This window comes from Lissotriton helveticus, chromosome 4_1, assembly GCF_964261635.1.
Source record: "Lissotriton helveticus chromosome 4_1, aLisHel1.1, whole genome shotgun sequence".
Classification (NCBI taxonomy): domain Eukaryota; kingdom Metazoa; phylum Chordata; class Amphibia; order Caudata; family Salamandridae; genus Lissotriton; species Lissotriton helveticus.
In genome coordinates this window covers 598,176,987-599,330,419 of record NC_136063.1, presented here as the reverse complement: position 1 = coordinate 599,330,419, position 1,153,433 = coordinate 598,176,987, and the positions used below count along the sequence as shown (strand labels likewise).

The window sequence follows — 1,153,433 nt, the reverse complement described above, 5'->3', positions numbered from 1 at the left end:
AAATTTCATAGTTCTGGCAGACTCTGGCTCACCTTTCACTCTAATTGGCAATGAAAACTGGAACAAAACCTTTCCCAAAGTTGACTTATTTAAACCTGATATTAATGCTGTTAGTTACAATGGTTCCCGTATAGAAGTGTCAGGTTATACTGTTATGAGAATCCATTTCAAAGGTCGTGAAACTGTTGGTAAGATCTATGTTGCTTACAGAGGTGACAATCTTTTAGGTTGGAGACATCAGAGGGACTTAGGCATTATCCTCAATCCTAATGCCCTTAAACCCTCTGATCAAGTAATGCTTATTGATCAGATCTTTTCTTCCAACATGTTTTTTGATGAATTCCCCCACGTTTTCTCGGACAAGTTAGGTTTACTGAAAGGTTTTGAACATCGCATTATTTAAAAACAAAATGCAATTCCATGTGTGTATAAAGTTAGGAAAGTTCCCAATATGATGCTTGCGCCACTTAAGCAGGAACTTTCTAGACTTATGGAGTAAAATGTTATTGAAGAGATTGAGTCATCAGAATGGTTGGCTCCAGTGGTTTTGGCCCCCAAGGATGGTGGAAAGAGCATTCGCATGTGTGTGGACCTCAGAGGGTTAAACAAATGCATATGGGTGGATAGACAACCCCTACCCAACATTCCTGAATCTATCACTATGCTGTCTGGGGCTAAAATATTTTCTGTATTGGATTTGTCCACAGCTTACCACCAGGTTCCGCTTCATCATGATTCTAGACACCTCACCTCCTTTGTTACACCTCTTGGAGCGTTTCGTTTTGTCAGGATGCCTTTTGGTTTAGCATCTGCAGCGGCTTGTTTTCAAAGAATTATGAAAATGGTGGTGGGCGATGTTTCTAATGTCATTTTTTTCCAAGATGACATTTTAATTTTTGGCAGGGACAATATTGAACATGATAGTGTGTTGAGGACGGTTTTATCAAGATTAGCTGACAAAGGTTTAACTGTTAACAAAGCTAAATGTAAGATTGGTGTAACTTCAGTGACCTACCTTGGCCATGTAATTTCTGGGGAAGGTATACAGCCTAAGTTGGAATTAGCTAAGAGTATTGCAGAAGCTGCCACTCCTTGTGATAAAGATCAGGTCAGGTCTTTTCTTGGTCTAGCCGAATAGTATGCAAAGTTTATAAAAAAAATTGCTTCTGTTGTTGAGCCTATTAGAAATCTTCTTAAGAAAGGTGTTCATTTTGAGTGGAATGCTGGTTGCATTGAAGCGGTTCAGATTGTAAAAAAATCTATCAGTCAATTGCCTAGTTTGGGTCATTTTGATGCTAAAAAAAAACATTCCTCACCACTGATGCTAGTCTGTCTGGTTTGGGTGCGGTTCTTTCTCAGTTGGTGAGGAAAGAGTTGTGGCATTTGCTTCCAGGGCCTTGAAGAAAGCTGAAGGACAGTACTCTTGCATTGAAAGGGAAGCTCTTGCTATTGTCTGGGCTATCAAACACTTCAAGTTTTATTTGTGGGGTATTCCTTTTGTTGTTAAATCTGATCATAAACCTTTGATTCAAGTGTTTTCATGCATGGAAAGTGAGAGACTAACTCCCAGACTTAAACGATGGAGTGAGGGATTAGAAGAATTTAATTTAATTGTGCAGTATTTTCCTGGTTCTTTGAATAAGGCTGCGGATTGTCTCTCACGTTTACCCTTACAAGAGGAGACAGAACTTCTTGATTTAGGCAGTGTTAAGGTATCCTAGGTGAGTGAAAGTGCCATATCCTTAGAAGATTGGGTTGGTGCTCAGTCTAATGATCAAGTTTTTCCTTTGGTAAAAGATTTAGTGATTAAGGGTTGGCCTATTAACAGCAGAGATATTTGCAAGGAACTTTTGCCTTTTTGGTCAGTCCGTAATGAACTTACTATTGTTGATGATGTTGTGATGAGAGGTGAAAGGTTAATCCCTCCCTCTTCAGTGAGATCGAAGTTAATCAATCTTGCCCATGATGGACACATGGGTAGGAGTCTTACCAAGGCACGTTTGAGAGAAAGATATTGGTGGCCCAATATGGATAGCGAGGTTGAACTTGTGGTTAAAGATTGTCATCAATGTGCCATTAATGACAAATCTAAAGTAAGGCTCCATTGTCACCTGTAACCATTCCTGACCAACCTTGGTCTAAACTGGGTTTGGATATCATGGGTCCTTTTGATTTGTTGTTGCCATCTGAAAAATGTGTGATTCTTCTTGTCGATTATACATCCAAGTGGGTGTCTACTAAGTGTGTAGCCTCAGTCACCTCCAAAGTAGTCATTGATTTTTTACGAGATGAATTTGTGTCTGAAGGGATTCCCAAATGCATCATTACTGATAATGGTGTGCAGTTTATTTCAACAGATATGGAAACCTTTTTGAAAGATCATGGCATAACTCATCTCAAAACTGCGCTTTATGCACCTCAGGCCAATGGTCTTGAGGAGCGCATGAATCGTGTTGTCAAGGGATGCGTACAGAGAACTATTGACATGAAAAGTTCTCTTAAAGATGAGTTGTGTGACACCTGGTGGGCCCATCGCACCACTATCAATTACATTTCGAAATCCTCTCCGTTTTTTTTGCTACGTGGCAGGGAAGCTTGTTCTAAGTTAAATCCTTCTTGGCTTCCTGCTCAGTCTCTTCTCCCTTTGGATAGGGGAAATGTAGAGGATTGAGTTCTCTGTTATCAACAAAAATACAAAGAACGTTATGATGTCAAAAACTCAACCAAACCTGTGTTGTGGAGTGTGGGTGAATGGGTTTTGGTTAAAAAACCAAGGTTTTCAAAGAAAGGTGTTTCTGAATTCATGGGTCCTTTAATGATTACTAATATTTTCAAGAATGTTGTTACTATGCAAAATGGTTGTAAATGGAGTATGTCCAGGCTTGTAAAGTTTTCTCATGTGGTTCCTCCAGCTTCTTCCAGCTTGGACCGTTCTACCTCTACTCCTCCTTCTTCTACTGGTCAAAGTGCAGTGTCTTCTAGGAGGTTTCCACAGAGAACCCATCAAGCTCCTGTACGTTACAGAGACTACGTTTAAGTTTATTCTCATTATCTTGTTTTACTGTTACTGTTCCATCGCTTGCACGTGCTCTGTTATTGTGCTCATGTTTTTATTTCCTTTCTGTTTATTTTCTCTTTTCTTTAGTATAGGGGATGTGTTGTAATGTACTTTGCTTATCTCTTTTGGTTTGTGCTGTGACATACTGTAATTCTATTCTACTTGTACATTCCTTCTGCTCCTCATGATTCCATACCTCAGAGGAGTCTTGGAGCCTGTTGGAGTTGGCAGAGTGTGGAAACAGCTGTTGGTGATGTATTGGTTTAAAGCCTTTTAATAGACTATACTGTGTGACAGTACCTTTTTAACATAGGCCTTCTTAATAATCTCAAAAGCCACCACGACAATCTAAAAATAAATACAAGGTGTCGATAGTCAGTCGTGCTTGATGCATATAGCATGGTATTTGGCAAATATCACAAAACATGAGTAAAGATATATATTCACAGATCCGCCCTATGGCCGTAAGAAGACGTACACTCACTTATAATATGGAAAATCCTGAGTCCCTAAAGGGTTCGAGAAATCATGAGTAACCCGGTATCCATAAATGCCAAAATCGGCCATAACTTGAGTATATATCCAAAAACGGAGCTTAGCGTAGCCAGCGTCCTGGAAAAGCAAGACGATATAAGCGGTTGTAAATATTTTATACATAATATATACATGTGTCCATAATTGCGCATGTATACAACATAAAAGCTCCCTCTAAAAACGGTCCCCCAAGTCAGAGAGCACTAAAAAGCGGAAAAACGGAGGGGCTCACCTTCGAGTGCCAAAGTCAGGCCGTTCATGTAAGAGCAAAATTCGGCGTTCTGCGCCTACGCCATCTTGGATATAGCCTTATGTTAGGTTGCTATGGCAGTCAGCATAGAGAAAGGACTATCTACGTTGGTGCGTTACAGTCATACAAGGAGTGGGTGAAAATGGGCGCCATATTAAAATATCCATGAATTAGCGCATTCCATGCTGCTAATGTCAAAGCACGGAGCATAAATCAGAAATTATTCATATTAACCATTAGTTTGGTAAAGTGTCGAATGCAATAAGTTGTGTAATTAATAACAACGAGTAATATATATGAGTTATTCCAAATTATTTGTTGCGACAGAACGGCCGTATGGTCACTAAATAACACGAGTGAGATATAATTAGTCTTCATTGGTTAAAAGAAAAGGAGAAAGGAAAGGGAAAACATTAAGATTAGTACTATATGATTATAGGAAAACCATAGGGTGAGGCAAGTAATATTCATACAGCCTATGGATGAGAGGCTCAAAGAGTAATCAATCAGACATAATTAGTAAATACACACATCAAAAAATGGGTTGAGTAACATTGTAAATAACAGCAGCATGACAAAGCCAACGCACATTGGTATTCTTTCAAAACGATTTCTATACATCTTCATTACTAGTTCCATCAGCCCAAAGGTTGTAATATGGATCATAGTATCTGAGCCCTTGTTAACACTATTGTCACAGAAGTAAAGACATTAAAAGACCCTATTGTATATACAAACGGTGTCCTTTTATATTTGGGTTACATGCTAGCCTATACATCTTATTAGGTTTACATCCTAAGTAAGTTTACCAAAAAGTTGTACAAATGTTAAATACCTCACACATGGCCACAGTGATCATTTACTGAGTTTTAAAGGGTTCAATGTGGTTAGAAACGAGGGACAGTCAATCACAGAATATACATTCATCTTAGTAAATGGTCAAACTAAGAAATATTGCATCTCATCATCAAAATTCAAACCTCTTTCTACTGCATGAACCCTCATGATCCAGCGTACCTCCTGTTGCCTGAGTTTCAATTCACGATTTCCACCCCTCTCGTCCATGGGTACCATCTCTATGCCATGGAATGTCATTGATAGGTGGTCAGTCTGAGATGCACATTATTATTATTTTTTTTTTTTAAAGACCTTTATTGTACATTTCCAGTATAACACAGCGTAAGGCCTACAATCCCTCGGGCCGGCTGCAACAGCAATAGCGTTCAGGCATCGTCAACAGTATAACACAGCCGCGTGGCCGACAACCCGGGGGTCCGGCGGCGAATGGAAACCAAGCGTACTATAATTCAAACATTTTCAGGTATACGATATGGCTTAGGTCCGAGATTTTCACTTTAACCAAGTAACAAAACTTTCCATGTAAATTAAAAGCACGAGGAGTACCAACATCTCTTCGAAGGTGACAAAATAAGCATTCACATTAGCAGTATACTGTATATTTGGCAGTGCGGCCAACAACCCGACCCCCACATCACAATGCCCGTCCAGCCGTGGGGCGGAGATCAGCACGTCAGGAGACACAACCACCGACACATAAGGTCCAGGTCCGACCCTCAATCTGATAGGCACTCGTCTGGGTCAACTCACGGTGGTTCACATATATTACCCCTGAATTTTTTCCATGCCCCCCAGATTAGCCCCCATTTAGCAGGGCATCCTCTATGGATAAATACCGCCTTCTCGGCCACCATGGCGTCATCCATGTCCCTGCACCAGTCTCTCAGCGTGGGCAGCACGTTAGAGCCCACAGTTTGGCGATATTGCGTTTTGCAACCATCATTCCCAGCACAACCCAGTCTTGCTGACGATGGGTGAGGTCCTCCGCCTCCCATATGTTTAATAGACAGCGACGCGGGTTCGGTATCAGGGAAACAGTCGTGGTTTGGGAAATGGTTCGCATCACTGCTGCCCAGTACGTGGCTACACGTCTACAGTCCCAAATGGTGTGGTAAAATGTCCCCTTCTCTCCGCAACCACGGAGGCAGTATTCGTGAGAGGTTCTCCCTATATTGTGAAGGACCGTTCTGGTGTAGTATGTGCGGTGAAGGACTTTCAACTGAACAAGTTTAAGTCTGGTCGGAATCGCCGATTCCTTGGGCGAGGAGAGAGCCTCCTGCCATTCTGAGTCATCAAAGTCACCAATATCGCCCACCCAACAGAGGCGCAATTTGGCCAGCATGTCAGGGAGGTTGTTGACCAGCTTCCGATACGTGAAGGATGTCGCTTTGTGGGGCATATGCTCTGTTAGTAGCCTATCCTCTAGAGGGGTAGAGTCCTGTAACTTCGTCCCTGCCGGGATGGCCGAGAGAAGCGCGTGTCGTATTTGCATATATCTGAAATACTCTGATTGGGCCATGTCATGTTTGAGTTGTAGAAAGGTGAATTCTACTATGTTGTGCTTTCTCCAGAGATCACCCACCACTGAAATACCTATGTCGTCCCAAGCCTGGAACAGGGGTGTCATTAGCGTAATGACGTTCGCGAACTGAAGGTGTCTATGCGCCCTGTACCAGAGTTGAATTGTGTGACGGGTTGGGCCAATGAGATCAGATGGGACGCTACGACTATACAGGTTTCTCAACAGTCCCCTGAGTGGAATCCCCTGCCTATCCGCCAAAAAGGCGGGGTCCGTCTGTGGGGCATGTATCCAGTAATTGATTTGCTTAAGGTGGGCTGCCCAGTAATACAGTTCAATATTGGGGAGCGCTATACCCCCATCATACCAGTCTTTTACCAGTTTGCACTGCGCAATCCGTGCTGGTTTCCCGTCCCATAACAAAGTAGACACTGCTGCCGAGATAGCCTTAAAGTATGAGGGGGGGACTGGGAACGGCGTGTTCTCAAGGAGATACAGGAAACGGGGCAACGCCATCATTTTGAACAAGGCGGCTTTGCCCAGGAAAGTGAGAGGGAGGGAACGCCACACCTTCACATCCCGATTGAAGCGCTCCAGTGGGGGTTTCAGGTTGAGGGCATGAAATTTGTCCGGGTCGGGAGAAACCCGGATCCCCAGATACTTAAAGGGCCCATCAGTGTAACGTAGCGGACAGTCCGCTGGAAGTGAGGGCGGATCACCAGCAAGAACATACAAGACTGATTTAGTCCAATTAATTCTATATCCCGAGACCCTCCCGAATTTCTCGCAGACGTTCAGTAGTTCCAGGATAGATTTTTTGGGGGAGGTGAGATACAGAAGGATGTCATCCGCGTAGAGAGATATCCTGTCCTCCCATGACGGTGACCATCTGATGCCTTTGATGGATGGTTCCCACCGGATCCAAATCGCCAATGGCTCAAGGACTAGCGTGAACAGTAAGGGGGATAACGGGCAGCCCTGCCTTGTACCACGACCAAGCGGGAAATCTCTGGAGATATGGCCATTCGCCCCTATCTGGGCTAGTGGTCTGGTGTAAAGCAGGCGGACCCACGCGCAGAACTTGGGGCCGGAACCCATGTGACGAAGCACCGCAAACAGGAAGGCCACTCCACGGTATCAAACGCCATAGTGGCGTCAAGCGAAAGAAGCACCGCTGGTTCCTGTATGCACTCCCGGCGAGCCAACACCGCCTGCAGACGGCGCAGGTTATGCGAGGTATTATGACTTGGCATAAATCCAGACTGATCCGGGTGTACCAGAGTGGTCAAGTGGCCAAGTGGGGAGCCAAACGCTGTGCCAACAATTCGGCAAGGATCTTTGGTTCAGTGTTCAGTAAGGAGATGGGGCGGTAGGAAGTGCATGCCTCCGGCGCCTTATCATGTTTATGTATCGGGATTATTGTGGCAAGGTGTTGATCCCTAGGGAGCTCCCCTACCTCCAGACTGTCTACAAACATTCGGAGTAAATGGGGGGCTGTTATCTGAGCAGAGTGCTTATACAGTTCTATCGGAAGTCCATTGGGACCCAGGGCCTTACCAGACGCTAGTGCGTCGGTTGCTTCCCGTATCTCCTCCACCGTGACGTCCGCCTCAAGCACAAGTGCTGCCTCAGGTGAGAGGCAGGGGATCGTCAGATCTTTAATATATTCATAAGCTTCTTCTGTCGAGTACGTCGCCTGGGGTGCATATATTGTCTCGAAGTGATCAGCCAGTAGTTCGACTATGGTTCCGGGGTCCGAGACCAAACAACCCTCAGGTAGTTTCAGCTGAGCAACCACCCTGCCTGCTTTTTCTTTTTTGTCGAGCCAGGCCAGCATCTTACCAGCTTTATCGCCCAGCTCGTAGACCTTATGACGGGAGGCCTGAATTGTGGTCTGTACCATTTCCCTTTGGTACGACAGCCACTCAACGTTCCGCAGTCGGACTGCCCGAGCAGCTGCCGGGGAAGGGTGAGTCTCTTGGTCAGAGATTGCACCTTGAAGCGCGTCCTCAAGGGCGCCAAGCTTATGACGCTGGGTGCGTTTATGGGCGGCAATGGATGCAATTGCTTGCCCACGTATGACCGTTTTATACGCTTCCCATAGGGTACACTGGGAGCCCACGGAGCCTGTATTCTCCTGAAAGTAGTGGTCAGCAGTGTCGGAAAGGGTTTTCCTCAAAGGGGCGCTCATCAGATAGCCCGCATGAACGGGAAAGACGCAGTTTCTATGGGAACGGCTATTTGTGAATGTGAGTCGTAATGGCGAGTGATCTGATATCCCTCTCGGACGGATGTCCGCCTCCACAATGCCGTGCAGCCCATCACCGGACATTAGAATGCAATATATTCGCGAGAGGGAGTGATGTGTTGCTGAATAGTAAGTGTATTGCTTCTCGTAGGGATGTTTATATCGCCAGCAGTCTGTTAGGCCAAGGGCATCCAGTAGTCCAGCGAGTCGCCCGCCTCCCCGCATTGTTGCTGTATGTGGGTGTCTGTCCATCGCATGATCTAGAACGTCATTAAAGTCGCCCCCTATTACCAGCGCCGCCGTTGGCAATGACAGTAGGAAGGTCGCAAGGGCCGTGGGTGCCGTGGCATGAAGGCCCGGTGGAACATACACGGACACAAAGTTGAAAAGTTGGCCCTCCCACTGTATCGTCGCAGCTGCAAAGCAGCCCTGGGAGTCAATTTTGGTCTGCTGACACACCATCGGAAAGTTCTTCCGAATAAGTATTCCCGTCCCTCTCGAGCCAGAGGAGAAATCCGCATGTGCAATGAATCCATACTCCCATCTATCCATCGCCCTTGTAGCAGAGCCTACCAGGTGAGTTTCCTGCAGGAGGCCAACCGCTGGGTTGCAACGTTTCAGGCATTGTAGTACTAGGCCCCGCTTCACCCTATCGCCCAATCCCCTGACATTCCATGTTAGGACTGACAGAGTCGATGCGTGAGTGGGATGTGGTGCGTGGTTCTCAGGTGTAGCCGTCACATTTACTGTCTTGTAGGTGTGTGTGTGATGTCGTACAGGGCAATAGGGGACGAGTCCCGCATCTCACCTCTACAAGGAAAGTGTCCCCTTCCAGTCGTGTAGCACGTGCCGTGTATCGTCGCATATTACAGGAATTAAAATAATCAAACATTCCCCTTCCCCCCCCTCCCTGCCTCCCTGCTGCACGGGCCTGAAACCGCCCGCCTCCCCAACTTAGCAGAGCGCTTAGTCCCATCCCAACCCATTGTACTTGCTTGCAAGGGGAAAGTAGCTCTGAGACCTCACGAGCAGCTCCACGTGGCCTCATCTGCCCAACATGGAGGGAATCACAAGAGGTACATTGTCCGCTATCCTAAGAGGTTTCGGTCAACGATCGTGCTTGCAGGTGACTACTCTTCCAGGTGTTCTCCGCCCTCCAGACCTGATTCTGCAAATAGGTCCTGACTATGACCTTGTGTTGTCTGGTGATCCGTTTGGGGAACTGTCTGTTGGCTGCGGGGACCCCTGTTGTGGCGCTGCGGAGCCTCCACTCGCCTCCAACCATCCAGCCAGTCTCTCGCCGCCTCCGGGGTGTCAAAGAACCACGCCTTATGATTATCCACGATTCTCAATCTTGCCGGGAAAAGCATGGAATAGGGTATCTCTTTGGCCCGCAAAGCTTTTTTTACATCTGTGAAAGTCTTCCTTCGCCGGGCCACCTCAGCCGTATAATCCGGGAAGAAGGCAATAGTGGAGTTCAGTATTTTGACAGGTGCAGAGACCCTGTCTGTTTGAAGTATGGCATCCCTATCACGGAAGTTAAAGAGTCTAGCCAGCACTGGTCGCGGTTGTGCCCCCGTCTTAGGCTTCCCACCGGGGACTCTGTGCGCTCTTTCGACAAAGAAGAAATGGGAGAGGCCCTTTGGTTGCAGCTTCGTCCTGATTAAGTCCTTCACATATAGATCCATCGACTGCTTGCCCTCCGACTCCGGAATGCCTAAAATCCGGACGTTGTTCCTCCTCGAGCGCCCTTCCTGATCGTCCAGACGTTCCTGTAGTTTTCTGGTGACCGCTTCCATGCGTTCTGCAGCGAGCTATAGTTCCGAAGTGTCCTCCACTAATGATTTGGTGACTACCTCCACCTGCGCCACACGCTCCGTCATCTTGTGGAGATCCGCCCTCAGTAGGCCAACGTCTGTTGAGATAGACCCCACCGTCGTCTGGACGCTGGAGAGCATCTTCATCAGATCCTCTAGTGTCACTCTTTTGGAGCTATCACCCTCTGGGCTTTTGTCCGTGGACGTGCGACCTTCCGGGTGTTTCACGGCGTTCTTTTCAAAGGCGTACTTCTCCAGCTTCGTCTGCGCCGCAGTCTGCCTGGGACCCCTCCCCGCCATAATGATTGTGTGTTGTCTCGGCGTTGGCCCGCGTTATGATTGTAGAGTATGGCTATGTGTCCTCCGTGCCAGGCTGTGGGGAGGTGGCAGTAAAGAGGGCGGCAGTAAAAATGGCGGCAGGAAGATGGCGTCGCCGCCCAGGGTCCTTATTCTGCCGCAAGGAAACCGTTGTAGGGGCGTATGCGAGGAGCCCACTGTCCACACACTGCTAACTGCCTGCCAGCACTCACCGTCCATTTTCCAGGCGGTATAATCACTTTGTCGCACTGCCCACTCTAAGCCCTGCCATACACAGTTCCGGGCTTCGCGACAAATGCGGGGCTTCTACAGCGCTTGCAGCACCCCACCAGGCACAGTAATGTCGGTCCCAGGGGACGTCGCGCTGGTCCCTCCTCGCATCAGCGCCCGAGTCCTCACACCAGGCAGACTGCAGTATTTAATCCCGGGGAGAGGCGGGGGCAGGCGCCGCCGTCGCGCACCGCCCACACAGTAGCCTGTCAGACCTTCCGGTCCCGGGGTTCTCTATCGCTGGGGCTGCAGATCCTCCACATTCACCGGTGGCAGCGTTGTCAGGCGGAGGGTGTCCCCGGGCAGGCCCTCCTCCTGTCACACGCAGGTCGGCCGACAGTACCGACCGCAACCGGTCAGCAGTATCTTCCGGCCGGGCTCCCCGACCACAGGGCACTTCCGGTCGGCTCGGAGATCAGCGGCAGGACGGTGCTCGGCGGACGCCACAGGGCCTTTCCCGTCTCCTCGATGTATCTTCAGCTGGCGTCTTTCGATTTCACCCAGGATAAGACTGGACTGCACCTCTCAGTTTCGGCACTCCAGTCCGGTTTCAGATGGCACCATGGGATGGCTGGGCAGACGGATTAATGCAAAAGGGAGCCGCTTCGATCTCAGAGCTCCTGAACTACGCCGCCATCTCGGTCGGCTCGTAGCCACGCCCCCCTGAGATGCACATTTTAAGGCATGTGCTGCTATTGGAACTCTATCATCTCTACTTTTTTAGGGCCCTAAAGTGTTCGGCAACCTGATCCTTTAATTTCGTAATGGTACTTCCAATATATACCATCTTGCATTTGCATAAGATGGCATATATAACATAGGTGGTATTACAGTCTATGTGTGTTTTAATGTGAAAAGTTCCAGAGTCATTGTATTCAAAAGATCGTGTGCCATGGAGAGACAGTCTACACATACTACAATTCCCACACCGAAATGAACCCTTAGTCAGGTAGTGTAGGCAAGATGGTTTGCGATTAATTTTGGGGTAACTTGGACTAATCATATTTCTAATAGTCACGCCCCTACGATAGGTGATTGATGGGTGGGATTGAATATGTTCTTTCAAAGATGGGTCGGAGGTAAGCATAAACCAGTATTTATTTAAAATTTTATAAATCTGTGTTGACCACTTTCAATTGGTTTATGGTCACTTCTTTTAAATCACGATGTTCTTACCATTTTTGAATATTAGGCTGCATATTGCCCTGTTCACTCGACACACACACATTTGGTGCTTCTTCTATTTTGTCACCTGGTGGTTTTTCTAGAAGTAATATTTTTTCTTCTCAGATTAGAAATTCTCATTTATATGAATAGGGGGAATGATGAATAATCATCGAAGTGAAGGATCACTTCTATGATTACTTTTGCTTCTTGGCCATCTCATGCGAATTAGTGGGTGAGATCTTAATATGGACTTCTAATAACTGACCTCACCACAGGCCACTTTGTGCCTTTTGCGCTTGACCTCTGGACTTAAAGTTCTCTAACATGTCTTTAATTAACTTTTAAAGTATACTTTAGATGTATTTTATTTGTGATTATATTCATTGTAATATTTCTAGCCCTGAAGAAGTCATTTGGTTACCTGACCAAGGCGAAACACGTGTTGGCAGTGAGTGTGTTTTCTCTTGACGAAGATTGGAAAATAAATCAAGATGTTATGAAGACTAATCAGCATATGGAATTTATTTGATGGACTCGAACATTTGCTCCTAGCTCAGGATATAACCCCCTTTCTGCTTTGGTGAGTCGATCAGTAGCCCATGGGGCCAGAGAGCCATACTGGGAAGAGACAGGATCTGCTACATAGGAATGCTATGGCAAGGGGAGGGGTCATAAAACATACTCTTCAAAGGGAGGATTGGACAGATAGTGTAAGTCAGGTCCAGTTTCAGCCCTACCCTTTGAACCGAGCCAGATGGCAGGCTTAAAAAGGAATTTGCAGATGCCCTGGGGAGGGAGACTAGGGAAATGAGCTGGTTTAGTTAACTACTCTCTCTGCTGTAAAAATCATTATATTGAATTTTAGAGAAATGTGCTCTCTGGGGACTATAGTGGCACACTTTGGAGGATGTGGTCATACCCTGAGGTGTTGCCCTGCACCTCATTGGACAGGAGTGCTCTCCTGCTTGACCCCAGAGAACTTGGGAAATGTATCTGAGAAGGGGAGAGCCTCTCAGCTCTGCTGCTTGAAACTGAGAGAATTAGAAGGATTGCCAAGCTGGAAACATGATTTGCACCACCAGCCCTGCACTCTGAAAAGACTGTGCCTGCTGCATTATCTGGAACTACAGTACTTTAGATGTACCTTGCTTCAAGAGGAATAAAGAATGGATGTCAAGTTGGAAACTTGATTTGCACCATAAGGCCCTGCATTGTGACTGACTGTACCTGCTGCTTTAACTGGAACTACAGTCCTTTGGATGTACCTTGTTTCAAGAGGAATAAAGAGTGGGCTCCCTGCAAGCTACAGGTTAACAGAGCTCACCTACATCAACTTCACCAAGAGTCCCCTGCCTAGAGTGTATCCAGTGGGCTTTTAAGGGTGTAGTCCAGATGCATTGTGGGAATTGTAGTTCCAACCGTTCAAGGATCATCTTGGAGATTCTAGACCCTTGGATTGTGTTTTAGACACTTTGCACCCTGACTGAATCTGGCCTACTGGAGGAGGCTGCACAATGTCTAGTGCAAAATCGTCCAGTAAAGTTTGTAAGCGTTAAGGTGAAATCATCACCTACCCCTCGCTGCCTGGGTCCACCAAGACCCACTAATATCAGGCATACAAGGGAGGGGAGGTTGGGAAGAACGCATATCCCTATATGCATATGATATAGTACTATACGCCACTAATTCCTACTAGTCAGTGCACACAGTGCGTCACGTATTCCAACTGTTCAACCGCTACTCTGGATATAAGATGAACTGGAATAAGTCCCTCCTCTTCTCCCTGGTGGGAGAGGTCCCCGCTCACCTGGCAGGGAGAACACCACTAATAGTTAGGGACAGGTTTACATATTTAGGCATCCAGATATCCAAGAAGAGTGAGGACTTGTTGGTTAACAACCTACTCCCGCAACTCAAATGTCTCAAAAGCGATGTGACGCACTGGGGGGAGCTACCAGTGTCTCTGATGAGCAGGGCAGTTCTATTCAAAATGATGGCCCTGGTGCGCCTACTGCAGGTATTGTAAAATACCACATATGAAATACTGGTGGAAATTTTTCAAAGTATCGACAGCAAGTTGCATAAACTCTTATGGGATGGGGGTAGCTCTTCAATAGCGCTGTGTAATCTCCAGAGGGGGATCTTCGAGGGAGGAGCGCCAGTCCCGGACATCAGGAAGAATTACTGGCCCTTCCAGCTGATTACAGTAAATGATTGGGTGTTTGTGGATAGTCACAGTCGGGCCATTCGGGTGCATCAGTTTGCGATTGGCTACAGTGGTTACCCTGCGGTACTCTACCACAGGAACCAAGAGCTGTAGCTTCCATTTCATGCTCATACAGTGGTCCGTACATGGTGAGAGGTGACCAAATTCCTGGGCTGGGAGGCCTAGTTTACTGAGAGAACCCCACTATGGGACAGCGACTTGTTGAGGGAGGTGGGGAACCTAAAGGGATTGAAATAGTGGGGATTTCTAGGCATTGACTTCCTGAGTAACATCTGGAGGGACTGGGTAATGATATCCTTTGACGAGATGAATGTGGAGTACACGATGTTAGATATCGAATGGTTAAGATACTTACAAGTGGGGCACGCTCTGCGCAGGCATCTTCTTGAAGGGGAACCACTGACTAAGTATTCATTCCTTAAGGATTGGCTATTGATGGACCTTATGGCATCTAAAGCCACCTCCCTCACATACAAGAAGCTCATGAACAACTCACCGGACCCCCTGGGGCCACTGAGAGAGGTGTGGGAGACTGATCTGGGGCTACTAGAGGAAGATGATTGGGCCAAGGTGCTTCAGGATCCCTGGGAGGTGGCTATTCAGGCCAGTTTTCACCTCATCTAGTTGCAGATCTTTCACAGGTCCTACTCCTCAAGAACACTCATGCACAGACTCTTCTGTAATTTTGGGCAATTTGCCGGGGGCTGTGGAGAGGTGGGCTCCTTCTTTTGACATTCTTTGGGCCTGCCCCTGCATCTAACAATATTGGAAGGAGGCCACATGAGTTATGGCTGAGGTCACAGGGCTGGAAGTCCCGGTAGAGCCACCGTGTCTTATCCTCTGATTAACGGAGAAGGCGCAATGGCCTAAATACCATGCAATATGCTTTAAGGTAGCAGCAAGTGCAGCAAAATGGAACATTGCTGAGGCCTGGGGGCAAGCCACCCACCGGGACTGTTGGACTGGGGAAATGACTTGGATTTGTGCTGTAGGGCCGAAAAAATGGTTACAAGGGTAGAGGCTGTCCACCTAAGTGGGAAAAGGTACTGGGGTATGTGGATGTTGTATAGGCGCTACTGAATGCACACCCTGGGATGGCTCAGAAAGCTTGAAGACTGTCAATGGTTAGCCATTGATAAGACCAAGGGGCAGGCACCCAAACTGTACCCAACTTTGTGCCCGAAATTGTTGGCCGATATATAGAAGGCCAAGTGCAATGTCACGGGACCCTAGTCAATGGGAGCAAATGTATGTGACTACCACTCTACTATATGGAAGGGGGGATTGACTAGCAAAAAAGTTACTGAAGAGGTCGTAGATGGGAGGGACAGGGTGGGGACCCTGCACCCACATAGGGAAGGGTCTGATATCACCGATGAAAACACAGATCCATTTCCAGGAGGTGTCGAAGGGAGGGGGACTACGGTGTGATTTCCTGTGACGGAAGTGTTTACTATGTAATTGCCATGCTTACTATATTGGCTGTACGTTGATCAAACTTTAATAAAAAGATGTTTAAAAATTAAATCTTGACCGGGGGCTCACGCTTAGTGTATCCGACCAGGACTCCATCGCAGTCAGCCTGAAACGTTGACTTTGTCCTGGTCAGAGGTCGCCAAATGTCCAGAAGTGGCACTATTGGTTTCTAAGCACTAGAAAGTGTTTAATCTTTAAAAATTCAAATCTCTGCTTTCCTACATTGGATTTGTTTTGGTGTCATTTTATAGATAAAAATATGTATATTTGTATAAATTGGTATTGTATTTTAATTGTGTATTGGGTACTGAATTGGTGTTTTTAAATGCTTTGCATACCTGTCTTTGAAGTTAAGCCTGTCTGCTCGCAGCCAAGCTACCAAGGGTTGAGCAAGGGAATCATTTTCTAAGACCTATTCTGAGCTCTATATTTTGTTAGTGGCCTTATTGTCAGTGGTAGGTAAATATTTACCACTACTAATAATCCACTTTCCAACATATGACATTACTGGGCACATGGTATAGGTAGCCGAGGAAAACTATCATTGATAAATCTCAATATTTTGGGGCTTTGAAATGTTAGTTTTTATATTATTACAACACATATAGCTATAATGTCACACACACACACATATATATATATGTCCAAGCTACCAAGTACCCATACGTACAAGGAGCACCCGGACCTCAGCTGCACACAAGGAGCCTCAGTAGGTAAGCACGCCTCAGACACAACAATTCCTTTCACTGTTCAAAAGGCTTCGGCAGTTTTGAAAGAGCACTTGGGGCACCACCCCCTTAATTGCATAGATGCACACCCTGGATGGGATTTATGGGACTTGTAGTGCCTCACGTCACGCAAATGTTCAGCTGGTAACCTTTCAAGCCCACAGATGGGCCTCGCTGTGTGTGATTCGTGCAAGATCCATACGCTGCTGTCCCACGTTATCTGCCCATTATTCAACAGACCACATGGCCCCTGGTTCTTTCAGGGTGGTGCTCCTTACGCGGCAAGGTGACCGCGGTAATATCCAAGCTACCAAGTACCCATACGTACAAGGAGCATCCAGACCTCAGCTGCACACAAGGAGCCTTAGTAGGTAAGCACGCCTCCAACACAATGATTCCTTTCACTGTTCAAAATGCCCTGGATGCCTGATGCATTTCGAAGTGTCCCCACTTCTCTTGAGAGGCTTCGGCAGTTTTTAAAGAGTGCTTGAGGCACCAACCCCTTAATTGCATAGATGCACACCTTGGATGGAACTTATGGGACTTGTAGTGCCTCACGTAGCGCAAATGTTCAGCTGGTAAACTTTCAAGCACACAGATGGGCCTCGCTGTGCGTGATTTGTGCAAGATCCATACATTGCTGTCCCACGTTATCTGCCCATTATTCAACAGACCACATGGCCCCTGGTTCTTTCTGGGTGGTGCTCCTTACACGGCAGGGTGACCGCGTTCATATCCAAGCTACCAAGTACCCATACGTACAAGGAGCACCCGGACCTCAGCTGCACACAAGGAGCCTTAGTAGGTAATCACGCCTCCAACACAACGATTCCTTTCACTGTTCAAAATGCCCTGGATGCCTGACGCATTTCGAAGTGTCCCCATTTCTCTTCAGAGGCTTCGGCAGTTTTTAAAGAGCGCTTGAGGCACCACCCCCTTATTTGCATAGATGCACGCCCTGAAAGGGACTTATGGAACTTGTAGTGCCTCACGTCGCGCAAATGTTCAGCTGGTAAACTTTCAAGCCCACAGATGAGCCTTGCTCTGCATGATTCGTGCAAGATCCATACGCTGCTGTCCCACGTTATCGGCCCATTATTCAATAGATCGCATGGCCCCTGTTTCTTTCAGGGTGGTGCTCCTTACGCGGCAGGGTGACCGCGTTAATATCCAAGCTACCAAGTACCCATACGTACAAGGAGCACCCGGACCTCAGCGGCACACAAGGAGCCTTAGTAGGTAAGCAAGCCTCCAACACAACGATTCCTTTCACTGTTCAAAATGCCCTGGATGCCTGACGCGTTTTGAAGTGTCCCCACTTCTCTTCAGAGGCTTCGGCAGTTTTTAAAGAGCGCTTGAGGCACTACCCACTTAATTGCATAGATGCATGCCCTGGATGAGACTTATGGGACTTGTAGTGCCTCACGTCGCACAAATGTTCAGCTGGTAACCTTTCAAGCCCACAGATGGGCCTCGCTGTGCGTGATTCATGCAAGATCCATACGCTGCTGTCCCACGTTATCGGCCTATTATTCAACAGACCGCATGGCCCCTGGTTCTTTCAGGGTGGTGCTCCTTATGCGGCAGGGTGAAAGTGTTAATATTCAAAGTACCAAATACCTATACGTACAAGGAGCACCCGGACCTCAGCTGCAAACAAGGAGCTTTAGTAGGTAAGCACACCTCCAACACAATGATTCCTTTCACTGTTCAAAATGCCCTGGATGCCTGATGCATTTGAAAGTGTCCCCACTTCTCTTCAGAGGCTTCAGCAGTTTTGAAAGAGTGCTTGAGGCACCACCCCCTTAATTGCATAGATGCACGCCCTGGATGGGACTTATGGGACTTGTAGTGCCTCACGTCGCGCAAATGTTCAGCTGGTAACCTTTCAAGCCTACGTGAGGCACTACAAAAAGGCGCAAAACGCGAAAAAGGGTAGAAACACCCTGACTCCCTAGACCTGCACAGGGGGTCCCACAAGGACCCCAAGCCCCCCCCCATTTTTTTTTTTTAAAACATCAGCAAAATCCGCGCTGGGTCCCCGGGATCCTGCAGATCCCCCAGAAAAAACGAAGCACTGGCTCCCGCGCTTCAATGCTAATTAGCCCCCGGGGAGACCAAATGCCGGAGGCATTATCAAAAAAAAGTGTGGGGGGGCGTGTTTGTAGACATGTCGCCTCAGGCCCCGCCCCCTTCCTTCACCATTGTGCAAATGCGCCCTGTGGTGCGTTTTAAGTTGAGGAATTAATTCCTCTTCAATCTTGAGGGTCCCTGGCGGCCAACTAGCCCACCAGGTACCTCCAGGATGCGCCAGGGAGCTGCGTTGCAGAGAGGTGTTCAGAGGCCACGCCCCTTTTTACACCTCTCTGCAATGCAGCTCTGTTGCGCTTACTGGAGGTACCTAGTGGGCTGGTTGGACCCTGGGGACCCTCAGGATTCAAGGGGACTTAGTGTCCCAACTTAAAACGGACATAGGGCACATTTACACAGGGGCGAAGGGAGGGGACGGGGCATGAGGTGACGTGTGCAAACACACCCTGTAGCATGTTTTAAGTTGGGTAAATAATTCCCCTTCAATCCTGAGGGCCCTTGGAGGCTAACTAGGCCCCCAGGTACCTCCAGGATGCGCCAGGGAGCTGCGTTGCAGAGAGGTGTTCAGAGGCCACGCCCCTTTTTACACCTCTCAGCAACGCAGCTCTGTGGCGCTTACTGGAGGTACCTAGTGGGCTGCTTGGACCCCAGGGACCCTCAGGATTCAAGGGGACTTAATGTCCCAAATTAAAACGGACACAGGGCGCATTTACACAGTGGTGAAGGGAGGGGATGGTGTAGGAAAGTGGCACTATATATAGTGGAGCAAAGTAATATCAGCCGAACTACGAATTCCGATTTACTCACCTGTTATCAGGAGAGACATCAGTGCTTCATCTTTGAGCCCAGTACTGATCCTGAAAAGTAATTCTAACCGTATTTACCAGTAACTTGAATTTAATTTCATAGGCTAACATTGACTGATTTCACTTGGAAATTCATCTAAGTGTGGAGTTTTGAAACTTTAAAATATTTACCTAAAATCATACGAACAACAAATTCCAATGTACTCACCTGTTATCAGGATAGAACCCAGTGCTGCATCTTTTAACCCAGAACTGACCCTGAAAAGTCATTCTAACCGTACTTACCAGTAACTTGTATTTCCTTCCATAGGAATCCATTGTCTGGTTTTCACCAGAAAAGTTTCTAAGTGTCGATTTTCACAAACTACAAATATTCCTTAAAAATAGCCTGTATGACTTAAATGCATTCTTTCAACTGTTTACAGGAGATGCACCAGTGCTGGATCCAGGAGCCACCACTGAGTAAGAAGAAGTAATGATAACACTACTTACCTGCTAAGTGAATTTCCTCCCATAGGATAACATTGGTGATTCTATGTGAAAAAGTTTCTGTCAACTTTTAAAATACAATAATATTCCTTAAAAATCACTGCTGTAACCAAAACGCTATTACTCAACTGTTTACAGGAGATGTCCCAGGACTGAATCTAGGATTCAGTGCTGTGGTTAGAAAAGTAAGTTTCAAATGACTTCCCTTTGGAATCAATCAGAATGGATTATACACTGTCAACACTTATAACACAACTATCACATCAAAACAAAAGAATTTTTCATTTAATTCAACGAACATGTAGGTTAATAAATATCTAACACTTCTGTTAGAGCAGTACAAAAATGTTTCTTTAATTAAAATCACATAAAAATCACTAAATCAATCTAAAGAATACATTAATACATTCCATTAAAAACATTTCAACATATATTTCACCATTTCATCAACATAAAAATACAAACACATTAACAAGAGAAGACACGATTTTAGACTCATAAATTAGTAATTGGCGAGGACATATCATCTAAATCAATGTAAACATAGTCTGGTCAAACTTCCATTTGTCTGATACCAAAACAATAAACCCTTAGCGATTATGTCATTTACAAAGCATTGACGCGTTTTGATGGTTTCTTCACAATCCTCCCATATTTATCAAGACAAATAGATTCCTATCTCTTGGTATTTCATTGTTAATAGTCTGTCTACAGAAGTTCTGTTGGATCTACATTCGATTTAGAGAGTCGTATGGAGTTCCTGCGCTAGAGTACGGAGTACATAATCTTTTGCCATAAATGTTTTTCAAGACTGCCACCTTTTTTGCCTATATAGTTCGTTTATAGCCTCTGGTCTCGAGTGCTATCCTTTTTATTGAGCTCCACTTAATTGTATTCTGCTTGTCCCCTCTTTTCACAGTGAGGTTCAGTATATTGTGGATAATCTGGTCATTACACTCCCCCCAGGATGTGGACGTATTATTCTTGAATGCAAACTAATTTATTCTTCCACGACAAGCTTCTCTATTGCCGCCTTCGTTCTGCTACGTGTCTCCTGTCGTGCGACTTCTTCCGACCAAAAAAGTAATCCATAAAGTAACTAATTGTATTTAACTAGAAACCCCATTGAGCTCAATGTTGCATTGTGTTTGAAATTGTGTTGCTCATTGCAACAACTGTAACTACTGTACTTAAAAGTCTATTGCCTATTTGCAAAGTATTTAAACTAAAGTAATTCATTCGGAGAAAGTATATTTTGTAATGTAATGTATAATGTAATTATAATGTAATTAAAAAAATATCGAAAAATAAACAGTTTAAACAAAATGTAGTAAATCAGTATCATAAAAATAAATATAAAAATTAATACATTTAAAAATTGTCATTTACAAAACCTTTGAAATTCACTGAAAAAACCATAGGTTTCAGACATGTTATAGTTAGGAATTAACATTTAAAAAACCTTTGAAATTCACTGCAAAAACCATAGGTTTCAGACATGTTATAGTTAGGAACTAGCATTTAAAAAACCTTAGATTTTACTGAAAAAACCATAGGTTTTCGGGGTGTTATAGATAGCTGGACATTTCACTCGTACAAAACCATTGAAATTCCTCCGTTTTAGTTAGTTCTGCTAACAATAAATCGCGCACCAGCAATCCACTGCTGATGATTTCACATATTACATCATTCATGAAATGGTCAGTGACATCACTGATTACATCACTGATGACATTGCAAATGACATCAGTGATGATATCATCCACGTGACAATCAGATACACCTCATTATACACTAGTATAACCTTTCATCACTCACTGTAAAATACAGAATACCATATTTGAATCCATTGACACACCAATACAAGTTTCTAAAAACCCACTGTGATTCCTACATCTACACACACATCTAATCACTTACCTATCGATTCACTCATACATGCTGTCAATGATCAATAGAACACTATCAAATATACTTATACACCTATATCGAATTTACACTCCAGCACACATCCTATTCACTTATGCAGTCATCCTGCTCACTTATGCAAACAATGGATCATACTAACATTTAGTTAGCTACACACTAATACAAACACCACTTCATTTATTTATATAGATAGTAACTCATACTTAGTATGCTATAATATCACTATTACAAGTATACAGTTATCCTTACAGTCACTCATACAATCACTGAGTCTTATGTATACTTATTTATATACAACTGTCACATACACTGCCTTTTATTTTTCTAGTTTGTTGGACATGTACCATTGAGAGATATATTTGCTCATCATCACACCCATAAAGATATTCACTCACCCAAACAACTGTTATAACATGCAGTCTTAACCTCAGATACCTACTGAATCAACCATTCACACATCTTTGGGCAGTCACACAGCCCCCACCAAACCACACACACATTCACTCTCCCATACAAATACTCAGTTAACTAATCAATAACTAATATAGACTTTCACATAGCTAGTAACCAACTGGTGCAGCAGTTTACACAACAACTGACAAAGTGATACAGATATTCAGACAGTTTAGTCACTATGCAATATATTTAGTGAGACACTATAAATTAGTCAAGTAAACAGTCAATCACACTGCTACTAAATCCTCCATCCAGATATGTATATATCGACTCATTCTTCAAAGCAGATTGCTATATATATATATATATATATATATATATAATACATATTTAAATAAAGAACCTAACCACATTCACTGGATGATGTCATTTGAGATGTCATCAGTGATGTCATCAGTAATGTCACTGACCATGTCCTGAATGATGTAATATGTGACATCATCAGCAGTGGATTGCGGGCGCGCGAGTTATAGTCAGCAGAACTAACTATAACGGAGGAATTTCAATGGTTTTGTACGAGTGAAATGTCCAGCTAACTATAACACCCCTAAAACCTACGGTTTTTTCAGTAAATTTCTAAGGTTTTTTAAATGCTGATTCCTAACTACACATGTCTGTAACCTATGTTTTTTTCAGTGAATATTTATATATACATATACACATGTATCTATATAAATATATATTGTTTACAGCACTTCGAATCCACAGCAACATGGGTATAAAGCAGAGCATCATACAAGAATCAAGTAATCCTTTATAAACAGCCTTTGCTTGAAACTCTTCGTAGCAGACAACACCCACCTCTCCCAGAAAGAGTAGGTATCTTGAGACAACACTAAAATGCGAATATCCTGCCATCATCTGCTCCTGAATTTCCTGAAGTCTGTCTCCCATACATTCACACTTGCCTTTCTCTGCTTCTGGCAGCTCTAAAATAGCAGCTGTTCCATGTCAGGGCATCTTGCCCAAAAGCTGAGCACACATGCTCTCCATATTCACAGAACAGAATTTGCAGACCAATTCAAACTGGCACGTCAATTCAAAAGATAAATTGTAATCAATAAAGCTTCTAGTACACCATGAGGTCCCTAAGAATGTTGGGAGTGAGATTTGACTGCTATTTACCAAGTAGCTGCTGCTTTGTGGATTGCAGCTCAATACGCCCTGACATTCTTTTGCTTTGCTATCTCTGTACACTCAGTTGTTCATAGTCCAACTCTCCCTGCTTCATTTAATCAAACTCCACGTGCTCTTTGTGATTAGCAGCGGGGCATCTCTAGGTTTCAGGTCATGGAGTGCATCAGCCATTGAGGCGGGGGCATGAGACTGTGGATATAGACGGCACTAGGGATGCCCTGGGGTGGACCTATGTTCACATGAATGAGGGGTGCAGAGAGTATCATGAAGTTGTCGGAATCCTCCTAATCAGAGTCCCTCCCGGATCATTCTTTGGGGCGACCACTCCACGCTTCATCGAAAGATCCCTTATATCGTGTAGTTTTGTGTTTGAAATATTTTGCTGCATTTGGGCAGTCCTATCTTAGCACTGGGTTTTGGTGAACCCACAATTAAGCTCGACAGGATATCTTCATATCCACATGCAGTGTGACTGACTGACAATACTTGACTTTGTAGGCAATGAATTCTGACCTTGGACTGACCTGTCCACAGCCACCGGATGTAAAGTGGGAAGAATTGTATATAACCCCCAGGAAGCTTCTGATGCCCCCACATACACAGACCTTACACTAAGGTCAAAACACCACAATTTGAGAAGACTTCGCTCAGCTTCTGGTGCAGAGGCCGAACTCCCAGGTTTGGCCCTTCAGAAGGCTGGCTTAAAATGTCTTTCTAAAATAGAACTCTTCATTCAGAGAAAAACAATCAGTCAGTTCTCTTTTGACAAAATTATGGGCCATAAACAAAGTTGCAATTGAATAGCTCTTAGAATAATGTCGACAAAGGATCTCTCTCCTTCATCCAGCTTGGGGAGTGCATCCAATGGGTCTCTCTAGGGGCAGTGGTACCTATTAATATAGTATAGTCAGTCAACCCAGAGACTGAGTTCAGGTACTGTGGTGTACGCACCACCTTGGTAATGTGGCCAAGTGGCATGAGCTTTCCATTGCACCAAGACTGGGCGAGTGATAGAGGGAGGCGTAAAAATGAAATTAATGTTAAATTCGTCTGTGTTTAATCTGTGCAAATGGAACGGATTCATTAAGATTTCACTAATCTATTGTGCTGTGCGGAATTCCATGCATTTGCAGATATCCAGAGATGTCCATCAAAATACATGAAACGCTTTGTATCTAGTTCTTCAACCTTGTGCAAAAAATCTAAATGATACCAAAATTGTACTGATGTGGAAATAACAAAATGCCACAAATCGTCGGGCTGCTCTATGCCCACTTTCAATAAAAAAAATTAAATTAGGGCGTCTGATGGCTCTAGGATGACACTGTGTGCCATGTAGCACATCACCCAGATGTGAAGGTGTTATTTAACACAAGCATATGGTGCTAGTGGTTGGGTTTCCTAAATCAGTGTAGGCAGCAACATCCAGGACTTGAGAAGTTATCTTTCAGTGTGATAATAAGATACACTCAGCCTCAATCAGGATGTCAGAACCTGGAAAAGAGTGGGATATCACAACTCAAAGGTCTTGAAGGGGTTCCGACAATGCTTTATTTTTTCTCTGCTGCAAATAAACTTACATCTCAGCATAGGAGGGATCTCATAGACAAGAGAGGTATCTTTGGATAGAAAGGATGGACTTGACACCACACCTTAATTAGTCAGCCAGGTGTCTTCAATGTTAGGCTGGCCCTGACCTTTGGTCGTGGTAGACAATCAGTGGACAAAGATGGCCTCAACCCCAATGGAAGCAAGCTGTAGTGCCCACTACTTCAGGATCGGGTTTACAGTGTCCAGATAAGACTCAATCCCAGATAGAAGGCTAAGTGCTTCCTGCACAGAACAGACAGTCATTCACCTCACAGTGCATCATATTTAAAACTCGTGGACTCCCGTTTCTGTGGGAGAGATTCCCAATCATACAAGGAATTTTACAAAGGGAAACACCAGCATGTGTATCTCTAGTGAACTTGTCAATTGTGTTCATTGAAGCAGCCGGAGATGAGGACAAAGGGAGGTGTCTTTCGGATAAACAGAAGTTGGATGGCACCCTTGGGCAAACAACACACACTGTCTCTTATCTGGTATATTTCATGGAACTCTCGTCCCATTGAGCTTTGTTCGTTCATTCCACAATTGACATTGTCTCGTAGCCCAGTGCATTGTTAAATAGGGGTTCTGAACCAGCATTTCTTTAAAAAGGTGTCTCCACCCAAGGTAGTCAAAGGGAGGGAAAATCACATCCACCTATTCTTCTAGTGGTGCTTTTTACCTGGGACTATTGCAGTCACAAACTGTAACCTTCCTTTTTAACAACCTACTTCAAATTGATTCCACCAGGTAATGGTGAAAGAGTTGGCCTGAGAGTGATTACACTGTAAGGGCAAGAGATATTTGTACATCTAGGAATTCAAATGATGTAGGTGGGTAAGGGAGTTCTAAAATGCATGCAGCTGGTTAGAATGGGAGCCAAATACCCTGTGCCATGCTTGCTGGGCAAGGCTGTCGATGTGAACTTAGATAACAATACGAGAGAGAGAGAGATGGAGACCCCAATACCCATGTTGCTCCTCTTCATGTGCTGCTTTCCCCAACCCCACCCACTGCCTATGGCTACCTCTCTTCCATGCCTCTGCTGCTCCCGACTCCCACTTTATGGTGGATTTTTTTTCAGTATTTTATGTTATTATTATTTTTAGGAGGACCAGGCAGAATACACGTGCCTGCCCCTCAGCATTTTCTTTTAATTTCAATTCATGGAGAGTCCGCAACTGTCATTTGCTACCATCCATCTGAAAAGCACTTTTATTTAAAACAAATTACATTTTTTAAATGTAATCTAAGTGAGTTCCACCAATTTAGGTCAGTATATTAAATAAAAGGAAATGGCTAAACTGCATTGCGTAGGCATATTCATAAGCCATCACGCATGTACGCACCTAAAGAATGGCGATGTTGCTCAAAAGCCAAAATGTGAACAAGGCGTCTGTCGGAGATTAGGCAGGTAGATGGCATGTGCTGGAATTTCTTTGTGAATCTGTGAAAAGAAGCAAACGTACTTTATTATTCTGCTCTGATTGGACCGGCAAGCAGCACGTACATCCTGCCTGATCAACATCTTCATCGTCACTTCTTTATGAAATGGATACAAAAACAAAATCTAGGTTCCTCTTCTTCAAATTTTCCAGCAGAAGCTGCAGGCTCACCCTCTTCAAATATCTCTCAACCGCGCTGTCTCTTCTCTCTCTCCCCTCGTCCTCCTCTTTCTCACCTTGTGACTACCCAAAAACAACTCTATCTTGCATTGCCTGCTTTTCATTTCCCATAAAATTGATAAAAAAAATGAATGCTTTGATTTGGGGGATAACGCCGGCCGGGCTCTGCTCCACTGAGGCGTTAGAGAACTATCCTGCTGTCCCGTGCGGCGGACGGGGCTCTGTACTGCTAAAACTACTATTCCCAGCAGCCACAACCAGGAAGACGCCGCCACCGTCGTCAGCCGGCTCCAGGAGGCGCTTAAAGGTCAGCGAGCTGCCGAGGACCTTGTGCTTTGATTTGGGGGATAACGCCGGCCGGGCTCTGCTCCGCTGAGGCGTTAGAGAACTATCTTGCTGTCCCGTGCGGCGGACGGGGCTCTGTACTGCTAAAACTACTATTCCCAGCAGCCACAACCAGGAAGACGCAGCCACCATCGTCAGCCGGCGCCAGGAGGCGCTTAAAGGTCAGCGAGCTGCCGAGGACCTTGTGCTTTGATTTGGGGGATAACACCGGCCGGGCTCTGCTCCGCTGAGGCGTTAGAGAACTATCTTGCTGTCCCGTGCGGCGGACGGGGCTCTGTACCTCTAAAACTACTATTCCCAGCAGCCACAAGCAGGAAGGCACCGCCACCGTCGTCAGCCGGCGCCAGGAGGCGCTTAAAGGTCAGCGAGCTGCCGAGGAGCTTGTGCTTTGATTTGGGGGATAACGCCGGCCGGCTCTGCTCCGCTGAGGCGTTAGAGAACTATCTTGCTGTCCCGTGCGGCGGACGGGGCTCTGTACTGCTAAAACTACTATTCCCAGCAGCCACAACCAGGAAGACGCCGCCACCGTCGTCAGCCGGCGCCAAGAGGCGCCTAAAGGTCAGCGAGCAGCCGAGGACCTTGTGCTTTGATTTGGGGGATAACGCCGGCCGGGCTCTGCTCCGCTGAGGCGTTAGAGAACTATCTTGCTGTCCCGTGCAGCGGACGGGGCTCTGTACTGCTAAAACTACTATTCCCAGCAGCCACAACCAGGAAGGCGCCGCCACCGTCATCAGCCGGCGCCAGGAGGCGCTTAAAGGTCAGCGAGTTACCTCGTCCCGCGAGGACGCGCGCGGGACGCGCCGGACGAAGCCCGGACTAAGGGCGGACAGTCTGTGACAGTCCGTGGCAGATCGTGTCAGGGCTGGGCCACGGGATTTGGACTTGAATTTTCAGTATGCTTGTACCCATTGTGGGGTATTAATTTATTGTTCATTAGTTTAGCTTTATTTGTGGATACCTAATTTTACTTGTCTGGTGATCCTTACCTGGTCGTAGCAAGGCGTGCACTGGGAGAGAGTTTCCTTGTTACCCAGATAGTTACGCTAAAGTTTAGTCAGGTATTGGGCATTAACTGTTATATCAGTTTTGGAAGGGGGTAGACGCTGAATAGTACCTACCATGTCGTTACCCAAATCAGTTAAGAATGTGCCAGTTTTAGCCACCCTGGATAACTATCTTTTAAAAAAAGTCGACCAAATTAACAAAGAGCGATGCCTGTCCATAGGCAAGGGAAATTCTACTACTACAACATCTACTACTGCATCACCTACCTTGCCTAGTTCACCAATTTCACTGTCTACCCTCCCACTGAATTACTGGCCACACTCGTGGTCAATAACTCCTCAGTGCTCCTTCTTGGAGATTTTAATTACTGGCCAGGCAATCCTAGAGAGGACCTGTCCTCCAAAGATTTCTCAGCTACTCTTCAGTGTCTCAACTTTCTTTTTCACCTCCACTCCCCTACCCATATTCACGGCCATACCTTAGATCAGTTATGGTCAGCCAGCTGTACTATTCTTTCCCCTACAGTCATCCCCTGCACCTGGTCTGATCACTTTTTGATTTAATTTCTCATTGAGCTTGGAGCCCAAAAACCCCCCCCTTTGTATAAAAATGTAACAGCTCGCAACTGGAATCGGGTTGATCTCAACCTTCTTTGTTCCTCTCTAATTGCTTCTCCCCCTGATCTAGGGACTCTCTCCCTTGATCTTCAAGCAGACGCTTTGAATCAGTGGTTGTCCTCCACCTGCGATCGCGTTGCCCCCCTTAGAAAAGTCAAGATCTGCCGCCCCCATGACGCCCAAAAATGGTTCACAGATGATTTGAAAACACTTAAACTGGACCTTAGACGGTCCGAACGCAATTGGAGACGCAATTACTGTCCTTCTTTGCGAGCCAAATATAAGCTCCTTTTGATTAATTACAAGAAGGCTATTCTCTCAGCCAAAACTATATATTTTTCTGAGAGAATATCTCTATCAGCTAATAAACCTAAGGACATTTTTTCCATAGTCCGCAACTTAGTTGCTTCGGACAGAGCGAACTCCAATCCCGTCCCCTCTCAAGCTCTTTGTCTGTCTCTTAACGACTTCTTTCCAGAGAAGATCGCGAAGATCAAATCTAATATTCCTCCAACTATTTCACCCCTTCTCTCCCCTCCCCTTCCCTCACCGCCTTTCCCCTCTTTGTTCCTTGAGCAGTTTCCACCCATCTCCCTAAACACCTTTCTGGCTCTACTCCGGAAAGTAAAGTCAGGCTCTCCGGCTGACTGTGCTCCAGCCCATATTCTAAGAGAGCTTCTCACTCATTGTCCTGATCCTTTTCTTTCCCTCCTTAACTCCTCCATTTCCTCTGGCCTAGTTCCGCAATCTTTCAAATCCGCAATAGTTCGCCCCATCCTAAAAATGCCTGGTGCAGACCCCTCCCTCCCTTCCAATTTCAGACCCATTTCCCTTCTCCCTTATCTTGGAAAGATATTGGAGAGCTACACTACCTCATGTCTCTCCTCCTTCATTGAGGATAACCATCTCTTGGCCTCCCACCAAGCGGGTTTCCGCCCAGCCCACTCTACCGAGTCAGTGGTCCTGTCCGTCCTAGACGAGCTCAAGAGTAAGGCGGATTCCAACTTGCCTCAAGCTCTGGTGCTCCTTGATCTGTCCGCTGCGTTTGACACGGTCGACCATTCCATCCTTCTCGACCGTGTTGGCGCGGCGGGCGTTCGGGGCACCACTCTCTCTTGGCTCGCCTCCTTTCTTAACGGGCGGCACAGGCTGTCCACCTGTCCGGCCATATTGCACCAACCCGCCTGGTTCCCTGCGGGGTCCCCCAAGGTTCCTCCCTGTCCCCTCTTCTTTTTAATCTTTATATTCGTCCCCTTATTCTTTCTCTCCTTGACATGGGGGTCTCCGTATATAATTATGCGGATGACCTCCAGCTTGTCTTTGACCTCTCCTCCCCTCCGGCACTCCCTACCTAAATTTCACTCCACTCTTGTTTTCATCTTGGAGTGGATGAACTGCAACCAACTTAAGTTAATCTGGACAAGACGGAGTTGGTCCTGACTGGCCATTCCATCTCCCCTTGGTCGTCTGCCTTCTGGCCCCCCACCTTTGGCCCTTCGCCCATTCCAGCGGCCTCTGCAAAGACCTTGGGCATTAAAGTTAGTGGGGACCTCTCCATGCATGCCCAGATTGGCTCCGTTGTCTCCTCATGTTTCCTTTCCCTCCGTATTATTCGGAAAGTGTCCCGTTTCTTTTCCACTGATGGCCTCAAACTTATCATGCTAGCAATGATTCTCTCCCGTCTTGATTACGGGAATAGTCTCTACGCGGGCATCCCGGCTGACGAACTGCGCCGATTGCAAGCCATCCAGAACCAGGCTGCTCGAATTATTCACCACCTGCCCAAATCTTCGCACATCACGCCTGTCTTGAAATCTCTTCATTGGCTTCCCATCTGCCAGAGATCTCTCTTTAAAATGGGATGCTTGGCCTTCATGGCCCGCATTCGTATTGCCCCAGCCTTCATCAATTCACTCATCACCCCCTATATTCCCATCCGTGCCCTCCGTTCTTCCAACCAATTCCTCCTCAATGTCCCGCGGTTTCGTAAATCCAAAACCGGAGGCACCAGATTTTCGGTATTAGCCCCCCGCTTCTGGAACAGCCTCCCCCTGTCTATCAGGTCTATCCCAACCCTTCTCCAATTTCGTAAAGCCCTCAAGACACATCTATTCTCTATAGCGTACTGCGGCTGATCCCCTCCTGGCATCTTCCACCCTCTTTTTCAGCTTCTACTTCCAGCGCCAGGAAGCCGCTTGGTCGCAGTACGCTTTATCAAGAACTTTCTTCATTTCATTTCATTTCACTGAATGATAGTTGTATCCCCGTAGAACTGGACCTCGAAAATATAGAAAATTGCACTGAGGATCCTCCGGATCCAGTTATTGATATAACTGCCCCGGATCTGACCAATGACTCCACCGTCCAAGAACCTCCGGTATTACCTACCCAGAGAGTATTAAGATCATCCAGGAATTCTAGCAGGTTGCTACAAGTTAAGAGGGGGGGTAATAGAAATAAAAAACGAGTAGATCTGACCCCTAAAAAATTGGATGGTGATCGGACAGTGATTGCCGATAATACCATGGTCAAGCTTGATCCGGAGCAGCTAGATCAACTAATCAGTATCATTGATACTAAGATTGAGATGATAGTTAAACCTTTTCTGGATAAGCTGGACTCAATGACTGCAGAAGTGGCAAAACTAGGGGGTGTCCTGGATACATTTATTGACCAAAGGGCTGTACCCAAGTAATTGATAGGGAGTTGGGATCCACCACTGATACCTCAAAGGCATCTAGCGCTGAATCTGGCCCAGAAGTCGTACCCTTAACTGTATCTATCCAGCCAAAGAACAGTAAACTAGCTACTGACCCAACAACTGTTCAAATGAAGGGGGTATTGCCCGGGCTAAAAAAAGGCCCGGTTAATTCCCAACCCGATCTACCCCCCGACTGTGCGCCGTATGTGGCGGTCCTAACTACTGTTCCCCCAATTGGTACAACTGAGCACCCAAATAATTTCGAGTCTCATGCCTCCCTAAAAAATAAAACTGTTTCTTGGCTTAGTCAGGAGTGTGGATTCCCAGTAGAACTATCAGGGCAGATTATTACTACTAGAAGAATGAAATGGATAGGCAGTACCCCGAAAAACATCAGTAGTGATTGTATTATAGTGAATTTCCGCCATCCCCACCTTGCAACCACCACCCTACTTAGAGCTTCTTCTCTCCCCTACCATAATCAGGGAATCACACTCAGACCTCTTGGATATTTTTATAAGCATCCCAAGAATGAGCATGCTTATGCACACCATAGGAATAGAGGTAGGGGTTGTAGCACTACTTTTAACCGCTTCCAACCATTGAGTGGTCTTGAATCCAATGACTGACTGACACCTAGTTTAACTAATTCCTCTCTTGAGGTGCCAGTTTCCCCCAAGCATGATAAAGGGATTAAAGAATGTGTGGAGGAGAAGTGTATACAAGTTAAAGATAGGGACATCCCTGTTCTCGGGGTTTTAATTGGAGAGAACAGTTTTGGTCCAGTAATTGTGGAAGGGCCGAAGGTATCTCCAAACATCTCTGATGAAATGTCCAGTAATATTAGTGTCAGGCCATTAACTATTCTGGATGATGGTTCCAGGCAACGGGCCTGTCTAATTGGCAGTTGGAATATAGCGGGTATTGCGTCCAAAGTTGAGTGTCAAAGTTGGCTAGAGTTTGTAAATAGTTTTGATATTTTATGTTTCCAGGAAACATGGTCCAAAGAATACATCAACCTTAATGGATATGTTTCTTACTCTCTACCCGCTTTGGCCTCTCTGTCAGGAAGAGCGAAGGGAGGGCTTTTGGTCTTGATATCTGTTCAACTCCCTATTACGGTGAAAAAACGTGTGCTGGTAGGTGCCCATTCACAGATTCTATGGCTGAAACAGGGTAATGGCAGAAATGTTATCTTAATTAATTTTTATAATAACGTCTTTGACAGTTCACGGCATCTGGTGGTAGCTACCTTAGAGAGTGCCCTGGAAGTCATTACTATGGGTTCTAATGGTGTTTTTGAATTGATATGGGTAGGCGACTATAATCTGGTGGTCTGCCCCCTTTCCGACCGAAGGGTATGTGGGATTGTCGACCAGAAGGGGAATGCTGATATTCATTTTCCACATAGTCAATATGGGGATTCACTGAACAACCTGTTAGCCTTCCATGATATGGAAATTTTGCCTTTTGCTAAAGATAATTCTGGCGCCAGTATTCCTACCTTTACAGGACGGAACTCGAGCTCCATAATTGATTATATCTGTATGTCCTCTAACCTCATCTCCTGGTGTAGGGCTCCTAGGGTCGTGGATTCTTCCTTATATAGTGATCATAATTGTGTTGCTATAGAGGTGACCTTTTGGAAGGTAAACTCAGCCCTTAATAATGGTGTTATTGTTAATATTGAACCTCATAGAACAAATGGATTTAGAATTAGATGGAAGGGGGACAAAGCAGAGACGATGTCTACTGCCATCGTCAGGAACTGTCTTTTGGACATCACTGCCATCTTGGATAGCAATGTGGTTAATAGAGAGACTGTAGTTAATTTTACTAAAATTAATGCTCTTACCGAGAGATTGATGACCAAAACTGGCAAGGGGAAACCTGACCGGCAAAGGGGGTGGTTTGACCATGCCTGTACCCTCGCACTTAAAAAGTTGAAGGAGGCATTGACTGCAAAACCGAGAGTAACGAGTGTGGTAACACAGCTTAGATATACCTACCAGGATGAAGTTAAGCGCAGAAAGAAGGAATTGCAGCTGGAAGCCTGGGATAACTTGGCTCTGGCAGCGGAAACTTCCAATAATACGCTATTCTGGGCCACAGTGAATGGTTCATTCTTAAAGGACGACAAAGTCCCCGAATTGACCTCTAATGTTGATTCTGATTCCTGGGTCACTCACTTCTCTGGTATTTTCGACTCGGAGGGTTGGGCTAGGGACCGTGATGGCTCTTGGCCTGTTGTTCCACTGAACATTACTCTAACGGAAGTTGAGGTTAGCATTAGTTCCAGTAAAGGGGGCAAAGCCCAGGGCCCTGACGGGGTACCTATTGATGTATATAAATGTATCCCTGAGCTCTGGGGTCCGCTGTTAACCAAAGTTTTTAATGCAGCAGTCTGCTATGGGGTTCCTCCTTCGTGGGAGGAATCCATCATTGTCCCAATCTACAAGAAAGGTGACAGGGGAGAGGTGAAGAATTACCGCCCCATTTTGTTACTAGACTCCTCTGTAAAAATAATGAGTAGGGTGTTACTTACCAGATTGGAAGAGTGGGCCTCCTCTAATAGTATCCTTGCAGACTGTCAATATGGATTCAGGAAGGGGAGGGGAACCACTGAACAATGCCTCAACCTTGAACTTTTGATAGGGAAGTACACTCAGGCAAAGTCAGGCTCTCTCTACCTCTGCTTCGCAGATTTGAGTAGCGCCTTCGACTTGGTGGACCATGGTATTCTCTGGGCCAAACTGTTAGAACTGGGAGCGCCTGAGGGCATTGTTTATTTTCTTGCCCGTATCTATGCCAACCTACGTACGAGCGTCCGCTATGGCCCAAGTGGGGAATGTACACCTAAGTTCAGGATAGGGCGGGGTATTAGGCAGGGGTGTGTTCTTGCCCCCTTGCTTTTTACTCTTTTTATCAATGAAGTTGATATGGTTCTTAAAACTATTGTGGCAGACGCCCCTAAAGATAACAATCTTGACGTCCCGGTATTATTATACGCAGATGACGCGGTGCTGCTATCAAGGACACCCTTGGGTCTGCAACGTCTTATGGACAGGTTTTCCATTTTTATTGGTGAACGAAAATTGGTCATTAACAAATCCAAAACTTATGTTATGGAATGTGGAAAAGGTAGGGGGAAACATCACCCATGTTTTATTGATGGCCAGAAGGTCCAAATAGTGGACAATTTTTGCTACCTGGGCATAACGTTTTCTAAAAATAGGGGCTGGGGTTGTGAGCTCAATAATGTTCGGGCCAAAATGGCAAAAGCGGACATGGGGTGTGCAAATTTGCCACCAAATTGGGTGATAGGCGGATCGAAGACATGCTTAAGATCTATGAGGTGAGATCCCTATCGATTGCCATTTATGGAGCAGGGATATGGGGATTTGTATCTGTAGGTGGTCTCCAGGTGGAGGAAAACTGTTTCCTTAAAAGACTTTTGTGCTTGCCAAAATCATCTTCTAATGACTTAGTCCACAAGGAATTAGGAATCCCCTACCTGTCTGATTTAATTGCTCTAAGACCACTAATGTTATGGCGTGCTGTGTGGGCGAAGGAAGAAACGTCCTTAAATAGAGCTCTTATAGGGGACTGTCTCTCCCTTGATAATTATCTAAAGATCCCCTGGATTAAATACGTAATTAACACATATAAGGAGATCCCTGGAGTTGACGTCAAGGGGGACAGCCTAGCAGCCTCTGACTTGTCTAAAGCTGAATTGAAGAATGTCTTTTTAATGTATAAGTCTGAGCAGCGGCAATGTAACAGAGTTAATTTATCCAGTAGTTCATTCTATGTCAAATATAATGAAAGTGTGGGTTTTCAACCTTATTTAAGGCACGTAAACAGAGCGTCCCACCGATTTGTTTTGACTAGGTTGAGGTTGGGGATCGCGCACCATTTGGTGGCTTTTCCTTCCCACAACAAGCATCCAGAGGGCGCGTGTCCATGTGATAATAGCTCCGTACAAAGCACTTTGCACTTTGTAATGATATGTAAGCTATATGATAATTTTCGCATTGTGTTTTTAAAACCTGTTTTTGTTAAATTTGGTGTTAGGACAGTTCATGACGCCTTGATGCTGCTTTTTAACCTAAATCATGCTGATATCTGCTTTTTTACAGCTACTTTTCTTCTGAAAGCGATTAGGGCCAGGAAAAGTATGATCTTGTAACTGTTTATTGTGATGGATCGTTTTTATATTATGTTCTTTTACCGGTGAATGTACCCTGCCTGTATTTGTTGTGCTTTTATGGACATTGTTTTTATGTTCTGAAATAAAGCCTTATGAACTGAACTGAACTGAATGGCTCCTTTCTCTTTTGTTTATCTGTTCTTCTGAACATGCGGGTGAAAAAAGAATGTGTTCAAATTGTGAGGGCTGCTAAGCTGGCGTACATCTCTCATTCTTTTCAGCACACCTGCATTTGGTGGTTGACACTGGCTTTTTACTTCTAATTATAAGCCTGATAAACAAAAGGCCTCCATACACTGTAACTGGAATCCCCTGCTTTTCAAACTGACATCACCCTCCAAAAAAGTGTTCATACCCCTATTGACCTTAATGGGATCACTCTCTCAAAAGACTGACTTCACCCCATGTTTTGAGGCTAGTTGTTGAAAGGCATGTTTGCTCCAAGAGAATGGTTCAGTGAACTGACTGTGAGTACATGGACATCAGTGGCGGTGTGGGTGCGGTGGCTCGGCCCTCAGCAATGTGGTGTTGGCAGGGTCTTGAGTAAATGGACAGAATCCTGCCCTACCCAGGCCACAATTGATGTACAAGAGGTCCACTCAGATATGTTATGCCAGTATCCTCCTAGGGCCTAGCTTCTAGCTCTAGTAGGGGCGAAGGTGACGGGGCTGTTTAAGAACATTTTGGAACTCAACAAAAAGGGCCAAGTGAGGCACTGAAGAGGAGATGCAATTTTATTTCAGGTTTATTTTAAGCACAGTTTTTCAGTGACTGGAAGAGCTGCTGATTTTTTTTTTGTTGAGTTGCTTTGTTATTGGGTGACTGCTTTGTCAGTCATCTAATTAAAGCAACTCGCTCAGTCAAGACACACGTGCAGAGATGTTGAAAGGACACGGTGGCAAGCTTTTGGCATGTGTGATGTTGCTAGCGTGGAACAAAATTTATTTTGAACATACTACCCATGAGACTACAGAACTTTTCAGTTTTAGTTGGGCTAACGGCATTTCTTTGCCGATCATCACAATGTTATTTTTCATTATTTTCTACTCAATTTTAGTCATCTATAATTGTTGACTTCACCCAGTGTGCTCACAGTTAACTAAACAGGTGTGTCAGTGTGTAGTATTGAATAGGCGTTCTTACGAAAGCCTAAAAATAATATAGTTAAAATATGTGTAATATTAACGTGCAGACTTAAATGAACAACATTAATTCAATAATGTGCAAAATGTAGTAACTAACTACACTTACACGTACTGAGCCTCAATACATTTAAGGCCGCATTGCTTAGAAAGTAGTTTGACAAAAATCTGCTGATGCACGCCTTAAATGTTTAAGTCTGAATAAATGTTTCACGTTGCTCTGCAAAATGTTTTTTCTTATACAAACAAGAGTTGAAAATGATTGCTAGAATTGATTAATTAGTAGAATTATGAAGAATAATCACATAGAATAAAGCAGCTTAGAGATGTAGTTCCATTTGTGGGAAAGTAGGTTTAGAATGAACAAGCCTCATGTGTTGCTTAGACTAAAACAACAAAGTTGCATACTTGGAGATTACTGAAAGGAGTAAACCTGATCCTAGGAAGAACCCTGAAAAATGTTTGAATGAGATGAGGAGAAGATTCAACATTAATTGTTGCCTGTTTATAAGGGTACATGTTCCTAGAGTAGGTAAATTCTCCCGCTATTGATTCTCATGCCATTTTACCCATGCTAGTGATTACAGGTGCTACTGCTACTGCACATTTCCCCAACCTTGTTCCTTTTTGCTTATGAGACTCTACTGAATTTCATGAACATCTCTTTACGGGAAGTTCTGCTGTGATCGATTATTGACTGTTGGATTTTTGAGCTTTATGCTTGATGTCACTCTGTTTCGAATTTGAACTCTTTATGTGTTCCTTTTGACACCTTTTGCCCCATTCTCAGAATAGAGTTCTGTAAAGGGATCCAATATTTGAATTTTTTTTTAATAAAACCTATGATTCTGAAAAAAGACAATTTATATCAAACTTGAAATAATGAAACCCTAAAAACTTTAAAAATTCTCATTATTCACTGAACTTAGATAGAAATTGTTATTACTATTTATGTGATGATATGCTCATGATCTTCTCAACCACAATGGCCAAAGTCCGTGATCAGCCCTGTGTGTGTGATGGTAAACTGAGTTTTAATTAAACTGATTCTTACTCCAGCAGTATGTAGGTTACTGGTTATAATCCTGACACAGCCAACACATTCTTTTACATGGATGTGAATTAGAGGACACCAAGGGTGAACCCTGAGAATCTTGGCTTGTTCTCGGTGATCCCTCGCAGTGCTCCTCTGACCCCTGACTCAGATGAGTTGCACCAGGATCAGAAGGGGATGGCTGAAGAATGCTAGATTTCTGAAAAGAAAACATGCAGCAGTTTGCCTTTTTATCTGTATTTTAGAAGTAGCCAGCATAGCAATAAAAAACTAAAAGGAAAAGAAAAAAAGCACATGCCAATCAGAAGTTTATATATGTTCTTTTTGTCTTTAAATAACAATAGTGATATAATTACTGTAAAGTGCTCCTCCAGTAAGTTCAAAAGCCAGGAAGAATAAAAAATGTATGCCCAGTTTAAATCAGGAAATGTGCAACATCAGAAACCCATTACATTGAGTCAGTGTATTTTCAGCTTGCCGCTCTAGTACAAACCTAAATCTAGACAATACCTTGATCCCCTTCTAACCTCTTCTCTTCTACATCTTAGCCAAGAACACTTTCCGAGGACCCCAGATACCTCTGGGGCAAAATATGCTTGGTTAGAGCACAGCGTAGGCCTCCGCACCTTTATGCACACCACAACCATGTGATGCAGTCCGCGTCATTAGGAGTTGGACTGTGCGCCCAAACTATAGTTACTTTTCATTTAGTTGGGGTAATAAAATGCCAGCAATTCTTCAGACTGTATTTGGGATTTCTTTAACACAGCCCAGTATGGCCATTGCAGCATCTATAGGATACCTGTATCTAACATCCTTGTCAATTTTGAGAAAATGCTACTGCAAAACAGCTGTACCTCTGGGCATCTCCAGGCTAGTGAAAATCCATCACTGGGTGTTGGACACCTATGCCAGAATGTACTTTGATTTTGTTCCGTGTAAAATGAAATTTCCCTTGGACTTAGTGTCACTAATAGTCACTCATACTCATACAATACGTCATCCACACTGGTGCCAACATGAGGGATCTCCCCAGTTATAAGTACAAAGACATTGCAAATGCAACTCCTAAGTTGTCAAAAAAAAATCAAATTTATTACGTAATCAGTAAAAACTATTAAAAACACAATAATGAAAAATTAATTTCACATTCATGATAGTCCCCGAACAAAACAATCATAATGAGTTACAATACATTGCAAAAAAGAGACATAATAAAGAGATTTACTTCGAAAACATCTTAGATCATTAATCCTTTGGAATATTGAAACAACTTCAGGGTAGTATTAGCGAATGACAGCACATTAGTTCCTCGGATTTAATAAAAGCAATAGCGTTGACGCGTTTCGGTGTGCTGCCTGATATGCACCACCTTTTTCAAGACAAAGTACTTGGTTGTCTCTCTTTTTTCGTTCTCAGTATTAAAAATCAATTATATCTGATCATAATCATGCACTCGACTTGTAGAAATACTTCCTCAGTCGTATAATGTGGACGTTATATCTTCCAACTGTGAACTCCTATTCACCACATGGGGGCCCTAGTTTTCAGTGAGTTGTGGTATTTATTGGCTCATCTGAATCGAAATAAATCCGGCACTGTAGGCAGGCTAATAAAATGCTGTGCCGTCGAGTTCTGCGGAATTGCGCTTTCAAGTGCCCTACGAGTTAAAAGTTTCCAGCTACGATAAACCTCTTTTCCGGGCGGCAGTTAAAATATCGTCTTGTCCCCAGTGGCAGCCAAAATACTTTGATTTTGTTCCAGCATGTGAAAAAACAGTGGCCTATATTAATGTCATTGTAAACATTTGAAATGTAAAAGATTGTGTCTACTACCAATGGATCGGTCAGTTGTATCTCCATTCACACTTTCTAGGGGGTTTTCTGGTAAATGTCGAGACCTTTGTAGATGACACAATAACTCAACAATCTGAATGCTGACTACAAAAAAACAATGTAAAGGTTATGCAGTAGAAAGTCTGTTCAGTATCTCTCGCTCATCACTGTAATAAATATATCAAATGAGGCAATTTGGCCTGTGCAGTGTGATTTATATATGTCAAACATATGTAGTGTATGTAAAACCAAACTAAGATAATTATCAGAATATTTTGTTTGCATGTTAATGCTTCACAAATCAATGATAAAACGAATCATGATGTCACTAGAAGAGACACGTCAGTTTCCTGAGCACAGACTCAGTTGTTAGTGGAAGACCCACAGGGCTTTACAAGCTGTGTGCCCTGAGTGTGCATATAACCTTTTTACAGACTAGTGTTGAGAGGAAGGAGAGCATGTTCACATGCTCTCATGATACTCTAACTGGGACTTTGAGGCTATGATCATTGTAGCTAAGCAAATGGTGGTAGTTGTATGGCATTTGGGGACTTACTTGAGTATGTGATGGCTGTATGATTGCCTTGCACTTGGTCTGTCATGTTCGCACCTCTGTTCTGTCATGGCAGTACCCTAGTTAATATATGGGTACTAACTTAAATAGAGGTATATTTGTTTCATTCTATTTTCTAAATTATTTTTATTGTCTGTGGGTTTTTGAAGTTCATTTTTGTCCATTTCTGAAATATCAACAGTCAAAGGTTATGTGAATTCACTTGCTGTGACATCATCAGGGTAAAAGGTCACCTTCTGTGAAGTCATATGGGAAGTGTCAATTAGAGTGATGTCACGCCCTCTACCTCTGCCATTTTGTTGAATCTATATCCATGGCCTTTTATCCTCTCAAAGGTAATTAAGATAGCACTGTCATATTGTTAACTTGATTGGTAATTTACAGAGTATTGCATCCAAAATCTAATTTAAAATGATCCTATAGATCAAAAATAAGGTCTGTGCCATACACGTGATGGGGTTACTATATTCTGTTGTACGCTAAAATGACAATGGTTTTCTGCAGTGTACACATCCATAGTCATGTTTACAAAGACTATCTCTCTTTTTTAGGTACATCTGTTCATGTTTAGTTTTATTTTTACTCCTATTACTTAGCAATGTATTATTGTTTGGACTTTGTGGTCCTTTTCTGTCACTTTCTCTATGTCACTTCCTGTGATGTCCTTAATGAAAAAGGTCACTTGACATCACTTGCTGATGTGACACCACTTCATCCGATGATTGTTGTCGGCTGGGTAGCTGACCCCAAAAAATTGTAACCTGGCACCCTCACTGAAAAAGGTTATACACTCTTCTAATGTCATCGTGTTTCATGGTGTTAATGCCCACAACCGCTAGCATTTTTTGGTGAATAAAGCCTATTGCAGCAATGTGAGCAATTTCGTTATAAACTATAGTTAAAAGATTATAAGAAATCTAGGGAAACACGGCTGAATGTTAATCTTACCTCACAAGTGGGACTGGGCACGGTGACAGTGCGCAGATACATAGGTTAGATTCGTAATCTTCATTTGCAAAATCAGCTGTGTCAAATGTGCCGCTTTCCAGCGCTGCGCATGGCCTCCCTTCCCTCTGTGCACTGAAAGATCATTAAGCCAACCCTCCCCTGGGAGAGCTGCTGCCATAACCTCTTACAGTTTTACAGGCTCCCCGAGCAAAGCAAATCAACCTCATTATACATTCACTTGCCCAAGTGGAACATTGTAATATCTTACCCAAAAGAGACGTTTTGTCACACCAGCTTTTCCACTCCAAGCAGACAGAGGGTCTAAACAATAGCATTTCCGCGATTTTCAGCAGGCGGTTGGATTAAATGGCTATTATGGCTGAGAAGGAGCAACATTTATCTAACAGCTTTTTTTACTTTGTTTCTGCAGATTGGAGAAACTTTAGGCAGCATCACCTGCATCTCACAAATTTAGGGGCATATTTATGAGCCCCTTGCGCCGCCGGCAGCACAAACCATGAAACCATATCCATGACGCCACGGAAAGCTACTTTGCGTGGCCTCATAGATATGGAGTAAGGCAAGGTAGCACACATCTCAGCATTGTCTTACTCTGCATTTAATTTCATGGGTGTTGCATTGGGTGTTCCCATGAAACACACATGGATATTGATGCTTCCCCAGATTTACAAAACCATGTAAAACTAGAGATGCGCCAAAACCTTATGCCTCCCCAGGTGAGGAGAAACAACTTTATTTCTCATCGTTGATTCCTCTTTCCATTTCGCAGCACACATAGAAAGAGGAAAAATCCTCCATGGATTGTTTTTGTGAAGGAAGGTGTCCCTTCCTTCACAAAAACATTCCTGTCAACAGCACAGGCACCCTTGCAGTGTGGTGTAAGGGTGACTGTGTTGGCGCTAGGCTGCCGAAATGGCACCAGTACAGGGGGAAAGGAAGAAAATCACATTATTGGATAAATAAAGGGTATTCCTGCACTTTCACTTTGAGGTAGGGTAGCATTGCATAGTGACTTTCTGATCTGGCCTGTGCCAAACCCCAATAATAATGTCCTTAGTATGTTCCTTCCCAAATTGATTATTTTGGGCATTATCTAGCATTCAGCTTACAGTGTGTATTTGAGAGGAATACTTTAAAGCATGCTTAGGTGAAAAATCTAGATATTTAAAAGCTTTAAAAAAGTAGCTAAGAATGCCGGGGCCCAGCTTTTAACCAGAAACAAAAGAACTACAGCTGTATTGCTTCACTGAGGGACTACATTTTGAAAAGTGTTAGCCAAGTGGCCACCACATCCCGACACTATCTCTTTCAAAAGGTAACCCTGCCTAGGCTCTTTTGGAATATTGGGATCCTGGTGGGTCCAAGGGCAACCAAGAAATATCAAAGAGGAGACTTCTTACACCATGCAACCGAAAGAGACACACAGTTGAGATCTATTTAGGCTGAATATTAAAACTTAGGAGTGTGTGAAATTCACATAATTTGCACTTGCGTAATTATGTGAAATTTCACCAAAATTATGTGAAATTACAACCAATTACATGAACTGCAAGTTTATCAGTTTGTGCTATATTTTAGCATGTGATGCACAAAGGTGTCAATCTGTGATGGAAATACGCACTTAAAGCTAGAACATATTTAAAAAAATAAAAGCACTGCAAATAACAGCCACTCCTGTTTTGTTGTTCCTGTGCATTGGCGGTAAGTTTTCACTGTGAATGGCCTGTTAATATGGCAAGTGGCATAAAGGCATAATTTTGGGGATTTGTCTTGACAAGCGTAACTTTAAATTCCCATAATTATGTGAATTACACCTGCATAATTAAAATTTCATCCAGGCCTTCAAAAACGTGCTCCCTTCAGCACAGGTACAAACTCTTAGAGAATATCATTGTGCTGGAGAGAGTGCAGCAGTGAAAGGAAGATGGCTTCAGTGTGAAGTCAAGTCTTTCACTATTAGCGGACAGGCCTGCACTAGGAAGGAGCAGGGCACTTTAAGGAGGTTGGTACAGTGTATGACTGCACCCCACTGTTAGGGTGTAAATGAAGTGTCCTTGGAAACTTCTGTGTCAGTTTCCAGTAGGCATCCCAATAAGGGGCATACAAATTGCAAACACCTCAGATGTTACAAAGTTAGCCTGCCTCTCAAGGGAGTATCTTATTGGCATAAAAAAGGGGTTAGAAAAACCAGCCATACCCTGGGTACACTGTGCCTTTGGTCTACCATGGAAAGTTGGCTTCCTTGACTCTCCGCATATCTGTGGATGAGCAGCCAATGCTTAGTTCAAAGAGATGGGGCGGGATCGTGTTGGGGTACACTATCAAGATAGTTATCACCGATGCACTGAAGATGTCCAGTCACAGTTCTGACTTTGTTAGCATACAGCACTTTCTCAGTATTTTAAACTATATAAATATATGTACAGTAAAAACAAAGGTCTAACAGTAAATAAAAAAACAACACCAAAACTACACAATGAACCAGTAATGCATTGAAAAAACGTTCTGATCATGGTCATTATAAGATTGTACCAAAGCTTTCCTCAAAAAACAAACACACAACAAAACAATGCCGTTATTATAAAACATTTTGGTGATTCATAACATGTTCACAAGCATGCTATGTTCATGAGCACTACCTGTTTGAAATAGCCATAATGGGTGATAGAGGTATTTGTATTTCCTCATTTTGCTAATTAAACAAGTTTAATATAAAAGTGCACAATTGTATGCTAAATATCACACATATAATAAAGGCAATGTTGTAGTATGTAATCATACTTAGGCATTGCAAGCACAAATGAAGTAACCTAATGTACTGACTTAAGTTAGCTATTCTATCATTAAGAAGGATAGACTCGATCAAATAGGAGGAGGCTTGCCCTAATCTTTAAAGATGATCTTGAAATCTCACTTTTCCACCTCCAAGACCCTTCATCCTTTGAATACCTTTGCACCAATCTCACTATTCCTGGCTCTCTCACCATTCGGCTGCACACTATTTACCACCCCCCTGGAAATTGTCTCTCCTTTACTGAAGAGATGTCTGACCTTATTATTCAAGCATCGTTCCCCCATTCCAAGAATCTCTTCCTTGGTGATTACAACATCCACTGGAACAAAAATGATGACCCTGCTGTCATCCTACTTAAAGACGCCTTGGACATCACTGACCTGACCCAACTCTGCCATTCCCCTACTCACACCAAAGGTGCCACACTCGATGCTATTGTGACGAGCAAGGATCTGGCCTCTCTCTCTAATATCCTTCCTGTAGACTGGTCTGATCACCACCTTATCCTCTTCACCTTGAATAGCTCCATCACTCGTCCCGCCCCTACCAACGCTTTACCTATGAAACATACCCGCAACCTTCACCTCATTCCACCTGGCGAATTGGAATCCACAATTCAAACTCGCTTACTTCTCCCCCCTCCCTCTAACTGCACCAACGACCTAACTGACCATTACAATAATTCTATTCTTGAAGCCCTCTACCTAATTGCCCCAATCAAACTCAAAAAACAAAAAAACATCCCGCCCAGGTCCTGGTTCAATTCCGATTTCAATAATGAAAGACGGGCCCTCAGGCAATCAGAACGTGCTTGGAGGAGTCATCCCACCTATGATCATCTGGCTCTCCTTAAAAATGTCAGAGCCCAATACAAAAAACATATCTTTAACGAAAAGGCCTCCTTTCTCCGGTCACAACTTGACCAGGCAAAAAAACGCCACAGAGAACTCTTTAACATCGTTAAAAACCAAACTTCTTCTGGCCCTCCTAAATTAGTAGCCTCTGTAGAAAGATGAGTAGAAATTGCCAGCTTCCTTACGAATAAAGTCAACAAGATCGAAGTATCCTTCTCTTCCCCCCTCTCTCTCCCCAACCTCTCCTCAATCAACACACCCTCCCTAACATTCCTAACCCACTTTTGTGCTCTGTTCTCCCACATCGCGATCCCTCTCAACCCCTCCCCGCTCTCCCCCATCTCGACTCCTCCCCTACGGGTCACCTTGCTAAAAACAATGCCTCATGGAGTGAATTTAGTCCAGTATTAGAAACCACTATCATCAACATCATTTCTAAACTCAAACCATCCTCACACTCCAAAGATCCTCTTCCCGCCCATTTGGTTCAAGAACTCAAATACATCATTGCTCCAATATGAACCGATATCATCAACTCCTCTTTTTCCACTGGCTGTGTTCCTGCCTCCCTTCAGCTAGGTCAAATCTTCCCCATTCTTAAAAACACTTCTGCTGACCCTAGTGACCTTAACAATCTTCGCCCTATCTCTAACCTTCCTTTCCTCTCTAAAGCCCTTAAAAAATGTGCCCTGTCTCAATTAGATAACCATATCGTTATCTTGAATCTTCTTGACGTTTTCCAATCCTGTTTTAAAAAGGGATGCAGTACCGAAACTGCTATGGTCAATTTTACTGATGACATTTATGGCTCTTTAGACAAAGGTGAATCCTCACTACTTATCCTCCTTGACCTCTCCGCTGTATTTGATGCTGTCCACCATCCCACCCTTCTAAACACTCTCAAAGATCGCTTTGGTTTTGAAGGCACTGTACTCAAATGGTGTACCTCGTTCCTGCAAAATAGATCACAACAAATTAAGCTCAGCCAATGCCTCTCTAAACCTCAGCCTGTCTCACTCGGTCTCCCTCAAGGATCTATTCTCTCCCCAACCCTATTCAATCTTTTCCTGGAACCACTCACCCTCATTCTCAAACAAGCTAAAATCTGTTACCACCTCTATGCCGACGATACTCAATTATACTACAAGATCAAATCACACAATGACATCCTTCATCTCAATGATACCCTGATTAAAGTTCAAGCCTGGTTCCATCTTAATCATCTCAAACTGAATCCTAAAAAAACTGAAATTATCCTTTTCACTCCCAAAAACAATTCCCTTCCCATTCAACTCTGGATTAATGATATCAAAGCACTTAATTGCTCCCTCTTCACCTCTAATTCTGTCAAATCCCTAGGCATCAGCATCGATCAGAATCTAAATCTCATCCCCCACATTAAAAATAAAGCCAAAAGTGCTCTTTTCACTCTTCACCAGCTCAAAAATATTAAACCTTTTATTCCAGCTGATGATTTCAAAATCGTTGTCCAATCTCTTGTCCTTTCCAGGATTGACTATGGTAACGCCACACTTACTGGCACCCCTAAAATCCATCTCGCGCCGATTAAATCTATTCTCAACCTAGCTGCCAGACTAATTTCTGACTGTAAAAGATTTGACCACATCTCTCCCGTCCTCAAAAATCTCAATTGGCTCCCAATGGAAGGACGAACCACCTACAAGATTGCTTGTATCATGGATAAAGCTCTTCACCAAAACACCCCCTCTTACCTTTCCAACAAACTATATAAAGCAGGGTGCTCAAGGTCCCTGAGGAGCACTAACTCCCTTGTCCTGATCCCTCCTAGACTAAAATGCAAAAAGACCCAATCCTGTGCATTCTCTGATAATGCTCCTACGATTTGGAACTCTCTCCCCAAAAATCTTCGCTGCAACCCCTCTTACCTTCTCTTCAAAAAAAGACTCAAAGTACTTCTCCTCAACAAATATTGGGGTACCTAATGTTTCTGATTCCGACCCTGCTCACTCTTTCTCTTCTCTTGCTCACTCACCTACCCACCCCTCTCCCTCTTTTTATATACTCACTCCCCTTCCCTACACCCCCTTCTCTCTCTTTAATTTCAACACTCATCATTTTCTCTCTGTTTCTTTGCCCCCTTCACTCATTTAATGCAATGTTTTACCTCTTGTGAATTTTCTGCACATTGTTAATTGTATCTTAATATGTTTACCTACCTTGTAAAGCGCTCTGATACTCTTGGGTCCAGCAGCGCTAAATAAAACCTTTTAAATAAATAAATAAATACTGATGCCATATTAAGATTGATTTTACGCATTACGTTTCAAAGGCATGTTTTTGCAATAAATTGTTGTCTTGTACAAGATGTTTTTCTCTTCCACTGCAGATGCTGTACATTTTCCAGAACCCTTCTATTAGGTACTAAAAAGCATTTGATATGTATTAGACAACTGATAGTGAGGTTCTCAACGGGACGAGAGGAGATGATAGGAAAATCGACTCCTTGCGCAAGCTGTCTGAACTACAAAATGCGAACGAAACTTTCAAGGATGTAATTCTATAGTCTTTTGAGAAAACGTGGGAAACTCTTGAAAATTGATTTGACGATGGTTACGGGTAATGTTTCAATTGCTTCAGTTATGTTTTAGAAGATTTATATTAGTGTATGTTCTTAGATCAGAGTAGGTACTATGATCCATATGAGTATTTCCCGATTTAGTGGCGGTAAAGCCTGCCATTCACAAAATTTAAATTGTGGGACCACAAAGTTCAAAACCACAATGCATCAAACATGTTTTCAAATCAGAATTTGCACTTTGTGACTCATTATGAAGCGGTAGGAAAATGGGGCATGAAATTTCGAACTGCTAACAATTGTGGGAAGCCATTGATTGACTACCAACACTTAAATATGGGTTGTATCAATTCACAAAGTGGAAGCTCTCCATTGTTAGATGCCAGATTGGTTACTTCCTTTGGGGTTTGCATTTCTATTATTAGGAGTTTCATTACTAATGTATGTTTGAGTTGTGGAGCGACAGTCACTTTGGAAAGCTAGGCTCCATCTCGTGATGGTGAAGCCAGTGGAGTAAAGACAATATTTGACAGAATTTCAGTAGTGCCGGTTGCATTGGAATGTGTTGAGGCAGCATTGCTTGTTTCTTTGGCTTCTCATCCTGGTGGTGAGCATGTGGTGTATCTGCAGGTGAAATGTTCGGCCTTCATTAATCAGATTTAAAAAAACAAAATGGCATGAAGTCATTGCAGAGTTTAGTAAAGTAAACAGGAGTGTGTCACTTGGAATGAAGCCACTAAGTCCTTGTAGATATGAAACCGTTGTACGGCCTTTGCACTGAAAAGGAAATGACCTTTTATTTCAAAGTGTGTAAAATGATGTTTTTTTTGTAGATTTTTATATAGTTCAAACTAGACCCGTGACATCGGGTATCAGAGAGCTTTACATGAGCACCAGTTTCGTTACATGAGGACACATTCATTTTTGTTAGGCATGGGGAGATTAAGTGGTTTGCCGAGAATCACAGGATGTTGAGCTTTGTTGCCGAGACTCGAACCCGATTCCCCAGCTTTGAGGTCAACTGCTCTAGAGTAAGGCTACATCCTCTCCCTCTCTTGTGATGTAGCCTCAAGAGTGATGCTGGCATGCAGTGTGTTTGGCTGTTGATCAGAATTTAGGTCAGTATGTTACCAGGTCGACAGTGAATTAGACATTGTTGTTGATGATGAGATACTCTGTCTCTAGTAGTTGGTAGGTGGCAGCGGGTTAAGGACTGTTGTGACCTTGGAGACTCTCTGATTCAGCTAGAGTTTCTAAATACAAATACATCAACAATAGACGTTTGCATTTCAAGTGAAGGAAGCCTGGAGGCTATGCTGTGGCAAAAAATATCAACCAGCCAAGTGGGTCGTAAACATCGCTGCCATCTAGAACACTCATTGCAAATGCTGGATGCGACTGCAATCTGGGGAATTAACCCATCCCAGCAGGCCTTCATATGGTACCTTCAAAAAAGAGTCTAATACTGGTCTTTTCACTCTGATAGGGCAAAACGCAAACTCGCCTGGACGGTTTTATCAGGGTTTAAGCCAGAGAACGCAGCACCATATCTATCATGCACCTATGCAGTTGCATTGAAAAAAAAGATTTTTGGCCCTCAGGATGGGTGAATGGCCTTTCTTTCACCATCTACCAGATTGGCGCCGCTCAAATGACCATGCAATGTGCAGGGGGTAAGGGTGTGCTTCGGAGTCGATCTAGCACGTGGCTTGTGTTTGCCATACCTTACTCAACGATCGAAGGATGCTGCTACGGGGCGAATGGATGAACTTGGTGTTCGCTCCTGCTGCCAAGCCATCTTAGCAGCCATGAACCCAGAGAACCCAACGATCAATATCCGATTCACCCAGTTCATCACAAGAGCGGCAAAATGGATAATGCAGTCTGCGTGCCAGTAATCAAATCTCCATCTTATTGCATTGGGTCACTTCCCACTCGTAAATGTAGTCAGTCGTCACCTTTTCTCTGGACCAACCTGTTAGCGGCCCTATGTGGTTTACTGGCTGCTCACGTCACGGCCCGAGTTCCACGGAGACACCAGAGTCCCTTTCCCTCTCCATGTAGGATCCATTCTCTTTTGAGTTAGAGCCTTAAAGTGAGCGGATCGGACAGTTGGCCTTTTCTGGACTTGTGCCTTGTCCATTTCTTTTACTACCTTTTAACGGTATGGCTCCTTTTTAGCAACAAAGTTATTCTGCCCCTCATGACACATATTTTTTACAGAAAACACATGCAGTCAGGAAAATTATGAAAAATTAAATCCGGTACCCTCTTGGCTTTATGTAATTATGCACCATCAAACATTTTAACTTTTGTATTACTGAATCTCTTATTATAACATTTAATTATCAGAGTGTTTTTCTATTGGAAATATTTTAATTAACTGAACAGTAAAGTTTTTTTCTTCTTTAAAAAATATTTATATGTATATATATATATATATATATATATATATATATATATATATATATATATATATATATATATATATATATATATATATATATATATATATATATATATATATATATTACCTACTGGCGGTCGCCAGTAGGTAGTTATAGTTAGGATTGATTTCCATAGGGAAATCGTAACATTCTATTTGGAATGGTGGAGGAATCTGCCCGATATTTTCAGCAACTTTGCTTCGCGGCGCTCCGGTCCTTCCCTGAAAGTTTGGGGGGGATTCGTCAAGCGGGGGCCGAGATAAAAGGGGGGTCCCAAAACGTGTTTTCCCCATGTTAATTTCCATAGGGCGGTCGGTCGCACTTTTAGCTCGAACGGCTGAATGGATTTTCACCAAACTTGGCAAAATTATAGGGACTGGTAGCCCGATGTGCCTTTGCTATGTCTCAAGATATGTGCTCCAGAGGATTTTGAGTAATTTAGGTTCAAATTTTTTTTTATATCTATAGCCGCGCCCCGGTACGCGCATCAGGGAGCGCTCCGGGCGCGCCACGCGCCACGCGACTTGCGCACTGAAAGCTGATTGGCTCTCGGGTGTCTGTACACATTCGAAACAGTCCGGAGCGGCCGCCATCTTGTGTCTCGGTAGGATCGAGACACAAGAGGTGGTAAAAACAAAGGGGGAAATAACCAAAAGGGGGCAGGGTAGACCCTCCCTGACCCCCTAGGTTTGATGTGGGGGCCATAAAAGGGTCCCTCGGGTAAAAAAAAATAAAAAGAAAATCGGTTTTCACGGGGGGAGCACCCGGTACGCGCCCCGGGGAGCATACCGGGAAGCGTAGCATGGGGAAAACCCCGTTCATTCACTGCGTCACCTCTACGACCCTTTCTTGCGTCAATATACCCATTTTGCATACATTACACCTGACGTAGGTATAATGTGGCGCAGGGGTTTACAAAGTGACGCATCTACCTAGATGCGTCACTTTGTAAATATGACTCAATAAGGTGCATTTTTAACAGCACTGGTGCGTCACAAAAAGTGATGCACCGGTGGCGTAAAAGTGACACATGGCCTCATAAATGAGGCCTTCAGTCTTCTACTCATGCGTCATATTAAATATATGACGTATTATGTCGCAAGTACTTTTAGATACGTCAATATTTCAGACGTATCTGTAAGTGCAAAAGTGATGCATTGCTAGAGTCTGTCACAAAAATGATGCAACTGCAGGAATGCATCCTTTCACATGGGGCCAGGCCCCATGTGAAAGGGCCTGCATCAGTCTTACGCCTGCTGTGAAACAGGCGCAAGATTTGGACGCAACAGCGTCATCAAAGTGACGTGGTGATATCTCATAGATTTTACTGCGTCACCTCTACGACCCTTTCTTGTGTCAATACGTCCCTTTTGCATACATTACACCTGACGTAGGTATAATGTGGTGCAGGGGTTTACAAAGTGATGCATCTACCTAGATGTGTCACTTTGTAAATATGACTGAATAAGGTGCATTTTTAACAGCACTGGTGCGTCACAAAAAGTGACGCACCGGTGGCGTAAAAGTGATGCATGGCCTCATAAATGAGGCCTTCAGTTTTCTACTCATGCGTCATATTAAATATATGACGTATTATGTCGCAAGTACTTTTAGATATGTCAGTATTTCAGACGTATCTGTAAGCGCAAAAGTGATGCATTGCTGGAGTGTGTCACAAAAATGATGAAACTCCAGCAATGCATCCTTTCACATGGGGCCAGGCCCCATGTGAAAGGGCCTGCACCAGTCTTACGCCTGCTGTGAAACAGGCGCAAGATTTGGATGCAACAGCGTCATAAAAGTGACGTAGTGATATCTCATAGATTTTACTGCGTCACCTCTACGACCCTTTCTTGCGTCCTACGTCCCTTTTGCATACATTACACCTGACGTAGGTATAATGTGGCGCAGGGGTTTACAAAGTGATGCATCTACCTAGATGCGTCACTTTGTAAATATGACTGAATAAGGTGCATTTTTAACAGCACTGGTGCGTCACAAAAAGTGACGCACTGGTGGCGTAAAAGTGACGCATGGCCTCATAAATGAGGCCTTCAGTCTTCTACTCATGCGTCATATTAAATATATGACGTATTATGTCGCAAGTACTTTTAGATACGTCAGTATTTCAGACGTATCTGTAAGCGCAAAAGTGATGCATTGCTGGAGAGTGTCACGAAAATGATGCAACTCCAGCAATGCATCTTTTCTTACCCTTCCACACCCCTGTTCCTTTTCTACATTTTGTTTGAATAACCACATTCCCCATGTTAACTCTCCTTCTCCTTACTTTCGTTCCCAACACTCACCTTCTTTCAGTCCCCCTACTTCACTTCCTTTCTCCTCTCATACTTTTCTGTTCTTTCTTACTCATTTTCCTTTCATTTATCAATGCACTCCACTTCACTTACTCTTTTTCATTTTTTTAAGAATATAGCTCTTTGATGAGAATTGGATGTAGTTCTGAAAATAACTTTTTTCTTTTTTTAGAACTACAACAAAAACAGGGAATGGAAACTGCTCAACAGGAGCAAAAATAAAATAAAAAATTAGGGCTGGTAACAGCAGAATGTTCGGAACCTGCTCTTGTGATCTCCCCCTCACCGATGGTGTTCGTCCTCCGGTTGATATAGAGGCCCCATCACTGGGAACCTTTTGTGCCAGAGCCCTGACACTTTCCCGGGCAAAATTCTGGGGGTGCCTTCTCTCCACATGGCAAATCATTGTGGAGTTCCCAAAAGAATATTTTTTATTGGGGTTACCCCGTGACAGGACTGTGTGACAGATCCTGTACTCCACTTTTGGAGCATTTACCTTCTTCTGGTGAGCAGGTATGGAAAAAAAATTCCAGATGAAATGTTCTTTGTATTTTGGCTGAGGAGGCTCTTCATCGATGAATTCATTGGAGTCATCTTCACTGCTGGATGGTCTGGCAGCCATGATAATCCAAGATATCCAACAAAGAACCGACAGCAAAACAGGCAGGTCTTTCAGTCACAAAAGTGAAAGAAGAAGTGAAGGAAATGGGTGGGGATTTCATTCTTTATAAAAAAAATGTTAGCAACCAATGAAAAGTGTTATTTTCAGGTCACATGACCCGACGCGCTTATCCTACGCGCCCCGGGATGTTGCGCGATCGTATGCGCTCGTGTGCTTCCGGGTGCGCTTACGCAGTGCGTCATATGACGCATTACGCGGTTACGCGAAACGTCACGATGTTGTTTTCGTTCGCGATAATAGCGCTAACGGGACGCTCCCCGGTACGCGCCCCGGGGTGCGCCGTAACATTGCGCTTACCCGTGCGTTCACCGGTACGCGCCCCGGGAGCGTTCCGGGCAAAAAATATTAAAAAAAATTTAAATTTGACATAATTCTACAATATAAAATTCGGTTTAAAATTTATTATTTTTTATACCTATAAAGATTTGCTATTAAAAAAACATTGAAATTCACTGAAAAAAACATAGGTTTCACACCAGTTATAGTTAGGAATTAGCATTAAAAAAACCTATTAAATTCACTGAAAAAACCATAGGTTTTACACCAGTTATAGTTAGCTGCATGTTTTACTCGCATAAAACCATTGAAATTCCCACGTTATAGTTAGTTGGACTCACTATAACTTGCGCGTGCAATGCACTGCTGATGACATCACATATTACATCACTCATGACATGGTCAGTGACATCACTCATGACATCACTGATGACACCATCCTTGTGACAGAGTGACAGACCTCCTTTCACTGTAATGTAACCCTTGAAACACATATTCAAAAATATAAACTAAAATCTTCAAAAAAATGGAGATACCCATACCACTTACAACAACCAATTCAATAATTCCACCATCTATATACACATCCACTCATTCACCAACAGTTCTATATAGTCACTCATACATATACTCACTCATCATATGTAGTGATACACCTATACATCCTGTTACAAAACGACAGGCATCCAAAAGTTACTCACACACATACTCACACATGCAAATAAACTATTGAACATCCATTTATTTGCATATACAGCTATACACACACTACCACTTTACTTCTAAGGAAACTTACACATACTTACTCTCTTAAACAACCACTTATAGAAACACATGCTAATTTAAACAGGAACTCTTACAATCCCTCACTCTCACATATACTCACTTATATACATCAATATTCACATAAACTAGATTAAAACATATGTAGTTACTGATAAAGACACTAGTGAGACAGTCATTCACTCACTAACACACACATATACACACTCATCCACCCATACAGTCCTGCACATATGCTGTCTTCAAAACACATACAACGAGGGAGTCAGTCATTCATGCATCTATGTGCTAAGTAATACCCCCACCAAACCATACAAACACTCATACTAATACTAACAAAAACATCTAATAACCCATATACATACACATATAGCTACTCAGCAACCCATGCAGCCACTTATACACAAAGTGAAACACTAATACATATATTTAAATATTTAAACATTACTCTCTAATATATGTATTTTAAAAAAACATCCATGTAAACACTTTTTTAAACATTTATTCTTCCATCAACTTTTACATATACATATATAATACATATTTATTTCTCGGAAAGACACACATTCACTGGATGGTGTCATCAGTGATGTCATGAGTGATGTCACTGACCATGTCATGAGTGATGTATTATGTGACGTCATCAGCAGTGCATTGCACACGCAAGTTATAGTGAGTCCAACTAACTATACCGTGGGAATTTCAATGGTTTTATGTGAGTAAAACTTGCAGCTAACTATAACTGGTGTAAAACCTATGGTTTTTTCAGTGAATATATATATATATATATATATATCTATATATATATATATATATATATATATATATATATATATATATATATATATATATATATATATATATATATATATATATATATATATATATATATATATATAGCTGTGTCCCTCAGCTGGAGAGTAAATCTGTACTTCTGAATTTGAGGGTTCCATGGCATCTTGCTTTTATGCACTATACAGTAACAATCAAACTTAAAGCCACTTTCCAGTCTGTTGTGACCTAAACATATGTCCCCTTTAAAATATTTGAAGGGTGGAACTCTAATTATACAGGTCTTAATCTGGAAAATGAGCTACATTACTCTCTATAAATTGATTGAGAATGAAGGTGTGACCATGTCTGGTCTCAGTCAGGGAAATGAGCCACAATACCTTTTTTATAATTGGAGTAGTCTTGGAAATAGACTAAGGGGAATATGGGTAACCTGTGATCTTGTACATAGGAGAGTAATTCATTGAGAAAGAAGATGTGACTATGGTTGTTGGTGTAGTAACAACAGATGCAATCTTTAAAATATACTTGGTAGGACCCATTAGAGTGTTTCAATTTGTTGAGGGCTAAGTGAATGGCAGGCCGTTAAATATGTGTGGTCAACCCTTAATTTTGTTGCATCATATATTTGTTTCAGGATTGAGTATGGTGTTGTGATTGGTGGAGTGCCAGGTGTACATAGCCGTGATAAATAAATCGATGATCCTTAGTTCTTTGAGGATGGCAATTGTTCGATGTTTATTGGGGACTCATGTCGCCAGGTATATCACCACACATAACCCATTGAGACCTTATAAAGTAGGCTTTCAAATTATATTTTGACATGCCATTAACCTTGATGGCAGAGTTGTGATTGGCTAGGACGCCGTCCATACAGGTGTCTATGGGGAGGCCGTTTTCTCCATGCATGCTGCTTGAAGCCTACAAGGAGAAAACAGAAGAGTGCTTATGAGTGGTTTGGGTGACCCTGGGACCAACCACACAGTCAACGCCCATAAATTGGGCTAGCCACTCCTCCCCAAACTGCCTGCCCCCAACCAAACCCTTCTTCTGCTTTCTCGCAGTGCGAGAAGCAGAAACATAACATTGTATTTATACTCAGAAGAAGGATAGCTATGCTGCTCTGCTGCAAGAGGACTGCTACTCTGCTGCCCTGGTGACCTTCCTGAATGAGAAGGACTGAGTCTGCATTTTGAAATCAGGACCACCAGAGTGACTCCAAGCGTTAGTTGACTGGCCTCTTGATCAGAGTATCAGGGGAAAAAAGCCATCATATATGTTTCTGCTTCTAGCACCGCAAGAAAGTAATGGGGCGATGCTCCTCCGCACATGTGAAGGAGCCGCGCCTGCATTTTATGACTGCTAACCAGTGCTAAAATGTTCCAGCACTTTGGTGGCACTATAAGGGTGAGCAGGGATCACAGTAGACAGAGTCAAGGTGCATGGTGTAAGGTGGTTGGAGCCTTTTTTGTCCCTGATACTCTGATCAAGAGGACAGCCAACTAACGCTTGAAGTCACTCTGGTGGTCCCGATTTCAAAATGCAGAATCAGTCCTTCTCATTCAGGCAGCAGGGCACCAGGGTAGAAGAGTAGCAGAGTAGCAGTCCTTCTTGCAACAGAGCAGCATAGCTGTCCTTCTTCTGAGTCTTCCACAGGGCCAGAGGTATGCTAAAGGTTGGGTCTGAGGCTCCACTATTTTTTCCTGGTGCCCACTTTGAAGTGAGAGAAGCTTGTAGAGCCTCTCCCTACAGATCTGTCTGGAACTTTAATGCCTCACTTCCATGGCCCCAGCTTGTTTGTGGGTACAAAAGACTAGTGTGAAAGCCTTTGTGATGACTGAGGGAGAGTCTTTGTGATGTGTAAGTGTGGTAGGTAACAGCACTACCCCCCATCAAGTCAGAGACGGGGTAATTCTGACAACACCTATTCCTCCTTTATCCAACTTTCTTAGAGCAATACACAAAGACCAACTGCCAGCTATTCCTAATCATGTGACCCAGGACATCGGCTGCAAGCACCAAATGGTTGGGACTAGAAAAATGCCAACTTTCTATAAGTGTAATTTTCAGAATTGTAACTTTAAATCCAACTTTACCATTAAAGAGTATTTTAAATTAATATTCTTTAGAGGCCAAACTCGACATTCCTACCTGCTCCCAATTATAAGTTATCACCTATTCAATGTAATTAGGTAACAAAATGTTATCCTATAGGAGAGGCAGGCTTTGTAGTAGTAAAAAGTAAATGTAAGTTTTTTTTACTACAAGCACATATAAAAGTTCAAAGCACATGTCCAACTTTTTAAATACTCTGCACCCTGCCCAATGGGCTGTTTCGGTCTGTCATAGTGAAAGAAGCAGTGGACCAGCTAGTGGACTTTTAAGGGTTTGATTTATTGTGTTACAGTTAACCAACAGTGCTTAGCTGCTGGGGAACACCAATATTGCCAAGAGCCGTAGAATCAAACATAGGCCTTCAGGTCAGTCTATGTGGCCTAGTTTTCCTGGTTTAGTCCTCCCCACTCTCCTCTGGCCGTCTGGTGACAGGATACCCTCAAACAAAAACCCCATCAAAGTACCTGCTTACTAGACCTGACATACTGTAATTACAGGTGCCACCACCACCACCAAAAAGGTGTACTTCTCCCCTGATGTCTGCTCTATCTGGTTATGTTATGTTATGTTATGTTATGTTATGTTATGTTATGTTATGTTATGTTATTTGCGATTTATATAGCGCCAAATCACTGACTGGTCTCTTAGCGCGTGGAACCAGGGGAGAAGAACAGCTGACTGCAAGGATGGTGAAGGGCACAGAACATCAAGGAGCTAGCCTGTGTTTAATGCTTCTTTAAACAGGAGAGTTTTGAGTGATTTCCGAAAGTGGAGCAAGTTGGATTCTTTACGGAGATGCTCAGGTAGCTTGTTCCAAAGCTGCGGAACCAGCACTGAAAAAGATCTCCCACCTTTTGACGAGAGTTTGTACCGAGGGCATGACAGCAGTTGTGCCTCGGAAGAGCGTAATGAGCGTCCAGGGGTATAAACATCAAGGCGTTCTTTTATGTAGACCGGTGCTAGGCCGTATATAGCTTTATGGACTATGCAGTGGCTCTTAAATTTCACTCTCTGTTTTATAGGGAGCCAATGCAGTTTATCCAGCAACGGCGTGGCATGGGCCCGTCTAGGTAGTCTGAAGATCAACCTGGCTGCATCGTTTAGGACTACTTGTAGTCTACTTACCAATGTCTGGGAAAGACCCAGGTAAAGGGCATTCCCGTAATCCAGCCTTGAGATTATGATGGCTGAAACATTCGTACGGTGTGTGGAAGTAGAAAGAATGGGGACCAGTTATAGTGCTCCTGCTCCCAATTGTGCTTGTAAAATCACCTTGTGCCCTTGCATCAATTACAGCGTAGCCCCACTATCCCTACCAAAACGAATGTGCTGCCGCTGGCACATGCCTTTGCCACAACCCATCTCCTGGGCTGTGCTTTTGGGACCCGTGGAGTACTTGGGTACCCTCCTGGCTGCTGGGCGTGATAGCACTGTATCGAGCCTCCTGACCTCCACTTACTGCCACTGCCAGCCCATATGCAAATTTGAGTAGCTAGGGGCAAAGTATGTACCCATTACTGTTCCTCTCTTCTCCACGCAGATCTTGTTATTGTTGTGAGGCAAAATGTAATCATATGTATAAACACCTGACTTTGCTCATAGAATTTAATAGGCCTCCCTCTTTTAAAAATGTTTTATCACTCTTAGCCCATCACAGTGTCTAATGCTACTATACTGGGACGTGATGTCTACTGTTATGAGTAGCATGTCACTCTGCCAGTTCATGTAAAAAATCCTGTAAAGGAAATCAGAAGTATCTTTTATGTGTGATGGCAAATTTGTCACTATAGGGTTGAGGAAGGAGTCTATATATCTTGACACATTCCCAAATACGCTGCCTTGTGCAGCAATTATTGGTGGCCTGGGGGTTAGTGGTATTCTTGTGAATTTTAGGGATGAGCTAAAATATCAGAAGTTTGGGGTAGTCTTGTTTCAAAAACCTATACTCATTCTCATTTATAAAGCATTCAGCAGCCCACTGTCTCAGATAATGATAAAACTCTTCTTTGGGTTTCAGAAAAACTCTTCTTTGGGTTTCAGATGATCATCAATCTTAATCTTAACAAAGCAGGATTCATAAGTCAGATGTTTGTAAGCTTCTGAGAAGTATAATTCCTTCGGCCAAGGCACCACATTTCCCCTTTGTCAGAGGATCTCATGACTACCATACCCTTCTTCTGGAACTTGTCAATCACTTCCCTGTATTTAATATGTCTTTAATTTCTGCCTGTTTTACCTCTTTTAACCTTTTTCCATATAATTTTCAATTCCTTGATCAAAGTTTCACTTACTGTATCTATATTTTCGTGAGGCACCGTGGGACAAATTTTGATTTCATTTTGAAGGTGGTACCTCCTTCTACATGTACATCTACACAGGACAATTTCATTGCAAGAGCGGAATCCACATTATCAATTTCACTCTCACCCTCCTGTTCTAGTTGGATAAGATCCCTCATAAATTCAACATCCTAAACCAGCATGTTACTTCCACTGACCCCCTACACTGTTTCCCACATTCTCATTCTGTGAGTCTTCCTGTCTTTGTTTGTTTCAAACATTTTCATTAGTTTTATTTTCCCGATGTATCTATACAATCCACCCTACACTGTACATAGTTAAAACATGATTCTAGGCAAAACGATATGACTAAGGATAAGATTTGTCTCCCAGCCTTAGATAAAACTTCATTGGTAAGGTTTGCAAGCTATGTACAAGTGATAATGAGATCCTAAATATGAAATACCGGTAAGTCATTTTCTATTTTGCAAATTGCAAAATGCGATTTTCTACTAGTTATAAATTACATTTAGCGATGCCACATAGAACTTTCATACATTACAAAAGGCAGTTTGCACTTCATAATGGCCCAAAATCGCGATTCAGACCATTAAGAAATGCAAAATCTTTTTGTACATATTCTGATCCCAATGCAAGCACCTGTATGCACATAGATCAGGATTAAGCATTGTGTGAAAATTATCCCACCTTAGCAGCTTTCCACTGATAAATTCTAGCAACTCAAATTAGCCAAAATGTATTGGATGAACAGAACAAGAAAAAAAAGCAAAAAACATACAGAATCATATTTAAAAAGTTTGCTCATGCTATTCCCTATTTTTCTGTTGAAAACACGGAATACAAGGCATTTATCATACATGCTAAGGATAAGTTCATGGCTAAACAGTCTCTGGCAATGTTCCAATTTAAAGAAAGCTCTACTGTGTCCAGATCCTATGCCACAAAATCAGAGGATGGAGTAATATCTGATGTTCCAAAATCCGTGTGGTAGACGTAGGTGGAGCATCAAGGGGAACTGACAACAATCATCTAATCCATACATTTTCAGAAACCTTTAGGTTGGTTAAATTAGACTGTTCGTAGACTCCCACCCCACAAATTTGAAACGAAACACATTTAGCCTTGTATATTTGGATCATTACTCTTAGAGGCTTCATTCCTAACATTGATGAACAACTAAACAGTGTTGTAATGGCTTTCTCAAACTGTTGTTTCCTTGCAGTTATTAACAATTTCCTCATACAAAAAAATAAGGAAAATATCCTACTTGACTTAGTTGAACATCATTAAGATTAATAAGGAAGTGTTTGCTCTGGTAATGCTTACGGTTTATAATACAGTCTTGCTGGAATTGAGGTCTAAATACACTATGAAACAAATGAGCATATTTAGCAATGACTGTAAGCATTTGATGTATTAGCCATTTAAACCACGTCATCTGTGTATTAAGAAGGGGGTACCAGAGGATAACATATCTGTGGCATTGCCTTACCCTTGTCAAACACCCACTGTATTTAGGTAATACACAAAGAGAAGAGGGAAAAAAGTGGCAAGGACACATCCCTGTCTAGCCCCTTACCTACACTGAAAGTCTCTGAGCATTTCCCATTGATTAGATATGTGACCTTCACTGAGGTACCTGTGTAGATTTGCCTGATCAACACCCAGCTCCTCCATCAAGCTCCAGAGTTTGTAATTATTGATCAATACAGGTTAGACCTGACTGCCTCAGATGTGTGAGGAAAGGCAGTATAAGGATACTCTGAGTGAAAATCTTCACCACTTAAGGAAGAAAGCCCCCACTCAATGAGTGGGTAGCATGCTTCATCATCACGCCCTTCCTGGCACCTTTCATATTGGAGTAAGGTACAACCTACTACCCATCAATGTTTTGCGTTGCTTGGGGTGAATCAGTGATCTGTGCCCTTCTATGCCACACCTCTGGTCTAGCTAGGCGTGAGGATGATGTGCAGAGGAGAAATAATGTAAATTAAAACTCTCTCCTGGGAGGAATGTTCAAATTTTAGTATGCCTACCCCAGTGGTAGAATAAAACAATGGGAGTAATAAATCTACCTACTAACGGGCGTCAACTTTTAATCTGCCTATTCCACCCTCTAAGGAGGTGTCAGTGGCATTCATCAGCACTTAAGTCGCTCTATGTGCTTGAAAAGTCATTTTGCATTAAATGTATAAGGAGTGGTCGTTACTCTCATAATTCAGTGTAACATAATCATTGGGGTGGCCAAAATATCCACTCTGCTGGCAGAGTTTGTGGAGCTTTGCCCACTCCGCATGCGAAGCTCCAGCAAAACTCTACATGGCTTTCCCACCTTAGGTTGATGAGTGTGAGCAAGAATTTGCACCCCAGTGCGATTTTTGAGGACTAGAACACATCCCTGCGAGGTTTCTCAATTGGGGGATCACAACAGGTCACTACCATTCACATTGAGAAAACTGCCACCGGGTAGAAAATCTATGTGAGTGGCAAAAAGAAGCAGCGCCCCTTGATGCACCGCGTGGTGCAGTTTGCGCTGATTTCACAGCACGGAACAAGCTCCTGGCACTTAAAATCAGTGCGAGCAGCGCAATATGCCACGGAATCTGGTGGAGTTTTTAGGTAACTCTGTGGAATGCGCAGAGTGAAACTCTACGAGTTCAGCCCACCCCTATTAATGATGCAAAATTACAAAAGAATTCCACAAGATTATGCTTAATTACGCAAGAAGAGCAATTTTGCATTTTGCACTAATTCTTAGTGCAAAAATGCCCCCTTTGCATTTTGCACTGAGAATTTGAGCTAAATGCGACAGAACATAAATAGCGGGTGCGAGAAGCCGCTTGTGCTCACTAAAGGCCCGATTCACAAAGGTAAAGTTAGAATTTTGGTCTAAGTTTAGCCCAAATGTCTGGCTTTTCTACATTTTGGTATTCAAAAAGGTAAGTTACGAGTAGTATAAATTCGGGGCAGAATCTCCACACTTGGGTCAGAATCTCCCCACTTGAGTGAGGTGATTCAGCCCGAGTATGAAAATCCCACCCATGTGTGGTCATAAAGATACTACTCATAAATTACCTTTGTGATTACTAACAGTCGTAAACTTGGACTTTTGGTTTAAGCCTACCTTTGTGAATTGGGCCCGAAATGTGCTCTAGGGGTAGGATCTTTCCCCGAATTGCTACCTGAATTTAACGCTACTTGTTTAGCACGTTTTGAATGTGAGGGGGCATCCAAAATGGTCTTGAGGAGCCATTTTGTGGTACGAATTAGAGCTAAATGCAGCACGGCAGGAATAGAGATCAAAAGCTACATGTGCTCTCGTTGTAGGAATTCCCCCCCCAAAAAAATTCTCCTAATTACACAAGCAGGATTAAATGTGTAATTATTGGTAGCTCCATGTCAAGGAGTAACCCGGAATTACCAAAGTTACTCTGATTAGGAATCATGCTTGGAGCTATCTTTTACCAAAGTGAACCATTTAGGTACATGTTGAGTGCTACATTCATTTTTCTGTAATTTTGTTTTCTTTTGAGTTACACAGAGGAAATGCAATACAGAGTGAGGCCCTGTACAGACATTATCAACTTCTTCCTATCCTGAAGACTTCTCCCTGTGCTTTTTCCAGCCCTAGGTCATTTTGGATTTGGTTTATGGAGGGATAGCATACATTTGGAATACTCAGGCAAATTGAGTGTAGCTCTTTGCAGAAAACTTTTCTTGTAGACACAACTACCTTGGCTCATTTTTTCCGTTTTGTTTTTGGTTACTGGTGACCTGGAGTTTAAGTTAGACAGGGTGCAGGCAGGCCTATTTGGATTAAGGGATAATGGAAATGTTTGGATGGTGGTTGCCTGCGGTTAATAAAATGTCCTCAATGTGCTTGTGCTTTTGTGAACTTTGCCCAGATTTGTCTTCATACTGTGGTGCATTTTGCTGTCGGCTTTGTATCTAATTGTTTTAATGTATTTTTCACATTCTTACTGTTTGTGTGTTAGAGATATTTTAATTGTTCTAGGGGTTATGGATGGCTTTGAATTTGTGCCAAATTTAGGGGTCCTTTTTTGTCTGCATGTGTCTGCTGGTGGCCAGGGTTGGGGAGGCAGCAGGAGTCTAGGACCATGTATAGACATTCTCCTTTGTTCTTCTCCATGTACTTACCTACAATGTTTTGTGTGTTTGTGTGAGAAGGTTGATTGTTTTTCTTTAACTTTAAAAGTATTTTGCAAGAGTACCTGTTGCCTTGTGCTGTTTGAGGGATTTTTACAGTTAATTTTAAACTTCTATATTTATTGAATTTATTGTTGCTGCTTTACTGGTGGCATACTAGTTCACAAGAAAAAGCCCAGTCATAATGTGGGTGTATATTGATGCAACGATTTCCCTGCAATCCATTAGGTTTGTGTTGATTGAGGGAGGATGAGGCTTCAGCCAGGGTAGGGCATAAATGTTTTCTCTGGTTTTCACGCCAAAGTGTGGTCGCAGCCACTTCATAACACCCAGGTGTGTGTGTGTGTGTGTCTGTGTGACTTTGTTTTCCATGCCTCCTTATTGCTGGCCTTGTGACAATAGCCATTTTTTGCATGTAACAAGCTGCCATTTTGTCTTTGTTCGCCATGCCCCCTTCCTTGCTGGCCATTTGCTAATGGCCATTTTGTGCAGCCAGAGTGTGTCGGTGTGTCATAGGCAACCATTTTGTATTTTTCTACATTCATCTTTCCTTGCTGATCGATGCCTTGAGGAGTGCAACCAGTATTTTGTTGAGTCAGTGGCATTTCTTATTAGTCATCATTTTATTACATTTTCTCGGTACTTTAATATTAGATGAAACTTGTGTAATTTTTTTGCCTTTTTTGTTTTTGCCCAATATATGTTCACTAATATATGTATTTGTGCTTTTGGCTTATTGTAGTAGTCTGTGGTTCACAGTTGTTGTTTTTGTTAACTTATTTGTTTTCTCCTATCTCCCATATGCCCTGATGGGAAACAAGGTAATAATTCATATTAGTTTGTTTGACCTTTGTCTGCCTGCCACAAGGGCCCCATGAACCCTGGATGAACACCATGTATTTGTGCATTTTTCTTTTGCATGCCTCTTTTAGGGGCCTCAATGGTCCTGAAGGGAATCTAGGTATTTTAATATTATTGTAATTGATTGTTTTAAATATAATGATGATGATAGTTATTATGACATATTGCATTCACATTGAATACTCTGACTCTTTCCCTTCTTGTATTGCCTACATGTGCACAAGAGGATAGTTACTGACTGAGATGGAGGGAAATCTGTGACTTGGCTGATACTGGAGTATCACCAGACCTCTCTGCTGAGTGCATCTGCTCGTGCGTCTGACCCATACAACAAGTACAGAAGACAGCCCCAAAAAAAGGAGGTTTTGACCAAGAAAGTGGCCAGTGAGGAGAAGTTAGTTGGCAGTGCCACTACTGGCATCAAGCCTTTATTCTTTTTTCTGCAATGTGTCACAGCTGCCGCACCCTCCACTGAACAGGAAGAAGTTGGGAGTAAGTTTCCAACCGCACCACCACCACTAAACCAAAACAGATGACTCTTAGTGCTGCACTGACTATAGTCATGACTGAGAGCAATGCATCAGAAACTGAATTTTCCAAGCAGCAATTAAAACCTTCACAGGAAATTCAGCAGCAGTGAGTGTGCGGCATCTTGTCTTCTGGGGGTAGGAGCAGAGCAGGAAGCTAAGCTTGATCTAGGCAAGAGACTGTGGCAACTGCTCTTCAATAAGACACATCAGCTTCACAATCTCCTACAAAGGAAAAAAAGAGCACTCGCCTATTTTCTGCAAGGTTCCCTTCTAATGATCTTGCATGGATCGGACCCCGACTGAGAGTGACTTTGAGAGACAATGGATAAGGAAGGTCTTGAAAGCATTGGAAGTAAGGAAGATTATGAACCAGTGAATGTTCGCAGGTTGAGTATCACAGAGGAAGTGCTCTGAATGATGTAGTACCACCCCCACCTGCTTCCATCTTTTCAAGGAGTCAAAAACCTGCAGCAACCACTAACACTACTACTGCAGTCCAACCCTCCCTTAGGTAAAGGCAAACACAGCCACCTAGCTCTACCGCAACAAGTACATGAAGCGTTGCCTTGATAGGAAAGCTCTCTTACCCAGTTCGGGACGACTTTACAATTAGAATACATGAAAAAGCACATTTTGGAATACTCACTTTGCTGCAAACCTCTTTATCACTGTAAGCCAAGTGAACATTACAATATGGGGGGGTGGGGTAAATGCCTCATGTGAAAATTCAACATGTAATTGTGTGGGAACATCATTTCAAACAAAAGCTGCCGATGGAAGACGAGAAGAAGCTAAAATGATAGACGGTGATGGTAAAGAAAAAGAAGATATTGTCAAGTGAAGCAGCCCTGTGACTTTCACAAATTGTGTGCAGTCATCACTTGCTGCAACCTCAGCATGGCATAAAGAAAAGAGGGCTAGTGATACCTTAAAGCATCCAAGCAGCTTACCTGCGAAACGTGAGTCACATGTGGAGGTATCCTCAAAATGAAAACCATCTCAACAACCCACTAGCAAATCTATGTTCAGCAAGGCGTTGCTGTACCACCAAACACATGACCTAGTCTGATTATACAAAGGGAGGAAGGCCAAGATGTTAGTGATTGACCTCCTGACTATTTTTTCAGTAGAAAGAGGTGGATTTCTATAATTTTTGAAGACCTTCTGAACAAATTAAAGGATCCAAGCTGCTGGCCATTGTTGCTATGATTAGGTAATATTGGGGTAGCCCTGCGTCCCTCAGAACCTTGGTAAGTTTCAATTAAATGAAAAATGGTTCTGTCGGGTAGAAAGTACGTTAGTTAAAGTTGCTCATAGTGCATTTGTAATACTTGCAGCAACCTCGAGAACACGCCTGTGGGATAAAGCACTTATCACTTATTGAATACGGACAGAGATAAAGAGCTTGGTACTGTTACTTTTATCAGAATTGATTCATTGGTGGATAATCACAGTAGACAACTGTCAACACAATATATTTACATGGATGCAGGGTGATCTGAGTGACAATAGTACTCAGTGCTCAAAAGATGTACAATATATACAGTGTGGACATAGTTGTCTATGTACAAGTGTTTGGTAGACCAGATAATGCTTTTGCTCCAGAGACTCTTATCTTTCGTTGTGTGGAATCCTGGTAGATCTGGACCGGAAATATCCGTTGACGTTTCAACCCTAGTAGTGCCCCGGTTGGTGGTCACGGTAATAGGGTTGGCTCTTTCTTAGGGGATTCTTGGTTTTACACCCATATACATTCTAGATACACTTAGGTTCACCTAGATAGGGTTTACATCGCAGGAGTACACTTGATTCCTGCCATGTATTGATATGCCTGCATATATATACTGTTTTAGCACCTTCGTAGAATTCTACCTTTTATTTACTCTGTTGGCTCTTGTAATGCTATATATTTGTTTCTGTCTAATGGTTGTCACAGCAAACATGCACAGATCTTATGTATTATTAGGAACTACATGACAGCGCTCATTCAACAATGTGCCTTTAAGCATAGAGGAAGTCATATAAAAAAGGTGTATCTATTGTTAAAATAGGCCAATCCAAATTGTTAAATAATTACAACAGCTATTTCTCTAAGATTATCCTAATTGTCAAATAATTACTACCGCTATTAAACTGAGTGTGACCAAATATTAGTTATTGACAAGAACCTGACCATGTTCAAAATAATCTTCAGTAAATCAGTTTTAAGTTACTGTATGTTGTCAACAAGGGGTTGGAGTCACTCATGAGAATAGACTCCTTATAGTCAGGTATGTAAAGATAAGAAGGATATGAAACAATGATGTGCCCATCATGGTTCCTTTGTGCTGGAGAAAGCAATTATTCATAAGTAGGAGAACATTTTTTGAGAGCCCTAAATTGACACATTCTGTTATGGATTTGGTTAAGGCACTAAATGGGTGTTGTTAGAAATGGGGTTTCTGGTTGTCTAGGGGTATGCACTTAAGCCAGGCAGAATCCACCACTCTAGTCAGGGCAAGTCAGGTACACAGGGCAAGTCAGGTACCTCGTTTGCTCCCCTCACCCTGCCTGGGTATTCAGACTGCCCTCGGCCGAGTATTGACGCCGATGGCTGGGATCTGATTTTGGCCGCCATCTTGGGGGTAGGACTCGCCGCCCTCGCGCTCTAGTAGCGCTATAAAATGCTCACCTCTTCCTCCGCGTATGCGGACGCGTACTGCGGATGCGCCTGACCTGCGCCTGAGTCGCGCCAGAGTCTGCCCGTCTGCGCCCGTCAGCGTCCCGGAGGCGCCCGGCGCGGCAGGCCCTCTAGGCCCTACTCTCCCCCTACACATATCATCATGTTATCATACACATCCCAAGAGCTCCACTCTATCAACAAAGCGGCGGAGTCCTGTCACTCAGTTTTTCCCGGACGTTATAGGGGTAAGCATAAATGTCCAGGGTGCAACTGGCAGCTTACTAGTGCACGTCCGCCTATTTCTCATATGAAGGAGTGTAATACTAAACACCGCTGCCTACTCCTCAACACTAGGTCTATGCACAGACACGCTCAGGAGATCTTTGATCTCCTGACTATTGACAAACCTGCCTGTCTGATGCTTACTGAGACATGGCTCAATGAGTCCTCTCATCCTGACATTGCTGCAGCTATCCCCCCTGAGTACAACATTCTTAGACAAGACAGAGATAAGGGTAGAGGGGGAGGAGTGGCCCTCGCTGTGAAAAAAACTATCGCGTGTTCAGCCATTCACACAGAATCTATCACGGGCACCGAATCCCTTGCCTTCTCCTTATCCCTGTCTCCTCAACAATCTGTCAAGGGGCTCCTGGTATATAGACCTCCGGGGCCTGTGGTTTTTTTTTTTGAAGAACTTCAACAAGTCATGTCTATTTTAGTGCTGAGAACGGAGAGGTGCGTGCTTGCCGGGGACTTTAACTTCCATATGGAAGATAGCCACGATCCGGATACTATTAGGATGCTAGATATTACATCCTCTTTGGGCCTGTTCCCATATCTTTCCGGCCCGACCCACGACAAGGGCCATACCTTAGACCAGATCTTTTCTACCTTTCCGGTTGAGGTGACTGCAATGATGCCGGTTCTATGGTCCGACCATCGACTAGCCCATTTCCAAATACTTGGCACTGAGAAATCAGCAGTCACCGCTCTGAGACAACAGGGCTCTGCCTTTAGAGCATACCATTGGGTGACTCCTGACCTGCTTGCCCAGGCCCTCGTGAACCATCCCGTGTCCTATACTGGTGATCTGGATAAGGATCTTGAAACCCTGCAGACCTGGCTCTTAGCCAGATTGAATGAGCTTGCTCCTGCACAGCCCCCACGGACCGCCATCAAACGGGTCTCGGCACCATGGTTTACTGTGGAACTAGCTCATTCCCGTAGGCTATGTAAAGCTGCCGAACGGACATGGAGAGCTCAGTACGAGACCGAGGCAAAACTGACCTATAGATCCATGATTAAAACCTACCATAGATTAGTCCTCCAGGAAAAGAAAGGCTACTTCGCTAAAAGAATCGAGGAAGCAGCCAATTCCTGTAAGGAGATTTTCGCGGTTGTTAGAGAATTCACTACTCGGCGATCTAACTTAGCACAGGAAGCCCCTGCTGACACCTGGGCTGACACCATAGCCAATTTCTTCACCACCAAAATCAGGCAGATACAGGACTCTTTTCCCCCGAGGCCAACAACTGTCATCCCGCTCTCACTGGAAGAGTCAGCTTATTTGCCTACTCCCGGCCCTGTGCTAGCGGCCTTCCCACCTCTTACGGAATCTTCTTCATTAGCACTTATGATGAGTTTGAAATCTGGATCACCACGTGACCCTTGCACTGCCAAATTTCTAGCCAGAATGGCAGAAGTTGTTAACCCTCTGGCTAACCCCATTTTAAACCTTTCTTTAAGTCAGGGGGCCCTTCCACACCTCTGGAAACAGGCTATGGTCATCCCTCTTCTTAAAAAGCCCAGCCTTGCCCCAGACATCCCCGCCAATTATAGGCCTATCTCGCTCCTCCCGGCTCTCACGAAAATCTTGGAGACCCATGTTCATGTCGTACTCTCCAATTTTTTGGAATCCAGCATGCTTCTGCACGCGTCTCAATCAGGTTTTCGACCTAACCTAAGTACAGAAACCGCACTCCTTGAGGTTTCAGAGATTGTTAAGGAGGCGTTGGATGTCGGAGGCAGGGTGATGTTGGTGATGTTAGATCTGTCGGCGGCTTTCGACACCGTCCCCCATGAGGATCTCCTCATAAGACTACATGCCATCGGTCTGAGGGGGTCGGTGCTCAGTTGGTTTTGTTCCTTTCTGACCAACCGCCGACAAACGGTCTGGGCCTTCCCTGGATCTGCCGAAATGTCGCCTTTGGGAGTCGGAGTTCCTCAGGGCTCAGTATTGAGCCCAACTCTTTTTAACATCTTTATGACCCCTTTGGCGGCTTTGGTGGAATCCTTTGGGGCCCAGATCGTTTCCTATGCTGACGACACCCAGCTTCTCTTCACCTGCCGGAAGGGCGAAGATTTCGAGGGCGATAGTATCCGTGAGTGCCTTGGGGCTGTTTTTAACTGGTTCCAACTGAACAGCCTCAAGTGCAACTCGGATAAATCCGAGATACTTTTCTTCGGATGCCCCTCGGAACCGGACTGGCAGGGATGGTGGCCGGCTGACATGTTCCCTCCAGTTAACTCCTCCGAGTCAGCCAAGAACTTGGGAAATAAAATAGACAATGGGCTTACTCTCAAATCCCAGGTGCTGACCCTTACTGGAACATGTTTCGGTATCCTCAGGACGTTGCGGAAGTTTTTTCCGCTGCTCTCGGAGGACCATAGGAGAATAATTGTTCAGGCCCTCATCGGGTCCAGACTAGACTACGCCAATATTTTGTATCTGGGCCTGCCGGAATACCTCTTACAGCGCATGCAGGTGGCCCAGAATGCTGCCGCACGTGCCATCTTCGGCTTGCATCGGCGAGTGAGGGCGTCAAACCTACTGCGAACTTTACATTGGCTCCCCATCCGGAAGCGGCTAATGTTCAAGGCTATGACATTGGCTCATAAAGCCTTGCATGGCGCGGGGGCCCAATACTTACAAAAGAGGATGGCTTTCTACTTGCCGGCACGATCTTTAAGATCAGAGTCATTGGCATTAGCAGTAGTCCCCCGCATCAAGAAAGCCCGTATCGGAGGGCGATCCTTTAGGCTGTTGGCCCCTCAGCTCTGGAACTCCCTACCTCTGTCCTTGCGTTCCATGTCCAACCTATCTGCTTTTAGGAAGAGCTTAAAGACCTTGCTCTTTACTGGCTAGAGTCTCTCATTCTCCTGTTCTGACCCTGTTGTTCTGTTCTTTATTGTTATGTGGTGTATGTTTCTTTTCTCTTTCTTGGTCTGGAGCATAAAGCGCCGGGACACTCCTTTGGAGTAGCCGTACGCTATAGAAGACCTATAATAACATAACATAACATAACATAACAACCAAGATTACCTGTGCTCACCCTCTGGTAGCTCGGCTCGGAGCAGACAAGCATATCATCAGAGGCGAAGTGTAAAGCGCTTGAGCAACACACTCTCCCAGTAACACAATGAATACACCACATAAAGAGACTTCACACAGGATTATAAAAATAATTCTTCATATTATGAACCACAAACAACCAAAATGACATGTATCCAAAGCAAATAATGCACACTTTTCAATAAGATCAGTGCTTAATTTTTAAAAGAACGAGTGCCTGGGCCCAAAGTTGTTCTCAGAAGCTCATTGTAGGTGCTATCCAATATCAGTATACAGAATACCAATAAAATATACTCTTGATTCCACCACATGCCGATTCAACCCACCACCAGACACTCCACTCTTACAGGTTCAATTTCATCCCTGCGTTCTACCTTTGTCACTGTTTTCCCTTCTTTCTCGTACTCTTTCTTTCCCCTTTTTTGCATCTCTCACTCTAACTTTTGTATGAAAGTCTGTTGCCCCCACCAGTAAACACCAGAACAAATTAGGCACTGAGTAACAGTCTTCAGGGATTCAAGCTGAACTTCGTTGCCAATTCCATTTTGTGTTTTCAGCACACCCAGCTCTCCATAGTTTAGAAAAACATTGTCCCCAAAGATCCTTTAGAGACTAACAGGCACATGCATCAATGTGAATTTTTGCGATTCCTTTTCTGCCAATAAGGAATTGTAAAAATCGATGCATCAAAAATATTGCGAATTATTAGCGAATCGCAGTAAATCACTATCGCAAATAGCGAGATCTCAATTTACGATCTCGCTATTAGCGTTTTCGCAAATTGCGAAATTGCTAAAAGAAGAGTTGCACAATTGATGCATCTTGATGACATCACTACCAGGAAGTCAGCAGACCAAGCCCCATTCAGTGCACAGTCACAGTGAGAGGAGGGAGCTGACTGCAGGAGCTGAACATGAGTGAAAGTAACTTTGGGAACAACACCTGCCATTTCACAAAATGGATACAGCAGCAGGAGACAACAGCCAAAGTGCCAGGAAGAGGAAAAATACGTTTTCTGACAAGGAAATAGACACATTAATCGAGTGTGTGGTAAACAGCCATGACAAGATGTTGGAAAATTGTCATTGAAAGTTGCAGAGCAGGAGAAACGCAAAATATAGATCCGGATCCAAACTAAAGTAAACGCTGTTAGGGTCATACACCGTACCTTCGAAGACCTAAAAAAAAGGTGGTATGAATTGCTCAGTCGTGCAAAGGAATGCATTGCCGACCGGCTTAAGGAAGCCAGGAAGACAGGAGGGGGAACCCCGACACAGACTGCCAACACACCCATGGAGAACATGGTGGAGTCGACACTCCAGCCTGAAGCTGTTGTTGGGGTGACGCAGCTACACACCTCTGGAGTGGCAAACGCATCAGAAGGTAAGATGCATGCATGTGGTCAAATGTCATTAAATTGAAAGGTATTACTTCAGCTCAGTACAGCACACGTGTCCATAATGAAAATCCAGTACACATTTTGCTTAAAAATCAAAGGGCATTATGGGAGATGCAGGCAGGCCAGGCAGGAACCATGGCAAAAGCACAAATAGGAATAAATCAACACAAAATTAGTGTAATAGCAAAACATTTATTCATAATGAAAACATGAGTTCTGTGACATGACATTACAAACAGAAATTAATGCTGTTTTGCACTGTTTAACTCAGATGCAGAATGTGAAGATGTAGAGGACAGTGACTTCATTGACACACCAGAAACTAGTGCAGTAGAAGCGACGGACACACCTGTGGTGCCACAAAATCAGTCATGTGCCCCTACCACACGCAGGGCAACTGTCCCACCACTGGTAACAATGGAATCTGAGGACGAGGCACATGTAACACCAGTGCCCAGCCAGCCGTGAGAGATACACACGCCATCTCCTCAAACACTCCGCACCAGAACTCCCCGGCAGTGTAGAGCAAGGTCACTAATCACACAGCTGGAGGGACAACCAAATGATGCCTGGGGTGGTCTTGAGGGACAGATGCTCTGGGTGCACCACCTCTTGGCGAAAAACACACGTTTAGTGCAGGCACAAATATGAAAGATGGCAGCCAATATAGCAGTACTGACAGGTTGCGTGAAAGAACTGACCAGGGTGATGCAGGAGGGAAATGTGTCACAGACAAGACACCATCGCCAACTGATGCAGCGCATGAATGTGTATGCAAAATCCAATAATAGGGTGGCCACAGCCACTACACTACTGGCATGTAGGTCTGTGACCATGCAAACTGAAATGTTCCATTGCTGTGGGGATGTGGCACAATGGAGTAAAAAGCAGTCATGCTGGAAGAGAGTAGTGAGGAGGCCTCAAGCATGAGCAGTTTGTCTATGCCTGTTACCACTGCAGTACCCTCTCTGCTGCCAACATGGGGGATGAAGATGCAACATCTGAAAGGCGTCTGGGTGTGCATGGGAGGAAGCAATAGACTGCCATGTACTCTGACATCCAGATATGGTGAGGTAACCATTGACGGACACAACACTTTTGACTGACTTTCAAGTCATGATCTGATTTAAAAACATTTATGTTTATAACTGCTAATCCTGTGCGACTGGGCACATTAGCTGTATGCTTCAACACTCAAGTCATCATTTTTTTAGATAAACATACTTTGACAGCAATATCCGTGATTTGTCTCATAATTACTCACCTTAGAAATAATTCTGGGTTATTTCCATGCATCTCCTGCAGCCTTCTGCTGCCAATGCCCCATGTGCTGCATGGTGGTGTGGTCCTTGCTGGTTGTCATCCTCCGAGTCGCTTTCAGACACCTCAATTGCTATGCCTCTATTTGTGGCAATATTGTGCAGCATGGCACATGCTGCTACTATTTTGCAGCATTGTTTAGGGTTGTATTGTAAGTCACCACCGGTTTTATGGAGGCATCTGAATGGGCTCTTCAACAGCCCAAACGTGTGCCCTGTGATGTTCCTGGTTGATATATGGGCAGCATTATACCTCTGTTCATTGGCAGTTGTAGGATTGAGGTACGGCATCATTATGTAATTACGCAAGGCGTATGCGCTGTCACCTACATGGAAGTAAGCAAAGGGTCAGTGGCAGTAGTACATTGGCATACGTACAATGTCTGTGAGCATTAATAACACATGTTTACCTAGCAGATGTCCCTCTCTTAATTCACCCCTGACAAGAAGAGTGTGTATGCCACTCTGGTGAAATATATAGGAATCATGTGCACTCCCTGGGTATTGTGCCACAATGTCAGTTAATATGTATTTGGCATTGCATACTACCTGTATGTTAAGGTAATGATAACATTTTCTATTCCTATATATGTGTTAATTTCCTGCAGGGGGACATATTGCCACATGGGTGCAATCAATGCAACCTAAGACTTGTGGGAAGCGGGCTATCTGGTAAAATTCCTGTTTAGTCTTGGTGAGGTCATGTGCGGTTGTGGGGAAGCCAAAGTGTGAGTTGATCTGGGACATCATGGCATCAAGGAATGCTTTGAAGACTCTTGAAAGTGCGCTTTGAGACACACCTCCAGCTACTGCTATGACCCCGTGGAAACTGCCTTACGCCATTAGGTGCAGGCAGCATAGGACCTGCGCATGTGTGGGTATGGCATTGGTCCTACATGTCTGTCGCTGCAGAATGGGATCCAATTCATTGATTAAATCATGAATCATTGCGGCATTGAGTCTATACTTGTCGTATATCTTATCTTCTGTCTTTCCTAGCAAAGTAATTCAGACTCTGAAGATGCGCTCCTGTATTCTCCTCCTTCTGTGTGATGCTGCCTGGAGCCTCATCCTCCTCGCTATCAGGTAAAGCCCTGCCATTGTGAAATGTTCAGGCTCAATCTGTGTGTGTTTAAGTAAGTTTCTGTTGACTTTCAGCTGTATCTGATTTGCACTGATTATTACCACCTGGTTGTGATCCTTCATGCATTGATTTGCGATTTTAGTTGCGATTCGCTATTTGGTAGCCACAGTAAAGAATCGCAAATATATTCTCAGATTACTTTGCTATTTTTTAATTTTGTGAAAACTTTGGTTTTTGCTATATTTGCGTTCATGCATTGCTGCAGGGTACTTTGCGTTTGCAAATGGGGTATTTTTGCGATTCGCAATTTTTGCTAATTTTTAAAGGTGGATGCATGTGCCTGATAGTGTTCAAAATGTTTCTATTCAACTCCGTATTCGAGCTAGAAAGAAAAGTAAGTCATGTCAGAACAACACAATGGACAGTTTTAGGCACTTTGAAAATTGTAGTTTAAAACGTTTTTTGACTCTAGATACTTCTACATGGAATTTTGAACTTGGACAAAAACAATTAGAAAGCAAGACAGTTTACATGACCACAAGTTTACTTCCTCACAATCACCAACCTTTTATTTTTACATACATTTGATGTGGATAGAAGAGTGCTATTACATTTCAGAAAAGAGGTTACAGACCCTTTCAGCCAGAAGAGAGTTGGGTAGATCTCCAGTAAGACCTCCATATTCATTGAAAGATGGGTGCCTGGATTCTACTAACAGAGAGTTTCCTAACTTAAACTAAAACAGAAGAACAGGTTAAGTTTCCTCTGCTAAGTCTAGTGTGTTTCAGTAACCATTTGCTAGAGTTCAGAATTCATAAAAATGAATCCTTCTCTTCTCTCCCAAGAGACACCACTTTAACAAACCATGTTGCCAACTGTTGTGTCCCTGAAGAGTTGTGTAAGATCCAAGATGGTGTATAGAGAACTAAAATAAAACGTAGACTACAAACATGCTATTCACTGTAATGTCTTAAAAGTACCACGAGGAAAATGTCTAGTTTCCTGGTCAGATTACACAATGTTCATCTAGTATTTCAGAAGGAACCACTTAGGATCAGAGTTGTATCTAGAAGATTGGAAAGAGATGTGTCATCTGGTAAATTTCACCAAACAGTATAGGGTCCAGAACTGCCAAATTCTTTTTATTAATAGTTGTATTTTCCTCCAGACATGTGTGCTGTACTCCTGTGTTTCTAGGAGCAAAATACTTTAGTAACAGAAAAAGACCTTATGAATCAAGCCGTGATGATTTCCATTTGCCTGTTGTCCAATTGGTTAACCCGTGTTTACCATTCAGTGTTCATTGCTTCATTATGCACCTCACCACAGAATACAATGGCTTCTAACCTTAAGCACCAGCAAGTACATGCTCATAACCAAATTAATTTCTAACGGTATTTTAAAATATATATGTGCTTCCATATGGTATCATGCAAAAAATGATAAGCAAAGATTTGTTAAACAAATGATGTCACACTTCATGCATTGCGTACTAAAATACACAGTGAAAAATGGCTTTGCTTCTAGTAGACAATGGAATGTCCAGCTTATATGCTTGTTCACAAAGCAACTCAGGGCACAGCCATCATGGAGAGGCACTAATTTTAAAACTCTGAAAATGAGCATATAATACTTATGGAATATTTAGTTGTAAATAATATTCTAAGAACTTTTTGTTTGGGATAAAAAGGCATGTCAGGTCGTGCATGGATCACCTGTAATAGATTCACTGTAGATTTAAGTTATTTTCACTTCGTATTGGAGATTTTCCTTTGATAAGAGTCCTCAAGTAAGGTGAGCATCAACTATGGCTAATGCTACTATTGGTTCCGCTATATCGGTATACTCTGCTGCAGTGTTCAGTATTGACTTTTCTTGTAATGGGATTCCTTAGTCTAACATGGTCAGACAGCCAAAGACCAGACCAAATGTTTGCTTTAGTCAAACCATCAGGCTCTACCCTTAACTCTCCTACATATATATTTTAGGATCAAAAATATGGTAGCTCCACATTCTCATTTTAAATCAGCTAATCAATGTAATTCATACAAACGTTTTGTCTTGGGATATTTTGGAATTTAGTATAGCCAATCTCGTATTGTCCTTAAATGTATGGGATTGTAATTAGTATTACAAAACCCATATCCAGCTGAGCAATATTTTTTATATATGATATTTAAGACACAATAGTTCAGTTAGATGGTATTTTTGCTAACAATATTTTGTTATAAACTGTTCTTAGTTATTCCTTCCACCTCAATGTGACTGAACAATTTGTGGAGCCCAAGTATTGTTTGAATTAAATACATTTTGAAAGTTTACTATAAATACAGTTAAAATGAAAGAATTCAGAAATTTTAGATGCTTTTTCAGTGACTGTATTACACAATTCTAAACATTTATCTTTAGTGTACTGGCAACACATGCAGCTACCATATTTAAAAGTCAATTTTCAATAGGCCTAATAAACCATGATTGCTCATCAGTTTAGATGTAATGGTTTCACATATATGGAAGTGTCTGTAGGGTCTATGCAATTTCACACATAATACTTCCTTTTTGTTAACAGATTTGATTAAATCTGGGTCTCATTCTAAAAGATTCCACTGTCTATTTAAGGAAGAGATATCTCTTTTATGATCCTTGCTATATTTAGAATTTCACAATGGCCGAGAGAGTGATTTACTCTCTCTTCCAGACATCTCCTTTAATACTTAGGTTGAGTTTACTTTCTCAATATTCTTGAACTTTCTTGACAAATTAGCATAACAACCTCTATACCTGCCCATGCTACAATATTTTTTGCTAGTATCATCAATTCACTTTATTCGGTTTTTGTATGAAACCATAAAAGGCAGATGAAACAGAATATACTAAACAGTCTATCCAAAAACGAGTCTGCCAGATCACATAAAATGCTGTACATAAAAATAAGATATAGATAAGATAAATATATAATTTATGTTTAAAAAAAGCCAATTTAAAGACTAAGTACAGGGTAACGATACATCCAGGGACACAGCTCATCCATTCATTGTATACCTCAGACATTTAATCACAACTGGCTCGTAGCCTAACTGCAGATTAAAAAAAATTGAGGGCATAAAAAACAGTATTTAAAATGTATGCTAGTAGTTTAAGTTATCCCTTCAGGACCAATGGCTTTCGTATGACAACATATCATGTATGACAGGAAAACCTGAATGCCATTGAAGTTACCATCTCTACAATACAGGAATAAGCCAGTTTAGGAAGATTAATTTTTTCACAGAGGATGATCTAATCAGAAAGAGGCCATATATTTGAAACAAGTTAACAATAGATCCAAGACAGAATACTAGTTGATAGAGGCTACATCATTCACAACACATTCAGCAGGATGCAGACAATGTGCCAACCAGTCACAACAATATACTAAATAAGAGCACCCAAACATTTTTATAGCGGGTTTACTGGTTAATTTTCCAAATGACTCACTTTCCTTAGTCATTGCAATGTGCAATATTGTATGTTCGCTTGTACACTTTAAATAATTATCTTTCCAGTTAGAATGGCTCTCTGCATTGTCAAAGAGATATTTTTGTCAAGTCAATGAGATGAGACTTTAAAGGTCGACCTTATTCTCAAACACAAATCAAATCCTATAAATAATAGAGTCCTTTGTTCCACAAGTGCCTTTTCTGAACACATTTTACTAATATTGTGCTCCCCAAAAAAATGTTTATGACAAATCCAAACCACGGTGCATTTCGAATTAGATAACTTAATTTCTATTTTTATTATGTTTCAATTTGCATTGTGGAGCCCTGTACAATCTCCAGTTTCATGATTGTATATTTTGCGGGGTATCGGAGCATCCTTTGGTCATTAGAGATTGGAAAGAGAAACATTTTGCGGAGGAAATGTGCTTATAAATACCCTCTGGTGCAATCTATAATGTCTTTAAATTTGCCTGTTGAAGTAGAGGCGAAAGCTTTGTAGATTGTTTGCATATTTGTTCTAGATTCAGGAAGCGAAATCTGATTATCTAAGTAACTTTATTATCAATTCCCAAAATATAATCGGAAAACTTTACTATGATAAAATATTTAGTTCAACCTGACTGTACATCTGGTACAATGAATGCTGCTCAAGAATTCTGAAATGGGCTGATGACATGCTTTTCGGCAAAAATATAGACGATCCATGGAAAAATCAAAGCCGACCGGGAGATTCCCTTTAATACTGACTACCCAGGTATGAGGGAGAATTTGCTGCTAAATCGGCCAAAGAGCTGGAGGAAGAAGAACTTAACACTATAATGCTGAAAATTCGGTTAGGGTCTGCAGATGACTTAATTACCATTTTGTTTCTGTACAAATGTGCACCGATTCTTACTCCAATTGTGACAAGATGTCCCTAACTACAGGCAACCCACCAGCTGACAGGAAGAAAGGGGTGATCAGGCCACTACTAAAAAGACAACAATTTTTGATGGTTTAAACAAAGGAAATTATAGACCCATAACCTTACCACCGGCAATAAGTAAAATCTGAGAAAAAAATGGAGAAAACTACCAATGAAGAAGCTAGAGGAGGAGTGTCTTATGCTTGGTAACTTTGCTTTAGGTCTGGAAAGGACACCAACCTGGCGCTGGTATTGCATGAGTTGCACCTAATCTTGGGCAAAGACAATTCAGTGGTATTGATTCTATTAGCAACTCTCAGCATGATTACTTTGAAAAATTGATTATTGAAATTTAGTGTATATAAATGTACCAAAAATATCTCATAACGAATTGCAGAGAGTACAATACGTGGCTGTACGAGTTGTTTGTGATTTGAGGAAATTTGATCCTGTAACCGAGGAGAGAATAGACCGGCACTGACTCTCATTCAGACACAGGATTGTTTTTAAAACCTTATCTGTGAAATTCAGAAGATCCGAGGAACTGAAAATTCTCCATTGGCTAATAGATTCCAACGCTATATGTGTAGTAGAGACTTGAATTCTATTACACCTTATTTGTTTGTCGTTCCTCCAGTTAAGAAAGTGAATGTGGGACCTAGATCTCCATACTAGCTATGTCCCGGCTTCTGGAATGACTTCCCTTTGCGAATCAAAGACATAGATTTGTGTATGTGTTTTCATAGAGCTTTGAAGACCTATCTTTTTCACTCATCTGAGATGCTCTGATATGTTTGCTTCTAATTAAGCACTTAATTGATTTAACATTGTGATATAGCTTCTTCCTTTCAAAATCTGAGCAGGTTACCTAACACAACGCCAATATGTTTTTGGGTGAAAGTCACTCCTTACTAATATTCTTTGCTCTTTCTTCTTCATACTCAACTAAACTAAAACTTCAGCAAAGTGTCAATATAAACCCGTTCAGAGATCCTGATGGTAATTGACATAAAAAAAGGTTTGGTTTTAATAACACAGACAATAAGCTTGTGTTTTAACTGCCTCACTGGTAAACATTTAAAATTCAAGTTCCATTCTCCCGCTGAAGCCCTTTTATTATATAAGATTTCTAGATAAAAGTTTGTTACTTTCTATGAAAGGAGGATTCATCAAGTTAGAGGCCCAATTATGAAAAGCGATTTTCAGATATTTCTCTTTTCCAGCAAAAGGAAGTGGCCTTATTGCTGATTGTATTTTTTCCAGCGAGGAAGACACTGTGTTGCTATATTTGGGAACGAAGTTGCTAGAGCTTTTTTGATCTGTTTTTATTCAGGACAGTTATTTTTCCTCTAAAGGATGGCGCTAGCTACTGACTTGGTTTAAAACCTGAGCTACATAGTACTCTTTAATCCTTGGGAAGCCAAAGCGGCTTATCTCAACTTTTAGCTACGATTTACATGGCAAAATTGCAATGGCCTGTCAAGAAGCTTTTCCTGAACTTTTTCAGTTTTGATATACTCCTGTATACTCTTTTATAATCCCAAAATCCGGATTTTGCTAAATATCTATAGAATATGTCAAACAATCTTTATTATTATAATTAGTGTAGCTCACTGATGACGGTTGAGCAAGGCCCATTTTCCTATGTTCAGTAGCATTGACTTACGGGTCGGGTCAGATTAAAAAAATTCTGAATGGTGTAGACCCTTCAAACTGATTCATATTCTTGTGAATTACACACCTCAAGAACTTTCTTCTGCTCTACCTTTCTCTAGAAATGTCTTTGTAGATTTTGGTTTCTGGTACTCATACATTTTCCACTTACTGATACCCTGTTGCCACATAGGCTTTCTGTTTGAAATGGGGTCTCTATTTGGCAGAGGTATGCACCTTTGTCCAAGGATGGACACTTCCTTCTAGTGAGGGCAAGTTGATTACACACTTTAGATAACCTCTGCTTACCCCCTTCGTGGCTTGGCACGAGCAGACAGGCTTATCCCAAAGGTAATGTGTATTTTATTCGAACCCAGACACACAGTAACATAGTGAAAACACCACAAATGGACACCACACCAGTTTGGAAAATTAAAATACCTTTATCTAAACCAGACAACACCAAAATGACAAAAGTCCAACATACACAATTCAAAATACGACTTTAAAAGGTTTCAAGCAACTTGGCCCATAGAAAACTATGGATGCATGATTGTACACCAAAGTACATGTAGATGCATCAAATTACGATTTTTAGAACCGTTATTGCGTTGGAGATGGTTTTCTATGTTTTGCAATACCAACCAGTCAATTCTCAGGGCCAGGAATTGTAATTGGCACCTTTTTGAATCCAGGAATTCACACAGTAGTCCAGATGCTGGTCAGTGGGTTGCAGGTGAAGTATTTGTGTCCCTGAGACTTCAGACCAGGATTTCAACACACACAGGCCCTTTGAGATACTTTTTCAAGCAGTTTCCCAGCAAATGTCCAGTCTTTTCCTCTCCTTGGCAGAAGCAGCAACTGCAGGCCAACCCCACACAGCAAATGGTGCAGTACTCCTCCTCACAGCTCTCCAGCTCTTCTCCTTGTTAAAAGTTCATCTTGAGTCCAAATGTGATCTAAAAGGTCTGGGGTTTAAGGTCCACTACTTATACCCCATTTTATCTTTGTTCTCTTGTGACCAGAGTCTCTGAGCCCACTCCAAACCAGTTCTGCCCTCTCTGGTGCAGCAACACTACAGGAGGTGGGGACAGTATTGTGCAAGGGAGACAGACCTTTTTTGGGTATAAGGAAAAGTTTTCTCACTACTCACAATGTAGCCAAGGCATTCACAGCCCAACTCTGAGTCACCCAGGAAAGGCAGGACAACCTCAACACCCCAGTGCCTGTCTACACTGAAAGCACATCCCTAGCCCCTGTCACTCCAAAACTAAGTATGGGCGAATTTTGCGAATCAGTGGTCTGCGAATTCACGCGAAATCGCAAAACAATTCGCGAATTCGTAGATTTTTTTGCGATTTGCACCATACTTAACTGGAGTACTTTCTACTGGCTGATCAGCAAGTGCTACCTCGTTGGGTAAATGTATCATGCTTTTCCTACACTACAGCTGCGTAAAGGCCCAGAAGAGTTGTCTCCAGTGACCCCGTGTGTCTGTAACTTTGCCACCGCGCCCATAGGCGCCGAGGTCCCTCAAGTGAGCTGTCCATCACAGTGGGGGAAAGGGCGGGAAGAGGATGCATAGCCTAGTGTGTGTGGGCTGGGGCCGGGCTTCTGTGCGAATTCACATGCCTGTCATTTATAAAGGGTCAGAGACCGATCAGAGCAGCACATGAGGAGAAAGCAGTAAGTGCTACCTCGTTGGGTAAATGTATTGTGCTTTTCCTGCACTACAGCTGTGTAAAGGCCCAGAAGAGTTGTCTCCAGTGACCCCGTGTGTCTGTAACTTTGCCACCGTGCCCATAGGTGCCGAGGTCCCTCGAGTGAGCTGTCCATCACAGTGGGGGAAAGTGCGGGAAGAGGATGCATAGCCTAGTGTGTGTGGGCTGGGGCCGGGCTTCTGTGCGAATTCACATGCCTCTCGTTTATAAAGGGTCAGAGACCGATCAGAGCAGCACATGAGGAGAAAGCAGTAAGTGCTACCTCGTTGGGTAAATGTATTGTGCTTTTCCTGCACTACAGCTGTGTAAAGGCCCAGAAGAGTTGTCTCCAGTGACCCCGTGTGTCTGTAACTTTGCCACCGTGCCCATAGGCGCCGAGGTCCCTCGAGTGAGCTGTCCATCACAGTGGGGGAAAGGGCGGGAAGAGGTTGCATAGCCTATTGTGTGTGGGGCCGGACTTTTGTGCGAGTTCACATGCCTCTTGTTTATAAAGATCAGAGGCCGATCAGCGCAGCAGATGAGGAGAAAGCAGACTCCTGGTCACTGGAAGTACAGGGCGATTGCGTTCGAGAAACTCATGGATGCCTAGACCCCCATCACGGATTAAAGCTAATTGTAGATGGTAGATCTGGGGAGAAAGCACACCTGCCCAGCATTGACCGTGCTCACTAGATTCTTGGGCTGATTATAATGCGTTACTGAATTTGAGCTTCAACTCGGGCACCTGTTATCTGTAAGTGCTTCCTGCTGAGGTTTAATTTTAATGACAGGAGCCTCATTGCCTAATTGTAACTATTCCCTGACCCTGCTTCGAGGGTCAGAGCAGGGTCAGAGAATAGTTGCAAGTAGGCAACGAGGCGCCGCTCAGGAAGCACTTACAGGGTTACAGCAGGTGCCCAAGTTGAAGTTAATTTCTTTGTAACCATTTTGTAAATGGTTACAAAGAAATTAGCTTCAACTTGGGCACCTGCTTTAACCCTGTAAGTGCTTCCTGAGCAAAATTCGTCCCACTCGCGGATTTGCGGATTGTGCCGCGATTTCGCACGATTTGCAGAACGCGAAATTGCGGAAAATCCGCAAAATCCGCGGGCGGTACGAATTTTACACCCATGCTTATCCAAAACCAGACAGTCAATACACAAACCAGCAGAGAAACACATATGAGTTACATAAGAAAATGCCTACTTTAACTAACTTTTCTAAAAGTGCGATTTTCAGAAACACAATTTTCACTTAAAGATGTGTTGTTAAATTCTGATTTCAGAGTGCCTAAACTCCATTTCTCTATCTTGTCCCAATGGGAAGTTATATTTGTAAGATGTTACAAAGGGTCTTCCATGTCATCTTATGGGACAGATAGTCTTTGAATAGTGAAAAACGAAATTGGCAGTATTTTACTATCAGGACATGTCACAAACACCAGCACATGTCCTATCTTTCACATACACTACACCCTGCCCATGGGGGTACCTTGGGACTACCTGAGGGGTGTCTCATATGTAAGAAAAGGGAAGGTTAGGGCCTGGCAAGTGGGTGCACTTGCCAGGTCGACATGGCAGTTGAAACGTGTGTGCAGACACTGCAGTGGCAGGTCTGAGTTACATTTGCAGGGCTATTTATGTGGTGGCACAATCAGTCCTGCAGGCCCACTAATAGCATTTGATTTACAGGCTCTGGGCACATTCAGTACACTTTACTAGGGACTTACCAGTAAATCAAATATACCAATCGTGGATAACCAATTGTAATAACAATTTGTACAGGGAGCACTTACACTTTGACACTGACTAGCAGTGGCAAAGACCTTAAAACATCTAAACCAGCAAAAACAAAATCCATCACAGCATCACAAATACAGGAGGTAGAGGCAGAAATGTCAGGGGAAACCATGCCAAGGATGCCAAGCCTAACACTTCCAAGTAAAGAGTGATAGGTCTTTACCAGCACACCACAACATCCTGTTACATCTGGCTTTTCCGCTGTTTTGTTCTCTGTTCCACAATCCTAAGCACCCTGGCTGCAAACTTAAACCTTAACACGTCTACTTTAGTTGCCCATTCATTTTTTTTTATTTCTGCTGTTCTAACTATACCTTATGGAACTCAAGTAGCCTCTTTCACTATTTCTGGCTGTCTTGCTGTGTATTTCTTTATGATCCCCCAGAAACATAATGTTGTAGTAGCCGTTTTAGATCCAATTATTGGTAATATTAGAATTGCAATTTAATTTTGTTCCCAAATATACAGGCTAGTAGTCGAAGACAGAAAGTTTCCTTGGTCAAGTTCACAGGCATGCTGCTGGGACAAAATAGACCCTAACTCCACTAGCTGCATGGTGAGCCACCTGCCATATTTAACCTTTCATTCCTGCACACTGAGAAAGTAGTTTCTGGTGCTGAAAATAAAGTGCTGAATGATGGCTGGGTACTATATCATGGCAGTGTAACAGTTTCAGCTGCACTTTTTTTTAGATTCCTCGAAGACCAAATCCCAAATTAAGAATTATTTTTAGTAAAATATAAAAAATAAACGTCCCCAGTGAGATGTACGTTTTCTCCATGTGCATGGTGGTCCCTGATAGAATAATAACAGTGTGAGAAGCCTCATCCAAAATTGAATGGGCCTTTAATGACATGAAGCAGGCAAGTTTGCAACGGCTGCCCCATTGCAAAGGAGTCATATCGATTCACCACCTCCCAATGATGAGGGATCGGAATCCGTGGGTTTCCAGATAGACAGCTGCCATTGCTGGCAGTGTTTTTTACCATCCATCTCTAACTTAAGCATGTGTTTTTTGTAATATACAATGCTCATTCTATTCAATGACATCCCCTAAAGTCATAAATGTCCTGGCTAGGTTATTAAAGGTATTAGCAATGATTAAATTGTATGTTAACCTGAGTTTTAAGGAGCAAATAAAAATGTGGCTACTAAAGTTGCTATTGGGGGATAAGCTCCATGTAGTTGGGGGACCCAACGCCTTCAGACCCTTACGGGTGAGTAGCCGTGCTAAACAAACCTCTGATTGATTTTGTTTGAATATTAACCTACAGCTCAATACATTTGGAAAAGCAATGGTGGACCATCAGTGTGACGATGAACTCCCACATCACAATCCAATGATATGAAACATCCGAGAATAAGCTATTAAGCCAAAAGGAATCTTGAACATTTTATGATGACTTCCCTCCTGTCATGTAACTCCAAAACCGACTTGGCAACCTGAAAATACTCTAGCTGCCTTTGTAGGACACTGCAATATAATCTTGTGGTCCACCAAAAAGAAGACAGCGCACAGACCATGCTACCATAAATGATGCTTAATGCCTGATTGTTACACTTAGCAGCAGTAACATAATGTTAATTAGATGGTGCTACCCGTGTTTTAAGTCAAACTAGAAATCATCTAGGAGGTCAGCTGCCTGCAAGGGGTTTCCTTCCTGATGGCTTTCAATTATTTCCAGACCTTCTACCATGGGATCTTCACTATCTGAGCTCAGTATGTTGGACTCGAGGGTTTAAATCTTGGTGATGGCCGCCTCTTAACGTGATTTGGTGTTCATCCTTGTTCAAATAAGTACTTCTGTATAGCAGTTGTCACAGACACTTTAACACATTAGAATTTCTTTCCAAAAGATCCTCTCATTGAAAAACTTAGTGTGCTAATTTTATACGTATGCATTTGTGCCGGGCCACCCGCATATATTGCATGACACTGTTTACTTTAAGCATTAGTCTCCTTCTTGCCCTTTGATTTAATTTACTAATCCCAGCAACATTTCACTTCTGGCTGGCAGTAGCCTCCTGGTATGTGGACTCTTACAGGCTTCACACGCTTTTGATATATACTATAGACGTAGAATGGTTTCTCCCCGAGTACACGTCTCTGAGCAGGCGCCACCACAATTCAGATGGGTTAAAAATATGACCCCTAAAAATATATGCTCCAGCCAATTATCTCAGCTGGCACATTGTATCTGTGTGAATCTGATGCACTTCCCATCTATGGGCGTGTTACTCTGCTTTCCTAATTTGACAGAGGAAAAAAATCTAAAGCACTGTCCCGCTGACCTACAGAAGTGTGACTGAGAAAGTAGGTAAGAAGAGGGCTGTCAGGTAAAAGAACATATAAAAGTATCAATATTAAGAAGGCAAACAGATCCTTCAAGCGGATGTATGTCCATTTACATAAACAAGCACAACATTTCAAGTATTAGATTTCTATTAAATGTAAATACTACACAGGTGAAAAAAAAATATATATATAAATATATATATATATATATATATATATATATATATATATATATATATATATATATATATATATATATATATATATATATATATATATGTACAAGGAAAACTCCACACCACCTCCAGCAAGCCTCAAAGCAGCGCCTGCGAAGAAGGAGACTGACCACCAGGCTCAGGTGCGATGTCTTTTATTTCACGCAACAGAAAGCAGCTATGCGTTTCAGGCTTAGAAGCCCTTGTTCACACTGCGAGTGTCAATACATTTTGTTGCTTTATAATATATTTTACTGGTGCACACCCATAGTAGATGACATAATTAATCACATGATGATAAAAAGTGACAACATACTATCTATCATTTTCATTTTTCTGTTTGCATATTGTGGTGTGTCAAATTCTATTTTATACTTTCTCTATTTTAGAAAGGATTGTTCTTTTGTATAATTCTATCTGTATAAATACATACCATATGGCTACACACTTATATAGATCTTTTCCATTCTGGAACTGTTGTTCACAGGTTAAAAGATGGTTTATCAAAATATATCTAGTTTTTCATAATGAGTATAGTGCAAAATCCCAAAGCAGCAACTAGTTCTAAAGTGCAGGAAACTGTGCAGATTATGTGAAAAAAAGAAGCATTTATAAAGTGCAAACTGCCTGATTCAAGAAGCGTATCAATATTTATAACAATACAATATCCCAGATCCCTGAGACAAAATTGTTAAAATCATATAAATAACCTTCTAAAATTTATCAAAACAGTATAAATAGTGCTAAAAATAGAAAAGAGATGAAAAGATAAATACAATAAATATGTACAAAAACATACACAATTAATATAGTTATAATATCAGAAATATGGGCAGGGGATTCAATATTTCACAGCCAGTTGATAATTTTGGGGAAATATATATATATCTTTTTTACTCAATATCAGGGAACCTACATGTTGAGCAAATATTTCCAGACTATTTTAATACTTTAATATCACAGGCAATACAGTTAGGCATTGATGGAAACCAGTGTTTACACTATATCTAATACAGATTTGAGGAAATCATTTTTTACAGAAAGTTATGCATTTCTTCCGTATTATTCAATCCATTCGGCCATTGGCTATCGAATTCTAAGATCATTTTGGTTTCTAATTGTCTTAATAAGCGCTCATGATTACCTCCTCTTCTCAGTTTGGGGACAGCTCCTACTACATACTATATATTACCTACTGGCGGTCGCCAGTAGGTATATATAGTTAGGATTTTTTCTCTATGGGATTTTTGAAAATTCTATGTCTAATAACTTTGGCGTTTGTGGACGGAATTGGCTGACATTTTCAGGAAAATGGCACATTTTGTTTCTGAGCAGTTTGGGGGGGGTTCGTCAAGGGGGGGCCGAGAAAAAAGGGGGGTCCCAAAACGTGTTTTTAACATTGAGTTTTCCATAGGGCGGTTGGCCTCACTTTTAGCCCGAACGGCTGAATGGATTTGCACGAAACTTGGCAAAATTGTAGGGACTGGTAGCCCGATGTGCCTTTTGCTAGGTCTCAATATATGTGCTCCAGTGGATTTTGAGAAATTAACGTTCAAAAAAAGATATATATCTGTAACAGCGGACCGGGCAGCGCTCCGGTTCGCGGACTTTTCGCGGTACGGAGCTTTGTGAAGCGAAGCTGATTGGTTCTCCGGCGTCTGTGAACATTCCAAACAGTCCGTAGCGGCCGTCATCTTGTCTCTCAGTAGGATCGAGAGACAAGAGGAGGCCAAAGCGAAGGGGCAAATGACCATAAGGGGGCATAGTAGATCCTCGCTGACCCCCTAGGTTTGATGTGGAGGTTTTAAAAGGGTCCCGCGGGGCAAAAAAAAATAATAATAATAATAATCGAACGGCTGAATGGATTTGCACGAAACTTGGTAAAATATTAGGGACTGGTAGCCCGATGTGCCTTTGCTAGGTCTCAATATATGTGCTCCAGTGGATTTTGAGAAATTAACGTTCAAAAAAAGATATATATCTGTAACAGCGCTCCGCTTCGCGTAACGGAGGTTTGCGAAGCTGATTGGTTCTCCGGCGTCTGTAAACATTGCAAACAGTCCGTAGCGGCCGCCATCTTGTCTCTCGGTAGGATCGAGAGACAAGAGGAGGCCAAAGCGAAGGGGCAAATGACCATAAGGGGGCATAGTAGATCCTCCTTGACCTCTTAGGTTTGATGTGGAGGTTTTAAAAGGGCCCCGCGGGGCAAAAAAAATAATAATAATAATAATCGAACGGCTGAATGGATTTGCACGAAACTTGGCAAAATTGTAGGGACTGGTAGCTCGATGTGCCTTTGCTAGGTCTCAATATATGTGCTTCAGTGGATTTTGAGAAATTAACGTTCAAAAACAAGATATATATCTGTAACAGCGCTCCGCTTCGCGGAGATAAAATTATATCTGTATTACCTAGCTGTTGCTAACACCAGTTAGTGACGGCTAGTAGGAGATAGCGACCATCTTGGGCCCCACTTTGCATGTGAGTGATATTTATCACTAATGACATGCAAAGTGGGCATGCCAAGATGTTAGATCGCTATCTCCTATTATCAACTTTCGGAAATATTCGCGATAAGCGCGAATATCTCCAAAAGCTAGCACCTGCCCTGAGAAGTTCTTAGCCATGTTATCCAATGGGAGGTGGATAACATGGCTAAGATGAATATCGCTGAGTTTTCAGCAATATTAATGCATTGCGGTCGTTTTTTATCGTATTTGCGATAAACCTTGATAATAGCAAGGTTTATCTGCGATAATTTCTGACGATGCTTAGCGTCTGTTAACGTTCGATTCGAAGGAAATCAGGAAGTGTTGAAAAACATTGTCTGCGCCATCTTGTCTTTTTTCAAATGCCACACTTTTGTCGTGCACGGCAGTCATTTTAGATGCCTTGACCAGACCCACTCTGTGCACGCTGTCGATCCTTAGCATGGCTCCCCACCCTCGCAAGCATCTCCCCTAGGCAGTGGTCACCCCCGCTCTCTGTCTTATGCATGGATAATAAACCTCCCCCCATCTGCGCTGCTCTTCCCTGAGAATCACACCCTGTGCCCGCCCGACACCTCCCTTTCGCCCTATTCACTACCGCACCCTCTGACACTCCTTTTCCTCTGTGTCCGATTGTCCAGGCCGGTCCTAGGGTATCAGCTAGCCCTGCAGATGTAGTTTATGGCCCCAGCTGTAAAGAATCACCCCTCTTCAAAGGAGTTATAGTAGATCAAGGCCCACACTCGATGAGATCCGTCACAGCAGACGCGTTCCTATTATCTGAAAACCATCCTGTATTGTGATTGGGGAGGGGACCGAGCCTGAAGCGGAAGATTCCAGGGATGACTCTTTGTACATCAAAGTTTTTACAATTATGTGTCACATTAAAAATATATAGCACTCCGACAAAGTAGTAAGATTATAAAACTTTAATAACTTATAAATATATACAAGAAAACAAAAACAGTAATAACATATAAACATTTTTAGGGAAAAACAACGAAGTAGCGGTCGGCTGTGAGAATAGTCCCAACGCAGCACAACGTCCAGATTTCTGGCGTGGGGCGTCGCGGGGGGTGGGTCATCAGTAGCAAACTGTTGTGCGAATAGTTCCAAGGCAGCAGAACGATGGCACCAAGGTGATGTCCAGTAAGTTGCCGCACTGGTTTTAGTATCCTACAATGCTGCTCCGAATAACGGCGTGGGGCGCCCCGGGGGAGGCGGCGTGAACGGGCCTCTCCAGGTGGAGTCTCATCTGTTGTAGTGGGGCGCCCCTTTACCGTTTCAGTTGCCATTCCGTCCGTTTTTGGTCCACTGTGTCAAAAGCCGCAATTCAGCTGAGTTGCGCCCACTCTTGCGGTGCAGCGATAGGCGGCTGTCACAGGACTCTCAAAATGGCGGCAGGCTGTTTCCTTTTTGGGCCTGGTCCACTGAAATGGCCCTGGGACACCTTGGAAATCGGACGCTTGTCTGCTAGGTCTTGGACCCCATTCTCGAAAGCGTCCCCTCTGCCTTGAGGATTCATCAAAAGTTTTGGGGGCCCCCGACTCCTGTAGGCTTCTGGTGGGGAGCGGCTGCCAGGATTGCTCGCGGAATGACCACGACGGAGCTACGAGATGGTGGTGCTCTCATGCTGACGCCAGCTTCAGTCTGAAACATCCAGAAACAAGGTGGGGCTTTCATCGTTTGGGAAAAAAAAAAGTTTTCATCCAATGAAAAGTGTTGTTTTTAGGTCATATGATCAAGCCTTCCATCATTAGGAAACCAAAAGTAAAATGAACCAATGAAAAGTTTTATAAACAAGTCACATGACCTGTTATGCGGCATAGGGTATAAAATGCGGAGAAAATACGTTGGCACGTGAGGCGGCGTCAGTAGCGGACCGGTGTGCGAATAGGCCGAAGGCAACACAACGCGCCAAGATCCGGATGGCACCGAGGTGGTGTACAGCAAGTTGCAGCACTGGTGTGGCCATCCTACAATGCTGAAAGTCGGCGTGGGGCGCCCCGTTGGCCTGTGAGTTTGCGTCAGTAGCGGACCGATGTGCGAATAGGCCGAAGGCAGCACAACGAGCCAAGATCCGGATGGCACCGAGGTGGTGTCTAGTAAGTTGCCGCACTGGTGTGGCCATCCTACAATGTTGAAAGTCGGCGTGGGGCGCCCCGTTGGCCTGTGAGATGGCGGCAGTAGCGGACCGATGTGCGAATGGGGCCAAAGGCAGCGCAACAATATTTTCGGAATAGAAGACACCACAAGGCGCTGAGATGCCAAGATCCGGATGGCACCGAGGTGGTGTCTAGCAAGTTGTGGCACTGGTGTGGCCATCCTACAATGGTAAAAGTCGGCGTGGGGCGCCCTGTTGGCCTGTGAGATGGTGTCAGTAGCGGACTGATGTGCGAATGGGGCCAAAGGCAGCGCAACAATATTTTCTGACTGACACCACAAGGCGCTGAGATGCCAAGATCCGGATGGCACCGAGGTGATGTCTAGCAAGTTGCTGTACTGGTGTGGCCATCCTACAATGGTAAAAGTCGGCGTGGGGCGCCCTGTTGGCCTGTGAGATGGTGTCAGTTGCGGACCGATGTGCGAATGGGGCCAAAGGCAGCGCAACAATATTTTCTGTATGGAAGATACCACTAGGCGTTGAGATGCCAAGATCCGGATGGCACCGAGGTGATGTCTAGCAAGTTGCTGTACTGGTGTGGTCATCCTACAATGCTGAAACTCGGCGTGGGGCGCCCCATTAGCCTGTGAGATGGCGTCAGTAGCGGACCGATGTGTGAATAGGCCGGAACCAGCACAAGGCGCCAAGATCCGGATGTCACCGTGGTGGTTTCATAGTTGAGAGGCACTTCATCTGCAGTGGGGCGCCGAGATCCGGATGGCACCGAGGTGATGTCTAGCAAGTTGCTGTACTGGTGTGGTCATCCTACAATGCTGAAACTCGGCGTGGGGCGCCCCATTAGCCTGTGAGATGGCGTCAGTAGCAGACCGATGTGTGAATGGGGCAAAGGTAGCGCAAGAATATTTTCTGAATAGAAGACACCACAAGGCGCTGAGATGCCAAGATCCGGATGGCACCGAGGTGGTGTCTAGTAAGGTGCACTGGTGTGGTCATCCTACAATGCTGAAAGTCGGCGTGGGGCGCCCCGTTGGCCTGTGAGATGGCGGCAGTAGCGGACCGATGTGCGAATGGGGCCAAAGGCAGCGCAACAATATTTTTGGAATAGAAGAGACCACAAGGCGCTGAGATTCGGTTAGCACCGAGGTGGTGTCTAGCAAGCTATGCAGCTGAGTTGCGTGCGCACTTGCGGCGAATAGGTCGAAGGCAGCATAACAATGTTTTCTGAATAGAAGACACCACAAGGCACTGAGATTCGGTTACCACCGAGGTGATGTCTAGCAAGTTGCCGCACTGGTGTGGCCATCCTACAATACTGCTCCGAATAACGGCGTGGGGTGCCCGAAGGGGGGGGGGAGGCGGCGTGAACGGGCCTTCCTAGGTGGAGGCTCGTCTGCTGTAGTGGGGCGCCCCTTTACCGTTTCAGTTGCCATTCAGCTGAGTTTCGGCTGCTCTTGATGCTACAGCGACAGGCGGCTGCAACAGGACTCTCAAAATGGCGGCCTGTTCTTTGGATTTGGGCCTGGTCCACTAAAATGGCCCTGGGACACCTTAGAACTCGGACGCTCGTTTTTTTTTTTCCTTTCCTGTACATGCAAAAAAAGGTAAATGCCCGGTACGTTACACGCTTCATCTGCCACGATGAACTCTCCAGAGGAACCGAAAAAAAATATAGTTATGGTAACTATACCATGCATCGTCATATGGAGAGGTGGCACCAATTAATTATAGTGCTGCATAAAAGAGAGATTTGGAGGAGAACCCCTGACCTGCTAGTACATTCATCAAAGAAGTGGCACTGACAGCATCAGAGGCAAGGGAAACGGTCCCAAATATTTAGAAGAACTTTGGAAAGATTAAAATGACATGTTTAGATTGTGGCAAATTAATTTCATGTGGACAGATGAGTGTTACTCTAATAAATACAGCATATGAACATCATCATAGTCGATGGTTGGTAGAGACATTTTGACTATATCCTGGACCTGCCCGTCCTCGCCCAAAATGGCGCCGGAATAAATGGGACTCGTAACTCCTTGTTGTGTACTGGTTGCAGAACCTTGAAATCACGAGATACGTATGCAGTTTTGAAGCACATGGCGGGCGGGGCCGAGAATTGATTGAATATTTCAACATCCCTATTGATATTAAGTTCTGATGTGTTATTGATTACTGTACTATTGAAAGTTCAAATTAACGTCACCCATGGTACTTGCCCGCAAATGTATATCTAGATAATTTTATTGTAACTGGCCCTGTCGTATTTTAATTATAAAATGTACGTCCACCGATTCCGTAACTGTTAGACACCTTAGTTCTTGCAACCTAATGGCCCGCCCGTTACGTTCCTCTACAGTGTAAATGTCTACTCATCATATACGATTACAGTTTGCTCCGTGGCCGGCCCACGTGGTTATAGGCTCGTATTTGTATAATGACATTTTCACAATAAAGGTTTTTAAAAGAAAACATGGTAGTAGTATATACATTGGTAAAGTTTTTAATAATAGTCACTGTTTTAGAATCATTAAAAGGCAAGTGAAATAAAGCAGACCAATTACATGAAGGGTAAAAGGTATAATACGAAGGAACGCAGTAAAGATAAATGGTCAAGGGTTGTTGTGTTTTCTATTCCTGCAACATAAAGTGATCGATAAGAATCTCATATTCAGGCGTATCGGCGACTAAGACAGCAGGTCGACCCTCTTTTGCTCAACGGCTCCGTCATGGGACGAAGAAACGCTCTTTTTCTCGAAAAAAGAATATATTTTACTTGCAGGACAGTTGTAAATTTTCCGGGAAAGTACATTAGCCTGGAACATTATAACATATATTTAAGAAAAAATAATGTTCGGAAGTAATAAAAAGCGTAATTTTTAGGTCATATGACCAAGCCTTTCATCATTAGAATAAGAAAAGTAAAATGAACCAATGAAAAGTTTTATTAACAAGTCACATGACTTGTTATGCTTACGTTACGCGCTGCGCGCCCCGGATGACTTCCGGATGCGCTAACGCGGCGCGTCATATGACGCATTACGCGACAACGCAGGTCCAGAATATAGTCAAAATGTCTCCACCAACCAGCGGTCGGAACACAACCCCTTTCAGCAGGCTAAATAGTTCTGTTAAATGACAACAGAAGGGACAGGCAACAAGAACCATTAGTCAAAGAGGGGAGGGCTAGTTCTTCTCTACCGGGTTACATTGGGGCGCTGCCGGAACTGATCGAATTGGTAGTCTACAGTGTTTCTGGATGTTTCAGACTGAAGCTGGGGTTAGCATGAGAGCAGCACCATTTCGTAGCTCCGTCGTGGCCATTCCGCAACCAATCATGGCAGCCGCTCTTTATCGTTATTTTGGGCGGGGTGGGTGGCGGAGCCGAGCTGTTTTGCAGCCATCATTGTGTGGAGTTCAGTTCATTTCACTAGTTTTGTATTTGTCATGAGGGGTTGTTCCTAATGTTTCTATTTTAGCGAGGTCAAAAAGAGATCCCATTAGTGGCCTACTGATTTTGCTCGATTCCTTTTCTTTTTTTTTTACACGATTTTTCGTTATCTGCAAAGACTAAACAGAGTATTGCGACTCTGTGTTTGTTTGTAAATAGAGAATGAACCAAAGAGAACCAATTCTAAAACAGTAAATACTTGGATAACAATCAATCAAATGGAGAGAGAAGCAGGCACGACGTATTACAACGGGGGCAAAGGCCTGCGTTAACTACCCTTCACTATGTGCAAAGAGAGAGTACTCCTAATAGAAATGGGGGGGGGGCACCATTTAAAGCAGATCAGTGTGCATAAACACGAAAATGTTTTCACTTACCACGTACTTGACATTCGACAGCTTATGATATTTGCTATTAAAAAAACATTGAAATTCACTGAAAAAACCATAGGTTATAGACCATATATAGTTAGGAATTAGCATTTACAAAACCTTGAAAATTCACTGAAAAAACCATAGGTTATAGACCATATATAGTTAGGAATTAGCATTTAAAAAACCTTATTTTACTCACACAAAACCATTGAAATTCCATATATAGTTAGTTGCACTAACTATATATCGCGCACCCGCAATCCACTGCTGATGATGTCACATATTACATCATTCATGACATGGTCAGTGACATCACTGATGACATCACTGATGACATCTCAAATGATATCACTGATGACATCACTGATGACATCTCATTTGACATCAATGACCACATCACTGATGATATCATTCATGTGACAATACAATGCATCTCCTCACATTTTAATATAACCTCTGTTTCACCCAGTGTTAAATACAGAGTATAATTTTTGAAACCATTGACACACCAATACTAGTTACTACATATGTACTCACTGATTCCTACGTCTACACACACATTCACTCATTCACCCATACAATCATTCATACATACAATCACTCATCTTTACAACACTATCATATGCACTCATACACCTATACAGACACTCACACTCTGCCACTCATCCATGGAGTTACTCACACACCTAGTCAGTCCTGTAAAGAATCAATCACACTTCCATTTTCTTGTCTATACAGTTAAACATAGAGCACCTTACATTTTCAAACATATACTAACACATACTTACCTTGTTATACAATCATTGATATAAGTACACATTGATCTGCACAGAGTCACACACCTCCCAGCCAGCCACACACACACTCAGTCTCCCATACAAATACTTGGACAATCAATCAGTAACCCATATAGTTAATCATATAGCTACTGATCAACACATGCAGCAGTTTACAGAACAACAGACATAATGATGCACAAATTAAGACACTTTAGTCACTAACCCATGCACTCAGTGAGACACATTTAATCACTCACTCATACATTCAGTCATGCACCTACTAAATCCTTTGTCCAGACACTTATACTTCCACTCATTCTTCAATATGTAAGACACATTTTAACTTTACAGAAACATACAGTCACTGGATGTTGTCATCAGTGATGTCATCAGTGATGTCATTTGAGATGTCATCAGTGATGTCCTCAGTGATGTCACTGACCATGTCATGAATGATGTAATATGTGACATCATCAGCAGTGGATTGCGGGTGCGCGATATATAGTTAGTGCAACTAACTATATATGGAATTTCAATGGTTTTGTGTGAGTAAAATAAGGTTTTTTAAATGCTAATTCCTAACTATATATGGTCTATAACCTATGGTTTTTTTCAGTGAATTTTCAAGGTTTTGTAAATGCTAATTCCTAACTATATATGGTCTATAACCTATGGTTTTTTCAGTGAATATATATATATAGATATATATATTACCTACTGGCGGTCGCCAGTAGGTATATATAGTTAGGATTTTTTCCCTATGGGATTTTTGAAAATTCTATGTCTAATAACTTTGGCGTTTGTGGACGGAATTGGCTGAAATTTTCAGGAAAATGCCACATTTTGTTTCTGAGCAGCCCTTGAAAATTTGGGGGGGGTTCGTCAAGGGGGGGCCGAGAAAAAAGGGGGGTCCCAAAACGTGTTTTTAACATTGAGTTTTCCATAGGGCGGTTGGCCTCACTTTTAGCCCGAACGGCTGAATGGATTTGCACGAAACTTGGCAAAATTGTAGGGACTGGTAGCCCGATGTGCCTTTTGTAGGTCTCAATATATGTGCTTCAGTGGACTTTGAGAAATTAACGTTCAAAAAAAGATATATATCTGTAACAGCGGACCGGGCAGCGCTCCAGTTCGCGTACTTTTCGCGCAACGGAGCTTTGTGAAGCGAAGCTGATTGGTTCTCCGGCGTCTGTAAACATTCCAAACAGTCCGTAGCGGCCGCCATCTTGTCTCTCGGTAGGATTGAGAGACAAGAGGAGGCCAAAGCGAAGGGGCAAATGACCATAAGGGGGCATAGTAGATCCTCGCTGACCCCCTAGGTTTGATGTGGAGGTTTTAAAAGAGCCCCGCGGGGCAAAAAAAAAAAATTATAATAATAATCGAACGGCTGAATGGATTTGCACGAAACTTGGTAAAATATTAGGGACTGGTAGCCCGATGTGCCTTTGCTAGGTCTCAATATATGTGCTCCAGTGGATTTTAAGAAATTAACGTTCAAAAAAAGATATATATCTGTAACAGCGCTCCGTTTCGCGTAACGGAGGTTTGCGAAGCTGATTGGTTCTCCGGCGTCTGTAAACATTGCAAACAGTCCGTAGCGGCCGCCATCTTGTCTCTCGGTAGGATCGAGAGACAAGAGGAGGCCAAAGTGAAGGGGCAAATGACCATAAGGGGGCATAGTAGATCGTCCTTGACCTCTTAGGTTTGATGTGGAGGTTTTAAAGGGCCCCGCGAGGCAAAAAAAAAAAAATAATAATAATCAAAAAGGTATATATAGTTAGGATTTTTTCCCTATGGGATTTTTGAAAATTCTATGTCTAATAACTTTGGCGTTTGTGGACGGAATTGGCTGAAATTTTCAGGAAAATGGCACATTTTGTTTCTGAGCAGCCCTTGAAAATTTGGGGGGGGTTCGTCAAGGGGGGGCCGAGAAAAAAGGGGGGTCCCAAAACGTGTTTTTAACATTGAGTTTTCCATAGGGCGGTTGGCCTCACTTTTAGCCCGAACGGCTGAATTGTAGGGACTGGTAGCCCGATGTGCCTTTTGTAGGTCTCAATATATGTGCTTCAGTGGATTTTGAGAAATTAACGTTCAAAAAAAGATATATATCTGTAACAGCGGACCGGGCAGCGCTCCAGTTCGCGTACTTTTCGCGCAACGGAGCTTTGTGAAGCGAAGCTGATTGGTTCTCCGGCGTCTGTAAACATTCCAAACAGTCCGTAGCGGCCGCCATCTTGTCTCTCGGTAGGATCGAGAGACAAGAGGAGGCCAAAGCGAAGGGGCAATTGACCATAAGGGGGCATAGTAGATCCTCGCTGACCCCCTAGGTTTGATGTGGAGGTTTTAAAAGGGCCCCGCGGGGCAAAAAAAATTTTTTATAATAATAATCGAACGGCTGAATGGATTTGCACGAAACTTGGTAAAATATTAGGGACTGGTAGCCCGATGTGCCTTTGCTAGGTCTCAATATATGTGCTCCAGTGGATTTTGAGAAATTAACGTTCAAAAAAAGATATATATCTGTAACAGCGCTCCGCTTCGCGTAACGGAGGTTTGCGAAGCTGATTGGTTCTCCGGCGTCTGTAAACATTGCAAACAGTCCGTAGCGGCCGCCATCTTGTCTCTCGGTAGGATCGAGAGACAAGAGGAGGCCAAAGCGAAGGGGCAAATGACCATAAGGGGGCATAGTAGATCCTCCTTGACCTCTTAGGTTTGATGTGGAGGTTTTAAAAGGGCCCCGCGAGGCAAAAAAAAAAATAATAATAATAATCGAACGGCTGAATGGATTTGCACGAAACTTGGCAAAATTGTAGGGACTGGTAGTCCGATGTGCCTTTGCTAGGTCTCAATATATGTGCTCCAGTGGATTTTGAGAAATTAACGTTCAAAAAAAGATATATATCTGTAACAGCGCTCCGCTTCGCGGAGATAAAATTATATCTGTATTACCTAGCTGTTGCTAACACCAGTTAGCGACGGCTAGTAGGAGATAGCGACCATCTTGGGCCCCACTTTGCATGTGAGTGATATTTATCACTAATGACATGCAAAGTGGGCATGCCAAGATGTTAGCGACTGGAAACAGTCACTAACATCGCTATCTCCTATTATCAACTTTTGGAAATATTCGCGATAAGCGCGAATATCTCCAAAAGCTAGCACCTGCCCTGAGCAGTTCTAAGGCATGTTATCCAATGGGAGGTGGATAACATGGCTAAGAGCATTAGCTCGGTAATGCATGAATATCGCTGAGTTTTCAGCGATATTAATGCATTGCGGTCGTTTTTTATCGTATTTGCGATAAACCTTGATAATAGCAAGGTTTATCTGCGATAATTTCTGATGATGCTTAGCGGTAAAAAAATCGTTGCTAAGCATCTTTAGGGATAAATATCGCCATTTTAGATGCCTTGACCAGACCCACTCTGTGCACGCTGTCGATCCTTAGCATGGCTCCCCACCCTCGCAAGCATCTCACCCAGGCAGTGGTCACCCCCGCTCTCTGTCTTATGCATGGGTAATAAACCACCCCCCATCTGCGCTGCTCTTCCCTGAGAATCACACCCTGTGCCCGCCCGACACCTCCCTTTCGCCCTATTCACTACCGCACCCTCTGACACTCCTTTTCCTCTGTGTCCGATTGTCCAGGCCGGTCCTAGGGTATCAGCTAGCCCTGCAGATGTAGTTTATGGCCCCAGCTGTAAAGAATCACCCCTCTTCAAAGGAGTTATAGTAGATCAAGGCCCACTGAGATCCGTCACAGCAGACGCGTTCCTTTTATCTGAAAACCATCCTGTATTGTGATTGGGGAGGGGACCGAGCCTGAAGCGGAAGATTCCAGGGATGACTCTTTGTACATCAAAGTTTTTACAATTATGTGTCACATTAAAAATATATAGCACTCCAACAAAGTAGTAAGATTATAAAACTTTAATAACTTATAAATATATACAAGAAAACAAAAACAGTAATAACATATAAACATTTTTAGGGAAAAACAACGAAGTAGCGGTCGGCTGTGCGAATAGTCCCAACGCAGCACAACGTCCAGATTTCTGGCGTGGGGCGTCGCGGGGGGTGGGTCATCAGTAGCAAACTGTTGTGCGAATAGTTCCAAGGCAGCAGAACGATGGCACCAAGGTGATGTCCAGTAAGTTGCCGCACTGGTTTTGGTATCCTACAATGCTGCTCCGAATAACGGCGTGGGGCGCCCCGGGGGAGGCGGCGTGAACGGGCCTCTCCAGGTGGAGTGTCATCTGTTGTAGTGGGGCGCCCCTTTACCGTTTCAGTTGCCATTCCGTCCGTTTTTGGTCCACTGTGTCAAAAGCCGCAATTCAGCTGAGTTGCGCCCACTCTTGCGGTGCAGCGATAGGCGGCTGTCACAGGACTCTCAAAATGGCGGCAGGCTCTTTCCTTTTTGGGCCTGGTCCACTGAAATGGCCCTGGGACACCTTGGAAATCGGACGCTTGTCTGCTAGGTCTTGGACCCCATTCTCGAAAGCGTCCCCTCCGCCTTGAGGATTTATCAAAAGTTTGGGGGCCCCCGACTCCTGTAGGCTTCTGGTGGGGAGCGGTTGCCATGATTGCTCGCGGAATGACCACGACGGAGCTACGAGATGGTGGTGCTCTCATGCTGAAGCCAGCTTCAGTCTGAAACATCCAGAAACAAGGTGGGGCTTTCATCGTTTGGGAAAAAAAAAAAGTTTTCATCCAATGAAAAGTGTTGTTTTTAGGTCATATGATCAAGCCTTCCATCATTAGGAAACCAAAAGTAAAATGAACCAATGAAAAGTTTTATAAACAAGTCACATGACCTGTTATGCGGCATAGGGTATAAAATGCGGAGAAAATACGTTGGCACGTGAGGCGGCGTCAGTAGCGGACCGATGTGCGAATAGGCCGAAGGCAATACAACGCGCCAAGATCCGGATGGCACCGAGGTGGTGTCCAGCAAGTTGCAGCACTGGTGTGGCCATCCTACAATGCTGAAAGTCGGCGTGGGGCGCCCCGTTGGCCTGTGAGTTTGCGTCAGTAGCGGACCAATGTGCGAATAGGCCGAAGGCAGCACAACGCGCCAAGATCCGGATGGCACCGAGGTGGTGTCTAGTAAGTTGCCGCACTGGTGTGGCCATCCTACAATGTTGAAAGTCGGCGTGGGGCGCCCCGTTGGCCTGTGAGATGGCGGCAGTAGCGGACCGATGTGCGAATGGGGCCAAAGGCAGCGCAACAATATTTTCGGAATAGAAGACACCACAAGGCGCTGAGATGCCAAGATCCGGATGGCACCGAGGTGGTGTCTAGCAAGTTGTGGCACTGGTGTGGCCAACCTACAATGGTAAAAGTCGGCGTGGGGCGCCCTGTTGGCCTGTGAGATGGTGTCAGTAGCGGACTGATGTGCGAATGGGGCCAAAGGCAGCGCAACAATATTTTCTGACTGACACCACAAGGCGCTGAGATGCCAAGATCCGGATGGCACCGAGGTGATGTCTAAGTTGCGGACCGATGTGTGAATGGGGTCAAAGGCAGCGCAACAATATTTTCTGTATGGAAGATACCACTAGGCTTTGAGATGCCAAGATCCGGATGGCACCGAGGTGATGTCTAGCAAGTTGCTGTACTGGTGTGGTCATCCTACAATGCTGAAAGTCGGCGTGGGGCGCCCCATTAGCCTGTGAGATGGCGTCAGTAGCGGACCGATGTGCGAATAGGCCGAAGGCAGCACAACGCGCCAAGATCCGGATGTCACCGTGGTGGTTTCATAGTTGAGAGGCACTTCATCTGCAGTGGGGCGCCGAGATCCGGATGGCACCGAGGTGATGTCTAGCAAGTTGCTGTACTGGTGTGGTCATCCTACAATGCTGAAAGTCGGCGTGGGGCGCCCCATTAGCCTGTGAGATGGCGTCAGTAGCGGACCGATGTGCGAATGGGGCCAAAGGCAGCGCAACAATATTTTCTGAAGAGAAGACACCAAAAGGCGCTGAGATTCCAAGATCCGGATGGCACCGAGGTGGTGTCTAGCAAGCTATGCAGTTGAGTTGTGTGCGCACTTGCGGCGAATAGGTCGAAGGCAGCATAACAATGTTTTCTGAATAGAAGACACCACAAGGCGTTGAGATTGGGTTACCACCAAGGTGATGTCTAGCAAGTTGCCGCACTGGTGTGGCCATCCTACAATACTGCTCCGAATAACGGCGTGGGGTGCCCGAAGGGGGGGGGGGGAGGCGGCGTGAACGGGCCTTCCTAGGTGGAGGCTCGTCTGCTGTAGTGGGGCGCCCCTTTACCGTTTCAGTTGCCATTCAGCTGAGTTTCGGCTGCTCTTGATGCTACAGCGACAGGCGGCTGCAACAGGACTCTCAAAATGGCGGTCTGTTCTTTGGATTTGGGCCTGGTCCACTAAAATGGCCCTGGGACACCTTAGAACTCGGACGCTCGATTGCTTTTTCCTTTCCTGTACATGCAAAAAAAGGTAAATGCCCGGTACGTTACACGCTTCATCTGCCACGATGAACTCTCCAGAGGAACCGAAAAAAAATATAGTTATGGTAACTATACCATGCATCGTCATATGGAGAGGTGGCACCAATTAATTATAGTGCTGCATAAAAGAGAGATTTGGAGGAGAACCCCTGACCTGCTAGTACATTCATCAAAGAAGTGGCACTGACAGCATCAGAGGCAAGGGAAACGGTCCCAAATATTTAGAAGAACTTTGGAAAGATTAAAATGACATGTTTAGATTGTGGCAAATTAATTTCATGTGGACAGATGAGTGTTACTCTAATAAATACAGCATATGAACATCATCATAGTCGATGGTTGGTAGAGACATTTTGACTATATCCTGGACCTGCCCGTCCTCGCCCAAAATGGCGCCGGAATAAATGGGACTCGTAACTCCTTGTTGTGTACTGGTTGCAGAACCTTGAAATCACGAGATACGTATGCAGTTTTGAAGCACATGGCGGGCGGGGACGAGAATTGATTGAATATTTCGACATCCCTATTGATATTAAGTTCTGATGTGTTATTGATTACTGTACTATTGAAAGTTCGAATTAACGTCACCCATGGTACTTGCCCGCAAATGTATATCTAGATAATTTTATTGTAACTGGCCCTGTTGTATTTTAAATATAAAATGTACGTCCACCGATTCCGTAACTGTTAGACACCTTAGTTCTTGCAACCTAATGGCCCGCCCGTTACGTTCCTCTACAGTGTAAATGTCTACTCATCATATACGATTACAGTTTGCTCCGTGGCCGGCCCACGTGGTTATAGGCTCGTATTTGTATAATGAAATTTTCACAATAAAGGTTTTTAAAAGAAAACATGGTAGTAGTATATACATTGGTAAAGTTTTTAATAATAGTCAATGTTTTAGAATCAGTAAAAGGCAAGTGAAATAAAGCAGACCAATTACATGAAGGGTAAAAGGTATAATTCGAAGGAACGCAGTAAAGATAAATGGTCAAGGGCTGTTGTGTTTTCTACTCCTGCAACATAAAGTGATCGATAAGAATCTCATATTCAGGCGTATCGGCGACTAAGACAGCAGGTCGACCCTCTTTTGCTCAACGGCTCCGTCATGGGACGAAGAAACGCTCTTTTTCTCGAAAAAAGAATATATTTTACTTGCAGGACAGTTGTAAATTTTCCGGGAAAGTACATTAGCCTGGAACATTATAACATATATTTAAGAAAAAATAATGTTCGGAAGTAATAAAAAGCGTAATTTTTAGGTCATATGACCAAGCCTTTCATCATTAGAATAAGAAAAGTAAAATGAACCAATGAAAAGTTTTATTAACAAGTCACATGACTTGTTATGCTTACGTTACGCGCTGCGCGCCCCGGATGACTTCCGGATGCGCTAACGCGGCGCGTCATATGACGCATTACGCGACAACGCAGGTCCAGAATATAGTCAAAATGTCTCCACCAACCAGCGGTTGGAACACAACCCCTTTCAGCAGGCTAAATAGTTCTGTTAAATGACAACAGAAGGGACAGGCAACAAGAACCATCAGTCAAAGAGGGGAGGGCTAGTTCTTCTCTACCGGGTTACATTGGGGCGCTACCGGAACTGATCGAATTGGTAGTCTACAGTGTTTCTGGATATTCAGACTGAAGCTGGGGTTAGCATGAGAGCAGCACCATTTCGTAGCTCCGTCGTGGCCATTCCGCAACCAATCATGGCAGCCGCTCTTTATCGTTATTTTGGGCGGGGTGGGTGGCGGAGCCAAGCTGTTTTGCAGCCATCATTGTGTGGAGTTCAGTTCATCTCACTAGTTTTGTATTTGTCATGAGGGGTTGTTCCTAATGTTTCTATTTTAGCGAGGTCAAAAAGAGATCCCATTAGTGGCCTACTGATTTTGCTCGATTCCTTTTCTTTTTTTTTTACACGATTTTTCGTTATCTGCGAAGACTAAACAGAGTATTGCGACTCTGTGTTTGTTTGTAAATAGAGAATGAACCAAAGAGAACCAATTCTAAAACAGTAAATACTGGGATAACAATTAATCAAATGGAGAGAGAAGCAGGCACGACGTATTACAACGGGGGCAAAGGCCTGCGTTAACTACCCTTCACTATGTGCAAAGAGAGAGTACTCCTAATAGAAATGAGGGGGGGGGGCACCATTCAAAGCAGATCAGTGTGCATAAACACGAAAATGTTTTCACTTACCACGTACTTGACATTCGACAGCTTATGATATTTGCTATTAAAAAACCATTGAAATTCACTGAAAAAACCATAGGTTATAGACCATATATAGTTAGGAATTAGCATTTACAAAACCTTGAAAATTCACTGAAAAAACCATAGGTTATAGACCATATATAGTTAGGAATTAGCATTTAAAAAACCTTATTTTACTCACACAAAACCATTGAAATTCCATATATAGTTAGTTGCACTAACTATATATCGCGCACCCGCAATCCACTGCTGATCATGTCACATATTACATCATTCATGACATGGTCAGTGACATCACTGATGACATCACTGATGACATCTCAAATGACATCACTGATGAGATCACTGATGACATCATCCAGTGACTGTGTGTTTCTGTAAAGTTTAAATATGTTTTACATATTGAAGAATGAGTAGATGTATAAGTGTCTGGACGAAGGATTTAGTAGGTGCATGACTGAATGTATGAGTGAGTGATTAAATGTGTCTCACTGAGTGCATGGGTTAGTGACTAAACTGTCTTAATTTGTGCATCATTATGTCTGTTGTTCTGTAAACTGCTGCATGTGTTGATCAGTAGCTATATGATTAACTATATGGGTTATTGATTGATTGTCCAAGTATTTGTATGGGAGACTGAGTGTGTGTGTGGCTGGCTGGGAGGTGTGTGACTCTGTGCAGATCAATGTGTACTTGTATCAATGATTGTATAAGAAAGTAAGTATGTGTTAGTATATGTTTGAAAATGTAAGGTGCTCTATGTTTAACTGTATAGACAAGAAAATGGAAGTGTGATTGATTCTTTACAGGACTGACTAGGTGTGTGAGTAACTCCATGGATGAGTGGCAGAGTGTGAGTGTCTGTATAGGTGTATGAGTGCATATGATAGTGTTGTAAAGATGAGTGATTTTATGTATGAATGATTGTATGGGTGAATGAGTGAATGTGTGTGTAGACGTAGGAATCAGTGAGTACGTATGTAGTAACTAGTATTGGTGTGTAAATGGTTTCAAAAATTATACTCTGTATTTAACACTGGGTGAAACAGAGGTTATATTAAAATGTGAGGAGATGCATTGTATTGTCACATGAATGATATCATCAGTGATGTGGTCATTGATGTCAAATGAGATGTCATCAGTGATCTCATCAGTGATGTCATTTGAGATGTCATCAGTGATGTCATCAGTGATGTCACTGACCATGTCATGAATGATGTAATATGTGACATGATCAGCAGTGGATTGCGGGTGCGCGATATATAGTTAGTGCAACTAACTATATATGGAATTTCAATGGTTTTGTGTGAGTAAAATAAGGTTTTTTAAATGCTAATTCCTAACTATATATGGTCTATAACCTATGGTTTTTTCAGTGAATATATATATATATATATATATATGTATATATATATATATATATATATATATATATCTATATCTACATATATATATATATTTGATTCACAAGTTCCGGTTGTAGAAACCCCGAGCGCTGTCACTGGCGGTCCGAGTTAGCATACCGGATCTCCTCCATAATAGTGCCACAAATCTCCTCAGATACACAGGAAAGCACTCGGACACCCAGGTTACTTACAGTGAAAATGTATTCGCCAAGTGAAGAAAAACGACGCGTTTCACCTTTACGGCTTGCTCACGCTCGTAGCCATCATTCACTCCACCATTTTTAAAAGCATGTCAATTACATTGTGAGGACATTACCCCGTGAAAAACATAAACACCATTGGCGGCCATTTTGTAGTGTCCGTCTTTCCATTGGTTGTAATGGAGCAAAAAAGCATAAACCAATATATTATGCACTCATTAACACATTTCAATTGAAGGATTATGTTGCATTATAAAAATAAATTTAATACATTCCTCATCCTTCAATATGCGCCTTTGATCACTATTCAACATTATTTAACGTAAATATCGTTCTGTGATTGGTAAAGAAATAGGTGCAAAAATTCATCATCGGACCACCGGAAGGCCTTGGCTCAACAATTGATGGGGCCTGCGAAACACTTGACCTTCGTATCCTGGCTGCCCTGGATGAAACGGCCCCTTGGTCTAATAGGGGACCCACGCGGCGAACTAAATCCTCAGCGTGGTTTAACGATGACTTAAAAAGGGCTAAGGCAGCCTGCAAGCGTTATGAAAGAACTTGGAGACAGGGGTACCTGCCAGACCATGAGAGGGCATATAAATTGAATCTTAGAGGGTATCATGCCTTGATAAGGAAAACTCGTGCAGTTTACTACACTGAGCGGATTGTCAAGGCTGATTGCTCTGCTAAAGAACTTTTTGTAGTATATAAGGAGCTATCCTCATTGGCCTCTCTGGAAGAACGAGTGGTGACTTCTGTGCAATCTTGCAATCAGATAGCCGACTTTTTCCACAATAAGGTGCAGGATATTTACTCTACCTTTCGGCCAGAGCTCGTTCCGGTGGCAAAATACCGCTGGAGGAGAGACTTTTGGTCACAGACAATCTATGTGCTTTTACGGCCCCGGACATAGACCAACTAATCAAGGTGGCCGGAAGCGTAAAATCTGGTTCTTCTAGAGATCCGGCCCCAGGCAAAATTTTAATAGGCAACATGGAGACGTTAGCACCGTATGTCAGGCATCTTCTGACACTGTCATTTGACTCTGCCAGGGTACCGACGGTTTGGAAACAGGCGGTGGTACTCCCACTTAAAAAGAAACCACAGATTAGTATAACTCAAATAAGTAACCTACGGCCTATCTTACTCCTTCCCTATATTTCTAAAATAGCGGAAAAATTGGTTAACCAACGACTTTCGGCTCATATCGAAACCCAACAACTTTTACATCCCACTCAGGCAGGCTTCCGCGCTCTCCATTCTACGGAGTCAGCGCTACTCTACTCCACGGAGATGCTGCGGAAACATGTGGATCAAGGTCAAACTGCGGCACTGATTCTTCTTGATCTCAGTGCCGCGTTTGACACGGTGGCACATCACACTCTGCTTCAGCGCCTGAGGGAGGGTGGAGTTGTTGGTAAAGCATGCCAATGGCTGGAATCCTTCCTCCATGGACGCAGTTTTTGCGTGGAGCAGGGGCCCCACAGGCCTAGGGCTATTGCCCTGACCCAGGGAGTCCCACAAGACTCCAGTCTGAGCCCCACCTTATTCAACCTTTATGTTGCTCCGGTGGCATTAATCACGGAGAAACATGGGGTTGATGTGGTGACCTATGCTGACGACACTCAGCTGGTTGTGGCTCTTTCACAGCCAGCTGAGCAGGCAGCCAGTCGATTTGCATCTTGCCTCCAGGGCCTGGCCAATTGGATGTCGAATAACTGTCTCAGGTTAAATGGGGACAAGACGGAGGTGCTTATTGTAGGCAAGTCTCCGTCTGTTTGGACATCCGCATGGTGGCCCCAGACCCTGGGTCCTTTACCCCAACCTAAAGATCAGGTCAGGAACCTAGGTATCTGGATGGACTCGAAATTATCTTTCGAGTATCATACTAGACGTGTAGCTGGAACATGTTTTGGCATCCTCCGCTGTCTGAGGAAGACGCTTGACTTGCTCCCGGTGTCAGCTAGGAGGGCCCTGGTCCATACCCTGGTTACTTCTAGGCTGGACTACGGGAATGCCTTATATTTGGGAGCCAATGCGAGGTGTCTCCAGCGACTGCAGCATATTCAAAATGCTGCTGCACGCCTAGTATTAACGCTGCCTAAAAGATCTCCCTCCAAAAAGGCCTCGGAGATGCTACACTGGCTGCCGATCAAGCAGCGTGTCCAGTTCAAAATCCTTTGTGTAGGCCATCGGATCGCTCACGGGAAGGGCCCCAGTTTCCTGCGAAACCTGCTCACACTGTATAAACCCACACCGCTTCTGCGGTCTGAGGGTACTGGGTTAATGTGTATCCCGAACACCAGTAGGGCCAGGATGGGCGGCAGATCCTTCCGCCCTTTGGCGGACTGGAGTTGGAACGCTCTCCCTCTTAGACTTCGGACGGAGCCTTCGGAAAAAGTCTTCCGCAAGGAACTTAAAACATACTTGTTCCCAAAATGCTAACTGCATTAGCTGCGTGAGCTGTACTGGGGGGTTGCCTAGGCAACTGAATAGCGCGGGGACACACTGGCTAGTGTAACCAGGCGCTCTATAAACTCAGAATAAATAAATAAATTACCCCTGCTGAATTGTTGGTACAATGCTATTAAATACATGCAATATCTACGTTCAAGCTTAAATAGCTTTATCAAAGCAGACACAACCAGCAATGGCACCTCATTGGCTCCTAGGAGCCGAGCCGTTCTGTGTCACAAACATAAAAACCAATCACAAATTTGTTTAGCCCAAGTGGGCAGTGTCTAGTCATTATATAATCAGTTCTGCCCCAGTGGGCATATTCGTTACGAATTGTTCAATGTCCATAATGAATAGATTGAGTAATCAAAGCTCCAGATAAAGAATTGTCACTGGATCCAATGGTAATCAAAAGAAAAGTGCACCAATCTGTAAAAACAAAATTTAAAATGTATAAAAACCAGACTGCTGAACCATGTCAATATCTCATTTCATCATTCATAGAAATGAATTGCCAATTCCTCACTCATATTTAACCCGTTAGGGGCTAAAGTGTGCAAATGAATATTATATCGGGATCCCAATTTCCTCAAGGATAATTCCCAATTGCCTCCTCTCACCCCCAGGGATACAGAATCAATGACCACCATACGTACAAGCTTTTCATTTTGCATGTGTTTTTCATAGAAATACTGGGCTATCGGATACTGTTTGTTGTTATTACGAATTGCTTGTAGATGTTCCAAAACCCGTTTTTTAGCCTCATGCTTAGTGCTGCCAATGTACCATTTATTACATGGACAAATTATGACATAAATGCTGAAAGGTGTATTGCAGGTAAGTTTTTTCCGGATAACAAATTCTCTTTTAGTGTTGGGTATTGACAGTGTAGTATAGTCAATGCTGTACCTGCATGCTTTGCAATTTTTACAACACTGAAAGCCTGTTCGTCCCCTGATCTCATTCTCTTTTTCAGTTACATGATTATGACTAAACTCGTCCCTTAACGACCTCCCCTTCTTAAACGTAATTTGTGGGTTGTCACTTAGAGTTTGTTTCAGATGGTCATCGGTAATCAATACATGCCAATTTTTTTTCATTATTTTTCTGACCCCACTTGCTTGCCCTGAGAAAGTAGTGATAAATCTAATCACTTCTGCGCCATCTGGCTTCTTTCTGGGGTTCAACAACTCATTGCGTGTTTTTAATTTTACTCTGGAGACTGCCTCAGCTATAGTTTTTTTGCTGTATCCTCTCTCCAAAAATCTCTGACACGTAGTGGTTTCCTCATTCATGTAAGAGGCTGCAGTACTGCAATTACGTTTCGCACGAAGCCGTTCCCCATAAGGAATACTATAAATCAAATTCCGGGGGTGACTGCTATTTGCGCTCAAGATACTATTGCCTGCTGTGCTTTTACGAAACAACTTCGTATTGAGTTGTTTATTCTCCACCTCTAACAGCACGTCCAGAAATTCCATTTTATCTCTACTGATATGTACAGTGAATTTTAAGTTGAAAGAATTAATATTCAACTTGTCAATAAAGGTTTTCACAGATGTCTCATCTCCACACCATATGAAGAAGATATTGTCTTTATATCGTAGCCACAGGGCCACGTTATCAAATTCTGCCATCTCCATGGAAACCTGCTCCTCCCACCAGCCCATGAATAAATTCGCGTAACTGGGGACAAAGCAGGTTCCCATGGCTGTGCCCTGTGACTGCCGATATAGTGTATTGTCAAAGAGGAAAAAATTGTTTTTGAGACATATCTCTATCATCGATACGATCATTTGTGAGTGATGCAAATAAGAAATAGATCTGGACTTCAAAAAATGTTTAATGGCAGACAGTCCCTGATCATATTGTATACTTGTATATAGACTACTGACATCCAGAGACACTAAGGTGTATTCCTCCTCCCAGTGTATCCTATCAACTATTGTCAGAAAGTGGGTAGTATCTTGTAAATAAGATGGTAAAGCTATTACATAGGGTCTGAGGTAGTAGTCAATAAATTTGGAGGTGTTTTCCAATAATGATCCGATAGAGGATACAATTGGACGTCCCGGAGGATTGTCCCTGTCCTTATGTAGCTTAGGCAAGAGATAAAGGACTGGAATTCTGGGATGGCCACAGTAAAGGTAGTTGTATTCTTCCCATTCCATCAGACCTTTCTCTCTCCATTCAACAAGTATTTCTCTGTACATAGTTTTGGCCTTCAGTACTTCCCCCATATCTGTTTTGCAATAACAAGTATGATCACTAAGCTGTTTAAGGCCTTCATCAAGGTATTTCCTTTTGTCTAAAACCACCACATTTCCCCCTTTATCAGATTGTCTTATGACAATGGTGGAATCAGCTTTCAATTTGTCAATACAAACAATCTGATCAGAGGTGAAATTCTTGCGATTACAGGGTATTTTATTGTATCTGATCTTTCGGAGATCCTGCAAAACTCCTTTTTCGAAAACCTCAATGGCCTCACACTGCACATTAGGTAAAGAAACCGATTTGGGTTTAAACTTGCTACCTGGATTACCTCCAAGATCCTCTCCCCAGGCTCCCCAATCTGGCGTAGACATCACATCCTCATTATCTGCATCAAAAGCATGCAACATTTCAATATCAGTTCGAGCCAAAACACTGGGTTTCTCTCTGTTACTTCCAATTCCTGATCCATGCGGTTTAGTACAAAACCACTTTTTCAATTTTAGTTTCCTCGAAAACAGGAACAAATCAATTCTGGTCTGTGCAAAATTGAAATTAAGTGTAGGGCAAAATGTAAGGCCTAGAGAAAGTGTCTTAATTTCTTCCTGTGACAAAAATCGTTTTGATAAATTGATAACAGTCATACTAGTTGTTTCTTGGCCCTTGTTGCCATTCCCACTGGGGCTTTGTCTCCGTTTGCTCCTCTTCTTTTTTGCTTGTTGGTTGCGCCTATTCCTCCTCTCCTTCCTCTACCTCGACCTCTCGGGGTTCCCCCCTCCCGGTGCGACTCTGTCCTGTTTTGACTGATCATCTGGAATTGTAATAAAAAATGTGTTGCTCTCTTTTGTTGGTCACTCATGATTTCTTGATTGATTCCAGATGTTGATGCATCCGATAAGTTACCATCGGAGACGTCACTCTCACTGACTTCTCCTATCATTTGACGTTTATTTGCTGTCAAATTCGCTGATCCCGCTTTCTTTTCAAACATGTGATCGTACTTTTTTTGAAAAGTTAAGGTCCGTCCAGACTGATAATCTTTATAATCTCTTAAGAATTTCCTTTGTTTTTTTGCCGTGATTTCTTCCTCCAGTTTTTCCATTTTTATTATTAAATTCTTTAAATAATCATCCAATGCGTCCTTGGTCATTAGGGCACTTACTTCTGTTGTTATTCTCTCAATTTCTTGAAGTAGTTTTGCCCGGTCTTTTATTGCATATTTCACAAGTATTCGCATCATGATTATAGAGCAAGATGAGGAATTGTTCGACCATTCCTCTAACATGTCAGCATCCGGGTCCTCATAGGGATGGTGTAAATGCGGAGACCTCTAGGTACACGTTTCACATCTATGTACCATTGTAGAGACTCTGCCTCCCACCACTTCGATAGTTCCTTACGGTACAATTTCTCCAGAGTATTAAGTAAGGTCTGCACGTTGATTTCTACATTGATGTTTGATATGGTCTCAGATTCATTCCCACTGGACCCAGGTTGAGTGAAGAACAGCTTATCAGCAGTCTGCTTTCTACAAGCTTCTAATCCACTTGCCATATTTCTGCGATTTCTGTAGTATACCTGTGCGTGTATGCAGATCTTAATACTCTGGAGAAATTGTACCGTAAGGAACTATCGAAGTGGTGGGAGGCAGAGTCTCTACAACGGTACATAGATGTGAAACGTGTACCTAGAGGTCTCCGCATTTACACCATCCCGACCTATGAGGACCCGGATGCTGACATGCTAGAGGAATGTTCGAACAATTCCTCGTCTTGCTCTATAATCATGATGCGAATACTTGTGAAATATGCAATAAAAGACTGGGCAAAACTACTTCAAGAAATTGAGAGAATAACAACGGAAGTAAGTGCCCTAATGACCAAGGACGCATTGGATGATTATTTAAAGAATTTAATAATAAAAATGGAAAAACTGGAGGAAGAAATCACGGCAAAAAAACAAAGGAAATTCTTAAGAGATTATAAAGATTATCAGTCTGGACGGACCTTAACTTTTCAAAAAAAAGTACGATCACATGTTTGAAAAGAAAGCGGGATCAGCGAATTTGACAGCAAATAAACGTCAAATGATAGGAGAAGTCAGTGAGAGTGAAGTCTCCGATGGTAACTTATCGGATGCATCAACATCTGGAATAAATCAAGAAACCATGAGTGACCAACAAAAGAGAGCAACCAATTTTTTATTACAATTCCAGATGATCAGTCAAAACAGGACAGAGTCGCTCCAGGAGCAGGGAACCCCGAGAGGTCAAGGTCGAGGAAGGAGAGGAGGAGTAGGCGCAACCAACAAGCAAAAAAGAGGAGGAGCAATCAAGACAAAGCCCCAGTGGGAATGGCAACAAGGGCCAAGAAACAACTAGTATGACTGTTATCAATTTATCACAACGATTTTTGTCACAGGAAGAAATTAAGACACTTTCTCTAGGCCTTACATTTTGCCCTTCACTTAATTTGAATTTTGCACAGACCAGAATTGATTTGTTCCTGTTTTCGAGGAAACTAAAATTGAAAAAGTGGTTTTGTACTAAACCGCATGGATCAGGAATCGTAAGTAACAGAGAGAAACCCATTGTTTTCGTTCCAACTGATATTGAAATGTTGCATGCTTTTGATGCAGATAATGGGGATGTGATGTCTACGCCAGATTGGGGAGCCTGGGGAGAGGATCTTGGAGGTAATCCAGGTAGCAAGTTTAAACCCAAATCGTTTTTTTACATAATGTGCAGTGTGAGGCCATTGAGGTTTTCGAAAAAGGAGTTTTGCAGGATCTCCGTAAGATCAGATACAATAAAATACCCTGTAATCGTAAGAATCTCACCTCTGATCAGATTGTTTGTATTGACAAATTGAAAGCTGATTCCACCATTGTCATAATGTAGTGTAGTTCCTATCATCCCAATAGGCTCTGCGCATTGGAATAATACCTACAATAGTAAAGGCCTAGACCAGACGTTAACTAGGTCTACTACTGTCGATACTAGACTTAAAGTTTTGGGTTTGCCAGCTTAGCTCAGAGTTCACTAGAAACTTTCTCGAATGTTCAGGAAAGAATTAACTCCCCTGATTAGACAAGAAGGGATTTAGTTTCTGACAACCATAGAACATGACAACTTTGCTCTCCCCTAATCAAGAGTATATCTCGAGAGTCGTGTGAACAAAAGGCAATTTATTTTACTCAGTTAGTACGTGCATTCTTAGTCTCATCAGAATGTAGAGAAAAGGAAGAGACGGGCGTGTTCAATAAAAAGGTGTTATTTATTGATCAGTCTCTTTTCTCATACAAGAGAAATGGATCGATATTATTGCAATACTTATAGTTAAGTAAAGTGCATACATTAAAAGCAATAGTATAAAATAATACTGTAAAAACATTGATATGGTTTCTAAGCCATATGATGTTTTAAAATGAATAAAATATATTACATACACATATACATTTGACTAAACGTACTCAACTGGTGTTTCTAAATACGCCTACCCCGTGTACCTGACCTAAGCCTAATACGTGGGCGGGAATAGAAAGTTACAGTTTAAGTTAAGTTTGTTTTTGCCAAGTGAATAACTAAAGAATTCTCTGTGAGGGGTTATTCAGTTCTGTACCTGGAAGTTAGGATGAATGAGGGATGGTATCTCTCTCTCTGGTCTCGATATTCCAGGCTGCCTGCGAGGGCTGCCCAGAAACGCCGGGGCTGGAATTCTCTGCAGGAGAAAGCAGCTTCTCTCAGCGCGTCAGGAAGGCGGGGCTGCGCCAGCGGGGTCTGCTCTGCTCTTCGCTTCGGCAAGTATGGCTGCTCCGTCTCGTCACCACGCGTGTGTTTGCATAGGGCAATATCGGTAATATTTATACCTTTAAGGTGCCGAGATTGACGTAAGGATGGACATAGATACGTCAATAAGGATGTCATACGACTTGCTCGTTAGCACATTTTTTTACTGAAGTTCTCGGTGAAATCAAAACAATGGCCGCAGGGTTTTGCCCAGGTTGTCATAGGTTTGATTTGTTATGAGAACTCCGTATGCCTTATCAGGGGCTGGAGGAATATCGCTTGTCTAATTAGATCCCAAGCGTTATGACCTAATCAGATAACACGTTCCTGTGCCGTAGTGTGACTGCGTCAGATAACGGTATCTGCATCATGGGGATTTTCTGCCTCATGGGCTGATTACTAGTTAACTTGTTAGTTTACTAACCAGAATAGGGTCAGGAGTAGGGGGATCGATTCAGGACCTATAGGAATACATCACACCCACTCCACGCTAACTATGGTCATATTTACTAATCTAGGCATAGTATAACATAGTACAACATACTACAGAGTATAGTGTATACCTTACCACCCCAAAATACATAAATGCATTTTGAAATTTTTCAAATATACGGAAAAAATTGCAGTCATATGTATTGTATGCACTCAAGCTGTATAATTATGCCAAAGTAATCGCATTCGTATACATTGTTGCTATTTGGTATATGAGAATTACACATGAAATGGCTCTTAATACAGAAAAAAAGTTCGAGACCATTCCATCACATAATAAAGTATTTGTGAACATACCTGCGGGCAGCTAATGTCTATAAGCTATGTCTATAAGCTATCTAAAATTTAGAAACCTTAGTTCTTTAAGAATAGTTCTTACTTTAAGCAGAAGATAGTGTCCCGAAAAATATGAAAAAATATTTTGGGGCTGCTGAAAAATTGCTGTCCGTGAACTGGAGGAAAGATTGTTCATGTGACTTTATTTTTAAAGTTGAAGGCCGAATTCAGGGAACGCCGTGTGCGAGCTTGTTCAAAAGTCTCTATTTCTGCTCTGGTGAGAACATCATATCATTTAGGCTTTCGAAAAAACTGTCAACAGCTTCCTGGGAAAGTTCCACTAACTCGGAAATAGGTGTAATCATGCATTCGTGCGCATGATTGTCTGCAATGACATTCTGATTTGCATTGCTGACAGAAGGTCGTACCTGTTCGATGCTGCTTTCATCTTGAACTTCACTACCCATCAATCGTAGTGGTGAAGCTTCCACGAATGCCGTCATCAGGATTGGTAGCCTTTGAGGGCAGCACAAAGCATGAACCTTGATCGGGCTCAACAATGTTTCTGCATCCATCGGCGCATCCGATTGTAGCGTCAGACAGGTGTCTAACACGCATTCTTCTCCGCATAGCAGACACCTTAATACAGGTAAAACACATCTTTGCCACATTGGTCGAAATGATAGAAACCAAGTCATATTTAGGTCTCTAAGCCGGGAGAGTCCCAGGATTTTTGATATCTGGTCCCGGTATCCAATGGCTAGGATTGTTTCTTCCCTTGTCGCAAGAGTTTTGTCTGTGACATGGGTTGCCATAACGAAAAATAAGGACTAAGAATAGGATTCCTGCAATTAGTCCCAGGATCAGGGGAAGTCCGCCAAAAATCGAATGGACGAAATCTGGAAAAATACCCAGTATGGCTTTGAATGGTGTTAATGCCATCGAAAATACTGTCTTAAATACCTTTGAGATCCCATTGGTATCAGAAATATTTAAGATTTCATTTAGAATTTCAGCGAAATGTATGGGGGAATTAGTTGATAACAATGAATGTATCTCTGCAGTCGTCCTTGCGACTTGTAGATCATATGTTTCTTTTGATGACGAGAGCCTGGTAGGCGTCTGAAGAAGCACTGTTTTCATTCTGCTTAAAGTATCTATTCGAATAGAAGTAATTTTCAAATTGGGCCATGCCCTTGCCTCCCTGTCTGGAAAGGAGCTGGGGAACAACGAGCGTCCACAGCACTTGACCTTCACAGTCGTAGTTACTAGATAAGGAGTCCCGGGCATAAGACTACAACATCTGCGGTCTACAAGTAGAATGTAACTCCCATTATAGAGTCTTTGAAAGAATGGTTCTATTTCTGTTGCAGGTGCGCCTTGCTGGTGACATGAAAGGTTGTATGAATTCCCTTCACAGGCTCCATGCAAACTAATTCCGTTACACAGAAGTGTGCCGCTTAGTGACATCGCACAATTATTGCCACTAAGAAACACTTTCTGTCCTTTATTACTGACACATGCATGTGAATAGGGCAGGTTCCATATTGTTTTAAGGTACCCCTTTCCCAATTTCTCGTACATGCCAGCCTGTATATATTTTTGGCAGTATTGAAACCTGAAGGTTGAAATTGGAATATTAATTATCCCATGTATTATCCATTCACTGACAGGTCGTTCTGACATTGTCATTGGTAATCTCTCAAGTTTCTCAATGCTCAGGATTGTATAATCAGCACCCCTTTGCGCCATACTGATTTGTCTATCAGTAAGGTTAAAGATTTGGAATAGTGACGTTGTGTTGATTAAACGCCAAGGCACATAGCCTGAACGCAGATTTTGTAACGTCCAGCCAAGCTGTACAATAGAACGCAATTGTGACTGACCGTGTTGTAATAACAGTAAGTCCTGCGATAATATGTCGATTGCTGAAGCCACAATGCTGTCCAAAGAAAAAATTCTGGAGGACAGAGTCATTAACCCATTGTCCACTACAGAAAGTGATTTTTCCAAATTAATACGGTCAATTTCCCGTATTCTCTCTGCTGTTTCAATTTGAGTAACCTTCCAGGCCTCATTGTATGCTGCATATACAGAGGCTGCTATGAAACGTAAGTCAGCACCATCAGTAAGTAAAGTTAGGTGTTGCTTAATTTCTGCCAGTGTGGAAGTTTGCAGCCATTGAAGGCATAATTTGCCCACACTGTAGGTGGTTATTATCCCTGGGTGATGTCTTTGGGGATATCTAGGGTCTGGCCTGGCCATTTTGAACCCCTGTGTTTTATTCAGGAATCTGTCTTGACAGTTATTAGTATCTGTGGGCCAGATCAACCACTGTTTCCAATCAGGATGTGTTCTGTTTTGGTTTAATATATGGTTTACGTCTATCTCTTCATCTGTAGAAGTGTTGCTAAACATTGTTAGTTTTGATTTTGGCTAGGCCAAGACAGGTGGTTTGTTGAACAGTGTCATTTAAAAATATCATTTGTTCTGGGATCATGCAGGCTCTAAACAAAGCTTCTATACCCTGTACTTGCCAATCTTTTGTACCCCAAACACTTTTCAATTCAACATTTTTGTCCCAATAATCAAAACCAAAGGTATTCAATTTTTCAAAAAATGAGTCTGAATAAATCAATATTGTGTTGGTTATCATGGTCTTGGTTCCTGTCTTGTTAGACAATTTAAAATAGAATGCTTCAGCATTACTTGTGTTAAAACCTGAAAAGTATGAATATTTGTCATAGAAGGTTCTTGAGCTTCCTTTTGGAGGGGTTGCACAATGTTCCCATTGATTATAATTTAAAACATTTCTAGGCTGTGCAGATTTATGTAGAAAATGGTTACCATAATGGTTATAACAGTACATACTATCATAATTTGTAGAACCCTGCAAATAATCATGTTTGGTAAATTTAGCAGACATTACTAAGTCAGACATCATATTATTAATGCTTTCGAAGTCCCAATCATCAGCAAATGAGCTTGGTTTTGCAAAGTCACTCAATGAGATCTTAATTTGGTGTGGATATTTCAGGATTTCGACCGGACCATAAATTTCATAGTCAGTGTTGTCCCAGGCTACCCCACCAGGTATCGGATTGGCTGTGAAGTTGGCTGAAGAAAGTTCTCTTTTCTCGACGTGTGAAGATGTGTGTGGTTTGAGGATCAAGTTGATTTTCTGACTTGCTGTGTCCATTTTAGCATATTTTCCCTCAATGAAGCGTCCCAAAGTTAGTACCATGATGAGCCAAAGTATGAGGATAAATGCACCAAAACCCACCCAAAATTCAATCCATGGAGAAATCAGATATGTTTCTTTCAGTTGTTTCAAAAGTTCTTTAGCTTTATCTTTAAAGGTTTTTGATGATGGCTGTGTTTTTGATTCACTGAAGCCTTCAGAGGAATCATCGAAGTTTATGAAGTAGCCGGATGCAGTTCTGTCAATTGTTCCAATTGGTTCAGGATTTCTTTTTCTTGCATTTTCACTTGGTACTTCATTATAGATTGGTGTGTCCCTGCTAAATGTTTTTATTTGGGTTTTCAGAGGTCTGAGTTCTATTGCATTGTTGCATAGTCCTTGTTGTTCTTCTGTAGGCGTTTCGAATGTGATGAGCCTCTTCGTTAGGACCTCTGTACTGGTAGCAAACCTAGGTCTTCTGCTACTTATTGGGAGTCCACTTGGCCTACTGTTTGTTATCGGCCACATGTTGTGGTTTTACCAGGTCGATTGATACAACTCGGTTCTCCTTTTTTCCAGCAAGTGGCGGTAGTACAACTGATCTTGTCCCGTTGACAGACAAGACAGGAACTGCTTTTCTGTAAGAAGGCCCAAATTCCTTCTTTACCGCGATCTTCTCCCTGACTAGATCCCCGACTTTTGGAATCCAGACAGGTCTTGCTGGGACAGGTGGTGGTTCTTCAGTGGTTGTTGGCTGTTGTTTCAACTTTATGTTGCTCAGGTCTTTTCTTGTTTTGTTTAAGTCCTGCAAAATAGCCAAACGGTCTTTGATATCAAAGCTTTTTTCTTTCACCACTGAAGTCTGACTATCAATGTCAGAGATCATCATCCTAGTTCCAAATAATAATTCGTACGCACTGAATCCCTTCAGAGAATTTCTTGGCAAGTTATTTAGACTACGTTGGACACTTATTAGATGTTTGACCCACCCAGCTCCCGAACCTAATACCCTTTCCGCTATAGATTGCTTTATGCCTTGGTTTTTTCTTTACACCATCCCGTACCCTCAGGAAGGAAGTGAGAAGATTCCTGCTGGACTATGCTCATTTGGTCATGTTTCCCCTCAGGCTGGAGTGCTAGAGTGAAGACAATGGTCAAACGTAGCATGCTCTTAGCGTATATGCCATTTAGACTCGCAAATCTTTGTATAACAGTCCGGACGTCAGCCGAGTGCTGGTGATCTACATTATAAGTGGAAACTAGCCTGTATATGTTAATCGCAACCCTTCCTTTTTACTCTTGATTTTTTTCCGGAGTAAAACGATGAGGTATTAAACTGTTTCTCTCCCCACTGCGATCTCTGTTGCAGTTTGGGCAGTTTTTTACAAACATGGTGTGACGCAGACTCATGCCTGGCCACCAGTACCGTGATTGTAATTCTTTCAGAGAATCTTTTAGTTCGAGGTGTCTGAGACCCTCGCCCATATGTGCGTCTGCGATTAACAAGTTTCTCCTGTCCATGTTTGGAATCACCCTATCCCCCACTCCAGGGATTCGAGCAAAAGGGACGGAGTTTGCATCGATTAAGTATGTATAATTGAGTGGATAATTGATCGGTAACGCTGAGCAGTCGCCTTTAGATGACGTTTTCACTGCCAGCACTGTTTCACCGTCAATGTATTTTAATGTACGCTTTTTTCGAACTACGGGAGCCGATTTAGTTGCTGCCGCTGTGGCTGTTTCAGCCAATGAATTCCCTGCAACGTGAACGCCATCACGCTGATGACTCAGTGAGTGTGTCACGTGAGTCTTTGGTAGTTCTTTTTTCAAAAGAGCTATTTGTTCCCAGAGCAGTTTCTGCTTTATTGTTGCATCTGTGTCATCTTTGTAACCGTTTTGAATCCATGTCTGCAAATCCTTGTTATATGATTTGACGCAGTAATATGAATCTGACACTATAAGTGTCGGGAATTCGCGATCCGCATTATCTAGCGCCATTTTCAAAGCTACTATCTCAGTTTGTTGTTCTGAATTAGGTTCTACTGAGTGTGATTTTGTTAATAGAGATTTTAGTTTACCTCCGCGCCACACTTCTTTTGTAATCCCACATGTGGGGTTGTATGCTTGTTCTCCCCAAACGGGAGGTTGAGCATGTCCGTCTGTATAAATTACACAGGCGTAATGTCGTAAAGGCAGAATATCGATTGGCAGAGGGAATATTCTTTCATATTCTAGATTTTTCAACTCTTCTAGTTCTGGATCAAGGTAATAGTATACTTTGTCCGTTGTGATTGAATTCACCCATTGTATCCACTTTGGATTCAATGTTGTTCTTGGTAAATTACACGGTGTTGTTAGTGCCTCAAAGGCTGATTCTGCTGTTCTGACTGTGATATGTCTACCGTCAGCTTGATCTTTTCCTCTAGCTATTGCGGTTTGAACTGCATGAACAATTCTTTCTGTACTGCTGAACTTCTTTTCAGCTTCTGTGTACAAGTGTGATTTGAATGCAATTGGTACCTTTTCTCCCTCATTAGAGGTCAGGTATGTGAATCCGCATCTCCCTGGGATGACTCGAATCACAAGATTGCGTGTGTTATCACGTGTTTCTAATTTTGTTTTAATTAGCATGTCTGTTTGTAGAGATCTCAAAATTTCTGTGTGTATTTGAGTCCAATTGGATCTTTTAAAATCTGGTTTTATCAGATCATAAAGGGGCTTGACCCTTTCTGCGTAATTTGCAATGTATGTTCTTCCGAAATTTAGGAAGCCTAGAATCGACTCTAGGTTTTTTAGTGTTCTAGGTGCTTGGATTACGGCACATTTCTCTAGGAAATTGTCAGCCAGGCTTTTGCCTTCACTTGATAACTCATATCCTAAGAACAGGACTGTCAGATGGGCAATTCTGGATTTTTTAAAGTTGAATTTGTAACCCTCTGCAGCGAACCCAAGTATTATGGTGTTCACTCTTTTCAAGTGAGTCTCCAAGTCATCATCTGTTAAGTAAATGTCATCGACATAAGATAATGTTTCATCGTCATATAGTTGTAGTAATTCTGTTACTCTCGCTGAGAATACCCCCGGGCTGTTCTTGTACCCCTGGGCTAACCGACAGAATTGTTTTTGAGTGCCATTTATTGAGAATGCAGTTAAATATCTGCTCTCTGGTGCTATGTTTTGACAAAAGAATCCATTAGAGATGTCCAAGGTTGTTTTGTATTTTTTGCGCACTATGTTATTCATTAGTGCAGCACTATGTGAGTTTTGCACTGCAAAAGTTTTGCAACATGTGTTAAGGTGTCGGTAATCCAAAACTAGACGGTATGAATTGTCTGGTTTGGAGACCGGAAACAAAGGGTTGTTCATTTGTGAGGTGCAAGTTTCAATCACCCCCTGGTATTCTAGCTGATCTAGTATTTCATTTACCTGTTTTTTAGCTTCTTGCTTAATTGGGTACTGTCTTTGTGCAGTAGGTTGTGATTTTAACTGGATTTTGTGAGGAGGAGAGTCCTCATCCCATCCCACGTGATTTTTATATAAAGCAGGAGCTAGAGCTACTGCCCACTTTCTAGCAAGTGTGTACTTTTTATGAATAGGAATTTGATTTGAGAAGGCAGGCATAATTACTTCTTCGCCATGAGGGCACTCCCTGACAAACTCTGGTGGCCAGTCTTTTTCAGCTAGAAGGATATCATAGCCCTTGGAGAGATTATCCCAAAATAGTCCCCTTATTTTCCTAGTCTTATCTCCCTCTATATGCAATGTTATTTCGTATATTTTGTGAGGTTTGCTAACTCTGGTGTCCGCAGTTTCCACTTGAAGATATTCATTCGTGTCCACTGTCTCCAGATGATTCATAAGGACTTTGCGAGCTATGCTCACTTCTGCTGCGCTGTCTAGCATTGTCTGAGCCCATTCCCCGTTTTTCAGTTGTGTCCTCAGTATTCTCGGCATTGTTAACTACCTTGATACTGGCTACCTTCTTTTTTGGAAATTGTAATTTCTTTTTTAGCTGAGCAGGTTCCTTGTCTTTGGACTTGGCGTGCTCTTCTCTTTGTTCTGATCGTCCTCTTCTTTCCGATTTCTGCGAGGAAGTCTGAAAAGATTGAGAGGGACGTGTATCAATGTCTTGATATCTATCAGGCTTTTTTATATTATCCCTATTTCTAAGGTTATATCTATTCCCAGAGGGGTCACTTTGTGGTGACCTGTGTCTCTGGTTCGGAGATTTTTCTCTTCGCCTAGGAGACCTTCCTCTGGACTGGAATTTCTTTTCTTTAGGATTGGATTGTTTCTTTCCATCCCAGTTCTTTTTTGGTGATGTAGATTTATTGTTATAAAATATGTTTTCAGGACTTTCAATCAGTTGTGGTTTTACTGGTATCCCACCTAAACTATCTCTGCCTAGTTCCTCATAGGATTTTTCTATGATTCTGGCTATTTCAGCTGGTTGGTCTGCTATATCTGTCTCTTTTAACCTCTGGCGGATCGCCACGTTTGCTGCTTCTCCTTTTATGTTGGCTAATAGTATAGCCGAGACCTGCTTGAAGTCTTTCAGTAATTTCATACCAAGAGTTAAAGCGGGTTCTGGACCATATTCATCTTGAATTTGTTTTAGCACATCTGGTATTACCGAAATGGATGGAACACCGTGCGTTTTTGTGTAGATGGAAGCAAAGACTGTACCCCAAGTGTCACAGTCCTCTGTGTGTGGTGCGATTCCCATTGGGAGACAGATAGTCAGAATCCTGTGTTTTTCTAATGGGGTGGTGTCAGGAAACACCGCCTCTATTTGGGTGATTTTCTGTGCCAACCAGAATGGTATTTGTTCCCCTTTAGCCGGTACCTTCCCTAGACAGGACTGGATGTTCTGTGGTGTAATTTTATTTGTGTTCCCCTGGTGAGGGGTCAGCTGTGGAAGTTTAATCGCTGGCTGAATTGTTGAAGTCTGCATCACATATTGGACTAATTGTCTATGTATTTTTATTAATTGTTTTAGCTGTGTTAACAGCTCTGCTGCAGACATCCCTTCGATGTCTGGATGTGGTGTGTATCCGGCTAGGACCGGCCACGTTGCTCCTGGTCTACCTAAAGGACCGAGCCTGGTGATGTGATTGTTATGTTTTAGGGCGCCATCAAATAAGAGCAGGTGCTCTTGAAATTTGAGTGGTACTTCCACCTCCTCGAAAGGAGTGTACGTTTCAGGAGGTTCCTCTATTTTGTAATAGTGGAAGTACTTTGTTACAGCATTTGCTGCTGGAAAATGTATCCATGAATAGTATACCTCTGTCTGCCGATATTCGTGTGCCTCAATTACGAATATGACTGTGCCACCTCTAGGTGTCAGTCCATTTTCTATAAGTTTTAAAGTTATAGATCTCCTTTTGATGACCGGGATGAGTATTATATCCCCGTCTGCTGCCTGCATGGTAGCATCAGCTGCTGCGAGTTCAGTTGCTAATCTAACTGCCTCTCTTTCATCCTCATTGTCTGACATTTTACTGTCCAAAAGGTTATTTTGTTTGTTTGCAGATCAGGTTTCTTGTGGAAACAAAGATTAGATGCACAATATTTTGGAACTGTGTATCCTTCAACGTTGACTATACCAAGAACCATACATAGGAGTTCCCTCCTGCGAGGTCTGGCGGATATTACCTTTCACCCACTCCAGACGTCTTTGGAGTATTATGGGAAAAGGGGTCTGAGTGAGAAAGCACGACTGAGTTACTCTAAATGTCTTACGTTAGTTTTATCGCCCTTTCCAAACGCGTTGGGCGCCATGTAGTGTAGTTCCTATCATCCCAATAGGCTCTGCGCATTGGAATAATACCTACAATAGTAAAGGCCTAGACCAGACGTTAACTAGGTCTACTACTGTCGATACTAGACTTAAAGTTTTGGGTTTGCCAGCTTAGCTCAGAGTTCACTAGAAACTTTCTCGAATGTTCAGGAAAGAATTAACTCCCCTGATTAGACAAGAAGGGATTTAGTTTCTGACAACCATAGAACATGACAACTTTGCTCTCCCCTAATCAAGAGTATATCTCGAGAGTCGTGTGAACAAAAGGCAATTTATTTTACTCAGTCAGTACGTGCATTCTTAGTCTCATCAGAATGTAGAGAAAAGGAAGAGACGGGCGTGTTCAATAAAAAGGTGTTATTTATTGATCAGTCTCTTTTCTCATACAAGAGAAATGGATCGATATTATTGCAATACTTATAGTTAAGTAAAGTGCATACATTAAAAGCAATAGTATAAAATAATACTGTAAAAACATTGATATGGTTTCTAAGCCATATGATGTTTTAAAATGAATAAAATATATTACATACACATATACATTTGACTAAACGTACTCAACTGGTGTTTCTAAATACGCCTACCCCGTGTACCTGACCTAAGCCTAATACGTGGGCGGGAATAGAAAGTTACAGTTTAAGTTAAGTTTGTTTTTGCCAAGTGAATAACTAAAGAATTCTCTGTGAGGGGTTATTCAGTTCTGTACCTGGAAGTTAGGATGAATGAGGGATGGTATCTCTCTCTCTGGTCTCGATATTCCAGGCTGCCTGCGAGGGCTGCCCAGAAACGCCGGGGCTGGAATTCTCGGCAGGAGAAAGCAGCTTCTCTCAGCGCGTCAGGAAGGCGGGGCTGCGCCAGCGGGGTCTGCTCTGCTCTTCGCTTCGGCAAGTATGGCTGCTCCGTCTCGTCACCACGCGTGTGTTTGCATAGGGCAATATCGGTAATATTTATACCTTTAAGGTGCCGAGATTGACGTAAGGATGGACATAGATACGTCAATAAGGATGTCATACGACTTGCTCGTTAGCACATTCTTTTACTGAAGTTCTCGGTGAAATCAAAACAATGGCCGCAGGGTTTTGCCCAGGTTGTCATAGGTTTGATTTGTTATGAGAACTCCGTATGCCTTATCAGGGGCTGGAGGAATATCGCTTGTCTAATTAGATCGCAAGCGTTATGACCTAATCAGATAACACGTTCCTGTGCCGTAGTGTGACTGCGTCAGATAACGGTATCTGCATCATGGGGATTTTCTGCCTCATGGGCTGATTACTAGTTAACTTGTTAGTTTACTAACCAGAATAGGGTCAGGAGTAGGGGGATCGATTCAGGACCTATAGGAATACATCACAATAAGACAATCTGATAAAGGGGGAAATGTGGTGGTTTTAGACAAAAGGAAGTACCTTGATGAAGGCCTTAAACAGCTTAGTGATCATACTTGTTATTGCAAAACAGATATGGGGGAAGTACTGAAGGCCAACACTATGTACAGAGAAACACTTGTTGAATGGAGAGAGAAAGGCCTGATGGAATGGGAAGAATACAACTACCTTTATTGTGCCCATCCCAGAATTCCAGTCCTTTATCTTTTGCCTAAGCTACATAAGGACAGGGACAATCCTCCGGGACATCCAATTGTATCCTCAATCGGATCATTATTGGAAAACACCTCCAAATTTATTGAGTACTACCTCAGACCCTATGTAATAGAATTACAATCTTATTTACGAGATACTACCCACTTTCTGACAATAGTTGATGGGATACACTGGGAGGAGGAATACACCTTAGTGTCTCTGGATGTCAGTAGTCTATATACAAGTATACAACATGATCAGGGACTGTCTGCAATCAAACATTGTTTGAAGTCCAGATCGTTTTCCTATTTGCATCACTCAAAAATGATTGTAGCGATGATAGAGATATGTCTCAAAAACAGTTTTTTTATCTTTGACGATACACTATATCGGCAGTCACGGGGCACAGCCATGGCAACCTGCTTTGCCCCCAGTTACGCGAATTTATTCATGGGCTGGTGGGAGGAGCAGGTTTCCATGGAGGTGGCAGAATTTGATAACGTGGCCCTGTGGCTACGATATATAGACGATATCTTCTTCATATGGTGTAGAGATGAGAGATCTGTGAAAACCTTTATTGACAAGTTGAATATTAATTCTTTCAACTTAAAATTCACTGAACGTATCAGTAGAGATAAAATGTAATTCCTGGACGTGCTGTTAGAGGTGGCGAATAAATAACTCAATACGAAGTTGTTTCGTAAAAGCACAGCAGGCAATAGTATCTTGAGTGCAAATAGCAGTCACTCCCGGAATTTGATTTATCGTATTCCTTATGGGGAACTGCTTTGTGTGAAACGTAATTGCAGTACTGCAGCCTCTTACATGAATGAGGGAACCACTATGTGTCAGAGATTTTTGGAGAGAGGATAAAGCAAAAAAAACTATAGCTGAGAGAGTCTCCAGAGTAAAATTAAAAACACGCAATGAGTTGTTGAACACCAGAAAGAAGCCAGATGGCTCAGAAGTGATTAGATTTATCATTACTTTCTCAGGGCAAGCAAGTGAGGTCAGAAAAATAATGAAAAGACATTGGCATGTATTGATGACCGATGACCATCTGAAACAAACTCTAAGTGACAACCCACAAATTACGTTTAAGAAGGGGAGGTAGTTAAGGGACGAGTTAAGTCATAATCATGTAACTGAAAAAGAGAATGAGATCAGGGGACGAACAGGCTTTCAGTGTTGTAAAAATTGCAAAGCATGCAGGTACAGCATTGACTCTACTACACTGCCAATACCCAACACTTAAAGAGAATTTGTTATCCGGAAAAAACTTACCTGCAATACACCTTTTCAGTATTTATGTCTTAATTTGTCCATGTAATAAATGGTACATTGGCAGCACTAAGCATGGGGCTAAAAAACGGGTGTTGGAACATCTACGAGCAATTCGTAATAACAACAAACAGTATCCTATAGCCTGGCATTTCTATGAAAAACACATGCAAAATGAAATGCTTGTACATATGATGGTCATTGATTCTGTATCCCTGGGGGTGAGAGGAGGCAATCGGGAATTATCCTTGAGGAAATTGGAATCCCGATATATTATTGATTTGGACACTTTAGCCCCTAAGAGGTTAAATATGAGTGAGGAATTGGCAATTCATTTATATGAATAATGAAATGAGATATTGACATGGTTCAGCAGTCTGGTTTTTATACATTTTAAATTTTGTTTTTACAGATTGGTGCACTTTTCTTTTGATTACCATTGGATCCAGTGACAAGTCTTTATGTGGAGCTTTGATTACTCAATCTATTCATTATGGACATTGAACAATTCGTAACGAATATGCCCACTGGGGCAGAATTGATTATATAATGACTAGACACTGCCCATTTGGGCTAAACAAATTTGTGATTGGTTTTTATATTTGTGACACAGAACAGCTCAGCTCCTAGGAGCCAATGAGGTGCCATTGCTGGTTGTGTCTGCATTGATAAAGCTATTTAAGCTTGAACATAGATATTGCATGTATTTAATAGCATTGTGCCAACAATTCAGCAGGGGTAATGATGATTTTTTTGCACCTATTTCTTTACCAATCACAGAACGATATTTACATTAAATAATGTTGATGAGTGATTAAAGGCGCATATTGAAGGATGAGGAATGTATTACATTTATTTTTATAATGCAACATAATCCTTCAATTGAAATGTGTTAATGAGTGCATAATATATTGGTTTATGCTCTTTTGCTCCATTACAACCAATGGAAAGACGGACACTACAAAATGGCCGCCAATGGTGTTTATGTTTTTCACGGGGTAATGTCCTCACAATGTAATTGACATGCGTTTAAAAATGGTGGAGTGCATGATGGCTACGAGCATGAGCAAGCCGTAAAGGTGAAACACGTCGTTTTTCTTCACTTGCCGAATAAATTTTCACTGCAAGTAACCTGGGTGTCCAAGTGCTTTCCTGTGTATCTGAGGAGATTTGTGGCACTAATATATATATATATATATTATATATATATATATATATATATATATATATATCCAACACACAGGAAGCACAAAAGCGAGAGAAGCCTCCGGAAGATTTCAGTAACATTTATTATCGACCACTTGCAAGCTGGCAGCCTCACAAGTAACAGGCATCAGTAAATCAGAGCGCCAAACGCGTTTCAGGATTCCACATCCCTTCGTCAGTGGCAAAACAGGGCAAACAAAGTCACATTATTGGTGCACGTTTTTAAGTTCCAACTACCTGCCTAAGTGGGCGTGGCTCTCATCACAGCCTCATGGTAGTTGTAGTCCACCACGGTATTTCCAAGTGGATGCACTTTGATGTCCCGAAATATTAAACACAATAAAACCCCAGTGGGTTGGTGCGCTGCTCAGGTGCGGTGCCAGCCCCGCTTTCCAGAGGTCGACTGTGCTGTAGGAGCCAATCCTGTATGGCGCCAAACAGTCTCTTCCTCCCGTACACTTTCCAGCTCCAAATGATGGCCAGAACGGGCCGCCACCCAGCGATGGACTTCTCTCCTCGGCCGTGCAAGCCGAGATAAATCCAACACACAGGAAGCACAAAAGCGAGAGAAGCCTCCGGAAGATTTCAGTAACATTTATTATCGACCACTTGCAAGCTGGCAGCCTCACAAGTAACAGGCATCAGTAAATCAGAGCGCCAAACGCGTTTCAGGATTCCACATCCCTTCGTCAGTGGCAAAACAGGGCAAACAAAGTCACATTATTGGTGCACGTTTTTAAGTTCCAACTACCTGCCTAAGTGGGCGTGGCTCTCATCACAGCCTCATGGTAGTTGTAGTCCACCACGGTATTTCCAAGTGGATGCACTTTGATGTCCCGAAATATTAAACACAATAAAACCCCAGTGGGTTGGTGCGCTGCTCAGGTGCGGTGCCAGCCCCGCTTTCCAGAGGTCGACTGTGCTGTAGGAGCCAATCCTGTATGGCGCCAAACAGTCTCTTCCTCCCGTACACTTTCCAGCTCCAAATGATGGCCAGAACGGGCCCGCCACCCAGCGATGGACTTCTCTCCTCGGCCGTGCAAGCCGAGATAAATCCAACACACAGGAAGCACAAAAGCGAGAGAAGCCTCCGGAAGATTTCAGTAACATTTATTATCGACCACTTGCAAGCTGGCAGCCTCACAAGTAACAGGCATCAGTAAATCAGAGCGCCAAACGCGTTTCAGGATTCCACATCCCTTCGTCAGTGGCAAAACAGGGCAAACAAAGTCACATTATTGGTGCACGTTTTTAAGTTCCAACTACCTGCCTAAGTGGGCGTGGCTCTCATCACAGCCTCATGGTAGTTGTAGTCCACCACGGTATTTCCAAGTGGATGCACTTTGATGTCCCGAAATATTAAACACAATAAAACCCCAGTGGGTTGGTGCGCTGCTCAGGTGCGGTGCCAGCCCCGCTTTCCAGAGGTCGACTGTGCTGTAGGAGCCAATCCTGTATGGCGCCAAACAGTCTCTTCCTCCCGTACACTTTCCAGCTCCAAATGATGGCCAGAACGGGCCCGCCACCCAGCGATGGACTTCTCTCCTCGGCCGTGCAAGCCGAGATAAATCCAACACACAGGAAGCACAAAAGCGAGAGAAGCCTCCGGAAGATTTCAGTAACATTTATTATCGACCACTTGCAAGCTGGCAGCCTCACAAGTAACAGGCATCAGTAAATCAGAGCACCAAACGCGTTTCAGGATTCCACATCCCTTCATCAGTGGCAAAACAGGGCAAACAAAGTCACATTATTGGTGCACGTTTTTAAGTTCCAACTACCTGCCTAAGTGGGCGTGGCTCTCATCACAGCCTCATGGTAGTTGCACGGCCGAGGAGAGAAGTCCATCGCTGGGTGGCGGGCCCGTTCTGGCCATCATTTGGAGCTGGAAAGTGTACGGGAGGAAGAGACTGTTTGGCGCCATACAGGATTGGCTCCTACATCACAGTCGACCTCTGGAAAGCGGGGCTGGCACCGCACCTGAGCAGCGCACCAACCCACTGGGGTTTTATTGTGTTTAATATTTCGGGACATCAAAGTGCATCCACTTGGAAATACCGTGGTGGACTACAACTACCATGAGGCTGTGATGAGAGCCACGCCCACTTAGGCAGGTAGTTGGAACTTAAAAACGTGCACCAATAATGTGACTTTGTTTGCCCTGTTTTGCCACTGACGAAGGGATGTGGAATCCTGAAACGCGTTTGGCGCTCTGATTTACTGATGCCTGTAACTTGTGAGGCTGCCAGCTTGCAAGTGGTCGATAATAAATGTTACTGAAATCTTCCGGAGGCTTCTCTCGCTTTTGTGCTTCCTGTGTGTTGGATTTATCTCGGCTTGCACGGCCGAGGAGAGAAGTCCATCGCTGGGTGGCGGGCCCGTTCTGGCCATCATTTGGAGCTGGAAAGTGTACGGGAGGAAGAGACTGTTTGGCGCCATACAGGATTGGCTCCTACAGCACAGTCGACCTCTGGAAAGCGGGGCTGGCACCGCACCTGAGCAGCGCACCAACCCACTGGGGTTTTATTGTGTTTAATATTTCGGGACATCAAAGTGCATCCACTTGGAAATACCGTGGTGGACTACAACTACCATGAGGCTGTGATGAGAGCCACGCCCACTTAGGCAGGTAGTTGGAACTTAAAAACGTGCACCAATAATGTGACTTTGTTTGCCCTGTTTTGCCACTGACGAAGGGATGTGGAATCCTGAAACGCGTTTGGCGCTCTGATTTACTGATGCCTGTAACTTGTGAGGCTTCCAGCTTGCAAGTGGTCGATAATAAATGTTACTGAAATCTTCCGGAGGCTTCTCTCGCTTTTGTGCTTCCTGTGTGTTGGATATATATATATATATGCATATATATATATATATATATATATATATATATATAATATATATATATATATCAAACAATATTCCTGTTCGTCAATGCACGACGAAAAGAGATCAGGTGCAGACCTCACATTCACCGTCCACGCTTGCAGCAATCAGAGTACAAAAACGTAAATCCTCAGATAGGTAGCAGAGTGATGAATTTATTTACAAACGAGTAAAAGGACTAATGTCCATCCAAGACGCGTTTCGCTCCACAAGGGAGCTTGGTCACATGATGCGCGCCGGAAAACATTGCCAATATATAGTGAACATAAAGGTAGGAGAAAAGTATTGTACACACCCATAACGTGAGTAAAATGAAAATAAAGGACGGACTTTACAAGGACATCTGTTTGTAACGCAAACAGCATAGTGCTGGTTAAAGATAGAAAACATCCTTGATTTAAGACTGGTCAATTGCAATAAATGAAACCTCAAAATATATATATATATACATATAGGCCAAAAATGTGAGAAATAGCCCTTTGTCCTTCCTCAGTGAGACCATAGAGAGAAGTTAAACGCACCTCAGCAATTAAGACTTATGCTTTCTATGCCATCAGCAGTAGCTAGGACAAGCGGAGGGCATCCTTAGGCTCCTAAATTTGTAAACAGAATCTATTTCACTCTTGAATATTATCTTGAACGGCAGATGCTTTCACCAAACTATGAAATGCAGCTTGTTTAAGAGCCCCATCTAATTTCAAATAATCATGGTAAGGAGTCGTAGATCCAAAAAACCCAAGATGTTGTGTTTTGTTTTCAAAAAGGAATTACCAGCTCTGGTTGTTAATCTAAAGTACTGACTGGATCTGCCTTGAGCATTGCCTCTTCAGAGTAGTGTCAATACAGAACTTTCTAGGGGTCAAGGCAAATTAATCTCCTCAGATTGCATCGATCACAGCCTTCAGCCACACACCAGCATCATAGAGTTATAACGTCTCTACGTGAACTCATTGACACGGACCACGTTGTGCCTCTTTTGGTCCTCTTTCTGGACATTGATCCTGCATACAAGAAATCAGAGGCCTCTAGACTGTTCACTCCTAGTGCACTTGTTCAAACAAATCCCTAGATAGTTAAAATGCACTATGGAAAGAGTAACTTTACAAGTTATTCGTTTATGCTTTTGCATCTTATAAATATACTGTTGTCCCTGGGTTTCAGAAATATTCCATAAATACACATTTACAGAAATCATAGGTTTCCATTTGCACTAACTTCAAAGGGGAAATACAAGTAAGCTTTTTTTCTATATTTCCAATTATAAAATATGCTTCCATGTGATGTGATTCTTCACTCTGCACACAGAAAAAATTGAGATACCTAAGCGTTTTACATGGCCAATTTGCACACTTACCCCTACACTTTAAGTCAAGGCTGCAGAAATTGGTATAAACAATCTTTGGGTGTTCACTACTTTCCAAAAGGCCTCTACTTGCCTCTCCCTGGGAACAACAATGTTTCCACCTATATGGGCTTATAATTAAGTAAAGCTATACCAATTGGCTGTAGGCCAATCAGTCATATACTTTGTAGGGTCTAAATACTGACACTGAGTAGTTGATTGATTCGATAAAGTCCATGCCACGTTTTCGCCAAGGGGATTTCAGGACTTCTTATGAAAACCTAGGGAAGGGGTCCAGAGTGGATCCCTACTATCGGGAGAGACTTTGTTGTGAGGCAAAGGCCCAAGGGGTACACTCTGCCTAAGTAATGAGACACACAAACGATATCCCTTGTTCTACATGAGAAAGTAAAGAATCCTATCCCACAAAGGGGCCAAGTCAATGCTTAATGAAGCAGGAGGAAATTAATTATTCTTTTATTATGACCCTCACACACTCTAATAGAGTCACGCTTCATCATCGGGTCCACCCTGGCCTCTACAAGCCAGGATGAGCTCAACAGTATTCCATGGAGCTCTTTGAATATTAATTCTATTGGGGAAATAAGTAAAAGTCCCTCACCCAAACAATGGAATCCCTTTATTCACGGTATGAGAGGGTACGGGTCCTATGACCCTAAAATACTTGCCTACATGTTTCAGCCCCTATATTAAGGCCTATCTGGTCCAGGGATTTCTTCAGGATGTAAATATAAATAAATGACCCAGTGTCGTGGAACCGGGCTAAATTTGGGGACGCCAAACCCCACCACTCACGGCGCCAGGAGGCTCCGACAGGCTCTCGCCCACCTCACCACCACGCTCATTAGTGGACCTTCATACCCACTGGGCAGAACCTATGCTGAAGTGAAGCCAGGCTGAATTGAGGGACTCCAGCCCTTTCCACTCACTGAGTCAGGAGGCCAACGTGCTCTCTCCTGCCTTGCCTGCTCGCTCATTAGCACACCGTAATCCCTGCTCCACAGGATGTGCATGTGCTGCACCCATGCTATATCCAAGTCAAGAGCGGGCCAGTCCTGCACTGATTGGCACCAGGTGAAGGCAGAACTGGGCCCTTGGCTCTACATCCCCGTCTTGCAGCCCCAATTCCTGTTTCATGGAAAGGACATCATTTTCATGTATATCTCTGATAGCTGGAAGCGTGCTCATAAAATGGCCCTAAAATGTGTGTCAGCCTGGTAGACTAGGCTTGTTGTGTTGTCGGGCCAGAACCACTCCTTTCTCCTTACCACTCCTACACCCCATAATCCCACAGTTGGTTACCATTATTAAGTCCAAAGTAAGTAGGATTTTAAACTGCACCCAGCTGTCTTTCCTCATAGGGTATCTCTGGGAGCCCACAATTAACCTCCCTTTCCTTGAGCTTGTATCTCCCATTACTCATAAGTGCTGCTGATGGGGAAATGCAAGACTGGTGGGGACCTTGCCCCACCTAAGGAGTCAGACCATCCTACGATCCAACATGTTAAAGCCAGCATTTTATCTTTTTTATCTTCTGCTGTCCTTATGGGTCCTAAACGACAAATTATTAACATGTCGGAAGAACTGGCTCAACAGGTGATGGTTGATGAAGCATCCCCTCTCATAGCTGGTGCATCGATGGATATTGTATGCTTACCAATTCTGGATCCTAAGCTCTCTAACGAGAAGTGTCTCTCGCAATATTATGCATGCTCAGTTGACAGGTCATCAGAGGGAATAGGCGAATTTTAGGGGAACCCCTCCCCAAATGATAGTGGGCAAAAACAAATATCTGATCTCGTCCACGAGAAAATTGGGACTGGAAGCCTTTAAAAGGGACTCACAGTTTAGCGGCCCAAATGATGGAAGTCACTCCCACCAAACCTTTTTTCATGGTGGTTGGTCCTCATTCGACATGATCCAAATAATTCAGCATGAGTAATCATGCTTTGGCAAAGGTTAAGGTTTTCCCTTATCTGGGTGTGCTACATGATGCTGACAAAAGTTGAGTTGGAAACCCCTAGTTACAGTAAAGAAAGGAATTCATGAGGATCAATAGAGCCATATTTAGCTCTACCAAAAAGGCTGGGGAGCAGACCTCTCAAGGCACAAGTTAAGATATATTAGGCCAAGTGCATCTCGAAGGTATCCTATGGGCGTGATATCTGGGGTTATGTGGCCATAAATGATCTCCAGATTGCAGAAAACAAATTCCTTAGACACCTATTGTGTGTCCCCATGAGCACATCTACTTATTCTGTGAACGTAGAGCTGGGAGTCGAGTACCTTAGTGAACTGAAAGCCCTCTGTCCCCGGTTGAGTTGGATCAGGTTATGGACCAACGAGGAACTTAGTCTGAACCGCTTAATACTTAGGGACTGTTACTTGACCATGCTTTAAAAATTCACTGGATCAAGTATAGGAACTTATTTTACAGGAAGGGAATGAGTGGAGTTATACTCTAATCCTGAGGGTATACATAAAGCAGACTACAGATGGGTGTAGAAGCACTTCCACATGCGGACCATATTATTGAGAGGAGGCTGAAGTAACGAAACCTTCAGCTTGACAGCATGTGATGCTAACTACCACCCAGGATATGAGGCCTTATTTAGCACTGGTAAAAAACAAGAGAGAAAAGATTTTGCTTTTAAGATTTTGATTTAATTTACTGCATCTATCTCTAGCTCACCCGGGAGAATACTTTGAATTTAAATCCCTGGGCACCTGGGACTGCAACAATAGGTCTTCGCAGAATACGATGCATTTTATCATGTTTTCTAAATTTTATACTGTGCCCAGGGGAATTTTCATTGTTCTACTACTAAAAGATAAAGGTTTTTTACACTTTCATCCAGCCCTTCTGGCGGTACAGATGTTACCTGATGTGGTCACAGTTTCAAATATTGTAGGCTTTTTAAGAGCTATAACCATCCTAAGGAATACACAGGGAGATTAATTATGCTGCTAGATTGCTATGTATTTCTTGATGGATGCACTGCTTCTATGCACTGTTTTTATGTTTCAGATGAAGGCTTCTATGGTTTTAAATGCGACCGAATAAAGATATAATTGATTGATCCGGTGGAGTGTTCTATCTCTATTTAGTGATCTGTACGTGAAACATGCTATCTAAAATAACATGCACTGCGAGTTTGAATCCCTTGCCATAATATAGCATCACTGTTCCTCAGTTGCGTCACTAGGTGGGTGCGGGGGGTGCGGACCGCACCGGGTGTCACCCCATCTGGGGTGACACCAATCTGATTAGTTACGCTGGCTGGTTCGCTCTGCACTGCACAGTGGAGTGCAGCCTGAGCCTTGCCCTCACCTCTGCTCTGCTTTTTTTATTTATAGTGCGTGCAAGCCGCAAGCGCACGCCACCACGGTGCGCAGTTGCGCACCTGCTTACAAATTAAAATACTGCTACTGAGGTCAGTGCAGTGAGTGCGCAATGCAGATGCCCAGCGTTACCATACCCAGCCAGTTTGTGGGTCCCAGGGCCGTCAATCTTTAGAGCTTCCAATGACGGCCCTGGGACAGCCCCCGCGAGCTGTGCTCCTCTCCTCTGACGCGTCGCGGCGGCCGGCGGTCATGCGCCAGGGAGGAGACGAGACGGCAGGGCAGGGGAGTGCATGCTAGAATAAAAGAATTACGACACCACCATCTTCTTTGATATCGTGAGCGCCGTCGTCTCCCCGACCCCTTCAAATTTGGGACTGACTTCTTGGGTCCGGACTCCATCCGGAGGCAGTCAGTGAGAGAAAAATACCATTTAATTATAAATTAAATATCATAAATATGAATGAACAGTATGAACTAAGTTAGAAATGTGCATAGCTGCCAAGGTTTCAGATTGCTGTGTGACATTTTCATAATTTCATTCAGTGTAATTGTGAGTGACATTTAAACAACTAAGAGTGACACTTTCTCACAAGCAAGCAATGAAGACGAGGGAATCATACAACTATCAGAAATTACACCCATTTGAGCAATGACAAATTCCTAAAACCTTCTTAAAATATATCTGCAAAGCACCAGAAATTGAAGGACACAACCTAGTGCCCTTGTAACCTGTTCGGTCAGCGGTCAAAGACTCTCCGCATCAGGCAAGCCTCAGGAGAGTGAGACTGAGGCACACATAAGTTACAGTCAGCCAGGCTCACTGCTGCTCTCAAGCCTGTTAATCCTGGACAAACACTCAATCAACAGTGGAGTCACTAAGACAGGTGATAATTCAACTCAGTTGTATGGCTTTGGCCATTGCAGAAGAACACTCACCTTGTTAGCTGTACATATATTATTATATCCAGGGCCGGATTGTTTGTTTGCTGGACCCCCAATGACCACCTTCGCTGTGGATTCCCTTACTACCACTCCTTTAACAGCCCCCTCAATTCTCCATAACCACATTAGCTTGGATGCATTTAACTAGGTTTATAGCGCCACTCATACCAGTGTAGAGTGTTAGAGCACTTTACATCACACACATACACTCATTCAAAATGTGTAATTCAGTGTATAGGAATGTTACTTAAGACAGAGAACTACAAGGTGTAGTGAGTAACAGGTCATCCATACTGATATACAGTATAGTTTAGGAGTACTTGGTCTGGAGAAGCAACAAACTCAGAATTCAATATCTTATTCCGTGGTTGGGGGTTGTCTTTAATAATAACTGTTTATTTATTTATCAAAATGACCCATTTTTGCAACATTATAATAATGAAAGACTGGTGGGGGAGAGGGGGGGAATATAGCGCCCTAATCTGTACCTTCCAGTTTGCTTCCAGCTTTTTTATGACAGTTATTACAGCGGAGGAGGTCCATGCGGTAAGTCGTGAGGGGGTGACACCATGAGTTACCCGCACCGGGTGACACCAACCCTAGTGACGCCACTGCTGTTCCTGTAATAGGAAAGAACATAAGATAAAAGACTTTAAAATCCAACATCCACTTTGTGTGGGTCTTGTCCTCTGGGGAAAGTAAAAACAAAGTAGATAAAGTCTACTACATGGCACACTTTCATATGATATGGTCACCAGGTTAAACATGCCACAGCATGCATGCTTTGCAAAGGTGCGTTGTGTTCTACTGAGCTAGCCCATACTTTGGTCAACGCACGCTGTAACTCTCACTGTTGCCTGTATTTAATAAATCACGCACGTAGAAAGTAGTTGATTGTAATCATGACTAGAGCAGCAGTGCATGCTTAGTGAATGTAGTGACATGCGGAATACAAAACACATAAGACAGCATCAATATTCACACTAGCACTTACCCAAATTGGGTTAATAGTCCTGCTACTGGGGGTGTGGGAGCATGCCTCTGCAGTCACACACTCTTAAAAGGTTACGAAAAAGCACCGCCATAACACTAAAATAGAATGGGAAGTTTATCACATTGTGAGTGGAACAGAAGGAGAAACCAGTCAACACAAACACCAGCAGAGTTTTGCCAAAATCATGGGGAATACTTCCCCTACCCACATCCTCAAGGGTTGGATGTCTCCTCTCACACCTACTTGCATGCACTGCAGGATGCAGCGGGGGTGCCGGCATTTCAATGGGTGCCATGGTCTACTGAAAGGTATTGTCATGGCAAGCATGATTGTTTACACCTTTGTCATGGTGTGACACAGAACTCTGCATCATTACCTGAGTATAGGGAAAATGGGAAATGCAGTAATATACACACTGGGAGGGTCATGAGGTTACTGAAATTTAGTTTATTATGAGCTCTGTTTCTAGTAAGTTACTATCCTAAGTGTTTGAAGGCTGCTCATGAAAAATTATAAAAAAACTAAGAAGGGATTTAGAACAGATGAGGACTTTTTAATAATGTGAAGACTTTTATATACAAAATTAGGACTTGTTTAAACACAACACTCCAAGTGGTCCTGAGCAATATTGAACCCGTCTTTCTAACATGAGTCAATAAAGTTAGAAGGATGCCCCTGTTTTGTTAATGGTGAAAAGGATATTGGGTGTGAACACAGGCGAGAAAGTGTGAGGCGCAGGCATGTATAGAGTCATGTGGGTCTTGGAGTTTCGATATATCTATATGTATTGTGACATATTTCTTGTCCTCAGCTTGGAACTCTAGAGGGGATCCCTAATGTTGATGTCTTACCGGGCGAGCGCCCATATTGGTATGTTTTTTTTGTTTGTTAAGTTCTACATAAAGAGGGGAGGATACAATCAGAGGGTTTTTAAGTGCAGGAAATTGAGATGGTTCCATTGAATCTCTTTGTTGAGTCTGACCTTCTGCGTTCTCAGTCTGTAAACCCACCGTTGTTCCTTTTCCAGGGGAGATTTTATGATTGCTGACACGTATGAGATTTTTTTAATGACTGTCCAGGTCATATCATTTTCAGTGGGATGCCTTTCCAGAAAGTGTGCTATCAGCCGCGTTGATGCCTTATGGCAGCAGATAGTACTCCTATGTTCACTTATCCTAATCTTAACTTTCCTCGTCGTCATGCCAACATACCGTAGGTTGCAGGGACATTCAATTAAGTAGACCACATTTTAGGAGTTATGGTGTGTGTGTGTGCGCTGTTCCCACGGGGTTGGAAAGCCCAAGTCTAGGGTTTTGGAGTGTTTGGTCAGTGGGAATACTGTGCATTGGCCACAAGGAAAGTGACCCATCACTGGTGGGAGGTTACAAAAGGTAGTAGGCCTCTTGTATGGTCTAGTATGGACCAAGATATTCCTAATGCTAATGTTCTTTTTATATGAGAACATTGTTTTTTCAAAAGTTAGTTGGTTAGCGCTTAGAATCCACAAGTATTTGTTGACAATTTTCTTCATGGTGTTTGTTGGAGGAGTTGGTATAGGTGCGTATGCAGATGATAGACTCTGCATCCTTCTTTACACTTGGTTTGACGCCGATCGCAATGGAGCATGGATCAAATACAGCAACTAGGTTCAATTCAATCAAATATCTTACCTGCTGATTTAGTCTTGGAAGTCAAATCCACCACAGCAATAAACTTCTAAAGTCCCTCAGTAACTCAGCTGAGACATTTAGAGAGTCAATAGGTGTCAGGCAGAGGCCAACAGTACGACTCAATCCAGGGCTGTTGTCTCTGGTCAGCTGGGTACCCAGGAAAATGGCCTTTGGAGCTTGTTGTATCCCTGTAGCTTATGACCCTTGGAGTCCACTTCTTTGTCCTGCGTACAAGAGGGATTTGGTTCAGTCCTTCAGAGCTCCCTCGGGTCACAGACAGCAGTTCCAGTTGTTTTCTGTTCTTGTGAAGGTCAAGAGAGTGTTCTAAAGTGGTACCCTGGTGATGCCTCATTTATGTTAGGTACTAGTTAAGACTGTTCCATTGCGATCAGCGTCAAACCGTCAAACCAAGTGTAAAGAAGGATGTAAAGTCTATCATCTGCATACGAATGCCATGAAGAAAATTGCCAACGGCCCCCAGCGCCAGGATGCCTCCGGGTAGCTGTGCGCTTTACAAATACTGTATTTACTAGCTAATGTGTGAGAATAACTCCTAGGCATGTCCTAACCAATGTGGTAAATGTTTCCGGAGTCAATCCTACACACTTTGGGCAGATTGAAGATGCTACATTTCTTCAGCCACACTAAACTTGAGCTCTGTGGGCCGGGAGTGTGTGGAGAATGTACTATGGTAAATCTAGTGTCCTGTCACATCTAACAATAAAATCCAGTTTGAGCCAGCCACTATCCCCAGCATAAACCCAGATGCAGAATTCGGGTAGGACAAAAGCAGAGTCCTTCATGAATCAGACAGGGGATCCACAAGAATTGTGTTGGCATCCTATCCTTTCCCCTTTCAAGTGTACCCCTAGATATTGCAAACCTGTCAAGTAGGATTTGATACTCAAACAGGATGCGACCCTTACGTGTCAAACAGGATGAGCACAGACCCCACCCTGTTTATTCAGAAGAATTCTCTCTCTGTCCATTCTGGTAAGCCTATCATTTCTTCCTGTGAGGCATTTCACACCTATTCTCACTAATTCAAGGATAATGACTGGCTGTAGGAAGCTAGAGAGATTATGCAAATTAGCCTCTAAGAACTTCAGATAGAGAAAAGGTAACTGTCTAAAACGTACTTCCCCTTAAGTTTTATTTAAAAATATATGACTTCACCATTAAATTGGATCTTACTAACAATTCAAAATATGTTTAGGGATTTTTTTTAGCTGGTGCCATTTTTGATATACAGTATTAGGATTTTATTCTGTACTCTGGTTTTTCACATAGGGCAGCTAGACCCGCCACAGTAAAATTTGTTTTGGGTGCTAGTCACAGTAAGGACATGTTAATATTACATTTTAGATGTCCTACTTTTAAACACCCTACCTCATATACAAGGCCATCAAAGGGGTGACATTAATATTAAAAAGAGAAGTTTTGACATTTCCAACGGTTTATTTTGACAAGTTGAATGTAAGTGTTTACACTGCTGCAGACCTGAAACCATGTGTGCACTGCCACTGTAGTGAATGACACAATACGCACTGCAGTTCATTATCAGCATTCAACTTCCAGACCCCGGGTACACTTTGTAGCATATACTAGGGACTTATAGCAAGTTAAATATGTTAAATAGGAGAATACCAATTTGTAAATGGTCAGCACAGAAACTTTACTACTGGTTAGTATGGTTATAGTGCACAGAGTTTTGAAGCCAGTAAAAATATAGTGTTCATTAAAAGGCAAAAATCCAGGATGACCATGCAGAAAAGGCAGATTTCCTACCCACTTTAACTAAGCTCCCATGACTGTTGTAAAATAGCATCTTCAGTAACCAACCACTCCAATCACTTACTGCAGCTTTTCAGCAGAGGGGTCCTCTTGTTATGTATAAATCTAGGACCCTAGTGTAATTTTCCTGATTCATAGGTATAATTCACCCAATCCTTATATAGGCATAGGAATCATTACCTTATTTCGTCTTAGCCTATGCAGCCCAAATACGGCATGGCTACTTCCACTAAACTCTGAGAATCCACACGATTTCCTGGAAAAACCAGCCTTAAGCAGTCAGGGACTTCCCCCTGCTTGAATATTAATTTATCCAAGAACTCCTGGAGTTTTCAAGGAACTGAGGCACTAGTGACGATATTATGTCCAATCTTACGTCAAACTCGGCACCTTCAAAGTATAAATATGTCTACATTTGCCCAGTCAAACACACAGTGGTTTACGAGCAGATCGACTAACTACTTGCCCGACGCCCTGCTGCTGCAAGTGCCGAAGGAAGCTGACCCTCCAACTGACGCACTGAGAAAACGCTGTCTTTTCTCTTGCCGAGAAATCCAGCTCCGGTGTTTCCAGGCTGCCCTTGCGGGTTGCTGGGAGATCAAGTCCTGAGAGAGAGATACAAGACCTATATCATTCGAAAACCAAGGTACGGAGCTGATTAGACCCTTAGAGAATTCTTGGAACAGATTCTTGGCAGAAAATTACTAGACTTAAGCTCCACCACACTTACTCCTCCCTCGTACTAGACTTAGGTTAGGTACACCAGGGTAGGCGTATTTTAGAAGCACCAGTTGAGTACTTTTAGCCATTATTTTATCACTGTATGTATTTTATGCATTTTATGTATTCTATGTTTATGGCTTAGAAACCACATCATGCTTTTACAGTACTATTTTATAATACTATTCGTATTATATGCATTGTACTTCTTAACTAGCATTTCAATTGTAGCAGTGCATTTCTTATGCTTAAGAAATAAGACTGTTCAATAAATACTTTTATTGAAAATGCCTGTCTCTCTATTTCTGAACAACTCTGGTGAAACGAAGCATGCACCTCTGACTGAGTGAAATAGCCGTCTATTGTTTCCGCGACTCTAGAGATACGTTTCATTCTAGGGAAACAAAGTTGTCAAGTTATATGGTTGTCAGAGACTACTCCCTTCTTGTACTTTCGAGAAAGTTTCTAGTGACCTCTGAGCTAGCTGGCACTCACAATTAAGTCTAATATATTCGGTAGAGACCTAGTCGACTTAAGTCCTACGTCTAAGCTGCAGGATATATTATTCCAATGCGCAGAGCCTATTGGGAATATAGGAACTACACTACATGGTGCCCAACATTTGGTAAGGTGATAATTTAACGCTAGATACCAGAGTAACTCAGTCGTGCTTTTCACACAGACCCCTTTTCTCCCGTAAAATCTCCAAAAGACGTCTGGAGTGGGTGAAAGGATAATATCGGCCAAAACGGAGTAGGACGAAAAATCCTATGTATTAGTTTTTGGTTTGTACAATGTTGAAGGATACAGTGTTCCAAAAAATTGTGCACCTAATCTTTGTTTCCTTGAAACTTGTTCTGCAAACTCTTCAATCAGTAAAAATAATGGTTACTGACGAAGAATTTGCTGCAGCAGCAGCTCAAGCGGTTTTAGATGACGCTGCTATCCTAGAAAAAGACACGGATGCTATACTGCTCCTGGTAAATGTAAGGAAAAGTATAACTTACAGACTCATAAATAATGGAGTATCATCAAAAGGTGGCAGGGTAATCTTTGTCATAGAGGCACATGAGTATCGGCAGACAGAGGTATGTATTCAGTTTCCAGCAGCTAATGCGGGAACACGTGAGTTCCACTACTACAAAGCAGAGGAACCTCCAGCGGAATATGTTCCTTTTGAGGACATTGAAATTCCATTAACTTAGCAAGAGCACCAGCTCTGGTTTAAAGGCGCCCTCCAACACCAAAATCACATTACCAGGCTCAGTCCACTAGGTAGACCAGAAGCAACATGGCCGGTACTAGCCAGCTATACACCACATCGAGACATTGAAAGGATGTCAGATGCAGAATTGTTAGCTCAGCTAAAACAGTTAATTAAAATACATAGACAATTGGTTCAATATGTCATGCGGACATTAAGAGTCCAACCAGCAATAAGAATTCCACAGCACACCCCTCACCAGGGGAACACAAACAAAATCACACCACAGACTATACAGTCAGTCATTGGTAAACTACCAGCAAAACGAGAACAAATTCAGTTCTGGTTAGCGCCAAAAGTTACTCAAATAGAGGCAGTATTTCCTGATAGTACGCCTCATGAGAAACACAGGATTCTGACAATCTGTTTACCTATGGGGATTGCACAACACGTAGAGGATTGTGACACTTGGGGCACTGTCTTTGCTTCAATCTACAATAAAACACATGGTGTTCCGTCCATGGCAGTAATACCAGACATTCTAAGACAGATTCAAAATGAATACGGTCCAGAACCAGCTTTAAATCTAGGTATGAAATTACTGAAAGATTTCAAACAGGTCTCGGCTATACTATTAGCCAACATTAAAGGTGAAGCAGCATCAGTGGAATCCGCCAGAAACTAAAAGAAACATATATTACTGAGCAACCATATGAGCTTGCCAGAATTATTGAAAAATCCTATGAAGAACTAGGTAGAGATAGTTTGGGTGGGAAACCACTAAAACCACAACTAACAGATAATCCTGAAAAAACTTTTATTAAAAATAATCTCACTACTCCTAAAAAGAAGTGGGAGAACACTAAACAAACGCTTCCTACAGAGAAACATTCCCAGTCCAGAGGAAGATCTCCCCAACAAAGAGGTAGATCTCCCCAACAGGAGCCCTCTGAAAAGAGGTACAACCTCAGAAATAGGGATGCTTTAAGAAAACCTGATAGATATCAAGATATTGATACACGTTCCTCTTGTAGCTTTCAGACTTCACCGCAGAAATCAGACAGAAGAGGACGGTCAGAACAGAAAGAAGAACGCGTGAAGTCCAAAGATGAACAGCACATTCCAAAAAATAAGAAAACTCAATTCACCAAGCAGAAGTTAGCAAATGTAAAGATCAAACATGCCGAGGATTCTTAGGACACAACTGAAGAACGGGGAATGGGCTCAGACAATGCTAGACAGCGCAGCAGAAGTAACCATAGTTCGCAAGATCCTGAAGGATCATCTGGAGACAGTGGACTTGAATGGATGCATTCAAGTTGAAACTGCCGACACCAGGGTTAGTGTACCCCATAAGTTATATGTAGTAAGACTCCGGATGGAGGGGGACATAACTAGAAAAATAAAAGCTCTCTTTTGGGACAAGCTTTCCAAGGGTTATGACATACTTCTAGCTGAAAGAGACTGGCCACCTGCAGTTGTTAGGGAGTGCCCACACTGCGAAGAGATAATTATGCCAGCCTTCTCAAATCACATTCCAATTCATAAAAAATATGCATATGCCAGGAAATGGGCAGTAGCTCAGGCTCCAGCATTATATAAAGATCATGTAGGATGGGATGAGGATTCTCCTCACCACAAAATCCAGTTAAAAAATCAACCTACTGCTCAGAGGCAGTATCCAGTCAAGCAAGAAGCTAAAAACAAGTCAGGGAGATATTAGATCAACTTGAATATCAAGGGGTGATTGAAACATTGAACAATCCTATGTTTCCTGTCTCCAAGCCAGACAATTCATATTGTCTAGTTTTGGATTACAGACACCTAAACTCTTGTTGCAAAGCTTTTGAAGTACAACATTCACACAGTGCAGTTCTGATGAATAACCAGACTTCCGAGGATAGAGCTGCATGATTTAGCAAATTTAGCGGCACAAATATGGAAATTTAGCGGCATTTTTGCGGCACTTTATTTTACTCATAATCATACATTTTCAGCTTTAAAACAATAAAAATTGTTTTAGCAGATATTCCACTTTGAAATAGGCCCCGACGTGATGTTATTTCCTGTGATGTCACTTCCACTACCCCTAGCATTTTAGTGAATTGGCGCCCATGCTCTAGTTGGCCATGTTACCCCCTCACCTCCATGTCCAATGTGCCTGTATTTCCGTGCAATGAAAATCATACCGAGCTGCTAACATTATTAGTGTTTTTTATACTGACTACATCAGACAAGATTATTTTAGCGGCCACCCCATTCATGATTACCAGCAGTTAGTTGTCAGCCTCAGTTCTTCAGGAGTCAAACACTGGGTGAGGTGCCTGAGTGAGTGAGGTGCACCAGGGGACACTGGGTGATGTGCATCAGGAGGGCGCATAGTGACATGCTACAGCAAAGTACAGGATAATGTACACCTGGGGACACAAGTGATCCACCTCTGCTGCCTGCTTGATGATGTGCATGAAAGGTGCGCTCAGTGATATCCTGTAGTCAAACACTGGGTGAGGTGCCTGAGTGAGTGCGGTGCACCAGGGAACACTGGGTGATGTGCATCAGGAGGGCGCATGGTGACATGCTACAGCAAAGTACAGGATAATGTACACCTGGGGACACAAGTGATCCACCTCTGCTGCCTGCTTGATGATTTGCATGAAAGGTGCGCTCAGTGATATCACGTAGTCAAACACTGGGTGAGGTGCCCTGATCGAGTGCGGTGCACCAGGGGACACTGGGTGATGTGCATCAGGAGGGCGCATGGTGACATGCTGCAGCAAAGTACAGGATAATGTACACCGGGGGACACAAGTGATCCACGTCTGCTGCCTGCTTGATGATGTGCATGAAAGATGCGCTCAGTGATATCCCGTAGTGGAACACTGGGTGAGGTTCCTGAGTGAGTGAGGTGCACCAGGGGACACTGGGTTCTGTTTACATTTATACATCCTGTACTTCCAAAATGTAAATGGCATCATGGAAGTCCACCAGTACACTTGGTGCCCTCATATATAAATATTTCAAATCATAATTTTATGTAAACCCTGATTTCCTGCATTTCCAGAAAAGTGAAGAATTATCCTTCATTTTCGTGGACACTTATGTCAAATTTGCGGCATTTTTACAGAAGTGCCGATTTTGCGGGCACTTTTGTAAAAATCGCGGCATTTTGACAAAAGTGCCGATTTCGCGGCGAACCGCGAATTCGCGAAATCCTGGAGGGTCTGAATAACATTGTGCGCAAAAAATATAAAACCACATTAGACATTTCAAATGGGTTTTTCTGTCAAAACATTGCACCGGAAAGTAGGCACTTGACCGCTTTCTCAATCTTGGGGACACATCGACAATTTTGCCGTCTCCCCCAGGGATTCAAGAATAGTCCAGGGTTATTTTCAGCCAGAGTAACAGAAATACTACAAATGTACGATGCTGAGGCATTATCTTATGTCGATGACATATATCTTACAGACAATGATTTGGACGTGCACTTGAAAAGAGTGAACACCATAATACTTGGGTTCGCTTCTGAAGGGTACGAATTCAATTTTAAGAAATCACAAATTGCCCACCTCAACGTCCTATTCTTAGGATACGAGTTGTCAAGTGGAGGCAAAAGCCTGGCAGCAAACTTTCTTTTGAAATGTGCGCTGCTCCAACCTCCAAAAACACTGAAAAACTTACAGTCAATTCTAGGTTTCCTAAATTTTGGAAGAACTTATGTTCTAAATTATGCAGACAGGGTTAAACCTCTCTACGAACTAATCAAACCTGATTTCAAACCAACAAATTGGACTCAGAAACATACAGAAATTTTGCGTTCAGTACAAACATACATGTTAGCAAAAACACAATTAGATACATGCGACAATGCGTGCAATCTCGTGATCCGTGTCATCCCAGGTAAATGCGGATTCACATACCTGACCTTTAATGAAGGTGAAAAGGTACCAATTGCATACAAATCACACTTGTACACACAAGCTGAAATTAAATTCACTTCAACAGAAAAAATTCTGACATCGGTTCAAACTGCAGTAGCAAAAGAGAGAGCTCTCCCGCTGGGTAAATGCATAATGATCGTTCACCTGTACCTGCCTTAGAGGCAGTGATAAAAGCGAGCATTCCAAATGCTAAAGCTTTACATCCAAGATGGATACAATGGGTTAATTCTCTTGCTGCAACAGACGTTGAATGCGTTTTTGACCCCTACTTGAAGACACAAGAATTCCTACAATACGAATACGAATGTCCTCTGCCGACCAAAATTATACCTCTAGAACATTACGACTGTATAATCTATACAGACGGATCAGCACAACCCGCAATGGGGGTAAACAAGCCTATAGTGCTGCCTGCGCGATCATTAAAGGTCGTTGGCGCGAAGGTAAATTCAGACCTATGGTCACTAAAACTCAACCACTCGGAGACTGTACAGCTCAGCGAGCTGAACTACAGGCTTTCAAGATGGCGCGTGAAAATACCGATCGCGAATTGCCCCCACTCATAATGTGCGATTCATATTACTGCATCCAGTCTTACAATGAATATCTGCAGAACTGGGTTCAAAAAGGTTTCAAAGATGCAAAAGGTGGCACAATAAAGCATAAAATGCTTTGGGAAGAAATAGTTCTATTACAGAAAGAACTACAAAAAACTCACGTGATACATACGCTGAGTCACCAACGTGATGGCGTTCACGTTACAGGAAATTCATTGGCTGATGAAGCCGCGAAGGCAGCTGTACAAACGGTTTCCATAGCTACGATTACTCGGTCAAAAACAAAAATAGACAGCGACATAATGCAAGCTGTCACTGCTTCAGTTAAAGACATTGGTAAGACACTCCCGAAAGGCTTTCCAATAAAGTACTCATATATAACTGATGCGAATAATGTTCCTTTTGCTCGAATCCCTGGAGTGGGGGATAGGGCAATTCCAAACATGGAACATAGGTTAGGACTGATCTTAGCAGCACATGAAGGACTAGCATCTGCACACGCAGGCTTTTCTGCCACAGTATCATTATTAAAACGGAGATATTGGTGGCCGCGCATGGGGAAACATGTTCTAGAATGTGAAATCTGCCAGAAAATAAAAGTGTCAACAGTGAAACGTCCTGCACAGATGCCCCTCCTGATTTCAGATAAACCGCTAGCGTTTGTTTATCTGGACCACTGTGGTCCCTTACAAAGGGATGGTAACTATAAATATATCATGGTCGCAGTGGATTCCTGCACAAGATTTATTTGGATGTGGCCCCAGCGCTCTGCTGATGCCAGAACTGTTATAAAGGATTTGCGAGTCTTTATCGGCACATAAACAATTGGCACGCTACATTCTGACCAGGGTCCTGCGTTTAGCTCTCGAGCTTACAAGGAGGCCATGGCTAGCTTGCGGTATTCTAGTCCCTTCCATCCTGAGGGTAATGCGGTAGTGGAAAGAAAAAAACATGACATAAAGCAATCCATAACAGCTACGGTATTAGGTTCGGGTGATGGGTGGGTCAAACATCTAATAAGTGTCCAACGTAGTCTTAACAATCTGCCAAGAAATTCTCTGGGTGGAGTCACTCCGTATGAACTAATGTTTGGTACTAGAATGATAATCGAAGATCTCGATTGTCAGACTTCAGTGGTGGAACAAAAACCCTTTGATGTCAAAGATCGTTTGACTGTTTTACAGGACTTAAATGAAACAAGAAGAAGTCTAAGTAATACAATACAAAAGCGAACGTCCACTGAAGAAAAACCACCTGTCCCAGCAGGGCCTGTCTGGATTCCAAAGATTGGGGATCTGGTCAGGGAGAAAATCGCGGTAAAGAATGAATTTGGGCCTTCTTACAGAAAAGCAGTACCTCTCTTGGCCATCCACGGAACAAGATCAGTTTTACTACCGCCCCTTGCTGGTAAAAGTGAGTTGTATCCATCGACCTAGTCAAACCACAACATGTGGCCGATAATAAGTAATAGGCCCAGTGGACTCCCGAGAAGTAGCAGACGACCAAATCTTGCTGCAATCCAAGAGGTCAAACTGAAAGACTTATCACTTTTGATAAACCTGCAGTAAGAAAAGAAGGACTATGCAACAAAGCCATGGAACCTGTACCTCTGGAAATCCAAATAACAGTTTGTCAAGACACGCCTGTCTACAATGATTGGACATCTGACTATACAAACATGGTAAAACAAGAAACAGTTCCAGTGATTTCAAGTAATCTTGATGCAATCCCAACAATTGACAGAACTGCTTCTGGCTACTTTATCAATTTCGATAACTTTTCTGAGGATCCCAGTGAACCTGAGGATAAGCCAGCAAAGACAAACTTCAAGGAAAAAGTAACAGAACTCCTTCATCTACTGAAAAAAACATATCTGGTTTCACCATGGGTTGAATTTTGGATTGGATTAGGTATATTTTTCCTCCTGCTCTGGCTCGTACTAGTGTTAAGCTTGGGAAGGATGATTGATAGAAAATATAGTACTATGGACACTGCAAGTAAGAAAATCAACTTGGTCCTGAAACCTTACAAATCATCTCATCGTGAAAGAAGAGGCCTGTCAGCAGTGAGCATCACAGCCGTTCCTATACCTGGGGGTATAGCAATGGACAGAAGTGATTATGACATCTATGGTCCGGTGGAATTATTGAAGATTTCACATCAGTTTAAGGTTTCTTTGAGTGACTTTGTTGCACCCAGTAAATTTTCTGATGATTGGGACTTTGAGACTGTTAACAACATGATGAAAGATTAAGAAATGTCAGCTAATTTTACAGACCATGACTACTTAGAAGGGTCATCAGATTATGAACAAATGTATTGTTTTAATCATTATGGTCACCATTATTTGCATAAATCTGCCAGCCATAGAAATGTGTTTCATTACAATCTATGGGAAAATTGTCTTACTCCGCCGAAAGGCAGCTATAAAACATTTCAAGAAAAGTTTTTGTACTTCTCAGGGTTTAATGTTACCAAGCCAGAAACATTTTATTTTAAGAATCTAAATAAGATAGGAATGATAACAATGTTGACCAATACTAAACAAATTTAATCTGCAAACTTTTATGCTCAATTGTCTGCATTAGGTTTTAACTTTTGGAAAGACACCATTGAGACGAAAACTGTCTGGGGCACTAAAGATTGGCAGGTACAAGGTATAGAAGCCTTATTTAGAGCCTGCATCATCCCAGACCAAATTATGTTTTAAATGACACTGTTCAACAGATGTCTTGTCTTGGCCTGGCTAAGATTAAAGATTTAAACAAACTGTCTATACCTAAACCCACAAGTGACATTAATAGCACTCAGATGAGGAGGTAGACGTACCCTATATCATTAAACAGAACAGAAGTAATCCTGATTGGAAAAAAATGGTTAATCTGGCAAACAGACACTGATAACTGCCAAGATAGATTCCTGAACAAGACACAAGGGTTCACGGTGAATAGGCCAGATCCAAGATATTCCCAAAGACAACATCCAGGGATAGTAACCACTTACAGTGTAGGGAAGCTGTGCCTTGAATGGCTTCAGAAATCTACACTTCCAGAAATTAAACAACACTTATCTTTACTTAAAGAAAGCAATGATTTGCGAGATTTCTTAGTGGGGCCTCGCAAACCCCGGCAAAAACGTTTCATATACGCGGCATACAACGAAATATGGAAAGGGCCGCAAATGGAAACTGCAGAAAGAATACGAGAAATTGATCGTATTAATTTAGAAAAAAGCCTCTCTCTAGTGGACAATAGGTTAACAACTCTGTTCTCCAGAATTTATTCTTTGGAAAGGATCGTGTCATATGCCATTGACATCATAGAACAAGACTTGTTAATGTTACAATATGGCCAGTTTCAATTATGTTCTATCACGCTGCTAGGCTGGACGTTGCAAAATCTGCGTTCAGGCTATGTGCCATGGCATCTAATCAATACCACGTCATTGTTTGCTGCATTTAACCTTACAGATAAACAAATCTCTTTGGCACAAAGAGGAGCAGACTATACGGTGCTGACCATTGAAACGCTCAAAAGATTACAATTAACAGTTTCTGGGAAACCCGTAATTGAATGGACATTTCATGGCACCATTACGATACCAGTGACGTCTTTCCTGTTTCAGTATTGTCTGGAGCATATACCAGTGGGCCTGTATGAAAGGTTGGGTAAAGAATACATTAAGTCGACCTGGGTTTTACCATACACACACAAATGTTGGAATGGGGGACATGAAGTATTCCTTAGTGGTAAGAATTTTAAAAACTCACTGAGTGGTACACTTTTGTGCCAGGGTATTAATTTGCATGGAGCCTGCGACGGTTCTGCAAATAACCTCTCTTGCCACCTGCACGGTTCACCCTCCACAGCAATAGTACCGATTTTCAGGCAGCTATCCAATGGCAGCTAAGTTATGCTCAATGATCAAAGCTGTTGTGGCATGTTGCCAGGAAAAAGTTATCTCGTAACTGTGTCATCCACGGTCACTTGTATGCAAGTATTGTATCCAAAAAGTGAGACAGGAAGGGAGACGGCTTTATGGCCTTCACTGAATATCTCTTCTAATAGGAATTGATACTTTAAGCAGAATGAAAGCCATTCTTTTACAAAAAAATGTGCCACTGACCTCGTCTAGAGAAACATATGATCTGCAAGTAGCAAGTAGCAAGGTCTTCTGCAGAGATACATGCATTATTATCAACAAACTGCTCGCAGAAATGTTAAGTCAAATCTTAAACATGTCTGATACCAGCGGCATCGCACATGTATTTAAGACGATTTTTTCGAGACTGTTAACACCATTTGAAGCAGTGTTCTGCATTTTTCAAAATTTCATGCACTCTGTGTTCGGTGGCCTGCCTCTCATCTTGGGACCAGTAGCAGGAATTCTATTTTTATTCCTTCTGCTCCGATATGGCAAGTCCGGCCACCAGCAACACCCAGACTACCATGAAACAATGCCTCCTTGCCATGAGGTATCGTGAGAGAATTTCGCAGATGCTTGGCTCGTTTAAGGGATCTGAACACAACCTGGTTTCTATCATTCAGACCAATCTGGCAAGATTGCATCTTACCTGTTCTTCAATGCCTGCTTTGCGGACAGGAATGCGTGTTGGACATTTGTCTTACACTTCCATCAGTACTGCCATCGGATGTTGACGCTTTGCTAGGTCCAGTAACGGCTCATGCATCGTGTTGCTCCCAACGGCTGCCTATTCTGATGACGGCATTTATTGAGGTCTCACCGGCAAGTCTAACTGAGGGTGAGATACGAGAAACTACAGGCATAGAGGTACCATCTACTACGGACATTGCTAATGCATCAAAAGCTGACGGCGATGATCCGCACTTTTGATCTACTAACTGAAGTGGTTCAACTTTCACCTACAATGGTCAATAGTTTCTTTGCCAGCCTAGACAATGTGATGTTTTCTCCTTACTCTGAGTATAACTCTTGATAAATTCACACCGCGTTCCCTGAACTCTGCAATTTGGCCTTCACTTTGCAAAACATACCCTTCTACCAATTGAACTTTTTTCCTAAAATAGAACTTTTGGCACAGCATTATCTGCTTAAAGTAGAACTATTCTTAGAGAGCAAGATTTCGTGTTTGAGCTTCCTAAAATGACAATATTTGGCTTCAACCTCGAAAACAAACACAGTTAAAAACTTATGCTAAGGGACAGATTTCAGGTATCAATTGATGAATGTATTTTCGTTTTATGTAATGAGAGAATATATGCTCATGATTTATGTTTGATTTCAGATGACGCCTATAACTTTTGCATACAGTATATACTCATTTCATGTGAACAAGCCTATTCAAATGCATTCTTGTATTTTGGGGTGGGATTGTGAACACTTTGCTTTAGATATGTTCAGTGCTTAGATATTATTGATCTAGGAGCCTAGTGTAATTTTCCCGATTCATGCCCATATATAGGTATAATTCACCCAATCCTTATATAGGCATAGGAATCATTACCTTATTTAGTCTTAGCCTATGCAGCCCAAATACGGCATGCCTACTTCCACTAAACTCCGAGAATCCACAACCATTTCTTGGAAAAACCAGCCTTCAGCAGTCAGGAACTTCCCCCTGCTTGAATATTAATTTATCCAAGAACTCCTGGAGTTTTCAAGGAACTGAGGCGCCAGTGACGATATTATGTCCAATCTTACGTCAAACTCTGCACCTTCAAAGTATAAATATGCCTACATTTGCCCAGTCAAACACACGGTGGTTTAGGAGCAGATCGACTAACTACTTGCCCGACGCCCTGCTGCTGCAAGTGCCAAAGGAAGCCGACCCTCCAACTGACGCACTGAGAACACGCTGTCTTTTCTCTTGCTGAGAAATCCAGCTCCGGTGTTTCCAGCCTGCCCTTGCGGGTTGCTGGGAGATCGAGTCCTGAGAGAGAGATACAAGACCTCTATCATTCTAAAACCAAGGTACGGAGCTGATTAGACCCTTAGAGAATTCTTGGAACAGATTCTTGGAAGGAAATGTCTAAACTTCAGCTCCACCACACTTATTCCTCCCTCATACTAGACTTAGGTTAGGTAGGTGTATTTTAGAAGCACCAGTTGAGTACTTTTAGCCACTATTTTATCACTGTATGTATTTTATGCATTTTTTGTGCTCTATGTTTATGGCTTAGAAACCATATCATGCTTTTACAGTACTATTATATAATACTATTTGTATTATATGCATTGTACTTCTTCAATTCAATTCAAAATGCTTTATTCGAGTATTACTCATAAAAGCAGACATACAAACACATAATAAAATGCTATTAAATTACAAAGATCGAATATGACATAAGCACATTGAACATAAAAGAAAAATACAATTACATTTCAGCATACTTAGTACAATCACAGGTGCAAAGTTCATTTGATAAAAATCAGGTTAAAATACAATCCAATATCACTGTTAAAAGTCAGTAAAATTTTAAAATTATTAATCCGAAAAGACACCTCACGTGGGACGGAACAGAGCATAGATAATCTAGCAGTCTCTGTTCAACTAAGCAGAGAGTAGTTACCCTACTAGCAATCTCTGCCTAATTACCCACGCCCACCCCAAATACTTTGCAGTCGCTATTATAATCCAGGTTAGGGAGGTAGATTTTACAATACGCAAGGCTACCATACTACTTTTAGTACCCAGATTTCTACACATAGGTGCCAACCAAACACGTCTAGGAGCGGAATATACATGACAGGAGAACAAAAAATGACCTAGCGTTTCCTTTCCTTCCCCACATACTGGGCAAGTAGCTGGACCTCCATCTCTCCACTTTGATGTTAAGTTGCGTAGAGGTAGAGAACCAGCCCTCATTTGGAAAAACAGTTTCCTATCCATGGGTTTCGATATATAATCCCAGTACATTTCATACGTAGGAAACAGCTTAACCTCAAGGAAAGCAGTAGTCATAGACCCGTTGTTAGTACTAAGCAAACTACTGTTTTCAACCCGTTCCCAGAAAAGATTTTTTATAAATAACTTAGATGGGAAGGATGACCCGGCTGGATCGGACCACAGTTCATTTAGTCCTAGTTCACATAATGCAAATTTTAGTGATTTAAACCATCTAATTTTGTTAAATCGGTCCGCTTTGATAACATCCGCAAACCCTTCTGCATAATGTGACAATTCAGGGGTGGTCCAGATTCTACGCCAATATAATATTGGACGAAGTTTACACATTGCCGAGATTTCTTTCCTGCCAAGGTCATATCTAAGAGGCAAAAGGGGACTGCTCTGTGGGGTGCCTGTAAGTTTCCGTAAGAAGTTATTCTCCGATGTCTGTAACTCCTGGAGGTTTTCTTGTCCCCACAACTCAGCCCCATACAATGCTGACCCTATTGCCTTAGCCTCGTATATGATCAAGGGAGGTTTGATCGGTTTGGTCAATGATTTACTGTGCTCCTTAACGATGGTACCAGCCAATTGCTTATGTCTTAATACTGCAATGTTTAAATGTTGGTTCCATCTATTGTCATTAGAAATGTGAATCCCCAGGTAAGTAAAAGAATTTACTACTTCAAGGTAACGCCCACTCATGGATATCTTGGATTTAAAATTTCTATAAGGATTAAAAACCATGAGTTTTGTTTTAGCAGCGTTTACCTCCAAGCCGTGGTCACTACAAAACTTGTCAAAAATTACCAGTGCCTTTTGCAGACCGCTAGGGGATTTTGATAAAATTAAGGTGTCGTCGGCGAACATTAAAATAGGAACTTTTACACCTGCGAGAGAGGGAGCATCCACAGCCTGAGATTGCATGCGGGAAACAATGCCGTTAATAAAAAGGGTAAACAATGTTGGTGCCATTGAACAACCCTGTCGAACCCCACGCTCAACAGGAAAGTCGACAGTGTCATTTCCATAGCCACCCCATTGGATTTTAGCGTGAGTACCCTCATGGAGTCTCATGATCAAGGTCAACAGGGTCATTGGGACCCCCAGAGCTGCCAGCACCTCCCACAATTTTGCCCTAGGCACCAGGTCGAATGCAGCCCGTAGGTCAACGAATGCTGCGTAAAGACTACCTCCACCCAGTACCACAGTCCTCCACTGGATCAATTGAAAACGGAAGACCTGGTCCACAGTGCTGGTTGCTCTGCAAAACCCAGCCTGAAAAGGAGATAGAACATTCTGGTCCTCTGCCCAATCAAGCAAATTGTTAATAATTACACGCCCCACAACCTTTTGAACAGTGTCAATTAAGCTGATAGGGCGGTAATTACAAGGTTCGGCACGATCTCCCTTTTTATATACCGGAATAATGACAGCACCCCGCCAGGATACCGGGATTTCAGCACCCCTGGCAATGTGATTTAGTAATAAGCAGATGTATTTGCTCCACCTATCGGTGTCATTTAAGAAAACATCCGCAGGGACTCCGTCAATGCCCGGTGCTCGGCCACTGTGAACGGATTTCAGGGCAAACAGTACTTCACTCTGAGCAAAGATGTCGTCATCTGCGAACAGATAAGTAGGGCAGGAACTATTACCGATTTGGTCCCTGGAAGAGTACTGTTCACTAAAAAATTTGACCCATGCATCATGAGAAACATTGTTATTGGAAGCTTCTGGAGACCTTTCGTAACCCCATTTGACAATATGCCAAAATAGTCTTGAGTTTTTGCGATCACTTGCACATTTCAGCTTCTGCCAGTGGGCTTCATCCCATTCTCTTTTTGCCCTAGCAATACAATTTTTATAATGCTTCCTAGCAGATCGAATCTCACCCAGGTTGTTGCTCTTGATGGCAACTCCTAGGTTGGATCTTGCCGCCCTACAGTCATGATTATACCACTTTGCAGCTCTATATGGACAGACCCTCTTGTTATGTACAGGTTTTAAGAAATAACTTTTAACTTCATTAAAGAGAGTCGTGTGTGCTTTAGTTATGTCTTCATATCCCTGTGAGGTCCCAGCTACGCTCTCCAGGGCCGCAATGGCCCTGTCTGTCGCTGCTCCTATTTTTTCGAGGACCTGCTGGTCTGTCCTGACACCTGACCACCTTAACCTGCGCATATCATTAGTTGGAACGATCGTCGGGAGCAAAAGTTGGTCACAAGGGGTCGGTGCTATTACTTTAAACAACCACCAATTGTGAGAGACACATAAAGGGTCATGGTCGCTTTCTGGCCTTGCTGTTACCACCATGTCACTAACAGATGACCATATAGATATGCTACAGATGACATAATCAATGCGACTTTTGTTTCGCCCGTTGTTAAAAGTCATGGCAGGGACTCGATCTGACTTGGTTCGACCATTCAAGGCTCGTAGCCCATACTCCAGGCACATTGCATTTAAGCCTAGTATGTCAGCCGTCCAGCGAGTTATCGGGGGAGTGTCTAATGTGGGCATATCCCATAGCTTATCTTCCTCTACCCCGAGAGGGGAGTCACCAGTGATGAGAGGTTCAAAAGTGCGATTTAAATCGCCTGCAATTAGTATGTTTTTCCCTGCAGAATGTATCTCAAGGAGATTAAAGAGGCTCAAGAGAACCTCAGATTTACCTTTGTTTCCACCTCTAGCATAGATATTATAAATATCTATGGAGATGGGTAAATCACTAGTGAGTCTGATGAGCTGGATATCTTTTTGGTCAAGCTCCACACATTTTACAACAGTTTTTAAAGACTGCCTGATCCATATGGTAAGACCCCCCATCGGACGCCCTTTAGGGCCCTTAGAAGCAGGAACATAAAAATGTATGTACCCCAAGGCAAAAACAGGGTCACACGCCCAAGTCTCTTGGAAGATGCAAAGATCGTACTTGTTAATAAATCCAAACCAGTCAGCACAATCCAACTTGGAACATAGACCAGCCACATTCCAAGACAAAAGATTCCCCGTGTTAGTTATCATGACAGAACTAGGGCTTGTAATAATCTCATGCGTCATCTTTCCACCAGTATCATTACAATTAATATTTTCATTGGATAGGCCTGCTGGATCCACAAAGGGGGACCCCTTAGTTCGATCTTTAGTTAGGTAGCTGGCCTCACCAATGATGCTTTCATCACAGACAATTAGTGGCATAGAGTTACAAATAGGTGGTAGTCAGTCACAAGCATTCAAGTTTGATAATGCAGAGAAACGATTTTCCAACCCCAAGCCCCAGTCCACCGAGGCAACATCCTTCCTCCCCCTCTTAGTCACAATGTTCCATTTGGTTCTCAAAATACTTGAATTCGGACCACTTCCCTTCCTTGGGTAGAAGAAGTCCAAAGTCAGTGGAACAATTGATGTTGATCTCCGCTGTGGTGGTAAAATGTTGAGCAAGATATTAGGCAAAACCCCAGGGTCAGAAAAGTGAAGGACAACACACTCCCCCTTAAACTTTTTGACCCTGTCCCCAATCCACTGAACCCTTCTCGCATTTACGAGCTCTTCCGAGAGTTGCTGCTTTCCCCATGGAGAAATTACCATGTTGTTGGTCAACCATGATAGAGATTTATTTATTAAGGAAGATATTGTTTCGTGTTCTCCTTGGGCCAGGGGAGGGACGTTAGCAAGGACAAGAACCAATGGGGAAGCTTCAACTACAAGCTCAAAAGTCCCTTTCTCAGTGATTGGGTCAGCAACAACGGGAACTGGAATCGAAACATTAGGAGCATCACCGGGGAAGTTAATCTTGGGTGCCATTGGAGGATTTAATGCAGGGGTAGGGATAAATCCACTATTAACTACAGCGGCTGGTTTGCTCAGAGTAGACTCGATCCTAGAAAAAACAATTTCCGGGAGTTTACCTACTTCGCCCAGGGTTTTTTCTAATAAACCTTCTAATCGGTTGACCTCGGAGGTTAACTTATCTATTTTGCTGACCAGAGGTTTAACGACACCTTTGATTTTTGTTTCCATCAATGACAGTAGTTTATTGAATTGGGCATTTGAAAGTGTAACATAAGCCTCATTAGTCAGATCAGCCTCCTCTTCCTCTGAAAATTTCCTCGGGAGGTTTGCTACTTTATTCTTGGCTGACCTTAAACCCTCCCGTTTTGTCGTAACCTTTTGGTTTTCCCCATTAATCCTCGGGACTAAAATGGGTGCTGCAGGGGAGATTGGGGACTCATTACTGGTGGATATCTCTATCAAAGCTTCATTAACACTAATGTCTTCAATACCAGCGACAATACCACTAGGCTGGATGATGATAGTATCAGGAAGAGAATCAGGTATTTCACCATTTGAACTACTATTTATCTGAAGTGCAAAAGGATCATCTGGCTCGATATCAATGAGGGGAGATTGGGTAGGTGAATCTATTCCCAAGGAAGATCTCCTGTCACTATTGATTCTTTCTACAACATGTACAAGATAGTTGTCAATAGTGTTATTAGGAGTAGCTTGCTTTTTCGGAGGCATATTTCTCTAAGCACAACAGATACAATTGGATGCACAAATTAATGATATCCGAAATGTACTAAAAACTGCAACAAAGTATATATCACATCAAACAAGAAACCGGGCCCAACCCAACCTTGGCCAACCTCGGACGGCCTCAGACGGCCCGCCCTTTGTCCGGGCTTCGTCCGGGCGTCCCGTTCGCGTTCCGCGTTGCGGGCGGTCCCGAGCTTTCTAGCGCCTCCAGGCGCAAGGTGGTGATGCGCTCACTGAGCGCCGAAGCAGTGCCCCCTGGGAAACCGAGTTTCTCCACACAGCGGCCGCAGGTGTAGATGATGCGGCGGCGGGAGAACTCGGCGCGGGGAACCAGCACCCGTCAAGAAGCAGTGGGGAGTCACGAAGATTGCTCCGAGGTCCAGCGTGAGGTAAGTTTCCCCAGCAGGGATTCAGCGAAATGCCCAGTTGGTCGGACGGTCCTTCTTCATTGTACTTCTTAACTAGCATTTCAATTGTAGCCGTGCATTTCTTATGCTTAAGAAATAAGACTGTTCAATAAATACTTTTATTGAAAACTCCCGTCTCTCTATTTCTGAGCAACTCTGGTGAAACGAAGCATGCACCTCTGACTGAGTGAAATAGCCGTCTATTGTTTCCGCGACTCTAGAGATACGTTTCATTCTAGGGAAACAAAGTTGTCATGTTATATGGTTGTCAGAGACTAATCCCTTCTTGTACATTCAAGAAAGTTTCTAATGGGGGAACATCCTTTACAACACAGATTTTACTCCGCAATGCTTTCACAACGCGTCCGTTTCAACGCAAGTCGTAACCACGACTTGCGCTGGAGGGAGCTAGAGGATTAAGAATAGTATATTTACTATTCCAACACCTTCCCTAGTGTCCACGGGGACTGGTGTTAGAATAGTAAATTATACTATTCTAAATCCGCGCCCCCAACGCAAGTCGTGGTAATGACTTGCGTTGTAAGGGACGCGTTGTGAAAGCACGCGTTGTAATGGAATGCTTCGTAATGTCGTACCTCCTTTATAGTGACCTCTGAGCTAACTGGCACTCACAATTAAGTTTAATATATTCGGTAGAGACCTAGTCGACTTAAGTCCTACGTCTAAGCTACAGGATATATTATTCCAATGCGCAGAGCCTATTGGGAATATAGGAACTACACTACAATCTGACATTGAATCTAACAGACATCTTTATAGGAAATCTGCCCTACAGGTGTTTCCTTCCACTATTTGCTTTTCTCTAAAATTGAATATGTACATTTTAGATAACAGTCTAACCAATCTGTGACTGACATTGCTCAGGCTTCTCTGGCTCAACAATATCACTAACGGCTTGTGGTCTATGGCAAAGGAAATTTCTCTCCCTTAAAGATTTGTTGCACAATGATTCACTGCACAGACGCAGGCCAACGTTTTCCCCTCAATTATGCTATAATTCCGTTCTGCACTAGATAACCATCAGGAAGCGAACAGTATAGTGTTTTCTCCCTATCAGTAACATGGCTCAAAACTTCTCCCAGCCTCTTTGCACTTGCATCCACCGTCACCTCAGAAATCATGTTAACACTCTAGGTATTGAGAGAAGGCACATTTATTATCAAGGATTAACATTTTCAAAAGAACGTTTTCCTCCTCCCCCTGATTATTTAGCACTACTTCTCAGTGGTTCTGTCTGCAGAGTAGTAATCGCACAAGCCTGAGAGCAGTCTTAACTGGTACTTGTATTTTGGCCCTTTTCAATAACCTTTACTAAGTCCTTAGGTTTCATGCTCTGTGATAAAAAAAATAAGCCCTAAATATTATACTTCACTCACTAAAAACTGACATTTCTCTCTCTTAACAGCTATGTTCTGACCTACTAAGATCACAAATGCTTTGTCTAAAGTCTGCATATGAGTTTGCAAAGATTCTGTGAACATTAATATATTATTATACAGAAGTTGAAACATCACCTTTTGGAAGACCAGACTTAGCTGAGACTATGCGAAGCAGCATGCTCAAAACCTGTATGCCTCAATAGGGGGGCTAAATCTTGTTAAAGATCGTGACTTCTCACTAAGCTCCACTTGTTGATATGCAGCTCTTAGTGTTACGAATTAGTGTCGCCCCTGATTGAAGTACAAAGATACTACATGTAGCAGAATGCATCATTTAGGAATATGGTTGTGTACTCTCCTAGACCCCATCACATGACCTGCCACATGACTTGTCACATGACCTAACATTTAAAAGAAGCCTGCTCCCCAGTACAGGTGCTTGGCAACTGGCTTCCTGTTGGACCACGCCTTTCTAACTTGCTTTGGGGTCTGTTTGGATCCTTGTTCCCATTTGGATCTCCTTCTTAACATTTTTGGATTCCTGGATTGGACTACACACTTTCTGGGTGATAAGTTTATTGTACTTCTGTTTGTCTTTCTGTTTTTTTGTTGCTGAGTTTTGGGAACCTTCTTATTGTTCCATCTCGTATTTTGTTTATAGTGCTACGCGCGCACTACTGATTTTGCTTATGGCTGATTTGGCATTGTTTTTCTTAGCGACATTTATTTTTGAAAGCTTTCATCTTGCTGCCTTTTTCTACAGCAGCAGTTACCTCATTTGATTCGGGCCGCTTTCCTCACTGCAGCATTACTGCTTCCCTTGCGGCCGCCTTGTTATTTGTTCTGGACAATTACGAACCTGGCCACTTCCTTCTGTGGTGGCAGGAACTTTTTGAGAGTGTTGCCTTCCTTCACAGTGGCGTTACCGGTTTTCTTATGCCAGCAAAGTACTTTTTATTGAAGTTCTGAAACATACAAGGTTACACTTTCAATATTAGAGCAGCTCTTCTCTTCAATATCCTGGGACTTAAGTGCAAGGATCATTTTCCCTCATGAGTGTTTTCTGACTTCAACTGGATTCTACGCAGAACATTTATGCATATTCTAGAGCGGATTTTTGCCCTCATTTCTGCTCATCCTCGTTACTGAAGATGGTGAGTCTAGTGGGGTACACTGAGATGGGATATAGCGTATGGGGGATATATATATTATAATTAATAATTGCTGTCAGAGTTCATTTGTTATTATTTTTGTTGGCCTGTAGATAGGACTTCAGCGCTGACTCCATAAGTCTGCAGAACCTGATTATATTGTGTTGTCCTTCACCCTGGTGGTCCGGAGCTGTCTCTTCTCTCCCTTAAGGGTAGTTACTAGTATCCCGGTACTAAAACGAATCTGGTGGTGCCCTGAGGGAGAGTCGAGTTCCTTCTTCGCTCCCTAGGATTGGGTCTGGAACCTTGACACTTAGGTCCAACGCTGAAAACATCTTAGCGCCATCTAACTGCACGAGTATTTCCTGAATTTTAGGGAGTGGTATGAAATCCACTAATAAGTGTTTTTTTGCGGACCTAAGGTCTACACACAACCTTAGGTGCTTTATTGTCTTACTACAACAATAGGCGGAATGGGACAAATCAATTAGCTCAATTACCCTTTCCTTGCAAACATTCTCCAAATGTTCCTTTAACTGATTTTTAATACTTAGCGGCACACTCCGCACCTTGGGAACCATTGGAACTGCATCAGGTTTTAATATCATGTTATGTTCAAACCCTTAATTGCACCCAATTTTTTCTCAAATATGATTTTGTGCTTATCTAATAGTTCTTCCAGTGCCCCTATTTTTAAGCTGTAAATGACAATCTCAACATCTTCTAATGTACATATGGCCTCTGGTATGGGGGTGAATGTTTGAGTTGCTCTGCATTCCACCCATCATCTGTGTGTCTTTTGCTTTCTCACCATAAGTGCACTGGGTATGCCCAGACTTGGGTCCTGGGCTCACTGTGCCACTGATTTCAAGCAAGCCTGGCTGATGAGGGGTGATGCCCTGAAGCCGGTCCCAGGATTATTGTTTCTGGTCCAGGGAGGACTTGGCTTGGCAGTTCGGGCTGGACTGCTCCCATGAGGAACAGGGTCAAGACTAATTAGCATAAGGCTGGGTCTAAACTGAGATGGCATGGTGAGCAACAGAACAATGGATTTAACACAGATCTCTTGACTGAGGGTGAATGTTTAATTTGCTCTGCATTCTCTCCAACATGTGTGTCTTTTGCTTTCTTGCCCTAAGTATGCTGGGTATGCCCAGACGTGGGTCCCGGGCTAACTGTGTCACTGGATTCAAGCTAGCCTGGCTGATGAGGGATGATGCCCTGAAACTGGTCCCAGGATGCTTGTTTCCATTCCAGGGAGGACCTGGCTGGCAGTTTAGGCTGAACTGTTCCCATGAGGAACAGGGTCAAGACTGATTTGCATAGTCTAAGCTGGGGGAGCACAGTGAGCAAAATAACAATGGATTTAACACAGATCTCTTGACTGGGGTGAATGTTTGATTTGCTCTGTATTCCCTCCATTATAAGTATGTCTTTTGCTTTCTCGCCATAGGTGTGCCTAGTATGCCCAGACATGGGTCCAGGGCTCACTGTGTCACTGGATTCAAGCTAGCCTGGCGGATATGGGGTGATGCCCCAAAACCCAGTCCCAGGATGCTTGTTTCTGGTCCAGGGAGGACTTGGCTTGGCAGTTCAGGCTAGACTGTTCCCATGAGGAACAGGGTCAAGACTCATTTGCGTATGGCTGGGTCCAAACTGGGGTGGCATGGCGAGCAAAAGAACAATGGATGTACCCCAGATCTCTTGACTGGGGGTGTTGGACTTGGCCCTTTTTGCAGGGTCATCCCAGAACTTTTGGCCTTCCTTCTGTATTTTTTCTGACCTGTCGCTGGTGATTTTATGACTCTGGGCACTTTATCACTGCTGATCATTGCTTAAGTGCATGTGCTCTCTCTTGTAAACTTGGTAAGATTGGTCTACATCTGTTTGGCATATTTAATTTACCTGTGAGTCCCTTGTACAGTGGTATCCCATAAACCCAGGGCCAGTCAATTAAATGCTACTGGTGGGCTTGCAGTGCTGCTTGCGCCACACACCAAAGTAGCCTTTCAAACTAGCCTCAGGCCTCTGCTACTGCAGGGCCTGTGTAAGCAGTTTACTGCTGCTGTGACGTGACATATAAAATGGTTGCCACATCTGCAACTCTTCTTTTACTACATATCAGTCACCCCTAAGGTAGGCCCTAGCTAGCCCCATTGAGCAGGGAGCGGTGTATGTAAAAGGTAGGACATGTCAGGTCGGTGCCTGTACTGCTCAGTCACTGGTTCTCTTTCTCAGCGCCACGACACTCAATAGAGTAGCCGTGCGCTTTACAAGTGCACAGTAACATTGACATGTGCCTTAAATGTGTGGAATGTTCTGGTAGTGACAAACAGCCTATTTGGTTTCTCTCTGCTGTGAGGCTGCCCTCTCATAGGGATGCATTAGGGATTCACTGATATGTGCTTGAGTGGTAATTCCTGACATGAGAGGGGTAGCGTGACCATGAGTGGTATGTTTGGAATAGTAGTGATAAATCCTGCTTATTGGTGAAAGCAGATTTATTATTACTATTTTAGAAATGCCACTTTTAGAAGTTGGCATTTCTGTGTGCTTTGTGTCTTTGTGCTTGCCTAGATGTGTATTGACCATCTGTTTCTGACTGACAGGGGAGAGGGGATGTACATTCACGCTAGCCAGTCCCTGGGGGGTTGAGGTGTGTCCTGCCCTGCCTGGGTGACTCAGCGCTAGTCTGATTAGGCCTGGTCTGCCATTGGAGTGATTGGAGGAGGAGCACCTGCACCTGAATAGGACTGTGTCTGCCTTCCACAATCCTGGCTCCACTCCCCATAGTGTGTCTGGGGCCAAGGCTTACTCTGAGAATGAAGGGTGTTGTGCACAGATAAATGTATTTTTAAGTATTCCTAGAACAGGTTTGGACTGGAATCAGAACCCTGTGGCAGGGGAGAACAAAGAAATTTTTACTATAAGTACTGGGGCTGCGACCCCATGTTTGTTGAACGGAAGAACAGAAGAAGATGACTGCTGTGCACCAGGAAGAACTGCCATCTGGGACTCCCTACTTGCAGGAGTGAACCTGCTGTCTGTTGGGCAGCTGAAGGGACTGCTGCTCTGTTAAAGAGACCCAGTGTGCTGGCCTGCCTGGGCTCTGTTTTCTGGGATTTACCAGGGCTGTGCATCTGGCCTTGGATAAATTGAAGCATTGCTGGGTGAGCGATGTGCTTTTCCACCCTGTGAGTGGTGTTCATCAGCAGCGCAAGTGAAGCACTGGAGGGTGCTTCCCTCATCACGTTCAACACCTAGATGAGAAGCACTGCAACCTTTGTTTTTCCCTTGTGGGCGGGGAAAACACCAAAGTGCCTCTAAAACAGAAAGGGGCTGGGCCCCCACCGATGGCACCAGCTCCGCAACGAAGCAACCGGAAGCCAGGCTGAGGCTGAGCCTGGTTGTGGGCTGGGCTCCCCCCGAGGGAGAGAGAAGCAACCAGAAGCCAGGCGTGGCTGAGCCTGGTTTTGACAGAGGCCCACTGCCATGAAAGGTCAAGCGGGAAAGAGCAAAGCCGGTGGGGAAAGGCCTTCTCACCTTCCCAGCAAGGGAGGCCCTGCAGCGCAGAAAGAGCTAACAGAGGCCCCACCCTATGGTCTTTCGGTCACCTTCCTCCACAACGCGTGGCGGCTGCACCATGTGGTTGCGGGCAGCGGAGACCAGAGAGTCAGAGCGGGAGGCCCGGCCCCACTGAGGCCATAAGACACCAGTCAAGCTGCCAGGTCAGTGGAGGCTTGGGGAACGGGGAAGGTATCCTGAAAGAGGATTGCCCAGATAGTGGGCCTATTTGGCCTAGAACCAGTTTGCCCTCGCCGTGGGCACACAAGACCAGTGCCAGCAGCTGCGCCACAGGATCGCGGGCAGCTGCCAGAGGGGCACATACCCTAAGAGCCCTCACTTTTGGAAGGGGCATTACGGGGTGAGCCCAGGACGGGGCACCAAGTACATTACCGCATTCTCTATGGTAGGTGGGCAGGTAGCTCAGAAGCCTACGAAGGGGGAAACAGTGGCGGCCTTCTGTGCATACTACTGATTATACACTGATGTGGATATCTGTGGCGATAGGCCTACTGTTGGCATGAGATTTCTGATATGTGCACTGTACAAGTGGCTGCTATAGTGCATTGCTGATGATGTTTATACCTAATGCTTTTTATAATATGTCCACGCTACAGGTGGTTAATATGGTTCACTGTGGATGATGTGTTTTGCATAGTGTTTTATGCTCAATAAAATCCTGCTAATAATTACTGGTCAACCTAACTCTGATGTTTATGACAGTGGCCCGATTGGCCTAGTGATTTATGTAATCCATGTGAAGTTGTGACAAATGCCTAGTGGCAATAAGAGAAAAGTTCCCTCCTAGGCCACAGTTATTCCAAATCCGTGTATATCATATTCTTCATATACAAGAGACAAATATGCACCAACCACAATATTTCATCTTTTTCAAAAAATATATATAATTTATTTTTTTATTTTATTAGATTATTCTTTTGAGTATTAGCATTGCTCTCAGAAATACAATACATGATTCATTATTAAATAACACAAAAAGAAACTAAATCACAAAATCCATATAACACAAGGACATTTTTGACACAATACATACTACAAGAGAAAAGAACCACTATTTACAATGACATTACACAAAAAAAATTTTTTTAAATCTAAGACAAGAAGTTATTTATATACAAAAAAGAAACAATTCATATGTCCCTAAAGGTTCTCACATACCCAAGCAACAACCACACTCATGCATACACATTCACATATACTACAAATGTAAAAAAGGAAACTGGGTACTAATGAACAGGGAGCCCCCTGTCACTAGAACGGTCTCAAAAAGATTGTGAGACCCGCACTCTGGTAGTCGACGCGCGTTTCGGCGGCTCTAGGCCACCTTCCTCAGGACCCTTTTTCCCAGATGAACAGCAACCCAGTGAGACCCAAGGGGACCTAAAAAATATAATAACAGTGGTTGTAGGCGTTGCCACCAAGCATAATTGCAAGAACCCACGCACTATTAATTAGATAAAAAATGATTGTTGACACCAAACCCAACCACGTGACGCACCATTGTCAAAATCCACACCAGATTACAATTAATGTCAGTCTAAATCCTACATAGGCCACAAGACTCCAAAGATGTAATACCACAGGATGTGTCGGTCTTGTAATATATCAATCCCTCATGCACAAGTATCAAGGCATGCTCAGAAGATAACAGAAAGAGGGTGGAAGAAACTCACACTGTACAATCTTGATATATATTCTAGTCACTGGCTGTACCACAGGTGGAAAGACTCTTATTCTATTCATTCCCTATGACAAGGAGAGAATCAGGGACGTCTATTAAATTTCACAGTAAAATGGTCACTATGGGTGTGACTCCTGTGTGACCCGAACAAGGGCCATACCTTACCTCGTTATCCAAACATGGGTGTCTCCCCCAAAAAATACCAAATTTATGAAAACGTGATGTTGCACATATATGAGGCTTGGTCCGTGGATTACCTTAGATGAACTATATGCAAATGAAAGAGAAAATAGATAGAGATGGACCGTTAACGGTCTCTATGTACAATCAAACCACAAGGGGGCCATAAATTACATATGTCCAAAAGCAAATGGTACCCACCTTAAGTTCGTAAGTAGGGTTGCTTATATGTTGCGGAAGGAGATTTTTTGATTTGTTAGACAACGACGTGTCTATTCGTTTCCACCCTGCACACCCACCATGGAGGATTCTATAAACAGGAAATAAGATGGAGACCTTTTTTAAGGGCGCAATCTCTATCTAAACCCGTATGTCGACCATGTTGTTATCAATGCGAAAAATAACCCCTAGATCGAGTCATCAAGTTTATACAACAACACTATAACATGACGGTTAGACCACTGTCCACGGCATGTAATAAATAGCCTATGGACACTACCCAAAAATTATGTTCAGCATTGTCATGAGGCCAACATACTGTTTCTTAAAAAAGAAAGAAAGCCTCCGACATATTTTAAACACGCGAAAATTATAATATCCGCCGAGGCCAGTTTTGCACAAAATATTGAGATGGTCCTAACGTTGGTTTTAAAATACCCCTTCACGTGTTATATTGCACATAATCTAAGGGACCCTTGTCGAATGTGTGCAAAACGTGCATGATCAAACATTAGACTCCATGACCTCAGACGTTACCCCGATACAACCCATGAATATATGGGGGGGGGGAAGGGGAGGTTATATTATCTAAATGTGTAGTAAAAGTACTACGGGCCAGGACTCACTTTACATCAAAAAAGCGTGGGTCGAAAAGACGTAGGTTCTAAAATTACTCCTGCTCATTTCTATACTACACGTAACCTAAAGACACCCTTACCTCAAATGTGCACAGCGTGCACGGTCAAAACGGAACACCACGGCCACCGGCGACCTCAAACATTGTCCCGATGAGACCCGGAAGTATTTGTAGAGGGAGGTTGAATTATCGCGGTATCTCATGAAGTGGGCAAATCGTGAAAACAGAGGCTGGACTAAACCTTACTCCTCGTCATTGCGCGAACGCCTGATGTAAACACAGCGCAATAATGAACAGAAAGGGCGGACTCTCCCATATAGTATAACTCGGCGTCCACAACAGCAAAAAACCCCTGCACCATTTTGGAAAGGTGTGATACTGGTCCGGAGATGACCTAAAGTCACAGGGATCGATCACGTTGTGATCACCTTCGCCCGATGTTATAATTCACTGGGATAATACTTGGTCATCCTAAAGGTGAAAAAAAGAAGGGGGGGGAATTATAATGTGAAATATGTTGATTAGAAATCAATAACGTGTTGAGGTTGTTTATGCTGTCCTCCTTGCTGCATGAAAAAATAAAAAAGGTTCGGAAGGAACAATGTCGCTGGTTATCAGCGTATATGGAGCAACTAGGGACTACAATAACAGTAGAAAGAAGACGGACTCTCCCACATGAAAAAACTCAGCGTCCACAATAGCAAAGAGACCCTGCACCATTTAGGAGAGATGTAAAACTACTCCGGAGGTGACCTAAAGTCACAGAGATCGATCAAATTGTGATCACCTTCGCCAGATGTTATAATTCACTGGAATAATGCTTGTTAATCCTGAAGATGAAAAAATGGGGGGAATTATAATGTAAAAAGTGTTAATTAAAAATTAATAACGTGATAAGGCTGTTTATGCTGTCCTCCTTGCCATATGATACAGGAAAACAAGGGTCCGGAAGGGACAATGCCACTAGTTATCAGTGTATATAAAACAACTAGGGACTGCAATAATATTGGAGAGTACCCAGGACCACACAGGACTCTAGATGAATTCGCTACAACCTGAGCTATATGTGTGGGCAGAGATACATTACCGGGTGATATACCACGAAATTTCCTCGTTGAGGCCGTGTCTCACACAGTCCAACTGGTATATCCAGAAAGTTTCTCGTTTCTTACGTGTGGTTTCTGTCACATGACCTAATTTGGGTTGCACTTTTTCCAAGATGCACCATTTGATATCTTGTTCATCATGGTTCATTTCAAGAAAATGGTCCACATTTTCAACGAGTTGGCGCCCTTCTTCGAAAATGTTTCCGGATGGAAACGTTTTATAGATGATATTTTTTTTATTTGGAGAGGGTCTGTTGAAATGTTAGAATCTTTTGTCCTTTGGTTAAATGCTAGTGATGCCAATTTGAAATTTACTGTGAATTACAACAATCGCAGGGTAGACTTCTTAGACATTAGCATCGAAGGGACAACTGGTGAACTGAAGGTTTGCCTGTTCAGGAAACCAACCGCAAAGAACACCATTCTTAAATTTGACAGTTTCCATCCAAACTGTCAAAGAGAGTCTATCCCATTTGGCGAATTTTTGCGGATTCGACGCAACTGTACGGATATGGAAACATACCATAAGTATGGAGACGAATTGAAGGACAGATTGCTGAAACGGGGCTACCCACATCGTCTAGTACGACATGCTTTTAAAAGGGCGAAATACTATGATAGGATGGCCCTATTACAGGGATCGAAACGACCGGAACATAATCGCATTACCTGTGTGGTAAATCAATCCACCTTAAATTTCATGATTAGGAACATCATACATAAAAACTGGAAAATCTTGAATGTGGATGATCAAGTTCCAGCTTTGCCACTGCCCTTATTGGCATACAGGAGAAATCAAAATTTGCGGGACATGTTGGTGCATACCCGACAAATTAAAAGATCTCCAACAGAAGGGCTACGGCCCATTTCGGGGCTCCCCATCATCTTGGGCAATCACAAGTGTGGCTCCTGTCACGCTTGTGAGTCTGCTATTGTTTCAGAAACTGTGGAATATAATAACAAGAGTATCAGACTGCGTCATTTGACCAACTGTCGCAGTAAAAATATCGTATATATTTTATTCTGCAGTTGTGGACTTGCCTATGTAGGTGAGACCGGCCGAGAATTCCGGACACGTTTCAGTGAGCACAAATCTGCGATTAGAACAAAGAGATCGTCAGCACCCCTGGTGGACCATTTTCTTGAAATGAACCATGATGAACAAGATATCAAATGGTGCATCTTGGAAAAAGTGCAACCCAAATTAGGTCATGTGACAGAAACCACACGTAAGAAACGAGAAACTTTCTGGATATACCAGTTGGACTGTGTGAGACACGGCCTCAACGAGGAAATTTCGTGGTATATCACCCGGTAATGTATCTCTGCCCACACATATAGCTCAGGTTGTAGCGAATTCATCTAGAGTCCTGTGTGGTCCTGGGTACTCTCCAATATTATTGCAGTCCCTAGTTGTTTTATATACACTGATAACTAGTGGCATTGTCCCTTCCGGACCCTTGTTTTCCTGTATCATATGGCAAGGAGGACAGCATAAACAGCCTTATCACGTTATTAATTTTTAATTAACACTTTTTACATTATAATTCCCCCCATTTTTTCATCTTCAGGATTAACAAGCATTATTCCAGTGAATTATAACATCTGGCGAAGGTGATCACAATTTGATCGATCTCTGTGACTTTAGGTCACCTCCGGAGTAGTTTTACATCTCTCCTAAATGGTGCAGGGTCTCTTTGCTATTGTGGACGCTGAGTTTTTTCATGTGGGAGAGTCCGTCTTCTTTCTACTGTTATTGTAGTCCCTAGTTGCTCCATATACGCTGATAACCAGCGACATTGTTCCTTCCGAACCTTTTTTATTTTTTCATGCAGCAAGGAGGACAGCATAAACAACCTCAACACGTTATTGATTTCTAATCAACATATTTCACATTATAATTCCCCCCCCTTCTTTTTTTCGCCTTTAGGATGACCAAGTATTATCCCAGTGAATTATAACATTGGGCGAAGGTGATCACAACGTGATCGATCCCTGTGACTTTAGGTCATCTCCGGACCAGTATCACACCTTTCCAAAATGGTGCAGGGGTTTTTTGCTGTTGTGGACGCCGAGTTATACTATATGGGAGAGTCCGCCCTTTCTGTTCATTATTGCGCTGTGTTTACATCAGGCGTTCGCGCAATGACGAGGAGTAAGGTTTAGTCAAGCCTCTGTTTTCACGATTTGCCCACTTCATGAGATACCGCGATAATTCAACCTCCCTCTACAAATACTTCCGGGTCTCATCGGGACAATGTTTGAGGTCGCCGGTGGCCGTGGTGTTCCGTTTTGACCGTGCACGCTGTGCACATTTGAGGTAAGGGTGTCTTTAGGTTACGTGTAGTATAGAAATGAGCAGGAGTAATTTTAGAACCTACGTCTTTTCGACCCACGCTTTTTTGATGTAAAGTGAGTCCTGGCCCGTAGTACTTTTACTACACATTTAGATAATATAACCTCCCCTTTCCCCCCCCCCCATATATTCATGGGTTGTATCGGGGTAACGTCTGAGGTCATGGAGTCTAATGTTTGATCATGCACGTTTTGCACACATTCGACAAGGGTCCCTTAGATTATGTGCAATATAACACGTGAAGGGGTATTTTAAAACCAACGTTAGGACCATCTCAATATTTTGTGCAAAACTGGCCTCGGCGGATATTATAATTTTCGCGTGTTTAAAATATGTCGGAGGCTTTCTTTCTTTTTTAAGAAACAGTATGTTGGCCTCATGACAATGCTGAACATAATTTTTGGGTAGTGTCCATAGGCTATTTATTACATGCCGTGGACAGTGGTCTAACCGTCATGTTATAGTGTTGTTGTATAAACTTGATGACTCGGTCTAGGGGTTATTTTTCGCATTGATAACAACATGGTCGACATACGGGTTTAGATAGAGATTGCGCCCTTAAAAAAGGTCTCCAGCTTATTTCCTGTTTATAGAATCCTCCATGGTGGGTGTGCAGGGTGGAAACGAATAGACACGTCGTTGTCTAACAAATCAAGGAATCTCCTTCCGCAACATATAAGCAACCCTACTTACGAACTTAAGGTGGGTACCATTTGCTTTTGGACATATGTAATTTATGGCCCCCTTGTGGTTTGATTGTACATAGAGACCGTTAACGGTCCATTTCTATCTATTTTCTCTTTCATTTGCATATAGTTCATCTAAGGTAATCCACGGACCAAGCCTCATATATGTGCAACATCACGTTTTCATAAATTTGGTATTTTTTGGGGGAGACACCCATGTTTGGATAACGAGGTAAGGTATGGCCCTTGTTCGGGTCACACAGGAGTCACACCCATAGTGACCATTTTACTGTGAAATTTAATAGACGTCCCTGATTCTCTCCTTGTCATAGGGAATGAATAGAATAGGAGTCTTTCCACCTGTGGTACAGCCAGTGACTAGAATATATATCAAGATTGTACAGTGTGAGTTTCTTCCACCCTCTTTCTGTTATCTTCTGAGCATGCCTTGATACTTGTGCATGAGGGGTTGATATATTACAAGACCGACACATCCTGTGGTATTACATCTTTGGAGTCTTGTGGCCTATGTAGGATTTAGACTGACATTAATTGTAATCTGGTGTGGATTTTGACAATGGTGCGTCACGTGGTTGGGTTTGGTGTCAACAATCAGTTTTTTATCTAATTAATAGTGCGTGGGTTCTTGCAATTATGCTTGGTGGCAACGCCTACAACCACTGTTATTATATTTTTTAGGTCCCCTTGGGTCTCACTGGGTTGCTGTTCATCTGGGAAAAAGGGTCCTGAGGAAGGTGGCCTAGAGCCGCCGAAACGCGCGTCGACTACCAGAGTGCGGGTCTCACAATCTTTTTGAGACCGTTCTAGTGACAGGGGGCTCCCTGTTCATTAGTACCCAGTTTCCTTTTTTACATTTGTAGTATATGTGAATGTGTATGCATGAGTGTGGTTGTTGCTTGGGTATGTGAGAACCTTTAGGGACATATGAATTGTTTCTTTTTTGTATATAAATAACTTCTTGTCTTAGATTTAAAAAAATTTTTTTTGTGTAATGTCATTGTAAATAGTGGTTCTTTTCTCTTGTAGTATGTATTGTGTCAAAAATGTCCTTGTGTTATATGGATTTTGTGATTTAGTTTCTTTTTGTGTTATTTAATAATGAATCATGTATTGTATTTCTGAGAGCAATGCTAATACTCAAAAGAATAATCTAATAAAATAAAAAAATAAATTATATATATTTTTTGAAAAAGATGAAATATTGTGGTTGGTGCATATTTGTCTCTTGTATATGAAGAATATGATATACACGGATTTGGAATAACTGTGGCCTAGGAGGGAACTTTTCTCTTATTGCTTATTTCTCTCCCCTCTGTTCCCTGGCCTATAATTACCTTTTTGAGGGGGTCCCATCACTTTCGCTTTCTGACAAATGCCTAGTGGCACAGTATTATATGTGACTGTGATCTCATGTGTTTTATGGATAATACAAAGGATATTTTTATATAACCTTGTGTAGAGTCTCTTTTGTGGTGTGCCAAGTGTGTCGCTGCTGGGTGAGTATGTTGCACAAACACTTTACACATTGACTCTGGGATATGCCTGACTGCTCTGCCAAGCTACCAAGGGGGCGAGCAGGGGTTATCTTCAGCTTGTAACTCCCTTAACCTGACTAGGAGAGGTGGGTTTTGCCTGGCTTTGGTGCATACCCTAGCCAACCAGAAACCCCATTTTTAACAGGGTGAATGTTTAATTTGCTCCGCATTTCATCCATCATCTGCGTGTCTTTTGCTTTTTCACCCTTAGTGCACCGGGTTTGCCCAGACGTGGGTTCCCTCCTCACTGTGTCGCTGGATTCAAGCTAGCATGGCTGCTGAGGGGTGATGGCCTGAAACTGGTCCCAGGATGCTTGTTTCTGGTCCAGGGAGGACCTGGCTTGGAAGTTCGGGCTGGACTGTTCCCATGAGGAACAGGGTCAAGACTGATTTGCATAGGGCCCGGTCTAAGCTGGGGTTACATGGTGAGCAAAAGAACGATGGATTTAACCCAGATCTCTTGAGTGGGGGTGAATGTTTGATTTGCTCTGCATTCCATGTATCATCTATCATCTGTGTCTCTCTAAATTATGTTGAACATGCCGTGGAGAACAAGGAACGACCACAATTAACCACTTCTGGCTGCAGAACTGTTGGTAAACAAGTCTTCCAAAAATATGCATACCACTTGTATTCAGGTATATGGGTTTCTGGAAGGACTGAAGGGGCCTTGTCACTATTTTGCAATTAGAGACCAGAATAACATACATTATTAACATCTGCCACTTCTGCAAGAACCGACCATACCCTGTGTTCCCAGGACAGGTTATTTGTATTTAACATGGTTTCATAAAGCTTCATTTGTCACCTTACGTCTTCCATGGATTTGTCTTTTACTGTTAACAGATTCAGCCTAGTTTGCCAGAATAGATTACTGTATAACTGCAGCAAATTTACCCTTCCCTTGGTCTTTTTTTGAGCAAGGTGTAAAAGAAAACGCAGAATTCTCCTCATAGGCCCAGAATTACTATGGTTTGAATCTCTTTTGTGGTGCAGCACTGACGCAAAATCTATTTTGGCATTTAATAAATCTCACAAAATCAATTTGCTTGGCTTTGAATGGTTGAGTAAATACAATATGATGCAATGCAGTGCATTGCACTGCCTTATGTGACTTTTCATCAGGTAAACATTTCATGGGTGGAGTATGGGTGCTTGCATTCATCCACCCATGTATTTTGGTGCAAACCCAAATTTACCAAGACTTCTAAACCTGGGTTGGCGCCAAAGTGTGTGCTTACCTGATGAAGGAGTAACAAAGAGAAATATCTTAATTTCACCTCGTTACATCCTATTTCTTTGTGTGCTGCACTCTGCTCTGAAGACGGCTGTAATGCCAGAAACCGGTCCCCGGAAGCTTGTTTCCTTTCCAGTAAAGAATTGGCTTGGTAGTTTGGTCTGCCCTGTTCCCATGATGCACTGGGCCAGGGTCACACTAATTTGCATGTAGCCAGGTTCTGAGCTGGGATGGTGCAGTGAGCTAAAAAACGGTGATGGATCAAGCCCTGATCTTTTGACTGGGTAGGAGTGTCCTGCTTAATTCAGATACTCTGTCCATCACCACCCCCTTTATGAATCGTTTTGGCCACCACAAGTGTGGAAGGGTATGCTCAGATGTGAGTCCCTTGCTCACTGCACCATCAGGATTCAAGCAAGCCGGGCCGAAGACGGCTGTAATGCCAGAAACCGGTCCCCGGAAGCTTGTTTCCTTTCCAGTAAAGAATTGGCTTGGTAGTTTGGTCTGCCCTGTTCCCATGATGCACTGGGCCAGGGTCACACTAATTTGCATGTAGCCAGGTTCTGAGCTGGGATGGTGCAGTGAGCTAAAAAACGGTGATGGATCAAGCCCTGATCTTTTGACTGGGTAGGAGTGTCCTGCTTAATTCAGATACTCTGTCCATCACCACCCCCTTTATGAATCGTTTTGGCCACCACAAGTGTGGAAGGGTATGCTCAGATGTGAGTCCCTTGCTCACTGCACCATCAGGATTCAAGCAAGCCGGGCCGAAGACGGCTGTAATGCCAGAAACCGGTCCCCGGAAGCTTGTTTCCTTTCCAGTAAAGAATTGGCTTGGTAGTTTGGTCTGCCCTGTTCCCATGATGCACTGGGCCAGGGTCACACTAATTTGCATGTAGCCAGGTTCTGAGCTGGGATGGTGCAGTGAGCTAAAAAACGGTGATGGATCAAGCCCTGATCTTTTGACTGGGTAGGAGTGTCCTGCTTAATTCAGATACTCTGTCCATCACCACCCCCTTTATGAATCGTTTTGGCCACCACAAGTGTGGAAGGGTATGCTCAGATGTGAGTCCCTTGCTCACTGCACCATCAGGATTCAAGCAAGCTGGGCCGAAGACGGCTGTAATGCCAGAAACCGGTCCCCGGAAGCTTGTTTCCTTTCCAGTAAAGAATTGGCTTGGTAGTTTGGTCTGCCCTGTTCCCATGATGCACTGGGCCAGGGTCACACTAATTTGCATGTAGCCAGGTTCTGAGCTGGGATGGTGCAGTGAGCTAAAAAACGGTGAGGGATCAAGCCCTGATCTTTTGACTGGGTAGGCGTGTCCTGCTTAATTCAGATACTCTGTCCATCACCACCCCCTTTATGAATCGTTTTGGCCACCACAAGTGTGGAAGGGTATGCTCAGATGTGAGTCCCTTGCTCACTGCACCATCAGGATTCAAGCAAGCCGGGCCGAAGACGGCTGTAATGCCAGAAACCGGTCCCCGGAAGCTTGTTTCCTTTCCAGTAAAGAATTGGCTTGGTAGTTTGGTCTGCCCTGTTCCCATGATGCACTGGGCCAGGGTCACACTAATTTGCATGTAGCCAGGTTCTGAGCTGGGATGGTGCAGTGAGCTAAAAAACGGTGATGGATCAAGCCCTGATCTTTTGACTGGGTAGGAGTGTCCTGCTTAATTCAGATACTCTGTCCATCACCACCCCCTTTATGAATCGTTTTGGCCACCACAAGTGTGGAAGGGTATGCTCAGATGTGAGTCCCTTGCTCACTGCACCATCAGGATTCAAGCAAGCCGGGCCGAAGACGGCTGTAATGCCAGAAACCGGTCCCCGGAAGCTTGTTTCCTTTCCAGTAAAGAATTGGCTTGGTAGTTTGGTCTGCCCTGTTCCCATGATGCACTGGGCCAGGGTCACACTAATTTGCATGTAGCCAGGTTCTGAGCTGGGATGGTGCAGTGAGCTAAAAAACGGTGATGGATCAAGCCCTGATCTTTTGACTGGGTAGGAGTGTCCTGCTTAATTCAGATACTCTGTCCATCACCACCCCCTTTATGAATCATTTTGGCCACCACAAGTGTGGAAGGGTATGCTCAGATGTGAGTCCCTTGCTCACTGCACCATCAGGATTCAAGCAAGCTGGGCCGAAGACGGCTGTAATGCCAGAAACCGGTCCCCGGAAGCTTGTTTCCTTTCCAGTAAAGAATTGGCTTGGTAGTTTGGTCTGCCCTGTTCCCATGATGCACTGGGCCAGGGTCACACTAATTTGCATGTAGCCAGGTTCTGAGCTGGGATGGTGCAGTGAGCTAAAAAACGGTGAGGGATCAAGCCCTGATCTTTTGACTGGGTAGGCGTGTCCTGCTTAATTCAGATACTCTGTCCATCACCACCCCCTTTATGAATCGTTTTGGCCACCACAAGTGTGGAAGGGTATGCTCAGATGTGAGTCCCTTGCTCACTGCACCATCAGGATTCAAGCAAGCCGGGCCGAAGACGGCTGTAATGCCAGAAACCGGTCCCCGGAAGCTTGTTTCCTTTCCAGTAAAGAATTGGCTTGGTAGTTTGGTCTGCCCTGTTCCCATGATGCACTGGGCCAGGGTCACACTAATTTGCATGTAGCCAGGTTCTGAGCTGGGATGGTGCAGTGAGCTAAAAAACGGTGATGGATCAAGCCCTGATCTTTTGACTGGGTAGGAGTGTCCTGCTTAATTCAGATACTCTGTCCATCACCACCCCCTTTATGAATCGTTTTGGCCACCACAAGTGTGGAAGGGTATGCTCAGATGTGAGTCCCTTGCTCACTGCACCATCAGGATTCAAGCAAGCCGGGCCGAAGACGGCTGTAATGCCAGAAACCGGTCCCTGGAAGCTTGTTTCCTTTCCAGTAAAGAATTGGCTTGGTAGTTTGGTCTGCCCTGTTCCCATGATGCACTGGGCCAGGGTCACACTAATTTGCATGTAGCCAGGTTCTGAGCTGGGATGGTGCAGTGAGCTAAAAAACGGTGATGGATCAAGCCCTGATCTTTTGACTGGGTAGGAGTGTCCTGCTTAATTCAGATACTCTGTCCATCACCACCCCCTTTATGAATCGTTTTGGCCACCACAAGTGTGGAAGGGTATGCTCAGATGTGAGTCCCTTGCTCACTGCACCATCAGGATTCAAGCAAGCCGGGCCGAAGACGGCTGTAATGCCAGAAACCGGTCCCCGGAAGCTTGTTTCCTTTCCAGTAAAGAATTGGCTTGGTAGTTTGGTCTGCCCTGTTCCCATGATGCACTGGGCCAGGGTCACACTAATTTGCATGTAGCCAGGTTCTGAGCTGGGATGGTGCAGTGAGCTAAAAAACGGTGATGGATCAAGCCCTGATCTTTTGACTGGGTAGGAGTGTCCTGCTTAATTCAGATACTCTGTCCATCACCACCCCCTTTATGAATCGTTTTGGCCACCACAAGTGTGGAAGGGTATGCTCAGATGTGAGTCCCTTGCTCACTGCACCATCAGGATTCAAGCAAGCTGGGCCGAAGACGGCTGTAATGCCAGAAACCGGTCCCCGGAAGCTTGTTTCCTTTCCAGTAAAGAATTGGCTTGGTAGTTTGGTCTGCCCTGTTCCCATGATGCACTGGGCCAGGGTCACACTAATTTGCATGTAGCCAGGTTCTGAGCTGGGATGGTGCAGTGAGCTAAAAAACGGTGATGGATCAAGCCCTGATCTTTTGACTGGGTAGGCGTGTCCTGCTTAATTCAGATACTCTGTCCATCACCACCCCCTTTATGAATCGTTTTCGCCACCACAAGTGTGGAAGGGTATGCTCAGATGTGAGTCCCTTGCTCACTGCACCATCAGTATTCAAGCAAGCCGGGCCGAAGACGGCTGTAATGCCAGAAACCGGTCCCCGGAAGCTTGTTTCCTTTCCAGTAAAGAATTGGCTTGGTAGTTTGGTCTGCCCTGTTCCCATGATGCACTGGGCCAGGGTCACACTAATTTGCATGTAGCCAGGTTCTGAGCTGGGATGGTGCAGTGAGCTAAAAAACGGTGATGGATCAAGCCCTGATCTTTTGACTGGGTAGGAGTGTCCTGCTTAATTCAGATACTCTGTCCATCACCACCCCCTTTATGAATCGTTTTGGCCACCACAAGTGTGGAAGGGTATGCTCAGATGTGAGTCCCTTGCTCACTGCACCATCAGGATTCAAGCAAGCCGGGCCGAAGACGGCTGTAATGCCAGAAACCGGTCCCCGGAAGCTTGTTTCCTTTCCAGTAAAGAATTGGCTTGGTAGTTTGGTCTGCCCTGTTCCCATGATGCACTGGGCCAGGGTCACACTAATTTGCATGTAGCCAGGTTCTGAGCTGGGATGGTGCAGTGAGCTAAAAAACGGTGATGGATCAAGCCCTGATCTTTTGACTGGGTAGGAGTGTCCTGCTTAATTCATATACTCTGTCCATCACCACCCCCTTTATGAATCGTTTTGGCCACCACAAGTGTGGAAGGGTATGCTCAGATGTGAGTCCCTTGCTCACTGCACCATCAGGATTCAAGCAAGCTGGGCCGAAGACGGCTGTAATGCCAGAAACCGGTCCCCGGAAGCTTATTTCCTTTCCAGTAAAGAATTGGCTTGGTAGTTTGGTCTGCCCTGTTCCCATGATGCACTGGGCCAGGGTCACACTAATATGCATGTAGCCAGGTTCTGAGCTGGGATGGTGCAGTGAGCTAAAAAACGGTGAGGGATCAAGCCCTGATCTTTTGACTGGGTAGGCGTGTCCTGCTTAATTCAGATACTCTGTCCATCACCACCCCCTTTATGAATCGTTTTGGCCACCACAAGTGTGGAAGGGTATGCTCAGATGTGAGTCCCTTACTCACTGCACCATCAGGATTCAAGCAAGCCGGGCCGAAGACGGCTGTAATGCCAGAAACCGGTCCCCGGAAGCTTGTTTCCTTTCCAGTAAAGAATTGGCTTGGTAGTTTGGTCTGCCCTGTTCCCATGATGCACTGGGCCAGGGTCACACTAATTTGCATGTAGCCAGGTTCTGAGCTGGGATGGTGCAGTGAGCTAAAAAACGGTGATGGATCAAGCCCTGATCTTTTGACTGGGTAGGAGTGTCCTGCTTAATTCAGATACTCTGTCCATCACCACCCCCTTTATGAATCGTTTTGGCCACCACAAGTGTGGAAGGGTATGCTCAGATGTGAGTCCCTTGCTCACTGCACCATCAGGATTCAAGCAAGCCGGGCCGAAGACGGCTGTAATGCCAGAAACCGGTCCCCGGAAGCTTGTTTCCTTTTCAGTAAAGAATTGGCTTGGTAGTTTGGTCTACCCTGTTCCCATGATGCACTGGGCCAGGGTCACACTAATTTGCATGTAGCCAGGTTCTGAGCTGGGATGGTGCAGTGAGCTAAAAAACGGTGATGGATCAAGCCCTGATCTTTTGACTGGGTAGGAGTGTCCTGCTTAATTCAGATACTCTGTCCATCACCACCCCCTTTATAAATCGTTTTGGCCACCACAAGTGTGGAAGGGTATGCTCAGATGTGAGTCCCTTGCTCACTGCACCATCAGGATTCAAGCAAGCCGGGCCGAAGACGGCTGTAATGCCAGAAACCAGTCCCCGGAAGCTTGTTTCCTTTCCAGTAAAGAATTGGCTTGGTAGTTTGGTCTGCCCTGTTCCCATGATGCACTGGGCCAGGGTCACACTAATTTGCATGTAGCCAGGTTCTGAGCTGGGATGGTGCAGTGAGCTAAAAAACGGTGATGGATCAAGCCCTGATCTTTTGACTGGGTAGGAGTGTCCTGCTTAATTCAGATACTCTGTCCATCACCACCCCCTTTATGAATCGTTTTGGCCACCACAAGTGTGGAAGGGTATGCTCAGATGTGAGTCCCTTGCTCACTGCACCATCAGGATTCAAGCAAGCTGGGCCGAAGACGGCTGTAATGCCAGAAACCGGTCCCCGGAAGCTTGTTTCCTTTCCAGTAAAGAATTGGCTTGGTAGTTTGGTCTGCCCTGTTCCCATGATGCACTGGGCCAGGGTCACACTAATTTGCATGTAGCCAGGTTCTGAGCTGGGATGGTGCAGTGAGCTAAAAAACGGTGAGGGATCAAGCCCTGATCTTTTGACTGGGTAGGCGTGTCCTGCTTAATTCAGATACTCTGTCCATCACCACCCCCTTTATGAATCGTTTTGGCCACCACAAGTGTGGAAGGGTATGCTCAGATGTGAGTCCCTTGCTCACTGCACCATCAGGATTCAAGCAAGCCGGGCCGAAGACGGCTGTAATGCCAGAAACCGGTCCCCGGAAGCTTGTTTCCTTTCCAGTAAAGAATTGGCTTGGTAGTTTGGTCTGCCCTGTTCCCATGATGCACTGGGCCAGGGTCACACTAATTTGCATGTAGCCAGGTTCTGAGCTGGGATGGTGCAGTGAGCTAAAAAACGGTGATGGATCAAGCCCTGATCTTTTGACTGGGTAGGAGTGTCCTGCTTAATTCAGATACTCTGTCCATCACCACCCCCTTTATGAATCGTTTTGGCCACCACAAGTGTGGAAGGGTATGCTCAGATGTGAGTCCCTTGCTCACTGCACCATCAGGATTCAAGCAAGCCGGGCCGAAGACGGCTGTAATGCCAGAAACCGGTCCCCGGAAGCTTGTTTCCTTTTCAGTAAAGAATTGGCTTGGTAGTTTGGTCTACCCTGTTCCCATGATGCACTGGGCCAGGGTCACACTAATTTGCATGTAGCCAGGTTCTGAGCTGGGATGGTGCAGTGAGCTAAAAAAACGGTGATGGATCAAGCCCTGATCTTTTGACTGGGTAGGAGTGTCCTGCTTAATTCAGATACTCTGTCCATCACCACCCCCTTTATGAATCGTTTTGGCCACCACAAGTGTGGAAGGGTATGCTCAGATGTGAGTCCCTTGCTCACTGCACCATCAGGATTCAAGCAAGCCGGGCCGAAGAAGGCTGTAATGCCAGAAACCGGTCCCCGGAAGCTTGTTTCCTTTCCAGTAAAGAATTGGCTTGGTAGTTTGGTCTGCCCTGTTCCCATGATGCACTGGGCCAGGGTCACACTAATTTGCATGTAGCCAGGTTCTGAGCTGGGATGGTGCAGTGAGCTAAAAAACGGTGATGGATCAAGCCCTGATCTTTTGACTGGGTAGGAGTGTCCTGCTTAATTCAGATACTCTGTCCATCACCACCCCCTTTATAAATCGTTTTGGCCACCACAAGTGTGGAAGGGTATGCTCAGATGTGAGTCCCTTGCTCACTGCACCATCAGGATTCAAGCAAGCCGGGCCGAAGACGGCTGTAATGCCAGAAACCAGTCCCCGGAAGCTTGTTTCCTTTCCAGTAAAGAATTGGCTTGGTAGTTTGGTCTGCCCTGTTCCCATGATGCACTGGGCCAGGGTCACACTAATTTGCATGTAGCCAGGTTCTGAGCTGGGATGGTGCAGTGAGCTAAAAAACGGTGATGGATCAAGCCCTGATCTTTTGACTGGGTAGGAGTGTCCTGCTTAATTCAGATACTCTGTCCATCACCACCCCCTTTATGAATCGTTTTGGCCACCACAAGTGTGGAAGGGTATGCTCAGATGTGAGTCCCTTGCTCACTGCACCATCAGGATTCAAGCAAGCCGGGCCGAAGACGGCTGTAATGCCAGAAACCGGTCCCCGGAAGCTTGTTTCCTTTCCAGTAAAGAATTGGCTTGGTAGTTTGGTCTGCCCTGTTCCCATGATGCACTGGGCCAGGGTCACACTAATTTGCATGTAGCCAGGTTCTGAGCTGGGATGGTGCAGTGAGCTAAAAAACGGTGATGGATCAAGCCCTGATCTTTTGACTGGGTAGGAGTGTCCTGCTTAATTCAGATACTCTGTCCATCACCACCCCCTTTATGAAGCACTCTGCTCTGCAGCACACATAGAAAAGAAGAATATGCCTCTAAGGATTGTTTTTCTGTAGGAAGGTATTCCCACCTGCACAAAACAATCCTGCCTATATTGCAGGCACCTTTGTAGCATGGTGTAAAGGGGCCTGCTTTGGTGCTAGGCAGCACCCAAGGCACCAGCTTTAGGAAAGATCAGAAGTGCACCATATCTTAGTAAAGCAATGAATCAAGATGCATTTCTGCATTGCATTGCATGAAATATTATTACATCTGCCCCATAATGCATTATAACCTAGAGCATATTCAGCAGGTTCCAACAGGTTTTGGTGAAAGTGGTCTGACATGGGTTATATACACCATTGGAAGTACTTTGCCCATATTTATGGCGTTCCATTTCAGTATTTGTTCTATTGTTTAGTTACTCTCAAATTACTGCTATTAGGTTTTCTAATGCAGTCAATGTTAGAAACAGGCTGTAGGAAATTGGGTTACGCTACTCAAGCAGCAACCACAATTCCTGTGAGAGGAAACACAAGCAACCCCAAATGAATCTGTTCTTTACTTTCTGGTAACTTAGCATAAAAGCAGCCAAAGTTAATTTACAGGCATTGTGCAACATTTCAAACATGAATAAAGTGGAAACATAACACCAATTTAGAAAAATGTAGTAATGTGTAACAAATTCCTTGAGATTAAAATGACAAAAATCCCATCAATGGATCAGAAGATATGCCATTTTAACATTTTAAGTCAGAATAGTGCCTAGAAGCACTAATAACCAACTATGGTTATATGGTCACGCCAAGCCAGGACAAAGTCACAAGTTCAGGCTGACCTCGATTGAGCATGAGCTGGATACAGGGACCAAATTAGGTCTGTTGAACAAAGGGGCAGATTTACAATACCTGGCGCATCCCTGAATATCAGCAGGGATGCACCAGTTATTTTGCGTCACGGCAGACACCTATTGCGCCACCATGCATGTGCCGCATTTACAATGCGGCACACCATGGCGCAATAATAGACAGATGTGTGACGCATCTGATGCCTTAAAGGTGACGCAGTACTGGAGTTGTGTCGCGAGTGCGCTGCAACTCCAGCACTGCTCGGGGCACCCTATACTAGCTGTGATGCGTCACTCCTTACGCCTGCTTTAAGCAGGCGTAAGGATTTGACGCAGCGGGGTCTGAAAAGTGACTGAGTAAAATCTTGTAGAATTCAATCAGCCACTTTTCTGAGGCATTCATGCGCCGGAACGCCCCCCCGCGCCGGAACGCTCACATTAAACCTGACACAGGATTCATGTGGCGCAGGGCTTTACAACGTGACGCATCTCCCTAGATGCGTCACATTGTAAATACCCCGCAGCATGGCACTAGCTTTGCGCCGCTGCTGCATCACAACCAGCACAACAGCCCTTCTGAGTCTTCCAGAGGTGTACTGAAAAGTTAGGTCTGAGGGCCCAATATGTATACTTTGTGCCAACTTTGATGTAGTTGAATGTTCAGGAGGTTTCCACCCCCAGAGGTGTTTGGAATTCCCTGCCTTTCTGCCCCGGTACCAGCTTGTCGGGGGAGACAAAAGACTAGTGTCAAACCCCTAGTAAATGTGCTCAGGAAGAGTCTCTGTGATGTGCAATTGCGGTGTGTACTCCACCTAACGCCTACAATCAAACAAAGTAAAGATCAATTGGTATGCATAACCAGGCACTCTACTCTAAATAACACCATTAGACACATAGTGATGACGAATTGGCACATCCTAAACAGTAGCGCAGAAAACAACGCAAAATTGCCGAAACCCATGTTTGCCCAGAGAAGAAACAGGAACATCAAAGATTTAGTGACACACTCCAGATTCAAAGAGAGTCAACCATTTATCCAGAGAACCATAGATGGGAGCCCCCCAGTAACAGGCACCTACACATGCAATTCATGTGTAGCGTGCACTTCGGCCATAGTGGGCCCCAGTATTAATTACCAGGGGTTCACTATTAAACCAACAAAAATGTCCAATTGTAAAAGTAAAAACATAATCTATTTATTTTTATGCCGATGTGGGCTAGGATATGTAGGAGAGACATCCAGATCCCTTGCAACAAGACTGACTGAACATCGTTCCGCAATCCGGACATTAAAAATGAACGCACCTCTGGTCAAGCATTATTCAGACTTCCAACACAAACACACGCTGGTACATCATAGAAAATTGTAACCACGTAAACATTGCGAATACAGAGCAATTTCGCAAGAAGCGCGAAGTCTATTGGATTTTTTGTTTGGCATCATACCCCAAAGGTTTGAACAACGAAATACCGTGGGAAAATGCCATCAAATACAATACTTAAATAAGGTCACTAAACTAAATATAATACTTAAGTAATGTCATCTGAATCTCTTACTAAAAACTCCTAAGCCCCTTGACAATAAGATTAGATCCAATAGCCGAGCCGATCGCATACTGAAGTTCCGGACCGCGGACCTCACGAATCATGGATTGATAGAACAGGTTACTGCCGTAAGGATATCATATTATTTTGGTTACCCTCAAGGAATAGGATTTGGGACCATTTCTTTTTGATTACTTGGAGCGAAGCCTTGAAAATTACAAGGATTACCAAAGATAGAAAACTTTGAAATACAAGCAAAATATTGAAAATAAAGGAATCGGTTCGAAGTACCATACGACTGGAGTTAGTGATAGCGCCCTGAAGAAGTTCTGCTTGACAGAACAAAACGCGTTGGCTGGTGTCTTGTCCACAAGTGGATCATTAAAAGAACACTTATTTTTGCATTTTACGACTCAGCGTCTTTATACGAGGACATTCCAGAGATTTGTTCTCCCAAGATTGGTGGAGATTTATTTATGTAGCGGTGCTTTTTCCACTCAGGACAAAAAATAAGATTAGAACTGATTTATAACTAGGCAAATATAATATCCTTTAGCAGCAATTCTGTAGTCAGAATAGGTCTTAAATTAATTGTTAAAAATTTAGGGAGTGAGCAAACATAAACTAAACGCCCTTATTAATGCACAAAAAATAGTACATTTGACTGAATCAGTGCCCAAATTAAAAGTAATTGTGATAATATACACAATATGAATGGTGTGGTAGATCCTATTAAAGTCACCCACATCACTCACAAAAGGCTCGTTTTATATATAGTATTTGTGCGTTCATTGCAAATAAGAGTTATAGAATGTACAGTCTTTCTTCTATATTTATATAAGGGGACCGACATTCCGACTAATATGGCTCTACACGTAGTCCATCGACTATGTTTATAATTTGGGCTTGATCCGTCCCCCTCGGGTGGAGTATCGGCACCTATGAGCCACCGTAATTGAATGACGTAAACATAGAGAGGCGTGGCGGGAAGCTAAACCAAAACTCGCGCCCTTTTCAACCAATATAAAAATACGGGGCACTCAAACAACAGAATACCGCAGCAGACCCCCACCTGAGGCTACGCTTGTTGACATTATCAAGTAAGTGACTCGATCACAAGATTAGGAAGGGAAAAAAATAGGAACCTGCACATATAGCAGCGCTGTAATAAGAAGAGTTCCTTGACTTAATAAACCACTAAGCTAAAGATTTAATGGAACAACCGGGCGGGAATTATTTAAATGAGGCTGTGATTTAACGGGACACTGGGATAGAGGATTCGCAACCCAGCCCGACCTCTCTTAAGCATCGGTTAATATAATGTACGAATTCGGGCAGCAAATAACAACAATATGGTCCGTACCTGTATTAGCGTAACCAGGTGGACCTAGCATGGAAAGCTATATAAAAGAACTGATTAAGTATGACTACGCTTTCATGCTATTGCAAAACACAAAGCAAGGTGAATACAAAAAGCCTGTAACACGTTCTCAATTTCATTAGCCTGTAACATGTTTACAACTCCATAAACGGTTTTTTGGCCTCATTTGTCTCTTTCAGGCATCAAGATAAAGACTAGGAGGCCATCTATGCCCCTAGTAATTCGCATTGGGACTCTAGAACCGCCATATTGCAAGGTATAGCCTGTAACTAGCCATCCTTCGTTTTCTGTATGTGATAAAAGAGTTTTTAGTATAGGCCTTAATTAATACATTTATGACATTAGCCTTATTCCATTTCTACAGGTCCAGTCCAAGGCGACGCTAAGTACAATCTCGTACTTTGCCATTACGGCTTTTAACCGATAGAAAATTATATGTGTTAAAATATTAACCACTGAACGAACAGCGTTAACTAAGGTAATAAAAATCAGACTATCAGCCACAATATAAGATCAAACTACATCAGTCAATTAGTCTAATAACAGTAAATTGTTTTCTGCAGTGTTTGCTTTGTGAAAATAAAAACAAAAGAAGCAACCTGAAATCTTGGCACATCACAGCTTGCGACCCAATACCTAAGGGAACCAAGTGAAAGGACAGGATTGCCAGGCTAAAGGTAATCATAAAAAGCATTCATCTGCTTAGAAATATGCATAATCAATAAATCTTGAGATCTGTATCCACATTCGTCCCCCCTTCTTTGTCCTTTACTACAGGGTACCATATCACTTAAAGCATCCCTATACAGTGGCAGAATTTAGAATCTGAAATAACTACAAACATAACCATTTTAGGTAAGAACATAATAAATATGGGCACAAAAGTTAAGGACTATAGTCATATCACCTACAATGCCCCTTCATCTCCAACTTATATGATTTAGAGACCCATTGCAACTATTTAGTTACATTTCTATAGAGGATATACTCTTTCTTAGGAAATATGTAGTCTATACATTAACTGTATATCCATATTCTGTTTCCAACTAATACGCAGCCAGCTATCTGAAAAATGTAAACTAGAGCCTCTAGCAAATAGTAACAAATGTAGCCTTTAGTTTGTAAATGCAGTGTACGTAAATTGTAATCACATGCACCATGTACAGATGTAAATATATTTTATTTCTTTTTAGAAATACCAAGTGGTTCTCCAGAAGAAGGCGTGTGTACGCCGAAACGCGCGTAGAGACAAAACAAATATTCCACTTGTTTGGTTTTTAATTTGTTTTTCAAATATATATGTATAAATTTAAATTGTCGCCATTTGTAAAACTGTACATTCATGATGTATGAACTGTGTGATTTTTTTAATTATGTCGATGATTTGATTAATAATTTTTGTACTATCAATAAATTGACCATGAATAATAATTTTTCTCATTGTTGATATTACTATGTGCAATGCATTAGTTGATTTCTTCCGTGGCTACAATAATTGATGTTTTAAAGTACCTGCTATTTTCTCAGGACCCAATAGTTGCCTAGGATAAAGTTATTTGTACAATATTTGTGCCCTGACCTAGGAACTAACTAGCAGTATCAGGGGGTCCCTTTGTTATATATTGCAATTGCGGTATGTGACAGCTTCGCCTCCTATCAAGTCAGACATGGCCCACCCTGTCAACACCTAATCCCCCTTTGTCTCAACGTCTGGGAGCAATACACCAAGACCGACTGCCAGCTACAACTAGTCATGTGACACAAGATACAGGCTGCAAGAACAAAGTGGTTAGGACAAGGAAATGTCACATGCCATTTTCAGAATTGTGACTTAAAGTCCGGCTTTACCTTTAAAAGGGCTTTAAATTACAATTCTTTAGACACCACACTGACATTCCTATTTGCTCCCAATTAAACGTTATCCCTTTTTAAAAATGATAAGGTAACCCAATGCTATCCTATGGGAGAGCTATGTCTTGCAGAAGTGAAAAACAAATGTAAGAATTTTTCAATACCAAGACATGTACAAATTAAAAGTACATGTTTCTTTTTTTTAGATACACTGCCCCATGCCCTATCGGCTGTTTAGGGCCCACCATCAGGGTGACTTATATGTATCAAAAAGGAAGCTTTAGGCCTGCCAAAAGGTTTATTTTGCCAGGTCGATGTGGCAGTTCAAAACCTCATATACAGGCTGCAATGGTAGATGTGAGACATGTTCAAAACGGCTACTTAAGCAGGTGGCACAATAAGTGCTGCACACCCACTAATTGCATTTAATCTACAGGCACTGGGTACATGTAGTACTACTTTCCTCAGGACAGACAGGTAAATAAATGTGGATATTGGGTGTAAGCCAATCCTACCATGTTTAAGGCAAGAGCATAAGCACTTTAGCACTGAGTATCAGTGGTATAGTGTGCCGAGTCCTGCCAACAGGCACAGGCTCAGAAAACAGGAGGGTGAAGGTAAAATATTTGGGGATGACCCTGCAGAAAGGAACAAGTCCAACACAGGCTGATTTACAATTCATATCTAAAGGCTTACAGTAAAGTTCAGCATGGTCCTTAATCACCATGTCATGGATGAGTTGCAAACCTGCTATCCTGAGCTTTTAGAACAATCATGTATGTACAAACCAGAGAGAATAGATATTCTCCATGTTGCATCCCGATCATCAACTCATGTGTTAGGTTCACATGTTGTTTCATTGTCCAAGATAGTTAAGGTGGCCAATACCTCATTAGGTCTATTGCCCCAGTTATATGCATTGCATATAAGGAGCTTTTTGGGATAAACAAGAGAAGCTGCTCTTGAAGGTCCAGGCAACTAGATTATAAGTTGCAGGATGCTATAGTTTCAAAAGCCCTGAATATGCACGGGGTCAAGTGCCTAGGTTTCTGGAAATTAGCTGATTCTATGATTTGATGAAAAAATGTGCACCATTCAAAATCAATTATCTTCTGTGGGAGGTCGTCTAAGTTTCAAGACTCATTTATTATTCTTTTTTACTTTTCTTTTTACTTACTTGGGCCTTCATATGCAGAATTTACTTCTTCTTAGACTTGGCCCTTTCTGCAGGATCCTTCCCAGACATTTTCCCTTTCTTCTTCTATTTTGTTGTTGAATTCATTTTTGTTGGCCTTAGGACTCTGTGCACTTTACCACCGTTAACCTAAAATAAAGTGCTTGTGCTCTCTCCTTAAAACATGGTAGAATTGGCTTATACTCAATTGGCATATTTAATTTACTTGGTAATATCGTAGTAAAGTTGTGCTATATAAGCTCACGACCTGTAAATTAAATGTTGGTGGTGGGTCTGCAGCACTGGTTGTGCCACCCACTTGATTAGCACTGTAAACATGTCTCAGGTCTGCAATTGCAAAGTCTGTATGTGTAGTTTTAGACTGCCATTTCTACCTAGAAAAATAAACCTTTTGCCAGCCCCAAACCTTACTTTTAATACATATAAGTCATCTCAACGGCAAGCCCTGGACAGCCCAGGGTGCAATGTATTTAAAATGTAGGACATGTACTTTTAGGTGTTACATGTCTTGGTAGTGAAAAAACTTTTTTTAATTTGTTTTTTTCACTACTGCAAAGCCAATCTCTCCCATAGGATAACATTGGAATTACCTTATTACATTGTATAACTGTAATTTCCAAATGGGAACAGGTAATCCCTTCATGTTTGATGTCTTTGGAATCACAATTTAAAATTCTAACTTATGGTAAAGTAAGATTTTAAATCCAATTCTGAAAATGCCACTTTTCGAAAGCTTCAATTTTCTTGCCTTAGCCCTTTGGTGCCTGCAGCCTCTCTCTGGGTCACATGACTTTGTGTAATTGACAGTTGGGCTTTGACAGCCACACACAATGGGAAGCTTAGGTGTGACTGGATGGGCCATCACTAGCAGGATGGGAGGGAGGAGCTGGGTCCAGCCCCACTTACACTTGAATAGGATGTGTCCTGCCTCCACATAAAGGGCTGCTTACCTCATGTAGTTAGTCTGGAGCCAGGAAGAAAGGGCACCTGTGTACTTCAAAGTCATGCCTCTAGAAGCTACTCCCCACTTCAAAGGCACAACTGTGTATAAATACTGGACCTCAGACACCAGCCCTTCAGTACACTTCTAAGCCTGTGGATACTCTGCTAGGAAGAAGGACTGCTGTGCTGCAGAAAGGTCTGCCACTCTGCTGGACTGCTGCTTTGAAATAACTGTTACTCTGCTGTGCTGATCTGCTGCCTGCTGACCTCTTGCCTGAGGAGGAAGAACTGGACCTGCAACTTCATCTTGGAACCTGGACTCCAGATTCAATCAAAGGGCTTGTTTGCAGGCCTCCTGATCTGACCCTCAGGGAAATAAAAGGCTTCCAAACATCCTGCACAAGCCCCTGGACCCAGCTGCAGCGAGATGCTGAGACCTAAGTGGTGCCTTTCAGGTCCTGAACCCTTGGTGTTGCTCAGTGGTGCTGAAATCAAGTGTTTGGGCTCTTTGCAACTGCAAAGATGCCCGTTCACACCAAAACCTCAAATCAGCGTGAAGCTCCCCAGCCGTTTCTTTACATTGCAGCATCAACCCCTCCTGGGGACCGCCACCGTGAAACCCCCCTAGTGACTCTCTCCCAGCTCCCGGCGATTCTCCTCCATACAAGCAGGACTCCTGACATGAGCTTGAGAAGGTAAAGTTCAGCTGGCCTAACCTGGTGACTGTATCCAACCTGCGTTCCATTGCGCCGGCCTGAAAGTGTGACTTTGACCCGGTTGAGCCTGACCAGATATCTCCGGTTGGCGCTTTATGCTTTTTGGGGCTATTTTACACTTTAATCTGTATAAAATCATAACTCTGGTTCTACTGATTGGATTTTTATCATTTTGGTCTTGTTTTATTTATTACATTTTGCTCTAGTTTGCTAATTTGCTGTGGGGTCTTTTTGTGTGGTGTTTTTACTGCGTCACTGTTTGAAGTGATGCACAAATACTTTACACATTGCCTCTAAGTTAAGCCTGATTGCTCTGTGCCAAGCTACCTGAAGGTTGAGCACAGGTTAATGTGGGGTTTGTTGTACGCTTCCCTGACATGGATTGTGGTTGCTTCTTGACCAGGGCTCCCACCCCAGTCAAACAACAACCCATTTTCTGACACTTATTATTAGGTATGAGAATGAGACCTGTTTGTTAGTGTATGCATTAGCACGCCACCCTCAATCGAGCCTGTAGATGCTAAATTAGTAGCTACCCTGTTTCCAACGCACCTAGAGAGCTTAATCAAAGGATCTCCCTCAGAAGTGCCATTTCTGGGGCTTTGGAATTAATAAGGAATAAACTTAACATATATATGCCAGGATGTTCTTAATACTCCAGAGATTAGTGGTGTAATCTCAGAACATGAGGGCTCTGCCTTTGGGAGTAATTCAGTTGAGGTAATATTGCTTGACTCGATTCCTTTGAAAACATATTGTTTTCCATAGGTTCACAGTGTTGCAACTGCTTAATATGTCATAGGACACCCTCAGGTATGTATGTTGGCAGTAGATCTACTTTTAAGCACTCCGTGGGTCTCTAATGTTCTTTAATGTCATGTCTTCTTTCGATTTTTCTTACCTCCATGGATGCCGGGGAAAACTGGAGTCATTGGCCCAATTTACAAGAATAGGTGTTTTTTTATCACACCTGAGAAATATCGATACCATGGGTTATGTTATTCATCGGGTGCGATAAATAACACCTCTTACGAGTTTGTGGAGAATAACAAGCACATTTTGGTGATTAATGCACCAAAATCCACATGATATTGTAGATAACGTATGCTTTTCGCCTGTTAAATTTCAGCAGGATTGACCTGCCGAAATGTAACAAAGGTTGGGGTGTTTAATGCATCCGATAATTATCAAATCCATTAAATTCAACCAAACCCGTAATTGCGACCTCTTGCAAACAGATGTTCAGGAAGCGGTTAGAAAATAATCACCCCCTCATAATCAGGCCCAATGTAGCTAATTTGAAGACCATAATATCATTTAGCACTGATTAATCATGTCCAATGTGGATCTACGTTGTTTCCTATCAGGAGGGGGGAGAAGGAAAAGTACGAGATCCTTTCAGCTTCCTTAGTTATAATGTACAAAAAATCAATGGGAGAAGGGATCACTTGTCCTGATTAACCAGGGTTTTAGTTCTCTTATTCACGTACCAAGGCTCGATAGGCGGTATATCTTGGTTCTCCACCTTGTTATTTTAGCAACGTGACAGCATTATCATCGGGTTTGATTGTATGCTTCCTCGGATTTGGATGAACTCACTGAGATCAAGAGAGAACAAGTAAGGACAGCCGTCCACGGAATTATCATGACAGAATATCTACGAGTGAACTCAGCACCCAAAGGCCTTTGGGTGAGTAACGCCCCCCGTATTTTCCTTCAAGACATAGTCTTTCGGAAAGATTGGTCTGCCATATCGTGGAAATGCACTAGGCACTACCTAGTTCTCATCACCAAAACAGCAACTCGACTAACTGAGGAACTCACGGTAAAGATCCAATTGAGTGAAACTAAATTGAAGAATATGGTCCATATTACTGTGTACAAAAAGAGACTTGATGAAATTAACCGCGAGATGAGCGAGACCAAAGAATACCTCACACAGAGCAAAATACAGAAACTTGGTAAAGACCTGAAGAAATTCTCAATGGAACGTATGCACCCATACAGTTGGAACGACTACAAAGCACCGGACAACGCATCCGATAACAACTCAAGAGCGGGAACCTCTACGGATGGCTCAGACTGGAGTGGAGAAGACTCCTATACAACTAGAAGGAACAGAGGACAAAATCGCCGCACAAATCGCCGCAGACCGTATATGTGGCACAATGCGTATCATGGAAACCAAACTTTCCAACCATTTAATCCCCACTTCCCGGGCTGGATGAATCCATATTTCCAAGGCCCACCACCAATGGGACCGCCTATGGCACCACAAATAGACTATGCACCTAGGATGACTTTTTTAGGGAGAGGCCAACAAAACCAAAGGACCAGATGAAAAGGAGTGACATGGACAGACCAGGAACGACAGTTCCATACGAGAAGCATGACTGTGAACAAACCCATCACAAGCGCATCAACCTCATCGCCAACCTAACAGACCAGCCACTGACGGAGAACAGACAAGAATCCTAAACAAAGGCCTTGGTTTTGTCCCTACACCACCACTAGACACTTTTAAACTTCAGTGTAAGATGGCTGAATTTTGCCGAAAACTGAAGTTGAAAGCCTTTTTCAGTCACCAGGAAGAATACATCATGGATGGAGACACCAACCTGTGGCGTAAATCCAATTTCTGCCCACTCAACAGTCAGGTTGCAATCGAAATACTGACCTTCGAACAGGCGGTGATGAAGGAAATAGACGATCTAAAGACGCAAACCAGACAACCCTTTCAGAACATCACTAACGAAGAGCGAAAGGCACTAGATGAACTCCGACAGGATGCCAACCTGATCATCAAGCCCGCGGACAAATGGGGAGGGATTGTCCTACTCACAAAAGAAGGCTATGACCTACAGTGTACGGAATTGCTCTCTGACCAGAAATTCTACAAAAGGAAAGTCTACAAAAGGACACATAAAAGGACCATAGACCCCACAGAACGCCTTCAAAGGACCATCTCACTCATGGTGGACGAAGCTGAAACTAACAACTGGATCTCAAAAAATTAGGTGGATTTTCTGCAAACTTCAACACCAAGGACACCATATTTCTATTCCCTTCCAAAAGACTCACAAAACACGACAACCACCCCCTGGGAGACCAAATGTCTCCGGGATAGGGTCGGTCCTAGAACCTTTATCCCAGTTTGCTGATCAATATCTCAAACCACTAGTTCAAACAACACCCACATACCTAAAGGACACCAGGGACCTATTGTACCTCCTACAGACAAAACCTATTCGGAGGACACCATGTTACTAGTCGGATTCGATGTAGAGAGCCTTTACACTAGACTTCCCCAAGAAAAGACCTTAGAAACCCTGGAGAAAGTGCTCTTCAACACACATCACATTATCAAAGATGGCCGACTGGTAGGTGCTCTCTTTAAGAGCTCCTGGCGCTTGAGATCCTCCTTGGCATATCTCTATCAGCGGCGGCCACCAAAACTTACCGGAACTTCACAAATGTAACAGGATTGCACAACGCTACTTTTAACCTATTTTGTATAAGGATCTGACATGTTTTAGCACCGCTTATCTGTTCTCTGAGCTCGGCCTGGAAGAGATCCCCATCTCTGTTGTTGTGTGGTCGCAGTCTCGCTACACTTTTGTCAGACTGCTTCTGCCGGAGCTTGCTGGACTTTCCGTGCTCCAGCCTGTGTAATGCAACGTAGTTCTCTGGCTATGTTTCACTCCTGCCTCTCGCCTCTCTTGACGAGTCCACTGCGGGGCTTCCTGCCTGTTTCTTCCAGTGCCTTTCCCAGTCTCGCTGCTTGGATCGTGGCGGCTGTGTCCTGCGAGGCGTGCGGAGTCTGTGCAAGTGAGACTGCATGAGGACCCTTCTGCCCGAGTTGGTAGGAGGCACCGGAGGTTCCCTGGAGGTGTGCTGTGCTTCCGGACGGCTCACCACTGCCCTTCTCGCTGAGTCTGCTTCTCCTTCGGGGCTTCCTGCCTGCTTCTTCGTCTGCAGAGCTGGTTGCTGACGGGCGTGGAGATCCTCTGGCCCGAGTGGTTTTTGTCTGCCATGGAGTTCGCGGGAAGGCACTTGAGGCTTTTTTGGAGATGTGCTGTGCTGCCAGGCGACGCGCGGTGCCAAAGACCTCGGAGGCTCCTTCATCGCATCGCTGCTTCGCCTTCCATGAGTGAAGTCCCGGGTGAGTTGCGAAGGGAGCTCTTGGGGGCTGAGGGGACTATCTCAGGCGCTGGAGCGCCAGTCCCTGGTTGTGTCTCTCAGATGTCTACTCTCTGAGTCCATGGTGACTTGGGTGTTGGTCGTGACGTCGACTGGCACTATTACATTGCTGGCTCACTTCTTTACTTTTGTTTTTCTTTTTGGTCTCCTCTTTTCTCTACAATGTCCCATTTTACAAAATGGCCGTTTGTTGCTCTTAACAAAACAAAGGAAACCATCCCCAGCAACAGTTCTTCCTTTTCAGGGATAATTAATTTACAACTGAATGAAACACGACCTCAATCCCACAATTCCCTCACTGTTTCATCCCTGCAGAAACAGGACTAATTGGTGTTTCTCATATGTCTTATGACCTATGGTAATAGAAAGAGGACTTCATGATTAACCTTCCTCCCAATGCGGTGCAACTGAAGTAGGACCACAATTCCAAAATCCCTCATTGTTTCATGCTCATAGAAACAGGACTACCCTGGAGTTTTTCATGTTCTATGGACACAGAAAAGGGACTGCACTAACATCTTTCTTGAAACAGGATTATTCTATATCTCATATGTGCTATCGAAATGTAAAAAAAACTGTATATATTATGACCTCATTCCTTCTTCGATCCCTGATCATAGAAATAGGACTACTCTGTGTCCCACTTGTTTAATGGTAATATTATTAAGAAGACTACATATAGACCTTTGTGTTATCTTGACTTATGAATCGTCCACACTTGTCTAGGTACCCCTTCTTCTCTATTTTCTACTTCTCTTACCTTTCTCCCTCATGCTTCAAAATCTGAATTAGGCCTTCTATTCTCCGCCTCCTGTCCTCTGATCTATTCATCCTAATTATTCAGGTCTTTCCCCTCACTGCCAGGATCACTGTTTACAACATGGAACCTACAGGCACTCACACCTACAAAATCATCTACCCCTCCAAACTCACCAAAAGATCAGCCAAACGCTTTAAACACAACTTTCTAAAATCTCACCCAGAAACGCCCATTGCTGACCAATACTTCACACCACATAATGGAATCACGACCACTGATATCATTTTCTTCACTAGACGTAGAGCCCAATGGAGGAAAGCTTGCCTAGCCTTATTCTCGATTTCCTCGACGAGGAAATCCGCACACGGTCTTATGATCTACACTGCTCCATCACAATTCTTCCACGCCACAGCCACAATCACAATCTACACCAACGGAACTATTCTCAATCAATCCACAGACCGCAGTCTAAATCTATTTGATAACATCTTCTCCATTATAAAAGAGCATGTATCTAATCCTCCTACTTCCTCCCAATTGACCCTCACTCCCAGCACTCCGGTCACCACAACTCCCTCCCTCCTTGCCACCCTCCCACCCCCTACCCCCGTGCCATCCAGGAGCTCTGGACCTTACTCCTCCCTCAATCTCTCCTTCCCACCCTCCAACACCCCTCCTATCTCTTCCCCTGACCCTCTCACTCCTCCAACCTGCTCGTCCTTATCTACTAACCCACCTCTTACGCAATCTCTCAGTCTCCCCACAATGCTCACAGCCCCTTACACTTCCTGTCCCTCTTCCTCCACCATCATCCCGCCCCCTACCTCCTCCCTATCCCACAACAACACCTTAGTCCTCCCTCAACTCAGTATTGCATCCCCTCACGCACCCTGCACAGTAGTCGTTCCCCCACTGGCTCCTAGCAGAGACCATTCCCTTCCCAATAACATTCCAACCAACATACCTCTCCTCCCATCATTAGCCATATCCACTTTCCTTACATCTATGCCATCATTGTGCTCTACATTCCATCCCATTGAATCCCCTCACGCACCCTGTACAGTAGTCGTTCCCCCACTGGCTCCAAGCAGAGACCATTCCCCTCCCAATAACATTCCAACCAACATATCTCTCCTCCCATCATTAGCCATTTCCACTACCCTTACATCCATGCCAACATTATACACTACATTCCACGCCTTCCCCCTTTCCCCCCCTTGCCTTCACCTGATTTCACTCCTAACCGAGCCAAACCACCCCAACTCATTTCTCACTCTAACACCAACACCTCTACCGTTCCAATCAACACCTTGGACAAGATTATGACAACTCTTCTTCAAATTAAAGACGATCTCCATTCTCTCTCAAAACAACCCACGCACCCCTTACCCCCTAGAACCTCCTTACCCTACAAGCCCACCACCCACCCCCCACTTCCTTGCAAACAGAATCCTCCTTATTGGACATCCATCCCCTCACGTAATTCTACCACCCGCCCTCTTCGCAGCTTCAACCCACTTTCGGCGTACGACATACGCTCTCTCCTACACTCATATGACCTCGCACTCTTGACCCACACAGCCCCCACATACCTTCCCATCCCTACTATTCCCCTCAATCCCCACAGGTCCTCCAAACAGAACGATAGAGGTATTGTTGCTGATAATCTAAAAACAGTCACACTCACTCCCGACCCCTCTTCCTCCCCATCACTCCTCGGCTTAAATGCTCACTTCTGAACTGTAGATCGGCCCCTAGACTTGCCTCAGACATTGCAGACCTCATTATCGCACATGACCTAGACTTGATCATACTCACGAAACCTGGTTAACAGACTCCTCCTCACCACTCATTGACATTCTAGTTCCCCCTAACTACCACATCATTAGATTAGACAGGGTTGGCAAAACAGGGGGTGGAATTGCATGTATTCACCGGAAGCAATCTCGCAGGAAGTAGAGCCAGTTCCCCTTTATTCTCCTCCTGTGAACACCTTTGTCTCGATATCATCAGCGAAGTTAACCCTGTATGCTCCCTATATATTATCTACCACACTCCAGGAGACAACCTAACCTTTACTGAACACCTCATGGACTTGATCACATCGAACTCTGGACGTCAACATACACAGATTTTCCTTGGGGATTTCAACCTTCATTGGAATGACCACAACGACTCTGTGGTCAATAGTCTCTAAAACTTCCTCATCGTCCTAGACCTCACGCAACTTTGCAACAGCCCCACCCACTATAAAGGCTCTATCTTGGATTTTATCATCTCCAAAGCTGACTCTATCCAACTCGAGTCAATCCAACCCTGTGACTAGTCTGACCACTTCATTATTACATTCTTCATCATCGAAAAAATGAAGCTCATTCCGGTACAATCCACCAGATCTAAGGTCTGGAAGACAGATTTGAAGAAACTCAACCCCAAGTCACTACCATCCCTCAACCACAATCTTCTCCTACCCCCTGTTGGCGTTGTTGATGTACAGGCTCTTACCGACCACTACCTCAATTCGATGACCTCAATCATCAACGCAGCTGCCCCCCTTCAATTAAAGAATGTTTCTTCTAAAATCTCTAAACCACGGTATGACAGGATTCTTAATGATGATAGACGAGCGATGAGACTGGCCGAACGTAACTGGAGATCTGTCCCATCAGCTTTGCACCTCAAAACACTTAAGAAAAAACAAACGCTTACTTCAGAAAAATCAAGCGCTCGAAAACTGCTTTCTTTAGCCTCCAGCTTGATCAAGCAAAAAACCGACCAACAAAACTGTTCAAGTTAATCAAAACTCAATCCAGAGATGTCCCTCAAACACCTCTAATGCACTACCGTCCTGTGAAGAATTCTCTACCTTCTTTAACTTAAAGACAGACAACATAAGGAATGATCTCCTCACTGATCTAAGTCTTTACTCTAACCCTCACAGTAAAGCGCCGATTGAGTTAAAAAGCAATGCTTCGTGGTCATCCTTTGAAATATACTCGGAAGAAAAAATTGCCAAGATTCTTAGCACACTGAAGCCTTCCAATCACCTCACTGACCCTCTACCGGCAAACGCCGTAAAGAAATTTACCCCATTACTTCTCCCCCTATGGACCAAAATCATCAATAGCTCACTTCAACAAGGATGCATCCCGGACTCCCTCAAAGTGGGACAGGTCTCGGCCATATTAAAGAAACCCACAGCGGACCCCTCCGAGCTTAACAACTATCGCCCTATCACCAATATCCCTACCCTGGCCAAACTCCTAGAAAAATGTGTACACCTTCAACTGACTAAACACATCGAGCATTTTCACCTCCTCAACCCACACCAATCAGGTTTCCGAGCAGGCCACAGTACGGAATCTGCCATGACCCACATTATTGATGATGCACTTCAAATTCTTGATCAGAATGGTTCCTGCCTCCTCATACTACTCGATCTCTCTTCAGCCTTTGATACGGTCAAACATGAGAACTTCATTGATCTATTGAATCTCAGAATGGGTATCACAGGGTCTGTTTTCAAGTGGTTCACCTCCTTTCTGCACTACAGGATCCAAAAATTCAAGATCAACAACACTATGTCCATTCCAGTTCCTGTAACACTCGGCGTCCCTCAAGGATCCTCCCTCTCCCCTACTCTGTTTAATCTAGTCATGGAACCACTTACCGCACTACTCCAAGCATCTAATGTTCAATTCCACATGTACGCAGATGACACCCAGCTATACCTCAAAATTCACACCCTCGATGACATCAAAATACTCAATACTACGCTTAGGAACACACAGACCTGGCTAGCAGAGAATCGCCTCAAACTTAATGCGCTAAAAACAGAATTCCTCCTAAAAGCACCTCCCACCAAAGTCCCCATCACTCAGGCCTGGCTTAATCATCTCGATGCTCTCAACGTTCAACCTACTATTGTGGACTCAGCGAAATCTTTAGGCATAACCCTCGACAGCAATCTCAACATGCATCATTGGTATTGGTATTGGTATTGGTATTGGATATTTGTAGAGCGCAACTATCGCTCCGAAAGGAGCATCCTGGCGCTGGCTGGAAAGTGAGAAATCAGATGTAGTTAGTGAGGCGGAATTAGATGGCGGCCATGACATACTCATCTGGGAGGCTGAAAATCCATGTTTTTAGCTGTTTTCTGAACTGAGTTTCTTTAGTTTGTGACCGCAGATGGTGCGGCATGGAATTCCATGCTCTGGAGGATAGATGGGTCAGGGTTTTACCCCCGTTAGTTTTTAGGTTGAATTTGGCAATTTTTAGCAGGTTGTTGTTGGAGGATCTCAGGGTCCTCAGGGGGTTGTAGTGTGGGTAGCGTTTAATTAGGTATTTGGGGCCAGTGCTGTGAAATGCCCTGAAAGCGATGATAAGGATCTTAAAAAAGATCCTTTTGTGCAGAGGCAGCCAGTGGAGGGTTCTCAGAGCGGTAGAAGCCGAAGCCCTCCTGGAGAGTTTAAGCACCAGTCTAGCGGCGGAATGTTGGATGCTCTGGAGTTTTTTAAGTGTGATTTTCTTCACACCTGCTAATAGACCATTGCAGTAGTCAAGACGCGCTAAGATTAGCGCGACCGCTACCGCCTTTCTAGCCTCCGTTGGTAGAAGGTCAAAGAATTTTTTTAGGGATTTAATAATCCCGAAGCAGCTTCCTGCCAGGTGCCTGGCGTGCTGATCGAAGGATAGATCAGTATCAAATAAGACTCCAAGGTTTTTTGCTGTTGTAACTGTCTGGGGGGGAGCGGTGGAATCCTCTGGCCACCAGAGATTAGGACAGAAGTTGACATTTTTCCCCATAGGGAGGATTTCTGTCTTGCTTGTATTGCACTTGAGGTGGTTGGTTTCCATCCACAGAAAGACATCTTTTAAGCAGTTTTTGAGATTTTGTTCGGCATTTGTTGTGTTACCATCTAATGGAACGACGAGTTGGGTGTCGTCGGCATACGATGTAACAGTAATGCCAAATGATTCGATCAGAGAAATGAGGGGGATAAGGTAGACGTTAAAAAGCAGAGGGCTTAAGATGGAGCCCTGTGGGACTCCGGATCGAATCTTTTTCTCTGTGGAGCTGAAGGGAGCTAGTGTGATGGATTGTGATCTTTCAGTTAAGAAGGATGTTATCCAGTCAAGTGCTAGGTCGGAGATGCCAATTGCCTTAAGCCTGTCTAGGAGTATAGCGTGAGAGATGGTATCGAATGCTGCTGTTAAGTCCAGTAAAATCAGCACGGCATTCTTTCTTTGGTCCTGTAGGAGTTTTATGGAGTCAGTTAATTCGATCAAAGCTGTTTCCGTGGAGTGCTGGGGGCGAAAGCCTGATTGTAGGGGGTGGAGGATGTTATTCGTTTCCAGGTAGTTTTTGAGTTCCTTGTGGACTATCTGTTCCGTAATTTTTCCCAGAATTGGGAGAAGTGAAATTGGGCGGAGATTGGTGAGGTCTGAGGGGGATTTGTTAGGTTTTTTCATCAAAGGCTTCACAGTGCCTTGTTTCCATTTTCTCGGGACAGTGCCGGTGGTGAGGGAGGTATTTACTATTTGGTTTATGATGGGATTGATAACTTCGATCAGTTGGTGAAGAATTCTGGGTGGGCAGGAGTCGGAGGGGACCCCTGATTTGCACGCTAGAATTACTTCGCGGGTTTGAGCTAGGCTGACCGGTGAGAATGATTTTAGGTTTCCTGCTGTATTACCTGCTTGTTCCGAGAGGATGGAGGATTGGGGAACTTTATATGGGGGAAAATCTTTGTGAATGAGGTTGATTTTCTCCTCAAAGAAGTCTGCTATTTGATCGCAGAGATCTTGGGAAGGGGGTATTTCAGGCTGTAAAGCTTTGGGATGTGTGAAGGTTTTGACATCATCACATCAGCAATGCAACGAAGGGAGCTAATTTCCATATTAACACATTGTGTAAGTTGAAACCTTTCCTTCCTCCCAAGGACTTCAAAACTGCAGTCCAAGCCTTAGTCATCCCTCAAGTGGAATATGGAAGTATTGCCCTCTGTGGTCTCCCCTTATCGACAATCGCACCATTAAAAGCCTCTATTAATGCTGCAGCCAGACTTATCACAGGCTCGAAAAAACGCTCACACATCACTCCTGATCTAAAAGCTCTGAACTGGCTGCCCTACGAAGCCAGATTACATCTGAAAATCGCCTGTATGACCCACAAGGCTTTACACCACAATTCCCCCAGCTATCTCGCTCAGAAACTGACAATCTCTGGTGGCTCGAGAACCACAAGAAGCACAGACAATCTTCTTTTGAAACCTCTGAGATTTCACAAGAAAAAAACATATAAACGCTCCTTCTCAGGAATGGCGCCCAGGATTTGAAATGCCCTCCCCCCAGAAATCAGACTTATCTCATCCACCGCATCCTTCAAAAAAGAAGTAAAAGCTCTCCTCTTAGCCAAATTTAACTGAACTTTGACTATTGTACTTTCGTAACTCAATACTCCTCCTCCTGAGATTATGTACACTGTATATTGGATGTATATTGACCTCCTGTGCACCGTTGCTACCTTACCTTGTCTTTCTTTTATTTTGTAACCATTTACACTTCTTTTCTCAAATATTTTGTTTAATTATTACTCATTTGCCTTTTTATCCCACTCTGATTGTAAAGCGCTTTGATATCCGTAAGGATCTTGTTCGCGCTCTATAAAACTTTCAAAATAAAATAAATAAATAAACAGTGGACTCATAAGACACCGAGACATTTCATTCTAGGGTGCAGCAGACTAGCACTCACAGAAAATTATTCTGAGTACAACAACACCCTGTACTAACAGTGCCACTGAACTTCAATGGGCAGCACTTTTGCCCCGTGCGTGGCGGGGCTCTACGTGAGTGATTTTAAGAACACTCACATACAGAATTCCAACAACCCCTACCTGCATCAGATCCTTTTTTGGCAACGCTATATAGACGATATCATCGTCATATGGGATGGCAACAAAGAGAGCCTAGCGAAATTCCATACCTGGCTAAATACGAAAGACGAGTGGCTCAAGTTTACCTACACAGCTGATAATAAAAAACTGGATTTCTTGGACCCAACAATATACGCTCACAATGGTACCCTGCAAACAAGGACCTATTTCAAACCGACTGCGAAGAACAGTTTGCTTTCATATAACAGCTTTCAACCCCGCCCCCTGAGGGAGAATCTACCTTATAGCCAATGTTTACGCTTAAGACGCAACTGCAGCAACACAAGAGAGTACAAGACCCAAGCAGAGGACCTCTGCAAAAAACTAAGAGCCAGAGACTACCCAGAGAGTGATCAAAAAGTGCAAAAAACGAGCTATTAACTAACCCAGACAATGCCTCCTTGACACTATCCCTAAAACCACAGAGAGCGATGTGGTAACCTGGGTGACTACTTACAAGGCAGCATCAAACAAAATAATGAAGATTGTCAACAAAAACTGGCGGATCATCACATCAGGGTCAATCAGCTGGCCCAAACCGAGGTTCGCTAACAAAAGAACACGTAACCTCAAAGACATATTGGTCCACACTGGACCAACACCAATCAGGAGGAACGAACCTACCGCCCAGTTATGGAACATCCCACCAGTGATGGGACACTACCCGTGTGACGCATGTTCCGTATGCGACTTATCAACAGCAACCAAACAACTACAACTTCATCCGGATCTCAAATGGACCATTAGGAGTCACACTAACTGTAACACCACACAAGTAATCTACATGATTACCTGTCCCTGCCATTTGCATTACATCGGGATGACCTGTCGCAAGGCGAAACAAAGAATTGTAGAACACAGAAGTAATGTCAAGTGCGAATGCAACACAACCAAAATGTCCAATCATTACATTGAGAAAAACACACAGTTAAAGATCTGAAATGGGTTATCCTAGAAACCCTGCCTACTAAGAACCGCAACACAGAAAAGATCCTCTTTGAAAAGGAACAAAGATGGGTCAACTGTCTAAAAACAAATGTAACTGGATTAAATGACAACATTCCTTGGCTCAGCCTTAGTAACTGAACTGTCTGGATATCCCATATGAAACTATCAGACTAACAGTATCCACTGTAGAATTCTGAATCACTGATAATGTACGAATAAGGACTTTTATCAACCACCATATCTAGAATACTAGACATAGGTACCACTGTGCTCCCCAACAAAACCCATTATGAGTGATTGGCCTGGAGACGGAATGTCCTCAGTTATATCCTTAATTCTGTGAGGTCGGCACAACTGTCAACTAACCACAAACACTGAGTTCAATCGTATCCAGAACATAAAATAGAATTATAAGTACTAAATATTTTTGTTAATTCTGTTTGCCATATCTAATAACTGTTCTTACACCATTCCAATACTTGCCTCGAAGTTCGAGTAATTTCAGGGAAGTAGAGAGTTAGCACTGAGTCTGTCCTCTATGTCTAGTAAGCATCGACCTATGTGGGACAGGAAACCAGGCTGCCTCTGCTTCCGGGGACTGAGAGGCAGAGACAGCACAAGCAACTGCGAAAGAGGTAGCATGAACGCCAAGATGGACATCCTTCATCCACAAAAAACGTAATTTATAGTTGGGGAATTGTGTGTAACAAGGCCTGTATGTATGTCTTCCTCTAACAGCAGGTCCGGCAACTCTCAGCATGCCCGAAGAGGCGATAACTGATCCCTTGAAAGGTACGATAAAACTATTGTGTTTACGAACCAACGGTTTCACTCTCCCACATCCCTTCTAGAAGCGTATGTACTCTTCTATTTATCTTTTCACCGCGCATAAAGTTACCGGCATAACGAACGCCGAGTTTTGCAAACTATCAATGCCGCGTACACGTGGCATGAATAAAGGGGGGCCTTACGGGGTTAAAACAACATTATTTTTCTTTTCACCACGCCAAGATAACCGGCATAACGACCGCCGAGTTTAGCAAACTATCGATGCCGCGTACACGTCATACGGGGTTAAAAAACATATTGTCTACGCCGTACTGATAGCAATTTCTACCATGGGTGATAGTTTGGAACAATTTGGCACACAAGTAACAGGTGACAGTGGCGTCAGATAGAATACTGCATAACACCTCACTGTTACCATTTCAAACGAGCAAAGGATAGAGACTACCGGCATAACATACGCCGTTTTCTCAATACTACATTGCGCAAACATAACATCGCTGTAAGGGCCTTGCTCATGAACAAAGCCTGGGCAAATTATCATTACAAACTCAGGGCCAAACAAGATGTGGCCTCTTATCAATTTCCGTTGATTCAACAGAGTGCCCTCACGCATTAAGGACTAAAAGTGGGACACAGGCCTTTAGCATATCAGCTACAATTACCGACCACAACCCACAATATACCATCTATCCTAATCTTATTAATGAGAGAAAGTTTTGCCTTAATGGGAACAAGAGATGTTTTGCCTTGTAAAAAGACTTGCCATTTTTAAGTTTCTTATTTCGTGCACAATAGCACACCAGCATCTTAGATATTGCGCACTAACGCAATCCATATGTGTTTGTATTGTCTGTCCCCCCCCTTTTTTTTCTCCATTTCCACAGGTACTTTAATGCCTTTTCCCATTTCTAGAAAAATTATTCTATGAACCCGACCTGATACTCAAGGTAATCACACTTTTTCTTTTTCTCTCTATTTTCAATAGAGACATTAGGTCCTGAAGAAAGCCAACTTTACCCGTGTGGGCAACCTGTAGCTGAAACATGTCGACCTTTTCACGGACATAACTCAGTGCGGAAGCCCCATAACCCAGCTTCCTACACATGCCAACTCTTTAAACCAGGCATTCCTTTCCAACACCAATTAAAACTACCAAACTGGTTAAGAAGCCTTTTTAATCACACACCCCTTTTTCATCACTGATTCACTACTGTACTAACCAGTGGTTTACCTCCGGGTGGTGGAAACATACAATCAAACCCGATGATGATGCTGTCACGTTGCTAAAAAAACAAGGCGGAGAACCAAGATAGACCGCCTATCGAACCTTGGTACGTGAATAAGGGTTTTTTAATCGGCACCGAAACCGAGTAAGAGAACTAAAACCCTGATCCTTTCCCCCATTGATTTTTTGTACACTGTGGATCTACTACAGGAGTCAACTTGGAAGCTTTTGCTCTTGTCGTTGATATCATGGATTTGCAATGCTTTTAATGGGTACTGCTGGACTCTCTGATATCTGTGTTATTGCTATAATTCCATCTCTCCCTTGAGTATGCTGACCTGGGACCAGAGCTGCTCCTTGATCATAAATGTCTCCCTACATGTATTCCCCATCTTACAAAGCATAGTTGTCAGGTCCTCCTCACACTGGTCCTTGTCATGGATGTTTCAAACTTTTGTTGTCTTTTGCCTGACATCATGCAATGGATATAGCCTGCCTGCAGTGACTAGGTGGTATTTCACTTGATCTCCTACTTGAGCCAATTCCTTTAGTTTTTTTGTTTCTTTATTCAAAGTTTGCTGTATTGCAGCAGCAGTAGTATGCAGAAGTACAGATTTAAATAGCGCAGATTAATTTATCACCAGTGGGGGTATCCAGGCTCTGTCCATGAGCACGGGGATATGAAGTTATTCGTCCAGAATCACAGGATTTTGAGTTGATGTTGAGACTTGAACCTCGATCCCCATCTCCAGACTCGGAAGCAGTGGCGGCTTCTCCGCTAAGGCAGAGGAACATCGCCCCACTGTCTTCATGCAGCAAAAGAAAGGAAAAAATAAAATGATATTGTAACGTTAATATCATTTTATTGTGTCCTCCTGCTGAGGAAGCTGGTGTGAGAGGGCTGGGCTGAAGAGCAGGGGAGGAGGGTACAACCCTCCTAAGTGCACAATGACTGTTTTGTCGACCCTCTCCAACCGTCCAAACCAGCCATGCACACTTTCCCCCTTATCCATAAAGGATCCATTACAGCCTGTATGGAGAACATGCCCACCCCTACAGCCCCTGGCTGAGCGCCATGTCACGGCGCTGAGACCAATCACAACGCTACATTGCAGCATTGTGATTGGCTGCGGGGAGTATGGGAGCCCTGGCACGTACTGGATCTTGCTTCTCCAACGAAGGAAGAGGAGGCAGGAGAGGTGGCTGGCCAGCAAGCCGGCTGGGAGGTAAGTATTTTTATTTCAAACACAATCACCCCCGGTAGCCCCACGCCCGCCCCTTCCCTCCACCCGCCCCAGTGCTGGTGGAAGTTACAAGCGGCGACTGCTCGGAAGTTGTGACCGCTGCGCCACATCCTCTCAGTCACATGAACCCATCAGGTTTGTTTTCTGCTTTCATTTTGGCGTTGACTGGGACCCTATTTTCTGTGAGCACTGTGTCTCCTTTGCCATCTGTTTTATGATTCCTAGTGAACTTCGGTTGGTTTTTTTATGTTAATAACATTGTTGTCATAATAAATAATTATCATCACCACAAACGTTACTTTATTAATAGCACTGGAAAATTGATAAGAGCAATCAGCAGTGGGATTCAGAAACTCAAGAAGTGGGTGTACACATGTTTGTTTTTAATAGATTCCACATATATCTTTGAATATCAGGATTATTCAGTGAGCTGAATTCCCACAAGGCCATAAATCGGGTAACCATAAAATCTGCTACTCATAGTCCCTAGAAATAGAAGAAGTGCAATATGAAGTGCTATATGAAAGCAAGTACTTGGCATTACTATTATAATAAATAGCCTACATTGCAAAACCTCCCCCTCATTTTAACATTATTTTTAAGATATTTTTAATGCCCTTGCCTGCCACACATAATTTAAATATGTTATTAGGAAAGTGCACATTAGGGTTCGACATTATTCTTCAAAACCAGAGACTAGAGGTGGCAGTGGGCATGGCAATCTCCAACAGATATGGTCAAGCTCGAAAACCAGGAAGAAGTAGAAGTTGGTGCTTCAACAGAAAACGCTCCTGCTACCTCAAAGTGCACCAAGGGGAAAGGACTATTATTCAGTACCCACATTAGAAAAACACACTTTTCTGGAGCACATAAATATCATGTAATCAGAATGTTTAAGTTTGTACATTTATCCAATTTATTCACAATACTCTGTTTTAAAAAGAAAAACATAACCAGCAGACATGCATCAGCACACAGCCAAATATTGTGATGCATTTAGTACAAAACAGAATACAGCAATGGTGCAATGAAGTTCTCCACGAGTTCTCTTGCACTGATGTTTACAGCATGGCATAATGCAACCATATGTGATGCACACAAGGAAAACAGCAACCATGTTTCATCAAAAACAACTTCTTCGGGGTTAATGATAAGATTCATGACGTAAATAGAACAGAGGTACAAATAGTACAAAAATCAAAAATGTCTGTAATAGAAATTAGGCAAAAGCAGCGCTCTTAAAGAATACCCTAAATACGTGGAAAGATAGACCAAGTTTCAAATCAACACTTGAGAAGGAGATGGTACTCCACGGATGGTCCAAATTCAACGTTTGTTTGTATTCTACATGCTCCGAGTATAACTGATGTCACATAGATGACACCGTAGTAAACATTGCTTTCTGATGTTCTGTACTATTTGCATCATATATTAGGTTGTATTCCAGGAGCGGCCCCTCCACAAGAGCGGAGCAGCGTCACCCTGCAAAAAAAATAAAAATGCCCCCGAGTAGAAAAATAAAAAGGTAAAAAGTATATTTATTTATTACCATTTTATTTTTATTTTTCAGCTACCCATCATGAACCGAGTGTCAGGACGGGCCGGGGCAATTGCTGCGGAGTGGCAGCAGGGAGTTGTGCATAAAGTGCACATGTCCCTTTGGCCGGCCATCTTGCGAGGGACATGCATTTAAAAATTCTCTAACATAGCTGTCTTAGACGGCTGTGTTGGTGAAAGCACAGTCCTGTTCCTTCCAATCCTGACGCTTCTCTCATGCTGTGAGAGCAATGGCAGGATTGGGTAGTGAAGTTTCCTAGGTCCTGGAGCTTCCAGGAGAGACGAGGAGGACGACCTGTGGCAAACCAGAAATGTAAGTCTCACCACTCTAAATACTTGCCAGCCGCCACTGCTGTGTTCTGAGGCGTGAGGATTGTTTACATAGCTTTTTGTGTGCTAATTATTTGTCTTTAAAATTGAGTATTGTGAATACATTGGATAAATGAACAAACTTCTTATTACAAAACGTTTGTGTGCGCTAGAAAAGTGGGCTACTTTTCAAAACCACATTTTTCCATGAGAACAACTCTGAACAACTGCTGCACCAAATCTAACACCTCAAACTAGAGATCTGCTTCAAGTGAAACAGTGAGAGACCTGCTTAGCTGAAATGCCTCAGAGTTAAATCCTGTCACTTTCATCCAAGCTCCCTCCTCTTTCTACTACATTCCACCTGCTGCTCACATTTGCTCCGCATAGTCCATAAATATAACTAAGATTCCACTTCTACCTGTGGAGTATGACTTTGTATGCACTATTAGGCAATTCTGCCCATGGGTATTTCTTTTTCTTTCTTAATAAATAGGGTTCCCTGTTTAATAATATTTTTTTACATTTCCACCTATATTTGTCATCATTCATTTCTTCTTATCTTATTAGTATTTAATGATATTTTCCTATGAAATTGCAGCTTCTGTATTTCCGCATTTGTTTAACTGATAAATTTCTATTCACACTTCGCTGTCTAGGATTTTCTGTAATAAGTAGCCTTGTACAATAGAATTAAAGTAACTTGGGGACATCAGCATTGCTGTACCAGCATACCTGCACATCTTCAGCCAGTTAATCTTCATTGTGAAATATCATTTTTTTTTAACTCTGATGTTAGCCTCTACAGCTATTGTCCTCAGAGTCATGACTAATAGCATGAAGAAGCATTGCACTGAAGACCTTTTATATCCATCTTCACAATTTTAGAAACAGAGACAGGAAAAGGGAATGTTTCTGTCAGTATTTGGTATATGAAGTCGGTAAAAAAGTGGAAACATTAGAACCCTTTTTTATAAATAAAATTGCTAGGCCCCTTGTATACCAGAAAAGCTAGCCAAACATTGACAAAACTAATAGGTCTGACACATGAAACGTCCTTTTCCTCTTAAATGGCTGCCACTAAGGCATCCACAGTGGCCTGCTTTGAATCTATTCTCCTATATTTTATAAAGTTCCATTAAAAAATGCACTGCCATGGATGTGTGCTTATGTTTAGTGGCCATCTTTGAATAGAGTTTCATGAAGTATAAGAAAAGTCATTCAAAGCTGACCACCATGGATGTGCATGCATCCGCAGCAGCCAAGTCTGAATGATTTTGCATGTATTCAAGACAGTGCTTAATTTGAGCCAGTGGTTTCAGGTGCTCCGCACCATCACTTTATTGTCAACACCGACACTTGACAGTCTGTCACAAGGTGACATTGTCTGGCTAATTTAATGATGACCACATCAACAGTTAATTAATAATTCAATCTACATTAAAAATGACTATTACATGCTGCCCAAGCCATTCTTATAGCATTGGAGGCCTGAAATAGTCCGAATTGTAAAGCTTGTAGGAGTGAGATGATTAGTGGTTGTGTTGTTATTATCATTGGCAGCGCTGGGAGGGACAATGGGTGGTGCAAGCCGCAGGGGCCTCCTGACGAAAGCCTTGGCTTTTATTTCTTTACAAATTAAGCACTGATTCAAGATGGCCACCTTAGATGCGTGCAAATTCGTGGTGCCCTGCGAGTTTTGCAGTTAGATGTTGCCTAGCTGTGTAGGAAAGACAGACAAAAAGTCACTGCTAAAATGAATGATGCCATAGTGAACCATCATAAAATACCATCTTGATGTTGCTGGTGTAAATGCTCAGCTGTTAGACCTGGCATCATTGGCATGAGTCTCTCCGCCGTTTTTTTTCTGTTTGCCTCCTCTGTTTACGATGTTTTTGCTGGTATATGCTTTGGGCACTGTGCCACTGCTGATCAGTGCCACAGTGCAAGTGCTCCCTATGTGAAATTGCTGTATTGATTGACTTCCATGTTTGGCTTATTTGGTTTACTATCAGTCCCTAGTAGAGTGCACCAGGAGTGCCAGGGCTTGTAAATACAAATGCTGCTAGTGGGCCTGCAGCACATGTTGTGCCACCCACAAGAGCGGCCTAGTAAACGTATGTCTGAAGGTCTGCCATTGCCAGACCACGTGCAGTCTGACTGTCACGAGGACTGCGCAAGTACACCTACTTGCCAGTCCCTAAACCTTCCCTTAACTTCATGTTAGTCACCCCTATGGTAGGCCCACGGGCAGGGTGCATTGTAAGCATAAGGTAGGACAAGCCTGACAAGGTTGGCATGTCCTAATAGTGAATTACAGCCATAGTCGTTTTTCACTATTGTAAGGTAACCTGCTCTCCATCAGTTAGAATGGGCTGCCAGGATTATTAATGCTATAATCCTAGCGGGCTCGGGGAGCATGGTGCAATGTCGAGTTTGGTATCCCTGAACTCAGGGTTTAATAACGCATCCATTTGTGTGGATGGTTTTTGGACTCTGTGTTTGAAAATAGCACTTTTAGAAAGTAGCTATTTTCTTGTCTAACTGTCTACCGGTCTCTGCTGGTTCTGGTGTGCGTGTGACAGGAGCTGGGTGGCTCCAGAGAGTCTGAATGAGTCAGTGTGGGATGAGTGGGGCATTTGCATTGAGAGTAGGGGAGAGTAGCTCTTGATAGCCTGCCCTGCCTGATACAATGTTGGCTCCGCCCCCCTGCCAGGCGACTGATGACTCTGTGCTTGCCTGGGACTTTCCTGGCCCGCCTCCTGCCGGGCAGCTGATGGCCCTGCCCCTGCCAGTGACAATGCTGGCTCCGCTCCTGCTGAGCGGCTGAGGACTCTGCCCTGCCCAGTGAATAGGCCAGGTGCTCTGGCCTGGCAACACCCACAACAAACCCAGGATGGGGGGAAATTCCCCTGCATGGACAAAGGGATCAAAGCCAAAAAGGGGTATAAGAGAAGGACCCCTGAACCAAGAAATCAGATCACTTCTGACAAGGAAACCTGAACCAAGGACAAGAAGCCTGCTGATCTAAGGACTGCCTACCCCTTCTGCCAGAGTGCTGTTTGTTGGGGGAATCCTGCATTGCTTCTTTATTTTTGCCAAGGAACCAGGAGAGAGGAACTTTGTGTGTACTCTCACTCTTTGCTGAGAAAATCTCCAAGGGCTGGAAGAGTGCCAGTCTCCTGTTGAAGTCACAGGGCTAAAGGACTTCATCTGCTTAAAGTGCTATTTGCTGGGATTTGTGAATCCAGCACCTCTGAAAGAATCCAGCAATCTCGACGCCGACGGACGCCGCCGAATCCAGCTCGACATCGTGAGTAACGGCTCCAGTGTCCCGCTTCCTCGACGCCGGCCGCCGGGCCCGATCGACGCCAGCAGCAACGCCAGTGAGTAGTGAGTTCGGCTCCAGCTCCAAGTGACCCCGTGTCTGCACCGCCGCTGATCGCATCGACTTCGAGCCCTCTCGACGCCGTGAGCGCTGCTCACTCTTGCAACATCGACATCGACGACGCCGTATCCTGCTTCATCCCGTGAGCGCTGCTCCCGCCTGACTTCGGTCGACGCCGCTGCAGATCGCCCCGACTCCGAGGCCCGATCGACGCCGAAGACGCGACGCCGGACATCTCGACGCCGCTGATCATCGAGTGCTTCACTTTTCCAAGGTACTGTGTTGTTGGGGTCTGTGCGACTCCGGGCTCGACGTAGCGCTCCTCGCGGTCGACGCCGAACCTTTGGATTAACTTTGCCTCGACGTCGTGTGACTCCCGTGTGGGTTACATTGTTGCCAAGAACTTTGATTTAGAGAAGAAGAGTTGCTTTTGATACTAAAGACTTTTGTGCTAAGAAGAAACCGTGCTTGAACTATTATTTTTCCTTCCAAGAGTATTTATTAAGATTGTGGTATATTTTTGTCGTTATTTGGTCTTGTGCTAAACCTTATATAAAAATACTTATTTTTATAATACTACTGTGTCGTGTCCATTTGTAGTGTATTCACTTTATTACTGTATGTGGTCATAAATGCTTAACGCACTGCCTCTGAGATAAGCCTGTCTGCTTTGCCAAGCTACCAAGGGGGTGAGCAGGGGTTATCTAAGTGTGTGATCTCCTTGCCCTGACTAGAAAAGGTGTGTCCCTATTTGTCAGAAGTGTATACCTCTGCCAACTAGAGACAGCCGCTTCTAACATTGGTGGGTCAGCGGTGGGATTTTGAACTTTGCATTTATGACCCATGTGCAGTGATTAGTGTGCGCTACATAGAGAAAGCAGACCATAGCGCAGCCACAATCTGTTTTTGGTAGGATATTCTATTTTTGTTCTCCAATTTCCTGAAGCTTGATTTTTGAAACTGCCAGTTTTGACCATGAGTGACGCCGGAGTCACTGCCCCTGTTGTTGCTGTTGTGGAGGAATTTGATAGAAGTAAGATAAATGATTATTCCTTAAAGGAGCTGAAACACTTTTGCAAGCAATTGAAAGTCCCTACTCCAGGCCTCTCCAAGAAAGCAGAATATTTCAAAGCATTGGAAGCCTGGTTAGAGGCCAGAGACCCCTCTGCCCCGGTGGTGGTACCGACAGAGGAAGGGGAGGAGGAAGTGCCCGTGACTGGGCCTGTATCCCCTCCTGGCAGCAGTGTTTCCTCCAAAGGTCTTTCCCCTGAAGAAAGAGAAGAAAGGGCGAAGGAGCGAGCCTACAACGTGGAAATGGCAAAACTTAAGATAAATGGGCAGTTGGAGATAGAGAATGCAAGAGGCAGGAGAGAAGCTGATTTGGAGATCAAAAGATTAGAGTTTGAAAGAGAGAAGTTAGCTTTTGAGCGCGAGAAAATGGTGAGGGACATGGAGCTCAAAGCTAAGGAGTTAGAATTGAATCCCTCTGGTGGCAGCGTCCCATCTGTGCCTGCAGAAAGTAGGTTTTATTTTCCCAAAGATGTGATCAAAGATTTTCAGAAGAATGAGGATATTGGTCAGTGGTTTAAAGCATATGAGTTAGCATTGTTGGCCCACCGGGTCCCTGAGAAGGATTGGGGAGCGGGGTTGTGGGGTCGCTTTGTGAATGAGGGAAGAGATACCCTGTTAGACATGCCTGTTGAGAATAGGACGTCTTATGCTCATATGAAAGATGCTTTAATGTTAAGGTATGGCCTCACCCCAGAAAAGTACAGACAGGCCTTTAGAGAATGTAAGAAGTTGCCTGGTACCACGTGGGTGGAGTATGTGTCATATTTTTGCAGAGCCATGGATGGTTGGGTAAAGGGCAGCAAAGTGGAAAGTTATGATGCTCTTTATGATTTGTTTGCTTGGGAGCACTTGTCTAATAACTGTTTTCCAGAGCTGCGCCAGCACCTTATTGATAGCAAGATATCTAATCCTAGAAAACTTGCTGAAGAGGCGGACCGCTGGGTCAGTACCAGGGTCCACAAGGGTCCAGTGGGAGACTCAGCCAAAGGTGGGCAGGGTCCCCAGCAGAAGAGTGGGGGGGACAAGGGTAAACAGAAGGAGTCCCAGAAAGGGCCCCAAAGTAATCCCCAAGGGAACCAAGGGAAAGGTTCCCAGCCTCCCCCTGGGAAGAAATCAGAGGCCCCGCCAGGTAAACCTGGTCATAGGGGCCCACTGACCTGCTTCGTTTGTAAGCAGGTAGGACACCGTTTTTATGACCCTCAGTGTCCCTTGAAGAAGTCTGGTGCACTACCCAGTGCACCACCCCGTCAGTTGGCTAGTGTAGCTCTGGGAGGGGAGGAGATGGTTGCCCATGGTGGGGAGGGTCCCGCAGAGATGTCCCTGGTCTCTCTAGGAGACATGGAATTGGTCCCGCCACCCCCTCTGCCTAGTAACACTAAAAAATATAGGCAGTGGGTGACCATTAATGGCCATAGAGTGGAAGCTCTCAGAGACACCGGAGCGAGTGTGACAGCTGTCAAGTGTCACTTGGTGTCCAGAGAGCAGGTTGTTCCCCACGCATTCTACCCTGTGATAGCTGCTGACAACTCCCAGAAAGAGTGTGAGGTAGCTCAAGTTTCCTTTGAATGGGGGGGAGTTTCGGGTACTCTTCAGGTTGCTGTGAGGCCCGCCATGCCTGTTGATTGTCTCCTGGGCAATGATTTAGAAGACTCCCCTTGGGCTAAGGTGGAGAGGGAGACACATTTGAAAATGTTGGGTGTGCCAGAGTGGGTGTGTGCAACCACTCGATCCATGACAGCAAGTAAGGGTGTTGATGGGGTTCTGGAGCCTGAAAGTATGGCCCAGGACCCAGCTGTGAAGAGAAGAGGCAGGGGGCGCGGGAAACCGTCCCCCGTAGTTCCCGTGGTCCAGGAAGAGGCAGACCTTGAGGGGTATGCCCTGGAACCCACAGGTGAACAAGTTGCCGAACTGGGAGACCTGCCCGAGCTGACCCATTGGCAGCAGGATGGTGGTCCCTCCAGGGAGGAATTCTGTGCAGAACAGAAAGTGTGCCCTTCTCTTGTGGGTATGAGGCAGCAGGCCTCAGCCCAAACCTCAGGTGATCAGTCAGGGTCACATTTTGTGTACTGGGAGAACGACCTCCTGTATAGCGAGCCTAAGGCTGCTGAGCCTGGGTCAGCCCGTGTGCTGGTGGTACCCCAGCGCTTCAGAGCCTTCCTACTGGGTTTGGCTCATGACGTTCCGTTAGCTGGACATCTGGGGCAGGACAAGACCTATGACAGGCTTGTCACCCATTTCTATTGGCCTCAGATGCGAAGGGATGTAGACATCCAGTGCAAGACCTGTCAGACTTGCCAGGCAAGTGGGAAAAGCGGGCGGAAGCAGAAGGCTCCCCTCCAACCTTTTCCCGTGGTCAGTACCCCCTTTGACCGGGTGGGGATTGACATTGTTGGGCCACTGGACCCCAAGACAGCCCTGGGCAACAGGTTCATCCTGGTCTTGGTGGACCATGCCACACGGTACCCGGAAGCCATCCCTCTCAGAACAGTGACTGCCCCCGTGGTGGGACGGGCACTAATGGGTGTTTTCTCCCGAATGGGGTTCCCCAGAGAGGTGGTGTCAGACCGGGGCACCAACTTCATTTCCAACTATATGAAGTCTCTGTGGAAGGAGTGTGGGGTAACTTATAAGTTCACCACTCCTTACCACCCTCAAGGTAATGGGTTGGTTGAAAGATTCAACCGTACCCTTAAAGGCATGATTATGGGTCTTGAAGAACCAATGAGGCGTAAATGGGACGTCCTCTTGCCATGCCTGTTGTTTGCTTACCGTGAGGTGCCACAGAAGTCTCTAGGGTTCAGCCCCTTTGAGCTTTTGTATGGTCACCCGGTAAGAGGACCTTTAAGTCTGGTCAAAGAAGGCTGGGAGCAATCTCCCAGGAAACCTCCCCAGGATGTATACAGTTACATGCTGGCCTTTAGGAACCAGACTAGGCGCTTCAGGGATCTTGCTCAGGCAAATCTGGAGGCCAGCCAGGAGGAGATGAAGCGGTGGTACGACCAGAGGGCCACTCTGGTAGAGCTTCAGCCTGGACAGAAAGTTTGGGTCATGTCCCCTGTGGAACCTTGTGCGCTCAAGGACAGGTGGACTGGACCATTCGAGGTTGTGGAGAAGAAGAGCGATGTCACCTACCTGGTGGATTTAAAGTCTCCCAGGAACCCCTTGCGGGTCCTGCATGTCAACCGTTTGAAGCCCCACTTAGAAAGGTCCGAAGTGGGCATGCTCCTAGCTACAGATGCTGGAATGGAGGAGGAGAGTGAGCCTCTTCCTGACCTCCTGTATGCAAAAGAGCAAGATGGGTCAGTGGATGGTGTTGTCCTCTCTGACACACTGACCCCTGAACAGCAGCAGGATTGTCGCCAATTGTTGGGACAATTCCCTGATCTGTTCTCCTTGATTCCTGGTGTCACTCAGTGGTGTGTCCATGATGTAGACACCGGGGACAGCACTCCTGTCAAGCACAAGGCTTACAGAGTGACTGACAAGGTCAGAGCATACATCAAGGAGGAGGTCTCCAAGATGTTTGCCCTAGGGGTGGTTGAGTCCTCTAGCAGTCCTTGGGCCAGCCCCGTGGTCTTGGTTCCAAAAGCTGCAGCGCCTGGTGCTTCACCGGAACTTCGGTTCTGTGTGGATTACCGAGGACTCAATTCAGTCACCAAGACTGACGCGCACCCCATCCCCAGAGCTGATGAGCTCATCGATCGGTTAGGGGCTGCCCGGTACCTTAGTACGTTTGATTTAACGTCTGGGTACTGGCAGATCGCCTTGACCGATGGGGCAAAAGAGAGGTCAGCATTCTCCACACCAGATGGGCACTACCAGTTCCGGGTTATGCCCTTTGGGATGAAGAATGCCCCTGCCACCTTCCAGAGGTTGGTCAACCAGGTCTTGGCTGGGCTGGAGGATTTCAGTGCTGCCTACCTGGACGACATCGCAGTGTTCAGCGCCAGCTGGGAAGAACACTTGTGCCACCTCCAGGAAGTGTTGTTGGCCCTGCGCAGAGCAGGCCTCACAATCAAGGCCAGTAAGTGCCAGATTGGGCAGGGTTCAGTGGTGTACTTGGGGCACCAAGTAGGGAGCGGAAAGGTGGCCCCCCTGCAACCCAAGATTGATACCATCCTGGCATGGGCACCACCCAAAACCCAGACTCAGGTGAGAGCCTTCCTGGGTCTCACGGGTTACTACAGGAGGTTTGTCAAGGATTATGGTAACATTGTGCACCCCTTGACTTCGCTGACTTCCAGGAAGCAGCCACGACTTGTGAACTGGACTGACGCCTGTCAGACGGCCTTTGACACCCTGAAAACTGCAATGTGCACAGCACCCATACTCCAGGCACCCGACTTTTCGAAAGAATTTGTTGTCCAGACGGACGCTTCAGAGCATGGCGTGGGGGCTGTTCTAGCTCAGATGAATGAAGAGGGCCGAGACTTACCTGTAGCCTTCATCAGCAGGAGGTTACTTCCCAGGGAACAGAGGTGGAGTGCGATAGAAAGAGAAGCATTTGCTGTGGTCTGGGCACTGAAAAAGCTGAGACCCTACCTGTTTGGGACTCACTTCCGGGTGCAGACAGACCACAGGCCCCTCAGATGGTTGATGCAGATGAGGGGTGAGAATCCAAAGCTGTTGAGGTGGTCCATTTCCCTACAGGGGATGGACTTCACGGTGGAACACCGCCCTGGCACAGATCACGCCAATGCTGATGGTCTGTCCAGATTTTTCCGCCTTAGTGATGAGGACTCCCTAGGGTAAGGGTAGTTCTCCCCACATTTCAGCTGGAGGGGACACGTGTTAGACCTGGCATCATTGGCATGAGTCTCTCCGCCGTTTTTTTTCTGTTTGCCTCCTCTGTTTACGATGTTTTTGCTGGTATATGCTTTGGGCACTGTGCCACTGCTGATCAGTGCCACAGTGCAAGTGCTCCCTATGTGAAATTGCTGTATTGATTGACTTCCATGTTTGGCTTATTTGGTTTACTATCAGTCCCTAGTAGAGTGCACCAGGAGTGCCAGGGCTTGTAAATACAAATGCTGCTAGTGGGCCTGCAGCACATGTTGTGCCACCCACAAGAGCGGCCTAGTAAACGTATGTCTGAAGGTCTGCCATTGCCAGACCACGTGCAGTCTGACTGTCACGAGGACTGCGCAAGTACACCTACTTGCCAGTCCCTAAACCTTCCCTTAACTTCATGTTAGTCACCCCTATGGTAGGCCCACGGGCAGGGTGCATTGTAAGCATAAGGTAGGACAAGCCTGACAAGGTTGGCATGTCCTAATAGTGAATTACAGCCATAGTCGTTTTTCACTATTGTAAGGTAACCTGCTCTCCATCAGTTAGAATGGGCTGCCAGGATTATTAATGCTATAATCCTAGCGGGCTCGGGGAGCATGGTGCAATGTCGAGTTTGGTATCCCTGAACTCAGGGTTTAATAACGCATCCATTTGTGTGGATGGTTTTTGGACTCTGTGTTTGAAAATAGCACTTTTAGAAAGTAGCTATTTTCTTGTCTAACTGTCTACCGGTCTCTGCTGGTTCTGGTGTGCGTGTGACAGGAGCTGGGTGGCTCCAGAGAGTCTGAATGAGTCAGTGTGGGATGAGTGGGGCATTTGCATTGAGAGTAGGGGAGAGTAGCTCTTGATAGCCTGCCCTGCCTGATACAATGTTGGCTCCGCCCCCCTGCCAGGCGACTGATGACTCTGTGCTTGCCTGGGACTTTCCTGGCCCGCCTCCTGCCGGGCAGCTGATGGCCCTGCCCCTGCCAGTGACAATGCTGGCTCCGCTCCTGCTGAGCGGCTGAGGACTCTGCCCTGCCCAGTGAATAGGCCAGGTGCTCTGGCCTGGCAACACCCACAACAAACCCAGGATGGGGGGAAATTCCCCTGCATGGACAAAGGGATCAAAGCCAAAAAGGGGTATAAGAGAAGGACCCCTGAACCAAGAAATCAGATCACTTCTGACAAGGAAACCTGAACCAAGGACAAGAAGCCTGCTGATCTAAGGACTGCCTACCCCTTCTGCCAGAGTGCTGTTTGTTGGGGGAATCCTGCATTGCTTCTTTATTTTTGCCAAGGAACCAGGAGAGAGGAACTTTGTGTGTACTCTCACTCTTTGCTGAGAAAATCTCCAAGGGCTGGAAGAGTGCCAGTCTCCTGTTGAAGTCACAGGGCTAAAGGACTTCATCTGCTTAAAGTGCTATTTGCTGGGATTTGTGAATCCAGCACCTCTGAAAGAATCCAGCAATCTCGACGCCGACGGACGCCGCCGAATCCAGCTCGACATCGTGAGTAACGGCTCCAGTGTCCCGCTTCCTCGACGCCGCCCGCCGGGCCCGATCGACGCCAGCAGCAACGCCAGTGAGTAGTGAGTTCGGCTCCAGCTCCAAGTGACCCCGTGTCTGCACCGCCGCTGATCGCATCGACTTCGAGCCCTCTCGACGCCGTGAGCGCTGCTCACTCTTGCAACATCGACATCGACGACGCCGTATCCTGCTTCATCCCGTGAGCGCTGCTCCCGCCTGACTTCGGTCGACGCCGCTGCAGATCGCCCCGACTCCGAGGCCCGATCGACGCCGAAGACGCGACGCCGGACATCTCGACGCCGCTGATCATCGAGTGCTTCACTTTTCCAAGGTACTGTGTTGTTGGGGTCTGTGCGACTCCGGGCTCGACGTAGCGCTCCTCGCGGTCGACGCCGAACCTTTGGATTAACTTTGCCTCGACGTCGTGTGACTCCCGTGTGGGTTACATTGTTGCCAAGAACTTTGATTTAGAGAAGAAGAGTTGCTTTTGATACTAAAGACTTTTGTGCTAAGAAGAAACCGTGCTTGAACTATTATTTTTCCTTCCAAGAGTATTTATTAAGATTGTGGTATATTTTTGTCGTTATTTGGTCTTGTGCTAAACCTTATATAAAAATACTTATTTTTATAATACTACTGTGTCGTGTCCATTTGTAGTGTATTCACTTTATTACTGTATGTGGTCATAAATGCTTAACGCACTGCCTCTGAGATAAGCCTGTCTGCTTTGCCAAGCTACCAAGGGGGTGAGCAGGGGTTATCTAAGTGTGTGATCTCCTTGCCCTGACTAGAAAAGGTGTGTCCCTATTTGTCAGAAGTGTATACCTCTGCCAACTAGAGACAGCCGCTTCTAACATCAGCTAATTATAAATACTAAAGTTAGCAGTTGTTTTTTAATTAGTAATGATGTGGATTGTTCCTCTAGCCAAATGTCTCATTGGTCAAACATATTTTTGGGAAAAAAACAAATATTATTCTTGCAACAATATTAAGAGTATATTTCAGTTTAAATAAGGAGAGAACATTGTGTTATATAACATACTTTTATTTGCAAAATTTGGATCAGAGTATTTTGACACACCTATTAAAGACAGGAATCATGAGAAATTGCGATTTTGTTCTGAGAAAATCAGGCTAAAACACATCTTCAGACTTTGTATGCAAAATAAGAAATTGTAAATCTTTGCCCCTTAGAAAACACCTGAGATCATAATTTCTGCTTTCTCATAACTCTTGAATATACTGTATAATGTGTTTAGTGTTCAATTAAACCCCCATTCTCTGTGCTAAACATGTACATAAAAAAATGCTAGAAGCAGAAGACAGTCTAAAAGAAGAATTTACGACAACATTCATAACTAACAAACACCAAATACTATTCTGACAGTATATTTGACTTTCACATGCTTATAGAATCAATAACCGATGCAGTGCAAATACATACAAGCTGGTGTTTGTTGAAAATAGAGAATTTCAGAGTTAATCAGCCATCCTTAACAGCAGTGTTATTCACATTCACATTCTTTCCAGGGAATTTTCAAAAATGTGTGACAGGAAAGACAATGAAGGTTGTTTATCAACTAATACACATTACATGTAAGTCAGATGGAAGTTAAATATCTGACCTCTTTTGTCTGGCAAAGAATGCTTGGAGATTAATCCGGGAATGCCTACCACACCAGACAAGAGATTCAGTCACAGAGCTGGACGTAAACATTCATGAGTAAAATGGGTGCACATCCTCCATTCTAACCTGCTACCTTTTACCTACAACATTTTCCAATTTAAAAGATCCATTAGACGATTTTACTGTAATAAAAACACCCTACTTTGTTTTTATTGGGAACTAGGAATACTCTCCTGCTAGGCTTTTAATTAACAACATTTTTTGGAAGACAATGTCCTCTACGCAATTGCACCCAGTGTCGTGTCTAACGTCTTGGCTTGCATCGAAACTGAATATCAGAATCTGGTAAAAGAACGCCAAGGCCCGAGCGACTATTGTCAAGTCCCACTTTTTTATTTTCAATGAATTCCATGTCAAAGGAGGCCACCATCAGAGCTAGAAACTGCTTAATCTCATTCACAGCAAAAAATCTGCCTGGACACTTGCTGACTCCTGACCCAAATGGCATCAGGTAATATTTCAACTTCTTTCCTCTCTTGTAAAATGATATTTTCTTTGCCCCGTTTTCTACAAAGCGATCAAACTTGTACACCTGCAAAGAAAAACAAATTGTCAGAACGGCACGTAACCATAGATAAATAATATTATGTTCTTACAATTATAAAAGAGAATACACCATTTTAAAGGACTAAAGATTTCCCTGAAATTACCAAACTGACTTATTTTGGGATAATTACTTTCTTCATGCATCAGATGAGCTGTCATACTCACTCCCTTTTTAAAAATTATGATGTAAATTAAAAACTAAATTCAAAGTGAATATATAAGTGGAGTTTAACTTACTCCACAGCCCAAATTCTTTCAGAGTTAAATATATACAAACACCGAAATAATATAAATGTAACCCAAAAACACTCCAGAATTTGGACTCACTATTTTTCTATCTATATGAAGTACTTTGGAAAATGAGGGAAAAAATGTATCACCACACTGGTAATGTTGAAGAAGTTGATAAATATAACACAAGAAGGAACACCAATAATTCAGTGCTTTGTTTAGGGTGGCAAATAATACATTCGTACAATTTGCTTTTCAAGAATCTGCCAATTATCCTCCATATTTTAAATCCTACAGAATAACAATTCACTCTGAACTCTTGGCTGACATTTCTAAAGTACAGACACATTGTTTCAGTTTTTCAGTTAGCTTTTACCCAAAAGAGCCGACTGACATAAACCTAAATGAAACCTCTGACTGTTATTCTGGACTATGAAGGATTTTAATAAAGATAACATGGGAATTGTTCTTCTGCAACTTGATAACATTTTTCCAATGACAACTCTAGGAAAATCCTCCCAGTTAGGCCCCTACTACAATGCACTTTATATATCTTTATTATCCAGTGGGAAAATCTGCAATTCGTGACTGGTTGATTTTCCTAACATGGTTGTAAGAGCGTAGCTCTTTTTGAGTGACCACCCCAATTTTTGTGGACTTATGTTGCTGTTTTTTGACTGTGCACTGGGCTAAAGCTAACTAGACCCAGTGCATGTGCTTTGACCCTTGAAACATGTTGAAATTTGCTAAAACCTTAATTAGCATATTTGACTTTCCTGTAAGGTCACTGTATATGGTGCCTAAAGTACACTCATAGCTCGAACATTTGAATGTCACCTATGGATTAGAGCACTACTGAGCCATCCACTAGTGTGACTAGTAAAACATGACCCCATGCCTTCCACTATAGCCTGGCTGCTGTAGTTTTAAAACTGTAACCTAACCTGTCATAATATACCCTACTGGCAGGACAAAACCTCCCTTTTAAATATTGTTACGCCAACCCTATACAGGCTTGCCAAAAGGCAAGGTGTCTGGTATAAAAAGTGGAGCATGTAGATTTTTAAAGTTAACATGTCATTAGAGTGACTAGTGCCAAAAAGCTATTTTCACTTTAGGCAGGCTTACTGAACCATAGACAAAGTTTGGGAAGGAATATATTAACTGTGCTATCTATGACTAGAAACCGGATAGAATGATTAAAGGACTGTTTTAGCATTTATTAGAACACTGGAATGTTGGGAGCTCCATTGAAGACAATGGAGTGTTCCATGCTTTTACGGGCCGGTAAAGGCCTGCAAAGGCAACATTTCAATGCTGTTTTCAAAGGCCTCTCGGAGCCTGAGGGAATTTAAACCCCTTGAACTCCGAGAGGCCTTTGTTTTATTTGTTGGAACATTCTGCCCTCTAGTGGCAGAATGTTCTAATAGCCTTATAGCCCTTCGTAGCTGGGCTATACCGGTTGTTAAAGTCCCGCTCCCTTGTTAAAGTCCCTTGTGAGCGGGCCTTTAATAGCCGGTATAGCCTGCTACAGCAGGCTGTAAGGCTATATGAAAATCCCCACACCATGGTGAAGTCAAATATCTAAGAAATATTATGTAAAAGGGACTTTTAGAAAGTTACCTTTTCCCTACCTGAAGCTCCAGGAGGCTATTTGCGTAGCTGTTGTTGAATTTCCCTAATAAGGGGTGAAAACTGCTCCCATAGCAGAAACAATGGCTTGGGTGTGGGGAGGTGTCTTGTTCCTCAAAAAAGCAAGACCAACTGGGCAGTGGCCAGGAAATTAATTTACTTCAAAAGAACCACCCCTGTCAAAAGCAGATGTCAGATCACCCCTGCACAGACCCTCCATTTGTTCTCCCAGTCAGACAGGCAGCAACCCCCATGGGGGTCGGGAGGTGGGGGGGGCTGCCCGCAGAACTGGTTTGGAGACACCAAGTAGGAAGAGAATGCTCATTATCATGGCCACATTCCTGGCCTAACAGACCTGTGAAAAGACCTGAAGGGCTGGTCTTGCTCCCACGTGTACATAGGACAAACAAGTGGACTCAAAGAGTCAGTTAGCTGACCTCCTGTGTAACCTACAGGGCCACAGGTACTGCACTAGTGTAATTAAGAGTAAGTTGGGGGAATATCCTATAGCAAGAGCACAGTTGGCTAGCATGAGTGGCTGCTCCTGCTTGTTAGTTGTATTCCGCAGCATTTAGCGCTGTTTCTTGGTGCAAAATGTATCCTCATGTCCATTTTCAACATGGGGGTGCATTTTGTGCTACAAAAATAGTGTTAAATGGCGGTTGTAAGTTGAAAAAAATCATACTCCCAGAGCACACTTAGAGAGCATAAGTGGCGGCTCGTGCTCGCTATTTGTGTTCTTTCACATTTAGCTCTATTTCTTATCCAAAATTGCATCCTCGCATCCATTTTGGATACAAGGGAACATTTTTGTGCTAAGTGATAGTTCTAAATGCAGAACTACTCTTCTCAAAAAATTCAAGAGTAATCTTGTGGAATTCTTAGGTAATTCTGCATGATTACGCTACACAGATTTACATGCGTTATTTGCATACACAAGAGAAAAATTAAATAGTTAAAGTATTTCCAAAATGATAAGCTCAATTTAAACATTTTATATTTAAATAAACACAGCACCTACAAAGAGAGTTAAAAGGCAAGATGTGCTCCAGTTCATGTCTTGTCCAGTTGAACTACGGGAAGGGAACCAAAGCGAACCCCTGTTGCAGTGCTGGGAATCAGAGCCATGTGAATAAAGGGGAAACAAAAATCCACAGAGAAAAAGCAGGGTAAACCAATATGCTCAAATGTTCTGATTGACAAATTGTTACTGATGAGGTTGTCCTTTCAGAAAGCGGAGGAGTTGACTTTACCGCCTATGTCAGTATTAAGGCAACATTGTGAGGCACACTCTCAGGCCACACACCAATAGGAGCTCGAACAGCACTACCAGCTGCTCTTAAATAAGTTCTCTCGCCTCATTACTGAAAATAAATGTGTTCCCAATACAATGTCTGACATCTAGGTAAATAAAAATCAGGGGTTGTTCTTGAAGGTGGAGAGTTCTTCTTCCATGAGGGAAAATACAATTGCAATTCATCTTTTTATGATTTTTTCAAGGGGTACGTATGTTTTAGTTCACAATACTCAAGATAGACTGTCCCTTCTTTGATACATAATATGGAACTGAAGCGCAATATAGGACTTCTAACAATGCTGTGGCTTTTGTTCTGCCGCAGATGTCAAAAGCAAGCAACCTGAAAGACCTTGTTTTAGATTGTGCCCTTTCAAAATCACAATGTAGGGTCCGCTTGCATGTAAGATGCAGCACATTCATAAATAGTCGTCTTCTTTTTGAAAGTTTTTTTTAAGTCCTCTCCACTACTGCATATGCAACAAGATGCACCTTTTACCATATTCTAGATCTGCAAGCAGATTACTTAAACAGAGACCATGCTGGGGTCATCCCAAGGAAGGCGATATCAGAGACAGCTCTAAAATTATTGGCAATCTATGCTCACACATAATAAAATTCACACAAATTCAGTAACATGAAAGCCTATGAGTCCCAGCACCCACTAGGACAAAGAGGCCTGGCTTGGGGAAAAGGCAGTCAGTGAATACAAAGTCTTAATTTGCTTGCCAGCTTGTATCACAGATGAACAAGTTAAATACCTTTGATAATGCTCTTTCTGGTTGATGCTCTATCTAACCGCAGATTCATCAATATTCTCCAGGTATCAGACTAGATGCATAAACTTCATAGCAGTACTCCTGCACATCGGTTGGTAGCATTGTGTGGCTCTGCACTGACATCGTTCTGCTACAGAAGTGATGAGTGCAGCCGCATGTAAGTGGACGTTCAAGGTGGTAGTGCTTCTTGAACTTAATATTTAGAACAGGGACACTATGTGCCAATGTAGTAGTAGCAGCTTTGGGTCTGGTGAAATGAGCCAATAGGCATTTCGAAGACTGCTTTATGGCCAATGCACAGCACATTTTAATGTACAACACAATTCATCGTGATATGGTCAGCTTCTGCATTGACTTGCCCATCATTGCACCAGCATACCCCACAAAGAGCTAATCGGTCACTCAATGTTCTATGATGCGATCGTTTGAAAACAGGAAATAGTTGTACCTGCTCACTACCAGATTGCGTGACCAGATTACTGACTGGACCATTGGCAACAAGACCAGATAGGGATAAAAACTAGTTATTGGCTGTTGTGCCGTCCTGGTGTTCCACACTTGTATCCCTATGTGTGAGAAGTTCAGTACAGAGAATTCCACCCCACAGTTTGTGACTAGCTTCCCAACTCTACCCTTGGTGACTTACTGGGCTAGTGCCCACCCACCGAAGGTGAAGCAGGAGCCTCAGGATGCTGAAGGGAGCGGAAACAGCAGGGAAACAGCATAGATGCCAGAAGGTGATGTCAATGCCAGGTGGTAGCGGTTGAAATACCGGAGCACTGATAATTTCGACATTGGAATAGAGCTGAGCCTGCCGGTCATTGTTGCTAGACTTGGATTGACTTGCCTTACTCTTCTTGTCCTGATTAGAAAACATGCCGGCAATTTGAGCTTTTTGCTGAGTAGTCCTCTTGTTGCTGCAGTATTGCTGGGAGGTGGGCTATCACAAGGTGGGTGCTGCATCATCACTGTGTTCTTTCCCCTGGGAGACGGGGATAGAAGTGTGCAGCAGAATGACTTAGAGGTCCTCTACCAGCACCTGCCCCAGCGAATATTAGTACCCAATCCCACTTTCACAAAGTTGATATTTGTAGGCTATGGAAGCCTGAGGAAGTTCCAGAAGACCACAAACTTGGATTGTTTCAAAGAGTATGAACTAAGTGGCACATATATATTTTCTTATCTCTCATTTTCATACATAATGAATTGGGGGTAGAGGTGGCCTTGAGAAGGTAGATCCAAGGGGAGATGAGTACTTATTTTAAATATACAATAGCTGTGACTAGTATTTTTGTTTAACACAGACTACATGAATAAAAGAACAATTTTTGTAAAGTACTGAAGGGAAAAGACATATAAGAGAGATACTCCAGGTTGTAGGTCTCCTCTGATAATCATAACAGTGAGAACATTAAGGAATCAAGCCATTCTAATAAAAAGTGAACCATCTGTGAGGAGGGTTAAAGGAGGGAGAAAATCCATGCACATTGGCTTAATAGAAGGTTTGCCTCACATCCCAAATGATTTCTTGACATTAAAAAGTTAAATGACCTCACAAGAAGAGTAACAAACAATTGTTCATGAGAATGTCAGATGAGAAGATCAAGACTGCATGAAGGAGAAGCAGCAGGAAACAATATTTTGGATAAAAAGCAAAAAGAAGTATCACCATTTACAAAAAGTGAGGCTCGACCCCTGTGGGAAAACCACAGGAAGATAAGACCCTGGTCAAGTAAGTTCTTATTATACTTTACTAGATATAAATATAGGCCCCTTACCCCCTGCTTTAAACATCAAAATACAAATGGTGCCAGATCCTTTAAACAGTACACCGAGTGAAGATCTCTTATGTATGGAAATCTTTCAAACTCACCAGATTTGCCCTTAAATGCTTCTGATCACCCTTTGGGCAATTATGCGCAACTTTCAGAAGCCTTGTCAGTCCTACAGCAGATTCTGGAAACAATTGTATTCCTCTTAGAAAAGATAACTTCTCATTCTGATTGGAAACCTGAACACCTATACTAAAATCTTTGACTAATCAATGTCCTGGTTCGACATCTGTAGAAACCCAATGTATGAATAGAAGTGAGAAATTAGCATCCAAACAGGAACAATCCAATAATCCAAAGAAAACTCGTATTCTTAAAATATCCAAGGCAACTCTAACTGGAAATAAAGGTCAAGGGGTAAACGAAAATCAGAAAGCTGCGGCCACAGGAAGTCATTTCACTTCAAAGACTGTTCTCTGAAGAAGGAGCATCCATTAAACCAGTACCCACTTTAGTATCAGATATGTTTGTATCTTTGTTTCCAAAGCCAGCAATTAGCTTCATATGGTTCACAAGAAGAATTGGCAATAGGAATAAAGAAGGTGTGAAAACAAGGTAAAGGGAAAAAGCAGAAAATAGAATTACTAAAAGATGCTCAAACTGTCTAAGATTTAATTCAGAAATAGCAGCCATTGACCCCAATCAAAATAAAAAGAATGAGGACATTGAATCAAGATTAATATTCTTGTTTCATCCCCCTTAGAAACTGGATAGCCAAGCTACAGTTAGTCGAGGAACACCAACCATAGATGCTCCTATAAGAGGATTAAATCCTCTCACGTTGGAATTTGAGGGACAGTACCCTCTCACTGTAGGAAAATCAGCAAGCTCACTAAATACATTTAATATCATAATTCATACCCTGCCTAGTTTTAAATAAACAACTAAAAACAGTAATATGTGTTCACAGATTATTGAAATACTGGATCTGTTTCCAGGTGAGCATAGTCCCTTGAATAGACAAAAGATTAATTAAAACTGCATCCTCAGCTTCAACCCCTGTGATCTGCTGAAATAAAGCTAAACCAAAGGGGATGATGGACAGAGTGTTGAGCATTGCAAGCACTCACCCCCAGTCAACTGATCTGGGTTTAATCCATCATCATTCTTTAGCTCACTCTGCCACCCCAGTTCAGACATGGCCATATGCAAATCAGTCTGACCCTGTGCCTCGTGGGAACAGTCCAGCCCGAACTGCCAAGCCATGTCTTCCCTGGACAGGAAAAAAGCATCCTGGGACCAGTTTCCTGGCTAATCAGCCGTCATCAGCCAGGCTAGCTTGAATCCAGTGGCAAAGTGAGCAAGGGACCCACGTCTGGGCATACCCTGACAACTTAGGGCGAACAAAGCAAAACCAAAGGGGATGATGGACGCAGTGTTGAACATTGCAAGCACTCACCCCCAGTCAACTGATCTGGGTTTAATCCATCATCATTCTTTAGCTCACTCTGCCACCCCAGTTCAGACATGCCATATGCAAATCAGTCTGACCCTGTGCCTCATGGGAACAGTCCAGCCCAAACTGCAAAGCCATGTATTCCCTGGACCGGAAACACGCATCCTGGGACCGGTTTCTGGCTAATCAGACGTCATCAGCCAGGCTACCTTGAATCCATGGGAAATAAAGCTGGCATCTTTCCAAAATAAACACAATTTCTCAATAGTAAATGCCACATTTTAGTCTAAATGTATCCCAACTATAATTCTGCAGGAAAGTGATTTCTCCATAAATGTGCAACAGATCCTTTGTTTATTAAAAATGCATCTGCTGCTTCAAACCCTGTCATCTGCTGTAATAAAGCTTGTATCTTTCCCATATAACCACAATTTAACAACTATAAGAATCACATTTTTGTCTAAATTGATCTCAACTTTCATTCTTCAAGAAATTGTTTTTCCTCATAAATGTGGTTATGATGTCTATTCTGTTCAACTATCTGAGGCTACATTTGTGGATCCAGAATTAGTTTATTCTTTAATAGTAGTAAATAGAAATGTCTCTTTTACCATCTCTGGAGACAGTATAAATATTCCCGGATTTGCAAATTCAATGTAGATATCACTGGATTCCGATGGTCGAAAAATAATTACTGGCAACCACCAGCTGACTAAATTCTTGGAAAATGAAAGATCTTGGTCATGGTTTTGAGGAAAGTTAAATGAGAATTAAATTGATATACCTTGAAGTTACCATTTTAGTAAAAACGTATACCTAATCTCATGGAACCTTGCTTGCTTCAAGAAAGAAGAATCTGAAGCATACAATGTCATATCTAGTTTAGCACAAAGTTCAACTAAAGGTTGGGTAAAAGAGGTCCAGCAACACTGTTATCTGTAGATTGCATTTGGGATTATGAAGTTTTTCCATCAAAAATGTTCAACATAACAAACAAAATATGTTGAGGCACAGACGGCTGAAACAATCTCCTGTTGTTTAACGTTTATATCCCTTTGAGTAAGCAAAGCAAATTTCTTCTCATTGAAATTCTCAATTTTACTACAAGTGCATGTGAAAAGGAAAGAAGTATAGCTACATTAATAGTTGGTGATTTCAATGCAAAGATCTCAAACTCAATTGTAAACTTTAATAGAGATAAATATTTTGCGGAAGCATGGAATATTCTCAAAGCAATCTTTCCATTCAATCTTAAAGCAGATAAATTGGGTAAAATATTAATGAATGTTTAAAAACAATGGAGGAAGTCCAGGTTAATTGTAGAATTAGTAATGTTATACCAAATAAACCTACAAGAACAGGTGTGTTAGAATTGGCCCTCTCTGCAGGGTCATCCCCAAACGTTTTCCCTCCAACCTCCTGTTTTTTGAACCCATTGTTGTTGACTTTTAGAACTCTACACACTTTACCACTGCTACCCAGTGATAAAGTGCTTATGCTTTCTCTTTTAAACATGGTAACATTAGCTTACACACAATTAGCTAATTTAATTTACAAATAAGTACCTAGTAAAGTGATACTACATGTGCTCAAAGCCTGTAAATTAAATGCTACTAGTGGGCCTACACCACTAATTGTGCCGCCCACTGACGTACTCTATTAAACATGTTTCAGGCCTGCACTGCAGCCTGTGTGGGCAGCTTTAAACTGCCATTTCAACACGTCAAAATAAACCTTTTGCAAGGTCTAAACCTTCCTTTGTAATACATGTATGTCACCCCAGGGTCGACCGTACACAGCCCATGGAGCAGGGTGCAGTGTATTTAAAAAAGTGGGACATGTACTTTTAACTTTTGCATATCCTGGCAGTAAAAAATTCTTACATTAATTTTTCACTACTGCAAGTGATACCTCTCTAAGTAACATTATTACATTTGATAAGTTATAACTTTCAATTAGGAGCAGATTGGAATATCGAGTTTGATGTCTAAAGAATTGTAATTTAAAACTCTCTTTAGTGGTTTAATTCAAATTTGAAGTGACAATTCTAAAAATGCTTCTTTTAGAAAGTTTGCATTTTCTTGACCCTGGCAGTTGGTGTCTGCAACCTGTATCACGGGTCACATGACTAGGTGTAGCTGGTAGTTGGTCTTTGTGTATTGCTTCCAGACATAGACACAAAGGGGTAATAGATGGTGGCAGCATGGACTACATCTGACTTGATGAGGAGGAGGAGCTTTCACCTACCACGCTTTCCCAACACACCCACAAAGGATAGACACTAGTCTTTTGCTCCCCCATAAAGGCTGGGGCCTGGGCAGGGAGGCAGGAAATTCCCCAAACCTCTGGAGTTGGAAATCTACAGAACCTTCTCCTACTTCAAACCTTTCACCAAGTATAAATATTGGACTCTCAGACCCAGCTGGTCTTCAGTGCACCACTGCACCTGTGGATGATTCAGAAACACTGCTGTGCCACTCTGCTGGAAATAGAACTGCATCTCTGCTGTACTGCCACTCTGCTACCTCACTGCCTGCTGCCTGAGTGAAAGAAGTGGTTCTGTATCTTGACCCCAGGACCACCAGGGTGACTGCCAGGGTTAGTTGACTGGCCTCCTTAACCAGAGGCTCAGGGAGAGAAAAGGCTCCCACCACCTTAAACCCAGCACCTATACTGTCCGCTGTGAGTCTTGCCCCGATCCCCCCCCCCACTTCCCCAAGTGGGGCCACACTGGTCCTGGACCCTTGGAAGTGGACCTGAAGGTACTCTACCAATCTAAGCAAAACTGAGGCAAAAAGATGCATTGCCTGGCAGCAATGCACAACCAGCGCAGGACCGCACAGCTCTTCAACACCACCACTGTGTGATGCCTCCTCAACACAGAACCTCCTATCGGAACCTGCAGCCCTTTGGAACCACTGCTGCACAACACATTATCCCTTCAGGATATCACAATGCTCTGCAACCCGGACTTAAGGTACTTTGTACAACAGACTGAACTTGATCCCTGTGTCCAGTCCATGCTCCATCGCTGTCAGCCTTAAATTGTCACTTTGCCCTGGTCTGGTGTGACCAGATAACCACAGTTGGTGATTTGTGCTTTTAGGCATTATTTTCACTTAAAGCTTTAAAGTTGCATATCTCCGGTTCTACTGATGGAGGTTTGTTGTTTTGGTCTCAAATAACGTATTAAATGTTACTCTATATTTCTAAATTTGAGTGGGATTTTTCTTGTGTTGTGTTTGCACTTTATTACTGTTTGAAGTGCTGCATATATACTTCACACATTGCCTGTAAGATAAACCCGCTTTTGTGCCAAGCAACCAGAGGGTTACGCACAGCTTAAGTTGGGGTTTGCTTGTGACTTCACCCTCACAGGAATTGTGGTTGCTGCTTGAATAGTGTTAAAGCTTCTGGAACCATTAACCCAATTTCCTACATGGTGTTACAGGTGCATCAATATTAGATCTTATAAATTCGAATTACTGTTTGTTTGCTGTGATCATTGAAGTAAAACCACATTTTCTTGAAGTAAGTGGTCATGCAATTCTCCAAGTAACCATCAACTGCCAGTTCCAACAAATCTACTTAAAGTGGGAAATGGACAAGTAGAAATTGATCCAAAACAGGGTCAGATACATTTTAAAGCTTTTAAAATAAACCTTTTCATTCAAATGTTTGTTCCAAACTTAGACATGTCTCTCCTTCCAGAGGACAAGATAATCCCTGTATTCAAGAACTGGTTTTTAGAGTAAATACAAGTGGCAAAAGGAATGAGGTACTTGACCAAACAAAAGTACAAAACCGTTCAAACTCTCTTTTGACTCTAAATTATCTTCAGAAATAAATCGCTTTACTCTGAAGCAATTTCTGTCGTTCTATGCTATTAGTAAGAAAGAGATACAGGAGTTTAAGAAGAATAGGAAAAACATTGGATAATACAACTATTTTGACTGGGTGGGTAGGCTTAAACCTGGTGGAGTAAACTTATAATATTATGTATTGCTTCAAATCAATAATGAATAATAATTACATTGCATATATCAGCCTGGTCTAGAATAATATTTGGCAGCAGTAAAAGTTTAATGCAAAAAATACAAACAAGAAATGGGCTAGAACAGGGATGCCTCTTGGTGCCTTTACTATTTTCTCTGCTCCTTCACAATCAAATCGGCGACCAAAAGATTTGAATGTAGATTGGAACACCTGCTGGTATGGTCACCTAGGCAAATAAGATTATTTGTCTGCCCAAATTTAAATTAAGTTACGCTTTAGACTGCACCGAAAGAGTAAGCTTTGAACAGCCCCAGCTCTGGAACACGAAGATGCATTTTACAGAGGAGACTCGGTATCCTCCCTTTGAAGGCGTACACTGGTAGATGGGCAGAACAAATGCAGGACTCCCCCTGTGTCCTTTATGTCAGGTGGGAGAGCAAGATTTGTTACATGTAATTTCCATCCTTTCTGCACTGGAAAAGCCAAGCAATATTTTTTTTAAATCCACTATATTTAAAAATATAGCCTAGTTGATACAAATCAATGTATACTTTTTTTAATGTTTCCTCAGCATAAACATGTCTGTTTCAACCTGTACACATTGTTAAAGACTTTTTTTAAAGATGTTTTAAAGACATGTAAATAGTTTTGGAAAGTTAAGAAAGTTGAGAATCAGATGTATGTCATATTAATCGTCAATCTCAGCTTGGGTCACAAACAGTTATATAATAAAATATTGAAATATTGGTGCAATCATCGTAAAAACTGAATGCTCTGTTGGGGTCCAAATAATGGACTCTTGCTTCCTGGTTTAAAGGATGAGGTGGAGCAAAGAGTGCCCCAAGGCTGATAGCCAGTCCAATGTAAAATGGTATTACCACTTTTGGTAGAAAAGAAGCTCGGGTCCTCAGCACCAGCTTATCTAAGAAGAATGTGGTATAGAGTGGCTGGACAGAAAGTGCCTCAAGCTTGATCATATGCCACGCTGATGGTATGGCAGTATGGAAGGCCAATTGGAGGGCCAGGAGACATAATGGACAACTGTGCATTGGTGCAAAGGGATTGCTGATTAAAAAATTAAGATCTACATTTAAATCCCAAAATACATCACAAAGTATTTTGATAGAAATAAATGTTGGAGACCTTTCAAAAATCTCATTGCAATTGGTGATTTAAACAATGAAGGCTGATTTGGCAACAGCAAAATGCAGACAGAGCTGACAAGTAGTCTTTAACAATGCTCAAAGCACCTCTTTGCTGTGCAAGGGAAACAAGAAACAACAAAACTACAAACAACTTGACCTGCAGTGAGTCAATCTGGCGGGTGCTGCACCAAACCACAAATTTGTCCCAACCACTGCTATACACAGATTTTTAAGAAAGAAGATCTTCCTGAAGTTGGAGTTTGATTGGACAACAGATGCTTATTCCCATGTGTTCCCAGTACCACACTCTCCTGGCCCAATCCAGTACCACTAGGATGAGGTGTGTCCGGTAATTTGTTGATCTTCTTATGAACTCGGGCACTGGAGGTAGGCATACAGAAGTCCCAACCTCCACTTTAGGCAAAATGCATCCCCTAGAGAGAAGCTCCTTGAGAAATCCAGGGTATAAAAAGTGTTGATATTATGTGTTCCTCTGTAATGGCAATAGATGCCTCAGGGTTCAACCCATTGAAGGAAGACACCCTGCGCCACCTCCAGGAGTAACTGACATTTGTGGTCCGCTAAGCATCGGTGGCTGAGTTTGTGCGCTCTGGTGTATAGAAATCGCACCAGGTGGTTCAACATCAGAGAAAGGTCATGGCCGTTCAGCCATTTCCAGAGGTATAGAGCTTCCTGGCGCAAGACCCAAGACCCCACTTTGCCCTGCTTGATGCAGTACCACAAGACAGTGGGGTTGTTCGTCTGGTGGTGGGTAGGAAGGCCTTCAAAACCAAGCCACTTTTCCTCAACTAGAACAAATTGATGTGGAGTCCAGCATCATCTGTAGACCAGAAACCTTTGATCTCCACCTCTACCAGATTGTCATGGAAGTGATGCATCCATCACTAGACACATTTGGAGGGGTAAGAAGAGGGGTCTGTCACTGATTTAATCCCAGTTCAGCAGTCACCACTGCAGATTGTTTGCAATAGCCCATAAAATCTAGATGGAAACTGACATATTCCACTGGTGATGGCCAACTTAGACTTCATATCCCACTGCAGAGCCCAGATATGCCATCAGAGATGTTTCAACAGCAGTGTGCAGAAGCCCAGCAATCTGAACAGCCACAGAGTCATCAGCACCAAGATCCAGGACTGAGGCTGAAACATTGGGATCATACCCTGAATGCCCTAACTGTCTGCTCCCAAGCAAAGGCATGAAAGTATACTATATTCACAATAGCTACGATGAATGGGAGCATCAGTGAAGGAGTCAAGTGTGACTTTCACATGCTCATAATGAACCACAATAATGTTATGAGGGTTGCTGCTGTTTGGTGGTGGTTGTAGCCTGCTTTCAATAGCCAGTCGACGAGGTAGGGGAAGAGTGGTATCTCTAACCTCTGCATGTTTAATGCGACCACTGCCATCACTTTCATGAACAAACAAGGAAAAAAGTTCCTGGCCCAAGGTCAACCACAGATAGCACCTGTGGGCGTACAGGATGGAGATATGGAAACAAGCATCCTGTAGGTCCAACACCACAATACAGTTCCTGGGGTCTAGGGCAAGCAGATATTGGACTAGCATGAGCATCTTGCATTTCTCTTTTTACAGGAAGTCTTTGAGAGGGTGAAGATCTAAGCTAGGACAAAGGTCTCCATCCTTCTTCATTACATGGAGATAGCGGTCCTTTTTCTTAGAAGTTCCTACTTGCAAGGCCAGAAACTTTTTGATGGTTCCTTTGGCCGATAGGGCCTGCGCTTCCTACTTTAAGGTGGGCATATGGTCCTCCATCAGTTGTCCCGATGGTGATGGAAGGTGCAGCAGTGTGGGAAGAAATAAGAGGGTGTTTTTCTTTGGGGGGGACCCACTTGTCTGACATGATGAGATGACACCCTTGGATGAAATGCAGAATCCTGCCCCCAAAACTGACGAAGGATACACTGAAGAGGTTTTATGGGTGCAGCAGCTGGAGGGGTGGGTGCTGCACTGCCTGTTGTCCCTGATGATCTTGGCCTTGTATTTGTGTGCCATAGCCATACCCAAGAAAGGGTTGGGTGACCTATTGGGCTGGTTGGGTGGCGGATGTTGACAGTATGGGAAACCCCTTATGTAGCCTCAAAGGGGGCACAATAGTTGATGGAACTGTCTGGATGGGTCAGACAGGCCTGTGAAATATGATGATGCCCTGCTTTTCTTAAAATTTTCAAGGGCCGACTCTACTTTCACACCAAAACGTCAAGAGCCATCAAATGGCATGCCCATTAGGGAAGCCTGGTTATACACAGAGAACCCAGTAGATTTCATCCAAGCACGACAGCAAAGTGCACACTTATGCCTATCGCCCAACCTAAGCAGTCAAATGACTCCAAGCCAGAGGAGATCACAAAATGTGCTGTATCAGAGCCATCTTGGATAGCATGGGTCAGGAATGCCCAGAGGTCATCTAGAACTGCTGGTAAAACTTGGGCCACGAAGTTCCATAAGGCATGAGAGTAGCTGCCTAGAAGGCAGGTAGCATTTACTGATTGCTGAGCAAGTCTCATAGAGAAGAAGATGCACTTGCCAAATGTCTCTCTCCTTCACACTCATGATCAGGTGGGGTGGTGGGAAAAGCATTAGGCTTTACCTTACTGGTGGACACCTGCATCGTCAAGCTCTCTGGCATGAGGTGCTATATAAGACAATTGCTTGGTACTGGTCGATGGCACATTGAGACCTGCCTAGTGACAGGCAGCCCCAAAAATGGGTATTTCCAATTGCCAAAGAGGATTTTATTATATGGTAGAAGAGGTTCTCAAGGTACTTGACCAGGCTAGAGTGCCTCCATAAGCACATTAGTCTCCACCTACATTGTAGGTACTTCTGCTGCCCTCTGCGTAACATTAGAAAAGGAGGGGCTTTCTTTGGTGGCAGGACCGGGAAGAGAAACAAGGCCCTTATCTGGAGAAGTATCCAGAACACTGTAATCTTGTCACTCCCTATACCAATTTTCCTCATCATATTGGGAAGGAAAATCATCCCCTTCATTGAAATTGTCGTAGTTAGAATCAGTGCCAAAAAGGTTGTGTAAATTGAACCCTACCTTGTTGTAAGGGCAAGGTATCAGAATATGAAGGGTTGCTAGCTGGCTGCACTCTGGTAGTATCAGGATGCTGCATTGGTCAAGGCCAGGTTGGCTTCTGCTTGGAGTGGGATAGCACAATGGGTTGCAAATCCCACTGCAGCATCAGCACCAGAGTTACTTTGTCGGGAACCGGCACAGCCAGTGACACCGGAACTAAAGTCGGCATCAGAGCTGGGGTTGAGTCAGAATTGTGTTTGCGGGACAGAGATGGAGCTTGGGTGGATCCAGCAGCAGAAGTCCACCTGGAGGTCCCAGCAGATCCTTGCGACTTGAAGGTGTGCCAGAGGGAACTCTGGTAAAGTGTAAAAAATGTACAGCATGGCTTCACTAAAAGCCTCCCCTTACTGCTTCTTTGTCGAGGGACCCCAACATTTGAGGTGCAGAGGGACTACACTGGAGAATGGCTTGGGATTGGTGATGCCCTTACTCCCTCTCTAGATTTTGAGAGTGGTGGGAAGGGGCCAATTTCTGCTTAGATTTCTTATGCTTCTTCTTCGACTTACCTGAAAGCTTAAATCACAATAAAGGGCTTCCACAGGACCAAATTCCAGTGTGGGAAAGAGACCTTCCTTTCAAATTGACTGGTCACGGTGTGTAGTATCCCAATGTTTGGTGCTATTAAGCATCACATAAAGCATCACCTCATGGTCCCGTATCGCCTTTCGGATTCATCTACGTACAGTTAGCACAGGCCCTGGAATTGTGTTTTAACCCCAGGCACTGTAGGCATACCTTGTGAGGGTTTGCCATATACATCCGTATACGAAAATGTTTGCATGGCTTGAATACTGTTGTCTTAGGGGGTGGCATTTTCCCTTTCCACTCTAGAAATATTTTGTGTGAAAGATTTGTGAAAAAAAGTGAAACACCAAGTAGTAGCTCCTGACCCTTGTCTGAAAGTGCCGAAAAAAAAGGACTGATGTCAGCTATATATGCAGTTCTGTTCATCATTACTGGAGCAGAATGATACGGGTGTGGAGCCACACAATCCCACCTTCCAGCATGCAGGAGTACTGCTTTGAAGTTTCCAGTTTCATGCCTGGGGACTATTCACAAGATGAGGAATCTGTGATCAGAAGTACCCATCAGAAGCAATAGTAATAGATAAAGGACAGTAGCCTGAAGGTATCTGAAAAGCACAAGAGCTGTTTAAAGTATTGGACAATATGTGTGATTAATAATCCTGTATTGCAGTTCGCTTACAGCCCACAAGCTTGGAAGTGCTCATTGTAGTTTAGTGATTCTTGATAAAGTGATCTATGAGGAGATGAATTTTCAATTCTCCTTTAAAATATTGGACAATTGAGGGGGATATCCTGAGCTTCACAAGTTCCTGCTATGAGTAGCATAGCACAGATAGTTGTTTCCTGATATTTCTTTGAATCATACTCTTTGGTTTCCATTTTTGGTGACGTTGTTCTTTGTGAGTTTCACTAATCTATAGAGATGTCGACTTTTTCGGCCTGGAGGGATTAAGTGTTGTATATTACTGTCTTGTAAATTAGTCACATTTCTTTTAGGTCTTCGAGAGCCCAGCAGAAACATTTCAGACATCTGGGATAAACCAGGGTTTGCTGATGGTCCAAATGATTGGTTTGGAGAAGAAAGGTTTCATTTCTACTAGAATGAGTAATTATGGTGGATGATTGTATTATTGTTGGCCGCTGGTTTTGAAAGGGATGTTGCTGTCTAAGAAACCTTATAATTTTGAAGTAGAAAAAAGATAGAGATGTAAACTTTGGATGACATTTTTTCTAATAACCAGGATATTAAGTTGATCGAAACACTAAGGGGCCCATTAGGATGGCGGGTGGACTTTGTCCGCCCACCATCCTATCATGAAATGGGACCACCCGCCATGAGGGCGGTGGTCCAGTGGGGGCCATTAGGATGCACCCGCCACAGTGGTGGGCGCATCCTGCATTCCTGTCATTGTGGCAGGCGGTGCACTCAGCACCGCCCGCCACAATGCCAGGAAGGCATGTAGTGCACTTCCATGCACAACATGTCAGGCACCGCGCGGTGCCTGCCATGTTGTGCATGTACCTCCCATGTGCACCCCCCAGAGTTCCTGGGGGCCCACAACGGGCAGCCCGCAATCAATCCCCGCATGCCTTTCTGTGGCGGCAATGCCGCCACGCAAAGGCATGTATCCGCCCCATCCTAATATGGCTGGCAGTGTCTAACAGGCACCGCCACCATATTAAACTCTTTTCCGCCTGGTCAACTTGTTGACCGGGTGGAAAAGCGGCGGACGGTCTTTCCATCCGCTGCGGTCCCCCCTGCCATAGTAATATGGCGGGGGGAAATGGGTGGCAGGCGGGGAAGGATCTTGGGCGGATCGCCACCGCCATGCGGGCGGTGGCGATCCACACGATATCCTAATGGCCCCTAACTCTCCCATGGACAGACCACAAGGCTATCCATTTTAACTTCAAAATTATGCAGCTTAATCATTGCACTCGAACAAAGTCATCCAAAGTAAAAGTCCTACCTTGGAATAAAGTTCAAGGAAATGACCTAAAGGTGGCATTGGGTCCTTTTCCCACCCATCAGCGTCTGATAATAACGAAGCAGCCTTCCAGTTTAATGAGTGGCTTTTAGCAGTGGCCAACCATGTTGCCCCTGAAAAACTGGTGACAGTAAAAAGATCTAGGCTATCGTCACCCTGGTATAGCCCTGAGCTTAAATGCCTTAAAGTAAGCTGCAGGAGAGCAGAAAGTTCTTGGAGACAAGATAATAGTAATGAGAAGAAAGCAATCTATAATCAAGCACTCCAGCAATATAAAAATGCAATTATTGCGGCTAAAAAGTTATACTTTACAACTAAGATTGAGGAAGCTGGAAATTCCACCAAGGAACTATTCAAATCAATCAAACTGTTGGCGAAACCGCAGCAGAATAATACATTTAAGACAGACCAAGCAATGTGTAATAAAGTGGCTCTCTACTTTCAGAGCACGGTGTAAGGAATCTATAATGATCTCTTGAATATTCGGGGGACTCATGATGAGCAACGGCAATTTCTTGACGATGCTCAATCAACCCACTGCAGATTAACTTGTTTCCAGGAAATCACTAATGATGAGGTGAAAAACTTCTCCTCTCCATAAAATCTAGATCACCTATTGACCCATGTCCCCAGGCCATTATGCATCAGGCCACTAGGAAGATCACTGATAAGCTCACACCTTTTATCAACCAAGTCCTGGAGTCGGGTATCTACCCTACAATCTGGAAAAAAAGTTGCCATTAGGCCACTGCTTAAAAAACCCACCTTGGACCCAAACAAATTGAAAAATTACCGCCCAATTGCAGGCTTCCAATAGTTAAAATTCTGGAGAAATCATTAAACAAGGTGCTGAGCGATTATCTTGACACAAACAACCTGTTCTATTCCACGCAACATGGTTTTCGGTCCTACCATTCCACCGAATCTGCTCTGATCACTGCAACAGAGGAGATATGGAAAATCGTGGATGGGGGAGGCAGGGCGGTTACTCATACTCCTAGACCTATCGGCAGCATTTGACACTGTGAATCACACGGTGTTAGAGCAGCGGCTGAAGGATCTGGCGGGTAAGAACACTGCCCTGGCCCTTCTCTCCTCCTTCTTGGAGGAAAGGGAGCAAAGTCTATTTTGGATTGGCTTGAAATCTGACAGTTTCCATCTTCCATATGGGGTCCCACAGGGATCGGCCTTATCCCCAACAATGTTTAACATCTACATCACTCCGTTGGCTAGACTTATCAGGAAGCATGGTTTCGCACTGATCTCATATGCTGATGACTCACAGCTTTATCTCCATCTGCAAGCAACCTGAAGTCACAGCTGCCAGATTTCATGCATGTCTATCGGATATCATTACCTGGATGAACCATAGCTTCCTGAAAATTAACACCAATAAAATGGAAGTGTTAGAATTTGATCATGGTTGGTCCCTGTGGAATGAATCCTGGTGGCTGATCGAGGCCGGGAACTGTCCTCATCCCGTCCCCAAAGTATGAAATCTCAGGGTCATTTTGATGACCAGTTGAATTTTTCTGTTTCTTTCTATTAAAAACTCTGAGAAAGATCTTTCCGTTTATCTCACAGGAACTACAAAAGACAGTGATGGTGAGTCTCTTTCTGTCTAAACTAGACTACTGCAATGCCCTCTTTTTGGGCATTGACAAGACTCAGATGAGCAAACTCCAATCCTTACAGAATGCGGCTGCAAGACTGCTTTTGTATATTCCCAAAGGACAACCAACTTCAGCAGGTAATAAATCACTGCACTGGCTTCCCATCCAGCAGCAGGTGGAATTTAAGGCTTTATGCCTGGTCCACAAAGCACTTCACGGTGGTGGTGCAGAGGAAATTTCAAGAATGTTCTTACCTTACATTCCTTTCCGTGCCCTTAGATCTGCTAACTTAGGCCTACTTCAGATTGCTAAGATTAGATGGGCAAGATGGGGAGGAATGACATTATCGAACGGCGCAGCAAAACTATGGAACAAATTACAAGATCCGGACAGCAGTGAAATACACTCGTAGGTTCCGGGCGGCGAGTCGTCCTGTATCAAACGAAGCGGGACGTGAAATGATGGCCACACTGTGAGTCCATGAGGCACGCCGATGTTTTGAGCACAGGTGTATCCAGGCGAATAGCAGGAGCACTGTGGCGGGTAAAACCGTGAGTTAATTAAGGAGAGTACTGAATCTAGGTTCTTCCTTATCTGTCCTATCGGTGTGGGCACGCCTTAGCGTGCGTGGACCCCCGTAGGACTGTGTATTTGTATTATAGTTTTGGTCCTGAAGAAAGCTGAGCTAAATAAGCAACAAAACAGCAGAAACATGTTGACCACTCACACCAGGTCACTGGGATTTTAATATAAATCTCCAAGTGACTTCACTGTTTTTAATGTGAACAACTGGCCCTTGAATAAAGTTTGTTGGGGTACAGCTGCGATCTTTTATTACACCACTTAGCTGTCACCAAGCACATACATCACTTTTTTGTAATACCAGCTCCGCTGCACTTGCAGGCATTGAAGCACACAGGGGGGGATAGTCGGCCCTTCCTGTGACGAACCCCATGATGAAGCATGTCACCACTAGGGTGAGTGAGGGTTCTTTTAGAAAATAGTTTTTTCACCTTTTCTGTTCTTTGACCTTACATTATATTTAGTCTAGTCACTGTGTATTTCCTCACTAAGGCAATATGTCGTTTAGAAGTTCACAATATTAGGCGCACTTTTGTTGTTAGTAACAAATTACTAACGGCCATGAGATTCCAAGCAAATCAGAAGTTTTTTAGGAAAGATCTAAAAACATGTCTTTTTTCATCCATCTACTCCTTCTGGTAATATAAGCTTTTCCTCTGACATACACTAGCGCCAAAGACGCCACAGCAATCAAGCGCTTTATAAACATACATCCTATACTATTCTAACTTTCTAACATCATCTCAGAGATAGTCAGCCCTGGATCTGGGATTGTTTGGAGTTGTTAGCAATGAGGATATATTCATTGGTAGAGGACTTAAACATCTGTTCTGGATCTCCTGTACTGGAAGAGGGTAGGAAGGCCTTGAGTTAATCACTGTCTGCACATGATTAAATGAAGTTGTGTATCATTTATGTACTGATGGATCTCAGGTCCGTGGTTTACCTACAGGACCCAGGGAGTCTCCATTTGCAAAATATAGATGACTGGTAGAAGGATGAATCCATGTGGGACGCCAAAGATCATAGGTCACTTTACAAATTTGGAAGGGTCAATCTGTGATGGAAAAAGGTGGGGGTTAAAATTTGCAGCTCTATAACTGGATAAGGAGTGTTTACAAATCCTTCTTGTGATAAATCATTCAGGAGTCATTGGTTAGATTGTCAAAGCTGAGATTAGCAATTTCCTATAACAAGAGACCCTGAATGGCGCTTAGGGAAATGCTTTGCGCAAAGGAATGATAATTATGTTGAGCATATATGTTAGCATTTCTACAGTGAGGTTTTCATATTGGTCGAGGGGAGAATGTCATATTCATATTTGATGAAATTAAGAAAGTTGGACATGTTGGGCAAATTAGAGTGCATGAGCATTTTAAAGCATTTTCCTTAAGCTAGGGCACGCGAAAAAGAGAAATGTCTAATCAATTGTCTACAAACACAACAATGATGGACAGAATGTGGATCAATGTCACACATTCACCCCAGTCCAAAGATCTGGGCCCAAATCCATCGTTTTTCCACTCCACCCCACCCTGGGTTAGACAATGGCGATATGCAAATCAGCGCTGACCCTGTGCCCCATTGGAACAGTCCAGTCCAAACTACAAAAGCCATGTCCTTCCCAGAACGGAAACAAGCATCCGAGGACCGGCCCGGTTTCGAGGTAACACCTCTCATCAGCCCGGCTAGCTTGATTCCAGTGGTGTGGAGTGCCTGGGACTCACGTCTGAGCATCCCCAGTACACTTAGAGCGGTACCTGCAAACACAACAATGATGGACAGAATGTGGATCAATGTCACACATTCACCCCAGTCCAAAGATCTGGGCCCAAATCCATCGTTTTTCCACTCCACACCACCCTGGGTTAGACAATGGCGATATGCAAATCAGCGCTGACCCTGTGCCCCATGGGAACAGTCCAGTCCGAACTACAAAAGCCATGTCCTTCCCAGAACGGAAACAAGCATCCGAGGACCGGCCCGGCTCAGACGTGAGTCCCAGGCACTCCACACCACTGGAATCAAGCTAGCCGGGCTGATGAGAGGTGTTACCTCGAAACCGGGCCGGTCCTCGGATGCTTGTTTCCGTTCTGGGAAGGACATGGCTTTTGTAGTTCGGACTGGACTGTTCCCATGGGGCACAGGGTCAGCGCTGATTTGCATATCGCCATTGTCTAACCCAGGGTGGTGTGGAGTGGAAAAACTATGGATTTGGGCCCAGATCTTTGGACTGGGGTGAATGTGTGACATTGATCCACATTCTGTCCATCACTGTTGTGTTTGCAATTACCGCTCTAAGTGTACTGGGGATGCTCAGACGTGAGTCCCAGGCACTCCACACCACTGGAATCAAGCTAGCCGGGCTGATGAGAGGTGTTACCTCGAAACCGGGCCGGTCCTCGGATGCTTGTTTCCGTTCTGGGAAGGACATGGCTTTTGTAGTTTGGACTGGACTGTTCCCATGGGGCACAGGGTCAGCGCTGATTTGCATATCGCCATTGTCTAACCCAGGGTGGTGTGGAGTGGAAAAACGATGGATTTGGGCCCAGATCTTTGGAGTGGGGTGAATGTGTGACATTGATCCACATTCTGTCCATCACTGTTGTGTTTGCAATTACCGCTCTAAGTGTACTGGGGATGCTCAGACGTGAGTCCCAGGCACTCCACACCACTGGAATCAAGCTAGCCGGGCTGATGAGAGGTGTTACCTCGAAACCGGGCCGGTCCTCGGATGCTTGTTTCCGTTCTGGGAAGGACATGGCTTTTGTAGTTCGGACTGGACTGTTCCCATGGGGCACAGGGTCAGCGCTGATTTGCATATCGCCATTGTCTAACCCAGGGTGGTGTGGAGTGGAAAAACGATGGATTTGGGCCCAGATCTTTGGACTGGGGTGAATGTGTGACATTGATCCACATTCTGTCCATCACTGTTGTGTTTGTAATCAATTGTCTAAGCAGCTAAGTCAACTGAGTATAAGGGAAATTATTTTATTTAATTATATTTACTTTTTATTCAATAACATTACACATTTGTATTTTTGATTTTGATTTTTAATAAATGTAACACCCATTAATGCAAGGTATGTTTTCGCAGCCCAGGAAGATTTCAGTATGTAGGCACAACAGACTGAAATGATTTCTTTCGAGCCTGCAAAAAAGGTGAAGGATGAAATGGTTGAATTAATTTCAGCCATTGGCAGTCGCTTGGGCCACATCCCTATCCCTTGTTCCTCACTCACCATGCCACCTCAGTTTGGACCCAGTTGTATGCAAATCATCCGTGATCCTGCTTCAATCGGAACAGTCCAGCAAGAAACTGCCGGACCAGTTTTACCCTAATTATGGGCTCATCAGCCAGGTATAGCTTGATTTCAGTGGCACAGTGAGCATGGGACCCACATGTGGGCATACCCATAGCAGCTAGGATGGTAAATGCAACAACAACATGGCATGGTGGGTGAAAAACTATGGATTGTGATGCAGCCCAAGCAAATGGCAGTGCATGAGATTATTTCAAGCATTCCATCGATCACCTTATTGTTTTTTTTTTTTTTTGCTTTTGAGCCTGTGCACTGTAGAATAAAGGAGCCATGCTCACATTTTTATTGAAATTGCACTTTTACAGCACATTAACAAACTCGGTAGCTCTACAAGTTCGTGCATGAGCTGCAGAGAGCGCAAGCCTGAAATAAACAATTGCAACTAATTTGATCTGTGCGATCTGCAGCTCATGCACTAAAGGCCTCGCCACGAGTTGCACTAAGCTGAAATCTGATACTGTATGGCCTAGTAATTAAGGGATGCCCCTGAGAAATGAACTGGGCCGGACTGGGAACCAAAACCGGCCCTGGCAAAGTGCTTGGCTGCCCGGTTGGAGGTGCCGCCGAGCTCTTTGTCGGGGCCGGTTTTCGGACGATTTTGTTGCAGGGCCAATTTTGCAGTTATGCTGCAAAAACGGCCCTGTAACAAAATCGGCCCCCATGGACTCAAAACCAGCCCCCACCCTTGCGGCGCACCGGGGGATTGCCCGGTGCCCGCTATGGCTAGTCCGGGCCTGGAAATGGACAATAACCAGGGGATTCTCAGATTCCACTACAATTTGTGTAGATTTTTTCTCATTTAGGTCTTTTTCCAACATACATTTCAAAAGTGCACTGCATAAAATATGTGTTACTGCAGAATTCCAAAGGTACCAGGTTAGTTTGTGTGCTTTGGGTAGCATGGATCCACTGAAAATAGGGGGCAGCCCCTTTCTGAGCCTGTGGAAGGGTTCTGAGACGGATCATGGTAAGGCCTTGGTGAGTTTGTAATTTGTTGTTGTATTTGTTTTATTCTGCATTTTAATTATTTTTAACGGGTACAAATCATTTTTTGTTGTTGCTAATTGATTGACTGAATAGTCACACTTTTAATATATGCCATTTTTTCCACCGTCACAAAATCAGTGAAGCAGAATGAACTTTGTGGTATTATGGCAAAACCAGACATGAAAGCACTTGAGCTCGGTTGCTGGTAGCCATTCTTACAGAGATAATACAAGCCGAATAATAAAATAGCTCTTAGGCAGATGTTTTAAAATGTTCTCATGAGCAAGCCGTCCGATTTGTTTCGAAATTGATATTTCTGTAAATGGACAACCCTGAAATACCTCTCTCTATGGTAAGATAACTGCACGATGTGGCCATGCTCACTTGCACAAAGTACAAATTTGGAAGGCAGAAGCATGAGTGTATATACAAGGGAGGAATTTGGGATGCAACATTCCCCACCCCCCCCCAATAAATGCATTCTTGGCTTGAGAGTTGGGTTTTAGAGGGTCTTCTATGCCTTTGTTGGTTTTCTCTCTTCTTTCTCGTTTGACTAAAAGGTTTTTAACTGGTTATGTTTTTTTAAAGGAACTTAGACATTGGCCGTTCAATGACAAATCTAAAGGTCATATGCATTGTTTGCAGATTTCGCTAAACTAAACCAAATGTCCCATACATAGCAGAAAGCCAGATTTTTAATGCAGACAATATCACTTTCTTAGGGGAAAGAAATCAGCTGAAACAGAGATTCTTTGGCCTTTATTTTGTGTGTTGGTGATGTCATAAACAGGTAATGACAGGTCTGAGTGCGCTAAATTTGTTAGGATTATGTAAGTGGCTCATGTGTGGCCTTTGGTAAGGTAGTGACAAATCTATCTTCTTTCTAATGAACAAGGATGTATCTCCGAAAAGGGTCCAACCCAAGAAAACGAAACAATGGAAAAGGAACTTTAGGAATATTAACTCTATGGGTCTAACGTCCTGCTGTAGAAAGGCCCTGACTCCTCATGTCGGACGTGCATGTCCTCACCGATTTCTATAACACCACCATCGCTGGCATCCTGGACCAAATAGCCCTTCTACAATAAAGTGCCTCAGTCTAAATCTCCAAACCTTGGTTCAACGACAACCTAAACTCTGAACGCCTCAACCTAAGGTCAGCTGAAAGAACCTCGAGATCAGTACCCTCCACTGATCCTCTAATTCACCTTAGATCAGTCAGCAAGACATTTAACAAAAAAATCAGAACTGCAAAAGCTGACTTCTTCCGAACATAACTCAATCAAGCCAAAATCCACCCCAAGAAACTATTTAAAATTGTTAAACTACAATCGAGCAAGACACCCAACAGCTCTGACCTTCACGATGGCCTTCCTTCTTACAACGAATTGGCAATCTTCTTCACTGAGAAAACGAAGAGTATCAGTATCGAGCTGGAAGCAAAGAGGGCTATTCTCCCATTAGCAGGGAGGGATGATCCAACTCACCTTGAGAGAATCAGCCCCTCTAATAGTGGCACTAAGAACGATGCATCTTTATCCTCCTTTACTGCCATCAGAAAAAGAGATATTTACAACGCACTGCGGGTGATCAACCTGTCTAATCACCCGCTACCACCACCCATCTTCACAGACATCAAGGATACCATCCCTTTGGACTCAGATTATCAGTGCCTCGCTTTCACAAGGTACGATCCCTGACTGCTTAAAAGTAGCACAGATTTCTCCCTTCTACACAAACCTAATGCAGACAGATCTGATCTCAACAACATCCGGCCCAACTCCACCATCCCCACATTGGTTAAACTGCTGGAAAATGCATGCAAATGCAACTTTGTGAACACATGGAGTATTTCCAACTTCTGAAACAACAACAATCTGGATTTCAAAGAGGCCACAGCACGGAATCTGCTTTCACTCACATTTTGGATGACATTTTGATAATGCTAGACCACAACGAATCATGCCTCCTGATTCTCCTTGACCTCTCTTCAGCCTTCGACACTGTTAACCTCGACAATCTCTTATCCAGCTTTGAACATAGGATGGGCTTCTCAGGGCTGGTATTGAGATGGTTTACGTCCTTCCTCCATAATAGATCACAAAAAGCCAAGATTAAACAATCCATATCCCAGCCCTCCTCAGTCTCGATAAGGGTTCCACAGGGGTCGGCACTAACGCGGATAATCTTCACTTTATTCCTAGAACCGTTGGCAAATGCTCTGAATTCCGAAAACATCCTCTTCCATATGTATGTGGATGACACTCAACTCTATTTGAAAATCTCTTCCCCTGAAGACTTCGTCTCACTCAACTCAACCCTTTAGGATACTCAAAACTGGCTAACTAGCAACCACCTCATGCTCAACACCTCCAAAACAGAATTCCTTCTCATTGCTCCGCCTAATCACACCTCATTGATCAACGACTGGCTGAAACATCTTACGGCCTTCAACTGCACTCCCCGCATTATCGACTCTGCGGAATACCTTGGAATCACACTGGATAAGCACCTGAGCATGCAGAATCATATTAGCAATGTAAGCAAGGTGGCTAAACACTTGATGAACACCCTAAGGAATCTAAAACCTTTCCTTCCACAAGAGGACTTCAAGATGGTGGTACAAGCTCTGGTGCTGCCTAGGCTAGACTATGGTAGTTTCACGCTCTGTGACTTCCCAAATATAGCTTGGCCCCTCTAAAAGCATCCATTAATACAGCAGCTAGACTGCTCACTCATTCAAAAAGAAACTACCACATCTCCCCGCCCTCAAATCCCTTAACTGACTGCCATACGAGGTCAGAATTGAGCTAAAGATAGCCTGCGTGACACATAAAGCCCTACATCTCAAGACTCCCACGTATCTGGCTCAAAAACTAGAACTGTTTGGAGAAGAAGTGCAAGTTCATGGCTCTTAAAACCACAGATCTTTCACAAAACAAGAACAAGTCACAGAGCCTTCTCAGGTGCTGCCCCAAAGATCTGGAACTCTCTTCCTCCGGATGTCCGACAAATTGTTTCCCCGACTACCTTCAAAAAGGAAGTAAAAGAAGTCGTAATGACTAAGTTCCTGCCTTAATCAGCTCTGGCCCACTGCTCAGTGATTACCACCTGATTTGCAATAAGATTGCTGGACACCTTTGAATCCCAGTACTCACCTGCCATGCTCATTTATGTAACGAAGATTATCAAATGTTCTTCTCCATGGCCTGTATCTCACATACCTTAACTATGTTGCATGACTATTTTGCTTTATTATGTATAGTCTTGTAATTCCCGCCCAAATTGTAAAGCACTCTGATACCGACCTGGGTCAAGTTTGTGCTATATAAAACTTTAAAAATTAAATAAATAAATAAAGAATGGTATTAATCCACCAAATTTGAACTTTTCAGGGAATCACTCAAAGAGTCGACAATGGACACTTCTTTCCAGTCAATGTAAACAAACAACCTTCAAGAGTTTCTCCTGGCTCGTATAGTCTCCTTGACCACACCATAACCCAGTAACGTGAGGTCCCTATTACAAAGGGGCTGACCAAGGGACAAAAGCAGAATGGAGTCACCTATCGAGAAAGAGACAAGGCCAGTTTCCCCTCATGGCACAGGATGCCCCTTATTATGAATTCTGTTCTACATCATTCTTATTTCCTCCAGTGAGACAGTGGTAAATCTTCTATGCAACCTATTTGTTTTTGGCACTGTGGATAGAAATCTGCTGAGGGAACATCCAATTATTCTAGGGTTTGCAAATGAATTGTTTAAGTTACCTTTTGCCCTACACTCTGACATCTAGGTACAAGTAATGTTGGGAAGGAAGGGGATAGGGCAGATAAAATAGCTATTCATAATAGATTGTAACCAGGGTGTCCTTGCCCTCTTCTTGTTTTCATTCTTTTTAGGTGATCGTTCAGCACGTCTCCTTGATCCCAAAGGACATCTATCAAAAATTTGTGAAAAACAAATACACATATTGTAATATGCTGATGATTTGGTGTAACTTGATAGCGCACCAAGTGAACTAAAGAGGCAGATTAAAATGCTATAAGAATATTGTGTTTTACACAGTTTGTTTATTAACATCATGAAAGAAACATGGTTACTAGTTGAAGGAGAGTGAAACCCTACTCTAGCAGCAACAACAATCCTTATTAGGATGAAACACGAGCAAGCGCCAAATTAACTTGAGCTTAACATTCTTGTAGCTTGGCACAAATGTAGTCAGGCATAGCTCAGAGGCAATGTCAATATTATTTATGCAGCATTTGAAACAGAAATAAAGTGAAAACCCAACACACAAATGTCCCATAGCAATTTAGAAAAATAGAGCATAATTTAATAAATTATTTGACACCAAAATGACATGTACAATTTTACATTTCTAGGTAAAAATAGTACTGAAAAGCACAAAGTGCCAACTGTGGTTATCTGGTCGCACTAGACTAGGACTAAGTCACAAGTTCAGATCAACTGTGATGGAGTGCGAGCCGGACACAGGGACCAAGTAATACCTGCTTAACTTCGCACCTTAAATCCTGGTTGCGGAGCACAATGAGATCACATGCTGAGGATTAGTCACTCAGCGGTGGTCTCAATGAGCTGCAAGCTAGGATGTGAGATCCTGCGTCGAGGATGTATTGTCCAGCGGCGATTCCGGTGAGCTGAGAAGCTGCAATGCAATGTCATGCATCACGGATGCCTTACAGAGCGGCGGTTCCGAGGATATGTTTGGTCTTGAATAGGGATGTGTTGCGCTGCAGCTTTTCCAATGCAGAGCTGCGAGAAGATGCATCACACTGCATTGGTTCCACCCAAAAAAACATTTCTGGGCTGGCAGTGCACATTCTGGATCACTTCCAAGGGTCTAGAACTAGGGTGGCACAGCTTGGGGAGACCGGACTCACAGCAAACAGAGTCCAGGTATTGGGTTGGAGCCTTTTCTGCCCGAGGCTCTGATCAGTAGGCCAGACAAACGCTGGTCACTCTGGTGGTCCTGGGTTCAAGGGCAAGGTCCATTCCTTCTTACTCATGCAGCATGGCAGCAGTCCTTTTCGCAACAGAGCAGTACAGCTGTCCTTCTTCTGAGTTTTCCATAGGTCCAAATGTGTACCGGAGAGTTGGATCTGTGGGTCTGATATTCATTCCTGGGGCCAGTTTTGAAGTGGAAGAAGCATCCGGAGTTTCCCCCTACAGAGGTTTCTGGAATTTACTTCCTCCTATCCCTGGCCACAGCTTGTCTAGGGGTACAAAAGACTAATGCGAAACCCTTTGTAAATGTGCTCTGGCAGATTATTTGTGATGTGCAACATGGTAGGTGACAGCTCCTCCCCTTCATCCAGAGATGGCCCATCTTGCCAACATCTATCCCTCCTTTGTCTCGCAGTTTTGGAGCAATATACAAAGACCAACTGCCAGCTACACAAAGTCATGTGATCCAGGATATAGTCTGCAGGCACCAAATAGTTGGGACAAGAAAATATCCACTTTCTAAAAGTGGCATATTCAGAATTGTGACAAAAAATCTGACTTTACCTTTAAAGAGGGTCTTATATTACAATTCTTTAGACACCAAACTCAACATTCCTACTTGCTCCAATTGAAACTTAAAATGTATTTAATCTAATAAGGTAACCAAATCTTATCCGATGGAAGAGGTAGACCTTGTAGTAGTGAGAAATTAATGTAAGGGTTTTTCACTACTAGCATATGTAAACTTGAAAATACATGCCCAACTTTTTAAATACGTTCAAGCAAATGGGTAGTGAGGTTTTTCACTGCGCAATGTCCAACGAGAAAGTAACAAGTAAATATCAAAGGAATTTGCTACAAAGGGGAACCAAAGTAGCCTCTACCCCGTGCTCCTAATTCACAATTGCAAGCAATTGCTAGAAGACAGAATGATTGGTTTCCCTGAGCATTAACAGTACAAAGGTTATCAAATATCAATAAAAAAAATTCAGTCACTCATTCAAAAAGCAATGTCCAATAGAATCCAAATTTCAAACTATAGTATTTATTTTCTTATTCTTCAATTTCGCCACAAAGACTTGTTTTGTAGCACAGGTCCAAATTCAAAGATTACAGCCAATATCACAATCCAGAAACAGCCAACACGCATGTTTCGTCAATGGAGTATCTTTCCAAAAGACTTCATCATGGCTCGCAACAGCTTTAATTGTAATCCTTAATCGTCTCAGTATTTCAAGTCCTGTTATATTCACATCAATAGTTATGACAACGGTACATATTTTCCATTTCTGACATCTATGTAAAAAGACCAATCCAAAATCCAAGAGACCTATAGTCTCTCCTGGCCGCAGTTCCCTGTGCTGCTTAGTATCCAACTCTCCGGCATATATGTCCCGGGCAAAATTATGGTGTGTGCAAGCATTTGTGAATATACACACTAATACAGTGAAAACACTACAGATGGACACCAAACAGGTTTTATAAAAATAAGTATTCTTTATATAGACTTAACACAAGACTACAAATGACAAAAATCCACAATACTGTACTTAAAGTTGACTTAAAGATGGTAAAAGTTGCTTAGTTCAAGTTGGTGATAAATGCGACACAGTTCTCAACGAAGTACCTGGATGCGTCACGCAAAACAAACAAAAGGCTCACAGAGTATGAGATGCGTTGCGCCTCAATGCTTGCGCAGAGTAGGGGATGCGTCTTGATCCTTATCGGTGCAGAGGTGATGCGTAGATTCTTGTCCTGCGGCCTGGTTGGGATGCGCAAGATGGCGCCTTCATGAGATGCGACATTCTGGGTGCGATGCGAGAGAATGGCGCCCTTGATGCGACAACGATGCGTTCACGCCCTGGCAGCCTTGCGACGACTCTCTACTTTGGAGTCGCGACAGGCCCTGCGACATGCTCCTCCGGCGATGCAATGGCGAACCTCTCGATGGCGTCACGCTTCTCAGGTGATGCGACAGCAGACAGCTTTGTCTAAGACACGCTTCCTGGGAGATGCGGCGGCTGCACACTTCTCTAGCAATGAGTCGACTACAGCTTCGGCGGCGTCACGCTTCTTCTCGTTGCGTCACGCTTCAAGCTCCCAGCGACACGCAGGCTTTTGTAGACAGAATTCCCAGCAAGAGAACTCGGAGGGGAGCTGGAGGTGAAGTCTGTTGTCCCTGAGACTTTGAAACTATAAATGAAGATTTGAAGCAAGTGCACAGCCTATTTGTACTTTTTTTCAAAAAATTGGGTTTTGAATTAAAAGTAAACTGGTTAAGCGGGAACATGATAACGCACCCCATCATCACTTAAGTTTACAGCCACCTGTGACACTTCCAATGTAATCTAGTTATTGAAATGCCCGTGAGGGAAAGTGTACGTGGGCAAGATGAAAGGAAAATTAAGATACATATCACGGAGCATAAGTCGAACATTTGCACCCGTGATATGAAATCATCAGTTGCGAATCACTTTGTTGAAGAGCACCATAACATCTCGCAATTAAAGTTCACTGTATTGGAATGCATTGAAAAAAGGGAGGGAAGAGACAATAACAAATACTTGTTACAATGAGAGAATGCTTGGATACAGAGACTGAGTTCTACCAAACCAAATGGTCTCAATGACCGGATAGAATTAGCTTGTTACTTGTAAATACCACTAGATATTATGGCAGTTTGCCTGGATTCTTGGTTCACTTTGGTGCTGACTGTACCACTGATCATTCATGTGTATTTTTGTTACACCACTTTCCATTTCACATTTTTTGTCACATCCATAAACACTAACGTAGACTCTAAGACCTGTTTTTCAATCACCATTTTTATATTTTCAAGTTTCCACTTTTAACTCAATATCCACTTTTAATTCGATATTCACTCACTAAGAAACATATTTTGTATATTTGTTCGCCCTCGAACATTTCTTCGCGTATTACTATATCCGTAGTGTATCAGCATCTAACACCGCATAGTCTGTTTTTCATTTCCCGCCTCTAATATCACTTGACAGAAGAAGCTTCCAATCATTGACAAGTGAACGTTCACAAACAAGGAAACGCGTACAAGCATTCCAGTAAACCCGATTTTGAACGCGTCCGAAATGAACAGGCAACCCAGGTGAGCCACACACTTTTTGGACCTCGTAACATGAGGTCGAATCTACTCGTATTTGGCATTCATCATTTTTCGTCCATATTTTTCCGTTTTTAGAATCGCGATAAATCGAATGAAAAGACATGTAAGTTGGCTTTTTCCTTTCTCACACGGTCGGTACGCCACCGAGCCACGTTTAATGTACACAACTCACACGGGTACACAATGAGCATGATTTTGACACTTGTACACGTGTGTCACACATTTATTACAGTTTTTTGTATTACAGTTTCTTCATATTTTCATTGAAATGTGACAGACTGATGTGGGTATATTATGTTTGAATTAACAGTGATGCTCCCTGAGGGAGGGCTATTCATTGCCCGAAGAGCATAGGAGTCAGTAAAGCAGCGATGTCATAAAGAAATAATGATGTGGAAATTAATGGAATGACTAATAAATATCATTCAAGCAAACTATTTATTAACTAACACATTTGAATAAAAAGAAAGAATCATATGAATTGATCAAACAGCGTGGAGTCCTTAAGAAGGAACCCGAGTTTGTGTGCCTGAAGGGGATGCAACTAATGATTCATTAGGAGCACGTTTTGTCCCTGAGACTTCAGCAGGAGGCAAGCACAAGTTCAAGCCCTTGGAGCAATATTCTGCAAGATGATGAACGTTCTTGTAAAGTTCCTTCTCCTTTCCTTGGCAATGAAGAAACCACTGCAGGCCAACCCAGCAAACAGCACACTAGCAGAGGGGCAGTCCAAAACTCCTGCAGCTTCCTTGGTCATTCTCCTTGGCAAAAGGTTCATCTTGTTCCCAGAAGTGATCCAAAGTTCTTGGGTCTGGGTCCCAATATTTATACCCCAAAATCCTTTGTTCTCTGAAGGCAGAGAGGCCTCTGCCTAGTCCAAACCAGTTCTGGAGCACTCTGTTTACATGACTCCTTCTTTCCTTTCACAGTGCAGGGCAGAAACATCAGACGCCCCACAGGAAGTGGTGCCAGCACTGTGGAGGGAAGGCACAGCCCTGGAGCACTTTGTTGACATGATTCCTTCTCTCCTTTCACAGTGCAGGGCAGAGACATCAGACACACCACAGGAGGTGGAGCCAGCATTGTGGAGCAAAGGCCCAGCCCTATTCAGGTCCCAGGTGCAACTCCTCCCTCCTATCTAGATGCAGATTTCTCTTTTCCCCACTGGGCTGCCTCAGCCTGTCTCCTGGAATCCCCCAGCCCTGTCACTCAAACTCCAGACAAGGGATACCCAACCTAGCAGAGGCAGGTTTGGACAGTTAGACAAAAAAAATACCTACTTTCTAAAAGTGGTATTTTCAAACATAGAATGTTAAAACCAACTTTACTAAAAGATGTATTTTATCATTCTGAGTGCAGGCATATTAAATTCGAATTTCTACCATGTCCCTTAATCAGTTAGGATTATAAGATGTAATAATCTAACTGCCCATTCTGGCCTATGGGGAACAGTAGCCTTGCAATAGTGAACAACGAAAATGGCTGTAATTCACTATTAGGGCATGCTACACACACCAGGGCATGTCCTACCTTATACTTACAATGCACCCTGACCTTGGGCCTACCATAGGGGTGTCTGATATGACGAAAACGGAAGGTTTAGGGACTGGCAAGTGGGTGCACTTGCCAAATCGACATGGCAGTCACAGACTGCACACAGGCCTTGCAATGGCAGGCCTGAGACACACTTTACAAGCTGCTTCTGTGGGTGGCACAACCAGTGCTGCAAGCCCACCAGCAGCATTTGATTTACAAGCCTGGGGCGCACATGGTGCACTGTACTAGGGTCTGACAAGTAATGAATATGCTACTTACCAGTGTGCATCTGTTCTTGGCATGTAGGGCTGCTAACATTCATATCTAGTGCATAGATCGCCGCCTAGTGTTGGGTCCGGATGATTGCACATTGTTGTCCTGGAAGAGTCTTCGAAGTATCACGAGATAGGTGGCTCCTCCCCTGGACTACAGTGCGCATGGGCATCGGCTCCATCCCCAGATTGTTTTTAGCCATTGTGGCAGAGATGGAGTGAAATAGTGTAAAGGATGTCCATGCTAATGATGAATGCAAGAGAGTGTCTGCAGCCGCTACGGGCATCGGGGAGGAGGGCGGGCGATATGAATGTTAGCAGCCCTACATGCCAAGAACAGATGCACACTGGTAAGTAGCATATTCAGTTCGAGGCATGTGGGCTGCTAAATTCATATCTAGTGCATAGAATACACAGCAGTCCCTCCATTAAGGGCGGTTGCCCGTGCCAGCTGCAGAAGCTTGAAAAAGTGTCTTGAGAACAGCCTGTCCCACAGCTGCTTGCTGTTTGGAATGCACATCTACGCAGTAATGCTTGGTAAATGTGTGTGGTGTAGACCATGTGGCTGCTCTACAAATGTCTTCTAACGGAATGTTCCCTAGGAAAGCCATGGAGGCCCCCAATTTGCGTGTGGAGTGCGCTCTTGGGGGTATTGTTAAAGTGCGTTTAGCCTTTTGATAACAGATTTGAATGCATTTAACAATCCATCTGGCTATTCCTGCTTTGGAAATGGGGTTGCCTTTGTGTTGTGCGGAGAAGGCAACAAAAAGTTGTTGAGTCTTCCTAAAGGGTTGTGTTCTGTCAATGTAGTACATTAGCGCCCTCCTAACGTCTAATGTATGCAGCATTCTTTCTGCTACCGTTTGTGGGTTTTGGAAAAATGCAGGCAGGTCAATAGTTTGGTTGATATGAAACTGTGACACCACCTTTGGAAGGAATTTGGGGTTAGTGCGGAGCACTACCCTGTTAGAATGTATTTGGAGGAACGGCTCTTGGATAGGGAGTGCTTGCAGCTCACTAACACGTCTGAGCGACGTGATAGCAACGAGAAAAGCCACTTTCCACGTTAGAAACTGAAGTTCGCATGAGTGCAGTGGCTCGAAAGGTGGGCCCATTAGCCTAGTGAGGACCACATTGAGGTTCCACACAGGAGCTGGTGGAGTTCTAGGAGGAATGACTCGTTTCAGCCCCTCTAGGAAGGCTTTAATGGCAGGCACCCTGAAAACAGAGAGGTGCTGTCTATTCTGGAGATAAGCCGCTATGGCGGATAAATGTATCCGAATGGAAGCGTACGCTAGATTGCATTTGTAAAGATGTAACAAATAGCAGATGATGTTAGGAATGGATGCATCTTGATATTGTTGTCAGTACAGTAAATGGCAAACCGCTTCCACCTTGCTGCATAGCAAGCTCTGGTAGTGGGCTTCCTTGCCTCTCTGATGATGTCCATGCATTCAGGAGGCAGGTTGAGGTAGCCAAACTCTAGGACCTCAGGAGCCAGATCGCCAGATTGAGTTGTTGCGGATCTGGATGCTGAATGTCGCCATGGTTCTGCGTCAAGAGGCTGGGTGTGAGATGCAGCCTTTGATGCGGTACCACGGAAAGTTCTAGAAACGTGGTGTACCATGGTTGGCGTGCCCATGTTGGAGCAACCAGGATGAGAGTCATCGAGTGTTGCTTTAGCTTTCTTGCCACCAGCGGAATGAGAGGCGCTGGGGGAAAAGCGTACGCAAATTTGCCTGACCAGTTCATCCATATCGCATTCCCCTGCGATTCCGGGTGAGGGAACCTGGCGGCAAAGCTTTGGCATTTTGCGTTTTCCCTTGTGGCAAACAGGTCTATCTGTGGATGACCCCACTGCTGGAAGTACGGGTGGAGTACTGATGGATGTATCTCCCACTCGTGCATTTGATGGCTGTACCTGCTGAGCAGATCCGCCATCTGATTGTCCTTGCCCGGGAGGTGTTCTGCCATGAGGAAGATGTTCCTCTGAATGGCCCACTTCCACATGCTCTGAGCCAGATGAGACAGCTGTGGTGAGTGAGTACCTCCCTGCTTCTGGATGTAGTACATGGCTGTCATGTTGTCCGTCCGGATCAACACGACCTTGTTGCACAGATGTACTCTGAAGGACTTGAGTGCCATGAAGATTGCCATCAATTCTAGGTAGTTGATATGCAATCGTTGTTGCTGGGTCGACCACAGTCCCTGCACCGTGTAGTGGAGCACATGCGCTCCCCACCCTTGGAGAGATGCGTCCGTCGTTAGGACAATCTGTGGCACAGGCTCTTGGAACGGTCGTCCCTTGCAAAGGTTGTGTGGATTCCACCAATGCAGAGAGTTGTATGCCCGAACGGTCACCAACACTAGGTCTGTCAGTTGTCCTCGAGCCTGTGTCCATTGATTTGCTAAGCATTCCTGGAGGGGGCGCATGTGCAACCTTGCGTGCGGGACTATGAAGATGCAGGAGGCCATCATGCCTATCAACTGCATGAACACCCTCGCTGGCAGGGAGAGTTGCGGTCTGAATCGTTGGATCAGCGACTGAATGCTGTTGATTCTGACTGTGTTTGGCTGAGCCATAGCTGTCAGGGTGTTTATTGTCGCGCCCAGATACTGCCGTACATGGGCTGGTTGAAGGTGCGACTTTGGGTAGTTTAGCGAGAACCCCAGGCTGTGAAGGAGTTGAATAGTGTGGGACATGTGTGAGGCGCACTGTCTTTCCGACTTTGCTTGAACGAGCCAGTCGTCGAGGTACGGGTAGACATGTATGTTTTGTCTCCTGAGGTGCGCCGCCACTGCCGCCAGACACTTTGTAAACACTCGGGGGGCAGTAGTCACTCCGAAGGGTAGCACTTTGAACTGATAGTGCTTGTTGTGAATGGTGAACCTGAGGTATTTTCTGTGGGACGGGTGGAGTAATGTGGAAGTAAGCATCCTTGAGGTCTAAGGTTGCCAGGAAGTCCCCTTGGTTGAGAAGGGGAAGTATCTGTTGCAGTGTTAGCATGTGGAAATGTTCTGACAGTATATACATGTTGAGAGGGCGGAGATCCAGAATGGGTCTGAGGGATCCGTCCTTTTTTGGGATGAGGAAGTACAGGGAATAGACCCCTGTTCCTTTCTCCTCCACTGGCACGAGTTCGATTGCTCCTTTTTGCAGCATTACTAGCACTTCCTGCTGCAATAAGTGCAAGTGCTCTGCCGACATAGGACGGTGTCTTGGGGGAATGTTTGGAGGAGTGGATGTTAACTCCAAACAATAACCGTACTGGATTAGTTTTCTCACCCACCTGTCCGTGGTGATGGACGACCAGACTGGCAGGAACTGCTGGAGTCTTCCCCCGACAGGTGTTGGATGGTCGGGGGGCAGTGACAGGGAGTCACTGTTTGTTTGCGGCAGAGGAACGGGAGTTGGTGTTCCCTCTGCCTCTGCCTTTGGCACTGTTACCTCGGTAACCCCCTCTACCTTGCTTGGGATACGAGGACTGCGCACCACCTTTTGTGAATTGTGATTGTTGTCCCATGTGTCCTCTGGTAACATTACGCGCTCCTGAGCGACGAAAAGTGTTGCCCCTGAACTGTTGTGATTGAAGTGCCCCCATGGACTTAGCAGTTTCGTTGTCCTTTTTAATTTTTTCAAGTGTGGTGTCTACATCTGGGCCAAACAGTCTGTCAGGATTGACGGGCTGGTTGAGGATTGTAGTTTGGATGTCAGGCTTAAATCCAGATATACGAAGCCAGGCTTGGCGCCTTAGCATGACGCTAGTGTTAATTCCTCTAGCCGCTGTGTCCGCTACATCAAGTGCGCATTTTATTGCAGCGTTTGATATAAGCTTTCCCTCTTGTATGAGCATTTCGCCAGCTTCTTTATACTCATCAGGCAGATGTTGAAGGAGCTGTTCTAGGGTGTCGTAATGCGCCCTATCGTAACGCGCTAACAATGCCTGTGTGTTTGAGATACGCCATACATTAGCAGCCTGCGCAGCGACCCTTTTGCCAGATGCCTCAAGCACTTTCGACTCCTTGTCTGGGGGAGGAGCTTCACCAGTTGTTTGGGAGTTTGCCCTCTTGCGGGCATTCGCGACCACCAACGAATCCAGAGGCAACTGTCCTCGAATTGTAGTTTCTTTAAAGATCTCTGGCGCATGTTTAAGGACACCTTTCAACATAGGAAGTGTTTTGACTGTTCTTTCGGAGACAGAGAAAGTGTCAAACAGGAAATCCTCTTCCACTGGGTCAGCATGCATATCTACATTATGATTTGCAGCTGCCCTCTCAATTAAAGCATTGAAAGCTGCTGAATCCTCAGTTGGTGAAGTACGTGCCCCAAAACCTTGTGGGTCCTGCACCACCTGATGACTTCCCTGGTCCCCAGCGTCGTCATATGAGTCCTGATGCACATCAGGGTTATTGCCAGTAGGGAAGTTGTATTGGTCATCTTGGTCGTCATCCTCACCCCCTGATTGGGTGGGGGAAGGGGTTGGACTCCTCCTTGGGGGAGGTTGCAGAGGTTCAACAAGGGCAGGTATGTCCTGTGTTTCCCTTTTCTTTTTCAGTGAAATTACAAAAGCCTCCAATGGCTGGGAACTGATCTTTCTTTTATAAAGTGTCATCTTCCCTGTGTGGGCATCGATGTAATGCTCACAGTCGTCCTCAGATGCTGTGTGTCGAAGCAAAACAGCACTGGACGTGGAATCCGAAGTCCCCGAGGTCTTCGGCACCGGTTGGGGTGCAAACGCCTTTGGTGGCACCTTAGGTGGTAGTGTGTAGATAAGTTTCGTCGACTTTTTGGCAGGTGGTGCCATCGGTGTCGGATCCGATGGCGCAGACTTTGTCGACGGCAGGGCCTTCTCCCGAATCCTCTTGAGCGACTCGGTGACCTGTTTTGTAAATGAAGCCGAGGGTTTGACGACCGATGCTTCATGTTCGTCCGCTTTGGAGGCTTTCGGTGTGGCAGAAGAAGGCACCGACGAATCCTCGACTCCAACGGTTCGCTGCCCTGCAGCTGTCTTAGACGCCGACGGCGTCACCGCGGATCCGGTGTCTTTGTGCCGAGGAGTAGCGGCTCCGGCTTTTGGATCTGGGCTCTTAGTGGCCTTTGCTTCGACCGTCTTTTTGGAGGTTGATGCCCCAGACGTCGAGACGTGATGGACCACCTTCTTTGTGGACGTGTCCTTGGCCACCGTCTTAGATGTCGTAGAAGCCGTTTGTTTCGGTTTCGTTTTCGACGTGTCTTCGGCCATCTTAGGTGTTGTCGAGGCCGTAGGTTTCGGTTTCGGTTTCGGCGTGACGTCGGCCATCTTAGATGTTGTCGACTGTACTGGTTGCGGTTTCAGTTTCGATACGCGCAACAACGGCTCCTCCGGTGTATCCGTGGCCGGGCCCGAAGGCGGGGCTGGGGATATCGGTGCAGGGTCGTGGGTAAGGCCGAGTGGCGATCCCGTGACCTGAGCCTGAGTCGAGTAACCTTCGGGGCATAGCTTTTCCTCTGAGCTATCTTCCGCGGCCCCATAGACTTCTTCGTCGTCCCCTACCTCATCGACGTATTCAAGGTCTTGGCTCTGTTCTTCGATGTATTCTTCAGGATCGGCCTCGACCTCCGTTGATGGTGGTGAAATCTGAAGATGACGGCTTTGGCCGTGTTCTGCGGGGTCGTCGAATATGTCGTCGGGTGCCGGTGCTGCGTGCAAGGCCTCGAGGCGCGCCGCGCGCCGATGCTTGAGTGTCTTCTTCGACCTGAATTTGGCGCAGGCCATGCAGTTGCCCTCGTCGTGATCCGGCGAGAGACATTTGTTACAAACTGGATGTACGTCGATGTGTGGGTACTTGGACCCACACACGGGGCAGCGCTTGAACGGACTCCGTTCCATGATGATTTCGTCGGTGTCTCGCTGCGAGTACAGGGCCTCGATGTCCGAAGAGTAGCAACTTCCCAGAAGTCCGACACGAAGAGTCGGACGATGCTCGGGACCGTTCGCAACAATACCGACGCGAGTATAGAAGGCCTTTGGGCCTTAAAGAATTAATTTTTTCGATTCCGACAAGGAGGCGTCGAAATCACATCCGAATCCAATGGCGGAAAAAAACAATCTGGGGATGGAGCCGATGCCCATGCGCACTGTAGTCCAGGGGAGGAGCCACCTATCTCGTGATACTTCGAAGACTCTTCCAGGACAACAATGTGCAATCATCCGGACCCAACACTAGGCGGCGATCTATGCACTAGATATGAATTTAGCAGCCCACATGCCTCGAACATAACATAACCCAATCATGGAGTCACTAATCAGTACATTAATTTAACATAGGGAGCACTTGCACTGTGGCACTGAATAGCAGTGGCACCGTGCCTAAAGCATATAACCAGTAAAACATATCAAAAACAGAGGAGGCAATCAGTAAAAAATGGAAGGGAGACTCCCGCCAATGTTGCCAAGTCTAACACGTGTCCCCTCCAGCTGAAATGTGGGGAGATCTACCCTTCCCCTTGGGAGTTCTCTTCACTAAGGCGGAAAAATCTGGACAGACCATCAGCATTGGCGTGTTATGTACCAGGGCAGTGTTCCACCGTAAAGGCCATACCCTGTAGGGAAATGGACCACCTCAACAACTTTGGGTTCTCACCCCTCATCTGCATCAACCGTCTGAGGGGCCTGTGGTCAGTCTGAACCAGGAAGTGAGTCCCAAACAGGTATGGTCTCAACTTCTTCAGTGCCCAGACCACAGCAAATGCCTCACGCTCAATTGCACTCCACTTCTGTTCCCGTGAAAGTAACATCCTACTGATGAAGCCTACTGGTTGGTCTAGGCCCTCTTCATTAATCTGTGAAAGAACAGCCCCCACACCATGCTCTAAAGCGTCCGTTTGAACAATGAATTCCTTTGAGAAGTTGGGTGCCTGGAGCACGGGTGCTGTGCACATGGCAGTTTTCAGGGCATCAAAAGCCTTCTGACAGGTGTCAGTTCAGTTTACTTTCTTGGGCTGCTTCCTGGAAGTCAGCTCAGTCAAGGGTGCAACAATGTTGCCATAACCCTTGACAAATCTCCTGTAGTACCCTGTGAGTCCTAAAAAGGCTCTCACCTGTGTCTGAGTCTTTGGGGGTTCCCATGTCAGGATGGTATCAATCTTGGGTTGTAGGGGCGCCACCTGGCTGCTCCCTACCTGGTGACCCAAGTACACCACGGAACCCTGCCCGCTCTAGCATTTACTCGCCTTGATCGTGAGGACTGCCTTTCGCAGTGCCATTAACACTTCCCAGAGGTGGCGCAGATGTTCTTTCCACCTGGCGCTGAACACTGCAATGTCATCCAGGTAGGCGGCACTGAAATCCTCCAGTCCAGCCAAAACCTGGTGGACCAACCTCTGAAACGTGGCTGGGGCATTCTTCATCCCAAAGGGCATAACCCAGAATTGGTAGTGATCATCTGGTGTGGAGAATGCTAACCTCTCTTTGGCCCCATCAGTCAAGGCGATCTGCCAGTACCCAGACGTCAAATCAAATGTGCAGAGGCACTGTGCAGCCCCTAACCGATCAATGAGCTCATCAGCTCTGGGGATGGGGTGCGCGTCAGTCCTGGTGACTGAATTGAGTCCTCGGTAGTCCACACAGAACCGGAGTTCAGGTGTGGCACCAGGCAAGGCAGCCTTTGGGACCAAAACCACTGGGCTGGCCCAAGAACTGTTAGAGGACTCAATTACCCCAAAGGCAAACATCTTGGAGACTTCCTCCTTAATGTAAGCCCTGACCTTGTCAGTCACCCTGTAAGCCTGGTGCTTCACAGGAGTACTGTCTCCAGTGTCCATACCATGGACGCACCACTCAGTGACACCAGGAATCAAGGAAAACAGATCAGAGAATTGTCCCAACAGTTGGCGACAATCTTGCTGCTGATCAGGGGTCAGTGTGGCAGAGAGACTGACACCATCCACTGATCCACCTTGCTTTGCTGCAGACAGGAGGTCAGGAAGAGGCTCTGTCTCCTCTTCTATTCCAACATCTGTCGCTAGGAGCATGCCCACTTCGGACCTTTTTAAGTGGGGCTTGAGGCAGTTAACATGCAGGATCCTCAAAGGGTTCCTGGTAGTCTGCAAGTTGATCAGATAGGTGACATCACTCTTGTGCTCCATCACCTCAAATGGTCCGGCCCACCTGTCCTAGAGCACACAAGGCTCTACAGGGGCCATGACCCAAACTTTCTGTCCAGGCTGAAGCTCAATCAGAGTGGCATTCTTATTGTACCACCACTTCAAGTCCTCCTGGCTGGCTTCCAGATTCGCCTGAGCGAGTTGTCTGAATCGCCGAGTCTGGTTCCTGAAGGCCAGCATGTAACTGTATACATCCTGGGGAGGTTTCTTGGGAGATTGCTCCCAGCCTTCCTTGACCAGACTCAAAGGACCTCTTACCGGGTGTCCATACAACAGTTCAAAGGGGCTGAACCCTAGGGACTTTTGTGGCACCTCACGGTAAGCAAAAAGAAGGCATGGCAAGAGGACGTCTCACTTACGCCTCAAATGTTCTTCAAGACCCATAATCATGCCCTAAGGGTCCGGTTGAATCTCTCAACCAACCCATTACCTTGTGGGTGGTAAGGAGTGGTGAACTTGAAGGTAACACCACACCTTCCACAGAGAGTTCATATAACTGGAAATGAAGTTTGTACCTCGGTCAGACACCACCTCTCTGGGGAACCCCACACGGGAGAAAATCCCTATCAGTGCACGTCCCACCACGGGGGCCGTCACTGTCCTGAGTGGAATGGCTTCCAGGTACCGGGTAGCATGGTCCACCAAGACCAGGATAAACCTGTTGCCCATGGTGGGCTTGGGGTCCAGTGGCCCCACAATGTCAAAGCCCACCCGTTCAAAGGGGGTCCTGACTACAGGGAAAGGTTGGAGAGGAGCCTTGTGCTTCCTTCCACTTTTCCCACTTGCCTGGCAAGTTTGACAAGTCCTACAATGAGTATCTAAACTCTTCCGCATCTGGGGCCAATAAAAGTGGGTGACAAGCCTTTCAAAGGTCTTAACCTGCCCCAGATGTCCAGCTAAAGGCATATCATGAGCCAAACCCAGTAGGAAGGCTCTGAAGCGCTGGGGTACCACCAGCACATAGCCCGACCCACGCTCAGCAACCTTAGGCTCGCTATACAGGAGGTTGTTCTCCCAGTAGATCCAATGTGATCCAGACTGATCACCTGCTGCCTGGTTTGTGGCCTGTTGCCTCAAACCCACAAGAGAAGGGCACTTTTTCTGTTCCGCACAAAATTCCTCCAAGGAGGGGCCTCCTTCTTGCTGCCAAAGGGTCAGCTCAGGCAGGTTCCCCAGTTCTGCAATTTGCTCCCCTGTAGGTTACAGGGCATCCCCCTCAAGGTCTGCCTCCTCCTGGACCGTGGGAACAATGGGGGCTGGTTTCCCATGCCTCCTACCTCTTCTCTTTAAGGCAGGTTCCTGGGCATACTTTCAGGCTCCAGGATCTCTTGAATACCCTTGGCTGTCATAGACCGAGTGGTCACACATGCCAACTCAGGCAGACCCAGCATCTCTAAATGAGCCTTCTTCTCCACCTTATCCCAAGGGGAGCTTTCCAAATCATTGCCTAACAGACAATCAACAGGCACGGCTGGCCTCACAGCTACTTGAAGAGTACCTGAGACCCCCCCACTCAAAGAGAACCTGAGCCACCTTACAATGGCTTTCTGTATTGTCAGCGGCAATAACTGGAAAGAATGCATTGGGGACCACCTGCTCTTCAGACACCAAGTGACACTTGACAGCTGGCTCCGGTGTCTCTAAGAGCCTCCACTCTATGGCCATTGATGGTCACCCACTGCCTGTATTCTTTAGTGTTATCAGGCAGCTGAGTTTTAGGGACCATCTCAAAGTCTCCTAATGAGACAAGGGATATTTCTGCGGGACCCCACCCACTTTGGTCACACTTCTCCTCCACTCCCAGGGCTACACCGGTCATCTGATGGGGGGTGCACGGGGTGGCACATACTGACACTTTTGGGGACACTGAGGATCATACCAACGGTGTCCCACCTGTTTACACTGAAAGAAGGTAGCTGGTCCCCTATGAACAGGTTTACCTGTCGGGGCTATGACTTCTTCTCAGGGGGAGGTTGGGAACCCTTACCTTGGTTCCCTTGGGAATTACTTTGGGCCCTTTCTGGAACTCCCTCTGTTTGCCCTTGTCCCCCCACTCTTCTAATGGGGACCCTGCCCACCTTTGGCTGAGTCTCCCACATGACCCTTGTGGACCCTGGTACTGACCCAGCGGTCCGCCTCCTCAGCAAAGTTCCTAGGGTTAGTCAACCTGCTATCCATAAGGTACTGGCGTAGCTCTGGAAAACAATTAGCAGCCAAGTGCTCCCTTGCAATCAAATCATAGAGCGCTTCAAAATTACCCCGTTTGCTACCCTTCACCAAACCATTCATAGCTCTGCAAAAGAAAGATACATATTCTACCTAAGTGGTTCCCTCCAGCTTCTTACAATTCCTGAACCTCTGTCTATAGAGTTCTGGAGTCAAACCATATCTTGTCATCAGGGCTTCCTTCATGTGGGCATAAGACATCCTATTCTCACTGGGTTGGTCTAACAAAGTATATCTCCCCTCACTCACAAAGCAGCCCCACAATCCCGCTCCCCAATCCTTCTCAGGGACCCGGTGGGCCAACATTGCTATTTGATAGGCTGCAAACCACTGCCCAACATCTTCATTTTTATGGAAATCTTTTATGACATCCTTGTGAAAATATACCCTGCCTTCGGAAGGCACAGATGGTGTGCTGCCACCAGAAGGATTGATCTCTAAGCACTTTGCCTTGATCTCTAACTCCCTCAACATCCTCTCATGTTCCATTCTCATTCTCTCTCTCTCCAAGGACAATCTGTTATTCTCTGCTTCCCTCTGACCCTCCATTTTAAGCTTAGCCATCTCCAGCTTGTGTGCCCTATTTCTCTCCCTGTCTTCCAATTCTCTGGGGGACAGGTCTTTGGAAGAGATACTACTGCCAGGTGGGATGGCACCCCTCTCCTGGCTGGAAACACTGGCCTATCCAGTTGCCCATCTGTATCCCCAGCTGGCTCCACCACAAGATATGGGGCATTTCGTGCTTCTACCCAGGCCCTCAGCGCCTTTTGGTAGTCATCCTTTTTAGAAATGCCTGGTGTAGCAACTTTCAATTTCTTGCAGAGATGCTTGAGCTGTTTCAATGTGTGGGTTTCCAATCTGTCTTCCTCAAAATCAAGATCCATAGATGCAAGAGATGCTGGTCTACTCATGGTAGTAAGAATTGGGAGTTTTCACGAAAAAAATAACAGTCCAAGGAAAATAATTTTACCAAAAAAGTATGTGGTCTTGTTTGGTCTGCACTCACTAGTAGTGTACACCAATTACTGTATATGAAACACAAATGCAGGTCCAAATCCTCACCGCTGACCACCAATATAAGAACTGGGGGTCTGTAGTTGGCAATGGTGTACACCTTTGACCAAATAGGGACCCTTGCTTCTAGGTCAGGACAAGGGGATTACACTCCTAGATAACCCCTGCACACCGCCTTGGTAGCTTGGCACGAGCAGACAGACTTATCTCAGAGGCAGTGTGTTAAGCATTTGTGAATATACACAGTAATACAGTGACAACACTACAAATGGACACCACACAGGTTTTATAAAAATAAGTATTCTTTATATAGACTTAACAAAAGACCACAAACAACAAAAATCCACAATACTGTACTTAAAGTTGACTTAAAGATGGTAAAAGTTGCTTAGTTCAAGTTTGTGATAAATGCGACACAGTTCTCAACAAAGTACCTGGATGCATCATGCAAAACAAACAAAAGGCTCTCTTGTGGGAGATGCATCAGTTCCGTGATTCGGGGGAGATGATGTGTCGCGCCTCCATTCTTGCGCAGAGTAGGGGATGCGTCTTGATCCTTATCGGTGCGGAGGTGATGCGTAGATTCTCGTCCTGCGGCCTGGTTGCGATGCGCAAGATGGCACCTCGATGCGATGTGACACTCCGGGTGCGATGCGAGAAGATGGCGCCCTTGATGCGACGACGATGCGTTCACACCTTGGCAGCCCTGCGATGACTCTGTACTTTGGAGCCGCGACAGGCCCTGCAACACGCTCCTCCGGCGATGCGATGGTGACCCTCTCGATGGCGTCACGCTTCTCTGGTGATGCCACAGCAGGCAGCTTTGACGAAGACATGCTTCCTGGGAGATGCGGTGGTGGCACACTTCTCCGGTGATGCGACGAATACAGCTGCGGCGGCGTCAAGCTTCTTCTCGTTGCTTCGCGCTTCCAGCTCTCAGCGACACGCAGACTTTTGTAGACAGAATTCCCAGCAAGGAAACTCTGAGGGGAGCTGGAGGTGAAGTCTGTTGTCCCTGAGACTTCAGCAAGAGGCAAGCACAAGTTCTAGCCCTTGGAGCATTATTCTGCAAGATTATGAAAGTTTTTTTAAAGTTCCTTTTCCTTTCCTTGGCAATGAAGAAACCACTGCAGGCCAACCCAGCAAATAGCATACTGGCAGAGGGGCAGTCCAAAACTCCTGCAGCTTCCTTGGTCCTTCTCCTTAGCAAAAGGTTTGTCTTGTTCCCAGAAGTGATCTAAAGTTGTTGGGTCTTGGTCCCAATATTTATACCCCAAAATCCTTTGTTCTCTGAAGCCAGAGAGGCCTCTGCCTAGTCCAAACCAGTTCTAGAGCACTCTGTTTACATGACTCCTTCTTTCCTTTCACAGTGCAGGGCAGAAACATCAGACGCCCCACAGGAGGTAGAGCCAGCACTGTAGAGGGAAGGCACAGTCCTGGAGCACTTTATTGACATGATTCCTTCTCTCCTTTCACAGTGCAGAACAGAGACATCAGACACACCACAGGAGGTGGAGCCAGCATTGTGGAGGAAAGGCCCAGTCCTATTCAGATCCCAGGTGCAACTCCTCCCTCCCATCTTGATGCAGATCTCTCTATTCACCACTGGGCTGAGTCAGCCTGTCTCCTCGAATCCCCCAGCCCTGTCACTCAAACTCCAGACAAGGAATACACAACCTAGTAGAGGCAGGCTTGGCCAGTTAGACAAGAAAATACCTACTTTCTAAAAGTGGTATTTTCAAACACAGAATGTTAAAATCAACTTTACTAAAAGATGTATTTTATCATTCTGAGTTCAGGCATATTAAACTCGAATTTCTACCATGTTCCCTGAGTCAGTTAGGATTATAAAATGTAATAATCTAACTGCCCATTCTTGCCTATGGAGAACAGGTAGCCTTGCCATAGTGAAAAACGAAAATGGCTGTAATTCACTATTAGGACATGCCACACACATCAGGGCTTGTCCTACCTTTTACTTACAATGCACCCTGTCCTTGGGCCTACCATAGGTGTGACTGATATGAAGAAAAGGGAAGGTTTAGGGACAGGGAAGTGGGTGCACTTGCTCAGTCAGCATGACAGTACCAGACTGCAAAAACTATAAGGTGGGGGAGGGCCTAAGGGAGTTTAAAGACCTTGCTGGGACACATTCCCTCAATGACATATAGCAAACAAAAGCGTCACAGGGTCTGGATAAAAGCCTAACTGTGGTACAGCTACCTGAAGATGTGAGTGTTGAACCCTACATGAAAGGAAAAGAGGAAGAGGAGTGTTCTGTGGTTACTCACAAGATACCCATCAGTCACCACTCGGAACCGCCCTTCATCATTTGGGATTCCTGTTAACCATACTTAGGGTGCACCTCTGGTATCAGATGGAAGGTCAGTTGTAATTAATCTTTGTGTACCTAGAGGCGACCTATATGGTTTGGAGTGTCACAGGCCACTCATTGGTTAAAGCAAGGAGCGTGACTGATATGCAGTGCATGTGAAGAGAAAGTGTGCAGTGAATCTAAAATTGGGTGAGAGAGCAGGAAAAATTATTTATTCGGGTTTATGCTCGCTCCTCCAATATTAAAAAGCAGCATTGGTAAATTGAACAAATATTTACCAGAATGTAGAAATGGTCAACATGTTTCAGCAATTTCGTGGACTGACGAGTCCATTGCTTTCATCAGGACCGTTATATAAAATGATGCTACTGCAAAATTATAATGTGAAAAGTGAAAATAAGGTGACTACATATAGAACAATCTGCAGTATTAATAAAGATCACCTGGGTCTCAAGGTGTCGTTTTTCTTTGCAGTTGATGTATGTCACCTTTTGAATGAAGTAGAGGGCTCCACCCCGCCTGGCAACGGCTCAGGTCATGAGGGAAGCACCGCTCTCTCCGTCGGTACTTCGTTGCCTCCTTCTGAGCCGGTTGGGGAGGTCAACCGGCTCAGAATGTTGACCATTTCTACATTCTGGTAAATATTTGTTCAAGTTACCAATGCTGCTTTTTAATATTGGAGGAGCGAGCATAAACCAGAATAAATAATTTTTCCTGCTCTCTCACCCAATTTTAGATTCACTGCACACTTTCTCTTCACATGCACTGCATATCAGTCACGCTCCTTTCTTTAACCAATGAGTGGCCTGTGACACTCCAAACCATATAGGTCGCCTCTAGGTACACAAAGGTTAATTACAACTGACCTTCCATCTGATACCAGAGGTGCACCCTAAGTATGGTTAACAGGAATCCCAAATGATGAAGGGCGGTTCCGAGTGGTGACTGATGGGTATCTTGTGAGTAACCACAGAACACTCCTCTTCCTCTTTTCCTTTCATGTAGGGTTCAACACTCACATCTTCAGGTAGCTGTACCACAGTTAGTACCAGACTGCACGCAGGCTCTGCAATGGTAGACCTTAGACACATTTTACAAGGCTGCTTCTGTGGGTGGCACAACCATTGCTGCAGGCCCACCAGCAGCATTTGGATTTACATGACCTGGGCACACTCAGTGCACTAGACTAGGGTCTGACAGGTAAACCAAATAGCCAAACATGGAACCACTGATTAATACATCAATTTACAATAGGGAGCACTGGCACTGTGGCACTGAATAGCAGTGGCATAGTACCCAAAGCATCGAACACCAGCAAAAATACATGAGGCAACAGTAAAAATGGAAGGGAGACCCACGCCAATGGTGCCAGGTCTAACAACTGTGAAATAATCGCGTGAAGGCAATTGGTTCCTTGTGTCTTTTTTTTTAAGGTTCCGTTTGTCAATTGTTAAAGCTGTTAAAAATGATTGCCCTTTTACTCTTTGTATAAAAGTATACTGATGTACAATATGGATTTAAGTATCAAACATTTGTGCCATAAAACACATAATAGGCTTGGTACGTATAGAGAGGCTTGGATGGTATGTATTGGAAGCAAAGCTCCTCCAAAACTCTTGGATGCAAGGGTTTGAAGTACTATCTATATTTTGCTCCTCAAAGGCGATGGTACCTACTCAAAGGAGCACTTAGTATTGCCTCAAACTATGCTGTTCAGACAATACTCTGTATGATTTCTGAAAGGAAGCCCTATGATTGAGCTGGTACCAGAAAGTAGGGGTTTATGAGACATGGCCTAGGTCTCTCTTTTGGTATGAATGTCAGCACCTGAACTTGGGAAGAATAATCGTTAAGGCTTCATCTCACTTTTACTCATCCGCTCTCTCGTTGAAAATTGACAAAAATGGTCAAAATGAATCACAATACAGTTCCCTGTCAACCCATGACACAAGCACATTGTCCTGTCAACAAGGATGGAACAACAAGCCATTCGTCATTGTGAGAATGTATTGCATTGTGTTGTGATTGCTTTTATGTGATTTTCATACCCTGATCGGGTGCTGAAGCGCATATGCGGATGGGAACTGCGGCACTCCATGGAACTGTTTGGATGGGAGAATGAAGGTTTCTGGCCTAAGGGGCTATTATGATGTCGGGCGGACGCACCATCTGGGAACTTGTAGCGACCGACTTCGGGTCAGTGGTCCCGACCTCCTGATTAGGATGCGACTGAACACGGTTCTGTCGCAATCTGACATTTCCCTATAGAAGCATGTATTATGGCCATAAACCGACTGTAGTACATGCTCCCATAGGGAAATGGGAGGTGGTGTTAATCCCTGCACCCTGTGGCAGGCACCTCAAGGGGTGCAGGGAATAACAGGGGATCACCATGGGTGCCCCCTCGGCCCCCAACCAGAGGCCGCGCACACAAGGGGCCCTGCTAGGTGACACTGATGGGTGGCCAGATTACATTTTGAGTAGCACTAAATTGTTGGATGACGAAAGTAAACAAGTAAATATAAAGTAGATTAAAGCACATAATCAAACAACAAGGGTGAGCTGAAGTAGAACTATAGAGATAATCAAGCAAATAAACAAAAACCAGCACAAGAATCAAGTTCTTATGTTTGGTATTGCTAACTAATTAATCATTAATTAATGGCCGTATGAGGAAACTTCTGTAATTTTGGTCTTCGATAAAGGAGCAATTCCATAAATTACTCTGCCTGCTCCAGCAGCACCCATCTCACAGCAGCAACAAGCCATCCCGCAAGAAATGCTCAGGGAGAGTGCGACAGTATTCAAAGTATTCTATTTGCATGCAGGTGGCGAACTTCACGGGCTGCATTAAGGCTGAGCCAGGGTGGATTAATTTCCAGTCTTTTGATATTCATTAACTCTAGCTTCAGGGGAAAAAACGCGAGGCGATGACACAATTACCCTCAGAGCTTCACTGTGGCGCAACAGCTTTGCAATCTCAGTTCACAACTCTCGACTAATTGATCAAGAAAGGGCGAGCTTCCATGAGGGGAGGTGAAAAAGCATAAGTTTCAAGCATGATACTTACATTACGGGGCTTCGAAGAGTCAGTGATGTTTAGGAGTCGTTTAACTAAGTGACCCAGATTATATGATATTTTAATAACCTTCCATCCTTCTGTTTTTGTATAGTTGTTGAAGGAGCTGTCACTGAACAAAACCACCCATTTAATTACATGTTTACGGTAGTTAATGCTCAATTATCAGTTCCTTTAAAAAAGGACATACATGACATCTCATTACTTTATTCATTTCCACAAGACAGGCATTGTTTGACATTCGGGGCTTTTTCCGAATTAATCAAGATATCGAGGGGTTTGTTCCACAAGAAAGAGTCAATTCAAACCAAATAGAAAATAAATGACAAAACATCCACGTGTACCGTTCTTTGCCTAAAGCACCATGCAAAGCACCAGTTGAATATTTACCTCTGGGTCACTGTAAACCTCCGGGTCAGTGTGCAGCGTCGGGGGGAAGAGAGCTAACATGTCTCCTTTCCTCAGAGACCACCCCTGGTTTCCCTCGAGCTTGAGGAGGAAATCCTGCTGCACGACTCGTATGTTCATGGAAGCCGTGGACATCCGGAAGCCCTCGTGGACCGCACTGTCTGCAGGAGAACAACACAAAACGAGGAGGAGAGGTTATATACGTAATAAGGTAGAGGCTGCGACGGAGATGGATACATAGGAACATGGATGTGTGAGATCATCTCTGAGTGGATAGGGATACGTAAAAGATGCTATTAGTATGTACTAGGAAACACAACTATGGGTCAACCCATCCAATACCACTGTTCTCACTGTTTGTTCCCTGGAATTTCATAGGCCTTAGCAACTTCCAACCAACCTCAGCTTCAAGATGGGTCCTCCAATCAAGGATGCTTGTCACAGTTACATTAGATTTTCATAGTACAATAAAACAACTCTAACCTTGGGTTCTGGAGTGGCGTGCTACTCTCCAAAAAGGGCTTTAACACCTTGGCACGGGTAGTAAGCGCTATATAAATACAATACAACAAGGCAATAGAATAAAATTCAAACTACGAACCAGTCAGTACCTCTGGAACTTGTTTACATACCATAAATTTGCAGAGGGCATGTAAGTGGATGTTCTGAACAGGTTTATTCTTAACCTAGTAACTGTATTGTAAAACTGTCCTCAGAGCACGCTTCTGTGAGATCAGCAGAGTGTACCGCGTGCCTAGACTCTACAAATAATGCCTTGTTCAGGTTTGCATGCTTGTTGAGCACAGATATACCCTTCCCTCTTGGGGCTGCTTTCTGTCTTCAGTTCCTGTGACGGAAGGGTCTAGGAGCTGAATGTCCTTGCTTTCCCAATGGCCTTCACCTTTTGCTCCCACCATGGCAGATTTTATGGATAATTTCCGTTAATTTACCCTGGCAGTTTGAGGAGGAATTCCTCCAGGAATAACATGCATAATTTGCATAAATCATTCTGCTAGCAATGTGCATGAGCGTGTAGCTCCTGTCTATGGCTGCTTCTCTCACTCTGTAATCAAAGCTGACTTTTTCCCGACGATTATGTATGGGTGGTGTAATGTTGTGACTGGCTTCCCTTTCATCACCAGTATAAAAACCACACAAAGAGATGAGGAGAAGAGGTAGCGTTTGCCTCTCCTCTCTCCAGAGCAGCCATGCAGTGAAATAAGCCAAGCAGCACACAAAAGACAAGCCCCTGGTGCAGGGCGCCGGAGCACCCACAACCCTTTCGTTAAAAGGTTAGCAGTCACAGGCAGTCAGGGGGCACGGGAAATGCATGTGCAAAAAACATACAAACAAATGTTCTTTCAGGAAAAATTAAATCTGGCCCACCATGCATAGCAAATAAAGCTGCGGCGGATGCTTTGTCGCAGGAGGTTTTTCCTTAAGCGTGCATTTGTCTAAAGAAATGAGGCTGCGGTCAGCTCAGCGTGGCCAGCGCTGTGATTCAATGTGACGTACTGTGAGTCTGTGCATATTCTTTTGGACTGCCTTCGTTACTATAATCAGGCAGAGTCAAATCGGCTTGTTGGTGACGAAGCCAGAGAAGAACCCTGGTTCCAGAATCTGGCCTCCACTGCGGATAGCCACAAGGCACCTGACACGATAGATTTCAACTGGCAGCGTGTTACAGTTAAAAAAAGAGGGGGAAAAAAAACTTTCCGCGCTACAAAGGAATGGACCAGCCTCGTCTCTTTGGCTGTCGGCAGCCATAGAAATTTGTAGCTGAATCGCGCCTTTCTGGTGTCGGGTCTGGAAATGGTAGCTGACATATGCAGCCATGCCGCTTGCCCAAGATATGAAGCAGGGAGAGGGAAGAAATGCTAAATTATTCCGGGGCAGCTGCTGCGAAATAACAGGTTCGCCTCTACCAGCCCGGGCAACACCATCACATCCTATTGGCTGACAAGCTTCCAGGAAAGCTGGCAGTCCTGGTGCCCAGTGCAGTATCACAGATGACAATTGGGCAAGCATATCTTATGCAGGAGTTAATCACAATAATGGAGCACAAAGCGTGGCTTAGCAGTCAGATCGTAAATGACAAATCTGTTTTACCTTCCAGTACCAGTTATAAGTGGGGGACGCGGTTGGCTCGGGCTCTGGGCGCTCATGCCGATAATTATTAGATGACAAAAGTAATGAGTCACATTATGGTCAACAAAGGGGAATGGGTTTGTGTGGGTCTGCTGGCTAATGCAACGAAACAGAAGAGGACAGCTTACCACAGACCCCGCGCGAGGACAGGCGCTGTGCATTGAGAAAAATGACAGTCGCGCGGCAGCACTGCAGCCTGCGCGTGCACTTGTCATAGTTCAGCAGACACCAGCCAGTGCTACTAACAGACCAGCTGGGTAGCTTGGGAGGCCTCCCAGTCTGCTCCGTGAGGTACGGTAAATTATCCGGCAGGGTAGAGGAACATCTGTTTCCGTGCTGGTGCCGAACAAACAAGGCAATTTGAAGCATACCTAGGGATAAGCCGGCGGCACGTGCACACCACCATCACCCCCACCCCAACCCACGCACAAGATTTTAAAATCCATTTTACAACCTCGACAAAAAAGGAAGATGCCACTTTATTAACAATGGAATCCTGGGAGGGCATTTAATCTTACGCTTGGAATTAAGATAGAGATGAGGGCAGACTTCATACTCTAGTGTTTATTCTTAGATTCCTCCTACCTCTGATCTTGTACCCAAGCAGTGATTTAGTTCTGTTTATTTTTGATTTAAAAGGCTACTGTTTCAATAGACTTATAAATATTCAGTCTTTAAACCTAATTTGCTATACTTAGTTCACATGCCTTGAAGCATTTGTCTTCCAATTTCCACTGAATAAATGCGTACTAATGAGAAATGGAGCAAGCTGCCGAGGCAAGGCTGGGCGACTTGAGTCTGGCCTGCCACCAGCTTGTGATAGGCAGGAAAATTGAGTTAAAATGAAAAGTCTTGTCAGCTGAAGTACAACATGGGAGGCAAACAGCGAGCTGTCAATCAAACAGCCTGGCCAGGGGATGCAGGTAATGGAAGGTCACAGGGAACCATTTGTCCAATTGGATCTCATGGTGGGTAAAGGTAATTTTAATGAAACATGATCTCTGTTTGTAAATGCTCTAGAAAACCTTTTGTGAATAATTAATTAGCTGCTTATTTTAGATCAGTTCGTGACTGACAATAGGCACAATGTATTAATAAAAGTACATTTTGAAGTAAATCTTTCTAATACTGTCCCACGATCTGGCAGAAGACACTCAATAGGAGGATACTGTTTCAGACAGAAGTCCAATCTTGTTCATTACACTGCATGCACAGGTACTGACGTGCAAATCAATTATCTTCAAACTGGCCTTATGCCCCATTAGTTACTCTAGTATCAAGGTAACTTATCTACATATGCAACATTCACACACCGGAATGTTTTCATAGTGAAGAAGGGGCAACAATATTACTGACCAACAGTGACCAAACACATTAGCTTTATGTACTACCCCCACCATCATTGGTAAATCTCTTGAGCAAAGAATCAAAATAAAAGGATGACCTCCTGGCCAGTTTCTAAACCATAATTGTAAAAAGAAACTGTGTTTGATGAGAGCCAGGGTATGTATTTGAGATAGCACAAAATGTCTTTTTTGTCACAGTAGTAATGACTGCGGATACTGGCAGTTAAATATCAGTCCTTTAGTAGATTACCAACAGCTCTCAATGTGGAGCTCCCTTCACCAGTAAGCTGTCAACTGCTGGTGAACGGAATGCCATTGTGTGTCAAAAATACAACAGAATGCAAGAGTGTACTCACATTCTAGCATTGCATAGTACTAAATATAGATCATAACACATCCCCTCTTGTTACACTTTTTAGAAAACCATTAACAAGTTCAAAGAAAACAGCAAAGAGTCTGATTAAAACACATCCCCTTTGGTTGGACACAAGAAAGATAAAACATGAACATATATACACATCCGCAGGTGTGTGGATACAATTACCACCACATTAACTTGCGCATGAGAAAACGGGTACAAAGTTGAAATCAATTTACATAATCTCTCAGATAATCAGGTGGTCTACTGAGCCTGGGTGCTCTTGTCACCAGCCTGCACCTGCCACCATTGGTTCTGCCTTGTATACTATTCCTCTAATTCATTCCGGATTCATGTTTGCACCCCTGCTTTCCATTCACTACTTCTTCACTCTCATAAATATAAAATCACTACAACCTTCATCCCTTTCCCCACCACTTGAACTCTCAATCCCACCATACTTTGCCACCCTTCTCAAATTGTATCTCTCACCATTCTTCAAAACCACATGCCACTTATGTACATCTTTCACTGCCAAAAGTTGCCTAAGTTTACACGTCTAAACTTAGGCAACATACACTTGACACGCCCTGATTTTTTCTTGACTAAGGGCCAGATGTAGGTAAATATCATTTATGGATTCTAAAATACCGAATTTTACTGATTCGGTATTTTAGAATCGGTAAATGATATGTAGATAATGATTCGGTAAATGTTACCGAATCGGTAAAATTCGGTAAATACCGATTCGGTTTTTACCGAATCGGTATTCCCCATTCATTCCTATGGGCCTGGAGGCCCATAGGAATGAATGAGAATTACAGATTCGGTAAACACCGAATCAGTAATAGGGGGTAGATCTACAAGGGTGGCAGGGTGTCACATTGACACCCTGTTGCAAACCTGTATAGTGCATGGGTGTGCTAACGCGGGATTACTGGTTACTAATTATCTTACCAAATCCCATTTCCTGTCGACTGAATCGTTGGTACCTGTCTTGAGTAAAAGGTAATCTCACAATAAACAATCAATTTAAGAACTTACACCACTCTAAATGACCACTGACCAAAATTAAGTTTTAAAGATTTAATATAAAGTCAAAGATAACTGAAGATACAAACTTCTCAAAATGAGATTCAAAAGGTATATCGGTATCACTATGAACATGAACTTCTTGAATAGTCTGAGTCTGAAGAACAAAATAATAAGTACAAGCTCTAATAACATGAGCGTTGCCAAAATGAATACAAGTTGCAACCTCAAAGTCATTACAGAAAAGAAAATTAAGGTTAGTCTGTCCCTACACTACACTAAATGACATCCCTACTTAGCAAGATCTTAACCCTCTAGGTGTCAGCCGTGGTGATTTCCTAAGAAGATCACGCACTTCTCTTTGTCTCTTCTCAGATAATGGGTCTCTCCTGATCAGCCTATCTGCCTACCCATCCGCTTCCTTAGGCTCCCAAAATCATCTGCTCTGCTCTCCTCCCGGGTCACTTTCCCTAATACCAAATCACATTTCCAATAGAAACGCCCCTTGGGACGCCCCTCACGTGGTACATCTTTCCGCGGCAAACTCCATGATGGTACTCTTGAAGACCCTCGTTAAAGTTGACCTTGGTTCCCAGGCTTCTTCTTCCGTGCGCTGATACCCCCTGAAATTCCTGGAAACTCCTACAGGCCTGCGCAAGGCGCCACTGAACAAAGTCCCTTTCATTCGAGCTGATTAGGACCCTCGCACCTGCATACAGCTCGTCCTGCAGTGGGCCTCAAATTCCAGACTTCACCATATCTTAGGCCATAAAACACTCTCAGAGCTCCATACTGGACACCTCACGACCTCTCCTCTAACGAGCACATGACGATTTAAACTACATGACATTATCTGCTCTGGCCTACTTGATTTACATGCAGCAGGTTCCTGCACTCTTAAAACGTTAACTTGATTTAAACAGCAAACATTCTTAACTAGCATACGTTTCTAAAATAACACATCTATAAAGCATATACTTTTAACCCTAAGTTCAATAGTACATTTTGAAAGAACCATGTCAACCTTGTCTCACATTATTTTAGCAGCACGTTTAGATTTGCTTGTGAATTGCCATGAGGCCTACACAAAATACTGGGTTTTAGAGTTACATTCAACTCTTACATTATTCCTTTAACATGAGAACGTGAGGTTTTCATATTCATCCCAAACATTTCTACATTAGTCTCACACAGTTATGATTATTGTTACTCTACTTAAACATTCTATGCATTTCACCTCTGAATATAAGACACTCGGTGTATTTCACTTCTAAATATAAACACTCTGGTGCAAAGTACATGTTAACTAACTACGTGCTTGTAAATATGGCGTACTTATACATTTTTTCAAACTTGTGCTCTCTCAGTCCCCCCTTTGATGACCTTTAGGGGTCATCATTACCATGACACCAAAATGTAGAACCTTTAAAGTGAAGACAGGGCAGTACCACTTCTTTTCATACTCTCTAATGCTTTCAGACTCTTATATTGAGTGTCCTGCATCGCTGTCAACTCTTCTTCCTGTTTCTTCATAGCTCTCTGTAACCTATTTGCTCTATACCATTGATACAAACGCACCAATCCCCACAAAGTGATTACACAAATCACTACTATGATGATGGGTTTCAATATGTACCAAACGATACCCTTTCCTAAGTTGGCAAACCAACTTCCAACTTTACCCATTCCATGGCCTACTTTTTCCCACACATTTACCTTTGCCAGGTCCTCAATTTCGTAGTGTATGGCAGTGATGTTTTGTATATACTTCTCTAGAGGCTTTGAATTGTCTGGAATGTAAGTACAACATTCCTGGACCTTCAAGGCCCTACAGACTCCTCCCTCTTTTGCTAACAGAACATCTAAAGCAAGTCGGTTCTGAAGAACCATTGCCCTAATCGATTGCATCTCCCCTTCTATCAGCATCAAGGATCTTGCAGTACTGGCAGACAGTCTATCTACGACTGTAGCTAACCTCCTGATCTTAATGTCATTCATTATCAATCCTAAGAAAGGGAATGCAGCACCTATTACATCTCCAACTACTTCTGCTGCACCCAGCCCTCGCTTCCATCTAGTTGATATTTCTTTCTTAGGCGTGTCTAAATTCTCAACATGGTATATTTTAGGGAAGACAACAGCCAGATAGCATGATCCGTACCAATTATCTGGTAACTTCACATAGGCATATCTTCCACATACAAAATATACATTTGGTATTGCTTGCATCCCTTTCATGAAGTTCTTAGAGTAGTACTCCAATTGAAAAGCATGTTCGCAATTGACTTGTCCTACATAAACGTTTTCATAGTAGGAGTAACTCCTGTGAATGCACAGTTTCCCCCGTTTCTCCTTATCCAAAGCAATTGGACCAATACTTCCTTTTCGTTGTTGTGCCCTTTCTTCCTTGGTCCAATCTGTTTCTCCTTGTCCTGATGCCTTCAATACCTTCTGCTTCCTGTATCTAGTATCTACCTGTGCTATAAACTTTTTCTCAACTTCTGATATTTGACAAGTCAGATTGTTTATTCGAGCATGTGAAGTATCTAACGTTCTCCATGGAATAAACCATTTGTGTAACCTATCTTCGCTTTTGTAGTAGTCCCATTTGTTCAAATGCTTGAAATTCGGAACCTCTGGCAATGTCGAGTCGAAATTCGAGAAGTAATACTCAAATCCGTCTCGTCCATAAAACATACTTAACAATAAACTGCACGTTATTCCATATGTCAACGGGAGATGATGGTATTTGATACCCTCCTCCACCGAAATTGGTAATTGCATACAGACATAACAGTCCTTTACTTCCATGGCATCAACATATTCATAAAGCAACTTAGCATAAGCATTTGACTTGTAATTCCCCTGTGACTCATCCATGTGTAACCTTTTTACTTCTGCATCTAACAACGCTTTGTCTTTCTCATTGATGTTTCCCTTCTCCTTAATAATGGTAGTTCTCGGTGTTGACACTCCCTTATCCTCCTTAACTGTGGTTCCATCCCCTTCGTGTCCCGCTAGGAATGAAACAGTTACCACTAAAATTATAAGAGAAACCACTACTCCTAAAAATGTAACAGCTATACATTTTGCCCTGCGGTTCGGGTTGCCAGCCTCCATGTTCTCAAACAGTGTAGTTTTCGACTATCTTCCAGCATTCACTTCCTCTTCTTTTCAAACAAAGTCTTTCTCTCTTGCAATGTCTTTCTTGGAACACTTGGAAGCTTGACAATTTGTTTCCGCAAAACAGTTCAAAGTCCAGTAGAAAATAGACAACCCTAGCCCTTCTCCATCCACTAAAATGAAACCCCTATCACTTTTCTTCTTCCACTCGGCGCTAGGTTATCTTGCAACAAGTTTACAATTTCTTTTCAAAAGTCTTATTTTGGTCTGAAGTTATGTATGACTCAAGGAGTGACACTACTTCTTCATAAACGTCCATCCGAAGTATCATTCCCTCAGGTTCTGGACAGTTCGTACCACACCATGGAAAGTCAATCTTTTCTAGGATTATTCTCCTTATTTCGCTCAAGACAAGTGGACGGACGAAATTGAGAGTTAGCGTTTTTTCAATTTCCAATCCTGGTACTATCAGTTCTATATCCACAATTACAAAGGGGTCCGTTCTAATCAAGATCACTTTCTTCACTTTTCCAGATCTGCACCCCTTTGAAGACATTCGTAGTATGGTTTTAATCCACAACAATAAGCGCTCCTAGCATTTCTACTACTCGCTCAAGCATTTCCAAACGAAGAAGAGTTCCCTCCAATATTGGATATCGTGAACAGCAAACTGGAAACTCTACTGTCTCTAAAAGCAATTTTCTTATTCCACTCAGGAGAGCAGGATGAACGATGTTGAGTGTCAGCAACCTTTCGGTCTCCGCTCCTGGCAGTAGAAACTTTATTTGCACTGTGATGATCGGGTCAGTTCTGATCAGTTCCACTTCCCTGATCCTCCCTGTTCTGTGTCTCCCAGACATCTGCAACGAGGTAGGTCCAATCGGGAGTAGAGTATCTTCTGCTAGGCACTCGCACCCTACTTGATCTTCTAAGACCCTCCTCGGCTTGATCCTGGATATCTTCTTCTGGATCTGAGTCTTCGGATATAGGAGTAAGCGTTTCTTCTTGGGCCGACCTCAAACTTAGCCTTCTTCTTCTTGTTGGCCAAGTGGCAGCTCCAAGCCTTATTCTCCTATTCCTTGTCCTCCCACTTGGTTCTTGGTCGCTCCGATACGGATCTGAGTCTGAGTCGTATTCACTTCTGCTCTCTCCTTCAGTTGCGTCTTCTGTCTCACTGCCGTCCTGCCTTCGCTCTTCTTCTGAATCCGATGCGTTCCCAACTTCTTCCGACACCTCCTCAGCTGCCTCAATCCCTTCTTGCGACTCTTCTTCCACTTCCGGGCTTTCGTCTGGGATGGGAGCTGTTCCTTCTAGAGGTGCTGGAACTCTTCTAGTATGGGATGCATGGATCCAATTTGGCAGCCCCCCGCACTTCACCGCGGTGTTCGTGATCAGGATTACCTGAAAGGGCCCACGCCAGCGAACATCTAGGCAGTTCTTCCGGACGTGTTTTTTAACCAGGACCCAGTCCCCTGGGTTCAGGTCATGACACAGGTTCCTCGCTGCTGGAACTTCAGCCGCATGCACCTGAAGGGACACAGAATGGATGGCGTCAGACAGTCCTTTACAATAATCCAAGATCAGATCATCTGTAATATTCAATAGAGCAGTAGTTGGAACTGTAGGAAGTCTCATGGCCCTCCCCATCAGGATCTCGTGGGGAGAGAGACCTGTCCTCCTATCAGGCGTGCTGCGCATGCTCATGAGCACCAATGGAAGAGCATCTGACCAACTCAAAGATGTGGATGCCACTACTTTAGCCAATCTATTCTTCAAAGTGCCATTCACTTGTTCCACAATTCCTGAAGCTTCTGGTCGATAACTACAATGCAGCTTTTGATCGATATTCAGTGTGGAGCACAACATCTTCACTATTTCGCTGTTAAAATGTTTTCCTCTGTCCGATTCCAAAGAGGCAGGCACCCCGAAGCGCGGTATCAACTCCCTGAGCAACAATTTAGCCACTGTGAGTGTATCGCACCTACGTGTAGGGTACGCTTCAACCCATCTGGAAAATACGCATACAATCACCAACACATACCGAAGGCGATTGACTCTTGGCATTTCGATGAAATCTAGTTGCATTCTATTGAAAGGCCCCCCCGACCTCCCAATGTGACTCAGTGTGACTGGTGTTCGTTTGCCTACGTTCAGTTGTTGGCAGGTAACACATCGCTTACATACTGATTCTGCTGCTATTCTGAATTTCGGGCAATACCAAGTCTGCCTAAAAACTCTCATCATAGCATCCCTTCCTAGATGTACTGGACCATGTATTTCTCTCGCCATGGGATTAGCTAATTCTTCAGGTAACACAGCTCTCCCATCTGCTGAAACCCAAAAATCCATTTCACTTCGCACACAGCCTGCTATTTCCCATGCCTTTTTCTCTGTTTCAGGTGCGTTCTCCTGCATTATCCTTAAATCCTCCCAAGTGTCTACAGTTTCTAACATCATACTTAATTCAGTCTTTTCTTCTGCACCTTCTATTTCCACCTTTGAGAAAGAATAACTTTGTTCCGCACAATAGCGTGCGACTTCATCAGCATATCTATTACCTTGTGACACAAAATCTGTATTCTTAGTATGAGCTACACACTTCACCACTGCAATGTCAACAGGACCTTGTAATGCTTCTATCAGCAATCGCACAAATTCTCCATTTCGAATGGGCGAACCAGAGGAGGTCATGTAACCCCTCTGAGACCACAACTGCCCGAAATCATGAACCACACCGAAACCATATTGGCTGTCCGTGTAGATGGTGACTCTCTTTCCATTTCCTGCTATGCAGGCACGAGTTAGGGCAATAATCTCTGCTACCTGTGCGGAATGTACTCCTTCCAGGCAAGCGGCTTCCACAACTCCAGTAATGGTACAAACAGCATAAGCTGCTCTTAACCGACCAGTATCGTCTCTTAAACATGAGCCATCAACAAAGTAAATTTCATCGGGGTCAGACAATGGCTCATCCACTATATCTGGTCTGGGTTTCGTGCATAGTTCAGTCACATCAAGGCAATCGTGGTCTTCACATCCTTCGCCTTCTATTACAGTAGGTAATGGCATCAAAGTAGCAGGATTCAAGACAGAGCATCTCCTGAGAGTCACGTTTTCTGCGGCAAGTATAACTTGCTCATAACGCGTGAGCCTACTATTGGTCAGATGCTGCGTCTTCGTCCTGGTCATTAACAATTCAACTGAATGTGGTACATACACCACTACTGGATGTCCCATCACAATACTCTCGCTCCTTTCAATGCTGACACCCGTTGCAGCAACGGATTTGAGACATCCGGGCAACGCTGCGGCTACTGGATCTAATGTAGCCGAAAAATATGCAACTGGTCTACGGGCATTACCGTGGGTCTGTGCCAAGACTGACAAAGCACATCCCTCTCTCTCACAGCAATAGAGTGAAAACGACTTTTCATAATCTGGCATTCCCAGAGCCGGAGCACGACATAAATCGTCTCTCAGCTGTAAAAACGCCACCAGACATTCTTCATCCCATGGTACCGGATCACTCACCTCCTTGTGCGTCAGTTTCTGTAAGGGCTTTGCTTTCAGTGAAAAGTTAACTATCCACTGTCGGCAATAACCCACCATTCCTAGGAACATTCTAACCTCTCTCTGAGTTGTAGGCGCATTCATTTTCATTATCGCCTCAATCCTCTCTGGGGACACCTTACGTTTCCCTTTTTCTAACCTGTGCCCTAGATACTGTACTTCTGTCAGACAATACTGTAACTTGCTCGGAGATACCTTATGTCCATTTTCAGCTAAATGATTCAGTAAGGCAATTGAATCTACTTTACAAGCTTCCTCTGTTTCTGATGCAACAAGTAGGTCATCTATGTACTGTACCAGAACCGAGTTCTGTGGCAGTACTAGATTCTCAAGATTCTTCTTCAACAACTGATTAAAGATGGATGGACTGTCTGTGAATCCTTGTGGAATTCGACACCATGTTAAAACGCGATCTTCCATTTTAAACGCAAAAAGGTACCTGCTCTCTTCATCCAATGGGATTGAAAAGAAAGCCTGACAAAGATCTATCACTGTGAACCATTCTGCTTGACATGGTATTTGAAACAATATTACTGATGGATTCGGTACCACGGGACAACATGAAACGACTATGTTGTTAATCTTTCGTAAATCCTGAACTATCCTAAACTTCCCACTAGGTTTCTGCAAACCCATAATCGGGGAGTTACAAGGACTGCCCACGATTTCTTTCAGTATTCCCTGCTGTATCATTGACTCGATCACAGGCTTTATTCCTGCAATCGTTTCCTGGGACAATTTGTATTGAGGCGTTCTTGGAAACTCAACATTTGGTTTTACCAGAATTTTTACCGGTTCTACCCCTTTAATCAATCCTATATCTTCTCCTGTGAAATCCCACACCTCTGACGCCACTGCATCTCTTAAGTCTTGTGGAAGATCTTCTACAGTCAGAGTAGGATATAGTTCTACACAGAATTTTGAATTGGCCACCTTAAAGGTAGCATCATCGTCGGTAGTCTGTACCTCCACTCCTTGTGGGGTGCAGTATATGGTGCAATTCAATTTGCATAACAAATCCCTACCTAACAGACATACCGGACTCGAGTCACAAACCACAAACTGATGTTCGTTCATGTGGTTTCCAATTTTCACAGACACTGGTTCTGTCAAGGGACTAGTCATTCTTTTATTTGCGACTCCTACCACTTGAATTGTTTCCCCTGACATTGGCAAGTCTGGAACTACCGCTGATCTCAGAGTCGAACGAGTAGCTCCAGTGTCCACTAAGAACGTAGTGGGACACCCTGCCACTTCTGCCTCAACAAATGGCCCTCTCTGATCCACTTCTAGAACTGCCCCGAGGGTACAGTCTTCTTCACTGCTCACCCGTTGTCCTGTCAATGGATCAATGTAATAACATTTTTCTTCCTCGATAAACAGAGGCATTTGTTTAAAGACCTTTCCTCCAGCTGTTATCTTCGGTGGCTGTGGGAATTGGGCCCGTGGAGCCGAAGTCCCCCCTTTGGCCACCTTACTGCTTGGGACTGTCACTTTTTGCACTGGGTCTTCTTGGACCTGCTCTTCTACTTCTTGCTCTCCGTTTTCAGGGTTAAAGGGACACTCGCGTCGCCAATGCCCCACCTGGTGACACAGATGACACTTTGTCGTTTTCTTTAAAGTGGCAAAGTCTATCCTAGGTCTCTGCCCTTCTTCATTATCTTTGTTCTGACCATTTGGTTTTCGTCCCATCCCCTGCTTCTGCTGGCCACCCTTCCCAGCGGACTGCATTTGCACCACCATCAATTTCTCCTTTAGATTCTTGGCTTTAGAATCTATCTCGTCACTGCAGTACCTCGCATATCGTAAAATCTCATCTAGTGGTTTGTTCTGCCAACAGATTAAATGTTGCTGTATCATCAAACAAATATCAGGCCTCAACCCCAAGACAAACTTTGACACGAACTGCCCTATGTCTTTGGGATCCATTACATCTAGTCCACTGTATTGCTTGAATGTTTTCAACAATCTTTCATAAAACTCGTGAACTGTCTCCTTGGGTTCCTGCCTTGTTCGGTCTATTTTTACCCAATCTATATCCTGTGGTGGTACCTTATCTTTCAGCCATGCTATTACCCTTTCATACTTTCGCATGACAATCTCAGATGGTCCATTTGTTCGAACATCCCTCAATGGTTCAGCATTTGGCCATTCGACACTAGTCTTGCACGGGGTCCACAAATCAGATGGGACCACGATGTCAAACAACGTGTTCAAATCTATCCACAATACTTTCGAGATTTTAACAAACCTCTCTACCTGCTTATACCACTCGACTGGGTTGTCCCGCAACTTCGGAAATGAGTTGGTAAATGCGGCTAAGTCTCCTCTACTCCAGGGCACATGTACATAATTTCCATTTGATATTTCTCGCAAAGGGAATGCCTCCATCTGCATTACCCTTCCCTCAGGGGTCATCACATTTGTACTTCGCCTAACTGTGCCCTTTTTCGACCACCTTTCTTCCCATTTATCCAGTTCTCTCCACACTCTTATCCCTGTTACCAACTCTCTTATGTGTGTTTTTAATCCAGTAGTTCTCTTCTCATCTAGATCTTGGTCTGCGTACTGTAATCTGTGGTTGCTCTGCAATGCCCTTGTCCTAGACAAATCCACGGCATACTTGTCTGCCAAATCAGTCAGTTTTTCATGAAACGCTCTAGCTTTCCTAGTAATATCCTTTGCCATGAACAATAACTCATCCTGTTCATACAATTCTATCCTTTCCAAAGGCAATGTTCCATCTATTATCTCATCAACATCTGATTTTAAACTGGTAACATCAAGCCTTTTTGCCTTTATTTCAGCTTTCAAGACACTCAATTTAGCTCCTCCATCTGCATCTCTCCCATCCCAGCTCCGAGATCTACGTTTAGGTATTGGTGAATTATAGGGAGTCCTCCCCTGTTCCCATCTCTCTAAGTCCCATGCCTTTCCGTCTTCTCGGGGTGGGTGGTGAAACACTCCTTCATGCCTCATAGCCCTTCTCTCCCCTTCCGGGCTAGTTTCACGGGATGCAGGGTAAGGTGTTCCCTTACTCCCTCTTTCTTCCCTACTTCCCTGTGATTCCTGATTATTCGAGGCGTGGCGGGACCTATCGCTGTTCTCCTTTCTCCAATGTTGAACGTCTTCCCCAAGGGTATGATGAAGGCACCTAAACCTATTCTGGAAAGCCCGTACCGCCTCATCTCCTCCGTTCCCCCAGAGACGGGACATTTCCTCACATTCTACAATCCTAGTATTTTGTTCCGGCTGTTCTCTCTGATTTGTAGGACATGCATCCCCTCTATTCTCTTGACTTTGGCCTTCCCGGCTCTGACTACTCTCGCTGGCCCCACAATGAGATACTGTCCCGTTACCCCTGCTTTCCCACTCTGGTTCCGTTCTTGTCCTGTTACTCGGAGATACTATGGACCCGTCCCATTCCCTCAAATCAGCTCTTAACTCTGAAAAAGATCTTGGCCGCGGTCCCCTTAGATCCATTGGTCCTCTCGGACCTCCCTGTTCTGAATTGGGACCGACAGTTGTGTCTAATGGGGTGTTCCACGTTACCGAACCTGGTAATTGTTTCCATGCATTCGTCACATTATTCCTCCTTTCCATCTCAATCCTTTCCCTATCCAATTGCCTTTGTTGTTCCCCTCTATCTCTCTCAGAATTATAGATCGAAACTATGGGTCCTATGGTAACAGGCACTTGAAGAGCGTCTGGCAATCCCACAGACTCAACCCTTTCTGTGGTTGGCGTTTTCTGCACCACAAACCTTCCCACTACACTCTGTACAGTGTTGTTTGGAGGTGTTTCTCCGCCTTTGCTAGGTGTCCATTCCGATATAGGGAGTGGTGTATACCCCTCTATCTCATTCCCATCTTCCCTTGCGAGCCCTCTATCTTCTATCAATCCCACTCTCGGAGGTGGTCTATCCATTAACAATCTGTTTATCAGATTGTCCTCCGACTCGCTTTCCTCGTCTTCTTCCATGAGGTTTCCTCCTCCTGACACCTCCCTCATCGGATACATTTTCTCCACCTCAATAGTCTGTACCCTCCAACGCTTTTCCTCCTCATCCCATTTGGAATCTCGCACTGCCCTTACCGATCGCGTCAGCCTTTGTTGACGCCTGTTCAAATTTCGGTCGTGTGCAGCCTTAATCCATGCATTAAGAGCCTCAAACTGTGTTGGTCTAGGTGAGGGTTTCAATGAGGACATGGTTGCTTTTAGCCGATGTAACACCTCTAACTTAAACGTCCCGTACTTCGGGAACTGCATTTCCTCATTTCCTTCCGTAAGCTTATTCCAAGCCCCGATCCACAATATCGTATGCAGCCCAACATTCGTTGCCATATAATGAGCTGGCGTACCCTCTGGGGGAGCCTCTTCCCCGTAATAATGTTCACTTCGTTTACGTTTAAAAATCCCTTTCAAACACTTAAAACACTTCATAATTTCTCTTTTCTCCGCGTTTGTTTACTTCCTGATGATATTCCACCAATCTCGGCGCCGTTCTCACTAACTGGCCTATCCGTACGCGACTTTCCTCCGACGTCACTCTAGCCGCCCAACCAGAGCGCGGCTCTAGCTAACGTCACACCAACCGCTCAATCACAGCGCGGCTCTAGCCGACGTCACCCGTCCCCCTTCGCAGCAGTTCCCCTCCTTTCTCAGCTCGTCTCCTCGGTCATGCACGCATCCCATTCATACTCTGAAAAATGATTACTTCCGTCCAAGCGATCACCTTTCTTTGACTGTACGCCCACAGTCTTTCTGTAGTTGTCACCCTAACTTGGCGAAATGTCTTTCCGTTTACTTCCATACAATCGCCTTCTCCGATAGGTTACTCACACGCAGTAACTTTCGACCAGCGTCCGTTACTCATACACTCACTCTTACACTCCCCCTATCTTGGATCCACGGCGGTCAATGGTACCTCGTGACCTCCGTACTATGGTCGACAACTACCCTGGATGTTCGATACACCCAAAACCACTTAAGCTCTGGCCTGAACTTAAGATTTCACCAGTTCACCCGTTTACCAGGTTACCAGTTTACCAGGTTGCGCGCGCTCACAACCTTCTCTCTTTCACACTACAGGCATTCAACTCCGCAAGACATTACAATACAAATACCACACAAAACACCGCAATCTGTTCACGCATGACCCTTTTTATACTCACTCTCCGATACTGCTGCTTTTCTCGCACCGTCTGCACCTTTCGGCACACGATTCTTCCGCTGCTCGTCTCTCGACGTCTCGGGCCTTGGGGTAAACTAACCTCTCTAGATTACCTTCCTCAAGAAGATAACCATCCTCACTCTGCTACCAACTGCTAACGCGGGATTACTGGTTACTAATTATCTTACCAAATCCCATTTCCTGTCGACTGAATCGTTGGTACCTGTCTTGAGTAAAAGGTAATCTCACAATAAACAATCAATTTAAGAACTTACACCACTCTAAATGACCACTGACCAAAATTAAGTTTTAAAGATTTAATATAAAGTCAAAGATAACTGAAGATACAAACTTCTCAAAATGAGATTCAAAAGGTATATCGGTATCACTATGAACATGAACTTCTTGAATAGTCTGAGTCTGAAGAACAAAATAATAAGTACAAGCTCTAATAACATGAGCGTTGCCAAAATGAATACAAGTTGCAACCTCAAAGTCATTACAGAAAAGAAAATTAAGGTTAGTCTGTCCCTACACTACACTAAATGACATCCCTACTTAGCAAGATCTTAACCCTCTAGGTGTCAGCCGTGGTGATTTCCTAAGAAGATCACGCACTTCTCTTTGTCTCTTCTCAGATAATGGGTCTCTCCTGATCAGCCTATCTGCCTACCCATCCGCTTCCTTAGGCTCCCAAAATCATCTGCTCTGCTCTCCTCCCGGGTCACTTTCCCTAATACCAAATCACATTTCCAATAGAAACGCCCCTTGGGACGCCCCTCACGTGGTACATCTTTCCGCGGCAAACTCCATGATGGTACTCTTGAAGACCCTCGTTAAAGTTGACCTTGGTTCCCAGGCTTCTTCTTCCGTGCGCTGATACCCCCTGAAATTCCTGGAAACTCCTACAGGCCTGCGCAAGGCGCCACTGAACAAAGTCCCTTTCATTCGAGCTGATTAGGACCCTCGCACCTGCATACAGCTCGTCCTGCAGTGGGCCTCAAATTCCAGACTTCACCATATCTTAGGCCATAAAACACTCTCAGAGCTCCATACTGGACACCTCACGACCTCTCCTCTAACGAGCACATGACGATTTAAACTACATGACATTATCTGCTCTGGCCTACTTGATTTACATGCAGCAGGTTCCTGCACTCTTAAAACGTTAACTTGATTTAAACAGCAAACATTCTTAACTAGCATACGTTTCTAAAATAACACATCTATAAAGCATATACTTTTAACCCTAAGTTCAATAGTACATTTTGAAAGAACCATGTCAACCTTGTCTCACATTATTTTAGCAGCACGTTTAGATTTGCTTGTGAATTGCCATGAGGCCTACACAAAATACTGGGTTTTAGAGTTACATTCAACTCTTACATTATTCCTTTAACATGAGAACGTGAGGTTTTCATATTCATCCCAAACATTTCTACATTAGTCTCACACAGTTATGATTATTGTTACTCTACTTAAACATTCTATGCATTTCACCTCTGAATATAAGACACTCGGTGTATTTCACTTCTAAATATAAACACTCTGGTGCAAAGTACATGTTAACTAACTACGTGCTTGTAAATATGGCGTACTTATACATTTTTTCAAACTTGTGCTCTCTCAGGTGCACATGTGGCACACATAAATGCCCTGTCTGCCACATGGCACTGTTAAAAAAGCACAAACTTGCTTTTTCAACGGTTTTCGTTATTTACCACCAACTTGTATTTGGTGGTAAATAACAAATCCTTACAAGTGAAAAGCACTCACTTGAGTGCTTCCTACATTAAGGATTCGGTCATTTACCGAATCGGTATTTAAGAATTCGGTAATTTACCAATTCCTTAAATTACCGATTCAGTAAATTACGGAATCCTTAATTTAGGCCCCTACATCCCAAAAGCCTAATACCGGTCAGTAACGGGCGAAGTTCGGTAATTTTAGCCGTTACCGACCGGTATTAGGCTTCGTACATCTGGCCCTAAATTCCCAACTTGAATCCTGGAATTCCACGTGTCCGTCATTTCCCCTTTATTGTATTGAACACTCCTCCCAGCCAACAAATTTGGTATACATGATGAATTTAATTTAGAGATGGGTTTCCGACCCTTCATCATTCTGAAGGAACCTCCTCCAACATTGTATTTACTGTGGTATGATAAGCCCAAACCAAATCATAGATCATGCTCTCCACATCCAAATGACTGGCTATTGCCATCTGTAAAGCTCTTTTTATCCTTCGGCTTGCTCTTTCGACCATCCCATTGGCCTGGGGACTGTACAACGTGGTGCATGATTGCTATATACCACATAAGGCCAAAAACCCTTTAATTTCACCTGAAGTGAGATAGGTTCCATTATCAGTGATCAACACTGCCGGGACCCCCTCCGCACCAAATACTTTACGTAAAACATTTATGGTCACTCTCATCAGAATCTCAGTCAAAAACGTGACCACTAACCACCTTGAATATACATAAACCATTACCATGGTAAACCTTTTCCCCCATCAGCAATAGACATCTGACCTATAAAGTTCATACACACAGTTTGACAAGTTTTGCCTGGGTCATGAATACAACCAAGATTAGATTGTGAAACTAACTCCAATCTTTTCTCAATCTCCATGCACTCAGTGCATCTTTCCACCCATTCCACCACATTGCTATTAATGGCAGGCCACCAAAATTCTACTCTGAGCCTTTTCTCTGTGACCGTCTGCCCTAAATGTTCTTTGTGAGCAATATCAATTAACCTTTTACTCTTTTCAATTGAAGGTGCAATTTAGTCAGTTCGCATTACAACCTTGATAAAAACAAAGAGGAGCCCCTTAAAGCCAAAGGAGTAGGGCACTGTACAGTAGGGAAAAGGACAAAATCCTTTAGACTCAATGCAAAAAAGTTCTAGTGTTCAATCAAACGGCACTTTTCATTCCACCTAATACCTATTCACCCATCCATCGTATACACACTAAACAGGATTATACCATGTAATTCCCACAAAGAGTCATAAACCATAGAGGTACCAAAAATATAAATTGATTTATTAAAAAATTTTTTATAAATAAAAGTAATATTTAAAAAGAGGGGGGGTAAGACGAACCCTGTATTTTATAGGCACAATACATAATACATCATATTGTAAAATTAACAATAATCAAAAAGATTCAATAAGCAATCACATACTATAATACTATTCATTAACAAAACATAATAAAACAAGCTAAAAGAGAGTACATAGCACAGACAGACTCAATTTGTCATTAGTTTACTACACATCTGTTTTACACCAGGATTTTAGGCATGGATCCTGGTATCACCTACTCATTGACCACCACCTTTTGCACAGATTGTGTATTGTGATGAGTGCCGACGCATTTCGATGGTGGTATTGTTAGACCATCTTTCTCAAGACCAGACAATGTTTAGAATATGTTTATCCTTTTTGAACAAAATCACTTTTACCACCACCTCCAATGAGAAGTGATAGCCGTCTCAATGGTTCTAAATAGGTATAAAGTCCTATAGTATCTTTCCTATATGTTTATATGTTCGTTGATGTGTTCTTAGATAATAAAAATAGATCTGAATAAAAATAACTATTTTACGACGGACTATATTCGTGCCATGTAGTTTGGTCAAAAAAGGGTTTAAAATCTTCTCATGGAATCTCGGACACTCCTTATGTGTGATCTCCGCCCCGAATACTTTCTTTATATATCTGTTGGGTACAGAGGACTCTTTTCAATGCGAGATAAATTGCTGCTATTGCCGGGCGACTCTTTCCAATTAGGTCGTCCTCAACAAGTCCCTTTTGAGTATTAGGATTTGTAAACAGCGTCCGGCGTCCCGTGCAATCCACGTCCTCGAACAGCTGGTTGGCCATCCAGCTTCTGACAATTCATCCAGGATTTTCGCAAAAGACCTTCATTCCACAGGCAAAGAGCTTTCTCTCCTTCCGCCTAGCTGTATCATCGCTATAAAGCCTTTAAGAACTTCATAATGTCCCATGGCCGTGGACCACTCCACTTTGCTTACAGCTCCCCGAGATCTTCAATAGAACACATCCCCCACACGTCACAAAACCCTCTAGTTCACACTCTTGTACAGCTTCCTCATCTACACATCTCCTTTCCACAGATTGGTGTGACAAGTATTCTGCCTGAACATTTTTCCATCCTGGGAAAAATTCAGTGTTAAAATTATGTTCTTGTACACGAAATGCTAACCTAGCCAGTCTGGCAGAGCCTTTGCCCGCCCCACCGGGTGACAACATTTTCATAAGGGTTTGTGATCTGTTGGTAACACAATGTTGGAACCCCAAATGTATGTTCTGTAGTCCTCCAACCCCCATGCCGCTACTAAAGCCTCCTTCTTAATATCAGCATAATGCTGTTCTGTTGTTGTCAAGGTGCATGAAGCAAAGGCTACAGTTTTCTCTGCAGACCCATGCATTTGTGATAACACTGCCCCTAATCCTGTAGCACTGGCATCAAAACTGATAATGTTTTTTTTTTCTATGTATCAAATGGAACTAAAATTCCTGAATAATACACCAAATCCTTTATGTTTTGGAAACACTCATGTTTTTTTCTCCACAGAAAACGTACATCTCTCTGCATCAAGCACTTAAGGTTCTCAGTTTTACTAGCAAAGTCCTTTACAAAGTTCGCATAGAATTCTACTAATCCCAGGAAGGAGCGAAGCTGCTCTTTATCTTTGGGTACAGGAGCAGATTTCACAGCATGTAATAGCTCTCACTCGGTTTCATACCTACAACTGATAATGTGTGTCTGAGATACTCAATCTCTTCTACAAGAAATTCACACCTTTCCTTGTGTAGCGTTAATCCGGAATCTGATAACTTATCCAAGAGTTACACTGTGACTCTCCACACTGTCTCTAAAGACCAAGATATAATCCTGAAAATAGATGACATTGTCCAAACCCATAACAACTTCATTCATCATCCTCTGAAAGATACTAGCTGCTGATGTTAAACCAAATGGCATCCTAGAGAATTGGTACGTGCCTTCCATGGTGATGAATCCAGTTAAGGGTTTGGACCCATCGTGCAGACGTATTTGGTGGTATGTATGTTTTAGATCCAGCTTTGAGAAGTATCTCCCACCCTTCAACAATAACACCAAGTAATTGATGTTGGGTAAAGGAAAATTGTACTTTACAATACTTTGATTTAAATTCTTCAGGTCCACACAAAACCTCAGTTTAAATTTTTTTTATGATAACCATAGGAGAGATCCATTGAGAGGTTTCTATTGGTTCAATCACGCCACTGTCAAGCATGTCCCTTAAGAGCTCTTTAACCTACTCCCTCACAAGAATAGGGAACTTGATAACCTTGTGCTGTCACGGTACTGCTCCATGTTTCAAATTAATTTTGTGCACATTGTCCTTCAACTTACCCATCTCCTCCCTGAAAACATCATTCGTCCCTGCTAAAATTCCCTCAAGCGGAACATCTTCTACCACCATCACCTGGGTGGGTGCATGAGAATTAATGATAATGTGAAAGTGGTATTGATGGAACCACCACAGAATAGGAGGTCCTGACTTTGCCACATACTCTTTACCCTTGACCTGTCTGCTTTTGAAAGTAATACTCATCATCATATACCCTATGATGTCTATCTGTTCTTCTTGGTACCCACCAGGGTTTATGTCCTTTGGAAACAATATTACATGGGCCGTTCTTTCACAAACATGATCTTTGGAATTATGGTGTATAACAAACCTGAGTTAATCATTAACCCCACCATTCTACCCTTGATGCAAAAGTGTGCCTTTGGTCTATTGAATCTACCTGCTAGCTCCTGTCCATCTTTTACACATAATACCCTTTCTGTCACCATTGAACATACACCTATTGGCGTCTTCCATTTAATGTAGCCACTTTCTTTCTGGCTCTGTCCTTGTTCTTACACATTCTGGCAAACTGCCCTTTTTGCCCACACCTCCTACACTCTTTCCCAATGGCATAACAGTACTTGGCGTCTGATATATGATAGCTACTGCCACATCTACTGCAGCTGTTAAATGTGTTTTTGCCAAAATCACTCGCTCATACACTTTTACTTCCCCCACTTGATGCTGGTGCTGTCAAAGCTACTTCTCCCTCAACAACTGTAACCTCACCTCCTTTATTTTCTTCCTTCCTCTCCATTTGTTGCATGCAATATTCTGATTCCTCAACCATCTCCGCTATTTCTATGGCATCCATTGAAGAAGGATCTACTGCGGCCCACACTCTTTCCTGCATTTTTCTGCTTCTACACTGAACAATAAGTTGACCTCTGATCATCTAGTCTGTTAAAGCACCAAATTTGCACTTGATAGATAACTCACACAGCTGTGTTATAAACTCCTCTACCGATTCCTCAACCCTCTGTGGTAGGTTATAAAATGTGTGTCTTCTCATAACTACATTCATGCTCTTTGCGAATCTTACTTCCAATCTCTTCCGTGCCTCCTCATAAACATCATAAAAAAGGTTGCCCACCATTTTCAAGTGCCACAAGTAAATACTTAAATAAGTGCTGCACTTCTTTGCCAAACAAAATAGCCTTTTTTCAGCTAGAACTAAACACCTGACCATCCAGGGCTTCCAAGGAGTTATCGAAAATGTCACCCACACTCCTCCTACTCAACCATTAGCACTCCTGGTTGTGCTATAAACTATAGAGGTTGTGTAATTGATGATACATCCATTGGGTCTATTTATTCTAATTAAACTATCCTTATCTTTCGCATTGGCCCTGGACCCTGTGGATGATATGAAAGCCTTTACACCAAACTAAGATTCATGCCCTGAACAAAAAAAACAATACTGTCAGTGGTAGCACTAATTTCCCTGTATTGTCCCCCCCGCCCCTTCTCCAGTGCCTTGGTGAATTTCATGAAGAGTGGGTCTTGAAAGTCTTCACTACCAATGCTTTGTTGATCAGTCTTTGGACACACTGCCCCTGGAATGCGTCTTGGGTGTCCCCACTTGCAGTAAGAGCTGAACCTTTTGGAGCTTGTTCCTGCAATTTTATCAATCAATCAATCAAGACACTTATAAAGCGCACTACATACCCATGAGGGTCTCAAGGCACGGGGGTGCTGCTACTGATCGAAGAGCCAGGTTTTGAGGAGTCTTCTGAAGGCCAGTAGGTCTTGGGTCTGCCGTGGGTTGGTGGGGAGGGTGTTCCAGGTCTTGGCCGCAAGGTGGGAGAAGGATCTGCCGCCGGCAGTCGTTCTTCGGATATGGGGGACTGTGGCGAGGGCGAGGCTTGCGGAGCGGAGCTGGTGGGTGGCGGTTTAGAAGGTGAGACCGGTGTTGTGGAGAGCTTTGTGTGCATGGATGAGGAGCTTGAAGGTTATCCTCTTGTTGACGGGGAGCCAGTGCCGGTCTCTCAGGTGGGGTGTGATGTAGCTGCGGCGGGGTATGTCGAGGATCAGACATGCTGAGGCATTCTGGGTGTGTTGGAGTCGTCCCAGGAGCTTGGCCGATGTTCCTGCGTAGAGGGCATTTCGGTACTCCAGCCTGCTGGTGACGAGGGCCTGTGTGACTGTTCTTCTAGTTTCGGTGGGGATCCACTTAAATACCCTGCGGAGCATTCGGATGGTGTTGAAGCAGGATGAGGAGATGGCATTGACCTGTTTAGTCATGGAGAGGGTGGAGTCGAGGATGACCCCTGGGTTGCGTGCGTGGTTGGTGGGTGTCGGGGTTGTTCCTAGTGTTGTCGGCCACCAGGAGTCGTCCCAGGCTGAGGGGGTGGAGCAGAGGATAAGGACCTCCGTCTTGTCCGAGTTCAGCTTCAGTCGGCTGTTCCTCATCCATTCGGCAACGGCCTTCATGCCTTCGTGGAGGTTGGTTTTGGTGGTGTAAGGGTCTTTGGTGAGGATCAGCTGGGTGTCGTCGGTGTAGGAGATGATGTTGAGGTCATGCTGTCGGGCGACGTGGGCGAGGGGTGCCATGTAGATGTTGAACAGTGTCAGGCTGAGGGAAGAGCCCTGGGGTTCGCCGCAGATGATCTCGGTGGCACTGGAGCAGAAGAGAGGGGAGGCGGACGCTCTGAGTTCTGTTGGAGAGGAAATATGTGGTCCAGTCCAGGGCCTTCTCTTGGATTCCGGCGTCATGTAGGCGTGTTCGTAGTGTGCGGTGGCAGACCGTGTCGAATGCGGCTGACAGGTCCAGGAGGATGAGGGCCGCTGTGTCTCCATTGTCAAGCAGGGACCTGATTTCATCAGTGGCAGCAATGAGGGCAGTTTCTGTAATGTGGTTGCTGCGGAACCCGGACTGGGACGGGTCTAGGATGCTGTTCTCCTCGAGGTAGCGGGTCAGTTGTTTGTTGACACTTTTCTTGTTGACCTTCCCCGGGAATGGGAGCAGGGAGCAGGAAAATGGGTCGGAAGTTCTTGAGGGCCTTGGGGTCCGTCTGGGGTTTCTTGAGTAAGGCGTTGATCTCGGCGTGCTTCCAGCTTTCTGGGAAGGTTGCTGTCTCAAAGGAGGTGTTGATTACTTTCCAGAGATGGGGATTACAGTTTCCGTACACAAACTGCCTGTGCAATCCTTGCTCCACCTTCTAAAACACTCTCTCTGTGTGAGCAATGAAACAATCAGCAAAATTCCCTCAACGCGTTGCCATGTGCAACCTGCACTCGCTTGATTAATCTACGATGCGCCTGAGCAGCACTCACCCGCTGCTTTCCCTGACCACGGTTTTGAAGCTTGGGTGTGCCTGGAAACAATCACATACATTTGTTAGACTCTCCCGCTGGGTTACCCCATTGCTATGGTTGCGGTGTGCCTGTCTCTGATGGGTGTCACAGCGGCTGCACATTCACATCACTGCCTGTCACGCTGGCTTCTAAGTAAATAGCTGCTACGTGTGCTAGGCATTAAGAAATTATGCTGTGCCGAATTGCACCGGCTCACACTCAGAGAGTAAACTCATCGTATTGCAACTGCCATTTAATAACTTTTACACGTCAAGCATTCCACATCAAGTAAGTGCCTGCTGGGGTTTTCTGGTTATAACACAATTTGAAAGAAAGAGGTCCAACCCCGAAGGCGAGGAAGGAAAGTGTCACCTGCCAGTGATAAACTCAAAGAGATTATTAACTTCTCAAATGAATAAAGTAGCACTGGGTTCAGGGTAGAACCAAATACATAAGATAAACGAGAAAACAAACAAAATAGCAAGAAACAGTGATATAGATATACAAATGATATAAATAAATGTATTTAGATTCCAAGTAATAGTTTACGGAGCAGACAACATATACAGCAATACATTTATAATATCTCAACTGATAAAGATATCAAAATAGACAAATAAATACTCTCTATCCCCACAAAAGAGCTCTAACCAAAAATAAAGACTAAAAGGACAAGAAACAAAAATATTTATTTCCACCAATCTCACTATTCATACAAGTCACACTCTTACTATACTCACAAAAGTCAGATTATATACAGATAAAATATAAAAAAAAACACAAACCCGCACAATATATAGGGCGCTGGTGCATCTAGTAAGTGCTGTAAGAAGTTGAAGGATCAGGGTTTCTGGCTTGCACGGTGCCGACACGCATTTCGGTGCTGGGCTAGCAGGTAGCCATCACCTTCCTCAGGGCACTGAAGCTAATAAAGATCTGGGAAAGAGCACTGGGGTAGGAGTAATCAGGCAGAGGGAGAGGGGTTTAACACACTCAGCCTGGAAGCCAAGTGTACGATTTTCATAGACAGCAGCTCCATAAAGGCTATAAAGCAAATAGAAAGTAATTAGACATATTCTCACCTGAGCAGCAGATAAAAAAATATATCACACGGTTTCCACATACTTCATCCGGAAAAGAAAGTGCAAATAAAATCGCACTTGTGAATAGATACCAAGGATTTAAAGAAAACACGTCGCCTCTTGTCTCATAGTGGGGCCAGGCTCACTCAAACAGCAAGTCCAAACAGATCAAGAGGTCAAAGGAATAAAGAGAACCGATAATCCTGTGAGGGCTAAAAGCATGAATATATACCGAAAGCTAAGTCGTGAGTGCAGTGCAGAGAACAAAAGAAATGCAGCAGACATGAGATGTGAGATGTGCTACAACAATGAAAAAAGTGTCTGGTGAAAATACCAACTGACTTACTGAAAGGTCCGGTCAATAGTTCGTTCTCTAATATCTTTTATTAGAGAAACCGGTCATCTCATCTCTAAATTTGAAAATATGCCTTTAAACATCAACACGCAAACCTTGGTCACTATGGACATTGAGGCATTATATACGAATGTGCCACAATGACAGGCACTTTTGATAGCCCGCCAGTATTTGGACCATCTTGGACCGGAATCTAACTCCGATTTCCTCATCCACTGCTTGGACATTGTTCTCAGTGAAAAATTCTTCGAATTCGTGGGCCTGGCCCCACTACGAGGCACGAGGCAACATGTTTTCTCTAAATCTTTGGGATCTATTCACGCGTGCGATTTTCTTTGCACTTTCTTTTCCAGGTGAAGTATGTGGAAACCGTGTCATATATTTTTTTATCTGCTGCTCAGGGGAGAATGTGTCTAATTATTTTCAATTTGCTTTATAGCCTTTACGGAGCTGCTGTCTATGAAAAGCGTACACTTGGCTTCCAGGCTGAGTGTGTTAAACCCTTCTCCCTCTGCCTGATTACTCCTACCCCAGTACTCCTTCCCAGATCTTTATTAGCTTCAGTGCCCTGAGGAAGGTGATGGCTACCTGCTAACCCAGCACCAAAATGTGTGTTGGCACAGTGAAAGCCAGAAACCCTTGGGCCTTCAACTTCTTACAGCACTTACTAGATGCACCAGTGCCCTATATACTGTGCGGGTTTCTGTTTTTTGTATATATTATCTGTATATAATCTGACTTTTGTAAGTATAGTAAGAGTGTGACTTGTATGAATGGTGAGATTGGTTGAAATATATGTTTATGTTTCTTGTCCTTTAGATCTTTATTTTTGGTTAGAGCTCTTTCGTGGGGATAGAGAGTATTTATTTGCCTTTTTTTATATCTTTATCAGTTGAGATATTTTTGAATGTGTACTATAAATGTATTGCTGTATATGTTTGCTCCGTAAACTATTACTTGGAATCTAAATAAATGTATTTATATCATTTGTATATCTATATCACTGTTTCTTGCTATTTTGTTTGTTTTCTCATTTATCCTATGTATTTGGTTCTCCCCTGATCCCAGTGAATTGACCTCCTTTATCCATTTGAGACGTTAATACGCTCTTTGAGTTTATCGCTGGCAGGTGACACTTTCCTTCCTCGCCTTCGGGGTTGGGCCTCTTTCTTTTGATTGTTCCCGAGAGTCCCTGCCTACATTTGTTTTCTCGGGTCCCTTATTTCTGGTTGTGTGGTTTATAATACAATTTAAACAGTCCCAGTTCGTACTTGCTGCTGAATCGTACTTGAAATGCCTGTGTCCTCCTTAGATTCAACTGACCTACGTTAAGAGTATATCATCCGATGGCCGCACAGGTAAAAAGCGTTGCCAAAATGGAGAATTGACTTCGGATACTTGTAGCTGAATATCAAGCCTTTATTAGATTCACGTAGTAAGGCGAACAAGGGTACCCCAATATGTGAACCTGGGGTGATAACTGTTTAAAGGGAGAGTGGTTCTAATGTGGCCTAATGGTCCAAGTTTAAAGTAACCCTGTGGAGGGCACTAAAATAGAGGGTAGGAACTTAATTCTAAAAGAGAGCTGTGGGTCATATAAGGAGGGACATGTAGGTCAGTATATCACAAAGGTTTATTCCACAATAATAGTATTCAGGTACTCACACAATTAGTGACAATAGGCATGACATGAGAAGGGAGTGTGAAGTCAAAATAAAGACATCGTATTGACAACAATGATAGAACTCCTTTAGAAGATGTCTTCATTTTAACTTCACCCTCACTTCTCACATCACGCCTATTGTCACTAATTGTGTGCGCACTGTTTTTTCTGTTTTTTGGTGGTGCGCCTTAATTAGGACAGAATGTTAATTACCATTATGCAAATTAAAATAAAGAAGGGAAACTAGATCAGGCATGTTTTCTACTGCAATTACTTGTACATAACCACATTGATTGCATGTGATGATAACACGTTTAAGGAAAATTTAATGGAATTTGTGACAAATGGATTTAAAGTTACATAATAGTAGATGGATACAATGCCACTAGACAGGGCTTTAATCGTGGAAGGTGATTTCAAAAGTCAGTGATTGTCATTGTTTGCAAGCAATGCTTGTTTCTGGATATTGATGCATCCCCATATGGTTAAGTGACAGAATTACACTGGAATGAATAGATGGGAATGGGTATGCAAGAAGGAAGAGGTTTATGGGAAGGAAAACAACGTATCAGCTATCGCCCATAAGTATTATGCCAATTACAGCTATTGTATAGCAGTATTGAATTGTTCATATAGTATATGGTGAGCCTTGTTATAATTCGAGAGTCCCTTCTGCTGAGTATTGAATCATTCCTCACTTTTTCCCATGCATAATAGCTTGTATTTGTAGTAATACTGCCAGTCAGCCTGAGAATGGCGGCTTTTACCAGTAAATGAATCTTCATGTGGGCCTTTAGTCAATGCTGCGGTACACTTTCTCTGTCATTCTGATGGTGGGGTGGTGTGCAACACAACCTCTTAAAGGTGAGGCTGCACAGCTGATGGCTTGCACAGTGACAGAGAAAAACTGCAAGGCCTGCCAGACATGTGCAGTGTGTGCTATTTGGAGAGCTGAAGCTCTTGTCCTCTTCTAGAGAGGCGAGATCTGCATGCCAACTGTGAAACAAGCATCAGCATAATCTTTGTCACTCTTGCAGTGGCTATGTCATTGCTTGGTTAGTAGTAAGATCACTTCAAATATGCTTTATCGATCACTAGTGCACACAGAAGGATACAAAGTTCCCCAGGGGAAGGGGGGTGTGGAGAGGTAAAGGAATTACAGTCAAGGAACTGGGAGGTTCCTCTGTCGGAACTAGAGAGCCTCACACACCCAGAGCGTTAGGTGTGGAACACACCCTGACTGTAGGGTGTCCAGTGTCATCATCGGCTCACTGCTCCTCGTCAAACCGGCGCTGCAATGTCTGACGGGGTGCCGAAAGGCACCCTTTTGACGGAGTTCTTTTGTTCCTTGCCGATGGTGTGTGTGAGTCAATAGGAGGTAGTGTAGTCAGTGCAAAGTGAGTGAATATTAAAAAGGATAAACAGTCCACAAAAGGTTTTATTGGCGTGGCTGCTTCCCTGATTAAAAAGGGGGTGAGAGGGGAGCTGGAGACTGTAGTGAGGTTCAGACTCTAACTCGACCCCCTGGTGAGGTCAACATGTTTCTCGCCATCTGGCGATTCGTCAGGACCAAAACAAAGTACTACACGTGAAAGAGAAGTGATTAAAAAGTTCATACACAGGGTAATAAGGAAATAAGTAAATACAACCTCACTGGGTCTGGTAAAGAGAGGGCCTGGATCCTGCTCTAGTTAAGCGACCCTAAAAGGGAGTAACAAGGCCTCGCAGTATGCTCCCGTGAGGTCAGCGCTGTCTGATGTATATACCTCAGTCCGTGCGCTGGGATGGTGGAAACACCTACCCCTCACGCTCGCGGCACCTGGTCAGATCACTAGTATCATAAAAGCATTGTGCATCAAACATACAAAAGCGTTAAAATTATACAATAATTCACAGTGCTAAGTGAATTTTAAGACTTATAAAAACAAGTATGTATGAAACAATGGAGGGAGAGGCATTCAAACACCACCAAGCAGTATTATGTGGAATATGGGTATATAAGGACTTTACAAAAACACTCACATACAAAGAAAATGTATCTCAAAATAGGACACTCTGCTTTAAAAACATGTGCATTCCTCCCAAAGGTTCCAAACTGGTCAACTCTTCAACATATTACCATAAATGTAAGATAGGGGAGAACTGCCATTATTTCTTGTCACTCGGCATATGAGAGCCCTTCAAAGCTTTGTGTCTGATAATCCAGGCGTGACTCAAAAACTTAGCCACCCCACAAGTGAAAAGCATACTTGAATCAGTTTTAAGAATACACAGGGTGACCCCATGGTTATGTGTGCTCATGGATTTGCAAGTTGGTTTTATCCATTTGGACCTGGCGATAGAATAAGCTGGGCAGTCAAACAAAACATGGGACACGCTCTCCAGCGGAGCTCTGCAACAGGGGCAGCCTTCGTTTTGATGTTTGTGCGGGTGCCATGTGGATATTGTTGCATGAACTGGGAGTATGCCTAACCTGAATTGGGTGTATAGCAGCCTATAGCGTGGACCTGGATAATATCCAGGTAAGGCTCTAAGGCTCTGGACTGCTTGTGACTGAAAAATTCATGTGTCAATCTCCCCAAATGTGGTTTGAACAGCTCATTAGACCCAGTTCCATAAATATACTTGAGCTCTGACTTGTTGGGTGGGACTTGAGTGTCCCATGTTTCCGAAAGACCCAGCTGTGTCAGCGTCTTTTTAACATTAGACATCCACTTGACCCAGTGCCCCACATCAGATTAATCACCTCACTCAGGGCAGCAGCATAATTTACAAGCTCAGGGATGCGCATTAAGCTTGCCCAAAAAAGCAATGGGCGCAACTTATCAATATCCCTGAGCGGCTGTCTAACCATATCAAACATTAAGGGGGTTAGTGGGGTGTTACGAGGGAGCATCACCAGATCCCTCAATAACTTGTCCTCGGATCTGCAGATTACATCAAGTGTCAAAACCCCATAGCTCCGCCCCGTACAGAGCGGAACTAACTGCTTTGGCTTCGTAAATTGCAAGAGCTGGAGCAACCGGCCTGCTGTACGAGGACCGGTATTCTTTACTTAATGCCCCAACTACACACTTGTGGTTCATGAGCATCTTGGCTAAGTGGGGCTTCCAATGCATTTTGTCAGAAAGCCGATGCCCAAATAATCAAACATGCTTACTCTCTCCAAAAAAGTGTCTTTTAAAGTTATATTATTTTAAAAGACTTATGAGGATTAAAAACCATAAGTTTTGTTTTAGTATTTATAACTAATCCCCGGGAGCCACAAAATAGTTGATATCAATTTAGCAGTATTCGCAACCAAGGTGGAGTTTTTTTTACACCAGCAGGGTGTCATCAGCAAACAAGAGGGTTGGGACTTTGCCGCCTGCCAGGATTGGCGCGTCAGCCGAGACTTCCTGAAGAAATCTCACCACCCCATTGACGTATAAGGAAAACAGGATGGGGGCCAAGATGCAGCCCAGGCGGACTCCTCTGCTAACTGGTATCTTCTCCGTAACCTCCTCTTGGGGCCCCCATCTCACTTGGGCATAATTTCCTTTGTGTAAATGAATAAAAAAACTAAAGAACTAGGGGGGAATACCCAGGTCCCTCAACGTCTGCCACAGTCTCATCCTGGGTACGAGATCGAAAGCAGTTTTCAACTCAATGAATGCAAGGTAAAGGCTACCCTTGCCCATAACAATGACCTTCCAATATATAAGTAATAATCTAAAAACGTGGTTGATCGTTCCTTTGCTGGCCCTAAACCCGGCCTGATATTGAGAAAGGACATCCTCCTCTTCAGCCCAGGTCTGTATTCTCTGGAGGAGGACACTGCCCACCAGCTTTTGTATAGCATCAATTAAACTTATTGGCCTATAATTTGATGGGTCTTCCATATCCCCCTTTTTAAATATTGGGAGCACCATCGCACCTTTCCATTAATCTGGAATTGGGCATCCGTTAGCTATGGCGTTGATCAAGAGTTGGATGTAATGCAACCAGTTTTTAGGATCAGCAAGAAAAAGGTCACCAGGAAGACCATCCGGACCGGGAGCTTTTTCCGGGACTATTTTTGTTATTGCCATTTCAATTTCGGCCATAGAAAATGGCTCTCTAGTATTCCCCACCAGAGGGATGACTGTGGAGTCACTTAACTCCTCCAGACATCCGTCAATAGGAGCGGAGTACAGTTTCCTAAAATTGTCATGCCATTCTTGGCTTGTAAAATGGTTAGGAGTGGAGGGATCTCTGCTATTGCCCTTACTTACTAAGGACCAAAACTGGTTCTTACTTTTTTCCAGGCTGGTAGCTTTCAATCTCTGCCAGTGCAATTCGTCCCACTCAATTTTTGCACTCTTTTCTTGCTGTCCTGACCAGCTTGGGATTCTTTGTCCTAATCGCTGAAGCTGGAGCTTGTCTATTTAGAGTGAATTTCTTAGTAAACCACAGATGTTGTCTTTTTTGAAAAACCTTAGATTTATTGTGATTAGGAGTAGCTAAGAAAAAGTACTCAGCTGCTCTATAGTGCGAGAATGGACTAAGGAAGCTCCTGATCAGATTTTAGTGGCCAGCAGGGTTGCCTGAAGCGCTAGTGTGCTAGTAGTAACGACTTCCCTAATGCCAGCTAATTTTATTTCTTGAGAGGAAACCTTATGCTATTTCAGATATCTTTTACAATTCGAAGGAATGATATCTATAATGGAATTTGGAGCCCTAATAATCTGAGAAAGAATTGGTGGACCCCAAGGGGATTTTAATGTCATACAAAGGGGGTTATGATCACTATTGGTTGTGGCACCCACATGCATGTCTTCCATTTTTTCCCATAATTTCACATCTACTAGAATGTATTCCATGCGTGAAGGGCAACCCACCCCATTAAAAGTATTCGCCCCCTGGGTGTCCGAATAGGTTCTACCATTGGCTGCTCTAAGGTCATACTAAAAAAGTAAGTGCCCTAAGCTGGATTGCAAGAGGGGTCCATGTACTAACTGGGGGGATATTTAAAGGGGGAACCGCCCTTTTTGAATCCCCTTCCTCTACCTCCAACATATCCTCTGAACTCAGAGGCTCAAAAGTGCAATTAAAATCTTCTGCAACTATAATTCTGGCACAGGGGGAGCAACTGGATAAAGAATGTTCTAGGATTGTGACAATAGGTGATTGTTGGCCTCCCTTAGTGCCTCTAATATAAACATTAAACAGCTATTATGTTCCCCCTCCCCTAGTTCCTTTGATAGCAAGCCTCAAGATGTCTGGGTTTAGAGTTGGCTGGATGGTGGTTAGGCAGCCAAGGGTGATGCTCACCCATATAATCAGTCCACCTGACGGCCGCCCTGTCCCATTTTGTGGTTGCCAGGATACAGTAGCAAGCGTAGCCAGATTTATAAAGTGGAACCAGGATCCAAGTCTCCTGAAATAGACATATGTCAAAATCCTCTATCAAGTTGTTCCAATGTGGGAGTAGTAATTTATTTGATAACCCTGCCACGATCCACGATAAAACTTTTAACTGCTGTGGGTGTGAAACCAAAGTCAGAATTTAAAGTTGGATTGCAAGATAGATCTAAAGGAATAGGATGTTATTGTTTAGTCAGGGGACGTGCAAGGAACAATCTCATGTGGACCCTGGGGGGTATGCTTCAACGCGTCCCACAATTCAATCAATGAACCTTTATTGATAGAAGAAACAAAAGGTTCATGTGGGCCGCAGTTATAACTTGGAGTCTGTTCTTTATGGTAGTTAGGCTCAAGAAGCAGTCAATCGACTGCTTCGAGTGCTGAACCACCCTCTAGTTGGGTTTGAGACCCAACCTCTAGGGGTGATTGTGTTTGTCTAAACTGTATAGCTGCAGTGACGGGGGAGCAAGTTCGAAATTCTAAAGCTAGAAGGTTCTCTGCCAAATCAACATTGGTAAAAGTGAGTTCAATACAGTCGTAAGGCTGGGCAGGGACTGAGCCTCTACGTGCCCTAGTGATATCTTCACGAATCACTGAGCAACAGCCCCTGGTATGGCGTATCCAATGTATGACTTTGTTGGTCAATGAATCTACACTTTCTATATCGTTATTTGGACCAAGTTTAGGTACATTCACCATATAGATGTAAGGGCCTTGCAGTGGCGGTAGAATATATGCATCTCTCCGTTGCAGAGATTTCAATGGAGCATACATAGGCTGAGCAAGGTCCGTGACTCGACGGAGGCCACCTGACGTGGCATGAACCTTGATTGGAACAGCTACTGGAATATGAGGGTTATTTATTGTCTTGGGCTTGGGGTTACTGGAGTTTCAAATTTAGAACCTTGCGAGATGTGACTAATGGGAAATTTTGAAAGTGAGGGAACATCTTGGCCCAAAAAGGCCCTTTCGGTGCGAGTTGGTCCAGCCAGAGAACAAGTTTGCAGGTCTTGAACACGTATCCGTTTCTCGGGCTGACGTCCAAGCCGAACCGGGGGAAGTAATGATTTGACCAGGAGCATAAGGTCTTCGATCATGCATTTCATAGATATGGGTGGGGTAGGGTAACAAAATCTTCCAAGTCAAGAGGCAGTTAGTCTAAGGTCCGAGTCAACTAACTTAAATATAGAATCCACAGGCGTGACGAAAGATGAGAACAGTACCTTTATCTTGATGCTTAGGAACTGCGGAGTGGAAGAGAGGTGGCCCAGCCCTGCCTCTCCCTGGCAATGATGGGTAAGGATGGGCCCACCATTGGACCGGGCTTTGCCCCGGCACCGCCCACGTGCGTCACGCGCCGCGGTGGGAGAGGCAGCACTATAAGAGCGATGGCCAAACCTCCCCCTCACCGGCGGCACCTGGTGTGAAGGCAAAGGGTGCTAGGACTTGTAGTCCGTTGTGCAGGGATGAAGCGCTATGGATGCCAAGAAGCGCTAGCGGATATAGCCGCTGGGACTTTGGTCCGGCAGGATGTTGACGGTAGCCCCAAGCAACGGGGGCAGGAGCAACAGAACAGCAGCAGTGAGTCCCGTGCTGCAGTGGGAGAGGCAGCACTATAAGCGTGATGGCCACGCCTCCCCCTCACCGGTGGCACCTGGTGTGAAGGCAAAGGGCGCTGGGACTTGTAGTCCGTCTTGCGGGGATGAAGCGCTATGGATGCCAAGAAGCACTAGCGGATATAGCCGCTGAGACTCTGGTCCCCCTTTGGTCCGGCATTATTTTGACAGTAGCCCCAAGCAACGGGGGCAGGAGCAACAGAACAGCAGCGGTGAGATCACTACACAGCTAAATACGCATGATGAATGGCAGTGAATAGGCCTATGCTGTGAGTCTTAAGTGTGTGCACAGGACCTGCCATGTGGGTGGAACTGGGAGCCTGAGGAGCTCAATTCAGGTGAGGGAAAGGAAGTGTGGCCAGAACTAGAAATATACAAGAAGTTTTTTATAGTTGTGTGTGGTTGTGTTTCTGTGAGTATGTGAGTGTGTATACATATGCACCTGAGCATGTTTGTTGGTGAACTGTGATAAGCCTGGTATAGTACTGACATAATGGTGGTAATTCTTGGTATATGGTATCATGCTGAACTTGGCAAAAAGGTAGGAATTCTTAAACTGATGTTGGCATCCATGACACATACACCCTATGTAATGGTTGCCCAAGACTAATTGTGGTCATTCTCGGCATACTGTGAGCATCCATGGTCTGATGCCCACCTCTTACATAATGCCGGCTCTGGCATTATGGTAGTAATCCTTGGCATACTTTGGGCAACTATGAAATGCTGGTGCCCAGCTCCGAGATAGCATTGTGTTGCAGTTGCATTTATATACTGCTGGCGAGACACAAAAGGAAATTAGTGGATTAGAAGCATGTCACACCTTGTAGGAGGTTGGGCATGAAGAGTGTAGGGTGGCATATGCAGGAAGTGTTTTGGTGTTGTGTTTGAGTGGCCAGAGTCATACTCTTACCTTGGTTTATGCCAATGTGCCTAGGTGTGGAATGACAGGAAAAGAATTGAGCTACAAGACATGCAGTTTACCTAAACATATAGCTGTGTTTCCTTCAGCGCTTTCTATAGGATCTACCCAGGAGCTACAGAGAAGAGGCGCAAGCTTTCCCTGGATACAGGCATTCATGGCAGTTCTCTATATAATTTTTCCGGAACAATTGGTGAGACAACCTCAGGCATTCATTGTAGACAGCCAGAGATGGTAGATAACCTGAATTATTAAGTCACTCTAGTACCAATGTGGAGTAACCCACAAGCCTGTGCAGGAGAGACACAGCTTAGTAATTATTCTAGGGCTTCAGGACAGTACAGGCTACATGCAGCCAGTGCAAATGCTCCAGCTTGGAGCAAGAGGAGAGCAATCACTGGACATGCACTGAATGCAGGAATGCCATTTAAGGACTTTTTTAGAGTTATGTAAACTAACCAACAGAGATTAACACGAGAAATGCAGCCTTAGTAAATCTTCAGAAATTACCCAGCTGGGATAGAAGGCCAATCTGCATGTGCACACCAGTAACAGGCAACCAGGTTCCCAAACTCACAATCAGTTGAGCAGGCTAACAAACAAAAAATCAAGTCAAGCATAAACCAATTCTATGGCTTAATGCCAAGCTCGTATTTATTTGGCAGATTTCAGATTTGCGTGCTGGAGTCTGCTTAGGAGCGACCTCAGGAGCATTCCATGACATGCTCTAGTTGCAGGCAGCCAAGATAAATGCTCTTTTGAACTCATCCATGTGTTACAGAGGCGCTGCCTATGGTATGCACAGGTAGGTTACATGCATCCAGGGTAAATGCCCTATGGATTCCCACAGGATTGACTGAGGACCAGTCCACAGCATGCACTGGCTCCAAGGTAGCTTGGATAATTTGCCTTAAGGGTCTTCTCAGGAGTGACAAAAGAGCTTCCTGTGGAGTGCACTTGTTACAAGTTGCCAGGTTAAGTGCTTTCTGAAGTGACCAGGTGGCAACAACACATTGGGTTACCTGGCACTCCGAGAACTATGAGAGTTTGTGATAAGGTGGGGAAGGAAAACAATTAGTGGGTTAGATGAATAGAAGTAGAGAGAAAGATCAAGGAAAAGATTTGAGGTATGAACATGAAGGGTCCAGAAACCAGGATATAGGCGTTAACAGGGCCAAAGCTGCAAGACACTATAAGAAAATGCCCTTAAATGTTCAGACTTATCCAGATACTGAAAGCGGATGCTCTTGAAAGAAAGGTTGAGTAGGGAAATGTCTGTCCAATTCTAGTACAGGTGAGAAAGGTGTGGAGAGAAAAGTCATTTAACATATTTTCTGTTTATATCAACTAAAGGCCATCACTCAGTGTGGGTGGAAAGGGCAAAGTGACGGAAGGCACAAAACACAAAAGGAAAAAGTTAGTAAAACTTAGTAAAATATCTCATGCCTGGTATGTAATGGTGACACGTGGGTATGCAAGGCAGAACCTAGCCATGTGTGGCTGCAGAACATGCTAGTAATGGAAAAGGCAAACTAATCCTTGAGCAACAAACATGTATTTATTAAAAATTAAAATTCAGATATTTTACATAAATTGAGTTTTTCCCATTAAAGTTATAATAAATTGGGTTGGATAATAGTACTTATTCTAACAGAAATGGGAAAAAAAAGATTTTAACTGACAGGACAATATCTGCATGTTCATAAATTGCCATGCTGATGTTTGGGTGCAAAATGCATTTTGAAATATATGTTTGCAGTTGCGATGAGTGATCATTTGGTACTGGTGCAACCTGCGTGAAAGCACTGCTGCATGAAATTGTCATACTTTTTAGATCTGTGCAGTAGTGGCTGCTACCAAACAGGGGTGGGGGTGCATTGAGAGAATAAAAAAAAAACACTTACCTGAATAAGGCCGGCCGGCCTCCGCCTCTCCTCTGTCCTCTTCTGTTCTCCTGGGCAGCAGGAACCAAGAAGCGCACAGCCTTCCAGACTCCCCTGACCAATCACAACACTACCTTACAGCAGCGTTGTGACTGGTCTGAGCAATGCAATTCAGCACTCAAAAAGGGACTGGGAGACTGTGCATGTTCTCGACCCAGGCTATAATGCAGCTGTGTTGGAAAACATGCAAAGTGTGCATGACTGAATGGCTGGCAAAATTCATGCGCACTTAGGAAGTGCTACCACTCCTCCCACAGCTCTAAACAGCCCAGCCCTACCCCCCAACCAACTGAGCCAGAACAGTTAAATAAAAATAATAATAAGGTTGCGTTATTCTCATTTTATTTTTCCGTTTTGAATTGCTCAGTGGGGCGATGCTTCTCCGCGTTAGCGGATGAACCGCTACTGGATCAGTGGTGTGTGGCATAAGATTGTGACATTTGTGCAGACTTTATTTCCATTCTGGTCCTTTTAAGTAAACTCTCTGGCATAAAATAAGACCAAGATTATTGGATGGAGTAGGATAGGAAAATGAGAATAAGTGATATGTACAAATGTGTAAAGAATCTATGGGAAATTACATGCCACATAAACTTGCATTTTATTAATGCGTTTACCAAGTGTATCTTACTAGATATTTCGAACCCAAATGATAGTGTACAATGCATAATTTTGACACATTTTCAAAAGTTGCTTTTGGTGAGTGAATCCGCAACATCTAGGATAGAGTGCTGAATTAGCATACTCCATTACTTCAGACGCTACACACTTGAATAGCATCGGAGAGACAACTTGGGGCAAACAAAACCTACACATTACTCATGCATGCATGACTCCAGTGGTAACCCATTACATTTATTAACTTCCTGTACTAAGTAAGAAATATTGTCTCATTTGGTGGACATCTAGAATTGTGGGTTCTCCATAAGCATAACAGATTGTCACCTCAAAAACAACATTTGAAAATATGACTTGATTGAGAATATCGTATAAATGAGGACCATTAAGAGCTACCATTTTAAAACAAGACTTGCAATTTAAAGTGAACATGGACTCTCATCAGAAGCAATTGCAGAGACTTCTTTACCCTCTGAATGGTAATTACACACAAAACACTGCATTCCGGGTTGTTTTTAAGTTGCTCAAAACACAATACGCATTGCAGTTATGCAGTGACAAGAATTATAGAAAGGATCAGAAGGAATGGTTGATGTTACAAATGTAAAATAAGATATTTTCCTTCAGGGCTCTGGGGCAACATCAGCAGCCCCCAACAGTCGTATTTTTTCAGTCATAGATCTAGAGACCTACATTTGGCCAAAGGTAGAGGAGAGAACTCCCTAAGGGATGAACGTGCTTTAGGTCCATATGTCTTGATCTCTGTCCATGAGGTTTCTAGCTGCGATTAATTGGAATAAAGCCATTTGGTAGAGGCTGTAAAGTGCACATATGATGACAACATTGCATACCATCTGCTGCGTGCCATGAATTGCATGAACAGTGAAAAAAGAGCGAGTATGTAACTATTTAACATTGACAGTAATACAGAAGATGACTGAGGTCACTGAAAGACAGGGACAGCAATCCATATGGCTAAGTCATTATAGCCAAACAACAAAGGAACTGGCCCAATGTAATACTCCACTTTCACCAGGTCAGTAAGGCACAGAGCCAGGCAAAAGCCCCGGCAGCTGCTCTTGCGCTAAGACTAGTCTTACCAGTAGAGCCTGATTTATAATTCATTTATTTCCTTTTTGCAATTGTTGCATGCCTGTGCAGTGCCGCTAGAGTGGGTATGTAGACAGTGGAACAAGTTGGCAGAGAGTATGGAGTGCCAGTGCTTGACTCCATTGACTACGTGAAGTAGTAGTTCGTCCAGCATACCCCTCTGCACAGGTTTACTGTGATTTCCTAGACAGATGCCCAATTATTATCTCTCAAGAATGTGTTTGCAGGTTTATTGCCGTGATTGCTATTTCACTGCAGACAGGTTGAATACATCTGCGATAACTGTGCTTGCTCAGTGTCTTTAAAGCAATAACTTGTTTTAAAGAGAGGAAATCACCAAACCCTTCCAGGAAAGGCTTGCACAACTTCTACAGGAAGCACGTATTCACCTCTTCACAAGTCTATGCTAGAAATAGGTTGGGTGAGCTTGTATTACCAACTCAAGTCTAATATCTGTTGTGGTCTGATAGACTGAATAACAGCCAGCGTATCTTGTGGACAGTCTTTTTCTACGACAAAGCCAGTAAAGGACAGATGTTTATTTGGTGATCAAGAGGCTCAATGTTGCTGTGATTTCTTTAGGGCAGGCTATCACTTGCCTAAGATGGTAATCTATTTTTCAAGAGTTGCTGCTTAACCCCTTTGCTGCCAGTCCTTTTCCTCACCTGTGCTATGCCCTTTTTTGGCTAGTTGGGGGTAATTTACAGTTAAGCCCCTAAAACCTTTTTGTCCACATAAGGTATCCATGCCAAATCTGCAATCTTTTATTCCAACATCCTGAGGATTCTAAAGGTACCCAGAGTTTGTGGGTTCCAAGAAATTTTCAGAAATGCAGCTACATTTTGTTTTTTGTAAAAAACAAAGGTGGGAAAGGTGCTGCAGAAGAAAGCATTCAGCTTTTCCCCTGCAAATGGTATCAATGAAGGGTTTGTGGTGCTAAAATCACCATCTCCCCAGCTTTCAGGAACAGGCAGACTTTTGTCAGGAAACCAAGAGTTTCTAAACAGTCTTGGCATTTTACTGGGACTTAACCTATTTTCCTATTGCTTGTGCTTTAAATTTCCAATTAGTGGTAGGAATGGGTGTGAAAATAATAATGGATCCTGGAAAGCAATACCTTTCTGAAAAGTAGACAAAATTCAGAATTCAGCAAGGGCTCATTTTTGTAGATCCTTTAAGGTTTTCCTATAGAAAGTAACAGTTGAAATCATAAAATATTGAAATTGAGTTGAAGATGACAGCCATGTGTGCCTACATTTTCACCTGTGACTTATTGTAACTATGGCAGATTGTTGAAAGCAATATACTGTTACGTCCGCTGGTCCCTTATGGTTGTAGGGACATATAGGGATTCTAGTTTCACCAAGAACTCGAGGTACCCAGATCCAATAACTGAGAAGCACATTCAAATGTTTTTCATTATGCACCTGGTATACAGCAATACATTTGGTAAAATATAAAGAGTGAAAAAAAGTATCCACGAAACCTATCTATTTCCGAAATGGGAACAAGATGTAGAGCTTTGAAGCAGTGGTTAATTGCACATCTCTAAATTTGTGGGTACCCATACTAGCCTGTGAATTAGAGGGCATTTTTAAAAATTTCTTAGTTTCTACACGCTGTCTTACATTTGGAAGGCAGAAAATGCACAGTCTCCCAATAAAAATGGACCTCACTTGTGTGGGTAGGCCTAGTGTGCCCGGGAGAGGACACGGACCAAAACACAACATGGACACATCACATTTTTCCACAGAAAACTGAACTTTCTTTTTTTGCAATATGCCTATATGTGGATTTTGCAAAAAAAACAAATGATGAACAGAATGCAGAACAACTTCATAGATTCAGCCCAGTACCGAGATCTGGGCCTAAATCCTTTGTTGTTTTTGCTCCCATGCAATTGCAGTTTGAACAAAGCCATATGCATATCAGTCTTGACCCGGCACCCAATGGGAACAGTCCAACCTGAACTGCCCAGGCCAGGTCCTCCCTGGACTGGAAGGAAGCATCCTTGGACTGGTTTCGGGTTTCACCCCTCATCAGCTGGAATAGCTTGACTCTAGTGGCATGGAAAGCACAAGAACCACGTCTGGGCATACCCATCCCACTCGGGGTGACAAATGCAAAAAGAACAATTGATGGACCAAATGCAGAACATTGTCATACATTTCTCCCAGTACAGAGATCTGGGCCCAAATCCATTCTTGGTTTGCTCCTGATGGAGCGAGATAGAAAACAGAAATCTGTTTAAACTCGTGAAGTCACATTTCCATAACATAAATAATAAAATTAATGATTTGTGATGTGTTATGCTAACACAACCTAGATTAAACTTTACACACGGGGACATTAACATGTGTACTCATAAACGTGCATAATTGTTGCATCTTTTGTTCGTGCAAAAATAATAAATTAATTTTGTCGTTTTCGTTTTTGTCATTACTAACTGCAGCAGATTTTAAAGATGCATGTGCTTATTTTTGCCTTCCTTGTCTATGTGATGTCATTTCTACTATTCTAGGTGCATATAAAGTTTTATGGATTCATGAAGACTGGTAGATATAAAATGCTGCTTTATTTGTTTGCTTTGTGCTAGGTAACATTAGACTAATTGGGATGGTTAATCAATTAGTAAACGAAGGGTAGAAACAGAATAAATAATATTTCTTACATTAATACTTTTCTTGTGTTTGTTTTATACTAGAAAAATAAGTTGCCTGCTTTTGGGCCTAGTTTGCTCGAGTTTGCTAAAAGATGAATTTAATTCTGCAAGGAGCACGAAATGTCAATGTTGAAAAAAGTTTCCTTCAAAATCACATTCACTGAACAAAGATGAAGCGTTGTCATTATTCTGTCGGACGTGGCCAAGGTCAGAAACCGGTAGAAAGAACATTTGCTAACTTGGCATCCGCGGAAGTAAAATGGAGTCAGTGAGAACTTTTGCTTAAATTTGTTGCAAATCAAGAAAGCTTTGGAACACGTACAAGAAAGACAATGGTCCCAAAGAATATGACCTAATGGAAGTTTTGAAATGTGGGTGACATGTCACTTGTCACTCTTGGACCAATGAGACATCGACTTTTGCAGAAAATTTTCCTTTACTTAGATTAGCTAGCATAGAAAGGTATAAAAATCCCATGCCCTGGGGATGGGCTGGCTGCTGCTTTCTAACTTTCAGATGAGGGTGTCGTGCTGTTGGACTTTGCGTGGAGCATGTAAGAATCCTCAAATAACTTTACTTTATTTTCATTTATTTAGCTTAGCTAGGGACTTAGGATTTTAGAAATGCTAAACTTATAATTTCTTGCTTAAAACTGTATTTTTCTTATGATACTTTTCAAACATGCTTGCTATAATTCTAATAAAATTGCATTTATAAAACTATATTTTGAATAATCTAAAATTAGTTAATAAAATCTTACTTTTGAAAACAAGCTGGTCTTGGTTATTCAGAAGCGCAGGTTACTATTAGCTAGATGCCATCGCCATGGTGGTCATTTAAATAGTTAGGATTTGTTCAAATGACTTCATCATTTACCGCGGTTGTATATAGTTTGTAAATAAATTGTAAATAAGATGTGTATAAGTTTAATTGATCACCTGATTCAGTAGGTCAAAATATGTCATTCTGGTAGCAGAAATTGATGGTTGCTAAGGGTAACCAAGGTGTTATTGATATGTTATAGTATAGAAATAGGATCGATGTTTAACATATGTTGAGTTCGTTTTTCGTACTATATGTAAGTCGTACCGGTACAGACTGTGTGATGAGAAGGTAGTCACACAGGACATTTGATCTGTTTCAGAGTAGTGATATCGCCGTGTATCACAAGTGATATCGCCGTGTATCACGTGTTGTGGTCGTGCAACACAGTGTTGTGGTCGTGCAACACAGTTTTAGGGCTAGGTGTGAATCTTGTATAGTAAGGATTATCTAAGAAATTTAAGCAGCATGAGAATAGGGACAAAGCGCCTGTTGTAAAACTCACTGTGATAAGAGTATTAGTTATATTCGAGCTTGAGTGAAGGGTAGGGTAACGTCGGTGCATGATTATCTATAAACAGGTGAGAGTCCTGTAGAGGTACATGTTTTATATCTATAAACAGGTGAGAGTCCTGTACGGATAACGTCGTTATTTTGCTAACGGTGCATGAATTCTATAAACAGGTGAGAGTCCTGTACGAATTTCATGTGTGTTTGAATTTAGGGAATTTTCCGTGTGAAAGTGCGAGTTTGTTTTGTAATTTATGTTCGAGTGGAACTTTCGAACAGTCACTTGGTTGTGCGTTCTGAGGGAAATGAGTTCATAATTACTTGTTTGAAGGGCAGAGTAAAAAGATTACTCTACTGGCAAATGAAATTTATTCTATGAGAATAGGGCCGACTATTCCAAGTTGAGAATACTTGAATGTATGTAAACTATCCTATTTAGAGAAACAGACAGATGAGTCTTTATTGTCATTGTTAAAAATTAATTTTCACAAAAAAGCGTTTTCAAAATGGCGCTGTGAAAAGATTTTGTGAAGGAGGGGTAAGCGCTAGGAGTGAGAAGTGAGAAACCGCAGCTGCTGTGTACGTCACAGAGCCGCGCTGGGATTGGGTGACATACGTCACAAGCTGAGTTCTGATTTGTTCTTGAATCTCTGATGAGCTGTAAGCTGATTGGTTCTTCAGAAAATATCCATTTTATTGGTTGAGTAAAAAAGTGACGTAGCTGAACTCTCATTGGCTTGTTGGTGTGTTTCGCGCACGGATTGGTTGCTTTTGCGGAACATCCCGGAAATATTTTACGAACAAATTTGTTAATTGAATTTAACTCTTAAAAATGAGTTATCATTTTAAACACGTTGAGAAAAAGCCAACGTTGTTTCAGAAATGAAAATTTTTTATTTCACCTGACAAGAAAATTGAAACGCGAGGTGGTAAATTACTTCATAAGTACAAAACACCTGCAGCATATATGGAAGGTGAATATGGTTATCATACTGTTTTGTGGTTTGATATTTGGAAACACTACACAAAGGATGATGGTGTTTTGGCCTGGCCTGATGATGGTTCATTTAATGTAAAGGTTTTAAGAAATTTGCGAGAGAAAATGAATACTCTAAATCCAAAGCCGAGACCAACTCAATTTGAAGCTTTAGTTGAATGGGAGGATGAGATGTACCAATTACAAAGTGGAATTAAAAGACCTCCTAAACCGCCAAGTTATAGAAGAGAAACACATGAAGACAGAATGCGAATGTGGAGACAGGGAAGCATGAGTGAGGGACTTTATTTAATTAGGGAGATGGTTTTAGGTTCTCCTGATGGGAAAAGAACTGAAAAGAGAAATAATGCCCCTGTAGAAAGTGAATCTGAAGATGCAGTTTTAGAAGAAATTTATACTTCAGATAAAAGGAATCAGCCTTTGAGACCCCCTAGATCATGGTCTACTCCAATGGTTTCTACAGAAACTACACCGAGTGCACCTCCAATTAATGAAGCTCCAAAATTGTACCCAAATAATTGTGAAATCCTTGAAACTCCAAGAAGACCAGAAACTGAGATAAATGCAAATGTCTGTGAGGAGGGTAGGCATTTTTCATTAATTCCAAAAGCAAGGGAAGCTCCAAAAAATTATGTGAGAGAAGTCAGAAATGTGGAAACTGGAGATTCTTCTGAATATTTACGAACAAAGGAAGAATTAATTCGACAAATAACAAAAAGCATGGAAGCTGTGACAGTTCCAGTAACTATTGGTCCTGTTCAGCCTGTTTTTGAGCAAAGAGAAGTTAATAAGACAGGTTTGACTGTTCCTTTAAATACAGAAATTCAGAAGGTTGCTGAAAAATTTTACTCAGATATATCTGAAATAAACTCTTCAAGATCGAGAATGCCAGATTTAACTTTTAATGAGGATTTATCTCCAAAAACACCGATGGGTGCAGAATCTGATGCTGAGAGTCCTGAAGTCAGAGTGACAAAACCTAAACTTGATGTTGCAAAATTAAAAGCAAATTTGGAGGAATTAATAATTGGTACGATTGGTCCTGACAGTTTAAATTATTATCGAGATGATGAACTACTGTTCATTTGCAAAAGTATTCAGTGGAAAACAAAAAACAAATATGATCAGTTGGATGAACTGGCAGCTGAACTTGAAATTGATTTGAGCAGGCAAAAGAATTTTGCAAAACATTACAGATTAGACTTTTCAGAAAGTGACATTGAGAATTTGAACTCAATGGGAAGAATAATTCACATAAAAGATTTGATTGTTTACATTAAAAAACTAGGAGAGTTGAGCAAGTGGAGAGTGAAATGGACGAAAAAGAAGGAAGATGAGAAATTGGAAAATTTGTCAAAACAATTTCCAATGAGAGAGATTGCAGGTGGAGGATATGTTCATGTCCCATGGTCAAGACAAGACATATTGCTGTTCACAAATGATTTTCCAAGACTGAGGGAAAAACCAGTCGAGTGGTACAGGCAAGTGGACAGGTTCATTAAAGTCTCAAAAGTTCTGTGGATTGATTTAGATGGATTTTTTGACATTGTTGTCCCATCAGATCTTTGGACAGAATGCAAAATAGCCATAAGTTGGCCAAAATTAGAACCTGACCGAATTAAGGAAACAGGTGCTCCAAATCCTCTTGTTATGGATTTTTATGAAAAGGTGATTTACTGGTTGAAAAACAAAATTCCACCAAAAGAGGTTGATTGGGTTAAAATAGAAAGAACAAACCAGGAAACAAAAGAATCTGTTCATTCATTTTATGAAAGGTTACTGTTGATTTTTAAACAATACAGTGGCTATGAAAAGCTAGACGAGAAAGATATGAGTCATTTCGTCTACAGATTTGTTTATGGTCTAAAACCAGAAATTGCAGACATGATCAGAAATAGTATTGTCGGATGGCAAGCACTTTCTGTTGATGACATTTTGAGAAAAGCAAAGTACTGCAGTGATGAGCTAGAGGTGAGACAAAAGAAACTCAAGGAGAAAGCCATGTGGGCTCAGGTAAAAGTGGCTGAGCAACAGATTGCTAGCCTTGGAAATAAAAACACAAACTTTGTTCAAACTACTAATTCAAATCAAGGGCAAGGGAAGTTTAAAAGTAATAATTTTGTGAGAAAAATTAACCCAAGGATTGAGGAGATGAAACAAAAATTACCTTGTTTTAATTGTGGCGAACTTGGACACTGGAAAGACGAATGTAAGAAACCACCTAGAAATTTAAAAAGTCCATTGTTAAATCCACAGATGCAGAATGATGTTGACCTGCAGCAACAGCTACAGATGCAACAGAATTTAAACGAACTAAACCTTCAGCGACAGCTGCAGCAACAGGTGAATAACCGTCAGAATCAATTGCCACAGCCACCGTTTCCAAATTGTGGGGGAACTCAAAAATATAATTCAGGTGTGGGATTCCAAGGAGATGATCAGGTAATAAAACCGCAAAGGCAAAAGGTGCAAAATGCAGCACAACAGTTTCTGTTAACAGAAGGGCAGGAAAGTGATTCTGATGAATATTACTGACAGTGCCCGAGAGAGGAGGAAGAGTGTGTTGTTGGAGCCACTCTTGAGGTTGACCAGTCTGGTCCATTTGTAAATGGGAAAGTTAATGATGTAGACATCACTTTTCTAGTGGACACTGGTGCTACCCGTTCTACTGTTAGATCAGTGGAAATTGAAAACCTACCTCTCTCTGGGGATACTATCCAAGTTGTTGGAGTAAGCAATCAACAAATTAGAACTGATTTGACTGATCCAGTACCAGTTGAAATTGGAAATTTTAAAGACAAACACAGATTTGTGGTTTGTAACAGTAGTCCAGTGAACCTATTGGGCAGAGATATATTGTGTAAGATGAATTGCAGGATATATTGTTCTCCTGAAGGAGTTGAATTACAAACAATGGAGGAAGATGGCTTGTACAGGATGACAAAATTGTTTCCTGCGTTTGAAAAAGAAAATCTAGCAGAAGAGCTCAAAGAAACAGTGAAATCTGAAATTTGGGATTTGACTGGGAATGAGATGGGTCTGATTAAACATGTTGATCCAGTAAAAATTACACTGAAGCAGGGAATAGAATTTCCTAATATTCCTCAGTATAAAATGAAAGCGGAGACAATTGAGGGAGTTATACCAGTGATTGAAAAATTCATTAAACTAGGTGTTTTAAAAGAAATTGAGAGTAGCCCTTGTAATTCACCAATCATGGGAATTAAAAAGTCTAATGGAACGTACAGGATAGTTCAAGATTTGAGAAAGGTTAATCAGATTGTTGTTCCATGTTGCCCTGTGGTTCCAAACCCAGCAGTTATTTTGTATCAGATTCCACATGATGCGGAATGGTACACTGTCATTGATCTTTGCAATGCATTCTTTACTGTTCCTTTACATCCAGAGAGTCAGGAAAATTTCGCTTTCAGATTCCAAAGTAGGACCCTCGCATGGTGTAGAATCCCTCAAGGGTATACAGAGAGTCCTTCAATCTTTAATGAACTGCTAAAGAGATCCTTGGAAAATTTAGATTTACCTGGGAGGTCTACGTTGGTGCAGTATATCGATGATTTGTTGATAGCTGCTAAAACAAGAGAAAATTGTGTGACAGACACAATAATACTTTTAAATCACCTTGCAGATGAGGGACATAAAGTGTCTCCAGCAAAATTACAGTTTTGCAAACAAGAAGTGAAGTATCTTGGTCACAGAATTGCAAAGGGAAAAAGACAGGTGACAGTTGAGAGAATAAAAATGATTCAAGCAATGCAACCACCAAGAACACAGAGACAGGTTAGGATGTTTTTGGGAATGGTTGGCTACTGTCGACAATGGATAAGTGGATTTTCAGTAATTGCGAAACCACTACAGAGACTGACAAAGTCTGATGTGAAAGATCCAATTATTCTCAATGAGGCTGAGATGGAATCTTTTGAAAACCTGAAAAAGAGCTTATGTCAAGCTCCTGCTTTGGGCATGCCGAATTATGAGAAAGATTTTGAACTGTATTGCAGTGAGAGAGAAGGATGTGCATTGTCTGTGTTAATTCAGAGACATGGGAATCTAAAGACACCCATTGCATACTTCTCTGCAGTTCTTGATCCCATTGCAAAAGCATTACCAGGTTGTTTGAAAGCAGCTGCAGCTACAAGTGTCAGTCTTGAGCAGAGTGAAGGAATCATAATGGGATTTCCTGTGAAAGTTTTTGTGCCTCATTCGGTTGAAATATTACTGACAAGAGGTAAAACTCAGCATTTAACAAGCAGCAGATTGACTAAGTATGAGAAAATCATACTAGGAGCAGATAATGTTTCCATTTCAAGATGCTTGAATTTGAATCCTTCTACATTATTGCCTGATTCTGAAATTGTTGATGAAAATGGAATGGAACATGAGTGTTTGGATGTCATGGAATTTTGCACCAAACCAAGGCAGGACATTAAAGATGTACCTTTGCCTGAATCAGATGTTGTCTACTTTGTGGATGGCTCTTGTCTGAGGACAGGGGGAGGTGTTTTGAAAGCATCATACTCAGTTTGTACAGTTGCAGATGTTAAAGAAGCATCATGTCTTGAAGGAATTCGTTCAGCACAAGTGGCTGAATTGATTGCTTTGATTTGTGCTTGTGAAGTATCAAAGGATATAAGAGTAACCATCATTACTGATAGTCAGTATGGGTACGGAGTTGTGCATGATTATGGACAGCTCTGGTCTCAAAGAGGCTATTTAACTTCAGCAGGGTCACCAATTAAAAATGCAATTTTCATCAAAAGATTAATTGAAGCTATACAGTTGCCAAAAGAGATCGCAATTGTAAAATGTGCTGCACATACAAAAGGGGTGGATTATATCTCAAAAGGCAATGCCTATGCTGATGAGATAGCAAAATACTGTGCGAGAAAATGTTGTGCATATAATTGGGAAAAAAGTAAAGAATCTGATTCAAATTCATTAATGCTAACAACAGTTGTAGAGACATGGCAGGAGATTAGAGATTTACAAAATGAAGCAGATGATGAGGAAAAAGATCTATGGTTAAGAGCAGATTGTAGACCACGTGATGAAGATGGAGTGTGGACCTACAAAGATGGCAGAGTAGTCTTACCAAACTGTTTGATTGCTGATATGGCCAGATTGTATCATGGCCCAGCTCACCTTGGAAGAGATTCTATGATCAGACTTTTCCGAGAGACTTGGTTCAATACAAAATTCAGAACGATTGCAGAGTCTTTTTGTCAAAGGTGTTTGTCATGCCAACAAATGAACCCAAACAGAAAATCAGTTGTAGGTACAGGAATAATTGGTCGAGAGGGTGGTCCCTTTACCAGGTTACAGATGGATTTCATTGAAATGCCTTTACATAATTGTTTGAAATATGTTCTTGTGATTGTTTGTTTGTTTTCAAGATGGGTGGAAGCATTTCCTACACGACATTGTGATTCAATTACAGTGGCAAAACTGCTACTCAGAGAAATCATCCCAAGATACGGTTTTCCAGTCACTATTGAGAGTGATGGAGGAAGCCATTTTGATAATAAGTTGATGAAACTGATATGTGAGGCTTTAAGCATTGAGCAGAAAATACACTGTGCATACAGACCAGAGGCATCTGGGGTGGTTGAACAGATTAATGGGACAATTAAAAACAGGATTGGAAAAATGTGTCTTGAAACAGGTGTAAAGTGGACAGATGCTCTTCCACTTATTTTGATGTCATTGAGAAGCACACCTGATAAAAAGACAGGTTTGAGTCCTCATGAAATACTGATGGGGAGAGTCATGAGGCAAGCTTTTGTACCTGTAGGCAAACTGTTGAGCATAAATGACAGTGCTATTTTGGATTACTGTAAAAAGTTATCTGATATAGTGACTTCTGTGTCTAATCAGGTGGGAACTGAAGCACAATCAAATGAAAAAGTTCTGACACATGATTTGAGACCTGGTGATTGGGTCAGAACAAAGGTACATCGAAGAAGAAATTGTTTGGATCCTAGGTGTCAGAAGCCTAGACAAATAATTCTGGTCACTACAAATGCAGTGAAATGCAGAGGATTGAAAAGGTGGATTCATCCTAGTCACACTATTCCAGTGCCTACTCCTGAGAGTTCTGATGTTGAGAGTGATACTACAGAAGATTCTGATTCAGAAGTAGAAGGTGAAACAAATCCAGATTCTGAAGATCGACAAAGAGGTCGACATCTGGAACCTGTGCCTGTGAATGGAGAATTGCCAAGAAAAGACTTGGAGATAATCGAAATAGATTCTGGAGAAGAAGAGAATCTATTAGATGGAAAAACGACTGAAGATTCAGTCAAGAAGATTCATGAAGTAAGTTCGATTGAGGACAGAGAGGCTGAACCAAAAGAAATTTCTGACCAGGAGAGTATCGAAAAGCAGAAATTAAACTCTGAAGTAAGGAACGGAAAACCAGAATCTGGGAAGTTAGAGGTAATTGAAGAGGAGGAGGAAGACGAATTACCGAGTACCAGTGATGGGAGACAAAGCATAGTTCCTGAAGGAGTGAAACTGCCGAATAGAGAAGTTCCTGAGTCAATCATTGAAGTTTCAGACTGTGATACTGAAGAAAGTGACGTGGATGGTGAAGGTAGAAGTCCAAAGAAAAGATCTTGGAAATCAGAGACAAGTACTTCAGAACCAAAGAGAAAATTTGTGAGGAAGACAGATTTTTGGCCTGGTGGAAGATTGAGAGTCAGGTTGATCAAGAAACCGAAGGAACAGGTGGAAGAAATCAGTAGTCAAAAAGGTTGTGAAAAAGAAGTTGGAGTTGGGAGAAGAATCGAAGTAGTGACAAGAAAAGGGAAAAGGATTATAAGGCCAAATCAGAAATATAAATCACCTGAGTGGACTTATCTAGTGATTCCACCTGTCATTGACATTTAAGATAGTAGTCAAGAAGAAGAAGAAATTGAAGAAATTAGTGACAATGATTGAAGTACAGAAATTTTAAATTGGATTTTTGGATTTTTAATTTTTGGCAAAAGGCTGAAGAAATCTTGTTAGGTGACACAAGGTCGAAGAAAAGTTGTTTAGTTGAGGACGACTTAATTGTGACATAAGGTCGAAGAAATACTGTTAGAGTCTTTTGAAAAAAAAAAAATATATATATTTTAAAAGGGGGGTGTAAATAATTAACCATTTCAATTTAAAATAGTTTTTATTTTCTTTTAAGGCAAAAGTAATCAAAGATGCCTTACGTCATGGAACAGAGTACTTCAAGGTGTTCCATTTTTAAGAGATGCTGTAAGATGACTCTGGTGTGTCTGCTCATTTTAATTCTGCTCTGGTTTGTTTTAGCTGTTATTATTCCATTTGAAATTAACAAAGATTCTCACAAAGCCAACATGACAAGCAAAGCTTCGGTTAGTCAAAACAAACATAGTGCAACAGGAAAAGTTATTGATCATCAACCTAACATTCATCAAGATAAATCTATTAGTGATTTTTCAAGCAATACATTTACAAAGCTTTTGAGTGAATATGTCAAGGTAATGGATGCAAAAGATTGCTAGGTGTGTGTTAAATTACCTGCTTCTGTTTCTGAGGGAGTGACATACAATATGCTTCCTCTTACATATGGTGTGACATGCAGTGTGTTAGCTAGCTTGTTCTATCAAACTGGACGTTTAGAATATTATTATTCAAATTTTGACGAGATTTTCGCAAATTTAAAAATTGAGGGTGCTTTGAATAAGCATAAGAAAGCCAAACAGATGAGGGAATTTTTCCTTGTTACTAATGAACTCACCTATGAGTATGCTTACAAGAACAATTTAACCTGCAAACTAAGTGCCGAAGAAAAGAAGTTTTTGAACCTGGTTGAAGAGAGGAGAGCAATTTACAAGAGAAATGAAATAGTCAAGCAGACTAAGTCCAGATTCTGGCAGAAAGAGGATGAGAAGCTAAATGGCAAAATGCTTGATAATGTTGCAATTCATATAGACAAACCAATTAGTGGTAAGCTTTGCATTAGGAGAGACAATACACTTTTTGATAACTACTTTGTGGGTGCAAGTAATTGTGAAGATACATATCAGATCATGGGAGGTTGGGGATTCAAAGGTGGAAAAGATCCAATTTTTCCTGGGATTTATTTTGTTTGTGGTGACAAAGCTTACTATAACCTTCCTGATCATTGGTATGGAACTTGTTATGTTGGGATTGTTTTTCCTAAAATGTTCCATGTTGACAGAGATTCGGAAGGATTGTTCAAAATTCACAATTATGTAAATAGGGTTAAAAGAGAAACTTTCACAGAGGTTTTGGGAGATATTTTTCAAGCAGTGATACCTTTAGTAGGTATAACCCTGAACGCAGGAAGAATCAGAAAATTGTCCACAATTGTTGACAGATTGTCAACAGATACTGCTGATGGTTTCCAATTAGTGAATGTTGAGGTTATTGCAATCAGATCTATGGTGATTCAAGATCGCCTTGCTTTAGACATACTCCTAGCAAAAGAGGGAGGAGTCTGCGGCATTTTGCATGTACAACATTGTTGTACATATATCCCTGACGAAAGTAAGAACATTGAGATGTACATTAAGAATATTACAGAGATGCATTCAGAGATAATTCCATTAGAGGAAGAAGATTTTACAGAAAAACTTTCAAAAAGATTCCAAACAATTAAAAACTGGTTCCATGATATTGGAAGTTCAGTTCTTGGCAAGATTTTGGCACCTTTGATTGTGATATTATTCATTTTCATTTTGACTAAAATTGGTTGTTTGTTGCATAAGAGAAAGAAACAAATGAAGGAAAAGAAAAGAATTTATAAAATCAAAAAGGAAGAACAAAGGGAGATTGAATTACAGGAATTACACCGAGCACGTTATGACAATTGCAAGGATTTTGCAGAAACAAATTTCTAGAAATACTGACACAGATGAATTTGAATCATTTTCCAAAAAGTCAAAATTTCCAAAATTTGGGTGGTGGTGTGGTGATTTGTTAATCACCAGATGAGGGAGTTGATGGAGTGAGATAGAAAACAGAAATCTGTTTAAACTCGTGAAGTCACATTTCCATAACATAAATAATAAAATTAATGATTTGTGATGTGTTATGCTAACACAACCTAGATTAAACTTTACACACGGGGACATTAACATGTGTGCTCATAAACGTGCATAATTGTTGCATCTTTTGTTCGTGCAAAAATAATAAATTAATTTTGTCGTTTTCGTTTTTGTCATTACTAACTGCAGCAGATTTTAAAGATGCATGTGCTTATTTTTGCCTTCCTTGTCTATGTGATGTCATTTCTACTATTCTAGGTGCATATAAAGTTTTATGGATTCATGAAGACTGGTAGATATAAAATGCTGCTTTATTTGTTTGCTTTGTGCTAGGTAACATTAGACTAATTGGGATGGTTAATCAATTAGTAAATGAAGGGTAGAAACAGAATAAATAATATTTCTTACATTAATACTTTTCTTGTGTTTGTTTTATACTAGAAAAATAAGTTGCCTGCTTTTGGGCCTAGTTTGCTCGAGTTTGCTAAAAGATGAATTTAATTCTGCAAGGAGCACGAAATGTCAATGTTGAAAAAAGTTACCGTCAAAATCACATTCACTGAACAAAGATGAAGCGTTGTCATTATTCTGTCGGACGTGGCCAAGGTCAGAAACCGGTAGAAAGAACATTTGCTAACTTGGCATCCGCGGAAGTAAAATGGAGTCAGTGAGAACTTTTGCTTAAATTTGTTGCAAATCAAGAAAGCTTTGGAACACATACAAGAAAGACAATGGTCCCAAAGAATATGACCTAATGGAAGTTTTGAAATGTGGGTGACATGTCACTTGTCACTCTTGGACCAATGAGACATCGACTTTTGCAGAAAATTTTCCTTTACTTAGATTAGCTAGCATAGAAAGGTATAAAAATCCCATGCCCTGGGGATGGGCTGGCTGCTGCTTTCTAACTTTCAGATGAGGGTGTCGTGCTGTTGGACTTTGCGTGGAGCATGTAAGAATCCTCAAAGAACTTTACTTTATTTTCATTTATTTAGCTTAGCTAGGGACTTAGGATTTTAGAAATGCTAAACTTATAATTTCTTGCTTAAACTGTATTTTTCTTATGATACTTTTCAAACATGCTTGCTATAATTCTAATAAAATTGCATTTATAAAACTATATTTTGAATAATCTAAAATTAGTTAATAAAATCTTACTTTTGAAAACAAGCTGGTCTTGGTTATTCAGAAGCGCAGGTTACTATTAGCTAGATGCCATCGCCATGGTGGTCATTTAAATAGTTAGGATTTGTTCAAATGACTTCATCATTTACCGCGGTTGTATATAGTTTGTAAATAAATTGTAAATAAGATGTGTATAAGTTTAATTGATCACCTGATTCAGTAGGTCAAAATATGTCATGCTTGGTTAATGGGTCCATGAGTTAGAGTAGAATTTTATGAGGTAGATTATAGAGTTGGGTAGCATTACTTATGGCATATTTTCTATAGGCCGCTGGATCACTCCCCATGCCATTCCAGTTTGAACCCGGCCATATGTAAATCAGTTTTGACCCTGCGACCAATGGGAACAGTCCAGCCCGAACTGCCAGGCCAGGTCCTCCTTGGGCTGGAAATAAGCATCCTAGGATTGGTTTCAGGGTTTCACCCCTCATCAGGCAGGATAGCTTGACTCCAGGGGCAAGGAGAGCACAGGACCCACGTCTGGGCATACCCATCCCACTCGGGTGACAAATGTTCCAGAGGGCAAAGCTACATGAATGGCAGATGGAGTGATACAAAAATGGCTATAACAGATGTCAAATAATGACCCCCTACTTGTCCACAAACACTTTTCCACATACCAAACTAAGTGCTAGGCCACAAAGCATACAAGCAGGTTCTTTCCCATCGAATGACCCCTGTTTTCAGAACTGAGGCAATAGCGTGAAGAAGACTGCACCACTAGCTAGCAACAAACTAGCCTCTGATCTTCTGAAGAAATGTCTGAAATGTTATATACCTGTATAAAATGCAAGCCATGTGTTCAGTTCTGCTAATCATGTCCTCAATGTAGACCCTGAAAGAGTTATAAACTATTGACTTACGATCAGCGGCCAACATGCGAAAGCTACAGTGCATTCAGAAGTACTAATTTGAAGAGACAAACAGCATTACAAATTACGATGCACACATTACTCACCCTTGTGCGTCACAAAGGAAACGTGGTAACAAGGAACACTCCTCCCACCTTGAGAATTGTGAGGCAATGCCTCAATGCTTTCTGACTTTCTTGTAGTTTCAAGGCCTTTAAGATGTACCGACTGTTGAGGTCAAGAGGCAGCCATTTGCAACATGAAAGCTTTCCCTTGTACATAGCTTCTACAGTGTGAGTGTAAGATGCCAGCATCTTGCGGACCACATAGCAGTCCTATGGATCACTCTCTTCATTTCTCCATGCCCCTTCACAATCTGCCACATTTTGTAGCTGTGCACTGTGAAACTGAGAATGGAAATACCAAGATCGAGGGCTGCTACCCCTTGTTAGTTTCTATCACTGCATTTACTTCTAAGAGCAAGGAGGTCAACAGCTGGCTCCCCCTCTCCCTCAACCGGTTAATATCATTGAAGCTTGTATAGTTAGCTCATGTGAATGTTAGTTGGCACCGCTAACTCACGAATATTTTGTATGCGACCACATTACTTGCTTTGATATTCTTGCTGGTAACTCGTAGGCATTTTGAAAGTAAGTACATGCCTTGCTTAGCTTTCCCTCACGAGTGGCTCATCACAAACCAACTTGTGTAAAGCATGTTTGTAGAAGCCCGGACTTTACACTGAAACACCCATCGAACTAAGAGCTAAGAGTAGTGTCGAAGCGGCCACAGAATGCAGAGACGATAAGTAGGATAAACATATGCCGTTTATTAGGTTCATAAGTGCAGGAAACCTGGAACGACCTCAGCCACAACAACCAACCTCAACGGAGGCAGCTTCACTCACTCCCCCGGCGCTCGCCTTGGAACGCTGGTCGCAGTGACATTCTAAGTGATGTCACCGCGAGCGGCTCTATTACATGCGAGGCGCCGGGGGGCAGAAAGGTGGGAGATACCACACATTCCCCTTCCCTGCGGAATAAAGCATAAGAATGAAACAACAGAACAATAGTATTGCAGAGAATCACATCATCACAAATTGTTCAAAATATCTGGGGGGTCTGGTCACTCTCCGGCTAGACCTTCCACCTGGGTGGGGGACAGGCAACAGCTTCTTGGTGTTTAAACCCTTGCTCGCCGCTGCGTTGCTTTCACCCTCCCCTTCTCTACAGGAATCCTGCCCGAGTGGGTGAAATCTCACTACTCTTCCCAGGTTCCAGATCTTCCCCTCCTGAGTCTTCACAGCATTCCTGAACAATTTAGTGATCTTGGTGGGACTACTGTACCCTGACCAACTTGCTCTTCCAGTAGGGGTCCTGATCTTAATGTCGTCCCCTACTTTAAACCCGGCCTCCCGTGCAGAGTTGAGCCTGTCGTATCTTTCTTTCCTTTCCACCATAGCTCCCTCTTGTTTCACCAAACCTTTCGCTTCCTTGGAGTGATCCGACCATCCCTTGTGCCACCCCATCCACCCTGGGGATAGATTGGTGTTAGGTATCCTTGCTCGGAGCAACTCGAATGGGGTGACTCCCGTCGTTTGGTGCGGGGTGAACCTGTACGCTTCTATCCGCTTCCATACTTTTTCCTTCCAGCTTATGCCACTAGCCTTGGCTAATTGGATACTCTCCTTGAGGGTTTTATTAAAGCGCTCGACCATGCCATTGGTCTCGGGGTGATACAGAGCACAACGTTTGTGTGTGATACCTCTCTATCCAAGGAAGTCTTCCATCTCTTTCGAACACAATTGCACCCCATTGTCCGTGAGTAGGCTGCTGGGTAATCCTTCCCTGACAAACAACTCTTGCAGGAACTCAATAACGACCTTAGTCGTGACTTCACTCACTAATTTTACTTCCGGCCACCTAGAGTACATGTCCATGAGCACCAGAATGTACGGCGTGCGCACTTCTCCCGTCAATAGGCCCACAATGTCCAGCGCCAACTCCTCCCAGGGTCCTGATGGTGGCGGCCTGCACACCATTGGAGGCGTCAATTGCTTCAGGACTTTGTCGCTATTGCTGCATGGGATACAGTCTCTTATTTTCCTCTCAATTGCAAGGTCCATGCTTGGCCACCAATAGTTCTCTCTGAGCCTTTGTTTTGTCTTGGTGATGCCCATGTGTCCTTCGTGAGCCATCTCCACAAGGCTCTCTCTCACAGACAAGGGTGGTATTAGTCTTGTCCCTCTGAACAGGCATTCGTCGACTATGGACAGCTCGTCTTTGACAACCCAGTTTGGCCACAGAGCTTCCTCCCGTTTGTCTTCGTGTTTCCACCTGTCTTTTATTCTTATGCACACCTCCTCCAAGATTTCATCTTCCTTCAGTGCATTCTTCCATGTTTCTTCTCCTAAAGCTCTCTGGATTGCGCAGACATTTTCCATCTGATGCTCATCCACTTCATCTTCCGCCTTGTCATGCGTTTCCCTTGTCTCTTTCTCATTCACGAGTCTTGACAAGCAGTCTGCTGCAAAGTTACGTGTTCCTGGGACGTACTCGACATTGAAGGTGTATTCTTGGAGACCGACCACCCACCGCCTGATCCTGCTGGAGATGGCATCCAGGCCCTTCTTGCTGAAGACTTCTACCAACGGCTTGTGGTCAGTACGAAGAGTGAACTGTGTGCCCCACAGGAAGTCTCTGAATTTCCCCAGTGCCCAGGATGCAGCCAGAGCTTCCTTTTCGATCACCGAGTAGTTGTTTTCGGACTTCTGGAGTGATCTCGAGGCAAAAGCTATTGTTTCTTCTCTGTCTTTGCCTACTTGAGAGAGAACCGCTCCCAGCCCTTTTGCGCTTGCGTCGGTGGTGACTGCTGTCGCACGGTTGGGTATGTAAGACTTTAGGCTGGGGGCTTCTGCAAGTGCCCTCCGTACATCTTCAAACTCTCTCTGACACTCCTGACTCCAGTTGAACTCCGTCTCTTTTTTAATAGCAGCCTAATGGCATACGTCCTTCCAGCAAGGTTCCGTATGAATTTCCCATAGAACTCCAGCATTCCCATGAATGACTTGATTTCGTCCTTGCTTGTGGGGGGTGCCAAGTTTACAATGGTGTTCTGGAGCTCCGTTTTTGGACAGATTCCTTCAGCAGTCACCTTGTGTCCCAAAAAGTCTAGTTCTGCGCAGCCAAAAACACACTTCTCTCTTTTCACCGTTAGTCCTTGCGACCTGAACCTTCCAGCACGCGTCTCAGCCTCTCATCATGCTCTTTATGGTTCGTTGCAAATACCAGCATATCGTCTTGGTAACACATGACGCCAGGGATGTTGTTCAGGATATTTTCCATGAGCCTCTGAAACACGGCAGCTGCCGAGACCAAACCGAAAAGCATCCTTTTGAACTTGTACGCGCCCATGGGTGTCACAAACGCTGTGAGTTCTTGTGACTCTTCGTGTAGTTTGATCTGAAAGTAAGCTGAGGTGAGGTCGAGTGTAGAGAATACCTTTGCTCCCTCTAGCATGCTCATCATCTGGGTGATGTTCGGTAGGGGAAATCGGTCGACCACAACCTCTTTATTCAACGCTCTCAGATCGATGCAGAGCCGAACCGACCCATCTTTTTTCTTTGCGGCCACGATGGGTGCTAACCATTCCGTCGCTTCCACCGGTTCGATGACTCCTGCTTTGCACAGTTTCTCCAGTTCTGACTTCACCTCTGCCTGAATTGCAATGGGGAGTTTTCTGACCTTGGCCACAACTGGCTTTGCCTTCTCCTTCAATTTTATCTTGTGACAGTAGTTCCTCAAACATCCTAGCTCTTCTCTGAATACTTCTTTGAACTCAGTTACTATTTCTTCATTTTGTTCCTGTATCTCCTGTATCAAAATCTGAGGACTACTATTGGGATTGAGATAGACCCCCAACTCCTTCTGTGCCTGCCAACCCAAAATGTTATCCCCGACTGTGGACACATACACCTTGGACACTGTCGTCCTGTTCCTGTATTCAATTTTGGCCCAAAAGTAACCTTTCATTGAGATAGGACGACCCGCATACCCACCAGGCCTCACATCCATTTTCTTCAGGATTATCCTCCCCCTGGACACACGGGAGAATTCCCTTGCACTAATGATGGTTATCCTAAAACAGGAATCAAATAATGCTTCTAACTCAGTACTCCCCACTTTTATGGTGTCTTTGGGGCTGCAGACCGGACCTTCATCAACCTGCACTACAATTTCTTCACACGTGGTGTCATCGAGGCCTCGGACCTGACTCCCGTTCACTGGCACTACAATTTCATCACATACCACGTTCGTCCTGTCTCTACCCTGTCTACCAACCCTTGCCCACTCTTGCAAAACTGCCTGAAATGACCTTTCTTTCCGCACTTGTTGCACGTAAACCTGAGGGCAGGGCACTCTTTGTAATTGGCTAGATGCCCCTGCTTACCACGTCTATAGCAGGTGCCCCTGAATGGTCCTCCCACTTTGCTCTCCTTCTGCTCCCTTCCCACTGCCTTCTGTCCTTTGACCACAGACACGGCCTCACACTCGGACACAACTTCACTCACAATGGGCTTTTCTTCGCTTCTTTTCTCCCCAGTGTCTTGTTTTATTTCTTTGACGCACTGTAACATGTGCTCAACTTGTTTTGCTATAATTAACACTTCCCTCAAGGGTGGGTCATCCTTGAGCCATAACTCCTCACGTACACGCTCCATTCTGCAAGCTAATACAAACTGCTCCCTGATCCTTTCCTCACTTGCACCACCAAACTTGCATGTCGCAGCTAGTTTCCTTAATTCAGAGACAAAATCTTCAATGATTTCCCCCTCCTTCTGTGCCCTTTTCCCAAAATGATACCTCTCCATTATGGTGCTCGTCTTAGGGAGATAGTGTAAATCCAATTTCTTCAGACTTACTTCTAACTCATTAAGACCCCTTGCTTCCTGCGTCCCTAGATCTGGGAGGTGATCTAGAACTTCTTCCCCTTCTGCTCCTAGGTAATACGCTACCTTCCATCCTAGTCCAAGGTTTGGCCCACACACAGTAGCATAATTTAGAAATACTTTCTTCCACTTCTTCCATTGAATAGTAGGATCCCCGGGGTTGGTCAGGAAAAAGGGTGGAGGCGTCACACTCTGCATGGTACCGCGCCACTGGGTGCTGGGGCCACGAAAAAAACAGAAACAAATGGTATAGCTACTCTAAAATGTACAAGGGGGACACAGTGTTATTATCAAACCCCTAGTATAGCACAATGCATAGAATCAATTAACCCTCTAATTCTATATTTGCATTCGGGAGCATTTAATACATTCGTAATCCCAGTGGCACTGTAGCATGCAAGCCAGTTCAAAGAGAGGCGAATTGTACACTATAAGATTTCCTTTTCACTTTGATCGTGCACAGAATGATTCCAAACAGAGGCGGGGGGCCCCCAGACACGATTTGGTCTCACCGTAAATGTCTGACATATCTGACACCCCAGTGGGCAGAATGTCAAAGGCCACGTGAGGGTAACTCAAACAAGTTCCGAAGTTGCACAAGAATTTAAATTCACAAGGCCATTCGTTTTATCTTCTTTTTTTTTTTTATTTGTTCGTGGTGTGGTGAAAGCAAAATCCACTACGAATCTACAACACGCCAGGGAGTAGCGCGCTGCTTACACTGCCAGTGACTTCCATGTGAAGGTCAGAATGGGGTGTTTACACTGCGGAATTCGTCTAGGCGCGCTAACAGCTTCCTGATGAGGGCAACGCCAAGGCTGAAACAGGGGCGAGGCTAGTCAGGCAAACATCACGCTGCTACCGCCTTTCATCACGTAGTGTCCAGCTTTCCGCAGACACTTCAGGCCATCCAGTACCCCTCCTGCTTTCCTACGCTGGCGCTGCACAGCAACGTTGTTCCACCTTCGTTTCTTTTTTCTTCTTTTATTTATTTTTTTATTTTTTAATCTATGCCGCCCGCTTCCGTGACCCCCCTGTCACAAGTTCACCGCGCACCTTCAGACAGCTGACTCTTACATTCCAGGTTAATGACGATTTCAGCTGGCGCTTTAGGGTTTGTCAGGCACTCGCTGTTTCAGCTGCTCAGCACGCTTCCTTGACCCCTGTCACAAGTTCACCCACATTCTGCTCATGTTCCGTGGGTACAAACACAACGCGCCTTAAGCCAGCTGGCACTTCCAGGCGTTACCTTAATTATTAGAGCTCCGAGACAGGTACTTTTCTCCTCTCAAACCCGCAGTCGCTCCTCTTACGATTCTTCCTAGCACTTCAGTCAGACCCTGGAGCGTACTCTTCAATCCTCGAATCCGCTGTCGCTCTTCATTTCAATTCTCCCTCAGCACTACGGTCTGTCACAGGATCGTACGAATACTTTTATTTTCAAGCCGCACCTTCCGTCCTCTTTTGCGTGTTGAGGTCGCAGTTTCCTTAAGACCCTCGTCGCCAGTGTCGAAGCGGCCACAGAATGCAGAGACGATAAGTAGGATAAACATATGCCGTTTATTAGGTTCATAAGTGCAGGAAACCTGGAACGACCTCAGCCACAACAACCGACCTCAACGGAGGCAGCTTCACTCACTCCCCCGGCGCTCGCCTTGGAATGCTGGTCGCGGTGACATTCTAAGTGATGTCACCGCGAGCGGCTCCATTACATGCGAGGCGCCGGGGGGCAGAAAGGTGGGAGATACCACAAGTACTTCACATGGTTTTCATAGCTTGTGTGCGAGTTTGTGGAGGTGGAAATCACACAGCAGAAGACGTCAGGTAAAGCTAGAAAGTACGTTTATTTACTACAGAAACAGGAGCTCACGTCCTACATCCAGGGAAACCAAGCCACGACAGACTTTACTGACGCTTAATACCATGGATAAGCAATGCGGGGCATGTGCCATAGCCAGTGGTCGAAGTGGGCGGGATTGGCAGGGCACGGCGTGCCCCTACTTCTTTAATTTCATAGAGTCCGTTCCCCTACTTTCTTATTTTAAACATGCCTCCCAGATGGCAGAAGTCGCCAAGGCCGATAGTTAAGTCACAGATTTTGGGTACGGGCAGAACGGGCAGAGTAGGGAAAGGCTTTGTCTTTTCCTTCGTGCACAGAGAAGACAAGGACAATGTCCAGTTCTCCTGATGCTGGTAGCGCCCCCCCCCCTTGTTCCCCCTCTTCCCACTCTTTATGTCTCGCTCCTCCTTTAGTGAAAACCGATACTTCAAGAAATGGGTATTACCTTCTCTTCCCTCTCTTTCTGTCTCGCTCCTCCTTTAGTGAAAACCGATACTCCAAGAGATGGGTATTACCTTCTCTTTCCTTCTTTCATTTATTTGCTCCCCTTTGAAATGGATCCAAAAAAGAAAAACACTTTTGGTGGAAACGTCGTCTTTTTCTGACCTTTTTCAATTTCTGAGTGCAGCCTCGGGGTAGAAAGGAATACAACATTAAAAATATGAAAAATAACTAACTAAAGCAAGACAGAGTGGCTGCAAGGTGGCCAGATTGATTTATTCACACCTTAACGCCACTTTACAGTGTTTTCCAGTGTAGCGCTACCTTTGTTTTCTCATCTCTCTTTGAACAACATTGTTTTCCCTGGGTGGGAAAGTGCCCCATTCCTGGAGGGATTGAAATATCTGCTTGATGGGTGAATTGGTAAGCAAAATGTGTACAGCGGCTCTGTGTTCATGAATGTGGTCTTTTTAAACCACATTGCTTAGGTTCTGTAAGGATATAAGCAATGGGCATTGAAACGGGTCCCTTCTGGGCCCAGTAGTCATGCATGGCCTTAACTTTTCAGGCAAAAGCACTCACTACTTTCTGAATAATGAGTGTCAAAAGAATAAGCATTTGGAATGCAATAGGTCTTGCATTTCTGAGAGTTTAAGTTATTAGCATTGTAATTGGCAATGCCTTTTATTTATGTTTTAAAAACCAACACATAAATAAAAGGCATTGTCATTTACAATGCAAATAGCTAAAACTCGGATAAATGTGAGACCTTTTGCATTGCAAATGCTTATTTGTGTGGGTCATAGAAGGGCGTGCCAGCTACTGGAGCAAGTATTGAAAAAGGGAACAGACTACACTAAACCCAAACATTTGCAATGCAATCGGTCTTGCATTTGCGAGAGTTTAAGCCATTGCCATTGTAAATGAAAATGCCTACTATATATCTGTTTTAAAAACCAACAGATAAATAAATGGCATTGTCATTTACAATGCCAATAGCTCAAACACGAGACCTACTGCATTGCAAATGCTTGTTATGTAAGTATTTATCACGGCCCGCCCCAGTCATTTCACACTGGACCCCGTCAGTAGTAATCCAAAGGTATTTGTGAACCAGGCCCCTCAAGTTGTCACATCCGCAAGGACGGCCTGCAAAGTACGAACTACCCTTCCACACCTGGTCCATAGTGCACCGATGGAAAGTCCCTCACAAAGCCCCAAGATATACAAGTAACTGATAGTTGTTGCGCTATGTAAATACCCAGCAATCACAGACACATCTGATTCGAAAGAGGCCAAATTGACGGCGGGATGGCTCTGGATTTCCACGCCTCCGGATAGCCGTCACGACCCTAGGCCCCGCCCACCTCGGCAGCACGGCACGGCAGAGAACCGCAGAAGCCACGGCAATGGCGATAGTGCCGTTTCGGCGTTTTTTGATTTCCGCGAACCGCTAGAGCTTTGGTTCGTTGTTTTCTAGGATCAGAGCTTCCAGTTTTCCAGGCAAATATCACAAAAAAGTATTGGGAGGATTGACGCTCCCCTCGCTTCCCTTGCTGCAACATCGCTTCAACTCCCCCACCCCTCCTCCCGTTGCAACACTGTGGAGTCTTGCTGGGAGACCTTTGCTGAATTTTGTGACTGCAACCACACAACTATACCCCTGCTACATCACTGTGGAGTCTTGCTGTGGGGGCATTGCTGAATTTGGTATTGGGAGAGGTCCATTTCACTTCGGCGCAGTGAGGGGTCCCTTTGAAGGAGGAAGGCATTCTCACATCGGAGGGACAATCAGTGAGGCAACCCCTTTTTCATCTTTGTCTACTGCGACTTCCACCTCGACCCCCACACCTTTTGTGCAGACCCTTCAAGTCAAAGGTGAGATGAGGGGTTTTGTTTAAAAAAATATATATATATATATATAAATATATACAAGGGGGAGAATCTAAGACTGCACATTAAGCTTATACAAAAAGAACTGTTTGCGTGCTGAAATAATCGCTATCCGCAGTATCCACTTCAATTTAAATCTCTTGAGGCAGCATGGGGAGACAATTAAAAGACAATGAAGATAGCGAGGAAGCAAGTAAAAATGCGAAAATGCGCGTCTTAAAAGTAAAACACGTCTAGCCCTTGCTAGAAAAGCAGCACGGCTTGCCGCCAAAGAGAGGGAGAAGGCTAAGAAAGAGGAGGAAAGCTCCACCTCACCCGCGGTGGGGAAGGATTCTGTGGCTGATAGCTCTGAGGACGAACTTCAGATGACTGTAGCCTCCCCCCCCCGATGAAAGGCTAGGGGAATCTGGTGAAACAGGAAGGAAAGATGGAGGAGAAAGTGTCGCGGAGGAAATAATGGAGAACACTCCAGTATCAAATAAAAATGGAGCATCAACAGAAAATGGAACAGGGGCTGAATCTCCCTCTAGTGAGAAATCTATAAACCTAGTGAAGGAGAAGAGAGACTTTCCCTTATTTGAAAAAAGAACTGGTCGTACTCTCCAAACTTCAGTCGTCCAACTTGAGAAAAATCCAGAAACAAGAATTGAAACTCTAGCCTCAACTTCAGCAACAATGGCAGGGGATGTGTCTCCCTCACAACCGCCCGAGATCGTCCCACCAACAATATGTGTAGCTCCCTCCTCTCCAAAGTCAAGCGGCCCAATGATTGCAGAAAAACCTCAAACAAATAGTACGGCAAATGGAACGGAAGAAAGTCCGATTTTGATCAGCGAAGATCCAAATCTAGAAACTCTTTCTGAGCAGAATTCACCATTTGTTATAGCTCCTCAATCTCCCTCTCGCTCTTATGTCGGAGAACATCAAATAGAGAACCCAAAAGGTTTAACTTCAGCAATCTTAACCACGGCACCTCAGCTATTTCAAAAGGGGGAAAACAACAGCCCCGAGAAGGAAGTGAGCTTTCAAATGGATATTCGGGAGATGTTAAACCTGATCCTAGACGAAATACGAGAGATAAAGTCGAATCAGCAAGTGGAGATAGCTGCTTTACATTCCAGATTGGAAAAATTTGAAGAATCAATGCAAGGTCTCCCCACAAGATTAAACGAGGCGGAGGAAAGAATCTCGGCTCTCGAGGACCACATTAATCAGGCAAGAATAGAGGCTGAAAAGACCGCGACTAAGAAGAGCCACATGGAAAGTAAACTTGAGAACAAGCTCGAGGAGCTTGAAAACAACTCCCGAAGATCCAATCTTAGGTTAGTCGGGGTCCCTGAAGGTTTGGAAGGATCAAATATGCTCCAATGGGTCAACTCTTTTATTCATCAAAAGGTATTGCCCGAATTTGAAGGCGATTTGTCCATTATGAGAGCACATCGGGTCCCGGCTCAGAGGTTTACTAATTCAACCTTTCCTAGAACTATTCTTATGAACTTTGCTGATTTTAGGATAAAGGAAGAGATCTTGTCAAAAGCTTTCCAACAAAGACAATTTTCCATTAACGAGACAATTAAATGTAAAAAAAATTCGGACATGACTGCTGCAGCTGCACGCCGTAGGAAAGAATTTGTCAAAATCCTCCACTTGTTTAAAATGCACGGCGCCCAAGCCTCAATCGCTCAGCAGTCAAAATTAAAAGTTCTCGTAAAAGGAAAGTTTTATATGTTTTCCAATCTGGAAGAAGCTCAATCTCTACTAAAAGAGATATCCCCAGAAACAAATGTTTGAGCAATCAAATCAAGTCCACCGAGTTAAAAGGGTAGAGTCTGAAAAAAAATATATTTTCTTTTTTCTTTTCCTGTTCTATTCTCTGCAACAAAATAGAATAGGACAAAAATGTTTTGACTGTCGAGGGGGGACACCGGGCCAAAAAGGGTCACCAAGGGTGTAACAAGAAGACACCCAGCTCATCTGAAGGGAGGGGGAATGCGGTCTGCGTGGGGGGTACGAAAAGGGCCACTTCCCAGGGGAGGGAGGGAGTTCAGGTGGGGAGGGAGAGGGGGGGTAGGGGTGAAAGCAGTAAAAAAGAGAAGAAATTGTATACAGAACGTTTATCAAAATTTGAATGAGGGAATTATTGATGTGAAAATTCCTTTATGGAAATGAACAAATGTAATATCCTATCAGTCAACGCCAATGGTGTTTTAAATAAACAAAAATATGGCGCTCTCATAAAATGGGCAGTCTCCCTGAGTCCCCATGTGATATTTCTTCAGGAAACCCATTTAAAAACCAACACCCCCAGTTTATTTATCCCAAAATATTTTTCCCATGTGTTTTTTGCTTCAGCAGGGGTGGCACAGAGAGGCGTCGCAATTTATTTTTCAAAGAGGTTATCCGGAGAAATTCAAAAAATAAGAAGGGATCCCAAAGGGAGATGGCTATGGGTAGCAATTAAAATCCAAGGGAAAATAATGAACTTTGTAAATTATTATGGGCAAATATTCGATGAGGTGTCTAGTATTTTAGAAATAAACAACCTTCTTAGGGGAGTCCCTGGACAGATCATCATGGGAGGAGACTTCAACTACTTACAAAATTTAAAAAAAGACACCTCTAATAAAAACAAGAAACAACTTAAACCTAACACAAAAAAAGCTGTGGATGCTCTTATAACAGAATACCAGCTTATAGATCCTTGGCGTACATTAAACCCAGAAGGGGCATCTTACACTTGCTTTTCACACCGCTTTCAGATGCCATCAAGAATTGATTTCTTCTTGATATCAAGATCAATTCAGATTTTAACTTCAACCATTGGTGGCAATCCCTTTTCTGACCATGGGAAAATAGAATTGGAAGTCAATTTAGGTGGTGGGGGCAGGGAACAGTCCAGGTGGCAGCTGGACCGCACCCTGCTTCAGAACCCCGACTGGGTGGCCGGTTTTGGAGAATGGATCACAGAATACTTTACTATTAATAATAATTCAGCAGAACCATTTTCAGTCTGGGAGGGATTTAAAGCGGCAGCACGTGGACAGATACTGTCTTTTGCTTCCGCCCAGGCCAGAGGGAGGAGAGAAAAGATAGTGATGCTCCAAAAAGCCGTAGATATAGAATATGCCCTACAGCTTATCCCTTGCCCGAACCACTTGGCGAAAGCAAAAGCAGAATTAAGGGATTTCTTTGTTTTGGAAGAAATTAACAGTTCAAGAACCTTCCAACAAAGAATATACGAGGACAGCCAATTGGCTGGAAAGCTCCTAGCTAATTCTGTAAGGAAAAAACAAGAATCAGCTGCAATAGTTAAAATCAGAAACCCATTAAACAATCAAGACATAACGGACAATAGGTTGATTCAAAGGGCTTTTCTGGAGCACTTCGATCGCATTTATTCCACTGAATATCAAGTAGAGGAGGGTCAGATTCAGGAATATTTTAGGAACTTAGATATCCAAAAGATCACCAACAATCGGGCTTTACAATTAGGGTTAGAAATCAATATAGGAGAAATAGGAGAAGCTATAAAGGCAACACCAGGGGCGAAAGCCTGTGGGCAAGACGGGTTTCCAATTGAATTCTATAAAACCTTCATAAAAGAACTAGTCAATCCTCTCATGAATTTATTTAATTACATCAAGTCAGCAGGAATGGTACCCGCGTCTTTTAAAGCAGCAATAATAATATCTTTTGTAAAAAAAGATAAAAACCCAGAAGATATCAACTCTTATAGACCAATAAGTCTTTTAAATTCTGACTATAAAATCCTTATGAAAATCTGGGCCCAGCGTTTTACGTATGCGGCACAAGAAGTCATACATAGTGACCAGTCAGGATTTATAGCAGGACGTATTATGGCTGCTAACACTGAATTTCTAATACAGGCTTTAGACTATTTTAACGTGAATTCAACCCCCGCCTGCATCCTCACGGTCGACGCTGAAAAAGCGTTCGACCTAGTTAACTGGGCAACCCTGTTTTACTCTCTTAATAAATTTGGGTTCCCCGAACAGGTGATTAAAATGCTTCAGAACATCTATCAAGGTGCTTCTGCACAGATTATAATAAATGCAGAAAAAGCCGGCTCAATCCAAGTTAATCGTGGGACCAGGCAGGGCTGCCCTTTATTCCCCCTCCTTTTTACTTTTTTTTATAGAACCCATGGCTATCAAAATTAGAAACAATCCCGATATCCTCCCCCCCATCACCGGGATGGCGAAGCTTAAATTATTTGCCGACGACATTATCCTCTACGCAAAGCCAAGCAAGGAGAATATTGAAAGCATATTGAAAGAATTCAAAGCATATGAACAAATAGGAGGTTACAAAATCAATACAAAAAAAACAGAGGTTCTCGCCCTAAACACCAGTCTTAGCCTTCTTCCATCTTGTTTGCATGTCCAGGCCACAAGTCGAGACCCTATTAGATACTTAGGCATCTATGTGACCTGTGATTATCACCAGCTCTACCTTCTTAACTATGTGAGAATGAAGAATAAAATAAAGAATCTTCTCTCTCAATGGCTTTCAATTCCTCTATCCTTGATTGGTAGGGTATCTCTGATCAAGATGTCGATTTTACCTTTACTAATATTTTTATTTAGTAATATACCTATTAAGTTGAATTCTACTTTTTTTAAAGACATCGAATCTATGATCAGAGGCTTTGTTTGGGGGGGGCAAAACCCCCAGAGTGAAGCTTTCTGTGATTCAACTTCCAGTTGATCAGGGGGGACTTGCCCTTCCACACATAAAAATATATTATGAGGCAGCCTTTCAGGATTCGGTGGCGGGCCTGATAGGATTAAAAAATAAACAAGATAGCTTCTTCTTAGTAAAAATGCTACAAGAATCTGATTCCCAAACACAGGTATTTTTAAAGACCGCAAAACTTCCCAAAAGGACAAGATATAAGACCATAAAAGAACATTTATCTAGATTACAGTCCTTTTTTAAGAAAAATCAGAGTGCTTCAGCCTCCCAGTTTTTAAGCCTATCTGAATGTTCGTGTTTGGGCCTCCAAATTAGTAGTAGCCGAATTTTAAATTGCGAGAAGCTAGGATTCCGGGAATTAAGACACTTTTTTGTCCAAAACAGATTAATCTTCTGGCAAGAAGTCCAGGCTAGAATAACGACTCCCATGCAACCAACTTTTTTTGAATATCTACAAATTTCCCACTTTTTAAGAAAAACTATTGGTGGACATCTTCCCATAGTGGGTGAGCTGGTTACACTTCTTTACGAAGCCAAAATCATCGGCATAGGAAATTGGTACAAAAGGCTCCATTATGGTGGTCATTTAAATACGATTGATAGCCATTTAGGGAAAATATTTAACCAAACCCAATGCAATATAACACACAAGGATTGGGAAACTATAAGCTTGTTAGGCTATAAATCGTTACGAGCCGCTAACTTTAAAAGGATGGCCTTTTTGTCTTGCTGGTTAGCGTACTGGACTCCGGAAGCACTCGAAAAAAGGTTCCCAGAGGCTGAGAATAAATGTTTTAGATGTCTAGCCGCCGGTCAGGGAGGATGGCTCCAAACTTTTTTCTCTTGTCCTCAATTTAAATCCTTTTGGGAGGCTATATTCATAGATATCAAGGAGGCAATAGGGAAAACACTAACACTTTCAGCTGAACTGGCTCTTTTTGGTATATCCAAAAATAGAGGTTCCCTCAATGAAAATGAAGAAAAAAATTTGTTTATTTCATGTACAGTTGCTCGTTCCCTAATACTCCAAAATTGGAAATCAAAGGAACCCCCATCCCATGTAAAATGGTTTAACAAAATGAGGAGGTCCCGGAATTTTGAAAAAGCCTATGCCTGTAGAGTGGGTGCAATTAGAAGTTTTGAAAGAAAATGGAAATACTTTGAGAACTTGGAGACGATAAAAGGGGGGGCAAATTAAAACCAGATTGAATGCTAAAACTAGTTCAAAACGATTCCAAAAGCAGGCATGAAATGTTGTTAGATCGAATTAAATAAGCAAACCGTTATGTTTAAGCACGTTATTTCAGGTCAGATTGCACCATCTATGCATTTGCACTTTATATTTCAATTTGCGGATTTTGCACATTGTTTCAATTATGCTCGACTGCACTTTATTGCACTTGCACTTTATCAATAAGTTTATGATCGTTGCATACTGACTGTATTTGAAAATTAATCAATATGCTGTAAAATAATGAAATTATGTGTACATTAACGCCTGCTTTGGGGCTCTGTATATTCTAAATTTTTACCCCCTTCTTTAAAAAAACTAGCTCCTTAATCATGTTTCATCCTTATGTATTTCAATTTATAGAAGAAGCATCTTGTTTAAATTTGTTTTTAATTCCATTGCTTAAAATTCCTCATTCATGAATTGTAATTTTTCCCCTTTCTGCTCAATAAAAACTTAATAAAAAAAAAAAAAGTAAATACCCAGCAATGTAGCGTTATAAAACCTTGCTGCTGCCACCAGTGCATTGCACCTCATTGAATGTGCTTACGATATACAGAGTGCAGTTTGGGAATGTGTATGCTTCGCCTGTCAATGGCAAAAGCGAATATACACAGGAGCCTTTCTTCCTAGCTGCACGACGGATGCGGCACAAGATGCCATGTCACGCACACATCGCCGCAGCCTGGGTCAGGAGCTGCAGTGGGTGACACTTGAAATTACTCCACAATCCTAGCTGTGATTTGTGGCCTACAACAATGTCCGACTCACACTGCATCCCTGCAATCCCCACAAAGAGTGCATACAGGTCATGCAACTGATACACACGTCTTGCCTTTTCCTTCCTTAAATTTCCTTAAATGCAGACTGTCGAGGAAAAGTGCAATTATTAAGTAACATTCACCATAGTTAAGTGCCTATTACAGACTTCAAAGCGGCCGTTGTTGGGTTTTGTCAGGGGTAAACATGCCATTTTCAGGACAACAAAGGGGTTTTCACACCTGGTATAAGGGCAGTAAACGGATTCCTATCTTGTAGGCGCCATTTCTCAGAGAATTCTGCGTACACTTTGCATGAAAGATCCTTTGTCTTAAATGCGAATAAAAGAAACGTTGTCTGTGTTTGCACTTTCTGTGAGTTTTAATTGTCCCCGATAGGCACGGTCTGGCTTTCGGGCTTTACAAGTCTGTTTATGTCGCTTTTAAGAAAAAAAACACATGGTTTTGTTTCTATGTGCATTTATCTATTAAAGCGCTTTGCAAAGAACTATGCCTGGCTTGCAGGCGTGCGCTGCCTTTCTAGATGACGACTTTTAATTAAGCACAGCGTCTCTTTGCAAAGTGTTGTGTATTAACTGATGTTGCATGGTAAAAATGAACTCGACTTTTGTGTGTCTGGACCAAAGGGTAACATTGGCCTCACTTTTCACACCTTTCCCACCAATTAGTTTTTAACTTGCTCAGGGGTTTGTGACGCAAATTCACATTCTATGTCTCTTCATTCATTGGCCCTCTGCTGAGATTGCTAAAAGGAATTAGATACTTTAATTTGCCTCTTTTGAGCCTGTGTGTAGGTGTGTTCAACTGCGACGGCTCCAGTACTTGTAGCCGTGGCAAGCCAATTTTTAGGTCATATGTAGCACAGTGGAGGGTATTTGCAGTTTTAAGCGCTGTGCGCCGTCTTCAGACAGGCACAGTGGAACATGCCAAGGTAAAGTATTTGTATTTGTATTTGTATAGCGCTAATCACCAACCGGTCTCTAAGCGCTTTGGAGAGGAGGCTTGAAACAATGAGGGCAGGTCAGGAAAACCGGCAACGCTGGTAGGTTTAACCGATGGTCACTGCTTCCTTGAACAATAGTGTTTTAAGTTATTTCCTGAATTTAAGGAGTGAGGGTTCTTTGCGAAGGTGATCTGGCAGCTGATTCCAGAGCTTAGGGAGTATGACAGAGAAGGTTCTCCCTCCTTTCGAGGCCAGGGTGTATTGGCGAGTCACCAGGGTGCATGCCTCTGTAGAACGTAGTGAGCGCCCTGGTACGTAGATCTTAAGGCGCTCCTTTAAATATGTTTGGGCTTTGCCGTATATTGCTTTATGGGCAATGCAGAGGCCCTTAAACTTCGCTCTTTGCCTGGTGGGGAGCCAGTGAAGTTTGTTAAGCAATGGGGAGGCATGAGATCTTCTAGGTAGCCTAAAGATCAGCCTGGTTGCATCATTTTGCACCACCTGAAGTTTGTTCGTGAGTTTTTGCGAGAGGCCAAGGCCAATGTATAGCGCATTCCCGTAGTCCACCCTGGAAAGGATTGTGGCTTAGATAATCATTTGTAGGGTAGCCGGGGAGAGCAAGGGGGCCAGTTTGAGTAGTTGTCTTAGGAGTCCAATGCAGGTGCCTACTACTGTGGTTATTTGGTTGGTCATGGAGAGCTCTTGGTCCAATTTAATGCCTAGGCTTTTTACGGTGGTGGCGCCTTCCAATACAAAACTGCGGAAGCATAATGTGGACAAGCACCGCCATATAAAAACAGTTTATACATATTAGAAAGATCGGCATGCCTCATGTAAAACACCTCACAAACGGTGCATTTGTACTCACAATGTGTAGTGTGGGTGGCTGGCTATTAGCTCACCTGCGTGCTCGATATAGAGTCACTATTACCGAACTGAGGCACTGCATGCATAGGACATCGATTTTGGACGCTTTACTGCTGCTGAATAGAACTGTCAACAACATATCAACAAGCTGTTTGCACACACTGCCGCCATCGCCGAAGGCGACTGAAAAAACAGTGCTTAGTGACTAATGAAGGAGACCGTGTAACGCCGAAAGTAAAAGATCCGGTCCTGATGGGCAGTCATAAAAGGTAACAGGGTGGTAACAAGGAGGGACTAAGAAGCCTCATTATCAATTGGAAGCCAGCATTTACCAAGGACCATGACGCCAGCCAATGAAAAAATATGGGTGGAGCTTCCAGGGCACTTCCACATCTGTCCCTACTACAATATGCCTCGCGGGAGCAAGCAGCGAATGCGCTGCAATGCGAGGCTTGACCTAAAAAGGTAACCATGTTGTCCCTGCTTACATTTCATATGCTTTACTTAAAAGTAATAAGCTGTGACCGGTTAGTGAAATGGGAAACAAATACAAAAAAATCATATTTTTTCCTCTTTCTGCCACACGTCTGATTCTGCCCACTGACTCAATCCACGTGTTATTCCCACCCTCTGATTCTCCGCCAACAGTTGCCCTACTATTTTTCCCCCACTTCGACCACTGGCCATAGCATAAGTAAACAGAATCAAAAGTAATTAAAGTGTGAGACAGCAGGTATAACAAAACCGCCATGACAACAACACAAACCTAGAAAATTGACAAAGTATATCATTACATCATCTTCCCCTCTACAAATAGATAAAACAAAAAGAGCATCACTGCATATAGAAAAATCTCTGTACCTCACAAGCATGGAAATATTGATAGAATATGTACCTAGTGAGGAAAAACTATACAACCTCACTGAGATGTAGTGCATTGTTTAACAAGTTACCAATGTATTGTATGCACGGGTGGGTACGCAGTGAAGTAGCTAGCCCTTGTGCCTCGGTGGCCGCGCGAAAGAGCAGGGGGGGGGGGTGCTGGCGGATTCTGCGTTGCCGCCCAGGGCGCTCGCATGAAAGAAAGAGCGGGGGTGGATGCCGCCTCCCCCAAAACTCGTGCCAATTGCTACGCCACTGTGGGTACACGTGCATTGTTATTATTTGACCTGGCCTGCGCGATACACGAACGGACTGTGAGGATTGTTGACAGTGGTTAGTATGCTGTTGGGATCTCAGCTAGCCGGTCATAGAGCATCATGGGTGTATGCTTATGGAATAAAAGAATGCTTTCATACATCTTTCCTCCCACTCATCATTACAGTCACACGTCTCTTTGCACAGCAAACAATTGGTGAATTATTGCACAGTGAATGATTAGAATTATTTGCAGCACAAAACGTAAGGTTGCTCAGGCCAATGTGAGCAGCTTTGGCGTGAATCAGACCCTAGTGGCTACCTATGTCTTGAATAACAGAAGATTTTACATTTACCGTCACTAAAGAAGTGACTTCCCTTAGGTACACATAATGCAAAATACTGACGAGGAGGGGGTGAAACACGCACAAGTTAAACTGCCACATGTTGCGACTGTCTGCGAAACAAAGGGGCAGATTTACAAGCCCCTTGTGCGTCTTTTATGCCGCCGTTGCGTCACTTTTGTGACGCAGCGGCAGCGCAAAAGATGCGCATGGTGCGGGGTATTTACAACGTGACGCATCTGGGAGATGCATTACGTTGTAAAGCCCTGCGCCAGAAGGAGGCGTTCCTGCGCAGGGAGGGGCGTTCAGGCACAGGAACGCCTTCTAAAAGTGGCTGAGTGAAATCTACAAGATTTCACTCAGTCACTTTGGGGCCCATGCTGCGTCAAAACCCTGCGCCTGCTTGAAGCAGGCGTAAGGATTGACGCAGCATTAACAAGATAGGGCCCCCCAGAGCATTGCTGGAGCTGCGTCGCGCTTGCGACGAAACTCCAGCAATGCATCACTTTTACGGCACAGATGCGTGACGCATCTGTGCCGTTTTTGGCCCATGGTGCGCCGCATTGTAAATGCGGCGCATCCATGGTGGCGGAGGCATGGCGCACAATAAGTGGCGCATCCCTGCTCATATGCAGGGATGCGCCACTTATTGTAAATATGCCCCCAAGTACGTGGAAAACAAATAAGGCGAATGAAACACTCGATGCTCAATGTTCTGCCTGGATCTGTCCGCAGTATCTATTACGCTTGGTAAATACATTTTAATCTAAGCCTACGTTCAATTCTCTTCTACCAGGAATTGACATCCTGCCATGTTCGCAACCTACCGATGGCACGCCAGGGAATTCCCAAATCTCGGTGCTACGTCGCAGAAAGGCATTACTTTGTCAGGTGTTGCAGGAGCAGATGAAGCGCTCGCCCTGGGACAGAGAGGGCGCTGTCAGGATGTGACATTTTAAAAAGTTCACAAATGCCGTTATGTGCACGATTGTTGTAAAACGTTATCAAACATGGACTTTTACAAAAATGATATTTGTTGGTACGCAATTAGTGCCTGATGCCAGCCCGTCTTCTGTATAACAAAGTGCACTCGAATTCAGGAACAAAAGAAACAGGCACACATTCAACACAATCCAAATAACCCGTAAAACAGCACAATCATCCACCTTGTACTGTGTTACCTAGAACATTAAAATCCTCTTCCCCGCCGTCAGCAGTTGGACAGCACAAGGGAATCTCACTTTCAAAAGCCGCTGCTTAAACGTTTAAAAGAGATTACAGCGCTAAACCCTTCCGTCACTCGCAGATCAGCTTGAATTGTAGTGGGGGTTTCCATACCGCTGCCAGAACAATGTTTCTAATATTTTTTCTTAAAAGCTTAGGAGGAAGAGATAAAGTCAGGACAAAATGATTTTTTAATCCCAGTGCTTCCTGCCAAGTCTAATAACTACAATATGAATTTGTGTCCGCCTCGATAAAGAGACTGTAGTCACGTCATCACGTGTGACTGGAGGTACTGCTCATTAGTACATGCTGCAGGGAGGGACGGAAGCCTTCCTCACAGTGCCCGCGTGCAAAAGTCAAAGGGCATCATTCACGATGCCCTGGTGGGAGGAAGGCACGATACACACATTCTCAGGTTCCTAATGTTGGCAGGTGCAACAAAAGTCACACTTATCAATCAATGAATCAATTGCATTTGATTCAGACCTCTGCTGAGGTCAACAAATACAAAATACATCAGTATAAAACAGTTATAGTTATACACTATAAGACTTTAAAACAACTTTATAAAGTCACAATTAATACGTTGATTGGGTATTTAAAAAGTTTAAAGTGAAAGCTGGATATTGTGAAATAAGTCGACAGTACTTGTGATTCAGCAAACAATTGCTTTTTTAAATCAACAGAGTTTAAAGGAAAATTATATTAGTAATATTGAGAAAAAGAATGGAAGAAAAACGAGGACTCCCTTAACAGCAGTGTCAGTAATACATATGAAAAATATGATAATTAGGGTAGACGATAAGCTAATATATTTGGCTGGTATCATCTGTCAAATGAATTTATCACTAAGATTAGTTCTGGAGATGTCTGAAATGTCACACACTTTCACATATGCCTGCATTGCCATTGAAGACCTTATCCATAGATAGTATATATGCAGGTGGACAGCAGAGTGAAATATGCAATTTATTGTCTATATTGTAAGTGGCAGAGACGATGACTCACAAGAGGTGAAGCCCTGATTGAGCCCTTTATTTTTATTTATTTATTTATGTATTGAGCTTGTAAAGCGCGACAGCTACCCAGAAAGGGTTTCCCGGCGCTAACGGAAACAGGAGCCATATAACACTGGAGACAGAGAGTTACTGATTAAATAGCCAGGTTTTGATGGCTTTACGGAGAAGACGGTAACAGTTTTCAGAACGGATGTCATTAGGAAGGGAGTTCCAGAGTCTGGGACCTAAGAAGGAAAAGGACCTGCCGCCATTCTTGACAATTTGTATTTAGGCACGCAGAAGAGGCCTTGAGAGGATGAGTGAAGTGTGCGTGCGGTAGAATACATATTTACAAGAGTTTGCAGATATCTGGGAGCCTTCCCGGTTTTAATTTTGTGCATGTAGCTCAGGGCTTTGAATTTCACTCGGCTCTCTACTCTGAGCCAGTGAAGGTCCCTGAGGCGCCCTGAGATGCGTTTGTCTATCTTGCAGCCGCAGAATAAATGTGCTGCTGCATTTTGGGCCAGTTGAAGGTGCCTAGTCACTGCCTCGTTAGCCCCCAGGTAGAGTATGTTCCCGTAATCTAACCGGGAGGTCACCAGGGCATTAACTACTGACCTCTGGGTGTCCACGGGCAGCATCCAGAGGATCTTCCTCAGCCAGCGCAGAATAGTGAAACAGATGGCCGCCACTTTATTCACCTGGGCTTGCATTGTCAGCCCATTGTCTATAGTCACTCCCAGGTTGCGCACGTGCTCGGATGGAGATGGGAAGGGTCCCATTTCAGCAAGCCAGTGCTTGGAACTCCAAAGATCTTGTTTTTTCCGAAGGATCAGGACCTCAGTCCTGCCTCCATTCAGTTTGAGTAGGTTATTATTCATCCAGAAGGCTATTTCCCTAAGACCCAACTGAAGGAGGGAGGTGGGGGCCTGATCCGATTGTGACAGGGAGAAAACGATTTTTGAGTCGTCAGCATAGGTAAACAACGTGAGTCCTGCACGATCCGCAATATGAGTGAAGGGAGTGACATAAAGATTGAAAAGAAGAGGGCTGACAATCGAGCCCTGGGGTACCCCATAAGGTGAAGAATATGTTCTGGACGTAGAAGAATGAGAGAAGATTTGAAAGGTCCGATCGGTTAGAAAGGATGGCAACCATTTAGGAGCTTTGCCACCAATGCCCATGGCAGCCAGAGATCTGAGGAGGATATTGTGGGAGATAGTGTCGAAAGCCGCACTGATCCTTCTCGATCTCAGTGCGGCTTTCTCCTCTATCGAGCATAAGGCGAAGGTTCTTGGTGACGCCCAAAAGCGTAGTCTCAGTCGAAAAGCCGGGACGAAACCCAGATTGAGAAGGATGCAGTAGGTTGTTGGTGGCGACGAACTGAGCTAAGTGATGGAAGATATGCCTTTCCATAACCTTAGAGAATGCTGGCAACAATGAAATCGGGCGAAAATTGGAGAGGACTTTAGGATCCGCCGTCGGTTTCTTCAACAAAGGAGTCACCATGGCATGCTTCCAGCACGCTGGGACACAAGCATGTTGCAGAGAAAGATTAAGTGTTGAACAAATCGTGGAAAGCTGTGAAGTATCCAGAAGTCTGAGAATGGAGATGGGGAGAGGATCAGTGGGTGAGCCTGATTTTATTTTAAGCAAAATCTCCAAGAGAACAGTTGGATGTAGATCTGGCCATCCAAGTAGGGGAGCGTGAGTGAAAGCGGGCAGATGGCTGATATAGCTTGTGCTAGTCGCCACCGGAGGAGGAATGCTACCTCCGTTATGATCAGATATATCTCGATACATTTTCTCAATTTTTGTAGTGAAAAACTGTGCAAGTTCGTCACACTGTGTGCTATTGAGAGGTGAAGGTTTGGCCACTGTACCGGATCCGGCAAGATCCTTGATCAAACCGAAAAGCACTTTAGATTTATTTGCTGCGTCATCAATGGTTTTAGCAACGTTGTTAGCCCTGGTCAGGATGCACGCTCTATGATAGAGCTTCAGCTCTTTTTTGTAAGCGAGACCTGCCGCAGGAGAATAATCCTTTCTCCAGGTCCGTTCGAGTTTTTTGCAATAAGACTTATTGGTTTTTAGTAGTTCATTGAACCACGGGGCCGGCGTTTTAGGAGAGGCCAGTTTCTTATGGGACGAAGGAAGGCAGATGTTAATGGCTTCAGAAAGCCATGAGTTGATAATGGAAGCCGCTGCCTCCACATCGTCCAGCTTAGGGAGATCAGTGGGAGGATGTGAATTTAGAAATTTTTTGAAAGAAACAATATCAAGCTTTTTCCAATCCCTTTTGATGATGGTCGAAGGAATTCTAGGTTGGGCCGAGGTGTCTGGAAGGGAGAGAGTGAAACCAACCAACGAGTGGTCGGACCAGTGAATAGGTAATGCTGGGCGGCAATATATGTGAGAAAGATTGGAAAAAATAGGGTCCAACAGGTGACCACCTTTGTGTGTGGGACCACAGTTGTGTAAAATGATATTCATGGCAGCGAGGTCGGCGATTAGATTAGTGCCAGCACTATTATTCGGATCATCCAAATGAATGTTGAGGTCACCTAGTATCAGGAAGTTACTGGAATTTAAACGTTTAGTGGCAACACAGTCAGAAAACTGTGAGGCCCAGGAATTTACGGGGCCTGGAGGGCGGTAAACTAGAAGACCCGTGAGGGTGTGCTTAGGATGAAGAGCACGTTTAAAATGGGCTGCTTCACAAGCAGTTAAGTTAATAGTCTCAAACAGACACTGGACATTGTTCTTAAATATGATTGCGATGCCTCCTCCAGTTCTGTTGAGTCTATCACACCTGAGAATAGCATAGTTATCAGGCAGCGCTTCAGCGATATCTGGCCCTGAGCTATCATGAAGCCATGTTTCGGTAAGAAACAGGGCATCAGGTCGCTCATCCACAAGAAGATCAAAGATCTGCTGCCCCTTTGCTCCCTCAATGACAGTAATGTCCTATTACTTACTGGTAATGTTCATTACTCCTGGTCCTGTTGTTCGTGTCCCATTCATCACAAGTGAGATAACCTATCTCACCACACAGAAAAAAGAACAGCAAAATACTGGTATATACTACCCACCACTGGAAGATACTTTAGCAATACCTACCAAGCATTCCTCCTGAACTACCAATCCCCCACCATATGAAGGCTGGTCATCCGAGAGGGAAGGACATGATGAATGGCAAGAGAACAACAGGACCAGGAGTAATGAAGATTACCAGTAAGTAATAGGATATTGATCCCAGCTCCCCCTTGTCCCCTTCCCCTTATTCACAAGTGAGAATACCCCAGCCTATTAACCCAGCATTCATGCGGAAAGAAAAAAACCACACAAGAATACCAACACAAATTTGCAGAGCCCTATGGAGATTTATTCACATATGTAATTGGGAAATTTATGATATAACAAAATACAAAATGCCCAAACCAAAATCGTTTTCCTCACATAAAACATTCTGCAACCTGTAATGTCTAACAAAGGCATTAGAGGAAGCCCACCTAGCCACCCTACAAATCTCCGAGATGGATACCGCTTTCAGGTAGCAGCACCACCTCATGTTGGCCTCCCCTAAATCCCAGCCGGAGGAGGAGCCCTGATAAAGATTATGCCACAGAAATGAACTGCTTTAACCACACACTGATGGACAAAGATGAAGCCCTATCATCCTGAGAAAATGCACAAAAGAAACAATGAGTCTGTCTTTTTAAAGGGCTTGTCTTTGTCTTATCTAGATAGACCAAAAAAGCTCCCTTCACATCCAAAGAGGACCACTGGTTCTCCAAAGAAGAACCAGGCTCAGCATAAAGAGCTGGAAGAATCACTTCTTAATTAGTATCAAATTGGGATGCCACTTTCGGCACAACAGAAGGATCCAAACGAAGAACCACATCATCATCTGAAAAGGACAGAAAAGGTTCCCTAGCCATCAAAGCCAACAATTCACCAATGCGTTGGGCAGATGTAATGGCCACCAGAAACATGACCTTGAATGCCACAACTATAATATCCCCTTTGGTATTGCTTTGTTCGCCCTAAATTGGCAGGGTATGCCCAGACGTGGGCACCTTGCTCATTTTGCCACTGGATTCAAGCTAGCCTGGCAGATGGTGGCTGACTAGCTGGAAACCGGTCCCAGGATGCTTGTTTCCGGTCCAGGGAAGACATGGCTTGGCAGTTCGGACTGGACTGTTCCCATGAGGCACAGGGTCAGACTGATTTGCATATGGCCATGTCTGAACTGGGGTGGCGTAGTGAGCTAAAGAATGATGATGGATTAAACCCAGATCAGTTTACTGGGGGTGAGTGCTTGTATTGTTCAACACTCCGTCCATCATCCCTCTTGGTATTGCTTTGTTCGCCCTGAGTTGGCCGGGTATGCCCAGACGTAGGTCCCTTGCACACTTTGCCACTGGATTCAAGCTAGCCTGGCTGATGATGGTTGATTAGCCAGACAACGGTCCCAGGATGCTTGTTTCTGGTCCAGGGAATACATGGCTTGGCAGTTCGGGCTGGACTGTTCCCATGAGGCACAGGGTCAGACTGATTTGCATATGGCCATGTCTGAACTGGGGTGACGGAATGAGCTAAAGAATGATGATGGATTAAACCCAGATCAGTTGACTGGGGGTGAGTGAGCTTTGTTCAACACTCAGTCCATCATCCCCATTGGCATTACTATAATATAAGCCACCTCCAAACGTTCAAAGGGAGGAGAAATCCAGGTATTTAACACCAACCGCAAATCCCACAAAGGAAACAATGGTTTCACCAGAGGGTGGAAAAGAGAAAAACTGTGCAACAACCGGACACCAAATCCTCCAAATCAGCTAAATTCTCCCAAGGGGACCTAAAAGCCTTAATAGCTGCCCTCTGGGCTTGTAAAATAGTAACCATCAAGCTTTTATCAAACCCTTCTAATAAAAACAGCAGAACCTCATTCAGATGACAGTCAAGCGGGGGGACAGCTGGAGAAGTTTACACCAATGTTAAAAACTACCTCAATACCGCTCATATGATTTCAAGGTAGATGGTTTGTGGGATTGCTGAATAGCCACAGCAACATGTCATGGCAATCCCTTACTCTGTAACCCCCTCCTCTCAAGTTCCAAACCAAGAGATGCAGCCGCTGCAGGGACAGGAAGGGGGATGGCCTAAGATATGAGGGAGAACAAGGAATCATCCATGGACCCTGAAATACCAGAAATTCGAGACTGGGGAACTTTGAGTGCTTGGACCAAAATGTCACCACCACAGCATTACTGTTGCTTCCCAAAACAAACTTGTCAAAAACATGGGAATGAGTGGACTAGGTGGAAATGCTTAAAATAGCTGGTCCGGCCATGGAAGGGTCATCACCTCCCCACCCCCCAAGCCTCCTCCTGTGGTCTGTGAGAACAGAACCTGGAAACTTGTGTATTGAGCCCAAAAGCACAGAAATGTGGAAAAAGCACACCAAACCTCTCGTACTGCTGAAGAAAGACAGCACAGGTTAGAGACATTTCCTGGGAAGGAGAAAAGAACCTGCTGAGAGAATTGCCACACCATTGTCCACTTCTAAGTTGTTGACTCCCGCCAGAGACTGCACATCAACCCCCCCCCCCCACTGAAAAAGCAGGGTAGCAACAGCATTCAGGAAACTGGACTGGATCAAATTGTTTGGCTAGGTCACCGTAACCTGGTTATCTGATTGTGCCACAAGATTGCAACCCACAAGAATTTGCCAGAACCCCATCACTGCTGTTGTAAACAATCACAAGCTCCTGCCAATTAGCGAAGCACCTTTCCTCCTGCAGGAACCATCTCACCTGCAGTGACCTGTCCCCCAATGTGGCTCCCCAACCAAAGGAGCTGGCATCCGTTGTTAGAACCAATGGAATATCCTGGTGCAATGCAATGCCCTTTAAGAGAGAGTCTGACTAAGTCCACCACCTCAGGATCTCGATGACCCCTGCAGTCATCAGGACCACACAGTCGAAGCTCCCTGACTTTGGATCTCAGAAAGAATGATGATGGAACCACACTGGTCGAAGACAAAACTGAGCTCAGGGAACCATGAAAACAGTTGCTCTCATATGCCCCAGCAGTCTCAACTTTTGCTGAATAGGGAGGAAGCAGCAACCCATCGTTTTTACGGCCAAAGACCTCAAGAGAGCAGTCCTGGGAGCAGGAAGGAAAACCCTGGTCAGATCCGTATGAAACCTGGCCCTTAAAAAAGTCAGATCCCTGGAAGGAAGCAACTGGAACTTCCCATGATTGAGCATAAATCCATGAGCCTGAATCTGCAATCAGACCAAGGCCAGATCGTTAAGGAACTGCGTTCTCGTGGGAGTATGGATAAGCCAATCTCTCAATAGGAATACAGGTGAATTCCCTGCAGATGAATAGATGCCCCCAATGGTGCGACTACCTTTGTGAAAACCCTGGGTGTCAACAGGGGCCGAATGGCAGCACCCTGAACAAATAATGCTTCTCCCAGATGCAAAATCTGAGATACTGCTGGAATTGAGGATGCCTTGGAACATGGTAATATGCAGCCTGGAGATCCGACATGCTCATCAATCAGATGTCCCTTGATCAACAATGGAATAACTCTCTACAGAGTTTCCATTTTGAGGGAGAAGGACTGCACAAATTTGTGGAGAGTTTTCGAGTCCAGTACAATCCTGACACCCCCTGTGGACGTTGCCACAAGAAAGATGATGGAATAAAAGCCTCTGCTCCAGTCCATCTGGGAAACTTCCAGAATTGCCACCTTCTGAAGAAGAGAGTCAATACCCTGAGCCAGAGCCAAACTCCTTTTCTTCTGTGATGGCCAAGTAGTTGGACGGACACCCAATGAATGAGGGAGATACAAAAATTCTATCTGGTATCCTTCTTTGAGAATATCCAGCACCCAAGCGTCTGAAGTAGATGCCTTCCACACCTAGAGAAATTGCTGGATAAGACCTCCTACTGCACACCCCTGGCCATCTACCATATAGTCAGACCCTCCCGGATTTCGCGATTACGTGATTTGACGTGAAATCGTCACTTTTGTAAAAATGCAGCGATTTTTACAAAAGTGCCCGCGAAATTGAAGGAAGGCAGAGACAAACTAAAACGGTACAAGACTAGTGCATTTTAGTTTGTCTCCTCATTCTTTCAATGCTGTGGTACCCTTGCCAATAACTTCCCCCCAAATCCCCTTTGCTAACAAAACACCTATCTGCAAGCTCAGGCGTATGATGAATCGTGCGTGGAAGCGCGCATGGATTCCTGCACGTACCAGCATAGTTGTAGGAAATGACTGGGGCATGTCTGTACCACCGGGGGAGGCTGGGTTACGGTGTCCAGCAATTAGCAATTATATGAAAAGGAGCAGGGTTTATGTCTTTGCTAACAGTGAGAGAGGGAAGGAGGCACGGCCCGTAGTGTGGCGTGTGCAAGAGGTCCTCAGAATGCTTAGATAGGACATGCATGTTCATCACTCCTCCTCTGGAACTTCATCCTGTGCCTTTAATCTTTCTAGAAGGGCAACACTGTACAGACAGGATGCCCTGTGATGAGGACCAGAAGGGATGGGAAGGGTCTAGGAAGTCCTGTGTCTCTGTGTGACATGTAAAGAGTCTTCAAGAAGGTAATGTTTGTTGTATTCAAAGTTCTTTGACCAGCGGGACGTGACAGGTGGCCCCGGATCAATTCAGGATGCTTTCATAGGGTGATGCTGCAATCTGGATGTTTACCTCAAACTTGTACTTAACACAAGGTCTGGATGTCTTCCTACATCCACGAGGTATTTAAAGATGGTCCATCAGTGATGCTAGCGCTCATCCATCCTATGTTGGGCGAGGTGTTGCTAAAGTGCAACACTTCCTTCAGCTAGCCTCATTCCATCTAGCATTGCTCCACCTCATCAAAACCCCATGTTGGAGCCCATGGGATGCAGAATTCTCCCATGCCTCTTTCACCAAAAGTAAAACTTTTTTCTCTAGTATGCTTACACATGGCAGGATCAGTCCCAGACTAGTTTTGGGGACTTAAGAGCCTTTTCCACCTGCCTGTACGCAAGCACTACTCAGTTGAGTTCTTTGACCAGTTGTTTCACTGACCAGACCAGTGTATGGTCCACAGGTCTGGCTTGTACAATGACCTGGTGCACAACAACTCCCCTTGGACTCTTCAGACCAGACGCTGATTTTGGTATTTTTGGGTCTCTTCTGTGCAATGGTGACCTGACGCTTGCCCAGGCTGGGGCGGTCTTTCATGGTGAGGCTAAGCTTTGCAGTTTTGACTGAACTGCACAACGTGAAACCAGAAAACCTGGTATTACTCCTGTGTATCCCTCTTTACCAAATTATGCGATCCTAGGCAATTGTTTTCACTTTTCCTCTTTTTTCTCAATGATCACATACAAGAGGATCTCGAAATATAGTATTTCAGGATATGCGCTTTATAAAACGCTCTCCTGTGTTTAATTTGAAAAATGATAATGTTGTTCATGTATAATATGAACCCAGGCAACCTAGAGGATGCACATAACAACTGACTGAACTATTAGTTCAATATTCACATTGTTGTCAGGGTGGGGGGGGTGAATGAATGTCAACGCACTAATGTAAGCCTGACATACTGACAGTGCACAATTTGAGCCTGTGGTTTTCGGTGCTCGGCACCAACACTTAATTGTAGGCACCGGCGTGTGCGACAGTCTGCCACAAGGTGGTGCTGTCCGGCTAATGTAGAAGTGATCAGAACAACAATTGATTATTAATTCAATGCACATTAAAAATGACTATTACCTGCCGCCCAAGCCTTTCTTAATGCTTTGGGTGCCTGAAATAGTCGGAGTTGCTACACTTGTAGGAGTGTGATGTTAGTAGTTGTATTGGTACTGTCATTGGCAACATGGCAGGGGCAATGTGTGGTGAAAGCTGTAGTTGTCGCCTGATGAATGCCCTGGCACTTATTTTTTTTTTTACAAATGAAACACTGCATTCTAAGGAGATACAAATCAATAAATGTAATGATGGCACACTACTCAAGCTGAAAGTAATGTGAACATAAATAGTGCATGATACACACAGTAGATGAACCTGGCAGCCTAAATACAGTACACAGTGCTTTGGTGTAAACTTTCATGTTGTAAAATACATCCTAAAAATAAGATCTCTGCATTTGGTGTTGAAATAATGGCAAAACAAAGTGCCGCAAAAACGCCGCAAAATTCCCATATTTGTGCCGCTAAATTTACTTATTTGTGCCGCTAAATTTGCTAATCCATGCCGCTATATCCTGGGGGGTCTGATAGTCAGGGGCAAGGTTTTGGGGGGAGACTTGGCCTTCTTGTCTCTACCCCAAAGGGCCTGAAACTGCCCCGTAGAGGGCTGATATTGTCTCAGAGATGGCTGACAAAAAGGAGACTGAGGCTTTGTAGGCTGTTTCTCTGAATAGGGATGCTTCAGGGAGGAGGAATATTTCTTCTCCTTAAACAATTTGTGGAGCTTTTCTTCAAGCTCAGCTCCAAACAACCGGTTACCCTAGAAAGGCAACCTGAAAGCAGATGCCTACTGGGCTAAGTCAGTAGGTCAGTCCGTTAACACCAAGTTACATCAGGCCACCACACAAGCCCCTCCACGCAGAGCTGTGGCCCTCACCACATCAAAGGAGATATCTGACATGTATTCCACCTGACGTTCAATTTGTTCCAACAAACCCGAACAATCAGATGCATCATTCATAGACCTGAATAAAGCCTTAATGTCTGAAATCAAAGACTGGGCCACATGTGGCCCATATATCCCAGCTAGCAGAACCAGATGCAAGCCAGAATACACTTTACGCAAGGCAAAATCAATCTATTTGTCCACTGGGTCCTCAGGCCCGGACTGGCCGTAGCGGGCACCGGGCAATCCCCCGGTGCGCCGCACGGGTGGGAGGCCGGTTTGGGACTCCTGGGGGCCGTTTTTGTTACAGGGCCATTTTTGCAACAAAATCGGATGAAAACCGGCCCTGGCAAAGAGCTCTGCGGCACCCACAACCCCCCGGGGGGAGAGGGGGGCCGGCCGAGCACTTTACCAGGGCCGGTTTTGGTTCCCAGTCCAGCCCTGTGGGTCTTTGATAACTGCATCCTCTGCCAAAGATCTTCTCCCCACCAAACTGGCCACAAAAGAATCAATAGAGATTGCATCCAGTAGATCCTGCTCCATATCTTGCAGCAGATACCATTTCACCATAAATCTGAGAAAAGTTATTATATTTGGGTCCCTTCACTCACTTTTCAGGCCATTATTTATTTAAGGATGTTCAGGAACATCCAGAGAAACTGCACTCTGAAACTGGCATAGAAGAGACCCCGCAAAGGTTTCCAGAAGCCACTCCTCCGGAAACCCCTTGTTAGGCTTAACATTCGTGATCAATTCGGGCAACATCTCTCTGGCAATGTATTTGCCCTTGTTGGACCTGGCCCATTGTGCAGGGTCACCTCCTAACTTTTTGCTTTCTGACCTCCTGTTTTGCTGACTTCATTTTTGCTGGCTTAAGGATTCTGGTTACTTTACCACCGCATATGCTCTGTACTCAAAACATGGTAACATTGGCTTATCCACAATTAACACATTTAATATACTTATCAGTCATTAGTAAGTACACTATATGTGCCCAGGGCCTGTAAATTAAATGCTACTGGGGGGCTTGCAGCACTGATTTTGCCACCCACATAATAAGCACCGTAAACACGATTCAGGCCTGTAATTCGCTACATGAAGGGACTTCCGATCCCACAGCACCCCGAGGCAAGGAGGAGTCCAGCACCAGTGCTGTCACCTGTACCAAGCGCTTTTAAGCGCATTTTCAGTCCTGGGTGTGGGGGGTATGAACTTTGCTCCATAGAGGGATACAGAGCATCCCAGGGCAAGGAGGAGCCCTGCACCATTGCTGTCATCTGCGGCAAGCGCTTCAAAGCTCATTTTCAGTCCCACAGGACACGCGTGAGCCATGGGCGGGCCTGTCCGTGGCTGAACGAGGTCTGGCTGAATGCACACTTGTGGCCTTTCCCTTTCAAAAGTGAAAGATTACACAGACTTTGGATCCTAGCCCCGAGAAGTACCAGGACACTGTGAGATGTGAGACACTAAACTATGGGGAAATGCAAATCTGGTGGGGTTGCTGTGGTGGTACGCTCCTCAATCACCATAGAAAGCAGGCTCGAGAGGGCTATTGGGATCATGGCTGGTGAAACTGACTTAACTGAACACAGACTCTCTATAAATTCTGGGGTGCCTCTTTCTTAATCTCCTGGTGTCACTGGCAGATTAAGCGTGAGCCCTCTGCTTAACGCTGGGGACTGACCAACAGTGAATAAAGAGTCAGTCTTGATATATCCTGAAAATAATGCTGCTGTCGCGGCAGCCATAACTGTGCCTGATTCAGGAGGCTTGAAGACTTGCAAGTGCTCAGCCCATTCAAGTGGCTAACTGGAAAAGACAGCAGGGTAAAATTGTGGTGGCTAAACGGAAGCAGACCCCGGACCCAAAGTATTAATTCTTTCCTGGATTCAGCCTCCAACGACCTCCTCTGTACCTATGTTATCTTCTACCACCCAGACTTGTGATCTCTTGGCACAGTACTCATTCCTACTGTATGCATACTGTACCAAAATCGAGACTATCCATGAAGCTATTCTTAGACACTTGACAGATGGTCTAGACAGACTTGAAGGTTTGTTAGATGGCCTGCTTAAACCAGCGATTTCTGAACTTACAAAGAACAAGGGCGGTGCCCCATTTGCACACAAAAATCCAACTCAACCATAGGGGGGGCACAGTTAATATAAATCAACAGGTGATGAGCAGTAACCCATTGGTGCCCTCAGTGCCCCAGGCAGGCACTTATGGACCCCACTCAAATGATCTGTTTAAAGGACTGTCCAAAACCAATGTCAATTTCTGTTCCCAGACCCAGACTGTTTTATCAAGTCATGCCTGCAGTCAAGTCAAGTAACTCTTCAACCTAGTCTGTTGTTAGCCCCGTTATGGCTCCCTGTAAAGATATACTGAGCCTACGTCTGGCAGCCTGCCCACACAAGCTAATTTTGTCAGGGGTTCCACCCCTAAGAGTGGGCCAACAGGAAACTTGGAATCAACTCCGGAGCAAAGTTAGCCACTGGCTGTTTAAACACAGACATTTTGATGCCTGGCGTTAGAGCCGTGATACTCAAAGTACGGCCTGGGCCGTTGAGACCTTCTTTGGTGGCCCACAAACCTTTTTTATGGCCCGTTTTGTGGACAGGGTCAACACAGCTGCTCCTTAGCGCGCCCCTCAATGGCCGATGCCTTCAGTAAACAACAAAGAGGCCTGCAGGAGCAAGCACGATACCAACGTCACTTGCATATGCTCCCGTGCCCCTCTTGTTTTTACTGAAATCATCGGGCATTGGCGAGCCCAGTATGGGTGACGTCATATGAACGGCAGTGGCAGAAAGCAAAAAGGCCCTTTTAAAGTCAGCTGTACACATTCACAGCTGACTTTTAAGGAGCCTTTTTGCAATCTTCTAGCTACCTCTGTTGAGGTTGTCGTCGCCTGCAGTCTTCTTGGTTGACGGTGCCCACAGCCTGCTTTGTTGACACCACTCACAGCCTACACTCACGAGCACGTCTCTCCTGCCAAGAGGACTGCACATGCAGCAGGGGCCTCCCGCAGATCGGGTCAGCCTGCTTCCCTATTGCCAGCCACCAACAAGCTTGTTTCCTTCCTGCTCGCTGACAGCTAGCCTGCCCTCCTCGCCAGGTGGCCTTCAGGAGAGTGTGCTGACACTTTGTAGGCTGTTTGTGGGCCTGTTTTACGGTCTGCTGGATCAGATATTATTGTTAATTTGCCTGATATCAAAACATACATTGCTTGCAGCAAGCTCAAATCCATGCAGTCTTCTATACCTTGCAGAAACACTTGTACATCATGCCTTTGCAAATTATGCCCGTTTTTATCTGTAAACATGGCCCACTTTTTGTTACGGTCTCCTAGGCCAGTTTTTACTGTTGATTTCCCCGATATCAAAACTAACACTGGCCCTGATTCACAAAGGGCCTCCGTAGTCATGGTGAAGGCCCTGCAGTCGTGGTGGGGGTCCTGCAGTTGTGGTGCAACCTCTGCAATGGGAAACTGCAGGACGGCAGTTCCGCCATGAGTGGGGGACCTCCGCCACTACAGCGAGCCTCCACCGCGACTGTGAATCAGGCCCATTGCCTGCCACAAACTCAGATCCATGCAGGCTTCCATACCTTGCAGCAACCTATACAGTTTGTTGTTGCAAATTACGACTGTTTTTATCTAGTAAACATGGCTCACTTTTTTACAGTCTCCTGGGCCAGTGTTTACTGTTGATTTCCCCTTTTTTTTAACCTGTGTAATTTACAAATAGGGGTCCTTTTATTATGATGCCTCGCCTATTTTCTTTCTCAGTATGCCACTGCTAATAAAAAGGGATTTCTGGTAATAATGAGGGTTTCTTAATTACAGTTGTTGGGCCTCTGCAGAGCCTTAAAACCGGTGGTGTCTCCCTGGGGAGGTGGAAGTCCTTGTGGAGCACTACCAGTAATTTCCTTGACCCATATCCTCGGCCTCCTCACCAGCAGTGAAAATAAAAAAGGTTATTGGCCTCCCAGCCTGGGAACAGCCATAATGTTGTTCATTTTCACATTTTATTTACTCTTGAATTCCCAGTGGTTTATTTTTTTTCTAGGATGTTGTGTTTCTATAGTTATTTCCATGCGATATATTAGTTGTGTGTGCAATACTGTGAAAAGAGCGGACTCCATATCTGTGTGTGTTCAGGTTGTGCACAGGTGTTTATAACAGGGTACAATTGAGAATGTGCAATTTATCGCATTGTTGTTACACCTGCTTTTGAGAAACAGTATTGTCTGGTAATGTTTTGAAAAAGTGGTGTTTTCTTAATACTCTGGTAGCCCCGCCCCACCTGACCCTGCCCTCACCCAAACTGACCGCACCCACACCCACACCCACAGGTCCATCAATGCAGTCCTCGGCCACAAAAATTAGACTCTACTTTTGGCCCGAGGAAAAGTTTGTAAGTACCCATGGCTAGAGTGAGATTTTAATGGTAAGATAGGTCAGTTGGTTAGGGCATTCCCAGAAAAACATCCCGGGTCATTACACTGTTATAAGGTTTAAAAAACTGATGTACAGAAAATACAGTATGAAAAAGAATATAACAGACACACTGAAACTGACATTGTCTCTCTTCCCCTTGGATATTTTTATAGGCCGCATGCTTTCTCTCTACGCCTTTTTCCCCAGATGGCAAGCCCCACCACCGCGATTCCCTGCATGAATGCATTTTCCGTATTTAGTGATTTAGAGAATATTGACTGGATGAAGGAAGGCCATACAATACCCGTGCAGGCACAGAACAAGAATAATGTGGCCTTCTGTAACACGATGGTTACAATAGCTACAACAGTCATTATGATTAATATAACATATGAATGCAGGGGGCAATCATTAGATCACCTAATAACTATTGCAAGCAAGGGTTCACTATCTACTCATGCCTGCGCCAACCTTGGAACCTCTATCAGTAAGTCACTCAATACTGGGGATTGTAGTAATCCACCATAGAAAATTTTAAGTTGGAATGTGGCTGGCCTTAGATCTAAGATCCATGTAAAAGATTGGCAATGTTTCTTAAGGGGTTATGACATAATCCTTTTTGTTATGTTATGTTACACAAATATATAGTGTGCACAGCTACTCATGAGTATTGCGGCGCGGAGCCTGGCGGGGGAGGAGATGGAGTACTAGCAGGAGAATAGATGAGTTTTCAGGTTCCTCCTGACCCAGCAGGGTCCTGGATAGTGCGTAAAGCAAGCAGTGGGGCGTTCCAGGCAGCCGCCGCCTTCACCGTAAAAGAACTGCACCCTATTCTCTGAAGGTTAAAGTGAGGGGTCAGAGCATAGTAAAGGGACGAGAACCGCAAAGGACGTGCAGGAACATAAAAGGAAAAGCGCCTCCATAAATAGAGAGGACCACGATCATGCAGGGCGCGGTGAGCCAAAATCAAGGATTTAAATGTAACTGGCTCCAACATGGGGAGCCAGTGAAGGGAGCGTAGCTGTTGCCGGACACTGTTTCTAGACGGAATGCCCAACAAAAGTCTGGCTGCTGTATTCTGAACCACCTGCAGTTTTTTCAGCAGGTACCCAGGAACACCAGCATAGAGGGCATTCGCATAGTCCAACCTAGACAGGATCAGCGCACAGGCAACAGTTTTCCTCGCTGCTAGAGGGAGGAGGGGGGAAAATCTTCTGAGGGTTTTAAGCAGGCCAAAACAACATCCAGCCAGCTTGTTGATGTGTGTCGAAAAGGAAAGACGTTCTTTAAACCAAGGCCCCAAGTTTTTTGCTGCATTCCCTGATGAGATGGGTGAAGGAAACTCAGGAGGCCAGAGCTACTCTCTAAAATTAAGGGGACATTTGCCAAAGAGCAGACCCTCTGATTTTTCTGCATTACATTTAAGCTGCACCTCAGCCAGCCATTTAAAAATGGAGGACAGGCAGTGTTAAACCAGTAATACCATATCCGCCTCCTTGTCCCAGGTAAAAAGCAGCCGGGTATCATCTGCATATGCCATATGCCATCTCCTTAGCCCCCAACTCCTCCGCCAAATAGACCAGCGGGGTCACATAGATGTTAAAAAGAAGGGGGCTAAGGGAGGAATCCTGTGGAACACTGGTTGTTACCAGTTGAGGGGAGGAGGAGGATGGTGGGATCCAGATCTGCTCGGCATGCCCATCCAGAAATGACCGAAACCAGTCCCACACGACACCTGACAGACCGATCTTAGCCAGACGTGAGAGAAGTAGAACATGTGGGACCGTGTCGAACGCCACAGAGAGGTCAAGCAACGCTGCTCTCCCGCCAGCGTCCAAGCACTCCAGGATGGCTTCAGCCACCTCCACCACTGTGCTGTGGGATGCCCTGAACCCTAATTGAGCAGGGTGCAGAAGCATCTCCCTTTCCACAAAGTCCGCCAACTGCTTATTGACCACCTTCTCACACACCTTCAACACAGCAGGAAGGAGAAAGATAGGTCGGTAATTCCCTGGGCAGAGGGGGTCCAGCGATGCGTTTTTCATAAGAGGAAGGATCTTGGCCTCCTTCCAAGGCCGCGGGACCACCCCTTTCTGAAGAGACAAATTGATAGTGGTGTTAACCTCAGTGTTGATAACCTCTGCAACTGCTGCCAGTGTCCTCGCTGGGCAGGGGTCCGAAGGCGAGCCTGACTTTAGACCCTTCAAAATGTTATGACACTCCAATGGGTCCACTGTACTGAATACGGACCAGGTGGGGACTGGACCAGTAGAGTGACATTCCAAAGGTATCTCCATAGTGCTATTGCAAGGAATAAATGCTGCTTGGATGGCCCGAATCTTTACCCTAAAACAGCAGCAAAATGTGTTGCACCAAGAAGGTGAAGATAGCGACACACTTGCTTGAGCCATCGGGGACGTGAATCTCTGAAAACCAGCAAAAATGTCCTTACGGCTGTTGCTGGCTGATTCAATGTGATTCTATTTTTGGAAACATGGGATATATTGCCAGCATCTCTTGATGGGCATCAATGTTTCAGCATCCCTCCAATACCATCGTGAAGTGGACGTGCATTTGGGGGGGCTGGCTATTTGGTTAAGCACTAACACAGAGGGCAATGCCAAAGTATATGCGATGCATAATAACAGTTTCCAAGTTATAGTCATTAAGACTGCTATCAGCTTGCTTATTGTAAGATTTTATAATAATGACTATATAGTAGTATATAGTAAAATACCTAATTCCAACTTTCTGGCTCTATTCAAATGTATTTCTATATCAATGTATAAATTAGCATCTCTGGGACAACCGTTGTACCTCTTCCTGGCCGGAAATTTTAATGTAAGCATTCCTAACAACTTCGGGGTTCTTTCACCAATACCTTGCCTGGCTGACAACATCTATATTGACCCCGTAGCAGGGAGTTCATCTCATTCCTTCCCCATTAGATTTGGTAAATGCACTGGCTAATGTGGGTCCTAGTTGCTATGAGGTACCCACGTTTAAGGGAAGAGGTAGTTTCTCAATCATTGACCATATTTTTTCATTACTCCTAACTTGGAGGATGTATTTCAGCATGGCATGGCTTTTTCCTCTACCTTTAGTGATCATAACCCTATTGAAATCACCCTCTCACTCCATCACAAGGGGAAATTTAGGAGGGATGTTGGTGCCTGTCTCCACCAACCTGAAACTGATAACCTGAGGTTGGTGTGGAGGATGCAATATTCGTCCCAACTCTTTAACATAGTATTTTTAGGCAAACCAGGAGTGGCGATTACATTGCTATCCGAAGAGGCTCAAGGTTCGGAGGTGGTAGGGGTATTTACAGAACTATGTTCTAGAATTAGAGAGGGTCTATTAAAATCGGCAAAGCCCACATGTGATATCCCAAGGTGGTTCAACTCTGAGTGCTCAGCATCAAACAGGGCCATCCGTACTGCATTAACGTCCGAACCCAGTGACCATGTTCTGGTACTCTGCTTGCATAAACATTATAAACAAATAACTAATAAATGCTGGCAGGAACTTGTTGTATCACACTGAGAAATACTATCACAAGCATCACAGCGGGGTAAGCGCAAGCTATTTTGGTCCACCGAACTCAAATGCAATATTAGGGCACCCAATATTATCTCCTTTCATATTGTTAGCAGCAAGTGGGAGGAGCATTTAGGGGAAATTTATGCAGCACACTCCTCCTCAGACATCTTCCCAATTGACCTATGCCTAGTATTTTTTTTAATTGTTTTTTTATTTATTTATTTATTTATTTATTTATTTATTTATTTATTTATTTATTTATTTATTTATTTATTATTATTTATTTTTTTTACAGAGTTTTATATAGCGCGAACTAGACCCGAACTGAATCGGGTATCAGAGCGCTTTACATAGCACCAGTTACGTTACATGAGGACACGCATACATTTTAGGCACGGGGAGATTAAGTGATTTGCCCAGAATCACAGGAGGTTTTTGGTGTCGTTACCAAGACTCAAACCCAGATCCCCAGGTCCGAGGTCGAGCGCCCTAGCCGTTAGGCCAGCTCCTCTCCCCTAAATATAATGTTATACCTAGTATCATGTTTCCACACGACCTTACTAGAAGTTGAGGATGCCATCACTCAAAGCATTGGTGGTAAGGGACCAGGGACAGACGTAGTCCCCATTGATTTGATAAAATGTAATATTCCCTTCTGGGCTCTTCTTCTTACAAATGTATTCAATAGCCTTGCACATTTGTGTAGTCATAGGCCAATTCCAAGGAAAGGATGCAACACCAACATGGGAGTGAAGGGGTGCGGTGCACCGGAAGTGAATCGGGTAAGTGCAAAACCGGAACGCGAAGCGCAGTCACATGAGGGGGGCCGGACTTTCAACTCTCCCGACCTCTCCCTGTGCATCCATCACCGGCAGCCATCTTGGTAGTTCCTTATACTCTCCGGTGCGGCAATCGTGACAGTACACCCCTCCCACAGCCCCCCCTACTGGCTTGGGTTTCTCAGGATGTCTTCTATGAAAAGTAATCGCAACAAGCGAGGGGCGTGTACCTGGCTACCTGGCTCCCAAGTACGTTCTTCAACACCTTAACCTTTCCTGTGTATAAGGTACTGGAGCCTACCTCTCACTCTACGTGAATCAATGATTGCCTCAACCTCATATTCAGCTTCGTCTTCCATCATTACTGGGTCAGGGGTTTTAGGAAGCCGTGCGCCAGGTATTACAGGTTTTAAAAGAGAAACATGGAACACTGGATGGATTTTTAGGGAGGCAGGCAGGTCCAACTTCATCGCTACAGGATTTACTACCTTACAGATCTCATAAGGGCCTCTGTACTTAGGTTTGAATTGACAAGACCCCTTAAAGGATAAATTCTTGGATGACAACCAAACCTTGTCCCCCTGTTTATGATCAGGTTCTGAGCGTCTGTGAGCATCTGCCCCTTTTTTATTGCTTCTCTTGGCCTCGTCTAAATTCACTATTGTGGTCTTGTGTATCTTTTGTATGTCTTGTACCATGTCTACCACCACTGGAACAGAACAGGAAGAGAATTGTGCGAAAGGCAAGGCCCGAGGGTGATAACCGTAGGCGCAATAGAAAGGTGCATGAGCAGTAGAAAAGTGATGACTATTGTTACAAGATATCTTAGCTATCCAAACTAACTCGTCCCAGTCGGCTAGTGAGTGTAAAACCTGGCATTTGATGTATTGTTTGAAACACTGATTCACCCTCTCTGTCTGCCCATCTATCTGTGGGTGGTGACTGGAAGATAGGCGTACATCTATTTGCAATAAGGCACATAATCCTCTCCAGAATTTGGAAATGAATTGAGCCTCCCTATCGGAAACCAGCACTGATGGAGCTCATGAAAGCATAAAAACTTCACTAGGGGGGGTCAGAGGGAAAATTTAATGACCAAAATGCTACGTCCCTCAAGAGTACTCAACACCAACTAACAAGTAACATTAAGTCAAAAACCTGCTCATGTGTGAGGGTTAAAAGAATGCGTGTGCTGATTGCGAAATCAATAATGGGACACCTTCAAGCTAGTTACAGTGTTCCCATCAGAGTTCCATCCTGTACCGCCCTACATCATTTGGGAAAGCCACCATAAGTACACAGGGAGGAGCCCAATGTACGATTTGGCACAGCGTAAGCCTGGTGGAAATCAGTAACCCAATGAGCTTTGTGACAGGTAGGAGTCAGGATGTAACTAGTAAGCAGTGCTAAATAATGAAAATAAAGAATTTCTCAAAAATGTGGTGATTTAAAAAGGGGTGGAAGAAGGAAAAATAAATTTATTGGCAACCTTCTACTCCCACTATCTAAAAACAGTGCAAAAGGTAGTGTCAGCAAATTACTACCTGGACAGTTTATATAGTCACGGTCGACATGTTTCTGCAGCTTTACCTGTGCCCCGGGGTCACTTACTGCTTCGTCAGGACCTATGCTGCTACTGCTTAATTAGTGCATGATAAACAAGGAAACTTTAAAACAATATAAATGTCACCTTTGATTCTCCTGATGAGAGGACCATTGGATTTCACAAACCAGCACACACATGGAAAGAAAAAGAGAGAACACGCCTATTAGCAAATCTCTCTAGCGAGGCTAGAATTCAGAACACAGTCTCGCTCTCAATGGTTAATAATCCATTCCTTTACACACTTATTTTGAAATACCAAAATATTCACAAAAGAGCCCAATTACCACTCGTGTAAAAAACACTCACCCAATATTATGGAGAATATTGCCCCACCTCACCCGGCACTAGCTCAGGTACTACGGAGCCCCGCTCTGTGTAAGCAACAAACACATAAAAAGAATCAATTAAAGGAAGTACTGTTAGGTCAAGGCAAGCCACTCGATATACCGTGGTTCACAAAGGCGCTTATTTCTGTCTCCTGACTCACCTATCCGTCGGTACTCCAGACGTCCAACTGGGCTGTCTGTGGGAGGTACCGACGGTCTGAGTCAGCTTGCTTTTATCTGCTTTAGTTTACATAAGCATTCATTTACATACCGAGAAAGGGACGCCGCGCTCCTCGCTGCAAGCGTCATCCGTCCACTTCCGGGTATCTAGAGGTGTGTCCCAATTGGCCGGCGCGGCGTGATGACACAGCTGCGTCGCGCCAAGACCTATGGGCAATGTAGTTCTGAAAAATCCAGTGTCTAATCTGGGATATCAGTTCTATTGTGCAGCAGTCTTATATATTTCAAGTATTGTTAGAATGGAAGGCGTCATCCCTCATATTATCATAGCCTCCTCGCAAGAATTGCAAAAAAAATTTTTGCAAAATTTTTTTTAAAAAAATGTTTTGCAAAAAAAATTTTACAATTTTTTTTTTTAAAAAAAATTGCAAACTGCGCAGCCTGTCCGAACACAACTAAATCTCAGACTATTGACATAGGGACTGGGAGACCGTGGGAGCAGCGAAGGTTCACAAATTGTAACAGCTCCAACTTGGTGTACCTAATTAGCTGCCCATGCAATAAGAGATACGTGGGAATGACAACTCGCAAAATAAAGACACGGATTTGTGAACATAAAAGCTCCATTCGGTGCTCAAGACAGTCGACCAGACTGACGAATCACTTTTTAATAACTAAGCATACGTCGTCTGATCTACATTGGACTGTGATAGAGCAACCTCTGATACCAGCCCATATCACGGATATTAAGAGTTTCCTGTTCCGGCGCGAACAGCGATGGGTACACAAATTAGGGACAGACAAGCAAGGATTGAATGAAGATATTCCTTGGATGTCACTCAAAAGCTAGATGCACTTGATAATCAGTGCTGTGACCTGTATGGGTCATATGCCCAAAGTGAGGTATCTCTGGTGGTTCCCATGGTCATGAGTGCTATATGACTTTTTGGTGAGTGGGTTATGAGTATAACGCCCACATGATGATATATTGCCAGAGGGGCGCTATCAATCACTGACAACGTGCATAACCTTTTTTATAACGTTCTCTCCTCAGTAAAGAACAAGATAAAAGAGAATGGAAGAGGTGCCCTTGATAGAGCACCTTTGTCTCGCGGACTAGGGGATGAAGTACTATGTTCGCAGCATCGCCTCGCGTGTGCTAACCAGTTTGTTGCACATCAACCAGATGGTACAGCGTGGGAGTGGCGTGATCATGTATGGACACTCTAGGGAAGACCTCACTGTGCCTTTTCCTGGTTTGTTCAGAGTATTATTATGACATGGATATTCACCGCAGAACGAGATCTTGTGAGTGAGACACATGGGGTCTGATGATAGATGAAGTTGGCGCCCCTATCCAGTTTGATTATAAGACGCCGACAAAGTGTTTAAGACACTTTCAAAAATTTTTTTGCAATTCTTGCGAGGAGGCTATGATAATATGAGGGATGACGCCTTCCATTCTAACAATACTTGAAATATATAAGACTCCTGCACAATAGAACTGATATCCCAGATTAGACACGGGATTTTTCAGAACTACATTGCCCATAGGTCTTGGCGCGACGCAGCTGTGTCATCACGCCGCGCCGGCCAATTGGGACACACCTCTAGATACCCGGAAGTGGACGGATGACGCTTGCAGCGAGGAGCGCGGCGTCCCTTTCTCGGTATGTAAATGAATGCTTATGTAAACTAAAGCAGATAAAAGCAAGCTGACTCAGACCGTCGGTACCTCCCACAGACAGCCCAGTTGGACGTCTGGAGTACCGACGGATAGGTGAGTCAGGAGACAGAAATAAGCGCCTTTGTGAACCACGGTATATCGAGTGGCTTGCCTTGACCTAACAGTACTTCCTTTAATTGATTCTTTTTATGTGTTTGTTGCTTACACAGAGCGGGGCTCCGTAGTACCTGAGCTAGTGCCGGGTGAGGTGGGGCAATATTCTCCATAATATTGGGTGAGTGTTTTTTACACGAGTGGTAATTGGGCTCTTTTGTGAATATTTTGGTATTTCAAAATAAGTGTGTAAAGGAATGGATTATTAACCATTGAGAGCGAGACTGTGTTCTGAATTCTAGCCTCGCTAGAGAGATTTGCTAATAGGCGTGTTCTCTATTTTTCTTTCCATGTGTGTGCTGGTTTGTGAAATCCAATGGTCCTCTCATCAGGAGAATCAAAGGTGACATTTATTTTGTTTTAAAGTTTCCTTGTTTATCATGCACTAATTAAGCAGTAGCAGCATAGGTCCTGACGAAGCAGTAAGTGACCCCGGGGCACAGGTAAAGCTGCAGAAACATGTCGACCGTGACTATATAAACTGTCCAGGTAGTAATTTGCTGACACTACCTTTTGCACTGTTTTTAGATAGTGGGAGTAGAAGGTTGCCAATAAATTTATTTTTCCTTCTTCCACCCCTTTTTAAATCACCACATTTTTGAGAAATTCTTTATTTTCATTATTTAGCACTGCTTACTAGTTACATCCTGACTCCTACCTGTCACAAAGCTCATTGGGTTACTGATTTCCACCAGGCTTACGCTGTGCCAAATCGTACATTGGGCTCCTCCCTGTGTACTTATGGTGGCTTTCCCAAATGATGTAGGGCGGTACAGGATGGAACTCTGATGGGAACACTGTAACTAGCTTGAAGGTGTCCCATTATTGATTTCGCAATCAGCACACACATTCTTTTAACCCTCACACATGAGCAGGTTTTTGACTTAATGTTACTTGTTAGTTGGTGTTGAGTGCTCATGAAAGCATACCATTTGTTGGAGGAATACAAGGCTAATATTCCTGATGTAGGGAGACCGGTCAAGGGAATGAAGTGAGCTAGTTTTGTGAACATATCTACCACCACTAAAAGGGGAGTGTTTCCCTTTGCTGTACAAGGTACTTCCTCTATGAAGTCCAAGGATGCGGTATGCCAGGGACAATGGGCGTAGGAAAAGGCTGTAACAACCCTGCTGGTCTTTGGTGAGAAGCCTCCCCTGGGCACATACATGACAAGTTTGAATGAAGTGTTTGTATCTTTTCCCATAGTGGGCCACCAAAAATATCTCGTAGGGATTCTAGGGTTTTCTTGTATCCTGGATATCCTGCAAGAGGATGGGTATGACACCTTTCCATGGCCTGTAATCTCAACTCTTGAGTGGAGAGTACTAAACCACCCTGTACATACTGTAAGTCATGTTCTATGGTAAATTCTTGGGAATCCACTGTTTCCTCCATAACCGGTGATTCCTGAGCTTCCTTGGTCTGCCTTAAGAAGTCTTCATCAGAACACAAAACTCTGATTATCCTTTCTCTGGCTATGATAGGAGGTGGATTATCTAGAGTTTCCATCGGTTCATAACCAAAACGGGGCAAAGCATACGCTTTCCCGTTCTTTCTCTCTGCCTGGAACTGAATTACAAAGTCATAGTCACTAGAAAACTGAGTCCATCTTAATTGCCGCATGGAAAAAACCCTTGTGGATTTCAGGAATTGGAGATTTTGATGGTCAGTAAGAACTGTTACTGTGTGATTTGCTCCCTATAATTACTGCCTCCACTCCTCATAAACCGTCTTCATTGCTAGTAATTCCCTGTCTCCTATTGCGTAATTCAGCTCGGCTGGTGTCAATTTTCTAGAATAATAAGCCACTGGAGTAGCACTCCTGTGTTGCGATCTGTCTGGGAAAGGACACCCCGACTGCCACTTGGGAAGCATCCACCGCAACCACGTAAGGACAAGAAGGATCAGGATGTCGTATTGGTGCTTGTGTGAAGGCGTTCTTTAGTTTGTTAAAGGCGTCTTCTGCCACAGGAGTCCATACAAATGTCATTCCTTTTCTCAATAGTTTAATGATTGGAGAGGCAAGGTCGGAAAAATTGCAGATAAAGCGCCTATAAAAATTGGCAAAGTCAAGAAAACTCTGTTTCTTTTACAGATCGCGGCGCTTGCCAACGATGGATGGCTTCTACCTTTTGAGGGTCCATGCTGAGTCCCTGTGGGGAAATAATAAATCCTAGGAAACTAACTTGTTGTGCATGAAACTGGCATTTCTCCAATTTACAGTACAAATGGTTATCTTGTAACCTTTCTAGTACTCTGTGTACATGAGTTTCATGTTATTATATGGTCTGGGAGTAAATTAAGAGGTCATCTATATAGGCTATGACATATTTGTCCAGCATATCCTTCAGAACCTCATTAATGAAAAATTGAAAAGCCGAGGGGGCATTACAGAGCCCAAAGGGCATTACTAAATATTCATATAAGGCATATTTAGTGAAAAAAGTCGCCTTCCACTCATCTCCCTCCTTGATACACACAAGATGGTATACTCCTCGTAGATCAAGTTTAGTGAATACTCTTGCATCTTTGATCTGATCAAGAAGGGAGGAAATGAGTGGTAGAGGATACCTGTTCTTAATGGTAATTGTATTCGATGCCATATAATATATGCAGCATCTGAGACCCCCCTCTCTTTTTGGTATAAAGAAGAGAGATGAGGAAGCAGGGGACCTAGACGGACGTATGAACCCTTTTTTTAGCATATCATCCAAATAATCATGCCAATATATATTCTCCTTTTCAGGTAAGGAATATACTCTACTACAGGGTATGCGGGCTCCTGGTTGCAAATCAAACCTGCAGTCATAGACTCTGTGTGGCGGTAGGCTAGTGGCCTTATCTTCATCAAATACAGATGTGTATTTCTGATAAACTGTTGGTAGTGTGCCTACATCAGTATTAGTGACCGACATACTACTCATAAGGTGGTCCGAAGGAGAAAGAATATGGTCTTTACAATTTTCGTGATTGAAATCGATCGTCATTATTTTCCAATTTATAAAGGGACTATGCTGGCATAACCATGGTATCCCTAATATGGCTGGGAATTGAGGAGACTGTATGAGCTCCAAGGCGATATTCTCTTAATGTCTTTGTTCGATTACTAACTTCAGTTCAATAGCAGTATGTCTAATGGAACCAGACTTCAGAGTGCTACCGTCTATGGTTGTGACCTCTTCCCAAACAGCTTTAGACTTCTGTGGAATCTTCCATTTCTGAGCCCACTGTGCATCCAGAAAATTACCCGAGGTTCCAGAATCAATCATTATTTGTACCTCAACTGCCTGGTGTTCACATATTAAGCAAGCGGAAAGAAAGAGGTGCCTTGTCTGACATACCATTACATCCAGGGATGAGACAATCAGTCCTGAATAACCCGAAGCCCCTGTCTCTGAAGACTTTGGGCTCACTAGTTTTCGGAACGCCTCAGTTTTGGTTACATGGGACACTCCCTAAGAAAGTGAACCTGCTTACCACAATACAGGCACAATTTCTTGTCCCTTCTTCTTTGTCTTTCCTCTTCACTGAGGGGCCCTCTTATGCTGCCTATCTGCATAGGCTCAGGTTCTCTATTGTCTTTTCGGGATCAGGTTTCCGATCACGATACGCAACCCATCTGCCTTCTGACCTGCCCCTTTCTCTTTTACGTTCACTAAGTCTGTGATCTAACTTAACCACCAAATCAATAAGGGCTGTGCAAGTGTCGGGAGGGTCAACTACTTGTGCTAGTGCATCCTTAAGATCTTCTCTTAACCCCTTATAAAATAAGGCGCTAAGTTTTTCTTCAGGCCACCCAGATTCAGCTACTAACCTATAAAACGTGGAAATGTAGGTGGTTAAGTCTTTTGTCCCTTGTTTTAAAGTCAAGAGTTCTGTGTCAGCTGAGTGAGTGAATGAGTGTCTATCAAACAATTTTCTGAGTTCTCTTTTGAATGTGTTATAATCCTGTAGCAACAGATTATTTCTCACTATCAGCCATAAAATCCAATTTGCCACAGTCCCCCTTAGATAAGAAATAACAAAAGCTACCTTAGCTTGGTCAGTAGGGAAATAAGATGCCTTGAAAATGAAATGAAGCTCACACTGGCTAATAAAGGCGGCAAATTTAGTAGTGCCCCAAAAAAACATTCAGGAGGTGCCAAAGAAATAGACTGAGGGGCAGTCACTTGTATGACTGGACTAGGGGTGCTAGGACCAGGGGTTCCTATACTGGCATTGGTTCTCCTTTCTCGCTGTAAGTTATCTACTCTAGCGGATAAGGACTGAGTTTCTGCCTGCAAATTCCATAACATGTGGGCTAAATCAGCCAATGTTACTTGGCTGAGCTCCATGACGTTCGGGCAGAAAGAAAATCGATTCATTTTGGGTGTCACGTTCTGTCAGGATCTCACTTGTGTTTCAGCAGGAACGTCATGGAACTGAAGATTGGTCCACAACTTCTCCCTATCTTCTCCCTATCACAACTTCTCCCTATCACCTATTGCACCTGACCCAGTCTAGGCAGCAATGGTAACACGGGGAAGAAGGGAGACAAAACAAGGAAAAAAGGGAAGAAAATCCCTCGTCGTAGATCAGCATCAGCATCAGTGTGATTTGCTCCCTATAATTACTGCCTCCACTCCTCATAAACCCTCTTCATTGCTAGTAATTCCTTGTCTCCTATTGTGTAATTCAGCTCGGCTGGTGTCAATTTTCTAGAATAATAAGCCACTGGACTAGCACTCCTGTGTTGCGATCTGCCTGGGAAAGGACACCCCGACTGCCACTTGGGAAGCATCCAACGCAACCACGTAAGGACAAAAAGGATCAGGATGTCGTATTGGTGCTTGTGTGAAGGCGTTCTTTAGTTTGTTAAAGGCGTCTTCTGCCTCAGGAGTCCATACAAATGTCATTCCTTTTCTCAATAGTTTGATGATTGGAGAGGCAAGGTCGGAAAAATTGCAGATAAAGCGCCTATAAAAATTGGCAAAGTCAAGAAAACTCTGTTTCTTTTACAGATCGCGGCGCTTGCCAACGATGGATGGCTTCTACCTTTTGAGGGTCCATGCTGAGTCCCTGTGGGGAAATAATAAATCCTAGGAAACTAACTTCTTGTGCATGAAACTGGCATTTCTCCAATTTACAGTACAAATGGTTATCTTGTAACCTTTCTAGTACTCTGTGTACATGAGTTTCATGTTATTATATGGTCTGGGAGTAAATTAAGAGGTCATCTATATAGGCTATGACATATTTGTCCAGCATATCCTTCAGAACCTCATTAATGAAAAATTGAAAAGCCGAGGGGGCATTACAGAGCCCAAAGGGCATTACTAAATATTCATATAAGGCATATTTAGTGCAAAAAGCCGCCTTCCACTCATCTCCCTCCTTGATACACACAAGATGGTATGCTCCTCGTAGATCAAGTTTAGTGAATACTCTTGCATCTTTGATCTGATCAAGAAGGGAGGAAATGAGTGGTAGAGGATACCTGTTCTTAATGGTAATTGTATTCGATGCCCTATAATCTATGCAGCATCTGAGACCCCCCTCTCTTTTTGGTATAAAGAAGAGAGATGAGGAAGCAGGGGACCTAGACGGACGTATGAACCCTTTTTTTAGCATATCATCCACATAATCATGCCAATATATATTCTCCTTTTCAGTTAAGGAATATACTCTACTACAGGGTATGCGGGCTCCTGGTTGCAAATCAATCCTGCAGTCATAGACTCTGTGTGGCGGTAGGCTAGTGGCCTTATCTTCATCAAATACAGACGTGTATTTCTGATAAACTGTTGGTAGTGTGCCTACCTCAGTATTAGTAACCAACATACTACTCATAAGGTGGTCCGAAGGAGAAAGAATATGGTGTTTACAATTTTCGTGATTGAAATCGATCGTCATTATTTTCCAATCTATAAAGGGACTATGCTGGCATAACCATGGTATCCCTAATATGGCAGGGAATTGAGGAGACTGTATGAGCTCCAAGGCGATATTCTCTTGATGTCTTTGTTCGATTACTAACTTCAGTTCAATAGCAGTACGTGTAATGGAACCAGACTTCAGAGTGCTACCGTCTATGGTTGTGACCTCTTCCCAAACAGCTTTAGACTTCTGTGGAATCTTCCATTTCTGAACCCACTGTGCATCCAGAAAATTACCCGAGGTTCCAGAATCAATCATTATTTGTACCTCAACTGCCTGGTGTTCACATATTAAGCAAGAGGAAAGAAAGAGGTGCCTTGTCTGACATACCATTACATCCAGGGATGAGACAATCAGTCCTGAAAAACCCGAAACCCCTGTCTCTGAAGACTTTGGGCTCACTAGTTTTCAGAACGCCTCAGTTTTGGTTTCATGGGACACTCCCTAAGAAAGTGAACCTGCTTACCACAATACAGGCACAATTTCTTGCCCCTTCTTCTTTGTCTTTCCTCTTCACTGAGGGGCCCTCTTATGCTGCCTATCTGCATAGGCTCAGGCTCTCTATTGTCTTTTCGGGATCAGGTTTCCGATCACGATACGCAACCCATCTGCCTTCTGACCTGCCCCTTTCTCTTTTACGTTCACTAAGTCTGTGATCTAACTTAACCACTAAATCAATAAGGGCTGTGCAAGTGTCGGGAGGGTCAACTACTTGTGCTAGTGCATCCTTAAGATCTTCTCTTAACCCCTTATAAAATAAGGCGCTAAGTTTTTCTTCAGGCCACCCAGCTTCAGCTACTAACCTATAAAATGTGGAAATGTAGGTGGTTAAGTCTTTTGTCCCTTGTTTTAAAGTCAAGAGTTCTGTGTCAGCTGAGTGAGAGAATGTGTGTCTATCAAACAATTTTCTGAGTTCTCTTTTGAATGTGTTATAATCCTGTAGCAACGGATTATTTCTCACTATCAGCCATATAATCCAATTTGCCACAGTAAAAAATAACAAAAGCTACCTTAGCTTGGTCAGTAGGGAAACAAGATGCCTTGCACATGAAATGAAGCTGACACTGGCTAATAAAGGCGGCAAATTTAATAGTGTACCCAAAAAAACATTCAGGAGGTGCCAAAGAAATAGACTGAGGGACAGTCACTTGTATGACTGGACTAGGGGTGCTAGGACCAGGGGTTCCTATACTGGCATTGGTTCTCCTTTCTCGCTGTAAGTTATCTACTCTAGCGGATAAGGACTGAGTTTCTGCCTGCAAATTCCCTAACATGTGGGCTAAATCAGCCAATGTTACTTGGCTGAGCTCCATGACGTTCGGGCAGAAAGAAAATCTATTCATTTTGGGTGTCACGTTCTGTCAGGATCTCACTTGTGTTTCAGCAGGAACGTCATGGAACTGAAGATTGGTCCACAACTTCTCCCTATCACCTATTGCGCCAGACCCAGTCTAGGCAGCAATGGTAACAAGGGGAAGAAGGGAGACAAAACAAGGAAAAAAGGGAAGAAAATCCCTCGTCGTAGATCAGCAACCATAGGATTTCATCAAGGACAAACTCAAGGCTGTAGAAAAAAGGTAATAGACATTTAGGAGACAAACTAATGCACCTGTTATATAAATGTCTATGTAAAACCTCTTGTACCTAAACGTTCCCTTCTTCTGTTACTGGAAATAAAAGTAGATAAGTGTAATGTGACAGCATATGTTGTACGGCTGAAAGAACAAAGGAATATGTTTTAGAAAATACAGGTTTATTGGGAAACACACTTTTCTACAAAAAGGGTTTACCACTTGCCCACCTACGCAGTTCTTGTAGCATTCAACCCTGGGAGAAGGCGGGGTGGAAGTGCAACTAACTTAACCTTCTTCAATGTCTTTTCTTTCTTTTTCCTTGCAGGTACTCCGTGCAATCCTGAAGAAGAAGATTGTCGCAAGACCATAAGCCCCCTCTCCAAATCAGGTAAGTAAATAATGAATAACAGTCAAACAAAGGGTCAGCGCAAGAGCGCCATCACCGTATCCACGGTTTGCAAGAAACTGTAAATAATATAAAAAGGCAGCGCGAGAGCGCTGTTACCGTATTCACGGTTGTTCAAGTCAGCAAATAAGTCTGTGTTCTTTTTCTTGTCCTTGTTGGTTAAATCCGAAGATGAGCTGCAGCAGAACCCGAGGAACAAACGAACCACCAGGAAAGGATGCAACCCCGACGCAGGAGTGAAGGGGCGCGGTGCACTGGAAGTGAATCGGCAAGTGCAAAACCGGAACGCGAAGTGCAGTCCCACGAGGGGGTCCAGACTTTGAACTCTCCCGACCTCTCCCTGAGCATGCGCATCCATCACCGGCGGCCATATTGGTTGTTCCTTATACTCTCCGGTGCGGCAATCGTTACACAGACATGCTCATTATGAAAGGACAACCTCTACCAACATTACTGTATGCGGATGACGCAGTTCTCATGGCATGCACTCCCTGGGCACTGCGTCAGCTAGTATACACTTTTGTTGACTCTATGGCCTCCTTAGATCTTCAGACTAACTTTACTAAGCCTCATGTTAAATGGTATGGACCTAAGTATAGATCTATGTCATCCATATCCTTACCTGGGAATTTACTTTTCTACTCAAGGGTCGTGATCCCCTAATCTCACACACCGTACCATGAAATTTGCCAGGGCATGCGGGTCTTTATGCAGTATCCATCAATCTTTGAGTGGTGGATCCCTTGTTTCTTTATAACAAATATACAAATCCCAGTGTGTACCAATTGCCATGTATGGTGCAGAGGTGTGGGAACCTCCAACTTCATGGCCATCCAACAGGAAGAACACAGATTTCTAAGGAAGGCTTTTTTTCGTGCCACTGTCTCCTGCACATTTTCTTTGTCATAAGGAACTTGCGCTATTTTACCTTGGGGATCTGATCGGGTGCGGCATGTTTTGTTGTGGCTCTCGATCTGGAAGAACCCAGAGACTGCCCCAACCAGAGAAATAATAATGGATTGCCTTTCCCTATACAGAGGGCTACACATCCCTTGGATTTCTTGCATCAAACCTGAATATTCTAGAACCGGAATGCAATTTTTTTCTCACAGACTCCCTCTCATGTGTTGGCATAAGTAAGAGGATTGTGGCTGACGCATTTTATAACCTCGATGAGAAACAGCGGTTAAAGGATCTGATAGGATCTGATAGGGAAACTCACTATGATTAGATTTCTTGATCTGTGGGATTCAGACTGCACTAACAACTAAATCTGGATTGCTTGCAACCAATGGGAGCGCTCCCTATTATTCTGTTTCAGATCCAATAAGGTCAAATATATTATTTGTTTTCCCTTGGGCTTTACACACAATCTTGAATCTATAATTTGCCATATAAGGATTTATCTGGTCACATGATCCTCCAATTCAAGGTCTTCTGTAAATTTATATGCACGGTATAACCGATTTTGTTACATTCCACTTTTAAGGAAATATTGTTGTAAAATTGGCCAATGTAGACCTGCTTTTTTATTTCTATAACTTTTAAACAATGAAGACGTTTTTTGCACATTGGTTCCTTTTTAAAATCTACTGTATGTGCACGTAGGTCAATGCTCCTCTAAACACATTGCTGTTATTATCTTGGACTGTATTTTTTTAATTTATTTTATGTATGTTTGTACTTAATGCATTTTGAACTGTTTATTGTTTGCTTTGCACCGTGATTCGCTTTTATGGATGCTGAAATGCTTCCGAATAAAGTGTTGGAAAATTGAATTGAAAATAGATTGCACCACCCATTTCAGTAGCCTGGTGTCTCAGGCCTGTCACTGCAGAGCCTATGTGTGCAGTTTAAACTGACATTTAGACCTGGCATGTTACCTATGTCCCAGGCCCAAACCTTTCCTTTTATTACATATAAGTCATCCTTAAGGTCGGCCCTATGCAGCCCTAAGTGCAGGGTGCAATGTACTGAAAAGGTAGGACATGTACTTTTGTAGTTTTACATGTCCTGGTAGTGAAAAACTGTTAAATTCATTTTTCACGACTGTGAGGCTTATATCTCTCATAGGTTAACATTCAGATTGCTTTAAAACATCTTTTAAGTATAATTTCCAATTGGGAAAATATAGAGATTTGGAGTTTGGTGTTTCTGGACTCATAATTTAAAATTACAATTTAGGGTGTAGTTGGATTTTAAATTGTAAGTCTGAAATGCCACTTTTAGAAAGCTGGCATTTTTAACTTTAACTATTCTGTTCCTCTGCCTGTCTCTGAATACACATCTGGCTTTGTGCATTCCCTTTAGACAGTCACACAAAGGGAGCTGGAGTGTGACATTTGCATCCTGATGGCCCATCCAGATGTAGATTGGGAGGGATGAGCTAGCACTTGCACCCGAAAGGGCTGAGCTTGCCCCACACAAAGAGCTGCATACCCCTTGTAGTGAGTTGCGGCCATGGCAGGAAAGGCAGGGACCTTGGTATCTTCAAAGGCCTCTTTGAAGTCTCCCCCACTTCAAAGGCACATTTAAGTATCAGTACTGGACCCCTGATACCACCAAATCAGAACTTTGCTGGTACCAGGAACATTCTGCTATGTTGACCTGCTGCCTACTGTGCTTTGGGAGGGATTGCCACATTGCTACCTGCTCTGCTGTGTTGACCTGATGCTTCTTGACGGGGAGTGAGAAGTACTTGACCTGTTCTCTACATCCTTGAGCCCACATTTCTCCAAGTGCTTGCTGGCTGCCCCCTCTTCCAGAAGTCTCAGGGTCATAAAAGACTTCTTGCAATCATACTGATGCTGCTGGACTCTGCCATCTGTGAGTCCTATCTTTGCCTGATGTGCCCCCTTCCAGTCCTTGGTCTCAGAAGTGGGTTCTGCAGCTGTTTTGCTCTAAAATTGATGCATCGTCACCTTTGTGCCATTGGAACCGATGCAGTGCCCTTCAGCATCAAAACAGAGCTGATCCAACAACATCCCTGGGAGACTTGACAACAACATGGCACCTGACTGTGATGTTCAACAACGACGCAGAACCGTCCTGAAGATAGCGCTGCAATGCTCATCTTCGACACATCGACCAAACTGCATGAATCCGAACCACTGCATCGAGTCTTCGACGCCTACACTTGCTCCATCCAAAGTACTTTTCCAGCGGGCCCTGCATGTGTCCTGTAGCCACCCTGTTCTCCAACGCGGTTGTCAATAACGATCAGCGCGCACGTCGCGCTGACGTTATTTCAGCAAAACTGAAATTAGCCAAGAGGCTCATTTCAGTTTCACTTTCTATGTGCTCACCCCATACCAGAAAAATTACAGTCTTTCTGTCCCCCTGAGGGGCATAAGCCCCAACTCTGCCCCCCCAGGGTACAGAAATCCCACTAGTTACCAGGGATTTTCTTCAAATGCAAATTAGTGGTGGGCGCTGCCCAATATGGGCATACCAATGCTTAGACCTCACCTCAAAAGTACAGTCTTTCTGCCCCCATCGGGGGCAGATGGGGCAGTGGTGCCCAAACTGCCCCCTCCCAGGGGTCAGAAAGCACACTAGACACTAGTTTTTTTTTCCCCGATGAATTTAGGGGTGGGGCATGCCAATGCTCCCACCCCTCACCCCACAAAATACAAGTCTTTTTGCCCCCCCAGTGGCTGAAAGCACCCTAGATGCCAGGATTCTTTTTTTATAGGCCCGGGCGGGGGCTGCTCAGAATGGGCATGCAAATGCCCCCACCCTACTTCCCCATAGAAAACAAAAGACTTTCTGCCTGCCAGGAGGCATATGGGGGCAATAGCCCCTGATCTGCCCGCCGGGGTGAAGGGTGCAGAAAGCCCACTAAGTCCCAGGGATTTTTTGAATATATAGGTAGCGGTGGGGGCTCCCCATAATGGGCTGTCTAGTTTTCAGAAATGTGTGGGTTTGGTAGTTTCCCAAGATGGCTGCCAAGCCCAGGGCCAAAAGCCCAGGTGATCCCTGCTTGCAAAACCAGGTTATTTTGTGTTAGGTCATTTTGATGTCTCCTCAATATGTTTTGGGCCCTTGCCAGTCAGAGATATTTGACCCACCAACGTGAGTGAGGTACCACTTTTATCAGGAGACCTGGGGGAACGCTGGGCGGTAGGAAATTTGTGCACCCATGCAGATTCCAGTACTTTTCCACACAGAAAGCTGAGAAAACGTTTTTTTCACAAGAATTTGAGGTTTGCAAGGGATTTTGGGTAGGGAAATGTTGGGGGATCCACACAGGCCATACCTCCCTGGACTCCCCTGGGCCTCTAGTTTTCAGAACTGTGAGGGTTTGGTAGGTTTCCCTAGATGGCTACCAAGCCCTGGACCAAAACCTCATGTGATCCCCCTTGCAAAAGTAGATCGTTTTGTGATAGGTGATTTTGATGCCTCCAGAATACGTTTTGGGCCCTTGCCTGCCACGAGTTCTTTTCCCACCCACATGAGTGAGGTTCCATTTTTATCGGGAGACCTGGGGAAACACTGGGTGGTAGGAAATTTGTCTCAGCCCGGTGATCCTACAACTTTCCCACATAGAAATTTGAGAAAAATTTGATTTTTCAGCTAAATGTGAGGTTTGCAGGGGATTCTGGGTAGGCAAACGTTGGGGAGCCATGCAACCCATACCTCTCTGGACTCCCATGCGTGTCTAGTTTTCAGAAATATGTGAGTTAGGTAGGTTTCCCAGGATGCCACCGAGCTTGGGGCCAAAAACCCAGGTGACCCCCCTTGCAAAACCAGGTTGTTTTGTGATGGGTAATTTTGATGTCTCCTCAACATGTTTTGGGCCCTTGCCTGTCCAGGGTACTTGACCCACCCACGCGAGTGAGGTACCATTTGTATTGGGAGACCTGGGGGAACGGTGGGTGATAGGAGATTTGGGAATCCACGCAGATTCCAGAACTTTCCATCAGAGAAATGTGAGGAATATGTGTTTTTTTGACAAAGTTTGAGGTTTGCAAGGGATTTTGGGTAACTGAACCTAGTGAGAGCCAGACAAGTCACCCCATCCTGAATTCCCCTGGGTTTGCTGGGTTTCCCTAGGTGCCGGCAGAGCTAGGGTTCAAAATCAACAGTTAGGCAGGGTCCGCTTTCACTGTAAAAATGTGGTGTGTCCAAGTTGTGTTTTAGGCCGCTTCCTGTCGCGGGCCCTAGGCCTACCCACACAAGTGAGGTATCATTTTTCTCAGAAGACTTTGGGGAATGCGGGGTGGGTGGAATTTTGTGGATCCACATAGACTCCAGAACTTTCCACCACAGAAATGTGAGGAAAATGTGTTTTTTCCTTTACAAATTCTGAGGTTTGCAAGGGATTCTGAGTAACAGAACTGGGCGAGAGCCAGACAATTCAGCCCATCCTGGATTCCTCTGGTTGTCTAGATTTAAAAAATGTATAGGTTTGCTAGGTTTTTCTAGATGCCGGCAGAGCCAGCGTTCAAAATCTACAACTAGGCACTTTGCAAAAAAAGGTCAGTTTTCAATGTAAAAATTAAGTGTGTCCACATTGCGTTTTTTAGTTATTTCCTGTCGTGGGCACTAGGCCTACCCACAAAAGTTAAGTACCATTTTTTCGGGAGACTTAGGGTAATACAGAATTGTAGAGCACTGTTATTATCTATTGACTTTTGATGCAATACTGCCTTCCAAATGAAAGACAATTTCTAAAAAAGCAGTCTCTTTGAAAAATGTCCTATAATTCTCAAGCTAGTTTGGGTACTCACAATTTCGGAAATGTGTAAATAGCTACTGTTTCTAAACTCTATATTTTGTTCCAATTTCAGAAATACATAGGTGTCTTTCATCCTGATTGTTCATTGTATATATTTTCCCAAATGAATTGCTATATGCCCGGTACATAATAAAAAAACATCGCAAGACGCTACTCAGTTATTGGCTCCGGGTTCGTCGGGTTCTGGGTAAAGCTACAACTCCTATATATCCCACAACTAGAAAGGTCCACCATATGTAATGGTATATTGCTTTCAAACATCTGTCCTAATTAGCAGAAGTTACAGGTGAAAATGTTGGCACAAATGGCTGTTTTTTCAAACTCATTTCCAATTTTTCCTATTTTCAACTGTTAGTTTCTATAAAGAAACCTTGAAGGATCTACACAAATGACCCCGTGCTGAATTCAGAATGTTGTTTTATTTTCTTAAATGTATAGGTGTTCGGATCCATTATTGCTTTCATAACCATTTCTACCATTAACTGGAAGAAGGTTGATAGCACAAAAAATAGCAAAAATAGGCTATGCCCCAGTAAAATGAAAAAACTGTGTGAAAAATTTTGGTTTTCTGACAAAAGTCTGTCAGTCACTGAAAGCTGGGAAAATTTTGATTTCAGGTCCACAAAGCTTTGTTGATAATGTTTGCAGGGAAAAAAACAGATGCTTTTGTTTGCGGCACTTTTTTCCCATTCCCACCCTCAAAACAATTAGCTGTATTTTGGATAATTTCTGGGTCCCCTCCAGGGGAATCCACAAACCCTGGGTACCTTTAGAATCCCCATGGTGTTGGAAGAAAAGGACGTAAATTCGGCGTGGGTCAAAAAGTTACAGGGGCCTATGCGCAAACTACCCCAAATAGCAAAAAAAAGGCTTAGCATTGGGGGAAAAGGCCTAGCAGTGAAAGGATTAAGGCATGGGCATAGTGGGACCTGGCCCAGGGTACCAGCTTTTCAGGGGTCCCCCAGATACATCCAGCCCAGTTCTGTGGAGAGTCTTGCCCTACTGACCTTCAATAATTCTTAACCATATTGTTCTTAGTGTGGGTTCCTTTCATTTATTTTTAATGTGGAGATGTAGTGGAGTCTATTACAGACATTGTGCACAGAGAAGTGCCTATGTTTTTCAACAGCATGCAAAATCCATTAAAAAACATATTTTAGATCAAAACAGGACTTCACATATGAGAAGTGGGCGGGGTCACGAATATTTGCAGTTAATAGTAGTTAACTTGTGCTGTATTATAATACTGAAAACACATCTCACTACCCCTGAATATTATATGTGATCACATTCAAAATTTGGGATGGGCTTGTGTACGGTCAGTGACCTAGACAAGGTGGGAATGAAAGAGTGGAAATTCGATCATGAATTCAAAGCTGTTCTGAAAAGAGGTCCACAGAATACACTTGGCACAGGACCCCGAAATTCTTAACATACCCCAGTGGGCTTCTTCCAGTAACGGGACAGGTCTTGATCTTCTTTTTGAACATATAGGAGATATTTTATCATTGAAATAGACAACCTCATACCCGCTTTCTTGATGTCTGACCCGATTGTACAATGTATAATCTGCATGTTGCAGGTTGCAGAGCAGCCACAAGAGATGCATTGAGTCACTCCCATACTTGAAGAGCAGGCAGTTCAGAGGCTGGCATTCAGAACAAAGTGCTGCTCTCTTATCTGCTGGTAGGTGATTTAACCTAGCTAGAAACAAATATTTGTTGGTTCAATTATGTGGGGTACATTCTGTAATTTGTCTATCTAGGTCTGACATCCAAACATCCCTTGCAATATCAGTGAATATCTCCGACTCGGCACCTCCTAAGTGATTGACATAGCGGAGCGTGATGTCATTATTTATGTGTAAATGATGTCACAAACTACCCTGCGTACGGTCAGGCTTTTGATAGCATAACAACCAGCAAGATGCTCGCAGGTATTTAAATTCAGGGTTTTTTCTTAAGAGCCTCACTTCCTATCCATGGTTAAGAACACCCAGCCTACCTGCCTGTCATCAGTTTGATAATATTGGTTCAAAATATTACCCTGCTATTGCAGACTTATATGTGGGAAAACCACTAGAGAATCCATTCTTTGGCATTTGGAGTGAGGTATAACTTAAATGTATAAGAAAACACTTCACTTTAAATGGGCAAGATAGCCATATTTGAGGTACTGAAGAGTTTGATGTTGCTAAGAGCCAGGGTAAAAGTCCTTCATTAACAAGAAGAATAGCTCCAAAATATTAGCCAGGTCATTGAGAGAGACTGAGAAGTCTTAGCGGGCTGCTGAGATACCTTATTGTTTTTGGATTTTGGTATGGCAAGACAGACTTAACTGACATTAGGCAGTAATTATTAAAAATTCAGAAACTGTAACTCCTACAAAGAAACGTTGGCTGAATTATTGAAGTTCACCACCAAATCCACAATTGAAGGATGGGTATTGTAAGATTTGTTTGATAGAAAGACTCTTGATGAGACTGAAACATTATAAGAATATCATGGACAGAGATAGCAATACCAATGCATTCTCTATCAAATGTACTGCAGGAGAGGCTGCCAAATGGGAATTGTCAGAGAGGGTCTTAGCCTAGTAAACCAGCCTCCCTCAATTAAGATATCACAGAGGTGGATGCCCTCCATTTTGAAGAGTAAGTAGACTCAATGGATAAGGGCAAAGACACTAATGATAGGCACAATGTGGTATTTTCTATTTTCTTTTTACAAGAAGGACAGTACAGATGGAGCCAAGTGAATGTAAGGGTCCCCCGAATATGGCATCCTTGGAAAGAAAATCTTGAACCACCTCATCTCGCCAAATCACCCCTACAGGAGGGAAAGACATTGGAAAAGGATGAGAGATTTAAAGGTCATTACCTGAAACATCTGTACAGGAATCTCTGACAAATTGGAAAACCCTTGGTTCTGTTAGCTCATCTTGCCACATAAAGAGAGAGTCTACTGCTTTAAGGTCTAAGTTAGAGCCAACCCAAAGAAGCTCTGCCACCAGCAGGTTAAGGATCCAAAGGATCCTCACACACCTTGGGGGCTCTGTGGGAATTCTGACCTAATGAAGCAACCCCCTATTACTCCAGTCCTTAAAATCAATGGTGTGGAACATGTGACATGTTTCAAAAGAACCTTTTGAAGAGGTATTGGATTTAAGCTTTTCTGACACTATTTTCCACATAATGTATAATGATTTTGAAACAATTCTTCTGTTTATGTGGATTCAACAGTAGGAACTAGGATTTCATGGGTGCCCTTTTTTAGGTCGAGCGTTTGAGACCTGTTGTATAAACTTTGTATATACTTCTTTGTGGGCTTACAGCCTGCTTAGTGCTTTTCATTTGTTTATTTCAGTGTCCTTTAAAAATCATTGCTTCCAAATGGTTATTCTTCCCTATTTGTCCCTCAGTTGTTCATTCCCCTAGAGAAGCACCCCAGTACTTGTACCCTTCAACTTGTCCCATTATAGCATCTGTTTAGGGACTACTTTTCCTTTTCCGTAAGAGCATTTGACAGAGTGCTAGATGTTTTCAGTTGCTCTGAGGTGCGTAAACTGGGCTGAAACTCCTTTTCATATCTTGTTACATTGCTGTGCATTCAAAGACAGAGTTCAAATGTTAGAGGCTGTTTTCCGAGGGCAGCTGTGTCCGCACCCTGCTGCCACCACATTGAAGCACCCGAGCTGCCCCTGCCATCCTCTTAAGTGCTGTGCATACTGCCTGATGAGACATGCAGTTTCTCATATGTTTACAACACGCTTCTTTTACTGCACCAGCGCTGTAGGGACTGCATGCTTCATCGTGCCTACCACTGACTCGCTTTCCTGCTGACATCACCGGCTGGCTGCACTAGTGTTTATTGCGGAGAGGTCAATGGTGTTACAGGGGTGATTGCTGTACTGGTCAGTTTCTCATAGCTTGATACCTTGCCCAAGCTCAGTGTTGTTTTTTAAGATTCGCTACAGGTGATTGAACTAGAGATCTGTTTAAAACTAGACTGTGTTACAGAAATTCCAAATCCTACCAGCAAAAATGTTGGTCAAAGGGACCTCAAAAGCATCCTACAGGGTAATTAATTGTGTTACGCCACACTAAGAGGGTGCTTTCCATTCCAACCCACGGTCCTGTTTCACGGATGTGAACAACTGCTTTGGTGAAGTCGAGTCATGGTGCTGAGCCCCCAGTTTGGAGAAGTGAGTGCAGATCCAGCTGATGAGGTGTGTGACTGAGAGTACAGATAAAAGACTTGAATAGTACTTGACTTGGGGCATTTTATGGTTACTAGAGACCTTATTTACAACTCGTGGGCTTTCTGTTTACAAGCTTTGTTATCTGATACAGGTTTTTTTTCAGTTGCTTCAGCTGAAAGATACTACAACTCCCAGACTGCACTCCATTGTTAAGTGGCAGTAACTTGTAATTATGTTAGGTTTTGTATTGCCTTATCAGTGGCCTTTTTCACTATTCAATTAGCTGATATTTTTGAAACCCATTTCAGTCTGATGCTGGGCCAAACAGAGTGCTTAGCTTTCATTTGCAGCAGGATGGAGCTGAAAACATAGCACATATTTGCAGGTTTTTTACAGCGCAGACTTGGTCAGAAAATACTGGAGTGCTTTACATGAGCATCAGTTACATTACACAAGGACACGTCCATTTTGGTTTTAGGCAAGGGGAGATTAAGTGATTTGCCTAGAATCACAGGACGTCGTGCTGATGCCGAAACTTGAACATTGTACCCTAGTTGCAAAGTCAGCAGATCTGTTCGTAAAGCCACATCCTCTCCCCTAAGTGTAACATATAATCAGGTATTCAACTGGATAAAAAAAAACATAAAGATAGCAAATAATGTAAAAGATCTTTGTCGCTATTTGAGAACTCAGAAAATATGTCCTCATTTTAGTCTTTTAGAGCACTAACCATAATTTGTAAGTAATTTGTATCTCATTTTTATCATTTCTAGAAGGAAATGTTTTAGGTATAAGTTTTGATCACATCAAGATGACGTCAGCGTCCCACACTTTTGTAGCATATATTGAATGTTAGCAATCTAGTCATTCATTAGAATACTGCTTTGAAGCAGGGGTCAAAGGCACAGACTTGGATAATTGAAAGCAAGGCGGAGGGTGCTGAGTTAACAAGTTGACCAAGCTGGGCATGCAGGAGGGGCAGTGGAAGCACAACGGACCATGGACGGCAGGGGACAGGGGTGCAGGAGCAATAAATCAACCAGGAAGGCAAGTGAGGCTGCGGCAATATAGAAGACCACTGAGGGCAAAAGTCAGGGCCGGACTGGCTACCGGGCAGTTTGGAATGCTGCCAAGCTGCTCCCTGATTTTACAGCAGTGGGGGCTGATTTCGTCCGTGGAGACCTGCGTGTATTTCGAAATACTGAAAGCAAAACGAATTTCGTTTAGCTCACGCAGGTCCCCATTAACGAAATCAGCCCCCAGCTCAGCAGCATTCCTAACTGCCCGGTAGCCAGTCCGGCCCTGGCAAAAGTAAGAGGCAGTGGCAGTTCAATCCTACATGCCAACAGACCCAATTCAGGCAGGACACTCCTAATGTTTTTAAAGCCAAAGGGGCTTTATTTTATCTGTCTCCTGCCTAAAAATCTACTCTTTTTCAATGCAAGTCAATAGGGAAAATAAATTCTCCAGTTAGTTTTTCAAAATCTCCTTCTATCCAAGTTCCAAACGTTGGCAAGTATGTATGGTACATTGGATCATGGAGGGCAGGAGGAATGGGCTATGGACATGGACCCGATAACTGAGGGCAGGAGGGAGATGGGTAGGGGCACCAAACCAACCTTATGGGGCAGGTATCAGGGATTGCAACAGCACAATACAGCACACAGGGCAAGCAGAATGGTAGTGCAGCACAATGGACCATATAAAGCAATGTGGAGGGGACAGGGTCATGTATATGGACAACAAAAAGCATAGGGGAATGAGGCAAGGGCAGCAAGCTGATCATACCACGCAGACAGGAGGGACAGAGGCAGCATAACAGACTATGAAGGGCAGGAGGGAGGGGGCAGGGGCATGACAATGGACCAGACAGGGCAGGAGGGAGGGGATAGGGGTTTGCACATGGAAAATAGAAGGCAGGGACAAGGGTCAGGGCAGGAGCAGCAAGCTCATCATGGAGGGCAGGCGTGATGGGCAATGGAAGCACAATACACCATGGTGGGTAACAGTGAGACTATAATGACATACACAGAGATAGCAAAGGGAAGGTGGGAGGGGGTCAGGGACAGCTAGCTGACCAGACAGGACAGATGGGAGGGGCTGTGGAAGCACAGAAGACTATGCATGGCAAGAGGGAGTGTTAGTGGCAACACACGGCCATGGTGGGCAAGAAGGAGGGGGCAGGGGCATAGGACAGGTGGGAGACATAGGGGCTGCACACAGACAAGAAAGACCATTGAAAGGGGCTTAATAACAGACAATGCAGGGCAGGCAGGAGGAGCAGTTGCAGCACAACAGAGCATGGAGGGCAGAAGGGAGTACAAAAAATGGACCATAGAGGACAAGAGGGAGGGGATAGGGGCATGGAACTCAGACAGGCAGAATGGAGGTGGCAGGGCAGGTGGCAGCCATCTGACCATGCTAGTCAGAAGGGAGGGGCAGTTGTTGCTCAAAAGAATACTCAAGAGTAGATATGATGGGCAGTGACAGGTCCATGGAATATGGTGGGCACAAAGAAGGGAGCAGGAGTATGCACACAGACATCAGAAGCCAGAGAGAAAGAGAGTAGGGGCAGCAAGCAAGCACAAAGGCTACGCAGGAGGGCAATGGTGGGGCATAGAATTGGGCAACAGAGGGAAGGAGGAGTGGGCAGGGACATCAAGCTAAATGGAGGGAAGTGGCAGCATATCAGACTATGCAGGGTAGGAGGGAGGGGGCTGGTACATGGACTCGGACAACAGAAGGTAGGGAGGAGGCAGATGGGGAAGCAAGCTAACTGTTCTGTGTAGGCAGGAAGGGCAGTGCCAGAAGTACGACCACACAGTGCTGCAATGAGGAATCAGGGGTATGGACTTGGACAATGGATGGCAAGAAGGAGGGGAGCAGGACCAGCAAGCTTGGGTGGGGGCAGCACAATGCCAGGCCCTGCTCCCCTATCATGGATTGCAATGGGCATCTTACTTAACATTAAAAGAAACCTAGAAATTTGTGGAAAAAAGCAAAGGTTACAGGGACGTTATAGTTAGTGTTAGACCTGGCACCATTGGCGTGTGTTTCCCCTGCATTTTTGCCTTTGCCTCCTGTGTTTTTGCTGTGTGTTGGACTTCGTTTTGCTGGTCTAGATGCTTTGGGCACTTCACCCCTGCTGTTCAGTGCCAAAGTGCAAGTGCTCCCTTTGTAAATTAATGTCATGGATTGGTGATTCCATGATTGGCAGATTTGACTTACTAGTCAGTCCCTAGTACAGTTCACTAAGGGTGCCCAGGGCCTGTAAGTCAAATGCTGCTAGTGGGCCTGCAGCACTGATTGTGCCACCCACCTAAGCAGCCTGTAAATGTAGCTCAGGCCTACCATTGCATTGCCTGTGTGCAGTCTAGTACTGCTATGTCGACTTGGCAAGTGCACCCACTTGCCAGGCTCTAACCTTCCCTTTTCTTACATGTTAGTCAACCCTACGGTAGGCTGAAGGTACCCCTGTGATCAGGGTGCAGTGTATGTGAAAGTGAGGACATGCCCTGTGTGTGTGGCATGTCCTGATAGTGAAATACTGCCAATTTCTTTTCTCACTGTTGCAAGGCTATCTGTTCCAATAGAATGCGTATAACATTTTATAAACATAACTACCCCTGGGAACTAGATAGGAAAATAAAGATCTCCAAGGGCTTGAAGAAGAGCTTGCCTCCTGTTCTGAAGTCTCAGGGACACAAAGACTTCACCACCAGCTCCCCTGAACTTCCTTGCTGGGAGTTCTGTCCTGCTAAGAGGTGCCTGCTGTTGTATTGGACGTCTGGAGGCTATTTGCCACTGGGAGCTGGAAAAGTAACACAACTTCGAGAAGCATGACGCATCCACACCTATTTCCGACACATCGCTGAAGAAACCATCACAGCGTCTGTTCGCGGCTCGTGAAATTGCTGCAAGCCACATTGAGTGCACCGTTCTCCGAGGTCACCGCACAGATTCCGAAGCAAGGTCTGATGTGTGGCTGCATGAACCCAGGCATCGTCCCGGATCGTCACTTCGCTGCGAGATGCATCAAGAAACCGACGCATCACCTCCCCATGCAGTAGGAAACTGACGCATCACCTCTTCTCCGTTAAGGAACCGATGCATCTCCTCCCCTGCGCAGCTGTAAGGAACCGACGCATCACCTTCCCTGCGACCCTTTTTGTTTGTGTGCGCGACGCATCCAAGTACTTTGTGTAAAAAGTGTTGCATCTGCAATTTGCTTTGTACTGAACTATTTCTATCATTTGAAAGTCATATTTTTATTACTGTTATTGTGGATTTTTGTCGTTGGGTCTTATTTTGGTTTAGATAAAGATTACTTATTTTTCTTAACTGGTGTGTGTCCATTTTTAGTTTTTTAACTGTATTACTGTATGTGTTTACAAATGATTTACACACTGCCTCTGAGATAAGCCGGTCTGCTCGTGCCAAGCTACAAATGGGGTGAGGAGTTATTTTAGAAGTGTATCCCCCTTACCCTGACTATGAAGAAGTCTCCCTTCTTGGTCGATGGTACCTACCTCTGTCAACTAGAGACCCCCATTTGTAACAGTTAGGAAATAGAATGTTAAAAAAGCCTTAGAAATTCACTGAAAAAAACAAAGTTTACAAGGAGGTTGTAGTTAGGCTCAGATTTCACTGGTACAAAACCAGTGAAATTTAGTAGTTCTAGTTACCTGAGCTAACTATAACTTTAACCCCTAAATGCACTGTTTAAAACCTCACATATTACAACCATCTTGACATGGTCAGTGACAATAATCATGACATCACTGATGATATCTCAAATTACATCACTGATGACATCACAGATGAAATTATCCAGTGAGTGTAAGTGTTTTGTAAAAGTTTATGAATGTTAAACATGTATACTAAGGTACTACAAAAGTTAAATTACTATACTTTGTGTACTACTAATGAGTGATACTATTTCTAACATATCTTATGTAAGTGGTCATGTGACTGTGTGTATCCATGTGTGAGTGGCTGTATAGGTGTATGTGTAGTGAGAAATGAGAAGAAACATGCATTGTCTGGCTACAGATAGCTTTAGCTGACTGCCAGAGGTCATGCCAACACCACACACAATGTTCATTAAATAATTTGCAGAGATTGGATTTGGAATAGCCCCAGCCATTGGCTTGTTTTGGTGGCCCCCCACCTTCAGTCAATGGCTTGCTCATGTGCTGCTACCAGCCCATGTGTTTTTGCAAATGTCTTAGAGTGCCTGTTCGCTGATTGCTGAGATCTGAATGCTTGCCCTCTGCATTACCTCGATGAGAAGCCTAGGACGTTTGAGCCTACCTTGAGAGTCAAGTACCAAAATGGTTGTTCTTGTCCCAGTTTGCAGAGCCATAATAGGATGGAACTTAGGACACCAAAATCAAATGACCCCAAGCACCAGGATTGGGGCCCAGTAGCCCATCTTTGCTCTGCATTCCCCCTAATTGGATGTGATGCCCAAGAACTAGCATTTCTCTTGAGGCTGATGCTGACATGTGTTTATAAACCTGAATGAGTTTGCACTGAGAGAAAACTGCTGTAGTTTGTGGACGAACTGAAGATACTGTACAGTAGGTACACAGAACCTGATGATGGATACAGCCCCATCATTCATTCTGCTAAACAGGACTGGTGCCCTGCTCACATAGGACTTAAGGTATACAATTGAAGGACCTGGCCCTTTTGGCAGGTTCACCCCGAAACGTTTTGCTTTTTCCTAGCCTATTTCTGTAACCTGGTGTTGGTGATTTTAGGCCTCTGCGCACTTTTTCACTGTGGTACAGTGTAAAGTGCGTGAGCTCTCTGTGTGTGTGGTGAGAGTGACCTGCCCTCCCATAGGAATGCATCGGGAATATGTGTGACCATGGTAGTTCCTGATGTGTGGGGAGTGCAGGGTCGAGTTTGGTATGTGCGAACTCGTGAGATTGAAGGCTGCGCAATGATGTATGCGGCATGATTGTGTCTAGTGTGGAAGTGCCACTTCTAGAAGTTGGCATGTTTGTGTAATTTGTGTCTGGCGTGTGATTGGCTGGAGCTGGCTGGTGAGCCTGGCTCCAGTAGTCAGGATGGATCTGCCCCGGTGGTGAATGGGGAGATTAGCATGCTGATGTGAGGGAGGGGTACACCTGGGACCTGAATAGGGCTGGCTATCCCCACACAATGCTGGCTCCACCCCCTGTGGTGCGTCTGATGTCCCTAGCCTGGTCAGTGAAGGGAGTTTCCCATAACCAGTTGTAGCTGGTTCTTACATTGCCTACACCCTGCTAGACAAAGGGATTTTTTTGTATAAAAAGAGCTGTGACCTCTTGTAAAATGCTCTTGTTTGCCAAACTTGAAACTACCAGGGGCGTGCTGCTGCTTGGGCCCAGGGGAAGGCGTCCCTCCCTGGGCCCTGCCCAGCCCCTGGATTCCTGCAGGACTTGCCTTTACTGGGAGCTGCTGTGCTCCCTCTTAATGCTCCAGGACTTCTTTGGACCCTTCTCTTTCTGCAGGGGTCATCTCTGGGGACTTGTGGGGCTGTCAGTGCCCCAGCACGATGTGAGCGCTTTATTTTTAAATGCCCCAGGAGGAATGCGTGGATTGTGGCAGCACGGCGAGGCCTGACTAAGAGAAGGGAATCCCCTGCGAGGGATTCCCCTCTGATGCCGTCATTGCGAGAGCCCACCTCGCTGCTTTATGGCCGGATTCCTGTTTATTTTTATGTTGCGGGTGTCACCCCGTTTATGGTGCCTTTAGCGAGTGCCCCATCGCTTCTACATTTGAATTGCCGAGGAAAGCTACCTCCATCGGCCCGGGTCCCGCCGTCATCAGCAGAGTTGGGCCGCGCTGTGATTGGGCTCTCGAGAGAAGCTTCCCGGAGACGCCGCGCAGTCATTGGTTGGCTGCCGGGGGGCTCGTCATGTGAGCCGCGTGGTGATTGGGCAGCACGAGCAGAGCTGTCACGTCAGAAGGGGGGCCCGGGTGCAGAGAGATTGCCGCCGCGAGGGTGCGGTGCCGAGAAATACCGGAGCCCGCTCGCAGCGGCAGGCGGAGAGGAACAGAGGCCGTGTTTGAAGCAGGGAGCGGAGCTTCCCAGCGTGAGGGAGAGCCCCGCTACCAGCCGCCTGACCAGAGACCGGTGAGTGGGGCCCGGTGTTTGTATTTGTAGAGGGGGGCGTCGGGGCACATTGCCGGTGCCCGCCCCCCCCGGGTGCTCTCCGTGAGAGGGACCGTGTGAAGTAGAGCCGGTCGCAGCCCTTCCGAAGTTGGGGGCAGCATTTATCTTGAGAGGCTCGTGAGGGCCCCATTGTTTCTTCTAGAGCACCTGAGGCTCAAAAAGGGGGCACTTGTTTCTCCAGAGCCTGAGAGCTCCAACGTTTGGGGGCACCTGTGATTGTTTAAGGGGCCAGTGGGCTCCTGGGGTGCCATTCATTTAGAGCCAGATGGCTCCACCGCCCCTAAGTTGTGCCCAGATCTAGGGGGCCAGAGTGTAGAAGAGCCTAGTGGGCTCCAACACGGTGCTAGAGTCTAGAGGGCTTCCCATGTTGGGGGCAGTTTTGCGCCTAAGGGTCAGTGAGGACCCCTGTCGCAGTTTGCTGATTCCCAGCTGCCCAGCAAGTAGTGGGCAGCTGCACCGTTTAGGCCCTGTGATTGTTCCCAGCTGCCCAGCAGTTAGTGGGCAGCTGCAACGTTTAGGTTTGCGCCTGTGGCACACCCCTGACTGGCGCTGCTGGCAGCGCGCCCTGAAATTCTGGACACACGGCATTTTAGCCCTCCTTGAGATGGCCAGTTGGCCAGGGAGTGCTGGTATATGGTTAGGGTGCAAGGCCCTAATGTGATTTTTGCGCAATGTGATTTTACTTACTAGGGTTGTGATGATAATTGCCTAATGTGAGTTATGGATATCTAGAGGGATGTGGTGCTAGGAAATGTAATGCATTTAGTATGTTTTACGCACCCTGTATTGATACCTCTAGAGATGGTTTTACCTGTGGAGGTTTAGGTTAGTGAGATTATGTTTCACTGTATGAGTTACGCCCCTAAATGTGATTTATTCTTAGGAGGCAGAGACTAATGTGTTTAGACTAGTGAGAGATTGCCTACTGTAGTTATACTGTGTAGGCCTAATGTGATTGCTGCGTAATGTGCTTTGCCTTTGTGCTTGTGTTATACTTCTAAATGTGCTCATGCTTAGAAGTTTACTTTGCCTAGTATGTTATACTAGTGAGTTGTTGTCCCTGCGTGATCTAGGCCTATGGTTATTAGTATTGCGTAGTGTGTACCTACTTGTTACCAGTGGTTACTGGTTGTGGTCTATAATTGTTATTTTGTGCTACACTTATTCTATGTTCTAGAAGTACTATTTCTGCTAAGTGTTGATTCTGACAGTGGCCCATGTGGCCCTGTCCTGGTGTAAATAATCGCATGTGAATCGTGCCCGTGCCAGTTGGCACAATATATATTGTGTGATTACTATCTGATGTGTTTTGACAATACAAAAGTTATTTTTATATAACCTTGTGTGGAGTTCCTTTTGTGGTGTGCCTAGGATGTTGTTGCTGTTGTGTGCGTGCGCAAATGCTTTACACATTGCCTCCGGGATCAGCCTGTCTGCTCGTGGCAAGCTACCAAGGGGGTGAGCAGGGGTTATCTTGGCGTGTGACCCCCTTGCCCTGACTACAATGGTGGTTTCTGCCTGGCATTGGCGTAAGCCTTAGCCAACCAGAAAATCCCAGTTCTAACAACAATCATATAGCAAAGTGCTTTTTTGGAAGAAAGAAAAGATGTTGAAGGGGTTTGACATTCAGTTAGAGGATCGACGGAGAAGGGACCTTTTGATGGATGACAGTTTGATATCCTTCCGTAAAATTAATTCTGAATATGGCCTAAAAAAACTCTTATTGGTGGAAATACAAACAATTCAAACACTGTATGAAATAAATATGAGACTGAGCAATATTCTCTTCACAAATCTTCTCCCATTCACACATTTATGAATATGGGACTAACTCAGAAGAAATGTTTCTGGTCTGTATGGCACAACAATTGATTACCTTTTCTGTACAACTACAGCAGCTGTACTCAAATCGTGTTGGCAAGGAAAACTTTCAGTTTAATTGACTAATAAAGATTGTTCTGGCCTTACGACTTTCATAATAAAGGACTCGGGGAGGTGGGATTAAAATACAGCTATTTTATGATGTTACACAAATGGCACTGGACGCTATATAAACTCAAGTCTTCCAATCTTAGCGCCAATTGCTGTTGTTGGAGATGTCACCTGATTGAGTGTAATATAGGAAATGTACTTTGCCACTGGCATACACTAATGTCTTACTGGTCATAGATATGGTCCACAACAAGACAGTCTTGTAGGTTTCATTTCTAGATCAGGGTCTCCTTGATAATTTTGTAGTTTATCCTTAATGCCTGGTGTGAGAACCCATTGGATGAGGTGGTTACTACAGCATTGGGTTTTGCAAAACCTTGCATTTTGAAACTTTAAAAACTCTATTAGTGCCAACATATTCAGACTGGTTTAAAGAAATGCTGGTTACTGCAGAAACTGAACGTTGTACTTAAAAACTAAACTGGATGGACATTCTTTTTTATAGTTTGGAGTCACTTCCTCAAAGATTCACCCCAATAGATCCGATGATTAACACAACTATGCACCCTCCAGCTTGATATATCGATAACTCCTAATAATATTGAATAAATGTATGATTTATTTTTTACAATCCCCGAGCTCGATGGTTCATAGTAGATCAGTAGAGGTCACCGAGTACTGATCAAAACAACTGGTGGCATTTCAGAATCCCCCTAACCCACATTAGGGTTTTTGATAATTAGCAAAATATATTATCCTTCTTGCATTTGATCCGTCTGCCTGCTGTTTGCAACTTAAGTAACTATTCCTTATGGTTTTTGTATCTGATACTAATGGGGAAACTGATATATTATGTTATTATTATGTTTGCAACATGTGTCCCCTTTGGAGGATGGAAGAGCGATGGAGCGGGTACTTGGTTTTTAAGAGCATTGAATGGAAAACATGAAGGGCCACATTTTTCTGATGTTCTGTGAAGAAACCAATGTTGAGTGATGTAGCTACAAGAGACGTCCATTGTTGTCCCTTTCCAAGACCACCACTTTTCTCCTTCTCATCTTTTAAGTCTCACTGCCCGAACCCCAGCTCGTCCTCTAAGGCCTCATTACCTGGAACAGCATTGCAAACCAGATGCCTAGCCTTGATTTTTGTCGGTGTACAACCACAGGAAGGTCACAAGATGTCCTTGTTTCAAAAGAGTTCAGAATATGGAGGACAAATATATCTGCTAATAATGTTTTCTTGATCTTTTGTCAATCTTGTCAACAACAAAAAATATCAGATCGTACATTCTCCACATTTTGTGTGTGGTTTTGTAAAAAGGGCAGCCTTTTTACAAAACTGCAGATTTTGCAATTATTCTGCAAATGGCGAAATTCTGGAGAGTCTGTTTATTTAGATATGACTATTGCTTGGGAAGGTGTGAACTATCATTCAAGGACTAAAAAGGTTGATAAAGACAACAACTTGCAACTGTTGAATTTATCATAACTAGTGGAGAGGAGAAGTTATAGAACTTTCTCTTCTGTAAGCCAAATTCCAGCCTTTCAGTGGTCTCTGCTGATTGGTCAGTCTTAACAGCGTAGCCATGCTTCTTTAATTAGGTGGTAAGTAGCTTGGCTGGAGCACAGATTATCTGATGGAGAGAGCTCTGAAGCTAAGGGGGGTGGGATCTGCAAAAGGAGCTGGGTAAATCAAACTGAGCTCAAAGAGAGAGCAGAACACTGAGGAATGGTAGCGGTACCTACTCCCACATCCTGTGACCCAGCCAGATGACAGGCTTAAAATAGGAATGTGCAGATGTCAGGGAGAGGAGAACTTATGGAAATGAGCCACACTGTGGGTTGGTTTAGCTAGCTCCTACTCTTCTGGAGAGAAATCATCCACATTAGATTTTGGAAGTGTAGTGCTTTGTGGCACGAGAAGATGCCACACTTTGAAGGAAGTGGTCATGCTTTTGGGTGGCACCCATCACCTCATTGGACAGAGGGGCCCCCTGCTTGTTGCTCCAGAGCACAGAATACATATGTGAGAGCTGCATAGTTTCTCAGATCTGCTGTCTGAAACTACAAGGAAAAGAAGGACTGCCCTGTGGAATCTACATTTGCACCCAAATGCCTGCACTCTGAGAGACTGTGCCTACTGCACAATCTGGTACTACAGCCTAGGGGGCTGTGTTTTAAGGAGTGGACTACCTGCAAGCTACAGGTAAACAGAACCCACTTGCATCATCTACACTTATAGTCCCCATTCTGGAGTGCGTCAAGTGGACTTTTAGGGATTTGGCCAGGTGCGTTGTGGGGATTGTAGTCCAGACATCCCAGAGACCATCTAGGAGATTCCAGACCTTTGGATTTGTGATTTGGACACTTTGAACCTTTAAGGAGATCTTCAGGAAGCACCTACTGACGTTTGGGAGAACTTTGGAGAACTTTTGTGAAATAGCTCCATTAGGTGACCGACCCAACGTCGACAGTGAAGCCAACTTCCTTCAACTGCGACCCTGCCCAGGTTTCAGGTTTGTCCCGCTGAAAGCTCCAGACTGCTGGGATTGACCGGGGCCTTGCAGAAAGTCAAGACAGCGAACCCTCTCCAAATCCGGCCTGCTGTGGAAGGTCGATCAACGTCAGTAGAAAGAGCTCCAGAAAAGTTTCTAAGTGTGAATGTAAATGTTTGAATGGGGCCTCCCGCTTAATGTATCTAACCAGGGCTCCATCGCGGTTGGCCTCAAACTTTGAATTTGTCCTGGTCAAGCATGACCAGATGTCCCAGAGTGGTACTATATGTTTTAAGCACCATAAAGCAGTTAATCTTTAAAAAATCATGTCTCTGTTTCCCTACTTTGGATTTTTGTTGTTTTGGTGTATATTTGTTCATTAAAATATTGGTGGTGCAGGATTTTTATTGTGTGTTGCTTATTTGATGTTCTGGTGGTTTTAAATGCTTTTCATTCCTGTCTCATAAGTTAGACCTTGCTGCTTGCTGTCAGCTACCAAGGGTTGATCAAGGGGCTAATTTACTGAGTCCTTCACTGGACTGCACACCCTGTTGGTGGCCTTATTGCTAGTGGTAGGTGCATACTTACCCCTACCAATAAACCCCTTTCAACATGGGGAAAATTTGAAGTGCCGAAATATGTTCACTATTAGGAACATTGTTGCTGAACATTTTCCTGCACTTCAAAATTCTATCATTTAAAAAAATGTGTTGTATGTTTTGTTTGACATTTATCTGGGCCACATTTGGTGAAATGTATGCCTGTGTCACAAGTACATATGACACAGGTTCTCAGTCACCCATACACATATGTCACATTCATACACACACATGTCCATCCATCCCCCAAAGACCAGACTCTCACTGACGCACAAGGTAGCCCTGTCATAGGACCCCTAGTCACAGTATTTTGTTCAAACCATGGTATCTGACTCTATGGACATTTGGATTAATGTCAATAAAGTGTGAGAGTGTCTGGTAATAATGCATGAGTTTCTTAGCCTTCTGTAGCTTACAATGATTTTCACTGATCAGAAGTAACTCTCACTACAGAAGGGATTGGAGACCCCTGGTTTAGATAATTCAAACTAAGTGAGCTACTGATGCAATAGGCCGACTATATTGATTTCTGCCTATACATAAACAGGCAACTGATATCATCTCACCAACATCAGATACATTCTAATATTGTGTGAGCCAAAGTATCAAACATGAATTTGAATTTGAATTTAAAAACATTTGTACAGCGCACTTTTACCCAGCGGTTTCATGGCGCTATTTGTGTTGCAGTGAGCGGCAGCAGTAGGAGGAGGTTTAGACAGAGTAAGCTTGCGTAAAAAGGAAGGTTTTAAGATCCTTCCGGAACTGAGGGTAGGAGGGCGAAGTGCGGAGGGAAACAGGAAGGGAGTTCCAGAATACAGGAGCCTGGACAGCGAACTTCGCTCCACCAGCTCTCTGTTTTTTAAATCGGGGAGTAGCTAGGAGGGCCCTATGAGAAGAGCGTAGCTCTCTGCCTGGAAGATAGGGCGTGACAGCAGAACATATGAATTTAGGGGCAGTGCCTGACCTGGCCTGAAATGTGAGGCAGCCGAGTTTGAAGAGGGCACGCTCTCGCACCGGCAGCCAGTGTAATGCTTTCAGCAGTGGGCTAGCCCGGTGATACTTGGGAAGGCCATGAATCAGGCGAGCAGCCTGATTCTGAACCAGCTGCAAGCGGTGGATTGCGTAGGCGGGGGCCCCATTGTAAATTACGTTACCGTAATCGATGCGGGACAGTACCATGGCCAGCACAATAATTTTTAAAGCAGGGAGGGAAAAAAAACGAGAAACTTTCCTGATTGTTCTTAGGGAGAAGAAACAGGAGGAAACAACTGAAACAATTTGTGCATGGATAGAGAGTTGTGAGTCTAAAAGAATCCCAAGGGTTTTAACTTTAGGCACAGGGGAAGGAGGGGCACCGAGTGAAGGGGGCCAAAAGGAAGGGGACCACGGACTGCAACCACCTCCGGTCAAAACCAGCTCGGTCTTGTCTGGATTGAGTTTGAGGTGGTTGCAGTTCATCCAAACCTGGATAAATGTCATAACTGACTGAACATTCTGGGCAGATGAGGGAGAGTGGGAAAGGTTGAAGATTAGCTGGAGGTCATCGGCGTAATTGAACACCGTGACCTCCAGCTGCTGTAACATAAAAATAAGGGGGTAGATGTATAAATTAAATAAGAGGGGGGAAAGTGACGAGCCTCACTAAGGCCTCACCAAATGGCTGCCTCACTAAGAAAGATGAACAGTGTAACTGATTCTTACAGCCAAAATGTTGCCTACTCCAGAAATATTATCAAGGACTAAAGCCTGGACATGACATATCTTTTACAAAGACATCACCATTGATTGCAGACGTTGTTGTGTACAGTATGTCATAGTACAGTGCGAATATACCATGTCTTCCAGAGTTCTGAGGGGGTTTCTAAAAGTAATTTACAGTATAGCATCATTCATACATTCCCACCATACTAAGTGCATTTACCACTAAGGGACATGTTATACTTGATTTAGGAATCAAACAATGTATTAAGTTGTTTCATTATATGTTAGCCACAAATTACAGTGCAGGTGCAGTCGTTCAGGGTGCAACAAAATTGCAATTATCCTTGCCTGGCATCACTGTTCACTTTCATACTTACAATCATCATTTGAATATTTTTGGAATCAATTTGTTCCAGGGCGTTTAAACCTCCAAACCCGCTTTGTTTTGGTCTTTTTAATTAGAAGATACAAGCTCCTCCCCAACAAGACAGTCAGTGTATAATTATGCATCCAATTATCCAGCCACCATAATGATGTCAAATGCGATGCCTAAATCTGATTGGAAATGAATCACAGCAATTCTGTGTTTCGTTTTCAGAAGAAAACATGTCAAATGTGCATGTTTAGAAGCATTAACTTCTTTGCCCTCAATTTGATGTTAAAACAGATCACCAAACTCCCAGTAAAGCACACTGCTGCTGTTGCTTAAATTGGATTCAAAAATCCCTCTCTAAAAAGAGCGCAAACATCCTGGCGAATGCCTTAAAAGATTGACGCTGTCTTTAGGAAGGTAATTACATTTTAAGCGTAAATTGATTTTCCTAAATACCTTCCGTTTAATCCAGAAAATGAATTACTTGGCAATACAATTGAGAACTATTTGAAATGCATTAACTCTCTAGCAGATGCTTAGAATCAAACAACCTAATAGGCATAAAGTTGTTTTTTTCAAATAATTGCAAAGCTTAGATTTAGGCTTTTGCATCCCGTGCATAGTTAATTACGTAGGCTTTAGTGTTTACATGCAATGAGTGTATCTGCAGCGATAAACTACACAATTTATAATTGATGTAAATGGGTGTTATTATGTCAATTAAGCAGCTGTGTCCTCCCCCTCCTCTGTAAACAGAAGCGAGTGATAAGGCGAGTTTACAGAGATGCACCTTCTTTTCCTTAAAAGAGACACGAAAACAGAAATTACCCAGGTAGACCAGGGCGTCCAACTGGTCTTTGGTAAGGTGGATGTTGTAGTCTGGGCCTCTCGTTTGACCTGTTGACTTCAGCAAATGGTCAATTTCGTCACGCACCACTGCAAGCGCTTCCGGGTGCTGCACCAGATAGTACAGGGCCCAGAAGGTAGCCGGGATCGTGTTTCCCACAGAGGCCCACATGAAGGCGAAATGATGTGCTGGGAGAAAATAAGTGAAAAGGAAGATTAATGGCGTTTATTACACTGATTAGATTTGCAGTGTGCTAATTAAAAGATGTTAGGACACGGACCCAGCCAAGGATCAGTGAATGCTAATGAGGACCAATAGGCTTCTGAAGTCTAATTTTCTGCTTAATGAGAATAGTTTAAAAATGTAATGTCGGAGCTGGGGGGAAGGGGGCGAGGATAGATAATAAGGGGAGTAAATGCAGCTCAGTTATAATCTTTCTCATTATCACCATTAAGGATCTTGTTTTACCACCTCAGCAAAAAAAAAAAAATCAATTATCATAGAGGGTTGTTTGAGAGTAAAACATTTTAGCATTAGTCAATTAGAAAAGGCATAAAATGCTTCAAGGTCGCCATTTTGCGGTTTTATTTCAAAGGACTATAGTAAATTATTATGCTTTCGACAAGTAACTATCCATAAGTTTCTTACCTGCTTTGTCATAGTCTCGGAGTTGTTCGTATTTGTCAAGAACACTGCTTCTGTATTGGACCACTTCAGACACTTTCAACCTCTTGGACATTAGATCAGGAAAGAATATGTGTATAAGGGCCTCTCGAGTCTTTTTCGTAGCTCCAAGCAACGCAATTGGGATGCTTGTGAAAAGATAGGGGAACTTGGCATCAAACTTCGCGAATTTGTCTCTAATTTCACTAATAACTTTGTGGCCATCTGCAGCAGGTTCCTTTCCATACAGTGTCATGAAACTGGCTTCGAACATCACAGAGCAGCAGAACTCGTATAATTTTTCTGTTCGCCAATCTGTTGCCTGTGAGAATTTCCATTTGAACACGTGCTGGAGATTACCCATCATGCTGTCAGTGAGTTCATTCAGTCCTTCACCCTGCAGGATTTTGTAGGCTTTGTGCATGTTATCTTGAAGCTGTGGAAACTTTGCTTCGGATATTTGTGGATAGTCAAAGGTTCGGGAGGCCATTTGACCTGCAAATTCAGTGAAATCGAGCTGCTTGCCGTGCTTGGTCACATACTGGTACTGGTTAGGATCCATTATGAAAGTCATGTATCTGCCTGAAAAACAGACATGAAATAAGGCAGGTGTAAATATGTGAGGGAAATTATGTCATGGAAAGAAAGACAACTTTAGTTCGTGTATGTCTACAAATCGAAAAACCTGCAATTCCGTTTGAAACCTAAACCCCTGCACACAAGTGAAGGCAGACCAAGAAAATGAAGACACCAAGACAACCTGGCCTGCTCTGTGATAGCCAGGGTCGGACGGGCCTATAGGACAACCAAGCAGTGCCTGCGCTGGGCAGGTCTGAAAATTCAATGTGTGGGGTTGTGTTATTTTCTTGTGGGCCAGTTTTTATTACTGTTTATGTACCTGATATAACCACAAATATTTCCTACAGCGAGAATAAATCCATTCGTTTCCACATACCTTACAAAACACCTCAACAGCACGTCTTTATAAATTCAAAACGGGCCCACTGTGCAAATGTGGGCCACTGTTTTAGTTATCTGATTAGCTAATAGGGGTGCGGGGGGGGGGGGGGGGGGCGGAGACACGTAACCCAAAAGATGGGTGAATTTTTGAATGAGTCAAAATGATTTTAGTGCACAGTCAAAATTCATGGCAGAATGGGAGAAGTGCACAATGGAACGTTTGTGCTATGGGATTCAGTGATTTAGATGAAAATATACTGTCGAAATCCTGATTGGGAAAACGTGAAAGACAAAACTGTAGTTCTCAAATGCTCTCTGTGATAAAAAAAATCTAATTTAGTAATGAATTAATGAGGGAGGACTTGAAGAGACGGGTGAGCAAAGCAGAATGTCAATTCTAAGGATTGGGACAAAGCACAGGTAGTCTTCTTTCAGCACCCGCACGTAGAAAAGGAAGCTACAGTGCTCTGTACTGTTCTGTATCGGTGTGCACACATTCACTATAATATGATGAGAGATACTGCACCAAGAGTGGTCGTTCTTCTCAAATACTGCAACAGAAGAGACACTAAGAGACGCTGTCCTGTATGATAGTGGAGGAAGAGTACTCTGGCACCCAACACCCAAAAGAATTGTGCTTTGGTGCCTGGCGCATTCTGACAGGCTGTAACTAAGGAAAGATTCAGAGGCAGGAACAAGGGTAGGACGATAGTTCATCATTACCTCAGACAGATTTGTCAATGATTGTTTAAGTATTTATACCATCGTCAAATTCACAGAGATCCGTGTAGTACATCCAAGAATTAACATACATATTGAGTTGTAGTGAATTACTGAACATTCCATAAATCCTGACAGTGAAGACAATGAAACAAGAAGCATACTTGTACACTTTGCATCCATTTTGTCATTCAACGTTTTCAATAATATTTTTGTTTGTATGGCAAATGATCAGGGTTCTGCTGACTAATAGGTTAAAACTCTGAAACTTTGTGTGAGACTACAATCTATAAAGAAACAGGATATGCACATGCTGGACTTGGCCTTCTCTGCAGGGTCCCCCCATTTCGTTTGCCTGCAATCCTCATTTCTGAACCCCTTTTTGTTGGATTTTAGGACTCTCAGTCCTTTACCACTGCTAACCAGTACTAATGGGCTTGTGCTCTCACCTTTAAACATAGTAAACTTGGCTTACAACCAATTGGCACATTTAATTTACTTATACGTCCCTAGTAAAGTGGTACTACAGATAGCCAGGGCCTGTTAATTAAATGCTACTAGTAGGCCTGCAGCACTTATTGTGCCACCCACTTGAATACTTTGTGATTAGGGGTCTGTTATCTTGCGGACTTCTTAACGTCAGATCCTTGCCCAAGCATGCCGAAGAAATCCAACTGCTGGTGGATACTCATCAGTTAGACGCCTTGTTCCTCACTGAGACTTGGACCCACCTTGACTGCGAAGTCGAATTGGGCTGGGCCTGCCCGCAGGAATACAAAATCCTGCATCTCCCCAGACCAAAAGGACGAGGTGGCGGGTAGGAATTATCTATAGAGCCTTTTGGCATATCAATATTCTAGATATGGACTCGGTTGTTGGGACTGAGTTGCTTGGCCTCTCTATCAACAGCCACACAGGGGCGATCTTTACGGTGATCATCTGTTATAGACCTCCCGGGGCCTTTAGCACCCAGCAGCAACAATCGCTACTTAATACCTTCTCCAACATGGCGACCTCCCACAACAAACTGATTATCTTAGGCGATTTTAACCTTTGGCCGAATGGCACCTTAGATACTGGGTTGCACAATCTTTTGATCTCTTGTGAAAGTGTGGGTCTTCAGCAATTAGGCAGGGAATCCACTCATAGAGCAGGGCATCGGCTTGACCTTATCTTTTCGGTCCCACAGCTAGTACACCTGGATGAAATCTTGCCCATGGGTTGGACTGATCATTCCCTTCTTAAATTTCATATTAATAGTAAGGGGGCTAGATTACAGGCACATGGCACCACCTCTGAATTTATGTACAGAGACTGGAGAGCTCTTGAAAGGCTGAGAACTACTGAGGCTGTGTTTAAAGTGGATGACAGCTTCTCCCCGGACCGTCAAGTCGATGACAATTACAAGGCTTTGTATCTCCGGATAACCACGAGGGTTGACTCTCTTGCTCCATTAAAAAAAGGCAGGCATAAGGGCAGAGTGTCGTCCCCGTGGTTCAATGACTCTCTAAAGGCTCTAAAACTTGCCTGTAAACAGGCGGAAAGGAAATGGAGGCAGGGTTACACCGATGCCAGCAAACTGCTCTGGAAAATTAAACTCTCCGAATATAAAGCCTCGATCCAGAAATCTAAATCTGATTACTTCTGCTCAACAATATGCACAGCCGCAAATAGCTCCAAAAGCATTTTTCAGATTCTGAACAGTCTTACCCACCCTGACTGCTCAAAAAAATCGACCCTTCCCACACTGGCCCTCTGCGATAATCTAGCTCTGTTTTTCAATGAAAAAATAGAAACCATTATTCGCAACCTGAGTACTTCCACTACTCTGGTCTGTCCCCCTTACTCTGGGGATGGTATTACAGACATCGGAGCGGGGCACCCAGGATGGCAGCCTGCGGACTGCCTACTGGAGCTCCCCCCTATTACTGAGGCGGACTTCGACAGACTGGCCCATGGTATATCATCTGGTTCTCCTCTGGACCCTATTCCCCATAAAATCTTAAAGACCTCCGGAGAGGAACTCTTTCCTACTCTCGGCAGGATCTGCAATCAATCTCTGCGCAGTGGCACAGTTCCTGCTTCTTGGAAGCAGGCTCTTGTTTCGCCACTTTAAAAAAAACCCTCCCTAAACCTAGAGTGCCTACAGAATTACAGACCCATCTCCTTGCTACCGTTCCTTGCAAAAATCGCTGAGCGTTGGGTGAGCTCATGTCTCTCCAAACATTTGCAGCAGCATCAATTTCTGGACGAAATACAATTCGGTTTTCGCCCAGCCCACGGCACTGAAACAGCCCTACTCACTGCTATGGAGGACCTTCGACTGCGTGCACACAGGGGTCAGGCAGTAGCTCTGATTCGGCTGGACCTGTCTGCCGCATTCGAAACGGTTAATCATGGGATTCTATTTGAGAGACTGAGAGAAGCCGGGGTGGGTGGTATTGCCTTGCACTGGTTTTGTTCCTTCCTGCGGGATAGGAAGCAGGCTGTATCCCTTCCTCCATTCCAATCGGCCTTCTCCCCGGTATCTCATAGGGTGCCTCAAGGATCGTCCATCAGCCCGATTTTATTTAACGTGTATCTCAAACCACTGATCACGTTGATAAAGTCTTACCGGCTGAAGGCTATCAATTACGCAGACGACACTCAACTCATCCTCTCCTGGGAGGGTGAGGAATCGATTCCTTTGGAATCCTTTCATTACTGTCTGCGAGACACGGCTGGCTGGCTACACAACAACACATTGCAGTTTAATGCCTCCAAAACTGAGGTCTTGTTCTTTGCCGGAAGCCGATCCCTCACCCTTTTCCGATGGATTTTTGGCCCCCAGAATCCTCTGAAAAACCCCAGCCGGTCACTACTGTTCGCAACCTGGCTGTTATGATGAACAACAAACTCAGCATGAACGCCCAGGTTGCGAAAACAGTGTCCACCTGTTCGGCCCTCACTCGCTCCCTTCGTAAGATCCTGCCACTACTTCCCTTACAGGCCCGGGCGTTAATAGTCAGGTGTACTATTTTAAGTCGCCTTGACTACTGTAATGCGCTGGTACTAGAGTCTCCAGCCTTCTTGTTAGACAGACTTCAAAGAGTACAATCTGCCGCTGCTAAACTGGCCCTTGGTTGGCCAAGGAGATCCTCTGCCACAGCAGCGATGGCCGAACTCCACTGGCTCCCGTTGAAACAGCGAGTGGCCTTTAAATCCCTCTGTCTCATTTTCAAGGCCCTGCATGGACTTGGGCCCAGCTCTTTGCAAGCCATGTTTGACTGGTATTCTCCAACCAGAGCACTTCGCTCTACAACGGCATGCCTTGTAAAAGTGCCGAGATTTAAAAAAGTTTGGACAGGAGGCAGATCTTTCAGAGTGGCGGCTGCTAAACTCTGGAACAGTATGCCCCTAGATATCCGTCAAACGAAAGAACTCCTTCCCTTTAGGAAACGTGTAAAAACTTGGCTGTTTCCTAAATGTTAACGTGCTGGCCATTGTATTGCTGTTCCCCCCGTGCTTCCTCCTCCTGGAGATATCTCAGCGCCAGGATGCCTGTAAGGTGACAGCCGCGCTATACAAATGTTTTAAATAAATAAATAAATACTCATTTAAAACATGCTTCAGGCTTGCTAATGTATTCTGGTGCACAGTTTTAAACTTCCATTTTTACCTGTCAAAATAAACATTTTGTCATGCCTAAACCTTCTTTTTTAATACATGTAAGTCACCCCTAGGGTAGACCCTAAACAGCCCATCTGGCAGGGTGCGGTCTAGTTAAAAAGTTGGTAATGTGCTTTTAAGTTTCACAAGTCCTGGTAGCGTAAAATTCCTAAATTCATTTTTCACTACTGTGAGGCCTACCTCGCCCATAGGAGAACATTGCGTTACCTTATTACATTTAATAAGTGAAAACTTTTGGGTGGGAGCTGAAATAAACGTTATTTGGTGTCTGAAGAATTGTAATCTAAAACCCTCTTTAATGGTAATGTCAGATTTTAGGGCACCATTCTGAAAATGCTACTTTTAGAAAGTTGACATATTCTTGCCCTAACCATTTGATGCCTTTAGCCTTTTTCTGGGTTACCTGAAAATTGTGAGTGGAGTTTTGGGCTTTTTAGCGCTATACTTACCTTAAAATATTTGAAACTGCAAATCTCTGGTTCTACTGATTAGATTTTTGTCATTTTCATTTAAAATCATTAATTTCATTTTACTCTATTTGTCTAAACTGGTGTGGGATTTTTCTTGTGTTATGTTTTCACTTTATTGATGTTTAAATACTGCATAAATACTACACACATTGCTGTTAAGTTACGCCTGACTGCTTTTGTGACAAGCTGCCATAGGGTTAAGCACCAGTTATTTTAGTGACTTTTTGTAGTTCACCCTGACAAGGATTGTGGCTGATGCTTGAAAAGTGCTAAGACCTCCATAAACCAAGAACCCAATTTCTCACACCTCAGCTCAATAAGGGTAAATGACTCACCTTTAAATGACTGTGAAACATCACTGCAAATGCAGTGTATTTAATAATTGGAGAGCAGCATTCCTAAAGTGATGACTTTCTGAGCAACACAAGTACATAAAATGAGAGTTCAGGCAAGATGGCACAGCCATTGCAGCGTGAAATGCTGACATCTTTTGAGATCCACCAGTAGATAGTTCAAATTGGAGAAGGTCAACTCTGCCTTTTATCCATCCAAGGTCAATAAAATAAATACTATCGCCTTTGGTAAAAATAACATGTTATTTAAGGCATTTAGAATGATGATGTGTTTGCTTTGGCTTTTACTTTTATCATTATTATCATGAAATATTTCATCTGACTTTTTAAAGGATATATGGAATGAGAAGATATTTATTGCCAGAGCTGAGTTGTGTACGTCCTGATATGGTCTTTGTGATAGGATAAATCCTCTACCATATGTTTGCTGTCATATTTAAATAGAAGGATTATATGAGAAAGGAAAGAAATATAAATTACTCTGGTGCACCTTGTGTAATTTTGGGAATTCCAGGTTATGCTTGTTAAGCAAAATTCCCGAAATTGCACCATTCGGCCAAATTGCGTAATTACACCACCGTTTGCAGAACCCTTAGAGCAGAGGAACATAGGAACAACGTGAACAGTAAGAACGTGGGCAGTTGTTTGCGTCAATTGTGCTTTCCGCACAATTGTCTTTAGCAATTCGTCTTTCATCAGAAATTGAAGTGAGGATGCATTTCACCCTAATACAAACAACTAAAACATCGATTTGCATTTTGTGTAATCACATGTAATTTTCCTGAAATTTCAAATAACTATGTGAAAGCAAATAAGCAAATCTCGCAAACTCCTAGATTATATTATCAAAAAACAGGGTTCATGTTAAAAGTACAGAGACTAAAAGTCAGTGGCAGCTCCTCCGTTAAGGCGGAGGAGCTTCGCCCCACTGTTCTCTACAGTGAAAAAAGGAAAAATAAAATGGTAATAAAACAGGTTATCATTTTATTTTTCCTTGCAATGCTGAGTCAAGTCCAAGTCCAGGGCGGGGTGGGGCCGGGCCATACTCATTGACAGCAGCAGGGACGAGGAGCCGAGGCAACTCTGCAAATACGCATGTCGGTTTAGCCAGCCATCTTAGGACAGCCAAACCATTATGCACATTTAGATCTCTCCACCCAAGCTGTGTTGTACAGCTTGCTGGAGACAGGCACAGGCTCCGAGGCACTTACTGAGCAGCTAATCAGGCCACTCAGACAAATCCTGGTGCTGCTCTCATGCTGGGTATAACCAGAATGAGAGAAGCATCTGGATTGGTGTAGGGAGTCCGGGTTTCCCTAGATGCAAAGGGACCAAAAACATAGGTGCCCACATATCTATCACAAAACAACCAGGTTTTTCAAGGGAACCACCTGCATTTTTGATCACAGGCTCAGCAGCCATCTAGAGAAACCTACCAAAGCAACACATTTCTGAAAACTAGACACACTGGGGAGTCCAGGGAGGTATGAGTTGTGAGGATCCCTCAAGGATTTCCCACCCAGAATCCACTGCAAACCTCAAATTTAGCTGACAAAAATTAATTTCTTCTCAAATTTATGTGTGAGAAAGTTGTGGGATCACTGGCTGATACAAATTTCACACCACCCAGCATTCCCCCAGGTCTCCCGATAAAAATGGAACCTCACTGGTGTGGGTGGGCCAAGTACCAGCAGCAGACAAGGGTCCAAAACGTATTGTGGAGACATCAAAATTACCTATCACAAAATGACCTGATTTTGCAAGGGGGGTCACCTGGGTTTTTGGACCCGGGCTCGGCGGCCATCTAGGGAAACCTACCAAACCCATATATTTCTGTAAACTAGACATCCAGCGGAGTCCAGGGAGTTAAGGCTTGCGTGGATCCACCACGTTTCCTACCCAAAATCTCCTGCAAACCTCAAATTTAGCTGAAAAATCAAATATTTCTCACATTTCTGTGTGGAAAAGTTGTGGGATCATTGAGCAGAAACAAATGTCCTACCACCCAACGTTCCCCCAGGTCTCCCGATAAAAATGGTACCTCACTCACGTGGGTGGGTCAAGTATCCATGAAAGGCAAGGGCCCAAAATGTATTGAGGAGACATCGAAATTATCTATCACAAAACAACCTGGTTTTGCAAGGAGGGCTCACCTGGGTTATTCGCCCGGGCTCGGTGACCATCTAGGGAAACCTACCAAACCCACACATTTCTAAAAACTAGACACCCGGGGAGTCCAGGGAGGTATGGTTTGCGTGGACCCACCAAAGTTTTCCTACCCAGAATCCCCTGCAAACCTCAAATTTAGCTGAAAAAAAATTCTGTGTGGGAAAGTTGTGGGATCACTGGGCTGACACAAATTTCCTACCACTCAGCGTTCCCCCAAGTCTCCCGATAAAAATGGTACTTCACTCATGTGAGTGGCCAAAGTACCCACGACAGGCAAGGGCACTTGGCCTACCCACACGAGTGAGGTACCATTTGTATCGGGAGACTTTGGAGAATGCTGGGTGGGTGGAATTTTGTGGATCCACACAGATTCCAGAACTTTTCATCACAGAAATATTAGGAAAATGTATGTATGTTTTTTTTACTTTACAAAGTTTGAGGTGTGCAAGGGATTCTGGGTAACAGAACCTGGTTAGAGCCACACAAGTCACCGCCCTCCTGGATTTCTCTGGGTGTCTAGTTTTAAAAAATGTATAGATTTTGTAGGTTTCCCTTGGTGCCGGCAGAGCTAATGTTCAAAATCCACAGCTAAGGACTTTGCAAAAAAGGGCCAGTTTACACTGTAAAAACGTGGTGTGTCCACATTGCGTTTTGGGCCATTTCCTGTTGCGGGCACTAGGCTTACCCACAGAAGTGAAGTTTTTATTCAAAGACTTTGGGGAATGCGGGGTGTCTGGAATTTTGTGGATCCATGCATATTCCAGAACTTTGCATCACAGAAATGTGAGGAAATGTGTTTTCTTTTTCAAAGTTTGAGGTTTGCAAGGGATTCTGGGTAACAGAACCTGGTTAGAGTCACACAAGTCACCCCTCCTGGATTTCTCTGGGTGTCTAGCCTTAAAAAATGTATACATTTTGTAGGTTTCCCTTGGTGCCGGCAGAGCTAATGTTCAAAATCCACAGCTAAGGACTTTGCAAAAAAGGGCCAGTTTACACTGTAAAAATGTGGTGTGACCACATTTCGTTTTGAGCCATTTCCTGTTGCGGGCACTAGGCTTACCCACAGAAGTGAAGTTTTTATTCAAAGACTTTGGGGAATGCGGGGTGTCTGGAATTTTGTGGATCCATGCATATTCCAGAACTTTGCATCACAGAAATGTGAGGAAATGTTTTTTTCTTTTTCAAAGTTTGAGGTTTGCAAGGGATTCTGGGTAACAGAACCTGGTTAGAGTCAGATAAGTCATTAATACTCAATTGCCCTGGGTGTCTAGCTTTAAAAACTATATAGGTTTGCTAGGTTTGCCTAGGTGCCGGCAGAGCTAGGGTTCAAAATCTACAGCTAGGCACTTTAAAAGAAAAGGGTCAGTTTTCACTGTAAAAATGTGGTGCGTCCACATTGTATTTTGGGCTGTTTCCTGTTGCGGGCACTAGACCTACCTACACAAGAGAGGTACAATTTTTATCGGAAGACTTTTGGGGATGTGGGGTGGGAGGAAATTTGTGGATCTACACAGATTCCAGAACTTTCCATCACAGAAACTTGAGGAAAATGTGTTTTTTATAGTTTTTTTATACTAAGTTTGAGGTGTAATGTCGTCCGTAAGCGGACGGGCCCACCTCGCAGCCATTGTAAGGGGAGCAGGGGGCAAAAGACCCCGAGAGCGTGAATTCAGTAGGCTGGCCCAGCGTCCGCTCGTCCAGCACGTAAGCGAGAAAATATATAGCTGGACGTGGTTTCTGTAAGGTTCTGGCCACGAACTATACACACGTGTGCAGTGTCTCTTTATTGAGGGCCCTCGGCCTAGGACATTACACTGGCGACGAGGTGGTCTGACCACCCCGCCGACCTCCGCCGCTGCCTCTGTGCCTGCCATCGGCACGTCCTCCCGGGAGCGCTCCAGCCACGTCTCCCCCACGGCCTATCTTGTCTCCGGTGCCCGGCCTCAGCACCTGCAACCCGACTGTGTTCCAGACAGGGGCCCGCTGCCACGTGGGTGCCCCGCCTCACGCCTGTTGCCTGCACGCCTGCCGCTGCGGCCTTCCGAGTCTACCCCTGTGCGGCCCCCAGCCGCGTGTGTCCCGCAGCTGCCTTCGCGCCACGCCGGCCGTGCATGTGCGCGCAGGTCTAAGGCCCCCGGCTGCACCTCGAACCTCCTTGTCTGCCCGAATGAAGCCGATGAGTGTGCTTTCCACGCACACAACACCCATTCCAGCCCGCACACAGCGATCCCGCCTGAGGCGGTCCTGCTAACCGCGCCTCCGGCCGGCTGCGGTCTCGGGCCCTGCTGCTTTTGGGCCTGCTCGGGTGAATCTCGAGTGGCTGAGTTGCCTCCACCGACCTGGTCCCACCTGAGTGCCCACCGCCATGGCTAAGGTGCCCCAGCTGGAGCCCCGCCATCCCAGGGGGCCCACTGGAGAGAGTGGGTAGAGTGCCTGGAGAACTTTTTAGAGGCTGCTGAGATCGCGGCTCTGCGACGGCGGTCCATGCTGCTCCATCTAGGCGGTGCAACATCCACAAGATATCGAAGCGGATCAGGGAAGGTGGCCCGCCCAGAAACTACACCTCGATGCGCGACGCCATCACTGCCTACTTTGAGCCCTTCCCCAGCCCCGACTACGAACGGTTCCTGCTTCGCCAAGCTCGCCAACTCATTTGAGGCCAATCTACAATACGCTTTTAACATCAATTTAAAAACGTCTCCATGAAAACATCCATGTACCATGGTGGACAATTATCACTGGTTGGCGTTCTGATAAATTTATCTAAAAATGAAAACATTCATTCTGCAAAACTTTACCGAAATGATTCTCATCACACATCAATAAGATGCTAAAAGGAATCAATTTGTTTAATGTTTTCTGTGTTTTAATTCCCACTTCTGAGTATGTCAACGTGCTGATGCTTTGACATTAGAAAGAGATGTGCTAAACAATGGATCTGGTTGGATAAAATAAGAGTTTGACAGCACCAAAGACCCGAATGCCATAGTTTGAATTTGCAATAAACTAACACTTTGCTACCTACCTAATTTTCGTTCCGGTGCTTTGAGTACCTCAAAACATCACAACCGCTCCTTGTTAGAATCTCTCTATCAGCTGTAGGGGATCTCTAATTTAGAGTCATAAAAGAGCGGATGCATTCAACAGATGATTAATGCAATGAAACAAGGGCTCCGCCTTAGAAGTTGCGAATAACTTCGACTAATCATTTTTAGGTCTGGGTTGACAGTAAAGCTGTCAAATAGACCTTTTGCTTCCAATATTCTTAGACTGTGAATTTAGGTTTGCACTCTTCAACCATTGTTTTTTTTACAAGCCTATTTGAGTATTAGCTTCAGCCTATGTCAATTACATTTTTCTAGGCTCTAAGGAGTCGTTTTCTCTCATGTGATGCTATTGGCTGTTAGGGTGTATCTTTGCACCACAAACGGAGCGCTTGCATTGAACTGCATGGGCGACTACTTTACTGCAATAAACTACTCTGTCTGCTCAGCTGTCCACATCCTGTTCCCCCCATTCTTTACATTTTTCACTCTTTGTTTAACCTCTGCCACCCGCGCTTGTACCTCCCTTCTGTCCCACCCTCTTTCATAGATTGGTCCTTGTCCCCCCTGCCTGTCACTTCTTTCTTTGCTCCCTGCCATCTTCCCCCTCTTCCCTTGGCCCCCCCTCGCTCCCCTGCCTGTCACCCCTAACGTTGTTCCTTACCACCACACCCATCACTGGGTAACAAGATAGTCTTCATACTGTCCTTCTTTTCTTTTTCGTAGAAAGTAAAGAAGAACTATAAAGTCTCCCTTGCCATCCTACCTTTATTTCATATTGAAACAAAAACAGTACTTCGTCGAAGGCAAATAAGCCTTAAATACAGGCCTCCTTTCATTTAATTGTCTGACTGTAATGTGCTTCTGCTGTATGCTTAAAGCAACAAAGAGATAGAAGAAATACTTGAATTAACCTCAGCCACTAGCAATCACTCGTGGCCACATTCCAAACCATTTGTTTTCACACAATATGCCACTCTGCACAGAGACCAGTCCCATACAGGTTTGTCTTGGTCCTGTTCCAGTCGCAACAGTCTAGCTCCAACTGTTTTGCCAGGTTTCCTCCAAATGAGAGCACAAGCAGCCCAAGGTAAGTTTCAGCTTTTTTAGGCTTCATCAGTGATGTATGTAGAGAGGAATACATACATAATTTTCACAAATAAATGTATACCTCTTGAGAATTCTTATACATATAAGTCGAAATATAAAATTGAAGGGGAAGGATAAAACAAACGTGATACCATTGAGGAGCTGCAGTAAAGAGAAAGGCCATTGTGGCCGTTAAAAGTTCTAGAAGAAAAAAATCCAGGTCGGGTTCAAAATTCTAAGCAAAGGAGGATTTAAAAAACAATATTTTTGCACTTCAGATGCAACTTAGAAGTGCAACAGAAGGGATTTACCGTTCCCAAATTCCACGTATCATGATTAATCACTCAAAATAAGAGGGATTTTATATTCATGTGGCCAGATCAAAAAACATTTCATGCTATGGTTATCAAGGAAGGGGATGCATGGGTAATAGTTCTTGAGTTACACTGAAAAGTACTGATTAGTTGGCTGTATTCATAATTTACTCTATGAGGGCAATACCCCTATGCCCACAACTATGAAATATATTTAAGTAAGGTAGAGTAAGCAATTCTTAATAATAATAATAATACTAATAATAAACATGTGGTTTGATATTCCTTGAGTAAAACAGTGGTCATAGAATTACACACTAATTGTCACGTACGTTTATTTTAATGCAGTTGAAAATAAATGAAAGCCTCTATTTAATTGTGAGGCAGCAGAGAACTTAGACCGTCAACATGTGTTTTGCCACTCAATGGCGTGCAAGCCTGGGTCTTATTCAAGGCAGTTAAAGTATTAAATGTTAAAGACTTACAGGAATTCCATTCCTGTACATATATATGTCACATAAAGAAAAAAATGAAGTAGAAGCAAGTGATAAATGCAAATGAACATTACGTACAAGCAAAAAGGAAAGACAGAAAAAAGTGAAACGAGCATAATTATAAATATGTTTTTTATCTGGGTTCTTATTGATGATAGTCATCTCTACTACAACTATATAAAAAAATCATGGCCACCCGCGATGAATATTCAGGTCATCTAGATCCAGATATACCCTACCTATGAGTGGTTGGGCAGTCAAGATCACGAAATAAGCAATACTGTTGTAGTCTAAAGGCACTGTTCCAGGAAAGCCAAACACAGTAGATTTGAAGGAAGAACGAACTGGGAAATCAAATAACTTGAAATTTAATTAAATACCTTTTTCCAGTAATTATGTTTTCAATGACACCTGTGAAAATAAGCATTTAATCAACTGCCAAATACCCACACCTAAAACAAGCTGAACTTTCACAACAGCACCACTCAAAAAGTCTAGATTTAGGTGTACATTATGGGTCTTGAATTACTTTGTGGTGATGTGTTTGAAATCTTGTAATGTATGAGTATTTATTACTAAGTTTATAAGAATTTCCTTGCCAGATTTGAGAGACTGTCTGGTTGATCTTGCAATGACAACTTATATAAAGCTCCTTTCTTATTAGGGACCCACATTAGTTCAATTATTGGTATATTAGACAGACGTGGGTGGATTCTTGTGCAAAAATTGTTGCATCTGAATATATTTGAATTTGCTCATAGATGGGACAGAATAACTAGGTCATAGTTTTTCAAAGGAGTGCATAGGAGCCCCACATATGACAACCTAAAGACAGGAGCTAGCCCTTGTGCAGTGATAAAATCATTATAAAATGTAAGCAAGTTTGGGTTATTCTAAAGATTTGTATACTGAGATATGCTAGGCATGTTACACTTTTGTGAAATGTTAGTACAAACAGATGTAAAAACCAAGGGCCACATTCAACAAGACATTTAATTGCCATTGCATCACACAGGGTGTTGCAAGTGCAACAACGCAATCCCTAAATCAGATTTACTGAGCAACGCAAGACCATCTTGAATGGCGCTGCATTGCTTGGTAAAATGTAAGTAATGCAAGGCAGCACAAGTTTTTATTTTTGAGTTTTATATAGTGCAAACTAGAGCCGAGACATCAGGTATCAGAGCGTTTTACATGAGCACCAGTTTTGTTACAGAAGAAGACATTCATTTTTGTTAGGCTCCGGGAAAATTCGCAGATTTGCCCGGAATCAAAGGATGTTGAGCGTCGTTGCCGAGATTCAAACTCAGTTCCCAGCTTCGAGATCGACCGCTCTAGCCATAAGGCTACATCCTCTCCCCAAGTGGCTGCTTTGCTTTACTCTCCCCTTCAAAGGCGTTCCATGGGTGGAGCGTGGCTGTTCCCAGCATCCACTTATAGATTCTGGTGATTTCCAAGATTTAGCAACACTAGTAAACCTGGGAATGCAACAAAATGCTATGCCTTCCGAGGGAAGGCGGTACAAGAAGAAATATCTCCTTGTTGTTTCTTCTGCAGCACACTTAGAAAGAGGAAAATGCCTCTGAGGATTGTTTTCGTGCACAAAGGTGCCTTTCCCTGCACAAAAACAATCCTGCCTGCAACGCATGTACCCTTGCTCCATTACCCAATGGTGCCTGTGATGGCACAAGGCAGAAAATTGTGCACCAGCACAAGGAGAGGACAGGAATGCACAATATACTGTTACATATGTCACATTCCTGCCCTTCCATGTACTGAAGCAGGGTGTTTTGGTGTGTTACGTTGCATGAATGTATGATACATCTGGCCCCAAGTGTTTTAAGTATATGCTTGAAGTAGGCAGGATCATAGAAGTCTGGTTGATGAACAAAATCTGTATATACTTAATAGAGATATGATGAACCGCATAAAGAAAGAACTATTGATTGTTGATGAGCAATGGCTTCCCAAAAATAGATCCTAAGAATCAGAATGGCCCATTCATCTTTAGCTAATGAAAGCTGTAGAAATTAAATGGCACCACATGGGTGTTTGTACTGCCAAATAAATGTATTCCATGTACTCTATTTAAAAAACAGGGAAGGTATAAAGGAATGGTTCGAAAGCAGTACAAAAATTTGGGAAGTAGAATCATTTTGATGAGATTATATAATCCTGAAAGACCAAGTTATTAACTTTTTCATATTTCCGATTGGACCTTTGACTTATTTATAAGTATTTCATAATTTAGATCAATTATCAAATCTACACAAGCTGATATTTGAATGTCCTGATACAGTGCTGATTCAACATACCCTTTATCATGAGGTGGTTATGGCCTTAGGAATATATCTCAGTCTTAGTTCAATGTAAATTATGTCCCGAAATAGAAACAAATTGCCATGGCTCATCTTCTATTACCTTGATAGCTTGTGCAGAATTTGGTGAAATAATTGCTGTGTCGACCGCACCGATGACAATACTAATGACAGCTGAGCCTCATACTACCCCATTTCCATAATCGGGAGCAGACTACAAAATAATGGGAAAAATCCTGTCCACCAGATACGCACAAATCCTCCCCGGACGTATACATCCAGATCAAAACGGATTTGTCCCGGGTCATAGTGCAACACACAATCTTCATCGTCTGTTCCAGGTACAGGCCATTACCCACATGCTTCATGCCTGGTCCTGGACCTGCAAAAGATGTTTGACTCACTTGAATGGGACTATTTGTTTTAGGTCCTCGTACCGATGGGCATTGGTAAACGCCTTGCAGCCTACGCATGACTGTTGTATACCAAACCTCTTTCCCGGATCCGGCTGGGAGTGGCACTTGGCAAGGGTGTCCTCTTTCCCCCCTGCTTTTCGCAGTCGCTACGGAATCATTAGCCATCCAACTGCCGAGAGATGAACAAGTTTGGGGCATTCCCCTTGCAGATAGGCTGCACGCAGTGTTGATGTAAGCAGGCAACATTCTGTCGGGCCAGTTGAGTACAAAACATTAAGGAATTTAAATACTGAGTGGACCTGGGTAATTACCCCATAAATGTGACACACACCAGATGCAGATATTTTACAAAAATATTTTTATTTTTCTTCAGCACAATAAATATTTTTGGCTCCTTTTTTTATCATTTTGTTTAAGAAAATCAATATTTATATTTAATTTTTCATAATAACAAATTGAATACAGTGCATCTCATTTCATCGCATTAGTTTTGTTTCATTTGAACCAAATCCTACCCACTCTCTCTTCCACATTCATACAATATTTATTCACCAATATGATTAACGGCAAAAAGGTATTTATCAAATCATTTCATTTCAAATCAATAATGGTTTATGTTACATATGATTCAAATTGTGGTCTTGTGTGAGATATATGACAATTTATTAAGGATAAGGTTCCGCCAATAAGAATGTAGCCTTTGTTTCAATCGAAGAAAGCAAACAATATCATCATGGCTAAAATCGATCACATCCTATTGTGTTTCCAGAAAATATGCAAGGACTTGACCCCCATACAGGGCGCACTCCGCTAATTTGCTAAGTGCACCAGCTTGGCAGTTGATTGTGCCAAATCATCCATTAACCCACTACATCCTGACCTGCCTCCACAGGTGATTTGTAAAAGTGGGGTCCCACTTACCTGGTGAGGATCCGCAATCCAATATCTGGGCATTCACCTATATCACTCTCCACCTGACCTCCTCAATGGTAATCTTAGCCCCATGCTAACACTAGTGAAGTCACTAGTTCAATTTTGGAAAAACTTCCAGTAGCTACTAAAGGGAAAATTGCCTTGTCTAAAATGGTGGTATTACTCCACCTCCTACATTACTTCACCAACTTGCCTGTGATACCGCTTGGCAGTTTCTTCCATGAACTCGATACACTGTTGGTGAAACTCATATGGGGCAGCGGCCACTGCAGGATAGCCCTGAAGAAACTACAACTGCCTGTCGGAGAAGGCGGTCTGGGTGCTTTGTCCTTTCAGTCTTACTTCCTGGCTGCCCAACTGCTGTGGGTGGCCAGGTGGTTAGGGAACCACAACTTGGAGGACACATATCGCAATGTCCATCCCCTCACCACTGTTACCATCTAAGGTTTCCTGCTCCCACGGTTTTTGCTGGACTCCCCAAGCTCCTTATACTAAGTGATAGCCAGTAAATGCATCACTGAGGTGTGATCCCTCATGTAACACATCACACCGTACGCTCCAGGGTTCCCGTTACAGGGTCTCCTTTGATACCCGGAGACATACTCCACATCAGACCTGCGGCACTGGCGCTAATAATCACTGACCACTACTGTCTACCTCTTTTCTGAAGGCCATCTTCTGACATTTGAACAGCTATGGACAGAACACAGCCTTCCACCAGACCGGTTCCTCACATGTCGAAAATTGCACAACATATGCTATACCCTGTGGTCCACACAGGATGAAGACTACCTATCCACATTGTCCTTCAGGTGCTCATTGCCATGGAAAATGGGAGTCATATGATCACATGGCTCTAACGAGCACAACAGACCGACACTGGTTACATTCCCCACTCCCCTGCACGCAAAGGGAGAAGAGGACCTTGGAAAGGACTTACCTGATGTTGAGTGGGACTAGGCTCTGGCCTTTCCATGAAGTGTCTCCAGGAATGCCAGATTCAAAAACATACTGTTTCATGTCTTTCACCAGGCAAATCTAACCCCGCACAGCATTACCACTATTTCTCCATGGCTGACCCCCAATGCTGTGGTACTACCCTGCCCTTGCCACCGACTAAAGGGGTATTCATGTCATAATGCACAAAGTTACTGAACTTACCGACATATACATCTGGGAGGCTTGTGCCTTAGGCATATTTAAGCAAAGGAAGAAACACTCTGTGAGCACCACTTTTGTTGGGCTAGCCCTCCTGCTAGCCAAGAGGGCACTTACACTACTACGGATGGCCAAACACGCATCCAGAATGCACTGTGCAAGTGGCGAACAGCCAAAGGGACAGCCCTCTGGTACGAAGATTTGCAACACTTTTGCAAATTCTCTATATCGCAGGAATGGGAAACACTTCTCAGCCACTACATTCAACATATGTGCCCAAACGACCCTCCTCCCAAGACCTATACCATTATACACTGCACCTAAACCCCCACATGCACACACCCACCCCACAATAGGCGGTTACCTGTACTTGTCTCCAGACCCTCAATCCCTCTCTTCACTCCTGATGGCACACCAGGCCATTCTGACCTGCCATTTCTGTCCTATGAAAACAAACTGCAATTTTATTCCTGCACTGAACCACCACAGTTACTCGCACAACCTATATTTTCCTCCTCCACCTCTATCCCCTACCCTCTCCCAGTTATTGCAGTTATATACTGAGGTTATATGTTTGCGCACCTAGCATCGTGGAACTTGGGAATACAGCACTACTTTACCAGTTAAATATCCTATGCTATTCGTGGTATATTCATGAGTTACCGTTTATTTAACTGTGATATGGAATTTCAGTATTTCCTGTACAGGGATTCTCTTATTGCAACTCAATGTTTTAATGCTGAAAAAAAACTGCATTTACAAGATATTTAAAAACACTAATGACAGTGTACAAGGTCAGTGGTTGAAGTGAAGCTGAAAGCTTGAAACGTCTTAAAAGGGTTCTAAATATAGGCCAAATTGGTGGAGGGAAAGTGGACAGCCCTGAAGAGGTTGTCTGGTAATCAGGACCACCTCTGAGGTTTTCTCTCTTGCAGGCAATCCAGTATAGGATATTTGTATATGGGTGAGAGTGCATCGTCCAATGTCCACACCAGATAGGGTTTCCATCCAAAACTCTTCAGGAGACCCTTTTGAATGCCTTCTCTGGATCCGACTGGATCATCCATGCTGATACATTCAAGACTTGAGCAACATCAAAAATTGAAAACTAGTATTGCGCTCAGGGTCAAAGCCATGCTGCCTCAAATTGATCCAGTATGCAAGCCTTAATGTAAATTGATCAGTCACCAGTTAGGAATAGATTCCTGAGTCACAATTGAGGAATGATGAAGATATAAAAGGCAACCTCTTGAATCCTTACCTTTTTAAGCTATACTGTAATGAATGTTTCATGCCATGTCTGTGGTGCTGGCAAACTGTGTTTAAGGACTGAAATATTGAAAAGAGATGTTGTAAGAGAATCTCAATGACTAATTCATAGAATTCAGCTGGAATAGCATCAGGTCCATTAGCCTTACCAGGTGGACTAGACAAATTTGATTTCTTGACTTCTAGTAAGATAAACAAGGAACCTAGGGCCCGATGTAGGTAATCCTCATTTACCGACTCTAAAATACCAAATTTTACCGATTCGGTATTCTAGATTCAGTAAATGAGATGTAGCTAAAAATTCGGTATTTTTTACCGAATCGGTAGGATTCGGTAATTACCTAATCGGTATTTACCGATTCGGTAAATGCCATTGATTCCTATGGGCCTTGAGGCCCATAGGAATCAATGGCAATTACAGAATCGGTAAATACCGATTCGGTAAAAATACCGAATTGTCAAGGGGAACAGGATGTCACTTTGACACCCTGTTGCACCCCTGATTTTGGCTTGTGTGCCATGTGACACACAAAAATGCCCTTAGGGCATGTATGTGTGCCACATGGCACAGGTGCACATGCACAGATGTGCATGTACACAGAAATTCGTTATTTACCATGCAATAGTATTACATGGTAAATAACAAATTTACTGATTCGGTATTTTACAGAATCGGTAAATATACCAATTCTGTAAATATAAGGCCCCCTACATGTCAAACACCAAATACCGGTCGGTAACGGCCGAAATCAGCCGTTACCGACCTGTATTTGCCGTCCAACCTCTGGCCCCTAGTTTGTTACCTTGAGTGTGGTAAATATATCTATAATTATTGGTTCAAGATGCTGATTAATATCTGTCACCATAGGAGTTATAGCCTCTTTATAAATATCAGTATAATATTTGAAAAAAAGCACTTGATAGGCCAGAAATCATCTGACCCTATGAGTCCAATATTGTTTTTATGTAATTCCTGTTATCCCTTCCCCTAATGTGTAGCAAAAGCATGTGTTCCATTTTCTCGATGTTGTCAAAATTCTTTAAAGAGGTTTCATATGATATTTTGCCCGCCTTGTTCCATATAATTTTATGAAGTTATGCCCCAATGAGGCATAATTTCAGAATGTCTCAATCTCATAGGAGCTGTGACCCATTGTTAATGTAGGAAATCGAGTTACTGGTTGATGGGGTAAAACGCTGCTCAAGCAGCAACCACTTTTTTTTGTGTCAGGGTGAAACACATGCAAACCCCACTTCACTGGGACAAAGTCACAAGTTCAGGCCGGCCTTTATGGAGCATGGTCCAGTTACAGGGGCCAAACTAGACCAGCTGTACACAGTTCCTTAAATCCTTGTTGCCCAGCATTGAGAGAACCCGCTTTGAGGTAGTGTCATGCAGCAGCAGGTCGAATGAGCAGCAGACGACGGTGAGGTCCTGTGTCAAGGATGCATCACGCAGCAGCAGTTGTGATGAAGCCATCAATGAGGCAGCCGACGGAAGCTTGCGATATGAAGTCCTGCATGGGAGATACATTATGCAGTAGTTCGAGAAGCTACAGGTAGCAATGTAATCTCCTGCATCAGGGATGCATCATGTAGCAGTGGTTCTGATGCTGAGCTGCAAGGAGATGCATTACGCTACATCGGTTCTGCCCAAAAAAAACACAGCTGGGCTGGCAGACCACCTTCAGGCCCACTTCCAAGGGTCCAGGAGTGGGGCTGCATTACTTGGGATGGCAAGACTCACAGCAGACAGTCCAGATGCTGTGTTCAAGGTGGTTGGAGCCTTTTCTGACCCTGTGGCTCTGATGGAGATGCCAGCCAACTGGCCCCTGGAACCACTTTGGTGGTCCAGGGTTCAAGATGCAGGTCCAGTCCTTCTCGTTCAGGCAGCAGAATAGCTGGGCAGCAAAGAAACAGTCCTTCTTTGAACAGAGCAACACAGCAGTCATTCGCATGTTCTGGAGGTTTCCACTCCCAGAGGTGTTTTTAATTTTCTGCCTCTCTCTGCCCAAGCACAGCTGCACCTAATCATGTGCCCCAGGATAAAGGCTGAAGGCACTGCATGGTTTGGACACAAAAAGGGCAATTGTCTAAATGTGGCATTTTCATAATTGTGACTTTAAAAAAACGTTACCATTAAAGAGGATTCTAAATTACATTTCTTCAGACACCAAACCCGACAGTCCTACCTGATCCCAATTGAAAGTTATCACTTATTAAATGTAATAATGTACCCCTATGTTATCATATGAGAGAGGTAGGCCTTGCCGCAGTATCACCACCAGGACATGAACATTTAAAAGTACATGTCCACCGTTTTAAATAAACTGCACCCTGCCCAATGGGCTGTTTAGGGCCTACACTAAGGGTAACACATATACATTGAAAAGAAAAGGTTGGGCCTGGCAAAAGGTGTATTTGGCCAGGTTGAAATGGTAGTTTAAAACTGCATACACAAGCTGCAATGCCGGGTCTGAGACATGTTTAAAGGGCTACTTAGGTGGGTGTCACAATAAGTGCTTCAGGCCAACTAGTAGCATTTAACTTGCTGGTCCTGGATACGTGTAGGACCACTTTACTAGGGACTTACAATACATCAAATGTGCCAATTGGGTGTAAAACAATGTTACCATGTTTTAGGGAGTAAGCACACGTACTGGTTAGCAGTGGTAAAGTGCACTGAGTCCTAAGGCCCACAAAAACAAGGTTCAGCAAAAATAGAGGAGTGAGGCAAAATGTTTGGGGGAAGGCACCCTGAGGCTGACAGATCTAATAGTTATCATTTAGGTTAGGTGATGGTTGCCCTGAATGAATGATCAGAGACACAATCAAATTGTGAGCCAAGAGGGCCCTCTCAAGTTGGTGCAATTGGTCTTCATCTTCATTATCAGGAATTATGGATTTTTCCTAATTGCATTCTATTTATCCAGGATACACCCTCAATCAGTATCCACTTCAGGTTCTGTATTATTTCTCAAGTTGAAGTGAGCATCTGAGTAGTCAGATAGCAAAAATAATGTTTCTGGTGATTCCAAACTCCTAATGCCTATGTTGGTAGAACCAGGTGAGCATATGGTGCTTTTCTCCCTCTTCACCCTTCTCGTCTTCTCCACTCATACACTGTCCTTGAGAACTGAAGAGCTTCAGGGCTATGATTGATAACCCAGTATTAAGAGTGGTAGCAGTGATAGTAGACTTGGTGGTAAGGGGAATGTAAACAGTAGTGGTGTCAATGTTAATTTTATCAGCTGATGGATTTATGTCTTTAGAGGGGGGGTGATTAACAGTAATTGTCTTACTCTGTCTCTGTATTTGTTCATTATGTTGCTGCATTGGTTACTTTATTAGTTAAAGAACATTTCACTCACCTCAAATCCGGCTGAGAAGCTGGCTTCTGCACGATTTGTTAGGATTTTCCAGCACAGCGCTCTCTTGTAAAAAGAAACAAATCTTAAAAGGGGCTTGGCTTAGAGGCTGCCCATTACTTACCTTTACTTCCCATTGGTTGGCTCCCATGTCACTCATGTTCTTGCTGAATATTGGTCAGTACCTCCTCCTTGTCTCGGGGTTCCTCCTAACTTTCTGAGGCATTGTCCTGCCGTGGAGCATGGACCAAGTATTGCTTCCGGTGGCCATTATCCTTCCACGGGCCACAGGCTCCTTCAGGTACTTTTTTGTTACCTTTTGGCAAGGACTCTTGTTGAATGCGTGTCTCTGCACTTGCTCTCCTTCATCTCTCCTGCCATTTGCCATTAACCCCCCGTTCATCAATTGTTTTTAAACCCTTTGTATTTATTATCCCTTTTGCTGTTTCCACTCCCAACCCCACCATACTGTTTGAAAGTATGTTGCAAAGCAGTGCAGTCTGCTGTGTAACATGTCTTAAAGTAAATAAAAACAAAGCACTACCCGCGTCGCAGCGCTTTTTCTTTAGTTTTGCATTTTGCAGCGGGCAAGGGTTTGGCTATGTCAACAAACGGGGGGACAGGAATGGCTTGATATAGGTCCAACGTACATTGTCTAAATAAAGCCAAGAGACAGAAAGGTACGGAGTTCCTTTTGGTGGGATATTAGCCACTTTATATATACTCTAGGTAGTGAGGAGGTGGGGAATACCTCCTTTCGAAACTAGGACCCTCACACACCCAGCAAGCTAGGTGTCATGCTTCATCATATTTCGTAGCACGCCCGCATTGCAAAATGCGATGCAGTGCACGCTACGAAATTTGTTTTATTAATTAAATTGTTTACTTACCTCCAATTATCCATATTCTGGTTTTTAGCACCCCCCACCCTGCCCCTCCCCCGTACCGCCTCTCTGCCCCATCGGAACTCCCTCCACGGGCCGTGGCTGTTCATAACCCACTACTTGATAAACACAACTAAAAAAGAACTCATCTAAACAATTCCGTAATGTAAGTTCCCTTGTAAAGACAATCAGCCTGATTCATGTACGGGCCATTTTGCGTGTCCCTAATAGCGAGTAATAGCGACTCGCTATTGAGGAAACGCAAAACGGCATTCATGTACTTTTCGGGGAAAAAATAGCGACTCGCACGCGGGCGCTAAATCCGTTAGCGACCAACTAAAAACGCAGAAAAATCGCTATTCCCGGCTACCTGCGTCGGGATAGCGACTCGCAATCCCGTGCGATCGGGAATGCGACTCGCAATCCCGTGCGATCGGGAATGCGACTCGCATTCTCGCGCGATCGGGAAAACGGGAAGTCGCTTTCCGAGCACAGTGATGACATCACAACCAGGAAGCAGGCAGTTCCCACCCCCAAACACCACAGCGAGGCAAACCTCCGAGGGAGCAAGTCGGAAAGCAGACGCTAAACCAGCGATAGCGACTTCTCTACCGACTGAAATAGCGACATATCTGCTGCCATGTCTGAGGAACCTGTCCCTGGCCCCAGCAACAGCGCAGGACGAAAGCGAAAGCTCAAGTTCTCAGAGCAGGAGCTCGAGAACCTCATTGAAGGGGTGGTGGCCAACCATGACCGGCTCTTCGGGACCAACTCCAGAAAGGTCCCAGAGCAAGACAAGTGGAGGATCTGGCTGGGTATAGCCGCCAGCGTGAACTCGGTGGGTGTGGCCGATAGGTCTTTGGAGGAGCTAAAGAAGTGCTGGTATGACCTCCGAGGTCGTGCCAAGGAGAGGGTGGCGGAGCGCCTTGGAGAGGCATCGGGCACTGGAGGTGGCGGACCGACAGTCCCACCCAACACACCCTTGGAGGACCAGGTCGAGGACACCCTTGAGAGGGAGGCGTGCGTTGGCGTGACCCCTCTGGACTCCTCCCGCCCCACCCAAGACACCCAAGGTAAGTGGCATGCGACTGCGACCCTGTCCCCTATGACCGTCCCTGACCAAATAGGCTCACTTATTGGCCCTTAGTCATGCCTTTGTTGCGCATCAGGGAATGCCCTGAAGCATTGTGGGAGATGTAGTATGTCCACAATGTAGTAGTACCCCAATGCAGCCAGACAGGTCCCAAAGTACGCAAATCCACAGCCATCCAGGGAATGTCACCCAGCATGCATGTAACATCAGCACGTCTGACAGTCACATGCAACTAATGAGTATCCACTTACCCTCACAGGTGGCGCAGACAGCAGTGACAGCGAGAGGCTGCTGATAGATGAGGAGGCCCAGGAGGACGAATCACAACCAGAAACCCAGGCACCAGCCCCTGCCGCTGCAACAACACCAGCAGCCAGGCCCCCCACCGTAGTGGCCCCTGCATCTAGCATCCCACCCGCAGCCAAGGCCAGGCTCCCCACCGTTGCTGCATCGGGATCTGCCGCCCCACCCGCAGCCAAGGCCAGGCCCCCCACCGTTGCTGCATCTGGATCTGCCGCCCCACCCGCAGCCAAGGCCAGGCCCCCCACCGTTGCTGCATCTGGATCTGCCGCCCCACCCGCAGCCAGAACCAGGCACCCCACTAATGTGCCCCCAGTCCCTGCCGCACCAGCAACGCCTGCTGCAACACCACCTGCAGCTGGTGCCAAGAGATCAGGGCCTGCGACAGCGGCAACACAGCGGGCAATCAGCAGGAGGGGCAATGGACATCGCTATGCCTGCATGAGCGTTGAGAGACGCATGCTCCGTATCCACCAGCGCCAGTCACAGCAGCAAGGTGCCATCCAGCTCCAGCTGCACAAAATTGGGCGCAATGTGGCGGGAGTTGGAGACCGCATGGACCGCATGACGGCGGCCATGGGCCGCATGACTGCAGCCATGGAGGAGAACACTGCTGCGCTGCTCAAGCACCGCAGTGTAGCGAGCCGGCGCCACCACCAGCTGATGAGCCGGCTGTCGGCCTATAGCAGGTCGAATTATGTGGCAGCAAATGCCACCACCCAGTTGTCGCGGCGCTCTCTCACCCAGCAGCACCAACTAGTGCAGTGCTGTGAGGACATCACCAGGGTCCTGGAGCACCTAACCACCGCGGTAACGGCACTACACACACCTGCGCTACCGGCCACTGTAGGGGGCGACGATGCCAGTGAGGGTGCCTCCAGCGTGAGCAGCCAATCGGCCACACTGGTCCCGCCACCTAGGCGCAGCACCAGGGCAACGCCTGGTACAGGTGCCCAGGAAGAGGAAGAGCCTCAGAGGCGCTTGGGCATTACGCGCAGGAGGCGCCATTGACACTGTCTGCATAACACTGGCACAGGCTGACGCTAAGCCTGCCAAGTACATGCACACTGCAGTATGAAGCAATACTGGTATTTGTAAATAGTTGGACTGATTACCTTTTTCTTGTGAATGAAACAAATATATTTATTTTGCTGCACACATTAGCCTTGTGTAATCATTACATTTTGCATGCAATTGTGATATGTGGGGTGGGGGAAGAGGGTGGGCTAGAAATTGTTCTGTGTGATGTGGTTGCGACGTCTGTGGCCTTCAGCTGGGTTCTCCCCGCGTGCATGGTGCACATGTGCTGGTGGCCGGTCGTCCCCTTCAGATTCACTGCCTGAGATGTCAACAGGTATCCGGCGCTTGGTTGCAATGTTATGGAGCATTGCACAGACAGCCACAATGCGGCAGCATGCAGCAGGACTGTAATACATGGCCCCACCTGTCTTGTGCAGTATACGGAACCTGCTCTTGAGCAGGCCAAATGTCCTTTCTATACAGTTCCTTGTCCGGATGTGCGCAACATTGTAGCGCCGTTGCTGAGGTGTGGCAGGGTTGAGGTAAGGGGTCAGGAGATATTCCCGTAGGGCGTAGCCACTGTCACCTGAATGAGAGGAGCAGATGTTGATTGCCTGTGCAGCGCAGTGACTTCATTGCAATGTGACATTGTCGACAAAGTGTACTTACCAAGTAGGTGTCCTTCCCCAAACTCTCCTCTGAGCAGTCGTGTGTGGAGTCCACTGTGCCTGAAGATAAAGGAATCATGGGTACTCCCTGGGTACTGTGCGACAATGTCAGTGATGATGGTCTTGGCATTGCAGACCATCTGTATGTTGAGGGAGTGGTAGGACTTCCGGTTGCGGTACATATACTCCGTGGCAGCTGGTGGGCAGATGGCGACGTGGGTACAGTCGATGCAGCCGAGGACATGGGGAAAATGGGCTACATTGTAAAATTGTAGTTTTGTCAGGTCCAATTCCTGTTGGCTCGTGGGAAATGTGATGTGGCGGTGGAGCTGGGTGAGCATGGCGTCAACGAAAGTGTGGAGGCAGCGTGACATGGTGGGCTGGGATATCCCCCCAGCAGCCGCTACTATGCCCTGGAAACTGCCGGAGGCCAGGAGGTGCAGGCTGCACAATACCTGCACATGTGTATGCACAGAATTGTTTCGCCTTGTTGGGGGCTGCATGAGGGGGTCAAGTTCTTGTATCAGCCAGGTGATCATTTCCCCATTCAGCCTGTATTTGGCATAAATCTGTTCTCTGGTTTGGCCCAGCAAGGTGACCCGCTGCCGGTAAATCCTTTCCTGCCTCATGCGTCTCCTCCGTGCTGCTCGCTGTAGCCTTCGCCGCCTCACCACCATGTACATTCCTGGCATTGTGGAACGCCTAATGCTGCTGCTGAATGTCCTTATGTGTGATTGGTCAGGCCTGGACCTGTTGGTGATTGGCTAACTGGTTTTCAAATTTTACTTAATCATGGCTTTTATGGTTACCACCTGCTTTGAGTTGTCCTTAATTTGCGCCGCGCAAAAAAGCGATTTTGGGGTTTTCCGCTATTGTATATTTTTCATGAATGCCGATTGTGAATAAATTGCGTTTCGCTATTCATTTCGCAGATTCCGTGGTTGGTCGCTATTTCCGTATCGCTAATGCGCGACTACCGGGACTCTGCGACTATTATAGCGTAATCGCTATTGTAATCGCTATTCTGTGTTTGCGAAATCGCTATTTTGTACTTGAATGCCGATTCCGTGTTTTGCACCCGCAATTGCATTTTCGCAGCCATTGCGGGCGCAATTTCGCTTCATGAATCAGGCTGAATGTATCTTAAATGCTTTGCTCCCATGTCACTCGTTTCCTTACTTTCTATTCAGAAGCGCCTCCTTCACGCCTCTGGCTTTCTTGAGGACTTTGAGTCTTTATCCTTGCCATGGAGGATGGACCAAGTACAGCTTTTTTTCTGTGGCCAGTATCCTTCCTTTGGCTGCAGACTGTTGCAAGTACTCTTTTCAATGTGTTTTGTGCCATTCTCCCTTGTATTGCTTAACCCCCGTTGCTCAACCTGGGATTTTTTTTTACATGTTACACAGCAACGTGTGATGCTGTACAACATGCCTTAAAGGGAAAAAAGTGCTATGACGCGGTCAATTCTGGGCACGTCATGGTGTTTTTCTTTCTTTAAGACGTGCTGCATAGCAGTTCATACTGAGCAAATGTAAAAAAAAATGACATATCCAATAGATTTCACAATGCTTGTTTTGAAATAGTTTTAGCAGAGAATAAAAGGTTTGTTTCTTAGCTTTCATTTCTGTCTTGATTTTCCCTGCAATTCATATTGGTGACTTGCTGAATAGTAACAAAGAATGAGTGAAGACTTGGGATACTACCGGAAGACTGTCGCTTTATGTTGCTGCATCTCCTGTATAGTATTGTAAGAAGGCCTCATGGTGGCGTTTGTCTCAGAGCTGCTCCAGCCGAATGCGGATGAAGTATTGTGGTAGGTTGTTGAGGGTGGTCCATATCCATCAAGGGAGCCCATAAATTATCCATCATCTTGCCATGAGTTGACTGACTTTCATGACCTGATCTGGTGCTTTTAGATAGTAGCACCATCTTGGCACATCCACAGTCTTAGTGGCCATCTGCAGTGGCAGCCGCAGCAAGCAGCAGCATTTCCGGAATGACTGAGCCCGAGTTTGGGAGACGGTACAGCTCAGCAGACCCACCTAGAAGCTGGATCCACAGCCAGTAAATATTGCCAAAATAGCAATTTGGTCGGTTGAGAGTTATCAAGGGGGCAAAGGGTCCATGTAATAGATATACAGGACGCAGCAGGGGTTACATCCCAGGATTCACGCCAAACCCCTTGCCCCCCTTTGAGCAACAATGTCAGTTGATTCCATTCTTGCTCTGGTTTAGAGTGTCTCCTGTTGAAGTTATATCTAAATTCTGGTGAGCTAACATTACTTATCGGTTATACACTCCAGGGCTCATATACAAGCCCTGTGCCCAGCCAGAACATCCCTTTTTTTTAATGTTCCGGTGGTGCTAAGGGCTTAGCCATATCTACAATGCCAAGTAAAGCCACCCTGCACGGCTTTTCATGGCCTTGTAGATACTGAGTGAGGAAATGTAGCACAAGTCGCACTACAATGGGGAGGCGTTCCATGGGCTTTACAATGCGTGTTCTCGCGTAACACCCATGAAATTTGACACGTTCCCAGATTTACAAGTTGTAAATCTAGGAATGCGTCAAAAGCCTACACCTCCCATGGGGAAATGTACGCGAGGCACAATGAGGAGAAATAACATTATTTCTCCTCGTTATTTCTTCTTTCTATGTGTGTTGCATTTAGCAGCACACATAGAAAGAGGAAATCGCCCCCATTGATTGTTTTTGTGCAGGAAGGTGTTGTTTCCTGCACAAAAACAATCCTCCCTACAATGCAGAAACCCATGCACCATGCTACAAGGGTGCCTGCATTGACGCATGGCAGCCGATTGAGCACCAGCGCAGGGAAAGATTACAGGAATGCGCTGTATCGGACAGAAAACTCCCATTCCTGCCCTTTTCTTTTGCCGTAGGGCAGTGCAGCAAGAATGCGTATGGTCCTACCGTATATATATATATTGAAGAAGAGAGATGAACTTTCGAAACGCGTCGGTGTATTGCAATTTGAATGACTGTTAGAAGGAAGCTATTAACAGGAGCCTGCTTGTACCCTTCAAATAAAGGTTTGCCACCTTCAATATGCGCTTTGGGTGCTGCTCAAGTGTGGGCAAAGTTGGAGCGTGATATAGGATGGCTGCCCGGCCGTCAAGCTTGCACCACCCAGAGTAAAGGAGGGGCCCATGAGGCTTGGTATGTGCCCAGCGGCTTTGGGGAAGCGCATATTCGGGATCTAAAGTGGACACTGTTTGTGGCGGCCCATCTGAGGGCTTGAAAAGGGAACAGAAATGAGTGCACCATTGGAGGATTGTAATATCGGGACTTCCGTAGCCATAATGCATTGCAGGTAATTCAACCGGCCCATCTGAGGGCGTGAAACTGACATTATTGGCGGAGACCGGAGCATGCATTCAATCTTGCAACTGCCTTTGAAGAAGAGAGATGAACTTTCGAAACGCGTCGGCGTATTGCAATTTGAATTACTGTTAGAAGGAAGCTATTAACAGGAGCCTGCTTGTACCCTTCAAATAAAGGTTTGCCACTTTCAATATGCGCTTTGGGTGCTGCTCAAGTGTGGGCAAAGTTGGAGCATGATATAGGACGGCTGCCCGGCCGTCGAGCTTGCACCACCCAGAGTAAAGGAGGAGCCCATGCGGCTTGGTATGTGCCGAGTGGCTTTTGGGAAGCGCATATTCGGGATCTAAAGTGGACACTGTTTGTGGCGGCCCATCTGAGGGCTTGAAAAGGGAACAGAAATTAGGTGCGCAATGGAGCGGAGAGCCACACATTGCGTGACATTTGAAAGGCAACTGTTGTGGGGTTTCTCATCGGCACCAACCCACTTGGGTAGTTATTTGTTTGTATTTACGGACACAGGAGCACCCACTGGGGAGTGATATATGGGGAACTACATGTACCAGGAGGCAATGCGCACACACCCACAAGGGCGGGACTAAAGAGCGTTTATCAAAGGTTCCCCACACCTGCTTCTGTTTATCCGCATGTGCCAGTGAACAAGGAATGAAAATTCTGAAATGCGTTTGGCTGCATGAGGGAGCCATGATTGAATTGTACACTGTTGCAGTCCGCAATTAAAGAGGTGGCTCAACTCTTCGTGTGAGGCTTCCTCATTAGGGGAACCTTTTGTGTGGATTTGTTGAGCAGCTGTTCCTAGCCGCGGGGACGCCCTGCTGCATATCCGGCAGATCTGCATCTCGTAAGCACGAGGTGCGCAATGGAGCGGAGAGCAAAACATTGCGTGACATTTGAAAGGCAACTGTTGTGGGGTTTCTCATCGGCACCTACCCACTTGGGTAGTTATTTGTTTGTATTTACGGACACACCTGCTTCTGTTTATCCAAATGGGCCAGTCAACAAGGAATGAAAATTCTGAACCACGTTTGGCTGCACGAGGGAGCCGTGATGGAATTGTACACTGTTGCAGTCCGCAATTAAAGAGGTGGCTCAACTCTTCGTGTGAGGCTTCCTCATTAGGGGAACCTTTTGTGTGGATTTGTTGAGCAGCTGTTCCTAGCCGCGGGGACGCCCTGCTGCATATCCGGCAGATCTGCATCTCTTAAGCACGAGGTGCGCAATGGAGCGGAGAGCAAAACATTGCGTGACATTTGAAAGGCAACTGTTGTGGGGTTTCTCATCGGCACCAACCCACTTGGGTAGTTATTTGTTTGTATTTACGGACACACCTGCTTCTGTTTATCCAAATGGGCCAGTCAACAAGGAATGAAAATTCTGAACCACGTTTGGCTGCACGAGGGAGCCGTGATGGAATTGTACACTGTTGCAGTCCGCAATTAAAGAGGTGGCTCAACTCTTCGTGTGAGGCTTCCTCATTAGGGGAACCTTTTGTGTGGATTTGTTGAGCAGCTGTTCCTAGCCGCGGGGACGCCCTGCTGCATATCCGGCAGATCTGCATCTCGTAAGCACGAGGTGCGCAATGGAGCGGAGAGCAAAACATTGCGTGACATTTGAAAGGCAACTGTTGTGGGGTTTCTCATCGGCACCAACCCACTTGGGTAGTTATTTGTTTGTATTTACGGACACACCTGCTTCTGTTTATCCAAATGGGCCAGTCAACAAGGAATGAAAATTCCATAGAAATTCCATTTTCATAGAATCCGGATAACCGCTACCAAGGTAGCGGTTATCCGGATTCTATGAAAACGAGATAAGGTAGCGGTTATCCGGATTCTATGAAAACGAGATAAGGAATTGGCACAGATAAAGAACGCACAGAAGAAGATAAGAGTCAAAAGGCATTTCCGATTGAGCAACACTTGACAGTATAGCTGGAGAAGAATAGTGGCAATAACGAAGAACAGAATATTATAAGGCACAAAACAACAACGACCAGAGACTGCCCCTGATGAAGGCACACATGAGTGCCGAAATGCATTGGGCTCATTCGAGAAATGTTGATTTGATATATTGTAATATATGTGCCAAAAAAATGTGTTTCATTATGATGTGAAATTGTGTTGTGAATTTCAGTTTGCAATTAAACAGATATGTGAATGTTGAATAATGAAATGACAATTAATCAGCAAAAAAAGCATACAAAAGAAATAAAAGGAAAATTCAAGCAAACAAAAACAAGTGTGGTTCAAGTCGGATTAAAATAATAAATATAAAAAGCGCTAGGGCGCCAAGTGAACAGTGCGCGATTGGGTGGAAACTCAATTTCACCATAACTTACTAACGTATTTGTATACTGACATTTTTGCAAAAAAAAAGTTTTCGAAGGAAGTATGGAATCAACGTCATAACAATCGTCTAGGTTGGTAGGATTTTAGAATAATGGCTGTTATTCCCAAACAATAGAAGACAGATAATGCAGACCCTTTGCCTGAATTTTGGATTGATTGAAATTTGGATCCGTCACACCTGCCATTTTTCCAGAATTGTTAGAAAATGGTCGACCGTAGCTTAAGGTATCTGCCGAATGTAAGGTGTGGTATTTTGTCCCATAAAATAAGACTAATTGAGAAACAAATACACGAAGAGGGAACTCGAATTTAGAGACAAACAAAATGAAACATTTTTTGGCATCATAAGAAGGGGAGGATATGTTACACAGAAAAATAATCGAAAGGGATAGCCAAGATCTGTTGTATCACACGTTCCTGCAGCTAGTCTGATACATGGTAAGTAGAAGCTTTTTCGTGTTTGCGCGCGCTGACATCCTCTGAATGCTGTATCCCCCCCCTTTCTTTTCTCCTCTGTAGGTTACATCGGAGTTCCGACTGAAGAATGGAGTGGACATGGACCGCACCGTGCTCCATGTAGGGAAAGACATAGACAAGCGCTGTGAGATATTGCATGGAGTGCAGACCATCACTGTGAACGTGAAAAATTGTATGGTGTGACTGTGCGTACATGCCCTGATTGTATGGTATGAATGTGTATGTATTCCATATGCCCGGCCGATAAACGTTCTGTTTGCGCAACTGCCGCGTTAGAAAACAACATCGTGACGCGTCGCGTAACCGCGACATATCGCGTTGTCGCGTAATGCGTCATATGACGAGCCACGTTAGCGCACCCGGAAGTGCTCCGGTGCGCGAGGCGCGAAGCGCAGCTTCCCGGAAGCAATCCGGGGCGCGGCGTGGAGCGCGTAACGTAAGCATAACAGGTCATGTGACTTGTTAATAAAACTTTTCATTGGTTCATTTCACTTTTGGGTTCCTAATGATGTAAGGCTAGGTCATGTGACCTAAAAATAACACTTTTCATTGGTTTAGAACTATTTTTTGTCCCAAAATGATGAAAACCCCTCCTTGTTTCCTCACTCTGACTTTCATCTTTGTGAGAGGAAGACCTTTTTTCATCACTTAGCAATGGCAAGTGTTGTAGCTTCAGCTGGTGCATCCCCACCACCACCACCACCTCCTAGGAAGAGAGTACCACCTCCTCAGGTGGTGGTTGACCAAGAGGTGCCCCCCCTTACCTTCTTGTTGCCTGATTCGGCCAGCTCAATCCATCGAGCATGAGACTCTGTTGTGATCTGAAGAACCGCTGCCTGCGGTGCCTCCCAGAACCGCTTGACGGAGGCCCCCGATGGGCGGTGTGGTGGCGAGGACTGGGAGGGGGCGCTTGGCTCCTGCCCCCTCCCCAAGTCTCGCTCGGCCAGCTGAGTTGCGGCCACTCTTGCAGCCTACGACATGGAGAGGCCGGGGCGTTGACTAGGCGGGGCCTCCGGCCGCAACCACAGCGCCAACGATCGCTGCTGACGGAGGGGAGCCTTGCCGGTGAGAGCCACTGATCTGAAGAACCGCTGCCTGCGGTGCCTCCCTAAACCGCTTGACGGAGGCCCCCGAGGGGCGGTGTGGTGGCGCGGACTGGGAGGGGGCGCTTGGCTCCTGCCCCCTCCCCAAGTCTTGTTGCCCTGGTGTGGCCTGAGATCGCCCCCGACATAGGCGGCCGGCTCCCGGGGTCCAGCGGAACTTTTTGCCTTTTGGTGACTCTTCATTCTGGACCTTGTCCCACAATCCGTTTGACCTGAAGACACGTCCTGCGGTGTCCTCGCAATGCGGCCTGGTCCCTGAATGTGTGCAGGGGGACGGTATTGATTGGATCAAGATGGCGGCTTCACACAAAGCTGACTCAAGTGTTGCTGCTGATGCTATGCAGACAAAAACTGGTTTTCAGTTTGTACATTCTTCAAGATTTTTCCATCCAAGGCTGGTTGAGAGTTTGTAGAACGATGGCTTCAGATTTTCAACATACTACTCTTCAACATTCTTCATAAATGTAACAATGTGAGACTCACTAGGAGAACGGCCGTTTATCTTTCCTTTCAAAATGCTGCCAACAATATTTTCTAAATGGAAGACACCATCTTGTAGCATAAAGGGCTGCGTCAAGGGTGGTATTGCCCAGAATGTCTTGCTTTCTAGTGCTCGTAATGACGAAGCCAGAACTGCCGAAAGGGATTCTGGTCCTGCCGCTACTTATTGGAGACATTGAACTATACTCTGGACCTGCCTGGCCTCGACCAAAATGGCGCCAGTATGGGAGCGACTTGCAACTCCTTATGACGTTCTAGTTACTTAGCCTTGACGTTATGGGGGATGTGTGCGGTCTTTGTGCACATGGCGGGCGGGGAAGGGTACTGACTGGGAATACGGACAACCCTATTGATGTCGATTTTTCATTATTGATGATTGATTATTGTATTAATAAAGCTTCGAAGTAATGTTACCCATGATACTCGCCCATGGTGTGCGTATGGACGATTTTATTGTAACTGATCCTGTTATACTTTCAATTATAAAATCAACCTTCACTGATCCTGCAACCGTTTGTCACGTTTAGTTTTTTCAATTAAATGGCTCGCTTGTTACATACTCCTATACCCCTGGCTATTGAAAGACACCATCTTGTAGAATAAAGGGCTGCGTCAAGGGTGGTATTGCCCAGAATGTCTTGTTTTCTAGTGCTCGTAATGACGAAGCAAGAACTGCCGAAAGGGATTCTGGTCCTGCTGCTACTTATTGGAGACATTGAACTATACTCTGGACCTGCCTGGCCTCGACCAAAATGGCGCCAGTATGGGAGCGAATTGCAACTCCTTATGAAGTTCTAGTTACTTAGCCTTGACGTTATGGGGGATGTATGCGGTCTTTGTGCACATGGCGGGCGGGGAAGGGTACTGACTGGGAATACGGACAACCCTATTGATGTCGATTTTTCATTATTGATTATTGTATTAATAAAGCTTCGAAGTAATGTTACCCATGATACTGGCCCATGGTGTGCGTATGGACGATTTTATTGTAACTGATCCTGTTATACTTTCAATTAAAAAATCAACCTTCACTGATTCTGCAACCGTTTGTCACGTTTAGTTTTTTCAATTAAATGGCTCGCTTGTTACATACTCCTATACCCCTGGCTTTTGAAAGACACCATCTTGTAGAATAAAGGGCTGCGTCAAGGGTGGTATTGCCCAGAATGTCTTATTTTCTAGTGCTCGTAATGATGAAGCCAGAACTGCCGAAAGGGATTCTGGTCCTGCCGGAACTGATGCTGTTGGGGAATTCCCCGCCATCTTTATCTCCCAGCAGCTGGCCCGATTGCCTTGGACCGGTACCTACTCCCAAGCAGGAGATCAAGAGCCTGGGGGTGTGGCTCGAGCAGGACCTTTCTTTTAAAACTCACGCAAAAAAGACAGCAGGCGTGTGTTTTGGCCTGCTCCGATCAGCCCGGAAGATTCTACCTCTCCTCCCAGTGGCTTCTAGAAGGTTACTCGTACAGGGGCTTATCATCTCGCGGTTGGATTTCAGCAACGCGTTGTTTCTAGGCGCCCCAGAATCTACCCTGAATAAATTGCAGCAAGTGCAGAACGCGGCCGCAAGGCTCTTGACGGGTCTCTCCAGGCGTCAGTCTGCTCGCCCTGCGCTCAGGGCGCTGCATTGGCTCCCTGTTAGGGATAGGGTGAAATTTAAGTCGCTTTGTATCGCCCACAAAGTTCTGCAGGGGGTAGGCCCACCCATCCTTGGGGATATGGTTCAGCCTTACAAGGCCTCCCGCTCTCTCGGTTGTGATCATCAACATCTGTTGCAGGTTGAGAGGGTGAGGAAGGCAAGAACCGGTGGCAGAAGGTTCTCCATAAATGTGGCCACCTTGTGGAATTCTCTTCCTCTGCACTTACGCTCGGAAGCGAGCATCCTTCGGTTCCGTAAACTTTTAAAAACTATCCTATTTTCTGTCTAGTTCCTGCACTATGGTGGTAGCGTATCTCTCTGGTTGAGCGCGGGGATGCCCAAGGGTAACCAGGCGCTATATAAAATTCAGTAATAATAATAATAAATACTTATTGGAGACATTGAACTATACTCTGGACCTGCCTGGCCTCGACCAAAATGGCGCCAGTATGGGAGCGACTTGCAACTCCTTATGACGTTCTAGTTACTTAGCCTTGACGTTATGGGGGATGTATGCGGTCTTTGTGCACATGGCGGGCGGGGAAGGGTACTGACTAGGAATACGGACAACCCTATTGATGTCGATTTTTCTTTATTGATTATTGTATTAATAAAGCTTCGAAATAATGTTACCCATGATACTTGCCCATGGTGTGCGTATGGACGATTTTATTGTAACTGATCCTGTTATACTTTCAATTATAAAATCAACCTTCACTGATCCTGCAACGGTTTGTCACATTTAGTTTTTTCAATTAAATGGCTCGCTTGTTACATACTCCTATACCCCTGGCTTTTGACCCTTTCCTACGCGCGGTCTGTACTACCGCCCTCGGGCGATCTAAGTAATGAACAGACTACCATTGCCGAAACACAAGGGAATGCATCTCAGAGAGATAAGTCAAGTACGTGGTAGATAAAAACATTTTCGTGTTTATGCACGCTGATGTGCTTTGAACGCTGCCCCCCCCCCCTCATCATTTAGATTACCACCGCCCATTGCACAAAAGCGTACCGGGCGCTCCCCACGCAAAAAAAACGTTTTTTTTGTGTGTTTTTTTTGCCCCGCGGGGCCCTTTTAAAGCCTCCACATCAAACCTAGGGGGTCAGGGAGGATCTACTATGCCCCCTTATGGTCATTTCCCCCTTTGTTTTGGCCTCCTCTTGTCTCTCCATCCTACCGAGAGACAAGATGGCGGCCACTCCGGACTGTTTAGAATGTTGACAGACACCGGAGAGCCAATCAGCTTCGCTTCGCGAAGTTCCGTTACGCGTCAAGTACGCGAACCGGAGTGCTACCCGGAGCGCTGTTACAGATATATATATTTTTTTGAACGTTAATTTATCAAAATCCACTGGAGCACATATATTGAGACCTAGCAAAGGCACATCGGGCTACCAGTCCCTACAATTTTGCCAAGTTTCGTGCAAATCCATTCAGCCGTTCGAGCTAAAAGTGAGGCCAACCGCCCTATGGAAATTAACATGGGAAAAACGCGTTTTGGGACCCCCCTTTTTTCTCGGCCCCCCCTTGACGAAACCCCCCCAAATTTTCAGGGGCTGCTCAGAAACAAAATGTTCCATTTTCCTGAAAATTTCAGCCAATTCCGTCCACAAACGCCAAAGTTATTAGACATAGAATTTTCAAAAATCCCATAAAGAAAAACTCCTAACTATATATACCTACTGGCGACCGCCAGTAGGTAATATATATATATATATATATATATATATATATATATATATATATATATATATATATATATATACACACAACAAAGGTTACCCTAAAAGAGGAGCCACCACACAGGTAAGTACAGCTTCAGGAATGTTTTAATGTTGGCTGCTTCACAAGCGAAGATGGATGCATCGCTGCACACAATGTTCAAGCCTGACGCGTTTCGTGTTGTTCACACTTCATCAAAGGCTTTGCAAAATGGAGACAGCTGGCAGTAGCGCACCCTTTAAAACAATGAAATCCAGCCCCAGTGGGAGTGGCAGCTCGCGCTGCACTGTGGACTCTGTAGTGTCGCTATCGATAATTTCTCAAGTGAGATGCCAAGAAGTCCATTCATAACGCTCTATCGAACACCCCAGTGGGTCGCTTTGTCATCCTCATACACTTGAAAAGCACCTATATATATACACACACACACACACACAATGCCTGATAATAACTTATCACTACACTTAGTGCACTCCCCAAAAGACTTTTTAATTGGTTTTTCCACCTGTCTTCTCCTCGGACATTGTGAACATTCTCTGGCGAGATTGCTGAAGTGAGTATCCATTCGAATAAGGATGTGCTCTTTTTGCCAGGCAAACACACACACCTTCTGCCCAAATGCCACCGTTGATCAATCAATCAATCAGGAGTTTGTTAAAGCGCGACTACTCACCCGTAAGGGTCTCAAGGCGCTAGGGGTGGGGGTATTGGGGGGGTGCAGGTTCCATTCCATCAAGGAGGGGGTCTGTCGAAGAGCCAGGTTTTGAGGTTTCTTGCGAAGATGGGGAGCGATGTTGTCTGTCTGAGGTGGAGCGGAAGGGCGTTCCATGCTTTGGCCGCGAGGAAGGAGAAGGAGCGGCCTCCCGATCTGGTCTTTCTGGTGCAGGGGACCACAGCGTAGGAAAGCTGGGCTGATCGTAGGGTCCTTTGGGGTGCGTGGAATTTGAGTCGGCTGTTCAGGTATGCTGGTCCGGTGCCGTGGAGGGCCTTGTGTGCGTGGGTGAGCATCTTAAAGGTGATTCTCGCCTCGACGGGGAGCCAGTGGAGTGTGCGCAGGTGCTGGGAGATGTGGCAGTGTTTTGGCAGGTTGAGGACCAGTCTTGCGGCGGCGTTCTGGATGTTCTGTAGCTTGCGGATGAGGTTTTTGTTTATTCCGGCGTAGAGTGCGTTGCCGTAGTCGAGTCTGCTGGTGACCAGGGCGTGAGTGACTGTCTTTCGGTGTTCGAGGGGGATCCATTTGAAGGTCTTACGAAGGAGGCGGAGGGTGTGAACGCAGGAAGATGAGACAGAGTTGATCTGGCGGTCCATTTTGAGCTCGGAGTCCAGGATGATTCCCAGGTTGCGTGCGTGGTCTGTGGGGGTTGGCGGGTTTCCGAGGGCGGTGGGCCACCAGGTGTCACTCCAGGCGTCGGGGTTTGGGCCCATGATGAGTACTTCTGTTTTGTTGTTGTTTAGTTGTAGGCAGCTGTTTTTCATCCATTTGGCGACGGCTTCCATGCCTTCTCGAAAGTTGCGTCTGGCGGTGTTGGGCTCGTTGGATAGGGAGAGGATGAGCTGGGTGTCGTCTGCATATGACACGATGTTGAGTCCGTAGGTTCTGACGATGGGGGCAAGTGGAGCCATGTAGACGTTGAAGAGCGTCGGGCTGAGGGAGGAGCCCTGGTGGACTCCGCAGGTGATAGGTGTGGGGTCCGAGAGGAAAGGGGGGAGTCTGACCCGCTGCGTCCTGCTGGAGAGGAAGGAGCAGATCCAGTCGAGGGCCTTGTCCTGGATTCCTGCACCGTAGAGTCTGCGTATTAGGGTGCGGTGGGAGACTGTGTCGAACGCCGCTGATAGGTCGAGGAGGATGAGGGCTACTGTTTCTCCTTTGTCCAGTAAGGTGCGGATGTCGTCTGTTGCGGCGAGGAGGGCGGTTTCCGTACTGTGGTTTTTTCTGAAGCCGGATTGGGAGGAGTCGAGGATGTTATGTTCTTCAATGAATGTGGCGAGTTGGCTGTTGATGGCTTTCTGGATGACTTTCGCTGGGAACGGGAGCAGGGAGATGGGTCTGTAGTTTTTGAGGTCGGTGGGGTCCGCTGAGGGTTTCTTTAGGAGGGGGTTGACCTCGGCGTGTTTCCAGTCGTCAGGGAATGAGGCGGTCGCCAGGGAGCGGTTGATGGTTTGGCGGAGCATGGGTGCGATGGTGTTGGCGGCTCTGTTGAAGATGTGGTGGGGGCAGGGGTCCGTGGGGGCCCCTGAGTGGATTGACTTCATTGTCTTCAGTGTGTCTTCGGTGGTGAGTGCTGTCCAGTCATCAATCGCTGGTTTCCGGGTGTCGGGGGTGGTTGGTGAGGGTTCAGTGTGTTGGTTGTCTTCGTCGAAGTTGTCGTAGATGCTCTTGATTTTGTGGTGGAAAAAGATGCTGAGTTTGTCGCAGAGGTCTTGTGAGGGAGGGATGTCTGTAGACTCGCTGGTGGGTTGGGCGAACTCCTTGATGATGCTGAAGAGTTCTTTGCTGTTGTGTGCGTGGGTGGAGATTCTGTCTTCAATCGCTTTTTTCCTCGTTTCTCTGATGAGTTGATGGTGGGCGTTGGTGGCGGCTCTGAAGTTGTTGTGGGCTTCTGTGGATTTGGTGTTTCTCCAGGCCTTTTCGAGGCGGCGGAATGTGCGCCTGGACTCTCGAAGTTCGGTGGTAAACCACCTGGCTTTCTTGGCACGGGTATTGTTGTTTTTCTTGAGGGGGGCTATGGTGTTGGTGCTGTCCGAGATCCATCCATGCAGGGTCCGGGCTGCGGTGTTGGGGTCATCGTTTTCTGCGATGGTTGGGGTGGAGTTGTTGAGTGAGGAGGTGAGCTGGTCATCGGTGATTTTGGTCCAGTTTCTTTGTGGAAGCAGGTGCTGGTGTCTGTGGATGGTGGGTGTTCTGAGGGTGAAGTGGACGCAACGATGGTCGGTCCATGGGAGTTCGGTGGTGTGGCTGAAGGTGATGGAGTTTCCTGTAGTGAAGAGGGGGTCGAGGGTGTGTCCTGCTGAGTGCGTGGGCTCGGTCACGATCTGGCGGAGTCCAATGTTGTGGAGGTTGTCCAGGAGGGATGTGGTGTTGGGGTCCAGTTGATTGTCGAGGTGGAAGTTGAGGTCTCCCAGCAGGGTGTAGTTGGTGGATGCGATGGCCTGAAGGGAGATAATGTCCGTAATGGAGTTGGCGAAGGGTCCGCGGGGTCCAGGAGGTCGGTAGATGAGGGTTCCTCGGAGGGCGGCGGTGGGGCTGGCCAGTATCTTGAAGTGAAGGTGTTCCATCAGTTCTGTGGACTCGTCAGAGAGTGTGCTCAGGCGGAGGCTGGATTTGTGGATGATGGCGATTCCTCCTCCTGGGTGGATGGGGCGGTCCTTCCTGGAGATCTTGTATCCTTGGGGGATGGCGATGGCGATGTCCGGTCCCGAGGTGGTGTTGGTCCAGGTTTCGGTGAAGAATGCTACGTCTGGGGTTGTGCTGTCAAGGAGGTCCCAGATTTCTGTGGCGTGTTTGTGGAGGGATCGGACGTTGAGGAGGATGCATTGCAGGGTCTTCGGTTCGGTTGTGTTCTTGTGGGCGGGTTGTGCTGGATCCGTGTTCTTGGCGGTGCTGCAGGTGTGCCGGCAGCGGTGACAGCTGAAGGGTCCATGGGTGTCGGCTGGTGATGCTGACTTGCAGTTGTTGTTGCAGCCTGGGTTGAGTGTGTGGAGTGCTGCTGGGTCGTAGCGTTGGCGGGGCGGAGGTCCAGGGTTCCTGGTGCTGGTCGCGGACGGGTCGCAGACGAGCGCAGACGTGCTTGCCTTTGACGCACCTTCGGTGCACCAGCGGCGTGCCTGCAGTTAAGTAGGGGTCGGGGAGGGCTGGACAGCTGGGAGGCGGGAGCGGGGAGGGGAGCTGGATTGGCCCGGTCGTGCTGGGGGGGGAGGGGCCGCGGGGGCAGCAGCGGCGGGGAAAGGTAAAGGGAGGAAAGAAGGGATAAAGAAAAAAGGGAGAATAAGCAGAAATAAGGCACAAAAGAGCAGAGATGCAGAAAAGAGCAGAAAGGAGAAAGATAGAAAGGGTAAAAAAACGAGTGAAAACGGGTGAAGGAGCAGAGGGAGAGAAAGGGAAAATGGGCAAAAATAAGGCACAAAAGAGCAGAGGTGCAGAAAGGTGAAAGATAGAAAGGGAAAAAAACGAGTGAAGGAGCAGAGGGAGAGAAAGGGAAATGGTCAGAAATAAGGCGCAAAAGAGCAGAGGTGCAGAAAGGTGAAAGATAGAAAGGGGAGAAAAAGGAGTGAAGGAGCAGAAAGAAAGAAAGGAGACAGAGGTCCACTGGACCACCAGGGATGAGGCGCAGGGAAACCTGCGGGTGGAGGAGGGCCTCGATCACCAACACTCAAGAGTGCAGGGGCAGGGGCACCTCACTTAATGGTGGAGCTGCGAGGGTGGGAGAGCAATTTCACTGACAATGAGTCAGTGGTCTTGCTCATCTTGATCATATTCTAAGGTTCACCGGAATAAAAGATGTGTATTCACATGCACATTTAATTTCTGCTCACGAAAGTCATTGAAAAGTATACAGATTTCTAATAATTAGATGCAAATATATGTGTGTGTGTGTGTGTGTGTGTGTGTGTGTGTGTGTAAATCTTTGCAGGTATATCTATATTTATATGTAGATTTATATGGCAGTGCCACATAGAACATATGCATAATGTTGGTGTATATAGGTATACCTTTATATATGTTGTATAATAGTCTAAATATTTCATTATTTAAATTACATTTGGCTTCTACGTGTAGTTTTATTCCCAGAAATGATTTAATAGTCCCAATTTTATTTCTACATCACTCGACTAAAACATTTTAAGGCCTTCCAGTAATTTAAATATTTGGCATGCATGCATGTGGTTAGAATATGAAGAGTATTCTCACCACATGAATGCCATATGCCAGTTAACATTTCCATCATCATGAGCATATTATAACATGCACATCATTTGCATATCTGGGTGAACACTTGAAAATGGCAGCAGATCAGATATAGTGCTACAAGCTTAACAAATAGCATCTGCCAACAGTTAAATTGTTCATTAAAATAAAACATGCAGTCACGTTAAAATTTGACCTTCGAAAATCAAGTTAATAATTTTCTTTTACAAGCATGTTTAATATGTAAGAACATGATCAGCAGTGTTTTTTAGGAAGACAATTTCAATCAGCTAGAACCGTTGCACGTTTTTAGTGTGCCGCATGACGGGCAAGTCAAAAAAGAACTGTAATTCGCCTTTTCCTTTGGTTGCTTTGTTGCTTGTTGGTGCTTTGTTACCGGCGTCTTGATCCTAGTGGGTTTTGATCCAACAATAAAATGTCTGGCCTCAGGATCTACCTGTGGAGCGGCAAGGATTCTTAAACGGATCTTAAAATAAAGATTTCCAATGTGTTGCAGCCGGTGTTCTTAATGTCTTTTATAAATAACAGATGAATGCATACCACATGATATGGAGCACCAACGCCATGGTCATTCAGCCTTAATGCCAGGTCAAATGGCCGTTGGCTGCAAGAGTGGCTTTAGAAGAACCCTTCCCCCCACGCCAGACTGGCTTTAAGCAGCACTTTCAGAGACACACGTCACCACAGCAAAGTCATGTGCATAACAAATGAACTCTGCTTTGATCCCACCTAACACAAATACTGCTCCTTCTACCCACCCTCCCTTACTCAAGGTTGGGACCTCGGTTGCAGTATAATGCAAACAAGCACTGTACCTTCCACTATTAATAGATGCTACCTCCATACATGTGTATGTTCAGTGCTGAGGCTGTATAGTGATATGTTTTAAGAAGCTAAAATACCTATCAAGGTAATCATGCACAACCTCAGTAAATAATGTACCTAAGGTGACTCAGAGCTTTTCAGATCTGTGTGTGAAACCTTACAAATTTAGAAAGACAAATTCTGCCTCAAAAAAGATTTAGAATATTCCGTAGGTCCATACTGCGTATCGTTAATTGTAAAGTGTTCCAGCGTAAACTGAAATTTATCACGTTTTGCTAAGTTTTTTAAAATAAACTCCAAAATATCAGCATTCTAGTTTTTTCCTTATTGTGAACTGACATTGCGATCTGCTTTCTGCGTCTATTTAAATTCACTTAAAATGTTCGATGCCTTAGTGTCCGACTAATGGGCCCAAATTACGCTTGTTCCAATGTCAGGGGAAAAATTAAAAAAGTGTTCTGTCCAGAATCCTTCACAAGAGCAATTCATCAGAAGAAATCTTATATTATAGCGCAGGTCAGTATTTTCAGTATTTCAACACATTAAATTATTTACATTGTGCACTTGGTTTATTTCTATAATATTCACGATTATTAAGTGCAACATTTATGCTTGTGGGGTAGAACATGTGAAGAGTATTTCAGCTGAAATTACATCATATAGCAATATCGATTCTCTCTCTCTCTCTCTCTCTCTCTCTATATATATATATATATATATATATATATATATATATATATATATATATATATATATATATATTACCTACTGGCGGTCGCCAGTAGGTATATATAGTTAGGATTTTTTCTCTATGGGTTTTTTGAAAATTCTATGTCTAATAACTTTGGCGTTTGTGGACGGAATCGGCTGAAATTTTCAGGAAAATGGCACATTTTGTTTCTGAGCAGCCCTTGAAAATTTGGGGGGGGTTCGTCCAGTGGGGGCCGAGAAAAAAGGGGGGTCCCAAAACGTGTTTTTAACATTGAGTTTTCCATAGGGCGGTTGGCCTCACTTTTAGCCCGAACGGCTGAATGGATTTGCACGAAACTTGGCAAAATTGTAGGGACTGGTAGCCTGATGTGCCTTTTGTAGGTCTCAATATATGTGCTCCAGTGGATTTTGAGAAATTAACGTTTAAAAAAAGATATATATCTGTAACAGCGGACCGGTTAGCGCTCTGGTTCGCGGACTTTTCGCGCAACGGAGCTTTGTGAAGCGAAGCTGATTGGTTCTCCGGCGTCTGTCAACATTCCAAACAGTCCGTAGCGGCCGCCATCTTGTCTCTCGGTAGGATCGAGAGACAAGAGGAGGTCAAAACAAAGGGGGAAATAACTATAAGGGGGCATAGTAGATCCTCGCTGACCCCCTAGGTTTGATGTGGAGGTTTTAAAAGGGCCCCGCGGGGCAAAAAATAATAATAATAATAATAATCGAACGGCTGAATGGATTTGCACGAAACTTGGCAAAATTGTAGGGACTGGTAGCCCGATGTGCCTTTGCTAGGTCTCAATATATGTGCTTCAGTGGATTTTGAGAAATTAACGTTCAAAAAAAGATATATATCTGTAACAGCGCACCGCTTCGCGTACTTTTCGCGTTACGGAGCTTTGCGAAGCGAAGCTGATTGGCTCCCGGGTGTCTGTAAACATTCCAAACAGTACGTAGCGGCCGCCATCTTGTCTCTCGGTAGGATCGAGAGACAAGAGGAGGCCAAAGCGAAGGGGCAAATGACCATAAGGGGGCATAGTAGATCCTCGCTGACCCCCTAGGTTTGATGTGGAGGTTTTAAAAGGGCCCCGCGGGGCAAAAAAAATAATAATAATAATAATCGAACGGCTGATGACCATAAGGGGGCATAGTAGATCCTCGCTGACCCCCTAGGTTTGATGTGGAGGTTTTAAAAGGGCCCCGCGGGGCAAAAAAAAATAATAATAATAATAATCGAACGGCTGAATGGATTTGCACGAAACTTGGTAAAATATTAGGGACTGGTAGCCCGATGTGCCTTTGCTATGTCTCAATATATGTGCTTCAGTGCATTTTGAGAAATTAACGTTCAAAAACAAGATATATATCTGTAACAGCGCTCCGCTTCGCGGAGATAAAATTATATGTGTATTACCTAGCTGTTGCTAACACCAGTTAGCGACGGCTAGTAGGAGATAGCGACCATCTTGGGTCCCACTTTGCATGTGAGTGATATTTATCACTAATGACATGCAAAGTGGGCATGCCAAGATGTTAGCGACTGGAAACAGTCGCTAACATCGCTATCTCCTATTATCAACTTTTGGAAATATTCGAGATAAGCGCGAATATCTCCAAAAAGTAACAGCTGCCCTGAGCAGTTCTTAGCCATGTTATCCAATGGGAGGTGGATAACATGGCTAAGAGCATTAGCTCGGTAATGCATGAATATCGCGGAGTTTTCAGCGACATTAATGCATTGCGCTCGTTTTTTATCGTATTTGCGATAAACCTTGATAATAGCAAGGTTTATCTGCGATAATTTCTGACGGTAAAAAAATCGTTGCTAAGCATCGTTAGGGATAAATATCGCTTAACCTTGGTAATATGCCCCAACGTCTGTTAACGTTCGATTCGAAGGAAATCAGGAATTGTTGAAAAACATTGTGTGCGCCATCTTGTCTTTTTTCAAATGCCACACTTTTGTCGTGCACGGCAGCCATTTTAGATGCCTTGACCAGATCCACTCTGTGAACGCTGTCGATCCTTAGCATGGCTCCCCACCCTCGCAAGCATCTCCCCCAGGCAGTGGTCACCCCCGCTCTCTCTTTTATGCATGGGTAATAAACCTCCCCCCATCTGCGCTGTTCTTCCCTGAGAATCACACCCTGTGCCCGCCCGACACCTCCCTTTCGCCCTATTCACTACCGCACCCTCTGACACTCCTTTTCCTCTGTGTCCGATTGTCCAGGCCGGTCCTAGGCTATCAGCTAGCCCTGCAGATGTAGTTTATGGCCACAGCTGTAAAGAATCACCCGTCTTCAAAGGAGTTATAGTAGATCAAGGCCCACACTCGATGAGATCCGTCACAGCAGAAGCGTTGCTATTATCTGAAAACCATTCTGTATTGTGATTGGGGAGGGGACCGAGCGTGAAGCGGAAGATTCCAGGGATGACTCTTTGTACATCAAAGTTTTTACAATTATGTGTCACATTAAAAATATATAGCACTCCGACAAAGTAGTAAGATTATAAAACTTTAATAATTTATAAATATATACAAGAAAACAAAAATAGTAATAACATATAAACATTTTTAGAGAAAAACAACGAAGTAGCGGTCGGCTGTGCGAATAGTCCCAACGCAGCACAACGTCCAGATTTCCGGCGTGGGGCGTCGCGGGGGGTGGGTGATCAGTAGCAAACTGTTGTGCGAATAGTTCCAAGGCAGCAGAACGCGCCGAAATCTAGATGACACAAAAGTGATGTCTAGTAAGTTGCCACCCAGCAAATAACGGCGTGGGGCGTCGCGGGGGGTGGGTCATCAGTAGCAAACTGTTGTGCGAATAGTTCCAAGGCAGCAGAACGATGGCACCAAGGTGATGTCCAGTAAGTTGCCGCACTGGTTTTGGTATCCTACAATGCTGCTCCGAATAACGGCGTGGAGCGCCCCGGGGGAGGCGGCGTGAACGGGCCTCTCCAGGTGGAGTCTCGTCTGTTGTAGTGGGGCGCCCCTTTACCGTTTCAGTTGCCATTCCGTCCGCTTTTGGTCCACTGTGTCAAAATCCGCCATTCAGCTGAGTTGCGCCCACTCTTGCGGTGCAGCGATAGGCGGCTGTCACAGGACTCTCAAAATGGCGGCAGGCTGTTTCCTTTTTGGGCCTGGTCCACTGAAATGGCCCTGGGACACCTTGGAAATCGGACGCTTGTCTGCTAGGTCTTGGACCCCATTCTCGAAAGCGTCCCCTCCGCCTTGAGAATTCATCAAAAGTTTTGGGGGCCCCGACTCCTGCAGGCTTCTTGTGGGGAGCGGCTGCCATGATTGCTCGCGGAATGACCACGACGGAGCTACGAGATGGTGGTGCTCTCATGGTGACGCCAGCTTCAGTCTGAAACATCCAGAAACAAGGTGGGGCTTTCATCGTTTGGGGGAAAAAAAAAGTTTTCATCCAATGAAAAGTGTTGTTTTTAGGTCATATGATCAAGCCTTCCATCATTAGGAAACCAAAAGTAAAATGAACCAATGAAAAGTTTTATAAACAAGTCACATGACCTGTTATGCGGCATAGGGTATAAAATGCGGAGAAAATACGTTGGCACGTGAGGCGGCGTCAGTAGCGGACCGATGTGCGAATAGGCCGAAGGCAATACAACGCGCCAAGATCCGGATGGCATCGAGGTGGTGTCATAGTTGAGAGTTCTGAGCAGCGGTTGTAACACTGTCTGAAGCTTATTTGCAGCTGCTGCAGCTTCACTACGCGCCAAGATCCGGATGGCACCGAGGTGGTGTGTAGGAAGTTGCCGCACTGGTGTGGCCATCCTACAATGCTGAAAGTCGGCGTGGGGCGCCCCGTTGGCCTGTGAGTTTGCGTCAGTAGCGGACCGATGTGCGAATAGGCCGAAGGCAGCACAACGCGCCAAGATCCGGATGGCACCGAGGTGGTGTCTAGTAAGTTGTCGCACTTCTGTGGCCATCCTACAATGTTGAAAGTCGGCGTGGGGCGCCCCGTTGGCCTGTGAGATGGTGTCAGTAGCGGACTGATGTGTGAATGGGGCCAAAGGCAGCGCAACAATATTTTCTACTATATTTCCGGTGTAGAAGAGACCACAAGGCGCTGAGATGCCAAGATCCGGATGGCACCGAGGTGGTGTCTTGCAAGTTGTGGTACTGGTGTGGCCATCCTACAATGCTGAAAGTCGGCGTGGGGCGCCCCGTTGGCCTGTGAGATGGCGTCAGTAGCGGACCGATGTGCGAATAGGCCGAAGGCAGCACAACAATATTTTCTGACTGACACCACAAGGCGCTGAGATGCCAAGATCCGGATGGCACCGAGGTGATGTCTAAGTTGCGGACTGATGTGCGAATGGGGCCAAAGGCAGCGTAACAATATTTTTTGTATGGAAGATACCACTAGGCGTTGAGATGCCAAGATTCGGATGGCACTGAGGTGATGTCTAGCAAGTTGGTGTGGTCATCCTACAATGCTGAAACTCGGCGTGGGTCACCCCATTAGCCTGTGAGATGGCGTCAGTAGCGGACCGATGTGCGAATAGGCCGAAGGCAGCACAACGCGCCAAGATCCGGATGTCACCGTGGTGGTTTCATAGTTGAGAGGCACTTCATCTGCAGTGGGGCGCCGAGATCCGGATGGCACCGAGGTGATGTCTAGCAAGTTGCTGTACTGGTGTGGTCATCCTACAATGCTGAAACTCGGCGTGGGTCGCCCCATTAGCCTGTGAGATGGCGTCAGTAGCGGACCGATGTGCGAATAGGCCGAAGGCAGCACAACGCGCCAAGATCCGGATGTCACCGTGGTGGTTTCATAGTTGAGAGGCACTTCATCTGCAGTGGGGCGCCGAGATCCGGATGGCACCGAGGTGATGTCTAGCAAGTTGCTGTACTGGTGTGGTCATCCTACAATGCTGAAACTCGGCGTGGGTCGCCCCATTAGCCTGTGAGATGGCGTCAGTAGCGGACCGATGTGCGAATAGGCCGAAGGCAGCACAACGCGCCAAGATCCGGATGTCACCGTGGTGGTTTCATAGTTGAGAGGCACTTCATCTGCAGTGGGGCGCCGAGATCCGGATGGCACCGAGGTGATGTCTAGCAAGTTGCTGTACTTGTGTGGTCATCCTACAATGCTGAAACTCGGCGTGGGTCGCCCCATTAGCCTGTGAGATAGCAGTTCTTTGGATTTGGGCCTGGCTCGTCTGCTGTAGTGGGGCGCCCCTTTACCGTTTCAGTTGCCATTCAGCTGAGTTTCGGCTGCTCTTGATGCTACAGCGACAGGCGGCTGCAACAGGACTCTCAAAATGGCGGCCTGTTCTTTGGATTTGGGCCTGGTCCACTAAAATGGCCCTGGGACACCTTAGAACTCGGACGCTCGATTTTTTTTTCCTTTCCTGTACATGCAAAAAAAGGTAAATGCCCGGTACGTTACACGCTTCATCTGCCACGATGAACTCTCTAGAGGAACCGAAAAAAAATATAGTTGTGGTAACTATACCATGCATTGTCATATGGAGAGGTGGCACCAATTAATTATAGTGCTGCATAAAAGAGAGATTTGGAGGAGAACCCCTGACCTGCTAGTACATTCATCAAAGAAGTGGCACTGAGAGCTTCAGAGGCAAGGGAAACGGTCCCAAATATTTAGAAGAACTTTGGAAAGATTAAAATGACATGTTTAGATTGTGGCAAATTTATTTCATGTGGACATCTGAGTGTTACTCTAATAAATACAGCATATGAACATCATCATAGTCGATGGTTGGTAGAGACATTTTGACTATATCCTGGACCTGCCCGTCCTCGCCCAAAATGGCGCCAGAATAAATGGGACTCGTAACTCCTTGTTGTGTACTGGTTGCAGAACCTTGAAATCACGAGATACGTATGCAGTTTTGAAGCACATGGCGGGCGGGGACGAGAATTGATTGAATATTTCGACATCCCTATTGATATTAAGTTCTGATGTGTTATTGATTACTGTACTGTTGAAAGTTCGAATTAACGTCACCCATGGTACTTGCCCGCAAATGTATATCTAGATAATTTTATTGTAACTGGCCCTGTCGTATTTTAATTATAAAATGTACGTCCACCGATTCCGTAACTGTTAGACACCTTAGTTCTTGCAACCTAATGGCCCGCCCGTTACGTTCCTCTACAGTGTAAATGTCTATTCATCATATACGATTACAGTTTGCTCTGTGGCAGGCCCACGTGGTTATAGGCTCATATTTGTATAATGAAATTTTCACAATAAAGGTTTTTAAAAGAAAACATGGTAGTAGTATATACATTGGTAAAGTTTTTAATAATAGTGACTGTTTTAGAATCATTAAAAGGCAAGTGAAATAAAGCAGACCAATTACATGAAGGGTAAAAGGTATAATACGAAGGAACGCAGTAAAGATAAATGGTCAAGGGCTGTTGTGTTTTCTATTCCTGCAACATAAAGTGATCGATAAGAATCTCATATTCAGGCGTATCGGCGACTAAGACAGCAGGTCGACCCTCTTTTGCTCAACGGCTCCGTCATGGGACGAAGAAACGCTCTTTTTCTCGAAAAAAGAATATATTTTACTTGCAGGACAGTTGTAAAATTTCCGGGAAAGTACATTAGCCTGGAACATTATAACATATATTTAAGAAAAAATAATGTTCGGAAGTAATGAAAAGCGTAATTTTTAGGTCATATGACCAAGCCTTTCATCATTACAATAAGAAAAGTAAAATGAACCAATGAAAAGTTTTATTAACAAGTCACATGACTTGTTATGCTTACGTTACGCGCTGCGCGCCCCGGATGACTTCCGGATGCGCTAACGCGGCGCGTCATATGACGCATTACGCGACAACGCAGGTACAGAATATAGTCAAAATGTCTCCACCAACCAGCGGTCGGAACACAACCCCTTTCAGCAGGCTAAATAGTTCTATTAAATGACAACAGAAGGGACAGGCAACAAGAACCATCAGTCAAAGAGGGGAGGGCTAGTTCTTCTCTACCGGGTTACATTGGGGCGCTACCGGAACTGATCGAATTGGTAGTCTACAGTGTTTCTGGATGTTTCAGACTGAAGCTGGGGTTAGCATGAGAGCAGCACCATTTCGTAGCTCCGTCGTGGTCATTCCGCAACCAATCATGGCAGCCGTTCTTTATCGTTATTTTGGGCGGGGTGGGTGGCGGAGCCGAGCTGTTTTGCAGCCATCATTGTGTGGAGTTCAGTTCATCTCACTAGTTTTGTATTTGTCATGAGGGGTTGTTCCTAATGTTTCTATTTTAGCGAGGTCAAAAAGAGATCCCATTAGTGGCCTACTGATTTTGCTCGATTCCTTTTCTTTTTTTTTACACGATTTTTCGTTATCTGCAAAGACTAAACAGAGTATTGCGACTCTGTGTTTGTTTGTAAATAGAGAATGAACCAAAGAGAACTAATTCTAAAACAGTAAATACTTGGATAACAATCAATCAAATGGAGAGAGAAGCAGGCACGACGGATTACAATGGGGGCAAAGGCCTGCGTTAACTACCTTTCACTATCTGCAAAGAGAGAGTACTCCTAATAGAAATGAGGGGGGGGGGCACCATTCAAAGCAGATCAGTGTGCATAAACACGAAAATGTTTTCACTTACCACGTACTTGACATTCGACAGCTTATGATATTTGCTAATAAAAAACCATTGAAATTCACTGAAAAAACCATAGGTTATAGACCATATATAGTTAGGAATTAGCATTTACAAAACCTTGAAAATTCACTGAAAAAACCATAGGTTATAGACCATATATAGTTAGGAATTAGCATTTAAAAAACCTTATTTTACTCACACAAAACCATTGAAATTCCATATATAGTTAGTTGCACTAACTATATATCGCGCACCCGCAATCCACTGCTGATCATGTCACATATTACATCATTCATGACATGGTCAGTGACATCACTGATGACATCACTGATGACATCTCAAATGACATCACTGATGACATCACTGATGACATCTCATTTGACATCATTCTTGTGCTAATACGATAAACCTCTTCAGACTCTAATATAACCTTAGATACACTCAGTGTATACAGACACTCACACACTGCCACTCATCCATGGAGTTACTCACACACCCAGTCAGTCATGCAAAGAAACAATTTCACCTCCATTTCTTCAACTATACAGTTAAACACACCTTACTTATTGAAACATATACTAACACATATTTACTCTCTTATACAATCCCTGATACAAGTTCACAATGATCGATACAACTACTCACTCATTCAGTGGCTCTCATGCACAGTTATTTATATATGCCAACTCTCACATGTACTGTGTTTTACATATGTACTTACTATGACATGTAGCATTGAGATATCCATTCACTCATCAATACACTCATGCACACAGTCAACTGCCCATGTAGCTGTTTCCACATGCACTCTTGAACTCATACACCTAGTGAATAAACTGCTCACACATCTATGCATAGAGTCACACACCTTCCAGCCACCCCTACACAAACTCAATCTCCCATAGAAATACTTGGGCAACCAATTAATAACACATATAGCCTCTCGTATAGCTAATGATCAACACATGCAGCAGTTTACAGAACAACAGACATAATGATGCACAAATTAAGACAGTTTAGTCACTAACCCATGCATTCAGTGAGACACATTTAATCACTCACTCATACAGTCAGTCACGCACCTACTAAATCCTTCATCCAGACACTTATACATCCACTCATTCTTCAATATGTAAAACATATTTAAACTTTACAAAAACACACAGACACTAGATGATGTCATCAGTGATGTCATTTGAGATGTCATCAGTGATGTCATCAGTGATGTCACTGACCATGTCATGAATGATGTAATATGTGACATGATCAGCAGTGGATTGCGGGTGCGCGATATATAGTTAGTGCAACTAACTATATATGGAATTTCAATGGTTTTGTGTGAGTAAAATAAGGTTTTTTAAATGCTAATTCCTAACTATATATGGTCTATAACCTATGGTTTTTTCAGTGAATATATATATATATATATATTACCTACTGGCGGTCGCCAGTAGGTATATATTGTTAGGATTTTTTCGCTATGGGATTTTGTAGACGGAATTGGCTGAAATTTTCAGGAAAATGGAACATTTTGTTTCTGAGCAGCCCCTGAAAATTTGGGGGGGGGTTCGTCAAGGGGGGCCGAGAAAAAAGGGGGTCCCAAAACGTGTTTTTAACATTGAGTTTTCCATAGGGCGGTTGGCCTCACTTTTAGCCCGAACGGCTGAATGGATTTGCACGAAACTTGGCAAAATTGTAGGGACTGGTAGCCCGATGTGCCTTTGCTAGGTCTCAATATATGTGCTCCAGTGGATTTTGAGAAATTAACGTTCAAAAAAAGATATATATCTGTAACAGCGGACCGGGCAGCGCTCCAGTTCGCGTACTTTTCGCGTTACGGAGCTTTGTGAAGCGAAGCTGATTGGTTCTCCGGCGTCTGTAAACATTGCAAACAGTCCGTAGCGGCCGCCATCTTGTCTCTCGGTAGGATCGAGAGACAAGAGGAGGCCAAAGCGAAGGGGCAAATGACCAATAAGGGCCATAGTAGATCCTCCTTGACCTCTTAGGTTTGATGTGGAGGTTTTAAAAGGGCCCCGCGGGGCAAAAAAATAAAAAATAATAATAATCGAACGGCTGAATGGATTTTCACAAAACTTGGCAAAATTGTAGGGACTGGTAGCCCGATGTGCCTTTGCTAGGTCTCAATATATGTGCTTCAGTGGATTTTGAGAAATTAACGTTCAAAAAAAGATATATATCTGTAACAGCGCTCCGCTTCGCGGAGATAAAATTATCTCTGTATTACCTAGCTGTTGCTAACACCAGTTAGCGATCGCTAGTAGGAGATAGCGACCATCTTGGGCTCCACTTTGCATGTCAGTGATATTTATCACTAATGACATGCAAAGTGGGCATGCCAAGATGTTAGCGACTGGAAACAGTCGCTAACATCGCTATCTCCTACTACCAACTTTTGGAGATATTCGCGCTAAGCGCGAATATCTCCAAAAAGTAACACCTGCCCTCAGCAGTTCTTAGCCATGTTATCCAATGGGAGGTGGATAACATGGCTAAGAGCATTAGCTCGGTAATGCATGAATATCGCTGACTTTTCAGCGATATTAATGCATTGCGGTCGTTTTTTATTGCATTTGCGATAAACCTTGATAATAGCAAGGTTTATCTGCGATAATTTCTGACGATGCTTAGCGATAAAAAATTCGTTGCTAAGCATCGTTAGGGATAAATATCGCTTAACTTTGGTAATATGCCCCAACGTCTGTTAACGTTCGATTCGAAGGAAATCAGGAAGTGTTGAAAAACATTGTCTGCGCCATCTTGCCTTTTTTCAAATGCCACACTTTTGTCGTGCACGGCAGTCATTTTAGATGCCTTGACCAGACCCACTCTCTGCACGCTGTCGATCCTTAGCATGGCTCCCCACCCTCGCAAGCATCTCCCCCAGGCACTGGTCACCCCCGCTCTCTGTCTTATGCATGGGTAATAAACCTCCCCCCATCTGCGCTGCTCTTCCCTGAGAATCACACCCTGTGCCCGCCCGACACCTCCCTTTCGCCCTATTCACTACCGCACCCTCTGACACTCCTTTTCCTCTGTGTCCGATTGTCCAGGCCGGTCCTAGGCTATCAGCTAGCCCTGCAGATGTAGTTTATGGCCCCAGCTGTAAAGAATCACCCCTCTTCAAAGGAGTTATAGTAGATCAAGGCCCACACTCGATGAGATCCGTCACAGCACACGCGTTCCTACTATCTGAAAACCATCCTGTATTGTCATTGGGGAGGGGACCGAGCCTGAAGCGGAAGATTCCAGGGATGACTCTTTGTACATCAAAGTTTTTACAATTATGTGTCACATTAAAAATATATAGCACTCCAACAAAGTAGTAGGATTATAAAACTTTAATAACTTATAAATATATACAACAAAACAAAAACAGTAAAAACATTTAAACATTTTTAGGGAAAAAGAAGGAAGTAGCGGTCGCTTGTGCGAATAGTCCCAACGCAGCACAACGTCCAGATTTCTGGACGGCACCCAGGTGATGTTGCCTGGGTGCCGCACTGATTTCGGTATCCGGCGTGGGGCGTCGCGGGGGGTGGGTCATCAGTAGCGGTCTGTTGTGCGAATAGTTCCAAGGCAGCAGAACGATGGCACCAAGGTGATGTCCAGTAAGTTGCCGCCCTCCGAATAACGGCGTGGGGCGCCCCGGGGGGGGGGGGAGGCGGCGTGAACGGGCCTCTCCAGGTGGAGTCTCGTCTGCTGTAGTGGGGCGCCCCTTTACCGTTTCAGTTGCCATTCCGTCCACTTTTGGTCCACTGTGTCAAAAGCCGCAATTCAGCTGAGTTGCGCCCACTCTTGCGGTGCAGCGATAGGCGGCTGTCACAGGACTCTCAAAATGGCGGCAGGCTCTTTCCTTTTTGGGCCTGGTCCACTGAAATGGCCCTGGGACACCTTGGAAATCGGACGCTTGTCTGCTAGGTCTTGGACCCCATTCTCGAAAGCGTCCCCTCCGCCTTGAGGATTCAACAAAAGTTTTGGGGGCCCCCGACTCCTGCAGGCTTCTGGTGGGGAGCGGCTGCCATGATTGCTCGCGGAATGACCACGACGGAGCCACGAGATGGTGGTGCTTTCATGCTGACGCCAGCTTCAGTCTGAAACATCCAGAAACAAGGTGGGGCTTTCATCGTTTGGGAAAAAAAAAAGTTTTCATCCAATGAAAAGTGTTATTTTTAGGTCATATGATCAAGCCTTCCATCATTAGGAAACCAAAAGTAAAATGAACCAATGAAAAGTTTTATAAACAAGTCACATGACCTGTTATGCGGCATAGGGGATAAAATGCGGAGAAAATACGTTGGCACGTGAGGCGGCGTCAGTAGCGGACCGATGTGCGAATAGGCCGAAGGCAACACAACGCGCCAAGATCCGGATGGCACCGAGGTGGTGTCCAGCAAGTTGCAGCACTGGTGTGGCCATCCTACAATGCTGAAAGTCGGCGTGGGGCGCCCCGTTGGCCTGTGAGTTCGCGTCAGTAGCGGACCGATGTGCGAATAGGCCGAAGGCAGCACAACGCGCCAAGATCCGGATGGCACCGAGGTGGTGTCTAGTAAGTTGCCGCACTGGGTCGCCATCCTTCAATGTTGAAAGTCGGCGTGGGGCGCCCCGTTGGCCTGTGAGATGGCGTCAGTAGCGGACCGATGTGCGAATGGGGCCAAAGGCAGCGCAACAATATTTTCTGAATAGAAGACACCACAAGGCGCTGAGATGCCAAGATCCGGATGGCACCGAGGTGGTGTCTAGCAAGTTGCCGCACTGGTGTGGCCATCCTACAATGGTAAAAGTCGGCGTGGGGCGCCCCGTTGGCCTGTGAGATGGTGTCAGTAGCGGACCGATGTGCGAATGGGGCCAAAGGCAGCGCAACAATATTTTCTGAATAGAAGACACCACTAGGCGCTGAGATGCCAAGATCCGGATGGCACCGAGGTGGTGTCTAGCAAGTTGCTGTAGTGTACTGGTGTGGCCATCCTACAATGCTGAAAGTCGGCGTGGGGCGCCCCATTAGCCTGTGAGATGGCGTCAGTAGCGGACCGATGTGCGAATGGGGCCAAAGGCAGCACAACAATATTTTCTGAATAGAAGACACCACAAGGCGCTGAGATGCCAAGATCCGGATGGCACCGAGGTGGTGTCTAGCAAGTTGCTGTACTGGTGTGGCCATCCTACAATGCTGAAAGTAGGCGTGGGGCGCCCCGTTGGCCTGTGAGGTGGCGTCAGTAGCGGACCGATGTGCGAATGGGGCCAAAGGCAGCGCAACAATATTTTCTGAATAGAAGACACCACAAGGCGCTGAGATTCGGTTACGACCGAGGTGATGTCTAGCAAGTTGCCGCACTGGTGTGGCCATCCTACAATACTGCTCCGAATAACGGCGTGGGGTGCCCGAAGGGGGGGGGGGAGGCGGCGTGAACGGGCCTTCCTAGGTGGAGGCTCGTCTGCTGTAGTGGGGCGCCCCTTTACCGTTTCAGTTGCCATTTAGCTGAGTTTCGGCCGCTCTTGATGCTACAGCGACAGGCGGCTGCAACAGGACTCTCAAAATGGCGGCCTGTTCTTTGGATTTGGGCCTGGTCCACTAAAATGGCCCTGGGACACCTTAGAACTCGGACGCTCAAATTTTTTTTCCTTTCCTCTACATGCAAAAAAAGGTAAATGCCCGGTACGTTACACGCTTCATCTGCCACGATGTACTCTCCAGAGGAACCGAAAAAAAATATAGTTATGGTAACTATACCATGCATCGTCATATGGAGAGGTGGCACCAATTAATTATAGTGCTGCATAAAAGAGAGATTTGGAGGAGAACCCCCGACCTGCCAGTACATTCATCAAAGAAGTGGCACTGACAGCATCAGAGGCAAGGGAAATGGTCCCAAATATTTAGAAGAACTTTGGAAAGATTAAAATGACATGTTTAGATTGTGGCAAATTAATTTCATGTGGACAGATGAGTGTTACTCTAATAAATACAGCACGTGAACATCATCATAGTCAATGGTTGGTAGAGACATTTTGACTATATCCTGGACCTGCCCGTCCTCGCCCAAAATGGCGCTGGAATAAATGGGACTCGTAACTCCTTGTTGTGTACTGGTTGCACAACCTTGATATCACGAGATACGTATGCAGTTTTGAAGCACATGGCGGGCGGGGACGAGAATAGATTGAACATTTCGACATCTCTATTGATATTAAGTTCTGATGTGGTATTGATTACTGTACTATTGAAAGTTCGAATTAACGTCACCCATGGTACTTGCCCGCAAATGTATATCTAGATAATTTTATTGTAACTGGCCCTGTCGTATTTTAATTATAAAATGTACGTCCACCGATTCCGCAACTGTTAGACACCTTAGTTCTTGCAACCTAATGGCCCGCCCGTTACGTTCCTCTACAGTGTAAATGTCTACTCATCATATACGATTACAGTTTGCTCCGTGGCCGGCCCACGTGGTTATAGGCTCGTATTTGTATAATGACATTTTCACAATAAAGGTTTTTAAAAGAAAACATGGTAGTAGTATATACATTGGTAAAGTTTTTAATAATAGTCAGTAAAAGGCAGGTGAAATAAAGCAGACCAATTACATGAAGGGTAAAAGGTATAATACGCAGGAACGCAGTAAAGATAAATGGTCAAGGGCTGTTGTGTTTTCTACTCCTGCAACATAAAGTGATCGATAAGAATCTCATATTCAGGCGTATCGGCGACTAAGACAGCAGGTCGACCCTCTTTTGCTCAACGGCTCCGTCATGGGACGAAGAAACGCCCTTTTTCTCGAAAAAAGAATATATTTTACTTGCAGGACAGTTGTAAATTTTCCGGGAAAGTACATTAGCCTGGAACATTATAACATATATTTAAGAAAAAATAATGTTCGGAAGTAATAAAAAGCGTAATTTTTAGGTCATATGACCAAGCCTTTCATCATTAGAATAAGAAAAGTAAAATGAACCAATGAAAAGTTTTATTAACAAGTCACATGACCTGTTATGCTTACGTTACGCGCTGCGCGTCGCGCCCCGGATGACTTCCGGATGCGCTAACGCGGCGCGTCATATGACGCATTACGCGACAACGCAGGTCCAGAATATAGTCAAAATGTCTCCACCAACCAGCGGTCGGAACACAACCCCTTTCAGCAGGCTAAATAGTTCTGTTAAATGACAACAGAAGGGACAGGCAACAAGAACCATCAGTCAAAGAGGGGAGGGCTAGTTCTTCTCTACCGGGTTACGTTGGGGCGCTACCGGAACTGATCGAATTGGTAGTCTACAGTGTTTCTGGATGTTTCAGACTGAAGCTGGGGTTAGCATGAGAGCACCACCATTTCGTAGCTCCGTCGTGGCCATTCCGCGAGCAATCATGGCAGCCGCTCTTTATCGTTATTTTGGGCGGGGTGGGTGGCGGAGCCGAGCTGTATTGCAGCCATCATGGTGTGGAGTTCAGTTCATCTCACTAGTTTCGTATTTGTCATGAGGGGTTGTTCCTAATGTTTCTATTTTAGCGAGGTCAAAAAGAGATCCCATTAGTGGCCTACTGATTTTGCTCGATTCCTTTTGTTTTTTTACACGATTTTTCGTTATCTGCAAAGACTAAACAGAGTATTGCGACTCTGTGTTTGTTTGTAAATAGAGAATGAACCAAAGAGAACCAATTCTAAAACAGTAAATGCTTGGATAACAATCAATCAAATGGAGAGAGAAGCAGGCACGACGTATTACAACGGGGGCAAAGGCCTGCGTTAACTACCTTTCACTATCTGCAAAGAGAGAGTACTCCTAATAGAAATGAGGGGGGGCAGCATTCAAAGCAGATCAGTGTGCATAAACACGAAAATGTTTTTACTTACCACGTACTTGACATTCAACAGCTTATGATATTTGCTATTAAAAAAACATTGAAATTCACTGAAAAAACCATAGGTTATAGACCATATATAGTTAGGAATTAGCATTTACAAAACCTTGAAAATTCACTGAAAAAACCATAGGTTATAGACCATATATAGTTAGGAATTAGCATTTACAAAACCTTGAAAATTCACTGAAAAAACCATAGGTTATAGACCATATATCGTTAGGAATTAGCATTTATAAAACCTTATTTTACTCACACATAACCATTGAAATTCCATATATAGTTAGTTGCACTAACTATATATCGCGCACCCGCAATCCACTGCTGATGATGTCACATATTACATCATTCATGACATGGTCAGTGACATCACTGATGACATCACTGATGACATCTCAAATGACATCACTGATGACATCACTGATGACATCTCATTTGACATCAATGACCACATCACTGATGATATCATTCATGTGACAATACAATGCATCTCCTCACATTTTAATATAACCTCTGTTTCACCCAGTGTTAAATACAGAGTATAATTTTTGAAACCATTGACACACCAATACTAGTTACTACATACGCACTCACTGATTCCTACGTCTACACACACCTTCACTCATTCACCCATACAATCATTCATACATACAATCACTCATCTTTACAACACTATCATATGCTCTCATACACCTATACAGACACTCACAGTCTGCCACTCATCCATGGAGTTACTCACACACCTAGTCAGTCCTGTAAAGAATCAATGACACTTCCATTTTCTTGTCTATACAGTTAAACATAGAGCACCTTACATTTTCAAACATATACTAACACATACTTACCTTCTTATACAATCATTGATACAAGTACACATTGATCTGCACAGAGTCACACACCTCCCAGCCAGCCACACACACACTCAGTCTCCCATACAAATACTTGGACAATCAATCAGTAACCCATATAGTTAATCATATAGCTACTGATCAACACATGCAGCAGTTTACAGAACAACAGACATAATGATGCACAAATTAAGACAGTTTAGTCACTAACCCATGCACTCAGTGAGACACATTTAATCACTCACTCATACATTCAGTCATGCACCTACTAAATCCTTTGTCCAGACACTTATACTTCCACTCATTCTTCAATATGTAAGACACATTTTAACTTTACAGAAACATACAGTCACTGGATGTTGTCATCAGTGATGTCATCAGTGATGTCATTTGAGATGTCATCAGTGATGTCATCAGTGATGTCACTGACCATGTCATGAATGATGTAATATGTGACATCATCAGCAGTGGATTGCGGGTGCGCGATATATAGTTAGTGCAACTAACTATATATGGAATTTCAATGGTTATGTGTGAGTAAAATAAGGTTTTATAAATGCTAATTCCTAACGATATATGGTCTATAACCTATGGTTTTTTCAGTGAATTTTCAAGGTTTTGTAAATGCTAATTCCTAACTATATATGGTCTATAACCTATGGTTTTTTCAGTGAATATATATATATATATATATATATATATATATATATATATATTACCTACTGGCGGTTGCCAGTAGGTATATATAGTTAGGATTTTTTTCCTATGGGATTTTTGAAAATTCTATGTTGAATAACTTTGGCGTTTGAGGACGGAATTGGCTGAAATTTTCTGGAAAATGGAACATTTTGTTTCTGAGCAGCCCTTGAAAATTTGGGGGGGTTTCGTCAAGCGGGGGCCGAGAAAAAAGGGGGGTCCCAAAACGTGTTTTTAACATTGAGTTTTCCATAGGGCGGTTGAACTCACTTTTAGCTTGAACGGCTGAATGGATTTCCACGAAACTTGGCAAAATTGTAGGGACTGGTAGCCCGATGTGCCTTTGCTATGTCTCAAGATATATGCTCCAGTGGTTTTTACGAAAATTAACTTTGAAAAATATATATTGGGCTACATTGGGCTATATATATGTTGGAGCCCAAATGTAGCCCAATGTAGCCCAATGAAGCCCAATGAAGCCCAATGTAGCCCAAAGATGGCCGCCAGAGACAAAAAAAAAACAAATGTAGCCCAAATATCAGCCAGATGTAGCCTAACTATAGCCCAGTGACAGAATGTCCCAGAGTGTTTTAAAGAACAACTAGAACGCTAACAGTCTTACTTATGACAAAAGTATGGCACACCTGAAGTCATCTTGATTGGAATAAAGTGGTAACACTTACTACATTTAATTTGAAAAGGAACAAAATAAGGGGTTTCATTTTGCCATAGAAATGTTATATATATATATATATATATATATATATATATATATATATATATATATATATATATATATATATATATATATAAAACCATAGGTTATAGACCATATATAGTTAGGAATTAGCATTTACAAAACCTTGAAAATTCACTGAAAAAACCATAGGTTATAAACCATATATAGTTAGGAATTAGCATTTAAAAAAACTTACTTTACTCACACAAAACCATTGAAATTCCATATATAGTTAGTTGTACTAACTATATATCGCGCACCCGCAATCCACTGCTGATCATGTCACATATTACATCATTCATGACATGGTCAGTGACATCACTGATGACATCACTGATGACATCTCAAATGACATCACTGATGACATCACTGATGACATCTCAAATGACATCACTGATGACATCACTGATGACAACATCCAGTGACTGTATGTTTCTGTAAAGTTAAAATATGTCTTACATATTGAAGAATGAGTGGATGTAGAAGTGTCTGAACAAATGATTTAGTAGGTGCATGACTGACTGTATGAGTGAGTGATTAAATGTGTCTCACTGAGTGCATGGGTTAGTGACTAAACTGTCTTAATTTGTGCATCATTATGTCTGTTGTTCTGTAAACTGCTGCATGTGTTGATCAGTAGCTATATGATTAACTATATGGGTTATTGATTGGTTGCCCAAGTATTTGTATGGGAGACTGAGAGTGTGTATGGGTGGCTGGGAGGTGTATGACTCTCTGCATAGATGTATGGGTTCAAAAGTGCATGTGGAAACAGCTGTATGGGCGGTTGACTGTGTGCATGACTGTATTGGTGAGTGAATAGATATCTCAGTGCTACATGTCAAAGTAAGTACATATGTAAAATACAGTACATGTGAGAGTTGACATATATAAATAACTGTGCATAAGAGCCAGTGAATGTGTGAGTGGCTGTATGGATCATTGTGAACTTGTATCCAGGATTGTATAAGTGAGTAAATATGTTTTAGTATATGTTTGAATAAGTAAGGTGTGTTTAACTGTATAGTTAAGGAAATGGAGGTGTGATTGATTGTTTGCATGACTGACTAGGTGTGTGTGTAACTTCATGGATGAGTGACAATCTGTGAGTCTGTGTTTACACTGAGTGTATCTAAGGTTATATTAGAGTCTGAAGAGGTTCATCGTATTATCACATGAATGATGTCATCAGTGATGTGATCAGTAATGTCAAATGAGATGTCATCAGTGATGTCATCAGTGATGTCATTTGAGATGTCATCAGTGATGTCATCAGTGATGTCATTTGAGATGTCATCAGTGATGTCATCAGTGATGTCACTGACCATGTCATGAATGATGTAATATGTGACATGGTCAGCAGTGGATTGCGGGTGCGCGATATATAGTTAGTACAACTAAGTATATATGGAATTTCAATGGTTTTGTGTGAGTAAAGTACGTTTTTTTAAATGCTAATTCCTAACTATATATGGTTTATAACCTATGGTTTTTCCAGTGAATATATATATATATATCGCCGAAACTAGTTGGATGTTTGGGAGCAGGTGTGCTGCATTGTCCTGGAATAAAGCGTCTTGTCTCCAGTGATGTGCCCCTGTTTGTTCTCTCATGTGGCATGAAATTACGGGCCTCTCCGTGCCCGCCAGAGGCCGCCCTGAAGGGTTGGAGGTTCCTTCTTCGGAGGTTTTGTTGTGGATATATATATATATAGAGATATATATATGGTTATTATTAGGGCTGGTACCTGCATTCCCATCATGAGTTCGCCCTTTCCTCTGAAGAGAAGGCGGGAGCCTTCGAAACGCGTCAGGAACACCACGGCGAAATGGGATTTGAATCACAATTTCTTGAGCTCTTCAGCTATTCAAGCAAGCTGTGGCAATAAAGGTGAGTTTAAGAATCTCCCCGTGAGTGTGGCTGTGTCTTTACACGCGAGCGTTTATAATTAGGATGGAACCATCACCATTCTGTTACCGCACCCGCCAGAAGAGTGCAGCAGCGCCATGATGGAATCGAGCTAGCAGTGACCCTGCACACACGCTGAGCACCGCCACGCAGCCTCACGGTAGGAGCCGGCCAGGGCAAGCATTCAGCTTGCTAGTTTGACGGGTATCTATCCGTCTCCCACTCCATTACCGTGATGTCGCCTGGTTGGCGAGGGGAGACCACTCGTCCGCTTTGATCCACAGATGGGGCGCCAAGACAATACAGGACTACCAGTCCCATCAGGCGCTGGGACATTTGGACTGCCCATCTAGGGGCGTGCCATGGTTATTATTAGGGCTGGTACCTGCATTCCCATCATGAGTTCGCCCTTTCCTCTGAAGAGAAGGCGGGAGCCTTCGAAACGCGTCAGGAACACCACAGCGAAATGGGATTTGAATCACAATTTCTTGAGCTCTTCAGCTATTCAAGCAAGCTGTGGCAATAAAGGCGAGTTTAAGAATCTCCCCGCGAGTGTGGCTGTGTCTTTACACGCGAGCGTTTATATATATATATATATATATATATATATATATATATATATATATATAAAACCTACTGGCGGTCGCCAGTAGGTAGTTATAGTTAGGATTGTTGTTTTACATAGGAAATCCGCAACATTCTATTGGGAATAACTTTGGCGCCGGTGGACGAATCTTTGCGAATTTCTCAAAGAAGATGGCCGGCTCCGCTCCGCTCCGCTCCGCTCTGCTCCTTCCCTGAAAGTTTGGGGGGGATTCGTCAAGCGGGGGCCGAGATAAAAGGGGGGTCCCAAAATGTGTTTTCCCCATGTTAATTTCCATAGGGCGGTTGGACTCACTTTTAGCCCGAACGGCTGAATGGATTCCCACCAAACTTGGCAAAATTGTAGGGACTGGTAGCCTGATGTGCCTTTGCTATGTCTCAAGATATGTGCTCCAGAGGATTTTGAGTAATTTAGGTTAAAAAAAATATATATATCTATAGGCGCGTCCCGGTACGCGCACCGGGGAGCGCACCCTGCGCGTAACGCGAGTAACGCAAGTTCGCGCGCGGAAAGCTGATTGGCTCTCGGGTGTCTGTAAACATTCCAAACAGTCCGGAGCGGCCGCCATCTTGTGTCTCGGTAGGATCGAGACACAAGAGGTGGCAAAAACAAAGGGGGAAATGACCATAAGGGGGTAGAGTAGACTCCCCCTGACCCCCTAGGTTTGATGTGGGGGCCATAAAAGGGTCCCGCGGGACAAACATTTTTTTTACTTTTTTTTCGATTTTCGCGGGGGGAGCGCCCGGTACGCACACCGGGGAGCGTACCGGGGAGCGTACCATGGGGAAAATTAGTGAAAAAAATAGTGTAAAATAATCATTTTGAGTGATCAGAGGTAGGGTAGCTCTGAAAAGAGCTTTTGGGTTCTGTGGCTGATTTAGGTACCTACAAGTACATCCCACACACATCCACACGCACACACCCCACACACACACCCACACACACCCACACACACACTCCTCACACACACAAACACACATCTCTCACACACACACACACCCCACACACATAACCCCACACCCCCACACCCACACACTCCCCACACACACCTCACACACCCACACCTCCACCCACACCCAAACCCCCCACACACCCACACCGACACCTTACACATCCACACCCACACCCACACACCCCACACCCCCACACTCACACAAACACCTCACCCCCCCACACACACACACCTCACAGACACACCCCACACATCCCACACACACACCTCCTCCCTCCCCCCACACACACACACACACCTCACAGACACAACCACACATCACACACACACACACATCCCACACACATATCCCCCACACCCACACACCCCCCACACACCCCTCACACACCCACACCTCCACCTACACCCAAACACCCCAAACACCCACACCCACAGACACACCTTACACACCCACACCCCCACCTACACCCACTGACTCCCCATAAGTCACCCACAGTGCCTTACTTACCTTTCTTTGCTGTTTCACTCAGACCCTTTCAGGCACTGTTTCCTTTACTCTCTCTGTCCTTTCTCTCTGTCACTCCCCATGTCTTATCCTAATTCAATTTTTTCACCTTCTTTCACCCCTCTTTACTTACACTCACTGCTCTTTTCTCACCCTCCCTCACCGTTGTTCATTTATCCCGGTTCCGTCACTACCCTTCATTCCCCATTTTTTACTGTCCTTTGTTTTTCTTTCAACACCCACTCACATTCTCCCACTACCTCTACTTTAGTCTTCTTCCTCTCTCTTCCCTTCTTTCGCTCCATTATTCATTTTACTTTTCTCACTTTCACCCTATTACACCTTTTCTGTTTTTTACTATGTAATAAACAATCCCTCTGTGTTGCTCCCTCTAGCTCTCTTTCTCTTAACATTACTCTCTCTGTGTTCTTCCCTCATGCTAACTCCTTCATTAATTATTTTTTCTTCTTTTCGGGTGCGCGCCCCGGTGCGCGTACCCTAAGGAAAAAAGATTGACAGAGATTCTTTAAAAATATAGGTCTATTTTTATAAATTAAAGGTAGTTCTAAAAAGATCTGTTTTTTTATTCTTTTTGTTGTTTTATATTTTTTTATTGTTTTTCTGAACATTTTTTACTTTTTTTGGCTTTTCTGAACAGTTTTATATTTTTTTTGTATTTTTTATGGGGAGAAACAAAAAACAGGGAATTGTAAATGGCTCAACTGGAGCAAAAAAAATCAGGAAAAAATTAGGGGTTTTTCAGGCACTTGTGGTTATCATTAGCACAGAGGATAAGTTTTAGACTTTGCTCCCTGTAGCAAAGTGTCTTCCCACAAAATATGCATACGATTTTAAAATTTGCAAACTTGGGTTGAATTACAGACATTGTCTCTCTTGCCTCTGGATCCGATGGAGTGGGTTGCTTTCTTTGGGAGGTGCTTGCTGAAGATCGAGAAGGGTTCCTGGCCATTTCTCGAACCTCTGCCCTAGCATAATTGTTGGGATGCTTCCGCTCCATATGTCGAATCATGGTATAATTACCAAATGAATATTTTCTATTAGGGTTCCCCCTTGAAAGTTCCATGCACAGATTAGGCAAGTCACCTTTGGTGCATTGACTTTCTTTTTGCCCTCTGGAATAGAAAAAAACTCCCATACTATGTGCTCCTTTGGCCTATATGGGGTATTGTCTTCTGGGAGGAATCTCCCTGTCCCCTCCTCATCCTCCTCCTACTCCTCTTTTTCCTGACCACCAATGTAATCTTCTGGTGGTCTTTTTGATGGTGGTGGTGGTGGTGGTGGTGGGGCAGATGCTCCAGCTGCTGCTGCTACTGTAGCCATTTTAAAGTAGAAAATATTAGAGACAGGTCTCCAAACAGGTCTTCCTCAGTCAAAGGACAAAGTCAGAATGAGGAAAAAAGGTGGGGGCTTTCATCATTTGGAAAACAAAACTGTTCTGAACCAATAAAAAGTGTTATTTTCAAGTCACATGATCCGGGCTTTCATCATTTGGAAACCAAAACTGATCTGCACCAATGAAAAGTGTTATTTTCAGATCACATGACCCGACGCGCTTATGCTACGCACCCGTAGTCGCGCCCCGGGGCGCGCCCCGGGGCGCGTAGCGTAAGCGCGTCGGGACGTTGCGCGATCGTATGCGCTTGCGTGCTTCCGGGTGCGCTTACGCAGTGCGTGATATGACGTATCAAGCGGCTACGAGAAACGTCACGATGTTGTTTTCGTTCACGAGAATAGCGCTAACGGGACGCTCACCGGTACGCGCCCCGGGGCGCGCCATAAAATTGCGCTTACCCGTGCGTTCACCGGTACACGCCCCGGGAGCGCTCCGGGCAAAAATTTAAAAAATAAACAAATAAAACTATTACATAATTATACAATATAAAATTCGTTAAAAAAATATTACTTTTCATACCTATAGAGATTTGCTATTAAAAAACCATTGAAATTCACTGAAAAAACCATAGGTTTCACACCAGTTATAGTTAGGAATTAGCATTTTAAAAACCTATTAAATTCACTGAAAAAACCATAGGTTTCACACCAGTTATAGTTAGCTGGAAGTTTTACTCGCATAAAACCATTGAAATTCCCACGTTATAGTTAGTTGGACTCACTATAACTTGCGCGTGCAATGCACTGCTAATGACGTCACATATTACATCACTCATGACATGGTCAGTGACATCACTCATGACATCACTGATGACACCATCCTTGTGACAGAGTGATAGACCTCCTTTCACTGTAATGTAACCCTTGAAACAAATATTCAAAAATAGAAACTAAAATTTTCAAAAAAATTGAGATACCCATACCACTTACAACAACCAATTCAATAATTCCACCATCTATATACACATGCACTAATTCACCAACAGTTCTATATAGTCACTCATATATATACTCACTCATCTGCTGAACGGACGCTTTGCTGGGACTTTGCTGCCTTTCCTACCTCTACTCCTCGCGGTACCCGCTCCGCGGGTCCCGCATTGTGAGGGGTGCCAGATCGTTGCTGGGGGTCACTGCTGAAAGACTTGAGGGAGAAGTCTGTGTGAGGCGGGGCTGCGAGCGAGCGCGGGTGCTGGGACTCTGATTCCCAGGAGCACCCGCCAGCCCGGATAGCGATCACCTGGGCCGCTCTCCCCGACCCCTCCCCCCCCACCCTTGAGCCTTTTAAAACTGGTGTTGCCGGACTGCCCAGCGGGACGCTCTGCTGAACGGACGCTTTGCTGGGACTTTGCTGCCTTTCTTACCTCTACTCCTCGCGGTACCCGCTCCGCGGGTCCCGCATCGTGAGGGGTGCCATATCGTTGCTGGGGGTCACTGCTGAAAGACTTGAGGGAGAAGTCTGTGTGAGGCGGGGCTGCGAGCGAGCGCGGGTGCTGGGACTCTGATTCCCAGGAGCACCCGCCAGCCCGGATAGCGATCACCTGGGCCGCTCTCCCCGACCCCTCCCCCCCACCCTTGAGCCTTTTAAAACTGGTGTTGCCGGACTGCCCAGCGCGACGCTCTGCTGAACGGACGCTTTGCTGGGACTTTGCTGCCTTTCCTACCTCTACTCCTTGCGGTACCCGCTCCGCGGGTCCCGCATCGTGAGGGGTGCCAGATCGTTGCTGGGGGTCACTGCTGAAAGACTTGAGGGAGAAGTCTGTGTGAGGCGGGGCTGTGAGCGAGCGCGGGTGCTGGGACTCTGATTCCCAGGAGCACCCGCCAGCCCGGATAGCGATCACCTGTGCCGCTCTCCCCGACCCCTCCCCCCCCCACCCTTGAGCCTTTTAAAACTGGTGTTGCCGGACTGCCCAGCGGGACGCTCTGCTGAACGGACGCTTTGCTGGGACTTTGCTGCCTTTCCTACCTCTACTCCTCGCGGTACCCGCTCCGCGGGTCCCGCATCGTGAGGGGTGCCAGATCGTTGCTGGGGGTCACTGCTAAAAGACTTGAGGGAGAAGTCTGTGTGAGGCGGGGCTGTGAGCGAGCGCGGGTGCTGGGACTCTGATTCCCAGGAGCACCCGCCAGCCCGGATAGCGATCACCTGGGCCGCTCTCCCCGACCCCTCCCCCCCACCCTTGAGCCTTTTAAAACTGGTGTTGCCGGACTGCCCAGCGGGACGCTCTGCTGAACGGACGCTTTGCTGGGACTTTGCTGCCTTTCCTACCTCTACTCCTCGCGGTACCCGCTCCGCGGGTCCCGCATCGTGAGGGGTGCCAGATCGTTGCTGGGGGTCACTGCTGAAAGACTTGAGGGAGAAGTCTGTGTGAGGCGGGGCTGCGAGCGAGCGCGGGTGCTGGGACTCTGATTCCCAGGAGCACCCGCCAGCCCGGATAGTGATCACCTGGGCCGCTCTCCCCGACCCCTCCCCCCCCCACCCTTGAGCCTTTTAAAACTGGTGTTGCCGGACTGCCCAGCGGGACGCTCTGCTGAACGGACGCTTTGCTGGGACTTTGCTGCCTTTCCTACCTCTACTCCTCGCGGTACCCGCTCCGCGGGTCCCGCATCGTGAGGGGTGCCAGATCGTTGCTGGGGGTCACTGCTGAAAGACTTGAGGGAGAAGTCTGTGTGAGGCGGGGCTGCGAGCGAGCGCGGGTGCTGGGACTCTGATTCCCAGGAGCACCCGCCAGCCCGGATAGCGATCACCTGGGCCGCTCTCCCCGACCCCTCCCCCTCCTAGTCCGTAGTTACTATATTTGGCGGCCAGTTCTCCCGCGGCGCGGGAGCGCGCGGGAGTGCGCCGGGAGAAGCCCGGTCAAGGGCGGGGCCGTCTGCGGCCATCTTAGGCCGGAGTAGGCTGGGCTGGGCCTACTCTCTTGGTTGTGTTATTAAGCATTTGATCCGAGTAAGGGATATAGTGCCCCATATTCTCCACTGAACCCTAGACGCCATGCCATCCCCAAATAGGGATAGCACCCCCATGAAACAGTGTGGTGCTAAAAATAAAACCTTAGAGAATTATTTTCCCCGGGCTGTGGGAGAAGGGGACAAAGAGAGCACCTTAAACCGGCTCAGGGTTGAAGGGAGACGCTCTATAGATAACTTGAAAAATAGACCTCTGGGTGACGATCTTACCACGCCTAATGTAGAATTGACCCCAATAGATGATGTCCCAATCCTGTTGAGAGATGGTACTAAAACTCCCGTAGCCTCCCCCATGAGCTCTACCCCAGTGAGCAGTATAAGCTCAAGCAAGGTGACTATTGACCTAATTTCCCAACCTCCCCCAGCTTTGCAACTTAGGAAAGCCAAATCCAAGCCAGCTGCAGTACATGCAGCCTTTGGGCCCCCGCCAAAACGTAGGAGAAAGGTGAAGGGTGCACAGGGGAAAAACAGACCCAAACCCCTTAATTTTGAGTTTGGGAAGCCATCTAAACCCACCACACCGACTGTGTCAGCAGTGGAGGTGCCACAGTCAAAACCTGCTGCACAGATCGGTTTGGCCCCTGGTTCGTTGGGAAACACAGTAAATAACATTGTCAACGTCCCCCTTTCTGTCGTCCCGTTAGGCAACTTGGAATTTCTCTTGAGGTCCCTATTGCTACCAATTAGTGAAAGCATTAAAAAGGTGGAAATTAGATTAACCATCCTTGAGGCCACACTAAATAGCTTAAAACTCCCAGCCAACTCGCAAGGAAGAGTTCCGGAGCCCATCGCCACCCCAACAGCCCCCCAACAGCCCCCCCCAAACAACCTCCAAAAAATGGAATGAACTTAGCCCCGACACAGGCTGGGACTGTGGCTGCCCCACTACATCCCCAGAGGAACAACCCCGCCCGAATGAAGACATCCAACCCTATTGGGCCTATCCTTTCTGTAAACTCTGTTTCACCATCACAGCCCATAGATAGTGCTGTGCTAACACCACTAATGAAGCTTCCCCCCAGGCCACGTAGACCCAATTTACCACCAGAGGCAAATGACTTCACTGTAGTGATGGCGGGTGTTCCTCCGCTAGAGGCAGGTGAAGCTGAGGACTTTTGTGCCTTAAAAAGCAGGGTAATTAAGTGGCTAAACTTGAACAGACCCTTACCAGTGCACTTAAATAATGAAATCATAATGGTTAGAAGGGTTCCATGGGTGGGGAGAACTCGTAAATCTATAATAGGGGACTGCATATTGGTGAGCTGTAGGGACGTTAGAACTGTCTCTTACATATGTCAGGGAAAGAACAGATCGCAGGAGTCAACCATCCAAACCCTTCATGTGTCTTTCTTTTTCCCCCAGGCCCCTGCCCCTGCCCCTGTATATAAGTCTCGTACCTATGATAACTGGGAAAGGGTCGGTCGGAGAGGCGATCGTCATGAATTCCACCCCAAGCCAGTACTCAGTCGCCCTGAGCCACCCTTTCGCACATTCAACCGGTTTCACTGTTTGGAAGGTCTAGAGGGGGTGGATTGACAAATGGATAAAGGTTTTAGGGGAGGTGGGGGTTTGGAGGTTTTGGAAGAAGAATTGGTGGAGGTGCATAGTGCGGTGGCAAAATATACGCCATCAAGTTGTGGCACGACGCCTGTGCTGGATGAACTCAGGGTTGTGGATATTGGACGTTCAGGAGTGGGATATGGGCCGGACAGGGAAAAGACAGGGTGTGAGTCACTAAGGGGGCGCCAGGGGGGTGTGGAGCAGGGGGGTGAGGCACTGAGAATAATTTCATGGAACATAGCTGGACTGGCAGGAAAATTTGACAACAAAGAGTGGCTCGATCATATTAGGAAATTCCATGTAATTTGTCTGCAGGAGACCTGGGCACTGGAGAATAACCTCCACCTGCAAGGGTACAAGTGTTTTTTTGTACCCGCCCAAAAATCCAGATCTGGGAGAGCCATGGGAGGATTGTCTATTTATATTGACCTGGGCCTTCCGGGCAGTTGTTCTCGCCCGGACTGGAACTCCCACAGGATTCAGGCAGTCAGATTCTCAGGGAAGGGGCTCAGATTCGTAGCTTTTAATATCTACAACAACGAGACAGCGGGAACTCAAACCCCTCTTGCTGTTGAGCTGGATCACCGGTTGGGCCTGGAAATAATGGGCAAAAATAAATGGCAGACACATGCAATGTTGGTTATGGGAGATTTTAACTGCCATTTGTGCCCGGCACTGGTTCAAAACAACTTAGATTGGTCCCAGTGCCCAATGGAAAAGGGTCCGCATTTTTCCCATACGCCGACAGGGTCAGCTTTTAGCACGCTCCAGCTCAAGTATGACTTAGAGCATACCATCAACATGATGGGGACGCAGGAGGACGGCACACTCCCACCTACATTTAAGGGCAGAGGGTGCTCATCCTTTATAGATTACATTCTGGTCTCAAGATCTCTGATAAATAAGATAGCTGGTGCAGGGATCGAATGGAGCGGCTTCAGTGACCATAACCCTCTTGTCCTGGAGCTGTTATATAGGGTGGGTACAAAAAACAGAGCTCAACTCATATCTACAGAGAGGGCAACAGATCAAGGCAGGAGACTAAAGTGGTCCAAAATTGATGGGGACAAGTTTTACAAGGACCTGGTGGTTGCCGGCAACCTGGCCATCAACGACTGTTTAGATTTAGAAGTCCATGGATTGAGGATCCTGGAGGCATTCGGTCAGATCGCCAAGTTGATCGACGGCCTACTAAAGACCCGTGTGCCCTTAAAGAACCACGGGAATCCCCGATGGTTTGATAAAGACTGCTCCAAAGCTTTGAGGGAGCTGAAAAACTGCCTTAAACTTAAACCAAGGGCTCCTTATAAAGTGAAGGATTGCAGAGAAAACTATAAAAAAGTGATTAAGAGGAGGAAACTTGCCTTGCAGGCAGAAGCGTGGGCAGAGTTAAGAGAAGTAGGGGAAAGAAAGGATCTAGCAGGTTTCTGGAGGATTATCAAAAACCCAACCTTCCAGGAAAAAGATACCCCGGAGATAGGGGCCAATATCCTCCCTGAACAGTGGGTTACCCACTATAGGAGTCTGTATAATCAGGACCCAAGTACCACCGTAGAGTTATCGTCTATTTTAACGAAGGCTCCACCGGTTGAATTCACCATTAAGGAGACCACCGCAGGGATTGAGGGCCTGACTAAAAATAAAGCCCCGGGGCCCGACGGGATTCCCCCAGATTTGTTCCTGAGCAATATTGAACTTTGGGCCCCCCTAATGACAAGGGTCATTAATACTGCTATTATCTGCGGCTTGCCCCCGTCCTGGTCTAAAGCGGTTATTGTTCAGATTTTTAAGAAGGGCAACAGGGACGACCCCTAGTGTTATCGCCCGATTTCCCTGATTGATGTGTCAGCAAAACTCCTGGGAAAGGCAATTCTTAACAGACTGTCCGAGTGGACCGAAGAAAATAACATCTTCTCGGACACTCATTACGGATTCAGGACAGGGAGGTCCACTAGTGACCAATGTCTGAACCTGTATATGCTGACTGCCAAATATACCATGGCTAGTGACGAATCGATCTATATGGGCTTCATGGATTTGGCAGCAGCATTTGATCACTTCAACAGGGAGAAATTGTGGGGCATGATGTCTAGTATGGGGATTGAGAGCGGCCTAATTAGCATTTTGAGGGAACTGCATAGTGACACCACGGCTAAGGTCCGTTACAACAGGGAGGGGGGATTGACTAATTCGTTCCCCTGTATGAGTGGAGTCCGGCAAGGGTGCATCCTTGCCCCTTTTTTGTTCTCCCTATATATCAATAATTTGGAACAGTTTTTGTTAGGTTTAAAGGTTGATTGCCCAAGGGTCGGGTCGCGTCATATCCCTGTCCTGCTTTACGCAGATGACGCGGTGCTGATCGCACGCACACCTAGGAGCTTACAAATCTTGATTGATGGATTTGTTAAATTCATGGGCGCCCTAGACCTTTTTGTTAATCTGGGTAAATCCTGTGTGCTTCTGGCGGGGAAAAAGCCTACCTCCAAATTTACTTATACAATAGGGAGCCACATTGTAGAAGAGGTCAAAACGTTCTCCTACTTAGGAGTAACATTTGATGGCGCTTTACAGTTTGATTCCTTGGTGGAGGAGCGTTGTGGTAAAATGATTGCATCTAACGGGGCAACAGCTAGCTATGGCAGGAGGCTAGGAAGATGGTCCGCGGAACAGGTGATGAACCTATATAGCTCCATATCATGCTCCAAAGTTATGTATGGGGCTGAAGTATGGGGCTTCGTTAATACCACAAGAATCCAACGAGAAGAAAATAAATACTTGAAATCAATCTTGAGGGTACCCCAAAGCACCGCTGGATTAATTGCCCACAGGGAGCTAGGGAGGCCATATATAGAAGACCTAATAAAATTGAGGCCCATAGTAGCCTGGTTAAAAATCTGGGTCAACCCTGATGCGTTACTTAGTAAAGAAATTTTATTGGATTGTTTGAAGACGGACAAATGTATGCGTATCCCCTGGCTTCATTATGTGAAGAATACCTTAGAGGAACTAGGTTTTGGGAACCTCTTTACTGACCCTGCAACAATCGTAGCCCAGAATAAGTCGCAAGTAGGGAAAATTTTTCTCGAGCAGAAAAACCTACGCAGAGTTGAGGCGGAAGGGTGTAAAAAGACAGCGAGGGCCCACAATCTAGTGAAGAGTGTGGAGGGTATGGAACCATACTTGTACCTCATGTATAACACACAGGAGAGATTCCTGATGTGCCGTTTCAGGCTGAACCTACTTCCATTTATGTTGGCATCACCAGTAGGATTTGCTACGCCAATTGAACAGAAGGGGCCCTACGGCTGCGACAACAGGTCTCCGCAGGACTCCCTTCACTTTGTTTTACTTTGTCCCTTTTATACAATGCCCAGATGCAGATTCCTTGTAAACCTTCTAAAAACAAACAAATTGGTCCACGCTAGGGAGGCATTAGTATTTCTACAGAAAGCCTCGGACCCCCTAACACTATGTAGTATTATGAATTTTATTAAGGTAGCTGTCCGTTTAAGATGTACTAGGGGAGAAGAATGAAATGTCCCAAATGTTATGTCCTTTTAGCGTTATACACTGTTTTACCATTTGCATTGTCATTATTTTATGCTCTGCTTATATTCTGTCCAAAGGATCATTGAATGTTTAATAACTTTTTATTATGTATATATGTGTGTGCTTTTATGGCGATTTTTAATCACCGAATAAAGATTCTTTGAATTGAATTGAATAGTGATACACCTATACATCCTGTTACACACTGACAGGCATCCAAAAGTTACTCACACACATGCTCACACATGCAAATAAACTATTGAACATCCATTTATTTGCATATACAGCTATACACACACTACCACTTTACTTCTAAGGAAACTTACACATACTTACTCTCTTAAACAATCACTTATAGAAGCACATACTAATTTAAACAGGAACTCTTAAAATCACTCACTCTCACATATACTCACTTATATACATCAATATTCACATATACTAGATTAAAACATATGTAGTTACTGATAAAGACACTAGTGAGATAGTCATCCACTCACTAACACACACATATACACACTCATCCACCCAAACAGTCCTGCACATATGCTGTCTTCAAAACACATACAAAGAGAGAGTCAGTCATTCATGCATCTATGTGCTAAGTAATACCCCCACCAAACCATACAAACACTCATACTGATACTAAGAAAAACATCTAATAACCCATATACATACACATGTACCTACTCGCCAACCCATGCAGCCACTTATACAGAAAGTGAAACAATAATACATATATTTAAATATTTAAACATTACTCACTAATATTTATTTTTCAGAAAGACACACATTCACTGGATGGTGTCATCAGTGATGTCATGAGTGATGTCACTGACCCATGTCATGAGTGATGTAATATGTGATGTCATCAGCAGTGCATTGCACGCGCAAGTTATAGTGAGTCCAACTAACTATAATGTGGGAATTTCTTTTTTTTTTTTTTTTTTAAGTTTTATTGTTTTATTGCAAGGAAATACAGCAAGGCATTATAATAAACAACACACAAAAAACACAAGAAAAAAAAGCAGAATGTCATCAACAAAAAAAAAAGAGAAAAGAAGAGCAAGTTATAAGACAAGATTTTAGCAAAAAACAGATTAGAATAGCAACTATAGAGTACATAAAATTAAATCAAATCCACTCGGCAATTGGTGCCCATATTTTTCCCCCCATGATTCTTTTTTTTCCCCCCTTGAGCTTATAGATAGCAGATTCCATATTAAACATAAAAAGTAATTTTTCCTTCCACATATAGAACGTGGGGGGATCCTGACTAATCCATTCTTTGGTGATACAAGATCTAATTGCGGCCATACATAGAAAAAGAAAATAAGAGATTGGTCTAGGCCGAGTAGTAGTGTGATCTATACCAAGCAATACTAATTCATTAGTTACCTTTATATTACATTTCAAAATAATAGACAAAAAAGTTTCAATTTGTTGAAACAGCGAAGATAATTTAGGACAGAAAAAAAACATATGCAATTCATCAGCTGCATACAATCCACATCGGCTACAATTCGTACCTGCCGACGTACTCCATTTAACTACTTTTTTAGGAGTATAATAAAGGTTGTGAATACACATGAAGTGTTGAGATTTCATCATCCCAGTTATAAGACATTCTGCAGCCATTCTTATTGACAATAAAATATCAACATCTACTATGCCTAGACTGTTCTCCCATTTAGTCTGACATTGACCTAAATCATCACCAAATTCCTGCATTAGGCTTGAATATATAGCACCAATCCGAGGTTTTCTTTGTAAAAGCTCTAATAAAGAATTTTTAATCGGTGGAATAGCTGGATGGCCCTGTAAGAAACTACGAAGTTGTAGGTATTTAAAAAAATCATTTCTTCCCACAGAAAAATTGGTCATTAAATCCTGAAACGAAATCATTTGCCCATTACAAAATAAATCACCCAGGTGCTTTATTCCTTTCTGCTGCCACCTATACATAGTTAGATCATAAAAAACTTCTGGAAATAGCTCCATTGATATAAGAGGAGTGTAGAAATTTAATTTTGCTAATTTAATATGTTTTCGAATTTTCTGCCAGACTCCAAAAGCAGATTTCAAAGTCTTATATTTAGTTTTTTTGTGATAACTGGGTTCTACTATTCTCAAAAAACTACCCTTAACTTTCTCGCCCAAAATCATTTGGTAAATTGATGGGGTCTGGCATTCTGCAACTTCAATTCTTTCACCCAAAATGAGAGGACCAATGTATTGTAGGACAGCAGAAAAATAATAAAAAAGAAAATACGGTACGTTCCAACCGCCACATTCCTTACTAAGAATCATTTTTTTTGCAGCTTTTCTATGGCGTTTATAGCCCCAAAGGAAGCGAAATGTGGTTCTTTCTAAAATTCTGAAGGAATGTAGTTGGAAATCCAGAGGAATTGTGCGAAATAAGTATAAAACCTTCGGTAAAACCAGCATTTTTAAGATGTTGGTTCGGCCAAAGAGGGACAACCGTAGATGATCAAGACGCTGTAATAATGTGGGAATTTCAATGGTTTTATGCGAGTAAAACTTCCAGCTAACTATAACTGGTGTGAAACCTATGGTTTTTTCAGTGAATTTAATAGGTTTTTTAAATGCTAATTCCTAACTATAACTGGTGTGAAACCTATGGTTTTTTCAGTGAATATATATATATATATATATCCAAGACCACTTCTGGTACTCTGAAAACGCTCGACCAGGAAAACGACACCGCAATTCAATGGTGAATTTTCTTTGTCCTTTATTGACTCATTTCAGGCTATGACGCGTTTCGGCATCCCCTGCCTTGATCACACAACGAGCAAAAATGCAACACTTTTTTCCGTCCCAAATGTTACCATCACGTGATAACATGAACATAGACATTATAATAATATCATTACATTTCTATTAACGCATGAACTTTCAGTTACATGACCATTTACTTTTTTTCTTTTTTACTTTTTTCCCATCTTTATATACATTTTACAATGTTCTTACTTGATTTTCCTCTTTTTTTTGCTTATTGTATATGGCTTAATGAAATGTATAGTTGTTTCACAAAACTTTATTGTACCACAGTAATTCACTTTGTTACACGGGATATTTATTTCATTTGGCTTATTGTTTCTTAATGCGAGAACATGACTTTAAAAAGCTAATTTGCTTCATTCCGTACTATCAGCAGTGAGACAGGCTTGAAAGTGTTTAGAAAGTGCAAGTGCTTTCAATCTCAATACTTTCCGTCTGTACGCAGCAGCTAGTAATAATTTCTCAATAAATCATTTGGGCAAAAATTGTGTGCATCGTGCAAGTTTCATTATAATGTGCTAGTGCCTAATTGTTAAGGCCTTGTCACTGCTGTGGTCTTTAGACGGAATGATCCTGCATGGTGATTAGTATACAAGATTATTACGTGAATACTAGACAGTACTCTTCATCATTCTCATCTGAGTTTGATAGTAGTGGGAAAGAAAGGGCTGGTGCCTGGTGCAAATCACTTATGCATGAAGTACTAGTGCAATTGTCGGACAGTATCCTCATTAATAGCAGGATTTCCATTCCCTAAATTATTAATATATAGATAATGGTGCAAATCACGCATTGTGCAAATTATGATATATATATATATATATATATATATATATACACACATACACATATATATATATATATATATTCACTGAAAAAAACATAGGTTTCAGACCTGATATAGTTAGGAATTAGCATTTACAAAACCTTAGAAATTCACTGAAAAAACCATAGGTTTTAGGGGTGTTATAGTTAGCTGGACATTTCACTCGTACAAAACCATTGAAATTCTCCCGATATAGTTAGTTGTGCTCACTATATCTCGCGCGCCCGCAATTCACTGCTGATGATGTCACATATTACATCATTCATGACATGGTCAGTGACATCACTGATGACATCTCAAATGACATCACTGATAACATCATCCAGTGAATGTGGTTTGGTTTGTTATTTAAATATGTATTACATATATAGCAATTTGCATTGAAGAATGAGTGGATATATACATATAAATATCTGGATGGAGGATTTAGTAACAGTGTGATTGACTGTTTACTTAACTAATTTATAGTGTCTCACTAAATATATTGGATAGTGACTAAACTGTGTGAATATCTGTAATACTTTGTCAGTTGTTTTGTAAACTGCTTCTCCAGTTGGTTACTAGCTATGTGAAAGTCTAGGGGCCATATGTAGGTAGCTAAATACCGGTCGGTAACGGCCGAAATTCGGTAAATTGGCCGTTACCGACCGGTATTTAGGCATTTGAGATGTAGGAGGCCAAAAATTAGGAATCGGTAATTATGAATCGTAAATACCGATTCATCATTACCGAATTCTAAATTACCGAATCGGTATTTACCGAATTCTTATTCACCGAATCAGAAAATATGAAACGGTAAAACCTAGAAAAGAGATGTGGGTAAATTCTGTAATACCGAATTTCATGAAATTCGGTATTTAAGGGTCAGTAATTAACACTGACTGGAAGCAGGTGGTAATCAGCCACATTGTATATAAGCAATCCCAAAATGCAACAGTGTGATCACTATGGCGGCTTTTTATGTGATTGCAAGGCGGCTACATCTACAGGCAGCAGGAGTCAGGATCTGGAGATGAGAGGAGCGCTTTTACAGACAGCGCATCACACTCTTCCAACAGACTGAGGCTGAGATCCATGAAAGGTACAGGCTACACCCCCACAACATCCTGGACTTGATTAGGGACCCACTCCGGAGCACCCAATACCAAGGGCGCACGCCATACCACCACATGTGCAAGTGCTCTGTAGCCTACATCTGCTCTCATCTGGCAGTTACTAGGGGGTGATAGCTGCGGTAGACGGGGTGTCTCAGAGTTGCCTGTCCTGTTTCTTCAGAAAGTTCCTGAATGCTAGGATGCAGAGAATGCATCACTACATCAGCTTCCCACACACACATGCGGAACTGCTGAAAACCAAGACAGACTTTTACCAGATGGCACAGTTCCCGCATGTCATCGGCTGTATTGATGGCACACACATTCCAATCTGCCCACCAGCAGCCACTGAGTATATCTACAGGAACAGAAAGTCCACCCACTCCATAAATGTGCAGGTAATCTGCGATGCTGCCAACATAATCACTGTCATCGTGGTCAAATTTCCTGGGAGCACCCACAATTCATGCATCTTCTAGAACAGTGGGATCTACATACACCTGGCTGCTGGAGAATTTGGAGAAGGATACCTGCTAGGTAAATCACTGTGACACTCCTTTACACTTACTGCAGATGAATGTGTATTGGTGTATGTAACTAATGGCACTCTCATTTCCACCTAGGCGACAGTACATATGCTGTGCGGTCATTTATCCTCACTCCCTACCTAAACCCATCAACCCTGAGTGAGAGACGATACAATGTGGCACACAAATCAACATGGAATGTTGTGGAGTGCACGTTTGGACTGTTGAGGTTCCGTTGCCTCCACAAAAGCGGAGGCGCACGTCAGTACACACCCATCACCTGCTGCAAAATCATTGCAACTTGTGCAATGCTGCACAACCTTGCCACAAAGAAAGGTACAGAAGTGGAATTAGCTGATTACGAGGACCATGATCATGAATTTGCGCAGCCAGAGCCCAACGCAGCAGGAGTAGGGAGACACAGCCAGTTGTTGAATGTAATGACGTAGTTTAATTTGTGGGCACTACGCCACAACAAAAAACTCCAATTTGTGACATCCATGGTAGCAAGTAATGGGTTACTTCACCCAATTCTGTCCTGCAAAGTGTGGGCTGCATCAACGTCTGCGGCCACGCACAACAGTGCTGGATGGCATTGACTGACTTTCCTCACTGGCTGTGGAACCTGTGGAAGTCCCATGCCGTCTTATGCTCCTCCGGGTGTCTGTTACAGGGGGGTAATGCTGCTCCGCCTAGTTGTGTCTTCGCTGTCTGTAACCTCCATAGCACCAGTAGTGGCAGAGTGACTCATAAGCAGCATTTCATGAGCAGTGGTCACCTTTACCAGCCCCCTAGACACATCAGTGCTGCAGTGCGCCAGCCACTGCACCACATGGCCACGGAGCGCCTGCATAGTAGAGTAATGGCAGATGCCAGGCGGTTCACTGCCCTCGTATGGTGCCCCATTTTCTGCCTCTCCCTGCGCCTTTGTACTCTGTCCTCATCCATTGTGCTGCACAGCAGCATCACAGACTGGGACATGTCCCGCATGCCCGCAGCCATCTCCTTCATGCCCTCAGCCATTGAGTTAATGCTCTTGTCAATGTTGGTCATGTTGTCATTGAGGAGCCTAATTTGTCTTTGCACTGACTGAATAGCCTTTCCTTGTAGGCGCTGCACCTTTACCATTGTGGCCTCCAGCCCTCTGAAGACACCATTGCTCTCATCCTGTGCTCAAACGAGCCCTGCGTCGGCATCTGACACCTGTGTGTGCTCCCTCAGTCGTGGCCACCAAACCAGCATTGCTGACATCCAGTGGCACAGTAGAAGTCCCTCCCCCCCCCCCCCAACGAGTCTTCAGAGGAGGACTCAGAATCCAGCAGTCTGGTAACAGCACACCTTCTAGGTCTGCAGATGGTGTTGATGTTGTTGAGGCTGGCTGTGGTGGTGAGGCTGGCTATGGTAGTGAGGCTGGCTGTGGTGATGAGGCAGGCTGTGGTGGTGAGGCTGGCTGTGGTGGCGAGGCTGGCTGTGGTGGCGAGGCTGGCTGTGGTGGCGAGGCTGGCTGTGGTAGTGAGGCTGCTTGTGGGGGTGTTGTGTGCCCTGCACTTGTACTGGCCTTCTCTGTTGTTGCTTTCCGGGGTGCCCTCTCTCCCTTGTCCTGCACAGTCCTGCCTGAGGTCTCGCCTGTGGACAGAAATTGTACATTAGCTTAGTGTACCTGCAGCCCTGCATTGCTACAATTAAAATACATTTCTGCCACACTATCTCATTGTCCTCTGCCTGCTTATCGCTGATGTGTATCGCATGCCTTGTTGTTCAGTGCGATTCCTGTCATGATAGGGGTTTCACTGACTACATCTCCCATAATGCATTTGTGGTCTGAACTAAAACCTGTACTGGAGTGGGATTCACATTGCCCAATTGGGGATTTGGGATAGGGGAAGGGGGTGCACAATGCTGTGCATGCTTCTTACCTTGTTTGGAAGCAGCTCTGGCAGACCTGTCTGCATGCCCAATTCCACAGACGCTCTCTGGCACTATCGTGGACTGCACAAGCCTCTCAAGTTCAGTCAGGGCAGGTGCCCTGTTCCTTCCACCTCCTGTCTGGTTGGCTTGTTTTTTGTGGTCTGCCATCTTCCTCTTGGTGATGATCCTGATATCATACCACCACTTCTTCAGAACATCAATGTCCCTGGGTCACTCCAATGGCATTCACCTGGGACTGGATTCCATGACAGATTTTGCATTTTTCAGATTCTGCTACTTGCAGGGACTGCTTTCCAAAAAGCTTTGTGTGCTGCTTCACTACCTCCTCCACAAGGACCTGCAGTTCCTTCTGACTGAATTTGAGTTTCCTCTTCCTTTCCCCTCCTTCTGTGTCCTGGCTGGCCATTATGCCAGATTTTCAGGTTACGTTCAGGCAGTGGCTCTGTTGCTCTCCTCTGCACTCCCAGCCTCTCCAGAAGGTTCTGATTGTGTGCACCTGACTGGGTGTGGCCACTTCCTGGTTGGGAGGGGTTGTGGTTGCACGGGATTGGCTGATTCCTCAATTGCTGTGTATTTGAATTTCCGAATCGGTATGTACCGATTCGGTAATATTTTCCGAATCCGTATTTACCGATTCGGAAAAACCGATCGGTATTGCTTATTCGGTAAATATTTACTGATTTTTACCGATTTGGTAATATTTACCGAATTATTAGGTACATCGGAAATACCGATTCGGTAAAATTTGGTAATTAGGAATCGGTATTTCCAAATTATCTACATATGCACCTAAATTAGGTATTGATTAGTTAACTAGTATTTGTATGGGAGAGTGAATGTGTGTGTGGTTCGGTGGGGGGGTGTATGACTGCCCAAAGATGTGTGAATAGTTGATTCAGTAAGTATATGAAGTTAAAACTACATGTTATAACAGTTGTTTGGGTGATTGAATATCTTTATGGGTGTGGTGATGAGCAAATATATCTCTCAATGGTACATGTCCAACAAACTACAAAAATAAAAGGCAGTGTATGTGTCAGTTGTTGTACGTAAATAAGTATACATAAGACTCAGTGATTGTATAAGTGACTGTATGGATAACTGTATACTTGTAATAGTGATTTTATAACACTACGTATGAGTTACTATCTATATGAATAGATGAAGTGGTGTTTGTATAATGGTGTAGCTAAGTAAATGTAAGTATGATCCATTGTTTGCATAAGTGAGTAGGATGACTTCATAATTGAATAGGATGTGTGCTGGTGTGTAATGTCGATATAAGTGTATAAGTATATTTGATAGTGTTCTATTGATCATTGACAGCATGTATCAGTGAATCTATAGGTAAGTGATTAGATGTGTGTATAGATCTAGGAATCACTGAGTGGGTTTTTACAAACTTGTATTGGTGTGTCATTGGATTCAAATATGGTACTCTGTATGGGAAACAGCCATTACAACGCAACTTTCACAATGCACTACCATTACAACGAAACTTTTACAGCGCAGGATCCATTACAACGCATGCCATTACAACGCATGCCATTACAATGCAGATGCTATTACAACGCATGCCATTACAACGTAAGTATGGGTAAGTATTTAATTTAATTTTAACCCTAACACTATCCAACACTTACCCTACTATTATACCCCCTGGAGTTAGAATAGTAATTTTAACCCCTACACTATCCAATACTTACCCTACTATAACACACCCCTGGAGTTAGAATAGTAATTTTAACCCCTACACTATCCAACATTTACACTACTATTACATTCCCATTAATTAAAATTTTAAAAAAAATACTTACCCATACTTACGATGTAATGGCATGTGTTGTAATAGCATCTGCATTGTAATGGCATGTGTTTTAATGGCATGCATTGTAATGGATCCTGTGTTGTAAAAGTTTCGTTGTAATGGTATGCGTTGTGAATGTATGCGTTGTAACGTCATACATCTACTCTGTATTTTACAGTGAGTGATGAAAGGTTATACTAGTGTATGATGAGGTGTATCTGATTGTCATGTGGATGATGCCATCAGTGATGTCATTTGAGATGTCATCAGTGATGTCACTGACCATGTCATGAATGATGTAAGATGTGACATCATCAGCAGTGGATTGCTAGTGCGCGAGATATAGTGAGTACAACTAATTATATCGGAAGAATTTCAATGGTTTTGTACGAGTGAAATGTCCAGCTAAATCTAACACCCCTAAAACCTATGGTTTTTTCAGTGAATTTCTAAGGTATTTAAATGCTGATTCCTAACTATATCGTGCCTGAAACCTATGTTTTTTCAGTGAATTTCAAAGGCTTTTTTAAAGCTAATTCCTAACTATATCAGGCCTGAAACCTATGGTTTTTTTCAATGAATTTCGAAGGTTTTGTAAATGACAATTTTTAAATGTATTAATTGTTATATTTATTTTTTTGATACTGATTTACTATATTTTTTAAACTATTTATTTTTAGATATTTTATTTTTTAAATTACATTATAATAACATTACAAAATATACTTTCTCAGAATGAATTACTTTAGTTTAAATACTTTGCAAATAGGCAATAGACTTTTAAGTACAGTAGTTACAGTTGTTGCAATGGAAAAACACAATTTCAAACACAATGCAACATTGATCTCAATGTGAATTTCTAGTTTAATGCAATTAGTTACTTTATGGATTACTTTTCTAACCAGAGGACTGGATCCTAGATTCCGTCCTTGGACATCTCTTGTAAACAGTAGAGTAAAAGCGTTTTGGTTACAGTAGTGATTTTTAAGGAGTATTATTGTATTTTAAACGTTGACACCAATGTTAGCCTATGGCAGGAAATTCACTTAGCAGGTAAGTAGTGCTATCGTCACTCTTTCTTACTCAGTGGTGGATCCTGGATACAGCACTGGTGCATCCTGTTAACAGTTGAAAGAATGCATTAAAGTCATACAGGCAATTTTTTAGGAATATTTTTTCGTTTGTGAAAATAGACACTTCTAAACTTTTCTGGTAAAAAACAGGCAATGGATTCCTATGGAAGAGAATACAAGTTACTGGTAAGTATGGGTACAATTATTTTTCAGGGTCAGTGCTGGGCTAAAAGATGCAGCACTGGGTTCTCTCCTGATAACAGGTGAGTAAATCGGAATTCGTTGTTCGGATGATTTTAGGTGAATGTTTTAAAGTTCCAAAACGGTTCACACACCAACAGGCCCCTTGGTGTCATGCTTCATCATCGGGATCTTCGCACCCCTCTACGGGATGCGGCGTGCTAAGACCGACGACTACGTGGGAGCCCTATCTGTGGACCATGTGTGGATGCGTGTGGGGTAATAAATGTGAGTGGTGAAGTGGTGAGAGTTTAAAAATACCTGGCTCGTGGGGTGAAAAATAGACTTTTATTAAGCCCCCGGCTGGTATGATTAAAAGGAGTGCAGTGGGAGGTTGCTAGTGTATAATTATGTACATCAACCTCGTTAGTGCGTCTACATGGACATGTTTCGGAGTCAAAAACTCCTTCTTCAGGACGGGAACTGCACAAAGTTCCACACCTTACTCACATGAATGTAAATGTTAAAGTGTATTCTAAAAAAAGGGGGGGTGAACTATAGGTCTTATGTACCTAATTAGTAGTTCAGTATTGTAGTCTTATTCGCCCATTTGGCATGTATTATAGACCTGGAGGGAGAGAAAAGAATAATAAATATTTTCTCACAAGGTTGTTAAACTATCATAAAGGTAAGAGTGACCTGAAGACAAAACAATTTGTTGGTGAAGGGTTGCCGATTGCCTACAGTGATCGTGCACTCTGTAAATAAAGTGGCAAAAAGTAGGACAGACACACATAACAAACATAACACACATATGGGATAATTGTTGGTTCCTTATGATCCTGTAGTGTGAGGATAAAAACAGCATAGGAATAGTCTTACTTCATGATTTTGATCAAAATGCCTCATGAACCTCATGCGTGTTGTTGTTTTTTTTTTCACTATGTTCAGCGATCTAAAAACATGAGGAAAACTTGTTTAGGTTCATCTACTTACAGAGTTCTCCTGTAGTCCTTCCTCGTCTGAGGATATTAGATAACTCACGATTATTGCAGGATGCGATGTGCCCTCTTCCCCTCAACGCGGCTCCGCTGGTTGTGCCGGTGTGAGGAGCGGGTCGGCCCTTTTATACTCACGTTAGCCCGCTCAATTGTTAATTTAGTGAGTAAATCAAAGACAGATATATGCCCAAACATGGGCTCATCGTCATTTCTTTTGCCGGTAGTGTGCGAGGGATCAGGGTGCTGGTCCTGCGCATGCACGCTTGTTGTGGTTCCGAGAGAGGTGTTACCGCGAATGCGCAGGGATCGGACACTCGTTCTCCAGCATGCGCGATGGAAACTGGGGGGTGGATTAGTTTCCGAATGAGTTTGGGAGACGACGTGTCTCTAACATTATGGGAAGGTGCATTCATCATTATTAGGTGCTCGAAAAAGATGGAAACTATACCAATGAAAATGAGAGTTCAAATATAGTTGCTAAATAATGGTAGGATCGCTGCCAAATGATCGCAAAAATGGCTTATGTACAGGAAGGTACAGTTCAGCTCATTTGACATCAAGATAGGCTATTCATACAGTAATGATAGGATCTTGATTAATTACATCAAAATGAAGCGGGGATTTGGGTACTGATAAGTTGGTTGATGTCCTTGCTTTGGGGAATCATGGGTCTGATGTAGGTTGTGATTTATCGCAGTTGGCCCCATGGTATCGCATCGTTAAGGCCTTCTCTGTTTGTGCCCAAACGGAAGACCCATCTTTGTTCCTTTTCAAAAAGGCCTGCTTCCGAGGGTAACTGTTCGATAATAGTCCAATGCAGGTCATTGACACAGTGTTGTTCCTCCAGATAGTGGGCTGCCATCTTCGTGGTAGACTTCTTACATCTGATATTGCTTTTGTGTTCATTCATCCTTATCTTGACCGCCCTTGTGGTCATGCCCACATATTTTAAATTGCAAGGACAAGTGATCAGGGACACCACGTTCCTACTGTTGCAATTTGTGAATTTGCGTTGTTCCCACTGGCTTCCATTCCTGAAAGTGAGGTTGCGGCTCTTTTTAGTAAGGAGGCAACTGCTGCAGTTGCCACAGGGATGGTGCCCCTGTATCCCCTGTAGTCTGAGCTGTTGATCAGTTACAGTCTGTGGTCTAGTGTGCACTAGAATGTCTTTTAACCCCTTCAGCGCTAATGACAAGGGTAACTCGTCATGGACTTTCCATTGATTTCAATGGAAAGTCAATGGAGCTCATCGAACACCCTTAGCAGCCAAGTGGTTAAATTCTTGCCTCGCCTATGGGCAAAAAGTGTTTTTTCTAGATCGAGAGCTCCGCTGGTGAGTATCCTCCAATGTTTATTAATCATTTTTGATATTTGGTTAGAGTGTGAGCTGTACGTGGTGACACATACTGGTCTTCCTTGAGTATTGTCTCTCGGTGCCCTATCTTCCAGGAGGGCCTCTCGGTTGTTTTTTCGTGCCCTCTTCATTGCTGAGTTTATTACCCTATCCGGGTATTTTCTCTGTCTCAATTTTCCTTTAGGATCCTGGGCTTGTGCTTTGTACTTGTCTATGTCGCTACAATTGCGGCGTAGACGCAAGAACTGTCCGTATGGCAGATTCTCTCTGAGATGGCGGGGGTGGAAACTGTCAAAGCGTAGCAGGCAGTTCCTTGCCGTTGGTTTGAAGTGTGTCTCCGTTTTCAGGAAACCTGAGTCATGGTAGATATTGAGATCTAGAAAAACCATAGACTCATTGGACATGGAATGGGTGAATTTTAGGTAGGCATTTTGATTATTTAGCCACGTAAGAAAATTTGTGATAGACTGGCTGTCCCCCTTCCAGATGACTAAAATGTCATCTATGTACCGTTTCATTACTGTATGAATAGCCTATCTTGATGTCAAATGAGCTGAACTGTACCTTCCTGTACATAAGCCATTTTTGCGATCATTTGGCAGCGATCCTACCATTATTTAGCAACTATATTTGAACTCTCATTGTCATTGGTATAGTTTCCATCTTTTTCGAGCACCTAATAATGATGAATGCACCTTCCCATAATGATAGAGACACGTCGTCTCCCAAACTCATTCGGAAACGAATCCGCCCCCCAGTTTCCATCGCGCATGCGCGAGAACGAGTGTCCGATCCCTGCGCATGCGCGGTAACACCTCTCTCGGAACCACAACAAGCGAGCATGTGCAGGACCAGCACCCTGATCCCTTGCACACTACCAGCAAAAGAAATGACGATGAGCCCATGTTTGGGCATATATCCGTCTTTAATTTACTCACCAAATTAACAATTAAGCGGGCTAACGTGAGTATAAAAGGGCTGACCTGCTCCTCACACCGGCACAACCAGCGGAGCCGCATTGAGGGGAAGAGGGCACATCGCATCCTGCAATAATCGTGAGTTATCTAATATCCTCAGACGAGGAAGGACTACAGGAGAACTCTGTAAGTAGATGAACCTAAAACAAGTTTTCCTCGTGTTTTTAGATCGCTGAACGTAGTGAAAAAAACCCCAACAACACGCATAAGGCTCATGAGAAATTTTGATCAAAATCATAAAGTAAGACTATTTCTATGCTGTTTTTATCTTCACACTACAGGATCATAAGAAACCAACAATTATCCCATATGTGTGTTATGTTTGTTATGTGTGTCTGTCCTACTTTTTGTCACTTTATTTACAGGGTGCACGATCACTGGAGGCAATCGGCAACCCTTCACCAACAAATTGTTTTGTCTTTAGGTCACTCTTACCTTTATGATAGTTTAACAACCTTGTGAGAAAATATTTATTATGCTTTTCTCTCCCTCCAGGTCTATAATACACGCCAAATGGGCGAATAAGACTACAATACTGAACTACCAATTAGGTACATAACACCTATAGTTCACCCCCCTTTTTTTAGAATACACTTTAACATTTACATTCATGTGAGTACGGTGTGGAACTTTGTGCAGTTCCCGTCCTGAAGAAGGAGTTTTTGACTCCGAAACATGTCCATGTAGACGCACTAATGAGGTTGATGTACATAATTGTACACTAGCAACCTCCCACTGCACCCCTTTTAATGATACCAGCCGGGGGCTTAATAAAAGTCTATTTTTCACCCCCCCGAGCCAGGTATTTTTTAACGTATACAACCTTTGCAACGAAACTTTTACAACGACCTACCATTACAACGCAACTTTTAAAACGCAAACTATTACAACGCATTGCTCTGGGGGGCGCTCTAGGATAGGGAATAGGTTAATTTACTATCCAATAACCTTCCCTACTATCCACGGGGACTGGAGTTGGAATAGTAAATTAAACTATTCACTATCCAGCACCCCAAAGCGCTATGCGTTGTAATGGTATGCGTTGTAAAAACCGCGTTGTAAAGGTAGGCGTTGTGAAAGTATGCGTTGTAACGTCATACATTCATTTTTTAACCCCTTCGATGCGGATGACAAAGCCAGCTCGTCATGGGTGTTACCTGCGCTACGCGGATGACGAGCTGGCTTTGTCACAAACCGCGCATTTTTGAAATCCCAGCGCACAGCGGGAAAACGCGGTAGCGCGGTAGCGGTTAACTCTCATCACTTCACCACTCACATTTATTACCCCACACACATCCACACATAGTCCACAGATAGTGCTCCCACGTAGTCGTCGGTCGTAGCACTCCGCATCCCGTAGAGGGATGCGAAGACCCCGATGATGAAGCATGACACCAAGGAGCCTGTTGGTGTGTGAGGGGTATTTAAACAACACTGTGTGCTCCCCACCATAGTAGGGACCACAAACCCTTCTGTCTCAGTGGATTCCATTTTGTTTATAAAATATATCCGGGGAGACTGAATCCACTTTCTCTCTCCCTCCCTCCTTTGTTATTTACAAAGTTCCAAAACTCCACACTTAGAAGAATTTCCAAGTGAAATCAGTTAATGTTACCCTATGGAAGGAAATTCACTTAGCAGGTAAGTAGTGTTATTGTTACCTTTTCTTACTCAGTGGCGGATCCTGGATCCCGCACAGCTGCATTTCCTGTAAACAGTTGAAAGAATGCGTTTAAGTCATACAGGCGATTTTTTTGGAATATTTGTAGTTTGAAACCAGACAATGGATTCCTATGGAAGGAAATACAAGTTACTGGTAAGTACGGTTAGAATTACTTTTCAGGTTCAGCGCTGGGCTAAAAGATGCAGCACTGGGTTCTCTCCTGATAACAGGTGAGTAAATCAGAATTCGTTGTTCGGATGAGTTTAGGTGAATATTTTAAAGTTCCAAAACTCCACACTTAGAAGAATTTCCAAGTGAAACCAGTCATTGTCAGCCTATGGAAACTTTTCTGGTGAAAACCAGACAATGGATTCCTATGGAAGGAAATACAGGTTACTGGTAAGTATGGTTAGAATGACTTTTCAGAATCAGTAATGGGCTCAAAGATGCAGCACTGAGGTCTCTCCTGATAACAGGTGAGTAAATCAGAATTCATAGTACATCCAATAAGTGCCACAGAGCTGCGTAGCAGAGAGATGTAAAAAGGGTCACGGCCTGCACCACCTCTCTGCAACGCAGGGCAGTGGCGGTTCCTGGAAGCACCTGGTGGGCTACTTGGCCCCCATGGTCCCTCGGGTTTGATGTAGACTGTTTCCCCCAACTTAAAACGCACCACAGGGCGTGTTTGCACACAGCACGTCAGGCCCTGTCACCTCCCTTCAGAACTGTGTAAACGAGCCCTGTCACCGTTCTAAGTTGAGAGATTAAGTTCCCTTCAATCCTATGGGTCCTTAGGGTCAAACTAGCCCACTAGGTATCTCCAGTAAGCGCCGCAGGGCTGCGATGCATAGAGGTGTAAAAAGGTGCTTGGCCTCTGAACACCTGTCTGCAATGCAGCTCCCTGGCGCATACTGGAGATACCTGTTGGGCTATTTGACCCTCAGGGACCGTCAGTATTGAAAGTATTGAAAGAGAATTAATTCCACAACTTAAAACTTCCCACGGGACGCGTTTCCACAGTGGTGAAGGAAGGGGGAATGGCCTGAGTTGATATGTCTGCAAACACGCCCTGTGGCACTTTTTAGGTTACAGAATTAATTCATCCTCAATCCTGTGGGTCCCTGGGGGCTACCTAGGACACCAGGTACCTCCAGTATGCGCCAGGCGGCTGCGTTGCAGAGAGGTGTTCAGAGGCCACGCCCCTTTTTACAACACTCTGCAACGCAGATCCGTGGTGCTTACTGGAGGTACCTGGAGGGCTAGTTCGACCCCAGGGACCCTCAGTATTCAAGGGGAGTTAATCCCCCAACTTAAAACGCGCCACAGGGTGTGTTTGCACACATATCACCTCAGGCCCTGCCCCCTACCTTCACCACTGTGCAAACGTGGCATGTTTTAAGTTGGGAGATTAAGTCCCTTTGAATCCTGAGGATCCCTGGGGTCCAACTAGCCCAACAGGTACCTCCAGTAAGTGCCACAAGGCTGCGTTGCAGAGAGGTGTAAAAAGGGGTGTGGCCTGTAGCACCTCTCCGCAACGCAGCCCTGTGGCACTTACTGGAAGTACCTGGTGGGCCAGTTGGCCCTCAGGGACTCCCAGTATTGAAGGGGAATTAATTCCCCAATTTAAAATGCGCCACAGGGCGCGTTTGCAGAGTGTGTTTGTGAGGGGGCGGGCCTAGGGACGATCATGTCTTTTTTTTGTTTTTGAAAGGGGGGCTGAGTGACCCTATTACTTTTACTTTTTTGGCTTTTGCTTTTTTGGGACCCCATCCCCCAGGGCCTCACCCCCAAGTTAAAATTTAAAAAAAAAATTACGGAAAGGGGGCCGCGTGGCCCCCCTCCCATGGCCAACTCCTTGCCCCTTCCTCAGGCCACTTAAGGCCCTGGGTACCTCACCCCCCGGGGCTGGCCATTGATTTATTATTATTATTTTTTTTCTTAATGGGGTAGAGGGGCCGCGTGGCCCCCCTCCCGGGCCACTTATGGGCCCGGGGACCCCATCTCCCAGGGCCCGGCCTCTCGTTGGGGACTGTGGGGGGGTCCCCAAACCCCCCACGGTCCCAGCCGGCTCCCTGCCTCCTGCCAGCTAACATGCTGCTTCCCATTTGGAAAAGCAATCTGCTTTGCTTCATTGAAGCAAAGCAGTTTGTAATGGCAGAGTGGGAGCCGCGAGGCTCCCGCCCAGCCATTGCAAACAGCAGTGTCCAGGGGGTGGGCCCCCCTGACACTGCAGGAGCCGGCCCTAGGGGCTGGCGGTCCCCAGGGCCTGTACAAGGCTCCAAGAGGGGGTCCATGCGGCTCCAGTCCCACATTTGTTAGAAACCCCAGTGGGTGGCGGTCCCCGGGGTTGGGGGGCCTCAGAGCCCCCCACACCCAATTTTTTGGAGCCCCGGGGGTGGCGGTCTCAGGGGCTGGGGGGCCTGAGAGCCTCTCCACCCAATTTTGATTTTGATTACAGGTTACATGTAACCTTTAGCCATGCTTTTAGATTGATTTGTTTAGTTGGATCATCATCCAAAAATTAAATATCTCCACACAATGAATTGTAATGAAATGAACGATTACTGGAAATGAATTAATGTACACCACATTACATATATGTAGATTGTTCATCACATATATATAGGAGATAATCATGACTGCTTTTTAAATGATAATTGAATAACAAAAAATAAAAATATATATTTTTGTACCATGCATCTTGTTTAGATATATTCCTCATTTTTTGATGCCAGTTCGTGTCCACTTATGAATCCTGTTCCTAATTATTTGTCCTTTCAATTGATTTATATATCCCGAATTAGGAACTATAGTCGGGGATACCCCCTCTGTTCTTGCACAAGTTCATACTTTATAAAAATCAAAGAGGGTTTCAGGAGGCACCCAGAAATCCCTCCCCCCAGTGGGTGTTTGCAAAAACAAGGAATTACACCTTCTATTTCAGTCCATAGTTCAAGGGGATTGTGGGTGATGTAGTTTTATTTGTTTTTATCACCCCACAAGATTTTCTTCTTGCCCAAATTTTCCAGTCTTTTGGGTCAGTCTTATTTGTAACTGTATTCCCATTAGCATCAAAGGTACGCCCTCCAGTGGGCTTGTGATTTACCACCATCCATTTCCCTCAATGTTTTCGCTCGAGAAACCACTGATTCAAGTTCCTATTGCTTTCGCTAGTTTGGCAAGAATTATGGGTAATGTAGTCATAATATTGAGCATTTTGACTGATTATTGAGTTCAGCCCTCTAGTGGGCTTTTGGGGGCTGTAAATGAACAGGTTGTTCAGTTAGTAATTCTAGTCTTTGAGTTGTTTTCCATTTGAAAGTATGAAACAAAATTATAAAGTGAGGACATAAAATCATAAGTGCAAAAAGGGGATGTGATGAAAATTGAGTTAAAAATTACGAGTTTGCATTTTAACAGGATGTTTTTTTAGAAAATCCAGAATTCATTCCAAGGTCAATATTCATTAGAGATGTATATACAATTCTTCCGATTGGTTCAAACCGTATGGAGTCATTGTTCTGAAGTTCAGTATGTGTCTCGACTCTTTTTGTCTCAGAAGTTTTTCCTTGTGACCACCCCTGTCCAATGGTGACATGGTTTCCAAACCCCAGAAACGTAATTGCTTCCAGTCTCCATTATGGTGTGTTTCCATATGCTTTGCTACGGCATTACTTCTGTCTCTGTGCACCGTTGCACGAACATGTTCAAGAATGCGTTTTTTTAGCTCGCAGATGGTGCTGCCGATGTAACACAGTTTACAGGGGCATTCGATCATATACACCGTATATTGACTGGTGCACGTGATGCATTCTCTGATTTGCCACATCTTCTTGTTTGGCATGATTAATTCAGTTGTGGGTTTGGCTATTTCGCATACCTTGCAGTTGTAACATTTCACGAAACCTTTAGTTTTTAGCCATGATTGCTTCTTAGTTGTTTGTTTAAAATGACTGTGGACCAGATGATCCTGTAAGTTTTGTGCTCTTCTGTAAGTAATCACAGGATGTTTGCCCATTTTTTGTCCAATAACAGGGTCCATTTGTAAGATGTTCCAATTTTTTCTTAAGATTTGATTTATTTGTTTGGATTCTTGACTATAATTTAAAATTAGTCTGATTGGTTCATCCTCCATTGTTGGTTCTTTTTGTCTTTTTTCCAGAATATCGGATCTTTTTGTTTGGTTTGCTCTTTCCCAGCATTTTTGTACTATTTTTCTGTTGTATTTACGTTTTTGGAAACACTTAATAGTATTCATGCTTTGTTTCTCCCACTCTGTGTCTTCACTGCAGATTCTTCTCAATCGAAGAAATTCACCGTAAGGTATACTTGTTATCAATGATTGTTGGTGGAAGCTGGTAGCTTCCAAGGTCGCATTCGTTGCTGTGCTTTTTCGATGGAGGGTTATTTCAATGCGATTGTCCTGTATGTATACCTCTGTATCCAGGAACACTGCCCTGGTTTCATTTATGGTGTAGGTGAATTTTATGCATGATGTGCTCGAGTTAAGTAGTGTAAAATACTCTATGAACTTCTCTTTGCCTCCATCCCACACAATGAAAAGATCGTCTATGAACCTTTTCCAGGTTATAATGTGCTGGGTGTAGTTCCGATGTCTTTCATTCCATGCGATGGTTTCCTCCCACCATCCCATGGCTATACATGCATAGCTTGGACTAAAGGAGAAGCCCATCGCTGCCCCATTTTTTTGTTGATACAGTGAGTCTCCAAATAGGAATATGTTGTTGATCAAGATATTGTGGATCATTTCCAACAGCATGGTGTTGTGGTCCTTGTAATGGATGTTCCGTTCTTTTAAGAAATGTTCGCAAGCATTGATACCCATCTCATTGTCAATGCTGGTATACAACGCAATCACGTCCATAGTAATCATGAGGTAATTTGTTTGCCATGTCAAATCTTTCAAAGCATAAAGGAAGTCTGTTGTGTCCTTTATATAGGATTTTAGTTGTTTCACTTGGGGATTCAGATAAAAGTCAATGAAGTTGGATAATGGTTCAAATAAAGACCCGTTGGCTGACACGATAGGTCTCCCTGGTGGTTTGGTGGCGTTTTTGTGTATTTTCGGGAGAAAATACAATGTCGCTGTTTTTGGGAAATCAACTGTGAGATATTTCTTTTCTTCGAAATCTAATAGTTCTTTCATTTCCCATTGATGTAATTTTTGATCTAATTCTCTTTTTATTTGGTTCAACGGGTTTCTGTTTAGTTTTTCATAGTGGAGGTGATTATTTAGTTGTTCCATGGCTTCCGCAATGTAGAGATTTCTGTTCCACAGCACTACGTTTCCCCCTTTGTCTGCTGTTTTTATTTTGAAGTTTTGATCTAAAATAAAAATAAAAATAAAAACAGCATATATATATCCAAACTCACAGTTGCCGCAAAGAAGAGGAGCCCACGAGCAAGGTAAGAATTCAGCTTTAATTCTTTGTTGGAAGCAGCAGCGAAATGGATGCAAATACAGCAACAGCATGAAAGTCCAGCCTGACGTGTTTCGGATGTCTACTTCTCGAGAGGCACGGACTTGAACTCAAAGGCAAGCATTTTCTGGCATCTACACCGCAATTAAACCCCCGCCTCAGTGGGTGTGGCCAATCCAGTGGCCTCATGGTATATGTAGTGGCATCTCCTCCTTCAGTGAGTTGCCTGCCTTTGGGAACACTCATCGATGAAAATAAAACCACAGTGGGGTGTGTTGCACCACACCTCAAAGCGTAGCTGTCTATTACCTTCCTACAAAAGCCCCTCGCTCCCAATATCGGTGGCGTTGTAAAGCGTCTCCGTGGGGGGCTGAAACAGCCCCAGGGCTAGCTCCGCTGCTCAGACATGACGCTTCAAATCCAAACTCACAGTTGCCTGCAAAGAAGAGGAGCCCACGAGCAAGGTAAGAATTCAGCTTTAATTCTTTGTTGAAAGCAGCAGTGAAATGGATGCAAATACAGCAACAGCATGAAAGTCCAGCCTGACGCGTTTCGTATGTCTACTTCCTCAGAGGCAAGGACTTGAACTTAAAGGCAAACATTTTCTGGCATCTACACCGCAATTAATCCCCCGTCTCAGTGGGCATGGCCAATCCAGTGGCCCCATGGTATATGTAGTGTCATCTCCTCCTTCAGAGAGTTGCCTGCCTTTGGGAACACTCGTCGATGAAAATAAAACCACAGTGGGGTGTGCTGCCCCACACCTCAAAGCGTAGCTGTCCAGTACCTTCCAACAAAAGCCCTATATATATTACACACACACACATATATATATTTATATATAGATCCACTTGAAAAAACAAAGGTTAAAGAAATATTATAGTTAGGTGAAATGTTCAGTTTTAAACTCTAAAAAACACTGAAATTCACAAGTTATATTTAGAGTTATCCCAAGTAACTATAACTCCTGCCTTAAGGTAGACGTAACTCATGCCCCTGCCATGCACAGTGAAATTATCATGATGTAAAAGAAGATGTCATAAGAGATGTAATATCTAGGGTAATTAGCAGTGTATGTGAGGGTGAGGAAAATCGAATTTTGCCTTGTCATGTGTCCCTACGTGTTCCCCATTATATGTCATATGTGCATGATTAATATGCATATGTTTCCCCTTGCCAGAATAAAGACGCAATTATAGTTGTGTCCAACGTTAGTATGCCAGTTATCCAGTCCTCGTGAAAGCAACGAGTATTAGGCCTATGTTGCCAACGTCTTTCCATTTGTGCACGTTAATTCATCGAGTTGTCCCCGTTTCTAGGCCTCACGGGGCCCGGACACCAGATTCAAGCTCAAGTCTCCTGAAACCACTCCGAGGAGCGATGCAGCCCCTCCCGCATCCCTGACCCTTCACTTACTTCCTTGCCAAGCAGCGCGGTGCCCGGCCTGGCCTGCCTGCCTGTCTGCCAAGAATATGTTATGCTTCCAGTTATCAGTTCAGCTCCCCGGCTTCACATTCCTAAGCTAACGAATCGCATAAACATCTTCAGCTATAGTCTAGTCTTTCTGTCTCCATGCAAGAGAATTACTGAATTAGTATCCATAGAAGATTCATAGCACACGCAATACATGTAGAATATATGCATGCACCAGCCTTAGTGTCAAGTAGCCTTTGCCCTGATGACTTTTAGATACAAGCAACATGTACTCCAAACACAAGATATCAGATATGCTATAGGTACATGTCGTCCTGACATCCCAGACTTTAGTCTCCTCCTCTAGTGCAGAAGTCAGAGCCCCCAGCTCTCCCTAGTTACACGTCATGGCCCGTTTGCGCGCACCAGTAGGTTAAAGGTTCCAGCTGCCCAGGTAGCCCCCTCCATGTATCCACCCATTTATGACACTTCTGTGACGTTTACATCACATGTCTCCGTGCACGCCCTGTGCACGCCTTCTTTTTACGCCCATATGTTCTTATCTTACGTTTGTCACTTGTTACGCCTACTGTATGCAATGCAATTGTACTGTTTTACTATATATACTGTATGATGTTAATATGAGGCTGGCTGTCCCTTTTTGCGCGCGACTGTCATTTCCCATCCTGATCCTTTGCAGGCTCGAGCCATCTGATTAAAGCCCATTCTGACTCAGATATCACGGATCCTGCCTCTTATTTATTGAGCTATCCTTTTCAGTTAATGCATAGAAAAATAGTACCGGTAATTAATTATTTATTTACCACATAATGGCGCCCGAATAGGGACGAGCCCCTTCCCCACGCGCCGGCGATGTAACGCAGGCCCCCTGACCCTTCTACAGCCGTGACGGAACTCTACTGTGCACGTGCAGATATTTCTGCTTCAAGTCTCCCTCAGGCCCACGGAGGAGATGGAGACTGCGGTCCGGCATCCAGACGAGGCGGTGAGGAAGGTGGGTCGTCCCGACCAGAGCCCAAGCCGAGAGAGCAAGGTCCGAGGTATCCGGAGGCCCACCTGTAACCGAAGCCCGAGGCGCATGCGTAGTGTGTAGCAGTAACCAGACGCCGTAGCAGTCCAGTCCGAGGCCTTCAGTTTTGCTTCCCGGTGAGTACCGTTGCTGGGACGTATCTAGACGGGTTAATTAGTTTGTGCCCGGTCCGACGGGTTTGGGTACACAGATCCGGTCCGACGTGTTCACCTAGGTGGATACGGTATGACGTGTCTCTTTAGGAGACCGGTATGTTCTGTACTGTTTTAGCAGTGCATCCAGTAATTCTAGTAAGTCTGTTCTCGAGAAATTCAAGTATTGTGTTTTCAATGTATCAGGTAGTATTCTGTTCGAACTGTTATTAATGTGTTCTTGATGTCGTGGTATGAATGATTGTTTTGCTATTCATTACTGTGTTCATTGTGTATTGTGTTCAAGTTCAAGTACGGTTCAAATATGCCTCTGTTTTCGAAGTTACGTCAGATAAAAACGAGAAAAGGGTTACTCGAAGAATCAGTTCCTGTCCCTCCCAGGGACAGTCCTGGACATTTCATGTATCATAAGCATGGCTTAGATGCCATACTGTATCTAGATTTATGGGTTGACTATACCAAACATCTCGAAGAGAAATATAGATGGCCTGTTTCAGGAACATGGGATGCCGAGTGCATCATGAGAGTAGAAGAAGCATTATGGAAAAAGAAAGCCAGACAGTCCCAGAAAGATGCCATAGAGTTATGGCGTAAAGAATCCCATAAAAGAACCGAGAAAGAATTCAGAAAAGCAGAAATAAGTAGGGAATCCTCAGAAAAAGCCCAAGAAAGGGAATTAATCGAAGAAGGTGAACGAGTTAGAGCAGAACAGTCAGACAGACAGAGAAATGCCCTTATTAAAGGTATGTATCCCCTTCTCGCCGAGGGTTTGCCGAAGGCGACCCCGGAAGCACTCTGTAATTTACCGCCACCATTGGTCCCGACTAAGCTGCGTCATAAACCGACTGCAGCCGAAATTTTTCTTTCTTCCTATTTAGACGACACTGTCCCAGAATATGCTAATACGAATCCTGCACCGGTTCAACTTCCACCTCCTGTTAACGTAATTCCTGTGCCTCCAGTTGTGGGTCCCGGGAATCCTGTTCATTTGCCAGTTCCCCAGGATCAACCCACATTACGTACTCCTACTTTGCCAGTCACGTTACCAGCAGCCGCACATTCAGTATTAGTTGACGATTCCAGTTCAGGAGGAGCAGGGGGAGGTACTCCTATCACCCCGCCTCAAACAAGGCGACGGACGCTGAGAGATGTAGCGTTACAGCGTACGCCAAAACTGACTACGTATGAAGCCCTCAGAAAGTATCTTACTGAGTGTGGACCTGATTGTAGATATGACCCAGTGCCAGGTGAAGATAGTATGTTAATATATTCCATACGTTTACGTCAAGTTGCGAGCTTCTTGGTTACCATATCGAATATGGAACAACATCTAGACAGAATATATCACTTTATCCAAACAGGGGAGAATCCAGAAAGTATTCACGAAGCTATGGCACACAGGAAAGTCGAGATTCAAGGCATGATATTGCAATTTTTTAATAAATTGTTTAATAAGAGAACAGGATTATCCTGACAAAAACAAAGAAGATATGAAAGTCCTGACAAGATGGAGTGACAATATAGCAGAAGGAAAACACAGAACACAAAATTGTATAGAAACCATGTACAAAAAGATTCGAAAAGAAATTATAAGTATGCACCAAAAGGAGGAAGAAAAGAGAGTAGCCGAGAAAGAGAATGACTCTTCAGACGAAGAGGTAGACAACGAGAATCCCACCAGAATAGCGTATGTAGGTAGAACGAGACCTTCTGATAGACACACACGCCTAGATTACAAGAAAGCTTTTCCTCCTCCTGTACCAGAACAGTGTTCTCTTGAACAAGTATTCCAGGCTACCGATAAAATTCTGAAACTACGAATAGGTTACAGTGAGCTTAGTACCATGCATGAACAAGAACTAGCCCGTTCAGCAGTCCGATGGACTAGTGATTCTACCACGTTTTCAGACGAAGTAGTGGCTCAAATGTTTCTGAAACTGCCCCAAGGCGAGCAGCGACTGGTGGGTATGTATATGATCCAGGACCTCATCACACTGTACGAGGATCAACACTCTGATCCAGGTCCGTTATATAATGTACTGAACGAGTTACTCTTAAACAGATGGAAAGGTCTAGGTACCGATCTAATTAGTGTCATTTTAGAACAGCGCCACAAATACAGAACGTTCCTGACTCCGCATTTTGTTCCTGTTTCACCCCCATTCTACATAGACAGACAGAATCCGTTGCGAGAAGTACATCCAGTTAAGGGAGCGGGGGGTAATTTCGAACGAGTATTTGTTTACACCCCTATAACGAAAATAGAACTACTAGAAATGAAAAAGTTAGTGCCCTGTCACGATAAAGATCCAGCAGGGTTCCACCGAGAATTAAAAGACATGCTCCGTATGGGAGAATACACGTATCCTGATATCATCAAAATGTTAAAGGTCCTGTTGCCTGCGGGCATATATGAAAAACTGAAAGAAAAGGAATGGGAGGTGGGAGAGAAAAAGATAAACTGGACCGCGTTAGAGAACGAAGATACTGCACGAGTTCCAGGTACTGGTCTTGGGGATAGAGCCAAAGAATTGCCCGAACTGTTAATACAAGTCTTGCCAAGATTACTAGCCACGAAAAAGGAAGATTGGGATGCCATCTCAGCCTGTAAACAGAAACAAGACGAAGACACTAGTGATTTTTATTCTAGATTTGAGAAATGTTTCATTATTAATAGCGGTCTGAAAACAAGTAGTGAATCGTATCCACATCTTTTTGTTACCAAACTAGTTGAGAATTCTTTACCGCAAGTTAAAAATAGAGTATTGAAAGTCGAGAGTACTTGGCAAGCTAATACCCCGTCTCAAATGCTCCAGATGTTACAGTACCACCAGAACAGAATCAGGGAAGAGCAAGAACACGAAAGGAGATGTATGAAAGACACAAAAATGAAAGTACTAGTTGCACAGTCTGTTCCACAAGACAGTCAGAAGAGGGGTCTGGATCAGACTAGTCATTCTGCAGCTCCTGTTAAAGGGACATGCAATTACTGTAAACAGCCAGGTCATTATATAAACGAATGTGCAGTTCTGAAACACAACATAGCTACAGGTAAGACGAAAGAGAGACCACGTCCTCCTAGACAAGAACATGTTCCGCAGAATTCCCAGCCACCGCAGAACGCACAACAGACAGTTACAGTACCGCAGCCTATAGCTGCCACACAACACGTTACACAACAGATGTACCAGTACGCACAGTCAGAGTATCCAGAATATCAGCAGTATTCATGAAACAGCCTAGAGAGGGAGGTTGGCTTGCCTCTCATGGAGGTTCCTGTAGATCAAGAGGGTCCCTATGTACACAGTCAAGTATTAGGGAAAGACAGAAAGTTTCTGATTGATACAGGGGCAAGTAGGACTACCATTAGTCATGACGAGGTTCCAGGGGCTCCACTCTCAGGCTCAAGAAATGTTTCCCTGGGATTTTCAGGAAAGCCTATTGTTAATGAAATATCGAAACCAGTTTCCCTAGAAGTTGGTCCATTGTCCCGAACTACAGACTTGTTACTCACGAAATCCTGTCCTGAAAATTTACTAGGTATTAAAACATTGAAAGAATTAGGAGCGGTAATATGCTGCTCTCCGGAAGGAGTGAGATTGTTTTTACGTGATTTTAAAGGTCATTATGTGTTACGAGATTTTGATCCAAGATTACTGAATGTACCACAGCATTTATGGGCGCAAGGTCCAACTGATGTAGGTTGTATGCACATTACACCAAATCGTGTCACTCTGAAACAAGGTGTTGTATTACCACGAATCCGACAGTACAAATTGCCACCTGAGGCTGTGGCAGCCTTATCGAAAATTATTGACGAGCTCATTGCTCAAGGAGTGGTTGTAGAAACTGACTCCAATGTATGTAATTCTCCTATCATTCCGGTTCTTAAACGTACTGATCCAAATGCACCTCCAGTATATCGATTAGTGATTGATCTCCGAGAACTTAATAAATGTATCATACCCCAGTACCCTGTGGTTCCAGATATCTCTTCCCTATTGACTGCCATTGATTCTGAAGCTACGTTCTTTACTGTTATTGATCTCAAGAACGCATTCTTTAGTGTCCCCATTCATCCAGACAGCCAGTTTCTTTTCGGATTCTGTTTAAATGGAAGAAGCTATAAATTCACACGTGCTCCTCAAGGTTTCACAGAAAGTCCTAGTATTTACAGTCAAGCACTCAAAAGACAACTAGACAGTATTCACATGCCAACTGACACTGCCCTGCTCCAGTATGTCGATGATCTATTGATCACAGCCCGTACAGAACGTGACTGCGAACGTGCATCACTGACAGTCTTGTATTTTCTGGCCGAGATGGGGCACAAGGTGTCCCCTTCCAAACTACAATTCTGTGTCCAGCAAGTGGTATAGCTTGGACACTTACTGTCCAAGAGGGGTAGACAGTTGACACCTGACCGTATCCAGTTAATAGCACACCTTCCACAGCCCAAAACACAGAAGGAGGTACGAGCTTTTATCGGCCTCACTTCTTACTGCAGACAATGGATTCCTCAGTATGCATATCTAGCCAAACCACTGATACAGTTAACGACACAGGAGGCAGCCACATCGACTGTCCTCCCTTGGACCCAGGAACATACACTTGTTTTCAATGAGTTAAAGAAAGCTTTATGTAATGCACCTGTGTTAGCGACACCAAACTACAGTAAGCCTTTTACACTTTTTGTTACTGAACGCGATGGTACAGCGTTGTCTGTTCTCACACAAGATCAAGCAGGACAACACAAGCCTTGTGCTTATTTTTCTAGCACATTAGATCCAGTAGCCCAGGCTCTGCCTGCGTGCCTTAAGTCAGTTGCAGCCACAGCTCTAGCTATCAGACAAAGTGATTCCATAGTGTTAGGACACTCCCTGACAGTACAAGTTCCACACTCTGTGGAAGTTCTTTTGAACCGAACACAGACTCAGCACTTGACAATTGCACGTTTAACAGGATATGAACTGACACTGTTTCAGCCACACATAGAAATCAGGCGCTGCAACATTTTAAATCCTGCTACACTGTTACCCTCGATTACATCGAATCCTGCCACACATGACTGTGTGGAAGTTATTAACACCATGACAAAGCCAAGACAAGACTTGACAGACATTGCATTATCTGATCCAGACCTGACACTTTATGTGGATGGTTCATGTATGAGAACAAGTTCAGGAGAGTTAGTAGCCGCGTATGCAGTGACTACTGAAACTGAAGTTATAGAAACACATCGTATTGACACCTTGTCTGCTCAAGCAGCAGAGCTCATTGCTCTGACCCAAGCCTGCATACGAGCTAAGAACCTGAAAGTAAACATATATACAGATTCACGTTATGCATTCGGAGTCGTTCACGACTTTGGAGTACTCTGGCCAGAAAGAGGCTTCATGACCTCTCATGGAGCCAAGATTCAGCATGGCCCCCTCATTCAAGCTCTGTTAGAAGCAATTCATTTACCGAAAGCCATTGCCATTATGAAGTGCAAAGCACATACGAAAGCTACTGACACCATTTCCCAAGGTAACGATCTAGCAGATCGAACAGCCAAGCTTACAGCTCAGACTCCAGACATTCCAGTTAACACGACAAAGACAGATGTTCCAGATCAGACTACTTGTATGACAGTTAAAGACCCTACACGAGACGTACTAGACATACAGACACATGCTACTCCCGATGAAATCAAGAAATGGTCTGAACAAGGAGGGGTCCAGACAGATCAGGGATGGTTGACGAAGGGAAAAGCCACATGGTTTCTCCCCGACTCTATGGTTCAAGTCATTATTAACACCACACATAGTCCAGCACATTTAGGAGAGAAAGCCATGTTAGACAGCATCCAGAACCTTTGGTATAACAAGCATTTACGAGCAGCAGCTAAACAGAAAGTACGTACCTGCATGATATGTTGTCAGTTCAATCCAGGTAAAGGTGTCCCGGTGGAACAAGGTGGATTCCATCCTCCTGACCACCCTTTTGAAGTCCTCCAGATGGATTATATTCAGATGGATCGATGTCGAGGTTTCAAGTATGTCCTCGTAGTTGTATGCGCTTTGTCCAGATGGACAGAAGCATATCCAGTTCCAGATTACACTGCCGCGACCACTGCCAGACAGTTGGTTTGTGAGTTTTTCCCCCGCTATGGTTTGCCCAGGGTCGTGTATTCAGACAATGGCCAGCCATTCTCATCCGAACTCATGAAACAAGTATCTCTTCTGTTAGGGTACCAGTGGAAGTTCCATTGCATACGACACCCCGAGGCAGCTGGCCTCGTCGAGAGACACAATCAGACTCTGAAAATCCGTATTGCAAAGGTTTGCGCAGAGAAAGGCGTAGATTGGATGGTAGCCCTGCCAGTCGCCCTTTTTTACATGAGAATGGTCGCTCACTCCCGTTCAGGCCTGTCACCTTTCGAGGTTGTTTTCGGTCGTCCCCCGAACATGTGGGGTACACCGATGCCACGTAAAATTACCGATGTAGACAGTAATATGCTGACAGATTACCTAGCTTCCTTGATGTCTGCACTACTCTCTTGTCGTTCACAGGTTGCGGCTGCCTTTCCAGACAACACCCAAGTGAAACCGCACGAGGTCATTCCTGGCGACCTAGTGCTCGTGAGGAATTTCGATCGTTCAAGTCCGCTGGAGCCCCGCTGGAAAGAGCCGAAGCTTGTTCTGATGACCACAAGGACCGCCGTAAAGCTAGAAGGAAGAAAAGGCTGGCTACACTCCAGCCACATCAAGCGTTTTCATGGACTCCGTCCAAAGACTTTTTTCAAGGACTGCCCAGATACTGACTCTAAACTTCCCCTGTTAGAGAAAACTCCGCAGCAGGACTATAAACTTAAGCTCCGGTCTAGCAAGTCAGACAGTTTAATTGTTTAAGTCCCTCTCGGGTGAAGCGGTTAGACAGCTTCCTGACATGTATGAGATAGACCACCATAGTGAGAGAGTTAGTCGAAACTCCAAGAAAATACGTTACTGTAAAAATGTGCGCAGCAAATGCGTGGTTACGTTATTGTTTATGTTATTTCTGAGTCTTACGGTTACATGCATAAGTTATGTTTTACATGTATTTTTTCCTCCTATTGATTCACATGTACATTTGTCTTCTAATGATACAGTAGAGCACACTTTTAGTGAACTACCCCCTCACGAGTTATCCTATCGACTTGCCATGCGTAACAATACTTTTATCCGAATGTTACACTATTCACACCAGACTAGCAATGCCACAAATTGTTGGGTGTGTGGTCGACTCCCCCCTTTCAAGACACCGAAGGGAGTTCTGCCACTCTTTCCCTATCCGTTTTCACACAATGGCTCGTGTGGAGCATGGTTTACGATAACATCATCCTCAGACGATAAGTCCCTTTTGAATAGAACATGTTTCCCAGACAAGGAAGGTCTTTCCCATAGGACAGGGTTAGATCTAGAAAATGAAGTATATGATCTAGGTAATTTCTCCTCGAATTTCATGGTTTTGAATGTTCAATCCGAGACTACTCCAGACTTGCCTGCTATTACAGTTTTACCAGTGAAAGGCGAATTATGTGTCAGAAAGAATGGTTCAGTACATCTAGGACACAGTGATTGTAATACTGTGGTAGAGTATAGTGACAGTGGGAAGTCTACTTTCAAAGCCTCACGTCATTCGTATTTTGTATGTGGTCAGACCGCATATGTACGTCTGCCCCTAGATTGGGATGGAACATGTTACATTGCCTTCCTACTGCCACCAGTTTTCCTAGCCCCATCCGATTATCACAGAAACACACATCTAGTACACGTCAGACATAGAAGGGAGATCGAGTCCCCAATTGTCGATCAAACTGAAACTGCATTAGAACAGTATACAGACTTCAATAAAGGTTTCTTTTTCTTCATAGGTCCTGTCCAGAATAGTAAGCTGATACGTAGGTTAACCAGAACCCTTGAAGCAGTAGTGAATGAGACTACTTCTGCTCTAGGTAACTTAACAGAAGAACAATCTGCTATGAGATTTGTCGTTCTTCAAAACCGCCTTGTCCTTGACGTCATACTGGCCGATAGGGGCGGAGCTTGTAGAGTCATCGGATCTAGTTGTTGCATTTCCATTCCTAATAACGCACCGTCTGTTTATTCAGCTATAACAAGACTTCATAAGATAGCCCATCAGTTACACCAGAATCCAGGCACCTGGACATGGTCCGGTTGGCTCTGGAGTATAATATCTGCCTGGGGATGGAAAGTATTGTCATTCCTAGGAATAGTAGTAATGATCATATTCAGTTGCTGTCTCTGTTTACAATGTGGCCCTGCGATTTGCGGCTTGTGCGCTACCTCTTGTATTCCAAGTCCAAAGTCCCGTTCCAAGAAGATAAGAGACGAGCAAATGATGCTATATGAACAGATAGATGGTATCATGAATATTGATGTTTCCTGATGGAAACGTAGGGAACAAGGAGGGAATGAGGAAAATCGAATTTTGCCTTGTCATGTGTCCCTACGTGTTCCCCATTATATGTCATATGTGCATGATTAATATGCATATGTTTCCCCTTGCCCGAATAAAGACGCAATTATAGTTGTGTCCAACGTTAGTATGCCAGTTATCCAGTCCTCGTGAAAGCAACGAGTATTAGGCCTATGTTGCCAACGTCTTTCCATTTGTGCACGTTAATTCATCGAGTTGTCCCCGTTTCTAGGCCTCAAGGGGCCCGGACACCAGATTCAAGCTCAAGTCTCCTGAAACCACTCCGAGGAGCGATGCAGCCCCTCCCGCATCCCTGACCCTTCACTTACTTCCTTGCCAAGCAGCGCGGTGCCCGGCCTGGCCTGCCTGCCTGTCTGCCAAGAATATGTTATGCTTCCAGTTATCAGTTCAGCTCCCCGGCTTCACATTCCTAAGCTAACGAATCGCATAAACATCTTCAGCTATAGTCTAGTCTTTCTGTCTCCATGCAAGAGAATTACTGAATTAGTATCCATAGAAGATTCATAGCACACGCAATACATGTAGAATATATGCATGCACCAGCCTTAGTGTCAAGTAGCCTTTGCCCTGATGACTTTTAGATACAAGCAACATGTACTCCAAACACAAGATATCAGATATGCTATAGGTACATGTCGTCCTGACATCCCAGACTTTAGTCTCCTCCTCTAGTGCAGAAGTCAGAGCCCCCAGCTCTCCCTAGTTACACGTCATGGACCGTTTGCGCGCACCAGTAGGTTAAAGGTTCCAGCTGCCCAGGTAGCCCCCTCCATGTATCCACCCATTTATGACACTTCTGTGACGTTTACATCACATGTCTCCGTGCACGCCCTGTGCACGCCTTCTTTTTACGCCCATATGTTCTTATCTTACGTTTGTCACTTGTTACGCCTACTGTATGCAATGCAATTGTACTGTTTTACTATATATACTGTATGATGTTAATATGAGGCTGGCTGTCCCTTTTTGCGCGCGACTGTCATTTCCCATCCTGATCCTTTGCAGGCTCGAGCCATCTGATTAAAGCCCATTCTGACTCAGATATCACGGACCCTGCCTCTTATTTATTGAGCTATCCTTTTCAGTTAATGCATAGAAAAATAGTACCGGTAATTAATTATTTATTTACCACGCGAGTTAAAGTTATCTTAAGGCATGAGTTATATTTACTGGAGATAACTCTAACCATAACCACTGAATTTCAGTGTTTTTAAGTGTTTAAAACTGAACATTTAACCTCACTGTAACATTGCTTTAGCCTTCTTTTTTTTGGTGAATATCTAGGGTTTTATTAATACAAAGTAATATTTAATTATCATACGTTAATCCAACCCCTGCTGTGCACGGCCGGACGTATGCATGGGGGCTTGACAACAGGGCCTACAGCCACCCCTGCATGCAGTCAACTGTATGCTGTCCAGGGTGTTTAGTCATGCATGGAGGGGGGTGTCTACAATCGCCACATGCAGCCAACCCCAGCGCTGGGGGGTTGTCCACAAGACCTGTGGTCAACCTGATGCGTGCAGCCAACCACCACTGCACATAGCCAAAGGCCATGCACAGTGGGGGATTAGCCCCCCTGTGGCCAACCTCTCAAAGGCAGACAATCCCACACCGCACACAGCCTTCAAACGAGTGCAGCAGGAAGTTGGACCCAGGTGGTACTTTTTTTTAAAGTGGAAGGGCCACTAATTAAAAAAGTTTTATTTTTTTGTAGAGTTTTATATAGCGCAAACTAGACCCGAACCGAATCAGGTATCAGAGCGCTTTACATAGCACAAGTTATGTTTTTTTTTTAATTATTATTTTTTACACACACTTTCATTTTTAGGCACGGGGAGATTAAGTGATTTGCCCAGAATCACAGGAGGTTTTGGCATCGTTACCGAGACTCGAACCCAGATCACCAGGTCCGAGGTCGAGCGCCTTAGCCGTTAGGCCAACTCCTCCCCAATTATGCAGAGGAAGACACACAGTCCCCCTCTGCTTGCCAAATTTGGCCTAGAGGACCCGGTCCCCCATGGCCCTGTTCAAAGATGAAAGGGTGAGGGGGCCATGTGGCTCCTTGGCCAGGCTGATTTTGGCCCTAGGAATCCCATCCCCGGGGCCCGGCATCATGGAAAGGTGAGGGGGCACACAGCCTCCCTTCCTGGGCTGATTTTGGCCTCAGGGATCACATCTCCTATGGCCCAGCCAACAAAGAGTGTACTGTCCTGTGGATTTGCTCAGACTCAGATTTCACACACACAAAACCACAGAAATTCAGCAGTTATAGTTACCTGAGCAGACTATAACTTATGCCCCCGCAATGCACTGTCAACATCATCCAACGAGTGTAAGTGCTTTGTAAAAGTCTTTGAGACTTAAAGATATACACTAAGCTACTGCATAAGTTAAATTGCCATTTTTTTGTACTACTGAGTGATACGAGTGTGTAATTGGATGTGTGTGTTTTATGGGTGTGTGACTGGTTGTATGGGTCTGTGAGTAGTTTTGTGTATGAGTGGTTGTGTGGATGTGTGAGTGGTTATATGGGTCTCTAAGTGGGTTTGTGAGTGGTTTTGTATGGGCGTGTGAGTGGGTGTGTGTGGTTGTATGGATCTGTGAATGGGTGTTGGAGTGGTTGTATGAGTGGGTGTTGGAGTGGTTCAATGGATGTGTGAGTGGTTAAGTGGCAGGCGTGAGGGGGTATGCAAGTGGTAATGTGGATGATGTCATCAGTGATGTCACTGACCATGTCATGAGTGATGTAATATGTTAGGTCATAAGCAGTGCAATGCTTGGGCCTAAGTTATTGTTAGCTCAGGTAACTATAACTGATGAATTGATATGGTTTTGTGTGTGTGTGAAATCTGAACCTAACTATAACATCCCTGTAACCTTCCTTGTTCAGTGAATTTGTAAGATTTTTTAATTATATTTCCTAACTTTAATGTCCCTCTAACCTTTGGTTTTTTAAGTGTATTTCTATAGATTTTTAATGTTATTTCCTAACTATAACATCCTTGTAAACTTTTTTTGTGAATTCTAGTTTCCATCTGTAACCTGCAACCTATGAGAAGGGGTGTGTATGTGACTCTATAGGTCGTTGAGTCGGTGTGTGAGTGACTGCATGGGTCTGTGTGTGGGTGTGTGAGTGATTTTGTGGGTATGTTTGTGGCTGTATTGGTATGTGAGTGGCAGTATGTGTCTGTGAGTGTGTGAGTAGATTTATTTAATTTGTAATTTACGCTCCACCTCGGCCAGGTTGGTGATCATTCCGAGGTTCAGGAGATCCAGAGCTGGAGGTAGATCATTCGGCGTGGCCGCGGCAAAACTTTGGAACTCTCTTCCGATTGTGCTCAGGCAGGCCACTGACATCCTTGCATTTAGAAGACACTTGAAGACTTGGCTTTTTCCAAACCCTTAGCCTGCTAGTGGTTTGCCCTCCTCCTTGACTTGAGTCTGCCAGCGCGAGGATGCCTTGTAGGTGACAGTGAGCTTTTAGAAATGAAATAAATAAATAAATGTATGGGTGTGTGAGTAGCTGTATCGGTCAGTGACTGGTTGTGTGAGTGGCTCTATGGGGTCTGAGAGGGGGTATGTGGGTGCCTGTATGGTTTGTGAGTGGGTGTATTAGTGGTTTGACAGTGTGTGAGTGACTGGATTTGTGAGTTTGTGAATGGATGTATGAGTGGCTGTATGGGTATGTGAGTGGGTATATAAGTTGCTGTATGGGTGAGTAAGTGGGTGTGTATGATTGGCTGTATAGGTGTGTGAGTGGGTATGAGAGAAGCTCTGTGGATCTCTAAGAGGGTGTATGGGTGGCTGTATGGGTATGTGAGTAGTTCTGTGGGTGTGTTAGTAACTTTATGGGTACGTGAGTACATTTGTGAATGGCTGTGTGGATCTGTGAATGGATGTGAGTGGAAGAATGCATATAAGAGTTGGTGTCTGAGTGTCTGTGTGGGTGTGTCAGCAGCTACGTGAGTAACTGGGCCAGAACCCTTTTGACGCAATCCAGAGTCACTAAAATGAGTCAGGCCATTCATGGCCTTTTTTAGAACTTGGGGAAGGAGAGCCAGTGGTGAGAAGTGTACAGGAGTCCAGTGTTACATTCCAGCCAGACCGAATCTCCTAGTGACCAATCTTGCAGAACCTCAACCAAGCAAAACCTTTGACCTGGCCTGTTTTCAATAGTGGCAAAAAGATCTAGCAAGAGTTCTCCCCGCTGCTGGAAGATGCCATAATCTAGTTACCTTCTTCTTACCTCATTCAATCTAGCATTTGGTTGATAATCAGAGATAGGATCTGATGCTCCAAACAATTCTAGAGGTGCAAAGCCTTCAAGGCACAGGACCCCACTCTACCCTGCTTGTTTCAGTATGACATGGTAGTAGTGTTGTGCGTGAGAACTGACATCAGCCTTCCCTTGATGGATGGCAGGACAGCTTTCAGGGCCAGGCGAACCACCTACAAATCTAAAACATTGATGTGGAGCAGGATACCATTAGAGGCCCGGGTCCTCTGATCTCCACCTCCCTGAGATGACCACCCCACCTCAGTAATTTTGTTTCCATCACCACCATCAGTTAAGGATGGGAAAGGGAAAGAGGCTCGCCCCTTTACCAATGGCAGGCAAGAAACCACCACAGCAAATAATGAGTCTCCTCTTCCAAAATCAGGTTGGTATCTGATAGATTTTCTGGGAGCTGAGTCCTCTGGAACTTATGATTCGATTGCAGAGCTTGCATGTGCCAGCTGGCATAGTCGATCAAGAAGAGGAAGGAGGCTAAGAAGCTAAGCAACCTCGGAGCTGTTCTCACTGAAATCCAGGACTAAGAATAAACATCAGGATCATAGTCCGAATGTCCTGGATTTGTTGTGGCAGGGGTAAGACCTTCTACTGCACTATATGCAAGATATATCCAACAAATAGCATCCTTTGTGAAGGAGTCAGTTTTGGCTTTGACTCATTGACCATGAATCCAAATGATGTCAAAATATTCAGCATCAATAGAAACTTAAAATGCTCTTGGCCAACCTTGAACCCCAGGGAATGTCTTTGGAACTGCAGGAGACGTGAATTTAATTATTTAAGAAGTTTTACATAGCGCTTGCCCGACCCGAGGGTATCAGAGCTCTTTACAACAGTTACGATGCAGAGAATCACAAAATACAGAATAGTGAAGGTCGATTAGCGGCGAGTTCAGTTATGCGGCTTGTGGACATAGATTTGCAGCTGTGAGAGGTGACTGTTTCCACATTCTGGCTGCTCCTATTGGTTCCCTACTTTGAGCTGACTTTTGAATTTTGGAAAGGAGGAAATAGTTCTGATGTGGGGAGGAATAGAGTTCCAGATTTTGGGTGCGCTCCGGGCAGAGGATTGAGCTGCAGTTTTTTGTTTCTGAGTTTTCAGTGGGATGAATAGAAGAGAGTTGGAGCTTCTGAGGTTCCTGGTCTGGCTTTTTTGAGTTTGGCCGGCATATATTCAGGTTTGCCGTGTGCAATGCTTTGTGTGTGAGGCAGGCTGTTCTGAAGATAGCCCACATTTCCACTGGGAGCCATTTAAGTTCTCTGAATGCTGGAGAAATGTGATCAAATTACTTGATTCCGGTGACCATTCTGGCTGCCGCTTTGAGCATTGTTTGAGGGGGGCAATATGTGAGAGGACTGCATTTCCATAGTCTAGTCTTGACAACACCAGTGCTTGGGTGGCCTATTTGAGATCATTGGACGGGATGAAAGGTTTTATTTTGTTCAGTAGTTTTAGGTTGAGGAAGGCGCTCTCGGCCGAGTGAAATACATCCAAGTATATTGACTTTTATCTTCAGGATTTTGTGACACAATTGCCATCTTTTATAAAAGTTACCACAGATTATTTAATCCAACTGAGTAATAGTGAGTGGTCGGATGAATACCTGTTTCTGACTATGGACATCACTGCCTTATATTATACAAGTATTGCCCATGAAGATGGACTAAGGCAGTGAGTTATTATTTGGGCAAAAGACCAATCCAAATGTATCGCCACAATGAAATACTATTATGTATGACCATAATAGTATGTGTTGTTTGTTGTTTAGTGGTGTTTGTTTAATAACATATTCATGTTCAATAACACTGTATTTCAACAACTGGGGGGTGTGGCCATGGGGGCATGTTTCACCCCAAGCTACGCATGCTTGCATGTGGGCTGGTGGGAGGAGCATGTCCTTATGGTCAGACACACCAACGATTGGTCTGAGCATGTGATGAAATGGTGGAGATATATTGACAATATTTTTGTCATTTGGAGGGGAACCAAAGATCAGGCCCAGAATTTCGTCAATGATATTATTGTAAATGATCTCAATTTACAGTTTACTGCCCAAATTGATAAAAAGACAGTGCTGATTTTTCACTGTCCAAGCCATTCAAGGTAGAATTGAAACTAGCCTCTTCAGAAAGCCAACATCAGGTAATTCGGTACTACATGCCAAAAGTTTCCACCCCCACCATACAATAGCCAGCATTCCGTATGGGGAATTCTTGCGGACTCACAGAGCCTGTAGCACTAGAGAAACCCGCGATTATCATCAGGATTTGGTAAAGAAAAGGTTGGAAGCAAGAGGATATGCTTCTAAGAAGCTAGACATAGCGATGAGGAAAGCCAATATGAGGGACAGGACAGCTTTACTAGATCCTAATAGAGATACCAGCAGTACTACCAATGTGAAAGAAAGGACCAGTGCTGAAGAGAATGAGCTTAGATTAATAACTACATTTAGTAAACAAGCAAAAGCCATCACTGCAATAATCAAAAAAGAATGGCCAATAGTCATGACCGACTTGACCCTTAAAAAGGTGCTCCCTTCTAATCCCACTGTCACGTTTCAAAAAGCGTACTCTATGCGTAACGATCTAGTTAAAAACAGTGCAGAAAATACCAAGTCTACCAATTGGCTCACTCCAGCATGTCAGGTCGCAAGACACTTTGAGGCTGTCCATGAGAAAAATCCAAAGTGTCTGCAGTATTTTGTATTCGATGCAGTACCCCCCAACAAAAAAGAGGTGGGAATTGAGAGAAATTGCTGCGTCAATTAGAATCAAAGTATATTTTAGAGCTTGACACCAAGCTCCCGACTGGATTAAATACAGGGGAAGATCTACACAATTTCCTGTAAAGAGGGGTTGCGACATTTTGTGCAAACTGTATCTTAGTCTCCCCTTTGTGACCAGTGTGACTTTATTCTCTTTGACCTTAGCGCCTTCTTGTAGATGGCAAGTATAGTATTATTTTGTTTTGTTTTGTTTTGTTCGCTAGCCAACTGAGTAATCTTGTGATTTTTTTAGATATTCTTCATCTGATTTATATATAGTATTTTTGGACCATATATGGCAATGAATTTTAGTGGCGCTGCACTATTTTTGAATATCTACATTCAGTATTTGTACGATAATATTCGAGAGGGCATATTTTTTGGCAGACTCCAGTCTATATAGATATCTGCTGCCCAAACCCACCTTTGGGCTTTGTTTTTTTTACTTTTAAGCACTGTTTTGCACAGACATTATTATTCACACCCTTAGCAAGTATAGCACTTTTGTGATAACGTGACGGCAGGATAGCGTAGTTTTCCATGGGCTTATCGATATTGAATTTTGCGTATTTGCACATCAATTACAATCATGACCTGACAAGTTCTATCATCCCTCGGGAATGTTTACTTTAGCGTATTTGCACATTAGTATATCATTGCCACCGTTTCTTCAGGCATATACAACTGTGTTTTTTACCTGGATAATGTTTAATATGATAATTGAACTTTATACAACTATTTTGTAACCTGTAAATTGTTTAAAAGCGTATTTGTACATTTTTTGATTGATGGCATACCACTGAGTATAGAAATGCTTAACTCCAGGTTTCTACAGTCATGCCTATGAGATTCTATCATAAAATCGGCATGATAAGGTTTTTAGATTGTAAATTCTCTATGTGTTGTATTGCAATGTATTTGAACATTTATTGTGCATTCAGCTTTTTACTATTCAATTTTAGTCGAGTAATGTATATACAGAGATCTCCATTGCATGGAGACGTATTATGTGGAATAACTTTTCCATGTCTATCTGTATGCTGATCCCGTGAACCGGAAGTGCTTTGTGGTTTAAATTTCCCGGTTTTGTAATGTGTCTCCAAGTGAACAAGGACACAGTCCGTGTCCGAAACCCATCTGGAGACTGCACCTTCGTTGTTGATTAAATAAATAAAGCACCTATCATTGGCAAAAGCATTATTAGTGTCCGTGGTCCTGTCTGTGCGGCTCGAACGTGGATACCGCTAGCAAATATACTTATATATTTGATATAACACTTACTCCATATGTAAAACCACTTACTTTCCAATCTCTTCCCCATTTCTTTTTTATTTTTTATGGGAGAGGAGGGGCGGGATAATGTTAGCTTCCTTGTGTTTAATAAAATCATGATTCTCTATTCATGGTAATCTGAGAATCGTCATTTCATTTCAAGACCGGAGGCTACTATTATGCATGTTGAAAGCCCTTCAAGATCACTCTCGGCATATGTTCTATCGGCCAAAAGGAATACTGTTCAAACGTGCTTACAATAGACCAATCAGCTGCTTTCATAATACTCTCCAATGTACCACCTGGCCAGCGAGCCTCACTTGCCATGGCTCCTCTCAAAGAATGAGCTTTGAATGTTTCCACATTCACACCAGCGATACCCATGACCGCCTTAATCCACTTTGCAATTGTAGTTGAACTTAGTGCCTTGAATGGTTTCAAATACAATTGAAATTCACCATAATGTCTATTCTCTTGTACTCTGCATTCATATTCATGCAAGCAATCCACTATACACCGTTTTCTGCATTCATCATACATTGGATAAACAACTGAAGAAGACATCGATATTGTTCTTTTCCAAACCTCAAAATGCACCTTGTTAGGACCATACAATCTATTACTTATCTCCAAGTTATTTACTTCTGAAACCCTTCTACAAGAAACTAAACATATTAAGGTTGCCAATTTCTGAGAAAGATTGTCAAGTACTTATTCTTTGGCCAATCTTGAAACAACTTCAAGAATAAATTCACATGCCATGACATAACATACTGAGCTCTAAGAGGTCTCCTAAGTCTCATGCTTTTCATAATTCTATACACCAAAATATTACTTCCTATTGACCTTCCTCCTACATGCACATGACCTGCAGAAACTGCAGATATATCACAATTTAATGTACAATAGCTACGACATTTCTCAAACTGCTCCACTAAGAAATTCACTACTTCCACTACAGGTGCCTCCAAGGGATCCAAACTCCTTTCCATGCACCAACATATCACAATTATCCAGATTCCTTTGGATTTATGCCTATTTTCTGAAGACCATGACACCTCTGGAAGTTCTGTAGCCCCATGCGAAAACCCTTCAAAAGCTCTAGAATTCATGAAACCCTCCAAACAAGAAGGTGCAAGGTCTTGTTCAGAATCAGCAGATGTTCTTCTCCATCTCCATCCCTAAGCAAGCCTTCATCTGCCTGGATTAACATCGGAAACTTGCATGCCAACTCCATGACCTTCAGAAACCATGATAGTGAAACCCAAAACTATTAGACATCTCTCCTTCCTCACCTTCAACAGTACCCTCTGTATCATTACAAATGGTTTAAAAGAGTTACCTCTTGTCAGAGATCAATCCTGTTGAAATGCATCTACTGCCACTGCCCCTGGGTCTGGCATACAACTGAAGTATCTGTCAATCTTTAAAGACAATCTGCTTGCAAACATATCTACTTCCAACGGAACCCAACACCATTTTTTTTCTTGCAAACGGAACTCTACAATTTCCAATCGCTGTAATCTTTCAAGTGTATTGAATTCCAATCCGCAAAAAAATTCATGATCCAACTCTGTCTCATAATCTAAATAAAAATGCCTAATCTTTTTTGCTATGTCCAACAAATTCCGTGATTTGCTCACTCCTAGTTGATTTATCTAAGCTACTGTTGACACTTTGTCCCTTTTCATCAACACCATCTGGCCCTGTAAGGAATCCTTAAAACTCTTCAGCACAAACAAACCTGCTGTCAATTCCAAACAGTTTATGGGCTGTTTCTTCGCCAAGCCTGACCATGTTCCACCTGTCTCCTGTGTGCCCTTCCAAGCTCCCTCGCCAGAGAGACTGGCAACTGTCTCCTGCTCAGAATCTGAACTGCACCAACAAATTTTTCATCCATTCCATGCCTCTAGATTCTGCAGCCACCAGACCATTCCTCTCTTGCCTCTTGATCTAAATCTACCTTGTCTCCATACCATCACCCTATCTTAAAGAGTTTACTTCAACTCTCTGTCATGCACGGTAATGCGATGGGCCTTGCTTGGATTGATGAAGAAAAAAGGCCCACAACTCTCACCAGATCCTTTAATGTTAATCTCTCTTCTTCATCATTTTTATCTTCTTTACTGGTAACAACAACATTACCTTCTCTGTATCCATCTCAAAACCCAAAAAACTCCAACCTCTGAGACGGTATTATGATAGATTTCTCCATGTTTATTAAAAAACCCAATTTTTCCAAGAGATTCCTCATTTCCTTAAACTGCTCTGTCAATTCCTCTACATCCTGAGACATCAGCAGAATGTCACCTAGATAAACAATGAAATGGAATCCTATTTATCTCAAATTAGCTACAACCATCCTCATCATCTTTGTGAAACACCATGGCGCAGATCGTAAACCGTGGGGGAGAAACATTAACTGGTATAACTGGTTTCTCCATCTGAATTATAAGTACTTCTGACTTACCTCCTCCATTGGTATAGTCACTATATTTTGACCAACCAGTCCTTCTCTAAGAGTATGACCCTCAAGAGATGGATAACCATTTTGAAAATCCTGTAGACGAGAAACCCATTTAGGTATCCGAAACCCATTTAGGTATCTCACATTTATCACCGGTCTCCAACCATTGTCCTTTTTCTCTACTAATAAAATTGTGCTTACAAACCCTTTGAACTGATCCTCTACAAGTTTCATTGCTCCCTTCTGAAATATCGCTTTTACCTCTCCATCGATCACCAACGATTGCGCTTGTGTCAAATGCAAACTATTAGTTCTGCTCCTTACATTGGTAGCTCCACAACATCTATCCTGAACCCCTTGACCATTTCTAACACCAAAAGATCCCCTGTTATACTTCTCCACTCTACTACAAACCTTCTTAAACGTCCCCTACTTTTATTTGGGAAGAACCAAAAGAAGTCTCCATACTCACCTCGTATCGTTTTTGAAGACTGCCCACTTTCTCTGAAACTCCTGGTACTTCCTGATCTTCCTCTTTGCGGGAAAAAACCTGTTGCTCCTTGGAATCCTCTTCCCGTACCCCTGTACACAAAATTATATTGGGATCTTTGCAGCCCTCGGCCAGCATAAGGTCCTCATCTGCTGGCTCTACCAAAAACACTCCCAAGCACTTTTCTCATATTAGTCTGTGCTTTATCCAGAGCAGTAAAAGTTGCTACACACTTGCCTAAACTTTTCTATAGGCCTTCTGGAAAAAGTAAACCTTTTGCTACATCACTGACTTCCTTATTTGCCTTTTCCCCTAACTTGGGATTCATCTCCATCAGAATGGTCTTCTTGCATTCAGCTAAATTCCCTGCAGTAGCATTGCCTAAAAAATGTAATAGCTCTCTGCCTCCAATCACTTAATAGATACACATCCACTTGCTTCTCATTTAAATATCCAGGATTTTTGCTAATGGCCCAACAAAATCCAAAAGACTATCTTGACATTGTTTCAACGATCACCCCAAACCTTTACATAGATCTCTCCCATCTTAAATAAAAAAAAATATCATATCAGGATCTAAATTTGGGGTGTTGCACACCTTATTCTCTATCACTTGTCTTGAACATTCCACTCTAAGCACACTTCTCACTTCTTTTTCCAATGGCTTCCCTATTCCTTTATAAATCTTCCAGTAGTTTGAGAAAACAAGGGTACCCCAATAGTTAAACCTGGGGTTAAAGTCGTTTTTGAGGGAGAACAATGGTTTTCGGTGGCCTAAAAAGGTCCTTATATATGTGAGAATTATTTGAATTAATCAAAAGATGGGAGAGGGCGTTCTTTTGTAGGATAGTGTATAAAAAGCAACTTTATTCTATTTATAAACATATATTTTTAAACATATATATTTCAGGTGCTCACATTGGTGACAAGGTGCATAAGGTGACTAAGTGAAAATTTACAAAAACTATATACAAATGTCACACAAACAAGGATATATTCCACATAAATATATACAGTGGGGCAAAGAATTTCCTTGATGGGGTCGACGGCGTTTCGATCTATATCAATTTAGATCATCATCAGGACATGGTGAGCTTTCTTAGGTTGGTGGAAAAATCTTCCATCCAATTTAGGCAAAAGAATAATTAATTTGATTGCCAACTATAAAATTTGGTATCTAGTGTCTTCCAACAGTGGTGTTAGTTAATTTTCATAGGTGTCCATGGCGGCCACAACCCAGATTCAAATGGTTAGATTTCATAGATTAAGCGAGCCAGGTGTTGACGATCTTGTTTCTTTTATTCTGAAACGGTTAATTTGGCCTCGTCCCGGCAGGAGTTAATCACCGCGTACGCGTACGCGGGTACGATCGCTCTGCCTCGCTGATCACAAGCCGCCGGATCAGCGAGGCAGAGCGATCGTACGACAACCTAAGAAAGCTCACCATGGCCCAATATTATAAATTGGAAAAGGTACTTATCTGAACAGGAACATTCGATTGCAGAGTTATTTATGGATTGTTAAATTCCAGTTCTGGATTGTTAGTTTATTATTGTAGGAAGTTTGTTAAAGGTGCTGCAGGATAGCAATTAAAAGGTTTATGCATAATGGCAGTCTCCGGTCTTGTAATGCGAAAAGTCGACCTACTAGGTAGGGAAAACAAACATGGGTGTTTGTCACTACCTGAGCATTAAATGCCCACATGGACCAGCCCTGCCTTTTGCCTACCACCTGCTCCACCCCTCAGCTCTTACACTAGTGGTAGTTGAAGGCCCACTCAGGATTTGATAATTAGTGAGAAATGCCAACCTGAGCACAAGTATAACTGTTCACCCTCGGGCCTGCAATGGCAGGCCTGATACATGTTTAACGGGCTAATCTGGTGGGTGGCACAATCAGTGCTACATCCCACTACTAGCCAGTGCAGTACCTGCCTGTGTTGTGTGGTGTACCTTTTTACAGGGCACTCAAAGGTAAAACACCTTAACCAGTCAAGTAAGCACTACTTCCTAGCATGTTTAGGAAGGGTGGACATGCTTTCACACTGCATTACAGTGGGAGAGAGCCCAGAGCCCTAAGGCCATGAAAAGAGAGGCAGCAAAATCCAGGCGGAAAAATCAAAACATTTTAGGATTATCCACTAAGAAGGGCCATGTCCAACACCATCACACTTCAGAATTGCAAATAATGTGCTTTATTTTTGCTTTGCTTAATACTGATATATTCTGAATTATTTGAGTAGTTCGCATACAAGTATTTATACTTTTTGTGACACATAAAAAGGGCACTGTACAGCCTTTCTTTTCACTTTCCCTGTACCCCGACAAGTTTGTCACATATTTAACTTTAAAACCTCGTCTCACTTTGCAGTCAGAGCAAGAAAAGTCAACACCAACCCCCTATGTAAAAAGAATAAGAAACAATTTGTCATTATACATAGTCTGAAATTTGAATCTGTCTTCGAACACACAGCAAATGTGACATGATAAATACAAAGCGTAAGACATCCTTATTTATTGTTATTTCCAGAACAACCAGAAATCGGCTGGCTATACACAGATGGGAAACACTGTACCAGAAGACGTTTTTTAGCCACTTTTTGACCTCCCAGGATTACCCCTCCAAGTTTATGCAGCGAGAGGACCCACCAACAGAATAAGGTTTTGCTTGCTTTCTCCAAAAGTCTCTTCTGCTCCAGCACTGAGGGCCCTAGGCTTTTCTTGCAGGCTTTAGAATCAAGCTAGCCCTCCGCTATGTTTGTTATGGGGATCTGAATCCAAGTCTTCTCAATTTTTGATAGCCTGATGTACTACCAGTTCTGCTGGTCTGTCATAGATTGCAATGAGCTTGTGACCTACATAGGAATCAAGAAATGATTCGTAGTTGTTATCCTATAATTGGAAAGTGCATTATCTGATACCTATCACTATAATGACTATGAGAGCGGAGTTAAAAAGTACAAAGGTAGAGTCCATCCAACATGGTGAACAATGATAAAACGTGTTCAATTTCTTACAGAATTATGATTATATAGTTGACCCTACGCAGGAATCCCAGCCAAACATCTACGCCGACTACAACGCATCCAAAATGCCTCCGCCCGACTAATCGTCAATGTCTCCCGACGCAACCACATCACCCCCCACCTGAGAAATCTACACTGGCTCCCCGTCGACAAGAGGATCACCTTCAAGCTCTTCACATACGCACACAAAGCACTCCACAACGCCGGACCAGCCTACTTGAACAGCAGACTCAGCTTCCACACCCCCACCTGCCAGCTACGATCCTCCAGCCTCGCCCTCGCTGCTGTCCCCCGCATCCATCGCACTACCTCCGGAGGCCGATCCTTCTCCTACCTCGCCGCAAAGACCTGGAACACCCTCCCAACCCACATACGACAGACCTAAGACCTACTCGCATTCAGAAGACTCCTCAAGACCTGGCTCTTCGAACAGTAGCAGCTCACCCCCCCCCCCCCCCCCACCCCCCCCAGTGCCTTGAGACCCTCACAGGTAAGTAGCACACTCTACAAGTGCTCTGATTGATTGATGATTGTTTGATTGATTGATTGGAAAACAAGAATTTTATCATAAATACCCAAAGACTATAAAAATATACCAAAAGGTACCCCCTTAGACATGGATACTTCTTAGTAAACCAGGAACCACTTTCAGAAGAATGTTCACTTTACACCTCTCAACAGTAAGACCCATATTACACTCAATCATTCTTTGCAGATTTCTTCAACTGATGTTGAAGTACAGTTTCACACATTCAGACATACTACATTGGTCACTTACTATGTGGGTTTCCACATGTGCTTTCAGCTGTAAAGAACCTAGAGAAGCCTGATTCTCAAAGCCGAGTGCGCACCTCAAGCAAATAACAAGATTTGTGGGCTCAGATAATCATTTTCAATTGACAAAGCTTAAATTTGCACTCATAAATCAATTTACTCACATGCGATAAATCTGCCACCACTTGCTAAAAAAGCTACTAGGTGGTGATTGGGTGTTCCGTGCCTACAAATGCGTGGGTGTTTGCAAACTTCTGAGTACATATTTCCATCTTGAGTAGGATTAAAAATGTACTCCTGACAATGGCAAGAGCAAATTCGCATTCAGGGTGAGAAGCAGTTGGGAACACTCTCAAAATCTGTTAGATGTGAGGGAAATCATTTATGTTCTCCACAGGGAAAATATTTAGCAATAGTTAATGTATTAACACACATAAATGTACAACCAACATAGACATTCACCCATGTATAAATGTAAAACTTTCAAGAACTTGCACAAATGTGTACATTTGCTCCAAATGTAGGTGTAAAGTTATGGATGTACATCTACATTTGCTTTTGCAAGTTGAATCACAGGAGTGTTCCCATACAGGACACATGGAGCAGGGCACAACCTACCCATATGTATGCATGCTATTAGTGTTTATGCCTTGAGACGCGTAGCAGTCAAGCTGTGGAAACATTGCAGCTTGGCTGCTACTGACACCTAGCATGAGTCATTGAATGGCACTCTAAATACGTGAGTTTTTTTTCTCCAGATAGTGTCTATAGACGATTGCTGTGCCATTTAATGTGCTTTCATAACACTTACAAATATGTGCGCTTCCTTTGATGCCTCTCTTAGGAGCAAACTCCTTTCAATGATTTCTTTGCAACCGCTGAATATGGGCCGCTATTAACCTTGGAGACATTCACTGGCATCCTAACTTTGAGTTTACAGTGTAAACATTTTAAGTTAAGGTTTTTTCCTCATTATTATTAATTTAAACCATCTGTCCACCATCTGCTGGTTTCAAATGCAAAATATGAGCCTCTTTGTGATCTTTAATCAGATATTTAGCAAAACAGATGCAAATGCATGTACTTTTTCAATCATAAAAACAAGTTCAACAAAATTAAAGCTCCTCCAAATAGAAGCAATTATTTAAAAAGTTATGTTAATGAAGAGAGGAGGCCATAATGCATGCAAGTTATAAAAAACCTCATGAAGAGGATTCACTTTTAATCTTCTCCAGAGAAATAAGGATTCGCTGCGACATGTCTGATTTCTACAGACAGCAGAAGACGGGGGGACACACTTAAGGCATAGCACGGCAAACAGAACCTTTAGAAAACAAGCCTAATTGCTACATAACATGCTTGATCTCCGACTGAGATAAACAGGTGCCTTTTGTAGAACGGTATCTAATTAAAAAGGGAGATAACCGATGTTGCAACACTATTGCCACCAAAGGGAAAACCCTGAAGTCTTGCGTGAAAAAATATTGCTAGTATACTGGCTACAGTTATCCAGTAGTAAGTCGCAAATATTGCTTAATTTTTCCTTTGATTATTTTAGTTGCTTTAAGTGAAATTCCATACCATTTTGATGTTAAAATATCTGAATAATTTGCTGTAACTATCAAACATCAAAAAGTAATCTTTTCAAATTTTAATTTTGGATTCCATGTTTTTTTTCGGTTGTAGCTCTTTTGGGCTCTTCCTCCCTCATGTGGGCCCTACTAGTAGCTTACCTTCCTAAAAAAAGTTGCTTTGAAGCTGGGTTTAAGGACCCCTGTAATAACCAAGAGGTTGGTGTTTTTTTCCTGACATGCAATGCAATTTATGATGTGCAGGGGCATGTCTAGCACAATGGAGCAACACTACAACGGTAGTCTCTGGTGCCTCCTCAGAATAGGCAATTACCCTGCCTCATATATCATCATTTTTCCATCTGCATGGATAGCCGAGCCCTTGAGGGCATTGGGGGACGCACGACTGGGCCTTGCAGGGAGCTGGCCTGGTATCCACTGTCCCCTGGAGCCCTGATTGGCCATTGCCCTCGGCCGTGGGGCGGTATTGGCAATCCAGAGAGGACCCAACAGGCAACTGTTATTGTTTTCTCGGGCCCTAAAGCAAAGACTGCAGTTGGGCCTCGCCCTAGGCTGCTGAGTCCCAATTAAGTGACTTACACAGTGATGTCGTACCCCTGAGTAGAGTGAGTGTGCATCCAGGGGATGAAAGACACGCAGTTTGTCAGGGTACAGGTACATTTAGACAATACTGTATGAGACAAGTTATTCAGTGAGGGGAAAGGAGATCCCATAAATACACACCTCCTTCCTGATTTTTGGCCGCAAATGCACATTACTATTAGAATCATCAAATGTGGGGGCCGATTAGGATGGCGGACGGACCTGCGTCCGACCGCCACCCCAGAGGTGGAGGGACCGTCCGCAGGGGCAGCGGCGGTCCCTCCGTGCAAATTAGGATGTGACACCACCCTGGCGGTCACATCCTGTATGTTTAACATTGCAGCGGGTGCTGCTTGAAGCAGCACCTGCCGCAATGTTAAAACTGCATGTTTAACATTTACATGCACAAAGCGGCAGGCACCGCGCGGTGCCTGCCGCTGTGTGCATGTAAACCCCCCATGTGCACCCCCGACACTCCTGGGGGCCCGCAACGGGCCCCCAAACACCAATGTCCACATGCTTTTGTACGGCGGAAAAGCCGCCTTGGAAAATCATGTCTCCGCCGGCATCCTAATATGGCTGGCGGTGTCTGATAGACACGCCACCATATTAGAGCTTTTCCGCCGCGGTCGGAAGGCGATCGCGGCGGAAAAGCGGTAAATCGGCAGACGGAAACATGACCACCCCAGCCATCCTAATCTGGCGGGGGGTCTTTTCTGTGTCCGCAGCGGTGATTCACCGCGATCCTAATCGGCCCCGTAGTCTGAGGAACTGAACAAGACAGCAGTGACTTTGCTCAACTGTGCCTTTTGATTGCGCAACATTCGGAGAAGATGGTATACCCAGGAAAAAGGCAAAATAGCTGAAATATCAGAGGAAATGCATCAGGAGGGTCGATCAGCCGTTAAGGGTGTGCTGAGGTCTTTGGGATCAACCCTGGATCGACCCTGGAGGGCCACATAAAAAAATGTAAGGACAATGGAGCGGTGCACTCCCAAGACAGTATTGCTTAAATAAGGAGCTTTATCAGTGTCTTCGTTGCATCAATCTTTATTTGCAACAATCCATGCGGTTGGTAAAACACACACCAGCCAACTCGTTTTGTTCAAAGATTGAACTTCATCAAGGCTAAAACCTACGTTCTCTATGCACGAGTCACTTACCTTCCACTATTTAGCCCTGATGAAGTTCAATCTTTGAACGAAACACGTTGGCTCATGTGTGTTTTACCAACCGCATGGATAAAGATTGATGCAACGAAGACACTGATCAAGCTTCCTTATTTAAGCAATACTGTCTTGGGAGTGCACCACTCCATTGTCCTTACAGTTCTGTTTTCCTGCTCGGCAGGTGGCAGCCCACAACGGCGGGTGCAGGGGCTGATTGTGCACACTGATCACCAACCTATACATAAAGCACCAACTGGAAAATATTCAGAGAGGAAAGTGCGGCTATTGGAGTCTGCCATTGGTTCTTTGTTCACATTCACCTAGACAAATATCATGCAATTCTAGAGACGATCTTCAATGCTGGTCCTGGGATGCCCCCCAGAACCAGGAAGGGTATACAAAGATCCGGCCCTAATGGATGCACATAGAGAGGTCAGAAACCAAAGTCTAGCCTTTCAAAAAACACGGATGGATACCTTTCTACACAGCAAGCTGCATAGGAGAGCGCGAAACTATTGGAAGATGTCAAAAAGTACAGAGACCAGCATGACTAGGGCTCAGGAATGGAGAATGGATCACAAAAGGAGGCAGAGAACTTTGGTGACCAATTATGTTACAGGTTTTATAGAGCGCACAGCTGCCCCAGCAAAGGGGCATCCCAGCACTAACTATAGCAGAAGTGGGGGAAATACTGAGAGAAACAGAGCCTATAGTATAGGAAAAAGATTAATTTTAATGGCTTTGTGAAATACCATGTAGTTGGTATTGCTGCGGATGTGCAAGGGAGGAAGTTCTAGAGTTTTGCCACTAGGACACAGAAAGAGTGCTCTCCTGCACTCTCCCTCCTCACCTGAGGGACAACTGCCAGATGCTGGCCCATGAAACGTAGCTGGCAAGTAGGTATGTGGGGTGAGAGCAGGGTCGCCAGGATATCTGGGGAAGAAAGATTCATGATTTTCTGGGCAATGCAGAGGGCCTTGCACTCAATGTGTTTTGCCACTGGCAGCCAATGTAGTTTGCGGATGGCATTGGTCATAAAGCAAGTTCTTGGAGGGCCACGTAGGGTTCTGGCAGCCACATTTTGAGCCCTTTGCAAACGTAGGATTTCAGCCTTATTAGCCTCTGGGTAAAGTGAACAGGCATATTCCAGCCTAGATAAGATGGAGGCCTATATGATTATTTGGTGGACTGCGGGATAAAAAAAAAGACAACAGTGGTTTGAGCCCCCGTAGGAGTACAAAGCATACCCACTACTTTTTTGGTCTGGGCCTGGAAGCTTAGGGCCAAATCGACCCATACACCCAGGTTTTTGACCATCTGGCGAGGGACGGGAGCACAGCCAAAAGTCGGAGGCCACCAGCTCTCACACCACAGCTCAGCGTCTCTCCCTACTAGCAGAATCTCAGTTTTGCTAGCATTTAGCTGGAGGTAGTCGGCCGTCATCCAATCCAATCGCGGTACTGAGATCAAGAAGTATCAGCGCCGATGTACGTCCGGGATGGAGGGCCTCCCTCAGATGTTCTGTTACAGCTAGGGGGCAGTGCCTGTACTGTGGCCTGGGTGGAAACCATTCTGAGAGGAGTCAAGCGTGTTGATATTTTCTAGGAAACCAGTCAGAATGGAATTAATGTGAGCCTCAGTGATCTTAGACACCCACCGCAGAAGTGAAATAGGGCAAAAATCTTCCAGATTAGCAGTGTCCAATGTGGGTTTCTTAAGCAGAGGGACCACCATGGCTCAGTTCCAAGCCCTGGGAACAACCACCAAGGACAGGGACATATTGATCAGCTGACATAGATGGGGAAGAAGCAGAGGCAAAGATTTACAAAATTGCTCAGGCTTAAAAGGATCTGCAGGGGAACCTGATTTAATTTTTCTACATCCAGAGAGATCAGAGGGAGAACAGAGAGTGTGGGGGTGGCGGAGGGCCTGTGAACAGAGCCTGATCTAATCGTAGTGTGGGGAAAGGTCATGTAGATGTTCTCAACCTTCTTAATGAAGAATGCGGCAAGATCCTCGCAATACTGGTCAGACAAAATAAGAGGTGCTTTAGATGACCCTGCAGATTTGAGATCTTTAAGCATTAAGGAAATACTTTTAGCAGGATTGTTACTATTCCTGATTTCGCTGGCAAAGTAAGCCACCCTTTCCATCTGAATGGCCCTGTAGTAAGTCTTAATGGCTGCCTGACAGCGCTCCTTCAAGACATGGTCATAGTCCCGTCCAACCTTTTGCAAGTTTTCCAAATGGTAGCTAGCTTACTGTGGTACCATGGGCTGGATTTGCTATTGCGACTCTGTGACCACTTAACAGGAACGAGAGTGTCAAGAGGCCACTGAATCCATTTGGATAGTCGGCTGCATCTGGGGCATCAGACAAGCTAGGGGTATGCATACAGAGGAGGGCATGAAATTGATTGATATCCAATTTGTGCCAGGGGCGTTTAAGGACTGACGTCCGGACCACCCTCTGAACGGGCTCTACCCCAGAGAGTATCATAGGTAAGATATAGGGGTCGGACCAACTCATCAGGATCGGAAAATCGACTGTAAGAGTAGAAAGATTAGAGAAGACCGGGTCAAACAGGTGGCCAGCAGAATGGGTACAGCCTGGGACAAGTTGTATCAACTGAAGGGCGGCAAGGTCAGCTAGAAAATTACCCATTTCAGAGTCATATTTGTTATCCAGGTGGAGGTTACGGTCACCAATAATGCTAAAGTTGGCAGATCTAATAGCTGAAGCACTTACTGCATCAATCAGTGCAGCCATGAACTCTTTTGAGGGCCGCAGCTGGCGATAGACCAGTAGCCCAGACATTGTATAGGTGGCATTGAAGATGATTCTAAAGCGCGCACACTCACAGCTGATCAATACCTCTTTCGTAAAGGTGCAGGCATAGCTGGATTAAAATATGACTGCAATGCCGCCACCTCTTGTCTCTCTATTGAGAGACACAATACAGAAACAGAGCCAAATAAGGCTCAGCTACCATGTCAGCTTTGAGCCAGGTCTCTGTCAGGTAGAGAATATCAGGAGACTCGTCCTGCAACAGATCATAAACCTCAGCAAAGTGATTTGCTAGGGAGCGGCAGTTTAAGCTGAGGAGTTTGATACCATGTCTGGGTGGGGGAAGAAAGGTTGCAGGGGATGTAGCCACACAGGAATCAAAACCACAGCTTCTGCAACAAACCGGGCCCTCAAGCGAGTTACTCAGAAGATGGTTGCAAGATTTGTCCCTCCTCCTAATGGATAGTAGGTCACAACGGAAATAAGTCTGCTTGTTACCGGGCAAACCGGCAGTATGTCTGGTATCTGGCGTTCTCCAGTGGCATGCGGGCACAGACTGGCTTGCCTTAGGCGCGCCTTCGACGCACCAGAGGCCGCTGGCACATCAGGTTAAATGGAGGAGAGAGCGGCGAGACTAGGCTGCCCCCACCATAGCCCAGAAGTGTGTCACCTGCAAGGGAAGGCAGGGAATATAAAGGAAACGCCCTCCACACAAACGGCACAGAGCCGTGGTGGAACGGGGTGAAATGCACACCACAGGTAGGAAAAGTGCACGTACAAGATGAAAATCGCGTTAGGTAGTCACGGACGCACAGTAAAAACTAGAACAACGTGAAATAAAACCAGCAGCAGCCTCACCAGCAACCGCTGAGATTTTTGGATCCTGTCTGGAAGTCAGACCCATGACTTCCAATATAGTGATCTGAGAAAGAAGACATGGCTCTACAGGTGTAATAAAATGCTGTCCTGAGTTTTCGACAACTGATTTGTAACTCTGTGGATTGATGGGGCCCAGAACCGGTGCACCAGGCCTCATACGTTGGCCAACAGTCAACAGGGATCTTGTTTTATATATATACAAATCTCCCCTTCTCATATAAGTTCCCCAACATGAGGAGCTGTTTATTCTGCAAGTGGTGAATTACCAAAGGTTCACTAGTGAGAGGGAATTTGGGGTTGTATATCAGTTTTATATAAGTTTGGATCAGTTCCCCTGAGTGAGGATTTGGTTTTCTCGTAAGTGGTGAATTACAAAAGGTTCATTAGTGAGAGGTAATTTGGGATTGTGTGTCTGTTTTTATATGGGGAGTACATGCTGAGACCAGGGCTAGACATGCTCATTCCCATATTGTGCAGTCCACTACCTGTATGCCAAATCGGCATTGTGGGAGTCTTCCTGATGACATTAGTTAGCTTATGGGAGACTACCAGTTCAGGTTCTGGTGTGGTATCCGCTGATAGTTATGAAACCAGTGTTTGTCAAATTGTGCTTGTGCAATATAGTAATACAACTCCAAATGTTGTACAGCAAAGTCGCCCTGCTCTTACAGCATCTAGACTGGTCTCCAAGCAATCTGTGGATGCCCGCCCTCCCAAGTAAGTTTGATTAAAGAGGATTGTAGCTGGTTAAAGAATCCATGGGTCAATGGGATTGGAATGTCTTGGATCAGATATAGGAGTTGCTGAAGTATCACCATATTTATGATGGCAACACAGCATTCCATCATTATGGGTGCTTATCAATATTTGCTTCAATTCAAGTTCTCCTGTATTATGACCATTGCTTTCCTGTGGATCCTTAGCAAAGACCACTTGCCACTGCAGAGGATAGAACAGATTGTGGTCATGCTGTCCTTAAGTAGCATTCCAAGAACCTAAAGTTGGTGATCTCGGTCAGGATGGGGTCCAAGTTATTGCTGGGGTCTCTGACAAGAAGTAATATGCCATCAGCATAGAGTGAGACCAGCATTCTGTTTGTCCTGAACAGAGTACCCCTGTGACTGTGCACTCTCGGAGCACACTAATCAAAGGTGCCAGTGCCAGAGCAAAGATTATCGGAGACAGGAGACATACCTACCTTGTCCTGTGTTGTATTGCAATTGTGGCAGAGATGTAGTAATTCACACTGCTTATTGGGGCCTTTGAAAAAAGACTCAACTGAAGATGAGGATGAGCTTTGACATGATTTACAGGTGTAAATGTGACGGTTAAGATATTCTTCAGAGGGGAGATTTGTTTATGGCCCTTATTACTATTCCGCAGTCCAATGGACTGCGGAACCCCTGGTGGTGGTCCACGGACTGCAAAACTGGAGGTTCATCTGCCGCATAAGGACTGTGGCAGTTGGGCCGCAATGGGAATGCTGCTGTCATCAGGGATCCATGATTCCTGGCAGTGGTGCAGCGGTCCAAGGCCATAAATATGCTTTGGGTGCCACTGCAGCATCAGCAAGTATATTATGAGTTTCCTCACTGCCATGGAGGTGCATCCACCATGAAAGGTGTGGCGGTAAGGAAACAAAGGAGGCCCTACTACACCCCTTGTTTCCTCTGTACCACGGGGTGCATGCAGGGGGGCACATGTTGTGCCCCCCGTGTGCATACACTCCCAGTTCCTGCAGGGCATAAACTATACAGTCACCAATACGGTTCCTTTTTTCAAATGCACTGCAGTGGGACTGCCAAAAAATCGCCAGTCAGAGTAAAAATAAGTCGTACTCTGGCGTAGGTCTTTAATGGCTTTGGCAGTCTCAGAGCAGGGTGGAAGCGTGGCAGTCCCGTTCTGAGAACGTCAAAGTCATAATAAGGCCCTTAGTGTTTTTCACAAAATGCAAATGAATATAATAAAAACATATGCGTAGTATTAACGTGCAGATTTGAAATTAACAAAAAGCATATTTTGTTAGTGCAAATGTAGTAATTAGCCATATTTACAAGCCTCAAAGCTGTTAAAAGCAGCAATGATAGAAAAGTGGTTTGACTAAAGTGTGCTGATGCACTCTTTGAAAGTTAAGTTCTTGACCTTTTCATGATCATGATGAACTAAATAAATGTTACACATAACTTTGTAAAATGTGTCTTCTTATACCGAGCAAGATAAAAAAAATGGTTGTTTACAATTTATTATTTAGTATAATATGGCAAATGAATCACATGGAAGTAGCATAATAAATTGAATTTGTTTTCTTTTAACATAATTGGGTTATTTCCTAAAAAAAATGTTCTTTCATTAATAAAGATGTTGCGATTTCTACATAGTGCATTGTTAGCTAACATACAATTTGCTTTATTAGAAGGAGAGAAATGCAGTCCCTTTCATGGAAAAGGATGTTTAAACTAAATCAACTTCATGTGTATTTGTATTCTGAAAAAACAAAGTTGAATAGTGGAAGGTTACCATCTGAATGCTATGGCATATAGTGTGAGAAACCGAGGAGCGAACCTGTGCCCAGGAAGAACCCTGAAAGGTTATTGGGCAAGAGGAGGAGAAGATACAACATTAACTGCAACATTGATTTTGAGTATTTATAATAGTACGCGTTCCTAGGGTAGTTTAACAAATAATCTTGCCAACCCACCTTCTTTTAACGCCATTTACCATTTGCCATTGATTGCGGTTGCTACTGCTACTGCACATTTCCCCTGCCTTATACCTTATTCGCTTAAAGAATCTTCTGATATTCATCAATATCTCTTTATGGGAAGTTCTGCTTTGATTGATTAATGATTTTAGGATATATTTGAGCTTAATGCTTGATCTCATTCTCTTTTGAACTCTTTATGGGTGCTGACTGACACCTTTTCGTCCTATTTTTAGAATAGCGATTTTCTTTCTTTATGGAGCACGCTTAATGCATTGGTTTTGGATTGAATTAACCATTATTCTTTTCCTAGCAATTGTGTAAAGGATTGATTACTTGACACTAATACCCATAACATTTATGATTCCCAATGAAGACAAATTAATCAACTTGGATTTAATAAAACCTTTAAAATCTTAAATAACTCTTATATTGAATAAACTTAAATAAAGACTGTGATTAATACTTATGTGAGGATTTAATCCTGATACTCAGATTTGGCATCCAAGGCCTATTGGATGAAATACAGCGGGGATCAACCCAGTCTGTGAGAGTAAACCGTGATTTATTTAAACTGATTCCGGCTACAGGATGGGGAAACAAAGAAATACCATGAGCCCTTGAACATGACATGGGATTGTCACCAGGAGCTAATACATACATGCACAGTTTGGGAACTGTCACTCTACAGATGCACGTACCGATGAACACTGATAATGAAGAGAAATAGATGTTATAGTGATTTGCATTATGAAAAAAGTTTATTCTAAATGTGCTTTGAATCTTGAGTGATGTGTTAACCTATAACATGATAAAGAACATTGGCAAATAGAATACGAAATGGTGGTGAAGAGTTAAAACATTTTTAAGGGGTACTTTATACTTACATGATATAGATGAGAATCATTAATTTGCCCAACTGGATAACTAATGCATGGTTATCAATAATGTGAAAAAACATATTTTAACATAAATTCATAGTGTACAAGCTGAATTTCATGACGTCCCAAAACTAGCTTTTCTTTCTTAGTATGAATTTATTAACTGAATAGTCTCAAGCCTATGGGAACCTTTCATAAATTTCTACTTGTGCGCTAACACTCAATGATTCCTTTCACGTTTGAGCTCACTCGACTGAATTTGCAACAAAACTGTTACTTCCTAGAGCGCCCACTTGGGAAAGAACTGGCAAAGGATGAGAACATGGACTCGCCTATTTCCTAGATGACACAACCAATCATATGACTACAGTACAGTGGTCTTAAAGAAATGCAAGTAATGGATTACTTAGTTATTCCAGATTTGTATACTTTTACCCACTACATCATCTCATCCTACTGAAACTGACCAATGGGACAGAGTGATCCGACCAAATTTACGATGTAAAGGGATGTAAACCAGAAATCAATGGAGTATAATTACACAAAATGCGGACAGGGGCGGTTCCTATCTTGCCCACCTTCTCAGCCCTCTTTGAGGTACAGAAACTGATAATTTGGACTGCCAGAAACAAATGCAAACTGTGACAGAAATACTGAGTTTGCTTCCAACTGGTATGCTGGCATGGTGGAATATTTCTGGCTGCAAGGTTTCCAACAACAGCTGTGGCATTGACGCTGAAGTGCGGACAGGAAAGAGATATTCTGTCTATGAGCTGGAACTGGTAATTTGGCAATTACTGAACTTTTATCTATCGGGTTTGTATGAGGGATATTTGCTCTAAAGGATTCGTCTGAGAAAGATAAACCCCTTCAAAATTGATTTTAACTGCTTTGTTAATGCTTATTAAATCCTTGGAAGTCGTAACATTAGAACGGTATGCAAAATTTCTTTAAAATTTGATAAAGATACCAACGGAGATAATCTATTCTGCTGATTCTGTTTCATTCATTTTTGTGGCTAATTATTTGTGTACAAGTTTACTGTCCTGAAGATAGATTTAGTCTGAAAAAAATCAATTATAGTAATGAAGGAATGCTAACAAGTATCCTATTCCAGGTCCTCATCTGATAATTTTTCATCCCCAGAATATACTAGTCCCTTTCAAGACAGAACAAGATCCATGGGAGGAGCTAATGAGATCACTGTGGTAGCTGAGGTTATTCTGGGAAAAGCAATCTTGATCTGTTGAAGTAAAAATTCATGAGGCCCAATACCTTTATGCTACAACAGTTGTTTTTCTTTCTCGTTCAGTTTTCGGTCTCGCCTGCGAATGCAGCGCAGCTGCTTCGCTAGCGAGACTCTATTGCTGCCGCTTTCTGTTCTGAAGGAAGACAGGGGGTGGCACGCGTGGACAGGAAATGTGCACAGGCACGCACATCTCCCATCCACGCTCACGGCGTTTGAGCGGAACGCGACAACTTCGACAACTTGTTAAAGAAAGCCCCAGGCGTCAGTGTTTTCGCTTTCATTTCTCTAGCGAGGCATGTAAAGCTCTATTTTTTCAGCATTATATGCTTTTAGTAACCAGCGCTGCACGCCGCCTATGCGCCTAACGCTGGTTACTAAAAGCACATAATATTGAAAAAATAGACCAATAGGTCTTGTTTAATTTTTTCTCCACTGCTCTCTACCCGGGATTGCCACTTCTGAAGCATTTGTTCCTTCCCCCATAAACAAGGCTGTTAATCTTGGTCGGGTGGGAGGAGGGGGTAGACAGCCTTTTGCTTGAAATAAACTGCGGCGGCCCAGTCCCGCCGTAACCCTGCCGCATACAGGCACCAAACCAATCGTAGTTTTTCTTTTCTTCACTAAAATAAAAATAAAAAACAAGTGTCTCATATCGCTGGGTTCAACAATTTCACTTATAATGCATGTCAAGGAGACAATTCACAGTGAATCTGAAAACATTTGACTATTTTTTTATGACAACTAAGTAGAAATATCCCTTTTGTCCGAAAGAGAACGAAAAGTGCCGTGAGGACAGAGATAGTCGGGACATGAACGGAAAGGGAGCAGTGTCTATGACTAGGTGGTGGAATAGAAGATTAGGTTATTCCTGGTCCGCGAACATTCTAGTTAACCAGTTACAAAAGGTTTGTATATACTTTTGCGGACAGGAAAGCGTTAAACACTATTCCTGCAGTTCAAGCAAAAGGGCAGATGGTAGGTACATGCCCCTCTTGCCATTGGTGGGTGCGGGGGCGTCTGTACCCTTCTGCCTTTTCTCCTCCCAGACTTCACATCAGAAGGGACCGGACAGCAGCCTGTCCCCGCCTGCGAGCCGTGGTGTGTAAAAATAACAGGTAGCAGATTAATTATAGCGGCCCCTGGCAGGTCTGTCTGAAATACTCTGGGGAAGGTGTAACTAGGGGTCTTTGAAGGCCTGTGAAAGAGCTGTGTCTGCAGCTGAGGTCTCTAAAGGGCTGGTTGAAGGGTCACAGGGCTTCCAGCTGGACTTAACGCGGGTTTACAGGACAGGTAGGTCTGACTCGACTCTGCTTTAAACTTGGATTTAATTCAACTGGTTTCAAATTAGAATCGCGCAAACCATAAATAATTAAAAAAAACTGTTAGTAGCTGGGAGAAACATACATGTTTATCTTTTCATATCTTAAGATTCTAGTCTCAGGATCCGGTACTTTTTTGTGTAACATTTCCCGCTTTGCGTTGCATAGTGCCATTAATAAAGGGCTTCAGTCCCCTGACGAGGCCGCAAGGTTTTTTTACTTTCTCGCTGTACACACACACGCGCGCGCACACAGTACATCGTGCTCATCGCGCACACAGTGGCAGAATGGTTAATATAATTCCTTTACCTCCCTCCCCCTCATACCCCCCACCGGGGCTGCCAGCTGCGCTTCTGTGTAATGCAGGTCCCACGGGGAGACTCCCGCCCTCGGCTTGGGTTTCAGGGTGGCACTGCGGCAAAAGCGCCTCCTTCGTGAGGAGACGGCACCTTGTGTCCGCTGCTGGAGAGGACTTCACTCATTCGGTCTGTGTAATGAAGACATGCCCAGGATCACAGCGGCATCAGCGGCCCATTCTGACCCTGAGTCCGATACTCTGGTCAGAAACTGGGTCACTTAAAACTCTGACTATTGCAAACTGATTGATTAAAACACCTTGTTCGTTTTAATTTTTTTTGTTTGTTTTCGGAGTTTTATATAGCGCGAACATTACCCTGATATGCGCTTTACATGAGCACCAGCAGCGTTACAGAAGGACACATGCATTTTGGTAATCAGGGGAGATTAAGTGATTTGCCCAGAATCACCCTGCCAGGCTGGGCCGGGGTAAGTCTGCCCACAGGTCACGGTTCTTGTGCCATGGAGAGACTAGTGCTGGGGCTGGGTCGCGGTCACTCTGGCCCAGTAGGGACGTTTCTCTTGCTATGGAGACAATAACGGCCTGGGCTGGGCCTGGGTCAGTCTGCCCACAGGTCACGGTACTCGTACTATGGAGAGAAAAGCACCTGGGCTGGGTCGGGGTCAGCCTGCTCATAGAGGACTGCTTTTGTGTGACCAGACCTCAGGCAGCAAAGAGGGTAGAACGGCATTCGGGTGCTTTTAGAAACTCCCAGTGCCGCCTCCCCGGTGAGCCCCTGTGACTTCCAGGAAAGCAGGCGAGGGTGGGGCGGAGGGCAGTGTTTACCTCCGCTCTGCTAATGGCTGCGCTTTGTAAACATTCCATGCAGACCCTGTCTATGGTTTTATCTGATGGACCCCGCTCTTGGAGACATCTCCGGGGAGAGCTGGGGAGTGAACCAGGGGCAGCTGGTGACATTTTACAGTGGTGAGGCGCAAACTGATTTGCGAGTGCGGGCCCCAGGCCACTCAGGCCGGCGGCGACCCCTCCCTCCCGACCCACATACACAACACTCAAAGAAATGTATTCACACATGCATACACACAAACACATCCATTCACAACACTCTCCACTAAACATTCATGTATACACGCACGCTCGCACCAAACACTTTAAAATAAAAGAAAAACACACACTCTTACCTTGCTGCCGGTCCCGGTCCGCGCCACCTCTGGGCTCTGCTCCCCACACGTCACAGGCTCACAGCGCCCCTGGCCAATCCTGGCGCCAGGGGCACAGGTACCTTCTCGCCCGCAGCACGCCCATTAAGGCTCCTAATGGGCATGCGCAACGCCGCAAAAACACAAGTGCGCATGCGTGGGCACGGGTGAAAATTCACCCTCCGTCCGCACGCATGCGCACTTGTGTTGCCGCCTGTACAATCATGTCAATCAATCAACATGACGCCCACCCGGCGGTCTGACGTCATGTTGATTCATTGAAATGATTGTCACCGTCTTAACTGAAAAACGCCGAGGGAGCTGTGGGCGGCTTCGGGCAGGGGGGGCTACGCCCCCACGCCCCAATGGACGAACCGCGCCTGGAGTGAACTCTGCGCTAGCAAAGAGTGCACCGCCTACAAGCTGCCTGTCTGATGAGCCGTGTGTCTAGGTGTCTGTGCCTGTCTATCTGGCATGCCATCTGCATGTCTATGCACCTCTGTCTTCCGCCTATATACCTGACTATCTATCTACTTATCAGCATCTGCTTGCTGGTCTCTCTATCTACTGTCTATCTTTCTGTCTGTCTTTATCTAACGCTCTATCTGCACCTGTAGCGCATAGAAGGTGTGCGTTTAGGTAATCTTCGTGAAATAATCCAGGAAAGGGGTGGTGCCTGTCATGCCTGCAAACACCAGGAAATGCAGGTGTGAGAAGAGGACAAAGGAATCCAAGAAATCATCTTGTATGAGAATTACATGTGGGACTGGCTTCCAGCAATGTCTGGTGCGTTTTCAGTTAAATTTAGTGTTTTTGTTCACTTTCCTGCTGAAAGTTGGTGAGTTTTTTGTACCATGTTTTTTAATTAGTTTGGGACTATTAAACTGCATCACCAACTTGGAAAATAAATTAGCTCTGCGTGATGACTTGCCTTTTTTGCATTATCTACAATAGGTTGAAAGTTGTACTTTTGTTTACCATGCGCTTTTTTCTTAACTCAAATCGTCCTCTGCAGATTTGTAGTAAATTTTTTACTCTTTTAATAGTAGTTCCATTTTTTTTCTTGTTAGTTAGTAGGCTCGGTTTCTCTAGCACCATGATGCCTATTGGTAGTGAGTGAGCTCTATAAATATTAACTACAGTAATGAGGCGCACCAAGGCATGTGTTAAGATTACTGAGTTAGTTCCTGGGCAGTAATAGGCATTGTTTTTCCAAGATGACTGTAGGTTGTGATCAGTGAAGGGGAGCCCTAATTTCTTGAATTCTTCCTATAGGGTTCATATAAAAAATCATCCTCTGAACTGTTATGTTTCCCAGTGTACCCCAATCTAGACCTAGGTAGCTACACAACCTTTTACCTACATGTGTCCTTCGTGTTCTGCATAATGGTTGTAGCACTGACCTTTTGCCCATTTATGTGCTTAATAAAACAGCCTGGGAATTCTACGGAGCCCACCGTTAATTTGAAGTGGGAGGTTGCCATTTACTATCAGTGTAGTATTGCTACTCTAGCTCCGAAGCATTTGGAGCTCCAGAGTAATTCCCCCAAGGAGATGACACATGTCCCATGAAGAGCGACATAACTGTGTCCTCTCTTGCCCATGTCCCCTTCCTCTAATAGCATAGCAAAACAAGCATTTGCAATGCAATAGGGCTCGCATTTACGCACATTTGAGATATTGGTATTGCAAATGACAATGCCTTTTATTTATGTTTTGGTTTTTAAAACATAAATAAAAGGCGTTGTCATTTACAATGCTAATAGCTTAAACTCACAAATGCGAGACCTATTGCATTGCAAATTATTGTTTCTGTTCTTTTCATTGTTTTGTTGCAAAAGTTCTCATTATAGTTGTGTGATGTATTGATACGCCTCAAAAAATTGTAGCACTGAGGTAAGTAAATTTTCTGAATCCTTTCCCACTGCTCTCTTCCTCAACCACTCTGCATCATGTAAGTTCTCCGATATTCAACATTACACTTTACATCATAAATATTGGAATGTCATTACCACAAGTTGCAATGCTTATTCGTCGCTCAGATTTTGGCCCTGATGTGGCCGATGAAACACATATGTGATGGAACTGCATTATGTGGTATAAGACATTTACATTGCATTGTCTTTTTCCATTTAAGGAAATAATAAAGAACCATTTGGGAAAAATAACAATGTATGATGTGCATTAAGGGTGCTGTCACCTTCGGAAATATGCCATGTAGCACTGTTTTTCCAATTAACAGTATAAAATGTAAGGCCTAATCCTTACACATATCGCTGGAATTGTAAAAGAAGACAACTGAATAAGATATGAACATTTGCACATTGCTGCACAAGTAAATATTAAAATTTAACAGAGACAAACACCATTTAGAAATGTCATAATGCATGTGTAGGAACTCACCAATTGACACAAAAGGGTATAATTCTCCAAGACTGCAAGCATAGAAAGATTATAATGCTTTATATGACGAGTTTATTGTGAAATTATGTCTCTCTAAAACAGATCGGAACCCCACTTAAATATAAGCTGCAAGGAAATGAACCAATGACTTTGCCTTCAGGAGACAATCCAAAGTGAAATGGTTCATTTGTTTGACTTTGGACAGATACATTACTGCATCATGGCTGCAAATCAGAGTATGTGCTAAATTCAGATCCCAGTTTGAATTCCTACTCCTTTGGTCTTTACCCCATAGTTTAAATACCAAAAGACTGATTTAAAGATTGACAGTTGGGTTACTCGGCCACAAACGTGATAGATTTCCCATCTGTCTTATTACAAGTGCAGTATATCCTATAACACGTGTAATAAGGAAGACTCGATATCTGTCATACTTGTGATGAAGTAACCCCAGCATGGTGCAAACAGTGCAGCAGCATATGGCGCTGAGCTGGGGGGTGCTAAGTTTAGATATCATTTTGGGGTTCAAGAGAACCTGATGCAAAGTTCCTTATGTGTCCAGCAGCGTCGAGGCAACAATAAGACTGTCAAGATAACGCTGGTGATTAATGTTCCCGCTCAGAGAAATATCAGAGTTATGCCTAATGGCAGTTTCCGACTCCTCATAAAGTAGCGCAGAGGGTTAATATGCCTGCTGCAAAAAACGTGCACCATGCAGCTCACAGACTTGTATTTTATGTGGCTAGCTCAGTGGATTTCTGCTTTTGCCAAAGAGATCCTTTTGCTGCTTGCAGTTCCTAAGTTACAATCCTAATATAGAACAGTGGCCAATAAACTGTGATCAAAAAGCTGCATGCAAACTGTAGGAAGCTGGTTGTCTGTAAAGTGTACTAAAAAAGTGCAGAAAGTCCAGATAATCTCAAATGGTACACAGAGATAAAAGCAGATAATTCTAATGCTCTTTTTGTGGTAGTGAGGCTGAGCAGTAAGGCTTATCAGAGGGAACTGCTAAGCATTTGTTATACTCACAGAGGCAAAAGCTGGGACACATGCAAGAATACATCCAAGACCAATTTATAAAAGGTAAGTGCTTTCAAAGTTACAATTTTTCAAAGTTCTGAAAATATATTACTTTTGTACCCAATTAAGTACCAGAGGAATGAATGGGGGAAAAAATGGAAAAATGCATATAAAATCAGGTAATGCTTTCAAAAAGTTCACCTTTTCGTTTTAGGTCGATGTTTGTACCAGGTCCATAGTTCTAGCAGGACAAGTTTGTGAGTGTCCCGAATCGGGTGGGAGTGGAGTGCTGAGGATCTTGGAAACTGGTGTGCAAAGTCGAAAGAGGGCACTTGAAAATGCACTGCGCAGGTGGACTTACAGGTAAGTCCGGTGGGTCTCCTTGGAGGGAGGAGGTCACAAGGGCCTTCGGCCCACGGGAGGAGTGCTGGTTGGTTGGTGCTGGGGCCGGTGGGGCTAGGTGCAGAGTGAACAGGTCAGCTAGGCATCATGTGTCTTTAGGTCCTCGTGTTCAGGAGCAGGCAATCTCGAGACAGCTGATACTCCCAGAAAGTGGGTTTGGGGTGTATCAAGGTCCGTCGGGTGCTTGCTTCTGGTGCTTTGGGAGTCCGGAGTGGACTTGTCTTCTTGGCTTTTACGTTGGGGGTTCGGTACCCCAGGTATTGTATGCAGTGGCTCCGGTAGGTCCTGGTGCCTCCAAACTCAGTGGAGAAGCAGATCGGACACTCCAGTGCTGTTGTACCTCTTCTTGCTTGGTGCTGTATCGAGGTAATCAGGGAGCAGCAAGTTGACAAACCAGGCATTAAGGGATCAGTGTCTATGTTGTGCTGGGGAGTGATACCTTCACTCCAAGGGAGATTCTTAGTGGTTTCTGAAATGCTGTATGTGCTCCGGGGTTCTTGGAGTCCTTGCAGGTTCAGGATGACACAGCAGGCAGCAATTGTCTAATCCTTCGAGCCGATGGCAGGGTTTGGCACCTTTTTCTTCTGCATCACGGCTACTATTCTTGGTCAGCAGGTTGTCTCTGTCCTGGTCTTCTTTGCTCTGATGAATTTGAGGTGCAGGTCTCAAGAGCCACCTTAATACTGAATTTAGGGGCCTTGCAAGGGGTGACAGGTAGTAGTCAATGGGCTACTTTAGGGTTTCTACACGCTTTAGTGAACACTTTCTGTGGGAAGGAGAAACCACCCTAGTCCTGATTGGAGGTTTCCTGACCATCTCAAGATGGTGGAATTTCAGGAGAGGGGTTCACCAGGCCTGCCCTCCCTATGGGTGGTGCATGCTATGGAGGAACCCTCTTCCTCATCTATATAATTTCCTCCTGCCAATAGTGATGCAGGATAGGGTGCTTGGCCTCCCCCACTATGTGAGGATTCCTGGGTTGGATTTCAAAGGTGGCATTACATTTGAAGCTTCCCACCCAGAAAGGCCATCCTATCCTAGAGTAGGTGTGAAACAGCCCAACCTGGAGCAAGTATTGTTCCTGTCCTCTGAGAGCACTGGCTCTCACCCCATGGGATCAGAAAGATGTATTGTATTGTCAGGCTGGTGAAAACTGGCTAGAGACTCCACTAAGTCTAAGGGGACCATCTAAAAGGGTCTCCTGTGTGAATGTATAAATAAATGCAGCACTGGTATCAGTGAGGATTTAATAAGACAAGAAGTTTGGTACCAAACATCTTAGACATCACTGAAGCCATCGTGGAGCTAGGAAACTTGTGTTGGCAAGTATCCAGCCCATGTACACTTTATGGCTTCCCTGTTCACTTACAACATCTCAGAATGGACTGGACATTGTAGGGTCATATCTGCTCATGCTGATATGCCCACACATAAGATATAGTGCACCCTGCTTTAGGGCTAAAGGCATGCTATAGGAGTGACTTACCTATATCTTATGCAGTGCATGGAGGCATTGCACACAGGGCTGTGTGCCATGTCAACTCTTTGGATTTTTCTACTGAAAGGCATGCGCCTGCAATGAAAGAGTGCATAGCCTTGGTGAGGGGGGCCTGGGGTGGCATAAACAGTGCTGCAGCCACAGAGCACCCTCTGCAGTACCCATGCCCTAGGTACCAGGGGTACCACTTACTAGGGACGTACTGGGGTAGCTAAAGTTGTGTCAATTGTGGTACAGTGTTTTTGGAAAGGGATCTGGCACTGGGAACCTGGTTAGCAGGGGCGCAGTGCACTTCCCTGTGCACTTACAGTTAGAAATCACATCAGGCAAAAAGTGGAGGCTAGCCATGCAAAAAAAGGGACTTTCTTACAAACTGCATGGTATAGGTTACAATGTTCTGTTTATTTCGTCAGACTTTCATTTTTTCTTGATGTTGCTAAAGAGCGCTCGTTCCGGTAGAAATATGTTCTTTTTAGTAAATACAACCCCAACCACTGTGATACATGTTAAATCCTGGGTGTGTGATTCTCCAGAACATTCTTAAAATATACTCCCTACTAGAATGGATCACATGTGATTCCTACACCTTGTAATTCTCATTTTCTTATAGAACGTTTCCTATAGACTGATTTAAACATTTATAATTCATTGTCTCTCTATAAAGTAGAGCTATAAAGTGCTCTGTCACCCTGCACTGGTATGAGTAGCTCTATAAAACAAATGTAATTCATGCAAGGGAGAGCAATGTGTGAGAAGTTGTCCTGGCATATGCTGTCCACTATTCTAGTGGGCACCTTGCACAAGTCCAAATAACCCTTATTGATGGTAGGTTAAAGACAGCCTTTATAGAAAGCTTTCCTAGTGGTAGAAGTGGAGAGCAGCCTTCAGGCTTAGTCTTGAAGGAATGTAAAGCAGCTTGTTTTGCCAGTCTATAATCTTGTGAATGACCAAATGAAAAGAGAACCACACCAGGCATATGTATAAAATATATGTATTTATTCTACACACATCCCTCTAGTCTCTTTATGAGGCTAGAGGCAAAAGTACATTCAGTAAACTTAATAGCACACAGTAAATCAGCACAATATACATTGTGTCCTAGGGGCGTACCAAACCATATATTAAGAAAGTGGTATAAGAACCACGACTGACATAGAGACCAGGCCTAGAGCCTGTAGAACCCCTGGGGCAACCAAGAGCCACCCAAGGTAGTGCAACAGGGGACCCACGGGGGACGCATGCAGTGTCTAAACACAGCCGCGAATCACTATTGACTTCTATAGGAAAAGTCGCGGTTGGAATTTTAAAGATTAAGGACACTTAGAAGAGGACTTCGAGCAAACCCCTTTAGAACTAGGAGGTTCTAGAGTCAACACCCATGGGAGCACTGGAGAACTCGAGTTACCTCACCCAGGGAAGCCAGGTGCATAGGTGTTTTTTCATGTCAGGTTTCGTTGTCGTTTTCAATGGCGATCTGGTGCAAAGTGCTGCTGGTGTCCAAGTGGAAAGTGTCCGGTGTGATCCAAGCCTGGATTGAAGATGAGAAGAACCTGAAAGCAGAGAGGACAGAGTCTGGGTCATTTGCCAGTGACCAGGAATGCGATGAGCCGATGCCCACCTATGTCGGATGCTTGCAGGTGAAGAAGGTGAAGCTTGACTCTTCAGCCACCAGGACCAGGAGGCGTCAACGATGACCAGGTTCTGGATACGAGCTGTCCCACAAAGGATGTTGAGTGCTGCGGTGTTGGTTTTCGGATTGGACCCAACAACCCTAGGCAACAGTAACCCATGAAGAAAGTAGAAATTGGCTTTGGTGCAGAGCAGCAAGGTCTGTGGACTCACCATGTGGTGGGGAGTCAGGGTACATCTGGAGCAACCTGGGAAGTCCAAGGAAAAGTAGAGTTACCTTCGAGGGGACCCACCAGTCGACACACATGGGGTCGCGAAGGGGCCTCGAGCTGAAATGTAAAAAGCGGGCTCACGGAACACCCGTGGAGTGTACGCCCACAATCTTTGGTGCAAGTGGTGTTCCGGGCTTGGGCTACAAGTTCCCAATGCATAACTTTGAGAAAGCTCGGGAAGTCAATGCACTAGCAAATGTGCACGGTGTCCAGGAGTTTTGGTCCCACGTCACTCTTGAGGGCTGTGGGTCTCAGCTTTGCTGAGATCTCGTGTCGGCCTCTGAGAAGTCTGGAAGTATGTGTCCTGTGTCGCAAATACTTTGGAGTCCGGTGGGAGCTTCGGAAATGCAGACCGGCAAGATGCTTCATTGGTGCCTGCTTGAGCAGGGGAGTCACTCCTTGACCCCAAGGGAGATTCTTCAGTCCTCTAGTCGTTATTAGTGTGTTGAAGTTCCAGGATTCAGCTTCAGTGTTTCGTCCAGGTATAATCTTAAGTCCTGTTGCCAGGGGTCCCTTACTTATACTAAGAAAAGGGGTTGGACATACTCTGGGTACCCACCTATGGCAGGGTCTGGAACAAGGGGTGGTTACACCCATTTCCTTTGTCCAGTTTCGTGCCAGAGCACCGGTTTGAACTGGGCTATGCACAGGGACACCAAATGTGCCCCCAGTGCTGTCTGAAAAGCACTCTCTGAGTGCCCCCACCCAGCCCCAATACACTAAAGCCGGTCTGGCAGGTGGTTACACCTCCCTGTGACAGGAAACCTATTGTCCAGGCCTCCCCTCCGAGAGTTTCGTCCAGCAGCAAGAGGTCAGATCCGTGTCTGTGGCTGCAGCATCCATTTTGTGATGCTAGAGTTCTTTTAAACTATTACCGGTTAGTCCAGTATGTACATGTCACTCCCTCTAGAAGGGTGGAATTCTATCCCTGCCGCCAGGACTGGTGGGGGGAGGATTCCAAAGTGTTTGACAGCAAACACAAAATGTTTCCATGCAGCCATTCAAAAGTTAGCATTTACCGTGAAGTTATAATGCACTTAAGAGTATATGGTCTGGCTGCCTCACAGAAAAGCCTCAGAGAATAGGCTCTGAAAGCTGCAGAGGGGCCCAGCTCATGCATGGGGACCCTCTCACACAAAATCAAGCACTCTGCCTTCAGGATTGATAAGTTAAAAAAAAACTATTGATGGACAGAATGCAGGACAATGTCATACATTCACCCCAGTACAGAGATCTGGGCCTAAATCCATCATTTTTGTGCTCACCATGCCATTCAAGTTTGGACCCAGCCATATGAAAACCAGTCTTGACCCTGCACCCAATGGGAACAGTCCAGGCCAGAACTGCCAGGCCAGGTCCTCCCTGGACTGGAAACAAGCATCCTAGGACCGGTTTCGGGGCTTCACCCCTCTTCAGCCAGGATAACTTGATTCCAGTGGCATGGAGAGCACAGGACTCTGAGCATACCCGTCCCACTCGGGGTGACAAATGCAAACAAAACTATTGATGGACAGAATGCAGATCAATGTCATACATTCACCCCAGGATTGATAAGGCCTGCCATAGGAGTGACTGTTTATATGTGTCAGTGATTAAAGGTAGATATAGGTAGCCTATATCTTAGTAAGGGGTGCATGCACCACCTTACCCAGGCTGCAGTAGCAGTCCTGTGGTGTCATTTTGGAAGGCTTCCCTGGGGTGGCATAATACATGCTGCAACCCCTGGTAGGCCTCTGGGGTACCTATGCCCTTTGAACATAGTGTACCATATACTGGGGACTCACAAGGGTACCCCAGTAACCAAACTGGAGTGTCCCTAATGTACATGCAATCATTTTAGAGAGGAAGCAGATAGACTGGGGTCATGGATAGCAGGGCCCCAGCCAGACTAAAGTAAGAAAACAGTGAAACACCAGCAAAAAGTGGGGGCAACCATAGTAAGTAGATCCCACTCTCCTACACTATGGAGAAAAGAGCCACTATTGGAGGTTAGTTGTGAGGAGATCCATGGTGGAGGTCACAGGAGGGGCAAAAAAAGTTTGTTGAACTGGGCGCCACCAGCGCTGAGGCCAGCCCTGAGTAACCCACCCTCCAAACTGTAAATCAGGCCCTATGTGCAGTAAATTTCTGAACCCCATTGTTTTCCTTAGGTCATTTTTGAAGTATACACCTGCTGAAATTTAGCATGGGAAAAGAAATGGGGTGAAATCCAAGATATGCAAAATGTTATGCATAAAGCATCAATTTGTTTGTCATTGCCTATTTTCAGTGATAAAAAACACAAGTCAGAGGTATTTACCACAAGCAAATAACAAACTCTACAGTGGTAGTAATTACAGGGTAAAGTCAATACCTCACCTCAATTGTGGAAGCACTTTTTGGTTTACCCTAGCACTGGGCCAATACCGTTAACTTTTTATTCAGATTTGATATTTCACCCACAGAGGCATTGGTCCTCAGATGGACCTTTCTTTGTCACGATGAGGGGTGAGGAATCAGGATGTCCCACTGCCGGCCACCCAATGAGGACCAATAATTGGTAGCCAACTAATAAACTGGAGATCAAGTTCAAATATACCATTCTCAGAACCATGTTATAGGTCTAAAGTATTAACATTGGAAGTCCTAACCTTCCAAAGAAGTTTAGTCTGACAAGAAATATGCAAACCAATAGCTCTGCTGTGGCTACACAGAATAAGAGCAAAAGAACCTCATGTTCAGAAAATAGTCCATGACTTTCTCTATCATGCATTTAAAAATCAGATAATTGTACACACATTTTCTCTAGAAAAAACATTAAGACATAAATGAAAGACTCAGACAAATTTAGATAATGTGGTTATTGTATTAAAGATCCTAAATCAATGTATATCATAGAGCAACACATTTAGCCAAAGAAAATCTATTTCTAAATAAAAGCAGTCATAAGAGCATTGTTCAGTATTTGAGATTCCTACCACAAACAAAGGCAGAAGGATGGTTCACAAGATTTCTCCTAGCATGGGCAAAGGGATAAAGTTAAAGTCTACTAAGGAAAAGGTCCATGGGGAGTGGAGCATTAACCAGTAAAGTTCAGGTCTGGGATATACCAGATAACTCCAAATCATCCAACAGACAAGAGCATCTGCAAGGCTGAAAAAAGCAAGGGGCATGTAAAAATAGTCCAACAGGCAATCGACAATAGAAGAGAGTTCAGCTGAGCACGAGATCAAAGAGGACCCCCTCCTGATAGTAAAGTAACTTTTTATACATCCGTTTGTGACACCAGTAGTCACCATAAGATGGTCTGGTTGTCTTGTGATCATTCTTCCATTCACCAGGTACCAATTGATATCTCAACATACTTTCCCATGCTGGTCATGAAAAACAACTATCCATTTTGTCCTCACAGGTTAGTTGACAAAGAGCTTATTTACTTTGCTGCTCTTCACAAATGTAGTCCAATGGTCGTGTTCCCACCAATTCACACACAAACAAATACTGAAAAGTGTCTTATTGCTTAAAGAATGTTGCATAAACAGAATAGAAAAGGCAACATTTGAGGAAACATAACTAAAGTCCATTACTCCATGCTATGATAAAATGCAACTTAAGAGAAAAAGCCAATTCACAGCTTTTTAAAGTAACCATTTCTTTTTTAGTAAAATAAACTCCTAATTAAGTTCAAGCATATCAAAATATATCAAACATATCCTATATGAGCATATTTGTAATGTTGTCAGTGACTATTACACAGAAATGTGCAACTCTAATTATGGCCTACTACCAAATATTTAAAAAAGTAATATAGCATATTTCATGCATGAATTACACCACTTTCTATATTGCTATTGTGCTCCACAATGATGTCAATAGAAATGCTAAGTTTCATAATTAATTTTCATGACGACTTGATTAAAAATAAAATTAAAATGTTAAATGCATTATTTGATTAATATTGATACCTATCCAAAAACACTTTAATGGTGCTGGTACTTCAACTTTTCTCGGTTTCACTGTTGTTTTCTAGACGTGTGCTAAGTGTACATTTTAGGTTTCGTTGTCAAAATCGGTTTATGTGTCAAGTAAAGAATGACCACCTTTTGCGCTTCATCACCTCCGTCCAGGACACCTAAAATCGGGGCCCTAGTTACCATGTTGCAGCCTCCAATCTTCTGTAACAATTCCCTGCATGCACACACCTATGCATTGAAATCCTATTCAGAGTCAGTTTCACAGCAAATTATGTCCGTGCTAGAAATCAAATGGAATTATCAGTCAGATGTACTACGCTTTTTTGTGTTCGCAAATGGGCCTATTCGCAAAAATTGGCTCATTTGCGACCGCAAACAAGCAGTTTGGTATGTATGAAACCCAAACTGTGACTCAGTAACATGTCATTGAATCACAATTTGGGTTTGCAACAAAATACTTATTTAGTATTTAGAAGTAAAGTGTTTAGGGCATTGCTTCCAATAATCGAATAGGAATGGTATGTATTAATGTTTTGCAACGGCCTTCAGGTCAAAAAGCATTAATACTTTACTGACTATAAACATAAAGTGGTAACCCATTCCCAAATGGGAAATGGTCCCCTCTGGATCACTTCCCCTTTGTAAATGTAAAACAAAAGTTTAAGAGGAGGCAGGTGTTCACTCGACCACTGCATCTTATTAAACAATTTTTTCTTTCTAAAGGCAGTTCCCTTTCCTTTAAGGTAATTGGGCTTCATTAAAAAATAGAATATTGCCTTATTAATAAGCAATCCAGGCATGGTGGTCTAATGACACCATCAGACCACTATTGCTATGATGGATTTATAGTGGATTCCAATTTTCAACCTAACTTAATATTCATGAGTCGAAGTGCAGCCCACTACAAAACGGTAATTTGCTAACCACCTTTTAATATAGGTTGGTACACAAATGAGCAAACTGGTCTAAAAAATGATGGTCACAGTATTTTAGGGCCAGTTGTACATGCATCTGGCCCTAAAAATGATTTTGAATGCAACTTATGACCAGTGAATATCTCAGGTTTAACATAATTACAACACTTCTTTGCCATCTACCCTTTTGGCGAGCAGTGCATTACTAAAGTATGCCAATGACTGAGGTTGAGCTAGGACTTGGACAGACTGTGAAGAAACTGAACATATGCAATATCTCATATGGAACCCAATACTTGGGTAAAAGAAAGGCATGCAGTTTTGCTTTGTTCAAGCCAACATATTGACGTAAAGGCAAGTAACTTTATGAATAGTCAACTGTCAAAGGAAGAGAACATACGATGCTTTTTAGCCGTTTTTATAGAGGTGCACTTATAAAATAAAATAATAACGTCAAACAGTGGTCCAGGTCTTGGAGCTTGCAGAAGGTACCATGAGAATATATATAAATTGCGCTTAGCAACCTTGAGAGCACCGTCACACAAAGCAGTTTAGCTAGTATCTCCCTTTTATGGAGACATCAAGACAAAAAGGCTTGGAGAAATGTTGAGAAATGTTGAAAATAGAGGACATTTGGTGAAGCATGTGCCACTTCCGACAGAGGCAAGGGTGAAAGGAATGATTCAATACACCTCAGACAAAGAGCTGTTTTCCTTGGGAACATCTTAATGTTTGAGCTGAGAGGAAATAGGGTGGTTGTTGTGTGCGGCAAGGAAAGAGACGTGGAAATGGATCGTCAGTGAAGAAGGGATTTAAATGAGAGTTAGTGGGTGAATTGCCAATTATCGGCAGATGGTTGGTGCCAGGCAGGGGTTTCTGTCTGCTACAGTTGTTTCTCTTGTGTTTACCCCTTCACTAACAGTTATTTGGTTAAGGAGTTGCTGCAGCTAAGTGGATTGACATTCATTTAAACTTTTAATGGGGCATTAGAGGTGGGTAGTAAGTGCTTAGTAAGAAAAATCTCTTCTTGAAAAAGACAACAGGTCCAGCATTGGCTGCCAGCCTTTTGGCTTTGGTAATTCTTGTTGTATTCGGTCATGGATTTTTCAATACATTATTGTTGGAAAAGCTGCTGTGCCGTTATATTTTCAAAAATGGCTAAAAGCAAAAAAAGTTTTTGGGTCTCAAAAAAGCGCACATTAACATAGTATTCTCTGACACTTAAAAGAACTACTTTGCGAGTGGATGTGGTTCTGGTTGAAAGAGCAGCATATCATAAATCATGGTGCAGTCAGCCACTGACTGAAATTCTCTTACCCATTGCTCTATGATGCATCCTGGACTGGGTGGAAGAAAGTGTGAATAAGGCAACACCAGATTAATGGATAAAATGTCTAAAAACTCTAATGACTCTTTTAAAGATATGTTTTGTGAAATCCAAAGATCTTGGCTGATACCAGGCCTATAAAACATTTGGTCTGGCATTGGCTGTTAGCCTCTTACCTTTGCTAATGATTTTTTGTAGTCTTTTTTTTGCAAAAATTGAAGGTTGAAAAGATAGATACATGTAGAGGATTGCAAAATCGGATAGCCCGGGAGAGTTATATAGATCGATTTTGCATTGCTTCGTTGCATGGGTCGATAGATAGATAGATAGATAGATAGATAGATAGATAGATAGATAGATAGATAGATAGATAGATAGATAGATAGATAGATAGATAGATAGATAGATAGATAGATAGATAGATAGATAGATAGATAGATAGATAGATAGATAGATAGATAGATAGATAGATAGATAGATAGATAGATAGATAGATAGATAGATAGATAGATAGATAGATAGAACCAGAAACTGGAATAAATGGTACAGCTTCAATTAGTAATTTAATAATTAAATGCCTATATAAGCACAACATGTAAAAGCTGTGAAAGCCAACTAGAAAGCCGCAGAAGCAGGACATTCAGACTACATTTCTTTGCAGTATAACTGTCACCCTATTTTAAGCATCACATACAAGACTGCAGTTCAAATGTACTTAATTATGGGAATACTTAGAGAAGATAACTTCTTGGATGCTTTGAAATGCTAGGAGTCAAAGAAACAAAAGTTAGTGAGTGTTTGTATTGTCAAGGCTCCGTCCATCACCACCTTTGGTTTTTCTTTGTTCGCCCTAAGTTGGCAGGGTATGCTCAGACGTGAGTCCCTTGCTCACTTTGCCACTGGAGTCAAGCAAGCACGGCTGAAGACGGCTGTAATGCCAGAAACCGGTCCTGGGAAGCTTGATTCCGGTCCAGGGAAGACATGGCTTGGCAGTTCGGGCTGGACTGTTCCCATGAGGCACAGGGTCAGACTGATTTGCATACGGCCATGTCTGAACTAGGGTGGCGGAGTGAGCTAAACAACGGTGATGGATTAAACCCAGATCAGTTGACTGGGGGGGAGTGTTTGTATTGTCAAGGCTCCGTCCATCACCACCTTTGGTTTTTCTTTGTCAAAGAAACAAAAGCCGCAGCAAAAGGAATTTACAATAAAATATGGAGTTGACCGGAACTGATAATCCTGGAATGTGCCCTACTCTCACTTCAAAAGCAACAAAAGCATTCTGCTATCACGTCAGGCTCTAACCACCACAACAGCACTAAAATAATAATAAAGTACATTTTAAAAACTTTGGCACTGATGGAAACCAACTACTATGTGTGCGGATGGGCTCATTGTGAAAGAGCAAAATGTAGTCATCCAAAGGGAAATAGGCTGAAACACTGCCCCATGCTGTATGCTGTAATGGATGGAATCCAAATGTGACTTACACGACATCAGACCAATTGATGATAAATGCTTACTGAGAGCCCTTTTAAGTAAGCATGTTATACATATAATTCAAAGAAATCAAAAGATTGTGGCTATCGCCAGATCTAAATATATCTACTTTGTTAAATGTTGCTCAAGATTGGTTGGTGTCCTCTTTCTCAATATCAACTTATATTTACATTTATCAGGTTTCACATGTTAGTAAATGTATAAAGTAATATAAACAGAATAATATGTTTTCTACATTTTAATGTTTCCTTTTTGTATTGTTTAGAATCTTCCAAGAGCTAAAAATGCATAAAGCATTCCAGCGCAGTCTAATCTAACAGCCCTAGTCTAATCAACAATACCTACTTCTATATTCATATAACTCCATTTTTAGATTGATCTAATGCACCACTCATAGGGAACTCTCTCTATGCAGGCAAGAGTACATTGCCAAAATATAGCACGTTTGAGAGGTTAGGAAGCTATGAAAAGCCAACGAATCTGTATTTAACTTTAAATCATACTAATTAAACTAGGTCTTTTCCGTTTACTCACAAAGCTAATGCAAGATTCATAAAAAAGTCATAAATCTGCACCCGCAGAAATTTGCGTTGGTATGTGTGCAGCTTTATAACTTTCAACGTTTTGCAACATTTCCAGAAGTACACTAGGAAAGCTGTGCCATTCAGGTCTCCAAGCTCACTTCAGGAAACTATTAACTTTTTTTTTAATAATCAACTTTATTGCATTTGCAATTTCAGCGAGCATCATCCATACATTACAATATTGCAAAAAAGAATAGAGAGGATGTGACTTTTCAGAACCGCAGTTACATGGTAGGAGCCCATGCAGGGGCCAACCCACGTACAAAGATAGACCATGGTAAGCCCACTATTTCCCCCACACTTTATAACACTTTTGAGGACACCTACAAGCCTCATATGTGGGTTTTTCTTTCAGCACACAGCAGTTGAGTCCCGCACGCCGGACTGACAATGAGGGCAGCGAAAACTGCTTTTACAGATGCGCTATTTCTCGCTTGTCACTAGGCAGGCCACGCCTATGAAGAGTCACTCAGTGCGGTGCCACCCCAGCTCCTCCACCTGTCACAGCAATGTTATTTTGGGGGAAGCTTGATTGGGCATCCCAGGACCTCAGCAATCTCCCTCCCCACCTCGGCCCAGAAGGGTCTCACCCTGGAGCAGTCCCCTGCAATGTGTAAGAGGTCGACAGCTGGTCGTTTACAGCTTGCACATAGGGACACTACCAGGGAATAGCTGCTAAATGCATGATGGGGAAAAATAGGTTGTATGGAGGTGATTTACCTGTATCATAGGCAGTCCTTCAGAAATTGCCAGTTCCATAGGGGCCATATACGCTTTCTTCCAGTCATCATCATGAAGGTGTCACACCCATCTACCCACTTTTGACGAAGGGAGTCAAAACTATCTGGAGCATGAATAATCAAAGAGGGATAAACTTGGGTTAACGCTCATTTTCCAAAATGCCCCGTCAGCACCTTTGCTTCATGCTGGCTGTATCCTGGGAATAGGGCTCCAGGGGGATGTGTCACCAGGGCATGCCACATCTGAAGAAAGTGAAAGAATTGCATATTCACCAGAACATTCTGTTCCTTCAATTCCTGAAAGGACATCTGAGCAGTCCCTTTGTAAACATTTCCTAAGTATGTGATACCTATACGGTCCCATTGGTGGAACCCCCTCCAGAGCAGAGAGCTGCACCACAAGAGGCTAAGTTCGATTAACCTGCGTTCCGATTGAATCAGGCGCAATGTCGCTCTCCACCAGTGTATCACTACTCGGGTACATGAGGACATCCCTGAGATATAGGGTTTCCATAGAGATGGTATAGTAGGCCCTCGAATCCCACTGTATAAAGTTACAGGCGATATGCAATGTCTTCCCACCCTCTCGTAAACCATTTCTTAATGGACACCATTTGCACTACCAAATAGTATGCATAGCTATCGGAAACCCCATGTCCCCCATCAAAGGGTGATTTTGTGCCACAGAAAAGGCCACTTTGTGACATCCTCCAGCCCAGATAAAGGTAGTCAGTTTGGAGGTCAGGGATTGCAATCATTGCCTGGGTATGCGGTATGGATAATTCTTTAATATGTATAGGTAACCGGGGAGACACGTCATCTTAAGGAGAGTGTCGTGACCCTTCGGATAGAGTGTCAGCTTCTGCCAGCGGTGTAGATATCGGTCAAGGAAAGTAGCTTGGTCCTGGCATTTAAGTCTGCAGGCCAAGTCTGGAAGTTGGGATATATGAATCCCCAGATATTTAAATGTTTTACATTGCAGAGGAATATTTACACTCAATCAATGGCCTTCCACATCCCCCTCACCTCCACCAGGATGAATTCAGTCAGATTGATATGTAGACCGGAGCCCTCTCTGTAAAGACAGATAATCTCCAGACATCAAGGGTCAGAAGTCAGAGGATCTCCGAGGAACAGCAGAACATCATCTGCATAGAGTGCCACCTGGTCTTAGAAACCCGTCCCCACCTCCATCCACTCACCGTTTTGTCACAACGTATAAGATCCACCAATGGTTCTATAGCCAAAGCTAATAACAGTGGTGAAAGTGAGCACCCCTGACGTGTCCCCTGCCGGATGGGGAAAGGAGCCGATAGTGTGCTGTTCACCCAGACCTGGGGTTGTGATAAAGGAGTTGGACCAATTTTACAAAACATTGGTCCAAGGCCTGCTCATACCAGGACGGCCTTTAGGAATTCCCATGAGATTGTATCAAACCTTTTTCAGAAGTCTACTAGGAGGAGGGCTAGCTTTCCCTCCACCCTCTGTGTTTGGGAGAGTGCCACCAGCATTCTTCGAATGCAATGACATGTACTTCTACCTGGCAGGAACAAACATTGGTCTGGATGAATGAGATGGGTAAGTGTGTACATCAAGCAGGGCGCGGGAATTTTGGCGAAGATCTTAATGTCCACGTTGATGAGAAGTTTACAAAGTTTAAGTTTATTGCACAGTTAATTAAAACCAATGCGATACAATAGCACAATAAGAGAATTTAAAATACAGCATAAAAAAAACATGCGTTTAAGACCAATGCTATACAATGACGAGATAAAAATAAAGATTCAACATAAGAGAGAAGTTTTGTTGCAGGCCGCCTACGTTGGGCCGTACTATACTTCCCATCCTCTTTGTAGGCCTGCTAGTCCATTCATGTTTTGCATATAATTTTATGTCATAAATGATTTCCACAATATAAATTAAAACAGATGACCCAAATTATTGATTTTTCAAGGGTCAATTTTTGGTAGTTTTTTTTCCACGGCTTTTAGAAATTTCACAAAGCTACAGCTCAGCTGAGGGTCCTGTGCTGAGAAGCAGGTTAGCACTGCACTCCTTCGTGTACGTGCCCCGTATAGAATAAAATGGCGTTTCAGCAAGAGCTTCCTTTCTTCTTGCATTTCCTTACACGAGCATAGCAGGTGCAGCATGTCTTCTGCCCCGGTACCGCATAGCCGACATAGTGTTCCTGCTTTCGATCTCAGCCAGTGAGGAAGGTGCTGAATGCATGGTAACAGGCCCAGTCTATATCTTAAGAAGGTCAATTTCTTTTTTTTTTGCGTAACCCTGACCGAAATAAGGCTGAGAGACTTGTGTTGGATATGTATTTAATACCATCCAAGCGTGAGATCTTTTTGATAGGATGGCTTTATCCTGGACCCACGACTGTAGCTTAATTGATTTCTTTACCAGCTTGTTAAATGTTTTATGATCTGCAGCGGACTCCCAGACCTCTGCCAGCCCGGTATTCTCTAAGCATTTTGCCAGGTATTTTGCTGCTAGTGAGTTTTGGGACTGCTCTAGCTCTTTCCATAAGTATTCATTCAGGGTTCCTTCGGTCGTTTTCCTCACTTTATCCCAAGTGCAGATATATGCCCCCTGTCGTGCCAAAAGCTGTAGCCGAATTCCAAATTCCAGTCTGATCTGTGCTGGGGAGGATCGCTTTGGGAGGCTGAAAATAATTATGTATGCCGACACGATTGTGCTGTCAAGTGTTATGGCATTTCTGCCTCGGTGAGCCTCGCTCCCATAAGTTAGAGTTGGTAACAGTTTGGCGCGTATGACATGTAGTAAAGGTGTTAGAGAAGGGCCGGAGAGGTTATTATTTAGTGTTTTTAGAGCGATTGCCAGAGCAAGGCCTTTGCCTCTTATGCTAGCCCTTTGTGCGCTGAATTGGCCACCACTGTCTATCTTCACACCTAGATATTTGTACGACAAGGTGTCTTTGATGCGGGTGTTGTTCCAGAACCACGAGAAAGCTTTCTTTTTCTTACTGATTGTCATTGTTTGCGTTTTCTCGAGGTTCACTGTTGAGTCGTTTGACTCGGAATATCTCTGGGTCGTATTTAAGAGGTTTTGTAGCCCTACTCTTGTATGGCTTATTAGCACCAAATCGTCTGCATATAAGAGGCATGGCAGATTGAGGCCTCCTAATTTTGGCGAGTGTGAATTGCAGTTGTTTAGTAGGTGATGAGAGAAATCGGACGGTAGGAAGGGCACTGGTCTGGAGGTATGTCTTACTTGGGGATGACCACAATAGTGGCACAGTCTAAGTCAGCAGGAAACAAACCCTGTTGCTTCACCTCTGTGTAAAGGTTTAGCAAACGGGGTGTGATAATGGAGCAGAATAGTCTGTGAACTTTTATTGTCATGTCCACTTTCCAATCCCCCCAATGTTTGGAAGCTCCAAGTTCCAAACAGCAATTTTCTTTGTAGACATCAGAAACGTTCAAGGTTGAGCATGCTTTGAAACGTCCACTCTAGCATTTTTATAGCACATTACGCTGTTGTTGGGATAAATGTAGAGCACGCGTAACAGGATTCATGACTGCAAGGTCCTTTCCGCATATTATTTGCTGCTGCAACCACTGCCACTTGCAGATCTAATTTACAAACATAAATTTTCTTTGTGAATCAGGCCCTTAGACTCTTTAAACTCTAGTTGTATATTGAATCATAATACCTAGAGCACTTGCAGACCACCATGTTCAACAATAACTATATCATTCTATAAATGCTATACTTGGTCATTTTATTCAATGGCATAACTGCTATGCATTCTTTTACATTTTTCTTTTGCTTTTTGAGAATATATAAAGTTCATCATATCAGCAGAATCAGCGGACACCACAAGACAAACTCAGAGCACGAAAAAAGATGAATCGCCTTAAACAAATGCTTTTTCAAAGAACCAGAACTTTTAGGCCTGGGTTGACAGCAGAGCTGTCTGCGGACCTTTTCCTTACTATACACATAGGACCATATTTTTGACCCGGTTTACATTGCTCTTGCACCATGGAACGTGGTGCAAGAGCGGCACAAACCTTAAGTGAGATTTTTGAAGCCACACAAGGCCACTTTGCGTGGCTTTGAGTTGTGCCCACAATCTGGAGTAATGCAATACAGTGCAAATCACTGTGGTATGATACTCTGCCCTAAGAAAGCGTTTCTTGGGCATTGTGTGGGGGTTCCCATGAAACTCTCAGGGGTTTCGATGCATTCCTTGATTTACAAGACCTACAAATACCACTAATACCACTACCAGAAACCACAATGACCAGTCCAACCACCACCATCAATAAAGTCAACATTAACACCACCAACAATGCAATCCACCACTGCTAATATCACTAATACAACCATCATGGAACTAATACGACCACCATTAAACTACTACCAATACCATTGCTAATATCACCACCACTCATTCTACCACAAGTACCATTATCACCAGTTGTACCAATACTAGCACCAATAACACCACCACCTCTATCAAGCTCTGGAAAAGTAATTATATCTGGCATTAACGTGCTTTGCATGCAAGCAACACTTTGCATTCATGTGTTTGCATGCATTGTCACATTTAAACCTAGACATAATGAATGCTCAAAATACCTATTAAAGACAGGGAAGAAAGTTCCAAAGGTTTGTGGAACCTTTAAAGGAGGATAGAGTTTGTTAAGCTGAGTAAAGAAGAATCAGCAGTGAAGAATTTTCCAAGCAGGACAAACATTAGCAAGGAGTGACTTTGTAAATGAGTTTGTAAAAAAGGACCAGAAGTTTGAATTATCCACATCCCCTGGACAGGGAGCCATATCAGGAATTTGAGGACTGGCTTAATATGGTCCCTTCAATGGAGCCTCCGGTACCTAAAATGTGTAGCATATGTTTATATCTGCCATTAGTGCACTTGAGTAGAGCACCACAACACTGTAGAATTGATTCATAAAGGTTTGGGCAATGGTTTAGAGGTTTGCTTCAGAAAAGAGGATGTTCATGTTGCTGATACAATTTGTGTGGGGTTGAGGGATTTGTTCATGAGGAGAGAGATAAGTGTCTGGTTGGCAAAAGAATGTGAGAAGAGGGTGGGAGAGAGCAGTTTTGAGGTGGAGAAAGGGATAATAAAAATATGTGGGCCGAGAGACATGCGGAACAGCAAGGGAAGGGGCAGTAGAAACCAGAGAGGAAACTTGAGGAAAGAGAGGAAAAGAAAAAGGGATTACTAAAATCTATTTGCATGATGTACTTCCAAATCATTTTGTTTTGAACTTTTAATTTTCACAATTGATGTGGATTCAGGCCTAATATGAGGTCCCTGAAACACATTCTTAGTTAAACTAATGTGCCTTTCTTCGTCCACCACTGTGAGATTGGCAATGCTGCTTACTAGATGCTCAGCTAGACACTGGAGAATAATAACGTGTCCAAATGCAAGGCTCAACAAAATTGCAGGGTTCCTTGTCTGCTACATCTGGGTCTGTTATGGAATTATAGAGGATGACATGTTTTATCACAATTCAAGGTGATACATACAGCACAAACTTAAGTGACTTCAAACAGCTGTGCCAACACAAGCACTAAATCTTCTAAGTAAACAATTCTGAAAAGATGACATTTGCAATCAGATTTGAGATCCCCATTTATTACTTACGAATTGTTATGTTTTTAAGCCGATTTATCTTAATAAATGAGTTATTCACACTTTTCCATAGAAGATTTCCAATCTATTTACATATCTTAACAACCCCTAGCAAACAGACATACATTATAGTATTACACTGTAGTATAATTGGTAGCGCAGAAGTGTGCAACTTTGATGGGACTGGATTATGATCAACTATAAAACAAAAGATGTTCATTGTGCATACAAAATAAAACTTGTGTTTTGCCCAATGGCATTTCGGAACAAGCCCTAAGAAAAAAGAGATTTTCTTTCCTGCTGTATTAGTAGATCTTCTGCTTACCTGAAAGAAGGATTGTAAAAAGGTGCTTGTGCCACTGTCTGTATCTCTTCTCTCTGGCATCTGATTATAAGACATGTGGAAGCCAGATTCTAGGTCTACTGGGCCACTCCTGCAGAGGGCAGCTTAGTGCATGCTGGGAAACTATCTCTAGGAAGCCTGAAGTTCAGATGGTTGGGGCAGGGCCACACTGGATCCCATTTACCGGAAGTGCTGCTGTGGAGATTGTGGCAGCATTTGTGGGGAGTTTCCACTGCTGAATGCAGCAGGACATGGAGGTTTACGTGCAGCTGAGAAATAAACTGCCACAAAACCAAACAGACTTTGGGAGGCCTTTGTATAGTAATATAACCTTCAACTTCATCTCACTGAAGTACATTTCGTTCATAAAAAGTTATTCGTCTAAATATAGAAATCTTCACTGGGGCAAAACGTTAAATTCAAATAATCTAGGACTGCTTGTGGGATGGGCTTACTTGATCTCCTTATGCCATTCAGAAATGTACTATTCAATAACCAAGATTAACAACTTCACATATCAGCCTGCAAGAAGGTCTGCTTGGATACAACCTAAAAGTTAGCCCTGCTGGATACTAGTTTGCTACATACTTCCAAATAGCAAGGCAAAACGCTTGACTGGGCTCAGCCACCGATTCAATCCAGCAGGATAAACACTGGGTCACTAATTTGCAGTGCAAAAGATCTGATCAGAACTCTGCAGGACAGGAGTTATGCCTTCACCAAATCCTGATTACATACTCATTACAATTGACTCTAACTACCCACTCTTCTGATCCAGTAAGGTTTGTTGGATAAAGGATATGCACTGAAGATCAAAATGGAAAACCAAAAACCAGGAACTAATCCACAAGGGCACAGAGTGATAGAACTAGGCAACTAGAACAGATGAAAGAATCCAATTAAACAGGAGAACTAAAACGTATATTTTAAATAAATGTCGGGGCCTAGGGACATCGACTGGATTGTGCATGAACTGTAGTAATGACCTGCTGCAATAGATGTATATATTTCTGGGGGGATTCGTGCTGTGCTCCTAAGATTACAATGAACCAGGAAATCCGGCTCTTTCAGTAGCTACACTGTTGATTGTTCAACTTTCTCCAACGAAGCATAATGGCCTGACCATCTCCCTACAATTATATTGACATCTGGTAATGGTTCCACTCTTCTGTATAAAAGATTTGTAAATGGAGAAGAAATGAGACACGCTCCGTTTTCGCTAAAATTCAGGATGTTTAACATGTTTAAGACAGCCACACAGATCCCAGGGCCATAACAGAAAGCTAAGAAGTTAACACAGAAGAATGAAAGTGTCCACAATGAGTGAAGCATGAAGCTGTCAGACAAATTATTCGCTATCTGAAGTTAATACATCACACAAGGAATAAAAATGTCATGACCTACAGGGAGTAACTGTTATGCAAATTAAAGCCCCAGCTATTTCAGTTAATTTTACTGTATGCTGTTTAAGCAAAAGGCCGTTTTAACCTTATGGTTATCACTGAAGGTGAAGTCAAGCCATCCTTGGCAATTTTAACTCTATTCTGACCATAAAAAAATTTGCTCCTGACATTTCTGAAGGAGAAGTTCTTGATGCCTTACGGGCAGCATAATGTATTATTCAGAAATAATATATATGAGAATATGTATATATACATTTATTTTCTTCTAAACACATTCAAAACATGTAAGAATAGATTTTAATGACACACTTTTTGCTTGACTAAGTGCAGTCATTTCCAAATATATTATCCATCTAATTTAAGAGCAAGTATATGCTTATCTGCTCAAAGTGCAAAAACATTGTCCTGAATATGTAGTTGCCAATGCAGTTTGGATGGACCTACAAGGACAATAAGGCACAAACAGTAAACAAACAAGAGGTAAATGAAAAATCTTTAAAACAATAACATGCAAAATACATACTTAACACAAAGATGGCACATATTGAAATATGTTCTTAGTTAGAAGTAATTTTTACAATACCTGAATACACAGATGAATATAAAATGGGGTGTGAAATCCATGAAACCCCGTAGCCAAAACCTACCTCAGCAGCTACTTAGACCTAATTATTATAATGTACATTGACATTTGTAAAGCAATTTCCATTTCCAAAACCACCATCCCCCCCAACGCTTCATGTACAAACACCCCATCAGACAACCAACCCAACCAATACATGTAATAGAAAACAAGTGTAAGTACACACCTGTCGCCAGATGGCTCGAAAATACTATGGGGCCGATTAGGATGGCGGTTAATCCGCATCCCCCGGGCCGGCGGAAGCCACCGCCGGCCTGGAGGATGCGGATTAACCGCCGCAGCCATATACAACACCCACCGCCAGATTAGGATGGCGGTGGGATTGCAGTTGGACCAGCGGCGGACAGCAGGCCCGTCCGCCGCTGATCCGCGAGGTGGGGAGAGCTATTTGGTGACGGTGTCTGCAAGACACCATCAGCCAAATTAGGATGTTCACGGAGACATGCTTTTCCGCGGCGGCTTGTCCGCCGTGGAAAAGCATGTGGACTTTGGCTTTTGGGGGCCCGTTGCGGGCCCCCAGGGTGTCAGGGGGTGGGGGGTGCACATGGGGGGTACCTATGGTACCCCCCAACATTTACATGCACAAAGCGGCAGGCACCGCGCGGTGCCTGCCGCTTTGTGCATGTAAATGTAATACATGCATTTTTAACATTGCGGCGGGTGCTGCTTGAAGCAGCACCCGCCGCAATGTTAAAAATACAGGATGTGACCGCCAGGGTGGCGGTCACATCCTAATTTGCACGGAGGGACCGCCGCTGCCTCTGCGGACGGTCCCTCCACCTCTGGGGTGGCGGACGGACCCAGGTCCGTCCGCCATCCTAATCTGCCCCTATGTGTGGGAATTTAATGTTCATAGGTGTGTCCTTTTTCTATTTTGAACATTTGTTTTTGACCTCTTCTGTAAAATGAAATTTGCTGAATATGTGAAAGCCAGATACGCTCTACAAAACGTGTATGTCTGTGACTACTACTAATGGCTGATTTATAGAGCCTGCTGTTTAAAAGTCCGAAACCTGCACTTGTGCATTACATGTTCATATGCAGTAAATTTCTGATTTACCAGAGATTAAGGAAGGCCACCGGAGTACAACATGAAATATACGAACATCATACATTTCCTATAGTCGTGCAATTCATTTATTTTCTCCATGCCTCTTTCTGAGGTGAGAAGTTTTGCATACGTAACAATGACTCCAGTGTGTCTAAATTGAAGAGAACTTTAATGCGGCCAGTTGAAGGGTTGGCAAATGGCGACAAAGGCAGGTACTTGTCTGGCTGGGTTTCAAGAGCAGGATGGTGTGAAATCCAGCAACTCAAAAGAGATGAAAAACTCTTCCTTCTTGGAGAAGAATGTTAAAGAGTGCAAAACACCTCAATTGAGTACATGGCAGACAACTAGAGAAGGGTTTCATTTGGGGTCTCCCATTCGTGTTCATTTTGTTTGGATTAATAAATTCTAACAGATGCTAATGCTTTAAACCCTGAAATATGCCCCAAATGCTCATTATTTTTTGTTCAACCGTTGTGCTATGACACATGAAACGTTTAAGAACATGATGGATGCAAAAAAGAAACACAAGACACGCTTGTACTGTTAATACTAACCCATTTCTTCCATACTCATATAATGTTAAGCTGCAAAAGTCTGTCTGCTCAAGAATCTGAAGTCCTGGTGCGGAGCATCCCTTCTGAGCACGTATCCTCTATAGATGCCCAACTGCAACCCTGCCTCCAGACCTACTCTTTATTCCTAGGGTGAAGACAATTCAAAGAGAGGAGTGTTGGGAGCCAGGTCATAAAGAGTAAGGGGGACAAGAGACTACCATTGCTGGAGCCACTATGGTGAGTGATGTGTAGTCATTGGTACTCCCACTTCTACCCAGATAAAGTGGCTATTGGGTAAGAACTGGCCTAAATGAGTGGGCCAAATTCATCATTTTTTTGAAGTGTGTGGATCATTAAGGCACTGCGTTGGCCTCTGAGTATGTATTTTTAACAATTAAAAGAAAAAGGATTGTCTGGGAAAAATAATATCGGGCAAATTTTGAATCCCAAATTTATCCTAAATTTGCCATAGAAGAACTCAATAGCAGTTGGTTGAAAATAATATTTAAAGTGACTGAGTGAAAAGGGAGAACCATATATTTTGGAATATGGTACCATGCACTGACAATACTATGTAGCCCAAATGACCACATTCGTAAATAATGGAAAATACATACTGAAAGGTCAGACTGCTGTTTACAAAAAGTCTGTTGAAACATCCAGCCTATATATATACATATATATACATATATTTCACCCAAAAATTGTGGCACACAGATAGGGTAATATCATCAAGATATTTATTACTCCATGCTCGGACCGACGCGTTTCAGCCTAGTTCAAAGGCTTTGAACTAGGCTGAAACGCGTCGGTCCGAGCATGGAGTAATAAATATCTTGATGATATTACCCTATCTGTGTGCCGTAATTTTTGGATGAAATTAATTGAATGGGCTAGGATCCGGCCCCTCTGCAGAGCACCCGCAGTTGTGCGCATCGTGGTGAAAGGGTCATTTTGAATGATATATACATATTTTTTTCTTTTCCATCCTGACAGCGTGCACAAAAGAGGCACCGACTGCGTGATACTTGATGACACAGGTAGCTTGTATTCCTTAGTTACCAGTAGGTTTTATATATATATATATATATATATATATATATGTATGTAACAGGAGCCTCTCTGGGAGAAAGGAATTTGAGCCGCACACATCCTGGACAGTTCCAAAAGCATTTATTTAACGTTGCAGCGTAGGCAAGTTCAGTATTGTCCCAATGCATTTCGGTCGTGCTTCGACCTTCGTCAGGGGAGAACGCCTCGGCCTCTCACGGGTGTATGCAGCACACTGATCAGCTGGGCTCTTTTAAGGTATTCGTCATCTAGTGGCCACCACGACGGGCTGACTTATTCTTACGGGCATGCTGGTTCTTGTAGTATGCTGATTACCTTCACGGTGTTTCCCTGCAATAGGTAATGCCGGTTTTTTGATGTGCTGCTTTTTGGAATAGCCAGGATCCACTTGCATTCCACGTTTAGGTTGCTGTGGGCCTAAACCAAAGTCTGGTCCTTGGCGGCAGCCTAATGCCCTGGTAGCTTGCGCAGAGACGAAAGGATGTCCGATGTCGGGCAGTGACAGCGTGCACAAAAGAGGCACCGACTCCGTGATACTTGATGACACAGGTAGATTTTATTCCTTAGTTACCAGTAGGCAACATTGTATTCCCAATAACTTTGGCGCCGATTGCGAATCTTTGCGAAATTCTCAAAACTAATTCTTTGTTGATATCAGCTCCTATGTTGAAAGTTTGGGGGTGATTTGTCAAGGGGGGTGAGAAAAAAGGGGGTCCCAAAACGTATTTTCTCCTTGTTAATTTTCATAGGAAACTTTAGACAAGGCTACAGGTCGAAAAGGTGAACGGAATTACCCCAAATTAGGCAGGAAGAAGGTTCTTGGTCTAGAAAGCACACTTTTGTGTATTTGGTGTAAATCCGTTCAATAGTTTTGGAGAAATATCGAAATTTACAGATATCGATATTTGGGAATTGTGCCATCTGATTGGCTGAGGCGTTGCGAGCACGAGCTTGTTGCTTATTGGCTGCGAGCAGTGCGAGCAGTTGCAACTAGGAAGTGTTGGCTGCCATTTTGTGATTCCGTTAAAGCAAGTAAGGGGACAAAAGGGTGAAAAAAGTGGGAAATAGGAGGGTAGGAGCACTGTAACCTCGGTGGGGTGTTTAGGGGGTGTGAAGCGAAGAATTCACCCCTACCGGTGTGAAAGTGGTGGATTATGTAAATTAAGTGACGTATTGCCTAGAGTCTATTGCTGCTAAGGTGAGCTGGTGCGGGACTCTGGGATTAAAACATGAGCTCAAATTGTGGGTCTTATGCTGTGAAGCCATGTGCCGTGACCGCTGCACTACACCTGTGGAAGTAGGGTCAGCATGTGTTTATACCTACTAGGACGTATTTCTGACCCATTCTGGTCTGAAAGTCCTGGGGTACAGAAAACTTGTGAGGTATTGTCTAGAGTCTCATGGTGCTAAGCTGAGCTGTTGATGGACTCTGGGATGAAAGCGTGATCCCAAACTGTTTGTGCTATGCTGTGAAGTCATGTGCTCTAGGCGCTGTGCCATACCTGTCCAAGTAGTGTGAGCATGTAGTTATAGCTACTTGGATGAATTTTTGTTTCGAACATTGTAGCTTGTGTATGGTGCTTAGGGGATGTTATCGAGAGAGTGTGAAGGTAAATTTGCTTGTATCAAATTAATTTGGTATTTGTGAAGTGCTAACTACTCACTCCTACAGATCTGATGGCACTGGGGGCATAAGCTGAGCTGCTGACGGACTCAGGGTAAAGCCGTTGAACTACTGACCCCTACCGGTCTGAAAGTGCGGGGTACGGAAATTAACTGAGGTATTGCGTATAGTGTCATGCTGTTAAATTGAGCTGCTGCTGGACTCGGGGATGAAACCATGAGCCTAAACTGTGTGTGCTATGCTGTGAAGTCATGTGCTCTGGGCGCTGTGCCACACGTGTTCAACTTGTATATGGTGCTTATGTGGTGTTGTATAGGGAGGGCAAAGGTAAATCAATACGGTATTTGTAAAGTGCAAATTACTCACCCTTATCTGTCAGTAGAGCCGGGGATCAAAGCCAGAGGTCTGTGGTGCAAAGTGAGATGGTCTGGCCGCTGCTCCACAGCTGTGTGGAGAATACATTTTGCCGAGGGTCCGGAAGTTGCCGTTATCTGGCCCTAAAATAGCTGGCCTAAGTTGTAAGTTATAGGGTGGCTCTAAAAAGAGCCCTTGTGTTCATTAGTTTGAGCTACATATAAGTGTGGATGCACAGCTTCAAGATATTCAGGAAAACTCGGTTTCCCTGATCTGTGAAGTGTATTCCATCACTTCTGTATATGTCCGCCATATCAAAACGTATGTTGTTGCTGTAGATGAACCCCATTTTGTGGTCTCTGAGATATGCAGACACAGCTTTGTTGACTTTCTTCCGAGATTTTTCAATCTGAGGATAAAATTGTTTGGACCATTTCCGCTTCTGTCTTTGGCATATATTGGAATATACAAAGACAGTTTGAGGCAAAAGTTACATCAATTGTCCAAATGTGTCCTTCATAAGCATTTCCAAACCTACCCCAGTCAATGTGCCTAGGTCGTTTCCACCACAGTACACAATCATGAGGTCAGGGTGTTGGAGATGCAAACAGGATTTAACCAAAGGCAACAATTGGTGCAACTTCAATCCTCTCTGTCCAAACTATTCAATGTCCACATTTTGTAAACCTAGGTCTAAGTCAATACGTCTCTGTTCTGCATACCTCTTGCACTAGAAAACATAGCTATGTCCTACGATCCACACTAGCATTTTGAAGGTATGGCTGGAAGGTATGGAAAGATGTCTATAGCTCATGCAGTTCCTTCGTAGAATAAGAGATATGTTTAAAGATGGGGAACTAGTTTCTTTTCGCATACAAAACGGAACTTGATTGGGAGAGGAGAAGCATTGTTTTTTAAAAGTAGGGTGCACATTCGTTTTGTGGAAAAGCATCTTTGTGATTGGTTAAGAAAAAGCAGTTTGAACATGGAGTACACTCATGCCTCAGCCCGACCCTGTTCAACGTCTACGTGGCCCCCCTCGCACAAGTGGTCCACTAACACGACCTCAACATCATCTCCAACGCCGACGATACTCAGCTCATCCTCTCCCTCACCAAGGACCTGCACACCGCCAAAACCAACCTCCAAGAAGGAATTAAGGCCGTCGCCGAGTGGATGAGGAGCAGCCGTCTGAAACTGAACTCGGACAAGACAGAGGTCCTCATCCTCGGCCTCACCCCCTCTGCCTGGGATGATTCCTGGTGGCCGACCACACTGGGAACAGCACCGACACCCACGGCCTACGCATGCAACCTAGGATTCATCCTCGACTCCTCCCTCTCCATGTCGAAGCAGGTCAGCGCCATCTCCTCTGCCTGCTAAAACACCCTCCGCAGGATCTACAAATGGATCCCGACTGAAACAAGAAGAACGGTGACCCAAGCCCTCGTCAGCAGCAGACTGGACTACTGCAACACACTCTACACAGGAATTCTTGCTAAACACCTACGATGACTACAATGCATCCAAAACGCCTCCGCCCGACTGATTCTCAACATCCCTTGTCGCAGCCACATCACCCCCCACCTGAGACACCTGCACTGGCTCCCCGTCAACAAGAGGATCACCTTCAAGCTTCTCACCCATGCCCACAAAGCACTCCACAATAGCCTACCTGAACAGCAGATTCGGCTTCTACACCCCAACCCACCAGCTCCGCTCCGCCAGCCTCACCCTCACAACCGTCCCCCGCATCCAACGAACAACCTCCGGTGGCAGATCCTTCTCCTTCCTCGCCGCAAAGATCTGGACACCCTCCCTACCCACCTGCGACAAACCCAAGACCTGCTCACCTTCAGAAGACTCCTCAAGACCTGGGTCCTCGAGCAGTAGCAGCACGCCCCTCCCCTCAGCACCTTGAGCCCCTCACAGTTAAGTAGTGCGCTTTACAAGTGACTGATTGATTGATTGATTGATAGGATAAAATGTGATCAACTCAACCACACCTGCTACTTGCATTTGGAATGCAGTGTTCGAACTTAAAACAATTGTGAACTTTCAACCTGCACGTGCCGTTGAATGTTCAAGAAAATGTTGTTAGGTTTAAAAAAATGGATGAACTTTTAACCTCCATGTGTTGTAGGATGTTTTAGAAAGTGTGTTGAAAGAATACTTTGCATTTCTGACTTCTATGTGTACTTGAATATTAATAAAATTGTTTATATGGAAAATTAGAAAGACAGTAATAGAGAGAAGTTTTGAAAGCTAAAAGAATCAAGGAACTATTCTAATGTGTTCTTTATTACCTACTGGTGGTTGCCAGTAGGTAGTTATAGAGTTAGGACCGAGTTTCCATGGGAAGAGCATTTATTGTTTTGCTTATAACTTTGGCGTCATTTGATGAATCTTCATGAAATTTTGAAAACTAATTCTTTCTTCATATCAGCTCCTATACTGAAAGTTTGTGCTTGATTCGTCAAGGGGGGCCGAGATAAAAGGGGGTCCCAAAACGTGTTTTCTCCATGTTAATCTCCATAGGAAACTTTAGACAAGGCTACAGGTCGAACAGGTGAACAGAATTATCCCAAATTTGGCAGGGAGAAGGGTCTTGGTCTAGAAAGCACGCTTTTGTTTTTTTGGTGTAAATCCGTTCAGCAGTTTTTGGGAAATATCTAAATTTACAGATATAGATATTTGGGAATTCTGCCAACCGATTGGCTTAAGGCGTTACGAGCAGGAGCTTGCTGCTTATTGGCTGTGATGGTGTTGTAACTAGAAAGTGTTGCCGGCCATTTTGTGATTCTGTTGAAGCGATTAAGGGGGAAAAAGGACGAAAAAAGTTAGGAAAGGAGGGTAGGAGCACTGTAAGCTTTGTGGGGGAGTGTGAAGCAAAGTAGTCACTGTTACCGATCTGAAAGTGCGGTGTTGCTCAGAGTGACACGGTGCTGATATGATATGGTGCTACACTCAGGTCATTGCTGTAAAGTGATGTGGTGTTTGTAGCATACGTGTGCAAGTAGTGGTAGTAGACGTTTATACCATACAGGGAGTGGGAAGCAAATTACTGACCGGTACTGTGCGCTTATACTATACCAGAAGTGGGAAGCGAAGTACTCACGCCTACCGGTGTGAAGACTCGGGGATCAAACCGAGATCAAACCGAGCTGATTGCTGTAAAGTGAAGGACGGTGGGCGCTGTAGGATGCTAGCAGCTGTAGTATAAGTGTGTAAATAGTGTTAGTATGCGTTTATAGTATATAGGGAGTGGGAAGCGAACTACTCACTACTACTGGTGTGAAGACTCGGGGATTAAACCGTGAGCCTAAATTGTGAGCTCATTGCTGTAAAGTGATGTGCTCTAGGCACTGTAGCATACCTGTGGAAGTAGTGTTAATTTGCGTTTATACAGTATAGTGAGTGGGAAGCGAAATACTTACTGTCTCAAGACTCGTGGATGAAACCATGACCTCATTGCTGTAACGTCATGTGCCCAGTGTAGTATTCCAATGTAAATCATATTAGAATGTTAGTATGTAATTCTACTAGAATCTAAGTATGTAATGTTAGACTGTAGGGCTGTCATGAGGGGAACCTTGAGGAGTTCGTACACAGTGCTGGAGAAGACAGTTGCCTTGCTGTCTGCTTCTGTTGGTGGCTGTTTCAGGTGTCTTGTTTTTCTGTGATAAATCTACTTATTGTATCCACTGCTGTCTGCCTCTTCACTACATAAATTTGGTGATGAGAGGGAGAAGGTAAAAAGAAAGCAGCACTCACAAATATTTCAAAATTGCTTGCGTTGTGCTGAAGACCCGTTTTCTTCGTGTAGCTGTTTCTACTCATGCAAGGGTCGTCGGCTCATTGAACTATGTCATACAACTTCTGGTAGGATTTATATTTTTAGATTTTGCGCTTCCTCTGCTTCTTCACTACGTTCTGGTTGCTGTACTACACATGTGTAAGTAGTGTTAGTATGCATTTATACTAACAAATGCATCATGGTCCTAGGGAGGGCGACATGTCAGGCGCAGCTCAGACAATGTCCCGGGGTGTGCATTCGCGGGACATTTGTGTTTGCTATTATAGGGCTGGTACATGGCTTCCACCCTGTGATAGCAAATCCTTGTTTGACTACGTGAATTGAGAGGAGGAAAACCTCGTATCGCTTTAATAGAGGGGATGCGGATGGCAAAAATTGAGAGAAAAAAAGAAAAAAAACAAAAAGCGGGGTCTCACCCGTTCTTTTAAATGAGGCCCCTGGTGGGTAATGTTCCGTGGCCAATCCATTTGTTATATTGAGGGGTCTCTGTAGGACTGGGGATCTTAATGTCACATGTAAATTAGGTGCGGAAGGGCACAGAGACGTTTTGCAGCCTAGGGGACCGCAACTTTCCAGGTATTGTTCACTAATTGTTTTGGGAGTTCGAGGTCAACTGAAGTCCGGGGATCGCCACACTCCGGGGTTTTATTTAAATATGCAGGGTAGGTCTCGACAGTCCCTGAAGCCTCAGTGGTCCTAGGCAGTGCCTTATTTGTTCTGTAATCACACGGGCAGAACTTATGGTGTTATAAAGTAATACACTCATTGAACTCTTGCAGTTGTAGAATTACCCAGGCTTCATTTGTCTAATGGTCAGTTAAATTATGTTTGGTAGATGCACTGTAATATTAGAAAAGTTTGCCCTTAAAATCTCCTACAAATAGGTGATTTTCACAATAAATAATAGACAAGTGTTGTCAGAAAAAGAAGACCTATACACTCAGTTATTTATTTAAGAAAAAAAGTAACCTTTATTAAAACACAAATAAATAGAAAAGTAAGTTTAATAAAACAAACAGTATAATATAAAAAATGTGGGTTGGACTCCAGTGGAAGCTGTATAGGAAACATGCAAGACAAAAATGAAACATAAGTATGTGTGCTATGTGGAAGAGGTAAAGAAAGGCAGTCCGAATAAAAGGACGATAGTGAGAATGGAAGGGAGGGGGAGTAGGGAGAAGGGGAGCGGGAGTCAAAAGAATAGAGGGAGGAGCGTCGGCCTACTGCACCCAGCCCTTAGTGTTTACCCTCCCGTTACCCATTTGTCTAGGATGCTGGGGTCCGCGAGAAAGAGTGTGGTTCAGCAAGTCCTTAAAATGAAACACATTAGGCCAGAGATTAGGGGTCATATTATCAAAGAACGGCGAAAACATTATCGCTGTTTTAGTTGCAGGAAACTGCCGCTAAAGGGGCGATAAGGGGTTGATAATATGCCCTTGTGAATTCCCAAAGAAGCCCAGGTTCTGGTGTGAACTTGGGATTCTATGGGAATTCACAAGGGCATATTATCAAGCCCATTATCGCCGCTTTAGCTGCAGTTTCCTGCAGCTAAAGCGGCGATAATGTTATCGCCGTTCTTTGATAATATAGTCCTACAATATTAGCTACGGGAAAATCGCTTACATGCACCTGTGCACCCAGGGTGCTGTACCCCAGCCCCTTCCCCCGCACTGTGCTCAATTGTAGGTCTTGCACAACGAGGCTTCCCTGCTCACCCGCCACCACCGGTGTGTCCCAAGACGTGTTGGTGCACGCTCCGAGTCCGGGGTACGTTTGTACGGTAGGACACCAGGTCTCCGGTCGGGGATGGTGTTTTGATACCACGATGGAAGGTGTCAGAATGCCCAGGGCCTCATTGCGGAGTCAGCTCCCGCTCCGCCCTTCTTGAGCCAATCAATTGAATGTCTGAAAAGGGAGAAAGAATGTAATGGTGGAAACGTCTGGAGGTAAATGAAGGTTTATTTCAAGCTTGATAGAAAACAGGAGTCAAGTGCATCCTTTGTTTTTGAAGTATGATCTACCAACTGTTAGTGTTAATCATGGTTCAAAGAGGAGTTGGAGTGCTCGAGAATTCACAAGGTTAAATAATAATACGTTATACGAAGGATCATATAGAAAGGAACAGAGCGCATGCTAGAAGCATAATGTGCGCGTGTAATGCAGTGGTGGAAGTCTGTGTGCATGTACACTTAGTAACAAGCTCACTATAGTGCCCTAAAAGCCAACGCCATGTGTCTGTATGGCAGCACTGCCCGCTGGCTCAGGCCTACAGTATGGTACAGCAGGTCCTTAAAATGAGACAGATGTGACTGAATGAGGTCAGAGATCACATCTAAGCATGGGCGGATTTTGCGGATCCACGATTCGCGGATTTGCATATTTACGGATCGTGGATCCGCAAAATCGGCGGATTTTGCGGATTTGCGGATCCGCGGATTTGGTGCGGGGCTTCCATGCGAGTGCACATGCCTCTTGTGTGTATAAAAGGTCAGAGACCGTTCAGAGCAGCAGATGAAGATACAGAAGCTCCTGGCCACAGGAACAGCACGAGGATTGCGCTCGTGAAAGTCAAGGATGCAAAGGCCTCTGTCCAGCATCACAGCTGATTTTCGATGGTATATTTGGGAAGAAGGCACATCTGCCCAGCCTTGACAACGCTCACGATTGTTTTTGGGCTGATGAATGAGTCACTGAATTTAAGCTTCAACTAGGGCACATGCTTAGTTGATATCTGTAAGTGCCTCCGGTTGAGGTTTAATTTTTGTGCCAGGACCATCGTGCCAGAATGAACCCTGCCCTTCATATTTATTCAAGAAGACGCCACCGTTTTGTGCCATACCTCTACTCAACTGGAGTACTTTCTACTGGATAATCAGTAAGTGCTACCTCGTTGGGTAGATGTATAGTGCTTTTACTACACTACAGCTGCCTAAAGTGCCAGAGAGTTGTCTACAGCGACCAGATGTGTGTTACTATGCAATCGCGCCGAAGGGCGCAGGGGTCCCTTGAGTGAGCTGTCCATCATAGTGAGTAAATGGCGGGAAGACGGTGCACACCGCGAGTGTGTGGGCGGGGTCAAACGGACGGGGCTTCCATGCGAGTGCACATGCCTCTTGTGTGTATAAAAGGTCAGAGACCGATCAGAGCAGCAGATGAAGATACAGAAGCTCCTGGCCACAGGAACAGCACGAGGATTGCGCTCGTGAAAGTCAAGGATGCAAAAGCCTCTCTATCCAGCATCACAGCTGATTTTCTACGGTAGATTTGGGAAGAAGGCAGTGGCACACCTTCCTGGCCTGTTGTAACTATTTTACGATGGCGCCGGCAAGCTGCCAGCGCCATCCTAAAATAGTTACTAAGTTAGCTTCAACAGGAAGCTCTAATAGATAAAATAAAGCAGGTGCTCGAGCACCTGCTTTATTTTATCTATTAGAGCTTCCTGTTGAAGCTAACTTAGTAACTATTTTAGGATGGCGCTGGCAGCTTGCCGGCGCCATCGTAAAATAGTTACAACAGGCCAGCAAGGCTTGAACTTTTGCCCCCGGAATCCGCCGCTCGCGGATTTGCGAATTCGCGGTAAATTCGCGGGAGTTCGCGGATCGCGAATTTACCGAAAATTCGCAAAATCCGCGAGCGTAACGGATTTTCCGCCCATGCTTAATCACATCATTACGCACAGCAACATCGCTTTTTCGCACGTGCGCACTCAGGGTGATGCACCCCACCCCTCCCGCAGCATCGCCCTCAACAGGTGTCTGTAGGGTAGCGCCGCCCGCTGGTTCAGGCCTACAGTATGGTCCAGCAGGTTCTTAAAATGAGACAGAGATGTGACTGAATGAGGTCAGAGATCATATTATTACACACGGAAACATTGCTTATTCGCATGTGCGCACTCAGGCTGATGCACCCCACCCCTCCCGCAGCACCGCGCTCAAGAGGTGTCTGTAGGGTGGCGCTGCCCCCTGGCTCAGGCCTACAGTACGGTCCAGCAGGTCTTTAAAATGAGACAGAGACGAGACTTAATCAGTTCAGAGATCACATCATTACGCACTGCAACATCGTTTGTTCACACCTGTGCAGCCAGGGTGATGCACCCCCCCGTCCCGCCACACTGAGCTCAATTGGAGGCCCGGTGCACCCAGGCTGCTCTGCTTACCTGCTGTCATTGTTGTGTGAGTAAACACTATGGGCAGCAGTGCTCACAATTCAGGTGCAGTGATGATTGCAGGATGGTGTACACCTCATGGATCCCTTTCGTAGATGACGGGCAGCAGGGCTCACAATTTAGAGCCCGTGTTGATTGCAAGGATGGTGTACACCTCATGGATCCCTTTTTTTTATTGCGCATTGTGATATGCGAGGTGGATGCGGCCATATCACCTGAAGCAGTGTGGAAGAAGGGACATGCACCGTCGTTGTTATCCTATTTATACATACGCAAAGTAGGCTGGGCTTGCGTACACCAGGCCAGCATAGGGGTGCAAATATTTATTCCGGGGACTTGTGCGTTGTTCAGTTCCTGTCTGGCCAGGAAGTGTAGTTATGTGTGTTTCTTTAGTAGTTTTGACCTTTGCAATTTACATGAGTGTAGCATGTGTCGGGAGGGCGAAAACTTCGTCAATGAAATGGTGTTTGAAAATATTGAATAGTGCATATTACATGTCGTTGTCAAGGTTGTGGATATGCGCAGACAATGGTGTGTGGTATTATTGAAAGTGTTGCTATCGCGAAGCGTACACATGTGACTGTGGTCGGATGGAGGGAGGATCAGCAGTGAGGCTATGTCATACACAGTGAAAACACTCATTACAGTCAAGGAATACATGTCAAATGGGAATCTGAAAGTCTCACATATAACACATTAGTATATTGGTAAAGCCTGTCAACAGGACGTACAGCAAAATAAATCTACACATTTCTGTTTACTGTTTGTCACTTGTGATCTAGAATGTGCACTCTGCCCATGGCTCCTGATACTTCTTAGAGCCATGAATACCCAGGCCGAAAGGTAGCACAATAATGTGCACACACACACACACACCAGGGGCATTGTGTAACACATATTTGTTTTTTAATGGAATGTTTGAGATGCATGGCAATCACAAGTGGAAGGCTAATGTACAGACCATGAATACTGATCAAGATGACCGTTGCATGTTGTGTGTAGTGTAAGATATGTGTACAAAGCAATAAAACTTTTCAAAAAAGCTCTCTAAGCAGAAGAGTTGTCTCTCATCAAAAGCTGTAGAGAGAATGAGCAAAATGGGTGGGGTTGTCCAACTGTTACAATGGGAAATGTTTTGAAGCAATTAAATGCTTTATTTTAAGGTCATATGGCAATCCCGCACCGAGCGCGCAAGGGGGCAACACCCAATGCAATTTTGAGAAAATATATTTATCATAATATAAGTTTATTACAGTTAGAAATATATGTGTGTGAAATATTTTAGATTATCGCTTCCTCTCATATACTGTTTAAAGTTATTTAGATATACTTTGGAGACAAAAAAAAGAGCGAATGGCATACCTGGCGCGACACCATACGTCTGTGACGTAACACAGGGCCTGGCAGTGTGTACTTGTCGCATACGCAATGCCCAGCGGGCGGGACCCCATACGTACATGATGTAACACGTGGCTTGGTGCTGTGTACCCGTCGGATACCAAAGTAGCAGCTGGGGTGACTTCATGCGTATATAATGTTACGCGGGATGCGGTGCCACAAGCTCATCATTTACAAGTTTAGCAATATGGCGGATAGGATTTGCGTGGTGATGGAGCTTAGGATGCTACCAATATGGGAGTGCAGTTTTCTCTGAAAAAAAATATATATACATATTTTTGGGGGAAGATATAAAACATTAGATCATTTTTAAACTAAAAAAAAAGTATAATAGAGTTGCAAAATATTAAAAAAATATTTGAAAAAATATAGGTTTTAAAAACATTAAAATATGATATTAACATTTAAAAATCTTATAAATTCACTGAAAAAACCATAGGTTTTAGGCACGTAATAGTTAGGAATTAGCATTTAAAAAACCTTAGAAATTCACTAAAAAAACATAGGTTTCAGCGACGTTATAGTTAGTTGAACTCATAAAACCAGAGAAGTTCGCCTGTTATATTTAGTTGAGCTAACTATAACTTGCGCTCCCGCAATGCACTGCTGATGATGTCACATATTATATCACTCATGACATGGTCAGTGACATCTCTGATGACATCAATGATGACATCTCAAATGACATCACTGATGACATCACTCATGACATCATGCACTTGACAATCTAATGCACATACTGATGCTCTAATGTAAACTTTGATACACCCATTCTAAAATGCTGACTACTATTTTTGAAACCATGCACAGAAGAATGCCATATACTACATAGCAGTCACTATTTCCTAGGTCTACACACACATCCAGTCACTTATACTTGTAGTTACTCATCAATACAGGACTATAATATGCACTCATACATCTATACGTACAGTCACACTCCGCCACTCATCCATAGAATTACTCACACACCTAGTCAGTCATGCAAAGAATCAATCACACACCCATTTAGTCATGTATACAATTATACACACCAACTTCGTTATTTTTAGACATACCACATCACTTATTTATACAGATACTAACACATATTTACTGTCTTATGCAATCACTGATAGAAGCAGACACATTTATACACCCACTCTTAAAATAACTTACTCTCATGTATAGTCATTAATATACTCCAACTTTCACATCTTCTGCCTTAAAACATATTTAGTTACTCACAGATATACCACTGAGACATTTATCAACTCACCAACACACCCATAGACACACTAACTCACCCATACAGCCCTTTGCAGATGCACTTTTTAATCCATACAGCCACTGAATCACCCACTCAGACATCTATGAACAGACTCATACACCCCCCACCCACCTGCCCACACAGACACTCAGGGACCCATAGAGATACTCAGACTACAAACCAATAACCTAGATAGACACTCATGTAGCTACTAAGCAATCCATGCAGTTGCTTACACACCAACGGAGAGACTAATACAGACTTTTACACGGTTTAATCACTAACGCATGCTTTCAGTAAGACACGTTCAATCACTCACTTAAACAGCCAGTCACGCACATAAGAAATAATTCCTTTAGGCACTTGTAAGTGCATTCATTTTTCAATACACCTTGGCATATATATATATAAAACATATTTAACCTTTACAGAAACACACATTCACTAACGATGTCATGAGTGATGTAATATGCGACATCATCAGCAGTGCATTGTGGGCGCGCAAGTTATAGTTAGCTCAACTAACTATAACAGGCGAATTTCTCTGGTTTTATATGAGTCAAATGTTCAACTAACTATAACGTCCCTGAAACCTATTGTTTTTTAGTGAATATATATATATATTCACTGAAAAAACCATAGGCTATAGACCATATATAGTTAGGAATTAGCATTTAAAAAACCTTATTTTACTCACACAAAACCATTGAAATTCCATATATAGTTAGTTGAACTAACTATATATCGTGCACCCGCAATCCACTGCTGATCATGTCACATATTACATCATTCATGACATGGTCAGTGACATCACTGATGACATCACTGATGACATCTCAAATGACATCACTGATGACATCACTGATGACAACATCCAGTGACTGTATGTTTCTGTAAAGTTAAAATATGTCTTACATATTGAAGAATGAGTGGATGTATAAGTGTCTGGATGAAGGATTTAGTAGGTGCGTGACTGACTGTATGAGTGAGTGATTAAATGTGTCTCACTGAATGCATGGGTTAGTGACTAAACTGTCTTAATTTGTGCATCATAATGTCTGTTGTGATGTAAACTGCTGCATGTGTTGATCATTAGCTATACGAGAGGCTATATGTGTTATTGATTGGTTGCCCAAATATTTGTATGGGAGATTGAGTTTGTGTAGCGGTGGCTGGGAGGTGTGTGACTCTGTGCATAGATGTGTGAGCAGTTGATTCACTAGGTGTATGAGTTCAAGAGTGCATGTGGAAACAGCTACATGGGCAGTTGACTGTGTGCATGAGTGTATTGATGAGTGAATGGATATCTCAATGCTACATGTCATAGTAAGTACATATGTAAAACACAGTACATGTGAGAGTTGGCATATATAAATAACTGTGCATGAGAGCCACTGAATGTGTGAGTGGTTGTATGGATCATTGTGAACTTGTATCAGGGATTGTATAAGAGAGTAAATATGTGTTAGTATATGTTTGAATAAGTAAGGTGTGTATAACTGTATAGTTGAAGAAATGGAGGTGAGATTGTTTATTTGCATGACTGACTAGGTGTGTGAGTAACTCCATGGATGAGTGACAGTGTGTGAGTGTCTGTATACACTGAGTGTATCTAAGGTTATATTAGAGTCTGAAGAGGTTTATCGTATTAGCACAAGAATGATGTCAAATGAGATGTCATCATTGATGTCATCAGTGATGTCATTTGAGATGTCATCAGTGATGTCATCAGTGATGTCACTGACCATGTCATGAATGATGTAATATGTGACATGATCAGCAGTGGATTGCGGGTGCGCGATATATAGTTAGTTCAACTAACTAAATATGGAATTTCAATGGTTTTGTGTGAGTAAAATAAGGTTTTTTAAATGCTAATTCCTAACTATATATGGTCCATAACCTATGGTTTTTTCAGTGAATTTTCAATGTTTTGTAAATGCTAATTCCTAACTATATATGGTCTATAACCTATGGTTTTTTCAGTGAATTTCAATGGTTTTTTAATAGCAAATATCATAAGCTGTCGAATGTCAAGTACGTGGTAAGTAAAAACATTTTCGTGTTTATGCACACTGATCTGCTTTGAATGCTGCCCCCCACCCCTCATTTCTATTAGGAGTACTCTCTCTTTGCAGATAGTGAAGGGTAGTTAACGCAGGCCTTTGCCCCCGTTGTAATCCGTCGTGCCTGCTTCTCTCTCCATTTGATTGATTGTTCTCTTTGGTTCATTCTCTATTTACAAACAAGCACAGAGTCGCAATACTCTGTTTAGTCTTTGCAGATAGCGAAAAATCGTGTAAAAAAACAAAAGGAATCAAGCAAAATCAGTAGGCCACTAATGGGATCTCTTTTTGACCTCCCTAAAATAGAAACATTAGGAACAACCTGTTGATAATACCAATGTGTATGTACATAAGCGGCGTTCATTTGTGTTCACAGTACCCCTTGTTGATTGTTTGAATCGACCATTGAATTGTTCGAAGTTGGTTCTCTTAAGAATCTTCTCTGCCTGCAAACGAGGAAGAATAGGAATATTCTCTCTCCCTTTGCAGATAGTGAAGGGTAGGTAACGCAAACCTTTAACACGTCGTGCCTATTTCGTTCCTCATTGATTGATTGTTTCCCCAAACATTGACTGTTTGGGAATTGGTTCTTTTTGGAGGTATTCCCTGTTTGCAAATATACGTAGGAAAATCTTTGCAAATAGTGAAAGGGTACGTAATGCGGACCTTTCTCCCCCGTTGTAATCTGTCATGCCTATCTACTCCCCACTGATTGATGCACCTGTTTCACCCGGACCATTTACTAGAGATACGTCATCTGGCCCGACCAGAGAGCACCCCTAGTGAAAAGGACATATGCAATAATAACGAAGTGATTACTGTATCCTGTTAACAGAAACTTTAGCATGAAACAACCTGGAAAGAAAAGAATTGGAAAACGAAAATCAGTAGGCCACTGATGAACATGAACTTTTATTAAACAACGAACAAAGAAACGATAACATAACGTAATGATAAAACCTATTAATGTCCTAGAAACAAGAAAACGTTAGAAATATGCCAGTGGTGAGAGACCAGAAAAACAGTAAGAGAAACCAAATCACCCCTCGCTGTCCCACCGCCTGCCACGCCAAAAAAATCGATAGACTAGGGAAAATGCAAGTCAGTAGAACATCCGCCCCCACTCTGGAAACTTCCAAGGTGGGGCAGGGTTGCGGCTACGCCCAGCCGGGAGCAGCCCATATAAGGCGGGTCCTGCTGCCACGCCTCGGCCAGGAGATCCTAACGTAGGGTGTAGCCGGAGGAGAGGCCGAGGCCAGCGGGACCCGGCCAGGGGATTGCCTTTACAACGCTGAAGAGTTGCAGGGGGGGGAATGTCTCCTCGACCCTCCCCTCTCTCTCCCAGTCCGGCCGCGGTGGCCCTTGAGAGTTTCAGGTAGTCCCGCCACATGCTCTTCCGGTCCGGCCACCAACGGTCGGGGGGCCGAGGCCGACGGGATCCGGCTGCAGCCGATAAACCAAGGAACCCGTTCATGGGGCCAGAGCCAGGGGCGTCCGGCCGACATCCACCGGAAGCCCGGCCCAAAGACGGACGGGACATTTTTTCTTTTCTCCTTCGTAATAGCAGCGGCAACACGCCAGGCACCACTTCTTTCTTCAAAAATGGCTTTGACAACACTGGGGGGGATGTCTTGCACATGCATCTGACCCCCCCCCGTCCTCATCGCCACCGGCCATAACAAATGTCAAGCGGGGCGCCGTGGGGTGCACTGGGAGGGAGAGACGGTGCGAACAGGCCTCTCCCGCCTCCTCAGGTGAAGGCTTCCCAGCTGCACCCTCAGCGCTCCAGGCGCCCCGAAAAGGGTTCGTCCACTGTGGCGATGCTGCAACGTCTCGCCCGGCAGGGTGGAGCCCGTCCGCTCATGTGACCCCGCGATCGCCGGTAGCTGCCGAACTCTCAAAATGGCGATCGACCTGGCAAGAGCGGGCCCAGCATGAAGAAATGGCCCGGTCACTGGTTGACTCCACCACCGTAGTCCTCCACGACCTTGAAGATTCTACAGGAGCCGCGGGAGTCTCCGACCCCCGATGGGGAATGACTGCCATGATCGCCCGTGGAGTGACGAAACTGTATCCGCGGGACGTCGGCGCTCCCATGCTGGCGCCAGCCTCACTTTGAATTACTAGAATCCTGCAGACCTCAGTTCCGGTGAAAGCATAGTGTGACCCGGTAGGAAAAATTGTTGCACCCCCTCCCCTTTTGAAGTGATAGTTCAAACCACCGATCCTTTCCTTTGCCCTTTTAACGGAACTTTGGACTGCCTCCCCCTCTTTTACATTTTCTAGAGAAAACAAAACATTAACCACTACATTACCATAGCAGTTGACACCAGAACTGTTTTCAAATTGAAAACCAACAACATCTTCAACAGAATCCTTTTTGTTTCTGCTGTGACCCTGCTACAGCACAGGCATTGTCCCCAGCAGTAATTCTGCAATGCCGGTAAGAATAGCTGTGGTGCCTACTGGACTCACTCACCCCCGCGGCGCCCCACGCCGTTATTTGCTGGGCGGCAACTTACTAGACATCACTTTCGTGCCATCTAGATTTCAGCGCGTTCTGCTGCCTTGGAGCTATTCGCACAACAGACTGCTACTGACGACCCACCCCCAGGCAACATCTTCTGAATTTTCATAATTTGAAAGAACTAGTAACATGTCCTCATCAGGAATTCAAAAGAAATTGCCACGGTCTCTTCGTTGTTTAAATGTTTTTACTGTTTTTGTTTTGTTGTATATATTTATATGTTATTAAAGTTTTATATTCCTACTACTTTGTTGGAGTGCTATATATTTTTAATGTGACACATAATTGTAAAAACTTTGATGTACAAAGAGTCATTCCTAGAATCTTCCGCTTCAGGCTCGGTCCCCTCCCCAATCACAATACAGGATGGTTTTCAGATAGTAGGAACACGTGTGGTGTGACGGATCTCATCGGGTGTGGGCCTTGATCTACTATAACTCCTTTGAAGAGGGGTGATTCTTTACAGCTGGAGCCATAAACTACATCTGCAGGGCTAGCTGATAGCCTGGACAATCGGACACAGAGGAAGAGGAGTGTCAGAGGGTGCGGTAGTGAATAGGGCGAAAGGGAGGTGTCGGGCGGGCACAGAGTGTGATTCTCAGGGAAGAGCAGCGCAGATGGGGGGAGGTTTATTGCCCATGCATAAGACAGAGAGTGGGGGTGACCAGTGCCTGGGGAAGATGCTTGCGAGGGTGGGGAGCCATGCTACGAATCGACAGCGTGCAGAGAGTGGGTCTGGTCAAGGCATCTAAAATGGCTGCCGTGCACGACAAAAGTGTGGCATTTCAAAAAAGGCAAGATGGCGCAAACAATGTTTTTCAACACTTCCTCATTTCCTTCGAATCGAACGTTAACAGACGTTGGTGCATATTACCAAAGTTAAGTGATATTTATCGCTAACGATGCTTACCAACGAATTTTTTACCGCTAAGCATCGTCAGAAATTATCGAAGATAAACCTTGCTATTATCAAGGTTTATCGCAAATGCGATAAAAAACGGCCGCAATGCATGAATATCGCTAACAAGTCGGCGATATTCATGCATTACCGAGCTAATGCTCTTAGCCATGTTATCCACCTCCCATTGGATAACATGGCTAAGAACTGCTCAGGGCAGGTGTTACTTTTTGGAGATATTCGCGCTTAGCGCGAATATCTCCAAAAGTTGGTAATAGGAGATATATATCTTGCATGTTGTAATGCAAATTATTGTGGTATATGGAACTCATACCATAATCTCTCAGGAAAGCAGAAACTGATCCTTTTGGGACCGCCTGAGAAGGCCTAGGGGGTGAGGGGTACTCTACTTTGCCCCCTTTTCACGTTCCGAACTATTTTATTTTACTCTCTTCTGTAATTACACAAAATAGCAGCGATAAGATGCATCAGAGACACACAGTGAGAGAAAGGAGGCCGGAGATGAAGAAGAGATGTCAAATACACATTGGAGATAATATAGTGGGAGAAGGGAAGTAAATATGAGTAAACTTACCATGTAACATAAAAATGTTGCACTCTATACTATAAGTCTCATTTTATACTACAATCACTTCGCTACAACCTCATAAATTAAAAATAAAAATGAATAATGTCTCAAACAATTTTTGATTTCTAAATATAAATTTATTCTTCAGAATTTTCTAAATTTGAAAGAACTAGTAACATGTCCTCATCAGCAATTTCCTCTTCAATCATCTCATCTGGAATCTCCTCATTAAAAGTCTGCAATGATGATTCTTGTAACTCTATGGTCTCCAAACATTCGATAAATTCGCCATCAACAGATTGATCAAAAAAATCATTCAAGTCATCTCCTCCTTGTGACAATATTTCATTATTGGTGCTGTCAATTTCAATCAATGTAGTGGAATCATTCAAGTCATCTCCTCCTTGTGACAATATTTCATTATTGGTGCTGTCAATTTCAATCAATGTAGTGGAATCATTCAAGTCATCTCCTCGTGACAATATTTCATTATTGGTGCTCTCAATTTCAATCAATGTAGTGGAATCATTCAAGTCATCTCCTCCTTGTGACAATATTTCATTATTGGTGCTGTCAATTTCAATCAATCTAATGAAATCATACAAGTCATCTCCTCCTTGTGACAATATTTCATTATTGGTGCTCTCAATTTCAATCAATGTAGTGGACAATGCAAAAGAAATTGCCACGGTCTCTTCATTGTGAGCCATTTTATTTTGAAATTGCTTGCTGTAAATTGCAGAAAAAAATAATCACTTTCATTTATCGTTTTTAGTAATACATAATATAAAACTAACTTTATCAAGTATTTAGTATAACAGAAGGACTGCAAATAAATAACAGAAAACATTTTTCAAATTATCTTCAAGTGTACAACATAGTTCCCCTTACAAATTAACAACTCACCTTTTTAAAAGTAGGAGAAGTGTTAGTACTGTGTAAATCAAACACCAGAAATTCACCACCAAAAATTCCTCACAAATGTACCTCAGACAGTAGTATCACAAAATGGCTGTGGTTTCCTCTCATTTGAGATATATACATAACCAATTAACTTTCATCACACACAAATACAAAACCAAAGTAACATTTTAATTGGTTCTAAATTTCAACACTTTCAAATGTGTTTTCCCCATGCAATTTTCCATAGGACATTTACATACGTCTACAGCCTGAATGGCTGAACGGAATTACACCAAACTTGGCAAAATGGTACATCAAACCTAAGAGGTCAGGAAGGATCTACTATGCCCCCTTATGGTCATTTGCCCCTTCGCTTTGGCCTCCTCTTGTCTCTCGATCCTACCGAGAGACAAGATGGTGGCCGCTACGGACTGTTTGTAATGTTGACAGACGCCGGAGAACCAATCAGCTTCGCAAAGCTCCGTAACGCGAAAAGTACGCGAAGCGGAGCGCTGTTACAGATATATATCTTTTTTTGAACGTTAATTTCTCAAAATCCACTAGAGCACATATATTGAGACCTAGCAAAGGCACATCGGGCTACCAGTCCCTAATATTTTGCCAAGTTTCGTGCAAATCCATTCAGCCGTTCGATTATTGACATTTAGATACGTCTACAGCCTGAATGGCTGAACGGAATTACACCAAACTTGGCAAAATGGTACATCAAACCTAGGGGGTCAGCGAGAATCTACTATGCCCCCTTATGGTCATTTGCCCCTTCGCTTTGGCCTCCTCTTGTCTCTCGATCCTACCGAGAGACAAGATGGCGGCCGCTACGGACTGTTTGGAATGTTTACAGATGCCGGAGAACCAATCAGCTTCGCTTCACAAAGCTCCGTTGCGCGAAAAGTACGCGAACTGGAGCGCTGCCCGGTCCACTGTTACAGATATATATCTTTTTTTAAACGTTAATTTCTCAAAATCCACTGGAGCACATATATTGAGACCTACAAAAGGCACATCGGGCTACCAGTCCCTACAATTTTGCCAAGTTTCGTGCAAATCCATTCAGCCGTTCGGGCTAAAAGTGAGGCCAACCGCCCTATGGAAAACTCAATGTTAAAAACACGTTTTGGGACCCCCCTTTTTTCTCGACCCCCCCTGGACGAACCCCCCCCCCAATTTTCAGGGGCTGCTCAGAAACAAAATGTGCCATTTTCCTGAAAATTTCAGCCAATTCCGTCCACAAACGCCAAAGTTATTAGACATAGAATTTTCAAAAATCCCATAGAGAAAAAATCCTAACTATATATACCTACTGGCGACCGCCAGTAGGTAATATATATATATATATATATATATATATATATATATATATATATATATATATATATATATATATATATATATATATATATATATAGTTTTTAAACAGGTCTCACTCCCAGTTTATCTGCTATTACAGCTACTGGTTGGCCCACACTCAGGAACACAGTGGTCTGTTTGACGAATATGTTTGCATTTTTCCCTCCCATTATCCACCACCTACACCATACTATGCCCCGATGTAGCACATTAAAGCAGTATGCTTTGGCTATTTTCATTGTCAGTTTCACTGTACAGCAAGGACTCTGAAAGTCCCTTGTAGCAACAACATGACAGAAACCCCCGAATAAAGTCAAGTAAAGCATTCTTCAGAGGATATACTTTGGCAGATTTGGAGTCAAGTCTGCTAGTTAAAAGGGCTCAAAGTCAAAATATCAAAGTAATTACTAGCGTATGAAAATGTCTTTCAGTCATATAGTATTTATCCTTTTCTAGAGATGGCCACATATTTCTTTTCAAGCCATCATCTCTTATAAGGCATTTTGTTGAGAATGTGCAGGACATCTCAGTTTCTCTAACATATTATATTTCATATGAAATATTGATGCGAAAGATCTGAGAGCAGTCAGCTAAGGGCACGTATTGGTCAACATATCATTAGTTGGATGAATGTTAAGAAATGGCTTCACTCCATCAGATGATAATGATAATTCCTTTGAACAACTGACCTCCGTGCTCAGTGCTTAACTTGCAGTGGCAGATCTAGCCACATCTGATCACACTGCCTATACGCAGTAGCATGTCACGCGGCTTACAGGGAGTCTCATTAGCTGGGCTTGCATGTAGTGCCTTAGTATTGTGGGACTTAGACAATGCGTTTGACATCAGCAGCATCTTAACAAAATATATGGGTGCACGGAAACATAGGGCATTACAGTGAAGTAATTGTGTACGAAAGGGCAATTTTTGACGTATCGCCTCATACCACTTTTCTGTCATTTCTAATCACTGTAAATAATAGACATTACTTTTTTCCAATTTTTATGGTACTCAGTTTTTCTCCCCTGGATGATTGAAAGGTTGATTTGGCATTTCCAGGATGTGAAACTAACAAGATGATCGACGGAATGTTGCACATTGGCCAAACATTCACCCCAGTCACAGATCTGGGTTTATTCCATCGTTATTTTGCTCACCACGCCACCCCAGTACAGAAATGTTCCAGGATGTGAACCTGTTAAATGAAGATTACAGCAGATGTTAACCAGGAGGGTTCATCGCATGGAGTTTTTACTTTTTAGCAATAAGCTCAAACACACCAAGTGATAAGAAAAATGAATCTAGTTTAAACAGCAAGTGGCATGGTCCAAAATGATAAGTGAATACACTGGAGGCCCAATTATGAGTCTGGCAGTCCAAGGACAGCCAGACTCGCGGGGGCACAGCAGTGGCAGTCCAGCCACAGCGGCACCTGCGGTCAGACCGCCCCATTAAAAGTTGGGGGGGTCGGACTACCCTGGGACTACTGCCAGGGAACCGACATTCCCTGGAGGTGGAGTGGCAGTCGGAGGCTGCAATATGCTTGGCACGGTTGCTGCGGTCCTGCCAAGTATATTCGAAGTTTCATCTCCAGTGGCGGTGTCAAGGATGTTCCTCCTCCATGTACACCATGGCAGAGAGGAAACAAAGGAGGTCCTACAGGGCCCACTGTGCCTCCTCCGCATGTGCATTCACATAGGGGGGGGGCATAACATGTACCCCCCTGTGTGCATGCACACCAGTTCCTGCACACCATGAACTTTCAAGTCCATGTTGTGCAGGAACCTTGTGTGGTCCCATTGTGGTAACTTTTTCAAAGGCACCACTGCCTTTAAAAGAGGCACCGCCCAGAACCGCAAAGTTGCACGCCTGTCAAACTACTTTTAAGTCAATATATGCCACGCAGCAGCAAGTCTCAGAGGTGCGGGGTGCAACAGTGGCGTACTGCCTGCTCCTGCACCACCGAAACTCGAAATTGGACCGTGGGTGGGATCTGTCATTAGGGCATGAAGATAGAAAGAGAACTAAGGGCCTGATGTATTTAGAGATCGTAAACCATATGATTCATTTGTAACAGGGTTTGTGAACGCTAAATTACATTTTGGTATTTACTAACCCCATTTTACAATCCAATAAGGGCTTGCCAAATTACAAAATAGGCTTGGATACCGAATACCAAATTGAAAGGGGAGTATTTAGGTCATTGTAGTATCCTGATGTTATGGATTGCCTCTCCAACGTTTCCTCGTCCCTGGCTGCTCAGCCTGTGTGAGTGTTCTGAATGAAATGTTTGATGTGTGGGCTATAAGTGGAATGCTTGGTTGACTGAATGAGAGATGACAGTTAATGGATGAGGCTGAGCAGCTAGCAGACTGCTCCCGGTGTGGTTGTTGTGGCATTATACCTGAATTTGTTCTACCTGTTTACCTGCTTACCTGCTACCTGAATAAACCTACATTGACTCAATATCTCCAGCGTTAGTCCCTGATTACTACACTTTTTTTGGCGACGAGGATGGGATACAAACCCACGTGTGCATGTTACATCATTCTTCTGTTCTTTAGGGAAGAGGATTCTTGTCTATTATTGTTGGTGATGGATTAGACTTCTCGACGTTGGCATTTGTAAACTGCCATTATGCTGCTTTGAAAATGAGGCACGAGAAGCATGGGGCACGCGCAAGCCTATCATCATTTTGCTGACGCGCGATGCCTTTTCTAGATGCATTTGTCATACAGAATCTCAGATAACTGCTGAGGGATGCACTACAGCTTGGGCACGCCGTGAGCCACACAGAGTAAAACAGTGTGCTTCCATCTTAAAATTACTTCCTGCAGCATTCTCGATCCATGGTGTGATTCTTGTGATTCTTGCCAACCATGTCTTTGTCCGGTGTGGTGTTTTAAACAAAGTTAATTGAAGGTTTCATCCTGACAGGACTGCCTTCGTGGGAGCGTTAATTACACGTCTTCTTTGCTTGTTTGCCTGCAGTCTATTTTTCAGATAGCAAGAATCCAAAGGTACTTTTTTCATTCTTTATGTTTTTCTTCATTGAACTCAGAAGAGGCTGTTTACAATCTTGCTACAGAAGGGCGGCAGCTGTTGGACACTGTAGTGTACTTCCAGATAAATGGTGTTGTTAGTTCATGTGAGACATCGCTCACAGGTGTTTCTTGCCCCAGATAAATGACTGTTGCAGATTCATACCACTGTAACATGCTAGGAATGTTGTCACAAGGCTTATATGGGGGTTTACGTAATTGACTTGGTTAAACAAATGTTACATATTATTACAGTATTTTTACAGTTTAATTTTTTACAATTTATAATGGGTTTGCATTGTATTCAGTTTATGATGGAGAAATTACATAGTATGCATTTTTTGTTTTAAATTTCGTTGCAGGGTCTAGGTCCCTGCGTGCGTAAGACGCCTTGTGCTGCACGGGTTTTTGATGCAGGGGTGGTCCCTTTGTGCATAAGATGCCCTGTGCTGCACAAGTTTTTTTTGCAGGGCTGGATCCCTGCCTGCATAAAACGCCTTGTGCTGCACGGGTTTTTGTTGCAGGGGTGGGTCCCTGCGTGAATAAGATGCCTTGCGCTGCACGAGGTTTTGTTGCAGGAGTGGATCCTTGCATGCATAAGACGCCTTGCGCTGCACGGGTTTTGTTGCAGGGGTTGTTCCCTGTGTGCATAAGAGGCCTTGCGCTGTACAAGGTTTTGTTGCAGGGGTGGGTACGTGCATAAGACGCCTTGCGCTGCACAGGGTTTTGAAATTTTTTAAGCGTACAGGTTGTCCATATTGGTCGGCGGGGCAGGACATTGGGTAATAGTCCCTCTAGTCCTCATTCACGTGCAAGTGGTCCCTTGCTTATGGTGGGGGCAGGACGTTGGGTACTAGTCCCTTCTGTCTCCTTACATGGAGATGTTACATTTGTACGTTTTCTCATTTTTTCTTCATAAGAGGAGGGGGATGGGTATTATTGTTTATCTATCTTACTCTATAGTCTTCTGTTCCTTTCCCTCTAGTGATGCGTGTTTCCTGCAATCCCTGGGTCTGGGCTCTGGATTCATCTTTATTAGGTTTTTTTCTCTTGCGATGTTGTTTTCCCTATGTACTGTTGCTGTAATTTTATGTTTATAGTTATATGCTGTTTTTATCTTTTATGCTTTGTTCATGTTACATCATTCTTCTGTTCATTAGGGAAGAAGTATGTAGTATCCTGATGTTATGTAATATATAATTTGCTGTCCCTGGCTGCTCAGCCTGTGTGAGTGTTCTGAATGGAATGTTTGGTGTGTGGGCTATGAGTGGAATACTTGGGTGACTGAAGGAGAGAGGACACATCATCTATTTCCATTTACCAGCTTTCAATGAATACACCAGCAGTGATGGCCCACTGTTTGAGATTGAGTAACTGGAAGTTGCCATTTTTATAACAAAGAATTATAGGACTTGTAGTGCAATGGACGAAATAAGCCACATGAGGGTCTGACTCACCATGCAATTTTCACATAGTTGGGACAACATCCATAGTCACAGTTGTAGTGTATCACAAATATTTATCATTGAGTGACATTGCTATAATCATCACGTTTTATCTGGCACCACATAAGTTGGACTGTCACAGGCAGCCCATGCAGCATCTGGGGGAGGTCATCCCTCTCGAATGGGGTGAGACAAGGTGGGGTACAGTTTGTCCACCGGGGAGAGCTCTGGCCACCTCTATCCTGCTGTACTTCTCCTTCACCTGCCTCCTCTCATCCTGCCACTTCTATTTTGATGTCTGTAACAGTACGGACCGCTTCCTCCGAATAATGTGACTGCAGTAGCCAAATGCTGTCATAGGGCTGTCGTTTGTGTGGCATTGCTGCTGAAGGGGGTAGCCCCAGCAGCCTTTTGTGGTGCTTCACTATGAACTTGATTATCATTGTGTTAACCTCTTTGGTATACTTCTACTTACTCCTCAGAGGTAGCATGGTGGAGGTAAAGTGCAGAGCAGGCAGGCAAAATGTCTGTGGGGCCAAACTAGGGCTTTGATTGTATGCTGCTTTTATGTGGTTTGTAGTGCTGGGATTGCAGGTGGTGTTGATAGTTTTCAGATGTACATAACTACACTTATTCTGGCCTGGTGTGGAATCTCTGACCCGAGTGTAAGGCTGAGAATGTCTGTTGGGCTACGGAGTTTCCCCTGGAGCTATTTGGGGGAATGGTAGGCGCTGACACAGGAGTGTAAAGGTGAAAGAAAACGTCTTCCACCCCGATTGTGGAGATTCCAGACCAAGTTCGGACATAAGGATATTACTCATAAATGCCTTTTGTGAGTACCTAAAGTCGTAAACGTAGACTTTTGGTTTAAGTTTACCTTTGTGAATCAGGCCAATAATGGGCATTAACACATCTAAAAGCACACTATCAACTGTGTAATATCAGAAGTTACACTAGTTCTGTAGCATTTTGATTAAACAGGCTGAACATGCAGGGCCCTGGGCCGTCCTCCAAGCTACCCACCAGCACTTGAAGAGTCTATGTATTTTCATAAGTTGAAAAGAGGCCCCTCTATATACATACTAAAGACTCCGTGCACATCTATGGAATATAAAAGTTGCAATTATTCATCTGTGTATATGGATGAATGAAAAAAAAAGTTGCATGATCCGTGCCCAAAAAGGATGAAGGAGTTGTTAGCTTCATTTCTAATGCTATTAAAAATCGTGCGCTTTATCCTCCATAGACTCTCTAATTATGCAGTTAGTGGCAACTCCTCCCCTTAACCAGAGGAAAATATTCCATCTAAATTGATGTTGGCAAGTATGTTCTTCAAATATCAATTGTTGCCACCCAGAGAAAGACTACATCACCTCAGCCAAACTGCTAACAGGTCCCACTTAGGCCACCACCACTGATCATCCCTTGCAAGCCTTGTATTGTGTTGGTCAAAGCTATCCTTTTTTATTGTCCTCCACCTAAATAAAAGAAAAATACTCATCTGCTACTTTACAGCCAGCTTCCTATTTATAACGTTAGAAAACCTAGTGTCTCCAAAGTTGGTTCAAAATAGCTAGTCAGTTTAAGAGCATATGAGCAAAAACGATTTCCCTGTGCCCTCTTATTAAGAGCAACTCAAGCACACACACTTATTGCTTTTAGAACTAAACGTTTTAAACATCTGGGTGGATGAAAAACAAAACTGCTCAACCACAACGTAAGGACCTATTTATCCTTATACAGACTAACCTTACCTGGGGCACTATTAGCACTGATCCACTAAATTGTCAGGAACAGAAACAACCCTAACATAAAATCCCTTAGGAAAAAGTTAAATGGAAAAATTCCCTCAGTGTAAGCAAACAGCAATCATGACTTCTCAGGCTGCAGGAATGCATCCATTAGCTGTGAATCCTGGAGATAGGTCCCCACCTGCTTTGACAAACAGCAATTACATAGTGAAAAATTGTTCAAATTTCACTTAACCATGTTCAAAAATAATCTTTTGATGTACCATGTTTGACAATGGTATTGGTCAACTGCATACTCATGGGTGCAGCCCATCCATAAGATGGCATTCCAGAAGTGAATTGCCATTGACATTTAGCATGGGTCCATGCTTAGCTTCTCAGAGCTTTATCCATTCTGGAGACATCTTTCACTACTAGGCCATGGAAACTTATTTGTTTCAAATCATCGCAAGAGGATGGTTGGGACATGTTTTGTGCTAAGTTGCATACAGTAAGAATTCTCAGTCCCAAATGCTCAAGGGACAGAAGTGAAGGCCATCTACCATCACCACCTGGATTGTTTCAAATCATATCTATGGATACTGTACTTGATCATTCAGACTCTAGAAAGTCTTTCCAAAGAAGCAATTTGCTTTGACCCATAAGGAAAGCATACTTGACCATGCCCAGCACTTGCATTGACCACCCCAATTCTAGGATTTCTATCTAGATGCCAATATACTTTAGCTCATAAAAAACTGTCCATCATGCCATAATATCGGCTTCAAATATAAGACAACCTTTCTGGTCAATGGTAAACATAAACCAGGCATCAAACACCAAGGCACAGGGTAAAAATCGTGCCAAGCCAGAAACAAGCATCCTAGGACCAGTTTCGGGGTCTCCCCCCTTATCAGCCAATCTAGCTTGAATCCAGTGGCACAGTGAGCCCGGGATCCACGTCTGGGCATATCTGGCGCACTTAGGGTGAGAAAGCAGAAGACACACAATTGTTGGGTGGAATATGGAACAAATCAAAAGATTCACCACCAGTCAAGAGATCTGGGTTAAATCCATTGTTCTTTAGCTCATCATGCAACCCCAGTTTAAAAAACAGACATTCAGCAGGCTTGTGCAAAAACTATGGAACTTGAGATGTCTTCTCACTAATGCTTACATCACCCTCTTGAAGCTAAAACCACAGTTTTTAAGATGCTGCTCGGAGGAGTGACGTTGCCTTATTGCTGCACGATTGACCAGCTCACGTCATTCATCCCGGCTGTTGCAGGTGCCATGGACTGGGAGCTTAAACATTCAAATGAAAGCAATTTGCATGCTAACCCCATATACAGCAATAAGAAATCATGCCCCTTCAATACTGTTTTTACTGGGTGGGGGGGGGGTGGCACCAGCGAAAGTGATTGCCTCGCTGCTTAACTGTTGTACCATATAAATCCTGTTGATCATAAAATAGGAGCTGCACTGTGAAATGAAATCAGGTGAGATAGCTTCAAGTTAACATTTACACAATGTATTTATTGGTACCAAACTACAGACCACCAAAACAGTAACACAGCACTGTTACTCAATAAAACCTTGAAAAAGAACAAGAGTTATCTACCTCTGGTGAAAAACATGTCGTCTGTGGTTTCAAATATGTAAATTCGTCTGTTGTGAAGACTATAATGGAATGAGTATGCTAAAGTCAGTTATTTTTCACACAGACAAATGAAGTCCTATTACACTGAATACGTCAAAGTTGGGCTAATTTCTATTTACGTGTGGCAGCATCTATAAGTCAATAAGCGGAGTCGGCAAACTCATGCGTGGTGTGGTCATTTGTGTAAAGGCTTGTGCATTACGCTAAATGCTCTAGGACTAGTCACAGATATCTTACTCACCAACAATACAACTACCAACAGGTTTATTAGAGTAGCTGTGTTAGACCCTGCTTCTTGGGAACCCGGACACTCAGGGGTTACTGTGCTCCAATCGCATCAGCTGGAGTGTTCCCCATTGGTGTCCTGGGGTTTCAGCACTAGTGGACCCAAAGTTGATAATCAACTACTTGTCTCCAGCTCTTGACTCTCTCAGGGTAGTGAGACAGAGCAGTCCAAGGCTTACTTAAGGAGGTGAGGTGGGGTTAGATATTCAGAATGAAGTGCACACCATACTACCAGTGGATAAAATCAATGTCCAGTCAGTACTTTACTTTTTCTAAAAGGAATGTACTATAATACACACAAGAGAAATATACTACACACAAAACTAGGATAAACTATGAAAACCAGGTGTCTCTACAACCATTTGGGCCAGAGTTCGGACCCCAAAAAGTATTATAGCATCTAGACTCTAAGCACTATAAAAACACAGTTAGCATGTAGACACACAATTAATATTGCATATTACAGACCATGTTGCACAGGGTTGCTCTCATTCGCTAGAGCCATTATACCAATCCTTGTATTGAAATGACGTTGTGTCAGCGTTTGATGTCAAGTCAAATGCTCTTGATCGACCCCATAACCCACCACCCAAAGAAACAGAAGTACCCTCCCGTCCTGAGTGAGGACACCGCCCTAGTTGTGTCAGGTATCTGATCACAGGTGCCTGATGTCTTGGCACTGTTTACTGGAGTCCCACTGGTCCATTCAACACAGGCTAGCTGTAAAAGGATAGTTGCTGGTTAGAGTGCCAGTACACCCGCATACCCCCTGATTTTACAAATAGAATGGTGGGGGGAGGGGCTGTACAACAGGACACTTTTCACCAGCTACCAATTGTAACTGAAAGTATCACACAGGCTCCCACAGTACAGGAGAGGGGTCTGGACAAAGGGATATCACCTTCAAGGACTGGGATCAAGCGTCCTTGTTGCCCTCTGCCTCCATTGTTGTGCTGCAAGCTTTCTCTTCTTAAGCAGCTGTCTGCAATTTCCTTGTTCAAAGCGCCAGCTCTACAATTCATACAGGACCAGCTTGTTCTCTCACCGATGCTGCTGATGCCCTTGTTCCTCATTAATCTGGCACATTCCTTTGCAGCATGATCTATCAGTCATAAAAAAAAGTCTGCAATTTCCAGATGCAGTGAGTAAGCTTCTAATCGTGCCTGCACTCCGCAAGCTTCTTTAGACGGACCTCATATTGGGTCGACGCTTCGGAATCATAGACCAGTTAACAACCACTGACAGTTATGGCAGGTCTTTTATCCCCTCTGATTGACAGGTTGATCAAATCAGAGGGTCTGCTACTTTTGAATCATGTGTGCCCCTCAAATCCTGAGGCATATTTGTGGTATGTTCACTGTGTGTCCAAGGCATGCAAAGGATGACCTACTGTCTTCCCTTATACTAGCTCGGGCTATTACACAGCAAGGAGTTTTAATTAACTCCAGACCAAGGAGGCCTGACCATCACCCAACTAAAAGGGTCCCTCCTAGCAGAGTTAGTGCAGCCAAATACAGATAAGAATGAGTGTCTACTCCCAGCCCACCAGCCTTCTCCAAGGAATAAGGAAGGGAACAGGGTAGCAGGAATGTCCAGCTGAATAGCTCACAATACACACAAATGCTCAATTCGCCATCTTTCCCCAGTACGCCCCCGGGCTCTTAAACACGTCAGGCAAACAAAGGCAAAAGGACCACAAGCTTGGAAGACTGCACAGACTTGATCAGAATGGTGGCTAGTCATCCCCCTTGTTAGAATACAGGGATACAGGTTTCCCTGACTATAGATATGTATTACTGCCACCACTGTCAGTCTATCACTGCCTCTGTAGAGACACTCTCTGTGAAATAGGGCGCATGCCTCCCTTGGACCTCATAGCCAAGTTCTAGGGTCTCAATCCATATAAACAAAAAGACCCTCAGTGGACATGTATGATTGTCATGCTCAGTGAGGTAGGGATCTAAAAATCATACAGTAACTTTTAAGTGCCTTGCCTGGAGGTCAGCATAAGGCAGGGAAAAGCTGTCTCCAGTCTTGCAGACGACTTCTGTCCCAATAAACTGTCTTTGACCTATCCAATGTTCTTTAATCTTAGACTGTGTCATAAGCAACATCCCTAACTTGGGTAGCTTATCGCATGCCTGTGTGTAAGTAACGTGCTAAGAGTGAGGATGTGTTAAGATGCATAGGAGTGCAGTACATCCTGAACAACTGCAGTAGAAGCAACAGGGGATAACATACCCATTGCATTGTAGGAAATATAGAGCATGTTTCTTGGTCGCAAATTGAATGTTCAAAGTAAAAGCTAAAAGAGGCAGGAAAGAGACTCTCTCAGCAGTGAAGGCAGCCAGCAGTGAATTCAAGAATGGTCTAATAATGGGATTTAATATTATATGTAATGCATTGTTGTGTTCATCACTATTTGTACTTGCTTTCTGTGAAACCATTCTGCCATCAATGCCCTAATGTACCAATATGCATAGATTTTCTATTAGAAATGCTTAATTTATATATCTCTATTAAATGAGTGAATCACCTGCCTATAGAGATACCTTTATTTTAATGTTAACTGTGTATGACCCCATTGCTTTATGCTGTTCCTCAGGTTGTTTGATAATATTTTTGTAATACCAATTGTGACCCAAGCTATCAATTACGCCTAGAACTAGTTGACCCTAGACCCTTCTATTTGGGTCCCTGATCAGGTAAAGTACTCTGTATGCATCCATGTATGTGAAAGTTACCTACACACCATTTGCATAAAGATAGTAAGGTGGGAGCAGATCTACAAGTAACATGTGCTGTAAACTGACCTAAATGTATCTAATTGTTGAAAATCATCTGCACAAGAAAAAATATCACAGATGTCAACACATCTTATAGCCCAACAACATACCCCATCTGACCAACTGCACCAGTGTCACACTGTAAGCAGTTGACACATACACAAGGGCCACTTGAAAGGTTTTAGCCTTGCAAGGAGGACTCACAGCTCAGTTTATCATATTCTTAATTACTTTCAGTCCACCATGGTCTTTATTGTGCCCTTCCAATGAAGCTAAATCTATAGTCACCTATAAGAACCAATGTGATTTATATGCTCTTTTGCTTCATTAATGTTTTAGAGATAACAAGTTAATACTATGTATACAATTTCGAGCAATACGTTTTTTATTTATCTGATTTGCATTTTGCTTGCACTGTATTGATTTTTACATCCCACAGCCTCTCTTGCAATGTCAAGATATGTATTTGGTCAAAATATGAAGATGAGAGCCACGTGTACCATAAAAAATGGGATTATGAGGTGGAAGTGGGCAACAAATGTCAGCATTCAGCCAAATTTAATGATGCCTCAAAAGCTTACCAAAGCATAAGTATGAGCTGGGCACAAATAGTGTTCTTCTGTGCCAAATATATTAATGCATATAATCACAGAGGGCTATTTACAAAGGTAAATTTACACATGAGTAAATTTATACATGAGTAAATTTACACATGAGTAAATTTACACATGAGTAAATCTATACCTGTAAATTTACTCTTAAACTTAGTAAGAAATATCCATCTTTGGGTCAATCATAATGTTCTAGTGTAAATTTACTAGAAAGTGTAGACTTACATGTCTCCACCCCTGAAATAGAAGGTTGAGACAAATTTACCAGTGTAAAGCTGAAAATAATGGAGGCACGTACATAGAATAGAACACCATAAGAAATAATTCGAAAATAAGTACATTTCTTTTGACTTTTTCTTTTAAACATAAATGTTATTTAATTTAATGTTCGCAAAATTATGAGTATAGCAATTTTTTCCGATAAAATATTTTAATAGCATTTTTATAAATTAAAAATACCTGAAAATGTTTTTTTTTAAAGAAATCCGTTACTTAAAAAATTATATATATAACATTTTGCAATTTAAAATACATAATAGGGAAATACAAAGATTTCATTTTAGGTGGAATTTTATTAAATAAATATTTAAAAATGAATATGAAGTTGATTAGGAGAGTTGGAGGAGAAGATATACCTGTATAGGTTTGTGAACTAAAGCAGTTCTACTTTATATTCTGAAATATGCAGTTTGTGAATCATGTCCTCATTTGTTATGTGCAAGTTCATATGGCATTGCCTTGTGTGTACCATTTTATATGGTGTTGTTTGTTCAATCAAGCAATCAAAGAGTTCTTTGTTCAATTTTAAAAATAAAATAGTACAAGAATCAATCATAAAACAAGACAGATACCAGGCATCAAGAGAGTAATGTCTATTGAAACTGATAAAAGGCTAATATATCATAGTAATATGGTTGAATCCAGAGGAGCTAGATTTATATAAGGTGCAGCGTGTCAAAGAAGAAGTTACATTTGTACACACTAAAAGCACCCCCGGAAATATACTTCAAGTGTTAATATTATAAAGGGAAGCATAAAAGAGACACTCCTTAGCCTTCCATTGATTTCCTATGTCCAACAGCCAATTTTAAAAAGCAGCATGCATACAGAGAATCCTTTTTCCCCATTTCACCTCACAACCCAAGCACCCCACCTGTGGTGTCTCTCAAGCCCTCTCCCTCAGGCCAACCATCTTCAACATCTACATGACTCCACTTGCAGATGTCATAACCCATGACATCAACATCATCTCCTGTGCCGATGACACCAGACTTGTCCTCTCTATCTCAATGGACCCCACCACAACAAAGACCAATTTCCACAACTTTATGAAGAGCACATCGGCCAGGATGAAAAACAAGTGGCTGAAGCTCAACACGTAAAAAACAGAAGTACTGATCTTTGGCAGACACACCTCCCTCTGGAATGACTCCTGGTGGCCATCGGTACTCAGACCCACCCCCACTCTGAAAGGCCACTTCCACAACCTCAGCATCATCCAGGACAGCGAACACTCCATGCAACATCAGTTCAAGGCTGTGTCGTCAGCCTGCTTCCTCATTCTCCACATGCTCCACAGAATCTTCAAGTGGCTACCCCCCAACACCAGGAGAACAGTGACCCAGGCCCTCATCACCAGCTTGCTAGACTACTTCAACGCACTCTATGCAAGCACCACCACCGAACTCATGATGATCCAGACGATCCAGAACACCACAGCCAGAATATTCTTCAACCTGCACGAGAGAACCCACATCACCCTTCACCTAAAAGACCTCTACTGCCTCCCCATCAGGAAAAGATGCCATTTCAAGCTACTGACCCACACTTGCAAAGCTCTCCATGATCAAGGACCTGCCTATATAAACCACAATCTGAACTTGCACCACCAGCAAGGAACCTCTGCTCCACCCTCCTCGCCTTCACACAAATATCTTGCATTCGCCTCTGCGGCACCGGAGGAGGCTTATTCTCCCACATCTCTGCCACGTCCTGGAACACATTTCCCCTCCACCTCCATATATCACTGTCACTAACAGACTTCAGACCTGGCTCTTCGACTTATACCCGCAGCCCAGCGCCTGAATATCCTATGGGTGATAAGCAGCTCTCTATAAATACCACTTGATTGTTATAACAAAAATTGTGGTTGCCTAACAACTGTAAACACAATAAAGCATCATTACATTTCTAGAATGCCAGTGGTTCCAGGATGTGTTTAAAACTGATTAAAAAAACAGGTTCGTAGAATTTACAAAAGAACATAAAATGTAGTAACGATTGTTCTGTAGCACCATCACAAGGGCAGACTGGTAAATAGTTCCTCCAAAACTTAGAATCATCAAGGAGACACAATAACCACCATAATGTGCTGTAGTATTCGTGTAATAATCCAGGAAAAATTGTTTTATATAAAAATAGTAGTTTAATTGGAAGTCCAGAAAATACAGCTACTCATGTCAGAAACTCCAGTACAACTGAAGCAGAATCAGAATACTCAAACAAAGCTAAACAATCTAAGCTACAGAAAGTTCTGATAGCATTTAAAGACATACACAAAATATGCGTGGAATTTAACATGTGCCTTCCCTGAATCTGAGGAGTATTGACCTTTCCCAGTGTGAGAACTCAAACTGCAGATAAAACACCATCACTCCAAAAGCTAAAAACAAATAAAAAATACCGCTGATGGTGCTTACTGAAAACCCCCTTCAATCTTACTGAATTGCAAAATTCTGTGTATCGAGATTTCACCAGCCCCTTATCAAACTTATTCCTATTGACTGGGGCAGTGAACATTTCTGTGAGGCCAATGTCGTTAAAAGCCTTGTTAATATACCTCAGCCAGGGAATTGACAGACTCTTATCAAAGGTGAGGCAGTCCTAGAAAACTTCCGTTTTAAAACTTAGGCTAACACTGGTCCATATCCTAACCCATAGCAAAAGTAAGGCCAGCTTAATGGAGTCGAAACATATTGTAAATCAATCTCCGAAGCTATAGTCTGTTACAACTAGGCCTGGGCAACATTTAAATACGCCAGCATAATTTGCATAGTTTTGGAAAGTTCGCATTATGCTTGATGCTTGAAATTCCAAAAATTATGCCATTACCCCACTTCACTAAATTACAAATCATTCATGGTAAAAAAACGTTCTGCAAAATGTCACATTCGCATTAACAATTTACAGTGAAAGCACTCCAACAACAGCATGCGAGTGGCTATTGTTCACAGTGCTTTGATTAAATGCATCCTCGCGCCAAATATTGACAAGAACATGTGGTGTACGGTCAAATATACTTAAAAATGAGGGATTTGTAATTTTCCATAATGACACATGATTTTGCTGACATTTTCCTTAGTTAACTGAATGCAAATTACCTGCATTTTGCTCACTTCTAGATACAACATGTTTTGCTTTATAGATTGTTCCTGGTGAGCTCTGTCTTATCCATGCTCTTCTGGCTGGTGTTACTGAGTTACACAACAGCATTATTTCTTACTGGCCTTCTGTGTGTATGTTGTCTTGCTTGTGGTTTGAGATTATGGCTCTGTATCTGTTTCCCTGAAAGTTCAATGTGGCTTTCTCTATCATTGTTTTTAAACTTCGCAATCAAATTGTGTAGGGCGTTTGAGGATGAAATTATAGGCCGAATAGAATTGTATAACCTTGATCCAATTTAAAAGTGGATTTTGGGCCATATCTGTCTTGAACCGCGGGCCGGACCCTATCACAGGTTACCTATGTTGTGTAAAACATCATAAGGCAAAACAGCATACTGGTGCTCAGATATGTCCAAGCAGCGCAGACATTCACCACAAATGCGAAGATAAGAACCATCAACTATCGTTTACTAAATGCAAAGGCCCTGTTGAGCTTGTATATGTTGTGTGTAGCAGAACACGCACAAAATGTGGTATCTAGTGGAATCGCAAAAACACCTTAGGCGGCGGCTCCTGTTTGTTCCCATGAATACAGCCCATTCCTTCTTTATCCTAACAACCAAGGGTATTTTTTTCTAGTTTCACTATCCTGTTTAGGGCTATCACATTTATGTAATCATGCTCTTATTAGGAAGATTTGGTTGAACTGTTGACAATGATGTACAGTGGTGCTTCGCTGGTGTGACGTTTGGAGAAAACGATTCTGCTGCACCACCACACAAAACCAATTAGTGAGCTATTTTCTCCGACAGGTCAGGAATTTACATTGTTTCTCATGGAAAGATGTGCTTTTTAATTTCTTTATTAAGATGACATACATGTCCCTTGCGACTCTTCAAGATGACAATCATTTACTCATCAAATGGGAAAGTACAATCAGCAAAATGGCATCACCCGTACAGGACAGCGAGGGGAAGTCCAAACATCCTTCCACATTTTCCAAACGAGCTGCTCCAGGAACTGATAATTAGGCCAATACATATTGATAGGGCTGTTTGACAGCACCTTCAACCACACACAGTTTAAATATAGTACTCGCGCAGCAGAGGATGTCCGCTGTGATGCACGTATACACCCCACTTCATCAAACCTCTGGGATTTCTTGTCATGCTTTTTGATCGTGGTATTGAAGGCCATGATGATAAGAAATGAAATTCAAAAACGTTTGCCTCATAAGGGATTCTCTTCCCTCAATATTGCAGGAGGATGAGTCTCGATGTTATGGTGAACTACATATTACACTTCAATTTAGCTAAAAACAAATAACAAAACCATAGAAAATGATTTCAAAAAATCACATTTTTAATCATGTTTGAATACTGGAGTAGGACGTGGACTTATACAATCATATTCGGTAGATGTATGCTTTCAAACACTGAAAGACTAATTTAATGTGGATTAGGATTAAATGTAACAAAGTGAGTCGCATTGATTATGGTGTATGTTGTATTCTGACCTATACTCTCCAGTAAGTCTTTCTTTTGATACCGTGCAAATTGTTTGATGCATTGCATTGCATGATTGCTCAAGATTCTCTCCATCACAGAGAGACTTTAAACTTTCAGCATATAGAGGCTGATAAAACCATATTTCTGTGCTCTATAAACGTATTTCCTCACTTATTTAGCACGTATATGAAGAAACATTACGTGCTAAATGAGCTAAAGTACTTGTAACTGAACCAAAGGCCAAAGGAACTTCAGATGCATGACTGTGTTATATATTTAGCTTCCATTTTTAAATGTGTAATGCAATATTATCTGGCCCCATCATCAACTGCTTATGAGAGACACCTACAATGATGATGATAAAAAAGTTACTAACATTTGGCAGTCAAGGTTTTTATCAATTCTTTGCATTTATGGAAACAGGTGGTTGTGAAAAACTAACATCAATTATTAGTAGTTTCCTTGAAGATGGAGACTACTAATAGGTGAAACCGCAAATGTAAGAGTAGTTTTGATAAGATTGGCTTCATTATGGCTTTGCCCACGCAGATTTGTTTATAAAAAAAGAATCTCTTGACTTTGTTGATAAAAAAGGGAACCTTTCAAGAGATAAATGTGAAGTGGTAAGAACAACAGAAGAGCAACTGACTTCACAACACTGAAAATTGCAAATCGTAAACGCCAGAAAGACCCAACTGTACAAATGAGCAGCCACCATCTGCTGACTGGTCAAGTAACATCTGAGAGGGACAGACAGCCTTTCGTGAAAAGCCCACTGGTGGTGGGCAGTGTTTCTCTCCAGCAGGAAAATAAAATTCTGCAACAAGGAACCTCTGTCCATCACCATTGGAGGGCGGACAAGACATCTTTTGTAAGGGTGTGCCTCCATGCCTCGTCACTGCTGGCTTGCAATGCCTAACCTGTCGTATGTGCGAGCAGGATTGGGGCATTAAGTGGTAATCACAGAGCTGAATGATGAAAAGATAAACATAGCACTCCTTTGTGAACTTATTGTTAACCGTTACATTTTAGAAGGAGTGCTGTTTCTTTTGGAACTCCTCAAATTCAATTTTCTAGAAGAACCAAAAAATCTGCATGCAGAGCAGGGGCTTAACCAGGTGCCACACAAGAACAAGCTTGCAGGAGGAAAAGTCCTGATAGGCACAAGGGATCACTGAAAGAATATCGACTACCACAATATCGAGTACCCAAAATATCGAGGTGAAAATATCTACTACAAAAATATCGAGTTTGTATGTACAAACAGGTAAGTACAAAAATATCGACTACAAAATATCGTTTACAAAAATATCGTTGTAAAAAATATCGACTTTACTAAAAACAATGTTTAATTACATTAATATAAAAAATTAATTACTAAAATATAATTAACAATACTTAAAATAACTTTTAATAATTAAATATTTAATGAAAGTAAAAAAAAAATATATTTTTAATCATATTTCTTAAAACATATATATATAGTAACAACATTTAATTAAATAATAGGCAATATTGTATATGTACCCCAAAAACCCAAAACTGACCCTGAACCCTAAAAATACCCCTTTACCCAAAAACTAAAAACTGACCCTGAACCCTAAAAATAACCCTTTACCCAAAAACTGAAAACTGACCCTGAACCCTAAAAATACCCCTTTACCCAAAAACTGAAAACTGACCCTGAACCCTAAAAATACCCCTTGACCCAAAAACTGAAAACTGACCCTGAACCCTAAAAATACCCCTTTACCCAAAAACTGAAAACTGACCCTGAACCCTAAAAATACCCCTTTACCCAAAAACTGAAAACTGACCCTGAAACCTAAAAATACCCCTTTACCCAAAAACTAAAAACTGACCCTGAACCCAAAAAATACCCCTTTACCCAAAAACTGAAAACTGACCCTGAACCCTAAAAATACCCCTTTACCCAAAAACTGAAAACTGACCCTGAACCCTAAAAATACCCCTTTACCCAAAAACTAAAAACTGACCCTGAACCCTAAAAATACCCCTTTACCCAAAAACTGAAAACTGACCCTGAACCCTAAAAATACCCCTTTACCCAAAAACTGAAAACTGACCCTGAACCCTAAAAATACCCCTTTACCCAAAAACTAAAAACTGACCCTGAACCCTAAAAATACCCCTTTCATTTAACATAATTAGCAATTAATCAATTAAATAAAATTAATTACCAATTACATTTTAATTAATTAACAAACATTTTTTAATTAACAATTAATTAAATATTACTACCAATTATTAAATTAACATATTTAATTAATTATAATTAAATTACTTCCCACCCTATTCCCCTATAAACCCACAACCCGCTAGAGAAAATACATTATTTTAATTGACATAATTAGCAATTAATCAATTAAATAAAATTAATTACCAATTAAATTTTAAATAATTAACATATATTATTTAATTACCAATTAATTAATTATTACTACCAATTAATAAATTTACATATTTAATTAATTATAATTAAATTACTTCCCACCCTATTCCCCTATAAACCCACAACCCGCTAGAGAAAATAAATTATTTTAATTGACATAATTAGCAATTAATCAATTAAATAAAATTAATTACCAATTAAATTTTAAATAATTAACATATATTATTTAATTACCAATTAATTAATTATTACTACCAATTAATAAATTTACATATTTAATTAATTATAATTAAATTACTTCCCACCCTATTCCCCTATAAACCCACAACCCGCTACAGAATTAAATTACACAATAATTAAAAAAATAATTAATTAAAAAAAATAATAAAATAAATTGACACTTTTCACACATATTATAACATAAACACACTATAAATAATTAAATATTATTTAAAAAACTATATTTTTTACTATCTAGATTATATACTTGGATATTTTCACTGTCTATATTATTTACAGTCGATATTACTTCACTTACCTTAAAAACGATATTTTGGCTGTCGATATTCTGTCTAGTCGATATTTTCTCCAAACGATATTTAAAACTCGATATTCTGTCCAGACGATATTTTGGAGTCGATATTATGTCTGTGCACCAGGCACAAGCACGAATGTCGGCAGGTAATAAAGAATATCCACTGCAAAAGTATATCTCTGAAACTAAAGATGAATATAAAGCAAAAAGACCAAGAGTCGAGGAGAAACCTGCAATAAATGTAAGTGACATGCTTAAAACTTGTCCTACAGATTTAAATATAACTAGAAAAGTGAAAAAATCAACTTTTACAAATAAGATGAAATGATACCAGCTAACAAACATCAGGGACACTGGGTACACAGTAGCTGCCCAAAATTGAAAAAAGTAAGGAACAGGTGGACGAAGAAAGCAAACAGAAAGGGCATCACCTTTTGAAAGGATTGACACTAAAAGAGAAAAAAAAGGTTGTACCACGGGTTTCTGAACATAAATTAGCTAAGAAAAAAAGCAATATTTTTGGAAATGTCCCTTTTTGCAGGGTTATCCCCAAACGTTCTGCTTCTTCCTCTTATTTTTGTCCTGTTCTGTTTTTGTTGGCTTTACAACTCTGGGCACTTTACCACTTTTATTTAATGCCAAGGTGCATAAGCTCTCTGTGTAAATTGTAATTATTATTGGGTATCCATGATTGGTTATTCTTTTCAGTAATCCCTGACGAAGACCCTTAAGGCTCGAACTGTTATGAAATGAGTCTACTCCGATGAATGATTGACACTCACGTGTCACTGTAAGAAGCCTGGATGGGCGTGCAGGAGACATTTGAAAATGTGCAAATAAAGGATCATGGTGTAATCACGCTGTCTCCCCAGTAATTTAAAACTGCATGGATGAACTACGCAAGAAGCTGGTATATCATTGGTATACTTTGGTCAAAATATTGGATCACGTAGCAAGGATTGGCCTATAGTAAAGAAATATTCCTGCACTCTGCAGTGCGACAGACGGGTGCGTAAGCCATATGCATTTTGAGATACTTTCAAAGAGTGGGCATTTTCTTGCTTTACTACCATTCTGTGTCTCTGACTAGTTCTCTATTCACCATCAGGTTTTGGAGACGCAGGAGCTAGGAATGAGCATCCACTCTAGACAGTTACAAGGGGGGTTGAGGTGTGTCCTGCCTTTTTTGGGTGACTCATAGTTCAGTAGAATAGACCTGGGCAGCATTTAGAGTAGTAGGAGGAGTTTCACTAGCACCTGAATAGGCTGTGTCTCCTGTCCACAATGCTGTATTCACCTCCTGTAGGGATGCTGGGCTAGAGAGGACAGAACTGGTTTGGACTGAGCTCAGAAATCCTTTCCACAAAGAGAACAAAGAGAAATTGGGGTATAAGTAGTGGACCTTAAACCACAGAGAAACAGATCACCTATGGACTCAAGAGGAACCTCTGCCAAGGAGAAGAGCTGTAAGGAGGAGTACTGCCCCTTTGCTGTGTGTGCTTTGCTGGGGTGGCCTGCAGTTTCTGCTTCTGGAAAGGAGAGGACATAGACTGGAACTTTGCTGTGAACCTGCTTGAAGAATAATCTCTAAGGGCTTGTGTGTGCTTGCCTCTTGTTCAGAAGTCTCAGGGCCACAAAGACTTCACCTGCACCCACTGACCAGCACCTGGACTCCGCTGTGGACTCCTGTATTCAAAAGGGCATCAATTCCAGTTCCTGGGCCCTGAGAATTGTGTGGTTGGTATTGCAAAGCAGGAAGAACAACTCTGACGCCATCAGCACTGCCGCCAGTGATGCCGCAAGCTTCACCTGTGCCGGGGGCACCACTCATAAAGTGCATGATGCACCAGCCCACCTGCACCACAGCTCCGATGCCCCTCAACGCTTGCCAACGCCTGCAGTTATCGGCCTTCTCGACGACAGCACCAGCATCATGCTTTTGTGGAGCTGATAACCAATGAGAATGACTTCATAAATTCTTTTACATCACACTGCCTCACCGGAACGACGTTTCATCACCAACGCTGCTGGACTTCCCCTGTCCTGGATTCAATGCCTCGCCTCCTCACGGATTTGACACCACACCTCCCCAGTGGCAGAAAGGAACCAGATTCACCTCAGCACCAACACCTCATCTACACGATGCAATGCATCACCTATTGACTTTGTTTCCAAGTTACTGTTGTTTGGGCAAGGGCGGCTCCTCCACTAGGGCAGAGAAGTGTTGCCCCACTGCTTTCTTGCAGTGCAAGAAGCAGAAACATAAAATGGTAATAACTTTCAGTTTGGTTGCGGGCGGGCAGGTGGGTGGGGCCTCTCTGCGTTCAGGGAAGGAGAGGAGTGGTGTGCCCACTCCTGAGTGCGCAAAGATTGTTTGGTCGGCTCTCTGGGGCCACCCAAACCAGTCATGCGCACTCTGCCTTCTCGATGCAGGATAGCCTCCCCATAAGCCCCTGGCTGGGCGGTGTCCCGACCAATCACAACGCTGCTTCCTGCATTGTGATTGGCTATGGGTAGGGAGTCTGGCTGCCTGCTTCCTGTTCCTGCCGGAGGCAGGAGAGCAGAAGCAGAGAAGACAGGGGACTCAGCCGGCAGAAAGGTAAGTTAATTTTTTTTTCATTATTATTATTATGCAGCATCAAAAGCTTGGAACATTAAAAGTAGCGCCCACATGAGATGATATTAAAGCAACAGGTTGCACAGACACACAGCAACAGATTATGAATGAATGGTGCCTCTGTTTGTATGTGTTACCCTATTAACACCACACACCTACCGGGTTTACCAGAGTTTCTTTTTCTCCAAAGACTTTGTCACTTAACTGCTTTGAAACTATATCGCATCCCGTGCAGTTCAATTTCACCTCCAAATAAACTTAAATTAGATGTATTAAGTGTCTTACCACCACCCTCACAATCTTTTCAACACCACACCTGCCCTCTCCCCATGTTTGTCCACTTAGGCTCCTCTAAGCATCTCACCAGGTAATGGGGCTGCCCAGCAGCGCCCCAGCACCCCAGAGGCTGCCCTGGTGCCGATGCTGAGCAGAGGCCCCTTGGTGTGCTGTGCACTCTCCAGGGCCCTATAGCCCCCAGGCGCATGGCGTTCATGAAGAACTGGTAGAGCAGAGCGGGGGCCAGGCTGCACCACAGTGCCGCAGGGCCCTCTGCATGCGCAATGGCCCCCATCGCCTGGAAGGCACTGCGGTAGTGCCGCTGGTAGGTGCCTGACCGACCCTCCTGAGTGACCCCCCCACCACCTGCGAGCCATGCTAGCCATGACTGTGTTTGGGATGTTCATGTGACTCCGTGCCCAGCCTACACACTTTGTGGTGAGTGCCGTTCTTTGGATTTGTGCCTGTCACGACGCTGTAATAGCCCCAGGTGGAGCTATTTTGTTTCTATAGATCTATGTTTGCAGTAACCATTTTAAAAGGGATATATTGATACATGTAAGTTGTATTTTTGTCATTTTGTTCTTGTTTGATTTAGATAAAGATACTTTATTTTTCCAAACTGGTGTGGTGTCCATTTGTGGTGTTTTGCTGTGTTACTGTGTGTTTGGGGTACAAATACTTTACATATTGCCTTTGGGATAAGCCTGTCTGCTTGTGCCAAGCTACCGAGGGGGGATCAGGGGTTATCTGAAGTGTGTAATCCCCTAACCCTGATTAGGTGCAAGGGTCCCTGCATGGATGAAGGTGCCTACCTCTGCCAACTAGAGACCCCCATTTCTAACACATATCAAGTCTTGTAAAACAACCCAATCACTTAGGTCCTCTTTTAAGATAACAACCGAAAATAACAGCAGGGATTGTGTCCCTGAAAGGGACAAACTTCTGGGGGTAAATATTCAGACTACGTAAAATATAGAGAGCCAGCCTTTAAAACTGATAAATATTGGTGTAGAAGTATCAAATCAAGGCAGAGAAAAACTCCTGCTATCAGCAAAGCTCTAGCCTAAGACTGTAACCCGATGCTAGACTATAAGGAAGGTGCAGGACAAACAACTAACAAGAATAACATTATGAAATGCTCAGACATTGTGCTATGTAATAGTTATGAGATAATGGCGAATGAGGAAACTTAGGCAGGTGGGCAGATAAACCCACCCTTATCTGGTTTATGACAGCATCTAACAAAGGCAAAATGGATTCACAGAGATGGGCAGTCAGCAAACAAAAACTATTGAAGAAGGAAATCTGAAATCCATGCTCAGAGAAAATTCTAGCAAAATAAAAATAGATTTGTGACATCTGAGAACAACCAGAAAGTTATCCAGGAAATTGTCAATCATTAGGTGAAAAACTAGATGATTTAGCTAATAGAGCAAGTAAGCTAGAGAAACACTGTTGGAAGTTTCACAAAATTTAGAGATAAATGCACGAGGTCTTACAGTTAAAAGGCCAAGACATACTCTTCCATGACTCCCTTGAGAGATGGGAAGATCAGGCAAGAGGAATAACATCAAGATACTGAACATACCTGAGGGAGCAGAGTGCAGTGACATTAAAAAGTTAGCAATACATTTTATTAATCACAGGATACTTCAGAGAGTGTGTGAGGTGGTTCTAGAACGGGAGATTCAAAGTTTACATCAAGACCCCTTTAGACTAAACCTGAACCAAATAAAGCAAAGGAAATTTTTATATCAACTTCCAGATATATTTCACAAATTCTCACAACTGGTCTAAAAAGGAAGACAATGTCACACAAGGATATTTCATGTATCATAAGGTCACATGTATGTCATGCAACAAAAGAATTAAGGTGGCCCCTGGGAATCAGAATGATAGAGATACAAACTCTGGGTGCAAAAGTGCAGTTAAATATTTTCGGCGATGTACAGAGCCATGCGCAACAATAAAATGTATAACATAAAAATGAGGAGGAAGTGGAATATTTAATTACAAACATGAAAGAAATTAAACTTAATATTGAAAATAGTGCAAATAGAGGTAAGAAGATGTAGACGGAGACACTTAGATAAAACAGAGGTGAGGTGATTAAGGCGAGTTTAAAGCTTGAAACAGACAGGCTGGTGCTGAAGAATCATGGAGGGATCCCTATGAGAGGATTTCACAGGGTGGGAAGCCTATGGTAAAAAATGTATATAAAAAAACCTTTTTGATCAAATGTTGCAGGTAGGTCATGTAAATTACATCAAAGGAAAATGCACAGTTTTGGTTACCTATATGCTCATGGCTGAGTAATGAGATAGAGGGTATTGTCACCAAGGCCCAATGATTACAGCAAGAACATGTTGGATTAAGTGGGGTTCGATGACCTGACTCCCTATCCACCCCAGAAACATATTTCTGAAAAATTATTTCTTTAAGACATATGTAATTTACTGGGCTGGCATAGAACGACTTAAAAAATGCACTGACAATGCACCCTTCCCTTGGGCCTACCATCGGGTGACTGATATGAAGGAAAGGGAAGGTTTAGGGACTGGCAAGTGGGTGCACTTGCCCAGTCAGCATGACAGTACCTGACTGCATGCAGGCTCTGCAATGGCAGACCTTAGACACATTTTACAAGGCTGCTTCTGTGGGTGGCACAACCAGTGCTGCAGGCCCACTAGCAGCATTTGGATTCACACGCCCTGGGCACACTCAGTGCACTAGACTAGGGTCTGACAGGTAAACGAAATAGCCAAACATGGAACCACTGATTATTACATCAATTTACAATAGGGAGCACTTGCACTGTGGCACTGGATAGCAGTGGCACAGTGCCCAAAGCATCTAACACCAGCAAAAATACATGAGGCAGCAGCAAAAATGGAAGGGAGACCCACGCCAATAGTGCCAGGTCTAACACATATATATATGCATTTGGTAATGTTGTCAATAATTATTACACAGAAATGTTCAACTTCAAGTATGGCCTACTGCCACTGTTACAGAAAGTAGCAATTACATTAATTCTAAAAATCATTAAAATAAAATTGTCCTTGAACACACATGTTCTTTATACTGTTAAGCACTTATACTGAAAATGTCAGGCTTCTAGTACTTTTAGTTTAAGAATTGCCCCAAAGTCAAATATTTTAGGACACTCTGCAATGAAGTCAATAGCAATGCTAAGTTATCATCAAATTTTATGATATCTCTTGTTAATAATATAAGGAAATCTGTTACTTTAACATCTTAAATTCACTTTTTGATTATTTCCACTGTTTCTACCTAGTCAAGCACACTTTTACTGTGCTGGTACATCAATTTTCTCTGTTTCTATGTCGTTTTCTAGACGTGTTCAAAGTGCACATGTACTTTTATTTTTGTGATTCCGTTTTAAGTGTTGTGTAAAGCAAGATCAACTTTTACAGTGCATCACTGGCATTAGGTCCAACTAACTGTACACTTCTATATATGAAGGTATGAGTTTCGATAAGGATACTCAATGTCTAGTCACACTAGACATTGAGGCCTTATATACAAATATCCCCCAGGATGATACCATCAAGGTCATATCCTCTTTTTTGGAGGAAATCAATCTTTCCCATGGGCATAGGGAATTTATATTAGGTTGCATCGAACTAGTTTTGAAAAATAATATCTTCCTCTTTAAAGAGGACCTATATAAACAGGTAAAGGGGACCAGCATGGGGGCCACTTGTGCCCCCAGTCTGGCCTGCCTTTATGTCTCAAATTTTGAGCAAAAACATATCTATAACGAGGCAGCCCCATACTTTGAAAACATCACCCACTGGCACCGTTTCATAGATGATATTATTTTTGTCTGGAGCGGTGCCAGTGAGGAGTTAGTTTCCTTCCTAGAATGGTTAAACTTAGGAGATAAAAATCTGAAATTCACAGCTCACTATAGCAACAGCAATGTAGATTTTTTAGATATCAAATTGAAAGATTCAGGAGGCAAATTAGAGGTAGAGCTCTTTACAAAGCCCACCGACAAAAATAGTCTCCTAAAATACCAAAGCAATCACCCAAAATCCCAGAAGGACAATATTGGTGACTTCTACCATCATGCGGAGATTATGGAGAACAAACTAAGGGAAAGGGGATACCCTAAAAAATTAATGAAACAATCGTTAAAACGTGCCAGATTTTACAACAGAGATGCACTTTTGGATATCAATAAACAAAAAACTAACAAGATTGACAACAGGATAGTGTTTGTGAGCCAGTACTCAGGCTTGAGCAATAAACTAAAGAATATTGTCAACCGCAATTGGAAAATTCTAAATAGCGAGTTGACAGTACCATTGCCCAAACCACTATTCTCCTTTAGGAGAAATAAAACAATTAGAAATTCATTGGTACACACCTACAAGAACCCTAGAAGCAGTTTTCAAACCTCCTTGATTGACAATAGCAAAGCGACAGGAAATTATAAATGTGGATCGTGTTCAATCTGTCCAAATTGTATTGAAAGTAAGACGTTTAATTTCAATGGTAAAACACTGAATCCTAAAAGTCTAAATAATTGTAGGAGCAAGAGTGTGGTATATCTGCTGATATGCCCATGTGGCCTAGGCTATGTGGGCGAGACAGGAAGAGAGCTCCGTGTTAGATTGCTGGAGCACAGATCAGCGATTAAAAAATCTGAAAGAAAATGCCCCATTAACAGACCACTACAAAATCAAGAATCATGGTTGTCATGACTTCATGTGGTTCATTTTAGAAAAAGTGAGCATAAGCAGAAGAGGAGGAAATCTGGAAATAGTACGCAAAACACTAGAACAGTGGTTCATGTTACATCTGAATACGATTGATAAAGGACTAAACTCCAGGGAGGACTGGATAAAAATAGTGGCTAGACAGTGACAACTAGGGTCAACTCACCAGTCCTTATATGCATATCCCTGTAATATGACTACATTTAGAATACCCTGAAACAAATAAACAATATACCGAAAATCAACCAATAAGTGAAGAACTGACAACTGTTAATATGGTTGTATAGATACACAAAGTAACAAATGCGTTTTTTCCGTTGTTCTCCCTTGTAACGAGATGGAACTGGTTAACTGATTACCAATATTTAATAATCTCCAGCCATTATATGGGCAAAAGATTGAGATCAGCAATGAAATCAACAATATGATTTGAAATCATTAAAGCGGTGTCCCTTAACGAGGTTTGGAATACATTTAACACGTGTCATAACGAGGCTTGGAACCCGTAGTTATGTGTAAGTATATTACAACACATGCGCAGGGACCAACATCAAGGCCGGTGATCACGATGGCCACGTTAAAAACAATGCGTGTAATTCGTTCGTCATGTTCCAGAACGAGGCTAGAGACTCGTCGGGCATGAAATGGCATACTCCGGCACATGCGCAGTAGATGCGTATAGCTGCAATAATGACAGAATTAGGTTCACCTGATTGTAAAAAGACAGGAACCAATGATAGATTCTCATGCCCAGTTTAAATAGAATGAAAAAAATGCTAAACGGTCTCTTCGCTTTTTGTACGAGACGACCGACGCGGCAGGAGAAGCTGAGGATTACGTGGGACACGGGAGACCTTTGTCTGCCACTTGAACGGTAAGGACCTTCTCCCGCCGTTGAATAGATCGTATAAGCCTCGAAACAAAAATTAAACCGTTTCTAAACACTGCTTGTTTCATTCGTGATAGGAAAAAGTATAAAGACGAACAAGACCTGTCCCCGTGAATGTATAACCAGCTCACCGATAGTGGTAAGATGCGCACAATACTTATTGCACAGTCAACCTAGTAACAAAGTTTAGGCAATCAATAGGTCGCGTTTCTATTTACAGACTTCCTGCACAAAAGATACCGGCATATACAGAATATTGAAGACGAGTTTCGAGTGAAGATAGAAGTAAAAATAGTGGACCATCTTTTCTAAAAATAAAGGTAAAAGATCAGATAGAGTACCGTGGCCAAATAGATTAAACACAGTGCAGTAAAAAACAACCAGTAGGTAATCCCTCCTTTTCCTTCATTTTTTCCTTTTTTCCTCACCTACAGAGAGAAAGAAAAAATACAAACATAATAAGGCAGCCAAAGGAATAATTTCCTATCATCAACATAAGAGAATTAAAACGAAGATAATACGGTAAAAAAAGCAGCATAGACAAATTACCCATTCCCTGTCCTCTCAACTAGAAGCAGTGATTAAGTGAATATATATATCTATTTTTCAGCACAAACAGTCCTGGATCAAATTGTTATGAAGTACATGAGATTGACTAGGAAAGCGTGCAAAATGTGAACAGGTAATAAAATAACCCTTTATAAGGCTTCCTAGGGAAGAGGGATCTAGACCACTTTGAACACTAGATCAGCCGAGGTAATTAATCAAAACCGATAGGGTTTTGAGGGAGGAAAAATGTGGCCAACACTGGATTAATAGTGGGGTAGAACTGATAATATGCAAATGGGTAAGATATAATGTACCGAGGAATATGATCCTTGGCAACCTATTGTGAAGCACTCATGAATGACTGAGACTACCGTAGGGGAAATATGAACATGAAAATGCTGATGTATTATGACATGATGTATAATTAGGATGATTGTAATAGAATTATCAATTGTAAAAGAGGTTTTGTAGAATGCAATACATACAAGACACTGATGGCAATATGTTTATCCGCAGGAGAATTATACTGACGGCAACCAACCAGTGCCATGTGTAGGAGAGACTCATTAATATAGTCTTGAAAAAGATGGAAATGTATCGGTAGAAACCATCGAAACGCATCGACGCTCCTCTGCACGATCAAGAGATCAAGAGATCAAACAAACCTAGCCTGTAGACATAGAATTATATATGTCTAGGATTGTGTTTATGCCAAAAATCTCAAAAACGTGCAATAGTTATAGACAAGTTTACGTCTTTGTATGTCTCTCCTCCTTTCTTTATATCTTTCAGCTTGATATAATATGTATGAACTGTGGGTCTTTTTAGCAATTTGTTTTTAATGTTTTGGTGTAGGAGTAACATGTAATTCGTGAATGTGTTCATGAAATTTTAACATATGTGTGTAATGATTTGTTTTTAACATTAGATTGTACTTGAATGAATTTTTTTTTTTTAAATAAAACAAATGAACTACATTTTTGTTGCATAAGTGCATGAGATAAGAAGGATCCCCCTGGGGATCGAGTGGGCCTATTTGGTAGTTTGAGACAAATATTTAGGTTTGTCCTATGTTAGAACGGTTTGCCAAGGGAAAAGACTTTCTTCACCACGCCAATAGTGCCAGGTCTAACACATATATATATGCATTTGGTAATGTTGTCAATAATTATTACACAGAAAATTTCAACTTCAAGTATGGCCTACTGCCACTGTTACAGAAAGTAGCAATTACATTAATTCTAAAAATCATTAAAATAAAATTGTCCTTGAACACACATGTTCTTTATACTGTTAAGCACTTATACTGAAAATGTCAGGCTTCTAGTACTTTTAGTTTAAGAATTGCCCCAAAGTCAAATATTTTAGGACACTCTGCAATGAAGTCAATAGCAATGCTAGGTTATCATCAAATGTTATGATATCTCTTGTTAATAATATAAGGAAATCTGTTACTTAAACATCTTAAATTCACTTTTTGATTATTTCCACTGTTTCTACCTACATCAAGCACACTTTTACGGTGCTGGTACATCAATTTTCTCTGTTTCTATGTCGTTTTCTAGACGTGTTCAAAGTGCACATGTACTTTTATTTTATTGATTCCGTTTTAAGTGTTGTGTAAAGCAAGATCAACTTTTACGCTGCATCACTGGCATTAGGTCCAACTAACTGTACACTTGTTAATATGCTCTTTCCAAATAGAACCAGATATTTTAAAGTTTCAACATACTATTACAAACAAATATATTTAATTAAGTCAAAACATTTACTTACTTGTGTGGTGTTGATGGACAACAATTAAGCAGGGTCTCATGTAACCACAAATTCAGACATCAAATGAAATAAAGCTTCAGTTTTGGACCAGTTTGCTAACTGACAGAAATTAGCAGGTAGATCTGGGTTCTAGCCACATCCTTTAAACTGGTATTCTATAATCCAGAGAATGACCCCTAGCAGCTTTAGAAAAATGTTGATCTGCTTGGTGGCAAATGTAAATCCTATTTGAATAGCAATTCCCAAATAGGTTTAAGAGGGAGTTTGGGGTTCAAGTGCCAAACCTGATATCTTAATGTAAGGAATGCCAGGGGAAATCTCCTGACCACATCCTTGTTCTGGAGTCTCTGAATCAAGCTCTAGACCACGCCATAGTTTCCAAAGGCATTGAGAGTGCATGCAGAACGAGAACTGAAGCCTATTCTTTCTAAACCCTGTATGATAGCTCATCTGGAATGCAAAACTATTCCCATCTTGTTTTCTTGCTTGGATTTGAATTCCTAAAGGATGGGGTGCATGAGGGTGTATATTTCAATCACTGGTTATAGTCAATCGAGCACTGGTGGTTGATGATTTCAGAAATAAACAAATTTGACTATATGTTTGACGGGGTCATTAGCATGTGAGCCTTTTTTCCTTAGGAGAAGCTGACAACGATTGTGTTAATGTAGGTATACATGCAAGCCTCTGTGAACACTTCTTAAGGCAGGGATAGGCTAAAAATACACATCAGACAGGCAACAGTCTGTACACAAAGTTTTAGGTTAAGACAAGTATGATTGTTATCAAACCATGAACAGTCAATTGTTAGTTCCTCGAAAACGAGAAAGACCGCCTGTTTGTTTAATATTAGCTGTTAAAAATACATTCTCACAAAATAGATTGGCTTACTGTGTGTAGATATGACCACTGGAATTGTACTTTAATTCTTACTTAAGACAATGATGCAGAGCATGCCTGCACTTTCAGCTTTTTGAGCACATTTATAGTGTAGCAATGTTTAGACTTAAAGATATGCTGCCTTACCAAGGAGCTGTACCGTAAAGATATCGCCATGTTTCTTCTGCAGCGACTTCAGAAAATTTGAAGGATTTTTGCGAAATTGTAACGCGCAGCCAAGGTAAGGAATCCATCCAGTTTCTAATGGCGGCTCCCCAGCTCTCCTCCTAAAGGAACATTTGAAGAGATGGCACATTTGGTATTACATTATATTCACTTTTTACAACGAACGATAAAATGTTGAACCCATATAAATATTGAAATACACACAACCCGCAATAAAAGCCTTATCCATGGTTTTGAAGATTAAATCGTATCCCATCACTGGACTCAAGCCCTGCGGAGTTGTGATTAATAAACAAGATAGACGGCGGGATCTTATTGCCGAATGTGATGTTTTCACATTTTATTGGGGATTATAGACAGAATATAAATGATCAAGAGAAACTTGTATTTTCTTAAAATTCATCAGATATGAGGTCATTAAATGAGCCATAACAATAGCGTGGGCAATTACTCTCTGCTTGTTTGCATGTCTCACTCTCAGTGCCTCTGTTCTTGGCAGCCAGGCAATTTGCATGTCAACTTAAGCTGCAGGTTATGATAGGCAATTACAATAGACTCGGATAATTGGGATGCAGGAAACAAGAGATTGACGCCTTTTATTTATGTTAACCTTAAATATCTGTTTCATGTCATAGCACTTTGCAATACATGATCCAACACGAATATCTGTGTATGCATCAAAACATGTGCACTGTATATAAATATTTATGTTGAACTTGATCACAGGTGATAATATATTTAAGAAAGAACAAAGCATTCTAGGGAAATTCAATATGCATTTTGCCACAAATTGCATTATTTTAAAGACTTGCCCTTGACATACATTTTGACAGAAAAGTTATTTCTTTGAGAATGGCGTTTTTTTACAGAATTGGAGAGGGCTTCAAAGGTTCAGTAGAAGATGTCATTATAGAGATTTTTAAAACACCTCCAGTTCAATGTTACGGCACTTCAGGGACAGTTACAGAATACAGTGTGGATATGTGTTTACTTTGGGCCCAAAACAATTCTTAATATCCTATATTTAAACGGCGTTTGAAGGATTTGGATCAGGCTCCGTGGCTCATAATTGGGGATAGGATAAAGAGTAGTCAAATGTACTGTGTGAGAGTGAAAATTAAATTACACCTCTGAATGCTCAGGAATGCAGCATTACCCCCAGGTCCCTTATGTCCTCGTCCCAATCATTACTATGTGGAGATATCCAACTCCCGACAGAAAAAAAGGATCAGAAGAATGCTGGGACACTAACCCCCCCCCTCCCATCAGGAGTACATAAGGGGTACTTACCCAGCATTCCGCCTGTTCTTTTTTTCTGTCTATCGACAGAATGGTCTTGGATGCTGGTGCTGCTCCTGCTGGGCTGGGGTGGCGTGCGCTTCTTCTCTCCTCCCCCCGCCCGTCTGCCTGGCTTCGCGGGCGGGGTTTTTTGTGTTGGTCTGCCTCCCGGCCTGCCGGGCTTGCTGGTAGGCAGGGCTGTTCCTGGCTGAAAATCCTGGTTACCGGCCCTTTGAGGCTGGTGTGCCGCCTCCCGGTTACGTCCAGGTCACTGAGCTTGTCTTTCTGTGGCCTGGCCGGTTGGAAGACGTGCTGCGCTCGTTGTCCCGTGGATATCCGGAGCCCGATGTTGGAGTGGGGGCCTTGTTCCTGTTGGTGTTCTGGCCCCCGCTCCAGGTAAGTCCTGCATAGCGGTGTTTTGTTCTCTCCCAGACATGTTCCTGGTTGCCTGTCAGAGCTCATCCTTCGTCATGCTGCCTGCCTCACTTTCCTTCCCTTGCAGCTCCGACATGAGTGCCTCTGCCTCCAGCGCTGCCTCTGCCAGGTGTTCGGGCCCCTGTGCATCGCTCCCCTCCTGGCCTTGCCTTTGTAATGCCTCATTACGATCTATGCATGGCAATAGTCTGGGGATGCCGGGGATTGGACCCGGGGCCTCATGCTTGTCTTTCTTGCACTCTGGATGCTTTTGGCTGTTACAGCCATTTTTGATGCTCTCCGGGCATTTTGGCTTGGTCTCCCCATGCCTCGTGATGTGGGGTGTCTCCATCTGTACGCCTTTGAGTCATTGACGGTTTCACTCCTGTTCTCTTTCTGAACTTGGTCTGCTGTCACCCTTTCTGTGGGGGGCTGCGTCACTGGTGCTGCACGATGTTCCTGTTTGGTGTGGGCCTGCACCAAGGCTGTTCTTTTAGCTGCCTCCTGTACAGCTTGACTGACGCTGTGTTTCCAGTGGCACCATTTGGTGTTGTGCTTCGTGATGCTGCCGGATTTTGGGGCCTGGAGTCCCATGTTTGCTATCCCGGTCATTGCTCTTGCATCTGGATTGTGTGGTTCTGGGCTCTTCGCTTGGTCTCTCATGTTTCTACCTTGCGGTGTGGTGTGCTATGTATTTGGGTGTTCCCTGAGTTATGTACATCCTCTTGTGGCATGCAGTGCTGCGGCTTGGTGACCTGCGCTCACGCCTTTGCACCTGGGCACACTTGTGTGCTTGTGTCTGCCATGTGTTCTGGCCTGGTGGGATGCGCTTTCAGCGCTTGCTCCCATGGTTCACCGCTTGGGTTTACAGGTCTAAGCTTGGTCTCCCGGGTGGCGTGCTGCTCTCCGTTTCTTTCTGTGTGGCATGCTTTGCTTCTCCTGCACTTTTGGTGTTGGGGAATCTGTTGATGTTGCCATGGACGGGCGCTGTTTTTGCTTCCTGTTCCTTCGACTGCTGCCTTTTCCTCAAATCCCTTGCTCATTGCACCATCAGGATTCAAGCAAGCCGGGCCGAAGACGGCTGAAATGCCAGAAACCGGTCCCCGGAAGCTTGTTTCCTTCCCAGTGTAAGAATTGGCTTTTGTAGTCTGGTCTGCCCTGTTCCCATGATGCACTGGGCCAGGAACAGACTAATTTGCATACAGCCAGGTTCTGAAACTGGGATGGTGCAATGAGCTAAAAAACAGTGTTGGATCTAGTCCTGATCTCTTGACTGGGTGAGAGTATTCTGCTTAATTCAGAGACTCTGTCCATCACCACCCCTTGTTGCAAATTATTTTGTCCACCCTAAGCATGGAAGGGTATACTCAGATGTGAGTCCCTTGCTCATTGCACCATCAGGATTCAAGCAAGCCGGGCCGAAGACGGCTGAAATGCCAGAAACCGGTCCCCGGAAGCTTGTTTCCTTCCCAGTGTAAGAATTGGCTTTTGTAGTCTGGTCTGCCCTGTTCCCATGATGCACTGGGCCAGGGACAGACTAATTTGCATACAGCCAGGTTCTGAAACTGGGATGGTGCAATGAGCTAAAAAACGGTGTTGGATCTAGCCCTGATCTCTTGACTGGGTGAGAGTATTCTGCTTAATTCAGAGACTCTGTCCATCACCACCCCTTGTTGTAAATTATTTTGTCCACCCTAAGCGTGGAAGGGTATACTCAGATGTGAGTCCCTTGCTCATTGCACCATCAGGATTCAAGCAAGCCGGGCCGAAGACGGCTGAAATGCCAGAAACCGGTCCCCGGAAGCTTGTTTCCTTCCCAGTGTAAGAATTGGCTTTTGTAGTCTGGTCCGCCCTGTTCCCATGATGCACTGGGCCAGGGACAGACTAATTTGCATACAGCCAGGTTCTGAAACTGGGATGGTGCAATGAGCTAAAAAACAGTGTTGGATCTAGCCCTGATCTCTTGACTGGGTGAGAGTATTCTGCTTAATTCAGAGACTCTGTCCATCACCACCCCTTGTTGTAAATTATTTTGTCCACCCTAAGCGTGGAAGGGTATACTCAGATGTGAGTCCCTTGCTCATTGCACCATCAGGATTCAAGTAAGCCGGGCCGAAGACGGCTGAAATGCCAGAAACCGGTCCCCGGAAGCTTGTTTCCTTCCCAGTGTAAGAATTGGCTTTTGTAGTCTAGTCTGCCCTGTTCCCATGATGCACTGGGCCAGGGACAGACTAATTTGCATACAGCCAGGTTCTGAAACTGGGATGGTGCAATGAGCTAAAAAACGGTGTTGGATCTAGCCCTGATCTCTTGACTGGGTGAGAGTATTCTGCTTAATTCAGAGACTCTGTCCATCACCACCCCTTGTTGTAAATTATTTTGTCCACCCTAAGCGTGGAAGGGTATACTCAGATGTGAGTCCCTTGCTCATTGCACCATCAGGATTCAAGCAAGCCGAGCCGAAGACGGCTGAAATGCCAGAAACCGGTCCCCGGAAGCTTGTTTCCTTCCCAGTGTAAGAATTGGCTTTTGTAGTCTGGTCTGCCCTGTTCCCATGATGCACTGGGCCAGGGACAGACTAATTTGCATACAGCCAGGTTCTGAAACTGGGATGGTGCAATGAGCTAAAAAACGGTGTTGGATCTAGCCCTGATCTCTTGACTGGGTGAGAGTATTCTGCTTAATTCAGAGACTCTGTCCATCACCACCCCTTGTTGTAAATTATTTTGTCCACCCTAAGCGTGGAAGGGTATACTCAGATGTGAGTCCCTTGCTCATTGCACCATCAGGATTCAAGCAAGCCGGGTCGAAGACGGCTGAAATGCCAGAAACCGGTCCCCGGAAGCTTGTTTCCTTCCCAGTGTAAGAATTGGCTTTTGTAGTCTGGTCTGCCCTGTTCCCATGATGCACTGGGCCAGGGACAGACTAATTTGCATACAGCCAGGTTCTGAAACTGGGATGGTGCAATGAGCTAAAAAATGGTGTTGGATCTAGCCCTGATCTCTTGACTGGGTGAGAGTATTCTGCTTAATTCAGAGACTCTGTCCATCACCACCCCTTGTTGTAAATTATTTTGTCCACCCTAAGCGTGGAAGGGTATACTCAGATGTGAGTCCCTTGCTCATTGCACCATCAGGATTCAAGCAAGCCGGGCCGAAGACGGCTGAAATGCCAGAAACCGGTCCCCGGAAGCTTGTTTCCTTCCCAGTGTAAGAATTGGCTTTTGTAGTCTGGTCTGCCCTGTTCCCATGATGCACTGGGCCAGGGACAGACTAATTTGCATACAGCCAGGTTCTGAAACTGGGATGGTGCAATGAGCTAAAAAACGGTGTTGGATCTAGCCCTGATCTCTTGACTGGGTGAGAGTATTCTGCTTAATTCAGAGACTCTGTCCATCACCACCCCTTGTTGTAAATTATTTTGTCCACCCTAAGCGTGGAAGGGTATACTCAGATGTGAGTCCCTTGCTCATTGCACCATCAGGATTCAAGCAAGCTGGGCCGAAGACGGCTGAAATGCCAGAAACCGGTCCCCGGAAGCTTGTTTCCTTCCCAGTGTAAGAATTGGCTTTTGTAGTCTGGTCTGCCCTGTTCCCATGATGCACTGGGCCAGGGACAGACTAATTTGCATACAGCCAGGTTCTGAAACTGGGATGGTGCAATGAGCTAAAAAACGGTGTTGGATCTAGCCCTGATCTCTTGACTGGGTGAGAGTATTCTGCTTAATTCAGAGACTCTGTCCATCACCACCCCATGTTGTAAATTATTTTGTCCACCCTAAGCGTGGAAGGGTATACTCAGATGTGAGTCCCTTGCTCATTGCACCATCAGGATTCAAGCAAGCCGGGCCGAAGACGGCTGAAATGCCAGAAACCGGTCCCCGGAAGCTTGTTTCCTTCCCAGTGTAAGAATTGGCTTTTGTAGTCTGGTCTGCCCTGTTCCCATGATGCACTGGGCCAGGGACAGACTAATTTGCATACAGCCAGGTTCTGAAACTGGGATGGTGCAATGAGCTAAATAACGGTGTTGGATCTAGCCCTGATCTCTTGACTGGGTGAGAGTATTCTGCTTAATTCAGAGACTCTGTCCATCACCACCCCTTGTTGTAAATTATTTTGTCCACCCTAAGCGTGGAAGGGTATACTCAGATGTGAGTCCCTTGCTCATTGCACCATCAGGATTCAAGCAAGCCGGGCCGAAGACGGCTGAAATGCCAGAAACCGGTCCCCGGAAGCTTGTTTCCTTCCCAGTGTAAGAATTTGCTTTTGTAGTCTGGTCTGCCCTGTTCCCATGATGCACTGGGCCAGGGACAGACTAATTTGCATACAGCCAGGTTCTGAAACTGGGATGGTGCAATGAGCTAAAAAACGGTGTTGGATCTAGCCCTGATCTCTTGACTGGGTGAGAGTATTCTGCTTAATTCAGAGACTCTGTCCATCACCACCCCTTGTTGTAAATTATTTTTTTCCTCAAGTTTGGCAGGCTCATCCTGGAGGGACTGGGGCCCGTTGTTGGGTTCTACTCGGGGCCTGGGTTCTTCCTCCATTGTGCCACTGGCTCTGGCTCTGTTGCAGTTGTGTTTCTTGTTTTGTGTATTTGCACTGCATTCTTCTCCTTGGACTTGGGGACTGTGCTCTTTTCTTCTCGGCTCTGGCATTTCCTTTGTGGCCGCCATGGGCTGTCTTTCGGTGTTGGGGCCTTGTTCCTGGTGGTGTCCCGGCCTCCCCTCCGGGTTTGTGGGGGCTATAGCCTTCGTATTCCAGTGGGTGCTCTGCTTTTCCCCATTACGGGTTGGGGGGGAGGTGTGTGTTTGTGGCTATCTCTCCTCCTGTATGCTCCGGTCCTTCTCTGATATTTGTTGGGGATCCTTTTCTTTAAGGTTTTCTCAGCCCTGGCCTGGACTTGGCCTTCCCCATGTCTCTGGGGGGTGCTCTGGGCTCCGGTGCCTCTGTGGGTCTCTGCCCGTGGCTTCTTCTGGATGGTGTGGCTGTGGCTGCAGTGCCAGGTTGTTATCTCGGTCATCCTGCTGCTGTCTGCCTCTCTTGGTCCCTTTCCATGTTGCCTTTACCTGCGCTTCTGCGTGGTTCTTCCTGTCACGCTTGTTTGTGCTGCTTTTTACCCTGATTGTCTGCCAGCCCTGATGTTCGGGCTTGGTGCTGGAGCTCCTTGGCTGTGTCCTGGGCCTGGTTGTTGTGGTCCTGGCCTCCAAGGTTTTTGCCTGTGGCCTTTCCTCCCTGGGGATGGCTTCTCTCCTGGGTGGGGTTGCCCGCTTGGGTTTCTGGATGAGGTTGGTTTGCTATTTTTCTGCTTCCCCAGGCTACTGGTTCTTGACGGGCACTGTGGTGCTGGTCTGGCCTACTTTCGGGGTCTGTCTCCTGTGCCGGTGTGCTTGGGTTGCACTGGTCGATTCTCTCTGATCCTCACTGCTGCGTGGTGTTCTGGGCGCCTAGTCTGCTTTGGTGCCTTGGTGGATTTTGGCTTCCCCTGTGTTTGGCCTCTTGGCTGTTGGCTGTGCTTTTTCCATTGGCCTTTCCTTCCTCCTTCTTCTGGCCTCATCTGGTATCAGTGGTGCAGCTGGGTGGACGTTTTTGATGCCTGGGTGGATTCCCAAGGTGATGTTGGCCTCCGCCGGGTCTCTTCTGGCCTGCAGTGTTCTTCTCTGGCTTGGCTTGCTGAGGAGAAGGGGGGGGGTGTTGTCCCTGCCCTTTCTGATGGTTATTTTTGTCGGAGTTGCGCCTCAGCTTTTCCCTGTACTCATGTTGTTCTGAGGGCCGTGTTTCGGTCGCTACTGGTCTGCAGGCTTGCTTCTGCTTGTCCTTCGGCGTTAACTTCTTGTGGTTGTCTGTTTCCTTTGGCCTTCCTCCCTGTTGGCTCCTGTTCTTGGCTGGTCTTTCTGTTTGGCACGACCTGCTCGGGGTTGCCTGGTTACACTCTTTCTGCAGTCCTGGTCTGCCTGATGGGGCTGTGTTGGAGGTTTGTTGGGTGGTCGCTCTGCTGTCGGGTTCCGATCCTTGCGGGTGTGGTGTGTTCCTGTCGTTGTGGCCTCTTGGTTCTGGCTATGCCTGTTTGGGTCTGTCACCCACTCCTATTTTCCCTGCTTGCCTCCTCTTGGGTTCCGTTTGGGCGACGCCGGGGCTGTTTGCTCTCTGGCCTGTGCTCCGCTGGGGCCTTCCCTTCTTTGGCCTTCTCCCGGTTTTGGGTTGTGCCTTCGTGTCCTTCTGTTCATGCGGGTTGCTTGTCTTCGGCTTTGGCTTCCCGGCTGTGTCCTCGGTTGCCGTTTTGTGCCCTGGTGGTTCGTCCCCTGCGCGTGCCCTGCCTTGGGTCGTGCTGGGCTTCGGGGTTTGGTTTGCTTGTGCGTTCCTCCCTGGCTTCTATTTGCTTCTATGATCCCTCTCTCCTGGTGGGTTGGGGTTCCATGCTGTGTTGTTTGGGCTTGCCCGCTCCTTTGGGTCCTCTGGGGGTTGTTGGCCCTCATTCTCGCTGGCTTCTGTGTTTTTGCCCCGGCCTTCTGCTTGGGCTGTTTGGGGTTGTCTCTGGTTGGGCTTGGCTGTGGTTAATGTTGGCTCCCTTTGGGTTCCCTTGCTATGGTCTTGGGTTCTCTGGGTTGTTTGTCCGTCTGGTTCCACTCCTTCTCTGGTGTTCGGGGTGTGCGTTCTTCGGGCTGTTGCTTCCTGCTCCGGTTTGACTGGAGCTGTGTTCTGGGGTTCCTGTGGTTTATCCTGTTCCCTTTTCCTCTTTGTTTTTCCAGGTCTTTTTGTCCTGGTTGGTTGCCCTTGTTGGTTCTTGCTGCTCGGGTTTCCTGGAGGTGCTGGTTCCCTTGGTGCCTTGTTTCCTCGTCTTTTAGGGCCTGGTGGGTTGGCTTCCGGGGCTTGTTCTTCCTTCCCCGGTGTGTTGGTTTTCCCTCTTTCCCTGCCCGTGGGCTCTGTCTCGCCTTCCGGGCTGGGTATCGGTGGACTGTCGGCTGTTGCTGGCCCTTTTCTTTCAGGCCTGCAGCTCTTTTGTGTGGTTCCGGGGGTTTGTCCTCTGGTCTCTCTGGGGTCAGGTCGTTTGCTTCCCTTCTCTTCTGGTTTGGTCCTGCCCTTGGTGGGCTTCTCGGCCCTTTTTTTCCCGGGGACGACTTTGGTTGTTGTTGGTTGGGGCTTTGCGTTCCTCTGGCCCTCTTGTCCACTGGGTGTTTCTTTTCATACCGGGCCTTTCATACCGGGCCTGGGTTTGGCTGGCATAGGTTCTCAGTGCCTGGGTTTGGCTCCTGTTGCCCAGTTCTGACTTGCTGGCCTGGTCGCTCTAGGCATTTTTCTTTGAGTGGCCTCCTCACTGTTGTTTTCTTCTTGCCTCGGTTGGCTTGTGTGTCCATGCTCTCCCCTTCTCTGGTTGGCTGTGGGGAATTCCTGCAGTGGGCTGGTTGACCTCTGTGGTTGTCGGTCTTGTCGTCTGGATGTTCTCCCATTGTTTTGTTGGGTGCGTCCAGGATTGGTGCGGCTCCCTCTTGTTGGGGGCTCTGCCTGGGGTTTCGCCAGTTCTGCCTTTTGCTTCCTGCAGTTGCTGCCTTGGTGTGATTTCCTGGGCTGGCCTTAGTTTTGTTTGGGAAGGCCGGCTTTTCTGCTTTGGTATTCTCCACATAGTAATGAATGGGACGAGGACATAAGGATCCTGGGGGTAATGCTCTGTTACTTACCGGTAATCTTCATTACTCCGGGTGCTGTTGTCCTCATCCCATTCATACACCCCGCACTCCCTCCCGGAAGGCAGGCCTTCCTGTTTTGCGGTACAAAAGGGGGTGGTGATGGACGGAGCATCTGAACCAATCAAACACTCACACCCAGTCAAAAGATCAGGGTTTAATCCATCACCGTTCTTTAGCCCTCTCTGCCACCCCAGTTCAGACATGGCTATATGCAAATCAGTCTGACCCTGTGCCTCATGGGAACAGTCCAGCCCGAACTGCCAAGCCATGCCTTCCCTGGACCGGAAACAAGCTTCCGAGGACCGGTTTTTGGCATTGCAGCCGTCTTCAGCCCGGCTTGCTTGAATCCAGTGGCAAAGTGAGCAAGGGACTCACGTCTGAGCATACCCTGCCACACTTATGGCGGCCAAAAGCGGTACAAAAGGGGGTGGTGATGGACGGAGCATCTGAACCAATCAAACACTCACACCCAGTCAAAAGATCAGGTTTTAATCCATCACCGTTCTTTAGCCCACTCTGCCACCCCAGTTCAGACATGGCTATATGCAAATCAGTCTGACCCTGTGCCTCATGGGAACAGTCCAGCCCGAACTGCCAAGCCATGCCTTCCCTGGACCGGAAACAAGCTTCTGAGGACCGGTTTCTGGCATTGCAGCCATCTTCAGCCCGGCTTGCTTGAATCCAGTGGCAACGTGAGCAAGGGACTCACGTCTGAGCATACCCTGCCACACTTATCGCGGCCAAAAGCGGCTTGGCAGTTCGGGCTGGACTGTTCCCATGAGGCACAGGGTCAGACTGATTTGCATATAGCCATGTCTGAACTGGGGTGGCATAGTGGGCTAAAGAACAGTGATGGATTAAACCCAGATCTTTTGACTGGGTGTGAGTGTTTGATTGGTTCAGATGCTCCGTCCATCACCACCCCCTTTTGTACCGCATTGGCCGCCATTAGTGTGGCAGGGTATGCTCAGACGTGAGTCCCTTGCTCACTTTGCCACTGGATTCAAGCAAGCCGGGCTGAAGACGGCTGTAATGCCAGAAACAGGTCCTCGGAAGCTTGTTTCCCGTCCAGGGAAGGCATGGCTTGGCAGTTCAGGCTGGACTGTTCCCATGAGGCACAGGGTCAGACTGATTTGCATATAGCCATGTCTAACTGGGGTGGCAGAGTGGGCTAAAGAACGGTGATGGATCAAACCCAGATCTTTTGACTGGGTGTGAGTGTTTGATTGGTTCAGATGCTCCGTCCATCACCACCCCCTTTTGTACCGCATTGGCCGCCATAAGTGTGGCAGGGTATGCTCAGACGTGCGTCCCTTGCTCACTTTGCCACTGGATTCAAGCAATCCGGGCTGAAGGCGGCTGTAATGCCAGAAACCGGTCCTCGGAAGCTTGTTTCCGGTCCAGGGAAGGCATGGCTTGGCAGTTCGGGCTGGACTGTTCCCATGAGGCACAGGGTCAGACTGATTTGCATATAGCTATGTCTGAACTGGGGTGGCAGAGTGGGCTAAAGAACAGTGATGGATCAAACCCAGATCTTTTGACTGGGTGTGAGTGTTTGATTGGTTCAGATGCTCCGTCCATCACTACCCCCTTTTGTACCGCATTGGCCGCCATAAGTGTGGCAGGGTATGCTCAGACGTGAGTCCCTTGCTCACTTTGCCACTGGATTCAAGCAAGCCGGGCTGAAGACGGCTGTAATGCCAGAAACCGGTCCTCGGAAGCTTGTTTCCGGTCCAGGGAAGGCATGGCTTGGCAGTTCGGGCTGGACTGTTCCCATGAGGCACAGGGTCAGACTGATTTGCATTTAGCCATGTCTGAACTGGGGTGGCAGAGTGGGCTAAAGAACGGTGATGGATCAAACCCAGATCTTTTGACTGGGTGTGAGTGTTTGATTGGTTCAGATGCTCCGTCCATCACCACCCCCTTTTGTACCGCAATGGCCTTCCTGTTTTGGGCTTGGTTGTTCAGGCGGAATGCTGGGTAAGTACCCCTTATGTACTCCCAATGGGAGGGGCAGGTTAGTGTCCCAGTATTCTTCTGATCCTTTTTTTCTGTCGGGAGATGGATATCTTCACATAGTAATGAATGGGACGAGGACAATGGGACCCGGAGTAATGAAGATTACCGGTAAGTAATAGAGCATCCCCTTGGTCTCCGGGAGCAACACCACAGCATGTTCACAATATCAGACTCACAATTGGATAAAGATAGGTGTCTTCGATCCAATTACATGTATCAGTTTCACACTACTCCTCACCAAGAATGGTATTGTTTCAATGAAACAACTTTGTGTGCTATGTTATGCTAAGCATGCTATGAAATTGGAAACAAGAGTACAGGACAGGCACAAGGGCTGTGTATAGCCTACGTACTTGCTTAGCGTGACCACATAGTGGAACAGCATGATCACTGTATGTGGACAGTGTCCACAGTACAGGCGCGAAGACCCATCTGTGCGCATAGGGGAGTGACACAGGTTGCTACTGCCAGGCTTCAAACAGGAGCGCCCTTCACCACGGGCCCTAGTTAAAGAGTGTCTGGTCAAAAACAGCCCAGTGCAGGACAAAAAGAGTCTCAGACAGGTCAAGGAAGAGATTCAAGAGAAGGTGTGGGAGGGAGGAGGGACCAACAGGGCGAAATAGGATGGAGAATGGGCAGTGGCGTAGCGAGTGTTATGGGTGCGAGTGCAAGGAAGGAAAAGACCCCCTTGGCTGCTGTCTGAACTGTGAAACACAGCAATGAGCAGGGTTCAGTGGACCCTCAGGGCTCTGGGCCCCGGTGCCACTGCACCTGCTGTACCAATGGAAGTTACACCTCTGGAAATGGGAGTCTTCGGTACAAGGTGAGAGCAGGACTGACAACCGTAAACTGAGCTTTATGATGTAAATTGGGAGCCGGAAGGGAGAGAATGTAGACTACAGCAACAAGGGTGATAATAAAGCTTCAGTAAAGACCTGACAAAGGATATTTTAGAAAAGAGGTAAGAAACTAAGGGAAACTTCAGAAGGGGAAGTGGGAGATGAAGAGAGGGCTGCAGGAGTTGAGGAAAGTGGTAAATTAGGTGCAGGCGGAGAGGTGAAGTGGGCAAAGAGCTGCAGGTTGAGAGGTGAGAGTGAGAAGCAAAAAAGAAGAAAAGTTACAGTGGGACAATCGAGACGGTTGAGAATGTGTTCCAGGAAAACAAAGCTGCAAGAGGATACTTTCCAGGGGAAAAAAAATGTAAATGGCTGATATTGTTAGCAGCTTAGGCGTCAGTATAGACGGATCAGTTCACTTAGATTGCAATATAATGAAACAAATATGGGCACTCTCCTGGAAAAATACGCCCTTGAATTTTAATCCATACCGCAATTAATTTTTTTGCATGGTATCTGCTGATTTAATTGTAAGTATATGTGCAACATATTTAGGTGCTATTACTACACAAAAATAGACTGGTAAAATATCCATATTTCAGAGGGATCTGAGAAAATGGAAAATATTTCATGGTTCCCTGCGAAATATAGGTTTCATCACCATAATGACAGCCCCTAAACCATTTTACAAAACTCTACCATTCTTGGAGGTACTACGATTATGCAGCAAAGTTATCGAAATTATGTGATATGGTCATATGAATTATACAGTAAAAAAGTTAAATAATGCAACACATTCAATGGCAGTATTATTTTCAGACATTTGAGCTAGAATTAACATTTTTGGTGATATCTGCAAATTCTGCAATAAAATATGTAGCAAATGCTATACATCTTTAGGTGAGGCTGAAAAGCAATAGGAAATGTGTAAGGAGGTTGGCACACTTTGGAAAAAAACATGTACTCCTGGGAGTATAATAATCTCAGAACGGCCAGGCGACATCTTAAACCTTGGGAACAGGTGATTTCAGGCCAGGCTGTTGCTTTTACCAAAAAGCCTGAGAGAAGAACAGGAGAGGGCCCGAATTCCCAATTCAACACAAGGTACGGTAAGGTATGACATGGTCTCTAGGAACAGGGGCCAGTGTTCAAGAACCATCTGTGGGCAAGGTAGGTCCTCAAGAGAAACAGTTACTTGTCCTGATGAAGGCTTATACAGCTATATTCATCAAGCCGAAAACGGCTCGCAAAGGGCCAGATTCTGAGAATATGGCCCTTTGCGAGTGCAATTTTTGCATTTGGGAGTCATCATCCCAAATGCAAAAATCGCTAATTGCGAAATCGCATATTTGCGAGGCATTGCATTTAAGGAATCTCTATTTGAGATTCCTAAAATGCAATTCATTAACCATTTTCCATTAGCGAATTCGCTATTCCTGGCCGCTATTTACCACGAAGTCAGACTTCGTGGTAAATAGCGAAAACTCAGAAAAATGCACTTTAGTGCATTTTTCTGAGTGGTATGTTACACATACACATGTCCTTTGGACATGTGTGTGCGCAACATCTGGCTACATTTGCTTTTCAGGGGTGCTACAGGGTGTCCTTTGGACACCCCTGGCACCCTTGAAATCGCATCCTTATTTGCGATTAGCAAATTGCTAATCGCAAAGGCCCATAGGAATGAATGGTGAGTTATTCCTTATTTGCGATTAGCAATTTGCTAATCGCAAATAAGGAAGATGTAGGAATCGTAATATTTTTTGCAATTCCTACATGAATCCCGTTTTGCAAGTCCTTAATAGCGATTCCATATGAATCGCTATTCTATTACAGACTCGCAAACTGGACTTTGATGAATCTAGCTGTTAGTATCTATTGGGTCGAAATGCTGTCGACTTCCACTTTTTAAACCAAATTTCAATATGTTCATAGCAGTTTCATGATCTCTAAACATTCAATACGAAACTAGCACATTACTTTTATTTGCACTTTAGGTTTTTTTCTTGTCTCACACACTAATCTTTATATATGTTTAGTGTTTACCTTGTTTTGAGCATGGATACTTTTTGTGCTCATTTACGTGTCCCTGAGCTGCTCATTTTGCATATATAAAATGTATTTATTTAATTTATGCACCTTGCAATGTATATTTATTGTATTAAATGATGGCTCATAACTGCCTATGCAAAGTATGTGATTGCATTAATGACATGGCTTGTCCTTATAAGTAGCAAGGGCCTTATTTATGACGTTTTGTCGTAGGGCAGCGCCACAGGCCTTCCTGCTGCGCTGCTCTACGGAAAAAGAAAAGGGCCTGGAAAGCACCATATCTATCAGATACAGTGCATCCCTGTCTTTTTCCCCTGTGCCGGTGCACAATGGGCTGCGTTGCGCCAACGCAGGCACCTTCACAGCATAGTGCAAGTGTGCCTGCGTTGCGGGGATGATTATTTTTGTGCAGGAACAAAAACCTCCCAGCACAAAACAATCACAAGGGGCTTATCATCTTTCTATAGGTGCTGCATTCTGCAGCACACATAGAAAAAGGAAAAACTAGGAGAAATAAAAATATGTCTCCTCGTTGTGCCTCCCTTACGCCTCCCCTCGGAAGACCCAAGTTTTTGGAGCAGCCTCAGATTTACGATTTCTCGTAAATCTGGGGCTTTGTCAAAAAGCTATGGATGTTGCAGGGAACGCCCCCAGCAACACCCATTGCATGCCCCTTTAGGGCAGAAAACTGTTAAAGGCAAAAATATTTACAAGGCAGCATTAAGCCAAAAAAGTGGCTTAGTGCTGTCTGCTAAATATGGAGTAGGCTCCTTCGCCACCGCAGCGTCACAAAAAGTGACGTTTCAGTGGTGCAAGGAGCCTCGTAATGAGGCCCCAGGTTTTTTGCAGGTTCGGGAACCACTGTTACATCATATTCAGATGACCCCAGGTCCCTGGCTGAACATTTGGATACGCCTTTGTATTTCATTACACAGCAGCACAATCTGCAAGTTGTAGACCATCTCTGGAGGACTTGTGAAAGGCACGTCACACAGTCAGTTTTCGCAACCAAACATCCTCTCAAACCTAAACTAATGCAACAAACCCTAATCTCTGCTCTCCACATGTCCTTTGAACTCTAGTTATTGACGCTCGTCTCGAGTGTGTTCCTCACACTGGTCTTAAATGCGTACTCTGACTGCGGGCTGTGGATGGCGTTCCCCACTCAAATCCTTATGGCACAGACAATAGCTGCAGGGTATATATAGTCTTCATTCACTAAATCTTTTCTGCAAATACAGCTTGTACTGGCAGGCAATTGTCTATGTTTGGGAGGCCCTTGTGAATAACTCAAACTATGACTTTTAACATCTTTACATCTACAGCTGAGGATGGATTATTCAGAATAAAACACAAATAAATGCTTGTGAAGTGTATCACGCTGGACATACAATAGCCTAGGGTGCTGAACATATGTTCATTCAAATGGAAGAGCACAGAAGTTAGTGTGGTCAATGTACTCTGTTAAAATGAGCAGTGAAAAGCATGGTTAACCATGGTCTTCCATAGCTAGCCATTTGTAAACCATAGATAGTATGCTTAGTGCATGAACATAAGCCAGGTTAGGTAACGTTTACAGTAGAAGGCACAAGCATTTCATCCGATGGAAATAAAAGGACTATTAGCTTTTGCATTGAAACTAACTGGGAAGTATGGGCCAGATGTATCAACATTGCATTTTGCGAGTCCATAAAAGCAAATTTTACTGATTCACTATTATGGGCTCGCAAAATGCAATGTATGTAGGTTTTCCAAAATAAATTGCGATTCCTACCCATTCCTTATTTGCGACTTGCAAATTGTGAGTCACAAATAAGGAATGGCTTCCCATTCATTCCTATGGGCCTCCTTCCCATTCATTCCTATGGGCCTAGAGGCCCATTGGAATGAATGGGAATTGCATGGGAATGGGAATTGCATGCGCAATTTGCAAGTACCAAATAAGTATTTGCAAATTGTGCATGCAATTTCAAGGGTGCAAGGGCGCCAAATGGACACCCTGTTGCACCCCTGAAATATGCATGTGTGCACATGTGGCACACATTCATGCCCTAAGGGCATGTATGTACACCACATGGCACCTAGAAAAATGCAAAAAAGTGAATTTTTCTTTGAATTTGCATATTACCACCGACTTGACTTGGTGGTAATTTGCGAATCCTTAAAGCCAGGTCACACATTTTTTTTGCTTTCTGCATTTCATTTAAGGAATCGCAAATTGTAATTCCTTAAATGCATTCGCAAAATAGGGAATCACAATTTTTGCGATTCCCTATTTTGGGAATGTCTTTTGAGATGATACATCCCAAAAGGCTTTTTTCCATTCGCAAACAGGAAAAACTCTTGATACATCTGGCCCTATGTTATTTATTCAGAGTTTCAGTCGATGCAAAGTTCAGTTTTTCTCATGTTTGTAGCAGGGCAGAGCTTCCAGTGGGACCTGGCCAACACTCTTCTAATTTTAATACTTCTGATCTAAATACTCCAGCCATCAGTCACGTCACCATCATTGGGTGGTGGATCCTGTCATCAGTAACGTGAGCACCCATGCATAACACCTTAATGTATTTATGAAGAGCAAACCATACCTTCGAAAGCAACACAATCTACAACTATATACCTTTTCTTAAAATCAGCTATTTGACAATACATGAACTGTTGGTTAGGAGCACTTACAACAACTAAAAAATTCCACGTTTCTAACGTGCGGAGCATTTATACTTGGATCAAAAATGTTGGTAATCTCTCATTAAATGATTCCAACACAGTTTATTTCAAACAGAAAGATCAATTTGTAATTTTTCATTCTGGTTTCCGCCCTACTTTTTTTTCATCTGCAAGACATCATTTCTTCTCTTATGCAGCTGTTTCTTCGGCGGAATCTGATTTAAATCCGGTTACAGAACAAGTCTATTTTAGAAAGGATTAAAATAAATATTCAGAAATAACTCTGATGCTGCATCCCATCTGTGAAGGTGACTTATTCTACATTCAGAACAACTCATTTTGATTAATCACAAGATATTTACAAGCTCATATCTAATCGCTCATCAAGGGAATCGCATGCTTTACTACAACTAAACAAGGCACGGAATTTCAGGCTACGGAATTGTTTTTTCCCCGGTATCTGATGTAAAGCGGACCTAGCTCAAAGGAGCAATAGATGCTTTACAGAATTTATTTTAGTGTTACAGGGCATCTGAAAACATTTTCTTTGAAGCAAAAACGGCGTTAACGCGAGGCTCTGGATATAAGCCGCTATGCTGCATAGGGCTGAGGCCCCAGTTGAGATCAGAGCACAGAAGACAGCGTCCGAAGGAGGCGTTAATTTGTAATTAGGACAGATCTAGACAGCACAATGGGCGGAGTAACAGTTCTTCACGTGTATTTGCTAGGTCCCCAAACTTAAGAAGTTGCATACATTTCGCAAACTCACTTCCAACATGCCTTTTAAAGTTATTTCATAAAGAACCACATACAAATGTGGCATACTATTTTATTAGCATAATGGCTCTATATTTTTTTAAATAAAATCTGAATTAATATGAAAATATCCTAAGAAAGAAATCCCAGAAGTACATATATAGTTTCGTGCTTCAGATGCTCCCCTGGGGAAAACACTTGGGAGTTTGTGCGGCCCGTGACTGTACATTTCTGCATTTCATTAGCTGCATCTAATGATGTATTGAGTATATTTGTCAGTATTGGCTTGTTCTTCCTTAAATAAACCTGGAGATTAGTATGGCAGGTCTTAATACAGGGATGTGAACAGAGTAATGCACTGTGCAGTGAGACCCCAAGAGCTCAGACACAGAGGGGCACAAACAATGGCAATTATAAAGAGAACAATTGTGAAAGTGAAATCTGTGCAAGTGGAAAGTAAGGCAAAGGATCACTAATCGGAGATTACAGTGGAAGAATCTGACCTGGAAGAACAGGAGCCCACACCAGGCCTCCATGTTGTCATCTCAGGCCTCCATAATGAACCTCAACACTTTCACAATAGCTCCCCCCACATCCGCTACCAAGCGGCAACAGAGGATCAGCGGGTAGGCCTACTGCAGTCGATAGGTAACATTGTGACAAACATTTAGATGGGCTTCCTGTCATCCTCTAATTGAACACATCTCATTTCCCTTCCCTCCCCTTCAAGCCTCCCCCCTCCTCTCTGTCATTCGGTCACAAGCTGTAGGCTTCACGGCGTTTCCGCGGGGTAGAGCGGACACAGCTCAGAAATCCAGGGCAAAATTAACTTAATGCTCAGAGTCTCTGGCCTCACATCAGGGAGACATCTTCCTATTACAAGGACCTGCGAGTTGTAGGTTGCATCAGATATGTTTAGCTCAGCGGCACCAAGCGTAACACCCTTAAACTCCATGTCAGGGCTATGCGCGTTTCTGAGCGAAATATAGTGCTTGGTCCACTTAGAGCCCCAGTGGCCTGACAACAGGAATGTGTCTTCATCTCTTTTGAGCTTCTTGCGGGAGATGGAGGTCACCCCAGTGACTTATACCTGGCCGCACCGGCGCAGGGGACATAGTACAATAAATTGCATACCGTACCAAAATAAAATGCTTGGCTGCACAAACTTTGAGGGAGGTAATGCAGGTGAACTGGAATTTCTTGAACTGCTCTGAAATCTTGCATATCTCCGAGGGTCACATCATGCACTTGTTATTAATAGGGGATCATATTTTGCTTTTAGGATTGCCAACATTTGCATACAAAATACATCTTTCCTAATGCATATATTTCTTCTTCATACGGTTGAATGTGTCTCCAATATCAATCGTTAATCCTAAAATCTTCATACCAATTCTTGTTTATATATTCACAAATACATGCAAAAAGCGTTTTTTCCACAATAGGGCAAGAATACAGGTTTTTGAAAATAAAGATTGACAAATAGTACTTTTCTGTCCCATAATTTACAGCTATCTAAAGAAGACATCGAATTTATAGGTTATCATTCGTGGAAATCAAAAAAGAATACTGCTTTAGCACCTAAAATATGAACACTGTAGCTAAATATTAAGTATCATATACGGATATCGTGACAGTTTATGACATAAAAGGTCAATTTAGCTACGCATTATCATTTTCATTATGGAAACTTTCCATGCGTGTGATAAAATGCATTATCTGGCAGTTAAAGTGAGTGAAAGGGGATTACAATAAACAAATCCTCTCTGTCCACATGGGCAGTATAATGTGCCCCTAGGCCTAGGAGGAGTCAGACCATCCTGCAATCAGTGATGCCTGCATCCTCCCTGGGGTCTACAGAGTCCTCCCAGACGTCCCTCTCTTGTGCGTTTTCGGCAGAAACTCGGCTCTACCGCCTGCAAACACCGCTAACATTATCCAGTCCAGAAAATAGCTGGTATCTACTTATGCAGTGTTCCGGTCAGTGGAGTGGCACTGTAATCCAATGCCTCCCTATGCAAATGGGTCCAGGTGGTGGACCACAAAGTCTGTCTACACTGGTCAATATGCTTTGGGAGGCAAAGTTCTACTCAAAACTTAATGAGGGGATGTATTCCCCCCTGCTGTGTGAAACAGTTTTCAGAAAATTAGCAATAAGTCGTTTTATTAACACCCGGTGAAGCATTCCCTTTTGTGCTTTTTTTCTTATCCACTAGACAGGGATACTGGAATTATGTGACATGGGAAGGTCAAATTATGCAGCAGGGTTGTGTTAATTATGTGGCAAGAAAAGGCAAATTATGGGGGCGCTAGATGTCGCACGACCAACATGGCCGCTCACTAGCGAGGCTCTTGTCAGTTCGGGCGGAATTCCAAACATAACCCACATCCTGCAGTACCATAATCGTCTTACAAACACCTAAACGGAGAGCTACAGTGTGTCACTACGGGGAGTGCGGGGGGTGCGGACCGCACCAGGTGTCACCCCATGATGGGGTGACACCAATCTGGTTACGCTGGCTGGCTTGCTCTGCACTGCACAGTGGAGTGCAGCCTGAGCCTCAGCCTCGACCGCACCTCTGCTCTGCTGCCACTGCCAGTGCTGCTTTTTATTTATAGTGCAAGCCGCAAGCGCACGGTGCGCACGCACCTGCTTACAAATTAAAATACTGCAGTCAGTGCAGTGAGTGCAGCTCGTCGCCACGCACGCACCACCTATAGTGGTGATGTGATGTGATGATGGTGCGATGCGGATGCGCGGCGACAGCGTACCCAGTTTGTGGGTCCCAGGGCTGTCAATCTTTAGCGCTACCAATGACGGCCCTGGGACAGCCCCCGCGCGATGTGCTTCTTTGACGCGTCGCGGCGGTCGCTCGCCAGCACCACGTTTGTGGGAGGAGACGAGACAGCAGAGCAGGGGAGTGCGTGCTGCGCTGCTAGAATAAAGAATTAATGTGTCACCTTCTTTGATATCGCGAGCGCCGTCGTCTCCCCTTCAAATTTGGGACTGACTTCTTGGGTCCGGAGGCCGATTTGAGAGAGAAATATGATTTATTATGAATTAAATATGAATGAAGTTAGAAATGTGGCAGTGCCATGGCCATGGTTCGTGTCCTGATGAAAATTTGTCTCGTTGATATATTGCACAGAAACAGCGTTTAATTGCCTGGTCTTTGGCCGCCGACCCTGAAAAAGTCCCTGTGCTATAGAGAAGATAATGGGGGATGTTTCTTTTGTACTTCGCATCAGTAGTTGGTTTCCGTGGAGGTGCTTTGAACCGAAATGCCTCGAGACATATGTCTGGCTGCTTGCTTCCTATGCCCGCTCCTCGGTCAGGACACTGGACCGCATTTAATTCAGATGCTGCCCAAACACATGGGCACAACTTCCTCCTGCAGGAATGCGCCCTGCTTGTATTATTGGCTGCAGGCCATCGATGGTGAAGGAGGTGGACCCTAGTGGGTAGAGCTTGGGGCCTGGGAATGATGCTCACGCTGCCAATGACTACATGTGTGATTCCTGGCAGACCGCGCTATACCTTTCCAGTTTGTAAATCCCTACTTCTATTGATTTAGCTCGTGCATGTCGGTCTGTGGTGCAATCTTGGTTTGGCTACTCCCACTGTGGATTCACTGACTGGATTTGCCAATTTTCAAACTAAAGAGAAAGGTTGGAATGTAGACTGCAGCACATACCAGGCCCTCAGTTTATAGACGTATTTTAGCTACAACTTTTGAAGCCAGGAAGTCCGATGGCTCATAACCCAATTTTTTATAGTCACCAGCTCTCAGTCAGGGGATTCAGAGAGGTAGAAAGATCAACAGGAGTGTGCAAGTAATTGAGTCCCAACTTTCCATAGCATGTTTTTTGAGCCATCACTTTTAGAGGTAAATTCTAAAGGTGCCCTTCCATGGTAGCTCACCAGACGTTTTGTTATAAAGGGTATGAATGCAGTTGTGTCTCTTATCAGAGGACCCAGGAGGCAAATACCAGAACCATGCACATTTTGAGTAGAGTGATAGTGCCTCAGAGGAGTTGGCCGGACACTCTCCCTGACGTCCCTCTTTCTTGTCCCAGTCATTATGTCATGAGCGATCTCCCTCCCAGCCTTAACTTCATACAATCTTTTACCCCTGACCTTGTTGAATTAAAATTTTCTTCTATGGCCTTTGTAAATATTGGAACTAAATTTACAAACGTTACTAAGGACTCTGTATGGTCCCGTTATTTGCCATCTGTGTCCACTGGTGGACTCAGAGCGGAGGAGGTCCATGCGGTAAGTCGTGAGGAGGTGACACCACACCGGGTGACACTAACCCTAGTGACGCCACTGGAGAGCTGTACTAACCCTGCCTGCAAGGAAATAACTCCCGCCTCCCAGGAGTACCTTACGCCAGAGAACAGTGCCGGCGAACATCTGAGCAGGTGACTGGAGCAGAGAGCCGGGGCAGCGCGATGGCTGTGCACCTCAGGCAAGTCTGGGGACGACTGGGCCCAACAGGAGCAGGGGGTCGCTGAGCCCACAAATATCCACCTGCCGTGATTGCAGATTCGGGTGGCAACAGTGAGTTAGACACTGCGAGGGACATACGCTGTTGCTGTGGGGTCCGCACCCGGGACCTCGACTGCCGGAAAGAGGAGGGCCCACGAGGGAAGCACGCAAAGCGCAGAACGGAGCCCCGGCGCTCGGTGAGTGAGCGGCATAATAGGCGCAGCGGGGGGCACAATATCCGTGAAAGTGGACTGCATGAAGCCGCTGCTGCGTAGACGACCAAGCTGCATTTAAGGCGATACTTACCCATAAACGCTGATACCGGCAACGCTGAGGGGAGCAGCGGCAGCCATTTTGAGGTCACGTACACCCGGTGGGAAAACGATCAGTAATTGAACACGAGGGCTGTTCATGAGAGATCCTGACACGGCCAGTCTGCGAAAAGCTGTGAGAGAGTAATGCTAGTACACTGATATGGACGCTATTGCTAGGAGCTAGTGTCTCAGCCACGACGCCGCTATCTTGGGATAGAGCACCTATCCAGCGGGGGCTACTGGGTGCCCAAGGATTGAGACTAGTACGGAGTGAGGGGAGGTGGTGTACAAAGGCCCTCCAACGTTCAGCAGTTTGCCCCTCAGACCTTAATTGCACAACCCGGTTGGTGGGGTAGGCACCGAGCAGGGGTGATTCCAGGCCTGGACAAGCAGTGGACCAGCACAACCCCGGACGGAGCGGGGAGAACACAAAGACGCCATAACCTGCAAAGTGGCCGAAAAAACGGTGACCTGCCCAGTGAGCGAAAACGCCTAAAGCCCACCCCGGAGCATAGGGTGACATAGCATGGTCGGAGAGGGGCGCACAGATGCCAAACAGGCCAAGCTCTCGTTTGACCCCCGGAGAGGGTAGAGATTGAACTCGGTGGAACACAGAGACATGGGCCAAGCAGACCAGCAAGATGACGACTGGAAAGCGATTCTGATGGGTGTGAAGCAAAGCCTCACATCTATTGATGCCAAGATAGATACCATGAACGCTAGAATGGACTCTGTGGTGCACAAACTTGAGCAGCATGACCACAGACTCAAGGAAGCGGAAACCAGACTGTCGGAACTGGAGGACGGCGCAGCGGCGACAAGTGCACATGTGCTTCAAATGGATAAACTGCTGAAAGTGATAGCAGATAAGAATGAAGATTTGGAGGCGCGCTCCCGACGAAATAACGTCCGAGTCCTGGGCCTGGCAGAGTCCACTAACACGGGCAGAATGGAGAACTTCATGGAAACACTGGTCCTCGACCAGTTTGGCAGAGAAGCCTTTTCGGCCCATCTACCGGTGGAAAGGGCACACCGATCATTAGCCGTGCGTCCACCACCGGGAGCAACACCCCAACCAGTAATAGTACGCTTCTTGAACTACCGAGATAGAGACACAGTTCTGAGGCTTGCCCAGGAAATGAAACAGGTGCACTATGAAAATACTACTGTGGCATTTTTCCCGGATTTCACGCAGGCGGTCCAGGAAGCGAGGCGCAAGTATGCAGCAGTAAATAAAAAACTACTGGCACAAGACATTCAGTATGCAATGCTGTACCCAGCGAAACTCAGGATCATGCACTTAGGGAAACAACATTTCTTCACCACCCCCCGACAGGCCGAAGACAACCTCAGGAGGAATAGCAGAGCAGCATCCCAGGAGGCGGGGGAACGCAGATGCTCCAGATCCCTCTCGCTGACGTCGAACCCGGACTGAGAGTTGGGACTTAGACAATGTATTGCAGGCTGACAAGTCAGCTAAGAGTCATGCGAATATCTCCATGTTGGGGATGTATTAACAGTGTTATTATTAACTTGCACGTTCCACCCGGGCACTCACCTCCATCCCACTGCTACAGCCGGCTTTACTAAACAGAGCTGTGGGTCGGTGAAATTAAGGAGGCGAGAGGGCGCATCATGAGCCCCTAGTGTCCCTCATACGAGGGCAAACCCCTGGACTTCCCTCTAGAGAGAGGGAGAACTTATCAGACTACTGAGTTTGTTTTTGGGGGGGGGAGGTGTCACATGCCCGGCGAGTTGGGGTAGCCGGTGTGGGTGGGGATGGAGGGTTGGGGTAGGGGGATGTTCTTAGTTACAGGGATGGACAATGGACAAGACAAGCATATTCAGGATGTGAGCACAAATTGGGATAATGGTTGATGGTGCAACGGCTGTAAAAGGAACTACTGTTATATCGTGGAATGTGCGTGGGCTGAATGACCCTAGGAAGCGGAGGCAAGTGCTGGGGTACAGGGATAGACATCATGTTCAGGTGGCCCTGATACAGGAAACCCACCTTGGCCTCGAGAAGCCAGCCCCAATTTGTGGCCCGTGGGCTTCCCATCGATGTTTCGCATCATACTCGAGCTATTCAAGAGGGGTGGCTGTTTTGATTAAACAAGGGGTACAATTTATACAGGGAGGAACGGAAGTGGATGTGAATGGAAGATACTGTCTGCTCTGGGGGTGGCTGAATTATCATGGTGTGATGTTTGCCAACTACTACGGACCCAACACGGATGACCCACATACCCTACTTGAAGTGTGGGGCAGGATTCAGACGATTGGCACCACTTATATGATCTGGGGGGTGCAGAGACATAATATCGACTCCAAAATATCGTTTGGACAGAATATCGAGTTTGAAATATCGTTTGGACAAAATATCGACAGGACAGAATATAGACAGCCAAAATATCGTTTTTAAGGTAAGTGAAGTAATATCGACTGTAAATAATATAGAAAGTGAAAATATCCAAGTATATAATCTAGATAGTAAAAAATATCGTTTTTTAAATATTATTTAATTATTTATAGTGTTTTTTCATGTTATAATATGTGTGAAAAGTGTCATTTTATGTTATAATTATTTTTAGTTAATGATTTTGTTTAATTATTGTGTAATTTTATTCTGTAGCGGGTTGTGGGTTTATAGGGGAATAGGGTGGGAAGTAATTTAATTATAATTAATTAAATATGTAAATTTATTAATTGGTAGTAATATTTAATTAATTGGTAATTAAATAATATTTGTTAATTATTTAAAATTTAATTGGTAATTAATTTAATTTAATTGATTAATTGCTAATTATGTAAATTTAAATAATTTATTTCCTGTAGCGGGTTGTGGGTTTATAGGGGAATAGGGTGGGAAGTAATTTAATTATAATTAATTAAATATGTAAATTTAATAATTGGTAGTAATATTTAATTAATTATTAATTAAAAAATATTTGTTAATTAATTAAATTTTAATTGGTAATTAATTTATTTTAATTGATTAATTGCTAATTATGTTAAATTAAATTATTTATTTCCTGTAGCGGGTTGTGGGTTTATAGGGGAATAGAGTGGGAAGTAATTTAATAATAATTAATGAAATAATAACATTTATTTAATTGTATTTAATATAACATAATTGTAAATTAATTTTTAATTATCAAATAAATAATTGGTAATTAGTTATAAATTAGTATTAATAGGTAACTAATTGAAATATTTATAGTTAATTAGTAATTTTATTATATTAATTATTATGTTATATTAAATAGTTAATCATTTTTAAATAAATTTATATTGATATTATTTTGTAATTTATTTATTAATATATGAAGTATTTACTTTCTCTAATGTTGCACCCACTGGAGTGGGAATAGTAATTTTAACCCCTACGCTATCCAACGCTTTCCCTACTGTTGCGGGAAACATCCTTTACAACGCAACTTTTACAACGCACTACCATTACAACGAAACTTTTACAACGCAAAAACTATTACAACGCATGTTTTTACAACGCATGTTTTTACAACGCAGATACCTTTACAACGCATACCATTACAACGTAAGTATTGGTAAGTATATAATAATTTTTTTAATGTACATTTTTGTAATTTTTGGGTAAAGGGGTATTTTTAGGGTTCAGGGTCAGTTTTTAGTTTCTGGGTAAAGGGGTATTTTTAGGGTTCAGGGTCAGTTTTTAGTTTTTGGGTAAAGGGGTATTTTTAGGGTTCAGGGTCAGTTTTTGGTTTTTGGGTAAAGGGGTATTTTTAGGGTTCAGGGTCAGTTTTTAGTTTTTGGGTAAAGGGGTATTTTTAGGGTTCAGGATCAGTTTTTAGTTTTTGGGTAAAGGGGTATTTTTAGGGTTAAGGGTCAGTTTTTAGTTTTTGGGTAAAGGGGTATTTTTAGGGTTCAGGGTCAGTTTTTAGTTTTTGGGTAAAGGGGTATTTTTAGGGTTCAGGGTCAGTTTTTGTTTTTTGGGTAAAGGGGTATTTTTAGGGTTCAGGGTCAGTTTTTAGTTTTTGGGTAAAGGGGTATTTTTAGGGTTCAGGGTCAGTTTTGGGTTTTTGGGTAAAGGGTTTTTTTTAGGGTTCAGGGTCAGTTTTGGGTTTTTGGGGTACAGTGTAAAAATAAAGTAAAATTAAATTTACATTAAATTAATTTAATGAAATTAAATTAAATTAAATTATATTAAATTAATTTTAAATAATTTAAATTAAAAAAATTATTATATACTTACCAATACTTACGTTGTAATGGTATGCGTTGTAAAGGTATCTGCGTTGTAAAAACATGCGTTGTAAAAACATGCGTTGTAATAGTTTTTGCGTTGTAAAAATTTCGTTGTAATGGTAGTGCGTTGTAACGTCATATATCCACTGTTGCACTCTTTGGAGTGGGAATAGTAATTTTAACCCCTACGCTATCCAACGCTTTCCCTACTGTTGCACCCACTGGAGTGGTAATAGTAATTTTTACTCTTTTGTATTTGTACGTTAATAATATTGGTTATTATTTAATTAAATTTTGTTACTATATATATATATATGTTTTAAGAAATATGAATAAAAAATATTATTTTTTTACTTTCATTAATTATTTAATTATTTAAAGTTATTTTAAGTATTGTTAAGTATATTTTAGTAATTAATTTTTTATATTAATGTAATTAAACATTGTTTTTATTAAAGTCGATATTTTTTACAACTATATTTTTGTAAACGATATTTAAAACTCGATATTTTTGTACTTACCTGTTTGTACATAGAAAGTCGATATTTTGACAGTCTATATTTTGTCAACGATATTCTTGAAGGTCGATATTTTGTCACTCGATATTCTTTCAGTGATCCGATCTGGGGAGGTGACTTTATTACTGCAATAGACCCAATGACGGACAGATCCCACGTCTGCCCCATACACTACACTTACACGCAGAGGACACTTCAAGATATTATATCTACTAATTATCTGCTAGATACATGGCGGTACAAACACCCCGCACTGAAAGAAGGGACACACTACTCCGCGGTGCACGGGTCCTGGGCTACGCTCGACTACGTGCTAGTGTCAATGGGCATGGCACATTGGGTAGAAAAGTCACCCCATATAGCTCGTACATATTCAGATCACTCGCCAGTCGTGATTGCATTGCAGCCCCCGGTTGACCAATCCCAGTATTACCACTGGCGACTCAATCCCCAACACCTCCAAGACTCAGTGTTTAGGGCTGAAATAGAGCAATGAACACAATGTGAATTCGGTATCCAGCTTGACCACTGTGTGGGAGGGCTTCAAAGTAACTGTACGTGGCTGGTGCATTTCTAAAGGGGGTGGTATCTTGAACGACCTGCGCAGGAGTTTACATACACTGGAAGGGGAACTCAAGGCCCTCGAGAGGGAATTGTCACAGGGGGGAATTGTCACAAGAGTTGTTTCACTGGAATGAACTACAAAGTGTAAAAAATGTGCACATTTTTGCCTCAAATACATATTTTGGCCTCATGTGTGCTGATGTTCCCTCTGCAATGTTTTGGTCTCACCAAGCACCATCAGACAGTACCACTTTCTAATGGTGGCCTTGTGAATGACTAAAAGAAAATTCTGTTTAAATGGGCTTTGCTGAACTTTGCTCTCTGCACAGAACAACCCTTTCTATCAAAGTTTTAAATACAGTCTCCTTGATTTGGTGTTTACTGAAAGGATTATAGAAATATGTTTACAAATGTAATTGCTTCATTGTCATGTAAGGACATTTTAAAGTGTCTCTATGGGGCCTTGCATGTTCAAGTATGTTCCCAAGGTCTGCAATAGAGACTATTTTGACTGGATAATGTTCTTTGCTTACATTTTAAGATATCTTGAAAAAGACACTTTTGTAGAGCATATTTGTAAATGAATTGCAGTAAATTGCATGTTTGTCTTGTGAACGCTGTGGGACAGAAATATCCCCTCCATTGCGTTGGTAAGAAATAAACATCTGTTATTCAGCCCCAAGATACCCTTGGGTGAAAGTGCGCTTCACATACCCACATGTTATTCTATGTTATATGCTATGCTATATGTTAAGTTATTCTATGTTATATTATATGTTGTGTTATTCTATGTTACATTCTATGTTATGTGTTTTGTTAAGTTATATGTTAGGTTATGTTATGTTATATGTTGTGTTATATGTTATGCTACATTCTATGTTATATGTTATGTTATATTATGTGTACTAGCCTGCCTTGTCAAATGTCAAATGTCAAAGGCTTTTGTATAGCGCAACAATTCACCAGAGGAGGTCTCAGGGCGCTTGGCAGAAAGAAGGCATCAACCTTAAAGGGAGCGAGAATGTCTAAGTGGGGAATTAATTAGGGAAGAGCCAGGTTTTCAGACTCCCGCGGAACGCCTGGTGGTTAGAAAGAGACAACAGATGGGAGGGCAGCTTGTTCCATAATTGCGGTGCCAGATAGGAGAAAGCCCTGCATCCATTTCTGGAGGTACGCGCCTTAGGCTGGGAAAGAAGGGACTTTGAGCTAGAACGTAGAGTTCTGGATGGTCTGTACCAGACTAGCTTCTTTGCCAGGTAAGAAGGGCGCCTATACCATAAAGGAGTTTATGGGTAAGACTTTAGATTTTAAATTGACATCTTTGGCGCACAGGGAGCCAGTGCAATTCATTCAGAGTGGGTGCAGAGGCAGACCTCGGCGGTAGTCCCAGTACCAGTCGAGCAGGCGCATTCTGTAGTATTTGAAGTTTAGTAAGCACACCCTCATTGATTGCCACAAACATAGAATTTCCATATTCTAGGCGGCTTATAATAAGCCCCTGAACCAGAGGTTTTCTTGCATCTAAGGGAAGCCATTTAAAAATTTTGCGCAGTTGTTTAAGTATTCCGTAACAAGTACCAGATACTTGATTGACACGTGCTTTCATCGAGAGAGCACTGTCAAGCATAATGCCCAGGTCGCGCACCACTTCTTTAGGCTCCGGGCAGGGTCCAAGTTCGAGAGGCCACCAATCCTGGGACCAGATGATTTTGGCCTTGCCAAATAGCAAGTTCTCAGTTTTGCTATAATTGAGCTGGAGCTTATTATCATTCATCCAGCCGCTAATTTGAACCATGCACTGTTTGAACCTAACACAGGTGTCAAGAAACTGAGAACTGCAGGTGATTAACACCTGCGTATCATCTGCATACGACACTGTGGAGAAGCCATAAGATTTTATAATATTGGCCAGAGGGGTCAAATATAAGTTGAACAACAGGGGACTGAGGATCGACCCCTGTGGAACCCCCACAGTAAGAGGCAAGTTCCTGGATGCAAAGGTGTTCATTTTGAGATAGGTGTAATGGCCGGCGAGATAGTCTTCAAACCAGGCTAAGGCGTTACCCCTGACACCAATCTCCCACAGCCAATGTTTCAAAATGCTGTGGGAAATGGTGTCAAAGGCCGCCGATAGATCCAACAGGACCAAAATGGCTGACTCCCCTCTGTCCAGGGAGAGCCGAATGTTATCTACTATCTCAATCACTGCGGTCTCCGTACCGTGAGCGGCACGAAAACCTGATTGTGAGGGATCAAACAAAGCATGTGTCTCAATGTAGGTGGTAGCTCGTTTATTTACTAGATGTTCTAGTACTTTCCCAAAGAATGGTAAAAGGGATATGGGTCTATAATTAGATAGAACGGAGGGGTCACTGTAGGGCTTTTTGAGAATAGGCTTGACCTGGGCTAGCTTCCAACTGCTGGGAATAGAGGCACTCTCAAAGGAGTGATTAAAAATGTTAGTCAGCGTGTCGGCCAAGAGCGGAAGTATCCCACTGCACCTACGTGGGGATAGTAAATCGGTGGGGGAACACGATTTTATTCTCTTAAGGGCTTCTAACACTTCATCTGAGGTGGTTGGCTCGAATTCGGTAACGGACGGGATGACAGTGGTTTCAGAGGAGACCACGGTCCCTGGAAATGCTGCCTCCAGAATGGGCTCATCCTGATTGGCTGCTAAAAAGGAGGAGTAGATTAACTTAATTTTATCAAAATAGGAAGATAGTGAGTTCACCCACTCTAAGGAGGGAATAAATGTGGAGCGCTCCGCCAGAGGGGAGGTGAACTCCTTCAAAATTTTATGCAGTTCTTTACTCGAATTGGCCGCCTTATTTATTCTCTGCGAAAGATAAGACGTTTTTGCTTTCTTTATGTTTTTTAAATAGTTAGAGTGAATAAGTTTATAACTGTTATGGTTTTCTTGCGTTCTGTTTTTCCGCCAACGCCTTTCAGCTGTTCTGCTGGTCGCTTTCTCACGCTTCAAGTCCTCAGTGAACCAAGGTGAGGCAATACTCCTGACGTTGACTGAGGTTTCCGGGAATATTTCATCAAGAGTATTTTTAATGGATACATCCAGTTGGGTTACCATTAGTTCAATATTCTCATAATTGTTATTGGAGGGTACAAAGTAAGACAGGAACGCCTCGGGAGTTAGTTTATGCCAAGGACGTATGGATACTGATTCTTTCGGATTAGTTACCCTTGACCTCAGTGGTTTAAGAAATTTAAAATTAACTAAAAAGTGATCAGTCCAGATCATAGGCGTGGCTGCCTTCACTTGTGTTCCCTTAAAGCTTTCCTGTTAAATAGAATGACACCAGTTCTGAGGTCACAAAGGGCACTCAAATTGCACCCCTCACAGGGAAGTCACTACTGTTCTCTCACCAGGCTAGAGCCTAGAAGTGGTGGCAGCAATGAATTATAGTGGAAGGGACTGGCCTTATTACATGTCACCTTCAGGGAAAAGATATCAACTGCATCTCCTGGGAAAAGATTCTGCTGGTCTCTTCAACCAGGTCCTTCACTCCAAGCATGTGGGACCTGGATGTGAAGAATGTGAGGAAGGGTGAGTATAGATCATATGTGTGTGTATTTGTGTTTGTGTTTCTGTGTGTGTGTGTGTATTTGTATATGAGGGGACATGTTTAACACACTCTAAAAGGACCGGATCAGTCCTAATAGTGTTAGTAAACTCCAACAGAACCAGACAAACACCATGTTTGTGAGGGCAGGTGATCCATAAGGAACAGTTCCTGTAATGTTTAAGGACCTTTTGAGGGAAAATATCAAGTGTGTGTGTGATTACTGTGTGAGAATGGTAAGCCAAAATGGAGGGTTTTTTAACCCATGAGCAAGACTGAAACATTCCTGAACCTTACCCCAGAGATAGCATAGGTGCTGGACTCCAGTATCTGGTGGGTGGAGTTGGCATACCTTCTCCTTTGTTATTTGGAAGTAGGCCTTGGATCCCTCTTGTGTCATCCTCCCAAAGTGTAGTGTGGTTACAGCCCCTGATGGAGAGGTATGCCAGATCCTTCAAATTTAGCCTCAATTCAGGCGTCATTTCTGCCACATCCTCCTGCCCCAAGCTGCATAACAAAGACTGAGGCAGATCCTTTCTAAATGCGCTCGGTCTCTGTGTTAAAGTCAGACAATAGTGTCTCCCAAGCGGACCTTGACATTACACTGTCCTCTCTACTAGCTTGAAAGTATTCCATGGAGTGGAAGTGAAACTTTTCTGAGTACCGCCCCTGCAAGACCTATGTAAATTCGTGAGCGGTTGCAGAGATATTGGTCTTTGAAGACATCTTTATGTAAGCTCTTTTATTCTCTTGCAATGCCTCCTAAATCTGTGGGTAACCCTGGTGCAGGACACATTTGGCCGCATTTGGCGGTTTTAGAATATTGGTGCTTTGAACTGCGGCAGCTCTTTAACTCCTCAATGGTTTTAAGATGAAACTAGAACTCTTCCACATGTCAACCACCACAGCTCAGGGATTCCAGTCCATGGCCACTGGAAGACAACTCTAGTCCTACATTCAGCAATTTCAAAGTTATACGCCTAACACACTCTTACTGCCATGGCGCGCGATTTGAGTGCACAGGTGCTGAAAGACAACTCTAGTCCCACTTCTGGATTCCAAACCTTTCCTGTTGTGGGGTCGTGGAGACCTCTAATGTCTACTTGGGCAGGGTTTTGAGTTTGGGTCTAAGGAAGAACCTGGAGATCCTGGCAGCATAGCACTGAGATTGCCTCAGACGCGGAAGGCTGTGGATAGCACATGATGCCATATACCGGTGCAGAAAAGTGTTTATAACAGTAATATTGTGAACAGTAACAGTTTTAAATACAGCAGGCGGAAACACTGTGTTATAAAAACTTTCTGACAATTGCAATAGGCAGGGTATGTGTATCATGATTACCCTATTCTACATTGCCAGTTGTTTACAGATTAATATTTGAATTTTTTACGTGTACCATGTGTAGCACGAAGTTGTGTGAATAGATGATTACTGTGACTTTCATTTAAAAAAAATGAAAAGGCACTGACTGGACAACTGATTAAATACTTGTCATTATGCGTGCTACTGAGTTTTAACTCAGTCGACAGACATCACCTCCCTGACTAATTCTTGGACTGCTCTGTGTCACTACCCTGAGTTGCAAATGCTAAAAGTTTTACTTGGTGCCCAGTATTGGGCCCAGTAGGACAGTGGACCCAGGACACCAGAGGTAAAAGAATCAGGGGCAGATTATTCATTCTTTCATGCAGCGCAATGCAGCAAGCCGCTTTACTGTGATGCGTGAAAGGGCAGCAATGCACTACATTTGCCATTATATGTAATGTAATGTAATGTGTATACTTGTAAAGCGCACTGTTGCCAGCCGGCGTCCTGGCGCTGTACACCGCTGGGGAACCCGTCCTGGCTTTCCCTGTGGGATGGTCCCTGCTGGGAATCCCCAAGGTGGAGCCAGGCATCCCCGGCGTTGATGGGGCCGTTGTGGAGATTAGGCAAGCTAATGCCCAGGGTTGCCGAGTGGGACCCCTGGTTAGAGTAGGCACCGAGGCGAGAATTATCGAGTCCGCTGACCCTGGTCCATGACCCTGCCGCGTCGGGAATCGAACCCTGGTCCTGGGCCGACTTCTGCTTCCTGGTCTACCGCCTCTAACCATTGAGCCACACCACATTATATGGCACATTCCTGCCTTTTCCTAGCACTGGCTTACTTTTGGATCCCTAGCACCAACACAGGCACCCTCGCGTCAAGTTGCAAGGGTGCCTGCGTTGCAGGCAAGATTGTTTTTGTGCAGGAAGAGCACCTTCCTGCACAAAAGCAATAATAAGAGCGGATCACTGACAGAATATCGACAGACAAAATTTCGACCTACCAAAATATCGAGTTAAAAATATAGAATGCCAGAATATCGACTGCCTATCTACAAACAGGTAAGTACAAAAATATTGACTCCAAAATATCGATTTAAAAAAATATAGACTGTCAAAATATCGAATGTTTTAAATGTCTTAAAATTTATTTAAAACTAATATAATCATAAATATAATTAATTTAAACATACTTAAAATAATTGAATACATTTTAAATGAATAAATAATTCATGTAACTTTAAAATAAAAAAACACAAAATGTAATATATATATATATATATATATATATACATATTATTAACAAAACATATACAATATTTTTACCGTAGGACAGCAAGAGGGTTACATTTAATACAACCACTCCAGTAAGTGCAACAGTAGGGAAAACATTGGATAGCGTAGAGGTAAAAATTACTATTTCAACTCCAGAGAGCCACAGTAGGGAAAGCGTTGGATAGTGGGAGGGTAAAAATTACTATTCCCACTCCAGAGAGCGCAACAGTAGGAAAAGCGTTGGATAGCGTAGGGGTAAAAATTACTATTCCCACTCCAAGGAGTGCAACAGTAGGGAAAGCGTTAGATAGTGGGAGGGTAAAAATTACTATTCCCACTCCAGAGAGTGCAATAGTAGGGAAAGCGTTGGATAGCGTAGGGTTAAATATTACTGTTCCCACTCCAGAGAGTGCAACAGTAGGGAAAACGTTGGATAGCGTAGAGGTAAAAATTACTATTCCCACTCCAGTGAGTGCAACAGTAGGGAAAGCGTTGGATAGCGTAGGGGTAAAAATTATTATTCCAACTCCAGAGAGTGCAACAGTAGAGAAAGCGTTGGCTAGTGGGAGGGTAAAAATCACTATTCCCACTCCAAAGAGCGCAACAGTAGGGAAATCGTTTGATAGCGTTGGGGTAAAAATTACTATTCCCACTCCAGAGAGCGCAACAGTAGGGAAAGCGTTGAATAGTGTAGGGGTAAAAATTACTATTCCCACTCCAGAGAGTGCAACAGTAGGGAAAGCGTTGGATAGTGGGAGGGTAAAAATTACTATTCCCACTCCAGAGAGTGCAACAGTAGGGAAAGCGTTGGGTAGCGTAGGGGTAAAAATTACTAATCCCACTCCGAGGAGTGCAACAGTAGGAAAAGCGTTGGATAGCGTAGGGGTAAAAATTACTATTCCCACTCCAGTGAGTGCAACAGTAGGGAAAGCGTTGGATAGCATAAGGTTAAAAATTACTATTCACACTCCAGTGAGTGCAACAGTAGGGAAAACGTTGGATAGCGTAGGGGTACAAATTACTATTCCCACTCCAGTGAGTGCAACAGCAGAGAAAGCGTTGGATAGCGTAGGGGTAAAAATTACTATTCCAACTCCAGAGAGAGCCACAGTAGGGAAAGCGTTGGATAGTGGGAGGGTAAAAATTACTATTCCCACTCCAGAGAGCGCAACAGTAGGGAAAGCGTTGGATAGCGTAGGGATAAAAATTACTATTCCCACTCCAAAGAATGCAACAGTAGGGAAAGTGTTGGATAGTGGGAGGGTAAAAATTACTATTCCCACTCCAGAGAGTGCAACAGTAGGGAAAGCGTTGGATAGCGTAGGGGTAAATATTACTGTTCCCACTCCAGAGAGTGCAACAGTAGGGAAAACGTTGGATAGCCTAGAGATAAAAATTACTATTCCCACTCCAGTGAGTGCAACAGTAGGGAAAACGTTGGATAGTGGGAGGGTAAAATTCACTATTCCCACTCCAAAGAGCGCAAAAGTAGGGAAATCGTTTGATAGCGTTGGGGTAAAAATTACTACTCCCACTCCAGAGAGTGCAACAGTACGGAAAGCGTTGGATAGTGTAGGGGTAAAAATTACTATTCCCACTCCAGAGAGTGCAACAGTAGGGAAAGCGTTGGATAGTGGGAGGGTAAAAATTACTAATCCCACTCCAGAGAGTGCAACAGTAGGGAAAGCGTTGGGTAGCGTAGGGGTAAAAATTACTAATCCCACTCCGAGGAGTGCAACAGTAGGGAAAGCGTTGGATAGGTTAGGGGTAAAAATTACTATCCCCACTCCAGTGAGTGCAACAGTAAGGAAAACGTTGGATAGCGTAGGGGTAAAAATTACTATTCCAACTCCAGAGAGTGCAACAGTAGGGAAAGCGTTGGATAGTGGGAGGGTAAAAATGACTATTCCCACTCCTGAGAGTGCAACAGTAGGGAAAGCGTTGGATAGCGTAGGGGTAGAAATTACTATTCCCACTCCAGAGAGTGCAACAGTAGGAAAAGCCTGGATAGCGTAGGGGTAAAAATTACTATTCCCACTCCAGTGAGTGCAATAGTAGGGAAAGTAAATACTTAATATATAAATATAAATAACATAAATATTAATACCAATTACAAATTAATTAAAATATTTTACAATTCTTTAAAATATATTAATTAATCCATAAAATTAAAAATAAAAATTAATTAATAATAAAAATAACCTACTAATACTAATTATTTACCAATTAACCATAAATTAATTTACAATTTAAAAATATTAAAAAATTAGACACAAAATAAAATATTTAAAAAATGTAATTACTTACTATTAAATTACTTTCAAAGTTGTTCCCCTATAAACCCACAACCCACTACAGAAAATAATTTAATAAAAGTAACATAATTATCAATTAATCAATTACAATAAATTACCAATTATATTTTATTTAATTACCAATTAATAATTAATTAACCGTTAATTCTAAATAAATACCAATAAATAAAATAACATATTTAAGTAATTATAATTAAATTACTTCCCACCCTATTCCCCTATAAACCCACAACCCGCTACAGAAACTAATTTACTAAAATTAACATATTTATCAATTAATCAATTAAAATTAACTACCAATTATATTTTAACTAATTACCAATTCATAATTAATTAACAATTAATTCTAAATAAATACCAATACATAAAATAACATATTTAATTAATTATAATTAAATTACTTCCCTCCCCATTCCCCTATAAACCCACAACCATCTACAGAATTATATTACACAAAAATTAAAAATTAATATTAACTTACCTTAATTTTGATATTTTGGTAGCCTATATTCTGTCTGGTGGATATTTTGTCTATTCTATATTTTTAACTCGATATTCTGTCTAGTCAAAATAAAAAACTCGATATTTTGACTCTACACCAATAAGAGCCATTTTCCTGTTTCTATATGTGCTGCAAAACCAGAGGCGGCTCCTCCACTAGGGTGGGGGAGTGTCACCCTAATGCTTTCTCGCAGTGCAAGAAGCAGAAGCATAACATGGTAATAACTACCATTTTATGTTTCTGCTTCTCACCCTGCGAGAAAGCAGAAGGGCTTGGTTGCGGGTGGGCGGGGCTGCTCTGTGAGCAGGGCTGGACAGGGGAGGAGTGATGTGCCCACTCCTGAGTGCGCAATGACTGTTTGGTTGGCCCTCTAGGACCGCCGAAACTAGTCATGCGCACTGAGCCCTTTCTCCATGCAGGCTGCTTTATAGCCTAAATGGAGAAAATAGCCTCCCTGTAAGCCCCTAGCTGGACGACATCCCCACCAATCACAATGCTGCCATTGCAGCACTGTGATTGGCTTAGGGGGGGAGGGAGACTGCCTGCTTCCCTCTTCCTGCCGGAGGCAAGACAGCACGAGCCGAGAAAACACCTGGGACCCACCCAGCAGACAGGTATGTTTTTTTATTATTAAATTTAGCCCCCCCGCATGACCCCCTCCCCCCGCGCGATTAATGCCAGCTGCAAGTGTGCAAAATAGATAGAAGGCAGCACACATAGAAAGATGAAAAGCAAGTAGAAAGAAAGATATTTCTCCCCGTTACGCCTCACCTGGACATGTGTAGCATTGTGACAAATTCCCAGGTCTATCAATAATGGTAAATCTGGGAATGCGCCAACATCCATGGGTGGATGTGTGGGAACACCCACCAATCTCCACCATAGGACACCTCCCTGCCGCAGAGTAATGAAAGGCAGCGATTTTATTCTGCCTTGCATTACTCTAGATTCATAAAGCCATGCAGGGCCAGGCAAGGCAGCCTTGCGTGGCTTGATAAATCTCACTTGAGTTTTGGGCCGCCCTAGCGTGGTGCAAGGCCAACCCAAACCTTGAAAATATGGGCCTGAGTGAGCATGACGTTCTGCTTTTTTTGCATGCAGTGTGACGTATATTGTTTTAGTGTCTAATTCCTCAGATGTATCTTGTCTGGCTCGCTGACTCTTCTTGGAGACATTGCAGAATTACTGTATTAATTATATGCTGAAGGCATTAAAAAAATATTTGGTCATGTACTAGATTCCGTGTTCTTAAATAACAGGTATGGCATTAAAAGTTCGAGTGTGGATGTAGGTTTCCTAACCTTTGACTGTGTCTAGTCTAATGGTACACTTGAACAGTCACTTCTTTGCAACATCAAAAGAATCTTAGATATTGCTAAATAGAAATGCAATGCAGGCACAAGCACGCAGGGAGAGTGTTCACTGTGGCAGACAGTGAGACTCTGAAATAATCTGTAGCTTATGGGGAAAAAAACAGATCTTGCCAAAAAAAACAATTCATGTTCCAAAAAATATGGGAAAATTCCATACAGAAAATGCATATTTATTGCTGCTGTACGCCTTACAGCCCTGAATGAAAAGCAAGAGATATTAACATCGTAACGCAATGACAGACAGATGGGCGAGCAGAGGGACAGGGCAGATGGGAAAAGACAATGAGGTTAAACGGTGTTTGGGACCAATGTGCTACATGCGGCTAAGAGAAAGTAAGCTATAGCTTGCGTTGCCTCTGCTCTGTAAACCCACATTTCCTATCCTAATTATAAGATGCTTTTATTCATAACCATGGTCTGTTGTTAAAAAAAGAGAGATATCTTCTGGTTACTGGTTACACTGAAACGAGTTTTTTCTCCGTGAAGATGATAAATAAATTAATGGATGTGCTATAAAAGAAGTGCATGATCGTTAATGGACAGCTATTTGCACTCGAAACAAAAAGGACAGTCAATGCACAAGGTGGCATGGTTAACTTTAGGGTCTACAGTTATTTATGGTATACACTAATGGCATTTTGTCAAAATCTTTTTTCATTAGAGAGTGTTATGATGAACGTGCAAATAAAGCAAACTAAATAAGTATGAAAAGAGAAATATTTACTGTAAAAAAGATGTATTCATTTAAACAAAATGGAACAATATTAATTGAACAATGGTGCAGTAGGCAAAATGCGGCAAAGACCCTCAGGTTATGCATTTCAGTCATGCTGTGGAAATTACACGAGATTACGAGAAGTTCACTTTGCAGTATTTCATACGAAAATGTAACTTGATTGCATAACACGTTCAAATTTTGAGATAGAGGGGAAAACTGGTTGAAGTAGAAATGTTCTCTAGCAAGACATTTTCTGGTTGAACAAGTGTCGCACAAGATATTTTCTATTCAAACCAGTCCCCCCCAGTAAAATATTCGGTGAACATGTGCATCCTCTAATTTCAAGGAACCACACAAATTTCGAGCCAAGTGAAATTCTCTAATTTGGTGAACTGCACTGGCATAATGAATATTTCGCACTGCCCTTGTAACCTGCAACTATGCGTCTCTGTACATTACAACTATTTCTAGAATTTATCAGGAATTGAGACGGTTAATACTTGCACCTCCCACTTAGTTCCAAAAATGTCTTGGGCAGTCTTTCACTGTTCGAGAAGATTACATTGCACAAAGGGTTCATGAATACAGGATTAAGAAAGCTCTCTGTTAGTGAGTACTAAAGGATTATGTTCCCGCAGGATTGTCCAATTCTATGCTGTAAGGAAAAATATGAATTTACACATCAACTTTAAATTTAAAAAAGCCTATATTGAAACTGCAGTCGAAAGCCTCCTAAGCCATCTTGAGTTGTTTGCTGAGGAATTACAAAAATCCAAAAGAGAAGGTGATGACTTAGATAGAGAAGTGACAAACTCTACAATTTGGACTGAAACCTAGTCCACTGGAACCGGCAACTATGTCTTTCATTACATAATTTTGGGTGCTCCTCAGTTACTCCATCCAGTGTCTCTATAACCTTCTCTCTTTGACCTTTTTGAGCAGTTAGATTCCTAGGGTCCTCTCCAGAATTGCTTTCAAGATGACAAGCAGCTCCTCCCAGGTTTTTGGGTAAATGGGCCTTTCCCTACAACGACCTTCACCACATCCTCTCCCTCCATCAAATTGCTGTCATTGTCAGAGCGCTGAAGAAGCAAAGGGTGGCAGCTGTCCAAATATTGCTGCCTTCCCAAGGTAACGGGGATAGACAGTTTGTTGTGCACACCAGGAACACGTTTTCATTGTATTGTGTGTTGAAGGGGTACATTGAGTTTGATGGATTGTTTGTGTCCCGATCGGAAGATGATGTATTTTAAAAAAGCTTGATGGCAAACTTTGTGATGCACACAGCAATTATCTAAACCTCATCACCAATGTTGAGCGGTGTGGACTCTACCAATGGTGCATTCTGCTCTTCTCACGCTAAGAAGGGTTAGTTTGGGCCCAAAGTTTTGATATAGCTGGCTTGGAGAGTATGGCATATTTGTGTTGGAGAGATAATGTGTGAACTGGACAAGGCATCTTGATTAAGCTAACTCCCCCTGAATTATTTCTCTGTCTCAGGGGCTAGACTATTGGCAAACTGTTATTGTTCCAACACCTGTGCTATTTGACTGTCCTGGAGGACCAGTAACTCTTGTAGCACTTACCACTTGCCATTTCCTCTCTACTACTGCCTAGTGATCACTACTTGTGCGCTGTTGTGTACTAATATGCTGTCCCTTGGCATGTGTGTGCTACTGAGTTCAGCAAGGTGTTCATGCTAGGCCCTAACAGTGCTCCATCTCCATTGGCTACTATCAAAGAAGTGCCCCCCCCCTACAGCTCTTCCTTTTGTAAGCAGGCTGAGTATTGATCTTCCATTAGGTCACTGTCCCTGGCCTTACTTAACCTGTAAACACTCCATCAGATCCAGGGCCAGACTGAGAACAGAAACCGGCCCTGGCAAACTACTAAGCTGCCCCCCCTGGGGTGAGGGGGAGTGCAGCTGAGCAGTTTGCGACGGCCGGTTTCGGCCGATTTTGTTACCGGGGGCTGACATTGCCGACCCCCGGTAATAAAAACGGCCCCCCAGGGGCCCAAAACCGGCCCCCACCCTAGCTGCCTACCGGGGAAACGCCCGGTGCCCTCTATGGCCAGTCCGGCCCTGATCAGATCAGTCAGAGCTCGGGATTCATATCCAGGCTCCCGCGCTTGCGCTTCAAATGAACACTGCTAACAGAGAAGTTTCAAGCACTGTCCAAGGCCTAACCACTGCCTCCTCGTCCACTCTTCTTGCCTCAGGCTGCGCCATCCACTGCCCTCCACTGCCAGTCATCTGAGTCTACCATGCAAGTGTTTCTACTTGTCAGACATGTTGGAAGCTTTTGATGGCCAGGGATACCTTTTTGGCTTCTGATCCTAGGAGCAACTCGCGGATAAGGAAACCTGCGCAGTGGGGAAAGGGAATTCATAGTATTTGATACCGCCTAGTGCCGTTGCTTTGTTAGCTGCATCACAAAGCAGTCAGTCAAGCCTTGTTTTTTATTAGGTAAATATTAGAAGTGATAAGAGTTTGGGACCCCAAAAATCATTGGGCCTGAGATAAAAACCCCATGCTGCCCTCCCCTTCTGATGGCCTTGCCAAATATTTTTTCACTTACACCTAGACTAGGAGTGTCCACCTAAAGCAAAACAGGCTACTCAGAGGGCTAGAAATCACTTTCTCCATTCTCTTTCAGGGGATATTTCGAGAGCACATCATATATAATGGTCCAGTCCTGGAAGGCTTTATTCTGAACAGTCCCACCACATAAACCTGTATTTGTCTTCCATAAGCATTGACCCTTTTTACAAGGCTAATAAGAAACTGATCTCAACTAAAAGATATTGAACTAATTTGTTATCCATGCACTATTGTGGGGTAAACATATGTTGGTAATTGTCTTTTGGAACAAATGCAACCTGAAACAAGACTACACCATGAAGTGCTTGACGGTGAAAAACATGAAGTGCATGTACTCTGTCTAGTATTCCCTTCTTACGCAATTGTTGTTTTTGCATTTGTCACCCCGAGTTAGACGGATATGCCCAGACGTGGGTCCCGTGCTCTCCATGCCACTGGAGTCAAGCTATCGTGGTTGATGAGGGCTGAGGGCCCGAAGCAGGTCTTGGGATGCTTGTTTCCAGTCCAGGGAGGATCTGACCTGGTAGTTCAGGCTGGACTGTTCCTGTTGGGTGCACGGTCGAGACTGATTTGCATATGGCTGGGTCCAGGCTGGAATGGCAAGGTGAGCAAAAAACGAAGGATTTGGGACCAGATCACTGTACTGGGGTGAATGTATGACATTGTTCTTCATTCTGTCCATAAATTGTGCTTTTTGCACAAAACACTGATCCTTTAACCTTACAACAGGCCTGTTGAGAAATTCTCCACCAGCCACTTTAAAACAAGAACTGACAAAGTCTACAGGGCTGGCTTTAATTTCACGTGTATTGGATGACTCGTTGTACTTTTCAGAAATAAATTAAAACACTTTGGCATTACAATTTAAGCAGTACTTGAGAGGCTGACTGATACACCAACAATCAATAAAAAGAGGTAACAGAGGGCTGGTCCTCTGGTCAGAGCCAAAGCCCACTGAATGTGTATTTCAAACTACTACTGAGAATACACAGACAGCTGAGCTGACAAGTCAGATCTAATAGAATGGGGTTGGTGCTTCTACAAGGACGGTTGAAAGTCTCCCATTTCGATGAAGTACTGCATTAATATTTCGCTTGAGAGTAAGAGTACTGACTGTGTATTCATTATTAATTTCCAGAAAAAGTGAGAGAGATCGCCACGTTTCAGAATACTAGTACAAGCGCTTTTGTTTCATTTACAATTCATTTGAAATCTCCTGTATGTATGTATACATGAACATATTTAAGTATGCATGCATATAATTATTTTTGTTGCGAAAACACAGCTGGAGTGCAAAACCCAGCTGTATATATGCGCAAGTTCTATGCATAGAACTCAAGACCTACGTAACTACGTTCCCCTTTCTTTCCTATTTGCTGCAACGTTTGTCCAGTTTCTCTTTGGTATCAGATCAGTGACATGTTTTTGAAACAGACTTTAGATAGTAAAATGGATAAGGACCAAATGGCTGTATATCAGAATTTTGCCACCAAAAATGTCCTAAATAGAGAGTACCAAAATATTGCCAAATGGGAGTTTTTTTTATTATTAAATCCAATCGGGCGATATTTCTGTAAACGATTTTTTTTGACACAATATTTATGTTAGAAAATATTCTGAGTGCTATATTCTAACAATGGGCCAAATTCACAAAAGTATGACATTTATGCAAGTAATTCACGCAACACATGTTCTGCATGTATTCAAAGACAGTTTATCAATTTGATAATGTTCACTGCATTCTTTTACTATCGACGTGTGAATTACAGATGTTCTAAAGTGTGTTCCAAGTTTACATAATGTATGTAAAGTGTAGAATAAGCCAACGTAGAGTTAGTAAATTAGAACATTATAAAGATCGTTTAGTATACATATTTCTTTCAAATAATATGAATATTTCTCACCTGGGATCCTTCCAAAAAAATCCTGTCACTAGAAGAAGGGCTGGTGCACTTAAGTTTATGCACGATTTATGCAAATCAATTTGGGTGTTAAGGTTGGTGTCCGCATAAGTGTGTGAAATGAATTTCTATACCGAAAACATTGATCACTTCTTAGTTTTTGCTTGATGTCTGTTGCCTATCATTCTTACTCAAGGAACAGCCACTTTCCCACATCCCTGTGACAATTATGCATTACACGTGTACAGTATACAGATGTATAAAACACAAAGTTGTTAGCATTTAACGTTTGTTAATTGCAAAATAACAAACATGCATACATTTTGACCATTTCTAGAAATAAATATCTATGATGGGCCATAGCCAGGGCCACTGGAAATGTGCATTTATGTGGCTGTGGTTTTTTCTGCATAATTATGAATTTGCCCTATTTGTCAAATATTCATTCATCTGCTGCATAATCTGCAGACTTTATCAAAATAATAGTTTCGAGCTCAAATGGAACAAAAGTTACTAAACACGCTGTGAGACTTGTGCAGTGGAAAGGCCTTCACAAAGGTTGATTTGTCACCTTTCAATTGCTTATTACTGTACTTGGGTGTTAAACTGGTACTAATAGGGTGACATCTTTGGCCAGAAACCTTTACTATGTATTTAAAAAGATAAAATAATGAGGTAATACTATCAAAATGAGTGCAGCATTGTGCTGCGTAATTTGGTCAACGCTGCTGCCTAATTTGGTCCAATTCTGCTGCACAATTCCAGTGTCTGCCCATAACCTTGTGGTCTGGGCCTTTAACAAATAACACGGCATGTGGAAACTATAACATTCACTTAATTAAAAGAAACGCTGTAGGACAGTAGATCTATTTATAGTCCAGGGCAAACGGCATAATAACTGGAAAGAACAAAGCAAACAGAACTCGAAATGATGCACTGACAATTCGAGTTTAAACGGCAAAATGCTTTCTTGCAAACCATTACTTTATGTCCTCTCCCCCCACCTCCCCCCACCCCCCAATAAAATCCGGGCGTTGACGCGCAAACATCAATCGTAGATTGTAGTTTTTCATTTCAAATTCCAACCAACGTTTATGCATTATCAATTAATGTGATACAATCAAGTTTCCTGTTGACCTTTGGGGTCATTTGGTTATGAGAACTATACACCATTTGGGGGTGTCATCACTGCAAGAAAGAAAGATATCATCGCCCGTACTAATAATGACAGCAGCGAGCTATAATCGTGCTCAAATATATGCAAACCCCGCAGGCTATGTGTATTAGGCAATAGAGCGGTAGGACAGGTTAATTTTTCATTTTTCATCTAATAAATCATAACGCGAGAGCTTTAGCGCCAGCAGTTTCATTTCATGAACATAAACCTTCTGTTTAATAATGTATGTTTACAGCAAGAATCAGACATACAGTAATCTCTTTCCAGGGATAAACATTAATCCAGATCTGTCTAGAAAAATTATACAATTCATTACCATAAGTAATCTCCATTGTGCCCTGTGCTTAACCTTCATCTTTTCCCGTGTTCCATAATCTTGTAAATCCACTGGTGGTGTGTGATTGGCATCTGGTGTTAACACAACCTCCGCCGCGCGAGGACGGCCCCACGTGAAGTGTCACCTGCGGGAGGCCGGGCAGGTGATTCCGCCCAGCGCGCGCCACAACTTTCTCTGGAGAGAGGGGAGAGTGTCCGTCGAGGCCCTCGTAATGGCGGCTGTCACAGGCACGAGCCCTTTTCCCTTGAAAAGGATGGCCCTGACGGTCCGTAAATGGAGTTGATTTAAGGCTCAATTTGATTTCTTCCCGGAGACGCGATCCTCCGCTGGAACGCTTTGGATCAAATCATTACGCGCAGTGACAGCGCAAGAGTACACGGTGCCCCATTTTATAAATGTCAATTTATCGGCACACGTGTAGAAAAAAATCAAAAACAAACTATTATGAGCACGTCAAGGCCGCTCAGGGTGTCCGGCGGACCCGGTGCGCGATGTGACCGTTTGGGACTTAGGCCTCGAGCACGGGCAGGCCCCGGAGCCCTGGGAGCCGGGGGACTTGGGGGGAATCATACCAGCGCGAGCGCGCGTCTCGTGCGCAGGGCTGACGCGCTTTAATGGGATCTCCGCCTGGCCTGCTGATCGCTACCGACTCCTGTGGTACTGACATAAATCGAGCCCCGCGTAAACCGCGTTCTCTTCATAGAATGGGAGATGTCCTGTGTTGTCCCCTTTGACTTGCTGTGGGTCCCTATGTTATAAAAGCGGCGTAACTAATGTCAAAGTCCTACAAAGATCTAGCACGTACGCACGCGCAGTGGGCAACGGTCCCGTATGGGCGTGAGGGGTCGCTGAACCTCATTTACACCCTTTTTTGATCTGAACTGGAGGGAGGTCCGCCTCTGCCTTGCTTGCTTTTGGACCCACAACCTTTGTGACACCACTGAAGTCCTCGGTATTATATTATAGGCTATGTCTAGAGCGTACCTACACATACGTTTCAGGGATGGATAAACAGTCACTAGTACCACTAATAATTGAAAAAGTGGATTTTTTAAAGTTTCCTAAGCAAGTTATAAAAGATTCCCCATGCAAACACAAAGGCAGGGACTTCATGCTCTGGCAGCAGCCACTGAAAACGAAGGATCAAGGAAACTGAGAATTTGCTCCGTGTAAATGCCCTTGACAGAGCAAAGCACCGGAAGACTTGTACCGTCTAAACTTGGATACGATAAAAGCAGGGGATCCTTGGTAGCTGGCTCAATGCACAATTACCATCACCTTGAATACTGCTCTACTTCCAGTGGGCAGCCAGTGCTACTGCTTTACAACGGGCGAGATGTGATGGAGCCTGGGTACTTCACAAGTATGTGGGGACTTAGGTGCTGTTTAGTTAATGATGTAACTTGAAATTTTACTGTTAGGAAGTGTGTACGGTTTGTACAAGTTTAGTAATTATAATTTCTTCTGCTTCGTGAATGCAAGCAGGCATCAGTTTTGCACGCAGAAGAGCATGAGCCCTTCAGACGGAGCTTAACCCTCTCTATGGCAGGCACTGTGTTCTCAGAGTAAGCAGGCAGTAAAAAAATAGCTATATGTCCTCCCATCCGAATTGGGCAGAAAACATCCTTTACAACGCGGTCTTTCCTATGCAATACCTTGATCACACATCCTGTACCATGCAGTGCCTTTGCCACGCATTGCTTTACCACGCAAGTCTTTACCACGCATATGCCTTTAAAATGCATGTCTTTACAATGAAAATCAGAAGCATGAATCAGGTAAGTCTATATATGTAAGATTTACGGCATCAGTTAGTAATAGCTCGGCTGATTTTTGGATGTTCAAATGTATGTAGAAGCTGGTGTCCTACAAACTAGATTACATCGCAAGTCAACTGCGGGCAATTCCATTCTTCATGCCCAAAGTTCTCATCCCAGTCATACTATCAACAGTGTTCCGTACGGTGAATTAATTCGAATCCGTCGGATCTGTAGTAGCGATTCAGTTGCTGATAAATGTCTAGCGGAAGCCTTCGAGAGATTTCTTAAAAGAGGCTATAAGAAAAGGATATTAGAACAAGCCCTGCTCAAGGCCAAAAGTATGTGTTATCAAAAGAGACTAGCTTGAATATGACCAATATTGTTAGGACTCTGATTAGATTTGTCATGGGCACCTCGTTGGTGAGTTCATGAAGCCCTCACCCACCAACCTGGTTGGTGGCATGCTTCATCATCGGGCCCACCCAGTGACACCTAATGTGTCCCGGGTGTGCTGCGACGCCTGATTACAGCGGAGCTGGTATTTTACTGAGAGTGCAGTGTGAGGTGTAAAATGAAGTGTGAGTTAACACCTCACACTGCACTCTCAGGTGTCACTGGGTGGGTCCGATGATGAAGCATGCCACCAACCAGGTTGGTGGGTGAGGGCTTCATGAACTCACCAACGAGGTGCCCATGACAAATCTAATCAGAGTCCTAACAATATTGGTCATATTTAAGCTAGTCTCTTTTGATAACACATATAAACCACGGGGACTCGGACTAGCTTTCTAGTCCTCTCTCTCCCTCTTGATACGCGCAAGGCCAAAAGTAGACATAGGGATGAGCTATTGGAACCTAGTCCTAGGACAGGGACTATCCAGAAACAAGAATGCCCAGTTCGCCTGATTACGACTTTTTGTACCCAAGAAAATTCCATTTGTCGTATAATTTGTTCTGAATGGCCTATTATTATGACCGATAATATTTTGGGTCCCATTATGCCTAGTCAGCCAGCAATCACCTTTAGAAGAGCCCCCTCAATGCGGGATGCCCTGGATAGATCAATGCCAGAGGTATTACCGAAACAATCATGGTTGTCCAAAATGGGTTTCTTTAAATGCACTTCATGCTGTGCTTGCACTTTTGAGAAGAATGGTACCCACTATACTACAGCTTTTAGTGAGGAGAAGATCGCAATACAAGAACATCTGACATGCCCTTCGGAATATGTCAATTATAAACTCAAATGTACGTGCAATCTTGAGTATATAGGCAGCACTAAGCTCCCCGTTTATAAACGCATTTTGCAGCACGTTAGGGCCATTGTGAATTCAGATAATAACTATCCAGTGGCCAGACATTTCAAGTCTATACATGGTAACAAACTCAAGGACTTGGAATACACTGTCTTGGGTTCAGTTCCCAACCCCGGACGGGGTGGGAATTGTGAAAAGTTACTCAGACAGAGGGAAACCCACTTTATTTTAGCGCTTGACACCAAATCTCCCAATGGGCTCAATATTAATGAGGACCTCCACAGTTTTTTATGATCCTGTGTAGTCAGTCCATCTGATTGGTAGTTTCAACATTTAGAAATTTCTATCTGCCCTTTTTTTCTATTAGATGTATTAATACTAGTTCCCATGAAATATAGTTGATTTTCGCTCATACGTTTCAGATGTTTGAATTATGTATTTATGAGGTTTCTCTTACAGGAGCTTGCGCTGTGCTGCAATTCTGTACATTTGCTTTATTTTGCACATTAGTCACTGAATACACAGCACTTCTTTGCACTTTTCAGACTAGTTTGGCTAAGCTTTGCAGTTCATGTTTTAATCTGTTCCTGAAACTGGGACTAAACTTGAATATTTTTATAACCAGATATTTGTATACATATATTTGGGCTGCTTTTTGAAATTTGTCTATTATTAATGCACTTGCACTTTATGAAGACATGTTTTCACAGTGGTTTACAGCATATTTGACTATTCTGATTATTGTATTTTAACCGTTCTCTATTCCAGTTGTAGTGATGGTCTGCCACTTATTCTTGTACATGATGCATAACTTCCAATTTATGGGCTCAATTAAAAACACTTGCCATGATTACATTTTTCCCATATTAGGGGCTGCCTATGTTCTTATATGTGCAACATTATCTAAAAAATCTATTGCAAATTTGCTTTTAAGCTGGATTTATTTGCACATTTATGGGAATCTTTTTGCACTATGTATTGATCCTTGGGCGGACCAGAGACAGAAACATCTTCAAACAAACTTACTGCATATTGTTACGATGTTTGCCTCAGTTTGTTGTTTATGTTCACTATTTGCACATTGCTGTCTGTCAGTTCATTTTTTAGAGCTGGTTGGGCTTTTAAAGCACATGTCTGTTGGGGCGCGTCATGTGATCAAGCTCCTTCGTGGAGTGAAACGTGTCAGGGAAGACACTTGTCTTGCAAATGCCAAATTAAAACTTTGCACTGCTTGTACCTTAAATTCCTGTGTTGGTCCGTGATTTGGAAGGAGTATTCAAGAGGTCTTCACCTGCAAATCGTCCGCCTAGCACCAGGCGGTCAGGAGATTTGATATATATATATATATATATATATATATATATATATATATATATATATATATATATATATATATATATATATAATATATATATATATATATATATATATTCACCCCAAAAAAGTTACAGAGTGCACTCGTACAAAATCAAAGAAAGCATCAATTTTTAATAAAGCGAAATATCACCAGAACGCCTGCCGCCAATGCCAGCAAAACCGGGAATCCACCAAATAGACTTAAAAAAATGGAATGGAAGAAAGCAGGAATGACCCCAAATATTTTCTCAAATGAAGTCACGAGACCGCTGCTAACTATCTTAGAAAAGTGCGCGAGCCCAGTGGTGGAGGACGCGTCAAAGATTGAATGAACCAGTTCGCTGAAATGCAACGGCAAATCAGTATTTAAAAGGGCCTGAACCTCTGTGCGGGTGTTAGCTATGTGAAGCACAAATGTTTCTCGAGCCGAACTCAAGGCCACTTCTTTTTGGGACAAAAGAGCTATTATTCTACTCATGCCATTGAACTCCGCCGTCAAGGTTGGGATGCGCGGCCAGATGGAAACATCCCCTTTCCCATGCGGGGGTGGGTAAAGTACATTTTTGCAGCAAACCACACGTTCAGATACGGTCACCACATAAGCAACACCTTTAATTAACCCACAACAATCTTCATTATTTAAAAGTAAATAACTGCTGTTTGCCAGTAAAGTAAAAGTGGGGATGATTGCGGGAACTGGTGTTCCTTTCAAAACACAGGCTAAATTTGGCCGGTCCTGGTTACAAGAACCGTGCAATTGAATGTGCCTGCACATTAAGGAGTGATCCGGTGTCTCTGTACACTCCTCCCCATTCAGATAAACTTCTTGTCCGTCTTTTAAACATCTATAGGTAAATGGGAGGGACCAGACTTCATGAAGGAATGCATTACCTAATGGTTCCTATCGACCTATAGCAACATATCGCATACAATTTGTAAAATTATATAAAGCAAATGGTAATTTTATCAAACCGTGGATTAGCCACGTTGCAGCAGTGGCCTCTGCCACAGAGAAAGGTAAAAATTCTAACCTCTCAATATGTAACATGGAAAAAGACGCATCACGCATGGAAAGCAAGCGCTGCTTGTCAGTTAAATTAAAAGGGGCAAAGAGGGAGGACACGTTCATGTAGGTCCATGGCACCTTGCCAAACTTCAGCGTCTGCAGGGTCCACGCAAATTGCATAATGGAACGCAACTGATTTTGACCATGGTACAACACAGACACTTCATCCTGCACTATATATACTACAGAGGACACAATGTTATCTAACGTGTAAATGCAGGAAGAAAGCATGTTAATACTATTATCAACAACTGCAAGCACCTTTTCTAGATTAGCTTGATCAATAGCTCTAAGGCGAGTCGCCGCCTCAATCTGAGATGTCTTCCAGATTTCATTGTAAATAGCATATGTCCATCTTTTTGATCTACCACTAGCCGGGCCTTTTATGAAATCAATTAAATCTACATCTTCATTCAGCTTGGATAGATGCAGCTTAACAGCAGCCAAAGTAGAATGTTTCAGCCAATTTTGACATAATTTGCCTACTGAATAAGTTGTGACAGATTGGTCAGAATCAAAACCTGGATCAGGTCTGACCTGTTTAAAGCCATCAGACAAACCCAAAAAAAGATGCTGGCATGAATCAGCACTTCTGTGCCACATCAGCCAACCTTTTGGATCCATACTGGATATGTTAAATGATGAATTTAGCAATAGGGTCTGCAAGTCCCTAATGGAAAACTTAGTAAAATTATTCCAGCCAGAATATTCTTCTAACTCAGGGATGGTAGGAGTATTTAATTTTTTAGAAGTAGCCAATCCAAAGCATCAACATCAAAGAAATTCAGCAGTTATAGTTACCTGAGCTAACTGTAACTGGCGCCCCACTATACACTGCTTATGACCTCACATATTGCATCACTCATGACATGATCAGTGGCATTACTGATGACATCTCAAAATATATTACTGATGAAATCATTCAGTGAACATAACTGTTTTCTAAGGGTTTATAGTGTTAAACATATATATTAACTGACTACAAAAGTTAAATTAGCATACTACGTGCATTACTACTGAGTGATACTACTTCTAACATATATTATGTGAGTGGCTGTATGACTATGTATCCTTGTGTGTATGGGTGTGTGAGTGGCTGTATGGTTGTATAAGTGGTTGTGTGTGTAGCTGTGTGGGTGAGTGAGTTGCTGTGTGAGTGGCTGCATTGACGAGTGAGTGTGTGTGTCATTCAGTGGCTATAGGGGTGAGTGAGTGGTGGTGTGAGTGACTCAATGGGTGGGTAAGTGGGTGTGTAGTGACTCAATGGGTGACTGAATGGATATCTGAATGACTGAGTGAGTGACTGGGTATGTGAGTGGCTGTTTGAGTGGGTGTTTCAGTAAGTGAGTTGGTGTATTGGAAAGTGAGTGTCTGTGTGAATGGCTGTATGGGTGAGCAGAAGTTTGAGGGCTTGTCTGAATGTGTGAATGGATATGTAAGTGGTTGTGTGAGTATGTGAGTGTGTGAGTGCCTGTATTGGTGAGTGGCTGTATGGGTGAGCGAGTACGTGTGTGAGTGACTGTAGGTAAATAACTGGATATGTGAGTCGATGTATGGGTGAGTGTAGCTATGTTACTGTCTGTACGGGTGAGTGACTGGTTGTATGAGTGGCCATATGGGTGAGTGAGTGGGTGTGTGAGTAGCACTTTGGAGGATTGAGTGGGTTTGAGAGGACTGGTATGGGTTTGTAAATGGGTATATGAGTGGTTGTTTGGGTGTGTGAGTGGGTGTACAAGAGGTTGTATTGGGCATGAGTAGGTATGTGAGTGATTCTGTGGAGGATTTCAAAAGTGATGTAATCAGTGATGTAGTTTGAGATGTCATCAGTGATGTCACTGACCATGTCATGAGCAACGTAATATGTGAGGTCATAAGCAGTGCATTGCTGGGTTGTAAGTTATAATTAGCTCAGGTAACTATAACTAATGAATTTCACTGGTTTTATACGAGTGAAATCTGAGCCTAACTATAACATCCCTGTAACCTTTGGTTTTTCAGTAAATATCTAAGGTTTTTTACAATCTATTTCCTAACAATAATGTCCCTGTAACCGTTTGTTTTTTTAGTGAATTTCTAAGATTTTTCAAATAATATTTCCTAACTATAACATCCTTGTAACCTTTTTTTGTTTTAAGTGAATTTCTGTGTTTTTATAACTAGTAGTCACGTTTGCAGTGTGGTGGAGAAAGGGGGCATGGCCTATGAAGACCTCTCAGCAATCCCGCTGTTTCAGACTTACAGGAGGTAACCGGAGGGTTTGTTGGCCCCAAGGGCCCTCAGCAGCCACGGGGACTTCAACCCCCAACCAGTAGTGCATCAGGAGGTGCATTTGTAGAATGGTGGAGAAAGGGGGCTTGCCCTCCGAAGACCTCTCACCAATCCCACTTTGTGGGACTTACTGGAGGTAACAGAAGGGGTTGTTCGCTCCCAAGGACTCTCTGCAGTCAAGGGGAATTCATAACCCAACCAATAGTATATCAAGAGGCCCACTTATAGAGTGGTGGAGAAGGGGGCGTGGCCTCCAAAGACCTCTCAGCAATCCCACAGTGTGGGACTTACTGGAGGTAGCAGAAGAGGTTCCTGGCCCTCAAGGGCCCTCAGCATCCAAGGAGACTTTGTCCCCAACCTGTAGTGTGCTAGGGGGTGAATTTGCAGAGTGGTGGTGAAAGGAGGCGGGCCTCCAGAGACTTTTTGGTGGTCCGGCTTTTTTCTTGTACTTTTTTTGTACTATTAGGGAAGGGGGACCAATTACACCTCCTTCCGTGAGTAGAGTTCGGACCCCGGTACCCCATCCCCTGCGGCCAGGTCTTTTAGGAATGGGGGCCATGTGGCCCCCTTCCTGGCCTGATTTCGGCTCAGGGACCCCATCCCCTGGGCCTGCCCTTTTTTATTTTTTGTTTTTTAACAGTAAGAGGGCGCACAGCCCCCTCCTGCATAATTTTGGCCCTGGGGACCCCATCCCCTGGGGCCCGGCTTAATTCTGGGTGTCCTGGTTCCACCCAGGGCAGCCATTAACTTTAGTTGGGGACCGCGATGCAAGCCTGAAGGCCCCTGCTGTCCCTGCCGGCTCCCTGCCTGCAGCAGAAGATGGCATTGCTTTCACACACAGGGAGCTGCTGGAAATGCAGCTAACTGTGTGTGAAAGCAATTCTGCTCAGTTGTTAGCAAGTGAGAGCATTTTTTATGCTCTCTCTTGCTGGAAGCAGAGCGTTTGCTGTGGCTTGGATTCAGCAGTAAAGCTCCGGCTAAGCCACAGCAAACAGCTATGTCCCAGGGGTGGGCACCCCGGGACATAGCAGGAGCTGGCCCTGGGGGGTGGCAGTCCCCACGGCCATCACCTTTCTTGATGTTGGGCCTGCCCTATTGAGGTGGCAGTCTCCAGGGCCCACAACAGCGCGGGAGTGGGGCTGAGTGGCACACTCCCAATTAATTTTAAAAAGATATGCCCCAGAGAGGTTTTGGGCCCAAGGGTGGTCCCTGAGGCCCCCTAATACAACTTCATTATTTACCCAGGGAGGTGGTGGTCCCCAGGGCCAGTGGGGTCTGAGAGGCCCCCCATCAAAATCCATTAACCCCAGGGAGGTGGTGGTCCCTGGGGTACAGGGGGTCCAAGAGGCCCCCCAGATTTGTGTTTAGCATGTGGCCTTAGGGAGGTGGTGGTCCCCAGGGGTCCAAGAGACCACCCGTTTTAAAATAAATAAGCCCTGGGGAGGTGGTGATCACCGGGGCATTAATAAGCCCCAGGACGAGGGGCCCATGAACCCCCTCCTTTATTATGAAAATGCCCGCGGGAACGGGTCCACCCAGTGCTGATTATTAACGAAGTGAGGAAGCCCACACTTTGTTTTGAAAAAAAGCCCTTCAGTTGGAGCCACAGATCCGGAAAGACTCCCACCGAAAAGGTAAAAAAATGCCTTTTTGGACCTGCGGGGTACTGTAGGACGCCCCAAAAGGACGTTCTACCTTGCAACCTTTTCTTTTTTTGAAATTTCTTTCTGGAACTCATCTCAAGCCGAGTCCCAAGATGGCTGCCAACACTTCATGGATTGAAGTGCTGGCAGCCAATCAGATCCCCGCATTAGATCTGGAGGAGTTGTGGATCCTCCGATTCCCAATATATACAAATTGGGGTTTTCCATAAGATTTCAAAAACTTGTGAACGTATTTTCATCAATTTACAAAAAGGTCGCTTTCTGGACCACCAGCTATCTCTCTGCCAAATTTGGTGTAATTCCGTTCAGCAGTTCAGGCTATAGTCATGTCTAAAATCTAAATAGGAATTAACATGGGGAAAACACATTTTGGGACCTCACCTTTTTCTCAGCCCCTACTTGACGTATCACCACGAAACATTCAAGACAGCTGCTGGAGTGAGCGTCATGCTTGTTTTGAATATTTTGCAAGGATTCGCGAAACAACCTTAACGTTATTGGGAAATGAATATTTTAAAATATATACATGTTTTTAGGGTTTAGGGGTGGATAGGGGAATTGAGTATGGGCATTTTTTATGTTTTTTAGGGTTTTGGGGTACGAAAGGATATTGGGTGTTAAGGGTGTTTTTAGGGTTTAGGGTGTGGGTAGGGGTAGGGGTATTGGGTGGTAAGATTATTTTTGGGTTTTGGGGGGGTTTAGAGGTGGGTAGGGTATTGGGCGGTAAGGGTGTTTTTAGGGTTTAAGGGTGGTAAGGGTGTAGGGTAGTAGGGTATTTTAGGGTTTATTTGTGTGGGTAAGTCTAGGGGATGTTAAGGAATATGTGATCAAGGTCCAGGTCGGACCGAAACGCGTCATGGCGGCATTAGATGCAGGGCAATAACTTTAAATAAAATATAAAGCACATAAGTAATTGGGTCCGCGTGTCTATCCTGATCCGTTGTGGCATTGGATTGTCGGTGGATAGAGTACTGCAGAATATATATATATGTGTGGGTTTCACTTACCTGATATATACTTACCATTTTCATTGTAAAGACATACTTAGTAAAGACATATGCATGGTATAGACTTGCGTGGTAAAGACAATGTGCGGTGAAGGCATTGTGTGGTAAAAGGTAAATGGTAAAGGCATGTGTGGTAATGAATTTCAGTATAATTTCAAGCATCCACTTGGGTAGACGGACATATACTCCATCTGGGCCACCAGAGAGGTCTAACCATGGCAGAGATAGAGTCGTTTTCACCATGGTTACACCAATGGTCCAACCACAAATAAATCGGGAGGGCGTACAATTATGTAGGTGGTACAGATACTATGCCGCTGTTGCGATGGAGTATCATTAACACCAAGATATAAATTTGCCCTATATTCACTTACATGTATGCTCTCCGTCTATTTCGCATAGTCACCATCTCAAATGCAATAAATCTGCTGCTCCTGGAGCAGTTTTGAACTGAAAAGCTCATGCATCTGGTTCTAGATGCCACAATTCACCAACTTTCAAGAATCTCACCTCTAGATGAATGCATGTGGCAATATATATGCAACACAGCATGGTAATAGGCAGTGCCTGTTCCTACTTTCAAGTTATATTTAACTTAGTATCGATTCAGTTGTAGATCTATCTAGAATGTGCTGAGAGTGTCAGACACACACTGTACAATATAAAAAATGGTGCTGAACTAAGGCTCCTTGCACCTTCAAGCATTCAATGCTACTTACAGAAGATTGCTATTTGGCGCACTGCCTTCAAACTAGATGTCAAAATATACGCATCCCTAATGCTCGTTGATGAAAGTTAGTTTGCAGAGATTCTTGGAGGATTCTTCAAAATTCTGTATTGTCATTATTCCTGCTAGTAGACAAATGTATGGTGATGTAATCTTCTCAGTCTAACACAAGGTCACTCTCCATTGAATCTCAACCCTACAATGTCTTCACAGAAACACAAGTGGTAGTGATGATTTCTGGTAATCATTAATATTCTGGATACCCTTTTCTCATATCAGTACTTACTGCTATGATGTGCTCCCCACTCCCCAGACAATATGTGACACAGCATAACTTAAATAATTTAGCTAACATTTTAATCCTTTACCTCCTCTTTCCCGTGCATTGTCCCGCCTATTACCTGTGAGAATATATGCGAGGGAGGCCCAACACACTTCTCGTCATCCCGAAGCTTTCAGGGAGTCATCGTTGTGAGTGGGAAATGAGGGAGGGATGCTGGGACTGGTGTAAGAAAGCAGTATTCAGAGTAGTGAAGATTACCATAAGTAAATGTATCATTACCTCAACAGCTAAATTTCTCATACCATTACTAACTACTAGGAGGATATACTTGAACAGTCGCAACAACCAGATTCCCTCAAAAAAGGCATAACTCCTGAACAATGCAAAAACCATCCACAATTTAAATCAAGAGTGTTAGACCTAGGGGTCACTAGTTGGCTCAGGTAGATACCTTAGGCCAAATAGGGACCCATGCTTCCACATCAGGGGAAGGAAGGACACCTTCTCAGATAGCCTCCATTCACCCGCTTGGTAGCTTGGCACGAGCAGCCAGGCTTATCTTCATGGCAAGTGTGTAAAGTATTTGCAACCACGCTCTCAGTAACCCAATGATGACACCACAAATGGACTCCACACGAGTTTCATAAAAACAAGTATACATTTATATAAAAAGATATACGATGAGACCACACAATATAAATCCAACATATGCATATTTGTAATATTCCTCCTGGCCGGTTATTAGGATTCCAGACCTTGTAAGTTTTGGTGATATTAATGAGCAATTCTAAATGATCCACTGCAGTCCTAATACAATGCTATGCAGTTTGTAATGCAATAATCAGGCCCTTTGCTATGTAAAAATAATGCAGTTTGTTATGCAACATTCAAGCAGTTTGTAATGCCAAAATAGTGCAATGCGTAATGCAACAATCAGGTAGTTTGTTATGCAAACCAACACAATGTGTAATGCAACAATCAGGTAGTTCGTTATGCAAAAATAATGCAATGCGTAATGCAACAATCAGGCAGTTCGTAATGCAGAAATAATGCAATGCGTAATGCAACAATCCGGTAGTTCATATTGCAGAAATATTGCGATGCATAATACACTCCAGCAACAATCATGGTGCCTTAGGCGGTCTTTCCGCCACTCATACTAACTCGCGGTCAGCTTCCGCCAACAGATGCCCCAACATGGGCATGATGTCAACCATAGTACAGCTTTGCACTACAGCCCTGGTACTGCCACTCCATGGCAAGTACGGGCCATGATACGTGCCGAAGCAGAGGCTCGTGCTGCAGGAATGGGAGAGGCAGAGAGCGTCTCTCTCCGAGTCCGCACCATGCCCCAGGCGGTGACACATATTACGGGGGGGGAGGGGGGTGTGCCTCGCTCTCTTCTCCTCTTCCCGCAACTTGGGCCTCCAATGCAACTTTGTGGATTCCGGGAAGTGGGACTCGGGCCCTCCTCCGACAGGTTTGGCTCGAGGTCCGGCTCTGGCAACGGAGGGCTCGGGCAGGCGGCTCAGCTTCTCTGGGGCTGCTGGTCTGAGCCACAGGCAAAACTAAGATCTCAGGCTGCAACAGGGCACACGCGCACAGCGTCGCTGAGATTCACTTGGGTTTTGGGTGTGCACGATCACAGGGCACTCCTCCCGAAGGTCTCAGGCTGCATTAAGCACACGCACATAGGGCAATCCTCATGAAGGCTCTGGCTGCAAGAAGCACATGCACATAGCGTCGCTGAGACTTACTTGGACTCCGGGGGCACGATAACAGGGCAATCCTCAAGAAGGTCTCAGGCTGCAAGAAGCAAATGCACACAACGTCGCTGAGACTCACTTGGACTCCGGGTGCACGACAACAGGGCAATCCTCAAGAAGGTCTCAGCTTGCACAAAGCACACAGCGTCGCTGAAACTCACTTGGACTCCAGGTGCACACGATCACAGGACAATCCTCTCAAAGGGCTCGGGCTGCAAAGAGCACATGCACACAGTGTCGCTGAGATTTGCTTGAACTCCAGGTGCCCACGATAACAGGGCAATTCTTACGAGGGTCTCAGGTTGCAAAAAGCACATGCACACAGCGTCGCTGGAACTCTCCTGGAAACGTTGGTGTACCTGGGTTTCCGCAACAGGGAGCCAGCTCCCCTCAGGCCCTTGGGGATAAGTTACTTCAGGACACAGCACACAGCAAAGTTCTTTCAAGCAGGGGGACACAGCAGAGTCCCTTTAGCCTCTCCTTGGTTAAAGCAGCAAACTGCAGGGCAGCCCCAGGACATACAGCAAGGGTCAGTCCTTTTCGTCAGTCTCTTGAGATCTTTCTTCCTTGGCAGAGGTTCCTCTTGACCATGAAGTAGCTTCAAACCTTTCCAGTCTTGATCAGTTCCATTCCTCCAAAGTTCAGAGGCGTCAGCTCTCATAGTTACACCCCTAAATGTCTTTGAAGTCTTTGTCTTCACGGGGCACTGACCCCTGTTCAAACCAGTACTGGGTGCCTCCCTGCCATTGACACATTCTTGCTTTGATTAGTGAGGTCTGGATTCTCAATCACTCAGCAGGAGATGGGACCATTGTTTTAATGCAGCGACCCAGGCCTTTTCACCTCTAGGGGCTATTCCTCCCCCCTACACTCCAGATGCAGGTCAGCCTGTTGCTGTCTCACCTCCTCCCCTGAGTCAAGACATTCCCTAGATCCTATCACTTTCAAATCCAGACAGTCAATCCACAACCAGGCAGAGACACACAGAAATGTTAGAGCACAAAAACCCGGCAACTTCTAAAAGAGTGGTTTCTAAACACACAATGCAAACACCACCTTCATAAAAAGATGTTTTATTACATTGTGAGTTCAGGCATACTAAACTTTACCTCTCCATCCTAAGTCTTTGGGAAGATAGGCTGGAAAACATATTACACAGCCTCCCCATTCTGTCTTATGGGCAAGATGGCCTTTCAACAGTGAAAAACAAAATGGAGAGTATTTCACTGTCAGGACATGCTATACACCTTAGTACATGTCCTACCTTTCCCATGCACTGAACCCTGCCCAGGGGGTATCTTGGACCTACCATAGGGGTGTCTGATGTGCATAGAAAAGGAAGGGTAAGGCCTGGCAAGTGGGTGCACTTGTCAGGACAACATGGCAGTTTTAACCTCTTGGGTGTCCATGATGAGCTCAGCTCGTCATGCAGCAAGGTGGCGCTGTGCTCATGACGAGCTGAGCTCGTCTTGAACGTTGTGGAATGCCCACGAGGGGATAATTCCCCTGCTGTGCTGAGCGTTCCATTGGAACGGGCGTGGTCAGCACAGCGCCATCATGCTGCATGACGAGCCGAGCTCGTCATGAGCACCGCAACGCTGCGCGTGCCCCCTCTCCCCCCAGCACCGCGGGGGAATTAGCCCCACGTCGAAGGGGTTAACAACCTGCGTCCAGGCACTGCAGTGGCAGGCTTGAGTTCTCTCTTTAAGGCTACTTGTGAGAGTAGCCCAATTAGTGCTGCAGACCCACTAGTAGCATTTGCATTACCAGCCCTGGCACACATAGTGCACTTTACTAGGGACTTTACTATTAAGTCAAACATACCAATCATGGACAACCAATTACCATTACACTTTATACAGGGAACACTTGCACTTTGACACTGATCAGCAGTGGCAAAGTGCCCAAAGCATCAAAGTTGGCAACACTATATCAGAAAAAAGGTCTAGGGGGAACACAAAAAGATTAGGGGAGCTTTAGCCAAAAAGGGCCAAGTCCAACAAAGTGTTTATGGAATAACAGGAAAAAAACAACCATTAATCAGGAAAATAGCAGCTACATGTACTTAGGATCCAACCTCGATTGAATGCAAACCTCCTATGTCAAACCTACAAATAGAGGTAGAAGGAGTCGCCAATGTAGCTGCTTTGAATAGGTTTCCAATAGAGGGTCTACATGCTTCAGCCCAAGAGGCAGTCATACCCTGTGTACCCTGAGACACATGTCATGGAATTAAGTGGTTTAATGCACCTACTTAATGTTGAAGTAGAGTGTTTAAACCCCATGTCTAAAGACTCCAAAACTGACAAATAAATTCTCACTTTGTTTGTAATCTTAAGCTCTAGTTAAAATACATCTTAACTCTCACTATGTCAAGTGTGCACTATGAATCTTCATCATGTGTAGAAGGCAGTGAAAAAAGGACAGGAGTGTAATCTCCTGCTCTTAACACCGACTCATCACTTTAAGGACAGAAATCTGGTCCTAACTTGAGAATCAACCTTTCTGGAAAATCCTTAGATATGGATGTTTAATCAATAAAGAACTCAGCTCCCCAACCTACATTTTAATGTTATATCCACCATGAAGAACACTTTGGGGCCGATTCTGATCCTGGATTTTTATTTTCCATACAAATAGGATTTGTATTTTTTTCCATACAAATTGTAAAAGTCCCTTCCAACCCGTGTAGTACGATTCGTACGGGAAAAATACATACAGATCGGCCCGATCCTTACAAATCGGATCGGGAAAAGCTGTACGACCCGGACTTGTAAAAGAGACCATACAATTTGTAAAAAGGCTGTCCAACCCGTCAAGTACGATTCGTACCGGGTTGTCAGCATACGATTTGTATGGAAAATGGCCTGTATATGGGGAATGACTTGTACCGGGCAACGAAGCGAACACCTATACGCCTTGTACCCTGGTATGACTCGTTCTGGGGGTACGACTCATACCGGGGTACGGGTCGTATAGGGGTATGAGGCGTACAGGGGTCCCCCCACATGCGAGGCATGTGTATGGTGCGTACCCCAACATCGCGCATGTACGCAAAGTACGTACGTGTTTTTGGGGTACTGGTCGTGTACGCACCGTACAAGCACCGTACCCCAAAATCGCGTATGTACGCACCGTACCCCAAAATTGCGTCGGTATGCACCGTACCCCAAAATCGCGTACATACGCACCGTACCCCAAAATTGCGTATGTACGCACCGTACCCCAAAATCGCGTACATACGCAGTGTACCCCAAAATCGCGTGTGTACGCACCGTACCCCAAAACCACGTTTTTGAGGTACAGTGCGTACGTACGCGATTTTGGGGTACACTGCGTACGTACGCGATTTTGGGGTACGGTGCGTACATACACGATTTTGGGGTACGGTGCTTGTACGGTGCGTACACGACCAGTACCCCTTCATCGCGTATGTACGCACTGTACCCCACTTTCCGTGCCATCCGTACGCACCGTACATACGCACCGTACCCCTGTATTCATGGGGTGTACGACGCGTACATGAGGAGGTCTGTCTCGTACTGTTTTCGGGGCGTACAAGGTTTTTCCGGCACTTTTTAGCTCTTGTAAAAAAAGAGCTGTATGGAGTGCCGTTTGTACGAATCGTACTTGCCGGGTTGTAAACTGCTGCCGGGAATACATGGGAACGTTGTGTACAGAGCAATCCGAATCGGAATTGCTTGTATATACGAGTTGTATGGTCTTTTTTACAATTTATATGGAGTGCGTCTTTTTGTACGGATCGTACTTCCTAGGTTGTAGAGGCCCCCTTACAAGTAGCGTTTTTCCAGGATCGGAATCGGCCCCCTAAAGTGACAAATATTTCAGGTATATATCCAAAAAGGTTTCAAAGGTTGAAGACTTTTCTGCCTTTAGAACCATGAGCAGCTTCCAGGATGGAATCATCTTCTTTGTAGAAGACTGAATAAAAGGAAGCTTTCAATAATCTGTTTGCCGAAGACTCAATTTCAGCAATACTCCGCCAAGAAGCCCTAAATGCTCCACCTTTGGAATGCTGTATCCATAACGTGGAAGCTGACAATCCTTTATGAAAACCCTCCTGAAAGAATTACAGAATCCAGCTAGGCTCAAATGTAGATGAATCTAAAGATTTTTCAGTGCTCCAGTCTGAAAAAGACACCTAATGGTAATCATAGGATCATCTAGTAATAATTATGAGTAATATTTGTAAAGGGAAGACTGACACACAGCAGGCTACCCTAGCACTGTGAGACATTTTTGTTATTCCAAGCTGAGAGACATTAGAGAAAGAAGAAAAATAGATGAGGTTTTAGAGATTTTCCGAACCCTAAGTGAAAAATAGATTGATGGCAAGGGACAGCAAGTTCTAAAATGTAGCTGACTGAAAAGAAAAATAATTACCTACTATCAGAGAGCCACTGACATTTGGTACAGTGTGAAGCCTCAGAGACTAAGAGCATCATTTTCAATAAGGACAGTGAGGATAATTTTTATTCTTGGGGAAAGATGAGGCAAGACTTATTAAATGCTCATAGTAGATATGCAGTTAGATCCATGAACAAACATGACTACCTGAAAGGAAAGTCCCATTCTTTCTTGTCCCATGCTCTCAGCCACAAAGCCACTAGACACATCCTCTGACATGTTACTAGAGGAAATATGGGTCCTAGAAGAGGATACTGAGTCAGGTTGACAGTTGAGATACCAATGGGAATTGAGGAAACACGTGTAAAAGGAGATGAGGGCATGGAAAAGTGAATGCATCTATGCCTCAGGATCCCTCTACTGGATTACTGGACACAGCTCTCTGCAGATCCTTATTGTCTGAACTAGCAAAAGGTCTCCTTGAGATGTCCCAAATCTTTAACATTTAGCTTCGGATATATGTGGAGCTAGACAGGTGGGAACACCCTGATGAACCAGACTATTTGCACATTCTCCATCCCTCAAATGTAACTTGCTGAAAGAGAAAATAGGGTACACAGTCTAAATATCGAGTTTGTAATATCGACCTACAGAAATATCGAGTCTGAAATATCGAAGGTAAAGAATATGGAGGTCAAGAATATCGTTGGACAGAATATCGACCCTAAGGTAAGTAATATCGAATTTATTTATATCGATGTAAGTAATATCGAAGTCAGTAATATCGATATCAAATATATCGATGTTACTAATTTCGATGTTACTAATATCAATATTTGTATTACTATTATGTATTTTATCATGTATTTAATATGTATGTGTAATATGTTTTTTGTTAAGCATTTTACTTGTTTTAAATTACATGTGTACTATTTTTATATATTAATAATGATATTTTAAAGTTAATTTTATGTTTTAGTATTGGAGCGGGTTATGGGTTTATAGGGGAATAGGGTGGGAAGTAATTTAAATATATTAAATTAATTTATATTTTTTAGGAATTACAAATTAATTTTAATTAATTTTTGCATTTAAGTTTTGTAGCGGGTAGTGGGTTTATAGGGGAATTGGGTGGTAAGTATATTAATTGTAATTAAATAATTATTTATTTTAATTTATTGGTATTGATAATAAATTCATTTTTAATTAATTATTAATTGGCAATTAATTATTTTAATTGCTAATTTATTTTTTAAATTGGTAAATAATGTTTGTAATTGGTAATTCATTTTTGTAATTGATAATTTATTTTTTTAATTGGTAATTAATATTTGTAATTGGTAATTAATTTTTTTAATTGGTGATTAATGTATGTAATTTGTAAATCATTTTTTAATTGGTAATTAATCATTGTAATTGGCAATTACTTTTTTTATTTGTAATTAATGTTTGTAATTAGTAATTAATTTTTTTTATTGGAAATTAATTCTTTTAAATGATCATTAATGTTTAAAATTGGTAATTAATGTTTGTAATTGGTAATTAATTTTTTTAATTGGGAAGTATTTTATTTTAATTGGAAACTATTTTTTAATAATTGGTAATTAATGATTTATAAAAAGTATTTTTGGTATAAAAATAGTTTTATTGTTTAAAGTTTTTTAATTGCTAATCAATTTTTAATAATAAATATGTGTTTTGTTTTGAAAAATATTTCATTGTTCAATATTTATTATTTGGTAACTAATATTGATTAATTAATATGTATTGGTATTTATTGTTAATTTATTGTTAATAAATTATTCAATTGTAATTATGTTTTTAATAATTATTAATGGGTATTTGTAAATGATGTTGGTTTCAAATTTAAATTATTAATTGTTTTAAATACAAACATTATTTATCAGTATGTTATATTTAATTTCTATGCTATCTAACATTTTCCCTACTGTTGCACTCTCTGGAGTGGGAATAGTAATTTTGCCCCTATGCTATTCAACGTTTTCCCTACTGTTTTACTCTCTGGAGTTGGAATAGTAATTTTAACCCACCCGCTATCCAACGCTTTCCCTACTGTTACACTCACTGGAGTGGGAATAGTAATTTTTACCCCTACGCTATCCAACGCTTTCTCTACTGTTGCATTCACTGGAGTGGAATAGTAATTTTCACCCACCAGCTATCAAACGCTTTCCCTACTGTTTTACTCTCTGGAGTTGGAATAGTAATTTTAACCCACCCGCTATCCAACGCTTTCCCTACTGTTACACTCACTGGAGTGGGAATAGTAATTTTTACCTTCTTGCTATCCAACGCTTTCCCTACTGTTGCACTCTTTGGAGTGGGAATAGTAATTTTTACTCCTACGCTATCCAACGTTTTCTCTACTGTTGCACTCACTGGAGTGGGAATATTAATTTTTACCCAACCGCTATCAAACGCTTTCCCTACTGTTTTACTTTCTGGAGTTGGAAAAGTAATTTGAACCCACCCGCTATCCAACGCTTTTCCTACTGTTACACTCACTGGAGTGGGAATAGTAATTTTTACCCCTACGCTATCCAACGCTTTTCCTACTGTTGCACTCTCTGGAGTGGGAATAGTAATTTTTACCTTCTTGCAATCTAACGCTTTCTCTACTGTTGCACTCTTTGGAATGGGAATAGTAATTTTCACACCTACGCTATCCAATGCTTTCTATACTGTTGCACTCACTGGAGTGGGAATAGTAATTTTTACCCACCCGCTATCAAACGCTTTCCCTACTGTTGCACTCTTTGGAGTTGTAATAGTAATTTTTACTAACCCGCTATCCAACGCTCTCCCTAGTGTTGCACTCTCTGGAGTGGGTATAGTAATTTTTACCCCTACGCTATCCAACGCTTTCCCTACTGTTGCACTCTCTGGAGTGGGAATAGTAATTTTTACCTTCCCGCTATCCAACGCTTTCCCTACTGTTGCACTCTTTGGAGTGGGAATAGTCATTTTTACCCCTACGCTATCCAACGCTTTCCCTACTGTTGCACTCACTGGAGTGGGAATAGTCATTTTTACTCACCCGCTATCTAAAGCTTTCTTTACTGTTGCACTCTCTGGAGCTGGAATAGTAATTTTTACCCCTACGCTATCAAACGCTTACCCTACTGTTCCACTCTCTGGAGTGGGAATAGTAATTTTTACTGCTACGCTATCCAACACTTTCCCTACTGTTTCACACTCTGGAGTTGGAATAGTATTTTTTACCCACCCGCTATCCAACGCTTTCCCTACTGTTGCACTCACTGGAGTGGGAATAATAATTTCTACCCCTACGCTATCCAACGCTTTCCCTAATGTTGCACTCTCTGGAGTGGGAATAGTAATTTTTACCTTCCCGCTATCCAACGTTTTCCCTACTGTTGCACTCTTTGGAGTAAGAATAGTAATTTTTACCCCTACGCTATCCAACGCTTTCCCTACTGTTACACACTCTGGAGTTGAAATAGTAATTTTTACCCACCCGCTATCCAACGCTTTCCCTACTGTTGCATTTTTTGGAGTAGGAATAGTAATTTTACTTTCTACGCTATCCAATATTTTAATTACTGTAGTTTTTTTTGGACTTTAAATAGTAGTTTTATTTATTTTTTATTTAATATTTTTTGTATTATTTTAGATAATGTAGTATTTAATTAATTTTGAATAATTTGAAGGTATATTAAATTTTTTTAATTTATTAAATAATTATATACTTTTTATTTATGTTATTATTTTATGTGTGTAGATGTATTTGTAATTTATAGTATTTATAAATAATTTATAAGTAATTAAATAATAATTAAAAGTTATTATTAAGTAAGTATTTATTATATATTTTATGTATATGTTTAATTAATGTTTTATTATATATGTATCATTTATTAATTTTAAACATTATTAAATATTTGTAACTATGTTTTTTTTATTAGTATTATTTACTTTATGTTACACATTTATTTTTAACTGAAAAAAACAGATATTTTTAACTATGATATTTTTAACATCGATATTTTAGTTTCGATATTTTTGTACTTACCTTGTTGTAGATAGGATGTCGATATACTTACCTTCGATATTTCAGCGTCGATGTTTCTGTAGGTCGATATTCTTAGAGTCGATATTCGGTCAGTGATTCAGAAAATAGATAATTTACTGCCCAACCAACCCTGATGCCCCAGGGTTGCCAGTGAAAGAAAACCCATCTCCTAATACTTGTTGCAGTAAGACTTTGTGACTATGTCGTCAGTCCTCCCCAGATGCAAAAAGAACCATTGATGGACAGAATGCAGAACAATGTCATACATTGACCCCAGTACAAAGATCTGGGCCTAAATTCATCATTTTTTGCTACACATGCCATTCCAGTTTGAACCCATCCATATGCAAATCAGTCTGAACTGCGCGACCAATGGGAACAGTCCAGCCCAAATTGCCAGGCCAGGTCCTCCCTGGACTGGAAGCAAGCATCTTAGGACCGGTTTGGGGGTTTCACCTCTAATCAGATAGTATAGCTTGACTCCAGTGGCATGGAGAGCACGGGACCCACCTCTGGGCATAACCGCCCCACTCAGGGTGACAGATGCAAAAACAATTGATGGACAGAATGCAGAACAATGTCATACATTCACCCCAGTGTCATTCAGTCCTCCGCAGTACCACCTGATTTTGCAAGAGATGATGATAGTGTAGAAGTGCTCAGCAAATTGTACTAATTTCCCTCCAATTTGAGGAATGGAACCTCTACCTCAGGAGTCACTTTCTTTGAATTGACTGAGTCTCAGCATAGTCCCTCACCCTACATTCCTCGCATCCATGGTTTGCACTAGCAGATGAGGCGAAGACAAAGGGATCCTTCATTGAGATGTGAAGGAATCATGCACCACTGAAAGTCTCCCTGGATACCATCTATTACAGGTATTTGTCAGTCCATGTCTTAAAAGGACAGATTCCAGTGGCTCAGAAGGCATTGAACCAGCTGACCCAAGTGGAGAAGAGCCCATAGCACCAAAAGACACATGAAACATAAAGGAAACCAGAAAGAGAAGGGACTTTTTACAATTTGCTCAAAATTCTCTGACTCCAATAATTCTTCCGTTATAACACATGAACAATCCACTATATAAGGCAGCAATAGATCTATATTCAAATTCGAAGGTTGCTAAGGAACATAGGAAGGTAAGCTTTTCCAAATGTTTCCATTCCCTCTGAAGAAAAATATTTATGTCCTTGTTTATTTCCAAACAAGGACAAGGATGGAACTTCAGTTGGTGAAACATTCCTGTACTAGTCCTTGCCTGTTCACCCTCCAGGGGGATCCGAAGGTTACCTGCCAAGTATTTGGAAAGGGCGATCAGATCAACTTTCTGAATAAACGTGCCCTTTCGTACAGTTTCTGATATTTTGCTATTTTCATCATCTTACATAGGAGAGGGCAAAATAAAGCAGAAGATGACACAGATATATTGATGGATGAGACACATGATGTAGGTGAGGATGAAGAATAGTATCTTAATGAAGTTTTATCTGATTTCTTCAAGGCCTCTGATAAAGATGATACTAAGCATTGTATCTGCTCATCAGACAAAACAGCAAAACAGGAGTAGGAGGTGGGAGAGAAGTGAACTCTTCTGCCCTGCACATTTTCTTCCACTGTTTGTCCTCCATCTTTTAGAAGTGACGTTCCTTGGAGGGTGCTTCCTGTGTCCTGTCTTGAATTAAAGAAAACCACACTCAACACTCCTTCACATATATACCTCTACGAAGCCCCTCAATGTAGTCCAACTGACCAAATTCAGCATGACTTTTCTTTTCACATATACATATATTCACTGAAATAAACAATTGCTACAGAGACGGTATAGTTAGGTGAAAATGTCAGTTAAAATGTATCAATTTAAACAACAACAAAAAACACTGCGGAAAGTAACCAGTTTTAGTTTACTGAGCTAACTAGAACTGGTGACCCCACCATGCCCAGTGTTTTCATCAATGATGTCATTTGAAATTTTATCAATGATGTCATTGAACATGTCATGAGTTATGCAATCTGTGAGGTCATAAGGAGATCATATGGGGGCACAAATTCTAGTTCGCTCAGTAAACTATAACTGGTGAAATTCAGTGTTTTTTTAGTTTAAAATGTTACATTTTAACTGACCTTCTTTCCTAACTTCAATGTCACTTTAACCTTTGTTTTTATCTGGTAATTTCTACGGCTTCTTTAAAGTAAAGTGAGATATTATTACATACCCAAACCCCAGTGAATGGTCAAAGCCCGACATTACTCAGCCTTTGGCTGTGCATGGCGTGGAGTTGAGCTACATGAGCACCCAGCCCCTACTTCCAGGTCATGGAGGTCTAATTCCGGTTCACTTGATCCACGGGACCCAGCGTAATGTCCACGGCTTACTTCGGCCGTTCAGACTGCACGGAGCATTGAATTACCTGATGTACACCAGAAGGGATCCTCCTTGACCTCCTGAATCAATTATCCAGTCAGGGGACTCCGCCTTGCCAGATCTGGGGTGAGTTCGTAATTAAGCACCCCGCACTTTCTGGACGTTTGGTTTTCGTATTTCATTCACCTTTGAATTTCCATATTCAGAGCATCTTTAGATCCTTGCAAAGTACTGCCATCCACTTATTAGGTGTAAGCCTATTTTTGAAATAAAAGACTATAGGTGGCCATTGGAAATTGGTACCTCCAAGACACTTTCCTTGGCATTATCAATGTGCAGGCCACATCCTTACACTGAACTCTGAACCATTTTGGGACATAATCACATATCGTCCTGAGTCCCCAGGAATCATTTCGTCCTGAAGAGACCCTACCACCCCCTGCCGGGTCAAAACATCGTCAACACTATACATGGATAGTCTCAAAGTACTAGAAAAAGAATCTGGTCCTTGATCTGCAAATGTAAACACAATCTAATAGACATCCTTTTCTTCCAATAACCTTTGTAAGTAAGTTACCTTGTTTGATTAACAAGTCGGTTATGGTCACTGCACTGGGGTCTCTTGTGTCATAAATATGTATATAAAACAATCCTTTTTGTATATAGATTTGGTGTGCAAACATTTTTTTTGTATAATCCTTTTGTAATGAATACATATGTTACTAATTTCGGCTGAAGTGAGTAAAATCAGTTAATTTTGCAGGCTACCTATGTTTTTGAAATTAAGAATATTGAATGAAATTGTACGTACCTAATTTTCTTGGATACTCTATCCTTATTCCTTCAGTTTATGATTGAATCACAGCAAAATTATATACCTGCTCAAATCTAATTTTCCTTTGAATTAGTTCCTTGTGAACAACTGTTACAAGCTATACAGCTAATACCCAGTTCACAGGGACATATGGGTTGCTCTTGTGTTTTGAAACATTAACCAGTAAAGTCAGCTCAGAGGCAGACCTGCATTCAGTCTATAATGTGCATATCCATTTACTCATCATCTTCTAAACCAAAAATGTCATTCATTCAAAAGAGATGCACTTTCTCATGAAAATTAAGAAAGGAGGCCTCCCTATTGATGCAAAATTGCTGCTACTCACTGCCCCATATTCAAGCCGACTGGAAAGGTCCACCTTTCATTTCTCTTTGCTCAGACAATAGGCATCAGAGATCTTCCTACGCCTTCCCAAGCTTCTGCTTCCAAAAATGCTGAAAAGGGCCAACCGGTTTTGAATATAGAACAGGAAGGAGTCCCCACCTCCCCCATGAGAAGAGTACAAATGCTTCTCACTTCTCTAATTCCAGCAGCAAAGCCCTGCCTCACTCTGTTTGGCAGAAGCACAGACATGGCTGATCGAATGACCCTGTGAAGACCACCAGCAATGCAAACAGCCTGTCCCCCCACTCTCCAGGGGGTAAGAAAGGAAACCTGGAGTACCCACAACCCTAGACCTTACCTGGGGACTCTATGGGTACTGTGAGTGTGATTGACCTCAGCACTTATATTCTCACAGGTATAAACATTTAAATTATTCTGTGTCACATGGAGCCTAGGGGCTTGTGAGACACCTAATACTAGTAAGTGATGGTACAAGAACTTGAACTTTCACATAACAAGCTGATGCATATTATGAGTTGCAATTATATTTACATAATTGATCTGATTAGAATAATTACCAAATTGCAGTGCCTAGTAAAATAAAAACACAGAAATTGATATGTGGGTTCTCAAGAAAATTGCAGCAATCTTGCGTGGGTGGTGCCTGCAGGTGAAAAGCTATAATACTCACAATCAACTAGATTTCTGTGTGGTCCTTAGAAGGTTTATTAAATTAACATCAAGCACTTGGGTCGTAAAAGCACATTATTTAAGCGTGGAGAAACAATTTATTTAGTGGTGTGAAAACCATCCAATGGCACAATATCGTGTTTTAAATATCATGCTACAAAAATATTATTGCCAGGACATTGACTACGAAATATTACGAAGTTAAGTGTTTATAGGCAAGTATGGGTTTACTACACTTACCTCCTCATATCTGTATCTTGAAAAAATATATAAATCTTCAAGGCACGTAGATGTGGAGTTAAGAATAGTAAATCTATACTTTCCGATATAAACTAACCTTCACACCATTTTGGTAGGCAATATTCTGGCTATGATATTTCATTTTGGTGAACTATTTTAGAAAGTCCTGAAAATAGAAATAATATCTAACTTGCAATGATAAACGAGAAAGAATATTTGCCATATTTATATAATTTGCTTAGCAGGCAGGTATCAAATCTATACTACTATAATAAAGTAAGAACTTTCAGGCTTTGAGGCGGGTAAACTCGGGAACCACGGCGCCAATCTACACACCCGATACACCGTTGAAATCGTCAGGGTGTGTAGATGCTTATAGGCTATATAAATACAAAAAATAAACGTTATTTACAAAATTTATATTAAAAAAAAGTAGTCCCTCCAAAGTAGCGCAGGCCGCGACGTGCGTGCTCACGTCAGGAGCACGGGGAGGAGCGGCGTCCGAGGAGCGGCGGACATGGCACGGGGGAGGAGCGGTGACGTGAGGAGCAGCGGACAGGCCAGCGGCGGTGCGAGCAGAGGAGAGGCGGACATGGCGCGGGGGAGGAGCGGCGGCGGACAGGAGGTGAGGAGCAGAGCGGCGAGGAGCGGTGAACTGAGGAGCGGCGGCTGAGGTAAGGCTCCGGGGACAATGTCGGGGCAGGCGGGGGTCAGGACAGTCGGGGGACGGGGCGGGCACGGGCTGCTGGGCAATGTCGGGGGAGGCAGGGGTAGGGGAAGCCTGAATGCTCCCGGACAAGGTCAGGACGGGCTGCTAGTAAATAAATACAAGAAATTTGTGTTACACAGAGCATATTTGGGCATCAATTTAATATTTTTACATTTTACATTTTCTCATTACCTGTCCCAAGACCCTTCGATTGGCCTATAGTAAAGCTATGTAGGCTCAATTATTGGCGATAATAGTTACATTTCTGCACCATTTGTGTTGCCCTTAATTGCTGATATAGAAACTTACAGAGACATGTACTGTATACATGTTCTGTGTACAGGAGCTGTTGGTAAAGATTATTATGAGCAGAGCCAGCTGAACGTCATTGTTAGACCTGGCATGTCTTGGCGTGGTTACCCCTGACTTTTTGCCTAGACCGCCTCTAATTTTGATGCTATTTTTGATGCTGTGATGGTGCGCGTTTTACTGGCTTAGATGCTTTGGGCACTTTGCCACTGCTGATCAGTGTAACAGTGCAAGTGCTCCCTTTATAAAGTGTTATGGTAATTGGTTGTCCATAATTAATATGTTTGCCTTACTAGTAAAGTACCTAGTAAAGTGCACTATGTGTGCCAGGGCTGGTAATACCAAATGCTACTAGTGGGCCTGCAGCACTAATTGTGCCACTCTTACAAGTAGCCCTAAAGAGAGAACTAAGGCCTGACACTGCAATGCCTACGTGCAGTTTTCTAACTGCCATGTTGTCCTGACAAGTGTACCCACTTGCCAGGCCTTACCCATACCTTTCCATGCACATCAGACACCCCTATAGTAGGCCCAAGTTACCCCCTTGGGCAGGGTGCAGTGTCTGTGAAAGGTAGGACATGAACTGAGGTGTGTACCATGTCCTAACAGTGAAATACTCTCCATTTTGTTTTTCACTGTTGCAAGGCCATCTTGCCCGTATGACAGAATGGGGATGGCTGTGTAATATGTTTCCAGCCTATCTTACCATAGGCTTAAGATGGAGAGGTGAGGTTTAGTGTGCCTGAACTCACAATTTAATAACACATCTTTTTGTGAAGGTGTTTTTTTAATTGTGTGCGTAGAAACCACCCTTTTAGTGGCTGTTTTTTTGTTCTAACAATTCTGTGTGTCTCTGCCTGGTTGTGCATTGACTGTCTGGATTTGAATGTGATAAGATCTGGGAAATATCTTGACCCAGGGGAGGAGTAGGTGAGACAGCAACAGGCTGACCTGCATCGGGAGTTTAGGGGGGAGGAGTAGCTCCCTGGATGTGAAGAGGCCTGGGCTGCTGCCATAAAAGAATGGCTCCCACTCCTGCTTGATTGATTGAGTGATTGAGGAATCAGACCCCCACTTTCAAAGGAAGAAGGTGTCACTGGCAGGGAGACACCCATAACTGGTTTGGTCAGGGGTCAGTGCCCCCTGAACACAAAGACCTCAAAGACAATTAGGGGTATAACTATGAGAGCTGAAACCCTTGAACGTTGGACTGATCAAGACTGAAAAGGATTGAAACTACTTCGTTGTCAAGAGGAACCTCTGCCAGGAAGAACAGCTGAAGAGACTGAAGAGAAGGACTTACCCTTGCTTTGTGTTCTGGGGCTGACCTGCAGTTTGCTGATTTAACTAAGGAGAGATTAAGGGATGTTGCTGTGTGCTATGTCCTCCTGCTTGAAAGGACTTTTCTGTGTCCCAAAGTAACTTGACTCCAAGGGCCCGAGGAGAGCTGGCTCCCTTTTGTGGAAACTCAGAAACATCAAAGTTTCCAAGTGTGTCTCAGTGACGCTGTGTGCGTGTGCTTTTTGAAGCCTGAGACCTTTGTAAGCATTGGCCCGGGACAGTGTGGCATGAAACTCAACCGAGTCTCAGCGATGCTTTGTGCGTGTGCAGCCTGAGACTGCGTGGGGTCCGTGGCGCTGGTTGGAAAGTGCCCCTTGACTGCAGTGCTCCGTAGCGTGAATCATCATCCACCCTCCTGTGCAGCTGTTTGTGGCCTGACCCATCATCGTAACGGATGCTGCGGATCAAGATCGCCGCCGCCAGCCGGAGCAGCAACATGCTGAAGGATTTCATAAAGCTAAGGAAGTTGCGTGGTAATCGTGATCGTTGTTCACAATAGGAATCTGCCCAAGATCATCAGCACCGGAGAAGGTAGCACCATTACCTGTCCGGCTACAGCGTCGCCTTGCATCGGAGCTGTGTCGTCACTGGAAGCACCCAGCAGGACGTCTGTCAAGTGGGGAGAAAGAGTGAGGCGCCGCATCCCCCAGGTAAGGCTTGGACTCTGGTCGGGAGCCGCAAGCGCATGTGGCCTGGGGAGGCATGCAGGAGGAGTACAGAAGTGCTCCCATCTCTCTCCCGCTGCATCGCGGTTGAGTCCTCGAGTGGGCTGGACCTGTCCGGCAGTTTCGGGGCCATCCTCGGAAGTTCAGGACTGTTGGTTGGTTGTGGCTGGGGCCTAGTGGTGCCCACACTAATCGCATCGATTGGCCTGGTGTTGTTCCTGCATTATGAATTCCCTTAGTACTTGCATTAGGGATTATATTATCCCTGCATTACGAACTGCCTGATTATGTGCATTGAGGATTGAATTATTCTTGCCTTACAAACTGCCTTATTACTTTCATTAAGAAGTGTGTCATGCTTGCATTATGAACTTCCTGATTACGTGCATTGAGGATTGCATTATTCTCGCATTACGAACTGCCTGATTACGTGCATTGAGGATTGCATTATTCTTGCATTATGAACTGCCTGATTACTTGCATTGAGGATTGCATTATTCTTGCATTATGAACTGCATTGGTCTGGCAATACGAACTGCATTATGAACTGCATAGTTTTGCATTAGGACTGCCTTTGAACATTGTGAACTGCTCATTAATACCGCAATAACCTACAAGTGTTTGTTGGCCTAATAACCGGCAAAGTGAAATATTAAGAATACGCATATGTTGGATTTTTATCGTTTGGTCTTACCGTATTTTTCTTCTTGATAAAGATACCGCTATTTTCATACATCAGTGGGGTGTCCATTTGTGGTATTATCACTGTCACTGGGCGTGTGGTTGCAAATACTTAACACATTGCCTTGAAGATAATCCTGGCTGCTCATGCCGAGCTACCAGGGGGTGAGCAGGGGTTATCAAAGAGGGTGTCCCTCCTTTCCCTGACTAGAAGCAAGGGTCCCTAAGGTAACTGCCTCAGCCAACTAGAGACCCCCAGTTCTAACATTGGTGGTCAGCGGTAGGGAATTGGAATGTGTATTTGCAATTCACTCACAGTGATTGGTGTACATCACTGGTTTTAGTGCAGACCACGATTCAACCACATATCGTGTTCTTGATTTTTGGTTCTATTTTTGAGCGACCTTTAAGCCACACATCATGTCTCAGAGGAGTCAGGAAGCCAGTGAGGCTGCAGAATTGGAATTCGACAAAGAGGCATTGCTTATCTACAAAGCTGATCAATTGAGGCAATTCTGCAGAGCCTTGCGATGTCCCATGAAAAGTAGTGCCAAGAAGGAGGAGCTGCGAATGGCCTTGAGGGCCTAGTGGGAAGCCAAAGAGGCTCCTTTGACTGTTGATGCTGAGGTGGATGACCCAGGGAATGGATTTGGCATACAGGATTTGCCAGTGGGAAGGCCAGCCTTAAGGGATGGTAGTGACCATTCAGGGCGGAGTTTTTCCCCAGAGAAGCTGGAGGAAAACGAAAGGGTCAGAGCGCATGCATTGGAGGTTTTAAAACTTAAGGCTCAAGCAGAGGAGAAAAGCTGCTCATTGAAAGTGAAAAGCGAGCAGAGGAGAGCAAGAACGCTCTCGCCTTGGAGGAGAAAAAGATTCTCCAGGCTCATGAGTTAAGCATGAGGGAACTGGACATTAAGGCTAAACAGGTGGAGACCAGTTCAAATTGTGGCAGAGCACAGCCAGTGCCAGGGGGTAAGGTGTACAGTCCCAAAGAATTAGTGCGAGAGTACCAAAGGGGTGATGATATTTATGCGTGGGTCACAGCATATGAGATCGTACTGAGGATGAATGAGGAGCCTGAGAAGCATTGGGAAGCAGGCCTATGGAAACACTTTGAGGCTTCTGGGAGGGATGTTTTACCACCTTTAGAGAGGGTGGGAACCCTGACCTACGCCAACATGAAGGAGACTGTATGCCTCTGGTATGGGGCTCACTCCTGAACAATACAGGCAGAAGTTCAAGAACTTCAAGAAACAGTAATCCAGTACTTGGGTTGAGTGTGTGAATGCGTACACGCATGCACTGGATGGTTGGATGACGTGCAGCAAGGTCACTGATTTTAAGGGCTTATGCAATTTAAATAGTTGGGAGCACTTGAGTAGTCTGTGTGTTCCAGAGCTGCGCCAGCATATTTTAAACAGTAAGCTGACTGATCCCGATAAATTTGCTGAGGAGGTGGACCGCTGGACCAGCACGAGGGTCCACAACGGGATTGGAGGTACCACTACCAAAAGTGTACAGCGACCCCTGCAGAAGGTGGGGGAGGACAAGGGTAACCACAAGGAGATCTATAAAGGGCCTCAAAGTAGTTACTGGGTAAAATGGTTCCAGTCCCCCAAGACTAAGAGGCCCTGGCCCCCTAAGGGCAAGTGGAACCACAGAGGTCCTCCTACTTGTTATTTCTTTAAAGAAGAGGGTCACATTGCCCCTAAATGCCCCAAGAAACCACCTGCACCCACTGGTGCTCTAACACCAGGTTTAGTGAGTGTAGCATTGGGGGGAATGGAGTCCTTGGAATGAGGAGGAGCAAGCAGTTATGACCCTGGTCTCATTAGGAGATTGAGAGATGGTCCAGGAAGCCTCTCTGCCTGAGAAAACTAAGAAGTACAGGCAGTGGGTGACCATCAATGGAAGGAAGGTGGAGGCTCCGAGAGACACCGGAGCCAGTTTGACATCTGTCAGGTGTCAGTTGGTGTCTGACGAGCAGATAATTCCCAATGTACTTCACCCTGTAGTTGCAGCAGATAACTCTGTGCGCCTCTACAAGGTGGCGCTAGTTCCCTTTGAGTGAGGGGAGTCTCAGGTTCCATGAAGGTCTTTGTAAGTCCGGCTATGCCTGTAGACTGTCTGCTGGGGAATGACCTGGAGAGTTCCCCCTGGAAGAAGGAGGAGCGTCAGGCGCGTTTGGAGATGTTGGGTCTGCCTGAGTGGGCTTGTGTGACCACAAGGTCTATGGCAGCCAGCAAAGGGGTTCAAGAGGACCTGGAGCCTGGAACAGTGGCCCAGATACCTGCCTTAAAGAGAAGAGGCAGGGGGCGTGGGAAACCGCAACCCACAGTTCCCACGGTCCAGGAGGAGGCACCCCTTGAGGGGGATGCCCTGGAGCCTACGGGGGAGCAAGTAGCTGAACTGGGGGACCTACCTGAGCTGACTGAATGACAGCAGGAGGGAGGACCCTCCAGGGAGGAATTCTGTGAGGAGCAGAAAAAGTGCCCTTCTCTTGTAGGTTTGCGGCAAGAGGCAGCAAACCAGGCAGCAGGGGATCAGTCTCGGGTCACATGTGATTTACTGAGCGAATTATCTCCTATACAGTGAGCCTAAGGTTGCTGAGCCTGGGTCACCCCGTGTGCTGGTGGTACCCCAGCGCTTCAGAGCCTTCCTACTGGGGTTGGCTCATGGTGTGCCTTTAGCAGGACATTTGGGGCACGACAAGACCTTTGAGAGGCTTGTCAACCACTTCTACTTGGCCTCAAATGTGCAAGAGTTCTGATACTCGTTGCAGGACCTGTCAGACTTGCCAGGTAAGTGGTAAGAGAAAGAGGAAGCGCAAGGCTTCCCTCCAACCTTTCCCTGTAGTCAGCACCCCTTTGAAAGGTTGGGCATTGACATTGTGGGGCCACTGGATCCCAAGACAGCCATGGGCAACAGATTCATCCTGGTCTTGGTGGACCATGCCACCCGGTACCCGGAAGCCATCCCTCTCTGGATGGTGAGAGCCCCCATGATGGGCCTTGCACTGATGGGGATGTTCTCCTGAGTGGGGTTCCCCAGAGAGGTGGTGTCCGACCGGGGTACTAATTTCATATCTAGGTATATGAAATCTCTGTGGAAGCGGTGCGGTGTAACCTATAAGTTCACCATGCCTTACCACCCCCAGGGTAACGGTCTGGTTGAGAGATTTAACCGGACCCTGAAGGGCATGATTATGGGTCTTGAGGAACCCATGAGGCGTAAGTGGGACGTCCTCTTAACATGCCTGTTTGCTTACAGAGAGGTGCCTAAGAAGTCCCTAGGGTTCAGCCCCTTTGAGCTCCTGTATGGGCACCATGTAAGAGGACCCTTGAGTTTGGTGAAGGAGGGCTGGGAGAAGGTTCCTAGTAAACCCCCCCAGAATGTATATAGCTACATGCTGGCCTTGAAGAACCAAACTAGGCGTTTCAGGCAACTCGCTCAGGCGAATCCAGAAGCCAGCCAGGAAGAAATGAAACAGTGGTATGAACAGAATGCCACTCTGGTCGAGTTTCAACCTGGGCAAGAAGTGTGGGTGATGGCACCAGTGGAGCCCTGCGTACTTCAGGATAAGTGGACTGAGCCTTATGAGGTGGTGGAGCACAGGAGAGAAGTGACCTACCTGGTTGACGTACAGTCTCCCAGGAACCCTCTGAGGGTTGTCCATATGAACCGCCTCAAACCCCACTTTGAGAATCTGATGTGACCATGCTCTTGGCTACAGATGATGGGGCGGAAGAGGAGAGTGAACCTCTTCCTGACCTCCTGTCAGCCAGGGAAAAGGATGGGTCAGTGGATGGGGTGAACCTCTCGCCTACCCTGACCCCGGAACAGAAGAGGGACTGTCGCCACGTATTGGGTCAGTTCGCCTCCCTGTTCTCCCCGACTCCAGGAGTCACCCATTGGTGCGTCCATGATGTGGACACTGGAGACAGCCTGCCTGTAAAACATATTTTACAGAGTAGTTGGTAAGGTCAGGGCCAGCATCAAGGAGGAGGTTTCCAAGATGCTGGCACTAGGGGTGATTGAGCCATCCAACAGCCCCTGGGCCAGCCCAATGGCCCTTGTGCCAAAAGCTGCAGCATCTGGTGCCACCCCAGTACCCCGATTCTGTGTGGATTACCGTGGGCTCAATTCGGTCACCAAGACTGACGCTCACCCCGTCCCCAGAGCTGATGAGCTCGTGGAACGGCTGGGTGCTGCCCGGTACCTCAGCACATTTGACTTGATGTCTGGGTACTGGCAGATTGCCTTGACCAAGGGAGCCAAGGAGAGGTCAGCTTTCTCAACACCAGAGGGGCACTACCAGTTCAGGGTTATGCTCTTTGGGTTGAAAAATGCCCCTGCCTCCTTCCAGAGACTGGTTAACCAGGTGCTGTGTGGGCTGGAGGAATTTAGCACCGCCTACCTGGATGACATTGCAGTGTTCAGTTCCAGTTGGGAGGAAGATTTGCAACACCTCTGTGAAGTGTTGAAGGCCTTGCAGAGGGCAGGCCTAACTATCAAGGCAAGTAAGTGACAGATAGGGCAGGGTTCTGTAGTGTACTTAGGCCACTAGGTAGGGAGCGGCCCGGTGGCGCCTCTACAGGCAAACATTGATACCATTCTGGCTTGGGAACCCTCCAAGACCCAGACAGGAGTGAGGGCCTTTTTAGGACTCACTGGGTATTACAGATGGTTTGTGAAGGGGCATGGCACCATTGTTGCCCCCTTGACAGAACTGACTTCAAAGAAACAGCCCAAGAAGGTGATCTGGACTGATGCCTGCCAGGCCACTTTTGATGCCCTGAAAACTGCTATGTGCAAGGCGCCCGTACTCAAGGTGCCTGATTTCTCCAAATAATTTGTAGTGCAGACAGATGCTTCAGAGCATGGTGTGGGAGCAGTACTCTCACAATTGAATGATGAGGGCTTGGACCAACCCATAGCTTTCATCAGCAGGAGGCTACTTCCCAGGGAACAGACGTGGAGTGCAATTGAAAGGGAAGCTATTGCTATAGTCTGGGTGCTGAAGAAGCTGAGGCCCTACTTGTTTGGGACTCACTTCCTGGTTCAGACCGACCATAGGCCCCGCAGATGGTTGATGTAGATGAGGGGTGAGAATCCAAAACTGTTGAGGTGGTCCATCTCCCTACAGGGAATGGACTTCACGGTGGAACACTGACCTGGCAAAGAACACACCTTAGTGATGAGAACTCCAATGAGGGTGGGCAGTTCTCCCCACTTTACAGCTGGAGGGGACACATGTTAGACCTGGCATTTCTTGGCGTGGTTACCCATAATTTTTTACCTCTAACTCCTCTATTGTTGATGCTGTGATAGATTGCGTTTTACTGGCTTAGATGCTTTGGGCACTTTGCCACTGCTGATCAGTGTCAAAGTGCAAGTGCTCCCTGTATAAAGTGTTATGGTAATTGGTTGTCCATAATTGGTATGTTTGCCTTATTAGTAAAGTCCCTAGTAAAGTGCACAATGTGTGCCAGGGCTGATAATGCAAATGCTTCTAGAGGGCCTGCAGCACTAATTGTGCCACCCACACAAGTAGCCCTAAAGCGAAAACCCAGGCCTGCCACTGCAGTGCTTATGCGCAGTTTGCTACCTGCCATGTTGTCCTGACAAGTGCACCCACTTGCAAGGCCTTACCCTTCCCTTTCCATGCACATCATACACCCCTATAGTAGGCCCAAGGTACCCCCCCTGGACAGGGTGCAGTATCTGTGAAAGGTAGGATATGTACTGAGGTATGTATCATGTGCTACCAGTGAAATACTCTCCATTTTGTTTTTCACTGTTGCAAGGCCACCTTGCCCATAGGACATAATGGGGAAGGTTGTGTCATATGTTTCCAGCCTATCTTCCCATAGGCTTAAAATGGAGAGGTGATGTTTAGTGTGCCTGAACTCACAATTTAATAACACATCTTTTTGTGAAGGTGGTTTTTGAATTGTGTGATTAGAACCCAAGCTTTTAGAAGTAGCTGTTTTTTGTTCTAACAATTCTGTGTGTCTCTGCCTGGTTGTGGATTGACTGTCTGGGTTTGAATGTGATAGGATCTGGGAAATGCCTTGACCCAGGGGAGGAGTGGATGAGACAGCAAATGGCTGCCCTGCGTCTGGAGTGTAGGGGGGAGGAGTAGCCCCCTGGATGTGAAGAGGCCTGGGCTGCTGCCATAAAAGAATGGCTCCCCCTCCTGCTGAGTGATTGAGGAACCAGACCCCCACTATCAAAGGAAGAAGGTGTCACTGGCAGGGAGACACCCAGAACTGATTTGGAAAGGGGTCAGTGCCCCCTGAACACAAAGACTTCAAAGACATTTAGGGGTATAACTATGAGAGCTGAAAACAATGAACGTTGGACTGATCAAGACTGAAAAGGATTGAAACTACTTTGTGGTCAAGAGGAACATCTGCCAAGGAAGAACAGCGGAAGAGACTAAAGAGAAGGACTGACCCTTGCTGTGTGTTCTGGGGCTGACCTGCAGTTTGCTGATTTAAATAAGGAGAAGCTAAGGGACTTTGCTGTGTGCTGTGTCCCCCTGCTGCTTGAAAGGACTTTGCTGTGTGCTGTGTCCCAAAGTAACTTGTCTCCAAGGGCCCAAGGAGAGCTGGCTCCCTGTTGTGGAAACTCAGGAATATCAAAGATTCTAAGTATGTCTCAGCAACGCTGTGTGCACGTGTTTTTTGCAGCCTGAGACCTTCGTAAGCATTGCCCCGGAACAGTGTGGCCCGAAACCCAACCGAGTCTCAGCGATGCTTTGAGACTGCGTGGGATCTGTGATGCTGGTTGGAAAGTGCCCCGTGACTGCAGTGCCCCCTCGCAACATGAATCTTCATCCACTCTGCTGTGTAGCAGTTTGCGGCCCGAGCTGTCATCGTAATGGAGGCTGCGGATCACGATCACCACCGCCGGCCAATGCAGTAACATGCTGAAGGATTTCGTAAAGCTAAGGAAGTCGTGAGGTAAGAGTGATCGTTGTTCGCAAGAGGAATCTGCCCAAGATCGTCAGCAACGGAGAAGTCAGCGCCGTAACCTGTCTGGCTACGGCATTGCCTAGCATCGGAGCTGCTCGTCATCTGGAGCACCAAGCAGGACGTCCGACGAGCGCGAAAAGAGAGAGAGCGAGGCAGCGCATCCCCCAGGTAAGGCTTGGACTCCGGTCGGGAGTCCCATGCGTGTGTGGCCTGGGGAGGCGTGCAGGAGGAGTACAGGAGTGCTACCGTCTCGCTCCCGCTGCATCGCGTTTGACGGCCTGAGTCCTCAAGTGACTCGGACCTGCCCGGCAGAACCGGGGCCACCCTCGGACGTTCAGGACTGTTGTCTGTGGTTGGGGCCTAGTGGTGCCTGCGCTAATCATGTTGATTGAGCTGGTATTGTTCCTGCATTACAAACTGCCTTATTACTTGCATTAGGGATTGTATTATTCCTGCATTACCAACTGCCTGATTACGTGCATTGAGGATTGAATTATGCTCACATTACGAACTGCCTTATTACTTGCATTAAGGAGTACGTTATACTTGCATTACGAACTGCCTGATTACGTGCATTGAGGATTGCATTATTCTTGCATTACCAAATGCCTGATTACTTGCATTGAGGGTTGCATTATTCTTGCATTATGAACTGCATTGGTCTGACAATACGAACTGCATAGCATTGCATTAGATCTGCATTTGAACATTGTGAACTACTCATTAATACCGCATGAACCTACAAGTGTTAGTTGGCCTAATAACTGCCAAAGTGAAATATTACGAATACACATATGTTGTATATTTATCGTTTGGTCTTACCATATTTTTCTACCTGATAAAGACATCGCTATTTTCAAATATTAGTGAGGTGTCCATTTGTGGTGTATTCACTGTGTCACTGCGAGTGTGGTTGCAAATACTTTACACATTGCCTTGAAGATAAGGCATCAACTGTTGTTTTTGCATTTGTCACCCCGAATGGGACGGGTATGCTCAGACGTGAGTCCCGGGCTCTCCATGCCACTGGAATCAAGCTATCCTGGCTGAAAGCCCGAAACGGGTCCTAGGATGCTTGTTTCCAGTCCAGGGAGGACCCAGCTTGGCAGTTCGGGATGGACTGTTCCCATGGGGCACAGGGTCAAGACTGATTTGAATATGGCTAGGTTCAAACTGGAATGGCATGCTGAGCAAACAAAACATGGATTTAGGCCCAGATCTCTGAACTGGGGTGAATGTATGACATTGTTCTGCATTCTGTCCATCAACTGTTGTTTTTGCATTTGTCACCCCGAGTGGTACGGGTATGCTCAGACGTGAGTCCCGTGCTCTCCATGCCACTGGATTTAAGCTATCCTGGCTGATGAGGGCTGAAAACCCGAAACCGGTCCTAGGATGCTTGTTTCCAGTCCAGGGAGGACCTGGCTTGGCAGTTTGGGCTGGACTGTTCCCATGGGGCACAGTGTCAAGAGTGATTTGCATATGGCTAGGTTCAAACTGGAATGGCATGGTGAGCAAAAAAAGGATGGATTTAGGCCCAGACCTCTGTACTGGGGTGAATGTATGACATTGTTCTGCATTCTGTCCATCAACTGTTGTTTTTGCATTTGTCACCCCGAGTGGGACGGGTATGCTCAGACGTGGGTCCCGTGCTCTCCATGCCACTGGAATCAAGCTATCCTGGCTGATGAGGGCTGAAAGGCCGAAACCGGTCCTAGGATGCTTGTTTCCAGTCCAGGGAGGACCTGGCTTGGCAGTTCGGGCTGGACTGTTCCCATGGGGCACAGGGTTAAGACTGATTTGTATATGGCTAGGTTCAAACTTGAATGGTATGGTGAGCAAAAAAACTATGGATTTAGGCCCAGATCTCTGTACTGGGGTGAATTTATGACATTGTTCTGCATTCCGTCCATCAACTTTTGTTTTTGCATTGGAAGATAAGCCTGGCTGCTCATGCCAAGCTACCAGGTGGTGAGTGGGGGTTATCAAAGAGGGCGTCCCTCCTTTCCCTGACTAGAAGTAAGGGTCCCTATTTGGACTAAGGTAACTGCCTCAGCTAACTAAAGACCCCAAGTTCTAACAGTCATGATAGGAATAGATTCCCCATTTAAGAACTCTGGGCATAGAAGGCAATTGTGCCTCAAAAATGTCTTCTTGAACTGTGGCATAGACAGTGGTCAGATATCCTTCCTATCTTGGGAGGGAAGAATGAGCAGTGACAATGTAATTTGGTGATTAGGAAGGAGAGTCACACACTCTGGAGGATCAAATAAATCACGCATAGTGTTTTGAGAGGACATAACCTCTCTTCACTGGGAGACACTTGAGGATATGGAATGCAGGACATATGTGTGCTTGATGAGGCTAATACACTTGGATTCATGCTGTGACATGTATTCAAGCACCCAATAGGTGATAGAGCTGATTCAATGTGTATATGTCATTTATAGCATTACATCTATAGGCCAATGACTACAACACTGGCTGGTCACCTTTAAGGGAATTCCAGAAAAAGGATAATCCAGTTCACAGTCTTGATGTGAAACCAGTAGCCTTTGATGACGACATTTATCTGAAAATGTTGGCAGCTTCTCGGTTTTTGTAGCAGCAAATAGTGTACTTCCCTGTTCTGTTGGCCATGCTTAGCCTAAATATAGGTGAAGTTAATATCTGGGGCATGTTGGGATTGAACATTAGACAAAACTGATGTATTCTATCAGATTGTTGGAATAACTTTGCAAAGTGCTGTTTGTTGCTCTCATCAATATGGTTTTAGATGAACAAATGAGCTAGGATGACAAACATTGCATATACGATCTAAAAAATATGATAAAGGCAACACTTGTGAACATCATAAGTGAACACATGAGATAGAGATATGAACAAGGATATGGGCATCCTTTTGATCAATTAAACAGTAAAGACAGGGCTTATTTTACTGCGTTGTATTCGATGCTGAAAGCTCAGAGGTAGGGTGTTAGGATGAAATGGGTGACAGTGCAAAATACAGTCCTTTGGCAGATCCAAGAAGATGACTGTTGTCTTCAAAAGTTCGATTAAAAGAAGAGGTTGGAAATCAGGGGGAAATGTATTTGGAACCTCAGTGTCCAGACATTTTGTTTCAACTGTTGGCCACAGCTCCTTAAATCGAAATTCCAGCTAGTAATTAGAGTTCGAGTGAGTGGTTGGGTAAATGAAAAATGCAAAAAACAAGCTCCTGCTAGAGAGGATTTCTAATTGCTACCTTGTTTTTTTTAATTTGTCCCAGTCAATTAGTTGGCAAGTTAGCATTACATAATCTATCCATTAAGGTATTTACAGAAAATTGTATGCAGTACTCTTTGCTTTTGAACGTATGTGATCTAAATGTTTTGGAAGTTGTTATTGCATATGGAGGTTTAAATAACATGCATTGGCCTTATGGGTTCTACCATTGTTCCCCAGAGTTACTTCCTACTTGCTTCTGCATCCACGGACATCTATGTTGAGAGCACACTGGTTCCTAATGGGGTGGATAAGAGACAAGGTTCATTAATGTTCATGGCTAAGACCTTTTTCTGGCAATAAACACCTGGATGAAGCTTGATTGACTGATGTTTAATCCCAAGTATATGTGATGATATGTGAAGACCATCTGCACATCTGGATCAAGCACCTCTGACAATAGTTCACAAAGGCGTGCCATTTGCTGGTGTCTTCAGCTCAGAAACCAGGCCTCTTGATACAGTTTAACTTTCTCTGACCTGACATATCATTAGCAGGTGCCAGGGATCATTTTACCCAGTTCAGGATTTAGAGACGTCCCCCTTCCCAATTTTCTTACTGTAACGCTTTTTATTAATGCTTGACTATCTGGCAGTCTAGACGAAGGTGAAAGCCTTATTCACGGCTTCCAGAAATTCTCATTGACCTGCATCAGAGAGTCCAGAATGTGAAATCTATTTTCTTTGCTATGATGATGAGGAAAGACTGAGAGAATTGTAGAGAAGAGGAATATTTAACACTTTTGCTGTTTTGGTCTTTTCTCTGCCTTAATCATCAATAAAAGTCATCTAGGACAGTGAGCCCTGGATGATTGATTACAAAGGAGGCAGTAATGCAATTGATGATATCAATAATTTATGTTAGTGTTCCAAGTGGCTCATACATGAGCGTGATGTGCATTTCTGCAGGGTAATAGGACATTTTATAGTAAAGGCACTTCTTTAGGGCAAGTGTGTGTTTCGAAGCACTTTGCAGTGGTTAAAGGCTTTAATTGCTACAACTATGCTCCCAGCCAATTAATTTGGACCATTAGTGTTGCGTAGTTTATACCCTAGGAATATTATGTCCTTGATTGGCCAGCAGAAAACAATGTGTCTGTAGAGAACCCAAAGGCATGTCTGGGTTTTAGATCGAGGTGTGCAAAGGATGTTGAATAAATGCATTATCTTGATTGATAGGACTGAGTGACACTGATTGAGTGGGCCATCGTAACATTAGAGAGGTGGTGTCATAGCATGCAGAAGGATAGACATGATGGTAACGACAAGGAGAGAAATGCTTAATAGGTCATGTAGACGATTACCCTTTTTGAATTACTACTAGGGTCTAATGTCTGTGGAAAACCTACTGAATAGAACGAGCAAGGCTGAAACTTGGATCAACTGGTTCAGACGAGGTTGACTTAGGTTCAGCTTCTATGTAGTCACCACCAGAATACGTGACACTGTGGGTTTGAAGTAGTTTGAATGTGTTACGAGGTCATGTGGGCATCAAACTGACCAATTAAATGTGCTGCTCAAAAGGGAGAAGACCTCTATCTCCAGCATGTGCTTTTGCTACACAAACTCACTGAAGAGAAGGCACTCTGGATAGGACCCAAAAAAATAAAACTGTATGGTAAAAGATCAAATTAGGCATTTATTGTTCAGCGTTACCAAAAAATACAAGGGGATTCTACAAATGAGCAGGTCGTAAGGTCTCCTTGATGTCGGTAGACAAGCTATGAAGCCCTCTCCACACTGCTTTCCATGCTATAACCAATCTATTGGTTTTAAAGGCGGCCTTTCTACTATTAGTGCAAAAGTGTGTTTGAGCCTTGATTTAAGATCTGCATTTGAAACATTCTAGCCACTAAATATGTTTCCTCCTAAGCAGATACTTTCTACTAGGTTGTCTAATACGTGCAACATGTCACAATTCAAACGGAGTGTAGACTCCACCTGCATGATGAATATTACGTTACAGTATTAATGGCAAAGGAACTTCTGTGTTAAGTAAACTGATTTTGAAAAATTGAGAACGTCTTGGAACTACTAGAGTCAATTGGCCTTTTTCTCAAAGGAGATTGCAGACATAAAACTATTTGTACAATAGAAAGTTGTAGGAATTCTAACTGCCAGGCATGCACAAAAAATGACCTAGCAGCCTTCTTATATCATCTCAAAACATGTGATATTATTCAGGAGTGAATCCCATGCACATCCTTAGGGATGGATGGTTTAAGGTGTGGTAATCCTTGAAAGTTTGTAAACATCCACAAGCAAAACAGTTTGCGAGCACTTACGCAGTTTCTTCAGACCCTTTCTCATCATCAAACTGGTTGGAGATTTTCTACTGCAAATGTTGAAGAAATTATTTTCTAGAGTGAGGAGGACCACGGAATACCCCGCCCAAAACTGATGATGGTGGTCAAGGAAAAGGTGTTTCTCTATGGGGAAGAAACAAAATCCACAGGGGTGGTGGTTTCCAAATGCGCAAGTGTACAATGGGTACGTTTCCGAATTGGGGGGAATTCAAAGATTTCACTTTGCTTTTTGAACATTTCTAAAAAGAGGCAACTGGTGCAGATTTCCTGATGTAATTTTGGGAATAGTCATAAGTCTTAAATCTACTACCGTGAACGAGTATGCATAGATTTACAACTTTTCTATGTGAATTTTGCCCAGTATTTCTAAAGATGCGACTGCATCATGTAAAGCTAAATGTGGATATGTATTTTTAAGGCATGATTTGTGGCATTGCTTCAGATTGTGAGGTATCATGTAAACATGTTCGACTCTGACAGACAATGTTTGGCAGCTTTGATGGTGGTATCTGTTTGCACTAAAATTGGAATTGAGTGTTTTTGGATTGAAAAAAAACATAATGTGCCGAAGTCTGTAAAAGGAGCAAAGACACAACTATAAAACAGCATACGATTAGAATAACAGCAAAATAAAAGCACAATACTGCGACCAAAGACCATAGCACTACAAAATACCTAAAAGAGTCCCTTACAACAACTCACGATCATCACAACTACAATACAGCACACAATAACAAATGGCTGGTATTTCGTGGCGTGAGTAGGAAATGTTGCTATAAAAGGCCTCACTCTATGATGTAACACTGGCAGGTGCTGGAGAGGGCAGATGGGGCAGTGAAGGTGGTGGTGTCATGGAGCATGCGGTTTGCTTGGCTGATGGGTTGCATGGGCAGACGTGCCAAACCAAGATCAACGCAGGTGAGCGGGATGATCGGGCAACAATTCGAGAAGGTACAGCAAATAGCATGATACGACCAAGCCTCAGTCCGCTTAGGTGTCTCAATGCAGGGCATGGTGTGGTGAGCTGCTCTCATTTTTTAAAACTATTTTATACTGTTTTAAACTCTGAAAACTGTGGATGTTGTGTAGCTATTGGTACTCAAAAATATGCAAAGTTGCAAGTGATAAGCGTTTACTGCTTCACACATCCCTAAAAATTACCAGCAATGACGTGTAATAATGTAAAAAAATATATATCTTTTGATCTGACCCATGGTGTTAAAATCTGGCTATGAAGTAGCTCATCATACCTATGCCACTACATTTAAATAACTGCAGAAAAGAGATAGTGATGTTGATTGTCGATGACACAGAATTTTTCAAGCATGACATTTTCATCTGTTAGTGCCAGAATGCCATATTGGATATGATTTAGAAATCAGATGGAAGCTTAATTATAATTGACTATTTTGTTGTGAAATTAATAATATACCCTTTCTGAGAATTATTCGTATATTGTAAGTCATTTAACATTGGGAACCCGCAAGAGGTTTTTCCACCAATATGATTTTTGAACGAACTCTGGCAAAAGTCCAAAAATGTTGCACAATTAAATGTTTCGAGCATATGTTTAGTTTTCATCTATCCCAGCGTGGGAAAGAGTCAAATGTCGATGAATGGAATTTGTCAATGGCAGCAGTTATAAAACAAGCAAACACTTCTCGATGATTTATCAGGGTTCCAGTACATAACATGCTCAACTGGAGAGAAAAAACTTATTTCAAGAATAAAACTGATAACAGATTAAGGAATTAACCTTTGAGTCCATAGATCCAATTTTCTGGGGCTCTGTGATGCAGTCAGAAGAAGGAGGAAGCAAAAAATGAGCATGGTGTTCTTTAATTCATAGACTCATTTGAATTACTCTTCAATCTCAAACTCAGTCCGAGTTGGCAAAAAGGGGCACTAGAAACATGTTTTTATTGTAAGATTATATGAACTGCAGTGCTTGGCAGTATTTTACAAAGGTCTTCCATGTGCAACAGGTGGCTGCACAGAATTGCAAACAACTAAAAATGGCATTTTCCACATTTACCATGTCGAAGTCGTGAATTATATACTGCAGGGATATATTGTGTTACGTAATGCATGATGCATCTGACTAATGTCAACATGCAGGATTGAAACCTTTAAAAGACGAATCACTGAAGGATGCATATTGTCAGTATCATTTAACTCTGACGTGCCTGAGAAATTGTTCAAATATTTGGGTTATTTAACAATCCTGTTCATGGAATTGGTACAGACATCGACAATAAGTCCTTGCAGCTTTCACACAGGAAGCGGGTGCCATACTCGCACTGAAATAGGTAGGCATGGATAAAATGCAAGCTCTCTACCCCGATGGTAGTTTCATCACGATAGAGGAGTTGCAATACATACATAACATGTCGCCTTTATTTGTATTCCAATTCCACCGACTTAAAAAAAGTGATACAGGCTAACTACCACACATTTCCCAATGAACCGCCGACACTACAAACATTACAGACGCTCCTAGAAAGCCCCACACGACATAAACTGATTACAAAGCTATACAGGGCTGCAAGAGATGAGAAAGTTATAAGCACGGACAAAAGTCTTGATCGCTGGAATAATAGGCTCCTTCTTCAACTTACTCAAAAAGGGTAGGAATATTGCTGTGAGATAACTAGCGCATTTACGCCGAATGGTAATTCACGCATTATTCATTTTAAATTCTTGCACCAAGCATACCACACACCACTGAAATTTCACAAATATGGCCTTTGGGACAATGATACATGTAAAAGATGTGGGGCATGGGGGCTGACTTCTGGTCTGGGAGTGCAATCAGGTGGCTGGGTTCTGGGTGGAGGTGTTACAAAGAATACAAGCCATGATGACTATTACCCTGCAATGAACCCCACAGATGTGTCTGCTATGCTACACACCGGCTCTGAAAGGTTTACTAGAATTGCTTTATTGTTGGCCAAAAGGAGGGTGGCGATGAGATGGGGCAGTTCAGCTTCTCCGCTGCCTGACAATTGGATAAGGGATCTCATATACTGCAGGGAGAACTTAGAATTATATGCAGAAGAACTCCCAGCTCCTTCTCAACCCAAAGACATTTGGGAGCCACTGTTGCAATATTTGAGATCTAATGAACAAGAAACGGTATCAGAATGTGATGTTATATAGTACTGTCAATCCACATGTATTCATTGAATACCTATACTGACACATTTGATTGCACCGGAGGGCAATTGAACAATAAGACTGTACAGCCATGGGTTGTTTGCTTGAACTGATTCTTGCGAAATGTATGAGGTTAATACTGTATGCAATTTGTGTCTTTGAAACTAAAAAAATATCATAATTAAAAAAAAAGTACTTGCAGCTTTGGCACACATCCCCAATCACCACCTATAGCAAGCCAACCACCATGTGACAGAGGCTAAACCTCAACTGCCTATGCACGGTTACACGCTCCCTAGTTACACAACGAGTTTATGGGCCCGATTCACAAAGGAAAACTGAGGGAAAGTCTAACTTTATGACTTTCGGCATTCACAAAGGGCATTTATGAGTAAAGGCCCTTTGTGAATAACGAAAGTCGTAAAGTTAGACTTTCATCTCTGTTTACCTTTGTGAATCGGACCCTATGCGTCTTAATATTGTGTTCTAGTAAACAGTTTCAAATCCATTGATTGAATAACATATGTTCAGGAAGGCAAATGCTACTTACCGGTATGCATCTGTTCTTGGCATGTAGAGCTGTAGATTCATTTACTTGTGCATAGATCAGCATCTGGTGTTGGGCTTGGATGTTTTTGTCTTGGTAGAAGTCTTTGTAGTCATGAGGTAGGTGACTCCTCCTTAGGACGATAGTGCGCATGGGCATCGACTCCATCTCCAGATTGTTTTGCCATGGAGGGTTATGATGGAGTTAGTAAGAAATAGAAAAGGATGTCCATGTGTAATGTATCTAAGTAAGATAGTACTGGAACAGATAGAGGTATCTGGGGAGGCGGGCGGGCGTATACAAATCTACAGCTCTACATGCCAAGAACAGATGTATACTGGTAAGTAGCATTTTCCATTCGTGGCATATGAGCTGTAGATTGTATACTTGTGCATAGACTATACAGCAGTTACCTCCTTAGCGGTGGCTACCTGTATCTGTTGCAGTGGTTTGAAAAAGTGTTCTTAATACAGCCTGGCCCACACTAGCTAGTTGTTTTGCTTGCACATCTACACGACAGTGTTTTATGAACGTGTGTGGTGTAGACCAAGTTGATGCTTTGCAGATGTCATCTAGTGGAATGTTCCCTAAGAATGTCATAGATGCCCCTAGTTTACGCGTGGAGTGAGCCCTAGGGGGAATGGGTAAGGTGCGTTTGGCTTTAGCATAGCATATTTGGATGCATTTAACAATTCACCTTGCAATGCCTGTTTTTGAGATAGGATTGCCTTTATGAGGAGGGGAGAAAGCTACTAAAAGTTGTTCAGTCTTTCTAAAGGATTTTGTTCTTAGCATGTAGGAAAGTATAGCTCTTTTTACATCTAGGGTGTGAAGAGCTTGTTCTGCTACTGAGTCTGGCAGAGGGAAAAACACCGGGAGTTCTACAGACTGGTTAAGGTGGAAAGCAGAGACGACTTTAGGTAGACATTTTGGGTTAGCCCTAAGAAACACTTTGTTATGATGGAATTGGAGAAATGGTTCTTGTATGGTTAATGTCTGGAGTTCACTGACTCTTCTGAGAGTGGTGATCGCAAGTAGGAAAGCTACTTTCCATGATAGAAATTGCAATTCGATTTATGCATAGGTTCAAGTGGGGGACCCATGAGTCTGGCATGTACCACATTTAGGTTCTATACTGGTGAGGAAGGAACTCTAAGTGGAATTATCCTTTTAAGTCCTTCCATAAATGTCTTGATAGCTGGTACCCTAAAAAAAGACAAATGTTGTCTGTTTTGGAGATAGGCTGCTATTGCTACAAGATGTAGTCTAATGGATGTATACGCTAGGTTACATTGTTGTAGATGCAAAAAGTAACAGATGATGTCTTGAATGGAAGCATCAAGTGGGTGGAATTTGTTATTTGTACAGTAAATGACAAATCTTTTCCACTTTGCGGCATAGCAAACTCTAGTGGTAGGGCGTCTAGCCTCCATAATGATGTTCATGCAGTCAGGCGGTAAATTAAGGTAGCCAAACTCCAGGATTTCAGATGCCAGATAGCAAGGTTGAGTTGATTGGGATCTGGATGCCTTATCTCTCCATGGTTCTGAGTGAGATGCTTGGGTGAGAGGCGTAGATTTTGATGAGGAACAACTGATAGTTCCAAGAGAGTTATGAACCATGGTTGTCGGACCCATGTTGGAGCAACCAGGATCATTGTAAGGGAATGCTGTTTGAGTTTCCGAACCACTAGTGGAATGAGTGGGAGAGGCAGAAAAGCGTAAACAAATTTGCCTGACCAGTTGATCCATAGCGCATTGCCTTTGGACAATGGGTGTGGAATGTGGATACCTGGATGCGAAGCTTGGGCATTTTGCGTTTTGGTGTGTGGCGAACAGGTCTATTTCTGCGTGGCCCCACATTTCAAAGAATGGAGGCAGAACTTGAGGGTGAAGTTCCCATTCGTGGATCTGCTATTGTTGGCAACTGAGTAGATCTGCAATTTGATTGTGTACTCCTGGGAGGTGTTCTGCCAGGATATATATTTTTTGAGGAATGGCCCATCTCCACATGCTTTGAGCTAGGTGTGAAAGCTGGAGAGAGTGTGTCCGTCCCTGTTTCTGTATGTAGTACATTGCTATCATGTTGTCTGTACATACCAGGACAGCTTTGCTTAGGAGGTGGAGTTGAAAAGATTATTACGCTAAGAAGATTGCCAGCAATTCCAGGTAGTTCATGTGGAATTGTTTTTGTTGAGGGGTCCATTTGCCTTGAATGGTATGGGTTTGAAGATGAGCTCCCCAGCGGGTGAGCGATGCGTCTGTTAGCACTATATGTGGAACCGGGTCGAGTAACGGACGCCCTTTAGAAAGGTTTTGTGTGTTCCATCACTGCAGAGAGCGATGGGTGCGGTTGTCTACCAACACCAGATCTGTTAGTTGACCTTGAGCTTGGTTCCACTGATGTGCCAAACCCTCCTGTAAGGGATGCATTTGCAGTCTTGTATAAGGGACGATGAAAATGCATGAGGTCATCATCCCGAATAATTGCATGAACACTCGCGCTGTCAGTGAGTGTTGAGGTTGATATTTTTGTATTAGAGCTTGTATGGCACTTATCCTGACTGGATTGGGGCCTGCTAGAGCTTTTGAAGTGTCTATTGTAGCCCCTAGATATTGGTGTATGTTCGAGGGTTGGAGGTGGGATTTGGTGAGGTTTACCGTGAATCCCAAGTGGTGAAGAAGTTGGATTGTTTTGTGTGAGTGGTGCACACAACTGATGTGTGACTAGGCTTTTATAAGCCAGTCGTCTAGATAAGGGAGCACATGGATTTCCTGTCTTCTTAAGTGGGCTGCAACTACTGCAAGACACTTGGTGAAGACTCTGGGTGCTGTAGACACCCTGAATGGGAGTACCTTGAACTGGTAGTGATGACCACAATCCTGAGATATTTCCTGTGAGCGGGTTGAATGGGAATATGAAAGGAGGCATCCTTTAAATCTAGGGTTAAGAGAAAGTTGCCCTGTTGAAGTAGTGGAAGCCCCTGTCGAAGAGTGACCATGTGGAAGTGGTCTGACTGAATATAGAGTTTTAGTGGTCTGAGGTCCAATATGGGCCTGAGAGAACCATCCATTTTGGGATTAAAAAATAGAGGGAGTAAACCCATGTGCCTTGTTGTGGTAGGGGGACTGATTCTAATGCATGCTTTTGTAATAGAGAGAAAACTTCTTGTTTGAGAAGTGTTTGATGTTCCGTGGACATTGGACGTTGTCTGGAAGGAATGTTTGGGGTGTAGAGGTGAGTACCAGGCAGTAAACATACTGGATAATTTGTCTTACCCACTTGTCTGTTGTGATTGAATTCCAGACAGGTAGGAACTGTGTTAGCCGTCCCCCGACAGGAGTGGAATTATCGTGGGTAGTGGAGAAAAGTCACTGTTTGGTGGTAGGGGAAGTGAGGGTGGAATTTCCTTTGCCTCTTCCTCTATTGTTATTGCCTCTGTATCCTCCCCGAAAATATCCTCTGGATGAGGAGGATTGATTGGGACTTTTATAAGACATGGCGGTGTTTTCTGATGCAACTGTGTTTGAGCCACCCCTATAAAAGGAGCGATGGAAAGAACCTCTGTTAGAGGGTAGTTGTAATGACCCCATGACTTTAGCAGTTTCTGTGTCTTTCTTCATTCTTTCCAATAAATAATCAATTTTCGGGACAAAAAGGTGTTCTTGATCAAATGGCTGATTAAGAAGTGCTAACTGTACCTCTTGCTTGAAGCTTGAGATGCGGAGCCAAGCATGTCAACTTAGCAAAATGCTGGTGTTAAAGGCGCGCTAGGCTGTATCAGCTGCATCCAGAGCACATTTGATGGAAGTGTTTGTTATACGTTTACCCTCTTGAATGAGGTCTTGAGCTTTAGCTTTGTATTGGTCTGGTAAGTGTTGCATCGGGTTTTCTAGCTCATCATAGTGAGCTCTATCATACCGCGACAGAAGAGCTTCTGCATTAGTAATGTGCCAAATGATTGACCGCTTGAGATGCAGTGCTTTTGCCTGATGCATCTATACGTTTTGAATCTTTGGCAGGTTGAGGGGTGTCACCTGTCGTCTGAGAATTTACCCATTTAAGTGTATGTGAAACAACAAGCAAATCTAAAGGTACCTGACCCCCCCATGTAAATTGGGTCTGTAGGAGTGGCTTTATGTTTTTTGTCTACCCGTGGTGTAAGTATTCTAGCCTTAACAGGGTCTTTGAATACCTCATTGGTGAGTTTTATCATCCCCTTAAGCATGGGTAGTGTGTTTGTGGTTTTTTGTGATGGAGCGAAAGTTTCCACTACAAAATCCTCTTCCAAGGGGTCAGTGTGTAATTCCACCCCATGGTAAAGAGCAGCTCTATTAATGAGTTGTGCAAAACCAATATTATCATCGGGTGGTGATGGTCTGCCGGGATATAGATTGGGGTAGTTAGTATGATCTGGATCTTTTTTCTAATCATCCCAGGGGTCTGGGTCCTGTGGAATGTTGTCCTGATCATCATCCCCATCCCTGTCTCCATCTCCATCCCATCCTCATCATTATCATCCTGATGCCCAGGTGAAAAAATTTGTGGTGGTCAATTTGTTGGTGAAATTATTAGATGTGGGTTAAAAGGTGGAGGAGAGGGAGGCATGTAAGGGTGAGAGGGGTTAGTATCCATGTCTTTTTTCTTTAAAGGTATGTGGTAATCTTCAGGGAGGTCCTACTTCTGTTTTTTGGGAAGTGTTGCTCGAAGTTTCCCAGTGTCTGGATTCGAAGCAAAAACAATAGCGTATTGACCCAAAGACTCTTGTGGAGAAAGTTGTTTAGATGGAGTCTGTTTGCGAGGGCTTCTGTGTTTTCTAGGATTGGTGCCCTTCCGTGCGGGCTGTTTCGATTCTGAAGGCTTAGTTTTCCCCTGCTTCAGATCCGAAGGTTTTTCTTCTGGTTTCGGTTCCGAAATTTTGTCTTTAATTGGTTTGGGCTCCAATGCTTTCGGTTTAACCAGTGCCAGTTCCAAAACTTTCGGTTTCGGTGGTATTGGTTACGAAGTCTTTGGTTTTTGTGAGTCTTTCGATGCCGAAGATGTTTTTGGTGCCGACAGTGGAGGGTCAACTTGGCCTTGTGTTTTGGTGCCGAAGATTTGGATTCAACACCTGGACGTGGTTGGCTCGACCCCGAGCCTGAAGGTTTGTCTTTATGTTTCATAGCCGGGCTCGAAGGCAGGGTGTCTGAAACAGTATCACCGTGTTGACCAGAGCCCGAGGACGAAGGTGTAACCAAAGTCTTTGGTGTTTTTGTGGGCAGTTGGGGCTTGTTACTCACGGTTTGTTGAGCCGGAGTGATGTTGAAGTACTCTTCCATGTTGGAGTTGTCGGCTTCAGACACGGAAATGTGCCCTTCTTCTTCTTCGGTGCTGGGTTGGAATTCCGATTCTTCTCCAAAGATATCCGGCACCGGACTAGTGCCGCGTCTCATCTCGTGTCGTCGAGCCGGAAGGTCACAAATTGCTTTCTTCAATCGAAATGATCGATTGACCTCGCAGCTTGTTTCTTCATGCTCCGGGGAGAGGCAGAGGTTACAGACCTCGTGCAAGTCTGTGTGTAGGAATTTAGCAACACACCCGGGGCATTTTTTAAATGGAGTCCGTTCCATGGACTGCTTGCGTGGTAGGCGCGGGTAGGCCTCACGGCCTGCGTCGAATCGTCGATCGAAGTACTGGGGTTTTTACGATATGCGTCAAAAGGGAAAACTTGATCAAAACAATACCATCGAGTGGTAAGAATTGCACGTCGAAAAGGTTCGAAGACGATCCCGAATCGGAGCGTCGCAATACACATCCTAACCCGATGGTGGAAAAAAACTATCTGGAGATGGAATTGATGCCCATGCGCACTATCTTCCTAAGGAGGAGTAACCTACCTTGTGACTACAAAGACTTCTGCCAAGACAAAAACAAAGTGCAAACATCCGAGCCCAACACCAGATGGCGATCTATACACAAGTATACGATCTACAGCTCATGTGCTTCGAACAGATTGTTTTTATAAGATTTTCTCGAATTCTATTAATAACCTTTATAAGATGTTTTAAGAAAAAATGTTTTATGAAAAGACTTTACTGCAGAACACACACAAGAACAACAGGTTGTGTCACAATCTTCCCCCTGGACACCTTTAATTCTACTGTCAGTACTACATATTCTAGCACGGCTGGTGGCAGTACAGGGATGCAGGAGGGGCCACATTCTCATATGCTTGTCACAGAAAGGCAGCAGAGAATGTGTGCAGGGTCTTTCATAAATGTGTTCTGTTGGCAGAGCTATTCACAGACCCCATTAGTCAGTGCACACGCTGCAGACAGCACAACATGTAACCATGTAGTGGCAATCATCTCTTCATGTTTCCAAGCTGCGCTGTCAGCAGAGCACATGATTTAACTCATGGAGTTAGCACAACAAGCCACTCACTTCCCTGATCCGTCAGCATTAACTTGCTCACAACTTTTTATGTGGCCCTTCATATCACAGTTTTCACAGTGTTGATGAACTGTAAATGACTGATGTTACCATTCCCCAGTTTAAAGGTACAGTTTGCCAGCCTGTGACAAAGGAAGGGTACATTTCTCTGATTGGTAAAGGGATTTTGAAAGAGAGTGTAAGGCACAGTTAAATCTCACCGATTATGTATCCAGGAGTGGCTGGGGTCAGAAAAGAGTGCCAAGAGGGGGGTGGGGGAGACAATTGAATAGAATTTACCTGCCGCCCACCACATTGTGCTCCTCTGCTACTCTCCACTGCAGGCTCCCAGGCTCCCCTGCGGCCAATCCAGACTCTGCTCTCATGCTGCTGGCAGCATGACAGCAGCATCAGGATTGGCCTGAGCACCCTCAATATGCACTCCCAGGGAGACGGGGAACCTTTGCCTGCTGTCTCCAACCCGGCAACGCAGCTCACGTTGGAGGTAGTTCAGTCCACATGTTGGTTTGTCCGCCCTGAGATGGCAAGCCAAACACACATGCTCACTGACAACACTGCCCACTACTCCCCCCCCCCCCATCACTGTTACTCCAATGGCTATGCCCCCAGAGACTCGGCCTGTGAAGGAAAATTAAACTATAAAAAACACGTTATATTATCATTTTACTTTTCCTGTTTTAGTCTGCTAGCGGGTGGGGGTGACACTCCACCACCATAGCGTAGGAGCTGCCACTGCATGTATCTTCTTTAAGAGACTTTTGTATACAGATTCTTAAAGGAGACAGAGCAGTTTAACAGATACAAGCTTTTCATACAAGAGAAACAGAACATCGATTCCTAATTCTCCTAAAACTTACATGATGTGCCCATTTGCCATAATGCAATATTTCAAAAAAACGATATGTCAATGTACGATGAGGAAAAAGCATGTACCGCAAAAGTCATATTTAGTAGTAGAAAATAAACTATATTTCAAGGGTTATAAGATACGCCTGGGTCTTTGACAGATTTGATGGCTCTCAAAAGGGTAACAATCACAGTTTGCAGCTATTCTCATAAATGAAGGGCCTAGTAGCCTTTTTAAAAGAAAATGTTTATATGTGTGTCACAGATATTGTCAAATTTAAAAACATACCTGCAAAAACTCTGAATACTACACTTCGCTGCGCTAATGTTACTAGATTCAGTACATTGAACTTTGGGTGTTATAACATGCTTTCGAAAACAAGTTCTCAACTGCCCCCACTAGGAATAGGACTCAAAGTTTAGAGTCCATGTATACATAAAAAATAAAATTGAAATTTTGAAAATGCTTTTAAGTGAGAAGGAATTTGAAAAGAGGGGCTAAAATTTAAACTGATATCATTTTCTTGATTTGGGGCAGCAACTTAGGTACAGCAAACATAATCTAGTATGGACGATTAGTAGCCTCAACTGAAACACTGCTTTTGTCAACAAAAAGAGAGCATGCATTAGGAGAAAAAACCCATAGATATTTGTTGTTGTCTAGCATATCATCTAATTTTTAGAAATAAAACAAACATTTTGAAAAGCTCCAACTTTCTTATTAAAATAGAAATTTCGATGTTTGCATTTTTGTGTGTGAGTCAGATACAATATTTCATAATTTGCGTATTCTTGCTTCTACATTTTTATGTATTATTTTGAGGGTCAAATCATAGAAATGGCTCAGGCGGGCGTTCCTGGCTTCAAATTGTTATTTAGTTGGGGTTGCACATAAGTCAAAAGGGTAAGAACCACTGCCTTAGAGGAATTAGCCTCCTTCTTCGTTATAGTGAAAACAAGACAACAGCTTCCTGAGATCGTGGAAGAATTCCAAGTGAATCTTGAAAATGTTTAACAAAATAGCTATTTTAGTCACCAAATACTAGTCCTCAAAGTATAATCAAAACTGTTTTTAAGGTGGTTGCTAAATGGTACCCTCGTCTTCTTGAGTATGGCATGACTAGCAAACGGTGATATATGTATAAAAGTTTATGGAGTGAAATGAGATAACCAGAGACGGCACCCAGCAAGGGAAGTTCCAAGGTAAAACAATACAAACAACAGATCAAACATTTACATTTACATTCTCAACATAATAGTGGGGAATGTATCACAATTGCAAAGTAAGTCAAAACCCTCACAATTTTTTTTGTAAAGAAAGCAAGTCTTTCCCCCTTTTTTTTACGGACCAATTTAACTCTTGTTTCAACAAAGCATGTGTAACATTTTTCACTCCTTTCTTATTTTCAATTCCTTGGCTTCATTATCTATTGTGCACCATGGTGCTCTTTTGTGCATGGTAGCTTGGGTACAACGGCATTTTATGATATCTAATATGCTATATATTATTTGTTTATGGCTGATTCCCTAAGCCCTCCATGCATCATGCAGAATGGGAGCACCTATTTGTGTGCATGCCTCTCGTAGTAGTGTCACATAGCGTGCACTTGGTCAGTGTTATTTCACTGCATGCATCATTGTATGATACAGTGCCAATCCCATTTATGTAATTTAGGGCTTTGTGCTATTCTGTTTAGGTCGAGCCTAGCAGCAGCGCACATGCACTTCTTGCTCTGGGAGACTGCTGTAGTAGAGTAAGGGAGAGAAGCCGCGCCCACCCTCCTCCCATATTTTTCATTGGTGTGTGTCATTGTCTTTCATAAACGCTGCCTTCAGATTCGTTAATATGCTTGTTAGTCCCTCCTTAGTACGACCTTGTCTTCATTTATACTCTCCCATGGCGAATGGCCCTTTTACTTTGCTTTTTTACACTGGACCTGTTATTTAGTTTGTATGCACTATTTACTTTATTGAGTTTCTCTTACTGCAGGCCAGACATGCGCTGCTTCAGCTGAAATCGGTTGTATTTCTTTAAGCAGCACGGCCACCCTTGTAACATAACCACCTGCTTTCAATCACTTTAACCCATCATTATCTTGTGTCTGTTTCAACCCCCCAAGTAAAATGGATTTAGAAATGATTAGTGAAAGTCAAATGAATTTCAGGGAGCACATTACCCTGTGCTAATGGGTTGAAGCTGACAACAGCACATCTGTGTTATATGTCATCTGTACTAAAGCCACCCGATGGGTTGTTTTCAAAAGACAGTTTTATTAACAGCAACACCACCACCACCCATACCACCACCACCAAGACAACCACTGCCAATACCACCACCACCACCAATACAACCACCACCAATACCACAACCAATACCGCCACCACCAATACCACCAATTCCAATGCCACCACCAATACTACCACCACCATCAACACCACCAATACTACCACCACCACCAATACCACCACCCCCACTACCAATACTACCACCAACAATACCACCACTAATACCACCACCAATACCACCGTCAATGTCAATACCACCACCAATATCACCACTACCATTACCACCACCACTAAACCCACCAATACCACCATCACTCATACCACCACCACCAATACCAATACCACCACCACCAATACCACTACCGATACCACTGCAAGTGTCAATACCACGAACACCAATACACCCACCAATACCACCACCACTAATACTATCACCACAAATACCACCACTAATACCACCACCACCAATACACCACCAATACACCACCACCACCAATACCACCACCACCAATACCACTACCACCACCATCACCACCAATATCACCACTACCAATATCCCCAATACCACTACCACCACCAACACCATCACCATCAATATCACCACCACAACCACCAATACCACCACCATGACCACTACTACCACCACCATCAATACCACCACCACCAATGCCACCATTACCAATACCACCACCACCACCACCAATCCCATACCACCACCAATAATACTGCCAATACCACCACCACCATTACCAATACAACCACCAATATAACCATCACCGATACCACCACCACCAATAGCACTACCAGTACAAATAGCACCACCAATACCACCATCAGTACCCCACATCCAATACCACCAAAAATACTACCACCACCAACACCACCACCACAATCAATACAATACCCCCACCACCAACACCACCACCACCATCAATACAATACCCCCACCACCAATAACAACACCACCACCAATACCACCACCACCAATACCAATACCACCACCAATACCAATACCACCACCAATACCATTACAGCCACCACCAATACCACCACCTCCGCCAATGCCACCACCACCAATACCACCAATGTCACCACCACCACCAATACCACCAATGTCACCACCACCACCACCACCAATACCACCCCATATACCACCACTACCAATACCAGCACCACCAACACCATCAATACCACTGCCACCACCACCACCAATACCACCACCACAGCGCCTCTCACTCACGAGTAATAGCAGGGGCACTGTACGAGGCCCGAGTTGCAGCCGAGACCATCCCTCCCTCCATGCCTGCCATAAAGTACAGTCCACCCTGCACCAAGAGGTGAAGCAAGAGCCCTACTACATCTGGAGTGTTTTTATTAGGCCAAAGATAGCAATGACATTTCGTAATGCCACACTGCATACTCAAATCAAGGAGAGGGCAGGAACTAGCCCCCACCCCCTCCCGCTCTTCCTCCTGAGCTGCGACAGTGTAGACACAGAGCAAAAGGTGTTGGAGCACTTTGTTAGTGTTCATAGCTTGAATCATATGTAAATTCTCACTTCACACTTTGTGTCTGTGTAATTTACAACACTTACACATCTTATTCACTGCACTATTTAATACTACTTTGAAGACGTCGAAGGCCAGTCTCTTCCTCTGATATTTACGATCTGACATGTGGTCGAGAAGGCCCTTTATTTCAATGCAATAGGTCTCACATTTGCGAGAGTTTAAGCTATTAGTATTGTAAATGACAATGCCTTTTATTTAAGTTTTAAAACCCAAAACATAAATAAAAGGCATTGTCATTTACAATGCCACTAGTTCAAACTCGCATGAATGAGAGACCTATAGCATTGCAAATGCTTGTTTGTGACATGCTGTTCAGTGCAGGTGTGCTGCCCCACACCAGGCACTTACACACAATCCTGACAATCCATTCCAATTGTGATCTACAGGCGGCCTCCTATGCCTGATGTGGAGAACCTACAGCTGTACGAATGTAACAGAACCAAGACTAGCAGAACACTGGCACCAATACACATCCCAAAAAAGGTACATGAAACATGACCTGCATAGCACCCTCATGTTCCATTAAATGAGCCAACATACACCTCCCTCTTCCATGATCCAAATAACATGTACTCTCTTTGAAGTAAAGAGACCAGGATACAGCAGGTCTCTCAATTCATCTCCACCGAGCCCGACTACCTATCTGATAAAATATCAATGCTAAAAATGTCGTTGGAACAGAATATTATGAGAAAAATATCCAGGACTTAATTATTGAGAAGGTAAGTGCTAATAGGAATGTATAGATTAACTATTCTTAACTTCATATCTGCACATATATATAAAATCATTGATGACCGCTGGATAAAGCCACAGACGGTTGCAGCTGCTACCCGCCGGGAATAAGATAACTGCACGGGTCCATATCCGCTTGCGAAATGACCAGCAGTCATCAATCCTCCTTTGACATGAAATACACCTGATCAACACGCACTGCTGTGTTCAATGGTGATTATTTATCCACGACACGGATTGATGTGGTTTATAAATATAGATGCTGGTTATTGTACATAGCACTTACCTAGACTGTCCTTCCCCTCACAGGGTTTCTAGCTGGGTCCCATGTGAGTACCCATTCCATCACTTCTTTAGAGTGCACTACTGTCACTTGGACAGCATATTCTGCTTTCAGATGTCCCTGCATTGCTAGGTCCTGAAGAGACCCCCTACTGTGAACAGAGTCGAAACGCCGTTGACATACCTAAAAGAGAACCATTTAGCAGGCTCTATTACCAGAATAGTAGGCTGTATTTATTATGTACTAATTTGATGGTCGACTTTGTCATTATGGAAACCATTTCTCTATGTCACAAAATATCACACACTGTTTTATAGGTTCCATGTTCACTGGGGGACACCATGCACTTATTTTGAATACAACTGTGTGGATTTATGCATATAAACATTTTTGAACTTACAAGTATCACATTGCATATGGTCTTACTTCTTGTTTGGACATCCCCTTTTACCCCTGATTATTGCCTTTGTGCTTAGCAATATTGTGTATTTCTTACAGCTTCCACAGGAGCCACTGTTTTTGGTTATAGATTATGTACCCTGGTTCAACATGAGTAGCATTTCCCTTGTTTCCTTAACACGCCTTCCTTCTAAATGTCAGTCTAGAGTGGAACACACTTCCGGTTCCATTCTCAAATTATGGGCAGGGAGGAAAGTAAAAGAAGTGGTTCATAATCCCGGGTTTTTAATAGTATCCTCATAATTTAAGGAACGTTCAATAAATATATATATATATATATATATATATATATTCACTGAAAAAAACATAGGTTATAGACCATATATAGTTAGGAATTAGCATTTAAAAAACCTTATTTTACTCACACAAAACCATTGAAATTCCATATATAGTTAGTTGCACTAACTATATATCGTGCACCCGCAATCCACTGCTGATCATGTCACATATTACATCATTCATGACATGGTCAGTGACATCACTGATGACATCACTGATGACATCTCAAATGACATCACTGATGACAACATCCAGTGACTGTATTTTTCTGTAAAGTTAAAATATGTCTTGAGTGGATGTATAAGTGTCTGGATGAAGGATTTAGTAGGTGCATGACTGACTGTATGAGTGAGTGATTAAATGTGTCTCACTGAATGCATGGGTTAGTGACTAAACTGTCTTAATTTGTGCATCATTATGTCTGTTGTTCTGTAAACTGCTGCATGTGTTGATCATTAGCTATACGAGAGGCTATATGTGTTATTAATTGGTTGCCCAAGTATTTCTATGGGAGATTGAGTTTGTGTGGGGGTGGCTGGAAGGTGTGAGACTCTATGCATAGATGTGTGAGCAGTTTATTCACTAGGTGTATGAGTTCAAGAGTGCATGTGGAAACAGCTACATGGGCAGTTGACTGTGTGCATGAGTGTATTGATGAGTGAATGGATATCTCAATGCTACATGTCATAGTAAGTACATATGTAAAACACAGTACATGTGAGAGTTGGCATATATAAATAACTGTGCATGAGAGCCACTGAATGAGTGAGTGGTTGTATCGATCATTGTGAACTTGTATCAGGGATTGTATAAGAGAGTAAATATGTGTTAGTATATGTTTCAATAAGTAAGGTGTGTTTAACTGTATAGTTGAAGAAATGGAGGTGAGATTGTTTCTTTGCATGACTGACTGGGTGTGTGAGTAACTCCATGGATGAGTGGCAGTGTGTGAGTGTCTGTATACACTGAGTGTATCTAAGGTTATATTAGAGTCTGAAGAGGTTTATCGTATTAGCACAAGAATGATGTCAAATGAGATGTCATCAGTGATGTCATCAGTGATGTCATTTGAGATGTCATCAGTGATGTCATCAGTGATGTCACTGACCATGTCATGAATGATGTAATATGTGACATGATCAGCAGTGGATTGCGGGTGCACGATATATAGTTAGTGCAACTAACTATATATGGAATTTCAATGGTTTTGTGTGAGTAAAATAAGGTTTTTTAAATGCTAATTCCTAACTATATATGGTCTATAACCTATGGTTTTTTCAGTGAATTTTCAAGGTTTTGTAAATGCTAATTCCTAACTATATATGGTCTATAACCTATGGTTTTTTCAGTGAATTTTCAAGGTTTTGTAAATGCTAATTCCTAACTATATATGGTCCATAACCTATGGTTTTTTCTGTGAATTTCATTGGTTTTTTAACAGCTAATATCTGTAGCTGTAAAATGTATTCTTCTTTAAATCCAAAAATATATTTTATATGTTTATGAATAATTTTTTTTTTAAATATTTTTTTTTCTTCGTTCCCGCTTCGCAAATCGGGAAGCTTCCCGTTAGCTGACCTTGATGCCGCGAAATAGACCGCGAGCCGGTAAACGTTTCTTTACCGCAAGTGCCGCGTTACAAAACAACATCGTGACGCCTCCCGTCCGCATGACGTTTCACGTTGTCGCGTGATACGTCATATGACGTACTACGTTAGCGAACTGGTACGCGAAGCGAGTCGCAAAGCGCAGGTTTCTGGAAGCAAACCGGGAGGCCCTGCAAAGCGCTTAACGTAAACACAGCAAGTCATGTGACTTGGTAATAACACTTTTCATTGGTTCATTTCACTTTTGGTTTCCTAATGATGTAAGACTAGGTCATATAATCTAAAATGAACACTTTTGATTGGTTGAGAACTCTTGTTTTTCCCAAATGATGAAAATCCCTCCTTCTTTCCTCACTCTGACTTTCATCATTGTGAGAGAAAGACCCTTTGTGATCACTGAGCAATGGCTTCTTTAGTAGCTTCAGCTGGTGCTTCCCCACCACCTCCACCACATCCAAGGAAGAGTGGACCACCTGCTCAAGTTATAATTCAACAAGAAGAAGAAGAAGAGGAACAGGAGGACGAGCACGAAGAGAGGCAGTTTTTGCCTGAGCAGCCCAGGACGTCTCACCGGAAAGAAAACTTCATTTGGCAATTTTTTAAAATTCCCAAAGGTCAGAAAAAAGTAAATGCAAGATACGTAACTTGCCTTATATGTCAAGATAGACTGTCCAGAGGGACCGACAAAAAATACAGTTTCGGAAACTACACAATGCATCGCCATATGACTAGGTGGCATCCTAACAACTACAGTGCTGCACAGTTTCGGAACGACCTAGATAATCTCCCTATTATGGCCAGAAGATCTGTTGTACCGGAAGTAACGGGACCAGAGGGCAGGGAGATGGTGCCAAATATACAAATGAGATTTGGTGAAGTAAAACACACCTGCGTATTTTGCGATGGATTCATTTCCTACGGAGAAAGAAGCATCACTCTGATCAACAGAGCTATTGACTATCATACGCAAGTTTGTCCGAAACGCCCAAAATAATAAATACTTCTTTTTTTTGTTTTGTTGCTCCTGTTGAGCCCTTTACAATGAATCGTTTTCATTGCCCCCTCCAAGAAAAACCCCCAAAAATAACTGTTCCGAAAAATTCAAAAACAGTAAAAAAATGTTCAGAAAAATAAAAAAAAAAGTTCTTTTCAGAACTACCTCCCCGTTATTAAAAAATTGGTACAATATTTGGAACTGTGCCAACCTCTATTTCTCTTAGTTCGCTTCCTAGTTCGCTCGCCGGTACGCGAACTGGAAGCGAACCAAAAACAGTAAGTATAAGGGAGGGAAACACACACTTATGTTAAAATAAAGACAGCTATAGGGGAGTAAACTAGAGATACTATTACCCGTAATCCACTGCTGATGATGTCACATATTACATCATTCATGACATGCTCAGTGACATCATCAGCAGAGGATTGCGGGTTTTTTGACAACATGCCTTATCCACGGTTTAATAACGCTGCCTTTTGCTTTATATAAGTTTTCAAATTGTATGAAATATATACCAATAGGTCGTTATGAACCTTTAGGTAGTGCTTTTCTTCATGAGGTCTGGTCGCTTCCATACACATACAGATGTTTCAAAGATGATCAAGAAGTTTATCTGAATGGAGAGGAATGCACTGAGACGCCAGATCATTCACTAATGTGTAGGCACATACAGTTACACGGTTCATGCAACAAACACCGACCAAATATGGCTTGCGTGTTGCAAGGCACGCCAGTTCCTGCTATCATCCCCACGTTCAAGTTGTTGGAAAATGGTAGTTATTTGATGCTCAATAATGAAGATTGTTCTGAGTTAATTAAAAGTATTCCTTTTATCGTAACAGTAAGTGAACGGGTTATTTGCTGCAGAAATGTTCTATTTCCTCCCACACATGAACATAGGGAGTTTTCAATCTGGCCACAAATACCAACCTTGGGACACGTTTCAACGGCATGGCAAGAATAAGAGCTCTTTTGTCTCAGAGAGAGGTGGCCTTGAGTTCGGCCCGTGAAACTTTCGTACTTCACATAGCGAACACCCGTACAGAGGTGCACACCCTTTTCAATTAAGATTTGCCTTTCAATTTCAGCAACATGTTTCCGACTATCTTTAACGCATCCTCCACAAAGTCCCTGACACACTTTTTTAAAGTTGTTACCAGTGGCCTCGTGACTTCATTTGAGAAAATCTTTGGAGTCATCCCTGCTTCCTTTCATTGTATTTTCTGCACTCTGGTTCGTGGATTGGCATTTTTACTTGCATTACCAGCGGACGCTCTTGTGCTTTTTTACATTTTTAAATATGGATGTCCCTCCTATGCAACCTCCGACCCTGCAGCTGCTGACACTGTTCCGCAATCGCATGCTAGAATATTATGGCACAATGCCGTTGGCGATATTAAGCACGGCATATGGATTATCTTTTCGGTTCTCCTACTTCACCTGTATCCAGCCTGTATTTCACTGCCTGACCTGTGATTTCGATTGGGCCATTGATTTGTGTCTCTGCGGACCGGTTTCTCCTGACGTCGACTTTAATCAGCTGATGACTCCTATCATTACTCACGAGTTGGTTTGTCCTGGCGAAAGGATTATGGCTGTGGCATTGATGCATGGACTACTTGGTCCCTGGAATTTACTGGCGGCAGCACAGTCTTTCTTGGAACAGAGCTTTCTTGAAAACCCACCGAGCTGTCCTCTGATGGTGATAGAGGATCCGGTGCTGGGAGAGCACGTATGTTCTTTTCCGCTTTTAAATTGGATGGCTGAACTGTTTTCGGATGAAGACGGTGACTTCCTATTGGAGGCTGTTGCAGCTTATTTTGCATACACAGTTATGTCATAGACCTTTTTCATGTTTGATATGCTGAGTACTAGCATTTCATTGACAATTCATTAACTTATTTGTCAAGTTTTTATTATTTACCTTGCCTATTGGCTTAAGACTCGATAAAGTACTTGGCTGTTTTATTTTTCTTTAGCATTAAATTTTCCTAGTTTTTAATGCTTTACCTTGCGGACCGTCCACATATAAACTTGCAATCTGCTCTCATGAGATGGCACTTCTATTATCTTATTCAGTTCGTTTCCGGATCATGAGGAGGTGTCATCTAGGTCCTGGATATCTTTACACCGTGTTAAGTTAGCATGGGCTCATTACCGGTTTAAACGCCATTTTTCCTTTTTTGCAACTTCTGCACACGACACTTAGTTGTTGCTTTAGCTTTCCACCTAGTAGTTCATCGTGGTTTACATGAGAATAATATGTTATTGGTCTACTATCTGCTTTACTTGTTAAACTATATCTGTACAGCGAGTGCTAAAGTTTCAAGAACAACACGATACAGAATTGTTATGAGGTCTGATCTCCACGACTTCATACTCATAACATAAGTGCAACTTCTGCCAATTCTGGGCATGAGGCGGGTTTTATATTGCTTTGCCGAACACACATACACAACAGTTGATGCGGTTCACATGAAGAGAGAGCTGGTGTATGCTGATGTGATTCCTTCAAATCTAAGACACTAAAGTATGGGCACGCCCTAAACCAACACAAAGAGACCTTCTTAGCAAATAATATAATATGTGTATTAGGGAGGGTGAGATATAAGCAGCCGCGGGCCGTGGAGGGAGTTACGGTGAGGCAGGGAGGCGGGGAGGGGGAGAAGCAGGGTGGAGCCCTCTCTACCTTGCCCCTCCCCCTCCCCGCCTCCCTGCCCCACCGTAACTCCCTCCACGGCCCGCGGCTGCTTATAAGTGTTGCTAACTCTTATTCATTTACAGCATGTTAACATACTGTCACCATTCGCTTTTTATGTACTAGTAACTATGCTGGTAATTTTGCTACTGATAATATGTGTACTTGTATTCTCCACCCTGCTTCTCCCCCTCCCCGCCTCCCTGCCTCACCGTAACTCCCTCCACGGCCCGCGGCTGCTTATAAGTGTTGCTAACTCTTATTCATTTACAGCATGTTAACATACTATCACCATTCACTTTTTATGTACTAGTAACTATGCTGGTAATTTTGCTACTGATAATATGTGTACTTTTATTATCTAAGGTACTACGCCTGAGAAGACGGCATTAGTAAATAAACATTTCAAATACACATCTGTTCTTCTTAACTCCATTTTCTGGTTTCTAAGAAATCTATAACGACCGACTGTTCATGAGTTCCACGTATCCTGAGGTACTATAAGTTCATATTCTGGATTGTCTAAACATTGAGAGTTTGTTATATCCAATGTGACACTGTACCTAGCTTGCTAAGGAGTTTTTGATTACTAACGTGAGTTTTGGGACACCCTAATTCGCCGAGGTTCCAATCCTCTGTCCACAGTTCTGTGTGAGAACAGAAACCCTGCGACAGGGGCACCCCCGACCCTTGCTGGAGCTTCATCACACTTGCGATACAACTCCAGCAATGCATTCGCCGAGGTTCCAATCCTCTGTCCACAGTTCTGTGTGAGAACAGAAACCCTGCGACAGGGGCACCCCCGACCCTTGCTGGAGCTTCATCACACTTGCGATACAACTCCAGCAATGCGCCACCTTTACGGCACAGATACATCACGCATCTGTGCTGTTTTTGCCCCATGATGCGCCGCATTGTAAATGCAGCACACCATAGGTGACGGAACAGCGGCACAGAATGACTAACACATCCCTGGTGATGCGCCAGTCATCATAAATGTATCCCTATGCTTCTTATCTTGTTAGAGATGAACCGCCATATATATCATCAAAGTTTTTTGCATTTCCTAAATAGCGAACTTTAAGGAATAAATAGCGATTCTTTACCATTCCTAGTTTGCGATGAGCTATTTGCTAATTAGCCGAATGTAGCCCAATGAAGCCCAATGTAGCCCAATGTAGCCCAAAGATGGCCGCCAGACACACAAAAAAACAAATGTAGCCCAAATATCAGCCAGATGTAGCCCAACTATAGCCCAGTGACAGAATGACCAATCAGCTTCGCAAACCTCCGTTACGCGAAGCGGAGCGCTGTTACAGATATATATCTTTTTTTGAACGTTAATTTCTCAAAATCCACTGGAGCACTGGAGCACTGGAGCACTGGAGCACTGGAGCACATATATTGAGACCTAGCAAAGGCACATCGGGCTACCAGTCCCTAATATTTTACCAAGTTTCGTGCAAATCCATTCAGCCGTTCGATTATTATTATTATTATATTTTTTCGCCCCGCGGGGCCCTTTTAAAACCTCCACATCAAACCTAGGGGGTCAGCGAGGATCTACTATGCCCCCTTATGGTCATTTGCCCCTTCGCTTTGGCCTCCTCTTGTCTCTCGATCCTACCGAGAGACAAGATGGCGGCCGCTACGGACTGTTTGGAATGTTTACAGACGCCGGAGAACCAATCAGCTTCGCTTCACAAAGCTCCGTTGCGCGAAAAGTACGCGTACTGGAGCGCTGCCCGGTCCGCTGTTACAGATATATATCTTTTTTTAAACGTTAATTTCTCAAAATCCACTGTAGCACATATATTGAGACCTACAAAAGGCACATCGGGCTACCAGTCCCTACAATTTTGCCAAGTTTCGTGCAAATCCATTCAGCCGTTCGGGCTAAAAGTGAGGCCAACCGCCCTATGGAAAACTCAATGTTAAAAACACGTTTTGGGACCCCCCTTTTTTCTCGGCCCCCACTGGACGAACCCCCCCAAATTTTCAAGGGCTGCTCAGAAACAAAATGTGCCATTTTCCTGAAAATTTCAGCCAATTCCGTCCACAAACGCCAAAGTTATTAGACATAGAATTTTCAAAAAACCCATAGAGAAAAAATCCTAACTATATATACCTACTGGCGACCAGTAGGTATATATAGTTAGGATTTTTTCTCTATGGGTTTTTTGAAAATTCTATGTCTAATAACTTTGGCGTTTGTGGACGGAATTGGCTGAAATTTTCAGGAAAATGGCACATTTTGTTTCTGAGCAGCCCTTGAAAATTTGGGGGGGGTTCGTCAAGGGGGGGCCGAGAAAAAGGGGGGGTCCCAAAACGTGTTTTTAACATTGAGTTTTCCATAGGGCGGTTGGCCTCACTTTTAGCCCGAACGGCTGAATGGATTTGCACGAAACTTGGCAAAATTGTAGGGACTGGTAGCCCGATGTGCCTTTTGTAGGTCTCAATATATGTGCTACAGTGGATTTTGAGAAATTAACGTTTAAAAAAAGATATATATCTGTAACAGCGGACCGGGCAGCGCTCCAGTACGCGTACTTTTCGCGCAACGGAGCTTTGTGAAGCGAAGCTGATTGGTTCTCCGGCGTCTGTAAACATTCCAAACAGTCCGTAGCGGCCGCCATCTTGTCTCTCGGTAGGATCGAGAGACAAGAGGAGGCCAAAGCGAAGGGGCAAATGACCATAAGGGGGCATAGTAGATCCTTGCTGACCCCCTAGGTTTGATGTGGAGGTTTTAAAAGGGCCCCGCGGGGCAAAAAAATATAATAATAATAATAATCGAACGGCTGAATGGATTTGCACGAAACTTGGTAAAATATTAGGGACTGGTAGCCCGATGTGCCTTTGCTAGGTCTCAATATATGTGCTCCAGTGGATTTTGAGAAATTAACGTTCAAAAAAAGATATATATCTGTAACAGCGCTCCGCTTCGCGTAACGGAGGTTTGCGAAGCTGATTGGTCATTCTGTCACTGGGCTATAGTTGGGCTACATCTGGCTGATATTTGGGCTACATTTGTTTTTTTTGTCTCTGGTGGCCATCTTTGGGCTACATTGGGCTACATTGGGCTTCATTGGGCTTCATTGGGCTACATTGGGCTACATTTGGGCTACAACATATATATAGGCCAATGTAGCCCAATATATATTTTTCAAAGTTAATTTTCGTAAAAACCACTGGAGCATATATCTTGAGACATAGCAAAGGCACATTGGGCTACCAGTCCCTACAATTTTGCCAAGTTTCGTGGAAATCCATTCAGCCGTTCGAGCTAAAAGTGAGTCCAACCGCCCTATGGAAATGAAGGAAATGAATGGGTAATTTGTAATTAGCAAATAGCTCATCGCAAACTAGGAATGGTAAAGAATCGCTATTTATTCCTTAAAGTTCGCTATTTAGGAAATGCAAAAAACTTTGATGATACATATGGCGGTTCATCTCTAACAAGATAAGAAGCATAGGGATAGATTTATGATGACTGGCGCATCACCAGGGATGTGTTAGTCATTCTGTGCCGCTGTTCCGTCACCTATGGTGTGCTGCATTTACAATGCGGCGCATCATGGGGCAAAAACAGCACAGATGCGTGATGTATCTGTGCCGTAAAGGTGGCGCATTGCTGGAGTTGTATCGCAAGTGTGATGAAGCTCCAGCAAGGGTCAGGGGTGCCCCTGTCGCAGGGTTTCTGTTCTCACACAGAACTGTGGACAGAGGATTGGAACCTCGGCGAATTAGGGTGTCCCAAAACTCACGTTAGTAATCAAAAACCCCTTAGCAAGCTAGGTACAGTGTCACATTGGATATAACAAACTCTCAATGTTTAGACAATCCAGAATATGAACTTATAGTACCTCAGGATACGTGGAACTCATGAACAGTCGGTCGTTATATATTTCTTAGAAACCAGAACATGGAGTTAAGAAGAACACATGTGTATTTGAAATGTTTATTTACTAATGCCGTCTTCTCAGGCGTAGTATCTTAGATAATACAAGTACACATATTATCAGTAGCAAAATTACCAGCATAGTTACTAGTACATAAAAAGCGAATGGTGACAGTATGTTAACATGCTGTAAATGAATAAGAGTTAGCAACACTTATAAGCAGCCGCGGGCCGTGGAGGGAGTTACGGTGGGGCAGGGAGGCGGGGAGGGGGAGGGGCAGGGTGGAGAGGGCTCCACCCTGCCCCTCCCCCTCCCCGCCTCCCTGCCCCACCCTAACTCCCTCCACGGCCCGCGGCTGCTTATATCTCACCCTCCCTAATACACATATTATATTATTTGCTAAGAAGGTCTCTTTGTGTTGGTTTAGGGCGTGCCCATACTTTAGTGTCTTAGATTTGAAGGAATCACATCAGCATACACCAGCTCTCTCTTCATGTGAACCGCATCAACTGTTGTGTATGTGTGTTCGGCAAAGCAATATAAAACCCGCCTCATGCCCAGTATTGGCAGAAGTTGCACTTATGTCATGAGTATGAAGTCGTGGAGATCAGACCTCATAACAATTCTGTATCGTGTTGTTCTTGAAACTTCAGCACTCGCTGTACAGATATAGTTTAACAAGCAAAGCAGATAGTAGAGCAATAACATATTATTCTCATGTAAACCACGATGAACTACTAGGTTGAAAGCTAAAGCAACAACTAAGTGTCGTGTGCAGAAGTTGCAAAAAAGGAAAAATGGCGTTTAAACCGGTAATGAGCCCATGCTAACTTAACACGGTGTAAAGATATCCAGGACCTAGATGACACCTCCCCATGATCCGGAAACGAACTGAATAAGATAATAGAAGTGCCATCTCATGAGAGCAGATTGCAAGTTTATATGTGGACGGTCCGCAAAGTAAAGCATTAAAAACTAGGAAAATTTAATGCTAAAGAAAAATAAAACAGCCAAGTACTTTATCGAGTCTTAAGCCAATAGGCAAGCTAAATAATAAAAACTTGACAAATAAGTCAATGAATTGTCAATGAAATGCTAGTACTCAGCATATCAAACATGAAAAAGGTCTATGACATAACTGTGTATGCAAAATAAGCTGCAACAGCCTCCAATAGGAAGTCACCGTCTTCATCCGAAAAGAGTTCAGCCATCCAATTTAAAAGCGGAAAAGAACATACGTGCTCTCCCAGCACCGGATCCTCTATCACCATCAGAGGACAGCTCGGTGGGTTTTCAAGAAAGCTCTGTTCCAAGAAAGACTGTGTTGCCGCCAGTAAATTCCAGGGACCAATTAGTCCATGCATCAATGCCACAGCCATAATCCTTTCGCCAGGACAAACCAACTCGTGAGTAATGATAGGAGTCATCAGCTGATTAAAGTCGACGTCAGGAGAAACCGGTCCGCAGAGACACAAATCAATGGCCCAATCGAAATCACAGGTCAGGCAGTGAAATACAGGCTGGACACAGGTGAAGTAGGAGAATCGAAAAGATAATCCATATGCCGTGCTTAATATCGCTAACGGCATTGTGCCATAATATTCTAGCATGCGATTGCGGAACAGTGTCAGCAGCTGCAGGGCGGGAGCTTGCACAGGAGGGACATCCATATTTAAAAATGTAAAAAAGCACAAGAGCGTCCGCTGGTAATGCAAGTAAAAATGGGAATCCACGAAGCAGAGTGGAAAAAATAGAATGAAAGAAAGCAGGGATGACTCCAAAGATTTTCTCAAATGAAGTCACGAGACCACTGGTAACAACTTTAAAAAAGTGCGCCAGGGCCTTTGTGGAGGACGCGTTAAAGATAGTCCGAACCATCTTGCTGAAATGGAAAGGCAAATCTGTATTGAAAAGGGTCTGCACCTCTGTACGGGTGTTCGCTATGTGAAGCACGAAAGTTTCACGGGCCGAACTCAAGGCCACCTCTCTCTGAGACAAAAGAGCTCTTATTCTTGCCATGCCGTTGAAATCTGCTCCCAAGGTTGGTATTTGTGGCGAGATTGAAAACTCCCTATGTTCATGTGTGGGAGGAAATAGAACATTTCTGCAGCAAATAACCCGTTCACTTACTGTTACGATAAAAGGAATACTTTTAATTAACCCAGAACAATCTTCATTATTGAGCATCAAATAACTACCATTTTCCAACAACTTGAACGTGGGGATGATAGCAGGAACTGGCGTGCCTTGCAACACGCAAGCCATATTTGGTCGGTGTTTGTTGCATGAACCGTGTAACTGTATGTGCCTACACATTAGTGAATGATGTGGCGTCTCAGTGCATTCCTCTCCATTCAGATAAACTTCTTGATCATCTTTGAAACATCTGTATGTGTATGGAAGCGACCAGACCTCATGAAGAAAAGCACTACCTAAAGGTTCATAACGACCTATTGGTATATATTTCATACAATTTGAAAACTTATATAAAGCAAAAGGCAGCGTTATTAAACCGTGGATAAGGCACGTTGCCAAAAAACCCGCAATCCTCTGCTGATGATGTCACTGAGCATGTCATGAATGATGTAATATGTGACATCATCAGCAGTGGATTACGGGTAATAGTATCTCTAGTTTACTCCCTTATAGCTGTCTTTCTTTTAACATAAGTGTCTGTTTCCTTCCCTTATACTTACTGTTCTTTTTAAAAAAAAAAAATTTGGGTTCACTTCCGGTTCGCGTACCGGCGAGCGAACTGGGAAGCGAACTACGAGAAATAGAGGTTGGCACAGTTCCAAATATTGTACCAATTTTTTAATAACAGGGAGGTAGTTCTGAAAAGAACTTTTTTTTTTATTGTTTTTGTTGTTTTATATTTTTTTTATTATTTTTCTGAACATTTTTTTACTTTTTTTGAATTTTTCTGAACAGTTTTATATTTTTTGGGGTTTTTTCTTGGAGGGGGCAATGAAAACGATTCATTGTAAAGGGCTCAACAGGAGCAACAAAACAAAAAAAAAGTATTTATTATTTTGGGCGTTTCGTACAAACTTGCATATGATAGTCAATAGCTCTGTTGATCAGAGTGATGCTTCTTTCTCCGTAGCAAATGAATCCATTGCAATGTACGCAGACGTGTTTTACTTCACCAAATCTCATTTGTATATTTGGCACCATCTCCCTGCCCTCTGGTCCCGTTACTTCCGGTACAACAGATCTTCTGGCCATAATAGGGAGATTATCTAGGTCGTTCCGAAACTGTGCAGCACTGTAGTTGTTAGGATGCCACCTAGTCATATGGCGATGCATTGTGTAGTTTCCGAAACTGTATTTTTTCTCGGTCCCTCTGGACAGTCTATCTTGACATATAAGGCAAGTTACGTATCTTGCATTTACTTTTTTCTGACCTTTGGGAATTTAAAAAAATTGCCAAATGAAGTTTTCTTTCCGGTGAGACGTCCTGGGCTCCTCAGGCAAAAACTGCCTCTCTTCGTGGTCGTCGTCCTGTTCCTCTTCTTCCTCTTCTTGTTGAATTATAACTTGAGCAGGTGGTCCACTCTTCCTTGGATGTGGTGGAGGTGGTGGGGAAGCACCAGCTGAAGCTACTAAAGAAGCCATTGCTCACTGGTAACAAAGGGTCTTTCTCTCACAATGATGAAAGTCAGAGTGAGGAAAGAAGGAGGGATTTTCATCATTTGGGAAAAACAAGAGTTCTCAACCAATGAAAAGTGTTCATTTTAGATTATATGACCTAGTCTTACATCATTAGGAAACCAAAAGTGAAATGAACCAATGAAAAGTGTTATTACCAAGTCACATGACCTGCTGTGTTTACGTTAAGCGCTTTGCAGGGCCTCCCGGTTTGCTTCCAGAAACCTGCGCTTTGCGACTCGCTTCGCGTACCAGTTCGCTAACGTAGCACGTCATATGACGTATCACGCGACAACGTGAAACGTCATGCGGACGGGAGGCGTCACGATGTTGTTTTCTAACGCGGCAGTTGCGGTAAAGAAACGTTTACCGGCTCGCGGTCTATTTCGCGGCATCAAGGTCAGCTAACGGGAAGCTTCCCGATTCGCGAAGCGGGAACGAAGAAAAAAAAATATTTAAAAAAGAAAATTATTCATAAACATATAAAATATATTTTTGGATTTAAAGAAGAATACATTTTACAGCTACAGATATTAGCTGTTAAAAAACCAATGAAATTCACTGAAAAAACCATAGGTTATAGACCATATATAGTTAGGAATTAGCATTTACAAAACCTTGAAAATTCACTGAAAAAACCATAGGTTATAGACCATATATAGTTAGGAATTAGCATTTACAAAACCTTATTTTACTCACACAAAACCATTGAAATTCCATATATAGTTAGTTGCACTAACTATATATCGCGCACCCGCAATCCACTGCTGATGATGTCACATATTACATCATTCATGACATGGTCAGTGACATCACTGATGACATCACTGATGACATCTCAAATGACATCACTGATGACATCACTGATGACATCTCATTTGACATCAATGACCACATCACTGATGATATCATTCATGTGACAATACAATGCATCTCCTCACATTTTAATATAACCTCTGTTTCACCCAGTGTTAAATACAGAGTATAATTTTTGAAACCATTGACACACCAATACTAGTTACTACATACGCACTCACTGATTCCTATGTCTACACACACATTCACTCATTCACCCATACAATCATTCATACATACAATCACTCATCTTTACAACACTATCATATGCACTCATACACCTATACAGACACTCACAGTCTGCCACTCATCCATGGAGTTACTCACACACCTAGTCAGTCCTGTAAAGAATCAATGACACTTCCATTTTCTTGTCTATACAGTTAAACATAGAGCACCTTACATTTTCAAACATATACTAACACATACTTACCTTCTTATACAATCATTGATACAAGTACACATTGATCTGCACAGAGTCACACACCTCCCAGCCAGCCACACACACACTCAGTCTCCCATACAAATACTTGGACAATCAATCAGTAACCCATATAGTTAATCATATAGCTACTGATCAACACATGCAGCAGTTTACAGAACAACAGACATAATGATGCACAAATTAAGACAGTTTAGTCACTAACCCATGCACTCAGTGAGACACATTTAATCACTCACTCATACATTCAGTCATGCACCTACTAAATCCTTTGTCCAGACACTTATACTTCCACTCATTCTTCAATATGTAAGACACATTTTAACTTTACAGAAACATACAGTCACTGGATGTTGTCATCAGTGATGTCATCAGTGATGTCATTTGAGATGTCATCAGTGATGTCATCAGTGATGTCACTGACCATGTCGTGAATGATGTAATATGTGACATCATCAGCAGTGGATTGCGGGTGCGCGATATATAGTTAGTGCAACTAACTATATATGGAATTTCAATGGTTTTGTGTGAGTAAAATAAGGTTTTGTAAATGCTAATTCCTAACTATATATGGTCTATAACCTATGGTTTTTTCAGTGAATTTTCAAGGTTTTGTAAATGCTAATTCCTAACTATATATGGTCTATAACCTATGGTTTTTTCAGTGAATATATATATATATGTGTGTGTAAACAAAAATATATATATACCACAAGAGCTAGCTATAATTTCTGGTTATTGAATGCATAATCAAAAGATTATTGAATGCAGTTCAAACTAAAAACGCATATGAATGGCCTGAACGACAATATCCCATGGGGCAATTCATTAGATAAAGCTACATCAAAGTCTATTTTATTTGAATTCTCATAGGATAATTAAAGTACCAAGATGAAGACTACAGATCCTTTTTCTTCTAATAATATATTCTAGTACTATTACTTATACCACCCACAGTTTGTGCTTGCCTGTTCTCCTTACTACAATAATTTGTTTAGTTCATCCCACATTACACACCACAAACAAAATCCACCCAACAAGGGATCTCTTTGTGAACAGTATTCTAATAGCTTTTGATTATGCATTCAATAATCAAAAATTACAACTGGCATATTTGGTATATATTTTTATTTATATGTATAATTATGTCTTCAACAAACTCTCCTTTAATTATGAGGATACTAACAAAAACTCGGTATTATGAACCGCTACTTTTACTTTCCCCCCTCCCCTTAATTTGGGAATGGAACCGAAAGTATGTTCCACTCTAGGCCGCCATTTGAATGAAGGGGGCATTCTAGCTGTTTTCCTCGGAGCCCGTTTATACAACGTCCTGAGGTCCCGCACAAGATTTAGCCTCCAGCAGGTACTGCTTCATCAATATGCGTTTCCTGGAGGGACATCCTAATTAGGTGCGTACAGAAGAGGTGTTGTGGTCAGCGCGGCCCGGGCGCTTTAATAGTTTATTGAAAAACCAGCTGTAAAAAACACTTTTTTGTCCTGATATACAACAATATTCATATGGTCATGAAATGCTGTCACTCGCATACCAATGGTATAATCAAACTAACAAGAATGTTTTTTTCTATTACGGCATCTACTTGTACCTCTAGTATTAAGAATCACTACAGAACCCCCACAATACTATTGTAAATATCTGAATAAAAATCCCTTATTTCTCATTCACTGCAACCCTTGCCCCACCCCACACTTTATGTATCTACAGAGTGTGACAACAGGCCACCCTCTCCCTCCGGAGAAGCCATGAAGCAACACCAAGGAAGAATGTATGTATTTTCTACTTTATATACATTTGTCCTTATCTAAGTGTATGTGTGGGTTTTTCCAAAAGCCATATTGTCAAATCTTTTCTAATTCACTTGAGCTACACTAGATGTGTTCACTTTGCAGCGTGTATCTCACAGGGAGCTGCTCACAATAATGAAATGCCTATAAATGAGATAATATGTATTCAGCCAGTGGATAGAAAATGTAACTCTCCATTTGTGTTTTAACAGACAAGCATTTTTTGAACACCAAATAGGTGGAAATATATACTTGTACATTTCTTGGCATGCAAATAGTCTGCTTCTATTGAGAAGAAATGGGAGTGGAACCAGAGAACTAGATTCCCTTGGTCCTAAAGAAAAGCCAGTTAGGGGTACGGCTTAAAACATGTTGACCTTTAGGAAATCAGTATCATAACCCATTTCTTTCCTAAATTTCCCCCCTATCTTTTCTAACCATAGCGACTAGAGGTTCCTAGGCAGGTATTTTTAAACTACACCACCACCCCTACTCCCCCCTCATAAAAACCATCTTTTATCATTTTATAAGAGTATAGTGTTCCCACGTAATCTGTAGGTCGCAGCAAGCCCCAAACCATAGCAGAATGGGATGGACCCGATGATTAAGCATGCCACCAAGGGATAACCCTGGTGGATGAGGGTTTTACAAGAAAAAAGTTTTTTTTTCTTTATTGGAGAGTTATTATCTTTGTTCATGACAGAACTGGGTTCACATCAACAGATAGACAATATTTTTACTACAACAGTTATTAAAGTAATTGATAGTAAATTGGACCTCCAGTCATTCTACAGTTTTGGAAGCACACCACTGACCTGTTCTGCCACAACAGGAGTGGCAACAGTACCAATGACAGTGGTCTTGACAGTAGAGGTCCTTTCTGCCTTAAAACATTGACCAGAGCAGGTACTACAGAAACAACAACAGCAGTCACATAGGCACAACAAACAAGGCAGCAAGGCATGGACAATAGCAGTGAAAGCACTTGTAACCCCAGCAGTGACTATGGCCGACACAACTAAAGGGACCAGACCATCACCAACAGTTGGCATCAGAATAAACACAAAAGCTGCCCAAACAACCAATATAACAGCATCAACAAAGGCAGCAACCACAGCTGCAAGCATAGCAGGTGCCATAGGTGCAATCACAACTGTAATTGCGGCAGAGATTACTGCAGTAACTAGATTGCAGAACTCTATAGTAATCACTAACTACAACTGTAATCACAGCCTGAACCACAGCATGAATCAGAGCTGTCACCACAGCAGTATCGGGGGATTCAACCACTGACAGGGCCACATAACCAACAACAGATGTGACCATAACCACCACCACAGAGGCAAAAACAGCTGGAACAACATTTACAAGCACAGCAAAGGCCAGGACCACAGCAGTGATGACACCTTCCAAAACAGCTGTCAAAACAGCAGAGAGCACAGTAGTGACCACAGTTGTCACCATGACATAGACAACAGAAGCAAGCTCAGTTGCCACCATAGCAAAGACCATATCTGCCTCTAAGGCCAGGACATTAGTAGTGACAACAACTTTCACCACAGTGGGGACCACTGCAGCAACAACAGCAATTTGCAAAAAAGGGATAACAGCAGCAAAAATGGGTGCCACAACAGCAACCCCCGCTATAACCTCATCAAGGACCACAGCAACAACCCCACCTGCTACCAAAGCAGGGACAAAAGTAATAACAATAGATATCCCAAAACAGTAACCAAAGGAGCTGAAATGACACTGACCACAGCAATGCAAAAACAGTTGATGGACAGAATGCAGAACAATGCCATACATTCACTCCAGTACAGAGGTATTGGCCTAAATCCATCGTTTTTTGCTCACCATGCCATTCCAGTTTCAACCCAGCCATATGCAAATCAGTCTTGACCCTGTGCCTCATGGGAACAGTTCAGCCCGAACTGCCAAGCCAGGTCCGCCCTGGACTGGAAATATGCATCCTAGGACCGGTTTCACCCCTCTTCAGCCAGGATAGCTTGATTCCAGTGGCAATGAGAGCATGGCACCCACGTCTGGGCATAACCGTCTCACTCGGGTGACAAATGCAAAAAGAACACAACACTGTGCCACTGGAACAAGCAATCTTGGCTGAAGAGGGGTGAATCCCCGAAACCTGTCCTAGGATGCTTGTTTACGGTCCAGGGAGGACCTGGCTTGGCAGTTCGGGCTGGACTGTTCCAATGAGGCACACTGTCAAGGCTGATTTGCATATGGCCAGGTCTAAACTGGGGTGGCATGGTGAGCAAAAGAATGATGGATTTAATCCAGATCTCTTGACTGTGGGGTGAATGTTTTGATTTGTTTCGCATTCCGTCCATCAATTGTGTGTCTTTTGCTGACCACAGCAATGCCAAATCTGCACCCTGGCAAAGACAACAAAAGCAACAACTTTTGCCAGCAGAGCAGAGACTACAGCATTGAGCACAATTGTACCCACAGCATGGACGACAGCAACAACAACACTTGCCAAACACACTACATGTAAAAGAAAAACAGCTGCCACCTCAGGAGGATTAATGAAAGCAATAACAGTGACATCAGCCTTGGTCGTACACCTTTAAGAATAGTACAGCCTGAACCGCTATGCTGTATTTCCTCCTGAATTAGTACACAATCCACCACAAACCAGTTCTACCTTTGTTGGCCTTATCATTGAGGTGAAACTTGATTGCACAGGGTCAGCATGGTACTAATATCTGTCAAAGCTCTTTGCAGTTTGACCGTCTGACTGACACAAGCAAGCACTGTCAGAACCAACAGATCTGGCTTTAAGTGCACAGAGGTGCAAAGTCTATTTGTGATTCATCTCTGTGAAACTGCCTCCTGCTGCACCTTCTATGTCGGTGTCTTAATTTTATTCCCCAGACTTTTAGTGCCATGCATCGGGTTGCACAGTGACATGGCACAAAAAAAAAATATGCCACAAACTTTCGACCCTAAATTAGGCCCTTTAATGATTACTTCTTGTAGGGACTGTCAATAATTTGTTCAATAGTACAGTACATATTTCCAGGCAATCGTAAATCTGTAAGGCTTGGGTTGTGCACTGACAATAAACCAATATGTTAGTGAACTATATTTAACACAAGAAACTCCATTCTCTCATCAGCAGTTAAATGATCTGTCAATCACTTATAACCTCACTTCAAACCCATTCCTGTTTAATGCGTTACTTGTTTAATTCCCTTAAAGGTTACATTATCATTCTGAATGGCAACATACCCAAGGAAGGCAAGGCTGATCAAAAGCAGATTTACAAACCTTTGGAAGTGACAAAAAGCAGGACTTTGCGAGTTTAACAAACTTTTAGAGTGGCTATTCCACTTTAGTATGTGTGGGAAAGAAAATCTGCTTCTTTTACAAACGTGGATGCATGCGTATGTGTTAGCTATTCACACCTATTGTGAAATCCATTTTGTAAGAAGAAGGAACATTTCACATATCCTCCAGATTGATGCCTTGTCAAGAAGTATGAGGCCTGTCTCTGATAGACCAACCGCATGCTTGTAAACATGGCCAGAATGTGGGGCACAGTCAGATACTGATGATGGGTTGGATAATTTATAGAAGGTGATGATGAATGTCATACTGGGACTAAGGTCTGTGATCACTGATTCCAATCACTAATGCTTTCTGTGTGCAGAGATGACTACGCAGCAGGAAGAAGAGGGCACAGAAGGAGGCAATGCATGCATTTATAATACAGTAAGTTTCATTTCAATCTTGGCATATTTAAGACCTAACTTTGTTTTAAAGGTTAGGTTGAGACTGGTCATTACATTAATCAGAGACCTGGAGTGGCGTAATTTTAGCTTCACCCTTTTATGTTTGACTAGGCCACATATATATTTACACATGGCCTCATGTATTCATGTGACTTAATATAATTAACTTGATGTGAATAGCTATGGAAACTTCATTCACAGTATAATCTCAATGTTGATACTAGTGTGCATGCTAATGGTTTCCTTACAGTAACACTGAATTGCAGTTCCCATATATATCTGCATTTGTGTGGTTTGAATAATATTGTTAGTGCTTATATATTTACGTACTCTTTTGAATAGTATTCTGCATTTATTTATATACTGCATGTTTATCTATAACCATTATTTAAATGTGTAACTGAGATGCTTGCCATGTTAACTTGACCAAAGGCCTAAGCATTTGAATTTTATGTTTAACCTTCAACGTAAACATTTGCTCCGGGTGCAATGTTTTTCTCTTCTCTACAGGTGCAGTCATATGATCTCATGAATAGAGAAAGGCTCATTGTGTATGAGAAATAGTGAGGTTCACGAAGAGTACTTTTAACAGCCGCTGCCGGCAGTGGGAGTAAATGCAGGGCGGTGACGTGGGGAGGGGGAGGGGCAGGGAGGGGGTAGTAATGTATGGATTACGGAGTTTTACAGGTAAGTAAACATTTAAATAAATAAAACAAATTTCGTTGAGTACACTGCAGCCCAAAATGTGATGCAGTGCGTGCAACGAAATTCATTTTATTTATTTAAATGTTTATTTACCTGTAAAACTCCTTAATCCATGCATTACTACCCCCCACCCTGCCCCTCCCCCTCCCCACGTCCCCGCCCTGCATTTACTCCCACTGCCGGCCGCGGCTGACTTTTGACAAGGTTGAGAAGCCTTAATAAACAAAGGGAGAACTACTGTCTGTGTGAAACTGGGAGACGAGAAGACTCCAAGAACATTCTGATGTGCAGACTAAAGGAAAGGAGTTTCAAGTGTAGTTGCCAGGTTTTACTGTGTGAAGGTGGCAAGTAATGAGACACGTGAAAAGGGACTCTCAGATATTCTTTTGTGGGTTTTAATTGGTGATCACACTTCAGCTTTAGTCAGATTCCTTTTAGATTCAGAAGGGTATAGACCTCTTCACAACATCTATTGTGTGTAGCTGTATGCTATACAGTGCTCCATATTTTGGAAAACTTCTACAGAAGTTCTGCTATGTGGACACCTTTCCACTTTACTGGATCTGATTAGAGTCTCCCCTAACAGTGATTTGGGTTCAGGCTTAGTTTAGGAGACTGAGATTTACTCATGCATAATAGGCAAGAGACTCGCAAATCATAAACTGATCAACAAATTATATTACTTATTTTCTGCATTGCTATCACCAAATTTCTTGTATGCTTTATGTTATTGACTGAATTTTGTTAGATGACCTGACCTGCCAGTGGTGACTCTGTACTTTTATCATATATCTTTGAGACTTGTATACATCAGTCTGGCTATGAATTTGTAATAAACCCATACTTCATCTTATGTAGCGGCTTTGGGTCCTTGCTGTGTGGCTGAACTGGTTACACTGTAGATTGTACTTGTGCATGATGTTAACTCCCTTTTATTCCCTAGGCTCCTAAAACATCTGTTGCGGGGAAAATTGGATAGAGGGCTCAGTGCTCTAGCAGACCCTTTCAAAAGATGCACTAAAAATGATGTCTTTATATAACAGGGTACTGGGGTAATATTACCCCAGTAATATGTAGTATGCCATATAAACGTAATGTGCATTTCACAATTGTCATCCATCAAAAACACAGACAATAAAGCCTTTTCACCGGACATACACAATTCTGTGTGTCATGGGGCACTAATGTATTTGCATCGGATTTTGAACAAAAAAATGGTGAGACGCTGGAGTTATCAGTGCGGGCAGATGAATAAGGGCGCTAGTTCTGTGCACAGGGGTCACAGCAAAATATGCACAATGTAGATCCTTACATTGGTCCCGCTGGCTTCCATCTCTCCTCAATTCTTGTCATCTCTTTTCTGTCTCTTACCCTCACACCTAGTCTTCAAAGACAATGTCAACAACAAACCATAGTCCTGAAGGCTCATGTGCTCAACTGCCCTGCAGGAGAATCATGCGGAAAATGATGCATGTGCCAATTTCTGAATTCTGAAACTAAACATCCTGTACCATCTGAAACACAAATCAAAAAAATCTCAGGCGGATGAAGACACCGATCGCACCACAAACCATCTTAAAATGAAACCACTTTGTAGCAACAAATCCCCCCAAAAAACCACCTGGTCGTGGGTTTGATTCTGAAGGTATGGAATACATTCTGCAAGAATCAGACATGACCCGTCCTTCACATCTTTTAAAAAAATCTGCCATTCTTCAAACAGTTTGCCGAATTCTGAAATGCCTCGTTTGATCTCTCTCAGAGTGAAATAGCAGGGCCCACCCTGACTAAATGCAGCTTTAGCCACTCTGAAGTCAATCAAATTATTTCATTACATGCAATAACCTCTGTATATACAATTTATCAATGTAATTTCCTTCTGTCCAACACCCCTCTGCTCCATTCATGCACCAGTACGTCATATGCTTGTACTTGTCCATAAAGACAATTGCATTAGTAAATCTGAACATAAACGACATCTTTAAAATCTCGATAAAGTGCTCTAACATCCTAATGAATGATGACAACGTTGTACAAAAGTCTTAATAAACAACCACACAAATCAATAAATAAACAATTGGTTTCATTTGTCTAACCAAGTGGATTTCATTGACAGGAGTAGAGATAACTGAAACAGCATCATATTATTAAATGTATTCTTGTACTATATATTTTTCAGTCCAAAGGGACTACAGAACGCCTTATAGGCATATTTAAAATGGTTTGTATTATAAGGTGCTTTACAGTTACAGGTGATGTGCCAATACATATAGGCGTGAAGATATAACAGAATTCAGAGGAGTGGTAACGTGCAATTAGGTCATCTGAGATTACTTTATGTAAACCCTCAAAACCCAGTAAAATATGATGACTCTGTAAGTTATCTGATTAAGGTGGTCACCAGGGGTATGTGATGGGGGACAATCTGGGTGACAAAATGCTCTGGGTTTACCTTTTCCCATTTAACTTTGACACTCTTTTTAGATGGGTACTCTTATTGGCAACTCTTGTCTGTGTTTGTACGCCGCAGCTGACGATTCGGGACTAGCATAAGAGAATTGTGATCACTTAAACAATTCGGGCTCGGCGGTGAGGGGTAGGCAACTCTGAATGGACACAGGCGAATGAACCTAAGCTACTTTGGCTTCAACCCTGATGTCTGACCCGCCGGGCACTGTTGACACATATAGACTCTGACTATTAGGCAGGAGCAGTTGTTCAACAGGTAGTTCAATCTCTGTGCTTTGGTAAACTAACACTTATATAGGTCATGTTTTGTAGACAGTAGTACTGCTTCTTTATAGGTCCTGAAGAATCGCTTGCCAATGAGCGCCTAACGAGAAACATGTTGACCACATCTTTCACATTTTAGTACTGTCTCGTATGTGGAAACTTAAGTTCCAGCGAGAACAGACTATTCTTGTTTTTAATTGAGGCTAAGGACCACCTGAATAAAATCGTTTTCTGGTACCTTTTGCTTCATTTTACCCTCACTTACACCGTCTACACTTTACTGGCCCCACACCCTCACTTCACCCGTAGGCAGTTGGATTAAAAGATCTCCGCCAAAGAGCCCCTCTTTGAGGTGTTGCCCGTTGGGAATTGCACCGCCTACCCAACGAGGAGCATTGCCTATGATGAAGCATGACACCCGCAAGGGTGTGTGAGGCCTCTATATCCAACAAAATGGATACCCTGGGGTAGTTCTCCAATGAGCACTCCCTTCCCCCCCTGCACCCTAGTGACCAGTTGACCTTCTGGGAACAGCCTAGTCTTCTTTTGTTTCACTTAAACAATTTGCCACAACATTAGAATTTAAAATACAATCTGCGAGAACAGAAGACATAAAAATAAAATCAATCGAGTTTCCCCTCGTGCCACCTGTAAAAGTGGGAAGTTTAATTTTCTCCCTGCCAACCCTGTCTTTTGCTGAACCTAAATTGTGTTTTAGAATGAAACTATTCAAGACATCCCCGTACTATGAATAGATGAAGTGGGTAGGACTTTAAGTTTTTTACCTCATAAGACCACAAACCCGTAACCCACATAAGTTGACATTGAAATCACCTACCCACAATTACATAGTCTTGCATTTAGTGTTCAAGAGAAAAGAGTCTACAAAGTCGTCAAAAGGCTCAATGCCTTCTGCTGCTAAGTGCTTAAGATTGCTAAAATGAAAATGTATCAGCATAGTGGCATAGTCATTCACAAAAGTGAGTAGAGTGATCATTAAAAGGGTGAGGACCACATTTTTAAGAGTTTGTCCGAGGGTATCTGTACAGTTATAAAAGTCATCAATCCATCTTTAGCCCTTTTTTGCAGGGGAGGTACAAGCTGGCTCCAAGACGGCATGGAAGCTAGTTAGATTGAAGTCTTTCATCATCCATGTTTCCTGGAAACATAGAATGTCTGCAAGATTAACAAAGTTGGTCCAATCAGGATTATCAAGTTTGGATTGAGACCCAGCAATATTTCAAGAGATAAAGCGCCTGCCCGCCTTTGATGGAGCAATACTAAGCTCACCTTCTGTATCTTTGGCACATGCAGGAAGGGAGGAACCAACAAATACAGCTTATGCAAAAGTCAATCCACCTGGTCCCAATCTGAGATCGTATCAAACCTATTTGCTGCAGGAATAGTGTGGAAAGTAGGTGGGAGAGGTGGACAGGTTGACACCAGTCTTCCTTTGGGTCTATAATAGAAACCCAAAGGAACAGCTTCAATCTTATTTTGAGGGCGGCACAGTTGGTTAGGTCCTAAAAATTGGGTTTTTGCCACCACCTTGTTTCTGAAAGTGATAACAACACAATCCTTATTAGCCACTTTGGGAGTGGAACCTACCAAGCGACGCTATGGGCATGAATTATATGTTCATGAAGGAGCCCTGGTCCACCCTGGCTCTTGTTCACCCAATGCACCACTTTATTTTTTAGTTGAATATGGTCTTCTGCTGAGTCGTTACTTAGTGGGGGTGATCTTTTAGAAACACTACCAGAAGGGCAGTATTGTAGGATAAACAGTCCAGGAGACCAGGTAGGATGAATTGTAGATGGTTTATTGAAGTATCAGACAAGTCATAATGTACCTGCCTCAGCAACTGCCCTCACCAGAATGACCAGAATCTAGAACCACATACATTCTAGTATATGATCCCAAGTTCCAATACATGCCCACACAAGTCAAAGGCTGACGCAAGCAATAGCAAATATAAGATATCTCCTTTTCTTATAGAAACAAAACAAACAAGAAGAAATGGAAACACAGCTCATTACAATATAACAATAAATAAGAATTGAACCATATTATAATATAGCAAGTAAAACCTGCAAAAACTATAATCATCATCATACAATCAGAAACAGCATAAACCCTTGAAAAGGAAAAGAAAAGAAAACTAATACATCATAAAATCATCATACTTCCTGGGCACAGAACGCTGCCGAGAAGAGCGTATACTCTCTTGAACATTTTTATTAGGAAAAACACTCTTAGGACCAACAGGACCTGAAACAGTCCTACTTGAAACCTTCTCCCTGGACATGTCTCCCTTAAGAGCAACAGACCAAGAACCACAACCACTATCTCCTTTCGCATACAGAGCAATCCTTCTAAAATTCCAGCTTTGTCCATTCTCCAATACAACATGCCACCTATGCACTTCTTTAACCTTAAAAGGTCCCGAAAACTTGTTCACACCAAATTCTTTCCTACCCAACTTAATCTTGACAAAGTCACCAACATCAACTCTACCTACCTTATCCTTTGAACAACTGGAAGACTTCCCAAATTTACCACTAGAATTGCTAATATCGCAATTAAATAACCACTGAGGAACCATTTTGGTCTTTGGAACCCTACCACACATACGCTCAAACGGAACGGCATTGGTGACACTATGAACAGTAGTATTATAAGACCAAACTACCTCCTCTACAGCACAACGAACATCACGTTGACCTTGCACCGCCAGTTGAATTGTCCCTTTGACCATCCTATTCATACGCTCCACAATTCCATAACCTTGCGGATTGTACAAAGATGTACACATATGCTTGATTCCATGATTAGACAAAAACAACTGCATAAGAGAAGAGGTCAATTGAGTACCATTATCCGTTAACAAAATACAAGGAAAACTTTCTTTCAAAAAAATAGATCTAAGCTGCCTAATAACACTTTCGGTAGTAATGTTTTTCATGAACTCAACACACATCCAACGTGAACAGACATCCACCAAAACCAAGGCAAAACGACAATCTCCAGGCAAATAATCCATTGGACCAATAAAGTCCAAACATACCTTCCCCCAAGGCAAATCATCATCAGAACCAATGGAACCTTGAGTGCGTGAATCAATCTTTAATCTCTTCTCACTCTCTCTGCATAAAGAACAGTTCTCAACCCATCTTCTAACATCTTCATCCATTCCAGGCCACCAGAAATTAACCTTCAAACATTTGATAGTCACACTCTGACCAAGGTGGCCTTCATGTGCTAACATAAAAATTATTTTCCTATGAGAATTGGGAGGTATGAATCGCTCACCTCTCATTACCAAGTCATCAGAACTACCCAAACTAAGTTCCTCTTGTAACTTCACAAAATTACGTAAAGAAGGCTTCACGTCACCCTCCCGTTTCCAACCAAGACGTATAGCACTAATCAATTCTCCAAAATCAAGGTCTTCATGAAACTACCAGAGCAAACATCATTAAAGTCAGCAACCAAACAAACATTCTCATCATTAAAGTGAACACACTCCTCAGATTGAATAGGTAAATGGGACAAGCAATCCGCTTGTACATTTTTCCAGCCAGAGATGTGTTGCAAAGTATAAGTATATTCTTGCAATTTAGCAGCAAATCTCATTAGACGAGGAGAACCGTTATTGGCTCCTCCAGGTGACAGAATCCTAATGAGCGGCTTATGATCAGTTCACAAAGAAAAATGCGTGCCCCATACATATGTGTGAAAATGAGAAACTCCCCAAACAGCAGCCAACGCTTCACGCTCAATCACTGCATAATTGCGTTCAGAAGCACTAAGAGTTCGTGAAGTGAAGGCAACTGTTTTCTCCAAACCATTTTTCCTTTGCGACAAAATAGCACCAATACCATGAGCACTGGCATCAACAGTCACAAAAGTATCTTTACCTGGTTCAAAAGTGGTAAGAATGCCAGCATTGACAATATCCAGTTTAATCTGCTCAAAAGAATCAGATTGCTGAGAACCCCAATCAAACTGTACTCCTTTTCTAAGTAGTAACCTCAAAGCCTCAGTCTTATGAGCAAAATTTGAAACAAATTTAGAGTAATACTCTACTAATCCTAAAAAGGATTTCAACTGATCCTTACTTGACGGAACTGGAGCTCACCTAATGGCTTTCAACAGGTCTTCTTTTGGCTTCACTCCAGCTTGGGAAATGGTATACCCCAAATAATCTATCTCAGTTAATAGAAACTGACACTTATCTTTTCTAAGGGTAAGTCCAGCTATAGTAAAAACATGCAAAAGTTTAGCTAAGTTAGCATTATGCTCCGATTCGTCAATCCCAGTAATCAATACATCATCTTGAAAGAAATGTACATGATTTATATCCTTTAACAAAGAATGCATCATGCGTTGTAACACACTGGCCGCTGAGGCCAGTCCAAACGGTAATCTTTTAAATTGGAAAAAAACCCTCAACAGTTACAAAAGCAGTAAGTTCCCTAGAATTAGGATGTAAAACAACTTGATGGTAGGCAGATCTAAGATCAAGTTTACTAAAGAACTTAGCCTTGTCCATCAAAAGTACCATCTCAGATATGTTAGGGAGGGGAAACTTATCAACAATAATATTCTGGTTGAGGACCTAAGATCCACACAAAAGCGAAGTTTGCCATCCTTTTTTTGAGTGACCACGACAGGGGAAAGCCATTCTGAGTCTTCAACAGGTTCAATTATATCTTGTTTTTGCATATCATCCAACATTTCCTTGACTTCATTTCGAATAGCAATAGGAATTCTTCTAAGAGAATGTCTCGCAGGAGAAGCATTTTTCTTAAGTTGTATCTCATGCATATAGCCCTCTAATTTGCCTAAGTTTGACTGAAAAACATCACTGTATTTAGTAAGAATGGCATCAACATTTGGAAAATCATCAACAACAAGTACCTTGTCTACAGACCTGGGATCTAAAATAATGTGCAAATCATATTGTTGTATCCAGCCCAGAATGGCCGGACCATCATCAGAAACATACATTTTCCCAGACGAAAATCTACCCTTGAATTCGAATGAAGCATCCATAGCGCCCTTAATTTTGATAACTTGGCCTCCATAGCCCTTTGGAGTAATATCACTTTTGTAAAGTGACAAATGGGGCCAGCATTCACTAAACAAATGAAAAGGAATAATAGAACAAACAGGTAAAGATATACGATTACACGATATCTCCTTGTAAAATGTTGCGTGATTGGCAAATGATGGTTGGCAAAGAAGTATAAAATGGCCACCGAGCGTCAAAACGTGATGACGCGATGACGCTGCCAGATGAAGTGATGCCGCCGCCTGATGCCTGCTTGCAATGGATGCAGGGAGAGTGTTGCGGGCAGCTGGTGAACAAGACTCAGGCTTGTGAACAAGCGGAGTCTCGAGAGGCAGCGCGTGAAGGCAACGTCTGCCGAAGAATAATGTCCAAAATGACCAAAATAGCCAGCAGTTACCTGAAGTCAAAGACAAACACCAGGGTTAAGTTACCGAGTCAATGCCAGATGCCAGGAGTCAGCAAAGGAGTCAGCAAATTGCCGAGTTTCTGCCAAGTGCCAGGAACCATTCAAGGAAGGTCACAATAGGAGTCCGGGACGCGATGGTCGAAGCACAGGATCGTCGCCAAATATTGTAGGATAAACAGTCCAGGAGACCAGGTAGGATGAATTGTAGATGGTTTATTGAAGTATCAGACAAGTCGTAATGTACCTGCCTCAGCAACCGCCCCCGCCAGAATGACCAGAATCTAGAACCACATACATTCTAGTATATGATCCCAAGTTCCAATACATCCCCACACAAGGCAAAGGCTGACGCAAGCAATAGCAAATATAACAGGCAGCTTGGAAAGGAAATTGCAGAACTTTATGATTTATTTGTCCCTGGTAGAACTCCTGAGGGGTTCTTGGAGAAACAACCTAACTAGTTGGTTTATTTGCCAGAATACCAGACCCGTGTTTGTTTTTTTGATCTGTTGTGCTATTAAACCTTCCTTGGCGAGGTGCTCCTTCTGGGATAATATTTCCCCCTGTTTAATGTAGCAGATGGAATATCCATGGGGCAAGATTCTCTCGCACGTGATTGATTTTGTACAGTGATAGCTATTCCGGGCAACGACTGCCCCTCCTTCATAAAGCAATTCAAGTTGGAGAGTTATTTTCCTGGCAGCCCATTATGGGTTTTAAAACATCAGTTGAAAGGTTTGCAATGCACGAATAAATCTCCTCTAATAGGGGAGAATCAATATTTTTAGCAATGGGGGAAGCCGGGTTACCTGCATCAAGCCTAAGGGTTTGTAATTGAGTCGGCGAGGCAAGGTGTTGTTTTTTTTTACTTAATACCACCCTCTATTCTTTTTCTTTTTCCTCCCTTATACTTTAGACTCTGGATTTTACTCCTTGCAATATCTGTAATTTAGTTGGGGAGTTAGGCATGACTTGTGAGACTGTTTGTGTCAGTTTGAGAGTAGAATGGAGCAATTTGGAGTGGCTTGGGACGGGTCTCATTGGCCTCTTTAGCTCTAACAGCTGTGTTTTGAATCAAGGAAATGTAAGGGGCTGGGGAGAAGATGAGGATAATCTTTGCTCTGCCAGTCCAATGTTTTTGTTTAGTGTTCACACTGCCAGATGTAGGAACCTATCAATAGAGGTATCGGAAGCTGATGCCACAAAAGTTGCTTAACGTTTCTTCGGCTATCTCACAAAATTGAAGCCTTCTGCCACAGTACAAGGGAGTAGTAAATATATGAAACGTGTTTACCTTTAGGCATGGGTGACAAAGTAGATGAAGTTAAGGTGACCTAGCCCAGCCTCCTCCTGGTGATACCTGGCAAAGGCTGGCCTTGTCGTGGCCGGGTCTTTGGCTGGGTCTTTAGCCAGGCACATGCCCAGGCACGTCCCACGCTGCGGGGATCCCAATGCACTTATGAGCGCTGCTGGTAGTCTCTCGACCCGCCTTGGGCCTGATGCAGGCTGGGGGATGAAGTCCCATTCCAGCTGAAGAAAGGAAATGTTAGTAAGAATGGCAGTCAGGGAACCCCTGTTTCACACACCTGTGATGCGGGAAGCCCAATGCACTTATGAACACTGCTGGTATCTCTGGGCCCGCCTCGGGCCTGATGCAGGTTAGGGAATGAAGTCCCACCCCAGCTGAAGAAAGGAAAAGCTGTCATGAATTGTCAAAAAATACCTGTAATAATTCACTACAAAGGGGAAATTGTGTTTTACTCCTGGTGGAGTGCACCATCCACCAGTAGTGGTTTATTTAGGCCTTTTGGGCTCTAACGTTTGCAACTTTTTGGGATCCTTATTTCTAGTGCTGTCCCTCAGAATAAGTCTCCTGGCTGGGCCCCTGGCACGTCTCCAAGTTCATGGGGCCTTCCTCAGCAGCAACCCTAGTACCCAAGGTACCGTGGCTTCCCTGCCTGCACCCTTCATGACCCACGGCCACCTATGGACTCTTGCAGAACACTTGGGTCAGCGAACGTCCAGGTTTCCTGCCACCTGAAGGTCACACTCCGCATGACCAGTCCACAAAATGATACAAGGGAATCTTCCAGGTCCTCCCAACAGGTCAATCCCTCCACTGTCACTCAAAGGCTGTAGGGCAGATAGTAACACTGGCCCTGGACAAACAAGTTCTAGTACTTGGTTGCCAACTGAAATAAGAAGTCTTTGAGTCCATCTATGCAGTGAGATGAGGTGTCTTCCCTACTGTCTCCCATTGGACATTCTGTTGAGATCATTTCCCCGGTCCAGATTGTTCTCCCAGTCTCTCCCTTGTGCAGGTATTTTTATGGATTTTTTTAGAAGCAGTGTTTAACTTGAGCCAGTCATTGCAGGAAGGGTACACCTTCACTCATTTTTGTAGACTATCACTTCTTTTTCTACATCAGATAGAGGAAGAGAAAATGGAAAAAGCATAAAAACAGAGAAAGCAGGAACCCGCAAGAGTGGAATAAATGGCAGGAAGTGTCTTGTAGTGGATTAAAGAGGCATGAGGTGGATTTAGGATTATGCAGCCTTGAGAGCACAGACCGAGGGCTTCTGAGGACGATCTTAAAGGTAGGCACCTCTATCCAATCCTAGGGTAAAACGTCATCACTCCACTCCTGCCCCAACCCCACCTCTGCCCCAACCCCCCTCCACAGCATTTTGAGACAGTCCAACATGGCAATCTGAACTGATCTGTTTAAAGACCTCTCTGCGAGCTTGAAACCAGGCCCTAGCTGCTGCAGCTGTTCCCTTCCCTCTGAATCTTCAAATGGGAGACCCTCCATTGTATGGCTCCAGAGTCCGGCTACCCTCCTTTGTCTCTGTGGGTGTCAGATTTCCCAGACCAACTGCTGTATGAAAGGCAATTAGCACATGCAGATTCTGTCAACATCCATTTCCTTACCAGACACAAGCCCAAGCATTATCAAATGTTTCTATTGCGTGGGGTAGTCTTTGATTCTTCAGCTGGCTAGCAGAGTAATAAAACAAAAATTGGGAATCTAATTAGAAGATGAGTCAGAGAAATGTGGCAAAACTTCAGGCACCAGGAGTGTAGATATGACAAAAGTGACACTGAATTTGCACTCATAGGTCACTCAGGGTACACTTTTACCATATGATCAGTGTGTTATGGTGGTCTTCAGGCCTCACAAGGGTGGAACTGTTGTTTGGTACAGATTTCACCCATAATGTTCAGTAACGTAACATACACACACACTTTCCAATAATCACTACTTAGATACCTACTCACAATATTAATGCCCACTTACATTGCAAAACCTATACCAGGTCAGTACCAATCCCTAAAGGGCCACTTCTGCAAAAGGCAACCTTTGCACAGATATCGGGCTGAGGTATACTATAGTCTCGCATGTTCAGCTCGCACATGTGCACGCGCATTTGCACACACGTTCATGTGCAACCAGCCCAGCGCCTCATGATCTAACTGTGCAGCAGCAGACCTTATCTTAAAAGGCAGATATTGGTTGATAGCACTACCAATCCAATGTAGCAGAGCTTACGTTGGCTGAGGCTGAGACAGTGAGACTCATGACAGATGTCCATAAAACAGGTTGACTAAAAAGCTAAAAATCCAAAGTGATTACAATGATGAAACCCTTTTCTTGGAGGAGGAGCTTGGCGGGCATCCGAGATGGCCGCGTGAGCACAGCGCTCCCCGGACCCCCGCCACTCCCGGCATGATATCCTGAATTAATCCTGACTTTTTGCGAGGATTTGTGTAGAGGACACTGGGCTGATTGCCCTGGACTTTTTGAAATTTGATTTGGACCCGGGGTGCCGGAGTTACATCGATTCGAACTTTCGGGCTCCGCCCTCGAGGTACGCCCGGGACTGGGTGAGGCTCAGTGGCCGTCTTGCAGTTGAACAACAACGGCAGGGGGATTCGACTTGTGGGCCCCCCTCTTAAGTTTCGGTTTCGTTTCTGCCTCAGACTGAGACATCTGGCAGAGGAGCCTGGCCTGGGCTGCAGTTGGGGCACGGAACGGCTGTCGGGCCTTTGGCTGGTTTCTCCTCCTGTCTGTTGGCCCTCCTAATAGTGGTACCCTGGCTGCGGTTCTTTGGTCCCGAGGCCCTGCTTTCCGGTGGCCATTCCATCGAGCCTGGTTGATCTCCTGGTGACGCAGTTCTACTATGGCTGGCAGGGGGGACCGAGAGACTCGGAAGACCAAGACGCCCCTGCGTGGGGGCCCGGTCCAGTCCAACGTTATGGACCGCTACACCCATTCCAAAGGGTCTCCCGGAGCCGCCCTGTCCGGATCGAGTACCGGTGATCACACTGTGGATGCGTCAACGGAGCCATCCTTGCAGGACGTCATGGGCGCCATTTCTGCCATGAAGGAGACGATAGGCCAACAATATGAAGCTTTGGCCCACAAGATTGACACCGTGGCCATTGACGTGAACTTGATTCGCGCTGACCTGTCGAAAACCAATGAGAAGGTGAAGTCATTGGATCTCAAGTCATCCACTCTCATGGAAGATGTTTCGGAGATACAGACAGAGATCGGCAACCTTCGTAAGGTGAACGACTCCGTGACCCGGCGCTTGGAGGACTTTGAGAACAGGGCCCGTCGCTGTAACGTGCGCGTGGTCGGAGTTCCGGAAAATCCAGAACCTCACTCTGTTGATCTCCTTGTTGAGGACTTGATCCAGAAACACCTCTCCCCGTCTGGTTTGACTAAGTTTTTCGCAGTGGAACATGCCCATCGTGTTCCGGGGGGCAAGGGTAAGCCGGGTGCCCCGCCGAGGCCTATTGTTGCGAAACTCTTTCATTATAGGGATCGGGACGCTATCCTGCAAGCATCGCGTGTGAAGGGCCCGGTGGCCTTTGAGAAAGCCACGGTGAACTTCTATCCGGACTTTTCTCAACAGGTCCAGAGACAGCGTATGGGCTTCCGTGATGTCAAGAAACGTCTCCGTGACATGGGGCTTCGCTACGCCATGCTTTTTCCGACCAGGCTGCGCGTCGAGTACAACGACCGAACCTTCTTCTTTGATCGGCCTGATTCTGTAAATGACTGGATGGACTCTCTGCCTGACCGACCTCCTGGGACTGAGTCCGCCGCCCACCCGGGTGGTGCTGAGGGTGGCGTGGAGAGCTGAACAATCCGCCTACTCCTGGGCCCTCGAATAGAGTAACCTCTTCGAGGATTTAATGCCTCAGTGCCTCTACTGTTTGTGTGTTCTCCTCATTATCTGTCCTACTCGGGGTGGCGGGTGGGCCAGAGCCTTTCCTCCTCCGGGGTTCTTTTTGTAGAATAGGGGTTCTTGGGCGACAGGCACACTGCATGTTGGGGTGGCTATTTAGCATTTTGCAGGGGTGCAGGGTGGGGGGTGTTTTCTTCATTGTTGGGGGATGGGTCATTGGGTTGTTTGATGTTTTAGTGTTATGTTTTCAAGGCGAATCAATCTTGTTTCTGATATTTTTTATGTCATGCTCATTGCGGGGGGGTTTCGGCGTTGCTGTGTGGGATGGGGGGTAGCGGGTTGAGGCTGGTTTCGTGGAATGTTAATGGTCTGGGAGACCGCATTAAGCGGAGCGTGGTGTTAAAATGTCTATGCCATTTATCTCCAGATATTGTTTTTTGCAGGAAACTCATTTGGTGGGCAATTCTTGTCGTGCGATGAATAGGTGGGGATATCGCATTGCTGCACACTCGGGGTTTACTACTGGTTCCAGGGGGGTGGGTATCCTTGTTCGGGCTTCCCTCCCCCTAGCCATTGATGATGTGATCCTCGATGATCGGGGGCGTTATGCTGTCCTTGTGGGTCGCTATGAGGGTCGTACCCTCTCCTTGTTTACTGTTTATGTCCCCCCCGGCCTACAGACTTCCACCTTTTCCGATTTGAGCCGTGTGTTGCTGAACCTTCCTGACAGTACCCTTTTTCTTGCAGGCGATTTTAATTCTGTGATATCCGGTCTACAAGATCGCTACCCCCCTAGGGATACTCCTTCGGCCCAACAATGGCTAGGTGGGTTTTTGGACACATTTGGTCTGGTGGATTGCTGGAGGCTCATGCATCCTGCCCAGCTCCAATACACCTTCCATTCGGGGGCCCATGGGAGTCTGTCTAGACTGGATTATTTCCTGATGCCCGCGGCGCAGACGCCGGCGGTGCGTGAGATCAAACACCTCCCCCGGGGCATCTCCGATCATTCCCCGCTCTGGCTTTGTTTTGAGTTTGGGGTTGAGGCGGCGGGCCGAGTGGCTCCTATTAACCCCTGGTATATTGCCTCCCCTGAGACCCGAAACCTTTTGGCTAAGTCTTTAGATGCCTATTTTTTGGACAACGAGGGGTCGGTTTCCTCGGCTGTGTCCCTGTGGGAGGCTTTTAAAACAGTGATACGTGGGCAGGCCCTTTCCCTTATTGCTAAATCCAAGAAGGCTAGGAATCGGGAGGTGGTGGACCTTGAGACAGAGATTGCGGAGAGGGAGGCCGACTTAGAGACTGAAGTCACCTCTGATAAACTCCACGCCCTGGGTCTGAAACAGTTTGCTTATAAATCCTTGGTCACGGATGCGGCTAGACTGATGTTTCGTGAACAGCAGGGTCGTCTGTATGATGTGGGGGACAAAGCGGGTAAATTGCTGGCGTGGTTGGATAAGAAAGAGAGAGCGAATCTTGTGGTGCCTGTGATTCAGTCGTCGAATGGTGTCGAGGTGACAGACCCGGTTGGAATAGTGGAATGTTTTGCAGAATATTTTCGTGTGGTTTATACCCCTGTGTCTGGACGGGATGTGGCTGACTCTCGCCTTTTGTTGCGCGATATAGCTTTGCCCAGTGTTTCCCATTTAGACCGTGTCTCGTTAGAGTCCCCTTTTACTACGGATGAAATAGCGACTGCCATTCGTTCGCTCCGTTCGGGCAAGGCCTTGGGCCCGAACGGGTTGCCAATTGAGCTGTACAAGCTACGCCCTGACAAGGTAGCGCCCCATCTTCGTGCTATGTTTTTGGAATCCCGGGAACGGGGTATTCTCCCGTATGACCAGCGTCTTGCTACGATAGTTGTAATTCCCAAGGACGGGAAACCGCGAGACCTTTGTTCGTCTTATAGGCCCATTTCCCTGTTAAATGTTGAGCCTAAGGTCCTGGCTAAGCTCCTGGCGACCCGACTACTGACGGTCATTAGCGACTTGGTTCATCCGGATCAGTCCGGATTTATCCCGCATCGCAACACGGCTCTTAACCTACGTCGTCTCCACGGTGCTGTTGCAAGGGCGGGGCGTCTGACGGAGCCGGCCATTTTGGCCTCGTTGGATGCCTCGATGGCTTTTGACACGGTCGAGTGGCCCTATCTTTGGGCAGCTCTCGAAAAATTTGGTTTTGGACCTGAATTTATCGGATGGGTGAAGTTGTTGTATGTGGAACCCTTAGCGCAAGTGGTGGTGAACGGTAGAGTTTCTGTCCCCTTCGGCCTTGGTAGAGGGACCCGTCAGGGTTGCCCCTTATCTCCATTGCTCTTCGCGCTGGCCCTGGAACCGTTGGCGGCGTGGCTTCGATGGGAGCCTTCACTCAAAGGGATCCGTTGGTCACCGGACTTTGAAGACCGTGTCTCTCTTTACGCGGACGACATTCTTCTATATCTTACATCCCCGCGTAAATCCTTGAACGTCTTATTTGATGTTCTTACTGCGTTCGGTGCTAACTCGGGCCTTGTTATTAATTGGGCTAAGTCCTGCGTGTATGTTCTCTCGGGTGTTTTGCCCTCTTTGCCGGCCAGGTTCCCTATCCAGGTGGTCCAGTCTGGCTTCAAGTATTTAGGGATTTTTATTACCCTGGATCCCTCCCTCCGGTTTGAGCGTAATCTCCTCCCCCCGCTTCTTCGATTACGACTGGATGTGGCCCGTTGGCGTAAGCTACCCCTGTCTCCTCTGGGTCGGGCGGCTCTATTTAAAATGATGTCCTTGCCGCGGTTCCTCTACGCCCTTCAGAACTCCTTCGACGACATTCCCGCTACTTATTTCAGAGAAATCGAGAGTCTGCAAAGACAATTGATTTGGGACGGACGCCCCTTGCGAAACTTACTATCCCTTGGTACGACGGGGGCATGGCGCTCCCCGACATCAAGAGATACTACTGGGCTGCCCAGCTATCGGCCATTAATCACGCAATGTACTCGCCGGGTCGCGATCCGGCTTTTGAGATGGATAGGCTCCAGTTGCCGGGTGGGGACTTTAACAGAGCGCTATACTCTAGATCAGCCGGAAGCCATCTTGTGGGCCCGTCCAGGGCTGCGGTCAAAGTGTGGCGTGCTGCGAATGTGAGTTTGGGGTGGGAGAATCGACTGACGCTGGCGACCCCACTTTATGCTTCTGAACGTTTGGGATGTCTCTGGTCTACTAAGGGTTTTGAACGCTGGGATGTGATTGGGATTTGTAAGGTGGGTGACGTTTGTGTGAATGGTCGCGTGAAGTCATTCCAGGCCCTTAAGGCGGAATACGACTTGAGTGATAGAGAGTTTTTCCGGTATCTGCAAGTCCGACATGCCTTGGCCTCGGTTTTGACTCCTGATGTGACCCTACCCGAGTCTTCCCCCCTTGAAGATCGTATACTAGATGGACACTTGCCCGACAGCACGATCTCGCTCATCTACAAGAAACTGATTCATAATCGTGCGGATTTGTTGGTCCGACTCCGGGAGATGTGGGTCGGTGATGGATTGGAACTGGATGACGAGGACTGGCAGTCGGCACTCTCCTCCCCAAAGGAGGTCGCCATTCCCGCCCGTCTTCGTTTGGTGCAACTTAAGATCCTCCACCAGGTGTATGTGACTGGTCCGCGTCTAGTCGTGATGGGTTTTTCCCCAGATGGTTTGTGTAAGCGTGGCTGTGGGATGAGCGCTACTTTTTTGCACATACTTTGGGAGTGTCCTGTGGTGGCGGCCTATTGGGTGGATGTGCTTGCGATAATGACTGTAGTGACGGGTGTTGCCCTGCGACCTGAGGCCCGACGATGCCTGCTGAATGTGTGGGAACCCTCCGATTACTCTGTGGCCCAGACTAGATGGGCGACCCTGGGTTACATGGTCGCGAAGCGCGACATTGCGCAACTCTGGGGCGCATCCCGACCTCCTGACGTTTCGGTGTGGGAAGACAACATGGACTGGTCCATGTTCCGAGAGAAGACAGTCTATGTGGCTAGGGGCAGGCCAGGGGCGTGGACGAAAATCTGGGGTCAATGGAATGCATACCGTGGAGAAATTTGTACCCCTCCCTTGGTTGCCACCTCCGATGTTACCTTGTCCCCTTAGGCCGACATTCCCGGAATCTTTCACTCTGTTCGAGGATCTTCCTGTCCTCCCTGCTCCCCCCCCCATCACGGCCTTACCGAATCTCATTGATTTACGTCTGTTCTCCTGTTTAGTGACCTTCCCCGCTGCTTTTTGGTCTCACTTGAATATTGCACTCGCCTTGTTTTTGTGTTCGTTATTTTCATGTTTTATATAGAAAATTGTTGTATCCTGTTCTTTGTCTGGAGCGATTTCACTCTATGATTTGGCCTGGCCTCGGAAATGATTGTTTACTTCATGTGTACTGCTATGTGACTTAGCGGCCAGCCCGTGTGGTTGTGGGCCCATCCTTGTATTTTATATGATTGCTCAATAAAAAAAATTTAACAAAAAAAAAACCCTTTTCTTACTCTAATGCTTTTGTTACAATTTATGATGACTTTACTATGGTGTTAGGTCATCATTACTGCAGACATTGCTTTTGTTTTATTATTCGTTAAAGTCTGTAGTCTCAACAGTCCCATGGACAAGAGAAGGGGTACCGGAAATTGATAAACAAAGGTTTACATGAAGAAAACATGAAAGAGGCTTAATTAACGTAGTCGAGAACTTTATCTTCTACTGCCATATAAAAAGGAGTCTCATGTGTGTGGAGTGAACTTCAGATGCTGAGAATCATCAGCTTTCATTCACACTGAACAGCACCCCCAACAGTCAGCAGCCTTGTAAACTACTGCTTAGAGTTTGGCAACTGCCCCAACAGTGGTTGACTGTGTAGCAAATCAACAGAATACAAGAAGCTCAAAAGGCTGCATTAATCCCCATTTAGAAGTTAGGCAAACCCTCACTCAGCACCCCAGCGTCCCCACTAGCTGCCGGTGAAAGGCAGAGCCACCTTCAAAATAATCTCGCACACATGCAGATGCTGGGAAGCTCAACTCTAACACACCTGTGGAACAAAATCATGAGATGCGATCACCTCTGACCCCTCTGTTCAAACAACCTCAACCTCCTAAGGGTCCTAAAAACAAGCTGCAAGCCCCTATGAGAAAGAAATTCACTTTTCAGTGACTCGCGCTCGCATAAGGAACAACATACCCCACCAGTCATGCTATGTCTGCAACCTCTGCGCCTTCCAAAAGCAACTAAAAAGCAACATATTCGAAATGTCAGCGGTACCCACTTCTTCCCCACATAAAATTCTCAAAAGCGCCTAAAAGCAGTTCAGCTGTGCACCGCGTTATATACAAAATGCTGCACAAAAATGTACTTAAATATTCGGGTGAAAGTTTCTACCTGGATATTTGGCATCTTTTGGGAGATGGGGGTAGCATTTCCCTTGACAGACCTGGCATACCCTATAATTGCATTAAAAAATGCCCACCTCAAACCACAACCGAAAAAAAATGACATGGTTATATGTTGTTTCTGAATCTGCAGTGGCGTCGTGTGAAGCCTAAGGAGACATCCCTTGCACCAAACCTTTTTGCCATTGCAGGACAGCTACAAGATTTGCACTGACAGTGAGGATGCCCTTGCCGTATACTGCAGTGAAGTTGCTTTTAATGTCTCTGGTACATGTCCTTTTGAATTAACAATAAAAAAACAAGGAATGGCCAAGTCCTGTTTCTGACTTGCGTCTGCTGACCAAGCTCAACGGGCAAACTCGTCGTAGCTGTCATTTCGGCTGTCCCTCCAGCCTAGACTCGACAGGCTTGCAGATATTTTTAAAATGTGACCCACCAGGCACTTTAGGTCTGCAGATTTCACTTCGAAACACCATGTTAGCTCAAGAATTTCGGCCATGTCTAACGTGGTGTTTCTGCAGTTTTATTTAAACTGCGTCACAAAACCTGATTTTTTTAACTCTCCACATCAAGGGTGAAAGGAACTTCTTTTCGCTGTCAAAGTGATCAAAGGGAGGCTGGGGAAGGATCTATAAACAGATGCTGCCCAGTGACAGACCTTAAAGAACAAGTCTGTGGGGCCAGATGTTTGAGTGACCTTCGGACTGCTGAGCATGTTGGCATGGTGTTGATGCAGATCGTAGCTGGCAGGGCCTTTCCATGCAGCGGCGACGCTATGGAAATCTTTTTTCTGATCTCCCCTTCTATCCTGAGTCCGCAAGTACTGGTCAGTGGGGCTGACGGCTGTCAAAGATGTTGAATTCACCACACAACCCTGCCAGGAGCCATCACATCAAAGAGAGAGGGCTGGATGAACAAGGACGTCTCCAGGCTGTGCCATTTTACACCCCCTCAACGCTCAACAGCTGTTTCTTGGTTGAATACAGATGATGAAACATAATTATGGTACACATTTTATATTTCAGTATAGGAAACATAAATATGCGAAGCTTATAAACAGGCCATACATAGCGCGGTTAGATGTTGTACCTCTGCGCCATTAGTGAGTGGTGTGACATCACTTATATCAGGAGTAGATGAGGTCAGCTTCCGGCCTCAAGTGAGATATGTGCATTTAAAATCACTTACTACCTGTTTCATGATAAAAGAGCGTCCAGTACCTTAATTTGCAAAAGTTCCACTCCGCAGTTACAATATGAATGTCAAAGGTTGAAATAATGGATTTCCAATCATTGTCACTCAGGTTCTGATTAATTGCACAATTTATGACATTCTATTGATGAGGTATTTGCTATTTCAGAACATTTAATTAGCCCGGGTGCTTTAATTCGTCTAGTAGTAATTGGCAAGCAAAAAGACTTGTAAAAGGAACATTGGCAGTGCAAAGTTTGGTAGGCCTCTCCCATTCGCTGCTAGAGTGAACACGGAAAGGATACAACATTAGATGTGATTGAAGCCTGCACAGCGCTCTTTACACTTTTCGACGTTTTGCTCGGAATTGCCGCTGATGTCCAGCACTTGTCAAGACGGCTCTGCATCAAGCACGTCACAGAGTGTGCCAAAATGACAGATCAGGATGTCTGAATAGAGGCAGCCCCGGGAAAAACAGAACAGATAGAAAATTCATAACTCCAAACTACATCAAAGCGACTTCTGTCAACATCATGTCAGGCGTGTGGAAAAAAAAACGAACAGTTCATTTATGCCATTTCTTTTTTTATATTTTAAAAATATGATTTGAGAAGGTGCGCACTATGTGAGAATTACATTTAAAAGGTGCTATGTACCTAGAGCATTCTACACGGTACTGTGTCTGCTATAGTAACTGATTAGAATTTAAATTCTTCATAAATTATCAATCAGTGTATCGGCAAACTAGCAGCACTAGAATTTAATTTTATAGCTAAATATTAAATATTGTTTTAACGTGGAACCAAATGTTACTTTCACCTCCGCTTGGCCAATCGGCGTGCCACATCTTTGCCTCAGGACCACTTATGCCTGCACAAGTCACACTGTGTCGGATCGCAGATTTAGCCCCAACTACAAAACCAATACAAAGGGCTTGTTCGGAAATAGCAGCTGGGATAACATTAAGCATCATTTCCGAAGAATAATATTACTGCAAACTCTTGCAGAGGAAAGATTCCACTAAATAAGTGTCCCCAGAGGAGAGACAAAAATTAATGGCTGATGATAGTCTTAATGCTTGATGTTATTTAATGTTGAACCTATAGTGGCCCCGACAAAGAAGATTTTATTTTCCTGTCAGGATCCATGATTATATCAGGGTTGTTAATGGTGCATCTCCTACATCGGTGGTAAAACTAAATGTTGCTAGATTAAATACACAGAGGATTTACCTTTGATGACAGAGGTGTGCATTGTGGTGTAAAATGAGATGCGCGTTCCCGGCGGTGTGCCACTGAAACTGTGGAATAGCTTTTGCAATACCTGACCTTTACTACTGTAAACACCTGGGTGAGGGGAGAGGCCATTCGGGTGGAGGGGAGGGGGTTGCACCATCCGCAGGACTTGTTTGTTCTATTTTTGCCAGAGTTGCTCCTTTGCTCTAGTTCAACCACTCACTGTACCTGCTGCCGGCCTCAAAGGCCGCTGCTGGCCGCGCGCCTCTCACTGGAGCGTCCTCTCACCCGGAAGTGACGCTCTGCTTGATGGTGCAAAATCCCTAGTTTCATTTTTCTGGGAGTAATTGATTCAATTTATACCCTGTGACCAAACAATCAGGGAAACTTGATTTTCAATGTGAACCTTTTTATTTTGCCGAGAAAACAATACCGGCTACTGTAGACATAAGGAAACGCCTGCTGGCCAGTGTGTGAAACTGCATGCGAGGGGATTGCCATCTGCGGATGGGAAAGGAGACGCCGTCCCAGTTTATTTTTATTGCGCGCAGAGCCCCATGTCCCTCGGATCGTACGTGTGAAAAGACGGCTATTACTGTAATTGTGTGGAGAGGTGAGCTCCGCCGCAGCCATGATTGGCAATAACCCGCCTTTGCTCATTTCCATTGATAGTAGGTATTAGTGAAGATATACGCATTTCATTTCATGGTTCATGAAGAACAAAGTATATGTCGATGTGAGAGCAGTAGGTGGTTAATGAAATGGTCTGACAAACATAAGCTGATACATAATCATACCAGAATGAGGCCTGCAACACCTGTTCCTGCTTCACAGGCGGAGAGCGAGCATTAACCATCCCCAAGATTTGCAATTACTGCGATTTGGACATCAATATGGTGGAAGGATATTTGTAGGATTTTGACTATTTCCGCTGAAGTGCCCGGATGTAAGTGTGCCAGAGAGTGGATGGGGATTAACTGTGTCACTTCTCTTTTGCTTACGTCCTAAGAGTAATGAAAACTTCACGTGTGCGTGAAGCTGCAGTAATTATTTTAAACTGCCTTCTGTTGAGCCCCTGAGGACCACGGTGGGTTTTGTTTGATGCAGTTTAATTAGTGTCAGGGTGTTAATGCTGTGTTGGCTGCACAAGATCAAACCCCTTTCTTCGTAGCATTCAGGTGGCAGGCACAAGGAGGAGAAGCAAAAGAGGAGGTTTGAACGTTTGAATAGTAGAGTTCGGAAGAAGAAGCCTCCCCTCAAAGACTCTGGAATGAGGAAGGCGCCTAGCAAAGTCAGGGCCTTCAAAGATGGCGTCAGAAGTGCCAACCCAGTCACAGAATAATTATGGGGCACCAGCGATATGGGCACACAAGCTAAGCCACATCATGAAACTACTTGCCATCAAAGTGAGTAAAACCGAAGTAAAAGCCACTTCTGAGCAGACAGGGACAGGGTAGGAGGACGAGCTCATTAAAAATGTAATACAACAAAACCGTTGTGCTCAACACAATAACTCAACAACTGCTCCTGTTCTTGTTAGCGGCAAGCAATGCTGCCATGTGGATGCCCATCATCTAAATAACAGGGCCATTTAGACCCATTAATGAGTGGCACTGGGAATTCTTGTCACAGTGGATTTGCATGCCATCTTTGCCGCTCTATTCTCAAAGATTAGGAGTGTAAGGCGAAAGCGTGGCAAATATATGCACATTCCTGACACACACACAGATGAAGCATAAATCCAGTGCAACGGGTGCTTTTGTAATAAGCAAACGCAGTGTAAATCTCACAGCACACAAACTGATTACTGGCTTAGGGAAATGGCTCCTCTTATCTTGACTGGATAAATTATTGTGTCCTAGAGGTTATTCCAAGATCTAATAAACCTCCTGAAGCTAAAATAAAGTGAATGGATAAGCCTGGCAAAAGGATAGCTTCTTTTTGAAATAGAAAGTTACCTTACACAAAAGAGACTCGCTATCATTTGTACTTTCAAGGGCATGGCCTGAGTTTGTTCATGTCATGTATTAAGCGCTGCAACAGAAACAGGCGATAAGAGCTGGCTTTGAGATGCGTGCCACAGCAGAGCTATCTGCAGGAACATAATTCAAAATGTATTCTCACTCCTGAGCGCAACACAAAGTTGCCCAACACATGCTTAGTTTGTAAAAAAAAATAAGTGCCACAGCTCTCGCCAGCAGGCCACTGCAACCTGCCACCACACATTGCCCCTGTTGGCGCTACCAATGACAGTCCCAACACAACTACTAACCATTAAACTCTTACAAGTGTGACAATGCAGACTATTTTAGGCCGCCAAAGCTAAAAGAATGGCTTGACCGGCACGTAATAGTCATATTTTATGTACATTGAATTCATAATTAACGGTTGTTGTGGCAATCTCTAAATTAGTCAGACAGCTCCACCTTGTGGCAGAATGTCAAGCTCAGGTGGTGGCAATTAAGTGCCAGTGCCGAGCACCGGAAACCACCGGCTCAAATTAAGCACCGACTAGTTGCAAAAGTTCAGGATATCCCAGGCAGTGTCGACTACAGTTTAGCATGAAACATATGTTCCACTACTAACAACCGTACATGATTCGTGATATGGCTTGGGGAAGGGGCTGCTTCAGTCACTTTCTGCCTGATGTGCTGCACAGTTCACAGCCTACAAGTCAAAGTTTGAAAGTTCAAACACAGCTTTACTTATTGATGTTATGCAACATTATATTATAGTTTAGCACATACTGTCATGGGGTCACTTTTAGGCCCAAGTTGCTACACCACCATTTTACATGCTCATGTTCTAAAGATAAAATAATTAACTAAAGAGGGTTTTGGCCCATAATCAGTAAGGGTTGGCCAATTTCAACAACCACACAACACACATGCCAGTACTGATTTTAATTCGTAATTATTTCATTAGAACGCACAAAACTTAGTGTGACACAAACAAATCAGTTTTTATTTTATTTTTTTCATTTTAAGAGTTAATTTTTTCATGAAAAAATTCTTTTGTTTGAAAATTTACATCGGTTTTCACAAGAAAAACATATAAAGTAATAAGTCAACAGACCACAAACTAAATTTTGACACAAATAATACAAAATGAATGAGCTCAAGTTAAATGCTTCACAAAATAGTGAACACATTCAATAACAGAAAAAAAGAATACGCAAATAAATAGGTAAAACAAAACAATAGAATAGAGCCCAACAGGTTGAGATTTGTGTGACTGAGCTTTTCACAACCTTGTTAAGGGCAGCGGCCAAACAGTGCACTATTCAGGGCCCCCAGCACAGTTAAAAACTCGTTATCATTCCTTCACAAAATTTAAAAAAAGAGAGGGTTTAGCCTGATAGCGTGTTTTCTCACACTTCTTTGGTCACTTAGCAGTCGCAGTTGATGCATTTCGAACCCAAATATGAGTTAGTAAGGTTCTCCTCAGGACCTAGACCTCATAAAGAGCTTTTTGTTGAGATCAACTGATCTCATCTGTTCAGAAGAACAAGAGAACAGCCATACTATCCTAGTCCAGATGTTGTATTTTGCAATGGCATAGATTTTTCAGGTGGAGTGCAGCCTTTTGTCCCGATTGATTGAATTCTTTTTGCTAATATGAAGGGAGTCGCTTGTGTCTTGGTCATCCATGGGCTTTATTATAAGTAAGTTATTGTGAGGGTGGATGCAACTTTTTCAATCCTGCGTTGTACCTTGAATTCTTTGTTCGATCGCAGCGGCGTCCGAAACCATTCTATATGTTCTTTTGCACAATGTTCTAAAGATGACATCCATACTTAATGCTGACATTTGACACACATTTGCTTGCATTCCTGAGCAGGATAATATTCTCTGAAATGGCTTTGCTTACATGTACACTTCTTCATAGACCTGTTATCAAGCACATTGAACATTCTGTACAAGGATTAAGTTCACTACGCATAATGCTGTTGTTTATTATTGTCCGCTTGGCAAATTAGCTATCATAAAAGAATCAACAATAGTTGCCTGACTTAGGCTCCAACATGCTTACATAAATGCAGTTTAGTATATAAACAGCTTCGCTCTTTTCACAGCATTGAGCATTTCACTGAAACTACCAAGGTCGCCCCCAAGCTGGAATGCAGGCCAGCTGATTCCTGTTTGCCTCATGCAAGGGATAATGTCCTGCTTTCCATCAAGACAGGCTCCCTAATGACATTTATCCAGAGGTAACGGGTGAGTTAGAGCACCCTACAGGGATTCCGGCAGAGTCACCTACCCTAGACACACTAGGATAGGTAGCGCTAGGTAGGAGTACAAAATATAACAGTACTTCTATGCAAGCAAATATCCTATGTACCAGCACAATGGCTGAGTTGCTCATCTCTTTCACCATTCTCATAATGCTGATCATACTGTTCTGTTTCCTTCTAATGATTATTGTTGCACATGTATTTTACACAAGAATCATAATGCTTCAATAAATATTGAAATGCCATGTTGCGTATTTGTTGAGTTTCTCTTTGGGTATGTATGAGTTACCAAATGAAAAAGTTCTACATCTATTTCCATGATTACCTTAGGGAGTCAGTGTTGCCATGTTCTGAGGTTGCACATACCACCTGTTATCTGACTGCAGTTAGGGGTACAGATGGTGCACCGTGAGCTAGCCAGGACTCATGCCACCTAATGGTGTGCGTACAATAAGTCTTGCACAGTTTTGATGTTTATGTTGTCCAACAAACGCACAGTTTTACTGAGAAACCATGAACTGTATGATATGGCGCCACCAACGTTCTAGGTTGGGCTCTATTTAATGGATCTTAATATTAGCTTACTTTTGTGTACCCAAAGGCCCCTACTCACCTACTATCCGGAGACATCTGTGGTGTTAGGAAAAAATCCTCCTCAGCTGAGTAGGAACCCCTATGTAGTGTCTGTAGGCAGTAGCTGCTCCCTTTCATAACAAGTGGTAGGGGGGAAGGGGGGAGTTTTGGGGGATAGGAAATATAATACATAAAAAAAAAAGACTTAGCTGCTGCTGCGCTACCAGCCGCCATCTCGGGTTTCGTCAGCTCGGGGTCCCTGCACACTCCACAGGCTCCTAGATGACAATCAAGATGCTGCCCTCATGAGAGCAGCACGGCGATTGGCCTGAGTGGGCTTGTTTAACGCTCACTCAGGTCCTAGGAGCCTGTACCTCTACTCCACCCAGCTGTACAACACAGTTCAGGTAGAAAGAGATCAAAGTGTACATGACTGTTTGGATGGCCTTAGACAGCCGGCCAAACCGTCATGAGCACTTTACAGTGTGCACCACTCCTCCCTCTCCACTCGTCATGGCCCGCCTCACCCCACCCAGACTTGGCTGGCTGCAGCAGAAAGAAAAATAAAATGATAATAAACTGGTTTTATTATCATTTTATTTTTCCCATTTTTGTTTGTTGCCTGACACGCAGCAGGAGGGGCCGCCCCCCGTTCAGATCCGAGGCCACCGAAGTAATCTGCGGCGTACCACAAGGATCATCACTCAGCCCCACCCTCTTCAACATCTACATGAGCCCCCTCACGGGCATCGCATGCCAACACAACCTCAACATCATCTCCTACGCCGACGACACGCAGCTGATCCTCTCCCTCACCAACGACCCAGCCACCGCCAGAACCAACCTACACGAAGGGATGAAAGAAGTAGCCGAGTGGATGAAGAACAGCCGCTTGAAACTCAACTCTGACAAGACGGAAGTCCTCATCCTGGGAACATCTTCCTCCGCCTGGGACGACTCCTGGTGGCCCCCGGCCCTGGGCAGTGCACCCAAACCAACGGACCACGCACGCAACCTGGGCTTCATCCTGGACTCCTCCCTCTCGATGACCAGACAAGTCAACGCCGTCTCATCCTCGTGCTTCAACATCCTACGCATGCTCCGGAAGATCTTCCGATGGATCCCCACCGAAACCAGGAAGACGGTCACCCAGGCACTCGTCACCAGCCGACTGGACTACGGAAACACCCTCTACACCGGTACCACAGCCAAACTACAGAAGAGACTCCAACGCATCCAGAACGCCTCCGCACGACTCATCCTGGACATCCCCCGCCACAGCCACATCTCCGGACACCTGAGAGACCTGCACTGGCTCCCCGTCAACAAGAGAATCATGTTCCGACTCCTCACCCACGCACACAAGGCCCTCCACGACCTGGGCCCCAGGTACCTCAACAACCGCCTGACCTTCTACACTCCCACCCGCCAGCTTCGATCGACCAGCCACGCCCTCGCAGCCATTCCACGCATCCGCAGGACGACCATGGGAGGAAGATTCTTCTCCTACCTGGCAGCCAAGACGTGGAACTCCCTCCCCATCCACCTCCGTCAGACCCAAGACCTCCTCGCCTTCAGGAAGCAACTCAAGACCTGGCTGTTCGAGCAGTAGCAGACCCCCTCCCTAAGTTCCTCGAGACCCTCCGGGGTGAGTAGCGCGCTATATAAATCTCTTGATTGATTGATTGATTGATTCGCCATAGCACAGGAGCCACTGCTCGGCATAGGTTGTTCAAGCTTGAACACTTAAAAAAGGATCACCCCACAGAGGTACCCTCTTTGAACAACACATATTGAAATGGCTAATGCAGCACCAATTAATATACCTGTAAACTGCAGACACATAGTCACACAGATGTTACAACAACATGGCCTCCTCCTGACAGGAGGAGACATGACTTTCGTGGTTGAGGCCCCCGATACATACAGGACATAGGTATTCTATTCAAGGGTTACATACCCAACAGTAAATGCACAATCAATACATTTTCATGCTTAAACTGTAGCTGCAGCTTCTAACAACTACGCAGCTTATGAAGCACTGGAAATACCATTAACAGTTCAAGAACACCAAAATTGGTTTGACGGTGCCCTACCACACTTAAGAAACAATGTCAGACTAGGTCCCCTCAGCAATGAGGGAGCAATAAGGCCAGACTTAGCCGGTTACACACCTTACCCAGCTATAGCAAATCTGATAGCAGTAGAACTATATACATTGTGGACAGGTCTAGTCGGAATATATAGGTGTTTGACACTATATGTGATGCAAACAATGTCAGTAAACCCTGTAAGGCCTGCTCAAGCTGCACAACCACAATTGGCTATGCCTGTAATTAGTCCAGTGACCATAAAGGCAGTCACGGGTAAGCTTCCCAAAAGTCAGGAAGAGATCCCGTTCTGGATTGCACAAAAAAATAAATCAGCTTGAAGCAGTATTTCTCCATACAAGACCCCACGAAATACATAAAATTCTAACAATATGCTTGCAAATAGGGGAGGTTACCCCAGTGGAAGACTGTGCCACTAGGGGCACAGTCTTTGCTGCAGTATATAGCAGAACATATGGTACACCCTCATTAGCTGCTTTGCCTGAGATGCTTAAACAGATCCAAAATGAGTACAGGGCAGCCGCTGCCCTTTATTTGGGGATGAAACTGAAGGGCAATTGTGTTGCAGTATCCACAGTAATACCAATTAACATAAAAGGGGCCATTGTAGGGAGGTAGGATATTCCGGACACCTCTGGGAGTGGAAACCTCTAGAACCTTCTCCTACCTCAAAACTAGCACCAGGTTTAAATATTGGACACTCAGACCCAAGTCTTCAGTATACCTCTTCAACCTGTGGAAGACTCAGAAGAACTGCTGAGCTGCTCTAATGAAAGAAGGATGGCAGATATGCTGCCCTATTGCCCTGCTGCCTGAGTGAAAAAGACTGGAACTGCATCTTGAACTCAGGACCACCAAAGTGACTCTAAGAGATAGTGGTGTAGCCCACTGATCAGATCCTCAAGGACAGAAAAGGCTCCAACCACCTTTAACCCAGCACCTGGACTTTGTTTGCTGTGAGTCTTGCCGCCAAGTAGTGTTACCCCAGTCCTTGGCCCATGGAAGTGGGACTGAAGGTGCTCTGCTAGCCCAGCTGTGGTCCAAGGAGAACCGATGCAGCGCATTGCATCGTGGTTCCACATCGGAACCACCATTACCTGATGGATCCGCGACAGATGACTTTGCATCAGAGTCCAGCAGCTCCTGGAATTGCTGCTGTGTGGTGCATCCTCAATGCAAGACCTCATATTGAAACCATTGAGTCTGCTGCTGCATGAGGCATCCTCCACGTGGGATCTTGCAACTCTCCACAAACCGAATTTAAGGTACTTTGCTCAGTGGGGCTGTATCTGGCCTGTGCTCCAGGAGCTGATCTGAACTTGTGACTTTGTCCCGGTCTAATGCAACTAGATACCCATAGTTGGCGCTTTTTGCTTTCAGACACTATTTTCACTTATATATTTTAAATTGCTAATTTTTGGTTCTACTAATTGTGTTTTTGTCATTTTAATCTCAAACACTATATTACATATTACTATACTTTTCTAACTTGGTGTGGGACTTTTGTGTTGTGTTTTCACTTGATTAATGTATGAAGCACTGCTTAAATAACTTACAGATTGTCTAAAAGTTTAGCATGACTGTATTTATGCTAAGCTACCAGAGAGTTAACCACAGGTTAATTTGGAGTTTGCCTGTGGTTCAACCTGACAAGAATTTTGTTTGCTGCTTGTGAAGGGTTTCACCCCCTCAACCAGTAACCTATTTTCCTACACAGACAATGCCACATTTCTTAACACAAGACTATAATGGAACAGTATGGTCACATCCCATGCTTTGATTTCAGACAAAGCTGTTAAATCTCAACAGAGCAGCTAGATGTTTGATATGACAGTCATTAGACTGTTAATTTTGTGATTGTCAGTAAATCCTTTTCATGACCTTCATAAAGCACTTCACTGTTCATTTTGCCACTGTCAATGAACAATTACTATTTCAATATTAATTATGCATGAGACATTCTTCTACTTTTATCATGCTGCAAAAACAGACTTAGTATTAACCAACCTGGGTGCCCACACTATAGAGCCTCTGTGCAAATGCACTAGCTCCAGGAGTATTTTCAATTTATAAAGCCTTTCTGTGGGTTATCTATTTACTCCCAGGGAGACTTAGGATGACACTGGGGGGAAACTTTTTAGGAGGCTCCCGGAGAGACTACTTCCCTCCCACAGTCCCAGAAACACTCTACATAACCTTGGTAGTGTCCATGCTCTTCCTGGGGCACAAAAAGAGCCAATATGCACATGTTTAGCCTTACTAAAGGGTTTATGGGGCTCTCTTAGGTCCAGTTGATTGGACTGGAGAGGCTTATAGGGTGATCCTATGCCCACGGCTATATTCTTTTTCCTTTTTTCTTTTTATAAGAAACAGGGAGGCTATTTTTTAGGCTAGATGCCCCTATATCCTCCAATTGGGCACCTTGCATGTTCTAGGCTTTGGACTATATGGGGAGCTCACTGCTGCCTGGCCCATGTGCCCTCTGCACAGTTGACATTGTTCTGTGTCAGCACTGAATCCAACATCTCTGTTCTTCTGCCCGCATGTCATTGCTCTGTGGTGCTCTCCTGCTCCTCTCAAGACAATTGTACAGTGGGCAGACGAGACACTTTGCTCCTGGGAATCTGGAAGTCTGTGAGGTGCTCTTTTTCTTTGGTCCCTGGGGAGATGGGAGCTACTGGGGACACAATATAAAACATATCTGAGTGAGGTGGAGCTTATTCACTTGTGTGTACCACCAGGGATATGAGGGTCCCAGGGGCCATCTGAAATGGTTGGCGGTAGGTGGGCAACTCCCCGGGGACATGGCAAAAATAGCAGCTATGCTATGCACGCCATAAACCTGCCCTGTCTCCACTGGGGACTGAACTTCCCCGTCTATTTTTCTGCCTCTGAAGGGCATATTCACATGTTTTGGTGTTGTTTTACCCTTGGTGGCAAGCTCTAGCTTCATTTGCATTCAGATTTTTACTTTTTATTTTTCTACTGAAGCTTGATGTTTCTTGAGCTCTCCATTCAATGAGATCTGCCCTTCTGGTCCTGGTGCTGGATGTATTCTCTCTCCACCTTCACCCAGGAACTTTCTTAGCTGCCCTGCCACGCCACACAGTGGAGAAGTGTGGCTCACCGGTTAGAGGAGGCAGACCCGGATGCAGAGATCAGACCCGGGACCAGGGTTCAATTCCCAACGCGGCAGGGTCTTGAGCTCATAATGTCCATGGACTCGATAATTCTCGCATCGGTGCCTACTCGAATCGTGGGTTCACACTCTGCAACTCTGGGCAATAGCTTGCTTAATCTCCACTATGGCCCCACCGCGATGGGATGCCTGGTCTTCACCTTGGGGATGCCCAGTAGGGGTAATCTCGCAGGGAAAGACCAGGACGGGTTCCCAAAGCAAGCGCCTTGAGACATTACGGTGATAAGGCGCTATACAAGAGCGTATGATTACGATTATGATTACGATTACACCCCAACAGCAGAGTACCCTCTCTGCCGCATTCCTCAGGCCCCAAGGCTTTGGCCTTTTTGTCGGGCACCTGTGTCTCAGCAGCATTGTAAGAGGCCCCTTTTGTTGAGGTCACCTATCTAGCAGTCCAGTCTACAGATAATTCAGTGGAATTCTCCAGGGTCCCCCAAGCAGGTCCATCAATCTGTCCCCCCAGAGGATGTTAGGTAGCCCATAACACTGCCATAGTGAAACAAATCCTAGTCCTTGGGTGCCAGCTGGAGTCTAAAAGGTCATACATCTATCTTTGTAGTGGAATCAAGTGGCTTCTCTTTCCACCTGGGCATTCCTTCTGCATTGTCACTCTCAGGTCCGGGAAGTTATTTAAAACCTCTCTCTTGTTCATGGGCTTTTTATTGGGGTGAAAAGTAGGTACATTTTCCAATCCTGGGATGACACGTCATTGGCCCAACCCTGTCCCAACCCTCCTACACAGCATTCTGAGACTTTACACCATGGTGACTTGAAGTGGTTCATTAAAAGGCTTTCTCTGAGGGCCTATACCCCAACCCTAACTGTCAAAGCAGCCTAGTTTCTTCCCTCCAAGACTTCAAATGGGAGCTCATCAGAAGTCTTCCCTCCACCAGCTGGGCTTCCCTCCAGAATCTCTTTCCCTAAGGTCCAGAATCTCACTTGTGCAGGGGTTTCTAAATGAGGTTAGAAAGTTCTAAAAGGTAGGCACCTTTACCAAATCCTAGGAAGAAACACCACCCCTAAACCCATGCCTCATTCCTCCTGCATAGCATTTGGGACATTTCAACATACCAATTTGAAGTAGTCTGGACCTCTCTGAGTGCCTGAATTCACACCACTAACAGCCACAGCCGTCTAGCCCCTTCCTTCTAAAACCTCAAAGTTTAGCCCCTCCTGGATTTGGATCTAGTGGGTTGGCTGTCCTCCTTTGTTTCAGTGCTAGTGAGCGTTCCCAAGCCAGGTGCCATGAGAAAGGTCATTAGCACATGCAATTTTATCCACACTTATTTTTCCCAGGAACAAGCTAAAGCACTGTCAAATGGGTATATTGTGGGGAGAAGTATTTGATTCTCCAGCTGGGCAGCAGAGCAAATAGCTTTTCCCAGAAGTTGGACAAAGGCCTATGATCTAATTAGAAGCTGAGTAAGACAATTTTGACAAATCTTCATGTGCCATAAGGCATACAGATATCACAAAATAGCATCTACACTGGGGTCTATTTTTCTCTGTGATTGGTATCTCAGGTTGATCTCTAGGCATAACTAGGGCAAAAGAGTACTTTGGCACAGATTTTACCCATAATGTATAATTCAGTGAAGCACACAGACTTTTCAGAAATTAATACAGATATACACTATGGGCCATATGCATGAACACATTTTCCCATAGACACAGAATGGGTAAAACCCTTTGATGCATCTGGCCCTATGTATACTCAATCATATTATAAGGTCTACACCAGATCAATAACAATCCCTACAGGGTCCCTTTTGTGACAGCCTGTGAGCAGATACCAGACTGAGCTAGACGACAGTAACATATGCTCAACCAGCACACACATATGTTCAAGTGGTTACATGTAACCAGATGTCTCTTACCCTGTCTGCAAGGGAGTGGGCTTTATCTTAAAATGTGGGCACTGGTGGTTAGCACTTCCCATCCAATTTAACAGAGTTTACAGTTAGTGAGATTCCATTAGTGAGACTCACTCACAGTAAAAGTCCAAAACCAGGTAGTCCAAAAGCAAATAAATCCAAAGGGTTACATGGGATGGAACCTGTGTTAACGCATACACCTTCACGGGGATAGTTCAAGTGCCTCCTATAAGGGATCTCATGTATTAATGGGGCTGTTCAGAACACCTAAGGAAGGGCATGCAGCTATATATTTACTGAGGCATTAGCAGCGACCATCGGAAAGGTTATTAGATTTTAAATTGATTACTAAAATCACTTTTTCCTAAGGATGTATGTAACGTGGCAGTATCAGAACTTCAGTTGCTATTGTGTTTTTCAACTAATGGTTTCAGAACTTCTCCAGAGAGGTGACATTTTTATCACTGAAGAGTGTCTGAACTTTTCATCAAGATTGTAATTCTTTTAATGTGCAGTATCTGGACCCCTAAGCTGGGCGGCAGTTCTTTTAATAGTAAAAAACTGACAGCTGGTTGCAGTCTCAACAAAGAAGCTAAAATCTGAATAGACATGTAGCATGGACTCTTATTTTACCCAGATTCATAAAATGCACCTATTACATTCAGATCACCCTAGTCCTTGTCCCATTCATCACTAATGAAGTGATCCCATCCCACAAGACAGAAAAAAACAAGAAGAATGCTAAATATAAGCCCCTCCCATAAGGTTCAAGCCTGTAAAGGCTATTCTTACCTAGCATCCCTTCTGTGATTTTCTGACTCGCAGGACAGGGACGCGGAGAAGTCTGAATCTGCTGGACTTGGTCCGCCAACAAATTCTGTGGATTCCTTTGCTCTAGATCAGCTTGGCAGGACTTCGGATGCGTCTGGTGTCTCTCCTGTGTTACTGGTCTTGGCAAGAGAAGCATAGTAGGTTCTCTGCTGCGATGCTGGAAGCTGGGCTTCCTTCAGGTCAGCTGTTCCATGATGTGGGTGGGAGTTTCTTCTGGGTTACCGCTCATGATTGGGGTCAGAGGTTCACGCGTGTGTGAAGGGCAGCTCTTCTTAACTCCAAATCGAGGAAAGGAGCCTTCGGGGTGAGTGCAGGTAAGTTCTCATAGTGGTTTGTTTCCTGTCGAGTTGTGGATATTAACAGCATTATCGTCTGGAGTATCTGACATGAGGAAGTACTCTTATAAGAGGACGCATGATGGGCCCGATTCACAGAACAAACTTACAACAAAATCCTAAACGTACTACTCATGTTATTCACAGAACGCACTTACGACTGTCCTAAGTTTACTCGGGCCGGAATTTCCGCACCCAGAGTGTAAGCTCCGCACCCGGAGTGTAAGCTCCACATCCAGAGTGGAAGCTCCACACCTGGAGCGGAATTTCCACCATCGGGCCGGAATCTCCGTTTCAGGCCGGAATACCCACAATGCATCAGATATAGTCAATTAACACCAGATTGTGGGTATTCCGGCCCGGAAGCGGATATTCCGGCCCAATGGTGGTAATTCCGCTCCAGGTGTGGAGCTTACACTCCGGATGTGGAACTTACACTCCGGGTGCGGAAATTCTGGCCTGAGTGTGGACGTAAATTTAGGACAGTCATAAGTGCATTCTGTGAATACCATCAGTAGTAAGTTTAGGATTTTGTTGTAAGTTAGTTCTGTGAATTAGGACCGGTGTGTCCTCTGCTTTGGATTCATCTTCTTCCTCTCATGTGACGCATTTCTCTGGGGATCGAACATTTGAAACTATTGATTTGCTAGGCTTTGTTGGAGTTGTCTCCTTTTAAAAAGGTGCGGCAGGAGTCTCTCAGAGCCCGTTCTCCTGTGAGGGCCTCAGAGTTGGATTTTTCAGTATATACATTCTTTTTAGATGTCCTAAAAAGGGAATGGAAGGATCCAGACAAAATAATTTGCCCCGATTTCATGGCTAAATTGTGTTCCCTTAAAAACATGCATAAAAATGTACTTGGTTCCGAGCCTATTGACTCTTTTGGAGAAAGTTTGGTGGGTAGAACCTCCTTGACACAGGATGCTATTTCTGGAGGAGGAATCATCAGGGAGATTTCTGATGATCCTGAACCTGAAATTTCAGAACAAGTTTGTACAGACATTGCCCTTCAAAATGGTCACTTTGCAGTGGGTGATTCCGCTACTCACAAGCGATCATTTTATGTGTACTCTAGATATCCAGGATGCTTATTACCATGGGCCCATCCATCCCCTGGATCAGAAGTTCCTGTTTTTTTGTGTTCAGAGTCAGCATTTTCAGTTTCAAATCCTACCTTTCAGCCTCAAAATGGCACACTCAGTATTCACGAAGTGTGGACTGCCCTCATTGACTTGTTCCACCTTCAGGTAATTTGCATCTACCCACATCTGGATGATGGCATCTCCATACTTCATGCCAGTCCCAGTTATGTCAGTATCTCAGCGTAGTTTGCGAGAATTGTTCAGCATCTTGACTTCCGCCTCAATGTGAAAAAACTCAGCATGGTGCCATCACAGAATCTGATCTTCATTGGGGCTAGGTTTGAAACACATCTCAACAAAGTCTTACTTCCCAAGTCCAGGATGATGGTCTTGCAGTCATTAGCTCTCCGAATGTTCAACAGCCATTTTCTTTTGATGAGGTGTTGGTTGAAACTCATGGGTCACATGGAAGTGGTCTTGTTCATGGTTCCACGGGCCATGTTCCATCTGCAGCCCTTTTGGACCCATCTGGATGCATGGTAGCACCCTTCTTCAGGGGACTTCAAGGCTCAAGTCCCAGTGACACAAGACATTCAGCAGGACCTTTTTTGGTGGATGGATTCCTCATTTCTGGCAAAGGGAGTATTTCCTTCATCCAGAACCCCTGAAAGTGTTGGCAATGGATGCCAGCTCATTTGGATGGAGAGCTACTCTAGAGGGAAGTCGCTTCAAGCCAGGTAGTCCCTCTCAGACAGCAGGTGTTCCTCTAACTGGAGGGAGCTCATGGCTGTGTTTCAGGATCATTTGGACTTTTGACAGGTTCTGTTAGGTTGCAATCTGGTGGTCCTGACGGACAATATGGTGGCAAGGGCATATCCCAACAACCAGGGGGGATCCAGGTCCAAGTCTTTGAATTAGGTTGCAGCCCAGCTGTTCCAATGGGCGGAGTGCCATCTAGTATGCCATCAGGCAGTGCACATCAAGGGGGTAGAGAATGTAATGGCGGATTAAATCAGCAGAGTTTTCCTTCCTCAGACATGGCATTTTTCTGGCTGCCACGAGACGAAGGAGAGGCCCACTCAGTACCTCTGACTGCTTGGTGGAAGACACAGATCACAACATATAAAAAATTAGCAGGGACCTTTAAAAAGAATTGTGCTTCTTCAGCGGCATGGCAGAGAATCTACCAATAGCTAAATAAAATGTTATAACAAAACATTGGCAAAGGCAATATGTGTTAGCCGAAGTCTTGCGAGGTTGAAACTTCAGAGTGGCCAACTCTGGGTCAGGCACATCCAAGAAAAAGAAAATGCACAAACACCTAGTAGTCAAGCTTGTACTTGAGTGCAGAAAAATTTCGTTAAAAAAGTGTGCTGTAGTGGGCAAAGAAATGTTGCTTTATGGTTACAATGGATATATGATACAAATAAGGAATTTGTTATGGTTCAGGGTATTACATTATGCATTGGAAACAGGCTATAGGAGTTGGAATGATACACCAAACCGTCAATTGCATTTGGTGAGACAGTAATATTGCAGTGGTGGACAAGAAGACCTCTAAATGTGTAATTAAAGAACAACATGTCTGCTAAACTGCTAATGCTGTGTGTGTTCAGACCAAGAAAAACACTTCTGGATTATTTTATTTTTAATATCTCTTTTTTTAAGGCCGGGCACCAGTTGACCTCCCAGTTGAGGTATGTGGATCATTTGGTTTGGTTGTCTAGGGTGCTCACATTTTCATCATAATGACACACATTAACTTAAGTATTTTTTTATCATTGCCACCCAAACCTTCCACTCTCACATGCTACTTTCAGCCCTACCTTTTAGTACACAACTGATGCAATGGACTTGCTGTGAGGAGATAACAGAACAATTATGTGAATTATGAGAAGGGCAATTACCACTTTGATGTCAAAGGGACACACTTCTTTTTTACTGCTCCTGGAATAGACGCATTGTCATTTCTGCAGCTCTATGGGGCTGTCCAGCATCACTGTCCAGCTCACACATACATAGAGCCAACACTACATTAGTTCAAGATCTCCATTTGTCAATCCTCCTCAGTCTCTGGTGCGCATGCACAAGCATTGGGGCAGGCACCTTCCTCCAGGTCATTATGAAGTTTGCTTCCAGCCCTGGACTTTTGAGTGATAAGATAACCTAATGCTTTCTGGTTATTGTAGTCTTGTTTTTCTATCATTAAACTAATTAGATTAACACACCTAAAATCGAGGATTTGTGGTTGAAAAGTAGTGAACTGGCATTGTATGATATAGAGCATGGGTGCTCGCAAACATTTGCCCAGGAACCACAAAGTATGGTCTGAGGTGTGACCGAGGGCCACACATAGGGGTCTGTGGGTGGATCAGGGATTATGTAAGGAGGTCTAAAAAGGTTTTAAATAAATGGACAAGCATTCATTTGCAGGTTAACTAATGTTAAGTGGTGCAGGACGCCAACATAGTTGCAACAAAACTTCATTTAACCTGCAAATAAATGCTTTCCCGTTGATTAAAAAAAAAATTCTAGTATTAGTGCTCAGCAAGTAAAAAGCAACTCGTGCAGCTGTTCACCAGGGGGCATGTAAAGGTCAAGCGGCCCGCAAGTGGCTCCCGGGTCGTACTTTGAGTATACTGATGGTATTTTTACTCTCTTCTTTTGAGAAACTACGGAAAGTGTTACAAACCCTTTCCTCAAATATCTGAGGAAAGGAGGTAGAGTAAATGAACAGCCACTTCTTTAATAGTTGGAGGCACTTCTAAGCCTCAAATATCAGTCTTAGAGGAAGCATAGAATCTGCCCTTCTGGGCGGAATGTAGAGAAGGGATGGGGGGATGGGTGGTTAACATAGGCCCTGAATGCAGCATAAGGATATCATCATTGTACATGTATTTATATAGCGCAAACCACCAACAAGGTATCTAAGCGCTTGCTTAGGGAACCCGTCCCGGTACTCCCCTGTGAGATTTCCCGGCAGGGTATCCACAAGGTGAAAGCCAGGCATCCCGCCGCAAGGGGCCATAGTGGAGATTAAGCAAGCTATTGCAGAGTGTGACCCCGTGAGTCGAGTAGGCACCGGAGCAAGAATTATCGAGTCCGTGGAATTTTAGAGCCCGAGACCCGCCGAGGTGGGGAATCGAACTCTGGTCCACGGCCGATCTCAGCTTCCAGGTCTACCGCCTCTAAACACTGAGCCACACTTCTCCACCATTCGCCTTCATTTAATGTGAAGGTCGGACCTGATTCTACTGCAATAGTTGAAGGTTTCAGCTTCCAGGACAGACATGTCCAGGCTCCAGGCTCGGTGCTATAAAAGATGAAATTTGTTGTTGAATGGACGGGCGTTTTGGTTTCATAAAAAAAAAAATTGTATTCAGTATTGTTATTGATGTGCTTTATGTTTGAAAATTTTACTTTTGACTTTTCAGGGTTCACATTTGATTGTGTACTCCTACACCACAGTTGTTGTGTGATTTCCACATTTACATATTCTGTGGCTCGGGTTCTACATATTTTGTTGATCTTAATCATTTCCTCTTCGTAGTTTCACTTTTTTTTTTCGCACTCTCCCACCGTAGTTTGTTGTATGACAGTTTTTTGGGTCAATTGTGCTCTACATAAGCTTGTAAATAAATAAGTGGTTAAGAGAGTAGGTGATCAAGAAGTAATTGCTGTTCCCCTCGCAAGATAATGAACGTCGTATTGCACATATTTCCCATAAATGAAAAACTGATACCTTTAATAAACAACTCCACTTACAATTAATGCAGCCTGGCGTTACACCACAGCCTACAAATTTTAAGTGTTCAGCAGCTATAAAACTCCTTTGAGACACACTGCTTAATAAAAGCAGCGTAAGCAAAAACTCACATTGGACGTGCTTGGGCTGTCGGTGTAAAACTATCCATAAAGCGCGCGCGCTGCGCGCCTCTTCCAGCGGGGGCCAATCACCGCTAACCGCCTGCTGTTTTTCGCATCTTCAGATCTGCTTACTGCGACGCGGCTGTTTATCAATTAAAGTGATAAATAGGGGCGCCTTTGATAACACAAGCAGCGCAAGATGTAGTGGGGTAACCTCCAGAAACCCTGTCATCAGGACCGCGCACAAAGTTCAACAACTGTGAAAGAACTATTAAAGAGGACGCACAAACAAGTGACCTTGACTGACAAGCGCACTTCATTCCAGCAATAAACAGCGGAGCTGCTGATAAGTGTTCATTGGCGCAGAGAGTAATTACCTATCTGTCAGCGTCGCCGATGTGTGCGAAATAGTATAAATGAAACATACATAATGTGCGGCAATAATATCGGGCAAGCAGAACCTAATGCATTATCATCATTCTCCGGGCCCGGTTTATGCGGCTGCCACCGCTGAGTAAATGCCTCCCGGCCATGATAATTTCATTCTAATCTCTCTTCCATATTATAATTTTCATAGCTAAGAGATCCCGAGAAGCAATACGTTTCAATCAAGGGCTAAACAGAACACAACCTGTAACTGGATATTTCACATATCCCATCTATATGCGCATTTTTCCCCTTTCACAAAATGTTGTCAGTTTAGGCGCGGCTTGGAATAAGCTGTGTATTTATGGGCAGCGCGGGGGTCGGCGGCAATGTCACGGTGCAGGTGGAAAGGCTTTGCGAAGTCCATAGGAGGATGGGTTTTTGTTAGAAATTGGGTTGTTGGTGGACTAGGGTGTGAGCCGTGGTCAAGCAGCAACAACAATCCTAGTCAGGGTAAGGCACCCGCAAACCCCAAATTCACCTGTGCTCACCCTCTGGTGGCTGGGCACAGATCAGTCAGACTCAACTTGAAGGCAATGTAAAAAGTATATGAGGAACACTTCAAACAGTAAAAGTGAGAAAACACCACACAAATAAATAAAACAATACCAAAACGAGAAAAATCCAATCAAGGAGACAGGAAACATTGCATTTTAAAATTTTAGGGTAAAATAGTAGCAAAAACCACATCCAACAAGGCATATCTGGTCGCTCTGTATTGTGAGGAAGACACAAGTTCAGGCTGACTGCCATGGAATATGTCAGCAATAGGGACCAGGTTAGGTCCTCTAAACAAAGTAGCTTAAATCCTGGTTGCAGAGCGTTGTGTGGATCCAAGGCAAAAAAGTGTCTCGCAGTCGAAGCAATGCCTTGGTTCCGAGAGACAGCAAGACTGTGGTGCAAGGTCCTTTTGCCTCAATATCAAAGAACCCATCAAGAGGGCTTTCAATGCAAAGTCAGAGAGTCAGGGAGGCAGCACACAGTAGGTGATGCATAGGTTCCAAGGATCTGCGAGGCTTGAATGCCATCGTGAAGCTGCCATTGACGAGAAATGAAAGGACCTGGGTTTGAGATGTGCCGTGCCGTCGGCAATGCGTCATTTCTGACCTTCTGTGCCAGGTCCAATCCATGCAACAGCAGTTATGCGTCGGTTCTGCTAGAGGATGCGCCGCTCAGCAGAGGAGATGCATCAGTTCCACTCGAGGATGCGCTGCTGAGCAGAGAAGATGCGTTGGTTCTGATGGTAAGCATCTAAGGCCCACTCCCAAGATTCCAGGACTGGGGTAGTACCATTTGGCAGGGTAGGCTCACAGATTGCAGAGTCCAGGTGCAGATGCAAGGTTGTTGAAAGCCTGTTATGCCCCTGAGGCTACACATCAGGAAGCCAGCCAACTAGCCCTTGGAGTCACTCGGGTTCCAGGTTCAAGCGATGGAGGTCCAGTTTTTCTCACCCAGGCAAGAGGACAGAAGGCAGCAAGCCAGCACAACAAAGCAGGACTCCAGCAGAGTGGCAGTTTTTTCAGCAGCACAGTAATCCTTCTTACTGGCAGAGCACCCACAGGTCCAGAACTGTACTGAAATGGTGGTGACCGAGGTCTAGTACTTAGTACCCAGTAGCGCTTTTGAACTGGGGAGACTTCAAGGACAATCAATCAAACAATCAATCAATCAATCAATCAATCAGGGGTTGGTAAAGCACATCTACTCACCCGTGAGGGTCTCAAGGCCCTTAGGGGAGGTGGGGAGCGGATTCGTCTAAGTGCTGGGGTAATTCGAATGCTTTGTGGTGTGGAAGGAGAAGGACTTTCCTCCAGTTCTGGTCTTTCAGATCCGTGGGATGGTGGCCAGGGCAAGCTGGGCGGAGCAGAGGTGTCTTTTGGGTGAGTGGAAGGAGAGGCAGCTGTTTGGGTATGCTGGTCCGGCGTTGTGGATGGCATTGAAGGTGTGGGTGAGGAGTTTAAAGGTTATTCTTCTGTCTGCTGGGAGCCAGTGGAGTTCGGGTGGTGTTGAGTGATGTGGCGGTGCTGGCGGAGGTCAAGGACCACTTTTGCGGTGGTATTCTGAACTTTCTGGATCTTGCAGAGGTTTTTCTGGGTAACGCCAGCATAGAGTGGATTGTCGTTGTAGAGTCTGCTGCTGATAAGTGTGTGACTGATGGTCTTTCTCGATTCGGTGGAGACCCATCGGAAGGTGTTTCGCAGCAGGCATAGGGTATTGAAACAGGCAAAGGATACTGAGTTGGTCGGGTGGTCCATAGTGAGCGATGCGTCTAGTATGATGCAGAGGATTCATGCATGGTCCGTCGGGGTGGGGCAGAGTTCCTGGTGCAGAGGGCCACCAGGTATCGTTCCAGGCAGAGGGGGTGGATCCCAGGATGAGAACTTCTGTCTTATCGGAGTTAAGCTTAAGGCATTTGTGCTTCATCCAGGTGACTACAAAAGTGGGGGTTTTACCTATGCCTCTATTAAGAATTTCACAATGAATGTAAACTTCGGATGAACCAAAATTTATTAGTCTATCCTGACATTTAAGTCTATCAGTTTCTTTCAATTTAATTTTTTGATTATTTTTGTACAGGCAAACCAAAGAACGTTATCAACTTCACGTGCTGCCATATAGTGCCACATTGCACAATTTTAGAAAACAAATCATAAGTATTTACAGTGATATAAACCCATTACTACACAACTGACAATACATTAGTGAACAAATAACAATATCAATGTGCTCACAATTTTGGTAAAACATGGAACTATTACTCAGCAATACAGTCTCAATCATGGGTATCAAACCATCAATTGACCGGAAAAATATATAGAGAGTGTTTCAACCCAATACAAAGTCCATCCACTTATATACAAATCAGAGAATTGTGCATTAATCGCTGGCATTAAATGTCGATGAAAAAAGAAAGAAAAATGCCGACGCGTTTCGAGTCCCGTGGGTAATTCAAAGGACTCTCATCAGGGCTGTATGAGTCTGGTCCATGGAAACTATTTACAAAACAAAAAAAACAGGTGGAATTTTAACTATCGAGTCCTCAATCCATTGCTTATTTACAAAAATTTACAACACAGTACAGCATACCTGGGGATTTCAAATCCCAAGGCTGCACTTGTAGTGAACTGTGGTCTCTGCCGTGGGTGCTGGCTGCAATAGAGTGAGGTTTTTTTAGAAAAATATATACTACTGGGGACTGAATGAGGCAGGGGAAGGGGCATTATTTTACCTTTTGCGTTTTCACACGGGCGGCGCTGCTGCCTTCCTGCCACCAATAAATCTCTTCGTGAGGATCACATTTTCTGTAACAATTTGAACATATGTTGTGGAGCTTGCACATATTGTGTCTAAATTGTGCAATGAAAAAGATTTAGTAGCTAACTTACTTTTTGAACGACCCAACCAAGGCGGGATTCACTGCCGCTGCTTTATGTTGAATACATTTGGGTTCTGTGAAAATATGAATGAGGTGCACGAGCGTGTGAGAATAACTTCGCTGCTGGTACTGGCGCAAGAGTTGTCTCATTCTTTCTGCAATGAGTTCAAGCCTACCTTCGTTTTTGACTTTTGGAAGCGTATCCACTCGGCACACAAACGCGGAATCAATCTCCTCGCATGATGCGCGTTCGTTTCTCCGAGTTTGAAAAACGGGTCATGTGATGTTCATGTGACCTGTTGGGGCGTGGGAGCCTAGGGTGCTGAATGGTGTCTTCTGGGATTGGTAGTTGTGCCTGAATAATGTGTTCTGAGTGATTCTCACGCTCTATTTATTGCGCTTAGGCAGTTGAGCCCTTTATTTACACTGTCGAATTTCATGATTAAATAGGCTTCTTTTTGAAGTAAAGCAGTTTCGACATTAGTGTAATGTTTTGGGTCAATCCAAAACAATATCGTCCACCTGAAATCATTTTCACTGTGGTTACTGTTCACGAAATGTTCCACCATGGGCGCAGTCAATACTTTTTTCTTTATCCGTGAACGGTGTTGCGTGATCCTTACATTAGCCGCCTGAGTAGTCTTCCCAATATACACTCTATTACAAATGCACACCACAGCGTAGACCACGTTCCTAGTTCTACAATTTGTAAATACATCATGTTTCCATGTCACACCATTGTGAGAAAAAACATTTCCTTCCAATGTCGCTGCACATGAGACACAGTTGCCACATTTACGATGCCCACAAATTGGTTTTAGATTCCACTGAGCTATAAGATCACTTTTTTGCTTTGGGATGGAGCTGTCAGCTTTTATCAGATGTTGCCCTATGCTTGTGTTTTTGCGCATGGCGAAAATTGGTTTTTGAAGTGGAGGTTCCAGCGTTTCCAGTAAATGCCAGTTATTGAGAATGATGCGCTTGAATTGGTTCGTGTGCTGACCGTAGGTCGATACGCAAACCAATTTGTCAAGCTCCTCCTTCTTCTTCACTTGTAACAAAGTATCCCTCGAAATGAATCTTGCTCTTTTTTTTGAGTGTGAAAGCAATTTTTTGGGATACCCCCTAGTCGCCATTTCTCCGCAAAATAAAGAAGCATGCGTCTCAAAATCCGACATTGTTGTGCAATTACGCCTTATCCTTAGCAATTGCCCGTAGGGCAAATTCTCTCTTAAGCATTGTGGATGTGAGCTTTTATAATGCAGGATAGTGTTTCTGTCTGTAGCTTTTTTGTGAATTGTCGTGAACAGCGTTCCCTTGCTGCTGCCTACTGTGACGTCTAGAAAAGTCATTTTTTGTTGGCTGGAGTTCAATGTGAATTTTATATCATTGTGTCGAAATAAAATTCACATTGAACTCCAGCCAACAAAAAATGCGACTAGGGGGTATCCAAAAAAATTGCTTTCACACTCAAAAAAAAGAGCAAGATTCATTTCGAGGGATACTTTGTTACAAGTGAAGAAGAAGGAGGAGCTTGACAAATTGGTTTGCGTATCGACCTACGGTCAGCACACGAACCAATTCAAGTGCATCATTCTCAATAACTGGCATTTACTGGAAACGCTGGAACCTCCACTTCAAAAACCAATTTTCGCCAATGCGCAAAAACACAAGCATAGGGCAACATCTGATAAAAGCTGACAGCTCCATCCCAAAGCAAAAAAGTGATCTTATAGCTCAGTGGAATCTAAAACCAATTTGTGGGCATCGTAAATGTGGCAACTGTGTCTCATGTGCAGCGACATTGGAAGGAAATGTTTTTTCTCACAATGGTGTGACATGGAAACATGATGTATTTACAAATTGTAGAACTAGGAACGTGGTCTATGCTGTGGTGTGCATTTGTAATAGAGTGTATATTGGGAAGACTACTCAGGCGGCTAATGTAAGGATCACGCAACACCGTTCACGGATAAAGAAAAAAGTATTGACTGCGCCCATGGTGGAACATTTCGTGAACAGTAACCACAGTGAAAATGATTTCAGGTGGACGATATTGTTTTGGATTGACCCAAAACATTACACTAATGTCGAAACTGCTTTACTTCAAAAAGAAGCCTATTTAATCATGAAATTCGACAGTGTAAATAAAGGGCTCAACTGCCTAAGCGAAATAAATAGAGCGTGAGAATCACTCAGAACACATTATTCAGGCACAACTACCAATCCCAGAAGACACCATTCAGCACCCTAGGCTCTCACGCCCCAACAGGTCACATGAACATCACATGACCCGTTTTTCAAACTCGGAGAAACGAACGCGCATCTTGAGAGGAGATTGATTCCGCGTTTGTGTGCCGAGGGGATACGCTTACAAAAGTCAAAAACGAAGGTAGGCTTGAACTCATTGCAGAAAGAATGAGACAACTCTTGCGCCAGTACCAGCAGCGAAGTTATTCTCACACGCTCGTGCACCTCATTCATATTTTCACAGAACCCAAACGTATTCAACATAAAGCAGCGGCAGTGAATCCCGCCTTGGTTGGGTCGTTCAAAAAGTAAGTTAGCTACTAAATCTTTTTCATTGCACAATTTAGACACAATATGTGCAAGCTCCACAACATATGTTCAAATTGTTACAGAAAATGTGATCCTCACGAAGAGATTTATTGGTGGCAGGAAGGCAGCAGCGCCGCCCGTGTGAAAACGCGAAAGGTAAAATAATGCCCCTTCCCCTGCCTCATTCAGTCCCCAGTAGTATATATTTTTCTAAAAAAACCTCACTCTATTGCAGCCAGCACCCACGGCAGAGACCACAGTTCACTACAAGTGCAGCCTTGGGATTTGAAATCGCCAGGTATGCTGTACTGTGTTGTAAATTTTTGTAAATAAGCAATGGATTGAGGACTCGATAGTTAAAATTCCACCTGTTTTTTTTGTTTTGTAAATAGTTTCCATGGACCAGACTCATACAGCCCTGATGAGAGTCCTTTGAATTACCCACGGGACTCGAAACGCGTCGGCATTTTTCTTTCTTTTTTCATCGACATTTAATGCCAGCGATTAATGCACAATTCTCTGATTTGTATATAAGTGGATGGACTTTGTATTGGTTTGAAACACTCTCTATATATTTTTCCGGTCAATTGATGGTTTGATACCCATGATTGAGACTGTATTGCTGAGTAATAGTTCCATGTTTTACCAAAATTGTGAGCACATTGATATTGTTATTTGTTCACTAATGTATTGTCAGTTGTGTAGTAATGGGTTTATATCACTGTAAATACTTATGATTTGTTTTCTAAAATTGTGCAATGTGGCACTATATGGCAGCACGTGAAGTTGATAACGTTCTTTGGTTTGCCTGTACAAAAATAATCAAAAAATTAAATTGAAAGAAACTGATAGACTTAAATGTCAGGATAGACTAATAAATTTTGGTTCATCCGAAGTTTACATTCATTGTGAAATACTTAATAGAGGCATAGGTAAAACCCCCACTTTTGTAGTTTATTGTGGCCCGACCTACCCTCTTTCCCAGCGGGCCCAACCCCCAGTTTTTCTCATCCAGGTGACAGCAGCTTTCATCCCGTTTTGGAATTTGTGTCTGGTGACATTGGGTTCATTGGTGACGGAGAGGATCAGCTGTGTGTCGTCGGCGTAGGAGACAATGTTGAGTCTGTAGCTCCTGACGATGGCTGAGACGGGGGCCCTGTAAATGCTGAAGAGGGCGGGGCTGAGAGTGGAGCCCAGAGCACTCCGCAGTGGTCCCTTTCAGTTCCGGGAGGTATGACGGAAGCCTAACCCATTATCCTCTACCTGTGAGGTAGGATCAGATTCAATTTAGGGCCTTGTTGCGGATGCCTAGTGGTTATGGTGCTTTGGGAAATCTGTGAGTGCTGCCGAGGCAGCATTCAACACCGTCTCCCAAAGACGGTTGAGGGTCATGGTTTTGCCCTGGTCGAGGAGGGAGCGGATTTCGTTGGTGGCAGTGAGGAGGGCGGTCTTGGTGCTTTGATTGCTTTGGAAACCAGATTGGGAGATGTCCAGGATGTTGTTTGTTTCGATGAAGTCAGCTAGTCGTTGTTGACAGCTTTTCGATGACTTTGGCTGGGAAGGAGAGCAGGGAGATGGGTCTGAAGTTCTTAACATCTGTTGGGTCCACGGAGGGTTTCTTTAGGAGTGGGATGATTTTGGTGTGTTTCCAGTCATCGGTAAAGAAGCCAGTCTCAAGGGAGCAGCTGATGGTTTGGTGTAGCTTGGGTGTGATGGTGGGGGCGGCTCTAAGGAAGGTGCGGTGCGGGCACAGTTTCGATGGTGCTCTGGAGTGTATGCTTCTCATGGTCTTTAGGGTGTCGTCTGTGGTGAGTAGGGTCCAACTAAGCAGGGTCTATCGGAGTGTTGTTTAAGGAGGTTGGTGGTGCGGCGGGGAGGTCGTGGTTGTCGAAGATGTTGTAGATTGTCTTCATCTTGTGGTGGAAGGAGGTGCTGAGTCTGTTGCAGAAGTCTTGGGAGATTGGGACGTCTGTGGTTTCGCTGTTGGGTTTGGCAAAATACTTGATGATGGTGAAGAGTTTTTCGCTGTTGTGTGCATTGGTATTGATTCTGTCTTATCAGGCCTGCTTCCTTGTGTTTTTGATGAGGTGGTGGTGTGCAGTGGTGGCTGCTTTGAAGGTGGTGTGGGCTTCTGGTTTTTGTTTTGGTTCCTCCATGTCTTTTTGAGTTTTTGGCAGGAGTACCTGGATTCTTGGAGTGCAGGTGTGAACCAGCTTGCTTTCTTGAGGTGTTTGCCAATGGCTTTCTTGAGGGAGGCCAGGGTGTCAGCGCAGGTTATGATCCATTGGTGAAGGTTGCGTGCTGCGGTGTTGGTGTGGGAGGTTGCCAGTGGTGAGGTGCTGTTTAGGGCAGTGGTGAGCTGGTCCTTGGTGACCTTGTTCCAGCTTTTAAGGGGGAAACGGTGAGCATGCTTGGTTGCAAAGGGTTTGTTGAAGGAGAAGTGGATAGAGTGGTGGTCCATCCAGAGAAGTTCTGAGGTGTGGCTGTAGGAGATGCTGTTGCCTGCAGCAAAAACTGTTTCAAGTGTGTGCCCTGCTATGTGCATTGGGGCGGTGACTAGCTGTTTCAGTCCTACGTTGGCAAAGTTCTCTAGGAAGGAGGAGGCATTTGGGCCTGGGTTGTGATGAGGTCTATGATGGCGTTGATGAATGGAGTGTGGGGGGCTGGTGGTCTGTAGATGAGAGTGCCACAGTGGGTGGTTGTTGGGTTGCTCTGGATCTGGATGTGCAGGTGCTCCATGTGGGTTGTGGGGTTGTCTGGGTTGGTGGTCAGGCGGAAGGTGATTTGTGGGTGAGAGCAATGCCTCCTCCTGGCCGGTTGCGGTGGTCCTTGCGGATGTTCTTGTAGCTGTCGGGGATGGTGATGGCAAAGTAGGTGCTGAGCTCGTCATTATCCAGGTTTCTGTAAAGAAGGCAACATCAGGTGAGGCGGAATCAAGGATGTCCCAGATCTCTGTGGGATGTTTGTGGAGGTATCGTATGTTGTGGAGGATGCAGTTGAGCAGTTTGGGTGCGGTGAGGGTCGGGTGGTTGGATGGGTGATGGAGCTGGGGTATGGAGGTGGGTGAAGGTGTGGCAGCAGTGAAGGCAGCAGAGTGGACCATGGGTGTTTCTTGCTGTCAAGAGCTGGAAGTTGTTGCAGCTGGTGTTGGGATCATGGAGGCTGCTGGAGTTGTAGCGGAGGTGGTTCAGGAGGCCAGGTTTTCTGGAGCTGGGTGCAGTAGGGGCACAGATGGGTGTAGATGGGCCCTGCCATTAGCACGCCTTTGGCGTCCCTGCTGCATATGCTCGTTGCCTGCGGCCGCACAGCATCCACCATAAAGTAGGGTGAGGAGGGAAGGCGGGTCACCTGGGAGGCAGGAAGCCGGGAGCGGGAATGCAGAGGGAGGGGACGTGGGGAAGCAGTGTTGGGAAAAGGCCAAAGAAAGCGCGAGGAAAACAAAAGGGGGCACAGAAAAAGGAAACAGTAAAAAAGGAAAACAGGAAAGCAGGCAAAAACAGAAAAAGGCACAGAGAAGGAGAAAGGGAAAGAGGGAAAAAAAGGCAGAGAAGAAATACAGAGGGCAGAACAGCAGAATGCTTTCCAACTGGACCACCAGGGACGAGGCACAGGCAGAGAACACCCTGACACAGAGGTCAGAGCATGCATGAAGCAGCACTTAGCTGGTGGAGCTGTGTGGGAGGAGAGCAGTTTCACTGACTACATCTGGGGGCATGCTCTTCTTGCCGCGCATCAGCTGCCATTAAGTAGAGGGAGGGGAGGGCAAGGCAGTTGGGCGGGGGGAAGCAGGGAGTGGGAATGGTGAAATAGAGGGTGAGGGGCCGTGGGGCCAGCTGTGGCGGGAAAAGGCCAAAGAAAATATAAGGGGGCACATAAAATGGAAACAGTAAAAATGGAAAAACAGGAAAACAGGCAAAAACAGAAAAGTGGTGCAGAGAAGAAAAAAGGGAAAAAAGGCAGAGAAGAAAGACAGAGGTCAGAACAGCAGAAGAGCAGAGTGCTCTCCCACTGGACCACCAGGAATGAGATGCAGGCAGGAGCCTATGGGTGGAGGAGGGCCTTGAACACCCTAACACAGAGGCCAGAGCGCTCATGGGGGGTGCCCATAGCTGGTTGCTCTGCAGGAGGAGAGCAGTTTCACTGACTAGGTCTGTGGGCATGCTCACTCAGACAAGTTTTGAAGTGCACTGGTGCCCTGCCCTGCCCTGACCAGTCCAGTCCAGTCAACTCTGGCTCCAGACTAACTACAAGGGGCAGGCAGCCTTTGTGTGTGGGCAGGATACATCCTATTCAGATGTACGTGAGGCTGAGTCCAATCCCTTCCTCCCATCCTATTAGGATAGCCCTCTCAGTCACAACTAATCTCCCATTGTGTGTGACTATCGAGGTTGAATACACAAAACCAAACTTCCAACTACACCCAGTCATGTGATGAGAGACAGGCCACAGACACTAAATAGTGAAGGCAAGAAAATGCCAACAAGAACAACAAAGTGGGATTTTCAGAATTGTAATTTAAAATCCAACCACAGGCACTAAATAGTGAAGGCAAGAAAATGCCAACAAGAACAACAAAGTGGGATTTTCAGAATTGTAATTTAAAATCCAACTTCATCATGTAGGATTTTAAAATTAGGATTTCAGAGACACCAAACATGAACGAGTCATATCTTCCCATTGGGAAATGACGCTTATAAAAATCAATAAGGTAATCTTAATGTTATCCTATAAGAGATATAAGCCGCACAGTACTAAAAAATGAATGTAAGAGTTTTTCACTACCAGGATAGGTAAAACTTAAAGGTACATGTCCTGCTTTGCAAATACATGGCACCCTGCTCTCTGGGCTGTACAGGTGACTTATATGCATTAAAAAGGAAAGTTTGGGCCTGGCAAGAGGTTTAACTTTCCAGGTCGACATGGCAGTTTGAAACTGCACACACAGTCTCTGCAAGGGCAGGCTAGAGAGATGTTTAAAGGGCTACTTAAGCGGGTGGATTAGTCAGTGTTGCCGGCCCACTAGTAGCATATTAATTTACAGACCCTGGGAACAGGTAGTGAACATTACTAGGGATTCGCAAGCAAATTAAATATGCTGATTGTGAATAAGCCAGTGTTAACACATTTTAGGGAAACAGCATAATCACTTTAGCACTGGTTAGCAGTGGTAAAGTGAGCAGAATACTAAGGCAACCAAAAACGAAGTCACCAAAAACAGGAGGTTTGAAGGTAAGAAGTTAGGGGAAATCATGCCAAGGATACCATGTCTAACAGGGTTATTTCACATGGGGTTGCACGGCTGGGGCTTCCCATTCTCTGTTTGACCTGTTCGGCCCGTTCTTCCAATGGAAGGCTCAGCTCAATTTATTCTAATACATGGCTTCCTCAATGATTGCTTCATGAAAAAAAGTATCACAAATTATTTGCTCGATTTTCCATCAAAGGAGTTGTGTATTTAAAATGGGACCACAGAAGGATGTTGTTTGTATGAAGGTTTGACACTTAGATTTCTGGAATGTTGGGAGTTTCTCTGCGGAAACTAGAGAGACAGAGGACCAAATGTATCCAACGTTTGGCTTTCAGTTTATCCTTGAGTAATTGTGGACATTCTATCCTCAGTGAATGGCATGCACTTATGAAGCATTAAAGCCCTCTGTTGAGGGCTATGATGGCTATTTAAGGTCCTGAACAGGAGTTATAGGCTTGAGCTGAAAGCCAGGGCCTATTATAAAGAGGGGGGCATTAATAAGCTGCATAGCCGGAGGCAGAAGGGCTATAATACTATTGGAACATTGCACCACAGGTAGAATGTATTTAATGAAAAAGGAAGAAATAGAAAGTTAAACATTGGAGCTGATTATCTGCTCCAACCATTATTGACACTCTAGCCATTCTATTGTCTTCATTGTATCAATCAGACATTTCAGTGTTGTAGTATCAGTCTAGCTATTCTTCCTTCCTCAATAGGTTTGTACTGGTCCTTAACGCCCTCTTCAGCACTATGGTGTGTGGCTGCCACCTCGGAACTTGTGAGAGGGCCTTTAATGCCAGGTAAAGCTCTCAGCAGCGAGCTTTATCGCTATAATAATACATTTTTCACATGGGGAAGTATTTCATTGTCAGCACAGCAACATCGTTGTTGCTATGCTTAAAAGAGTGTCAATCAATTTCGGAACAACCACAATGCCCATTATACCTGTGCCCATTTGTAGCTTACTGTGATTCTGGGGTTATTAGATGTCATAGAGCTTGGAACTGCACACTTTGTAGCTTAATATCAATTAATTTTAATAGCAACTTTCTGTGATTCCGGGGTTATTAGATGTCATACAGCTTGGTACTGCTCACTTTGTAGCTTAATATCAATTAATTTTAATTGTTATAGTGATACATATTTTTTTTGACAAACCATCCTAAAATTGGCTTAAAAAATGCAAGCACGAACAGCCTGATTCATCAACGGGCCGTTTTGCGAGCCCCTAATAGCGATTCATAGCGAATCGCTATTGAGGACTCGCAAAACGGTATTCATTAGGAATTGCTAAATAAATAGCGATTCCTACACATTCGTTATTTGCGAGTAACAATTTGCTACTCGCAAATAAGGAATAACTCCCCATTCATTCCTATGGGCCAAAAGGCCCTTAGGAATGAATGGGGAGTATCCCTTATTTGCGAGTAGCAATTTGCTACTCGCAAATAAGATAGCGATTTTAAGGGTGCCAGGGGTGTCCAAAGGACACCCTGCAGCACCCCTTAAATGCACATTTGAACAGGTGTTGCGCACACACATGTCCAAAGGACATGTGTGTGTGTAACATGCAAAAGAAAAAAATGCACTAAAGTGCTTTTTACACTATTTTCGCAATTTACCACCAAGTCAGACTTGGTGGTAAATTGAGACCAAATATTGCGATTTCGCTATTTCTAATTGGTTGATGAATTGCATTTAAGGAATCTCTATTAGAGATTCCTAAAATCCAATTCCTCGCAAATATGCGATTTCGGTAATAGTGATTTTTGCATTTGGGATGATGAATCCCAAATGCAAAAATCACACTCACAAAGGGCCAGATTCTCAGAATCTGGCCCTTTGCGAGCGCAAATCAGCTTGATGAATCAGGCTGTAAAAGTTTTTGATAACAACGGCAAAACTATGATGGTTTGGGAATTTGTAAAATGGTATACTAACAAGGAAAATGTTAGGAATTGGGTGCAACGGAATAATTAATTTCTAAGGTTAAAATGGATTGTAGATTAAAATGACCTGTATGAAAAGTGAATGTGATGCCCCAGAACACTGATTTATAGGGTGGGCGAGAAAGCGTGTACAAGGAATGAAGCGCAAATATGATTTAACGAAATATTGAACGCAAGCGTTTGCTGTTGGGAACGTTTGTGGGGCGCTTGCATGGGATTTTTCATTTACAATAAAAAGGCGCCCTATACTGAGGACTGTGGTGTATCAGTAGCAAAATCCCTCTCATAAGGTCATTCACAGGCTGATAATAGGGTCCATCTGTACAGGGGCATAGCTTCTATTGATGCTGCTGATACCGTGAACCGGGGCCCAGAGGCTTAGGGGACCACTGAACCCACATTATGGCTGAATTTTACAATTAAACCTGCAGCCGTGGGGGCCCATTTTCTTCCTTGCACTGTGGCGAATAACGCTAGCTATGCCACTGCGTCTGTAGAACTGCCTGTGTTTGTATTTCACCTGGGACCAGCAGCAAACAGAACAAGAGCACTTGCACCCCTGAACCTTTGAAGTGTTTGTTTTAATCAACCACTTCAAAACACCATTGGGAAGACAAACCGAGCCATTACTACACAGTAAGACCTTATGGCTCAGTGAAGAGCTGTTACAGCGAAACCTTTCTCATTTTAATACTGGCTGGAGTTGTTTAAACTGTTTATTTATTTATTCTTTTAATTTGAAGTGCACACACACACACACTATGGGAAAATGTCTTTTTTGCAACCGGGAAATGGCAAGCAAGAGAAGTAACAAGCATTTGCATTGCAATAGGTCTCACATTTGTGAGAGTTTAAGCTATTGGCAAGGTAAATGACGGCTTTTTATTGATCTGTTTTGATCATTAACACATAAATAAAAGGCATTGCATTTACAATGCCAATAGCTCAAACTTTTATAAATGAGAGGCCTATTTCATTTCAAAGAAGCGGCCGCCATTGTCCTGGGCTGGTTGGAAAGTGAAAGCGTGCATGGCGCGCTGAATGTTGCAAGAAATAATGTCTGCCAGCAGCAGGTGAAACTCATTAAAGAAAATAGTGCTTACAGACTAAATAAGACATCCTGTGTAACAACAGAAGTAAAAGGGCCAGTCCTCATGGGAGGTTACAAATGAAGACAAGTACTAAGGGGGGGACTAAAAAGCCTATTAATGATTCAGAAGTCAGCCTTTACAAGGGACAATGACATAAGCCAATGAAAAATATGGGCGGAAAGTGGGCGGAACTTAAAGTCAATACTGGAATACAGCATGCCTCGCAGAGAAGCGCATGCGCTGGCCAGGCTCGACCTAACAATTGTATGAGACCAAGTGGCATGAGACCACATATTTTATGATTGGAACAAGCCTGACTTGAAAACAAGTTTGAGCTATTTAGTTAGATATTCCAGGCTTTTTTCAGAAATTGAACATTCAACGGGGCTGGTGTGTGTGTAAACAAGAATTAAGACCGATCAGCTTTACTATAGGATTTCTCCTTGTTGCCAATATCTTTGGAGCAGTGTTTGTAAAAAATAACGTATACGTATTGGTAGACCATAGTCTGACTGTCGCTAACTCTACCCTCCATGACTCCCTACTTATTTTTCCACTACCCTCTCTCTCAGATTTTTGCATTCCAAAAACACTGTTTTTTTAAAGCACTGCCAAGTAGGATTTAAGTTTTTTGACTAGTTGCAAGATTGTACTCATAAATATGTCATTTGTTCCTTTTACAACCCATTACCATGTATTTTCTCCATGAACCTTCATTCTCTTTACTTTTCTGCTTTTCCTTTCATTGTAGCCATCACAATTTTAAATGTACATTTTCATTCATTTGTCGCGACATACAGAGCTATTAAAGGACCATAAGTAAAGACATGGCATGTCTCCCCCACCAAAGCCAGATTCGGGATGATGGCTACTCAGTGACTGTCATGAAGATGAGTGGCCAAATTCAATATACTGTTTCTGTCACTGTTGAAAAAAAAAATCTTCTCCGATCAATGTCCTTTTCTCGTAGTTTTTTTCTACAGTGTTTTAGTAAATTCTGGTCACTTGAAGGAATTAGCACCAAGTGCTTTAAGCAGTGATTTTGTTTTTAACAGCCAACAGATGTAATTCAATAGGTACGGTATGAGAATATTGTCAAAATACTGTCCGACATAAATTTGGGTCCTAAGTATCATATACAAAGAATAACTCAGGCGGAGTTACTAAATAAAATCTGCATACACCCAATGGGGCAATATTTTTTACAAACGATATTTAGAACATGCCCTATAGATCTCATACGATAGATTTGTATATGATATTTATACATACACTATTCAGTAGGGTAAAATAGTTCCGTGTGTGTGGCACAGTTTTCAGAGATTAGTTACTACAGTTATTGCCAAAATCTGAAGGTGATATGGAATATATAACACCCAGCAACTGTTTAATAATAATCTACCTAACAGAGAAACTGTATTCCATATAGTATGTGAAAAAGAGTACAGACCAATGTCCAATAACACTAAACTTTAGTACCACAAGGAGGAAACCATTCCATTGCTATTACAAGAATACTAAGCCCTTTGATTGGAAGTGACAAACTGCATCATACAGCCTACCTCTGCTAAATAGTGTCGCTATTGCTTTGCAACATTCCACATTAAACAGTGGTGTAAACTTGGTGGAATCGTCTTGTTGAATACAAATCAATGCTTTGCAAAAAATGAAAAGTTTACTTCGGCAATCATGTCGTATTAATAACCTGACAGGACAAGAACAATTCATACAACAAATGTTCCTCAAAAACATAAGCTAAAATTAAGTTTTTTGACACAGAGATTATAAAACATTATGGAAAAGAGAAGTGCTGCCAATGCTTTATCAGTTAAGTCACAGAGGAGAAAGTAGTGACTGAATGGTGAAAATTGTTGGTCTAACAAATTCAATTCAAATGTAATCATTTTGAGTATTTTTTATGTGTGTTGTAAGCAAACTCCCCTTTTTGCATGGTCACCCAGATTTTTCCAGTACTTTATTGCTGGTTCTTAGATTCTACACACTGGGACACTGCTGTCCAGTTCCCAATGTATGAGCTCTGATCCCTAAAAGATGTAGAAATTGCCTAAACCCTGATAAGCATATTTAACTCTCCGATAAGCCCACAGAATATGGAGTGGGAACTAGTTCCATGGCATGGAAAGTTAAATATCACCCGTCTGCTGCAGTCCTTCTTGTGCCATCCACTAGTGGCTTTAATCGGGGACAGAGAAAGACGCTTATCAATCATCTATGAAAGCGTACAAACAAGCTCTCCACAACGCGAAAAGCGCTTTCTACGAGGAAAAAATAAAAACTTCCTCCTGCTCAGCTAAGGAGACCTTCGCCATCCTTAAAAAGCTCCTCCATGTCCCGGACCCTCCGCAGAAATCCATGGACCCCAAAGCAGCTAAAGAAAAATGCGTCAATCTAGCGACCTTTTTTGACGAAAAAATCAAAAAAATCCTTGCCTCCCTCCCTGCCGCTAAACCCGACACCTCAGATAATGCTAAGGACTCACCTCCCGCACTTTGGATTCCCCCCGGGAAACCCGATATGCCTTTTCTAGCGTCGTTCGGCCCAGTCACTACTGAGGAAGTGGCAGCAACATTCGCATTAACCAAGAGTGGCGCCCCCAGTGACCCAGTTCCCATACGGTACGCTAAAGATATCGCTCGGACCATAGTGCCCCAGTTGACTGCCCTCATTAACATCTCCTTAGCCCAAGGAGAAGTCCCTTTGAGCTGGAAGGAAGCAGTCGTAAAAGGGCTTCTCAAGAAACCATCGCTTGACCCAGCTGACTTATCTAATTACAGACCAATTTCTCTCCTTCCCTGGATAGGTAAGGTCGCCGAGAAACTAGCGAATAAAAAACTGTCACACTTCCTAGAATCAAACCATCTCCTCAAAAATTCACAGACAGGCTTTAGACCAGGTCAGGGCACTGACACCGCTCTCCTCGCAGCAGTAGAGAAGACCAGAGAAATCATCGACGCAGGAGGGTCAGTGGCAGTGGTCCTCCTGGACCTGAGTGCGGCCTTCGACACCGTCAGCCACCAGGTCCTAACCCAACGCCTAGAGGACATCGGTGTGAAAGATACAGCGCTGAAATGGCTCACGTCCTTTCTTTCCCAACGCTCCTTCCAAGTCTGGGAAGGTGAAAGTCGTTCCCCCTCCATCCCCCTTCGGTGTGGTGTGCCACAGGGCTCATCACTAAGCCCCACGTTGTTTAACGTGTATATGGCCCCACTGGAGGAGTTGGTCTCACCATTTGGAGTCACCATCGTCAGTTATGCTGACGACACTCAGCTGGTGGTGACGCTCTCCCACCCCAAGCTACAACCTTCCAATCTCCACGACTGTCTCTCCAACATCCAGCAATGGATGAGTGAATCGGCCCTAAAATTAAATGGGTCTAAAACGGAGATCTTACTCCTAGGGCAAAAAAGCATGAATCTCCCCCCAAATTTCTGGCCCGCCTGTATGGGTGAACCCCCTGCCCCCAAGACTGAAGTTAAGAGTCTGGGAGTATGGTTAGAGACAGATCTCACCTTCAGAACTCAGGCAAGGAAAACGGCTGGCATCTGCTATGGCCTACTTAGATCATGCAGAAAGGTGCTCCCCCTACTCCCATTCCAGTCCAGACTACTGCTGATCCAAGGCCTAGTTTTGTCCAGGCTGGACTATAGCAACGCCATTTACTTGGGAGCTCCGGAATCCACCCTCCAAACATTGCAAAAAACCCAGAATGCTGCGGCCCGACTACTCACGAATACTCCAGCCAGAACGTCAGCCAAACCTGCACTGAGTAAATTACACTGGCTCCCGATTAGGGAAAGAATAACATTCAAGGCTCTCTGTCTGGCCCACAAGGCACTGCACAACGTAGGCCCACCTATCCTCAACACCTGGATTACACCCTATAGACCTACGAGAGCGCTCCGGTCTGAACATGGCAACCTTATCATGATTCCTAGGGTGAAGAAGGCCCGTGCAGGTGGCCGCCGCTTCTCAGTCAACACTGCAAAAAAATGGAATGCACTCCCCCCGACTCTCAGATTAGAACCAAACCTCCTGCGATTCAGGAAGTCCCTTAAAACCCTACTCTTCCCTTAAGTGGCCGATATCCCTCCCTTTTCAAACCTTTAGGAGCTTGAGGTTCAGCGCTGGGATACTTCCGGGTGACTATGCGCTCTATAAAAACTTAAAATAAATAAATAAAATAATCCTCCGATTGTAGCCTGACTGCTGCAGTTTAAGCCTACTGCACTAGTTTAATAGTTTAAACCTCCATCTAGAATTATCAAAATAACACTCTTGACAGGGAAAAAGATTCCTTTTAAATATTAAAAAGTCACCACATAATGGTTTTGTAGCCCATAAGGTAGGGTGCATAGTATTTAAAAGTGTGGCATTTAGAAATGTAATGTTATCATATCCCTCCAATGACACATTCACAAAAACTATTTTTACTTTTGAAGACTCAGGCTGGCCTACTTATTCTGCTATCTCGGGTTTGGGAACAGCTAGGAAAATGATTCAACCACAATTTTCTGATTATTAAAAAACAATTTCAATTGTGAATTTAGACTTTTGATAACTATTTAGGAAAACAACTTTTAGAATGTTACCTTTCCTCTGCCAGAAGCTCCTGGAGGCTATTTTTCGTTATCCTGACAGTAGTTGCCCAGCCTGTGCATAAGGTGTGAAAACTGCTCCCACATCGCTGGATGTGAGGAGTTATGTTTCATCCCCGTGCAATAAGATCTGTTAGGGTGGATCCAGGAACTGTATTAGCTTGTAAAGGGTCTGGCCTTACACCAAGTAAATGTAAGGTGAGACCTAGGAAAGGCAAACATGTGTTCCCCCTGCCAGACTGGCTCTACACCTAAAGTGAGGGTAGCTACCCACAGAACTGGTTGTGAATGACCACATAGGAGGCGACTGCTCATTTCCCTGGCCACTCCGCTGAGTGGACACACAGGCTTTGCACTAGGAACACAGGGTTTCACCATCTTGGATTTTAGGAGTAAGGTGCACCGTGTAGTTGTTTGGAAAATGGCAAAAATGAATTGCTGAAAAAGTGGGTAGGAGTGTTCCTGCAAACATTTACCCCATTGTTTAGAGAGGAACCAGCAGTTAAACCCATGAACTAGCTGGTGGCAACCATCAATGAGGCACCCCTAGGCTCAGAAACCTGGTGGAAGAACAGAAGGAGGACTGCATCTGCTATTTGAGATCTGTGAGGAGACTGAGGGGCTGAACCTGCTCTCACTTGTATCCAAGATGTCAAAGTGGACTCCAATGGTCAGTTGGCTGACCTCCTGTGTGGCCATAGGTACACAATTTGCTGCAAGAGGCCTTTGTCCTAAAGTGCTCACCTGACTAGTTGTAACTGGACCTGCACTGAATACTGCGGGTGGCCTCTGCTGGTGTGAGTCCTGACCCGTAAGTGCTGTTGTTTAGGTACTGGGAACTTTGCCTGTGTCTAATTTAAATGTTCCTACAATATCTGAAAGGCTGTGGCAGAAGCATAAGAGGAAGAGTTAAAGCTGCACAAATGTATTTGATCACAAAGAGTTTCAAACTAACGACCAAATAGAATTTTCAACAGGGCAAAGAACTGAGGGAGTCCTCAAGAAACCCTTTACTGGCACTGGTAGACAGAATAAGTGAGTACTTATGGGCATGCTTCTGACCAGCGCCAAATACTCACATTCCACACCAATTCCTGCTCATTATTCTCACCACAAGACCAGCTACTCACACTTTCCACAAATGCAGCATTTTCACTCTACCAAACAATTTCAGCTCCTTACACTCACAGGCAGTTTTTGGCCTTGCACACTGCATACTAATGAAGGTTTCTCATATTGCTAACAGTTCAATGTCCTTTTAATGTATGGAAGTACTTGCTACATTTATTTAGTAGTGCCAGCATCCTTCCACTGCTAACAATATCGGCTCCTCCTATTGTCTTAAAATGTCAGTTTCCTTCACTGTTGACCACTGGCTGCCCACATTGCCCTTCAATGCCAAATCCAAGCACTGTCTACAAGTGCCTGCTCTTCTCACTGCTTACCAGTGTATTTTCATATTTTGCCAACTAGAATGTACTTTATACTGCTCACCAGATCCCATTCCCATCAGATCTACAAGTACCAGCTCTTCATACTGCCCACAAATATGGACTCATGACAGTCACCAGCACTGTCCAATAATGCTATCTCATTTTAGTATCTATCAGTGTCCACTCCTCACTTTGTCTGCTAATGTGAGCTCTTCGTGCTATCCAATAGTGCTAAGTCCTTCAACTGGAAACTGCCCATCAGTGTCAACGTCTCACACTCCCCTCTTGTTATAAGTCTGTCTTTTTCTCAACCTGCTCACCAGTACCAGTGAGTTGCAATTTATGCCACTACATGCTCTTTGCACTTCCCAGCTGTGCCTGACTCTGTTCTTTTTTGCATCCTGGACATCTTAACTCTTCATAATATCCATCTGTGCCTGCACCTCAAACTACCCACAAGATCTTGGTCTTGGATTCACAATTAAACGGTTGTCCTCATACTATCAGTGCTATAGTTACATACTGTCTACAAAGAGAGCTACTCACACTGAATGTATGATGTTACAACACATACATTTACAACGCATGCCTTTACAACACAGTTATTACATCGTAACATCCTTTACAATGCATACATTTACATCACATACCATTACAATGAATTTTTTAAAACGACATTTACAGCACATTCCATACATCGCATTATACCTTTACAACGCATACCATTGCAATGCATACCATTACATTGCATTTAAGGTAAGTGTTGGCTAGTGTAGGGGTAAAAATTACTATTGTACCTCCAGGGGGTGCAACAGTAGAGTAAGTGTTGGATGGTGTAGGGGTAACAATTACTATTCTAACTCCAGGGGGTGCAACAGTAAGGTAAGTGTTGGAAAGTGCAGGGGTACTATGCATTGTAAAGGTATGCGTTGTAATGACATGAGATGTAATGGATGTGTTGTAGTGACATGTGTTGTAGTGTCATGCGTTGTAGTGACATGCAATGTAATGGATGCGTAGTATTGACATGCGTTATAAAGGATGTTGCGATGTAATGACTGCATTGTAAATGTAGTGCGATGTAATGACTGCGTTGTACATGTTTTTTCCCCTGACACTGTATGCATTTATGTATGTATAACTGTACATACAGCTATTCATTATTCTAGCAAACCTAGCTATAGAGCAACAGAGTGCTGACCAAAGGCAGGAGCCCTGAATTACATTTTAAGATTGTCTTCAGTGAAGCAGGATGTTCATGAGGGGTCAATCCAATTGGTAGAGGTTCAGTCACAGTGTAAGCGGAGTAGATACATACATATTCATACATGCATATTGCTTACTTGTGCATTTACCTTACACTGCACACTGATTCCTGATGTTCACACTGGCCATAGAGACAGCTGTTTAAATGTTCAGTTAGTGTTAACTCTTTTCAGAGCCTTCCATGAGCAGGCCATTATTCTACCCATCCATTTGAGGTGCTCACGTTGTTTCCAATTCCAATTCCTCACTGTTGCAAAGTCATCCTGCGCCTTGGGCACCCTCATTTGTGTGCTGACTGGTACTGGTGGTAACTGACTGTGCCAAACCAGACCCAGGTCCAGTGCTATTCTGAAAATACACTTAGAATACAGTGAAAACACCTACATACACTTGGGTACACAATGGGTTAGGGTACCCCGATGATTGGCATGACCACCTCTATAAGACCCTAGTACATAATAGGGCAGGAGGATCAAAATTGTCTTTAACTCCCTAGCATATAATAGGGCATGGCAGTTTACAGGCCAGTAGCCCTTTCTGCACTTGCATGTGTGCACTAGCTGAGGCCTGAGGTCAGTTTAAATGCAGCCCTGTGTTGTAGGACTGCTTTTAAAATGTAAATTGTGCCAAAACTCGACTTTGGTGTTTGGGTCACTCAAAAATTAATAACCTACAATATTGTGGCATATTAGATCCCCCCCAGGGTCTCCCCTAGGTGTCCCAGTCATGAGGGGGTCAGGTACTTATAAGGAGGACCCTTATTAAAATTGGTTTCATATGCCCTGGGGATAGTGAAATTGCACATTTCACTTCCCTCATTGTAGTAAAGTGTTTCCGAAACTCGACTTGTGTGCTAGGAGCACTGTGGAGTGAGGATCTGCAATATTTTTACATATTCAGAAGTTCTAAAGTCTCCCCTAGCTGTTCCAGGGATAAGGGGTCCTATAGATATAGGTAATGTCCTTATAAAAGATGTTTTATAAGACCTGGTGTTGGAGAAATTGTCCAATTCAATTTCCTCATTGTAGATCCCACCCACATAAGTTAATATGTCATTCAGTTATTAATTAATAACTAACGCTTGGCTTTGCAGAAAATATCATTCAAAGACTGAGGAGAATGGTATTGATAAATCCAACAACTTGCTGTTGTTGAATTTATTCTAAAATGTACAGAAAATACGTTTTGAAGAGCTTTGAGGGACACCGGGAGAAAAAGCTCCAGAAAACTTTCTGAGTCCGAAGGTAAAAACTTTGACCGAGGCCTTCCACGAGGGGACCCGTGCATGACTACATCATGGGTGGCCTGAAACTTTGACTTTGTCCCAGTCTAGTGCAACCAGATGTCCTAATAGGCACTATGGGTTTCAATGAGCTAAATAGTGCTAAACCTTTAAAAAATTCATATCACCGGTTCCCTACATTGGATTTTTCTCGTTTTGGTATAATTTTTAAAGATCATTTTTTTCCTATTTTTATAAATGATGTTGGATTTTTATTGTGTGTTATATCTTAATTTTTTACTGAATTTGTGTTTTTAAATGCTTTAGATACCTGTCTCTGAAGTTAAGCCTGCCTGATCACCGCCAAGCTAAACATGGGAATAATTTTCTAAGACCTAGTCTGAGCCCTGATTGTGTTAGTGGCCTTATTGCAAGTGGTAGATATATATAGGTACCACTACTAATAATCCAAATTCCAACACTCACATTGCCACCTGTTACGGTAATCTCACATCATCAACCAGATCAAGCTTTGTAAACTTCTCACTTGCTGTCCCTCATTCATTCCAGTTCACACTGCCCACGTTCATTTTCTGCCCCCACAGCCTGCCCACTATGCTGGCTCCGCATATTGCTTGCCAGTGCCTTTCCCCGCACTGCTCAGCACTGTTTGTCAGTGTCAACTTTTAATACTGCAACGTTTCGTTGTTTTTATACTATTCAGTCAGTCAAAATAACTTTATTCAGCAATATTGCCATAAAAGTACACCAAAAACTATTTCAAGTCACCATACATTCAACAATTATATACAGTGATAAAAATTAACATTGATGGATTAATGATAAAATTAATAATTAATTTGTGATTAATTAAAACAGTTATAGACCAAATAAAACAATCACGGTATTCACCATCCTATAGTATGCGGTACAAAGGTAAGTGAGGAGACAATCAACAAGCAGCAGTCTGTTTGAAACAAAGAATCAATACCTTTTTCTTGTATTTAGCGAGCATCTAGTACAACTAATTGCAGCGCGACAGACTGCAGCTGAACCTAATTGTTTTAAGTAGAACATTCCCTTCTTGTACATTCTAAAATTGAGAGGACATAAAATTGGGGCTAAAAAGTGTCGGAGCCAAGACAGATATAAAGAGCAAAAAAGCATAAAGTGGACTGTGTTTTTTTTTAGCTGTTGTCGCAAGGACAATATGGAATGTTTTCAAACCATGCTCCCTGTTGAGAAAAAGCTAAGAGAAAATGTAATGAGCCTCAGCATAGGTGGAATAAATACACTACTGAGGGTTTTCTATAAAGGTTAAATAAAATTTCAATTCATATTTAGGGGACAAAGCAGGATAATTTGCCTTTGAGTAAAGTTGAAGAGCCTTTATTTGATGCTCATGATGGTACTGTTCAAAAAAAGGGAGCCTCATCCTAGCTGTTGCAGTATCCCTGATTGAATCTGGTTTAGAGAAGTACTCTAGTAGCCCCAAACTTACAAAAGGGCCCCTAACATAGGCTAACCAAGGGATGTTTGCCATTCTAACCAAGGCCATACAATCTTTTATTATTGTTATTGTGAGACCAACCTCTGCCGTTTGCCAAACCTTAATCCATAACAAGAGAGGGGCCAGCTCAATTAAGTCCTCCAAAAATTCAGTCCATCATCAGAATGGCAAACATAGGTAGCAGTGCCTACTAATTATTTACTCCTTACATTGCACAGTGCCTGCTATTTGTACTGTCAAGAAATATCTACTCCCCACTCTGTCCACTACTGCCTGCTTTTTACATTACTCACTAGTACAGATACTCAAGTTGCTACCCAATGCTACCCTCTCACACTGGCCACAAGTGCTAGCTTCTGAAGCTAGCTAGCAAAGAGAACGCCTCATACTGATTATCATTGTAAGCTGCTCAAAATGACTGCCTGCGTCAACTCTTTGCAATATCACCAGTACCATTACTTCCCATTACCCATCAGTGCCAGCTACTCACACTTCTTCCAAGTGTCTACTTACAGTAGACCATAGTGCCTGTGTAGCTATATGTGAAACACAGTGAGCAACCCGGTATACCCTTGAGGGCTTGGGTAGGAAATAATCAGATGGGTAAGGAGTGCCTCCAAGGGAGTTTAATGAAAAAAATATTCAAATGTTTTAAAAGTAATTTGGGAATAGGCTATTTAATAGCCTATTCCCAAATTACTTTTAAAACATTTGAATATTTTTTTCATTAAACTCCCTTGGAGGCACTCCTTACCCATCTGTGTAGCTATATGGCAATCTCTGCCTCCTCATACCATTGGTGGTAACTCTTCCTCCCGCTCCTGAGTGTCCACGTCTAATATTATCAACCAATGCCTTATACTTACACTGAGAACCAATGCTTTCTTGTCACTTATTTTCACTAGCCCAGAAGTGCGAGCTTCTCACTCTCCAACAAATGTGACATCCTACAATACAAATATGAGATTCTCACATTGACACAACTGTGAGAACCTCACACTCCCCACCTGTAGAGACTTCACACACTGTGCATATGTGTTTTCTAGTGTTACTGCAAAGAAATGCAGGCTCCTACCTATCCAGATGTACCAGTTCCTTAAATTGCCAACTACTGCCAACGCCTCCCACTGTAACCTCCTTACACCAACCATGTCCTAACCACAACGGCCAGCATCAGAGTATGCCTCCGTGCCAGATTTCCCCACTGTTCACCAGAGTGAGGACATCACATCGCTCACCATTACCAGCGCCTCACACTGTACACTTACAATGTATCCTGCTTTAAAGGTCATCGGAGAAGGCGACTCTTTATACACTTTTCTTGTAACCTTTCTTGCTCAGCAGTAAAATTGCCATGGCATAATAACTTTGGCCGCCTTTTTCAAGAGCGAAAATAAAAATACTTGTGGAAATATGAAAATATCTTTAGAATCATCTGCTGTCAGTCCAGCCAGTGTCCCCCTATGATTACTTAGAGAGGATTAAATTCCCTATTCCCTCACACATACTGACGAGGTGGCACACATTTTCCAGTAGGCTAAATTGGCCTCACCAGATGGCATTTACCTGGTATATATTAAGCAATGTTTTGCATCCGTAACTGTCCCAATCATGCATCTATTGGGCACAGTCACAGTTCCCAATTACTTCAGAATGCGATGGATTCACTTCACCTCTACTACAAAAGACCCCTTGGACTTGTTTAACATGGACAAGGACAATCCAGTTACTCTTCTTCCCATGCTAGGAAAGATCACTGCAAAGACTTGAAAAGAAACCATCAGCTTAACCAGGAGAGTTCACCACTTTAGATCCCTGGCAGCTTGGGTTGCACCATGGCAGAGGAACTGAAACTAGCAGCAGCTATGGATAAAATCAGGGCTAATGGGGGTGATGGCAGCATGATAAGTAATAAGGAGCATTGTATTCTGAAAGCTTTGCTTACAGAAAGTGGCACAGTGGGCACCACAGCCGTCTGGTTAGGGTCCTGCCTTGAGGGACATTCTCAGTCTGTTTCGCTTTGTAGCCTCTGCGCTTAGAAAGGATCCTCACTTTCACGTATGGAAATCAATGTTTATGTCAGACTTTTGGCCCAGCTTACAAGTAATTTATGTAGACGAAAAATAACTAACCATTTATATAGAACAACCACACCATGGTCCATCATAAATCTTCTAAACTGGACATCTCCAGCAATATGTGAGGTTGTATTTTTTTTAAAAGAGCGACAGAAATACAGAGCTATTGGTGGTAGGTAGGGAGACAGAAACTTTTTTATTATGGTGCCATTTTTGGATTCCCTTACATCTGTGGATCCCCACACCAATTTCAAAGGTTAAACCCCGAGGATTTCTGCATAATATAGATCTCCTCTTAATATACATGTCAAATTAGTCATGCAAATGTATTTTCTTATGCTTTCTTTAGAGGGTGAGAGCCCCCAATTACTGCAACAATGTTTATCTTGACCTTTCACAGGCCTCTCTAACAAAATCTCAAGGTACTCAAAACTATACCGTTCAGACGGTTGGGTGCCTAAACAAATTCAACCATGTATCAAATACAAGCAGATCATTTCTTGGAATCCTAGTTAATCGGTGCATTACCCTTAAGTCTCTCTGCCTTTGTCATGTGGTCTATTTCAATAGCTGTGATCACTTGTGTCTCAAAGATGGTTTTTACTGTTATAAGGCTTTCAAATTGTTGGGTTTCAAGTCCTGAATGTTGTTAGGAGAGCCACGAATCATGTGTTGCCATTTCAGTGTGAGCTTCTTATGCCACTTTGACCTCAAATCATGAATTACCATCCCATGGTGTCTTGAGAATTACTTAAGCTTAAGGAAAATTCTAAAACATTGTTGTTTTTTTAGGCATCTGTTAATTTTAGACTGTTGTGTGAAGTATATATTTATTTTGTTCCTTGGGTGTCCAAATGTTCCAGGTGAGGCTCCAGGTATTGTTATGTTATGTTAACTGGTTTATGTATAGCGCATAATCACTGGCAGGTCTCTTAGCGCTTTAGAGAGAGTGGCCAAGGACCACTAGCAGTTGTATAACAGCGCAAGGAAGGTGGGGTGGCAATGCATTATAAATACTAAACCAAAACTGTTACATGAAAGTGCCTTCCCATCAGACTACTCAGCCATGCAATCTCTTCACACACCCGACCAGCACAGGCTCCTACCACTCACCCCCTGTGTAGATTCCTCAAACTGCTCACCACTGCCAACCTGTCACAGTGCCCACCAGTGCTAGTTCCTATCAGTGCTCACTCAAGGCAGCTCTTTACACTTCCTACCATTACTGGTGCCTCACAGTGCTCACTAGTGCCAATTCTCCTGCAGCCATCATGCTTATGCGTGCATCAAGACTGCTGTGGGGCAGGGTGATGAAATATATCTTTAAGCAAAAGCCTAAAATAAACAACAGCTTTTTCTTTGTTCTTCTTTCTTTGTTATTGTTTTTTTCTTTTCCATTACATTCCCACTGCTCCCTTCCTTTTCTAAGACATTGTCTGGACTCCCATTTCACGTTCAGCATTTCATGCTTTTATTCATGTCACTCTCTACATTGGTCTCCCCCACTTTTCTTAGCTTTAGCACCAATTATCCCTCTCCTGTTCTTCTCTTCCTCTTCCCCTTACTTCCTCTCTCCTGTTCGTTGATCTACTTCACATGCCAACCAAGTCTCCTGTCTCTATCTCGCCTCCACTTAGGTCCTCATTTCATACTACTGGGCCTAAGCCTCCTTTGGTTACCACTCAGTGCCGCACCCAGAGCAAGCAAAGAGGAGAGTGGCATCATAGTTGCTTGGGCCTACCACCTCTAGCTCTAGAACATATGTGTGTGCTGCAGAGACTCTGTTAGAAGGGAACTAGGAAACAAGTGGGTCCAGCACTCGTAGTTCCCTGTGACCTTCAGAAAATAGTGGTTAAATATATCATAAACCACAAATTGGCCTGCATCTGTAGAATTGGGGGAGCACCACCAAAGGGTCCATTCAAGACACTTCACTTGGTTAAGAATGAGGCTGATAGGCTGGATCTTTAGGTAAAGAAGGGTAATAACATCAGGGTAGGTCTTGCCGTACCTCAATAATGCCCTGTAAATAAAGTGATAATTTTCAGGCTACCATGCCCGGTGTTAAAATGCCTCATGAGGGATTCCCTTCCATACATGAGGGGGAAGATCTCTTGTTACTATCCAAGTGGCCTTCGAGGTCTACCACCGTGCTGCTACTTCTCGTTCTTTCATGAACCAGGTCAAGATGGGAAGGGGAAGAATGTCCCATTTTGGAGTCTAACATATAAAACTTGCTACCTTTAGAAATTAAACTTTAGCCTACCTTACTGGTATTCAGAAAGGTCATCAACACACTTCTGTTCACACAATGATTGAACCATTCTGTCTGTTTCCGACAGCCGATCCGTGTCGGACAGACTGAGTCGCAACAGCTGTCGGAATTCGACATTGTAATCAGTTGGTCAGGAACGCGCCCCGTAGAGCTCTACGATTCGGTTCCGACCAACTTGGACTATCCAAATGCCTGTCGGAATCGATTCGGAATGACAGACCGACTACCTTGTATCGTAATCTGTCGGTCGGAAATGTTTCGGAGTCGGTAGGAAGCTTCACTTCCAACACGGGTTCGGTCAAAACTAATGCTATTTAGAGCCTTTCCAACCAACATCGTAATGAGGCCCTTAGTTGTGATTCTGTCTTAGCCAAAAGATCCTAACAACAATTCAATCTGTAAAGTATTCTTAATAAACAAAAACTAAACCCTTGTGAAAGCTTCTTAAGTGTGCAGAAATCTAGTCGAAGGTTATATAAGAGATGCCATGCCGTACTCAAAATATGTTGTAAACTACAAGAAGCATGATTATGCTAGAGTAAGATTTAAATGGTTTGATTGCAAACATTTTAACAAGGTGATTTTCTTAATATAGTTGTGATATTTAATGCACGATTTCCTGTTAAGTTAACAAATACTACAATGATTTAAAATATTCGTATCGTTATTTAAACTAGAACTGACTTTGTCCTTTAAACACTGGTAAACTGTGCAGTCTCACGCTCTTAACGTGAAAAGGTTGGCCATAAATCACGCATGGCTGCAGGGGTATGTGTCAAGACCCTGATATGCACAGGTCCTGCATTCCCTCATACTTCTCCCACCTACATAAGCCCGGTCACCCACATCCACTGTAAACAATACACTACATTTACAGGCTGCTCAATGCTGCTGTCTTCATGGAGGGACGCATCAGTGAGCGCGCGCTGCCACCTACCTGTGGCTGTGATGCCAGGGTCACTCATTAGGAAGTGCACACGCAGAAAGACATCTGCTGCACCACCTCCCCACCCCACACAACCTGTTTCTGGCGTGAATCATCTCCTCAGCAAACTTGGCATCTGTTGGCAAAAAGCCTAGAATATTAAGGCTACTCTCGAGCATGGGGATCCGTAGCCACGAACTAGATCCTCAATGACAAGAAGAGCATCTGACGTTTACAGAGCGCCATTTTAAGACGGAGTTCTTCGAGCGTAAACGGGTTCGGAAGATGGTGGGTTGGAAATGCAAATTCATTTTTCAGACATTTAAAGTCCATTGCTCTGTTGTAATTTAATCTAGTACATATAACGTATTTTTATTTTTGAAACTCACTTGCATTTTTGTGGGAAAAACTATTTTCCATTTCCTGTAGGCATCAAACTGGGGAACAGGATTTTGTGGGCCGCGGCGAGAGAAATATGCAAATGCTAGGTGCTTAACATATATCTCTCGGTATATGCGGGTCTAGAAAGTTATTAGCCGCATTGCTCCAAGGGGGGCTTGGGGGAGGGAGCTGACCGAAGGGAGGTCTCCTCCCCCGGGCGGTTTGGGAGAGTCACGAGGGGTTTTTTGTATGACGTAGGCGCCAGAATTTTCTAGAGTTGGGCTGGCCTAGTAGGATTGGCCAGCCCAATTATAAACCCCCTTTTCCCCGCCCCCTAGCCACCATTTTAGGTTTGGTGGCCTGGTGGCTAGGAGGGCTGTAGCGTTTTTTGTCAGGGTGCTGTGGTTTATTGGGAGATAGTTTTCTTAGGCTATTTTTGTGCTGTTTTACTGTCTTTGCTGTGTACAATGGAGGATTCTAGAGTTGTAGAGGAGATGCGTTTGCTGGCGGAGGCGGGTCGCATGGATTTGCTGGCAGGAGGTGTGCCGGCGCGTCCCCAGCGCCAGGCTTCTGCTGGCGTGGTAGCTGCGGTGTTGGCGTGCTCGTCGCCGAAGAAGAGACGCCCGAGCCAGGTAAGCGAGAGGGGCCGGTCCCGTACGAGGAAGCCGGCCCCCCAGCGTGTGGTGCGTTTAGCTGCGGGTGAGGTGGACTCTCCGGCGATGCGCGGCGCTGCTGTTGAGCGCGGGAGGGAGGCGTTTCCGACGCCTGCGCCTCAGGTGAGAGTGGCGGTGGGGGCGGGGGGAGCCCCGGGTACGTCTGGAGGTATGGCAGGCCAGGCGCAGTTGTCGGGTGACGCGCCGCTTCCCTCCCCGGTTGCACGGACGGGAGCTCCTGCTTCCACTGTACCGCTGGTTTCAAGTACCGCTTTGGCGAGAAGGCGGGGACGGGGGGGGCCGGGGAGGGAGTAAGAAGCGCTCCGCTTCAGACCCGCTGGTCGAGCGGCGAGCACACCAGAAAGAAGTGGTTTCTGTGCGCGGAGCGCGCAGGGGTTCGTTTCATTTTGTTCCCCATGGGGCGGGCCAGGAGCGGTTTGGGCCCGTTTTTCAGGATACAGAGGGGGTTGTTCCAGAGTTTCTTCATGAGACAGCCCCTTGATTTTGGTTAACCCCTTCTAAGCGTTTGGTACATGAGAGACATGCCGGGGAGAGGAGAGTTTCTGATGTGGTGGTGTCTGATATGGCTATGGAGTCTGGGGGCTTGTCTCTTTCTTATGGTCCGTTAGTTTCTACACACGACGCTGCTGCTGGTCTGGTGGATGTGGAGGGTAATGTGGGCAGCCCTTTATTATTTTCCACTCCTGGTTCGTCAGTGGGTGCTGCTTTGTCGGTAGGGGAGAGGGGGAGTGGGCACAAGTAGGGGAGGGAGGTTCAGTTTCTGGCGCTGCTCTGGATCTGGAGGGCTCTCGGCTTGAGGAGGCTGGGGCTTTTGGTTTTCTGGATGTGGATGACCGTGTTCAGAGGAGAGATGGGGGTATGTCACAGGTGAGGCGTGGAGCCTTCTCTTGTGCTAGCACAGGTCAGGTACTCGGGTCTGGGAGACCGGGACTTGCAGGGGCAGTGGGGCGTGATGCTGTAGGTGTGTCGCATTCTGTTGTCGGGAGTCTGGAGGGTGTTCTGTTGCCTGGTATGGTGTCTCAGCCAGAGGGGGGTGTGAGACATTTCAGTGGCTGGCCGGTACAGGGAACTATGGCGGCTGTTCCTTATGGGCAGGTGGGTGCAGGTGGCCCCTACTTGATGTTTGGTTCCCCGGGGTGGGAACATTTTGGGACTGCAGGTTTGGCGCAGCGTGGCCTTCGGAAGGAGGGTGTTGGGCAAGTTTGGGGTTCAAGGGTTTCTGCTCCTGTCTCTTCGGCGGTGGCGGTTGATAATTTAGATTGCAGTGAGGAGGAGGAGATGATAGGTGACTCTCCGGTCAGGGAGGTGCATGGCAGGAGGCTTAGGGGACGTTCTTTGGATAGGGGGCAGGGCACGTTTGTGGGTGCTACTAGGCAGGAGATGAGGGCTGTGTCAGGTGTTGTAGCCGTTGATCCTAGTACACCAGTCCAAACTTTTTCTTTTCAGGACAGGGATAGGTGCGTCGGTCCAGACTTGGCAGGGCGCGGTCCAGTCCACTTTCGCCAAGGTGAAGCGAGGAGAATGCCTAGCGCGGCCCTCTCTGTTCCACCGAGGGAGCCCGCCGCGGCCAGCACACGAGGGTCCGGCGTGACCCCGCTGGCCCCATCGAGTAGCAGGTATAGGTGTCCTACCTTACCGGCGGCTATGGAGCCGCAGAGTCAGCGCCAGGGGAGGTACGGGCGTGTACAGTCTGCTCCCCCTCATGGAATGTCTACACAAAATCTAAAATGTAATATGGCTGATGTTGGGTTTGGTAAGACCCGTGGTGTGACGTTTCCTGATGAACCTGAGTCAGTGGTTCTGGATTACGATGATGATAGTCCCGAAGAGGGAGAGTTGAGGGACGTGGAAAGGGGGGTGCCCTCTCATGTTGTTGAAAGTGTTTTTCAGGCTCCAGTGGTGCAAAAGCAAGTCAAGGAGAGACGAGAACGCGGCCCGTCAGTCAGGGCGCCTCCAAGACGTGACACAGTGGTTTCGGCATCACGGGCGGAGCCGGGAAGAGTGGTCTCTTTGTTGCCAGGTGAGCAGATTGTTACACAGGCCAAACCAAGTATGGTGTCTGTGAGCACAGGTGGGGCTGAGACTGTTGGGGTGGGTGAGGGGCGGTTGGTAAAGGGACGTTATGTGAAAGATACCGCGGTGGGCACTGATGAAGTGCTGGACACTGCAGGTAAAATTGACAGTGGTACTGGTACAGAGGCCTCAGGTATGGCAGAGGAGCCATTGGCCAGCAAAGAATTGAAAATCAAAAAATTGCCCTATATGGGAGTCACAAAGCCTTTGGGGGCACATTTGATGTTGAGTACAAAGGAAAGAATTTGGAAGGGTGAATATGTGGAAATACTTAAGTTACTACACAGAGAAGTACGGTCCAAAGAAGGGTCCAAAGAGGAAGAATTTGAGTTGGCAAAACGACCTAGAGTGCCCCTAACCATTGAGAATTGGACAGCTGCCGTCCTAATATATGCAAGTGTATATTGTGAGAAATTCCCGGAGCGCAGCGTGTCCCTTTTTAAATACATGGATGTAATTCGCAAGGCGCAGCTTACTGGGGGGGGGGTTTGCTTGGTCTCAATATGATGAGGAGTTCAGGGCTAGAATGGCTTGGGATCCGGAGGCTAAGTGGGGGGAACTGGACACTGATTTATGGCAACATACTATGGGGTCGGCTTCGGGAGGTAAGACAATTTTTACTGCAAGTGGTCTCCCCATAATATACCGGCCCTTTCAGGGCAAGCCCACCAGGGGAGGGGTGGGAAGTAGCTCAACCACACAGCCTGCAATCGGCACATGCTGGGAGTTTAATAAAGGCTTCTGTACTGGGAATATTGTAAATTCCGGCATGAGTGCTCAGGTTGTGGTAAGCGACACCCCTTGTCTAAATGCTGGGAGAATAAACCAGCGGGGGATCATCAGGGGTTTCAGTCCGGTGCAGGGGGTTCGGGGACGTCCCAACATTCTACAGGAGGTAGGGGATTCAGAGGTAATCGGGGTTCTGGGTCCAAGGGCTCGTACACCGGTTAGGTTGGAAAAGTTGCGCCTTGCCCTTCATGACTATGATAATGCAGCTGGGAAACAAACATTGTTGGATGGTTTTGAATTTGGTTTCAAGTTAGGTTACACAGGTCCTAGACAGAGAAGATGGTCTGCTAATTTGAAATCTGCATCTGAGCATGGCACAGTAGTACAAGACAAGTTGAATAAGGAAGTATACGAAGGGAGGATGGCTGGCCCTTTTCACGATTGGCCGATCCTTAATTTAATAGTATCACCTATTGGAGTAGTCCCAAAGAAAGATCCGGGACAATTCAGACTTATACAACACTTATCATGGCCGGAAGGGTCGTCGGTCAATGATTTTATTGATCCAGATGCTGTTTCAGTCTCTTATTCATCAGTTGACGTGGCCATGTCACTTGTTGTGACCGCGGGCGCAGCTGCTGAGATGGCCAAGTGTGATATAAAGTCTGCTTTCCGGCTGCTGCCTGTCCATCCGGAAGACTGGTGTCTTCTGAGTATACAATTTTCAGGAAAGTGGTATGTGGACAAGGCTTTGCCGATGGGTTGCTCTATATCTTGTTCTCTTTTCGAGTGCTTCAGTACTTTCCTACAATGGTACTTTACTCAGCAGTCTGGTCACTCACTGGTAACGCACTACCTGGATGACTTTTTCTTTGTCGGGTCCCCGGGCTCCGCGGAGTGCCAGTCTGCTCTGGACACTTTCCAAGGGCTCATGGAGGATCTGGGAGTTCCTTTGGCTCCCGAGAAAACTATGGGTCCTGACACGGTCTTGTCCTTTTTGGGGATTGAACTTGATTCGGTGGCAATGCGGGCTCGCTTGCCTGAGGACAAGAAAGTGAAGATGCTGGATTTGCTGGACAATATGTTAGCAAAACAGAAAGTGTTGGTGAAAGATGTTCAGGTGTTACTAGGCCATCTCAACTTTGCTTGTAGGGTCGTGAGAGCAGGAAGGACTTTTTGTCGTAGATTAGGCAGGGCTCTGGCTGGTCAACATTTGCCTCACCATAGGGTTCGATTGTCTGCTGGAGTCAAGGAGGATTTGAGGATGTGGAGATTTTTTCTTTCTTCCTTTAATGGTGTTCCTTTGCTCAGGGACGTTGACTTTCAATGGGATGTACAAATGTTTTCGGATGCAGCTGGCAGTGATGGTTTTGGTCTGTACTGGAATGGAAGATGGTGTGCGGAACGTTGGCCGGATGAGTGGTTGAATGGTGGTCGCAGCATTGCCTTTTTAGAGCTTTTTCCTTTGCTGGTGGCTTTGACACTGTGGGGGGAGGTCTTGGCACATAAGAAAGTGCTTTTCCGTGTGGACAACATGGCTGTGGTGGAAATTGTTAACCGACAGTCTGCCAGGGACGAACAGGTCTTGAAGCTCATGAGAGTGTTTGTGCTGGGTTGTTTGAAATACGACATTCACTTTCGTGCTTTGCACATTCCTGGGGTGGACAATGACATTGCGGATGCTCTGTCTCGTTCACAGTGGGGCAGATTCCGTGGACTGGCGAGGGAGGCAGACCCAGCACCGACACCGATGCCGATTCATCTGTGGCACGTAGGCAACGTCGGGTCTTACAACTGGTGGTAGGTTCTTTGTCTGTGTCTACGCGTTCTGCTTATTCTCTGGCCTGGAGGGAATTTCTGGAGTCTGGCGCCTGTAGGCGTGAGGAGGTTTGGCGTCGTTCAGAGGATGTAGTGAATTTCATTTTGGACCTCATGGACAAAGGGCTTACTAAGGTGACTATTGCCGGTAAATTAGCGGGGATAGCATTTATGGGCAAGTTGTTATGGGGTTATCCTCCGTCGGCAGGGGAGATTGGCAGGAGAATGCTCGAGGGTTGGGCCAGAGAACAGGGGCACACCAGTAGACTTAGGGCTCCTTTATCTTGGCAGATCCTGGCTCGATTAATAACTGTTCTCCCTGAGGTTTGTTCAGATGACTTTGAGTCATGTTTATTTTCTATGTTAATGGCCTTCATGTTTTTTGGAGCTTTTAGGGTTTCAGAGTTGTTGGGTTCGAAATGCAAGCGTGGCCTATTTTGGCGGGATGTTTTCTGTTCTGATGAGGGGGTGCACATCTGGTTAGCCAGCTCTAAAACTGATCAGACTAAGAAGGGAAAGGGTGTGTGGTTGCAAGCGCGTGCTCCCAGGATTACTTGCCCTTTGCTGCTGGTGCGGCGCTGGCGTTCTTTGTGCGGGGGTGGTGATGATGCCCTCGTCTTTCAACATATTGATGGCACCCTGGTTACAGCATACCAATTACGCATGGTTCTGCGCAAAGCTTTGGAACATATGGGTTTAGATGGGAGCTTATATGGGACACATTCCTTCCGGATTGGGGCTGCAACTGAAGCTTTTAACAGAGGTTGGACTCAAAGGGATATCATGAGGCTGGGGCGTTGGTCTTCAAACTGCTTTCAGCGCTACGTGAGAAGTCAGGCGGAGGAGGCGCAGGCGTCATCTTCCTTCCCATGAGCTCTAACTCTGTTTTCTTTTATAGGTTCTGTTGCTGGGCCTCGTTCTCCGGTGGTGACGGTCTGGATAGTTGGGCATTCCTTCGTGAAGTGGGCCCGAGTCCAGGCAGCACAGAGTTATTTTGGAGAACTTCTAGGTTTTAACGCTAGTATGTTCAATGTGGTTTGGAAGGGGAAAGGTGGGATGCTCTGGAGAGAGTTAATCCCTTGTCTTAACAACAATATAGTGGGTGGGCTGTGTCCTGATATTCTGGTCATCCATCTGGGGGAAAATGATCTTTGCGCTACCAATGGTGTGGTGTTACTCCGAGCTATTAAGAAGGATTTGGGCCTTATCAAAGAACTTTGGGCTGGGTGCCATGTCTATTGGACTGAATTAATACCGCGTAGGATCTGGAGAGGAGCGGTCAACCCCAAGGCGGTTGACAGGGCTAGGAAGAAAGTAAATTCAGAGGTTTCGCGCTGCTGCCGTGGTCTTGGTTTTAGTAGGATTTCCCATAGGGAAATTAAGTTTGAGACTGTGGAATTCTTTAGAGATGATGGTGTTCACCTGTCCAGAGTGGGTATGGATCTATACTTGTTGGAATTACGTGAGGTTTTGGCGCGTTCGCTAGCTATGCACCGTTAAGGTTGGTTCGGTTCTGTTTCCATTTTCCGGCGGGGGGGGGGGCAGAAAGGGAGGTGGTGTCGTTTCCCTCCCCCTCCTACCTTTCTGGGTGGCGGGGTTTTTGGTTGCCCCGGTACTGTTTATGGTAGATTGTTTGATGAGTATTGGATTGATGCTTTGATTGACAGGTTCAGGGGAAGTTGGTCTTTGTTTGACCGTTCAGATTTTGGGGGGTATTGGCAGGAGTGAAGGGTCAGGCAGGGTTTATGGTTAAAGAGGGCCTGGCTTGCAATATGTGATTGGGGTTTTTGATGAATAAAGGGGTTAAATGATGACGTAATGATTGAATTAATGACGTAATGTTTATTGATGATGTTATGTTTATATTGTTGTTGTAATGTTGTAATGCTGTATTGTTGGGTGGGGGAGGGGTCAAAGAATTTTAGGGGAGGGGGTGGGGGGAGGGGTTTGTAGTTAATTATTTATTTAGTGAGGGATAGTTTTGTAAGGCGTTGCCAAGGTTTTATAATTGTAATGTGCACCTGTTTCCTAATAAAGCGGCCTTTTTCACACTCAAAACAATTCTGGTCTACGTTTCTCCCACCCCTCGCCCTCCCTCCCAAGGGGGGCTTGGGGGAGGGAGCTGACCGAAGGGAGGTCTCCTCCCCCGGGCGGTTTGGGAGAGTCACGAGGGGTTTTTTGTATGACGTAGGCGCCAGAATTTTCTAGAGTTGGGCTGGCCTAGTAGGATTGGCCAGCCCAATTATAAACCCCCTTTTCCCCGCCCCCTAGCCACCATTTTAGGTTTGGTGACCTGGTGGCTAGGAGGGCTGTAGCGTTTTTTGTCCCGCCCTCCCTCCCAGTTTTATATTATTATCCTCTTTTCCTGGGTTTTTCCTTACTCCGAATTTTTTGACTCGTTAGAATTTTTTCTCCCCTTTTTAAAAAATTTTAGGGCTGTTTTCTTAGATACAGGTGTGCAGGGGGTTTTTTCTTGTGATTTCTATTGTCGCTAGGAACAGGTGCTGGCGGGGTTTTTGGTTGCCCCGGTGCTGTTTATGGTAGATTGTTTGATGAGTATTGGATTGATGCTTTGATTGACAGGTTCAGGGGAAGTTGGTCTTTGTTTGACCGTTCAGGTTTTGGGGGGTATTGGCAGGAGTGAAGGGTCAGGCAGGGTTTATGGTTAAAGAGGGCCTGGCTTGAAATATGTGATTGGGGTTTTTGATGAATAAAGGGGTTAAATGATGACGTAATGATTGAATTAATGACGTAATGTTTATTGATGATGTTATGTTTATATTGTTGTTGTAATGTTGTAATGCTGTATTGTTGGGTGGGGGAGGGGTCAAAGAATTTTAGGGGAGGGGGTGGGGGGAGGGGTTTGTAGTTAATTATTTATTTAGTGAGGGATAGTTTTGTAAGGCGTTGCCAAGGTTTTATAATTGTAATGTGCACCTGTTTCCTAATAAAGCGGCCTTTTTCACACTCAAAACAATTCTGGTCTATGTTTCTCCCACCCCTCGCCCTCCCTCCCAAAGTAACTAACTCCACTGCCCCACCCAGCACCCCTGCCAGTGACATATTCGGGATGGTTCACTAAACGGTCAAACATGGTTGAAGAAAGAGGAATACAATTAAATATTTCCTCCCCTGAACACAGACAGTTACGTTTGTGTGGTATTTCCATCTTTTAGCCTTTCCAAAGGAAGAATAACATGGTACACTAACAAGAAAAATGGTGACGAATGTCAGGCCACATTGTAGAACCCGGGGCAGATATTTTGCATGTTTGCAAAATAAGGGCATTGATGAAGCTTCATGGTCCAAATATGTGACATGCTCCTGTTGTACAACGAACTTATATTAGAGAACGAGGGCGATCCACATTCGGTAATACCAAGGCCACGGCGTGAAGTGAAGCAACTGATATTGCAAAAGGGCACCTGTTGTCAATGCACAACATACTGTAATAGACTCCCGAGTGTGCTTTTCTTAATTAATGTATATTTTGGGAAACCCTCAGGATCCGATTTCCTTTTCTAATATAAATAAAACAAACGTTGCTTTCAGAAAACAATGGAAACAGTTACAAACAAAATCAACCTAATAAAATAATTAGTTGCTGTGGTCCCCAAAGATTTAAATGTTGTTAATCAGTAAGACTATTGTAGCCATCGACCTTAAAGCTCACATTATGTGTTCACAAAGTAACAGATTTCCTTTATTACTAAATTTGGATTAACTCCTGGACATGTTTGACATTCTGAATATTTACATAAGTAGTGTTGAAAATGAAATGTGCTATCATACTACTCAAACGTGCAACTATTTCCATGTGAGGTATTTAATTGTGGTATGTTTCTGGGGGAAGGAATGTGATGCAAAAGTGACTTTGACCCAGTAAATATTATTTCTTGTTTCTCCCTATAAATACAGTTTCCCCAGTAAGAAACTTCTTCCCCTGCACATCAATAAACTTTGGGGTGTTCCATCTATTTTACTAAGTTGCAATGGGTTTATTCTGGTCACCGCCACCCCTGCACCGCCCAGAGTCGCTGCCACCTGCCAGCCAGATTACAAGTAATTTTGTGGTTGGGGGGGCTGGAGTCTTGGCGGTCCTGCTGCTGTTCTGAATAAATGCTCATTGTGAGCATTAAACAGCCTGCAGAGTGACCATCAGTGCATATTCCTGCACAGTAGGGAATGCACCATGTTGTGCATTCCCTCCTGTGTGGTAACTGGGTGTGCAAAGCTACACGGGGGCATGACATGTCCCCCCCCCTGCATGCACGCTGTGCACTGGGACAAGAAGGATTCTCCGCACTGCCAGCAGTTACATGGAGGAAGAACCTCTGTGACACCGCTGGCAATGAGGAAAGTCATAATATGGTTGGTGGTGCCTCAGGGCACCACCAAGCATATTGCAGCCCTCAGACCGTGGCAGCTGCACAAGGGAATGTGGTTCCCTCGCGTTTGTACCGGTGCAATGGCAGTCCAACCGCCAAAGTACTAATGGGGTGATCGAATCTCAGGTGAGGCGGTGACTCGACCACCACTGCCACGCCACCATGAGTCTGTCAGTCCTCTGACCGCCAGACGCGTAATTAGGCCCTAAGAGACTTCCTGTAGGCCTTATATAGAGTTTGGTGGACATGGTACTCTATAAAAACTGTGTGGGATACCAATGATGCTCTAAATTAGTTGAATGGGGTAACTGTCACTCTTTTTACAGAGTACTCTCACCACCAAATTCAACCTAAGGTTCTAATATATGAATAAATAAATATAAATGTATATATATGGACGCCACATCCGATTTTCAACATCATGAACTCTAGACCGACATATATAGGTAAGATGTCTTTACATTATAACAAGCGTTCTATGATGCTGGTATGCTTAACTGCTGCATCATGTTTGCTGTAACTAGATCAGAGCAAATATCTAACCCATGTTTGAAAACCAAATATTACCATTTAGAATACATTTTACCCATTCATTTTGGAACCGACTTTGCAAGTTTCACATTTGCCAACATGCATATTACAAAGTTTTGTTGTTGGAATATGTTGGTGCTTTTAGTGATAGTATTGAATTGTGTGCAGTATCCATCAGCAGTAGAGGCTTTTGAGTGGTGAGAGTTGAGCAAGTTGTCAGCTCTGTGATGTCATCAGAAGTCTTAGAGTGTGTGATGTCAATTGAGCTACCCCTGCCTGTTTGTTGAATCAATATCGATGTATGTAAAGTTGTTGTGTTCTTTTCATGCCTTGGCGTACATGAATATTCTAACATCCAGCTTAGTATAGAAAATAGCACAGCCGACTCATCAATGTAAATACATTTGAAAAAGTAATGCATTCACTCGCTACACTGTAGACCATTGTGAATGTTCTATAAAGTTTATTGACAGTGCACTATCCTAGCATTACTAAACAAGACAAATAAAAGTAACCTGATGCATCTCCAATTTAAAATGTGGATAACATTGTACCTGTTGTTCTTACATGCCTGGTTATGAATTACATTATAAAAGTACTCTGTCAATTCTGGGCCACAAGCGCAAAATGTAGGTGACTGCAGTGAAACAACAATGTTGGTTGAAAATTGGATCAAATAAAGGCCCGAAAATAATCCAAAAGAGGGTTTCAAAACTCAAGAATACTGTCAAAACTATCTTCAGCTTAGTCCCCCATCTCAGAAGGAGTGACTCAGTTTCCTTGCTGGAAGAGCTGACTATTAGAATTAGAATTAGGGTAGTTCACATCATTTGAACCACAACATGTTGCTCACGACCAGCATGATGCATGTAACGATGTGTAAGAGTGTTGCCAGCGAGATGGCCTCAATTAATATATTTGTGATACAAACAGAAAGAACTACAAAAACAGGGAATCTGTAACGGGTTGCCTTGAAATGAAATGACTGGCCATATCCCAAGAGCTCAAGAGCAGTAGACATTTTCTGCCACCACCACTACAATCGTCTGCATCAAATCCATGACTTCCGTCAAAGGAGGTGAGTTAGAAAAACAGACTGTAATATTGTTTTCACACTAGTCACGAACAGTACATGAACTAAGAAGTGATTATCGTAATCACACTAATAACGAGCAGTTGTTCATCTTTAATGGTACTAATATTAGTAAAATAAATAGGAGAGCTTAAGCCCTTTGGTTCTATCGATATGATGAATGAATGAAAATGGGTTTTATAAAGCGCGTAGTAACCCGGAAGCATCCCAGCGCTAAAACCAAAACAGCGGAGTCTGAGGGGAGGGGGGGGGGGGCGGGAAGAGGGGGGGTTTAGGGGAAGAGATGTGTTTTCAGGAGTTTCCGGAAACGCAGATGACAAGGTTCGCTCCTGAGTTTGAGGGGAAGGGCGTTCCACAGTGTGGCTGTGTTGACCGCAAATCGACGACCTCCTGTACGTGGCTTTTTAGGTCGAGCCTGTCCCATTCCGCAGGAATGGATAGGATCGAATTCATGTCGGCAAAATCCTCTTCAAACTAAGGGTTTCAGCCCGGCGTTTTCTTGCAGTTCACGTGAACATGCACGAGCATTCACCAGGGCTTCTCCTCCCCTAGCAGCACTCCTCCCACACCAGCAACTCCCCCCTCCCACACCAGCACCTCCCCTCTCTCTCCCCGCAAACACAGCCTTGCCGTAGCAGCACTCCTCCCACACCAGCACCTCCCCCCTCCCACACCAGCACCTCCCCTCTCTCTCCCCGCAAACACAGCCTTTCCTTTCATTTCTCCTCCCCCTCCCCAGCCCGTAGCAGTTGCCGTAGCAGCACTCCTCCCACACCTCCCCCCCATCAGAATGACTAATACATCTCGCTCACGACGGCTAGGTTTAGAGAGCCAGTCACGGCCCATTCACGCATCACTCTTCTTTTCCTTCCATCTAACTGAAACCAAACAAAGGCTCCGCAGAACATGACTTGTGAACATGGCAGCGGGGTTACCTCATCCGACAGGAATCCACTTTGCTGCACTTCCATTAAACACGGCTACTTTCCCTTGCCCAGACTTCTATTCTCTAACAAGAGCTAACACATGTCTGCTGTGGGGCCGGTTATCTCATGTTTTTTCCATTGTCACACACGCTTGCCACTCACACACGCAACGCCACTCACACACGCAACGCCACTCACACACGCAACACCACTCACACACGCAACGCCACTCACACACGCAACACCACTCACACACGCAACGCCACTCACACTCACACACGCAACGCCACTCACACACGCAACGCCACTCACACACGCAACGCCACTCACACACGCAACGCCACTCACACACACAACGCCACTCACACATGCAACGCCACTCACACACGCCACTCATCCACGCAACGCCACTCATCCACGCAACCCCAATCATCCACGCAACCCCACTCACACATGCAACACCACTCACACACGCAACGCCACTCACACACGCAACGCCACTCACACACGCAACGCCACTCACATGCGCAGCGCCACTCACACGCGCAACGCCACTCACACGCGCAACGCCACTCACATGCGCAACGCCACTCACACGTGCAACGCCACTCACATGCGCAACGCCACTCACACGCGCAACGCCACTCACACACGCAACGCCACTCACCGACGCAATGCCACTCACACACGCAACGCCACTCACACGCGCAACGCTACTCACACACGCAACGCCACTCACACATGCAACGCCACTCACACGTGCAATGCCACTCACCGACGCAACGCCACTCACACACGCAACGCCACTCACACGCGCAATGCCACTCACACGCGCAACGCCACTCACACGCGCAACGCCACTCACATGCGCAACGCCACTCATCGACGCAACCCCACTCACCGACGCCACGCCACTCACACACGCAACGCCACTCACACACGCAACGCCACTCACACACGCAACGCCACTCACACACGCCACTCATCCACGCAACGCCACTCATCCACGCAACCGCACTCACCCACGCAACCCCACTCACACACGCAACGCCACTCACACACGCAACGCCACTCACACACGCAACGCCACTCACACACGCAACGCCACTAACACATGCAATGCCACTCACACACGCAACGCCACTCACACGTGCAACGCCACTCACACGCGCAACGCCACTCACACGCGCCACTCCACTCACACGCGCAACGCCACTCACACACGCAACGCCACTCACACAAGCAACGCCACTCACACACGCAACGCCACTCACACATGCAACGCCACTCACACACGCAACGCCACTCACACACGCAACGCCACTCACACATGCAACACCACTCACACACGCCACTCATCCACGCAACGCCACTCATCCACGCAACGCTACTCACACATGCAACGCCACTCACACACGCAACGCCACTCACACACGCAACGCCACTCACACACGCAACGTCACTCACACGCGCAACGCCACTCACACGCGCAACGCCACTCACACGCGCAACGCCACTCACACGCGCAACGCCACTCACACGCGCAACGCCACTCACATGCACAACGCCACTCACACGCGCAACGCCACTCACACGCGCAACGCCACTCACCGATGCAACGCCACTCGCCGACGCAACGCCACTCACCGACGCAACGCCACTCACCGACGCAATGCCACTCACCGACGCAATGCCACTCACCGACGCAACGCCACTCACCGACGCAACGCCACTCACACACGCAACGCCACTCACACACGCAACGCCACTCACACATGCAACGCCACTCACACACGCAACTCATCCACGCAACCCCACTCATCCACGCAACCCCACTCATCCACGCAACGCCACTCACACGCGCAACGCCACTCACACGCGCAACGCCACTCACACGCGCAACGCAACTCACACATGCAACGCCACTCACACACGCAACGCCACTCACACACGCAACGCCACTCACACACGCAACGCCACTCACACACGCAACGCCACTCACACACGCAACTCATCCACGCAACCCCACTCATCCACGCAACCCCACTCATCGACGCAACGCCACTCACACACGCAACGCCACTCACACACGCAACGCCACTCACACGCGCAACGCCACTCAGACGCGCAACGCCACTCACACGCACAACGCCACTCACCGACGCAATGCCACTCACACACGCAACGCCACTCACACGCGCAACGCTACTCACACACGCAACGCCACTCACACATGCAACGCCACTCACACGTGCAATGCCACTCACCGACGCAACGCCACTCACACACGCAACGCCACTCACACGCGCAATGCCACTCACACGCGCAACGCCACTCACACGCGCAACGCCACTCACATGCGCAACGCCACTCATCGACGCAACCCCACTCACCGACGCCACGCCACTCACACACGCAACGCCACTCACACACGCAACGCCACTCACACACTCAACGCCACTCACACACGCCACTCATCCACGCAACGCCACTCATCCACGCAACCGCACTCACCCACGCAACCCCACTCACACACGCAACGCCACTCACACACGCAACGCCACTCACACACGCAACGCCACTCACACACGCAACGCCACTAACACATGCAATGCCACTCACACACGCAACGCCACTCACACGTGCAACGCCACTCACACGCGCAACGCCACTCACACGCGCCACTCCACTCACACGCGCAACGCCACTCACACACGCAACGCCACTCACACAAGCAACGCCACTCACACACGCAACGCCACTCACACATGCAACGCCACTCACACACGCAACGCCACTCACACACGCAACGCCACTCACACACGCAACACCACTCACACACGCCACTCATCCACGCAACGCCACTCATCCACGCAACGCTACTCACACATGCAACGCCACTCACACACGCAACGCCACTCACACACGCAACGCCACTCACACACGCAACGTCACTCACACGCGCAACGCCACTCACACGCGCAACGCCACTCACACGCGCAATGCCACTCACACGCGCAACGCCACTCACACGCGCAACGCCACTCACACGCGCAACGCCACTCACACGCGCAACGCCACTCACATGCACAACGCCACTCACACGCGCAACGCCACTCACACGCGCAACGCCACTCACCGATGCAACGCCACTCGCCGACGCAACGCCACTCACCGACGCAACGCCACTCACCGACGCAATGCCACTCACCGACGCAATGCCACTCACCGACGCAACGCCACTCACCGACGCAACGCCACTCACACACGCAACGCCACTCACACACGCAACGCCACTCACACATGCAACGCCACTCACACACGCAACTCATCCACGCAACCCCACTCATCCACGCAACCCCACTCATCCACGCAACGCCACTCACACGCGCAACGCCACTCACACGCGCAACACCACTCACACGCGCAACGCAACTCACACATGCAACGCCACTCACACACGCAACGCCACTCACACACGCAACGCCACTCACACACGCAACGCCACTCACACACGCAACGCCACTCACACACGCAACTCATCCACGCAACCCCACTCATCCACGCAACCCCACTCATCGACGCAACGCCACTCACACACGCAACGCCACTCACACACGCAACGCCACTCACACGCGCAACGCCACTCAGACGCGCAACGCCACTCACACGCACAACGCCACTCACACACGCAACACCACTCATCGACGCAACCCCACTCACCGATGCAACGCCACTCACCGACGCAACGCCACTCACACACGCAACGCCACTCACACGCGCAACTCCACTCACATGCACAACGCCACTCACACGCGCAACGCCACTCACACGCGCAACGCCACTCACCGATGCAACGCCACTCACCGACGCAATGCCACTCACCGACGCAACGCCACTCACCGACGCAACGCCACTCACCGACGCAACGCCACTCACCGACGCAATGCCACTCACCGACGCAACGCCACTCACCGATGCGACGCCACTCACACACGCAACGCCACTCACACACGCAACGCCACTCACACATGCAACCCCACTCACACACGCAACTCATCCACGCAACCCCACTCATCCACGCTACCCCACTCATCCACGCAACGCCACTCACACGTGCAACGCCACTCACACGTGCAACGCCACTCACACGCGCAACGCCACTCACACATGCAACGCCACTCACACACGCAACGCCACTCACACATGCAACGCCACTCACACACGCAACGCCACTCACACACGCAACGCCACTCACACACGCAACTCATCCACGCAACCCCACTCATCGACGCAACGCCACTCACACACGCAATGCCACTCACACACGCAACGCCACTCACACGCGCAACGCCACTCAGACGCGCAACGTCACTCACACGCGCAACACCACTCACACACGCAACGCCACTCATCGACCCAACCCCACTCACCGACGCAACGCCACTCACCGACGCAACGCCACTCACACACGCAACGCCACTCACACATGCAACGCCACTCACACACGCAACGCCACTCACACACGCAACGCCACTCACACACGCAACGCCACTCACACACACAACACCACTCACACACGCAACGCCACTCACACACGCAACGCCACTCACACACGCAACTCATCCACGCAACCCCACTCATCCACGCAACCCCACTCATCCACGCAACCCCACTCATCGACGCAACGCCACTCACACACGCAACGCCACTCACACACGCAACACCACTCACACACGCAACGCCACTCACACACGCAATGCCACTCACACACGCAACGCCACTCACACACGCAACGCCACTCATCCACGCAACCCCACTCATCCACGCAACGCCACTCACACACGCAACGCCACTCACACACGCAACACCACTCACACGCGCAACGCCACTCACACGCGCAACGCCACTCACACGCGCAACGCCATTCACACGCGCAACGCCACTCACACGCGCAACCCCACTCACCCACGCAACGCCACTCACACACGCAACGCCACTCACACACGCAACGCCACTCACACGCGCAACTCCACTCACATGCACAACGCCACTCACACGCGCAACGCCACTCACACGCGCAACGCCACTCACCGATGCAACGCCACTCACCGACGCAATGCCACTCACCGACGCAACGCCACTCACCGACGCAACGCCACTCACACACGCAACGCCACTCACACGCGCAACTCCACTCACATGCACAACGCCACTCACACGCGCAACGCCACTCACACGCGCAACGCCACTCACCGATGCAACGCCACTCACCGACGCAATGCCACTCACCGACGCAACGCCACTCACCGACGCAACGCCACTCACCGACGCAACGCCACTCACCGACGCAATGCCACTCACCGACGCAACGCCACTCACCGATGCGACGCCACTCACACACGCAACGCCACTCACACACGCAACGCCACTCACACATGCAACCCCACTCACACACGCAACTCATCCACGCAACCCCACTCATCCACGCTACCCCACTCATCCACGCAACGCCACTCACACGTGCAACACCACTCACACATGCAACGCCACTCACACGCGCAACGCCACTCACACATGCAACACCACTCACACACGCAACGCCACTCACACATGCAACGCCACTCACACACGCAACGCCACTCACACACGCAACGCCACTCACACACGCAACTCATCCACGCAACCCCACTCATCGACGCAACGCCACTCACACACGCAACGCCACTCACACACGCAACGCCACTCACATGCGCAACGCCACTCAGACGCGCAACGTCACTCACACGCGCAACGCCACTCACACACGCAACGCCACTCATCGACCCAACCCCACTCACCGACGCAACGCCACTCACCGACGCAACGCCACTCACACACGCAACGCCACTCACACATGCAACGCCACTCACACACGCAACGCCACTCACACACGCAACGCCACTCACACACGCAACGCCACTCACACACGCAACACCACTCACACACGCAACGCCACTCACACACGCAACGCCACTCACACACGCAACTCATCCACGCAACCCCACTCATCCACGCAACCCCACTCATCCACGCAACCCCACTCATCGACGCAACGCCACTCACACACGCAACGCCACTCACACACGCAACACCACTCACACACGCAACGCCACTCACACACGCAATGCCACTCACACACGCAACGCCACTCACACACGCAACGCCACTCATCCACGCAACCCCACTCATCCACGCAACGCCACTCACACACGCAACGCCACTCACACACGCAACACCACTCACACGCGCAACGCCACTCACACGCGCAACGCCACTCACACGCGCAACGCCACTCACAAGCGCAACGCCATTCACACGCGCAACGCCACTCACACGCGCAACCCCACTCACCCACGCAACGCCACTCACACACGCAACGCCACTCACACACGCAACGCCACTCACACACGCAACGCCACTCACACACGCAACTCATCCACGCAACCCCACTCATCCACGCAACCCCACTCACCGACGCAGGGCCACTCACACACGCAACGCCACTCACACACGCAACGCCACTCACACACGCAACGCCACTCACACACGCAACGCCACTCACACACGCAATGCCACTCACACACGCAACACCACTCACACATGCAACGCCACTCACACACGCAACGCCACTCACACATGCAACGCCACTCACACACGCAATGCCACTCACACACGCAACTCATCCACGCAACCCCACTCATCCACGCAACCCCACTCATCGACGCAACGCCACTCACACACGCAACGCCACTCACACACGCAACCCCACACACACGCAACGCCACTCACACACGCAATGCCACTCACACACGCAACTCATCCACGCAACCCCACTCATCCACGCAACCCGACTCATCCACGCAACCCGACTCATTGACGCAACGCCACTCACACGCGCAACGCCACTCACACACGCAACGCCACTCACACACGCAACGCCACTCACACACGCAACGCCACTCACACACGCAACGCCACTCACACATGCAACACCACTCACACACGCAACGCCACTCACCCACACAACGCCACTCACCCACGCAACACCACTCACCCACGCAACGCCACTCACCCACGCAATGCCACTCACCCACGCAATGCCACCCACCGATGCAACGCCACCCACCGACGCAATGCCACCCACCGACGCAACGCCACTCACCGACGCATTGCCACTCACCGATGCAACGCCACTCACCGACGCAACGCCACTCACCGACGCAACGCCACTCACCGACGCAACGCCACTCAACCCCACTCATCCACACAACCCCACTCATCCACGCAACCCCACTCACCCTCGCAACGCCACTCACCCACGCAACGCCACTCACCCACGCAACGCCACTCACCCACGCAACGCCACTCACCCACGCAACGCCACTCAGACATGCAACGCCACTCACACACGCAGCGCCACTCATCATATTGTGCTGCAAAACTAAATACTTATAAGGTCCCACAAGCGAGACCTATTGGCAATGTCAATGCTTGTTGACTCTGGGCACTGTGAGGAGATGTGCATGGTCTGAGCGGAGGGGTCTGTTCGCTTTGTAGGGTAAGACTAAGTTTCTGAGGATGGGGGGGCCTTTGTCCTGAAGAAGTTTGTGTGCCATGCAAAGGGACTTGAACTTAATCCTTTCTCTAATGGGGAGCCAGTGCAGCAGTTTTAGCGCAGATTTGGCAGAAGTTCTGGCCGGGGTGTCCGTGAGAAGCCGAGCTGCGGCATTCTGAATTTGTTGCAGTTTGTTAAGAGTAGATTCCGGTGCTCCAAGGAAGATGGCGTTGCTGTGGTACATTCTAGACAGGATCAGTCCTTGGATGAGCAACTTACGGGAGGATTGAGGGAGGAGGGGCAGGACTTTCCGTGCCGATCTGAGGAGGCCAAAGCAGGTTCCAGCTGTTTTTTTGGCTTGGGTTTTAAAGGATAAGTCCTTTTCCATCCATACTCCTAAACTTTTGATCTCCCCTTTAGGAGAGGGAGGCTCTCCCAGGCAGGTGGGCCAGATGTTAGGGGGGAGGGTGGATCCTTTATGTCCAAGTAACATGATCTCTGTCTTGGATCCGTTAAGTTTTAGGGATGATTCACCCATCCAAGTGAAGAATTTTGATAGGCAAGTGTGGAGAGTGGGCAGTCCTTGGTTAGGTTGGGAAAGGGAGACGACCAGTTGGGTGTCGTCGGCATAGCTCACGATTTTAACTCCGAACGGGGCGACCACCTCCTCCAGTGGGGACATGTAAACATTGAATAGGGTGGGGCTGAGGGAAGAGCCCTGGGGTACTCCACACTGGAGGGGAATCGCCGCTGATCGGGTGTTACTCTCCCAGACCTGGTAGGTGCGATTGCTAAGAAATGACGTGAGCCATGCAAGAGCAGTTCCCACCACCCCTATGTCGGTAAGTCGCTGTATGAGGACTTGGTGGTTGACAGTGTCGAAAGGCCGCACTGAGGTCCAGGAGGATCACTGCCATTGATCCTCCTGAGTCCAGAATGCATCTGGCCTCCTCGACCACTGCCAGGAGGGCGGTGTCTGTGCCTTGTCCCGGACGGAAACCAGTCTGCGATTTCCGGAGGAGGTTGTTAGACTCCAAGAATCGGGAGAGTTTTTTGTTGACTAGTTTTTCCGTAACCTTGCTGATTCCGGGGAGAAGGGAGATTGGCCTGTAATTGGCCAAGTCCGAGGGGTCTAGGAGTGGCTTCTTTAGAAGGGCTTTGACGATAGCTCTCTTCCAACCGGGGGGTACCGTTCCCTGAAGCAGAGAGGAGTTAATGAGGTCAGTGACAGGTGCAGCAATTATGGATGCAACCAACTTGAGGATGCGCATGGGAGCCGGGTCGCTCGGAGAGCCGCTTTTTATAATGGCCAGTGTTTTGAGAACTTCATCTCCTGTTACGGGACCGAAAGTATCCAAGTAGAAAGCTGGTTTGGTCAGCTGGGTATTCAAGTCTGTTCTTAGGTTGGCTTGGCAATTAGTGTCAGCTCTTAGATTGACTTGGGGCAAAGTGGCAAGGATGTTTTGAATTTTTTTGTCAAAATATTTTGCCAATTTATTGCATTTATCCTCGGAGGTGTCAGGTGCTGGGGGAGGGTCAGGCACTTTGAGCAGTTCTTTCATAATGAGAAAGGTTTCTCTGGCGGAGTTGGAGGATTTTATAATTCTTTCATTGAAGAATTGCCTCTTGGTGTCTCGCAGGGCTGTTTTGTAAGTTCTCATGGCGATGCGATATTCGTCTTTTCTCGATTTTATTCCGTCTTTCCTCCAGGAGCGCTCCAGTTTTTTGCATAGTTTTCGAAGTAGTCTTAGCTCGGGTGTGTACCAAGGGGCGGGATTGATCCTCTTTTCCATTTTCGGGGTGTATTATTTTGGAAGAATGGAGTTAAGTGAGCGAGTGAGCCAGTTTTCGAATTGCGTGTCTGCAGTTATTGGGTCGAGTGCAGGGAGGATAGGATTGTTTAAGGATAGAGGACCACTCTTCAATCGGAAGTTTGGACCAAATTCTATCCCTAACTCGCGTTTTAAGGGGTTGAGGAGGCGGGGCACTGATTTGCCAGGATAGTGGTACCAAGAAGTGGTCTGTCCACGAGAGTGGGAGAGGGGGGGTGGTTCTCAGCTCGTAGATGTTGGTAAAAATAGGGTCAAGTAGGTGCCCTTTGTTGTGTGTCGCCTCTGAGTTGATTAATTTCAAATCGTATGAAGTGAGGTCGAGGAGAAGATCGGACACTGCAGAGTCCTGGGGGTCCCCGAAGTGGAGATTAAGATCTCCCAGAATCCTGAAGTTCGGGGTAGAGGCTGCCAGTGTGGTAACGGTTTCTATGAGGGCACTGGAGAACCGAGTCGGGACTCCAGGTGGGCGGTATACGAGTAGGCCCGAGTAGGCCCCGTCAACAGCAAAACCCATCGGGTACCACAGTTGGGGGGATCGAGTGGATGCAGCCTGCACCTGGAAAGCTGCTGTTTATTGCAGGTTTGCTTATCCCGGTCCCTTATCACTTCAATCAGAGCGTCACAGACATGATGGCATCAGCTGCAGCACTTGCACCCAGGAAATTAGATCCTGGTTGCTCTGGGGGCAAGGAGTGGGCAGAAAAGACTCAATTCACGACATGTGCAGGGAATCATCGCACTACAGAAGGTGCGTCGCTGGAATGCTGATCATCTCAGCATTTCAGAACTCTCCTGTTGTGTAAAGCATCGGGCAATGAGATTGTCTGGCACTTTCAATAGACACCAAAGATTACGGAGCATGACGTTGTGGGAGCACGGCCCCAAGGGGCATGACCTGGCCCCCCTCCAATTGGCATTTGTTTTCAGTAGCCACCTTTTTTTCCAGGGCAAAAAGAATGTGGATCTGGTGATCAATGAGATAATCGAAAGGCTTCATCAGTAGATTAAAAACTGCAACTTTTAAATGATGAGGGTATGATTTGGAAATAACGCGGTAGCTGACCTCCTATTGGATCTTACACCAGCCAATAATAGTGGGTTGTGGTCACCTAGCACTTTCACTAGACACCATGGGCCTTTGTTTTGCTCTGGCCAGACCTACACATCTATTTGTGGTGGTGTTTTCTGGAAGGTCTGCTTTCATGTGTTTGGTGTGTACATGTTCCACGTTAGTTGGGGGAGTAGTGCGTGCTCTAATTCCACAATAGTTAACTGATAATTTTGGAAAATCCTAAGCCTAGAATTATTTGTTGAATTTTGTGTATTTGTAAGTCATGCTGTATTGCCTTACTTGGTGGCCTACTTTGCTTATGGGATGATAATATGGCACACCTGTGAAAACCCTCCTTCTTGTACTGACCAAGGGTGTATTGATTATGTCTCGTGGAGAGCTCAGCTCATTTTGTCTGATGATGAATGGTCCAATGATGAACCATGCTACTTGTCTGGTTGAGAGCATTCTGCCCATGATAGGGGTAGACTGCTTGGTCATAATGAGCATGACAACATAGTATGTGCTCTGTACCCAATTATTCTGTTAGGGTCTGTTAACACTTAGTTGTTGAAGCCTGCCTCCCCACCCTCAAAATGAAAAACATTTTCTCAGAACTATTTCATAAAATTGGCAGCTCTGAACATATTTAGCAATTCAAGCATTGCAGATATGTTCAGTTAAGTTTTAAAATAAATCACACAGGGGGCTTGAGGAGATTTAACCCCTTCCGTGCTCCCATCGGCCATCTCCCTCCACAGTGCTCAATAGAACGCCCGCACCGTGGCGGAATTGCCGCCGCGGTTAAGGCATTAAGGATAGCAAAAACCGACTCCCCACTCATATCTACTTAATATCACAAAGGTGCCCGGGTCCAGTTAGCTAGGGGGGTTATTCAGCGGAGAGCTGAGTGTACTTTTATGCACATCAGGGGATTCCCTTTCTAGGACGGTTCCCCTCACACACCAGAGGTGTCATGTTTCATCATAGGGGTGCCTCCTCACGTGAGAGACCTAGTCTCTACGCGGGCTACAATCGCCTCGCTACGAGGGAGGAGATCAGGGATGTTTTATTGCGAGGTCAGCACGTGTATAACACCCTATGTGAGCCTGGTGTGTTATGAAAACGTGCAGTTCTATAATGTGAGTGATTTATAACTAACTATGGGGTTAGCTCTGCTGAAACTTTAATTACGCCCAGTGTCAGGATTAAAAACAGAATCTTGCTGATAACACAGGTGCTGACATTACATGTTTCGGACTACAGACCTATAAAAAGTGTCATGGCCTTCTTCAGGGTCAATGATATAGCTATCTGCAAAATAGAAACGTGTGAGCTATGTGAAAACCAAAAATCGAAAAACACGTGCAATAAATAATGGTGTAATACTGAACCAGTGAGTTTAGCCTGTTCAGTATGTTCAACGCACAACCTATGATGGAGACATAAAACACATCATAACAAGAATTCTGTACCATTATTTGACAGTCAAACAGGCTGATGAACAAGCGCGAGTACAATTTACATGGATACTCCCCATTTCAATGCTACATTGAGACATATTCCCTTTTTAGATCAATGTGTAGAATAATGAGATGAGTGACTCACCAATTTTGGTTGTGCAGTTCGCCACCTCTGTCCCGGCTTATTAGCCAAAAGGTACATGCGCCAAAACCTAATGGGAAAGGTTTATGGCATTAAGTTCCAAGGGAGGGAAAGCGTGCCATAGTTTAAAGGTTTCAACGTCAGGTAACAGTGGGGGAGGAAGGGTTAACCCCTTCCGTGCTTGCATCGGCCAACGGCCGACGCGAGCACTACCTTCTGGGTGCTGCGCATGACCGTTGGCCGACGCAGCCTGCCCACTCCGTAGAACGCCTGTACCACGGCTGAATGTTTGCCGCGGTAAACGGGTTAAAGAGGATACAGGAAGCCAATTGATTTATCGTCAAAGAGCTGGGTGTGCAGCATGGACCCCACATTGATAGTGTGCACGGAGGAGGGCCAGCTGCTGTAAGAATGGCCTAGTGTCAATGGCAGTTAGTTGAGAAGCAAGAGGGATCAGTTTAGTGAAACCCCAGGGGGAGGATGAGGTCTGCTCCTGTATGTAAATGGAGTCAGAACCTGGCGGGCAGGAGTGCGCGCTGCCAGGAGTACGTGCGGGGGACCTTGCCAGCTATGTGGTCTGCCCTGTGCTGGACCCTGTTGCACGTAAAAGTACACTCAGCTCTCCGCTGAATAACCCCGCTAGCTAACTGGACCCGGGCACCTTTGTTATTGTATTACGTTTTAAAATAATGCAGTCAAATACATGTTTGCCAGCGGTTAATGGAAGGGTGTACTTCCTAAAACTGTAAGTTTCTCCACAGTTGGAACCTTTTTCAGAAACGTATGAGGGATTTTTAGGATTATTTGGAGTCCTCAACCCCCCATTCACTTTGGAACCTACTTCAAGTCAGGACCTGAGTGAAAAAATACATTGCTGATGGCCAGTTACAGAGAGGCTCGATGCTACTCTGCATTCTTCCACTAAAAACAGAGCACTCCTTTAATCATAATGTTTGTCTTTGTTCCCAAAGGGCAAAATAAATGTCCCTCTTGGCCTAGGTTTGGCTCTCCCTTGATATCAATTCAGGCTTCAGTTTGTGGCCAACATCCCAGTTTGGAGACTTCTGCTCTACAGTGACCTCCCACCAGAAATTTGATTGTGCTATCCCATGATGTCCAGGGTACACATCTCTAGTGCTGTAGATGGTTTGTCACCAGGGCCCTCTGCTGTGATGGATACCCTCACTCCTAATATTGTTGTATGTTTTCAATCCATGATACTGTTGTTTTGCCACTGATTTTGTATCTTTTTGTATGCCTTTCAATTGTTCTTCCAACTCCTGAAGTTTGCCTTGATTGCTTTCCATCACCATCCTTATACAATCCAGTGTACTGTATGGACTGTTGTGTTTTTTGTGTTTTGCAACCTCTTCTTTTTCAACTTTGGTGAAGTCTAAAAATTGAGTTTTCAGGTATTTTGAGTCAACGCATTTCCTTTTTTAATTGTTTTTTGGGTTGTTTTTGCCTTACAGTACAATTATATCTCGAAGAATGATGGCTGCGGCAGCATTCCTGTTGATCATGGAGTCCAGTTCTAGACTTCATCTAAGGCACGACCCAGGCACCAAAAAGGAATCTGAGGTGGAGCTCAGTGGCTTTTGTGTCAGAGAGGTATCCTCATAGACGTTTGTTTGAAGTGGTGATAAAGAAGCATCTAATGAAGCAGAGCCAAGTTGTGGTTCTGTTGCACGTGAAGTGCATGTTGAAGGGTAAGGGATCCTCTAGCTTACCCCTTTTCTGTTACGGGTGTGCCTATTGCAGTAATGGCACAGGAGAATTTGAGCTGGGCTGCTTCGGTTAGAGTGCAGCAGTTCTTCCTATATTCACTGGTGCTGATGGTTCTTCTGTGAACACAGACAATTTAATCTCTGTTGATTATGTCAACCTCTTTATGGATAATGGTTGGGTGAAATGATTGTTCACGCCATCCTCCATGCCGAGTAGTACTTGACGCACCACAGTGGCAGGCTAGTACACCATTCTAGAGCACATCAGTAACTTCAACCAGTGTTCCTGAGTTTAAGTTTTGGAGTCCAACCCTTCTGATGGGGATTGTGTACAAACCTTCTGTGTCCTAATGTTGTGGAGACCAATTACGGCACATTCCACTATTGTCTGCTGTCATGAGCAGAGACTGTTAAGCTTTTGCAGCACATCCTACATTTCAGTGATAATAGACAGCCGCGTCCCAGAGGTCACCCAGATAGTGATACTCTATTTAAAGGTCAGTCACTGTTAGACCACTTTGCAGTGCAATTTAGTTAAGTCTTAGCTCGTGGCTTTTTTTCAAAGGACAGCGGCTGTTTAGGCAGTAAATCAGTGGCAAACGTTTTCAGTATATTATTAAGCTGCGCCAACTGTGAACGGGCAACAGTGTACACTTGTAGACTTCCAGTCTACACAGGAAAGAACTACAGCATTTCACCCAGGGAAGCCCTGAGTCCTTGGGGACCACAAAGAAAATTGTACGGGATCGCGTGCCACCTCTTTTGAAAAATGGGCGTCATTTGAACCCTGTCAAATTCAACACTGCCATTCGAGTTTTTAACAAACCGTTTTCTATGGTACTCCTGCTTGTCCTACAACCAGGAGCAACTAGAATGGAGAAGGTAGAACACATAGTAGTGAAGTGTTTTGCATTGTGAAGACCTGCTCGCCATTAAGCTCTTTAGACAAAAGGGATGGCCTCCACCTAACCACCATTAATGACATGACAACTTCACCAGTGTTCATTCACGGTAAGATGACAGAATTGCAGAAGCCCAAATGTGTTTTGGAATAAAACAAACATAAGGGTGTGGTGGGCAGGACTGACCAACTGCTTCAGCCTTACCTTGCATGTAAGACCTGAATTTCGTATACAAAATTGGTACTGCATTTGATGCAAATGGCAATCTTCAATGCATAAGTTCCATATTGCTCAATAGCTTCTGGGCACAAGGTTCATTTCCTTGATTATGAGAAGTTGAAACTGGTGCTATACACACTTATTTAAGAGTGTCTCCCACTTAGTTGGGGGTCATTTTTCAGAACTTTTCCCTGCAAATAGAGAAGAAGCACCATCCATACCGGAGGTGTCAAGTTTGTGCAAGAAATAGAATCAGACCAGCAACAACTGTCCACAGTGCCCTTCAAACCCTGCCGTTTGTCCACTATGCTGCAATGTATACCTCTCAAAGAAGACATCCAGGGAGACTGCTTCAGAAAGTACGTTTTTGTAGCGGTGCTCATTGTTATTTATATATAAATGGAGCTTGTTTTTTCCAGTGTTCCTTGAAATTCAAGTTATTGGTTTTGTCTGAGTGATGTAATTATGTGAGTTAATTTTCAATATATGTTTGTTTCACTTATGTAATCATGATATGTATGATGCGAAAAACTATCCTGTTAATGTTGGAGAAGTGACGTAGCTGAGGGGTGATTGGACCGTGTGAATACCTTTGGATGACTGACATTAGGTTTTGTGGAAGTGTGATTTTATGCTTGAGGCAGTGTGTTGCATTATTGATTGCTGTTGTGCTTGTTCTGCAAGTGGTAGTGGCAGTGGGAGCTATGGGTGACTTTCATTGTGTGTGGTGGTAAAGTCTGGAGTGCCAGGTTATGTTCTCTAGGTAACAGGTGAAGTATATTTGTGGCAGGTGTGTGATAGGGCACACAAGGGACATAACAATAAACAGTAGCGCAATTTGTGCTATGACGTGGCATTACTGCTCATAAGGATGTGATCCATGAGCAAAACCAATCTTCTTCTAATGTAATGGCTGCATATAGTTGCTAGTATAGTGTGTTTTGGTATGAGTGCAATTAGTGCCTGTATGAAGTGTCTCTCTGGCTCAAAAATTTCATTTGTACATCCTACTAATCCTCATTTCTGCTTTATAGCAAACTCTTTAGGGTATTGATTTTATCGATTAGTGTCTTTAGGAAAACTAGGAGCGCTCTACAGCAAAGACACCAGAATTGTGCATACTTTTCAGAAATGCATACCTTTCCAGGTTCACACGCTGTTTTTACCCCTGCAACGAATAAAGGCACTCAGCTTGTGGCCTCACTTTTCTATACGTTCACGGAACTCCACGGTGGCTTGAAATCCTTATCACATACAATAGGGATACTTAACCCAATATATCACTCATGCACCAGTTAATTAATGGAGTTGGAGGATCTCTCTTTCAGCTGAGGCCAATATTTGTCAGATGGGAAACTAACAGCATGGCACCCCAAAACAGAATCCACTAAATGTCTAATCATTGCTTATCATTTCAGCTGTCGGATCTGGTGACTGCATCCACTAAAAGGATCTGTGTTTGACATCCTGGTGGAGACACTCAGCATTTGATATTTCATAGGTTGATAAAATGAATACAAGTAAGTTGGGCAACAATAAACATCTCTTATTTCAATGCCAGTACACCATTCACGCTAAAACGTGTGCTATTCAAATACACATTCTATCCCACAACCATTTTTACTTGTGTCTGCTGCAATTGTGCACATCGAGAAAAAGGCAATCACCACCAGGAATGTCCTTTGGTGACACGGGGAAAAAATGCAATGTATTATGTCTGCTGCTCTACAGGTAAATATTCACGAAACTGAAGGAACGAAATATTCCAATGCTTGGAGGATAGGAGTTACAATGACATCCTGTCAGTTTAAATGAGCTAATTTTAGTACTATTATGTCACACTGTATTTAGAGCGTGATTATCCAGTAATTTCAGAGACATTACTAATCAAGAGCTTTAATGTGCTTGAAAACTACCGAACATTAGCACTATAAATTGTTACAATTTCTCCTGGCGCACAGAAATGTAGATGATGAGGACTGAGAAGTCATCAAAGTGATGGTGCTTCAAGTGATGCTGCAGATGCAGACATTTTCTAGATAAGGTGGGTGTACAAGTGTAATTGATAGACATTATGAAAAGCATTTAAGGCTATTTAATTGATAGTGAGGGGCATCAGTCTTGGATAGGGGCAGGTAAATAATCTTGTTAACACTATAAAAAACATTCTTAATAAATTAACTTATTTTGATGCACAACGGCTCAGGTCCAATTTATTGATAACGTGTGTACAGTGGAATTCTGTTTTAAACTGAAAACCCATTGACCCGCAAGTATTATGTAATAGGTGTATATGTATTTTCTGACTCAATACTTTTTTTTATTCATTTGTCTCAAAAGAATCCACAATTTATTACATTTCCCTTCTTATGATTCTCAAAAATCACAATGCAATCCATCACACCGAAAAATAAATGTAATTCTCCCACTCCTTGCCCCCCACAGAAACGACATCCTCTCTCATCCTTCAGACATACCCATTCATTCACGTTAAAAAGCACCAGTGGCTGAGACAGGATCCCAATACGTCACCATTTTATTGACAACATTCTTAGGTGATGGTAGTCACAGCCAAAAAGGAAAGATCCTGATCAAACCTACAGTTTTGGTGACCAAAACCAGCAATGGAACAGGTCTATTCGTGAGAGCTGAACATCATGAGTCCCCCCCCCTCCATCAGAAGGATCACCATTTCATTCCTAATCAATTTGAGGAAACTTGGGGTCATCTTGCTCTGGATTCTACACAGACATCCCTGAAGCCTCCTGATGGAGTTGGAAGACTGTCAAATTTAAGCACAGACTGTGTGTCGTCAGCGTAGAAGAGGGTAACAAAGGTGAAAGAGTGAATACACTCTCCCATGGCTGGACATAGAGATGAATCATGATAGAGTTGAGCCCTGGTGAACTCCCTAGGACAGATTCATTTCTGAGGGTCTGAATACTGAAAATAAATTGGAAACCATGCACCTAAAATAGCAGACGCTGGTGATCACTGCATATGTATGATTATAAGCTGGATCACACCTTCTGACACTCGAATTACTGCGACCCAAACTGTTTTAGAACCTCCGTAGAGACCATCATTCAAGACGTGGTTAGAAACACAGAAACATCTTTTCATTCCATGTCTTAAGTTCCAAAACCAGATACAGCATAGCAAGGCATCTCACCAAAATCTGCAAAAATCTGCAGGCTTCCCCATGATGGTGTTGTTATACAGCCTCATCACACAAAAAAGTGACTGAATGCTCATCTCCAATTCACATTTTTCACACAAATATCACAGAAATGGAGGGTTCCAGCACTGGTATTTCAATAATTGTAATAAAATCATTGTTATAGTCCCTATCTGGTGTAAATTCAATTGTCTGTTACCGTTTCTCAAGTGTACAAATATCTGACACAATCCATCTACAATTGGATATTTTGGTAATCCCTGCATTTAATAAACCCTGTAGGTTTAGCACATCTAAATTAAGGAAGTGAATCATGCTGTCAATTTACAACACGCAAAAGAGCATAGTATGCATTGATAAAAAATGCTGCTTTACATTTGATAAATGACCTTTATTTTGAAAGTTCTACCGTCGAGTACTGTAATCTATTTGCACCTCTGAATAGAAATATCACAAATGTAACAGAAGTTGCAATGAAAGAAACGAATTTCATGCACCCGCACAAGAGACCTCTTTCAAAGTTTGTAACATAGACTCATAGTCAATGTATCCCATACGTTTGGGACTGTAAGAGATGTTGTAGCAGTTGTCAGTGTTTATTCAAAACTTTAGTATATACTAAGGGTCTTATTGCGAGTCTGATGGTCCATGGACTGCCAGATGTGCGGGGGCACAGTGGTGGCACAGTGATGGCAGTCCTCCAACCAGCCCATAACGACCAGGGTGGTAGGGCTACCCTGGGTCCACCGCAGCGTCCAGGGATCAGAGATCCTTGGCATGGCAGTGGCACAGCGAGCTTGAGGCCGCAATATGCTTGCTGGGGCTGCTGCGCCCCGCCAAGTGTTTTACAAGTTTCCTCACCACCACACTTTTCATGGCAGTGTGACCACCATGAAAAGTGTGGCGGTGAGGAAACAAAGGGCCCCCTTGTGCCTCTGCACCATGGGGTGCATGCAGGTGGGCACATGTTGGGCCTCCCCTGTGTGCTTGCACCCCAGTACCCAGCACCTGGTGGGTAGTTCAACCATGGGTTTGGGAGTGCAAGAGCGGGGCAGTACTGCTCCCGCGCCAGCAAACTCGTAATGAGGCCCTAAGTCTAATTCAGATACTCTATACCCTCTGTTCTTAAATCGCTCCATTACTGTCTGATGTTTCCATACAATCTAATTGGTAAATACAATTTAACTGAGTGATAATGAGCTCACCATATAATGTTATGAGGTCTATGTCAAGGACGGCAACAGTATGTGTATAAAATAGAATTACTAGTGGGCCTTTTTCCCCAGAAACCAAGTGCTCAGCATCTATGCTGATACTGGTATTCTTAGGTCTAAGAACTCAATTTCCCTTGGTCATATAATGACAGAATTTTAATCTCCAAGAATTCTTGTTCAGTTAGTTGAGTTTCTTTTCTGTTTTGCCTCAAACAATGCAAGGTTTAATTTACACAGGATCAAAACCTGGACTTTTTGGATCGACTCCTTCCTATTTAGGCCCCACGTAAATGTCTTTACAAACCATACAACTGTAATATCCTCATAAGACGTCAAGAAATACAGCATGTCTTTAATTCACAACACTGGAGAAAAATCAATACTAAATGAAAAAACAATTGTACCAATTAAAACTTTTCAACCAAAAAACGAACATTTAAAGTGTCAAACAGTTTTGTAAAGGTAACGATTTACTCTATTGATTACATCACTTATACCTGCTACAGAGAATGTAATGCTGTGACATACTGCACAATTACCTTTTTACATAATTAGAGAGATTCTTAACCACAGAGCCAAGACTAATCACAATTAGCCATGCCAGCAGTTTAGTCATAGTTGTATTTGATATGAAATTACAGAGTATAATAGTGGGAAATTTCACCTTCAGATCATCTGCCTCTTCTCCTGTGAGGATGCTCAGTCCAACATAACCTTCAACCATGGAATTCAGTTGGTCCGTCAAAGACTTGTATCGGCAGAATGTTGTGCAATAGACATTCTAATACCATGTTCATATGTATCGGAATTCCTACAGGTAGTTATTCTTAGCAAAGTTTTTATACCATAGCACTTGAAGACTTAGTTTGCAGTTATGTTCAGTGTGTTCAACAGCAAACAGTTGTTGGTACATTTGCATCTCCTCATCCAGCTATGCCATCCACCCTGAAAAGCCAGGGAACACCATACATTTTTTGAGATGAAAACATCCAGAAAGGTCTAGGATGAGGTAGCTTACATTGGGACTGCAATCCAATGTTCATTATACTACAAGCTGCAGCAGTCCTTGTAGAAACACTTTATACTCTGAAACTCATCCAAGGTAAGACCTCTGAATTAGCTGGAAATCAAAAGCTAGAATCATGGACAGTTTACAGAAGTTGCTTTGGTCTGTCATCACTCTTATCTCTGCTGGCTACACATTTCAAGCCTTGGCCATCTGCACTGAAAATTCACCCCACCTCCTCTCCTTACTTTCCTGAAATAAAGTGATAAAATATTACACTTACATGTTATGTAAGCCTGGGTGTAGTTTGCGAAGTAGCGATACGCGTAGCTAAGCGAAGTGCACTTTGCATTACACAAACTACACTGGTTGCACAGTGCCGGATGCTTGTCCGTACTGTGCAATCAGTGCAAACTGCATCATGCACAGTGCAAGCAGTCGTTTTCTGCCGCTTGAGTAGATTTCTAGTCGAGCGGCACCTTTCTCAACGCGGAGTGGTAACTCATTGCGAGCAGCCGCGAGCATACGCAACCACTCGCAATGAGAAACCTGACCTCCCTTCGTTGAAAATCTCGCTGTGAGGTTTATTTTCTACACTCGCGATCGGCAACTTGATGTTGTTAATCGCGAACGAGGAAAAAGTCTTGCCGGGATGTCATTTTGCTTGCTCGCGGTCACCAACTTGATGTTGAGGACCGCGAGCAAGCAAAAAATGACCGCTGCACTACGCTATGCTACGTGTGTTTGCACTGTGCTATGTGCAATTCACGTAGTGCGAAGTATCGCAAACTTCGCAAACTACGCGAGCGTAGAGTAGTGCTATGCCCAGGGTTAATGTTATGTTGAAGCATTGCTGGTCATGTTGTCTCATGATATGCTATGAAAGTAAACATCCTGATTTACGTCCCATTAAGCCTTTTCTATACATTTTAGCCAAGATACCCAAAGGAAGACCTTCCTCACAAATTCACACAATCAACGATATTAGGGTGTTTTGTCATCAATAGACAGAATTTCTCAATGGTTTTATGTATCTTTTCTACCACATGTGGCTGTCCTCTGCTTGTAATTGAGATACTCAATCACTCGCATGCTAAATAATGACCTTACGAATATTTTTGGTGTCTTTAGAAGTCAATAGCACATCTGTGGTCTCATCTTTGAATTTCCACTCCGCCAGCCTTGTTGTTCTCAACATGCTAAATTGCACTTGGGTGACTGTCCTACGTTTATATATTCGACATGCTCAGGACATTTTCAATCATTTACATACTACAATGCGACCTAATTAATATTCATTGGAATGTGTAGAGTTCTCTATAACCTCAATTTCATTAAGAGCATGGTCTCTTTATTCAAGAGCTATTCCACCAACCTCAGGGTATGCTCACTTTTTCCTGTGGACATTACAAAATGCCCCAGAAATTATATTTTTCAGGCATGATGATTATATCTTTCTACAAACTCAGGGAATGTCAATGTAGACTAGTTTTACCTCCTCTGATGCGTATATGTGTACTGGGTTTCATGAGATATGTTCATAACTGATACGATGGAAGGAAACACTTGAACCTCACAATATTATGTTGTGTGGGGACAGTCCACTCATAACATCATTTACATCGGAAGTATTTCTGAATCTGAGCATTTCTTGACGAGCTCTAAAGCAGATATTATTGTTAACCTATCTAAATTAATGGACACTATGTGTACATACATTAATGCCCTCAGAAAGCATTTCATATGTACACATGTTTTGCATTAAATGCAAATGCAGTGCAAAACAACATAATTTGAACATATTTTCCAGCATGCCTCCAACATGCTCCAATTTGAATAGCTTTTTACTGTTTGTACTATTTTCTGCTGATGTGCCATATCTGTAGTTCCTTATGTTGGCCATGCTTCCCTGTGAAATATGGCCAGGAGATAAATGCATACACTGCAGAATTGACGTGAAGATCGTATGTTTGAAACTCTGTTTGGCCAACTCAGTCTCTTCTCTCGACTAGGATTGAGTTGGTGTATAAAACAGTCATCATTAGCATCCATATGTAATTCCATTTATAGAACTACTGTAAAAGAGGACATGTAAATGCTGGACACCATTGTATTAAAAAAACCTTGACTTTTGAGGCGCTGCAATGCCATTGGGAGAGACAGGCTGGGGGTGCATACCATGGTAGTGCCATTCTGCCCAGCATTGTAGAAACACATCTACAACATATGGGCAATGGGCAATAGGCAGAGTTAGAGAATGTCAACCTGTGGTGTGGCAACCTGCGACATAGTAATCCCATTAACCTGGGGTTTGCTGTTGATTTGCTCCCAGGACAAAATGTTTGGCTCTTACTTTCTTTTAAATTAATTAATACAATGCAACTTTTTTCTGGGAATTTGGTGGTGTAATGTACCTGTTTTCTCCATGATAAGAAATAACTATAACCATGAAGTCTCCAAAAAGTTGAAATTCAACATATTTAACAAAATGAACTTTATTATTGCTCTTCTCTGCTGACACATGTTTGAAACAAAATGGTGTTCCCTGCTGTCACACAGCAGTTGGACTGTTCTTCAAATGTATAAATAAGAATCCAAAGTAAAGTGGTTTCATCTTATGAGAGGAGTAAGAAAATTGTCTATATCTTAAACTCTTGGCATTCACTCTCAGGGCAGACATCATCTTTTGAAATTCTAAAACATGTGTTGCCTTTTCAGAAAGAAACCCGAGGTGCATTATATTGATATCTCATATCAGTGAAGTACGAGGACAATGTGCAATGCTTTTCATGTCCTTATCCTTAAGGCTATGAAGACACTTTAGTTATTCTCGCCCTGTATGATCCATCAAACTACGTACCTGTAACCCAGCTAGAAATATTCGGAGTATCTGGGTGCAACTCCTTTCTCAGAACATCTAATAGTGCAAGTCCTTGGCACAGTACCTCATGACGAGGCGATAATAGACCGATGGTGATGGAGAGAGAGAGAGAGAGAGAGAGAGAGGGAGAGAGAGAGAGAGAGAGAGAGAGAGAGAGAGAGAGAGAAAAGAAAGTCTCTACATTTCTTCTAGTAGTCTCCTTGTCTTCTTGCACTCCCTTTTTGGTCGTTGTTCTCTGCTCTGTTCTTGTCCTCCGTTTTCCTCTTTTGGTGGTGTTGTCTCTCTTGTTGTCACTTGCTCTCGGTCTTCTGTTGTTGTTGCGCGTTCTTCCTCTTCCACTTTGAATTCCTTGAAGTGGGAACTGTTTCTTGTTATTCTTCTGTTGTCAGAAGCTGCAGTCACCATTGACCCTTTTACGTCAGTCACAACCAGCGGGTCTCTTGAGAATGGGCTGTCCGACTTTCTTTGTTGTTTCTGTCGCACTACCACCAGATCCCCTTCAGTCAGCTGGTGTTCAGTTGCATTTCTCCTTTTGTCAGCATATTCTTTCATTCCCTTTTTCGCTTGGTGATCTCTGTCTGCAATGTCACTTCTGGTCGTACTTTCCGTTGCGTCTATCTGAGGTAGCCTTGTTTTGCTCGATCTCCCTAGCACCAGCTCTGCTGGGCACCTGCCGGTGGACCTGTGAGGGGTATTCCTGTAGTCTCTGAGCACTTGACAAAGCGCTTGACCAATTGATATCTGCGTTAATTTTGCCCGCATTATGGCTTTCTTGATAGTCCCCATAAATCGTTCTGCCATTCCATTGGCCTGTGGCCACAAAGGAGTTATTTTCCGATGCTTGATCCCCAGATATTCCAGGAATCTACGGAATTCCTCTCCCGAGAAGGGAGGACCATTGTCTGTTTTCAGTGTCTGCGGGGAACCCCAGGCGGCAAATATGTCGTCTAACACAGGTAGTGTAGCACTTGCCGACGTCGACGATACTTCTCTCACTATTGGGAACCTTGAAAATTCGTCGATGACCACTAGTAGGTACTTTCCATTCTCCAGTGGCCCATAGAAGTCTGTTGCAAGCTCTGTCCATACTGCAGGTGGCAGTTCCGACATTTTCAGGGGTGTCGGTTTGGCAGGAGGTCCTGTTACTTGACAGGTGTGACAGTGCGATATCTCTTCCTCCACCAGGTTGTCCAATCCCGGGAACCACACTTTTTCTCTCAACATCTTTTTTGTTGCCACAATGCCTCGATGCGACTCGTGTGCTAGTTCCACTGTTCTCTTTCTTAGTCGACGTGGTATTACTATTCTTGAGCCCCTCATCAGGATTCCCTTTTCCGTTTCAGACAGTTCTTCGCTTATCTTTTTGAATGCCAGTAGTTCCTCTTTATTGACTCCTTCTTCTGTGATGGTGTTGCTGTTGATGTGTCTCCACCTCTGCTGCCGTACCACCACTCCGATAGCCCTCATTGTCGGGTCTCCTTTTGTTTCTCGCTCTAGTTCTTCATTTGTTATTGATGCCGGAGTGTTCTGTCTCACAATGAAGTTTAGATATTCTTCTGCCATTGTGGGGCCACCTTTTTGATAGGGAAGCGGATGCCGTGACATGTAGTCCGCTGGATTTTGATCTTTCCCTGGTTTGTGGACAATCGTGAAGTTGTAGTCCATCAACCTGATCCCCCACCGTTCAATTCTTGGTGGTATCTTTGCCTTTGGGTTTCCATATATTGTTACTAGGGCTTGATGATCTGTTATTATCGTGAACGGTTTTCCGTATATGAACATGTGGTAGTGCTCACATACCCATACTACCGCCAAGCTCTCTTTTTCTGGTTGAGAGTATGCCCTCTCAATGTCCGACAAGCTCTTGCTTCCGTAGGCCACTATCTGTCGAGGTGAGTCTTTTCCTGGCTTGTGTTGTGCTAATATCGCGCCCAGACCTACCGGGCTGGCATCCACTGTCAGTTCGGTGCATAGTCTCGGGTCGAAATAGGCCAGGTGGTCAACTGCCGTTACTGATGCCCTTATCTCTTCGAACGCCCTTTGACACTCTGTGGTCCACTCGAAAGTTTGGCCCTGCTTCGTCAATTCTCTCAGTGGCGTGCTCACTGTCGCGAAGTCCTTTATGTATCTTGCACAGTAGCTGGCAAGGCCGAGGAATGAGCGCACGTCAGCGACATCTTTTGGTTCTTTTGTTTTTTCAAGGGTGTCTATTTTGCCACCATCTGGTCTCATTCCTTTCTTCGAAAAGATGTGTCCGAAGAATACTAGTTCTTCTCTGCCCAGCTCGCATTTCTTCTCATTCACTGTTAGGCCCACCTCTACTAGCTGTGAACACACTTCTCTCAAAGCCTTGTCGTGTTCGTCATCACATTTGGTCAGGCAACTTATCATGTCATCTAGATGCGGCCCTGGGTGTCGTTCTCGTTCGATGGCCGTGTTGGGTATTCTCATATCCACACATATTCTTATTTGGGCGGCGTCCTTTTTTGGTACCGCTACTATTGGGGACACCCATGGCGTTGGCCCCTCTGCTGGCTCGATGATGTCCTGTTCTAGTAGTGCCTTTATTTCTTCTTCTACCTGAGGTTGTAGATGAATGGGCACCCTTCGGTGATGCTGGGCCACAGGCCTGACCGACTCATTTATGTGTAGTGTTATTTGTCTTCCTTTCAGCTTTCCAAGTCCGTTTGTTAGTGCTGGGTACTCTTGTAGGATGTTCTGTCTGTCCGACATGTGATACATCATCTTTAGTAGGCCCATGATCTTTGCTGTTACGTTGCTCAGTAGACATGGTGCGGGAATGTCTCCTCGTAGCACATGTATTTCTTCGGTGATAGTCTTGCCCTTGTGCGTCATGGTGTCCGTGAATTTTCCAATGTTCGTTACTGGGTTCTGCGCACCCCAGGTGAAGACTTTGACATTTGACGGTCTAAGTGGTGGTTTCTTCTTCATCTTATCATATTCCGTGGCACACATGATGTTACACGTGGCCCGCTATCCAGCACAAATTCTGTTTGATGGGGTCCCACGTCGATGGTCACCCAATCCGTCTTTTTTATTGACTTCCTATCCACTAGTCTGATGTGCTCCTCTTCATGCCCTTCTTCCGCGGACATGAGGTAAAGGCGTTCTACCTTTCCAGCTGCTCTCTCCTCTTCTTCCTCATCTCCCGACTCTGCCGACGAGCTTCTTGCGGTCGCTTCCATGTGCCGTACATGCCTGTTTGTTGTCGCTCTTTGTTTTCCTTGTTCATTTTTGAAATGTGCCCCTTGGCACAGGGTGGCAAAATGGCCGCTTTTGTTGCATTTTCTGCATGTCTGACCGAATGCCGGGCATGCTCCTCGGTGTGGAAAGTCCAGACCGCACCTGTAGCATTGAGAACCTTCTTTCCTTGTTCCTTGTTCCTTTGATCCTTTCTTCCAATTGCCCGTCTTGCGGGTATCCATCATTCGGTGTATCTGTTCTCCTTTTCGGTCCATCTGCCTGGCTTGCACCATTGCCCTAGCTTCCGCTCTTGCTAAGTCTAGAATTTTTTCTACGCTGGTCGGTTCTTTAAGTAGTCTTGTGCGAAATTCTGTGTCGCGACAGCCTTCTATCAATCTTAGGCGAAGGGCCTGTTCATTGTCAAATTTGTCAAATTCACAATGAGCCACTAGCTTTCTTAGTCTTGTTGCGAAGTCATCCATTGACTCATCCAGCTGTTGAAATGCCATGTTGAAGTTATATCTTTCAAAATCGACGTTCCTTTGGGGGTCAAACTTGGTCGTGAGACATTTTATCAATTTGTCGTATGTTTTTATTTCGCTCGGGGGCAGTGTTATGAGGAGGTCCTCCACGTCATCCCCCGCTAGGTTTAGGAATAGTCCTAGTTTCTTTCCGTCCACTACATCGGTCGCTTCCACGTAGCGCTCGAATTTCACGATCCACTTCTCCCATCGTATTCCCACTTGTGGTTCTGATACACTGAACGGTAGTGGTGTGCGATACTGCGCACTATGCTTTGTTTCTGGCATTTTCTCTTTCTTTTTTCCTTTGTTGCCTTTGTACTTCTATTTGTATTCTTGCCTTTCACCTGGCTGCCCTTTTGCTCCTTCTTGTGCTCTCTTTTTGTCCTTTTTATTTGCCCCTGTTCTTTTTCTTTCTTTTTGGACCACTTTGTCCCTTATTTCGGCACTTTTCTTCTTCTTTGCGCCTTTTTCGACTTTTTTGCCTGGTTCTAAGATGGCCGCCCGTTTTTCGGCTCTTCCGATTGGTCCGGCCGCCTGACCTTAAGATGGCCGCCAAGTCTCGCGCGCTTTCACGCCCAATCCTCGTTTGCCTGTCTTTAAAATGGCCGCTCCGGTTTGCCGCTTTCCGATTGGCCCAGACCGCCTGACCCCAAGATGGCTGCCGAGACTCTCGCGAGAGCTCGCGCCGATTTCACTCGTTCGCGCGCTTTTCTTCAGCGCTTACCCGATCAGGCGGGGGGGCTCAGATGGCGGGCTTTCCTTCGGTCCGCCGCCAGTCGGGGTGGGCTCCCGCTTCAACGAGATGCTTCTCTTCCTTCTGTGTCGGCGATGCAGGGTGGGCTCCTGTTTTCAGTCGTTCTTTGTGCGAGGGATGCACACGCGTGGGAACATCAAACGCTTCGTCGCCAGTTGTCGTATTCTACTGCATCAGCTCGGTAATGAAACAGGCAGGAGACCAGGTACCAGTTTGCAGGTCTTTATTATCATGCATGCTCAGGGGCACCTCACGTCTGTCCTCGTCGTCGTCCTGGTCTTCAATGCCGCCTTCCTGTCTGTCCACAGGAAGTCGTGTCCAGTGACCTGGATGCTGCCCTGTGACCCACAGGGTCCTAGTGCCCCGTGTCGGTGGTCAGGTCACCACAAGCATGCGTGGGTCTTGGAGGCCCCCGGCACTCCAGCGTGTCTCGCCTGGTCACTCATGGTGCAGATGATCGGAGCAGAGATGGCGGCTGGCGATGTGCTCCTTGAGGGGAGAGCGCGGCGCTGAGTGCATGAGGTCTCCATTGTCTGCTGTCATGCACCGCAGGATGGTGGCCGGTGAGCGGGAGAACTGCTGATGACCCTGGGTTACCCTGATGTCCGGTGTTGGCGGTGGGGGGCTCCAACGACTTGTGCTCCCATTAGCCGTGATTTCTCAAGGTCAGATACGTGCAGGATGAGCACAATACTGGGGAGAGAGCGGTGAGTTCCTGGTTATCCGCTCTCTCATTTACTTCCCCCCCTGATTGGTGTCTCGGGGTTCGATGGTCTGGATCTCTGCCATTTTGTGCTGAGGGTCGATGTGAAGACGACCCGAGCCCTCCATCTTGATGGCATGGTTCTGACTTTCAACTCTCCGCTTGTTTCTGGTCTTTTATTTTGTTGGCCCAGCCGGACTGTGTCCTCTCCACGTTCTCCTCTTAACGTGATGCCTTTTCTCCTTTTGTCAACGAGACCTTGGACCTTGCGTTTGTTTCGGCCTGGGGGTGATGGACTGACCCTGGGTTTTAGCATGACTTCAAGTTCAGCTCGGGGATCCAGCTTGCTGCTTCCCCCACTTCCACTCGGCCTTTTACCCATACGGCCATCCTCCACCTTCACCTCGGGGATTCCTCCAGGCCCATGATGGCAAAATGTCATGCTCTGTAAATATGCAATATAGAAGCGCTTTTAAAAATTTAACCTTGAGTGAATATGCAACTTTTATACATATATCTCTAACCACAAGCGTTTGTAGTAGACCTTTTTACCTACTACTACTCCTATGTGAATGTAGCGTTTTTCTGTCTTTTATCTTCCTTGAGTGAACTTGCAACTTGTTTATATGCAACTTTTGCTGTTTGTACCTTTTATGTAACTCATGTAATCCAAAGTCCTTATGTAATGCAACTGGTTCTTATGTAAAGCGCTCTGACACCTTCGGGTAATGTTTGCGCTATATAAACTCACATTTAAATAAATAAATTTAAAAAATCATGTGAAAAATGGTGCAATAAAAATGCACTTCCTGACAGTTTCTTTGCCTTTGCACATGTGTCTGTAATACGGCACAGGCGCAAAGGGTAAAGGATTCCCTCTTTAGCATGGGGCCACGCCCCCATGCAAAAGAGGAAACGCCCTCTGATGAGAGCGCTAGTGCTTCCTGTGCGCCAGCGCTATCGGTATTACAGAGGGGGAACGCACAAGCATCTGTAGCCCCTTCTATAATACTAAAGTGCCCCAGGGATGTGCAAAGCGGGCGATAATGCCCGGTGCACTCCGGGGTACTTCGGTAATACTGCCCCTGATGTTCCTGTTTTGCTCACGTTTGTGCTTTATTGAGTGGCATTCAGCCTTGCATCCAAAATGGACGTAAAATGCACCTCACTCTTAAAAAATAGTCCAGAATGCTAGTCTTGTATGTGAGGTATTTTTGTTTTGGCCTTTCATGTACCTTTCACAAAGGTAAATGCACGAATTTAATGCATGCCTAATTTTAAGCTCATTGGGTTTCCCAAGAAGCAACTGAAAGACTGAAACATCTATAAAGCTCTGAGTTCAGATGGACCTAGTGTAACTTAACTTGCAAATCTGTCATTCTGTAAAAATAATACACTGTCAACAACAACGTGTTCCTGCTGTTCCACAAACATGCGTGCACACTTCCACTGTCTATTGTGTATTCTGGCAGATCACCTTTCTAGAAATGGTTCCTATCCTTTCATGGACGTCTCTGAAAGGCGAACTCCAGACACCTCGACTTCACTCACTTAAATGCCCCTTGTTGAATGGCATCACTTCTTTTATGTTTAGCCCTTGAGACAGAATTTTTACCTGTAAACAATCCAAAACATTGTCGGATACGCTTGATTTATTTCAGGCCTTCCTGTTAAAAGCCAACACATGCAGTACAGGATTAGCCATCCCCCATCGTCAGAGGGCACCGCCTACCACGGTATTTCTGAAACACATTGCACATGCCCGGTGGCAAAGGCACAGCCAGATTTTTAAACCCGTCTGGACTCACTATATGATACGAACGGCATTGCATTTACATATAAACTAATGCCATGTATAAACTGACGTAATCATTGTGGTTATAAAGCCTGTCTCAAGTATACATTTATTTTACTATTGGGATGAAGCATTTAAATCACAAATTTGTACCTTAGAAATATTCAGTTTATGAGCCAGGACAATCATGTAAATGGTCCATTAGCTAGGCAAGATGGGATGATCCAATCATTTTTCAAATAAATGCCAGAGTTCATGTTACATTGGGGCTAAACTGTGAATAATGCTGAGGAGCATGCCTGTTCGAAGAGAAAAATGTGCATTCCTATTCAATCACTGAACCGATGGCCCACATTGTATTCTCCTTTCACTTGTCTAAGAGATTCAGCATCACTTTTTCATGGAATATATCCTAAATAAAAAATATTTTGTTCCAGTTTGCGAGGACTGCTTCTCACATGCCCCCCTCTCCTACACTAATTTGAGAAGTGCCAATGGATGGAGTTTATCGTGCACTTCCCTCTACAAAGATCTACATTTATGACGCGCTTCAGTTAGTTCTGCTGGCGTTAGCTGTTAAATCGAACTGCTTTTACTCAAACTGAACTAGGAATTGCTGCTCTTTGTGTTTTTAACTTTTTTACCTTTCTTAGCTCTTACGTTGTTGCCGCCCGCTCCCCGGTCCACCACGGGTTCGCCCGCTTGTTGTGGAGGGAGCGGCGGTCTTGGTTGTCCCGGGAGGAGGCGGGGTGGTGGAGCGCCGACGTCAGCAGCCAGCTGACTGCCGGGCTTTAAATTCAATGCCCCTTTCTCCACGCAGCGGACGCGCTTCAGTTAGTTCTGCTGGCGATAGCTGTTAAATCGAACTGCTTTTACTCAAACTGAGCTAGGAATTGCTGCTCTTTGTATTTTTAACTTTTTTACCTTTCTTAGCTCTTACGTTGTTGCCGGCCGCTCCCCGGTCCACCACGGGTTTGCCCGCTTGTTGTGGAGGTAGCGGCGGTCTTGGTTGTTTCAGGAGGAGGCGGGGGAGGTGGAGCGCCGGCTTCAGCAGCCAGCTGACTGCCGGGCTTTAAGTTCCAAGCCCCTTTCTCCGCTGTTCTCCCTGCACCAAAGGCGTGCAGGGGTTATGGCCTGCGCCCGGCCCAGGGGCCACAACCCCTGCTCCTTTTGGCAGAAACATTAGGAAATATTCATTGAAATTTTTATTGAGTATGCAAAAGAGACCAAATGCTGATTGCACTATTTTTAAACCAGGTAGCTCTATCTTTCCTTGCCCCTGCTGCAACTTTACCTGTACTTCTTTTTTAAACAGGAAACGGTCATCTAATAATGTCGGTAACTCAAACCCTAATACTTTGTTATCAGCTGGGGGAAAACGAGTGATAGTCCATCGTACAGATTTCACTTTTTTTTAACTTAAACTAAAGATCTTTAGCAAAACACAGAGATGATATCTTTGACCTGTTGCACAATTTTCAATGTCAACCAGACATAGACCTGGTTACATGAAAGTTCAGGGCCTGATATTGAAATGGCCCTTCCGTCCAATTATTCTATCGTCAGGAAAGATAGAGTACATTAACCTGGGGGTGGCATTACAATAATTTTTAAAAAAAGAATACTCCTGCAAATGGGAAGAGGGTGGTCTTGAAGGCTGCGAAGCTGGTCTTTTTAAGCTCCTTCTCACTCCGCAATTTACGCTGACAGGCCTTCTAGTATATCGCCCTCCTGGCCCAGTGAGCCATTGGGCAACTAGTTTTCCAGAAGACATTACTCCCTTTATGCCTAAAGCTACGAATTTCACTATTGTAGGTGATCTCAATGTCCACCTCAATGAAGCTGCATGTAAAATTGACTCCACTCTTATTAATGACCTAGGAGCTGTGAATATGCGTCTCTGCAATTCTGGTCCCACTCACAGGGCTGGCCATCTGCTCGACCCTGTAATGTTGTGAGCAGTCTAGTAGCTGGGTGTGGGTGGAGTTATGGGGCTGGAGGAAGAGGAGGAGTCAGGGGAGGAAAGGGGAAGTTAGAGTAGGGACAGGGACGAGTAAGGAGCATGTTAATAAAGCTCTTTTGATATCAAGTAAGTGTCTGTCATTTTTAAGTACAAGACACTACAGCTGGCGACGAGGGTGGGATCATGTGACCTGCCATCCCTGAATAATCAAGAGGAGACGTCCTGTCCCGGGCAGCACGAAAAACGTGGTCGCCGTTGCGACACGTGTGCCCCCAGAGAAACCGCCGTCTGCAGCCAAAGGCCAGCGGTAAGCGTTTCACCTCTGTGATTTGTTGATCGCGTGGAGCCCTGCCTGAACAGCGCGAGCGAGCGCTAAGAAAATCGGAGCCGAGCACTACTTCGCGCCAAAGTTGGGAGCTCACCCCAGATGCGTGCAACTTGGCACGGTGTCGGAAATGGCCCGAGAGTGAAGAAGTGAAGTCGGGAGCACACCCCGATGACCTCGATCCTACCTGGATGTTCCAGCAAGTGAGGGTGTGTAGAGCGCCGCCACTGTGTTGCTGACTGCCGGACCGGCGATCAGTGAGTCCCGATGACTGAATTAGCCTGGAGAGAATGAATGGAGTTGAAATCTCATGGGAACCGAGATTTCCTTAGCGGCGGCCATCTTGAAGTCAGGCAGCCGTAAGGACATCCACTATGTGCGGATTGCAAGCGGCCATTTTGAGGTCAGGCAGTACAAGACATCACAAAACAAACATTGGTGAATGCAGAACAAGCACTGGTAAATGCAAACAAGCATTGGTGAAGACAAGAAACAACCAAATAAACATTGGTAAATGCAAAACAAGCATTGGCGAAGACAAGCAGCAATCAAACAAACATTGGTAAATGCAGAACAAGCATTGGTAAATGCAAAACAAGCACTGGCGAAGACCAGAAGCATTCAAACAAACATTGGTAAATGCAAAACAAGCATTGGTAAATGTCAAACAAGCATTGGCGAAGACAAGAAGCAACTAAACAAGCATTGGTAAATGCAAAACAAGCATTGGAAAAGACAAGAAGCAACCAAACAAACATTGGCAAATGCAGAACAAGCATTGGTAAATGCAAAACAAGCATTGGTGATGACAAGAAGCAGCCAAACAAGCAGTGGTAAATGCACAGCAACCACTGACAAAGAGCAACGAGTTCTAGTAGGTGGATAAGCGTCAATCCAGTACAGAAATGTCGAATTCACCAAACCGTAATGCTGGCGGTGCAGCAGCAGTCACCCCAGTTGCGACTGGAGTTTCACATCTGCGCTCCCCGGAATCACTGACTCTGGTAGCTGGCGGAAGCATGGGCCCCAGATGGCAGGAGTGGCTCGAGGACTTTGAGGACTACATTGAAGGGTCAAAAGCAACGGGAGACAGAGAAAAACTAATTGCACTGCGCAATCTGGTGGGAAAAGAAGTCTGCAAATTGATCAAAGAGTTGCCGACAGATGACAAGGGAACATATGACAAAGTGCGAGACGCGTTAAACAAAAAGTTCGTACACAAACGAAACGTGGATTATGAGAGATATGTATTCCACCAAGCCCGTCAAGACAAAGAGGAAAGGATGAGCACATTCATATCCAGGCTACGCCGACTGTCCCAGTATGGCAACTTTGACACGTTCTCAATGGAGGATGCCATCCGACTGCGAGTCATAGAGGGTTGTCACTCAGAGACACTTCGAATGCGGCTGCTAAGGAAAAGTCATGATCTCAATGAGATAGAGGAGATGACCAGAGTGCATGATCAAGAGGAAGAACATGCCAAAAGTATGGAGACAGGGCATAGTGAGAGAAAAGAGCAAGCATATCGGATGCAAGCCAACAGCACTCGCAGAAGATCATCAAAAGAACGACAGAGAAGGCCCCGACCGGCATACCGGCATCCCGGCATCAATACACAGGACGCAGACGCCATGAATCTGGCCAGAAAGACAGGAAACCAGATCGATCACGGAAATGTTATCGATGTGGGTACGACTTCCGGCACATAGATGCGTGTCCAGCAATGGGACAACCATGTCGAAAGTGTGGACGGAAGAATCACTTTGAGGTGATGTGCGGAGTATATAGCCAAGAAAGAAGAAGTGAAGTCACAAGGTCGTCTCGCCCGGAGGCAAGGCGACATCATGCGAAAGCAGTACAGGATCGAGCAATGTCATCCTCTGGCTCTTCTCACTCCAGCAAGGAGTCTCGCAAGTCCCAGTGGCTGAGAAGGTCACCGAAAAGGTCGCCGTCGAGAGAATCTAGATCGACAACCTTGGAATCAGAATATACGGATGAATACATTTGCATGGTAGCGGACCCGGATCAACTAAAGAAATACCCCCCATTGGATATTAGAGTGGGGACACATGCGACCAAGTTTGTTCTAGACAGTGGGGCGTCACTGAATTACATGCCTGTGACTGAATACAACACAATGAAGCCACCACCTCTCCTCAGTCCGGCACATGTTAGAGTGTTCACTTGGATGGCGAAAAAACCCCTTTCATGCCTTGGCAAATTTGCAACGACACTCAAACAAGAATCCACCTCTGTGCCGGCATACATTCATGTCATCGAGGGTCCGGAGGCTGATTGTCTCAGTTTGCCTCCTGGGGAGCGTCTCTGGCTGGTTGAGATCTTATACCACGTCAGTGATGATCCAGACATAATCAGTAAATTCCCTAAGCTATTCACTGGGCTTGGAAAAATTAACAAATGCCTTATTCGACTACACATTAACGATCAAGTGCGCCCTGTGGCTCAACACCCCAGGCGAGTACCTTTTCATCTCCAGCAAGCGGTGGAAGATGAAATTCAGGAGTTGTTACAAGCAGACATTATTGAAAAAACTGATGGCCCCACACCATGGGTGTCACCGGTTGTCATCGTTCCAAAGAAAGACACTCCTGAAAAAGTGCGTCTATGTGTGGACATGAGGCTTCCCAACACGGCCATAGAAAGAGAGTGTCACCCAGGACCTCACTTGAGTGACATGATATCAGCGTTAAATGGAGGAAGAGTCTTCTCCAAACTTGACTTAAATAAGGGATACCACCAGCTGGAACTACATGAGAAGTCGCGGTACATAACAACATTCGCCACTCATCTGGGTTTGTTCCGATACAAACGGCTGAGTTTTGATATCTCCTCTGCGGCGGAAATATTTCAGGAAGTCATTCGTAAGACCATCAGACACATACCATATTCGCTGAATTACAGTGATGACATTTTGGTGTATGGGTCGAACACACAGGAACATGACAAAGCGTTAGATCGAGTATGCCATGCTCTCCTGGAAGCTAATCTTACCCTCAACAAGGACAAGTGTGAGCTTCATCAATCCACTCTTAAGTTCTTCGGAGATGTGTTCTCGGGGGCCGGGATGAAGCCCGACCCTGAGAAAGTGACAGCGCTCAATGCCACCAAGAGCCCTCAAGACGTGAGTGACATCCGATCTTTTCTGGGCATGGCGAGTTATTGTGCCAGATACATAAAGGATTATGCCACCATCAGTCACCTAGTAAGAGCCCTCACCAAGCAAGGACAACCGTTTGTTTGGAACCCCCAGTGTGAGAGGGCCTTTCAAGAAATTAAATAGGCTGTTGAATCAGCTGACAATTTGGCATACTTTAACCCCAAGAGGAAGACGGAGATAACGGTGGATGCTAGCCCAGTGGGGCTGGGTGCAATCCTGGCTCAGTATGACAATGACACTGACCAACGACACATCGTGGCTTATGCCAGCCGCAGCTTATCAGACACTGAGAAGGCCTATTCCCAACCCGAGAAAGAGAGTCTTGCGGTCGTATGGGCCTGTGAGCATTTTCATGTATTCATCTATGGCAAACATTTCACCATGGTGACTGACCACCAGGCGCTCGTCACCATCTTTGGAAACCCCAAAGCCAAGATGCCACCTCGAATCAAACATGGGGGTTTGGGCCTACAGGAATACACTTATACAATAATACACAAACCGGGAAAGGCAGTGAATCCTGCGGATTATATGTCACGACACCCTCAAGCATCCCAGGTCTCACCTCCTTCCATAGCCGAAGAATATATACACTTTGTCGTGGACCTAGCCCGGCCACCGGCGGTTCCTTTGGAAGCGATACAGGAAGCCACCACGCAAGACAACATTCTTCAGAAAGTGGTGCGCCGACTGCGAACACATCGCTGGAGACATGACAGTGAGGAAGAAGTGAATGATCCTCAAGTCCGCCAAGAGATGCAAGCCTTCAGACACATCAGTGAAGAATTATCTGCCACCTCAGAGGGGCTCCTACTGAGAGATCATCGGATTGTCATCCGAGGCAGTTACTTCAAGGTGTTATTAACCTGGCCCACGAGGGTCACCGTGGAGTGGTCGCGACGAAAAGAGCTCTCTGAGAGCGAGTGTGGTTTCCACAACTTGATCAAAGGGTGGAGCTCACCTTAAAGGACTGTCCCCAGTGTCAATTGGTCAGCCATGGTGTCGTGTTTTGGCAGCTCCTGAGTTAGCGTTTAGCACAGCTACACGGTCCTTTCCGTTAACTTGACCAAAACGAACGGGGGCCATTTTGAATCCCTCTGACTTCCGTTTTCTATGAACACGCTGCCTCGTGGTCAGTGTGCCCTTTCGTCCTTCCTTGATACCCATGGTCCCTATTCTGCTCAGCAACAGGCTATTTTTAGTACTGGTCAAGAGCACATGCGCACTATGCATCAACTGGTCACTCTTTAGGAATGTTAGCACTAACTGACCAGTGCTATTGAACTCCTCCCCCATACTGGCTGTGTTTCAAAAATGACCTTATATGTACCTAAAATGTGTAACTTGTAACCGCCTATCTTTTTATTGCTATTAAACTGTATAAAAGAGGTCGTGCACCGATGTTCGGTGTGCTACTTCTTACATTGCCGAAGGGTGCTGTAGGAATGTATCACCACCCCATGGGGTCTTAATAAACTTGTCTTTTACCTTTTCCAGTGTCCGTGCCAACTTCTATACTAAGGTGTTCGAGAGTTTAGCAGAGTATGTAGGCCTGATTTGAACCCAACACCACAATTGGCGACCACGAAGGGACTCATCGGCGACTCGGATGCCCGAAGGAGAGGTCGTGACGAAGGTCAGGAAACTCGCCATGGACGCGTACGCTGCCACTGAGTGACCCGAGTCTCGGCACCCACGGTGTGTTTTCCCTTCCTTCCGATCTGACCTTCCAGGTGGCGCCGGTCTTCGACTGAGATTCTGATCTTGGATTGTCGTGATGTGCCGTTTTGGCTGATTTGACCACAGAACTTGGCAGTTGGACTTTGGACGTTTGAAAATATTTGGTAAGCTTTTGATTGGTGAGGTAGTCTACTGACACTTACTGCGGCTTGTTGAATTTTGAATTTGAATTTGTTAGCTAACGTTTGAATATGTGTATTTGAATTTGAATATGTGAAGTGCACCTCACATAGGCAGGCATGTAGGGATATTTCTCTGATTTATTTGATTTGAACGGTGCACCGCGTTAGGTGTCATTTTTTTAGTATCGCGTTTTCGTGGTACTTTTTGAAACATGCCTGTTTTTAGCACACTCCGAAGGATGTGTTGTTCTGAAAATGGTACCAATTATCGATTAAGTAAAAAACAGCCGGCTCCCCCAGAGGGGACTCCAAATCGTGAAATGTATGTCAAATTCGGTATTCCTCCAATAATGTATAGTACATTATGGCACAAGTATACTAAGGCTGATCGTGAATTACAGTGGCCACTATATGGGTCGTTTGACCTTCGAAAGGTACAATATGTAGAGCAGTGTTTGTTTCAGCGAAGGTCTAGACAAGATATGTTTGATTGTGTGCGTATGTGGGAGAAAGAGGTGCGTGAACGAGCGAAGCGTGAGGAAGCCTTGGCGGAGAAAGTGCAGCGGAAGGCTGCACATGACAAAGCTTTACAGCTACAGGAGAAGGAGTTACAGGAAAAGAAAGAGAGGGAGAGACGAGAACGCAATTTACAGGTTAATGGTCAATTCCCTATCAGGCGTCCTCTCTATCCAGTCCTTACTAATGAAACAGATGATTTTTCATTACTAGATCGTTGTCCGCCTCCGTACGTCGCACCCACGGCTCCGAGCGAGGAATCAGACGAGGATAGTGATCGAACACAGCGTACCAGGTTACATGCAGAACGAACTGCGGAATTACGTTCGTTTGCACGAAAGCTAAATATTAATACTGTTACTGTTTCTGACATTACTGCAAAAATGGAACAGTGGTCTGATCAGGAGCGACTGTATTTTTTAGATCATTTTGGAGATGAAGTTGTTGAGCGGTACAGAAAATATTCTCTCGAGTTAGAACCAAAGGAGATATCCGAGGGTCGTGAGAATTTTCGTAAAGGTCTTTTTGTTCTTTCAGATGCGGACGACTTCTTCAAGCGTTTGATTCAACTGCGAAATGAGGCGACACGACTACGGGAGGTGGCAAAGTCGAAGAATTCGTCTGCGTCCGGAGCGACGGGGATATCCAAAGAATGCCCAATCTTTGAAACAGATAAGATCGCTGCGATTAATGTTAGACCTATGCGAGAAGCTGCGCCTTTATATGTCCCTCATAAAGGGGATGGCACAGATGATGATAAAAGATCCAAAGATGCGAAAGGGTATTTTGTATATAATTGGGTTTATACGCCTTGGAATAGAGCAGATGTTATGGCACTTAAGAATGCTTTACCTGATCCCCGTAAAAATCCTGCGGCTTTTTATGAAAATGTTGAAAGCGCAATTTCTTCGTGTATCATGACGTTAGTTGATATTGATCTATTTTTCGGGTTGATATTGCCCCCTGATATGTGGAGAGCGATTCGTAGGTTTGATGACCACACGACTCTCGGGGCCACTTGGAAAGATCTTGTTCAGGCTGACTTGGATAGGGAACCAGCATGTAAGCCGTGTCAATTAATATTAGACCTTCCAGGGGCCATACTGACAAAACTAAAGACTCTTGCTCCCGCTAAAAAGATTGATTGGACTATATTAGCTTCTTGTAAGCAGAAGGCGGATGAATCGGTTTCCGATTTTTTCTCTCGCTTCGAGGAAGCGTTCCATGATTATAGTGGTCAATTATTGACAGAAGATACTGGCAGGCATCTATTCGTTGATAAGTATGTGGCTAATCTCCTACCGGAGATTGCGAAACGATTAAAAGCGAGTGAAAGTTCATGGGCCACAGCAACCCCTGCTTCTTTATTGACTATGGCTCAATATTATGAACGACAGGAATTGGAGGCGAAAGAAAGTAGTGAAAAGAAGGCGAAGGATTTGAAGACGAAGGTAATGTTAGCTCAGGTTCAGGCTACGAGAGGAAACAATAGAGGAGGGCGAGGATCATACAGTAATGCTCCTCCCCCTCGTTCTGACATTTCTGTGAATCAATGTGCATACTGCAAACAGTTTGGGCATTGGATTGCAGACTGTCCGGTGTTTCGAGAGCAGCGTAATTTGAGGGGACGAGGAAGTGAGAGATCTAGAAAAAATTATGGGGGGTCAAGAGGAGGTTATGGTACGAATGATCGAGGAAGTTATGGCACGAATGACCGCGGAGGGTATGGAGCAAGGGGTCATGGTCAGGCAGATTATAATACGTTTGATAATCGCAATCAATATCAGATAACTGAAGGTGGTTCTGCTGAACCACGGGATGAGCATTATGCATAGGATTGCGTAGGATGGGGTGTGGAATCGGTTGAGGTACCAGTTGATCAAAGGGGTCCATATATAGAAGCACATGTTCTGGGTTCTACTGATCAATTTCTGGTCGATACAGGAGCTACTCGTAGCGCTTTGTCCAAATACTTGGTTCCAAGGGCTCCCCTGTCTGGCGAGGTAATTACAGCAATAGGGTTCGATGGAACACCTACTTCTAGCCCACTGTCTCAACCAGTTGCATTTCATGTTGATAAATTTGCTGCCCCTTGTCCCTTTTTGTTGTCTCCAAATACACCAGATAATATTATTGGACTCGATATGTTAAAACACTTTCGAGCTACTATTCGCTGTGCCCCAGAAGGAGTGCGAGTTGTGTTGAATGAGAATTACCCAGACTTTGAGCGAGTGTGTTTTCTCCATGAATCTGAAGTATTAGCCTCCTTACCAAAAAGGTTGTGGGCCACTTCAGACACGGATGTAGGGCTGATGATAATTCCTCCAGTACGTATTACTGTGAAGGAGGGAGTATCTCTACCACGTGTCCCACAATATAAGATTTCCAGAGAAGGTGAACTTGCTTTGATACAGATTGTGAACGATTTGATTTTGGCAGGAGTAGTTGAGGAAGTCCCCTACAATGTTTGCAATAGCCCAATTTTACCGATCCTTAAAAGAGATACAGACGCTAAGGTCTACCGTTTCATTATTGATTTGAGGGAAATAAACAAGATAGTAGTGCCTCAGTACCCGGTGGTGTCTGACATCACCACATTGCTTACGTTAGTTCCATCGACGGCAACTACTTTTACAGTCATCGATTTGAAGAATGCCTTCTTTTCGATCCCTGTACATCCTGACAGTCGATATCTATTCGGCTTTACATTAAATAATAAATCGTACAGGTTTTGTCGAGTTCCTCAAGGCTATACTGAAAGTCCTAGCATTTATAGTCAGGCATTAAAAAGACAGCTTGATTCCTTTGAATTACAAGATGGAGTGGCTCTTATTCAATATGTAGATGACATCTTACTTGCTGCAGACACGCCAGAACAATGTGAGAAGAGTACCTTGTCCTTGCTTTCCTTCCTGGCCAAACATAATCATAAAGTTTCGAAGAAAAAGCTGCAATATTGTAGACCAAAGGTGACCTACCTCGGTCATCTTTTGTCTAAGGAGGGCCGTGCATTGACACCAGATCGAATTCAAGCAATCCTAGACACTCCAGTTCCTCGCACTCAGAAGGATGTTCGTGCCTTTATAGGTTTGACGTCTTTTTGTAGGCAATGGATATTGGGTTTTTCACATATCGTTAAACCATTGTTGGCATTGTTGTCTAAAGATACACCGATTCCCATTGAATGGACGGATGAATGTCAGAATGCTTTTGAACAATTGAGACAAGCTCTTTGTTCTGCACCAGTGTTAGGTACACCTGATTACACGAAGATTTTCACATTGTATGTGCACGAGAAGGATGGGTGCGCATTGTCAGTGTTAGTGCAGACACACGGAGACAAACAGAGGCCTTGTGCATACTTCTCGGCGGTGCTCGACCCTGTGGCTCGAGGATTGCCTGGATGTTTTCGAGCAGTTGCAGCAACAGCAGTTGCGATACGACAAAGTGAGGGAATAGTTTTGTCACACGAATTGTTGGTGCTAGTTCCCCATGCGGTAGATGCGTTACTGAATCAAACGAAAACACAGCATCTAACCAGTGCCCGCCTGACAGGATATGAGCTAACGTTGTTGGCGCCGCACATCACACTAAAACGATGTACGATACTGAATCCTGCTACTTTACTGCCGGATCCTGTTGCTGAGACCCAGAAGGAAGAACAACATGATTGTGTTTTTCTGACTGAGGAACAGACAAAGGGTCGTATCGATTTACAGGATACACCGTTTCCAGATGTAGATGGGGAACTGTGGGTTGATGGATCGTGCGTGAGGTTACCAGATGGTACGACTTCTGCAGCCTACGCGATCACGACACTTAAGACAGTTGTAGAAGCAGCACGAATACCTCAGAAATCGGCTCAAGCAGCTGAACTGATAGCCTTAACGAAAGCATGTGAGTTAAGTGCTGGCCTATGTGTGAACATTTACACGGATAGTCGTTACGCTTTTGGAGTAGTGCATGATTTTGGCCTACTCTGGAAGGAACGAGGATTCTTGACTTCACACGGAGTACATATCATGCATGGAGAATTGGTACGCGATCTCCTGAATGCACTGTTATGCCCAAAGAAAGTTGCAATAGTCAAGTGCAGTGCACATAAAAAGGTGACGGACAAAATAGGGCAAGGCAATGCTTTCGCAGATCGCATTGCGAGAGAGACCGCTATGCTACAAAATAATTTCCCCATGTATGTAGTGAAGTCACAAGCCGAGCGGTGGCATGATGCTAGAGAAGAAATACTAGATATACAGAAGTCAGCATCTGAGGCAGAACTTACGAAATGGGCCACTGAAGGAGTATTGGATGATGAGGGTTGCTGGCGTAGTAAAGATATGGAGAGATGGAAACTACCCATGGCCTATTTACAAACAATGGTGCACATGACACACGGGCTGGCACACATTGGAGCTCTCGCAATTACTAAATTGCTTACACGAGTCTGGGACAATGCTGACATTGCTAGCACGGCTAAGAGAGTAGTGCAGACCTGTCTGATATGTTTACAGCACAATCCTGGACAAGGGACTCATACTCCCAAAGGAGGGTTTGTTCCACCTACTGCACCATTCGAAGTACTACAAATGGATTACATCCAGCTGGAGCGCTGTAATAATCTCAAGTATGTCCTAGTAGTGGTGTGTGCCTTCAGCAAATGGATTGAGGCTTACCCTACGAAAGACAATACAGCATTGACAACAGCTAAGGTGTTACTCAAAGAGTACTTCCCGCGCTATGGTGTTTGTAAACTTATGTGGAGTGATAATGGCCCTCATTTCATTGGGAAAGTAGTGGAGTACGTCCTGAAAGGATTGGGAATCAAACAACGATTCCACGCTGTCTTTCATCCACAATCAGCAGGTTTGGTCGAGAGATACAATGCAACTCTGAAACTGAAGTTAGCAAAGATAGTGGCATCCACATCTCTGAAATGGCCGGATGCTTTGCCTCTGGCATTGCTGTCCATTCGATCAGTGCCACATTCTCGATCTGGCCTCACACCCTATGAAGTGGTGTTTGGAAGGCCGATGAATATTTGGGGAGTTCCAAAACCTCGTTTTATACATGATGTGCCTTGTATAATGATGAACGATTATTTGGCACGATTAACAAATGATTTGCTTTCTATTCATCAACAGGTTCGAGAGGCGCTCCCTGATAACTCCACTGGTGAGGCTCACGATCTCCACCCTGGGGACCACGTGATGGTCAAGGTATTTGAGCGATCCAGCAGCTTGGAACCGAGATGGCATGGCCCTGAGCAAGTGCTGCTGGCGACGCGGACTGCTGTGAGAGTCACCAATAAGAAGCGGTGGATACATTCAACGCACTGCCGACGTGTCTCTCCGGATCTGGTGAGCCCTGTGGTGCTATCCGACTTCAGAAAGATTTTGGATACAGAAAAGAGCCCAGCTGTCACGCCTGATGAATTGGAGGGAGCCTTCCCGGACCACGTTGTTTCTGATAAAATGAAATACAATCTACGTCCCAGGAAATAAGATTCCCTTTGTGTTTTTGAAACTGGTTGGTAACCGCTCTGAGGTTTGTGAAACGGAAGCCGGGAATATCAAGGGGGGGGGATCAGTTCTGCCCAGTGTAGCGACACCCGTCTTGAATCCCGGAGAACAAATCAACGGCAGCCTCGGTTCAGAACCATCGTTTTATTTTTCCGCTTAGTGTTGCTTTTGAAGAGTATTGTTTTGTGAACTATGGCATCTCCTTCGACACGAAAAGGGAGAATTCTTGGTGCTGTTTTTTTTGTCCTGACCGTAGTGGTGATCGCAGTATTAGCCTGGACTATAGAACTATTGTTTCCTGTACGAGAACATTTGCTGTCCACCACTCCAAGTCCATCTGAACATTTTCATTTTACTTTGCCTTTTCACGAAGAAAGACATAGGCAGACTTATTTGAATAACAGCTTTATTCAGATTTTGCATCATACTCATAACATGACCAACACGTCCAATTGTTGGGTATGTGGAATGTTGCCCGGACATCAGAAGAAGGGAGGAACACCGCTCATTCCTCTCCCGTTTTCTCATAATGGTTCTTGTCATGCTTGGTACACTCTTCTTTTTACTCTGCGATGGCCAACGAAAGGTGGACTACTTTTTCGGTTGAATAAAATATGCTATAACGACAAAGATGGCTATCCACACGCTGAAGGAACTAAATTTGAATGGGAAGAGTATCGTCCGGACAATGTTTCTACACCTCGTGTATATACGAATCAAAGACTTATAAATGTGACGAGCATGCATATGATAACAGTCATTGATACAAAAGCAGATTTGTGTATTAGAAATAAAGGTACAATCCCTGTAGGCCGCAGTGAATGTAACATTACACTTACCTTTGATACACCAACTGGAATTGCATTTGTAGCTTCACGTAACACATATTTCATTTGTGGAAATAAGGGATACCATCGTCTACCATTGGGATGGTTAGGAACGTGTTATATAGCTTTTGTATTACCACCTGTATTTATTGCTCCTCCCATGTACCACAATGATTATGTTCTGTACCATGATTTCATACTGAACAGAGTAAAACGAGCAGTAGATCTTGATGAAATAGACCAGACTGATACCACGTTACAACAATATGTAGATTTCAACTTGGGGTTATTTTCATTTGTAGGAGCTGCACTGAATAGCAGGAAGATAAGGCGGCTTACACGTGTGGTGGAAGCTGTCGCTAATGAAACTGCCTCTGCTTTAGGGAATATTACTGAGGAATTGCAAATTACCAGAATTGTGGCGCTCCAGAATCGAATGGTTCTAGATGTGATACTAGCTGATAGGGGTGGAGCATGCCGCGTCATCGGAAGTAGTTGTTGCGTGTACGTACCAGATAACTCACCTTCCGTATATGATTCGATTACAAAATTACATAAGATAGCTGCTGAGATCCACCCAGAAAATGGAACATGGACCTTTTCTGGTTGGTTCTGGACCCTGCTTAGTACTTGGGGTTGGAAATTATTAACGATTCTCTGTGTTTTTATTGGAGTACTATTTTTCCTTTGTCTATGTATTCAATGTGGCCCTACATTATGTTCTGTATGTATCACAGCCTGTATTCCGTCTAAACGAGCCATTGTTAAGCAAGAGAAACTGATCAATGACGAAGTATTGAAAATAATTGCTATTAACATTGATGATGAACATTCTGATCATGTTCAGTATGAGGTAGCTTTTGCTAAACGCTAAAAGGGCCGTCTGTCGTGTTTTGGCAGCTCCTGAGTTAGCGTTTAGCACAGCTACACGGTCCTTTCCGTTAACTTGACCAAAACGAACGGGGGCCATTTTGAATCCCTCTGACTTCCGTTTTCTATGAACACGCTGCCTCGTGGTCAGTGTGCCCTTTCGTCCTTCCTTGATACCCATGGTCCCTATTCTGCTCAGCAACAGGCTATTTTTAGTACTGGTCAAGCGCACATGCGCACTATGCATCAACTGGTCACTCTTTAGGAATGTTAGCACTAACTGACCAGTGCTATTGAACTCCTCCCCCATACTGGCTGTGTTTCAAAAATGACCTTATATGTACCTAAAATGTGTAACTTGTAACCGCCTATCTTTTTATTGCTATTAAACTGTATAAAAGAGGTCGTGCACCGATGTTCGGTGTGCTACTTCTTACATTGCCGAAGGGTGCTGTAGGAATGTATCACCACCCCATGGGGTCTTAATAAACTTGTCTTTTACCTTTTCCAGTGTCCGTGCCAACTTCTATACTAAGGTGTTCGAGAGTTTAGCAGAGTATGTAGGCCTGATTTGAACCCAACACCACAATGGAGATTCCCCAGCTCCTCTTCAAATGACCAAGCTGCCCAGTGGGGTATGGCAAGAACTTGCCATGGACTTTATGGACCACTCCAGTCAGGCAAATATGTCCTGGCAATTATGGATGAATACTCGAGGTTTCCAATAGCACAGTTCGTATCATCTACAAATGCTTCCAGCACGATTGCTGTGCTAAATGAAGTGTTTGCTGCCTGGGGAATCCCCAAGGAACTCAAGACAGACAATGGTCCTCCTTTCAATGGACATGAATTTGGTGAGTTCGCGAAACATTTCAACTTCCGACATCGAAAGGTCACGCCTCTGTGGCCACAAGCCAATGGCACTATTGAACAGTTCATGGCAACCTTGAAAAAGACATTTCAACAAGCTACCTTGGACAAAAGGCATTTGCAAGTGGCTCTCAATGAGGTCCTGCGAACCTATCGAACGACACCACATGCCACCACAGGAAAGTGTCCTGCCATTCTTATGTTGGGGCGACCCATTAGAACACGGATTCCAACATGGGAAGGAGCTTTGCGATCAGTGTCTCCGGCACGTGTTCATAAAGAGCTGGTGCTGGCTGATCGAGTTGGCAAGCGCAAAATGAAATCCTATGCAGACACTCGGAGGAGAGCAAAGTCTCCATCTTTGCATACCGGAGACTGTGCGGTGGTTAAATAAGAACAGTCAAAGAAAACAGACTGCAAATTCAAAGATGAACCTTTGGTAATCACCCAGCAGAAGGGTACAATGATTACTGCAGAGTCCGAGAAGAGTAGGATTACCCGAAATGTTTCACATTTTCAAAAGTGCACCCCTGCCATGAAGAAGGTTCTTGATAAAACAACATATCAACAAGATACAGAGGGATCTGTTTCAATGGGTGCAGTACAGAGACCTGACATTCAGACAGAAACTGAGTCTGAGGATGCAGGCGTGAGTCTCCGACCTCGAAGGAACATTCAAAAGCCCAAGAGACTCAAGTCAGTCTTCGTTCATTTGTTAACAAAGGGGGAGATGTAATGTTGTGAGCAGTCTAGTAGCTGGGTGTGGGTGGAGTTATAGGGCTGGAGGAAGAGGAGGAGTCAGGGCAGGAAAGGGGCAGTTAGAGTAGGGACAGGGACGAGTAAGGAGCATGTTAATAAAGCTCTTTTGATATCAAGTAAGTGTCTGTCATTATTAAATATAAGACACTACAGACCCTGTCTTCTCCAACTTACCCAACATCCTATGCCAGACACTCTCCCATTAACCCGGTCTGACCATTTTTTGGTGGAGTTTAAGGTAACGGTTGACGCCAGATTAAATAACTTCTCTAATCCTTTACCCAAACAGAAATGCAGAAACTGGAAGAAGTTGAACATTGATTCTTTTAATCACCAGCTGGCATTGAATATGCCGGATATTCCTTCTTTGAGAATATCGGATGCTAATACCATCCAAACTTGGATTGTGGATTCTGTAAATGTATGCTTTCCTTTATCTTTAAAAGAAACTGAATAACCACCACCCTCCTGTCCCATGGTTCACGGAAAACCTAAAGTCTGAAAAAACTAAGTGCAAAGCCCTGGAAAGATACTGGCGTAAGGATTATGCCTCTGAATCCAAGTCTAATTATAAAGCTGCCAAAAGAAATTACAACTCGTTATGTAAAATTGCACGTGCGGAGTATGTAAACAACACCATACTATCTGCTCAGTATTGTTCAAACTAGTTGCCGGGTTTCGGGAGCCTCTTGTCAGCAGACACCCTAGGCACTTAATGAAGCACATTGTGAAACTGTGGCTAAATTTTATACTGAAAAGGTTGAAAAGATCTATACGGAATTGGCAACTACTAAGGGGGAACAACAGAAGAATACCGTATCCTATAACCCTAATGATAATAAGTCAGAGGAGACCTCTGATTTTGATCCCTCTCATAAAATTATGAACTGGTAACCACTTGACTTGATGTCTTTTAATGGTATTCTGAATGGTCTTAAATCAGGCTCACCTAAACACCCGCTACCAGTTCAGATCCTCCAAAAAATAAAGCCCAGTACTCTACAGCCAATCATGGAATTACTTAATGCCTCTTTGAAAGAGGCCGTTCTGCCTACAGAGTGGAAACATGCAATGGTAGTTCCCCTGCTGAAAAAATCTAATGCTGATCCAGTAGAACCATTACATTTTCGACCGATCTCCCTCCTTCCCGTTTTTTCTAAGATATTAGAAAAACATATGAACCAACAGCTTGTTCAATTTGTGGAAACTAATGAGATCCTGCACGGATCCCAATCGGGTTTCAGAGCCAGATACTCTACGGAAACTACTCTTTTGTGGGTTACTGAAACTATTTGCCAGCTACTTGACAAAGTGGAAACGGTGGCACTTATTTTGTTAGACTTAAGTGCCGCCTTTGATACAGTGTCACACCTTACTCTCCTAAAAGTCCTACAATCGCGGGGAATTGCAGGCCTAGCTCTGGATTGGATCAAAGACTTCCTTACTGGAAGAACCTTCCAGGTTTTTTCCACTTTAGCTAGTTCAAAGATCTATGAATCTCAATATGGAGTACCCCAGGGCTCGATTCTGAGCCCTGTGTTATTCAATCTCTATGTTAGCCCGCTGGCCACCATAGCGGAGGAAGCTGGGTTGTCTATCCTCTCATACACTGATGACACCCAGCTTCTTTTTTCTTTACCTGCTAATAAGACCACAAAAGTTTCCTCCTTACAGACAGGGCTACTTAAAAGAGCCAGCTGGATGCACAACAACTGGCTAAAATTAAATGGGAAAAAAGAGGTCCTGATCATAGGAAAAAGCCAAAGACCTTTGGGGCCCACGCCATTGGCCCCTAGATATTGGTCCATTTCCTCAGCCAGTTCAATCCGCCCGTAACTTAGGTGCAATGATCGATGATCAACTTTCCATGAAGCAGCAAGCCACTAAAACTGCTTCTATTTGCTTTACCATCTTGAGGTGGTTCCGGAAGATATTATGGATGCTGCCGGGATCTACCCAAAGAACAGTAATCCAAGCATTGATAATGTTTAGATTGGATTATGGCAACATATTTTATCTAGGAGCCAACAAAAAGGTAATTTGAAGATTACAGGTTGTACAGAACTCTGCCGTGAGGTTGCTCTGCCATGTTCCCAAAACATCGTCCATTTCAGGCACCCTTCAGAATCTTCATTGGCTAAGAATTGAGAACCGGACTAAAATTAAAGCTTTGTGCTTTATGCATAAAATTAAACTAGGTATAGCTCCCCACTATTTATGTTCTTTAGTCCAGACCTATAACCCGACACGCACGCTTAGATCACTCTCCCAGGCCAAATACTCAATCCCAAGATTCAAATCTGCTCTCATGGGGAGCCGTTCTTTTTCTTATCTGGCACCGTGTTGAGGAACACTCTCCCTATCCCTCTTCGTCACGAATCCAGCCATATAAGTTTCCGTAAAAGACTTAAGACCTGGCCATTTAACCAGTAACCTTGACTTTCTGTTGCTCTTGTCCTTGGTGCTGGGAAACCTCCGGGTAGCTGTGTGCCCTGCAAATGTAATTATAATTATAACAATAATGAGTGTGGAGAGAAACTAACTTGTCTTGGAAAGAGTTGTCGCCCTATGAAGTATGCCTCTCACATCATCATGGCGGTCTCAGCCGCAGAGGAAAAATACCTTTTTTCATTTTAAATGAAATGTTTCTAACATTCAGTTTCTTCTTTTATCTTCTCCCTTTTTATCCTCAAGATTGTGTTTACTGCCTCTGAACTTATTTCTCCTTGTCCTGTTTCATTGATGAAAACACTTGGAGATTTTCTGGATTCATATCCATCTCTCTCCTCTCATACTGTAAGAAGTATTGTCAATGCTAAATAGTCACCTTAAGGTCAGTTACTAACAAGTTAGGCACTCAATAAATCACCATAAAAGCATTCTGTCACTAATCCTTGGACACAGGCACCAATTCATGCACTCACTAATGCATTCTTGCATTCAGCCCTGTACCCATCCACAATACAACATACACACAAACCCAACAAGCTTTTTGATGATACCCGAAAATAATAAAAGTAGAAAAAGAAAACGTCACCACCTGAACAAGGTGGGCCTATGCCCACATTAAACATCATTAGAAATAGCAGAAGGCAGCCACAATACGTAGTGTAACAATGTTTTAAAGTTCCTATATGGTAGCCATGTTAAAGGAAACGTGTATCTTGGAGTGTTAAAACAATGTTAAACAATGTGCAATAACATTCCTCAATGGCTGCTAAGTGAACATCGCACTAGGAGGTGAACTTGGAAAGATGTTGTGCGTATCGTGTCACTGTTCTATCCTGATATCTGATCCACAAAGGCTAACATAATTGTTCTAAATGTGGCAGCCATAATGGAACGGTAAAATAATAATGCACTACAGACAGTACTATTCACAGATGGTCACAAGTGCTATAAGCAGTCGCTACATGGGATGCAGTTCACTACAGATGAAATCAGCGGCAAGCGCGTGGGCTGGTAGCACTACAGGATGCTAAAATAAAATAGACAGCAAATTTTTTAAAAAATGATGTGACCTCTTAAATATGAAAATGGAAAGCTTAAAGGCATGGTCTTCCAACTCTGGCACTGAAGCACACTCAAGCTGAGGCAGATATGCACATGTGAGCAGGAAAAATCCCATCACTCACTAGGCAATATAGTGAATAGCTCAAGTGGTCTGACGCTTTGCCCAATGCTGTTTGTTGCTATGAGGAGACATAGAATGTGAATGCCACAAACAGACCAATGGTAGAGTCGGGGTAACCCAAAACCCTTTATGTGTTAATATTTATGTACGTGTTTTTTCTAGTTATTAATTTGATTACAAGGGTCTTGCATACAACTAAACCCATGAGGCCCACCTAAGCGGGTATAGTAACGATTATCATAGTATACATTTGTGGCACTGGGTGAAAACTACACACAGCTCTTGACTGCTAAGGTAATCAATGAAATTCCATGTAACAAATTACCGGTATACAGGCTTTAATACAATATAATAATAGTCCACTTTCAAAAACCTGTTGACCTTAACATACAGTTTTCATTAAAAAATTCTCTTGGTTTCATTTATCCTCTCACATGAATTTTTGTGGTCCCACTTTTGCCAGGTCGCCACTCTATCTCGTTCTGTAAGAAGAACGTAATGCAAAAAATGATATAAAACTGTATGGACTCTGTATGCAAATACAGCCTGACCGACAAGATTTTTTCAACTTCACCCCTGACTTGCTTAGCCTTTTCCAAGCAGAGAGGCATCTGTTTTGTCTATGCTCTCTACAAACGGTAAATATAAACACATATTGAGGAACATTGCTTTCCAGGAACACAGGAATAAGTCAGAGCAAATTGTTGCATATGTAAATATTACATTATTTCTTGACCCATGTTGGTGACAGTAGCCTTCTTCTCTTTTCATTGGCCCATTATTCCTTTGTTATCCTGTCCCACTGGACATAATTAAAAACCTACATTTGTTTATATATTTTATTTGCTATCTTTTACATTAGTAGAGAATTGTAAAGGGCTAGTAGAGTGTGTATCCCGTTAAGAAGTTCTGCCATAAAAACATTTAGTATTAAAGATTGTCTATGAATCTGGTTCTATGAAAAAGTAGAGAACGATTTGGTTAGATTGAGTGAGAAGCTGAAACCAGAAAGCTTTCCCCAGAAATCCACTCCACCACGAAACCACTCCCTCTTCATCTCGAGAGACTGCATAATGACTCTGAATTACCTAGTAGGACTGGTACTCGTTAGCACCGAACCCTCCCTACCCCAGTTACTAAGTATGAGCTCAGTGCTGCACACAGGGGCCAGAACACTACATCTTGGCAGTGTATACAACACCTTAACAACTACGAAATGCATTCGTAGACTAAAGAAATAGTTATTAACTGCCAGGCAGGACTGATATAAACGCTTTGATAAATAGTCACCACAACAACAAAGTACAGGCATTGCTTTTAAGGCAGAGAGCAGGGTCAGACAAATGCTACAAAGCTGAGGAGAAATCAGAAATAAACAGCAAAATGGTGAGTGGGGTATCCATACACTAACAGCGTCAGCAATTTCACCCCTTGCAGCCAACAAGAGAGTGTTCCAGCTGACATATGCAGCCTCTGTTTGCCCTTTGCCATACAAGGATTTCACGTCAAATGTGTCAGTGACTTGTCAGTACGAATCAGGAAGTCTGATGTGGTTCCCCAATGATGTACGAGTTTGGACAGGATGACATCAAATTGCTGGTACCGCATGTCAACTACCCAATGAAAGCAGATGTCCTAACACCAGTCCCTGATTCCAAATAACCTCTACCCCCTTTGTGGACAACATTCGATCTTCCAGACAAAAAAAATGGCACTGAATTGTTTTCTTGAATACAAATTTGCAAGGAGTGAAATGACTTTCATTTCTGTTCCGCTCTGAAGCAGCTCTTGTGATGACGCTTATTAGTACAGTAGCTTTAAAGAGATATGAAAAACGAGAAAAAAAACATTTCTCGAATGCTAATTGGTATCATCACTGCAGTAGCTGTTGCCAAGATAGTTAACATCTTTTGGATGTCACACTTTGTAGCATATTAAAAACAGATGTGTTGTGCAGATAAAGAAGGAAAAACAAGGCTTGAGAAGGAGTGGAGCATAATGTTAAAAAAAAAAACGGTAAGCACAACTTTTCTGGCCACCAGGGGGATGAATGTGGAGCATAAAAAATTGCTCAAGTCTTTCTGATATCTTCGTTCAAAAACAGTGTTAGCATTCTGTGCCAATCTGGCACATTAAGTGAAGCCTTTCTAAGACCTTCACTCCCACACTTAGCGGTAGAGGTGAAGCCGTTCTCTAAACTGCTTTATACAATGCCAGTTCATTACATAGATTTCATGGATAATTAAGAGTTTATACAAAAATGAAAAGTACTAAAATAAACCGTGATTGCTACCAAAGGATCACTAAAGCAGGGCAGGTATAAAACTGTAGAAGAGCACTCATATTTAAAATATGCAATTAAAAAAAGACAGCGACTCAGCTATAAAGGTACATAGGCGACCTCTGAACTTATGCCCATTATTCGTGACATATTGGACAATCTGGAGAATGAATGCCCTGGGGATCAGCAGTACCCGGAGCCGAATCATGTTGTAGTCTTACTGGCCAATGATGGATTTTATAGCCGGGTTTCAATGAACCAAAGCTTCCTCCTGATGCTTGGGTGATCTATGTTTCTCAGCTTTTCTTCTAGTGACAGGTGTTAAAATATCTAAGGGAAGCAAATCAGACCATAGTGTACTGAAGGTCAGATGAGGGGGTCACTGAGAGATTGTATACATGGCTTACTCACAAATACAGTCTGTGTGGGCCACCACCATTTAGAACAAGTATATTAAAAAGGACGTTTAGACAGAAAATTAGAATGCTGAAACCTGATTGGGAGTTTGTCTCTGGGGAGGAGCACGGATGGGAGACCTGTAGCATGGAGTCACTAAGCATAATGAAGCAGACAAGGCAAGGTTTCAGTTTTCACCAAAAGGAAGCCTGTTATCTCTGCTGGCTTGATGGACATGAACCACAGCCAGTTTGAGGCAGCTGTGTCAATATTTTGTATTATTAAATAACGTTATTAGGTTCAGAAATAGTACATATCAACGAGATTATATAAATGTATTCACTACTTGTAAGTGACAAACCACTGAAAGAACTTATAGGCATTTACCTTATACGTTCTTATATCCATAGTTACAAAGATTTAGCACAGGAGGCCTAACAAATGTATTTTCCTAACAACAAGATGTACGCCTACTTCCAAAGACAGGGGGCTTCAGTGCTGAAATTTCTTTACCTTAGGAGACAAATAATGTCATCTCTTGCCATTAAAATTGTAGTTGACATTCAACCATCTTGTGTGACACATATTTTGACACCACTTTGAATCTATGACTACTGGGAAGGTATAAACTGCAACTTGTCTCGAGGTGTGACCGAGTGGGAATGCATGGAATGTTTAAAATGATTTGAAATTATTGGGAATTTTAAAGGATATACTGTAAAAAAACGATATTCTTGAAAAAGTAAAGTTCTCTTTAAATACTTAGTAATGTAAAAACTGAGCATATTCAGGTTGCTTAATGTGCCAAATGGTATAGCTCAGAGAGGGAACTCCCAGCCCAGTCGAAATTAATACAACATATCTCAGCTGAAGCAAAACTATCTGGCCGCTCCCCTACATCAACAAGAATCGATTATGGTAAAATGTTTATACTGGCCATGGTGAGATAAACCTTACAGAACCTCATTACTAGAGACCAGTTAATTTTAATGAGTTGGCCATAAGTTACAACCCCCTGGCCTATAGAAACCCAGAGGACCAACTAGATGCTCAAAAATGGGAGATCCATAAGAATGAGCATTACGGAGCAACAGAGGAAGTCTCCCCTTGCATTAAAGAACAAGTAAGCGCCACCCACCTGGAAGGGCAGGACCATTATTGAAGGCACCAACACCACAATTAAAGGCTACAGCAGGAGCAGGTTGAGGACCACAAATGACACTAGCCCAGGTGAGGCCCAAGCTACATCTGCACATCCCTTTCCAAAGGCCCTCAACATCCAAGGTGCAGGATGGTGAAGAAAGAATAATAAAAAAGACATGCCAAGGCATCTCAAATCCCACAAATCCAAAGGCAATCAGAAAAATGGAGAAGGAGGGAAGCCAGAAAGAAGCAAATCAGCCAGGGCACCCAAAGGGACAAATGCCCAAACGCCAAAATCAACAGGCAATTGCACAACACATTAGAGGAGCAAGCACATTATAACAAGCATTTACAATGCAATGGTTTCGCCTTTGGAAAAGTTAGAGCTATTGGCATTGCTCATGACATTTCTTTTTTTTTTTTACTTCTAAATAAATGGCATTGTTGTTTACATTGCAATAGGTCTCACATTTGTTGGAGTTGGAGCTACTGGCATTGTAAATGGCAATGTTTTTTATTCATGCTTTGTTAGCAGTGGAGTGATATTTTTTTTTAAGTGCCCACTATACCATATTATAAGCTTTTATAGCAACTATACAGTAAAGCTATAGCTATTTTAACGTAAAAGGGTGTAAATGGATGAATACAAATACCAAAAAGAATCTTAAACTGTATGGTGGAATGTATAGCAGGTGACAGACTACCGATCACAACATACGTACTTTAAGTAATTGTGGAAACCATATGTAATAAAAAAATCGGTAGTATGGGGTGTCAATGACGCTTATGCAAATGATGCTCAGCTGGTGAAGTGGTCAGCTCTGTTTGCAGATGCAAAGTGGTGAAAGGTGAAGTATTCAGCTCTGTCTGCAGGCACAAAGGGATGAATGGTGAAGTGGTCACTCTTCAGCTGTGAACATGCTCTTTACTGTTGCTCATGGGCATCAAGAGAATCTGCCAGGTCTGAGTCATTTCAGACACCTTATGTGAGGGCTGGGGTTTGTAAATGCACCTACATTAAACACCACTAAGAGATGAAGCGATTTCTGTGACATCACGTGATTTTTCTCCAAAATGTTTTTTTCACTTTCACTTTTTGGGTTTTCCGGGATGCTCTGGCATAAGATTCCCGGTTCCACCATGATTCGTTTTGTACAATAAGAAAACACAATAACTAAAAATACTCTCAAACTACGGTTTAACAGAGACACCTTTTTCTGTGTAAAAAGCACCTCACCATGGACCAAGCAGGGGCACGTGCCCCTAATCCACAGCAGGATTGGGACACTTCTCTGACAGGAGTTGTGCCAACCCACCTGCAGCCAACGCCATGGGTCACAGGAACATGAGATAGAGAGAAGGGGAGGAGATAGAGAGAAGGGGAGGAGATAGAGAGAAGGGGAGGAGAGAGAGAGGGGGGGAGAGAGAGAAGGGGGGATGAGAGAGAGAAGGGGGGATGAGAGAGAGAAGGGGGGATGAGAGAGAGAAGGGGGGATGAGAGAGAGAAGGGGGGAGAGAGAGAGAGAAGGGGGGAGAGAGAGAGAGAAGGGGGGAGAGAGAGAGAGAAGGGGGAGAGAGAGAGAAGGGGGGGTACATGGAGAGAGAAATGGGAAATAGGAGAGAGAAATGGGTGACAGAGAGAGAAATGGGGGACAGAGAGAGAAATGGGGGACAGAGAGAGAAATGGGGGACAGAGAGAGAAATGGGGGACAGAGAGAGAAATGGGGGACAGAGAGAGAAATGGGGGACAGAGAGAGAAATGGGGGACAGAGAGAGAACGGGGGAAGAGTCTGGAAGGGTGAAACGAAAGGGAGAGAAGGCGATAGTTCGGGGGGTACAGGAAAGGGGCAGGAGGTGGACAGGCAATATACATTTTAAAAACAAGCGGTAGATTTGGAAGAGGAAAGCAAAAGAAAGATAGGGCGAGTACAATGTATCAATGGAGGATGTGAGAGGATGGGAGGGAGAAAGGAAAGGAGGGGGCATACTAAGTGGAGAGGGGTGTGTGAAGACAACGGTGAGCGGGCAGGAGGGACGGCGAATGGAGGAGGTTGAGCTGGTCAGGGTGCGAGGAGAAGAACGAGAGGGAAAGGCAGAGCGAGGAACCAACGAGGAAATAGAGGGGAAACGCGAGAGGGGACGGCTGGGGCATAGGGGAGAGTGAGGGCAGAAGAGAGCTACCCACACACACACACACCCAGAGCCCCCCCCACACACACACACACACCCAGAGCAGTCACATACACACACACTCTGGAGCAGTCACACACACACACACACACTGGAGCAGTCACACACACACACTGGAGCAGTCACACACACACACTGGAGCAGTCACATACACACACACACTCTGGGGCAGTCACATACACACACTCTGAGGCAGTCACATACACACACACCCTGGGGCAGTCACACACACACACACACACACACCCTGGAGCAGTCACACACACACACACACCCTGGAGCAGTCACACACGCGCACACACACACCCTGGAGCAGTCACACACGCACACACACACCCTGGAGCAGTCACACACACACACTGGAGCAGTGACATACACATACTGGAGCAGTCACACACACACACACACACACACACACACACACACTGGAGCAGTCACATACACACACACACACACTGGAGCAGTCACATACACACACACTCTGGAGCAGTCACATACACACACACCCTGGAGCCCCGGTGTGTCTAAGACGACAACGTACGTTTATCAAGCATCTCAACAAAGCATCAAGGGAACCCTGTTTTGCAAGACTATTTCACCTCAGTTATCATACCACAAATGAGCGGTTTTAAAAAAGAGACCATATTCCATATTTTTAATTGTACACCATGCACCCATAATGACATTTATCCCATATTCAGGTTTAACCATGCTCATTCTTGCGCCTCAAGTTCCTGCTGAATGACTTGTGCAGAGGTGGTCATGGTGCAGTCAATGAGGAGAAAGGTCACAGTTCAAACCCTCTAATCAATACCACTGTCGAGAAGGCTGCACAGATTTACCAGCCCTGGATTTAAAGGTATCCTGGCAACAGCATCACCCCACGCCTGGGCGCTGACACAGCAGTGACGGATTCACAGGGAGAGGACCCCCGAGCGGTCACGAACTATCGGGCAAGAGGGCGGCGCACATGTTGACAAAGACAAAAGAAGCCTTGGCAAAGCCAGAATGTTTGGTTTGCATTTTGAGTGCCGGCTAAAACATTAAGAGCGCCTGATGCACAGGAAAAAACTAACTAACTGATTTTTATATACGATGCATCTACGGAATATGTACTTTAATGTCCCATGATTTCAGAGTTCTTTTGAGATATAAAATATTCCTTCATGCGCTGCAATGCAATCATTCCATAGCAGGCTGAATACTATACAAATAAGAAAATAACATGGGGTGAGAGAAATACTGTTCAGGGCAGAGCAAACACCGGCACTATGTGTGTATGTATGTATTAAAGAATTGGTAAACATCGGTCTTCAGATAGCTGCTGTCATGACAAACCTAAAGATAATAGCAACTGGTGGGAGTGCTGCCTGCCTGGGAGAGTCCCAGGTGGCCTCATCTGTGGAAAAAAAAAGTCCTCTGCCTGGATGCTTGTAAAAATAAGCCTGATGTTTCTCAAAGCGACAAACCAAAATACCTTCTTCCTACTGAGTAACCAGTCCCACTTTGCAGGCGAGATCTCCCACCAAAGACGGAGGAGAGACAACCAGCGGAAGGCCAAGCACCGGACCAGCCTCGTGTTGGCTCGTGCGGGCTTTGTTCAACTGGTTTACTATGAGTCATGAGGCGAACACCCCAAGTGCAGTCCTGCGGTGTAAGCGGATGTGACCAGCTCCACCGCGGGAAACAGCACACCGACACACAGCTAGTCACACAACACATTGAACACCCGAACTTGACTTAATAATACAAAGTAGTGCTGAAGGTTGGCTTGGAGCACTGCTCGCTGTAGGAGCGGTTCTGGAGAATTCGGATTGTCCAATTGGACCTCTTCATTAGTTGCTACTCCACAGCACGTGAGCTCTAAGGAGCTGAAAAACGTTGATAAAGTTAGGAATGCCACTGGTTGCAACCACAACCTCATTCTATACAAATGACCCATACATATCGATTCACCTCATGACCAACACCCCGGACACCATTTATGAGCCAGCTAACTCATTCACATTCAGTGCCCCCCCATGACTCCGTGGTTCGCAGACATACCGTCGGAAACATGTTTGCGGTGGCCAGAGGGCAGTGGCGTGGGAAGTTGCAGCATAGCGCTGGCGGTACACGGACGGGGGGGGGCGCAAACAGACAGCGGGAGCGGGAACGGCGCAAGAAAAATAAAACGGCACTCACCTTATGTGCTTGAACCTTGACAGCATTCTTTGGACTCTAGCGCCCCTGACAACAAAGACGGGAGGGGGACGGGAGAGGACGAGGGGGGCGGGAGAGTACACGAACGGCGGGAAGGGGGCGGGAGAAGACGAGGGGGGCGGGAGAGTACACGAATGGCGGGAAGGGGGCGGGAGAAGACGAGGGGGGCGGGAGAGTACACGAACGGTGGGAAGGGGGCGGGAGAAGACGAGGGGGGCGGGAGAGTACACGAACGGCGGGAAGGGGGCGGGAGAAGACGAGGGGGGCGGGAGAGTACACGAACGGCAGGAGGGGGGCGGGAGAGGACAGGGGGGGACGGCGGGAGGAAGGCAGGACAGCAGCAAGCACGGCCCGGCCGGACCAGATTCGTGAGCTCCTAGGGCAGGGAGGGGTGGGGGCAGCGTGGGCTTGGGGTCTTGGCAATTTGGGTAGCTCTGAGAGACAACTAGGGGTGACAAAAGCTAGCCTCTTCGTTTACAGCACAGCAGGGAAAAAAGCGGAGCCCCGCTGAATTGGAGCAGCAGCAACTGCAAATATGATAGCTATTCGAGGTATTCAACAACTCGGGGCTGGTCAACAAGTCCCGGGCCGGGCCGGGCAGTGCGCACGCGTGTTTGCTAAAACAGCGATTCTCCCGGCTCTTGAGAGCCAGCAGCTGCTGTTTTGTTTAGCTGGAGGAGCCCGGGTTATGCCTCGAGGAGGAGGATCGGTCTCTGGGCGCACCTTGGCCAGGAACAGAAGCAGCTGTGAGTAATCACGCCCTCACTCGCTTTCTGAACAAGCACCTACGAAGACACAGGGGGCGGGGGAGGACACGGACGGCGGGAGGAGGGCGGGAGAAGACACGAACGGCGGGAGGGGGGCGGGAGAGGACACGAACGGCGGGAGGGGGGCGGGAGAGGACACGGACGGCGGGAGGGGGGCGGGAGAGGACACGGACGGCGGGAAACGTGCACAGGACAGCGAGGGAGGGGCGGGGAGGCACACGGAGGGGGCGGGAATGGACAGCGCATCTGAATTCACTTTCAGTGAAAGGGGAGGGAACGGGAAAAAACGTAACTCCGCCCTGGGAAAAAATCTCGGGAACGCCCCGAATCTGGTCCGGCCTTGACGGACAGATCCGGCACTCAATGGCTAGCCTCCATTTATGGAGCTAGCCAATGAGAGCCGGGGGACGTTCCCGAAGTGCTTAGTGTCGACATAGGATTTCACCTGCGCTGAAGAGCTGCGCAGAGCGCAGCCTTCGGCAGGTGAAACCCAAAAAGGGGGGAAATTAAGCCAGTTATTTTTCGAGTTTGTGTTGATTATATGCATATATTGACTAAGATGACTGTAGGCAAGATGGTGGGTGGGTTAAAGTGTTTTTCTTTTGTTTATGGCGAATAAGCAAATATTGAAAGTGGTGTAATTCATGTTAACGGTCTGAATAATCACAAAAAAATGCGTGCAATTGAAATGTGGCTAAAAACTGGAAATCTGGGGGTGATTCTCTTGCAAGAAACCCATATTCCGACTGTAAAACTTTCAGAATTTCCCATGTTGGACATCTTATAGGGGATTTTCGCCGTCCTCGGCCTCTCATAGAGGGACTGCTATATTTCTGAGTAAAAATCTACAAGCTGACTACGTCAATTTTGGTAAAGATCAACAAGGGCGCTGGTGTTGGGTTACATGCTCATTTAGAGAGAGATATAGACTGTTAACATTTGTTAGCTTTTACGCTCCAGTGGAAGACATTCCTAAAGCCTATGAGGAGTTGTGTCAATCTTTGATCCAGGTTCCTGGTGATAAAATTGTTGGGGGGGGGATTTTAATATTCTTATGAATCTTCAATTAGATTCCTCAGTGCAAGGGAAAAGACAAACGAAACCTAAGTCTTTTAAAGTTTTGCAAAACTATGGAGCAATTTTAGATCTGCATGACCGGTGAACAGCGTTCCCTTTAGAAGGGAAGTTAACGTGTTGGTCAGGTCGGTTTTACTCTTCATCGCGCATTGATTTTTTTCAGGTCTCTCAGTATTTACCTTTTTTCCAGCAAAAATTATTTTATAATGGATTTATTTTCTGATCATGCAATGCTGGCACTGGAGATAGACTTCGGGGCAGGTGTTAGGCTCCCGAAACGGTGGATATTAAATAAACAATATTTTAATAATGAGGATTGGGTGAAAACTAATGGGTCAGAGATCGAAGAATTCCTAATTCGGAATAATTAATCTGCTTCTATAGATGTAGTTTGGGATTCACTCAAAGCTTTTATTCGTGGGTTGATTATTGGAAAGGATGCAGCTATATCGAAAAAAGCTAAGGCAGATAAGAGAAAGTTGGAAGATAGGATTCAAGCACTCCATGAGGCCTTTTTGCACAATCCCTCTGTCTCTAAAAAGCCAGCTTGATCAGCCCAAACGGGAACTGAGTTCTGCATACTATACTCTAAGCGAAACTGTCTATCAACAGCCTCATCAGAAAGTATATGAGGAGAGCAATTTCACGGGTAGACTCCTGGCGTGGCAGGGCAGGGAGCTGGTGGCGGAGAACCAAATTAAAGCATTAACTTGCCCCGTGACTACCCTGTGTATAGAGGACCCAGTGAAAATTGGGGAAATAATGCTCAATCACTATGAGTCTATTTATGGGAAGCTCCAGATAGTGGATAGTCTACAATTCGAAACATTTCTCCATGCTAATTAACGACCGATACTCTCGGAAACAAAGAAATTATCAATGGTGAGTCCATTGTCTATGAAAGAGTTGGAGGATGTTGTTAAGAGTTTACCTCATGGTAAGGCCTGTGGTCCGGATGTGCTTCCATCAGAATTTTATTTCAAAAAACTTGGCTCATTCTCAGGTTTTTTTCTTCAAGTGGTAAATTCCATGTTAGAAGGAGGGGTGGTTCCAGAATCTTTTAGACAGGGGAATATAGTGAGTTTTGTGAAAAAGGGCAAGAATAGTAGGGAACCTAATTCCTACCGCCCAATAACGCTGCTTAATTCAGACTACAAAATTGTCACCAAACTTTTGTCACTCAGCTTCAATCAGCATGCGGCATAACTGATCCATTCGGATCAAAATGGTTTTATCGCAGGCAGACAATTAGTTACTAATACTCACTTTTTGGGAGAGGCATTAGATTATTTTGATACACAGAGGATACCAGCTTTAGTTTTATTATTGGACGCCGAGAAGGCTTTTGACCTTGTGGTATGGGAGACATTGTTTACAATTTTGCAGCATTTTGGTATTCCATTGCAGATTATATCTTTGATTCGTAATCTTTATGCTGATGCTGTAGCCAATGTAGTTATTAATTCGACTGTGGCAGGGACACTTAAAATTTAACGAGGCACAAGGCAAGGGTGCCCTTTATCGCCAGTCCTATTTGCCTTTTTCATTGAGCCATTGGCGATAGCAATTAGGAACTGTGCTGATATTTGTCCCCCAGTTTCATTAATGTCAACATTGAAATTGTATGCGGATGACATCATGCTCATAATTAAACCAACAATAGATGCCCAAGCCAAAGTCTTTCAGCTTTTTAAAGACTTTGAGGCCTTAGGCGGCTACTGCATTAATAAAGGGAAGACTGAAGTTCTGCAATGTGGGAGGGTAGCTTTAGATCTGCACCCTGATATTCATACCTCTGTAACGCTAATCCAAAGAGATATCTGGGGGTATTTTTCACTGAATCTGTTAGTGATCTATATCAATTGAATTTTACTCCTCTGCTTAGGAAATTTCAGGGTTTGTTTTCTCGGTGGAGCCTGCTCCCCCTTTCTATTCTGGGGCGAGTGGCTTTAATTAAAATGTCTGTTCTTCCGTTATTTAATTTTCTTTTTTCAACTATTCCATGACCTTTATCGGGCTCCTTTTTTACTCAGGTAGAGTCTATGTTTACTGCCTTCCTTTGGGCAAAAAAAACCCACCTCGTATAGCACTCAGCACTTTATATGAAGATCTGGATCAGGGAGGGTTAGCTCTTCCAAATCTCAGGGATTATTATCTGCGTATTTTGCACAATATTTATCTAGATTTAACTTTTTACAGCAATCCTATGTATTTTGCAATAGTTTTATGAATTTAATGTGTAGACAGTCAAATTCATTCTCCCTAGTTGATTTTTAGATCCCCGAAACTTGTTCGCTATAAGTGCCTTCACTGTTTTTTAAAAAAATGACAGGCTTTGGTCAGAAGATATTCTATTCCTGCAATTAATTTAATTACATTGTTAGAAGAGATCCTGCCTCTGGCTGGGGTTAAACAATCAGTACATCTTGCGTCAAAATGGGCAGCGGCCGGATTTGTAAAAGCTCCAGATTTTTGGGGAAATTTGAAATGGCTAACTGTAGTTGAAATGTCGCAATTGATTTTTAATGATTTTATTTTGCTAAGTTCTTAAAGCATTTTGTATAAGTTTTTTGCAGAAATAGATGTTTCTCATGTAGTTGAACGGAGCCAATTGGTTGATGATTTGCTAGTCAGGACTTCGGAAAAAAAGCCAGGCGCCTGGAAGAATTACTTAGCCTCAGTCAAAGGAGTTGATCTTGAGTCGAAGGCAATTAAAAAATGGTCGGATCATGAAGATCTAGAGATGTCATCTCAAATTTGGTCAACTATTAATAAACTTAATTTTAGCACATTGAGGGGGCGAATTAGCGAAGGGTGTTGTTTTTTAGCAAATGGTTGTTGTACCGAACTCCTTACTCTTTATCAAAAACTTATGCTAACCAATCTTCTCAATGTTTTCGGTGTCAGAATTTTCCATTAGCTAATTGGTCTCATATTATGTTGAGTTGTCCCAAAATGTATACGTTTTGGACAGATGTTTTTAGCTATTTGGAGTTTGAATGTGACATCCAATTGCCTGTGAACGATAAACTAATTATTTTTGGCTTCGATCCGGATCTTCCTTTTAGGGATCCAGTGATAAAATTCTTATATTTAGCAATGGCAGTAGCTAGGTCGTTTTTATTGCAAAAATAGCGAACAGATTTGACTCCCACTGTTTTGGAATGGGGTCATAATATGAAAATAGTTAAGAAAAGTGAACGTATTTTCTCATTACGGGTGGGTGGGATTAAGAAATTTAACAAGGTATGGGGTACTTTTTTTGGGGGGGGTTAAATTGAGGTTGGGAGACTGTGTTTATGATGTTTAAGTAGGCAGGGTTGTGGTCTTGGGTTTTACTATTGTGTAAATGCATTTGCTGATCCTTGCTGTGTGTATTATTAATGTATTATCAATTTTTTGTGTATTTGTCCCAAGGGAGGGGTTGTTTTTAAATGGTTTAATGATGCATTGATCTTATGTTTATGTTAAAAATTCTTGGCTTCAATAAAAAAAATTTTTTTTTAAAAACATTAGAGGAGCAAGCATCCAACAAGAAATGCAAGCACCCAACATCCCAGAATAAGGACCCCCAACTGCAGGCCTGTAAATACCAAGGAGAGACAACAGGCATGAACCCCACAACTGCACCCAAAGAGTATGCTGTAAGACTTTTAGGGTCACAAATTTAGGCTGCATACCCACAGCAAAACACCAAAGGAATGGAATAATACAGACCAAAAACCTGCCAACAAGAACAATAGGCCAGCCAACTTACCAGCGAGCAAAGAAAATCACCTCAAACACAACAAAAGCATCCCACCCTGATATGGTAAAGTCAAAAGAAATACAAGTGGTGACCCACCACTAAACTGCATGCCACAAAACGCCATAGTGTCCCAATTCACACCAGACAGAGACAGCAATACAAAACCCAGTCAGAAGGACAAAAAGCAGTATCGTGTAATACATGTCCAGCAGCCACAAGCGTCACAAGCAATACCACGAGGAGCACATACATAGGAGACCACAAGTAACAAGTGGCCCAAGCAAAAGAAGGCAGAGACCCTGAAGTAAAACTGCCAACCCCTTCATAGGAACCGCAAAGTGAGAAGAGAAATGCCTAGCCCATAATTAGGTTGGCATGAGCAAAGCCCAAGCAAAAAGGCAGCACCAATCTCCCAGCAGTGAATGGAGAAGCCAACTTCAATGAGGACCACAAGGGGAAAACAGACAGTAACCCAGAAGCACCAAGAGCAACAGGAACAGTTGGAGAAAACAAGAGAAACGCAATTAGAGCACTATGTCCCATCAGCTCCTTGGCAAGGCCATGACAGGTTGTGCTCCAACACTAAACACAGAGAATAGCCCAAAGACAAGCACGACCTGAAAAAAGAGGGGGCAGAAGGGTCAAAGAGGATGGAGTGACCCTATTCAGGGAAGGGGCACTTAGTCACAGAAACAGCCAAACAGAAAAGTGCAGAGGCGCAGTACATGCAGAGGATGCCAATCCTACAACTGACACAAAATAGGTATGGCCAGCACAAGCCCACACACCATGTAAACGGTAGACGGTTAGCAGGGGGGCAGGATGAAACAAAGACGCAAAGCCCTAATTCACAAGCACTGGGTCAAAGAGCAATATAAACAGATCAACCAAGATCCTGCCTAGCAAAGCAAAAGAGGTAACCCCATGAGAAACCCTGAAATCTAAAAAAAAAAAGTAAAAGTAAAAGGGAGGAGAGTAAGACAGCTGGACCCAGGAAAACTGAGCCAGGGCACATGGTCCTCAAGGAGGAATTACCAAGCACAGTCCATGACCAAGTCAAGGAGAGTAATTCCAATCCGATAGTCAGACCCATCAGGGAAGGACAGGCTGAACTTCAGAACCAACACAACACATGTCCGCAACAAGCCCAGAGAAGACACAGGGGGGCAAAGGTAGGCATTAGATGGAGATACAGGCAGAAATTTCATATTCTCAAAAGCCACTAGGGAGAATAGGTGAAGAAGAGATGGTGAACACGTGGAAGCACAAGACAAGGTCACACCTCAATATCAAAAAAGGGGGTAGCACACACCAGTCCTTTAGTAAAAAAGGTTCCAGAGCTCCACACTGATCCGGAAAACTCCAGCTCCAAGTCGAGTGAGGAGCCAGCGAAGACCAGGATACACATCAGAACTATCACCACATGACCCCCAACAAGCCCAACAGGCAGAGAACAATACACACAGAAATGGGACACCTATGCAGCACACACATCACACAAGCCCCAAACCCAGCAGGGATCACAGGGAGAAACCAAGGCCTGGCCCATATCCAATGCAAAAGGTGGCCCCTCATCTGCCTATCAGTGTAGGGGCTCCAGTGCTGACACAAGGCAGAAGCAGTCCAGTCCCAAGGCCAGTAGGGAGCACACATGGCAGGCCGCCAAGGCCCAGTCACAAGTACAAAGAGGCAATAGATGGTCATCCAAAGGCCCACAGCATTGCCCAGAGGAACAGACCCACAAGCCTATTAGGAAGCAGAGAAGAGAAAGCAAAACGTTATAAGAGCACCAGACAGCCCCCAACAAGCTGAGAAGGAGGTGGGCTGGGCACAAATTAGACAAACGAAGACAAGGAGACTTCCCATTTGACCGAGGTTTGGCAGGTAGCAAAGTGGGAATTCCAAGGTTAGCCCACACTCTATAAAGAAAAAAAACGGACTTCTCCTCAAGTGATGGAGACACCAGCACCATTCAGCAGAAAGGTACATCTCAGGCCCAAGCTCAGCAGGGAGCACAAACAGGTGAATACCCACAACCTGCCCCACTAGCCTGAGTGAGGGGGGATTCAATTTCCATAGCAGAGGATCAAAGTAACTTCAGTGGGCCAGAAAAGGAGAGGTAATACACCAGAGAAACACCAGTCAAGCTGAACAGTGAAGTCGGAAAGGCAAGAGCCAAACAAGAGATGAGGTCGGTAAACAAGACAATACCTTACAGACCCCAAACCCAGAAGGAAGCATATCTGCAAAGTCATGCCCAGTCCACACCCTGGGCGGAAAAGGGGGCACTCACACATATTTCAGCGATGTGGACTCAAGGCCTCTTAGCAAACAAGTGAACCCCAGCCCCAAATCAGGGAGCACAGACGATGAAAGGCCTCACTATCCAGGGGAGATGGGTAATCTATATCCATCAAGGGCTGACAGCAATATCATGAAAAACAATTACAACCTTAGCCCCAAGCCTAGCAATGAGCTAGAGAAGGACAAGTCAAACAGATTAAGCAGCACCACACACACCCAATAGGGAGGAGTAGATGCAACCAAAGCTAAGATACCATGCTGCAAGCCCAGTAAGCACTTAGCAAGTTAGACAAATCTAAAAAATAGTCCAAAGCAAACCGAAAAAGCTCAAAAAGGACACACAAGTTAAGCGAGAACTCTGATTCAAAGACAAGAAAAAGAGAGTAACTACCTTCTAAAGGAGACAAAGAAAAAAGTTAGGCTTCTTGCTCCTTCACAAGCACGCTTGGAGAGGTAGAAGTTTAATTATTATTTTTTAGGTTGGCGTTGGGGTGCCGCTCTCCAGGTTGACAGAAACATGGGAAGAGAAAGTGATGAGGAGGGGAGGAGGAGGAGAGAGAGAGAGAGAACGAACAAAGCAATCATGCTTCATGAGTGTATTATGTCAATGGCATCTCCTTGTTTGGTGTACTGATTGACCAAGGATACTCAAGAACCTATAATGCTTCGAGTGATATCCATTCAATCACCTAGTGTAATGCAATCCTGATTACAGGCCATGTTTCATTCTTTATCAAAACAGAGGTGGCTGGGAACTCTGTTTCTGCTGTGACGGAGGCCCCTCTCCGCCCATATATATATCAGGCCCTAAATCTACTTTGATAATCAATTAATGTGTCTGCTGTAACTGAGGCATTAATTGTATTTACTCCCAGTATGCCTTGCCGCCACCGCCCCCAAATTTGTCACTGGGCCAGTGAGGTTGACTCACTCAGTGTCATCGGACCAAAATCCAGTGCCAGAGCTCTAGCCTAATGCCCTTGCAACAGAATATCCATGGGAATGTTCAAAACTGTACATGATAAGCCCTGTGTTGATTCTTCTCATTGGCCGTATTTCATCTAGGAAGAGACTTGGACAAGAACACCTGCACCTCCTGTCCCATAAGAACCAAAGTTCGACATACTTCACACTAGCGACCATATTACAGAAGATTTGCAATAGTGCAATAATCAAAGCAAATCCATTTTGTACTCTTCCAATTAGCTAATTGTATGATATGGAATGGATCAACCCAATTGAGCCCCATTTCATAGTAGATCAACCTTTTTGCCAATGATGAAACTGGAAAAATTAATTGTGAAGTTATTACTCAAAATATGTATAGCATTTTCTTACTATAAACCACTATGGGAATTAATGGAGATTATATCTAATTCAGGTCCAAGAGAACCTTAGTTTTTGTTCTTTTAAAAAAAATAAACATAATGTGCACCACTTTTAATAGTTGTGTAAGCAAATGCAGGCGTATGTATGCTTTTGACGCTGGCTTTGCCCATTTTCAAATTTGCAATGTGGAAAACACAAATGTATTTTTTTCCTAATACATATATGTAGTACAAATAGTGTGAAGTTTGTTTCGTCCATGAGATCATCTGGCGGGAATACTGTTGCCCCCTTTATTGTCACAGAAGCACGTAATGCTGCACGTGGATTTCTCCTGTTTCTGTAATGAGAATCTGCAATGGTAATAGCCCCCTCTTTCCATATAATTGCATGCACTAATACCTCTTATCTCCCAAAATCCCATCTGCCAGATACCACAGGATTCATATGCATTGTACGTATTTGCATCTTTTCATACAAACATTCTGTGGCATATGTGGCCCAGAGTAAAACTGTGCTGCTTTTGACAGTGAGTGAGCTGTGCCCCTTCGGTCACTGAAGCAGGCTCTCTCCTGAAACTGAGTGGATTATGCAGCCGCGGCCGGCAGTGGGAGTACCTGCAGGGCGGTGACGTGGGGAGGGGCAGGGTGGAGGGTAGTAATGTATGGATTACAGAGCTTCCTAGGTAAGTAAACATTTAAATAAATAAAACGAATTTCGTTGCGCGCACTGCATCCCCAAATGCGATGCAGTGCGCGCAACAAAATTCGTTTTATTTATTTAAATGTTTACTTACCTGTAAACCCCCATTATCCATACATTACTACCCCCCACCCTGCCCCTCCCCACGTCACCGCCCTGCAGGTACTCCCACTGCCGGTCGTGGCTGGGATTATGCATCTTTTGCAACAGAGTGAACTCTGCCATCTGTGTCACAAATGCCCCAGCTGAGTGAACAGTTCGTCACACACAATCCCATGTGGCTCCTTTTCCACCTTTCTTCAACAAGACCACCTCTGCACTTCAGGTTAACTGACCACGCTCTGCACACTGTCCCACAGCTGACTTTTCTGACCTCTTTATCGAAACAATATAGGCATCATTCACACAGACCGAGCTCACCTTGACATCATCCTCTGATTTTTATGTATTCACACATGATGGCTACTTATTCACACACTGGCCTTAAAATCAAAGACTCTCAGAGGCATGTAATTATATACAAATCCACTCTGCAAACTTACAACATTAAAATCACCATACACTATGTCCTTCAATTGCCTCTTCAGACATGTAGCCCTCATCTTTCCCTAGATATAACCCTTTAAGAGCTTATTTACAAAGGTAATTTTGGCTGTAAACATACATTTACACCTCAATGTTTGCCTGCCCGGAATACACAATAGGACTCCTGGCAGGCATAAATAGTTTTACCAATGCAGTTTTCTCTGACACAAGTGTGAAGACATCTGCAGTGGGGAATATCCATTACGACGCGGTTGTTACACAGCGCTACCATTACAACGCAGGCAATACAACGCAAGTCGTTACCACAACTTGCGCTGGAGGGCGCTCTTGGCTAAGGAATAGTAGATTTACTATTCCAACGCCTTCCCTACTGTACGTAGGCTGGTGTTGGAATAGTACATTTTACTATTCCTAAGTCCAGCACCCTACAGCGCAAGTCGTGGTAACGACTTGCGTTGTAAAGCCTGCGTTGTAATGGTAGTGCGGTGTAACAACCGCGTTGTATTGACATACAACCTCTGCAGTAGTAAATGGGAGTGCACAATGGGTGAAAAAAGGTGTGATTATCCTGGTCAGTATGGAAACACCATAATCTCAAACTCCTACCAGACTCTTCTCCATCCAGAAAATGGCCAGAGATTTATTATAGCCAAAGGCCTGAGTCATTCCCATTGAAGGGTGGGAAGGGGAATACCTCACCTCCGGTTTTAGTGAGAAGGGGTTTCTCCACTGGAAAAGTGGTTTCCCCAAAGAGAAAAAAATCTAAAACAAACATGCATTTGTCAAACAGGTTCCATTTCCCCTGTGCTTCACTACATACTCTGTAGTATTTATTTATTTATTTATTGAGTTTTATATAGCATTACTCACAGGGTGATTAGGATCCATGGGTAGATGTCATCTGACATTCACAGTAGTACACCTAGAAACCAGCCCCAGCACAGTTTTATGACATAGCATTCTGAATCCATGTGAATTGCAAAAATTAGTATATCTGCATCCATACGCAGACATACCTTTATGCGTGCAGATGTACTACTTTATTGATTGTTCTATTGATCCCTTAATTTCAAGACCTTGCTGATTTCACATGCATTTTCATTGTCACTAACATCAATAATACCCATCTTAGAGTCTTCATACTCCTTGATGACTCTAACATAGACTATATGAATGGTTCCATGGATGTCATATTTTCCGCACTGCAGCCCACATCACAGCTGGCAGAATCCACCACTCTATGAAAACTAGGCTTCATAATCTCAGAAATAGCAATACTGATCTTTCTAGCCATGGGGTTTCTGAACACCATGCTATTACCTTCATCATACAATCCACTGACCCACAAACTAGCCCAAATGTGTCAACTGGAACATGTGAAAAACACACATTGCTCATTTATGAACTTCAATATAGTCATGTTACATTGAATAACTAAATTTTCTAAGCATAGACTCACATCAAAGTACCTCTGAAAAACTAAGTCCTAAAACATGGACTCTGTGTTACATTTAAGAAACTATGGACTGATGTATCATTGGGTTTTACCGATTGTGTTTTTACAGGAAAATGTGTTGCTTCTGAAGGCCTTATTTCTAGCACAACACTCCCAGTAGCTCACAATGACAACAAACATAGGAGTTCCATAAGAAACTCTGTCTGCAATCAAAAAAGCATGTTCAACGAAGTCAATGAAAGCAAAACCCTCTTCAAGGTGATCAAATATTCCCTCCGTTTCTCCCTCCCTGATTCCCATTCTGCGCAGAAAGGCATCATCATTGCCCAATTCACTGTTGACAAAGTGAACAAAATCAAACCCAACAACACAAGCACACCCTCACAATCCGCACATATCCCGAAGCCACATCTTCAAATGGCACTCATTCCAAAGTCGGATTATCCATCCCCATATCACGATCATCGCTCCCTCAAAAGCCAGCTCATCAAGCATGGCGCTATGTTGGCTGTGTTTCCTTCTTTGTCAGCCCCTGCCTCCCTAGTGCTTATGGGCAATTTGAAATCTGGGTCGCCACTGGACCCTTGCCCTGCCAAACTTCTGGGTAAGATCGCGGAAGTGATCAATCCACTGGCGAACCCTCTTCTGAATCTCTCGTTGAGTCAGGGAGTGGTTCCGCCGGCCTGGAAGCAGGCAATGGTCATCCCGCTGCTTAAAAAGCCGGGTCTTGATCCGAAGGCCCCAGCCAATTACAGGCCTATTTCTTTGCTGCCGGCTCTTGTAAAAATTCTGGAGAAGCACGCTCAGGCAGTGCTCTCCAACTTTTTGGAGACTCACGAGATCCTGCAGGCTACCCAGTCTGGCTTCCGTTCAAATCTCAGCACCGAGACCGCGCTCCTTGAGGTTTCTGAAACCATCAAAGGGGTGTTGGATACCGGGGGCAAAGTCATGCTGGTGTTGTTGGACTTGTCGGCGGCTTTTGACACCGTCCCCCATGATGGCCTTCTCGCAAGACTCTATGAGATCGGCCTTCGGGGGATGGTGCTCAGCTGGTTTTCCTCCTTTCTAGCTGGCCGCCGGCAAACGGTCTGGACATCTCCTGACACCGCCGTGATGCCGCCTTTGGGAGTCGGGGTCCCTCAGGGCTCTATATTGAGCCCGACCCTTTTTAACATCTTCATGACCCCCTTGGCGGCGTTGGCGGAGTCGTTTGGTGCCCGGATCGTATCCTACGCCGACGACACCCAGCTCCTCTTCTCCTGCAAGAGAGGGGGAGACTTTGATGGGGAGAGTATCCGGGATTGCCTTGGGGCTGTTTTTAAATGGTTCCAACTGAACAGCCTCAAGTGCAATTCCGATAAGTCCGAGGTACTCTTCTTCGGGTGCGACACGGAGCCTAGCTGGCAGGCCTGGTGGCCCATCGATATGTTTCCCCCGTCTTGTTCTTCCCTAATGGCTAAGAACTTGGGGGTTAAGATGGATAAGGGGCTGACGATGAAGGCCCAGATCCTCGGGGTGACTGGTACCTGTTTCGGCCTACTAAAGATGCTGCGGAGGTTTTTACCTTTGATGTCGGAGGAACACAGGAAGCTGACCGTGCAGGCTCTGATAGGCTCCAGGTTAGATTATGCCAACATTCTGTACCTGGGCCTACCAGAGTACTTGTTGCAGCGGCTCCAAGTCGTGCAGAATGCGGCGGCCAGGGCCATTTTTGGTCTTAATAGACGTGCTAGCGCTTCGGGTCTATTGCTGACGCTGCACTGGCTACCCATCCGCAAACGGATCGCCTTTAAGGCAATGACTTTGGCCTATAAGGCTCTCCACGCGGTGGGAGCAAAGTACCTCCAAAAGAGACTTGCCTTTTACCATCCAGCTCGCTCTTTGAGGTCTGAATCTTTATTCCTGGCGGTTGTTCCACGTGTGAAGAGAGTGCGCCTGGGCGGCCGTTCCTTCGGCTTGCTGGCTCCACAGATGTGGAACTCGCTTCCGCTCTCACTTCGGGGGGCTTCCAGTCTCCTTGCTTTTAGGAGAGGTCTTAAAACCTGGTTGTTCACCCAGTAGGCCTCTCAGTAGCCTTTTTACTGTGTTCTGTCTTGTTTTTTTCTCCTTTTACTGTGTTATGTTATGGTGAAGTAGTTCTCCTTACCTAAAGCGCCGGGATACTCTTTTTGAGTCACCGTTGCGCTATACAAAAGAATAAATAACATAACATAACATAACATATGGCAATAGCAGCACTGTTCCCCTTGAATTATCAAACTATCTTTAAGTCCTCTCATATATCTTTGATATTGTCAACTCCTACTTCCGGGCAGACATATTCGCCACCTTTGAGCCAGCTTCACTTGGAACAGGATAAACCCATGAAGCTCAAAAAATCAAGGCTGTACCCAAGACATGGGATGGAATAGGACCTCATAGATGTCACCATGGATCTACTGGAAGCATTCAACCAGGTGGGCTAGGACATCTAGACTTCTTAGACTGCAATCAATACCTTGGACGTCGAACACTAATAGTCCACAGCAGACATCAGTGATCTCTGAGAGACATGTCTCAGATCTTTTCTGACTGGGAGAAAGCAGGGAGTAAAATTGTATTTTCAGGCATTCTCTTGGGATATTGAATCCTTGCTGGGCAAAAGAAGATTTCAGGAATATGTGTGCAGGACTGAACTAATTTTTACCCAAACTAAGGGGCAGATTCTGATGCGGTTATGAAGGCCTTCTAAAAGCATTTGCTCCATCCAAATCGGATCGGGAATGTGTTTTTCCAACCAAATCAGAAAGGTTTACGACCGAGTACAATGCGAGTTAGGCGTTAGGAATATCCCAATCCGAACCCAACGGCATTCACAATGACCGAGCCGTATGGAGCAGACTCGTGCATCTCTATGGGCCGCGTTTCTGAACGACCGATGATGATGCTGGATTTAGGCAGCCTTTCTGAACAGTGCCATCCGACTCGAATCGGCAGTTGGAATCAGACTTTGGTGGCCTGTAGCGGGCCCCCCTGTACCCGGGAGTCTTCCAAATCAGGCCCATGAGGGTACTTATGGGTACCACTTACCAGCCATGCACAGTGTGGCAGGCTGGCAAGTGGTAGTGTGCAAAAGCAATCAAGGTGACTTATTATAGCGATCCTGGTATAGAAACTTAAGTGCAAAGCACTCATTGAACAAGAAGTCCCTTAAAATGTTTAAACTCTTGTAAGAAATTGCGTTGGTTGGCTCGGGTGTGAGCCCTGGTCAGGCAGCAACAACAATCCTTGTCAAGGTGATGCACAGGCCAACTCTAAATTGACCTGTGCTCAAACCTCTGGTAGGTTGGCACAGTGTAGTTACGCTTAAGTGAGAGGTAATTTGTAAAACATTTGTTCAACCTACAAAAAGTAATAACCCGTAAACACCACAGAAAACAGATCCCACACCAAGTTAGAAGAATAGAATAAAAAATAAAACAGGACCAAACCGACAAAAATCCAATGGGTAGAACCAGAGATACACAATTTTAGAGATTTAAGTGCAAAGAGTGCCAAAAAGCATAAAGTAGTAACTGTGGATATATGATCACACCAGAATAGGACAAAATCACAAGTTGAGGCCAACTGCGATGAAGCGTGGGCTGGCTACAGGGACTCAGTTAGGCTGGAAGAACACACTAGCTTAAATCCTGGTTTGCAGAGAGTTGCGAAGATACATGTCACGAGGTGCATCTGTGATGCAGAGTCCGACATCGCTGTTGAGGCTGCCATGGATGAGGAATGCGAGGAACTGTGCCAAAGATGTGTCACGCAGTGACAGTTCCAATGGGCTACGATGTGGGTCTTAGCAATGGGTCCAATCCCACACAGCAGCTGTGCTGCGTCGATTCTTCTCATGCTTTGAGCCAAGCAGTGGAGGAGAGGCATCGGTTCTGCTAGATCCACAGAGGCTGGCAGAGCACCCTAGGCTCACTTACAAGGGTCCAGAATTCTTGTGGTTCCACATGGCAGAGTAGACTCAAGGCAGAGTCCAGGAGCATGTGCAGGTGCAAGATTGATGGAAGCCCATTGTGTCCCTGAGGCTGCACATCAGGAGGCCAGCCAACGAGTACTTGGAGTTACTTTGGGTTGTGGGTTCAAGAGATGCAGGTCCAGTCCTTCTAACCAAGGCAAGAGGGCAGCAGATCAGCCCAGCAGGGCAGCAGCCCTTCAGAACAGCAGTCCAGCAGCGTGGTAGTCCTTTCAGCAGCACAGCAGTCTTCTTCTGGCAGAGTATTCACAGATCCAGAAGTTTACTGAAGAGTAGGTGTCTGAAGGCCAGTATTTGTACCTTTTTGAAGTGCAAAGAAGCTTCAAGAGGTATATGTCTGAAGTGCACAGGTGCCCTGCCTTCCTGGCTCTAGACTAACTACACGGTGTATGCAGCTCTCTGTGTGAAGACAGGACACTGTCTATTCATGTATAAGTGGAGTTGGGTCCAGCTCCTCCCTTCCATCCCACCAGTGATGGCTCATCCAGTCACACCTAACTCCCCATTGTGTGTGACTGTCTAGGAGGAATACACAAAACCTAACTGTCAATCACACCAAGTCATGTGACCCCCAGTGACAAGCTGCAGGAACTAAATGGCTAAGGCAAGAAAATGCCAATTTTCTAAAAGTGCCTTATCAAAATTGTAATTTAAAATCTGACATCACCATCAGTTAGGATTTATGAGCTGTGTACCTGTTCCCATTTGGAAATTACACTTAGAAAATGTAATAAGCTAGCTCCAATGTTATCCTATGGGAGGTTTTGCAGTAGTGAAAAATTAATCTTAGAGTTTTCCACTACCCGTACATATACACCTTAAACATGTCCTACATTTCAAATGAATTGTACCCTGCCCTCTGGCCTGTCCAGAATCTACCTTGGGGTGCCTTATATGTATTAAAAAGGAAGGTTAGGGCCTGGCAAAAGGTTTACTTTGCCAGGCAGAAATGACTGTTTAAAACTGCACATGCACAGGCTGAAATGTTACACCTGAGGCATGTTTAAAGTGCTTAAGAGAGTGGCACTATCAGTACTGCAGGCCCACTAGTGGCATATAATTTACAGGCCCTGGACATAGGTAGTGCCACTTTACTACAGGCTAACAAGTACCTTAAGTATGCCAATTGGGTATAGCCAATCTAACAGCTTTTAAGGGGAGAGCACAAGCTCTATTGTTATGGAATAGTCTCATTCTAACCTACTAATGATTGCGGACCTTGTAGCATTTTCACAAATGTTTGTAAACGTATCTTTTCAGATTGTAAATATAATTCTTGCTTTCGTTTTTGCGTAATTCTTTCTGATTTAGCACCAGGAAATCACATACAAACAGCAAGTTCTCTATAAATGTATAGACCAATAAAACCAAACCTCCCTGTTCGATACTCTACTCTACTGACGGAAGTATTATCTATTAGGAAACTCATATTATCTTCTGCTCTAAGTGACTGAATCACGATTTCACCTATAACGCGCCCATTCGGGAATCTGAAGTAAATTTCCTCGAATAATTTCAAAAGTCATGTGCCCTTTTGTCTGGCTGTTCATAAGGTTCAAGCAATATTGTGTAATATATCTGAACTGTTTCATCAGCGTTCCCTGGACATACTTGCGCCCACCAGTTAAGTGCACTTTTGAACAGCTGTTATCAAAACAGATAACTGTATTAGTCCGTTAACCTTGAAACAAATAACATATTTTATTAAAACTCCAACATTCACAACAAATAAACGACAATAGTTCCACGGTGCTCTCTCTGACAGTGAATTTCGGATGCAGAGTCATACACGAATAAAATAAGCGATTAACGTCATAAGTGATGGCAGAATAAATGTTGCAAATGGGCACCGTTTCCATCATTGCCTCAAAATCTAACTGGATAAAATACACATACTTCACAATAATAACACAATTCATTAATATGATCCTGGTGTCATGCTGCGACCAGCAGGCCACCCATATCTGCATATGGTCAATAAATTCTGGGGTTATTTTCCCAGGCCTGCGCAGTATCCACCAGATTCTATCAAACATTAAACAGCCGATTCCTAGACTTTCCCATTTCAAGCCTCATGAAAGGAGGGAGCCTCTCTGCGTTCCACAAACACAGCATTTGTGAGACAAATTAACAGTGCAGCAGATTCACATGCTTTAAAGTTAATGGTCTGTCAAAATATTAACAATGGCGCTCCCTGGAAAGAAATTAGACTTTTCGAGACAAATCTGTGTTTATCAGATGGGACAGATTGCGCCTTGTCTGACTGACTTAGTTTGTGTGACAGAGCTCGGAGCTGCCTTTGGGTTCACAAGTCCTTCAGAGCGCGCGCTCCACGCCAGCAGAAAGCCTTTCAACAACAGCGCTCAACAATCCGAGTTAAAGTTTTATTTATCGGGTCTGACCACCTACTTCTGCTTCCAAGCATAAGGCCCCGTGCACTCCATCAGCTCTCAACAATGGCCGCAAGCTTGGACAATCTGTCTTGTGTCTTTATCGGCTGAGGCTTCAATGGGGCGGCATCGATTAAATGGCGACCCACGCACAAGGCGGCGTCTCATTAGAAAGCACTCTCTGAAAGGGGGCAGCAACCTTTCCAATGAGAATGGGCTGTTTTTATTTCGGGTATGAAAGGTCCATTACCCGGCCCTACATTCATGTGTTTGTGGACAAAGGTTTTTTTTTATTTTTTTATTTCAGTGTAACGTTTCGTTGCATCCCATGTCTTTTGGAAGCGGGCTCATTTGAAAGGAGTCCAGCAAGTTTTTATATGGCGACTGACTTAGTCTTGGCAATGTAAGTCCCTTCAAAGCGTTCTTGGGCGTTTGTATTTTTTTTATATAGTTTGTTTCTCCTTTGTGTAAGCTTTTTTTTGGCGAGTTGATTTTCATTGCATGTGTCCAAGGGAAGTACAGCGAAAAGAAATCAGGTGCAGTCATTTGCATTTTAGATAGGAGACAGCCTAACCTGCTAATGTCAAGATAGCTTATCTGCAGCATTTATGTGAACTGACTTGCAGCTTACTGCCTGAAAACCTCACCTTGAACAAACATCAGAGGGCAGTCGTAGGAACAAGTTGGGCTAACAGAGTCCTCGGTTGCACAAGAACGCGGGGGATTAAAGGGGTGGATGCCTTTCTGAGCAATGAATATAGTCTGCTAGGAAAGTCAAGTACAATGTTTTCATCATTTGATTTTAGACTGCAACTATAAATGAAACAAACTATACTCTCCTGTTAAATGCATACACTGAACGTCAAGGCGCATTTGTTTTGAAAAAAAGCTGCACTGGGATGACTGCTGACTTTCTACGGCCCTGGAAGGTGTATTAGGAAAAACATCAATGTTGTGTTTATTTTTCGTTCAATGCCTTTAAATACAACAAAATGGAGAAGTAATAAAATGTTACCTATATGATTAATAACAAGAAACACCAGTACGGTTGGCTGTATGTTTTTATAAGTGAAGGTGCTTCTTCACTGTTTAGCAAGACTGTGTGAGTCGTGTCGATAGGTGAGTGAGTGGTCAATGTGAGCATGTTCCAGCAGATGGGTGTATCAGTGAATGAATGAATGAATGACTACATGGACAGTTAATGGCTGCATATCTGCATAGATGTTCAAGTGAGTTTATTGGTGGAAGTCTGAATGAAATGGTGAGATGGATAGATGCAGGCAACTCAAGAACCTGAGACATCAGACAACCATACTGATCTCATACAAATGACAGAAATGACAAAATGATGCCGATGCAAGCATTAACCAGAGCAGCTGGGCTACATCACAGTGCATTACAATATACTGAAGTTCATTGCATTTTATTGCAAAGCATCGTTGCACTATAGGGTATTTTGCATTGCAAAGTATTGCACTGCATAATATTCTTGCATTGTGCATCGCTTTTGACCGTGGAGTATTGCACTGTAAGTTTAGTTCCATAACACTGTATAATATTGAAAGGCATAGTACATTATGTTTTTGTATATTATTGCATTGTTTTGTCGTATATCATAACTCACAGCTTGCAATATTGTTGCCTTGCAAAGCACCGGACTATATAGTATTGTTGTGTTGCATATAAGTGGCATGTAAAGTATTATTGCACTGCATAGTATTGCCCTGCACTCCACTGCATTTTGTCAGTAAGGAACCTCTCCATTTAATGACAGGGAGTGGCAGCAGAAGGCTGCTGCTAGAGGCAGTGAACCTTCGCCCTTCCCCCAAAGATGCCAGGTGGAGAGTGACGCAGAACAACGACCAGGGATAACAGAGAGCTTCATAGCAGTCATGCTCTGTTATTCAAAATGTGTGTATACTTGTAAAGCGCACTGCCGCCCCATCTCGGGGCATCCTGGCGCTGTATACCGCTGTGGAACCCTTCCTGACCTTCCCTGTGAGATGCCCCCTCCAGGGCACACCCAAGGTTATTGTTATTGTTAAGAGGTATTTATTGAGCGCACTGTCACCATGAGTTTCCTGGCGCTGACTGGGATCCTAAAGTTAGACGGAGGGAGTTTAGTGGCAGTGGGAAAAGAACAGTGTTTTTAAAGATTTCCTAAAAGAGAGGAGGGAGCAAGAGGTCTTAAGTGAAAGTGGGAGAGAGTTCCACAGCTTAGGGGCAAGATAAGAGAAGCTGCGACCACCAGATGTGGTGAGTTTGACGCGGGGGACGACTAGGAGCTGGAGGTGGGTGGACCTCAGAGTACGAGAGGGACAGTAAGGAGTGATCAGGGACTTCAAAAAGGCAGGGGAAGGACCGGGGAGAGCCTTGAAGACCAGGCAGTGGACCTTAAAAGCTGTTCTTTCACTGACTGGTAGCCAGTGGAGTTGGTGTAATAGAGGTCGGGCTGACTGCCATCTGGAGATTTTAAGTGCAAGTCTGGCAGCCTGGTTCTGAACAATCTGTAGCCTAGACAGCTGGTATTTGGGAAGGCCATAGTATATAGAGTTCGAAAAGTCCAGACAGGACATTACCAAGGCCATTATGACTTGCAGCAAGGCCTCGGGGGTCAGGAAGTGGGCTACTTTCCGTATCCTGTATAGCTGGAACATACAGGAGGATGTTACAGCACTCACCTGGGCCTTGAGAGTGAGCCCAGAGTCGATAATGACCCCAAGGCTCTTTACACAGCCAGCAGGAGAGGGAGGTGTACCAAGCTCAACGGGCCAGTACTGAGGGCCCCAATGAGGGGCACTGCTCCCAGGAAGGAGAAGCTCAGTCTTGCCCGGGTTGAGCTTTAGTTGATTTTGGTACATCCAGTGCTGGATGTGTGTCATGGCCGACTGAAAATTGGTGACAGCGTCAGGGGAGGTGAGGGGGAAAATAATTTGCAAATCATCCGCGTAATTAAACACGGTGACATCCCACCTACCTAGGGAGTGAAGGAGGGGTTGAAGATACAAATTAAAAAGAAGAGGGGACAAGGAAAAACCCTGGGGGACGCCACAAGATGACGATACGCTGGTGGCGCTGAAAGGGCCCAGACTAACTGCCTGAGATCTCCCCTCTAAGAAAGATTTAACCCAGGACAAGGCAGGCCCGCAGACTCCGGCGGACTCGACACGGTGGAGTAGGATGTTGTGGTCCACCGTGTCGAATGCCGCCGATAAGTCGAGTAGGACAAGTGCCTGGGGTAGTCCTCTGTCGGCGTTGCTTCTGAGGTTGTCCAGCACGGCAAGAATCACAGCCTCTGTGGAATGGGCTGGTCTAAAACCGGCCTGGTTATTTGCCAGGAAATTGGACTCCTCGATGAATTGCGAGAGGCAGGTGGTAACATGTGCCTCCAAGATTTTAGACAGGAAGGGCAGGAGGGAGATAGGCCGGTAGTTGGCGAGAACCGCTGGGTCCGCGCCGGGTTTCTTTAACAGGGGCACCAGTACAGCCTCCTTAAATGACCTGGGAACTATGCCAGAGTGGAGGGAAGAATTAAGTAAGGGAAGAATGCATTGTGGAAGGGTATGACAAATTTCGCGGAGCACGGAGGGAGGACAGCAGTCCTTCGGGGAGCCAGATTTCACGCGGGTAGACAGCTTGGCAAGGGACTCTGGATCGAGTGTAGGAAACTGGGACAGGGTAAAGGGATTGACAGGGGGGGAAGCTACTATGGCTAGGGGAGAGGAATGGGGAATAGAATTTTTAATTGAGGTAATCTTATCGATAAAAAAAGAGTTTAAAGCATTGCATGACTCTGCAGACGGAGGCAAATTCGGGAGTGTCCTGGCGTCCGATGTTAATTCGCCAAGGACCTTGAATATCTCTTTAGATTTGTTGGGGGCGGTTAGAATTCTCTCAGAGATGAAGACAGACTTGGTTGTAATGATGGCTTTTTTATAGGCTTTCCGTGCGAGCACGTACGCTTCCCTGTCGGCGCTACGATAATTGCGTCTCCATCTGCGCTCCAGTTGGCGTAGCTCGAGATGTTGTTGTTTCAGGGCAGAGTTGTACCATTTATGAGAATTATTGAGACGTGTTCGAGGGAAACAGGACAGAGGTGCGAATAGATCGCTAGCCGTCGTGAGCCAGTGGGAGATGTTAGCATCTAGGATGTCGACATCTAAGATGTCAGTGGTTGGAGGCTGGGTCTCTGCGAGGGAGGAGAGGAAGGCAGATGAATCAAGAGACTTCCATTTCCGAACAGTCCCTCCATCCAAGGAAGGAGGCCTAACCAGACCTTTTACGGAGATGGAGGACTCGATCAGTGAATGATCGGACCAGACACAAGGGGAGATGATCGGGCAAGAGAGCGACACCCCCTGTGTCCAGATGTGGTCTAGGATATGACCCCCGATATGAGTAGGGGAGGTGACGTGCTGGGTCAAGTTGAGGCTGAGGAGCGCCTCGAACAGTTCGATGGCATGGGGGCCAGCATCAACATGATTAAACCAGTAGTTGAAATCTCCGACCATAACAATGCGGGCTGAGGAAGTCATCAAGGCAGAGAGCTGCTCGCAAAGGGCGGCGGGAAACTGGGGCATAGGGGTAGGGGGCGATATAGGACAATGAGGGACAGGGCACCAGCTTCAGTAGGCAGGCTGATTACGAGATTCTCAACGTCAGAAAGACATAGTGAGGAGGACGTGATGAAAGGCAAATCTTTGCGTATGACTGCCGCCACCCCACCGCCGCGACGGCCATTAGGCCGGTTGGCGTTCAGCATGTAATAGTTGGGGGGTAGGGCAGCCAAGATGTCAGGAAGAGAGAGATCAGACAGCCAGGTCTCGGTGAGCAGCAGGATATCGGGATTCTCAGTCGTCAACAGGAGGAAGATGTCGACATGATGTTGTGGGAGAGACCGTGTATTAAGATAAAGTATGCGAATGCGAGTCTCGGGCGAAGTAGGGGCGAACATAGTGGGCCGGATAAGTCTGGGAGAGGGTAGGTCGGCCGAGATGTCAAGAGACACCAGACGATCCCAGGTTGTGGATAAAAGGGCACAGGATGGATACTGGAGGCTTCTGAGCGAAGCAGGGGAGTAAGTGATGGAAGGGGCAGCATCTCTGGGCCCTGGTCCCGGCCGGTCGCGGACGGGCGCAGACGGGCTTGCCTTAGGCGCGCAAACGGCGCTCCCGCTGCGCTCGTCCGCTGCGCTTGCGTGGGGGGCACATTTATGGAGAGGGGGTGTGTGGGCGTGGCCTGTCAGGTGGGCGTGGCCTCGCGTCAGCAGCGATGGCGGCCGTGAAGAAACAATTTCACGAAACAGCGCTAGTTCCGCTGAATGTGGTAAGCCTGCTTGGCGATTTGGCCCAGAAAAGAGCTCTGGTGAGGATACAAAGTTTTAAAATATGCAACAACACAGGATAAACAATTTTTAAAAAACGAGTAGCTCCTCCGGCTTTCCGCCTCAGAGGTTTAGGTTCCAGTGGGCGCGCTAGTGGTCAGCGCTAATGTTTTATAGGCGGGGGTGTGGGCGTGGCCTGTCAGGTGGGCGTGGCCTCGTGTCAGCAGCGATGGCGGCCGTGAAGAAACAATTTCACGAAACAGCGCTAGTTCCGCTGAATGTGATAAGCCTGCTTGGCGATTTGGCCCAGAAAAGAGCTCTGGTGAGGATACAAAGTTTTAAAATATGCAACAACACAAGATAAACAATTTTTAAAAAACGAGTAGCTCCTCCGGCTTTCCGCCTCAGAGGTTTAGGTTCCAGTGGGCGCGCTAGTGGTCAGCGCTAATGTTTTATAGGCGGGGGTGTGGGCGTGGCCTGTCATGTGGGCGTGGCCTCGCATCAGCAGCGATGGCGGCCGTGAAGAAACAATTTCACGAAACAGCGCTAGTTCCGCTGAATGTGATAAGCCTGCTTGGCGATTTGGCCCAGAAAAGAGCTCTGGTGAGGATACAAAGTTTTAAAATATGCAACAACACAGGATAAACAATTTTTAAAAAACGAGTAGCTCCTCCGGCTTTCCGCCTCAGAGGTTTAGGTTCCAGTGCAGTGCAGAGGTGAAGCCAGGCATCCCAGCGCTGTTGAGGCCGTTGTGGAGATTAAGCAAGCTATTGCCCAGAGTTGCAGAGTGGGACCCATGATTAGAGTAGGCACCAAGGCGAGAATTACCGTGTCCGCGGACATTGAGCCCAAGACCCTGCTGCGTCGGGAATTGAACCCTGGTCCCGGGCCTGACCTCTGCTTCAGGGTCTGCTGCTTCTAACCAGGGAGCCACACTTCTCCACTATAGCATATTCAGACTGAGACACGTCCACTTGCAAGTGAATGGAACAGAACAGAATTGTTAAGTCCATGACATGTAGTGCTACGAGACTACTTCCAAGCAAAAAAACGCCACTTCAATGTCAAGGTAGCCAAAATGCAATTCTAAAAAGAAAAACATACTTTGTGAACTATTTAGTACTTCAGCACAAACAATAAATCAAACTTTTATACTGTATGAAATGCAAATGATTTAGTAGTTGAAGTTTGTGGCTATGCACATATTGTGTAAATATTTCTAGGAATGAGGCTACCATCCAAAGAATATGATAGGCTGCAAAACTCTAAGAACAAGAAGAGCAGCATATTTGGCTGTGGGCAGCCGGAGGCTCCTGGCTGTCCCTGCCCTCTGCCTCTTGGTCTCCAGTTGAATTTCTAAGTCATGAAGTGGAAGCCATCTTAAATGACATAGATTCTCCTCACAGTCCAATTAGAATTACTAGCAGAAATAAAACTGCACATCGCAAATTATAGCATTGTGATACATTGACTGCATGCAGGGGCAAATGTGAGGGGTGGGTATGTGTGCTGTCAGCCCTCACCACTTGTGGGAGGAGCAAGCAACAGTATTAAGAGTTTCATCCTGGAAAGATTACTTGTTTGCCAATCACAACTGAAAAAGAATATATTTATTTGTACAATACTTCTATGGACTGATTCAAATATGAAAAATACTTCAGTGATGCAGTAACTGACAATCACTCACCCTGGCCAATGGAAAGGCCACACATGGGGGCTTGCCAAGACTGCGTCATTTGCACAGGTAATAACAGTGCAGCTTTATAGGCCTGGTGTTTAAAGTCTTGCTACAATTCTGATGCCTTTCTTAAAAAAAGATGCATGTTTTTCCAATATCATACATTTAACAACTGTCTTTCATGAGACATGTAACTTATCATTGCTTACATTTAGATAACTGGGAATGCAACTAAGAGAAGCGCTGAAGAAAGCCCCCCACCTATATCCCATATCCAGGTGTCTTCATCCTTCCAGGGGGTCACTGGAAAGCAAAAGACACAGGAAACAACTTCAACAACCTTCTCACAGAAAAAGTCTGAAACATGAAAAGGCAAAGTCATCAATGAAGCCACCTTCCCACATCACCACAATTCCCTCAGTTTCCTCACTTCACTCGAGCTTCACTATAACTGCATTCTACTATTAATCAACGAAACTGACCAAATACCTTCTAAGTGGAGTCAGTCTCTACCAAGCCCTGAGCAATTCACACTAATCATCCTGAGCTAGGAAATACATCACCTTTTCGGTCCAGGCATCACAGGCCAGATCAATCAGTGTTTTCCTTCAAAGGTTCCATCCTAATCTCATGTAAACTGGCGGCACTTCGGAAAACTCCTCTATTGAGCCCAACAAGTTTGAATCTGATTGTCCCATCGCCGGACTTCCTAGGTCTCTAACCTTCAAGAAAAAGTGGTGTTGGTGGTGGTGTCCCAACCACAACTCATTTTGAAGAACACACGATCCTGAACTTATCTTATGGCTACAGAATGTCCTATTCTTTGCCACAGTTGCTAAGGAATCCATAACACCCTCAGCAACAGATTGCCAAGAGTGGTTCTCCTCATTTCTAAACAACGCTCAACAAACCAACCATCAACTTCCCTATCCAGGCATGTTACTGTCCTCTCCAGAGACTCTTGACAATGTTCTCTTCTTGTTCTCTTCTAGTTTGTGTTTTTTAACAATTTCACGTACAAATTCATTAACCTGCTACACGATCAACAGCATTTCTTCCCTTTCTAGGAGCATGAACTTCAGTGGCCGAACATTGAACAGAGCTAAATCTGTAGTCCCTCCTAATAATTATAAACATAATCATCATAGTAACCACCAACACCTACAACATTTGCTGTTTTTCCACCACCCCATAACAAAAACCAACCGATTCAAAACCAGAGTCTACATAGACACCATGATGATCAAGATCAACATATTCGCCAAGTACTATTTCTGTTAGTGAAGAAGACCCTGATGCTATTATTGACACTACATTAGAATAGGCCAATGGCCTCTGCCATGTCCTTCTGCTGTTTTAATATTCCAGACTCCAGAAAACACACAACACAGCCACTACACTCATCATAGGGCTGAAAACGTAAGACCACACCATCTGACAATTTTTGCTGGCTGCGTGTAAAAGTGCATTTGCATTCTGTATACTTAAGTATCACTTACAAATGCCTGATCGATATAGCCCCCTACACCTCCCCTATATCCTGCAACACCCCCTCAAACCGACTACTGCACTTGGCAAGCCACAGTCTCCTATTATATCCTCTCATTGTCATCAACTCCCTTTTCTCCCAAGGAATATGCGTCTCTTGCATACATATAAGATCAGGGGCTATTGCCCGCATAAACTCTACCACCCTTGTCTGTTTTGATCTAGCATGCAACCCCCTACATTTGCCGAACATATAGTAATTTTAGCCATGTGAACTATATTCGGGGAAAGCCTTGTTGTTCTTGATTATATCTTCATCGATTTCATTACAAACATAGATGCATCAGACCAATTTAATTCATTCTCTGAGTGTTCTTTTACATTTTGCAACCCCTTCCCCCCTGTGCCACCCCTGAACTCCCCTAGCCCAGAGCCACCCTCACTCCCAAAAACCTTCCCCATTCCCTTACACTGAGAATCTAACAGAATGCTAAGTAGTCTGAAGGAGATGGAAGCAGCGCATGTGACCTGTGGCCCATGGTGACATTTAAACAATTATGAAAAAGAAGAAAAACACAACAAAAAATTGCATACAAACGTTTGAGACACCAAATATTCAATAATACACTAGTGCAGAGAAGGTGAATCACTATGTCCCCCCTAAGCCTGATCTTACTCCTGACATCAGAGCCATTAATGTCTAAATCCACAGTATAGGATTATAGGCTTATAGCCCTGTTCTCTTATTTCACTTTTTCCCCTTCCCTCTTTTTCCTCTTAATTTTCCTTCCCTCTCTCTTTCCCTTTTCTTTTCCCCTTCCCCTTGTTTTCTTTTTTAGACATTATTACTGCTTAATACCAGTTAAAAACTCTTTTGCCTTAATCTCCGAGTCAAAAAAAGTGTACTGGCGGTTTTCTTGATCTTCTAGCTTCCATTGTATATCCACTAATCGCGCTTCGTGGTCCATAGCTTGTGCCTTAGTAACAGCGAGATCTGTCTCTGTTGCGGCGGTTCTTGTCTCAAGATCTGTAAAGCGACCCTTAATGATGTTACACACTTTAATCAGCTTCCTGACCATCCCTTGGACTTTTCCTAATGCCATTTGAGCCTTGCTGCTATCCAGACACGTCTCCTCAAGATGCATTGAAACTGCTTGGCAGATAGCATCTAGTGTAGAGGAGTTAGAGCTGCCTGCCCCCTGTAGATTCACATAGGGGGAGCCAGCCAGGTGTTCCGTAGGTGTATAATCCCAGGCTAGATCTTTGCCCTTCGAGGTCCTCTGCTTGACTTTTTGCCTATCTTGCGAGCTGTCGTTATGCCGCTCTTTCTGTTCTCTTCAAGGTCACTATCGCTGCCGCCAAGGTTGGAGGAGGTATCTGACCCCCCCACAGACCACTTAGCTGTGTCGGATAATGAGAAAAAACATTCAATAATCTTAGATTTGGCAGTCTCAGCCCCCCTTGTTGTAATCCAAGCGCTGCTACGGAATCCATGATAAATTCTTTATTCTGGTCTGATGATGTACCAGTAGCTGAATCAGAAGGGTTAGAATCATACTGATCGTGTGCAATTTCCAATGGTTGCGCGCTCTGTGAACCTAGGCTTATATTTCCCTTCATGCAAATCCCAGCAGCCCCCTTGCCCCCCCCCCACTGATATGTCCAGTAGCAATAATCTTCAAGTTAGCCCCTCAGCCACATTAAGAAAATTACTGTTTGTGATAGGTACATGGCCTTTAGCTGGGGCAGGGGGCTGGGTAAAGGAGAATTCCTTCATATCTTTACTATTTTCCGTAGTGATGGACTCAGATGCCAAGGTTTTATCCCCTAGTGGCTGCAAACAAATGGCTGCAAACAAATGCTCTGTCAATCTTGAGGCACCAAAGGGGTCGTCTCGGCAGGTCTCTGCTGTTATTTTCGTGTATTCCCCGCAGTCTCTTCCTGCTCCTGCAGATCGCGCCTCCGACATGAGGATGGGAAGAAATGGGGAGAGGAGTTGGCCTAACGGCTAGGGCGCTCGACCTCGGACCTGGGGATCTGTGTTCGAGTCTCGGTAACGACGCCAAAACCTCCTGTGATTCTGGGCAAATCACTTAATCTCCCCGTGCCTAAAATGAAAGTAACTGGAAACGTAAAATGTAACGTAACTGGAAAAATATGTAAAGCGCTCTGATACCTGATTCGGTTCGGGTCTAGTTTGCGCTATATAAAACTCTGCAAAAAAAAACACCCTTCAGGAGTTCAGCAACTGTAGGGCCAGCAAGACATACACCGCCGGTATCCCCTCCTTCCTCCCGGTTTCTGATTCCTGGGGAGTAAGTAGTCCTGGCCGCGGGATCGGCACTGAGGTCTCATCTCCCTGCAATATTGCACCCTTCTGGGCGGCAGGACGTATGTCTTCTCCTTCTGGGCACCACCAGCAGCAGTTTTGGGTTCCATCTCGGGATCCGGGTCCCGACAGAGAGAGCAGCCTGTATGGGATAGAACGACCACCGCCAAACACCTGAAGGTCGCAAAGTCCCTCAGGATTATCACCGCGAGTGGAGAAGCCCTGGGATCTCTCAAGCAGCAGCGAAGAGAGTATGAGTCCACTGGCATCTCAGAGGTTACTTTATGTCAGCCTAATCCACTGGTCGACATGTTGCTGCTAGCGGCCACTACATGACCGCAATATTACTTATCTGGAACACTCCCATTCCAGTCAAACATCGCAGAAAGTGGACTTTTGATAGAAAGCTACTCTCAAAATCTATGTTTGTTGAACATATCAGGAACTGGCTATAGGGATTTTACGATATTAACAGATATAGTGCTTCACATGCCATAGTGTGGGACACCTTCAAGACCGCCTTGAGGGGGGGAAATTATTAGCTTTGTCACTCAGGAAAGGAGACAGCTCCAGGCTGAAAAAGGAAGACTACTGAGGGAGTTGGTAGAGACAGAGCAACATGTGTTGCAGATATCCCATGGACAGGGGCGGCCCGAACCCAACTTAAAATCATCACTTTGAAGGCAGAAATTAATAGTTGGATAAACTGGAGAATGGTAGAGGAATATCAAGCATATAGGACCCAAACATATGAATTTAGAGAGTTAGTTGGTATAGTACTAGCACTACGCATAAGACAAAGGGAAGCCAGAAATAGGATAGCCTTGATACAGGAGGATGGAAGAGCCTATACAGAGGTCAGCAATATAGTTGGGAAATTTCAGGAATTTTATCAGGACCTGTTCAAGAGGGATGATGGGCCATCTTTAGATATATCTCATATTATCTCACAAGGGGAACTCGGGCGGCTCTAGATCAATCTGCTAGAGCTGAGCTAGAGGCAGAAATAACACTAGAGGAGGTCATGATGGCCATGCAGCATCTGTCTTCAGGGAAGGCTGATGGGCCTCATAAAATACCTATCGAATTTTATAAAATACTCCAACCCCAACTAGCCCCCAGTCTATTAAATTTGTTTTTGAGGGTGCAATATACTGGGATTCCCCTGGAATCGTGGAAGGGTACTGAATAGTGATATTCCCCCCAAAAAGGTAAAAACCCGGACAACCCAGCCTAGTATAGGCCAATTTCCCTGATAAATATAGATGCCAAGATCTACTCTAAAATCTTGGCAACTCGACTGGGTAGGGTCATAGTCCATCTAGTATCACTATGGCAATATGGGTTTATTCACGGCAGGGTGAATACGGACCATATACAATGGGCTATAACTCTGTTTGACATTGCAGCCGGGACAGGGGGATGGATGGCGATGGTTCTGCTCAATGCCGAGAAGGCCTTTGATCGGGTGGATTGGAGGTTCTTATGGGAGATCTAACATTAAGGGGGGTGTGATCCCCAAATAATTACAGCTATTGAAGCCATGTACTCCTCTCCATATGCATGACTTCAACTAATGGTAGAGGAATCAGATGTCATAAGGGTTTCGAGGGGAACTAGACAGGGGTGTCTGTGTTCCCCAATCCTATTTGCATTCTGTATGAACCCTCTGATTGAAAAGATTATAAATAACTATGGGATAAGCCCTATAATCAACGAAGCAGCCACGGCCGGTGGTAGGTGTAACTGCAGGGCGGTGACGTAGGGAGGGGGAGGGGCAGGGTGGGGGGTTGTAATGTATGGATTACGGACTTTAACAGGTAAGTAAATATATAAATAAATAAAACTAATTTCGTTGCGTGCACTGCATCGCATTTGGTGATGTAGTGCACACAACGAAATTCGTTTTATTAATTTATATGTTTACTTACCTGTTAAAGTCCGTAATCCAACCATTACAACCCCCCACCCTGCCCCTCCCGCTCCCTACGTCATCGCCCTGCTGTTACACCTACCACCGGCCATGGCTGCAACGAAGGGTATGAGACCAAGGTTCTCACATATGCCGATGACATTGCTGTCATTACCATTGACCCCAAAGGTGAAATAGAAGCCATGGCTGAAGATTTTGGAAATATTTCAGGTTATTCTCTGAACAAAAGCAAAACACAGATTATCTGCACAGATGATCTTACCTTTAATGTGTCAATTTGGCCATGTATCTAGGAAGTTAGACTCAGCCCCAACAGTAGCTACCATAGCAAATCTAAATCTTGACACTTTAATTTAATGGAGAAAATGTCAGCTGACCTAAGACGTAAAAATGGGTTGTATTTATCAATTATTGGTAGGAATAATGTTCTAAAAATGACCATGCTGCCCAAGGTCTTATATTTTTTTTTATCACAACTAGTGGTTATTGACGAAATAATATTGAAGAGCCTGGATGCTATATTTATCAACTTTATCTAGCAGTATGGTAAGCTAAGGCGCCCAATAAAGGATCTCTCTCTCCCGCAAACGCGGGGGGGGGGGCCTGACAATACCTAATATTAAAATATACTACAGGGTGGGCATTATAAAGCAGATGCGTATCTTACTCCTGTAGGATAATAAGGAAGGGACAGATCAGCAGAGCTACAATAGTCTCCCAACAATATATGAAATTGCTTAGGGAAGAAGAGCTGGTGGGCTATTGCTGAGACAACTCGATCCAAGTTATTATAGAAAAGTAACCTTTACGGTTATATTTTGTGCATGGAAGATTTGGAGTAAAGTACGTAAAGTTATGAACTTCCCTAAATATAGCAGATATATTCCCTTGTGGCACTCCTTTCTTTTTCCTATGCAGTTTGATGATGTAATGGGCAGACAAATGGAGCTTTGTGGTTTAATAGCAATTGGGGACATGCTTCATTTAGGCCAACGACCTCCTTTTACCTATTTACACCAAAGATTTGGTATCCTGTAAACTCAGTGTTTTAAGTTTATGCAAGCCAGGGAGATCTTGAACAACACACGAGAGGTTATAAACATTGACAAAATATCTTTAATGGAGGTAATTATTCATGGCGATTGAAAAATTAAAGATATATATAGTATTTGTTAGACCTGGCATCCTTGGCGTGGTTCCCCCTACCTTTTTGCCTCTACCTCCTGTATTTTTGATGCTGTGCTGGTTTACGTTTTTGCAGGTTTAGATGCTTTGGGCACTTTGCCACTGCTGATCAGTGTCAAAGTGCAAGTGCTCCCTGTATAAATTGTTATTGTGATTGGTTATCCATGATTGGCATATTTGTATTACCAAGAAGTCCCTAGTAAAGTGCACTGAGAGTGCCAGGGCTGGTGATTCAAATGCTACTAGTGGGCCTGCAGCACTGATTATGCCACCCACATGAGTAGCCCTAAAGTGGTGTCTCAGGCCTGCCACCGCAGTGCCTGTGTGCAGTCTGGGAGCTGCCATGTCCTCCTGGTCAGTGTCCCCACTAACCAGGCCTAACCCTTCCCTTTCTGTGCACATTGGTCACCCCTATGGAAGGCTCAAGGTACCCCCTTGGGCAGGGTACAGTGTATGTGAAAGGTAGAGCATGTACTAGTGCAGGTGACATGCTCTGGTAGTGAATTACAGCCATTTTTGTTTTTCACTATTGTAAGGCTATCTTGCCCCATAGGCTATCATGGGAAATGCTGGCTACAGTGGCTACCAGCATATCTTCCCATAGGAGCAAGATAGGACATAAAAGTCTGGTATCCCTGAACTCAGAATTTAATAACACATCTTTTAGGAAAGGTTGTTTTTAAATCCTGTTTTTGAAAACAGCACTTTTAGAAAGTGGCTGTTCTCTTGTCTGACCTTTCTGTCTGCCTTGGCCTGTTTGTGAATTGACTGTCTGGTTTGTGAGTGACAGGGGCTGGGTGGCTCCCAGAGGCTCAGTGGGCCATCCCTGGGCTGCATAGCTCCATCTGCATCTAGAGTGGTGGGAGTAGATAGCACCTGGGCCTGAATAGGACTGTGCCTGCCTTCCACAATGCTGGCTCCACCTCCTGCTGGGCGGCTGACAACCCTGCCCCTCACTCTGAAAGGAAAGGAGAAGCCAGGAAAACAAAGTGCTCAAGGAACACCCAGAACTGGTTCAGACCGGGCTCAGAGCCCTCCTGCACAAAGGGAACAAAGACTTTTAGGGGTATAAGTACAGGATCCCTGACTACTGAAAATTAGATCATCCTGGAATCAAGAAGGAACCGCTGCCAAGGAGAAAGCTGGAAGACTGAAGAAGGAAGCCTGTCCTGCTGTTGCTTTGCTGGACTGACCTGCAGTTGCTTTGCTTCCAAGGAGAGGGGAAGGACTTTGTTGTTGCTTTGTCCCCTTGCTTGAAGAGATCTCCAAGGGCCTGTTGTGAGCTGGCCTCCTGTTAAGAAGTCCCAGGAACAAAAGGACTTCACCCCCAGCTGTTCCTGAGCTCTGTTGAGAGAGTTCTGCCCTTCCTGAGTGCTGAATCCCACTGAGGGGCATCTGGAAGTTGTGGCCTGCTGTTTGGAAAGCCGGAGAACAAGAAACTAAGACTATCTGCAAATGTTCATGCATCGCTCGTTTGCGGAGCGCATCCCTGTCAGTGCGGGGAAATTCCCGCCGCCGCGAAGGTCGAGATCATTGCAGCGCCTGTTGCCGCAGCAAGAACTGACACATCCTTCGCTTGCAGAACGCATCGCTCCCGTGCGGGAAAAGTACCATCGCTGCGAGTATCGTCGCAGAGTCTCTTCTCGCTGGGTGAGATCGCCGTACCGCTTGCTTGCGGACCGCATCACGTCGCTGCGAGTATCGTTGCAGAGCGATCGCATCGAGGGCCCGTGAGAGGAGAAGATCGATGCTGCGACGCACATCGCCGCCGCACCTGAGAGCATCGCTGTCCCGAAGATCGTCGCATCATGCCTTTGCGAGACGCTCCCTACGGAACCTACGCACCGGAATCCATACAAGGTATCGCCTCCCTCCCCATATAGACCGTATTCATCGCAACACACCCGCTGCATCCAAAGGGGCTGTCGCATCGCCTCCCAGGGGCTCAGGAGTGACGCATTGCTTGTTTTCCACCGCACCAGCTTCTGTTTTGGAACTTTGTCGCATCTAAAGGTACTGTTGGCTAAACGTGGCGCAACTGTGGATTACTTTAACGCAACCGTAAGAACTCCATTGAAACCATATTCTTAAACGGTGTATGTTGGCTTTTTGTTGTTTTGGTCTTGTGTTGTTTAGATTAAATACCTTTATTTTTCTAAACTGTTGTGGAGTCAGTTTCTGGTGTTTTCACTGTGTTACTGTGAGTGCTGGTACAAATACTTAGCACATTGCCTTTGATAAGCCTGACTGCTCGTGCCAAGCTACCAAGGGGGTGAGCAGGGGTTATCTAAAGAGTGGTTCCTCCTTACCCTGACTAGAAGCAAGGGTCTCTATTTGGACAGTGGTACCTACCTCTTCCAACTAGAGACCCCCAGTTCTAACAGTATTATTTCAGAAAACCTCCCGGATGACCATGAAAAAACTGAGGCACGCTGGGCTAGGAGTCTTGGTGGTCCGGATGTCGATGTAGATAATGCTCTTGCACTAGCCTCAAAAATATTCTTATCTAATAATTGCTGCTAGATGAAAGGACTCGGATCCCCCCCCCCCCCTGTTTCAGGCATGGCTAGTTCGGCTACTTGCTGTATATGATGCCCCTCTATGAATGTAGGGGAAGACGCGCCAGGAAGCTGGGGAAAAAGATCTGGTCCCCTATTATAGATTGGAAAGATAATATGGACCACATAGCAGACCAACTGTACAAAACTGTAATAACTACTTATCAATTATTATTATTATTATTATTATTACTAAGCGTTCTTATATAGCGCTCGACTACCCGTAGGCATCTCGGCGCTTGCCTTGGGAACCCGTCCTGGTTTTTCCCTGTGAGATACCCGTACTGGGCATCCCCAAGGTGAAAGCCAGGCATCCCGCCGCGGGGGGGCCATAGTGGAGATTAAGCAAGCTAATGCCCAGAGCTGCATTGTGTGAACCTGTGACTCAAGTAGGCACCGAAACGAGAATTATCGAGTCCGTGGATATTTGGGCTCAAGACCCTGCCGCGTCCGGAATTGAACCCTGGTCCCGGGTCTGACCTCTGCTTAAGGGTCTGCCGCCTCTAACCAGTGAGCCACACTTCGATGTTAAAACCTCCTCTGATAATAAATGAAGGAAGGACCCATGGTATTTTATTTAAGAGTGGCAATCCTTTAGGCTAAAAGTAGTGTCGATATCATTGTACTGTACTGTAGAAACTATATGAAATGTATTAACCTGGCTGTTCTTAATATCGTTATTTATTGTATAATTGTATACATGAGATATGAATTGTATGGAAGATATTTATGCACAATGATAATTTGTAGTGGTCTGGGTTTAATAAAAAGAAATAGGAATGAGCTGAGGTGGATGAGATTTTTCTTTGGAAAGGCTTGTGAAGATTTGTCAAAAGGCGCCAAAGTTATATGCAAACCAAAAAATGCTGTTCCTATGGAAACGAAGACCTAACTATAACTACCCAGCGCCGACCATCATTGGGAAATGTATATATATTTATATGCATGAAGAAAGACTCAAAGACCAGTAATATGTAGGGTCATATTTAGAGTTGGGTGTAATGAGAACAATTCTCAGATTACTGAAGGAAGGTCTAAATCCGTATTAGAGTCCCCCTGATAAATGTATTTAATTTATCGCATGGGTGCTCTAAATTGGGCGCTAACATAGGATATAATAACAACATATAAATAGTTAAGGCACATTCAGCAAGAAGCTGTATACGTCCACGTTTGTCAATGAAGGAGCAAGAATAGAAGAACTCTGCCATTTTCTGGAAGTTCCAGGGTAGCTGGGGTCTTATCAATTCAATGCCATAAGGTCCTGAGATATCAGTGGCTCGGAGGTCCTTTCTCATGCTACAGTTCTAGGATGAAACCAAGTATTTAATCACAGCGTTTACAAGATTATTATGAATGCTTTTTGTGAGTAAATTCTTTGCGCCTCCAAAAACTGCCTTTCTAACAAAGAGGCTGACCACACAATTCATTGAAGTACTAATAACACATTTAAGAATTATTGTCTATTGATTCTTTCGTGTTCGGTGTTTCATTACCGAGCTGTCACAAAGCTTTCAGAGGATTGTGTTTACAGCTTTGTTGCTGGAATATTTGGGTTGGATTCTCCCATTGCTTGGGCGGGACACCTATGCGACACTCGTGTGCAGCATGTTTCTGGATGCTCACCACTATATCGCCATAACATTATTAGTGTTTAAAGGGAGCCTATACAAGGGTGTGCAGATTATGCCATGCTGTGCACTAGTATGTGGCATCCATTAACTACTGCTGGTCTTTCGCAAGGCCTCAAAAGATGGGATTGGACTCTAAACCGCAGCCAATGCTGCCAGTATGACCTCAAACATCAGTAAATACCTCTGGGTGACCTAAGCAATAACATCAACAAAATACCTCTGGGTGACCAAAGCTATAGCAATAAAAAAAAGACTGAACAGGCGATCCCAAGTGTGACTCCTCGTTTTCCTTCAAAAGTGAGATTGGAGCTCAAAGGATTCCTTTCAGAGCTCCTTATTAGTCATGCACTTTTTGTAGCATGCGACAGGCAGGGAAACTATTTTGGGAAGTAGGGGGAGGGGAGATTTGAGCGAGCTTTTCTCTACATGTTTATGTGGTAAAAACAAAAACAATGCTTGTGGCAAACGGCATATGGAAACATAAGGAGAGCAGACAGTGAACAGAGAAGGTGAAAGGTTTTTTTCTAGCTTTAATTCTGTCGTTTGGTTTGGAAACATACGGGCATGTTCACTTCATTTAAGTCTCACAATGACTGCAAGGCTAGCCAATCTGTCTTGTGTCTTCTTAGGGTGAAGTTGCAATTGAGCGGAAGCAACAGACGAAGAAAGCCCACATTCAAATCTGAAGCTCATTAAAATAACGTTAAAATGGGGTAAAATCTCAATTGTAAGTGAATTGTAGTCACTTTCTTTCAGTCAGCAGCAGGCATTTAATAAATACGCCATACATTCATTAGCTTTGACCCATTAGTCTAGAACACAGATTTAAATAACAATCCCGTCAGTTTCGAGGAAGAATGTCCCCCAAAAACGGCGTGCGAACGGGAATGGCGCATTCTGTGAAGAAAGGGGAGGCAAATTACATCCAAAAACAAGCATTTTCGAGGAATAAAGTGAGAGTTAGGTTTTTGCCAGTGTATTTTGATCTGTGCAATTCGTAGCAAAATTCAAATTAAAGGGAGTGGCATATGGAAGGAGATTGATTTTTAGCCTGTGCATGTAAAGCAAGCAATTACAATAATTTCTCTATGCAGTTTCACATCCTGATGAAGGGATTCCTTTGGCAAAACACTTAATATTATTGACGAATGTGACGGTCATTAATGCTAATTATTAGCCCTCCTATGATTTATGGTCACAAGCTGCAGGAGAGGGAGCATTAGAAAACCATGGAACAAAAACTGGTGCAAGCAGGTAAACGTGCTGAGGAATGTTTACCAAGGTCATTAGTATTATATTTACAATTCAGTTCTTTGTAATATTTCCACTTCTGAAATAAGTGCTGTACTTAGATATTATAGCAACATATCATTTAAATTACAGGCAAATGGGCAACACCGAGGGGAATTGATCGCAGAAAAGTATAACGTTGAGACGTATATACAGATAGGACAGGAATCACAGGGAAACGCAGCCATTTACAAACACTAAATGTTTGCAGCTTTCACATATACCTATATGGTAAACATGTTTGTTTCTTAGTAACAGTAGTGAGAAAATGAAGCAAATTTGTTGCGTTCTTCATGAATGAAGAAATTGATTTTTATAATTGCCATGAATTATGAGGCATTAGTACTGTAGAAGTGGCTGTTTTACTGATTGTAGGGAGCAGTCAGGTATGAGACATGATGCTAAACGAGGACCAAGTAACACACACACATACACATTTATACATTCGTCACAATGTGATCCAGCAGATTTTGAGAGCGCTCGCCAGTGTGTGCTCAGCCCAGGGGTCGGATCCTGACCCAAAAATCACTCTTTTCATACAAAAGGAGCGGCACAACCAGATAGTTTTTTTGAAGCCTTTTAATCAGCGCTTCACCCCACCAACGCCTTGTTTGGCTGAAACGCGTTGGTGGGGTGAAGCGCTGATTAAAAAGCTTCAAAAAAACTATCTGGTTGTGCCGCTCCTTTTGTATGAAACAAACACATTTATACATGCACACAATATTGGAACTAGCAGTGTCTGGTTGACTGAAGGGATGCCCACAGCCAGGCTGCACTACTGCTCCCATCAAGGGCAGGTGATTACACTTGATGCATGACCCATTCTCACCCTTGGGCCGGTTGGTACTGAGCAGTCGAGCTCACTACAGAGGCAATAGGTAAAGGAAAAGCACATCAGCTACTCGCAATAAATGCACTGAGCAGCACAAAAAAGACTTCACACATCATATATGTAAAAACATTTATATTCAACACACATATTCAATAATTATAACATGACCATCGTATACTTTTGCGCTACAAAAGGGGGTGGTGATGGATTTAGGCCCAGATCTCTGTACTGGGGTGAATGTATGACATTGTTCTGCATTCTGTCCATTACCTGTTGTTTTTGCATTTGTCACCCCGAGTGGGACGGGTATGCTCAGACGTGAGTCCCGTGCTCTCCACACCACTGGAGTCAAGCTATCCTGGCTGAAGACGGCTGATAGCCAGAAACCGGTCCTAGGATGCTTGATTCCGGTCCAAGGAAGACATGGCTTGGCAGTTCGGGCTGGACTGTTCCCATGAGGCACAGGGTCAAGGCTGATTTGCATATGGCCATGTCTGAATTGGGGTGGTGTGGTGAGCAAAAAAAATCGATGGATTTAGGCCCAGATCTCTGTACCCAGGCCCGAGCACCTTTGGTGTCAATGCACACACACCACCCTGCTCAGCCCAGCTACACATGGGTGAACCCCCCTCATGGGTATTGTTGTGCACTCCCGACCAGCAACAGCAGACCAGGAACCTTGGCACTGGCACCATGGATGCAGTGCACAGGCCTGTACCGACAGGCCTGACTTGGAGGTTAGAAAACCGGGATTACAGGTATATGCTCATCAGCCCATGATAGTAGGTTGGGTACCTATCCCCTAAGATATAGGTACCAGGCGCATCCTACAGCCTGCCACAGCAGGCAGGAAACATATCTGAAAAAGCATCAAGGCTGGTGTGCATACCTCAGTCTGCATTTGAAGACAAGCCAATGTTCTGGGACAGCACCTCAGCGACTCTTCCTAACCTGTGTGGGAAGGCGCATGCACTTCCCCACGGTTTTGACAGTGAAAAGTGCAGAAGGCCCTGAGGTGACTCCAGAGATTCAGAAACTCCGCAGGAGTATCCATGGGGAGAGCAAATTATAAGGCAGGGGAAGCCCCAGTAGGGGGGTTCCTCACTACCATGGCAGGGAACATACATATGTGCTCACCCAGCCTTCAGACTACCACCCCCCTTGGTGCCTGTCAGGGCTTCCTGGGAGGGTGCCCTCATGATAAGGGACAACCCACTCCGGGTTGGCGAGGCGTTAATGATGCTAACCTAAGCTGGAGCACAATGGCGCCCCACAGGCCTGTCAATGTAGACCCAATATAGGGTTGCCAGCGATCCGGTAGATGGCACACTCAGTCATACATCCCACTAATTAGCCCGCACTGAACCAGTTCCAGGTATGTGGTGTCCATGTTTACAGGGTGCACTGGGGTACGGCACCACAACCCCTTCGTATCCACACCCCCAGCCCAATGAAGGTGTGCACGAGCATCCTCCCTCTGCTGCACAGGGGAAAGGTACCCAGTTTCCTAAGATTTGACAGAGAGTCAGCATAGACTAGGAGAAAAAACCCAAAGTGTTTAGGGTAATTATCCTAAGGAGGCCATGTCCAACACACACACACACACCAATGTGTAGAGTGTAATATGCCATTTCTTACCACTTTTGAGTGAGGAAAGGGGGTCATGGCTTATGAGAGGTGAAGCCTTCAGTGGTTCATGATTCCTCTCCCTTCCTCTGGTTCCTTTGGCAACGGTAAGATGTTGCATATCACATTCTACATACTGTAAATGATCTAGGGCAACGTAACTCCAATGAAAATATTAGAACATGTCAAATGAAGGTAGTGACACTAACATTTTAGAAAAATACAAAACAATGTATTTCTTATATAGAGTTTTGTTTTAAATATTAAAGCATAATAAATATAAATTTACAGAGACAATTTGTGCAACATACTCACTGCATCCATCCATCAAACATACACACCACAATCTGATATTTTTATCAATGCTCAATACAATTTATTGATAAGCTATGTAGGGTATAACAGAGAATCTGTTGAAACACATGATTTTCGGGTGTTTTCCAAGTTGTTTCAACGCGCGTTTTGGCAGGACACTGCCTTCCTCAGGAGTTCCACCTCCAAAAAACATGCTCTCACGGTAAATAATCCTGATTGAGTGGACAAGCTGCTAATACACTAGGTGCCACAACATATTCAGAGTTTGTTCAGATAGGAACCGATGCAGATAGCTCAAAGCTGATGTTGATCATCGAGAAAAAGGCTGCTTGCTCTGATGAAGCTTCGTCCACTCAAGCAGCGTTGTGATTGGCTGGGACGCCACCCAGCCAAGGGCTTATAGGGTGGCCATGTTCTCCCTGCAGGCTGCAATGCGGCCTGCATAGAGAACAGCAGAGTGCTCATGACTGGTTTGGGCCGCCCGAGAGGGCCGATCAAACAGTCTTTGCGTACTAAGGAGTGGGCAAACCACTCGTCCCCTGCCCTGGTCACAGAGCAGGGCAACCCTGCCCACCCACCAGCCCGTAATGCGCATAGTAAACATAAAATGGTAATAACCATTTTCTGTTTTGGCTTTCTCGCACTGCAAGAAAGCAGTGGGGCTACACTCCTCTGTCCTAGTGGAGGAGCCGCCCACCATTGCACAACTTGTATCGGACATCTAGCAGTCATGGCGGACTGCATAACAATCAGGTTTACTCTGGTTTCCGCCCGAGGCTGCAGACGACAGCACGATAATGAGTGTACGTACTAGGGCTAATTGTTTGGGAGAAAAGAAATTAAGTGGTGCAAATGATTAGCCTCAAAGCCAAGGTAGCCCTTTCATTTGGCTCTTTTCGTATACAGCCAGGTCAGACCAAAGAATGCTGATATCAACAAGCTATCCACTGAGAAACTGACACATGCGTATGAGTAGACCATTGATAAAACCTATTTACGTTCACGTATTCAATATGTGTGCTGTGTGATGCATATCTAATTCACGTTACATAACATTATTCTCAACAACTTGCTTTAAGAAACACTTATAAATTAGAGGACCGCTTATTTACATTAGGACCTGACTACACTGTGGACAATGGAAAGGCATGTTTTTAAAAACACAATGTTTCCAATCTGCAGCCTATCAGGATTTTTAAACATACCACCGAGTGCAACAATGAAATACGTTTGCACATACTCCCAATATTTTAATGTCTACACTCCCAAAGAGGGCATTTTTTCAGTGGAGATTAACATCACCCAACTTCGGTTCGATTGTGGAAGCAATCCCTTCGTAACTGACAGCAGAGTGTAATGAGTTGTGTGCATTTCCAAGGGAATGCACATTTAGTGGCAATTATAGTGTTTACAGAGTCACCTCCAAATACATTAATGGGTTGAATTCCATATCAGAAAATTAGTTAACGAGGGCTGATGACGCACTCATTCACAACTAATTGCAGTATTAACATATAAGGGCTTGTCTATACAGATGGCAAGCACGGGCAGGAGAGCAGGTACGGATTCCATCTAAATTAGACCAAAAGAGGGTCATTTTGGGAGAAAATGGTCCTAAAACGTTTGCACAACCTTTGGCCCTTTTTTTGCCTCCGTACCAAATAGATTAGCATTCAGAAGAATCTCCATTCGAGGGTTGAACAGGAGGGGGCAGAGGGAGCTTTAGGAAACTGTGCACTGCAAAGGTATACCACTGTCCATACATTTAAAGAGAGGGCGCTTGAGGAGGCATATGCAGTAGATAAGATGGCTGAAGAAGGTGAAGGTCTTCCCTCACCGCTCCATGCCTTGGTCTTGACTTGAGCTTGAGTACAATTCTGCAAAGCTAAGTATATGTCAGGTCGCTGGATGTCATTCAGCCTTAATCAGTCCTCTGTACTCTTCAAAGAGTTAAAAAAGCTTTCCTGCCATTTCAGCAGTTAAGTAAATCTGACTCAACCACTATCCCCATTACACCTTTTGTATTGTAGTGTAGCATTTATATAGCACCTACTACCCCTGTGTGAGGCACTGAAGCACGTACCCACATGGAGAGCAAGATACACCATGAACAATGTATGGTGGAAGGGATTTGTTTTTGTTTTGAGCCTGTTGGAAAGTGTTTTTATGTCATGTGTGATGACCACCTTGATGCGATTATTGTGTTATGGGTGCATCACCAGGCATTGTGATCAGTGAGGATTTCTGAGAGATAGACTTGGAAATGTATAATTGCAACAAGGGCTAACACATTTCAAATATGCCTCCACCAGTGATCACTCGTTCCAGTCTGCTCTGTCTTGTCACTTCCCATTCTACCATTTCTTGCCCTTTCTTGGATTAGTAAATGAGGAAATGCGATCACAGAGAACAGAACGCATTAGATTTCGGAAAGCTACATGCTAAAATTGGAACAAAACAGCCCTTTGTTTTACTTTTATCTGCTTTAGTCGGGTGTCCGCTTTCTACATGGTTATGACTCGTGCCACTGCTTATTGAAGGAAGTCTTTATCCATGCCAGGGAGAAAAGCGGCCGCCATGCCTTCAAAGACTGGCTCAGCTGTCCTGCGTCCATATCATTGATTACAGGACTAACCAGTCAGAGCCTGGCACGGCCGCTGACCTTTTCACCAGGCTTGCTTTCTAATGCGTGTAATTAGCAGAGTAGGGATGCTCGCGTTACACCACGAATAGCCCTTGGTGCTCTCTGTAGACAGAGAGTGCAGCTTCACCCTACCCAATCTGAGCAGTGGGGAGTGCTCTAGGCCGCCAGTTTAATTGGGACGGGGGATCTTTCCGGGTGAGTGGAGCAACCTGATAATTTGTTGCGACGCTCAATAGAGCCAAGGCCTAGGGGCTCAGTAAACACTAGAACTGATACACATACCGGCGGAACTGAGTGCACTCTCATCAAAACACATGCAGTCATTTTGTTTTGTTTGTAAAAGGGGGAGGGAGGAGGTTGGAGGTTGGAGGAAGGCAGGAAGGGAAAAAAGAAGGTGAACGAGTAGAGAGTTTTAGAGCCAGTGACGATCAGAAAATAACCTACTCGCTTCTGTACACATACAGCCAGATTCATAAAACCCAAAACGGCTTGCAAAAATAGCGCTCGCAAAGGGGCAGATTCTCAGAATCTGGCCCTTTGCGAGCGCTATTTTTGCATTTGGGATTCATCATCCCAAATGCAAAAATCGCATTTCTAGAAATCGCTAAATTGCGAATAATTTCATTTAAGGAATCTCAATTTGAGATTCCTTAAATGCAATTCATGAACCATTTTAAATTTGTGAATTCGCAATCTGGGGCCGCTATTTACCGCGAAGTCTGACTAAGTGGTAAATAGCGAAAACTTAGAAAAATGCACTTTAGTGCATTTTTCTAAGTTGTATATTACACACACACGGACATGTGTGTGCACAACACCAGTGTACATTACCATTTCAGGGGTGCTACAGGGTGTCCTTTGGACACCCGGGCACCCTTGAAATCACTTCCTTATTTGCGATTCGCTATTGCGAATCGCAAATAAGGAATGACTCCCCATTCATTCCTATGGGCCTTTTTGGAATGAATGGGAAAGCAATTCCTTATTTGCGATTAGCAATTAGCGAATCGCAAATAAGGAAGCAGTAGAAGTCGCAAAAAAATTGCGATTTCTACATGAATCCCATTTTGCGAGTCTTTAATAGCGATTCCTTAAAATCGCTATTAAGGACTCGCAAAGCATGACAATGATGAATCTGGGGGTTTGTCTCACAATTAATTCACAATTGATTCCTGAAAATTGTGCCTTACGTGAAAACCTGGCAATGTGAAACGTCTTCCTCTTTCGCTTCCTTCGCCCAACCCTCGTGCCCTCAAACATTAATTCTGCTTCCACCATCAGAAGTGGAAATAGAAGTTACAGGAGGAAAATGTGTGAGAATCAATCCACTTAAATCGAAAAGTAGCAGCTGAACATTTCAAGTTGTAAAGCTGAAGGAGCTAAGCCTGCAACATGTGAGTCCCAGCTATGTCAAGAAATTAATACAATTTCACATACCCTTGCAGGGACTCGCAGTGTTTTCCGTATTTCCCAGGAATAATGTGATTTTGCTGGTATAGCTTTTTTATTCGATGAGAGATCAGGCTTTTCTTGCCTACGATTAATCTCCAAGCGTGTTAGTGCATTTAGATAATGACGGCTCTAAATTACTCCATAATATTTACCGCTGCCATGATTTAATTAGATTCCTCTTCTTGAAATGTAAAACAGAATTAATATTCTAACTGAAATCAGGGCCCATTGTTAGCTGTATCTTGTACAAAGCAGCTTAAAAAATCTCTGACTTCTGTAGACAGAATGTCTATTTTTACAGAGTAAAATATGTGTGGGGTAGTCCCACAATGGTTTCTCTAGTTTTTCTGGTGACACTTGGCCATGTGTGTAGTGGTTTTTGATATCACTAATAACCCTAGATAGTCCTACACGACTACCTGTGAGTTCTAGTGAAAGTTACATCTAGTCATCCTTAGGCCTCTTGGTTTAGGTTGTCACCAGAAACCCCAAAAGGCAATATGGGACCATAGTACACAATTTTTCGTTATGTAGCGTCTCTCTCTCTGGAAAAATAGGATCTCCTTTTATTTCAAAATCTGTTCATTTAAATTTTTCTCTGAGAGTGAGACAAAAAGCATTACATAGGCAACATCAGTCATAAGAAAATTCAGCCCGGAGTTACAGTTCTCACATGAAGGTAACAGCTTATCCGCAAGGTCCGTGGCGAATAAAATAGTATCATCAATACATGGTGCTTTCAGTCCAATGAGTCTGAGCACCAGTCTCCCTCCCAAGAGAGTAACCTAGAATGATCTCCATTTAAAAACAGAACAGATAGTTTTGACTTAGAAGTGAATGCAAACATTACAATAAGCTTGTAATGAGAAAAATGTGCCACTAGTCACCTGTAACTAATTATTACTATTGACTAGTGATCATACTTGACCTCCGAGATTGGGGGATTCACAATTCTGGTAATTGATGGAGCATAGACACTATTACTCCCAACGTAAAGAACCGTAATTGAGGGCATACAGTATAAATAATATTCGGTAATAGGACAAACCCGATTACCAATCACATCACTACAATAACAATACATATTAAATTATGCAGAGGTGAAAGATTGACAGTAATGCAAACCATGACCCGTCATTAAGGAATTGTATGTACCATCTACTAAGTAGAAAGGTTGCACCAGTTGTATTTATCATTAATGATAGATTTGAAGGCTATCCACTTAGCTCTAACCAAAGGCCACATTTAGTCCACTGGTTGACTGAATACCAGCATCACTGCCATTCAAAGCCTACCTACAGCTTAACCCAACCGCAAGGGACTCCATGCTCGTTACTAACACCATCCAGCGACTCCATATTCCGGGACGGATCAGTAATAAGTAATTAAATGGCTTCTCACATCATCACATTAACAGTGCCACGCCCCAAGGTTTTTGGATCAATGATGCAATCAATTTCACTGCTCCCTGCAGTCAGACATCCCAACCTACTCTGTTCCCCGGTTCACAAAGATTTGACTTTGACTTAGTCTTGTACTATACCTAGATTATTACTAAATTCCAGGAGTTAGCTAGTGAGGACCAATGAGAACCGTTACGATGCTAGCGAGTGTGGTATCTATGAACCGTAAATGACGAGATTAATAGGTGTACGCATTTTCGCTACGCTACTTAGAAGGGTTCGTCTTATTTACAGGTTCTTCATTTGAACCCTCGGGTTCCATTTTAGATACGGCATCCATTTTGTTTCTTGCCCTCACGTAGTCAGCGAACAGGCAAATGTCCGCCTCATGACCCTGTGATTCCCAAGACTGGGGGATGACACGGCAGAGACAGATGGCTCTGCAGCTGGGTAATCTTCCCACGTTGGCCTATTGTTTCAGCTTCGCATGCGCTCGGCTCGAATCCTTTGATCCTGGGATTGCGCTTCCGATATTTCCTCCACACTCCTTCTTCTTCTGTTGTCTGACTTCCTTGCACCTGTTCCTGTCTCTTACTCTCGTCCTTTTACAACTAGAGTGGAATGTGCATAGCAGCAGGATAATGTGCTTTTACAGTTGGGAACCGACAAATGTTACTGTGATTATGTTCCGGGTTTCCAACACCATGAATGAAGCCCTTTTAAGTTTATTGTGGGAACTGAGTTGTAACCTTTTTTCCGTTACGTTATTGAATGCTGAAAATGTGTATAAAAGGAGCGATCCACATTGGCAATTTGAAGCAGACTCTTGGAACCTACACTCTGTTGTACTTCCCATGACTTTTGCATCCCTGCAGTAATAAACGCTGATCTTTGACGCCGAAGGAAGTGTCCCGTGTCTCTGTCACTTGTGCGCCAAACAGGTATCCTACGAAGGTTTCAGGTGTTGTTCCCTGGCACCACTGGTTCTTAAAAGTCCAGTCCTTCAGTTGGCGCCCAACGCGGAGCGACATCAGCGGTACCGGTCCAAAACCTGACGATTGCGAGGAACTTCGTGTGAAATCTCAGAGGAAAAGGTGCACCCCGCTTCATCGATCCTGTTGTCGAAATAAGTGGTCCAAAGATTTTTCCCGCGAAGATTCCCGCCTCCTGACGGCTGCAACGGATCGATGCTCTGACTGTCGACCTGTTTTGGTGCCTGGCGTAGTCCTTTGTATGGCGAGACGATAGACGGGCCTTCCTGGTGACGCCATCGAGCTCTCAGTTAAGTATTTGTGGGTCGCTCCCAGTCCTTAGTTGTTGGTGCTTAGTTGTTTGCATGGTTCCATTGCATTTGTGGTGCTTAGTTGTTGGTCCTTAGTTGTTATTTGACAGTTGCAATTGCCAAAAACCGAGGGTTTTGTCTTTCACGAAGATTTAGTACTTTGGTAACCCTTGAAGTTTGATACTTGGTTAGTGTGCATGATGCCTAGCCGTAGTGGTTTCATTGGTTTCTTCAAATGTTGCAACAAGGATTCCCGGTTGGAGGACTCGTGTCCGATACCTCCAGTTGGAACTCCGATATATGAGCTCTATAGTCGACATGGTGTGGGCCCTATTATATATAATGACTGTTGGGTCCGTTATACGAGAAAGGATGGTGTCCTTAGTTGGCCACCACACGGAAGTTTTGAAATGGAGATTTTAGATAATCTAGAAACTAAATTATTTAAGAAGAAAGCTAGGCCAGCTATGTTTGATTCCCTTCGGTTGTGGCGTAAAGAGGCCAAACAGAAAGAAATCAAACAGCTTAAAAAGAATCGTAAAGAAGGTATCGTCCCGATAATGCAATGTGTACAACAATGTCAGCGAGATAAAGAAGAAAAAGAAATAGAAGTTTCTACTAGACTACATCACATGAGGATAGACAAATGTTATCCGGTATTATCAACTAGTCTTGATAAGACAGAAGAGGACTCGAAGGAGGATCCTCTGTTAGCGTATTTGATGAAATCGCCACCTCCTTATGCACAGGGTGCTACAGCCCCTGTAGTTCCTCCTGTAGTTCCTCCTGTAGTTCCAGCGGCTGCTGGTCAGCCTGTTGTTGGTCCTGCGTTTGTCCTACCACCTGGTCCTATTCCTACTGCTCCTTTGCCTGTACCGCCTCAGTCAATTGTTCCTGTTACCTCAGCCGTCCCGGCTACCTCTGCTGTCCCTATGTTCACTTCTAATGTTGTTGCTCCTGTTCTTTTTTCTCCTTCTGTTCGTAATCGTATCCCTAATACTGTCGCTACTCTTTACTCCCCACTTTCTGGATCGTTATTTCGATCCGATGTCTCTGAAACTCCTCAGAGGCGCAGTCAGTAGTGTGGCTCACTGGTTAGAGGCGGCAGACCCGAGAGCAGAGGACGGCCCGGGACCAGGGTTCGATTCCCGACGCGGCAGGTTTCTGGACCAGGGTCAGCGGACTCGATAATTCTCTCGCCTCGGTGCCCACTCTGATCAGCGATCACACTCGGCAACTCTGGGCACTAGCTTGCCTCATCTTCACTAACGGCCCCACCAGACCGCCGGGGATGCCTGGTCTCACCCTGGAGATACCCATTAAGGGACCATCTCTCAGGGAAGCCAGGAAGGGTTTCGCAGCGGTCGAAGCGCGGAGGTACCCCTTCGGGAGTGATTCCAGCGCTATATAAGCACATAATTAATTAATTAATTAATTAAATCCCTGGTGGAAGGGAGAGTGCCACGTTGGTAACTATGGCGCGTAGATGGATAAGACACCCTGCTAACTACCCGCCGCGCGTGGTCTTTGATACGTTTTCTCAGTTTAATGAGCCCACTCAGAGATTTGTGTTTGAAGAAATGTGTAACTTTTTGAGAGAAGAATGGTATAATGATGATTTAGATAATGTACCGCCCGATATGACTGAACTTCAGAGTCAATTTTCGAACGGCATGATTGTAGGTGGAGATGTACGACGTGCATTAGAGCGATTATTAGCCTTACGGCGCACAGTGTTTTCTCGAGTGTCGTTTGATGACGATTCCGATACTCAGAAAACGAACTCTGGTCAGTATCCTATGAGAGAGGTTCCGCCAGTATACATGCCAGGTGATCCGCAAGCTAATCCTGTGATTCTGCCATACTTCCAGAGAGTTTGGATACACCTCCCATGGAAGCGATCAGAAGTTTTGCAGGTGAAACAATCTTTACCTGATCCACGCAAGAATCCAGCAGGTTATTATAAGGAGTTGTCTCAACTGGTAGACGCTACTATTATGAATCTTGCGGACATCGACATGCTGTTTGGCAATGTCGTACCACAACCGATTTGGGCGAAAATTCGCCAAGAGAATCATTTAGTTGAGTTGGGTGGTGACTGGGCTACACTAGTAGCGGCAGATGGACGACAAGTTGGTGGGGCTAAGCCTGAGCAGTTAATTACGGATCTGCCTCAGAAAATTATTACACTTATGAAAACGCTCATGCCAGCGATGAAGGTAAATTGGGATAAATTATCGGCTTGTAAGCAAAAGAAAGACGAGAGTGTCTCCGATTTCTTTACTAGATTTGAGGAGGCATTTGTCGATCATAGTGGTCAGGACATGAGCACCGAACGTGGTCAACGGTTATTTGTTGATAAGTTTGTGTTAAATTTGTTGCCTGAGCTATGCAACAAATTGAAGAATTCAGAAAGTGCATGGGCTGTTTCAACCACTGCACAGATATTAGCTACGGCTCAATATTATGAGAATAGGGAAAAGGAAGAAAGTGATCGTTCAGATAAGAAAACGAAGGAGCTCAAAACAAAGGTTTTGTTGCAGCAGGCATATCCTCCACGTTCGAATCAAAATGATTCGCAACAGCAGTATCGACCACGAGACCAGTCCACTAGAATGCAGTCACGATCTGACTTCTCCGACTTTAGATCTACGCTTGGGTATAATCAGTGTGCATATTGTAGAAGAGAGGGCCATATAAAATATGATTGTCCAGCTTTGCGTGACCGGCTTAACGGTGTGTCGGCACGAGGGGGTCGTGGTGGTCCTCAACAAGCACCCCGAGGTAGAGGCCGCGGTGCCCCTCAAAATCAAAATCATGAGCGCCCTCATACCCCATCAGACGCGAATAATTATTTTGACCAACGAAATGTGAGGTCCGATAAATCAGCACAGTATCATGTGGACGATTATTACGTCGAACATGAGATTGATGCAGGTAACCACTACTAGGACAGCCACCGACAGAGAGAGGGAGTAGTATCAGTTCCGGTTGATCAGAGTGGGCCTTACGTCGCAGTTGCTACATCTGGCGTAGTTGAGCCTTTTCTGTTAGACACTGGTGCGACGAAAAGTTCCATCATGCATTCGAAACTCCCTGGCGCACCTTTGTCCGGCTTAACAAATGTTTCCATTGGATTCTCTGGCGCCCCTGTTAGCAATCCTGTCTCTAGCCCTTTGTCCCTTACGATTGGTCCTCATGAGCTAGAGGCCCCATTGATTTTATCTACTGGTTGTGGTGAGAATCTTTTGGGCTTGGATTTGTTAAAACGGTTATATGCGACTTTGTACTGCTCTCCTGCGGGAGTGGAGCTTACATTAGGTCAGAGAGCGATCTCTCCTATGTACTTATCAATTGATAAGTTCCCACCGGAATTGAGTTCCCTTCCTGCGTCGTTATGGGCTACGGGTCCCAATGATGTAGGCTTATTGAACATCCCACCTTATGTGGTTCAGTTGAAATCGAATGTGCGTTTCCCACGTATACCACAGTATCGTATCTCTTTTGATGGTGAGCGAGCACTATTAGAGATCATTTATGACCTGATCGAAAAGGACGTCATTGAAGAAACTCGAGGCAATGTGTGTAATAGTCCTGTGTTACCGATTTTGAAACGCACAGATCCAACTAAACCTCCTGTGTACCGCTTTGTAATTGATTTACGAGAAGTAAATAAAATCGTGATTCCCCAGTTTCCTGTGGTGCCTGACATCACGGCTTTGTTGACCCTGATTCCGGCTTCTGCCTCCTGGTTCACGGTAATTGATCTAAAGAATGCTTTCTTTAGTATTCCGATCGCTGAGGAAAGCAGAGACCTATTCGGATTTTCACTGGGTGGTCGCAGTTTTAGATTTAAACGCGCACCACAGGGCTACTGTGAGAGCCCATCGATCTATAGCCAAGCACTTAAAAGTCAGCTTGATGTATTTGTGTTGCCGACAGGCGCAGCCTTAGTTCAATACGTTGACGACCTATTAGTGGCAGCTGATACAGAGGCTATTTGCAAAACCGCTACAGTATCATTGTTACAGCACCTATGTGACTTACATCACAAGGTGTCACCTTCTAAGCTACAATATTGTTGTCAAGAAGTAACCTACTTAGGTCACTTACTGTCAAAGGATGGGAGAAGGTTGACCCCAGAGAGAATTGCAGCGATTGCTCGAATGACTGTGCCAAAGACTCAGAGAGATGTACGTGCCTTTCTAGGTATTACGTCATACTGCAGACAATGGATTCCAAATTTTTCATTGTCGGCGAAACCATTGATAGCCCTTACGTGCAAGGATGTTTCATCTCCTTTGCCATGGACTGAAGAGTGTCGGAAAAGTTTTTCTGAATTGCGTGATGCGTTGTGTTCGGCTCCTGTGTTGGGTACTCCTGATTACAATAAGCCGTTCACACTTTATGTTCACGAGAGGGACGGTTGTGCGTTGAGTGTTCTGACACAACAATTTGGCGACAAACAGCGTCCATGCGCATATTTTTCTTCGACCTTAGACCCAGTAGCTAGAGCCTTGCCGAGTTGTTTGAGAGCAACAGCGGCAGCTGCGGCGTCCATTCGACAGTCCGCAGGTCTGGTCATGGATAATATGCTCACGGTGATGGTCCCGCATGCAGTCGACACTCTCTTGAACCGAACGAAAACTCAACATTTGACGAGCGCAAGGTTGTCTGGATATGAGTTGACGTTATTGGCAAGTCACATACGGATAAAACGGTGTAATGTGTTGAATCCAGCAATGTTGTTGCCGATCGACATGGAACTAAGTGATGTAACACCACATGATTGCTATTTGAGAACTGAAGAGGAGACGAAGGGTCGTATTGACCTGAAAAACACTCCATTGGTAGATCCCGATGGTACTTTGTATGTGGATGGTTCATGTTTTAAGTTACCAAATGGTGATGTGACGACTGCGTATGCTGTAGTAACATTGAGTACGGTTGTGGAATCTGCGAGATTGAGTCAGAATTCGGCCCAAGCGGCTGAGTTGATCGCCTTGACGAGAGCGTGTGTGTTGTCCAGAGGGAAGCGGGTAATTGTGTTTACAGACAGCCAGTATGCTTTTGGTGTGGCGCATAGTTTTGGTCGATTGTGGAGAGAAAGAGGATTTTTGACGTCGCATGGTACGAAGATTCAGCACGGACAGCTTGTGAATGACCTTTTGGACGCACTTACATTGCCTAAAGAGGTGGCAATAATCAAATGTAGTGCGCATCGGAAGGCGACGGATGATGTTGGTCGCGGTAATGCGTTTGCGGATGAGATTGCGACGGCTAGAGATCTGACAAATCGAATGTACGTTGCGAGTTCAGTAAGATGGCCAGCGGAGACTAGTATGTGTGAGGACACAGTTGAGAGTGTGAAGAAGATACAGAATGAAGCTACTGAGATGGAAAAGACTCAGTGGAAAGAAAGTACGGGAAAGTTAGACGAGAATGGATGTTGGGTTGATTTGTCGGAAAAGCAGAGATGGAGGTTACCAGATGCATATGTGCTTGCTGTTGTTACTATGGCTCATGGTACATCACACATTAATACGAAAGGCATATGTAAGTTGCTGTCGCCCGTATGGAAGAATGATGGAATTACTAAATGTGCGGAGAGAGTGGTTAAAAATTGCATGGTATGTTTGATGTATAATCCTGGCAAGGGCACCCCCACTCCCCGTGGTCATTTTGCTCCTCCCACATGTCCCTTTGAAATTATTCAGTTAGACTTTATCCACATGGAGAGATGCAATAATTTGAAGTTCGTCTTGGTTGTAGTTTGTGCGTTCTCCAGATGGATTGAGGCTTACCCCCTAAAGGATAATACTGCCCTGTCCACAGCAAAGGTTCTACTCAAAGAATATTTCCCCAGGTATGGAATGCCGCGGATTGTATGGTCAGATAACGGAAGTGAGTTTGTGGGAAGTGTAATGAAGAGTGTATGTCGTGGTCTTGGCATAAATCAGAAGTTTCATAGTGCTAATCATCCTCAGTCTGCGGGTTTAGTGGAAAGATATAATGGCACTCTGAAACTGAAACTTGCCAAAATCCAGGCAACGACTGGTCTATCATGGCCCGACGCTTTGCCTTTAGCTCTCTTATCGACCAGGGCGACTGTGCACTCTCGAGTAGGGCTCAGCCCATATGAGATTGTGTTCGGCCGTCCTGCGAACATTTGGGGAGTTCCGAGGCCTAAAGAATTTGACAGACTTGAATATCCAATGTTAATTGACTATCTCTATGATCTGACTGCTAAATTGAGTTTGATTCATCAACAGGTCTTTGAGGCTCTACCGGCACAAACAGAGGGACCTGGTCATCGGCTCCAACCAGGTGATTGGGTTCTTACCCGCAACTTTGGACGAAAACGAAATCTTGAGCCAAGGTTCGTGGGACCTTACCAGGTGTTGCTGGCAACGAGGACTGCGGTTCGGCTGGAAGGGAGAAAACATTGGGTGCATGCCACCCACACCAAGAAAGTTCCGCTCCCATTGCCAGCAGATAGTTGGATCAGAAAAGGATTCGGCTCGTCTGAAACTTACGTCCCTCTAAGTTACGTGCCGTTTAGTGACGCGCAGCTTGTAGGAGATAACACAGTAAGACCCGACACCCCTGTTGAACCATCCGGAGTTAAACCTCTTTCAGCAGCATTGGAGAATTCAAGTTCTGAACAATTGCGTGGACAATCGAACACTCTTTTGCCGTCTGATCCACTGTTTGAAGAGCAGACTCGCCCCGGAAGAAGTCGATACTTTCTTCGACCGCGCTAACAGACTAATAAATTCTGTTTTTTTTTTATTTGTTTGAATCTACATCACCTCTATTGTTGCCATAAAAATTGTGGACATTACATATATATATATATATATATTGTGTACCTTTTTCCTTACAGCTAGGAGGCGTATATTGAATTCAATGAACTCTTGAATAAAAACCTTTTCATCTGGGTTAACCGTAAGGCCGTGCGGGTACTTCCTCCTGTTTAGCAGGTATCTGACACTAGGTCGATTACTTTTGTCGATTCCTGGGAACTCCTGGGGATTGATAATCGCTACTCAGGACGAAGTGCGTCAAGAACATCACGGACGGTTTTTAGAAGATGGAGTCTTCTAAGCTGTTGGAAATTGAGAAAATGGTGGCGCAAAGATCCAAATTGCACAAGACATTTCGAAAAAAATGTTTTTTGTTACAGGTTTTTATGTTGTTCCTAACTGTTTCTATGCTGCTGGTGGGTGGAGTATATTTTGGTTTTCAATCATTGCTGCCTTCTACTTTACCTACTCCTCCTTCTCATGATTTAAATTCTGTTTCCACTATGTCCCCACATTCCTTTCATCTTCTGCCCCAACATGAACAGGTCAGACGTGCGGAATTTATGAACAATTCTTTTGTTCAACTTCTACATCAGCATCAGTTGGTGATGAACACTACCAATTGTTGGGTATGTGGGTTAATGCCACATACCATGGATAAGGGTATTCCGTATTTTGTTCTTCCTTATAGCCCCCAGGGGTCAGCTCGAGCATTCCAGACCATGTTCCGTAGTGCACTAGATTCCTACCCCCATCGAGAGCCTCGCTCTGCAGACCTTGGTCCTGGCCCGTACCACAAGTCTTTGGCGATAGCAATTGCAGATTTAAATAGAGATATTTTTGACGCAACACTTATCCCAGAGGAAGAGGTGCGAGCCTATAAGGATCTGAGTGAGGTCGAGTATAGTACATCAGTGAATGATAGGCAGTTTAAAAGCTCATCTCCAATCTGGATCGTACCTCATCTCGGTCATTTCTGTCTGCAAGGTCTTGGTCGCAATCCGAGAGCTCAGCTTGGGAAGAGTGCTTGTGTTGATACTTACGTTTTACCAATGCTCTCTTCCCCTGTCTTTCTGACTGCCAAGGGTACCTATTTTGTATGTTATGATCGCGCATATACGTGGTTACCTCATGACTTCTCGGGTACCTGCTATATCGCGAATCTTTTGCCTCCGACTTTCACTGTTGCCTCAGATTATCACAAAACTAGAGTTGTGAGAGGTGTCATTAGTAAAGAAGATACTGCCGGTCAAGAAGCAGGAGATTTCTTTAAGGGTTTCCTACCGTTTTGGGGCCCTATGGTCAATAGCAGGAATCTGAGACAGTTAACTCGTGTAGTGGAAGCAACTGCTAACATAACTGCCAGCGCCCTTGGTAATCTGACAGCAGAGCTTCAAGCGGATAGGTTTATGACGCTACAGAACCGTATGGTTCTAGACGTAGTACTAGCAGACAGAGGTGGTGTGTGTAAGGTCATCCATTCGAGCTGCTGCATTTTCATACCTGATAACGCTCCAACGGTTTATCAAGCCATCTCGAAGTTGCATAAAATCTCAGAGTCCATACACGTGGACGAGGGAGATTGGACGCTTCTAGGATGGTGTTGGGGTCTGATGTCAACTTGGGGTTGGAAAATTCTGATGATTATAGGGGTTGTTGTGATGTTTCTGTTCACGTGTTGTCTTTGTGTGCAGTGTGGTCCTGCCTTATGTGGCCTTTGTGCTACAACGTGTATAAGAAGGCCATCTGTTACCGGCGAGACATTGATGAATAAGATGATGTTCCAGCAACACTTGAATGATCTGATGAATATCGACATTGATTATGATTCCGACTAGTGCTTGCCTACATGAGGGCAAAAGGAGCGTCTGAGGACCAATGAGAACCGTTACGATGCTAGCGAGTGTGGTATCTATGAACCGTAAATGACGAGATTAATAGGTGTACGCATTTTCGCTACGCTACTTAGAAGGGTTCGTCTTATTTACAGGTTCTTCATTTGAACCCTCGGGTTCCATTTTAGATACAGCATCCATTTTGTTTCTTGCCCTCACGTAGTCAGCGAACAGGCAAATGTCCGCCTCATGACCCTGTGATTCCCAAGACTGGGGGATGACACGGCAGAGACAGATGGCTCTGCAGCTGGGTAATCTTCCCACGTTGGCCTATTGTTTCAGCTTCGCATGCGCTCGGCTCGAATCCTTTGATCCTGGGATTGCGCTTCCGATATTTCCTCCACACTCCTTCTTCTTCTGTTGTCTGACTTCCTTGCACCTGTTCCTGTCTCTTACTCTCGTCCTTTTACAACTAGAGTGGAATGTGCATAGCAGCAGGATAATGTGCTTTTACAGTTGGGAACCGACAAATGTTACTGTGATTATGTTCCGGGTTTCCGACACCATGAATGAAGCCCTTTTAAGTTTATTGTGGGAACTGAGTTGTAACCTTTTTTCCGTTACGTTATTGAATGCTGAAAATGTGTATAAAAGGAGCGATCCACATTGGCAATTTGAAGCAGACTCTTGGAACCTACACTCTGTTGTACTTCCCATGACTTTTGCATCCCTGCAGTAATAAACGCTGATCTTTGACGCCGAAGGAAGTGTCACGTGTCTCTGTCACTTGTGCGCCGAACAGGTATCCTACGAAGGTTTCAGGTGTTGTTCCCTGGCACCGCTGGTTCTTAAAAGTCCAGTCCTTCACTAGGGATATACTTGACAGAAGTACTCCCGGCTGGCTCATGGAATTCAGGAGTATGCAGCCAACAGTATTAAAAGATAGTCATATCTACTCATAGCAGACCTTTATGAACTGGGTTTAAGAACGGGTCTTAAGGCTGAAGGGAATTAGCTACTGAGGGTAGAAAATAGGGCCCTGAGAAATGGAATACAAATGGTTGTGAACACCCGGTAACCAATGACAGAGTGGTGGCAGGAGCTTAGTTGTAGCTCTGAACCGCAGCTAAAACATTTCCCTCTCTCATGTTGAGCCTCTATTTTGTACACTTGTTTTGAAACCATTGCACTTTGCTAAGCTGGCCACACGTAAAAAAAAAAAAGCAACAGAAAGGGAAAAGAGGGTGTAGTATTTCCTCAGCGCTCTAAGCCTGGAGGAAAAGAAGACGAGGTGTGAGGGTGGGAGGGGGTTATACATTGGGCCTCATTAACGTATGCTTGGTAATTAGAGGGAAATAACAGTGGAGAGAATTAACAATTATGGCTGTATGTCCCACCCCCTCCGGTTACTAGTCATTTTGAGTGAACAGGTCTAGAATTGGGGAAAATATACAGGTGCTAGAATTAGCAAGCCATTCCTGCATGTGGTTCTATGTGTGCACTCATTGTTTACCTGTTGTCAGTGGAGATATTACTCTACTCACTGAATAGGATCTAATATGCTTCCTGTAGGGGATTATTGGTCGAGGAGGCCATGTTGTAAATAAAATACATGCCTTCTGACCAGTATGTCACTAGGCTGGGTTCAAGGGAATTGTAAGTTTACATAATTAATTATACATTGCCACCGGTGGCTCTAGTAACCCTAGAGTGATGAGAAAGTGTTGGTTGGAGTAGGTTTAAGAATTCCCTATTCTGCCAGAAGACAGCATACTTGGCAATGACTTGTTAAATAGTGTAGAGTCACACCTGGCTATTAGAACTTAGAAAACCTCTTGGAAGAATTGTAATGACACTGACATTGGAGAAGTACTCGGATACACCAGTAGAAAGAGTGGTATGTTGAAGCCGATGTGCCAGTTGCTGCCTAATCAGACCCTCCAGCACTTAACGATTTCGCGATTCCCCAATATCAGTGTCATTACAATTAATGTAAAAAGTGTCTGCGGCTCTTCGGACGCTTCTTCAATCTGTACCTCTTGAGAGGGGGCCGTATTTCTCCCTGGGGTGTTCTAGCACCCATGTATGCACCCCTGCCAGGGCACCGCTGCCTCCTGGGCCCGTCCGTTTTAAAAAACAGTAATTTCTATCACCCTTTTTAACATTGAAAATATATTGATAATATAAATATTACCCATAGAGGAAGTTCTGCTTAGCTGCTGGACCACTAGATTTACTAGAAAGTAATGCAGCGAATTTGTGAGTGGACAAAGACAAGGATATTCATTTAAAAAACTATCCTCTTTTCTGAAACCCAATGGCCTAAAAGGGGCCTTAAAATATTCCCAGCAGTTCGGAAGCGCTGCTGCAGGATACATAACTGCCAAGGTTTCAGATTGCTTATGTATGACATTTTCATAAATTCACTGTACATATGAGTGACATATGAGTAACATTCAATGACTGAGTGACAATTTCTCCTGAACAAAATCAAGCAATGAAGTCTAGGGAAACCGAAAAATATCAGATATTACCCCAGTTTGAGCAAGCAAGTAGAAACTCCAAGGCCCAGATGCATCATCCCAAATGCAAAAATTGCAAATTAAGAATTTGCTAAATTGCAATTACTTGCATTTAAGGAATCTCAAATTGAGACTCCTTAAATGCAATGCATCAAAGTTAAAAAACTTAGCGGCTTTCGCTAATAGGAGTAGCAAATTACCATGAAGTTCAACTTCATGGTAATTTGCAAAAACTTTGAAAAATGCACTTTTGTGCATTTTTCAAAGTTTCATGTTGCGCACACACATGCCCTAAGGACATGTGTGTGCGCAACATATGAGCACAGATCAATTTCAGGGGTGCAACAGGGTGTCCTTTGGACACCCCTGCACCCTTGAAATTGCATTCTCAATTTGCGATTCGTTAAATGCGATTCGCAAATTGAGAATGTCTTCCCATTCATTCCTATGGGCCTCTAGGCCCATAGGAATGAATGGGGAGGTATTCCTTAAATGCGACTCGCAATTTGCAAGTCGCAATTAAGGAATTTTAAGAAATCGCTATTTTTTGAGCGAGTTCTTCTTTTGCTATTCCTTATTAGCGATTCTTTATTTTTCGCTAATAAGGAATCGCAAAATGGATGCTTGATGCATCTGGGGGTAAGAATATCTTGAAACGGCAGCAAAGAGATACACACCGGTGGCCTGCTGCTTTCCACCTTGATGGCTTGCCTCTAGGTCCCACATATCAAGGGCATGAGTGAGTGGCATGCACACAGAGGTTCATGAAATAACAGTTAAACAGATGCTGACTCAGACACATGCTGCCCTTTGTTAAAAGCTGGTAGCTATAAGTACACTAAATCCCCCTGACACAATGCTGCCTATAGGTGGCTGGATTGTTAGTTTTGCATGAGCCTGTGTCACTTGAAGAAAGGTGGGTCTTGTGCACAGTTAATACCACAATGGCAATTTTATTAAATGGAATATGTTTTGTTACAAATAAAAGCTACACTTATATGTCTAATAATGCTTCCTTCAAAAAAGCATTTGGTTACATCCGAGCAGAAAGCGGTATATAGCTGAAGTAGCAGTGGTGAGAAAGCCCTGCAAATAAGTCCTCTATGGTTCTCAGACTTGCTATCTCCTGTCTCCGTGTATTTGCCAAACTCATGCCTTTTGACTTGATATATCCATTTGGTTAATTACTGCTTGAAGAAACGTTAAAGGGGGAAAGAGGGGGGTCCGAAGACCTAAGGTGTTTAGCATTTTGAAATGAAAGTCTTGTCTAAAACACTAACCATACTAATTTCTTTAAGGTTCCAAAGTGCATCTGACATTGCAACTACCTTCCCCAACTTTCAGATCCGACATATTTTTCCTGGCTCACTTTAAAATGTGTTACACTGTGGTGGGATTATTGGTAAAGAACTACGTGCACGGCACAGTCCATTAACCACAAGAGGCGAGGGGGAAAGTAGGGGGAGTGGGGAGGCGGGAGGGGGCAAACACAACAAACGCTGTCAAAATAGCCAATGTTCAATCCAACTCGCCTGCCATCACAACCGCTACGGCCGCAGCTCCGGCGCTCCACTGCACATGGACTCCCGCATGGCACAGAGTAAGTATTTTGCTATTGTGGTCTAAAGACCAGAGCTCCTGACTTAGGAATTGAGGAACTAGATTTTAATCCAAGCCTCGGCTCAGGAGCCTGTGATGGTGTGCAAATCACTTTTGGAAAACTCCCCATTCTTAAAAACATGTAAGTAATCTATTTCTCATGTAAAGCTCTCTAATGCCGTTGGGCTAATGACACTCAGAAAAAACACAAACTGATCAAGGTGTGCTACACAGCTGCTGGCGCTGGCCACTTACTTCCACCGAAAGATCGCCGACATCCACGACAGCTTCAATGCCACGACCGCCCCAACAACCATCGCCCCCACGATGACCACCACCTGCACCAACCGCCTGCTCTCGTGGACCAGCATCAACGACAAGGACACCAGCGAGATCATGAACACCATCCACTCCGGATCACCGCTAGACCCATGACCTAAATACATCTTCAACAAAGCACAGCCATCGCTCCCCATCTCCGGACAGTAATCAACATCTCCTTCGAGACAGCAATCTTCCCAGAAAGCTGGAAGCACGCAGAGATCAAAGCCTTACTCAAGAAACCCAAGGCAGAGCCCAAGGACCTCAAGAACATCTGACCCATCTCCCTGCTCCCATTCCCGGCGAAGGTCACCGAGAAAATCGTCAACAAACAGCTGACCCGCTTCCTCGAAGAGAACAGCATCCTGGACCCGCCCCCCCGCAGCAACCACAGCACCGAAACCACCCTCCAAAACCGCCACCGATGACATCAGTACCCTGCTTGACAACGGAGAAACAGCGGCCCTCATCACGCACACACCCTGGGGATCATCCTTGACTCCACCCTCTCCATGACTAAACAGGTCACCGCCGTCTCCTCATCCTGCTTCAACACCCTCCGAATGCTCCGCAGGATCTTCAAGTGGATCCCCACAGAGACGAGAAGAACAGTCACCCAGGCCCTCGTCACCAGCAGGCTGGACTACGGAAACGCCCTCTATGCAGGAACGTTGGACAAGCTCCTGAGACGATTGCAACGCATCCAGAACGCCTCGGCACGTCTGATCCTTGACATCCCCTGCCGCAGCCACAACACACCCCACCTGAGAGACCTGCACTGGCTCCCCGTCAACAAGAGGATAACCTTCAAACTCATCATCCATGCACACAAAGCTCTCCACAGGACCGGCCCAGCATACCTCAACACACGACTCAACTTCTACTCGCCCACGCGCCAGCTCCACTCCGCCAGCCTTGCCCTCGCCACACTTCCCCGTATCAGAAGAACGACCGCCGGCGGCAGATCCTTCTCCCACCTCGCCGCTAAGACCTGGAACACCATCCCCACCAACCTACGGCAGACCCAAGACCTTCAGAAGACTCTCAAGACCTGGCTCTTCGATCACTAGCAGCAACTCCCCCCCGCCAGCGCCATGAGACCCTCAAGGGTATGTAGTGTGCTTTATAAATGGCATGATTGTTTGATTGATTGATTGGTGGGATTGCAGGTTTTAGTTAGCTCTGCTAACTATAAGTGGTAAATTTCTGTGTTTTTTAGTTCAAAACGTAAATGTGTTCACTGACATATTCACCTAATTATAATGATATGTACATCTTTGGTTTTTCCAATGTTTTTAATTTAAAACTGATCTTTAGCTCGGTCACGAAATTACTATATGGTTAGACTGGACAGTGAGACTAGAGTGGGAGATGGTATTGCCACTGTTTTTAAGACACTATTAGAGTGTCTGATTGACACTCTAATAGCTGATTGGACTGAACTTGATATCTTTAAAATCAAGTTTCCTTCTGGCGTTTACTCAAAAGGAGCACTCATGCATTGCCCTCCAGGTCCAAAGACAGCTGTTCAGTCACTGCTTGACTTAATTCATTGTCACTCACGTACTCTCTGCAGGAAAAGCTATTTTTTCAGCTACCATTGTAAAGATTCTTCTAACCCTAATGTTGTACAACTTATCACAGACCTCGGCTTGCTGGGACTGCATCAGCAAATAAAAGGCCCCTTCCCCTCCACAGGCCACATCCTTGATTTAATCTTTACAAATTCAAATGCTTTGCTTTGTAAGCCCCTTTTACCTCTCACCTGGACATATCATTGTCTGATCCGGTTCCATATCCTGGAAACTGGTGGCACAGTTAAACTTAAAACTGGTGGCCAGGGAGCTTCTAGACAATGGCGGTCGGTGACCCCTGATTCATTTCCTAAAGCCTTTGAGATTTCTATGCCCTCCCAAGACCCTGCTCTAGCGCAATTTAATAAGACCCTAAATTGGACATTTAAAAGCATGGCAACTTTAAAAACTGGGTCTAAAACTCTGCCACCACCCCGGAGTCCTTAGTATACCAAGAAGCTGAGACAGGAGAAGTCCTCCTGTAAAAAGCTGGAACACAGATGGAGTAGGACAAATAACCAGAGAGATAAAGACGCATATAAACTAGCCCTGACCTCATACTCCAGGAATAATAAAATAGCACACAAATCCCATATTATTGTTTAAATTGAGCAAGCAGGCAATTCCTCAATAGAACCGTTTAAAGTCCTTAATGTCTTTGTTAATTCTTCAGCCTGCTCCCAGCCTAGGACCACAAGATCTATGTAATTCCTTAGCGGATTTCTTTGAAGACAAAATAAACCAAATCTATTTGAAATTTACTTTTCCTGCTGAACAGTCTGTTGAGGCACAAACCTATGACACTCCTCCTCTAAACTATAATTGTAGCATGGAAAAGCTTGCACCTTTTTCCATTGAGCAGATCCAAAAGACCATGGAAAAGCCAAATCTGGCTCAACTCTGGATCCATGTCCACCTTAGATTTTAGCTCTACTCTCCCACCAGATTGCACCTGCTGTTTGGGCCTTTGTTAATCCATCTGTTGACACAGGGAAGATCCCCCTTGCTTGGAAATCAGCTCAAGTTATACCTATACAAAAGAAGGTCAATGTTTACACTAGCAATCTAGCAAATTGTCATCCTATGTTGTTGCCCCCACTCTTGGGTAAGTCACAAGAAGGATTAATAAGTACCCAACTTTCAGCCTATCTTGAGAAAAATCAGATTTTGGACCCATTTTAATCTGGGTTCAGATCCTCCTATAGTACTGAGACTGCCTTGGTTGCAGTGACTGGCACCCTAAGACTCTTACTGGATAAAGGTATACCATCAATGCTGGTGCTGCTAGATTTATCTGCAACCTTTTGATACCATATCCCATACTAGGCTGATTCAAAGGCTGCATGAGATTGGCATTTTTAGGACAGCTCTCCAGTGGTTTGGGATTTCTTAGGAAATAGATCTCAGACTATCTCACTGTGCACTTTCAAGTCTTGCACTATGATGATTAATAAGGGGGTCCCGCAGGGCTCTTGTATAAACCCCACGCTGTTTAACATCTGCTGGAAGGTGGTTTATTGGTAGTCGTATCTAAGCAATCTAACACCAGAAACAAGGGCACTGACATGGTACTCAACCCTTGGTAGCTCTGTCTGAACAATAAGGCTTAACTTAGGAGACAAGCATGTAAAGCATTTAAAAACATCAATACAGTAAATACGTAAGACACAACACACATCAAAGATCCCACACCCATTCATAAAAATAGGAAATATTTGTATCTTTATAGTGACACCAAAGCAATCAAAATCTAATGTAGGGAACCAGAGATAAAAATGTATAAAGAATGAACACTTTCTAGTGCTTGGAAACCCATAGCACTTGACAGGGACAAAGTCAAAGTTTGAGGCCAACCGTGATGGAGCCTTGCTCAGATACTCAACGCGGGAGGCCTCAGAGGAAATGTTACAGTCGCACCTAGAAACTTTTCTGGAGCCTTTTCTGCCAAGGGCCCTCGCTGCTCTCCACCAGTCCGGATTCAATAAGGGTTCGCTGGCTTGACTTTCAGAGAGCTCCCAGCCAAACTCTGTTAGTCGGACCACCGGAGGTCCTCAGTGGGACGAACCTGGAAACCGGGCCAGGTCATGATTGAAGTGGTCAGATTGGCTCTCGCAGTCGGGTCAGTCACCTCCTGGAGCTTTTTCCCAAAAGTTACCCAAACTTTCCCAAAATTTTGGAGGTCATTCAAGAAGGTGTCTGGTGGTTTCCAAGTGTCCATAACACACATCAAAGTGTCTGGAATTTCCTAGATGGTCCTTGGCTGGCCTGAACTTCACTTCTCCCTATGCACTTAGTCAACCCCTAAAAACCCCACTGGATGCACTCCCGGAGGGGGACTATGGTTCGAGAAGAGCCAGTTTAGCTCTGTTAACCTGTAGCTGCAGAGACTCCACTCCTTAATCCTTCTTGAAGCAAGGCAAAGTCCTCAGAGCTGTAGTCCCAGATAGCGCAGCAGTCTTCACCAGGCAGGCCCTTGGTGCAGATCAAAATTCCAGCAGGACAACCCTCCTTCTTCTTGTAGTTTCAGGCAACAGAACCGAGAGGCTATGCACCTCTCACATATTTAATCTCAGTTTTTTGGGCATCAAGAGGGGGATACTCCTGGCTCATAGTATTGTATTGTATTGTATTGAATTACGTACTTATATAGTGCAAACTATCACCCAAAGGGTATCCTGGCACTCTGACTCTTAGCAGACCATACGCGATGTTACACTGCTGCAAAACTTACACAATCCTAGGAAAGAGAAACGTTTTTAATCCTTTTTTAAAGGAAGAAAGGTCCCCCAGGCTTCTCAAAGACAGAGGTAGGGAGTTCCACAATTTAGCTGCGGTAAATCTAAAAGAGCGTCCGCCCATCCGGGTCCTCAAGATCTTAGGGTCTACCACCAGGCAGGCTGACGAGGAGCGAAGAGATCTGGCAGGCGTATACCAAGAAAACAGCTCCTGCAGAGGAGACGGACCCTGCCCATGAAGGGCCCTAAACACTAAACATAGTGCTTTGAAATCAATGCGTTGGGAGATTGGCAACCAATGAAGGTCCATAAGCGCCAAGGAAGATGAATCAGAGCGCCGACGAGAAAGAGCCAGCTTGGCAGCCATGTTCTGTACTCGCAGCAGTTTACCCACCAGGGTGGCTGGCGTACCCAGAAGTAGTACGTTGCAGTAGTCGAGTCTGCTTAAGATGATGCCACGCACTACCTCTGGCCGGGCATGGACTGGGAGTAGGGGAAGGATCTTCCGTAGTGTGCGGAGCAACATCATGCAGGTAGCCACTGTTTTATTCACAAACGTGTCTAACTGTAAGTTAGATCCAAACATCACACCCAGGTTCCGATCAAAGTCTGCCGCCAAAACTGCACCCTGGGAAGAAGTAGGCCAAAAGTCCAACGGCAACGGCCGAGGGGTACGATCCAGCGAACAGTGCAATACCTCAGTTTTAGAGTTGTTAAATTGCAGGGAGTTTTGACTCAACCAATCCGCGGTAGCTGTCATACAGCGATGGAAGGTCTCCTGAGACACCGCATCCCTACCTTCAAAAGAGAAGATAAGTTGCGTGTCATCGGCGTAGTTGATGACCGCAATACCAAAGGACTTAATCAATCTAACCAGGGGACGGAGGTAAAGATTGAATAAAATAGGGCTAAAGGCCGACCCTTGGGGTACGCCCTGCCCCACTTTTTTGATGTCAGATCTGTAGGGCGGCAAGGCTACCACCTGGTGTCTATTACCAAGATAGGAGACCAGCCAGTCCAGAGCCAGGCCAGACACCCCAATTTCCTCCAGTCTCCTGACCAGAATGGCATGACTGACCGTGTCGAACGCGGCCGACATATCGAGCAGCACTAAAAAGGCTGCCCGACCGAGATCGACTCGTGAACGAAGATCGTCCAAGACGGTCACCAATGCAGACCCAGTACCATGGGCTGGCCTGAAGCCAAACTGGGCCACATCCAGACAGGTGTTGGTCTCCATGAAACTGGACAGATGTTTTGTGGCCAGCTTCTCCAAGATCTTAATGGGAAAAGGAAGCAACTAGATGGGCTTGTAGTTCGCTGAAGAGGTGGGATCCAGCATTTCCTTATTCAACAGCGGAGAGACCACGGCCAGTTTCCAGCAATCCGGAACTCGGGCGGTACTGAGGGACTGGCAGCAGATTGCATGGAGGGGAGGAAAAGCTCCTCTTGGAACACTTTCCAAACTTTATGTGGTAGCGGGTCCAGGGGGGAGCCTGAAGATACACTGTTGGCCAGCAGACAGAAATCCTCAAAGGAAGGAAGGGGAAAACTGTTCAGCCGTACCTGCCTTCCATCCACCTCCGAGGGCCCTGAGATGGTTACTGGTGCAAGATCAGGCGTAGACTTGATACCTGGGATGGCCGTAGTGCCAAGATTGCTCAAAATAGTGGCAATCTTGTCTTCAAAGGCCTTTGCCAGAGAGTCGCATAAAGCTTGAGAGGCCGGAATGTCATTGGTAGCACAGGCAGGACAAGAGAGATCCTTAATGATCTTAAATAAGGTCTGAGTTTTATTCACTGCTTGTAGTAGTGTCTCCTCGAGAAACCTGGCTTTGGCACACTTAATCTGCGGTTTATAGTCCGTCAATGCCTGTTTAAAGAGGACTTTATCTGACTCAAGGTACTGTTTCCTCCAGGCACGCTCCGCCCGCTTACACTGAAGTTTCATCTGAAGAAGATCTTTTGATAACCAAGGCATGGCAGTTTTAGCCCTGTCCCTGATTTTCCGCAGGGGGGCCAGCAAATCCAGTGAAACTAAGATTTGCTGGCTGAGGGTCTCAAAGCTCTCCTCCACACTGCCTCCTAAAGTAAAACCCTCTGCCAGCAGGGTTGGCAGGCACGACTGTTTCAGGAGCCTGGACCATTGCCTACCAAACTTAGTAGTAACTCCTGTGCTACCACTCCTCGATGTATCGACAGGGAGTAGAAGAGAGAAGTGGACGAGAGCATGATCCGTCCAGCATTGAGGGACAATGTCTCGAATAGTCACCTGGCTGGCCTCTGCAAAGATCAGGTCTAGGGCATGACCATTTGAATGAGTCTGGGAGTGCACCAACTGCTGCAGATGAATATTGCCATAGGCCTGGACCAGGTCTTTATAGGCTAAATCTGTAGGCCCGTCTGGCCACAAAATTAAAATCTCCCAGAACCAAAGTCCTGGCATGGGTGTTAGAAAGATCGTAAATGAGATCTATCAGCTCAGGCACTGCAGACAAAGCACTGGCCGGGGGTCTATAACGCAGCAATCCGGAGTGCAGGACACCTCCCTGTCCTTCCTTAGTCTCAAGCTGGGAAATATCCAAATCTTCCCTAAAAATAAAGCCTACACCACCTCCTCTGGTCCCTACACGAGGATTGTGCCTGATTTTGTAGCCGGGGGGGCAGGCTAGACCCAGTTCCACTGCACAATCCGGTCTGGTCCATGTCTCTGTCATGAAGAGCACATCTAACTCATAAGACTCAATAAGTAGTGCAATTTCCACATGGTGCTTGCTAAGGGATCTGACATTAAGCAAGCCACAGGACAGGGACTCCCGGCGCCTAACGGTGGTATGAGGCTGGCGGCTGAGTATAGAACAAGGGTCCTTCAATAGGATGCAGGGTGCTGCCCAGGTGCATGGCCACTTCCTCCCAAGTGTGGCATCTTCTTGTCCCAGTAAGCACTATTCCTCCAAAATTCATCATGGATGAAATCTCAGAAGAGCAGTAAGAGCTAGCTAAACCATTTCTCAGTGTGGGTCAATTCCATGTCTCTCCTCCCCCTAACATCTTCAAATTACTTACTTAAGGTGGCTGGGCACAAGGGACTGGGGGTAGGTAGGCCTGGCAGTACCTGCCTGTCTTATCCTTATTTGAAGCCTCATGCTTTATGACCCCTCTCCACTGCCCTGGAATTCCTGTGTAGCTGTAGAGGTCTCTCCAGCAGATAGCCACTCCCCCTCGGTAGCCGCTTATCACCTAATCAAGCCAGCCTTGCTAAGTTATATTAGCCCTGACCAATCAGGGACGAGTACAAGAAGGTGGGATGTTGGCTTACAGACAAGAAAGTGTTATAACTTATTTTCTGTATGAGTTAGGATAAATTGAATAATTGTGAAATTGCTCGATTTATCAATACCATTCTATTCAGTCCTTGAATAGTATTTTCATCATTTCCTAGCAATAGTTATGTGTCTATAAAATATTGCCATGTTATCATATGGGACCAACTATCTACTGTAAAGAAAAAGACATTTGAAATTTCTCCCTCATCCGGGTTTATAAAACATATTTTATAAAGACTCTGCTCATAATTACAGGCCCTCATCCCTGGGACGCCTGGGATGTCCTGGGGGGTGCCTAATATCTAAAAATGATGTAGATTCATACTTCACAGTGCCCACAGCACCAAAGTAAATTTTGTAGGGAATTTCTCACACTGTGGAATGATAAAATGGGCATGTTTCATTCATCCGGGTTTATAAAACATATGTTATAGGGACCCTGCTTATAGTTACATGTCCCTCCACTCCTGGAACACCTAGGAGAGACTTTAGGGGTACACAAAATGTAAAAATAAGGTAGATTATCACTTTTAAAGTACCCATGCCACCAAAGTAGATTTTACTTTTTTTGTTGTGTTTACTTTTGAAAGCAGTGCAGCACAACAGAGCTGCTTTTAAAACTATCTCAGGATCTCAGCGGTGCACACATGCAAGTGCAAGAAAGCTGCTGGTTTCTAAACTGACATGCCCTATTAGATACTAGGCACTTATAGGTAGTTTTCATCCCCTTGCCCTATTATTTACTAGGGACTTATAGGGCAGGTCCGGCCAATTGTAAGTGTACCCTAATACATAATGTACACTATACATGTGGGTGTTTAAACATAACACTGGCCCTTAGCCTGCCTAGCAGAGACTAAGGCACTCTCAGAGTCAGACAATCAGCATCGATGAGTCTCAAATGGGCCAGAAAATGGGGGGACACAGCAAGCAGGTCATGATTCCTCACAACATCAATGTGGCCCCTCTAGCTACCATTGCTAGAACTTTCCGATTTGAAATTATATCATACATTGATGATACTCAGCTCATCCTTTTCTACGGGGATGACCTGAACACTGTCAAAGACCAGTTCGCAAATGGCATGAAAACAATTGTAGAGTGGATGGCCACAAACGGTGTGCAACTAAATACCGAGAAAACAGAGACCATGGTGTTTGGGAAGGCACAGCAACTTTGAGACTCAGAATAGTGGACTGTAGAATTGGGCTTTGCCCCTATACCCAAAAAGGTAGTTAAGAATCTTGGCCTTAAAATAGATCAGTCTTTGTGTATGAAAGACCAGGTCGTATTCACCAGCGGTACCTGTTTCCACATGATGCATCTGCTGAAGAAAGCTTTATCCTATCTTCCACTCTCTGTCAGCAAAACCCTTGTTCGGGCTCTGATTATTAGAAAATTAGACTACAGCAATGTCCTACTTGCATCAGCAAATGAGACCTTAATGTCTAAATTGCAAGTGGTCTAAAATACTGCAGCACAACTTGTGTGCAGTCTCCCTTCTGGTTCTGCAGCTGAACCTTTGCTGAGAGCCCTGCATTAGCTACCTATTAAGAAAATTATGTTGTCTCACTCATTAGTAATTTATGGGCAATGGACCTAGTTATCTACACCACAAACTTAACTACTATTGTCCAGTCAGGAATTTGTGCTCCAAGGATAAAGCTTCACTTATCGTTCCTTGTTTTTGTTTTACAAGATATGGTGGGAGGTGTTTTTTTTTTTTACTTTGTCCTGTGTTATTGCAATGCCTTACCCTATCAAATTCACACCAGTCCTGATTATGTCAGATTCAGGAAACTGCTTAAAATAATCTTATTTTAAACTCGCTGCACTTTTGTTTTGCCTATGCCAATCGTTAGTACCGAGATACCTCTTCAGAGGATATATGTGCACTATAGTAAGTTATATTAACATGATATAACATCTTTTGATCACACCTAACTATAACATTACTTTAACCTTTGTTTTTCAGTGAATATATATACATAGATACACATATAAATATATGCACACATATGTACACACACACACACACATAGCGTATTTGTACATTTGTTATTTGAGTGCAGTTGTTAATGAGGCAACCAATATAGCATAATCATTGTCAAGCTAGCTAACAAGCCAGTTGAATTTAGTTCTGTGTTTTAGAGCAAATACAGGAATACAAACACTGTGCATCCTACAAAACAACAACTATGCCAAAAGGATAGTCTAAAAGATATTGCAAAATGCCAAAGAATCACAAAACATATGTGGGAAATGTTGGTCTCAATGGTATATAGCTGGAGACAACAAAAATTAAAGACAATTGCGTAATCAAATGTGTTGCAGCCTGATAGCGATTATAATAACCACATAAATTAAACCCATCATAAAGCTCCAATATGTTTAATTGCCTGATCATGCAAAAACGTATTAAATATAAACACATATGTTTCTGTAGATTTGTTTGAGAGATTTGCTAATTGCTTAATGAAAGATGTCTTTCAGGGACTAATTCCTTCATTTAGTTTGACAGATTAAATTTTATAGGAGTCAGTGTGAGCATGCATGCAATGGTTTGTCAAGGACAACTTAAGGCTCGAATGTAAATGATACTGTAGTGCTTCCCAAGTTTCAATAAACTGGAAACTGGAACCAAGATAAATGCTCTGAACACTACCCCGTAGTATGGGAACATCTGATGGGCATCATGAGGCTGTATTTCCAAAGATACTATACTCTTATATTTAGAAGATGGGATCTAGAATCTGTGCGAAAATGCTTCTTAACCAGTGAAAGACCTTATCATAGGTAATATATACAATGTATTTGGGTTGCCTATGAGCCATTACTTTCGATCTGATGTAAATTTAATAAACAAAGGCCTAATTCAATATGTCACACCTGAACAGCTGCTAACATACCTGACTGAGCTAACTAACTTCCCTAATTAAACAATATACAACACACAAAATGGCGATTCTTACAGTTCAGATCATAAGCCTTGAGAAAGCTGATCAGTTTGTGAAAGATGAGTCAGCTTTATAAGCAACACACTTTACTTGGTGTTATATTGAATAATTGTCTTTGGAAGTTTGACAAACTGTTAACATATGCCTATATAACAAAAAAAGGATTTTATATTATGTTATGTCATGTTATGTAATGCTATGCTATATTATGTTATGTCATGTTATGTAATGTTATGCTATGTTATGTTATGTTATGTTATGTAATGCTATGCTATGTTATGTTATGTTATGTTACGTTACATAACTTTACGTTGAGTTGTACAGTCCTTGGTCTTCCAAGAAAGGGTATCCTACTGCTTATAAAAGTTGCAAATGACTATGCATGGGCTGGGGAGAGGGAAGTTGGGAGCAGACGAGGTTACAACAGCCATGTTTTGAGCTTCCTTTTCAAAATATCAAAGGAGTTGATCAGAAACAGTGCAATGAAGAGTTGGTTCCATGTGCTGGCAGCCATGTGGCAAAATGATGGTCCCCACAGATTTGCAATGTTTAATATGGGTGAAGACCATCAAGCATTGATGGGACGAATATAACAGCCGATTGGATTGTAGAAAACAGATCCTATTTGTTAAGTATTGTGAGCCGGTGTTATAAAGGGCCTAAAGCGCGTATGGCAAAGAAGCTTGAAAAAGGCCCTTTTCTGAACAGATAATCAGTGAAGGCCTCGACATGAGGGGACACAAAGAAGCCAGGTTGGGCGGTTCATGACAAGTCCTGCAGCTGTATTTTGTACACTTTGGAGTCTTTTCATCAGGTAATCGGAGTTGCCTGCATGCAGTGGGTTACTCTACTCTAGGCGACTGGTAAAAAGAGCTTGAATCGCCACCTTGCGTGCCTCACCGGGGAGCCAGGTAGACACCTTTTCAAGATACCAAAACATGAAGCAGAGACCAGATGTGATCTGGCCACCCATCCTCAGATTATCAAGGAAAATGCCAAGATTTTGGGGAAAGTTCGCAGCCCAATGGAAAAGAGCGTGATTTACTAAATGCTTTAAGAATAACTGTGTATCGAGAGAATTAATTGATAATCTGATACCAGGTGACATGTATCATTCTTTAACATTTAATAAATGATTGTACAATATAACAACCTGTAAGGACGTTTATCCTTTTATTGACTGAAAGTGTCATCCGCTGTCTTTAAATGGTTCTAAATCTGCCTAATTTTCCAAAGTTAAGTTGCCTAAAACACATCGTGGAAATTTTCATCGAAAGAGTACCGTAGTTAAATCTTGTTGAGCTCATTCTTAAATATGGTGAATGTAAATATTAAGCATCTCATATCCGCTCATTTAAACATTTATCTATGTAAGATCGAAGCAAATATCGTATTAAGATCAGCAGTCACATTTACTGCGAGTCAGATGAGAGCACATATTTGTAGCATCAGAAATGTGCACATAAATGCCATTTCTGGAAAGAAAGTAGCATTATATTAAGGAGCACCCTTATCTGTCATCTCAAAGTTGAGCTCACGCGCTTGAATGCTGAAAGGTATTCTTGTCTGCTTTGGGATTGCAGTGTCTAAACACGTCAATGTCCTCTTCTTGATAAAAGCTGCCACTTCACAGCGAAGCAAATTATCGACAGTTCAACAGTGCAACTCGGACCGTTTTTTAAAAAACCGCGAGCATTAATTGATGAATATTTTACGACCATGGTGTTAATGTCAACAATTTGTACAAAAGCCATTGACAGAAGTTGCCTCAGACCAGCACAGCTTCCTATTTCGCTCTCGACCAGAGGACAAGCTGGGAGTCTTTTCTTCTCCTCGGTAGGGTGCAGGGCGCCCTCTAGCTTCGGAGCGCGTTTCCTACGGCGGTACATGTTGTCCGGCACACAGCTGCTCCACGGAACTCTTCGCATCTCCGACAGGGTCATCCCACCACCTCCTTTTCAGATCAATGTGATTGGTACAAACAATAGTTTGATTTTGATTGCTCTATGGTACGCTTGGCTAGAGCGCCTGAATGCGAGGGAATTGATTCGAGACAATGGACGGTTCATCATCCGCGGCGTCCCTTTTCAAGCAGCTGCCTCCGCCACACCGACCCTGACGATTTCAAACGTCCATAAAAACAGATAGTTTCAGCATTCATGACCAGTTTGGTGAAAACCCCAGAGTCAACTATTCAATGCACTTTTTTGTTATCTATTTGACAAAAGAGCTTCTCCCGTGTCAAAAATTGGAGCTATGCAGTAGTCTGGTGGCGACAATGGCAGGCTCTCTTGAATGAAGGTGGAGAAGTCGGAAAACAAAAGCAGGGCATCAGATTCCCCTGTGACGCACAGTAAAAAAAAGCAACATTAATAGATAACGATTTTAATGTGACAGGGAAAGCCAGCAAATAGCATTTCTTTTTTAAGCAGACTCTGTTCTGGGCTGAACTTAATTTCTGCTCTTTCAATTTATTTTCTCTTATGGATGGGAAAGTCAAAAATGATGGTGAATAAAACGTTTTACATGTGAGTACCATAGCACATCACATCACGGTTGGTAATGGTGATATAGCAAAGCAACGTTCTCTGGAGAAAACTTCTAGGAGGTTCTTCTATTCTTTTTCTGGGCTGAGGGGCCTATCATGAGGGGAAACATCCATCACAACGCAACTTTTACGACGGCTACCATTATAACGCAGGATTTACAACGCAAGTCATTACAACGACTTGCGCTGGAGGGCGCTGTAGGATAGGGAATAGTTTAATTTACTATCCAAAACCTTCCCTACTATCCACGGGGAATGGAGTTGGAATAGTAAATTAAACTATTCCACTATCCAGCGCCCCCAACGCTGTTGTAAAACCTGCGTTGTAAAGGCATGCGTAGTAAAAGCATGCGTTGTGATGACATACATCCATCATGAGCCAGTTTGCGTCGCTCTGTGGTGCAAGTGAAACGCAAACCTTACATGTGATTTACAAAGCTGTGCAAGGCCACTTTGTGTGGCCTTGAGTGACTGTAAAAATCTGTAGTAAGGCAACACAGCACAAATCGCTGCATTGCCCGTTCTCTGCCCTGGGAAGACTTCCCATGGGCGTTGTGTGGGTGTTTCCACACAACTGCCACGGTTTTTGACACATTCCAAGATTTACCAGGACTGGGAGACCTGGGAATGCACCAAAACGATATGCCTTCTCAGGTGAGGCGTAACGAGGAGAAATATTTTCATTCCTCCTCATTACTTTCTCTTTCTATGTGTTGTGTGTAGCATTATGCAGCACACATAGAAAGAGGGATATGACTCTCAGGATTGTTTTTATGCAGGAAGGTCTCCCTTCTGCACAAAAACATTCCTGCATGCAATGCAGGCACCCTTGCACCATTGTGAAAGGGCGCCTGCATTGGCGCTAGGCCCCCAAAAGGGCAACAGCACAAGGGAAGAGGCAGGAATGCGCTGTATTGCCTTGAATATGGCGCATTCCTGTCCTTTCTCTGTCTTGCAGTGCAGCACAGCACGGTGACTTGCTGTGCTCCACTGCATGACATTCTCGAAGGTAGGCCTCTGAATGTGCTTTCCCTTGCACGTTTACAAAAATGTGTGCCAGTCTTCTTCTGTGCCCTCTTTTATTCTAACCAATGGTAATTATGTGCAAAATCAAATCTAGGGGCACAAACTCTCCCTCAGATAATCAGCATTGGGTTATTGTATTTAGGTGCAAAACACCTTTGGAGCAACATAAATAGAATTGTGGAAACACTTTAAGAAACACAGATAACATTTAGGGGCAAAACCATATTCAGATGCAAAATCATCGTTGCTACAATATCATCAGAAGTGAAGAAAAACTGGTAAGTACAAAAATAGCAAGGTATAAAAAAAAAATCAGGTACAAAACATCCTCCATAACATCACCAAGAGAGCAAAAATACAACTAGGAATACAAATCACATTCAAATGCTAAGAAGTGTTAATGCATAAAACCAACCCTGGTGCAACCTCACCAGGAAACACGTTTAGATGTAAGACACATTTAAAGTACAAAAAACACATTTTGATGCAAAATCACACTTGGGTGCAAAATCATTATTGGTGCAGCGTAAACAGAAGTGCAGAGATTCTATAGGTTAAAAGCACATTTAAAAGCAAGAATCACATTTAGGTGCACATACACATTTGGTGCAAAATCACCCCTAACACTATGTGAACAGGAGTGTGGAGACACCTAGGAATAAAAATCACTTTCAGGTGTATAAACACCAGAACATGTAGATGCAACCTTTTAAGAGCTCCAATCAAGGTGGGGATTTAGAGTTCAAGCCCTACTATGGGAATGTAAATGTAAAAGAGTTCAAGCCCTACTATGGGAAGCACTCGTTATGCACGCAGACTAACATACTTAATAATCAAAGGTTATCTGTGGACTGAAATACTCTCCTGGCCTGACAGCAAATGTGAATGACATGTTCTAGGAGCAATTGGCTGAATGGGGGCTGACCTACATGAAGCAAATGCTTTACGGTGCTGAATATAAGTCAGTCTCTGAGTATGTTTCTGGTGAAGATGACATTACGTTTGGCAGAAAGCTATCAGTAGTCATATATAACAATAACAAGCATTGGCACAGACAATAAGTCTTGGTGGTGAAACTTATTGGCTTTGCTGATGCTCATTATTATCCTTGATGGCCGCTCTGAATGCACATGCATCCACTGTTGCCATGTTTGAAAACATTTTGTAACATTTTAAGAAACCCTATTCAACAAGGCCACACTGGATACGCAAGTGTCAGCGGGAGACATACTTGAATGAATTTTTCTTTCTTTTTACAAATCCTGTTGAAAAATAGCTGCTGTAGACATGAGAGTATCTGTAGTGACCACATTTGAGTGTGTGCAAACTCACCGCTGGCCGACTTGCAATTCTCAAAACGTTTTAAGATGTCTGCCAGTCGATATCATGGCAGCCGGCGAAAAGTTAGAGTGGGACCCGGGGTGTAAGAAGACATAGGTTGGGGTAGGGAACCGGAGGGAAGAAAAAGAAAGTAAAAGTAGGGCGAGAGAGAGAAGGAAGGCAAAATAGGCTCCCACATACACTGCAAGACCTGACATCGGTAAAGGAGAAATAAATAGTCCAATCAAAAAATACTCTGAGACTGAAATGCTTTTCGGTGAATCAAAACAACAATAAGGGGAAAGCAATCAAATTAGAAGCAAGGAAGTGAGATGGATGCTTCCAATTAGAAGTAAAGGGCTAAGGCAAAGAGTGCTCTGTGTGCATGTACTATATTGGAAACCATGCTGTCTGTGGCCGAGACATGAATAGGCCCCTTAGCTGCCTACCAACATATTCTCTCCATCAAGTGAAATACAACCATTTTGGGGGCGCCTAGCCCATTCACAGTTTCTTCTACGCTGCATCTGCTTGTTTCCTTCCTTCTGTCTCCTGGACCTTTGTTTGCATCTTTCCTAACACCGTTCAGCATTTTGAGGTGATGGTGGTTTGAAGCATTAAATACGTTATCAAAATAGGATAACAAAGGATGGCAATGTTTTTTCACATTGAATGAATATGAGTTAAAAGTCCAAAAGACTACGTCAAGGTGTCAGTTTTTTAAAGGCTGATCGTTTACCATAAAAGGGGTTTGTGAACTTCCCTTATTTATCTTTCTCTCCTTTGGGTGGGACTGATATTTTCAGTTCCACCCACCTCCCGAGTTTCCATCAGACTATTGGCAAATAGCTAGATGGAAACTCTCGAGTTTCTGGAGGTTTTTCATCAGGATATTGGTAATTTCCACTTCCTGCTTGTGAAACTCATAACAACATTATAGTAAGGTGTGAGAGAAACATTTCTCTAGACATGGTTTAGAAATAGCTAATTTCCCAAGACACATCTTTTGCTTCCTCCAAACGTCAGCGTTCTCACCACAGAGCAACTAGCTACTGAAACACTTAGGCCCAGATTTACTAACCCTTTGCACAAGGTTTGCATCACAAAATTGACCCAAACCCAGTGAAAGGTTTTGTGGTGGAATTTACTTTCCAATGGAAACCATGATTTGCATGGAAAGATGCCTAAAGTTAGTAGTGCTACATTGCACGACTTTACTCTAATTTACATCAAGGGGGCATACCATGGGTGGCACATGGGTGTTCACATGCACTTACCCAGGGGCTTTGACACAAATCTGTAGATACTAACGTTTGTGGGCAGGGATTTTCACAAAAAAATAAATTAGGCTTACTCCAGACAGGCATAATAGTGGAGCAAGTTTTAAAACACCCTTTATTTTTGGTACACATGTGTGCAGTGTTATACAGTACACATTCAAAATTGAGAAAGTATTAAAGCATAGCTTTTGCACCAGAGCACTCCTTTTCCAGTAAAAATCTTATGTTTGACACAACGCATGCACCCTTGCATTATGGTGCAAGGGTGTGTACGTGGATGCATGGCACCCTAAAGTGCGCCAGTGCAGGGGAGAGGAAAACAGAAGCATTCTTTTACTAAATATGACACTATTCTACACTGTTTCTTTCAAATAAAGCAACAAAGCAATTTGGTTGCTCGACTAAGTTGTGTGAAAAATTTGCAAATCAGCCCCTTGGTTGGTCACCCTCAGGTGTCTCTACCCCTCACCAACTTCCATGCACCTCCATGCCATTTTCTCATACAACCTGACACTCTCTGCCCCATCATTGTGTCTTCTGACTGACTCTCAGCAGACGTGATATTCCTTCACTCTCCACACCATGCGATACAGAAGGCAAGAACAGATTCTCCAAGTTTCACTGACACTATTCCCATGTTGCCCAGGAGTCAGGAAACATTGTCTAACCCTTGTATGAACTCAGAAATCGAAAACTTTTGGAATTATGGGACATTTTGGTCCTGTAGATTTGATATTTTTCACCTGTAAAAAATGGGGGTCTTTAGTTGGCAGAGGTAGGTACCTTTGCCTAAGTAAGGACCCTTTTCCTAGTCAGGGTAAGGGAGTAACACTCCTAAAATAACCACTGCTCAGCCACTTGGTAGCTTGGCTTGAGCAGTCAGGCTTATCTCAGAGGTAGTGTGTAAAGCAAGTGCACAGAACCAACGGTAATACAGGGAAAACACTGCAAAAGGAAGGACACCACACCAATTTAGAAAAACATCCAATATTTTAATTTATCAAAACAAGATGAAAATGTTGAGAATCCAACATACAGTACATCGGTAACCGTCCAGGGCAACCGCGATACTGAAAGCAAAAGAATCCAACAACTCAGTCGGATCCCGACGGTCGGGGGTATTAGCAGACTCGTAAACAGTACCTTTTGCATTGCAGCTAACACGTTAGTGCAAGCCACTTGTGGCAACCGTCGCGGTTGCGATGTGAGGTGAAGCGGTGCAGTGTGCAGTGCCCTTAAGTCGTGGTGCAGGCAGTGGCTCGGTGACTGTCATCAAGCTGTGTTAGTGAGACCAGGGCTAAGATGCGGAGTGAGGCGGTCCTCTTTGTGATGCTGGCAGGTCACCGTGCAAGTGACAGAGCTGGTTAGTGGGAGCTGGTGTCAGTCGGCCCAGACTGTGGTGTGGGACGAGGCGGTGTGTCATGAAACTTACGAGTGGTGCTCCCAGCTATGATGCGGTCACAGGTGTCAAAGTCAGCAGGCAGCGACAGCATCGGTGAGACCAAGTGACAGAGCTGGTTAGTGGGAGCTGGCGTCAGTCGGCCCAGACTGTGGTGTAGGACGAGGCGGTGTGTCATGAAACTTACGAGTGGTGCCCCCAGCCACGATGTGGTCACAGGTGTCGAAGTCAGCAGGCAGCGAAAGCATCGGTAAGACCAGGGTGGCGAAGTGAAGCAAGGCAGTGCAGAGTGCGGTGCCCACAGGTCACGGTGAAAGCAGTGGCTAGGTGGCGGCGGCGTTGGTCGTCATTGTCGGTGAAACCAGGGTTGCGGTGCAAGATGCGGCAGTTTCCTCTGTGGCGCCTTCAGTACACGGAGCCAGCGACGGATTCGATGACTGAGTTGGTTGCTTTTCCCTTCTCTTTGGCAACTGAAACAGCTGTTCAGAAGCGGTACCCAAAGGTTGGTGAAGTCTTTGCAGCCCCTGGGACTTCAGAACAGGAGGCAAGCTCTACTTCAAGCCCTTGGAGATACTAAGCACAAATAAAGAAAGTTCAGTCTAGTCATTTCACTGCCCAAGGTAGAAGCAGCAACTGCAGGCCAACCCAACAAAGCAACAACACAGCAAAAGGGCAGTAAGCCTCCTGCCAGCTCATCCAGGTCTTCTTCTTGGCAGGTTCCTTGATTCCAGTGAGTTCTAAAGTTCTGGGGCCTGATCCCCAATATTTATACTCGTAATTCCCTTGTTGTCGCAGGCAGGGAGTGTATGTGCTTAGTCCAAACCAGTTTGGTCCTCTCTGGCCCAGCATCCTGCAGGAGTTGAAGACCGCATTGTCCTAGGCAGACCAGGCCCATTCAGTTGCAAGGAAATCTCCTCCCACTACTATTCAGGTGAGCCCCGACTCATCCAGGAAAGGCTGAACACACCTCAAACCCCCCCACTAGAGGCTGTCTGGAGAGAATGCACATCCCCAGCCCCTATCACTCCAAAGACAGACAGTCAATCCACAAACCCAGCAGAGGCACACCGGATGGCTAAGCAAGAAAATACCTTCTTTATAAAAGTGATATTTTCAAACAGAGAACACAAAAATCATCTTTACTAAAAGGTGCATTTTTACATTCTGTGTCCAGGCATACTAAACTCAATTTTCCCATCTTGTTTAAATGGGAATTTAAGTTAATAAAATGTTATAAACAAACTCCCCTCCAGGCTAATGAGACAGATAGTCTTACCACAGTAAAAAACGAAATACAACGTAATTCACTACCAGGACATATCACGCACACCTGTACATGTCCTACTTTTAAAATACACAGCACCCTGGCCAGAGGGGTACCTTGGGCCTACTATAGGGGTGGCTTATATGTAAGAAAAGGGAAGGTTAGGGCCTGCGCACAGATACTGCAGTGGCAGGTCTGAGTTACATTTGGAGGCTGCTCATGTGCGTGGCACAATCAGTGCTGCAGGCCCACTAGCAGCATTTGATTTACAGGCCCTGGGCTATGCCAATCATTGAATCACCAATCATAAAACACAATTTACAGGGAGAGCATATGCACTTTAGCAGTGAATAGCAGTGGCAAAGTGTCCAACGTCCTAAAACCAGCAAAAACATAAGGCCAAAAAGCAAAAACTCTGGGGTAAACCTGCTGAAAAAGCAAAGTCTAACACCACAAAATTCTAAATGATGTCCATCACCTACACCCAATTAAATTTTGAAATGTGTCTGTGAGAAATTGAGCCTCTAACATGGCATTTTTTTTTTAAATAAGTGAAAGTCACTGTCTGTCCATTTCAAAACCTGTTTAGATAGGCGGTAACAACTGTTTAACTTTAAAGATTCAGTATATTCCTGAACTATCATATTGTTTTTATGTTTCTGATGTTTTTACCTTGTGGTGCAGAATAGATTACGACACTTAGTTGGAATAACTATCCATCTAACACTTAAACAAGTAATTACTATTGTGCACTATTGTGCCAAAAGTCAAACAATGAAGCATTGACATTGATTTACCAAACTACAAAGGGCAGCAGAGATGACACCACATACACTTTGATACTCATGATGTCACTGTGTTGGCCCCTGATCTTTTTGTAATGATTCAACAGGCTCCTCTTTGCTTCTGAGAGGTATTGAAAGAGAATTGTATTGACTCTCTAGCAGTGTTTCACAAACTGTGGGTTGCGGCCCACTAGCAGGTCTTGAGCTGATTTTTGGTGGGTCTCATAAGTCTAAGTAATAAAGAAAGATGTGTTTCCATATTTATCGTGTCACATTTGCTGTGACTTCAAGCACAGAGTTCAAATGTCAAGCTAGCCTTCTGGCAAACTGCTGCCAATTTTTTTACATGGGGCTGGTGTTTAAAATCTCCACTCAATTTGTAGTCAGCGAAAGAAAATGAAAGTGAATAATGTGAATCTTATTGCAGTACAGGAAGGGTGAAAGGAAAGGTTGAAGGATATCATTTTGTGTAACATAGAACACAGTGTAAATACCTGTAAATAAAGTGTACATATTCAGTGGTTAAGGAAAAAAAAGGGAAGCACATTTTGTTTGCAATTTTGTAGTGTGATCGAAACAAAGATTTTGATAGTATCAAAAGAAATCAAAACACTTTACATGGTGAAGTACAAATGATAAATATTCAGTGAAAACTGATTTGAACACGTGCATAATATAGTTTTACCAGTAAAAGTGTATGTCTGTGCAAATGTAGTGGCCATTTTAATATAAAGTTGCTGTCTGTAATGACTGTGCACTTTCACAGGATGCTTTAGTTACATCAAAAAACACCTGCCTCATGTCCATTAAAATGAATTGGGTCACAAAAGTTAGTCACTCTAAAAGTTGGGTGATGGCTCTAAAAAGTTTGGGATGCAGGGCGTAGCAATAGCAGTGTTTGTGGACCAAAGGGCACAGCAGGGGTAGAAGCTCTTTCCTCAGGTGCCTCTCATGAGCAAGCGTGTAATAACCTATACAATTAGAGTAAAATTACCTAGAATGTGTTTAAAATCAGTAAAGACATTGATATTTTGGATTCAAATCTCCATGCAGCCATTGACGTGCTGTGTTTGGTTTCCTAATGTCATTTCGCTACTTCTGCAGAGAAAATTAAATGTTTCAACTACAACCTTCCTGATGCAGTCTTGGACAAACATTAATTTTCACCTTAAAGTACCACATCTGACTGTAGTACATTACATGAAAATATCAACCTGAAACCTCTGGCAACACAACATCAACAGGACACAAAAAGCAATACAACTACTAAACAATTCAATAACATAAAACAGCACTCCACAAAAACAAATAACGCTACAATGCATCAGGAAAACAAAAACACAACAATAACATGACGTGAACAATTGAGCAAAACCACCCCAACATAATAGAACACAACTGTACCAACACAAAGCAATATTACAACATCACAACAGAATCATGCACCAAAGACCAACACACTACTGTTACACAACACTCTACATCATAGTATCATCACTCTTCAATAGCGCAATACAACAAAAACAGAACCACAAAACAGTAACAACATAAAGCAACAAACTGCAATAAAATAACACAAATCAAAAACACAACGCAAAGCAGCAAGGAAACAACCTAATACAAATGTTTGTTTTCCATCATTATTTTATAGTGTTATTGGGAGTGGTGGTGTGTTGTATAGCAATTCTGTATTCTTCAGTCGGCATGTGTTTTTAGGTCTCACCTAGGCAGCGCATGCGCTGTCTCTCGAGACATGCTGTATCTACTGTAGGGGCATTCAGCATGCCTATCGCTTATGATTGGTTCCTGCATCTGCTTTTCCAAATTCCTTTATTTCATTAGTGAATTGCTTACATTTTCCCCTCCATTTTCTGATTTGGTCTTGGCCTGGAGACCACCCCTGTTACATGTACGAGTTCACGATCTGCCATATACTTTAGTGTTGCGCACTACTTTTGCGTGGGCTTGTTTTTCAAATTTCCTGCTGATGTTCCCTGATCGTAGCTCCAAGCTTCACCCCACGTCAAGATTTCAATTTACCTATTGTCCCCGTTGTCTTTAGCCTGTCCCTACCCTTCTCCTGATGTCCAAGCTCTCCTTCCCCTCCCGTTGTCACTTTGAAGCATGTTCGTGCCTCAGGCAAGCTGAACATGAGGCAAGAATGTGACGCACACTCCTCCCAACTGGGCTTCATTTTAAATCTCACGTAGTGATGTTGCTGTTGTAGTTGCTAACTCACCCCACCCCTCCCATCGTTGCCTTTCATTTCAATGTTGGCCATATGAACGCATTCACCATTCCAGCGCCCTATGGACTCTCCTCCCATCTGGGCTGTATTTTAAATCTCGCCTGGTGCTTTTCTTTTCTGTCATGGTTGCTTACTCACCTCTACCCCTCCCATATTGAACGTCCCACCCGGCGCTCCCCTCACTTGTGATTCTTTAAAATTGCAACTGGAGCATTCTCTTGCACATGAGACTGTCTATGCTAGTAATATAATTATGCATTTTCATGGCTTCTTCCGGGACCTGGTCCTGGTTGAGCAAAGGGTCACTGGGGATGTGATTCTTTAACATTTCAGGGTGCAGTACTTTATGTGGCCAAAAGAGGTCCCAAGAGACACCTATTAACCACCTGTGGCACTGCACCCTTTCCAAGCAACATTCATTTTCTATTATTGCTTATGCTACTGCTGGTAGTCCAAGACTCCCTTGTGCCCGGCACAGTAGAACAATAGATGTTGCTATACCCACAATAATGTGCCACATGGCTAAATTACTCATAAGGTCCCAAAGGTGAGACCAATTGCATTGCCAAATGCTTGTTTTATTGAGTTGTTGAGTATCTTGTTGCTAATGTGTTGTATTCTGATTGTCTGCATGTTTGTTTTTTGTGTTTTGATTTAGTTGAGGCTTCTTTGATCATTTTGATGTGCTACCGTGTTAGTCCTGTGTTGTTGTTGGGGAAGTAAACCTGTTTTATTTTGTTTCTATAATTTGGTGCTGTAGTTTTGTTGCTGTGTTATGCTATTGTTGTGCCTCACTTGTAGTCTCTCACCTTAAATACACATAAGCATGCTGCTCACATTGTACTATCACCACAAATTCACATTTTTAATGCAGTGGTATAACGAAGCACTGTCTTGCAACAGCAACAGTCTAAAAATGTGTTGTGGTGCGACCCAACGTGCAAATTCATTGATGAGAACTGCTTGGTCTCGCTGCCACCAATGCAGGAAAGTCATTAGATTGTTTCTGTTCATTTTATTCCAGACGCGCCTTGTTTAAATGCATCAGATTCACAATCCCAACATCCATTCTGGACAGAAGAAGTTTGCAGCCACGGCAAAGCAATATCACCCCAAGCCTGCATCATCCTCAAATTTTAGTTTATGAGCTTTGAGGCACCTCTGTCAAATGTCATACAAATAACAACAAACGCCGACTCCTAGTTGTGTTCACTCCTGAGTTTCTGAACGACAAGCAGGGAAATAGTTTTAAGAAAATTAACGTGCGCTGTACTTTCGGATTCAGGCAAAAGAGAGGGTTATTTAAACAGTCAAGGCAGAGTCTGCAGACCCAGTCCAGAGTTAAATAGGCATAAAATGTACCCTACAGCAACACATTTATTAGTAGCACAGTTTGTCATTTTAACAGGAGAAATGTGTGTTCTGCAGTTATGAATGTTACTCTTGTTTCGAAGGCGTGCCACGGTCTGGGAACTCCTGTCGGCTCGGGTCACGATCAACATCACTGAATTAGCTGTTCAGCAAAGCAGATTCTTCCGCCTTGGAGCGGCCCAGGGAAGAGAGGACGCGAACAGCAGAGTTACCTGTGGAAATGGAAATGGCGGCCTCTGTGGCACTCATCACAAAATCCGAAGGGCAAATTCATGCAACCACAAATATCCTAGAACAATGATTTTTTAAACAGTCCTATGGCCTATTTCCTTGTTGCAGAGGGATATAAAGCTTTAATATTCTTGGCAATTCACTTGTGGAATTACCTTTCTGAGCTGCAGAGACAGGAAGCTGTAATATCCTGTTTTTTCCTATGTTACCTGGTTCCTAGCTGCTCAGCCAGTGTGGGTTTCTGTATGGAATGTTGTTGTGATGGACATGTTTAGAATGTTTGGGTGTCTAGTGTGAGTGTTGACAATTGAAGATGGGCTGAGCAGCAGGGAGGCTGCTCCTGGTGGGGTGCTGCTACTACTAGGGCTGTTCTACAAGTTCTTCTCAACTTATAACTACAACTTAATAAATATACAGGAAACTACATCTGGCCACCGACTTCATTACTACAGAAGTCTTCCCCAGTTAATTTCAATTTGCTCTTCAAAATGACGTTTTCATTATCTGTTTGACAGTTGTGGCCAATCAGAGCCCTAATACTTAAAGGCGTTACAGGTAAGAGTGCGCTGTATGAAGGCAATCGTCATTGTCTGTGGCTGCACAACACCAAGAGCACAACAAACGTTTCTGCATTTCCAGAGCAACTTGATATTAAAGAGGATTGACAATATTTCCTCACCTGCGTGTGGCCGTGGGCCACTGCACATGAATGCCCTTGGCTCTGTGCCCAAGCTATATTACAGATGCAGCACAAAATGCCCAGGTGGCATGTGCCATACAGAAGGTGGTGCACCATTAGTACAACCCCATGCCTGCCCCAAAGCCCGCGGGTAAGGAGCAGAGAGGGTGTCAAGAACCCTAAAGGGACGCCTCCCAAGAAATGGCACAGTTCTTCACACCAAAGAAATGCTGGGTGCAGTATCAGTGCAGGTACACTTTTGCCTCTGAGTTAGTTCTTCAAGCCCCAGTGAGGTTGGATGCAATGACGATGTTTCAATGTTCCCAAGTTCACGTCATGGGGACTTGCAGGACTCTCTCCTACTAAGCCAGAGGCATCTACTCAGAAACATAGAGCAGCAGGTGAACCAAGTCATCATGTTTCCTCACTGGAGAGCATATGCAACCTCACCGAATTCGTGCATGCAGTGCACCCAGCATGTTTGTTTAGGAATGGGATGCGCAGCCTTAGGTTTTGTCGGGCACAGTCACTGAGGCTGCCCACCAATACAAACGGGAACCTTGCACCAATACCTTAGTCCAGCACCTGATTTACAATTTAGTGCAAAGGGAATTTAAACATAGATAACTCAATGAATTAATGATTAAAGAAACAATGTGGACCATCTGCTCCCATGTTTTACAGTTGTCATAAAAAAACACATTTAAGCTTTTGTTAAATTGTGTTTCAGCTGGTCACATGAAAATCTGGTTTCTTGATTGATGTGCTGTAATATTTTGCAAAGTGTTTGCCTTTCAGACTGTACTTTCACTAGTGAGCTTGTGAAGTTCCTGTAAAAACTTCCGGCCCTTAGATGAGCAGAAGAAAAGCAAAGATGCCCAAATCCACTTGGTAAGAAGAGGGGTATATTTATTCTTCTCAGTGCCAAATACCTCTGTAACTACCCTACTTAGAACCTTCGCCAATCTATTCTAGAATACTATGACCTTTGCGGCAAGCAACGGGCAGAAAGGTGTGTCAAAGAAAATCTCACTCTGCCTGACTGTGCAGTCAATTTCCTATTGCTTGCTACATTGAACAAGGCAGGGACAGCTCATAGCAAGGATGTGAGTTACAGAGATGCCCAAACATTTTTGCTCCGTGACTAAACCTGCTACATTTGATTGGAAGCAGAAGCAGTGGAGAGTCGGAGAAGTCAGAGCACAGCAGAGATGGAAGCGCGGTTAGGAAACCGTACGTCAGAGCGAAGGCATTGAAGGGCACCAGGGCAGGACTGTGGGCAGCCTAGGACAGAGTAGACATCTGTCAGCCCAGGCCCCATCCCTAGACCTCTCCTCCCACAAGCCTTTGAGCCAGAAGTAGGCCATGGTGTGTAGCATACGAGAGGCAAGGGAGTCAGTGCTTCACCCACCCAATTTGCTTTGGAGCCCCCACCATCGCCCCTACGGCGGTGTGGACTGACTGTTTGAGTGGCATCTGGCGTCACACCCTCAACGTGCCTGCCACCAAGCAGCCGCATCCAACAGCTTAGTCTATCACCCCCTGCTCTCCTGTCTTTTTGCTCCTCTGAGCATCCATATTTTGCTGCACTTGGCACTTTCACTGGATTCACAAGTACACAGGTAGGAGCAGGTGGTGGTGGGAGCAGGAGGAGAATAGGATCACCAGAAGAATCCTCAATGAGCCTCTCGGGTTGTTGCCACAAGTGGAAATTTGAAGCCCAGAGTGTAATAAATAGAGCAATGGGACAGTGTTACAGTAAAGGAGTGGATAACGCGGTGATTAGTTCGCACCGCACTGGGTTGAGCCCAGGACCACGGAAATGGCCCTTGTAGGGGAGGTTGTGACTTGTGGTTTGACACAAGCTCCCCTGTTATCCACTCCCCAAAAGTGGACCTCACCTTTCTCTCCTCCTAACAGAGTTGGCACCTCTGAAGATGAGCGAGCAGGACGACTTGTATGCCACAATACTAGCTTACTTAAAAACAATTTCCAACTCTATGACCTAAAATGGTTTCATAGGAAAGAGTCATGAAAACAGAGGTTTTTAAAAATCTAGGAGTTGGAATAGTAAATCAGACTGCTCCTAAAGCCCACCACTTTCCCAACTTTTGCCTTTGCTGAAGTTGGAATAGTAAATATAACTTTCATAAAGTCCAAGCTTTTTCCTGTGTTTGCTTACATTGGACTAGGAACAGTAAATGTTATACCTCCAAAGTCCAACAATTTACCTACTGCTCCTCACATTGGAGTGGGAATTGCTTAATTGCTTATATTGGAGTGGCAGTAGTAAATGTGAGCCCTCCAAAGTCCAACACTTTCCCTACTGTTGTTCAGACTGGAGAAGGAATAGTAGATATAACCCCTCACAATCCAACAAGTTCCCTGCTTTTGCTTACATTCAAATGGGAATAGTAAATTTGATCTTAAATTTGACTCCTCCCACATCCAGTACTTTCCCTACTGTTGCTTAGATTAGAGTGTAAATAGTAAATCTAACCCCTCCAAAGTCTAAAAATGTCCATGCTTCTGCTTACATTGGAGTAGGGACAGCAAATCTGACCCCTCAAAAGTCCAATATTGTCCCTACTGTTGCTCACACTGGAGTGGGTAATAGTAAATTTAACCCCCCCAAAGTCAAACACTTTCCCTGCTTTTGCTTATGTTGGAGCGAGAATATTAAATTTGACCCGTTCACACTGTAATACTTTCCTTACTTCTTACGTTGGAGGGGTAATAGTAAATCTGACCCTAGCAAAGTACAACACTTTGTCTACTGTTCCCTACATTGGAGTGGGAATAGTAAGTCTGACTCCTTCAGAGTTCAACACTTTTCTCACTGTTTAGTTAGGATTTTCATATTTCTTTTATGTTCCTTAATACTTTTTTGATTATCTATCAAATTAAATACATTATAATGTTTATATTTTGATTTTGGTGTTTTGTATTTTTTAGTATCATTTGATATATATTTTGTTTACTTATTTTGTATGCTATATTTTTTATTATTTTACACTAATTATTTTAAAATGTAAAATGTATTTTTAGTTTTATTATTATTGTACAATTTAATAAATGAATAATAATAATAAATATAATGCTTCATATATATATATATATACTTTAATAGACTTACATATTTTTAACGCTATTCTGCTTCACTATTTTTTTTCCGAATATTTTTGACGTTTTGAAGTAAACTCGATATTTTGTTTCCTTATATTTTTGTCGGGATATTCATTTATTGTGATATTTAAGTTTTGGTGTTCATGATATTTTTGACACACAAGCATTGTACCAGTTCACTAGTCAACATAACAGCACCGCGGATAAGTTCCTTCTTTGCGTTCAGATGCTTTCAGTCCGAACTCTTTAGAAGGCGGTGTTTTCTTTTTACATCTGCCCTCTGCTGTTCATCCAAGGAATATATATTGCATTTTTGCTGTCTGGCGACGAAGATCGTGTACCAGTTCCAAAGCAGATCAACACGTTCCTACTTTCACTTATTCTAATCTCCCCACAATTGGCTGTGAGTTCAAAACACACATTTTATAGCGAATTAAGGTTAACATACAACGCTAAATACTTACTTCCGGCCCCTTAAAAAGCCGGAAACCGTGAGCAGCAACCATGGGTCACTCGTTGTTCATTTTTCCAAATATTATGATAACTTCACTGTACACACCCTGTTTTCTATGTGCTGCTCGAAAAGCTATGTCCATTAAGAAAGAGAAATTAAGCTGCGACCGCGTTCTGGCGTTTATTAAAGTGAAAAAATAACAGAAACAGTAAAAAAGAAAAACGTATCTAGCAGTGTTGTTATTTTAATGGCTTTCGCCACTAAATAATGTAATGAAACAAAAAGAACACCTAATCGTCAATGCACAGTCGAAATCAAAAATTAAGAAATGCTAAAATGCATTTAATTAAACAACTACACGTATAGAATGTACTTACGGTTGCTATTTAGACACCGCCTGATAAATGGTGTCAGTGCCTGTCTCTCACCAGTATTACTCTCTCCTGCCTAACGGGGCAGGCCCCTCGGCTTTCTGAGAAGACCTGATCGTAGAATGTATATAGCACTTCATACTTCTGACGAGGCCCCGAGGAGCTTTGATTAACAGTGGGTCCCTTAGTGCTTTTTATTAGTGCATATCGTGATAGCTTATGGGTTGTATTTTGGCCTATATCAAAGGTGCTGGGCAGTAGCAGCCCGTATCTGGGCAAAGTGGCGGGGGAAGGGGGGTACCTGGGACGGACAACAAAATAAAAAAATAAAAAATATATATATATTTATATATATGTATATATACATATATATTTACAAATACATACATATACGTATATAAATAACTTACCTGCATCCATGCTACAATCTGTGTCCGATGCTCTGACCTGGCTCCATGCACTGCAGGCATAGGTTCCCAGAATCCCCTGCAGCCAATCCTGATGCTGGCTGAAAGCAGTGTCAGGACTGGCCTGAGCACTGGAAATTTGCTCTCCCAGGTAGACTGGGAGCCTGTGCCTTCTCTCTTCAACCCAGCAACGCAGCTAGGATTGTAGAGAGCTTCAGTGCGCATGACGGTTTGGCCATCCTTAGATGGCCAGCCAAACCATCATGCGCACTGATAGTGGTGCAAAACACTCCTCCATCCTGTCATCTCTGACCTCACCCCCAAGCCTCGGCTCCAACAGCCAAAATGAAATGACAATGTGTTCATTATTGTTTTATTTTTCAATTTTTGGGTCCTGACAGGGGAGTCGACGCTACTCCGCCATAGCGGAAGAGCCACAGCTGGTGCTGGGTGTGGTGTGTGAGCATCAGAGACATGCTCTAGTAACATCACATTGTAGAAAAGCATGGAGGTGCCTCACTGAAGTCTTAGCTGAAAAAGTCATCCATGTCCATGCAGCCTGGGCTGCTAATGCCAGATATAAAACTGAGGCCCTTCTGGACGTGGAATTGCTAAACGCCCATCAAAATGTAAATCACTTAAAATGCAGGAGCGGATTATGTCAGGGGTAAGTATGGCGAATTTTGTGAATCAGCGGTTCGTGAATTCGCGCGAAATCGTAAAAAATCCACGAATTCGCGAATTTCCCTGCGAAATCGCGGATTGTTTGCGATTTTGCACCATACTTAACTGGAGTACTTTCTACTGGCTAATCAGTAAGTGCTATCTCGTTGGGTAAATGTATAGTGCTTTTTCTGCACTACAGCTGCCTAAAGTGCCAGAAGAGTTGTCTCCAGTGACCATGTGTGTGTTACTATGCCATTGCGCCGAAGGGCGCAGGGGTCCCTTGAGTGAGCTGTCCACATTAGTGGGTGAATGGCGGGAAGACGGTGCACACCGCTAGTGTGTGGGCGGGGTTTCCATGCGAGTTCACATGCCTCTTGTGTGTATAAATAGTCAGAGACCGATCAGAGCAGCAGATGGGGAGAATGAAGCTCCAGTGACCATGTGTGTTACTATGCCATCGCGCCGAAGGGCGCAGGGGTCCCTTGAGTGAGCTGTCCACATTAGTGGGTAAATGGCGGGAAGACGGAGAACACCGCTAGTGTATGGGCGGGGTTTCCATGCGAGTTCACATGCCTCTTGTGTGTATAAATGGTCAGAGACCGATCAGAGCAGCATATGGGGAGAATGAAGCTCCAGTGACCATGTGTGTTACTACGCCATCACGCCGAAGGGCGCAGGGGTCCCTTGAGTGAGCTGCCCACATTAGTGGGTAAATGGCGGGAAGACAGTACACACCGCTCGTGTGTGGGCGGGGCTTCCATGCGAGTTCACATGCCTCTTGTGTGTATAAATGGTCAGAGACCGATCAGAGCAGCAGATGGGGAGAATGAAGCTCCAGTGACCATGTGTGTTACTATGCCATCGCGCCGAAGGGCGCAGGGGTCCCTTGAGTGAGCTGTCCACATTAATGGGTAAATGGCGGGAAGACGGTGCACACCGCTAGTGTGTGGACGGGGCCAAACGGGCGAAGCTTCCATACGAGTTCACATGCCTCTTGTGTGTATAAAAGGTCAGGCACGATCAGAGCAGCAGATGGGGAGAATGAAGCTCCAGTGATTTTTTGGGGCTGACTGAATTTGACCTTCAACTCGGGCACCTGCTTTATCTGTAAGTGCTTCCTGTTCTCCTGTTCACGGAGCCTCCTTGTCTACTTGTAACTATTCTCTGACCCTGCTTCGAGGGTCAGAGCAGGGTCAGACAGTAGTTGCAATTAGGCAAGGAGGCGCCAGGAAGCACTTACAGGGTTAAAGCAGGTGCCCAAGTTGAAGTTAATTTCTTTGTAACCATTTTGTAAATGGTTACAAAGAAATTAGCTTCAACTTGGGCACCTGCTGTAACCCTGTAAGTGCTTCCTGAGCAAAATTCGTCCCGCTCGCGAATTCACGGATTTTGCTGCGATTTCGCTCGATTCGCGGATCGCAAAATCGCGGAAAATCCGCGAATTCCGCGAGCGGAACAAATTTTCCGCCCATACTTAGTCAGGAGAAGGAGGCAAGGCAGGGCAGGTGGTCAGGAAGTGGGGCTGAATGGGGGACCGGGGAGACAAAGGAAAACAACAAAAAGAGCATACCTGATCCCTCCGTGATCATGTCGCACTCTTATGCTGAACTCTTCTTTCCACTGCCAGGCAGGCGCAGGCTCCCAGCCTGCCCTGCATCCAATCAAGAAGCTCCTCTCATCATGAAAGCCGATGATTTGCACTCCAGGACAGACTGAGAGCCTGTGCCTGCTCTCTCCAACCCCAGCAGTGCAGCTGGAGCTGGAGAGAGCATGACTGCACCTGTGGGTTTGGCCGGCCTGAGACAATGACCAAACTCACATGCCCAGTGTAGGCCGTGCCTAGCATTTACCACCCAGCCTGTCACCACCCTGTCCCTGCCCCCAAGCCTCGGCACAAGGGAAAATAAACCAATTAAAAAACGTGTTTTAAACCCGTTTTATTTGCGTTTTATTTTTTACACTTTTAAACGTGCTGGTGGGGGGGCAACACTTAGCGGAGCAGCCGCTGCTGTTGTAATGCAGCTTTGAATCAAGCACTATTACTGCACTGCCACTTGGGACTTTGGTAAACACATGCGAGAAGGAATCTCTCTCCAAAAGTGCCCAACGGTGCCAAAAGCATGGGATTCTTGAAAAAGCTTCCACAGATTCACCCATTTCACCCCTTCTGCACTTACTGTGGTAATTCTGTTGTCACCCTTAGCTAACATTTCCCTCTTCCTTGTTGACACCTACCCCCACCCTCCGGTTCTGGAGAGTTGTTACACTTCACCCTGATCTCCTCATGGGGAACACCACCGAGCCTTGCATCAGATGTGAGCGGCTGCTTCTCCTACAGCAAGGGCCCGAAATACCTGGGCACTCGGGTACTGCCGCCCTTGATGTGTTACAAAGCGGCCATTTTACCTGGGAGTAGATAAAAGTGTCGGGCCATTTGGTAGCCACATACTGTGGTGGAACCCCCTGAGGACACCCACACCAATGCCAAGGGACCCACTCAGCACATTGCCACTGGTAGCGGCCCACACTCCTCCCTGAAGGTGAGAGTTCTCCCATTCAGTGGTGGAGCCCAGTGCTTAAGTGTTGCTGCAGGCGGTGCATTGAAGACCAAAGTGTGCTCCAGAGGGACATATGGGGTACACTTGGAAGCCCAGGTTGATTTTAAATTACTTTTTAAAAAGTGGATAGAGAACGCGTGGCTCAATGGTTAGAGCGGCAGACCCTGATGCTGAGGTCTAGCCCGGGACCAGGGTTCAATTCCCACCTCGGCAGCTCTTGGACTCAATTCCCCAGACCTGATAATTCTCGCCTCGGAACCTAGTCTAATCATGGGTCCCACTCTGTGACTCTGGGCAATAGCTTGCTTAATCTCGACAACGGCCCCAGCAGCGCTTGGATGCCTGGCTTTACCTTGGGGGTGCCCAGGAGTGGACATTTCACAGGAAAGCCAGGATGGGTTCCACAGCGGTATGAATACAGTGCTACGAGGCCTCCGGGTAGAAGTGCGCTATATAAATACTACACATTTACATTTACATTTACGTCCCAAAATGTTTTGGGATCTGCAGTATGTTGAGACGCTTTCCTGAAGAAACGACCAGGAGCCAGTACATGAAGGTAAGTTCTTTACTAGGAGCACAACCTGGCATCCGACCACGTCCACGACCCAGCTGACAGTAGTACTCGTGGGAACCTGTTCCCGTTTTCATTAAATGAGTACATTCTGCATGTCATGGGATACCGAGGCCTATAGAACAGAGCAAAGCACCTTACACAACTGTTAACTTCGGGAGATCAGGAAACAGCCGGCCCGCACCCACTGTAACAGCGGCTCCATCCTATGGGTGACTTTCCTCTGCATGGTATTTCGGTGCCTTTAGGCCATTCCAGGGCTCGGCGGAGATTGTTTTATACATTTCACATCAACTTTGCACCAACATTCTGCGCCACACACTGGCAGCTGTGGTATCGAGGCACATGCGTCCCATAATAATGACAACAATGTAGGTGAACGTCAAAGGAGTGAAATAGGACTTCAGAGATACAGAAGAATTCATACCCATCTGTGAAACAAGAGGAGGTGTCGACAGCACTGAGAATGTAGCATAAAACTAAAATAGTCCTGACTTCGAGGCGCTCTGAACAGGCAGAGCGTCGACCGCATGGGAGGGTAGTACAGCTTACACGCGTTCATCCTGAGGGCAGTGCCAAGGTGTTGGGGCAGATGGGGTCGGAACAAAGAGCAGTGCTAACCAGGGAGTGCATCAAAACATCACTCTGGGGCAGTAAACAGCAGGTCGGGGACAACCATGGAGCGCGGGGGGTTCCACGCATGTGGAGCTCACAGACACGTGTGTGAAGACCACATGTAAATCTTCAACATGGCAGATTTTTCTTTTTTTGCGCTATTAATTACAATATTAACATAAATGTGCTGCTCGCGCATGTAAGCTCTAGAAGCTGTGGATGGCACCCACATATCAATTATAGCTCCGAATGCAGGGAGCATATGGTCCCAAACGCAGGACGGGCTGCGGTATCCTTCAATGGCTACGTGACAGGCACTGCAAGCCAGAAAAAAACATATGCGCCTGTTCTCGTCTCACTAACAGCACCCACAACCACATGTATTTCACTGCAGCAGACTGGGCTTGGTAACGGAGACCAAGTATCTCTCTCGACTGCTATTAGATCATCCATACAGCACAAAACCCAGTACTTTCTTGTAAGCACATTGTTTAGCCAGTAAAAAGGAGCTTTATAAACGTGCTGCGCTCATTCCTACTCTCACAAGCATTCTAACACTGACACATCCCTACTTTGTAGGAAATGGGGAATATGTTCTAAAGTCCCGGTTGTGAACATAACTTCTAAACCTAATTAAGCACTATACTTTGAGGATTTCAATGGTGCATTGAGGTTGTGCAACACTATCAATCACCGAGCGTACTATTAGTGCCCCACATTCAATGTTCCCATAGCTACTCATACCACTAACTTAAACACGCACCTGTGAAGAATCTGCAAGATTCTCACCCTGTCGTGCTTGATGTGCCGTTTTTAGAAGGGGTAACACTGCCACACGCACCCCTAATCCCAGCTGTGTGCCACAGGACCAGAGCTCTGCAAATCTTTACACATATCCAGTGATGGAGCAGGGTTTTGCGAAAAAAGAAAACCTGCTCAAATCTACTCCCCCGTAATATTTACAAACAGTGTGCAGTGGAAACTAACGTATGAATTACATAAATACACAGGAAATCAATTTGCGCATGAATGCACTAATGTGAACTAATGCATTAAAGAACTAGGACGCATTTCGCATCTTGCTTTAAAAATAACAATAAATAATGCCACTTTTGCTTAAAGCTTTTCTAAGAAAAATATTAACATGGGATAATGCAAAGGTGGGTGGTAAACAGTGAAAAGTGCATTTCATGTAATTAATAAATGCCTATGTTTTATTCGTCATAGTGAGTTAAATGGGCCTACATTTCCTAAAATTGACATGATAGATGGGGGCTGGAGAAAAGCATGAATAAGCCAATAAATAGACAGAAAAGCTGAGCACTGCAGAAGAGTGCGAAAGGCCAAGGTTAATGGCTACGAAAAAACATTGTTTGTCTGCCAAGAGACCAGCCTGGCCGTGGGACCCAAAGTCAGTGTATATACTTCTTCCGCAAACTGAGCAAAAAGGACTCATGTGAAAGATAAAATTTGTTACATGTATCATGAATGAATAAACGAGTATATACAAATTGAAGATCACGTAATGAGAACGATGTAAAAACAAAGAAGACTGTAGAATTATTAATTTGATCATGGTGGTGTGATTAATCACCCCCAAACCATCCAATGAACGACTGAGTTCCGAAAACTGTTTCAACTATTGTGGGTTGGACATGTAGGTTTTAAGGTATAACTGGGGTGCCCTGGGAACGGGGTTGAGCAGCTGCTGAAGGAGAGAGAGAGAGTGCATTCGAGAGATAGAGGGGTGATTGGTCATTGTCTGTCGGTTTGCAGAGAGGCCTAACTGATCCTGTCCCTGTCCCGTTCCTGTATCCTGAAATCTTTGTTCCCTGAGTCTATCACAAGGAACCCCCGCTACCGCCTTGGCCAGGGGAGTAGTATTTCTAAGAAATCTTTGGGTTAGTATCGTTTAATGTTTTTCTACAGTTTGCATAATCATTTGCAAATGTATTTTGTCTCTGAAACTTATGTCTTTTCATCTATCCACTCCTTCATATGCATTTCGTTCATTTGATGAGTATGACACTGTTTGCATTTTTGTTGATTTTTTTCTCTCCCTTTTGTGAATTTTCTGTGTTTACCCTGTGACTTGTATGCAATGAGCATTCTTTCTCTCACATTATTTTGCGATAAACTTACCAAAAGTCTGTGATAATTTAGCTAACTAGATAGATAGATAGATAGATAGACATATAGATATATAGATAGATAGATAGATAGATAGATAGATAGATAGATATATAGATAGATAGATAGATAGATAGTACTATTATTACCATCAACTTCTCAACTAATGATCCATCGACCAGAGGAAAGCGAGTTGACATGCAGGTTCAGTTATGTATTTAGAAATGTCAGATATGCACCCGTAGAAGAAAACTATTGATCAAGTCATTAAAACATGACCCCCAGCGCATCAGGGGGGCGCCATTTATATATGATGTTATTGAGTATTGATCCCTGATTAGGTGTCGCGCTAGATCACCAGTAAGCCTTTATATTTGTTGAAAGGGTAATCCCACATGGTATCAGAAGACTATATGTGCCATCATATGTAATTTCCATGGTCTTGAGAATTGTAAAGTAGCAACCACTGCATGGGACCTAAAAGAGCCTGCACTGATAAATGCCAAGGACACAGATGTGAGGATGCTTGGTATATATGGGATGGCTACTGCAATCAAACATCTTTAAGGGAACAACAGGGGCCAAATACAGTACATTTCCCTCAAGATAGCACTTACATGCCATTCCTGTTAAAAAATCTATTCATGCCCTTTGTCATTGCACATTGAATGATATCCATTCACATCACAGAGCTTACAGAAATTGCAAGCAATACAGCATTATGATGGTTGTATGTGGTCTCTATTATGAAGTGAGATACGATTTACAGTCAAACACTAATAGTGCAGGTCCTACTGGGTTTTCCAAAACCGTATATTGCAAAAAGGTGGAATTCAGTGCCTTGTCAATGCCACAAACAAAAGAAAATGTAAATGTTTCAGTTCAGAGCTTTTCAAGAACTTTTAACTATTCCATTTATCTGGTGAATGGGAGCCACAGGATAGAAGAAATGAAAAGAACATTTAAGAAGTAGAAGGAAAGAGTTTCTGACAAAACGGGCCAGAAACAATCAAAATAATATAGACAGGAATCCGGAAAATGTACTACAATATGTCTACACTACAGAATGATGAAGATGATGATATAGGTGGAATAAATATGGAAGTTCATGAGCATGTTCCATTAGGGACATTGGAGGAGCCCTTTGGTCATAAAAAAAACACAGTAGAAGACAGACATTATTTTTGTTTCAGGGCTCAATTGTCTGGTGAACTATTGATCAATATGTAGCTGTTCTGTGTTGGTGCTATAAGCATATTTTAAAATGCTTGTTTGAGAAGATAATCTATAATCACTGAAATAATTAACACTAGCCCATGCGACACAGAGTTCATGATATACTCCTTTTGAATTATAAATACATATAACCAGAATAGATTTTGGGGAAGATCATGTAAAGGTACCAGATTAGCGAAAGAAAGGATTTTTTGATGTGTAATATATTTTGGGGTATTTAGATGTTGACTTTTTTAAATTTAAGAACAAAAGCATTTATGATAAGGAATACATAGTAACAAAAGGAAGAATGGTTCTTGGGTGGGAAGAGCAACATAATTTAGGTGAGGTGACTAGCTCTCGCTCCGGGTTGGGCGCGTGGCTGCTTTCTGCATCGCTCATTTGGGAGTCGCGCTGGCGATCTTTTACACCTGTGCTGTGGCCCTGGCCCGGGTCCTATTCGCCTCCCCGGTGAGCTGAGGCTCCTGGGCCTGCTGTGTGACTGCCTTCGCATTGTTTTGCAACACGCATTGGCCAACTGGTGATCGCGCGAGTGCTGCGGCGGTCCCCTGCGTTCTGATGCTGCCTGTGCTCAATCTCTGCCACATTTCAGCCAAACTGTGATCAAACTGCTGGGACGCTGTGGCCCGTGTCTCTGAGGCTGCCACCTTCATTCATCTTCACACAAAAGGCAGAATCAATCAGATAAGGAGTTCGCCTTCAAATCGCGCACCAGGTATGTCACTTCAGTATCAAGTCATTTCTAACCATTTAAAGGGTCCCGTACATTAGCATGCTAGCTGTTAAAATGGCACCCTGAAGTGCACCGTAGGGCATTTCTCACAGCTCCTGCTCCTTAATGAAGCAGCTCTACAAACGCGTCCTTAAACCTAAAACTAACTGCATTACTGCACTTGAGAGGAACAACTAAGATTACCTATTCATTCCATGCCTGACTCTAAATGATCCAAGACAACCTGATTCGCCTCACAGTGCCTGACTTCAAGATGGCGCTGCCTTAAAACTTTAGTGTCCAAAATCTATCCAGTGTACCATCACAGCTCACATTGCTACGCTGGTAATCTCACCTAACCTCTAATGTACAGGCAACAACATCATCTAACTCCAAAATGGCGATGACCTAAGATAACCTGATTCACCTCACAGTGCTACACCTTAATATCAGGACCGTAAAACACTTCTATACCACGCCTGTGTACCCTGAGATTCATCCCCTCCGTAGGCTTCTTCACATCTGTTTTTCACATCTGCGCCATTCCCCAATGCTCATGTTATGTCCTGTCCTGACGTGGTCAGGGTAAACCTTCTACACACTGGCCTACCCACCCCCCCAACCTTTCTAAAACTGCTGCTAAAACATTCAAGCACGCCACCCTAAAAAAACACCCTGAGACGCTAATATCCAACCTACGCGTTAACATAGACAGCGGCATTTGCATAAATGACCTCATTTTCTACTTCAGAAGAACCGCTGCCTGGCGCAAATCATTGGCGCACCTTCTAAATGTTTGTTCAAATAAAAACATTCCCTATGGCACCAAACTCACAATTGCTCCCTCATCCATCCTGCGAGCCGACCTCACCATCACCCTATACAAAAATGGCATTGTTCTGATCCAAGCCTCAACCAACAACCTCAATAACTTTGCAGACCTTTTCATCCTCCTCAGAAGTCATGTGCATGACACATATAGGGTAACAACCAACACCTGCACCAATGATCCACTGCCCTGCCGGCCCATTGTGCCCTGTCACCTACATACCCCCCTCATAGGGCTTCCAATGTAGCTCTTCTTATTCCCCCCAGCATGCCTACTGACCCCCATTATAGGCACTACCCTATACCCTCAATCCCCTCCCTCCCAACTCCCCCCACCAACCTAGAGATTTGTACGCTCCCAGTGACCCCAAACTCAGTTCGATCCAGCCCTCCAATGGCTCCCACCACTGATCACCCTCTCCATTATTGCTCGTCCCCGGCACCTCTTACAGAGCCGCCCCTAGTCTTCTGACCCCCTCCCCGCCAGCCACCCACCTAAATCACCAGATAGGTACCCTTCCAAAAACCCTGGAGTCTGCTCAATCCAATCTACCTCCCCCTCCACCCATACATGCCCCTTGGACTGCTCCTGAACCTATGACCCCCTCCCTGCTAGAGCCCCCAGCTTATACTAATCTTGAAACCCTGTACTCCAGAGCTGCTAAACTCACCCATAGCATTCACAGCTCCATTCTGAACCGTATGAACCTCCTTCACCTTGCCGAGCTTTCCCAGCTAAACTCAAGCCATCGCATTCCTCCCCCACACCGAACACCAAGTCCCCCAAGCACCCACTCCTGCTACCTCTGAGACACCTCCGTCCGCGCAAACAACCTTGCGACCTCTCAGAGGAGGAATCTCGAGCTCTCGCACTCTCCTACAACTCTACCTCCGCCACCTCTAATCCTCTAGACCTCACGGGGAATTAAATTCTAGCCATCCTCCAAGACCATATCCCTGTCCAAGCCACCCCCCATCCACTAGACAAGAGTCCTGAACACCCCATCAACACGGTCACCATCAGCCCCAACAGGCCTGCTACCCTCCACCACATATGTGTGGTAAAAAGCAACCTCGCACATGTATCTCTGTCCGTTCTGACTCCTGACACTCCACCAGACCCCCCTATCTGGTCTTTTAATCAACTGCCGTTCAGCAGTCAGGCAAGCCGCTGATATTGCTGACCTCATCTTGAACAAAAATCCTGACCTAGCCATACTAACGGAACCATGGCTCATCAAAGACCTCCTAACCGACCAAGCCCTGACTCAAGCCTGCTCTCTGCCAACCCACTCAAAAGGGGCCATCCATGATGGGATCATTTCTAAGGAATCCTCAGTCAAGCATATCTCCATAGACCCATGTGACTGGTCTGACCACCACTCCATCTCCTTCATTCTACCCGGGACCCGCAAGACAAAGACGCCGCAACCGGTGATTCCCAAACGCTGGACCAGAGACACTAAGAACCTCGACCTTATGAAACTAGAGGCTTGCTGCAAATCTGACCTTCCCCCTCCTTCGCACATAACCACGGTAAGTGACCTCAACGATCATTACTCTTCGTCCATTTCAAACATTCTGGGTGACCTTGCCCCTCTAAAACTAAAATGAACACAAATCAAAGACAGAATCCCTTGATTTACTGGTTTCCTCAACATGGAGAGGAGATCCCTACGGCATTCGGAAAGAATATGGAGACAACACCCCTCTGCTACGCATCTAAAACTTCTCCGCCAAGCGAGAAACGCCTACAACAAACACATCCCCAATTCCAAAAAAGACTATTTCAGATCGGAATTGGGGAACGCCAAGAATAGTCCTCGCAAGCTCTTTGAACTGGTAAAACAGCAATCTAATAAACTGCCTAAAACACCGAAAGAATCCCCTAAATCTCTAATATCGTCAGAGGAATTCTCCTCCTTTGCTGACAAAATCACAGCATTAGGAATTGAACTCAGTAGTGCCACCTACCCTCAACCCCTTCCTGTGCTGCCCCCTTTTTCTGCACCACCCCCTCCGGCCTCACCTAAAGATCAAGCCCGCTGCACTGACTTCGAATACTATAACGAAGACTCCATCTCCAAAATCCTCTCTACCTTAAACCCCAATAACCACTTTAACGACCCACTACCTTCCAACTGCCTCGCTGCCACCTCCCAATCCATCGTACCTTGCTGGACTACAATAATCAACGCCTCTCTCCAGCAGGGTTCGATTCCGGACCCTTTGAAAGCCGGCCAAGTCCTCCCCACTTTAAAAAAACCATCACTGGATCCAGCCTCCCCTGACAATTTCAGACCTATCTCCAATATCCCACTATTAGCCAAAGTATTGGAGAAGTGTGTACAACAGCAACTAAGTCAGCACATCAACAACTTTCACCTACTGGATAACTTCCAATCTGGATACAGACCAGGGCACAGCACTGAAACCACTATGCTTCACATTGTGGATGATGCCCTCCAAGCCTTAGACCAAGGCAAAACCTGCCTGTTAATCCTCCTAGACCTATCTTCTGCCTTCGATACGGTCAACCATGAAAAACTACTTGAACGCCTCAGAGTCAGGATGGGTCTGGATGGTGTGGTCCTAGAATGGTTCAAGTCCTTCCTCCACAACGGCTCTCAGAGATTCCTTCAACGGCAACCTATCAGCTCCCACCCCGGTCACGGTTGGTGTCCCCCAAGGCTCAACCCTGTCCCCCACCCTCTTTAATCTTTACTTAGAACCACTCACTGAAGTTCTTCGTACCACCAACATCTCATACCATATGTATGCGGACGATACCCAAATATACATCAATATCTCATCGCTCGAGGAGATCCTCTCACTGAATGAGACCCTAAAACTGACTGTCTAATGGCTAGCCAATAACCAACTCAAACTTAACGCTAAGAAAACTGAATTTCTCCTAATCTCCCCTTCAAAAGCCAATCCAGAGATTCACATGTGGATCAAGGCCATCAAAGCCCTGAACTGCTCGCCAACCATCGGGAACTCTGCCAAAACCCTGGGCATAATCCTCGACTGTAATCTGAACATGCAAGACCACATTAACTCGATGGCTAAAGCAGCCAGATTCCACCTTAGCTACCTATGGAAGCTGTAACCTTTCATGGATGCTCCTGACTTAAAAATGGCAGTTCAAGCACTAGTCATCTCTAGACTGGAATATGGCTGTTCCACCCTCACAGGATTACCAAAGATCTCCTTAGCACCTCTAAAAGCCTGCCTCAACGCGGCCGCCAGACTACTCACAGGCACCAGGAAATTCGAACACATCTCCCCACACATGAAAGCGCTGAACTGGCTCCCTCTTGAGACCGGAATCCAGTTGAAACTGGCCTGCATTACTCACAAGGCTCTATACCACAAACTCCCCCGCTTATCTGGCACAGAAACTTGTGGTATCAGGAGGAAGCAGGAACTCCTGGTTCGCTGGAAACCTCTTACTCCAACCTGCCTTCCTTAATAAAAAAACAAACCTACAATAGGGCGTTCACTGGAGCAGCTCCAAGAATTTGGAATTCCTTCCCACCAGCCATCAGAAGAACCCCTTCTCTAGTACGTTTCAAAAAGGAAGCCAAATCCTTCCTCATGGGTAAATTCCTCGTCTAAGGCTAGCCCTCAACCACCACATGTTGCCAGCTGAATCTAAAACTATCGCTTCTTCCACAGACTACCAATTCTCCCCGACGAAAATATGCGGGACCTTTGTTTTCACTGGCTCTAACTATGATTGTAAACATAGCAGGACCTTTGATTTCTCTGACTCTAACTATGATTGTAAACATACACCTGTATCCCCTTTTTTCCCCAGGTTTTCAGCACCCCGGCCCTTGCCTTCCTTCGTTGACTCTGTATATTTCTGTACTTTAAACATGTTGTTTGTTCACCACCCGGCCCTTGCCTTCCTTCGTTGACTCTGTATATTTCTGCACTTTAAACGTGTTGTTTGTTCACCACTGTATACCATGTAAAGTGCTCTGATACCCTCACGGGTCAAGTTGGCGCTCTATAAAACACAAAAATAAATAAAATAGAATAAAAATAATATTGGATCGCGATTGTTAGACCTGACATCATTGGCGTGAGTCTCCCTTCCATTTTTGACGGATTGCCTCTTCTGTTTTGATATGTTTTTGCTAGTTATGTGCTTTGGGCACTGTGCCACTGCTATTCAGTGCCACAATGCAAGTGCTCCCTATGTTTAATTGATGTACTAATTGGTGATTCCATGATTGGGTTATTTGATTTACCTGTCAGCCCCTAGTACAGTGCACTATGTGTGCCCAGGGCTTGTAAATCAAATGCTGCTGGTGGGCTTGCAGCACTGGTTGTGCCACCCACAGACGCAGTTTGTAAAGTGTGTCTTAGGCCTGCCATTGCAAGGCCTGTGTGCAGTCTAGTACTGCCATGTAGACTGGATTCAGGCTAGCCTGGCTGATGAGGGGTGTTACCCCGAAACCTGTCCCAGGATGCTCGTTTCCGGTCCAGGGAAGACCTGGCTTTGCAGTTCGGGCTGGACTGTTCCCATGACGCACAGGGTCATGGCTGATTTGCATATAGCAGGGTCTGAACTGTGGTGGTGAAGTGAGCTAATGAACAATGATGGATTCAACCCAGATCAGTGACTGGGTGCGAGTGTCTGAAAAGTTTCAACACTCCGTCCATCATCTCCTTGTGTTTGCTTTGGATCTCTTTGTTAAACCTGGGCACTGGAGGTTTCACAATCACATTAACATCTGACCTTGGCAGGATATTTGAGAGTATGCAAAAATGAGCAAGCAATGGCAATTCCAATAGGTCTGGATTTAAATGAATGCTGTATGGTAATGTGAAGCATTACAAGAAAATAGCATGGGAATGGATATTACTTGTGTGAAAGCAAAGATCTGTAGAATAATATCAGTGTAGGTTAAAAACTCAGGTTAGAGTTGAACTTTTAAGCTAGACCTAAACATTGATGATGGTAAATGACTGCCCTCCCCCTTCTATGCTGCTGCCAGAGAAAAACACCATACTTTTTCTAGTTATCTAAGACACTTCAATAGCATTACAATGCCATTTGTGTGACCCTGAAAGTACAAAGCTCAGGCAACTGGATAAAAAACAAAATGATCACAGTTGTGTGGAGGGCAAGCACATATTTTGTGGCAGCACACAAATTCTGCCCAATCAAAACATGTACTCCTAGCTCCAACATGTGGGCGGAACCAAAGGCTCTCTCTCGTAATGCTCACACAATTGTCTGGTGACAGCTGTGCTGTCAAGCCAGGCCATAAACACTGGTATATAGGCACAAAAACAGTGTATTGTCAGAAAAAAGTATGAATGCCCTTATACACAGCACAGTGATTCTTGATATTTGGAAATAAAATGAGTTTTACTGCTCTACTTCTTTTCGGTATTCACAAAGATAAAGTTGCTACTAGTAAATTTATTACTAGTAATGTTACTAGCAGTAAGTTATCATTGTGAATACCGAAAAGTAATAAAGTTAGACTTTTGGTCTAACTTTACCTTTGTGAATCGGGCCCGGAGATGACACACTGCGTACCTCCTCAACACCCTTTTCTAAAAACACATTTGTGTAGGAAGCACTGCAGTTGGTCATACCGAAGAGTGGGAGATCTTTCTTAATTTACAATACCTCTCCATTTGTCATCACTAATATGTCCCACGCGTTCATAAGCCTAGATAAAGCAGCTGCCTTCCAGCCCCACCAGCAGGGGCACGAAAGAGCAGATTGCAGTTAGGAGCTACAAACACTCCTCCTTTGCTTGGGAGATGGACCACAATGTGCAAAAATGCAGTTTTGCGTGTGGTTCCAAAAATGATCAGACCATTCTTGGTTACCAAAGGCGTTCATTCATTCCTACTTTTTTACAACATTAATTTTGTCATAAATAAATCACTTTTGACAATGGACAATAGGGAACTAGACTTCCTAAAACCTTTTCTGCACGACATACAAGGGCCAGCTGCTCAGACCTGGTTGCAGGCCTTCCATAGCACACTGTGGTATGTCCATGGCAGCTGGTGGGCATGTGGTGTCAAGAAGCTTTACCCGCACATTAGCACGTCAATTCCACAAGCACTTAAAGAGTGGCTCTATATATCTTCATGTGTAGTCAGTGTTCTTCCATATCAGGTTGTGGCGGGGAGGGGGACAATATCATCCAGCTCATAAGTAAAGGCTGATGGAAATGTTAATGTATTAACTAAAAAAAACATCCCATAGAATGAAAGTAAGTGAATGGCCTTTACAGGCGTCACTCTAAAAAAAAAAAAATGACTCTCACATTCCCCTCTTCCCCCAGTTTTATCTTCTGATTTGCAGAGGGGTCTTTGGCATGGTATAAAAAGATGCAATGTTAATAAGACTGCGTCGGAAATGAATTGTCACCATCTGTTAAGACTGCAATATGCATCAAATGCCAATAATGATTTGTGAAAAATGTGCCTTGTTAAAAGATTGATCGAAAAACAGCATATGCCGCCTTTGTATCTCAGTGAGCGCCACATGGAGATCCAGGTTTAGGAATCAGATCCAGGGGCCTCTTCTCAATTGTGACTTGAATCCGGCAGCGCCTCGTCTCCACTTGAGGTGTAGGGTACGCAAAGCCTCCTTGATCCCAGGGCGTTTCACTCATTGTAGTAGATCTGCACATATTCACCTCTTTAACACAAATGATCTCTTTTCCTATGATTAAGTTCCTTCAGTTGCTGGTAAGTGTCTCTGGCAGCAAAGCCCACCCTTTCTACAATTAGCATAGAAGAGTTGTGCATTTATAATTGCGCCAGTAGTTATTACAAACATAATATTACATGGGTCTGATACATTAAATGCAGGTGTAAGCTTGGATAAAATCAGCCAGATTTTAAATAGAAGAATAATGAATCTACAGTATCCCATCCTTTAGCCAAAAATGAAGTGCTTTGGCATTGGCAAGACTTTCCATTATTAACTATGCACTATGTAGACTTATACGAAGATCACATCGCAGAAGCAAGACATAGGCACTAAACTGTCTCGTCATATACTTTCTTTGCTTTTTTTTTTTTATTGTTTTCTTTGCATCTCGATAATAACGTCCTTACTGATTACACACTTACTCAAAAATCCATTTGACTACTCAAGCTGTAAGCGGTCAGACATTTAAACTCAGAAAGGTCACATTAGTGCATCAGCATATGCTCTGAATAAAGGTTATGCTCTAGGGGAAATGATGAGGTCTTAACAAGGTAAACTGCCTGTGTGATTCTTGAACATCTTTGAGAGACAGTCCTTATTGCCTGGCTATTTCGTGTTTAAAGGAAGACAGTCTTAGACTATTCATAGAATTTGTTATGAAAACCCTTGCTAAATGGTGGGACTGGTGTCCGTGTGGATGCTTGCAGGCGTGCATGTCTGTGTTGCTGCACTTATGAAATGTTTATTATCAATGGCATACTTAGGTTCTTTTTCTTACATTTTTACTCAAAATGTTACTCCTCTAAGCTCTCAGCCATGACAAGTAAGGATCTGAGAGCAAAGATACAGTGGCACATATTTTTAAGTTAGTTTTAGGACTCAAAACCCAGTTACGCTTTCTTGTATATTCTCCTTAGCAGGCTTGATGTACCACCACATGTTTACACGTGTATATGCCCGTTCCTGTGAATCTATATTTCTTTTTACATTTATGGGCACCGAGTTGCTGCTCCAGAAGTCAGCAGTGGTCAGATTACATTCTGCTAGTGTAGGCAATATGAAGGTTTTGAGGCCCATGAGCGAGACAATCGGTCTGCAGCGATATTATATTTATCCGTTCTTGTGTGCATAAATATTTGAATCTATATCCCCTACCAACATACTCTGGTCTTCGCAGGGTGCCAATGAAGTTGCTGAGCTGCGCCGACATGCCCCGGTTGAGGAGGTGAGTCGTGCACGTTTTCAAGTTAAACCATTCATTCATCTATCCATTCATTCATTCATTACTATAGCTGTAAGGGAAGTGCCTGAAATATGGATTTTAAGAGAGAAGATCTGGGAAAAACTGTCAGGATTCTGCTGTGCATTTTCAAGCAGGCCAGCCCAATTAAATTTAAGTGTATATTAAAAACAATCGGTCTCCCAGTCAGATATTCTTCAGTTTATTCTGGCTTAAGTCAAACTTCCTATTTCAAAACATATTTCCAAAGCTAATCGGCCATACGTACAATGTATTAGCCCCTCATTAGGAGCTTATGTACAAATCTAATGCAATATGCTGAAGCCGACAGCGCCCTGTCTCACTTGCTGACTCTACCCTTCCTGCACCCAGTTTGTCCTATTTAAGGCTCTCAGCTACACAGTGCCTTCCTACCTGACTATTTAGCTAACATGCCTTTGCAATCCCCAACTTGACTTTCTGCCATTTCTAAAACCTAGAGTAATATGACATCAATTATAATGCAGGTAAGATGAGCTAAAAATACAGGATTCAAGCCGTAAGCCAGTTAACATTGTGGATACGTGCAACACTGTTTTGTGTGTTTGGGGTTGTTTGAACTTCAGCCCGTGTTGGGGATATCACGGCCAATGTTACCCAAACCTTTCAGAACCACGACCCAGTTTTTAGAACGACAAACCTTCGTCACCCACCTATCTTTAATGAACATGAGGCGGGACAATTTTTGAATGTAACTAAAGATACTGCGTTGTCATTTACAAACAGCTTTTTTTCCATTGAAAAGGCCTCTGACTTTGCACAGACAACAGTTGTATTAATAAAAGTAAGTATCACACAAATAATGTGTGAAAATCGGGTCTCTGTGAACATTTATCATTTGTACATCGCCAGTTTTGATGCTATTAAAATCTGTTTCCTGCACACTTAAGGAGGAAAAATAATATGTGCTTTACATTGGCTTTCGTAACTGCGGAATGAATACTGTTCATTTAAATGGATTCATATTTTGTTGTATGGTGCAAAAAAAGGCATCCTTTAGCCTCTCGTGTCACACTCCCTGAATGCCAGAATGATTGCCACATAATTCACTTTAAAAACTCCACTCACTTTGCAGTCAGAGAAAGAAAAATAAACACCAAACCCCAGTTAAAATAAACTGCAATTTGTCAGAAGACACTGCCTGACATTTGGCCCCTTTCTTTGAAACACCAGCAAATCTGGAAACGTGACAGGATAAACACAGAATGTAAAGCATCGTTATTTATTGCTCTGACTTTCCCTACCCTGCTTGCAAGTGGGTCGGGAACTGCAGTTTGGGATAAGCAGATCTAGACTAGCTGTGCAAACAGTAGTGTGAACGGGGATCAGAAAAGAATAGGCTAATGGCACTGAGGGCCATGTAAGACTCTGAGGCAAAGTCCCTGGAATATTTCACCTTAGGGTGCACTATGTTTAAATAGGAAACACAGTAGCATGCAAAAGTGTGTGAAAGCATGCACGCTGCTCAGGGACACAGGAGGTCAGCACATAGGTTTTTATTTTCCCTCTGACAAGTTCATCTCCTTTATTTGCTGCTCCTATACAGCGAGGCAACTGGAAGGGTGTGCGTTGCATCAGTGCTATGATAGGACTGTCCCCCAGATGGGCTTTCTTTGCGGTTGGCACTAAGGTTTTTAGTGTTGCTTGGATTTGAATTTACCTAAAAGAAATGAAAACACAAGAGGCGTTTGGCAAAACAGGAACAAGTTGGTTTAATTTAAAGCAGAGGCTGGGAGAGTCTCAAAAGAATGCGCCTGAGGAAAGTCTCTTGGTGTACAAAGTTTTGCCTGACATTATATACAGCTCGTGAGGTACAATGAAGTAATTTCTGTATTCCTGAAAAACATCTCAGTCATAAATTAACAAGTTTGGGCATCTGATAAGGACACAGATGGCTCTTGACCTAATAGAGAGAGCTAGTGTGGGCCAGTTTTTGTATATGTCCAGATTTTCAGCATGAGAAGCGCATCATCACTATATCTGGTGTGCATGTTGCATCCTGATTGGTTCAGTGTACCTTTCTACATCAGGTAGTTTAGCGGTATATTTGTGAACGCAAGCCTTCGGCCAAACATGTTTTATTGGGGTCAATTTCCTCAGACCTGTCCATTGTGCAACTATTTATCTTTAGGACTGAGGCGGGTTTTCCCTGGGTGTGCGTTTGTATTTGGGTTAAGAGAGACCCCACCTGTGACCTGTCACTAGATAGGAGTGGGTGTGGATCGCAGGACCTGCCTGACCATGTATCTCTGACTTTGGGTCGATGGGGAGATCACCTGGGGTAAATCCAACAGCAATGATACAAGTTTATTTGTACTGAAAATAATATGGCAGTCACTGGTATCATTTTTATTGACATTCTAAACATTGTGCGTACAGTTGTTATAGCGTACATCGACATTGTCTTAACTGATATTGACAGTGATGCTTGCTTAAGGCATAGCGTACATTGACATTGTTTCTACTGGTAACAACATTGTCATTTGTGCATGGATTATGACACATTAACATTATTACTGGCAGTATCTGTACTGTTGTGTGGGCACAGGCTATGGCATACATAGACATTGTATTTACGAGTATTGACATTGTTATGGCATACATTCACATTGCATTTATTGTTATTGCTGTTGTCGGACCAGCACATATCATGGTATTCGCTCACATTGTATTTACCCATTCCAACATTAGCAAGCTTCATTGTGTTAGTGAAAAGTGACTTTTTTTACCCCTTAGTACTGGATCCTAGCATTTGCACATGTAATGTAATGTAAACGTCATCTGTTCACAACTTCACTAATTATACCTTAGCTGTATTTAGGAATAATGTCTGAAAAACACAAACTCAGTCTTGAGTTTTAAAAGCTTTTTATACAGTTGAAGCATGGTGATTTTTATGTGTTTCATGTTCAGCCTATCCTGGTTTTGCAAAACCAGCATGTTCTATTTTCCAAATCATGCTATTTATTTTTTCTTCACATTTATAGGTCAGGACTGAAAATCTAATAATGCAAATTGTTCCTGGATAAAAAGCCAGCACAGCTTAAAGGAGTTACTCTTGACACAATATCACTTTTGGACATTAGGGGGCATATACACAACAAAATGTTGGAGCGTGGAGCTGCGCCCAATTTGGCAGTGCCACAATCCGACATTTTCAAAATGCAGGGATGCACCGTATTCACTAGAATATGGTGCAACTCTGTGTCTCCCTTAGCACTGGAGCAAAAAAGAGCTGCCTAATGCCAGCACAGGTGCCCTGCCGCCATGTTGCAAGGGTGCCTGCACTGCAAGGATGATTATTTATGTGCAGGTAGGGTCGCCTTCCTACACATGAATAGTCAATAATGCCAACTTGTACCTTATATGTGTGCTGCAGAATACACCACACATGAAAGAGCAAAAAACAATAGAGAAATGTATAACTTCTCCTCATTGAGCCATTCTAATGCCTGGTATTTTATGGCATTAGTTTTTGGAGCTGCCTCAGACTTGTAAATCTGGGGCAGCGTAAAAAATGAAATGGGTGTTGTGGTGGAATGCCCACAGCAACACCCATTGCACACCCCTTTGCCACAGAAAACTGCAGCAGAAAGGGGTATGTTTACAAGGCGGTGTTAAGCTACGCAAAGTGGTATGGCGCCACCTTGTAAATATGGAAAATGGTGCAGCGCCACCCGAGCACCACAAAAAGTGATGCTCCGGTGGTACTGAGGGCTTCTAAATACGCCCCAACGTTCTAAATCTTACAAAGGGTTCTAGTCCATTTCCAGTACCATTATTGTTTCTTTTGTATTGTAAAACTAAATATAAACCCTGATTTCTTACTTTATGAATGCCCACTATTTCCTTTGCACCGTTCATGAATAAAGCACTGAAAATGTAGTTTGTAAAAATATGTTCACCAAGCTTCAATACTCAGTAAGGCAATATGTATCACCGGCAGCAGCAGTGTAAGCGTTGGTGACACGACACAAAAAATAAGTATAGAGGCAGGAATAACGTTCCATTGCACACAGAGACCTGGTACAGTACAGGCACTGGAAGCGGTCTTTCCCCACAGAACAGGGGCATATCAGGCAGCAGTGGTGCAAGCTTCCTTTACACTAAAAAACAGGTGTAGCAAAACAGCACAAGCTAAAGCATGCCTCTGTTGTGCCATACCAGTCCCACAGTCCGCTCATCATGTGTAATGCAGTCACTCTCTCGCTTCCACTCACAAAGGAGAGGTTCGAGTGTACAAGCACCTCAGGGCATGGGTGGAGGTACTCTCTACTGGGTCTGTTAGGACAGCTCAACCTAAATGATACGGCATAAACAGGCTCACTTGAGTTATGTGATTTTGCAGCCATGGAGTTTTCCGTATAATTATGGATGTGATGCATTTGCCACATGACCCATCTTCTGCATATTCTACAACCTTTTGCAAAGGTTAACTAGTCCCTTTCGATGGATAACTGCTGTTTGTCTCTATTAACATGTTACACATGAGGTGAAGCCTTTGCCAATGTAGTGTGAACCTGTGTAAAGATGACAAAATATATCAGTAATAATATCAAAATGGTGCCAGATCACACCGTATAGTTGCCTTTCTTTTTCCATAATGTAGTCAACCATGCCATCTAATTTGTTCCTCCCCTGCCCATAAGTGACCCTGGTAATAAGGGTATTTTCGGTTCAGCCACAGTTATGACATGCATTAATCACATCTATAGGGTAGGGCGTGGACAGCTCTGCAAAGACCCATAGTCAAAAGTGTCAAGAGTGGTGGCACAGGTGCCAAAGTGGAGCTCCAATCAGTGCTTTCCATGCAGAAAAAGATGTTGTGCGAACACTTAGGCTGCAGACAAATTCTTAATTTTTCTGTGTGAGGAAATTCAACACGTGCGGCTGGGATAACTGGAGCTGTGCACTCCCTCTGTAATTTCAATGGACAGCTGAAGGATTTTGCACAAGTTGCACAAGTAGATGAAAGGACATTTTTACTGTACTACCCGTCTACTTTTGTGCCTGTAGTGGAAATACATCTACCTAGTATTTCCTTTCAGAAAACCATCCCTGCCCTCATGTCTATCAAACACACCATCCTCACTCGTTAACCCTTAATTATTATTTATACCCTTCAATTTATTATAACTATATTGCCTGCACCGTACATTTCTCAATCCCTATTCTCGGTCCTGCATACCCTCTTTTCCCACTTTCTTGTCTCACCAGCCTTCTTTCATTCAGCCCACATCTCTCTCTACATTTTGAAGAAGGTACCTCTGCCTCCCCTTCCAACCTCTCTCTACCTCATACTTCACACTTTACTCTTGCACTCATTCTCCACTTAAAACGTAATTTCAAAAAACTTCCACTCTCACCTTCTCAAAGTTATCCATCCTCAAGCACCCTGATCTTTTCTGCGCCGATCTCTTATCAGCCTGTCTCCCACACCGTCTCACACCTGCTTGCACTAAAGGGTTTCCACCACACCACACCACTAAACTTTAAACATTAAACTACAAAACTATTTTGACCTGAATATGGACTACCATAATATTGTGACGTTAAGTATATTTAAGTCCAGGTTTACTATACTTATCATACATGTACCTTGGCAATACATACTCACACGCACAAATATAATCAAAGTATGTAGAGGTGAAGTTAAGAATAATAAGTCTATAATTACATATACATACTTCTCTTGATATATTTTGGTGATCAATTTTCTGGTCACTTTATTTCTGTAGTCCAATATTATTTATTTTCAATAGTCTGGCATACAACCACACTAAGCCCCCACCCCACAGACTCACCTATTACATCCTCCTTATCTACCAAAACTCTCCCCTCTCGCACAGCCTCTTGCTTCTTTCTCTCACACACCATTTTCGTTCACCCAGTGTTCGCTCCTTCACATTGTCTCATGCTCCCACCAGTTTTCCCCACTCTCGCTCTTTCTCTCAGTCATACAAACACCTGCATGCTCTTGCCAGAGAAGGATTTGTTTCTTGTGGTGCTTTTCAACAGGGCAAGTGTTGAAGAGCATTTTTTAAACCTGCACTAGTGAAAAAAGCTGTCTAATATAATGCGACTGCACTGGCTGGAGGCATTTATGGGAGCAAACGTAAGCAACACTGCAGGCTTAAGCGAATGCGCTGTTGGTTTCAAGATGATATTTGGTTGTAGAGAAGCAAAATTCTCTTTGGAGATCATGAAGAAACCACTAGCCTTTGTGCTGATAATTTTGTTTCACATTGCAGAGTGTTATTCTCATATCAGGCACTCTTATCAACCTCTAATATATTGTTTTGGATATGCATCCATGGTGAGCGGTTCATCATACCTTTCCTGCCTTTTTAGTTCGCTGTCTGGTTTGCTAACATCATGGGGACATTTGGAAAGCTTCCTTGGGAATGATTTTCGTCCAATACTTACCATTGGCTTTGGGGTTTGTAACTCACATTTGCTACCTTTCTATCTGCTGAATTTTATTTATTTTAGACTGTCCACCTTGAGTTAATCTCTTCCCTTGTTCAAGCCTTATTGACTGTATCCTTCCACCAGTACTAGATTTCTGTAAACAGGCCTTTAAATCATGTTCTTATCTTGTCACATTTTCTGTCCATGCAAAAGCAGAGGTAAACTGTCACACTCTCTCTTTCAGGGAGATTGGTGTTTATTTTTATTTCTCTGACTTCACAGTGAGAGGATGTTAGAAATTGGGTTTTTGGTTGGCTAGGGTATGCACCTAAGCCAGGCAAAACCCACCTCTCTATTCAGGGTAAGAGAGTCACACCCTGCTCACCCCCTTATTAACTTGGCACGAGCAGTCTGGCTTATCCCAGTGGCAATGTGTAAAACATTTGCGTAACACACACACACACACCAGTGAAACAACACATACACAACAAAAGAGACTCCAACACATAGACCAGAACCATATAAACCATAAATCACTTTTTCCAACTAGGCAATTGTCAAAACATCACAGTTAGTGCAACAAAGTAAATACTTATATGTTGCACACACCATCAAAAAACCATCCCTTCGCACACAAGACGAATCCTGAAATAATGCTTGTTATTCTGACCAATAAAGGCAAAAACGACGAACATTAGAACACAGCAGGGCCTGTAATGCAGGTTAGGTCATACATAAATCATGGCTGCAAGGCATATTACGCCAGTCCTGGAAATTTGAGGAAAAACAACATACATCACAACATCAGGGCATAAGTCTGAAGCAGTTAGGTAATGCACAACTTAGCAGAATTACCCACAGCCTGCCCATATCCATAATGCCATATGTCACCGTAGAGGTCTCACCCAATCCTTGGAAAAAGAACTGGTGCCCCCCAGGTATGCACAGACATGGGATGGGACACACACTGCTGAATTTGGTGGGGAGGTCTCGCTGGGCCCCCGGCATGTATCACACCATCAAGACACTGGCCCACAGGCATTCACGTGTCTCTCTAGGAACCCCAGTACCGGTGCTTGGGGTACTTGTGGTTCAGAGTCTAATCTGGCCACCAATACAGTAAGAGAAGTCCATCACATGTGCATGGCCGGCAAATCCACAACCGGCCTTGGCCCCATACTCTGAAGACACATGCGGGGATCCTCTGCTATTCCCTCGCTGCTACGCCATCTCTGTCTGGTGGAAGAGGCGCTGAGGAGGAGAGAAATGTAGGGTAACTCACGCGCTTCTCGTCCAGAGCACTCCACATGCACTGAGTTAGGGGTACCAGGTCAAGTAAAAAGAGAGTGCTCAACCTGTGCTCCCCACAAGCTCCTGGAAAGTAACACAGGTAACACTCACCACGTGCTTCGCTGCCTACCAAGAACCAAAGGAATATAGCGTTCACCAGGTGTTACATTTTCACAGAGGGCAGGCCACCAAGCCCTGGGAGATCACTGGGGGCACCAAGCAGGAATAGATGCAACAGGCCTGCACACATAGTCCTTCTTGCAGCCCAGCATGCCACGGGAACGCTCAGCACACATGGGAGTTCAATGGTGATTGCTAATGGCAGCATAACATTTCCTTCTGACAAGGGGCAGTCTGTAGAGCCAGCAGCATCTGGTTTCAAGTCCCACGCAGTGTCTAAAACCATGGGGGTCAGAGCCCGTTTTTTTTACTCATAATGTCTGATGTAGAGGTAACTTCAAACTTTAGAAGTGCACAACACCTCCATTGAATTCTCAGTCCTGGGTCCAGACACACTACAGGGGGGCAGAAACAGCATTGTCAAAAGAAGTCACAGCCCTATTCAGGTGAAGGTGACAACTCCTCCCACCACTCTAGCTCAGGACGGCTCATCAGGATATGCAGGGCACACCTCAGCTTCCTTTGTGACTGTCTACAGTGAATGCACAAAAATGCCTCATGTAGTATAAATCACACATTGATTGGAGCCAGGCTGCAAAGCACAGAGAGTCATAAGCACACAGAAATGCTTAGTTCTAAAAGTGGCATTTATAAAATAGTAATAAAAAAATCAGCTTTCATCAATAAGCAGGATTTATCTCCGCTATTCCAAACACACCAAACATGGCAACGCTACTCATTCCAGATTGGAATTTATCACTGAAACACATATTAGGGAATTCCCAATGCAAACCTATGAGAGGAGCAGCATCACAGCAGTAAGAAACTAAACAGGATGATTGTCACTACCAGGACATGCCACACAACTAATGCATATGTCCTATCTTTTACCTACACAGCACCCTGCCCATAGGGCTAAGTAGGGCCTACCTTTGGGGTGACCTATAAGTAGTAAAAGCGGAGTTCCAGCCTTAGCAAATAACTTTAAATGCCAAATCACTGTGTGCGTAAACTGCGCACCTAAGCCCTGCAGGGGCAGAGGCCTAAGACAGGTTTGAAAGGCTACTTCTGTGAGTGGTGCAGGCAGTGCTGCAGGCCCACTAGTAGCATTTAATTTACAGGCGCTAGACATATAGGATACCACTGTACAATGTACTTACAGGTGCATTAAATATGCCAAATAACTGTAGACCAGTCATACCAAGTTTACAGGAGAGAGCACATGCACCATAGTACTGATAAGCAGTGGTAAAGTGCCTAGAGTCCTAAAGCCAACAGAATGTATCGGAATATTTCACAATTATAAAAGCACAAATAAAACCATTTTTTGGTAATTTTGAAGCGTGGTGGAAACACATATTTTAATAGGATCTAAACAAATACACTTTCATACATTATCATTTGTGTGCAGCATACTTTTAGCAGTAAAACTGTATGCATGCGCAAATGTATTGGTGATTTCAATTGAAGATGTTTGGTCTGTAGTGGCAGTGCGCTAGCACACCATGCATACTTCGCTTTACGCCACTCCACTCTACGTCACTTCACTCTATGCCTCTACTCTACACCACTCTACTCTATGCCAAAGCACCCTATCCCTCACCACTCTATTACGCACTGCTGCACTCTTCGTCACTGCACTCTACACTACTCTGCTCTGCGGCACAGCACTCTATTCTACTCCATTCTGCAAGACTGCACTCCATGCCACTGCACTCTACACCAATGCACTCAACTCTGTACCAATCCACTCTACACCAGTGCACTCTATGCCAATCCACTCTCCGCCACTCGAATCTACTCTACACTAAGCCACTCTATTCTACACCACTGTACTCTACCATGCACCACTCAACTCTACTCTGAAACAAACTGCTCTATGCTGCTGTACTTGGTGCAATTGCACTCAACACCACTCTTCTTGGTGCCATTGCACTCTACTCTGTGCCAATGCACCCTACACCCCTTTACTCAAAATCAATGCACTCTGTGTCACTGCACTCTATGCCAAACTACTGTGCACCAATGCACTCTGCATCACTATGCTCTACTCTGCAACAATTTACACCACTGCTCTCTAGGCTGTTGTACTCTATATCACTGCACTCAATGCCTCTCTATTTGACTGTGCACCACTGTACTCTACGTCACTGCTCTTTATGCCACTCTAGTCTGCATGGCTCTACGCCACTGCACTCTGACTCATATGCACTCTGCCCACTGAACTATACACCACTGCAGTATACAACAGTCCCCTCTGCATCACTGCACTCTCTGCCACTGAACTCCATGCCACTTCACTCTACCCTGCGCCACCCTACTTTCCACCACTCTACTCCAAGCCACTGACCCTTACACCACTCTAATCTAAACCACTGGACTCTATGCCAATGCACTAAACATCACTTTACTCAAAACCAATGCATCCTATGCCACTGCATTCCATGGCAATTACTCTGCATCATGCACTCTATGTAACTATGCTCTACTCTGCAGCACTACATGCCACTGCACTGTACAACACTTTATGCAACCCCACTGCACGCTACTCAATTCTACTGTACACTACGATATTGCTCTCTGTTCTATTCTACTCTGCACCACTCTACTCTCCAAGACTCCACTCTCTGCCACTGAACTCAACAACACTCTACACTGCACTACTGCCCTCTAATCCATTGCATGCTATGCCATTTCATGCGACCCCACTCTACACCATTGAGCTCTACATCACTATATTCTACTCTGCACCACTTTACTCTGTGCCACGGCTCTCTTCACCACTCTACTTTGTGTAACTCTACTCTGAGCCACTGTACTCGATGCCACTGCATACAACATTACTCTACTCTGCAAGACTGCACTCTCCACCACTTAACTCAATGGCACTCTACTCTGCACCACTACACGCTATTCCACTGTATGCTACACCACTCTACACCATTTCGCTATACGTCACTCCACTCTACGCCACTCCATTCTACTCTGCATCACCGTACTCTATGCCACTGCTCTCTGCACCCGTCTTTTCTGCACCACTCTATTCAATGGAAATGCCCTCTATGCCACTGCACCATTCATCTCTATGCCACTTTACTGCACTCTATGCCAATGCATTCTATGCCACTACTCTGCATCACTCCACGTCACTCTAATCTATTCCACACCACTGCACTCCACGCCACTGCACTCTACTCTAAGCCACTCTATTCTATATCACTGCAATCTATGCCAGTGCACTCTACACCATTTTACTCAATACAAATGTACTTTATGCCATTCTACTCTGCACCACTGTACTTTACGCCACGTCCCTTTAGGCCACTCTACTCCACTCTATGACACTAAACTCTATGATACTCCACTCTAGGGCACTCTGCTGCATTCAACTCTACTCCACTCCGTGACACTCTATTCCACTCTATGCAACTCCACTCTACTCCACTCTATACATCTATGCAGCACTACTCCGCTCTATGCAACTCTTTTGATGCCACTCCATGCCACTTTACTGCACTCTATTCCATGACACACTATTCCACTCTACTCCAATCCACTTTAGGCCACTCCGCTCTATGGCACCCTATGCCACTCAACTCTACGCCACTCTGCAATAAAAACACTCAACTCAGCTCTATGCCATTCCACTCCGCTATACTACTCCACTTTATGCCATTATACTCTATAACAATCTACTCGGCTCTAAGCCACTCTTTTCTGCAATGCTCTTCTCCACTCTACGCAACGACCTCTACACCACTCCACTCTGCTCTACACCACTCCACGACACTCAATGTCCCTCCACGACACTCTACATCACTCAACTCTTCTCCACTCCAAACCCTTCCACCTTTCCACTCTACAACACTCTACTCCCTCCATGACCCTCCAAGCCATTTCAACCCTAATCTACACCACTCTATGCCACTTCACTTTGCTCTACTCCACTCTACCACACTCCACTCCATGCCACTCTCCCTTACCCCATTAACTTTAGCCATGCTGAACAGCAGTCACACTGGTGTTCAAAATGGCTGAAACATATTGACAAGCCAATAGTTTTTGCAAAGACAATACCTATTGCCTTTGCCAATGTTTGTTGTTATACCTGTTGAAATACTAGGAGAGCCCGCAGTGAGGACAAGGTCCAAGCCATGTGTTTGCTCTGGGCCGTGCTCCTGTAAAGAGGTGTGTACTCCTACTTCCATGACGCCGGGTGACGTGTGAATGACAAGAAAGTGTGTGGTACTGCTATCCGAAAAGCTGTCAGTGCCAAGGCCTGACGTGCACTAGCGTCGAAAGTAAACAACGGAATTTTAAAGGACCTATTTACTTCAGCTCAGAATTCAAATGGGGAACCCTTTGTGAAGAACAGTATTGAGGATAGGGCTGTCGGTCTGTGCGGTTCTGGCACGTGGGATTGACTGCATGCAGTTGTTTAAATGAGACGGCATAGAATAGCGCAAAGAAGGTTGAGAGAGGTAGTGTCAATATAAGAGAGAGGGAGCAAAGAGAGAAAAGAAGTGTTCACAGCGGGCAGGCGGCAGTGGGGAACAGACGTGCCAGGGAGCAGATAGGCAGTGTATGAAAAGAGTTTGCAGGCAAAAGGGACAGGAGCAGAGATTTGCCACTCACATTTAGGGTTTACACTTAACATATGAATAATCCTCCGAGCTCCTGTACTACTGGCAATGCATCCCATGTTATACTACAAGGGCCGAAGAGTTCGGAATTATAGTCCGAAAAAACGGTGCCGTGAGCCTCTCAAACCACTCCTATACACCCCATGAATCAACATTTACACAGCCCATCACAGGCCAGCTTTGTCTGGGTGGTTTTCAGCCCTTTAGAAGACACAGCCAACACGTTGCACTCTGTTTGCGTTCTTAGACGGTGTCAATATGAAACGGAACAGCAAGCCTTCACCCTGCCCAGCTAGACCGTTCGACTGTCACACATTCCGTTGGTGCAGGAGAAGCGCTGCCACGGAGAAATGAAGAAGTGGGGGTCCTAACTGTCAGGCCCGGACTGGCCGTTGCGGGCACCGGGCAATCCCCCGGTGCGCCGCAAGGGTGGGGGCTCACATTCATGGTGCAAGTGCAATAAACAGCAGGATGGGGAGCAAAATGTCGACCACCGATGATGATGCTGACAATGCCTGTGACTGCAGGCTGGCAAGCGATATGCCAGGCAGTGCCAACCACACAGAACCATGGACTGATCAGCTAACTCAGGAGCTGAGAGGAGCCAGGCTGTACGCAGTGGTGTGCTGAAAACAGATGCACTGGCACTGCCACACAGATCAACTAGGAGAGGGTGTGGCGTAGAGGCTAGAGCTGACAACTTTGGACCTGGGCAACAAAGTTCAAGATTCGGCGTGGGCTCAATATCCAGTGATTCTGGGCAAATCACTTATTGTCCCCTTGGCCTACCAAAAATTAACGTGTCCTTGTGTAAAGTAACTGGTGCTCATGTAAAGCGCTCCAATACCTTCGGGTTAAGTTCGCACTGTATACAACACCACAAGAATAAATAAAACAGCTCACACATCAAGGCTCACAAGCAGGCTCGGCAACGACCAGTGCCATAACAACTCCCTGTGTTACCGCAGACAAAGTGACTATCTCTGCTGAGGTCCTCTTCATAACCTGTAATGAAGGTCCGGGTGTTGCTGGAGTGAGGGCACTGCCGGAAGAGGTGTCATACTGTCAGAAGTTGGCCTGGGCGAGATATTTTGCAATGTATGTTCCCGACCGCCATAGACAGCAGCCATAGAGAGCCCCCCCATCACGCACATCCCCACCATCGGCATCATGCTGCTGAATATGTGTAGGAAGCAGTACAAAGGCTGTATACATCGCATACACTAGTGAGACTTTGTGAATGTTACCCCGTGATGCTATCCACCATGAGAAGAGAAAAGTTCTGGCTCACAACGGCGTTGCTGTAAACACGTGCACTGAACACTGCTGCCACAGTCCTTTGAAAACATTAGGTGTTTTAAAGTGACAGGTGACTTGTGTAACGTTGCTCGCAGGAGCGACTGGGCCTAGCTGTATGGCGCACACCAATACACACAGACACACAGTTGGCTGGTCTGAGCAAGAAATCACAAGCAAACTCCGCCCGTTTATTTATACTCTCTGGTCACGCCTGGCCAGAGAGTGATACAAAGTGTATATGCCCTTCCGGGCTAAGGCCCACATGCATCAAGCATTTTTGTAGTCGCAAACGGTGCGATTCCTTAAAATCGGCCGTTTGCGAATGCAAAAGTGCTTTTTGGGATGCATGAAGCAATTTTAGAATTCGTAACATGTTTGCGAGTTCTAAAATTGTGAGTGCTTTTAAGAAGTCGCAGATGTGCGATTTCTTAAAAGCAATGCATCATTAAATTTAAAACTGTAAATTCGCAATTAGGGTGCCAAATTTACCGAGTGGTTGAACCACTCGGTAAATTTGGAAAAAGTGTTTAAAATGCTGAAAATGTTTTTTTTTCAACATTCATGTTTCACACACACATGTCCTTAGGACATGTGTGTGTGAAACATGATGCGAAAAATACATTTCAGGGGTGCATGGGGGGGTCCTTTGGACCCCCCCCTGCACCCATGAAATTTTCAAAGTGCCACTCGCAATTTGCGAATGCCTTCCCATTGACTCCTATCGGCCTTTTGGCCCATAGGAATCAATGGGAATTGCGAAAATTAACTTAAGAATTCGGTATTCATTTGGGATTCGGTAAAAATTGCGATTTTTACCGAATCACAAATGAATACCGAAAATAATGATGCATAGCATTTTGCACTTCTTAATTTGCGATTCCTTATTTTTCGCAAATTAGGAAGTGCAAAATGTCACAATGATGCATGTGGGCCTAAGAGTCTCTGCATACTGCATGAGCGGCAACTAGACCACTACCACTGGGTACCAAACTCGAGGGAGTGATTTTGTGGGGTCTGACCCTGCGACTTTTCATCACAATGCACATTTGTATGGGGTTATTTTTATTTTCATTATGTTAGCAGACCGTAGTAGCATTTCGTTCTTGCTAGCCATGTGTTTCCTTGCTACTCAAATATATGCCCTCATTCTCTTCCAGCTACACGCCAGTGGGGCTGTTATCTGAAAGTATACATTCCAAGGAGGACTCCACAAAAGGTCTGGTTTTGTGACTTTTCATCAAATGTCTGAGGATATTGAGTTGACCCATGTGTCTTTTGCACTGGATGGTCGGGCCTTTATTGTCACATGGTTTGTTGAGGTCACTGTGTAACCCAAACATTTAGTCAGATCCAACACTGCTTGGTTTACAGCGATTATTGGTCCCACTGTGCTTGCTATGGTGGTGCGGAGATGGTGTTGTGTAGGCTTGTGATTGGCGAAAACAATTTCTGGGATCCAGGCAGCAAAGAAAGACCACTCAGCAGCCTGTAAGAAGACCCTTAGGTACAATTTAGTAGTTTACATACTGGGTATTATAAATATGGAGTCCAGATAAGACCACCCCTGCCAGCCCCTACCAACTGGAGTGGCACTGACTGAGAAATTAATGGTCTGGTCCAAATGGTGAGAACTGGCATCAACCATGGAACAACACAGATACCACCAACATCAATAACATCGATGCCATGTCTATAAATCATATCAATAAAAACATACTCTATAAAATGGCAAAATGTTTTTTGAGGCATTGCCTCAAAATGGTGCACGCCCAAGAAAGCACATTCATTCTATGTATTCAGTCTTGACGAGCTACTGGGACGATCACCTTGTCAGTGACCACATACATGTTTAATTTACTCTGCACTGAATCCATGCAGCATCTCCCCACACCTCTCTATGAAAACCCACGGTGGTTTTAAGTTCAGTTTACTATTGTATTCACATTTAAAAAAATGATTTATTGCCCTAGGTTTCATTCCGTAATCTCTTTCTAGTGGCCATTCAAATCCTTAACTTATTCACATATTCTTTTACTTGGCTGAATTGTTTTGTATTAGGATGGTAACTGTTAGAAATAGGGGTCTCTAGTTTGGCAATGGTTTGCACCTTTGTACAAGTAGGGACCCTTCTTCCTAGTCAGGGTAAGGAGGATACACTTCTAAAATAACCCCTGCTCACCCCCTTGGTAGCTTGGCACTAGCAGACAGGCTTTTCTTAGAGGCAGTGAGAAAATAAGTTGTACTCACATACAGTAACACAGTAAAACCACTCCAAATGAACATTACACCAGTTTAGAAAAATAGGAAATCTTTATCTAAACCAAACAAGACCAAAAACACAAAAATCAACCATACATATATCAAGATACCACCAAAAATAGGTTATTCACAAAAATAAACCTTGAAGCAACAAATAGCTCCACCTGGGTCTCTTACGAAGTCGTGACATGAAAATCCCAAAGTGCGGAGCAGCCTGCGAGGTACGCGGCATCGGGCCCAGAGTCACATGGATCCCAAAGAACAGTATCTTGGCAAACAAGGAAAACATAGATGGTGCACGTGTCGGGGAAGTGATGCTTTAATGGCAACGGACTGTCGTCAGTTCCTTACGAACACAGGGGAGGTGAGGCGTTGGCTCCTTACTGCGATGAAGGGGAGGGAGGCGTCAGTTCCTTACTGTTGCTGGGGAGATAATTTTGCTGTGGCATCGTGACATCAGTTCCTTACAACGATGCGCGGTCAATGGATTCGGGAAATCACCCAAGTCAAGTATAAGCTACGCGATGATGAATCACTGGCAATGGTGAGGTCCGGGCTGAGGTGCGAGTCGGGGTGGTGCGTTGTGAGCATCATGAGTAGTGCCCTCTGCTCCGGTACAGGCAGCAGCCTCGATGACGGAATCATAGTCTGCATTGTGCGGCAGTGGCCTGTGTAAGGACTGCGGTGAAAGTTAGGGTGGTGTATCATGCACTTCACCAGTGGTGCCAACGGCTTTGTTGCAGGGCGCAGCGTCGCTCACTGGCATTGGTGTTGCTATTTCCCTCTGTGAGAGCTGACACATCAGTTCCAGGTGCAGGAGGACAGAGTAAATGAATTCTTTGTGTCCCGGAGACTTCAGAACAGGAGGCAAGCTCTACACCAAGCCCATGGAGATCTTCTTTAAGCAGGATACACAGCACAGTTCAGACTTTGTCCTCTCCTTGGCAGAAACAGCCACTGCAGGCCAACCCCACACAGCACAGGGGCAGTACTTTTCCTTCAGTTTTTCCCAGCTTTTCTACTTGGCACAGGTTTCTCTTGAGTCCAGAAGCAATCTAAAGTTCTGGGCCCCAATATTTATACTGCATTTCCTTTGTTCTCTTGTGGCAGAGAGTCTCTTAGCTCAGTCCAAACCAGTTCTGTCCTCTCTGGTCCAGATTCCTAGCAGGGGGTGGAGACAGCATTGTGTAAGGGAAACCAGGACTATTCAAGTGCAAGGAAATCTCATCCCACTAATCTAAATGCAGCACCGCTCTACTGAGCCCAGCCCTAACTCATCCAGGAAAGACAGCACATACCTTAACTCCCCAGTGGCTGTCTGCAGTGAATGCACATTCCCAGTCCCTGTCACTCCAAAACCAGACAGTCAATGCACAACTCAGCAGGGGCACATAGGATGGCTAAGTAAGAACATGTCTACTTTTTAAAAAGTGCCCTTTTTAAACCCACAATTTAAAAAGCATCTTTACTAAAAGATGTGGTATTAAATTCTGAGTTCAGAGAACCTAAACTCTATTTTCCAATCTTGCCCCCATAGGAAGTTATGCTTGTAAGATGTGCCGTATGCGAGACTGTTTTATATTTGCTGCTGTTCCTGACTGCGAGGATACGTGTGGACATCTGAGGGGCTTAGCGGCTACTGTTCACGGCCCCCGCTTCGCAGGTGCCGTTCATGGGTCTCTAGTGCTGTGTTGCTCTGACACGGAGGGACTGCGAGGCCCAGCAGGCAATTCATCATCCCACACCTGCAGCCTCTTCCCTCCGTGTACACGCCCCTGCCTGGCTGCTTTTCTTCCCCGTTTGGCTTTCGCTCCGGGAGTGCCGTTTGCAAGACTGTTTTATATTTGCTGCTGTTCCTGACTGCGAGGATACGTGTGGACATCTGAGGGGCTTAGCGGCTACTGTTCACGGCCCCCGCTTTGCGGGGGCCGTTCACGGGACTCTAGCGCTGTGTTGCTCTGACACGGAGGGACTGCGAGGCCCAGCAGGCAATTCATCATCCCACACCTGCAGCCTCTTCCCTCCGTGTCACTCCCCCGCCTGGCTGGCCTTTATAATTGAATTAGTATCCCGCGACGCGGGACGTGAGGTTCCGTGAATTCTGAACCCGTTTCATAAAGGTCATGGTTTCGTTACGATTTTGATATTAGCAAACCGTAACCAGTTAGTACGGCAAGCATGAGTGTTTTCCTCACGTTACACCGATGAATTCACTACGTATTTAGGGATTCGTTCTGAACCATAGGGTTCCATTTTGTGTATGGCAGCCATTTTGTGGTTGCCCTCACATAGGCCGATGACTGCGGCCGAACGAGTCTTTAGCACACGTGTACTTTAGCTGACTTCTGAATGACCTGAGCCAACTGACCCTCTTGCCTGAAGCCAAACTTGTTAGGCCAGTTCCTTTCCCAGTAGCTGATCAAGATTGAGGATCGAGGCACAGGACATCGTAAACCTTTATTGCACACAAATATGTCTTATCTTACTCACACCTGTTTCTGCTCCTTTCTTTTTGGTCTATTTATGATGGGGAAGTGCCTTTTTTTATTAGGGGTCCGTTTGATCTATCTGATGAAGAATGTTGGGTTTGACCAATGATTGATCATGGGCTGGGCAACTGAAAAGTGGGTTTTACCGTCATGCGATAAATCTGATCTTGATACATGTGATTGGACAATTTGTAAATGTAAGGTATTTGTCTGGAATGTGATTTTTGGCATAAAAAGGGATGGCTTGCTTTGTAAAGTTGAGCAGTCTCCTGAGAACTCATACCGTGTTGACTTCTAGGACTTCTGTTACTGGCTGCAGACAATAAATTCGATCTTTGACGTCACCGAGAAGACTCTGTGTCTCTGTGTTTGAAGACAGGTGATACCCGTTCTTCAGACGCGCGCAGGTCGAAGCGCGGGGCTAAGCCCGGGCAAAGGGCGGGCCCTCCGAGGCCGTAGAGAGCTGGGCTGGGTGCGCCCCCCTCGACTCCTCCTTAAAATAAAATAGATTATTTATATATCACTTGTATTAATCTATTGTTGTGGGCCTTATGCTGTAAAGACGGCTTTGGAATAAATTGTGTCTGCTTTCCTCTTTACGGTATATTTAAGCCACGGAACATCCACTAGGAGTAAAGCCGTTTTGCTACTTAATTGCTTTTTAACATTACTAGTTTTATATCTCCTAGTGCTGAATCGTCTTTTGAAATGACTGCAAAAAAATTAAGGTCTGGGCGTTTATTAGTGGGAAGAACTTGTTCTAAGACTAAATCAAATCCCCTACGAAATAAGGATTAAGCATGGGCGGATTTTGCGAATTGGCAATCCACGAACTTGCGTATTTACGGATTCGCAATCCACAAAATCCGCGAACTCTCGCGAATTTGCGGATTTTTTTTTTTTGTGTTCGCAAGGGTTTCTGCCCGTTTGCGAGGGTTGTGTACCAGTTCCCAATTGCGAACTTACTTGTCGGCTCGCAACGGCCGCGACTATGTTGTTTCTATGTCTGGTTCATCATCACAGGTTCACAGCACCCTCTGTTTCACCACTGCCACCCTCTGGTACACCCATGCCACCCTCGGGTACATCACTGCCACCCTCTGGTTGGTTTATCACTGTAGATTATGGGGGTGAAAAAAAGCAAGCACACCTGCCCTGCTTCAACTGACATGAATTAATTTGGGGTTGATTAATGTGTCACTGAATTTAAACTTCCAGTCTGGCTGGCACCTGCTTCCTTATCTGTAATTTGCTTTCTGTTGCAGTGCAATTTTTTTTCACAGGACCTTTGTGGCCTACTTGTAGCTATTCTCTGAGCCTGCTGTGAGGGTCAGAGCAGGGTCATAGAATAGTTGCAAGTAGGCAACTGAACTCTGAAGGGGCCCCTCAGGAAGCACTACAGGGAATGGTTACTAATGATAAGATTGAACTTTTGCACCTGCTGAGTGCTTTCAGTTTTGTCTGTAATTGCTTTCTGTTGCAGTGTAATTTTTTTAACAGGACCTTTGTTGTATACTTGTAGCTATTCTCTGAGCCTGCTGTGAGGGTCAGAGCAGGGTCATAGAATAGTTGCAAGTAGGCAAATGAACTCTGAAGGGGCCCCTCAGGAAGCACTACAGGGAAAGGTTACTAATGATAAGATTGAACTTTTGCACCTGCTGAGTGCTTTCAGTTTTGCAAAAATCCAAATATCCAGCAGCATCCACAAAAAGTAACCCTTCCAGGTCAAGATCCAAATCAAAGTGACCAGCACATGAAGAAAGCACTGGGAGGAGCCTGCTGGACAGGAACAGGAAGTTGGAGACTGTGGGGCACTTCCTTCCTCCCACCCCCCCCCACCCCCAAAATGGACTCCTTGCAAAGAAAAAGTGCAGGCAAATGTCAACCTGAGGAGTTATTCTGATAAAAATCATAATTTTCAAGGTTTATGCTGCCTGCTGGTGGATTTCTTGTGCGAAATTGCAAATTTTGCAATCTCGCAATTGCGAGATTGTCGCTGCCCGCCGCATCTACGTGTTCGCAAGTGTTTACTCCCGCGAAATTGTATAGTATTCTAGTTGGCAAGTGCGACCAAGCAAAAAATCCGCTTCGTACGGATTTTACGAATTTTCGGCAAGTTTGCGAGAGTTCGCGGATTGCGAATTTGCCGAAAATCCGCGAGCGGAACGGATTTTACGCCCATGCTTAATAAGGATACTTCTGTTTTACAGTTAAACGGAAAATGTCAATTATATAGCTTATGGGAAAGGGGAAAGGACAAGGCCCAGACTGAGGGTCCAAAGTCAGTTGACATCAATGTTAAAGGTAAAGAGGAAGGCAAATTGACTATGAGAGGGCACAGTAATCAGGATGCTTCTATTATTTTGGCAAATGCAAAAAAAGCTACTAATCCTCCTACCGTGGAGGTGGGTAGCTCTCAAGTCCCCCTGAAAGTGCAGATGCCTATAAAGCTTGTTCCCGGGGAATTAAGCCTAAATAATATTGTGCCTCTTCATGGTGTTACTACTAAAATAGTTGAAGTATTAGAGCATAATTCCTCTCCTTCCCCAGGGGAAGGTTTAAATGACTCCCCTGGACTATTTCGTCCTGCGGTTGATTCTGGTAATGATTTTACTCTCCCTGATATAGACACGGAGCTCTACAAGAGATACACCAATCCTGATCATAGCAAGGTTTTAGATCAAGCAAGCACTCCAGTAGTATCAGCACCCTCAGGGCTTCAACTATATAGTAGTACTCCCTCTAATAAATCTCAATTTTCAATGTCACAGGGAAACATCTCTACAAGCCCTGTCTTTAATATTACTGACACCCAATCAAACCTTCCTACTAGGCTTGATAAACCTATATCGGATTCTCTGACATCCTTAGAACACCTGCTCTCTTCCATTTTGATGTTATTGGAAACATTTGTTGGAGGCTCGGATTGTGTGCTAGAAACTGTAACCCAAATACTTAAGGTATTATTAAATAGTAAACAGGGAGTCGAATCTAGCCCACATCACGAGTCATCCCCCGTAGAAGTGCAAGGATTGAAAGATAAGAAGGTAAAGAATAAGTCCGAGACTGCCTTTAAAATTTTAGACTTAGTCTGAACTGAACAAGGTGAGAACCATTTATTGATGGAAAAAAACCTAGTTGTTAGACAGAGGAACAGCCCCGTAGCTCCATTAAAAGCAGCTGCAGCTAATTGTATTCTCAAATCTGATCCAGAAATAGAAATTATGACGGACTCTGAAAAAAGGATGGATAAGGAAGTATTCCCTATATTTAAACCCCAGATAAATGAAGAGAAAGAGGATGCCTCGAATTCTCTAAACGAAGGGAAAAAGGGAAATTTAGGAAAATATAAAAAGCTTAGAGGAAAAAGGAGGAAACCAATTCGTAGATTTACAAAAAAGAGACAGAGAAAAATAAATTTTGATGAAAACATAGATAGTCCTATAGAACCCCCCTCCCCCAGACTCTTTGCTTAATTTATCCCAAGTTATAAATGGGCACACTAAATTGGATCAGGATCTTCTACTGACTATACCAGGGGGGTCTTCTAATAGCATCCGATCTGTCGAACAGATAAATCCCCCTAATATCCTACCTCCATCCCTTGATCCCTTGGCTAAGCCTTATCTTGATAGGTTGGGAAGCGAAAGGGCTCCTAAGTGGTCAAAGGCTGTTCCTGACAAGGAAAGTATAGATACCTTCCAACCAAATGTCGATCCTGAAAAGGAAAGTATAGATACCCTTTATTTAGATTTTATTCCGTTATTTGATACAAATCTTACATTAAATAGATCTTCGCTCCTTAATTGTTTTTGGGAGATCGAAAGTCTGAAACTTATTCAGACTAACGATCTAGATGTAGTCTCCATCTTGAATTTAGAGGTGGGGAATCTAGCAAGGGTTAAATTTTATTCTAAACTTGTTGTAAATCATATTTTAAAATGGTCGGAAGGATTACAAAGTAGGGGGATTGATGTGATTCCATTTTTTGTGGAATCACGCTATGGAAGACTCGTTAATATGCCCCTACCTTCCAATGCAGTCTTAGGCAGTATAAATATGCCCGCTAAAACGGACGAACTAAAAATTTGTATTTCATAAAATGTACGGCATGTGTCATACAAAAATTCTCTTCTTTGCCAATTAGACTCGGCAGAAGAAACTCTCAAATGGAATTGGTTGCCTGGTGTCTTGTCAAGCAAATCTATGCTTAATTCCAAGCCATATTCCCATCTTTAGCACTGAGTTAAAAATAATATGTTGGAATACGGCTGGAATAAAGAATAGTCCAGAAAAATTACAATACTTGCATACATTAGAAGCTGATGTGATCTGTCTCCAGGAGACTTGGTGTAATGAGAAATTTTTTTCGGGTAAGGACTACTATTTGTTGGACGGCAGAGCCACTTCCTCCAGGAGAGGTCACGCTAAAGGTGGAGTGGCCTGTTTGCTCTCCAATAAGATAAAATGGAACTTTGCCCATTATTTAGATTCCAGTAATCTTTTCCAGGTAATAACACTGTCCAACCTTGTTAATGGCAACTCAAGAAAATCAATTGTATTGATAAATGTTTATATTCCCCCAGATGTATGTTTTAATGTATGCTTAAAGAAGGTTTTTTCCCACATAAAGAATCTAATTGACTCTGAATGCCCTCCCCATATAATTTTATTAGGGGATTTTAATTGTAAAATCTCTAACTGTAGTTTAGAGTTGTTTAGGAACAAGCATAAGGAGGAATCCTTACAGATACCTCTGGCTCTTTTTCCAGGTAATATTAAGACCAATAAGAGAGGGAAATTATTTCTGGAGGAATTGCTAGAGGTTGATAGCATTATAGTAAATGGAAGGCTTCCCTCGGACACTCCGGCAAACTACACTCACAAGTCCAACAATAGTGAGTCTATTCTTGATTATGTGGTAGTGGGAAGATCCTCTTTTTTCTTCTGAAAGATCTGTTGGTCTCCAACACAGACCTCAGTGATCATAAGGTACTCACCATTAGGGTAAATATAAATCCACCTTTGACGGACTTGTTGCATTTAAATAGTGAATTGGTGAGTTTTGGAGCCAATTCTGGCAGATGCTTTTGGAACTTTAGGGCTATTAAGGGCTTGGAGAGTATCCTAGCGGCCGCTGTGGGGAATTTGGTTAATTGGATTGGTTTTGAATTAATATGTTTTGCTGACTTTATGAATGTGGTAACATCCACCGCAAAAAAAACTTATTCTAGAGGAAATTTTTAAATAATTCCTAGTTGTCTTCGGTACCTTAATATTGAAATGAATAAATTAGTAAGGGAACAGTACCTCACTTATACTCCTGAAAGATATCATAGAATAGTCCTATTAAGAAGAAGGAGGAATAGGGTTAAGGCTAAATTGAAAAAAGGAAATGAAGACACTTTATGGATTAAACTACAGGAAGCTGCCCATAAGGGTCAAGCTAGAACATTTTGGTCACTTATTGGGGAGGGCTGTGGAGTAAGATCTAGACCACTGCCTATACCCATTGAAGAGCAAATCTGGGTTGGGTATATTGAGAATTTATAAGCCAGCAATGGAGTGGTGTTTGAATATGGTGGAACATATGGGGTTAGTTCTCCATATGCTCCTCCGACCGAAAAAGATATTGAACTGGCCATTAAGGGCTTGCGCTGTTCTGGAGCAATGGGTCCAGATGAGCTTCCCATTTCGGTCTTAAAACAAAATAGCGAGATGTGGAGTAAAATCCTCTTCCCAGTCTTTAGCTCTTGTTTTTCCTGTAAAACCATCCTCCCCTCTTGGAGGGGGAGCATATTGGTCCCCCTACATAAGAAGGGAGACCGCGATGTTCCGCACAACTACCGCCAAATTGCCCTTTTGGACGCCATAGGCAAAGTATTTACAAAATGCCTCCTTAAGTTGATCAATGAATGGGTGTCCAAGGATGAAATCTTGCCCCTTGAGCAGATTGGGTTTAGGCAGAGACATGGTACATTGGACAACTTGACCGCACTGCAAGTTATAACAGAAAAATACATCAAGGTCCGTGAGGGAGAGTCTATGGCGCCTTCATAGACTTCTCCACAGCATTTGACAAAGTAGATCGTCCTTTGCTGTGGAGGAAATTATCAGACCTTGGCATGCCGTCTACCCTCCTGGAGATAGTCTGAGCCCTGTACTCCGATACTTGGTGTAGAGTTTTACTAGGCGGGGAAAGGGGACTTTCTCGAGTAATTACTACAGCCAATGGGTTAAAACAAGGAGGCCTATTAGCCCCTTTATTATTTTCCCTTTACATTGCTGATCTCCCTCAAGTTTTATCCTTAAGCGAAGGAATTGCTCCTGTTCTTGGGGGTAGACCGATTGTCTGTCTACTGTATGCAGACGATATATTAATGCTGGATTTAACTCCTAAAGGATTAAATAATCGTCTTCAGGCACTTTATGAATATGCGGAGGCACACCACTTGAAGATAAATATCTCAAAAAGTAAAGTAATGTGCATGTCGGGAAGGAAAAAGTTGAAATATGCGAGCTTTCCTTGGTCTGTAGGTGGCCAAAGATTGGAAGTAGTAAAATCTTATGTCTTCCTAGGAAAAATTATTGTTGATAACTTAAGTGAAAAGGCTCACATAGCAAACAACACCCGGAAAGCAATTGCCCAAGGAAAAAGTCTATTCTCATTATATAATGCTAAAGGTAGAAGACACTTTGCTATTTTGCTGGAAGTTTATCGTGCTAAAATCCCAGCATCATTACTGTATGGTATTGAATTACTGGATATAAACAACTGGGGCTTCCTAAATACTACGGAAGGCAAAATTCTGCGCTGTTAAACCACGGTTAATACAGCGTCTCCTATAGCCGCTTTTAGGCTGGAATTCGGCCTGCGTAGTAGTTGGGTCCAGGGCCTAGCTGGGATAGTGTGCTGGGTCTCCAGCCTTGCAGGGGCAGAGCCTGGTACCCTAAGACAACTTATTCAAACTGAGTTATTAGGAACCTTTAAAGAACACTCTCTAATTGTAAAAAACTTTAGAACTGCAGTCGATCTTCTGCAACTTAATGAATCGGTTCTTTTTACTTTATCTGCATATCAGCTGAGGTCAACTTTGAAGTTGGCTACCTGGAAATTAAGCTATAAGATGGATAGGGAAGCACGTATCCTGAAGAAGGGTGTCTCTCTGGCCACTGCTGCCTGCCTAATGAAAAAGGCGCAATCTTATGTCTCCTGGAATTTTCCTCATGGTGTACGGCGGCTCTTTTTTCTAATAAGGCAGGATTTACTCCCTTTGAATAATCTCTTGTCCAGATGGTACGGCTCCTCAGCTATGTGTAATTTTTGTAATGATTCAACTCAGGATATCTTCCATGTGCTCTTTGTGTGCCCGGCCCTGCTTTTGCATAGGCGTAAGTGGCTGAGACCAATTTGTCTTCAATTAAATATTCTTTCTGCCACTTCTTTTTTAGACGCTATCCATAATCCCCCTAATGAAATGTTCTGTCATAAAATTTTTAACTTTTTCAAAAGTTTCTTAGTTTTATATTAGTAGCTTTTATGTGTTTATTCTTTTTTTGTATTATTGTGATTATATGCAAATGTATTTTGTTTTGTTAATCTTTTATGTGGACCTCATGTGAGTTCCGAAATCATAAATGAATAAACTTGATAAACTTGTAATATGTTACAAAATATTTCCAATGCTATCTTATGGGACAGATAGCCTTTCAGTAGTGAAATACGAAATACACTGTATTTCACACCTAGGACATTTCACACACACCAGTACATGTCCTATCTTTAACATACACTGCACCCTGCCCACGGGGGTGCCCTGGGCCTACCTGATGGGTGCCTTATATGTAAAACAAAAGTAAAGGTTAGAGCCTGGCAAGTGGGTGCACTTGCCCTGGCAAGTGGGTGCACTTGCCAGGTTGACATGGCAGTTAGAAACTGTGAGCAGACACTGCAGTGGCAGGTCTGAGCCCGTTTGAAAGGCTGCTTGTGTGGGTGGCACACTCAGTGCTGCAGGCTCACCAGCAGCATTTGATTTACAGACCCTGGTCACACACAATGCACTGTACTAGGGACTTACTACTGAATCAAATAAGTAAATCATGGAAACACCAATCCATAAACACAATTTACATAGAGAGCACTTTCACTTTGGCACTGATCAGTAGTGGCAAGGTGCCCAAAGCATCTAGACCAGCAAAATCGAAATCCAACACACAGCACAAATAAAGGAGGCAAAGGCAAAAATACTTTGGAAACCACACCAAGGATGTCAGGTCTAACAGGAACACTTTACCCCATTCATGCTTTTCAATTAAGTCAAATAATTGTGACACTGTAAGATACACGCCACAGAACCAAGGAGGAAATTTGGAGAAACAATCATTTTACCAACAGAATAAGAGTACTCTTGTCTCTGAATGAAGTGTAAAGATATCGAGAAATGTTTTGAGAATGGCAACATATGACAGTTACTGGTCTTAAATAAACAAGACCACGTAGAAGATCCCTGCACGTGCCATTGTACAGGGCGTGGTGCTCAGCTCAAAGGATGAAAGGCAGTGTGGATTCACGAGGGTTCAAACCTGCGACCATAGGTTCCAACATAGACTAAACAAATATTCTATGCAAATATTACATCTGTGGGTGTCCAATAACTATTATATGGGAAGTAACAAAAATAAGGGAAATCTGCTGCAATGTCAATAAAATCGGGTCTCGCACTGCGTCCCTTACCGTGTCATCTTGCATTTTAAGTATCCGCATTGCCTCTGCGTGCATCCATGGTGTAACGCAAAATGATGGGGAGGCCCTTCAGAGACGAGTGGCCCCCGAGTCTCCGATACCTCACAGATATCCATGTACAGTGGGCTGAATCGGGGCCCTTGAAGTGTTGGGGGCCTCCCTGCGCTGCAAGGGCCTGCCTTACACTCCTGGCCTTCATGATGACTGTGCGCAACAAGTGCTTCGAAGTGAAGATATGAAAAAAAAGTGCACTCTTCATCGGGTCACATGCTTTGTGCACCAAGATATAGGGGTGTCAACCCCCTGCAGTGCCACCTTGCAGTGGTGAAGCGCGCGGCACTATGCTAAGAAGCACTGGCATACCTTGTACATCACATACTTCATTAATGTTGGTATTTATGGCCGACCTCAGACTGTTTTTGGCGTACAGACCTTAAACCAGCCTTGCGTTGTTATTCAAAGAATTGTAATTTTAATCTGGCCCTGCTCTTTTTAATTTTTTTATCTATTTCTTTTTTGCAGTTGTATATAGCGCAAAGTCGAGTGAAAGGTATTGGTATTGGCTTTTCATGAGCACCAGTTATGTTACACATTCATTTTTGGAGGCAGGGAGAGATTAAGGTTTGCCCAGAATCACAGGTTGTTGAGACGATGCCGAGACTCAAACCTGGTTTCCCAGTTCCTTTTCGGACTGTGAAGGGTCACCCTCAGCGAGCGGGAGTTTCTTGTGTGATCTTGTGCACCGTGGACCTGTGGATTGGTTGCACTCGTACAATCCATCGTGTGGCAGGCCTCGCGCTCCATTCCGAGGGTGGTGCATGGTTCTGTGTATATTTAGACTGGAGGTGTGAGGTTCTCGTGTTAATCCTCCGGTGTGAGACCTGCTCTCGGTTACCCAGCCCTTTCATTGCTTTCGGAGAGCAGACATCTGTGTGCGCAGAAGGGGCCTCTCTTCGGCATTCCCGGCTGTTCTGGGCCAGCGGCGTGGTGTCTGGCTGGCCAGTGAACGGTATGTGAACCTGGCTGGGCAAAGCAGGCTCCTCCTGCCAGGCGTGGCCTAGGGCACAAGTGAGGTGTTTTTGTACATCCAACCCTCATTGTGTCGACACTGAGGTAAGTATGCCTCAGTCCTAACAAATGGACGCAGACAAGTGACATAGCATGGGGAAAGCAGAATGAGGCATCTTGTTAATACCAAGTATTTAAAATATGTGCTTAGAAGGCTTTTTATGCTACGGAGCCATCAAGGCACTTTACAGCAAAAAACATATAACTAGCGCAAACGCTGACATGAAAAAACAAGCATTAGAAATGCAATCGGGCTCGGATTTATTTGAGTTTGAGCTAATGGCATTGTAAATGCCAATGTATTGTTGCTATGTGTTATGGAGTGTGTTCATGTGGTGTGTACTGCCAGTGATCTCCTTGTGAGTGTGAGAATATTGCACCGTTACTGCCTGTGTTGTCCTTCTTGTGAGTGTGAGAAGCTTGCACCTCTGCTGCCTGTGGTCTCCTTGTGAGTGTAAGAAGTTTGCACTGCTGCTGCCTGTGATGTCCTTCTTGTGAGTGTAAGAAGCTTGCACTGCTGCTGCCTGTGATGTCGTTCTTGTGAGTGTGAGAAGCTTGCACAGCTGCTGCCTGTGAGTATGAGAAGATTGCATTGTGCATCTCTGTGCTGTGCCTGTTCTTTATAAGGGACTCTTGCTCTGTTGCTGCTGCTGCCTTGGCACAGTACCTGCTGTGAGTGTGTGAGGGAAGCTTGCACTACTGCTGCTTGTGATGTCCTTCTTGTGAGTGGGAGAAGCTTGCACCTCAGCTGCCTGTGGTATCCTTGTGAGTGTAACAAGCTTGCACAGCTGCTGCCTGTGATGTCCTTCGTGTGAGTGTGAGAAGCTTGCACCGCTGCTGCCTGTGAGTATGAGAAGATTGCATTGTGCATCTCTGTGCTGTGCCTGTTCTTTGTAAGGGACTTTTGCTCTGTTGCTGCTGCTGCCTTGGCACAGTACCTGCTGTGAGTGTGTAAGGGAAGCTTGCACCACTGCTGCTTGTGATGTCGTTCTTGCGAGTGTGAGAAGCTTGCACCTCTGCTGCCTGTCGTCTCCTTGTGAGTGTAAGTAGCTTGCACTGCTGCTGCCTGTGATGTCGTTCTTGTGAGTGTGGGAAGCTTGCACCGCTGCTGCTTGTGATGTCCTTCTTGTGAGTGGGAGAAGCTTGCACCTCAGCTGCCTGTGGTCTCCTTGCGAGTGTGAGAAGCTTGCACCGCTGCTGTTTGTGATGTCCTTCTTGTGAGTGTGAGAAGCTTGCACCGCTGCTGTTTGTGATGTCCTTCTTGTGAGTGGGAGAAGCTTGCAACTCAGCTGCCTGTGGTCTCCTTGTGAGTGTAAGAAGCTTGCACAGCTGCTGCCTGTGATGTCCTACTCACTACTCTACTCTACTCACTACTCACTACTCTGCACTCACTACTCACTACTCTACTCACTACTCTACTCACTACTCTACTCACTACTCTACTCACTACTCTACTCACTACTCTGCACTCACTACTCACTACTCTGCTCACTACTCACTACTCTGCTCACTACTCACTACTCTGCTCACTACTCTCCACTCACTACTCTGCACTCACTACTCACTACTCTACTCACTACTCACTTCTCTACTCACTACTCTGCACTCACTACTTTACTCTCTACTCACTACTCACTACTCTACTCACTACTCTACTCACTACTCTGCACTCACTACTCACTACTCTGCTCACTACTCACTACTCTGCTCACTACTCACTACTCTGCTCACTACTCACTACTCTCCACTCACTACTCTGCACTCACTACTCACTACTCTACTCACTACTCACTTCTCTACTCACTACTCTGCACTCACTACTTTACTCTCTACTCACTACTCACTACTCTACTCACTACTCACTACTCTACTCACTACTCACTACTCTACTCACTACTCACTTCTCTACTCACTACTCTGCACTCACTACTCTACTCACCTCACTACTCTACTCACTACTCTACTCACTACTGACTACTCTACTCACTACTCTGCACTCACTACTCACTACTCACCTCACTACTCTACTCACTACTCTACTCACTACTCACTACTCTACTCACTACTCTTCACTCACTACTCACTACTCTACTCACTACTCTACTCACTACTCACTACTCTGCACTCACTACTCTGCACTCACTACTCTACTCACTACTCTACCCACTACTCTACTCACTACTCTACTCACTACTCTACTCACTACTCTACTCACTACCCTACTCACTACTCTACTCTACTCACTACTCTACTCACTACTCTACTCACTACTTTCTACTCACCACTCACTACTCTACTCACTACTCTACTCACTACTCTACTCACTACTCTACTCACTACTCTGCACTCACTACTCACTACTCTGCTCACTACTCACTACTCTGCTCACTACTCACTACTCTACTCACTACTCACTACTCTGCTCACTACTCACTATTCTACTCACTACTCTCCACTCACTACTCTGCACTCACTACTCACTACTCTACTCACTACTCACTTCTCTACTCACTACTCTGCACTCAATACTTTACTCTCTACTCACTACTCTAATCACTACTCTACTCACTACTCTGCACTCACTACTCACTACTCTGCTCACTACTCACTACTCTGCTCACTACTCACTACTCTACTTACTACTCTCCACTCACTACTCTGCACTCACTACTCTGCACTCACTACTCACTACTCTACTCACTACTCACTTCTCTACTCACTACTCTGCACTCACTACTTTACTCTCTACTCACTACTCTACTCACTACTCTGCACTCACTACTCACTACTCTGCTCACTACTCACTACTCTGCTCACTACTCACTACTCTACTCACTACTCTCCACTCACTACTCTGCACTCACTACTCACTACTCTACTCACTACTCACTACTCTACTCACTACTCTCCACTCACTACTCTGCACTCACTACTCACTACTCTACTCACTACTCACTACTCTACTCACTACTCACTTCTCTACTCACTACTCTGCACTCACTACTTTACTCACTACTCTACTCACCTCACTACTCTACTCACTACTCTACTCACTACTGACTACTATACTCACTACTGACTACTATACTCACTACTCTGCACTCACTACTTTACTCACTACTCTACTCAGCTCACTACTCGACTCACTACTCTACTCACCTCACTACTCTACTCACTACTCTACTCACCTCACTACTCTACTCACTACTCTACTCACTACTCTACTCACTACTCACTACTATACTCACTACTCTGCACTCACTACTCACTACTCACCTCACTACTCAACTCATTACTCACTACTCTACTCACTACTCACTTCTCTACTCACTACTCACTTCTCTACTCACTACTCACTTCTCTACTCACTACTCACTTCTCTGCACTCACTACTTTACTCACTACTCTACTCTACTCACCTCACTACTCACTACTCACTACTCTACTCACTACTCACTACTCTACTCACTACTCACTACTCTACTCACTACTCACTACTCTGCACTCACTACTCACTACTCTACTCACTACTCTACTCACTACTCTACTCTCTACTCACTACTCTGCACTCACTACTCTGCACTCACTACTCTACTCACTACTCTACCCACTACTCTACTCACTACTTTACTCACTACTCACTACTCTACTCACTACTCTACTCACTACTCTACTCACTACTTTCTACTCACTACTCACTACTCTGCACTCACTACTCACAACTCTGCTCACTACTCACTACTCTGCTCACTACTCACTACTCTGCTCACTACTCACCTCACTACTCTACTCACTACTGACTACTATACTCACTACTCTGCACTCACTACTTTACTCACTACTCTACTCACCTCACTACTCTACTCACTACTCTACTCACCTCACTACTCTACTCACTACTCTACTCACCTCACTACTCTACTCACTACTCTACTCACTACTCTACTCACTACTGACTACTATACTCACTACTCTGCACTCACTACTCACTACTCACCTCACTACTCTACTCACTACTCACTACTCTACTCACTACTCACTTCTCTACCCACTACTCACTTCTCTACTCACTACTCACTTCTCTACTCACTACTTTACTCACTACTCTACTCTACTCACCTCACTACTCTACTCACTACTCACTACTCTACTCACTACTCACTACTCTACTCACTACTCACTACTCTACTCACTACTCTACTCACTACTCTACTCACTACTCTACTCACTACTCACTACTCTGCACTCACTACTCTGCACTCACTACTCTACTCACTACTCTACCCACTACTCTACTCACTACTCTACCCACTACTCTACTCACTACTCTACTCACTACTCACTACTCTACTCACTACTCTACTCACTACTCTACTCACTACTTTCTACTCACTACTCACTACTCTGCACTCACTACTCACTACTCTACTCACTACTCTGCTCACTACTCACCTCACTACTCTACTCACTACTCACCTCACTACTCTACTCACTACTCACTACTCTACTCACTACTCTACTCACTACTCTACTCACTACTCTACTCACTACTCTACTCACTACTCACTACTCTACTCACTACTCACTACTCTACTCACTACTCACTACTCTGCACTCACTACTCACTACTCTGCTCACTACTCACTACTCTGCTCACTACTCACTACTCTGCTCACTACTCACTACTCTCCACTCACTACTCTACTCACTACTCACTACTCTACTCACTACTCACTACTCTACTCACTACTCACTACTCTACTCACTACTCTACTCACTACTCTACTCACTACTCTACTCACTACTCACTTCTCTACTCACTACTCTGCACTCACTACTTTACTCACTACTCTACTCACCTCACTACTCACCTCACTACTCTACTCACTACTCACTACTCTACTCACTACTCACTACTCTACTCACTACTCACTACTCTGCACTCCATACTCACTACTCTACTCACTACTCCACTCACCACTCACTACTCTACTCACTACTCTACTCACTACTCTACTCACTACTCTACTCACTACTCTACTCACTACTCTGCACTCACTACTCACTACTCTACTCACTACTGTACTCACTACTCTACTCACTACTGTACTCACTACTCTACTCACTACTCACTACTCTACTCACTACTCACTACTCTACTCACTACTCTGCACTCACTGCTCACTACTCTGCACTCTCTACTCACTACTCTACTCACTACTCTGCACTCACTACTCTACTCACTACTCTGCACTCACTACTCTACTCACTACTCACTACTCTACTCACTACTCACTACTCTACTCACTACTCTACTCACTACTCACTACTCTGCTCACTACTCTACTCACTACTCTACTCACTACTCACGACTCTACTCACTACTCTGCACTCACTGCTCACTACTCTGCACTCTCTACGCACTACTCTACTCACTACTCTGCACTCACTACTCTACTCACTACTCTGCACTCACTACTCTACTCACTACTCACTACTCTACTCACTACTCTACTCACTACTCTACTCACTACTCTACTCACTACTCACTACTCTACTCACTACTCTACTCACTACTCACTACTCTGCACTCACTACTCACTACTCTGCACTCACTACTCACTACTCTACTCACTACTCACTACTCTACTCACTACTCTCTACTCACTACTCACTACTCTACTCACTACTCTACTCACTACTCTACTCACTACTCTACTCACTACTCACTACTCACTACTCTACTCACTACTCTACTCACTACTCTACTCACTACTCTACTCACTACTCACTACTCTGCACTCACTACTCACTACTCTGCTCACTACTCACTACTCTGCTCACTACTCACTACTCTGCTCACTACTCACTACTCTGCTCACTACTCACTACTCTCCACTCACTACTCTACTCACTACTCACTACTCTACTCACTACTCACTACTCTACTCACTACTCACTACTCACTACTCTACTCACTACTCACTTCTCTACTCACTACTCTGCACTCACTACTTTACTCACTACTCTACTCACCTCACTACTCTACTCACTACTCACTACTCTACTCACTACTCACTACTCTACTCACTACTCACTACTCTACTCACTACTCACTACTCTACTCACTACTCTGCACTCACTGCTCACTACTCTGCACTCTCTACTCACTACTCTGCACTCTCTACTCTACTCACTACTCTGCACTCACTACTCTACTCACTACTCACTACTCTACTCACTACTCACTACTCTACTCACTACTCTACTCACTACTCTACTCACTACGCACTACTCTACTCACTACTCTGCACTCACTGCTCACTACTCTGCACTCTCTACTCACTACTCTACTCACTACTCTGCACTCACTACTCTACTCCCTACTCTGCACTCACTACTCTACTCACTACTCACTACTCTACTCACTACTCACTACTCTGCTCACTACTCTACTCACTACTCACTACTCTACTCACTACTCTACTCACTACTCACTACTCTGAACTCACTACTCACTACTCTGCACTCACTACTGACTACTCTACTCACTACTCACTACTCTACTCACTACTCTGCACTCACTACTCACTACTCTGCACTCACTGCTCACTACTCTGCACTCACTGCTCACTACTCACTACTCTACTCACTACTCTACTCACTACTCTACTCTACTCACTACTCTGCTCACTACTCACTACTCTACTCACTACTCACTACTCTGCTCACTACTCACTACTCTACTCACTACTCTCCACTCACTACTCTGCACTCACTACTCACTACTCTACTCACTACTCACTTCTCTACTCACTACTCTGCACTCACTACTTTACTCTCTACTCACTACTCTAATCACTACTCTACTCACTACTCTGCACTCACTACTCACTACTCTGCTCACTACTCACTACTCTACTTACTACTCTCCACTCACTACTCTGCACTCACTACTCTGCACTCACTACTCACTACTCTACTCACTACTCACTTCTCTACTCACTACTCTGCACTCACTACTTTACTCTCTACTCACTACTCTACTCACTACTCTGCACTCACTACTCACTACTCTGCTCACTACTCACTACTCTGCTCACTACTCACTACTCTACTCACTACTCTCCACTCACTACTCTGCACTCACTACTCACTACTCTACTCACTGCTCACCACTCTACTCACTACTCTCCACTCACTACTCTGCACTCACTACTCACTACTCTACTCACTACTCACTACTCTACTCACTACTCACTTCTCTACTCACTACTCTGCACTCACTACTTTACTCACTACTCTACTCACCTCACTACTCTACTCACTACTCTACTCACTACTGACTACTATACTCACTACTCTGCACTCACTACTTTACTCACTACTCTACTCACCTCACTACTCTACTCACTACTCTACTCACCTCACTACTCTACTCACTACTCACTACTCTACTCACCTCACTACTCTACTCACTACTCTACTCACTACTCTACTCACTACTCACTACTATACTCACTACTCTGCACTCACTACTCACTACTCACCTCACTACTCAACTCATTACTCACTACTCTACTCACTACTCTACTCACTACTCTACTCACCTCACTACTCTACTCACTACTCTACTCACCTCACTACTCTACTCACTACTCTACTCACTACTCTACTCACTACTCACTACTATACTCACTACTCTGCACTCACTACTCACTACTCACCTCACTACTCACTTCTCTACTCACTACTCACTTCTCTACTCACTACTCACTTCTCTACTCACTACTCACTTCTCTGCACTCACTACTTTACTCACTACTCTACTCACCTCACTACTCACTACTCACTACTCTACTCACTACTCACTACTCTACTCACTACTCTACTCACTACTCACTACTCTGCACTCACTACTCACTACTCTACTCACTACTCTACTCACTACTCTACTCACTACTCACTACTCTGCACTCACTACTCTGCACTCACTACTCTACTCACTACTCTACCCACTACTCTACTCACTACTTTACTCACTACTCACTACTCTACTCACTACTCTACTCACTACTCTACTCACTACTTTCTACTCACTACTCACTACTCTGCACTCACTACTCACAACTCTGCTCACTACTCACTACTCTGCTCACTACTCACTACTCTGCTCACTACTCACCTCACTACTCTACTCACTACTGACTACTATACTCACTACTCTGCACTCACTACTTTACTCACTACTCTACTCACCTCACTACTCTACTCACTACTCTACTCACCTCACTACTCTACTCACTACTCTACTCACCTCACTACTCTACTCACTACTCTACTCACTACTCTACTCACTACTGACTACTATACTCACTACTCTGCACTCACTACTCACCTCACTACTCTACTCACTACTCACTACTCTACTCACTACTCACTTCTCTACTCACTACTCACTTCTCTACTCACTACTCACTTCTCTACTCACTACTTTACTCACTACTCTACTCTACTCACCTCACTACTCTACTCACTACTCTACTCACTACTCACTACTCTACTCACTACTCACTACTCTACTCACTACTCACTACTCTACTCACTACTCTACTCACTACTCTACTCACTACTCTACTCACTACTCACTACTCTGCACTCACTACTCTGCACTCACTACTCTACTCACTACTCTACCCACTACTCTACTCACTACTCTACCCACTACTCTACTCACTACTCTACTCACTACTCACTACTCTACTCACTACTCTACTCACTACTCTACTCACTACTTTCTACTCACTACTCACTACTCTGCACTCACTACTCACTACTCTACTCACTACTCTGCTCACTACTCACCTCACTACTCTACTCACTACTCACCTCACTACTCTACTCACTACTCACTACTCTACTCACTACTCTACTCACTACTCTACTCACTACTCTACTCACTACTCTACTCACTACTCACTACTCTACTCACTACTCACTACTCTACTCACTACTCACTACTCTGCACTCACTACTCACTACTCTGCTCACTACTCACTACTCTGCTCACTACTCACTACTCTCCACTCACTACTCTACTCACTACTCACTACTCTACTCACTACTCACTACTCTACTCACTACTCACTACTCTACTCACTACTCTACTCACTACTCACTACTCTACTCACTACTCTACTCACTACTCACTTCTCTACTCACTACTCTGCACTCACTACTTTACTCACTACTCTACTCACCTCACTACTCACCTCACTACTCTACTCACTACTCACTACTCTACTCACTACTCACTACTCTACTCACTACTCACTACTCTGCACTCCATACTCACTACTCTACTCACTACTCCACTCACTACTCACTACTCTACTCACTACTCTACTCACTACTCTACTCACTACTCTACTCACTACTCTACTCACTACTCTACTCACTACTCTGCACTCACTACTCACTACTCTACTCACTACTGTACTCACTACTCTACTCACTACTGTACTCACTACTCTACTCACTACTCACTACTCTACTCACTACTCACTACTCTACTCACTACTCTGCACTCACTGCTCACTACTCTGCACTCTCTACTCACTACTCTACTCACTACTCTGCACTCACTACTCTACTCACTACTCTGCACTCACTACTCTACTCACTACTCTGCACTCACTACTCTACTCACTACTCACTACTCACTACTCTACTCACTACTCTACTCACTACTCTACTCACTACTCACTACTCTCTGCTCACTACTCTACTCACTACTCTACTCACTACTCACTACTCTACTCACTACTCTACTCACTACTCTGCACTCACTGCTCACTACTCTGCACTCTCTACGCACTACTCTACTCACTACTCTGCACTCACTACTCTACTCACTACTCTGCACTCACTACTCTACTCACTACTCACTACTCTACTCACTACTCTACTCACTACTCTACTCACTACTCACTACTCTACTCACTACTCACTACTCTGCACTCACTACTCACTACTCTGCACTCACTACTCACTACTCTACTCACTACTCACTACTCTACTCACTACTCTCTACTCACTACTCACTACTCTACTCACTACTCTACTCACTACTCTACTCACTACTCTACTCACTACTCACTACTCTACTCACTACTCTACTCACTACTCTACTCACTACTCTACTCACTACTCACTACTCTGCACTCACTACTCACTACTCTGCTCACTACTCACTACTCTGCTCACTACTCACTACTCTGCTCACTACTCACTACTCTCCACTCACTACTCTACTCACTACTCACTACTCTACTCACTACTCACTACTCTACTCACTACTCACTACTCACTACTCTACTCACTACTCACTTCTCTACTCACTACTCTGCACTCACTACTTTACTCACTACTCTACTCACCTCACTACTCTACTCACTACTCACTACTCTACTCACTACTCACTACTCTACTCACTACTCACTACTCTACTCACTACTCTGCACTCACTGCTCACTACTCTGCACTCTCTACTCACTACTCTACTCACTACTCTGCACTCACTACTCTACTCACTACTCTGCACTCACTACTCTACTCACTACTCACTACTCTACTCACTACTCACTACTCTACTCACTACTCTACTCACTACTCTACTCACTACTCTACTCACTACTCTACTCACTACGCACTACTCTGGAGTGGAGAAGTGTGGCTCAGTGGTTAGAGGCGGCAGACCCAGAAGCTGAGGGCGACCGTGGACCAGGGTTCGATTCCCGGCCTCGGCGGGTCTCGGGCTCAAAAATTCCACAGACTCGACAATTCTCGCTCTGGTGCCTACTCAACTCACGGGGTCACACTCTGCGACTCTGGGCAATAGCTTGCTTAATCTCCACTACGGCCCCTCGCGGCGGGATGCCTGACTTTCACCTTGTGGACACCCTGCCGGGGTTTCTCACAGGGGAATACCAGGACGGGTTCCCTAAGCAAGCGCCGGGACGCTCACGGGCAGCTGTGCGCTTTACAAATCCAGCACATTTACATTTACATTTACATTTACTCTACTCACTACTCTGCACTCACTGCTCACTACTCTGCACTCTCTACTCACTACTCTACTCACTACTCTGCACTCACTACTCTACTCACTACTCTGCACTCACTACTCTACTCACTACTCACTACTCTACTCACTACTCACTACTCTGCTCACTACTCTACTCACTACTCACTACTCTACTCACTACTCTACTCACTACTCACTATTCTGCACTCACTACTCACTACTCTGCACTCACTACTGACTACTCTACTCACTACTCACTACTCTACTCACTACTCTGCACTCACTACTCACTACTCTGCACTCACTGCTCACTACTCTGCACTCACTGCTCACTACTCACTACTCTACTCACTACTCTACTCTACTCACTACTCTACTCACTACTCACTACTCTACTCACTACTCTCTACTCACTACTCACTACTCTACTCACTACTCTACTCACTACTCTACTCACTACTCTACTCACTACTCACTACTCTACTCACTACTCTACTCACTACTCTACTCACTACTCTACTCACTACTCTACTCACTACTCACTACTCTGCACTCACTACTCACTACTCTGCTCACTACTCACTACTCTGCTCACTACTCACTACTCTGCTCACTACTCACTACTCTCCACTCACTACTCTACTCACTACTCACTACTCTACTCACTACTCACTACTCTACTCACTACTCACTACTCACTACTCTACTCACTACTCACTTCTCTACTCACTACTCTGCACTCACTACTTTACTCACTACTCTACTCACCTCACTACTCTACTCACGACTCACTACTCTACTCACTACTCACTACTCTACTCACTACTCACTACTCTACTCACTACTCTGCACTCACTGCTCACTACTCTGCACTCTCTACTCACTACTCTACTCACTACTCTGCACTCACTACTCTGCACTCACTACTCTACTCACTACTCTGCACTCACTACTCTACTCACTACTCACTACTCTACTCACTACTCACTACTCTACTCACTACTCTACTCACTACTCTACTCACTACTCTACTCACTACGCACTACTCTGGAGTGGAGAAGTGTGGCTCAGTGGTTAGAGGCGGCAGACCCAGAAGCTGAGGGCGACCGTGGACCAGGGTTCGATTCCCGGCCTCGGCGGGTCTCGGGCTCAAAAATTCCACAGACTCGACAATTCTCGCTCTGGTGCCTACTCAACTCACGGGGTCACACTCTGCGACTCTGGGCAATAGCTTGCTTAATCTCCACTACGGCCCCTCGCGGCGGGATGCCTGACTTTCACCTTGTGGACACCCTGCCGGGGTTTCTCACAGGGGAATACCAGGACGGGTTCCCTAAGCAAGCGCCGGGACGCTCACGGGCAGCTGTGCGCTTTACAAATCCAGCACATTTACATTTACATTTACATTTACTCTACTCACTACTCTGCACTCACTGCTCACTACTCTGCACTCTCTACTCACTACTCTACTCACTACTCTACTCACTACTCTACTCACTACTCTACTCACTACTCTACTCACTACTCTACTCACTACGCACTACTCTGGAGTGGAGAAGTGTGGCTCAGTGGTTAGAGGCGGCAGACCCAGAAGCTGAGGGCGACCGTGGACCAGGGTTCGATTCCCGGCCTCGGCGGGTCTCGGGCTCAAAAATTCCACAGACTCGACAATTCTCGCTCTGGTGCCTACTCAACTCACGGGGTCACACTCTGCGACTCTGGGCAATAGCTTGCTTAATCTCCACTACGGCCCCTCGCGGCGGGATGCCTGACTTTCACCTTGTGGACACCCTGCCGGGGTTTCTCACAGGGGAATACCAGGACGGGTTCCCTAAGCAAGCGCCGGGACGCTCACGGGCAGCTGTGCGCTTTACAAATCCAGCACATTTACATTTACTCTACTCACTACTCTGCACTCACTGCTCACTACTCTGCACTCTCTACTCACTACTCTACTCACTACTCTGCACTCACTACTCTACTCACTACTCTGCACTCACTACTCTACTCACTACTCACTACTCTACTCACTACTCACTACTCTGCTCACTACTCTACTCACTACTCACTACTCTACTCACTACTCTACTCACTACTCACTATTCTGCACTCACTACTCACTACTCTGCACTCACTACTGACTACTCTACTCACTACTCACTACTCTACTCACTACTCTGCACTCACTACTCACTACTCTGCACTCACTGCTCACTACTCTGCACTCACTGCTCACTACTCACTACTCTACTCACTACTCTACTCACTACTCTACTCTACTCACTACTCTACTCACTACTCACTACTCTACTCTCTACTCACTACTCTCTACTCACTACTCACTACTCACTACTCTACTCACTACTCTACTCACTACGCACTACTCTGGAGTGGAGAAGTGTGGCTCAGTGGTTAGAGGCGGCACTACTCTACTCACTACTCACTACTCTACTCACTACTCTACTCACTACTCTACTCACTACTCTCTACTCTACTCACTACTCACTACTCTGCACTCACTACTCACTACTCTGCACTCACTACTCTACTCACTACTCACTACTCTACTCACTACTCACTACTCTACTCACTACTCTACTCACTACTCTACTCACTACTCTACTCACTACTCACTACTCTACTCACTACTCTACTCACTACTCACTGCTCTACTCACTACTCTACTCACTACTCTGCACTCACTACTCACTACTCTGCACTCACTACTCACTACTCTGCACTCACTACTCACTACTCTACTCACTACTCTACTCACTACTCTACTCTCTACTCACTGCTCTACTCACTACTCACTGCTCTACTCACTACTCACTACTCACTACTCTGCACTCACTACTCTGCACTCACTACTCACTACTCACTACTCACTACTCTACTCACTACTCACTACTCACTGCTCTACTCACTACTCACTACTCTGCACTCACTACTCACTACTCTGCACTCACTACTCACTACTCTACTCACTACTCTACTCACTACTCACTACTCTACTCACTACTCACTACTCTACTCACTACTCTGCACACACTACTCACTACTCTACTCACTGCTCTACTCACTACTCACTACTCTGCACTCACTACTCACTGCTCTACTCACTACTCTGCACTCACTACTCACTACTCTGCACTCACTACTCACTACTCTGCACTCTACTCACTACTCTACTCACTACTCACTACTCTACTCACTACTCACTACTCTACTCACTGCTCTACTCACTACTCTACTCACTACTCACTACTCTACTCACTACTCTACTCACTACTCTACTCACTACTCTACTCACTACTCACTACTCTACTCACTACTCACTACTCTACTCACTACTCTACTCACTACTCACTACTCTACTCACTACTCACTACTCTACTCACTACTCTGCACTCACTACTCACTACTCTGCACTCACTACTCTGCACTCACTACTCACTACTCTGCACTCTTCTCACTACTCTACTCACTACTCACTACTCTACTCACTACTCACTACACTACTCACTACTCTGCACTCACTACTCACTACTCTACTCACTACTCTACTCACTACTCACTACTCTACTCACTACTCACTACTCTACTCACTACTCACTACTCAACTCACTACTCTACTCACTACTCACTACTCACTACTCTACTCACTACTCACTACTCACTACTCACTACTCTACTCACTACTCACTACTCACTACTCTACTCACTACTCACTTCTCCTCTCCCTACTCTGCACTCCCTACTCTGCCCTCCCTACTCTGCCCTCCCTAGTCTGCCCTCCCTACTCTGCCCGAAGCAAGTCTCTAATGATAGGACACTGAATGATAGTACAATGAGTGATCTGGTACAACGGCAGTAGGAATCTGGTAACCGGACTGTGAGAGTAAATGTGAGGCTCCCAGTGAGAGGAAAGCGAGGTGGAGTGTTTTTTTTATGAAAGGGTGGAGAGAGTGAGTCATGGTGACGAGACAGGGAGCGAGTGAGGAATCTGGCAATAGCTGGGAAGATGCAAGGGATCTGGTAAGAGGACAACGAGAGCTACTGCAAGGGGTCTGTTATGAGGGCAGTAAATTAAAGTGATCTTCTATTTTGACATTAAAAGTTTGAGTTCGGGTGAGTGGGCACGAGTGCTTATCAAAGCACTTTGCTTGTTTTTTTACTTTCAGCTGTGCTGCATAGCAGCCAGGCTGCTGTACAACTTGGCTAAACATATCCCTGACAAAACCAACAGATTTTGTATAGGAGAGTCCTATTTGCTTTGCCAATGCTTGTTTAGCCTACCTCAGTCAAAGAGCAGGCGCGGGTTTGCCGGCGCGCACACAGAGCTCAAGGGAAAAAAAACACATCAGTGAACACGCTCCCAGCACCATCTGCCTTCAATTACCGGCACCTCGGACAGCTGGTAATTGAGGATTTATGTATTCTTCTGCGCGTGCCCGAACACTTTATGCAGGAAGTGGACATTGCAAAAATTCCAAAGCCCTATGGCGTGCTGCCTTACTTAAACACAGCCTTGCCTGCACCAATTACCATTCACATGGCAGAATACCACACGCAAAAACCGCGCGCTTTTGGAATGCGGCAGCCCACAGCCCTTTCTGAACTTTTTTTTTTTATAACATTAGAACTCGGAAGCCCCGCCCCACTTCGTGTGACGTAGGCCCGAGCCCTAAAAAGATTGCCTCTGCGCACGTGGCTGCGAAGTGAAAACAAGAAAATAATTTGAAACATGGCTCCTCTGCTCACTCCTGAGACACATAGGCCATGGGAGGGAACATTTAGAGATAAGGCCTGACATACTCGAGCCGTTGACCATTTGCGTGCTTTCTTTTGTGAATGTCTTACACAAATGGGCAATCAAATACCTGGGTGAAAAAAAAACATGAGCAAAAGATGTGTTAGATGTGTTAGCTTGAAGTCCTTACTAGAAGCCTCGTGTAAAGCACGCCTGCGCAGGCTCAGGCCAGACCTAAAAAGGGGTGCCCAGGCACTTAGTAATAACTTTACAGTGGGCACATTACTGCTAAACGAAACAGCCAAGTTTTCAAAGAGTTTCTAAAAGAGGATTGTTATGTTATTTTAAATTTATAATGAACACAAATCACCCCAGATGGAGTATCTTGGTGCAACCAAGAGAAAAAGGCACTAACAGAAGCTAAATCAGAACAAAATTGTCTTAAATACTTTCCTGAAGAGAAAGTGATTCAAACAAGTTAAAAAATAATGTGCCGATTTGTTCCAGTAATGAGGTGCCAAGTAAGAAAAAGGCTTGCCACCTGAACCAGCCTTTTTGACGTGTGTAACAATTAACACTTTGGCCCAGATGTAGGTAAAATAGATTTACCGATTTTAAATTACCGAATCATACCGATTCGGTAATTAAAAATCGGTAAATCTAAGGGGTTGAGATGTAGGAACATCCAGATGTTCCTGCTACCGATTCGGTATTAATCTGTATTTACCGATTCGGTAAATACCGACCGGTAATGGCCCATTCATTCCTATGGGCTTGTGGGACTCAGAAGAGTCCCACCTACATATCAATAATACCGAATAGGTATAAATACCGAATCGGTATTTTACAGATTCGGTAAATTTACTGATCGGTAAATTTACTGAATCTGTAAAATAATGTGTCCCTACATACCGATTACTGAATACCGGTCGGAAACGGCCGAAAATACCGATTTTCGGCCGTTACCGACCGACCTACATCGGGCCCTTAATAACCAGATCTAAGGAGTCTAGCAGGGCAAAAGTGCCTAAGCTCTGAATCTAGGTAACAAGTGCCTTTTCCAGTCAAGGTTCAATGTGTAAGGCAACACATTTAAAAAATGATTCTCTTCCAATCCAGAAGCCAGTGTAAAATACGCAGGAAGGGAGTGGATGCAGCCCATGATGGCAAAATTGCCAATGAGGCGAGCTGCGGTAATCTGCACCGCTTCTAATTTTGATAATAACATCTCATTTGCCAAAGCCAACAGAATGTTACAGTAGCCCAAACAGCTAATCACAAGAGCCTGAACCACCGTTTTCCTTGCTGTGAGTGGGAGGAAAGGAAATGCTCTTCCCCATAAGCACAGGATTTGAAAACAGGAGCCTGAGGTCGACATCACCTGATCTTTCATGGGAAGAGATTGATCAAGACGTACTCCCAAATTCTTAACTACCCATTTGGGTTTGGGAGCAAAGCGAAGTTCTGTGGGCCGCCAATAAGCAGTCCACATTTGTTGGGCCTTACCAAACCTCATAATCTCTGTTTTTACAGCATTCAGCTGAAGACAGTTCTCAGTCATCCAGGTAGCAATTGCTATCATCCGAGCTAAGAAGCTTTCTTTTGCTTTGGTCAAAACTTTATCAAAGGAGATTATAAGCTGTATGTCGTTCACATACAATATTATTTCAAAGCCAAAGGCACTCACAATCTTGGTGAGGGGTGCAACACATATGCTGAAAAGCAAGGGGCTAAGGCAAGAGCCCTGGGGCACCCCCTTGTCCAGCATCGTAATGCGAGATTTAAAGGAACCCAAAACAGTTTGGATTCTGTTGGACAGGAAATCGCCAATTTAGCATTGTCCCATGAATTCCAATCTCTTGTACCCTACGGAGTAACTTGGGATGAGAGACAGTATCGAACACTGGAGACAGGTCAGGTTTCACTAGTATAGTTAGTATATTAGCATCTAAAGAACCTCTAATATAGTCAGTGGCCACTAGCAAGACTGTCTCAGTGCTATGTAAAGGTCTAAAACCCGATTGAGATGGGTCCTAGATGTTATTAACCTGAAGGTACTTGAGTTGTTTGTTTAGGAATCCGTCCAAAAGCTTACACAATACAGGAAGCAACAAGATTAGGCGATAGTTAGAAAGGTTGGAATATGCTAGATTAGGTTTTTTATTTTGGACCGGCCTAACCTGGGCCACCTCCAAGTAGCTGAATTTTTCCCAGTATTAACAGATAGATTAAATAAAGAATTACTGGTAGGGGCTAACTGATTGGAGAGCACAACAGAAATCTTGGAAGGACAAATATCTAAGGGAGATCCTGATTTAGCTGAAGGAATGGCCATCTGAATTTCCTCCAAAGAAAACTCCTTGAACTTTCCCAAGTTTGGTATGCCACTGGATGTGGTAAGAAAAAATTGGTCGGATAGATATTATTCACTTTTTCTTCAAAATTATTGGCCAGCGAATCACAAAGAACCTGTGATGATTGAATGTCTTGAGAGCACGCTCTAGGATTTACGAAATCATTTAGAACTTTAAATAAAGCTTTAGACAAGTTTTTAGCCTGGGAAATTTGATCAGAGATGTATGTTTTCCGAGTAGACTTTATGTTGTGGTGGTAGTGTACTAAAGCTGCTCTTTACACCTCCCTATCACAGGCATTATTTCTGCGTCACCACTGTCTTTCTAATTTTTTACACAATGCTTTCTTGCTTCTAAGGGCTAGCATATACCAGGGGGCATGGATGCCATGTGTTGAATTAGGACACTGTTGGAGAGGAGTAATCTTATCAAAAGCTCTGATTAAGGCATTGTGATATTGTAAGAGTGCTTGCGCCACGTTTGATGTAGCTACTGTGCCGAAATGACTAAAATCCTCAGCGAAGGATTTTGGAGTGATTTTCTGCCAATGTCTGAATTAGTTTATAACAACCTTAGCTGTTTTATGAGTCTCGGTTGGTTTAGGAATCCTAAAACTGATGAATGAATGGTCCGTCCAAAGTAAAGGTTGCTGTTGTTCACAGGCTAGAGAAGTAGAGTTGGTAAAAAGGAGTCCTATACACATCCCAAAGTAACAGGCAGGGATATCCACCACTTAGTGAAATGGTAAAAGAAGAGAATATCCTCCAATGTGGTGCAGCCTAAATCTGGTTACCTCAAGAAATCTGACTCCAGAAGTGTGGAGAGTATGTGAAGGTGGATACAAACAGTTCTTTCTGGACTAAGAAGCAGCACAATGGCTTTGATAGCCAGGCAGAGTGCCTTAAAGACACTTTCTATTGGATACTTAACAAGTGAAACATAGGAAGCAACAATATAACAGAGGTTCTGTTCGAGAGATTGAGAATAACACTAGCCTCTGCATTCTGCACCATGTGAAGCCTGTCGAGAAGAGATACTGGTAGAGCTGGATGTAAAGCATTGGCATAGTCCAGGTGAGAGAAATGAGGGTGTGGCCCATAGTTTTGCAAGCAGAACTAGCCAACAATGGAAGAATTTTGTGGATAGCCCAAAGTAAGGCCGAACCTGTTGATGCTCCTGTAGTGATGTGTGCTGTAAATGAAAGATCAGTGTCAAATAACAGCCCAGATTTCTGACACAGAAGGTGGAAGAGGGTAAGGGACCAAGTTCTTCTGGCCATCATTTAGAACACTAGCTGTGTGCTGTTAGCTCTAAATAGGAGTATCCCGGGTTTCTTAACATTGAGCTGCAGAAAACTGTGGTTCATTGATTAAACAATAGCCAGCAAACAAGCGAAGAAACAACTCTGGGTTTTAACCAGATTGTGAGACCGAGATGACAATTTGGGTATCATACACATTTGTCATGCAGGAAAACACAAAAGATTTAATCAGAACTGCCAAAGGGGCCATATATACCGTAAATAGTGTAGTGCTCAATTAAGATGCTTGAGGCACCGAAAGAGAAAAATAAAGTCAACTGATAAAAAGAAGAAGAAAAGATACAAATAGATCTTTCTAAAAGATAGGATTTCATCCTGTTCGGAGCAAAACCAGAAATCCGAATACTCACTACCCTATCTATAGGCACTGTTTGGGCACCATATTGAAAGCTGCAGTGATGTCCTATAGGATTAAGGTAGCCAAGCCGCCATATTCCAAGATAGTTCTAATATCCTCAGCTACAGAATGAAGGACAGTCTCAGTGCTGTAAAATGGTATGAATCTTGACTAGATATCGTCCAGCTGGTTCTTTCCCAGGTAAACGGGTTAGCTGGAAGTTGAAGTACCTTTTAATCAGCTTGCTTCAATACAGGAGCAAAGAAATTGTTGTGTAGTAAGCCATAATGTTAGTGTCTTATGATAGTTTTTTCAACAGAAGAACTATTTAAGCATTTTTCCATTTGGGCGATAGATTGGCAGTGGCAAGAGATGTATTGCAGATTTCCACCCATTCGGAGGCCACTAGGCTTTGGCAAGAGGCCTGATTTGAGGAGTGCAGAGATCCTTCAGCGAACCTGATTTAATGGTAATCGAAAGTGATTTAAGTATCTCTAGAGGCAACGATGGGAATTCAGACAGGATGGTACTAGGATTTATAGTGTCAGGAAAATCACTTCGAAGGGTAAAACTGCTGAGATGTCAGGCACAGCAGAGGATCCCACTTTTAGAATTTGGTCTTTAAAAAAAGACAGCCAGATTGCTACACAAGTCCTGCACGTGGGCTATAGTATTAGAGCAGGTACATTGAAAAGAAAGATCTTCAGGATGGAAAAGATCTCTGTGGAAGGGTTTTTGGCGCTTTCTATTCTGCCTGTGAAGAAATTTGCATGAGTTGTTTGATGCTTCGATGGTATTTCTTGACAGCCTTCTTTAGCTCTTCTTTATAATCCTTTCTCCGCTGGTGATTGAGAGCTTCACGGTGTAATTTGGTGACCCTACCCTCTTCAGAATACCATGGTGCTGAAGGTTTGGACCAGGACTATTTTGTTCAGGGATTTCGAAAACCAGCAATTAAATGCTGATAAGTCACCCAATAAGGATGACGGAGACTCAACAGTAGTGGCCAGTAAGGCAGATGACAGCCTTTCCTCAGTTATTTTATGCTAAGTCCTAGCCAATCTGCCTGGAAGTTTCTGAATGAGAGAATGAGGTACTTAGGAAATCATAATACTAAATGGAATCAAATACGTGATCTAACCAGGTGGCTGGTTTAGCAGGTCTGCCTGAAGAGTAGGTTGAACATCTATCTAAATAAAAATGTAAGTCTCTCAGTAACACAAAGTTATAACATTTGTGAATGAGAGGAGACACAATCAATACATTTTCAAAAGCTTTATTCGACAGCATGTCATAAAAGCAAATTATACATCCTATCACAAACATTATAAATACTAAATGGCAATAAAAAAATCAATGTTAAAAAGTTATTAAATCTTTATAGCTGTCATTTAAGAATTAAAATACACATTTTTTAAGAGGATATTTTAAAACAGCTAAAATTATTCATAAAACAAGATCAATCATGTTTTTTAGGTGTCTTAGAGTTCATTAGCTAACTTCTATAGAGTTTAAAGTGCGAGTGCGTATAATCCAAGCCCACCTTAGAAATTTAGCAACAGCAATCGCTATACAGGGTGAACAATCTGTCTCTAGTATCCTTAGCGCCTCAATATGTCTCCGGATGCCCATATTAAGGCACGTTGGTTTTAGCCACTTACGGCGAGGGCTAGTGTAAAGGGGACATACAAACAGCATGTGGGATACGTTCTCAATCAAATCTTTACAGTTAGGACATTTGTCATCCCGCATTGCTGACCACTTATAACTGAAAGCTTTTACAGGTAAAGTTCCAGTTCTAAACTGGAAATACAGCTTTCGGTCAAGCGGACCCTCTATGTTATCCCAATAGGCCTCACAGAGTGGGCGAGGTTTAAAATCAAGGAACCGTCCTGTTAAGTTAGTGTTTACACAGGTACTATGGGTGGACATCCAAATCATTTCCCAATACTTTTTTTTCAAAATTATGTTTGATGGAAACCTTGAGACGTCTGCATCTACCCATAGGTGGTTGAGCTCCAACTTAGTTAATAGGCCCCTTATCTCTTTAAGCCATTGGATAGAATGAAAGCGATCTGCCCTAATGATGTCCTTTAGTGCAAGGGCGTAATGAGCTAGTTCTGGAGTTTTCCAGATACGCCTCCAATATAATAGAGGCCGTAGCCGTACTATATCCTCAATTTTTTTTTCCTGCCAAGATCATATAAAAGCGGGATGGTAGGTGTACTTTGGGGGACCCTGACTAAACAGCGTAGAAATTTGTTCTCCGCCATTGTTAGTTGGTTCAAATAATTAAATCCCCAAAGTTCTGAACCATACAGAGAGGCGCTTATGACCTTCATGTTATAGATCTCTAGGGCAGGTGTAATTGGCCTGGTAAGGGAAGCTCTGTGCTTTGTGGCTAAGGCACCCGCAAGCTGGTGAAATTTTAAAACAGCCATGTCAAAATGACTTTTCCAGCCCATGTTACTCTGGAGAGATATTTCCAGATACGTAAATGCCTCTACCTGCTCTAGTGGAGTTCCATTAAAATTAATTGTACCTTTGAAGGTTTTCCGCTGGCTCAGGGACATGAACTTGGTTTTTGAGGTGTTTATCTCAAGTCCACGCATTTGACAAAATTCTCCTAACGCATTCACAGCCTTCTGGAGCCCACTCGGGGTCCGGGAAACAATCAACGTGTCGTCCGCAAACATGAGAACAGGCACGCGAGCACCAGCCAAAATGGGGGCATCAGTGGGGGAACGGTTAAGATGATCCACTATGCCGTTGATGTATAATGAAAACAGCGTGGGTGCCAATACGCACCCCTGCCGAACACCACGCTTGACAGGAAATGAGTCGGTCACCTCACCCTGTGTCCCCCATCTGATTCTGGCGTAGTTGTTCTCATGCAGGTGGACGAGAAGAGTCAATAGCTCCGGGGATATCCCTGACTCAGCGAGAACCCTCCAAAGTTTGGAACGGGGGACTAAATCGAAAGCCGATTTCAGGTCTACAAAGACCGCATAAAGTGTCCCCTAACTGAAGGCCACGTTCCTCCAATAAAGTGCTATAAAATAAAAGACCTGGTCAATTGAACTAGTACATGGCCGAAAGCCAGCTTGATATGGGGACAAAATGTTGTGTTCTTCTATCCATGTTTGCAATTTGTTTGCACTAAACGACCCATGAGTTTTCGGGCAGAGTCTATAAGACTAATGGGTCTATAGTTGCTGGGTAGAGATTTGTCACCCTTTTTAAAGACCGGAATTATTTCAGCACCTTTCCAAGAAGGTGGGATTGGCGCACCCCTAGCCACAGAGTTAGCTAAACACTCAAAGTACTGGCACCAAGATGATCTATCACTTAAAAACACGTCAGCAGGGATACCATCCATGCCTGGGGCTCTTCCCCCGGTCACGCAATCTAGCGCTATACTAACATCTTTGGTTGTAAAAAGCTGACTTTGATAAAATATAGTTGGGGGTAGTGGACAGCCTTCTTCAGTTCGTTTACAAGCATATTGTGGTCTGAAGAAATCCACCCATTGTTGTTTGGCAACATTGTTTTGGGGGGCTTCAGCTACACCTCCTCTATCCCATTTCACAATGGCCCAAAATTGTTTTGAATCCTTTGCTCCACAAGCTAATTTCAAATCACGCCATTGTTCCTCATCCCACTGTTTTTTTGCTACCTTCTGGGCTAGCCTGTAGGTCTCCCTTGCCTTTCTCACTCCTGTGGGATTCCTACACCTTATTTCTGTGCTCAAGTTTTGGCGGGCTAATTCACAAGCATTGTTATACCACCCCTCCTTGGGTTGTTTTCTGTTTCCCTTATCTAGTTTTATAGTTTTCCTAAAGATTAGTTGGAGTTTTGCGAAAAAGTGGATATGTGCCTCAAACATTATTTTGTGGAAAGTCTAGCTTATTAATGTGAGTATTTAAATTAGCCACTTCTTCGACAACCATATTTTTAAGGACCTCCAATTTCTCAGGGTTCTCAATAAAACTACCCCATTTAATGTGACGCATGTTATTGGAGGCAACAATGTCCAGGGTGGCCTTCCCACACCCCGGTTTCGGTTCTTTCGTCCCCATCTGTACTTGATAATCCATACAAAGTGGGTTGTGATCACTTTCCATCCTAGTTTTAACTGTCATATCTATCAGACTGTGCCACCCTCTTACATCCACCAGGATGTAATCTATGCGACTAGAATGCCTACCATTATCGAATGTATTTTCTCCCCTGTGATCGGACGGAGTGCGTCCATTTGCTGCTCTAAGCCCTCTCACTAGGCATAGGGCCTTAAGCTGTATAGCTGCGGCTGACCATCTTTTTATGGCAGGTAAATCAAGCTGGGGAACACCCCATTTACTGTCTTCCTCAGCAGCGAGAAACTGATCCTCCAAGAGGTTCAAAAGTAGTGTTAAAATCTCCACCTACTATTGTAGACAACTGTATTGGGAGTGTCTCAAGCTGCTGATCAAGAGCTGAGATTACCTCAGATGTTTGTCCCCCTGCTGTCCCCCTTGCATAAATATTGTAAATAGCCACCCCTTGTCCATTTTCCCATGTTATTTTAACTGACAGGATGTCATTCGATGGAGAACTAATTTGTTGTACCTTAGAGCATACGGCTTGGCGAACCCAAATAATCAAACCTCCAGCAGGACGACCTTTAGATTTTTTGGTGGCTGGAGCATGAAAATGAAGGAACCCCAGGCGATAGACTGGAACCATTGACCAGGATTCCTGAAAGAGGATGATGTCATACTGGTCAACAAAACTACACCATTCAGGGGATGTTATCTTATTATCGATTCCAGCAAGGTTCCATGAAAGAAAAGCCAGCCCTGCCTCGCCTGGTAAAATGCAAGATGAATCCTGCGAGATTTTAGCTCCTGGGGTCGCGCCCTCAATCACTGGTTGATATTCTATGTTTATGGGCATGAGACAGTGCTTCTCTGGGGGAAGTCCGTCTGATTCAGGGCAATCATATTCCCCAGATGCGTCCGGGCAAATCAGTTGACCGAGATTCCTGCTATCTATATGCTGCTCTGTGCGGTGGGATCTCTCCATTGGGATTGTACGAGGTATAGGGGCCATGTTAGTTTGTGACCCGCTCCAATCCTTAGAACCATGCTTTCTGCCAATCTCTGTTGCTACCATATGTACAGATCTATCAGCCCTCAGGAGTCAATCGCATTCATTCAAATCGGACAAAACCCCAAACCGATTTTCCAATCTGATACCTCCTTCTCTAATTTGGACACCCCTCCCCAGTGTACTTAACACAGGGGCCCGTTTCGGTCAAGATCCACTAAAATTCGCTACACTCCATTTCCTACTTTAGAAAAAGTCGAGAGTTAGTGGGATCATGTCAGAGTCCCTGCGTTGTGGGGGGAATAAATTTGCCAGTATGTTTGGGAGTACCTCAGGTCTCGAAAAATTCAAGGCTATACAGTCGCCCTTACATTTTTTCGGGTAGTCCCCAAGCCATGCTACCCTTCTAGCCATAATGATTTCCCCAGCTAACTGCTGTTTTCCCCAGGGAGAAATCTTCATGTTTTTCGTCAACCAATGCAGCGCTTTATCGATCAGAGAGGTTGTTGACTCTACCTGCCCAGGTGTCAGAGGGTGGGCGTTTGCCAAAACTAGAACCAGAGGAGAGGCTTCCACAACAAATTGGAATACGTTGCGCTCTTGACGCGGTTCTTTGGATGTTGTTGGGGGGGCCTCTATAGCTCCAGTTTGGCAATCCTCACCTACTGGGAGCTGGGTGGGCGGTGAAAGCCGTACAACATTCTCACTACCACCCTCCCCTCTTCCAGGGTGAACCTCCTGGATTTCACACCTATTTGACACCAAAGCTGATAGGCTACCTACTTCCTCCAATGTCTTATTGAGGAGACCTCCTAGTCTATTGACCTCTGCAGTAAGCTGGTCGATTTTAGCCACAATGGGTGTGACAATACCCTTGATCTTTAGATCGATCATACTTACTAATTTTTTAATTTGTTCATCCTCCAGTTTCACAGTGTCACCCTTCACCAAGATGACCTCATCATTATCTGGCATTTTGGGTGGAGAAACTAATCTTCTTCTAGCAGAACGTGTCCCCCCACGTTTGGTCTGTACTTTCCTGCACGCTCTGACTGCTCTAGGCACAGGAGTCGGCGGATTCTGTACCGTCGTATCCAAGGATAATTCTAGATCAACTGTGGGGGCATTGTTTAACTCGGGCAAGTCACTGGCAGAGAAATCGGGATTGACGATATCACTGCTATCATCCAGTGCCGGTAATACTGGTGAACGTTGCGCATTGGGAGGTGTGAGGGATGTAGGGGAACAACTTAACCCTAATGACTGCCGTCTCTCACTGTTAATTTTACTCACAACCTTCACCAGATAATTATCCAAAGTGTTTGGCACCAGGGGACCCTTTTGTTTAGACATACCCGAGGATAATAGTTAGAAGGTACAAACAGAAGCTTTACCAAAATACACAGGATAGAACAAGACACCTAGGACAAATACTTGAGAGGAATTTAAATATGTTATAATCTCACTGTATGTGGGTCACGGAAGTCCACCATCAAATAAGAATCAGGGTCCCTGGCCCAGCCCAGTCACGACCTGTCCCGGACTGTCACAGACTGTCCGCCCTTTGTCCGGGCTTCGTCCGGCGCGTCCCGCGCGCGTCCCGCGGTGCAGAGGAAGCCTGGTTCTATTTAGCGCCTCAGGGCGCAGAAGTGACTCTGTCAGGGGGTGGGAGAACAAGCCGGGGATTCTGGGATATGTCGTTTTTGACCCCCCACTCGGCGGGCGCGCAAAGAAGTAACAGCAGCGGCGGCGGGGGGGGGGAAACAACCCAGGCAGCAAGCGCTCACAGCGCGACCACAGGCAGCAGCTTTTCGCCGGTATGCAGGTCCCAAAAGTCAGGAGACACATAGTCTGCCAGATTCATTGCAAACGTGTTCTTAACTTCAGGTGAACTATATATTAATGACAAGTCACATATTAAGGTTTTTCAATTTTCACAATCCATGTGGCCTTTTTAAGGTCTCATCTAGTAGACAGAACATATCAGTTGAGAGACATAGTGTTAACTTATAGTGGTTACAATAGTTCACACATTGTTTACCACTGGTTGGTTTCATTGTCACTCTCAATTGCTTACTTCTTATTTGTTAGTGTTAGAAATGGGAGTTTATAGTTGGCAGAGGTAGGTGCCTTTGTACAAATAGAGCGATACAAAAGGGGATGATGGACGGAGCGTTTGACCAAATCAAACACTCACCCCCAGTCAACTGATCTGGGTTTAATCCATCACCATTCTTTAGTTCACTCAGCCACCCCAGTTCAGACATGGCTATATGCAAATCAGTCTGACCCTGTGCCTTATGGGAACAGTCCAGCCCGAACTGCCAAGCCATGTCTTCCCTGGACCGGAAACAAGCATCCTGGGACCGGTTTCGGATTCATAATCCTCATCAGCCAGGCTATCTTGAATCCAGTGGCCAAGTGAACAAAGAACTCACGTCTGAGTATACCCTGCCACACTTAGGGCGAACAAAGCGATACAAAAGGGGATGATGGACGGAGCGTTTGACTAAATCAAACACTCACCCCCAGTCAACTGATCTGGGTTTAATCCATCACCATTCTTTAGTTCACTCAGCCACCCCAGTTCAGACATGGCTATATGCAAATCAGTCTGACCCTGTGCCTCATGGGAACAGTATCGCTTTGTACAAATAGAGACCCTTGCTTCTAGTCAGGGTAAGGGGGATACACTTCTAAAATAACCCCTGCTCACCCCCTTGGTAGCTTGGCACGAGCAGACAGGCTTATCTCAGAGGCAGTGTGTAAAGGATTTGTGAACACATACAGCAATACAGTGAAAACACTACAAATGGACACCAGTTTAGAAAAATAAGTAATCTTTGTCTAAACAAAAACAAGACCAAACAAGAAAAATCAACAATACAGTAATACAAATATGATTTAAAAATGGTAGAGATAGTTCTGTTCAAAGCAAATTGCAGATGCGTCATGTTTCACACAAAGTACCTTGTATGTTTCACACAAACAAACAAAAAGGGCAGCAGGGAAGGTGATGCATCGGTTCCTTACACTCAGGGAAGGTGATTCGTCAGTTCCTTGCAATGTGGGAGGTGATGCGTCGGCTCCTTACTGCTGCACATGGGAGGTGATTAGTTGATTCCTTACCAGAGAGGAGGTGATGCATTGGTTTCTTACTGCATGGGGAGGTGATTTGTCAGTTTTTTACTGTGCTCCCCAACGATGCGACAAACTTGGCACCTCAATGTGATGCGACGATAACGAACGATGTGTGGATTGTTGCAGCCACACAGCAGGCCTTGCATCGAAATCGGTGCGTGTTCTCGGACTTCTGAGATCGGTGCACTCTATGCGGCGTGCGACGTTTTCATGAGCCACGGAGGTGCAGATGTGTCTCGCTTCTCGCACTTGCGTTACTTTTCCCAGCTCCCAGCAGCAGAAAACAGCAGGCACCTCATAGCAGGTCAGAACTCCCAGCAAGGAAGTTCAGGGGAGCTGGTGGTGAAGTCTTTGTGTCCCTGAGACCTCAGAACAGGAGGCAAGCTCAATTCAAGGCCTTGGAGAATTTCCTCAAGCAGGGGACACAGGAACCAGCACAGTACTTTTCTCCTCTCCTTGGCAGCAAGTAGCCACTGAGGCCAACCCCAGATAGAATCCAGCACAGGGGCAGTATTCCTCCTCAGCTTCTCTGGCTCTTCTCCCTGGCAAAGGTTCCTCTTGATTCACAGAAATGATCTAAAGTTCTGGGGTCTGGGCCCCAATATTTATACTACAAAATCCTTTGTTCTCTGGTGGCAGAGAAGCCCTGTGCTTGGTCAAAACCAGTTCTGTTCTCTCAGGTGCAGGTTCCTGGCAGGAGGTGGAGACAGCATTGTGAAAGGCAGACCAGGCAAATTCAGGTGAAAGGAATCTATGCCTACTCTAAATGCAGCCTAGGTCTATTCAGCCCAGCACTGACTTGTCAGACTCTCTGGAGCCACTGCTACTCCCCAGCACCTGTCATCCAAAGCCAGACATGCAATACACAAACCTAGCAGAGGCACAGTGGATGGGTAAGCCAGAAAATACCTACTTTCTAAAACTGATATTTTTAAACACAGAATGTAAAAATCACGCTCACTAAAAGATGCATTTTAACATTTTGAGTTCAGGTATATCCAGCTTTATTTTCCTATCTTGTTCCCACAGGTAGTTAAGCTTATAAAATGGTGTAAGCAAATTTCCCATTCTATCCTATGGGAACAAACAGCCTTGCAATAGTGAAAAAATTAAATTGGCAGTATTTCACTAACAGGACATGCCACACACACCAGGGCATGTCCTACCTTTCATATACAATGCACCCTGCCCACCGGGATACCTTGGGCCTACCTTAGGGGTGACTAACATGTAAGAAAAGGGAAGGGTAGGGCCAGGCAATTGGGTGCACTTGCCAAGTCGACATGGCAGTACTGGACTGTCCACAGATACTGCAGTGGTAGATCGGAGGCACATTTACAGGCTGCTTATGTGGGTGGCACAATCAGTGCTGCAGGTCCACAATCATTTACAACAAGGGGTGGTGATGGACAGAGTCTCTGAATTAAGCAGAATACTCTCACCCAGTCAAGAGATCAGGGCTAGATCCAACACCGTTTTTTAGCTCATGCACCATCCCAGTTTCAGAACCTGGCTGTATGCAAATTAGTCTGTCCCTGGCCCAGTGCATCATGGGAACAGGGCAGACCAGACTACAAAAGCCAATTCTTACACTGGGAAGGAAACAAGCTTCCGGGGACCGGTTTCTGGCATTTCAGCCGTCTTCGGCACGGCTTGCTTGAATCCTGATGGTGCAATGAGCAAGGGACTCACATCTGAGTATACCCTTCCACGCTTAGGGTGGACAAAATTATTTACAACAAGGGGTGGTGATGGACAGAGTCTCTGAATTAAGCAGAATACTCTCACCCAGTCAAGAGATCAGGGCTAGATCCAACACCGTTTTTTAGCTCATTGCACCATCCCAGTTTCAGAACCTGGCTGTATGCAAATTAGTCTGTCCCTGGCCCAGTGCATCATGGGAACAGGGCAGACCAGACTACAAAAGCCAATTCTTACACTGGGAAAGAAACAAGCTTCCGGGGACCGGTTTCTGGCATTTCAGCCGTCTTCGGCCCAGCTTGCTTGAATCCTGATGGTGCAATGAGCAAGGGACTCACATCTGAGTATACCCTTCCACGCTTAGGGTGGACAAAATTATTTACAACAAGGGGTGGTGATGGACAGAGTCTCTGAATTAAGCAGAATACTCTCACCCAGTCAAGAGATCAGGGCTAGATCCAACACCGTTTTTTAGCTCATTGCACCATCCCAGTTTCAGAACCTGGCTGTATGCAAATTAGTCTGTCCCTGGCCCAGTGCATCATGGGAACAGGGCAGACCACACTACAAAAGCCAATTCTTACACTGGGAAGGAAACAAGCTTCCGGGGACCGGTTTCTGGCATTTCAGCCGTCTTCGGCCCGGCTTGCTTGAATCCTGATGGTGCAATGAGCAAGGGACTCACATCTGAGTATACCCTTCCACGCTTAGGGTGGACAAAATTATTTACAACAAGGGGTGGTGATGGACAGAGTCTCTGAATTAAGCAGAATACTCTCACCCAGTCAAGAGATCAGGGCTAGATCCAACACCGTTTTTTAGCTCATTGCACCATCCCAGTTTCAGAACCTGGCTGTATGCAAATTAGTCTGTCCCTGGCCCAGTGCATCATGGGAACAGGGCAGACCAGACTACAAAAGCCAATTCTTACACTGGGAAGGAAACAAGCTACCGGGGACCGGTTTCTGGCATTTCAGCCGTCTTCGGCCCGGCTTGCTTGAATCCTGATGGTGCAATGAGCAAGGGACTCACATCTGAGTATACCCTTCCACGCTTAGGGTGGACAAAATTATTTACAACAAGGGGTGGTGATGGACAGAGTCTCTGAGTTAAGCAGAATACTCTCACCCAGTCAAGAGATCAGGGCTAGATCCAACACCGTTTTTCAGCTCATTGCACCATCCCAGTTTCAGAACCTGGCTGTATGCAAATTAGTCTATCCCTGGCCCAGTGCATCATGGGAACAGGGCAGACCAGACTACAAAAGCCAATTCTTACACTGGGAAGGAAACAAGCTTCCGGGGACCGGTTTCTGGCATTTCAGCCGTCTTCGGCCCGGCTTGCTTGAATCCTGATGGTGCAATGAGCAAGGGACTCACATCTGAGTATACCCTTCCACGCTTAGGGTGGACAAAATTATTTACAACAAGGGGTGGTGATGGACAGAGTCTCTGATGGATCAAGCCCTGATCTGTTGACTGGGTAGGAGTGTTCTGATTAACTCAGATACTCTGTCCATCACCACCCCCTTTTTGAAATATTTTGGCCACCACAAGTGTGGAAGGGTATGCTCAGACATGAGTCCCTTGCTCACTGCACCATCAGGATTCAAGCAAGCCGGGCCGAAGACGGCTGTAATGCCAGAAACCGGTCCCCGGAAGCTTGTTTCCTTTCCAGTGAAGAATTGGCTTGGTAGTTTTGTCTGCCCTGTTCCCATGATGCACTGGGCCAGGGACAGACTAATTTGCATATAGCCAGGTTCTGAACTGGGATGGTGCAGTGAGCTAAAAAACGGTGATGGATCAAGCCCTGATCTGTTGACTGGGTAGGAGTGTTCTGATTAACTCAGATACTCTGTCCATCACCACCCCCTTTTTGAAATATTTTGGCCACCACAAGTGTGGAAGGGTATGCTCAGACATGAGTCCCTTGCTCACTGCACCATCAGGATTCAAGCAAGCCGGGCCGAAGACGGCTGTAATGCCAGAAACCGGTCCCCGGAAGCTTGTTTCCTTTTCAGTGAAGAATTGGCTTGGTAGTTTTGTCTGCCCTGTTCCCATGATGCACTGGGCCAGGGACAGACTAATTTGCATATAGCCAGGTTCTGAACTGGGATGGTGCAGTGAGCTAAAAAACGGTGATGGATCAAGCCCTGATCTGTTGACTGGGTAGGAGTGTTCTGATTAACTCAGATACTCTGTCCATCACCACCCCCTTTTTGAAATATGCAGGTCCACTATCAGCATTTGATTTACAGGCCCCAGGCACACATGGTGCACTGTACGAGGGACTGACTAGGACTAGTAAATCAACGCAGCTAATCATGGAAACACCAATCCATACCAACAATGTACAAAGGGAGCACTTGCACTTTGGCACTGAACAGCAGTGGCAAAGTGCCCGCAGTATCTAGACCAGCAAAACGAAGTCCAACATACAGCAAAACACAGGAGACAAAAGGCAAAAAATGCAGGGGAAACCCATGCCAATGATGCCAGGTCTAACAGTTAGCGTGGGTGGTCTTTCCTTCCTCCCCTTCAGCATGGATGCATTGCTTGTGGCTTTCAACTGCTGATTTTTCAGGAGCTAATTTTGTTTTTTGTTTAAGCACTGCATGAGAGTGCATGTGTTTTCAGCTGTCTACCTAGTGTGCTTCTCTTCCCCCCTTCAGGTTTCCCTCTCTCTCTTGCCTGTGTGCTTCTTCCCTACCCTTTCCTGTTTCTTTCTACCATGTGCATTTCCTCTGCTCTGTGCTCCAAGTGCTCTCGCTCTCGCCAGTAGCTTGCTTCCCTCTCCATGTCCTCTGTGTTGCTTCCCCTCATCTGCACCCCTTGTGTTGCTTCCCCTGCCCTCCTGTTGATTCCCTTACCTACATTCTATTTGATTCCTCCCCCTTTCCTCCGTCCTGCTTCCCATCCCCTCGCAGACTCCACTTTGCTGTCTCTGGTCCATGTTTCTCTATTTACGCTTGTCTCCTAGAGAGGCTGAAGATATCTGGATTGGTTTTGCTAGGGAGCAAATGACCTGTATTTCTGTTGGAGCAACTTCACTGGGAAATACATTCTGAAGTTCCGCTTCTAAAGGGTTGAAGTGGGAAGAAGAGCCCAAGGATTTACATTCATGACCTGGGGAGTCCAGTGATGGAGGCCAGGCCCTCAGCTTTCTTTCACTGAAGTGCATGACTCCTGTGTCTTATGTGTAATACCAGCTTTGCTCCTACCTTCCCAGAGATGTTGCAGAATGAGTACTGCCGACAAGCAAAGCGGTTGTTTCTTATTCTGCTCCACAAAATTTAGATTTGTCTCTAAGGATTATACAGATTTACAACTTCACAATTTTTAAGTCTCGCCTATGAGAAAACTTTTAGCTATCTCTAGGTAAAGGTCTATTGTGGACCGCAGTGCTTTAAGTAAGACCCAAAGGGTGGAGGACCTCTTACAGGCATGTGGCCTAATTAATTAAGAGAATGACTTCCTGTGCTTTACACAGTATGCTGCCTGATCAGTATTGATGTGCTTCTTTGTGAGTTTTCTGTTATTCTATCCAGACATATCACACAACAACAAACATACGCCTAAAACAAGTCTGGCTTTTTAACTGATTGTTCGCAGTTTGATATAAATGAGTAACAACAGTGATTTTGTAAATAATTAGAATTGGTATTTACCAATGGTACACATGTGACTATCACTATGTGTGCACTGGAAAGAAGCTAAGTACTGGATGTGCATGTTACTGAACACTGTTATGGCCCAATGACCAATAGTCTTCAGCTCTAGCTCAGCACCTCTTTATCATACCCTATTATAAACACCCACCCACAACCAGAACTCCTTAATGCAACTCAGCTCACATATACAATAATGCAACCAGAATACCTTAAAGCAACTCAGCTCACATATACAGTAAAAACACTGGAAAACCCAACAGCACCTCCTTTTAGAGCCAAGACCTCTTAGCGATTCTCATACTAAGTAAAGGTAAAGCCAATTACAGTACAAACTTACTCTAAACCAAAGAGTGTTTGCAAATGTTAACAAAGTCAAAGTCTTTACGTACATAAAATATATCTAAATATATGTCTAAAACCATTGGCCAAGTTAGTAGGTCCCAAATACGTTTTTTAGGTCTTGTCTTCGCAGCGCGCATGCGCTGAAAGGGAAAAGACCTTTTGAGATCGCTTTGGCTTTTCAGCCAAAAATGTGCACGCGTTCCATTGCCTTCAATGGCAACGCGTGCACGTGAGGCGATCTACTTGCGGGAGCACGCGCCACCATATGGGAGCAATTTTCGCTCCTGGTGCCGCACGCTCCCGCAAGTGAAACGCTTTCACTCGCCCCCTCCCCCTGCTGCCTCCGGCTCCTGGTCCCTGAGGGCATTGTCCGCTAGTCCGCAGATGGACAACCCGGGCTCCTGCTCCCAGTGTGCTAATGTGCCTGTCTGTGTGTTTCCGTGACCCTCCCTTGGCCCCTCCCCTTGAGCTCACTCGACGACTGGAGCTTTCAGTAAGGATCATTCACCGGCAGCCTCATCCCGGAAGCAGCGTCGTATAGATCAGCGGGTCCGTGTGGCTGCAGCAGACATCTTTGTGATTGTGAGCGTATTTCACTTCCTTATGCTCCTTCGACCCCTCCTATCCCGGTGACAGACGACAGCCCTGGCAGTGAACCCAGCGCGACACCAGCCGGACACAGAGTGCGGGGGATTAATGCACATCCAGTGAGTGTCTCGCTCTGCCGCGGCCTCTTCCCTCTCAAACAACCCGACAGGAACTCAAAGCAGCAGGTATAGAGCAGCTACTACCCCCAACTAAAAAACAGTTCAGTGATAAATGTGTCTGTTCAGAGCTGCACATTATACACCCACGAGGAAGGCGATGTCGGGTAAGATTTTTAGAATGGACTCACCAGTTGAATAATGGACAATGACTAAATAGGGACCGTTTTGGCGTTTACATCCGCTGGTCCGCAGCTGGACAGCCCAGGCTCCTGCTCCCGACTCTGCATTTTCGCTGTAATCGCCGCATTTAAGTTGCTTCAAAGACGCCGTCAGACGGGAGCAGAAGTGAACACTCTCACTCTCCTTCCTACCGGCAGAAACAAGAAGCTCTCTTATCATCTCTTGTTATGTATATGCGGAACTTTGAATAATTTTATCTTTGTTTTTTCCCCTGTTCATTTTTAGTTATATTGTTTTATGTATCATGGACACTTTATGTTTCTATGAAGGCATTCAATTGATGACCCTTATTTGTTTAATTTTGAAACAAATTAATAAAGAATTGAGATAAAAAGGGAAGGGTTTACCACAGATGATGGGCTCCCAAAATTCTCAACTAACTCATCACTGGATGAATCATTTTTACAGAAATAATTGACTTTATGCCTGCATTAAATAATTTAATTTGTTGAATAAATTAATGATCGCGACAGAATTAATGAATGCATCTGCATGCGAACAGATTACTTTGTTCGAATTGGTTCATACAACTGTGTGCTTTAAAATCCCCTCCAGTGGCTTGGTTGAAATTTAGGGATTTGAAGGAGACCGGGTGTGAAACCGAGTGCAGCGGTTACGAGGACGTCCCTTGAGGGTTTCATTCCCTCTTTCAGACACTATAACATTGACATTGTTGGCGAGTGTTTATGCCACCTGACAAGCTGTGACATAAGGCCAGGGAAGAAGAAAGTGCCCGAAATAGGCTATCTGTGTCCGCGAGGCTCTTAGTATAGCAATATAGTTTAAAAGCTCTTCTATGGTTTCGAATTTACCCAGTGCCGTTCTAATGGTTTATGAGGTTACCATGCTGTAAGATTTCCTTATAGGTACTTTTTTTAAACAAAGATGTTTTTTATTTCTCTAAACAAATTACATTGCTTACGTTAAGTGAAGAGATCAGTTTCCACTCTTGAATAGCATCCAAAGACAGTAACTAACACTGTCTGTCTGTAACATGAGAAATAGTACGGCGGGTTCACGCGCCTGCTGCAGCGATGTGTTTTAGAATGCTTGTGACACGAGTGAATCAAGACAGGGATGTCCGTCTGTCATCCTTCTAGTGAGTGTTTTTAAAACTGGTGCATTCTTTTTCTTGCAAGCCTTCTGGCTATGGTTGGATGTGAATTACAAAAAACAAGAAAAAAGTAAGTTGTTTATATCATCATGAAAGGGAAAAAACACAATGTTAATGGTTTTGGGAAAATACGTGCGAACTGCTCAACAACATCACACATTCCCACTTCATGCGCAAAAAAGTATGGTAATCCCCGTTTTTCGGTAAAATATTATTATTGCTTAAGGGGGCCTCACTAAATCCAGGCTCCGCACCAACACATTCAAGTAATCTTCTAAAAGAAACATGACTTTTAGTTAATGTTTACAATCTGCAACCAATCTTGTCACAGGAAGGCGGGCCAAAGCCCTGCCATCTTTTTATTATAGCGACTGATTATCTGAATAGATTCTTTAGATTTTGTGCACGTATGTTTATTTTAAAAGGATATATTAAAATGTGTCACAGATCTATCTATCCCGCGTGGACCCTGGCTGGGCGTGCACGACACAATTTTCTCATTGTGTCACCTGTGCCCGTGCCAAGACAGGGGCTTCGAGCCAGCCCCAGCTTTCCAACCAAGATCACTGGGAAGATACTTACAAAAGGCAACCTGATACAAGAAGACTCAACATTCTATTGGTTGAACAAGCAGTGGCAAAGCCAATAGGTCTATCTGTGCAACATGGCTTTTAAAACAAGCATTGGCATAGCCAATAGGTCTCGCCTTTGGGGCCTTTTAAGTATTTAGTTATGCAGCACAATATCCTTCCTATAATAACATCAACTGTTGCATGGTAAAACACTTAAAAGGTCCCAAAGGCGAGACCTATTGGCTATGCCAATGCTTGTTTTTACTTGTTAGAGAAAGGAAGCATCAGTGTCCAAAAGAGCCACCAGTAAACAAAGTATTTCAGAACTATATCTGATTTCACCTATTTCGACCACCAGCAACCAAGTAAACACATCCAATAAAGGGCAATGACATTTCTTCAGAAATGCTGGATGTTCAGTTCAGTGAAATTGCAGTCTAACGACAGAGGAATGAGAGCAGCATCAGGGAGTCCAAAACAATAGCTTTTTAAACTTCCCGAAATATATTTTTTTAATACATGAGTACCGCAGGTACAGAGGCACTGACAACGTTCTATAAATACTACACTAAATTAAACAAAATCCAGTACATGGTGAACTACATTATAAATGAAAATAGCAATCAAATAATAAAAAATTGTCGTTGGGGCATCCATTTTAATATGTAGTAGAAAACGGGTTTCCACGTGAGGATCTGGACTCCCAACTGTTAGTTAGCAGAGTTTCCGTCCTAGAAACCACGTGCTTGTAGGCCACAAATGCATATCACAGTCTGCCATTTATCTCCAAGATCCAAATCATAAGCCCGGGGCACTGATTCATACTGAAATAAGGTCAGCATTTGTATAAAAGTAACTAAAGTTTATAAAGGCCAGTGGCGGAACATTAGCCCCGGCAGCCCCCGCGGTGCAAGCCCCCCCCCCCCCCCCGAGTGCCTGGCTGGTCCTTTAACGTGGTTGGGGGCGCCCTGGGGGCCCGCCCTGTATTTTGCGGGGAGAGGGCTCAAGTTTCGTTACGCCACTGATAACAGCAGCAACACTGCAGTGAGAGAGATTTCAGCACATTTTTTCCACCGATACAAGCTCCAGGCACTGATAACCATGGCAAATCTGTTTGCCTTATGCTGTAAATTGTCAGAACTCCTGCGTGGCGCCCAAAAGCCGCTGCATTGCGCGTTCTAAGTGGGTACTGCCTCAGTGAAATTCATCACATCCGCAGCTTTTGCCTGTGCTTTTATTTAGGAGCAAAAACCCTTGAAAAAGCAGGAGAATGCGGTATGCGGATGATCATGGGATAAACAGTCCTCTATGCAGCCCTACACTGTAGATAAAGGCGCACTTACAATGAAGAGGAATAACATTGGTAGCATCATTGCATTTTTAAATGATACTATTTGTCAATTAGTCTTTCACTTCGTAACACAAAACCCTAAAAAGCATTGGTAATGCCAATAGGGTTGACCTTCAATTTTGCATGTTATCTTGAAGCTTTAGGAGACGATAGTATGGGAATGGATATTTATCTGCGTGGAAGCAAAGAACTATATAAAATATTACTGTAGGGTAAACGTCTAAATGACAGTTGCACTGTCCAGCCAGACTTAAAAATCCATGCAGGTTAAAGACTGCCCTCCTTCCATCTGTGCTGCTGCCAGAGATAACATCATCATTTATCTATGGCAATTTAATAGCATTACAATTTCATGATGGTGCTCAAAGTCAGACATCAGCATAAGTAGACAAAACGATCACAGCTGCTAGAGGGCAAGCATTTTGTGTGTGTAAGCTCACAACTTCTACTCGATCTAAGCATGTCCTCCTGGCTCCTAACATGGGGGCGGAGACAAAGCCCCTCTGCTAGTGAGTCTCACATAATTACCTAGAGATAGCTGGTCTGTCAAGCTAGTCGTTAAAAACACACATACTTCAAACACAAGATGAGTACTTGAAAGTTCACTCACTATGCCCTCTTGACTATGATGGGACCAGGAATACGAGCCAAAACCTAGCTCCAGGGTGTAGTGTATGGTGAGTATTTATACAGTACACCATTATCACATTTACAATAATGCTGAGAATGTCAAAACCCAACATTTTAATAATATCTTAAATCATACAACCGTATTTACAGCATAACCATTAGGCTTCAAAAGTAGAAATAAAAAGAAAAAGCACACACTGCTTAATCAACATAGAGGAAAAGCAATATGCAAATGAAAACCATGGACCCAGCTTATAATTCCTGAAATTCTAATGCTCACAACGTTCTGAAAACACCTGGGAAATACATAAAATCAAAGAATAGTGCTCAGTGTCTGCAAATGACTATTATTGGCAAGCTATGATTCAGGGTTTCAAATGATACAGTAACAAACGATGTTCAGAACCTTCAGCCAAAATGGCTACTATGCATCATGCTGGCGACATTTAATTTTCGCAAACCTAACCTGTAAACATCTAAACAGCACAAAGATCACATAAAACCAACAGTACTTACAGTATACCTGTTCCCTACAAAGAAAGGGATAGTTTCTAGTGTGAGACGAGAGAGAGACAGTGTGTGTGGCCAGCTAGATAGCCATATAGGTGCTGAATTAACACCAGATTCAGTGAACAACAAAAAATACAAACATAATGTAATAAAACACATGCTTTTTAGGGCTCGGGCCTACGTCACACTGCGTAGCAGTGTAGGCGGAGCCTAAGAGTCCTTTTCTGAGGGTCTCCGAAAAGCTACCTAGCAAATTCCTGGCTGCTCGTGATTTTTTGTCCTTTTTTTTGCCAGCTGCATGGCAATTGGGCTTTGCATGCGTGTGTTTTTGGAAGAGAGCACGCAATAGGCCATAGGCGGTAGAGTAGCTCCGCCTATGGCACCAGACGGCCATATTTCTGCAATTATCGCGGCTGTCAGGGCCCGCGGTAATTGAAGACAGATGCTGGGCGCGCGTGCACCGCTCTCGTTCTTCCTTGAGGCTATGGAAACACTTCGACTGCTATTACGGATGCTAACCACTAGATTGCGTTCCTTCTGTAACATGGTCCACCGCCTGCTCACTGCTACGGAGAGAGCTTGACTCTGCCGTGCCGTAGTGTTCTGGTTTTCAGGAATTAAGTGTGCCTTGTACCCTTGTGCCTCCGCGTGTGTCTGTGTGTGAGAGAGCTTTCCCCGGCTGTCCTGTAGTGATCTGATTGTCAGGGTGTGCACCTTGTGTCACTGTGCCTCTGAGTTAGCTGGTAGCCATGATTCCCTCTTGAGAGGAAGCCGGCCCGCGTCCTTGCTGCTTCCAAGGCTTATTTGTGTGCGCATGGAAGCCCAGCAGGCGCTCGAGGCTGCGGATGCGAGTGTGTTCATTGTGCGCAGTGGTGGCGGGTGGACTCAGTCTAGGATTACCTCATGAGCCATGTCCGTTTTCAGATGTCACACGGAGAGGAGGGAGCGCTAACAATAAGGGCATCGAGCTGCGATCAAAGGGGTGGTGTGGGGAGAGTTCGAGGAGGGGGGAGTAGAGTGTCGGGGTAGGCCACAACAAACCATGTAAAGCAGAGGGTCTTGGATATGCAACTCACGTGAAAGCAAAGAGAAACGCATAACCTACACCCACTGAATGTATTTATTGGCTTGAATGTCTTTACAGTTCAGTCATCATGCAAGGTGGCTTCCTGTGCTGTGAGCACACAGTGTTTTTTGCAGCCGCCACCCAGTAAGCTCTTATTAGCATCTTACCCGCGCTCAACTAGTCCATTTATATAATCATCTAAGCACTAAACTCTATACCTCAAGTGTCTGGTAAGATTAAACCAACAAGATTAGTTCTATTTCATGAGAGGGATAATAATGGTAACCTTTCGCAGTGCTACATGTAGTCGTTACACTGGCTACCTGTTTGACAAAAACTATGCCCTCCTCTGTTCTACGAGTTGTAGATATGCATGAGTTCGCAGATGCGTAATTCTTTCTTTGTACAGAAATGCAGCAGCCGTGCTTTTCCAGATGCCCACTCACATGCATTCACTTTGCTTTATTTATCCACCCTTGGGATGCCTTGTCCAATGTATCTTCATCGCTGAGTAACAGTGAGGTGCATGTCTTGCACAGATCTGAAGTGCGTCAATATATGAAAAGGTAATGGAGCCTAAGCTAACCTTATAGAACTCTCACCAGGGGCTCTTTAGATAATGAAGTTTAGAAAAAAAGATTACATGATGTTGCCTACTAAGGGGAACGGGATTTTGAGGGGTTTGTACGTCTGTTGTCACATGTCAGGAGCTCACATTGCCCACACACTGTTCACTATCCAAAACCCACCCCAGGGCATCGTGTAGGTGTGTCTGTCTGTGCCGTCCGTCATTCTTTTTCAAAGGTTTGAATAGTACATTCAGTCTTGTGAAAATAAAGGCTGTTATGGAAACCAGAACCATGAAACATATGTGGGAGACAAAATTTATTGAGAGGGAGAACTTCTGTTTTGTCGATGTTCAATTTATATCCAGAAACAGAGGAATAGTCGTGTAGCAAAGAAAAAAAAGCGGCAAGGGAGACCGAAGGGTTGGAAATGTAAAGCAAAATATCATCCGCGTAAGCGGTGAACTTAATTTCCACATCCTTAAAAATAAAACCAGAATAAGATGGGGATTGACGAATCTTTACGAGGAAGGGTTCCAACGCTAAAATGAAAAGAAGAGGGGAAAGAGGACAACCCTGTCTGGTACCTCTATAAAGGGGGAAGTATTTGGATTGCATACCGTTGATCCAGATAGAAGTAGATGGAGCGGAATAGAGGAGTTGGACATATTTAAGAAAAGTGGGGCTAAAGCCATGCCAACGCAAAGCACCAAACATGAAGTCCCAATTAACTCGATCAAAAGCCTTCTCAGCATCAAGAGTAATTGCAGCAAGTGGAGTATTCATTTTAGCTGAGAGGTGAATAATATTGAGAAAAGTTCTAGAATTATCGGTGATGGATCTATCTTTAACGAAACCGGATTGATATATATTAACCATTTCAGGAATAATGGAATTGATGCGAAGAGCCAAGAGTTTCGCAAAGATCTTGCAATCAGTATTAATTAATGATATAGGCCTGTAATTGTTGCACAGAGAGGGATCTTTATCTTTTTTGGGTAGAAGGACCAGCATAGCCTGTGTGAAAGAACCTTTGGACCCACCGGTGATGAAAAAGTGATTGAGCAATTGGAGTAAATAGGGAAGTAAAATAGATTTGAAATGAAAAAAAAAGCGAACTGTAAAACCATCGGGACCAGGAGTTTTATCTTTGGGTAAGAGGGAGAGGGCAGCAAGAATTTCCTTTTCTGAAAGTGGAGCATCAAGAGAAGAAAAATCAATCAGTGGAGTGGAGGGATTGGGAATTGACTGAAAAAACGCATCTAATTGGTCAGTAGAGGGAGTGGATTCAGGGGTGTAAAGAGAGGAATAGAACTGTACAAAGCAGTCGAGGATTTTAGCATCAGAGGAGTGAATAGAACCTTGTGGGTCTTTGATGGAGACTATTTTAGATTTTTGTTTTTTGATTTTAAGATAATTCACAAGAGCTCTACCGGCTTTGTTACGACCACCGTAAATTTTTGCATTAAATTGGAGAAGTTGATTAGAAGCAGAGTCCCAGGTGTGTTTATTGAACTGCATTTTAGCGGAGATGAGAGAAGATAAAGAATCGGGGGAATTGGAGGTATAATAGAGATGTTCAAGCTCCTTAATGTGTGTAAGAAAGGAAGAAGCTTGGGAAAGTGTTTTCTTCTTTTTGCATGACACATAATCGATAATATAGCCACGAGCAGTAGCTTTAAAAGCGTCCCAAAGGAAGTGAAAATCAGAGGAAGTGTGAGAATTATTTGTAAAGAATTTGTCCATAAATTGAGTGAAGTGTGTTGTAAAGGCAGGATCTAGTAAAAGGGAATTATTAAAACGCCATCGGGAAGATTGAAGTGTGGGGGAAGGGTAGTCCATATCCAGAATAATGGGGGCATGGTCAGAAATGAGGATGGAGCCTATTTCGGAATTAGTCATGAATTGAAAAGCGTGATGTGTTAGAAAGATATAATCGATACGGGAAAGGGAAGTATGTACAGGAGAAAAAGAAGAAAATTCTAGGGAGTCAGGATGAGAGATTCTCCAAGAATCTATGAGACCTCTGGAGGAGATGGATTTATGAAAGGATTTTTGCATTTTATTTGGAACATAACGCGTTTGTGATTTGCGGTCTAAAAATGGGTCCATCAATTGATTGCAGTCTCCCCCAACAATCATGTCTTCATTAGCATTGGAGGAGAGGAGGGAGGAAAAATCGTGCCAAAAGGAGGGATCAATACCATTTGGACCATAAACATTACAGAGGGAGGGATGTATGACGTTACTCCGCATACCGTTACAACTACCTACCATTACAACGCGACCATTACAACGCATACCATTTGTTTGTTTGTTTGTTTGTTTGCAGAGTTTTATATAGCGCGAACTAGAACCGAACCGAATCAGTTATCAGAGCGCTTTACTTAGCACCAGTTACGTTACATGAGGACACACTTTCATTTTAGGCACGGGGAGATTAAGTGATTTGCCCAGAATCACAGGGGGTTTTTGGCATCGTTACCGAGACTCGAACCCAGTTCCCCAGGTCCGAGGTCGAGCGCCTTAGCCGTTAGGCCAACCCCTCTACCATTACAACGCATAGCGCTTTGGGGTGCTGGATAGTGGTAAGTATAATTTACTATTCTAACTCCAGTCCCCGTGGACCCTAGGGAAGGTGTTGGATAGTAAATTATACCATTCCCTATCCTATAGCGCCCCCCAGCGCAATGCGTTGTAATGGTATGCGTTATAAAAGTCGCGTTGTAATGGTAGTGCGGAGTAACGAATGCGTTGTAACAGGTGCATACCCAGAGGGAGAGATGAACATTATTTACAGTACAGTCTATGAATAACCATCTACCATCAGCATATCAAGTGTCTTGGTGTTCTTTATGCTAACTCCACTGGAGAAACTGTTAAAATCAATCATTCTGATATTCTTAAAAAACTCTCTTCACTTATTGATCGCTGGTCTCCTCTTTTTCTCTCTTGGTGGGGTCGTCTCTCCACTATTAAAATGATGCTCCTTCCCATTGTGAATTTCTATCTCTCTATGCTTCCCATTCCCCTTCCTCATTTCTTCTTTAAATCCATCAACAGTCTCTTCTCTAAATTTCTATGGAATAATCGTAAAGCCAGAGTTGCTTTATCCCGTCTTCAACAGCCTAAACATCTCGGTGGTGTCAACTTTCCAAATATTTCACGCTTTCATTCTGCATTTTCCCTTAAGCAAATCTGGTCTTCCTTACTTGACTCTCCTTCGCCGCTTATTACATCCTGGAACTCTTTAGAATCAGCACAAATCTCCCCCTTCTCTCTTCTCACCGCTTCTAACCTCACTCAGCCACCTTCAAAATTTACTTCGCCTATTTTCAAACATTCAAAAGCCCTTGTACTTGCTCTTTTCCGCTCCTTTTCCTTGTCTTCTACTCTTCACTTAAATACCCCACTGTGGTACAATAAATCTCTTAAATTTCGTAACCGTGCCCTTTTTTGGAAGGAATGGATTGATTAAGGAATCCTTACTTATAATCATCTTCTTCTTAATAATTCTCTAGCGACTTTTCAGATACTTTGTGATTCTTTTGGTATCTCCAATAAATTCTCTTCACAATTTCGCACACTTACTCCTTCTCTACACTCAACTATCATACAAGAAGCACCCACTTCCTGTACTCCTCCTCCCTTATCCTCCCCTCCTAATTTTCACATTCCCCTCAAAGCCTCAGCCATCTACAAATTACTTTCTCCCCCACCTTTAGCGAGGCCTAAAACAAAACTTGAACTTTCTTGGGAATCAGACCTTGGCCAAACCTTCCTCGAGTCCACCTGGGATTCTATTTGGTCTAAACTCCATTCAACTTCCCGCTCCGCTAGTACCACACAGACCCTATACTATTTTTACAATAGATTGTTTTACACTCCTTGTGATCTTTTTAAATTTAAACTAATACATTCAAAAAAATGTTGGTCCTGTTCCAGTATTACAAGTGATTTTAAACATATGTTCTTTTTATGCCCTAAAGTACAACTGTTATGGTCACGAATTTGGTCTTCCCTGAACAAAATTTTATCTAATAATATACCCTTTGATATTTCTCTGTTTTTTCTGGGTGGTTTAGCTCCAGTCTGGGATGTTCCACCTTATACTCGCAAATTCATTGACTTATGTATTGCTATTGCTTTTCAAATCATTACTACCAATTGGAAAGATACTAAGAATGTCGAATACACTGCATGGTGGAATTTAATTTGTCATCACCATAGATTAGATCGTACATATGCCTCATCCACTTCCCTTCTGATTAAACGTGATTTATTATGGTCCCCTTTAACAGATTACCTATCCAGATGTGCCATTTAGCTTCATATTCATTTGTCTGCCATATGATGTTGTTTTTTTTTATTTATTTTTTATTATTATTATAATTATATTATGTAATAGCTTTATTATTGCTCTACTATTGATGTCTCTTTCCCCTCCCTTTCCTCTTTCCCCTCTCTCTCTTTTCCTTCTTCTTCTTTCTTTTCCCTCCCCAAAACTCTAAAAGTTATAAAAGGATTTTCCCTTGGTATATGCATTACCTCCTTGAGGTTTTTATTTATACACAAGGCTTACTTTTGTTTCTTCTTATACCATATTTTGTCTTTTTGCAGTTGCACTGATGTTTTACATTGTCTTTATCTACTCAATAAAGCTTTTCAAACTTAAAAAAAAAATAAAGGCTGTTATGTTGAAAATGGAGAACCCCCAAAATAGGTGTTGAAAAACGGTGGCAGAGTTTTGTTTTCACCTGACATCCTTGTTTTGTTTTGTTTTTTTGCGAGAAAGCAAACAAACAAACGGATGTACTTGTGTTGTGTACTTGCAAAGTCCACGTGATGTGCCACAAAAGTAATTAAACCCTCTGTATGTTGCGTTAAATATATTCTCAGCAGTAGGACTCAATACAATGACTCGTCTTGTGCCATCTGTTATTTGAATAGAGGCTGTGCCCCCTAAATTAAATTGCCCCCTGCCATCTGTTGATGCAGACACTACTTTTTTCTTAAAACCTAGAAAGAACCCAGCTCTGATTTGCACTTAGGTTGTACTTTTACTTCCTTCAGTATTAGTTTCTTCCTATTCTTTGCCCTAACTGGGCAGTGGGTAGTGCTCTTTTCAGTGCACTTTTTAATCTAAAAGCTACTTCTGTAATCCCTGATGGAACTTGAGACAGAGCATTCATGAAGCTCTTGACAGATTCTATGGACAAATTCAGCTCGACGTCCTTTTAATGGTCGTAGAAAGGCCAAGTCTGTGAATTAACAGATTCGGGGGTGGTGGGGTGGTGTTTGTGCATCATGTGTAAGTGTTTAGTTATCCAGCACAATATCCTTGTTTTCATCTTGAATTTTGCAAAGTGCTATTTTCGTTGCCTTTTCCTGTTCAGACTCCCCAGTGGCGACTCTCAATCCAAAATAACTTGTGTGCGTAGCCTATGGACTACATTAATAATAATCAACGAGGAGCAATAGCAGGGAAGTAATGGCCGCACCTCGGCTGTTAGGGCTTTCCACATGTCTGGAAAAAATAAAAACTGCTCTGACACTTCCCGAGTCCAACTGCACACAAGGACCAAGGTTTGAACTTCTTTCCTGGTGACTGCCCCTCTTCAAGCCTGGATGGGGGCAAAGGCGTAAGTCGGCCTGACATCTGCTCAAGTGTACACTGCGCCATTACTCCAAAGATGCAATCTAGCTCCATCAGTAGTTTCCTCCGCATCAGTGTCTCGTGGTCAAGGGGTTAATGAACTGCGGTCCAAACACCAGCTTGACCTCGGGCTCCACTTGGACTAAGGCCTAAGTATTCGGGCTCAGTTATGACCCAGGAACGCAGCCTGGCTCTTGCTTAACGGCAGAATGGCGTTGAAGAAGTTCCTGACTTGGCTCTATTCAAAGTCTTAATAGCAGTTGCCAAAATCAGTGGTTAGTCTGTGGCTAAACAATGTCTTTGTTGAATAGCTCTTAAGTGCTTGCATCCCCATGCCCCTCCCTCTCACCACTAAGGCAGCTAGTCCATGGGCAGATCTAATATTGTAGGTGCTTGTGTTGGAGTGAAACGTTTCATCCCCGGATGCATGTGGAGAGTCATAGTATGCATAGAATCTGTATATCCAGTGAGTAACTTGATGATGTCACCTTGTAGTTTTCCGCAGACAGCACCATCCTGTTTAACCTCTCATGGCTTGTCTGTCTGAATGAGGTCACTGCATGTCTCGCATTACTGGACCTCTCGTCTGGGATCTGAAGGTTGCTCTCCAGGCTCTTATCCAAGTACACAGAGTAACTAAAAAGAAAATGGGACTGTTACAGTTCGTACATCAAAGGAGCATACCTGTTTTGATGGAGGCTTGGCGCTCTTCAGCAGTTTAATGGCTTCTCTTCCAGTGAGACCCAACGTTGGGGAAAAAGGTTTCCTAATCTCTTGTTATGGCTATTTACAAACACTGCATGGTGACCAGCATAGGCATGGGTGGGTTTTCGGCTCCCACTCTCTAACTGGGAATCAATGACTTGAAGTTGCCCAGGGCATGGAAAAGCAGACACATGCTGGTGTTGGGCAAATGTAGGTAGTGGTGTCCAAAATCAGTTACTGCCAGTAAGCAGTTTAACATCCTCTCGCACAAAGCTGGTATATTCAGAAGCTGGTCATCTGTTAAATTAGGTGAGCTTTGGCGGTTGGCACAGTTCGGAAACATCCACATACTTGTCCATAGACTGTCAGTGCTGAAGTTTATATGCAGACACTTTAAATTGTTGGGGCAGTGTGGTCCAGCCTGCCCATTATTTGTCGTATACACTGGTGCTGCCTTATCTCTGGACTATCAGTGTAATGTTAGAATCGCTAATGAAAAGGCGGGCTAACTTGTCTTCTTGCCTTTCTGTGGCATTTATTTATGCACCTGTGGGTCGGACAATTTCTTTAGGCTGGCAGGGGCAAACACAACCTGCATATTAGTTCTGGTTTATGATACCCCTTAGAGTGCACAGTAGAACCTTTGAACACGTTTCCACAATAATCTTGCATTATCAACCTCATGTTCACACACGAGTAACTTTACTCTCTTATCGGCCAGCACAATCACCTTGAATGGCTGCACAAGCTTGAAGAGCTCAGACTGGCTGATGGGATGAAAGGCTTAGAGACATCGCTCTCTGCTGCAGAGTGAGTGCAGAGTGAGGGCAGAGTGAGTGAGAGTGCAGAGTCAGTGCGAGTGCAGAGTGAGTGCAGAGTGATTGTGACTGCAGTGCGAGTGCAGAGTGATTGCAGAGTGAGTGCAGAGTGAGTCTGAGTGCAGAGTGAGTGTGAGTGCAGAGTGAGTGTAGAGTGCAGAGTGAGTGTAGAGTGCAGAGTGAGTGCAGAGTGAGTGTGAGTGCAGAGTGAGTGTGAGTGCAGAGTGAGTGTGAGTGCAGCATGAGTGTGAGTGCAGAGTGAGTGTGAGTGCAGAGTGAGTGTGAGTGCAGAGTGAGTGAGTGCGAGTGCAGAGTGAGTGCAGAGTGAGTACAGAGTGAGTGCAGAGTGCAGAGTGAGTGTGAGTGCAGAGTGAGTGCAGAGTGAGTGTGAGTGCAGAGTGAGTGTGAGTGCAGAGTGAGTATGAGTGCAGAGTGAGTGTGAGTGCAGAGTGAGTGTGAGTGCAGAGTGAGTGCCGAGGGAGAGTGAGTGCAGAGTGAGAGTGAGTGCAAAGTGAGAGTGAGTGCAGAGTGAGAGTGAGTGTGAGTGCAGAGTGAGTGTGAGTGCAGGTGCAGTGTGAGTGCAGAGTGTGAGTGCATAGTGTGAGTGCAGAGTGTGAGTGCAAAGTGTGAGTGCAGAGTGAGAGTGAGTGCAGAGTGAGTGCAGAGTGAGAGTGAGTGCAGAGTGAGAGTGAGTGCGGAGTGAGAGTGAGTGCAGAGTGCAGAGTGAGTGTGACTGCAGAGTGAGTGCAGAGTGAGTGTGACTGCAGAGTGAGTGCAAAGTGAGTGTGACTGCAGAGTGAGTGCAGAGTGAGTGTGAGTGCAGAGTGAGTGTGAGTACAGAGTGAGTGCAGAGTGAGAGTGAGTGCAAAGTGAGAGTGAGTGCAGAGTGGGAGTGAGTGTAGAGTGAGTGTAGAGTGCAGAGTGAGTGCAGAGTGAGTGTGAGTGCAGAGTGAGTGTGAGTGCAGAGTGAGTGCAGAGTGAGAGTGAGTGCAAAGTGTGAGTGAGTGCAGAGTGAGTGTGAGTGCAGAGTGAGTGTGAGTGCAGAGTGAGTGCAGAGTGAGTGTGACTGCAGAGTGAGTGCGAGTTCAGAGTGAGTGCAGAGTGACTGCCGAGCGAATGCCGAGTGAGTGCAGAGTGACCAGCCATCAGTGCACAATTTCTACAGGCACACACACCACCAGCCATCAGTGCACACATCAATAGTTAACGCATCCACAATTAACTATTGTAGCAATTGCAGTATGGTGCACTTTACTTTTAAACATATTCATCTAAAGCGCAGCATGCCACCATTGCTACAATTCCAATCCAATCCACATAATTCCACTACACATCACATGCAATCACTCCATAACACATGGCTAAAAGACATTGCCATTTACAATGCCATTAGCTCTAACTCAAATAAATCCGAGACCTATTGCATTTCCAATGCTTGTTGAGTTGGTCTTGAGTTGCTTAGAAACAAGGTGTCAGCAAAATTCTCTGAAACTAAAGGAGCTGAGGGACACCATAGAAAACTCTGCAACACGTTTTGTTTAGTAACACTCCAGAGCCAGAAAGGAGTTGCTACTACAAGCCAAGTAGCTTTAGTCTTCAAAGAATAGCGCGGTCAAACAGTCAAGGCAGTGTCATATTTTTGTACCAGAAATAATACTGTTTTTTTCACTCTTCACTAACATAGTTTTTTGCTCACATAAAACAACCACGTAAAAACATTGCTACATGAAAGGCGAGTCTCTGGCTTCCCTAAAACTACATTAACTGGTTATGCTGTACATGGGAGAGAGCTTCTGAGGGGATGATATAGCACTTGTGATTATCTTCCACTGCTTAGGTGAATTCTGTCTGCTCTGTGGGAAGATGTAAAGTGCTCAGCAATTAATTGTGTTTATTGTGTTGCGTCGTTGTGGGGTGCCTGCATGTGGATCAATGATGGACTCTGAGGGCTCAGGCCACATTATGTCAGCTCTGGATTGTGTGCACAGGCAATAAGAGAGTTGAAGAAGTGGGGCTTCTGGCCTCAGGGACCTACAACCTACACAGCCCACCAAATGGAACCCAGCCGGCAACGTGTACAAGAGAACGTATAGCAGCTCAAGCAAGTGATGTGACCGTCACAATCATGCTGAGACTGAGTAACCAGCCAGTAGAAGAGTGTGGGAATGGCTTTGGGACCTTTCCTGTAACTGAGGCACAATGGCCTGAGGTGCATGAGAAGAAGACCACTAAAAGGCAGTGTCTGAACACAGAAGCTGTTTAACTTTCACCTTACCATGTTCATTTGGAGCCCTGGACTACAAGATCCCTCCCTAGAAAGTGGAAAGAAGCATCACAAATGAACATCTTCATAATGAACACCTTTGTGTGTTAGGCTCGGCAACAGAAACCACACTCCAGTCTTGGGTGACCTGGAGTGCCTCTGTGCAGGTGAGCCCCAGCGGTTCGTCAGAGGAGTTCTGGCAGGTTCTCAGCTTGCACGCTAGCCATGCTCCTTGAGCTTGGTTGTAAGTAAAAATAAGTGTATACTGCTCAATATTGGAATCTAGCACAGAATGCTATAGGAGAGAAGGTAAGGTTCCTGCCTCTTGTTTAGCTATTACATTCCTCTTTTTCAGGTGTGAATAGCAGCCTCTAGTCACAGTCTTAGGACTTGATTACGAGCTTGGCAGATGGGATACATACAATTTCCATAGGATATAATGGACCTGTAATTTGTTGGACAGGATATCAATGATAAAGTAACCCAGTCCGGCAAGATCGCAGTCAGGCCCTTAGTCAAGCACTTGCACTGTGGTTATTATAGTTAAATTTGGATATTTGAAAACATCCCTTCTCTGCCCCTTTGATAATTGTTTGACCTTACCAGGAAACAAAATAGAATGGCTGCAATGGCATGTGTAGGTATGTGGAGAGGAAGGGACAGTGGCATTGCAGGAGGAGATAGGTTCACAAAAGGGAGAGAGCTTGCAGCAATACCTACAGCTGTGGCAATGTATTCCACTAAGTTAGATCTGCATACACATATGGTGATTCACATTCAGTGGAATGTGTTCCTTTATGTGCAATTAAACATGCTTCACACTCATCTTTCATACTTCGCATGCACAGACAGTCTCCGTTTTGATGAGCCACCAGGTAGGATACAAATGAAAAAAAGCTGTATCTTAAAACTATCAACCAAAGATTTTGTATTTGAATGGGCATGGGGATGGTAGCCACACATAATAGAGTGAGTTTCTCAAGCAGTTGCATCAAGCAGAGCCAACAGATCACCAAAGAAGTGAACATGTGTTTGCCTTTTCCTGCTGCTTTTTATGAAATGCAGGTCAATAAGTATTTTGCACAAGCAGACTTGCCAAGGCAGATACATACAGTTTCAAAGATAGATAGTGTTGCAAAAATAGATACATAGACAGACATACAGATAGATTTAGAATAAGCAAAGCTACATTGTAATTTAATAGGTACATGTCTGTATAAACTGTACTTACAAGAGATCCACGTTTGAAAAATATTCCGTAGACGCCAAGTTAAAAAACAAGGATAATCAGCACCTTCGTGATCCCAGTTTTCCAGATAAAAAGGTTTGTCTGTACAGGACCCAAAGTGTCCTTTAAATAACTTTGATGTCTATAATGCATATAATTAATATATGTGACTATAGAATCCAAGGACCAAGATCACAGCCAATGGGTATAAGCCAAATCTACAATGTTTATAGAAGAGAGCGCAAGCACTTTAGCATTGGTTAGCAGAGGTTAAAAGTACAGAGTCCGAAGGCCAGCATAAAAAAAAACAGAGGGGTGAAGGCAAAATGTTTGGGAGAAGATCACACTAAGCCTCAAAGTTTTAACAGGGGTAATGTTTTTTTTAGTGTTCAGGGGTGGGTAGAAGTAAGGAGCGTAGGTTTTTTTTTAGGGTTCAGGAGCAGGGAGAGGTAAATGAAGTGAAGAGATTTTTTGTGTTCAGGGGACAGTATTTTGGGTTCAGGGTGGATAGAAGCAGGAGAATGTTTTTTAGGATTTAGGGGGAGGTAGAGGTAAAAGTAAGGAAAAAGAGAGGGGTTTGAGGGTGTCAGCCATCCATAAACAAACAAGTAAAGAAATAAAAGCTATATATGTAAGAATATTAGACTTTACAATAGCATTGCTTGATATAAGCATACGTTTTAAAGCCCTACGTGGCTTTATGACGTGTTGCAAAGGTCAATGCATAGTAATGCCTGCGGGGTAAAAACATGCAGGACAATGCCCTGCGTCATAACTTCTGATATTTTAATTCCTTTTTTGAGACCACCTCTAGGATCTATGCAGACTAAGTCTTAGTATGCATTTATATGATTATGATACTGTTTAAAATGCGGATCTTATTTGTGTACATTGTTGTAAGGCACCCATGATTTAAAATCACATCAGAACAGAGGATTGCTCTACGAACGACCCTGAATTGTCTTTACTCAGGGTCCAGTGATGTTTGCAGGACTAGAACAATCACTTTTTAAATAAAAATCATGATTATCGGATCTATCAGCACAATCATGCCCCAAGTGACAGCCATTTCTTGTTATCAATTCACTGTGATCATTCCATCGTAGTAAGGTTGAAGTATACACCTTTCTGCTCACTATTTGTCTTTCCCCTGCCAAACAATACAGATGGATAAGATCTTCGTCAAAGAGGTTAGCAAGGAAACCACCTGTTTTCTACTATGTTCCTTATGTCATGGACACCTCAGCAGTGTAACGTATCACAGATACGAGTTTCTAACTCCCAGAAAAATCTATACCTCTTAAGAGGCAGGGTGCCCCCCAGTTATCATTTACCTCTGACATTTAAGTACCGCATTACACGGATGCAGGGGCGGCTCCTCCATTGGAGCAGAGGAGTGTCTCCCAACTTAAGTTATCCCCAAATATTAAAATAAAATGGTATACATATAAAAAAAATCAATTTCCCACCCTGAAACGAGCATCAGGATGGGGGCGGGGCTGCTGCTGAATGACAGCAGCAGGGAAGACGGAGGGCTGTTTGTGCACTTTTCAAAGTGCCCATGTCACTTTGGCTGTTCGTCTTGCGACGGCCAACCAGACATGCGCACTTTGAAACCTCTTACCCAGCTGTCTTAGGACAGCTGGGGTAGAGTAAATGCAGGCCTCCAGCGTAGCAGGGAGCGCCGACTGAGGCCGCTCCATGTAATCAGGGCACTGCTCTCACAGCATGAAAACAGCGCCAGGATTGGTGCCCACACTGCAGCATCCGGTTCAGAAGAGGTCCAGTTCAGAAGAGGTCCACAGTAGAGGACGTCAGTTCAAGTAATTTTATGATTTTTTTTAAATATTTATGCGCGCGCACCCACCTCCCCGTAAATGCCAACTGCCACTGCACAGATGTTGCTGCATAGCCATTTCAGCAGAGTTCAGCGGACTGGGTTTCGGTTCTTTAATGAAACTGAAGACAGACACGTGAGTTGAATTTTTCTTTAAAAGATAAAAACTGCGTAATTTCAAAGAACACTTCAAGCGAACGCATCACTCACAATCTAGAACCACAAAAAAGTAGCCTGTTGCTGTGACATATTGGCTGAGCAGGCAGGTCAGCACTAACAAGTTTTGACAAATCTTGAGACATCATATAGCTCAACTCTTCGCAATTCAAGCAAGTCAGGAAAGCTATATACACACTTCGAACACTACCTACATTTTACTACAGTTTTCCAAATCTTTATTAAACAGTCAAAATATTTGGCTGGCGAGTAGATTAAACGCTTCTCTATCAGTTGGATGGAAGTATCTGTGGTGGGTGGAGAAGCAAACCCATTTCATACCTTTGTGTGAAAAGTAAAAAGGTTGAGGGTAGAGCAGCGTAATTTTGACGTATTCTTGCAGATCAACCAAGAGCTATTTTCACTGTAAAAGGCTTTAGCTGATCTTTTAAGAAAAAAAAAATCTAAGTTAAAATAAAACACAGTTTTTGCTAACTCTATATTGGGATAAACTTCTGAAATTACTACTGATTTTACTCTTTATGAAAATATCCAATTCAACGGTGAAATTGGATTTTTGATAAATATTCTGGAAATGTAACTTTGCCTGACTAAAACTCCAGAGAGATAATTTGCAATACCCTACCAGCAGCTTGCCACGGTCAGTGATTCCCCTTAATGATGTGTGAAAACAGCAGAGAGAACAAAAATAATGTCTTACGCCTTTTGGCAGGCAGACCTCAGCATAGGGTATGAGGCTCCTCTCAGCTCAGGAATGGCAGCTGGAGAGAGTTTAGGAAATTCATTAAATTGACAGGGACCAGGGTAAGAACTGCCCATTCATTGTTGAGTGTAAAGGTAGACCTGGAGAAAAGAAGCCTTTTTCCCCTGGGGCAACTGTAGCCAGTCAACCACAAACCCAGTAGGAGAGGCAGTTGGTCCCCGAACTTGTTTGGGGTGGTTGTCTGCTCATTTTCATAGACACACCCCTGGCTGGGACAACAGCCACCTCCAAGGGCAGAAGGCTCCCGCCTTTTGGGGTTTACTAAGAATGCTGCACTATGGGATATCTTTTATAAGTCAAAAAGGATATGCTAAGAAATGTTTGTCCTTGGGAACTTTTTTGCTCATTGGGATTGGTAGTGTCCAGGAGTCGCCCCACACTACTGTCTCGTGAATCCTACAAAAGTGGCACCTCAACTCCGGTCAATGATTTCACATTTTGGACAGGCAGAAGAAAAAACAAGGACTGGGACTGATATTTGTGACCTGTGTGAATACCTGAAGGGCTAGACACGCTCCCACTTGTACCCAGGACTGAGAAGTGGATTCCAGAGGTAATTTGTCTGACATCATGTGTGGCTACAGGGACACATCAAGCTGCAAGAGGTCTTTCAGGGTGAGTTTTTGGGTTTCTGGCTAGATTTTAGGGCTTAGGGTTGGAGTGGCTAGGGTTCCTGGAGTTTAGGGCTCAGGACATGCGTTGGTTTCATACATCTAGGAGTTAGCTTGGTTTGCTGCGATTTGGTGCGTTTTTGTTTTATGTTGGCTGAATTTTGCTTGTTTTTTAATGGACAAGGATGGGGGTTGTTTGGGGTAAAAGTCATACCCGTCCCAGTCATGGGATCAGTATGCAGTTTGGTGACATAGTTGAGGACAAGTGGGATGTGCATCCCTGCAAGTTTCAAGAGGTTGTAGAAAAAAGGTTTTGGGGTGATTCCGGTTGCTCCAGGTGGGAGTGGCTTCTGTCATTCATTGCTGGTGATGTCTGTCTAATGAATGTGTGTGTGTGTGATTTATTTGGAGAAAATAAATTAAATGGGAAAGGTGGTTTGGGGTCTGGTTTGTAAATGGCAAAAAACCTTGCCCTGGGACCTAGTGAACCAAGCGGTTTTGCATGTATTTGGGCTGGGATTAAAGGCGTTCCACCTGGGTCTGAGTGGATCTGGTTTGATGGACTACTAGCTGGGATACCATAGTTTTGTTTGCATTGTATTTGAAGAACATCAATCCAGAGCAAGGTGTGTTTTGGGCCTAGTTTGTGGACATGACTTTGGCACGACTTAAGGCCTTGTCACGGTCATGGTATTGCATGTTTTTGGGACCAAATTTCGGGGTGTTCCCCCTGATTGGGAGTGGGTTTGAGGGGTCGGGATCTATGGTGGGACTGTGTAATTTTCGATGAAAGTGAAATTTGGGGTTTGTGTTTTGGAAAATATAGAATTTGACCCCATTTTCAGAACACACTTTTTCCTGGGTAAATCGTTGATCAGTAACAACTAGATAAGGACTGAACCCTGCAAGTGACTTCTGCTGGAATTAGTCCATTAGCTCAGCTCGTCATGAGGCATGGTTGAGCTGCACTCATGACGAGCTGAGCTCATCACAGCCGTTGGAAAATTCGCGCGCAGGGATAATTACCCTGCTGTGCTGAACGTTCGAAAAACGGGTGAGGTTGTGACGAGCGTGCAGCTGCACTGTGCCTCATGACAAGCCGAGCTCGTCACAAGCACAGCGCGCCGCGCGCGGCCGCTCTACCCCCGCAAAGGGGGGGAAAAACATCCCGCATCGAAGGAGCTAAAGGATAATGGGATGCATTTAAAAAAGAAAAATGAAAGGTTACTGTTCCTTGGGACCACTACGTGCTCTTAAATAGTATTTTCAATGACAGTCATAAAGGGGAAGGGGTTCCTGGGAACCCCTTCCCGTTTGCGAGTGGCTTCCCACCGATTTGAAATGGGTGGTAAACTGCAAGTGTTTTATGGCCGCAATTGCGGCCGCAAAACAATCTTACATTGAAGTGTGAGTCGCTATGAGGAAGGGGCGCCCTTGGCATGCCCCTTCCTAATAGCAAGCTGCAAACCCTATTTTTCTAGTCAGTAATAGGTTATAGACTCACAAAATAGGGTTTGTACTTAGGGCAGACCTTTTTTGTGGTTGCAAGCGGGCCGATTTCCTTATTGTGACCTCAAAAAACGTACATCTGGCCCTTCTGGCAGAGAAATGGACCGTCCACCAGGATCTAAATTAGGAAAATAGTCACAAGGTAAGAAAAATCTTTGACTAGGATGACCTAAGTAGGATATGCAGCCTCCACTCCATTTTATTCCGCCTGAAAGCACACCAAGGTCCCAGTCACCCACAAATAATTACTTCTGATTAGTTTCTTACTTTGTCTTGGCATGCTTTACCTAAAAACATGAAACATTCATATCACTGGTTCCCTGTACTATATTTTAGTCATTTTTGTGTCATTTTTCTTGTAAAAGTTTGCTCTACTTTTAGGAATTGGTTGTGCAATTTTTCATATGTTGTGTTTTAACTTTTTTTGATTTGCTTTGATATTGCTGAACACTGACGCTTGTCTGCTCTTTTCCATAGCTACGATGGACCTGACAATATTTTGGACCTATTACTTTAGCACGACTCACTTCCTCCGCAACTAATAACCCATTTTCTTACATTGCCTAGCTAAAGAATTAAAGATTCTTGGAAGTATAAGTGCCTACCCCTCCTGTAGCTTTGGTAACTTTTTAAGCAGTGAGCTCCAATAACCATGACACCCTCTGCCCGAACAAATGTTTGGATATGCAGAAATGGGGACTGAAAAGTTCACATGTACATTCCACTTTGTGTGTAGGAGTTTAGGCAGAGAAGTTGAAATTGTAGCAATGCAGCACACTGGTGATACCAACTAAAGTGGTAAATAAAATGAATAAACGTAGAAATAGATTCAATTGGTTCTCTGGTCTTTTATTTTAAGACATCTTATATGAAAATACTTCTTTTTTGGAAAATGGCCTCCTCTTTTTCTGACCTGGTCTGACTCTGAGCACTTTACCACATCTAACCAATGCTAAAGTGCATGTGATCTCCCCTCTAATCATGGTATAAATGGTTTAGACCTATTTGGAATATTTAAGTTACTTGTATGTGCTTTGTAAAGTGGTATAACTTATACACCGGGCCTGTAAATGATGCTATTAGTGGGCCTGCAGCACTGATTGTGCTACCCACATAGTTAGCCTTTCAAAACTGTCTCAGGTCTGCCATTGCAGTGCCTGTGTATGTAGTTTACTACCACTTCGACTTGGTATTTAAAACCATTTGCCAAGCCTTGAACTCCCCTTTCATTACACACCTGTCACCCCTAAGGGAGGTCCTGTGTAGCCCCAAGGGCAGGGTGCTGTGTAGGTAAAAGAAAGGACTTTTAGCTTTAAGTTTTGCAATTCCTGGTAGTGATAACAAGCTAAATTAGTTGTTCACTACTGTGAGGTTTACTCCTCTCATAGGCTAGCAATGGGAATTCCTTAAAATACCTCTAAGCTGTAATTCCTGATGAGAAAGAAGTAGCTGTATCATGTTTCATAACTTTGTACTGGTAGTGATACATTCTCTATACTAATGAAGTTGGATTTATCATAACTGTTTTAGAAATGTCACTTTTAGAAAGTTCAACAAAAACACTACGGTGGTTTGGGGCCCAAGGGAAAATTTAAGAGACCTAGCATAGACACATTCCCTAAACTATAATAACTAACACACAGGTATCTATGGGTCTAAAGAAGAAAGGAATGGACTACCAGTAAGTGCTAAAACAAAAGTCTGGAAAAACGACAGCAATCAAAAACTAATAATCTATTGTGAAAGGGGAGAACAGTGATCCTGCTTACAGCCTTGATAGTAAAGGAAAACCCATCAGTCACCACTCTGATCCGCCCTTCATCATTTGGGACTCCTTTCAGACCAAGTGCTGCCAGGTCAAGAGTGATGTAAGAGGAACAGGTGGAGCATCCTCTATCATCTACACGACCTTCCTGATGGTCAAAGTACACTAGGTCAGCGATCTGGATAAAGGTGACTGATTAGCAGTGCAAGTGAGATAAATGTGAAAGTGGGATAAAATTGGGTGAGGGAGCAACTCGTAACTTTATCCTCGTTTCTGCTCACTCCACCAATGTTAAAAACTGAGCAAGGGCAGTGTTAGCAAATAACTGCCCTAAAATAAAATGTAGGTCAACATGTTTCAGCAAACATCATGGACACGTTTGTCCTTGCCTTCTTCAGGATCTAGGTAAGTATTTGTGCTACTGCGATGTGCAAACTAAATATGCAAACTAGAAGTGCTAAAATGTGCAAATCCAAAAAATAAAGAAACGGAACATGATCACCTGAATTCCTAGGTGTCAGCTATCTTCCTGTGTGTGGTTCAAAAGGATTCCACTCAAAAAGAGAAAGCAACCATATAGACAGACAGATCTGTAACAACAGGTGGTATCCAAATATTCATGTGAAAACGTAAGGAAAATCTGCCATACGTTACTTTAAATGTTAACACCCAAATCGAGGGTTGATTGTTATTATACATAATGAGAACAAACATTATCTTCAAAATGCATAGATGCAAATACCTCCCTGCTCACCAGATACACAGGAGTACAACGCCTCACGCCACCTGGCAGCGGCTCAGGAAATTAGGGAAGCACCGCTCTAAAAGAACAAATAACACGAACCAGCCGGCAAGAGTATTTATGTTCAAGGAAGACGTAGTATACACAAAAAGAATGAGAGGGAAAGAAGATTGGCTGTCCGGTATACTACCAAATATGTGCTCGGGGAGAGAGAGGGCACAAGCGACCAAGACGCCATTTGCGCAAGGGAACAGAGTTGTAAGAGATCGCAAGTATCCCAGCAAGGAAAACCTGCATGCTTCCAAAAGGCGGAAAAACAGAAGAGCTCACCTATCCGTCGGTACTTCCGACAGGGGAGGTACCCGAGGACTGCGAGTGCTGCCATTTTATGCTGCTCCGTGATTGGTTGTCAGAGTGTCACATGCTAATAGTCACGTGAGCGCAATATTTACATCGCGGCCCCTTTCACCAGTTCCTTACCAACTATTTCTGTGGCAGTTGCTAAATTTCTGGGTTGGGTATGGGCTTTCAGAAGGAAATCTCTTGCACGATAGCAGGCTTGACGAGATTAATCCAGGCCTTCCTTGTTCTTTGAACCAGCTAAAGAGAATGTCTCGACCTTGTCTTTTTGGGCTGGTATTGGCTCTATAACCATATGAATTTTGAGGTTTTATTGATGAATTTTAATATTATTGAAGTCACAATGCTTTATCCTTTTAAATTTTTTGAGGTTGTAAATATGTTTTAAACTTGTTATTGTGGATCTAATGGTTTTAGATGTATCATGCTTTTATGAGTTTTTACCTCGAATAAAGCAAATTTGACTGACTGACTGATATCAGCTTATCGCTGTTACAGTTGGTAAATTTGTTCTGAACCCACGGTCTGTTGGTACCAATATCAATTTCCAGGTATTTTCTGGTTTGAGGACATGCCGGACAAGAGCCACATGGATGGTGGCCCACGACTGGAGGGAGGTCCCAGAGAGTCCCCAGAGTTCTGGATGGCTTGCTTCTGGGTCTAGTGTGTATAACCTGATCTCGTAAATTGGGGTCTCTCTTGAATGAAAACAGTGGTGGTTCTATTGACTCATGGCCAGAGTTGAGAATAGGCCAGTGTTTCCTGTTTACCTTTTGTATTTTGTTAGACATGGTGCCAAAGGTATTGACAAACGTCAATCTCTGCAGAGGTGGTTTAGGTACTGATGGTTCCAACAGAGCCTCGTGGTTATTGTTTTTTGCACGTTTAAGTGAACGGCGTACCAGTTTGGGTGGATATTTCCTCAGGCAGAGTTGATTTTGTAAAGCAGTAGAATGTGCCTTGAAACCTGTATCTGTGGAGCAATTTCTCTGGACTCTCAGGAATTGTCCGTAGGGAATATTATCCCTAAGAGATCTAGGGTGATGACTGTCGTAAAAGAGTAGGGAGTTCCTGGCCATGGGCTTCCTATATAATTCAGAGTGTAGGCTAAAGAGTTGAGGAGTTATTCACCCTCCTTACTACAGTGCACTCTATTAGTATTGCTTGCCTTGTACGATGTGTACTGTTTACTGCTAGTCGCCGTAGGAATTAGATTTGACAGCACTCTCCTTGTTGACGTCTTACCCATATGACATGGAGCACGTGACTTTTGAAAAACCTATCACTGAGTCTCTTACAAATTCAGTCTTCTAAGCCAAAGCCCACAACATTGCGATCACATGTCTGATATCACATGTCATGTGGTTAGCCAATCGCTGAGTAGGATAGACTGGAAGGGGCCGCGATGTAAACATTGCGCTCACGTGACTATTAGCATGTGACACTCTGACAACCAATCACGGAGCAGCATAAAATGGCAGCACTCGCAGTCCTCGGGTACCTCCCCAGTCGGCTTGGACGCCGGCAGGAAGTACCGAAGGATAGGTGAGCTCTTCTGTTTTTCCGCCTTTTGGGAGCATGCAGGTTCCCCTGCTGGGATACTTGCGATCTCATACAACTCTGTTCCCTTGCGCAAATGGCGTCTTGGTCGCTTGTGCCCACTCTCTCCCCGAGCACATATTTGGTTGTATACCGGACATCCAATCTTCTTTCCCTCTCATTCTTTTTGTGTATACTACGTCTTCCTTGAACATAAATACTCTTACCGGCTGGTTTGTGTTATTTGTTCTTTTAGAGCGGTGCTTCCTTCATTTTCTGAGCCGCTGCCAGGTGGGGTGAGGCGTTGTACTCCTGTGTATCTGGTAAGCAGGGAGTTATTTGCATCTATGCATTTTGAAGATAATGTTTGTTCTCATTATGTATAATAACAATCCACCCTCGATTTGGGTGTTAACATTTAAAGTAACGTATGGCAGAATTTGACTATGTTTTCACATGAATGTTTGGATACCACCTGTTGTTACAGATCTGTCTGTCTATATGGTTGCTTTCTCTTTTTTAGTGGAATCCTTTTGAATCACACACAGGAAGATAGCTGACACCTAGGAATTCAGGTGATCATGTTCCATTTCTTTATTTTTTGGATTTGCACATTTTAGCACTTCTAGTTTGCACATTTAGTTTGCACATCGCAGTAGCACAAATACTTACCTAGGTCCTGAAGAAGGCAAGGACAAACGTGTCCATGATGTTTGCTGAAACATGTTGACCTACATTTTATTTTAGGGCAGTTATTTGCTAAAACTGCCTTGCTCCGTTTTTAACATTGGTGGAGTGAGCAAAAACGAGAATAAAGTTACGAGTTGCTCCCTCACCCAATTTTATCCCACTTTCACATTTTTCTCACTTGCACTGCTAATCAGTCACCTTTGTCCAGATCGCTGACCTAGTGTACTTCGACCATCAGGAAGGTCGTGTAGATGATAGAGGATGCTCCACCTGTTCCTCTTACATCACTCTTGACCTTGCAGCACTTGGTCTGAAAGGAGTCCCAAATGATGAAGGGCAGATCCGAGTGGTGACTGAGGGGTTTTCCTTTACTATCAAGGCTGTAAGCAGGATCACTGTACTCCGCTTTTACAATACATTATTAGTTTTTGATTGCTGTCGTGTTTTCAGACTTTTGTTGTAGCACTTACTGGTAGTCCATTCCTTTCTTCTTTAGACGCATAGATACCTGTGTGTTAGTTACTTTTAGAAAGTTTACATTTCTTTGCTCTTACTGTTCTGTGTGCCTTGCAGCCTGTCTCCAATACACATCTGGAGAGGCTGACAGCTATACCTTTTGCATTCCCTCTAGACAGCCACAAACGCAGGAAAGGTGGGTGTGACAAAAGACTGTAATCTAAATCCTACTAGTGGGCCAGCAGCACTGGTTGTGCCACCCACACAAGTAGCCTTTCAGACCTGTCTCAGGACTGCTGTTGCAAGGCCTGTGTGTGCAGTTTACTGCCACTTCAACTTGTCATTGTTTGAAACCACTTGCCAAGCCTTAAACCCACTTTGTATTACACATAGGTCACCCCTAAGTTAGGACCTAGGAGGTTCTAGGGGCAGGGTGCAGTGTAAGTAAAATGTAGGACATGTACTTTTATGTTTTAAATGTCCTGGTAGTGACAAACAGCTAACTTTGTTTATCACTACTCTGAGGCTACTCTTCTCAGAGGCTAGCATTGGGAACTCCTTAAAACACATTTACACTGTAATTTTTAATTGGAAAGAAGTAGCTGAATCATGTTTCATATCTTTGGAAAGGTAATTATAAGTCCTCTTTAATCGTAAAGTTGGATTTAACATTACTATTTTAGAAATGCCACTTTTAGAAAGTGGACGTTTCTCTGTTCTTACTGCTCTATGTGCCTTACATCCTGTCTCCAATACATGACTGGGCTGGGCGACAGCTACACTTTCTGCATTCCCTCTAGACAGCCACAAATGTAGAATGGATGGGTGTGACAGAAGATTCATCTACATTCATCTGCATTCTGTTAGCCTTCTTGGACAGGGAGGGGGAGTTGGAGCCGACACGTACATCTGAATCAGCAGTGTCCTGTGTCCCGCACAAAGGGTTGATTCCCCGCACTCCACAGATAGTCTGGCAGACAGGGCTAGGATGAAAGGGGACTTGTGCATTGAAGTCACCCCCCACTACAAAGGCACATTTGGGTATAAGTACTGGGGTTCTGACCCAACCAAGACAGTACACTGCTGGACCTCATCCTATGGGTTGATGGATATTCTGATCAGAGATACTATTTCCAAAAGAGAAAAAATACTCAAAGAGATTAGTGAGTTGGAGGAGGAAATCAGGGAGGTTAACCAACCCGAGTTTGCCCCAAAAAAATATTAAATACTCAAAGAGGCCCTACAATAACATAAATTGTACATCAAAGAAAAAAGATTCATAAACCTGCACAGAGATGATAATTACTATTAAAAAGGTTGGGAATTTACCTATGTGAGGAAATCCGACAATATTAGACCTAAAAATGTTGAGAATATTAATTAAAACAGTGCAAAGAATCTGCGTTCCACTGCTGTCTCCTGCGAGTCTGACACATCGAGTGTCTCAAGCATCACTAGCCATGAATCATCCAACTCTGCAGCACCACAAACATCTACTTCTCTAAACAAGTCACTGTTTTTATTGGTACTACAGAGGTACCTCAGGGAAAACCGACAGTCTTATCAGAGGCCGCACACATACACAAAAAAAGGAGAAGGGGACAAAACAGATGTAGGCGAAAAGCAAAAGGAGAGTGACCACGAGATCCAACTCAAGAAGTAAGAAAAAAGTAACTCATGTGTTAGATACGGGTGATACAAATACTGGCAGTGATGATGTGACAGTTGTCAACCTATCTGATTTCAGTCTTGCCAAACATCAAATAAACATATTGAGCAAAGGTACCAGCTTTGTCTCTACTACTATGCCAAATTTCACAGACATACACATCAATCTCTTCAAATTTATTTGCAAGTTAAAACTAAACAAATTTCTCAAAGAGAAGGGAGTCCCGCAGTTTCCGGTGCTACCAGAACTAGTGACTGTGACATGATGATCAGGGACTTACGAGACATTGAGGACACTACAAACACCACCCCTTCACTTTCACAGATACTGGAGGACTTGGGCATCAATTCAAATTTAGACACAGCCAGCAGCTTGAAATCGAAATCAACTTTCACATACAGATTAGAGGACGAATACACTACGGGCAACAAACATGCTAAACACAGTATCACCAAGGAAGAGAGACAAGCACTCCTCACACTATCACAGACATATGACATTACAATCAAGGAGGTTGACAAAGGAGGGAACATTGTCGTCACGAACACACACAACTATATCACAGAAATTTACCGACAGTTAGCAGAAGAAATGGCGATCAAAAAGCCTTACTTGCATTGTTTTAAGGCTACCAACCTAATTATAGAACTAAGGTTAAAACATTGGAGGGAATGATCGGCCACATGCATCAAACGATTTTGGAGTCGCAAACGGTGCAAATCTGAAAATTCGGCCGTTTGCGATTCCAAAATCACTTTTTGGTATGCATGAAACAATTTTTCAAAAACCGCAATTTTTTGCAATTCCTAAAAATGCGATTGCATTAAGGAATCGCATTTGTGCGATTCCTTAAATGCAATGCATGAATGTTTAAAGAAATGCGAATTTGCAAATAGGAGGAGCAAATTAACACGAGGTTGACCCTCGTGTTAATTTGCGAAATCTTTCAAAAAAGCTCAAAAAAGTATTTTTGAAAGTGTCATGTTACACACACACATGTCCTTTGGACATGTGTGTGTGAAACTTGCACTTAAAAAAACATTTCAAGGGTGCAGGGGGGGTGGGTCCTTTGGACCCCCCTCAGCACCCTTGAAATGCATCAACAAATTGCGATTCGCAAAAAAAAAAATGCAAAAAGGCATTGATTCCTATGGGCCTCTAGGCCCATAGGAATCAATGTAATGCCATTCCTTAATTGCGATTCACAATTAAGGAATCGCAAATACAGAAAATTAAGAAATCCCCAAAACTTTTAAGATTTCTTGATGCATAGGATTTTGCAATTCCTAAATTGCGATTCCTTAATTTTCGCAATTTAGGAATCGCAAAATCCTACAATGATGCATGTGGCCGGATGTCTCCTAACGGATATGGAATTTAAATATTTGTTCAACCCTATGCCTGGAACACTCAGCATTTACATTTTCCCAAAAATACACAAACAGGACAGTTTTCCACTGGCAGACAGATAATATCAGTTATAGGCTCACCAACTGAGAAACTGTCAGAATTCATGGTCCTATATGTACACCCCTTTGTATACAATTTACCATCTTGCATAAGAGACATGAAGGACCTTTTCAATAATCTGTCACACTTTGAGTGGTCTGAATTGAAAATTAGGGTGACTTAAGATGTAAGTTCATTGTACACCAGCATCCCAAAGAAAGTGGGGATAACAGCAATTCAACATTTTCTTGATACAAGCGATGCCACCTTAGCTTAACACTCAGAGATGATCATTGAGTTGATTTCAACTGTTCTAGAAATAATATCTTCATCCACAATGGCGAATAGTTTCGACAGACTCAAGGTTTTGCTATGGGGTCCAAATTTTCCCCATTTTGTGCTAATACGTACTTGTTTTTCTTTTTTTAGCAGAAACACATATAGAACCATTGCCCACCAGATATGGTAGAACACATAGTCTCTTGGGGTCGATATATAGTTGATGTCCTCATGCTTTGGTCAGGGGACACACACTCACTTATAAGCTTCACACCACATCCTAACAACAATGACTACAACATCATGTTCACATATCAACTTAGTACCACCAATTTTGACTATCTTGATGTTACTTTTTACATACAGGGTAACAGGATTAGTTCCAAACTCTTTAGAAAAACCAACTGGCTGTAATTCTATATTGCACGCCACAAGATCAGATCCTTCATCACAGATCAGTGCAAAACAATATGGTGAAATAATAAGGGCCAGTTGTAACTGTTGCTCTGACTCCATGTTCATAACTGAATTACAGACTATGGAAAGCAGGTTTTGACTTGAGGGTACCCTGCAAACATACTCCAGATGGCTAAGAACAAAATTAGCAGAGTGAAAAGAGATACTCTCCTCCTCAGCACTGGGCCCCGCAGGGTATGGAAATGTAAGCAACTAGCACTCATCACCTGCTACTGCATACTTGCAACACAGATACCCAGTGCCATGAGCAAACATTAACACTTTTTACAAGCTGGCCATACCCTGAAGGATGCCAACAGAAAATGACCTACCAGAACCTACAGCACGGGACACACATCGAGGAACACCTTATGCCAGAGATATACCAGCAAACCTGACAAACCACATACTTGGCTAACTACCAATCAAGGGTTTCTACAAGTGCGGACACTGTAACATCTGGATATGTGCTCTAAACAAGACAACTACCTTCCAATACATTACCAAAAGGACACACCAGGGCACCAACTTCATCAACTGTATTACAAGATATGTGGTTTACAGCATTGTCTGCGAGTGTGGCCTTATAAATATATGCAGCAGCACTATCAGACCTCTTAGAGAACACATCCAAGAACACATTCGGACAATAAGAAATCATAACAAAGTGCACTACAATACTACACATGGGGTCAAAGAAACACTTCAGAAAAGGTTCCGCAGAATTGATGTTGCGGGCACACAATGTCCCAGAGGAGGGGACTGCATCCACGTTCTAAGATGTCTTGACAGTAGGTGGATTAACAAACTTCGAGCAGTGGAGGGGGCTCTCAATATAGACAGGGACCTTCATGTAGTCCTAAAATAGCCCAATACCTGCGACACAACACCTGCATCCGGCCAAACACTGTAGATTGTAACATGGCATTTTATGAGGGTAATACCAAATGACAGGAGCTAGTGCCTCAACTGGTAATACATCTAACCAACTTCCTGTTCACATATATAGCATTTTCATGCTAAACCCACATATCTATGAAGATCTGATAAGATTAGATATGTCTCTCCCCAATGAAAACTAGACGTGACAAGTTTGCAATTGTCTAAATTGTTTTCTACAGGTTGCCACCAACAACTTTTTGTTCTATGTGACACATTGCTATTTATATTGTACTGTGTTCTTTATCACCAACATCTATTTATTTGTTCAATTGCTCACAAACTCTATTTCTCTATTCATATATATGTTTTGTTTCATAATTCAACCATGGGTACAAATTCCATATTCGTACAGACACCCCGACCCCTCACTTCAAAATGGTTGGGGTTTTTACCTTTCTTTCCTTCACGTTTCACTCGTAAGTCCTACATTAGTTTCAGTGTCCTCTCACAATAATTTTAACAGTGAATGCGTCACTGGCCGGCATTCTCTGCACCCTGTCCAAACTTCAGGAGACCGTGTTCTAACTACCAGGTAAGCCAATGAGGATACTATTCTATAGAAATCCAAGTAGCCGAGGTGTAGATGAAGAGGATGGTTCTTTATTGATGTAGTCCTTAGATTATAATGCGAGCCCCACCAGGAGCAGCTCCCTTGCTACTCAGCACATACTCTCAACTGACACTCCCCAGGCATCCCGAACACTCTATGACCTCACCACACATACCAACATTCTACAGCACATCCACACTGGCACCACACATACCAACATTCTACAGCACATCCACACTGGCTGGGCAGCAAGGACCATGAATCAGGAAAGATGCATTGCACTGAAGATCAGATACAACACACCTTCCCCCTTTTATAATATCAACAGAAAGATAAATCAAGAAGTAGATATATGAATAATATCAATGGTAATGGTAACACATACATGAAGAAGCAAGAAACGACTTGAAGGAAGCTAGCAAGGGAAACACAAAACATTAAATGAGGATAGGCAATAAATCCTATGTATGAAATGCTAAGGAAACCTTACAGCGGTAAAGAAGACAAATGCAGAGAAGTAGTAAATGAGAGTGACACAAGATCTTCCCTTTTTTAAGGCCACAATGGAAAGAAAGTATAAAAGATACCAGGTGCAGAAAAAAACAGCAAATATTTTGCTGGAAAAAGGAAGAAGTGTAAAACAAAGAAAACACCTAGAAGAAAGGAAAATTAGAATAAGGCAAAATTCTCACCGTACATAGCAAAACTGAATGAAAAGACGAACAAACAGTAGTAAAAGCGTTCACAGCACACCACGACACACCAGTTGGCCAGACTAGCATGAAGATAAACTTAGAACCAGAACATTAAAAGTAGAAGCAACAACCAGAAAAACAAGAGGTGCTCCCAACAATAGAAAATAAACAGAATCTCGTAAGGAGAAGGGTGAGAAGAACATCCACTAGGAGTACAGACAAAAGAAATTTGAGGGGAAACCTCAAATGCCGGACCCACAGAAGACTTTTGCGCAAAATTGAAAACTGTGGCTGACAAAATTCATTTGATCATTTCAGTAAAGATCCCACGTAAAGGAATTTTGCAAATCAAATCATGTACAGAAAAGTAACGTTCACTAAAAAATGTAAGTAACAGCTCCAGGAATCCTGCAAACAAATTCATGTAAAGAAATATTACCTGCACTAAAAATGTAGGTCATATACGGAACTTGTAAAAAGTACAGTAATGTATAGCAAAGAATGCAAGTGACGAGTCCACACAAAGTAACATGTTAAAAATGACAAGTTGCATAGCCAGCAGGCTATAACATAATACAAACCTCAATTCAGAGAAAGGATCCCTTAATGAAACTTTAAAGCAAAGCAACAATATGCTATGTAATGTAAAATAAAACGTGAAATGTAGGTGACAAAGTCACAGTCACAAAACCATTAAAACTCATATGTGTCTGTAAAGCTTGGAGGCAATGCATAGTAATGAAAATAAAAACAGGAAGCATTGCATAAGAAGCACACATGAAGTTGAACCTTAATGGATGACACATTTAAAGCATTTGAGCATTTGGCGATAACAACACACTAGCAATATGCAAAAACTTCATGTCGCAACAAAATACATTATAACACCGAACAAATGCAATTTAGCAATGTGGTTGACATGAAAATGGTGGACATTCCAAACTTAATATAACGTAGTTGTAAATGCTTAGATACCAAATAGTACAGCAGGCCAAGTAAAAAATGGCACAGCTTGATGAGTGACGAGTCAGCTGAACTCGAGGCAAGAAACGAGAATGGACAGTTGCTGTGAAATATAGTAAGGGCAGAACATTTACCAAGGAGGGAAAACAGTACTTGCAGTGACGAAATGGAGACAGCCACTCCGATGTCTTCAAAATGACAAAGCATATTAAAGGATGGCTGCACGTAGTAAGAAGCGCACTGGGCGACCAATGGGAGGTCGCTGGTGGAGCTCACGGGGTGCCAGTATGCCTTTAAAATGAAGTTCAAACCTTGGGGTAATTTAGGAATTTTCAAAATGTCATTGGTCCATCAAGAGGCACATGTAGATTCTTTCAGATCGTTGCCAAATGTTGTAAGGGTAAATAAATCTATGTAGAAGAGGTGTAGATGAAGAAGATGGCACTTTATTGATATAGTCCTTAGATTATAATGCAAGCCCCACCAGGAGCAACTCCCTTGTTGCTCAGCCCATACTCTCAACTGACACTCCCCAGGCATCCGAACACTCTATGACCTCACCACACATACCAAAATTCTACAGCACATCCACACTGGCTGAGCAGCAAGGACCATGAATCAGGAAAGATGCATTGCATTGACGATCAGATACAACAGGCCACTATGCTGTAAGGTTTTTGATTTCTTCATTCCTCCTTGTTTTTAGACTTATCAAGGTCTCGGGCTGCACACATATTTCCCACATGATGCTGATTTGGATCTTACTATTTAACTCAAATACTGAGGTAATTCTATTTTCAATTTACAGGTGCTTTTACTTACACCTTAGGCACTGGCCCTTCCTAACGTATAGCATAGTTCACAAACAATATAACTTTTAAATTTATGCGACTTCAAATGACCCAGGCACAATTATGGACATATCTTTAGCAAGCATTGTCTCCGGTACTTGAGTGTTGATTCACCCCATCTCTTCTTTTATACTACCCTACCCTATATTGCCCTGATTCCCAGGTTTTCAACCTCGCCACTGGACACACATTTGTGGCCCAGTGAACTAGCAATTTTTTTTAAATTGGATCACCATTACAGTTCGTCTGAGACCAATTCTGGCACTATTGGTCTCAACCATTTTGGTTTAGATCACGCTGTCCTAGTGACGTTTATGACCAAAATACATTTTATCCAGTGTTAACTTTCATTCAGAGACAACACATACCATTTTCTCTGTATAGTTACTTTCCCAGCTTGCAGAACTATCCTGCTCTAACTTCACTGCAGTTGCTCAAATTAACCGTTGATTGAACTATCAACTCTCTTTCAATCACTTTTTATTCAAGTGACATCAGCTTACTGTGAAATATACATTTGTTCACTTTTCCAAGGTTTTTTCTATTTTACATCTTCCGTCCAATTTTATATTTTCAAAGTTGAATTTCAGAAATAACTTGCCGCCCTCTTTTGCTTTTTCTACGGTAAAAGTGTTCTTGATTTTGCTGAAATAGACTTCATATTGACCTATTGTTATCTCAACTATGCAGGTATATTTCACTCATAGTTTATAATTAGCACACACGTGTATCTCTCACATCACAGATTTCATAGTCTTTGTGCACAAGCTCTACTCCCACCCAGGGAATTCTAATTGGAGGCACTGGAATTTTTCTCTACTTGACATGCAAATTATTTAACGCTTCCCCGAATGCTGACTTGTTATAAGGCTCTTTCCTAAACCTATCCTTAACTATTGGGGTTTCTCTACTGTTCATTCACAAAACTAATTTTCCCTATGCCATCTATCGCGCTGGTTAAATTATCTATACAATACGATGTGACTTGGACACCTTTGGTGATAGACATCATATCAATCCTCTACTTGTGTCCCATTCCATCTATACACATTTTCAAGTACCATTTACTAAAATCATTTTGCAGCCTTGAGGGAGTCTTTTGATGAAACACGTGTCGCTGCCTTCTTAATGAATAATGTACTTCTACAGAACCGCCACATGTCAGTAGGTACGGTTATTCCAGGCGGTCTCAATGACCATTATGAATTATTGTGTTTTCTAGACTAGTGTGATATCAATACATAGATTGTACGGGAGTACGCTGGAATCTCTTTCTTTTCTCTCTTTTGTTCCCTTTCTTTCTCTTTCTTTTTTACTCATGTACCTCTGTTTCTTTTATTTAAGCACTGTCAAATTTTACATCTCTAAAGACAATTCATCCCCATGCCTTTATTCAGTGGGGTTTCTCACTTAGGTGGTAGAACTCATTTTTTATCACTTCACCATCATTATGAGTATTTTTTATTTAGTTATTTGGTTGCAGTTTCAGTACGCCTACAGTGCCCTGATAGTGCGTTATATTCTTCTTCCTTTTTTCCGACCTCTTAATGTAACAATAGGGAGTTACTGCTATCGAGCAGGTGCCAGTCATTGCACTGGACCGGCGTCCCTTTCTATGTTTTTCACTTCTTCTGAGTTGCTAGGTGAGTCATTTGTTTTCACCATAGTCCGTTTTTTAGTTTCAGTCATGCTTCAGCATATACAATCCCTGAGTTCCGCACCACGTGACACGCTGGGCGGACTCAGATCGGGCACCCATGATTGTTTGGCGGCGTTCGGACACTCAGGTACGTTACGGATGTCCAGTTCATTTTAGCATAGTATTTTTCTGTAATTTTAAAGTCGAGTAAGCCAGGAAGCTTTCATTCTTAGAATCCTTTATTCTTTGCAGAAACTCTTGACGGGCGAGTACAAAACCACTGACTTTTTTTTTCCCGTTTCGGGTAAGCTGCATGCACGTTCTTTTAATAACACTTCTACACGCTTATTGTCCACTGAACTAAGCCCCTGGCTTCATTTCTTTTCACCTCAGGGCAGCAGGACTTGTTCCTCTTTAGAAGATTATTTTTGTGTTCGGGGTGATTTACCGGGACATGCTGCATCTGCGACAGTGTTCAGTAAGCAAACTCAGTATTAGTCAGTTTCCTTCACTCAGCAACTTGTTCCATTTACATAGGTGGTTTCTCAGTTTGCATGCACGATGGTTTGTTAACTGTTTGTTTGCACTTTGGATTTAGTTGTTTCTTCTTGGGTTTGATCAACATCGCTTCATTTCATATTTAACCACGTTGCTTGGTGGGTGTACGTATATCTTCTTTCAACCACGTTGTTCGGTGGGTGCACGAATATTCACTTGAAACAGGAGCGGTTGCGCTCCAAATACATTAAATTTAGTACTTCCTTTCACACGTTGGTACTTTCCCGGCGGCACTCCTCAGCCTTTCAAACTTTAATATGTAATCCATGACAGTTTTGAAATATAGACTTTTCTGTTGCTGTTTTTGTAGATCCTGAAAAAGATTTCAACATTGAACGTCGACATTTCAAGATTGTATATCGTATACTCTTTAACTCCTACATCCCCTGACGAAGGGTTTCTTTTGAACCCGAAATGCATTGGTATTTTGGACATTAAGCTATGATTTTTTTACGCCATTTTCAATGAAATATGCAATGCAAATTGTTATTGTGACCTTATGAATTGCTTCTGTTTACACAGGGACGTGTGTGTGATAAGTATTACAGTGCATAATCTGTATTCAACAGTTTTATTGTCCTCTTTACAAATACCTTATGTTACAAGAATAAAATACATTTGTATTAGCAGTACAAGAAAACGATGAACATGTGTTTATACTTTTAAAGGCAGATTGCCCAATAGCTGTTCCTCTAGTAGCTCAGGGCTCTCCTTGGGCTCATATTTACACAGTTGATACGTCTAGGGAGCAGGGCACGCCCCCTTATAACTGGAGAGCACGCAAACATTGTGTACATAGTGAAGAAACTGGATTAACTTTTTCAATAAGGTGTGCAGGTCCACCCTCTGCATAGACTATATTACCTAGGTGTCCAACTGTGGACCAGCACCCATAAGTTAAACATGTCCAGGCAGGACATTTCAAACTTGACCACCAACCAAGCAGAAACTAAGGTTTATTCATCCGAGGATGAAGAATCAATATATGCATTGGTTAAAGAAGTAAGGGAATATGGCACATCATCAGGCTCTACGACACAGCAACTACGACAGCTAGAATATTTAATGAGAAAAGAAATAAATCAGAGATTACATGCCACAACTTTGATAGAATATCACAAAGTGAGACGTATACCCCGTGGATTGAGGATTGCTCTTCGCCCGATGCTTTTCAAATTTGATAAATCATTCATGGCACGTTGGTATGCCATTCTTAATAAGTGTTCGTTGGACCTTATTCTACTCATTATCGAAGAGATTTCAACTTTACTTGGGGAACTGACGTTTGATATCAACAAATTAAAAGATGAAATTAGTCATCGCATGGAACAAGAAGACTGGAACCAAGTACTAGAGAAGATCAATAAGAATCTGGACGCTCATGCAAAAGAAGTACATGAAAGGAAGTTCCGCCGGGACACGATAGATTATAAACTGGACAAAGTTTATACGTGGGCCGAGAAATATGCTCAGAGGAGAGTTTTTAAAAAACCAGGAACATCGTTTTCAGAAGAGAGCATTGTAACAGACCAGGATTTATCACTACAGAGGCCGGCTGCATCTTCTTTACAAGTCACCAGGGCAGCAGCGGAGGAAACAGCAACAACCTCAGGCAGTAATGTGTCTTTTTTAGTGGAAGGCCCCATGACAAAAATTCCACCGGACAAGAATGTAACAACCCCAGGCGACGCGTCAGGCGTGGAAAAACCAAAAGTCACAAAGGAGCAAGGAAGACCACAGAGAAATGTGAAAAAATGAATTCTCTGGTCATAAACATCTCTAACAGACAACTTACTATTGAAGAGGAACACATACTCAATAATGGAATATCATTTGTTCCTTCTTATACTTTGAATGCTCTGGAGACGGAGGTTTCTCTTTTTAAATTCATGAGAAAAGTCAGATTAAGGTGGTCCTTCACCATCAATCCCAACACTGAAGAACAGACACAGGAACAACGAAAATTCAGACCTAATAGCAGGTTTCTATCACCGGTCTCACACAAAACACTTGATACATTTGAAACATTGGTTAAAAAAGATCTGGAGAGCTTCAGGTATGGTCCACCACGACATCCGAATCTCACCACCAAAGAAAGATGCACATTGAATAAATTAAGACAAGACAATTCTATCACATTTCATCCGGCTGATAAGGGAGGGGCCCTTGTAGTGCTCGACACAGACTTTTACAACCAAAGAGTCAATGAACATGTACAGGATGAGGACACTTACATACTTTTGGAACATGACCCCACCAAAGAACTGATTGGAGCACTGAAAGAATTATTACAGAATGCCTTTGAATCTGGTGTGATTGATGAAAACACCAAGAAATTTCTGCTGAATCTTACACCTAAGGTCCCTACCCTGTATATGTTACCAAAGGTACATAAACACAGAACCTCACCACCATTTCGTCCCATAGTGGCAGGGTGCGGATCAATTCACGAACCACTGGGTAATTACCTGGACTTTTACCTACAACCTCTAGTACAATCCTGGGTTACCTATATTAAGGATACAACTGATTGTTTGAAGAAACTAGAAACCAAACGTCATCTTTTTCATGAAGAGATCTGGCTATGCACCATCGACGTGGTAGCGTTGTATACTTCCATCGCACATGACGAAGGTTTGGAGGCCACAGAATGGAGGCTATTGCAGTCAGAAATTGATCACCAAAAAGGCACCTTTCTTCTCGAACTGTTGCATTTTGCGCTGTACCACAACTACTTCTCATGGCAGGAAAAGTTTTACCTTCAACGTACAGGAACCGCGATGGGATTTCCGGGAGCACCATCCTATGCTAACACTTTTATGTCCCACTTTGAGGAACAATTTATAACAACTAACCCTCAGTGGCAAACGCACGCAGCGTTATTTATTGGCTACATTGATGACATCCTGGTCATCTGGACAGGGACCAGAGAGTCACTAGAAGAAAGTATCATGATACTGAACACTTGTAACCCCAGAATCAAGTTTACCCATGTGATTGATACGGAAAAGATTCATTTTTTGGATATTGAGATACAAAAAACAAGCACGGGCCTAGAGACCACGGTGTATAAAAAACCCACTGACGTAAACAACGCTCTTTTGTTTTCGAGCGCACACCCATACAGCTTAAAAAGACATCTCCCTATTTCTCAAATGATGCGTACCAAGAGAATCACATCAAACACCCATCACTGTCAAGAATTGATACAAAAGCAAACTCAGGAATATAAGGACTGTGGGTATCCGGATGACATACTAGGGGAAGCAGCCCTTATTACATCACAAAAAGCACGTGAGGAACTTTTGATACCTCAAATTAAAACTCCTTTGAAACGTGAAGTATACGTCCTGAAGAACTCTGTTCAAGCGTCTGAAATCAAAACCATCATCAGAGACCGATGGGAATTAATAGAGAATGAACCTGATTTTACTCAAGTATTTCATGGTACTCCACTTTTTGCGCACACAAGAACTAAGAACCTACGAGAATTTTTGAAACCATCAAAAACCACAATCAGATCTAGGGAAAGGGGCATGAGGAAATGTTATAATTGTGGCCAATGTGGCAATGTCATCACCGGAAATCAGTTCACGCATCCACACACAGGCCAAAATATAAAACTCAGACATAATGCGGATTGCACCACCGAGGGAGTAGTGTATGCTATCAAATGCCCGTGTGGGCTAGTATAAGTGGGGAGAACAAGTAGAAAAATAAAAACACGTATAGTAGAGCATAAAAGCCGCATTAGGAACCAGAACCTCAACTCGTCATTAGCCAGACATTGGGTAGAAGCTAAACAGACCATTCCCCAACTTAGATATACGATTTTGGAATGCATTAAACAAATATCTGGAATAGATCTTAACACACTTCTAGCCAGAAGGGAAACTCACTGGATAAAAACTTTAGGCACGGTTATTCCAGGCGGTCTCAATGACCATTATGAATTATTGTGTTTTCTAGACTAGTGTGATATCAATACATAGATTCTACGGGAGTACGCTGGTATCTCTTTCTTTTCTCTCTTTTGTTCCCTTTCTTTCGCTTTCTTTTTTACTCATGTACCTCAAATTTTACATCTCTAAAGACAATTCATCCCCTTGCCTTTATTCAGTGGGGTTTCTCACTTAGGTGGTAGAACTCATTTTTTATCACTTCACCATCATTATGAGTATTTTTTATTTAGTTATTTGGTTGCAGTTTCAGTACGCCTACAGTGCCCTGATAGTTCGTTATATTCTTCTTCCTTTTTTCCGACCTCTTAATGTAACAATAGGGAGTTACTGCTATCGAGCAGGTGCCAGTCATTGCACTGGACCTGCGTACCTTTCTATGTTTTTCACTTCCTCTGAGTTGCTATGTGAGTCATTTGTTTTCACCATAGTCCGTTTTTTAGTTTTAGTCATACTTCAGCATATACAATCCCTGTGTTCCGCACCACGTAACACGCTGGGCGGACTCAGATCGGGCACCCATGATCGTTTGGCGGCGTTCGGACACTCAGGTACGTTACGGATGTCCAGTTCATTTTAGCATAGTATTTTTCTGTAATTTTAAAGTCGAGTTAGCCAGTAAGCTTTTATTCTTAGAATCCTTGATTCTTTGCAGAAACTCTTGACGGGCGAGTACAAAACCACTGACTCTTTTTTTCCCGTTTCGGGTAAGCTGCATGCACGTTCTTTTAATAACACTTCTACGCGCTTATTGTCCACTGAACTAAGCCCCTGGCTTCATTTCTTTTCACCTCAGGGCAGCAGGACTTGTTCTCTTTAGAAGATTATTTTTGTGTTCGGGGTGATTTACCGGGACATGCTGCATCTGCGACAGTGTTCAGTAAGCAAACTCAGTATTAGTCAGTTTCCTTCACTCAGCAACTTGCTCCATTTACATAGGTGGTTTCTCAGTTTGCATGCACGATGGTTTGTTAACTGTTTGTTTGCACTTTGGATTTAGTTGTTTCTTCTTGGGTTTGATCAACATCGCTTCATTTCATATTTAACCACGTTGCTTGGTGGGTGTACGTATATCGTCTTTCAACCACGTTGTTCGGTGGGTGCACGAATATTCACTTGAAACAGGAGCGGTTGTGCTTCAAATACATTAAATTTAGTACTTCCTTTCACACGTTGGTACTTTCCCGGCGGCACTCCTCAGCCTTTCAAACTTTAATATGTAATCCATGACAGATTTGAAATATAGACTTTTCTGTTGCTGTTTTTGTAGATCCTGAAAAAGATTTCAACATTGAACGTCGACATTTCAAGATTGTATATTGTATACTCTTTAACTTCTACATCCCCTGACGAAGGGTTTCTTTTGAACCCGAAATGCATTGGTATTTTGGACATTAAGCTATGATTTTTTGACGCTATTTTCAATGAAATATGCAATGCAAATTGTTATTGTGACCTTATGAATTGCTTCTGTTTACACAGGGACGTGTGTGTGATAAGTATTACAGTGCATAATCTGTATTCAACAGTTTTATTGTCCTCTTTACAAATACCTTATGTTACAAGAATAAAATACATTTGTATTAGCAGTACAAGAAAACGATGAACATGTGTTTATACTTTTAAAGGCAGATTGCCCAATAGCTGTGCCTCTAGTAGCTCAGGGCTCTCCTTGGGCTCATATTTACACACTTGATACGTCTAGGGAGCAGGGCACGCCCCCTTATAACTGGAGAGCACGCAAACATTGTGTACATAGTGAAGAAACTGGATTAACTTTTTCAATAAGGTGTGCAGGTCCACCCTCTGCATAGACTATATTACCTAGGTGTCCAACTGTGGACCAGCACCCATAAGTTAAACATGTCCTGGCAGGACATTTCAAACTTGACCACCAACCAAGCAGAAACTAAGGTTTATTCATCCGAGGATGAAGAATCAATATATGCATTGGTTAAAGAAGTAAGGGAATATGGCACATCATCAGGCTCTACGACACAGCAACTACGACAGCTAGAATATTTAATGAGAAAAGAAATAAATCAGAGATTACATGCCACAACTTTGATAGAATATCACAAAGTGAGACGTATACCCCGTGGATTGAGGATTGCTCTTCGCCCGATGCTTTTCAAATTTGATAAATCATTCATGGCACGTTGGTATGCCATTCTTAATAAGTGTTCGTTGGACCTTATTCTACTCATTATCGAAGAGATTTCATCTTTACTTGGGGAACTGACGTTTGATATCAACAAATTAAAAGATGAAATTAGTCATCGCATGCAACAAGAAGACTGGAACCAAGTACTAGAGAAGATCAATAAGAATCTGGACGCTCATGCTAAAGAAGTACATGAAAGGAAGACCCGCAAGTTCCGCCGGGACACGATAGATTATAAACTGGACAAAGTTTATACGTAGGCCGAGAAATATGCTCAGAAGAGAGTTTTTAAAAAACCAGGAACATCGTTTTCAGAAGAGAGCATTGTAACAGACCAGGATTTATCACTACAGAGGCCGGCTACATCTTCTTTACAAGTCACCAGGGCAGCAGCGGAGGAAACAGCAACAACCTCAGGCAGTAATGTGTCTTTTTTAGTGGAAGGCCCCATGACAAAAATTCCACCGGACAAGAATGTAACAACCCCAGGCGAAGCGTCAGGCGTGGAAAAACCAAAAGTCACAAAGGAGCAAGGAAGACCACAGAGAAATGTGAAAAAATGAATTCTCTGGTCATAAACATCTCTAACAGACAACTTACTATTGAAGAGGAACACATACTCAATAATGGAATATCATTTGTTCCTTCTTATACTTTGAATGCACTGGAGACGGAGGTTTCTCTTTTTAAATTCATGAGGAAACTCAGATTAAGGTGGTCCTTCACCATCAATCCCAACACTGAAGAACAGGCAGTGAAGTAGTGTGGCTCACTGGTTAGAGGCGGCAGACCCGAGAGCAGAGGACGGCCCGGGACCAGGGTTCGATTCCCGGCGCGGCAGATTTCTGGACCAGGGTCAGCGGACTCGATAATTCTCTCGCCTCGGTGCCCACTCTGATCAGCGATCACACTCGGCAACTCTGGGCATTAGCTTGCCTCATCTTCACTAACGGCCCCACCAGACCGCCGGGGATGCCTGGTCTCACCCTGGAGATACCCATTAAGGGACCATCTCTCAGGGAAGCCAGGAAGGGTTTCGCAGCGGTCGAAGCGCCTTGGGACCCTACGGGTAAGTAGTGCGCTATATAAATGCCTATACATACACAGGAACAACGAAAATTCAGACCTAATAGCAGGTTTCTATCACCGGTCTCACACAAAACACTTGATACATTTGAAACATTGGTTAAAAAAGATCTGGAGAGCTTCAGGTATGGTCCACCACGACATCCGAATCTCACCACCAAAGAAAGATGCACATTGAATAAATTAAGACAAGACAATTCTATCACATTTCATCCGGCTGATAAGGGAGGGGCCCTTGTAGTGCTCGACACAGACTTTTACAACCAAAGAGTCAATGAACATGTACAGGATGAGGACACTTACATACTTTTGGAACATGACCCCACCAAAGAACTGATTGGAGCACTGAAAGAATTATTACAGAATGCCTTTGAATCTGGTGTGATTGATGAAAACACCAAGAAATTTCTGCTGAATCTTACACCTAAGGTCCCTACCCTGTATATGTTACCAAAGGTACATAAACACAGAACCTCACCACCATTTCGTCCCATAGTGGCAGGGTGCGGATCAATTCACGAACCACTGGGTAATTACCTGGACTTTTACCTACAACCTCTAGTACAATCCTGGGTTACCTATATTAAGGATACAACTGATTGTTTGAAGAAACTAGAAACCAAACGTCATCTTTTTCATGAAGAGATCTGGCTATGCACCATCGACGTGGTAGCGTTGTATACTTCCATCGCACATGACGAAGGTTTGGAGGCCACAGAATGGAGGCTATTGCAGTCAGAAATTGATCACCAAAAAGGCACCTTTTTTCTCGAACTGTTGCATTTTGCGCTGTACCACAACTACTTCTCATGGCAGGAAAAGTTTTACCTTCAACGTACAGGAACCGCGATGGGATTTCCTGGAGCACCATCCTATGCTAACACTTTTATGTCCCACTTTGAGGAACAATTTATAACAACCAACCCTCAGTGGCAAACGCACGCAGCGTTATTTATTCGCTACATTGATGACATCCTGGTCATCTGGACAGGGACCAGAGAGTCACTAGAAGAAAGTATCATGATACTGAACACTTGTAACCCCAGAATCAAGTTTACCCATGTGATTGATAGGGAAAAGATTCGTTTTTTGGATATTGAGATACAAAAAACAAGCACGGGCCTAGAGACCACGGTGTATAAAAAACCCACTGACGTAAACAACGCTCTTTTGTTTTCGAGCGCACACCCATACATCTTAAAAAGACATCTCCCTATTTCTCAAATGATGCGTACCAAGAGAATCACATCAAACACCCATCACTGTCAAGAATTGATTCAAAAGCAAACTCAGGAATATAAGGACTGTGGGTATCCGGATGACATACTAGGGGAAGCAGCCCTTATTACATCACAAAAAGCACGTGAGGAACTTTTGATACCTCAAATTAAAACTCCTTTGAAACGTGAAGTATACGTCCTGAAGAACTCTGTTCAAGCGTCTGAAATCAAAACCATCATCAGAGACCAATGGGAATTAATAGAGAATGAACCTGATTTTACTCAAGTATTTCATGGTACTCCACTTTTTGCGCACACAAGAACTAAGAACCTACGAGAATTTTTGAAACCATCAAAAACCACAATCAGATCTAGGGAAAGGGGCATGATGAAATGTTATAATTGTGGCCAATGTGGCAATGTCATTACCGGAAATCAGTTCACGCATCCACACACAGGCCAAAATATAAAACTCAGACATAATGCGGATTGCACCACCGAGGGAGTAGTGTATGCTATCAAATGCCCGCGTGGGCTAGTATACGTGGGGAGAACAAGTAGAAAAATAAAAACACGTATAGTAGAGCATAAAAGCCGCATTAGGAACCAGAACCTCAACTCGTCATTAGCCAGACATTGGGTAGAAGCTAAACACACCATTCCCCAACTTAGATATACGATTTTGGAATGCATTAAACAAATATCTGGAATAGATCTTAACACACTTCTAGCCAGAAGGGAATCTCACTGGATAAAAACTTTAGGCACGGTTATTCCAGGCGGTCTCAATGACCATTATGAATTATTGTGTTTTCTAGACTAGTGTGATATCAATACATAGATTTTACGGGAGTACGCTGGGATCTCTTTCTTTTCTCTCTTTTGTTTCCTTTCTTTCTCTTTCTTTTTTACTCATGTACCTCTGTTTCTTTTATTTAAGCACTGTCAAATTTTACATCTCTAAAGACAATTCATCCCCTTGCCTTTATTCAGTGGGGTTTCTCACTTAGGTGGTAGAACTCATTTTTTATCACTTCACCATCATTATGAGTATTTTTTATTTAGTTATTTGGTTGCAGTTTCAGTACGCCTACAGTGCCCTGATAGTTCGTTATATTCTTCTTCCTTTTTTCCGACCTCTTAATGTAACAATAGGAAGTTACTGCTATCGAGCAGGTGCCAGTCATTGCACTGGACCTGCGTACCGTTCTATGTTTTTCACTTCTTCTGAGTTGCTATGTGAGTCATTTGTTTTCACCATAGTCCGTTTTTTAGTTTTAGTCATGCTTCAGCATATACAATCCCTGTGTTCCGCACCACGTAACACGCTGGGCGGACTCAGATTGGGCACCCATGATTGTTTGGCGGCGTTCGGACACTCAGGTACGTTACGGATGTCCAGTTCATTTTAGCATAGTATTTTTCTGTAATTTTAAAGTCGAGTTAGCCAGGAAGCTTTTATTCTTAGAATCCTTGATTCTTTGCAGAAACTCTTGACGGGCGAGTACAAAACCACTGACTCTTTTTTTCCCGTTTCGGGTAAGCTGCATGCACGTTCTTTTAATAACACTTCTACACGCTTATTGTCCACTGAACTAAGCCCCTGGCTTCATTTCTTTTCACCTCAGGGCAGCAGGACTTGTTCTCTTTAGAAGATTATTTTTGTGTTCGGGGTGATTTACCGGGACATGCTGCATCTGCGACAGTGTTCAGTAAGCAAACTCAGTATTAGTCAGTTTCCTTCACTCAGCAACTTGCTCCATTCACATAGGTGGTTTCTTAGTTTGCATGCACGATGGTTTGATAACTGTTTGCACTTTGGATTTAGTTGTTTCTTCTTGGGTTTGATCAACATCGCTTCATTTCATATTTAACCACGTTGCTTGGTGGGTGTACGTATATCTTCTTTCAACCACGTTGTTCGGTGGGTGCACGAATATTCACTTGACACAGGAGCGGTTGTGCTTCAAATACATTAAATTTAGTACTTCCTTTCACACGTTGGTACTTTCCCGGCGGCACTCCTCAGCCTTTCAAACTTTAATATGTAATCCATGACAGATTTGAAATATAGACTTTTCTGTTGCTGTTTTTGTAGATCCTGAAAAAGATTTCAACATTGAACGTCGACATTTCAAGATTGTATATCGTATACTCTTTAACTTCTACATCCCCTGACGAAGGGTTTCTTTTGAACCCGAAATGCATTGGGATTTTGGACATTAAGCTATGATTTTTTGACGCTATTTTCAATGAAATATGCAATGCAAATTGTTATTGTGACCTTATGAATTGCTTCTGTTTACACAGGGACGTGTGTGTGATAAGTATTACAGTGCATAATCTGTATTCAACAGTTTTATTTTCCTCTTTTTCCTCTTTACAAATACCTTATGTTACAAGAATAAAATACATTTGTATTAGCAGTACAAGAAAACGATGAACATGTGTTTATACTTTTAAAGGCAGATTGCCCAATAGCTGTGCCTCTAGTAGCTCAGGGCTCTCCTTGGGCTCATATTTACACAGTGGAGAGAATAAAGCATCTTAAACACTACAAATTCTGAAACAAGAAGATCATTATATCGAACATAAACTTCCATCATGGACTGTGAGTGTGTGTGTGCTTCAGTTTTTCTGTTAAATATAACCAACCGGGATTCCTGTGTTACAGCCACTGAAAAGCACCATAAAAAAGAAATGTTTCTATGTTCTCACGAATAGCATTGCAGTTACATAAATGTGCTACTATTTATGTGCATGATTGGATGGCATAGCCACCGTTGTTTCTTTATGTTTAGAGCTAGGATGAAAGGGGACCTGGGCACTTCAAGGAGCTGCTTTGAAGTCACCCCCCACAACAAAGGCACATTTTGGTATAAGTACTGTGGCTCTGATCCTACCAAGACAGTACACTACTGGACCTGTGAAGAATTCTGCGAGGAGTAAGGACTACTGTGCTACAAGGATAGACACTGCTTGACTGATTGTTCCAAGAAACTGATTCACTGCTCTGGTGAGCTGCCCCTGCTGCCTGCTAATCTCTGCCCTGCTGAGGACAAGGACTGGACCCACATTACTTGAAGCCAGTGTGACTCCAATGGCTTGCTGACTTGCCTACTGTTTTCTGAAGTCTCAGGATCATAAAATAATTCTTGTAAGTCTCCTGGTGCTGCTGGGCTTTGCCATCTGTGAGTCATAGACTTGTATGAGGTGCCCCCTATAGTCCTGGGCCTCTGAAATGGTTTTTGCAGTTTTGCAACATAACCAACGCATTGTCACCATTGCACTGATCGGAGCTGATGCAATGCCCTTTGACGCCAACACAATGCTGATCCAAAGACATCACAGCGCGGCTCAATGATGAGTCAGTGCCGATCCAAGGTCCCAACAGCGAGGGTAAACTCAGACGCAGCGCCGGTCTGAGGTCACGACTGTGAGGCTCTACGTTGATGTATCAAACTTACTGCGTGAATTGGGACTAACGAATCAGACTCTCGACTACTAGGCTATGCTCCATTCAAGGTACTTTGTCAGCAGAACCTCTCTAACTCCTGTAGCTGTCCTGCCCTCTATTGCAGTCAGTCTCAAGTTTGGATTTACACCAGTCTAGCGCACCCTCAAGTAACCTTTTAGCGCTATGGACTTTAAAGCACAATTTTTGTTTTATTCCTTAAAAATTCATAACTCTGATTCTACTTATGTCCTGTCATGTCATGTCACAGGTTTTTATATAGCGCAACTTATCACCGCAAGGTCTTATTGGATGGTTGTTGTTTTAGTCTTGTTTTACTCAGAAAAATATTCTCTATTTTTAAAACCTGTGTGGAGTCTTTTTGTGGTGTTTTCATTGTATTACTGTGTGTGGGTGTCTGTGTTGCACAATTACTTTACACATTGCCTTTTTGGATATGCCTGACTGCTCTGTGCCAAACTACCAGTGGGCGAGCACAGGTTATCTTTTATTGGGCATCTAGCTTACACTGACTAGAGCGGTGGTTCCTGCTTGAACAGGATGCATATGTCTGCCAACCTGAAACCCCATTTCTAACATTTGTCATATTAGAATTATTCTTTAGAGGATATCTGGATCTTAAAACCACCTGGTTGTTGGGTGTCATCAACAGTTGCCCAATGTTTTACTTTTATTCCATTTGGTGCACAAAATGTACATTATAAACCAGCCCTCCTTTTCTTACAGTGAAACTATATAGTTATTGTGTATAGTGTACAGGAAATGACTGGCATAGAGTGTACTGTTGAATAATATTTCATATGGTTTAACATACTGTAAAGAGCTCTGCTTTCTTGCTGTTCAATTGTTACTATCTGAAACAGACATATGCATCATGCTTGTCATCCCAGAAATATGACCAACCTTCTCAAAGTAATAAACATCCTTAGGCTTTAGGGTAATGATGGCCCTAAGTCATTAAGCTAGCTCAGTCGGTTAATGTGCCTATTAAGTATATCTCTGTGCATTTGATATCAAGGTTTCAATACTAGCAGAACTGAACCGTCATTTCACACTTCCCCTATCACTATGGGCCTGATTATAGGGTTTTGTGGGTGGCCTGCAGTCCGCCAAGTTGGCAGAGTGCTTTATTCCCACCATCCTGACAGGCTACCACCTGCCGAATTTAGAGCTCATCACTGACCCAGCAGTGATCTCTGCCCCTTCACAGGAGCCACTGTCATGGTGTTTTTTCTGAAGATACTAAACGTATAGGAGATGGAGTTTGTTTTTGGAAAACCAATAACTAACTAACAAGCCCCACACCAAGTGAGTTTTTTACACTGAACTTGGAAATTATTATTTTAATGTTTCTGTCTCCACCTCTTGAGGTTTTTCTGGAAAGTTGTATTATGTCAGACCTAAAATAACGTTCATTAAAATCCAAAGTCGTAATAACTAGGTGCCCTTACTGGTTAAGGGCAACTTTTTGTGCCCAAATGAGAAGAATTAGAGTTATTTGGGCTTGTGTAACATTGGTTTAGTAAAATAGGCAAGCTAAGTAATCAAGGCCACCAAAGCTTTAATCTATAGTGCTGGGGGATACTATACGTCAACCAGCATTATAGTAAAAGCATTATTAGCACATGACAACAAGACAAAAGCAAGTGCTTTGACAAAATGGGAAGCTGATCCTAGAGTATGAAAATTATTGAGTTCAGTCTAGAGCACCAACAATAAAGGTCAAATAAACAAAAGCATTTTGGGGCAGAGAAAGTAGTAATCCGGTAGTACTTTATTAAGGTGTCTCACATGCCTTTGAGGATTGGAACCATAACAACAAATAGTAAATATTCAGGGGCTATTCACAGCTGCAGCTCCTCCGCAATGGCGAAGGAGCATCGCCCCACTAGTTCTGAGCCAGCAGCTGAAAAATAAAATTGTATTTTATTACCATTTTGGTTTTCAGGTGCTGGCTCAGCCATGTGTATGTAGGGAGGTGTGTGGCAGGGCCATTGGAGGGAGGAGGAATGAAGGGCTATGTGCACTTCTAAGTGCACATATCTGTTTGGCCGCCCTAAGATGGCCGGCCAAACAGACATGCTCATTTAGGTTTCTCCACCCAGCTGTATTCTACAGTTGGTGGAGAGCGTCAAAGGTCAAACTAGACCGCTCATGCCAATCCCGGCACTGCTCTCATTCAATGAGAGCAGTGTCTGCATTGGATGGGGAGTCTGTCCAGAGACTGAGAACTGAGGAACACCAAAGCTTGAGACGGCCGGCAGGATCAGGTAAGTTTAAAAAAAAAAAAATGTATTCAACCCTTCCCCTAACCCCCTCCTTTCTGCTGCCTCCGCTACTGCTGCCCCAACTGCATATTGGCAGAAGCTGCGGCTGGCTATTCAAATACAATTAGTGCAAACACAGAGGATGGTGACAGTCTTTGCATTTTTAATAAGAAGGAGTTGGACATTTCTAGGCCAGTTTACAGACAGTTAAGAGTGCTCTTCAGCCATTGAGCTGGTATGGTTATCAGATGCACACTGGGAGTTCCTGAACTCCCCTCTCACTGCAGAGGAGGTACAACAGGCAAGTATTGGTCTCCCCCAGGTGATGCTCTCGGTCTAGATGGGCTAATGGCCGCTTTTTATAAAGAATACTCTGACATTTCAATCCCCAAGCACCTGGACGTCTACCACAATGCGCTAGAGGTGGGCTCACTTCCCCCATTGATGCGAGAGGCTGTAATATTCACGCTTTTCAAGCCTGATAAGCTAGCTAACCACTGCGACTCTTACCGCCCCATCACTCATCAACATAGACAACAAAATGTTCGCTACGGTACTGGCAAACAGGGTGCAAATCCTGCTCCCAGTACTGATAAGACCTGATCAATCTGGTTTTATACCGGCCCGATCTACAACCCATAACCTAAGGACCATGTTTGCAGTCATGCACTATCTATATCCCCATACCCCTGCAGTGGCTCCCTGCTTGATGCCACAAAAGCCTTTGACACTCTAGAGTGGGAATATCTGTTCCCACTGCTGCTTAGACTAGGTCTCGGCTCCAACTTCATTGCACAGATTCGCCTTCCCTATACCCTGCCCACCACCGGAGTGTACCTCAAGGGGAAAATATCAGAACCTTTCCCGGTCAGCAGAGGCACACAGCAGGGATGCCCACTTTCCCGTCTACTTTTTGCCAATGCGATGGAACCCCTGGCAGCACAAATCCATCAACACCATGCAAATCAAGGGCTAGGATTCACAACCCATGGCCTTTGTTGTATCCCTATATGTGGACGACATTACTCTTTTTGTGGGCCACCCCGAGCACAACATTTCCCCACTAATTCACCAAATCATACGATTTGGGGACCTGTCCAGAGTTCAAATTAACTGGGCTAAATCTGTGCTATTCCCGTTAACGGAGGTTGCGGCTCCATTCCCTATGGAATACCTGCTCCAGTGGGCTGCCGACCCCATTAATTATTTAGGTATCTTCGTCAGCAGAAATGTCAACTTTGGTAAGCCAACTTTCGCAGAGCCATGACCTGGTTTAAAGACCGTGTTCCATTGTTGTCAAAGCTCCCGCTGTCCATGGCGGGACGGATCGCCATTCTGAAAATGGTTGTATTACTTAAATTTCTCTATCTATTCATGAACATCCCCGTTCCAATCACACAGGCCTTTTTTAAACGTCTCCGCTCTAACCTCATCAAGCTAGTCTGGGTGGGACAACAACCCAGTGTAATGTATGAATTATTAAGACTGCCACTATCACAGGGAGGGACGGGTGCATCAGACCTACAATTATGTATTGTATTGGGTGCAATGGCACGTTGGCGCTGGGGGGTGCAGGAAAAAGGGGGGGAGAGGAGAGGTCCTCCTGTGACCCTGATGATGTTGTCTATAATGGCGTCAAGTCTTAGCTGTGTTCCTGATGTATGCACTCTGCCTATTTTGCCATTTTTTTAACCTCATGTCTGTACAATGTCAACAAGTCATAAATAACGTTTTTTTTAAAAATGAGCATACACATGCAAACAGCATTTGTTCGTGCCTCTCTTTTGAAACTGTTAGTTCAGACAAGACATAGTTGTTGTCTTTGCAAATGCTTGTTTTCTTGCAATATTCTCCGACCTGTCTTTTTATATTCACTCCCTCCTCTTTTTTTCCTGTTTTCCTTTTCCTCTCCTGCTCTGGGTATGTTTATCTTTTAGTTCTTCGTGACTGTTTCTAGGAAAGATCATTTTCAAAGAGTTGACTTTTGAAGAGACAGTGTGTCATTGCTGAGGCAGCATAAACTGCAGAACGCTGTATATTTTTCACTGGCAGAATAAATAGGACCTTACCACAACAACTAATAGGAGCTGTCGGTGACGTAAGACTGGACTTTCAATTCCAACAGCCAGGAGAACATGCTTGAGGCCCTGGGGACTCTTCCATGGAAAACATATGATGAGTCGAGGGAAGGACCTGACACAGTGCCAGACCGCAGATACAACACTTGCCCTCTTTCCTCTCTGTTATTAATGTGGTTCATTAGTGACTCCATTCCAAAATGATTCACTACCCAAACTTCAACAAGTTGTACAGTGTTCTACTCTTGCAAGAAAGTATACATTTCCTGTTACTGCCGTTCGAGCCCAGGGAATTAAACAATGAACTCAGCCATCCGTATAATGCGGCCGCATTCTCTGTACTCCAGGATGGGAACAGAGCACACTGCACAGTTCCTTTGGGAGCCAACCCACATTATTTTGTATCATTTACACACAAGACTGAACTTGGGCGCTTCATGTATTGATCTGACAAGAACTGGTATTGCTCATCTAACCACCTTACACTTTGAAATGCAGGATTGTATCATTGGATTTGGCGGTAATTTTCTGTCGAGTTAGTAAACAATGCACTTTCGTTGACATTAGACAACGGGGGATAAATAGATGAGTTTGCACTTTCTTTGTCTAAGGGGTTCGAACTTTCGTTATTTATTCCAATATCTGACATTAATTTCACAAATTGTATTGAGTGTGTAAGTTATTTTAATCACACTTCGTTAGAGTAATTTACTCACTTTTGCTCAAAACCAATCCATTTCTTACTCTGTTTGTAACCTCGTGAAATACCTGTGATGTTGTTGTAGTTGGCAATGCGGCTTGGCATTCCTCCAAGGGTATTTCCAATATTTCTCAGGGCCTTTACTTTTTACAGCAACTGATAACGTAATGTAGCCAAAGCCCCTGACTGAGGCACAGTAAATATAATTTGACCAATGCCTAATTTCGCTCAGAAGCCCTGGCCGGGGCTATTGAATGTCGGCATGCCAAACTCCGAGACTGGGTAGTTTTGATTCCTCCCCACCCTTCGTCCATCCACCTCCAGACACTCCCTGTCACATCACATTCTTGCAGGTTCTTATTCATCCTTGCTTTCTCCCTTGGTCACTCTTTTTCCGTTTTTCCCTTTCTACTTTTTTTTCCCTTATTGTGTTTTTCTCTCTGGGTCAAGGTGAGACAAGGAAAAATAAGTGCTGGTGCCCAAAAATGAGTGATAGTGGGACCCACCGGCAACTACCAGCTCAAATGAATCACCGCAGCTGAAACAGCACAAGCCATTATGGGCCATGTAAAGTAGATAACAGTGAAAATGTCAACTTTGACCCCCATTTGAGCATCATGAGATTTTTGGATCTTCACATTGTTTGGCAAGAACAAGCAAACCTTCACCTCATTCCACTCTCTCTCAACCCTGAACTTGCAGAGCAATTGACCAACCCTCTCACCTGAATTCAGTGCTTGCACGCCATATGCTGACTTATGCTGAACACAGCATAACATCACACATTTAATTTCCATTGCCAGATCACCCAGAGCTTCCCCTTGCCCCATCTCTACTGGTGCTAACTTCGGCTCCTCCCCGCAAGTCAGATACTTTATATTCCACTTCAACAGTTGTGGTCCACTTCATCTCCTCACTGACACCTATGCTCTGTACGGCAAACTCAGGGGCGAGTTCACAGCAGTGGCGGCTGGCATGTACTGAGACTGGTGAGGTGGGGGGCACCAAACAAAATAAATAAAGATTTTAAAAATAAAATAGACTTGCCTCCCTAACATACAGCATGACGTCCTACTCTCTCAGGTGTATTCTGGAAGCTCCGGATGCAGGAAACTGCACTATCCAATCCTGTTGCTGTACTCACAGCATGAGAGCAGCACCACAATTGGATAGAGCAGGCTCTCTCAGCACTCCTAAGAGCACTAGAGACCTGTGCTTTCTCTAACCCAGCTGTCTAAGACAGCTAGGCTAGAGAAGTTAAAAATGCGCATATCTGGCTAGCCATTCAAAGACGGCCAGCCAAAGAGACATGTGCATTTTAAATCGAACAGTTCCCTGCGGCTGCCACTCTGCAACACTGGCGCCGTCCCATCCTGACACTTAGGGGCCCATTAGTATGTCGGGCGGATCTCCACCGCCCGCATAGCGGTAGCGATCCGCCCATCATTTCCTCCCGCCGGATGTAAATTCCCCCCACCATATTACTATGGTGGGGGGGACCCCTGCGGATGGAAAGACCGTCCTCCGGTTTTCCGCCCGGTCGATGAGTCGACCGGGTGTAAAAGCTGTTAATATGATGGCGGTGTCTGGTAGACACCGCCATCCATATTATGATACATGCGGGGTTATGCCTTTCCGTGGCGGCAACCACCACGGAAACGCCTGCGGTCTTCTACATTGGGGGCCCGTAGTGGGCCCCCAGGGATTCTGGGAGGTGGCAGGGCACATGGGGGGTACCTATGGTACCTCCTGCATTTCAATGTACAACGTGGCAGGCACAGCACGGTGCCTGACACGTTGTGCATTGAAATGCACAACTTGCATTTTTGGCATTGTGGCGGGCGGTGCTTTGAATTGTGCTGGACCGCGGCATGCATTGTGGGCGGTCCCATTTTTTGGGGGTTATGGGAAGCGCCCGTCATGCTAATGACCCCCTAAGTTCGATATGGGTGGCCGAAAAATAAAATAACAATAAATAAACTTGATTACTATTTGATTTTTATGCTCTGGGGCAACGCTCCACTGCTCAAATGGTGGAGCCGCCCCTGGGGGGGGGGACTTGCACTAGCACACTGCTGTAGTAGTCTTGGAGTTCGGGAGAAGGACAGGTTTAATACTAGAATACCCACAGCAAAATATTTGGGAATAAGGCACACAGAACCCACCAGACCACATGTACCACATACTGGATCACTGACATTCCAGGACTTCACCTCCACTACCGTTGGGCTTCCCCTTAAAACAGTAGTGCCAGCTTCTTTACTGGATTATCCATAAATACATCACAGACCATCATATGCAGGACCTCTGAGACGATAACAAATATTTAGCTCTCAGAAATATATCAATCACTCACCATAATTCACTCCCCACTGTCTAGAATTGCTGTTTGCATTACAGCCATCTTTGTAAGATTCTGTGAAACCTTTGGTATGACCCACATACGCAATTATGGACTGAAACCCTTACATGCAATATACTCCCACTGTATATGACACACATGTCAATATCAATACAAATTAATGTCATGAAAAGTAAACAGTGTCAGAGAAATGCTGAAAAAAGAGTGGTATGCAACATAGTGAGGACTGGATGCATCAGTGAGGGTCCTGTCCTGAAGCATCTACTTGTTGCTCTGCAGTTATCAGACCACAATTTTCAATTAAATTCATAAGGTGACATTTTTCTGTTTCAAAATAGAGTCTGTCTGCTGGACAGGTAAGGTGCAATTAATATGTACAGTCATGAAATGCTATTAGAAATTAACATATTGTATTTTGAGAAAATAGCCAATGAACTTGAATGTAAAAATGTGTATAAATTACAGGAGTGATGAATCTCCTCTATTTTAGTCTTTGTAGATATATCGTAGGTGTGCACCCGTACGGAGCTACTACCTAAGGACATGCACATTATTTTTCAGGAACAGGATGAAAAGACCCATATGATTCCGAAATAAATACTTTTCCACTGGCCCACTTGAATCAGAGCTCTGGGAAATCTCAGCAAGATAGAGAGACTGCAGGACCACATCCAGTGTAAGATGCTCAACATCAACATTTGCCCTGTCAGTGACATTCATAACAGGTGGATGCAAGAGGGTTAAACCTCCAGAAATTGTTTACATCCATGCAGTGGTGTTACTCCATGATAAATAAACCAAGTAACTGAAATCAAAACAGTAGCTACAAGGGGTAAAAGGGGGGAAACAGTGTTGAACCTTGACACTGTGCACTGGACATAGCTTGGAAGCGTTAAAGGTAATGATGATTTGCTACTGACAGGCCAGAAGACTATCATAGTGTTATCAAAGCACGCCTTGCATTAGAATGATGTCCAGTCCCGTTACTGCATGACTGCATATATACACTCAGTCCAGGTGTGTAAGGATCACAAGTGCAGCCGGTGCAGTGTCACCGGGCTCAGGTGGATAATGGGCCTCCTACATCCCAATTACTGGTTGTGTTTTTTACTATCAAACATGGGGTCCCAATGTGTTTGCTTCCGTTAGGGTCTGCGCAGCTCTTGCTCTGCCGTGGACCCAAGCTGAGACATACATCTTCAAATGAACAAAAACCGAGCAGATTCAGAAAGAAAAACAGAAATGGGGCCCTCAAGGGTTATTCCATTGTTTGCAGCATTTTTCTTCCTTTTTCTTTTAAGTCATCAGGAAGTTTTGGAACACTCCGGAGAAGCTGGGACTGTTGCAGCTTCTCAGGAATATTCCCACGCCTAAACATTAGCACATTTTGAAACATAGAAAGTTGGGCAGATTTACAAAATCATTTGTGGGAAGTGGAAGTTGTACTGGAGGAGTATATTTTACGTATTCTCCAACGTTCAATATAGCTCTAGTAAAAGTGCAAAGAGGGCATAGTTCTTTCAATTTGTATTAATGTTATATTTCACAGCTCAAACAGCAACCGGGGGCTTGGGAGTGGGGGGGAGCCTTTTCTTCTCCTTACACTAGGCCCCATGACACACCACACACGCCATTGCCTGGCAACACACCCAGCCCCTGACAACTGGGAATAATTAATATTCAGGTGACGTCATGTATTTCAGCACACAATAGTTCCCGTCAGTGTTGAAAGATGCACGGATATTTTGCAAACCAGCGCAGACACGTGAACACTCCTTACAACAACAAAAAAACGTGCATTAAATGTTGTCTCTCGAGCTCCGATGTGATCATGTTCCTTAGTAAGATGCTTACACAGTGATTAGTTTCGTAATGTGATGTGAAATACACGGTTGCTGGGCTGCAGCTGACCTTGACCTCAAAACTCCACGGCAACTTTCAGAAGTGCCCGCGGTTCTCCTCGCTTTAGCTACGGCTGTAAAGAGGGATAGAGCTGGGATGAAAGACATGCTATCACGTACCTGCGCCTGCTGCCGCTCAAGCACCAACACGCCAGCAGCACCGCGGCCCCGAGAGTCAGGGTGTACACGCTGAACAGCCACTGAAAAGCTTTTTCTTCACCACTGAAGAGCATGGTTCCTTGGCCGGCGGCGCCGTCACACCTCTTCAAAGCCGAACGCAGGAGCTCCGCGGATGTACTCGGCCCGTTCCCAGCTCCGCTTCTTCCTGTGAGGGCGAGGGACTGGATTTTACAACTTCTGTGGTGCTAGAAGTGAACTTTTTTCCTGCCCGCGGGTTGTGTGGGAAGCTTCAGCTCAGATTGGCTGCGAGAGAGCCGGCTCCTCCCAGCTGTGTACACTGCCAAAGGTCGGTAACCAAAGCGCTCACTCTTCACTTTAATGAGCGAGATTTCTTATTTCATTGCTACGCGTACGCAGCGATCAAACAGGTTGGGCAGGAATTACACAGACCATTAAGATCTTTTCACTTGATTTACAAGCAACGTCGCACAAAAAGTGTGTTCATTTCGATTCTAATCAAGCATTTTAGCACATAGAGTCGAGACAATCCAACTGCTAAAACTAAGTGCAACCGTGAGTATATTAGAATACCTGCTAACACTGGGACCAAAAGGAGATAGGAATGTTCATGTTCAAAATGACCATAATGATGATTTAAGCAAAAATGACACAATATCAGCAGCACTTGTAATGCCATCACAGGAAATTAATTCCCACGTCTCCTATGAGAGAGCTACACTGCCTGAGCTGGGTTCTGGACTGTGAGAGGGAAAAGTAGGATGTAGAGTAATGAAGATTACCGACAAGTAATCCAGCCCTCAACCCCTTGTCCACTCAACCCCATCACAGTCATGACATGTATGTAGGATCTAGCTAGTACCCAGCGGGTGCCCGATGAGGCACACAACATAATCACAAGACACAAATTGCACAACAGTCTTGATGGAGATATCAGGTTTCAGAGCTCTAACACATTTCAATGTAGAAAATGTCCATCAGATCAAAGAAAAAGTGGGATAAGATGCTGCAAACAAGTAATACCAGACCAAAGTAAGCAACTGTAGAAATTGGACGTTTTTCCATGCGTCCTGATCCAAAAGAAACAAACAAGACATCTGTTTTCCTGAAGGGATCTGTGTGAGACAGATAAACTCTCACTGCCCTACCAAAGCCAGCAGTATGTTGATATTGTCCAGCTGACCGCGAATCATCAGGGGGAAAATGGGAACAGTACTCAGAAAAGAATGGAATTTGATCATAATTTTGGTTTTCAAAGATGAAGAAGGCCTCAACATGAGACATTGTGATACGAACTGCAAGTATAATTCCCTGCAAAGAAGAACTCCAATCAACCTCGAATGTTATGCCAAAGTAATTGCCACCAAAAGTGCCCAATGAAGAGTAAAAAAACTTTATGGAAACCTCTGCAAGGGTTCAAAATGTTAATTCACGAAAGCTGGTAAAACTAAAGGAAGACCCCAAGAAGAAACCATTAATCTAACTCTCAGTCTTGCCATCTCAAGCCCTTTAAGAACTCGAGAGCCATACTCCTCTACAGAAGAAAATACCCCACCAGGCGATCTGAAAAGTACAATCACAACCAAGTGAACTCACAACAAGGATGGGACCAACAAACTTCATCACTAAATCTTAGGTAGCCTAAAATATGCACACGCATATTCAAGGCACTACAACACTTAGGCCCCCTACCTGAAGAGTCGCGTTTCCTTCCATCAACCACCCAGACACCTCCACTGTGCAGGACTCCTACTCAAACACATCCCATGCATAAACAAAACCACATCAGGAGGATGGGCAATCTCTTACGTTCCTCCTAAAGCATGGAACAGGCTACCTCTCCACACGAGAGCCTTCTCCTCTCTTCTTGAATCTCAGAAGAAGCTGAATACCTGGCTTTTCAGTTAACCAACCTACCAGAGGCAGGGATAGATACACACACCTGCTAAGTGCAAGGATACCCTCAAGGGTGATAGTGCATTTTACACATTCACATAATATAACAATTAATCACAGTGTAAAGAAAACACTTTCAGTACTCACACCAGGTACTGCAATGTTTTGTGAGGTCTGTAGGATTTTAGGGTGAAATACTTTCTGGACAGATTTAGAGTCCCCATAACCTCAGTTGATATACCCAAACAAACCAGTCCTGGGCTTTCAGCCTCCATGCTGCCAGCCTCAATTTGGCGAACTGTGATGGGGTAGAACTAGCATTCTCAGTGGAGAAGGAGACAGCAGGATCTAACACTGAGCTCTTAAATAGACATAAAATTGGAAGCACTGGCCAGAATGGGACCACAAGAATCACAGACACCCCTCCCTTTTGATTTTGTCCAGTACTCGGAGGATTATAGGGAACACAGAAACTGTAAATCATGACCCACTGAGCCATAGAAACAACAGAATATCCACTCCCCAAAACCATTACTCCCTCCCCCTTAAGCAGAACAAAAGCAGTAAAGCATCTTGAAGAGATACACCTGCGCCCATACTGTAATTAAACAAATGAATGACACTCTCCCGAAAACCTTGAAACAGGCAGTAGTTCATTGATAATGAGAACACCCTCAAAGTGTCCACTTAAATGCTCTCGATCCCCGATAGATTGGTTGTTTGAATAGAATAAAGGTGAATCTCCATCCAAGACAGAAGGAAACATGTCACGATTAGTAGTTCTCAGCAATTGGTTCCCCTTGTCTGTCCATATAGAACTGGCGGATTTTGCGTATCGGCAATCCGCGGATTTGCGTATTTGCGTATTTGCGTATTTCGGAAATACGCAAAATCCGTGGATCCTAGCGTATTTTTTTTTTTTGTGTTCGCACGGGTTTCTGCACGTTCGCGAGGGTTTTATTGTACAAAACGCTCGCGAACGGGCAGAAACCCGTGCGAACACAAATGCATAGGCCTCTATCCAGCATCACAGCTGATTTTCGACGGTAGATTTGGGAAGAAGGCACATCTGCCCAGCCTTGACAACGCTCACGATTGTTTTTGGGCTGATGAATGAGTCACTGCATTTGAGCTTCAACTAGTTCCAGCGACCATGTGTGTGTTACTATGAAATGGCGCCGAAGGGCGCAGGGGTCCCTTGAGTGAGCTGTCCATCATAGTGGGTAAATGGCGGGAAGACGGTGCCCACCGCAAGTGTGTGGGCGGGGCCAAACGGGCGGGCTCCCATGCGAGTGCACATGCCTCTTGTGTGTATATAAGGTCCGAGACCGATCAGACCAGCAGATGAAGATACAGAACCTCCTGGTCACAGGAACAGCACGGGGATTGCGCTCGTGAAAGGCAAGGATGCAAAGGCCTCTATCCAGCATCTCAGCTGATTTTCGATGGTAGATTTGGGAAGAAGGCACATCTGCCCAGCCTCCACGACGCTCACGATTGTTTCTGGGCTGATGAATGAGTCACTGCATTTGAGCTTCAACTAGTTCCAGCGACCATGTGTGTGTTACTATGCAATCGCGCCGAAGGGCGCAGGGGTCACTGTCTATTTTACAATGGCGCCAGCAAGCTGCCAGCGCCGTTGTAAAATAGTTACAAAGTTAGCTTGCACAGGAAGCATTTAGATAAAATAAAGCAGGTGCTGCTTTATTTTATCTAAGTGCTTCCTGTGCAAGCTAACTTTGTAACTATTTTACAACGGCGCTGGCAGCTTGCTGGCGCCATTGTATACACGAGTTCGAACCCGTTACGTCCGCGGATTTTTTTTTCCGGATTTTGTGGGAAATCCACAAAATACGCGGATTGCGGATTTCCCAAAAATCCGCAAATCCGCGGGCGTAGCGGATTTTACGCCCACGCTTAATTCCGACACAATTTAGTTATCACATTATTCATTGGGCTGAAAAGGCCTGGAAATTATGGAAGACTGGGCAGTGGAGATAGGGCTCACGCAAAGCACAATACAGCTACAGCAGTCATAATCACTTTAGGTTCTTATGAGCATTTCTGAGGTAGGTGTGTGTGAGTCAGTACATAAGACTTTTTCTAATATGAAACACGCGCCTGGCGACATGTTGCTTATTTGCTGTGTTTTTTCACTTCACATTATTTTGACCTGTTCATCTGTCCCTGCACCTTTGTTTTTTTCTTTTTTCAATGTCTGCAGACGCAATCTAGCTCAATGTTCCACAAATACACAGTCTGTCATATCCTCTGGGACTTCAGTCAGAGACTGAGCGGGGTTTATCTTCAGTCAGAGACAAACAGTCATATACTTCTGAGCTAGGACACCCAGAAGGCGAGTCCTGAGTTTTACCGCCATGGCAGTAGAGAGAAATACACACCCTGCACAAAAGCCAAAAATGGCACAATAATTTATTTTTGTAGTCAGAGTATCAGATGAGATTTCCTTTTTTATGCTATATGTATTTTTTATGGAATTATAAAACATGTATAAGTGTACTTACCCAATATTACTAATACCGAAGACATACATTATAATATTGACTTCATCCTTCAGTTCAGACAAGATCTCCCTCTCTGCTCTGGGTTTGTCAGGCACTTGAACAAAACAATAAAAGGTATTCAAACGCACAAAACATGATGATAGCTTGTTTGATATTAAAAGCTATTCCCTGTTTTGATTTAAATTTCATTTTTGAACCCTTTTATACAATGGCTGCAGTACTGAAAGCAAACTTTAGAGCACTATTAATACAACAACATACAGCAAAGGGATTCCCCAACACCAGGGTGGAGTAATTTTTGTCAGAAATGCACAAGCTGCATACACCTTTGAAATATGTTACTCATGGGTAGAGTTTGATCTTGCAGACTAAAACACAAGGCAATTGTATATAGATAAGGCTTCTGCTACATCTGTAGAATATGAACCGCATCATTACCTAGAAATCTGATTAGGATATCAGAAACATCAAGCTTGCTTTGGTGGACTGCTAGAAATGGGGCTCTCTAGTTGGCAGTAATATACACCCTGTCCAAGTACGGACCCTTTCTTCTAGTCTGGGTAAAGGAGGTACACACACAAGATAAACCCTGCTCGCCCACTTGGTAGCTTGGCACAAGCAGTCAGGCCGGAATCAGAGGCAATGTGTAAAGCATTTGTACATAGAACACACAGGAACACAGGGAAAACTCTACAAATGGACACCACACCAGTTTAGAAATATAGCAACTTTTTTATCTAAACCAAACAAGACCAATATGACAAAAATCAAAAATAGAAGCACATATATCACTTTTTAAAGGTTTAAGCAATTCACTCCATAGAAATCTATGGATGTGTTGTTTTAATACCAAGTAATTTTGATGCGTCAAAATCTGAGATGAAAAACAGACGCAAAGGAGGGAAGCATCAGAAAACACAGCGATGCGTCGATTCTTGAGTCCCAGAGGAATGGAGGCATCAGTTCTGCTGCACGCAGGAGAAGTGTTGCGTTGATTCCTTACTGCAAGTAGAATAGATGTGTTGAATTCTGAAAGCGGCTCCTTACTGCGGGGCGATGCACTGGAAACTTGGTGGCATGCATGGAAAATCCAGACATGATGGGGTCAATGTGGCAGCTGAGAAACAGGCCCTGTGTTGATTCATCGAGCCACGAGCTGATGATACATCGATTCCTTCAGCCGCACATCAGGGCCTGCCCTGGAGTCTTAGCAGGGGTCTGGGACGTCCGATACATGGTGCTCTGGACTCAGGCTGAGGCAGTTCTTCCAGCTGCAAACAGGCGCTGCATCGATTTATTTGGGCTGCACCGTGGCAATGCATTGGTTTTACAACTGCACAACAAGCTTGCAGCAGAAATAAATAACAGTGCTGAAGGGCGATGCATGCATTTTCAGCTCTTGAAGCAGTAAAACCACCTCCAAGGGGTGAGAACCAGAGTTGGCACCACTTGGCAGGTCAGAACTCCCAGCAGAAGAGTTCAGGGGAGATGCAGATGAAGTCTTTGACGGCCCTGAGACTTCCAACAGGAAGCAAGCACACACAAGCCCCCTGGAGAACCTTGATAAACAGGATAAGAAAGTACAGTCCAGTCATTCCTTTGCCCAAGGCAGAAGCACCAATCAGCAGGCCAGTACGCACAACACAGCAACAGTAGAGTGGCAGTTCTCCTCCTACAACTTCTCCAGCTCTTCTTCTTGGCAGAATCTCCTCTTGATCCAGAAGTCTTCTCTATAAGTGGGGTTAGAGGTTCAATACTTCTGCCCCATTTTGCCTTTGAAGTAGGCATACTTCAAAGGATAGTCTTTGTAGTGCACAGATCCTGCCTTGCCCTGTCCTGGCTCTAGACATACTACAGGGGGATGGAGATAGCATTTTGAGAGGACAGGCTAAGCCCTATTTAGGTTCCAGTGAAAACTCCTCCCACCACGCTTGCTCAGGAAGGTCCATCAGCCAGGTGTTGGGCAAACAGGATATGCAGGGCACACCTCAGCTCCCTTTGTGTGACTGTCTAGAGTAAATGCACAAAACAGCCCAACAATCAGTTTAAATCAGATGTGGATTTCACAGGCAGGCAGATGCACAGAATGGTAAAGCAAGACAATGCCCACTTTCTAAAAGTAGCATTTTCAAACACACAATTTAAAAACCACCTTCACAGAAAGATTTGTTTTTAAATTCTGAGTTCAGGGAACACAAACTCAAAATCTCTAGCTCTTCCCAATTGAAAGTTACAATTGTAAGATGTTGCAAGGCAGTTCCAATGAACCTATGGGAGAGATAGTCCTTGCAATAGTGAAAAACAAATTTAGCAGCATTTCCCTATCAGGCCATGTAAAACACACCAGTACATGTCCTACCTTTCACATACACTGCACCCTCCCCATGCAGCTACCATGGGCCTACCTTAGGGATGTCTTACATGTAATAAAATAGATGGTTTCAGCCTGGCAAGTTGGTGCAATTGCCAGGTTGACATTGCAGCTAAAATCTGCCCTTGCAGACACTGCAGTGGCAGGTCTGAGGCATGTTTGCAGGGCTACTCATGTGGGTGGCACAATCTGTGCTGCATGCCCACTGGTAGCATTTGATGTACAGGCCCTGGGCACACACAGTGCACTTTACAATGGACTTACCAGTAAATCAATATGCCAATTATGGATAGCCAAACATAATCACAATTTAAACAGGAAGCACTTGCATTTTAGCACTGAACAGCAGTTAAAACCCCCCAGCAAAAACGAAGTCCAGAATGCAGTAAAAATGTAGGAGGCAGGAGTAAAAAGACAGTAAAAGCAAGCCAAGGATGCCAGGGCTGACATGTGTCCCTTCCAGATGAAAGCAGGGAGAACAACCTAACCTCCTGGGAGTTCTCATCACTAAGTTGGAAGAACCTGAACAGATCATCAGCATTGGAGTACCAGGGTGGTGTTTTACCAATATGGACCACCTCAACAGTTTTGGGTTCTCACCCTTCATCTGCATCAACCATCTGAGGGGCCTGTGGTCTGCCTGAACCCGAAGGTGAGTCCCAAACAAGTAGGGTCTTAGCTCCTTGAGCGCCCAGACCATAGCAAAAGCTTTCCTTTCAAATACGCTCCACCTCTGTTCCCCTGAAAGTAACCTCCTGCCAATGAAGGGTGCAGGTAGGTCCATGCCCTCTTCGTTCAGCTGTGAGAGTACAGCCTCAAACCAGATTACTCTTATGGGCTGCTTCCTGGAAGTCAGCTCAGTCAAGGGGGCAACAACGGTGCCACAGGGTCGTAACACAGGCCTCCGCGGTGCGGGGGGGCCCCTTAGCTGCAGGGGGCCCCTCAGCACAGAACTACGGTACATTGCAGGGGGGCCTCTTAAACTTTTGTTAAACCACTTGCTTTGCCATAGCCCTTGACAAATCACCTGTAATAACGGGTGAGACCTAAAAAGGCTCTCACCTCAGTCTGGGTCTTGGGGAGGCTCCAAAGCCAGAATGGTGTCAATCTTGGGTTGTAGGGGCACCACCTGCTGCTTCCTATCTGGTCTCCCAAGTAAATCACAAGCACCTGCCTTATCTGGCATTTACTGGCCTTGTTATGGAGGCCTGCCTTCTGCAGGGCCTTCAACACTTCCCAGAGGTGGTGCAAGTGATCCTCCCAGTGCGAGCTGAACACTGCAATGTCATCCAGGTAGGTGACACTGAAATCCTCCAGCACAGACAAAACCTGATGAGCAACCTCTGAAAGGTGTATGGGGGTTGGGAGCACACTGCCTCACAGTCCCAGCACAGTTTCCCCCTTTGCATCCTGGTAAATACAGTACACAGTTCACACTTACCTCAAAATTAACTGGAGTTTTTCACCAAAGTTGGTGCAGGCATTTCTGTATATCTCTAGACACATGTTTCTGGGTTGAGCCCTTCATCAGTAAAGAGCAGCAGTTTAAGAGAGCAAAGAAAAATAATCTGGGGTGGCTGGAAAGGCTGACAAGTTCCTCTCTGTCCACAGTACCACTCACTGGCACACAGGTGCATCTGAAAAAAGCTTGTCAGCTTGCTGGCTCAAGGGAGCCTTTTAAACAGAATGGGAGTTGGAGCACACTGCCTCACAGTCCCCGCACAGTTTGCCCCTTTGCATACTCAAAAATGCAGTACACAGTTCACAGTACAAAGTTGGTGCCGACATTGCTGTATATCTCCAGCCGCCTTTGAATTGTGACAGACGTGTTCTTCAACCCGAAAGGCATAACTCGGAACTGTAAGTGCCCTTCTGGCATTGAAAATGCTGACCTCTCTTTGGCCCTATCGGTTATGAAACTCTGTCAGCACCCAGACATTAAGTCAAACATACTGAGGAACTTGGCAGCTTCCAGTCGATCGATGAGCTCTTTAGCTCTGGGGATAGGGTGCACGTCAGTCTTGATGACAACATTGAGCCCACAGTAGTCCACACAGAACTGCAGTTCAGGCGTGGCACTGTGTGCAGCAGCCTTTGGGACCAAGACCACTGTGCTGGCCCACGGACTGCTGGAGGCTCTATCACCCATTACAATAGCATCTTGGAAACCTCTACCTTGATACTGGCTTTGACCTTGCCAATCACCCTGTAGATTTTGTGTTGCACAGGGGGACTATCCCAAGTATCCACATCATGATTACACCAATGGGTGACTCCTGGGGTTAAGGAGAACAGAGAGGCAAATTGGCCCAGCAACTGGCGACAGTCATTCTGCTGTTCTATCATCAGTGTAGGGGAGATGTTACACCCTCCACGGACCCATCCTTCTCCTTGGCAACAAGAGGTCAGGAAGAGGTTCACTCTCTTCTTCCACCCCATCAACTGTTGCTAAGAGCATGGTCAATGCTGACCTCTCAAAGTGTGGTTTGAGGTGGTTCACATGTAAGACCCTTAAAGGGTTCTTTGGAGTCTGCAAGTCCACCAGGTAGGTGACATCACTCTTGCACTCCTTCACCTCAAAGGACCAGGACAACTTGTCTCTTAGAGTGCAAGGCTCTACTGGGGCCATGACCCACTCTTTCTGGCCCCAAAATGCTGATGACCACCAGCTCAAAAGGGGTGCTCACAACAGGGAAAGTTTGGAGTGGAGCCTAACATCTCCATCCAATCGTGCCACTTGCCTGGCAAGTTTGGTAAGACCTGCAATGCGCATCAGAGTGCCTTTGTATATGGGACCAAAAGAAGTGGGAGGCAAGCCTTTCACATGTCCTGCCAAAAGCACACCATGAGCCAGACCCTGTAGGAAGGCTCTGAAGTGCTGGGGTACCACCAGCACACGGGCTGGCCCAGGCTAAGCAACCTTAGGCTGGCTATACACGAAACCATTCTCCAGATAGATCCAATGTGATCCAGATACCTTGCCAGCTGCCTGGTCTGCAGCCATCTGCCGCAGACCCTCAACAGAAGGGTGTTCCTGCTGCTCCTTGCAGAATTCCTACCTGGTGGTACCCCTTCTTGCTGCCAATGGGTCGAATCAGGCAAGTCTCCCAGTTTGGCCAATGGTTCCCTGTAGGCCCTGGGGTATCCCGCTCAAGGCCAGTCTCCTCTCGGACCATGTGAAGTTCTTCAGTGGGTTTCCCATGCCCCCCTCCCCATCTCTTTCTGGCAGGCACCTGAGCCACTCTTTCAGGCTCCAGGTCCTTCTGAGCACCCTTACTGGCTTCCATAGACCGAGTGGTCATGCATGCCCACTCCGGCAGATCCACCATCTCCAAGTGTTACCTGTGTTCCACCTCACTCCATGGGAATCCTCCAGGTCGTTACCTATAAGACAATCAACAGGCATGGATGGACTGATAGCTACCCTCAAGGAACCTGAGACCCCCAACCAAAGGGAACCTGCAACGCCTTATACTGGTGAACAGAAATGTCCACTGCAACTAAATGATGAAACACATTAGGGACTGCCTGCTCTTCAGACCCCAGGTGACACCTTACAGATGTCACGCTGGCTTCGGTTTCTCTCAGACCTTCCACGCTCTGACCATTGTTGGTCACCCATTGCCTCTACTTTTTAGTGTTCTCAGGCACAAGGGTCCTCTGGACCATCTCACTATCCCCTAGTGAGGCAAGTGTCATCTCAGCTGGCTCCCACCCTTCTCCTGGAACCAACTTCTTCCCAAGCGCTACACTGGCCAACCCCTGTGACTGCCCACTGGTGGGTGGCAGTGCCTGCTTGGGGCATTTAGGATCCCCCTTCATGTGACCTTCCTGATCACAAGCATAACACCTGCAGGAACCCCTCTCTGTTGGTTTCCCAATAGAGATCCAAGGTATCTTGTCACCTGGGGGACAGGAAACCTTACCCTGCGAATTAGATTGGGCTCTTTAGAAAACTCCCCCTGTTTACCCTTGTTCCCTCTACTATTCTGCTGGGGACCCTGCTCACCCTTGGCAAAGTCTCCCTCAAACTTCCTGTGGGCCTTGGTACATATCCAGTGGTCCGTCTCCTGAGCAAGCTTTCTGGGGGTCAGTCAGCTTACTATCAATAAGATGCTGGCACAGATCTGGAAAAGAAAGACTATACAAGTGCTTTCATGCAAGTAAAATATACAGCCCATGATAGTCTGTTACCTGACTGCCCTCACACAACATCCAGTGCTCTGCAAAAATATTCTACTCATTCAAGCCAAGTTTGAGAATCAGACTTCTTGTATGTCCTAAACTTTACCTTGTACTGCTCTGAGGTGAGGCCATACCTAGTGATCAGGGCGTCCTGCATGGCAGAGTAGGTGAGTTTCTGTGCTGGCCCTTTGGCTGTCAAAGTGTCCCTCTCCTCTGCCTCAAAGCGCTTCCAAAGACCTGCCCCCCTAGTGTGTGTCAGGGATCTGGTACATGTGGAGAGCTGACTCATACCTCAAAACAAACTGTGTATGGCATCCTCCCTTCTGTAATCCTTTACTATATACTTAAGAATGTACACCCTCCCCTCAGATTGCACTGGAAGTACGCTGCCACCATTTGTACTGGACTTTGCCAGTTGGCTTTGATGTACAGCTCCTTCATACAAAACTCATGTGTCAAAATCAATTTATTTTCCTCCAGAGCAAGGATCTTCTCCTTCTCCTTTTCGTGTTGCTTTTGATCTATTTCAAACTTTTTGCTTTCTATTTCAAACATTTTTCGCTCCATTTCCCATTTAAGCTTCCCAAGCCCCAGCTCATGCTCTTTGGCCTGTCGCCTGTCCTCTAGCTCTTCTAGGGTCAAACCTCTAAATGACATACTGCTGCCAGTCCTAAAGGGTGCTCCCCCCATAGGCATGTCCTGAGCTCCAAAATCCCATTGTTGGCTCTGTACCTCCACATCCACATCCTCATTCTCAGCCTTACCAGCTTCTCTTGGTTCCCACTAGGCAATAAGCAAGTTTTCATTTAGTCTTTGCTAGCACAACCTTTAACAGACAACTAAGATCTTTGCAGATTTGTTTAAGTTGAGGTACCGTATAGGATCCCAGTCTCTCTATCTCAAAAACAACCACTGCAACTCCAACTGTTGGCTCACCAGACTGAGACATGATTTGTAGATCAAAAGTTCAAGGGTTGTCAGGAACAGGAAATATCAAAAAGCATTATGTGGTCATGTAATAGTCCAAAAACAAGCGGAAGGAGGAGCACTCAACTAATAATCTTAGTAATCTATGAATCAATCTTAACTTAAGGGTGCATCACTACTCATTGTGTTGGCTACACAAAATGTGAATACTGTGCAAAAATGTAGACAAAGGACTACATGCAGTGTGCACTGTTCCTGGAGAATCTAAATTCTCAATAAATACATTCGACTTTATCAATGTGAATAAGTGACACACAAAAACAATTTATATACTTTCAAAAACTTGTTTTAGTTTTTTTGTGAAACTTCACTGGTTTAAGTATCACAATGCAGTTGTGTTCATTAACACAATCATTGATTATATATTTAACTTAACAATTATATATTCGTATCATTATACATTTAACATCATGGCATGATACTGTCGACATTAACATTGTTCCTGTGTATGGTCCATAACATACTGTACATCATATTTTAAGTCATTTATGTACAACAAATCAGATTTTGGAGAAGCGCCGCCCAATGCATTTTGGGAACCGACGTTCCCTTCTTCAGGGGCACAGAACCTAAAAAAACAAATGAATCAAATAACCATCTATACTATATGCGTGATATTACCTGGTAGATAAACACAAGGGGTATAATTCTCTATAGCATACTTAATAAACTCCCATGTTAAAATCCCAAGTGGAATAACTATTGTAAATAACATGTCACTAATGTCAGCATATTTGTTTTCTTGCACTCCAATTTAACTGCAATGTACACTGTCGCATGTATTAGTAGGTTATCATCTGGGATACTTATAAAATTTGAACCATTGTTTCAATGAAACTATAACATTACAGTGTATTCATTCGGTTGTATTAAATGATCAAGCCATTAACGTTCCCAGTATGTATTCCTGTGGTTCTATCTCATATTTAATATACCTTATGACATGTTTAAAAGTTATCATATATATCGTTTGTGTTCTAGCTTTCAATTTCAAACTGTAACAGCTAGTCATAGAAATCACATACTGGCACTAACCTGCAGCGTTATAATGTTTCAATGGCACTAGATGTTCCGAACAATGAGATGTACTGGACAGTTCTGCAGCAACTGAACCTATTAAATATTAATGTGTTTACCTACACACGATGTGTTGCACTCAATGTTTTAAACGTAATCAGCGAGTTAATATATCAACATACCTCCAAACGTGAAAAACGACTCTCACTACATTATTCAATATCTTGATCGATGTTTCAGGTCTCTGTTTATTTCTGCAATAAATATATATATCCAAAAATGAAGTGTGTTATATGTAGCACCTTTTAATGCTATGCCTGTGTAAGGCGTTCTAATTATTGCTATGAGTACCTTTAGGATTTCGTATTTCCAACTTGCGCGCCTTAAGAGGTATCTGGACCTATGAATATTTTCGGCAGCCCACGCAGCAACCCCTTGCACACGCCTAATCCCTGCTGATGAGCGTTAATGAACACGAAACACGTGTCCAGGGATGGCAAGCACACCAGTGAACACCCTCAAGACTTTAAACTCGGGTAGAAGCGCACCCGCTGATACCGACTACATCGACCATCATGCTCCGGGGTCACACGCTGATGGGACGAGCAGTGTGCGACCTCATTCGGACTTACTATTTATACAGGCTCCCTTGAGCCGGTGGAGGTGACGACCTCGAGACAACGCACCTGCGCGCCTTAAGAGGTATCTGGACCTATGAATATTTTCGGCAGCCCACGCAGCAACCCCGTTCACACGCCTAATCCCTGCTGATGAGCGTTAATGAACGCGAAACACGTGTCCAGGGATGGCAAGCACACCAGTGAACACCCTCAAGACTTTAAACTCGGGTAGAAGCGCACCCGCTGATACCGACTACATCGACCATCATGCTCCGGGGTCACACGCTGATGGGACGAGCAGTGTGCGACCTCATTCGGACTTACCTTTTAATGCTATGCCTGTGTGAGGAGTTCTAATTATTGCTATGAGTACCTTTAGGATTTCGTATTTCCAACTTGAACTTCTCTTGTTTTCAAAACGGATCGTTTATCGCGCTGAATATCTGGAATGATTAAAAAGGACTAATCATTCTCATGCTTTCATGACATTGATTTCGGTACTGTTGTTAATATTACCAAAACCTTTCAAATAATTAATGTGTCAGGCTTACCTCATTCCCTTTAGCATTCGTTTTCTATGTGTCTTCCGTGGTTCTCCCAAAGGAGCCGCGGAAGGATACCATACAGCTTAAAAGAGTTCCTACCTTGATTGTCATCACATGATGAGGCCAGGATCTATGGGACTTGTAGTTTAGAAAAACTGCCTGTCATGGTGTTCATCCAGGGTGTAGTAGTTACCCTGTCACCTTTACCTGAGGATTCAGATATTACTGAATTATTGGAAAAAACGCCTATGCCTACCACGTTTATGCCGGCGTGATATACAGTTAAAGTGTCCCTAGACTCTTTACTCTATTATATGGCCCCACGTATGTTGATGTTAAAGTGACCATCTATTTGGGTTGTTCTCTCGCTGGGACGTTGTCAATCATCGCTAAAAATATATGCCAAACCATAAGGTTGTGCACATAACGGTGTGTAGATAGTGGATGGTATCTCAATCTACACTTTCATATACTCTCCTATATCATCATTATCGGTGGTTTGTCCGGTAAAGTATCATTAGGTCGTACAAAGAAGTTTTAGTATGCCATGCATACACTGGCTTCCTTGATGCGTCACTCATAGAAAGGAATAAATAAAGGAGATAAACTGGTAAAAAATGAGTTAGTTATGTGGTTTGCCTGAAGTTCCAGTACAATTCACTGTTAGAAACCTTCAGTGTTCATAACTAGTAACCTATGTTATGTGATGCTAATATCCTGTATAAACTTGGAAAAATCAGTGATATACATGTCGCCGTACTGACACTATCTATACTTGAAGCTAATTTATATAACATGTTAACTGTCACGTGATGCTACATTCTAATTTATTGGTCACATCAGTTAAATAAGAATTGTGATAATATTCATAATAACCACATTTAAATACATACATTGACATACAATATACAGTTACTGAGTCATAAGGTGTTTAACAATCATAGGTAATTATGATAAAACAGTAACAACTACCTATTGTTGTATGTTCATGATCTGTCAAATTCGTAATACATGTCATATCTGGCTCATAAAAAACAACTGAAATCTACTCTGTCATTAAGACCTCGTGGTATCAATGTGCATAAATAATCAATCCAGAATACCTCGCTTTGAAGTAGTTTGGCACTATTGTCCTGTCCCTCTTTTCTGGCAACCACCTCTACTATTTGTGCTCTCAGTTGAGCTATATTGTGTTTCTCATCTAGCCAATGATTCGCAATGGATGTAGTTCTATTCTTACACCTAAAATTGCTTTTATGTTCTGTCAGTCTGGTTTTAAGTTTACGCTCAGTTTTCCCTATATATAGCTTTCCACACGGACACTTTAAGCAATAGACTATGTTACTTGTGTTGCAGTCCGATGAATGTTTCAATGCTATTCTTTTGCCTGAAGTAGGGTGTATAAGAGTATTGCCCGTTATTATGTTGTTACAGTGTACTCAATTTTGGCATCTCGTAGTTCCCTTGTGTACTTGCGGTTCAGGGGGTTTGCTAGGAGATCTTACTATGTCCATAAGATTCCTTCCTCTGGTGTAGGCAAAGATCGGTTTGTCCATAAATATTCCCTTGAAGTCATTTTCGTTTTGTAATAGCTCCCATCTATTCAAAATAATACTTCTGATTTTATTGGATGCTGTCGTATATTTAGATACAAATGTGATCCCTTTCTTTTGTTGTCGAGAAGTGGGAGATAATAATGATTGCCTGTCCCGGAAATCCAATCTATCAATGCATTGATCAAGAATGTCCGTTGGGTACCCTCTCTCTTCAAATTTAGTGCGATGTGTTTGCACATGTCTGGCAAATATTTCTTCATTAGCACAGATCCTTTTGATCCTTAGGAAATGAGAATACGGTAGGTTTGTAATGAGACTTTTCGGCTTCATCATGTGATGACAATCAAGGTAGGAACTCTTTTAAGCTGTATGGTATCCTTCCGCGGCTCCTTTGGGAGAACCGCGGAAGACACATAGAAAACGAACGCTAAAGGGAATGAGGTAAGCCTGACACATTAATTATTTGAAAGGTTTTGGTAATATTAACAACAGTACCGAAATCAATGTCATGAAAGCATGAGAATGATTAGTCCTTTTTAATCATTCCAGATATTCAGCGCGATAAACGATCCGTTTTGAAAACAAGAGAAGTTCAAGTTGGAAATACAAAATCCTAAAGGCACTCATAGCAATAATTAGAACGCCTTACACAGGCATAGCATTAAAAGGCGCTACATATAACACACTTCATTTTTGGATATATATGTTTATTGCAGAAATAAACAGAGACCTGAAACATCGATCAAGATATTGAATAATGTAGTGAGGGTTGTTTTTCACGTTTGGAGGTATGTTGATATATTAACTCGCTGATTACGTTTAAAACATCGAGTGCAACACATCGTGTGTAGTTAAACACATTAATATTTAATAGGTTCAGTTGCTGCGGAACTGTCCAGTACATCTCATTGTTCGGAACATCTAGTGCCATTGAAACATTATAACGCTGCAGGTTAGTGCCATTATTTGATTTCTATGACTAGCTGTTACAGTTTGAAATTGAAAGCTAGAACACAAACGATATATATGATAACTTTTAAACATGTCATAAGGTATATTAAATATGAGATAGAACCACAGGAATACATACTGGGAACGTTAATGGCTAGATCATTTAATACAACCAAATGAATACACTGCAATGTTATAGTTTCATTGAAACAATGGTTCAAATTTTGTAAGTATCCCAGATGATAACCTACTAATACATGCGACAGTGTACATTGCAGTTAAATTGGAGTGCAAGGAAACAAATATGCTGACATTGGTGACATGTTATTTACAATACTTATTCCACTTGGGATTTTAACATGGGAGTTTATTAAGTATGCTATAGAGAATTATACCCCTTGTGTTTATCTACCAGGTAATATCACGCATATAGTATAGATGGTTATTTGATTCATTTGTTTTGTTAGGTTCTTTTCCCCTGAAGAAGGGAACGTCGGTTCCCGAAATGCATTGGGCGGCGCTTCTCCAAAATCTGATTTGTTGTACATAAATGACTTAAAATATGATGTACAGTATGTTATGGACCATACACAGGAACAATGTTAATGTCGACAGTATCATGCCATGATGTTAAATGTATAATGATACGAATATAGAATTGTTAAGTTAAATATATAATCAATGATTGTGTTAATGAACACAACTGTATTGTGATACTTAAACCAGTGAAGTTTCACAAAAAAACTAAAACAAGTTTTTGAAAGTATATAGATTGTTTTTGTGTGTCACTTATTCACATTGATAAAGTAGAGTTTATTTATTGAGAATTTAGATTTTCCAGGAACAGTGTACACTACATGTAGTCCTTTGTCTACATTTTTGCACAGTCATGTAATAGTCTGCACTATGAAGTAGTGTTCACCAATCACTTATATTAAGTACAATCACAAGTCATATCTTCACCGCTGACCACCAATGTTAGAAATGGAGGTCTCTAGTTGACAGTGGTATGCACCTTGTGTTAGACCTGGCATTATTGGCGTGAGTCTCCCTTTCATTGTGACGGATTGCCTCCTCTGTTTTTATATGTTTTTGCTGGGTTTATGCTTTGGGCACTGTGCCACTGCTATTCAGTGCCACAGTGCAAGTGCTCCCTATGTTTTATTGATGTACTAATTGGTGATTCCATGATTGGGTTATTTGATTTACCTGTCAGCCCCTAGTACAGTGCACCATGCGTGCCCAGTGCTTGTAAATCAAAGGCTGCTGGTGGGCTTGCAGCACTGGTTGTGCCACCCACAGAAGCAGTTTGTAAAGTGTGTCTCAGGCCTGCCATTGCAAGGCCTGTGTGCAGTTTAGTACTGCCATGTTGACTTGGCAAGTGCACCCACTTGCCAGGCCCTAAACCTTCCCTTTGCTTCATATTAGACAACTCATTGGTAGGCCCAAGGGCAGGGGGCATTGTAGGTATAAGGTAGGACATACTCTGGTGTGTGTAGCATGTCCTAATAGTGAATTACAGCCATGTTTGCTTTTCACTATTGCAAGGCTACCTGTTCTCCATAGGCTAGAATAGGCAGTTAGATTATAACATTCTTATAATCCTAACGGACTCAGGGAACATGGTAGAAATTCAAATTTAGTATGCCTGAACTCAGAATGATAAAATACATATTTTAGTAAAGTTGGTTTTAATATTCTGTGTTTGAAAATACCACTTTTAGAAAGTAGGTATTTTCTTGCCTAACTGTCCAGGCCTGCCTCTGCTAGGTTGTGTATAGCTTGTCTGGGTTTGTGAGTGACATGGCTGGGGGATTCCAGGAGACAGGCTGGGGCGGCCCAGTGGTGAATACAGAGATCTGCATCTAGATGAGAGGGAGGAGTTGCACCTGGGGCCTGAATAGGGCTGGGCCTTCCCTCTACAATGCTGGCTCCACTTCCTGTCGCTTGTCTGATGTCTCTGTCCTGCACTGTGAAAGGAGAGAAGGAATCTTGTCAAAAAAGTGCTCCAGAGCTGTACCTTCCCTCCCCTGTGCTGGCTCCACCTCTTGTGGGGCATCTGATGTCTCTGCCCTGCTCAGAGAAAGGAAGGAGAGAGTCATGTAAACAAAGCGCTCAGGAACTGGTTTGGACTAGGCAGAGGCCTCTCTGCCTTCAGTGAACACATGATTTTGGGGTATAAATATTGGGACCCTGATCCCAAGAAATTAGATCACTTCTGGAACAAGAAACCATTTGCCAAGGAGAAGAACCAAGGAAGCTGCAGAAGTTTCACTGCCCCTCTGCCAGTGTTCTGCTTGCTGGGTTGGCCTGCAGTGTTTGCTTCATTGCCAAGGAAAGGAGAAGGAACTTTTTAAGGACTTTCATCATCTACAGAATATTCTCCAAGGGCTTGAACTGTGCTTGCCTCCTGCTGAAGTCTCAGGGACAAAAGACTTCACCTTCAGCTCCCCCAGTGAATTTCCTTGCTGGGAATTCTATCTACAGACGTTTGCGTGTCGCTGGGAGCGGGAAGCGCGACGTATCGAGAGGAAGCGTGTCGCTACCGTAGCTGAAATCGTCGCATCGCCGGAAAAGCGAGCCTTCGTGGCATCTCCCTGGAAGCGTATGTTCATCAAAGCTGCCTGCTGTCGCATCACCGGAGGAGCGTGACGCCATCGAGAGAGTCGCCATCGCATCACCGGAGAAGCGTGTCGCAGGGCCTGTTGTGGCTACAAATTACAGAGTTGTCGCAAGGCTGTCAGGGCGCCTACACATCATCATCGCAGCATCATCGCATTGTTGCATCAAGGGCGCCATCTTCTCGCATCGCAACCGGATCATCGCATCACATCAAGGCGCCATCTTGCGTAACACAACAGGCCCACAGGCCGAGAATCTTCTCATCACCTCCGCACCGGTAAGGATTACGACACATTGCCTCCTCTACGCAAGCATTGAGGCACGACGCATCATTTCTCCCAGATCACGGAACCAACGCATCTTCCCTTTTGCGAGCCTTTTGTTTACTTTGCGTTTTGCATCCAGGTACTTTGTTGAGAACTTTGTCGCATTTATCATCAACTTGAACTAAGTAACTTTGATCATCTTTAAAGCAATCTTAAGTGTAGTATTGTGGATTTTTGTCATTTGTGTTCTTGTGTTAAGTCTATATAAAAAATACTTATTTTTATAAAACCTGTGTTGTGTCCATCTGTAGTGTTTCCACTGTATTACTGTTTATATTCACAAATGCTTAACACACTGCCTCTGAGATAAGCCTGTCTGCTCGTGCCAAGCTACCAAGGGGGTGAGCAGGGGTTATTAAGGAGTGTAATACCCTTATCCTGACTTAGAAGTAAGGGTCCCTATTTGGACAAAGGTGAATACCATAGCCAACTAGAGACCCCCAGATCGAACACCTTGTCCAAATGGAGACCCTTCATTCTAATCAGGGCAAGGGAGTTACGTACCCAAGATAAAACCTGCTCACCCCCTTGGTAGCTTGGCACAAGCAGCCAGGCCTATCTCAGAGGCAATGTGTAAAGCAATGTTGTACGTAGAACACACAGGAACACAGTGAAAACACTACAAATGGACACCATACTAGGTTAGAAAAATAACCAATCTTTATCTAAACCACACAAGACCAATACGACAAAAATCCAGAATACAAGCACATATATCACTTTTGAAAGGTTTAAGAAATTCACTCTGTAGAACTGTATGGATGTGTTGATTTTAGCACAAAGTAGGTTTGATGCATCAAAATCTGAGATGAAAAACAGGCGCAAAGCAGGGAAGCATCATAAAACACAGTGATGTGTCAATTCTTGAGTCTCAGGGGTATAGAGGCGTCAGTTCTGCTTCACGCAGGAAAAAGTGTTGCGTTGATTCCTTACTGAGAGGAGAAGCTATGCATCAAATTCCAAAAGTGGCTCCTTACTGCGGGGTGTTGCGCTTGAAACTTGCCCCTCCATGTGCAGTGAGTGGAAAAGCCGAACGTGCTTGGGTTGATACAGCAAAAGAGGCGCTGTGCTGATTCTTCTAGCCACGAACAGGTGATGTACCAATTCCTTCAGCCGCACAGCAGGGCTTGCATCAGAGTAGGAATGAGTCTTTCGGACCTCGTCTACGCCGTGATCTGGAATCAGGCTGCAACAGTTCTTCCAGCTGGGAATAGGTGATGCCTTGATTTTTCAACCGCATCATGTCGATGCATAGATTTTTCAACTGCACCGCAAGCTTGCAGCAGCAAAAATAGGTGGAAGGGCGATGCATGGATTTTCAGCGCTTGAAGCAGCAAAACCACCTCCAAGGGCTCAGAACTGGAGTTCACCCCACTTGGCAGGTCAGAACTTCCAGCAGATAAAGTCTTTGATAGCCCTGAGACTTCCAACAGGAGACAAGAACATATAAGCTCTTGGGAACCTTGACAAGCAGGATAGCAAAGTACAGTCCAGTCCTTCCTCTGCCCTAGACAGAAGCAGAAGGCAGCAGGCCAACACAACTCAGCAACAGCAGAGTGGCAGTTCTCCTCCAACAGCTTCTCCAATTCTTCTTCTTGGCAGAATCTCCTCTTGATCCATAAGTCTTCTCCAAATGTGGGGTTACAGGTCCAAACCGTATTCCCGTTTTGGCCTTTGAAGTAGGTATAATTCAAAGGATAGCTATTGTGGTGCACAGATCCTCCCTTGCCCTGTCCTGCCCCAGAGAGGCACAACCCTATTCAAATGTCCATGACAACTCCTCCCACCACTCTAGCTCAGGAAGGCCTATCAGCCTGGTGATGGGCAATCAGGATATGCAGGGCACACCTCTGCTCCCTTTGTAAGACTGTCTAGATTGAATGCCGAAACAATCCAACTGTCAGTCTGAACCAGACGTAGATTCCACAGGCAGCCAGAGGTACAGGATGGTAAAGCAAGAAAATGACCTAAAATGTGTCCAGTGGAGCGCACTCCTTTGTGTGGTTCAAGAATTGGTTGTCGCTGGTTAACCAAGTAAGTGGTGCAGTCATGTTAATCCTCCTGAGTATGAGGATGGAAATTAGAGTGTAAATAGTTGCTGGCCTCTGTCCCAGAGGTGCATGCCCCTGTGCACTCGATTTCAATGTATACCATGTAAATACTCTCTGTCATTATTTTCAGAAATTCCTTTAATCTTTCAATTGTTCAGTTTGGCAATCTTTCTTAATTATTCATGTCCAATACATGTAATCATATGTTATTTCATCATAACATCCATCATTAATTACTGGACGTTCATCTATGCCCAATGAATTTCGGGCGGATAGCCCTTCTTCAGGGGCTCTATAGATCTGTAGCTTTGGTGCAGGATCAATCACCGTAAACTCCGTTCTAGCTAATGTGAATTAACAAATCATGTGTTCGATCATCCCAAGTAAAAAGTTTACGAAGGTAATTCTAAACTCCGGAATGTGACACAATTAAAAGATTAAAGGAATTTCTGAAACAATTGACAAAGAGTATTTACATGGTATACTTTGAAATTGAATGCACAAGGACATGCACATTTGGGACAGAAGTCAGCATCTATTTACAAAGCAAGAAAATGCCCACTTTCTAAAATGATAAAAGGACCATTGATCGACAGAATGTTGTCACCCCAGTACAGAGATCTGTGCATAAGTCTTTCAACAGAAAGAATGGTGGATTTGCTATTTTGATTCGCACATCAACCTTAGTTCTCAATAATAATATATCAATACAATGTCATACACACTAAACAATATGGAGTGCTGCTTGGCGTTGGATGCACATCCACCTCGGGCATCAAAACACGACCCCCTTCCCAAACGTCCGTTCAGAATGGAAGTCCCCACAATAGGAAAAGAAACACTAGTGCACTTCCAAAACAGTCTCTTTGATCCCTTCGCTATTTTAGCGTTTCATCAATAATCCAAGTCTTTGGTCAAGGCAGTCAATTTCACAGACACCAGATGTTGTGGAAATTTCAAGCCTTTATTTGTTTCACTTTATGGTCCACAGCCGACGCGCGTTTCGCCCCCTTTGGGCTTTCTCAAGGCTGTCAATCATACATGTAACAAAAAAAGAAAGAATACATATACTAAGTACTAAGTGTTATCTTAAACACATAAAAACTTGATAAATCACCTATACATTTTATGCATGCAAGATCGATTTGTTGATATGTAATGGCCATTTTTTGGACATTCACCTATTGGATCTATAATGTAATTGTCAACAACCCCATATCATGGAACCGTTGAGAATATCATATAATTAATGTTAATCGGAGAAACCAAGGGAGGCCGTGCAACCCAAGTAATCCAACCATAATTCACTTAGCCCCGTGCTATACAATGTGCATAATATTGCACAAAGAACCAATCAAAACATAAACCACAATTTATCACCTATGTGAATTACCACCAATTTCGTGTTCAACCAAAAAGACAAAAAAGAGAGAGAGGGAGGTAATTAATTCTGACCTATGTGTCTATTATATAACTTTAAACTCCCAAATAACCAGGCTATTGGTCAGAGTAAAATATTTCTGCTCACCTTTGTGTTGTGTGCAAGTAATCCTCAATTCCAAAATATATGTACACTTTTGGAGATAATACTCATATTATTTTATCCAATCGATCTAAAACATAAACTGCAGACAGGAAAAGCTGTCGTCATTCACCATTGTTTAAAACCTATTTAAAAAGTATTTACTTATCATTGTTTCTTGAAGTTATAACAAAGTCCTACCTTAGTCTGAGACTTCATTAATGTTGTTGCAGGATCCTAATGTTTTCTTAAATCGTGGTATCAATTTTCCCATAAACTGTCTTAGTGTGGAGCCATGTTACGTTCCACAATCTGGGAAGTAAATATTGCATCAATTCAGATCACAGCGCCCATTATGGACAATGTTGACATCTATTAATGTGAGTTCTCGGCTCTAGGTACCGGCTAATACTAATTTAATATTGGCATTTATATATATATGTGGCCATGTCAATCTACACTCGCAATTTGTAAGGGTTAAAATTTTATTCGGTAAGTATTGTAAACATTTAGAAACACAGCGCCCACATTGGACAGAATATTCATATTCTTATCTAAATCCGCCCCTTATCTTAAATTTATATTGTCCTTAATCTTATGCCTATCTATATGCATTCTTGTTATTTGGTAGCCACATCTTTAAATAAACACGATAATTTATAAAAAGACGTCTATTTCGAAATACCATTTGGCTTAGACGCCCGTGTGTCCGCCCAACAATCATGGTGCAATCCATTCTATATCGCTCGTTCTTAAATAATTTCATTATATGTGCCCACTTCGTAACCATCACTTAAGGTGACTCCCAAACATCATTACACATTTTCCGCCAGTCTCACCTCAGCACGAGTCGTAGTTCACCGTGTACGCCGTCCCTGCAACCCGGCGGCATCAACTTCCGCGTTGTTCGCGGCTTATTTTATTTTCCCTGCCATATCATACGTAGAGACTGAGAACGGACTCTCAGTCTACTCGTTTCTCGTACTTCGACCTACCACGGCGGCCATTTCTTAATATTCGTCCGTTCATGAACATAATCCAAAACCTACCACTACTTTTAAAAATTACCCCTTGGGTTGGATATGATTGGAATTTGCACAACATTCCTCGTAACTCCGAATGTTTCATGCCCTTAATCATTTCAATACCTATTACGATAGTCATATCAAATCATTCTTTTTTCCATTTTCCATTTATCTATACCATTTTTATGTTACTAATCATTACATATATAGTATGCATTATTCAAACTACGCAATGTTACTCTTTTTATATAAAACATGTGTCGCTTACCTCATTGGTTAAACACATTTATATGCTCTTTCACATCAGGGATTAATCCAGCAATTTACAAACCCCACTTTTCATCATTGGGTTAGAGAATACCTCATACATTACATATGTTGATGTATTATATTGTCATACCTTGGTAGATTTTTTTCACAGAATCCACTTGGGATAACCATATTTATTCATCATATTCAATCTTTTAAATGCAGGTCCAACACTAATTAAAAAGAAAGGAGTTTTTTAGTTTATAGAAACACAAGAACTACAGAAATTCTACCAACTCCTTATCCTTATCCCCTCAGAAGCGGTCGCTCCCCACGCTGCTCCCTGACCTGCCTACCTCCTGTGGTATCGTAGCGCTAGAGTCCCTGATTGCTCTTTATTCCCTCGCATTGCCCATACAAGCATCTGTGCCTGAGTGCAGTTTTCATTTTTATCGTAGCGCTTCTAATCGTACCTGACTGCATATTAATTTGTTATTGTAGCGCTATAGCGAAAGTGAGCTTTGAAGTGTTTTAAATTGTGCCGCGCTGCCTTTTGCCTGTATACCTGAGCTGTGCTTGCCTGTGCGGTGCATTTGCCATTATCAGCGCGTTCTTTTGATTGTGCCCCAATCGTGTTTGGCTTTTGGCTTCCAGCCATTTTGTTGTTTGTTGTGTTGCATCCCTGGCCGGCCCTCGAGCCCGATCCCGCCTCCCAGCTGACCCTCCCTCCCACTGATTAGGCTCCGCTCTCGTGTTGTTGCGCTGTGACTCGCCCTGATCCCCTCAGAAGCGGTCGCTCCTCACGCTGCTCCCTGACCTGCCTACCTCCTGTGGTATCGTAGCGCTAGAGTCCCTGATTGCTCTTTATTCCCTCGCATTGCCCATACAATCATCTGTGCCTGAGTGCAGTTTTCATTTTTATCGTAGCGCTTCTAATCGTACCTGACTGCATATTAATTTGTTATTGTAGCGCTATAGCGAAAGTGAGCTTTGAAGTGTTTTAAATTGTGCCGCGCTGCCTTTTGCCTGTATACCTGAGCTGTGCCTGCCTGTGCAGTGCATTTGCCATTATCAGCGCGTTCTTTTGATTGTGCCCCAATCGTGTTTGGCTTTTGGCTTCTAGCCATTTTGTTGTTTGTTGTGTTGCATCCCTGGCCGGCCCTCGAGCCCGATCCCGCCTCCCAGCTGACTCTCCCTCCCACTGATTAGGCTCCGCTCTCGTGTTGTTGCGCTGTGACTCGCCCTGATCCCCTCAGAAGCGGTCGCTCCTCACGCTGCTCCCTGACCTGCCTACCTCCTGTGGTATCGTAGCGCTAGAGTCCCTGATTGCTCTTTATTCCCTCACATTGCCCATACAAGCATCTGTGCCTGAGTGCAGTTTTCATTTTTATCGTAGCGCTTCTAATCGTACCTGACTGCATATTAATTTGTTATTGTAGCGCTATAGCGAAAGTGAGCTTTGAAGTGTTTTAAATTGTGCCGCGCTGCCTTTTGCCTGTATACCTGAGCTGTGCTTGCCTGTGCGGTGCATTTGCCATTATCAGAGTGTTCTTTTGATTGTGCCCCAATCTTGTTTGGCTTTTGGCTTCCAGCCATTTTGTTGTTTGTTGTGTTGCATCCCTGGCCGGCCCTCGAGCCCGATCCCGCCTCCCAGCTGACCCTCCCTCGCCCCCGCCCCCTCCATTAGCTACATATGACAAATGCCTGTTCGCGCAGCGTTCACGCGCAGCGATCGCGCCCCATGCGCGCCGAAGGTACGCCAAAGGTAAGCCCGTCTACGCCCATCCGCGCCTGGCCTGCGCCCAGCGCCATACCCCCTCGTCCCCGCACAACCCACCCCACCCGCATAACATATGACGCCGCTACCCTCTTTACCCTTAACCCCGAACGCACACCACAATGCTACCAAGCTGCCCCAGGACACACCCATGGACCCTTCACCTGCCACTCCTGCAAGTTCGCCTGTAACAGGACCCTCAACAAATCCACTAACTCCAAAGACAGCTCCGACTCTAACCACCTGAAGTGCATCCTGCTGAACACCCGCTCGGTCCACAAACACGCCACTGAACTCTGGGACCTACTCGACACTGCATCGCCGGACGTCGCCTTCCTCACAGAAACCTGGATGAACGCCTCTTCAGCGCCCGACATCGCCATAGCCATCCCAGACACCTACAAGATCATCCGAAAAGATCGCACCAACCAAACAGGAGGAGGCATCGCCATCGTCCATAAGAACACCATCCGCATCTCGACCAGCTCCGACGATAACCTCGCTACCGCCCAACACCTTCACTTCCAGATCGACACCGACCCCAGGACCACACTTAGAGGCACCCTCATATACAGACCACCAGGAACCCGCACACAATTCACCGAAGACATCACTGACTTCATCAGCCCACACGCCCTCCCCTCCGAGGACTACATTCTACTGGGAGACCTCAACTTCCACCTGGAAAAGAAAAACAACAGAAACACCACCACACTCCTGGACAACCTGAACAATCTCGGTCAGAAACAACTTGTTGACACCCCCACCCACCTTGCCGGACATACGCTCGACCCTATCTTCACCTCCAGCAAACACATCTCCTTTAATCACACCACAGCTCTCCAGTGGACGGACCACAGCTGCGTTCACTTCAGTTACAAAAAAACCTCGACCCACAACCCCCCACAACCTATTCCTCGAAGAAACTGAAACAAAATCCCTACTGATCAACTCTTCACTTCACTTAACCAACACCCTCCTGCCATGTCATCGGACCCAAACCAAGCCGCCAGCAAACTCACACAATGGATCACCCACAGCGCTAACGAATTAGCACCCTTGAAAAACCACCATATCAAACAAGGTAGCAAAAAGGCCCCCTGGTTCAACGATGACCTTAAGAAATCCAAGAAGGTTCGTCGTACTCTCGAGAAAACCTGGAGAAAAAACCCTACCACTGACAACCTGACCACCTTCAAGGACGCCACCCGCAAACACCACCAATTGATCCGATCCACCAAGAAATCAGCATTCAAGGATCGACTCGACAACAACGCCCACAACAGCAAGGAACTATTCAACATCGTCAAAGAATTTACCAACCCCACCGCCGGCACCAACGACATCACTCCCTCACAAGACCTCTGCGACTCTTTATCCTCCTTCTTCCACAACAAAATCACCGACATACATAACAGCTTTGAAAACCAGCCCGAAGAACAGTCCACTCCACCCACCAAAACAGCACCCTCACAACCTTTGTGCCTGGAACCCAATCACTACGGAAGACACCATCCGCCTGATGAACTCCATCCACTCAGGATCGCCAACCGACCCATGCCCCACCACATTTTCAACAAAGCAGACTCCATCATCTCACCCCATCTCCGCGATGTCATCAACTGCTCCTTCAACTCCGCCACCTTCCCAGAAAGCTGGAAACATGCCGAACTCAGCGCCCTTCTGAAGAAACCCACAGCAGACCCCTCTGAACTCAAGAACTACCGCCCCATCTCCCTCCTCCCTTTCCCTGCCAAAGTCATTGAGAAAGCCGTCAATAGCCAGCTCGCCGCCTTCCTCGAAGCCAACAATTCCCTCGACCCCTCACAGTCCGGCTTCCGAGCCAAACACAGCACCGAAACCGCCCTCATCGCTGCTACAGACGACATCCGAACGCTACTGGACAACGGAGAAACAGTTGCCCTCATCCTACTTGACCTCTCGGCCGCCTTCGACACAGTCTGTCATAGCACCCTCATTCAACGCCTCAACAACGTCGGAATACAAGGAAAAGCTCTGGACTGGATCATCTCGTTCCTCGCCGGAAGAACCCAGAGAGTCCGCCTCCCCCCATTCAAATCAGAGGCCACCGAAGTCATCTGCGGCGTTCCACAAGGATCATCACTCAGTCCCACCCTCTTTAACGTTTACATGAGTCCCCTCGCATCCATCGCGCGACAACACAACCTCAACATCATCTCCTATGCAGACGACACCCAGCTGATCCTCTCCCTCACCAAATACCCAAACAACACCAAAACCAATCTTCACGAAGGAATGAAAGAAGTAGCCGAATGGATGAAGAACAGCCGTCTAAAACTAAACTCGGACAAAACGGAAGTCCTCATCTTAGGATCATCCCCCTCTGCCTGGGACGACTCATGGTGGCCACCGGCACTGGGTACAGAACCCATACCAACAGATCATGCACGTAACCTAGGCTTCATCCTAGACTCCTCCCTCTCGATGACCAGACAAGCCAACGCCGTCTCATCTTCATGCTTCAACATCCTTCGCATGCTCAAAAAAATCTTCCGTTGGATCCCCACCGAAACAAGAAAGACAGTTACCCACGCTCTGGTCACCAGCCGACTGGATTATGGAAATACCCTCTACGCCGGAACCACAGACAAACTACAGAAAAACTCCAACGCATCCAAAACGCCTCAGCCAGACTCATATTGGACATCCCCCGTCAAGCTCACATCTCCGGTCACCTGAAAGACCTCCACTGGCTCCCCGTCAACAAGAGAATAACATTCCGCCTCCTCACCCACGCACAAAAGGCCCTATACGACCTAGGACCCGAATGCCTCAACACACAACTGTCCTTCTACACACCCACCCGCCAACTACGATCATCCAATCTAGCCCTCGCTGCAATTCCGCGCATCCATAGGTCCACCATGGGAGGAAGATCCTTCTCCTACTTAGCGGCCAAAACCTGGAATTCGCTCCCCACTCACCTCCGCCTCACACAGAACCACCTCTCCTTCAGAAAGCAACTAAAAACCTGGCTATTTGATAAGTAATGCACACTCCCTCCCTCAAGCGCCTTGAGACCCTCTGAGTGAGCAGTGCGCTATACAAATTCCTGAACTTAACTTAACTTAACTTAACTTATCGACATTAATTCCCATCTCTACGGCGCGCAATAATATAATCCATTTGCTTTCCTTTTGTCGCAGTCTGGAGGTTCTATTTCTACCTCGGCTACCCACTGGGACTGTGTCGATACCATGGAATCCTATTTTATGGATTTCTGTTTTACTGTGTACCGTGTTGAAATGTGTCGCTAATGGGTATTGGGGATTATTATTCCTTATGGCCCGGAAATGTTCTTGAATTCTTTCTTTCAATGGCCTCACAGTGCTACCAATATAGATCTGGTTACATATACATTTTATATAGTACACGACATGTGTTGTGTTGCAATTGATGAACTGATTGACCTCATATGTTTTCTTGCTATTATATTGAAATTTCATTGTTCGATTCATTGCAAAACAACAAATGCAACACAAACCACATCTATAAAAGCCTCTCGATCTTGGTGGAAACCAATTAGTCTGCCTCCTAGGGGGAATGTAACTCGGACATAGTTCTTGTCTGATAGTCCTACTTTTTTGAAAGGTAATGGATGGCTTATTACCTATCTTATCTTGTAGGGTAATATCCTCCACAAGTAAATGCCAATGTTTATTCAGTATTTTATAAATATCCGTACTGACCATACTGTAAGGGGTTATGAACCTGATCTTTTTATTGATATGTTTTTTAGGCCGTTTGTGTTTCAATAGTAAACTTCGGTCTTTCAAATTAATTTTACTTCGGGCTTTATTGATAATATCTGCTCTGTAGCCCCTGGCCAAAAATCTATTTTCCACCTTATTTAATTCTTCTTTAAGTTTCTTAGCATCGCTACAATTTCTTTTTGTTCTTATCATTTCCCCATATGGAATTGCTTTAATCTGTGAAAAAGGATGTAGACTTTTTGCATGCAGTACTGCATTGCATGCCGTTGTTTTTCTATATGGTACAGACAGTAGTTTACCACCCTCTGCTTTTATGGTGATATCCAAAAAATGTATGTGCGAAATGCTTTGTTCTTTTGTGAAACTTAGGTTGAAAGAATTCATGTTGATGTAATTGAAAAATGTATCTAACTCCTCTTTTGTCCCTGCCCAAAACATAATCATGTCATCAATGTATCTGCCTAAGTACCGAATATTCTCCAGCAGATCTACAGGGCCCTTGCGCCAAATGTGCATCAGTTCAAAAAAGCCCATATACAAGTTAGCCATGGACGGAGAGAATTTCGCGCCCATGGCTACACCTTTTGTTTGGCGAAACCAATTTCCATTGTGTAAAAACACATTACTGTTGAGTACAAGTTCTATCATTGAAACGAGCATTATAGAATGTTCATATGTTTCAATGGGACGTGTGTCCAAAAAATGACGTATGGCTATTAAGCCTGACTCATATGGAATACTTGTGTATAATGAACACACGTCCATTGTGACTAAATAGTGTCCTTGTACCAAATCCACATCTGCAATTTTATCCAAGACATCACCCGTGTCCTGAATAAATGAAGGTAAATTTGTCACCAAAGGCTGCAGGAATAAGTCGATATATTCTGAAATCTTTTCCGTGAGAGACCCTATGCCTGCTATAATTGGTCTTCCTGGAGGGAAATCCTCCCCCTTTTTATGTACCTTTGGTAAGCAGTACATGTACGGATATGTGGGAACGGCATTAAAAAGATATTTCATTTCTATGTCCGAAATTAAACATTTGTCATGCCATGATTTTAAATGGCTCCAGATATTGTCTTTTACTTCTTTGATGGGATTTCCGCCAAGCTTGGTATATGTCGTGGTATCATTAAGTTGCCTGTCCAGTTCTTTAATATAGTCCTGGTGATTCATCAAGACTATATTTCCTCCCTTGTCAGCCTCTCGGATGACAAGGGAGTCTTCTTTTTTAAGATTTGACAAGGCCCTACGTTCATCAGCCGTTATGTTCTGTTTCTTATACTTTTGGTTCTTGTAAAACCTGTCTTCCAATTTGTACAAATCAGTCATAACATTGTTGTTAGAAGCGGCTGTCTCTAGTTGGCAGAGGTATACACTTCTGACAAATAGGGACACACCTTTTCTAGTCAGGGCAAGGGGATCACACACTTAGATAACCCCTGCTCACCCCCTTGGTAACTTGGCAAAGCAGACAGGCTTATCTCAGAGGCAGTGCGTTAAGCATTTATGACCACATACAGTAATAAAGTGAATACACTACAAATGGACACGACACAGTAGTATTATAAAAATAAGTATTTTTATATAAGGCTTAGCACAAGACCAAATAACGACAAAAAAATATACCACAGTCTTAATAAATACTCTTGGAAGGAAAAATAATAGTTCAAGCACGGTTTCTTCTTAGCACAAAGTCTTTAGTATCAAAAGCAACTCTTCTTCTTTACGACACAGTTCTTGGCAACAATGTAACCCACACGGGAGTCACACGACGTCGAGGCAAAGTTAATCCAAAGGTTCGGCGTCGACCGCGAGGAGCGCTACGTCGAGCCCGGAGTCGCACAGACCCCCACAACACAGTACCTTGGAAAAGTAAAGCACTCGATGATCAGCGGCGTCGAGATGTCCGGCGTCGCGTCTTCGGCGTCGATCGGGCCTCGGAGTCGGGGCGATCTGCAGCGGCGTCGACCGAAGTCAGGCAGGAGCAGCGCTCACGAGATGAAGCAGGATACGGCGTCGTCGATGTCGATGTTGCAAGAGTGAGCAGCGCTCACGGCGTCGAGAGGGCTCGAAGTCGATGCGATCAGCAGCGGTGCAGACACGAGGTCACTTGGAGCTGGAGCCGAACTCACTACTCACTGGCGTTGTTGCTGGCGTCGATCGGGCCCGGCGGCCGGCGTCGAGGCACACTTTCTGTTCTGCACAGAATTCCTCCTTGGAGGGACCACCATCCTGCTGCCAATGGGTCAGCTCGGGCAGGTCTCCCAGTTCAGCAACTTGTTCACCTGTGGGTTCCAGGGCATACCCCTCAAGGTCTGCCTCCTCCTGTACCACGGGAACTACGGGGGACGGTTTCCCGCGCCCCCTGCCTCTTCTCTTCACAGCTGGGTCCTGGGCCATACTTTCAGGCTCCAGAACCCCATCAACACCCTTACTTGCTGTCATGGATCGAGTGGTTGCACACACCCACTCTGGCACACCCAACATTTTCAAATGTGTCTCCCTCTCCACCTTAGCCCAAGGGGAGTCTTCCAAATCATTGCCCAGGAGACAATCAACAGGCATGGCGGGCCTTACAGCAACTTGAAGAGTACCTGAAACTCCCCCCCATTCAAAGGAAACTTGAGCTACCTCACACTCTCTCTGGGAGTTGTCAGCAGCTATCACAGGGTAGAATGCGTGGGGAACAACCTGCTCTCTGGACACCAAGTGACACTTGACAGCTGTCACACTCGCTCCAGTGTCTCTGAGAGCTTCCACTCTATGGCCATTAATGGTCACCCACTGCCTATATTTCTTAGTGTTACTAGGCAGAGGGGGTGGAGGGACCAATTCCATGTCTCCTAGAGAGACCAGGGACATCTCTGCGGGACCCTCCCCACCATGGGCAACCATCTCCTCCCCTCCCAGGGCTACACTCGCCAACTGACGGGGAGCTGCACGTGGTGGTGCAGTAGAGTTCTTCAAGGGACACTGAGGATCATAAAAACGGTGTCCCACCTGCTTACAAGCAAAGCAGGTCATTGGGCCCCTACAAACAGGTTTACCTGTCGGGGCCTCTGATTTCTTATCTGGGGGAGGCTGGGAACCCTTCCCTTGGTTCCCTTGGGGATTACTTTGGGGCCCTTTCTGGAACTCCCTCTGTTTGCCCTTGCCCCCCCCACTCTTCTGCTGGGGACCCTGCCCACCTTTGGCTGAGTCTCCCACTGGACCCTTGTGGACCCTGGTACTGACCCAGCGGTCCGCCTCTTCAGCAAGTTTTCTAGGGTTAGATATCTTGCTATCAATAAGGTGCTGGCGCAGCTCTGGAAAACAGTTATTAGACAAGTGCTCCCAAGCAAACAAATCATAAAGAGCATCATAACTTTCCACTTTGCTGCCCTTTACCCAACCATCCATGGCTCTGCAAAAATATGATACATATTCCACCCACGTCGTACCAGGCAATTTCTTACATTCTCTAAAGGCCTGTCTGTGCTTTTCTGGGGTTAGGCCATACCTTAACATTAAAGCATCTTTCATATGAGCATAAGACATCCTATCCTCAACAGGCATGTCTAACAGGGTATCTCTTCCCTCATTCACGAAGCGACCCCACAACCCCGCTCCCCAATCCTTCTCAGGGACCCGGTGGGCCAACAATGCTAACTCATATGCTTTAAACCATTGACCAATATCTTCATTCTTCTGAAAATCTTTGATCACATCTTTAGGAAAATAAAACCTACTTTCTGCAGGCACAGATGGGATGCTGCCACCAGAGGGATTCAATTCTAACTCTTTAGCTTTGAGCTCCAATTCCCTCATCTTGGTATCACGCTCAAAAGCTAACTTCTCTCTTTCAAACTCTAACCTTTTGATCTCCATATCAGCTTCTCTCCTGCCTCTTGCATTCTCTATTTCCAACTGCCCATTTATCTTAAGTTTTGCCATTTCCATGTTGTAAGCTCGCTCTTTCTCCCTTTCATCTCTTTCTTCAGGAGAAAGACCCTTGGAGGAAACACTGCTGCCAGGAGGGGATGTGGGCCCATTCACTGGCACCTCCTCCTCCCCTTCCCCTGGCGGTACCACCACCGCATCAGAGGGATCTCTGGATTCCAACCAGGCCTCCAAAGCTTTGAGATATTCCTCCTTCGCTGAGATGCCTTTGGTAGGGACTTTAAATTTCTTGCAAAAGGATTTCAGCTCCTTTAATTTGTAATCCTTTATCTTACTCCTATCAAATTCCTCCACAACAACAGGGGCAGTGACTCCCGCATCACTCATGGTCAAAACTGGCAGTTTCAAAAATCAAGATCCAGGAAAGCGGAGAACAAAAAAATAGAATATCCAACCAAAACAGATTGTGGCTGTGCTATGGTCTGCTTTCACTATGTAGCGCACACTAATCACTGCACATGGGTCATAAATGCAAAGTTCAAATCCTCACCGCTGACCCACCAATGTTAGAAGCGGCTGTCTCTAGTTGGCAGAGGTATACACTTCTGACAAATAGGGACACACCTTTTCTAGTCAGGGCAAGGGGATCACACACTTAGATAACCCCTGCTCACCCCCTTGGTAGCTTGGCAAAGCAGACAGGCTTATCTCAGAGGCAGTGCGTTAAGCATTTATGACCACATACAGTAATAAAGTGAATACACTACAAATGGACACGACACAGTAGTATTATAAAAATAAGTATTTTTATATAAGGCTTAGCACAAGACCAAATAACGACAAAAAAATATACCACAGTCTTAATAAATACTCTTGGAAGGAAAAATAATAGTTCAAGCACGGTTTCTTCTTAGCACAAAGTCTTTAGTATCAAAAGCAACTCTTCTTCTTTAAGACACAGTTCTTGGCAACAATGTGACCCACACGGGAGTCACACGACGTCGAGGCAAAGTTAATCCAAAGGTTCGGCGTCGACCGCGAGGAGCGCTACGTCGAGCCCGGAGTCGCACAGACCCCCACAACACAGTACCTTGGAAAAGTGAAGCACTCGATGATCAGCGGCGTCGAGATGTCCGGCGTCGCGTCTTCGGCGTCGATCGGGCCTCGGAGTCGGGGCGATCTGCAGCGGCGTCGACCGAAGTCAGGCAGGAGCAACGCTCACGAGATGAAGCAGGATACGGCGTCGTCGATGTCGATGTTGCAAGAGTGAGCAGCGCTCACGGCGTCGAGAGGGCTCGAAGTTGATGCGATCAGCAGCGGTGCAGACACGAGGTCACTTGGAGCTGGAGCCGAACTCACTACTCACTGGCGTTGTTGCTGGCGTCGATCTGGCCCGGCGTCCGGCGTCGAGGAAGCGGGACACTGGAGCCGTTACTCACGATGTCGAGCTGGATTTGGCGGCGTCTGTCGGCGTCGAGATTGCTGGATTCTTTCAGAGGTGCTGGATTCACAAGTTCCAGCAAACAGCACTTTAAGCAGATGAAGTCCTTTAGCCCTGTGACTTCAACAGGAGACTGGCACTCTTCCAGCCCTTGGAGATTTTCTTAGCAAAGATTGAGAGTACACACACAGTTCCTCTCTCTTGGTTCCTTGGCAAAAATAAAGAAGCAATGCAGGATTCCCCCAACAAACAGCACTCTGGCAGAAGGGGTAGGCAGTCCTTAGATCAGCAGGCTTCTTGTCCTTGGTTCAGGTTTCCTTGTCAGAAGTGATCTAAATTCTTGGTTCAGGGGTCCTTCTCTTATACCCCTTTTTGGCTTTGATCCCTTTGTCCATGCAGGGGAATTTCCCCCCATCTTGGGTTTGTTGTGGGTGTTGCCAGGCCGAAGCACCTGGCCTATTCACTGTGTAGGGCAGAGTTTTCAGCCGCCCACCAGGAGCGAGCCAGCATTGTCACTGGCAGGGGCAGGGCCATCAGTTGCCCGGCAGGAGGTGGGCCAGGAAAGTCCCAGGCAGGCACAGAGTCATCAGTCGCCTGGCAGGGGGGCGGAGCCAGCATTGTATCAGGCAGGGCAGGCTATCAGGAGCTACTCTTCCCCTACTCTCAAAGCAAATGCCCCACTCATCCCACACTGACTCATTCAGACCTCTGGAGCCACCCAGCTCCTGTCACACGCACACCAGAACCAGCAGAGACCGGTAGACAGTTAGACAAGAAAATAGCTACTTTCTAAAAGTGCTATTTTCAAACACAGAGTCCAAAAACCATCCACCCAAACGGATGCGTTATTAAACCCTGAGTTCAGGGATACCAAACTCGACATTGCACCATGCTCCCCGAGCCCGCTAGGATTATAGCATTAATAATCCTGGCAGCCCATTCTAACTGATGGAGAGCAGGTAACCTTATAATAGTGAAAAACGAATATGGCTGTAATTCACTATTAGGACATGCCAACCTTGTCAGGCTTGTCCTACCTTATGCTTACAATGCACCCTGCCCTTGGGCCTACCATAGGGGT

General features: G+C 44.1%; 1 protein-coding gene across 1 annotated transcript; it reads right to left on the bottom strand.

Moving 5' to 3' along the window:
* Positions 1 to 221,311: 221,311 nt before the first annotated feature.
* CYP7B1 (cytochrome P450 family 7 subfamily B member 1) lies at positions 221,312 to 1,117,279 on the bottom strand. Its single transcript, XM_078687242.1, has 6 exons — positions 1,117,029 to 1,117,279; positions 623,979 to 624,118; positions 407,677 to 408,273; positions 407,010 to 407,216; positions 274,079 to 274,257; positions 221,312 to 222,506 (listed from the first exon to the last, which is right to left on the bottom strand). Exons 1-6 carry the CDS (start codon positions 1,117,139 to 1,117,141, stop codon positions 222,219 to 222,221), a joined length of 1,524 nt encoding a protein of 507 aa, XP_078543368.1. The 5' UTR covers positions 1,117,142 to 1,117,279; the 3' UTR covers positions 221,312 to 222,218.
* Positions 1,117,280 to 1,153,433: the final 36,154 nt, after the last annotated feature.

Coding starts and splice junctions, on each gene's coding strand:
- CYP7B1 (XM_078687242.1), bottom strand. CDS start 1,117,141: ATGCTCTTCAGTGGTGAAGAAAAAGCTTTTCAGTGGCTGTTCAGCGTG. Junction 274,258..407,009: donor GGACGCCCTGGTCTACCTGG/GTAATTTCTGTT, acceptor GTTCTCCTGCAG/ACAGTGCGGTCCACGAGGGC. Junction 222,507..274,078: donor AGGTTTACAGTGACCCAGAG/GTAAATATTCAA, acceptor TTTTCTTTGCAG/GTGTACAAGTTTGATCGCTT.